The sequence below is a fragment of the Galleria mellonella genome, unplaced genomic scaffold (assembly GCF_026898425.1).
Source record: "Galleria mellonella isolate WM207_F2 unplaced genomic scaffold, CSIRO_AGI_GalMel_v1 utg83, whole genome shotgun sequence".
Lineage (NCBI taxonomy): Eukaryota > Metazoa > Arthropoda > Insecta > Lepidoptera > Pyralidae > Galleria > Galleria mellonella.
Genome location: NW_026442162.1, coordinates 1,252,147 through 2,263,178, shown reverse-complemented (window position 1 = coordinate 2,263,178; position 1,011,032 = coordinate 1,252,147). Strand labels below are relative to the sequence as shown.

General features: G+C 32.7%; 32 protein-coding genes and 2 long non-coding RNA genes across 50 annotated transcripts; 19 read left to right on the top strand and 15 right to left on the bottom strand.

Moving 5' to 3' along the window:
* The first annotated feature begins 18,781 nt into the window (after positions 1–18,781).
* Positions 18,782–25,648, top strand: LOC113516709 (tubulin glycylase 3A-like). 2 transcript variants are annotated; one of them, XM_026901172.3, is made up of 10 exons: positions 18,782–18,917; positions 19,197–19,347; positions 20,723–20,916; positions 21,618–21,793; positions 22,119–22,556; positions 23,392–23,603; positions 23,684–23,774; positions 23,846–24,016; positions 24,092–24,345; positions 24,413–25,647. In XM_026901172.3, the coding sequence occupies exons 2-10, from the start codon at positions 19,224–19,226 to the stop codon at positions 25,393–25,395; spliced, it is 2,643 nt and encodes an 880-aa protein (XP_026756973.2). In that variant the 5' UTR covers positions 18,782–18,917; positions 19,197–19,223; the 3' UTR covers positions 25,396–25,647. The 2 variants fall into 2 exon arrangements, with proteins under 2 accessions (XP_026756973.2, XP_052757852.1); XM_052901892.1 differs by lacking the exons at positions 18,782–18,917; positions 23,392–23,603; positions 23,684–23,774 and having other exon boundaries at positions 19,127–19,347; positions 24,413–25,648.
* Positions 25,649–25,923: 275 nt separating this feature from the next.
* LOC128202271 (uncharacterized) lies at positions 25,924–27,543 on the top strand. The gene is made up of 4 exons (XR_008253698.1): positions 25,924–26,006; positions 26,690–26,768; positions 27,237–27,350; positions 27,440–27,543. It is a non-coding gene; the product is annotated as an uncharacterized LOC128202271 (long non-coding RNA).
* Position 27,544: 1 nt separating this feature from the next.
* On the top strand, positions 27,545–31,176 carry LOC113516711 (tubulin glycylase 3A-like; the record flags this gene model as incomplete). The annotated part of the gene is given in 3 exon segments (XM_031908049.2): positions 27,545–28,592; positions 28,669–29,184; positions 30,329–31,176. Coding segments are annotated over 3 exon segments (2,394 nt in total), but the record flags the coding sequence as incomplete, so codon positions are not given.
* A 1,033-nt stretch (positions 31,177–32,209) lies between these two features.
* LOC113516646 (UPF0430 protein CG31712) lies at positions 32,210–38,254 on the top strand. Of its 2 annotated transcripts, none has more exons than XR_008253685.1 (5): positions 32,210–32,485; positions 32,574–32,733; positions 33,623–34,356; positions 34,895–34,978; positions 35,488–35,542. XR_008253685.1 is itself a non-coding variant. In XM_026901097.3 (5 exons), exons 1-5 carry the CDS (start codon positions 32,331–32,333, stop codon positions 35,650–35,652), a joined length of 765 nt encoding a protein of 254 aa, XP_026756898.1. In that variant the 5' UTR covers positions 32,211–32,330; the 3' UTR covers positions 35,653–38,254. The 2 variants fall into 2 exon arrangements, 1 of the variants encoding a protein (XP_026756898.1); XM_026901097.3 differs by having other exon boundaries at positions 32,211–32,485; positions 33,623–33,823; positions 35,488–38,254.
* A 1,680-nt stretch (positions 38,255–39,934) lies between these two features.
* On the top strand, positions 39,935–42,387 carry LOC113516928 (mannose-P-dolichol utilization defect 1 protein homolog). The gene is made up of 4 exons (XM_026901432.3): positions 39,935–40,187; positions 40,350–40,548; positions 41,151–41,355; positions 42,054–42,387. Exons 1-4 carry the CDS (start codon positions 40,100–40,102, stop codon positions 42,303–42,305), a joined length of 744 nt encoding a protein of 247 aa, XP_026757233.1. The 5' UTR covers positions 39,935–40,099; the 3' UTR covers positions 42,306–42,387.
* Positions 42,388–43,572: 1,185 nt separating this feature from the next.
* LOC113516614 (tetratricopeptide repeat protein 14 homolog) lies at positions 43,573–58,662 on the bottom strand. The gene is made up of 19 exons (XM_026901042.3): positions 58,503–58,662; positions 58,034–58,339; positions 57,041–57,117; positions 55,361–55,483; positions 53,700–53,920; positions 52,171–52,311; positions 50,834–51,510; positions 49,554–49,789; positions 48,834–49,003; positions 48,247–48,402; positions 47,907–47,981; positions 47,479–47,664; positions 47,173–47,263; positions 46,796–46,936; positions 46,120–46,343; positions 45,575–45,754; positions 45,003–45,239; positions 44,398–44,517; positions 43,573–44,172 (listed from the first exon to the last, which is right to left on the bottom strand). Exons 2-19 carry the CDS (start codon positions 58,332–58,334, stop codon positions 44,010–44,012), a joined length of 3,519 nt encoding a protein of 1,172 aa, XP_026756843.2. The 5' UTR covers positions 58,335–58,339; positions 58,503–58,662; the 3' UTR covers positions 43,573–44,009.
* Positions 58,663–68,393: 9,731 nt separating this feature from the next.
* LOC128202251 (uncharacterized) lies at positions 68,394–481,834 on the top strand. Of its 5 annotated transcripts, none has more exons than XR_008253676.1 (8): positions 68,394–68,702; positions 105,886–105,920; positions 240,019–240,054; positions 419,451–419,543; positions 459,471–459,669; positions 462,604–462,740; positions 466,039–466,208; positions 481,552–481,834. It is a non-coding gene; the product is annotated as an uncharacterized LOC128202251 (long non-coding RNA). The 5 variants fall into 5 exon arrangements; XR_008253677.1 differs by having other exon boundaries at positions 465,988–466,208; XR_008253675.1 differs by having other exon boundaries at positions 465,984–466,208.
* Positions 121,410–127,587, bottom strand: LOC113516884 (uncharacterized). 2 transcript variants are annotated; one of them, XM_026901373.3, is made up of 3 exons: positions 127,473–127,587; positions 127,033–127,259; positions 121,410–125,895 (listed from the first exon to the last, which is right to left on the bottom strand). In XM_026901373.3, the coding sequence occupies exons 2-3, from the start codon at positions 127,255–127,257 to the stop codon at positions 125,614–125,616; spliced, it is 507 nt and encodes a 168-aa protein (XP_026757174.2). In that variant the 5' UTR covers positions 127,258–127,259; positions 127,473–127,587; the 3' UTR covers positions 121,410–125,613. The 2 variants fall into 2 exon arrangements, with proteins under 2 accessions (XP_026757174.2, XP_026757175.2); XM_026901374.3 differs by having other exon boundaries at positions 127,406–127,547.
* Positions 352,817–354,779, top strand: LOC113519210 (transcription factor Sox-14). The gene has a single exon (XM_026904263.3). It carries the CDS (start codon positions 352,984–352,986, stop codon positions 354,088–354,090), a length of 1,107 nt encoding a protein of 368 aa, XP_026760064.2. The 5' UTR covers positions 352,817–352,983; the 3' UTR covers positions 354,091–354,779.
* Positions 481,835–488,410: 6,576 nt separating the features above from the next.
* On the bottom strand, positions 488,411–501,611 carry LOC113512718 (uncharacterized). The gene is made up of 4 exons (XM_026896634.3): positions 501,398–501,611; positions 500,800–500,964; positions 489,926–490,055; positions 488,411–488,567 (listed from the first exon to the last, which is right to left on the bottom strand). The coding sequence occupies exons 1-4, from the start codon at positions 501,482–501,484 to the stop codon at positions 488,440–488,442; spliced, it is 510 nt and encodes a 169-aa protein (XP_026752435.2). The 5' UTR covers positions 501,485–501,611; the 3' UTR covers positions 488,411–488,439.
* Positions 501,612–506,614: 5,003 nt separating this feature from the next.
* Positions 506,615–510,215, top strand: LOC113512717 (protein l(2)37Cc). 2 transcript variants are annotated; one of them, XM_031909745.2, is made up of 5 exons: positions 506,615–506,817; positions 507,358–507,447; positions 508,020–508,181; positions 509,011–509,192; positions 509,634–510,215. In XM_031909745.2, exons 2-5 carry the CDS (start codon positions 507,360–507,362, stop codon positions 510,024–510,026), a joined length of 825 nt encoding a protein of 274 aa, XP_031765605.1. In that variant the 5' UTR covers positions 506,615–506,817; positions 507,358–507,359; the 3' UTR covers positions 510,027–510,215. The 2 variants fall into 2 exon arrangements, with proteins under 2 accessions (XP_031765605.1, XP_026752434.1); XM_026896633.3 differs by having other exon boundaries at positions 506,618–506,756.
* Positions 510,216–512,176: 1,961 nt separating this feature from the next.
* On the bottom strand, positions 512,177–514,315 carry LOC113516912 (inactive peptidyl-prolyl cis-trans isomerase shutdown-like). Its single transcript, XM_026901410.3, has 4 exons — positions 514,001–514,315; positions 513,602–513,902; positions 513,259–513,458; positions 512,177–513,049 (listed from the first exon to the last, which is right to left on the bottom strand). The coding sequence occupies exons 1-4, from the start codon at positions 514,048–514,050 to the stop codon at positions 512,290–512,292; spliced, it is 1,311 nt and encodes a 436-aa protein (XP_026757211.2). The 5' UTR covers positions 514,051–514,315; the 3' UTR covers positions 512,177–512,289.
* A 1,396-nt stretch (positions 514,316–515,711) lies between these two features.
* LOC113516625 (myosin-VIIa-like) lies at positions 515,712–525,917 on the bottom strand. Its single transcript, XM_026901064.3, has 11 exons — positions 525,760–525,917; positions 524,270–524,527; positions 523,641–523,828; positions 522,150–523,357; positions 521,788–522,032; positions 520,695–521,534; positions 520,274–520,609; positions 519,736–519,950; positions 517,206–519,532; positions 516,623–517,116; positions 515,712–516,125 (listed from the first exon to the last, which is right to left on the bottom strand). Exons 1-11 carry the CDS (start codon positions 525,781–525,783, stop codon positions 515,910–515,912), a joined length of 6,351 nt encoding a protein of 2,116 aa, XP_026756865.2. The 5' UTR covers positions 525,784–525,917; the 3' UTR covers positions 515,712–515,909.
* A 1,189-nt stretch (positions 525,918–527,106) lies between these two features.
* On the bottom strand, positions 527,107–528,978 carry LOC113516945 (26S proteasome non-ATPase regulatory subunit 7). The gene is made up of 2 exons (XM_026901453.3): positions 528,670–528,978; positions 527,107–527,990 (listed from the first exon to the last, which is right to left on the bottom strand). Exons 1-2 carry the CDS (start codon positions 528,842–528,844, stop codon positions 527,182–527,184), a joined length of 984 nt encoding a protein of 327 aa, XP_026757254.2. The 5' UTR covers positions 528,845–528,978; the 3' UTR covers positions 527,107–527,181.
* Positions 528,979–531,017: 2,039 nt separating this feature from the next.
* LOC113515906 (inosine triphosphate pyrophosphatase) lies at positions 531,018–531,858 on the top strand. Its single transcript, XM_026900200.3, has one exon. The coding sequence runs from the start codon at positions 531,226–531,228 to the stop codon at positions 531,808–531,810; it is 585 nt and encodes a 194-aa protein (XP_026756001.2). The 5' UTR covers positions 531,018–531,225; the 3' UTR covers positions 531,811–531,858.
* Positions 531,859–534,590: 2,732 nt separating this feature from the next.
* On the bottom strand, positions 534,591–571,183 carry LOC113516719 (protein artichoke). 2 transcript variants are annotated; one of them, XM_052901985.1, is made up of 4 exons: positions 571,063–571,183; positions 540,898–541,096; positions 538,039–540,662; positions 534,591–536,306 (listed from the first exon to the last, which is right to left on the bottom strand). In XM_052901985.1, the coding sequence occupies exons 2-4, from the start codon at positions 541,038–541,040 to the stop codon at positions 534,772–534,774; spliced, it is 4,302 nt and encodes a 1,433-aa protein (XP_052757945.1). In that variant the 5' UTR covers positions 541,041–541,096; positions 571,063–571,183; the 3' UTR covers positions 534,591–534,771. The 2 variants fall into 2 exon arrangements, with proteins under 2 accessions (XP_052757945.1, XP_052757944.1); XM_052901984.1 differs by lacking the exon at positions 571,063–571,183 and adding an exon at positions 550,055–550,272.
* LOC113516718 (L-threonine 3-dehydrogenase, mitochondrial) lies at positions 552,965–562,997 on the top strand. Its single transcript, XM_026901180.3, has 4 exons — positions 552,965–553,428; positions 558,168–558,692; positions 560,308–560,574; positions 561,075–562,997. Exons 1-4 carry the CDS (start codon positions 553,329–553,331, stop codon positions 561,212–561,214), a joined length of 1,032 nt encoding a protein of 343 aa, XP_026756981.2. The 5' UTR covers positions 552,965–553,328; the 3' UTR covers positions 561,215–562,997.
* Positions 561,493–579,141, bottom strand: LOC113516717 (transmembrane protein 18). Its single transcript, XM_052901986.1, has 4 exons — positions 578,924–579,141; positions 575,911–576,028; positions 574,087–574,235; positions 561,493–571,190 (listed from the first exon to the last, which is right to left on the bottom strand). The coding sequence occupies exons 1-4, from the start codon at positions 578,978–578,980 to the stop codon at positions 571,071–571,073; spliced, it is 444 nt and encodes a 147-aa protein (XP_052757946.1). The 5' UTR covers positions 578,981–579,141; the 3' UTR covers positions 561,493–571,070.
* A 2,538-nt stretch (positions 579,142–581,679) lies between these two features.
* On the top strand, positions 581,680–587,418 carry LOC113516774 (Golgi apparatus protein 1). Its single transcript, XM_026901244.3, is given in 8 exon segments — positions 581,680–582,689; positions 583,091–584,629; positions 584,632–584,789; positions 584,872–585,019; positions 585,179–585,405; positions 585,562–585,745; positions 586,687–586,793; positions 587,201–587,418. Coding segments are annotated over 8 exon segments (3,288 nt in total). The 5' UTR covers positions 581,680–581,929; the 3' UTR covers positions 587,366–587,418.
* On the bottom strand, positions 585,453–589,250 carry LOC113516716 (DNA primase large subunit). The gene is made up of 3 exons (XM_052901902.1): positions 587,794–589,250; positions 587,444–587,707; positions 585,453–585,481 (listed from the first exon to the last, which is right to left on the bottom strand). Exons 1-2 carry the CDS (start codon positions 589,022–589,024, stop codon positions 587,460–587,462), a joined length of 1,479 nt encoding a protein of 492 aa, XP_052757862.1. The 5' UTR covers positions 589,025–589,250; the 3' UTR covers positions 585,453–585,481; positions 587,444–587,459.
* Positions 589,251–590,157: 907 nt separating this feature from the next.
* LOC113516713 (endoplasmic reticulum transmembrane helix translocase) lies at positions 590,158–600,551 on the top strand. The gene is made up of 10 exons (XM_052901934.1): positions 590,158–590,620; positions 590,780–590,869; positions 591,390–591,596; positions 592,568–594,514; positions 595,010–595,265; positions 595,987–596,183; positions 597,146–597,288; positions 598,165–598,297; positions 599,339–599,482; positions 600,234–600,551. Exons 1-10 carry the CDS (start codon positions 590,351–590,353, stop codon positions 600,342–600,344), a joined length of 3,498 nt encoding a protein of 1,165 aa, XP_052757894.1. The 5' UTR covers positions 590,158–590,350; the 3' UTR covers positions 600,345–600,551.
* A 1,500-nt stretch (positions 600,552–602,051) lies between these two features.
* On the bottom strand, positions 602,052–604,692 carry LOC113519532 (larval cuticle protein A2B-like). The gene is made up of 3 exons (XM_026904644.3): positions 604,645–604,692; positions 603,757–603,840; positions 602,052–602,647 (listed from the first exon to the last, which is right to left on the bottom strand). The coding sequence occupies exons 1-3, from the start codon at positions 604,660–604,662 to the stop codon at positions 602,216–602,218; spliced, it is 534 nt and encodes a 177-aa protein (XP_026760445.1). The 5' UTR covers positions 604,663–604,692; the 3' UTR covers positions 602,052–602,215.
* Positions 604,693–615,071: 10,379 nt separating this feature from the next.
* Positions 615,072–836,635, bottom strand: LOC113516658 (LIM domain transcription factor LMO4). Of its 2 annotated transcripts, none has more exons than XM_052901988.1 (5): positions 836,413–836,635; positions 697,925–698,289; positions 662,555–662,713; positions 661,136–661,325; positions 615,072–619,278 (listed from the first exon to the last, which is right to left on the bottom strand). In XM_052901988.1, the coding sequence occupies exons 2-4, from the start codon at positions 698,215–698,217 to the stop codon at positions 661,190–661,192; spliced, it is 588 nt and encodes a 195-aa protein (XP_052757948.1). In that variant the 5' UTR covers positions 698,218–698,289; positions 836,413–836,635; the 3' UTR covers positions 615,072–619,278; positions 661,136–661,189. The 2 variants fall into 2 exon arrangements, with proteins under 2 accessions (XP_052757948.1, XP_026756915.2); XM_026901114.3 differs by lacking the exon at positions 836,413–836,635 and adding an exon at positions 750,911–751,219.
* Positions 836,636–860,762: 24,127 nt separating this feature from the next.
* LOC113516712 (sodium-coupled monocarboxylate transporter 1-like) lies at positions 860,763–890,622 on the bottom strand. The gene is made up of 13 exons (XM_052901864.1): positions 890,098–890,622; positions 883,732–883,944; positions 880,228–880,387; positions 877,798–877,863; positions 873,068–873,119; positions 872,172–872,239; positions 871,319–871,473; positions 868,510–868,650; positions 867,439–867,663; positions 865,412–865,593; positions 863,631–863,869; positions 863,177–863,452; positions 860,763–861,147 (listed from the first exon to the last, which is right to left on the bottom strand). Exons 2-13 carry the CDS (start codon positions 883,929–883,931, stop codon positions 861,118–861,120), a joined length of 1,794 nt encoding a protein of 597 aa, XP_052757824.1. The 5' UTR covers positions 883,932–883,944; positions 890,098–890,622; the 3' UTR covers positions 860,763–861,117.
* A 108-nt stretch (positions 890,623–890,730) lies between these two features.
* Positions 890,731–894,421, top strand: LOC113517096 (uncharacterized). 2 transcript variants are annotated; one of them, XM_026901655.3, is made up of 9 exons: positions 890,731–891,176; positions 891,556–891,944; positions 892,019–892,235; positions 892,331–892,476; positions 892,583–892,774; positions 893,150–893,327; positions 893,509–893,726; positions 893,982–894,179; positions 894,251–894,421. In XM_026901655.3, the coding sequence occupies exons 1-9, from the start codon at positions 891,071–891,073 to the stop codon at positions 894,383–894,385; spliced, it is 1,779 nt and encodes a 592-aa protein (XP_026757456.2). In that variant the 5' UTR covers positions 890,731–891,070; the 3' UTR covers positions 894,386–894,421. The 2 variants fall into 2 exon arrangements, with proteins under 2 accessions (XP_026757456.2, XP_031763832.2); XM_031907972.2 differs by lacking the exon at positions 892,583–892,774.
* Positions 894,422–894,492: 71 nt separating this feature from the next.
* On the top strand, positions 894,493–912,627 carry LOC113513886 (sodium-dependent proline transporter-like). 4 transcript variants are annotated; one of them, XM_052901865.1, is made up of 12 exons: positions 894,493–895,045; positions 895,157–895,288; positions 903,654–903,808; positions 903,895–903,962; positions 904,586–904,718; positions 906,379–906,513; positions 907,149–907,252; positions 907,924–908,161; positions 909,529–909,657; positions 911,173–911,373; positions 912,189–912,317; positions 912,480–912,627. In XM_052901865.1, the coding sequence occupies exons 1-12, from the start codon at positions 894,922–894,924 to the stop codon at positions 912,615–912,617; spliced, it is 1,686 nt and encodes a 561-aa protein (XP_052757825.1). In that variant the 5' UTR covers positions 894,493–894,921; the 3' UTR covers positions 912,618–912,627. The 4 variants fall into 4 exon arrangements, with proteins under 4 accessions (XP_052757825.1, XP_052757826.1, XP_052757827.1 ...); XM_052901866.1 differs by lacking the exon at positions 895,157–895,288; XM_052901867.1 differs by lacking the exons at positions 894,493–895,045; positions 895,157–895,288 and adding an exon at positions 902,787–902,892.
* Positions 912,628–914,146: 1,519 nt separating this feature from the next.
* On the top strand, positions 914,147–931,296 carry LOC128202263 (uncharacterized). 3 transcript variants are annotated; one of them, XM_052901900.1, is made up of 6 exons: positions 914,147–914,401; positions 915,254–915,363; positions 926,223–926,373; positions 927,769–927,960; positions 928,995–929,195; positions 931,037–931,295. In XM_052901900.1, exons 1-6 carry the CDS (start codon positions 914,339–914,341, stop codon positions 931,091–931,093), a joined length of 774 nt encoding a protein of 257 aa, XP_052757860.1. In that variant the 5' UTR covers positions 914,147–914,338; the 3' UTR covers positions 931,094–931,295. The 3 variants fall into 3 exon arrangements, with proteins under 3 accessions (XP_052757860.1, XP_052757859.1, XP_052757861.1); XM_052901899.1 differs by lacking the exons at positions 914,147–914,401; positions 915,254–915,363 and adding an exon at positions 917,906–918,143; XM_052901901.1 differs by lacking the exons at positions 914,147–914,401; positions 915,254–915,363 and adding an exon at positions 925,372–925,522 and having other exon boundaries at positions 931,037–931,296.
* Positions 931,297–937,585: 6,289 nt separating this feature from the next.
* LOC128202247 (uncharacterized) lies at positions 937,586–941,974 on the top strand. The gene is made up of 3 exons (XM_052901851.1): positions 937,586–937,638; positions 938,718–938,868; positions 941,794–941,974. The coding sequence occupies exons 1-3, from the start codon at positions 937,586–937,588 to the stop codon at positions 941,956–941,958; spliced, it is 369 nt and encodes a 122-aa protein (XP_052757811.1). The 3' UTR covers positions 941,959–941,974.
* Positions 941,975–945,540: 3,566 nt separating this feature from the next.
* LOC113516904 (uricase) lies at positions 945,541–950,694 on the bottom strand. Its single transcript, XM_052901938.1, has 5 exons — positions 950,558–950,694; positions 949,966–950,468; positions 949,481–949,604; positions 948,569–948,755; positions 945,541–946,384 (listed from the first exon to the last, which is right to left on the bottom strand). The coding sequence occupies exons 1-5, from the start codon at positions 950,578–950,580 to the stop codon at positions 946,211–946,213; spliced, it is 1,011 nt and encodes a 336-aa protein (XP_052757898.1). The 5' UTR covers positions 950,581–950,694; the 3' UTR covers positions 945,541–946,210.
* A 4,045-nt stretch (positions 950,695–954,739) lies between these two features.
* LOC113517078 (protein PALS2) lies at positions 954,740–978,246 on the top strand. The gene is made up of 12 exons (XM_026901622.3): positions 954,740–954,996; positions 958,267–958,364; positions 964,929–965,078; positions 965,784–965,981; positions 966,960–967,190; positions 967,522–967,620; positions 968,177–968,335; positions 969,460–969,670; positions 969,988–970,158; positions 970,770–970,915; positions 973,019–973,093; positions 974,637–978,246. Exons 1-12 carry the CDS (start codon positions 954,912–954,914, stop codon positions 974,811–974,813), a joined length of 1,800 nt encoding a protein of 599 aa, XP_026757423.2. The 5' UTR covers positions 954,740–954,911; the 3' UTR covers positions 974,814–978,246.
* LOC113517079 (tubulin polyglutamylase complex subunit 2) lies at positions 976,635–985,191 on the bottom strand. The gene is made up of 5 exons (XM_052901972.1): positions 984,995–985,191; positions 981,147–981,311; positions 980,397–980,578; positions 979,194–979,367; positions 976,635–978,530 (listed from the first exon to the last, which is right to left on the bottom strand). Exons 1-5 carry the CDS (start codon positions 985,068–985,070, stop codon positions 978,372–978,374), a joined length of 756 nt encoding a protein of 251 aa, XP_052757932.1. The 5' UTR covers positions 985,071–985,191; the 3' UTR covers positions 976,635–978,371.
* On the top strand, positions 982,900–984,915 carry LOC113517077 (tRNA-dihydrouridine(47) synthase [NAD(P)(+)]-like). Its single transcript, XM_026901621.3, has one exon. The coding sequence runs from the start codon at positions 983,063–983,065 to the stop codon at positions 984,866–984,868; it is 1,806 nt and encodes a 601-aa protein (XP_026757422.2). The 5' UTR covers positions 982,900–983,062; the 3' UTR covers positions 984,869–984,915.
* A 1,434-nt stretch (positions 985,192–986,625) lies between the features above and the next one.
* LOC113517090 (uncharacterized) lies at positions 986,626–995,035 on the bottom strand. The gene is made up of 7 exons (XM_026901645.3): positions 994,869–995,035; positions 993,403–994,518; positions 993,054–993,115; positions 991,561–991,620; positions 991,077–991,310; positions 989,098–990,577; positions 986,626–988,871 (listed from the first exon to the last, which is right to left on the bottom strand). The coding sequence occupies exons 1-6, from the start codon at positions 994,880–994,882 to the stop codon at positions 989,109–989,111; spliced, it is 2,955 nt and encodes a 984-aa protein (XP_026757446.2). The 5' UTR covers positions 994,883–995,035; the 3' UTR covers positions 986,626–988,871; positions 989,098–989,108.
* Positions 995,036–997,209: 2,174 nt separating this feature from the next.
* On the top strand, positions 997,210–1,008,611 carry LOC113516728 (putative Polycomb group protein ASXL3). The gene is made up of 7 exons (XM_026901190.3): positions 997,210–999,504; positions 1,000,210–1,000,278; positions 1,000,440–1,000,513; positions 1,000,596–1,001,023; positions 1,003,051–1,003,312; positions 1,003,515–1,003,625; positions 1,005,692–1,008,611. The coding sequence occupies exons 1-7, from the start codon at positions 997,446–997,448 to the stop codon at positions 1,005,836–1,005,838; spliced, it is 3,150 nt and encodes a 1,049-aa protein (XP_026756991.2). The 5' UTR covers positions 997,210–997,445; the 3' UTR covers positions 1,005,839–1,008,611.
* Positions 1,008,612–1,011,032: the final 2,421 nt, after the last annotated feature.

Sequence of the window (1,011,032 nt, the reverse complement as noted above, 5' to 3'; positions counted from 1 at the left end):
AATAAAAAAAAAAAAACATAAATAACGATGCAAACTTGAGGAAGTTATTGCAAAACATAAACCTAAAATATATAATCGAATCGAATTTAAAACCTTTAATTTTTTAAATCATTTCGGAATAAAACTGACCATTTACTTTTTTACTGAAACCTAATCACATATTGCTGTTTCATAGCACAAAAGGCACCAAAGCGTGTCACAAACTACGCAAATAAAACTAAGTACTTATGAGTGTATAACATAATACACGAATTTTGTGGAGCTCATTATTATTTTTGATTATTCATTCCATGCAATTTGTATAGTCACATTTTATTGCTACGCCTACGACACCATTGTGCAATAGTGTGTTTAGGGTTCCGTAGTCTTGTATTATTAATCGTACGTCACAACAATTTCTATTCGCAAGTAACAAAAATTTCAAATTAAATAAAATAAGTAAATACTATTGGAAAAGCAGAACTTATGCTATAAGTATCTTAGCAACTAACAATATACCAGTAGCTACTATACATGTTTGATATATGTATGTATTTGCGATGAGGCCTACCGCCTACGTCATGTTAATTACTTCAGTATTGTGACAGAATCGTTAGAGCGAATGAACGTAATTTTGGAAAGTGTCTGCGGCTAAATCGGGCGGTCACGCAACAATGAACACTTGATTGGTATCGAAGATATCTGAATTAGCGTTGGAGGCTCGCAACAATGTTACTTTCCAATAATCTTATAAAATTTTATTGTTAAAAGTTTCGTCAGCACACATTATATTTTCATTGTAAAAATAAGCGAATGATATACAGATTCGATCAGCTTTCGGGGCTATTGTAATTGTAAAAAAAAATATGGTGACATACAATTATATTATATTGGTAAGAAGTAAGATATTCCTATCACGAATAATACCAATTATTTCATTCTTACTGCACCTGATTAACTAATATCTTTGTTAAAACAATAAAAATCGTTTAAAACTCAAGATATTGAGGCCGATTTTGTAACGCCATTTCTCATAACCTAATATTTTAATTATTTCGCAAAAATACTGTTTTATAGACCATAAACTATAATATTTTTTACTTAGATCTATTAGAAAATTGGTTCGTATCAATCTTTATAACAAATCAAAATATTAATTTTAGAAACATTTGAAAAATGGTGTCTTAAAATCGGCCCAATAGTGTAATAAGATTTGAGATCATAAATGAATAACAAATCTCTTCAAAATAAGAACATTATTTCTGGGAATGTTATAATTATTTAGAATAAAAGAAAAATTATGAAAGCAGTAACTATCTAAATATGATAAATGTTGACTATGCTAAACGGCGCTATTTTGGTCATCATCAATATTATTAAATAAACTTTAATCAATATATCTTTTTTAGGTATTTACTTTTTTATATATATATACACTCTGTAGTTTACCACATATAAAAGACTAATCGTAGTACATAGTATGTCATATGTAGTACCCAGTACATTATAACAGGCTAGTATCTTGCTCTTATCGGGAGAGAGACCTCCATGTAACGGACCGTTAATGAATCCTTAAGTATGGATATAAACATAGGTCCTAACTATTGTCAGTAGAGTGACAAACACAAGACGTTTTATATAGAACATTTTACATTTCCTCAAGGTCGTTACGACACTCGTCTCTCTGAGAACATAATTAGCATGAATTTAAAGTCATATTGTGAATATTTAATGCGTAATAAATATCGCAAGTGTAAATGCACACCCACAACGCGTCGTCATTATGAAACATCCTATGTGACCTACTGGCATTAGTGTATTAAGGCTTACTTAATTTGACCATTACAGCATAGCGAATTCCATATTCAATCTCTATATATATTTTTTTTTTCACATAACATTATTCGGCTATTCCACGTAAATTAGGATTAAACTTTCTACGTGTTAATTTAGGAATAAAATATATGTATACTACCAGGAAATCCATTCAGCCCTACAAACATTAATTGAATAACAAGATTTCAAGCGTATTTACAAACGTACATTTATACGAATATTATAGCATTAGTAGGATCAACAAGATTATCTTATTGTCAAGAGAAACGGTTTTGGAGAGGAGGGAATAAAAACGAAGCACCGACAATAATAAAATAATATTATAAAGAGAGGCTTTCCAATATATATTCTTAAACACATTTTTACAATAAACAACAATATGTCAATCAAGTAGAAAAACAAAATATTATTATAATATAAAAATATAATGCTAAAAAGGTAAATTATATAAAAAGAGTTCTGTCGCCAACAGTCAAGAGAAACGGTTTTGTCAGCGAAGCACCCTTTTTGTTTCCATGTGTATTAATAATATTATATTTTATATTTTATATATTTTATATAATAATAACTTATTTTAATAAGAAAGATCAATCTACATTTCATTTCATATGTACTTACTTAACATTAAAATTGATTTCATTTAAAAGTCCGCATTAAAATAAATCAACTGAAAACTTACTTAGCCATATACATTTATAATTTACTTAAACCATCGGCTTTATCTATAAACTGAGTATTAAAGGAAAAAGTATAGAAATTATATAGATAGTTAATGTTGTACATCAATCATTTTTAGGTTGGGAAACCTCACAATAAAGGAAATATTTACTATAAAACTAACCATATAGTAGATAACGACACACTACATCTCAGACAAATTAGGTTATGTTACTGAGGACTACAATTGGTATACCAGCAGCGAGTGTAAGTAAACAAGGATTGTCGCTTGTGGAATACGTAACTAACAGGTAAGAGTCCTAAGACGGGCGTACACGTAAATCCAATTAATGCACAAGTACAAACTAAGCGAAGACATGTGAAGTGTCTGTCTTAGCCACGTGTATGTAGAGTATGTCTGTTTATACCATATGTACATATTTATAATGTCAGCATAAATTATATACAATATTATATTTTTTATGCAATTTGAAATTGCAAATAAACTGACGATCTATGTTATGGGACGAGATAACAGTCACTTGTGGATATGAGCAGCAACAAAACTATGAGATAAAACTAATCTTGGTACCCATGCATTATCTATCATTTGTGAGAAGTAATGCATCCTCTTCTTTTCCTGTGGGTGTCGTAAAAGGCGACTAAGAGAACTTACTGGTCGAAGGATGGATAACTCGCCTGACCTTGAAATCTCATATTTATCCCTTCGTACTGAAACACAGGCGTACAAACGGACACTTTGTGTTTTTGGTGACAAAAACACGAATACAAAGGTACGCTATGCAGATGACTTTTGTACAATTAATATAAAGTGTTGTTACTTTGTCAGAGACCCACGGTTTCTTAGAAATTATTGTCAACGGACATGATACATATATACTATAAATGGGTATTTAAACTTTGGCAAACTCTCGTTCATGTTACAGAAATTGAGATAAATTATTTTGTATTTATAATTTACTATCATTTATCACAATATTAATTGACGGTAGATTTATGTAATTCATCAGGTGTTAATACCACCAAATAAATATTATATCTACCGTGAAGCAAAAATGCGTTTGTTATACGAGTAGGTTCATGTTTTGACATAAAAATATATTAATAAACATCCATTGCTTTTATTTTTACGGTATTGGTCCAAAGTTCTCTTCATTTGAACCTATGTATATATGTATATATATACACACCCATGAGACTATTTTTGGTCATATTATGTAATGTTCATGCTAGCACTCATTCCTATAGAGTAAGCCATTACCTTTTTCCTACTTTTTTATGCTAACAAGCTGATGGCACACCTGATACTGCATGCGTTACCATTACTAGTTAGGTATAAGAATAAAAGCATTATTAGAAAAATTATATTAGTTTTTCATCATTTTCTTTAGTAAGTACGTATAATACTTTCATGTTGTAACTTCAATTGAATAACTAGCAAGATAACGGACTTACAGTAACTGTGATAATAAGAAATAACAGCAAAACAGTTACAAGGGTTTTTATAGTCAGTTAGATGCCAAATTCGCAATTTTCTCTCAGATTTCTTTGGGTTGTTTAATTTTTTATCACCATTTACGTGTAAAAACATTATTATTGTAAAAATATCAAACTTACAGACAAATAGAATATTTTTTGAAGTAGATCCCTCTACTTACGCAAGTCGTGATCGTCAGTTTGATTCTGGCCAATTTCAATATTTCTGGCTACATCAATCTACAGTTACTGTTATGAGCGCATTATTTTTAAATTCACAATACGAAATTTGTGTATTCAAATACCGTCCTAAATAAATACATACCATAAAGTTAAATTAGAATTAATTCCAATAAATGGCTAAGAATGAATAAACATCTAACTTTTGGATTTATTGTAATTAACTTTTTGATGTAATTACTTACATATTTTGAATTTTTATTAATAACATTGAATGATACGTGACACCTTTCTAATTACTGTGCCCGAGAGGGTATTAAATATTATAACTGTTAAAACATTATAGAATGCAATAAATATTGACATTTAATTTAATTGAATACCCATAATGAAATATACAATTTCATTAACATGGAACAAATCGGATTTTCTCCGTACATTAGCCGTGCGTACGTATGTATATGCCACGAATACTACAAACCGTTGATTATTTGCATATACCAACCTGTGTTACAACACGGCCTCGAAACATGCCTCCTAACGGAACCAGCATTATGGTCGCACGCAGTTATAAATTTACAAATTAAACTCCCAACATTTTCGGATTATTTACCTTTGAATGTATGACGAATGATACCGTATACGGATTATGAGTCCAAATAAGGTTTTTTACTCATAGAGAAATTGCATACATACTTCCATCTCTTGCTTAACGTGTTGTTGAGAGCTACCAGAGAGCGATACCCTCACATGGATAGTAAGAGTAGAGGGTTTTTTTTTTTTATACAACTTAGAATGGCAAACAAGCTGACGGCCCACCTGATGGAAAGTGGTAACCGTTGCCTATAGACATGAGCAGTACCATGAACATAACAGAGTATACTGTTTCGCTCATGATACCCCCCATGCGTTCTCATTCTTGAGGACTCAGGTATTATTCCTCTGTACCCAGTAAATTCACGCCATATCCCACCCTTCAAACCGAAACACAGCCATGCAAACACAACTGCTTCACGATTGAAACACGAATGGGACAGAGGTACCCAAGCAATCGACTTTTATACAAAGTCTCCCTATTATTACTTATAGAAATATTCCTTATATATTTATATTTTTTTTATTAATATATATTATTTTTAATTTCTTATTCCCAATGGTGACGAGAATACTGGAATCTTCCATTTACATGTGGAGCGGTGACTACATATAATATGTAGTAATATTCTTCAAGATGCGGTCAAAAGAAACACTTGATGAAACACTACGGAGAAATGTAAGAATAGGGGAAGTTTTTGCTTAATCGTCCTAGTAGGACGATAGTCTATTAAAAATATATAATTATATTATATTATACTAGCTTTAACCCGTGACTTCGTCCGCGTGACCGGGATATGTTTAATATCCAGGATACAAGTAGCCTTTATCATTCTGCATCCCATATAGTACCTATATACACCTACTATTATATATGGGATGAAGATTCAATATTCCAAATCCAAATTTCATAGTGATTAGTGAAGCCCTTAAGGCACTTTCACATTTATAAGTTAGGATTACATAGGGACGTTAAAAATTTCTTGTAGCTGACATCAGCTTAGTTACAAAGACCGAAAGCCGTGACTACCAGAAAGAGTTCTATACCAATTAATTTAAAAAACATATTGATAATGTAAACTAGATGCGAAATTTTATAATTTTACTCCACAAAACAGTTGAAATCTACTTAACCTGAGTAGAACCTTTTAATTTAAAATTAATTATATCCTTATTTGAGAACAAATAATTTAAAATCCTTATTTGAAATACTTTTAATTTAAAATTAATTATATTCTTATTTCTTTTATGAAGTTGATTAATATTGCCTATTTAGACTGTATGTTGTGACACCGCAGTCAATTTTAGTATTTTATTAAGTGGAATTCTCTCGTAATATAAATTGTAAATTGTTGTGTTGTAAATATCGAACGGACCCTATTTCTAAAAATCTTTTGCTCCTAATGTTCACATAATATAATTAAATCTAAATAACAAGCAAACTGTAATTATAAATATAAATGCAAGACATATATTGAAACAACTTGCTGCGACTGTCTTCTACTGACGATTTGATTGATAAATAAGTGGTTTACGTCATTATCTAGTTTTTTAATAATGACAGATGTCAATATGATTAAATACAAAGATATTATAAAGATAAGCAAATCACGTTGTTATATTTTTTTTTCGTTTCAGTTCCTTGAAAAATAATTCCTCGAACTGGATTTATATTTCATTCGAAAGCAAATATATTCATGATTTTACATTATTTCAGACATCACAGTATTTATTCAATAAGATGATTTATGATTCTTACTATAGACGGCGTTGCAAGGCTATCAATTTACCTCCCTGAGGGGAAGAGATTGTTAATAATGGGGTCTAACAGCCCATTGCTAGCAATGTACCCTATCAGGTTGACCTCCACGTAGTCCCCCTGGAAAGCATAAGCAAGCGAGTTTCCTGGGTGAGCGTATTGGAAGACTGTAAAGCTCATCCAGTTGATGTAATAAATAACTTTAGCGCAGGCGGGTTTACCATTCCATTATCATCCATTAAAAAAATATTTTCGTTTCCATTTAAGTAGTACAATAAAAACACTTTTTTCGCATATAAAAATTTAGAACTGTTACTTCACTGTTTTTTTGTTTAACAAATTTCTTGTTATACAAACTTCAAAAGCAAGTTTCGCTTAATCCAATTAACAATATAGTATAACATGTAATAAATAACTTTAGCGCAGGCGGGTTTACCATTCCATTATCATCCATTAAAAAAATATTTTCGTTTCCATTTAAGTAGTACAATAAAAACATCCTTTTTGTCCATAGGTTACAGTGACCGTTTACGATCAGACGGGCTGTATGCTTGTTTGCCACCTTTATGGTATATATTATATATATGGTCATATGATCCTATATATTTGATAGTGTATTATACCCTAAGTTCACAAGAATAAATGGTAATATTAATGAATGTTCATGTCTTTCGCATACAATTAGCATATCTGACATTTTACATCTAATTATCACCTTCAGATTTTTCATTAGTCATTTAATGAGGAGTCCAAAAGTGGTATTAAAATTGTTTTGTAAGCAAGTAATACGAAAATTGAACAAGCACGTTTTGTGGTGACGTGAATGTGATTTGTAAAAGACGATACACTTGAATAATTCAAATTTCGTATAAAAATAATCATTAGACATTTGTCGACTGTTGCCATTGTAGTGAACATAACTCGAAATGCCCACATTTCACCGAACATATTTGAATCCAACATGGCAGGGCATAAGCCTAGCGCCATCCATCGGATTTCATTCATATTGTTACATTAAATATTATAAATTTTGAACACCATTTGATATTTCTTTAACAATCATTATGGTTTTCTCACGCGTTTATATATGATATATACGAAATATTGAAACTTTAGTATGTATTTATATAATGTAACGTACTTATTTAATATGGAACAATATTATTGCAAAACCTAATGCTATTGTAAAATCAAAAGTTTGTAAGGCGAATGAACTTTTGTACAAAAATACCATACAAAAACTACTAAACAAATTTAAATGATATTCGATACACGGGTAGGATATATACAAACATAAAAATTAAGATACTTTGTTTATATAAAAATTCACGCAGCCAACGCCGCGGGTAACATTAACCGGAACTACAATAAGTAGAGTACAAATAAATTAACGAGTAGCTTTTTTTATACAAATTCCTCTGTAAAAGTATAGAACTTTCATTCAATTAATATGACAAATGATTCTCCGTACGAGTTAGATTATAACACGACACATTCGAGTTTCGCTCAACATTCCTTCACGCGTGTTTGTTTAGTAAACGATCTTGAATATGGCAGTACGAGGCGACCAAAGAAATGCTATAGCAAGTATAAAATAAAATAATAACAAATATTTTATTAAACACTTTCGGGGTCACAGTTTTGGCATTCGTCACAACAACGTTGCCGTCCTACTTACGTGCGGCTGTACAACGAATGTGATTAAGCAAGCAAGAAAGAACGCGTGCCATGATATTAAAGCTTAAGCGTTTTCAAATGCATATTCAAAATCATATATAATATTTTTCTATTGAGATGTAACAGAAAAAGAAACTATCAAAAGGAAATTCATTGTGAATCTATCACTGTCATCATGAAAATCACGACCACTCTGCACGCTTAAAGAAATGGGAAAAAAAGATATGTTATTATTAGGGTCTAAAAACCCTATTATTAATAATATACCTCATAAGGTCGACCTCCCCGTGAAAATCATTGTGGTTAATTCTTGTTGAAATCGTTACACTAACTATACATTAAATAATAAATCTATGAATGATTAAATTCTTGATTGCAGTAAGTAAATCTTAATTAACACTTAGACTTGAAAATAATAATTATTTGCTCCTGAAAATTGTACTTTATCTCCATATGACGACGATTCTTTCTCCTGTAACGATAAGTTTTTATACAATTCCATACAACTTTCCGAATACGAATATTAACTTTCATAAGATACTTCATTATTATGTATTATTTATCTTTTAAAAGTATTGTATTTACCTAACGATTTGCATTTATCTTAAGTACTGTTTAATATCTTATCTTCTTTCATTTCAGTACAGTAAGTTCTATCGATAAAGTAGGTGTGAATTTATTATTTTTAGTTGGATAACAATTTATAGCTCTAATTCTCAGTTATTATGCGTATAAATACCTTGATTAATCGCATCGGTTCACACATTGTACCACGTAAGACAAGCAATAGTAGGCACGGTACCCCACTCCTTTCACCTATCGAGCCCAAGTGCCGATAGTTCACAAGAATCACGACTCACGTCGGTCAGAGGTGAACTGTGTTACATTCGTATTCACGTACCGTTTAACTAATATTGAACGAGGAACGATTCAACTCTTTAAATAATATAGATCTAATAGTATTAGGCACTATTTATCATAACTTTATTATCCGTGTGGTGATTAAGTAATAATTGTCACCACTTTACTAGGATGTCGTAAAAGACGATTTAATCACAATTCAACAATCCAGAAGGAAAACTCTAAATGTATTACCAGCCACCTGACTAATATGGCCATTCGGGGGGAAAGGGATTATTACTAAGGGGGATCTAATAGCCCGACTGCTAGCAATCAACTCTATCAGGTCGACCTCCACGCACTTCCTCCTGGAAATCATCGTGGTTAATTCTTGTAGAATTTGTCACGATGGGCGGACTGACCTACCTTTTCATCCTCATCTCTCATCATTACTCACTGGTCCCACCTCGTATACCGATAGCGCAAGCGGAGTTATCAATCAACTATCATCTATTAAACAAAATATATGACCATTCTACAGTGAAATGTATTTGTTGCTATGGTGGTGGTGGTAGGCATTATTTAATTTCATTTATTATAATTATTTCGTGCGCATGACGATCCAAATTTATTGTTTCTCAAATTGTACTTATGATGCAGAAAGTTTAAAGACATTTTTAGCCTAATGGAAAAATGAAGACGGCGATCAAAAACAGATTGAAAAATTACATAAATTTCGTCGATATAATACTAAAACAGAAATAAATCTCTGTATCTGTATCTGATTAATTGTCATCCTTTAAATGCCAATACAGTAAATACTACCTACAGACAAACGGCATAAAAAATAAATACTACTATCATCTCTAATACCTTGTAAGTTTTTTAACACCCATAATAGTCAAACAAAGACAGGCATGTCGGAGAGATGTTTACAATGTACGACAAACACGTTCCTGGAAAGTATCCAAATCCCGGCACGTTAAAACATCGCGCCTTTCTGAAAATTTTCGAGTCTACTGCATACAATGTCTCTAAGTAAATAGAATATTGTAGGTAGATTCATGTTTTTTTTACACAGATACACAATTAAATAGATGTCGCTACTATATGGACTTTCCTTATTCATTTTTAACTAGCTTTCTTGATTCTAGCTGCATTTCTTTTAACTTACTACTTGATATTATGTTAAAAAAAAACTTTAAATATTGATATAAATATCATTACAAACGATACTTTGGAAAGTATTTTAATACGGGAATTTGCTATATAGAATTTGTAATATTAGGGCAAGAATTTTAGTACTTGTACCCTTACACTACAATAGCACGAGTGACATGTCTCTAAACCAATAGGAAATACACTAAAACGTTATTTGTAACCTTAAGCAAACGTATGAATACAAATGTCCGTAATAAATATTTACCTTTTTAAATATTATTCCAACAATTAACATTAGTAGTTCTATTGTAGTAAAAACAGCCATATTGTCAAATGTCACCGTGCTACAACGCGCGGTATAGTTTCCTTATAAATTGAGATAACTGCGTCATCTATCTCTCTCTACATCTATGTCCTTTAACAATGTTCCTATGCAAATATGCTAGAGTTACATACTGCAGTCGGATCGGAGGGCTCTACAAATTTGATTGTTGATAAGTCCGGGTCATCGACCCAGCGCGCACGACTGACTAACTGAGATTCGCTCGATTCAAATCGAAAATAATGGTGAATTTAATAGCAATTCAGTAGGCTTTTTTCGATAATAATCTAAAAATTTTCGATACAAATTTAATAAAATACCTATATAGTATAAGTAACGATAATGTAAAAAGCATCAAGCTAATTATAACAAAATTTACTTAAGTGCAAATGGAGTTTATAATAACTACTTAGTAATTATTATTATATACAAATTCAATCGAACATCATAATAATCGTAAACCATGTAAGACCCAGCATAGAATAAGTCATCCCTTCCTTTCCCGTGGGTGTCGTAAGAGGCGAGTAAAGGTATTAGGACTTATGTCCAAAGGATAGTCGGCAGGCTCCCTCTTAAAATATCATCAAAAGCAAATACTGGCAACTACTGGCAAAACTATTATGGGAGAGGCTATGTTCAACAATGGACAGTTAACGGCTAATACAAAAAAATCGTAATAACTTTTTAAAAATACTTTTTATAAAAAAACATAGAAGGGAGACTTTTGGCAAAAATTACATTCCAAATGATGATTATAAGCCTAACACGAGAAAAGACTTGACGAAAAAAATCATCAATATTGTTTCACAAACAATTGAAGATAACGTACTAAAAAAAAGTTAAAAATCATAAAATTACGATGCACTTAGACACACTCTTTTACATCGTAAGTCGCTAACTAACTGAACTTACGTAGCCACGTTAAATAGTCGGAATTTCATTAAAACTTCAGTGGCGCCCCAATGCAAACATCAAGCGGTTGTGGTTACATTCACAAAGCGATAGTTCGGTAGTGCGCTTTACGTGGCCAATTTATAGAAACCACTGAAATGCAAATCCGTATGGTAAAATGGTACAATTACAAAGAAACGGCGGGTCAAAATAAACTGGTTAGTTGATAGCAGATCTAAGTTCATGCCAACATGCGGGTGCGATCGGGGGCCCTGCGAGGAAACCACGGCCCAAATAGATAAGACCCGCCATACAAACTGTGCACACATTTGCCTAACGGAAGGTAAACATCGTGAGGTAAAATTTTAATGAACTACAGTACGCATTACCGACGAAAGTGAAATAACAACATATTGTTGAAATGATGTTTTAGTTAGTTTTTTTTTTTTACAAAACATTAAATCCTGTTCACATTCTGTGGTCTCAACCTCTTTTGTGAGGCCTTACTCCATAGAAATGGTAATGAAAGAGAAATATTATAGGTGTTATTGCTCTGTGATGGTGCTAGTAATTTTACCATTTTCGTAGACGCCAGCATATTTAGTATTTCAAATTCTATAAAAAAAATTATAATATTTAAAGAAATAATATTTTTTCAACATTATCCTATACTCTAATCATGAAGCATAAACACATGAACATTTCCAGCCTGTCCAGACAGTGAGATGTGACAGCAAAAAACACAAAGGAGTAACAAAACCAAAAGGTATTATAATGTATCGTATGATCCGTTTATGTGTAATAATTGCTCTTTTCTATTAAATAAGATTCCAATTAGTGTTTCTATTAAAAATAAATTGAAAACAATCTATCCTTAGTACAAATATTCAGTAAATGATCGTGAAACATGTTTTTATCGAAAAATAACATAAAATAAAGAAATAAGCTAGTATACAAAGTTTTTGCGATAATTGACTTAGAATGATTAACTAATATTATTTTTATCTTTTTTAACACATAAAAAAAAGCTTTTTACTAATATAAAAATAAAAACACAATTTTATTTTAGACTTGGCAGATTACGTACACTCGGTACCCTAATTAAGTTCTGACATTGTATCTGCCTACATAACTAACCTAAATTTGGATTTGGTTTATAGCATTACTAAATAGTTTTTATGACACGATTGCTTAAAACGTTATGCCTGCTAGATACAGTTGTCTCACGCAGCGACCGAGCGACATCGTTCACCTCAAAACACCGGCCACGCACAAAGCTCTCGTGGTACAGAATAACAATTGAACCGTGGGAAAACGCCACTAAACGTTATGAAACGCCTACTACCAATCCGAGGATGTTTCACCTAAGCCCAAATAACATCACTAAGTAGTCGCCTCTGAGGAATAACAAACCAACCGTGTGAATTGCTAACGGTTGTTGCGTCACACACATGCACGTAACCAACTTAACGCTAGAAAATTATTAAAAAAAAAAAAAGATATTTTTAGTTATCGTAATATGTTGATTATCCGGAATAAAAGTGATTTGTATCCTTCTGCATCCCAAACTACTACTTCGTAATTTCATGATGATTGGTTGAGCCATTAAGGGGACATTAAGAAGTTACAAAATTCACTTTCAAATATAATATTAGTAAAGATATATGAACAATGTACATGTCAATCCCATTGTACACTAAACTACACATTATGCACATTAGCCTTGCGCCATTAGGTGTACAAAGATTTCGTCAGATTTTCTAAATGATTCCTGTATCTATTAATTTTAATGTCTGATATTAATCTCTGCTATAAAATCTCATTTTTGAAACAATACATTAGAATATGGTATAGATATCTCAACTACACTAAATATATCACAATTTTGTGACTCCTATTTATTGACGAGAAAAAATTATAATAAGAAATTTATTAGGAAAACAAAATTTTGCACGTACTGAGTTACAAGATGCTCGTGTGCAGTATAAAATCTTAAACAATGGTTAGAGATAAATAGCGTCCCGCGTGCAACCTACTGCTGCGTCTGACTCTAAGACATGCAATTACACGCACGAGGATATTGAACCTGTACTTACCTGTATGAGAGGCTTGCATTTATACTAACAGCATTGTATATACCATCAATTTTTATATTTATGAGCTTGTAATGTAAATTAACTAAAAACAACAACACAACAATTTCACATGTTAATTTATTAACTGGTCCATCACAGGAGAGGCTTAGATATATAAACGCAATAAAAAGCCTAAAAAAATAACTAAAGGAGTAGAGGAGATTGCTACAAATTTACCTGAGAGTAAAAAAACAATCTAACTGAATTTTCAAATTCAATAAGGTTTATTACAGTTAGATACTACATATAGATAGACAATAGATATTTGTATACCTAATTATTTGGCAATGTTACTCAACAATGGTTTAGAGTGAACAATATGTCGGTTTTCAATAAAATAGCCAATAAATCAGTTAACAGTTCAGCCATGAAATTGTGAGAGGAACTGACAGATTCCATTTCAAATTTGAATAAATTATTAGTGAGGATAAACATAAGCTTGTTAGTGTTGTATATATATAAACAGTAGTATTGTTTAAGTTTATTTGTCGACCTCAGATGGTTGTGGATTTAGTCCAGGCGCAATACAAACATTTGTATTCAAGCAGGTATGTGTTTGTGTTAATCTAAATATGTTTTTAATTTACAATATTTATATATTTAAAGGATATATGGGCATCAGTATACATATAGATCCCAAAGAATGTTCTAATTACTTGGGGATCAAAGATGCTAAGTGAAATTTTAAAATACTACTTAGATACAGAATACAAAATATTTGGCCCTATTTCACAAACTTACTTCAAGTAAACAAATAAACTTTACACTGTATAATTCTTCAATAAGTCTAGAATAATTTATTCTATGCAAATGGCAATGAAGATTCAGTTGCAGTATAAAAAGTGTCTTAGTTACATATAAAATGCATTGGTCCCAGACATTTCGTTAAAATAATAATTTTTAAATATTAATCATTTCTATAATATTTAAAGTATTGATACTATCATATCTCCCCCATACGTATATCTAAGATAATTAGACTTACATTACACCTAATTACAGATAGATGTTTTTTTATCATTCATAATTAAATTAGTTATGAAATGGAATTTTACCAACCACCATATTATCCACATAGTCTCTTGTCACTTATTTTAAATGAATAATTTCAATGGAAAAGTGCTGTTCCTTTTTGTAGAAAATTCATACTAATTATTACAGTAAATAGGTTTGTTTGGTACTCTGAAAGTTACAAAATAATAATAATAATTCAATAATTAAGAAATAGTAGTATTAGATATTTGAAGTTTTTATAAATAAAGAGATTTTTAGAATACCAAATCCAAGTTATAAGTTTTTTAATAACAATTGAAGTATTTTTAAAGGTTTTGAGTATATTTTTATGTATATAAATAATATTTATTTATATACATTTCTGATCTTATTTTAATATGTATTTTTGTAATTGATAGAGTATAGGCATCAATATTATACTAAGTTTATGTTGATTGTTAGTTTATTTAAGAAATATAAATTAACAATAAAGAATAATTTAACATATGTGCTGTATAATATGTCCAGGACTATTTTATCATCTACTAAAGCTTGTATATATAATATATATACAATAGAATGACTTTGAAAACTAACATAAATTTACATACATTTTAAGCAATGAGTAAAATGACCTAACCTAATCCCCTGTGGCATCTACTACCTTCATTACATTTTGGAATTGTTTTATTTCATTTCATAATAAAGATCTCATATTACAATGACAGTCCAAGATAAAAGTTATCTTGGACAATATGATGGACCAAAACTACATATGTGAATGAACAATAAAGCTTATACAAACTAATTCCTCAATCAATGTTAAAAAAATTGTGAGCGAGTTATGAAATTTTATACATATGTATTGTCTACTCTACTTTAAGTAATAGTATAGTAATCCCAATAATAAAATTGGGCCAGGTAAATGATGATATGTAATAGCTAACCCGACCAAAATAATATTGGTCGGGTTAGCTATTACAACTTACCTACTTGTGTTATCTAGTAGTATCTAGGGACAAGAATTGTTTGTAATGGGCTTAAACAGCTCCACTGATAGAAATATACCTATGCTATTAGGTTGACATTCATGTGATTCTCCCTGGAAACCATCATGATTTATTCTTATAGAATTCAGCACAATGGACTGACCTGCTTTCATCCTCACTTATCATCTCTCAGTAGTGCCCTGCCAGCATATATTGATAGCACAGATAGGGTTATCATTCCATTCTCACCCATTTAAAAAAACTTATGTTATCCATGCTAAATGCAATTAATCATAAATAGAACATTTCAAGTACTTAAGAACATTGTAAAGTCACCAAAAATGAAAGGTGATCTAAACAGTTGCTAATTAGTAATAGTAGTAACTCTATAATATAAAAAATATTTAAATTATTTATGTGACGGAAATGTGAAATAAAAATAATAATGATAACACAGCTATGATTAAACCTTTTGTTAGGTAGATAACAAACTTAGGTTGATAATACAACTGGTTCCAATTAAATATGATATTATTTTATTATTAATTTCAAATATACTATTAAATTGCATTATTTTTTTAGAAAATATTATTTTTTTTTAAATATGAAAGCTTTTGTGATGTGCCATCAGGTTGTTCATAGAGGAAAATAATGTTTTATTGACTATCAGAATGAAACACATTATAGTAATTCGGATATATCTAATTATCACAAAATAATTTATGAAAAATATTTTCTAACCAGTTTCTTTATTTATTCATAATCATGCATTAACCAAAGCTATTGTGGGTCAAATTTTCAAAGTTTTTGTGGGTAAAAATAATGAAAGTACAAAGCTGCCACAAGTAAAGTCCTTAAACACTCACCTCACTGAAGGCCATCACTCCGGCCGGAGCTCGTTCTCGGTCCGACCTTCTTAATTTATTTTACCACGGTCGATCAAAACAAATAGTTCACGCTTTTGTTTTTGAACATTGAAAACAGTCCCGACATATAGCATCCCCACGGCACAAATACATCTGAACTCTGTAACTTCACTCACTGCGCAAGAACAAAATTTTAATTTTGACTATAACGAAAACACCTGACCGAATCACAAATCACTGAAAAAACCAACATTCCTCAGGTGGGTTAGAAACACATCTAAATTAAAAGAACTACACCCATATTTTGAACACCTTCACTTCAAATTATAGGCTTTTTTAAGGATGCTGATATATTAAATCATTACGGAATAAGTTCGAAATATTATGACATTTAATGAGAGAATTATCACAGAGCACCATCAACCGGAGATGAACTCGCCATCTTGCTTCATTCATGTCATGTCATAACCAAAAATGCCAACATTCAAAACTAATTGAAGATAGAAACGTCACTGTATTCATGGTAGACAACATAATAAATTTCACTGGTTGCGTGAATCAATTGCGTGCGCATAATTCGTATATGTTCTTTTTGGTCCAAACTAAAATAAAGTAGATATGTTAATTACAATAATAATGCTGAAAAACAATCTATAAATAATGCTATGGTTTTTTCTACAAAATAAAATATTTTCCTATAAAGTGTACTGAAATGAAAATTATAGACCTAAACGATACCAAAAAATAGAAATAGTTTTATTTTTTGCAGCATTACATAAAATTATTGTATTTTATTTGTTTAATTATTTTTATAATTTGTCAAGTAACTATTACGATCACTAAAGAACATCGAACGAAACGCACTGCCATTGCTCAGTACTGCCGTGTTGTTTTGACTTCCGGCTAAATGTTTCATCATAGCGGTAAAATTAAAATTGAAGATAACAAGAAGTGAATTCTTATTGTAATTATTAGAACAAACTTTACCTAAAATTACCATTCATTATTGTGAGTAATTTTTCTTCCTGTATCTACAGGAACAAAAATAACGATATACTATTTGCTTTCTAAGAATCATAACGTATCAATCTTTCGTAAGTTTTACAGTTGTTATAATCGATCGAAGAGTGAAAATAAGACAAAGCTTACTGCGCAAGCTCTCGACCTACGTAAAATTACTTATTATTGCGCAAGACATATGATACTAGAATGATGCTTAACATACTTGCCGCTATATACATAAAAATTGTATACTTATCAACTCGAATCTTCTACTAATTTATTTAAGAACCTTAATAGGTCCATTCATTACTTTGACCTTTGGTAATGCCACAGTACGAAAATGGTCAGATCGTAAAATTTTGTAATAATGTTTTATGTCGATGACTTATAAACGTAGTCTGTTCTCATAATGATGTTGATAATATCATAAAATGCCAACGAACACCAGCAACAACATGTGATATATTTTTTTATGTAACTATCTATGTCCGTGGCTTTGTCTGCATTGGCACCAAAATAAAAAGTTTACTGTTTTTCACTACCCCAAAATCCGTGTGTATGCTAAATTTCATAACGAATGATAGAGCCGTTGAGGAGTCAAGAGGTGATTTGTAAAACTTGGAATACCTAACAAACCTACGGACTACCTGATAGATAATAATAATCATCGTGTTTATACACACAAACAGTACTGTCAACATCGCAGAATACACTAGAATGGTATTCCTCCTTGTTCATCATCATTCCTAAGAACTGTATTGGTATACCGCTGTACTCTGTAATTTCACTGCATAACCCCACCCTTTAAATCAAAACACAGCCAAGCTAGCACATCTGTTTTACGGCAGAAACACGAGTAGGATAGATATAGCTGATCATATAGATTTTAGAGATAATATTTAGAGGGGAGATTTTAGCCGGGTTATCCTACTCACCCCAGAATGATCTACACTCGATCGAGATGCGAGCAACACTTTACAAGAAAACTTTTGAGAGTACGATTTGATGGTTTGATGAGTCTTTTCGAAAAATCGAGGAATCTTTTTGAAAGATCTTAAGCTTTCGAATGCCATATCATTTTTATAATTGACATTTGTCGTTTTAGTAAAATCAATGCATATATGCGCCGTCAAGGGTTGAGTCGATTTAGTTGCTTGCGAGTGTATTATATAAAAATAATTGTAAAACTACAAAGGGTAATAAATGTATTTTCAATATTATTTTATTTTACAAGAATATAGTCAGTTGCCGAGAACGGCTAGACCTTAAATTATTACTCAAAACTAGAAAATGTATTAAGAAAAAATAGGACCTCTTTCATGTAATGATAGTGCTGTCTTACTATGATCTTAGGACGTCATTGTGCTACATTATAATGACATTGCACCTAAATTTGTCAAATGACTATTGCGGAACTGAATATGACAAAATAAATTTCTAGTTTACAAAATTACCAACAGCAGTTATCATCCATCATTTTCTATTAATGCTTTTGCGTTTGGTTTAACCTACATTTCTGAAACGACCTGGATACAAGAGGTAAGTGTAATTTTAGCTTATTAATTTCCGCGTGGATACCGGACGATTTACGGAGGACCTACCATGGTCGTGACGTCATTTGTACAGGTGCCAGGCAGTGATGCGCGCGGATACCTCGTTGATAACCAGGGTCCCTCAATATAGGTTAAGTTAAAGTAGGTTATTGCACTAGCGATTTATATTTAGATGGCCAGTTCATCATTGACTAGCGAACTGTGCACACGTATCCATGAGTTAGGCTCTGAAGATGTTAGTGACTGATCAGCAGGTCTGTTGCAGGATATCGGAGCACGATAAGCTGGGCCAATGGCTGTAACGATGGAATTGGTGGAGAGCGCGTCAGACTCAAAATTGCACAAAAATAGCGCAGCCAAGAAAGAGCTGCGCCCGTCGAGTGCTATTTCGCTCTCCAAGTCTGAACATGGTCCAGGTTCGTCACAAGCTTAAACATTTTTAGACCATAGAAGTGCAAATAAGCACACGGCCCACCTGATGGTAAGCGGTAACAGTAGCCAATGAACTGTTGGGTCACACTAGAACATGCCTTTTTTTAAATACTAACAAATCTTTGGTGTCTGACGATAACCTCAGTAGGTAGATATCAAATTGGCTGTCAATATATCAATCTACACTCTTCATGAATATAAAATAGTAATTATGAAGGTCAGATATGAAATATAAAATTTACGTAACTTCATTTGTCCTTGTCAGCTTAACACTCTTTACGTACCTGTACGTACGACACATGGTTGTATACAGAAAACAGAAAAAAATATAGATACATAATATAACATAGATTCTTTTTTATTCTAAAGACTATTATTTGAGATCGACTTTCAATTTAGTCTATAATTTTCACATTTTCTTTCCCTTAAGTAATATATTTTTGTATTTTTCTAATTGAACTGTCAAATCTTAAAATCATTAAACAAAATTTCTAATGTAAGCCGTATATTCATTTATTTTAACATTTATTATATAAGTAAGTAGGTATTATATGTATTTATAGTGTATATATTTATATAATATTTTGTTATATATTTTAATATTTTATTTAACTGTATATTTGTTTATGTATTAATAGTTGTAGCACTTCAGCTGCCCGCTAACGAAATGCTTTCTTACTGTACTGGGTTGACTGGAGGAGATCTCTGTCAGAAATAAGTCCACCCTTGCTCACAACATTTATAAATACATTATATGTAACTTACAAGTGCAATAAAGAATATATATATGAGTTAAAATTTGTATTCTGTTAAATAAACGTTTAAATGAATTTACAGTACAATCTTTATAGAATGATCACAGATTTTTTAGAAAAAAACTATTTCCACTAGATATTCCTTTGAGTATCTTCGTAGCGCAGGAACAACAACGTTACTCTGCGAGTCTTAAATGAACTTACTAAATTAACTCAGGTTTGAATGTTCTAGGTTGTATATACCCCCAATTTTTCGTTACATGGTTTCCCAATATGCATCGCAAGAACCAGACAATTAGTATTATTATATGTCGTTTATTAAATAATATCCAAATATTTATCTATATCACAAAAATAACGACCACTTCAGTTTCGCACGGATAAATAGATGATAGATGAATTACATAAAATACTATCTATGTTAACTATTCACTATTATTGTGGTTTCTATAGGTGAAAGAAATACACACTAAAATCTTTCCTATTAACAATATTTGTTTAGATAGATTATATCCACCCTTTTTTACATATTTAGTAATAGAACTCGCAATAAATTTTTAAAACAAAAGTTACATTAGTATTAAAAAAAATAACCTCGTAACAGAAATCACAAATTCCACTGAACAACTGAGACAGTACAAGAGCTGGGTAAGCAATGAACGATGGAATGAGTTGCGGAAGATAGCAGATAACGCCATGAAGGAACGAAAAGTGTTCATGATCAAGGGCGGCGGATTCCCTGCCATACGTAGAGCTCTCCTAGAAAGGGGCTGGATTGAAAAATATGAGTCCCATAAGGTAAAATAAATGAATAATATAAATTTTTAAGTTCTTTATTAAATTCATTCAAAATTGAAGCTTCACTATCGCTATTACTTTACGGTAGCGGACTGTGGGTGTATCAATATACTTCATACCTCATAATTAACCATATAAGTTATATAATTTATTTCATGTATTCATATTATACATATAATTATATAGCGTCATATAAATTAACATTATTATTATTATATTATAATTATAACTGTCCACGGCCTTCCATATAAAGAGGATTTCGCCAGTAGTTGCCATGCTTGGCATGCTTTGCAGGTTGACAACCGCAGTAATTAATATATCCTAAGCACGCTTAGAGATAAAAAAGCTTAATATTAGCTGATAATATATTAAGATTGGAAAAATAAGCAAAATATATGTATGAAAAGGATGTTTTTAGAAATAAGTATCTATTATACCCACAAATATTGACCAATAATAATAATTTAACTATAAACAATCATTATTGAAATTAGATATTAGCTAAATCAGATAAATTAAATAAGGTTCGTGGCATCCAAAATGCACGCTATCTACGGACGCTTAAAATAAACAACGTACTAAATACTGTCGTAAAAAGTTCGATCTCTCCGTGATAGAACACGAAATTTAATTGCTATTTATTCACTAAATACCGTTATCTATAGGAATGGTGCGCTTTCTCTGCTATTAAACAATTTTAGGTTCGTCATCCACCCACAAACGTAGACCCGTTGAGAGTAAGCGGAAAAGAGCTTTCCAAAGTCGAAAGAATGATCCTGTACAAATTCATGGAACACCATTCGGTCGACTTTCTCTGGACGACGAAGAGAGACAAATATGACTGGTTGCTTAGTAACAAGGATGTCATTATAAGCAGGTACTACTGTAATTTTATCTCATTAGACTTATTTTTTCATTGACAAAGTCGCCTGCAAAGCTACCTCGGTGACTCGATCCCACTCGTACATCTTCACATGGTTACGTGTTTATATGGCTATGTTTCGGTTTGAGGGGAGATATGGCTGGGAAATTACTGGCTAAAGAACCATAATTAGTATCAGTGAGAGAGCTCAATAGAGACGCCTACCATAAGTATCATTATATATTTAGTCTTGTTCATGGCACTATTCGTGTCTTATATACGATGACATTCAGCTTGTTTGTAGTTTGCATTATAAATTGTATAAAAAAATCTTCTACAGATTTTGCAGATCGATTTTCACAACCAAAGAAGGCTTGACTGCTTCACTGACTCAAATGCACTGGTATACGGAACCGGGTGTAGCACTTACAAAATTTCCGCGTTGCTACAATATCTACAATTCGGATAGCCTCGAGGAGTTTGTCGATGATTTTCGAATCACGGCTTGCATCAGCATCCTAAAATGGCTATCTAACACGTTGCAAAGCAACGGTGAACAAAGTCTCGTTTCAAACCAAGGCAAGGTTCCTTTTACAGCAATAGAGTTCGCTATATGCAGATTAAACGAATACGTTTCGTTTTTTACTCATAAGGACATAGACGACTCTGAGGATCAAACACATGTGTGGGAACACGAATGGGATCAATTTTTGACACATCATTATTTATTGGTGCACGAGAAAGCTAAGTTTATGGAGGACAAAAATATAAATATAAGGTAAGTAGATAAATGTAGCTTTTACTTTTCCATTATATAGTAGATTTATTAAACAATGCAGAAACGTACTGTCTGTGAAGTTGGTAGTTTCCAGAAGAGATACGCATGCATAAGACGAAATAATTGAGACGAAATTAAAACATTTACATGAAGACAGAGACTGTAGACTTCTCCTAGCTTAATTTTCTAGGTATTTATTTGAAGTTAAATTTCAGATTCCATCTATCTAGATCATCTATCTTCATATCAAATTTATATGTTAACATACATTGCTCTCTCAATTTTGTCTACGTAGATATAATTTATAAACATATGTGTCAGCGTGTCTAAAATGAGATCACTGTTTGGATTAATGTGCTCACTGCATGTGAATGATATCGGTATTAGTTAATTATCAATGTACATTATTATTCATTGCAATTTAAATGCAGTAATTTAGTGTAAAACATGTAAGTGGTTAAAATATTGTCACACGTACCTTATAAGTTTTTCTCATAAATAGACTCGTCGGTTTCAATAAATATGATTACGACTTTTCTAGGAGAGACAGCGTTTTGTCGCCATACTATGTACCAACTTCAAACAATACAGTTTCTGCTGTCCATGATACATATATACCTATAACAAGAATTTGATACATAATATCAGAAAGTATTCTACCAGTTCTTCTATTGAAAGTGAATATATTTTCCAAAGAAACGTTGGTTTGATATTGACGCTTACAGCTATCAAATTAATATAGGAGGCTCTGAATGTTTCTTTGAACTATTCATTTTCACTTGGAACATTCCCTTAAGAATGCTAATAAGTTTGATTTCACCCTGTATAACTTTAGGCAATTGGAAAAAAAAGCAGCCAAAGTGTTAGCTACGATGACGAAATTCTGGCCTCAAATCGATATCGACGGAGTTCTAAACATATGGATCGTGAAGCCGAGCAACAAGTGCCGCGGCCGTGGCATCCAGCTCATGAACAATATAAAAGACATTATAGGTCTTATTAACGTACCTGCTCAAAAAACCAGATACGTCGTACAGAAATATATTGGTAATACTGGATCGTTATATTAACAAAAAACATCTTATTTGCTATGCACTTTAATAATAATATAAAAAATTGTCTTTCAGAAAATCCACTTGTGATATATGATACGAAATTTGATATACGCCAATGGTTTCTTATAACGAATTGTCAGCCTCTTACAATTTGGGTTTACAAGTAAGAATCAATCAAGTATATATTACAATATCTATACATATGCTATATAATTGGCGTTTCTTCTATTTCAGAGACAGTTATTTGAGGTTCAGCTCTCAAATATTCAGTTTATCAAATTACCACGAGTCCGTACATCTCACAAACAACGCAGTACAAACCAAATATAAAAATAACGGTGAACGTGATAAAGCACTGCCTGATGAAAATATGTGGGATTGTCACACATTCAAAGCATATCTCAGGTAAAAATTATATGCATGAACATATATTCCACCTGAAATTTATGTAAATATTAAAAATGTATTCAATCTTTGAAGACAGATAGGAAAGTATGAAATGTGGGATACAAAAATCTATCCTGGGATGAAACAGTGCTTAATAGGAGCCATGCTAGCCTGTCAGGAAGGCATGGACAAGAGGCAAAACAGCTTCGAGCTGTATGGAGCTGACTTCATGCTAACAGAAGACTTCACACCGTGGCTTATTGAGATTAACTCAAGTCCTGACCTGGCTCCAACAACTTCAGTCACGGCACGATTATGTCCTCAGTGTCTGGAAGATGTTGTAAAAGGTAAATTTTATTTTAGCAAGCCGATCTTTTTTATTTTATAATTGCTAATACCTTCTTTGGATTTCAGTCGTACTCGATCGCCGACAAAATCCTGACGCTGACACAGGAATATTTGAATTAGCCTATAGACAAACAATTCCAAAAGCGCCGGCCTATTTAGGATTATCTTTATGTATAAATGGCAAGAAACTAATTAGGAAGACGAAAGAACGCAGACATGAACCGAGAATATGTAGTACCCCACTCGCACCTCAACTGCCATCAGGTGACACTGTTCCCGAAGATCAACCAGTTCCAGCCGAATACAGTGGACCCATCATCTCTGACTTCCTTACATGGTTGAACCCTTACAATGCATTGCCAACCAATAAAGACGGCCTTATTTTAGGACCGAAGGATTCACTTACGGTACGCCAAGCGATTACAGTAGTAAAATCCGGTCTTTCGCTAAAATCCGGTTCAAAAAAACGTAAAACATCCGCACTCTCTTTTAGGACACATCGAGGAAAACGAGAAAGAAATACAGATTGTAGGCGCCGTGTCGTCCCACATTCGTGCTATCGACCTGACGAGGAGCAACCCGAAAATCATACTCGTAAATATCGGACCGAATCAGCTAATAAAGCAGAGAAACCTAAGGTAGAAAGATCGGTCGGCAATAAAAGGTGCTATATAGACCCCATAGAATGGGAAAGAGAGACAGCTAGTATTCTCAGATCGACAATATCTGTTCAAAATAAAATAGCGAATAGAAACGATAACAGTATTGCTCCGCTACGACAAACTAAATCAGGTATATTAGGCTATCACCAGAAACCTTTGGGATCATACAATTCGCGAAAGGGCTTAAACGATACGGATGCTATAAAAAAATTGAGTGCAATCGGTAGGAACATTTGCAAACTGAGAGATGAACATAAAGCTCAACAAAAGGGTATTACTGTTTCAAAAAGTTGTTCATCTATTTATGCGCCATATCGTGTTGTAGTAACACCTTTAAATGACGAGTCTCAGAATCTACAAAATTCGTTAATGAAACGTAAAAAATAATCGAGGTACTTAAAATCTTGTCCCAAAAATGTTGGTGTTCAATTATATGTTAACGCTTCTTATAAACTATACTGTGATTCCATATTAGAATATATGTTTTGTCGATAGTATATAATCTCAAGGAGCTATTAAAGTACTAAAAATTTCCTATAATAATTACTTAAAAAATTGACACGGTTTATTTGAATATTTACTAGTTTAAACTACATATCTAATCGTTATTTATGATAACATAAATATTGTCGATAAATTTGATCATTATCGTTTCGAAACTTGTTATAGATGATAATATTTTCTTGCTAAATATTGTTGATTGAAATCTAAAATTCTATGATACCAAATAAAAGTACTGTTTATATTGTTTTTTCAATTTTTCAGTTCCCGAAACCCGGATCCTTTTTCCAAAATCCCGAGGTGATGAACATTACAGCGCTTAAATCTCTATGAGGTTTTTTGGTTTATTTTTCCTTTTTATTATTGTGACAGAAAGTCTAGTAAGTAGTAAAATGTCATCAATATAAATGTCAAATTTACTCATACCAAAATGGGCTGTACCTAATATAAAAATATTAAATAAATAGTTGATAACAATGTTTCTATTCTATTATAAGGTAAACTAATCTTTATCCTCTTAATATAAAATAATAAGATTCAAAGACATCTATCCAAAATGTAATCTTACTTTCAGTTTATTTCAAGAATAGCAAAATCACTTACACAACTATTTGTTATTTCTACATTACATACAGTGTAGAATCTTTCAATACAATCTATAAACAATTAAAGCAAACCCATGATTTTTTCGACGAATAATAATTATCATGCTTTTCTTAATAGATGACAATACTAATTATTATAACAATTGAACCATTTTTTTCTTGATCCAAAGAAATTAATGATAGTGCTATGTTATGACAATACGATTACAAAAATACATAAAACATACATTCCGATTATGAACATCAATAAAATCGTAGTTATTCGATTGATACAATTATTTGGTTTGTGATTCAATAACCACAAACTTTTACCGATGATATTGTCGCTTGATCGGGAAAAATAGTAGCCTATGTGTGTTCTTATCCATCCCATATAATACGTGCATACCAAATTTTATGATTACCTATCAGTGAAACAGAAGTAACAAACTACTTACTTTCACATTTATAAAATTAGTAAAAATTTAAATTACCTAATTATAATTAAATATTACTATCTACGTAACATTTTAAATAGTCGCCACGTCAGTTAATACTTATATAAAAATTCTTATTGCTTATCATTATGTTTAAAGGTATCATTGAAATTTAAACAAGTGAAATAATGCCATTACAATGCTAAATAAAAAAACAAAACTTACAAGAAAGAAAAAGGTAACTATATATTGTACAACATAGTCTTATATACAAATCCCATGTTCGTTTATGCTAATCTTATTTTTATCAGATGAGATTGTTGTCAATCGCAAGACCATTGAATAAACCGCTTAACCGACTTTAATAAAACTTTGTAAATGTATATTTTTGCTCCAACTTGATAGATAAGTCATTTTTTATACCGGTAGGAAAATATGGATCCGGTATATGAAGGTATATGGTACTGGGTACAGAGGAATAACACCAGAGTCCTCAGAAATGGCAACGCATGGGAGATATCATGGGCGAAACAGTATATTCTGTTATGTCCATGGTACTGCTCATGTCTATAGACGACGGTTACCACTTTCCATCATGTGGGCTGTCAGCTTGTTTGCTATTCTAATATGTATAAAAAAAAGAACGTTTTCCTGGTCACCTAATAATATTTTACTATTCATACTTAGTCATAAATTTTATTTACAGAAAAGTGTAAACAGTAATTCCATTCCTAAAAAACGATCCAAGCATGAGAGATATGAAGATATAATTGGCGCTTCTCCATTAAAACTAAATAATAGACCATATTTTTCATGCAAAGTAATTTTATTCTTATTTTTCTAATTTGTATAATGTATCAATCATATTGCATTAATACCTATATATTAAAAGAAATACAATAATTGCAGAAATCAAATGCGAACAAATATGACAATGGACGTCTCCAAAGAATATTTTCCTCTTTTAACAAACTTGCTAACAACTCGACGCGTATAGGTGATAAACAGAAAATAAATAAGACTGCTTATCAAAATATGTATCGCTCTACTGGTCTCTCACCAAAAGAAAAAAGCTATATAATATGCAGCTGCCAAAGTAGGTCCACTAGATATATAAAACTCAAAACCCATGCATCTAATGCTATTAAAGAAAACAAAATATTTTCTATTTACGGAAGTTGTAACGCAGTACGCAATGCATTGTTAGAAAGAGGATGGGTAGAAAAAATTCAACCGTATAGAATGAATTTGTCTAAAATACGGAATGGAACGTTTTCGAATCAGCCTCAAATTCATAGAGAACTAGAAAAATTGCTTCTATCGAATTTAATAGAAAAATATAATCCAAATTTTATATGGCGAACAAAAGATGAACCTTGTGATACTACTATAGATATGACAAATGGCTGCAATACAATTGTCAATAAATTAAAAATTGACGCTTTGTGGACTACTAAACAAGGTCTTTGTTCTTCCATGAAAAGAAATTATTGGTTTTACGTTGAAGACGTCGCTGAAGTTAATGGTCCGAGAACATACAATAGCTACGAAGTTGGTGAAATGGAAGGATTTATCAAAGACTACAAAATTACTGCATGCACTAGCTTATTAAAATGGATACTCTCAATGATTGCTAACGAGAGACCAATATTTATTAATTCGGGGAAAATTTCCATTAACGTTGTCGTATTTGCGTTAAATAGATGCAAAGAATATTTATTCCGAAAGCAAAATAAAGATATAGACCATGCGTTGACCACTGTCGGTACAAGACACTGGAATGCATTCTTAAAAAAATATTACCGCATAATTGCTAAAGATGATGTTTTCCAAGCAGACAGTGAAAATAAACTGCCGCTCTATTTGGGATACGCAAATTTTTTACTCAAGGAAATTTATAAATATCGACCGCAGCTGAATTGTGAAGGTTGTCATAATATTTGGATCATAAAGCCAGCACACTGCTCAAGAGGTAGAGGTATAAGAATGGCTTCCAAATTAGGGGTTATTACAAACTTATTGAATAAAGCTAATGCTAAACATGTAATCCAAAAATATATCGGTAAGTAATAAACGTTAGTGAATATTAATATTATATAATTTAAATTAGATATTCATTTATTTAACTTTATTTACAGAAGAGCCTTTACTGATTTACGATACAAAATTTGATATCAGACAATATTACCTCGTAACAAGCACTTATCCTTTAATAATATGGATGTACACAGATTGCTATCTAAAGTTTAGTTCCCAAAAATACAGTCTAAAAAATTATCACGAATCGATACATCTAACAAATAACGCAGTCCAAAGAAAATACAAAAATTGTGTTGGAAGACATTTCGATCTTCCCCAGAGTAATATGTGGGATTTGGAAAAATATAAGGAATATTTAAATAAATGTGGTAAAAGTAAAGTATGGGATAACATAATATATCCAGGTATGAAGAAGTCAATTGTTGCTATTATGCTTAGCTGTCAAGATTCTTTATCAATCAGTAAGAATCGTTTTGAACTATATGGATGCGATTTCATCCTCGACAAGGAATATAAGCCATGGCTAATCGAGATCAATTCATGTCCGGATCTAAATCTTACAACTCAAGTTACAGCAAAAATATGTCCTGCTGTTGTTTCCGATATCATAAAAGGTGAGTCTGAAAAGTACGATTAAATAAATAGTATTAATACACTAAAAGATAGGGATGATATTTATAACCACAGATGCTTTGCCAGGCGTACTGCATCCGATTTTTAGTATCATTAATCCCATAACCTGCTGTTAACACCCGATGTTTAAGGTCCCGTGTATTTCCTTACAAACGACTGCGCATTGTGCTATACTTTAAATTTAATAATATTTTCTCGTATACAACAACTTTTAAATATTATTTCTATTTTTTCCTTATAGTATTTACAGGATAGTATTTGCATTAGATTATTATAGATGAACCTGTGCTTATACCAGAGGGAAGCTTTGTACAAAAGTCATCTTCTGTACAAAAGGCACTTCTGTTCCACTCGTGTTTCGGTTTGAAGAGTGGGATATGGCAATGAAATTATAGGGCACAGAGGTATAAATAACACCTTAGTTTTCAGGAATGGCAACACATGAAGGCTATCATGAGCGACACATTATGCTCTATTATTTTCATGGTACTGTTCATGTCTATAGGTAACGGTTACCACTTTTCATCTAGTGGACTAAAAAAAACAGTTAGATTACATCTATATTAAATAATTTACTTGAAATTGTATAAAGCTCAAGTCAGACCACATATGGAATACTGTTTTCACCTATGGGCAGGAACGCCACAGTAGCAGCTCCTTTTATTAGACCGCATTCAAAGTCGGACCACTCGAATTATTGACAATCAGCGTCTTACTGTCCGACTTAACCCACTGAAACTGCGTAGAGTATTGTCGTATCTCTGTCCATCTTCTACCGAATTTATCATGGGGAGTGCTCTGAGAAATTGTTCGGATTGATACCTGCTGCTGATTTTTACCACCGTAAAACCTGCCACAAACTAAAGTTTCTTCCCAACCATTTGGATGAGTGGCGGTCTTTCACGGTTCGTTTTTTAAGGCACTTTCTTTCATGGACAACCACTCTTTGGAATCAACTTCCAGCAGCAGTATTTCCGAACTGATATGACATTATAACCTTCAAGAAAAGAGCATATTCCTTTTTAAATTCCTTTGTGGGTGATAATTTGCGGCGGTAGTCACTTACAATCAAATGAGCCGCATGCTCGGTTGCCCCTGTGTTATAAAAAAATTATATCATTACAGTGGTCATTGATTATGCTGGAAATCCCAAATCGTCAACTGGAAAATTTGAGTGTATATATCGCCAACCTATGACTATACCGCGGTATGGAAGTGCTGCTGATTTGTTTGTACGGGGTTATGGATTACCATTAGAATATTTCTATAAGGGCCATATAGAAATAAATGAGATATTTGAAAACTCCGACATTGGAAAAGATCAAGACTTTAAAGCTGTACTTATTAAATTAAAGCAACGCTATGATACTAATATAATTGTGGAACCCGAAGACGAATATGATTCGAGCTAAAAATTACAACAAGAAACAAGCATTCACAATACGCAATCTGAAAATGAACTGTATGTAGCTGCAAATGTAATGACTGAACAATTAGATGAACTGATGGATAGGATCACTTTAGAAAATAGTGCCAGTTCAAAATCAGGTCAAAAGATTATGTCATCTCATTTCTATAAGAAATCTTTAAGTCCTCTTCAAAGTGCTAAGACTGTTACTGATATAAATTCATTACTACGAAAATCAATTAGTCGTTTTGCTTCAGTCGAACCTATCGATCTAAAGAAATTTAGTTTCAGCAAATTAGATGATGGCTCACTGGGCAAAGCAAGTTATTGCGAATTAAATCCAATCAAAACAGTATTTGACAATGTTTCATCTAAAATGACAAGTATGAATACTTATTCGATTTCGCAGTCAAACAAAAGGGTTAATAAAGCACAAAAATCAGAATATGATGTGAATCAACCGGCTTACAAAATTGTTTCTTTTATAAATAAAAAAGAAAGGGAATATTGCAGTGAACTCCTAATTAGAGACAAAAGATTTTATTAAAGTATTACGTACAATGAAGTGTATTTTTTATACATGACCTTGCCTACATTAAGAATTTAAATTATTGTATTATAAGTAATATAGGTACCTTATCTGCCTTGTGATTCAAAAATTAAGTATCCATGCGGCGCCCCCTGGAAACCATTTAACTGACCTGCCTTATTCTCACCTATAATCCCTCACTGGTGCGCCGCCAGCGTACACAGGCGGGATTATCATTCCATTTTCATCCATTAAAAATACCTTAGACTTGATAATGTTTAGCAATGCATGTGACAGTCATGGGAGTCACAGTGTATTCTGTAATATCCTTGACGCTGAACATATCTATGGACAACGATAACTACTTCATTCTAGTAGACAGTCATTCCAAGTTCCATTTAAAAAACTGTTCGAATTGTGATAAGTATACTGGTTAATGAAACTATTAATATTTTTATTGCAAGATAATTTACCCAATCACCATTATGATTTATGTAAATTCTTTTAGGTAGGGTAGATTTCCTTAGAGTATACAAATGCGCCTTATTGGTACAGGGTACATACAGTACTACAATTACTACTAGGACGTACGGCCAAACCAACCCTTTAGGAAAAAAATCGTACATTTTATGCTTTACAAATTATTCAAAAGTAAATATTATAAACATATAAATTGGCATTATTATATCATACAAACCGGAAGTTTACAAATTCCACTGAAGTTTGTACGAATGAATTTAAAAAAAAAATATTCGTTCGGATATTATAGTAAATGATGCGATACTTATTTTATTTATATTAAAATTAAATAAATGAATTATAAATAAATTGTAAATCAACTTTCTAACTAGAACTTAGGACTAAAATATATTAATAACAAGATGAGACACACACATGTTAAATTTAAATACTTTTAAAGCTCCAAGTTACTGATGATGATAATGAAGTTTGTTTTTAGATTAATTGTTATTGATTTCGGTATTATATGTTTAATAAAATAAAATAATAATATAAAAGGTTCTTTTTTTATAAGTAAGTCATACATATTCTATCTTAGATATTGATAATGTATCTGATTGCAAACGATGATGGCCGCATCGTTGTCATTGTCACATTGAGCGTTATCGAGTTTATTTTGCACATATTATTGATATATTTTACTTTTTAATAATATAGAATATAATTGAACAATGGGTCGATCGAGGTCACGAAGTAAATCACCACGACGGCATCACAAAAGCAGTAAACATTCTAGAAAGAAGAGTAGATCTAAGGATCGTTCTTCATCACGCAGCAGGAACTCAAAACATGCCGAAAAATCTAGGGAGCGAAGCTCCAAGTCTAGGTAGTATATATCTGTTTTTATTCTTTTGTTGCAATCCTTACTTCGAGTATTTTAGGAATGTAGTACTTAATTTTTTATATGTTTTTAGGAAAAGATCTCATTCGGTATCATCGTCAAGCAGTACTGATGCCTCAGTAGACGGGAGTAGAAATAATAGAAAAAAATCCAAAGGACGCAGCAAAATGGATGAAGTGGACCGGTTAGCTGAAATGGAAAGACAGAGACGTGTGAGGGAGGCTGAACAAAAGGTAATTTGTTTGCTAGTTACTCTATCTGAGTCATAGAATGTTTTATTTGCTTTTCTAATTAATTTAGTTATATTAAAAATAATAATTGTTTTTTATATGTTATATTAATATTTTATTTATTTATTATATAAAGAATATATTAAGTATTTGATTGGTAGAGAATACCATCCAGTGTCAAGTCTGTCATACAGTATATAGTAAAATGTACATACATTTTCACTGTCATGTAAAATGTATTTACTTTGCTTATTTATTTAATCTTTAATGCAGCACTTAAAAAATAATGTGAATATATACACAGGACAGCAAATAAACTGGGCCATCTGCTACTTTTGAACTCTAATCCGATTTACTCAAAAAAAAAATATATATATATATATATACCTAAACTATTCAACTACTTATTTTTTGACACTATATTTCTTTCATTTATAAGCATGATGAAAAATAAAAAAAATCATTTTTTTTTTCATAAAAGATATCACTTCATAAACAAGCTGGTAAGCTGCTGTTGTGGCTTGTAAATGTATATTTCTGTCTAATTAATGTGCTCTTTTCTTGTAGACTTTATTTGTAGTCCAGCTTATTGACAAATACATGTACTGTTTCTAATGTTCTGAAATTATGCTACTAAGTGACTCCAAGTTTAGGATAATATTCTCTTAAATAAATAATGTTATGAAGTGTAAATAAAATGTCTTATATAAAAGTGTATCAACATTTTTTAAATATCAGTGATATATTATTGTATCTATAATTTACTTACAATTTTTGAGTTGTTTTAGTAATTTGTGTTATAGTAAAATTTTTCAGTATGTTTAATAAACGATGTGAGGTACAATAAAACAGTTTACATTTTTAATAACAATAAATATTTGAATGAATACAGGTTGTTGAAGAAGAAGCAGCAAAACGTATAGAACTTCTTGTGAAAAAGCGTGTTGAAGAAGAACTGGAGAAAAGGAAGGATGAAATAGAACAAGAAGTGGCAAAACGTGTAGAAGAAGCCAAGAGGAAGATGGAAAAGGAAATGATGGAGGAGCTGGAACGGCAACGGGAACAACAGCGACGAGAGGAGGCTGCTCGACAGGTAACTGCCCTATCCACCCACCAGTCATATGCAACGGCAATACTAATAATTACTTTTGCATATGACAAATCCTACCCCATGAGAGCAGTAATTGTTCTCTCATCTAATAAAGATTGTGAATGTAAAAATTCTATGTTTAAATACATACAACATAATATACTAGAGTAACTAATAAAAGTATTATTTCGATCATATCTGTTAAAGGTCCAGTCAGGTGTAGCTCGAGTGCTTACAGGAATTTTATTAATAAATTCTTTACAATTGTCACTCATTAAGGCAGAACCCTCCAATACTTTAATTGACATTCCCAAATAACAGTAACATGTCGTTCACACTGACAAAGCAGAATGTCTTGGTCTATACCACTTTACTGTATTGCCGTGAAGGCGACCGGCTAGCATTTTAAAATTGTTCGCTTGACTGTCCTTGGCAGTCACGTAGTCTATAAGTCAGGTCAGAAGACTGATCAAGAGCAAGAAGCTGTAAGAATTTTATGGAGACGCTGCTTGAGGACCCTCTCGTGAATGCTGAAGGTATTTCTTGAATATATTTTTTGTAAAACAATATTTTCTGTTTTATACTAGGTCACATAGTCACATTGTAAACAGGGGGTGTTAAAAACGTGAATATTTCTTTACACGAATCATTATATGATTAATTTTGTGTACCCAGCTGAGTTTGATAGGCATCAACACTAAGGGTTTAATATTAATGGATAAATACTCTTTCACCGGCGGGCTATGCGAAATGAATTGTATTATGATTCATATAAAGTAGATTTTAAATCCTTCCATTGCTACAGTAGACCTATTTACTGTACACACAAAACTTTTTTACTACATCCTGAAAATTTCTCTGATATAATAATACGTCAACTAAATTTAATGTTTCATACTTCTATATCATTTAAATAATGAAACTGGACATTAATAATTACTTTAAAAATGTAAAAATATATGTGAAAGAAGTTTGACACGTATTGTATTTGATTTATGTTGATATCTGCAGTTACATTAATATTTTGTTTGTGTGTTATGTCAACTCAATTAACATGATTTTTTTATTAAACAGGAGGAAGAAGCACGTAAAAGGAAAGAATTGGAGGAAATCATGGCTGAAAATAATAAAAAGATCGAGGAAGCCCAGCGTAAGCTGGTAAGTATAGTTTTTAGGTACTTTTATGACACAAACAGTAAAGAATTTAGCAACAAGCTTATGAGCTTGTTGCTAAATTCCTATGTTATATAAAATTATATAAATTATTATTATATTCTTATGTTATGATGTTATATAAAAGTACAATAAATTAAGACTTTGTGCAAGTCCTCTTATGTGTTTGTACTGTAAAACAACTGTGCATGATTGTTTTAATTTGAAGTTAGATTTTTTTTTTTATTTATTTTATTTGAAGGGTGGGATATAGGATAGATATGTAAGGTATGGCTACAATGCTATAAGAACATATTTCGTAGGAATAGCATCATATGACTTGTACTATGGGTGTGACAGTAAGTTCTGTAGTATCCATGGTGATGGTCAAGTCATTACCATTTTGAATCAGGTGAAATATCAACTTGTATGCTCTACTCTGATATACAGCAAATTTCATTATATTCATTTTCTACTGTATGGCCATTAAAAATCTTATATTTTTCATTTACTAGGCTGAGGAGCGGTTAGCAATGATCGAAGAACAAAGAAAAATGGATGAGGAAAGACAGAAATTGAAGAAAGAACAAGAGAAAAGAATTAAAGAAGAACAAAAGAAGATATTAGGGAAAAATAACTCAAGACCCAAATTGTCATTCTCTTTAAAGCCACTGTCATGAGTACTTATAATAATTACAGTGTGCAATAGAATAGAAATGAGAACTATGGGATTACTCAATAGTATAGTTTTTATTTATAAACCTTTACAAATTTCATTGCCGGGTCTATTAACTGTAACATTAATTATAACAACTGTACATCATATTACATCTAATTGGTTGTCATTATTCATTCTAAAATATTTTTTTAATATTACTTTGCATGTCTAAAATGTCAGTGTTTGAAATTTAATTATATAGTCATATGTAATACTGATTGCTACTTAGCTGGCTTGACTCTAATTGAAAACCGTCGTCCCGATTAATTGTAATCTAAAGAGCGTTAAAATAACTATCTCATATGGGTCGGTTAAATAAGAGTTATTTCAAGAAATTAATTTTTATTTGTATATGTAATGTATAGTAATAATTTATATTACATAGATTTTTCAGTCTATTACAGCAAATGGATTTTAATCCAATTCTATCTGCTAGTCTCAATACGCTCAATTTTTTTTTGTATATTTTGTTAAATATGAAACATCTGAATAGACTATATTCTACTTTTTGCACGTATCTTTACGTAAGTTTCATTGTACGAGTAAATAGACTATAGAAAATCTAATATCCAGCATTCATCTAGGATAATTATATCTATGTGCATAGCTTGATTCAAATCCTAAATGGAAATTTGTTGTTGCTATTTATATATATAGAGATGAGTCGTCATATCGACATGTCATATATATACTCGTAGATGACTATATAACATACAAATTCACTAATTTCAATACAGCTGGGGTTAGTTTAAAATTTTCATTTGCACATTATTGTAATACTCTTTATCTGTGGTTATCTTCACGCCATATTTCTAACGAGATAGGCTCTTGTAATTTTTTTTTATTTATAAACGAACATAAATATAGGTTTAACTAAACAGAGACTTGTACATATATAGTTAGATATTTAAGTTTGATTTTACTCGGTAATTCGTGGTCTTTCATGAAACAAATGACCTTGTATGACGTTCTTATGTAAATTGTAATGTTTAATGATTACTCTGTAGCAAATAAATGCAATAATATTAAGTTATTATGTAAATATTTGCAATAAGTGACTTAGATTAGAAATCATTTTCTCAGCAACATTTTTTTAAACTTGTTAAACTATTTATACGGATTATACATGTAGATGAAAACTACAATTGAGTCATTCCTTTGTAATCAATTAATAAAATATATGTATTTATCATATTAATAGTTCAGAACTTTCTTAAAATCTATGGTGGACATTATGTTAGATACCTTTCATTTCTCTGACATTGGATATATTGTAGTACTAAAAACATTTAACTGCTAACAACTTGTGACCTTACTACAGTAATTTTCGGCAATTATAAATGTTTAATCGATAAAAAATATTTATTAAAATAATTAGTACAAGTGAAAAATTTTTTAGCTTGAAATTGAATTAAGTATATTATTGGTTAATAATAAGAGGTTTGTATTGATATTTGTATACATAATGTTCTGATTCTGTTTGTGGGTTTGAACACAGTATTATAATATGTATATCTACCTTCACACCCGGTCCCTTGGGTGCTGGACAGAGAAAACAGTCACATACATATTGTTTTCATTAACGTCATTGCGTATAATTAGATATTAAACACGGAATATAACTGTTTAATATCTAATTCTATATCTAATAAATAATTGTTCATTTTTACCTCGCCTCCGACAATCACACTTATCTAATATCCAGCCGTAATACTAGTATGGTGTTTATATATATAATATGTTACTGATATGGTAAACAAAACATAGTTATGGGAAATGATTATCTTAGCTATAGATTAATTACGTGCATTTTCTCAAGCATGAAGAAACAGATTGCCACCTTTTTTTGTAGAACTCCATGCGGTAGTTTTATAAGAAACTAGCAGGGAGCTCATTCCAAAACCTGATCATCTATGGGAAAGAATCTACACCCATTTAGTTAATAAGCTATATTGAGGTGAAGCTTTTGTATGGTAGCTGGTGATTGTGACCGATAAACGCGAGTTTTGTTTAATTAAAAAAATAATTTGCAAATAAATTATTTGTATGAAATAACAATTTCTAAGTACAAATTTAACAGTTGCCTTAGTTACACTTGTTACAGTTGTGGCAAATTATTGATAATTTAGGCTTGTCTTATGTAAATATAAAAATACGAATTGTGTATTTAATTAGTAAGCATAACTAAATTACTTTATCATGTTGCGAGTTTAAAATTACATTTCATGATAATATATCTATAACAAACAATATTTAAAAAACTTAAAATGGCCGAGTATTATCAAGTAAACCAGTATTTTGTGTTAATATTTACAAACACCATATCTTCGTTCAAATGTTTTCATTTCAATATTAATACATATGTCTCAATCTTCGTGGCACATAAAAATGTTACTTTTGACTAACATTTAGAGCTTATGTTTGTATGAGGTGTAGTTAAAAAGACGGATAAAATTAAGTTGTTTTGTATTACCTAATGGGTCCTCTTTGCTAATAATTCCAATGTCATGATAAAATATTGTAAAAAAATATTTTTAAATCTTAATACATGATTTTTAAATATTATATTCAATACTTCATTAATCAACTAAACTAGACATTTGTGCAAAGTTAATTAGTTAATGAAAATGTCTGCAGCGGTGATCATGTGTTTTCAATCTGTATATTGCCGTCAAAGTTTCACAGGATTATGCGATTTTGCAGTTCTATTGACTAAAAGACTATATATCTATCGGTCTGCTACAATATTTACTTATTATGCAAAAATTTAACCTTTAACCATCGGAAGATAAAGTGGTATACCTTATAGGTATGGCCTTGTATTTTGGCGTCTTGAAGGTTATTTTCCAGAGGGGCCTGGCACCTAAAAATGCTCGCAGATAAGTGTTAGCTAAAAGCTCCGCTCATCTGTAGTGGGTACCAGACAATTTAGGAGTCGGTATGGATCACCCACCCGACTGAGTCGTAAGTTACAAAACATACTACTGTATAGGCGCATGAATATTGTGATGATATAACAATAAAATCGACAAAACATTCAGTTCAGTAAAATTTTAATGGATTGTAATTTTGCTTATCACTAAAATGTTTTATATTACATATTTATTTTTGTCTTTATAATTCTCTTCATAATGTCCCAACCTTAACCTTAAATATTTGGCATAATATTAAAATTTTATACATACACTTCAAATACCCAATACATTTAATAGTGTTAGTACTTGTGTATTTGATTTAATAAATTAAATTCGGTATTGAATATTGTTGTTTTATTCATAATAAATTACACATACAGAGTGAGAGAGAGAGAAGAATTATTGAAAAATTTAAAACAATATCTTTAATATTATTAATTTCTTTGTTACTTCTTGGCGATTTAACGGCTAATTTAATGGTTATGAAATTAGGCATTCGCGTAAGATTTACGATGTCAAAGGGCGTTATTTATTTTCGTTGCTATTTTATGTATTTTTATATCCGTTATTAGAGTATTTTTATAAAATTTGTCCAGATAAGACACATTTTAACCACAGGCAGATTACGAGTACGAGCCTTTATGCTTGTATTTCGATTAAGGAGTTATAGGTAAGTATTATAATATAAAGTTTGTAGAGTTGTTTAATTCATATCGTCAATATCAACCCACTGTACGTGACGATTGATACTATTTAATAGATAGGTGGATAAGACATCAGTTTCTTTGAGAACGATCGTATTTAATAATTATTGATTATTGATGTTACATCTAGATAATACAAAAATGAGTCATTACAAAATATTAATTCGTAATTTGCAACAGCGCCACGTAATGTTAAAACGAAATTAATATTTGTAATAAATGGAACTATTCTAAAAATAATCAGTTTTTAACAAAAATTGTTCTTAAAATTGGTTAAAAATAAGATTAATATTTTGAGCTTATGGTATAATGTTAAAAGTATCTAATCGAAAATTGCGTAGAACCAAATGTAATAAAGGTGTCTTCCGGAAGGCAGTGTTGTAATTTAAAGAGAATTTTCTTTTATATAGAGGAGTTTTATTGATAATAACTTCGTAAAAATCATTGTTTAGGAAATATAATAGCACTTAAGTCAGATATTGATCATAACTACAATATATGTAAATGAAATAAAAATTTGTAATGTTTTAGTTATGTTTCTGAACTGTCGAAATATAAATTTTTATTACCTCAGTGTAATAGTAAATTTTGACTTTGAGATGGGGATATATATTTTTTGTTGTTGACAATTCTTCTATCTGCCATCGATCGACAACTCAACTTCCATGTAGTAAAAAATCAAATCAAAATCCATATAACTTTGACTGTATCCTAAGATTAATTAATATTACTGATACTATTTGTTTAACTTTATTTAATGCTGATTTTTTTAAGAAAATAAATTGATACAATGGGCGACGTTATCAAAAACGTTGTATCATCAGTATTTTCTCCTGAATGTTACGAAGAATATTTTACGAAGTTTAACTTTCTTGACGGTAACTATTTAATATTACAGAAGTAATATTAATTTTTAAATATTTACTTAGTTATATATTTAAAATAATTACCATTTGTAAGAGAATTTTAAATTGTATAAAATGATACCTTTTCACCGTATAATATTACTTCTAAAAAATTAACGCTTTAATTTATTTCAGTACCATGTTTCAAAGCGACGTTGAGTAAAGGACTTGGAATTGGTATTATTGCTGGCTCAATATTGGTGAAAGTGCCACAAATTCTAAAAATCTTAAACAGTAAAAGTGCTCAGGGCATTAACTTTTATGGAGTTTGTTTAGAACTATTTGCGATTACTGCCAATTTTGCATATAGTTATGTTATGAACTTTCCCTTCAGGTAATTTAATTTAATTTTTGATAACATTACTCATATCATTCCTTACTAATATCATGTGAGTTTGTTTATTATTTTATAGTGTCTTAATAGCGTAACCAATCATTATGAAATTTTGTATACATTTACTGTATGGGATGAAGAAAAATATAGGCTTTTTATCCCTGTCACGTGGAGTAGTTGTTAGTAAAAGCTAGTAACTATAAAATAATCATATAAGGATTTTTATATCCAAAGATACTGGACTAAAAGCATAGATTGAATGCTGTTTGCATTATATCAAAATAATGGCCTTATATATATTTCTACCTATATCTCATTTAACATTTAGCAGATCATTAAAGGCCAGTTATGACAAGAAATTTTTAAATTACATCCTCATATCTAATACAGTGTGCAAGGCAATTTTATGTTCTATTGTGACTGACAAAATATTAAATGGAAGATTGTAATTGATTAATACAATTTCTTTTACTTAATCTCACAATATTTATTTTTATCATTTGTGTCAATAAATCATCAGGTTATTATTTAAAATTACTATATTAATAATTTTCATCAAGAAATCTTAGGAAAATGAATTATTATAAATCTTACTCTTTCAGTGCATGGGGTGAAGGAACATTCCTAGCTATTCAGACTGCAATAATAGCAGCACTTGTTTTACATTACGGAGGTACACCTGGGAGGGCAGCTGCATTCTTAGCATTGTATGTCGGACTTGTGTCAACCCTAATTAGCGGATATACTCCTACAGATATATTATGGTCAATGCAAGCTGCAACTGTACCCATAATTTTAGTAGCAAAGGTAATAATTTCTATTATTGTTGACTATAATTTTAGTCTTTAATTGTCCATAGACAAGTAGCAATGAATCCATCAAAGGAAAAATTTTCTCCGGTACATTTATGAGGTAGAATGAGATTTTAAATGTTACTCTCTTATGGATTTGCTAGCGATAACAATTCCATTGATGGATTCATTTGGCATTGGTCTAGAGGGCCTTGTTGGGTCCAGAATATACATACAAATATAAAACTACAGGGAGTAAGTAGTCTTGAGCCACTAATATCAATAATTTGCATAAATTTAACACAGAATGATAATACTGTATTATTGGTTGGTGATAACAAATATGTAGTTTGCCTTTGTTACATGAGTTATACATCCAAAGTTCATTTATAACAAGTTTTACAGTTATTGTGTATGCTGTACTTATAGATAATAATTATTATGTAACAGAATGTGTTGTTAAATTATAATAGTTATTCTGATGGATATTTATTTTTCTTGAAAGTAATATTTATCTATCTTCCTCATAAGCCCATGTATTTATGTGGTGTGTATGACCTTATATCTGAAAATGGCAATGTCATCCAGGTATTCACTCTACAGCTAAAGGTTTAGATAAAAAGGATGTTACATTATTTTCATAGAATTAACTGGATATATTTACATAAGGACTTTCAATATCATGTAAAAAGTCACATTATTATTTGTTTTCAGGCAATCCAAGTTATCACAAATTACAAAAATGGTAGCACAGGTCAATTATCAGCTGTCACCTGTCTACTTCTATTTGGTGGCAGTGTAGCTAGAATTTTCACTTCAATTCAAGAAACTGGAGACTTTATCATTATTCTTACATTCTGTGTATCAACAGCCGCCAACGGTGCATTGGTATTACAACTGTTTTGGTATTGGAATGCAGACAAAACCAACAAAAATAAGAACAAGAAAAAGAAGAAGCATGCATAAAATATCGTAAATGTTTTAGAACAAAATTATTATAATTTATATATAAATTATGGTAGGTAAAAATAAAAGAGGTCATATTTTATCTAGACTTTTTTGTTAACCCCTATTCATTGTAGAACTTTACTACTATATACTCCAAGTCGACATCTCTTATACACATACTATACTACATATATACAAACACATACTCTTCTCTGGAAACCATTATTTCGTTGTTTCCAGAGGAGACTGTGTAGTGAATAATTCGTTTTAATAAGATACCAGACCTGCTGTTGGCCTATTATAACGAATTAATCATAGTTCATCCTTACCTACATTGTCACACCAGCATAAATCAACAGCGCAGGCAGCATTACCATTTCATTTTAATATAAAAAAACTGGTCAAGCGTGAGTGGAACTCGCACGCAGAGGATATATTATGTAGATAAATATATAAATATGAAAAAATTACCATTATTGCATTTCTCAAATTAAATAAGTCACAAATTCACTTAATAGTTATTATTGATAGTACAGTTCCTAATTTATTATTTTAGGTCCTAACTGAACTCTACAACTTTGTTTTTGAGGTTTTTAAAAATTTCTTTAAAATGGTATTTAGAACATCGTTTAATTTTTTCTGTATGTGTCTACGTACACTTTTGTAAACTATAATTATTTTAGATTTGTCGCATCAGAGACTTCGGAGATAAAGGGGTGGATAGTTTTTTCTCATATTTTCAGTTATAACTAAAAAATACGAAGCATAAAAACCAGTTTTAAAATTTACAAATGAAACTTTCTTATTCTATTTTGAAATTGAATTTCTGTTTTGAACCCCTTAGTATTTTTTTTTTCAATTATTTTCATTGAAACATGTTTGGGTCAAAGATATGTAAAACTATTCCAAATTTAAAATCGATGGCATTAGTAGTTACAGAAATATTTAGAGGGGGGCCTACTCCAGGATGCGTTCAAAGCTAAGACATGTCTGAAAATATATATGCGCCTTGTTGAAGGCCTGAAAGGCCTCCATGAGTTCAAGAGTTAATTTGTATCTTTTTGGTATGGGACCCTAAAAAGAACACTCATCAGTTGCACATGGTACATATTGTACAATGTACTCAATTTTCATAGTAATATGTAAAAAATCTGTTATGCGGTATCTACGGATGTGTACTCATTATTATAATATTTTGCAGTTAGATTGCACACTACCGCGTGGATCGTGTTGTGTGCTTTGATTGGGATCTAGTGTTTGGGTTGCTTATAAAAATAAAAAGATATTGGTGATTAATATTTATTTTTGTATTACGGCTTTTAGGTTTACATTATTTTATGATACCTAGCCAGAAAACAACAAAATTAATGACTAAGATTTGGTTAATATTTTGTTACCAATTATTTCTGATTGGAATGAATAAGTCGTTACTGCGACAAGGTTTCATATAATTACATAAAAACATGTATAAATAACATCATTGCTTATGGCAAATGTAGAAAATGGAAGAAAAAGAAATGTAGGAAAATTATACATTTAAGGAGATAATGAAATTAAAAGAATTAGAACAAGTGTGACAAATATATCTATTTAATACAATATTTAATGTGAAATGTGCTTAAAAACATAGCACCCTATCAATTAATTTATAGCCCTAAACACTTATACCTAGAACACTCTTTAAACAAACAAATAGGTAGATTGTACAGGTCGTTATCCATGTCACTCTTTAGGGGGTTGCTCTGGTGCTTTCTCCTCTGCTGGTGGTCTCTCTGGCTCGTTACCATCAGCCCACTTTCCATCATACTCCTTCCTATCCACGTACCTTTCTTCTTCGTACTCGCCTTCGCTTCGATGGCTATCACGGCCCGAGTAGCGGGAGTAGCTGAAATAAATATTGATCATAAATATTTTTTTACAGTGCATTATTTTTTAAAGGTACGTCAGATTGTTTGTTGTTGCATTCTAAGTTGCATAAAAGTAATAACAATTACTGTTTAACCTATATGATGGATTGAACATAATGTATTACATTTTAAATGAAACTTTAATTAGAATAACAATAGATATAATGAATTTAAATTGTTGAGGTAACTATTACATTACTCACCTATCTCTGTCCTTTTCGCGCCTCTCTGGGCTGTACGATCTGGAACGTCTGGTGCGGTCGGGACTGCGCGAGCGTGAATACCGCCCGCCGCGTCTATCACGGAAGTCGCGGAACCCACCCCTGTGTGGAAATCATGAATAGGTTACTTTCCAATATGCATTTGTATTATATAACATTTAAATGGCAACAAAAGTAATAAGTTTTACCAAATCGGGCCTTTGGGGGCTTTTTCCTCCTAGGCCCAAATCTAGCTTTAAATTAAGAAAAATGGGTAATTTCAAGAGGCATCACTAAAAATGGCTTAGTTTATTTATATATATAATATGTATTCTTTATTGCACTTATTAATAACAAAATGAAACGATAGGCAGTAACCAAATACAACCCATATTTTTTAATTTTGAACTAGTCGCCTTTTTAAATAAATTTAATTCAATACTTTTTCTGTGACATTATTCATAAAAACGTCAAACCACTCAAAAACATATTTTAGCTATTGAACTGTTTTCTCTCTTTTACGTTAAATTCTCAATTGAAAATGACAAAACAGTAATAGTTAAAGTAGATGTGTGAAAAAGTTTTAGTTTGGCAAATCAGGCCGGTACCTGAATGGTCGGCCGCGGCCGCCGCCGCCCCTGCGCGGTCGGAAGGGCCGGCCGCCACGAGAGCGGTTGTCGCGCCACTCGTGCTGGAAGCGGCGGCCGTCGTCGCGGCGGAAGTCGCCGCGACCGCGTCCGCGTCCGCCGCCGTTGTACGTGTGGAACCGTGGCCGGTAGTACGTGCCGCGTTCGAAGCCACCGCGCCCACGCCAATTTCCTCGCCGATTGAAACGGGAACGGAATCTAAATTTCAGAAACGTGCTTTTACGAAATTGGATAAAGCAAGCTGTATTTTATTATTTATTTCACTGTTTCTCATAATATATAAATATATAATGGGTAATGGGAGCATTAGAAAATTTCAAATATATCCATTTTTCATTCATTCATTCCACTTTTTCGCGATGAAACTATAAAGTCAGACATAGACACTAAAGATAGCTAATTCCTAGAGAGGTTAAAAACAATGTGTTTCATTGCTTATGACATACATGACATTTTCGTAAAAAAAAAAAAATTATAAAGAATTTCAATGAAAAATCTCAAAAACAAAGAAAAAAAAAACTGTTGTTATTTACCTTTCCCTTGAGCCCGAGCGCGATCGCGATCGACTGCGTGAGTAGTAGGAACGGCTGGCATCGGAGCGGGACCGAGAGCGTGGCGACGCTGAGCGGCGGCGACGGGACACTGACCCGCTGCCGCTCGAACCTGAGCGCGAGCCCGATCCTGAGCGCGAGCGGTACTTGCGTGGGCGCGATCTACACAGTTGAATTATTTTCAATCGAAAAATTCGATGCTTCGTTCTCACATTTAAAGGTGTTCAACGTGTTACAAATTGTACCAGCTGAAATAAATAGAACCTGTGCAACAAATTTTCACTTGTTGTTGCATAAGTTCCATTTATAAACAAAAAAACAAATATTACAAAACCACAATCAACTAAAGCTGTGGTCCCGGTATGGCTATTTGCATATTTTTTAATCCGACAATAAATTATTTGAATAAGTTTTATATTTTACTTCTTGGAAAAGCGTCGTTCGTCGTCAGAATAGTTTTCGAATCACCGATGCAGAGACCATTGGCTTGATAAATGACACAAATTTATACTGTACACATATATTACCTGCTCCGTGATCGCTTGGGTGAGCGACGATCGTCTTCAGATTCGTCGGTGGAGCGACGGCGCGGTGACGGTGGCGAGCGTGGACGACGCGTGGCAGGGGTGGGAGGCTTGATACGTGTTACGAACTGTTCGGGTCGACCTTCGCCCACTGATACCGGAGTTTCGCCCTCCTGTGCCAGTCGGAACGATCCGAACTTGTCTAGCACTATATTGCCTTTCCGAACCTGCGCAAATTACGAATATTCCCGATATTAAACTATTTACTAACAGATTCATTTTGTACTACAAAAAAAGAAAAGAAAAAAAAAACAGCGCCTTTTACTGTGGAAAAAGACTAATAAAAGATATAAAAGTTTCGCAGTATTTGTTGACATATTAGAATGACAATATTTTAGAGTACAGAATGATATGTCCAGAAATAGATATTGCTGGGCAAAGAAAAACAGCAGCCTCAATCGTAACTATAACTATTGAATTAAATGTAAAAATATTCATTCAAAAATGTACTTCATTGTTGACGATGTAATCATATAAAATAGCCACATAAGTAAAAATTTATTGATAACCATGGACCTAGAAGCTACAGAAAGACTAGAAGCACTTATTAAATAAAAACCATATCAGGATTATGACTGACACTACATTAAATAGACATATTAATGCATGCTATATTTACAGGTGGATGCGAAGGCTCGGTGCCAGGCGGGTCAGGCTCGCGAGACTTGCCGGGCGGCGGCGCTGACGGCAGCGGTGGCGGCTCCTTCATCGCCATCGCACGACGCACTGACACGTTTTTGTCGCCGCTCGTTGGAGACGGCTAGTTCAAAACAAAAATAATAAGTAGTATAATCAAGAAAATTAATCTATTATCCAAGAGGAATCAACGTCATCAGCTGTTTACTATTCACTACTGACCATAGGCCTCTCCATATGTTCAGTAGAGAGAGGCCTATGTCCCAAAATATGTGTGTAAATTGTAATTAGTAGAGTATTTATAATTGAACAGATTTGTATATGTATTGTAGATATAGATAGAAAATACTCATTACACACCTTTGTGACTTCTTGTGAATCATCTGAGCTGTCATCAAATGCATAGCGTTCTTTGTAACCTTTGGGAACTGATGCTTCTTTCTTCTTAACCCTGGACAAAAATAAAAAATAAATATTAATACAATTTTAAAGTTTAAAAATAAAAAGCAATGAATAATTTGCAGCTATAATAAAAGTATATAATATAACAAACACTAGTGTATTTTGTGCATATGATCTTTCACCTAATAAAATTCCTAAAAATTTATAATTTTTAAAGGTTTCTTTATAAATGTGTTTTATTATATTTTAATTTTTACAACTTACGAGTCTTTCACAGCACTCATAGACATCTTCCACTTGGGTTTCTCAAGTGGTGGCGGTGGTGCTTGGTCGATGGGGCTGATGGAGCCACGTCCATCGCGTTTGCCTAGAACTTCCTTTTCCACCATAACATGGTATGCACTTAGTTTCGATTCCAATTCTTCTAAGCCGTGCATCTCATCCATTATCCTAAATTAATTATATTTATTAATGTGATGGTAACGGAACAATAATAATAGTGTGATTTTAGAAGTTACAAAATCGGGTAGAATTTTTTATATTCATGTAAGGTTAGAAGGTTGTTGGTATTTGTTTGCTTTGTCTACATTTTTATGGTCAATTTTTTAAAGTATTATATAATGAAAAAGTTATATACAAAAATTCAGTGACACTTCAGTTGCAAAAATATAATATAAACATTTTACCAATACCTTTTGTCACCATGTTTTCTGTCATATTCCCCTTCTGAGCTCAGATCTCTCTTCGATTTTCCTTTTAGTTCTTTTCTGTGAAAGTAATATTGGAATTTCAATAATTTTCAAAAATCCTCAAGCTATTTATAACAAATGCTTTTCAAATTTATACTGTTATGATTTTCGTTATCAAATAATAGATTCATAATCATACAAATTTTTTTACTCACTTCATTTGAACATGTACATAAATTGCATTTTAAATATTTAAATTCAATAATGGAATTAAATATTGTGGATTTGTGAACTTGATTACAAGAAATTTGTATAATATTGTAATCAGTATATTTATTATTACCTGATAGCATCTCTCAATTTCTTGTCTCCTATATTTTCCAGATCACGTAGACTGTATTCAGCAGAGTTGTTGGCAGCCGAACGCGCCATTTTTGCCTTACGTTTTTCTTCCCGCTCTTGTTCTTTACGCTTTCGCTTCGACTCCTTTTTCTTTTTCCTGTATAATATAATCAATATTAATTTAATTAAATAATAACCTTAAATTAATAATATTAAGATTAACAATGTCTAAAAGTCCAAATTAAACAGGATCAAAATATTGAGTTCTTTTGCTTATCACGTTTTTTGTTTATATCATTATCATAGAAATAAATTGTGACATACAGTTGACTGTGCGGCATTATTTGTCTAAATTAATAAAGTGAATGTAAATGTTAGATAATCACATATGATTGATACAAATATTTGTGAATTTAATTAATATGGGAACAACACGGTCATAATTCTTACAATTGCAATAATTAACAAAATTTGTTCAGAATTGGTGACGTAGTCGCATAGCCACAATAAATAAAGATGTATTGAAAATTTTCTGAAATGGCTAAATAAATAGTAGAGACTGGGTTCATATGTTACAGCGATACAGACTTATCTTTCTTCTTCTTTTTTTTCTTGTCATGTTCAGCGCCTGGTTGCGGTTGCTGGCCCAACTCTTGCATCTTCCGGTTGCGTTTGTACTGGGCTGTCTCCTCTAAGAAGTTGCGCACTTTATCTTCATAGTCCGAGTCTTCCTTGGTCATCTCCAGGAATTTTCGTACCTGATATAATAAAATTTTATATAATAGGAAATAACGACAAAGAAGTGGTAAAAATTTTAAGGAGAAAATAAAAATTGAATGTTTGTTATAAGTAATTTACGATTTTTTTTTTTGATTTTGACGATATTTGAGTGTCTAGAGCAATCACATTACAGATTGATCTTTATGTAAAAAAAGATTGATATATTCACATATAGCAAAAAATACGAAATAGAAACTCGAAATTTTGCTCTGGCAATTTGAAAATATTTATGGAAATGAGATGTGTATTCACAGCAGACTTAGAATTAAGTTTTTTTTTTTCATTAAAATCAGTTAAGCTGGAAATTAGCGTGAACAAAAATCGCGACAAAGGATTTTTATATATTAAAACTAGCTATTCCCCGCGACTTCGTGTGCGTGACCGGCATAAAGAGTACCCTAAGTATATCCTTCTCCATCGCATATAGTATGTGTATAAACAATTTTTATAGCGATTAGTTAAGCCGTTAAGACGCTATAATGTAACAAACAAACTCACTTTCACATTTATAATATTAGAAACAATTACCTTTAGTTCATAATCGATGTCAGCTTGTGAGCGAATGGGTATGTTATTTGCCTCCTCAGCAGGCGGCGGTGGCGGCTGGTAACCGTAAGGGTGATTGAACTGTGAGTTGTGGGTGCGCGACGCAGAGTCAGAATCGCCGAGCATCGCCATCCGTTTGCTGAGAGGCGACAGGGACCGTTGCCGCTTGTTATTGGATTGCGAGCGCCGTTTCTTCTTGCGGTTGGGGCCTTCGGAATCTATGGGCAATACATTTATTTTATTTATTTATTTAAACTTTAATGTATAGTGAATTTTTATATACACATGGCGGACTTGACACGGGATGGTGTTCTCTATCAGTCAACTATTGGGCAAACCGAGAAATAAGTAGATGGTGCATTATTGAATTGAGGAAATATAAAAAAGTAATACTCAATATATACATATATTACAAACATATAATTAGACTTATATAAACATAATATGAGATGTTAATACCTGGTTTCTGACAAATAAAAATCTAATCACGTAACTGCACTAATTAATTATTAAATTGTTGATTTTCGCTATCAAGATCTTTCTAAATTAACATTACGAAATTCTAAGCTAAGCTAAGGACTTGGCCAAAAAATACAGAACACTAAGTGCACAATCACATATGTAAATATATAGACAAAGCAACTGTTTAACGTCAGATTTTTCGTATGACACTGAGGGTAGATTAACGAAACTGTCACAAGTAATTGTCAACGTCGAGAATTCATCAACTCATACACGAAACATTCCGATTCACGTAAAATATGAATAGCTCGTTGCAGCAACTGTTTGATAATTTAAAAATGGAAACGGTAAAACAAACGGAATAAATTCACGATTCTGTGATTACGAATGTTAATGGAAACCTTGAGAATATAAGAAGTAAATTCATTGTTAGAAATAAAAATAATCAATTGGAGGAAAATAATAAGCATTTTAGAGAAAGAACAGAAAAAGAATAACATAATATTATTTATTTTGGAAGAAAAGAAAATTCTAACATAGAATTAGTCGTTATATCGTATAAAAAAAGTTTATAAAGATTTAAAAAATTACTTCAGAACACCATGAAATCAATAAAATACATAGAATAGTGAGAATAGTGAAAAAAAAAAACATAAGTTAAAATGTTTTCCTGATGGTATTTTTATACTCCTTTTTCCTCTATGAACCACTTTTCCCAATATTTTTTTTATTGAAAGTGGTTCAAATGAGATACTTATATAGAGTATTCACTGTATTAGAATGTTAAAAAAAATTCATACCAGTTGAGTCAGATGATGATGACGATGACTCGGAAGATGAACTGGAGCTGGACGAATCACTTGACGAAGAAGAAGAACTACTCGATCTCTTCTTCTTACCTTTCCCTTTTTTCTTTTTCTTCTTTTTATCTTTTTTCTCTGTCAAATTTAATAGCTGTTTAAGTGTTTCTTTCATTTCAAATGATTTAGCGCCTGTGAGACCAGGCAATAATAACTCAGCTGGCTCTATCAAGGGTTTCGCAGTTGATGTTTTGCTCTTCAGGAAATCTAAAGAGTTTTGTGCTTCCTCATGGAATGGTATGATTGCCAAACAGTCTTCATAAGCTTTCTGTGCTTCTGTTATCTTGTTCTCATCTTCATAACTCCGCCCTAATGCAACTAATGTCTCTCCTAAGTATTTTCTAGCATTCGCATGGTTTGGATTCAGTTTCAAAGATGTTTCAAAGTCTTCTATAGCTTTCTTGAATGTGCCACTGTTTGCATAAAGTGCACCTCTAGCCACAAGACCTTCGACGTTTCTTGGATCAATGCTCAAAGCCTTGTTCAAACACTGGAATGCTTCTGAATGTCTTCCTGCTTTGAAATGCTCTATGCCTTCAGCTACTGAACGGAATGCCCATTTGCTAGCTTGAGCCTGGCGAAGTTCATCAGCATATTCTGTTGTTGCAAATCCTCCTCTGTGAATTATAATTTAAAATTAAAAAATAAGTAACAAAAATAAACCTGTAATCAGTGTATAACTAATAATGACAGGTAAGCTTTGTTGCTGGAGGTTTTGATATTAAAAATAATTTGAAATCCATAGAAGACCCAGTGATCAATACAATTCAAAAGATTTATAAACTGAAGTGGCACATACATACATACATATTTATCATACCTGCCTCCCATTACAGTAGACAGAAACAATAATACAGCATGCAGAAATAATTACTAATGTGGAAAAAATGGTTTTAAGTGGCGATTTTACAAGGTAAATAACTTTGTTGACCTGTATGGGATCATGACTGTCATTTTATTTAAATGATAACCTACCACCTGATCGAGTAATGCAGACTCAATAGATGCAATGTGATTTTGACAGATACATGTTATGAGATTAGAAAAACGCAGGCATATGGCCTATGTTTCTGTCGTCATCACAAAAGAAAAAAATTTAATGGCCTCTATTAAATATCGGTTTATTTGTTTCAAGAATACAAAGAGCATATTCACTTACTCACAAACACTTAAATCACATTTTGCGGTTACAGTATCTCAATAATGACTATTTATTAGAATATCAATAGTACTTCAATAATTTGAATTACTGATTAACTAATGTGAACTTAACATACCTCAATGATGAAAAATTAGTGCAGTGCGTGTTGGCGATTCCAAGCAGTTCAGAGAGATATTGGACGCAGTTGGGGTTATTGAAGCCTGGGCTCTTCTCCAAAATGGCTTCATAACTTTCCCCCTTCATATCCACAGTTTTCCTATGAGACAAGGAAACAAGTTAGTGACTTGGCCATTTTCGTAAATATTCTGTCCTTTCAAGTGATGATGAAATTCCATTATAAATTGATAATACATGTAACATCTTCGAATATTGATTTATTGAATAGTTTCAAGCATGTTAAGCCTATATTAAGTCTTTTTAATGTCACACATACGTTTCCTCACCTGTTCCAATGGAGCTGTTCAAAAAATGTTATTTTACTTGTATTTTAGTTCTTTCACACACAAATAGAACATCATATATGTATTAGGTGACGCCTCTGCGACAATGTGACATTAATATTACCAGAATGTCTCAGCTAGTCACAGTACAATGCGGTAGATGTGACCGGCTGGTCTTGGGTATCGTTGCTATACCTAGAAAAGAACACCCTAAAATAGTGGAGGGAAGTGCATCCATGGTGCACATCAGCCAGTCGGATGTAAAACGCTGTGAACAGCCGCGATATCTCTGTGCCATCTCCGACAGTTTCAGCTAAATTGATAATTGCCAGTAGATAATTGTCCTTTCATTACAAATAAATAACTCCAACATCCGATAAATGTTCGTTATAAAAGTCCAATCATAATGGTCTGATATATTGCTGGAATATTAAATATTAGCTTTAATACAGAATTACAAAGTTTCTGTTATAGAGAGATCAGAATGAGACCCTAAATTTGTACTGACCTTAATAATTTTAATAAAAAAAGGGTGTAAACAATTTCAACTATCAATTTCTGCACGATGCTCAACAGTATCTAATACGTTATAATCTTCAAAAACGTAGTTTAATATATTGTAACCCTTTTATATCCAAGTGTATTCTCATATCACCAGTTCCTAAACAATATCATGCAATAACTCTCAGATATTTGGTGAAGTGTGATTTTGTACTGAAAAGTGATCAGAAACTAGTGAAAACATCCATCAAAGCCCGTTTTAAGAAGGTTTTATATATACCTACCCAAGTGTACATAATGTTTAAACAATAGCCGTGTAAAAACCAACCACATGGCACAGACCGTCTACAAAAACAGGGGTATTCCTCGCATTGGTTACATTGAATTGAATATTCGGCGCCGATTAAACGTCATTATGTCCATTCAATTAAGTCATATTCATTGTTCTATGTTCTCATGGTCATCTCGTTTATTTAATAATATTGTTGTCCTGTAACCACTCCAGAGTCTTCCTTTGATATTCAAACATTTTTCTTCTTTTTACATAAATACCACTGATTTTATAGTTATCAAACTGTTCACACATAAATAAAATAAATACATAAAAACAATACAAAATAGTGTTTCAACTTGGCAATAGACCTGTAAAAACTGTGTAGGGACAATGTGATTACTAAATGCGACCAATTATGTTCATACATACTTGTAAACAAGCGGAAAGTCATCAGTGCTGAGGAGTCCAAGGGAAGGCTTTGGAGGTGGGTCATCTGGGCCCCGAGTGATTCCCTTCATGCCGCACACCATTTTGTCGGTGTCAGGGATGACTTCAATGACTTCACAGCACACAGTGTCATTCATCAGGTAGTTTCTTGATACATTTTTCTTGTCCATGGCGGGTATGATATTTGCAACTGGTAAGAATGCCTGTCAAACAGTAAAATAGATTTATTTTCATGTAGATTGGTTGACATTTATTTTATGGCAAGGTTAACACACACACACACATTTAAAATTAATCATTTTATATATTTAATAACCAAGTTTTTCTAAATTACATAGATCTAATCTGCAGACAGTTTTTTTTATTGTCTGTATACATGCACAAAATGATTAATAGTTGATTGGTAATTGACTTGCAACTGAATATTAACAGATAAATATGATCTTATATTACTAAATACAAATAAAGGAAATTAAGATAAAAAAAAAAATGGTGGGGCAAAATATATTATCATGAGACTGTGATGCAGTGCTAAATTAACAATTATTAAACATCTTAATAAACAATTTTCTTACTGCACTACAAATATAAATATAGATATAACTCTATACAATGAAATAATGTGTAAGGAGGTATACCAGATAAAGTATCAGAAATAAAAATAAGTAACATCTATTTCAAAGTAAGATTTGCCTTTTAATTTTATATAAAAATCATGTTCTTTGCAGAAGATAACTATGAGCATGTAACAGCTATTTAAATAATACCTTATATCTGTACATACATATATACAATGAAATTTTATTGAGATCAATTTAATTAAAAAAAAAAAAAATGTTTTGGCAAAAAGAGTGACTGCAATGACAAAATTAATGAGTGGAACTATCTCGATAGTAAACCCTAATAAAAATTACCAAAATCGGCGAAGATATTAGGACTGACACCCAAACAATGTGATAATTCAATCTTCGAACAACAATCAGTATAAAATTATAATTGAGTTAAGGACTTAATCATCTAATTCAGTGTTTTAATCATATAGAATTGTTATTTAGTTAATAAATTAGTTCTTTAAAGAGCCTTGGTCCCTTGTATCTTATTAGATCTTGTATATTTACATGGTAGCTTAACTTCCAATTATGTTTAAACTAATGTGCTGAGCGAAATGGCACCATTTCCAAAATGACTACCTGATTTGAGTTTACAATTGAGTATATTTTATCCTTCTTCATCCCATATAACATTTAGTATTTATATGTAATTAATTTCACAGTGACAGATTGTTACAGGTAACAAACAAACTTACTTTCACATTTATAATGTTAGTAAGGATTAGCTGTTTGCCCCGGTCTCGCACGGATAGATAGACAGTGAGATAAATTAATATTTTATATTACCTTTACCAGGCAAATTTATACGTTGTGTTATAATTTGTGTAGAGGTATTTAATTTTTTGAAAAAAAAAATATTGACGTTACTAGCTGATAATATAGCTTTCTATAGGTGAAAGAATTCTTAAAATCAGTCAAGTAGTTTTTGAGGTTTGCCATTACAGAGAAACATACAAAAAATCTAATAAAAATAAAAAAAAGAGGAAAGTCTTTATAATGTCAGTATAGAAAGGAAATATAAATGATACATACTTTCACATTGATATCTGCAACATATCTTGAGGTGGGCCCAGCTGTGCATAAAACCTTCAGCATCATTCCAGATGCTGTTCGATTGATCACAGCTCCTATGATCAGCTCTCCTGTCTTCACATTCTATAAAATAAATGTATAATTAAAATTTTTACCAAGGCACCTTATTTATTAATATTTAATGAAAGTTTAGACAATCGAAGAAAATTTAGCTGGTTCCAGTGGACCATCTGCAGCTTTATTTCCACTATATTCTCAAAATTTAGCAAAAAATGTAAATATTAGATCTAATTATGGAAATTTGCGTTGCAGTTGAGTTCCAATCACGAATTAATAAAAAAAAAAGGAGAATTGCTTGGTTAATTAATCGTTTATACTGTGGGGTGGATGTGAAAAATGATGGCCAATCAAAAAAGTGACTTCATCTAACTTTACTTTTTTGACATCTACTCAGCACAAGGAACCAATAAATTCTCACTAGACTCATTTAGAAAACTCCCCATTCAAAGTATTAAAAATAAAAAGAAATATAGTATATTTTTTTTGTTGCGTTTATTCAAATAATTATGTAACACGTAACATGTGTATTACACTATTATTGAATTTTCGTGGATCCCCCACAATTGTGAACCCCCATTATTTTGTCATGCCAACATAGACCCATATCGAGTCTCCTGTGGACCCCTAGGTCCACCTGCACCACTTTATGAACTAAGGGTTTAGACAGATGGCAACCGTAATAAATAAAGTTTTGTTTGAGAAATCAGTTCAGGGTACAATAGGACTGATATACCTGAAGAAGGTAAAAGCCCATAAAATAATAATAATAATAAAAAAAAACCCTAATAGCATTTGATTTATATACATTTACATTGCCTGTAATTCTAACTATAGTATCAGCAATATAAAAGATTTCTTTTTATATTTGACACATAAAAAAAAAAGCAATTATAATCAAATAGCTAAAATAAATGTTTTTGTATTTATGAATTACATGTATATGATTACTTTCGACCAGATTCATTTATAATTCAAATATAATTTTGGCAATAGTTTTTTTTTACTGAATATACAAATTGTAGAAGATACAGATTGTACAATTATCTAATCTTATTACTTAATATCCAATTTTCATTTCCTGTATATATAAATAATATAACTGAAATCAATTTATCAAATTTAGTATGGAAAATATATTGTTATCTTTGGACAGGTAGTGTTTTGTTACTCCAATCAGATATTTCTGCTGAAAATACAAGCATTACTGTTTTGATTTGACCTTATAGGATTTAATGAGCGTGATTTAGGGATGGGATTGTAATGGGGAAAAACAGCTCCAATTTCTAGCAATAGACCCTGTCTGGCTGTCCTGTTCTTTGATCCTCACTTATCATCCTTCATTGGTGCCCTGTCAGTATATAACATTAGAACAAGTAAGATTAACATTCCATTATCACCCATTAGGAAAAGAAAGAGAGGCTGATCTCTAATTAAGAATTTATCTTTTGAACCAATTATGCTTAATTTTTGTTAAATTTGACACAATCGGTCAACAGACCTTTCATCTTCACCTATCGTACAGACTGGATTACCATTCTATTTTCACCAATTATAAAATAAATAAATAAATTGCTAACAATTTACAGCAAAATCCATAAAAGTGGATTAAAAATTACTTACATCAAAGAAATGTCTCAATCGAGCAGACTTATCCACATTCAAGAAAGTCTCAAATGGTGGCATTAATGCATACAGATCTGAAACAAAAAGAGTAAGAATGTATTTTTGAAACCAATAGACACTGACTTCCTTATTCATAAAAACGTCAAACCTCTCATAAACCTATTTTAACTATTGAAGTGTTTTCTCTTTTTCTTTTGTGCTAAATTCTCATTTAGAATGAAAGTGACAAAGCATTTTAATGCAAAAATAGGTTACTGGGATGTTTTAGTTTTTATGAATTAACATATATAGAAAAATAACCAGAAAACATGTATGGGTTGTATAAATAGATATGAGTTCCTTCTTCCTACCTGTCCCATAAAAACCCTTGGTGTAAAGTCAGGTAAAAAATAAATAAGTTACTTGGTTAGAATTGTTTTGTTTAATTCTGGTACCACTAGTATACATGTGAGTGCTAACATTTGAGGATGACTATTATTATTAGAAGTTCTATGACCACTAATAATATAATAATAATAATAGCCTTACTCGAGGAGAGTAGCAGAGGATATGAGCTCAGTGGAGAGCTGGAGGAGGCCTATGGCCTATAGGCCTTATGTTGAGAGGTAAGCTGAATTACGAGATATACTGTAATAAACAGAACTGGAAAATGTTTTGCTAAATTTGGAATAAAAGGGCTTTATTATTATTAATCCTCAAATATTAGCAGACACACATATACTAATGGCAGCAAAATTAAACAATGCTAATTTACTAACCCATGATGTGGTCTTCCATAAAATAAAACTCAGTTCAGAAAATATTTTTAAAGAAAATAAACACATTCACATAATAGAAGTATCTCATTATTTCCTCTAACATGAGATCCATTCCTGTTTCTAGATACATGCATGTATAAATATATGCACAATATAACTTGTTTTTATACTTTAGCAGTTACATTTTCGTGATAACTTATATTTAATAAATATTAGAAGAATAATATCTTACTGTCCTCTGGTGTGGGCGCATCAGCCCCTAGGCTGGATGAAGATGGAGTTTCCTCTAAGATCGATGCATCAAACAAAGCATTTGCTTCTTTAGCAATAAATTGATGGAGTTTTAACCGTTTGCCTCTATCTTGGAATGTGAGATGTTTGTGCCTGGATTGATACACTGCAAAGTCGAGCACACCCACGCCAATCTTGGACAAATCCTCTTCCCCTCGTTCGGCCTCCCACTGTTTTTGTAACTGCTGACCATGGTAATTAATGGACTGCGCCACTAAGGACGCGTCCAGTGTTGGTTCCATAGTATCTGTTTAAATATAGAAAAAATAAATTCGTTAAATTACTAGGTACAAGATTAAGTAGACGAATTCCGAAATTTGTCGTTAGTTGGGTTATTTGTCGCCATGATGGACAAAATAAGGATTCAATAAAAAAATTATATTCGCATAACCAAAACAAAATTTACTTACCACTACAAGTTACTTTAAATATTAAGATACAATAACAACGTTAAGAAATACACATTTATCTATTAGTTAAATAAAACAATATTTCATCACAATTTGTAATTTGCAAATGGCGGCCGGCAATGCCGTCATTACTTTTTTATGGTTTCAAATACAATTTGATAGCTTCGCTTGCTAGTGTTGCCCTCGTTAGGATCAGTCATTAGGTATAGAGTATAAATCGATTAGCCATTTGAGTATCAGAATTATCGAAAAAAAAATTGATAAAGGATTTAATTTATTATTAATAAATAACGACTACAATTAAAAGGATATTGAGATATAAGACAAAGTATAGATTGTAAATACTGTACCTAACAGTACTGAAGATTAATCAATAATGTACATTATTTTGATATAAATATTATAGGAAAGAGGTAGTACACGGCAAATAAATTAGAAAAAAAAAATATATTTAACTTGTCTCTGAATATATTCTTATAATAAAATACGTAATAAAATATTTAAACATAAAATAATCAATAATTAGTCTTCCGCTAGATTCTCTGGCGTGTAGTCCCGGCATAGAAAAGGCCACCCATTCTTTTCTCGTGAATGTCGTAAGAGGTGACTAAAGGAGGACAAGGAATAGAATGGGGAGATGTTCTAAGAGAGACGCTGCAGCCCTTTTAAAACATCTCCAAAGCCTAACTGCGATTATCAATCCGTTTGGTAAGTATAGGGACTACTAACTAAGCAGTAAACACTAAAGGCTGATATGATGATGATGATCATGAAGACTCCATGAATCAGATATATTTATATAAAAAATATTAATATATTAAAGTTTTTTTTATACAACTTAGAATGGCAAACAAGCTGACAATCCATCTGATGGAAAGTGGTAACCGTCGCCTATAGACATGAGCACTACCATGGACATAACAGAGTATACTGCTTCGCCCATAATACCACCCATGGGTTGCCATTCACAACCATGTTGCCATGGACTCGGATGTTATTCCTCTGTACCCAGTAAATTCACGCCATATTCCACGCTTCAAACCGAAACACAGCCATGCAAACACAACTGCTTCACGGTAGAAACACGAATGGGACAGAGGTACCCAAGCAATCGACTTTTGTACAAAAAGCCTCCCTTTGGTAAGTATATTGATACTGAATACATAGATATGTATAATACTAAATATAAACTTTTTTTTTATAGTAGCATGACACATTGACTCCAATACAACCAGACGCTAATGATCATAAAATCTATATGAGTCCCAGGTTCAACGCAATCTAATCTGCTTGTAACCCACATTACACTGACTTATATATTTATTATTATTTAGTGAAATTATTATTTATATTAATTGTGATATTACCTGTGAAAAATGATAAAAGCGATTTTTGCTCAAAATAATGTCGCACACAATACTATTTGTATACGAAAGTGAAATATAAATTCTGTTTTTTATGATAAAAGCGAGCGAACAGAGACTAGAAAATATGTTAAAGTCTCTGTTTGTTCGTTTTGTACGCCTAGTTTGCCGGCTGATGTGATTTCACATGATTTTTAATCAAGCGTAGTGATGACATATGAATAAATCAAAACGACCATTATATAAATAAAGTTTTTAATGTGATTTCATTTAGAGTAATTTGTAATAGTATACTCATGTATGAAACGAAGTAGCCGGAGTGATTTACAATTTCGCGTAGTAGTTGGCGTATTTAAGATTATTTTCCAGAGACGCCTGATTTCTTAAAAAGATGCACACGTGCACATGCAAACCAAATGATCGTGGGGTTTACGGTCCACCCGGCCCTCTAAATATATCTATGAGCGTAGGTAATGATATTTTACTTGTTTCGCGTGAAATATTCCAAGCTTATTCCTAGTTCATTCGATTACAATAATTTACGATTTACGACTATAATTAGTTAAATTGCATATAACATCAATATCGTTAGTATCAACTGGGTATTCTATATTCAATTTATGAAGTAAAAACTATTAGATTAACTGATATATCGACTGGCAAGACTGTCGCGTGCTACTAGAGATTGAATGAAACGCTAGTTATGGCACTCGTCGATTTGTATATTCTTAAAAGTTATGCTTAATAGCGTTCATCAAAGCGTTTATAAGGAATTAATGCAACGTCGCAATTATCTCTTAATGTACAAACATTTTGCAATAAACATAAAGTTTATATAAAGAGCGAATGAAATATGAAATAGCAATAGAAAGACGTTATGTTTCTGGAATTATCAGTCACTGAACATTTTTTTCTTTTGTCTTTGGCTTCTTAGGGTAGCCATTAGCCATCACTGGATAATTTATCTTTTGAAATACAAAGACTTAAGGAAGTTTATATACTACATATCAGTGTTGCGTTACTTCCATACTGGCTTTTAATGTATGGATTTGGTCAGGAAACATCATGCCAACGTTTAGTTAAATGATGAAATCACAATAGTGCCAACTTAAATAACAAAAGTACTGTCAAATGTGATACAAATGGCTGCCATTTAAATTATTTGTGTTATCTCAATATTGCCCAGTATAACTCCCATCCTCTTCTAAACTGTTTGTTCTGAGAAAAACTCTAAGATAGAAATCTTAGAGTTTTTCTCAGAACAAATAAACTTATCAAGTTACTGAACCCATAAAGAACTTCCTCCCATTCTTAAGAGTTTTACAAAGTACAAAAACCCCATCTCACTTGTTAAAAAAATAGATCGTAACCTTTTTTTCGAATTTGATTATGATTCCCTAATTTATCGTCCTAATGTAATTCTAGATTTTGGATTAAAAAAACATTCGCCGTCTGCTAATCAAAAGTTTAATGCTATTGTCGCGGAAACATGGCACAACTGGCTCCTAATGTTTACAGATGTTTCTAAAACTGACAAAACAGATCAGCTGGATTGGAGCTGCTGTGTGGATTCCAAGATATAACATTGTCCTCAACTTTAAATGTTCCCCTTCATCCTCAACATTTACTGGTGAATCCATAGCTATTATGGAAGCAGTGTCCTATGTAGAAACACATAAACTTGAGGCTTGCGGTGATTTATGGCAAAAAAACTAGACAATCTAAAGACAAATATTATAGTAATATCCAGTCCTATAGCTCTATAAAATCATGGTTTACTATCCAACGAAACTTAGATAAGTGGGTTACATCAGTTATACGCCGTCTACGTTTGGGACATGTCTGTACACACGTATTCTTATTCAAAATCCGAATCCAAGATCACTCTCTGTGTGAATATGACTTAGCTGAAGGAACATTAGAGCACCTATTTTTTAATGCCCCAAATTGACTCTTCCTCTCTATGATTTGTTGCTTTGTAATCTTGCACGTCCTGTAAAATTCCTTATTATTTTAGTCCACTCTCGTCTGGTTAAGGTAGTGTCCAAATTTATGTGTACTAATAATATAAAAAATTAAAATATAAGTAAATGTCTCTCTTTACACTTCTCGTTTTTCTTTTCATTCGCGTATTGTCCTTGCTATGATACACTCATATGTATATACATAAAATAACTTTATTTTTTGTTTGCATGTACGTAACAATTCTTGTGTTGTCCTCCTTTTCAGAGAACTTAACTGAATGATTTATTTACATTACTAAAAAACGTCATAATATAAATTATACGCAGTCTTCTCTAACACTGACATTGGCACAAAAATCACCATTGTCTCTACGATGGAAGCCATTTTTTTAAAAAAGAAGAAGAAGAAACTATTTGTGAAACAATTTTAACTTTGTATTTCATATTTCTTTTTATTTTGACGTGGGAATTACGACTATATATAATTAATATTGGCTTTATTACTAGGTCTACTCTAGAAATTGACCAGATATTACAGGAGGTGTTGAAAATTTGTATTTAAATAATATTACGAAATTAGGATTTTAAGGTTATATTGTATAAAATTATAAATACATTTAGGAATCATTTGCTTTTATTTTTGCAAAAAAATGTTCATTGGAACGTGCTTTGTGTTTTTACTATTAAATTATAATATAATAATTATTAATTACATTATATTACCTATTCGTTTCCATTTTGAATATTAGGCTGGCCAACATAACTAGTGAAGGAGGATTGTTTTGTGTAGATTGATAAGATATTCCTGACCTAAAACGACTTTTACGTGGCTTATATGAAGTGCGCACTCTTATTCCTTGGTTTTATACTTTTTACTACATACTCCCTATATAGAATTATATATCATATTTTTATGGCAACACATGGGAGGTATCATGGGCAAAACAGTATAATCTGTTATCTCCATGGTACTGCTCATATCTATAGGCGATTGTTATCACTTTCCATCAGGTGGGCTGTCAGCTTGTTTGCCATTCTAAGTTGCATAAAAAAAAATATGACAATAAATATAATAAAAGGTACAATCAATAATTATGTCAGCTATTTTTAGGAAATGAAGGCATAATGTTCTCCCATACTTTAAATGGACTATAAATGGACACTATCTAGGAGCCATAGATGAAGCCGTTTTTTAAATATTTTCAGGGGAAGGTCTAAATGTCTGAGGGGTCTATTATATATTTTTGGGTCATAAATGAAGCATTTTTTGGTACAATGTAAAATTGCTTTACAATTTTATTTATGTGACAGACGCACCGACACGGGCATGAGGCTGCTTTATATCATTATGCTTTAAAACATAGATGGTAATAGGGGATAAAATATTATTTGCTAGGTGCTGGGTTTTATTATATTTAATTTTATTTTGTCATAAAAACTATATATTTTTAGATTAAATATCTTGATGAAAATAGGGTTGGTATTTTCGTTTGAATTGCTAAGGGCTTAAGGATTGGATTTGACAGTGTCTCCTACAGAGCAAGTAATCAATATGATAGAGTCTTCTCTAAATAATATAATGAAAGCATAAATAGGTTTTACTCTAAAAGATAATCGTTTTTTTGAGTACGATAAGTGTATTTTTTTCTTTTTTTTATGGGTGAAAATGGAATGGTAACCTCGCCTGAGCTAACGGGATACGCTAGAGGAGCACTAGTGAAGGGTGATTGATGAGAATGAAAACAGGCTAGTTAAAACATCATGATGAATTCATCAGGAATTATCCATGATAGTTTCCAGGGGGAACCGTGCGGAGGTCAACCTGGTTGGGGTATATTGCTTAGTCTCCATTACTAACAATCCCTTTCCCCCCCCGATAAGTGTATTACATGCATTAATAAATACGTATGCAAGCCTATTTTTCCAATATCAATTTTGTAGAACTATATTGCCAAGAAAAACAGGAAGATCTGAATTTTTTAATAAAACTTTAAATGAATTTTAAGAAAACGGTTATTTAAACTTATATAACTTATATTTTTGATATTTTTAATATATTGTTTATAGTCAGAAAAAATATTTGAATATTTCTATCTCTTTTTTTTCTAGCTAGTCATAAATTTATCTACATCCCATTTTCCGCTTGACCGCGATAAAAGTAGCCTATATATACTCTTTTTTTATCCTTTATAGTATGTGTATACCAAATTTCATAGTAACTGATTAAGCCGTTAAGGCGCTATAAAGTAACAAACCAATAAACAAACTCACTTTCACATTTATAATATGAGTAAAGATTTGAATGGCTATTACATAATAAAAATTATTCCCTTTTGGAGCAATCATTAACAGACTTGGTATAACAAAGAATTTGGAATGGAGAAGGATATAGATTAATTTTTAACCCGGTCAATAAACATATAATGGTAATACTGACGAAGTCGGGCGCAAAAAATAGCGGAATATATTTTTAATGCTTGGAATTTTATTATTAATTTTAAATTCTAACCTACTTATATATAAAAAAAAAAAAACTTTCTAAAACGGATAAAGATCGACTAAGAATTGAACCCGAGAACTCTACGTGCGCTACGAATAGTCGTAGCTATTCGTAGCGCTTTATGGGCCAGCGGTTTCACACATCGTCTCATATTCCAATGGTGGTTGCAGGATTCGAGTCCCACAAAATACATTCGTCAGTCTGTTTGTATTGGTCATGGTATTTTCTATGTATACCATGCAGCATGTATTAAAAAAAACAATATGTATTTCTATAAGTTGTCTAGCTTTCATAAGATTATAAAATCTTTAAGTTTAGGATAACATAGAATCGTGTAATGTGTCCAATAGGGTCCAGTGATATTTATTAACTTTTATGAATTTTTTTTATGCAACTTAGAATGGCAAACAAGCTGATGAAGCTGATGACGGAAAGTGGTAATCGTCGCTTATAGACATGAATAGTACCATGGATTTAATTTAATTAGAACACTAGCGATAGACCGCTGATGTAAATGATCGATACATAACATATTAAGTAAATTTCCACAACCAAGACACGTGTAATTCGATCACAATAAACTAACAATATCATAATGTAATATTTCAGAATTATGTAGATGTAGCGGCCATATCTTGAATACTTCAAAGCGCCCATAAAGCGTCATTGGGAAGGTCTCACTTCAATAGAAGAGGCGAATACAAAGGACGAAAGAGGGCTAGGTAATGGCAGACACAATGGAAATACTGTTTGGACTAGTCGGTCCGCCTTCCGCACAATGGTGGACCGCAAAACTTATTTTATTCCTCAACACTTATTTATTTTCAGTACAATGTATGTGTACATATATACTACGTAGATACGTACATGCAGCTAACATACTATAATAGACTCACATAAAGGTAGGATTAGATAAAACGAGCGAATTGTTGTATCCTTTTTCTTCAATTTTTATTTATTTTAAACATGCTTTTAGATTTTTTTTCGAGCGTTCTTTCTTTGCTTGAATGCTTTCATGAACAATTTTCTTGTTAATATTTTACTGAACTAGGATTTGAATGATGATGATATGATAGAATTTAAATAGAATTATTTTGTTTAATTCCACTACCATTAGTATATGTGTCTGCCAATACTCGAAGATTGACCACTACTATTACTACGAGAAGTTCCACAGACTTCTATATTAGCCATCAATTTCTGAATACCATTTTGTTCATGCGCTTTTTGCAATACGTGTTATAGGGAGACTTTGTACAAAAGTCGATTGCTTGGGTACCTCTGTCCCATTCGTGTTTCAACCGTGAAGCAGATGTGTTTGCATGGCTGTATTTTGGTTTGAAGGGTGGGATATGGCGTGAATTTACTGGGTACAGAGGAATAACACCTGAGTCCTCAGGAATGGCAACGCATGGGGGGTATCATGGACGAAACAGTATACTCTGTTATGTCCATGGTACTGCTCATGTCTATAGGCGACGGTTACCACTTTCCATCAGGTGGGCCGTCAGCTTGTTTGCCATTCTAAGTTGTATAAAAAAAAAAAAAACCTATGAACGAGGCATCCTCGGGCAAATTATTAGATCGCAGTTAGGAACCTAGCGTTAACCGTTCGGCATCTAAATTGCAAGTTTTCTTTTTTCTTGTTGTGCTTTCTAGTCTGTTCTGTGCCCTCTGTTCTTTACATTTGACACCATCCTAATGCGAAGTCGACAATCAATACCTTTTGATTTATTAATTATTTTTTTCTAAATTTCCTTTTTATTTTGCCAGCTCATATCTACGACTCTTTTATTAATTAAGTTGTTGTTTTAATATCGTAATATCAGAGATCACACGACAACATGCATTCTACTAGTATATATTTAAGTTTATTGAATAATGTTAAAAATATATCCTTAATATATTTTATGTAGCAGTTCGTATCAGAATCTTGTTCGAATTCTGTATCGTGATTTCAATTAAATTACTGTATTGTAGCTGATACTGACCATTGCCTTCAATTAGGTTAGCATGTAGATACCTATTTATTGTAATAAAATGTTTTATACAAAAATTGTATAAAATTTTAAGTATTTTATTTAATTTTACTTTTATTATTATTCTAAGGCTTTTACTATTCCTTTTTGGTAATAAATGTTTAATTTTGAACACAAATAGTGTAACTAAAACATAGACATAATTAGAAATTTTATATTATGATAAATTTGTAACTAGACAATGTCTGTAAAGGAGAGATTTATGAAAAAATAATATGGAGGGTCATATTAAACCAATACAAGTTATAACAATAATTTTTAGAAATTTTATATGTCTGTATGTATGTTTGTACCAAATTAAATGTGATTTTCACAGTTGTGTTTCTGAATGTCTAACTTAAAATCTGTATGTTTTATACGCTATCTAAAAGTGATCTATTTCATTAGTCTTCCTTCGAAAAAAATATTCGAATTTTTAAATTTTTCTGCTTGATGAAAAAAATCTTTATTGAGATTATTTATGTCGGTTTTACTCACGTTTTAAATTCGGAGTTTTTCGACCAGTTTCGAAAGCAATAGGTACCCTTACCTACCTACCTTATTATTTAACAGTCTCTAATTTTTTTATTATAAAAAATACAAGGTCTAGGTATGTATGATAATTAATATTTCTTTTTGTGATGATGATGATGAGAATTTTGAAAGAGACTGTTATAAGAAATATGAATGTGAAATTGGAAACTATGAACAAGTTCTTGTTAATTAAAGTTTTGTTAAGAGCATATACAATGAGATTTAAAATTTGATTTGAATAATTAGAGTTTAAAATTGTTATAAAGTACCCACTGCAATGTGCTGTGTAGGTCCTAGCATAGAATGGGCCACCCCTCTCTTTCTCATAGGTGTCGTAAGAGGCGACTAAGGAAAGGCGAGGTATGAGCAGCAGCGTCCTTCTTAAAACATCTCTAAAAGCCTAATTGCAGTTGTCAATCCGCCTGCCAAGCGTGTCAATTACTGACAACCCCCCCCCACCTCCTTATAGGGGAGGCTATGTTCAGCAGTGGACATGGCTGATACAACTACCCACTGTCATAGACTCACGGAATTAGAAATATTGTGTGATTGATCTGAATTGGGTAACAGATAAAAAGGTAATGCTATAAAGCCTGTTTAAAGGTCTTTTTTATACTCATAATTATTCAGTAACAAGGCTATGTATATGTGACAATTCATAAGGAAAACTAATATTTCCATTAATATCGGTTATTTTGACACGCAGTTGTAAAGGCATGGATTGTATAATCGGACTGCGTTAGTTTTACTGTAAAAATTTCGACCACACGTTCTTATGTCCTGTTGAATATGGTTTAAAATTGTATGATTAAAGTTTTTTCTGTTGTATAATTTGTTGGTTATGTATATGCAAGGTGTATGTATTGTGCGGGTTCACACAATACGCCGCGTGGCTTTGTGCCTGTATTCGCACCATTGTATAGGGACATATTACCCAACATTTCCACATTGTGTCTTCTGCTTCTGGCTTCTTCATTTGATGAGACGCGTAACTTATTTGTTGTAGCTTTGTGAGCAGGGTTGCCATGGGTTACAATGATGGCATGTCTTACAAAGAATGTTAATATTTATCGAAGAAACTAATATTTATATTAATATGAATTTTAAAAGACTTTGAAAGTAAATGCATAATTATATAGATATAAAAGGTGACAGTGATAGATATAAAAATAATTATATAGCTTAGAAATAAATATTTATTAAATTATCTTATTGTAACATCTAGAAACATACTTATCTTACCCTAATGTTGTAATTAAAAATACTCGTCTTGGATTTAGGGTACTTAGTCTTTGGAAAATCCTTATCAATGCTATAATTGTGAATGTGACGTCTTCATACTTTAATAGCTCAAAATACAATTGCATTGATTTAAGCTTTACGATAATTATTATAACTTTTTGTAAAAGGGAAATGCATATGATTGTGAGGGTGAAGAAAGCGTGGTGCGCATGCACCTTGCGCGGTGGTGCCATGGGGTAAGGAAGGAAAGTCACCCACGCCGTCACCGCCGGCCGGCCGGTTCGCCTCACAGTCTGTGCTCGCCTCCGTTTGAACGCGTTCGCTTGCAACATCGGTATGCCGTAGACCGAACTTTTTCGTAGATATTATTTTCCCGCCTAAATTTTGTTTCGTAATTTAAAACAATCTTTTTAAACAAATAGGTAGTTTTATTTATTGTGTGCCAGCGTCATTGACGGTCCAGTGTGTTTGTGTGTGAATTAGTGTGTTTACATGTGTTGTGTTTGTGCGCTTTTTTGGAAATTTATTTTTGAGGCACAGGAAACTTATGGGCAAGTTTTTCTAATTGGAATTATTTGGTAATTATATCGATCATTTTGTTATGTTGCTTTTTTTCTCTTGATTACATCTTTTGATATTATTAATTTATATTTATGTGAACTACTTAAGTAATAATGTAATGTTATTAAATAATATTTGATATTTATACTAAATATTTGATGTTTATATACTTTATATTGTAATATAAATATATTTTTTTTCGTTAATTGATTTTCTTCAAAAATAATAATACTTATAAATCTTAATTGATCGTTCGTAGTTTCATACAGAATTGATCTATCTTCAGTAAATTGTTATATTTACAAAAATAAAAAAATAAAAAAAAATTACATATTAGGACCAAAACATGCATACTGTAATTTAATAAGTACTAAATTATAAATCTATTTATACCTAGATATCTAAAATAGTATTTCTAATAAAAATACTAGTTAGTTACTGCAAGTTATGTTTCAAGTAAAAGCGCTAGTAACTGTTCCAGTAATTAAAGATGATTAAGTAAGAAACCATTAACCAATAAGAAAATCTAGTCACTATATCTATTTGACGTTTACGTTCCTATTTGCATGTCTCCAAAAAAAAAATAAAAAAAATGAAAATAAATTAATTAACATTTCAATAACAATGTTAATATTGATAAACATTGTTTGGAAATGTACCGTCATCAATAAATGATAAAGTTGCGAACAACAAAATAATGGTAGAGTCGCGGAATTAACGCTCCTATTGTGTTAGTACAATAATCCGCTATCTAGGCCAGCCTCAGTGCTGCAGACGAACCTTTTGTCTTTCATGTTCGCCGTTAATAATGGCGGGCACCGAAACAGCCGCGTACAATACCGCGAAATGTGCGCGTTTTCATTTGCAAGACAAAACGCGCTTTGTTGTGTGTCCGCTCAATACTAAATTTATAGCGGGTGGACCGAGAGCCGTATTGACGGTCCGCTAACGAACGACCAAACACCATAAATGCATTTTGATCGGGCACATGCAGCGTAAATCACGAGCGGCGGCGGCGCGGCAATTGTTTGTAATCATACATTTTTCTCTACTTTGTCAACCGTTTAACCTTCACATTATTCTAGAATATGAAAGTTTCATTATCATCACTTCAAATGCATTATGATCAGAAATATTTGCAGCGCAAGTCATGAGCGCCAGCGATGCGGTCGTTATTGTATACAATTGTAATTTTTCTTTACATTGGCATACGTTTAACTTTTATTCAATAAAGTGAAAAATTTCATTATTATGATCATAAACGTATTTTGATTTGAGTGCATACTTGTTTGTTTACGGCCGAAACTTTTTTTTATTTTAGCCACGACGCAGCTGAAGTACGTAAAACGCCGTATTACATAAAAAACGTAGAGTTTTTTTATGTAATACAAAACTTCATGAATATGTGCTTAAAGTCGCAGAGCTCTAAAAATGAAAGCTTTATATAAAGAGATAAGAGTTAGTCGTTTTCAATGTGTCATTGTGTTTTTGTTTTTGAAACCAAATTTCTTCGGAAATCATGTCTAGGTACTCCAGAACACTCTGGTAAAAGAATAAAAATTATATTAATTTCACCATGGATTTAATGTAATTTATTTCTATACTAATAATATAAAGAGAAGATTTAATTTTTTTTATACATTTGATTGTAATGGATAAACTTAAAAATTACTTCGCATGATTAAAAAAATATTGTTAAAAATTTATAAATCCTTTCACCTAAAGAAAGCTCATTTTTATCAGCGAATAAAAAAATTATATGCTGTAATTTATTTATAAAAAACCGTTTGAAGCCGGAGCGGGCCGCTTTCTTTATTTATAAGTTAGGTCATAAATTTATTTCTAATAGGCAGTCGTAACTATGATCTTTCAAATATTAATCATTTGTAGGTAATTTTTATGACACTTTTATTTAAGTATACGCTTGAAAGTTGGATTTGTGACATGGGCATGCTCAATGTCTATGTAATGGCTTGTAAAAATTTCTATATAATTGGAATAATTGGAATCCGAGGAAAAGAACTAACCAGAATAATATTGACTTAATTTAGTCGTACAGTACACTAACTTATGTGGTTTATTGGTTAGAACAGATCAAAGAGATCAAAGGACAACAATTCTTCGACGACAGACGGCGACCGCCGACACCGAAAAACCCATACGAAGGTACACTTGAGGCCCAAAGAGGTCGTCACAAAGGCGTCGTAATTGGCCCGTTCTTTTTACTTCCCTGAAGCATTCAAAGCCAATGAAACGTGTGCATTTAAATGACGTGCCGCAGCTTTGTGGGGTCACACTAAAGTTCGTGAAACCGCCAGTCTACTTTTGTTAGGGGCTACTAAAGAACCTGCTTCTTAAGAACTCATTAGTCATGCTTATTTCGTGTAATAGTGCAATGTTACTGTATTAGTAGCTGTAGGTAGTGATACGGTTACGTAGTAAGAATAATGTAGTTGGACGCTTCAACTATTTTTAGGCTATATGTCACTTTACCTCATTTGGCTTCTAAATACAATAAAAGCTAACTTGTACATATTTTCGTATTTTTGTTTTCATCTGTGTGTATTTTTTTTAGTGGATGATAATAAAGTGACAAACCTCACCTGTGCTATTGTTATACTGGCTGAACAACGGTGATGGATGATAGGTGAGGATAAAAGCAAGTTAGTTGGTCCATTGTGATGAAAACATAAAGTATCAACTACGTTGGTTTCCAGAGAGTACCGCGTAAAGGTCAACCTGATAGGTTTTATTGCTAGCAATGAGGACGCTACTTCTCATTAGTAACAATAGCTTACCCCTATCGTATGCGTATATTTGATTATTGACGTGTATGTACGTAGTATGATATAATACCTTCATTAATTATTGACAAAACTTGGATTCCCGTTATATATTTTTTTGTCTTTCAATATATTATAACTTCAAAGATCATCAATATTATTATAACTTCAATAAAAAAAACATATATTGTTATAATAGTTAATAATTCCCTAGTTATTGTTAATGACATAAATAATTGCAAGTTTGCTTAATTTTGACACCATAAGGATGTTTAGGTTTTAGTAAATTAATATAAATATTATCGTATAATTATTGTAAAAAAGCTGCATATTACAATATTCCATGTTAGTATTCTAATTTCTAATAATATTAGATGGTGCCCTCTGTTCTACAGACGTGGTGTGTGTGTGTGTGTGTGTGTGTGTGTGTGTGTGTGTGTGTGTGTGTGTGTGTGTGTGTGTGTGTGTGTGTGTGTGTGTGTGTGTGTGTGTGTGTGTGTTGTCCCTTTGGTATAAAATTTTCAAAAATGCTGTCCTAGCAGATGCTTATATTATAAAACAAATCTTTGTTCCAAATATCAGTTATTTATACTTAGTAGTTTTGACAGTGAGTTAGTAATCAATCAGGATAAAGGATTTTATAAGTATTAGATTAGAGTGTATTGTCTAATTTTCAAGATCAACCTGAGACATTTGACCTTTTTCCTCTAAAACTTTCAAACACACAATTCGATTTAAAAAGAGACTCCCTCCCTCGCACGCACCACAAAACATACTTACATAACTACACATCCCTCCTTTCTCCTATTGAATCGACTCCTCCACCCACTCCATTCATTCTTTACAGCTTTTGTAGAAACGCTCAGGCTTTTTGTAACAATGCCGTCCGATGTGAATAGTAACTGTCGAAATATTGTTAAACATGATGTCATCTTGTAGACATTGGCTTATTTTTAGTAGTAAAAGACTGTTTTTCTAAAATTAATAAGTGTCACTCTTACGTATTAGGACAAATTATATATTTATAATATCCCTATGCTATATATACGTAATAGGTGAAATCTAATTCTGATCTGATGGAAAGATCTGAATATTTTGTCTTTTTTGACCTATTATTTTAGGAACATATTCGGATTTATAATTATTTTATCATCAACACTGTATATGTTTGGAATGGGGACTTAGTCAAAGTTCGTATAGGGAGGGCAACGAATGAGGGATACCATAGGCGTTGCAGCACATCGTAACTGTTTAGGTTGGTATATCATTTCCATTATGAGCCGTCACATTGTTCGTTATTCCAAAAATAATTTCCGTATCGACATCCACAAAAATTCACAGCTTAATTACGTAACTTTGCGATTATGTTGTATCTTCCATCGATAATATACATAAAAGTCGAGTATTAAAGTAAACAATGGTTAGGTACCAACTTGACGAGGGGGTAGGGGGGCTGGGCGATCGGTATTTGGTGCTCGCATTGTCGTTGAATAACTTTTGTCCCTATTGTGTTGCTGAAAGTAGAGCCACAAAGACTCCGCGGCGTGGAACATAAACCGAAATTCATCAGAGCGCCGATTGTTCGTCTTCTAATGGTGTTTGAAGCTAGATTTCGACGTATATTTTCTTTTAGCACCCTCTGATATTTTTGGGTTTCCATTTGTTAGTAGAACTGCAAAGTTAATTAGTTTCCGACTGTGGTTTTCGTTGTTTAAAACTGTCGATTCGAACGACGGTTTGAAATGACAATTTCGTAGAATGGTGGCTATTTTACTAAAAATTCTAATGATAAAAAGAATTCATAACTTCAAACTGGCAAAAAACTAATGGCCCATCATATCAAGGCCCACAACAATGTACATACACATCAACCTCACAGTATTGTACATCATACAACAGCTCTGCGTCTCGCTTAGGGTAACCTAGGATAGGATAGGATGTCTCGCTATTCCTGAAGACTATTTTTATTAATCGCCTGAGATAATTGTCCCTGATTAAAATTTTCATTGTTTTCCCAACGTAAAAGTCTTTTGACATTGTCCAACGAAAGACAGCCCTCGGCGCACAAATTAATCCGGTTGTAAAATAATATACTTGTGTTTAACAAAACAAAAACTGACTACAAAAACAGTGTATTTCCTTTAAAAATTAAACTATTGAAGCGATTATGATAAAATTTATACGAGACCAATATGTAAATATATTCTTTCAGATAAAAAAAGAATTTTTAAATCAGTCTGGTTTAAAATTGACGGAGCTATGAGGTAACAAACACAAAAAGTGCAACCGAATTGAGAACCTAATTGAGAAAAGACAGTTGGAACCCTCTGAAATGGGATAATATTGTTAGTTTTAAAGACCCCATTGCTAGTGTTGACGCCGTCAACTTATAATTAATCTACCCTACTCTTATATAAGCCCTGCTCTCATTATAGTTTCGCTGCAGCCATGCCAGTACGACCATAACTGCCTATGATGCAACATCGTCGAATAGTTGTATCGTATTCCCGCTGATATTCGTCCATGCTGGGAAAAAACCGCTCTTCTTCACTGCGAATCCATGAAACCGCGGTTAAGAGACCGCGTGCGAGACGCTGCTTCATCATAGCTGATGAAGTTGGGACTTATTTTTTGTAACATAACCAAAAAACCTGACTGTTACAACAAAAATTAGTACACCCTGGTCTAAGACCTTGAAAGGTAGAAGCAGTAGGGAGCCTATTGCCCAGCATTGAGAACAAGTTGTGACTGATTAAATTAAAAATGCTAAAAGTACACTCGATTCAAAAATTCCACACTTGTATAAATTTAAATTTTTAAAATTGTCTGTTATAATATTGCTATTTATCTTCGCTTTATTGAGCACTCCATTGTGATGCTGTATTATCCTCGTGTCATTATTTCCACATACAATCAGCTGTACATTGTAATCATTGAATGAGCCTCAGTGGAAGCAATTGTTAAAAACACTTCGTACGATATTCATTATAAAAACGTATGAATACCATAATAATTATCTCTGTATGTATTTGTATTTTATTATTTCAGTTATTTGCTCTCTTTAATATATCCATCTTTTATTGAACTTCTTATTTTGCGGAAGTCGATGCCACTGGTTAGTTGGTTAGAATTATTTTAATTCCACTACTATTATACAACCTTTTATATTAATCATCAATATCCGACCGTTATTCAGTCCACGCACGTATATATATATATACATATATATATATATATATATATATATATATATATATATATATATATATATATATATATATATATATATATATATATATATATATATATATATATATATATATATATCTTATATATAAAATTCTCGTATCACGGTGTTTGTTGCCAAACTCCTCCGAAACGGCTTTACCGTTTTTTATGAAATTTTGTGTGCATATTGGGTAGGTCTGAGAATCGGCCAACATCTATTTTTCATACCTGTCAATGATAAGGGTGACCCTCCCCAAAATTTTTTTTTTTACTTTTTACAAATTTTTCTATTTTTATTTTATTATGATTTAGCATTGAAAAATACATACAACTTTAAATTTTCATCATTTTACGATCAACCCCTGTATTTTAATTGCGATTTTTATAATAAGTGGTAAAACAACGTTTACGGGGTCAGCTAGTATATTTATATATTTCACCTCTAAATAAGGCATCCTCAGTCAAATTAATAGATCGCTGTTCAAAGCTTAGTGTTAACTCTACGGCGACCAGACTGTGAAGGGTTAATAGACAAAATAACTCTAATCAACTAATCATATCTTTAATCTATTTTTTCTGTTTAATGGTTTATAAGAGATGGGAATTAACGCGGTCATTTAGGTAAACTATGACAATTTACTTGAAGTATTTCGATATTTACACCAGGTTACACCGGTCGTGGTCATAAATAAACTGATGTAAGTACTATTATGTCTGCGCTTTCTTTTCTCTATCTAGCACAATTACTAAATAATCGTGGCATTGTATGTCATTTTATCGATTAGCAGCACTTAAAACAAATAAATAGACGAATTAAAATTATCGATTCATTAATCCTTATCATTATTATTTTGTTTGTTTATCTTTTGGCGCTTTACGGCTATAATTTCATTTTAGCAGTATCTCTATATATAATCAATTGCTACATAAAGAATCTTAAGTTAGGATATAACTTACTCGTGTACCAAATTTCATTCAAACCTTTTCATTAGTTTATGCGTGAGAGAGTAACAAAATCTATCCATTTATCTATCCATTCATACTTATAAACCTTCGCCTTTATAATACATGTATTAATAGGATTATTACATTTTGTATAATATTTTATCTATCATTTATTTAATTTTTAAACTACTAAATTCTATGAAAGATGGTATTAAGATTGCTTACTGAATGCGCCAAGTATAAAACCAGATTTTCCTTTGGATAGTGATGCCTCTGTCTCAATTATGTTACTATTGCTGCGTCAAGCAGCTAAAGCAGCTATGCTTTTACGGCTGTATTTCGGTTTGAAGAATAGAACATGTAAAGCCTACGGAGCTGTAATCCTCAATAATGCCAAAGCCTTAGTAATGTCCAAGATTTCCTGATAGGTAAAAATTATTATCACTTGATGGAATTTAGAATCTTTTTAAATAAGAATATGTTTGTTGTGATTGAAAGCTTGTGAAAGTAGTACCTACTAGTAGTTCACTTACATTAGATAAATGTCTAAGTTATATAATACATAATTTTTTTTACCATGTTTCTTGCCAACTTTTGCCATTATAGATTTGTTAGTTGATTATTATTGATAGTTTGTTAATAAGATTTGATCAAATGTTTATAACAAAGTTAAAGCATCTAATTCTAATGCACCGCACCACTGTTTCGCCGTTTGGAAAAGGGCCAAAGTGTCTTTTTTTATCGATTACCCTAAACAATGGCCGAGTGATGTGACACAATAGTTGTGAATGGCACGCGATCATAGATTAGGCATGGTGCCCCTACGCTTTAGGGATGTCTCGGATATTATAAAATAAAATATTGTCTTCATTGTTGAATGCCTAATGTATTATGATCTAAGTTTTAAAAAGACGAACTCTTGTTTTGTTTACGAATTTCTTTGTAAAAATTTAATGGTTGGACATAATTTGGCACACTATGTCAAATATGTACAATTAAGAAAAAAAAAAAAGAAATTAATTGAATAAAAAATAAGAAAGCGGAAAAAAGGCGGCTGGGGAATATGATTACTTACGACGCTGTTGCTAGGCCTGAATGTTTTTCTTGGTTTCTGATTTTCTAAGATTTTTAGGTGTCAACATAAGAGAGATAATTTAAAAAGAAGTAATTAGCCAGTAATTTTTGTAAAGAAATATTGAATAGTATGTGATTGTAAAACAACTGGAAATCAAATAATTAATATAGCCAAAAGCACTTTTTAAATAGGTAAGTATAAAAGGCAGAAATTTGGGTATAAATAAATAAAATATATCGTGTAGTAAGCAAATTGTGATATGAGCATGAACACACATTTGAACACAAATAGGATAATTTAAGATTACGTTTTGATAAAAAACGGCTGCTTGACAGTAATGTGTTGTATGGGCGACTAGTTACACCTGTATATCTATCTAACCATTTTCTACCGGGAGAAGGGATTGTTAGTAATGGGGAGGTTAGACCTCATTGCTATCAATATACCTTATCAGGTCGACCTCCATGCGGTTTCCCCTGGAAACCATCGTGACTGATCGTTGAATTCGTCACGATGGACTAACTGACTTGCTTTCATCCTTACCTATTATCCCTCACCGGTGCCCCGGCAGCGTATACCGTTAGCGTAGGCGGGGTTATCATTCCATTATCATTCGTTAAAAAACATCATTTTCTACCGCTGTGCTTATGAATTTATGGAAACTCTTTCATAGTGTTCTCTTATTTTAGGTATAAAAAAATACTAGAGCAAAATTCATGTATCCTGACCAAATAGCATTATAGTATTTATTCTCAAACATATCATGACATTTTTGTTAAAAATTCCCTGTACACAATACATTAAAGTTCTATCTTAAACGACGTCTCAGTGTTCTAATTATTACATCCACATTGTGTTACGATATCATATTTGTCGACAATGGCGGCCTTTATGTAGCAAACAATCGTGTAGCTGATGAATTTCGGTCTATGTCTGCTCCGTGTCTTTGTGTTCGGGCCTCCCTCTAGTGGACAACACAATGGGACAAAAGTTGTTCAATGGCAGCGCAAGCACCTAATACCCTGCCCTCCCTCCATTGTTTCGTGTAATGTTCGACTTTTATGGATATTTTCAATGGATCGCCTATAATCTGAAGAATGAAGTTGCGAACTCTTGCCTATTATCGTTTATGGCCTGTTGGAAGGCTTTCGTTGGTAAATCCTTACTAAGTTTATAAATGTGTGTGTTTATTTGTTCGTTTGTTATGTCTCATCGATATAATAAGTCGAGATAATATATATACAGGTTTTTATTTACTACGCGACCGGAATCTATTGATCCGGATAAAAAAGCCTTCTAAATTTTTAATCTTTACTAAATATCATAATGATTAGATGTGCCATTAGGACGTTAAGAACAAATTAACTCACTTTTTCATTTTTTATATTAGTAAGGATTTGTATACAGTGTTTTAATAGAACCAGAACCCAATAAAAATGTAAATAAACAAATAATTAACACGACTGTTCAACAGCAGTAACAGTTAAAAATCAATTAGGTAGGTAATTGATTAAATGTTTTCCTGTATCTGAAATACTTATGATTATCTTTTGAGAAGCTTTTCTTCATTATTTAATTTAGAATTTCTTAGTTATTAAAATCACTTTCTTGTATTGTATTAATTCTAGAAAATGCAGTAGCCCATATTGTAACGTTTCCCTATTCCCAAGTATTTCTAAAGAAAGCCAAACAGAATACAATCGATTCCCTATTGACCAGGCGGACCATTGACTACTGCAAGTAACAGTCTGGCCGTCCGTTTCACGCAGAACAGTGTAGATTATGGAGTTGCGCCGCCCACAACAATAGCTCAGATAACTCATAATGCAGTTTGCCGATGTTGAAAGCAACCGCCACACTTCCCCCGATCGGATTTTCCACGATAATCGTGACAAAAGAACTTTGCGGACTCGCGCGCGTATATTCTATTGCGAGTTGGACGCATACGTTCTATTCATACCGACCGACGGATAACTTATCGATAGAATATCGTGTTTATTCGATTGTTAAGCTTAATGTGGAACATAATATTGGAAAAGTCGCTGGAGATGTTGTATTTATGTTGTCGATGTAGGATGCGGTTTAACAATCGTAGCCAGTTTTGGTGAATACTTCGTAATACAATTAATTCACAGTTTTGTTTTATGAAAAAGTGTTATACTTAATATAAATTTAAAATTAACCTAAATTTAAAAGTAACCAATACTAATAAGCAATAACTCTCACACGTATTTCTGCCACGAAGCTAGCATATTTGCATAGTTGTTTTGATTCGAAGGAAGAATATGGTTATTGTATCAGACGGTAACTGTCCACTGCTAACCATAGTCTCTTCCATAAGGACCGGTTTTGCCAGCAGTTATCACGCTTGGCAGATGGGTTGGCAACCGCAGTTTGGCTTTTGGTGATGTTTTAAGAGGGACGCTGCTGCCTATCCCTCCATTATTAGGTTCCCTTGGTCGTCTCTTACGACACCCACGGGAAAGGATTCCTTCCTTTTCTGTAGGTGGCATATTCTATGCTGGGACCTACACAGCTAAATTACAGGGTACGGAGGCATAAACACCATTCTTTCTCTTTACGATGCATTGGTATCTAAAAAGACGTAACAGTATTCTCTGTAACTGAACCTTAGAGTGAATTAAAAAAATATAATGATTTAAAAGTGCTTGTGAACAAGTCTATTTGAATAAAGACGATTTAAATTTGAATTAATTTGAAATTTATAATGTCCATGGAGCATTAGCAATGTGTAAATTATCTGTTACCATTTTTTATCAGACGAGTCGTTACATGGTTACCCATTGCAAGTTGTATGAAAAAGTAATAAATTTTTATTTCTATTTATGAAAATTCATATTAGAATAATAAAGAAGCTCAGTACAAAGTTGTGGCCTTCAGACATAAAGGGCCCGCACATTACTGTAGTTAAAGTGACCGCGGTGAATAAGATCGGCAGAGCGACAGGATTTTAGCTATTGTCCACTAAATGTTGTGTAGTGGGGAAAAGTATGGATTTTTCCAAACTATGTGAGAGTACAATTTTAGATATATTATTATAAAATTTTGTACTTATAATAGTGTGAGTTTGTGTGTAATCGAGTAAGAATCAATTCAAATATATTAAATGTAGAGCGAGAGTTTAAAAAAAAGTAGAAACAATAAAATAAAATTTTATTTAAAAGATGCGTTGTTTATATCACATAATTATAATATTATATTAGTATCTGGTACTTGGTTACTTTGTAATTTATTTTATTGTTATTTATTTTGTTAATGAATTAATTTATTGGGCATAGCTTGTGCTTAGTAGGAAATTGTACCTACTATTAATTATAGTAAAAGTAAGAAATTCTTCAATTGATTGTACGGAAAAAAACAAATATAAATAATATTTGAAAATGAATTAAACGGAAATACCGGTAAGGTATTTTTTAATAAAACATCTTTTTGCGGAGAAGTATAAGTGTTTAGCGACCGAATTCAAAACAAAGGAGATTCTCAATTCGATTCTGTTTTTTTTTGTGTTTGTTACTTCATAACTCCGTCAGTTATAAATCGATTTGGATTTTTTATCTGAAAGAAAATACTTACAGATACCTCCCATAGGAATTTTATCAAAACCCGTTCAGTACTTTAGTCTTTAAATCAATATAATTGATTTTACTATAATTGAAGTCAGCTTTTTTTTGCGGAATACAATCTTTAATTACATCTTGTTAAAAATACACATATTGTTATTACAAAGGTCCATCATGTGCAGACAATCACGATTATCTATATATATATATATATATATATATATATATATATATATATATATATATATATATATTATTCTTGTTATATAATATCTATTCTTGTTGTTTATTACAATCTTATATTATATATATAGAGCAACAAGTGTCAATAATAGGTCAACTTTAGTCAGTTAATTTGACAATTAGCTGACTCGTTTTTTTATCAGTCTTCTATATATTTATGCATATAATGTATCTTGACGTATTGTTTAATAAATAAAATTTATATTTACGCATTAAAAAGATGCACAATTATAAGACAAAATAATATAATTATTTATTACGCAAAACTGTATGAAAAAGTTGACCTGTTTTTCGCGAAGCATTTGTATGGAGACACTCTATCTATATAATCTAAGATTACAATTAAGTACACGTGTGTATCAAGCGGACATTAAAATATCATATTTTTGTATATTGGCAACGTTAGAAGCAAAGGAACTGCACTAACAAACACACAGGGGCTGGGGTGCGGAAGCTTTCAGAATGAAGTGTATGGCAAACACTCAATTTGCGTTAGACACATTTTTGTAGGGGAATCAAACAGGACATATCCGTTTTCACGTTTTTGTCTAATAAAATATATATTTATAAACGTAAAAGGAGGATTCGGCATTTTCTCTGTTGGTGCAGTGTTTAATGTGAGGTTTTAATGTTTTCTATAAGTGGATTTCGTACAATATTTATCAGATTATTTCATCCACTTTGGGATGGTAGTGTAATTGAATAATTTACATTTTGGATATTCGACATTTGAATTTAATTATATTATTAACCGTTGTGTATAATTAACTTACAATAAAAAAATAAAACATAAATGATTTGAATACTTAAAAGCAAAAATTGTAAACAAAATTTGAAATTATTATTTCACTTTTTGCCCGCTACTTTGTACGTGTGGTTTCTGAAGTAGGAAGACCAATGAAATGAACCATTTCTAGGTGGCTTATCAAGGTAAAACATGTTATACTAGATTTTAAGTTAGACTTACACACTACTGTAAAATTACATCAAATTTAGTGCAATAGTTTTTGCGTTATGTCGAAACAAACTTACAGATAGACAAACAACATTTCTAAAAAAAAAATTTGTTTTGGGATCTATTGATCTTATTAAGACTCTTTAATATATCATATTATTTTTTCTTAAATATCTCCCATGTATCATTGTCATCATATTTATAACTTTATTATTTTAGTAAGAGATTAATATGAAGACTATCTGTCCATCCCGGGTTTGCATGGGTGTACTAATGATGTAAATGTGACCAAATACTCTCTTTATAGTACGACCATGTAACAAAAATAATATAAGAAACAAAATAACTGACCAACAGTACCTGTCAATATTTTTTAAAGAGCTTCCCACTATTACTTGTATTACTTACTTTTTTATATGAAGAATATAAAGATTTATTAACTTAAAATTCTCTTTTCCTATTATTGTTCAAACATTTCCTTTCTTATAAGATTTAAAAATGAGGACGTTCTCAATTTGGTTGTTTTTTTTATCTTTATTACTTCGACATTTTATAAACTGATTTGGAAAATTAAAGTTTATGTTTGAAAGGATATCATTCTGAACCGCTTTTGGTATTTTTTTTTTACAAGAAATCACTATTTTTAATTTCCGAGTAACAAAACAGAATTAGTAGAAGACGGCGCTTTTTTGTGAAGCATAATTTAGTACCGAATTTAGAATTTAATAATCTGTTAGAAAAATAATACTGACTGTGATTAACTTTAAATTAAAAAGGATACTATTAATGGCTAATTAATTATATTACAGGTTTAATATGTAAATATAAGTTTAATTTTGAGATAATTCATTGAAAATGAAATAGAAGCCATATTTTATACTTATGAAATAGTAATATAATCTAATTAGATTGTGCTACGTCGTACTCCGCCATTGTGTCAAAGACAATGACTGCTAATTCCTGATCCATGTAACTTCGTGCATTGTTCCCATGTTGACAGATTTTCCTATTATCAACCCGAACAATGTACTCACTTGTAGTACATCAATAGTTTAATAATAAATTCAATATGAAGCTAAATATATTAAAAGCTATTATTATGCTAATAAGCCTTCAATCACATAAAACATTTTTGTGTCATTGTATTGCCATATTCATTATTAGAAATACGTGTTGTAGGTATATACGTACTTATTTGTCTATTAATCTTTACTGATATTGACCGTGTCAAAGTGAGTTTGTTTGTTTATTACTTCTTAGCGTCTTAACGGTTCAACAAACTTTTGCACATATGTATTACTTATTTGAGATGAAGAAGGACATATGTTGCTATTTATCTCCGTTTATTGACATATGCCAGCCACATGGTTGAAGTCACAAATAAAAGTTAGAATAGACATAATTATAAAAACAATCGTGACAAAATCTATATAGAACCGGGAGTAAACCTTATCAACTAAATAAAAAAGGAATGATCGAAATCGGCTCACAATTGAATTGGCGAAGATCTCGAGTACCAAATAGGCACGAGTATATAAAGGATGATTAAAATCGTATCAATTCGATTTTTAAAAGTTTTTTTTTATTATTGCCATTTGTTCAATTTAAATAAGTAACAATTACCCACAAATTGTTATAATTACAGTTATGAATTTATTTTCAGTCTATTGACCTCGGTTATCACTTTATTGCCATTCTAAGATATATAAAAAATACAAGTTCGTACATTGTTCGAATCGTATTAAAAATGATAATTAAAACAAAATATTCGTTTATATAAACATTAATATCAAGGTCTATCACGTGTTTTGTTCGCATACCAATAAGCAATAACGTCACACAATGCGATAACCCATATCTGTTGGCAATCATCCCCGTTGATTCGGACCCTTGTACATATATGTCCTATATTTGTTTCCGAAACGCATTAATCGCCACTTCCTCTTGTACCGTGCTTTATTGGTGTACCTATCTATATAATATAGGATAATATGAAAACCAATATACATTCTTTATTCGTTTGTTTGATCTAACTTACAAATTTTTATTGGTTTATATTATTTTCACACCATAGAAAGGTGTAAATAGTTCCTTTGGTGTTTTTAATTATCAATGTCATTTAACAATTATTCTCAACACGGGAATTCATCTATAAAATATGATCAGATGAAAAATAACTGATATGTCATTATAAAAACATATTTTATTACATAATTAAATTGTACACAATCAACTAATGAACATGCTTGAAAAACTTATTTGTAATAAAATTTAGAATAATAACATTGAAGAATTGGCTGTACAATCTAACTACCTTTGCCCGTGTTTATGGCGAATTTAAAAAACAACGACACTATTATGTAGTTCTTTATAAAATTCCAGACAAATTATCATATTGAAGACTAGGCAGCATGGTCTCAGACCTTAACCTGTTCCACAATGGATCAAACCTACTTAAAAAAAAATGTAGTTCTTTATGCAAACGTTTTATATCAACGAATTGAAACTGCTGAGATGGCTAGAGGAATAACAAGGATAGACAGAATTAAAAACAAACTTACTCGTAGTAGCTTTAAAGTATACACAGAGACGAGAAACATGTGATTTGAAGTGTTTTATCCAAGCACTTATTAGAAGAGGTAAACGATGACCTAATGTTACCTATATATCCTGGAATTACAATGCCCCATTCCGCCATCCATCGATGTAGATAGTGAGAATGACGTAAAAACAAATTGATGGAGTATATATATGAACTATTAAAGTAGCTAGGCCCCGAATAGATATATATGTATATATATCTTTTTTTTACCTTCTCATGTTATGGATTATTTTTATTTTTAAATCGCCATTGAGTATCTCTGCACACCTTAAAGGTAGACTCGTAGAGAATGCCTATAGCATTAAATAAATAAAATTCTGTACCACATTTTATTTGTCAATAAATTAATTAATAGACAATTTAATAAATAATGAAATAAATAGATATACTCAGGATGTTAGTTTACATCATCTCACATCTTCCGTTCACTTGTGAAGGGTTGCTTTGTCTAAATGCGAGATGCGTTCAGTTCTTGGTTCAGTCAATCACAACTGAAAATTGATTTTGATTTCATCTAATCTCTGTATTGATCTCTCTCTTAAGCTAATTGGTGATAGATTCTTCAATACACCTACCTACTACTCAAATTAACGACTAGAGCTTCTGCCAGTGGAAACTAGTGCCAACTCGTTTGTTATTAAAACGATTTTCATTCGATTTGGCCGTTTGACTGAACACAACAGTAGCAGATATCGAACGAGTCCATTGTTGGAGGTGACATCTAAAAGCATTGTGCCAAGCAGTACAATCGCGCCATTACCGCTGCCATTGTGACAATGTTAACATATCGTTATCTAGATCAAGCGCCATCTATTGTCCAACGCGGAGACTTTTGTGTAAGGAATTCCATTTCTTTTTACTGTTTGCGGGGGTTGAATAGTTTTGTTACTGTTTATCGACTCGTGAATGATACACTTCAGATTTGATTCAAGAAAGTTATCTCGAATTAATACAACTGCACACAGACATTACGTAAAAAAAAAAACTTAATAATTACTTATTCCAGCGCGAAGCATTCTAGGGTTTAAACAGTTTTGATTATGATAATATTAGATCTAAAAATTAGACAATTGAATAATATCAATAAATCGTATTATTTAAATATCACCTATTTAGATCAATTCTTCATCTCTAAAACTGTGTGTAGTTGGTAGAGTCATTCGCGAAACTTAAAATACTATTGTTATTTATTTTTTTCTAATTTGCGATAATTTGATTATGATTTCTATTAATGGGAACGACGATATTGAAGATGAAGCTCACGGTCCTATAAATAATTGATTTCCAAACTATTTTGTGCAAGAGACTGTTTTTACACTAATAGTAAAATTTTAAAATTTGTATTTAACTTACCTATTTAAAAACTTTCACTTAACCAACTAGTGGATAAACTTGACATTATTTTCTCATCAAAATTTAAATATAAATAATATTCAGTAAATATTATTTATATTAAAATTTTTATAAATTAACTTTCTTTTAAGATATTGTATCTTGAAAGTTTTAAATATAAACTTATGTTAATTAATAGGGTTCGATTTTTAGACCTCATCGACACCTAAAATCAGGTTTCGTTTATATCGACTCGTTGCAAACTGATTTCAACCCCAAGAGGTCGATATCGACTTTAGGAATCCTTACAATGAATTATCTATTCATTTTTGCTTTGGAGCGATGCAGATTTTAATATTTAGAAAAATTAGACCTGGAGGATTCTACTCTTTAGTATTCAGTTCGAATACATGAGAAAAGAAGACGAGAAATGAATAAATTTTCTATGTTTTACCCGCCGTGATAGATGATATAAAGTTCAGCCGTAATAGGTGATGGAAGCATAAGCTCATAGAGTTCTTGAACACATAACCGAAAATGTATCCTGTAGAAGAATACAGAAAGAGATGCAATTTTACTGACTTGATATTGTATTATAAATTCAAATTGAAATATATATATATATAAAAATTAGTTAATCACCAGAGGGAGACTTTGTACAAAAGTCGATTGCTTGGGTACCTCTGTCCCATTCGTGTTTCAATCGTGAAGCAGTTGTGTTTGCATGGTTGTGTTTCGGTTTGAAGGGTGGAATATGGCGTGAATTTACTGGGTACAGAGGAATAACATCTGAGTCCTCAGGAATGGCAACGCATTGGGGGTATCATGGGCAAAACAGTATACTCTTTTATGTCCATGGTACTGCTCATGTCTATAGGCGACAGTTACTACTTTCCATCAGGTAGGCCGTCAAATTGTTTACCATTCTAAGTTGTATAAAAAAAAAATCGATTAGAATCATTTTGTTTAATTCTGCTACTATTAGTATGCGTACAATTGTAATGTAATGGTAACGAAATTAAACAAAATAGTTCTAATTGAGGAACTGATGATATGGACTGCTGCAAAATAGTTCTAGTTCAATAAAATAATAATTATAATGCCAATTTATTCTACTTAATACAGAAAGCACTTTCAGTCGAAAAGAATGGGTAAGAAAATCGAACGTTGTCCTTTTCAAGCAGAAGTTGATAATACAAACTGTAGTACAACAAATTATCAACATAAATCCCTACTAATGCTATAAATGTGAAAGTTTATAAAAAGTTTTGTTACGTAATCACGATTTAACAGCTAAACGGATTTAAATGAAATTTGGTACATACTCGTAAATAGTATTTTTGCTAATAAACAATATAAATTGGATATTTATTATCGCAATTGATACAAAATCGACAAAGTGGACAAAACATGGATTTGAAGACACAGTTTCAGATTAACGCATACAAAATTAGTGATAACTCAAATATATTTTACTTCAGAAGACAAGGATACATTTTGCTAGTAACAAATTTAAAACAATTTTAGATTGATTCTACAATACAACAATCACTACAATGTTAAATGAAAATAACAGTAAAATAAAAGTCGATATTACTCAATAAAATATCAGTCATATTATATTTCACTAATCTCTCCATTAAAAATTTAGTATTTCTATTTTAATTAAATAAGAAAAATATTTATTTATGAGTATATTGTACTCGATAATAAACATATTGTTAAAGTTCAATTCTTTCGCCGCGTAGCATATTGTAGCTTGCGCTACGAAAGACTACGAGATATCATTATAACTTTTATAAAATTTCATTTCAAATACTGAGACAATTATTTAGTGAACAATAACATAATTCAATGTATGTAGTATATTTTTAGATTCTTTTTATTTATTTAAAATAATATTTGTACTGAAAATATTTTGAGTAAATTAGTTATTATACTATTTTAATAAAGTATCTGTGTAAAGTAAATGTGTATTATATTTATCACTGAATTTAATAAAAAAAAAAAGTTCATAGTTCAACTGTGTATCTTCGTCCTTAAGTCACGTAATTTCTTTGTCAATTTTGAACAATTTTATAAGTCATTTAATAGTGAAGACCCGGTATTTTCCTCCCATGAGTATTTCTATAAAACCTTTTTAGTATATGTTTAGAGCACATATGATATTTTGAAATATATTATTACAAAAAAAAATCGTCTTGTGTTTATAATATGTTGCAAACTGCTTACTTAGCATGTTATATTCTGGTTTGAAAGGTTAATGTGAGGTGAAAACATATATGCATTATGAACATATGTTTTTTTTTTCTGATCGTATTTGCGATTTTTTTTTTACTTTTTACTTTTAACGCTGCACATCCTCTCAAATGTCTTTGATTTAAGGTATGGATAAGAACATTTGTCTTTCTATATACAAAGTAAACCTTAGATACTTAGATATATCTTATCAACAAAAGCAAGTCTGTGTAATAAGGATGACGCGACGCGATAGAAGTGTGTACCCGCTGACCATCGGCTTTGTTCCGCGACCACCACAATGACTGGTTAATGAGATCAGATCCATCCTTGCTGGACAATAGCTCCCCCGCCCCTCAGATTTTATTAATTAATTCATTACAATGGAACCGAACCTGGGCAAGCCACTATTCATTGTTTGTAGATAGTGACTCGGCAATACTGACCTCCAATGGTTAAACAGATAAAGGATTGGCGGATCGGCATACTGGCGTTTAAATTAATCTAGCTTATCTCCGGACCATTTTTAAGTTACAATATTTGTATAGTTTATGTTAGTAGTAAAAATAATTGATTTATAACTTCAACTCAATTTTTTCTTAATTCACCCCTAAAATAAAACTTTTGCGAAATTTGTAGGAAACCATAAAGACGTCGCGGTATTGACTTAACGATATTAATAACAAATGTAAAAAATATGTACATTCCTATATTTATTTCCATCCAGATAATTTGGCGTACTATATAATAAATTTTGAAACGTAAACACTATACATATATGTATATGTAACTCCTTTCTTTATCGTTTTACTAACACTTAATAAAGAATTTCATGAATTAAATCATTTTTTATGTCTCCTTCTATATCTTAAAAAGTAAATTGACTTAAAAACTCATAAGTTTAAATCAAATCGGTACTTCTCTTTTTTTTATTTTGGTGTTTTATATTAGGTAGTGCTCTGGATTTGTTATTATATTTCTTGCGTATCTCCATGGAACTTCATTAATAATAACTCTATATTTAAAATACTGTTATTGGTACTATAATGGTGTATTGTTGTAAAATTATGATGTATATTGTAATTGTACTTAATATTTATAAATGTCTGTTGCCAAAAATATATAAAAAAAAATTACTTAGTAACAATGCATTTAATTATACTAAGTATTTGTATTTAGCGGTTTCTCCTCCTAGGATTAGAATAAAAAAGGTCCCTTACCTTACTTTATCAACCTATGTTAATCATTGATTCTCTCTCTCATAAGAGTGACACATATACTACGTTTATCGAGGAGCTTGGTCTCGTATTTCGAGTTTTCCTGTTCTATTTGTATATTATGGCTTTATTTATTTAGTTATCTTGAAACCACATAATACACTACAAAAAGAGTTATGATACAATGTACTTTAATGTTAGAGGCTTCGACATTAATAAAAAGGTCAACAAATAATTTTAAATTTAACTCTACTTTAACCAGTCTTTAATTTAGCACGAGATCAGCATGGAAGTGATACCTTTCAATTAATAAAAGGTTCAAATTCGAAAAGAGTTCAAAATCAATATAGAATTGATGAAAATATCTATTATCGTAGACATACAAATATAAATTTGAATAAATAATATGTTTTAGGTTTGTTTAATAGGATAGGATTCGAATTTTTCTTGTTTCGTTGGTTTGATATAGTATATAATACATATAAGTAATAAAAGTATATAATACATCAAATACTAGTAAGCTCCCATTGCCGCTTCATAATTTCTCTATTGTTTTTGAAGTACAATGAACGCCCTGGTAAAATAGTAGACCGGAGTTAGCATATGAATAAAGTGGACAAAAGACCCCTACTGGCCATTGGGGAATTTTATTAATTGTCCCTAGGCATAGTCGGTGAAACAACGGTATCTAACCGAACCTAAATTTTTATATGTACTAAATGAAGTTACGTAATCATTTTTGAAATATATAAATTTCATTAGAATTGTAATTCTCTATTTGGCTGTACTGTAAGACTTTATTTTTTAATACCAATTAATATTGTTGATCAGTAATGCAAATGTGGATGAATCTGTTTTTTTTTTTTTATGCAACTTAGAATGGCAAACAAGCTGACGGCCCACCTGATGTAAAGTGGTAACCGTCGCCTATAGACATGAGCAGTACCATGGACATAACAGAGTATATTGTTTCGCCCATGATACTCTCCATGCGTTGCCATTCCTGAGGACTCAGGTGTTATTCCTCTGTACCCAGTAAATTCACGCCATATCCCACCCTTCAAACCGAAACACAGCCATGCAAACACAACTGCTTCACGGTTAAATCACGAATGGGACAGAGGTACCCAAGCAATCGACTTTTGTACAAAGTCTCCCTCTGTATCGAGGGAACCATAGGCTAACCTATTATAATTAGGCAGACCGTGTTCTTTCTGTAGGAGAAGTCAAGAGTCACCGGCGTTCATGCATAAGATGAGTTATGAAAGTAAAGGAGGCAAGAGATTTTTTTTTTATTACACAGGTGGCAAACGACAATGCGGCTCAGCTGATGGTAAGTGACTACCGCCGCCCATGGTCACCCACAACACCTACGGCATTGCAGGTGTGCTGCCGGTCTTTTAAAAAAGGAATGTGTTTTTTTCTTGAAGGTCATTATGTCATATCGGTTCGAAAATACTGCTGCTGGAAGTTGATTCCATAGAGTTGTTAATTAATTTAAGAGTTTACAATTAATAAAATATGAATTTTTAAACGGTGTTAAAAAAATTATTGCTCAGAAAAATGCAGGAAAGCAGAATAAATATACTTACTACTAAAATGATAATTAATTTTAAATTTATAAACTCAACTGTTCAAAATAATGAGTATACTTGTAATTGCCTCAGACTAATTTTAATCTAAAATAAGTAAATACATTTTATAATAAATGAATATTCCTTGACACACTCATAATTAATTCAATATGATTATGATTCCTATTGAAGTATGTACTTTCGGAAAATAATGTGTAAACTTCAAAGGCACATGATAAATACATTGTCGTTTCCATAGTAAAGACTAACTGAAATTATTTTAAAATTATAGTGGCAAAAAGAGCATGTATATGCAGTATATATGTATATATAATACACACGAATACGCGTAAAAAACGTAAATAAAACCATCTTGCAGTCAGGAAAAAGGTATTCAAATTTTAAAAGTGTAATCACATGATGACCAGCGAAATTCAATTTTCATATCACCATGCATATTATATAGGATATGATATCATGTATGTGAAAGATTGAATTTTGATACGTTCCGTAGAATTGTAGAATCGTCGGCGGGATTCGCCATTCATCGTCGTCCGAGCGTGATGCACACTGTGTGCGTAATATAGTTAACTGTAAGATATTAATATAATTTTTCTTCAAAGATGCTATAGGTACCTATCTATATAAGAGTATAATATAATTTAATTATTTTATAAAAAGTTTTCAATTTAGACAAAATTATGATAAGAGGTCGCCCTAAAAGGTATTAATCAATAAAGTTCATACTTAGAAAAATGTCATAGTGGTGGGTGTAGTTAGCCGAATGTATAGTATTATTTTAATTATATAATAATTATGGTAGTGTTAACACTAAATTGTTAACAGTTTTTATTAATAATGTAAAATATGAAGATTTTAAAAACTCAATTTTACTATAAAAAGAGCAATGAAATCAGTTGCTTTTAATAGTTCTGCTACCATAGAAAACATGCTTTAAATATGCTTAATATTATTGTAGGAAACTTTAAGTGAAATTTTTAAATCGATTTGTATTAGGTATAATTAGATTTGTATCTAAGTTCTATATGGCAATGAAACTGTATTTTTATTTATTTATTTAACTCTTTATTGCACAATAAACAAAAATATACTATAACATGTGAATAATTCAAGTGAAATATAGTAACATAAATACAGATTGAAATATACACATAAAGGTACAAATGGCGGTCTTATCGCTAGGGCAATCTCTTACAGACAACCTTTGGTTAAAGAAGAACAGATAGAAGTGAAGAAGATATAATATTTTTATTACAATATGGAGGCCTAATATTTTTGTACTTAGGAATGTATACGCCAAAGAAGTTCCATTTGTAACACAGTTATTTTATGTGATATCTATCTTGTTCTTCATTTATAAAGGCAATAGTTACTAGGAGTGAGTAATATTCTAAAAAAAAATAATTAAATACCGAACATGACTACCTTAGTAGATCTCTACCGACAATAAGTATCTACTTATAATGTAATCTTTAACTATAACATTTAAGTCGATTGGTACACATGTATGACTGTAACTACTAATAAACTGTCAGTTTTTTTTATATTGGGTTTGCTGGAAGGAATCTCTATTGAAGATAAGCTCGCTTTTGTGCACTATTATGTTTGTTTTTTACATTTCAATAACCTTTTGTGTACAATAAAGAATAAATAGCTATCGCAAGCTAAAACATTCGGTCTTCTTGTAAACCCTGCCAAATCGCAAGCCATCATTATTGGCAGCAGCAGGCTCCGTTGCAGGTTGAATTGGTCCGAGATACCGCTACTTTACTATGATAGAGTTCCAGTGACATATACCGAGAAGGTTAAAAATCTTGATGTCATGATGGACGGCATTCTATCTTGAGCGTGTCATATTAGTTGACTATATCTTTTATAAGATGGAGATTGTGCTTTTAAATTGAATCTTTTTTCAGTGTTGACAGTACAAGCATGTTGTTATGTCATTCATGCGGTCATTTCATTTTGGACGTGTTTCGATTAAAGCAAATTGTAAGCGATAATTATTGCTTTGTGTTTATATTTTTAAACATATTGTTGAGTGTATTTATACAAACGGTGAGTCTTGAATTGTTCAAATGTATAATACTATGTATATGTGTGCGTGTACTATTCTCAGTTTTTTAGTGAGTCGTCGGTGTTTCATATCGTTTACAGACTTTATTATTTTAACGATGTACTGAATAGTTTACCACATCTCAAGATTTAATTTTGTTCTTATATACAAGGCCCAAGGGCAAACGCTTAACGTTTGCGGTGTGAATTTGGAGGAATCATGTTTTTCACATGGTCAACTTTATGTTGCCTGTTCCAGAGTCGGTACCCTCAGCCGTTTGTTTATTTATGCTCAAAATGGAACAACAAAAAATATTGTTTATTCAAATGTTTTATGGTAGATTAAGTTTTAAAATAGTTAGCAATGAATAAAATATTTTTTACTTGAATAAATGAATTTGATGTTATTTTTTTTTATTATATCACTTTATACGTAGCGAAGCACGTACTGGGCTGCTAGTATATTATATTTTAATTATAATATATATATATATATATATATATATATATATATATATATATATATATATATATATATATATATATATATATATATATATATATATATATATATATATATATATATATATATACACATATAGGCGTTTTAATATTTTTATATACATACACACAATATTGTAAATTCAAAAACTAGAATAAGGTGTTCTTGTTCGTTGAATTATCCAAAATTGAAACCCTAAGTCATATTACGACTGAAAACATTGTTAACATCAGTTTTGACAGCTGCTCTTCTAGCCACTTTACTATTTTTCAAGTAGACTACAGCATGGAGTCTTTAAAAAGCCTCGAAATAAGATTTATAAATCCTTAAGAAACCTGCACGTGTGCACGTGTTTCAGGCATCTATAATAACTGTTTATTATTAGATAGGTAGTATGCTTGTTTGTTACCATAGTCCATAGTATTACACGAGTAGTACAAAAATCAAATAGATATATTTAAGAATCGGTCTATTGTCTATGCTATGCTGTGACTGTAAGGAATCCTTAGAGTGCGTCTTTTACCTTATTATTTGTCCGGTCACGTGCTGTTAATTTCATACTAAATTTGAAGAACGTAAATAAACTTTCGGTCAATAAATGAATAATAATTTGTTTCTTGGAATACAAATACTTGTACTGTTTCACTATTTTTATATATGTTTCTTCATATATTCGTTGAATGCTTTCATTCTTATAGATGAGTCTTATCAAAGCTTTTACCCGCGATTTAGTTCGCGTGACTGAGACAAAAATTAGCTTATACTTTTCTCCATTCTATATAATATGTGTATATTAAACTTCATAGTGTTTATTTAGGCCATTACGGCGCTATAAGGTAACAAACTCACTTTCACATTTAAAATATTATTAAGGAAGAGAAGGGTAACAGATATCGTCTTATTGACAGTCATAAATAGTGATGGTGGACTGTATATTTAAATTAGTACTTGTTGGCACCATTTGTCATATAAGTTACATGCGAATTTATAGTTAGATACGTTTTAATGAGAAAGATGAGGACGACAGACGCCGGACATCACTGTCTCTTGCACTGTACAGCAATGATACTATATTAGATGAAACCTTCCTATATCGTCTATCATCAAGAATGCCTATATGGTCTATCATCAATAGACCATAGGTTTTAGATATAATTGAAAGTTAGTAGTTTAGTTTTTTAGTTAGTTAGTTTTTTTTTTATTTATTAGACTTTTTGTATTAAATTAAAAAAGAAGAATATTACCATATTTACGAATACTATTTTTAAATCGATTCATCGTTTATAATCGATTATTCTAATTGAACTGTAGATTAGTAATCGATGCTTACTAAAACAATTATTAGTTTAGATACCACTACAGTACACCTGTATGTAACTCTAAATGGTTTGAAAATTAATCGTTTCAAAAGTTTTTCAAGAGTTATTTCTAAATGTAGTGATTAATAATCGATACCCAACAATTATTCGGTAACACTACAATACCCCAGTATGGAACTCGGATTACTGAGTGGCGGGAACGTTAATCGCGATTCAAATGCACAGCGCCTTTTAAAAGTTTGTGCGATCTTGCTATAGTTTGTTTTTAGTAGTAAATGCGTATGGTCAGCTATTGAATATAGTACTATCATATTTCAGGATTTCGTTAGCAAGTAACTTATTGAGGAATTTCATTCAATATTCATTAGGTATGTATTTTATTCTATATATTATACAAGCTATGTCCCGCAGCTTTGTTCGCGGTAATTAGTATATAAAGTATTCTGCCTATGAGTTAAGTTAGAATAAGGCCTATTTACCTGTGAAGATAAAAATAGTATATAACACCTGCAATATCAAAGGTATTACGCGCGCGTTGCCGACCCTGAAGAAACTTCTTTACCCCTCTTTTGAAGAACCCCATGCTGTAGTCTCTTATTTAATTATATTTTCTTTAGACTGATTTAACTGATTCTGTATAATGAGTTTTAAAAAATATTTCCCATATTAATTGTTATCCTCTTCCGGAATTGCGGTCCAATCTTTGTTTTAGTTAAAAAAGTAATCGAATAAATATTTTGCTCTATATTCATGATAATTATTACTCTCTTACTTTTAGTTTTAAATCAATGTACAAAAGTACTTTTAATATTGATTCTCTTATTTAACACAATTAAGGGAGATATTTTAAGAAATACTGAAATTTGGTTTTATTATTTTTATATAAGAGAAGTATGATTAATTTCAAGACAAATGGTTTAAAAAATACCATTTTCCATCAAGTTAAGTCGACAATTTGGTTTTTCATTCAAAGTTATGTAGAAAATAATAAGATTATTGTTCAAAACAAAAATTTGTACCTATATATGTATATTTATGTTACAGTCTGTATTTATGTTACTGTATTTCACTTGAATTGTTTGTCATTGTATATTTTTATGGTGCACTAAAGAGTTAAATAAATAATAACTTAGGCCATAAAATTAGTATGGAACCACTACAAAATTAAATTATATTGATTTTAAAAGAATATCAAAATAGCTCCATATTAGGTGCTTCAAATTATTTTTACTGTTGACCATACCCTTTGACGCGATGATTGAAACATTGGCATGAATTTAAATAGATATCGCAACTGTATTTTTGTGTAAATTTTGTCCTAAAGAGCCTACTTAAACTACTTCTGATAATGATCCATGAAATTTGTTGAAAAGGGTTTAGAAGATTAACAAAAATAGCATTTATACAGATATTAGTTAGCTTTTTAAGGGATCTTGGAAGGACAAATAATTAAGCTGACGGCCCACTAGATAGGAAGTTGCCCTGTAATTGTTATTTATAGACGTTAATAGTGGCATACTTAATTTTAATCTATCTGTCATAATTTTATAACATTCAGGTATTAGCATTAGTGGTTAGGAATTTTTAAATTCGTTAATACATTATTAATATGGGGTCTTATGATACTTGCGACATCTATTTCCATGTATGTCATTGGTGTGAACTATCGCCGGCTTGTATAAAGTCAGCATACTCGACAAGGCCACCGTCATGTCAAGTTCGCTGTACATACATATTCCGCTAAGCGCCGCTGCCAAGCCGCTACAGTAACAATAATGGCAGAGCCCCATTGTTTGGGTCCGTGGCACATTACGCTTTTGTCTCTGCCCTCTCCCGTTCCTGACAATGCGGCCAGGAAACAAGTGAGCCTTTATTTCGCCTCTTTTTGTCTCTGAGTATCGCTGCTTATTGTCTTCATTCGATTGTTCGGAGCTCTTCAGAGGGCACATTGTTGTGGACTCCGTCGTTAGATGAGCGCGCATGTGCAATGTTCTAAGTCGTTTGAATATTAATATGGCCATAGAGTGAAAGTTGGACATGCGGTTAGGATATAATTATTTCTAAGTAAAAAAAAACTAATACGAATTAATTTATACGCAAAAGAGTCACGAAGACGTCATTGCTTATTGAATTTATTGCTCAATCCATAAACCAAAGAGTATTGTATTATTTTGTTTGTTGGTACTTGGTAAAACTTTGAATTTCATAGGCTACGGTAACTGTTTTGCATCACGGGAAAAGGGATTGTTAGGAATGGGGTCTAACAGCCTCACAGCTAACAATATACCTTATCAGCTCGACCTCGAGCGGTTCCCCCTGGAAACCATCGTTAATCGTAATCGTTATTTCTCATTCTCACCTATCATGTCTCACGGTGCCCCGCCAGTGTATATCGATAGCACAGGTGAGATGGGGGGAAGGAATTGTTAGTAATGGTTAGGTTAGTCCCCATTGCTATCAATATAACCTATCAGGTCGACCTCCACGTGGTTCCCCCTGGAAACTATTGTGACTAATTTATTGTTGAATTCGTCACGATGGACTAATTGACCTGCCTTTTCGTCCTTACTTATCACTTCTCACCGGTACCCCGCCAGGCAGGGTTACCATGTAAAAAAAAGCACTGGCGGGATTAGTATTCCATTCTCGTCCAAATAAAAAAAAATGCTTAACACCATGTGGACTGTAAGCATGTTTACTTACAGCTTACCTGAAGAACAAGTTTACGGCCCACCTAATAAAAAAATTTCAAATAAAAAAATGGCAAACAGAGAACGGGCTCTTATAAAGCATCTAAAATAAATTACGCTTACGCTATACAGTGAGACAATGCGGTCTGTATCCTGGGTATCTTATCAATCGGCGATGATTTCAGGGCAATTTTCTAGCTAAAAAACCTTTATTAAATAGATATTAAAAATTATCTGATATTTATTATATCATCAAAACAATAAAAATTATAAAAGCACCCAGCAAATGTAGTATTATAAAATATTAAATATGAAAATTTATACAATTAATAACATCCACCACGTATGCTATTTTTTTTAATGGGTGATAATGGAATGATAACCCCACCTGCGCTATCGGTATACATTGGTGGGGCACCAGTGAAGGATGATAGGTGAGGATGAAGCAGGTCAGTTAGCCCATCGTGAAGAATTCAACAAGAATTATTCACGATGGTTTCCAGGGAAACCACGTGGAGGTCGACCTAATAGGGCATACTGCTAGCAATGGGGCTGTCAAACTCCAGTGCTAACAGTCCCTTCCCCCCTTCACGTATGCTATTAGAATTTCTATTCACTTCTGCAATTACTTGCGATGTTAAACTTACAGTTGGAATAGATTTGGCCAGACTGATCGATTGAGATTTACCTGCTATGCTATATTATATATATTTGTTTCAATTTATTAAAGGAATCTATCGAGTTATAGATATACTCATGCTAAGGCATCGAAATAAGTTTTAAAATAAGTTCTTATTAACTTCCTCGGAGTAGAGTATTGATGAAAGAAACTGAGTGTAAAATTATATGTACAATCGTATGTTGATAGTGCAGGCGGGGTTACTATTCCATCGTCACTCATTAACGTAACCTACCTGTAATATATTTGAATATACACAAAAAAATATAAAACGGAAAAAGTTGTTCAACAGCTAAGAAAATATTAAGTAATATAATGTGTTTGTTGTGTTATATATTTTAAAAACACATTATATTTTAAATAATTTAGAACAGTCTTCTATGGTAAAACGTATGAAACAATCTTTAAAAATGCCTATTCACTGAAACAGCTTTTTTATAATATTACCGCTTTTTTATAATATTATTTTTTTATAATAATATTATTATTATATGTAATAATATTATATTAATATTATTATATATTATATTTTTTATAATTATTAGTTTCAAATCAATAACCTTAATCCTATTAAATTTTAGAAGTTGTTTTTACACTACAGCCACTTCTTTTCTTATTTTACTAGTTTCATGGTAAACCTCTGTTATTTACAGGCCAATGGATAAAAACAGTAGTACTTGAAAAATATATTTTGAATATGACAACATAAACGACATTTGGGCAAGCCAGGGCATCTTTCAATTATGATAATTCATTGCAGATCTATTTATTATATACGCGCACGAAACCATATTGCGATTTAATTTTATACAGCGTCATCTATCGATATATCGGTACCTGCGGGAAGTTTCTTGTAATGGGTCTGTAGATTCAGTTCCAATATTAGATCTTACGAATAGTTATTTTCTCAAATCAAGACAAAATGTGGTTAGGATATTATTTTTTTTTTAATTTTGAACATCTTGTCCTGTGATGATCATATGATAACCTGTTGATTGCAAGCCTGATAAAATTTACTCTATATTTTTATACCTCAATGTTATCAAATTGAGTATCTATTAAGGATAATGTCTAAATCGTGATGACTTTTCACATGCTTTTTGGAAACTTATCACTTCCATAAAGTTACTTTTGTTATCATAACACCCAATGATGGTCTCCTATTAGGAAAGAGTTATTCTATGAGATGTCAATTTTAGTTTCCTACATTATCTTGCTTACCAGTTTGGTGATGGCGTTTATTTCTAGTTTTCACTCCTATGCAGTGTTCTGCTTTCTTTTTTATTCTAATCATCACTTCATCACACCATATGACTAAGAAAATTAATGATAATATATCGTATTTGCAATCCACAACCATATACAAATAATTACAATAAACAGTAATAAAATTATTAATTCCTCTTGAGTTTCTTTTTTGTACAGAAACTTTTGGAATAAAAACTAATAGGTCGGATAGATTTTTTTAACAGATTGACAGTGACTCCGTCTGCGCTATTGGTGTACACTGGCGGATCACCAGTGAGGGATGACAGATGATATCTAATGAAGTAGATCAGTTGGCCCATCGTGATGAATTTAACAATAAATCAATCACAATGGTTTTCAGGGGGAACTGCGTGGAGGTCGATCTGAGAGGGTATATTGCTAGCAATGGGATTGATAATCTCATTGCTAGCAATTTACTTACTAGGTAGGAGGTACTTACGTAGTAGTACTTTATAACCTTAGTCCCCACTAACTACTTTCTGGAGATGTAAAAAGTGGTGACGTGGTAAGTACTTAATTATATTTTCTCAGGAGTTACTGATAATAGAGACTAGAAGCCATATTGTTAGTACGTTAGCGATTCCGCCTGGAAACTTCTTGTCGATTATTGGTGAATTCATATCTCACTGGTACCCGCCAGTTAGCGCAGGCGGTATTACCATTCCATTATCATAAAAGAATATATTGATATAATGCGGAAATTATTAATTCCTCAATAACACACGATGATAACACGCCGTCTTTATCTGCAAATGATACAAGCTACACCAGCATCTCTAGTTAGCATTGTTCGCGAGGCCCCATTGTGCGGCTGCTTTGTTGCGGGCACGCCCCGTTTTTTCCTATCCCCCCTCGAAGCGATGTGATGTAGCCTGAAAAACTACAAGCTACAAGGGTTGCTGTTGTAATTTTATTCACTACAATGAATCGCCCGTTAGTTTTCGTCTATTTTTTTACCCTAGATTACAATTAATTGAACGTTACAATTAACGAGGATTCATAGTAGGTATTTGGTTTTTGAATTCCGTAAATATAGAAGACTTTTAAATGTTTGTTATATAATTATGAATAAATTGTACAGACATTAGGTACTATTCTTAATGTAATGAATAAATGAACATAATTATCATATATATTTGACTTAATATTATTTGAAATTGTGTTTTTATTTTTTGTTGTAAAAATATAAAAAAGTAGCGAATTTATAAAAGAGGAAGTTCTTAAGACGATGGACTTTTATGTGTGCACGCGCTCGTGCTTATGTGCATGCGAGTGAGTGTGCGTGCGTGCGTGTGCGTGCGTGCGTGTGCGTGCGTGCGTATGTGCGTGTGCGTGCGTGTGTGTGTGTGTGTGTGTTTGTTTATTTGTGTGTGTGTGTGTGTATGTGACGCGAATATTGAATACATTTTAACATTTTACAGATACAACCGCATCAGTCATAAATCTGATGTAACTGTACTTGTGAAAGAATATTATATTATCTACATTAACAAAAATTAAGTATTATTAAGATAGAATAGTACTCAATAAGTAAGTAGGTATCTTATAATCGTAATAGCGAGAATTGTTGAGTGTTCACAGTGAGCCGGTTACAAAGTCAACCGCCGCGTCCCTTTCTGCGAAACACCCATTCATATTTTCCGCGTTTTCCATACACAATATTGCGACTTTGTGAGGCAGCGCGCTTCTCAAGTCTCCAAATAGTCCATTGACGAGCTCCCAGCAAACTCGCTATAGCGAATTAACACTATTCATAGGAAGTTTTGAAAGAGGACTACACTCTCATACAATTTGGTCGCATTCATAAAGATTCACTCCTTAGCTAGCTCGATGAATAGCTTTATGTTCTGTATTTAAGTTGGAGTTATATGTTCGCTTTCATATTAATGATTTCAAAGAAGCGCCTGTCGTTGTAAATTGATTGTTCGAATATTTTTAGGACGCCGGAGACAAATGTTTAGTTAAACAGTAATATAGTGTGATGAACAGATTAGACATTACCAAAAAGTGATATAACGACATTATATGAGTACAAAGGACGGAATGAAATTGGATGTTTTGTTTTAATCAACATTAGTAATACATTTTTAAATGTATATTTACAGATTTTTAATTAATATCATCATCAGTTTTTCTATACACCGCTGAGTAAAGAACGGCCCATGTATTTACTACCAGCAACACATTTGAGGTTGCCACTTCATCTAGTGGGAGATCGTAATGCACTACGTTTGCAACTAAGTGGCGCCATTCAAAAACAGTTCACATATGACGTTGTATCTTTCCTTTGTTCTTGTCGATTAACAACAGTTTCAACAGACTGAAGACTACACTAGACACTGAACTCAGGACATCGACTCAATGCAACTTTATTTACAAGTAAATTACAATGCCATTAGCTTACCCTCGACTTGATGGTGTAAGGGACAATTAACGCGCCACAATAGTGAGCTCGTATTGTTGAACTATCGCGCTAGAAACAGTTGTTACAGCCGGCTGAAAGAACTGCCAACTCATGAAACAATGCCCGGACCAATTGTTTTACTAGCCGACCGCTTTTTGTCATCATGTAGGAAATATAGAGATGGTCCAATAGGAAACGGCGCGTGAAAACACTTTTTTTTTATCTAATTCCTTACGAAGTAAAAGATATTATATAATATATTTATTTATAGCCGTTAATAATAATGGATGGTAATGGAATGGTAATACCGCATGTGCTAACGGTATACGCTGGTAGGGCACCAGGGAGGGACGATAGATGAATATGAAGCAGGTTAGTTGGCCTACCGTGACGAATTCAATAATAAATCAATCACGATGACAGGGGGATCCGTGAGGAGGTCGACCTGATAGGTCGTTGCTAGCAATAGTGCATATAAATCCCATTGATAACAACCCCTTTTCCCCTATTTATATCCGTGTAGGTCCCTTCCTTCTTTAGGTCCTGCTTTCTTTTTCTGTGGGTGTTGTAAGAGGCAAATAAGGAAGCTTATGGTCGAGGTATAGGCAACAACGGCCCTCTTAAAACATCGCCAAAGCCCAACTGCGGTTGCCAACCCGCCTGCCAAGCGTGGCAACTACTGGCAAACCCCTTTTTATGAGGAGACAGTTAGCGGCTGATACAAATATTTATTTCTGTAGCACAGGTTTTAACCTATTTTAGACACCAGCTCCTCACAGCAGAGTTCTGTATTCATTTAATTAAATTTTTATCCTAAGTACCACATGTGTAAATCTAAGTTATTTGTGAGAAAACATAAATAAATACATTGTTATTATTTAATCGTTAAAAATCTATTCAGGTATCTTACTTGTAAATATACTTATTCTTAACTTACCGTCAAATAGTGGAGAGTAGAAAAAAATCGATATAGTTATTACAAATCTGTAGAGGTCGAATGAGTGTACATAGAAAAAAAAACGCTAAAAACTAAGTTAGGGGATGTTAGATATTTATATTTTTTTTTGTTTTATCGTTTGTCTGCTTATCTGTTTGTCTGTTTGAACGGGCTAATCTCCGAAACTGTTTGACCGATTAAAATGAAATTTTGTATGATGATACTCTAAATTCTCGGTTAATATTTCAGATATTTTGTACACGAAAAATTAAAAAGTTCCCATGGGATAGTTAAAAAAATACAGTAACTTGTACAGCTTTTTACACAACCTACTTAAGTAAAGTCATTTTGACTTAAGGCAAAGAGTGAGAACGACACGTATTTTTTTAATTTTGGTCTAATATTCCCAGACAATAAATAGGTACATACGTCGATACATACTAAACAGGAATAACAAATACCACGCGGAAAAAGTCGCAAGTATCAGCTAGTCTACAATAAATACTATTTATAGTAAACTTTTTGTAGTTGTTTTTTGTATTTTTTTTGTAATTGTTTTCTGTAACAATTTGAATTGTCATGTATTCTGAGTATGATAAAATAATACAAGTATGTATTATGTCCTCAGGAATGACAGTGTATGAGGGGTATCATGGGCGACATAATATGCTCTGTTATATCCATGGTATAATAATAATAATTGTGTCTATCGACAGTTATAACTTTTCATCAGATGGACAAGTTGCAAAAAAATAAATGTCAATCAACAGTGTAAGATATAGTGCAAACTTGAAACAACCAAGCCCCCTAGCCGGAGTGGCGATGGTAAATAATATTTTCCTATTATTACACAATATAATAAATACTTGAATGATATGAATTTGCTTTCATTTCCTCGAGTATTCCATTAAACGTTATTCATTCATATCATCTCAAATCATGGTCACAAATGGGCCTTTCGAATCAACTTTCACTCTTCTGAATGGTGTTAATTTTCTTCTGAATTGGCAACACCCGAGTGTGAGTCAATAGAAGATTCGGTCGACATCGGAGTACAAAATTGTATATGGTAAATGTGGAAAACATAAATGGAGGCTGCAAAAAGCGACGAAAGGAGGGTGATTTTCTAAAGGTTTCAGCTGGTTTCAATAGGCCACTGTTTAACATTGCTCATTGAGCGATATTTTCTGTTTCCTTTTGAAAATACGAGCCTTCTTATACAAATAGGCCCTCTTGTGAAAGGGCAAAGGAAACTTTTAAACATCTTCACTTGAAACTCGGTTTTGTTCTATGATCTGAAAGGACGAAGTCTTACTATTGAGTTTAGATTTAGTTTAAAATAAAGAGGAAAAAAAACGAAGAAAATTGCGTAAGGTTTTCAATTGTCACATTGAAGTAAGACTATGAACTTGTACATTGTGCGGTTTTTCTTTGAATTATAAGTTTTACGTTTCGAGTTTATAGCGAACTTGTCTTTGTTTAGTGAAAAGTTTTTACAGGCAGATAAAAATCAGCAGTTTTAATTCATGTCATACATTATTATATATTTTGTCCATCAACAATAACACGTAACAAAACATACAAATAGTTACTGCAGTTTTAAACCGTTTCTCTCAATAGTTATAGAACTTGAAGTCTCAAATACCTATCATAGAATACATATCGCAGTTAGTTTTGTCGACTTGATGTTTTTGAGGATCAGAGAGACGAACTTAGGATATCACGCCAAGGTCACTCAGTTCACAAAAGTCCTGCAGTCCAAGCTCATACGTGCCACCATCACAACCAATACTCGAATCCGGGCTTGAAAGGTTTTTACTGGCATTTTCGTTCTTCAGATTGTAGCTTTCGTCATATATTTATTATATTAATTTTACCAGAGGGAGACTTTTGTGCAGTGAAGCAGTTGTATTTGTATGGCTGTGTTTCGGTTTGAAGGGTAGGATATAGCGTGAAGTTACTGGGTACAGAGGAACAACACCTTAGTCCTCAGGAATGGCAACGCATGGGGGGTATCATGGACGAAACAGTATACTCTGTTATGTCCATAGTACTGCTCATGTCTATAGGCGACGGTTACCATTCTCCATCAGGTGGGCCGTCAGCTTGTTCGCCATTCTAAGTTGTATAAAAAAAAATTTAGTTTATTGAATAATGATATTATTAGACTTATTTTACAAACTGATATCGAAATAAGTATGTAATTTTGTAATAAAGTGTAATTTTATTGTCCTGGCTCTTATTAATTTTGCACTCGTAAGATATTTCTTTTTAATGGATGATAATGGAATGGTAACCCCACGCGCGCTATCGGTATACACCAGCGGGGCACCAGTGAAGGATAATAGGTGAGGATGAAGTAGGTCAGTTAGCCCATCGTGACGAATTCAACAAGAATTGTTCACGATGGTTTCCAGGGGGAACCACGTGGAGGTCGACCTAATAGGGCATATTGCTAGCAATGAGGCTGTCAAACTCCATTGCTAACAATCCCTTTCCCCCCCTCGTAAGATATTAAGCCAACCTTAAAATTTTCCTCTTTAGATCGCTGCAATTCTAGTTCAATCACATTTCTTTATACAAGAGTTCTTTATAATATTAAAAAGATATACTTTCGAGCTATCGTTAAGGACAAAGTTTTAGTTATTTTTTTTCTAATAATGCACATATATTTTATGTAATTTCGAATGGCAAAGAAGGTGACGGCTCTCTTGATAAAAAGTTATAATCGCGGCCTATCGACATGAATAGCAGTATAGATATCAGAGGATGTACACTGTGAATTCCATGGTACCCCTTACGTCTTGCCATTCCTCAAATGTAAGATGTTATGCCCGCTAATTTTATTCGCAAATCCCACACTTTAAAAAAGATCACTATAAAATACCGAAGCGACGATTTTTTGGACTATCTACCTCTTAAAATTGTCTTTTGCATCATATGTGCGGAATATTAATAAAAATGGCCGTGTGGTCCCGGCATAGTATAGGCCACCTCTTCATTTCCCGTGGGTGTTGTAAGAGCAAACTAAGAGTTGGTGGGAAGTAGCGTCCCTTTTAAAACATCTCTAAAGCTTGACTGCGGTTGCCAATCCGCCTGCCAAGCGTGACAACTACGGACAAAACCCCGAAGGGGAGGCTTATGTTCAGCAGTGGACAGTTAAAGGCTGATGTAACGATTAATAAAAATATTTTAACAAGAAGTGTACAAGTATCTAAGCAGAGATACAAAATAGCACCCTGTTTTGTTCTATAGTCTACACTGTATAAAGAAGATACCAGGTGCATGTATATATATTTGTATGTTAGGCAATATCTTTGCCAATTCTTAACTGATTTTGATTATTCTTCTTGCAATCAATAGCGTTAACTCGTGTTTGACGCGTATTAATGTTGCCGTGTTTTAAACTACAATAGATAGTTATTGTTTTTTTAATGGAGCGACTCAGCTTGTGTTTCTATCAAGAACAAATTTTTCATTATGATGTCTTTTGTCATGTTTTTTGTTTTATTATTTCGAAAATGATGTTTTAAATACATCCTCGGTTACAGGTACCTACTGTGACATTGGGCTCTTCAGGATGTGGGTAAGTAGCTAATTTATTATTTACTCTGCATTGGGAATGGAATTCTAGTTAGGATTCCATTAATACATACAAATATTATTATAAACAAATAAGATTCTCGTATGAGTACTTTATTGTTCAGTCTATCTAACTTTCAAATTCATGCATCCATTATAGTCTAATGCAGGAACAAGACATCTTTACGATCATAATTATAATATTTAATTAGATTATATTATTCATATTTCATGCCCGTACCGAGGCGGATATATAATAAAGTATCCATATAACTATATTGCTTAGATATCAATTATATAACTTGGTACTTATTCAAAATGATTTTACCATAATTTTAAAAAAATGTTAAAGGTACGTCAGAGTCACCCGGCTGGCACTATGATTTACCAACTTTTTTTAATAAAATAAATACTCGTTGATGTTAAACAAGAATGGTTTTGATATGATTAGTAGATACACCTATCATTTTGTAATATCCTTAGTCTATTTTTTCTCAAACTTTTTTCTCGCGACCCACGAAAAAGCCCAAAACCCCATCACTAACAAATAATATAAAATATTTTTTGATATTTATATCTTTAATAACGAATTTATATTATTTTCATTTATTAACAAACGCAACCCACTCAAGAGTCGGGACCCCCCTATTGAGAAACGATACCTTAGCCTATACGATAAACATAGTAGGTAAGTTCATTAAATTCCCTTTACACAGTATCGTATATATTGTGTATGAATTTTTGTAAATAACTAAAATATGTCACTGATTAAGGCCACGAGAAATATACCGCTTCCGCCGCGCTTATGAATTTCAATAGCGATGAAAGGAAGCCTGGCCCAATCACCGCTCCCCCGCTGACGCCAATTTCTTCCTATTCATACGTTTTGCCTACACGTTCGAACGTCATATCCGGATTCTTGTGTGAGCTGATTTTGTTAGATTTTATAATGACAGGGAACATTTAAATTTACTTAGATTCTGTTTTAACAATGCGAGCCGACGACTGTCGGGTTGAATCCGAGGCGTGTACTTATGTTTACAAGTGACTTTAATTTGGGATCTATACCAACAAGCTGTGATGAAAGATTTTGTACCTACTATGATTTAAAGATGACAAAATTTTTTGAAAATGTGACATTGGGGTAGTCATATGTTTAATATTTTGTCTATATAAAATCTTTTATAACATTTTGAACTAACAGAAAGATAGGTTCAAGTTTAATGAGTGTAACAGCAAAATAGGCTGTATTATTTATCCACAATATATATAACATGTTACGTAGGGTAATATATTTTCATAGTAATTTAATTACGTAATCCTAACTTTACATTTATATGATATATTAGCAATATAAAGGTTGCCTCTAAGTATTAAAGAGAAATGAAGCACAAATACTCACAGTTCATTTAGTTTTGAAATCATATTGTTAAACCATATTTACTTATTTTACTTAGAATATAATATATAACAAATAATATAAAATAAATACCCCATTTCTGTTAATCCATTAACACTTATTTAATTACAGCTTTTTTAGACTTTTTATTAACAATAATTGTGATATATTTTATATAATGATTACGAGGTTTACTATGCTTGTTCACTCTTGATATGTAAGGGAGCTCCGTTCTGTTCAACGGTTGGACAAGAAAAGCCTCCCCACCCGAGTAACAATCTTTTTATATCTACACGGCCGAATTCGAGAAACAAGTCAGCGAAACCACGTGTTTTTACAATTTTATCACTTTTTATTCAAGTATCATGATAATAAATAATTATAAAATGATTTAAAATATAATGTTTTATGGACACTACAAGAATAATTTATTGCAAAATTTGACATAATAAGAATTATAATATTTTAAATCTTTTTAAAGTAGTCAATCTGATTTTTATTAATAAATGTAGGTACACATTTTGACACAAGATGTTTAAGAAGTTTTATATAATAAAAAAAAAAATTAACAAGTGTATAATCGGATAAAAAATATTTCAACAAAGTGGCAAGTTTAATTAATAACACTGATCTTAATATGTATAAAATAATTCCGTGTAGTGTCATGATGTTCATTTATGCTATGTTAATCTTAGAAACTGTTACTCTGATTTTAATGATTTTTGTAAACGTGTAGTGTTTGCTACAACTTGACACATGTTACAATAGTTTTTATTCCGAAAAAGTGGCGCTGTTGATTTTATTATCTGTGCCACTGACTACGTATCTTCTTGTTAATCATGGGTTTCTACCTAGTTTTATAGTTATTTATTATATTTATTCCTTATTGCACAATAAAATTTATACGAGTGGCGAGCTCAATGCTATATTCACTTCCAGCTATTTTTTAATAAAAACAGAAGGCGATTGAGGGGTTGCAGTGTCTTGTGTGTGTATGTATTTTTCAGTTCTTCTTCTCTTGAATTGGTGTGTGATGTCATTTTTCTTTCAATATTATATTTTTCTTTTTCAGCTTTATAAGTGGTAAACACAAAATGTTTTATTAGGACTGCATGGACTACTGGTTTTACTTAACAGTCAAAGAAAATATTTATTCATATTTCTAACAAAACACCTTTTCGACAGAATAAATTTATAGAACAATAGAGCAGGACCGCGTCTTTATGTCAGGCATACTCAACTTGCGGCCATCTAATTATAAAATAGATACGAAGTATCTTTAGGGCGCGTTGAGAATCCAATTCGACATACCGTGACATGTTTGACTAGATTTAAATTTCTTCTGAATCTGATAAGAACATATGCCTGTTTTTGTGTGTGCAAACCTTTGCCAAGGTTCAACTACCAACCAGGGAAGCAGATGAGATATGTAGGATTTCTATCCATTAAAAACACAGCTTGAAGCACCATTTATCAAAGCAATGGGATTGCATCAATTATGACTTTGGCTTGAATAGCAATGGTCTAGGTTATGAGCTCCTCTTTAGACTATAAATTGATTTTAGGTAATCCTGCAGGCGAGTCGGGGGATATTAGTAACGGGAATTAGTAACCCTATTACTAACAATATACCCTATCAGGTCGATCTCCTCGCGTTTCCCCCCGAAAAACCATAATAAAAACCATAGTAATTGGTTCATTGTTGAATTTGTTACGATGGGCTAACTGACCTGCTTCATCTTCACTTATCATTCCTCACTGGTGCCCCATCAGTGTTTAATGATAGCGCAGGCGGCGTTACCGTTCCATTATCATTCATTAAAAAACCCTGCAGGCGAACACCCTAGTCTTAGTATGGGATAATGGAGAAGGGGCCTAGATCCAGTGTAGTATTTATAAAATTTATATTTTTTCATCAAATCCTAAAAAATGGGTATAAATTAATTATATATATTAAGCCCTTCACATTTTTCTGACTCGTAGCAGGTATGTACTACATAATTTTTGTCCTAAGAGAAGTCTTATGTCCTACTATTTGTGTCCTTTCTTACTATATTTGTGTAGGTATAAGTATAAACACCCTTGCATTATGTATGTGCATTCAAATAATATGTATGGGTGTTTGATTGCGACCCACAGTTTTGTAATTGCGACCCAGTCAATGAATGCCTTGGTTAAGGCTTGTTTTACACTGTTCTACAATAATGGCTGTTGAAATCCGTAATTTCTTTGATTTCAGTCTATTGTGAGCCTGATAAAGGCGACACTTTTCAGTCGCTCCCGTCTGAATGAATACACCCATTATACCGACACAAAAGTGGATATTACAAACAAAAACATCATTGCCACCGTTATTACGTCCCGTAAAAACAATTTGAAGTATACTCCTATTATGATTCAGAACAATGTATAAAATATTTTATAAAAAATAATTCGAAATTGAAGTTGTATGGTAACAAAATTATAATCTGGGTTTAAGAACCTACAACAGAGGAGAAAGATTCTTAGAGTGGCAACCCCATACAGGCAAACGTGTTGCATGACCTGCCCATATAGAGTGACAATCTCAAATGTATTGCAGAGAGTTTTTTTTTATACCACTGAGATGGCAAACAAGCATACGGCCCACCTGATGTTAAGTGGTTACCGTAGCCTATGAACGCCTGCAATACCAGAGCTATTACGCGCGAGTTGCCGACCATGAAGAAACCTTTTTACCCTCCTTTTGAAGAACCCTATGCTGTAGTCTCTTGGGAAAACCTCGGCAGGGAGCTCATTCCATAACCTGAGTGTTCGTGGGAGAAAACATCTCTGAAACCGCGTTGTACGGAACCATTTTGGCTGTAGGGTATGAGGGTGAACTCTCTGTCGATGGCGAGCCGTACGATGATAGAAAGTTAGTGAATATAGGGGTTTGGGATTGTTCCTTGGCAACGAACATGGCATGGCAAACTATGGGGTAGGTTTATGTAGAGGTGCGTAATATAATATATAGCAATATCTATATATTTTAGTTATAACTATATACTGGTCCAATGACAAATATATTGAAAGTCTGTTATTCAAAAAATTATATTGGATAAGATATTAAAAAATAGATATCCGATCAATATGGTTGATATTGAAATTTTTTTTATACAACTTAGAATGGCAAACAAGCTGACGGTCCACCTGATGGAAAGTGGTAACCGTCGCCTATAGACATGAGCAGTACCATGGACATAACGAGAGTATACTGATGTACATTTAACGAAAATGTATAGAGACGAATAATTGATGCGACCATTCGATTGTCCTGACGAAACATTAGTACAAATAAAAAATTAATTAATTTATTATATATTTCAATTTATATTTACGTTCCTTTTAAAACATCATCAGATCCTAAACTGAGGTCACCCCCTTCCTTTTCCGTCGTAAGAGGCGACTAATTGAACTGAACGGTATAGGGATGGGCAGCAGCGTCTCTCTTAAAACATCTCTAAAAGTCTAACTGCAGTTGCCAACCTTCCTGCCAAGCATAGCAACTACTGGCAAACGCCCTCTTATGGGGGAGGCTATGTTCAACACTGAACAGTTAACGGCTGATCCAAAAAAATTGTCACCACATCTGCCCTTCATACGCTTTCTGTTTTTACCTAATGGTTAGCTGGTAGAGAATGCCATATGGCATTAAGCTCGCCACTTGTACAAAGTTTTATTGTGCAATAAAGAATAAATAAATAATTTCATTCAAAACGTGTTTCTGTGGTAATTTGTTCAAAACCTGTTTAACTTTTTCTTAAGTTGTCTTAAGGAGAGAATCCCTCTCCTAAGAGGAAAAAAATTTTCGAGAGTAATTCAAAATTACTCTTACTAAATTTGAATTACTCTCGAAATTTTGTTGATGTGAGTTTGAATGATTGATTGATTATTTGATAAGAATTATTTTGTTTAATTCCGCTACTATTAGTAAGAATGTGACTGCCAGCACTCGAAGATTGACCACCACTATTACTACCAGAAGTTTAACAACCTTCCATATTAGCCATCAATCTCCGACTGTCATTTGGTTCATGCACGTTTTGCGACATATGTTTCTTCTCTAAATGAGGCATATTAAAGCAAATTTTTGCTGCACCCAAACTGCGAAAAACTGCGAAATAAGTAATTCCAGTGTGGCATTAAACAAAATAATACTAATCAAATAACCTTTATTGCATATCTTATGTAAAATATACACCTAATAGTAAATTATTATTAATAATTAATAGTAGTTATTATTATTGTTATTGTAATATCGTCATAATTTCTTATTTTGAGTAATAATTTTGGTTAAAAATTGCATTGCATAACTATTTGTTTTTAGGGCTTTTTTGATAATTACTCAAAAACAGTACTAGTTAGAAACATCGATATATATATTTTATATACTTTTGTAAACTAGATTTGGTTGGGGATGGTTTTTTCCACATTTTCGATTATGACTAAAAAAACTACGCAGCATAAAAATAAATAAAAATCAGTTTTAAAATATACAAACGAAGCCCATTCATATGATACTTTACTTGAATTAATAGATTATATCTATTGCAATATGTGTAGGTTAACAATTTGTAAAACTATTCCAGATCCGATGGCTTTAGTATTTGCTGAGATATAGCCTTGTGGCCCACAGTGTTATACTATAATAGACAGAACGCCTGGACGGACAACATCGTACCATAGGGATTCTTTATAGTAAGAAACCCCTAAAAATAACCCGTCGTCAATATTATCATTATTTATTTATTCTTAACAAAAATACATTGTGTTGAATATGCACAAATTATTGAAAATTACATATCAATAAATATATTATATGTTCATAGTAATACAATAATTCAGTCATGATTACAAATAATTGTAACTTTTATTTTGTAGTTATTATTTAGTTAAATTATGAAACTACCACTTTTTAGATAATGTAAGTAGGTACTTATACATTTATTTACTTGGTCTACGGATATGATAGCTAATCATGATATGTAGGATAGTATTCTGTCGTCATGATTTTTAATTTTTTGGATATGTATTAAATGATAACAGTAATAACAAAATAAAAAATTGCTAAAAATTTATTAACTTGGTTTAAATAATTGTAGGAGTGTCGCCATCTAGTGGAATATGAATAAACATCAAGTTCTGCAGAAACAACTAGAACTAGTTACTCCACGTTGGAAATACTCATGGTGTTGATACTTTTCGCTAGATGGCGTTTATTAGAATACATCGAGTTGTTGCGATTTTGTTTATTTCGTACGATTTTCACTCCATACATACCTAGGTACTAGGTACAATAAAAATAAAACCAGACAGAGATAGCACATTGTTTTGATGGCATCCATTTTGTAAAAAAAATACCGCTAGCTTGATGCTAATGCCCTTTTACTTACATCTTTAGATACTTTGGGTTTTGATGGTTCTTATGAAGTAGGTAACTATAAAATGTATTATATTTTTTTTGTGCCAGTCATTTTAAAAAAATCCAACTTACTCCGATATTAGAAATCACTGTTGACAATTTAAATTAATCTGAGAGACGGTAGTTCCGACTGTATATTTGACTTTTTAGCCTATTGTGATCACCTTAGGTTGAAATGTGTAGAACTGCAAAATGCCGAAATGTGGTCATCTCGAGTGTTTGATAAACGTAAGAATCAACGTAGGTAGTAACGGGGATTAAAACCCCATTGCTAGCAATATATTTATCATTATTATGTCCATTTCCACACAGTTTTAACTGAATATCATCGCAGTTCCCACTGGTCCTCTAGCGGTAACGCGCAGATTCGGATGTTGACTCGACCTCCTCACGAGGCCCACACGGTCTTCTTAGATACTACCATGTTTCATTCCTAATCAATTCATTACTCGTCTTTACGATGACCCCACTGATTTCATGTCATCAATCATGGCACATGCTAATGTCATCGTCAGGGGGGAAAGAGATTGTTAGTAATGGGGTCTAACTGACCCATTGCTAGCAATACACTTTATCGGGGGGAAAGGGATTGTTAGTAATGGGGGTCAAATAGCCGCATTACTGGCAATATACCCTGTCAGGTCGACCACGTGGTTCCCCCTGGAAACTATCGTGGTTAATTCTAGTGTAGTAGTGAATTCGTCAAGATGGACTAACTAACCTGCTTTCATTCTCATCTATCATCTCCCACGACGACTTACCTAAAGGATGGAGAAAGTCAGCTAGGGATAGGGGAAAGTGGAAACAGTTGGGGGAGGCCTATGTCGACAGACAACCTGACTAACATAATGGTTGCTAGAAAGCTACCTTAGTAATAAGTAGTATATAAGTTAAAGTAAAAATGTCAGAGAATAAAGGCTTTATTATTATATTATTATTATATATCATCTCCCACTGGTACCTCCCCAGTGTATACCGATAGCACAGGCAGGGTTACCATATCATTATCAAACTTTAAAAATACACCTTATCGGGTCGACCTCTACGCGGTTCCCCCTGGAAATCATCGTGGTTAATTTTACTGGAATTCGTCACGATGGGCTAACTGACCTGAGGGCCTACGTTTTCTGAACGTTTGAAACGTTTTCCGAAATTTCGGTTTCAAACGAAACACAAATTTGATGTTAAAATTACATAATACATGCCGTTTGGAAATATTAAAAATGTTAAAATATTGTTCTTTTGGACTTATGTGATAGGATGTATGACGAACGAAATGTTAAACTCCATTTATTGGTCTGATTTTGGTATAAGCAAAAACACGAAATTGAGTCCGAAATTTCGGAACTTCATTTCATGGTAGACCCGCTGCTTTCATCATCACCTAATCATCCCTCACCGGTGCCTCGCCAGCGTATACCGATAGCGCTGGCGGGGTTACCATTCCATTATTACCCATTAAGAATGTCATCGTCATATCATCATATCAGCCGTTAACTGTCCTTTGCTGAATATAGGGCTCCCCCTAAACGGGTATTTTGCCCAGTTGTTTACTTTGTATCGTAGGTATCGTATTTATTTAGGATAATATTTTCTGGGCAGTTTTGATGTGTGAAAATGGTATGGTAACCCCGCCTGCGCTAACGGAATACGCTGGCGGAGCACCAGTGAAGGGTGATGAATTCATCAGGAATTAACCATGATAGTTTCTAGGGGGAACCGCGAGGAGGTCGACCTGGTTGGGTATATTGCTAGCAATGAGGTTCTTAGTCTCCATTACTAACAATCCCTTTCCCCCCATTTCCTGGGCAGTAGGTAAGAGTAATTAGTGTGATTGGAATCTATTGAATAGATGGAGCTAGTATCTATTACAGTATAAAGAACTTTAATAAGAATGTATATAATAGATACTAATAATTTAATGTCTACTTAACTATCTACTTATTATTGTTGATGTTTTTATTCCTTCTTAAAATCTTTAGCTATCACTAAAAATACTATTTGGTATGTTAGTAATCTATGTAGGTACTTAGCATTAAGATAAGCGTGGCGTTGATTCACAATATCGTTTCGTTTCCACTTATAAATAAATATTTATTTTATTTTTAATACAGATATTAGTTAGTTTAATAAGGTATACTTACTTATCTACCACCAAGTCTCTTGCAGAATAAGCAGCGTGTAGGAAGATAATAGAAAAATATTAAGTATTACTGAGTAGGTATGACTTTTTATATAATACATAAAAACTGTAAAACATAACTGAACTACAGATTATAATAGATTAAAACTGAGAATTTGGCAGTGTAAAGTATGCTAAATAAATTTAGGACAATTTTAATATATGTATGTGTTGTAACAATTTTTAACTAATAAATATTTTGGTAACTGACAAATTTATAAGTTTTCACATATATAGAACAATACAGAAGTAAATATTGCTCCCCGAAAAAAATTTTTTTTACAACACGGGGCGCATACGAGCATGCGGCTCACCTGATGGTAAGTGACTACCGCCGCCCATGGTCACCAACAACACCTACGGCATTGCAGGTGTGCTGCCGGCCTAATAATAAATACCGATAATCCCCGAAAAATACCGATTCAATCGTGGTAAAACTGAATTGTATTGTCTTTACTTTACGTTTTTTAAAACTAATAATCACAACCGTGAACTAGACATTTTGATTTATTAAAAAACAAACTACTTAAGCAATTTTAATGAATTTCTATAAGACCAATCTGAAATATCCTTTCAAATAACAAAATAATTTTCCAAATCGGTTTATAAATTATGGAGTTAACAAATAAGAAAAAATACAACCGAACTGAGAACCTCTTCCTTTTTTGAAGTCGGTTAAACCATAGAATAATACCAGATATTATACTTTTGTTTCACCTATAACAAAACTTTGGGGTAATTACCGAACATAAATAAAATAAGTACCTGCCCACCTTATCTGTGATATTATTTGGTGCAAAGATGATAAAAATTGAATGTCTAGCCATAACTATTGCCTGTGTTTTTGTCCGCATCATCAATCCTAATCCCATTAGCAGAACCATTAACGTTTCACTGCTGAACGTAGGCCTCTCCCATGAGGATACTTTTGCTAGTACTTGCCGTGTTTGACAGACGAGTTGACAACCACAGTTATTTGGTGATGTTTTAAAAAGGATACTGCTTTACTCGCCTTTTATGACACCGGTTTTGCTTATAAAGTTCAGTATAGTTTTTTTTATACAACTTAGAATGACAAACCAGCTGATGGTCCACCTGATGGAAAGTGGTAACCGTCGCCTATAGACATGAGCAGTACCATGGACATAACAGAGTATACTGTTTCGCCTATGATACTCCCCCCATGCGTTGCCATTCCTGAGGACTCAGGTGTTATTCCTCTGTACCCTGTAAATTCACGCTATATCCCACTCTTCAAACCGAAACATAACCATGCAAACACAACTGCTTCACGGTAAAAATACGAATGGGACAGAGGAACCCAAGCAATAGACTTTTGTACAAAGTCTCCCTCTGGTAGATGAGGATGAAGTCAGATTAGTTAGGCTATTGTGATGATTTCAATAAAAAACACGTTTGTATCAACGGTGAACGTCCTGATTTCTCTTCTCAACAGCCTTTGTCAAAAGGGACAGGATTGGGGATTAACGGCTCCATTGCTAACAACATATTTTTTTAAACGAATTATAATGGAAGGATGATAGATGAGGATGAAGTAGGTCAGTTAGCCCATCGTGGCGAATTCAACAATTGTTCACGATGGTTTCCACGGGGAACCACGTGGAGGTCGACCTAATAAGGCATATTGCTAGCAATGGGGCTGTCAAACTCCATTACTAACAATCTCTTTCCCCCACCATTGAGGGTTGATAGATAAGGTTGAAAAGGCAGGCCAGTTAGTTCATTGTGATGAATTCACTTGGAACAGAACACGATTGTTCCCAAGAAGAATCGTGAGTCGCATATGTCAATAACTAAGGCGGGATTAACAGTCTACTTTTATCTCTTTGAGAAAAGGGCCCTTTTCGCATCCATATTAGGACCATAGATCATTATCTACGGTCTGTACTGTCTATGCTGGTCGGTATGTCAGACTATATCTATTCTTCGCTTTTGCATCCATTTCTTGCCGGTTGGTGAATGTCATCCGACCATCTCTTAGGTATAGTCATCTTATGTTTAAAAACTACTAGAGTACTACATATATATTTTTTATTGTATAAAGAAAAGAGCAATTTTGACAAAAAAACACATTAACTTATGTGCTCTCTCCTCCGGTTATTATTTTAGCAATAAATTACGCAGGTTATTCTTGTGGTTTTATCTAGTATAGTATTATATTATCTGTGGTATGATTGCTCTCTCCCACCGCGGGTATATGCTCTGAGCCTTCACTCCAGCACTCTTCTAGCTCAGCGATTTTATTTCATACATACATATCTGTCACAGAAACAGGCAGAAATCTTGCAATAATATGTCTTGCACGTCTTCACATCCATCTCTCTAAATTTGATAATACAACATGACTCAATCTAAGGACTCAACATATTTTGTAACTGCTTATAATGTCTCTGTTGTTGATATTTACTGATATTTATTTACTAAGGCGCTTAACTAATATTAATGTGAATGAATATTTTTATTTACTTGTGATATGTTCTTAGTTGTTACGTAGGTACATATAGCTCGTTAAGATCATGATATTTACACTAGATATCAATGTAGACAATTACGTTATCTATCTACTTACCATATATAAACAAAAATCAACAACATGTATTGATTTATATAAGTAGTTTTTATTATTATTATATCAGCCGTTAATTGCCCACTGCTGACACGTAGGCAGCAGCGTACAGATGTTGCATCTCTGTGCATCTTCTACCGAATTTATCGTGGGGAGTGCTCTGAAGAATTATTTGGATTAATACCTGCTGCTGATTTTCACCATCGTACAACCCGCCATAAACTAAAAAACATCCCAACCATCTGGACGAGTGGCGGTCCTCCACCGTGCGTTTTTCAAGGCACTTTCTCCCACGCACAACCACTCTTTTGAATCAACTTCCAGCAGCAGTATTTCCGAACCGATACGACAACATAACCTTCAAGAAAAGAGCATATTCCTTTTTAAAAGGCCGGCAGCACGCCTACAATGCCGTAGATGTTGTGGGTGACCATGGGCAGCGGTAGTCACCATAAGGTGAGCTGCAGCCTCGATTGCCCCCTGTGTTGTAAAAAAAAAAGCCGCAGTTTCTTTTTAATGGGTGAAAACGGAATGGTAACACCGTCTGCGCTATCGGTAAATGCTGGCGGGGCACCAATGAGAGGTGATAGCATGGCAGCAGGCCAGTTAGCCCATCGTGAAGAATTCCACGAAAATTGACCACGATGGTTTCCAGGAGGAACCGCGTGGAGGTCCATCTGATAGGCTACATTACTAGAAATGGAGCTGTTAGACCCCATTACTAACAATCCCTTTCCCCTGGCAACCGCAGTTAGGATTTGGTGATGTTTTAAGACGGACACTGCCAATCGCTCTCCCATTAAATTCTCTTAGTCGCCTTTTAAAACACTTACAGAACATGAAGCGGTAATTATTATGGTAGGTATTAATAAAAGATGCAACGAAAAGACTCATAATTTTATTCGGTTATTCGAAAATCAGTGAAAAATATTTGTAAATGATAAATTTAAATACCATTTTCTGAAGAAAATGGAACAAAATAAATAGGAAATAAATATCAACTGCACATTATACTACGACACCTACCTCCAAACTAAGCACAGGTTTGTACTATGGGTATAAGGCAACTGGTAGGCTTTTAAATACCCAGTGTAGGACAACCCCTCATTAGAGAGGGAAAAGGGATTGTTAACAATGGAGTTTGACAGCCCCATTGCTAGCAATATATTAGGTCGACCTCCACGTGGTTCCCCCTGGAAACCATCGTGAACAATTCTTGTTGAATTTGTCACGATGGGCTAACTGACCTGCTTCATCCTCACTTATCATCCTTCACTGGTGCCCCGCCAGTGTATACCGTTAGCGCGGGTGGGGTTACCATTCCATTATCACCCATAAAAAAACCCTCATTAGATGGAGTGACGACCTCAAATGTATTGCAGGGAGTCAGTGGATACAGGTGGTTCAGGACCGTTACTTATGGCGATCTATGGAAACCTATGGATATGGATCTATGGAGACTTATGTTCAGTAGTGGACGGATAATGGCTGAAATGAAGATAATAATGATATATGAAAAAGAATACCCAGACATCATTGAAAATAGAGATATTAATAAATTCAAAATGTTTTGATAAAGCAGTGATCGAAACTGTGACCACTGGAAAGTGCCTCACTTTCTAGTGGTCTACTACGCCACCAAGTTCACCATAATGTAATAAAAGCCTAGATTTTATGTTCTATGGTTAATATATTTATTTTCTTAAAAAAATATAATTCATTTATACGACAAAAAACAAAGTTTTACAAATATGAATATATTACAAGTGACGATAGAATAAAAGTTAAAAGGTACAAAATGACCTACAAAAACAATTACATTTACCAGAGGGAGACTTTGTACAAAAGTCGTTTGCTTGGGTACCTCTGTCTCATTCGTGTTTTTACCATGAAACAGTAGTGTTTGCATGGTTGTGTTTCGGTTTGAAGGGTGGGATATGACAGTAAATTTACAGGGTACAGAGGCATAACACCTTAGTCCTCAGGAATGGTAACGCATGGAGGGTATTATGAGCGAAACAGTATACTCTGTTATGTCTATGGTATACTGTTCATCTCTATAGGCAACGGTTACCGCTTTCTGTCAGGTGGGCCATGAGCTTATTTGCTATTCTAAGTGGCAAAAAATACATAAATTGTAATAAAATTGTCTCATTAGGAATTAAACTGCACGTATAGAAATATTTATATTTTTTTATATTATATTTGTTTTCCTGCTCTATGTTAGACTATTCCCTAATGAATTTCTCTCTCACTGCATTGGGTTGGCTGGAAGAGATCGCTTTCAGAGATAACTCCACCCTTGCCAACAAGTAGTTAATTGCTGTAAAACTTGTTAAACTGTGTAATTCTTAGTAACATTATAAATGTGAAAGTCGGTTTGTTTTACTTTATTTTGTTACCTTATAGTGCCTTAACGGTTTAACCAATCGCTATGAAATTTGGCATACACATACTATATGAAATTGTGAAGGATATAGGCTATCTATTATATATATATTTTTATCCTAGTTACGCGGACGAAGTCGCGAATAAAGACTAGTAAAGAATATATATAAAATACGTCGACAGACGACGGCGTGTTTCATATAGTCACAATTTTTAAATATCTATTTTAATTACCTATTTTTGAAATTGGAATGTTGAAACGTGTTAAATGTAGAAGTTAGGATATTATAAGTAGAATTTACATAAGTGATAAATATAGACCTACACTAGAGGAAATATTATCAAATGCAAAGACAATCTCATTTGTGTATCTCCTACATACAATTCAGATTGTGTTTAATAAAAAATCAATTACAGCTAAATCAGATATTTTAATTTAAAAATTAAACTACTGAATTGATTTTGTATATATCCTTTCAGATAAAAAAAAAAACCAAATCGGTTTATAAATGTACAATGTAAATGGTTACAAACAAAAAAAAAATACAAACAAATTGAGAACCTTTTTTGAAGGCGATTGAAAAGAACAGGCGAACTGAGAATCTGCTGCATTTTGTATGTACGAGTAGATGTTTTTACGTAATAGTTTTTAAAACACTTTCAAAAGGAAACGTTTGTCAATTCCTTTGATTTTTTATTTGTGATTTTCTAATACTATTACATAGCTAGTCTTGAATGGATTTTCACAATTCTTTGCATTTAATAAGGTTTTGAAGCAAAATCGAAATTACGCAGTATTTACGATGTATCTACGCAGTATCTATGAAACATCACACCGTTTATAGACACGTACACGATTGAAGTCGCTTTTTTATTGAGAGAATACTCATTGTTACTCGATTTTTTTAGGAATAATACTATTGGGCTGATAGAACCAATTACTAATAATTCCTATTCCCTCACACGAGTAGGTTATATTCTAACTTACCGCATAGGTAACTTTATGTATTGATTCGTGCGGGCGAAACTGCAGTTTTGTTAGTTTGAAAATAATTATATTCAAACTTTTAATATGACTTCGCGAAGTCAGTGAACGATTGACAAATATTGAAACTGTCGAAATTTTAAAATTATTGGCAGATTTCTTGTCTTCCAACCTTGTACACGTAGACAACATAGGTATGTAACAGTCGACTTGCCTGTTTAGAACCAACACTTGTGAAACGTGTGCGCCAATAAAGATATTTATTGGCATTGTGCCTAAATTACATGTTTACGCCAAGAAACGTGACCAAATTTATCGTTAACGTCCATATCTTAAGAAATTATATCACACGCAAAACAAAAAAATAATAAGACTGCTCTATTTACGTACTGTAGTTGGGCGTTACCTATTTTTGACACAGTGCTATGTTGGTCGTATTGCAAGCGACTTGTTTACGGCCCGGCTAACTAAAGGACATTGGAATATCTAGCGGAATGAAACCACATATATACATATAAAAATATTTTATTAAAAACATTTTGGTAACATTTAATAAGAACACTTAGGTAAAAATAAATCGACCTCAAAATCATTTTACGAAGAACAGCCTGGACTGGAAGTTCACGGAGGAAGCCGGAACAGCAAAAAATTAAAATAAATAAAAACAATGATAACACTCTAGGCAGACATGTCTAATTGACAACCAGAATTAAGGCATCGCAAGAATAATTATTTATTTAAGTACGATAAAATACCTACGGCTATTATTATAATTACAACAAATAAAGTTCTAGTGTCTATAGTTCAGTTGTGTATACACGAGCCCGTTAGGGGGCGCGAGCGCAGCCGGCACGCGACCCTGTACACTCTCTTGGCAGGGAACTTACATCGAGTATTATTGCCACAAAACATTACTTCATTCACGAGACATTTTGCTTGCCACTACGCCGTAATTATACACTACCAAATACTAAAACATCCCAATTATACGAAGCTATGTTAAAATTTTACCTAACTAATAATAATATTAAACATCTTCGGCTAATTTTGATACTAGAATGATATAACATCATCTCATATTGTACTCTTAACATTACGCTGGATTAAATTATAAGTGAGGATTTAAATACATAATATTGCAAGCATTATTGAGATTGTGCACGTTACGTGATTTCATTATAGTCATTAACTTAGTCTTACAAGAGGCTTATACTGAAATTTATGAAGGTGTAGTAACGATCTAGGCCCAGAGGGTTGGGCCTAGTTCTCACAAATAGCTAGAAACATAGAGGAACAGTCATCATATAGATTAAATTACGAGCATTGGCACTTTCAATATTAAATCTTAATTACACTCTCGAAATAGCACTGCATATCAATAACCAACTTAAAAACTAAATTCAGATCAGTCATTTATGATATCACATCAAAATAAACGGGGAAATACATATGTGATTATCGATTGGATATACTATATAATATATATATATTATATTCTTTTCAAAAGAGGTATTAATTTTCTTAAGGGTTACTAAAAATATTGAGCTCTGCACCGCGCGCGGTGCACTATATCACCATAATACGAGAACAACATTGAACCAATAAGTTTTGGTACTTGGAGTTCATCTCCGAGTTAATTCTATTTCGCTAAACCTACATAATGCTTATCAGATATAATACACGCTGGACGAGCAGCCGCCTCTGCCGCAGTTGCCGGCACAGCGCCACGGGGTGGCATCAGCGGGTAAGAGGGCTTTGGCGGTCGCATCGTCTAGCCAAAAAACCCTTCATCCTTATACATTTTCATTATAAAAATACTGTCATTTGACTACAGTTCAATGAGAAAAAAATATTCAAATATAATATGAATGAACAATATATATAATATAACGTATTATTATTATTATGTATAATATCAAGTATATGATTTGACTAATTAAAATAAAATGCATAAAATTGAAATGATTAAAACATTATAAAATTATTTGAAGACACTTATCAATGGAAGGTACTAAATTGATATTTTTAGAAATTTTTTGTTAAATAAATAGCACAACAACCAAAATATTTGGCAATGCGGATTAAATAAAAATTAACAACTACTACCCTCTGCTGCTAAATTAACACAAAATTGGAATGCAAATATTGCATCGCACCTCGACCTCTTTAGTTGGACAAAGAGAAGGCGGTCGGCCACTAGACTCGGCCGCCGCTCGCAAGGGCCAACAGGGAATCGATACTAAACTTATAGGAGACATTCACAACAAGAGCTAAACTATATCTGTGCGTATCGCTCCAAATACTTTCCTTTGAACTACATTCGATTGCAGCTTTTTAAAATATTACAAACTAAAAATAATTGAATGCAACATTTGATTTTAAAACCAATAACAACCATTTGTGAGTATGTGACTGAGGATATAGCACATTAAGCATCAATGATACCTGTTAAATACTATATACCTATTCGCCACCAAGATTATGTTGGAGGCATCTTTTAGACGAATGTTATTGTTAGCTGCATTCTGAGATCCATGCTATATGTTCAGTAATTACACACTGAATCATAAATATACAAATATAAATTGATTATGTATATAAACGTTTTAACTAAATCGTAATGGGTTGTGTTCATAGCCCCTGTCAATTGATAACAGACAACGGAATAAGCGTGTTACGATGACTAAAGCAGTTGATATGAAAATGCAATACCTAAAACAATTTTGATCGCGATAACAACTGCTCTGATATAAAATTTGGCTACTACGATAAACAAATAAAACAATTCAATAATATACTTAAATCATTGCATGGATGTTGGTCCCTTCCAAAACATTTGCCAAACCTTTTAAGCGAACTCCGTATATTATAAAGAAAATTTTGAAAAACTACGTACTGTATTGTCTCATATCAACATTTTTTTTTTTTATAAAAATAACTTTGTGGGAAATATGTCAACATTATTGTGTAGAAATACTCCAGTTCCAATTTAAAGCTGATCACAACGTAGCAGAACTAAAGTTGCACAAAAGGACAGTATCAATTATTAATCGTTATAGTTAGTATGTTATACATTACTTACATTGTAATCGAAGAGACTCACACTATTAAATATCTTGACTAAATTAAGAGACCACGAATATTACATTTTATATATGCACATACATAGAGATATTGCCAGTCTGTCAATGACACTTACAATAATTTCACTAGAGAACCCAGCATCTGGGCATATCAATGACTCAAACGTTTTTAAACGGTCTGTAACAACTACTAATACCTTAGAATATCTAACCTCTGCATTAATTTGTGATGATATGCACTGATAACCCATTTTGACTATGTTCCGCATGGGCTCGTTATAATATTAAATGAGTTCAAGCTATCTCATCAATTCGATAGGTATTTGATTATAGGGTATTGTGTCAAGAATGTATAATCTAAATTATATGGTCAACACTATTATTATGTAATGCTCGGACGGTAAATCCAACAATAATTAAATCTTAAAATTAACCTATAGCTTGGCTTTAAATTCGTGCCTATCTCGTTATAATCGTAAACTTTAATAACATCCGAGAAGCAGCCTTTTGGTTAAAACAATGACGATCCAATTGATTGAATGACTGTGGAATATATCTAAAACATTATTTCTAAAGACTAAAGAATAATAATAATAATAATAAAACAATATTTAAATAATAACTATTACATGTAATGGTGGGAAGTGTATAACTCATTATGATAAATGTCCATAATTTAAATATTGCTTTAAGAGTAAATGGACATATTACAATCCACTGGTCGATCTCACTCTAATTATTGTATTTTATACTAATCAATATAAATTGTGCTGGTCCACAATTATTATTTATTATATTATTATTTATAGTTAATATAATATGCACATTAAACAATTAAGATTCTTTGGATATCAAATTATTAACATTTCTAAGAGGAACTAATTATAGCATAATATAAGTTAATTTTAAATATGTTTTTACTATAAGAGGTCTAAGTGTGAATTCAGAGTAATTTTGATTCGAATTATTATCAGTGTGAACTTTTTTAGAGAAGGACCCAGAAATGCTCATTTGGAATAAGTCTGCAAATCTTATGGCAATGCAAGTTCATAGCATTAATTAAGCCTAACAATATCACACAAACAAATAAGTTAAAATAAAAACGAAAGTAATGTATCGTCGCGCGTCCAATTCACAGAATTTGTCAAAAATTGCTTTGTTTAAATTAAGATCACAGTATTAAGTCACGTTTAAAATTTAACTCTACGAATGCGCGTGACGATAACCATATAAATATTCCACAGTCATCTAAAGGACTGGGCCACAAAAGGGAGACATATACACATCTACATAATAAATAGGAAATTGTCACAAAGCCAACAACATCAGCACTCAAGGAACTTTATAGGTATTGCTCAAATTATATCAAGTAATACATTTCATTAGTTATAATAAATAATTAAAATATAAAACAAGTAAAAATTAATATAATTAATAACAATGTCTTTGCCCTTCGTAAAGACAAGTCGTCAATAATGCATAAACAGTTAAAACTTGTTATTGGCTTATGTTTAACAATGGCATCATGGCCACCATTATGTGACAGAGAAGTTGATATGCACCCTGATGTGTCCCAGTCGTACCCACTCAACCTTAGTTTATTCAATGTTTACATTAATGCATTGTCACGTCAATCTGTGGCAGCTACCACCCATGTGAAGCCGCAGTCACGGCAAGTGTCTTTTACATACTGTGTGCGAGTCGCATATGGCCCAAGTCGATGATACTGTGAACGGTTGGCAAAGAACAGCGCTGGATTGTTTGGTGGCAGCACCGTAGCACGGTAGCTCCACCTCGAATCAGTGAGATTAGACATCAAATTGAGAAGATCACGGCCCCCATAATTAATTTTAACATCTTCAATGTTTTCCTTGGGGCGAGGCTGTGGCTGCACAACAGGGTCAAAGATTTTCTGAAAACAATATGTAATATTTTATTGATGTTTTGATGGCATCAAACAAAAACATATTTATATTTATTATTTATGACTAAATAAATCTTTTTAGACTCTTGCCTTTATTTATCTGCTTTTTTTAGTGAAAAATCTTGCATGTCTAAAATAGACATATACACGTAAAACATATGAATTGTTAGAATAAAAGATGTTCTTTTGTTAATATTTAGATTTATAAATTAAAAGAAAAAACTAACTCATTATTGCAAATGATTATTTTGTTTTTGTAATACAAAGTATATTAAGATTATTTACTAAATGTACTAAGAACTATCATGAAATAGTTTATAATAGTTCTTAGTACATTAAGGTTCACCATTGTAAATCTCTAAAAAATTTACAACAAAATCAAACTTTAATTTGCTTTGAGACAATTTTACATGAAGGAGTAACAAAAGGTTATGATTGATACAGATCAGCTTGGGATATTATTTATACTTTAAAAGAAATAATGAAGAACAAAGATCTAAGCATGCATCAAGTGAAAGAGAGAGCTGGAGGAGGCCTATGCCAGGAGACACACCGAATTGAGAAACATAATAAATAGAAAAGGAAAATGTCTTACTAGGGTTATAAAGAATGCAAAGTAAAAGGGCTTGTATATATATATAAACTAAACTCATTGCTGAGAGTTAATATGCAAAGCTTTTCCACTGTGACCATAAATTACAAACAAACATAAGAGATCTGATTTGTAATTGTAGGAAATATGTAACATTATAATAAGGGAAAAAATCATTACATATGAAAATAATAAAATAGATATTTATAAGATATAAAAATATGTGATATGTCAACAGACAAATATCACTTTGTACCTGTACAATACCTATAAATTTTTTGGCAAGTTCTATCAGTGGAAGACATTTTGATATCAAATGCATCTATGTATAATCTATAACAGCTCATAAATACATAGTACGCAGTGTTTAAAATAGCATAACCTGTGATACTGGAATCTTCCCATTATCATGTGCTGCTAATAAGCACACAATTGATAGCGTAATATGGATATTCGCCATTACGGAATATTATGAAAACAGAGGGGTCAAGGACAGGACAAATGCAAACAAATATTTCGAATTTATAACTCACCTTCTCTGTCGTCTGAGGACTAGACGGCAAGGAGTCACTGTTCACAGACTCTGATTTAAGCGATCCCAGAGAGCCGATACCGCTAGATTCACTGGAGATTGATGGACTCGGGCTTGACTGGGATTGAGAAAGGCCCGCTATGTCTATGATATGCCCGAATGAGCTGAATGAATTAAAATTCTCAGTCTCCAAGTCAACTATAGGTAATGCCACGCTCAAAGCCATGTCTGCAAACCAAAAATCACAAATATGTTAAAATTACACGTGCATAAACGACACCGTGTGAACACTATTAACCGTGTTGACAGTATTCAACGCGCCAAATTATTAAGATTTCATTATCATAGCACTTTCGAATTGAGTCGGCACTCACCTCTGACTAGAATAATAATATTTTTTTTCTAAATCACACTGTAAGCAACGAGTAAAATAATAATTACCGAAAAGTGTTATCCCAAAAAGCTCTAGCCTCGACGTAGTTACAAGAGATCGAACATTTATAAAGTGAAGTCAGCTGCAGATATGAATTTGCGTATGCGTGATGTTGTAGAGCGCCAACCGGAAGTTGTTTTATCGATAAAGCAGTCTACTACGCAGTAAACACAAATGATATTTATTTTTTTGTATTTGTATTTATAGTATTTATATTTAAAAAAAAAGATTTTGATATTATAAAAAGTATTATTTTCTTATTTCTTTGCTTTTATTCAATATTAGTACGATAGAGAGCATTATGATTCTTAAAATATAGGGACAGTGCCACCTAGTGAGCTATTTGTGCATTACAATTTGAGAAGTATGAGTGTTACCGATTGAAAGATACTAAAGATGGCGCTATACAGTAGCAGACTGCTTTGCTTAAAGTACCTCATGGTGTCAATAGGTGTCACTTATTTTTATATAACTTTTAACATAGTGACTAGATGGCGACCAATAAGACGACTTGATTAAAAAAATGTTTGAGATATTGGCCAGTTTTAATATGTATAAAAGATTTTGTTTTCGTTATTATTTATTTTCATTATAAGTTATATTTTCTAAATATTCACGACGATTTGTTGAGCTGCTGAGACAAACTCTTCTTTCTTTCTTTTTTAATTTTTTTTCTGATTCTTAACCTAAACTTTCACATTTAAGAATCGCTAAGTAAGGAAGTACACTTACAGCCTTATTTATAAAAAAACTAAAACTCATTTTAACTATTACACTGTTTTGTCAGTTTCTTTCAAATTTGGAATTTTGAGCAAAAGAATATAACAGAACAGTTCGATAGCAATAATATTAATAAAGAAATACATTAATTGATAAACCATCTCGATTTGTTATTAATTTAATTTAGAGTTTCTGTGATAATTTTAACAAAATTTGTTCGTCTTTTTTGCGTTCTATTGAAACACATCACACATGATTTTAATTTGTTTGAGAACAAAAATCGGTTGTATAGATATTGAATTATGCCACCTCTTATTTTTTTCTATACCACTGAGGTGGCAACACAAGCATCCGCCCATCTGATGGTAAGTAGTTACCGTGGGGGGAAAGGGATTGTTAGTAATGGAGACTGAGAATCCCATTACTAGCAATATACCCAACCAGGTCGACCTCCTCGCGGTTCCCCCTGGAAACTATCATGGTTAATTCCTGATGAATTCATCATGATGGGCTAACTGACTGTTTTCATTCTCATCTATCACCCTTCACTGGTGCTCCGCCAACGTATCCCGTTAGCGCAGGTGGAGTTACCATACTATTTTCACCCATCAAAAAAAAAATAGTTACCGTAGCCTATGAACGCCTGCAATACTAGGCGCACTACGCGCACGTTGCCGACCCTGCACAAAGCTCTTTACCCCTTTTTTGAAGAACCTCATTTCATAACCAGAGGTTTCAGGGGAGAAACCATCTTTGCAATCGCGCTTAACGCGACCATCTAGGCTGCAAGGTATAAGGGAGGGAAGGTATAACCTATGGTTACACCTTAATTTTTTGTAAGTAGATATTACCTACACTCAACGCACATTATAGTATCTTGTATTTTGTTACTACGTAGTTTACTTTTTACAAAAGTTAGTACAATTTACATTTTAATAGTTTTTAGAAATACTGCTTTAATTTTTTTCGTTTTTAATAAGAGTTTTGTTCAGACCATTCATATAAAATTATTGTAATATTTTTTCATGCAATTTAGTATGTCATATAAGCTCACGACGCTTTTATTGGAAAGTTAATCGTCACCTATCGTATAAACAGAACTATCACAGTGTATGACGCCAATAGAAGCCATTGTTGAGACAAAATAATAATTAATAGCTACCCAATCTACCAAATGATTAAATGCCGTAGGTAGAGTCAGAATTAAAATCCAGGTGAGTTAAATCGATCTTTGTTAAAGAATATTAATAAAAGGTCAATTAAAATACCCTATTAAATTAATCTTATAACTCTTTATTATGTCTAATAGAATTATTAATTGTTTCTAAAAATACGGTGATTTAAAATTACTTTAGCAGAAATTTTATTAAAATAAGAAAATCAAATCCCAATGATAATTATAGTGGCATTAATAAAATTTAAAGCCAGCTTCGAACTCTGATTTGAATTTCTTTCAATTACAGTATATGCAGGTATATCTGTATGACTGAATAGTAACTTCTCAATGAGTTTTCTCTTATAGAAACTATAGCATTAAAAAGGGGCAAACTTTTTTTCAAAATCGTCTAGTATGACATATTCGATGTTGCAGGCTGAGGTTGGAAAAGGGAATTGTTAGTAATTTAGACTGGCAGCTTTATTAATAGCAATATACTCTGTCAGGTCGACCTCCTTGCGGTTCCCCTGGAAACCAAAGTGTCGCCACAATGGGCCAACTAATTTAACATGCACAGGTTTTTTTTAATGGGTGAAGATGGAATAGTGACCTCCACTTGCGCTATCGGTATACACTAGTGGGGTACCAGTGAAGGGTGACAGGTGAAGATGAAGGCAGGTCAGTTGACCCTTAGGGACCAATTAAACAAGAATTAACCACTATGGTTTCCAGGGAGAACCGCGTGGAGGTCGATCTAATAGGGTGTATTGCTAGCAATGAGGCTGTTAAATCTCATTACTAACAATCCCTTCCCCCCACATTCACAGATACTCTATCAGCACATACCAATAGCGCATATGAGGTTATTATTCTATATTAAGGCCATTTGAACTAAGAATGGGTAATATACAACAATATCTGTATATCGTAGTTACAATATCTATACATATATTGGTCCAATAACAGATTTTTTTTGTGTTGGGTGAAAATGGTATGGTAGCCCCGCCTGCGCTAACGGGATACGCTGGCGGAGCACCAGTGAAGGGTGATAGATGAGAATGAAAACAGGCCAGTTAGCCCATCATGATGAATTCATCAGGAATTAACCATGATAGTTCCAGGGGGAACCGCGAGGGGGTCGACCTGGTTGGGTATATTGCTAGCAATGGGATTCTCAGTCTCAATTACTAACAATCCCTTTCCCCCCAACAGATATATTAACAGTCGGTTATCTAATGTTATACTTAGTATCGAAAAGAAAAATTCGTTCATCTATACTTACAATAAACCTGTAGATAGGTCAATTCTGTACATGAAATATATTTCCAAAATAACTATTAGGGGGCGATTAGTGATCGATACTGATGCCAAAAATGTAATCAGTAAAATTTTTATCTGTCTGTCTGTATGTTCGTTATAGAAACAAAAACTACTCGCAGGATTTTAACGAAACTTGGTACAATTATTCTTCATACTCCTGGGCAGGTTATAGTATACTTTTCATCACGCTACTATCAATAGGAGCAGAGCGGTGAAGGGAAATGTGTCCGTTACATCAAAACTACTGAACCGTGGGGAAGGACATAGGCTACTTATTTTACGAAAAACGACGGAATCGCGAACGAAGTCGGTGGCAACAGCTAGTAATGAATATAGATATACGACTGCTATGGGCATTATCGCAATGGGGTTTTTTTATGGGTGATAATGGAATGGTAACCTTACCTGCGCTATCGGTATACACCGGCGGGGCACCAGTGAAGGATGATAGGTAAGGATGAAACAGGCCAGTTAGCCCATCGTGACGATTTCGACAAGAATTGTTCACGATGGTTTCCAGGGGGAACCACGTGGGAGTTGACCTGATATTATATTGCTAGCAATGGGCTGTCGAACTCCATTGCTAATAACCCCTTTCCCCCCTATCGCAATGGGTAGTCATCAATGTTCAGAAGAACTCAATATATAGATATCGGATATTTTTTTTTGATGGGTGAAAATGGTATGGTAACCCCGCCTGCGCTAACGGGATACGCTGGCGGAGCACCAGTGAAACGTGATCGATGAGAATGAAAACAGGCCAGTTGAAACCCATCATGATGAATTCATTAGGAATTAACCATGATAGTTTCCAAGGAGAACCGCGAGGAGGTCGACCTGGTGGGGTATATTGCTAGCAATGGGATTCTCAGTCTCCATTACTAATAATCCCTTTTCCCCCTATATCTGATATTAGCCATCTCTTATTGAAAGACATTGCGTATAGTAGGTATCAGAATAAATAGTTAGGAATATTTTTATTTATTAAGAGCGTTTAAAACTTTAGTTTGACCAAGTGTTATAACGTTGCTATTAACAATTAAATAATTTTCAATGTTTCGGATCTATTAGTTAAAAAATGGCTCTGTTAGCGAACTGAAACGTTGACGTGAAATATGAAGTACTTACCTAAGCGCAAAGTTTTTATGCGGTTATATTTGTAACGTATACTATGATTAACGTGTTAGTTTTTTTTTATACCACTGAGGTGGGAAACAAGCATACGGCCCACCTGATGGTAAGCGGTTACCGTAGCCTTTGAACGCCTGCAATACCAGGCATTAGTTCGTAGCAGAGTACTTATTAAATAATCAATCACAAATATTGAAAAATTTTCAACTGTTTTTATAAATTGGCACCTAATTGCGATATCGCCAATTTAGTTATGAACATATTTAATATGTCTCTATAAACTATTTTTTTAGATCAAATATATCTTTCTAGTGACATTTCGTTTGATACCTACTAAACAATAAAAATTAAGGAAAACTTACTATTTCGATTATTCGATTTAGAAAAACGACGCTCTATTTTGTATGTATTTATATATCTATTTTTTATACAAAAATGAACTACAGAGAGTATTTATTCAAATTTACCATCGTATAGTCGATAGTAAATTTGATTGAATTATTGATTGAATGATTGATTGAATGACTTTGTGATTTTTATTATTAATAAATGTACTATTACCGTTGTATCTAAGTTAATAAATTTAAACGTGTTAATTACATATTCATTCCTAAAAATAATAAATAGATTTTTTATGTTTAAAACAAATTTCAAATAACTACTGCTAGGTACTAAATATAAAAAAAAAATATTACCTATTTGTGAATATCTAAGTGTTTTTTATAGTTGACAAATTTTTTACTTTTTTTTTTATACAACTTAGAATGGCAAACAAGCTAACAGCCCACCTGATGGAAAGTGGTAACCGTCACCTATAGACATGAGCAGTACCATGGACATAACAGAGTATACTGTTTCGCCCATGATACCCCTCATGCGTTGCCATTCCTGAGGATTCAGATGTTATTCCTCTGTACCCAGTAAATTCACGCCATATCCTACCCTTCAAACCGAAACACAGCTATGCAAACACAACTGCTTCACGGTTGAAACACGAATGGGACAGAGGTACCCAAGCAATCGACTTTTGTACAAAGTCTCCCTCTGGTAAATATAAATATAATGTATGTATTTAAAATCGATTAGATGAAATTAGTTTGTTGATTTTTGAGTATGACACAAGAAATTGTACTCGCTTGCATGATTTTAGAGCATCGTTCTGCTATAATATCCAAACGCTTCTCCCAAAGCAAAATAAAGCCATGTTGATACGTATACAACAAAATAATTACTTATTATATAGCATGCTCAACTGTCATGTAGTGGACATGGGAAATTCAGAATAAAATAAAAAATTGCCGTTTTTCGATTTCGACTTATATTAGATATAATAATTTAATTAATGATTATTTTAATCAAATGTAAAGTTAATAATATGGCTCAGGACTGTTCCTCATGGCAGTCTATGGGGGAGGCTTATACCCAGCAGTGGACGAATAATAGCTGAAATGATGATGACGAAAGTTAATAAGTGTAATTGTAGCTCTTCAAGTATATAATTGTATAATTATTTAGTTGAAAAGTTAAATATAATAATAATTGATAATTTTTATAAAGGGTGATCTAAATAACTGTAGAACAAATTAGGTATTCGTGTTTATTTGCAATTTACTTTAGGCTTATAGCAATAGCTCTACTTAATTTAAACAAAATTATCCATGTTATTACAAGTTATTAGATAGTTAAATAATTTATTTTGTGTCCAAGTATATATTATAAATATGCAAATCTATAACGATATAGATATTACTCAGAATCGAGCAAATTTAAAATTATACAGTTTTCTAAAGTAAGTCGACCAGCAATTGAATCTGTGAACTTAGGTATTTTTGAATAAGGTTTCATATTCAATTTCCGGTTATAATAATGTAATAATGCTTTAACACTACTTTGAATAGTTCTAACTTAGGTAATTTTTTTTTTTAATATAGGTAACACGTTTTTCCAAAGTTCCAAAGAGAAAAAAAAAACACTGCTCCGTATCGAAACCTAATGTCCTAGGTTCTAAGTGTACTTAACGGTTAAAAGTTTACCTAGGTATTTAATGTTCTAGTTAGATCCTACACTTAGGTAATGTTGAATGTAATATCAACGTGTGGTTTTAAAAGTTAAGTTAATATATCATTGTAAGATAGGTACTAAACTCATATAGGCATTTATTACATAATTTATCACGAAATCCATTTGAGTGAACATAATCGTTTCTCGGAAGCGAGAGCGACGCTGCGTTTTTGTCTAAGACCGCTTTTCGCTCTCAAAATGGCAGTAAGGTAATTGCTCCAAATTGGGAGCTTATGATTTGTAAATATGCCTATATCGTTTAGAGCGTCCGTTCAATAAAATAATAATAGTAAACATCCGTGCAAATGGCCGGCGGGGGCGGGGGGCGCCGGCGGCCGGCGGGGCGCAGGGGGCGCCCGGGGGCCGGTGGGGCGGTGGGGCGAGCTTATCGATTCGCGCCCGCGCGACACTGTATCTCCATCCTCTCATCGATGCCCGTTTGCTGGCCTCACAAAGAAAGAGATAGGTTTCGCCGACTTTGATCCTTTTGTTTTTGGGCAGAGTCCGGCGTCGGGCGGGGGCTGAAAAATGTGAAGGGGCGCTGATTGGCCGGCGAGGGCCCGCCTCGCGCCCGCGCGCGCTGCCTCCGGAGCCTTAGTTCAAGGGCGGTTGCCGCGTGTGTTGTCCGCTAAATTGTTTGGGTTGATCTATTTATAAAGTTATACCACTAATCTGACATTACTCGATGCCAATAAGCCTTCATTGTAGTATCGTATTATCTGTCTAATGAGGCATGATTGTTTTTGTAAAGATGAAGGGTATATTCGTATTAGTTACGTACTATAGGTATAGATTATAACTGTATTAAAGTAGCTGATACAAATAAATAAAGAAAATTAGCATATATTGTGTTTTTTTTTCAGGTTTAGCTTTTATATTAATTTAAAATGAAATATTTAAACTCACATGTTAACTAATTGATGCTCCTGTTCACTTCGGGTTTACTAGAAAAGAATTTTTGAGTTAAGCTCGCCTTGTGTATTTGCTTATCTCTTTCATATTTTTTATGTATTGTTAGTGTCTACAATAAAGTATAAATAATAAATAAATAATATGCTGAAAAAATCGAGAATATTTACAAATAGTATAATACTATGTACGTCCGTAAACATAAATATTATAGTCTTCCTATGTAGAATAGAACCAAGCACTTACTTGGTTTTGTTCTATTTAGTTCAAGTAATTATTACGAAGGAGTGACGACCTGAAATGCATTGCAGGGAGTCAGTGTATGCAGCTAGTTTAGGACCGTTCTTTATGGTAGTCTATGGGGGTGGCTTATGTCCAACAGTGGATGGATAATGTCTGAAATGATGATGACGATGATTATTATTAATTACTTATTACTATATTATATATGTTTATTATATATTCAAGTACCAATTACCAACCAATACTTTCGTCGTGTTGTTTCTAGAACGAATATCATCTCTAACAAGCAAGATTGTGAATCATTAACGTATCCGTTACGTTCCAGTGTCGACAAAAGGACAAAAAACACTAAGTACACATTATTAGTCTAAATAGTAACACGATTTGTCTATTAATGTACAGTTAGAAGTGCGCGTTAAACTTGAGGTCATCGGTTCATGCTTTATTTAGGCTGGCGCTTTGTGAAAAGCGGAGCGGAAACATTTTATTTTAATAAAACACATTTATAACGTAAAGTGTACCTATTAGGTATTTATATAAATCGATTTCTGATATATAACTTCTTAATTTTTATACACATGATATAGTTATGGGGAAAGTCTTAAGCAATTTGCGATATTTAGTCGGTAATTGTACCTATATAACCTCAAATTGGTCCGCATTCCATTTCTTTTTATATTAATTGGTCAATGTATTACAATACTAGTTATAGAAATCTGTAGTTTGTTGGCGATCGTCATTTTGGTAGGTTGTAAATATGTCTGTTTTTGTGGTTGTAAATTGTCCATTTAGGCACTTGGCAGTTTTTTTATTATTTGCGAATTAGTATGAAGATTATATTTAAAAGTTAGCTTTAATGTAGCTTCAGGATCTTCTAAGCATACAGAGGTAATAATGTACTAAATGCAGCGGTAGGTATAATTATAAAAATAAATATTAAAAAAAGATGATTTTAATAAAGCTTGCAAAAGCTTATTATCTACATAATTTCTATGTAATTTTATTGTTCGTCGGTAATGATGTGTTTTAATAGTAGATATTATGTTATCAATAAAATTAATTAATTGCATTATAATAATAAGTAAGTCGTAAGTCTAAGATTAAAAACCTAAAAAAAAAAAACGTTTTGAGAATGGAATAAAAAAAAAACATAATAATAATGCAGCTTACCTGTATTTAGTTTCTATCCGCTACGCTCGAGTAATAAATACTCTACCTGATTTTTAGAGGTATTCAAGTTTTGTAGATCGGTCACATGGTTGATAGGTACATGTAAGCTTGACTTGAAGTAAGAAGAATTGGTAAATAATTAATATATTTTGTTATACTTGCTTAATTTTTTTTTTGTTTACTATAAATATAAGCATAGTTGCCTGCTGATAAGAAAACTTACTGTCGGCATTCTGTCTATGAATTACGTAAACAAAATAAGTGACTGTAGTAGGGATATGTAAGTGTAAAAGAATATTAATATTATTATATTTAATTTTATTGATTTTTTTTATACAACTTAGAATGGCAAACAAGCTGACGGCCCATCTGATGGAAAGTGGTAACCGTCGCCTATAGACATGAGCAGTACCATGGACATGACAGAGTATACTGTTTCGCCCATGTTACCCCCCATGCGTTGCCATTCCTGATGACTCAGATGTTATTCCTATGTACCCAGTAAATTCACGCCATATCCCATCCTTGAAACCATAATACAGCCATGCAAACACAGCTGCTTTACGGTTGAAACATGAATGGGACAGAAGTACCCAAGCAATCGACTTTTGTACATTGATGGTACTTCTGGATATTGATGGTAGGAAAAAGGTTATCACTCATTTCGATATCGCCCATATCGTTAGATATCTATTTTGCAATGTGTTAAAAATCTGTTATCCAATATTTTTTTTTGGATAACAGTCTTTTAACATATTCGTTATTAAAGTAATATATAGATTTTGTAACTAAAATATATAGATATTGCTATGGTATATATTACCCACCCCTATCAAGTTGTGTAGATATGAACAATTTCGCACTATATGACTATTTGATAAAGCGATACGTAAATAAATGTCATGAATATACGTACAATTGAGATCACAAGATGAAATTTTGTTTATATATATATATATATATATATATATATATATATATATATATATAATTACTAGTTATTTTAGACTTTATTGTAATATTAATAATAGACAGTTTAGGTTGTGGCTCTATTTGCCATGTGGATAGGTCAACGCTGACTGATTCGGTATAAATATAATTAAGATCTGATATTTCGTGAGTGTCACAATAGTCTATTGTTTCTAGTTTCGATGTATATATGTTATACATAAAATTATGGATAATTACAAGACAGTTACAGTCTGTAACATTTTACACACATTATAGGGGATCGGGAGATATGAATAAATATCTTGAGTCTTAAGTCGCAAATATTTGTTTGTTGTGCCATGAATGTATTGCACTCTGAATTTATAGTACTACTAGTAGTAGGTATTTATTTGACACAGGGGCACATCTATAAATTCTGTTTTTTATAAGAAGTAAACAATGCATAATTTTTTCAAACTTAAAAAAATTTACTAAATAAGTCATACTTGGTATAGTCGAAAGTGTAAGGCACTATCCACACTGTGGTTCCCACTTACCTGTAGATACAGGTACGGGCTGCCACTAACATTGTGTCGTCAGCAGACCATTAGCGTCACGTCATGTATACCTTTGGAGGCTAAACGACGAAATATTTAAATAGGTATTCGCGGCTATCTCCAGATAAAACGCTCCAATTCACATGCGTGAGCCGCGTGATGGATGAGTCCGGCGATCAGAACCGCCCCTCCCTCCGAAATTTGCCTTCCCCTCCCCCCGCCGGTCCGACGGCCTAAGTCCACTAGGTGATCCATTACGCTGGCATTTTTACGTAATCCCCATTTATAAATATGAAATTGAAGGAAGAGCTAGTGATGCTTAATCGACTGGAGGTCGGGGTCACAGCGCGTCGGCCCTCTGCTGCGAATAATTTATAGCGGTACGGATGTGGTAGAAAATGGTAGAAAAATGTGTTGTGATTTTTTTGCTCAATCACATTGTATTTTTGATATGGTGATATAGGCATTAAGGGTAAACATTTTTTCGACATGCGTGATAAAGAGTAAGAAATATAATATATAAGTTAATATAACACTGAGTAAATATCAGTAAATAATGGGTAGCCAGCAGCATCACAACTATGGTTTTATAATGCAATGGTGCGTAGTGTTTTACTAGGTCTCGTCATATGTGATGTTATCATGGAAACGAATAAGCTATTTTTATTTTCATGTCATTATATAATATTTATTTATATTCACTTTGACCAAAAGAAAATATAGTACAAAAAGCGAACTTAATGCTAGTAGAATTCTCTACAGAACTTTTTCATTTCAGGGAAACAATCAGGTACTGTGAGATTTTCACTTCTTTTAAAGTTTTTAAAAATTATTTAATAAATAAAATCTTACAGAATCTCAAAAATAATTAGTTCATTACAGTAATCACGGTTAAAGATTAATTTAAAACCTATTTAACTCTAATTAATTTAGTTACGTCTATAACGTTCATTGTCAGGGAACAAAATTTCATTATTTATCCTCGTGTCTAATCTAAAACCGCTGTGACAATTCTAATTTTAAACATATATATTTATGGACGATTGAAATAGAATTTCGCGTTGTAAACACAAAATCGATGTCCACACAAGCGAAGGGTGAAGGCCCTCAAGGGACGCGCCATATTATAACCGAGCATAATATCTGCGTCGTCACTCAAGCGCAATAAATACCCAAATAAAGCGCAAATAATACCCAAATCGCTCATCAGAGCCAGCGGTGCCTGGCTCCCCCAACTATAATTATCTATAATCAGAATACACCTCCCCGACTATAATCAATCGGCAACGCAATAATTACGATTACTGTTATTTGCATACGTAGTGACGTGATTGACGGATTGGACACACTCATTTCATCTGTACGAATTTGTTTGGAACGAGACTAATGTTCGAGGTCAATCGAATTCTGTTCGACAATTCTTTTGTTTAAAATAATAGAATGATCTAGTACCACTTAAGAACCATTCAACATGTTCGTCAATAACTACCACAGTTTTCTACTCTTTTGGTAGATTTTAGACTGGGTCTAGACAGATAGACCGAGGTAGAAAAGATTGTTTGGTAATTTCCTTTTTGTATTTATTGAGTTGTACTCTACTTGTCAGGTGATTATTAAATATCTTACATTTTTTTTTAACTTTTCCTTTATCGCAAAACAATATCAACATATTGTGTAAATAAATAAATAAATAAATTTCAGTGTGTTGTAGAATCTTGTTTTCTTTTGACCGATAGATAGTAAATATAATAAAAATTAATAGGTAAGGTAATAAAAGTAAAAACGAGTATTAATAATATAAAAAAGAGTTGAAAATACAACAATCAGCAAAAATCACGAGTCTTGATTGTAGCGCCATCTAATATTTTATGTCCAATTTTGTTTAGTGACCAATCCATTTAAGTAGGTATATAACTTCGTATGTAAACTAATATATGTATATTGTTCTAATGAAAAAGCATTTTGAAGATTGTTTCATACGTACTATTTTAATATAGAAGTATATTTTAAAATATTTTAAATTTAACGTGTTTTTAAAATGTAATCGGTTCGGTATTAATATTACTTGTTATTTTTTTCTCTGTTTTTTTTTGTATATATTCTAGTGTGTTAATATCATATATAGGTAGACTTTTTAATGTATGACGATGGAATTTTCATCCATTTATTACTATTTCAGCCGTTTATTGTCCACTGCTGGACATAAGTCTTCCCCGTAAGGGAGTTTTACCCGTAGTTGCCACGCTTGGCAGGCGGGTTGGCAACCGCCGTTAGGTTTTTAGAGATGTTTTAAGAGGGACGCTGCTATCTATCCCTTGAACTCCTTAGTCGCCTCTTACGACACTCATGGCTAGTATAGTACTATATTATCTGTGCCCATGGGAAAGGAAGGGGTGGCCCATTCTATGTCGGGGCACACACGGCGATTATCACTTCATTATTACCCAATAAAAAAACGTACGTTAATTCCATATGATAGATACGAGAAGGGAACGTTTTGTGTTTAGTTACCTAACAGTATCGATGAAACAGGTTCGTGTTTATTTTTTTTTAATTTTATGTATGTGGTTATTCCGTTTTTTGTAGTATACATGTATGTATGCTTCTATTTGATCTTAGTAAATTAATTGATTATTTTTCTTTATCGCTACTCATTAGTGTGGCAATTGGGTTACCTAACACAACCATTAGGGGAAAGGGATTGTTAGTAATGGAGACTAAGAATCCCATTGCTAGCAATATACGTAACCAGATCGACCTCCTCGCGGTTCTCCCTGGAAACTATCATGGTTAATTTCTGATGAATTCATCATGATGGGCTAACTGGCCTGTTTTCATTCTCATTTATCACCCTTCACTGGTGCTCCGCCAGCGTATCTCGTTAGCGCAGGCGGGGTTACCATACTATTTTCACCTATTAAAAAAAAAACACAACCATTAGGAGGAAAGGGATTGTTAGTAATGGGGAGGTTAATCCCCAGTACTAACAATATAGCCTCTCAGGTCGATCTCTACGCGGTTCCTCCTGGAAAACATTGTGACTAATTTATCGTTAAATTTGCCACGATGAGCTAACTGACTTACTTTCATCTTCACCTGTCATCTCTCACTGGTACTCCGCCAGTGTATAACGATAGCGCGGGCGGGGTGACCATTCCATTGTCATCCATTAAAAAAAAAACAATTATTAGGGTCATTTTATTGACCATTTTAAAGTGCAATTTTCCCTTTGAGATACATAATATACTGTTTACCTACATATATACAGAGATATAACTATATATCAAACTTTAGTACTTTTAGTTGCTGAGAAATAAATCTGTGACAAACAGATAGACAAAGCTCCACCATAGAGGTTTCTTTGTACCGTTCGAGTATGGAAGTCTATAAACACTGAAATTAAAATTTTAATACTTGTTCTTTTTTTAAATAATACATTTAAAGTTGTTAGTTTTTTTTTTATTTGTTAATACGAAATTCTGGCTAGTCAGTGTACTAACAAACAGCAATTATCAAGATTACGTCAATACAGTTTACACATGAACAATATAAAATTGTATAACTTCACCCCAGCAAACACGTCTCTCGAAGTTCACAAAGTTTTAATTGAATTTCGGACGTGTGGTTTAGTTTCAATTTGTGTTTGTTCTTTGAGTATGTTTTAAATTCTGAATGAACTTTCTATGGGTGAATGCGGAGTGTAGATTTATGTTTTGAGTTATTTCGATTAAATGACGTAAATTAAATCCACTTATATTAATCTCAGGATGTATTAAGGATATAGGTATTTATTTAAAATATTATTTTTTGTTTTTAAGATTAAGATTATAACAGATTTAAGAATGTTTGTAAATTATATTAATTTTATGGCAACTTTAACTAGGTAACATGTTGATCTGTCCAAACCAAAACATTGTTCATTCAAAAATCGCTTCAATAGACAGAAATCGTAATATTTATACATTTCGCATATTCATAAATGCCTATCTTAGGCATTAGTAGTTAGAAAAATAATATCAAGTAATGTCATTACATATCGTAGTAACTGTTCTTAAAAGCGTTCTTATTATAAATATAGAAATAAATAAATATTTAATTTCACAAAAAATGCACCGCACATGGCGATTAGTTTAGTTTAGACCATTCGAACGACTATTTTCAAGTAGTCAGTTTATAGTAATACCTGGGGGCTATGCATTCATTAGCCGCAGAGGGCGGCGGTTGCTTAGTGCACCGATGTGGCGATAAGCGCTTGTTTGGGGTTACCACTTCTTTCACGAATTTTAATGCCAATTACAGCACACAATGTTGCGCAGTTGCGTACAGATGAAAGGATTCAGGGCTTTATTAGTGTCGGATATTGTTATAGCGTCATTCGCGCGGAAATTTGGTGGTCATAAGTAGCGTTAGATAACAAGGTAATTGCCACAGGGTATGCGGTATTATGTTTACTAGTTAATTAATAGTTGGAATGCAAAATCACGAGGTTATGTAGCTTTTAATTGAGATTGGGTTTATTGGATTTTTTTTAAACTTAAAAAAATTATAACATTTAAGTTAGGATCAAAGTATTTTATGTTTAATATGGTACTACATTTTATTTATATTAAAGTTATAAACAATATTAAGGAAATTCTGTTTCGTTTTAAATAAAATTTAATTTTTATTTTGATTATAATACAAAATTTCATGCATATTTATCATAGCTATATTAGACTCATGATTAAAAAGATCTACTTTGAAAGAGCATTCTTATACAAATGCTTCGTCAAAAACAATAAAATATAGATAGATAGATAGATAATTTATTTGCATCACTTACAGCACACAAACAGCAAAAGATACAAAAGCAAAGTGAAAAAAGATAAAAAACGATACATGTACAAAAGATTAAAAAAAAAAACCAAAAACAAAATCAGAATGCATAATAAATTTTTTTTTTCTTCATGCGTGTGCCACAGTAATACAAAATATATTAATCCTAGTGCAAGTAAATTTCTATTTAAGACTGTACGTGCTCTTATACTATTCGTTATTGTGCGATAGAGATACCAACATTAAGTATAAATACATCGCGGATTTTTTTAATGGGTAACCCCACCTGTGCTAACGGTATACGCTGGCGGGACACCAGTGATAGATAAGGATGAAAGCAGGTCAGTCGGCTCATCGTGAAGAATTCGACAAGAATTAATCACTATGGTTTCCAGGGGGAGCCGCGTGGAGGTCGAGCTGATAGGATATATTACTAGCAATGGGGCTATTAGGACCCATTACTAACAATCCCTTTCCTCCCGCACCGTCTAATTACGTTTATGAATGTGATGGATAATTTTTGCGTACGAACAGCATTGTTCATATTTTACAAGCGACTGTTACTATTAGATATGGCTAATATATAGCAATATCTAGATATTGTACTTACCATATTTAGATATTGATCTAACAAAAGATATATTAAATATCAATTGTCCAATATATAATAATGAAATGAAGCACCCGATTAAAACAAATGAAGATCTGACTGGTATAGGCGGTATCGAAATGGGTGATAGGTATATACGTTTTTTCGTCATTAACTTTCAAAAGAACTCAATATATAGATATCACGTGATACCGATATTACCCGTGCTTAGTTACTATCCGGTGGGCCCTCAACTTGTTTGCCGTTCTCAACGGTTGAAAAACATAGTGAAACTCTGTCTATCACACACACAAAAAGTCACTGACAATAAAGAGCATTCAAGACTTTCACACGTGCAAATAACCTCCCAAATGCAACAGTCTTTCTATTCACCACGGCCTAATGTACCACATACATCAAAACATTAATCTGACGCACATGATGGATTGTTCGACATAACCTACAAAAATTTTCTTGTTTTTTTTTTTTATTGCGGGGGCTGGCACAAGTGCGTATTCTCACGACTCTCTTATAAAACAGTTTGTGCGAGATTAATTACATTATTCCGTGTTAGATAAGTATTAATGGTGACTATAAGGGGTATTCGCACCCCACTCTTTAATTATAGAGTCTCGTTTATCACAAGATGTAATGGCTGAATGAATTATTATATTAATTATTGTTATCTATTTGGTGTTGGCAATAGTTGTTGTGCACCTATTTACTGATGCTGCATATAGTTTCATGTATATCTTTTTGTTAGATTACTATGTTTTTTTTTTATTTAACAAAAAAAGGGATTTAAAATATCTTTTCCGATTGAATAGATTAAAAAATTAATGATAATCCTGAGCTCTTTTCTGCTATTGTAAGGTATTGACTGCAAAAATTCTTATGAAATGCTAATAATTGTTGGTGAGTCGCATCTTTTTTTATACATCTTAGAATGGCAAACAAGCTGACGGCCTACCTGATGGAAAGTGGTAACCGTCGTCTATAGAAATGAGCATGAGTACCATGGACATAATAGAGTATACTGTTTCGTCCATGATACCCCCATGCGTTGCCATTCGTGAGGACTCAGGTGTTATTCCTCTGTACCCTGTAAATTTACGCCATATCCCACCCTTCAAACCGAAACACAGACATGCAAAAAAAAATGGGTGCAAAATTTTGTTGAAAGCCATATTTGCAGTGTTTTATTTATTTATTTAACAATCAAAATTAAACAGTTACTATTCCAAAAATCGTTAAACTTCTTATCAGATTATTGGTGAATATTAACATTTCTTCTTTTTTAGTTTTTAATCTCTGTGTAGTTTACATTTTTTATTTATCAATATGTACGATTATGTAGTATAAAACTATTTTTATTTATTTGAAAGGATGATAAACATATATACATATATATGTGTTAATAAAATTACTAGACTAGTCAAGTATTTTCAGAATAAACAGTATTAATGTGAAGGGTAGGGCAACGGCTATAATTAAATATGATTACAGTTAAACCAGTTTTATTTACAAGACGTATGTGCCAATACAATGAAAAACAAAAAAGTTATAAAAAGACACATTCGAAATAGAAAAATATAAAATTTAAAAAGGTAAATTTATATAAAGGGCGTTCCGTCGCCAACAAACAGTAAGCCGCTGCACTATTGTATCTGGATGGTAAGAAATAAGTGCTAAAGTTTGTTAAATGCGCTCTATTTACAGTATCGTAGGTATTTGTGTTATGTGTATAGAGTTTTCTTTAAATAATGTATGTATGTGTTACAAAAACTATTTCCCAATGGAATCGGCTACAGTACTTGTCAATTGTCAGTCATTTGTTGTTTGTTCGATGTTTGGAATATTTAACACCTGTATGTATCTAGAGTATTTTTTATATATGTATGTATGTGTTACAGAAACTAGAACTAAAATAACAAGCACTAGTGAAATAGTATTTCCCAATGGAATCGTCTATGGCTGTTGTCAGTCGTCAGTCAGCTGTCGCCTATTCGATGTCCGGAGGGCGAGACATTTCACGAGCGGCTGCCCGCCTGACCTTTCTGGCTCCGGGGACCACGCGAAATGCCATCATGTTTTCATTTTTTCTGCCGCTCCACTCGTCGGCACTCGATTAATTTTTCACGGTACGCTTGTCAAAATCTGATTTAATATAGCACGCGGGGGTTGATTCGGACAGCGCGGCACTGCACGCATAGGGTTGCCGGCGATAATTTTCTAAATTTGTCCAAGATATTTTAATATATAAATAAATAAGTACTAATGAATATTTATATCTTCACTAGTATTTATTACAAAAGTGGTTGTCCAGATATTTAGAATTACTGAATATATTATTTTTTTTTTATAAAAAAATGAACTTATGCATTCTACAGCACTAGGATTTTATAAAAATATTCACATAGGTTACATATAATAAATACTAAACCGTAATAGTTGATTCATTTATTTAATAAAACCTTATTCCACTTGATATTTGCAAGTAATAATAAATAACGTTGAAATAGGCTCCTGTATTAATAAGCTATCGTTTCTGTCTAGTATTTGATTTGTAAAAAAAAAAGAGATATTTAGTTAATCTTGTCTGAAAGCTCACGACTTTTCCTCTACTTATAAATTTTCATTCGAACAACGTTCATTTTAGTATCAGTAAAAACTAAATTTTAAATTGTTTACATTCCAGACTAAAAATGTTGTATTATTATGATGAGTTCAATAAATTATTTATTGTAGTCATTTATGACAGCCCTATATGCACCTCGCTTTGACGTGATATGTGCGATGCATGCAGTCGCGGTGTCGCCGGGCGGAAAGCGACTTCGTTTAGGATTTGTTTTTGTTTAACAAAATTTGTTCGATGATTTCATTTTCATAGCGTATAAAATTGTGCGGCATAAATGTATTTTGTATTTTCCATAACATAATTTAAGTTTGTTCTACCGCAAAACAGGAGACATCAGTCGCTATAAAGTTTATATGGCACTAATATGAGAACAAGTTTTTTCAATTATACAAAAAATATCAAAATTGGTTCAGTTTTATCGAAGATATCACTTAATATATACATAGAAAAATGTCAATGAACTCGAGTCAATTTGATGTTTCAATAAATCACATTGTTTATGAAGATAAACATTCTAATTCAAGTCTGTATTTTTGTTCATGATTCGGTTGTAAAAACAAATTGCCACACTTTTCGACGATCTCCCGTAGATACTTTTTTATTATCGCACCCCAATTTTGTATGAGTCATTTTATGAAGTATTACTTGCAAATTCGCTCTCGGCAATGTTACAAGTGGCATTATCTATCAATAACACCCAAAAATGGAACCGCAATTTCCAATTTGCCGCGTCACTCCGGATTCCAATAGGAAGCGGGGGATAAATGGAGTCACATTCCAATATGTCACTGAGCGGTCCGACCATTTGGCTTTTCGGCATTCGGGTACGTTGTCGAATATTCGTCGGTGGGCGCACATTCGCCGAATAGTGCCCGCGCGCATTCCACACTTCACTAATGAGATTTTGAACGTTATTTGATAGGATAACTATATGGACTGATAATACTTTTGTTTTGATATTGCAGTTTCATTGGCGCTTTGATGTTCAGTATAATAAATAATATCCAAAAGTTATCTACGTAAATTGATGAAATACTTCTAGATTTTAGATACATAGGAAAATTAGGTATGGATTTAGAGATATTTCCTTTTTGATATGTATTCATAATCACTTACGATCACTTAGTTACGAAGTATGAGGTATATTGAAAAAAAATACATTACTATAGATTGTATGTTACCATATACAGTCTTCTTCAGTTCTGAACAAATTTTGATAATTCTTTTCGCAATTGTTAGAGGTAAATATTATTTTAATGATGCATTTGTTTTTCTGTGCTAAGCAAAATCTATTTGTTAAAGGAATTTTGAAGTTAATTGCATTATTCCAGGTTATAAATTAAAATATATTTTTTAATCTAATGTCCACTAGTAGTATATAAATAAATTAAATTAATATTAGTCATAGATAAGTAATTCATTTTGAATTTATCGAATATATTTATATCAAGGGTATTCGAAAGGACTAGGTATTTGTACAGGTATTTCTCTAAATCAATTTAATTCTGTATAGTGGCCCTATTACATATGTGCCTCTACGCCCGCCATTCCCAAAACACAGACCTAATAAATAAGGTGAAAGGCCCAAGACCCGGCCCTTTCAGCGACACATTAGGTAGTCTACACACGGGCGGCATGCGTGTCACGTCAATCGTTATTGCCTGTATAGTGCCATTGCCCGTTCTGATTTGAAATATTTCCACGGAACCACTTATTCGCACCTTACAAACATGACGATGTGAAGACGATCTACGTGGTTTTGATCGTTGTTGTGGTACTGGATAAAGTCAATAGCATTTTGTGTTCCTAATATTAGTGCTAATCGCGTGAGGGTGGCGACCGCTGATGGCAAATGTTTCTAGACCGCTTTTATTGTTTTTATTTTATATTAAAATTATAAATAGGAAAGATAGATTGTTTACCGGTTTATTTGATATCGTCATTGACTAGTAGAAATAAAATATATTACCAAATGACATGCAAATATGTATATCGTTTCTCAGAGTTCTAAGGTTATAACTAGGGATGAATAATATATAGTAATATCTATATATTTTAGTTACAATATCTATATATATTTCTGGTCCAATAATGAATATGATAAAAGTTTGTTATTCAAAAAATGATATTGTAGGTATAATATACTCTTAAATATTCGAAAATAAATATCCGACCGATATGGGTGATACCGAAATGGGTGATGGCCTTTTCTTTGCTATCAATGTTCAGTCCTCTGAGTTACTACGCAATATATAGATATCGTATCAATATTTATATTTCCTATGCCTAGTAATTAATAACCTTTGGATGAATGCCTGCTAAATCTACAAATTTTTAACAATCATTTGGACGTAAGTAAAATCTGTTTGTTTTTAGGTAAATATTCTCTAAGTGATAAGATGAAAGGTAAATAATAATATTATTTTGAAATAAAAAAAATACAACATATAATACAAATAAGTTAATTTACGCACTTGATAGAAAACTTCGCCTGTAATTATAAACAGTACCATATAATCACAGTTTCTGCCCAAAGAACATGTATAAGATATGCAACCTAGAATTGTTAAAACAACTATAAATTTAATAATGTTATTTTTTGTTTGTTAATTGTCTCCTTTCCATTCTAGGTGTGCAGAAAGCTCTCACGGAGCTAAATTAGACTTTGTACATTTATTTTTCACTCTTATGTATCTGTATGTACTAATTATTAGCGTGTACAATAAAGTATAAATAATAAAAGTATCAAGTAATAGAAAGCGTTTAACATCCGCGACTTCCGCGAATCCGCGGTATGCGAATCTCTCATAGGGCGAGAGGGTAATCGTTCTGTAGTGCCGATGCCGGGTTTTGTGCGTCATTGTACGATTCGACGCGAGGCAATCGCAACCGCGCGTATTCCCATCGCGTGCTATTCTAATGGGGTACATAACTGGCACCTCTACCCTACCTACTTGAAGCCGAATACATTCGCGTTATTATAAATGCGACTCTTATGGAACACGTCGAGATGTCGTGCCATGAATAGGTCTCGTGTCGCGCTGTTAAGCCGAAAGTGATGTTAATTTAGTAACGGATAATATCTGCGTATGACGTGTATTTTAATTTAAAGGTAACACTGAATGGAATAAAATATTATTTACTAGCTGTATACAGCGGTTTCATTCGTGCGGTCTTTTTTTTTCCTATTCCCGCGGGAATTTCGGAACTTTTTTAAAGCGTACCCCATATAAAAGGAATTTATGTTCAGAATTTTGAGATCTGGCCTTAAAATTAATTAGTTGATTTGTTAGTACATGAAGTACCAATTAGATTAGAAATATTCAGTGTTTAGAATAGGAATAAAATCACGTTTCTTATCATTCAAATGTTTGTTAAATAGTGAAAAAAATTTTTTATCGTCACCAACAGTTTTCATCACAACTCCTCTGTTGTCTACTGATGAGCAAAGGTTTTCTCGTATTTTTCATTAAGGTACGATCACGTGCCTTCCCATCTATCGACACCCTGGAACATTCATTGTAACAATATACATTTAAATATCTATTATGCATAACTGGATAAAAATATAGACCCATATATTCTATGCATTTAATATTTTGAAACTACCATCTAGTATTTATTTAGACGAATAAACAAGGTTATATTTTGTTGTAATATAGGTATATTTGGATTTACATCTTTTTAGGAACCTTTTGAATCTAAGACTTAAACATCAATAAATGTAGACAAATTAATGGACACGGTGAATTTAGTATCACTTACAATTCCACTTATTATAACTTAATTAAAAATAATCATTACTAGTGATTCGTATACAAAACTTTCTTAAAATAATCTATTTTTAATTTTTCGATTCCTCAGTTGAGATTTAGGGGTTTTTCAATTTTTTTTTTCTTTTGTATCACCTTTATATTACAACGAACAGAACGAGAATATACATATTGAAATCAGCTGAGCTATTTTTGATTTTTGCAAGGCTAACGAATAGTAATTTTATTTTATATATATATATAATAAATATAAAAATAGAATAAACAATAATAATTATGGTACAAAGCGCAGTAGCTAAGTATTTATTACTATCATAAAATGTCGTAAAAACAAGCTTGAATATATATTCTTAATGCATATAGTGTGAAATTTAAGATAAAAGTGTGAATTTTGGTGAAAAAACTACCACCTATCATCCCATCTGCTGAGCCGCGGGGAGTCGTTTAGATTGCCGCGAAATACCTACAGAACTGTCATCGTTCCGTTAAAAAAATCGATTAAAATCTTGCGCAAGCCGACAGAACGTTTTTGTGTGAGCAGATGTGCGCGTGCGCGCCTCACCTGTCCCACGTGGGCAAAAATAATAGCGGACACAAAGACGTCCGAAATATTCTATTGTGATGTTCAACCGTGCATTGATTTAAGACACATATCCATTGTGACAACTTGGCCAACTTCATGACTTTTCGTTTGGGACACCTGCCTATTCATTCATATAAATATCTACTGATGTCTTATACTTGCGTTAATGAAAATCTTGGAGGATTCGTATTGGTACCAGCGAAATGTTTTTGGTGAACAGATGATTTCCATTACGGTCAAAAATTCACAGTATTGAGACAGCAACGTAATAGCTGCATGTATTAAATGGAATCGCATCAATCGAGTTATAGACTAAATTAATTACCGAATTGGTTCTAACAATAATAATATGAGTTATAACTATAAAAGAAAGACACTCACTATGTACTCACTTACTTTTACCAGATAAATGTTTAGATAAAATAAACCAGACTGGCTCATTTACATTCATTCCGCTTTTTTTTTTATTTAAATTTTATTTAAATAAAACTAATCTTGTAATTTTAATGTAAATGTTGTTAATGATCTTAATCATTTATATCTGTACGAAATGAAAAAAATGTCAGGACGAGCTTAATTGGTTTGTGGTCAGTTTTTCATTAAACGACCTGCATGTAATCTATGTTTTAATATCTAATTTATTTTTACAACTTTTAAATTAGTTCATGATGTACAATCAAAAGGAAAGGGAAAGAGTGTAAGTATACCGTTACTTTACTGCAGCAGTAAATGAATGGGATAACTTAAATGTTTGAAAAATAATTATTATATTCGAACTTATTTGTTGGCTCATAGTTGTCATTCTTCAGCATTTATAAAAAAACATACGTATAAAAAAAAAAACACGCAAAATCATTGACCACACAGATATTCTCAAAACTATTGCATAAAATTAGAAGAGACCCAAAAAATCCATACTTCCCGAAAGGCATTCATAGATCACGCACTATGACAAAAACAGAACATTTACCTGCTTATAGAATAGTCTAAGCACTTTGATTTATAGGCTAAAATAGTGGTAGCTTAAGTAATTCTTATTTTTAAGGGATTAAGGTATAAATTGCTTTATTTTTTATATCATGTTTTATGGTACAAGTTTTTAAAGTCCTGCAGTGCACTCGTCAATTGCTTCACAATTGTCAGTATTGGATGTCCGTCGTATTTCAAAGATGTTTACGACAGGTCGTATTTCACTATCTTTGTGCTATTCAAGGTATGTATGGTTTAATTTTAAGACAAATTAAAGTAAATTATGAACGGTTACCTTGGTGGCATTTTACTATTCTGTTGATTAGCAATTCTGTTCTCTAAATATTAATTTATCAAGGGTGATTATTATATTCAGGCTACATTTTGATATAGAAAGTGAAATTATATTGAAAACTATTGACATGTGGTCTCGGCAGAGAATGGACCATACCTTCCATTCCTATGGGTGCCTTAAGAGGCGACTTTTGGAACATAGTGTACAAAACGTAAGCAGAAGCGTCCCTCTTAGTCACCAAAACCTAATTGAGATTGCCAACATGCTTGCCAAGCGCGGCAACTACTGGCAAAACCTTTTAATAGGGGGATGCCCATGTTCAGCAGTGGACAGGTAATGGCTGATATGATGACGATGATGATTGAAAACTAAAATATTATTTTACCTAGAATAAATTTAAGTAGTAGAAGCTTTTAGGTAGGTAAGTAAAAGCATAATAGGAACTCACTGTAATATAAAATATTGACTGATGCGGCAAATATTATTTTGCTATATGGTACTTTTTGGAATAAAAGCTTATTGCTCAAGTTGGAGCAAACAATGCTCATTTATAAATCTCATTTAAATTGTTTGAGCAGTTCTGTAGATTAACGTGAAACACACTACGTAACATGAGAATTTTCTCCTACTAAGATTTTGGATTTAAGATTTCTTCTTTCTTTCCTCTTTAGGATCTTCGAAAATACATACTGTTTATTACTGAGACATTTTCAATAGATATCCGCTTTGCTGTCATTTCACAATTATTGTACATTATAGGTGTACATTATATTATAGGTATGCACTACATAAAGTACGTAGATTAATAGCAATAATAATTTCATATTTCTCACTGATAGTTGCGCATAGGTAATTTAAAACTGTACTCATAAATTTGTGCCAAGAGCACATCGCTTGACTGCCGCCTACCTGGTACATAGTTGCAAACGTCGTGCCGCGCTTTACGCAGAAACACACAATGCATGTCATTTTTTTCCTACAAATCCAAGTTAAAGCGCACTTTTTCGGCGCAAATTCCAAAAGGACACCTGGTCGGAAACGTACCCCGGGGGTCCTGTTCCCTGATTGATAGAGGTCCCGTCACAAACGCGATTTTCGCAGGACAATGCAAGAGAAATGCTCGGTTCATTCGAAACGGTCTAGGCGACGTCGAGTCTGTTTAAAACAATCAATGATCCAGTTTTGTGAATGGAGATTGAAACAAAAATTCTTTGTGAAGGTATGTAGCCATACGGGCGACGCGGCAGGAAGTCAGGTGAATTATTGAAAGTATTGAATGACGTATGAGTTGCACGCAGCTCGGGTTACAGACTCGGATTATAAAATTTCCTTTCCTAAATTTGTTAACTTCATAAAAAACTTTGGGATACAAATATGTAAAATCAATTGGTAATCCTAGTAGATTCTAAATGTAGAATCATATGGATCTTGATATTTTTTTTTAGTTTTTTTTTTTCATACGAATTATAAAAGCGGAAGTTATCAAGAAAGCGGTAATTGGCGTTTGTGGACATGATAAGTGCCATATACATTACAGAACATACTCTTGTCTATAGTATTGCTCATGTACTGTGCATGATAGTATTGTACTTCTGTGTCTAGTAATTTCTTTGCTGCGAGTATAGTTCAAATCGAAAAACCGCCACGCAAGCCCTTTGGCGGTAGAAACAATCGTACACTGGCTTGCTGAACTAAGCTGAGTATACAAGTTATATTAAAACTCTATATAGCCTATAATATCATCCTTTTAAATGTAGATTAAAATAAACGAAAATATATACAAATAATAATTTCAGTCAAGGCATTTACCACTACGCGTAGACTTAACGAGACAACGGAATCTGTGCACACACGAACAATAATTTGATTGATCTCTTAATGAATATGCAGATATGTTAAGTCACGATAAGACCCCGCAAAAGCTGATTCCCCGAGGAGTGATTGCCGGCGCCTACTGCTACGGAGCCAGATTTTAATCTCAGATAACTGGAGCGAGGCACAACAGTTTACATAAATTCTAGAGTTAGCACCTTGTTAACAAACTGCAACGTTGGATTATGAGATTACTTGATAAGTGCGTAGCCTACCCCATTATTTTTATCACATCTCATTATTGTTACTGCCGATTACATAAAACTGATTGTTAGTGAAATTGATATGAATACGTTTACACAAGTTATTTTTTTTTTGTTTATGCAATTTAGAACGGCAAACAAGCTGACGACACATCTGATAGAAAGTGGTTACCGTCGCCTATAGATATGAACAATACCGTGGACATAACAGAGTATGCTGTCTCGCTCATGATACCTTTCATGCGTTACCATTCTTGAGGATTAAAGTGTTATGGCTCTGTACTTTGAAATTCATTGTTATATCCCACCCTTCAAACCGAAACATGGCCACGAAAACACAAGTGCTTCACAGCAGAAATACGATTGGGACAAAGGTGCCCAAGGGACGACTTTTGTACAAAGATTTATTAATTTATTATTATTTTTATTTTGATGTTATTGAACTTTTTATGTATAGTTTAAATGTTATACTTAGGAATAATATACTTGCTGTGTTTAAAAATATTTTATATGTATGGTTTAATTAAATTATGTTATTTATATATTAAACTTTTAATAAAATAATTCCTTTATTGTTATTTATATTGCATTTTTGTATCTATCTGAATTTATAGAAGAAATACATATATCTTATTTCTAAATGTAAACATTCGACTCTTTGAAAAGAAAATATAAACGTTTCGTTTGCCAGCAACAGTGCTCACAATTGCTGGAGAGTATCAGAAAAAGAGAAAAAAAGATAAGAAGAAATAATGAAATATCTTCATCCAACCCTTCTAATTAATAGCCATCAGTGTCTGCGCCACTCGGAGGGCCGATGTTGCTTTCAAGTTTTTTAATATGCTTCCTCACCTCCGTAAAACAGAAAGGATAATTGCTTTTTTCCACTGCCAACTTCCAAGTTCTCCCTTGGCGTAAATCACGCTACAATTAGGAAAGTTCACAATGTTTAATGTGACGATTTCGGTGCTTTAAACTTTGTGTATTTTATAACCTCTCTCGGAATTAAGAAATACACTTTTTTTATACAACTTGGTCCATGTGATTAGAGTACTTAATAGAAAGAAACAGTATCTCTTATTGGTTGTCATTTTGGAATATCACTCAGTCTTTTGTATTGTTAGTCTGAGGTATTAATATCTAGGTTTTGACTAAATTGACCTAGTACCTACCATAACTTGTGCAAAAGATGATTCTTTTAAAAAAAATCTTTAAAATAATGAAACTATTAAAAAATGCTTAAATCTATGTTATGTTAAAATAACTTAAAATCTAACTTGGTTAGAAGAAAAAAATCTTTCTTTGTTTCTTTTAACCAAAATAGTAATGCAATAAGTTTCAAAATTGCATTTCAAATTCAACTTTACAAATTTTTTAGTACATTATTCTCTACACATATATTATATGGGTCTCTGTATAGTGACGTGGCGATACTACTTTTCATTTTCAGGTTATCGTATGACACGATTAGGAAATAAAGCACAATACACTAGGGCAAGGTGGAACGACCTGCGGTTAGGTGAAGCGACGACATACATAAGGTTGTAAGTAATAACTGGAAGTGAAAAGCCAAAGAACGTGTTCAGTGATGTACAAGAGAGTTATGTTCAGCAGTGGACTACAGTGGGCTGTTTATGGTAATTAGTGTAAGGATAGGAACTCGAAATAAAGCCCTATATCAAAATGCTTATTCAGCTACGGTAGAATAATATCTTCTTAAGGGGACAGAATCATGCTTAAAACTGGTATGAACGTAATCATCGACTTAAATAAAATGCAATTAGAACATAATAAAATGTAGAACATTAAGTGATATTAGCTGATCATATGATTTCGTGAGATGTATTTACGAGAGTTTCTAAGTATATTTATTTCTTGGAATTTAATTGTACATAAGCACGTAAAGATTGCTGTTTCTTGGTAAACGTTTTAATACGAATGTTAAATCGGTTTATGAAGTTTATGCTTTTGATTCAGAATGGTTTTTTCATTACCCACTTCCAAATTTCTGACGTAAATTTAACTACACTTACAAAAGTTCATAATGTTTAATGTGCTGTTATCGCTACTCCAAAGTTTTTTAGGAGTTTATTACTTATTTTTTATGTATCTACTCGTATTGTAGATGAAAAATATAGGTTAAAATAAATTTTTATTAGTAGAAAATTTAATTTATAGATTACAATAAATATTACTGCTTAGGTGTTTATTTCATATATTACATACACTTTTAGTTCCTATCTGTATATTATTATTTTTTTATGTAAAGAATACCGATATCTATTTACAGATTATTTTTCATACGAAATTTCCTACTTGTGAGTTCAATCGTACTTGATTGTTTTTTTTTACATGATAACGTATTGTTTTTTGTTGTGAAAGTATGAAAAAATCATTATTTGATAAGCGAATATAAATTTGTTACGATCTCATTTGATGTTATAACAGTGTGATAATAGGGTACTTTTTTGGGAACAGGCGTACTCACCAAGGGTAGTACTGACATGAGTATCACTTCTACTCAGATTATTTATTCTTATGTCATAAATATCGTTAATATCTATACCGCATAATTCATTTACTTATGGAAGTTTTTGATGATTTCTCAAAGAATGTGGCAGTTAAAAAACATCGTTCTATTTGTATTCTAATATTGGCTTATCTTGTCATAAACTGTAATTATTTGAGATTTTTCGCTTTACAAATTTTTGACATAAGTGTGGTAGTTTTATTTTTATTTTCTATTATGAGAAAAAAAAAAACATTACGCGGTATAAAATTAATAAAAATCAGTTTAAGAATGTGCAAATTGAGACTTTCATATGATATCTCATTTGGACCTGTATTTGAAATGTTTTGAACGCTCTAGTAAAAAAATCTATTATTTTTATTGCATTGTGGGAAATCTAACAATATCAAAAACTATTTCAAATTTTAAACGAATATTAGTAGTTTCTAACGTAAGACAGACAGATAAATTGATGGACAAAATCGCACTATAAGGGTTTCTTATTTACTAATTTGGTACAGAACTCTAAAAACGGTATTTATTGCCTTCTATTAGATACATATAAATCTATCTCTATTACTATACAAATCTAATTAAGTTTATAAAGGCCAGTTTTCCGTGTGCTGCGAGTATATTGGCAATAACCGCTTGTACCGGATCAACGGGGAGAGATAAAAAACGTAAGATGCGGACAATCCTTTTTGGCTGAAAATTGAATAGTTGGATTACGCGACCCGCGGGGACTCCGTCAGGGTTGTCAGTCGTAACACCGTATCTAATATTCTTAAGATTATTATAAATGAGAAGGTGAGTATGTTTAATGCCTTTGCCGTCTTAACGGCTCCACTAATGGTAACCCTGCTTGCGCTATTGACGTATGCGGGGCACCAGTGAACGGCAATAGATGAGGATGAAACCTAATCAGTTGGCCCATGCATTGTGGAAAATTGAACATTAAACTAAATTAGATTATTTCCAGGAGGTACCATGTGGAGAACGAACTGACAGTATTGTTAGCAATGAGGATTAACGTTCCCATTTAAAACAATTGTCATTATATTTGGTATACAAGTACTATTTGGGATGGAGATTATGGGTTACTGACAAGAACAAATTCTTGTCAATTAACATATCCCGAACACGCGGACACACTTGTAGTTAAAAGTTAGTTGATCATAAGTTGAGAATTTAATTAATATTTGTTGTTTTGTTTTGTTGTAAAAAGAATTAATGTGAAAGTGAAGGTTACAGGTGATTTATACTTTTTAAGTCATGTAATAAATAGTTCAAATAAAATTTAAATAAACTTTTTAATCTCTTTTGTTATCTATGTGGATTTTAGTAAACATAATAAATTATGCAAAATTCTTTAGGCCATATTTTGATATTTTATGTTATATTTTATCGGTTTTATTTTTTGGTATTTTAATTTTAATTTTATACATCGATATATATTTATATATTACTTTTGACAGCCCTATCAGCACGTACAAGTTCATATTGTCATCCGTCCAGAACCTGATTACGGTAGCCATTGTGTCGTAGACACTGATACAATTAAATATTAGATAGAATTTATGTACAGGTTGTGTTTAATAAGTCAATATGCGATATTTAGTTTTATTGAGGACATTCCTATTAAACGCGCTGTTTTCGATTTTTATTTCAACAAAATACTCGATTTGGTTAAACTAGAGGGCTTTTTCTAATTCTTCTTTGTACTCTAAATCCTTTACTGTGCAAGCAGTTCGCCTGTGGAACTCATTACCTGCCTTTGTTTAGTGCGTTCAAACTCTCATCATCATCATCATATAAGCCTTAAACTGTCCCCTGCTGAACAAAAGTTTCTCCATGGGAGAGTTTGCCAGTAGTTGCCACGTTTGACAGGCAGATTGACAACCGCAGTTATGCTTTGGAGATATTTTAATGGGGACGCTGCTGCCCATCCCTCGCCTCCCCTTATTTAACTCTTACGATATCCATAGGAAATGAAGGAGTGGCCTATTCTATGACGGGACCACGTGGCTCAAACTCTCACTGGCTTCAAACCTCTATTAATCCCTAATATCCTTCTCTTAAATGCCATTTTCCTGTGTTATTTCTTCATTTTCCTCCTTTATTCTCTGTTGTCGTATGTGTGCTATTAAGTACGTGTATGTTTATACCCAAAGGCTGTCTGGATTTACAATTGGCATCGCATGACGCTTATGTTATCTCACGGGTGTCACAGTGTATTTTTGTAATGTCTATGATACTGTTTACGTCTATAGGTGATGGTCAGCCTAAGAGAAACCACCAATCACCAAAGTGGTAACTTAAAATACAAACAAGTAAACATTTGTTTATCTTTTTAAGTTGCATAAAAAACAAAATCTGTTTTGTGTTTCAATAAATGATTAAATTTAATACGAAAGTTCTGGATCTTTTCTAATAAGAAATTTTCCAAAAAGATACGGAGGTAAAGATACAATAAGGACATTGACATGTCTTTAAGAGACAAAGAGATCTTTTGAAAAGAAAAAAAAATAAGGTGACCGATGCTAAATATTAAGTACCTACCTATATATACGCAAACTATTTCGCTGTCTTTGAAATTTCATATTTGCATTAAGGTATAAATGGTTGGAGTATAGATTAGTCAAGCTTATTTTTCTCTTATCTAGACTCAACAGATTTGGGATAATGGGTTTTATAATAGAATTTTTAATAACCCACTTCAAGGTTCTGATTCCCAGCAGACTAAGCTTAAGGAGGTTTACTGTTAGAATTCAGAAAGAACTGCAATACCTATCCTCCTAGTATCTTCTTTTAGAACAATCTAGAAGGAGATACATTTATACTTTTAAGGTTTGTTGGTTTATTAAATGACTTGAGAGCTAGGACATTTATTCCTTGGAATCCGTTTTTTTTTTGGATGCGTAATTAATATTTATTGCCATGTTTTATATGTACCTGTTTTAACTTTGTTATTAGTGTTTATAAGACGTTAGAAGATTTTTTTTTAAATTGGGTTACATATACTGTTGTAGACTGACTGAGTTTGAATTTATACAGGCTTTTATGCTATTTTGTCAGCCCGCGAATACTGGAAACTGTAATTTTCGTATTGAAAATAATCAACATGATCATAATTGTGATTATTGATGTAAAAAAACATCCTACTGTATGCGGGTAAACCAGTAACTTATATATTATATTGCCATATTTATTTTAATGTTCTGTGATTCTCTGTGGGTCTTGCTTTATTTCGAAAATCGAATTTGTTTAAATTTTTTAAGTAATAAAAATATTCTCTTTTTAAATTAGCTAGCCATTATCAAAATATTTGTGTAAGTGTACGAAGAATTATAGTTGCACACCGAGGGAACAGTGATAAGTAAGTCGGAACTAGTTAACAAGTGCAGTGCCATTGCACGCCACTTAAGTGGCAAATTCGAGGAAGCTGTCATCCTGAACTCCGAACGCAACTCGTTGCAATCGCTGAAGTGGTCTGCTAACGAACACGCGTGTCAAAGCGAAACACTTCATTAGGTGAGCGGCGCTCTCCTCGCTCTTCGCACTCCCCCGCACTTTTCCGTGCCCCCTCTCGCTAACCCCTCCTCCGCTCCCTCCCTGACTCCTTCCTGCCTCTATTTAGAGGGCGTCTTACCGACTCCGCTGCGCTAATTAGACGAACGCCGACTCTCTTCTCATTAGTGGCGAAATTATGCAGTTTGCTGGAATTCGGGTTAAATGTGAGGTCTTGATATCTACGCTGGTATACATGCTGAAATATCTCAATATATATATTTAAGAAGTATACCAAAGTGCCTTTCCTTTTCCGAAGGTGTCCTAAGGGAACTTAAAGATCGAGGGATGGGTAGCATCATTCCTTCTCAAATATCTCTAAAAGCCTAATTGCGGTTCAAAACCCGCCTACCAAGCATGACAATTACTGGCAAAACACCTCTTATGGGGAAGGCTTAATTTCAGCAATGAAGAATTAAGAAATGATATGATATGATGATGATACCAAAGTTGTTATTCGTGTTTGTCTGTTTCTTCGCTGATTTCTTCCAATTAATACAACAGATTTTAATACAGGTGTTACTGTCATAAGATTATTTTTTATATATTGTTTATTTTTTTCGTAAGAAAGTTTGCATATATATATTGTACCCGTGCGAATCCTATGATGGTAATAGGAATGTGAATAGTAACAATAGAATATTAATACCGTTTATTACAAGAAATTAATATTATAATGATTTAAACATATTTTTTGGTAGACCCGATATGTGCTAATTAATTAGAAACCATAAAAAATTCTCTAATTAATAATACATATTAAAATGTCCGAAAAAGCGAACGATAAAATACCCTCATTTCGGTAAGCGGGCGAAAACCATATTTGTAGACGGGAAACCTTTCGAGCGAATGGCGTTTATCTACAGCACATTGGGTTAATGAATGGGGGAGGAATAGGCATTATTTTAATTAGGAAAAATGCCAGCATCACCTGCAATTTGTATGAAATGTTATGCATGGCTGTTTCGACGAATAAATTGCCCTTGTTTGTTGTGGTTTGTACACGTGTTTTATTTAAGGGCGTTTTGTTTGATTTAAATAATGTGAAATAAATAAATATACAACGGGAATATGTTCACAACGATTTACTGTTATAAATACACAAGATTAAATTAGATATATACATAAAATACTCTATCAGTCCTATCACTCTAAGTTGTATATAAAAAAGGTCCCGATATAGTATTTTATGTATGCATTCCAACTACATATTATGGTAGATATTTATTTAATAATACAGGATAATTGTTCTCTTCCATCTTCCAGAAATCTCCTACTTCATGTTCCTGTTCACTACATTAGTTTTTTCTCTATAAATAATCTTGAAATTCTTTCGCCATTCAAGCTGTCAAGCGCTGGAATGCTTTACTCTTTGACATTAGATCTATCTGAAGCAAATTGGTATTCAAACATAAATTATGTTCTTTTTATTATTATTAACATGTTTTAGATATTTGATAACGTATGTAGTATGTATGGTGTGGTGTTATTTTCGAGTTTTAAATTCTGGTAGATAACTATGTTACACATATATAACTAGGTTTATTTATATTACCTATCTAATAGCAAAAAGATACTTGTATATATGTATACTAAAGAATATATATATATATATATATATATATATATATATATATATATATATATATATATATATATATATATATATATATATATATATATATATATATTATATATTATATATATATATATTATATAGATGCAAATGTATAAAACAATTAAGAAATTAATATTTATTATATATTTAAATTAATAATTATTATATATTTTATATAAACAAATATTGATCGTGTCTAGGGTGATGGTTAACATTTTGTATCAGATGAGCTATCAGCTTATTTGTCATTTCATGTTCTATAAAAAAGGTGTAGATACATTGTATCTGGATGATTCATTAAAACTGCTTACCTGTATTTTAAATATGGATAATAAATTATTCTATTTCCATAATATTCGACGCTACTGTAACCTGTCCATTAGGCGATAAATAAACATAATAAAGTAAGAAATATCGCTGAGTTTGTATCGCCCCACCCACCCGTGGCTGTACAGCGCGTCGCGAGGAAGGTAGCGCCAAAAAAGCGCCGCGTCACACTCAAATCATTTACGAAATATCGACAACAATAAACGATTGCCCTATGGCGGAGGACTTTAAAAAATGCCAGTTATTAATATTTGTTTTCTTTGTTGGGGACCACGTGTCCCCACACCTGAGCCTGCGGATGACACCGCCGAAAAAATTGCAAAAAATATTTCGACGTAAAAGAGCACAGGCGCAAACAGACAACAGCCAGTTTGAATGATTGCTTCTCTGGAAGAGCGGCAAGTCCATTTTTCACAAGTGCCATTCACCGCTTTCATGTTGCGTACTGTGTTTTTTTATATACATATATATTTTTTTTTATTTATCGACATCCCTCCCCGTTCGCCGCCTCCCATCCACCAAATTGATATTCGCCGAATGCGAATTTACGTCCGATTCCTCACTGTTTTATTCATTTAGTGATTTCGTGATGGTAAACACAGGTACGAGTAGGTGTGTTTAATTTCGAAATGAATTGCCGCGTTTCCGTTGGTTTTCAACGATGTAGTGTGAGTTAGTTTGCGTTAGTGCAATGTTTGCGTCTGATAATACAAATAGATATGGGCTATTATGACATACTACTGTATCCGCGGCTCCACTTGCGTGAAACCGGAAATAAAGTGTCTGATGTGGTAACTTAGTGTCTAACTTAGGATAAAACCTACCTGTGTACCAAACTTAATTCAAATCCGTTTAATAGTTTTTGTGTGAAAGAGTTACAAACTTTAATGCATCTATCTATCTTTACAAATTTTTGCATTTGCCTATTATATTAATAAGATTTAGTTTATATTTTTTTTTATGAGTATAAATAAGTTTCGTTAAAGTTGTCAGTAGGGTTTAATGACAAATAGACTATTCATATGTGTATTATTTTTTATTGCTTTGGCTTTATCCCACTCTTCCGCCATAAAAAAGGAAAACTGTTGATGTAATGTATATTATATAAGGAAAATAATTATTTTATATATGTATATTAACGTTTGTTAAATACAATACAAAGGTTTACAATAATTGTTTTAAATATTTTTCTAATTAAACTTTATTAAATTTTACTCTTTCGCGCTGCATGTTGTATGTTTTATAAGATACGAGCAATAACGTGATCGTTTAGGTAACTGATAATATGCTTACTTGAATTATCTCGACGTTTCGATCTGATTACACGTGGTTACCGTTTATCGGTTACCGTTCATAGACTACGGTAACCGCTTACTATCGAGTGGGTCGTATGCCTGTTTACCACCTCAGTGGTATAAAAAAATTAACACATTTCACCTAAATAATCGTGTCTTCTTTTATTAAATATAAATGAATCTTGATTATAGAACGTCATTTGTTATAATACGAATATATAAAAAAATGATTAGTAAATAATATTATGTAGATAGATCATAGAATCAATAATATGTTATTATTTTCTATACCATATTTATTTATTTATTTATTTATTTATGTACGCTTTATTGTCCCATTTATAAAATAGTAAACACCTATTACGGTATACAACAATACCATAATGGGTTAATATTTCATTAAATGTATGCTGTCTATTTTTTTGTATATCAATTACACTATCTATACTACTAAGTATTAAATTTTAATCCTGCTTACAAAATCAGCAAACATAGAGAACTATTAAGCAGGTTGTACACAAGCGCCCTTGGCGGTACAGTAGATACATAATCGATTCAGGGTAACCGCCATAATGCCCAGTGATCCGGCCGATGTCTAATGACGTAAAAAGTATGTCCCCGCGTTTAATGCTGGCCGAAGCTGGTATAGAGTAAATAGATGAAAGGTGTTGCAGAAGGTAAATTCTATATACGTAATAATATATCAGTAACACGAGTAATTTGCTTTTGTACGGGTAACCGCAAATACGTAAATGCACAATTAAATTATATTCTATGTGGTAAGTTAGGATATAATCTATTTGTGTAACAAATTTTATTCAAATTTGTTTAGTAGTTTTTGCGTGAAAGATTAACAAAAATCCTACCGTCCATTCGTAAATACGAAACTGTCGCATTTATTATATTAATAAGCATATTAATTTATAAGATTATTAACTGTAAAATACAATATGAAACATTCCATAGTTTAAATTTTTTTATTTAAGTCTCCACGTGTCTCTGAGAGGAACATTGTTGATTCATTTCCAGAAATATTAAAGATATAGGCAATAAATGTTGCCATGCCTCCTTATAATCTATATCGCTTGGCCATAGACAAGCCAGGGGTCGTGAAAGCACGTCGTCATCGGATGGCAATTTGAATGTGGCCGCTTAGCCGTGTGACGGCCACGATGACTGATGAGGGAAGGGTGAAGATCGTCTGATCACAGCCTGTCACCCTTGTGTATGTATAATTTCGCATGTTGCAAAATATGAGACTTGCTCTATATTTTAAGGTGAGATATACAAATTATTGTAATATGATGTTTGAGATTATAATGCTTTTTTTAAATTATTTTATTTACAATAATACTATAAAGTATGTATTATAAACGTGTGATTTTGCAAATATGTTTGGATGTTTGTTATTGAGATTTGACTATAAAGCATATTTGATTAAGACAAGAGATAACTTTTATCGTAATTTAACTAAGTTATCCGCGAAATAGTTCGCGAATTTTTTTTTATACTAATGTGGTGGTAAACAAACATACGGCCCGTCTGATGCTAAACGGAATTACCGTATCCTTCGGATGCCTGTAACACCAAATATTGATTGAGAATTACAAAAATTAAAAAAAAAATACACTTCTTTCATTTGAGACAAATAGAGAAAAAATATGCTACAAATTACCAATAAGATACATTGAGAATTTCTAATGTATTCTCAATTCACACGTTCTATTTGAATATCCAATTGACCGTTACGAATGTGGTCAGCCAATCAATAGCTCACATAAATATCGGCTGCATCCGCATTGTGATGCTAACCGTGTACGCGTATGCAAATCTGTGCCCGTCCTAACCGCGTCTTGGATAGGGATTCCGATCCTATTAACACTGTAAATGGGAGTTTGTAACGATGGATAGATGGATGGTCAGATATTTGTTATTATTTTACGAAAAAATTACTGAAAAGATTTAAATGAAATTTTGTACACGAATAGGCTGATTCACATTGAACTTTTGAACCAATTTGAATTTACAAGTTTCAAATCGGTTAATGAGAAAAACTAAATTTCAATAAATCTATCTCATGAAAACCGATATCGTCTTTTGATACAATAGCTAATTGGTGCGAGTTCAAATGCCGTCCATCTTTTCAGTCTGATTTTCATATCATTTTAGCAAATGGTTATATTAAAAGGAATAAATCTAAAAAAGATTATTCCAAAATAATTGAAGATCGAGCTCTAAAAGATCGATTTCTTATTAAATCGAATCAAGATTGAAAACCCTAGTTTTGGACGGGCACCGGGTGACACGGCACATTACGCGGTCATATGATCGCCAGGAACTCCAGTCATCTATTGTGTTCACCATCACTTTGCAGTGAAAGTGATTAAATTTGTTGCTTTGTAAATAGCAATGTTGCTTTATGAATAGAAATGTCGTAGGCGGTGCTTTATTTCTATTATGGAAGTTTATACAAATGTTAAATAGCTTTTTTTATTAGTAAGACATATCAGTGACATTTAAATCACAAAGTATTGTAGGGAGACACCCTGCGATGTTTCATAATAGAAGTTCGCAAAATAACCTGACATCTTTTTGTTTAATTCTGTCTATCCTATTTAAGAGCTGCGCTCTTGTCGGTGGAGCTCTTGCACTCACTACGATTTTCAGAATGGAGCCTGATTTTTTCTTATTGAACGTGAATCTCGTTGGGTTGCGTATTTTTTTAATGTATCACCTGCTTCTTCGTTGTACTGCTAGGAGTGAGTGACCACAGCACCTGGTTGTGAACACTTCCCTTCGTTAATGGAAAAACACTAAGCACGGTTTTAAACTAAAATATTTTAAAATGGGTTTGACTATTTTATACTGTATATATATATACACACACATATATATATATATATATATATATATATATATATATATATATATATATATATATATATACTACATACATATTATATAATATTAGACACATATTATACATAATACATATAAAACTTTGAACTTCGTGTTTAGTGTAGCATCCGACAGATGGCGCTGTATAAAAATAAATCGCGATATGGTTTCGTGCAATGTAATTAAGTTCTGTTTAGTATTCAACAACATTAACGCCTTTTATATATATACTCTTTCTTGAGGAATTTTTGAAGGCTGATTGTAATTACTGTCAGCCGTAGTTATTTTATAATAGATTTTTACTTTACAGTTCGTTTATTTAGAAACGACTGTGTTGATTCAATTATTTTGAATAATCGATCATGAGTAATCATCATCAATATTCTAATAAAATAATAAATGTGAAAGTTTACAAAAATGTTTTAAACATATTTAAACGACTGGACAGAGTTATGAAATTTGGTAGATATACATATGGAACGTATAGAGGATTATATAGGATATTTTTTATTTAGGAATGTTCTTGGTAGATTTTATGGTATGGTAAGTATGGTAAGTCAAGAATCTACGGAAATATTGGACGTGCATGATCTGAATCTATGGAAGTGCTGTTGATTTAGTTACGGGCAATTTAAATTATGTTTTCTTTGTTTACTAAATAAAATCATAATCTGATAAAATATATATTGGGTTTGTGAATTGCGAATCATGGTAGATATTTGCAACGACTTCCACCCATTAAGCGGGGCGTTATTACCTAACTAAATATTAACGCGCAAAATTTCGCCAAGGAAATAAATTAAAAACGCAACAACAAGCTTGTAACGAGCGGCGAACAAAGCCGCCCAATAAATCAAGGCAGGCAGGTGAGGCAGCCGAGTGCTGTTTGTGCATTAAGAAAGCCCGGTTTCCCGGCCTTTCTTGCCCTTTCTTCGTTTTAAAAAGCAGTCGACGCCCGATATTTTCGCGCAGTCATCGACAACACATAAATATTGGAAATGGGGCGGCCCCTTTCTTGTCTCGGCCGAATAATTAATGCGCCATCGGTTCTTATGTCGCGACCTGTTTTGTTGTATGGAATTATCGCTCGCGGTCGTCGCGGAATATTAGCTTGTTTATAGTCGAACGGGTTGCAGTGGAAATTCATTATGAATGGAAAATAAATTTTGTAAACGCATCGCTTAAAAGTCGAGTCTAGAGCAACTTAGATAATTTTTTAACAGTATTCTAATTATTAAACGCGCTTCGTGTTGCTGATCGATTAACATACAAACTTATAAATATTGAAAGTTGTTGTTGCCAACTTAACTTATATTTGTATTTTTATATTATATTCTTTTTATCTATCTACATATATTTTTTGATACCTATTTTCTTAGTTTAAATATACAATTTACGTGATGTAGGTACGAATATTTTAGATTGTTTTCCGATCGCAATATGTTACTGAGTTCTTTGTTGTTTCTTTTCACATCACAGAATCACAGAATCAAAAATATTGATATAAAAGTTTTTTGTACGTCTACTTAAGTAAAGTTTATTTTGATTGTAATTGTTTTATTAAGGACCGCGTAGACAACCGTGTGGAAGTGAGATGGAGCACCAATCTCAGTGTTTGAGGTTGAGTGCAGGTGGCTCAACATCGGATTTTGTGGTAAATTATACTACTTTTGCTACCTTTGTGTGGATATTCTATCCAAAAATTCTATCCTACCCATATTATACATAAAGGCCGCTGACATGACTTACCGGAGGACAGCTTTAGGCTAGATTTACACTATAATGTCTGATTGACATTATAGGCGACTGATATTCATAGTCGACCTAGATAAGATGATTCATCCTTTTGTCATATATATATATATATATATATATATATATATATATATATATATATATATATATATATATATATATACGTATATGTAACAGGAAATTTTATGGACTTACTATGTTTAACGTTTTCGATAATTGTTTCAACTTCATCCGGAAGTAGGAACACTTCGAGATTGATCAAAAGTAAAACTGTATGGATATGACATGGGTAATGCCGACTCTTTGTGCCATGTTTTTTGAGGAAAACGTTTAGAAAATATACGACTTTCTACCATTGAATAGATCGCCATCTATAGAGAGTTTACTCCCATACCTTAGAGTCTAGATATTCGCGCACAGCACGGTTTTAGACATGTTTCCTCACGGGAACGTTCAGGTTATGGAATGAGCTCCTTGTAGAGTTTTTTTTCAAGAGACTACAGTATGGGGTTCTTCAAAAAAGGGGTAAAGAGGTGTCTTCAGGGTCGGCAACGCGCGTGTAATGCTCGTGGTATTGTAGGCGTTCAAAGGCTACGATAACTTTCCCGTACCTTTTTGAAACTCACGGTCGTAACCTTCGCTCCAGTGGTACTTTCCAACTATCTAGCCCCTCTCACCGTACTGGTTTCGCTTCAAATTCTAAATACTCTAAATAGGTATATAAAGTACCCTACATGTCGAGCTACGATATGCTGTATGGGTCTTCCTAATTTTATTCAAATTTATTTAGCTGATTAAGCATAAAGGAGTAATAGACATCTAAACGTACAAACTTTTAAGTACATTTATAATATCACTAGTTTTTTGCCCTCTACTTCGTATGCGTGGATTTCAGAAGTGAGAAAAGCAAAAAATAGACTAATTCTAAGTGGTGTATTAAGATAAAACATCATACACCAGATTTTAAGTCAGACATTTCTAGAAACACAACTGTGAAAACCGCATCTGATTTGGTGCAGTAGTATTTTCATTATGCTGGAACAAACATACTGACAGACAAAATTTCTAAAAAGCACTGTTTTTCATTAATCTTATTAAGACTCCTCATATTTTTTTTAACTAACCTCCATGTTCTAACGTCGTCTAGTTAAAATTTTATTACATTAGTTAGATCTAGGATTATTTAATTTATATTCTGTTTTTTTTTCTTTATTTTGTTTTAGTTTTGTGTGATTTATTACAATACTATCTTTGTATTGATCTGGACGGCTTCAATGTCGTGTGACTTCTGCTAATATACATTTTGTAGACAGACAAGCATATATTTTATATATGACGCCTGTAATAGTAGTGTTACATGCGCATTGTTGACCTTGAAGAAACAATATAAGGTTATGTGATTTATTTACAATAGTTTTCCTTCAAATTTCTATATATAAAATACAAAGACTTTTGTTTTGAAACGTTTATTATTTTATGGTAATTTGTTTAATCAAGCAAATCAACACATATATCTTTCTATTAAGTGAGAAAATATTACAAAACCTATGAGAGTCGAGGACTGTCACACTTGCCCCGAACCTGAGGTAAGTGTAACACTTACTATTTTCTTCGCAGTTTACTCCAGTATTTGTGTTATCTGTCAAAATGTCTGTAAAATTTACTCATGTCAACATATTTTATGATCTGCTGCAATGATATTAATTTCTATTTTTACGAAATAACGGATTTTTTATCATACGATATGTAACAGGAGACAAAATAGATGTCATTAGGTAATTATTTTATCGACAATTTAAGAAAACAGAATATCGATAGTTTAAGAAGGATAAGTGTATAAATTAGGATACGACACAAACCGTAGATATTGTCATGTTTGTATTATATCATTTTTATTGAAACTTTCCTTTTCCTTTTTTTAGATGGCAGTTTTTTTTTTTGGATTTCCTTTGTTATTTTTTTATTGGTTTATCGGATGTTGCAGCAAATGCCGAATCAACCGTATCATCGTCAGATAGCCATGTATTCCAAAAACGTTCCCTTAAAAATTATAAGCGAAAAAAAGCATATGCGAATAACACAGTTGTGTTGTCGTGAAAAGATTCTAGTGCCCTGAAAACTTTTGAGCCCAATTATTTTTGATGTTCCAGGATCCTGACAGAAGCTTGTCTCATCGAGATTCCAAATTTGATCGCCTTCTAATCTTTGCTCGTTCACAACTGTTTCAAGTAGGTCGTAAAATTTGTTAGTTAGAAATAGGTCTGCTGCTTTTTGTATTGCTATTTCCACCCTTTGAGGTTTTTTAATTGAAAGTTTGTTTCTGTTTTTGAACCCTCTTATCCAATCTTCACGTATCCAATACGTTCGTCGTAACGGAGTATCGATTTCGTTACGACGAACGTATTGGCCAACTAATGCTGTTACTTCGCGTTGAGTCAAACCATAGCTATGTCTTTCCATGATGTGAAGCATTGACGCAATATTTTTTTCAAACTCTGGTGTAAATACAGTAGCCTTCCATGCGACTTAGATTTGACACCTCGATGACCTTTTATGTGTGCAATTATAGTGGGTCTAGGGACACCGAAAATTTTTGCAGCTTTATACGCCGTTATACATTGCTCCTGTACTGCTTTGACAGCCTCCTCCAATATTTCCTGATTTTGTTAGTTTTTCTAACATAGTTCCTTACGATTTAAAACAAAACAAATAAATTATCATAGAAAGAACGTAAACACAAATAAATTATGTAAATACTATCGATAACAAATATAAAAATGTATATTCTATTTCGAGATGTTCATTACTAGTTATGTTATTCTCATAGAAAATGAGTGGGGTAAGCGTGACACTGTTACACTTGAACATGTTAGTTTTATAGCGAGGTAAGTGTAACTGTAAAGATATTTTAAGGAATAGTGGATTTTAGTTTACAAAGACATATCAAATCTAAAGCCCTAATATTAATTTATATGACTTACCTTTTATCTTGTCGAAATAACTCGTAAACTTCACACAGTAACTAAAAACAGAATGCTTGAATGGAATGCGATCTGTTGTCAGTTGAGTAGTTAGACAAAATGTTGTCTGTCGATAAAACAATTGACGTTACGTACGCCATTGTGACACTGTAAGATAGCTTGAAAGTTCCTTTATCGTCCAATACATGACGGTTTGAAGAATATAGTCTATTTACCCTATTATTACCAATTGTTACACTTGCCTCACTGTCACACTTGCCTTGGTTGACCTTACCCTTTTTGAAGAACCTTTTTTTAGTAACAATTTATGACAAATATTATAAAATATTATAAAAAGAATATTCAATTCTACAAATAACAACGAATATAATCCTTAATATTAATGAAAATTAATATATACAACTGGAATTGTGATATAACCTTTTTAGTATATAATAATGCGTAGGTATATTAAGCATTTTGTTAATGTAAATGTTTTGTATTACAGAATATATATTTGTCTGTATAACATTTCTCAGACTTATATCACTAGAAAAAATGGAATTAACCTCACCTAAAAACAAAAAAGACCAGTCCAAATATCCAGGGCTGTGAACAAAAAAATTTGCTTATCTCACACACGCAATTTGCGTCGGCAATTTTCGTCGCTTCCTCTCATTACCCCGCCGTGATATATTTGCGTGTTTATTACAGCAATTACTTAGACTAAATCTCACGTCCTTTCTCCCCCCTCGACCCTCTCGCCCCCCGGGAGGGTCGCGCCCTCCGCCGCCATTTTACCCTCCTTCCGGCCGGCTCTGCCCTTAAGTCTTATGTACCTTGTAAGTTTCTTTGGACTTGGTAACCGGATTCAAATTGGGGCGAATTTAGTAGCAATTAATTATAGAGCCGAGGAAGTGTTCTTAGTCCTCGTGATTTTGTAATTAATAAATTTTGAATTATTTTATGATTTATCAATTTAGAGTGGACGTTCGAACTGAGTGTCTTGTACTTAGCTTTCGTTTACGTGTGGCGAGATTTTAAGAGTTTTTTTGACACCAGACAGACAGTATTTGTATTAAATAAGAGTATATTAGAAAATTATTTAATTACGAAATTACTATTATACTTTCCATGTTATAGAATTTGATTCAGTAGGGCCATTCCCTATTTGTATATTTGATATTAAAATTTCTGTTTGACGCTGCAGCCAAGACATTACGAGAAATTTAATAACAAGTATAAACTTAATTTGTAATTAGTTACATTTGATTTATATTTAGTTCTTAGTGGTTCACAATAATAAATTTCAATTTCACAGATATTTCAGAGCAGACCCCATCGTTTTGTAATTATTTATTTTTGTTTCTTTTATTACAGAGTTATTGTCAGTAACGATTGAATGTCATCGTTCAAATCCTTACCAATATTATAAATGTAAATATCAGTTTGTTTGTTTGTCACCTTATAGCGTTTTAATGGTTTAACTAATCACTGTGAAATTTGTATACACGTATTACTTGTATATGGGATTGAAAAGGATAGAGACTAGGTTACTTTTTATTACGATTTGTAAACATATGCCGATCACGCGTATGAAGTTGTAGGTAAAAGTTAGTCATTAATAAATGGCTGTGCATCTGCATCTATAGTGACATCTAATCTTAAACTAAGCAGAACTCGTACTGTGTGTATTCGATAGATACTTAACAGAACTGTTTTTTTTTGTTTATTGTTTTTTTACATTATAAATTTATACAGAAAAATTTCAAGAAGTTATACCTCTTTATAAGAAGTAATTTTAATGATTTTTTTTAAGTATAAAAATACAATAGAAACTCGAAGAAAAAAAATTGAAAAGAAATTACGTATACAAATAATAATATTATCTTGTTTTATTGGGTACAAATCTTAATAAGGGCTATTTAATGGAAATTAGCGAGTGAGATAATAAATTATCTATTACGAATTATATAACATTTCATATAATTATTATATATATATATATAAAGACGATGCTGATTGACTGTAATAAGAAAGAAATTGTGAAAATTCAACCCCTAAGGGGGTAAAACTTCCAAAATTCACGTTTACGAAGTTGCGATTAACATCTGGTTATGATATAACTTTGTTTTGACATGTATATGTAAGACATATAATATACATGTATAGATATATTGTAAAAAGACAAATATAAGCAACATTTTTCGAACGAATTAAACATTCCAACACTGCTGTAGGTATCGCGTTATGTACCGCGCTGTGCAATATTAAATTGGCACATAGCTGTGTAAGGCAGTACCCTCGGCAGTCGACTTGGCTGTAATTAATTAACGAGCTTAGTTTAAAAGCAGGGCGTAAGTCTTGGCTCGGGTGGTCCCCCCGGGCATTCTTCTCGCCAAGAAAGGGGGGGGGGTCCATGAAGAAATTCGGGGGAAAGTTTATCATATTTAGGCGCAAAATGGCGAATCCAGCGCTCGGGTGCCGGCAAGAGATTAATATCTGGCTTTAACTCGCTCCGCGGTGAATTTTGTTGTGAATAATGTTGATGTAACTTTGTTTAAGTGAATGTGTCGGTCATGGGCGTTGTTTGTTTGATTTGTTTCATGTATTTTCAGGTTTCTATTTTACATAATATATTTGAGTTGTCGGTAATAGTATGACTATGTATAGTATGACCATATATTTATATAATATACTCACGATACATTGATGTTTAAATAAATAAACTATTGATTTAAACTTCAATGTACAAATATATAAGTAAGTATACATATGGCGGACTTAACACTTAATGGCGTTCTCTACCAGTCAAACATTAGGCAAGCAGAAAATTAAGTAGGCGGTGAATTTACTACTAAAATAAGTACAAATATTATAATAATATTACAAATATCAATAATTAGTAGTACCGCATTCGAGTATTCTGACACTTCCCTATGGTTGACTGGGAGAGAATGCTTTTAGCATTAAGTCCGCCATGTACACATATTTGTATTAATGAATAAATAAATAAATTAATAAATATTGTTACTATTTATTGTTACATTTATATTCATAAATATATATTATTGTATAGTTATTATTGTATAATTTTTATAAGAAATTTTATGCATATGACGAGTGATAAGTACGGGAAAATTTTTGGTGATTATTTCTCTGTTTTGATCCTGTGAAGGACTAGATAATTATACAAACAATAGATTAATGAGACTTCTACTTGCTACCAATATATCTACTTACATATGTCTATCACGAAATAAGCTTTGTACCTTATCTGACTTCATCTGTATCAATATTGGCTAGGAAAAAGTAATTTATATCTCGCTCCATGCCAAAAATCATGTGTAGGTATATTTAATTTTATTATGATTGATTGTGCCGTTACAGCGCCATGAGCTAACAAACAAACTCACATACATGTACGTTTATAATATTAGTAAAGATAGAATATCTGCATTCCAAGAATATATCTTTGTGTATTCCCGCATGTTGAGTAAACGTTACACGAGCTATACAGGTGTTGTGTCTCGCGAAACGCCTCAAGCACATGTATTTTGTAGTACAAAATGTTTGTGGCGCTCTTTAGTTACATCAGTATTATATCTTCCTGTTGCATCATATAAATGAAGTTCGATATATGAAATATAGTTGTTTATATTTCATATATAGAAAAATTTGCCAAAGAAGATCAAATACGTAATCATTTGATCTTCTTTTACGTATTTCCGTATATCCGTTGGTAGTCGTATACTTATTTGTATGCGTACACGTATATATACTTCGTATACTATTTTCACTCAAAAATGTTTTAAATTTCATTTATATAAATGAAATTTAGAACATCTTTGTTGAGGAAGATCAAATATAGAAACATTTGATCTTCTTTTATGTATTTAGTGTACAATCGTATCTATATACCCATTCGTATTGGTATACGTATTCGTACACGCACCCGTATATACATATGATTTGTATACTACTTTCATTTATGTTTTTTTAATTATATAAATGAAATTTATGTACCTAATTGGAATTTTTATAATAAGATTTTATGTATTAGTTTATATACTAGTATTTTGGTATACGTACCTACTCGTATTATTAAAAATACACGATCAAATATATTTAAAATAAGGAATGGAATGAATACCTACGTACTGATATTTTTTTTAATGGATTATAATGAAATAGTAGTCCCTCCTGCACTAACAGTATACGTTGATGAGGCACCAGTGGAAGATGATAGGTGAGAATGAAAAGGCAGGTTAGTCAGCCCATCGTGATGTGTACACCTGGAATTAAGCATGATAGTTTTCAGGGGGGACTACGTGGAGGTCGACATGATAGGGTATATTATTAGCAATGGGACTGGTAGTCCGCATTAGATACTATCTTTTTCCCCCATCTATTCATATTTCTTGAATATAAAATAAAATTGTCGTCTGCGTTTGTTTGTTTTATATTTATATAGGAAAAAAGCTATGAATTTAATAAAGATATATTAAGTATTAAGATTTTTTTGACGGAATTATTATACCAACATTATAATATAATAAATCTTTGTATAAGTAAGTAAATTCATTGTTATGTAATAAATTGTACCCGGCGAAACTATGGCAGATCGTGATTCACTACTGCTGGCAGTATGGCCAGCCCAACTTTTTTATATACATATTTGTATTTTTATATTATTTTCTTTCATATTATTTTTGATATTTTTTTATCGCCTTCTTTTAATACGGTTTACGCGATAGTCTGTTTCTTTATTCCTCCAGTTACAAATACTATTTTTTTTTTACGTGAGAGAACGACAAACGAACATGCGATCCACTTGATGGTAAGTGATCACCGCAGTCCATGAACACTATTGACACCAAGGGAGATATCAACGTGTTGCTATTAAAATTATTGTAAGATTTTTCTAATTAATTTGTTTGTATTCGTATACGAATACGTACTCATATTTCTGAATATAATGAACCCCACAGATATTATTACAGTATGATTCTTAGAATTAATTTGAAACCAGAAGGTAGACTTAATAATTCCTATAATTATTAAGATTTTTTACAGAGTAGATAATTTTACAGAGATAAATTTCGTTTTAATCGATCAAGAATTATTTTTTAAGATATTATAGTATATATATTAAAATCCACTGTTATTTATTGGGTTTATATTAAAATACTTATGAAATTTGATTGATATACATTTTACATTTTTTAGCAGCGAGTTTGAGTATACCAAGAATACATACCATAATGAGAAAAAAATCTTGTATTATAAATATGAATATTTAAACAAGTATCTACCGTGAAAGCTTGATAAATTTCTACGGGAGCGATGCCTCAGACTCAATAAGAAACGAAGTCATTAGTCGTCAACCATTAAGTATCTTAAACGACTTGTGAAAAAAATACTGGCCAATAGCGTGTCGGACATATATTGACAGAATTCCGTAGCCATCTTTTTTTTTATTTGACTTGAAATTGTAAACAAGTCGACGTATCAGCTATTGGAGAGTAGTAACCGTTAGCTATAAAAATGAACTGTGTTTTGGATATTATAATTGTAAGAATTATATCGGAAGGTTGTTTATAGTATCTTCACTCACATGCTTTGAAGTTTCATTTCTAATTCTAGGGTCTTAGTTATTATTAAAGTGCGCCATGGCTCAGTTGTAGAACTATGCACCAAAGGTTATGAATTCATATTTAGTTAAAACAAAATCTTTTTTGTATTAGTTTTTTACCCTTTTGTGATAGTAAGCATCATCAAAACAAATTATTGAAGCGACAACATTAAGCTGTGTTAAAAACTTTAAAAATGCTGTGCTGTGTTGCAAAGCGATTTTTATATTTAAATAATTGCTTAACTGTAAGTAAGGCAGGTATCTACCGTTGTCTATTATTTGGTAAGTAAACGAACTGTACAACTAACTACTACTAAGTTTGGGTTTACATGACGCTAAGTATAACTATTTTGCTACCATCTTAAAAAAGAAGGAGGTTCTCAATTCAGTTGTAATTTTTTTATGTTTGTTACCTCATAACTCCGTCACTTATGAATCGATTTGGATTTTTTTTTATCTGAAAGAATATATGATACAGGTTTGTCCTTTAAAAATTTGATCGAACTCATTTCAGTAGTTTAGATTTTAAATTAAAATTACTGGTTTTGCTACAGTTCAAGTAAGTTTTTGTTTGTGGAACACAATCTTTTTTCTGAGACGACAAACAAGTATATGACCCACCTGATATTAAGCGGTTACCGTAGCCAATGAACGCCTGCAATACCAGGTGCATTACACGCACGTTACCGATCCTGAAAAAACCTCTGTAACCCTTTTTTGAAGAATCCTATGCTGTAGTTTCTTAGAAAAACTCAATATTTAGAGTTTCAAGTTATAGGTGGAAGGATGTACTTCTGATACTCGCAGATATACAAAGTACTCATATAATGTAATAACTTTTTCAATATACGCATTCGAAACAATTCAAAGATATTTTTACGTATTAGAACTATAAATGAAACGTCTGTTTTGACAATTTACCCATGAGACCCTAAAATGCCCTTATTTCCATAGTCACGACGCAGCGTAGCGCTACACACAAGCCTACGCCGTAGCGCCAGCGGGCGTCTACGGTTTAAAATATGAAATATCTAGAGAAATTACAACCCCAGGCTCGGTGCACAGAGCCGCGCCTACTCCGTGTTATTTTATTTCTCGCCCTCTTGAACACAAATCGCGTTATTTTTTATTTTAAATCTGATTGAAATGTGAGCGGGTCTTTGTTTGGACGGGTTACGATTGAGGTATACAAATTAATATGCTTCTAACAATTTAAAAACAGTCCTACAAACATTTTTATTTAAGTCATTATTTACTATAATAAATGTGTTATGCACAGTAACTGTTTAGTTCTTTTTTTTTAAGAATGTTCTTTTTATAAACAAATAAAAACCTTGTAACTGATAGGTAATAATAAGTATGTACATATACCCTGTACTGCGTAATACCATTGGTACAAATATAGGTTGTTGTTTTTCCGAGAATTTTTAATAGATTTTATTTAGTTACTGGTAATATTTTTTTTTCTTGGAATAAAAATGTGAGACCCTATTAATGAATATTAACACTACTTTCAAGGAATAGATTTCGTTAATTGATATACTGCTTTTTATAATGATGTTTTTTTTCTGTTACGCAATCTGTAATATGTTATATTTAGGTAGAGATGAGGCAATAAATACATATCAATCATTATTTAATATATCAATCGTACTTATTACCAATTGTTAAATAAATTGCCACTATTATATAAGTATTATTAAAGTTTAAACTTATAAAATTTCACACTGTATGTTTTACAATATGTTTTATAAAGGATGGGAATCGCGATCATTTAGGTAAACTGTGATAATGTATGTAATTAAGTGTGAAATCAAGTAATTATTATTTCTTTCTTTCTTTCTAATTTACTTAAATTATATTGGTACGGCCACGGCCGGTGTAACCTAGTCAAAATATCGAGATAATTCAAGTAAATTATCATAATCGCATCAATAGTTATCTGTCCACTGTTGAATTGGACTCCTCTATAAATTGGGTGGTTTTTCCAATAGTTGCCATGATTAGCAAGCGGTTTGGCAATCGCAGTTTTAGTAGGGGGAGGAATCATTAATAATGGAGACTAAGGGCCCCTTTGCTAGAATTATTAATCTCCACTTGGTCTCCCTGGAAACCATCATGCTGAATTCCAAGTGTGTTCATCACGATGGGCTAACTGACCTATCTTTTCATCCTCACCTATCATCTCTCACTGGTGCCACACCAGTGTATACCGTTAGCTCCGGCAGGGTAACTATTTCATCATCATCCATTTAATAAAAAAGTTAGGCTTTAGTGATCTCTTAGAAGGGACGCAGCTGCCCATCTCTTGACCCTTAAGTTCTCTTAGTCGGGAAAGGAACGGATGGCTCATTCTATGCTGGGACTACATGGCATCTATATATATACACATTAATAACTGGTAAATCTAGTAATAATAAATCACCTGTAATCATCGCCTATAGGTAGATAACTGATATCGTGGACATCACACTGTACCTAAATTATCATAATTTACTTAAATAATCGTGTTAATTCCCGTCTCTTATAAAACTATATTATAGTTTGTAATAAATGATAATACTCATATATAAAAAGTAGTATTTTATATGAACTAGCTCTGCGGTGATAGAAAACTCGGTAGTTGTCAGCTTAATTTGATTACTACGTATTCCATTTTTTTTTATACAACTTAGAATGACAAAAAAGCTGACGGCCCACCTGATGGAAAATGGTAACCGTCGCCTATAGACAAGAGTAGTACCATGGACATAACAGAGTATGCTGTTTCGCCCATGATACCCCCCATGCGTTGCCATTCCTGAGGACAGATGTTATTCCTCTGTACCCAGTAAATTCAAGCCATATCCCACCCTTCAAACCGAAACACAGCCATGCAAACACAACTGCTTCAAGGTTGAAACACGAATGGGACAGAGGTACCCAAGCAATCGACTTTTGTACAAAGTCTCCCTCTGGTAATGTTAATAATCTACAAATGCCTCTGTTTATACCGTTAGGGATTACAGCCAAAAGCATATTTATTATTATTTATATAAAACTAGGGCACCGTATGTAAATACTATAATGGATTACATTATATAGCTATTATAGAACATATAATTACAATAAGGCATTTATCGACACGACGTCTGAAGCCAGACGCATGCTCTCACGAGATTAAACAACAAAATAAAGGGAAAGTTCCACCTAAATTATTCATAAGTTAAATACGTCTTTGCTTTTTCACTTCTCTAACTCGAAAATGATTTGAATATTAATAATTACCGCGAATGCTGGAACTTAATGACACGTCACACAAGTTTTAATGAAACCTCCAGTCTGCGAAGTTTCGAGGAAATTAAGGCTTTTCCAAAATGGGCCTTCTGCTAAATGTGGCGCAAATAGGGTTACGTTTATTAGTTCATCTATGAGACGTGTCGTTGTGTTTTTAAGTGTATTCCATAAGAATGTCTTCCTCAAATCGTCTAAATCTTTATTGCATCTATTTTACGTAATTTGCAGGATTTTTGTGTGTTTTATGTGTTGGTTCTATTTTAATTTTGTGACGATTAAAACTGTTTTATTGCCGCGTAAAAGACCGTTTGTTATGAACTTAATTCAATATGTAAGCACAATATTTACTAGCGACCCAAGCAGGCTGTTTAAAAAAATATCAAAAATATGATAAAGCCTATGTTATTTGCTGATAAAATAGTTTTCTATAGATGAAAGGATTTTTTTTTTTAAATCAATTTATTAGTTCTGCGTTAATCCATTATAAACAAATAATCAAATCTTTCCTCTTTATAATATTAGTATAGATGTAGTTTCTATGTGACTACTACTATACATTTTGTCGTTTATCGTTTTGTTCGCGATTGAAATCCCTTGTTTCTTGGGCAGAAATATATATATATATATATATATATATATATATATATATATATATATATATATATATATATATTATTTATACTTTCACGCTACCTGTTCTATGTTGTATAAGAGATGGGAATTAACACAATCATTTATTTACCTGAATTAAATAATAGTAAATGCATCGAATAAAGACACTATCAGTGCTGTGCACAGAAACCCTCAGTATAGTGACACAATTAGTGTAATGTAGGACAACGAGTGGGTAGATGAAAATACCTCTATCTCGGAAGCGGAGACATGACAGCGCTATATTAGTCTATTCGTGGGGTCAATGTAACTTAGTCGAAACGTGGAGATAAGAAAAACTTAGATGTGTGGTATGCATATGATTATTTGCATTTCTTTTATTAATAATAGTTACCGTCTTTTTTTTGTCCTCTACCCAAAGGTATCAGTAAGAGATTGAAGATAAATCATTCATGTAAATTATCATAGTTTACTTAAATAATCCCATTCGATATCGTCTCTTGTAAAATATAAATTTATACTAGTATTGATAATTATTTAAAGATAATTTCTATTTCTCTACACAACTGTAGTCATACGAGATAAGAGTCAACGGAGTTGTATGGCAATAGCGTGAAACACTGCATGCTTTTAAAATTTTTCAATAGGTGTTCAAATAAATTAATTTTATTGTATTATATTCAAGAAATCGAGTTGCATTTTGAAAGCAAATTTAAATATGTATAGGGAATTTGAATATTTAAAAACTTCTTCTTCTTCCTGTTTGACTTCCACTTCCATTGAAGGTTGGACAACATAAGAGCAATCCTAATTTTTGAAGGTGCCGCTCTGAAAAGTTAGACGGTGATACAATCAAAATATGTTTGAAATCATAACAGTTAATTATTACTATAAGTATTTTTTTTTTATATATTATATAGATGTTATCAGTTCCATGCAATATCTTCAACAATTTTGAATTGAATTTGATCATTTTTTTGGAAAGAAAATTTATAATTTTAAAATTTGTTACTACTACCGTCAATGGAAATACAATATGCAAGAACAAGAGTTTATAAGATTCCCAAATATATCTGCAGTATCGTGGCGCTTCCGTTGCGTGCCGGACGAGGCCCGGACGGGGACCGGACGCGGGCGCAGGAAACCTATTACGCCCAAATGAATTCCCCACCGTTTCCGGGCCGCGACAAATCCGCCTCGCCCGCGCCCGTTCTCCCACACCTAAGGCCCTTCTTGCTTTCCAGGGCTGAACATTAGGTACTGAATACTTTAAAAGCATTTTAAATTTCAAAATATTGATATACCTAGTTAATGTTCTGTGACATATCACAGAATAACTAATAAATACTTTCTATTCCTCTCTGAAGCTGATTTCAACGTGGCTTCTGTAAATTTCGTCACACTAATGACACATATTCACACAAGATACTCTATATTCTATGAGTAATTCACCCGGGTAAAGCTACAGAATTAGTATACAGCAAGTACTTTATAATTTAACAAGTGTATTAATTCGTAGGTTGTATTTCCATATATATCAATTAATTATGTTCTGCTAATATTTTATATCTATGTATTCAGAGATGCTATATCTGATTTTGGGAAATTATAATTTTTTAATTTTAATTTTTAAAATCTATTTCTCAAGAAACGTAAAAATAAAACTATATATTATACATAAAAATATTTTGGAATAATAATAAAACAAAACTATTTAAAAGTTCTGTTTTCATTGTAATTTTTTTAACTCTTCATCATTATGTTATTTGTGGATTATTTTATGATTTTTTTTTGTTATTATTAATAGTCTTGTGCAGGATATTTCAGTGTAATTAGTTACAATTATTCTTTTTAGCTTTTTAATCGCCGTTTGGTTCCTGCATAGAATGGACTATCTCCTTTTTTCTCGTAGTTGTTATAACAGGTGATTAAGGAGACTTCATGGTTGAGGAATAAGCAGCAACGTCCCTCTTTAAACATGATTAAATCCTAACTGTGGTTGGCAACCTTCTTGCCAAGCGTGATAAATACTAGCAATACCCCTCAATAGAGGGAGGCCTATGTTCAGCAGTGGACAGTTAATGGCTGATATGATGGTGATGATATTTTTAATTTAGTAAACTGGATTAAAAAATATATAAAGAGCAAGAAAAAGTTTTAATATATATAACTATTATATTATGCTTTTTAGTAATAACAGTTTTTTTTTTATTTTTTTTTGAAATGACAAATTGAATTGATAAATTTTTTTCTTAAAAATAGGGTAATTTAAAAAGTGGACAATTATTCTATTGTGTACATAAAAGTAAAATAAAATCACTACTAACATACACAAGTGTCAACCCTGAGAGGACCGCCCTCGGACTTGACGAAGCGGAATTTTAATGAAATTTCTAGAAATCATTTTCCTATCTTTTGTCCACACACTGCTCGCGTTACGCTGTTTTGTCGCCAGACTGTTTATTTCGCCGAATTAATTTTATATCTGTAAAGTTCGTCTTATATTAATAACATCGTCTCAGTATAATCTTATAGTAAGACTACAAGTAGTTCTGTAGTATAAAATATTTCAATTAAATTAATCTGACATAGTGTATATGAAAATAACATAGTGAAAAATATTTTATGTTATAACATCACTGATATTTTAATTGAAATTGTTTTGCACGTTTACCTGCGGCTTTGCATGCGTGGTGTCATGTTTACTTTTTTAAAAATTCAAAGATGTTTACGTTATAAAATAAAACTATTGTCCAAATTTCAGCTTTTTAGACTTAGTAGTCTTTATATTTTTAATTTAGCTGTGGTCAATTACTGAAACCGAAACTCCAAAAATCTAGCTATGACTAACCAAAACGGAAAGTACATTTTGATACTAGTGTTTTTTTTATGGGTGAAAATGGTATGGTAACCGCGCCTACGTTAACGGAATACGCTGGCAGAGCACCAGTGAAGGGTGATAGATGAGAATGAAAACAGGCCAGTTAGCCCATCGTGATGAATTCATCAGGAATTAACTATGATAGTTTCTAGGGAGAACCGCGAGGAGGTCGACCTGGTTGGGTATATTGCTAGCAATGGGATTCTCAGTCTCCGTTACTAACAATTCCTTTCCCCCCTTGATACTAGTGTTAGGTACGTTATTATATTATTATTAGTTTTAGTCGAAAATACCTGTGACTATCATATCAGAGAGGAGGGAAAGGGATTGTTGGTAATGGGGTCTAACTGACCTATTGTTAACAATATCCCCTGTCAGGTCGACCTTCACGCGGTTACCCCTGGAAACCATCGTGGTTAATTCTAGTGGAATTCGTCACGATGGGCTAATTGACCTGCTTTTATCCTCACCTATCATCCCTCACTGGTGCCCCGCCAGCGTATACCGATAGCGCAGGCGGGGTTACCATTCCATTATCACCCATAAAAAATACCACATCAGAGAGGGAGGGAGGGGATTGTAGTAATGGAGATTTATTAGCAATATATGCTTCTGGTCGACTTTCACGCTATCTTTCTTGGAAACCATCGTGATTATTGCTTAGTGAATTTGTTACGATAGGCAGTCTGGCCTGTTTACCTCTTTACATATCATCCCTCACTAATAATCTGTCAGAGTACACCGATAGCGCGGGCGAGCTCATCTTTCTATCATCCCCTTTAGAAACCCCATTAGGAATTACATTTATTAGTAAATTTATTTACTATATTTTTATAATGTAACACAGATGTTTATATATAACAGATCAGTACTAAATACAACAGCTTATATATCCACAGTAGCGGATGATGGCGCGAGGCGCGGCAGCGTGACGTCACGCCATTGTCGCGCCGCCCGTCGCCGCTCACAAATCAAAACCGTTTCCCTTTCACAGAGCGTCGCATCAATCTTGCTGAAATGATTTATCGACCAGTCCCGCTAAAATATGGCCTATCTCTCATTAAATACACCCAACAGGTAAAAACGTTACTATTTAAAGTGATATTTTGTATAATGGTTGAAATGGTTCAGTTTTTTAAAGATGGTATTAACTTTAGCTAGAATTCAACTATTACGAATAAAAAACCCAGCTGTAATATATTTAGAAATATTACTTAAATATGATAATAATATTCCAATAATAATTGAGTGATTGAAAAATTTTAAAGCGAGTGTTTATCTTAAAAAAGTAGAAGGTTCTAAATTTAAGTAAGCATGTTTTATTGTACGCGGTATTTTCATCAATTTTGAATTGATTTTGACCATTCTTTTTTAATTGAAAGGCTCGATCCGTCCAATATTGGTTTACAATATTAATTTTGTTAATATAGGAGCCGCTTTTTAATCGATATTTATCAAATGAATAGTTTTTAATTGAAAGGCTTTTTTTTCAGGACAGTTCCTTGATATACATTTTATTATTTAATTGATTTATTTTACAATAGATAGTATTATACAGGGCCAAATCGTAATCATTAGCATTTTACCAGTAAAACTAAACATTTTCACAAACATATCCTGAGCGAAATACGACAATAACATATTATAAAGTATTAATTTTTCAATATGGAAGGCTTGAAATTTTTCAAATCTTTTTCCATTTTAAATCCATCATTTTCCAACTCCATTCTAAAACAAAATTAGATAATTTTTTTATACTACTTAGAATGGCCAACAAGTTAATGGCCCACCTGATGAAAAATGAATAACTGTGTTTTGGTTTGAAGGCAGTAAATTTACAGGATACAGAGGAATAACACCTGAATCCTCAGGAATGGCAACACATGGGGGTATCATGGGCGAAACAGTATACTCTGTTATATCCATGGTACTGCTCGTGTCTATAAGCGATGGTTACCACTTTCCATCAGGTGGACTGTCAGCTTGTTTGCCATTCTAAATTGCATAAATAAAAAGTGGCAAACATAACTGCTTCACGGTAGAAACACGAATAGAACCTCCAATCTAGTGTCATTTAGTATTTCTTGTCTAATTTTGTTTAATGACCAATCACTAGTTTAGCTGTTGAGTTAGTAGGGGATACGCGAAATATTTTATCGTTTTAAAATTTTTTACTTATAAAATTTCTGACCTACTATGTTCTACAGCATGGATTTATCCTTGGTTTTACGTATCGCTAACAATTTAGATTTTACCTGTATATGTATAAACAGCAGCATACAAATTATATATACTTATATATAATTGAGAGCCCCACAATGCAGCTTATCATTTATTTCTGTAATATTCGTAATTGATATTGTGTCGAGTGATACCGTTTAAATTTTACGTTGAAAAGGGACGCGGTCACTATGGCAACGGAGGGGAGCTACAGACAGTATGATATTGATATCGTAAATACATATTTATGACGATGATAGCTACTTATGGTTAGCCGGATATTGTTTCGTAGTTCAAAATATGTTGATTTATTGTTTTTTTTTTTTTTATTTCAATAGAGTAAATGAAATAAAAAAAGAATACTTGTCTATTTACTTGTAATGAAAATAACTTTTTTCAAGTCATTATATAAGTATACTTGCCTATTTACTTAGATACAGTGATGATTAATGGAATCGAAATATGATCCTACAAGGTTGTCCGTATGTAAAAGCTTCAAGTTATCAGCAAGCTATGGAGAGGATCTGAAATGAGGATATCCGCAAAAAAGCTAAAATGACCGAGATAGCCCAAAAGATAAGGAAGCTGAAGTGGCAATATGCTGGTCACCACATAGCTCGAAGAACCGACAGCTGATTGGTAAGAAAGGTTCAGGCGATGCCGTACAGGCAAACGCTGTTTACGACGACCACCCATGCGACCTCAATTGTTTTGCAGAGAGCCAGTGGGTGGCTCAGAACCGTTCTTTATGGCAGTTTTTGGGAGAGACCTATGTTCAGCTGTCGACAGAAAACGACAGATATATTCTACAAGTAAAAGAATTTTTAAAATCTGCAGTGTAGTAGTAAGTATCTGTCGAGTCTTTCAATTACAAACAAATAATCAAATCTTTTCTCTTTATAATGTTAGTTTAGATTATTGGTGATTTTATATAATAAGAATCTTTGGCGAATCAAAAAAGTGAGACTTTTACTAATATTAGAATAGTAAAAGTCTGTAAATATGTTTCTTTTGTACGTACATATATACGTATATGTGTATACTTTCTTATCTTGTTGTACTATGGATATAGTACAACAAGATTTGTTTAGTTCAGATATAGATAGCTGCGTGGAAATAATTATTTTTTTTAATAGATTATTAAAGTTATATAAATAATAATTTTATTTACAGTTCAATAAGCCCGTAACATCTATGAGTTCAAAGGATATAATATATCCGTCGACGAATAACCATTCATCAAAATGTAAAACCAGTTTATTGGCAATCATGAATTTTAACACAATAAAAGGTCTTAATAGGAAAACTTCAATTGCAAAGCTATTTCCATATATTTCCAATAATCGCACTCAACCGTGACAGGTGACAGAAAAATAAATAGGTGCTTCTAATAAAGTGAGTAAATCGACAGTTTGTAATTTGTTCTCTATCGTCAAGTGAAAATATCAAATGAGTGGATACGGCGTTGCGATTGGATCGAATCTTTTCATGCGCGCAAATTGGTTTTCTTTTTCGGCCGGCGCGGCGCTGCCTCGGTAAACCGTAGGGTTGTCACAGTCGCAGTGTCACTAATAAAGTTATATTTGTATAATTGAATTGTCAGTAGAAGATGTTTGTACATAGAAGATATTTTAGAACAAAAAATATACGAGGGATCGTAATAAGAGCGATAGAAAAACTATAATTTTTAGAATTTTTGTATGTAGATATTAAATCTAGTAGATTTAAAATCCCGTAAAATCTACTACACCAAAATGAATGCAATTTTTTGTTTAATAGGTGATAATGGAATAGTATATGCTGGTAAGGTATCAGTGAGAAATGATAGATGAGAATGAAAGCAGATCAGTTAACCCATCATGATGAAATCTATAAGAATTAACCACTATGGTTTCCAGGGTACGTGAAGGCCGACCTGACAAGGCATATAACTAGCAATAGTATTATTAGACTCCATTACTAACAATCCCTTTCCCTCTGGAAATGGATGCAGTTTTCATATTATATAATCTGGTATTTATTAACTAATAAAATATATAGTTACGTATAAAAATAGCAATTTTTTGAACCAAAAGAAAATTTATAATTAGGATACAAATGTGACGAATATATATTTTTAAAAGTTCGGCTATGCATTGGCGATCCTTCTGATATTGTTCGTGTTCTATGTTAATTACTTAGCGTCAGGTGAACTATATGCTAGCTTGTCGATCATTCATATAAAAAAAATTATCAGCATACTAATCATATTATTTTAATAATTTATTTATTTACTTCATTTCATTACAGTAGAGTTGATAGAAAGTTAATATTAATTGTAGGTCGAGTAATAAAAATAGAAATTTGCATTATTTTTACAATAAAAATATTACTATAATTTTAAAAAAGTATTATTGTTGTAGAAAATACCTTTGTTAAAAATGTCTTTTCTAAAAATTGCTCAGCATACAATTCAAATTATTTACAGACGAAGTCTCATGTAGCATTTGATATAATTAAGGCATCGCGGAAAAATGTTGTATACAAAAAATATTGAGAACTGCCATGTTTCGTAAAAGAACGAACGAAAAGTTGACAACCCTAAGGTCAGGCGATTTTTTCACAGGCTTTTCCATTCACCCCGCCCGTTTTATGGGTCATGCGACTATGTTGCGACTATTTTTAATGACTCTAGGTTTTCATTTTCCTGGTGATAAATTGACTGTATATTCTCGATGGATGGCCATATCTTCCCCCTATAGGTTCCTGTTTTATAAGAGTATGTTTTATTGGTGATTCATTTTTGACGTTTGTTTTACTAATCTTCTAAAAGGTCATGTTAGTAAATAACTAATTAACATAACCTTTTCTTTATAAATCGTTTTTATACGACAATGATTTTAGAGAAACTTTCTTTCTAGTTTGTTCTTAAAGTAAAATTTTATGGAACAAATAATCCATCTGTTGTAAACTTCAACGAAAATAAACTTCTGTTGTAGTAAGTAGATAAATTTTTCAAAGAGATTGTAGGAATACGTAAAAGTTTTTACAGATTGCACAGGTGAATATTTTTAGGGTTTAGGCATCATGCATATATATATATATATATATATATATATATATATATATATATATAATGAACACAACAAATTATATTATGTAAAAATCTCGACAACTACGGAACCATATTTAATGAATGAACAAGTGGTTTTCATTATCCGTGTATTCACTACTTACTTACCTCATAACTTTATTCATTTAAAATTCAATATGTATGACAAATTTTTTGACAAAAGGTTAGCAATTAAAGTGCCAACTTACAACCAATAAATAAACAAATACATATTTATAATCATAATTTATATCGATTATAGAGAGTAAAATAAAATCATAAGGTTATGAAGTGACAAACTATTAAATTGAAGCAATCAAATGAGATAGAAGTCATCAAATATGCAGACGTCGCCGTCGTCAATTTGTTCTTGTTATGCACCACGTGCAATCTTGTGCGCCGGCGCTTCCTTCCGATTTATTAGTTTAGACCGAAGTGATTGGACGTACGAACCACTCCCTGGCCGTACGTGACTTGTTTGGCAACTCCTGAAGGCTAATGTTATATCACTAAAAAAGATTTCGTTTTAGTAATTCGGATAGAAAGTAGTTTTATATGAAAGCGATGGGAAGGAATTGATGGAAATTCTCTTCGCGATGATACTCAGAGAGACTATATTTTGATGTGTATGAATGAATATTTTATCCATGTCAGTAATAATATTAAAAAGGTTGTTTACCAATTTATACGTAACTAATAATGTGCCATAGAATACGAGTAACACAGCTACAAATTGTTCTATTGTGACATATTTAGATATATTTTATTATTTAATTATAATGAAATAAAAAAAAATACTAATTGTCTCTGATTCTTATTAGTGCGCTTTGTAACTGTATCGAGATTTCAAAAGCTGGCACATTCTTTGCATAATGCATAGTTTAACCATTTAACGAGGTAACGTTGCCAACTTTTTGTAAACTCTTCAATGTAGACTCGTCGAATTCTTTTAAAATTTATTTTTAATTTATTAATTTAAATAAATAATTTTAAATATAGTATACATATGAAAGTTTTTTATGCTCGCACACACAATTGAAATGAACAAATAATCGTTGAATGACTAATTTTAGTACGTAAGCTTATAATTTTAGAAAGTAATAAATAAATAATTGGTAAGAGTAAATACACACTCACTTTATGTTTACCCTCATAATACTTATTTGAGCCACCCGCTATCTGGAGCATCGTGTCCTGCAAATTGATATGATCGCACTCAAGGGAAAGGAGGGGCGCATCGCCGATCCTGCTGCTTTATGCGGCCATTAGAGGAAGTCGCTTCCGGCTATAAGATTTGTACGTCGTTTGTACGACTGTCTCGAGGCGGCCTACAGCTCGCAAACTTCTCAGTGTTATGGCAAATTCATGTCAGGTATTAATTTATGTTAGTTGTCGCTTTGAAAGTTTGTTCCTAGTTCCACATGCAAGTTTCGAGACGCGACGGTCTCTTGGGATGAAATATTTACACCTCGTACAAGTTTCTGCTCACAGTGTCATTGCTGATTTCTGAATTGAAATTGAATTAAATAGTATATTTCAAATTTATTAGTAAGATACAAAACACGTATTGAAATTAGTGTATAGTGCGTGCAATTACAAACAAACTCATGGAAAATAGTGACCTTTGACATAATTATTGCCATGGATATTCACAAGTAACATATATACTTACATTTATTTTCATATCGAAGCACAATAATTCCCTAACAGCAGAAATAGGTAGGACGATGGTATCTACTTCAAGTAAAATGTGTCAAGAAAAAAGGGTATCATGGGGGACACAGTATACTCTGTAACGCCCATGGTACTGTTCACGTTTATTGGCAACGGTTACTATTTTCCATCAGGTGAAGGTGATAGATGAGAATGAAAACAGGCCAGTTAGCCCATCATGATGAATTCATCAGGAATTAACCATGATAGTTTTCAGGGAGAACCGCGAGGAGGTCGACCTGATTGGGTATATTGCTAGCAATGGGAATCTCAGTCTCCATTAGTAACAATCCCTTTCCCCCCAAAGTACAAGATTCATAGGTATTTAAATAACATTAGTAACATATTATAAGATGTCACTTAGCATAATTCTTCTTAATAGTAGGTACTTTTATGGGTTACGTAACAAAGAAGATAAATTCGGTTCCTATTTTCGCTCACGGAACAGCACAAGGGATAAGCCTCGACTGCAGGGGTTATTAGCTAAATAAATTTGCTCACCCAATATGCTCGGTAACTCGATTTAATGGCGATGGAATAGATTCATTCAATTATGAGGAATTTTTAGTGCCCCACCGAGCGGGGATAACTTTGTTTTAGGGGAATGGTTCGGGGGATAGTTCTCACGGAACAGCATGCTTATTGATTTATTATCTTTTTTTTTATTTTATTGCTGTGCTCGATAGTGTTTCTGATTTATTCGTATTGGATGCAGTAAATGTTTGATCTAAAGTTTTCAGTAACATATTTTTTTATTTTATAATTTATTATATAAATATAGATTTAAAAGGTTTTACGTTTCGTCTACTAGGTAAGTCTGTAATATATTCGTAATATTAGTAATGTTTTATCTCACTTCAAATAGGAGGAAGTTTCCATTACTTAATAAATATTTTTTATGTAAATGTTATCTGTTAATAGAACCTATTTTAATTATTTTCTTTGTTTGGAAGGCTTAACAATGTATATTTAAAAATCATACATGAATTATCTTCAATAGGCAGTTTAGTAAATACATATTGAACACCTTTACATAATTCAGAATACGCATCCTGCAGAACTGCGTATTGGCCAGGCATCTCGTGTCCCAAATTTGACGCGAATTTATGTGTAAACGTCACCGTCCAGAGCCATTAGTGCTACTAATGCCGCCATTACCGCACAGGGGCGCCCCCACGGCATCTGCCGCTTGTTTTAGGTAATTTATGACCTGCGTCGACAGGGCCCTGCCTCCCCGTAAAGGTGAGAGTGGGTGAACAGGCGCAGCGATATACTGAATGTGACTACAGATTTTGAACTACATGCAGTATTGTATATTCATGTTATTTAAATTGTATTAATACATAGTGGCTAGTGTGAGTTTTACAAAGATTTAAGCTAAGACTGCGTTTGTTGTATCAGTCATTAATTGTCCTATGCTGAATACAGCTTTCCCATAAGAGAGGTTTTGCCAGTAGTTCCCACGCTTGGTAAGCGGATTGACAACCGCAGTTTGGCTTTTGTAGATGTTTTAAGAGGGACGTTGCTGCCCATCCATTGCGGACTGCGTTTACGTTTCATTAAGATAAAGTTTTCTCATGCGTACGTATTGTAAGGCAAAATGCGTCTAAAAATTTTTAGACCAAATGTTTTCCTGAAATGCTTGCACAAAGAAACAGATAAACATACAGGAAAAATATGATTATATACAGAGAGTATGGTATGAAATATTTAAAATATATTTATGTGCACAATCGACCTTTTTAGAAATAAATAATATTACTGTATAATGCACAAGTAGATGGAAATTTGCGTTTTTAGATGCAAATGTTTTTGATGATGATAATGAGTTTATTACATCTTTTTGCATTTAATATATGTATATTGTTACTATATGTATATGTTCATACCGGTAGTTATCATTAGATACTTATTACTTATATTGTTGGATTATTGAGAGGTCTTTCTATATTGTTGAGGAATTCATGACCCATAGTGACGAATTTTAATTATATAAAATAATTTAATTGATATTACATTTGTAATTTTCTTTATTTGTTATCTAATTTTCTTTTTAAACATTCTTCTGCTAAATTCAAATATATTGTACATATATCCTATGTTCCTTCTAGATTTATATATCGAGAACCAAAATCTTCGACGTGAATTCAACACCTCGTTCTTGAGTGTTGTATGTGAAATATGGTAAAGTCGGAATGTGATTCACATTCGCTTAACGCATTGCACAAGATATCTACTCAATATTTTTGTTTATTATAAAATTTAAATGTATAGAAAACAGGATTAAATAATTATAGGTGTAGTCAAATAAATATATCATTCTAAAATGTAGGAATAAATTCATAAAACTTATATACTTTTTTAGTTTTGTTTGACACACACAAAACATTGTGGAAATCAGAAAATAATTTTCGAATCTTTTGCTGAGAATAAATAGATATTTTTATTACAGTAAAAAGTGATATATTTAAATATACTATATTCGCGTTTGAGTAAAGTAGTAAATGCGATAATTTTTGCAAGGTTCGACTCCGAAAAATATCGTCATTATCGTCATATCGGCGGTTAACTGTCCACTACTGAATTTAGGCCTTTTCTATAGACTACCTTTGTCATTGTTGGATCTTGCCAGTAGTTACCACGCTTGGCAAGCGGGTTGGCAACCGCAGTTAGGCTTTGGTGATATTTTAAGAAGAACGCTGCTGCTCATCCCTCGACGTTTAGATTATAAACGACTGAAGAAAATATGGACTCAATTTGTTCACAATCATCCGAGAGTAATAACTTTCTACAAAGGCTATCGCATTATAAAATCACAAATAGACTTTGTATATAATATTATAAACACATGCAAAAATATGAAATTAAATAAACACATTAAATATCAGCCTAAATGTTTATAGTATTGTCGTGTTGGCATAGTAGTTTATGTTATCCCAGTAATCCACATTTCATCTTAGAAGTGGTTGCAAACATTTTATTTTTCAATTACAATCGTTAACGGCATAATCAGGAGATATCGCGTACAATCGCAGTGGGCACGGCTAATCCAGATTTATACGGCCAGGGGCGGATTAAGGTGGCGTGAATTACACATTTATAGGCCATAAAGAGTGATCCGGTGGCGTGCAGTACCTGTCGCTTAGATATAGTAATGATATGCGATGCACTGTTCTTATACAGGCTGATTATACACACAGATGTGTTTGTTAATGTACATTTGTATAGGTATTTTATTATATAAATTTGTATTTATATTAAAATTATTATATTTCAGGTTTCTTGGTTATCAGTTAAAGAGAGTAATATTTCATTTTATGATAAAGGTTAACTTAATAAAATAATCACAAAAATCTAAGAAAATCACAAAAAAATCACGAAAATCAAATCCTAAAACAAATCAAACAACGAGATAAATATATGTAGGCTGGCTTCAATCCGGCATACTTTGAGAACTGAATTGGTTTTGTTGAAAAAAAGTGTTTATAATAAAAAAAATTTATAGTTAATTTTGAATTAGCAATATCGCGCAATATCTTTTTGTAGTTGTTTAAAAATATATATAATTCGTATTATGAATTGTATTATATATTGACGATGTTCTTTAATAGGTATTACAATAGTAAACATAATGTTAAAAAGGTTTTAGCAATATATCCACAGTCGAATGATTTAATCTTTATTTTCTTGAAGCATCCTATATCATTTGGCGACGGTAGTTAGCAGTGGCGTGCGCGTGTCTTGTTGCGCACGAATTATGGTCGACACCCACGCCACGATAGCAGGCCGGGGCGTCTCGTACGGCGCGGCCCGAGCCCTGACAGCGGCCCTGCTCCGCACCTGGAGATGAATGGCTCATTCATTACTGAAGTACTGCCCCATAGACACAGGTCGTGTTAGTCTTCCTGATCGCATTTGTTAATGGTCCAATTATTATTTACAAGCGTGTATTTCTGTAACTTAGTGTTTCTTAATAGATATGAAAATTAGTTTATCTATATTAAAATTAACTTCACGGTACATGGTCCTAAGTTACAAGCATGGCTAGTCATATTACATGTGGGTTATACTACCGAAAATATGAATTAAGATGAGAAAGCAAAGGTTGTTTTTTAGAAGAAACAGAAAACAAAGTACGTCGTTGAAAATTTACTGTAACTTTTTTCTTTTTATACATTTAGATGGTGTTTACGGATAAAGTTTGTTAGATTTGAGAGCTCTTTAATACTATGAAGTTAAGATAATCTTTACAGATGACTCGCACACTATTCATGCGTCATCTGTCCTAGAGACTAAGTTGTATGCCTCTGTAAGATATTTATGGTCTTATATTTGAGCATCCACTCACAGGTTATTCTTTATAGTACACTACCTTAACTGTATATAGATGTGATTTTATGAGTTTTACCATATTCAAATTTTAAAGGAACTTTTACTTTATTTTACTTTTATTTAGAACTAAATTGCATAATTATATAATTCACACACAGTCAGAAATAGACAAGACGTTGTTTCCTACTCAGGCATACATTAAAGAATTGGGGGAAAGGGATTATTAGTAATGGGATCTTACAATCTTATTGTTAGTAATGCACACTATCTGGTTGTCCTCCACGCGGTTCCCCCTGGAATCCAACGTGGTTAATTCTTGTGGATTGGAAGATGGACTAATTGTAGGTCAGTTATCCCTTATCTATCACTGCCCACTAGTGTCCTGCCAGTATATATACCGCAAGCGGAAGCAATTCCACCCAATAAAAAAATCACAAAATTCAAACAATAGTATATGTATAGTTTTTTCTTTATTCTGAAGTTAACTAATTTTAAATAAATACGGGACATAAAGAACATCCTTACGCGAAATAATTCCATATCGTGTCACGACATCGTGGGAGGGGGCCCAGTAGCTCTTGTCCCGAGCAATGAGGGAAAATAAAGAAGTAAAAATGACAAGACGTTATTTGCATCTCGCTAATGGTCGCTGCCGCCGTAATGCGGGGGTAGATCAACAAATATTGCTTTATCCAGTCGCACAATTTATTCTAAACTCGGTTTTATTCGCCATTCCAACGCCAGAAGTCGAGAGGGAAGTCGAAAAATGGCGGTATTTGGATTTTTAAGTGATTCACAAATTATTCCGTCTAATCGAATGACCTTAGGTACTTATTTGTTTGAGGTTTTTCCTTGTTTGCTTCTATTAGGGGATCTTTTTGGAGTAATTTATATATTTTAAGAAAAAATACCTACATGATTTGATGTATATATATATGATGTTCTGATATTCGTAGTGTCGTGAAAAACACTTAAAACTCTTATCGTGAAGGGGAGAGAGGTCACGAAAATGCCCTTATCTAAATAGCGTGACCGCGCGGTACCCTCTCCTCACCTGCCGACTTTATGCCTTTCCTGGGGAAGCTTGCATCACATACAAACGACCTTTACCCTCGTCTTCGTCCATCCATAACTCGTAAACTTTTCACGTGTAAACATAGTAATATTTTATTCTCAAGAAGCGAGCGCCCGTTGTATTTTATTGGAATTATACGAAAAACGCAAATTAAAATAACTCAAATCCCAACTCAACCGTGTCGGAGCTTAATCCGCGAAGTGACAACGGCATTCTGACGAGGCGCCGGAGCTGGGAATTATTAAAACGAACGCCAACTTTTTCACTAAGCCCGTCGCAAAGCCGTTTCAATTGCGCTGCGCTGAAGATAATTCCGACTGACGTCATCTTTTTTCAAATTCTCGACTCGGCTACGTTCACTGTGCAGCAATTATAACATTTCCACCGTGCTAGGAAAACAGAAACACGTGGGTGAGAGCGCGTCGGATCGCACAGTTCGTAATTTAAATTTAGATGGAAATTTAATGATGCATTCACAAAGGGCGCTCGTAAAGTCGGTTGCGAGATATTTTTTACGAGGATCTCGCGAACTATTGCGCGCTTAACGACTCCGAAGCAAGATCGCCCTCTGCTTTAATGAACGCCCGATAAACGTGTTAACTGCCGCGACCTTATTTTTATGCGAATGTAAAATTGTTGAAAAATGGATTCATTTCACTGATTGTAGAACTTTTTATGTTAAACACTAATGTCTTGGAAAGTGGTTATAGGGTTGTACATCCCACATAGTACTCGTAGTAGTAGTTATATGTAGAAAGACTAAAGGTGGACCGGGCTATGTTTAATATATGAGACCAAGCGACGTAGCGTCAGTAAACATAGCCCAACCTTCGCTCATGTTGGCCACTGTTTGCTCACCGTTCTAGTCTCAAGAGAAAATATGTTGGTTTTGCACACCTAACTACAGAGAGCGTTGTGATAGAAACGCCTGTTTTCTTTGACATGTTTTCTTAGAAAAAATATTATATATGTGGTAACGTAGAATATTTTGTTTCAATTATTATAATACGAACATTGTTTTCGTGTAAATAAAGTATGCTAATTACATAATAAATTTGAAATAGGGGTTTATTACATTTCACAGTGTAATATAATCTACCTTATCTTAATACTGTCTTTTAATGGGAGATAATGCAATAGTAACTCCGCTATAGGCAGCAGTGAGAGATGATAGGTAAAAATAAAAGTAGGTCAGTTAGTCCATTACGACGAATTCCACAAGAATTACCCACGATGATTACCTGGAGGAACTACGTGGAGTTCGACCCGACACTGCTAGTAACCACTACTTACTTACTTAGTAGTATTAAGTAAATAGTGGTTGCTAGACCTGATTATTGATTATCTTTTTCCCCTTATTTCAACACTCTTTGGTACGAGTCTCTCTCATTGAAAGAAGGAGCCAAACTCTACCTAATCTATTTATAATTTTAGATGAATGTATAAAACTGCTTATTTAAAAACGACATTATATTTACCAGGATAGATTACTAACCATCACTTCCAATTGCATTCACGTTTCCACCGATTCATCGAGTATTCGTGTCGTTATATCGCGATCGATAACAAAAATCATAACCGATGTTTGTTGAAGTGCTGAGCTGGAGGCTATAATCCTCTCGGCTAGCGCAACTCCACTTAACAAACGTATAAATAATATTCAAGGCGAGGGAACATATTCGAGGGTACGCTTTCGAGGGTAGTTTGGCGGCGTAACGAATCGTAAAACCAAATCATCGAGTAGCACCCCTACTGTACACCGCTACATGATAGTTCACAGAGAACAACGTGGAGTAGCTCTAGTTCTTAATTACTGTGGACATCTTTTTTGGAAAGAAGATAGTTTACGAAGACATCACTTATTAGTTATCAATAATATATATATATATATATATTCGAGGCAGGCTTTGCCTAGTGTGGGGTCATAGCTATGTTGTATCATAGGCTAATTTTGTTAAAGGAAATAAACATATCCTTATCCTTATATTTATTAAAAGTGATTAAAACAATTGTGATTGAATCCATTTGTCGTTTTTGCCTGCATATATTTTACCTATTTGAGTTAATAAATCCAGTGAAACTATTAAATATTTCTTATGGATTTTTATTAATTATCTATTTCATAGATACACAAGCTATATAACAAAACATTTAACGGCATCAATACAGACTATATGTGTCATGACAAGTTGATATATTATAATATTGATTCGATTATAAATCAATCAGTGACTGTAGTCCTCTCTATTCCCTTTTGTAGTATTAAATGTATAGGGTTGTCCCTTAGCGGTCTGTTGAGAGTACTCGTCGTAGTTTTTTATATATTTTAATTTTAATTTCATATCGGGTGCTAATGGCGGGGCCGCAGCCCTGCGTGCCGAATCGTGCCGAGCCCAATGTAATTCATGGCGCAATAAAACTTAATGTAGCGGTTGAACTAATATTGTTTTATTCAATATTTAATTTTGGAATATAATTTTAGGCAATTTTTGCGAATCATGAATTTTATTGAACTACTAAAAGGGAAGATTTATTTTCTGTTTTCTAATTTTATGAGAATAAACAATATATAAAGAGTAACTCATAATTCAGCTGATTTTTTATTAAATTTGTTAAATATTTTGAGCAAACATAAAATAAACTTATTTAATGTAAAATTATATCTCCTCTAGAAATTAAATTAAGTTTAATATGTTGAATACCCAAAATGTGCATACAGATAATTTTATCGCATTATGTATCCGCGTCTGTTTTCCGCAAAACCACACAAACGATTTTGATGCGGGTTTCACTGTGATTTAGATATTTTTTTTCGGAAGCTTCGTGATAATGTACAATTTGAACGCAATGACATCCAATTTATCGAAATAAAAATCTTTTATTTAATTTAATATATTTACTATCTCCATAAACAAACATACTATATTATTTCTGTTAGAATTGATTGTTGACAGAGTAACCTCCTATTACAGATTTGATGTACGCGACCTGAAGGATGTTACTCTTGCACTGTTTCAAATAACCTTTAAGCCGCCGCCCCTCATGTAGGTACTAAACAAACAGCCGAAGTCAAATCAGTGCCAAGCTAATCCGTTTAGGTGCGCGAGCCCACTTGATTAAGTTTAATTTATTTTAAAAATCAGCGAGCGAGCGCCGCGCCGCCTCCGGCGTACGGTCCCTCCAAATACATTATTCAGTGTTTTAGAATAATTTTCAAATTCGATTACATAGGGCCGACCCTTTGTAAGTGGGTGGGCCGGGCGCGGTGCGTCGGGTGTATTTAGCCAACACAGGGGTCTAGCGGCGTGCTGCTCTGATTTGAATATACGCCGCACGTGGCTTCCCTGGCCCCGGGGACCGTTCCGATCATATTTCAAACGTCAGCGGCGATGTCTCACTCAGATACAATCGACCCGATAAACGGCTAGATACCACCGGCAAGGGTGAAAATAGTTCGCTCGGCAGACATTTTTTACCCCGCGATTATCGCCTGCCGTTGACACCTAAATATTGCTCCAGCCTCCTCTTGCAAGGTGAATCCGGCATCAGGCCATTTTGTGCCTTGCCGTGTTTATGGCGAATAATGACGTAGCTATTTGTCTTTGTGATGATGTTGGAGATTGTTGATACATAGTGGAAATTATATAAAGTTATTATTATAATTTATACTTCTGATAGTGTCACAGCACTGTAACACTGATTAAAACATAAAATTTCATACTTAAAGTTAGACTATACGACTTTCCGTTTTACATACATATGATTTGTTACACAAGGGTACTTTTTCAAAGTAAATAATATTGTAACTGATATTTTTTTTTTATAAAATGGAAGGCAAACGAGCATGCGGCTCACCTAATATTAACTGATAACCTCCTCCTGTAAGCACTCGCAACATCAAAGGAATTTCCGGTGTTACCGGCCTTGTATACTTATTTACTTTTTATATCAAAATTATACAAATATTATACAAAGTACTTACAGCAGAAATAGTATAATCATCAAACAATAAACTCATAAATTGTACAAACACTTCTAAAGAAACCAAACTGTACAGTTTCATTAGTTTAATCACGAAACTACCGCTATGCCTATGAAGAAATATTTTTCACACCTTGAATCTTTCTTTGAGAAAGTTGTTTAGTTTCATAGATCTATCTTTACTGTACTATCGCTAGATTTCTGATTGTTACAATCATTCCGGTACAATCGTAGATATATATGATACACGTATGGCTGTTGTTTCTTTGAGATTTATAATACATGTTTCAAATTGGTATGAACTTCTGATAATGCGAAATGATGGTTCCTTAGCATGAATTATAGGCAGGTCAATAGAAATCTCTAAACTTGCATGTTACGAAGCAGACGTGATGTGCAAGTTATAAGGCTTAAACTAAGGACAATTTTGTCCGAAAAGACAAGGATTTAAGAGGTATATTTTAGTATGTCAAAGTTTCTACATTCAATTTAGGTATGTCTTATACAAACATTATATGTATGCAATTGTATCTTAAGCAGAGAGTTCAAATAGCTTCGTCTACTTGCTATTATATAAGAAGCATAGTAGTAAAATATATACACCGTAAAATGTATTAAAAAAAAAGTTAAAAGCGAAATGGAAAGTGCTATAAATTCTCACGTGATAGCAACAATAATCGGTGGGAGTGCGGCACACGCTGCGCGGGCGCAGGCCACGTGTTGGACGGCGGTCCACACGCGTCGCTACCGGCGCTCCATTACCGCGAGACCGCCGCCTCTGAAGTTCATGTGGCAAAACATCGGCAAAGATTAAACATTTACATCATGCCAGATATGAACATTTATTTATTTCATCACTAGTTTTTACCCGCAAAATGTAATCCATCCCAAATACTACTATGTATGAAATTTCGAGTAACAAACAAACTCACTATAATAGTAGTAAAGATTAGTAAAGAATCTTTAATAATAACATACTTGTAGATAGATACACAAAGATAGTAATACACGAAACAATCTACACTATAAATTGTTTTTTCCTATGAGTTAGCGTCTTTGCGTAAAATATTGACTGAATTTGTAAAGTAATACTCATAGAACTTATGCGGGACTTTTTTATTTTTTTATTTACCATACTCGATTTAGTCACGTCTCAGAACTATCAAAGTTAAATATGGCCCGATATTAGTTACTTTAGTTTTATTTGCTTCTTTGAGGTCAATAATATTCTATTAATATTTAATTTCATTTATATGAAAGAATTAACGAAAACTTTATTATCTGCAGTAAAGAAAAACACAAATAAAATGTGTACACAAGAAGAAAATATATCCAAATATATAATCAATAATCCAGCTAATATATACACTTTTAAATAATGACGTTGAAATTGATATATATGATATGCAAACATAATATGCAATGATAAAAATAATTATATTATGAGTCGTTTGTAGACGTATATGTAGTAATAAAACTAATGTATGACATAAATTTTGAAGTGTCATTTCTCTAAACCTATCTCCAAAATTAAAATTGATTAGAGACCACAGTGAAGTCCTTATTCTAAGAGCCAATAAGACTTAAATTTCTAATAGATAAAACAGTAATTTTGCAAAACTGTAATATTAAATTAATAGGCTTAAGATTGGTTTAAAAAAATGAAGCCTCGGAGTCGATTTCAATGTCGCCTCTTTTCTTTTTTATTCTATGGCGTGTACAAGCGGCATTGATGCGATTGCATTCGCACTGTACTTGCAAATCGTCGAGTAATCTGCTACTTGTACTGAAATCGAGATATGACGGAATTAATTTCGGTCGCTTGCCATCGTAATTGAAAATGTAGACTTAGCGTGACAGATGTAAGTCTTCCGCTTAATAATGTGTATACAATAAACCCGTATGGGTTTTAAATTTTTAAGAATTATGATATAAATATATTAATTTATAAATATATTTAATTGTTTTAGTGTACTACAACATTTTGAAGTCAGTTTTCTTGTATAGATTTTGGATGGCTGGTTATAATGTAACATCTGGTCAGTAATTTAGCCTATTTGAAGCAAAGATGACACATGATTTGAAACTTGGCTAGAATCAAATATAAAATTATAATGGAATTTTAGACAGTTCCTTTCAAATATTCTTCTAAAGAAATATTGTGTTTTTTATATGTAGGTACATATAAAACAGATTTTATTTTAATACCACCATAGATTTCTCATATAAAAATAATATACATACTTTTATTTAAATATTTTTAATGGCATAATCGTCGTGAGTATTTGTTTTAAAGTCTTTGTATTTCTACTGTTGGTTAGTTACCTCGGCCTGGCTCGTTTTTCTAATATGCTGCATTGTTCTGGTTTGAAGGTATGTATGGCTTTGGAATGATTTAATATAGTGATTTTAAAACACCGTTATAGGAAATACGCATGTATCATAACATTAATGATGATGAATGTGGATGCCCATGGTGCTGATAATTTCTGTAAGCGACATTAAAATTTTCCATACTCTATATTATATTGTTTTAATGGAATAACGTATGAAAATAAATATGTGAATTTACCATATATTATATGAGTCATTCGGAATTCATACTGGATTGCAAAAGTATAGACAAAAATGGTCGGCTTTATGCTCGAATGCATTTTGACATCCCCCATAGGATGTGCGATCGAACTGTCGCGAATCAACTGGAGTTCCCTGTCAGACGTCGCATATTGTAAAAGCTATTTAAGTTTTTACTTGTAAGTATATAAATTTATACAATATGTATGTATATTAATATTTTTTTTTTGTATATAACTTTTGTATGTATTGAGTTCCAGGACTCGTCGTTTATATATAAGATCAGCCACGAAAATGAATTGAGCAAGAGATTATGATATTTGGTTCTATCTGCTTGTCTCTTAACGGGCTTGGCGTGAAGAAACTTTAAAACTCCTATATATTATAAAAAAAAAAAATTTGAATTAAATAAACTTGTCACGACTCTGTGTTATTTAAAATGACAAAAACAAACTTTGATCTATTTAAAATCAAACTTAGTAGTAAATAAAAATTGACATATCGTTTAGTAAAAGTTACACACAAAGATTAGTAAAAGTTATATTTGTAAGAATAAAATTATTTGGAAAAAGTTTTAATACTAAAAGTTCCTTTTTATTCAATTATTCATGTTGTGATTGAGCAACAAACCAAAGGAGAGACAAATCAAAAATGCAAAGAAATTCAATAACCGTCCACGATTCTTTGGATTGTCACCCCAGTACAGGGAGTCACTTCGGCAACTTTGGTTTGCTGTAACAAAGTTTTTTGTTCAACTCTATATAGTTGATATAAGGTCGATATTGCAAAATAAATGGTCTCCAATAAAGTTGAATGTGGATTCTCGTGGTACAAATCCCGAGATTGAGTGCGGGACACCGCTCGGCGAGGGTTCGATTATTACTAGAGTCTCGATCTCGATACTCCACTCGATGCAATACGGGGGAGCTGCAATATACCGAGTGGTGTGATATTTGGTAGCCTTCTATTTGATTTGTGGCTTCTTTGTTTTAAAGTACAAATTTTTTGTAACATTCTTTAGAATAAAAATATGCAGATTTTAAGATAAAAATTATGTTTATTTTTTAACGGTGTCTATGTAATTGTATAACGGAATTTTTATGTTTGTCGTTTCCAATAATTATTTTGATTTAATAATAAGTTAACAAACTATTAATTTTTTTTTTTAATTTTGGAGGTTTGTTCACAGTCACGTTAAATGAAATGGATAAGAATGACATTTGACATATATTTATTTAATATCCTTCTTAGTTCTTTGGTACCTTTTTTATGTGAACAAAGTTGCTTTATATATCTAGTCATTATGAAAACATCTTTTTATTTAGTAATTGTTTTTATTATATACCTACTAATGATTAATAGATAATCAATGCATCACCACGCATTGATTTACCTACATAATCTACACACAGAAAATAATAATAATAGAATTGAAAATGTCCACCTTTAGGAAGTTAATTAAAAATAAGTAACATCAAAACAAGTCCATACAACCCCTACATGATCCTCGATACCGAACCTCTGTCTTGCGCCATATGTTACGTCGAATTTATTATTTTATTATGTTTTTATTTACTTAATATCCGCTGAGACGAGTGTTTAAGCCGACATTTATGATATTCTCTCGTGGTTTGTAGAAGGGTGGGTTGCGTTGATGCGCTATTGTTTCATTTCACCCTTGTTTTGTCAGGTTGATTCACAGGGTTACTTCATCAACAACTGCGTAAAGTATCTATGTTTATGATGTAGAGTAAGTTCTTATTTTTAGGCATCTTTAAAAAGGTAAAGGTTTTAAGTTTGTCTGTATTTTTTGTAACTTTTATTTATAACTCAGGGGGCAAACGCGCAAGCGACTTACTTGATGGTAAGTAACTACTGCCAACCAAATTATACCGCTATTACACTATTACATTGTCAATTCTGTAACCAATTTTGATAATTTTTTTTTACAACCGATATAGTTTCTTCTGTTAGAGATTGTATGGACCACGAGACAAAAACAGGATACATAGTTTTCAGGCCGTATGGTCTTAACATATATGGGCCATCCCAACCTTCCCGTGGGTGTAATAAGAGGCAACCAAGGGAACTTATTGGTTTGGCAGCAACGTCCTTCTTAACACTTACATATAATATAAGTTTAAATATAGGGTTACCAACTCGCCTGCCAAGAGTGGCAACTACTGTCAAAAAACCTTCCTTTATAGGAGAGGCCTATGTTTAGCAGTGGACAGTTAACGACTGATATGAAAATGATGATGATGCTAGTTCTCAGGAGGGATAAAATATGTATATGCCCAGTAAGTATGTTACGTAATACAACCATACCTGTAACATTTACTTTTTAACCCACTTAGGTTATATTTGATAATCTACCCATAAATAGTAAAATTGGTTTTTATAATTTAAAAACGACTGCCTACCAATTTCTTTTTGTATTTGAAAATGATGTTATATAGCCGCCATAAAAAAACTATTTAAAAAATATAACCCTTGCTACTCGGGATGATGTAAGGATTCTATAGATTTGTTTAGGCTATCGGTAGTTACGATGGAATAAACAAATTCACACATGTACTTGTATTTGGACCCTGAAAACATTACAAGTCTTCTTTGGCAGACTTTAAAAAATGTATTTTCCTGCAATAATATGTATTTAAAAGATATATTTAAATGTTTGCCATTAATAATATTTCGAATTGTCGGTAGATACACTCCGCTGGCCGAGATATGTATAACAATTCCATAAAGTGCAGCCTTCAATCAACCGTGGCGCTGCAATAATATTTCGCAATATCACAAAGCGCTTCGGTCGCGGCCCATCAAATCATGGGTCGCAGGACAACCGCGCATGCATCTGCTGATATTGCAACTGGAGATATAAAAATTTAAGTGTATATTTTTTCAGTTAAATTAAAAGAAAATTAAAAAAAAAAGGGTATTTCTAAAAGCATTTGTTATTGTTATTTGTATGGAATTAATTTAAAAATATTTGTAATATTTATCTACCTAGATTCTTTGTAGTAAAAATAATATACATCTGTCTATTAATATATTATATATATAAATATATTATATAAAATAATTGTATATTTCGTAGTAGTTTAAAATATAATGATTGAAAGTGGAAAGAGTTAAAAATTTTAACAGTATTTGTTTTGAATAAAGCATAATATATCAATATATAAAAAATAACGAATTCAGACAAAAAATTACTTTATTTTGCAATATGTTGTACTACATATTTATATTGCGTATGTTTATTGTGTCGTAGATACCTAAGTTATTTTTTTTTTTTTATGAATCAAATTAATATTTAATTAGAAGCCAAAAATAAAGCAAATTAAAAAGCTGTCATAATCATAAGCCAAACGAATATATTCATCAATGATTGACACGGCCATGTATTTGAGTAGCCCAGCGGGGCACTCAAGGGGTGAAACTACCACCGACCCGCCTTGTTTCACCGCAGACGATGGGGGGCGACGACACACTGAGAAAAACGAAATCAATATTCAGGGTGCAATTTTATAGTTTATTTTTGCAAAATAATTTTATAATTTTTAATGTTAGTAAGTTGGTACTTTGCCTCGTGCATTGAATAGAGTATACTTTACAATCTACTTTTATTTAAGATTGTGTTCTTTATTTAAATTTTCCTTCTTTCAGTTGTAAAATATATTTTTTTTATACTTTATTGGATAGTGGTAACATAAACATGAGCAGTACCATGGACACCACAGTTTTATATAATTTAAAATTGTGTTCCACAATAAATTTGTAGAAAATCTTAAAATATATAAAACAATATTTAATTTATAATGTGCTCAGCGAAATGTGTCATATTGAGTTACATTCACCACAGCGGCAATAGTTGACAATCGTTGACAAATATCTATGACTATTTCAGAAGAGATTATTCGTTAGAATATTTAATTATTTTATATTTAGTACGTACATTTTTAAAACTAAGTACACATACATTTTCAATTTACATAGCAAAATATTCCCCTAATTACATTCAATCAATCTCGCTACCGAAAAGTCTAAGGATAGCACCCTTTGCTCGTAGGGGTAACGCGGAGGGTCTTGCAGATGGAACTGATAGATAATGGGGCAGTCGCGACGGGGTTCGTTAATAGATGAAGCCTTATTTGAATATTGTCCCCGTTCTATTGGAAATTAAATTGTGCGCCTACTGTGCAGGTATGGTATCTAGATACCATTTTGATTAGGGTTCATACATATGTGTCGACGACATTTTGAGATGATAAGCCTATTTATTTTGTTTTGATGTTTGTGTAATTAATATAAGCGTTAGATACCAAAATAATATACCAAATATTATACTAAATATTATATATACGCCGTGTGGTTCCGGTATAGAATGGGCCACCTTCATCTATACCATGGGAGTCGTAAGAGGCGACTATGGAACTTAACATTCGAGGGCTGGGCAGCAGTGCCCCTTTTCAAACATCACCAAAACCTAACTGCGATAGCCAACTCGCCTGTTAAGCGTGGAAACTACTGGCAAAATCCCCCAGCAGGGGGAGGCCTAAGTTCTGTAGTGGACAGTTAAGGCTGATTTTATAATTTTCAATAATATTATGAAAGCCAAAGGAACTTTGTTTCTTTTTTTGTTACCTCTTGGTGTTTTAATCACTTACAATAAAATTTGCTATACAGGTATAGAATGGAGAAGGACATAGACTCCTTTTTATTCCGATCAGTAAACATATACGATCACGCGAACGAAGCTGCGTTTAAAAATAGCATTAAAATATTTCCAATGTATTTAATTGTCAGATATTTCTTAGGCTACATATATTATACCTCATTCCTGTTAAGAAATAAATGAAATAATTTAATATAGAATGATTGAAAACTTCTTTTTTAAATACATAGGTTAAAAGCGCTATGGAATTTATATCATATGTTATAATATCATATATTATGAAATTTTAAATAAATCTAGTATTAGTTATATGCAGTTGTTTGAAAAATGAGATGTTTGCCGCGATAGTGTGGCCACGGTTGCGAGCGTTGCCCGCCTAATGAACTAGAACGGCGATAGCATGACCCATGTGCATGCAACTTTAGCCCGCGGTGCACCGCGAATTATTTCTGCTAGGGTGTTCTGTGTCGTAACTGTTACCTCGTCTCTTCAACACTCAGAAACTATTAATACATAGAATTCTTCAGGAATGCCAACACATGTAGGGTACCATGGGCATAGGGTACCATATAGACATAATAGATTATACACAGTATACTCAATTATGTCTTATACTCTATTATGTCTATATGGTATATGGCCTATGGTACTGTTCATGTCAAAAGCTTACGGTTATTTTTTTCCATCAGATGCCTATCACCCGTTTGCCTAAAAAAAAACACTTTTTTCATTATTATTTCAAACGTTAACTATCCACTGCTTTGCCAGTAGTTGCCACACTTGGCAGGCGGATTGGCCCGCAGTTAGGCTTTTATAGATGTTTTAAGAGAGACGCTGCTGTCCGTCCCTCGCCCTTCCTTAGTCGACTCTTACGACACCCACGGTAAAGGAAGGGGTGGCCTATTATATGCCGGGGCTACATGGCGAAAAAAAATACTGCTAGGTATTAATGTTGAGGTTTTCAGTTGGCAGTCTTTACGTCGAATCATAGTATAATGCCATGTAATTAAAATAGAAACAGTTCAAGATTGACTGCGACTAGAACGGAACGCGACTGGACTATAGTACACATATTGCTTCTTAAGTAACAATATTGAAATAATTAAGTCCGCCATATACACATATATGTATAATAATAATAATATAAACCTGAAATTACTAAGTACAGAGGAATAACACCTGAGTCCTCAGGAATGGCAACGCATGGGGTATCATGTGCGAAATAGTATACTCTGTTATGTCCACGGTACTGCTCATGTCTATAGGCGACGGTTGCCACTTTCCATAAGGTGGACCGTCAGTTTGTTTGCCATTCTAAGTTGTATAAAAAAAAGCCTTTTATTTAGACAATTTTTTTTTAATACATATTATTTATTTAATTGCTGTTATTAGCAAAGGCCTTCTCCAACTGCCTCCATTTGATCGATTTGGACGAGAAGCGCTAGCAATAGAGACACCTTTATGTACTAATGAATAAATAAATATTTTACCAGACCGAGATCGGACCGAAATGGCATTGTGGGGGTTATAGTATGGATGTGGCCTAAATAAGCATAAAACTTTACATACCTACATACTTTCAGAAGGTAATCATCTATGGGATGCAGTTCACACCATATTTTTTTAGCTAAAAACTAGAATGCTCTTCCTTCTACTGTGTTCCTAGATGTTCTCTATGCTTTAGTTATCTTCTTCGTAAGCGCATGTCATCTTAGGTCTTGTCTTCCTTTTCATTATTGAAATAAAATCAAGCGCGAACTTATCGCCTAATAAAAAATAAAAATATACATTAATTTTTTTACTATTGAAGGATCCCGATCTCACCACACCACAATTTGTTAATAAATAACTGATTTGTTCCGTTGTTCATGTAATTTTTAAAAGTTTATTTTAATTTGTTTTCTTTCGTGCAATCGATTAAAGAATGTCTAAAACAATTTAAAATCAAATAACTAAATATTTGGATATAAAAAAAATCCTCATGTACCTAGCGTCTATTTAGTTGATGACGTTCACCAAAAGTCCAAAAGTAATTTGTTCCCAGTAAATAGTCGATTGATGGAATGGAAATAAATGAGTTGCGGACGAGGAAAAAAGTTGTCAATTTTGTAGCGCACATGGGCCAATAAGCCAAATTGAAATACCTCGTGCTATGCGAGTCTTTCAAAGTAATTGGTTGACGGGACTTTACCATCCCGATTAGTGATGCGAGTGCAGTTATCTCGAGTTTATAATATATTATCATGAAATAAATATCGTCAAACATAACCTTTTTATCATATCTATATATATATATATATATATATATATATATATATATATATATATATATATATATATATATATATATATATATATTTAGTGGGACTAATTTAGTAAAAATTAGGAGTTGTGTGTGCAAAACAAACTTCTCAGATTTCAGGTTTCATGTATCAGCACCAGAATGCAGCATATTGAAAGTGGTTAGGCGCTTACTTTAGAAAAAATTTGAAGTCTATACTCATATATACTCGCAGTTGGTTAACTAGAATTTCCGTTAAGTGGTAATATTAAATATTAGCGATTTGGCCCGTCTTCGCACAGGTAGATAGAATTTTCAAAAATAATATGTATCCTATCATAATCATCATCATCTTAGTCATTATCTATCCACTGCTAAACAGCCTATGTTACTCGTTAATAATGTAGCTTTTTAAAGGTGACATTTTTTCAAAATGGGTTAATTGGTTTTGTGTTTATACCTATTACAAACAAACAATCAAATATTTCTTCTTTATAATATTAGTATAGACATGAATAAGTAATATATAACCATACTACCATATTTAATACAAATATATTTTTCGTTGAATTTATTTTATGTACTGTCTTTTTGCAGTTTTGGCAGCTAGAGAGTACTGAAGACTTTAATTTAAAAGTTGCATACATTTTCTCTACTATTTTGGTACAAACCATAATAATTTTGTATTTACTTATAAGAGAATGTCTATAAATAGGTGTTGTTCACCTTGAATTACTTATTTTTTCCAATTATGAAAAAAAATTAAAACAGGTACGCAATATCGACATTGTCACATCCCTACGCATGGTCCTTTTAGCCGTTCGTTGATTTGAATAGAAATACCTAACATTAAAAATATAGGGGATCCTGTGAATAGGCGCGCAAGGACATCGCAGCCCAGTATTCATTCGTTAAGTGAACTTCTGAAACCCCCAGTAAGATCACTTACTGTTAACTGGACGATCCCAAACTGCAAAAGGTATCTTATATGGTAGTACCTATTTATTTTAGTCTTATGTGAATGTAATTTATTTTCGACCGACAGATACAAAAAGGATTCTCAATTCTATGTATTTTTTGGATGTATGTTACGCGGTATTATGATCAATTTTGAATTGATGTTTATCGAAAAAGAAACCCTCTTTTGTTCTAATTCTGTCATGATTGAAGTGCAGTTTTTTATGCGGTTATTAAAAAACACTATTTAATTAATTATAAAATATTTTTCATTCACTTTCGACTGCGCTATATGTCCCTATGTATATGAAGTTACTCAGTAAATTTAATTTGTTTTGTTGTTTTTGACAGTCTATTTATTTGATTAAACAAACGTTTTCAATTTCAATTGTCTTCAAACTCAACAAACTCTTTATTTTTCCCATCAAAGAATGATACAAATAATACATAAAATAGGTATATGCATTTTTAAATATGTACATTATAAAATCAAATTATGTGTTTATCCATCCACAATGCGGATGTACCAAATTTGATTAAAATCCGTTGAGCTTTTCAATTTATGACTAACAAAAATTCACAAATACATAAATGTTTTCCAAGCAGTGCTTGCCACTGATCTCGGTTTTCAGTTAAACTGTTCTATTTAAGTATGTACTTTAGTACCCATCTATATAATTATAAATGGGTAACGTCTAAGATAGACTATATATAATATGCGTAAGACGTTTTGAAAACAATGTCAATCTGCTAAAAAAGACTGTTAGTAATGGGCTGTAACTGCCCAATTGCTAGCAATATTCTTTATCAGATCAACGTCCTGGAAACTATTATGGTTATTTTTTATTGAATTCGTCACAATGGATCCACTGGCATACTTTCACCTACCATTCCACACTGGTGCCCCGCCAGCATATACTGATAGCGCAGTGAGGGTTGTCATTCCATTTTTACTCATTAAAACAATACCGTGATGTTTCTAAGAATTTTATTATTAATACAGTCCCTTCCATCCGACTAAAGTAATACTATAATAAAGAAAATTCATTGTTTTTTGTTTGTAATAGATAAACTCAAAACATACTTAACTTTAAAAAAAAATTACATACATTATCAACGAATAACGCGGGTTTTATTTTATGAAACAAAGTGAAGCCGTAGCGGGTTTCTAGTACGTCATGAATTAGTAATTACGATTAGGTACTTTAAATATTTCAATTAAAATAAAGGTATTTTTAAGTTACTGATAACTCATAAGAGATGTCCACCTTAGGTTTAAAGTCGTAAAAAACCGGGTTAACGCATAAACAGTTTTTGGGTGTTTATGATTTTGTACATCATTCTTGGTCAAATACACATAGACAATATTATTATGCAGCCTACAGAATAAAAAACTTTTAATTTATTTTGATTTATTAATAAAATGTAAAACTACAGTCAATCATCAGATTCAGAGTTATTACAAGCGATGAATTGTATTAAATTTCGTCTAAACTGTTATGTTCATTTACTTGCTCATGAAAGCTTCTAAGGTATCTGAATGTCCTCGATTCAACATGTTTAAGATTCCAGTTATAACAAATGAATGAAATTTTTTCAGTTCTTTCAGTTGTAAGTCGATTTCTTTTGTTATTATGTATGTACCAAATATAAATAATTGATAATGATCATATTTTTTCTTTAGCTTTATAACACGCCAAATCTGCCATTACATTTGACAAACTTAAGTGTTGGCTTAAATTGTAGATAAACTCCATACCCTTAAGTTCTTCCTCTTGAGTAAGTTCGACTCCTAGAGTCCTGGGGTCTAGAATATATGCTGCAAAATGTATTGGCCTCATTGCCATATTGCATCTTGAAGATACTGATGTTAGAATCTGCTGTTTGCTTTCTTCGCTCAATGTCGAAATCTCATTTAATGCAAAACGTATCTTAGCTTGTACATCTCTAAATGTAATGTATGTGCGATGCAAACGATTCTGGTCGCTCTCTAAGTAAAATATGCTTTCAGTGACTGGTTCCAAAATACTTATACATTCCCCTGTCTTCGTCCAGAAATCATCACTTAGAATTAAATCTTTAATATCTCTTGAAATTACCACATCTTCTCTAACTGTTAATATTTGCAAAGCTATCTTATTTTTCAAACTTTTTAACGAAGTAACATGACTTCCCCATCTTGTAGCACAAGGCAATTTTAGTGTTTGTGTAGAATCTTCACCCTGCCTTGATTTTATCAACAAGGAACTTAATCGTTAATTTAAAGTTTTTATTATATTTATGGCATAATAAACACAGTTACTTCTTGTATCTTTACAATATTTGGCACAACAAGTTATTTATTTGAGTTTGTTAAATATTTAGCGTTATCGCCAATAAGTACAAGAAACTTATTTGCTCCATACACTTTCATTACTTTTTCAACTTCTTGGCTAAGGTATTCACTAGTGTGAGGATTACTTTCTGTATTCAAACTTTTAACGTATGCAGGTTGAGGTTTTGATATAAGAAAGTTTATTATTCCTTCATTTCTTAAATTAGACCAGCCATCGCACTGAAGGTGTAATATAAACTCAAAACGCATTTCTCTATATATTTTATCTAAGTATTTTGTCGCTAAAGCTTTACGTGAAGGTATTTTAAATTTTGGTTGCAATTTTTCGAAAAATTGTATCCATAAAGGATGTTGCACCATCGATAATGGCGTCCCTGTTACAAATATAGCTCTCGCTAATTCTGTTTTTATATGATCATCGGTGTCTTGAAACTCAGCATTTATTGTAGTGTTAGCAGACGACGAGCGGCTTATAAAAGAATCATTTGTCTCTATCTCTGACAGTCCAGACATTTTGGTTTTGGACGAGCTAACAAGTTTCATAGAGTCTTTTAATGTTTCTGGAGATTTTGGACAAGTGATAAATGTTGAAGCATTTTGGCAGCATTAATTTGTAGACCTTATTACAAAGCTTGCAAGAAACAGACTTGTTTGGTAAAGTAAGTGCTCCCATATGCGTAAATCTTTAGGTCTCCCCATTGAACCTAAAAAAATGAACGATGATTAGTTGGTCTGACGAAAATTCAACAATAGAGATTTTTTTACAATGATTATTTCTTGTTATTTACAATAAATTTATTAAAAAAATAATAAAATAAATACAAAAAACCTTTGTAAAATTACATCAAGGATTAAACGCAGACGCTAGTTTATTATCGTATTGTTCTGTATTTTTCTCAGCAACTTCTTTAATTCGATTAGGTACTTACGCATATTATGTTAAAAATAAATATCTAGTACACATCTTAGGCTATCCACCATTATTATCCAATGACGACTCTCAGCTAACTATGCACTATATCCAAAATAAACGTGTATGGAAAATTTTATCCCAGTCGGTTGAGGATTGAGGATAATTGCATCAACATACGAACATAAAATTTAATAACGCAAGCTAAATAAAAGCTTGTAATAATACATCTAATTTTAAGTTAAAATTGTTAAGTGATCATGATATAATTGTATCATTCAAAAATCCACTTACCTTTAATTATTTCTTGTTAAGTATAAATATTATTTCAAATCTGCTCCCTTAATATGCACTTTTTTACTGCTTTTCCTACCTAACACGTTACCAGGAAGACAAGTTACAAGAGTCAGACTAATAGTGAACACGTTTGACAGTGAAAGTCGTCGCCTCATATTCAGCGTCGACGAATAGGGGAATCCCCAGTCATAATGTATTGCATGCGTGGCGGTCTTACTTCAAATCCATAAACAAAGAGATAATTACAGAACTCGATACTAGATGGCGCTGTTTTTGTTTGAAGAAAGTTTGCGGGCTAAAATACATAGAATTTCATCAATGACTTCCACAAAGAACAACATTTCTGTTTTTTCTAAGTCCGTATCTCTTCCGTATATTTCATAAGATATAAGCTTGGGCTACATTGTTATGCAACGTGATTTTGTCGCTGTCTTGCTAGCAGGGTTGACAGATATACGATTTAAATCGTACTCATACTATTATTTGTCTATTTTTTAATGTACGATCGTAAAGATTATGATCGTAATTCGCACAAAAACATACGACTTTTTGGTTACCTGGCAACATTTTTATTATGAAACGAACATGCTCACATCATCAGTCACATGCAACAATTTATTGGGGATTTCCCCTTCACATCTGGCAGTCCTGCTTGCTAGAATATAGGTAAGTCAGCCACAGTTACTGACGATCGATATTTAAAGGGTATTGTTTTTGTGCTAAATATTTCATAAAAACGTTATTTAATACTTTGTGGATTATTAATTTAGTTGATAATCACTGGATAAAATGGATGCTAATTTGAGAGATCAAGATCTTCGTATAAAACAGTTAATAAAAGAAAATCTACGTAAGTACTCCTAGGTAGGTAAGGTATAATAAACACAAAAGGTACTTAGATCGCGTGTGTTCGAAGCATTTATTCTAATAAATTTAATTTAAAATTGTAGAAAGAAAAAAATGTCTGCCAAGCCGTAGCCGAAGCCGATCTCCAAATATATTTGGCGATAGTGAGACCCAGTGTCCAGATGATTTACCCAGCGTCGTCGCAACAAAGAAAAAAACGAGGATAAAGTAAAAGAAAATTTACTGAAAGAAGAAACAAACTGTTCTAAATGCTTAATTTATGGAGAAGAGGATAAAAGAAATGAGTATTTCGGACTGTTAGTGGCTCAAGAATTTAAATATATACGGCCATGTGTGCGAACGAGGTGTTATGAAGAAATTTTAAAGTATCTACGGGAAGCAAAAGGCCAACATGTTGATCAACTGCAACATGAAAACACTGAAAATTAATTACTTTCATTTTATTATATATAGATTTTTAAAATTTCCTGAAATATTATTAGTTAACGTTTTATTTAATATTGTAGAATTGATCAATACAATTTATAAAAATAATTTATTGGTATTACTTACATATTTTCAAAAAAATACGTAAAAACCTATTTTTTTGGGTGATTATGGGAGTTTATGGGTGTTTATTGGGTTTTTACCAAAGCACCGGGTTTAAACCCGGTGCTTTGCCCATCTGTAAACTCATAATGTTTCGTAAATTAACGCACAGTCTTCAATTCTTGGTCAAATACATTTATCGGTTAATAAATTAATTTATATTTAATATGATAAATCAAAATAGAAATTAAATTACTGTATCTATGTTCATATCGGGGTTTGATAACACTCAAAAATCAATGTATCAATAAACCAAATATAAATAAATTGATAAATCATATTTTTTTATTATATCGAATTGGCTAAAAATACTATTAGAAGAATATACATCGGTGCATTGGCGCTATGCCCAGTGATGTGTTGGCTGCATCACGACTCAGTGCACATCAGCCTTTAGGCATCGATTATGTAGCTACCTATCTAGTTCATTTATTTCATATGGCGCATGGTCTGATGAATTTGCGTTAATTTAAAATCATACGAATATTTTTATTTTTGCATTTTTAAATATTTAGGAGTAAAAGCATAGGTTTCAGATATTAGGGTACTGTAGAAAGCAAATAATATAAATTTCAAAAAGCGTATTAGTTTGCTGGGATTTTCAATTCTTCATATTTTTTAGATATCCATACATAAATATTGAAGCACATTTAAAAAATTTAATAAAACAACCTGAGGTCAGAATTACAGTTAAAAAAGAACTTAATTAGTCATTGTTAATAAACACTTTAAATGATAAAACAATAAGATAACAAATCACTGTAATGATCAATTTCCAGGTTAGTTGATTAAAATTGAATTGTTTAATTCTGTTACTATAAATTAATTAATTTACTATATATAGAATTGAAGTAGTAAGTAATTGGTATAAAATAATTTAGATGAATAATCATCATTTTTTAGATTGTGATCATGATTATGATAGTAGGATCATCGATTTAATGAGACTAATTTGAGATTATAACGTTATAGTTAAACTTATAAAACGGAATAAGTATGAGCAAATTTCCCTTTTCATAAGTTGGTTAGAGTGATAAACGTGTACTCATGTTATTTGATATGTAATAATTGATATGCAGTCAATATAATTGACCACCAAATTGGTGCGACTCATAAATCTAAAATGACAAAAAATACTTAGATTAGCTAACCTAAAAGGCTATTGTTGGGTTTTATCTGGGATTTTTCCTCGATTTCTCGGTAGGTACCTACTTGATTAAGTCGGTTCCATCGTAATTATTTTCCCGTCCCCGTATAGCCGCGAGGGATTTGTATAATCCTGATTGGGTACGTATTGCGATCCGATGAAGTGTGCCGCCGCACGTGTCTGCCTGGCATTATCTCACTTTTGGATAGTCAAACGGTGACACCCTATATTTGATTTGCTCAAGGAAATTGAAAGTTAATTCATTATTCAATAGTTCAATCTTAATTTAAGTAAGTATAATTATAACACAATAATAAGTTCGTATATTAATTTTTTTCATCTAAATTCCTTTAGCAGAAATCGTGAGGAGTGTTTTTAAAATATTCGGATTAATATCAGTTGCTGAATTTTAGCAGTAATAAATTAATGAGGAGAGTTCTCAGAAATGATTCGAATTGATAGCAGCTGCTGAATTTATCGTCGTTAAAATTCAGCAACAAATGTAATGTTCCTTCTCGACGATCTGGATGAGTAGCGGGTCTCTATCATATATTTACAAGGTATTTTGAAATAATACGATGCTGACGGAGGATTATTACTAACTGTACAAACTCTTAGCATTAGTTTTTCTGATGATATATGACAATGAAATATTTATATTCTTTCGTAACGGAGATACGCCTGAAATTCCTCTAGTTTTGCGGGTACTCAAGGGCAGTGGTATTCATTCACCATCAATTGCATGCTCGTTTGTCCTTTTTATTGTGAACTTAAAGTTGAAGATTTAAATATTTCATGCAAACATTAAAATGATGTGGTTAGTTATCGAGTTAGTGTAAGAAGCTGATTTTTTTGTGGTGTTAAACCCATATTCCTTTAAAAAAATATTTGGATTCACTAGTAGAATAATCTCTTAAAATAATGCTGATGAATTCCATTTCACTGAGTATACTATGTACACGTGAATAAAGATAAAAATAAATACCTTACGTAGTTCGTTAGTGTATTAATATATGTTAAATACTTAGTCGTTCAGCGTATTTATACAGTAATAAACAATTAAATTGTCATGTTGGTCCCGGTATAAAATAGGCCACCCCTTCCTTACCCGTGGATGTCGTAAGAGGCGACTAAGGGAGGGCGAAGGATGGGCAGTAGCGTCTCTCTTAAAACATTTCTAAAGCCTAACTGCAGTTACCAGTCCGCCTGCTAAGCGTGGTAATTACTGGCAAAACTCCCCAAGGGGAAGGCTTATGTTCAGCAGTGGACAGTTAAAGGTTGATGAAACAATGAAATATTTCTCGTAACTCGTGTTAGTAGGACATTCTGCATATATCAAGTCTACCTCTGCATCAGAGTGTTATAGCATTTCTCTAAAATCCTGTATCAATTCTGTGACAAATTTACATGTAAATTCGGAGACAAATTGTTCAAAATCCGTAATAGGATATGTGACGTCTGACGTCACAATAAATTTCACGTGAACGAAATCAGTCTCTTCAAAGAATTCATCGAATCTCGTTCTCAGGATTTCTATAGCAGTTGCTTTAATGAAACTCTTGACTTAAAAATAGGCACATATTATGCAGATAGATTTCTATTTATTTGAATTAAAGAATGAAGAAATAAATAGATATAAAATAAATATAAAAAATATTAAAACAAGCGTGCAAAGATTTAGGTAATAACCTAAATAAAAATGTAGAGATGGATAAATAATTTTTAAAAAAGGTACTAATAGTATATTGGAACGAGATAGACAGGATATTTATATACGAGCTATTTGACAATAGTTTAGGTGAAGTTATAATTAAAATAAAATTAAATTTTTTCGTTTTAAAGTATATTAATTAATATAAGTTCTGGTTACATGTGCGGTACTTGTGTATAATATAAATAAGAAAATAATAAATAATCCATAAAATTTTGTTCTACACATTTGACACCTATTCTTTTTTTTAATTTAACCAAGAGTTACAGTTGAACGAAAACAGGAGGTGAGACATATAATGGGTAGAGAGTATTTACAATTCAGCTTCGTAATGTAGTTTTTATTCTATTCTTTATTATATACAAAAAAAGTATAGTATCAGAATAATAATTAAACATAATATCTTCGCAAATTTTGAATCGATTCTAATTTTTTTTTTTCAATCGATAGAATTTATTTTTGTGATCGCTTCATAATACATTTGTTATAATTGGAGCCACTGTTCCTTTATTGCAGAGAAAAGTCTTAAATTTTGTAAAATAAATATTATTGTCAAAATTATTATAGTAAATAAATAAATGGCTACGCTATGTATTTATATTCTCCTGGTTATCTGTACAAGGTGAAACAGGCTGTAAACATGGATAATTAACGCTCCCACCGAACAGAAAATCCGAGCAAATTAAAAATTCGCTCAGCAGGAGGGAATTAAAGTTGGATGCAGACATTCCGCTCAGAGCTGGAGTGCAGGCCAGTGATAACGCGACAATGGGAATTTGCCGTTCGCGCCCGTTGCCCGCGTCTCTTTAACCTAATTAGCACTTAATATCTTACATGATAGAGACTATTATTACTTAATTTATTTCTTTTAGTATTTTACCTGGTAGAATTATAATAGACGAAAATATGTTACATATTTTATACAGAATTAAAACCAGAACCGTTAGCATCCTGTTAAGACAATGTTCTACCCATGAAAGTGGATATTTTTCAAAACAACGACACCCTAAAAGGAACTAATATTTTGGGATCCTTGTATTATACTAATACACCACGACTAACTTTCATCGGAAGCTCTACTTTTTAGTCGTTTTTTTAATTGCTCACAATCATACACATTCTTTGGCAATTTTTGAATTTCACTAATAGATCTTCCCCTTAAATTGATTCTAAGGATTCCAACTTTACCTTTTATAAAGACTAAATTTTGTAAAATCGCACTTAAATATAATAATAAAGTACATACATACCTACTAAAATGAAATGTATTATTAAAAAAGTATTTTAATTAGTTATAAGAGTAATATTTTAAATAATGATTTCAAAAGAAAATTATAGATTCGCAAACTTTTTATTGTTTCAAAAACATTAGAGAGGTTTAAGTTCGGATATTAAAGAAAAAGTTTCTTTTTGAAGTTTTAATCTTAACAACAAAAGTTAGCCAAACATTGTGCCCTTTACTTGTCTACTGACATTGTCTGTACAATAACCTACTTTATAGTTTATAGGGTTCCGTAGACTTTATATTTCCAAAAATAAGGATAGAGTGCATTCTAGAAGTTACATTAAAGATACGATGGACATGACGGTTCCGTAAAATTTCATTGCTGGGCCGACGATGTCTGTCTATTTACATATATTCGTAGTCAAACTCTGAGCTCTTCTCGCGGAGTGACTTTGAGAGTTATATAGCTAAGAATCAGTAAATTATTATTTATTTTAGGCTGTCATATTCGTCGTCGTTCTTAGAAATACTCGTAACTACAATATTTAATTACCTTTCAAGTTAATTGTTATCTCAGTTTAAGTACCATGAGACTAAAGTATTCGATGTTTAATTAAAGTACATTGTATTTGAAACACATAGAATTTGATTACACGATAAATTATATTTAAAATAGTTTAAATAGTTTTTGATAATAAAATATTATAATACTTTTTAGTATTTTCATGTTATATCAACAAATGCTTATTGGGACAAATCGAACTAGTTCAAGTTGGTTGATGATATTATTATAAAGTTCAGACGTTATGGTCTATAAGGTCCTAATTATTAAATTACTGTTATGCATAATGTGATTGCGTAAATTTGCCAAAAATTATACTTACCGTGTGTCAGTCGTCATCATCATCATATCAGCATTTAACTGTCCACTGCTAAACATAAACCTCCCCCTTAGGGGATTTGGCGGTAGTTGCCACGCTTGGCAGACGGATTGTCAACCGCAGTTAGGCTTTTTTAGGATATTTAATGGGAAAGCTGCTTCCCATCCCTCGCCTTCCCTTAGTCGCCTCTTACGATACTCACCTATGGTGGTCTATTCTATGCTGGGACCACACGGCACGTGTGCCAGTAACTGCTTGAAAATTTTAATTATAATCTCTTTGTGATGCGCGCGTTACCCTTAATTTAAAGGGAAGATTTACAAGACTGTGATGCGACCTACTGTCTTCTATGGATCAAAATGCTGACCTGTAAAAATGATGGGTGAGTATGATGGATAAAATCAAGAATGAGTATATACAAGTAAGTTTGAAAGTAGCGGCAATAATAAAGAAGATAAGAAATAGTCGTTTGTCATGGTATGGACATGTGATGTGTAGGGAAGAAGAGTATGTGGTAAGAAAGGTATAACATATGAATGCGGATGGTTATAAGTGCAGAGGAAGATCTAAAAAGAGATGGATGGATTGTGTGATGCTAGGAAGATAACTTGGATAGAAAGGGAGTGAATAGTGAGATATAGCAAATAGAGAAAATAGATACGAATGGAAGGAAAAAAAAACACCGACCTCAAATAGACGGGAAAAGGGCAGGAAGAAGGAAAATAACTTCTTTGTAATATATTTTTAGTAAATGTCATTGACTGTAAAGATATGTAGTAAAAAGTCAATAAACTCTTGTTTAAAAATGAATTGGTCACGTAGTTTTCGCAGAAAGGAATAAATATTTTACTTTATTAAAAACGAATTTTTTATTATTCACATAAAGTCATTGAAATGATACTGTTTTCTGATTTTGATTTTTGGAAGGTATTTTTATCGTATTTATAGTAACAAGTTTTGATAAAATTAATATTAAATGTGTATATCAAATTGAAAAAATATAACTAAAACGAAGTATTTGTATAATTAAAATTAAAAAAACTTTTGCTTAGGTATTGCTGGTGTAATTTTTAATTAGCTGGGTAGTCCCGAAATAGAACGGGCCACCTCTCCTGAAATTCACTGGTTGAGGGAAGGGCAGTAGAGTCCCTCTTAAAACATCATCAAAGACTAACTGCGGTTGCCAGATCGCCTATCAAGTGTGACCTGGCCCCCAAAGTGAAAGCCTATGTTCAGCAGTGAACAGGTAACGGCTGATATAATAATAAAATAATAATAAGTATACTATTATTTGTATTTTTAAGGATACATAATAACTTTTGAACAATATTAATATAATGGTATTTAATCTCATCAAAATATTTTAAGATTAAAGTTGTACCTAAAGTTCCAAGCCTTAAGCCATTGTAAATAATAGTTTCACCTTTGTTTCATTTCAGAAAAGTCAAATACAGAACTCCACTCAAAATTAAAGTTATTTGTTATTGTTAAAAAGTTAGGTTCTGTCTTCTAAAACTTGAACTGTAATCAATTAACTAGTTCATGGATTGATTAACAATGTCAATTTGAATATAAATATATTTTTGTATGAGCATAAAAAGGAAAAGGTTTTAACTTTGAATGAATATTTTAATTTTGTTGCTTCTTTTATACCCAAAAGAGTTTATTTAGTTACTGTTAAATTTCTTTGCTATCTTAGTCGGTTTGTGTTTTTGGTTAAATTAAATTCATTTAATAAAGTGGTGATAAATTGAAGAAAAAGTAAATAATAATTCATCTTAAAAAGATAAAAAATTAATATCAATTATATTCATATAGAAATGATCTTCTCTCAAAAATGAAATATTTAACTCTTCAAATTGTGACACAGGATATATGAGGATAAAATCTATAGTAATATATAATACGTATGTGTAATATAGTATTTGGTGATTTTCACAAAATAAACGAATTTAATTAATAATCAAACGTCCTGACCACGAAATGTTTTCTCATTAACGTCTCCATTAAGATTATTTTGCCGTAATCCTGCCGTTACTAATCACAGCTTCAAACAACCCTCGCTGCCCTACCCTACCCGGTCAAATTGAAAACGCACCTTCATACGTGGATATCTACCTACATGTACTTATTTGAGTATATACGTCCAATGAAAGGGTTCTATGTAAGATTTATATAAAGGAATTCGAAGTTTTGCATTCTAAATTTAAATGAATCTTCATGACGTAGAAAATTTTGTAGCAAAATATATTAGTCAGGTCAGGGGCAACAAGGATCGAAAAATTGTTCGGTTGTTATAAATTTACGTATATTAAATTCAATATTAGAATTTTCATGAAGTCGTTCTATATTTAAAAAAAATATTAAAATATCTTTGTTGATGTGCGACTAGGTAGTGTTGTAGGTAGATTCGGTGAAAAAATATGTAATAGTTTAAATGGATAGGCTAAGAATTCCGATTTCGGTGTTTGTCCAACTGTAATTTTATTTTCGCAAATAATTATCCAAAAATTATGAAGTCTCTCATAATGATAGCATGTAGCGCTTAAATTTTATTGAGGGAATTAATGTTTTGCATGTATTTACAAACTTAATAGTTTATTAAACATAGCACGTGATTATGGATATCTTTTCAGGTTTGACAATTTGGTTTCGAATTTTGTTTCGACTTTTCCTTTAAATTCACTACATTATGATTTGATTTTTTTACACTTCTTACAATATTCTGCAGATAAAAAGAAATGTTGACATACTATATTCTCATTATATCACCACATATTTTTGATTTCTCATATGATGACCTATATCATCCACTTCAGAAACAATTTTCGAATGTTCTCACAAAAAAAGTAAGAAAACAGGTTCCGAGCAAACAAAACCTCGTGGTTCCTTTCTACCTATGTATAATCGTACGTAATTATATTTCATAAGTATAAACGAGGCGGTTAAAGAGATGTAAAGCCCTTCACGCAACATAATACACAAACAATGGTGCGTTATGCCGCAAAGCCGTTTTCTGCGAAACACCGCCGTACGTTGTTACGCGTTTCGCTGATTTTGAAAATACGCCGCGCCTGTACCAGCCACTAGGTGAAACCTACTTTGAAATAGATTTTACTGTATAATGGGTGAGAATGGAATGATATCCCCGCCTGTACTATCGGTATATACTGACGAGGCACCAGTGAGGGGTGATAGCTGATGATGAAATTAGGACAGTTAGTCCATAGTGATGAAGTGTACAAGAATTAACAGTTCCAGGGGGAACCGCGTGGAGGCCGACCTGATGGCATATCATATGGAGTTGTTAATCCCCATTACTAATAAGCCCCTTCCCCCTGTGCCTTCTATATTGATATGTATGTAATAATATAATAATTAATGAAGGTACGGGAAAGAAGGAATTGTTAGTAATGGTCGCTATTATTAACAATTTTTAACGGGGCTGGTAGTCCTCTACTAGTCCCGTTGCTAGCAAATTACCTTGTCAGGTCGATTCTCTTCGTTTTCTATCTGGAAATCATTGTGTAACTGACCTGCCTTACCGTTGTCCCTAGAGAAGTAACTATTTTATTACGACTTATTAAAAAATATATAGAAGGTACGATATATAGATAACTGTAGACCATAACTGGCCGTTTGATCTGCGTAGAAACCACTGAAGCCTCCCTGTACGCGACCATTTAGGTACTGAAATACGTGGGCGTCCATATCAGAGATAAAGAGTGGCTTTGGATATAAAATAAAACATTTTGTTAAAAATACTGTCTATTTCTTATATACGTGCATATACCTAGTTAATTCATATAGACAAAGCTATAGGTATAGTCCTAGAATTTGATTTACATATTGGTGATCAAATTAGATACATTTCCGGATTCCTCCTCATTCATTGAGGAGGAATATCGGAGGAGGATTAACGGAACATACTAGTACTATTTAACGAAAAGATATTATATGATATGTAATGTCCAAGGTAATTCGAGTTATGAGGCTACGTCTGAAAAGAAGTTTAGATACGTTATTTATATTTACCGATTGGGGACAAGAAAGATCCAGGTTCACAAACGGACATGCATTTTCTCAAAACGCTAAACTTTTATTCAATTCATTAGTATCCAACTAACTGGATTACACAAACTATTTGCAATCGAAACTATATAAAGTGCTGTTCAATAAAATTGAACGGGCTCGGAAACATTTTCTTTCGTTTGTTTCCTTTCACATTATCGTAGAAGGGGATGAGGCGGGACTGCCCGTGCCCGACGTACGGGCTTCGCATTTAAAAGCGATCTAAAAAACTTCGCCTTTATTTCGCAGGATGACCTAAGTGGCCGGCCGGACCGTACAAAAACCTCTCGGACTTACCTGTATTTTTCCACTTATTTATCCAACGTTTTTACATTTGCACTGTTTGTTAGTGAGCACAGCGCGCTTTGTCTGTTTGGGAAGATCCTGTTTTTTAACGAGTACTTAGGGTCTAATTAAAAGGAAAGCTCCGCACGGACAGTCGAGGCCTTTTGATGCCCGCTGTTATTACTTTTCGTGTATAAATTTAATTTACCTGGATGGAATTTCGAGAGCATATTTTTTTGGGTGTATTATGATGTTTTTCGAGTGGGGATATGAACGCGATCTTTATTACGAACGGCTGCACTGATACCACTCGTGGTCATGTCTGTAAATACGTAGCTACACAATATTAAACTTTGTTCTCTGTAACATTCCAAGGGTATTTTATAAAAGATAAGACGCGGGATGGATAGCAAGGTCAGTGCGTGCGCGCTCGTCGCCACACTGCATTAGACTTTCGTCACACTAAAGAATAATAATGCGTTGTAGGCATGTCAATATATCGAAAGGAAAAAGTAACATCGAATATACCAATTCAAAAATGCTTATATTACAATTATAATAATGAAATCTTAGATAATAAAATATAGTTTTTATTCTTATTTACTCACTCTCTTCAAGATGGGGCATAAAGTGATAAAAGTCGGTCTTCAGTCACCCAAATATAGTTTTTAGCTGGCTGAATTGGCACATATTTTTTTAACAAAACAGAACAGTTATTTTTCTGTGTTGCCAGTAATATGATATAAATTTTCCAAGTCCGATTAAAGGAGTTTTTAAACTTAAATTAAGAACTATTTTTTCTGATGTAATATATATAAATATGACGTATTATATACATATATATATATATATATATATATATGTATATGTATATATATATATATATATATATATAATATATATATATATATATATATATATATATATATATATATATATATATATATATATATATGTAAATATGTGTGTATGTTATGTGGTTAACGAATACAATTTTAGACTTATTTTCGTACAGATATATCAATCAAAGTAATTGTTGAATATAAATATCATTACGAATCATTATGCTCTATTTACAAAGTTATATCAAATTTAGTATCTTTGTTTTTAATTTTACAATATACAATACATTTCTCCCACATCTATTCGTTCACACAAATATAAAAAAAGTAAAATATAATTAAGTTGAATAAGATTAAGTATTATATAATCTAATCATACTTTTTTTAAACAGGGGAAAATATTCAAGTTAATACTTGTATGGAGTAACCACTTACATATGTGAAGATATCCGTATTTAAAATTGACGAGTAATAAATCGAACTGGCCGGTAATGAAGGAAGTAGCAAAGCTATTGGCATTAACAGTAACTTGGGCCCATCGACAGTAAATGTCACTTGAGAATGACTATGCGCAAGAGTCGACTCCTGGCCGCCATTACTTTTATCTCTCTTATGACAGATGGCGCAATAAAATTTATTTATTTTAAATCACGAACTTGTAATAACCACGAATAATGAGTGAGCACGTGTCTTTTTTCGATTTTGCGTCGAATATTGGACGATTTCGAACGATAGTCGAATGATTTACAGTCTGACTTTTGAACGTATTAAATCATCTCTGTATAGAAGTTGAGAAAACTATTAGCTATTATTGGCGAGCTACAAGAGGCCTTTGTGTGATCCCTACCCGGGATACGAGTTGATAGACGATACTTTTTTATTCGAAACTTATTCCATTCCACTGATTTGCGTGGATAATCACGAATGAATTATTATAAACCATCTGATTTATATAGGTAATGTTTAGTTGATATAATAATATGCGAAAAAGTTTATTTGGAGTATTTTTAATATTACTCGGTTTATTTATATCTTTATTATATATCGCAAGGAAAGGTATATTCGTAAGTCTTTACATTTGAATAGAAATATGAGTTTTATATCAATATGTAGAGGATCTTTAACGAAAAAGAAATAATAGCTATTTTTTTTATATAATAGATGTTGTTGTTTAAATATTTTTATAGGTAATTTTATTATGGTTTATATTCAACTATGTAGTTGTAACTCACGGGAATATGCCCACGAGAATTATGGTACAGTACCCAATTATTTCAGGATATTGTTGTTTTGTATACTAAATTAAATATTCAAATATATAGATAAATAGTTAATTTATAATTTTAATTTTATATTATGTATAATTAACAACAATCAATAACAAAGAAAAGAAAAAAAAGAACAATATCAAGTTTCATTAACATGAAAATATTTTCTAAATTGACACATCTGTTTTATCTACCTGTTGTGTGATGGTATGCGAAACTGGTCGGCAGTTTTTTATATTTTTATTTTCGGAACAAAATTTACGAGAGCTATTAATTATATGGGAGGTCTGGTATTTGCTCCAGCATTGGTTAATGTTGGTTCCAACGTTTGAATGGTTTTTGTTTAATTCATATGGTTGTAAAGGGTGATATTGGATCAAATATAAAGGCACGTTTAGATGGGAGATATGGCGGCGGTGCCACGCTGTCTGTCTTGTGGGATCCACTTCGATTCTTGGATTTTTTATTTTTTTACTATTGTTATAAGTCAACCATTGTCTTGATGGTTCTTTCTGTATGTGTAAATATCTTGTTTATGTATATGTATAGACTGTACAGGTGTATATCTTAGTTTTTTATAGACAGTTTCTTTTTACTATTATATCAGCGGTTATCTGTCCACTGCTAAACATAGGCCTCCGCTGGGATTGGGATTGTGCCAATATTACCACGCTTAGCAAGCAGGTTAGCGCTTGGCAAGCGCAATTAGGCTTTGGTCATATTTTATAAGGGACACTGTAGCCCATCTCTCGTCTTTTATGATACTAACGGGAAAGAAAGGGGTGGCCCATTCTATGCCGGGACTACAGGTTTATACAAATGCTTCGCCAAAAGCTGGTAAATTTTTTCACCCATGTTTGGGTAAATTGGGTTATCATAATGCACATTATTATTCAGTATATGGGAGAAGTTATATTATAAAGTGAAGTTGTATACCTATATATAAAATTAATACAAAATTCTTACGAATACCTATATGTAAAAGAACAAAATAATAGTGCATAATGATTCGATATATATGTAATTGCTTTATTTATTATGGGATATGAGCAAACATCTATATTAGAAATTAGGCTCTTAGCGTAATAACACACAAACGATAACGCTTAAAAAAATATTTAGCCTTTTTTATTTTTTTTTTTTTTTGTTTATAACTTAAACAATAACTGTATGTATATTCACTTTTTTTTTATTTAATAATGACTTATTATTATATTGATTTGCTGTATAATAATGACTAATTACTATATTAAATTGTTAGACTTTTTTATTTTAATTTTTTTTGTTTATAACTTAAACTATAACTGTATGTTTATTCACATATTTTTTTTTAATAATGACTAATTACTATATTAAATTGTTGTATGGTCCCAGCATAGAATAGACTACCCCTTCCTTTCCCGTGGGTGTCGTAAAAATCGACTAAGGGTGAGCGAGAGATGGGTAGCAGCGTCCCTCTTAAAACATTTCTAAAGCTTAACTGCGGTTGCCAACCTGCCTGCCAAGAGTAGCAACTACTGTAAAACCCCCCTAGGGGAAGGCTTATATTCAGCAGTGGACAGTAAAAGGCTGTTATGTTGATGATGACCATATTAATTAGCTATACTAATATTATTCGCTTTCGAAAATGACGTCAACAATAAATCTGTAATAGTATTCAAATAATCCTCTCACAAACTGTTAAATTCTTTCAACACAACAGCCCCTTTATACTCACAAACTGATCGATTTACAATGATTCCCAATAAAACTCTACCATTTTATTATCAATAATTTACTACATCGCGCCAGTGAATGTAAAATTGAAATTAAAAACAAACCATTAAACGATTTTATACGAGAATCCCTAACAAGGACGCTTCCCTTAACCGGATCGGGAGCACACCTGGGTACTCGAAATTTGCCCTAAAAGGTCCCAAACGACACTAGTCATTTAAAACAAAATGTGATATGTCACAATAATAGCAGTCGGAATTCGGCGTAATGACATTAGCAATAAGAAGTATTGTTGACAATCAGCTAACGATCCTGTTGGTAGCAACTGAACATAAGTCGTTCCGGAAGCAAGGAGTGTCGAGATGGTAGATTTTAAAAATGGAACGTTTGATTTGCATTTGAATAAGAGCCCCCGGCGACCCAGGTGCGCGCCGGTACACTGCTGTCCAAAAGTTTTGTAATTTTTTTAACGTGGTCGCGAGCTAAAATTAATATGGATGACCAATTGTACATGTATAATTGACTACGTTTGTTTGATTAGCATACGAATTAAGTTGATGAAAAATTAGTTGCAGGTTAAAAAATGACGAAATTTCTATTTGTTATAAAGTTCAAATAAAAATTGACGAGATTTGTTTATTATATTAGATACTCAATTTAAGAAAGAAACGAATATTTATTGCATACTTGTTTCGAATTTAGATTCGTAAATTTTTTCATTGATGTACATAAATTCTTCATTAGTTAACGCACCGATAGTTAATCACTAAATGTATATTATGACTTTAGTAACTTTTTTTACAACATAGGGGGCAAACGAGCATGCGGTTCACCTGATGGTAAGTGACTACCGCCGCCCATGATCACCCACAACACCAACGGCATTGCAGGTGTGGTGTGCATTTACTTGCCATCATCATCAATTCTAATTGTCAGCTTGACTTTAACATCAAAACTTGCACGTAATATATGGATAATATTACAATAAAACTATCAAATGTCATTCGTATTATATCACATGAGTCACAGAGTAAGAATTTAAGTATTATTTGTTGCTTGTCTTTAACTGTTAATTTTAACTATGTAGGAAATTGAATTAAATCATTTACGTTATTATTACCTTCAATATTATGTTTGGAAGATTAAAACTATTCCCATTATTTGTATGACATTATTCTGTACGTAACTGTACTTTCATTAGTTCAGGAGCTGTGTGATTTTTCCATATAACAATACGAGGGATATATAATACACGTGTAACTACAACTTACTTGCCTGCTGACCTTCAGGAGATTTACCTATTACTATGATATGTTTTAAAATACCTTTATTACTATTAAACTGAGTCTCAAATTTGGCATGAATAAAATGGAATGGAGTATGGAATTTATAAACTCCATTGAAGGTGAATATGACTCCTGTTTACATCATAGACGTGACACCGTAGAATTTTACTTAATCTTCATTCAGGGCAATCATGACTGTCTGGTGTGTTTATTGACGACAGGATTACTGTATTAAACTAGATGCTGTCAAACAATTAGCATCACATACACACATATGTACACACGCACACGCGTACACATACGCGCACACACATGCGCACATACATATAAAGAGAGAGAGAGAGAGACGAATGAGAGGGGCTTGCACACATACACGTACGCACATTCCACTACACATTGTGGGGGAAAGTGATTGTTAGTAATGAGGATTTAAGAGCCGTATTGCTAGTAATATATCCTATCAGGTCGACTGCTACACGGTTTCCCCTGGAAACCATCGTGGCCAATTCTTGTGGAATTCATCACAATGAGCCAACTGATCTGACTTCATACATCATCTCTCACTATTGCCTCGCTAGTATATACTGACACCGCAGGTGGGATTATCATTGCATTTTTATTCATTAAAAAATATACTTTGTAAAACTTTATTATATTATTATTATATCAGATTATAATTGTCCACTACTGTACATAGGTCTTTTCCAAAAGGGGAGGTTTGCCCATAGTTGCTACGCTTGGGAGGCATGCTGGCAACCGCAGTTAGGTTTTGAAGTTTTTTTTTTTATACAACTTAGAATGGCAAACAAACTAACGGCCCACCTGATGGAAAGTGGTAACCGTCGCCTATAGACATGAGCAGTACCATGGACATAACAGAGTATACTGTTTCGCCCATGATACCCCACATGCGTTGCCATTCCTGAGGACTCAGGTGTTATTCCTCTGTACCCAGTAAATTCACGCCATATCCCACCCTTCAAACCGAAACACAGCCATGCAAACACAACTGCTTCAAGGTAGAAACACGAATGGGACAGAGGTACTCAAGCAATCGACTTTTGTACAATGTCTCCCTCTGGTAAAGTTGGTTTAAGAGGGACGTTACTGTGTATTAGGTTCCCTTATTCGCCTCTTACGATACCCACGGCAAAGGAAGGTCCTGTCATGTGGTCCTTGCATCCTATGCAAGGACCACATGACAGGAAACTTTGATTGCTGGGTATAAATATAGCAAAAGTGTGTTTACAATATTTTGTACGAAATAGATTGTTTACCACTCTGTGGTATAAACAAACGTAAGGTTACTGAACGGTGGCGTATCTTTGAACATATCTAACGACCTTTATACAATGTACTCTTTTGTATATATCTACTTGTACAGATGATCCCGTTTGATCTGATTTACTGATGATAGACTTACGTGACTTGTCTGAGTAAGTACCAAAGTTTTTATTCATGAGGAACATAAAAATTAACCTTTTTCCAATTTTAAATGTCAAACTAGCTGACAGCTCTTCTGATCGGAAGTGATAACTGTCGCCCATACACGTGTATGCTTTTCTATGAACATTACAAAATATTGTGAAGAAGTACTTTAAGTGTTCATTTGAAGAAACTAGTAGATTTACAGATTAGCAATTGACTCCAGCCACTTTCTACCATCGTACGGTTCGCCATCGACAGGGAGTTCATCCTCATGTCATACAGCCTCAATGGTCGCGTACTGCGCGGTTTTAGAGATGTTTCCTCCCACGAACACTCAGGTTGTGGAATGAGCGGCAGGGATGCCGAGGTTTTTCCAAGAAACTACAGCATGGGGTTCTTCAAAAGGGGGGTAAAGAGGTTTTTCAGGGTCGGCAACGCACGCGTAATACCTCTGGTATTGCAGGTGTTCATAGGCACCTGATGGTAACCACTTACCATCAGGTGGGCCGTATGCTTGTTTGCCACCTCAGTGGTATATAAAAAAAAAGAGTTGTAGCAACAATAATAGTTAAAGTGATTTTCAGAAATTTAAATTAATAAAGTAAATTATTATATTAGTTAAATGTTCGAAGAACTTTCTGGTAATGGTAAACATCGTTAACGTATTGAGTTAAAGCGAAGGATAGCCTTACTGGCTGTCGGTGCCTGTATAAATGGATTTTATACATTCAAGACGATGTGACGTAAAAGCGTATCGAGTGACGCGTGTGAACATAACCTTATTTCTTTTTTTTTTTTGAACAAAAATATACTTGGACGATTTACACAGATATAAATAACCTCGAGATCTTCGGAAACATAATAAGAAGAGAGAGTACACACATAATATTTTTTACCACTCAAGTGGTGTCGAGTGTTGGCCCGGCCGCTCGGTCTTGTTCAGCCCTTATTGTCTGACTTTTTTATTATCATCACGAACAAAGGGCCCGTAAACGGTAGCGTATCGGTACCTCTGATCAACCTTATACTTATTTTTTTAATTATTGCAGGGTTCTGTGTACTCATCGGCTAATTTTAAATTTATAAAGAAATAATCAAAACGTGTGTAATAAAGATGTTTGAAACAGTTATAATTGAATATATGTAGTTAAAAGTAATCCTTGTTTTATCCACAATGAAGTTAAAGGTTTTATATATAGCCGTGCTCGCTTAATCCAGTCAGTATTATATTTTTAGACTAGACATAGACAAATAGGTAGTGAAAATTAAAATGTAGAGAGTCAATTATACGTCGTATAATTGACTCTCTACATTTAGTATAGTTACGTTCAGAAAGATAATTATAAGGAACGATATATATGTACGGAACCCGCTTAATTTTTCTATCCGTCACGCATTTTTTTGCAGAAAATTGAGATGCTTTTATGTTAACGCGCTCGCGATACGTAATTTTTGATAATTTCGCTTCTCCTTTGAGTGACATTTTCCTGTCGGCCGATTAGTATATAAAGGTGTAGCTTTTTTTTATTCTATTGGAACAGACTATAAGAAGTACAACTGTGTATGAATGGAATGTAGTGGCGATTTAGTTTTTTTTTTTCAACATGATAAAATCACAAACGATGATTCTTTCACAAATGACTCCTCCAAACACTTCAATAATTTTGGAAGAATGACAAGTTTTTGTAATAATATCAATAGGTATTTAAAGTTCCGTCAAGTGCCAATAATCTTTTTTTATACCACTGAGGTGGTAAACAAATACACGCGCCACCTGATAGTAAGCAGTTACCGTAGCCTATGAACGCCTGCAATATCAGGGGTATTAAGCGCGTTGCCGACCCTGCAGAAACCTCTTTACGCCTCGATTTAAAATTATTTGTATTAACAAAATGGACTGATATTTATACGTGACTTGTCTTGTTTTACCTGAATTAGGGTTTGGTGATATAAATGAAAAACAAAAGAACTATGAGTAAGTCCAACCTAAAATAATTTTCTCTTAAAAAGCAATAAATATATTGCCATAGATGACATATGGGGAAGAAAAGTTTTTGAGTAGCGACCCGTACGGACAAACGCAGTGTAGGGTGACCCCTCACTATATAAAGTGACGACCTCAAATGCATTGCAGAGATTTAGTGGATGCGGGTGGTTTAGGACCGTTCCTTATGACAGTCTATGATCAGCAGTGGACGAATAACAGCTGATATGATCATGATGATGATTAATGCAGAAAAAATGGATAGTAATAATAGAGACGAGCAATTTATTTGCGTACAAACAAAGATCTTAGAAATAACAACTCGTCATCTTGTTACCGCGGTGCCGCGAGCCGTAAACGCTTCACTATTGACCTCGTTAGTTCGAACAAAACGTCACCGCCGCGTGTAAAACAACCGCGCCACTCCACGTTCGCCTTTTCCTCTCGAAAATAACTCATCTCGACTTTTCGCGGGGTGTCATTAATTCAGCTGGCTTTGTGAGCGATATCGCGCCTGTGTTCTCACCCGCTACAGTAACTACGTACTAGGGTTTCCGATTTTGGATAAAAATATCGACTTAATCAATTAATAAAGAAAAACTCCAAGAAAAAATCGTTCAAAAGATTGATATCAAGAAAAGAATCCTTATCAGAAAAATAAAAATTAACAATGAACAATTTTTTCGAAAATGAAAAATACATACAAAAAGAAAATTTAAAAATAAAAATAAAGTAGAAGTTATTGATAAAAAGGAAACTGACAGGTATTGAGAATATTCTAATAAATCGATCTTATCAATTTTAAAAAGAAGGAGGTTCTTAATTCGGTTGTAAATTTTTAAAATATTATTACCACATAATTATGTCAATTATAAAAAAAAAAATTAAAATAGTTTTTCATTTGAATGAATATACCTACAGATTGAATTTTAAACTTTATCAAAACTAGTTTTATTACAATTGAAGTAGTTTTTTTTTGCGTATCAAATTTGACAATTTTGAATTATCATTTTTAATGATCTATTTGTCCTTAAAAAATTAATGCAAAAAATCGAAGATCGATTAGTGATTAATCAAAAGATCGATATTCGATTACATCGAATAAAGGTTTGAAGCCTTACTGCTTACACACCCGCTCCGCTTGTCGCGATGCTAATGACGTACTGCATCCGCATTGGTTTTTTTTTATGTCATCAACAAAATGGTTTTTGCTAATGTTTACAAAGTAATTCTGCGACGCTTTTACTCGTTTAATATAGAATAAAAAAAAGTGCGCTGTTAAATTCAAAATATTACAGACTTCTGGCACAAATGCTTTTTCTTATCGCTTTATAATTATATGGATTTATTATATATATTTATTATTACTATTTAGATTGACTTCATATGTTCTACATGTATATAAAGAAGAAGTAACGAGTCTCCGAAATTAGTGAGCATCTATGAAATGAATTATTAAAGTGGATAAAATAAGAGATCTAAGGATAGAAGGGATAGAAACATTCTATTATTTCAGTCTACCCCGCAAAGGACTTGTCGTGAAGATATGTTAGATATGTTAACTTCATAATGATGAACATTAATACATTCTACTCAATATACAACAAATATACTGGTATTTACGTATAGAACGAATGGCCCAATGATATTTTCCCAAAATTTGCCTCAAGAAAATGTCTGGACAATAATATTTTTTGATTTTCCCCAAGTGCGGGTCGACCTCTGCTCTTTTAATTACTGGCGGGGCGGGTGGCGCGAGAAAATATTTAGCCACGCGTCCAACACAGCCCTCCGTAATTACTAATGAGCTAAAGCTTAGCTGTACTTAGTTATATAAATATCTAGATAAGTATAATAAGTACAAGTGTATTATTATTTTTAGCTTATTTATCCTTTATTGTAACTTAAAATAGGAAGAGTCAAACAATATTTCGTATCTAAAATCTAGCTATGCAGTTACGAAAATGAACAATTTTCATTATGCATTATATGTTAACATACGAAAATAATATATAACCTATATAATAAATCGATATTGTAACGGCGCTGTTTGTATCGAAGCTTTAAAGATTATTGTCATATATTGAATCATTTTCCTGTTTTTATTTTCGGAGGTCAGAGACAAACAAACATTTCTCCTAAGGACTTCTCATGTTTTTCTTATCTGGTTACCTATAAATGTTATCAAATTTTGTTTTAAATACTAACCTAACAACGTGATATTGTTTCGGAGAGTTATCTTTTCAGCTTTTTTATATTTTAGGTAGGTACATTAAGTTACAATGAAGGACAGATGTTGTCCAAATAAAATATTTATATATCTTTTCCAATTTTCGAATAGGAACCTAAAATTATGAGACTTATCGGTCTATTCAAGTCATTTACACTGTATGAAATTCTAAATTTAAATTAATTACCAAGTTTATAACCGTTACATGACGTGTAATCTTTAAAACTTTATTTTCATTTCATTCCTTAAAAAGCGAAAACATTCTAACCATAACGTTTCGTTTTCCAAGAAAAGAAAGTAGGTTCCCCCGTTTGTAATGCGGATGGGAGGCAATGGAAAATAAGAGGAAACCGGGAGCAAATTAGAGACCGTAATAAGAGTGGACCCAGGCTCCGTTCGTGATAACACAGCCCCATATTGTTGTGGGTATTATTTTTTCATCTCTCCACAGATATTTCGTTTCTCGTTTGCTTGCCGCGAAATATGTACAGCAATTTCCTCTGAGAATTCGGTTTGGGATGAAATTAGAGGTTGCGTTTGTGATTTTTTCAGCATACTTGATTACATCTTTTTGAAGAATTAATGGTGTCGTTTTGAGAATTTTTATTTTTTATATATGGTTTTCTAGCTGTAGCCCGTGGATTTGTTTGCATGAAATACGACAAAATTATTTATTTAATTAGGTTATACAATCTATCTGTATATCTGTTGAACAAATTCGTCGAGCTAACATCCAAATGTCTTTACAAAATAATCATTGCTACAATATCAAATTTATTAATGCTAATTTTTTATACCTACACACTGCACTAGATTCCATTTTCTTTATCTTTAAATGGAAACAATGCAGCATAGTAATATTTTGCTCTTCTAATTTCTACATAGAGATTAAATATATCATTCTTACGAAAAGAATTTTTTTATAGTTATTCAAAAATATATGATTATGTTATTATAATATTTTTACAGGCATAACACGATTTTTCTATACATATTTCTTTACAGGCAGCGAGCAGCGTTTTACCAAAATAATATGTTGTTATCATCTGTATAATACTGTTGAAATAATTTAGAATTATTTTTACATACGTAAATTAAAAAGACACAATTTTAAATTGTATATTATTACCATTAATTTATTAGCTTTTTATTTTTATAAGTGGTAAACAAACAATGACGTTCTTGTCATGTGTCAATTACCATGGGTGTCGTCACTAAGGGAACTTAATGGTCGAGTTATGGGCAGCGGCATTCCTCTTAAAACATCATCGAAACCTAATTGCGGTTACCAATCCTGCCAAACGTGGCAACTACTAGCAAAATTCTCCTTATGGCGAAGGCTTATGTTTTGTAAGTAACGGTTGATATAATAATAAATTACTTTATTATTTTATTTATTTATTTATTTAAGGCAAACAAACAGCTAAAATAATACATAATTATATACTTAAATATTAATTTAGTAGCCGCTAGAATTTGCACAAAATAAAATACAAGTAAACGAAACACAAAATTAGACAATACTAAAATTAAAGAAAATTAAACAAACTAATACTATTGAAAACCACATTGTTAATAATAATGCTCAGAAGTAAAGTTTTACTTATGTATGTATCTACTAATTTTTATTTTTCTTATTTCAGTGATTCTCTAAAATCTACACGTTAATAATTGTACCCACGTATTTATTATAAAATTTATTGAGTTCCCATAGATGCCATTGAAGCAAATATCGGGGCAAAATCTAATAATATCCGCGAAACTATTCCCAAATTGCAACAATTATTCCACTCCGTAGACCGCAGTGGTAATTCATCGATGGTTTTCACATTTCACGGGAATTATTAAATACCAGCAATTCGATAATTAATTAGTGCAAAAAGAGCCGGGGATCCGCAATGGAATCGCAACGGAATCGCGGCGGGATCGCAGTAAATCACGTTCGCACAATGCCGGCAGGTGGCGGCGGCGTCGCGCGATAATACTGCCGTTTAATTACGCGGAATAATTAGTGAACGGAATATTTTCCGCGCCCTAACTATCTCCGCCGTCTTCCGGCGATAACTAGGCGGTAATTGCGGATTAACCTCGCATTCAGAATTTAATAGGTGCTCGAACGGAGCCGCGTGGTGCGCCAGTCGAACCCGGATGACGCTGTTTGATTAGTGAAGTCGATTTAATTGTTTCCCGGAAAACATTTTGCCTTTAAAGGCTTAATGTATGCCGTGTTTTGATTGCTAATTTTGTATATTATTGAATTGTAATGTAACCTGTGTACACTATCAGTATAATAGTAGGTGCATAGATAGTTATCATAAGCACTTAGCTCTAGATTAGCTTAGCTTATCTAAACAATACTTAACAATAATCTATCTAATTGCTTACATAATAACAGTGTAATAATGTATATGCTAAAAACTATAAATATATTACAATAAAATGTATTACCTTTTATCATCTTTTATTTTTAATAACATACAAGTATGTTTTCTTTTCTTTAAACATAAACAGTTGTTAGACACGATTCTGTAGTAATGTGTCTAAATATGTATTAAAAATTGTCTAGCAAGTTTAACTATTTTATGGCATAACAGATTTTATTTACCTATTTGAGTAATTTTAGGATTTGTATTTAGTTTCCTGGTCAAGCAAAAGATATATGTACTTTTTTATCCTCGTTTTCTTTATACTAGGATAAACACAATCCATCTGTGTGCCAAATTTTAATAAAAAATGTTTACCTGTGTAAGCGTGCTGAGTAGGTAATTAAACAGTCAAACATCTTTACAAATTGTATTGATAAATATTAATATAAATGAATAAGTAAAGGGATATACATATCTCTAAATGTTAATAATTAAAGTAATGATAAGATATATATCTGCTTAAGGTTTATTATTTATCATTTATATTACGCAATTAGAGTGAAAAACGAGAAAATTTATTATCAAATTTTATTTTACATTAAATAATATGTTTTTCCTATCTACCTATTTATGTTACCTTGTAAGAAAATAAAGTGATATAATATGAAAGTAGAATCTTAATACTCAATAGAGACAGCTTTTCTATTTAAGTAGGTAGGTATATATTATAAGTAGGCTTAGATAATTTGGGCTTTATGGCACGTGAATAATTCCCTGTAACCCCTCGGCCGGTCGTCACGACAACGTTTGATCTACGTAATAGAAGGTAAAAAATAAATAACTCCTATAAGCGCATTTCACCTGCGACAATCCGTAGTGTAGTTATTGCCCGGGGTGGCTAGTTGAGCGTAAACTTTTGATATTGGCGCGAAATATTAATTTCTCGATGCCAATGAACTGCGAGGCGTGCGAAATGCTGGCAAATTACTCTGAGTGCTTGGAGGTTTTAATTTACCTACTAAAGTTGGTTATATGGATATTTTTATGCCGTAGAGAATCTGATTTTTTAAAATAGATATTATTAGTATTCGAACCATTTTTAGGGTTCTTTTTTACTTTTATGGTACTTTTTTATATTTTGCTCGTCCATCTGTTATAACGGTATGTCTCAGCAAGTACTAATGCTATTGTATTGATCAAGAAGGAGTTAAATTATCAAAATTGGCCTATTAGTCAAAGTGGTTTATTTCATAATATGAAAATTATAATTTGTACATTTTAAAAAGGATTTTTATTTATTTTATGTATTACATACTTTTTACTTATGATTGAAAATGTGATAAAATTCATACTTATCCCTTAGCTCTGAAGTTTGTGAAATAAATATTTATAAATAATTTATATTAATATATTTCCCATCTTTTAAATAAAAAAATACACATTTTATTTTATAAATCTGGAATGATACGAAAAAGAAGCAATTACCGATATTACTAGTGGAGCATTGACCGGGTACGCCAGATGGCGCTGGGGGCAATCATTTAAAAATCACTGCACATTGTTCCGAGCGCAACTAATTGCAGAGAAAGTGGGGTTCGATGGACTCCCGGACTAAATCATTTTCTAATAGGGGGAGCCGGTATGACGGTCCTTAATTAATTTTCGGCGAAAATATTTGTTTGATCGTAATTTGGTAGTTATACAAAAACAGACTTCCTTCATACGCCCATATAGGTATTAATTTGGAAATATCATTATTTGATATATGTACATATATACAGTATGTTAATTAATATCATTTTGGAAATATCATTTCATAAAATTTGTGTTAGTATTCATTGGGTTTAAAAAATTTTTTTCCTAGAATTTTTTTATATTAGGCAGGTACCAAAAATTAAAAAAATAAATTACATTTTTCGAAAAAAATAACGACCTTTATCTATATCAACAGGACTTCTTGATAATAGGTATGTGCATATCTTATACTGTATATTTATTTATATATGGTATGTATAATTATTTTTGTAGGATAAATATCCAATATATACATAGATTATGAAACTGAATATATTTTATTTATTGACTAAAAGAAAATATGGTACAAAAGACGGACTTAATGCTAGTAGAATTTTCTACCAGTCAACCAAAAGTAGTTAGGAGTATTGTGTTAGTACAATCTACTACTACTATTCGCGTAAGGATGTCACTCTCGAGTGGTCAAAAGTTTATATGCTGTCATCGTTATACATGAAAACCTTTGACGTTGCTTACCGGATGATAGTTTCAAGTAGGGATCGTTAATATATATCTACCAATAGGGTAGGGTTCGATTTTTGGTGGAGCCAATTTAAAAAATAAACTTTTCTGAATTGGCTGGGTTCTGGGTGTTCTATGTTATGTCGCAGACTTGTACTTGTACTTATTCCCTGGTTCTTTATATCACAGGTGCCCTAGTTGGAAAACCAGGCCCATTAGCACTTTGGCACTTTTTATTATAAAAAAATGTATATGTTATAGTTACAATGTATATATTAAATAAAGAAGAGACTAAATATTGGTTGTCCAATATAGAAATGGGTGATGACTCAACCGACTTCAAAAAGAAGGATGTTCTCGAATCGATTTTTTTTATATGTTACCTCATAATTCTGTCATTTGTAAACCTATTTCGAAAGTTCTAAGTTTTAATGAAAAGGATATATTTATAGATTGGTCTCAATAAAATTTTATCAAAATCGGTTCTGTAGTTTAATTTATAAATCAAAATAACTAGTTTTGCTACAATGAAGTCGTTCGAATGAAGTTTATAAGAGACAGAAATGAATGTTTTTATGAAAAACATTCATTCCCGTCTCTTAACATAAACAATGCAACGCGAAAGTCAAACAGTTAATGGATATTTAATTATTGTCATATATAGCTAATAATATGCGTTTTCTTTTTTTCAGATTTCGATTTAATTATTTTTAATACACCACGATCCAGTAAGTATATCTACATAGTTTTATTAAAAATTTTAGGGAATCCACTACAATTCTGCTACAAAACTGAAGCAGGTATAACACCTGTAATACACGCACACGCACATGCACACATACACTATACACTTTAGTGATAATTATTATATTTTGTAATGGTACGCAGTGTCAAAGAACATATTACGCCGAACCCATATAATAGTTCAGATAATTGTAGGAAAATGATGCTGACGCAGTATCAAAGAATTTACTAGTATGTAAGATTTTTGATTTCATTAAGTAACCGCTGTATTAAGCGTAATAGTGAAACGCAAAATGTTTACAATTTTTTCAAATATTTAATAATAGTTTACAAAAGTCGATGTTTTATAATAAGGCTAATAATATAATATACATAGTACTGATATCAGTATCATGAACTAAATTTGCTTATAGCTGTAGCGATTTCTATCAAATCCTTACATATTATTAATAATTACATATATATTAATCATCATATACAGTTAGAGCTTAATTCCAGTAAACAAATGCACTACAAGCATAAAACTGACCGTGACGGGTCACCGGCAACAATGGACCAATTGAATCAGACCTATTTCCTGTGAATCAGATTCATTTCCTTTTTACCCAACGTTCATTTGTCAATGTAGTTTCGGCCTAGACACCGACCAATTTAATTTGTTGATTGATTTTAATATTGTTGAGTGTACTTACTATTATTGGTTCTTTTCAATAGGACGAGACTTGTTTAATAAAATTAGTCTTAATATTTTTATAATGACGATACTTATAGCATTATAAAATAAATACTTTTTGAATAAGTACTGAAGAAAGTCAAATTAAAAATATTACAATATTATTTACAAAACATAGTTCAAAATTCTCTCATTTTTCTGTACAAGTAGAATAGAGATGCACGAGTCGGACACATAGCGTTCGATAAACAAGTCGTCAGTCTAGCAGAGCTTGCCATTCCTAAGTACTAAGGTTTATACCTCCGTAAGTACTTTTTCTTTTCAAACAGGAACACAGACATGCAAACAGATGTGTTTGCATGTATATGCATATGCATGGTATCGGAAATAAGAGCTAGACTACTATTAATAATAGTAATAATATAAATTATCTTATTCTGTAATTTGGTAAACACAAAGCATAGGATATATCCCGGTCACACAGACAAAGTCGCGGTTGAAAAACTAGTAATGTATATGTGTATTATATGGGCACTATTATAGGCTCTATAAAAAGTTATCGTTCCACTTGGCAGGACAAAACCAGCTATACGCCGCACTAAACCAACTCAAGATTATCTCGTCGTCAGTGAGAAATTTCTACTTTGCTTCCGCGCCATCGCCACCCAAATGCTTTTTTAGCCAAAAAGCTTTATCACTTCCGTGGGGTCATGGGTTCTGGGCAGTCGGTTGAGGGTCAGTGATATTTTGTTATTACTAGATGTGCCTCTAATATTTATAAATTAATTAAGCATAATCTATATATATTATATCACAGTCAGTTAGGATGTTAATAGAAAAAAATTGAATTACAGTGTTTGATTTTCTAGATATTTATAATATTTTAGTTGCGCTAAACAGACAGAACAGACAGTTATCTATAATTAATAAACTGTTCTACCCAAAATCAATATATTTAAAATTCATTAATATAATACATTAATTAATGCATATCAATTTTTAACTTTGTACACATAAAATTAGAAGTTATTTTATAATTCTTGTAATTAAACTAATAAACTTAAAATTTTTGTATTGTTTTCTTTATAATTTTGTGTTGAAAAATACTACTGTTGCCTACTACTATGATAGTGTCGCTTCTAGTATGCTATATATCGTTGAGAAGGCCACTGGGCAACGCTGCAGACTGCAGGCAGTGGATCACTTTTATAGCCGGATGCCGTAAAATAAATGTCGTGGTCCATCGCTAACCCCGGCTAATGATATCCTACGTATAGTAAACAGTGTAGTTTAGAAGCACAGGGGATGAGGGAATTATGCCCCGTTTGTTTAGAAACGATGAAAAAATGCATTCGTGTGACGTAGTTAATAACTACATAAGTATAAAATACAAATTAATTGCAATAACTTTGTACGTTTTATTGTCATTATTTTGTGGCATGATTTATTATCTGCTATACGAATTAAAGATAAATTTTGTGTGCCTTTTACATATGTTAAGACAAAACCTTCAATGTTAAAAAACTTTATAAAAATAAAAAACCATTTTGTGTTATCATGAAGTCAGGCAATACTATTATTATTATAGTAGTCGTTAATTATTCACTGGTGAACATAGGCCTTTTTATAAAGTTGAAAATGTTAAGGAGGCATTTTTATACGGAACAAGAATTAAGTTTTGTACGTAGGTATTTTTAATTTGACACAAAGCCTTTCTGGAACAGGAAGGAAATAGATAATATATAAAGATCTGGTAAAGATTTCTGTGTACACTTTTTTAGTAGATACTAAAAAAATGTACACAGAGTAAAATGAAAATTTGACGTATCGTGTTAGTATTGATTACTTAGTAGAAGGTTCAATTTTTTGTTGATTTTCAACCTTTGTTTCTTTAGGAAAAATAAATGCTTTCATTAGTAGACTACTCTCTAAAAGGGATGCTAGGATTTTAATTTCAGCCTGTATATTCCTTATGATCATTAAGAACTATCAAGGGCGACTAGCGACGGGCTGGTGATCACAATATATTGCCGACTTCCGTCCACTGCTGGCGCGTAATACGCATCCGGAACGCCCCAAGGTACGCCCTCGCCGCGTAACGCACGCGTTTTCCGCAATAAATTACCTAAGATCTTGTGGACATCGCAAGTCCATTGGTGATTAATAGGCCATAGATGGAATAAGCTTAATAGTGAACTAACAGTGTGTTTACTACTCTGTTAGCTAAGGTCTATGTTATTTTTGTTTTGTCTATGTCAGTGTCATGGAAAATTATTAGAAAAATCGATTTTTAATACAGCTAGCATATGAATTAACAGCTTATCTAATTTATTTTAATTTTATTTATTTTAAAAAGTACATCAACACTCTAAATACAGACATTAATATTAATTAATATATAGGGGTTGAATATTGTATTTAAATCAATTACAGATGCACACAACATTACCTTAAGTTATCGATTTCACATTTATAAAATTAATACTAACAAAACAATGCAAAAATTCAAGTAAAACATAAGAATACTAAAATAGAATTTTTAAAATAATGTCATTATTTTTTAATTATTGTTTAATTAAAAAAATAATCACGTTATTTTATTAATTAGAATTCATGATAAATATTATGGGAGTATTTTATTCCTAAATGACTTAGGATGTTCGTGAAATATATCAAGGTCGTTTAAAATAGTAATCCTTTCTTGTAGCTTTATGAATATCATATAATACTCATGCGTTAGTATTCCTGTGAAATAGATATAGAGACGCTACTATGATGCCCATGGTGATAACATCATATGTATAAATATACGACGCTTATCACGTTTTATCAGGTGTATCGTTTCTTTGTTTATTTCAAATCCTTGTTTTTTGTTTTACTTGGACAAAATGGCGCATTCACTTGCCAAATTTATTGTCGATTAACTATGGACTGTGCTTATTTATGACTCCATCGATATCTGCCAAGGATGTAATGTGTCCAATGAAAAATGACCGAAGAGAACAAATGTAATTTTAGACGCTAAATCTCCAGTCTCTATTAGGGTGCGAAGTTATTTGTTATGTAATGTGGAAAAACCTTATTTTTTTAAGTTATATATGTTTAATTAATTTTTTTAAATCACTTCGAAAATAATAAGGAAGGTTCACAATCCTGTATTAGATTACTTGACTATACAAAAATTCAACAAACCGAATATGTAATCTACATCATCATCGTCATTTCTTTTCAGTTCTGTTATAATTACTTCCAAGTACATTTTTCTCCAAAAAAAATGTGATATTGGCGTATTGATCAACGACGAGACGTTTCGTAGATACATTGATTTCGTCTATAAATAAATTTTGCTCGCAATAAACAGGTTTTGCTTCGTAAAAAAAAACAGTAGCCTAAATCATCATTAATTAAATCAGATCAATATGAGGGTAATAATAATATAATAATATAATTGTTAAATTGACAATTTTCTTTTTTGAAAGTCGTTTAAAAATTGTAATCCCAGGAGAATAACAAATACCTACGCCTACCTAGTCAATATCTACAATTGTATTTTACTTTCAAAGGGGTATAAAACGGTATCACTTGGTGCCATGAGCATGACTGGCGACACCTAGCGCCTCGCAATTTCCGTACCACAATTAATCATTTCTTCGGACTGCCTTCTTTCCATTGCTGTTTAAGTTTTCATTTTCATTAGCTAGTCTGTCTGTTTGCATTAGCTTTGTATTGAATAGCGTTACATTTTATTTTCATTATTTTGTGGCATGATTTGTTGTCGAATATAAGGTAGACTTTGTATGCCTTTTACATATGTTAAAACTTAACCTACATTGTTATGTCACCAATTTTATAGCTTCAAATGTGGGTATAACTAGCTATTTCTCGCAGTTTTGCCCGCGTGCATAAATATTTAGTATCCTTGCCTTTTAGACTGACTGACTGGAAGGAGACAACCAACGTTGCTATCTGATTCTATCTCACGGACTCGCTAGCCATGTCGAAATTATCAACGAATTTGCTTGCCATTTGTCTAGAGGACCTTGTGTATTTTAGAATATATCATCATCATCATCTTATCAGCCGTTATCTGTCCACTACTGAACCTAGGTTTTCCTCATAAGTAGGCAGGTTGGTAACTGCAATTAAACTATTGGTGATATTTTAAGATAGACGCTGCTGCCGATCTCTCGAATAATTTGTTAATAACAAATAGTACGTAATAACAAATATCCAAACATTTGATACTGACAAGTCATTTTTCTATTTATCTAATACAGAAGTAAACCCTGTTAATTACAAGTACATATCGGCATTAATTTAGAATTTATAATGTAAGTAAATAATATAAATATATTATAATTATTTTTGACACTTTAATTTTTAATTCTAGATGATTAATATTTAAAGCATATTTCTAAATAAAATTTATTTAATTAATAACTAAAAAGTTTGCAAATTATAATGACTATCAAAAATAATTATAGCTATAAGTACCAGGAATTCAGAGCATCGCAGAGGGTAACTATTCACAATTAATTCAGGCTTGAAGTACGAGTAGAAGTGGTATATATCCTATAATAGGTAGAGTTACAGATGAAATAAATAATAACTAATATGCTCTATAGGAAGGCCGTAGGGCGGACGCCACGCGTACTCTCAAAATAACCACGGTCGCCGCGTGTTGTTCCAGATTACCAACAATTACTTAAATTGACCATTAAATAATTATAATTAATAATAATAATAATAATTGCATGAATATAATAAATATTTATTTTGAAAAAAACATGGTATGTATATATGTATGTATCTAAGTTAATTAAAGAAGAAATAATACTTTATATTTCACCATAATTTACCACGCAAAATTAAAGAATTCATGCTAAATAACAAATGATGATTGAATTGAAATAATTAGTAAATCAGCATGACTATTATAAGCCATGTTAACGACCCTGACGGTGTAGCAGTTTTACCCAATTTATATGACTATACACATAGTAGTTATTTATTTACTTTTTCAATTATTTAAATTACTTTATGAAAGTTAACATTTTACTTATAACTAATAACTTGAGAAATAAGGATATTCTTTTTATTTAAATATGAAAATAATGTCAAAAAAATGAATTAAAAAGAAATTTAATAATGTTTTAATATGATTATAAATAATTATACATTGAAAATAGAGTCTTAATGAGATAATAATTGAATACTAAATTATCAAACTGCATAGATGTGATGATGTCTAACATAACGGTATACGACTACCATGTAGGTACATTCCGTGATACGTTAATGAACGTACAGTTTTTCTATAAAACGTACTCACGAAAAGTACAATTCGTAACTGTCCAAGAACAAAAAGCTTAGAGAACGCGCGGTGTGGCTTACACCGAGTTAGAATGATTGATCGCGGCTGGGATGATAGCGGCGAACCGGCGAACGGCGGACACAAAAAACTCACTTCCTACTAATGACGCCTTTTAAAAATATAGGATACGATACTCGTCACCTCGTACTAATGACGTCGATATGTTACCGACATCAATCCTCTATTCTGCTCACGTCTCCGCCACGGGTTCTAATTAATTATGGTAATTAAACAGCCTGATAGGTATGGGATGCACGGACGGGTTAGTTAGCTCAAAACGTCGGGTACCCGCGATTTAGTGACGGCTTTAGTCTGGAATTGATGTTTCATGTTAGGCTTTTCAGTAAATTAATATATAACTATGTATCACGTTCAAATACCTACCACTCTTGAAGAATGCGTGGTGACGAATGTCGGGCAGGCAAAGATAATGGAATTTGTTACAAAATATCACTCGCCTTAGTGGAAGTTTGTGTCATAAACGGAACTCATATTAAGAATTTTGGTTTAGTTTGTGTGTTGAACTTTAAGGTACAAAAATCAAACCGCGGTTTGTTAACAAGATATGTCGTATTTTATAAGAGCAAAACCACGGGCTACAGCTAGTAGTTATATATGTGTTGTCATGGTGTTTCACAAATACCTTGCTGTAACTTCTTTTTCCTCATGCAACTACAGAACTCGCCGTGTGGTCCCAGCATAGAATAGGCCACTTCTTTTTTTTTATACAACTTAGAATGGTAAACAAGCTGACGGCCCACCTAATGGAAAGTGGTAACCGTCGCCTATAAACATAAGCAGTACCATGGACACAACAGAGTATACTGTTTCGCCCATGATACCCCCCATGTGTTGCCATTCCTGAGGACTCAGGTGTTATTCCTCTGTACCTAGTAAATTCACGCCATATCCCACCCTTCAAACCGAAACACAGCCATGCAAACACAACTGCTTCACGGTTGAAACACGAATGGGACAGAGGTACCCAAGCAATCGACTTTTGTACAAAGTCTCCCTCCTTCTCCTGGGTGTTGTAAAAGGCGACTAAGGGAGGGCGAGGGATGGGCAGGAGTGTCCCTCTTAAAACATCTCCAAAGCCTAACTAGGGTTGCCAATCCGCTCCCAAGCGTGGCAACTACTGGCACCCCCCCCCCCCTTCCCACTTTTCCTCCTAGGGAGAGGCTTATGTTCACCAGTGGACAGTTAAAAGCTGATACGATATTGATAATGAACTACAGACAATTTATCACAGTGTTTTGTAAAATAGAAACAATCTTGTTGTGTTTGTAAAGATGAGTTTGCGATGATGTATGGCTATGAATTACCACCCTTTTTAAGCGACAAATTTTCAGTGTAAGTTATGTAATATTCCACAACCCTGCACTAATTAATACTTATTTACAATTGTCAAAATGAATCTCACAGTTTTTCATACTAGCTTTTACCCGCGACCTCGTACGCGTGACTTATATTTATCAATACATATGTTTATACGCGATAGAGGACTCCTCCGTTCTTTTTAATTTTATACTGATCAGTTAGGCCGTTAAGGCACTAATAAATAAGCAAACAAAGAAACTTACTTTCACATTTCTAATATTAGTAAGGATGAGATATGTCACGATAGAAATTGTTATTTATTTGTAAAGTAAAATCTTTAATTATTTGTTTAATATACGAGCATATATATTACGACGGTTACCACTTTGGATCAGATTGATCGTGAGTTTATTTGCTACGTCAAGTTACAGATATACAAATTTCTTCTTTTGAAAGTCGTGTGTAGTATACAAAATAGCTTATTAACATTTCCAAAAAGCATACAAAAACTTCATACTTCGTTTCGAATTATTTGGTTTAGCAGCTTAACTTTTTTTTTATACAACTTAAAATGGCAAACAAGCTGACGGCCCACCTGATGGAAAGTGGTAACCGTCTCCTATAGACATAAGCAGTACCATGGACATAACAGAGTATACTGTTTCGCCCATGATACCCTCAATGCGTTGCCATTCCTAAGGACTCAGATGTTATTTCTCTGTGCCCTGTAAATTCACGCCATATCCCACCCTTCAAACCGAAACACAGCAATGCAAACACAACTGCTTCACGGTTGAAACACGAATGGGACAGAGGTACCCAAGCAATCGACTTTTGTACAAAGTCTCCCTCTGGTAAAAGATAAATAACTAACTGATAAACAATTTAAGTAAAATAACTCATTTTTATACTTAATGATGTGATGACATACGGATAAACGAATTAGTTTTACCTAAGACGCAATCACATCAGGATTTTCCAAAGCTGGTATTTACTTCTAACAGTGCGCGTCTTCGTGTTGCAACATTAATGATGTGGTTTAAGTTATAAATGAAAAGAGTGTAAAGATTGCATGCATCCATTTTGTAAAGAAAAATTTAAAACTGACTTTTAATTTTTAAATATTTAACCTACAATTTCTTTTTTCACCAAATAGTAATGTTTTTTATAACACATGGAGCAATCGAGCTGCCGCCCATGATTACCCACAACACCAGAGGCATTGTTTTGGCTATCGTGCTTAGCTAGATATCACTGTTGCTTAGTTAGAAATTTTAACCACATCTATCGTAAACCAGCCAATTATATATTTTTTACTAATTCGTATTAGTAAGTTTCAACCTTTAGCCTTCAGGAATGTGAATGTATGACTAGTGTTGAAAACACGGATATAAAAAAAATTTGGTTTGAGAATTATTAAATATGTGATATCCATGTTCATATCTCTAACTGACACATGACATATTTGAATCAATACTTATTAAAAAATATTAAAAATAAATATTGAAAAATTTGTTAAAATGTTAGGAATAGTGTGTTTCCTTAATGCAAATATAAAAATTGTATTGGATTCAATGGCAGAATTCACATTGGTCACATCAAAAACGCTTTAATGTCGTCACTTGATCTACACAGGCACATTCCTGACGAAGAATGATGCTTTCGGCTGCGCGCGCGAGTAGGTAGTGCTTTGTTCGAGTGATTAAGTACCTTGGGACGGCGTTGCTAAGCCCTTCAGCTAATGAGTCGAGAGTCAGTATTAATCATTCGATGACGAACCGGACGACTGGCGGACGGTTGTGGGTGGTGAGTGTTGACGGAGAAGTACTTGGGTAAATGACGGGCGAGACGTCACTGCTTAAATTTTTTTATGGATGATAATAGAATAGCAATCCCGGGTGTACTTTTGGCTTGCACTGTCAGGGTGCCAATGAGATGTAAATAGTATAAAATGGTATAAAATAAAACTATATAGCATAAGCCTAAATTCGTATTCTGGTTTCAAGTAATGTCTTTCGAGAACTAATTTATTTATAATATTATGTGTATGGCCATGTTTCAAATATCAAATTTTATTACCATATGGCAGTCAAACAGTTACCAAAATATACATTCTATAATAAAACAAAAGAGTCTATATAATAGTGGAATGTACTCGGAATTACAATCCTTCACAATATCTTAACTAACCTGATAATCACAATGTTTTTGACATTCATATCTATGGATAAAGGTATGCTTTATATGCAGACATCCTTTATGTAGCTAGCATAGTCAGCCAAGTGTACTCTAAGATATATAATATAGATAATAAAAATAAGAATAAAAAAAAATATTTATTTTATTGGCCAGAAATGGTATCATGTCAGATGGGGGAGATGAGATGGTTGGTAATGAAGATTAACAATTCCATTGCTAGCAATATGATTGCGTATCCGGTCAACCTCCAAGTGGTTTGCCCTGGAAACCATCGTAGTTGATTTATAGTTGAATTCGCACGCTTCACCAGCTTACCTACCATCATCTATTATCCTTTACTGGTACTCCGCTAGGGTATACCAATAGTACGGGCGGGGTAACCATTCGATTATCATTTATTAAAAAAAAAACACCTCAAACGTCTAGTAAGGTACACTTACAAATAGTTACATGTTACATTTAAAAATGAAACGATAGTGTCTACACAAAATACCCTTTAATACATTGTAGATCAAAATGAAATCGTCATTAGTACATATGTTGAGAAGCAAATAACTTCAGTAAAGCACGCATTGAAAAGGCAAGACGTGTTGCGCGCTGCGACGCGCGGATGACTGATCCGTCCCGCGAACGAATGTTCTTTTTTTAAAACCTACCTTTTTATTTTTTAAACCGCACAAAAGGCAAAGACGCATAAATTATGCCGACTTGTAGTTTTTACGATACTTTAGAGTTGGATTAAATATTTATGCATTTTTATTTCTTTTAGACGTAGCTCGGCCGAGGAACGTGATGGCATGTGACATTAAAATGACAAATTGGCTAATTATTCTTAATCCGCTGAATGCTTTGATCGTATACCTCAGAGTGATGGGCCGTCACGCCGACACATCACTGCTTATTTTGATTGTAAGCATCAATTTGATACTTACATCTTTCTATAAGTTCATTGCCATTGAAAAACGTTCGCGAAACGAACATAATGTCATACACCTCCCACTTATCTAATGTCTTTAGTTTTTTATATACATGGACACATTACATATAATATATCAAATAAGTACTTTATTGCTTTCCAAAAACTATTTGTCTATCTAACAATAATAAAAGTATTTATGTTTGTAATAACTAATAATACAACATGTTTAAATACAGAATATAAATTGCGTAAATGCTACTTTAACGAGAGGAGACGCTAAAAGAGACGTAATAATAAGATATGCGGAAGAATTGTAGGTTTGCCGAATATTTTTTCAATCTTTCTCGTACATTATTATGATAATAACGAGCAGCATTACCCGTTTAGCCCGCCACGGATGCGCTTATTTCTCGCTGGAAACAGGGCTGGCTCTGGGGTGGTTACTGCGACGAACAAATCTTCATCCTATTAATATTATAAATGTGAAGGTTTGTAAAAATATTTGGATATTTAGATTTTTGTATGTTTGTTACTCTATTATGGTTTAATAATTGAATGGATGTGGTGCTCGGATAGGTTATATCTTAACATATTATACTAATATACTATAATACTAACATAATATACTGATACCCACGGGTAAAAGCCACGAAATAACTAGTATTAAACTAATAGCAAAATAGAAAGAAACAATAACTTTATGCATAATTCATTCACTAAACTTGGAAGATAATTCTTACTAATAACGAGAAAGTGAATTAGTTTGTTTGTCACCTCTTGGTGTTAACGGCACAAATAGTTCTGTTTGGCATACATATAGTATTTGGTATAGAAAAAGACAATGATTTGTTAGATTGTTAATACTAGTCCGCGGCTTCGGCCGCGTGATCAGAATTATCGACTGAAATAAAAAGTAGTCTATGTCCTTCTTTATCCTAAATATTATTCATAAAATTAATTGCAATTAGTTGAACTGCTAAAGGACCAAGAGGTAACAAACAAATAAATTAACTCGTTTTCATATTTAAAAAGAACCTGTTTACATAATTAGGTATCATACAATATGATACATTATTATATAAATATTAATTAATTGTAATAATTATGATTAAGTATAGTGAATAAACAACCAAATAAATTGCATTAAAGTTTTGCGAAATACAGATACAATATTGACCTCTAGATTTAGTTGTATTACGTATTTGCAAAGATGTTAGGTAATTGAAATATTTAAAGAAAGAAAAATATCAAATTTGATTGAGTGCGCTATATCAACTGCACAATAGACAGGTACAAACGTCAAAAATCCAGCCATCTGAGAAGTAAGCCTCTTTAAAAAAAATACAAATATGAAAATAAACTAGGCAATAAGAGATTACCTAAACCATTATTATCAAGTTGAGCTCGCAACGAAGTAAAACGTTTGAAAATGTAAACTTCATATTACATTAATGACTGTTTTTCAGAATATTAAAAGTAAATACTATTATGTGCTTTAACATCAACTTGTACCCACAAACTTATCCGTACAGTGCCGGAGTATGGCAAATTAAAATAGAAAAAGAATAGAAATATACTTTATTCAAATAAACTTATTTTCAAAGTCTTTTAAATCGTTATTTTTTATGATTCTACTGCAGGGTTTGAAATTTTTATTTGCTAAGAAAACGATTAATGGCGATACGATATACTCTGTTTTATCTATAATACTGTTCATGTTTATAGGCGATTATTACCACTTTACATCAGCTGGGCCATCAGTTTGTTTGCCATTCTAAGTTGAATAAAAAAAAGTACTACTATTATTTTAAACACTAAAATATTTACTACTGTTACTGTTATAAATCTGTGTTAACATTATGTATATTTATTTTAAAATATATACTATGTTAAAATGACTTTATAGTGTCATATCTAAGATCTGTTCTTCTCATGAAAGATTTTTTTGGAATACTCGATTTAAATCTTTTATCAAACCATGGGGTCAACATGGCAAAACTTACGTAAGTAGACACTATTACTCAGTAATCACGCTGCGGTAATAAGTCTCGATAATAGATTTAAATATGTGGTAGCCGTGGGCTCCTATCCATTCGCGCCTAGCAGCAACATTAATGGGTTGTTATGGGGGGAAAGGGATTGTTAGTAATGGGGTCAAATAGCCCTATTACTAGCAATATACCCTGTCAAGTCAACCTCCACGTGGTTCCCCCTGGAAACCATCTTGACTAATTCTAGTTTATTTCGTCAGGATGGGCTAACTGACCTACTTTTATCTTCATCTGTCATCCTTCACTGGTACCCCGCCGGTGTATACCGATAGCGCGGACGGGGATACCATTATCACCCATTAAAAAAAAAGGGTTGTTATAGTATGGTATGGTATAGTAGGAATAGGTACCTGTATATAATATCTATCTCATGTAATTTTTATAAGGGGGAAACGGAGTGAATCGAATACCAATTTAAAGATGTAAAAGTTAGTTTCTAGTACCTGAAAATATAAAACTTTTTAAAAAACAGAAGACAAACGGAAATAAAAAAAAAGCAATTTCTTTTTTACCTTCTTATTAGTGGTGTCGTACTTTACCTTAGAGCATCTACTTACTTATCTAGATAAATAATACAAATTCGCGTCTCAGTGAACTGTAGGTAATTTTGTCACAGAAATACAGTTTGTTGTATGCAGATCTCCTTTGAGATCGGCCATTCACCAGTCACTGACCAGGACAAAGCATTGTGAGCCAAGATCAATGTCTTGAATACGTATGCGAGCTCAATATCCCCTATGTGCCATACAGGCAGCAGTGCTCACACAGAAATACGTATGTAGTATATATAGTTCGCCCGTACTTAGTACGAATACATTCATGTACAGAACCCTTTGTGTTATTGACCGTTCATGTAGGCACTTGTGTTGTATAATTAGCGTAGAGCGATTAATTAATAGGTAATGTACGTCTGTGGCGAATTCATGGCGTTATATTGGCATGTAGATAATAACATACGTTTATAGATTAAATATTAGTGCATCGTGCGTTAATATAAATTGCCAAATAAATGCAAAATGCCTTTGTAATTACATTTTTGTACCAGAGGCAGACTTTATAACTTACTGTGTTATTGTTAATATGCTTTTTTACAAGTGTACTAATGAACAAAATGAGACGAAATTCTGTCAACCTATCGTTAGTTAATTACAAACTTTCACATTGTTTACATATTTCAAATATTTAATGCGATAAAAAAAATTGCAGGTAAATAGTATCTACATAAATAAAGAAACAGATATGTAGGTATTATTTACCTGTAAAAAATTTTTCGTCGCATTAAGTCCCGGTAGTGCATTTGATCTGTCGATATTTTTGAAGCCCTTCTGTCTCCTGTTTCACTCATTCGCTAACTTTTTTATATAAAGATACTTTAACTTATAATTTTCACTTTTCTGAACGAATTTTCAAACATTTACTTTCATATAATCTATGTTTTAACAGTTACAAACAAAACAAAAAAGAATTAACTTAAATAGGTGTGGTCGTTCTGAAGTAATACACATTGCATACATTCGACAATAGATTTTTATTTATATGAATAGACAGATAGCTTATTCGGATGGATATAGAGAAATATTGTAAAATCAAATTTCGCTAGAGGGAGACTTTGTACAAAAGTCGATTGTCGATGGGACAGAGGTACCCACTCTGTCCCATTCGTGTTTCTACCGTGAATCAGTTGTGTTTGCATCGCTGTGTTTCGGTTTGAAGGATGGGATATGGCGTGAATTTACAGGGCACAGAGGAATAATACCTGAGTCCTCAGGAATGGCAACGCATGGGGGGTATCATAGGCGATACAGTTATGTTATGTCCATGCTTATGTCTATAGGCGACGATTACCACTTTCCATCAGGTGGGTGGTCAGCTTGTTTGCATTTCAAAGTTGTATAAAAAAAAATCAAAGAGACGTATCGAAATATTTCTCAGTAATTCAGTATCCACTTGAATAATAAAGAAATGGTTAATAAAGAAATATATAAAAAAAAAAAATAATATATTTAAAATTCAGCTTTTTACCATGACGCTATTGAATTTATCTCAGTTACGTTTCAAGCTTTAAAACCGTCTGACAAACATAATAGCTCGTGAAAAGTGTCTGGCAATAATAAATATGTGATTCTAGAAAACTATTGGACGTATTTAAAAAATAAAACAAAACTACACGCAGTCGAGTATCATGTTCTTGTATCTTTACTACTTATAACCTGTTATCTACCTTAATGATTGACGCTCAACTTAGGCTCACACTCCATGCTTCTTCCTACTATTCCACATGTATACAGAAAAAAATCTTAACTTTAATAAAATAACGAAGATCTGGCGGCTCTAGGGAATTATAGGTCTTCGTGTATAACAAAGGCAAACTGGCATTATTTCTAATGAAATTACGCCACTTTCAAATTAGTGTTAATATATGTAATATTAATTAGTATATGAATTAATGTTTCTAATAATTTTACGTTGTAACACATAATAAATGTGATCTTTACAGAATAATACAGAAAGAAGAAGAACAGGTAATGTTTATGCTTCTAACTGTACAATTAAATACAATCAAATCCTAATATGATCTGATGCTGCGTAGTAGTTTTTAATCACACAAATTCATTATTTATATAGTTCAACTTTTTGAAAAAGAAACAGCTGAGTTTTTTGGCCGTTCTTCTTGGCTGAATAATGAATAAATAACTATTCAAAAATGTTTAAATCTATATTAACTTGAATAAAAATATTTCTTTCTTTCTTTCAACACTTGAAAAAGTAACTTTATCATAGACATAAAATTAGCAACAAATTGAAACATTCTATCGATTAGTCAATTTTTAATTATTGACAATGTTTAAATACTGACTTATTAGCAAACTGTCTCGTTGTCGTGTCAATTATTCGTTTGTTTACATTTTCACTGAGTTCTATTGAAACAAACCGTACTACTTACCCGAGTGCAAAGGGCGTTAATTCACCGGAGACACCCAAACAAACGCTTTGTGATCACCTGTTGGCTCAATAGGTCAATGTTACAGTACAAGTTAGCGAAACAGACTTTTGTGGCTGCTGAATAGCACGCAGAGGCGCGCCATTGTGCCGCGGACAAAGGAACATATGCGCGATTGAATCGTTTCTATGCGACTTGCGTTAGTACTGAAATTGAGATGAGAATCGTATCAATGCACCTGTGTATTGATATCTCATTATATATCAGCCGATTTTCGATATTTTGATGCCAATATTACATTATTATTTATATTTGCATAAATATAATGTATTCTACAGTCGATCTTTTTTTAAATAGATGAATTGTCTGGAATAGTTTCTAATAACTACTTTATCTCGATTTTATCCATATGATTGGGATATATTAATTAACCGGGATAAATCCTTTTTCATCCTAAAGATGTAGAGTCATTAAGGCGAGAAGACGTGATAAATAGACTGACTTTCACATTTATCGTATTTGTACGGATACCAAACATCGAAATTTTGCTAGTTATAAATAGTTAATAAGATGCCAAGGGATATTTATTTTATTTATAAATACTTTGCTATAGCAAAGTAATACACTACAAATCAATACATTAATAAGATAAATATTACATAATATAGCATGAAATTTGTACTTCAATAACTACTTTACATAACATGTACTATAAACATTAGAAAAATAGTGACTGTAGATTTAAATTAATAAATTGACAGTTTTAATATAACATTGCAAAGATTGTTGTAAGATATCAAGGTCCTTACACTACATAAATTATATTCTCTGCACTTGCAGATGATTGGCTTATGATACGATATTTTATTATTAATACATTGTTTTAGGTGTATATACGAAACTATAGATACAATAGGTAGCAAGACAGCTGTATAGTTTTTATATATTGAAGACAATTTTCATTTTCATAAGACCAGTCTGTCTCACACTACGTGGAAATCGTTACATTAAATATGATAAAAAAATTAAATATATATCCCGGAAGAACAAAAATGAACGTTGTACTTACACCATTGTGATAGAATTTATAACTAAAAATCTTCTTCGTTTAGTTATAAAAATATTCGGCTGTTAAGAAAGGGTTTTGGGAAAAAAGTACAGATTAATATAATATTTACATTCATTGATAAATTTTAATATATTTAAATGCACTAACAATAATAATATAAACAAATTTAAGACAAAATGTTTATTTTAAACGCTACATTCTAATATATAATAGAATAAAGGATTACATACAACAAATGCTTGAACCTATAAAAATATTACTTCAAGCTGCAAAAATTTTTAACGCAAACATACACTTGCATTATATCCGTAGATTATAGTCAATATTTCTTACTCAAACATTTACCAAGAAAACACGCTACTGGTTGTCCGGACAATGGTCGCTTGGTTCCCTCAAAACCACTTAACATGGGGCTGACAGGTTAGTTTAATCACTATTATACACCCCGAGGCCAGCAATTTGAGATTTTTTTCGCAAAGGAATATTTTTTTTTCATTCAGGGAGTTATAAAACTTATAGGTTCTCACGGTTACTTAACCGTGACAAATAACTTCGCACGTTAATACCTACGCATTGTCAATTACATAAGTTTCTAATTTAGTCGTACGCAATAGGAAACCTCAAAAAAGTTGCCAAAGATTCAAAATAAGTTCAGCACATAAACATGACGTTCGCAATCAGAGTGCGTTTAAAACTGGAAATAACCGGTTTATTCTGGAATAGGTTATGAAATAGGACGCAACGGTTATAAAAAGTTGCGTCGCGACGTCACGGGACGGTCGGCTAATCGATCGCGAGAACAATGTGACGTAAATGTAGCCGCCGGAACGCTCCCACCGGAGCGGGGAGCGCAGTTCGCAGTCCAAATATTTACCCGGGGCATATGTTTGGTTTCTTTTCCTTCGCCTCATATATTTTTACTTTGATCGTGTAATAGGGCCCCGAGGCGGTACCGATTTGTCCGAGATTAATTTCGCTCACCCGCTGCAACAATCATGTCTCGTGGAATAAATTGTTTATGGAATGGTCTGAAGCCCTCTCTGTGCCTCATGGACAAATTATTATACTTTGATATACTTACACTGTTTATATGATGCATTTTGTTAAGTCTACTGTAACCCTTACTTTAGACTTCGGCGGCAGTGACACTCAAATAAAATTATTTTTAAATAATTCACTGATCACCGTGAAGAATGTAATAACAAAAATTAGGTCCGGATGTAATTAAATTAGTAAAATAAAAAAAAAACTGAGTTACGGTAATTTATTGATTATGGCCATCTTAAAAAAATTATGAAAGACACATAAAAATTTGTGTGTTAAATATTTCTTTTAATTCTCTAGTATTTCTGTATATATGTTTTACTTTTCCCTTGCCTTCCTTTAAATTGTTAAAATATATTGAAATGCATTTTTTTTTCACTTATACGTAAATGAGAAAAGAATCTTTATTCTTAATTTATCAACTAAGACATTAATTAAATTGATACAGCTTCAAAAAGGTAATTTAACTACAAAAATACAGTTAATTAACAGCTTTTATTTTTTTAAGTCATTTAAAAATACTTACATATTCTTACACATTGACAGTACAGTCGTGGCGACTAGGGCTGGGGTTGGAGCCGGAGCACTCGAATTGAGTTTAATGAATTGCATTAATATTGCATTAACGGGTAACTAGCCGCCCTCTATCGCAAACAATCATTAAGGCGCCCCCGCTACACTGCACCGACGATTGTTTGTACTACCAGATTTTGTTTGTGAATGCAAATTGATGTTTAGGTGTTTTGTTCTTAAAAAATTAAGAAGTCTAACATATTTTTATAATAGTAATGAAACTTAGTGAATTTTTATACTCCATTTATATACGGGTTATATAGGTACAGTATTTACTTTACCAATTGTGTATATTGTTATATTGTCATTTGTTAGTTGTTTTTTATAAAATTGTGTATATTGTCATTTGAACAAAAAACCAAAAAAAAAAAAAGAAAATTATAAGTCTCTAGAAAGCGAAATCTTGAATTGTAATAATTTTTATTCAAATGAAATATTTAAGAACTTACTTTGTAAGAAATGTATATAAGAACAATAATGCTGTAAACATGCGTTTTATGACGTATGTTTACAGCATTATGTTATTTAAAATTACATTCGTAATTGAAAAAAATTTTGCGTAGGTAATTGATTGTATATATGTAATAGTACTTATAGTAGTTGTAGTCTTAAAAGTATTTTCCCTGAATGAAAAAAACTCTTTATTGAAATAAACTTAATCACAACTATTCCTAAATTGTATTTATTTTATAATTTTATAGCCGTTTTCTACTTAGAAGAAACCGCAAAACCTCAACAGTTCCTCTTTTAAAATAATATTAATTTTCTGTACATATAACTTTAACTACATAACACACTTGTTTTTATATCAAAAGATCCTATAATGCAGCTTTTAATCATTTTAACGTAGACAGAGGGATGAAAATACGTATGTGCATGCCTATGCGTCAATTTTCCGGACGCTGTCAACGCATTGTATTACAATTCTCCTAGAGTAACGGAAAGACTCGCGCAGTTTCGGATCCAGGGTTCAATGAAGAGCGGACAAGTGTAAATTTTCGAGAATAGCACTCACTGGGCAGTGGTCGAACGTGCTAATCTGCGTAGACCGTCCCGTATGATTGGGCAGCCACACGGCGACGCCGATGTCCAATTTTCCGGTCGCCACGGCTAGCAATAGTTGAACAGGGAACCGTTGTTACTTAGTGACGTATCCCTTTGTATAGCTCGACGCCATTTTATGTGAAGTTAGCGAATAAATAGGTATGAGTTATTATGTGAGAGTTAATTTTAAGTAATCATAAATTATTAATGTCATTAATTCATCTATTAGGTTAAAACATACTTTCTGACGACTCTCTTATATCTTTCTTCTATCAGAGCTAATTGTATTTCCACTTACCATACATCTACTTGCGATATCATATTGTATGTATAGTGTATTTATTAGTCGATAAATTTTCGAACACTTTAGGTGCGTAATATTTTATTCAATCATAATAAATCAAAATGAAAACAATATCAAAGGTTAATATCAATTTTTATAGATAGCATCGCATGGTATGTATATGGGAAGTTTTAAAAATTTATCATATAGCTATACACTATGTACTTTTTTATTTGACTTGTAATTGCAATTAAGCTGACTAGAATTTGTTGCTTTTCAGTTAAAAAAACTGTTTCTTACTCCCTACATTATTATCATCATCATCATTATATCAGATTTTAACTGTCCACTGCTGAACATAAGCCTCCTCTACTAGGTTTTTGCCAATAGTTGCCAGGGTTAGCAAGCGGATTGGCAACCGAAGTTAGGCCTTGGAAATGTTTTAAGAGGGACGCAATTATCCATCTATCGAAGAGAAAGAGGCGAACGTAGATCAAGACATATTTTTAATTAATCTATTTCACTTCAGTCTGAAAGTGTCAATCCGAGCACGACCGACTTATAAACCAAAAAAATTAACCTACAACGAGACGTGACGCCATAACTCATCATCGCATTGCGGGAAGCGTTCCGGACCATACAAATCTTTACTTAGCATTCAAAGTACCGACGGCGGCTTTAATTTTTAAGGCTCACTACAACGTCCATTCTTTATTCACCTCGCGTTCCCACCACGCTGGGCTATAGGTATGTTTCTAGCTAATAGTAGACGCCCGGTCGCCCGGGTGATATCAGGTCGCTATTGACTTCTTTCAACTCTATACCCTAAATTGTGGGTCGTATAGTTTCAATTCATTCGTGCTTGTTGTCAAGTTAAGCTTTTACGAATAAAACCAGGTTCGGAGAAGTAGTTTGCATAGTTATGTGAGCATTTATCTAAGCTATATCGGTCGGCACAGGCATCGCAACGTAGGCTAGGCAGGCCGCCCAATAGTTTGCAGGTCTTTAATAAATGTCAGAATCAACGGGTTGGTTTGGCTTACCGTGATCAAATAGATACAAATTCTTGTGTACGCTATATTCGGGAATTTTACATTTAATTATAGGTATCAGTAGGTACCTTACATATTTGAAGTTGATAAAATCCAAAATGTAGTTAAGTTGTTATTGTTATATATAGAAAATATCAGAACACCTTGAAATAATATTTTTGTTTGTATTACAGAAGGCCCACAGGCATAATATAGCATAAGAAGTATATAGCATAGAGCAGGGAAGGGAGTTCTTTGAATACCAGAGGGAGACTGTACAAAAGTCGATCGCTTGGGTATGTCCCATTCGTGTTTCTAAAGCAGTTGTGTTTGCATATGTTAAGGGTGTGATATGGCGTGAATTTATTACAGAGGAATAACACTGAGTCCTCAGGAATGGCAACGCATTTGAAACAGATACTCTGTTATGTCCATGGTACTGCTCATGTCTATAGGCGACGGTATTTCCATCAGGTAGGCCGTCAGCTTCTTTGCCATTCTAAGTTGTATAAAAAAAAATTGTAGTATAAAGGGCTGGATGGATATTTATTGGATGGAAACATTATTAAGATACCTATCACACTAAACTATGTGATGGCGGTAAACTCACTCCCGGAATTTGAAGAAACTGTTTTGAAATATTTTTTGAAATTTCTAGATCAAACTAACGCTAATATTATGTTAAAATTATATACCGCTTAAAAATCTTAAAAATGTTAAAATAACGTTCATTTGGACTTTTTTGATAGGATTTATGATGTTCGAAATGTTAAGCTCCATTTATTGGACCAATTTTGGAATGAACAAAAACACGAAATTGAGTCTGAAAATTCGGAATTTCGTTTACTGAAAGTACACTACACTACACTGGTAGACCACTGATCTGCTAAAACAGAGTTTATATACTTTTTAATAATAATTTGTGACGATAGATATTCCTTTTTTACATATATCTTACTATTCAACTTGTCTATTAACATGCCAACTATTCTATCGACCACATTTACCAATCGCGAGACAAATCGTGGCGTTCATATATAGAGCTTAATAGTATAGCTATATCCAGTTTCAGTTCTCAAACCGTCGAAGGTATATGGAAGGTATTTGGCATTCAGTACAAATTACAGCGGCCGTATGTCGTTGTATTTACTCCATTACCCGGCGAGGCCGGGTCTCGTATCAACTATTTATAGTGTTTGAGGCGCTTCATAAATATGCAGCGGTAGGCGCTCGCCTTGCCGACACCAGCTATTCAGCGCGCTGAAAGTTTGTCGCAAGACACACACTTATAGCGATGTAGTGTAATTATATAATAGAGTTATCTATATATTTATATTAGTTTATAAAATGTAGTCCATGTCGTTCTCCATCTCGAATACTTAATATTTGATTAAACCGTTATAGTGCTGAGGTAACAAACAAAGAAAATCAGTTTCAGATATTAGTAAAGATAATACTTTATTGTTATTTATTATTATATTATTGTTTAAATTTATACTAAAATTGTAAAAAGGAAAAATTTTGTTGTTCACTTGTAATGGATAAACTAGAAAATTACTCAACCGTTCTTAACAATTTTTTTATTAGTGAGTAACATAGGTTATATGTTATTTATGAAAATTCTATCTACCAATGCTAAGCCGGCTGGATCACTAATCGTCAATAAACTAGCTACATATACCTTTGCTAGCGTGTATTAGGAAAAAATATGCTAATCACAAATATTATTAATTTGTGTGCAAAATTGTCTAAAATTCAGACAATTAAGAAACAAATATTTATATAAATAAATATTGATTGTAAGTTTTATTGATTACTTCTAAAAATTCAAAAATAAAGTATTGTACCTATAGGTATATTGGTTACTGGGGAATTTTGCAATAACGTAATACACATTTTTTTATTTGTATATAGGATTGTATAAAAGCATTGTAGATTTTATATTACTTTAATACAATTTTCAATTAAACGCTCTACTCTTTTAAGTTGCGTCGTTTCCTTAGCTCCACGGTTGGTTAGTTGCAACGCTCCGTGCGTTACCTCACTTTGAACAGAAACTTCGCGATGTATTTTCCAGTGCATTTTTTAGAGTATCGCTTTTGTAGGCTCGCTTGTTTTTATGCTAAACTTAGGTACCTATATAATATGAGATTTTCTTTAACCTGTGAACAATTCTGGTAGATTTTTACATTTATTTTAGTAAAGGAGTTAATTAAATACAATCCACAAAATGTCAAAGAAATTATTTTTCTATAAAATGATTTTGTATAGAAATCTCGTTTATTAATTTCGTAATTACATTTTTATAATTAGTAGTTGGTAATATTATAGTTAATAATGTGCAGATAAACTTATTTACATTAGAGATAATTATTTACTATGACGGTGACTCAGTCCAACGATCATTTAAGTATTTAACTCAGAAATAGAAGTTTTTGTTATTTTTCTATTTGTAAAATAAGTAATTAATATTCTATTTTACAGAATAATTCTATTTTTATTCTATCCTACTTTTGGAATCCACGCGTACGAAATAAAAAGCTATTATATATAGAGTATTGTTTTTAAATTATATAAAGTAATAGAGACCAATATTTGCTGAGTCACCAGTTGTATATATTATTACTGCTTGCATTTTAATTTAAACTAAGTTTATTTGAAAAGTCTCATACGTATAGACCGACCGTACATCTAATACATATCAACAATAGGATCTTGTACTACTTACATACATACATAAGATAAAGAAAATAAATATAACTAAGTCACCTGTACAATTTCACATGTGAAGTATTCGTATTATATAAGCAGTGTCTTATCTATTGTTACCTAGCCATAACATTATTGAACGTTTGAATGTATTAAGTTTCATTTATACGGATGACATCACACATGACAGTAACCTCGGGGTCTTCGATAATCATCGTAAAACCCATTCACAAAACCACCAATTGTTCACTTTTCAAAAACCGCCCCCAAATCTAAAGGGTTGATAAACATATCAAAAGCGTTTTAACCATACGACACCTGTTTTTTAAATATTCAACAATGAGCGTCACCGGTCCCATTGTGTGGACACAATCGAGCACAAACATCGATAATCGACATTCGATATCAACTGGAAGTACGTCTTTATCGTTATAAAGACCTCCCGTGAGTTGCTATGTGACAATGTTGAGATGACAGTTGAGATCTATTCACTGTGAGCGATTTGAAAGCGAGTACGGAATACCTTTGGAATACGTATACAAGCAGCAAGGTCATGAAGTTTATATTACTTGAATGGAGGTCAATATTTTTGTCTGTATTGAGTTTAGTTCGGAGAAATATCAGTGAATAGTTTCAATGATTTGCCCATTGCACTTAACTATTCCATTAGGGATTACCTACAGATTGATATATTTAAAAATTATTTGCCATATCGCCTAGAATTATAAACTTAGCTAGTTACTAGTTTTTATCTAATATCAGCCATTGACTGTCCACTGCTGAACGTAGGCCTCCTTCTATTGGGGTAGTTGCTGTTGACAGTTTGGGTTGGCAACGTTTGACAGGTGGGTCTTTTAAAAGGAACTACATCGACATCCTATATATATATATATATATATATATATATATATATATATATATATATATATATATATATATATATATATATATATATATATATATATATATATATATATACTAAAAATCAGAATGTTGTGTTGCAACAGGAGGCACATAATACAATATATACATATAAAATTGTTGGTAATAAAAAATTATATCAAGCTGCCCAGATAGCATAGTATTATTAGGGTAATATTATTTTCTTATGGGTCCTATGTGACTAGGTATTTACAAGTGGAATGTTATGGTACGCTAATTTATTTGTTATTCGTTATCAAATATAATCGTATATTTACAACAATTTGTACTTTGTCAATATTATTATGTTTGTTTTGCTTATTAGATTTCTCTCCAAATATATGTATTACAAAACTTCCTTCATTATGTGTATTGCGTCATAATTGAATCACAAATATATCCAACTGTTTCAGCTTATTTGGAACAAATTGTGATGTAATGTTATACAATCCAACATTGCTTTTTCTTATAAAAAAAAAAGTTCCAAAATAACGAAACCAAGTAATGTTTATAAATAGGTATAACAACAAAAACATTTGCGCAAATTTTAACGAGAAGCCGATACGGATGGTTGCATAATAATATAAAGTGTCTATAACCGCTCAACTTGTGATTTCGCAACACGTCAAAAATATCAACTCCAACTTCAATCAACTTGGTAAATGTAGAAACTCAATTATAAAGTTAAAAATGTTCGTTCACGTGAATTCGTTGATTGGTTAAGTAATGAGGTTTTTGATTAGTTAAGTTTCGTTTCGGCGAGGTCTATTTCGGGCTTAATCTCTGGTCATGGCCGATGAATAAAACGGTAAACATTATTGTACACAAGCCTACAACTTCGTTTTGACTTCAACTTAAACGAAAAATCTTATAGACTAGTTACGCTTCTACCCAAAATAGATACATTGTAAATACTTGTAGAGCCCTTATGTTCAGTTTCATATTTGTACAAATTTTATCTAATACAATTTGTTATGTAAAATACGTGTTTTGTTTACTTCAAAATACATGTCATAACTAAGTGATTTGTAACACAGTACGAGTATACTATGTATACATAGTACAGCTAATATCTATAGGCGTTGGTTACTACTTTCCATCAGGTAAGCCGTCAGCTTGTTTGTTACATTAAGTTGCTTAAAAAATTATATATTGAGATGGAAACAGGACTAAGGTCAGTTTCATATTTAATATAATTATTTATATGAATAAATTCGTTTTTTAGAAATTTGGATTTGCAATGTAATATAATTATAACAGGTGAAATTTAAATAATTATCTATTGTCAAAAATATTTTTTTTTAAATATCTAATTGTATTTTTCTGATCGTATCATTATCACATATGCAACTTAAAACAATGTCATCAACAACACAGGAAAGTTAAATGCTTTTCTATTCATATTGCATCATCATCATTACAGCAATTACCGTCCACTGCTGGATATAGGACTCCCCCATAGACTGTCTTAAGGAACGGCTACTTTATATTTGCGTAAATTTAATTTTTTTATGTTAATAAACAAGCCTCATTGAATTTTCTCGATGAAACAAACAATTAAAAACCTTACCCCGAGGGTTGCAGATAACGATGTTTAAATGGAAAGATAAATTCATCCAGGCAATCACTGGCTGCTCTGCGGTAGTTAGCACGCACGCAGACACGTGGCAGCTGGCTGCGCGTGACGTCTACATGACAGAGTGCCGATTAGCCACCCGCTGCCTGTGTCTGCTCGTAGTTACATACCACAACGCCGTCAGTCTATAACATCACTGAATTAGTGATGTTCTATATATCTAGTAAATTTTATTTAAAAATACAACCGTATTTCCAAATAGTCAATCGAGAAAGGAAACTTGACTGCCAATCGTAAGTAATTTTCTTTTCCTATCCTACCGGCTCGAAGGACCAAATAACAATAGAGAGAGAGAGGGAGAGAGAGAGAGAGAGAGAATACTTACTACATGATATATACGACATATTTAATTTAATTTTTCTTTTACATAAACTTCTCTATAATTTATTGTCTATTTTTTTTCTAAGTAAATTACAGACAAGATTCGATGAAATTTACTCACAGTGAGAAATTGTGATATCTAGAATGAAGATTGAATGAATATTTAGATATAATATCAAATTTAAGGATAGGAACCAAATGTCAAAATCATAGTAGCGCTGCAATGGTAATAAAAACAAAAAAAGTTATAACATTTTAATTTAATAAAAATATTTCGTCGTTATATTCTAAACATGCTTTTGAAATAACTGTTGGTGACAGCCCTGCGATAAAGTGGCGATTAGCCTGTCGCTGCCTCCAGTCACGTTGTACCAAGTGTATTTAGATTTACAATAAATATTTAGGTATTTAAATACCTATATAAATTGTACATAACTATAATAATTTCTAGTTATTGCTTCTTTTTATTTTGTAATTTTGAATGGAAAACTAATGGAAAGTGGTCACCGTAGCCTGTGTGAATAAACAACATAATTAATATCACAGAACGATTACGTTCATGGTAGATACCCTTGTATTACCATGCTTGCAGATTACATATGTTCTGTCAAATTTTGGATAACAATTTAGACAGCTCACAGTAGTGAGGCAATAGTTATAATCGTTAATGAATGAATTCGAGTTACTGTTCTCACAGAACTTGCAATCGGTAATTGCATGTTTATGGTACAGGGATTATAATATAAAATTGGATTAACAATTATTATTAATACCATAATAAAAGCTTTTCCACAAAGATGATTAAACTTGTGAGAATTTGTGTTATTCGGTCGGTATACGAGCGAGTTAAAATCGTTTTTTATGAAAGGACCCTTAGGGTGAAATCATACAAGGAATTGAAACTTAAAATTATTCGTTACTAAAACAACGATAAATAATCTAAATCATGTTTACTATCATTATCATAATTATCATCACTAGGTTCATTACTAGAGTAACAGTTGACAATGTAGGGTCACTTTTTACTCAGCGCGCAATCAGTAAAGTTAATAGAACATATTTCGCCAAAATAGTGCAAAAATTTTTTTTAGCATTTCCTTTCATTTTTTTTATATTCCATATGTTTAAAATCCGATTTTTTGTAGTTTGTGGTTGTTTGATACGCGAGGTACATCGCTCAGTGGGTGGCATCCCACAATAAAGTACGACATTATCTGTATGACTCTTTAACGAATGAATACAACGCTTCATAAGCGTAAACTATTAAAATTATCATCCTAAATTTGACAACACATAAGCATGATGTTATATCTCTGTCCCTAATTTTATTATTTATTTTACTATTCATTACTACTCAATACTCCAAACTAAAAAGCAAGCCAATCAACAATAATTGCTTCACAATATTGGTAGGTAGGTAGTATATCTTGATAGGTTTGGTATATATTAAACTTTAAAACATTTACAGAATAAATACATTATTAAATTAAATTATTACAGTATAGTTGTTGTGGCACTTCTGAACTAATTGTTATTAACGTAAAATAAACAACTATCCAAGTAGTTGAAACTACAAGTTCCACGTTGCATCGACCAACAAATCTAATTTGATAAAATCAAAATTCCGGACAGCAACTCTGTGTGAAACAATTTGCAAACTCCCCGGCCAACTCGCCGAATAGTTTATCTTGGACGATCGTGCCGCACAAACATAGTGAACGAACAAAACAACTCGTGACACCTACCTACCGTTTTACACACAGAAATCCGTATCCTTAACTACACACTTCAGCCTAGCTGCGTCTCTCTCGCGCTAAGAAAATGAAGCGGACCAATGAGGGGGTGGGGTGACACGCATTTCCGGGCCCCGGCTCCAATCAGCTGCTAGAACAAAGGAGTCGCGATAGCTACTTACCTACAAGTAGCTACAGCGAGGGTCGACTATAGCTACAGCTGTGTTCCGTTCACATACGACCAAATAACACACACTATTACATTTTTTTACCTGTAAACGCGTTTTTGTGGGCGTACAACTTGTTTGTGTGTTGGCGTCTAGTCGGTGATCACTTGGTGAAGTTTGCGCAAGTCGCGAGTGTAATGGCTGGAATATATCGGCTTTGAGAGCCGGCTCTCGCGACGCGTTGTGCCTTTGAGACTACGCTATCAGACATGAATGAGGGAGTCGAGTATTAGTTAAAATCACACCTCCTAACAAGCGACGTCTAAATTTCTCTACAGGGGAGAAGTATTGTTAGTAATGGGGCCTAGTAGTCCCATTGCTAGTAGTATACCTTATCAGGTCGATTTCCACGCGGTTCTCCTTGAAAACAATAATGAAGAACTCTTGTTGAATTCATCATGACGGGTCAACTGACTTTATCCTCACTCATAATCTCTCACTAATACCCCGCTAGCTTATAGCGGGCGGGGTTAGCATTCCATTTTCACCCAATAAAAAAAATATTTATATGTACTTAAGTTATCTATGAAGTAGTTACTTACTTAAGGAACTTCAATTAGTTTCTTTTTATTATTTATTCTTTTTATTATTATTCTTTTTATTAGAATATACTTTGATCTCACTCTATAAAATCACAGATGTCTAATTTATTCTGAAAATGACTTAGATGTAGTAGTACATCTCAGGATTATAGATAGTAGATGGAGGATACTACTCACTACTTACTTTAAATTTACTGAAACGAAAATAAAACGAAAGAGGCATTATCCTGAATGACATCCTGTTACAGGTTATTTCTTCTCTCTACTGCCAGAATCCTCACGTAGTCGTTAAAGGTACATTTTTCTTTTGCAGTCCTCATGCAATGTACCTGCTATATCTGAAGGACCCTTCCTCAGGCCGTTGTGATGTAAATGATGCCTTATACTCCGGTAACACAGTTGCGAATGTAATAATTTAATGGTAACACGCCCTGTAAGACTACAATTTGACTATCGCGAATTTCCTGCGTATGTGTGGTTCGGAAACGTTTGATGGCGAGTGCGTGTTTTAAGCCGATGTAGAGTCTATGTTTTGTTCTGGAGAGTTTATTTTTGTTTGTGGGATGTCGCGACGGTGAGAAACAAATCTGCGTAAGGTAGCAGGGTGTCGAGTAACTCGTGTTCTTACCCTCTCTCCTTTGTTCGGGCCGGAAGAGTGCGCTAGAATTACATGCTCGAGTCTGATGTGCGCTTATTTTTTACGGCGCTATATTGTGTTTCGTGCACATTCGTATAGTTATACAGTTCAACGACTGAAGAAACGAGAGGGTGGTTCAGGGAGAAAACAAAACACGTTTACAGTTTTAATTTAAAGACGACTTGGAGTCCTGTAATATTGAAGAGATTGGAGGAGATTATGATAGTTATTTTTTTTAGTACAATTTTGATTTTTTCCATTATTATATTACGGTTACATGACTAGTACGTCTCAAAAACATGTCTTGATAGTAAGCAACAAATTAATTTTAAAATTTGCAATAATATATTTGTTTTGATCTACATAAATAAGAGTTTATTTCTTTGTTATTTCCCAGCGTCTTAGCAGCTTAATCAAATTCGATATAAGTACACGTACTCGTATGGGATTATGAAGAACATATGCTTTATTATATCAGTCAGTCAGTCTAGTTTTACCCAGGACTAAGTCGCGGGTAAAAGTTAGTATGCACATAAATTAAAGAAGACACTAATTGAATAGCTGATACACAACCAAATCGGTTGGGTTAAAAAATCTTATATTTTATACGGCGATTCCTTATGTAGATGTATAAATGATTATTAAGAAGGAGTTTCCCTAAATACCAACACAATAACAACCGGTTCTCATCTGGAACAATAAAATATATTCTAATTGAGAAGCTCCTCCACTTTGAAGCGGCTTAAAAATAATAAAGGAAATGCTACATATTTTCGGGCGTGTGGAAAGTATGTCAAATGAAAGGTTGTGGAGCCAGTATACAATAGATACGTAAGATGCTACAGTTGTATGTGAAGATAAAAGACCTTTAATATTCGTATTTCTGTCTGGTCCGTGAGGGATTTGGCGTGATTATATATGAATGAATGGATGAAAACTCTTTATTGTTGCTCTCAAAGAAAGATAAAATTACATAAAAATATGTGGATACACAAAACAATTTGCATTATTTTAGAAGCAACGTAAAGAGCAATCCCTTCCAGGCGACCTTAGGATATAGATGATAGTAGCATTACATATCTTGAAAGAGAAATTGAGAAACAGTTAAATACAGATACTGTGCCATCTAGAATCTACAGCACAGTTTCTATATTCGAGCAAACAATCTCGACGGTGAACATAATAATTCTTAGGAGCGTGCAATTTCTTCCTGTTCGCTCATTGGTTTCCAACGCCCGTAGCTGCGCGTCGTCCCGCATACTGATATCTGGATTAAATTACTCCACCAACTATTTTACACAAAACCACTGGCCATAATTAAAGTCTCGGCGAAAATGGGGAAATCAAACGTCTTATCTGACCGGCGAGAAATAGCGTTTCTTCGCTGAATAGTTTCTACTGAGTCGGTGGGGAGTGAGCGGAATAAATAATTGTTATGTACCAATCTAAAGTTGTGGACAAAGTAGCTTCCTTAACATAATGAACATAGTTTCGGCTAACTATTGGTATTAGACCTTAGGAAATACCTGATTATTCATTTTAAACAAAATGATTGTATAAAAATAGTTTTGATAAAACCTTCAAAAAATAATCAGTTATGAACTTCAAAAAATTGTTTATGTTTTCTAAATATTATTTTTATTTTATAGTCCAAATTATTCATTAAATTTTCATTCATTCATACTTGAACTACTTTACTAGATCCTTAAAAGTATTCCAGAGATAAATAAACCTTAATATTGGTGCATCAAGGTTCATTATTTGGAATACTTTTTACATTATATATTTTCGATATGAAACCTTTCCTATGTTATGTTTCATACTAGGTATTATGAGATTTATATGTATAAGTAGAAAGGGTTATAAAATAAATCGAAAGCCATCATCTCACTGGAACTGGGAAACTAACTGAATGACATGAAACTAAACGATTTTCCACAAAGTTTAATTTATGAAAATAACTTTAGAATTGGAAAAGGTATTGTTCAACATACATACTAAAAATACAGGCGAATTGCAAACATTTTCCTTGAAGACACTTACAGATTTTTATGGGACTTTAAAAATTTTTTTCATATTTACCTTAATAATTTAAATTAAGATTCATACCTTGAAATAATTTTTAAGTTTTAATCGCTGGATTTCATTTCATTACATTTCATCTCTTTCTCTTATTACCTATCGTAATTCTTCACAAGTATCTAGATATAAACTTGCTTAACAATAAATATAAAGTAAACAGTAGTTGTACTCTTACGTACAACAAGTCGCGACAAACACTGATACGGAAACCTTATATTCCCCACTTAAACTTACCTTATAATAAAATCAATAGCATTAGGAAATACAATTCACTTTCACGGTGCCTGAAATAAACCATTCTTTGCATTGAAAGGGGAATAATCTCGTACCAGCGGGAGCTTAATCAAAATCGGTGAATTGCTTTAAATCGAGGAAAACGCAGGAAATATCCTTTGTGTTGGCAATTTCCCGACATGCGTGGAGCTAATGCGCTATCGCTGCGTAATGACTTCCTTAATTAATTCGCAATATTGCCGCGTGAGCGCTGCCTCGCGGCCGTTCACGCGAATTTATTGCGCCAAATTTTATTTCCAATATTATGAATTATATAATATACAAGTACATTTTACTACGCATAAAACAGCAACTTCAATCGTATTAAATACACCGGAGTATAATGAGATGTTTCTTAGAATAAAATTATTTAAATTCAGAACGCGGAAACGTACAAACAGATTTTGTTTTGCAGTATGCAGTTTTTACTCCTTTAACAAAAAATATAGCCATTAATTAAAAAAAAGAGACTCGTCGCTAGAGATGATATTTCGGCCAAATCTGGGTCCTTTACCAAAAGGTCTGTAGCCTAGTTAGCAAACAAACAGCATTGTCTATGGTCAGTAATTTTGAGCACCATTAAGTTCATTTTAGTTTAAATACTTTTAATATAAAAGAAAAAACAAAGCATAAAATTACAAAAGAAAATATTTCTAAATTAGCGTTAGGCTACATAAGCGATACATATTATATATTCGATCGTTGCGACAAGGAGAGCTCCGGTTGGCGTCGTCATAGCACCGGAGGCAGTAAGAAGTTATTTTAGGGGGATATTACGACATCAGGGGCTTATCTTTACGGCAGGTGTTCCCCCCACGAGGACAAATTTACGAAATATGTCGCGACTTACGCGGATCATGGGCCGACTGAATGCTGGGTTTATGCAACTTGTGTGTGTATAGCTTTATTTTATGACATCACGAGTTTCTAGCGATTTTTGTATTTTTATGATTTATTTATTAATTTAATAGGTTTGTGATCTTATTAATATTAGGTGTAAATATTAATATTGGATATTTGTTACTCAGTCACTGGTTCATAGATTCAATAAAATAAATATGCTTATGATTGTTATTCTTAATAGAGTTGTTAAAAGCATTTACTGACTAACTGTTACCCGCGACTTCGTCCGAGTGATTGGGATATGTTCACTGACCGAGATAAAAATTAGCCTTTTCCATTTTATATTTGTGTACACCATATTTCATAGTGTTTAGTTCAGCCGTTAAGATATAAGGACTAACAGACAAACAAATCCACTTTCAATAATTCAGTTTCAAAATTTATCTCATGTTTTATTTTAAACATATTCTAATGTTAAAACCATTATGTACAATATAATATTATATAGTTTCATTCACAACATTTAGAAGTTGCCACACTATATTTTTTTATAATTATCATATTCATTATTTTACAGCGAATACAAATATGAATGGCAAAAACAGACTTGATTCTAAGAGCATTTCACCCAGTTGACTTTTAATCTTATTTGCATTTAGATATTACTCTCAGTTTTAAGCACTCTATTTTACTAAATACATTTTACTTTAATAAAGCACTTAGGTTTAAATTTATATGGACTTTAACAATAGTTATTTGGTAAAGTTAATAAACTTTAAAAGGATTTGACATGCCCTTACTAAAAATAGCTCATTTTTATTAGATATTGATTTTATTGGTATTTTTTTTTTCAATAAATTCAACATTTGACTATTGCCAGACTCAGATTATCCGTTACGCAGTTTAGTCAGCAACCTAGAACCGCCTTCCCTCCACAGCTAGCCGCTCCGCGCTTCGGCAAAAATATTTTTTTAAGAAAGTTTTAGAAATATTTGTATATACCAAATCTTCAATGAAAATATAATTGCCTTGTTTGTAACATATAAGTCACGTGCGCATTGCCCTATCACCCCGATATGGTTAATCCAGCCCTGCCTATTGCTAGAAATATACTTTTAAAGAAATATGCTTTTTTCTTGAAGGTTACAATGTCGTATGGATTCGGAGATTCGGAAAACCCACGGTGCAAGACTGCCACTCATCAAGATGGTTGGAATGGATCTTTGGTTTGGTGGATTGTACGATGGTGAAATTTTGTGGCAGATATCAATCCGTACATTTCCTTAGAACACTTCCCTTCTTCCAAAGATCTCCAGACTCGACTTAACTCGACAGAATTAAGGGGAGAAGAAAAGATTTTGAAACTGAAGGGAACAAACGGCGTCTTTTCTGCAGTGAACGAGCATCTTCATCTCAAATAATTCATATTAGTATATCAAATTTTTGGATGATCGGTTGAGGCGTAAGGCATCAGGAGATAACAAGTGAACTAAATTTCACATTTATAATATTAATAACGATTCAAAAGTGTATTCACAAAGTTTACAAACAATAGTTAAATTGATTATTTCATATAGATACTGACTGAATCATTTAAAATCTATTGTTTAAACGTAAGTCGTGTACCCAATGAAATAGGTACTTACCATAATGTCTTAAAACCCCTTACACCGACCAAATGTTCTTCGCATGTAAGATTTGTTCAAACACTTAACACATGTCAGACCTCCCTCTTGATCAAAGCCACGAGGCATTTCTCATTAATTCACGCCGATACACATGTAAGCCAAGTCGGTACGTTAATAAGCAATTAAATAGATTAATAAAGATATTTACGTCACTCTGCCAATTTGCCATTGATATAACAGCCTCCAGATTTCAATATAGGCACCTTTGATCTCGTGAAGCTTCGTAGAATCGATTTGTAATCATTGTTTGACAGTTCTGAAACATCGAGCCCGGAGTCCACGATTGTACCTGTAACGAACGCTCCGATTGTAATAATCAGCTTATGTACCTATAAACGAAGCTTATTTTGTACAAATGATCGTTAGTTCATTATAGAAATTATTGTATGATCAAAATGGGTTATTCACAAATTGAAACCAGTTAGAGCAATAGCATTTTTTCTTACATTAAATTAATAAATGATATGAATGCGTATTTACTATATATACGAGTATAACATATTATATTCAATATTTTAGATATTAGTAGAATGAGACTTAGTATAAAAATCGTTTCCATGGGTACCTCTGTCTCACTCGTATTTCTGCCGTGAAGTAGCTGCGCTTGCATTACTGTATTTTAGTTTGATATAGCAGTGATATAACAGGGTACGGAGGTATAATATCTTAGTCCTAAGGAATAAGGAAGGGAGGGATGCATGGGTACAATAGTATATTTTGTAATGTCCATGGAACTGTTAATGTCTGTAGGTGACGTTTACGACTTTTCATTAAGTGGGTCGTCAAACAAAAATAAATATTAACTGCAATTTAAATGCCGAAATTATCATAACAGAAATAAGGAACCTGTTAATAATATGAACAAAAAACTTACATCACCCACAACAATAAAAAAATTTCAAATACACCATAAAAGAATTATGAAAGCTTCAAGATTCAACAAATAAACTGTTGCGCGCGTCAGTTAAATAAAAATTACTGGATAGACGTCCCGTGGGAGTCCCACAGTGAGACCACAATGGGCGCGCCTGATTGGCGGAAGGATGTTCTCATTAAATAAAAAATATCGACGCGTCATTTCGCGCAATTTTCGTCGAATTTTCAAACGATAAAACCTGTCATTTCGCTGTTGACGCGCCTATAAAATATTCATGCAGACGGGCGAAGATGAGCGAATTTTTCTTCGATTTACGCGTCGAAATAAGATGTCATTTTCCGTATCATTAGCAACGGCTCGGAGCGTCGCGACGCCACTATTTATACGCAAATACGATAAAAATGATGCCCAACCGATCGACTGTTTGACGCGCCATTGATAAATTGCGACCTTTTCAAACTTCTTATCGTTTTTGACGTTTTTCATTCGTTTCCATGTTTCTTTGGGTGCTGTTTCGAATCTGCTTTTAACGTCTTTGTGAATTAAAATTTATGAATAATTATATCATAAAGAATAAAACTATTAAACATATTTTTAACAGGTTAAAATTTATACAATTGTATAAACGTTAACGTGTTAAAAATAAAATTATTACTAAAATAAATTGTTTATATTTTTAACACTTCAAAACTCATAACTTTTTCAACATTACAATAATATTTGTTCATATTTCACACCACGTAATCAAGAGTTAGTTTGTCATATTCAATCATTTAAAGTTCGGCATTAATTTTACTAGTATTCATTTGTCTAATAACATCAATTTATAATCTATTAACTTACACGTTGTATTTTAAAGCAAGTAACAAGCATTTAAATTCAAGAATGTACATAGATATTTGAATAAATTGGTTTTATTTTCACTATCAGAGTAAATTCGATCAGAATAAAACTCGAAAGATCTGTTGAGCCCTCTCTTTGGCGCGAAATCGCTCGGAGATAGTTTATCTCGCCGGCTGCATCTACGGTACGGTACAAAGAAATCTATATAATTTGTACATAGATATTATTTATTGATAAATTCTCGAGCTTATAAAAAAAGTATTCATAACTTCGCAGGGGACGAGGTCATGAATACTCTAAGATTTTAACGTAAATGGTTATAAGAGGCGACACAGACTGTAAAAATATGGAATTATTGTATATATTTTAATATTCAATGTTATGACTCTGTAATTATTGACTTCGTTTTATTTGTACTTTGGTATCTATTTAGTTTAGATATAGATTAAATATTTACTAAATCTTATCCGTATCTGAAGTAAATACCTAGGCGTTGAATAATAAGTATTATGAGTCATACTATATTGCAGCAATTTATGTTCACTTTACCCACGTTTTAAATTAGGGGGTGCGAATGAGTGCTGTTCGACTGTCCGATTTGAGATGCTCGCGACACAGCCGTGAACCATGCTCATGAATAAGGGCTCCTATTGTATTCGAAACTAGTTGCGCATTTCCCAATTTAAAATGTAAGTAAAGCTGACACATATAATTATAAATATATCTAATATCTAGTATATAATCTAGGTATTTAAATAGTGAGATCATGAAAAAATTCACGATTAGAATATTGTTTTGCAACGCGAGCGTTCACAGGGTACGGTAACCGCTTACCATCAGGTGGGCCATATGCTTGTTTGCTGCCTCAGTGGAATAAAAAAAATTAAAATAATATAATTCATCATTAAAATATCTCTTATGAATACCTCAGATCAAGGAACTTTAATACTATATTCATAAAGATAAGTTTATACTTTTTTTGTTTTTTGTTTTCTTTTGATGCATTAATAATTTATAGGTACAAATAATATTCGAATTAAAAAGGACGTCTATTAGTTTTTATCTAATTTAATTAATGTATTTTAGTCATCAGTATGAATTTTGCATCCTAGTATTATAATATTATGTTATCAATAATACAATAATGATAACATAATTGAGATTAGATTATATGTTACTACATTGATACATAAACCAGCATATTATGTAATAATCTTATAATCACACTCGAAAACCTATAGGATGTAAGTTGCTCCTCGCGAACGAGCCTAGCGGCTTATTTTGGCCCGCGTTGGGCGCCAACAATATTGCGCCACCGCCGTGTCCCCAACTAATCCCAGGATTCATTTATTTTTGACAACGCAATACGATTTTATCTCACGGCTTCTGATGCTGTTTGCCTTCTGTTATTACGCTCCCACCATATTCGGGCAGCTCATTTATTTATTTACCGACCCCTTGTAGGGGCGATTTGACTTTTAATACGATGCATTTAGTGGCTCACTTTATTTGGTGTGCAGATTTAAAAATGTTAGTTTAATTTGATTTGGTATCTTAACTCTGGGGTTATAAATGGAGCTGTGATAAGAATGGTACGTGCATATGATGTACTTTATAGTAAATTAATAAATTGCTAAATTTAAATGGTCGCTGTCACATGTTATATTTTGCCTAACAAATCTATTGGATACAGGTTTTCTATAAAAGGATTCTTATCTTGTCCACTGCTGATTTTATTAGGTGTTTTTTTTTTTATTCTTTTACATTAACTATAATACTTCTTTTATATTCTTAGTATAATACTTCTCGACCATTAACTATCTACATACATGTAGATGGTTAATGATCGAGGGATGAGCAGCAGCGTGCATCTTAAAATATCATTAAAGGGGGGGGGGAAGGAATTGTTACTAATGGAGACTGAGAATCCCATTCTTAAAATATCATTAAATTCCCGATGAATTCATCATAATGAGCTAACTGGCCTGTTTTTATTCTCATTGATCACCCTTCACTGGTGCTCCGCCAGCGTATCCCGCGCAGGCGGGGTTACCATGCCAAGTGTGACAACTATTGGCAAAATTCTTTTTTATAGGGAAGGCTTATGTTCAGTAATGGACAATTAACGACTGATATGTATTAAACATCAGATTATGTGTACACAGGGCAACTATAACACATATAGTAATATTCTTATATGGCAACAAACGTGTTAAAAATTCCTGCGTTTTTCTCTATCATAAAGACATTTGTACAATGGTAGATTTTTAGTAAGTCGGCTCACATAAAGTTACAAACACAGGGAACCTCAATTCGACTGTATTTTTAAACCAGCTTAAAAAACAAGGAGTTTCTCAATGTCCAAAAAAGATTTTAATTTTTTCTACTTGTTACGCAGTAATATCTGTATCAATTTAAATATTTAAATTCATAATGCAGCTAACTGATTTTGGTAAAATTTAAGTTTTTTTTTTGCCATAATAATTATGTCATATTATTAATAAATTAATAACATAGTGTATTAAAAATGTTAATGAACAACAAAATCTATAAGTATATAAATATACCTGGATACTTACATAATGGGATCAAAAATCTCTTTCAACAAAACTATTCCGTACTCAATCATTGGACGAAATTACTTCGTAGTTGTTATAATTTTGCTGCGAGTATAATAAAAGTGGGTGTTATCAATTGAACGACGCTCACGTGGTCTTCGGTCCCCGGCACTCGATGTAAGTGGGTCGAGCTGGAAGTGACAGACTCGCGTGTAGTTAGAAGATTTTAATTAATTTTATATAGGTTGTGTTTAGGAAAAGATGTAGGCATTAAATTCGTGACAAAAAAAATGTTATACCTAACTCACTTCCTACTAATATTGGGTATACATGAAAAAGTTTGCAAAAATATGTTTGGAAATTTATACATAGATATGTATTTTATATTCTATCCATAAATAAAGCCATAATATATTTAAAGCTAGCAAACAATTTTAAAATTTGAGATATCATAATAAATTGAATTTATTAATTTTAGCAATTTTATAATTATGAACCGATTTAAATATTGTTTTTAATCAAAGAGATTTTACGAGTAATATTAATTGAATTCATATTTTAAAATAAAATGTATCTTATATACAATTATAATTTATATTTAAAATTATATTAGAACAATACGAGGGATCATAACAACGCTGGTATGATATGGACACCTTCAAATATTATTTTGGATATTGGTTCGCCAACTTTCCTACACTACACAGCAAACTTGATGAGATAAAGAAGTGGAATTTGCTCACCAATTGAATATCTTACAGGCTTAATAATAAAATACAGAAATATTTATGCAGGCATTTCTATTATTATATCCAATATCAAAAGTACCTACTGAGCATCTCACAATAAATACTCTGAGCTTATCAACAAAGTTTGACGGGGCACACCCCGCGTCATGAAAATTTGCATATCTTATTAAAAACCTCGACGTCAGAGATAAAAATGAAAATGAGACACGTCAAAGAGAAAAAAAAACGGACAAAACGCGCACGAGACAATGGCTATTTTGGGCGTAACGAAAAAACGAAGTTTTTGTCATGGAAATTTCGGGTGGACACTTTGCATTTTCTTTATTTCCCCCATTCCTTGGCTGGCGGGGAAATCTGTTTTTTTAATTACCGTGTTTGGTAATTAGTTTGGGGAAACGATCTTTTCCTCCTACTTCGTATAGCCTCAGCCAACTTGTCCAGGCTAATGAGATAATTTATAGTCTAAACATTGCATCTGAAGACGGAAGAGTTACTTTATTTCTTAAAGACTGCAAAAAAGGCGTTTAAATCTTTTATCTCTTTGTTATTAAGTAGATACTGCATAACAAACAGACAAACAGCCGTGAATCAATTTTAATATATATATTTTTTTTATAATAAAAATGTTTAAGCTACATTAAAATTATTGTTACTTGTATATTGAAATATAAGTAAATTATTATATTTTTTACATAACATTTACTTTAAAAATGAAAAACCTTCAGATTTATTATAAAAAAAATATTAAGTTAATTAATTAATTACCAATTAAGACTATTATTGATCTATTATATTTTCTATTTTATACACGTAATTAACGGAACCTAATTTCAGTTAGTGAGTCTATAAAAAACGTTTTTGAAAGCTTTGAAGTTGCTAAACAATTTGAGAAGGCACTTGTTGGGGTTCACAGCTCTCCCCAAATGACACACGGACGGCAAAACAACCTCAAAGCAATGGATTACATCGATTGAAACCTTGTGCGTATGTAGATAAAAAACGAGCGAATACTGCGAATACTTCGCACACTAGAAACGGTATATTATTATGCTTATATCTATGCCGTATTATGCTTATATCTATTTTTATTGAATAAAGACAAAGTAAATAATGAGCAAATTTTGAAGAAATTTCATAAAAAATCTAAATACTCAGGAGCATGTCCAGCCAAGTTAAAAAAAGAAGGAACTAGCGACACAGCAACCACGTGTAATATTAGGTACATACATTTTACAAGAACCTTCATAGATTTCTAAACATACTGTTTCAGTATTTTATTTTAGTTGCCCAAGATAAATAAATTATGTCCATTTGCGTAGCCAACTACATATGTAGATAAGTGAATACGTGGTATTATTACTAATTTTATTATATACATGTTGATGTAATTTAAAATTAGATACAAATCCATAGGTAAATTACCCTCAAATATTTAATTTAGATGTACAACAATTTTATATTGTCTTCAGATATACTTTAAGTGAAGTAATATTAAACAAAAACATTAAACTTAAAATATGCATAGAAATGTTTAAATGTGTTCTGTGTTAAAACCCCATTTTATCATGTAAAAGTCTATAAAGATGCTTAGATATTTATTGTTTAGATATTTGTTACATATTTCTTTAAATATTCATAGTTCATTAGTCCATTACCCTAAGGTTGTCTTGAAAAGATTGCTCTCAGCAATAAGACCGCCTTACTGTACTTATACAATTGTATCGTTATATTTATTAATTGTGTTGATTTTCCCCTATATTGTATAATGCAAATAAAGTATACTCATTCATTCATTCATAGTTTCATAAAAAAATATAAAATAACCATAATATTAGTTTCCCAGTAAGGAATTATTAAGTAACCATAATATAAATTTGTAGCTTTTATATAGATGCACTCAAGTAAGTACGGTAAATTTCAGATAGTTATTTGGTTCATTAACCGAATCAGATGGTTACATTCGTATACATCTACCGCCTTAAATTTAAAAGTCGCATCTCAACAAATTCCGCAGCAGATGCGAACAAGTACGTAAGGACACGTTACTCAAATCAAACCGCAGTCCCTCTTGTTTTTTACCGAGGGTCCTCTAATCCTGAGCGGTAAGCCCGCTCTAATGCCAAGTAATTTCGCGACCCCGTTGTTTGCAGCCTCTTACCGACTTAATATGTTCCTGTATGGCTCATGAAATGTATCTTTTACAGCGTAAATCTTGGCGAATGAAAATTCCACAAGAGAGGAAAACATTTTTTCTTGTATTTTTAGAGATATTTTTATAAACTCTTACAGTAAGTAGTATGTATATAATACAGTATTTATGTAAATAATAAAGAAAAAAAAAACACTTCTACTATAGTTATAAGAACTGTCTAGTAAATTGACCATGTATTTGCGACAAGTTCGAATGATTTATAAATACAAATTTGTAAATATATTATTTAATTAATGTAGGATATTTTTTATCCTATTACCCGTAAGTAAATCTACGAGTTAAATTCAGTTAGTACTTGTATTATGAATATATTAATTATTAGTTAAGTATTTAAATATTCAACGAATGTGTTATAAATAGTATTTCATTTTCGCACATCGTTCGCATATAATTAGGGGGGCCGTGTCTAATCAAGGAAATTAAAATTCTCAAACAGAGGGCAGTTATACTAAATCCCGCTACTAAAACTCCTATATATATCTCGGCGAATGTTGTAAAAAATCATTGCCTCCCTCTACCCTCGGCTCTGCGAGGGGAAAAATCTAATCTGTGCATTTTTTGCGAGACCGCGATGCCACAAAGAATTTCATTTCCCACTGTTCATCTATCTCTATTTCACTGACGGCTCTTGTTCTTCGGCCTCCCCCTCTTTCGTCCCCCATTCCTCAAACCCTCTGCGATATTTTTTAGACTTCCTCGATCGGAGATAAGGTTAAGCGAGCTCTTCTTATTAGTGGTTGTTACGCGACATTCGCAGCCTCGTTTTAATTTATTACGCCTGCATCGGCAATACGATGTGTATCGCGCTTTATACTCGCTGATTAAATTTCTAGTAGAAATTTCCTTTTCTCTCCTAAAATTACGATTTTAATAATCGTAATTTTAGGAGAGAATACACGCTCTATTTCAAATGTATAAATTATGAGATATCGATAACGGAAATAAATATGATGTTTTCAATTGATTGACAATAAACGCACCCCGTGTTTATCATAATATAATATAAGCGACAAAGAATTCGAACGAGCAAAAGTCAACTTATAATTGTATCACTAGTGCCACAATGAAAATGAGCCTCCACGAAAACAGAATTACACAATTGTACACAATTGACATTCAAATCTGTGGACATTGACGCTTTGTGCTTTTATTGCCTCTTATTGATGCGTAATTGTCAATAAATTTCTACGGGATCGGAGTTTAATGTGGGTTTGGGTGAAAAAAGTTATGTTTTATTAATATTTTTACGAGAGCATTTAGGACGAACGATAAGATCTGCCGTTTGGGAAGTTTTTTCTTTCAATTTCCGTCACGATTTGTACACTCATTATTGGCGAGTCGATGGGGGCGATAGGGGCAGTGGTCGCATGCCATCGACTGTAGTACGATGTTATCGTGTCTCTTAGCGACTTTCATCGGGGCTCTCGATTGTGCCCGACCTTCCCCCCCGGCTTGTAGTCGCTTGTGAAACACGATTTCTATGACGTCGCCGCTCGTTATGATTTATTTCAAGGAAATGTATTATGTAAGGTAGGTAAGTAGGCACTTAGTGGAACTGTTTATAAGATAGATCGTGGCTTAATGATTGTAATAGTGTATTTGATGAATTATTCTCGAGACTGGCAATTAGTTAATAGATAATTTAAACTTTCACGTGCAGTTCGATGGACATAGAATACTTTTAATATTAAGGACACAATTTTGGTTTAAAATACCTACAAAATTCTAATGAATTTACTGAAGAAATTAAATGTATACGGTAAGATTTAAGTAATATTGTAATCTCTTCAAATCTCAAAAAAACATCTCAACCTCTGTATCACTATGTAATAATTTATTCCTCATCACATTCTTTTTTTGCTTTCTATACTTACACATATAAGGTTTTATTTAAAAGCGTATATTGATTGCTATGTAATAGATATTTATGCGATATATCTGTATTGTATTGTTGTGATGTCATACGGTAGGATTAATTCAGGGCACGTCGGCGGAGATATCAGATCTTGGGGTTCCGTAGGGGCTTGGACCTTGATACGGTGTATGTGATGTCTATATAATACTCATGAAAATCAATATATTAAAGCATTTAGAACTTTATTGTTATTGATAGAGAGCTGGAAAATTAATGGATATTATATATATAGTTGTTGAAGTATAATTCAATATTAAATAATGTTGACATTTAATTATTAAATTTATTTGATAAATTGATAACTACCAATTGAAAGCATTTAATAATTATTGTATAATAAGTATTCCTGTAATAATTTGCAATTAATAAATTGCAAATAATAAAATGTTCAATTATAAATGTTTATAAATATTTAGTAGTCGTAGAATAGTTGAAATATTTAAATATATTATACCAAATATTAAAATAAATAACGAAAAGAAATATTTTTAAAATACGAAACTACATAATAATTGTGTGATTGTGTGATACAATTGAGTGATTAAAATGATTAAAATTCGAAACGAGTTGGGTCCGAAGATTCGACGCATTTTATACATAATGTACACACACCAGTACAGTACCACAACCAATAGTTTTACTATCATTTTATTAGACACTAATATTAGTAATGTGTTTGCGATATAGGTTTTATCACCAAAGGGAGACTGTACAAAAATGTCTGGTTGGTTAGGTACCTCTATCCCATTCGTTTTTTTTTGCTGTGAAGCAGTTGTGTTTGTATGGCTGTTTCAGTTTAAAGGGTGGGATATGGAAATGAATAATGTCTTAATCCTCAGGAATGGCAACGCATGAAGATTATCATGGGCGACACAGTATACTCTGTTATGTCCGTGGTACTATTCATGTTTATAAGCGACTTCCATCAGGTGAGCCGTCATCTTATTTGTCATTCTACGTTGCATAAGAAAACCACTGTCTATTAAATTCAGCTTTTTTAACATTGCCAATAATAAGTATAGTAGTAATTCAGCGACCAAAGCGAGATGACAGGAGTTACAGTGATAACATTAAATTGTCATTCTAAGTGAACTATTGGGTACAACTACAAGGGATAAACTGTGAAGGTACAAAACAAACAGTTTTCTGCCAAAGACAAGATAACGCTTATTAAATACGTCACTCTGCGTTGACAGTATCTACCCCCGATCAGCACAATGTACACTATGCATGGGGTGCAACAAAAATATACCATCATAACTCTTGTTAGGCAGTTTCGAAATACAGATTTTGAAAGTTTTTTTTTTTATACAGCTTAGAATGGAAAGCCATGAAGAGTAGAAATTATACTGTAATGCTATGGTACTCTCTTATGCGTTGCAATTCTTGAGAATTAAGGTATTTATATTGTATAATTGTAGCTCCATACCCTATATTTTCAGTGCCATATCCCAGCCTCTATATCCAACCACTAGAACTATATTATCCAATCATTTTTCAATGAACAACTAACAAAGAAGTAAACTCTTTTGATTAAAAAATAATAATCAAAATTGAATTACAATATTGGCGAATATATTATATCGCGGTATAAAATAATACAATCGAATTTAGAACCTTCAGTTTTTTTTTATATAATTGTAATTTAAAAATAGAACGAATCTTTTTATGAATGATTATGCAAATGACATTAATTAAACCATAAGTAAAGTTACTATTTTAAATTTTATTTTAAAAAGCGAACACTTATACAGCGATATCAAATGAACGACATCAAAAAGTCCGTAGCTGGTAGGTTTTTTGCAATCATCAAATTGATTTGTCCGCACGCCATCTGGCCCGTGAGTAAAACGCTTTTGGGCCCCGTCAGCCGAGGAATTAATTCATATAAAACACATATCGCTCTGTGCTGGGGTCCAATTGTGTATTTCGAGTCGACATGGAATAAATCTTGAAAGACTAGCCAGAAATAGATGTTTGGAAAAATATTCTAGTCTATGCCTATTTTTAAACGACATCTGAAAGAAGAAAGTTGAGAACCTGAGTGGAATCTCATCTCCTTCATTTATCATATTCATCTGTACTTTATCTGCGTGTATGTTACGTGATTACATCGCTAATTGTAAACCAATTATTTTTCTTTTTGCAGTGGATTGAACCTGTTGTCGAATTGATCTTATATATATACTTAAAATAGGTTTCTTATATTCAATTATTTTATTGTTTTTCATCCTTTTGCATTTTCTGTTATGGATTGAACTATCTCATCACAATAATAATACACATTTTATACAAAAACGAATATTTTTTTTAAGATCAATACAAAATTTTTTTTTATTTTAATTAAAAATATCATGTATAAAAAGAACTATTTCATAACTATTCCATTAATAATTTTACTTAAATATTTTTAAATTATACATTTAAAGGGGAAAACCAGCCTATATTTACACTTAATAATGGCAAACATTAATAGCAAACAATTATGGCAAATTCTAGAATATCTAGATATTCTTCGTAATAAATTATTACACTTTATGCTAAAATAGTCCCCCTGAATTCGTTTCAGATGAAACCCGCAGATCAAAGCGGACATCGACAGTTCAAATACGTTGATAACTTCCACATTAAATAGGTTAGATTAAAAAGATAAGGGGCATCTACTAAAAGGTTTATTTAGAGCTCGATTATTTGCTGATTGCGTTTTTGATTAATAAAGTGTTCATAATTTGAAAATTTGTCTTAATAAAATGTGAAATATTATGGGTAGGTACTTATTCATTAACGTAGATATTATCTGTAATTGTATACTAATAGAGTGAAAATGATATAATTTGCGTCGTTTTAAGTATGTGAAACTATTTAGTTTCACATAAGAAATGTTCTTCTTAAAGAAACATAACAATAAATATAGAGCCTCATGGGGTTAGTACAGTGTAAGGAAAACAGAATTCTATATAATGTGATGTTAGCATAGGAGGGATATTTTTTTTCCTTGAAAACAAAGTTTAGAGTAATTGATAAAATACTCATATAAAAAGATATCAATCATATCAATCTGTATATAAAATGTAAAGTAAAGTAATTACTTTATCGTACTTCTTTCATTTAAATTTTATTCTCCGTTATCGTAAAAGCCATTTAATAAGATTGTTTCCAGCAATAAAGTTAGCTTGTTTCATTTATAAAAACAGATTTTTAGTTAACTAGCTACATAATTGTTATTATAATAAACTTGTTGTGTAAACATAGCATATTTACTCTATTTCTCTTTAAAGCATCAACTTTTGAGAAACTTCATCGTGTGTGAAAACCGTAGTTACCAAAACATATTTTTAGTACAAATGCCACAAAACATTTTCATATTCTAGCTGAAAATTGTTACTTTTTCCCGGCGCATGCACGACGAGCGTGTGCCCCACGGTAGGGCGGGTGTACACGTGCGCTCATCAACTAATGGTCCGTGCGCGGCATTTGAACCGAGCCTACACTCAGCACAAAACAACCGCCTACAGTCCCAGGCCTGCTTTCGGCACAAAATTATAACGTGTAAAACACGGCCTCTCCTTGCATTCCGCGCACGGGATTTTTATGAATGGCGCGATTATTATTCGCATTTTAAACTCGAATGCGGCTGTATTCTCCCCGAGACGTATAGCAATATTCGTAACGAGTTTTCTCAGAGTCTGTACCTAATTTTCAGGTCGAGTGTGGTAGCGACGCGACGAGTGCGCGATAGTATTGCAGTGTACTCGTAGGTACCTAAATACCACTCAAGTCCACGCGTTGTGGAGTGTAGCCGACTGGGTTGTGAACATTCATTTCGAATCGAAAGCGATTGCAAATTTATTAGTGGACGGCCGCCGTCGCCAGCATTACGGCCGTCCACGGACGCACGTACCACGCAGTTGTTTTCACTCTTCGTGTATTTTTTTCTCGACGAGCCTCGGCTCTCCCCTTTGTTCTCAAGTGGACCAGCTGTCATTATACGCCATGTTACTGTTATTTTTTTCGACGTTTTTATAGAGTTTTGCGCCGAGAGGGCGTTCCGTTCGGAAAAATGTTCGTTTTGCGTGCGTCCGAGAGTTTGCGTGTCGAGTGATGTCGACGCCGGCGATTGAAAATAAGTTGATATTTATTTTCAAATGCATCGTTGTATTTACTGGATTATATTGTGTTTATTTTGTTATTAATTATTCAATTATTTAGTTGATTAATCCAATTATTATATTATTTATGTAATCAATATAAGACAGTCTTAAATATATAAATAAAATAATTATAATATTATTAGCTATATAATTACAATTTATAAAAATATATATGAATATTATAGAAAATATAAAACAATGTGTTTAACTAGCACAGTTTTTGACAAATTATCATAAAACCTCTAAAAAGAAATTTATTTATGTTGTCTAGTTGTTAACCACTGTTATGTATTGTCCAAAATAAGAAATTACGAATTGATGTGTCAGAAATATGTAGTAACTATTGGGAATCTATTTCGTATAAGAAATACTATAAAATTTATTTTATGTTTCATACATTTATGTACGAAACCATTGACATATAAGTTCAACACAAACCTGATGAATTTTTATTTAAAAATAACCCTACACTAGTGAATCTAAAATTATTAAATGCTCGAAAAATTGACTTTTCGAAAGGTAAATATTTTAACCACATTTTTTTAAATAAATAATATGGCGTTCTATTTTATCCTCATTTTAATTTGAAATTATCATTGTCAATACATTTGGAGTATTTAAGAATATTTATATAAAACGATACGGGTGGTACGATATGGGCAACAAATCGGTCAACCAGTCGCCAAGTCAAACTCCAACTTTGTAACATGTGTCATTGCAGTTTTCAAGTGGCTTCTGTTTGATAATTTAAACGAACCCTTTCAGTTGGGGACCGTCGAGTGCCTATGTAATCAGTGGGATACGTAATTTGCCTATAAATTTGTACGATTGTATTTATATAGACAAGTATATGTTTGCACAATAACTTACTTTTATTTAAAACTGGTTAGTTGGATTATATTTATATTAGTACTTTTTTATCACCAATTTAAAATTTAGAATTAATTTTTAATGTAAATATCCACTTTAAAAAGTAGTCTTCAATTCACCTGTATATTTTTTTTATGTTTGCAGAAAGAGAACTTATACAATGCAGACAGCATTGTTTTTATCAGTGTGTTTCACCACTGGATTGGATTAGATAGACGAAACATCATAATATACTATTTGTTTCATATATTAAATTCAATAAAAGAAAAAATTAAAAAAAATCCTTGCCGTTATATAAAAATAGATCATAATATTTCTAAATGGAAGACTAGCTTTTTGATCGCTACTTTGTACGCATATATTTCTGAAATAAGAAAAAAAATTAAACAGACTACTTTTAAATGGCATAAACGTAATTAGGTATTAGAATAAAATATATACAATATTTTATGTTAGACCTTCAGAAACACAACTGTGAAAATCTTATGCAATGTCGGAATAAACATACAGACAGGCAGATAGACAGATAATTTCTTTGAAATTATTACTTTGACATATATTGATTTTATTAAGAACCCTTACATTATTTTTTCTTAAATATCTACCATGTACATACGTCGTCTAGTAACAATTTTATTAGTAAGATAAGAAGTATGATTCTATTGAAGAGCGATCATAGAATATAGGTACAGAAAGTAAATACGTATATCACAACATTGGTAATATCAAATGTTTCCTCTATCGGTGATTAGTCCGGTCTGATATAGACTGTAATATCTGAGTCAACCCTCCAATAGCTGTAACAGCACAATGAGTGTCTAGATTGTCCCTCCCTCCTCCTCCCCTCTCCACCCTATGGCTACTGTACGGATTTGCAGATGTGTTGATTTTGCAAAATCCTTATACCTATGAACATTTTAATGAATGGTTTACTACACGTCACTCATCGTTGTTAAATTCTTACTTATATTTATAAATGTAAAATTGTTTGTTACACTTTAGCACCTTAACCGCTCAATCAATCTATATGAAAATTGACGTATACGTGGCATTTTAACACCATTTATTTTTAACTAGGTGTGTCCTACGGCTTCACTCACGTGAATCAGTATAATTATAAAGTTGTTAAGACCCTTACCTTACTACCCTTGTACTAAATTTCGTTCAAATCCTTTTTCCCGTTTAAGAATTTTCCCGTGAAAGAGTAACAAACATCCATCTATCGTTTCAAACTTTCACATTTATTATATTAATAGGATTAATGGCATATGATAGACTTTCTTTTATTTAAACATAAACATTTAAAAATGCTTTTGTAGTAAATCATTTAAACATGAATATTAGTATATCGTAAATTCAACCTTTTTATGGTAAGACAAAAAAACATGTGAAAATAATACCTTTATAAAAATAAAAATGAAAATATTTATATCCGTAACAAAATTGCTGCAATATAAAGATCGTGATACAATATAAAGATACAGATGTTTTATTTTATAACTTGTATAAATGTAAATGTGCAAATGCACCTAAGAAGTAGCAATCGTAGCAAAATGTCTAATGATATAATAAATATTCAAGAATTGTTATTACTGGGCAATACTAATTCCGAGGTATAGATAACAAAGAGGAGACCCCTCTAAGATCACCTCAGCCGGTCTATTGGATGGGATCCAAATAATGTTTTTGCTATTATTGACTAGATAAGATGCTTTAAGTGATCTTACCAGACAAAACCGCTATTGAAGTTGCAATATTGCCCGAGTATGCCTCTGGCTTGCGACAATAGAGTTTCAGGTTTAATGTTTCTATGAATATTGTAATATTTTTTTTTTAGAAATATTTATAATTCAAGTAAAAATGTCATACCGAAATTTAAATGGTTGCCCAAAAGATATATTAAAATTGAAGATCTTTTATTTACCTTATATTATTATTATATATATTATTAGACCGACCATTAACTGTCTACTGTTGGATATATGTCTCTTCTTTGGAGTGTTTCGTCAGTAGTTGCCACGCTTGGCAGGCAGTTTGGCAACTGTAGTTAGGTTTTAGAGATATTTTGTACTACCACTTATTATTCCTCGCCGGTAATCACACCTGCAACCCGCTGGTGTTGTGGGTGATCATGGTCCATTCTATGCCGAGATTACGGCACTTATATATATACTTCCCACTTATTAAGTAGTTATTGTCCACTGAAATGTTTAGATTATTTTTTGCATGTCTTTATACAGATTGATAGTAAAGTTCTTAGTTTTCTCTCTAGGTACTAAACAATTTATCTTACAACCTTTTTTATTAAATTATTATTACACTATGACTGTTAACAAATATTAGGTATTAATAATAATATTTATTTATTCTGATTCGATACATATAGCACGATTCAAGTGTACACATAGATCTTACACAATGTGATGGCTTAACAACTAGAGCATATTAAAACTTAAGATTAGACCAGAAAAATAAAAAAAAGTACAGTAGTTATTCTGTGAAACAAATAACTGACAATAGGCCACCTAGCAAAGTTAGTTTTTTATATCAAAATAGACAGTCGAAAATGAAATGAAATGTATCTACTTTGTAACACCAAGGCCAAGTAATGTGACGGTAGTTTAGGCAACGAAAATGTTTTATGATTTTGAATATATTTTATATTTATCGTACCTACTCATAAAGATTCTGTTTTATATAATGTAAATGATATTTTTACAGGTACATTTTTATTAAGGTAAAGTAATAAAGCTATTATTTTTATTTACTTTAACTTCAATCCTATCATCTGGTACTATTATCACACATTAAAAAAAACACGTCTTCCATAAGTATAATGCTTATTGCGGCGGTTCACTGGCGTATGACGAGTGGTATCTATGCGGCTTTTACTATCCAGCGTCCGGTATCCGGTCTTGCAAGCGATCTGGCGTTTAGCCCGCCATCCGGTATTGTGAGTAGATATTTATACTAAGTTTAAAAGTATACAAATGGTCGCATATTAAGTCCTAATATCCCTGTCGCCTGTTTAGAAGTTGTTTTAAGAATTTCATACCAATATTCAATCAATACCTTTAAAACTTTATTGTTTGTAAAAGGTTATAATAACTTTTAGGATCGACAATGTACGTCACTAATTTCATACCTACATATATATTCTGGAGTGTCTTGCCAGAGGTCTTGCTTCTTTTTTGTGGTAAAGCACGTACTTTTTTCTAAATTACGGTCCGGAGAGTAAAAACAATCGAATATAACTTAGGTGCTCCTTGGTAATGGCAGACGTATGAAGAGTTTTATGAGATTAATACAGTATATTCAATGATGACTACGTTCTTGTTCATACCAATAGGTAAAGGTAGCCGTCACCTATTGGTACGAACAAGAGTTTTTTTCCATACGCTCCTCGTTAGCTTAGCGATGAGCAGCACTGAATTTTCAGTATATGAATATATATACCTGCAACATTAAAGTGTAGTCTAAAATACATTTTAGGTTTAGACGAATCCAGTAACACTTAATGTGTTTTAAATATATTTTTCAATTCGGTTCATACCTACGACATATTAAACCTATTTTTACTACGTCACTACATCATAAGGTCCCATAAAAAAGTCCAATCGAAGTAATTATTACGTTAAACTGAGTTGCAAACGCATAACTAATTCATTACAAATTATCTTGAAAATTAATAAAGTCCCAACCAGACGCTAAAAGTGTTCGTTGCGAAAATTAATTATCCATATACACATTAAGCTCTCCCCAGTTCCCGTGTACGTAACTGGTGATATCCGAGCGTTTTTTCTTCCAGCCCAATTCCCCTCTTTGGTTGTAATAAACTAAATTGACATCGCTCCTGTGAAAACTACTCAAATATACCCGAACGGGTACCTGCCCCGTCTCAATCCAATGCATTTTAGGAAATTATTTCGCCATCACATTACTGGCGTATTGGTGTGCCGCGGAGCGCGCCCTCTGGCCGTGCGTGAGTGAATTCGGAAACGTAGAACTCCTATCCCCTCTCGACCCTCTCTACGCCCCTCGTCCAGACAAGGCTTTGAGCAATAGTGTCACTCATCTCGAGTAGCTGAGTGAGATAGATTTTCCTTATATAGATCTATGTATATCGTAAGACATGACGTTGATATTTACTCATTATTTGTTCTGGTAGAACAAAATACGTATTGCGTACGGAATATATTTCGGTAAACTTACACATATTGTTAGATTTTGATCTGGGATATTATTTTTGACTCGGTATTTATTTATTTAATTGGCTAAATGAACTTTACATTTTCCCGTAAATAATAAATAAACATAAAGCAATATGTGACGTGGTAATAACGTAATAATAAAAATAATAACAAAAATCTATACTTTTAACTAGCTTGACACAAATATTCCATAGTCACTGCGCGAAATTCTAGCAAGTTAAAAGAAAGTACTTCTAGTTCTGGATACTAGTTCATAACATCATTGAGAAGTCTCAACGCAAGAGAGAGAGGATTTTGTTTGGCCAACTCTATTATTCTTAACGGATCATCAAATAAGGATTTTAGACGTCCTCATACGTAATTACTAGGCGCTTCTATAGATATTGAAGTCAGTACAATTTGATTACATTTTTCTCTCTGTATTAATTAGTATAATGCAATTTAGTTCATCATCATATCAGCCTTTAACTGTCCACTGCTGAACATAAGCTTCTTCCTTGGGGGGGTTTGCCAGTAGTTGCCACGCTTGGCACATGGATTGGTAACCGCAGTCAGAGATTTAGAGATGTTTTAAGGGGGACGCTAGTGCCCATCCCTCGCCCTCTCTTATGACATCCACAGAAAAGGAAGAGATGGCCTATTCTATGCCAGGATCACACGGCCTTTTAGGTAATAAGCAATAATATGCCCTAATTTGCAGATAGAGGTAAATCAATTAATTTGCAGCAGCTATCATGCAATAGTCAGAGCGGTTTTTTCACGGTCCTGGAAACGATCGTGGCTAGTTCCTAGTGGATTCGCTACAATGAGTCTACTGACCTGGTTTCCTTCATTTCCTTTTAGCCTTCATTGATACTCAATAATGTAGACGGTGTTATTATTTAATTTCCAACCAAGAAGAGACAGGATTAGCAAAGATTTTTTACCAAATTACTGTTGTGTGGAAATTATGTAGATAAACGTATGCGTCAGAAACTCGAGCAAGGTATGATGTTCATAATGAGCGCAATGATATAAAAAAAGATCTTAGATGCAATATAAAAAAATAAAAATGGGCAGCAATAATAGAGCGCATTTGATCAAGTTAAGCTCGGATTTTAAACTATCCACTTACGTTTATAATCAAAGTACCAAAATATTTTTTCTACAAGCTTTTTATAAATATAAGGTATAAACCTATTGTTTAGTATTTATGATAAGCATACGACTCCACTTATACTTTTTTTAAGTCAACTATTTATTTTACAATTTTAATTCGGGACAGTTGTAAGTGTAACCTTTTCGATATGTGAATCTTGGGTTTTGTGTACATCAATGACCTTACGAGATGTCATGTGAGTCACGTACTTCACGCGCCACTAATAACTAATTTATGTTAATTACACCACTGGCGACAAATAGGTATGTACGTCACGTAACCACCTCGACGTGGACGGATCGCTCTTAATGCGATGGAAAATAATAACAGGCTTCCTTGCCTAGAGGCAAGGCATACGATTCAGTAAGGAGGTTATTACACTATCACCTAGCGCTATATTTACAGATACAATTCCAGTATCTCAATTTCTAGTCACTACCAAAGTAAGTGTCCATTGTACATGATGTTACAAATGCTATATGTATTAATAACATGTTTAATCCCTCACTAAACTTTATGAAAAATATTTCCTACATTGCCTACAAGAGGAACCTTATTTGATATGTATACATAAAACTTTGATATTTTAAGAATGAAAAGTGTCTCTTATTAACACAAAATCTAAGCACGTAGTCATTTATTCATTAAAATTAAATAGCAATATAAATAAAACCAATACGAGTTATTCTATTCAATAATACAGAAAAATACTGGCAAATTACTAGTTAAAAAAAGGTTGTCAGTATAAAGGATCTAATACATTAGGAGTTTATCATTGTGAAAATTTATATAAAGTTTGCAATCTAGTGAATGGTGTTTAAGTTAGATATAATAGCTTTGTTTGAAACTTCCTTAAATACAAAACTTTATTTAATAATATAAAACCACGATGCAAAGTTAATGAAACAGTCGCGTCCTTGCGATAGTACGCCACGCGTCACGTAATCACGAGCCACGCGTTTTAGGGCTACGATTTTCCACATCTCAGACAGCGTAGTGTCAGTAATACAATGGAGCATTCCCGTCGAGTGGAGGCTCTTATCGATCTACTGGGACGTCATCGGGCGATAGCGGGCGCGACGCAAAAAGCGTGTCAGTGTGGCGGCCACAAAGCCTTTGTGGTGCGGCCGGACGCCGCCGCTCGCCGCCACTACCTTTGTTTGCTGTTTAGTACTCTCGTTCGCCACTAAAAGTGACGATTTTAGTGTCCGTAAACTTTGTTCAACCTATGTTTAGATCGCTAATGGTCGCAGAAACTGTTATGATTATGTTGGCGACATTGTTACGTAGTAATGATAGTGGCAGTCAATGGTAGCACCTTTACTATTATTGCTGTGTAGAATTAGTATGTAATAATCGCATCTACTTAGTTCGTGGTCGTGGTAAATAGTAGGTGTATTCTCACTAACATTACATTGTTCGTTGAAGTATCAGTTTATAGTACAATTTTAACCTTTTAAAAGTTCAAATTTTAGAATAGATACTAAGTATCATCAACTTTTTGTTATAAACACACCGATAAAGTGGTTATAATTTCATACCGAAGTGTGGATTGGTCGCACTTTGGTACGAAATTATGTAGTTATGAAGAATGAGAAACTATGTATGTGACAATTGACATAGCCACACTGCTGCATAGTTACACAAAGTTGCCGTACTTCAATTGTTTATCACATTTGACAGTTTTCATACATGTATAAACATTTGAATACTTGTGATTGAGCTAAAATATCCTTACATATTAATCAAAGAAGAATTTGCAAATAAATGTATCAGTAAAAAATTTAAACCAAAATATGAAACTGTTACTAAATAAAAAAAATTTATCTCCCTCAAAATCTAAAATGACTGTGATAATAATGTTAAATTTATTATATGACAAATGTTGTAGAAATTATTTTATTAAAGATAATTCGTATTATGGGGAGATAAGATTATTAGTAATGGGGATTAGTAACCCTATTGCCAATAATATATTCTGGCAGGTTGACCTACTCACGGATAGTGGACCTTTAAACCATCGTGCTTACTTCCTAGCGAATTTATCACAATGAGTTCACTGACCAACCTTTTCATCCTCACTTAGCATCTTTCTCTGGTGTCCCACTAGCGTATAATATCATGGCGCAGGCGGAGCTTCAAACCCATTTTCATCTATAAAAAAATACCTATACTATAGTCATGAGATTAACTGTATTCTATCTGAGGTATAAATCACGAGTCTTTGGAACTGTTGTATATATAAATATGCATGCGTCTTCCTTCATACACTTTCGATGAAGCAAGAAATGTATGTAGTCAATCGTATAGAGGCCTTTGAAATTCGATCTTTCTGTTTACACCGCTATAGACTTGATGTGAACATTGTGGGGTAGCAACAAGATAAAAATATTTCTTCATTTTATAAGCACAATTTTCTATAATGTTTGTTTTTATCTGCTTCTGACCGCCATCGAACTTGCTTCGAAGCCACCAAACTTGGGGATGTTTTCACTAAAAATAATAAGTCCCAAGACTTGGAAAGTCAATTTTTTGCGAAACTCAGTGTAATGGATTGTTGGGAACTTCGATAACTTTCGGAAGCTGCTTTCGGATTTTATTTTGCTAAAGAATTTTTTAGCCAATTTCCTCCGGTGAAGTTAGAAATCTTCCAGTCACCCTTCAACGAACAACACTACGGTGTTTATATTTTATTTGCAAAGTTTCTATTTTGGAGAACAAATTGATATCAAGTAATTTAAACCTATTTTCATCGGGTAGGTATAATTCTATTTTGATTGAATTATATTTATAGTTATTTCCATAAATAAAATAAAATTAAAATAGAATCTACTAGTTTTAAAAATAGTTTACTAGATATATAAAAATAAATAGGTTTATTTACATTAAATATAACTATACAGTTACTTATTTATAATGAGATACATTAATGAGTACGCATGCCATCACTGAACCGTGCGAAGGAGGCTGAGAGATGCAGTAAAAGCTAAATATTAGCTTCAAGAGGACTGTAAAACATACAACTTCATTTTTAAGTTCTGCTAAAAATGTTACTTGAACTAGTAAACAATTAATGTTAAATCCATACCTACTTGATGGAAAAGTACCATACAGTTGATGCAATAACATATCCACTGATTATTATAGTTAGGGTTTACTTTGTTATGTCGTAAGAGGCGACTATGGGAATTTAATGGTCGGCAACAGGCTCCCTTAAAACATCACTGAAGCCTAACTGAGGTTGCCAACCCGCCTGCTAAGCGTGATAATTACTAGCAAACCCTCTTTTATGGAGGATGCCTATTTACAGTGGACAGTTAAAGGCTGTTATGATAATGACGATAATGCTTTGTTATTAGAGACCAGACAACAACATACTAACGACAAAAGAAAGCACATTTCCTAAATTGCCCCAAACGAGAATGGAACCCGAAACCTCATTTGAACAAAACAATGTACAATCACTATGCTATGTAGCCTACATAGATCAAATGTTACGAAATATTGATTATAGTAAAAACTTGTCGTGTCAATGACCATTTGTATTGTAATCACAGCACGCTATAACCCCGTCAATTTTTGTTGATAACCCCTACAATATCTGTTGGCGGAATGTTGATGACGCGTAAAACAAATACTATAACACTCCATCCGTCAAGCGAAGGGAGCGAAAGTTAATAAAATTCATGTATCGGAAACTTATGGCCGTGAAATATTGTTTGTGGAGTGCGAGAGGGCGCAACCCTAAAACTTCTTAAAAATATTTCACAAGTTCCAAATTTATGAATACGTAATTCTGTTGGTTATTGGTTTTATAATACGAAAGTATGAACTTTTAAGATCCTAATAAAATACAATTTAATAAATACATGTTGGATTATAAACTTAGTAGAATTCATTGTAAGAAGTAACAATAAAGTCCGTGGTGTTTAAATAATAAGTACTCTTATTAAAAATTCATTCTCCTTGTAATTACTAAAGATAAAACAAATTAGACTAATAAAAGTATGGAGCAGCGAATGAAAATAATTATTATTAGGCAGTTCACATTATATTACACCACGTTAAGGGTGGCCAAAGATTAGTTGGAAAGCGAGACACACTGGCACCGGTCGCATCAGCATTAAAATAAAAATAAGGGTGGCCATAAATACAAGCGTACAAAGACAAGATATACGGTTATAGCAGACTGCTCGACCGCTCGTGCGGTGAACTTAGCTGCAGAGAGTTATGTACAAATGTCCGCTGTGGGCCGTTGTACTTAATTACTTTTATAACTGTTACTAAATATTTCTATTGCTATTTAAGCAAGACAATATTTACTCAAAATGAAAAAAAAATAACGTAAACTTAGTACAAACGAGAAATGAATGTACGTATAAAATATTACATCTATTCACATCCGATTTGCGAAAAATATGGTATTTTATGTAGGAGGTTCAAGACCGTTTCTTATAGTAGTTTATGGGGAAAGTTCATGTTCAGCAATAAACTGATAATGGCTGAGATGATGATGATGATGATGATAACTGTATTTGATCAAAAACACTTTACAGATCATAAGCCCTGTATGGTATAATATCTGTTAATATAGTACAGAAAAAAGTTTTAATACTCGTAAATATATATCATTACAATAATTTTTTTTATACAAAGTATATGAATATGATAAATTTCCAACAATAAGCAAATTTAAAAAAGTACTTCTAATTTTAAATTAGCAATATGTTTTTAAACATAAAAATTAATAGTTGCAAACTTTTCTTGACATATACTTTTTGCCTCTGGAAAAGTATATGAAAAACTAATTTAATCTGTAAAAAATGGTTATGTTAAAGAAAAAACTATCGAACGTAAAAATCCTTCGTTAGCTGAAAGTATTTTCTACCTGCCCTATCGGTCATCGTAACCCATATCCAGTCCCATACCCAGTCCCCCTCGCTGGAGAAAGGTCATGCCTTCCCTTATATTTGGCGCCAAGAGGGCACAGAAATAAATAAGAAAGGCTTCTATCGCCGTCAACCCTGCTTTACCCTTTAAAAGCCAGATGATAGATGGACGTTCGTTATGATGACGCAATTGAAAACTTATCCTGACCTCTTTGCTATATTTTCGTCACCCTAATTTTATATAGTATACTTATACATACTTGTTCCTACAGAGTACCAAAAATAAAGATATTTTTTATTTGACAAGACTTAATTATAAACATTTTTATAGTATTTTTTTTATGAATCTCCTGATAATTTAGAATGCAATTTTAGCTGAGAAAAACGAGCAAGAAACTCAGATATTGCTTTTATCAAATAAAAGATGAGTTTACAACAATGTATATAAATATATCTAAGTTATAATATGAATATGCAGAATATTTTATAATTGTGATTTATGTATCGTGGTACGTAGTTAACTATAGCAATTCTGACTGAGGATACGAATCGAAACTGTTCAATATAAAAAAATCCGGTGAATTTAACATCATCCATACACATAAGGAAACTGTAACACACTGAATCAATGACTTTGATGAAATTTTAGTCTAAGAAAGAATCTACATCAATACGTAGAATACTTTTTATAACTGTGATACATTTAATTACCATAGATACAATATAAACATTTAATTAACATAAGATTTATTACGTGTCATAGATTCTACATCCTATAGTACCCAGGCTTTTTTTAAATACAAGTTAATCTACATAATATATAATCTAAATATTTACATCATGTAATGATAACTTCTTAATATGATAGTTAACATTCACATTCATATACTCATTGTGGTATGAAATATGGAATAAAGACGCACTAACAAATCTGACAATGTTAGCTCCAACGGATTAATTAAACAATTATAAAGTTTTGACTTAGCGGAGTTCGCGCAAGTTACTTACTGGCTTTGAATTAAATCAGTCCAAGTAGTGAGATTTGCTTTTATCCCCCAACATTGTTGGCGCCTCGTTTTAAAAACAGTTGCTACCGTTTTGAAACAGATCTTATGACCTACAAAATATTAAAAAAATTATATGGACGAATTTTTTTTTTTAATTAGAACAAAGTGATCTATGAAACTCACAATTAAATGATTAGCATTATTGTTGATGTATTGGCAGCTTTTACGAGTATAATATATTTTAGAAAAAAATATTCTTCTATTTCCTTTTATTTTGTCTTTTCACACACAGAGTAATCACACTATCATCATCATATCGGCCTTTAACTATTCACTGTTGAACATAAGCATCCCCTTGGGGGTTTACCAGTAGTTGCCATGCTTAACAGGCGGAATGGCAACCGCAATCAGGCATTGGAGATGTTTTAAGAAGGACGCTGCTGCTCATCCCTCGCCCTCCCAATAGTAATCATAGTCCACGTGGACGCACGAATGTACAAACAATTTTGTAAGTCAAATAAAACGATTCGAATTAATTAAGATCTTTTCTGAAGTTGTTTAAAAATAGCGACGCAAATCATGATAAATAAATCGGAATGAGACCCCTTCACGTTGACTCGGAAACGAGTGGCCGGTAAATGGGTGAATCATGTCGAACGACTAATACCTTCCTCGTCCAGAAATAGGCGTTAGATCTATATATTTTTCCTAAATATACCTATAGTAATAAAATATAGCTTTGAGCATTCATAGAATGGTAAGATGTAAATTCCTGACAAATTTTCTAATGATAGTGGTCAATATTAATAAAACTCTTAATGCGATAAGCGGCGGTAGGTTCGCTCACTGACACGTTTTTTTTAATGGATGAAAATGGAATGGCAACCCCGCCCAGTGGAAAGATGATAGGTGAGAATGAATGCAGGTCAGTTGGCCCACCATGATGAATTCGACAAAAATTAAACATGATGGTTTCCAGGGGAAACCGCGTGGAGGTTGACCTGAGAGGGTATATTGCTAGCAATGGGGCTATAAGACCTCATTACTAACAATCCCTTTCCCCCCTCACTGACACGTTGAATTCAAATATGCTCAAGAAATGTAGGTAAGTTGCGTCCATAGGCTACGGTAAATCTGTTTACCATCAACCGAGCCGTATGCTTGTTTGCTACCACAGTAGTATAAAAAAGCAAGTTGCGTTTTAGTAGATTAGTAAGTCTGTATAAATAATATAACAGACTACCCCTCTTTCGATTATAGCCGTAAACATACAATTTAGTATAACAATTTTCAAATAACAAATATGAGTTTTACCTCTCAATAATGACTTCGTTGTTGTTCTTATATAGAATCCAGCATTATTTTTTTCTGTGACTATACTGAATCTTATCATTCTTCAAGTAATATACTAAGTTGTGGGAATCAATACTAATCGATTACTTGGGTACCTCTGTCCCATTCGTGTTTCAACCGTGAAGCAGTTGTGTTTGCATGGCTGTGTTTCGGTTTGAAGGGTGGGATATGGCGTGAATTTACTGGGTACAGAGGAATAACACCTGAGTCCTCAGGAATGGCAACGCATGGGGGGTATCATGGGCGAAACAGTATACTCTGTTATGTCCATGGTACTGCTCATGTCTGTAGGCGACAATTATCACTTTCCATCAGGTGGACCGTCAGCTTGTTTGCCATTCTAAGTTGTATAAAAAAAAAATTAAATCTGAAACAAAGAGAAAACAAATACAGTTTTGTTTTGTACTTAAAAACTACAGAACTATAATAATTTTATTTTGGCAGAAATGGTTTGTGAGAATATTTGGCATTATACCTCTCTATGGACAACTTAGCAAGCATTTACAATATTTAGTAAGTAGTGGAACAAAGAATCTTACCGTCACTTGTAAAGTGTGACCTGCAAATACTACCGAATGCACTTTAGCGCTGTCATTAGCTCCATTTTTAGAGTAAGTGTCCTGCAAAAAACGCTGGTCGGTTAATAGTCGGAAATTGTCGCCATTATCGGCACTCGTTCCAACTAAAATTATTATGGTTCGCACTAAAAGTAGCAATTTAGTCGAACGATATGAACGTCGCTACTTTTCTTTTTCGATGAGTATACCTATTTGATACGTATAGGAAGATATAGTAATGTAAGTTTTAATGTGAGACAATATTCCTTAATAATATTATAAATACGGGCAAAATCCTGCCAATAGGGGAAGGCCTATGTCCAACAGTGGACAGTCAACGGCTGATATAATAATAAATTGTTATAAATTTTTAAATTGAGTTTGGTGGCTTGTTTGTTATTTGTTACCTTATAGCGCATTAACGGTTTAACTACTAATTATAAAACTTGTATACACGTATTATATAGAATGGAGGAGGATTTAAGCCAATTTTTATCCCGGTCAATAAATATATCCCGGTCACATGAACGAAATCGAAGGTAAAAGTTAGTAACAAACTACTCATAAAATATATTGTCAATTCGATTGTATTTTGTATGTTACGCTACTGCTTCGCTAATGAGTATAAATATTAATTCCTAAGCCAGAATTGTTTTTATTTAGTTTGAGGCAAGAATACTCAAACAAGATAAATGATAAATAATTATTAATTGAGTTAGAAATAGATAATGAGTGAGATGCTAATGAATTATATATCCGTAAATATTAGAGTAAAAATAATAATATATATATAATATTTATAAGTTACCGAGTAAATAAATCGAATGTGGGGTAATTCTCATCGAGTAATCAACACAGAAGTAATTCAAAAATACCTCACGGTTGACATTACCCTCGATCCTCAGGGCCCTCGGCTTCCGGTTATCGCTACACAAAGAGGACCGGTATTCCCTCCCCCACCTCAACCCTGACAGCCCCCTACCTTTCTAACAGGAACAGGAAATACTACCCTTCTATCGTTAAGGTCTACCCGCGTCACTCTGAGTTATACGGAATTTAAAAGTATTTTCAGCCCCTAACCTAGAAAGTTAATGAGAACTTTTGTTTTAAACTTCAATCTAATAGATTAATTAAATTCAAGCATGTCTTAAATAGATATAAAAAATGCTGAATACTGGCATTTAAATATAGTATCCCACTACAGAAACTTTACTAAGAGAAACATAATTTTTTTTTTTTTATTATTGTGTGAGCAAATAGAAACCAGAATAATATGTAAAATAATAAATAAATAAAAATAAATATTTTTTAGATATATACCTACAGTTTACATTTAATTCATTAGTATAATTTATTTATAATTTAAACATTAGACAATTATAAATAAATAAAATCACAGAATCGATTAAATAATAATCCATACAATATTTGAGTATAGAAGTGATTCTATATTCGAAATTAATGACAACGACTATTAACTGACCCATTTTTTTTTTTAAATTCCAAATTCTATTTAATTATATTACAACTATATTATGCTTCATATAATTCACTGTTTGTATTGATTTCTCAAGATTTAGACGTATTTGAACGAAGTCGCTTCGTAGAAAAAATAAAATAAAAGAAAACGTCGTATTTCTTCATCTATGGTTACTTTTATTGCATTTCTTATAAATATTAATATTTTACGTATGTATAGGTTAATGTTTGGGCAAAAAAGCCGAAGGGCGACCCCGGAAACGGGACTAATGCATCCGAATGCACCCGGAGCGCGCCCCCGCCCCGCACGCGATCAATTCATTAGCTTTGTATTGTTAGTAGTATGCGAAGGATATTATAAAATTCAAATATTGAATCAAATGGATTCACACATAACAATTATATAAGAACGTTTAGTTGTCGGGTCTTAGCACAAATTATTTAATATTATTAAAGTCAAGCATTTGATGGTTGGTTGGGGAAAAACAAAGCACTTTTAACGATGTTTTACTGGATTGCGCGGCCTACTTTTCCTCGTAATCATAGCTTAAGTAACCTAGTATGTACTCGTAAATATATATTGGTAATATTGATACCGCCCCTATATCTATAGATTGAGTTCTTTTGGACATTAATAGGCGGAGAAAAATCTTTCTAATATCACCTATACTAGTCCTTTTACATTCTGATCAGATGCTTTATTACGGTATTTTATAATGAATAAACAATAACTGATACACAATAATATGGCTATATATTACCGACACCTACTCGTAAGTGATATACTTATACTAATATTATAAAGTGGAAAGATTTGATCGTTTATTTGTAATGAATAAACTCAAAAATTACACAACAGATTTTAAAAATTTTTCACCAGTTTTTTTTATACTATATTCAACTAATATGGATATTATGTAATATTTATTTAACTCTTGTTCTAACACTGTTATATTTAAGTTTACACAAAGACGTTTTAGAGATTTGTATGCGTTCATTAACTTTTGATGTTTATATAATTGTCAAGGTTAATATTTCAAACGAATTAGACACTTAGTTGCTGTAATGACTATTAATTTTCGCTTTAATATAATGATTGAGTTTATTTAAATTTAATTTCATACCGTTAAGCAATTGTGTTTGCATGGCTGTGTTTCGGTTTGGAGGGTGGGATATGGCAGTGAAATTACAGGGTACAGAGGAATAACACCTGAGTCCTGAGGAATGGCAACGTTTGGGGGTTATCATGGGCGAAACAGTATATTCTATTATGTCGATGGTGCTGCTCATGTCTATAGGTGACGGTTACCACTTTCCCTCAGGTGGGCCGTCAGCTTGTTTGCCATTCTAAGTTGCATAAAAAAAATGATATGGAATTAATTTTAGAATAACAAAACAAACATGAGTTTTATGTTTGTCTGCAAAGTCATTGTATATATGTTGAAGCTCGAAGCTGTATCCCTCAACCCGGAATGGAGTTCCGTTTTGATAAATATTTGCGATTTATTTTACTCGCGGCGCCATTTTTCGTAAACGCGCCCGTAAAGTGGCGAAATGGCACCACGCGTAAAGTTCGGCGGGAAAATAAAAACCCGTTTAACTTTGTGTTAATATTATATTGTGCCATTATTGCCCCATTTATTATAATCTCGCGGAAGGGATGGGGCTGAGAGTTCGCATTTAATGGACGTTTTGTTTGGGGAAAAACAATTTTTAACCAGTCTAACGATTTTCTGGTAAACCTTTCGGAAGGGTATAATTTTTCAGCTTGATGTTTTATGCATTTAATTTAGTACATGTGGGATACAATTTGCATTTTATTTATGATTTATTAGATTTATCTATTTAGGATATGGTCTTTTCTTACTTAATGACTTATAAAGATGAAATATATATATATTATAGTTTGAAATAGCCATTGTTGATTATAAATTTTTCAATAAATTATCTAGGATACCTAAGCGTATTTAAATTTTCCATTCCATTCCATTTATATTATTATTATACATAATTAGTTATTAGTCTTGGGTTGTTAAATTTAGTTCATGAATTTCTTGACTGTTATCGATCGTTTCAAAAGTCAAAATTGAAACTAGAAAAAGAAACGACTAATCATATATATATATATATATATATATATATATATATATATATATATATATATATATATATATATATATATATTAAACAATTAATTAATTGTCCCTTAATTTATTTTCATTTGTTTCTTTTTCAGTGTCGGTTAATTTGTTTTAAACACATAAAAAACTGTATCATTATACAAAAATATAATTATTATTAAAGTGAAAATTGCTATATGTATCTTTGTGTGCATAATAATTAATAAAATTAATGATCTAACTAATGATTTTAGGAAATAACTAATGAACCTGAAACTGGTATATTTTATTAACTATTATATCATCATTTTGCATTCTATTAATTTAAATACGTGCACTCAAATTTTTTATTATTATCTTTAAGAAATTCGTCAATATTGTAATATTTTTTTATTCTGTAAATATTTTTTAATAGTATTTTTAAATTTTCTTATATCGCCAATAAGTTATATTCTGTTAAGTATTTTGTTGTGAATCCTAGGAGCCATACTAAAAATGTTTTCGCGTATATTGTGCGACATACGCCTCAATTTATCGTTACTTCTGACAGATGTTAAATTTTCCAGTAAACTTAAATTGAATTTCACAAAAACTGCTACTTCATAAATATACTTGATGGGAATATCAAAATATTTAATTTTGTAAAATATGGCTTATATGAATATCTTTGAGAGTTACGACATGCTCGTATGTATTTTTTTGAGCTCTAAATAGTTTAATTTTATTTTTAGAATTCCCCCAATATATTATGTCAAACTGCAAATCAGGATTATGGCAGTCTATGGGGGAGGTTTATATCCAGCAGTGAACGGATAATGGCTGAAATGATGATGATGATGACTGTGAATGTAGGTCTTCCAAGTCATAATGCTGTCAACATATACAACTAGATATTTTGTCATGTGTGTTTTTTCAATAATTTTACCTTTATATTTGATTTTAAAAATTATAATTTTCTTATGCATTCATTGTTTAAAAGTTTTCATTTCATTCATTAATTTAGTTTCGTCTAAATTAATAATTATTTATCAGCCATGTCATTAAGAAAACGATATTAAAAGTAAGTAAGTATATAAAAGTAAGAAATTATTTAGGTTAAATGTCAGTAAACTTCTGTCGGTGCATAAGTCTTTTTTTAAGTTTCTTATTTTCATTTAATTAAATCGTTAAACGCACTACGGTTTATTTGAATTAATCAAATAATTCGACTTTACACAATTTTCCTGATATAGATACTTATTGTTAAAAAAAAAGACAGTAGAAAAAGAAATAAACATATTTTTTGCTCTCCGATAAAGTGCCACATTTTGATAACGCACTGTTAGAACTTCACTGACGATAAATATGTCATATTATGTATGTAAAATTGCATTTGATATATTGATTTTTTTTTCTTTTTTACGTGGTATATTCAATAGAGTTATTTCATTTTCACGTATTTAAATTAAGCGATATTAAAAAAAATATTTTTTAATTTTATTCATATCGGATCATTACAGACATGGCAACATACAACAACTGTACAGAAATGTATTTTGCTGCTTACCATATAGTAATAAGGTGTTTTAATTCACCATTTAAATCCTTCTCTATGTTTCTGTTGGATAGACTGTCTATTTACTTATCTTTAAAGTAATATCATGTCATTGATTTACCTATCTACATAGATGGAGATAGAGACCATACTTTCGCATAGATGGCGCTTGTCAACTTCAATAGAAATGACTGATGATGAAAATAATAATACTATATCAATGTAATACCTATCCCTATGTATATTAAATAGATCGTCTATTTATTAACCTTCTGAGTATACCTAACGATGTTATTGAATATCAATGAACTCTCGCATACCTAATTGGTATTTATTGAACCACCATTGCTAAATAGTTACTTAAAATTAAATCCATAGAAGCGAACTAGATCCCTATCTATATCTGTTGGATAAACTGACAATTTGCTAACCTTTAGAGTAATATGATGTCATTGATACTTCTATGGACTCTCACACCATCATCATCACGTTGCCACTAAGAAATACCTGAGTACTTTGAGTTCATAGAGACCAGTATCTATATTTCTTGGTATATCTCCTAAACTTTTGAGTATTCCAATATTATTGACAACTGCTAATTTTCGCGTAAATGCTCATCCTGCTGCCATTGCTAAGTTGGAGCTGAATTGTAGTGAAGTCCTTCGATATTTATGTCTAAACTATTAGACAAGCTGCCTATATACATAATAATACAGTACAGTATATGATGTCATTGATTCATCTGAGGACTCTTGTAAATGATACTCGTCGCGCTGCCTACTACTTGAAGTTGAGTCTATTGAGAGCCATCTACATCGCAGTATGAGTATGTTAGCTAGAAGCAAAACTAAACCACTTGCCACGCTGACATACACAAAACACCTGGTGTATATCGGCTTAAAACTCAGTGACTCGGAGCTTGTGGCCTCCGGAGAAGATGCCGGGGTAGTCAGGTTCACTCCAATGTCCCTACCTCAACCGTCCCTACCATCATCACGGTGGATAATAAGAAGACCACGCTACTAAATCATCTATCATCATACTCTTGTTATTTTAATTATTATGACATAATTTATTTACGAGGTTTGTTCGAAAACTGATTGAGTTTAAAACAATTAATTAATACATTAAGATAATAAGGAAATTATTAAAATACCTACATAATAATAAGTAGTTTTTGTCAAATTACACAGCGCCATCTAGTGCCAAACTATGCAGTTTGTAAAATAGTAATCTAGATATTATTGTTTTAAAATAATAATTATCTTGAGTATATCTAGTACAATAAACGTGTTGTTAAGTTGTTAAGTTATAAATAAACACGTTACTTTGTCATGGTACCTGTCTATTATATTTTCTGCAATGTCTCTGAATAAATCTCTCAATTTAGGCAGTTAGGTACATTAATCAGCTTATTTCATATCGTAGATACTTAAATAGGTATACTAAAATTGTTTACCACGTTATTTAAACTAATTTTATAAAGTGGAAAGATTTAATTTTTTTTTTATTTGTAATGGATAAACTAAAAAAATAATTAACTAATTTTAAAAAATCACTTTTTACTTTCTATATTATGAGCAAGTAACTTGTGCTGTTTATTTCAAAAATATATTGAGAACAATATAATAGAAGATTAGATAGAAGGAAGAAGAGGAAGAGGGAGACCGAGATATAACTATATCCTTCCTTGATCTGCCTGATGTAACTACATCAGGCAGATCAAGGAAGGATTGGTGTCGTGTCATATCAAAAGGTGAAGAGACTCGCTGAAAATCGTAGTGAGTGGCAAGAGCTCCACCGACAAGAGCGCAGCTCTTAAATAGGATAGATAGATAGATTAAAATATCTTAGTTATATACCCGTGCAAAGACGGGGCGAGTTGCTAGTAAGTATCTTAGATATTTTTATACACAATTTGCATTCACACCTACCCGTTTCGGCGGGAGCTGAGAAAAGACAAAAGACAAAAACAAATGAACGTCTGCCCCATCGACGGGAAACGTGTACTGGCTAAGCTAATTCATCGAGCTTCAGATCTGAAGTATCCGAAGATAAAGGCTGTCCCGCCCCCCTCGGGGCTCCGTCCCACACCACCCCCGCGAGCGCCCGTCACCTGCCGAGTCTTTAATTGAATAATCCTTGTCATTAATCATAGAACCCCGTCTGGAGGTGAACTTGAATTATTTTCAGCCAGTTCTTATGACTTTGTGTTTCGATAGCATTCACTGATCAAAGTGTTAGCGATACAGTTTGTTTATTGAAACATATTAAGATAAACTCTATCTTGAAAGCATTTGCATTTAAGATGTAGGTATGTAGACTTAGAATACCTATGCATATCTACTGTTTAATTCATTAGTGAAATACATTAGATTTGAGTAATAATACAAAATATTCAAGCATTATCATAATATGAGTACGATTGCAACTCTATAAGTTCATAGTACCAACTTATTAACATTTATAAATACCTACACATTTAAGTAGATATGTAGAGTTTACAAAATTACTAATGCATTTTCAACAATAAAAAAAGTATAGGGGGAAAGGGATTGTTAGTAATGGAGACTAAAAATCCCATTGCTAGAAATATACCCAACCAGGTCGACCTCCTCGCGGTTCCCCCTGGAAACTATCATGGTTAATTCTTGATGAATTCATCATGATGGGCTAACTGGCCTGTTTTCATTCTCATCGATCACCCTTCACTGGTGCCCCGCCAACGTATCCCGTTAGCGCAGGCGGGGTTGCCATTCCATTTTCACCATCAAAAAAATAAAAATAAAAAAAGTATATACCTACCTATCTAAAAACAATTTGTTAAAAGATATCAGTACACGAATGGTATATATACATATTCAATAAGTAGAATCTGTTTCAATTTAGTAAATGGCTATATACTGCTAGGTATATAGAATATGTAGCACTCAATAAAAATAAACAGTCCACTCCATCTCACATGGGCAGGATGCGAGGGCCGTACCTACATCAAAATCAAGACCCCGAACACGTACTACCCACATGACCCGACCGTCCCACGCCTTACCTACGTTACATGCAGACAGGAAGCCCCGACTCCTTAACACACACCAACATACCAAATACACACAACTAAATTACACTCACACAGATAATCGCCCCTTTGTCTTAGCTAAGTGTCAACCAATAAAAACAAAGGATTCGAAAATGGAACAAAAAGTGGTGGCCAATCGCGTTGCGCGTCACGCGTGTTGATGCGCGGCCATTGGCTTGAAAAAATCCGTTTAGCTCCGATGACTCCGGCTAGACGTTGAGATTGATGCGGACCGCCGGCTTCTATGTTTATTGCACTTTATTTACTTAAGAAAGTCTCTATTTGCATAATATTATCAAGCATAAACTTAGCAATCAAGTCTGAACAAGTTTAAATCTCATTTTATAACGTAGCATTTGCATAGTGAGAGAATTCTGCATCTGTTTTAACCTGTGATTGAATCAGGTTATTTTTATATAAAATAACTATACCTAAAATAAAGTAGGTACTTGTCCTGGTCCAATCATTATTTTTTTTTAATGGATGATAATGGAATGGTAACCCCGCCTGCGCTATCGGTATACGCTAGCGGGGCACCAGTGATGGATGATAGATGAGCATGTAAGCAGGTCAGTTAGCTCATCGTGACGAATGCGACAAGTATTAGTCACAATGGTTTCCAGGGGGAACCGCGTGGAGGTCGACCTGACAGGGTTTGTTAGCAATGGGGACATTAGTCCCCATTGCTAACAATGCCTTTCCCCCCAAGTCCAATCATTATTGTAACTCGTACCTACTACCTTATATATATTAACTACACGCTGTTTATTTTTTCTAGATAAAGTAGAAACATAAGAATATAATCTGATCTAGAATAAATACCTTGTCCTTATTGTTACACGTAGTAAAACTAGGTAGTTAGTTATTGCTCTATATCAATATTTTAATTTATTACCTGCATTATTTTTTCTATTCAATCAATAATTCTTTATAAAACTACAAAAGTGATTTTGTTTGCTTATTATCTCTTCACGCCTTAACTGCTCGACGAATCGTCCTGATTTTTGATATAAGTACGTACTCATATAATATTTAATCCTAGTTAATTATTAATTATTATAATATTAATTCCAAATATTAATAATACTAGGTTTTACCTGCCCCATCATGTAAGCGAAGTTGCGTTTACATTATGGAAAAATGTTCCTAACACCTCTACATTTTCAATTATTATTAGATATTATTTTATCAGCCGTTAACTATCCACTGCTAAACATAGTCTTCCTCCATAAGAGGGGAATTGTCAGTAGTTGCCATGCTCGGCAGGCGAGTTGACAACTGTAGTTACGCTTTAGTGATATTTTAAGAGAGACGCTGCTATTTATTCCCCAGCCATTAAATTCCCTTGATCACCTTTTACCACACCCACGGGAAAGGAAGGAGTGGCACATTCTATACCGGGACCACACGGCAAATTTTCAGTTAGCTAAGTAAAAATTCTTTATCAAATTCTACATAGCAAATTTAACGTGGGTAACTCTTCAACAAAACATTATCAAATTACAGAATAAAATGCGTGACATTCACCGCGTACTCACATTAACTTCGCACGTTTACGATATCAATATTCGTCAAGAGTTCTTTTGGCGTTGAAGCGGTTATCACAAGGCATTCAGAGCTCAGACTTAAGTAGACATCCAGAATCGGGAGAATACCTCATCGCGTGTGTTCACGTGTGAACGGGGGTACGCAGGGATGCGGGGAGGGAGCGTTCAGAGGGTCATTTATCATTCATATCATCTTCGCTCCACTTCGCTCGCCGCACCGCCGTAAATAAATAAGAACAGACTCATCTTTTACAGTCGCTCACAGCTCTAACTAAGGAATTGGTTTTCTATTTTAAGTTACTGTAAGGTCATTATTGTTTATCTAAGATGCTGACGCATATGCTCTTACTGAAATGGACACGTTCAGTTAGTGTAGTGAACGCGTAGGTAACTATGCATGTGTTTTAGATGTGTGTAGATAATAGGTTCGTTCTATACAAAATACTGGTATATACGTCTATGCCAGTCTCCAACTTGAGTCACGTATTCGATGAAGATAGTTATGACCTGAATTTGTATTAGATTTTAGGAATTTTTAATAAAAAGAACTCGTTATTTCAAATTTGAAATTAATACAAGGATTTCACTACCATTAGGAATAAGTACCTACATAAAACATCAATTTTATTGATAAACAAATGTTACTGAAAAATTGACAATACTAATAACTGTATAGTGTAATTATAAATAGGACTTCGTTATACCTCAATATACTTATTATATTTCGTAATATTTTTATTACTACACAATATTTTGTTATTAATTTCACCCATCTTTCCACATAAGTAACAATAAGAAGCCTGAATACAAGACATTCAGACAAGTCTCCAACAATTGCGAAACCTTTTATTATCTAAGCATATTAGATGCTTAGACTCCAAATAATTCCGCACGCTCCGCTCTAAGAAGATTAAGAACGATTGGATGTTCCGAGAAGGTCGGCACTCGACGCGATTCCCAACATAATGGCAAGGTACGGCTTAGAGAATGGCCCATCAATCTGAGCAGACTACTTTAGATCGATCGCTGACCGCTCTGTGCGCACAAAAGCCTCCAGTACATAAAATTGCAATTAAGCCGCCCAAAAAGTAGACGATAGTTTGTGAGTCATTAATTGAAAGGCTGTGTACAACCTGAAGCCACGTTTGTTTAGTCGGTCATAATTACTCAACTGCACCTCTGCGCTGACGAGTCGCCGGCACAAAAACTCCTAAATCCAGTTCATTAGGGCTCTATTCACGGCCCACCCCTGGATGGAGATACGCGGTGATTACTGCAACCGCTCCCGACGGCTCACGAATAAAGACTGCATCATAATTTCACCAGATACACCCTTGTGAGGTATCAAAAGGAATACTAACTTTAATTCTGTGTATTAAAGTCGGATTTTAAAGTGGAATACATCATGTCACTTGCACAATGACATGTAAAAATAATGAACAAACTTCCACTTCCTGCGGTGAAAGTTCAGTCTTGCAACGGAAGATAGAAGAACCATATTCGTTTGGGATAGTGAAAGATGTTTTGTATTTTAATAGGAGGAAAAGTTTCGCGGGACGAACGCACCGGTAAGGTTGTAGCAGTTGTGATTCAATTTGGACGCTAATTTAATGACGTTGTCACAGAGGCAAACAAATTGATATTCATATGGGACTATCTTGGGTTTATTGCTGTTTATGTTTTTGCATTAAGTATAAAATGTATTATTGTATTATTTTGTTAACATATAACAAATTAAGAGAGTAACTTGATTTAAGTTTTACAAATACCGTCCATATTATCAGCTGTTACTGATAGTAAAATTAAACAATAATTATGTACATAATAACAATGTGATTTACGTCTAAAGATTTTAAATTAACACCCAAAACTAAATGTACACCCGCAGACCTCAAATCCTATTAAATGTATATCTACTAAATTGGAAAGAACAACACAAAAAATTCCAAATTTTCAAATCTATTAAAAGAAATTGTTTTGTACTCCAATTTTAAGTAAAAAGGTTTTCTGAAAATTGTTGTTTGGCCTTCGTGTGCACTGAAGGCGGCCTAGAATCTTTTCACACTAAAGGTCTATAGTCACGTCATCCTCAACTCTCTCACTAATTATAGCTTTATATTGCTTTTATTTTGTTATTATATATTAAGCTAAAAGGTGTCTCACCAAAATTAATAACTTATATATTATTTTTTTGTACCTATAAAAAGCGATCAATTGTGAAATTACGCATATATGAAAACGATTCATGGCTTAACAAAGATATAAATTTGATTATGTATTGATAGTCATTTAGATGTATGTTTTCCAAAAAAAAAAAAAAAAAATAAAGAATATATTCACTTTTTTATTTCGTATCAGCTTTCGATTAATTTTCTATAGAAATATACGTATGTCTCTCGATCGATGTTTTTAAACAATTTTATGTGATTGAATTTTAAATTAATTAGTAGTTTAAAATTTTATATATCGATATATAAGTACACCCAAATAAACGTACTATGATTTTTACATTAGCCGTGTGATCCTAGTATAGAATGAGTCACTCCTTCTTTTCCCATAAGTGTCGTAAGAGACAACTAAGAGAATTCCGTGGCGACTTCTGGTAAAATCCCCCAAAGGGGAGGCCTATGTTCAGCAGTGGACAATTAACGGCTGATATTATGATGATGATATTTTTTACATACATACGTTTGAATTTATGCAACATCTTATTTTTAATCCAATCTAATTAAAAAAATATATTAATAATATTTTTAGGAAATTCATACTCATTTATCAGACGATGACTAATTCTCGCATTATAGTCTATACTTTCTCCGTAGTATTATAACCTTACCTTGGGGTTGTTAGAATTCTGCATTTATTACGCTAACACAATTAATTTAGATCAGTATTTGTTGTTAGAAGTGATGGCATTTACTATGATTCGAAGTATTTTATCTTTTTCTCCTCTTTAACTTTCAAGTACTATACTTATACCTAAACATCTACTAAGGTCAGTAATTCAGTACCCACCCTGTAATATAGAGCATGTTCCCAGCGCACGCGCAACGACCACAACGAGATAATTGGAGTGTCGGCGGTCGGGCTGCGCCGGAGCATTGTTGGTGTCGTTACACCCTCGTTATCCAATTCAACAATTGGTCTAAAGATGCTCCTTGTTTCTTACCGCAGAATAGAACGGTGCGATTCTAAGAACAAAATTGTCAACGACGGCTTAAGTACGTTTATTTCGTGACAAATCGGAGCAAAATATTTTACATCTGTTATGGTACACTTCCTTTGTGCTCTTCGAGCCTATAATTAACATATGTATGTATGTATTCTTATCTTTATCCCAAATTCCCTATATAGTAGACAGAAATAACATATTTAGCACTTACACGTAATCTGTCTTATTTTATATTATATACAAAAAATATTAATAATTATATATAATAATATACATTTGGCAGTTTTGTATGAGGATTTTTAATATGATTACCAGCAAGAAACTATGAAATAGCCCGGATGGTTGTCTTTTGGTTCTAGATGGATGGGATGGAATAGTAAAATTACGATAAACAAGTATAACAGGACCAACATAGTCACGAGTGGCATTGTCTAACAATACTTTCCTGTTTTTGTTTTTCAAGTTTATTTACTACTCTAAAATATGCTAAATGTAAAATATAAACTAGGTATGAACAAATAAAATATTTTCCTCTTTATTTAACGCGATACGATTTTATATGAATTTGTTTGAGGGGTATATAAAACCTTAGACAATAAGTGCCTCATCTGGAACTACAAGATTTTGTTGTGCATTAGGAAATTTTGCTCATTTTTTTTTTCTAATAATAAAAATCTTACATGGAAAATATTAACTTTAGAAAGCGTCTAAATATCTCGGAACACGATGTACCTACACATAACCGTGTGCACCCAGCGAGGGGGTATTTAGAAGGCTAAGCTGCGCTGTAAGGTGGAGATAAACGTGGCCGAAGTAATCCTCTTTGTGTAAAAATGTCCCCAGTGTCGCCCCCTACCGGCGCGACTTTATTAAAAAGCGAGTAATCCTCACTAGTGGACTGGGTAACGCGATTATGCTCTACATAACAACTCAATACGGATATGAAATTGAATTTCAATCCGTCTGTGTTCATGAGTACTGACTATTTGCCACTACCAATTTAAAGTGACAATGTAATCGGATTTATCGAGAAAGAATTATATTCATTAAAATTTAATAAGTCCGTTACACATTTTGTGGTAATAGAAACTAACACATGAAGTATCATGGATGACATAGTATACTCTGTTATGTCCATGGTACTGTTCATGTTTATAGACGATGGTTAATACTTTTCATCAGGTAGGCCGTCAGGTAGTTTGATATTGTAAAAAAATATAAATTAATTAATATTATAACTAATTATATATAATCATATTTTAAATATAATCATATTGTAAATAGTAAGTAATGTGAATTCAATGTGTTTTTTTTATATAGGCTTCATATTCTACACTAGTCTAAATATTACATTAAGGTGATTGGTCACTAAGCAAAATTGGACACGAACTAATAGATGGCGCTGGAATCGAGACTTGTAGTTTTTGTTAATTATTTTTTATTAAAATCAATTTCAGACAAAATTTCTAAATTGGCGAGTGTTTTTACTTATTTTTTACCGATATAGTAATAATTTATCATAATTTTTGTCTTTATTCTCTTGTATTGTATAACTTTGTTATTGCCGTGTGGTCCCGGCATAGAAAGTTCCCATGGGTGTCGTAAAAGGAGAAGTAAGGCCATATGTTCAGCTGTGGACAGTTAAAAGCTGATATGATGATGATTATTTTATAACTTTGTAAACAAACACATATTATCTTGGAACATTGTGATTGTATAGGTTATAATTCATTCAGGAAAAGATCGTGTATTATTTTCCCACAGGTGTCGTAAAAGGCAACTAAGGGAGGGCATAAGGTTCAGCAATGGACAGTTAAAGGCTGATATGATGATGATGATTTTATAATGGTTGGGATGAAATTTTAGTTTATGGCGGGTTGTACGATGGTGAAAATCTTTGTAAAATTCAAATAAATTCACACAGATCTTATCTTGAAACATTATCACTGTATGAGTTATAATCCATTCAGGAAAAGATCGTGTGTTGTCTAATTATATTTCATACATAATAACAAAAACATTTCATACATAATAACAAAAACCACTAGTAAATTTAAAAATTTTACTTTAAATTATCTTTAATTTCAAAATAATCAACAAAAAGTACAAGTTTCGATTCTAGCGTCATCTAATATTTCTTGTTTAATTTTGTTTACTGACCAACAACCTTAAAGAATACAACGTACTCGTATTTATTTTTTATTATATTACCAATTTCTTTTTTATTTGTAAATAAAGTTCAAAAAATTTACAATACCATCAAGTAAAGCAGATATTGTTTGATATACAGTATCGTTATACTTACTAATTACTTACTGTGGTACTAGATGTCGCTGTAAATATAAAAACAACATGACACAATGGACAGAAAAATAAAATCCTGGCTTAAGACAACAGAAAAATAGATTAGACATAATTAATTAAAACAGAACAATCAATCCCTACAAGTAGCATCTGTTCACGAATGACGAACTAATGAAAGCGATCATTGCGATCAACCATATTTTATAAAGCGTAACAACCAGTCCTAATATCATCAAACAATATGAACATGTAGATTTATATATACAATACGTAATAAATATCAATCAAACAATCATTTATTTGTATAAACATAGATACAGTTATAAGTTTGATATTGTAGAATGTAGTGCGCTATGTTCCATCACTATAGGGCGTACAAATATTATACATTATGTAATGCCACTTAAATTATAATTAAGTAGTTAATTAATCTGCCTTTAAATTATTATTATTTGTTACTATTTCAGTGTCAGTTAATTTGGGTCAAACATGAAAATACCAGATAATTTTGCAAAAACATAATTATTACTAAGGTGAAGAATGCAATAATAATTAGTATACGTGCCTTTGCTATAAATAAAATTAATGATCTGATTAATAATTTTAGGTAGTGACTAATGAACCACAAATTAATAACACTTACATATTATATATTTCAGTTCAAATGGTGTTTAGAATTTGCAAATATATCGCATGACATACAGACATAAAACAATGCCATTATATATTAACATTATAATATACCTAATGTATCTAAATAAATTTTCAAGTACAAGAAAGAATAACTTATCTATCTAAATGTATTTGAAATTTTGCTCAAAAATAAAAAAAAAAGCACCATTACTCTACCAAAAAGAAACCATTTAAAAAATATAGCAAGTGTCACTCGGGATGATTTAAGGATTATAACGATATTCCATACATCGAAATATAAATTTGAAATATTTAGAAGTTAAGGTATAATAAATAAACTCACATTCATGGAAGCTAATTATTAATTTAATAATTATTAAAATTATTATTATATTCTCTCAATCGTTAACTGTCCACTGCAGAAAATAGGCTTTCCTTTAAGAGTAGTTTTGCTAGTAATTACCACGCTTGGCAGGCGGGTTGGCTTTTGGTGATGTTTAAAATGAGACACTGCTGCCCATCTATCGACCATTAAGTTTAATAATTAAAATGATATCATTTCAATAATATAAATTCATGAAACAATTTTTTAATGTACCGAAAAGTATGTTTTATTAATTTTGAATATTATTGTATAAGCATTTAATTTTACATTCTAATAATTTACATACGTGCACTCAATTTTTTTATTATTTATCATTAAGAAATTCGTCAATACTGTAATAATTTTTCTCCAATAAATATTTTTTATACTTTTAGGTATTTTATTATAAATCCTAGAAGCCAAAAATGCATTTACTGAACATAGATGTATTGTGCGACATGTGCCTTAGTTTATCGTTATTTCTGTCAGAGATAAAATTTTCTAATAAACTTAAATTGGATTTCACAAAATCTGCTACTTTATAAACATACATTAGTGGCAATGTCAAAATATTTAGTTGTGTAAAATACGGCTTGAATTAATCAGCCTTTGGGAGTTTTGACATTGCTATATGAGCATTTTTTAGACTCTAAATACTTTAATTTTATCTGTACAATTTCCCCAGTATATTATACCAAACTGCATAACAAGAGTTGCATGATATGCAATTGCGTATCATGGATGCGTTGCGTATCATGACTCCTGTAATTATATAAAATTAATTGATATGTTTATAACTACTCATCGTACCATATTTGACTAGGCGTCGGCTAAAAGTAATGTGACTAATTAAGATAATTGGTCACTAAGCAAATTTGGACACGAAATACTAGATGGCGCTAAATAGAGACTTGTGATTATTGTTGATTATTATGTAATTAACGATAATTTGAGAAAAAATTTCTAAATTGGCGAGGATTTTTATTTATTTTTTATCGATATAGCAATAATTTATCATAATTACTATTTTTACTCTCTTGTATTGTATAGTTTTGTAAAAACACATACTAGCATGGAACATTGCTATTGTGTGGGTTATAATTCATTCGGAAACAAATCTTGTATTATCTGTCTGTGATTGATTTATTGTTGAATTGGTTACCATGGGCCGACTGACCTGCTTCATCTTCACCTATCGTCCCTCACTGATGCTCCGCTGGTGTAACCATCAGCGCGGGTGAGATGACAATTCCATTATTGTCCATTAAAAAAAAACAAATATAGATATATTTATGATACGATGATATTAGGTATATCTAAATATGACCAGATTGAAATATGAATATCATCCAAAGCCACAAATTCTCCTACAAAATTGGCAGCTAATGTGCAAACAGAAGTTGTCAGTACTCGTATCTTGACACCCGACAGACAGGAAGCGGGGAGAGGTGGCATACTTCATTACTCGCGCATCAAACAATCGCGCGCCGCCATCTTGCCGGAACTGACGTCACTATGTCGCGATCGCTTTGATCTTTCACAAAAACTCAAGTTCACCCCGTTACAGGAGACTGTCAGATGTCATTTTGATGATCGTACTGGTGTAGCGATTGCATACACCACCTTATAACGGGTTCGACATTCAATACAAACATTTGTATTTAAACATGAGCACAACTGTTGGTATTAAATGATAGGGAATTTGATGGTCGCGAAATGGACAGCACCGTCCCTCTTTAAATGTCACCAAAGCCTAATTGAGGTTGCCAAATCACCTGCCAAGCATGGTAACTACTGTCAAAATATAGGGCTCCACAACAGAAGAGCCCAACCCCCCTATCCTGTTGGGGAGCCCTATGCTTTGACATTTGAGCCCTATATTCAGCAGTGGACAGTTAACAGTTGTTATGATGATGACTGTTGGTTATTTGTTGTCTACATTTAACGTATCTGTATAAAAAAAAAAATTTCTATTAATTGTCTAGTATTCGTAGTACATGATCTCCTAAGTTTGTAACTAGATGGCGCTATGTAATATTATCCAATTGTATTTATTATTATTAATTGCTGGTTAGAAGAGAAATCCCACAAACGCTCAAGCTATAGAATGAGCTCACTGCCGAGATTTTTTCAAGAGACTACAGTAAGGGGTTCTTCAAAAAAGGAATAAAGAATTTGTTCAAGGTCAGCAACGCACGGGTAATGCTCCTGGTACTGCAAGCGTTCATAGGCAATCAATCGCTTACTATCAGGTGGGTCATATGCTTGTTTGCCACCTCAGTGGTATATTAATAAAAAAAAAAAACTACTAGATCTATAATATTTTTCGTAGTTCGCATTCGGTATTATACTTACTAATTAATAAAAAAAACTTTACGAACTTTAAGTAACGAATATATATTTCTAATAAAAAATACAATTTGCCCATGCAATTCCGAAGAAAAGTCACACTAGAGCTATACATCTTAGATCTAAAATTTATTACAAAGAAAATGCATAAAATACGCATTGCGTCTTGTTTATGTTATGTTTACTTCTATATTAAATTACTGAGTAAGCTTCGAGGGTAGGTAAACATACGATCATTTAATAACTACACTAACCCCGCTGTGTAGTTCAAATTACTCCGAATTTGTAGGTAAGAGTACACCCCCATTCGACGCAACAATGCGCAAATCATGGCAAATATGATTTATTCTCAGAACTGACGTATTATAAATAAAAATTATGGTGGACGTATATCGAATTACGATTCGTAAATAATATAAATTGCTCGCGAATTCCTCGATATTTAATTTTTCCAGATGTACGCTGCAAATGTTGTGGTGATGAAATTTAGTTAAATGTTTTCACAATTGAAATCTTCATAAATCTATAATTAGTAAATAATGAATGAATGAATGAAAACTCTTTATTCATATATTCCCAAAAAATTATATAGATATGTACAAAAAAACATAATCACAAGAAGCAAATAAACAATATGTTATTGAAATACTAATTAATTATTAACTAATTAATTAATATTATTTAAATACCTGCTAAGTTTACTAAATATGTTTTTTTCATTGTATTTTGTGCATTAACGCTTTATCTAGCTATCCCTGTTACTTTGTCTGCGTAGAATTAATGCCTTGCAAACGTATATTACAGCGAACGCAAACAAAAATCAGGATTTTTAAATACCAATTTTACATATAATGTACCTATTTACAAAATATATGGGTTTGTTAGTATTGATGTAGCAGGAAAAATAATTTATTATAATTTTATATTATTTTCAAAGAGCTCCTCAAAGAGACTACAGCATGGAGTTCTTCAAAAGGGGGTAAGATTTCTTCAGCGCAATTATACTATTGCTTAACTGCAGCATCGATCCTGGGTTTGATTTTGAAGGAAACAAAAGGTATCTGGTTTCTTAGAAGACATTGACTGGAAGAATTTTGAAATCTAAATGTTTGTCTGAAAAAAGCTTTACTAAAACTAAAATTGATAACTACAATACATACATATACTTTTAATCTAATAATATAAAAAACACTTAATTCGAAATCTCTAAACAGTTATCTACCCACAAAACTACCTGGATGTGTACGTGAAAATGTCTCTACAAATTTTATTCGAATGCCCATTCATCGGATCTCATTTACACTAATAACTTTTTTATAAGCCACAAAACATATTCTATTACAACTTCAACTTGACACCCTTGTTATAATAAATCGTGAAAACAACAAAAAGTATCACAGTAAATCATGTTGCTATTCAAAACAGAGACTCCTTCGCTTAAGAAAAAAAAAATTGGGTTAGAAGTGTCATCTCCCATCAAAAGACAAAGGTAACCCTTAATTGACGGGAAAAGGCCTGGAGAGGCACAAAGGCGCAAGATGTCATGCCTTATCAACAGAATTAAGGGCATATTATGTACGATGAAAGGATTACACAAGTGTCCCGGCAGCGGGCGTCGAGTTACAAGGGAAAAAACCAAGAATACACACAGCGTTTGGTGTGAAACGTCCCAAAACTTTGTTATCTTAAATCGTGATCTCTTTAAATTTATGTATATAATGATTTGTATAATATAACGCTATATAAAAAATTATTCATTTATATATTATATAATACTGACCTATCAATACACAGATTAAATATTTACATACTACATTATTACCTACGTTAGTAACTAACTAATAATGAATAGATTAATGCGAGTATAATAGTATTTTATGGCCGTATGGTCCCAGCGTAGAATAGGTCACCTCTTCCTTTTCCGTGGGTGTCGCAAGAGGCAACTAAGGAGGGCGAGGGACAGGCAGCAACGTCCTTATTAAAATATCTCTAAATCCCAACTGCGGTTGCCAATCCGCTTACTAAGCATGGCAACTACTGGCAAAACCCCCCAAGGGGAGGATTATGTACAACAGTGAACAGTTAAAGGCTGATATGATGATGATGAATTTTATAACTGAAAAGATTCGAAAACTGCAGATTCGGAATAAAATGTAAATGTAGTCTTCATTTTTTTATTACTGAGGTAGCAAACAAGCATACGGCTCACCTGATGGTAAGCGATTACCGTAACCTATGACGCCTGCAACAACAGGGATATTACGCGCGCATTGCTAACCCTGAAGAAAATTCTTTACCCCCCTTTTGATAAACCCCATACTGTAGTCTCTTGGAAAAACTTCGGCAAGGAGTCCATTCCATAACCTGACTGTTCCTGGAAGAAAACATCTCTGAAATCGTGTTGTTCGCGACCATTTAGGCTATAGTGTATGAGGGTGAACTTCCTGTTGATGGTGAGCTGTACGATAGTAGAAAGTGGCCGTGGGCATCATATAAAATAATTTCTCTGACCACAATCCGTTGTACAAGCGGTAGAATAAGCAAAATGAGGCAAAATCTCTCCTAAGACTTGAGGGTTTGATACCGCTTGTGAGCCTGGGATCATTGACAATTCTTTCATTCTCCTTTTAACGAAATATTACGCATATGCCTAATTCATAACAAGTATAGGTTCAGCCGATGAGCTATGTAGTAGGTTAGAACGAAATAGAAAACATTTATTGATCATAAAATAATATCACATAAGAAGTTCAAAACTATATTCATCTTACCATAAAAAAAAGTAAACTTGTGATAAACAGGTGTTGTTTAAACATCTTACTGCAAAAACGTGTCTGACATCTGTTTATGTCTAAACAAAAGAATATCTATGCTATTACATAAATGGTGTTTAAAGTCGTACATTTTAGTATAAAATTGCAAATAAAATATTATACTGACTAAATAATATTTAATCACTTCGAGAGAATGTTCTTATAAAGCCCGCTCTGTGGACATATTGGAATATGTGTTTAAGTTTAGATAAACAGTGCTTTTAGTTTTTTTTTTATAGTAAAACTATATGTATCCATGCATATAATAACATGCATAATAATAAAAAAAAATTACCAAAGGGTGTATATTTTAACATTAAAACAATAACATCAATATTACGCTATAACATTAGTAGCAGTACATACCGAATGCTACATTGGAACCAAGTTCGTTGCTAGCTACGAGTAAATTGTCTCAAGTAGAAAATTATATGAACCGGAACTGTCGTGTCGACCGCTCGATGCGATACACCATTAACCTCATAAAGGAGGTCCAGTCACGGTGCACTTTGTCTCCGATCTCACGTTACCTGTCACTAGCACATTAGTGCGGTGACCTCCCACGTGCTGCCTCACAAACTTACCCTCACTGCCAATTCGGTAGGGTCACCACGCGTTTCAATTTTGTCCGGATTTGACAGATATAAGTGTTGTTGACACTGGTATTTGATGAGACTTAGTTGAATTTATATTAAAAAATGCGTGTTGTAAACATTCTTTTTTTTATATTTTAAAACTCCTTTAAAAGAATATATTAAAAAAAAAACAAACACACCGTGTAAAACACATAAAGATTTAGCAGTAAAATATAGGTACATAGCTTAGAGAATTCAAAACGACAAGCACCACTCAATCAGTGAGAAGACATATTAATTAAATAGTATATAATTACTAATTTTACTCCACAAAATGTATCTAGTCTTCAATACTGCGGAGATGACACTATCATCAAAATATATTTTTTTTAATGGATAAAAATGGTAACCCCACCTGCGCTAATGTTATACGCTGGCGGGGCACCAGTGAAGAATAGATACTTGTAAGTGAAAATGAAAAGGCAGATCAGTTAATTCATCGTGATGAATACATCTGGAATTCAGCACGATGGTTTTCAGGGGGGACCACGTGGAGGTTGACCTATCAGAGTGTATTGCTAGCAATGGTAATGGCAATCCTCATTACTAACAATCCCTCCCCCTCATCAAAATATATTGCTTTCCCTTTTTTAACTAATATGAATATACACATACAAGTACTTACATTTAATTGTGTTTATTCGAACTTATTATGTAACAGTCTTACTTATACTTATCCTTTAACGAAAATAAGCATAGTAACCCTACTGTTGACAACTCTGTATCTTACAAAGCAAAAATACCTTCACTTCTATTAATAACACATACAGTCATGCTCCACATTTTGTGACCTCCGTACGCGATCTAACTTTCTTCTATGGAGGATCAATTAATACCCTCAGTTGTACGCATTAAGGGCTACTTTTTCATACAATATTCGCAACTCAATGTTGATCCAAGACGACTCATTTGCTCGGTGATTACTGCGACACTCTATTTGCTTGACAGCCGACATCGGTTGTTATTAGTGAGTGTCAATTACAGGGGCTCGATATATTAATAGGTACCAAACTAGTGCCTACATATTTTGTGTATAATTATTAATATATCAGCCGGTAACTGTCCACTGCTGAACATAGGCATTCCCCATAAGGGGCGTTTTGCCAGTATTGCCTCGCTTGACAGGAAGTCTGGCAACTGCAACTAGACTTTTCATGATGTTTTAAAAGAGCTGCTCCCTATTCTTCGACCATTAAGTTTTGGAAATAATAACTGATTTGGAAAGGAAGGGTCGAGACCGCACGGTAAATGTTATGTAAAGTTTATTTAAATAGAGTTTAAAGAATATGTAAACAAATGAACAATTGGCTCAACCAAATATAATCTACTGCAGTCCAATAATAGCACAAGTCAAAAATCGATTTATTTATTAAATAAGATATAGATTATAAATAACACTTACTATTTGATGCATTTTGTGAATAGTTTTTTTTTTTCATACTGCATAGAGAAAAGAGACTATATTTTATTTGCACTAGACATATATTTGAATATAAATAACAATATCGGCTATATAGACTATTAATATAGGTGCAGCAAGGTGACCTTATGATTTTTTTTTTATTTTGATGCTCTCCTGTTTATCTCTAAACAGGAAAGCAGGTCTTTAAACGTTAAAACAAGAAAAACGTTATTAAGAGTAAAATATATTTAAAGTAATATTTATAATAATATTTAATATGCAAAAGATTAAATTTCTTTGTAAGATATTTCTTAAAATACCTGTTGCGAAAGTAAACAAGAAATGAAGTGGCATACATATGGCATAAAATCTTGGTGCCAGAAGCCTTTATGTGTCGGTCGCCGCAGGAAATGACAATTATTTTTGCTCCAATCCTGATAGGCGTGGAACGAGTGCATCTTTCACACGCGCAAAATATCTCAAAAGACTTCTTTGTGTTGGACACAGTGCAAAAAAATTAACCATTCACAAAAATAGGTTAGTTGCAAAATTCGACTATAATAAATTACACCAGTTCCAAAACATTAAATTGAACTTTATTTTTAAATCTATAAAACTCTATTTCATGCAAATATAGTTAGGGTATAATATGCTCGTAAAATATCTCTTTACCCTCATGATTAATTACTCATACTTAGAATAATAATTTTCTGACCTACCTTGTAGATTTCGCTCTATTTACAAGTAATGGAAACGTAAGACTGTATAGATTTATAATCCTAATATTTAGTAGTATAGACAATGCTAATTTCCTATCAAAATTATCAAGCGTATTAGAAACTAACATAATTTCTAAAATCATTTAAAAAAACTGGTAGTCATTATTATCTTGACGCTTGAATGCATTACAAAGGAATCAAAGAACGTGAAACCTAATCATAACCAATACTTACGACAAATTAGTAAGTGATTAGAATACGAACTATACAGAATACGAACCATCGCAAAGACCATAGCGGTATGCTCGTTTGAAATTAAAAAAAAAAATAGGCAAAGGAACAATGCCACGCTGTCTGCCAGCGGACAGGTATATGACGGGGCACATTTTATTGGTTTTCCGAAACATTCTCTGCCCTATTAATAAATGAGTGGCGGGAAAAAAAGTCGTAGAATCCATTTGTCAGGAGGCTAGTGATTTATGGTCAAGGACTTTCGAGATTCCTAGAAGAGCCAGTTTTGTTCTATTTGCTTACCTGTCACATTGATTTAGAAGGGTGGCTAATAGTTTTTGAGCGAAGTATTAAAAGGTACTGTATACTTATATGCGTTAGATTCTTTAAATTATTTACGCTGTTAGGTAAATATTAAGGACTATTAAAACCGAATATATTAATATTCGCTAGTGCCAATATATTGGATAAATACTTGATTTCCATATATTTTTTTTTGCCACAGGCAAAAAATTTCTTATCAGTTTATTGTTGTATGTCAACAAAAAAAAGTGAGAAGAAAGTGACGAGAACTTTGTGTATTGTGTTATTGTTTGTGCATTGTGGAAACTAGGTGTTACTTATAAGTAATTTATACTATCTACTACTCAAGTAGATACTATATAGGTATACTTTTTTAAAAAATACATTATTCAGAAGCATATTATTCAGAAGCATGCAATCATTATATTTATTATAAAGTTCGAAATATATAATTTTCGAAAATAATATACAGCCTATGTTACTCACTAATTTAAAATCGGTCGAATAGTTCTTGATTTTATTCATTATTAACAAACTAACAATCAAACCTTTCTTCTATAATATTAATATTACAGATAATAACTATATCTCAAATAGTGCGATACTTCCATTCTCACATGTCATCATAAATTACACCAAAATTATTGACGGAGCAAAAAAAGTTTTTAAAATACTTTTGCAGGTAATGTTTCGTACAAAAAAAAAAAGCGTCCGATAGTATCGTTTCGAATACTTAGAATAGTTTATATCGACAGCGTGAGTTGTCGAAATTTTAGGACGTGTTAGTGATTATGTAACATCTTATGAAGTCTGTACGGTAAGTAATTAAATTAATAGACGTAATTTTAATAAGTATCATGTTTATTTATATAATTTCCTTACATAATAACATGTAATATACGTACATACCTCTATAGTTCATGATCGATAGATCTAGTAGACTATCATTTAGGTGAGGCTATGTAGTTTCATATATATTTATAAAGTACTTTTTGTAATAGCATGTGGCTTCGTTTACATAAACAGATCCAGATCCTAAATAATTTCCATGGATTATTTATACTACTGCGAATAACAAATAGGCGAACGGCGCTCTGAGTAGAAAAAGAGAATTTTCCGTATAGATATGCGGGACTCCTTGAATATCATAAATTATATGTGACTATGACAGCCATAGCACCGCTCATGCTTTACCATTTCTTGAAATCATAATGTTCAGGAAATATATACTTACAATTGCAACCCAAATATCTCACTAGTAGATCTCTTCCCATAGGCAGAGAATATAGCGGTTTGGTATTTGAAGCTTTCCTTCATTTGCGCTGATGGTTTTGTTTGTCTCCTTTCCTTTGCACTTCTAGTCTCTTTTTTTATACCACTGAGGTGGCAAACAAGCATACGGCCCACCTGATGGTAAACGGTTACCGTAGCCTATGAACGCCTGCAATACCAGAGGTATTACGTGCGCGTTGCCGACCCTGAAGAAACTCACTTATGACGTATGTCATGTCGTATACTCGGTATGGAAGAAATGTAACACAAGATATTCTTACTCAGTCAGCATGAGGACAAAGGGTGAAGGGATTATTAATAATGAGAACGACTAGCAACTCCATTGCTAGCAATATTGTACAGAGGAATAACACCTGAGTCCTAAGGAATGACAACGCATGGAGGGTATCATGGGCGAAACAGTATATTCTGTTATGTCCATGGTACTGCTCATGTCTATAGGCGACGGTTACCACTTTCCATCAGGTCGGCCGTCAGCTTGTTTGCCAAGCTAAGTCATATAAAAAAAATACACTGTCAGTCGACATTTTCGCGGTCACCCATAAAAACTATCGTGCTTAATTCCAGGTGAATTCATTACGATAAAGTAACTGACCTTCGTTTTCATCCTCACCTATTATCTGTCACTGATACCCCATCAGCGTATACAATTAGCGCAGGCAAGGTTACTATTCTTAACATCACCCATTGAAAAAAGCACACGGACAATATGTATCATAAAATGTAGATACTAATAAAATATGTTTGGTAATCCAACCTTTTGCAAAGGTTACATATATCTATAATAATCAATCATATAATTATTGCTCATAGTCAGCAACAGACATGGCGGCGTCGCCGCTCCAATTCCACAACTTTCTATTTCTAAACTCTAAACCCGATGATATCATGTCTAAAATATTTTCGTTCGAAAAAAAAAAAGAAATAAACCAAATAACGACACGTTGGTTATAAAACAGCATTCCCTTTCTTGTAGACCGGACAGTTCATGGACTGTTCAAATTACCGATATCGCTTCGTCACTGTGATAGGATCGATACGTCGTCGGTATCACACCGCGATCGCCCCGCGAAATGTGCTGACCTCACGTAGGTGTTAGTTATCGAGCGATGTTCAAAATACCTACCTACACCTTCCGCTGCGGTTTTATTGTGAAAAGTAATACGTATAGTATAATTATCTATCTGTTAAGGGCTCATAAAAAGAAATTATCTCTCAACTAACAATTTTCTTTTAAGATCTCTTTTTGTGACGACATTGTGCATCTATAATTCTATTTATATGATAAGTACATTTAAGAAATTGCCAACTATTAGTGGAATTTTTATAATATGGTTAAAAAATAATATTATTACTATAAAAAAAACCATAATGCATGATAGAAGCACCTATGACACATTTAAAAATGTAGGTATTTACTTTTTCATTTAAATCTCACTAATGCGCTAGACCACACCGAATAGTCAGTGAGAATTCTTATTAATAGTCAATCCTTCCACCATAATGATATCTATCAATCATCTTTTTATACGATTTCAAAGTGGAGGTTCTCAATTGCCCTGTATTTTGTTCTTTTGGTGTGTGTAACACCGTATCTTTGTCAATTATTAACTGATTTTTTAATTCCTTTACAATTGATAGAGTTTACGTTCGTATTAATCCCATATTTATTTATTTTTCTTCTGGCTATCGTATTATTTTTCAATTTTTTTTTTTTATACAACTTAGAATGGCAAACAAGCTGATGGCCCACCTGATGGAAAGTGGTAACCGTCGCCTATAGACATGAGCAGTACCATGGACATAACAGAGTATACTGTTTCGCCCATGATACCCCCATGCGTTGCCATTCCTGAGGACTCAGGTGTTAATCCTCTGTACCTAATAAATTCACGCCATATCCCACCCTTCAAACCGAAACACAGCCATGCAAACACAACTGCGTCACGGTAGAAACACGAATGGGACAGAGGTACCCAAGCAATCGACTTTTGTACAATATCTTAGTCGTTAGTTATATTATGCCGTGTGGTCCCGGCATAGAAGAAGCCACCCTTTTTCCCGTGAGTATCGTTAGTAGCGACTAACGGAATTTAATGATTAAAGGATGGGCAGCAGCATCCCTCTTTAAACGTCACCAAAAACTAACAGTAATTACTAAGTGTAGCAACTACTGGCAAAACCGTCCTAATGAGAAGCCTTTTTGAGCAGTTGACAGTTATTGGCTATTATGATGATGATGATGATGAATATCTTAATTAAAAAAAAAACAATAATTCTGGAATATCATGCAAAATGTGTTTACAACAAAAATATTAAATGCATAGTCCATATAAGTCTACTATATTTACTATATTATTATTGTAACTATATTTTACCATATTAATTATACATTCTATAAATAGAAAAAAAAATGTCTTTTCAACCGACTTCAAAAAGAATAAGATTCTCAGTTTAAAAATTCTTTTTTTTTATCTAAAAGTATATACTTAATGATCGGCACCATAGAATTTTTATCAAAATCCGTAGTTTAATTTTTAAACCAAAATGGTTTTGTTACAAATGTAGTCTGTTTTTCGGTTTTTTTTTTATCTATTTATAGATTATAGTAGGTATTTACGGTACGCTGTACTTTTGAAGATATGAACTATTAATGACTTCCTCTAGATACCCAATAAAATAAAAATCTACTAGCTGAACCGATATGAATAAAATTTGACTAGAATAACTGAATTTAAGTAACCGATAGATAAGCTAAAATCTCGCTATGAAAATTGAACTGAGCTATAATGGCGTGAAAACGTGGTTATCGTGAGTAAAGTATCTATCATAAGTACTGTCTATAATGATATTCTGCAGTTAAACTAACGTAGGATTAATATAATCCCGAAAAAACTTGATCTTCTCGGTCTCAAATGCAATACCTAAATAACAAGATCCCCGGAAGGCCATTGTTCAGCGAAACACATAATATTGAGTCGCGCCGAATCTCTCGTTTAATCGAAAACGTTTCCAATTTTACAGCAGAAAAAAAAATAGCTAATCCGTGGCTCCTTTGATTCTTGCGTGGACTGCGACAGAAATATTTTGTTTCTTATGTGAAGTACCTTTAAAAAGCTTAGGATTATTGATTTCTGGGAAAAACTTGCTCGTCCGTAAGGATAATGTTCCCTTGCCTATGGCCGAGAAAGAATTACTCGGCGAAGGATATACTCACCTCTAATTTGGGAACATCGGAATCTCGTGTTCAGTTCAGTAATCCGAGAAGATATTACCTGAGTATCCATTACTACTGTTTCTAATTTAAAATATTCGATATCATGACTTCGAGGTATACAAATATTATATCGACTTATAAAAATTATTTAGGTGGTAATGTGCATAATCGTAATTTTAATGATCGATTGTTATTTTTGGAAAATATTTAAAAATTAATTTTCATTTCGATTATTTTACAACCGAGTTAGATCGATTATTATTACAATTAAAATATAATATGTATCTACTTAACAATCGGAAATTATAAAATAATAAATATAAAGTAACCATGTAGGACCCAGCATAAAATATGCTACCCCTTCCTTTCCCATGGGTATCATAGGAGGCGACCAAGGGAGCTTATGGTGGAGGGATGGGCATTAGTGTCTCTTTTAAAACATCACCAAAAGCAAAACTACAGTTGCCAACCTGCCTGCCAAGCGTGGCAACTATTGACAACCTCCCCCCCCCCCTCCTTATCGGGGTAGGCTATGTTCAGCTGTGGACAGTTAATGGCCGATACAACAACAACAAATATAAAGTAATAATAGAATAAGGCTAGCAGCACACCTGCAATGACGTAGGTGTTGTGGGTGACCATGGGCCGCAGTAGTCACTTACCATCAGGTAAGCCCCATGCTCGTTTGCCCCCTGTGTTGTAAAAAAAAACAAGCTACAACAAACGCGCTCAATCTGAGTACGCCCAATAATGTTCTTTGGCAATACTTTGATGAAAAGAAGGACGCAAGACAATCTTTTTCTTTATTTTAGATTGACGTCAATATGAATATTCTAGAATTAGATACAACTGCTGAATCTGTATCCCGTGGCTCCGCCCGCGTGAGTCAGTAGGTACATAAAGTATCCTATGCGTTAAGTTAGTATATAACCTACTCGTGTACTAAATTTTAATCAAATCCGTCCATCCATCGTTACAAACTTTATTACATTAATAAGATTAATTAATGGGTTAATCTGATTTAAACAGAATGAACCTAAAGTATTTTTTTTAATTAATCTGAGTAATTTTCCATAATTATAATTATTGTAATTCAAAGCTACAATAGTCGCGTCCATACATAAATATTGTAGTAATGGTACAATTTAAAAAACTACGGTAATACTACGTATAACTACGTACTTAAAAATGTTAAAAATCTAGTCTTACAAATTAATACATTGTGAATAAATAAATAAAATCTTTTATTTAATTTATCTCTTATTATATCATTCCCTTGTAAATAGGTTTTTATCTAACTTCAAAAAGAAAGAAATACTTAATTCGCATGTATTTGTGTGTCATATGTTATATAATGTCTTCCTAATTTTTATTTACTTATTTTTTTTTTATAGGATTATAATATTTATATTATTTTTTATAAGATTTTTATTCTAAGTAAGAGCATGTTAATCCTATAGTATATTGATATTTAACTTCATGATCAAATCGGTTTTTATTATGAAACTAACATAAATCTTAAAATATATAAAAGTGCAACAAATTTCTCATTATAACATCTACTAAAATGAACATTGTTATAGTGGCAATCATTAAGACTGCAATTAATGATTCGGACATGTTGAAAAATTTTTATATCGGATCCTTAATGAAATAAGACGGAGCGTGATCGATCAAAATAATAATTAATAATAGTTCGCCGCCGAGCGCCGACTGTGATGGACCCCGGCTCTTAGTCATCGCCTTTAATTAAAAATGGCCGTATAAATTAACGGTTGCGTTTGAAATTCTGTACTCCACCTTGGCATATATATGATACTTATAACACTTATATGTTACGGTTAAGATTATTAATCGTCTAAAATTTAAATAAACCGGTTAATCATATGTTATTTTTTTTAATTTATATTAATGTTTTCGCTGTGTTGTCCCGGTCACCCCTTTCTTTTCCGAGGTTGTCGTTTACGCCTTATATGGCGACTAAGGAAACTTAATGGTCGAGGGATTGGTAGCAGCGTACTTCTAAAAACATCTCCAAACTTAACTGCGGTTGCCAACCCTGCCAAGCGTGGCAACTACTGGCAAAACCCTCTAAAGTGAGAAGCTTATGTTTGGCAGTAGACAGTTAACGACTGGTATGACGGCGATGATATTAATTTTATATGATTCTTTTAAATAAAATAAAAATGCAAACATGCTTACGATTCTATTGCAAATCATCGACAAAAAAAATCGATTAATTAATTTATGTTATATCCATTGTTTATAATTAAATTAATAAAATATAATTATTATTTTCTTTTATTCATGATTATTTTCTCTCATACTTCAGGGATTATCTTCGGGGATTTCATATTCCCTCCAGGCTGATTAAAATAAAATAATCCGCAACAATATACTCAATTTTTTTTCAACAAACAAATGTATTGTATGTATCAGTAGCATATTTAATTATATCACTTACGTAGTGACAAAATATATTAGGAACTCAATTTGTTACCATTTATTTTCATTGTAAGAAAAGTTCTCTAAAATATTTAGCAGTACATATTAATGCGAGGGAAGGAAAATTCGAAACAAAAAACTATACTAAGCCACCTGTTCTGTTGTAGTTATAGTGAGCCAATATCTTCCGTACTTTTGGTGAAAGGGATTGTTAGTAATGGGGAGGTTAGTTCCCATTGCTATCACTATACCCTATCAGGTCGACCTCCATGCGGTTCCCGCTAGAAACTATCATGACTAATTTATCGTTATTTATTCACGATGGGTTAACTGACCTGCCTTTTCATCCTCACCTTCAATAACCTCCGTACATCACTATCGGTGAGGTTATTGATATATTTTTATATCGCTCTTTATCATCTATTATCTACATATATCATAAAACTAACTAGTAATTTGAGCGAAATAAAAAATTTCTTATATTTACTGCAACACAAGAATATATGGTGGATACTTGTATGACAGAACGATTGTGGATCTATGAACATGTCACTTACACTAATCTCAAGTGGACAACATTGCGTTACTCTTTATCATCAATCAAGTGAGCATCAATAGCATATTATGTTCATAATATACTGTTTCTTATAGGTACTGCTTCGACGTGTTGACACTATGTAAGTGTGGAAATCTTATCATTAAATTTGTCAGTCCGAATTAAGTTGCAATGAGTTAATTATTGCATCGATAGTACTGACATTGTGTAAAAAGGCTGCAAATAATATTATTGCTAAATTAGTTCCTATTTATTACTAAAAATTAATTACTAGTGTACAATTTTCAATAACATGGAAACTAAATAAGTACTTATATATTTTATTGACGTACGAAATGTCACGATGTGATCATCATCGTCATTATTTTAGCCATTATCTGTCCACTGCTGAACATTGGTCTCCAGCTTAGACTGCCCTAAGGAACGGGAGCGTTTGGCACGCTGTTGCCCATCTCTCGGCTATTAAGTTCCCTTAGTTGCTTCTTACGACACCCACAGAAAAGGAAGGAAGGAACTATTCTATGCTAGGACCACACGACAGAACCTACGGCACGATATAATAAGAAATCAAAATGTATGGAAGTTGTATGAAGACACTTTTTATTTTCCATCGACGATAACATTATACCGTGGATGTCCACGATATCAAAAAAAATTTGGTTACCGTATTACTATAATATAGACGACACGACACGTCACGTCACGATTTTAATATCATTATAAAGCAGGCAAAATATACCTATGGCAATGTGATGGACGTGTATAGAAAATTAAATCCTTCTGCCTTTACGAGAAGAATTTGCTATTACCTTATTCTAGTGAGGCAAGTTGGTAGAGCTTTTCTTTCAAATTTTCATTCTTTTACTTGGATATTGTGTGTTATTCCTTTAGACACCTGTTACGTTTTCTTATGGATAAAAAGAAGTGGCAGTAATTTGTTATGATTTCATATACCACAGAAGTTTATCATCACAGGCTATTTAGTGGTATAAATCTAAAGTTTTGCCATATCTGTTATCGATTATCTACTTACAATATACTGGTATATCAACTAAGTTTATATATGTATCTGTAGTAGAAATTTGACCTGAATATATGATTAAATTATCTTCGACCAGTTTCTAAAAGATCTTGTTTCATTTTGACACTTATCATTATTGTATTTGGATTAGAAGTAGCATTAGTTTTGTACCGAATGTATAATCAAAAGTGCCTAAACAATATAATACAAATTACTGACACGCTTTACTTTCATCATAAACATTTCTATTTGCAACTAAATCTTCCTACAAACAAAAAAAAAAATTGATAACTTGTTTAAAAAAGTTGATTGCATCGTTCTAATAAAATTACAATCACAAACATAGTGTTGTCATTAAGTCCATCAGTCGATTATCGATTAAAGACAACTGCGCGCTAGGTGCAGTTACATAATTGGATTAGTCGATGTTCAGATAGAGGTTTAATTGCAGTGCGCGGGCGCTCGAGCGACCAACGGCGGATGATGGACACGCGCCGCGGGGCGCACTCTCTGCGCCCGCGCCGCCAATTATATCGATTCCTCATTAACTTTGTATGGGTATGATTGTTGTTTCTTAATATTACAAATTTTATTAATATAGTACACAATTTAAAAGTATTCGAGTGTTTACTGTACACTCGAATACTTCTTATATATATTATGTATATATTTTATATACACAATCGGGACTTAACGCGATGGAAAAGCTTTTACAAGTAAATAGTACCTACATACCTGTTTCTTTATTGCCGATGTTTAATATGTGTAAACAATGCAAAAGATTAAAATTGACTACAGTAGATATGTCTCAAGGATCTAAAGGTCCACTTTCTCCTCGTTACTCTCATAAGCTCAGGCTGTTCGTTATTGAATCTATAAAAACTAATCTTACATACTTACGATAGTTGTTATTATTTTGAACATTACATACTTACGATAGTTGTTATTATTTTTTTGTTTACTAAAGTAGTTTTACAGAAGTATTTACAAACTCAACTGTTAATTTCTGTAAAAAAAGATTTATTTGTGTGACTACAAAACACCAAGCATATAGGAAAAAATATAAACGTCAAGATATAAATAATAATTAAGTATGGACAATTACCAAGTATTAAATATATAAAAGACATTTAGCATATATATATATATATATATATATATATATATATATATATATATATATATATATATATATATATATATATATATATATATATATATATATATATATATAATATATAGCTATGATTAAGTACGACTATATTTCTAAAAGTGTGGTAATTCACTGAATATGCGAACTTCAATCTATACACTACCTAGTTCTTTTTTGTGATTTCAAACTCGTCAACATAAATATATATAAAAGGAAAGTTACAGTATATACAGCATATACTAAACTGACTTATGGACATATTACTAATTAATTTATTGTTTATAATACTAGTCTTTCTTAGTGGGTAGTTTTCAGGTGCCTTCAGTTAAAATTGTTAATAACGCCATCTACCGTTGCTGTTGTCTAACAAATATCGTTCACAATACAAATTCTAGTACTAGATGGCATTATAAACTATTGTATTGTATATTGTTAGCTAGCGTTTTGTCCGCTACTTACGTAAATTTTAGATACAGGACAGATAGACATACCAAATTTCTAAAAATATTTTGGTCTCTATTGCTCTTATTATGACATATTATTCTTCATTATTTAGTTACAATTTAATATATTAGAAAAAAGTTTGATATTTATAAACTAAGCAAACATTTTTAATTACAATTTACAATTTAAGTAAATAAGGAATTTATAAAATAAAATTAAGGTAAAAAAGATTATTTTAATAGTAAATTAAATGGCTCAAGAAATAAAAAAAAAAAAGATTAAGAGACATCAATCGCTGTAATCAATAAATTGATGTAATTAATCAATAAAAATGATCTATATTATTGTAATTTACACATTTGTTACTTTTTTTTATTTTATTTCTTTGCATACATTATGTTTGCAGCCAATAAGTATATATTTTTCTTTTCTATTATTTATGAAATTTAGCATATTGCTAATGATAATATCAGACTTTAACTGTCCACTGCTGAACATAGGGTCGTTGAGAGATTTTACCAGTAGTTGCTATGCTTGGCAACCATAGTTAGGCTTTGTTTGTTTGTTTGTTTGTTCTATGTTTTAAGAAGGATGCTCCCATTCCTCGATCACTAAGATCTCTTAGTCGCCTCCTACAATATTCACAGGAATGGAAAGGATGACCTATTTTTTGCCGGGATCACATAAAATTTGTCATACACGTCGTATTTAGCTTAGAAAATGTTATATTGTCCATTCTATATAATCAATATTTTGTGAGCAATAAGCCCAGTTTGTACAGATATTTTTTTTTCTAGAGGTAATGTCCACATTATGCCCATTGTAGGCGCGAGGCAATCTGCGGGCCGGCGGGAGGTGTGCGCGATCGAACTAATGATAACGGCTCGATCGACGGATTATTACATTAAACCCGATGTTTTATCAGCCGCTGGCCGCCACTTCACACCTCTAGAACGACTGGCGAAATCTACTCCATCTCACATACATATGCCGCTATTTGTTTATTTAAGAAAGAGGTCACTAATTTAGTTACATATATTGATATCCTAAATTATATATAATTCTGACTACTCAATTAGGAATTATAATCGTGAACATATTATATTATTACAATATGAATATATTATTCCAATAATTATTCTGAAAGTACAACATTTTTAAAGCTTGCGGGACTTGAAACTATACCTCCTATGCCATGCCGAGGCCACTCTTCTTACCTTATGGTCGAGAATACCGGACAATGGAATGTTGTCAGCGTAAATACTAGAAATTCGTTGTGTCACGGCAGAATGCGAAAGCCAGCCTTTGACCCCGATTCTCCAATGAAAAGGCGGAACACAGTAGATTTTTAGTGGATTTTCATTTCTACAGTGCCCGCTCATCTGCTCTTTTTTTTTAAGAAATTAAGTAACATTCCTTACCTAAGTTCTTTTTAATGTTATTGTTATAAATTCAAGGGATAATATCTAAATTTAAATCTTTGCGCCGTGTAACGCGCTTTCATTTTTGTAATTAAAAATAGTCGATAGAATAATAGTTGATTAGCGTTTGCGACGCCGCGGCCGATGAATGGCCGAGGAGGGCGTCGCGCCTCGCGGCCGGCTCTACAAAGGTTCACGCACGCCATCCGCAGACAATCCAAGTATCGATCTCCCGCGACCCTTCGAACGAACCGAGCCTAGCACAATGCCGCGGCTCTTTATTATAGCATCTCACATTGTTGTCATTGTTATTATTATGATTCTTTACCGCTTTCCATTGTCGGCCGGCGTTGTGGCGGTGCTTTTTCACGGGCCGCGTTTAGTCTGGGCATTGGGAGCGCGACGCTCGCACGTTCAATCGCGGAAAATGAGTGTTTTCCCCGCGGAAATTTGCTTAGTTTTGTGCTTTTTGTCGTGCTTTGCAATGCGCGCGCAACTGTGACTGAAGGCCGCACTGAGATACGTACTTACCTAGATGCGAAACAGGCAGTCAGCTGATCGTGCTATATGTATATATATGGTTATGTACCTATATACATTGAAGTGTACGGACACGGCTTAGTGACGTTATATAAGTGTGAGTTTTGTGTAAACATCTATGAGTGTAAGATATAGACATAGGTATCTATAGGATCATTTCTTTATACTTATATATATATATATACAAATGTTTCTTAATAATTAATGAATGATATTTTAAAAGTAATTTGATAAGATATTTATAAAGTAATTTTTTTTTACTGTTTTAGAGAGAGATACCTAACTATATTAATGTGATAAGTTCCTTTAACATTTTTTTGTAATAAATTCTTAATAATACGTATCAATAAACTACTATTAAAATAAACAGTTACAAAGTTAACGTCGAAGTAGATATTTCAAAATGTAATCTTATTAGAATCATACCAATAATATTTAGTTATTGTATTAATTCAACTATAGTTTTAAAATTATTATTAGTTTCTGAATACTAAAGCATTATAGCGACTTACCTGTAAGAAAAAATCCTAATAGGATAATTAGTACCTTAGTATAACAACCGTAATCTTATTTGAATTGATAAAACAACTAATAATCTTAAATGTACGACTACAGAAAATATATGTGGTTTGTCATAGTAACGTTATCGACGGAATATGTGTCTTAAATTTTAATGGACAATGACTCAGCTATGTTCTCATTAAATATCAACAAATAAAGATGTTTTCTCGAGTGGCGTGGGTAACATCCAATATGTTCGTACAATAAGCATAATTGGCCTATGCCAAAGGTCTATTCCGTACAAAATCAGCTTTCTTTTCTATTCAATATACGCTTGAATTTATTTTATATTAAATTAAAGCGTACGTTATTATGTTGGGGCATAAATATTATTTATTATTTGGTGTAATGTGGATTCGTTAATAATTATTTACATATGGATATCTATATTATAATTAAATTCATAAACGAAATGCATATTATAACTTTACTATTAAGTGCTATTATTGATACTGGATTGTGTTTCTATATCATGTTTTTATTTACTACATTGTACCCAAATATGAATAATAAATTAATACTACTGGATTATTCATAGCGCCATCTACAATAGTTTCCAATTAAGTTCATATTATGAGTACTAGACAGCGAATAGGTATCATTACATTTTTCTTTACATACATATATTTTTTTTTAAGAATGAAAATGAAATCGCTTCGCCAGTAGTGGATAAAATAATAATAATGAATGCAGGTCAGTTGGCTTGTCGCGGCAAATTCACACAAATTCTTAGGTAGCAAGGTACCTTCTGCGAAGAGACTACAGTTCTGAATCATTTTAGGGTCTGTAACTATACTAACTGTATTATTATCGACGTCAATATGACTAATACTTGCTACCTGGGTTAACTACGGTGGTCGCTAAAAGAGGCCGCGTGGAAGTCTACTTGACAGGATATATTGCCAAGAATGGTGTACATACATAATAATACATGAGAAACACACAGACCGATGTGATACTCATGAATATAAATATTTGTATATTGCGGGAATCGAACGTGCGAATATGGAAAGGTGAGGCAGTATGTTAAACCGCTATACCACGAAGGTCATCGCATATTTGTACTTACACTAAAGTTTATTGTCAGATATTGCAATGAACTTATGAGTCTATTATATACATCAATCTTATTTTTTTTTTTTTATTTTCACAAGTAGTAGTTAGATTAAGGAATACTTATAGAATACAGCGCGGTTTCAGAGATGCTTCCTCCCACGAACACTCAAGTTAGAGAATGAGCTCCTTGCCGAGGTTTTCCCAAGAGCTCACAGTATGGGGTTCTTCAAAAGGGGGGTAAAGAGATTTCTTCAGGGTCGGCAACGCACGCGTAATACTTCTGGCATTGCAGGTGTTCATAAGCTACGGTAACTACTTACCATCAGGTGGGCCGTATGCTTGTTTGCCATCTCAGTAAAATTATAAAAAAAAAATATGTGTTGACACAATAAGAATGCGATGCCTACACCAATTCTGTCTCTATATCGATGATTCTTTTTGTAATCGACAGGGATTACTCTTGTATTATGTCGTCTTTTCTCATAATTAAAGCATTTTTATATTGATCAAAATTATATAAACTTTTTTAATGAATCAAAGAAACAGTGATATTATTACTTACAATGGACACATTGAAAACACCAACATAACTCCACATTCTTATCTAGTTCTATCTAACTCTTATATATTTTAGAATAGAATAGAATAGAAACATTTATTGCCATACAATTACAATATAAAATATAAATAACATATACAAAAAGTGTCCCATACTCGGCAAAAGAAACCTACTCAGCTGATGCTGTAAGTGTCCCAGCGCAATGTGAACAGCTGCACAGCGCTGGTTTTCAGCCAGTCCCTCTCTTAACAAAACAACCAAAGTGCAGGGTACCACTGTAAATTTTATGTAGTATATAAGAAAATTCTACATCTGAATTTAATTCCTTAAAAGATCAAATCTAACAATATGAACTGTTGTTTTAAGTTTCAGTCACAAGATATAATGCTTGTTGAAACCATTTTGTTTAATAGGTGAGAATGAAGTAGTAGGCTACTACTGTCGGTATACGCTTGCCGGGCACCAGTGAGGGATGATAGATGAGGATCGTGAGGATAGGTGAAGTGGTCCATCATATCGAATTCCATAAGAATTAACCACGATTATATATTATTAGTTATGTAGGGTTATTAGAATCCATTACTAACAATCCCTTTTCCCACAACTAAAACCATTTAATCGTTTCTGATCAGTTTGTAGGCATCATTAAACTACATGGTTCTTAATTTATTTGATATATATGGAAAGGTAGATTTCCCAGCTCAAGAACATGTTAAATAGAACATAAAACTTAAATTGGCATACAAATTATTTGACATCTCTAGATTTGAACCAACTAATATAGAAGTCTTAACAGTTTTTTTTTATAAATGATAATGGAATAATAACCCCGTCAGCGTTAATGGTATACGCTGGCGAGGCACCAGTGTGGGATGATACGTGAGAATGAAAAGGCAGGTTAGTTAGCTCATTGTGATGAATAAACTTAGAATTCAGCACGATGGTTTCCAGGGGGGACCGCTGGAAGGTCGACCTGTTAGGGTATATTGTTAGCAATGATAATCCGCATTACTAACAATCCCTTCCTCCATTCTTAACAATTAGAATAATAAACCAATAGGTCGAGATCTGTCTTAATTAAATGAATGATTGAATATATATTTATTTTTATTATACAACATAGGTAATAATAAATACAACAAATGCATTTGTATAAATACAATAGGGTGGTGTTACTGTTGAAAGCAATCTTTTGAAGACAAACTCGAGCTAACGGATTATTTGTTGATTTTATTTAGATAACTGATTTATTAATATTTTGTTTTATAAATCGAAGGCAACTTTTTAAAGAAACTTCAAAAGTTACCTTCTTAGTCCCATACTAATTTTGTTAAATTTAAATTAGATTTTTTAACGAAATAATAGAGAAGAATGGAAGAAAAAATATATTAGCCGACCCCAAATAATAAGTCTGATAAGAGAGAAAGTATAAAGAAAAAGAAGAAGATTACCTCAGAACTGTATTTACAAAGACCATTAGTTACATATATATTATCAATCGTATGTCCATATTAACTGTTCCGAATATCACCTGATTCACCTACATTACGGAACACATGTCCGTATTCTGAATTGTGGCTAACACGCCTCGTAAGGTAACGTACATAAATGGGGACCGTCCGTCGCACGTTACTATTTAATTTGCGGCGGTTCGCTTCCAAGATAGGCCTGATGAGATGGAGACAGCGGACGGAAGTGGACCCTCCCCCTTCTACTGGCCTGGCCGCCCCCTTACGCAGATATGTACTAGGCCTATTCAAGTGTGACGGCCGGTGTATTAAAGTGTCCTCGTTATGTTGAAGACGGCTGCCGCTGGGGATTTTTATTTCTGTTTAATTAACGCGATAATAGTAGAGTTTTTTTTTTTTAAGTCTGGTATTTTAAATCTTACTAGTATTTACATTGGTTGTTAGAATAATTTTGTCGTAACCTGTACATTGAAGATTGTATTTTTATAAATTGGAATAAAGTCGACAAGTAAATATTTATAATGCTACACTAATTACTTTAAATTCAATCTAAGGTAGATACCTACTTATATTGACAATATTAAAAACAAAAGAAAATCTTATATTTGGATTCAAGTCAATTTATAAAGCCCATTTCCTAAATTGTCTGTTTGATTATTTTCCGAAATTGAAAATGGAACTCGGCACTTATCAAAAGAAGGTTCAAATATACTTGGTTTAATAATTATTTTTTGTTCAGATCTATGAAATGCTTACGTCTACTGCACTCCCGGTATGGGGTGGAGAGTTCCCCTTGTAAGGAGATATGATGATAGCTTGCTCTTACGTACACAGTCTTGTTTGTGTCTAGTCGACTCATGTCCTGCCTAATATTGAGCTTTCATTATGATCTACAGTTTCTAAGATACCTATCTACAAATATGTATATACCTATTAATGTAAATATAAATATAAATGCCTCGTTTATTGTCAAAATTAAATTAGTTGTTATATTTATATATTCAATATTTTTTCTTGACGGTAACTTTCAAGATACTCTGTGATGTCCATGGTACTGTTCATGTCTATAGGCGACGGATACCACTTTCCATCAGGTGGGCCGTCAACTTGTTCGCCATTCTAAGTTATAAAAAAACAACAAAGCATATCGGCAAGTACCAATTTACCACAGAAAGACTTTTTACTTTGTCTGCTTAAGTACTTTTGTCCCATTTATTTTTGTTGTTGTATTTACCACAATTATTTAATTGTAGATAATTATTTTTATTATTTATATTTCGGGCGTTAAGCAGTTACAGTGCAAACAGCTTGGCTGTGTTTCTGTTTAAAGGGTAGAATATGGCAATAAAATTATAGTGTACAGAGGTATAACGCCCTAGCACTCGAGAATAGTAACGCATGAAAGGAATCAAGGATTATATTATTAGTTTACTTTGTTATGTACTTGGTAGGTGAGCAGGGGCATTGTCGAAGACGAGAAGGGCTTGCATAGGTAGGTTGTTTTCCTATAGTCTATCTGTGTAAATTTTTTAACAGGTTTAGTTTTGCAGTTGTCACGCACATTGGCGCTAAGTACTAGAGTTAATCTATCCCTCACGGGTTTGTGACCTGGCATTGTCTTCTCCTCTGCCGTTATGCCGTTAAGTCCTATTCGGTATCCTTTTCCAGAAAAACCCCATCTTGGCATTGTTGAAGACTTGCTGGGGAATGTATCCTTTAGGCTTCTATTAATTCGGAAAATAGTTTTGATATAATTCTCAGCTGCCTTCACATCCAAACTTGCTGTCTCAGCATGCCTGACGACGGAGTGAATGCCGGTCCTTTTCTTAAATTTGTCAAACTAACCCTAAATAGCTTTAATCGAGTGTTCCGATTCTTCGTTTATGTAAGTGTGTGGGATCTGCTTCAGCAAATCACCGTAAATCGCTCGTGTTTTGTGTTAAGTGTGTGAGAATATATGAATGGACATTTGTTACTCTGTCACACAAAAACTACTAAACGAATTTTAATTAAATTTGATACATGGACACATTTCCTAAATTATCATATAAGATATTTTATACATTGATAAACACGAACGAAGTCGCGCGCTAGTCTTTATTAATATTGAAAATTTCAAAATAACTTTGTTTACTTTTGGCATATTAACAGCTTCTCTTGTAATTTGATATACATGTACTATTTGTGATGGAGAAGAATATAAACTACTAGTTAACACAGTTAATCAACATTCCCGTTAAATGGACAAAGTCGCCAGTAAAAACTACATTCAAATTCTTTATTTACCTAGAACTCTGCAAAACACATCTCTCTCTCTCTCTCTCTTTCTTTGTCCTCTTTATTACTGAAGGTCGTGTCCTTAAAAGGAGTCTATTGCCTCTTTCATGATGTTATTCCATTTTGCACGGTCATTATCAAAACACATCTAATAGCAATTAATATTTTGTTTCACAAACAATTGCATTAGTTACTAATTGGTACACAGTAATTTGTGTTTATCTTCAAAACAAAATTGCACCTTCAATGTAAAAGGACCAAACATAATAGATAAGAAGTTATTATTGGCGTGAGTGATATCGATATCGCCGATAGCAGTCCAACATTTATATTTATTTAGATGGAATTCTTCGTTTCGTTATTATATAATATATAAGCAATATTTAAAATATTTGTTATTTAGCCAAAATATAAATATAGTAACTAAAATATATCGATATTAGTATAAGGTATATCATACTGGGTATTACCCACCCTTAGTTGTTAAGTAAATATTTAGTATTATTTTTATTTACAAATAATATTAATAATATAATAAGCACGAATTCAATGATACCTAGTAACTAACGAAAACTAAAAAATATCTTCGCCACAGTTTACATGTCCTAGTCATTTTTTAATCATAATCGAAATGTGAAAATTTATAAAGATGTTTAGCTGGTCGTAATTCAATACACTTAAATTGGGGAGGGGGGGTTTGTTAATAATACGGACTATCAGTCTCATTATTAGCAATATGCCCAAAAAGGTCGACCTCCACGTGGTCCTCCCTGGAAAACATGGTGCTGAATTCCAAGTGAATTCATCACGATGGGCTAATTGACCTGCTTTTTCATTCTCACCTATCATTTCTCACTGGTGTCCCGCCAGTGTATACCGATAGCGTAGGCGGGGTTACCATTCCATTATCATTCATTAAAAAAATACACTTAAATTCTTGAACGATATTGAATTAAATTTGTATGTGTTAGTATCTTAACAAAGAGAAGGGCAAAGCTTCGGTAAACAGTTTGTATGAAAATAATGATTGTATGTTTCATACCAAATCGATCACCTTATCGTGCGAAAGTTCAAAAGTAATATGTACTTATTGTACGCACCAGCTTTGCCTATATAAACACAGATACTAAATATCTAATATAATGATACATTTGTTTACGCAATTGAAAACATGTAATTGTGTAGAATATTTTGTTTTTTAAATCGTAATGTCAGTTTAATTGATAAAGAGGTACATGAGGTAATGTGCTTTCGTGATTTATTCGATCTATATAATTGGCATTATTAGTTTATCTTCTTTTTAAATAAACAAAGTAAATTATAAGTAAATAAATCAATTAGAGATTCATCAAACAACAATACAATTAGAGGCAACTTCAAAATATACCTTAAAAGTTTTAAAAATAAGTAGAAATATTGATAAATTAATACCTATATATAATATCTACCTAAGTAAAGATAAAAACACAAACTATACTGGTACTAAGTTGGGATATGAACTAGCCGTATGCCATATTTTATTCAAATCCATTCAGTAGCTTCCAAGAGTCTAAGGCATGGGATTCTTCAAAAGGGAGGCAAAGAAGTTTCTTCAGGGTCGACAACGCGCGCGTAAAACCTGTGCTATTGCAAGCGTTCATAGACTACGGTAACCGTTTACCATCAGGTGGGTCGTATGCTTGTTTGCCACCTTAGTGGTATAAAAAAAAACTAAAAGTAACAAACATCCACCTATCCATCTTTCTACTCATCCATCCTTACAAACTTTTGTATTTATAACATTAATAGCATATAAAAATTATTAATTTTGTAACATGATTTTAATGGACAATAGCAATCTCGATTATCCGAACATTCGATTATCCGGACTTATTCTTTACTAATTACCGATTTACAAATGGTATTATGTAGTCCACCATTATTATTATATACAGCTTGTTATTTATCTAATTGTATTGTCAAACGACGAATGTAAATTCTCTTACATAATAAAAAAAATATTAAAATTTAATTAAATACTGTTATTAAGTATTGTTAATTGAGATTCTACTGTATGTAATTTTAAAATATTAAATACATATTGTTAATGGGTCGTTTACGTAACCCACGGTATTCTAGCATGAAGACCAGGTGATTATATCATAGCGTACCACTTATTACTTAGTTACTTAGACTACTTATTATTACTGTTTATTTTAATAAAATTTATATTTTAAAATAGTCTTTATTTATTCACTCTTTATTTCCACTTAAAACTCACTTACTACGATTAAATAAATTATTTTAAATTGAATTAAATAAATAAAAAATTTATTACTGTTAAGTATTAAACCTATGCCATAATTAATTAGTTTCTTCGTTGATATAAATAATTTATGATAAATATTTATATGCATTACTCAGCCAGCCATTTATAGTATCCATTACAAATTTCGTAATCTATTGATAGCATTGTATAGAACTATCTTATAAATTTTTAAACAATAGCTTAGTAATATACATCTGTCATATTGCAAGGCTCCATCAATGTTGCCAGGCGCGATAATTATTAATTTGCAGCGGTGCTTGCTGGTGCTTGGCACTCGCGGCTGTCATTAGTGACACCTCGCGCCAATTAGAGCGCTGGAGGGTTTGATGCGCGCTTTTTATTTAGCACAAGCGTTGTTCTGAAAAATTATTGGTCTGTGACGCGTAATGTAGTCATTTGAACTGTATTTTATTTCACGCGTCAACCTAAATACCGAGTTGGGGGAAAGGATTGTTAGTAATGGAAACTAATGGCGTCATTGTTAGCAATATACCTAACTAGGCCGACCTCCACGTGGTCTCCCCTAGAAACTATCGAGTTGAATTCCAGACCTTAATAATCGAGGGATCGATAGCAGGTAGGTTTCTAGGGGAAACCGTGTGGAAGTCGACCTGATAGTATATATTGCTAATAATAGGACATTTAGATGCCATTACTAACAATCCCTTTCTCCTCTATAATTATATATTAGGTATATAATGCGGGGACAACAAATATGTATTATGCAACAGCACTCTGTCACGGCGAAGATTATCCCGGGGGCACGTCAAGGGATTTCCACGTTTAACGCCGTCAACTCTAAATGAGGATTCATTTAATTGAAACTGGAACAAAATGGCGCCGCAGCAACATTGAGAGCGGCCGTTTCATGGTCTAACAATTTTGTAACGTAAATATAAAATGTACCTGATCTGTTAGAAATTGTTTTGTTATATGAGAAAGTTGTTTTCAGGTGAGAGTTGCTCCAAACATTAATATGGTTTTGTAATTTTTCTAATTCATATTTGGGTGTATTGTAACAACATAACTAATAATCTTTACAATCTTAAAAATAGTTTTCTATATACAAGATAGAATAGAAAGGCAAGCTGATGGCCCACCTGATGGAACACTATAACCGTCGCCTATAGACATGAAGAGTATGATATCGAATCCAAACCACAGGTGTGTTTGGATTCTAAAGTATTTAGTTTACCGTTTCCGTTTATAGGTGTAGCAATTTTAAGTAAATGTATCGTTTTATGACTATTCTCAGAAATATTCCATAATAATACTAAGTTTTTTTTTATACAACTTAGGCAAAAAAGCTGACGGCTCACCTGATGGAAAGTGGTAAACGTCGCCTATAGACATGAGCAGTACAATGGACATAACAGAGTATACTGTTTCGCCCATGATACCTCCCATGCGTTGCCATTGCTGAGGACTCAGATGTTATTCCTCTGTACCCTATAAATCCGCGCTAAGTTGCTTCAAATGGGCTAAATATTTTCAGTGCATTGTATTAAATTATATATGTTTACCAGCTGTCTAGTACTCATGATATCCATAATAATTTTAAACTAAGTGACGCCGTATGAATTGTAATATATCCAAATCTTTATAGGTAGATATATCGTAAACAAAGTTGCTGGATATGTAAATATTAGGTAGACATCCTATTTCATACTTACTCTAGATATAAATGTGTTAGCGTTTTCCAAATAATCTAATAGTAGTTAGGGTCACAAAATTATGTCTGTTATAAACAATTTTACACATATTTTGCTTTGCTAATAATTTTAATTGTGTGAATACGAGTAATATGTCACAGAAGATACTGAATAAAATGTTTACTATTTATTAGACTTTAAAATTGTTGCTTGTTATGTTTCATAAAATTGTTAATGTAAAAATTTTGTAATACTTTTTCTCTGTTACAAGTACTTACTTTGTCTTTTTGTTTTTAGAGTATATATATATATATATCATCTTATTTATATACTTTAATTAATACAGCTTACTTATCTACGTATTGTAATAATTGTATGATTCATTGATTGTAAATTACATATTACTAACATTTTGTAAATTATTATTATTAAAATTTATCACACCCAATGGTATTTCTTTCATTTCCATCTATAGGTAACTATTACTCGTATCACCAAGACTGATATTAGCAGCAGCGATAAGAATGCATCTGGCCAACTTATTAGCAAGGCAAGCTCTAACACTTACTATTTTCAACAAAAGAACTTTTATAATAATGCAGTCATAAAATATTGGTTAAAAACAAAAACAAAACAATGAGCCGTTATCTAAAATTCTTTAGAAACTCCCAAAGTCGAATTATTATTAACTACTTACTTACCTTCGAAAAACTGCCGGATACCTGACTACAGCATTAGCTTTATTATTTTATTTTTATTACACTTTCTCGGTTCTTTTTATAGGTACTTGTCTGGAATTGGAGGCGGTATATCTCTTTTAAATATGGAATATTTTGCGGCATAGAACATTATAGCTAGAAACATGGTGTGCTCATGATTCATGTTTTCTCACTTTTAAGGACTAAGATGTTATACATTTTATATTAAAAGAAAACTTTTATATTAATAGAAATAAATGGTTGTTTTGTTCCGAATTGAATTAATAAACAATGAATTGAATAATTGATGAATGCATTCATCAATTATTCGATTCATCATCTGATCCTTGAAATAATTGTGTAGATAAAACTTTTAATCTTTCTTTAACTTTTTTTAACTTTTTCCATTACTTAATAATTATATAAGTGACATACAAGATATGATATTAAAATTGATGCTCCAAGCTACATTTTTTACACATTTACATAGATATTAAATATTGACTTATGTAGTTATGTTAAATATAACTTCCGTACTTTTAAACCTTACTTGTGACCTAATGTAGATATCAGAAGAGAAGGGATTGTTAGCAATTGAGTTTAATAACCCTATTGCTAACAATACCAAATACCTCCTACCATACCACATACCAGACCTCCCGTGGTTCCCCTGGGAATCATCGTGACTAAATTATTATTGAATTTGTCACGATGGACTAACTGACCTACTTCATCCTCACCTATCATCCCTTACTGGTATCCGGCTAGTATATACTATTAGTGCAAGCGAGGTTATCATTCTATTATTATTCATTAGAATAATGTATATAGGTATATATCAATTTGCTGTTATTTAGATGTAGAGCAGCATATTGCGGTCCTGATTTCGTTTTAGGTTTGAAAGGTAAATAGATGTTTAGTTGGAAGGGTAAGTTAACTAATACATACAATCAGCAATAAAAAAATTACCATATAATACCAATAGAATACATAGTAAGTTATAGCAAAGTTATTTTTTTTATACAACTTAGAATAGCAAACAAGCTGAAGGCCTACCTGATGGAAAGTGGTAACCGTTGCCTATAGACATACCATGGACATAACAGAGTATACTGTTTCGCCCATGATACCCCACATGCGTTGCCATTCCTGAGGACTCAGGTGTTATTCCTCTGTACCCAATAAATTCACGCCATATCTCACCCTTCAAACCGAAACACAGCCATGTAAAGACAAATGCTTCACGGTTGAAACACGAATGGGACAGAGGTACCCAAGCAATCAACTTTTGTACAAAGTCTCCTAACCGACATGAGAATTAATGCTAATAATTACAGAAAAATTAACAAAAATAGGCGCAGATTTGATAAAGACATACCTACAGCAGACACCTTTTTTATGCAACTTAGAATGGCAAACAAGCTGACGGCCCACCTGATAGAAAGTGGTAACCGTTGCCTATAGACATGAATAGAACCATGGATATTACAAAATACATTGTTATTGCCATAATACCCATTATGCGTTACCATAAAATTAATTATAGTTAACTTGAGAACTTCTGTCTTATATAAGTCGATTGAAAATTTAATGTCAATGAATTGATCAAATCTATTCAAATGTAATCTAAAGGAAATAAAAATAATCAAACTGGTCTCTGCTTATACCGAAGAGAGATATCATATAATTTTAGCACGTAACCACTAACATGCAACAGTTACCACTGTCCGTTAGATGGGCTGTCAAACTATTTTCCATTATAATAAAACATGCTCTAATAGTTGGGATATTATATTTAATATATAAAATTCTCGTGTCACGGTGTTTGTTACCGAACTCCTCCGAAACGGCTTTACCGACTTACATAAAATTTTGTGTGCATATCGGGTAGATCTGAGAATCGGCCAACATCTATTTTTTATACTCACTGATAAGGGTGACCCACCCCTAAAAATTTATTTTTTATATTTTTGACAATATTTTTTTATTTTTATTTAATTATGATTTAGCATTGAAAAATACATACAACCTCAAATTTTCACCGTTTTACGATCACCTCCTGTTTTTTAATCGCGATTTTTATATGCTGCAAGATGGCAATCCCATATAATAATTGTAGTAGGATAAATTTTCATGTATACCTACCTACCTAACTACCTACATATTGAACTAGGACTTTACGTAAGCATTAAAATGTATAAGGTACTTATCTATTTTCCAAATACCTTGCATCACTTAACCAACATATACTCACTCAATATAAGTCCAAAAACTGCATAAACGCGACAGTAGGAATAGTAAGCAGCTGTTATGATGAATCACTGTACAGTCACTCATTTTCTAGTACTTAAACTACAATTACTGTAATTACCTTTTTAACATCCTCACATAAAAATATTTTGCTATAACGCATTCCAACCGACTAGCCAGTATTTTATATACTACTTTATATTATAACGCTATATTAAAATATCCCATATTGACCTATATATATATATATATATATATCTTTAATCATATATAAATTAAATTAAACCTTAAATCTGTACAAATAAGAATCAATAGGCGAGTGTGATTGAATCAAAACAAGCATTGTTCCTTATACAGTCAATTACAGTAGTGAATCTCCTAAACAATGAAGTGAGAATGAGTGTGATCATTGACTGTGCCCGAATCATTGTGCTAGCGGTTCTTTCACTGAATAGGCTCCACTACATTGTCGCGGGGCCTTGAACTTATAACAGCTGAACACACAATACACTGTCTACGTCATTATGTAAAAATCTCGTAGACACACACATTTCTGATACATTACGGCATCTCTTTTGATAGTAATTTCGAGGTGAGGTTAAAGAAGTTTGAAAATTAAAAACAAAAATAGCTATTTATTAAAATAAGTATAAACCCTTTCTATACGTTAACATTTACAATAAATATTAAAAAAGGAAAAATTTATTTGTAATGGATAAACTCAAAAACTATTCAATCGATTTTAAAAATTCTTTCACTTATAAAAAGCTATATTATCAGAGAGTTATATAGTCTATATATTATTTTTGGAAATTCTATCTATCTGTGGATAGTTAGGTCTGATCACTAGGATATAATGGCTATCTTGTAAAACACATATTGTAGTAAAATATGCTATCTATTTTAATGTCCTATATAAAGCAGTTATAAACTGCGAAAAAGTTTATTAAAATATAATTATATCTGCCTACGTTAATATACGCCCTTTAAAGTCTCTAAGACATCCAATTTTAATATGTTACTGATCTGTTTTGATATGTTTTTCAATATATACCTATTTATTCAAATAAATATAAACACTGTCTCTGTCAATATGTAAACATCTTGTGGATATTTTTGGTATAAGTATTTAGATAGTACAGCTCTTGATACTTTTTTAAAAATTCAGTATAGATAATGTTATAATTTGAAATATTAGTAGAAAATAATAAAAAATCTAAGTAGGTAGACAAGTACTAATTTTCTCCTTAATTCCAATAAAATTATTAAGTAAAATAGATTTTTAAACAATCTAAATTACTCTTTTTTTATTATTTATCTTTAACTAACTCCTACCTACTTGTCTACTGATATTACGACAGCAATAAAATATAGTGAATAATATTAATTACTAAAATGTCATAATAAATGGCTAATATAAAGTATACATATAATAAGATACTGCATTTTGTTTATATTATAAAGCTATGAAGGTGCTTGCACCGACGGCAAACAAAATTGAGATTTGCATGAGGCGACGGCGAGGCGAACGCTCACCTCGCAGGCCACGCGATTAAAAATGCAGAGCGCGGCGGGTGGGAGAGCGCGGGAGGGGCGGGGCCGCGTTCGTCGCTCCTATTGGTGGAGGTCTAAACAGGCGGGCCCCCAGGGGACTGCGCGGGGGGAGCTCGCAGTCACCACCGCCCGGCAAACGAGCCTCTCCATAACGCACTGAGACTTCGCACCGCACGGTACCGCGAAACGTTATCTCGACGCGCACCGCCGCGAGTCCATGTGAACGACCGACGGTTCTCTCGTTGTGTACAGTGAAAGAAGGATCGGCAAGCTGTACGCGCCTCAGGAAGAAGACATGTTGACGATGGAGACGGACTTGAAAGGCGGCAGCCTGCATGCCACTGTGCCGCCGCACCATGCTCTCCAGCACGGTTACGGCTCACTGGGCGCGCTCGGTGGCATGATGGCCCTGCCGCAGCAACAGCCGTTAACTCAACACCAACAGCTGCAACATCAACATCACCAGGCTTTACCGCAGCACCACGCGCAGCCACCGCAACAGCACCATCAACCGCCCAACAACAACAATAACAACACGAGCAAAAACTCGAATGCAGACCGTGTCAAACGTCCTATGAACGCATTTATGGTGTGGTCGCGCGGGCAGCGCAGGAAGATGGCTCAAGATAATCCGAAAATGCACAACTCAGAGATCTCCAAACGGCTCGGTGCACAATGGAAAGATCTTTCAGAATCTGAAAAACGACCTTTCATTGACGAAGCGAAGAGACTTCGGGCTGTTCACATGAAAGAACATCCGGATTACAAATACAGGCCAAGGAGGAAGACGAAGACCCTTGCTAAAAAGCAAGAGAAATACCCCCTTGGTGGTGGAGCATTGTTAGGCGCTCCTGAGGGCCAAAGAACATCCGCACCGGCAACTCAACAACCACGCGATGTCTATCAAATGACACCGAACGGCTATATGCCTAATGGTTACATGATGCACGACCCTAGCGCGTACCAACAGCAGGCCTATGGATATCCACGGTACGATGTATCGCAAATGCAGCAAGGTGGTTATGGAGGTGGATACTACGGTGGCGGCCAGGGTTCGCCTTATCTCCCACAGCCGCCGTCGCCGTCTGCTTACGGGCTAGGACCCGGCTCACCGGGCGGTTACGCATTGCCGCCGTCCTGCGCTTCCCACTCACCGAGCGGTTCATCAGCAAAGTCAGAACCTGTGTCCCCTGGCCCCCCGGGACTGAAACGCGAGTTTGTGACACACGAGCCTCAGGCACAATTAAAACGCGAGTTCGCACCGCACGCACACGCCCACGAGCAGCTGTCCATGAAGCGGGAGTACGGTCAGCAGGACCTCAGCCATATTATCAATATGTACCATGTGCCCGACGAACAGCGGTACGCAGCCGCCGGCGAGCGCGCGATGCCGCTCATCTGAGAATCGCCTTTCGCGTGCGACATCGACATCCCGCCGCTATGAGCTGGTCGAGTCGCCGCGCACTTCGACGCCACCAGTGACTTTGTTACGCATTGGATGTCGCATTAGAATAGTGATCGTTATTCCCCGGCCGTACATACTTCTAGGTATGTGGATTTATTTGTTTTATATTAAGTGCGGGCCACGGCCCGCGCCGCTGTTAGTGTTACACAAACTGTTGACTTAACGAGTTACTGGCCTGTCACCGACGGCCGAAAGTTCAATTAACAATTGTTGTTTATTGTATTATAATATGATTACTGTATTTTTTTATGGTTTAAGTTGAAATATTCTTATTGTGTCGTGTGGACGGACATGAGTGCTGACTGCGGGTCGCGCGAAAGACGACGTAGTGACAGCGGTAATTTGAATACCAAAAAAATTTTGAACAATTTGTAAATATAGTGTTAAATGCTAGAGTTGGTTTTAGTCGATAAATTGTAGTTAGATAGCGATAAGTCGTGCCACGACGCCACACTCGCACCCTCGTGCGTTGTACAAAATATTTGTTATATGGAAACGAACGTTATAAATCCTCGAAAGACTAATATTGTAATACGAAAATGTACAGTGAGTGTTATATAGTCAGTGGACACAAAAATATATTGAAAAAAAAAGAAGTTATTAATAAACGACGCGTTAAAATTGTACTTGCTGTTTTGTTCTATAATCCCAAGTGCTTCCCTGCCACGTTGCCAGCCGGCACCTTCTACCTGCTTATACATTGTATAGTAATTGTTTAAGAAACTTAGTTGCTTACTTACAATGTTCCGATGCTCATTCGGACACTGACAAAATTAACTTACTTATTCAATTTCAGTTAATTACTTTAGTAGAAATTCTATAATATTTTTTAATAATCCTAAGTATAGATAAATATTGAATATTTATTATTATAAAAAAAATTTTTTTGCAATCAAATTTCCACTTAATTTTTGAATATATAAATATACTCAATACGCATTATACTCAACACTTTTCATTATCGAATGTTCTTACCTATGATTTCTTTTTAAATTAATATTTCATAAATAATTTTATGAGACTAAACTCAATAATTACTATACTAATTATGATAATAGTCAAATGAATTTCACATAATTTATTCATAATTATAAGTCGTTGTACCTACACGTAGGAATCTTGAAAACCACCTATAAAAGACATCAACGCAATTAGCGTGACTAATTTTAGAATCTAAAATTAGTAATACAAATTGCGTTGATGTCTTTTATAGGTACTACTAATTTTTGATTTAGCTGTGACTTAGAATTTGTTGCAGTTGCATTCTAAGTAGGTATCACAAAAAAGTCACTTCTCTATAATACAAATAAATGTATCGTTACAATACTAGTGATTCAGTTTGACTTCGTATAGATAGATAGAAGTTACAAAAACAATATCTTGCCTACTTATTCTCTGATAATGTAGTTTTCTACGAGTAAAAGAGTTTTTAAGATCGGTTAAGTATTTTTTTTTATTTATTCATGACAAACAAACAGTAAAATATTTCTTCTTTATAATATAAAAAAATTTTTCTTTCTTTTTCTAGTCTGCTAATTGGCAATCTGTTCCTTAAGTATAAAAAAATAACTAAATTTTTAAAGAACATAAAACGAAAATACAACTTATTAGTTTTTCATCAATCATATCAAAGTATATCGAAACTGAAATCCAGCAATTTATTTGTAAAAAAGAGGATTATTTCATTTCTACTCATACCTATTTTTACAAATGCTCAAATATAAAACTATTAGGCATTACATATACATGTATTGGGTATACTATCGAAGGACTTTTATTTAATTTAAACATTCAAACCACTTTCTTTTACACTTGTTTTACAAATATACAAAAATATTAAATCATCAAATGATGAAATACATAGGTACAACGGCACATTAATCATTAAAAATATTTACTATTAATAATTAAAAAAAATTATAAATGTGAGAGTGTGTTTGTTTGATACCTTATAGTGCCTTAACGGCTTAACCAATCACTACGAAATTTAGTATACACGTATTATATAGGATAGAGAAGAATACGGGCTACTTTTTATCATAGTAAACATATCTCGGTCACGCAGACAAAGTCGCAGAGGAAAGCTAGTAGTAATATTACAGTATTGCCCGTGTGAATCAATACATAAAATATCCTATGATAAGTTAGAATATAGCCTATAAATGTACCAAACATCACTCAAATCCATTTAGGAGTATTTGCTTGAAAGACTAAGAAACATCCATCCAAAGTTTTACATTCATTATATTTGTAGGATAAAATCAAAGTACACCTATATATCTGTACTAATATTACATATACGGAAGATTAGATTGTTTGTTTGTTTATATTAGATAAACTCGAAAACTACTGAACCAATATTAAAAATTCTTTCACCTACATAAAGCTACATTTTCAACGAATAATATAGGCTATATTTTTTTCGAAATATTTTTCCATTCATGCGAAACCGGGCCAGATCAGTAGTATATGAATAAAAATTGCATTAACACGAGACATCAAGTCAATCGTACAGAAACGTGCATTTCAATCAATTACTGTCAACACGCAAGGGGTGAGGCGGGATTTAATCAAATCCCCGAGCAGTTGATAGAGTTTCGGCCACTTTTTCGTCCCAAGGGAAGAAACGAACTTAATCCCGACGAAAATACGCCCCTGTGTTTAAGCTGAATTAATTTAAACACTATTTTCACTTAGCGCGGTGTGGGGTCAGTGAGATGTAACATGGAGTATCGCCCCTTAACGCTACCTATTAAATTTAGTGCTCCAGAGGCTTCCGCTCTATTTTCCAAAGGTCGCGGGTTCGATTCCCGTAGAATACAAACATTTGTATTGATAATACACGTACTTGTCTGAATGCCTTCTATTACGGAGCTGTGATGAGGTGATGAAATGATGTAGACACGGAATTTAGTAGCGAAATAAATGTATTAAACAGCGAGCAAGGAACAGAACAGAATAATATGATATATGTCAAAAGATATAAAATTGAAATTACAAATAATAAGAACATTCTAAAAGTAAATGTATATAAAAAAGTACAATAATGTGTAAAGAGTTTGCATCGGCCGGTCGCCAGTACCTTCTATATTTCATTATATTAGCCGTTAACTGACCATTGCTAAAAATATACCTCTACCATGAAATAGGTTTTGCCAGTAGCAATTTTTGGCAGGCAAGTTGGCAAGTGCAGTTAGGTTTTAGTGATCTTCTAAGAGAAGCGCTGCTGGCCATCCCTCGATCGTTAAGTTCCCTTAGTCGCTACTTACGACTACCACGGAAAATCAAGAGGTAGTCTATTGTATGCCGAACCAAACGGCCAACGGTTTTCTATGTTCAATATATACATATACACAAAATTTTAATATAATCTATTAGTTGCCTTGTATCCATAGTACAAGCCTTGTTTAGTTTTGGACTACTGTACATAGGCCTCCCCCGTAAACTGCCATATAGAACGGTGCTGAGCCACCTGCATCCACTGACTCCCTGCAATGCATTTCAGGTCGTCACTCCATCTAGTGGGGAGTCATTCTACACTGCATTTTCTCATACAGGATCGCCATTCAAATACCTTTCTTCCCCATCGGTTGTTGTTTGTTCGAGTTATATGACCAGCTCATTGCCACTTCAGTTTGCTTATTCCTCGGCCTATGCCGATTACTATGGTTCTTTGCGAATATTCTCGTATCGGATACGGATTCTTTCACGTAAAGTAATATAACTAGTAGTATTTATTTATTATATATTTATATCTTTCCTTACTAATATTATAGTAGATATAAAGCTTAGTTTGTCTGTTACTTCTTGACGCTTTTATCCCTCAACCAACCGTTACAAAATTAAATGCTAAAAATAATTTTTTTTCATTGTGCCCTTCGAAATATTACAGTAGTGAATTTGGCAGAAACAAAAAGACACAAAAAAGTTTACAATGATAAAACAATGGACGGCCTTATCGCTAAAAGCGACCTTTCCCAGGTAACATTTGGTTATTGGCAAGTAAATTTACCCGTAAATAGTTTGGTTAGAGGCATAAAGAAATTCTCGTCTTTGTTTTAAACATATACTAGTTTTAACTAGTGACTTCTTCCGCGTAATTGAATATGTCACCTAGCCCAGATAATAGCCTATGTCCTTTTTTGTCCCAAATAGTATCTATATGTATATCAAATTTCATCACGATTCGTCGAGCCGTTGAAACATCAAAAAGTAATACTCACTTTTACATATATATATATATATATATATATATATTTTTTCACTTATGAAATTGTATATATATAATATTAACAAAAATATTAAAATTATGATGTGAAAATAGTTTTAAGTTGAATTAAAACTATTTTATTGAAGTATTGAAGAAAAACAATGATGTGTATAAAAAAATAATCGCTATTAAATGGTGTAAAAGGGTTCAAATCGAACTGATTCATTTTACAAAAATATTTTTGTAAAATATTGTAGTTTTATTTCATTCTACTTTTTTACGAATTGTGACATCTCTATTGTTTTTAAAGATATCGTTACGATTCTTATACCATTCGAAAGAGAAAAATTTGCTTATTTAAAGTAGTTAACTTGAGTTATACTTTCTCATTATATATATATATATATATATATATATATATATATGATATTATGTTAATAAGTACACATTTTGACTTATTAAATAATAATTATGAACATATATAAATGCAATTAATATACTTATTTATTTATAATTTATTGTACACAAAATGTTACAACCATATAATATATATTAAATAAAAATATACAACAGACGAGCTCAACTCTGTAAGAGTTCTCTTCCAGCAAACCCTGAGTGGAAACGAGCATTGATATATCGTATAATTAAACTCTGAGAGCAATTACATATATAACTAATCCCATACAATATATATTCTAAGAAAAAATATACAAATTTCATATAAATCCGTTTAGTAATTACAATCAATTATACACATATCCTCACAAACTTTTATAATCATAGTAGAATTAATGGCGTTAAAAATGAGTTTGTTTGTTGTTACAATAATGACATTCTCAAAGTCTATAGAACTAAATAATATAATATATATATTTTTTTTTTTTTGCTTTATTAATTACGTCCATTTTTAAAAACAATATACATATATAACAATATAGAAAAAATAACAATGTTTACAATCCTTACTAATGTTATAAATAAAAAAATGAGTTTGTTTATTGTTACATTACACTGTCTTAACAGCTCAATCAAAATCACTACAAAATTTGGTATAAACTTACTATATGGAACGGAGAAGGATATAGGTTACTATATGTCAGTAAACATATTCCGGACACGTGGTAGAAGTCGCAGGTAAACGTTAGTTAATAAAATAAATGAGTTTTTTTTTTAATGGATGATAATGGAATGGTAACCCCACCCGCGCTATCGGTATACACCGGCGGGGCACCAGTGAAGGATGATAGATAAGGATGAAGTAGGTCAGTTAGCCCATCGTGACGAATTCAACAAGAATTGTTCACGATGGTTTCCAGGGGGAACCACGTGGAGGTCGACCTAATAAGGAATATTGCTAGCAATGGGGCTGTCAAACTACATTGCTAACAATCCCTTTCCCCCCAATAAATTTTTGAAATGGAGAAAGGCTTAAGTTTTTGTCCCGATCTATTCTGTTCAACCGAGCAAAATTTTATTTGAAAATAATAGTAATAATAATAATAATAAACACTTTATTGAGCACAAAAGAGACATATACAAAAAGTATTGATACAGGATGTGCATATGCAAAAGGCGACCTTATCCCTAAAAATTTCAATCATTATTATTATGTTAATTAATTATATTAAGTAATGTTAACACTTAACGGACGGACCACATAGATTTACGTCCTTCTGGTGCATAAAGGCGAATATTTTACAGCATATCACACGCTTAACAAATACTAAAAGTTTTAATATATACTATTAAAAAAAATATTTATTTGATAAAGTTTTTTTTGTAGTCATAACAATTTAAATCCATACATTCATATTTATATAATAATTCCTGGAAACAAGTAAAGACACAGCAGATTCGACCCGTCCGTTAAGTGTTATTCGAATCTATAATTAAAAACTGGATCAATTTATGAGTGGGCGGTGAATTAAAATATTGCGCCTACCTATCTATATTTAGTAACTATTGCCAATTACGAAACGAATTAATTGAACTTTTCCAATTTCAACGTATAACAGAAACTTTATAATACTCCATCAAAATTCCATGAAATACCTTCCTCATAAAATAACAAAACAACACTCCGTTTCGTGTAAAATTTGCAAATTTCACAACACGTGTACCCAACAAATTAATATAACGAACTTGTTGATTTTACAATTTTTAACAATACATATGTGCCCGATATATTTATTTCTTTTATAGATTTATCCGTAAATTAGTGTGTAAAGTGTCCAATATGTTAATCTAAGATATAGTCTATTCCCCCTTATTCATAAAAAATAGAACCTTCTACAAATCTACTACACTATACTACCAATATATATATTACACTGTTTTGTCACCTTCTTTCAAATTAGGAATTTAGTGCAAAAGAAAAAGACAAAACAGCTTAAATAGGTTTATGAAATGTTTGACATTTTTGTAAATAAGAGGGTACGTGTATATTAAATTTCATTTCAATCCTGTCCAGTCGTTTATACGTAATTGAATAACAAATACTCCACTTTTTATATTTATAATAATATTTGGAATTACTTTATTATCAGTGCAACATTTTGTGTATCATTTTTAAATGAATAATTAAGATCGTGTACTACACAAAAAAAACCGACTTCAATCGTGGCAAAACCAGTTATTTTTATTTAAAAACTAAAGTACTGAAGTGGTTTTGATAAAATTTCTGAGACAAAATCTGAAGGTACATTCTTTCGGATAAAAAATACTTTTTCAAATCAATTTATTAATGACCAAGTTACGAGGTAACTTACACAAAATGCAACCAAATTGAAAACCTCCTTTGTTGAAGTCAATTGAAAGAAAACACCTATTAATTTGCCTATATTTTTTTATATATTATACGCGTTATTTTCGCAAATTTTGGACCGATTTTAATATTTTTTTTACAACATCGGTTTAAATCTGTATTAGTTCTATATTAATTTCGTCACTATTAAAGTCACTTTTGTTATGGAGCGTAGATTCATTCTAATTTAAAATTGTAAATTTGTATCTTGTAAACTATAAGTCGCTCTAAAAAATTGGGCGTACATGCATCGAGAAAGCATTATTTCCCTTTTATTGTTAATCGGTAAAAATTTTAATATCATAAATTCTAATGTCCGGACGTCGGGGCATTTCGCACCCCACCGTTCCACAGTGTGGCTCACCGTCGAACCCACGACCCGAGGGTGGGCAATCACTGCGTTCCCACGAGACACCATTGTTTTCTCTCACGGTTCGCGACATGTCATTGCTATGATTGCTGGTATGTTTACGGGTTTCTAATAATATGTTCACTAAATAATGTGGTAAGACAAAGGTCGACGGCCTCATTATAGGTATCTACATATCTGTAGCAAAAACCACTAAGAAGTATTCTGTAAAAACTCTAAATACCTATACCTACTTTAATTTTTACCGAAGGGAGACTTTGTTTAAAATTCTTCAGGAATAGCGGTATTCATGTTAAGGTACATACAGTACACTATTGTACTTAAATCTTTGTCAAGCCACGCCGCTGTATATAATCTTCAGGTCTTCGTTTCTAGATTTTACCAGGAGCTATCGCTCTACCTAGCCACACTACAAATGTCATTACATACGTAGTGTGGCTAGGTGAAGCGATGGCTCCGCGCACTACGCTTGCCGATTTGCGATCTCCACTCCATACAATCTGCTCCAACGGTTATCGGTTCTATAGTAAACATATATATGTATTTTCATATAATTCTGTTAATGTAATGTTAATGGCCGTGTGGACCAGGCATAAAATAGGCCACTCCTTCCTTTCCCATGTGTCGTAAGAGTCGACTAAGGGAGGGCGAGTAAAGAGCAACAGTGTCCCCCTTAAATCTCTAAATCCTGACTGTTGCCAATCTGCCTGCCAAGCATAGCAACTATTGGTAAAACCCCCCTAGAAGGCTTATGTTCAACAGTGGACAGTTAAAAGCTGCTATGATGATGATGATTCTTAATTTATTTGAATGTATATACTCGTAAACAATTTTGAATATTGCCACAATATGAGTATAAAAAAACTATACTCTATATATATATATATATATATATATATATATATATATATATATATATATATATATATATATATATATATATATATATATAAACCCCAGTGGCTTTCCATTCGTCAACGCAGCCATTAAGAACTCTTTAAACCGTAAAAAAAAGCCTTCTACTTTTTATTTTTATCTCTATATAGCATATATCATATATGTGTAAGTATATTTGTTATTCATATATATTTATTCGTTTATATATGTAATTTTAGTATGTATGTATATCAATAATTAGTAGTACCGCATTCGAGTATTCTGACACTTCCCTATGGTTGACTGGGAGAGAATGCTTTTAGCATTAAGTCCGCCATGTACACATATTTGTACTAATGAATAAATAAATAAATAAATAAATACTCTCTGGTTAGTAATTCCGCTCCCTGCACCTCTCTCGCCCTTCTTCTTTATGACTTCTCTATGACCGTACAAAAATAGAACGCACTGCATTCGTTACGTGGGTACACACACACACACATTCGTACCTATATAAACAACAACTGTTTATGTAATAATGATAACAGCTGTGGATCATGATGCGTAATCGTATCAAATACCCATGGTGTATTTAAATTTAGAGATCTTAGCGCTTACATTAAAAAAGGTCAAGTAGATAGCTTAATGTATTTTTTTTATACGACTTAGAATGGCAAACAAGCTGACGGCCACCTGAGGGAAAGTGGTAACCGTCGCCTATAGACATGAGCAGTACCACGGACTTAACAGTTCCTCTGTACCCAGTAAATTCACGCCATATCCCACCCTTCAAACCGAAACACAGCCATGCAAACACAACTGCTTCACGGTAGAAACACAAATGGGACAGAGGTACCCAAGCAATCGACTTTTGTGCAAAGTCTCTCTCTGGTTATGTTAAATTATGTTAGCTTCAAGTATGTTGTTGAGGTAGATTATAGGTACGGCAAGGAACGACTAATTTTATAAATACACTTTAATGGAATTTAAATTTATTATTCTAGTCATTATAAGCCTATTAGTGAACATAAACTTTCTAAAATGTCAACATTTATATCTATTCTGAATTAACTGCATAACTGCACTAACTTATAATATGAGTTTGCATGCAAGGAGTCACTATTCGAAAATTTGTTATCGTCATCGGTTGTCAGTTTTTCGAGTAGGTATGACTAGTCTCGTACCATTTGCATTTACAGATTTTGCTAGGTATGTATGTATATCGATTAGACGAATAAATTTTAGAATACATTGATTTATTTATTAAACTTTAATACATAATTAAATAATGCGTAAATGTTGACTGTAGACAGGAATAACAGAAAATATAATTGACGGTGCAATGTAATGAAAAATTACATTTTTGCACCTTTAAAACATAAAGTGAAATATAGCCCGCTGTTGTAGATACATCTGCCTCCCGGGGTCCTTATATCCGCCGACACATGGCTCCAGATTTTTTCACAATGTCGCAATTCCCAAGCTCCCATGCCGTGAGCAAACAACGGCGGGCCGAACGAAACTTGTCACGTAATTCGTTCGTCAAACAACTTGTTTGTTCTTGAGTTTGACACCGACCGCCCCCGGTTGGGGCCCTTTGTTTTTATGTTGTCAATATTTGCTCTCATTTGTCATTATATGATAACGCCGAAGCGAAAGATAGCCGCCAAGCGTAACCGCGATGGGTGGCGCGTGTGGGTTGCCGATGTGTGAATAGATAACGTCCCATAAGCCGTTTCTGCCTTTGAACTTCACCATTGAAATTTAAATGGGCACCGTGAAAGGATACTATACAAAGGTTAAGAATTTACAAAATAATAGTTGTAGGTTTAAAAAATAAATAAAGAAATAGTGTACGTTTTTTGGCTCTTATATAAAAAAAAAAACGGGGTCACAGTTTTTTTTTTCTTATACAACGTAGAATGGCAAACAAGCTGACGGCCCACCTGATGGAAAGTGGTAACCGTCGCCTATAGACATGAGCGATGCTATGAACATAACAGAGTATACTGGGGGAATGCGTTGCCATTCCTGAGGACTCAGATGTTATTCCTCTGTACCCAGTAAATTCACGCAGTGTCACAGAGATAAGTTTTTAATATTGATTTGTGATAACAAACCCAAACTAAAGGCATTGCATAGAAAATCATTTCATCTTCAATCACCTTTTAATCATTTCAAGCCTCGAACCGTATAATCGGTAAAGTCGAAAAATAATATCTAATCCATAATCTATAGTATATATTTCCACTTTAAACTTCCCATCGAATGAAAAGACTTGTTTTCATTGATTAGTAAAAAAAAAATATTTTTACTTGAGCTTTTACTATAAATTACATTTGAAAATAAGAATAATAAAATACTAATGTTTCCAAGTAGTACCTATCCCATATTTTAACCTAAGGTTTAAAACTCAAATTTTATAAAACCTCATTGAATCCTGTGTGCTTAATTAAACTGTCTTAACAACATATTTGTTTGAGATTAAGAACATTACATACATTACAGTATAGGTACCTTCAGATTTATAATAATTTTACTATAGTCTTAACTTCTCTTTTCTTCTTTCTAATTTTTTCCTTTAAAAAGTCGTAACTTTTTAAAGGAAAAGATTCTAAATTCGTCTATTTTCTTATGTTACATATAATCGTTTGCGTCACCATTAAACCAATTATGTAATGTTTTTCACAAAATTTTGATCACGTATTAATTTTGTGATGATTAGAAAGAGGCGTCAGCAGTTCCGCTTCGCACACACCTCGTGCGATGCAAACCAGTGGACACAATTGTACGGGTTTAAGTTTTTATAATAATACTAAAATTCCTTGTTCCCGATGCGTCCGATGAGTGCGATACGGAAGTGTGGACGCCAACCTTTAAGCTGTTGTTTATATTTACTTAGCAAAATTCTACTTATTGCGAAATCTAGTTTTTTTTTATATTTATTTAAATATTAATAAATATACGCAGTACGTTTCAATATCAATAGATAGGATATTATAAATAATATAATATAATATAATAATATATTTATTTATATCTCCTTACAAACAACTTAAATTTACACATAGGTATTTAGGATAAAATAACATAAAAATAATATGGAACTCTGCTGTGAGAAGCTGGTGTCTGTAATAGGTTAAGACCTGTAGTACAAATCACCAGGTCCCCAATCGATATGTGTTTAAATATAAATAGAAGTACGGTATTAGTAAAATACTGGTAGACATACGATTTCACATTGTATTACCAAATATTTTAATTATAAAATCTTACGTCATCATCGTCATATCAGCCATTAACTGCCACCGCTGAACATAGGCCAATAGTTGGCACGCTTGGCAGGCAGGTTGGTAACCGCGTTTAAGCTTTGCTAATGTTTAAAGAGGTACGCTGCTGTTCATCCCTCGATCATTATTTCCCTCAGTCGCCTCTTACGGTACCCACAGGAAAGTAAGAGAGATCGAGACAATCACTGTGTACATCACACGCTGTGTGGTTCCGGCATAGAATGGGCCATCGTCGGTGAATGACGTCATAAGTACATTTTAATTGTTTTAAAAGAATTTTAATGATATATAAAGTCATTTTTTTTTTCGAAACAATAAAGTTGATAACTTTTCCCTGTCTAGTCTGTGAAAAAATCATAGTGTGAAAATAAATAAATGTTTAGGTAATCAAATTACTCATTTAACTTTCCCATAAAAGTCAATGTTTAAATAGTAAACTTACTTTATTTACTTACTTACAAATAGACGGAGGCGAGCCTCAGATGCAATGCGCCGTGGACGCGGCAAAAAATTTAAGTGGAATTTCAGCCTTAGTTTAGTGCGCATGACCTTCTTGGAATCGTTAGTTGCCGTAACGGTACTGTTGCCGTCCACAGGTAGACTATGTAAGTACGTGTACTGCTAAGACATTTCAACTGAAGTATTAAGTTATTTTGTTGTACGTAAGTAACATATTTCAAAATTACATCTTGATTTTATTGTGTATGTAGTTTGTATGTTAAATTAAAAACGTATGTTAAAATATAATTTCATACTCTACCTACTCTGGTATGAAATGTAATGTTTAAAAATATTATTTCTCTTATCATCATTCACATTTCAAATATTAACTTTCCACTGTTGAAAATAAGCCTTCCCCCAATAACGGGAACTTTGCCAGTAGTTGCCATGCTTGGCAAGAGGGTTGGCAACCGCAGTTAGGCTTTTAAAGATGTTTTAAGAGGGGCACTGATGCTCATTCCTCTACCAATAAGTCCCTTTAGCCGCCTCTTACGACATCCACAGAAAAAGAGGTGGTGGCCTACTACATGCCGGGAACCCACAGACTTGAATATGTTAATAATACTTCATTATTATTAAATATTATTTATTTATATCAAGTAATATTATTTATTTATTTATTTATGCTTTTATACATACACTTTAAATATAAATATTAGGTTATAACAAAAGTGTACCCAGTGTTCCATTGTTTCTGCCTACCCTAATGGGAGACAGGCGTGACAGATATGTATGTATGTATCCAGGCTTATAAGACTGCAGTGTAGACTTATCCTTTAACAATTTAGGCATTTTGCTTCACATTATATTTAATTACAAAACAATAAACAAAAACCACAAGTCTCGATGCTAACGCCATCTAGTATTTCGTGTCGAAATTTGTCTAGTGACCTTGAATAAAAATAAGAACTTTCGGTACTTCTGCATAGGCAAAAACATTTTATTTATTTATATCAAATTGTAATATCAGGATAGAACCCACGAAGCGGTAGTCGTTTGAAAAAAAAAGAATGGACCGTCATAAAATGTTTTGGGAAAGTTTTATTGCCGTAAAGGAGTACAAACAGAGGGGTACTATTGTAAAATAATTACACTGTACCTTGTGCTCTAATGCCGCCAAAGTTTGCCCGAACCCGACAGTAATCAACGTTGTATTCCGGTGTCTAAATTACCACATTGTTTTATTACTTGCCGTTATCGTTAAATATGATAAACGCGGTTTATTTGTACTTTAAAGTTTAAAAGAAAAATATTTCAAAGCTGTTAAATCGATTTTAAGTTGCAAAAAAAAAGTTGGAAATATTCCAATTAATTTGGTAGTTATGAGATTTCAAATATTTGCAATTTTAGCTATGTGGTCTCAGCACAGAATGAGCCACCGCTTCCTTCCTCGTAGATATAACCTATGTTAAATTTGCTGTGTAGAATTTGAAAAACTGAAGAATTTGCCATGTAGTCCTGGCATAGAATGAGCCACCCCTTCCTTTCCCGTGGGTGTCGTAAGAGGCGACTAAGGGAATGGTCGAGGGATGGACAGCAGTGTTTCTCTAAAATATCGCCAAAGCCTAACAGCGGCTGCCAATCCGCCTACCAAACGTAGCAACTACTGTAACCCCCCTCATTTAGAAGGCTTATGCTCATCAGTGGATAGTTAATGGCTGATACAAAAATAATAGACATAAAATTTCTTTTTACTAACATTATAAATGGTAAATGACTTTTAAAAACTTCGTTACGTTTTATCGCCTTAACAGCTTTACCAGTCACTATGAAATCTGATATACACGTATTATATGAGATGAAGAAGGACCTAGGATGCTTGTCACAAAATCAATATAGCCTGCACTTCAAATTTCATTAATTACAAAAGTAAATATCAAAATAAGTTATTCATAATTCGTAATAATTATAAATAAAAAAAGAAATAAATATCACTGAACAAACTACATAACGCCATCTATCTATAACTAAGCAAAACTTGTGCTATGAATACTTTTTTAATGGGTGATAATGGTATGGTAACCCCGCCTGAGCTATCGGTATACACTGGCGAGGCACCAGTGATGTCTCCAGGCGGAACCACGTGGAGGTCGACTTGATAGGTTATATTACTAGTAATAAGGTTATTTGACCCCATTACTAACAATCGCTTTCAACTGATAAACATAATTACATACTTTTTTTTTTTGCAAATACTTTATATTTAAATATGTATAATAATTATATTAATATATTAAATGTAAGAGTTGGTTCTAATAAATGGATGGATAGACACTACTGAATGAATACATGGATAGGTTATGTCCTAATTTAACAAACAGGTATTTTATGATTCACGCAGACAGAGTCGCAAGATATTACTAGTAATGATATAATTATAATAAAATTAAAAATATACATAATAATTATTTAACAGAAAGTCGTACTTAAGTCGACAGCGACAATTCTTTCCTCCCATTACATGGGGACAGTTTGCATAAAATCTTTTACATCTGAAATTCGTATGTTAAGTGGCCGACATGACACACGAACGGAATAATTTCCATCTCATATGTATCTGCTACACGGACAACGTTATCTTTGAACGACGTGCGATGAATACTTAAGCAAGATCCTTCATAAAATATGGCAGTTGCCTCGTTTTCTTTCATGTATTCTATGTGGATGACAAATGTTTTTTAAATGCTTGTTTTTTTTTCTTTCGTTTATTATTTTTTACGTACACGAAACCTTGTGTTCGTAAAGATAATTTTAAACATATATTTGTTTTATACCGTTAAGTAAATACTTAGTGTTTAATAGATGTAAAACAGTTAATTGGCTCACCAATTTGCAAAAGCTTTTATTTTATACAACTTACAATGGCAAACAAGCTGACAGCCCACCTGACGGAAAGTGGTAACCGTCACCTATAGACATGAACAGTACCGTGGACATAACAGTACACTGTGTCGCCCCTCTGGTAACATTACTTTAAAGCGAGTCATCGTCCTTGTGAAATTAAGAACTACTATTAACTGATTAATATTTAAAAAATTTAAATACCTATTACGGAACAATAATTTAAAAAGAGTCAGTAATCGGTGCGAGAAAACTATATATCTACCTAACTGACCCTAATGAAATGAAGACGAGGCATTGATGATAATAGCTTCATTTACCATCCTAGAACTTCACGATATTGGATCAAAATAGGTAATAACTCTGTATACCTGTCAAAAATATATACATTATATATATATATATATATATATATATATATATATATATATATATATATATATATATATATATATATATATATATATATATATATATATATATATATATATATATATATATATATATATTCATAGATACACCATATCCATACGTTAAACCAAAATATTATTGCATCTGTATCATCTTTTATCGAAATCATAAGCACAAATTGTTCGGATACCTATCGCTGATTCATTATCGTAAAACCCGCCATAAACTAAAGTTCCATTCCAACCATCTGAAAGAGTGCAGTCCTTCACCGTGCATTTTTTAAGGTACTTATTTCCACGCACAGTCACACTTTGGAATCAACTTCCAAATCCTAATCTTTGGTTCGTATGTGATAATATATCATAAAAAAAATATAACTATAAATAAATATTTAGTTCTTTAATGATTAAACTATTCAAAGTTTTTTAATAAAAAACAAGCTTTGAATAATAGAATTTATACATATATAAAATATTAAGAACAAAAAACTTAGACATTTTAACAAGTATTTTATTTACTAACGACAATCAAGCAAATCAATGGCCTGATGGAAAATAGTAACAGAACAGTTGCATAACAATATACTGTGTTGCCCACATCATTCCTAAGGACTCATATATGCCTCTGTAATAATTTCATTGCCATTTTTCACTAAATATGATTTTTAAATGAAACAGTGTGTTAATATATCATTATAATAAATAAATAGGTATTAACACAATCAGCAAAAGTATATCAAATTTTAGAAACAGTGTGTTTTATTTTGTAAAAAAAGAACCGCAGACATTTTATTTAAAAAAAAATACTGATAATCTTTATCACCCTTGACTCCAATTTTACAGTGTCTGCGAATTTATTGCACATTTAGGAATGCACGAAATATTAAAATAAATATATTTCCAGAAAAGTGATTAGGGTTCTTGGAATTTAATGAGAACGTTTTTTGGTATGTTCAAGTATTGAACTGCTTGATAAGGTGAGTCCACGGTTATCTATAATATTATCACAGTCATTAGTCATTATGGAAAAGTACAGAAGGTAAGTTGGTGGGTACCTGCTAATATTACCGTGTAGTTGTTATGCATGACGTCAGTGGAGGAGGTTCTAACCTGAAATTTAGTAGATATTTTACTTAAGTAAATGTTATCTTGCGGAAGTTCGTATCACTGTTTAATTGATTAGCATCATTTTGTTTAATTCCACTATGTTTATTATTATTGTTATCACTCATACACAAATTAATGGTTGCGGAATTAAACAAAATAATTCAAATCAAATGACCACTGACATTTAGCTTCGGGTAGAAGGAATAATGAGACAAGCAGTATAATACATTGTACCCTTTCAGATTGACCTTCTCGCTGTTCTCCCAGGAAACTATCGTGGTCGATTCCTGGTGAGTCCATTATAATTGACTAAGTGAATCATCCTCACTAATATTGCCTTCTGGCGTTATTTTTCTACTCTGTTAGGACAATATACCTACTCATATGTAGGTATGTATTAAACTTTTATCCATTAAAATCGTTAGGTTCAATTTCAGTCAATTTGGGTGTTGTACGTATATATAGTAAGTAGTTTCGGCTTAGTTTTGGTTACGATGTAAGTTATTTTATGATTTCCGTGGTTATTTTTATATCTATAAGCAACTGTTATCACTTCCCATCAGGTAGGCCATCAATTTGTTGACCGTTCTTAATATCATAAAAAAATACTAAACAAAACCGAGACTATATTATAAGTGAATATACAAAAGCATATATAAATAAATAAATAAACTACATTAATTTTTCATCAACGACTTAAAATCTAGCTGTAGTTATTTTGAATAAAAAATTCTTCATGTGTTCAGTTTGTATAAATATAAAAATTACAATCACTACACTATAATTCTTAAATAAATTTAAAACTAAGTAAAAAATGTATATTGAAAAACTGCAAAATGTAAACATATATTAAACATTAATCCTCAATAACAAGACCTCCATTAATCCAAGACCCGAAGTCGACATCCTCCTACTGGTTCGGACTCTCAATCAACCACCGAGTAGGTGGGTAGGAATAAAAAACAAAGACCCGGGGCCACACATAAATCGCGCGCGATAGAGTCATTAACCAGGGGCGGACTCCACTGTTGAATAATTAAAAACAAATAACGCCGACACGGATTACGTTATCGCCATAATCTCAACACTAATTTCGTTATTTAGTAGTTTTGGTTAATTTACAAGGGTGTTGAGTTTTTTTTGGGGTGAATTTTAAACGGCAAAAGACAAATTATTTTGTTTTGCATTTCTTTTCGTCACTTCGAATACTGGGGATTTAAAGTGAATGTGATAAAATATTGTAATTGTAATTTTTACACAATGAGTAATGTAAAGAGTAATATAGCAAAATTAATACGCAACTACAAAAAAAGCTTTATAAACTCCATCTTTTAGAAGTCATTTAAATACAGCTATTTTAATCGTAACTCGTTTAAAAAGAATCAATACGAAATGAAACTTATTTAAAAAAAATATTTCATAATCAGTTTGTAATAATCAAAACGATTATCGAACGAGTGTGATATACAGATTTCTCTAATTTGAATATTTAAAACACGACCATTTTTTTTTTCGAAAAACTAATATTATATTAGAACTAATTATTCTATAATAAAGATACCATTCAATTATTTATATTAGCCAATATTTATGATTCCATTTCATCCACATTTACAATAACACAATACGGCTCTGCAATGTGTGGGCGGGAAACACGCGTAGTTCTCTGATTTAATGACATTTACAAATCTTACGCACGCCACCGGCGCCTGCCACTGTCATTATTTGACACTATCAACTGTCAATTGTCATTTGTTTTAATTTATTCACGAATCACCCACACAACGTTCACAATACGTGCCTAATAATGTTTTTGTCAGTATTTTAATACGCACCAATATATCTATAGATACTTGGGAAATAAGAATTTGCAATATTTATGATTTTTTTTATATACTGTGTATTTGCAAACAAACTGACGGCTTATCGAATGGACAGGATTGCAGGCCATACATAAAAAATGTATAATGCTTATATAATAAATAAATATCTATAATAATAAATAATATTTTTTTACAACTTTTATATAAATGATGCGGTCACGTAATCAATTTACTATGAATGTTCGAAAAATAATAATAATTAGCTGCATCTTGCTTCACCCGCGAGAATTAGTAGGTACATAAAGTATCCTATGTGCTAAGTTAAGATATAATCTACTCATATACCAAATTTTATTCAAATTTGTTTAAATTTTTATTCAAATTTTTTGCCGAAAAGAGTAACAAATGATTAATAAGATTTGTTCATGTCTTTTCACCTCCAATTATATTTTTTATTATTTCTGTTTAAGGTGGACTGTTATAAATAGTTGCTTCTAAGTGTATTATTAATCATTATTTAAATTTATTATCAATAATTTAATTTATTACCACGAATACAATAGACGTAAAATATAGTCACAAAAGTGAGAATAATTAAATAACATAATATTTGGAAGCAGCGAAGAAATGTGGGCCGAAGTTGGAACAGAAAGGCGGTAGTGACGAAGCAAGTGAGTGACGTGTGAGTGTTTATACAATTTACTCTTCGAGGACCCTCTATTCTATGGCGGAGACGGGTTGGCGCCGCGTTTCAAATATCATGCCCCAACAAAATTATTATTTTCTTAAAAATTACCTAATATGTACGGCGAAGTTTTTTTATACGAGTTTATATTAGACTTATAATGGTAAATACTGTATGGTCCCGACATAGAATAAGCCACCCGTCCCTTTCACGTGGGTGTCGTAAGAGGCGACTAAGGGAATTTAATTTAATGGTCGAGGGATGGACAGCAACGTCCCTCTTGAAACACCAGGGAGACTTTGTATAAAAGTCGTTTGCTTGTGCACCTCTGATCCATTCGTATTTCTACCGTGAAGCAGTTGTGTTTGCATGGCTGTGTTTTGGTTTGAAAGATAGGATATGGCAGTGAATTTACAGGGTACAAAGAAATAACACCTGAGTCTTCAGGATTAGCAAAGCATGAGGGGTATCATGGGAAAAACAGTATATTGTATTATGTCCATGGTGCTACTCATGTCTATGGGTGACGGTTATCACTTTCCATCAAGTGGGCCGTTAGCTTGTTTGCCATTCTAAGTTGCATAAAAAATATCACTAAAGACTAACTGTGGTCACCAATCCACCTACCAAAGGTTACAATTACATTAATAAATATTTGTAGTTTGGTTACCTAATTTAAACTAACTAAATCACAAACGTGCACAGAGGGGGAAAGGGATTGTTAATAATGGATTTTAATAGCCCCATTGCTAGCAATATACCTTATTAGGTTGACCTCCACGCGGTAGCCTCTAGAAACTATCGTTTAATTCTTGTTGAATTCTTCACGATAGGCCAACTGACCTACCTTCATCCTTACCATTCATCTATTACTGGTGCCCCACCAGCGTATATCGATAGCGCAGGCGGTATTTTTTTTGATGGATGAAAATGGTATTGTAACCCCGCCTGCGCTAACGGGATACGCTGGCGGAGCACCTGTGAAGGGTGATAGATGAGAATAAAAACAGGCCAGTTAACCCATCACGATGAATTCATCAGGAATTAACCATGATAGTTTCATCGACCTGGTTGGGTATATTGCTAGCAGTAGGATTCTCAGTCTCCATTACTAACAATCCCTTTCCCCCCAGCGCAGGCGGGATTATCATTCCATTTTCACCCATTAAAAAAACATGCACACATGCGATGCAGCTAGCGGTAAAATTTACAATGGAAATTTTTTGGCTAACCATTTACGATGAACTGTTAGTTATTTAAAACACGAATCGTTTGTTTATCCTCTGTAACATTTGCTTATACGTATTAACTACTATTTAGTCATACCTAATATCAATAGAATATGTAATTTCCAGTACTTAAAATAATATCAGTAATCATTGTTTGGTTTTGTTTTTCTCTCAGCGACATCCTTCTGAATTATTCTGCTGTACTTGTATAATGTTATATGAATCACCACTAGTATTACTATATATATAATATGGCCTCTAGTCTAGTTAGATACTTCGACTTGCCAATTCCATTAACGCCATCTATGTGTATCTGCAGAAATGGCCACTGTTACCAAATTAATTTATTGAACGGTCCGAACTAACGGTATGCGTGAAGACTCTTTTGCTAGTCATACAATCGATGTAAACTTTCATTAAATATCCATCTAACAGCTCCCGTCGGTGTTAATAAAAATACTATTTTAAAGCTACGACTATAGCATTCTTTGTTGCTTGAACAGTATAGTACATACGATCATCTAATTCGGAGTGGCAGTCAGTAAATAAACAGTTGATACCAACTACACATCATTATATTAAAGAGATGAAAATACGTTGCATTAGAATACTACACTTTAGAATGTATTAAATAGATTTCAAAATAGAATGTTTGACATCCTGTTCTCAGCAGTGGGTTAGTGGGCGCGAACGGAGCCAGGTCAAACGGATAGTAAACAAGCAAGAGCGGATTCGTCTTGGATTGTAATTGTTGGAAACACCGTGAAATAGTTGCCCGAGTCCGCGGTCCTCACATTGTACTGGGCGTTTTCTTTGCTCTGGAAATGGCAGTGCAGTTACTATAAGGAATTTCCTATTTGCTAGTATGGGGAAATTGCAACGAGAACATATTAAAAGGATTTACGAGTATTACTATAAAAGAATCGCAACGTAGTTGGCAACGAAGAGTGTTTTCGGGAAATAAACCATTAACGCTAAGACAACCACAAATAAAAATAAAACAAAACTGTGGCCGAATTATAATTTCTGTTATATGTATGTTTGTTGTCCGATACTCCATTTATACTTTACTCAGACTAATTAACAAAAAAAATAGTTAATCCTAATTATAAAGAAAAATACAAAACTAAACAACAAACCACGAAAAGATAATAATGTATTTATATTTATTTTATTCTTATATACCTACTGAATAATTTTATTTTACTTTTAAATATTAAGAGTCTTTAACCAGTGGGTATTATCAGTGATGATATATGGAACCGAAACATGATTCTACACATTTGCTTGTATACAAAACTTCAAGTTACTCAGCGAGCTACGGAAAGGATGATGCTCTGAGTTATTTTGCATGATAAAATCTGAAACGAAAATATCCACAGAAGAACCAAAGTAACCACTTTAACCCAAAGGAAAAGCAAGCTGCAATTAGTAATGTATACAATCGATTGAGAAGAAAAGTTTTAGAGTGGCGACTTCGTACAGGCAAATGCTTTGCAGGAGGGCTCGGCACCATTCCTTATATTCTACGGAGGAGACTTATATTCTGAAGAGATAATGGCTGATATGATGATGGTGATGGTGAGGATGATGATGACGAATATTTCAATTTAAATAGATATTTTAATATCTCACGTTTATAACAACAAGTAAATAATGTATTTTTTTGTATCAAAATATATTGCAACAACTTCAATACTCCAACTCCGCAACGTCACCACGAATTAGGCAACAAAACGTTGAGTTTAATTTGTGGTATTAGATTCAATTACAACGACAAAAAGCTCCAAAGAAACAATACTAAATTATACGAACAACTAACCGTAAAGTGAGATTGTTGCCACCGCCAACAAAACAACTCGGAAGCATCTCTAGATCAAACCCAAAAATAATCGCCTATCAATCAACTGGCCAGATTCGTATAAAAAATCCTTTGTCGGTACAAAGCCGGCCGTAATTGGTGTTGGTTAAAAAACAAAAGTGGAAATTTATAACGAGACGAAACACCCAAATCATTCTGTTTAGTGCTAAAATTATAGCGTTTTAAATGTGGCGTTTACGTGATTTGTACGTCTGTAATAGAGGGGTATTACGTAAGAGGCGCGGGACCGCGGGGCGAAAAGTGCACCGCAATCTATTAGCCTCACAAAAAAAAACAGCTTAATTTCACACCTGTTTACCATTAATTCCATAATGACGGGAGCAATAGGCTTTTTGCACGCGCTTCTCCGAAAGCAAGCACTTTTACATGGCACTGCATTCGGGCGGCGAAATTCATTATACGAATCACGAATCCAAAAACGGTTTCTTTTGTTGATTTGAAAGTAAATTCGAATACTGTTTATCGTTGTATATAACAAAAACTCAATAAGAATGCAGCGACCCACATTTATTTTACGGAAACGGGCTTTGCGAATTACAGACGAAAAATGAGATTATTTCTGTAAACCAATGTTTACATTTTCATTCCTTGCCAAAGTCATGAATAAAATAAAATAAAGTACTATATTGTCAATAGTATCTAAAAATGACTTTACAAAAAGCCATTTATCGTGCGGTCATAAAATTCGTATGATTACTGGGTACAATTTGCTCGGTCATTCCCCCTATTCTCCTGATTTAGCACCCCCAGTCTTCTAACTATTCCCAAACTTAAAGAAATTTGTTTCTGGGAAGTGGTTCATGTCTGATAAAGAATATGTAATATGTACGTAATACGTAAATGAATAATTTCACAACCTTCCAGACTTCACTTCCGGAAAAGAATACTGATGTTAGAGAAACGCTGGATCAAGTGTATTGAAGTCATGGGTGATTATGAGGAAAAATAAAAAAAAAAAAACAGAAAATGGCAGTCTTTCATTGTCAGGCCGAGAACTTTACACCTTACCCTCGTATATATGTAGGTCTGATGCTTTATATGGCTTCCTAGGTCATCATTCCAATACTAACTTTATGTATCTTTCATCTGCCTGTCTATCAATGACAGAAATAGCGTTGCAGGTGATAGTGTGATGCGGAATCGCTTTGTTAATTTCTGAGCTTTGTTATTGACAATGTTGCTATAGTTTTCAATAGTATTGTTTCTTTTTGTATGTTTCTTTCACTTGTATTATGCATTTGTGCAAACTTTATTGGCTGATAAATTATTATTTAATTGTGTAATTGTCTTTATGTTATAGTCGTCTGTTTATCTTAAATAAAAAAAATAACATCAATTTTACAAATTAAAATTAATCGTTTCAGAATAAATAATTTATAAATTTAGCTATTGTGTAACATATAATTGAAAAAATATAAACAAATTGAATTCTTCCTCCTTGCTCAAAATTTATTTCTTGTAATTTATTGTACATATTAACAATATTAATAGGTACATACGAATAATCTAAATTATTTATTTTAATTTAATTCATTTATATTAATTAATTACTAACAAAAAGAAATATTAGACGACAATTAATCCAATGTGCATTTTGTTTATATTGTTTTAAAAGGTGAATTTCTCAAAAAAAAAGCAAATATAAAAACATTTTATATATTTACTATAAACAACATTCCTTTTATGATTATAAGTAAGTAATACATGTTTTACGCATGATGCATGTGATATTCGATTTGCTATATCCTGTAGTTATTCCACCATTCGCAGCACTTGGTGCCAACAGAAGGTGCAGCAAGGGAGAGGCTGGTGACGTCACGCAATGGGTGCCGACACGTCGCCGTCACGCTCCACAAACGGCGAGGTTGGCGCAGCCTTGACGCCGTCGCCCCACATTGCGCACCGGCACAGAACCAAAGCGGTTTTTTGAGCAAATACTCCATCTCAGTGGTCAGCCGCTATAAAACAATTGGGCGAATCTTCCGGATGCAGTAAATTCGCCAATCAACCTCAAAAAGCACGCACACTGACTTTATACAGAAACCAGTAAATGTTGGTTGAAGTTCATTCAGTAAGTGACCAGTTTGCGTAGAATTTGGTAATAAACATGAGGAATATACCATGAGAGTCACCATATATTTTGTGATGTTTATAATGCAGTTCAAATTCATAGGTGACGGCTATCAGCTTGTTTGTAATACTAATTTCCATAAAAACAAATCATCAGTAGCTCAAATGACAGGATTGTTTCGAGATCGCATTGAAAATTCTCCTATTTCTGATGACAAATTGAAATGTCTATATTATTGAAGTCATTCTCTGTTCGCTGAAAGTTTAAGCCCTCCAACTTTTATCGTTTTGGTCTCCAAGTGTATATTTTAGAGAAATATTCATTATTCGGAGCCAATAGAATCTGAACACATAGCTGTTGTGTTCAGTCTGTTTGTTTCTCTCTGTTACTTTTTTATATTAAACTAATGTCGCAGACAAAGTACTCACAGGTATACGAGTAATTAATATAAAACGGCTTAAAGGATTTAAATGAAATTTTGCATACAAAAACTAAACCTAAGGTATGTATTTGTCTTAGATTATATATCATTATATTATTACTTAATATAAGGTAACTGATCACAATTTATGGAGATTCACAAAATATTCAATTTTCTTTTAAGGCAGTTTTACTTAATTAAAAGGATATAAATAAAACATATCTATTTGCGCTCATAAATTAACAAGAACCGTAGCATTTCAGTAAATTGATTTGTCAAGTAGGTAAAACATCGTAGTCGTAAACAAAGAGAACAAACTTGGACTGTTATAAACGCACTTACCTATATTTCGTATAGATATCCCGGGGTCCGGGCATGGCTAATCAGAAGACGGCGATGAAGACAATGGGGTGTCAGCGTGAAAGCCCCATAAAACTACGGGCCCAGTAAAACCCGTCCAAAATATTTACGGCGCGTGACAAACAGTCCGCTTTTGTCTTGCAAGGATTGTTTCGTCAATTCGTCACGGTCCATCTTAGTGGCAGACATCTGCGATGTCGAGACAACATCAAAATGTAACAAGACACGCCAAATACAATTTGTTTCGTAAAAATGTATTTTTTTTTTACAGTTTCATGTAATTTATAATGCATGCATGAGACGAATTATGCCAGCAAATGAAGTAAAAAATTGTGAACATAATAATGTATAAGAACCAAATATTTAGTCATAGGCACGCAATCCTTCTTTCCTTGTATGTTAACTAAGATCGTAGACAAGTAGTCTGATTTTTTAAAGATTGCTTAGTTTCGTGATAAGATGTCGTAAGAGACAACTGAGCTAAGGAAACAATGTATGTAATATATTAAAGTAATATTATTTACAATTTTATTCCGCTAAAAAAGTACACGGGAGGGAACAAACATGTTCGCTTTTTTTTTTGTAACACAAGGAACAAACGACCATCGTTTCACCTGATGGTAAGTGCCTACCGCTGCCCATGATCACCTACAACACCAAAGGCATTTCAGGTGTGCTGCCGGCGACGACGACGTTATCACAAAGCATACAGATACAAAAGAATTGAGAAGTTTGTGCTTTTTAAGTCACTTAAAATAAAACATATTGTGTTTTATATATACACACGGCCTGATCATGTATGTACCTAATAATATTGTAATAGTTGACTAATATATGGAAAGAAACTCGGACTCACCAGTATGAAAAAGCAGTTTAATAAGATAACGCACTATTATCAAAGTGTCAACAATGACATTTAATAATACACGATCTAAATCCGTGGATGCATAAATATGAAATTACGATTTTTTTTGTAAATTTGACCTCTTACGTAATTTAATAGGAGATGAAAGTTCATTATAGAATTCGATGAGAATAAGTTTCCACTTTCAATTATTAAGAATTTTATGAAAATAACCCTAGTTAAAAAAATCCTGGTTTGTGAAGATAATTCTATCAGAGTGAAAGTATCACCGGTAATACATGACCACTAAAGGCTTAGCACGTGCCGTCGCACAAACGGTTATGATATCAAAAGCGGTCTCGCGACGAGCCGTGTCCATATAAAAAAGGTAGAATGTCTTCGGCACTCGGGTTGTAAGCTATAAAATCGATATGTTCAATAACTGTGAAAGTTCACACAACAATTTAGGATTTTAACACTACACCGCCACCGGCGCGCCTGTCCCTCATTAACTCGTGGACATTTCAGTGGAGCTAAGCCCCGACATGTCGCTAATCATTTTATTGTATATCAAATTGTAAGGAACATTCTAGAATTTGGAAATTCACGGTGTGGCATTGAACTCCTCAAATTCCAATCATATCCTAATCGCGAGTGGTCAGTATAAAACTTTTAATGCTTCTGTGCAAAATGGTAGGCATGTTTGCAAAAATGAGGATCGAATTTCGGTTAATGCAATTTATTAACGTTTTAAATATTTCAAATGAAATTAATTTAGAAAAGAACTTATGGAGCCAGTTCGGTTAAGTAATATTTTATAGTTATTAAAAGCTAGTATTGGCTAAAATATTGCGTAATATAACAGATCAACATGTAATAAAAATAAAAATTGAAAGATTTGAGAACTTCTTGCTTCTTAGAAGACGTTAAAAAATTAGAAAACAATTTGTTGTAAATGACAAATATAGTAGGTTCACTAAATTCTCATTCTCTAATTATATAAAAATAAAAAAAATAACATACATAAGTTTTAAAAATAAAAATAAAATTAGATATACTCAAAATATGTTTACGACGAATCACAATAACGCCAAACAATTGGCAACCTCTAAACTATAAAGTGATAATTCAAATATGATTAATATGTCCATACTTTTAAATTGCGAGTTTAAAAGTATGGACATATTAATCATATTTGAATTTAATAATTACACAATTTCAATCCTACAATCAACCTTTGTTCAACTCCACATCGTCACATGACATAACAACACCATAATCTGAATTTAACAGTGCGTTAACATTCCGCCATCGTTTTTAAGTATAACAAACCAAACATTTCATCACAGACAATTTTCCTCCTCTTAGGTACATTCATACAAAAAAACGACCTCCATCTCGAATGTCATTTGCACCGCGTGCCGTTAAAAAAGCAATTATTTCAATATCTGGCCCGCGCCGGCACCCAGCGGTCGGCAAAAAGTGTACGGAGCACGCGCTCCGTGACTGTGACCAAGAAAGTTTCGAGGAGCTCCACCAAGGACAAAGCACAGTTTGTCGCTTTGGATTATGTTGGGATTCCGACTGTAATATGTCTTAAGTTTGATGTCATCTCAAATAATCTCTCTGACTGCAGTTATTTTACATGAAAATCTGCCAAAATATGCACCATTCGTAGTGTCTCTTGTTGATTGACAATTAATATGAAATAAATATAAAATTATACACTAAATAATAAACAAATAATAATCGCCATGTGTGCCCCGGCACAGATAGGGCCACCCCTTCCTTTCCCGTAGGAGGGAAGGGAGAGCGAGGGATGGGCAGCAGCGTCCCTCTTAAAACATCTCTAAAAGTCTAACTGCGGTTGCCAACCCGCCTGCCAAGCGTGGCAACTACTAGCAAAACTCCCCTTATGGGGAAGGCTTATGTTCAACAGTGGACGGTTAACGGCTGAAATAATAATAAAACCCTGTATATGCGGTGCTAAATTATCATTGAATAAATCTCTTATAACAACAGATTATTTTTACGGCATTCCATGTATAACATAAATGTTACTCCGTATCTCTACATATCAGATAATGACAAGTAAGTCTTCAATCTCCGTGCCCTGTATTTCCACTGTCGTATCCAACCCCTCAAATCGAAACAGCTATGCAAGCACAACTAGTCACACATAGCGGCAGAAACACAAGTGGAACAGAGGACAATGCCTACAATTATATTTTTTTTTTATATCTAATGATAATTTACTCAAAATTCTACCAGGTGCTAACAATTAATATAAGAACACATAAAATTGTACTATATTGCACACTTGTAGTCAAGAGTCATGTAAGATAATCGTAACATATCTTATTTCAACCGTTTAATATTAGAGAAATAGTTCAGCATATCAGCATTTAACTGTCCACTGCTGGACATAAGCCTTCCCCTTGAGGGGGCTTTGTCAGTAGTTGCTGTGCTTGGCAGGCGGATTGCTAACCGCAGTTAAGCTTTGGAGATCGTTTAAAAGGGACGCTGCTGTCCATTACTCGCCCTCCCTTAGTCGCCTCTTACGACGCCCACGGGACAGAAATAGAAGGGAAAGAAATAGTTATAACATAATAGTTTTCTAGCTCTAAATCAAAACACACTATAGTTACATTCAAGCTTTATATCATATTAAGTGATACATTTTAGTTTAATATACGAGATACTCTGGCTTACTCCATAAAAGATCTATTATGAACATATATGCAAGTAACTGATAAAAATTGTGTAATAATCAAATTAATTCTAATAACTAATGAAACGTGCATCACCCAATGCCATGAAAAAAGTTAGTCTTACTGGCGTTTCCTACAATTATATTTTTTTTATATCTAATGATAATTTACTCAAAATTCTACCAGGTGCTAACAATTAATATAAGAACACATAAAATTGAACTATACTGCAAACTTGTAGTCAAGAGTCATGTAAGATAATCGTAACATATCTTATTTCAACCGTTTAATATTAGAGAAATAGTTCAGCATATCAGCATTTAACTGTCCACTGCTGGACATAAGCCTCCCCCTTGAGGGGGCTTTGTCAGTAGTTGCTGTGCTTGGCAGGCGGATTGCTAACCGCAGTTAAGCTTTGGAGATCGTTTAAAAGGGACGCTGCTGCCCATTACTCGCCCTCCCTTAGTCGCCTCTTACGACGCCCACAGGAGAGAAATAGAAGGGAAAGAAATAGTTATAACATAATAGTTTTCTAGCTCTAAATCAAAACAGACTATACACACACATTCAAGCTTTATATCATATTAAGTGATACATTTTAGTTTAATATACAAGATACTCTGGCTTACTTCATAAAAGACCTATCATGAACATATATGCAAGTAACTGATAAAAATTGTGTAACAGTCAAATTAATTCTAATAACTAATGAAACGTGCATCACCCAATGCCATGAAAAAAGTTAGTCTTACTGGCGTTTCCACTCTGCTGCTTAAAGAAGTTTTGAATAAACGAAACAAATAGCAATAAACTGCTTCCGCTGATCAATTATTTTTTTATTGTATTAAAAAAACAACATCGCTCACAAGGTTTAGTGGCCGATTAGACACGTAGGACTATAAAATCATTTTTGCAATGGCAAACCGCAATATTTTTATTCGCCACCAATTTTTTTTATAAGTAGATGCCTATTACGACATCTCCATTTTTCTGCTTATTCAAATAAATATTGTAGACAAATATACTTGTAGTTATACAATTAATATTGATTGAAAAACAACCTTACACGTATGTAATAAGGATGTAGTGGGCAGGACCATCCTCTTTTTGTTAAGTGGCAAACATTTGTGAGTGTCACTTCACTAACAATACATCGACGACATCGAGTGGTCCAGCTCGGCTCGTTTCCTCTACCATTGGCTGCTAACAATTAAAGTTACAGTTACACAAATGAATTATGTAAAACATTTCTATTAAATACTCTCATTTATTCTAATTAAATAATAACTCCGTTAAATAACGGTAAAGAGAATTTTATACTTAATTTCATATCTCCAAGCGTGTATAATTGTTTAAATTTTTAACAAATCAAGTACTGGAATAACGTGTAATAATAAGCATACAGGTACCTATGTAATAGAACTATAGTTTTCATGATCACTCCTAAGTATGTCATATTTCATTCAAACATCATTCCAAAGCAGTAGTAAGTAAGAAGTAAGGATGTAATATAACTTACCCATATTTTTTTTATTCGCCTGTATTTTATATTTTATGTACATTATGAGCTATTGTTACGTATTATATTAATTTTAACAACTATTTAATTTTTACAAATTAAGTACTAACTAAAAATTTGACGATTTTCAATATTTCTAATAGATTTAATTCAAAAAGTGTTCTGATAGCAGACTAAATATTATAATGAATTAATAACATTTCTATTAAGCTGACACTGAACATTTTGATAAAAAAAAAAATTGTTGAAAAATTTCGAAGCGAAATATAAAATAGGAGCAAAGTTATTTGTGGTAGACTTATATGCAACGTACTAAGAATTGATGTATAGTATTTTAACTCTTAAGAAAATAGCATGTGGGTTTAAATTTATAATAAAAAGAAAACACTCGTGAACAAAACACAAGATAAAGGTATAGTCATCTTCATCGTACGACTAATAGTAGGGTCTGTACAGATGTAACGGGACGAATCGCAAGTATGTCACCGCCAATCACTGCAGTGTCGCGTCCAATGAGTTATGTGCTTAGAAAGTACGCAAGTACTTGTGGCCGTTGACATTATGCTGTAAATGGTTCACATTTAATATAGGTATATTGTACTATATTCGAAACTTAAAGTATTTTGGAGAAACTAGACCAGAGGGAGACTTTGTACAAAAGTCGATTGCTTGGAAACCTCTGTCCCATTCGTGTTTCAACCGTGAAGCAGTTGTATTTGCATGGCTGTGTTTCGGTTTGAAAGGTGGGATATAGCGTGAATTTACTGGGTACAGAGGAATAACACCTGAGTCCTCAGGAATGGCAACGCATGGGGGGTATCATGGGCGAAACAGTATACTCTGTTATGTCCATGGTACTTTGGTACTGCTTATCTCTAAAGGCGACGGTTACCACTTTTTTTTTATACAACTTAGAATGGCAAACGAGCTGACGGCCCACCTGATGGAAAGTGGTAACCGTCGCCTATAGACATGAGCAGTACCATGGACATAACAGAGTATACTGTTTCGCCCATGATACCTCCCATGCGTTGCCATTCCTGAGGACTCAGGTGTTATTCCTCTGTACCCAGTAAATTCACGCCATATCCCACCCTTCAAACCGAAACACAGCCATGCAAACACAACTGCTTCACGGCTGAAACACGAATGGAACAGAGGTACACAAGCAATCGACTTTTGTACAAAGTCTCCCTCTGGTGGTCCACTTTCAATCAGGTAGGCCGTCAGCTTGTTTGCCATTCTAAGTTGTATAAAAAAAAACTAGGTCTAAATAGGAAGATAAAACAAATTGAGTTAAATTTTCTACATTATAAGATGACCGTACATATATGGTAACAAGAAACTGTAGAGATATGACTATTAATATAAACGACACATGACAGTTTGAAGACGAAAGTCTTTAAACAGTGCATGTTGCCAGTGATGACTTATGGAACCTAAACATGGTCCTACATGATTGCCCATATGCAACAGCTTTAAATTATTCAGCGGGCTATGGGGAGGCCTATGCTCGGAGTCTCTCTACGTGCTAGAATCCGAAACGAAAATATTCGCAAAAGAACCAACGTAACCGACATAGCCCGAAGGATAAGCAAGCTGAAATGGCAATGGGCTGGTCACATAGCTCGAAAAACCGATAACCGATGGGAAAAAAGGGTCTTGAGTGGCGACTCCGTACGGCCAAATGCAGTGTAGGACCACTCCCACCCCCCCATTAACATAGATGGAGTGACAACCTGAAATGCAATGTAGGGAAAATCAGTGGATGCAAGTGGCTCAGGACCGTTCTTTATAGTAGTCTATGGGGGAGAGTCATGTCCAGCAGTGGACGAATAATGCCTGAAATGATGATGATGATGGTACAGTTATACAAATAATATCTTAATATTGATTTGTGATAGAATAGAAACTTCCATTGTGTTTAATAGATTACATCTTTTTTATAAAGATATATTAATTACGTATTTTTTCGATTTAGTTGAGACATTGAAATTTACTACATTATAATATAAAGTAATAAGTAGGTGACGGAACCGTGTGGTCCCGGCATGGAATAGGCCACCCCCTTCCTTTCATGCGGGTCGTACGCAGCAACGTTCCTCTTTAAACACTTCCAAAGCCTAACTATTGTTGGTAGGGGGAAAGGGATTGTTAGTAACGGAGACTGAGAATCCCATTGCTAGCGATATACCCAACCAGGTCGACCTCCTCGCGGTTCCCCCTGGAAACTATCATGGTTAATTCCTGATGAATTCATCATGATGGGCTAACTGGCCTGTTTTCATTCTCATCCCTTCACTGATGCTCCGCCAGCGTATCCCGTTAGCGCAGGCAGGGTTACCATTCCATTTTCACCCATCAAAAAAAAAAACTATGGTTGGTAATCTATCTGCCAAGAATGACAACTACTGACAAAACCCCCGAAAGGAATGGCTTATGTTCAGCAGTGGGCAGTTAATATCTTATATGATGATGATAAAATAATCATAATATATGAATGGATGAATGAATGAGTTTATTTGCATTATATAATATAGAAAATAAGCAAGGCAATTTACAAATATACAATTATATTATATAAGTACAGTAAGGCGGTCTTATTGCTGAGAGCAATCTTTTCAAGACAACCTTAGGGTAATGAACTAACTGTCGTACAAGTAGGTGTGATAATATTTTATAATTAGGATAGTTAACAACGTAAAACATTAAGGAAAATTATTATAAGTGTTATCATATTCAAGAAATAAAATTATTAACTATATATAGCCCTGTACATATATGTTAAATATATACCTAATACTAGAACAAATATAAATAATTATAGATAGAACGAAGATAAATTAATATACAATAAATAATTATATAAATAAATAAATAATGCAAATTTATCAAATGAAAAACTAATCAGATAGAGAGAAGATAATCTTTCACTCGTCGCTTTCAAGCATCAATGGATTTTGCACTTAAAATATATAATTAAGGAATATAATATATAAATTTAGACAGTTTTTATATTTATCTAAGATATTAAATTAAATTTGATAAGGTAAATATAAAAACAATTATCATTGCTATTTAATTGATAACATTCTGTGATTTATGTATTGATAATATGCCATAAAGTAATTTATAAAATTAGCAATTTAAATAAATTGAGAATGTTAGTTCACTTACTTATTTGTTACTTTCAATATTAAGTACTTAAATCGTTAAAAAGGAATCCGAGTGACAACTATAAACCATTTCAACTTATCATTCTGTCTAGAGTATATGAGTAAAGAGGATTATACTGAAAAAAAAAACTTATTAGGCATATATATGTACATATAAACTAGACCATTAACTCCCTAACTCAATATAACGTGTACAGTAGGTATACAGATACGCGAGTAGTCTGTCAATAGAAGCTGAACATCTTTTCCAAAGATTCCCAAAAAAAAATTATTACCATACGAATAATATTTTAATAACTGGACGCGCTGTTTACATGGAATTTATATATCTTAAAAAAAATTTTAGGTAAACTCTTTTAAAGAATGGTTTGTTTATTTGTTTATTATAACAGCTTTATTATATATAATTATTTAATAAAACCTAATAGAATAAAATTAAGTTATTAAAAAAAATGGCAAAGTATTTTGAAGAGATTTCTTCCAGTCAATCCTAAGCCTAGAACAGAATGAAGAAATGATTTATAGGATTTGTATGCAAATTGTAACATACAAGTATAAATAATAAATTATAATTGATGACTATATAATTAGATAATGTATTTTATAATTAGACGGTAATTATTTCGATTTCACTGTGCCAATATTAATGCCAGTATTAATAATTAAACAATTTGTCAAAAGTTGCAGTCATCGTAAGTACAGTGTGTGTTTTAGTAAGAATAATAAGGTAAATAATAGGTATTATACAAGTTCATGAAACTAACACGTATACCTTCTGTCTGTCATACTACGAAGTGAAACCGCGCGACGTTGAAGACACGAAATATGATAAATGTTACTTGTGCCAGTATGGCGCGCTGTCGATAGTCATGACGCGACGTTCGCTAGGTTAGTATTTGGGAACATTGATATACAAAATATCCAAGATCCACAATCCTATACTAAAGTTACACGTAAAACTGTCCCCAATTTAAATAAATAATTATTGCAAGACAAGGCTATAATAATGTCAAATACAATAAATAAGACTAAAGTTATATTTTTAAATGTTAAACAAATATTTTAACACATTTAACAGTCAGTGAAAAGTTAGAAGTGAGTGCAAAAAAATGAGCTACATTTTTAGAGCAATTTTCTAGTCTCTAATTTTTAACAAATATACTTACAACTGAGTGATCATTACTACAAGTCCATTTACCATCAGACAGGCGATATACTTGTTCACTACTTTGCGGTAAAAAAATATTTTATTTAATGCCTCACTTCTGGGAATAGGTCTGTTCCAATAACAGACAAATCTTCATCACGTCAGCCGTTAACTGTCCACTGCTGAACATAGGCCTCCTCCTATTAGGAAATATTGCCAGTAATTGCCATGCAGAGCAGGCGGATTGGCAACCGCAGTTAGGCTTTGGTGATTATTTAAACAGGGACGCTACTACCCATCCCTCGATCATTAAAATCCTCATTCGTCTCTTACAACGCCTATGGAATAGGAATGGTAGAGGTAACCAATTCTATGCCGGAACCACACGACGTATAAAAAAAAGATACAAACCTATTGTTGGTATGCTGTTCTGTATTGATATTTTATTTGTAAAAGCTTGCGTAGCTTTGCGCAAAATAAATCTAATATAATTTGTATATGTTTAGAACACGAAGTGCATATTTCGAAATCATAGTGAGCACTTATATCAATATCTGATCTGTGGTCGGATCCAGCGTTATACTAGCAATGTGCCAATCAGCCGTGACTATTGCAGCTCGTCTGACAGCGAGGTTAGCTTGCCGATTCCTTAATTGCCGTGACGTTTTGGTGTCACATTCCAACCTCGGGGCCGTCAGTGTGTACGCTACTTTGTGGTAGCATTATGTGTGTAAACGCCACTTATTGCGACACGTCTGTATATGGATTTAGAGATCGCAACCTAATTGATTTTTTGGGTTATCTGCAGAGCCAAAGGTTGTCAAAGGTGAATCCAGGAACTTCACTTTTAGTAAGCTGGCTTTTAGACGCATCTTCATTTTTGCTAACATACTTTGTAAGGAAATTTTTGTAACAAAATATCAGGTCGACCTCTCCGTAGTCCCCTAGAAATCAATGTACTGAATTCCAGATGTATTCTTCATGATGGACTAACTGGCCTGCCCTTGTAGTCCCACTTACTCACTACCAAATAGAGTTATGAGTCAGGTTGATATTAAATAGATATCACAGTAAATCATATATTTTCAACAATATTTATGACGTTAAAAATAAAAGATTGAAAATGACCATAAAAAAACAATCATCATATCAATTTATCTCTAACACACGATGTGACTGGCTGTACCATATTTATTTTAGGCCAAATGAGCCTTAAAGAGGGTTAGTTACAAATAAATTACGTCAAAATCTATATGACGCGTTTCAAAACAAAATTATTTGGAAAAAGGTTGCCTCATTCACACATTAGTGACGCTACTCGCCGGGTGCCGAGGTAATTATTAAAAAGTTACGTTCCGGACTCGACATTTAAATTTTTTTGTTATTTTTTTAAGAATGTCATAAGCGTTAAGTAGTATTTATGCGCTCCCCAGCGGCGCGAAGGCGGTTTCGGCCAGGCACAAACTTTGAACAACCGCGTACGAAAAAGGGTTAGTATGATTTGGAAGCAACTTTAACGAACAAAGAAAAAAACTATGGCAGTCTAAAAAAATAAATATAATAAATAAATACTATATTGAATTACAAAGATAAGTATTGTATATAACACTTATATTTTTGTCTCCCATTTCGAAAACCTTTAAATATTATTATTAACCTAGTGAAATAATAATAAATATTCTATTCATTCAATATAACAAGGTTATGAGAAATTATTAATATTCTAAATTACCGCTACTTATCTCAGCTTAAAAATAAAAATAAACAAAGTAACTCACTCATACAACGACCACTGATATAAATTCTGAACGGACACTTGGAAGCGGATCGCCAAAGCTAATTCTGTTGTGATTAATGCCCCTTGCACATTTCCAGCGCTCTAGATAATAAATAGCAACGCAGAAATGCTATAAAGATTACAAAAACATTGAATTCGAGACTTTATCTCGACGGCTTAAATCATAGATTAGCTATAAACAATTTTCGGGATGATAAATTTCCTTAGTTCACGAGGATAGGTACTTAAAAATACCTTGCTACCGCTTGCTTGCGTTTCTCACGCAACAACTAACTATTAAATAAAAGAATAAGGGGACGTGTTATAATATATTAAAGCACTAAAAAAATATTTCATTAATCTTCTTTCTGGAGCTTTGTCAATATAAAAATTATATACATTTAAGAAGCCAATTACCTTATCAGCCATTTAGTGTCTACTGCTAAACATAAGACTCCCGGCTCCCCCATAAAGAAGGGTTGCTACGGTTGGCTGGCGGATTTGCAAATGCAGTCAGATCTTGATGTTGTTTAAAGAGAGACACTGCTGACCATCCCTCGACTATTAAGTACTTTTAATCGCCTCTTACGACATCCACTATAAAGAAAGAAGGCGATAAGTGGCAAAAATTTGGTGACAGCCAATTCCATTTCCATGAGTAAATAAGTTTATTCTTTCATCTTATTAAATTCTATCAAGTTTAATTTTTCATTATTCTAGCTGTAAAATAAATATTTTGTTTATAAGTGGGTAACGAAAACCTCTGATGTAATTTACAAACCCTTAACACCAGTAAACAGCAACCTCTTACGAGTAAAATGCAGTAATAATAGTAGTAAAAATAATATTTTATATAATAGTACTACCCGATGCTCAAAAATATCTTTTTAAACTAAAATCTTTGTCACAGCATATCGCTTAATAATTGTAGTGTTTGCTCATATAAAACAATTTAAAAATGTAGTAGTTCGAGTAACTGAAAATAACTAAAAAAATACAGATATATAAGTAGAGGAAACTTCCTCTAAAACTATATATCTTACCAAAAGCGTCCATCTTCAAGAGCGGCATGAAGAAGTGTTTATACAAGGCAGCATAGTTTGATGCAACCTTAGTTTGACCTGTAGTTCATATGGATTTCATAATCACTTACCATCAGGTAGCTACAGAGTCGATGTGTCATGCCTGAATAGAAAAAATATAGAAGCCAATAATTTAATAATAACATATAATAACAGAAAGAGGTTTGTTTGAATCGAAGCATTTGGCGTTCCATTGTTTCTGCCTACCCTAATGGGAGACAGGCGTGACAGATATGTATGTATGTATGTATATAATATCAGCCAATAAGAACATTTGACGCTAGATTTTTATTATTTAATTAAGTACATAAAAATAACGAACCAAAAAATCTAATCAAACACAAAAGCTTTCTGTGCAAATTTAAAAACCACTTTAGTCAATTCACACCTGTAAAAGGAAGTCTATTTGCATAAGGAAATTATAGCGTTGCGCGTTATTTCTATCGTATAAGGACTCGTGTACACAGGACGAAGCGACACGGTAAATATAAATAACATTTAATAAGCATGAGTAAGTTATAATAATAATGTGTTCTTCTCTCCATTGACATATGTTATTGTTTGAAATGATGCCCACAGTCATTTTTGTTATCGCAACGCTCGGCATTGACAGGGAATTTCATCCTCACACGCTTAAACAGTTAAAGGTAACAGGCACTATAAGATAACTGGATGAAAGAAACAATTACCATAAAAATTGCTCCCATTTAAAACTAAATCTTCATTGGTAATTCGATTCTGCTTAAAAATGTTATGTCCTTTTTTATGACAGTCATTGTTATATACTTGCAATTTAATTTGACGAAAAGCTAACTTAAGTTGCAAAAAATTAAAAAAATCGCTGCTCAGTCATAACAATGACCTAATATCTATATCTATATTAAAAGTGAATATACAAAAGCATATAAATACCTAAATGATACGAAATATGACAGATTAAGGACCTTGTTCTGACAATTTATAGAAGAACATAAAAGATTTATAATAATTTATCGAATCACGTGACTAACCGCGTAAAATTTACTCAGACAAACATTTATTTTTATTCATTTATTCTTTATTGACCACTTCACGAAAAAATTTTTGGTACAAAAGGTGAACTTAATGCTATGTAGAATTTCATTCAAACATAATATAAATTCCACTATCGGAAGCATACCTATATGTAGTATCAGTTTGTGTGTATGAACCTTTATAGTAGAGTAACTCAAGGGGCGAATGCGATTCTACGATAACACGACGAAATAGTAGCGCAGGAATAATGAAATTATTAGCGATACCGTAACGTTTTGTTCACGTAATGAGTAGACAATTAACTGGATTTATATATTTCTTTATTTTACTAACTCGTTAAATTCATTATGCATTCTAAAGATGGTAATCTATAAAACAACTAGTTTAAAAAAAAAAATACTAACCCTACTTATGGGAAAATTTTAAATAATTTTTACTCTCGACATCATCCATATTATTGCTATAGGTAAATCAATTAATTATGCGATTTACTTTTTTTACCACATAGTATCTGCATCAACTAAATGCATATATCACATTACCATATATCACATTAGCATATTTTGATAAAACAAACTTATTCACATTCACAATATTAAGAATTATAAGGGTTAAAACAACGTATAAATATGGTATATCCATACGTTGGTGATATAATAGTAAATAAATTTATAATTACCCTAGCTAGTCATTAATAGACTAGTCGAGTCATTAATTAAATTAAAAATATTATATTACCTAGGTCAACATGATTATAATAATTGTAACTTTAAAAGCAGTTTAACACTACACCTATAAATACCTTTACCAACCCTGTTATATAAAGAAAATATAAATAATTCATTAGTCCAAAATTACCATTGTACAACAATTAAGTTAGTTTGCTGAACAAAATTGTTTTGTTTAACAAAGCTGCATAGATAGGCCATATATGCTAGTTGCATACCCAGCATATTGGAGTTAGCGTAACTCTCGACTAGAACCGAACCATCACCAGTCATCATCGATCATTCAATCTCCCCGTATCAGTCACATTTATCTGTCTAATCGAATACGAAACGAACATTTATCATAAAAAGCACGCTTACATCCTACCGAAGTTTTCTCCACATAATTTCATATAAATTACTTAAAATCAAAAGGGAAATTAGTGTACGCCTAATGTTTGATTCGCATGACAAACGGACGCCTTTACGTAACTTATTATTTTATTTTATTTCCAATTTCACCCCTCTTTTGTGGGCGGTGTACGTTTAACAGTAATATGTCGACGCGGCTTACTACGGTAATCGTTTTAGTAATTATTGGTAGAAAATTACTTGTTTAGATTTTGTTCGGAGGTCTGTCCTAGTTCTCACGGCTAAGAGGTTAATTATGTACGTTAGGCTTTTAGCCGACATCAAAATATATTGTTATTGATCCCTCTTATAATCTGTTTTTTCTGGGGGAAGAGCACTTGTTAGTAATACATACTAATAAACCCACTATAAATTTATTTTTAAAATATTTGCTATTACCACACCATATCAGCCATTAATTGTCCACTGCAGAACATAGGCCTCCTCGGTATTAAGGGGTTTTGTCAGTAGTTGCCACGTTTTGCAAGAGGTTTGGCAACCGCAGTTAGGTTTTGGTGGTGTTTTAAAAGAGACGCTGCTACCCATCCCTCAGCCATTATGTTCCCTTAGTCGCCTCATACGACACCCACGGGAAAGGAAAAATTGGTCCATTTTATGCCGAAATCACACGGCGATCCTACTTATTAATATAGGTTAAACATCAATAAACGATTTCATATGAATAATATCTGTATATACATGTATAGGTCTATTATAAAAATTCAAATGCAATCATTTATAAAATGAATTAATCATAAAGTTTTAATTTTGAAAGTACACGAATATGACTCGGTGAAAACGAAACCGCGTATGCCAATATTTGGCTTCATATCATTCGTTTAAATCATTAATTCTCATTTGTGTTACAAAACATTCGATCTACAAGATATGTTTCCAATACAGCTCTAATAACACTCCTGGGTTCAGATGAGTGATTGACGTATGATTTTGAGCAGCTAGTGTTGGGACTAATGTAATTATACATCTTAACGGAATTTTAATAGACAAACGTTGGAATGGGACGGCGGCGGGTCACTGGTTCATTTCACAGTGTAGCAATATCTAAACCAATTTTACTATAGAGTGCGAAAGATGTTTTTATTTGTAATGGATAAAGTCAAACAGGACTTAACCGATTTTAAAAATTCTTTCACCTATAGAAAGGAACATTATCGATTAATATAACGATTAGCTTGCTATATATTTTGCTATATAATGCTAATATAGCCCATGTTACTTGTAATATGGGCTATATTTAATTTTAGAAAAATCCTGTGATTACATTATGTGATTAAAATTATGACTTACTAATGTACAATAAATGATACAATAATTATATATTTATAATCTTTTTAGAATATTATATAATTAGGATGTCTTGTTTAGCTTAAAAGTTTCGTTTAATATATCTAATAGATCACAATAAATTTTATTGAACTAGGTGTTATCTTACGGAAGTCCATGTCACTAATTATTTAATTAAAATTATTTTGTTTAATTCTGCTATAATTTTTTATTAATTTAGTATTTGTAATAATTAATCAATTTAATTATTCTTAATTATTTAATTTATTTTAATTTAATAACTAGTAATTTCACAATGTATATAATATCCAGTATCTTATCTAAAGGTAATAAAGGTGCTTATTGCAATCCGGTAAAAGCATTATATACATATCTAATTTATTCAGATAATTATTATCCAAATTACGAATAAGTGATTAACGACATAATCGTCATATAATAGTGTACACAATCCACTAAATTTAACAAAGAGCACCCCTTTCTCGCTGAGGCAACTCCAAATATCCTTATAGAATACGCCATTCACAAATTCATAATTATCATATTCGTGTTCAATGATAACTGTAAAGTAAATATAAGTAGGTAACGCAAAAATAAAACTGAAAATATATTGACCAATGAATAGAAAAATTGGAGTATATTATCAAGAAATAACTCAATTTAGAAAGCAATAAGATATATTTTTAAACGTTCGAATAAGTGCGGCAAATAATCACATGAACAAAGAAAGTTTGCAACTGACTACCTGATGGGCCTTCCCAGAATGCAGTAATAGCAAACTCGGTAATCCTCTTCTATGGAATATGCTATCTGCGAACGCAGCATTACAACTTTAAAATATAAATAGGGTTGTCACTACACAGAATGCTTAATATATATGCTTAATATATAATATAACTAGCTTTTATCCGATACTTCGTCCGAGATGTGTTGATTAACCGGAATAAATTTTAGTCCTTTTTCCTCCCAAATAATACGCATATACTAAATTTAACAGTGATTAGTTCAAGCGTTAAGGCGGTAACAAATAGAAGTAATAACTCAAAACAAACTCACTTTCAAATTTGATTGCTAGTTTATTTTTTGTTTGTAATAAATTAACTCAAAAAATTTTAAAAATAATCCTTTAATTATACAAAACTACACTATCAGCGAGTAACATAGGTCATACAATATTTTTCAAAATTCCGTCCATAAATCCATCATTTCGAAAATTCATATGAAAGTAATTATATATTTAAATGTATAAATGGCATCCCTATGGACACCTGAAGCGCTTTACAGCACGCCGAACGATTACCAATTTGGCCAGTGCGCAGTGGGCCGCGGCGTCACAAAGTCTGCCGAAAGCCCGCCCGTACCCACTGCGCCGGAAAGGATTATATTTCGATTTTTTGCCGATTATCCGCAACGCGATGGACTGCCTTTTACCTGAAAAGTACCTAGTATTTTATTTACTAATAATATTATATTGTTTTAACAGTAACGTATAGGGGAGAAAGGGATTGTTAGCAATGGAGTTCGACATTGCTAGCAATATGCCCTATCAGGTCGACCTCCACGTGGTTCCCCCTGGAAACCATCGTGAACAATTCTTGTTGAATTCGTCACGATGTGCTAACTGACCTGCTTCATCCTCATCTATCATCCCTCACTGGTGCCCCGCCGGTGTATACCAATAGCGCGGGTGGGGTTACCATTCCATTATCACCCATAAAAAAAAACAGTAACGTATACGTTAAAATATCTATATGTTTAAATAAACCATGGAATTAAGCATACAGCAGAATGTGCTATGCGGATGACAGTACGGAAGATGCATTATATCATGTCATTGCATATCAGTCATGCAAAGATCTCGCAGGCACATTGACACATGACGCCGTTTGTCGTATCTCCTCACTTTCATGGCACTTCCCTTGATAATAAGTCGAGTCTAGGGGTCCTTGGCGTTGATATATCTAGCAACGTCCAGTTTTGCGGTCATCTGGAAGAAAAGGCTAAGATGCCTCTAAATAGAAGTGCTCAATAGAGTGAGACGGTATTTCACACACACCGCTTGAAATTGTATAAAGCTCAAATCAGGCCACATATGAAATACTGTTCTCACCTATGGACAGGAACGCCACAGTATCATCGGGCGTTTCAAATTATGGATAATCAACGCCTTACTGTCCGACTTGACCCACTGAAACTGCGTAGAGATATTGCATCTTTGTACATCTTCTACTATTAGGTTTTTTTTTATAATTTATAGTAAAATTACGTTTATTTGCCTTTTATCGGTTTACTTTAAAATACAGGAGAAAAGTTAGAGCTTAGCTTTAATTGCGGTTAGCGTGTAATTGTTCGAGAATAATAAATAAGAATTAACTAGCTTTGACTATTTACATATATTATATACAGAAGATACAATACTAGTACTAAATCTTTGAACAGAAATTAGAAGTGCGGGAAAAAAGCGATTGTAGTAGAGAGGATGACAAAAAATATGTAAGTATGTACGAATAAGAAGAAACGTCGCTGTCATGTCTGTGCGGCCAGTCTGAAAGAAAGAGGTAAAATACATTATAATGATGAATTGTGTACAATATTTATTTACACACGCCACAAGTGTATCACAGCACTGGATTTTAATCTACACCTCTATAAAAATATTATTAACTTATAAAAGAACTTGATAGAGATAAAACATAATAAGTTTAAATAAAAAACAAAAGAACTAAACACAAACATTCCCAATAATGTCACACAATCAATAAAATGAAGTCTCATTGAGCAATTACAAGATCACAGACACTACTAGCATAACAATAATTCACTCATATTTATGTCAATATTACCCGCCTATAATTTCATTGTAATCAATACAATAAAATCTATTTAAGATATTAAAAACAAAAGTACTGTCATAACTATAAAAGTAGTAATAGTATAATGTTTATAAATTTGCAAATTACGTAATAAACAATTAGAATTTTTACAAAGAATGAAGTACAAAATGAATAATAGTTTGAATAAAGTTCTATTGAAGTTAGCACAAACAATATCCACATATACTTAGTATATCTTAGATAGCAACAAACATATGTTGATATCACCGCTCGTTTGAGAGACCAAATATTTATACAAGTGTTACCGACGTTAAAACTGTACTTGTCATGTAGGCTATAAAATTATAATTAATGAACAACTTAGAATTTTTTCAATTAATGAACTACGTACTAATGCTATAATTTAGAGTAAAAAGTATTTTAAAATACCTAATAAATCCGGCCACATTACCCAGCGTCATCTAGTCAACTTATAGGTATTCGATAATTGATAAACATATATTTTAAAAATACATATTGTATCATATATAAAAATTGCCCAAACTAGCAAAAACATAAAAACCTGTGTACATTACAGTCGTTGAAAAAAAAAAAATGGTTCATCTGTTCACCAAATCCCTAAATGTCAAACAAACATTCGTTCTACATAATTTCTTACATTTTTATTTATAACGTGGTTATAAGATTATATTTGTATAAAATTGTTACCATTTTCTTAAGATACTTTAGGTGAAACATCAAAAAGTTTCTATCTATCTACCTCCATAAAAAAACCCTACTTCAAATCGTGTAAACAGCTTAATAAGTATACAGATACGGATCATTTATTCATGATTTACAAAATTACAAGTCTAGTTTCAATTAATTATGTCATTTCCATTGCATGTCATATTTTATTCCAATTTCGAGAACATAGCTTTTTCTATATAATAATAATAAAACTTCAAAGCAATATTAATTTAGAACAATAGTAATTACGTCACTGTAAATTATTATTATATTAATAAAATTCAGTATTAGATATTATTTATATTTTAAGAATTCTTCAAGAATAGATAAACTAGTATCCTTTTTTCATGGGGATTGGGAAGAAGCTCGTTTCCAACAGTAGGACGTTAATGGGTTGTTAGGATACGATTAAATATATTTATCAATCGATCGTCAGCAATTGACCTCCAAATAGAGGATCTAAATTATTTTTTACTACATATTTTGTTCGACAATAGCATCACAAATTCCGCGTCGATATTGATTAGTTATATAACCCGATAGGGTTTGCTACGTGGTTTTAAATGACAGACACAAGAACTTGCAGCAAAACCACAGTAATTTTTATTTGTGCTAACAAATGTAAATGTGCTAAGGATCATAATCTCTGATGGGGTAGTTGAAATCATTTATCGACATTTACCATTGTGATGAATCTACTTAATACTCGATATTCTCGTGGCGAACCTACCGACGTCAATATTAATATTATTATATCTATTGTTAATATTAATATCAAATAATACGCCACATTTTATTATTTTTCATTATAATGCAGTTCTGTAGTCACCAGATTATTCATGGCGATATAAACTTGTCAATGTTACTTAAACAGGCATGTTTATCAGAAATTTCATGGGCTACCACACAACACCTTCACGACACGATAGCATGAAGGTCATATACATCATGTATACATACAAATGTAAGTATTCAGTTAAGTCAATGTTACATAATGAAACTACCTATTCTAACATATTTTGTATTAAAATTAAAATATTATATTCTTAAGATTAAGTATTAATTAATATAAATCACTTTTAAACTGTTTTTAATTTTAATTGTTCATTAAAATTTTATATGCCTAGTGTTGGGGCAACAATTCTACTTGAAAAGACCTACAATCTGTTTCATGTAAAGTGGTATATTTTTGCAAAAAAATTATTGATTGACTGCTTTAATTACAAGGTAAGCAGTGAGATATTATAACAAAACACATACAATACAACACAACACAATATAGCATACATAACAATATATGAGAAACTTCATTTTATAACTTTACGATTTTGACTTTAAAACATTTGTATACTAGTTTAAATGTTTTTTTTTTGCATTTTACTTAGTTACCAGAGGGAGACTTTGTACAAAAGTTGATTGCTTGGGTAACTCTACCTAATAATACCTAAGTCCTCAGGAATGGCAACACATGGGGGGTATCATGAGCAAAACAGTATACTCTGTTATGTCCATGGTACTGCTCATGTCTATAGGCGACGGTTACCACTTTCCATCAGATGGGCCGTCAGCTTGTTTGTCAGCTTGTTTGTCATTCTAAGTTGTATAAAAAAAAAGTTTAGGTATAGGTATTATGATAATATATTATTATATCCTTATGTTAATCGCGGAATAAGCAATTGACGTAACTAACATGAGGAACATAACAACAATAGAACATAACATGATATGGTATGATATGACTTCAACACAATATAACGAACTAATTTTACAAATTGAAATTTTAAAACTAATTAATGAGTCTGTGGTATTACTCTTGGATTAAATTCTAATAGAACGATATTGGAATTAATACGTTTCACGCTTTGAAATTCCAATACTCGCGAGATAACGATACCATACAGTTGTGATAGATGCATATTAGTGGAACTTGCCAATGTAAACTATTGCAAACCGATCTCAATTCTAATTTAATTCCTAATTGTTATATCATTAATGTAGTACAAAATTGTCATTGGCACTAGATTGGATTGATATCGATATTAGATTTAAGAGTAGGGCTGCCGTTCATCGTTATGCCAAGTCTTAGAGGATAGATGGATAGTCTAAATCTCCCCCGATTTCAAAGACTTCTACGTACACAAATTCATAAAAAATATTATACATATTTCTTATCTGTGTTAAATTTACATATATAAAATATACATACTGTAAATTCGACTTCATACACAATATTTAACCAAACACATCCTTCGCAATGTGCAATGAACCTTTTCTTTGATGTAGAAAAACAGATGTATATTTACACAGGTAGGTACGTAGATGAATCATACGCTATCACCAACGTATGCGACCTGTCACCGCTGTACAAAGTTGGTTTTCTAGGTATTGTCTATTCTACAATATCTTTTTATTTTTTTGCCCATTCTGAGTGGCCAGTAGGAGTTGCAGTTTACATCGATAATTTTATACAGAAATCTGAGTTACCGGATCCGTCCAATATATCACAGTAAAGGTAATAATACTTGATTATACATAGGTTCAGTTTTTAGCCAAGTTGTAATACAATCCACTCTCTAAGGTTGACTGAAAGAAAACCCTTCAAGGGATAAGTCTCCCTGAGTAAGTATCTTGTCGTTTTTTTTATAATCTGATTTGTATCTCAAATATAGCTTATACAAATAAATAAAATATTGTTCATATTTATTAATAAAATTATTTGTAATACAAAATTAAAGTACAAAATAATATTAATAACAAAATATGTAATATTGTTAAGGGTATGCTTCATCTGTTATGTCTAAGAAGATACTATGATATTAACAAAAATGTTATAAGTACTGTCAATATAAGTAGAAATACAAATAATGCTATATTTTCAGTTTCGAGATGACAATTTACATTTTTATTTTTTATTTTCTGGCACATTTTAAAATCGTGATAAACATATGATGAGAAAAATAGTAGGTAAATCACGATTATTTTGTAACTTCGAAAATTAAACCACTTTGTGTATCTGCATAAATTATACTCCATATTTTACAAATATGATATAAATACGATAACAAACTATAGAAATTCATGTACCTACATAATATTATCGGTTCAATAACTCTTCGTTCACAAGCAAACACATCTTGTGAATTTTAATCATAGAAATTGGAAAATAGCTTACATTATATAAAATAAGTACAGGCAAATGCGTACTTAATGCTAAGTATTGTATTCTTCTAATCAATCAAATCTAATTAAACCAATTTATCGAATTAGGGATATGTAGAAATATTAGTAAACGATATTAAAATACACTTATGTATATGCCACTGTATTTCACTTGAATTTTCTAATTGTCATTTCATATTTTTATGTTTTTGGTACAATAAAGAGTTAAATAAATATCTAACTACATCTGTTAGAAAGATTGTTGAAGAAAGAAAAAGTTTGTTTGTTTGATTGCACTAATCTCTAAAAAAACCAGTTCAATTTGAAAAAATCTTTTTGCATTTGATAACCCATTTATATAAAGTTATAGGTTATAACAGTTAGTAGAATTCAGTTAGAATACAGTTAGTTAAGTGTATTTTTTATACCATGAACGTGGCAAACAACTACAAAGCACATCTGATGATAAACCTATGGACACCTGCATCACCAGGGATGTTACGTGCGGGTTACCAACCTTGAAACAACAACATAACCAATTTTTATTTAATGACTAATCTACTTTAACGTATGCACTTCAATAATATGTCACAAAGATCGTCAAGTTGGATTTGTTTTTATTTCCATTTTAATTTTTTATATGAGACGACATAAATACCTGAAGGTACAAACGATACCAAGATAGCAACCAATTACTGCACTCGTGCAGTTGTTTATCAGGCAAGCTTACTCATCTTAGCGTTCAATTCACACCATCATCTCACAAGTGTCGGGAGAAAACGTCTGCGTCGTTTTTTAGGTTTCAGTCCAAACCTCTAACGCTTGTGGTTAGCGCAAGCGATTCGGTCCTCTTTGAGTCCTAAAAAAAAACATTAAAATGGATATATATTCGCAATATATTCGCACAGAAAGTTTTTAAGATAAAAAAGCCATTGCTAACTTTGACAAAATAAAATGAGACCTATAAAGAAGACTTTTGACTAAAGAAAGTCATCAAAATTCGTTTGTTGACAACACTTGTTCGCCTTTTTGAAACACTTGTTCGCCTTTTTGAAACACTTGTTCGCCTTTTTTGTTATTGTCATGTCTAAAATATTGTAAAAACATCTCGATAATACATATGTAAGAGAAAGAAACACACCATATATATATATACCTACATATGTCTATATTATATATATGCTTTCTGTACAAACTTTGTAATTAGTTTCTACTTACGTGTTCTCAAAGTTGACTGGAGAAAATCCCTTCAAGAGATAATTCAATTTGTATATCTTATCATTTTCGTTATAATCAGGTTATCTATATTAAAGGGAATATACAAAAGTATTTAAATAAATTCCGTGTGGTTCCAGCATAGAATGGACCACCCTTCCTTTCTCGTAGGTATCGTAATTGGCATTGGCGACTAAGGGACCGTAATGGTTGAAGGATGGGCAGCAGTGTCCCGATTAAATGCTGCTGGTAATAATGATCATCATATGTAATAGACATCAAACAATAACTAATAAAGTAATAAAAAATCGTCATCTCTTCATTGGCCCGCTGTTTCTCATCGTTTATCCCAATCAACAGCTTGCTTGTCGTTTTGTCGGCTATCGGCCGATGTCGAACGTCGGCTAGCATCAAAGAACTCGCCCCACGGACCGATGCGTCCGCGCTGGTGACTCTGCGTTTTGCTCTCGAGTACATACCTCCAGACGTGTTGGTAATTTTTTCCTCCTGTAATCTGTTATTAATATTATTTTATAACTTATAAGCTATGATACTTTTTCCTAGTCGGATTTGGGCAAAATTTGGCAAAATAACCTAATATAAATAAAATAATAGACATGTAACGTCATAAAAACATGTATTTGTGTTAATTTATTTTTTGTTAATATTCACTAATCTACTTGGATTACTTATGTATAATTAGGTTATCGCTTTCCATCAGGTAGACCGTCAACTGACTTGAAAAAAGAATTTACAAGTTTTTTTTTGTTTGAAATCTTTTCTGTAATTGTTTTGACTTTTATTTATTATTTAATACATATAACATGTATAAGATGAACTAAGGTGGTTTGTTATCAAACAAAACTGGATACGAAAACTAGATGATGCTAAAATCGAGACTTGTAGTTTTTGTTAATAAGTTTATAATTAAAGATAATTTGAGATAAAATCTACAATTTAAAAGTAAAAATTGGCGAATGTTTTTATTTATTTTTAATGATATAGTAATAATTTATTATAATTTTTGTCTTTATTCCCTTGTATTGTACGACTTTGTAAAAAAAAATATTACTTGCAAGAAATAATTAATAAATAATAATAATTCATTCAGGAAAACATCGCGTATTATCTATCACATCACATTCATACATAATAATAAAAACTACTCGTCAATTTTTGAAATTTTACTTTTAATAATTTTTATTAAAAATTAATCAACAAAACGATAAGTTTCGATTCTAGCACCATCTAGTATTTCGTTGTTTAGTGACCAACCGTTTTAATGCTAAAAGCATTATTTTCCAATCACCCTTAGAGAAGTTGGTAATTCAAAACTCGAATACATTTCGAATATGGTATAGATTGTCTGGCACGTCCCTCCAAAATCCAAAGAATTAAAAATATTTACTTATTTATTTATAATGTTCCTTTAACTGTACCTATATGTTAATACATACATGTTAACGTAGTCAATTTATACACATACTAATATTGGTATATATATATATAATTATTTCTGCCATTTCACTATTTACCTCCTTTATTTATTAGTTACCTAAGTTGTATTTAACTAATCAATTATAAACCCGTCTACCTGACAAATCCTTCCGGATATCCTAACACAATAATCGGCTACTTCCCGCCATTGCAAGAAATGTACACCCCATAATCGAGCAGAAAAAATAACCTCCTATTACTTTTAATCTTCAAAACAAATTCAGAGCGGGTTAAATTTGAGAGCAAGCTTCCGCTGGTTTGTGGGCGTGGATCCTTATAAGACTAATGCACGCCCTAGATTTTACTCGCACTGATAATGTTTATTTATCTTTTCATTTCATAGTTAAAAATTATCCTAATCTGCCGAGATTTTCCCAAGAGACTACAGCATGGGGTTCTTTAAAAGGGGAGTAAAGAGGTTTCTTCAGTAATACCTCTGGTATTGCAGGTGTTCATATGCTACGGTAACCACTTACCATCAGGTGGGCCGTATGCTTGTTTGCCACCTCAGTGGTATAAAAAAAAAATCATGAACATATCACCTATGTGACGGAAAATTAGGCATTCCTATACCAAAAAATCATAACAACAAATAAAATTAATCTAATTTTCAAATCATTAGTTACTGAGTCAATAAAATGTACATCATTAAAATGATTAAAATGTTGATGGTCAATTTTTTTTTATACAACTTAGAATGGCAAACAAGCTGACAGCTCACCTAATGGAAAATGGTAACCGTCGCCTATAAACATTAGCAGTACCATGGACATAACAGAGTATACTGTTTCGCCTATGATACCCCCCATGCGTTGCCATTTCTGAGGACTCAGGTGTTATTCCTCTGTACCCAGTAAATTCACGCCATATCCCAACCTTCAAACCGAAACACAGCCATGCAAACACAACTGCTTCACGGTTGAAACACGAATGGGACAGAGGTACCTAAGCAATCGACTTTTGTACAAAGTCTTATTTATTTATTTCAAGCAATATTTTTTATTATAAATATAGACCCATTAAATACTTACCTTAAAATCTAAAATACATGATCATTATATCAGCCTTTAACTATCCACTGCTGAACATAAACCTGCCCCTTCGGGAGTTTTGCCAGTAGTTGCTACGCTTGGCAGGCAGATTGTCAACTGCAATTAGACATTGAAGATGTTTTAAGAAGGACGCGGCTGTCCATCCCTCGCCTTCTCTTAATCGCCTCTTACGACACCCACGTGAAAGGAAGGTAAAATACGGTAGGATATTTAATAAAATAAGGATATTTAATAATATATATTTTTTTTTATACAACTTAGAATGGCAAACAAGCTGACGGCCCACCTGATGGACAGTGGTAACTGTCGCCTATAGATATAAGCAATATCATGGACATAACACACTATACTGTTGCCATTCCTGAGGACTCAGGTGTTATTCCTTTGTACCCAGTAAATTCACGCCCCACAATCCCACCCTTCAAACCGAAACACAACCGTGCAAACACAACTGCTTCACCGTTGAAACACGAATGGAACAGAGGTACCCAAGCAATCGACTTTTGTACAAAGTCTCCCTCTGGTAAAAATATAACTTATATATATTTCAAACATGATACGGCGATGTGTGTGCAGTATCAACTTCGAAAGACGACTTTTGTTTCCTAATTTGTACAAATTATTCAACTAGAAAGTTATAATAATAAATTATATTTTATAGATCGTCAAAAGAACTAGTAAACATATTTTAAAGTCATAAACATCTATCGCATATGATACTATACTGAATTATTATGTGGACATGTTATAGCCAAAACAATTTTTCTATTTTATTCTTACAAAAAAGAAACAACAGTATTTATAAATTATGTATATCGTGAAAATTTGGGTTAATTTTAAAATTGAAATAAAACTAAAAATAAATTTATTCTATTTTTATTTCGTTTTTTAAAACTTTATAAATTCTTTGCATATATATATTATCATAGTTAATTGTAAGAGATCAGATTTTACAATAAGTTCCCTTTTAAACTTATTTAATGTTTTTTTTTATTCTTTGTTCCAATAATATTTACAAAGAGAAAAAAAAATTAATGGATGTAACCGATTTTAGACCTTGATTAATTATAGGAGTAACCAACGTTTACCAATGGACAATAAAATTACATAACACATTATTTTTATACTCCTTCATTGTTCGAAAAATAAACCGATATCCGAAATCCTATACCATCCATTATCGCCGTCTTCCTATCTTTATCCCATTTATTTGTGTGGCATATTTTTTTTTTCATATTACATAAGGTTTTTAGCTTTTGGTTTTACAACCGGCCGTCTGCCTAAAATCAACCCTCCTTAAGAATGAATTTGTTGGTTATATCCACCTGCGGTATAGAGTAAAAGATTGAAGTAAAAGGAGGAGAACGTTGGGAGTAATTAAAGTAAGTTGGTAAAAAAGAGCCAACCAACTTTACCAACCAGTATAGTAATATTTTACTAATATTATAAATATGAAAGCGAGTTTGTTTATGTATTACCTTATAGCGTCTTAAAGGCTTAAACAATCGCTATAAAAATTGGTATACACGTACAATATGGGATGAAGAAAGATATAGGCTACTTTTTAGCCTGATCAGTAAAAATATTGCGGTCACGCGGACAAAGTCGCGGGTAAAAGCTAGTAATGTATAAATGAAACATTTTAATATTTACTATTACAAATAAGTAGTACATTATGTAGCAACACCTCACGCGTGTCGGCTGTTTATGCTCCATATACAATGTATACCGTCATGTCGCATTCATGCCTACATGTGTTATCTCCTGTAGCAATTATGTCCACTTTTCACTTGTCAAAATAGTTCACATGTCATTCTGATGAATTCAACATGAAAATTGTTAACGTAATTTCTACTCGAATATTTATTGTCCTACTTGCTCCATGAAAATTTCTTGATAAATACAAGTACACAATGTATTTTTTATTGTATGTTTTTTTAACGTATTTAAACACACACACAATTTTTTTATTTGTACACAAACATAGCCTGCGCACAGGCATAAACACACATACAATAGAACACACACACTCATACACAAACTCACACACATTCCTTCCATTCATTATGCAAAACTAATAATGAAGTGTCTATTTACGTATTGATAAAATTATTTGAGAGTATCAGGTTCAAAAATATTTGGAAATATATTCCAAATAAATATCAAGCCCGTAAATATATAATTTTTTTATTTAAGATCTTCGTCTTGTCGGTGCAACTAATTCATGCATCTTCTTCCAGCCAGTTCTACCCTAAGCCATATCCTTGACCTCCTTATACGACATGATACCTAGTGTTTCTTTTATCTATCCCAAATTATAATTTATTTCGACTTATGTGATTAGCCATTTCATTTTTTCATTTTTACCTGTAAACTATTTACAAAATAATTTATACTTTAAAAAGGAACACGAAAAATTTAGGTAAATGAATATTTAACTTCATTAACCAAAATGCGAAACGCAAAATTCTAAATTCGAACTGTCAATCCGCCATTTTGCTACCGCCGCTGCACGTGCAAAACGGTGTAGATTTTCAGCCAGTAACCAGACCCCGCCTTTCGATCTCACGGCTGAAGCAAAAAACGTAACTAAATACTGGAAGGGGGACATTATGTTATTGGAGGGAAACGAGTAGGTATATAGCAGCTGAGTGATATAGACCTAAACAAATAAGTCATGTAGTTTACATATACATTACACATAATCGCTCGAGTATTTGAATGTTTTGTATTATTATTATTACTATATCAGCCATTAACTGTTCACTGCTGAACATAGGCCTCACCCTATTGGGTTTGCCAGTAGTTGCCACGCTTGGCAAATGGGTTACCAAGCGCATTTAGGGTTTGGTGATGTTTTAAGAGGGTCGCTACATATTTAATATATAAACAAGATTATTACATATTTTTTTTATAAAAAGAAATTGTCATTATCTCTGTAACGCGCATGTGATTATGTGCCTATAACAATTGATGTTAAAGTACATTTTTGTTTATATAATTAATCAATTATCTAATACTTTTATATTAAATTACTGATAGAACACACAAACTAAATCATTTTTATTGTGTCAATGACCGATAACACAACACACGTCTAATTATATTATTAATCGCTATTAACTCACAAAAGTACGCTCGGGACAAAAAGTTCGCAACTATTGATATTACAATATCACGCTTTTAGAACCTAACCAACATAAATTGAGCCCGCCTGCCCCTTTAGCTTCTAACAAATATGACGACAACAGGCAGTCTTGTACTAAACATTAAAGTTCTACATAAATCAGGTGTATAATAAAGAGCTATCGCGTGAATTGTACACTTGTAAAATGGCTTTGTTAAACGGCGCCTGTCATTGTATACAGACAATACAACTTGTAAGAAATGTTTTTTAGGAATCACTCCATTGATGTAACCATTAGATGCGTCAGTTTTGTGGCAAATCTGTGATAATATGACCTGTTGAATGTAACACCATTGAATAATATTGAATTGATCCATTCAATCAACATGACAATGTAAGATTTTGTATACAAACGTTCGGTTCCGAAAAAGGAGGTGATGATCTAGTTATTTATTCATCAAATTTAGTACAAATATAAAAAAAAGGAAAAAAATTAATTTAATATTTAGTCTGCAATATTTTGTTAATAATTTTAATAAATATACCAATTTAGTTAAAATAACTTCAGATTAATGGTATAAAAAATATCGCAAAATGTATCATGGAAGTTGCGCTGTACATTAACCAATATATAATATATACTTATATTTTAGGCAGCGGATAAAATTTATAATAAGTCACATAGTTCTTTATATGATCCCATTTACATTAAAAAAAAAACTTATTTATTTATTTATTTGTTACTTAGAAATGTAATTTCTAGACAACATATCCAAAATATCGAACAAATAATAAAAAAATACTACACTACTAATAATAAATTTAAAAATTTATGCAAATTTCAATCCATTATCTTTTCATTATTTTTAAGTAGGTACCTAAACAAATGAAAACACAACTTCTATATTGTGTGTATTGAAAAAGATTAAATCCTAAAAACTAAAGTTAAAGACTATTGATTAGTATAATTATAAACCTATGGCTGAATCTAGGTTTAAGGTTTTTAGAAAGATTTAGAAAACTAAAGTAGGGTTTTAGAAATTTCCATTAGAAAGAGAGATGAGTTCGATGCAGATAAAGGTCAGGTTGTTCAGGTCCCTTGAAATCTATTACGAAAAACTGAAAATGTGTAAAGACATTTGATTTTGTACTACTTTATTAACTTTAAACCACAGAATAAAAAAAATTATTTAATTGAACAAAAATACCTATTTTTAACTATTTTTAACCTTCAAAAGAAAGGTGTTTCTCAATTTTCCTATATTCTTATTTTATGCAATATCTTCACAAATTCTGAACCATTTTTGATAATTTTGGACTAAATTTGAATCAAAAATATCACGTGATATAAGAAAGCCGTAACTCTAACAATTGACTTATATGTGTATTATTTAACTTTCATATAAGTAATTAGTTATATTAAAAAATATAAAAAGAAATCAATACCAATTTAATGACCTCAATGATAATTTTCATAATATTACAACATATAAGAACATACCATCAAACATTTATTATTAATACGCAAACTGCGCAGCAAACTTTCGCGATGTACGAGTATTCTGTACATCTACGCACACACAGTTACGCATATAGGTGACTTTATATGTGGAACATAAGCGGCGTTATGTGTGCGTGTGCACGCATGCGCGGTGAGGAAGCTGCGCGTGAGATTTGCCTGCGCGCAGCTGCGGCCGCCAGGTGTGCGCTGGCTCCCCAGCGTCACCCCCCGCTCTCCTCGGAGTATGATCGTGTACAGTTGTGTACTGTGATTCATAAAATAATATACCTATTTACTTCTTCAAGGTAATTCATATTTACGTGAAATAATTTTAACTTTAATAATGTAGAGAGCATTTGCAGAAATTTTAACAGGATAGAATCATATTATTGAATGTTATTTACCAGAGGTAGACTTTGTACAAAAGTCGATTGCTTGGGTACCTCTGTCCCATTCGTGTTTCAACCGTGAAGCAATTGTGTTTGCATGGCTGTGTTTCAGTTTGAAGGATGGGATATGGCGTGAATTTACTGGGTACAGAGGAATAACACCTAAGTCCTCAGGAATGACAACGCATGGGTAGTATCATGGACGAAACAGTATACTCTGTTGTCCATGTCCATGGTACTGCTCATGTCTAAAGGCGACGATTACCACTTTCCATCAGGTGGGCCTTCAGCTTGTTTACCATTCTAAGTTGTATAAAAAAATCATATACAATATGCACACAGTGTGATTTTTAAGTTTCCTCTTGTAAAGGCTAAGGCTCTGGAATAAGCTCCCTATCGAGGTTTTCCCTGGAGATTACACTATGAGATTCTTCAAAAATGATATATTAAGGCTTCTTTAAAGTCAGCAACGCGCACGTTACATCCATCATGTAGCAGACATCCAATAACTACAGTAACCATTTTTCATCAGACAAGCTGTATACATGGTTGCCATCTGTGTGGTCTAACAGAAATATATTCACATAAACTTATTTAATCATATTTTTAACATCATATTATTTACTATAAACTAAAATTCAACGACGATATTAGATAGGTATATATGTATATCTTTTTCTAAGTCCAATAAGTACCCAATAAAAAAATATTTGAAACACAAGAAACTATAATAACATTAATTAATTCTTCACAATAGCTTATTGTCATTAATAAATTAATTTGTGAATTAAATAAATGCCAGTCTTGATAAGTTGTATTAAAATAATTTTATCCACGACTGTACACTTCTACCCCATCAAAATCTGTGAATGCTTGCACAAACCCGCTTCCATGACATAAACAGTCCATCAAGTATTCTATTTATTTCACTCGGTGTGCGATACAACGAGTCTCTGTACTTTATTGTAGGGCCCTTATGGGGACCGCTCCCCGAGTAATTATCCTACATGTTTTTATATCAGATTTTTAGTACGTTATTATTTACGGTTTTTGGTGAACACTGCTTTGGAATTCGTTTTATAGGATGTTCGCCTTCGTAATATTCGAAAATGTAGATAAATATCTAATTATATTATTGTATTATTACTATTAAGTGTGACAATTCTAATTTTACTTGTGACAATTTCGTATGAGATATAGATATTTTTTTTATAAAAAATAAATAGGATTATTTTTACAGAAAAGTAAATAATAGGTAAATATTTTTCTGATAGGTGTGTCAGTAAAAATAAAAAGAAATAAAAAAATACCTATATCTTATACGCAATTATATACGTGTATTACACTACTACATACACTATTTAGTTTTATTATCAGAATATTATAAACGGCGTCTAATGGAACAAACTACTGTATAAGAAAAGAATAAATCGAAATGAGTAATTACATTTTCAATTAATTATATCCCAACAAGTAACTAAATGAAATATTAATTTCATAAATTACATTTTAACTGTTTCTGCCTAAAAGTTAATGCTACACTTATAGAGATTTGCTCCGATTAAAACGGGAAGATTAGGTAAATGAAATTACTGGATATTTCATAAACTCAAAATATAAAAATTAACCCTTAACTATCTAGCATATTTGTCACAGGCCCTAACGAATTTTTAACTATGAATATTATTGCTCCGAGCTTCATATATACATGTTCGTTCTTGTACCTTTTCCTCACATACTTCCGTGTCGTGTAACCGCTCGTCACAGCCTTATGTAAGCGCGTTTGTCTGTAGTAAGTAAAAAAGTGTTGCAAAGGGTTTAAGTGACTCCTGTTAGACGGTTATAAGACTGTACCATTCGTATATTTTTTATTGTTTTAGTTCATAATGGCTTCAAATGACGAATACATCAAGCGGTGTTTGAAACGATATCTATTTGACGACGTAAATATTCCAAACGATGAATGCAGTGACGATGCAGATTGATATTTCTGCTTCAAATTGCTGTCTTGAGGTTGTCTATCCAGTCTTAAGATCAAAAATTGAAACTAGATTTTCAATTATGATTCAATTATGCAATGCGATATCAGAATGGCTACTCGATGCATCCTCTACCATAACAAGGGAACTGCTGATGGAGTGACCGTCAGCAGTTCCATCTTGTATTAGCGCTGATGAAAGGCTAGCAGTCCGTAAGACAGTTCTACAGATCTAGAAAGACACGCAAAACACAATACATATTATTATGTTTCGAATACAAAGCTCGAAAAAGTGGGATATGCTAATGAAATTACAGGGTACAGAGACATGACATCTTTGTCCTCAGGAACGGCCACGCGTGAAGCGTATTATGGACGACACAGTATACTCTGTTACGTCAATGGTACTTTTCATGTTTATAAGCGATGGTTACCATCAGATAGACTGTCAACTTATTCGCTATTCTAAGTTGCAAAAAAAATGGTCACAGAAACTGTTTTCAGTGTCATGAAAAACTGTAAGTTTAGATTTTGCAATTACGTTTAAATTTTGTTTTTATCGAAAACTTTTATTTTTATTTATATTTATCGATTACTGAATACTTTGAAAAAAAGAACAAAAAGTATCTACTTTATGTGATTATTATAATAGATCTCCTTTTCCAAAGGTAATGTTTATAAGGAATGTTTATTACTTCATTGGGATTTACAACAAAAAAGTTAATTCTCCTGTGCTTTTCTTATTCCAGTAATTAATTTAATGTTTCTAAACTGATTTTTAATTATTAAATGAAACTTACCTCATAAAATGTTACAAACAAGAATAAGTTTGTTCCGGAATCTCACAAACGTATGTTTTTTTTCTTTTAATGGATGATAATGGAATGAATGGTAACGCCACCTGCGCTAACGGTATACACTGTCGGAGTACCAGTGAAAAATGATAGGTGAGAATGAGGAGACAAATCAGTTAGCCCATCGTGACGAATACTTCTAGAAATCAACACGATGGTTTCCAGGCGGGACTGATAGGGTATATATCCTGCTATATATTGCTAGTATAACGGACTGGTATTCCACATTACTAACAATCCCTTCCCCTCCCAACGTATTTTATTTTATTGGATAATGGAATGGTAACCCCGCCTGCGCTATCGGTATACGCTGGTGGGGCACCAGTAAAGGATAATAGATCAGCATAGAAGCATGTCAATTAGCCCATCGTGAGGAATGTGACAAGTATTAATCATAATGGTTTCCGTGGGGAACCACGTGGAGGTCGACCTGACAGGGCTTGTTAACAAAAGGGGCATCAGTCCCCATCCAATCCCTTTCCCTCCCACAAACGTATGATGTTAGATGGTGGTGTGACAATAACAGATGCTAAGTAGTTAATGGTTAAGATTCAGTTCTGCCAAAATTAAGCTTGAATTCCACAATAATATTCGACTTAATGTAGCAAAACCAGTTATTTTGATTAAAAAACTAAAATTTCACACTGTTATATAAAAACAATACCCGATAAAAAAATAAATAATATATTTATGTATTCTGAAGAGGAAAATAACCCGTTATAAACATTTCATCTATTTTTGGTGGAAATCTTAAGACGAAACCTGATAAATTTTGTGAGGTGGAGCTTCTCGAAAAGTTAGTCCCCACCCCTGCAGTAGGCGAGCGCTTCTTGCGAAATGTACCTAAAAACCGTTTTCTATTTTCAACTTTAACACAGCAGCGAACCGCAATACTTTTATTACAAGTAACGTTAGAAAGGTCGCGGGTAGGAAGGTGAAAATTGACACACAATGCGCGGTCGTGCTGGCTGCGCGTGAGTCCACTTTCGAACAACCCCACTCTCCCCTGTTGGTAGCTTTCTTTCCATAGCGGGTCTTTTAACACTTTTCCTAAATATGTGTTGTTATTGTGATACACCATGGCGGTAGTGGTTCATATAACTTCAGTCGTGCACCGAAAAACATGTTTTCTATACAAGCTTAGTTTTTAAGCTACTTCTAAAATTATTATGTCGCCACTTTTAAATCGATTTTAAAAAGTTTTTATTATTCACAATCAATAGTATTTACTTAGAGGTTTATTTGAATCAAAGCATTTGGCGTTCCATTGTTTCTGCCTACCCTAATGGAAGACAGGCGTGACAGATATGTATGTATGTAGTATTTATTTACTGACCATTTTAAATTCGTGATGATTAAAATAAATCCTGTTTTTTTTTCCTAAATTAAATTGCTAAGCAAATTCTAAATTTTTTTATATGCTAATTAGAATGGCAAACAAGCTGACGGCCCACCTGATGGAAAGTGATAACCATCGCCCATAGACATGAACAATACCTTTAGCATAACAGAGTATACTTTGTCACCCATGTTGCTCATGATATATGTAAACACATGATTCTATATTCAAAGTTTCAAATTGCTTTTTTTACTACTACGAGTACATAGTACTTTGCATTTTTTCACCGGGCACCAGTGAAGGATGATAGGTGAGGATGAAATAGATCAGTTAGCCCATCGTGACGAATTCAACAAGAATTGTTTACGATAATTTCCAGGGGGAATCACGTGGAGGTCGACCTAATGAGGAATATTGCTAGCAACGGGGCTGTCAAACTCTATTGCTAACAATACCTTTTCCCCCCAAGTACTTTGCATATTAAAAATACTTAGCAAGGACACAAGTCGAATATCTGTTATAAAACAAACTCATGACATAATACCATAACTTATCAAGGTTTACCCAATAAAATGATAAAATATAATCTAAGCTTGGAAAAATGAGTCTGTTTCTGCACGAACACAAAAACATGTCACAAGCTTTTTCAGCACTTATTGTGTTGAAAAAGTAAATATAAAAATTTCAATATAATTAATTGAAAGAAAATGCTTACAACCAATTTTTATCGAATATTTCCCGCTGTTGTCATTAAACTTCCTGATATTATTATAAATGTTGATGACTACGACATTGGACTAGCCTGATATTGATCAAATTGATAGGTGATTCGTAAAAAATTTGCCAGATTAAATTTTATCGATTACATATGTAGCTGTATAAATAAAAATCAATTGCCAAATGTATATTGTACATTATTGTTAACTCGTATTTTTGTAGCTTTGTGTACAGTGCCTTGTGTCTATATTGTTGCTACTTGTGAAAACCTATTAGTGGCTTATTTTGTTATCGTAAAACTGTATCTATTTGCTGTACTACAAGCCTGGTTTTCCTATGAATAAATAAATAAATTATTTCAGAATTATTGTTGAGTAATTATTTTATTTTTGTGTTAGTAATTATGTACGTATAATCTACTTATCTACTCACCCTGCCTGAGACAATGGGAGACAGGCAAAATGAATATTAATGTATCATCATTATGATGATATTAACTATTCACTGCTAAATATAGGCCTGCCATTTTTGAGATTTTGCTAGTAACTGCCACGCTTGGCAGGCGGATTGACAACCGCAGTTAAGGTTTGGTGATGTTTTAAGAGGAATGCGATATGTATGTATGTACATATGTAATTATCAGGACAAGGTTTGTATGAAAGAAACGTATGTCTGTAAAATCGTAGGGAAAAGTAGAAAAATCAGATAACAAATCTCCATTTAAAAAAGCAAGTGAATGAAACGAAAGATAGTAAGAAGATTTTCAAAAATGTTGACAGAATAGATAGATTACCGTTCATTTTCATTACTAAGTATAGCCGTGAAAAGTCGGAAACGGCGGCTAGTTATTGATGTAAATCTAACACATCTCTTAGGCATGTACATACTTAATAGTGTAATAAACAGTATACTAAAAACTACTGTTATATATAATTCTTAATATCAGTATACATGATTTTTCTCAATTTTAATTAGAAACTTCTATAATACATAAATAACATTTTCTCCTTTCTTATTAATACGTTATGCAAATTATAATTAAAAACACCGGTAACAAATCAAATGAAAGCAAGCGACAGCTGTAGTTTAGCCTCTTATTACGCTTCATTTGTGTATGCTTAAATATGGACATGTCGAATATTATGTTCATAACAAATGCAATAATCAGCAACTACCCATTATGGATAAGTATTATATAAATATGCCATTTTCATTATGTGATATCAGTGTCACGAAATAATCATTCAATCATCATCATTAATCAAACAGTTAATATTTTTAGACGTTGCACAAAATATTATTATATTATTGTGCATACCCATCATAATAATATAGGCGCATTTGCAGCAAATAATAAAAAATCTATTAACACTTTCTCGTCCTAAGTGAGCGTGGTATTTCACCTCACCGCTTCACCACATTAGAGTCACATTATTTTTGTAATTATTGCAAAAGTGTGGCGTTGCTTCTCTAATTCTCTTAGCGATTAGGAGCGTGCGAGTGTCCACACTAGCCAGTCACATACTCGCCCCGTCTTATCGGACCTTGATCCCCTTTACACATCACGATTATTATTTAGTAACTGGCCAACTTACTGGCCGCAGTTTCTCTTGTAAGGATTATTTGGGTTTAATATCAATATATGACTATATTAGTATAAGAAAATATTACAACTTTTTTTTTTTATTATCAATAAAAATTTTGATAAGATAATCTATGTGATTTGTTGGTTTGCATCGGTACTACAATCTGTATACTATTATAAGTAGTAACAAATGTCGTTTTGAAGCTTCAAAATCGTATCTACCAATACATAATTCGTAATACAACGTTCTACTGCAGATCATGAGTCTTTTCTATGAAAAAAGCATATTAGTCTACTATTGTTTTTATTTAAAACTTTCTTCTTTTGAGTTGATATAATGCATTTTGTGCCCATAGTCACCTTTTACAAGTCTGGAGGTGAATAAAAGATGTGACATATTATACCCTTACTCTGACGCTACACCTATTGAATATATGACAAAAGAAATAATTAGAATCTTATCTCTTAACAAATTTATAAATATGTATAATAATATTAAAATAATAAAATATCGTGGCCTGTAAATAGCTTTCGACTGACCGTATAGCACCGTAGCGTTTAGAGTCGCGGGCGCACGACGATTTGCCGGATTTCACGGCGCAATGGCGGGTCACGCCGCGGGGTCACGGTGCGGGGTCACGCCCCGCTAACGTCACGTTCCCTGCTTTCCATTAGCTCACGGAACGAAAGTACTAAATGGACCCACGACCGATGATAGTTTTCGATTTTTCCTTAATTCCAAACAATAAAAAATTTGGAATGATTGCTTTTTTATGGTGTCTACAGTGAAAGTAGCAATCAAACATTAATATTAATATTTCTCACCCTGTGATGACGGTGTAAACTACAACTCTGATCAGTCTGTTTCAAAAAGAAGGAGATTCCCGATTTGGTTTTATTTTTTTTATATTTGTTACATCATAACTCCGTCAATTCTAAACTGTATTGGATTTTTATATATCTGAAAGGATGTATCTACAGATTAGTCCCTTAAAATATTTTATTGAATTCAGTTCAGTAGTCTAATTTTGAAAACAAAATAACTGGGTTTGCTACAATTGAAGCTAGTTTTTTTTTTTTTTTTGTGGAACAATCTTTTATTCTTGTCTAGAAAGAGTAGATAAGAAAATAAACTAAAATACTTGTGAAAGAGAACACGATGTAAATCTTATGCTAAACCGCCTGAGTGGCATGATAAAAATAAACCAATATCGTCTTCTGTCGCCTTGTGGTCCCGGGTGTAGAATAGGCTACCCCTTCCTTTCCTGTGAGTATCTTAAGAGGCGACTAAGGCAAGGCGAGAGATGGGCAGCAGTGTCCCTTTTAAAACATCTCTAAAAACCTAACTGCGGTTGCCGACCTGCTTACCAAGCGTGGCAACTACTGGCAAATCTTCCCTTATGGGGACGGCTTCAGTAGTGGTCAATTAACGGCTGAAATAATAATAGATAATAATCGTCTTCTGGGGAAGTAAATCAGCATGTCTACTCTTGAATCTAATATAAATACTAATCCAATCTATTACCAATGACAATTTTATACTCTTGAAACAACAGTTAAGAACTAGATTATAACTGGAATCGGTTCGCAATAGTTTACATTGGCAATTTACACTAATATGCAATATCAGAACAATATGGAATCACTATGTCGCTAGTGATGCAATTCGAGAACGTGAAACGACTCAATTTAATTATCAATTTATTGGAATTTATTTCAAGAATAACCCCCCAATTCACTGTAGTAGAACTATACCAAGTTGTTAGGGATGGAAACCTTTATTTATAAATTAAAACATTATATAAATTTACATTACCTACACCGTTGCCCGTATGCAAAAGCTTCAAGTTACTCAGAGAGCTATATATGACGCAGCTATTAAAGCTATATATGAATATGGCGATACTCTGAGTTTCTTTGCATGAAAGAATCCCAAGTAAGTAAGGATATCTGCAAAATAACCAAAGTCACCGACATAGCCCGCAGGATAAGGAAGCTAAATTGGCAATGGACTGATCACATAGCTCGAAGAATTGACAATCAAGGGGAAAGAAAGGTTTTTGAGCCCATTTGTAAGACGATTGATCCCCCCCCCCCTCTCCAGTACATAGAGTGACGACCTCAAATGCATTGCAGGGCGTCAGTAAATGCTTAGGGGCTTAGGACTGTTCCTGATGGCAGTCTATGGGGGAGGCCTATATTCAGCAGTGGAGAAATAAAGGCTGATATGTTGATGATGATGATGACAAATTGACTTTATACTAACTGTACTCATGCTGCGGTTTGTTTGTTATTCTAATTTATAAAACTAAAACAAAAGATTCCACAATAATTAATTTACATAATTCCTTACAATATAACTAGGACTTAACATTTATTTTATATCCTACTGATAATGACATTATTTTTTGACGTTTGTGAATAATTTTAGACTTTATTCACATTGTTACTTTATAACGCATAAACAGTTATAAATGGATTATAAATAAATTTAAAATATAGCTAAAACCTATCCAAGATAACCCCTATTTGTCCTCATTCAAGCACTCCAAGACGCAGGATACAGCTAGTACTCTCTAGAGCCTATCACCATGTTAAACTCTAGCTTCTGCATGAAAAGCATTTCGCAATCAAAAACATTTCATAATATACTGATAATTTAAAAAAAGAATCAACAGTATGTCATCCGTCAATTGAACGGGCAGTGTGACCAACCTAGCAATTCTGACGGACGGCTATTTTTCCACAGATGAGCGCGCGAACGCGCCCGTGACTTCCGTTTCCGGCGGCGCGCCCGCAGCATCCGTGACCATCAGACCAGGACACATGTCAATAATGTTAAGTAAGTACAACGAGCCATTTCAAGTCATTAAAACTTAGATAAGTAAAACAGAAATAAAAAGTATAACATTAATAATATTATATATCTACGAATATACATAAAATATATTATAAATATTCCATGAAGGACATAATAAATCATTTAATTTAAATAAACGATGGGTTCACGCTTAAACATCGAATGGAAGATAACGGAAAGGTTTAAGATAAAATGGGCTCGCTTAGAAGAAAGAATTTATTGTGTATAGGTATAAATTATTAGCTGTTATTTTCTTTACCTATCCTAATTATGAAGTACTGCATTCGTGATTCACTATTCATCACAAAGGGTAACTGATAAAGAATGCTACTAGCATTAAGTCCGCCTTTTGTACCATATTTTCTTTTGATCATTAAAGTTATTTACATAAATAAATAAAGAAATTAATTTAAAATGTTGTATATGTAATATGTGTATGTATTATATATGTTTTAATTTATTGGTGCTCTGGTAAATGTAAAATTAGACAATATATCATTACATAAAATTGTTATAATTATTTATCTTGCTGATTAAACTTTTTCAAAATACCTATACGAATATTTAACGTATTTCATTAGAAAGAACATAATAAAACATTCCAAAATATACTATACCTCATATTATATTGTCATATATATATATATATATATATATATATATATATATATATTTATCTCACTTCTATCCTGTTTTTATTTATCAAAATATCTCATTAGATAAATTTTAAGTTGTTCTACTTCCTACAAATATGATATGTGAAAGTTTTAAACGATGTTTACTGGCTGGTCAAAGTGGTCGTACTTAATGGTAAACGAGCAATATGATTCATAACGTGACAGTTGTCATCATATTATCCACACTGTACTGAGGATTTTCATCTTAATAAGTTCATTTTATTTTACTGCTACTTCTGAAAGGAGATTTTGAAGTGCCTATTGTAAACCGATTTTCAGGATTATTTTTGAAAGTGGTAAAATCTATTCCATATTGGTTTCATATTAATTTTGTGACAATTGCAACTATTTCTTTTACAGAAAACTGCTTGTTGCGAAGCAAAATGTACTTGTAAACACGCATTTCCGTGTTCCAAATTCAAATATCTTCAATGTGTCTCCGAAACACATTGTTATTCGTCGATGAAATTGCTTTTTTGTAGAACAAAATGTGCTAATTGGCTTCGTCAAGCAGTGATCTAATTACGACCCTACACATTTTGACAGTGTAATATGTCTTCAAATAATAAATATCATTAGAAGATGCATGTAAGAATTGCATATGCGTCAGAGATGCGTCAAAACTGCAAGTGCGTCACCGTGACGGCGGCATGTCGGAAGCGCGCTCATTAGCTCGTCGCGGGGACTCGACGCATCCGGCGGCAGCCTTTAAAAACAATGTTATGACGTAATTAAATTATGTACTAGTTATAATTTTATGCGAAACGTTTCCACTTTTGAAATACGTAAGTATTATAGTTTAAAAGAGACGGGACTTCATTAGGTAAATTATTTAATTTACTTCAATTTATGTCGACGTTTTCACCAACTGTTGCCTGGCTGTGATCACAAAACCACTGACGTATCGATGCCGTGTCTTCATTTCCTAGGTAGAAGTATTTTAGATGACTGATTATAGGTACTTGTATTTAGGTCAAAAACTACTATATATAGTATAGTATACTACTACACTATATACTAACTATATAGAAACACAAAAACAACTACTGACAAAACCCCCTTATGAGGGAAACCTATGTTTAACAGTGGACAGTTATCGGCTGGTATAATGATAATAAAATAAAAATACAACAAATCAATTTTTTTTCTCATCATAAAATTAATATAAAAAAGCAAATGACGATACTATTTATAGTTGAACGAATTGGTAAAATGCGTTTACTCATAATGTAATTCTTTTTTTTATGTTATTTATTTAATTTACTCTTTATTGCACCAGAAACAAACATATATAATGACAATTCAATAATTCAAGTGAAATACAGTAACATAAATACAGATTGAAATATATACATAAAGGTACAAAATCGCGGTCTTATCGATAGAGCAATCTCTTACAGACAACCTTTGGTTAAAGAAGAACAGATGGAAGTTGTGTTGTGACTTCTTCATTCTTCACTGCAATAGCAACACACATAGCAAAAACATATTTTTTTGCTATTTATTTTATCTTTTGTGTATTTTTTTTTTATGTAACTCATGTATTTATTAATAACAATTTTGTTAAGTTACGTATGCCATAGATAATTCAAATAATGTGATTGTCTATTTAAAATATTTGTAATGCAAAATACTTTACTGCCACAGCTAAATTAATGCGAACTAAGCTGCGGTAAGAACTAGTATTATCCAAACGTAGAACCAAGATAAATATTACCCCGACAAATAAATCTATTTTGATACTGTTGACCGTGACTAAAATAACAATGGATTTTCCCACGTAACGTTGTAATTCTTGTTTCAAGACTCTTCGCTATAATGATAGCGTGTTTAACAAAATAAGTTTAAAAATAAAATTTGTAATTATCTATTTCAATAATATCATTCGAAAAAAAAAAATATTTAAAAAATGTATTTTTATATATTTTTTGTTACTGCCGCTTTTGCATTCGATTTGCATAGAAACTGTGGAATGAGTGTTTTTATGCAACTTAGAATGGCAAACAATCTGACGGCTCACCTAATGGAAAGTGGTAATCGTCGACTATAGACATGACAGTACCATGGGCATAACAGAATATACCGTGCCGCCCATAATATCGCCTTATGCGTTTATATTCCTGAGCACTAAAATGTACGTATATGGCAGAAAAATTACGAATACGAATTAATAGTGTTGAAGCTTAAGTAATCCTCAGAAAAAGTAGTTTATGAGGACCAAGATAGACTGGTAACTATATTATCATAATCTTATTTTTAACCGACGGTTACTATTTATGTGTTAGTTAGTTAGTGTTGTTAGTGGATTGTCGTTTTATTGCCATTCGAGCTATGTAACAAAAAACTATGTAAAACTATTCATTTTTTGTTATATTAAGAATACACATAAATACGTAATTTTTATGATATTTATTTAAAAATTCTTATAACATTTTAAAAATATTATTTTTGTTTGTTATTATTTTAAAGCAGACAGAATCGATTGGTAACGACCTCAACTATCTAATAAAATACCTTCATACACTTTCACAGATCTCAAATTAAGCTATAATAGCCAACAGCATTAGAATAGTTCACAAAGAGATCACTTTCATAATTTGTCTCGTTTATAAACTCTTTTTCAAATCTATCTCTTATTTAAAAAAAACTCTGAAGTGTAGCCTCAAATTTCACTCACCACATCTAGAATATTCCTCAGCAACCTGACCTCTTGTAAGGTCACCATCGCCTAGTAAAAGGATCTAGTCACCACGGGCCGGTAGCTCATATAGCGCGCATCCTGCGCGAGATGAGATGCGCCTTCCTGCGCCCGCGCGCGGTTGCACGCGCTACTGAGCGCGACCGAGGAACTGCGGCGTAAATGGCACAGTAGTTAAGAAATTATTGATTAAAAAAAATATCCTCTTAATTCCTTTCCTGTGACTGTCGTAAAAGGCGACTAAGTGAACTTAACCAAACATAATCAAAGCCTAATTGCGGATGCGAACTCGCCTGCTAAGCGCGGCAACTATTGGCAATAACACAATAACAATACATCTTATATATGTATATGTAAGTATATTTGTTATTTATATATATTAATTTGTTTATATATGTAAATTTTAGTATATATGTATATCAAATATTATTAGTAACGCATTTGAGTATTTCTACACTTGCCTTCAACTTTAGTTGACTGAGAGAGAATGCTATTTTTTTTAATGGATGATAATGGAATGGTAACTCCACCTGTGATAACGGTATACGCCGGTGGGGCACCAGTGAGGGTAATAATAAAAAGGCAGGTAAATTAGCCCATCGTGGTGAATACACCTGGAATTCAGCACGATGGTTTCCAAGGTGGACCACGTGGAGTTCGACCTGATAGGGTATATTGCTAGCAATGGAATTGGTACTCCGCATTACTAACAATCCCTTCCCTCCTAGAGAATGCTATTAGCATTAAGTCCTCCTTTTACACATAAATTTACTAAAAAATAAATAAATTGATGCAAATTTATACTTTAATTTACTTTTACTTAGGGAAGTATTTGAATAATAAAAATTAGACTTTTTATAATTAATAATAACTTATAATTTAACCCATAGTTCCCCTAGTTGTGCGTATCAGTATAATACTCGTATTACGCTTAGCGGCCGGACATCGCGCGCTCACCGCCCATACCGCTACTGGCCATTAATAAATTACACCTGTTTTATGTGCGATAGTTGCGATTTAGATCACTGATTTAAAGCCAAATGCTTAAATTAGATGACCGAATAAGGTCGACGAAATAAACGCGTAAGGTCATTATTATATATTGAAATATGCAGGATCACTAAAATTTAAAGAAAATACCTTTAATATCAGTAACATAAGTAGGTTTCACAATATCTTACATATTAGGAATGAACTTACCAGAGGGAGACTTTGTACAAAAGTCGATTGCTTGGGTACCTCTGTCCCATTCGTGTTTCAACCGTAAAGCAGCTGTGTTTGCATGGCTGTGTTTCGGTTTGAAGGGTGGGATATGGCGTAAATTTACTGGGTACAGAGGAATAACATCTGAGTCCTCAGGAATGGCAACGCATGGAGTGTATCATGGGCGAAACAGTATACTCTGTTATGTTCATAGTACTGCTCATGTCTATAGGCGACGGTTACCACTTTCCATCAGGTGGACCGCCAGCTTGTTTGCCATTCTAAGTAGTATAAAAAAAAAAACTTTTGAACTCAATAGCGTCTTCAATTCACAACTCATCAATATACTTCCTTACTAATATTACGAATGTAAAAGTGCCTTATATCGCCTTAACGATCTAATTAATCAGAATGAAATTTGACATAGATGGACTATATGGAATGGAGAAGGATATAGGCTACTTTTTATACCAGTTTATCCGGACTCAAGGACAAGGTCGCGGATAAAAGCTAGAATTATATATTTTAATGTAATGTCCTATCCGTCACCAAAACTATTCGGTAATTTAATGTAAGGCATAATTAAACAAAAATAGGAAATTTTTACCCGTAACGTCTTTACGTTTCACGTTGATGTCTTTTGTACGTGTTTATAAAGAAAGAAACCGGGAGGAAAAATTCCTGATATTTACTTTATTCTAATAGAGTGCAAAGAATATTTCTTGACATTATTATTCTCTAGGATAAGAAGTAAGTTTTATGATTTAAATCTTGTTCTTCTATAATTGAAAAACAACAAAAAATAAACTAAATATTTACCCCCTTAGTCATAAAAATTAAAACCCTCTACAAATCTATTTTAACTATTACAGTGGTTATTCACTTTCACTCAAACTGAGAGTTTAGCACAAAAGAAAGAAACAATACAGTTCAATAACTAAAATGGATTTATGACAGGTTTGTTATTTTTATGAACGTATTTATAAGAGGTTAGATTATTAGTAACTTATATGCAATATTTATGTTCAACATTCTACTTTATACTTATATTTATTAGGTATAAATTTTACGTTAGTGTAAATGTAAATTATATTATAAACAAAGAATGTACAGCATTATATATCATACCTCAGCCATTTCTTAGGGCAACAGTAAAATATACCTAATCTAAAGCATTAACATTATACCACAACTATTAGGGTTAATATTCAAGTTACAAATTCACTTAAGAATAGGCCTATTTAAAATTTTATTGCTACTCCATAGTCGATACCCTCCGAGTTATCAAATACAATTTTACATATCAAAACAAATCGATACAACATTGAATACTTGAAGTCGTTTCGATTACTTAAGTGATGATTGAGACGCATCAATTCATAAGAAATTTATGTAAATTCTAACAGCACGCGCCAGCTTTGTACTGCGCGAGCATCAATAGCATTTCCTCGCGGTACCGACTAAATAAAAATTTACACATTAATGTAACAAATCCAATAGTTATGCAAAATTTGATTCCACCTGACCATATTCAAATATATCATCGTTTTATAATAGCGGTCGTTGAACTTTGTAAATATGTACAATCGATCACGATAGTGATATTTGATTTGTGTATATGATTTGTATTTTTTAATATTTGACCTCTTTTTTAATTATGTTTTTTTAAATAATAATATTGTACATAATAATATTGATATTTGCCTAATAATAATATAGTTATAAAATCTGTATATCTATCCATTTTGCTCTTTAATATTATATGTCATACTTCTACTGTTAATACTATAAACATACTTACTTACTACATAATGACAATTATCAATTTAATAGTATTTATGTACTTAATTAAAAAGCTGAAGTAGCAAAAATATAAAGCATCTTCAAAAAAGAGGAAAAATCATTGACAATTTTAAACAAATATTAATTTATATTTTATTGCAACTTTGAGTTAACTTCCGTGGTAATACTGAATAAATTTTAGTATAATTGAAAGCGCTGTAACGACATAAAGCAAAATCTTATGCTTAAGCTATATGAAACAAAATATAAAATTATGTTATAGTTTTCATCGGTAAGTATATCTTTATGACCTCTACATGTTCATTGTCCGGTACAAAAACGGCCTTTCCCATCCCGTATAGTACACGTATACTAAATTTCATAACAATTTGTTAAACCGTTAAGATAACAAGCAATTAAAGTCGGTCTCAAATTTGTAATTTTACTAGCTACCCACCTCGGTATCGCACGATTTTTTTTTTTTAATAAAATGTCTACGTTAATCGATGATAATATTACTCTCTATAGGTATTTTTTTTTTTAATTTGTTCACTATTTTTAGAATTTATCCATTACAGGTAAAAAAATTAAATCTTTCGTCTTTATAATATTAGTTTAAATTACATTAAGCATATAAGTACACAATTAATTTTAAATTACTCCAAATTATATTAATGGTTCATTGACCTTATTAGCAACACACTTTCGAGCCCGTCTGTACGCAAAAGTGAGTTCTTTTCAAACACGCCATTGTAAAAAGCCGTAGTATTGTATTGTATCTATTGGAGTAAACAGTTGTAGATAAACACAATGTTTAGGCATACTGCGCGCTGTATTGTGTCGCTCTATTATGATTACTCTCTGATTATCATAAGATGGCAACTCAAAGGTTTTTATGTAGTCATTGTTGGTTAATTAAGACGTCGTTTCGAGTGTTTTATTAGTTCTCTGGGTCACCGGGCGAGTGGGCGTGTCTGTTTGGGTGTCCCTTTTGTTGTACATTATTGAACCTTTTGTAATACAGTTTGTTTTCGATTATTCACTGTAATTACGCGAATTTATGTAGCGGATCCGCAAGTAACTCGTGCCGCCTTTGTGTTTAGATTGCCTTTTTTATTTCTGATCGTGCTATGATTATGATGAGACATAACCAATATATATATATTGTTAGATTTTTTTTGTATTTTTTTATTTAATACAATGTATTATCGTGTATAATGAGTATATATAGATATTACAACTGGCTGATACAACTTAAACTTCCGATTTATAAATTCGAAATTTATTTTTTTTTTATTTTACTATTTGTTTCTGCTTTTATGATGAAATAATGATGTTATTCGGAACAAATGAAGCCAATGCAAATAAAATGTTTTTAAATTACGAATGTATATCCTATAATTAATAATTATAATTTCTATCAGATGTAAACTTATAGAGAATTCTTACAACGATTTAAAATAAATTGTTACAATTACAGACTTGCAAATAATAAATACTACTTTAAAATTCAATGTACTCTGATATATTACATTATATAATTATAATATAGATTCTATTATGTAAATGTAATATTATAATATAATTATTTTACTTTTTTGCGAAGTGTATCGATTTTTTTATTGGTAGGTACGAATATGTAGTGGAACCAATACACCAAAGTAATTGCTGATTGCGCAGTATTGAATCTAACCGAATAAAAATAAAATTATTAAAAATATCATTATTTAATTATTTATATTATTATTTAAAATTACGCCTATTTGATATGAGTAGCAACAACAAGACGCCACTTATTCCTAATTTATCACATTCTTTGCATTGTCTATATTCAAAACTAGCGATCCGGTCCAGCTTCATAGATATAGACAGAATTTTTGAACGTAATGACCTATGTTAGTCACTGATAATAGCATTCTTATTCTTTAAAAGAACTTATAAATTAAACGAGAGAGATTAAAAGAGATTTTGAGTTTATCCATTCATTGTCATCTTTCTCATTTCAACCATTAACCATCCAGTGTTGAACATAGGCCTTCCTACAAGGTAGGATTTGCTAGTAGTTGACACACTTGGCAGGTGGATTGGCAACCACAATTATGACTATAATGATGTTTTAAGAGGAATGCTGCTACCTATTCTTCGACCATTAAGTTCGCTTAGTTTATTTTTTTTTTATATTAGTATAGTATTGTTTAATAGACATATTTATAAATAAATAAATATTAAGTCATGACGAATACGTATATATATGCATATACATGAAGAAGAAGATAATTTCATAATTTCATTTAATGTTTACTGAATAGAAATAACGGGTGTGTGTACAGCCAAAAACACGTGCACAAATTCGCAAATGACAGGCAAAATAATAAATAAATTCCGGCGCACACCGAATTATTTCTGCCCTGAATAATTTTATACGCATTTTAAAATATCTTTTCACAGCGAACGTGGGATTTATGATGGTGAAACCCGTTCGAGGGGTGGTCCGCCCTTCGGGCCCGCAAGGGAACCGACCGAGGGGTCCTGTGCTCCCATTTTCTTATATTTTTTTTATCGTCTTGACAAACCCCAGCTGGTATAATACATGTTATAAATAAAAATCGCGATTTTGACCCGTCACGCGGATAAGGGATGTTCTATGTGAAGAAAAGCCCAGTTGATTCCCAAATATGATCCTAATTTCAAGTACGTAAAAATCATTTTATGAATAATGTGGCAATCATAACGGTAAATGTGACGTTGTTGATGTGTATACGATTCGACACAGGACGTCCTGTCTGTTTTGCAGCAATTATTATTATACTATACCGGAACCGTTTGAATACGATAAACGATAAGTGCAGATATAATTTAATAGATATGGAAGACATATCGATGCGCTTCACCCCATCATGTTTTTAGTTGTTCAATCAACTTAAAAACTTGTCATGAAACCGTCACAATTAAAATGATAAATAAACTGTTCTTCTTTTCATAGTAATAAATTGTACATATACACAAATTAAAAAATAATTAAATTTACACTCTGAAGAATAAGAACGGTAGCATACAAGATACCTATGTAAAAATGTTTACTTCTTTTATGTATTTTTCTTTTTTTTTATATGTATATTCTTTTGTTTTATTATATGTAACGTCTGTTGTTATTTGTGTGCTGTAAGTAATGCAAATAATCTATCTTCTATAACAACAGCACAAAAATATTCTTTTTTCGAAACGGAAAGAGAAGTGATTTACAATCCTTACTATCCTCATATTAATATATTAAATGTGTAATTGGGTTTGTTTCTCTTAGCGCTTTAGCAGCTTAATCGCTTGAAAATTGGTGTATACATACTACGAAATGGAAAAAGATACATAGTATTATATTTTAAATTTTCGCGCTGCATGTTTTATGATTTACGTCGAGATAATGCAAATAAATTTTCATAGTTTCCCTAAATGATTACGTTAATTCCCATTAATTGTAAACTATAGGACGTGGGGTACATTTTATAATGGACACACAGACATCTTCTCATAATAAATAATATAATGTAATTATATACAATAATATAATAAATAAATGACAAAGTTCCAAATATTTTTGAATCCTGTTAAAATTATGTTATAAAGGTATTGCCTTAAATACACTCGAATTGTTCTAGACAATCTAATTGCTAGTTCTGAACGATCATGAAACCGCAAACTCTGTCCCAGAACACCTATCCTGCCTTCCTGCCGTCACACCGTGGGAATCGCCCCTCCCCTCCACGCTCTTGCCGTTCCCCTCTGCAGTCCCAACAACCCTCTTCGCGTGTTGTTAATGAGTGTGCTATGTGATGGAATGTTGCCTTTTAATTTGCTTTCAATGCATAAATTATTTATTTTTACTTTTTAATGCTTTTAATCTTCAGTGCAGTAGTATGTATTATTTTGTTATTTACCTAAGTTCTGCCCGTTTAAAATAGAAATATTATGTAAGTATCTATTTGCAAAACAGCATTTTATTTTGACATGAATACACATTCTTGTCATGTCCATAATTAAGTACAAGTAGATCACTAATCCTTTATTATAATAAATATCACGAGTGCTAATTTGGAATTGTTATTTTGAAACTAATCTAATCTAATTATTTCGTGAAAGCATTTATTGGATATAACTTTAAACTTGAAGTCCTTCTCTATATGACCTGAGTGAACTATATCAGTAAATACCATCAAACCATAAAAATACTTTCACTATTTTAGTACTATTACTTATACTGTGCTATCACTGGGATACATTTTTTAATCAACATTACGTATTTTTAAAAAAATCAATATAAATATCGGACACAATAATGATGACTGTTTAATTGTTGTTTACTTTATGAGAAAAAAAATCAATATACCTGTTTATAAAGACATAATTACATCATCTAATAGATTTAAAAAACAATTACATTGACTTTCATATAAGTTAATAATGCTTTAATATAATTACAATTGACTAGTCAAGTGTGAAATCAAATCGGTACAGATAGAATAAAAATAAACGATTTTTGTTGCGTAACGTTAGCATTTCACGTTATAAAGCCACGTAACGGACTGTTGCTGTCGGACGGACAGACTTACTGTCTACTAATATCTACACAGTTACATAAACTTTTCCATGAAATAATATCGCAGTAGTGAGATCCGACAAACATGCCTACTACGTACAAACCTCACTTTGCTTCATGACACTGATATTTTGCTTTTTCTACGCCAACATGGGTATAATAGAAATAAAACAAATATAAATATAATAAAACAAATATAATTATTTTATAATATAATAGTATATTCAGTTACTAGTTATATAGCAATTTACAATTTACCAATGCTATAAATGTAGATGCGAGTTTGTTTGGTTATTAACTCATAGTGTCTTCCTGACTCGAGGAATAATCATGAAATGACAAACTCTTCAATAGACATATAACTTCAAAATCAAAAAAGTAAATGAGGCCTAGATAGTTCAGTGGTAATAAAATAGGAGCATAAATACTAATAAGAACTAATAGATGTGCTCTCTCTCTCGTTCGTCGTAAGCACGCCCTAAACAAATTTATAAACATAATCTTAAATTTATTTCTTACATCGTATAAGTACATAACCCATACATTTAACTGTGACAACATTGGACTTTTACTGATCACCACTTAATCGACATACTTACGTATGTCGATTAAGTGGTGATCAGTAAAAGTCCTTCATTCCATTTTACGTGATCTTACTTAACTACTACGTGATTCATGGATTATTTAATTTTAATTAAATTTAGATGTAAATAAATTCGATTTATTAATTACTTCATAAATATGATGATATCGAAAACAGATAAATATTACCATATTTTAGTAATCAATAGAAGTGCACAACTGAAATTAAACATATACGACGACTTACGACGTTACACTCATCCAAAGCCAACGGTCCTGTTCCGGTACCCTTGTAGATGCTAGAATTATTGTAATTTAATAACCCCGTCATTCCAGCAATTCCGGACAGGGCCCTGCGCATTAGCCGCCATTCAATCGCAAAAATAACACAATTGATCACTTGTCAACCACTATTCGTTGTCACAACTTCAATGGATATGCAAATTCTTTTATTAGCAGCGATAGAAAATGTTTTGGCTCGTAAATCGAGACAGAATTACTGTTTGATCGTTATCACGATTCGACTTGATGCGTTAAATTTACACGTTGCAGATGTATAACAACTAATAGCATGTTGCTTGTTTAACCTGCTAATGGTCAGGTTGTAGATCGCCGATAACGGCCCTAAGTTGTTTTTTTTTTCAAGAAGTTTTACACATGCTACCTGTGATATAAAATGATCGACAATTGTTATTTAAAGATTAGATATAGAGTTCTTTAGGTGTGTATGTCTTTTAATATATAAAATATATTAAATTATTAAAAATAAAATACATCTTTTCTATTCCTATAAATGGATGATTGTCCGATTGAAGCACTTAATAAGAAACGAAGGTACTATGAAGCAGTGGACTAGGAGGTGAAATTGTCAAGGCATGTAGATACAACCAAAATATAATTATTAAATATACAATTGTACCAAAATATAATTATTAAATATACAATTGCACAATACGCTCACATATCTTAAAAAATTTTACAATAATTTTGAATATATGTGATACCGATTTTCATAAAATTTCTATGGATTTTATGAGTTCATAGTGTAAGTATTAAATATAACCTTTCAGATAAAAAAAGAATTTTCCAAATCGGTTTAGAACTAACGGAGTTATAAACTAACAAATAAATAAATTAAAAAAAAACGAACTAAGACCCTACTCCTTTGTAAAATTTGTTGAAAATTCCTATTCTAAAGGGCCGAGTATTCAATACTAGAGTAGCCTGATGGAGAAAATATCATTGACAGTGAACAAGTCACAATATATTAATTGCAGAGATAGACAAGGTCAATACGATAACATGTATACGAGGTGACCTTGGTATATGATGATAAAAAGGTTCATTTACACTGCCTGCAACTGTTCTCAATGAAGAGCTATTGTGATGACACGCGCCCACACGCCGCCTAACAGGTGTTGCATTGTTGTATGCAAATTACACTTTCCCTCTTAAACTATAGAATTTTTAGGGCAACTCTTATGTTACTGACAAATAAAACTATCTCATATCTGGAGCAAATGTAATTTGATACTTTTATATTTTTAAATATTTTATTCAATACATAATAGATGATTCGATCGATATGTGATATATTAAAATTATATCGTGATATATTAAATTTATTTCGTGATATATTAAAATTATATATACTATGTTTACGCCAAGTGCATTGGTATAAAGATAGAAACGGTACAAAATATGTCCATATTGAGATTTTTCATCATTATATCAGCCGTTAACTGCCCATAGGCTGTGGGGGAGATGATTTTTTATCAGTAGTTGCCACGCTTGGCAGGCGTGTTTTGGCAACCACAGTTAGGCTTTGGTGATATTTCAAGAGGAACGCAGCATCCTCTTATAACATCCACGAGAGAAGAAGATGTGGCCCATTCTATGCTGGAACCACACAGCAGATTGATTGATTGATATAAAGATTAATATTGATAAATTTCGTACTCCTAGCTAACCTTAAGTACTAAACCTTAAACAAATAAGAATTTTATATACAATTTTAAAACAAAATTATTAGCCTATAATATTCATATAATAATATTAGTAAATAAACTAAAAGGTAAATAAACATTGCAATATAAGTAACGTAATAGGCACAACTTTATATATTTAAATAAACAAAGTTATTTAAACTTAGAAACGTTATACAAATTTAATGCCACTATTTCAAGTTCCACATACAAAAGCTAACACCATTTATATTCTCGTAAAGCAAGGGAACACGACAAAACTCGTTCGAAATTCCCCAGACATAACATACATCACTACCAAACCAGTATTTGCAAGTCGCAAGTTCGAATCCAGACGTGACGTATGGCTTATTAATCGCTATTATGTCTTGTATTCGAGTTAAAGATTCCTGCGCTATTAAATTAAGAACTTTGCAAATTTCCCATTAAAAAGGGTCAACGCTCAATACATTGTAGAAAGTAACAGGTCAGTTATATGTCACATTTAGAATGAAGCGTCAACTGCCCCAATTTTGGTCATTGTGATTTACACGCGTGTGACATTTTCTGTATTTAAATATAATTATATCTGATACAGTCATTACTTTTACAAATTTACCGCAACACGATCCGACTATTATATCCTATAATAGGAAAGTAAAATGTATGAAAAAGCTTTTGATTTCCCGTCTACGTTAAAGTTAACGGGAAAGTCCTCGATATAAGACAATTAAAAATGTCAACAAGTGCAAAGATTTTGCTTTCTTATTATATCATGACAATAAATCGTTCCAAACCAATGGGTGTTGTTATAACAACACCCATTGGTTAATAAATTTAATTCATTAAAATAATTGAATTAATAATCTTCATTTGTATAAAAATATTAAATTTATTATCTATTGTAATAACAGAAAAATCTTTACTTTGAATTCAAAATCTAAATTCGTAATTTAAATTCTTAACAAACAATCGCGCAAGCGTCCTCCAAATGACGTGGATTTATTCAGGTGCGCTCCAGATATGGTATGTTTGTCCCCACTGACGACAGTAATGTTAATGTCTGTTATACAGAACATACTTAGACGCCTCACTTTTCTTATTGTACCTACTTAAAATAACTTTTAGATATTTTTTTTTAATTTAGAAATCACATCACAAAAATAAACCGTGTAAAACGGACATATATGAAATTCATAAAACGCAAATAAAAATAAAAAAAAAAAAAAGTCCTCGTTTTTAAATAACCATTTACATAGTTATGAAATCTAAAAAATATATATATATAACTATCAATAATAACAAAAATTTAAGGAAAAATTTTACTTATTAATTAAAAGTCTCTAAAATTCTAATTCTAGAAATTAACATATATTACTACCAAACCAGTACTTGCAAGTCTTATTATCTCTTACTATCTGTAATGGTTTTTTTTTACAACTTAGAATGACAAACAGGCTAACGGCGCACCTCATTAAAATTGGTAACCGTCGCCTATAGACATGAGCAGTACCATGGACATAATAGAGTGTACTGTTTCGCTCATGGTACCCCCATGCGTTGCCATTCCTGAGGACTCAGGTGTTATTCTCTGTACCTTGTAAATTCACTGCCATATTTGGATTGAAGGGCACACAACCATGCAAACATAACTGCTTCACGGTTGAAACACGAATGGAACAGAGATACCCAAGCAAACAACTTTTATACAAAGTTTCCCTCTGGTTTATTACGGTCATGTATATATTTTTTATACTACTGCGTTTAATTTTATTATCACCGGTATTTATTAAATCTGCCTGTATAACATATAAATCAATTCAAATCTCAAACTGCTTCGAATTCTGTTCCAAATATAAACACAAAGTAATTTGGCACTTTTACAAAAAAAAAAGCGATTAAATGTTGGAACAGTAAATTAAATAGCAATTTACGAGAGAAATCTAAACGAAAAATGTGCCGCGTCCGCAACACTGCACCGTCATTGTTCTACGTATCAGAATTCAAATTTCACAAACGTCAATTAATATTAATAGACACCTAAGCCAAAATTCCGGTCGGCTCGCGGCCCAAACAACCAACGTTGTTTTTAAGGATTTTTTATCGACTCAATTCGAACTTATAAAATTTATTATTAGTTACATTATTCGTATATTACAAATTCATATATATGTATAGACAAAAATGTTATATATTTTTTAAATTAAGTTTTATGTATGTTAATTAAAGCAGATGAAGATGTTGTACAAAATAGTTTTGACTCACCAATTAATTCTCATGTTAAGTAGTATGGAAGCAAACTGTTGTTTTGCTTGATATGATTATGAAATTATTTAAAATAGTGGCTCAAGACTTAGTGCCGTGTGAATGATAATCTGATAAGAAGATTAATTAAACAATTTAGGTAAAATGCATTATATTGTATTCTAAAATATTTATTTATTTATTCATTATTGCACAATAAAACTTTGTACAAGTGGCGAGCTTAATGCCATATGGCATTCTCTATCAGCTAACCATTAAGTAAAAACAGAAAGCGTATGAAGGGCAGATGTGGTAAAAAATTTATTCCACATACTCAAATTTTAATACCTGTTACATCTTCAAATCGATTATGCATTTTACAAGTATACAGTTTTCCAAATTAAAAACTTAACTAAATAATAAATTTGTTTAAGTACCATGACCAAAAGAGGTTAATAAACATCACAACTATACAATTTTAGTGCGTAGTTATTTAAACTTTGATAACTAAGTATCAATTATTTTTTCTTTATATAAGTACTTGCAGTCTTGCAGACAATCATGAACTGTATAATCATTTACCATCAGGAGAACTGCCACCATCATCATACAATAAAAATAAATACTTTTTTTTATGTTTTTTTTTTATACAACTTAGAATGGCAAACAAGCTGACGGCTCACCTGACGGAAAGTGGTAACCGTCGCCTATAGACATGAACAGTACCATGGACATAACAGAGTATACTGTTTCGCCCATGATACACCCCATGCCTTGCCATCCCTGAGGACTCAGGTGTTATTCCTATTTATAATAAGTCTTTAAAATTTTTAAACAGTGAACTGTCTCTACGAAAAGATACTCGTATTATGAATGTATGAGTTACATGCACTAACATTGTTTACTGGGCAATGATTGTTTTTATATCTAGTATCAATTTAGATTGATTCGTCATCATCATATCAACTTTTAACTGACCACTGCTAAACATAAGCCTCCCCCTTGGGGGTGTTTTGCCAGTAGTTACCACGTTTGGCAGGCAGATTGGCAACCGCAGTTAGCTCTAGATATGTTTTACGACGGACGCTGTGCCCATCCCTCGCCTCCCTTAGTCGTCTCTTAAGACACTCACGCGAAAGGAAGAGGTGGTCTATCCTACGCCGGGATCTGCACGGCAATTTATATTGATTACTTAGTGATACTATAGGATTTATTTTATCATTGATGTAATAACTCCAACATATATGTTATGAAAAAATATCAAAATATTGTGTTATCATATCATTAAATAAATTTTTTTTTTTATTTCATCCTTATGCACGAGTATATATTTAATACATACATATTTTTTATTTGGAATAAAAATATTATACATAAAAACTTAGGAAGCATCTGTTTTTATCCGTAAATTCATGGTCAACATATACTGACTAATCAGAATAAAAAGTGGTTTTCCATTTTTTTTATACAACACAGAACGGCAAACAAGCTGACGGCCCACCTGATGGAAAGTAGTAACCGTCGCCTATAGACATGAGCAGTACCATGGACATAACAGAGTATACTGTTTCGCCCATGATACCCCCCATGCGTTGCCATTCCTGAGGACTCAGGTGTTATTCGTCTGTACCCAATAAATTCACGCCATATCCCACCCTTCAAACCGAAACACAGCCATGCAAACACAACTGCTTCACGATTGAAACACGAATGGGACAGAGGTACCCAAGCAATCAACTTTTGTACAGTCTCCAAATTCTACGTAATCATAATTGTCAAGTCAACATATATTTGAACACTCCGACAGTATTTGAAATCAGCCTCCTTTGCACGCCTACTGCTTCATCGAAAACAATTCACAAGAAGTACCCAAGCAATCGACTCTTGTACAAAGTTTCAAATTCTATGTAAATAAAAAATTTTATGACGATTGGTTGTGCTATTAAACCATTAACAGGTAATAAACAAACTTTCTAACAAAATTAGTCATTATTTTTATCATTATAAAACACTAATGTATTATTTATTATTACTTATTATAAATTACTAAGATTTTCAGTAACTACTTCCAATTGTTCATTAAATCACTTGCTATACAGTACTATAAAACTACTGTAAAATCGTTAAATTAAAAATAAACACATCTTTTTGTCGGGATACAGAACCAACTGTAAATCGAATACATTTACACACGATTGGTTTAGAAATATTTGTCGGATGTGACCTCAGCGGACGGCCGGTCGACGAATACTCGAAATAAATTAAAAAATGCTCACTCATCATCAATCAAACGGGCTCGATTCCATCAATATAATTTACTTTTTGTAGTTTTTACCAGAAAGCGCCCTCCGTGACTCGCAACTTGAGTGACTTGCCGCACCAGGTACCCGGCTACACCTTACATTAAATTATTTATTAAAATGTTATTTATAAAAGCTTTTATTTCAAGTTAGGAATTTAATTCTTTTAACCACAGATTAAATTACATTAATCTCTATCTGGAATTCTTTTTTTTTACTTTCCACTATGCAATTTTTACAATGCATTGATTTTCTATAAAAAGCCATATTAACCGCGGCTTACATTATTTTTTATACATTTTTATATAACTACTACCATTTCTCATTAGTCTCACTAACTTATTTATAGAAAAATAATATCCTAGCTACCATCCTAATAAAGTTGTTGGCATAGCTAGTAAAAAATCAATGCAGAATTCAATGGTCATATTCAGTTTTGAATTGATTACTTAGGAATACTTCCAATTGCTCTGCCCTGATATAGAACAGTCTCCCAATGGTGACATGTCGAAACGGTTGGCCATGGAGGCCAGTAATCGGTTTTCTCCAATAAACGTCGATTAGACGCGCCGGCGTCAGCTCGGCCGCACCGGCCTGCCCGCATACATTCATGCACACAATTGTTTCAAATTATTATTTTATTTATTTAATTCTTTATTGCACCACATTACACCACGCAGATAAACAATTCAAGTGAAATACAGTAGGATAAAGTACAGATTAAAATGTAAACCTTTATGTAGAAAAGGCGATCTTATCGCTAGGGCAATCTCTTACAGGCAACCTTTGTTTTACACCTATCATTTTTATTATACACCAAATACCTTAGAATTTGAAGACATTTAAAAAATTTTAACGTCTTTAACTAGTGCGTGTTGCCAGTGATTACTTCTGAAACCGAAACATGGTCCTACACGACTGCCCGTATGCAAAAACTTCAAGTTACTCAGCGGGCTATGGAGAGTGCTATGCTCGGAGTCTCTTTGCATGATAAAATATGTCAATTGTATATATCTTATTGTCATATATCTTGTAGGTATAATTATTGGTACTTGGGTGTTAGAATCATACTAAATATTGAAACACTTCCACACGTAAACACGTGATCTTCTATATATTTTTTTAAAATATTTATATCCTGACCGATTTATACTGCAGACTGTTTACATTTGGTATAATATGAATCCTTAAACCTACAGTAGTAATAAAACTGTTTTCACTTATAAAATGAATATATTTGTATATGGTACTAGCTTTTACCCGCTATTTCGCGCGTATGACCAGAATATGCTTACTGACCAAGATAAATAGTGTCCTATCCTTCTTCATCTCATATACGAGTAGTATCTGTATACCAAGTTTGAAAGTAATTAATTATTACATTAAAGTGCCAAGTGGTAACAAACAAACTCACTTTCACATCTATATATTAGTAAGCATTAAAACTTGCGACCACGAAGGTACGTGCCATGGTCGTGACCAGACGGTGATTTCAATTATTATCTAGAAGTCGTTCAACGGCTCTCAGTGCACCACTTTTAATCATACTTATCATACACTATATAATAAGAAACCGTTTTTTGCTATAAAAACATAACACACGAATTATTTTGATATGAGTGTCGAAATCCTATATTTGCAGAACTTGTTTACACTTGTAACGTTTAGTAACACTAGTTATGGAATAAGAATCCCATCATTCATCCCGTAATACTATTTGTTTTTATTTGCATAATATTATAATAAGCACTCATAACTAACGATACACAGCACAATAACAGGCCAAAGAAATATAAGTTTAATATTTTGGTTCAGAAATAAAAACATTAAATATTTATTATGCTAACATTTATACAAAACTAACATGAACTGTTGAAAAAAAGAATTATCAAAATCAGTTTTGAATTGGTGAAAATGTAGCATACACATAAAAAATCCAGATGGATTTTAGGAATACTACTTTTTTCAGAGTAGTCTGCCTAGAAACCAAGTCAATAACATTACTGTTGTACTTATGAAAATCATTCCAATACGAGTCGTTTTGTCTATGAATGGTCTTATCCCAACTAGTCTAAAATAATATTTGAGATGGTTAAAAACCCAGAAGAGTTAAAAGCCTATCTTAGTCGAATCATAATAAGATTTATTTAGCATAACCTGCCCAGTTTAATAGGCTTCTCATATTGTAGGCGTAATATTAACGGACTAGTAAATTTGCAGTGGCAGATTATACTAAGCAATTCTTATTAGGATTTATATTATACGGACTTCTTGACCACCTAGAGCAGATTTTTTCTGGAGAAGACGCAGTTGTGGTCTTAGATACTACTTGAATAGTATGTCGCCTTATGTTCCTGGAGTCCTTATTTCCGACTGTTCTTTTAGCGGGAGTTAATTATCCCTCAATCAATACGGTCACATTAGAGGTCAATAATACATTTCGAATATATAGTAAAGGCCGTGGGTGATCCCGGAAAGCATATGGGCAATCCTTCTTAAAACAACTTCAAACCTTAACTTCCATCTCCCCAAGTGGGTGTCGATATAATGATGTTGATGATATAATAAAGGGACAAATCTCTGGAAAGAAAAATTCTTTTGATAGCTTATATTTTGAAGAAAGTTATAGGCTGTCATGATCACGACACGACCACGGGTAAAGCATGAGAATACAGCTAATATTAAATATAGTTACAATATCTATATATTTGGCTAATGTCTACCGAATGTAAAATAAACATATATAGAAAAACGTCATGCTATGATGTTTTTCAATAATTTAATGTAAAACGGATTAATTTTTTTTAAGAGGAGATTCTTAGTTATCATATGAGGCGTTAACTGTCCACTGCTCAACATAAACCATCCTTATAAGGGAAATTTTGCCAGTAGTTACCACGCTTGGCATTGAGTTGGCAACCGCAGTTAGGCTTTTAGTGAAGTTTTAAGAAAGACGCTACTGTCCATCCCTCCACCATTAAGTTTCCTTAGTTGCCTCTTATGACATTTACAGGAATGGAAGGAGAAAGATTCTTAGTAATGAAGACAAATTCTGGTAAAATGCCTGGCCACTACCGTAGTTAATTCCTGATGAATTAGTCATGATGGATTAAGCGATATGACTTCATTCTCACTTATCTTCTTCTACGGAAACCGCGCCGTCGTACACCGATAGCCCAGTGGAGATTATAATTCCATTTTTAAAAATCTCTTATCGTGAGGGTTTAGTATACAGATAAGACGTTATGGTGTTAATATAATTATAAGTATTTAAAAACATTTTAAAAATTGCTCCTACTTTTGTTTAATATATTATGAAATCTAAATCATCATCGATAAATTCAAGCAAATATAGCTATTGATCAAACACTGTTTAACTACTCTTTAAGCGAGTTTGAAGAGCTAGTGCACTGTTATAAAAAAGTTTTCAGGAAATGCAAGGGCACTTGTATGTATGTACTAATAAATTTGCTGTCCAAACTCTCTAAATGTGATTATAACAAAAATTGTAATCGTAACATCAACTATATTAGTCATATTTAATTTAGATACCGACAGACAGTGTATGTCACGAAATAATCATCCCACGACTTTTGTTTACATAATATATTAAGAGTAAAAAGATTATTTCTACTTTACACCTCATCGTCGGGTAAAAAACACAACATTCCATCTGTCTTCTCTAAGCCTCCAAAAACGATAAATAAACACTAGCGAAGCTCTCGTATGGAGTAAGGTTCGTGGTATACTATCTTTATGTCACTCTACTTTCACCGCTCGACATTATTTCAGCTAAAATGAAACTTATATTTATTAAAATAAATAAAATATATTTACGACATATTCCCATTTAAATAAACTAACGATGATATTCTTTTAAATAATTGTAATCTTATACATTTACATTTAATTACTGCTTAGCTTGCATAAAAGAAATTGCAAAAAAAACTATAAATTGTATCATTTATCTATAATTACAAATTATTTCACATTTTTAACTCTGCCAGTTATTATTACATAAAAACTAACCTATAAAAGAGGATTATATTATGTACATGGGCATACTTATCATCAGAAGGTACTCTAATGAACCCATTCCCGTCAGGTGTCACAAAGCTATCGATCGACTCGATAATACCGTACCGTCTCAAGCGAAGTGTACGGATAGAGCGAAGTCGGCCCGAGGTGACGGCGCAACTCAAAGCTTCGACAGCCGTCCAGCGTGCTCATAATTAAGAACGGTGACTGTTGAAAAATGGCTGCCGCCCCCGGCCGGCCGTGAATAATCGCCGTAATTACGATTCGGAATAATTTCGAGCCAGTCATAGCGATGCTATCAGTAGGTGTTGACGAGTGCTCGTTACTCGCACGCAGGGAAACACGCGTCAAAGCGATCTACTATTCTGGAAATTGCAATTGCTTCATTAGAGACGCGTTTGATTTAACTAAACTGCCTTTGCACCCAAATTCTCGATCCAATTACTTCAATTTGCATCGGTATCCGGAGAGAAAGGACCTTCTTTACATGAAATAAGATCTAAAACATTAAATCAAATATTATTAAATATTAATATGCTATCAATTATTAGCTATAAGAGGTGAGATAGTGACATAATACACCACTTGGCCACAGTAACATCTTTTTGAACATATTCGAAACTAACATGACACTAGCGTACTATGTATTGGTAGCCTATCTTATGTTAGTAGCCTACATTACAGAGTCAAGAGCGGCAAGCGAAATTTTATGCTTCTACTCTCTGTCAGCAAAATAATTTATTTCCATACAATATGTAGTAGGAATATAATACGTCACAACTCTTCAAAGTCTTGAGATGTTAAGAGTCGACTACTGGAATAAAATACAATACGTCAGTAAGAGCGAAGAACAACTCGAAACCTTTATAAATGCAATGAATGGAAACGGTATATATATATAGAAAATGAAATGATGAGGATGAAGTCAGGTCAGTCTCATTATGGCAAATTTACTACAATTATCGATGATGGTTATCAGGAGGGTTCCTCGTGGAGGTCAACCTGACAGAGTACATAATTAGCATCTCTGATACTAGTAACCTCCCCCCCCCCCCCAATCCACCTCAATTAAACTCTATACGCTCTCTAAGCAGCTTGACTCTCGTGGTGATGGGAAGGTAACGTAGTATATCTACGTCTATGGGTAATATCCTTCATTTATGGAGAGAGAACCGTACCCAGTGGCCAATGGATAAATTCAATAATTAATATTTGCATGCCGTTTGATGTGGCAAAACATAATAGACATCTTATAAACTTCACAAATGCAACACCTTTTCTACAATCTTTCTAGCAAATAAATTTCTTTCATTTCAAATTTCATTTCATTTCATTTCAACATTAATATATTTAGGAACATAATTACATTTTGCCATACAAATACAAATAATACCCATAAAAACAAAAACCTAAAAACAAAGTAATTTCCTCTACCATAAATTTACCTACTATCGGGACCACTAGTAAAAGCTAATGTCCAAACGGAGATAGCTTAATCCTTTCTCTTAATTAAAATAATGTAACTCGAGTGCGGCTCGGCGCAGAGGCGTGTCGGTTGCGCCACTAGACGTGGGTAGATTTAATTAGCTGTAAATGCTTTTTTCGCGGTTGCATCATCAGGTACGGACTGGCCTCTGAAGTACCTCTACGTACTATCCATTTTATACTTCAAGAATACACATACACTTCGTAAAAAATGTACAGTAATAATATACGTGTATTCTCTTGTCAAATTCAAAGGAAATCTTAATGGGAAATAAAATTAAATACTATATAAGATTTTCTTATACTTATTACAAATTATAGAAATTCTGATAGTAAATAGTCATCGTATCTCAATGACTCACTTTTTACAAGGGTTGAGAAACCTCATTTCTGTTCTTTCTACTCCTACTACTCGAATACATTTACATGAAATACATTTACAAACTTTTACGTTTCATAAATATTATTCACATGTTTCAACTTTTTTTTATTTTATTACTATTTGATTGCAAAAGTTTTATTTTCTATTAAATATTCGACATATCTTGTCACATTTTATCAATCGATATAAGAATGTTATTGTCTTTTGGTCCTAGCACAGAATAGGCCATCCCTTCCTTTCCCGTGAATGCCATAAGAGGCAGCTAAGAGAACTTAATGGCCGAAAGATTGCGGCATCCCTCTTAAAACTTCACTTAAGCCAGTTAGGCTTAATACGACTTATACAGCTTAATAAGACGCTTGCCAAATATGGTAACTACTGGCAGAACCCCCCTTATGGAGGAGGCCTATGTTCACCGGTAGACAGGTAACAACTGATATAAGATAAAATTATGTACAAGTATAACAAATACTATTATATATTTTTTGAAATGATAATGATGATGATATCAGATTTGACGGATAATGATATGCGAACATAGGCCTCCCCTTTAGGGGATTGTTGCCAGTAGTTGCCATGTTTGGCAGACAAGTTAGCAACCGCAGTTAGGCTTTGGTGATGTTTTTAGAAGAACGCTGCTGCCCATCCCTCGACCATTAAGTTAAGGGAGTATAATGATCGAGAGTAAGGTAAGGAGAGTACCTTCTTACGACTTTTGTGAAGTAATCGTAGTTATATCACAAAATACACTAATAATAACCAAACAGGAAAGAACTAGCAAATTATTGGCAAGGGCAGAAATGAGTGGAAAGGACTGGAGGAGGCCTTCACCCGAGAGGGGATCCATTAACAAAACTAACTCTTACTAACATTTAAACAATAAGCGTAACATTAATTAATAACTGACTAAACACTAACAAACAAATACCAATATTTTAAAATAATAATTTTAAGGATAAGGAAATATAGGGCTTTTTATCGTATATTATTTTATTTATTTATTTAATAACCAAATAGAACTTAAGCTTACACTCACGAATAAATAATTATTTCATTGTTATTAGCATATATGACCTTCGTCAAATAAGTTAATGACCCTAACATATCTAAATGTTGAGTGTAATGGGCACAGTTCAAGCACGCCTGTGCCGCTATGTACACAAATTATTAGTTATACTAACATTTATAGTTTTATTATTGTGTGTATATAAGTAGCAGCTTCGCCTGCGCATAACACGTTATCTCTTATTCCCGTGGGAATTTCGGGAAATTAATTTTTAGTGGTATCTACGTCATAAAAGGAACCTTTTACAGTATCAAACTCCACAGATTTAAGATGTGTCTGATAAATCAATCGGACAGTCTGTTAAATGAAAAATAACAAGAAATTAAAATAAAAAAATGTATGACTTTGGTAAGTATGGCTTGTACTTACCAATGTCATATAATTTTTTTGTTACAAAAATATATCTATACTAATATAACACAACAGAAGTGTTTGTTTGTTTGAATGCGCTAGTCTATTAAAACTACCAATTGGATTTGATAAATTCTTTTAACATTTTATAACTCATTTCTTGAAGACGGTAGGCTATTCAACATCACGATATGACCGCGAGCAAAGCCATGGGATACAACTAGCTAGTAAAACATGCTTCTCATGAATTTATTGTTATTGCACTTGACGGTCGATTAGCGAAGCGTTTGTTTCTTACTGGAAACCAAAACCATTAGTAGGTATAGTAAGAAAAAGTCTTACTAATAGTCACTATATCTCACTAGTCAGAGCTTCTCTCTTCTGATTAGTACTCACTCTATACTGTTAGTCAGAGCTTTTCTCTGGTTTTCAACAAACACCTGATAATGTGTTTTCAAATACCTCGGATATTGCAAGGATCAACCGTAAAGCAGGTCGTATACCTAATTACCATCTTTAAAACCTACTTAGCATGCTTTTTCTCTGTTAAAATAGAATTTGAGCTATTTTAAGAATTATTATTCAAAATTTTATTTTTAAGTAAAAATTTCGCGACTTCTCCTCGCGGATAAAACACGAAATTTTGTACTCTACAGACATAAGTATTATATTTACTACTACTGTTGCGATATAGAAAAAATTCAAATGTCTTAATCTTATACTAATATAGAAATGAGAAGTGGATGGTGCGCCCGTGATGGATCACGCGGCTAATTGCCAGAGTAGCGTCGACAACTCATAACACGTTATTTACGGCGTTACCATTATTTATTCTGGGCTAGTTACGGCTCTCATAATCGGAGCTATTAGTTTTTTGTAACACATGCACTTTTCTATCTAGAAGTGTCACATAATGTGTTTTCAATATTTGATATTTTCATTTATTCAACAAGAAAAAAAGACTATAGGCACTTGTTTAGATAGTTACTCAATTAGCGGTAAAAAACATGTATGTCATTCAAGTTAAGCGTACTTTGTCAAAAGTTTCTAGAAACAACACGAATGAATACATATATGTAATATTTAAATGTATCATTAATTTAAATTCTTTACCGTAGGCACTACTACTTGTAGATTATGAAGCCATATCGCACTAATTACTTATTAATCTGATGCAATCAAATACACACCCAATCACACAAGACATTCGTATCAATTTCGATTAATAAATTAATTATACGCCCAACCGATCATTCTCAATATAATTGCAAAGTTTTTAATTTTGGTCCGAATTGGTTTCTTATTTTAAATATTATTTACCGGTTTTTACTTCGTCCGCGTGATCGGGATATGTTTATTAACCGGGATAAAAAAAATACCTAGCCTGTATCCTTCTCCATCCCATATAGTACGTGTATATCAAATTTCATAGTAATCGTTTAAGCTGTTAAGACGCTATAAGGTAACAAACAAACTTACTTTCACATTTATAATTTTGATAAAGACTGGTAATGCTTACAAATAATTGAGTTTCTTAAGTACATTCTTGATAAATAAATATGCATTTTTAAACTAATTCCTGCACTTCCAGTAATTCTATGTCTGTTTGTACAAAAATCAGGTAGCGCGGAGCCTTGCGTGTAATTAAGATGGTCATTTAAAATGTGCTCTTGTTTTAATTGAGTTATGGATAATGTTACGGCTTTTATATTAAGCTACAGTTTATGAGTTTTATGCATAGCGGTAGAAACTAAATAGATAATTAATTGTATAACATAACCCAATGACAATGATTTAAATTATACTAGGAATAGTAATCATAACATATGGGTACGTGAATTAAAATAGAAAAAAATGCTGTATTGTTTTTGAGCCAACTACAATTTATATATGGACTATAGTAAAACTATTCGTATTTTATAACATATTCGGAAAGGGGATAAAATAAAGTAAAGGTGTATATCTATATATATAGAGAAAAGATTTTATTTTTATGTATATTTGTATATATTTATAAAAAAAAATTTTGTGATAGCAATTCTAAAAAAATAATCGATTTACGAGAAAAATATTAAGCCTCTCATAAAAACTTGAAATCTCAACACGCCTTGTTTGTCTGAGAATAGTATGAAAAAAGCACGATGCTTTGAGCCAATTATTAATTACCAATATTCTAATAATTATTTTTAAAAAAGCAACAACTGTGTTCCTTGCCCATTCGTCACAGTTGAAATTGCATTCCGAACTGAGCGATAGTTTAAACAAATTACTACGACTATTTAAAAATTCTTATTATTAGTTTTACTTGAATACAAAAAATATTTATTTAAAAAAGAATGCTAGTAATTTGGACTTCTTGTATAATCACATTAGTTGTCAATACTCGTTTTTCCTTGCTCTATGATACGTAAACTAATGGAATGGGTATGAGTATAATGAGCAGAAATCATATCTATGAAACTGAATACAGATAATATTTTACTGAACAAGGTGTTATCTTGCGGAAGTCCATATCATTGGTATTAAAAATTTACCTCAAGATGCCTCGTTTGTAGCTGAAACACGTATCGCAAAAGGTGCGTGAACAATTTGGCAGTCGGATATTGCTAGCTATTATGGAATGTTGTGGAACTTCTGGTAGTAATAGTGGTGGTAAATCTTCGGATGTTGGCAGTCACATTCATACAAATCACGAGATCATGTAATTGATTGAGCACGACCAATTTAAGGGTTAAAGAATTCAGGAGTACAAGAATTTCCATACATTTTAATAGACGTCATAAATACTCAGGCAAAACAAATGTCACACGTAATTGGAGACGTAATCGCTGCCCCTTATTACCCCGCCTTGATGGGCCCGTACTCGTATGTCGTATGCCCGTTATTAATATTTCAGATTACACGTCACGTTAGACAATGGTTCTCACGGAGTAATGTACGTGAATTTCGGCCATACATGTAACGATATAATCATATTCCGTTTCATTGTGTACGGGAAAGTAAGTCCTTCCCACAGCGGTCTAGTGTAATTTCAAGAAAATGGAACGCACCGCAAGTTGTGACGTAATTTAATCGTTACAATGCATTATTTCGCATGCTATCGCAGTTTTGAAGCAAAGAAATTAAACATAACTCATCACATGCGCTAAAAATGAAATGCAGAATTTATTTGGACAAAAATAAGATTAGACGAATCGAAATCTCCCCATTATCTAATTATAAGTATCATGAATCATACTCAACTATAATTATTGATACCGGTTTTAACCCTAATAGTAAAATTTCTCCTCTTATTGAGCCACTCGTTCCAGTAATGAGACGTACTAAGTTGTTACGGTATCGGCTTTACTTACGTATTTATCTTCGGAATTGCCCAATTAAAAAGTCGACCTAAACGTATAATTAAGTGAACCTAACTATCTATTCCTAAAACATAATAATTTTATTCACTCATACTTACATAAATAATCGATTAATTATCGTATCGAATCGATTATAATATTAGTCAGTAAACTTATTATTTAATTTGAATTTAAGGGCTTAAAAAAAATACGAATACATATTCATTGCAAAATTAACTACCGTATTACACCTTATATTTTTGTGTGTATATTACATGATATCATTACCACTTCAGAACAGATCCTTTTATTAATACATTTTAATTTTAATTGAAACATTTTACTCCTCTGTTGATGTGATTGAATTATGTTTATTATTGAATGTATATATCTGTTGCGTATGTGTAAATATGTTATTGTGACTTCAATGATTGCTTACCTATTTGATTTGTTTATCTTATCTGCTTTTCCTTCAACAATTGTCAACTACATAACCTACGAAATTAAATTAGAAAAACATGTTATTGGCCATACTACATTGTTATAAAATGTTTGTTAATTTTATTTGTAAATTGCTGTTGGTTTTTTTTAAATAAATAAATAAATATTTTCTACTAGTGGCCCGTCCCAGCGTCGTACGGGTGGACATTTTTACATTTTTAAAAAGTGGCCATTAAGGCTGCACATGCGATGGAAGCTTAAAAATGGAGTAACTTCTCCTGTTTTCCCAAACATTTTCCTTCACTGCTCTGCTCCTATTGATCGTAGCATGATGAAAAGTATACTATAACCTGCCCAGGAGTATGAAGAATAATTGTACCAAGTTTCGTTAAAATCCGTCGAGTAGTTTTTGTTTCTATAACAAACGTACAGAATGACAGACAGACAGACAGACAAAAATTTGACTGATTGCATTTTTGGCATCAGAATCGATCACTAATCACCCCATGATATTTATTTTGGAAATATATTTCGTGTACAGAATTGACCTCTCTACAGACTTATTATAAGTATAGATCAAATAAAATCTTTTAAGTATTATAGATATTCATAGAATTTAATCAATTAATATGACTTTAAAAAGAAGAAAAGCGATAAAAACGATAGATCTCACAACGAACCCGGCAACACAACGAAAACGCTCAATAAAATAAACCGGCGACTTCATTAATAAGTCAAAAAGTGAAATATTGGTCGATAGCCGAATGGCGACGTGGCGACCCCGCTTCCGAAAGTCATCACAGACGCGACACGGCCGAAACAAAAAAGCAGTCGCTTGGCACTTCCGATTGCATTTCCAACGCTGAAAAATTACCTACCAACCCCCTGGCAGTGCATTTTAATACTCTACGAATTTCTTTGTCATTCTTTTAGGGACCTGTTTTATTATGTTGACAAATTTATATACAAATAGGTTGTTATATGTAATGGTTGTTGGTAAATGTATAGAACGTGACAATAAATATATTAAAAGCTTGGTATAACCGCTATACAAATATGATGAATGTATGAATGTATATAAGTAAAATTTGACTTTCGCTTTGTTTAAAAGGTAAAGCATAATGTAGTAGCATAATGTATGGCATAAAAAAGCCAGAGCAATCTTTTATACAAGTGAACAATTATTACTTGGTAGTAATACAATCTAGCATATATGGTCCCAGCATAGAATGGGTCACCCTATTCCTTCTCGTGGGTGTCGTAAGAAGCGACTAAGATACTTTAATAGTCGAGGAATGGGCAGCAATGCCCCTTTTAAAACACCACTAAAAGCCTATCTGCGATTGCCAATCCGCCTACCAAGCGTGACAACTACTGGCAAAATCTCCCCTTATAGAAGAGGCCTATGTTCAGCGGTGGACAGTTGACGACTGATATGATAACGATGATTAATATTTATCAATAAGCAGCATTAAATTAATTCTGGACGAATTTTTTTAGCATCTAAATTGATTTTTATTAGTGCTATTGTTGTAATTAGAACTGTATTACAATTATAGACAGTTTAATATATAATAATATAAGGAGGGGGAGAGGGAGACCGAGACATAGTTACATTAGGCAGATCAAGGAAGGAGTTGGTGTCGTGTCGTATCAAAAGGTGAAGAAACTCGCTAAAAATCGTAGTAAGTGGCAAGAACTCCACCGACAAGAGCGCAGCTCTTAAATAGATAGATAGATACAATATATTTAATCCATATTTAATATAAAACAGATAATATTAAAATTTGTGCTTCCACAAAATAAATAAGTATCCTAATATGTTATTACTTAATTATTTTAAATATAACATGACAAGGCATCGGACATTATAAATGATGATAACCATAAGAAAAACTGCAATATTTTAATGTGCCCTAATACTGACAGTGAATCAGTACGTAAAAACATCTTAATGACTGCGTTCGTTCGTTTCGTCCTATAAACGGATGCACTAATTCTTGTTCACAGTCACTCGCCTTTGAAACGTCCTTCAGTCTTCTGAGAAGTAATGATGCGCTGTTTTTTTCTTTTTTAATTAACTATTACAATTTTTCCGGAAACCTTCGTCTGGGTATTGGGTACAGTTAATATAATAAACCTGCGTGAGATGCGGCAACTATCTTTTGTTTCCATAACCCTCGGTGCGGATCGAATCCACTTGGCGTCATCATTTGTCTTCGACATATTCGTCTTTTGACAATTTCTAAACAACACATTTTTTACGTGTATGTGCCACATATAAATAGAATTTTATTTCACATTACACACCGACATTAATTCTGCACAATAAATGTTTACAAGCACGCTAATAAATAAAATATCAAGCAATATTCGAAGACAATAGAGTAGAAACTTGCATGTAATAAGTAGGTATATAATTGCAGTTGTGTCGCTAAAATGCAATATAATATCGATGTGCACCTACATTGTAACGTGTGTAAATACTAAGGACTAATGCCCACGTTAAACATTTAACAGTCAGCTATAACAACGAAGGTTTTTAATGTCTTCCAATTACAGTCTTCACTCTGTTAACGATTTTGCTGAGCATTAACTATTCCAATTTTATGTTTGAGCCTGTCGAAACGCGAAATTCCTGGAGCATGTTATTGCATATAATTTGAATATTTAAATATGAAATTGTTATTGATGCATCATAATTACAGATTTGTAACTATTGCCTTCTGCTCTGCTTACTTAGCCTAGTATTATGACTTGTTTAAAAGAATGATTTATAAAAAAAAAAAGATATAAGATAAGCAATAAATGTAACATTTTCGACAATATCATAGACAATATAAAAGAAAAAATATTGGATCTACCTAATTAGTTTCGTATTGTACAAAATAGTGTCACTTTATAAGGGTTTTTTTTTGTAAATCAACGTGTCTATACCTTTGTCTCGTTGGTGACTTACGAATTTTATTATCTATGGCTTAAAATGATATATTGCCGCTCTTAACTGGAGAATCATAAAATATTTTCTGTTTGTGAAATATTTCTGAAGCAATAAAGCAATAATTCACTACGGGACTACGGGGAAGATGGCGAGCTTTATTTGCTGTCATAAACGACTGTTTATGGTGTACTTTTTTGCTGCGCCCTTGTACCTAAGCGTAATGTACGCGCTCACACATAAACTTTGCTTTTATCATTACCGTGATTGAGAATCAATCATTATTCCAATATTTCAAGTGTAATCCCGAATTCAGTAGCACTTTTGTACATCGCTGGTTTTTTTTACAATAGCATTTGTTTATTCTTTAGCTGATTAGACTTAATTAATACTTAAGTGAAGATATATAAAGTATCTGATACATTACCCAACTACTATGTTAGTTAGGAAACTATAAAACTTTCTCTTTATTTTATAAATAAAATAATGTATAACAAACTGGAACAGAGAACGCCAAACAGAGAGAGTATATAGTTTTTTAACTAAATATACATACATAGAGTCACTCTTTAAATCGTGAAAATATTTAAAGGAACCAAAACAATAATTTTTTGAATTTATATCTGATGAGTCTGTTTACCCATATTTTGTTACAACATCACGTTAAAACTACCGCACTGAATTGGATGCGGCTTTTTTGTTTTTCATATTTCTGAAATCGACGCATACGAAGTAGCTGACAAAATGCGATATAAATATATGCGATCAATCCACGGACTGCAAGTAATTATTTTAGTAGCAGTTTGACGTATTCGATTGATCTTCACATTATCAGGTAACCTTTAATCATTAACTTTTTTATTTATTTAAAGATTATCTTATATGCCTGTGTAAGCGTGGTCTAGTCTCTTTGTTAATACGAGTAGTAATTTCCAACTACAGCATATATCTATTTTATTTTTGTTAGAAAAATATATCCAAATAAACTGAAAACCTCTCGTTACTTTATATATTAAGGAACTCAAAATCTCTCTTTATATGTCATAATATACTATTACAAATAAATTTTTAAAAAATATATTTAAGAACGTAATTCAAGAATAGTCAAATCAGAAACCGCCGGCTAGCATCAACGACCACACAAGTCCATTCGTCCTCGTCAACAGCACGACCGTCGGCATTTCACACGCGCAACAGTGTGAAACTTTGGAAGTGTCGACGGGGGGCTCCATTAGTCAACGTGATTAGTTCTCCGAGCGTTAATGTTTCAATGAGATGAATAATCTCCGGCTACAGTGACAAATGCGCTTCGGTCGTTGCGCGCGCGCACCGCACCTGACTCCCCCCACAAACGTGCCGCGCCATCACTCAGCATCACGATCTTATGTGTAGCAGATGAAGAGATTTATATTTATTAGAATTAGTAACTCCATTACTTTTGCGTTTTCCAGACCTGTCCGGGCTGCAGTTAAAATAATACATTTTATTCAATAATAATTAAATACTTATAATAATTTCTATAGATCCGTACTTTTTTGCTAGATTTTTTAATTACATAATATCACAGTTATAACATCATCAAATTTTTTTTTATTTTTATTTACACTATCTTGAATAATTTTAAACTATATCCGAAATAAAAATTATGCTTTACTACTAATCTAATTTCTAACAATAAAAAAATGTGAATCAATGAAACTTCCTAAACGAACTCTTTAATAAATAAAATGGCTGCTTCTACTTATAACCCTAAGATCATGCGTTCAAATTTGCCCAACATCAAATACCTTGTATTGGATTCTCTGATAATAGGAAATACTATTCAGAAATCTAATCAAACCTAGAAAAAGCGATTGATTCTTCCTATCACATTGAGTCGAAATAATGCGAATACTACTATTACAGGCATAAGCTTGCGTCCTAAATTCTAATTTAATTATTTTGTTTTTATAATCTTGATTCTAAAAACTTATATTACTCACATTGATCAAACTAAATTCTTAGATGGAGTATACGACTCCACTGTTAAAAACTCATGGTCACCCTATATTTATTGATAAATGGTCGACTTACGTATTCAGAGTCAAGGGTTAAAGTCGACTGCGATCTAGTGTCGGGATGTTTTTCACCTCCTCAAGCGATATATTTTTGAGCTCATCAAGTATTCCCCCTCTGCCCCTCCACCTCACCTGTTTACTGATACACACCAGGTGTTAAAAACAATCTAAAATGAGAAAGGCATGTGGAAAAAATGACGAATTGATTGACACTTGATGTGTGCGAAAAGGAAAAGAGATAGATAATAGACTAACCTACAATAATGAAATACACCTTGGTATTGCTTAAAAGAAGATCTAACAGAGTGTGTAATATCAATAGGCACTAATAAGGGATTTCTCGAAATTCCCACGAAAATGAAAGATAACGGTATAAAATAATCACAGCATCCTGGCATCTAGCGCTTTATAACTATACTTGAGCACATCGAAGGAACTTTTTCCATGGTCCATTGAGAAGAATGGAGCTAGCAAAACAGACTCTCTTCTGCTCAGAGAATGCTCTTCCACTGGCATTGATTCTGCTCTACGATATCATAAGCCAGTATCCAGACTTGAATATATTGACTTGTAAACTTGTCGAGTTTCGCAGAATGGCAATAAATTATTTAGAAAGTGTCCAATAATAAAATTTTGCTATTATATATTGTGAATGCTAAGGGGGCGAATTGGGAAACTGTCAAACTCCCTTGGTTTGTAAATATATTAAATAAATAAATGATGAGATTGCGTGTAAAAACTAATGTTTAGGACTAGCTGTGTAGAAGTACCTAGTATACTCTGCTAGTAGAGGTACAAGGTCACCCCCGGTGATAAATCAATTTCATTTTTAAATTAAAGTTAAATTAAGGAGTATCACATTTAAATACTACATAGAATTAATAATTATTAAATTTAAAGTAATCAGCATAAAAAAATGAAGTCAATAATAGAAATGTTTTCCAATTGAAATTTATACTGATGATAGGAATTAAAATAATTTTTATATTATATATATATATATATATTATAATAAAAACTATCATGTAAGTATTATGTATATTTATAGTTTTCAGTACTAATATTTGCTAAAACTAATTTAAGTAATCAATTTTAAATATAATAACAAAAATAAATCACAACTGTCTAACTGAATGCTTATCATTATTATATGGAGATCATAATTATTCTGATTACTTACTAAACTTACTAATAAATTTACATATAAATAGTAGTTATAAATTTGTTAATAAACTTGTAAAGAATTTATATTACATATGCTCATATTTTTGTTACCAGAGTGTTCTGTCGTATATGTCATTTCTATGATTTAACATTGATTGCGCGTCCGACTGATCCTTTGAGGACACCGCTTCGTAAAGATTTACAACTGAACTGATAGCTACCATCGAGTGTTATTGCGACAAAAATAATACTGTATATTCAAATTATTTTCTGTGAAACGTACCTACACTTTAAATATTGTAATTATTTAGGCATACATAATACATGATGATGATGATGACATTATATCTTACTAATATAATGAAATTGCAAGTAGACATTGTCTGCACTGTACATGTATAATACATGCACGCTATTTAAGAAAAATTAATATGATGGGTCTTAATAAGACCAATTGAAGCTAATGCAATAACTTTTGGAAATTATGGCTGTCTGTCTGTCTGTATGTTTGTTCCGGCATCACGTAAAAACTACTGCACCAAATTGTATGCGGTTTTCACAGTTGTGTAGAAATAGTCTTTTGCATTGGTTTCACTACTTAAATCTAAGCGTAAATAGTGGACAAAAATCTAGTTTTGATGTTATGTATAGGTAGATATATATCTACCTATAATACATACCTATAATACCTATGCGCAATAAAACGTAACCTTTTTGCAGTCAGGCAAAAATAGCTATAAATAAGCAAATAGGTACGAGTTACGTGACGGTACAAAAATATCAAGTACAACTTAACTGACTAGCATTATCAAAGAGTTACATGCAAGTCACTCAGTCCAGGGCCATATCCCCGTGCAGGTATGCCAATGAGGGCCGCGCACCAGCCACATCCATAAATCAAAGCATTCGTGCTCATGATTAATCAAATCAGACCCGACGTCTGTTATACATTGCACGTACATTAGATATACCCATATATACTTGCCTAGATCTTATTGAGGTCAGATCTACATTTTTAAGCGATTCCCAATAGGAGAAGACTCTGAAGTCGTCTATATATATATTTTTTTTTTTGTGGTTACGTTAGGCGATAATGTCGGTATTTCTAAAATGATTTTGATATTTTGTTTTTTGCTGTTGGTGGTATTGGGCTCATATTAGTTTTGTAGGTGATCATTAGAGTTGCTGTTTGTCTTTGTAAAGCAAAAAAATCTGTATACTAAGTAGCAAAATATACTAATGCATGCAAAAATACATGCAAAAATATTTCTTATTGATTTTTCTCTCTACAAAATTTCAACAATATCTAAACAGCGTCAGATATTAATAGATAATAAGAATTAGTTGATAGTTGTATTTATTAAAATCCTTTATATTTCGCGTGGGAGGACAAGTTCTCCGTAACATCCCGTGACCTCGGGCGGTCACGGATATTATGTACTAATTAGTTTCAACTAAAAGTTCCTAACATATCTGCACCACCTTTCTATCATTCTTCCTATCTATAAGGTACAAAATTAACTAAGTACATAACTATAAGTAATATAAAAAGATATCACACAGTATCAGAACTTTTAAATATGAATCATCCATTTGTTTAACCATCGTATGTTTGTCTTTGATTCGTCAATATTATAACATATGATAATGATAATATCAATGGTTAACTATCCACTGCTGAACATAGGTCTCCACGTTGAGGTATTTTGCCAGTAGTTGCCGTGTTGCTAAGTTTGGCAGGCGGATAGGCTACCGCAGTTGAGATTTGGTGACGTTTCAAGAACATATATCTTATTTTTTTATATAACAAGGATATAACCTGTTATTATTATAAACGGACTTAACAAATAGGATATTTTATACACTAATGCACGCGGAAAAGGATACTTAATAATAATTGTAATAATTAAGAATGTGTTTCACAAAAACACCGACTTCAGTTATGGCGAAATCAATTATTTTGACTTAAAAGCTACTGAGCCGATTTCAATAAAGTTTCTATGGGACCAATCTATAAGTATACGCTTTCAAATAGAAAAATAATTTCCCAAATCAGTTTATAACTGACAGGGTAATGAGGTAACAAACATAAAAAATTCAACTGGATTGAGAACTTTTTTTTATACAACTTACAATGGCAAACAAACTGACGGCCCACCTGATGGAAATGAGTAACCGTCGCCTATAGACATGCGCAGTACCATGGACATAACAGAGTATACCTACTGTTTCGCCCATAATACCCCCCATGCGTTGCCATTCCTGAGGATTCACATGTTATTCCTCTGTACCCTGTAAATTCACGCCATATCCCACCCTTCAAACCGAAACACAGCCATGCAAACACAACTACTTCCTTCTTTTTGGAGTCGGTTGAAAATGGAATGTGTTAAAAGTATTTTTATCCACTCTTACACAATTCTTTAGTAGGTAACCATTTTGCATTCGTATCCAAGCAGGTGAATTTTTATACTGTTATGAAAATGTAAAAGTCAAAAGTGGAGTAGCATCATCGTACTCCACAAAAACGTACGTAGGTACGTATATTAGCTTAATTACTTTCTAAATCACTGAATTCACTTTCGTAACTGTAATTGTTGTGGTCAGACTCTCGGTCGCGCCACACAACGTGATGTGGCGTTCCGTGATGCCCGCTCCAATTTATAAATCCGCTCTTTAATAAGTTTTTTTACGTCAATAAAATATTTTATGATACATTCCGCAACGTGTTATTGGAATGATCGTTATCAAATTAATGCTTTAAATAGAATTTTGCGTGCTACTCTCAAATGTCGTTAACAAATGCTTAAGTTTAACAAGCTAACTTTAATTAAATTGCCAATTGTTATATTTACTAAGACTTAGCTGGCGGGGGGAGGAATTGTTAGTAATGCGGACTACCAGTTTCATTGCTAGCAATATGCTCTGTTAGGTCGACCTCCACGTAGCCCCTTGGAAACCATCGTGCGTGAATTCCAAGTGTATATATATTCATCAGTATAGGCTAACTAACCTGCCTTTTCGAGGAGAAAAGGGATTGTTAGCGATGGAGTTTGACATTCCCATTGCTAGCAATATGCCCTATTAAGTAGACCTGTACGTGGTTCTCCCTGGAAACCATCGTGAACAATTCTTGTTGAATTCGTTACGATGGGCTAACTGACCTACTTCATTCTCACGTATCATCGTTCACTGGTGCCGGTGTATACCGACAGCGCGAGTGAGGTTACCATTCCATTATCACCCATTAAAAAAAACCTGCCTTTTCAGGGGGGGGGGGGGGGGGGGGAGGAGGGATTGTTAGTAATGCGGACCACCAGTCCTATTGCTAGCAATATACCCTGCCAAGTCGGCTTCCACGTGATCCCCCCCGGAAACCATCATGCTGAATTCCAGGTGTATTTATCACGATGGGCTAACTGACCTGTTCTTTCATTTTTTGCTTATTATCCCTCATTGGTACCCCGCCAGCGTACACCGTTAGAGTAGGCGGAGGTTACCATTCCATTAAAAACACCCGTAACTAATATTAATATCGTATCGTATAGTATCGTCGAAAAATCGAACCTTATATAGGCAATGCCATGTTCACATTAGAGGTCGCCAACTTAAAACGATTGTTTAATTCATACTAGCTCCTCCTCGTGACTTCATCCGCGTAACCGGGATATGTTCTTTGAACCGGTATAAAAAGTAATCTATATGCTTTTCCGTCCCATATATGATATGAGATGGATATGGTATATGTATACCAAATTGCATAATGCGTAGTGATTAGTTAAGCTGTTAAGGCGCTAAGAGATAGCAAATACACTTCCACGTTTATTATTAGATTCATTGAATAAAAACATTTCAAGCAATTTTTAATTTAGTAAGGCAAGCTTAAATTAAAGCTAAGATATTGGTTATCTGTTAATCAGTGACAGAAGCCTATCAAGGAAAACAGTGAAGTATAGTAGATCGCAAAAAAGTTTGCCGCCACTCTCTATAAAATAAACTATGAACTTTTAAGTCTCTACCAAATAATGTTGACCTAGTAAAAGTCGGCAAAAATCTCCACTGAATTTGTTTAATTTATTTACTGAGATTATTTAAGATTAATCTTAACTAAAAAGTGTTTTCTAATAGCAAACATAATAATAATTTTATCACCAACATATAGTGAAGATAGAGACTATAATGTACCCATATTATTTACCCTGGTAACAAACTTACACATTTCTAATATTAGTAAGAATTAATGTTAAAGTTAGTTATAGATAGTTATCGAATTAGATTGATATCTAATTCGATAACTATCTATAACTAACTTTAACATTAATTCTTAGTCGTCATACTCATAGACTAGTGCTACTTTTATTTTTAGCTTAATCAAATACCTATACTTTTTAACCAACACCTAGGCACATATATTACTAAAAGTCAAATTTCTTACCCGTCCTTCTCGGCTGGAACTTTCTGAACAGTGATAAAAGAAAATAAACAAATATGTCATAAATACTTGCAACGGCCCTTGTTCCTTGACATTTATAAACAACTTATTTGAATTTTAAGTAAATCTTGTTTTATATCTTGAATTATATTAAAATATAACACTTATTGCAGGTCAAACAACGTTGCTGAAATGGGACCAAGCATTTGAATTTGAAGTACACCAAATGCGGGCCTTATAACAAAGAGATACACAATTTAAAAGTTTGCACATCTGGTCTTCCTGTGATGGACATGAAATGACCTTCTAAATTATAAATTGAAAAAAAAACAAGGGATAGTAGCAGCAGGGGAAGAGTAGCATTCACTGCAGGTGAGACAAAAGTTATTGATAATAAGTTTTAAACTATTTGTCTATGGCATTAAAATTTTCAAATGATGAACCGTTTTCAATGCGGCATCACTTAGCTGTATTTGATGTAAATATGTAAGTCATCATTATGGATCAGTGTTACTCTGTATCATATATTATTTATATCGCTAAGCAGTGTGAACATGCTGTATACCAGTTTGAGAACTAAGATATGTTAGTGAAATTATTGACTACTATGATTCTACATATCACAAGGACCAGCAATTTAATAGTATGCATCTAGTGTTATAAGCTAGACTGCAAGTTCGGCCACCTTCGTGACATCGGATGATTGCTTTTTGATTATTATCCTCCCAAAAAATAAATGTATATAGCATCCTTTTTTATCTATTATAAACAAACCGAAAATAGACGTCAATATAGTTCTATGTATTTTATCACTTTGTACGTAAATATAATATCTTTTATGTACCAAAAAACAACATTTTTATTGTGAATTAACATGTTTATATTGAGACTCATTTGGTCAGTTGTCTTGTCCAGTATTTTTTTATGTTACACATTTGTTGTAATAATTTGAATTCTATATCTGAAATGAAAGGATTTATTTTCCTTAATTTCTATCTTCCGAGTCCAAGTAATGCCCAAGCAGACTGGATGTCAAAGTTATGACGTGTTAGATTGATTATCGGATGGATGTTAAAATACGTTTTACGACTTTTTATGACGAGGTTTCGGTGTAAAGCTGACTTAACAGATTCGTTTGTGGTCACATTGGCTATGCCCGTCGGCTCGTCCCAGAAATTTATTGAGTGAAAAATAACAACAGACGTTTGAATATAACAAAAAATATACAATATATTACGTACATCAAGTACTTATTACAATTTATCTGTACTTAAGTTAGTTATTAGATAACCGTCAGAGTTGTATGAATACTGTAACCAATCAAAATTAGTATTTGACGATCTATGTAGTTTAGTGTCAGGCAGCTTGAGAGTCCGGGTTCAATTTTCCAATTTAAAGTTAAAATTTCATGTTTTATAATACATGAAGACTAGACTATGTGAGAAATTGTGTGGCATTTAGAATTACTACTACTTTTTTACCATTAAGGCGCCAAAGGGTAACAAACACACAAACAAAGTCACCTTGACATAAATCATATGAGTAAGGATTAGCTGAATATGCAACAACGTTATATTTATAGGGATTTTAGAAATGTGGTTGTTTCCATTGACTTCTGATGCTGACCGCACCAGCATAGGCATACCCGAATATGCAACATGTCGCTTCTACCTGTCACATATCCGGAATACTCGAGCGGGGTCGACGCACGCGGCCACTGCCCGCCGGCCCGTGACGCCAAAACATTGCCTTCGCTTTGTGCCAGATTGTGTCATGTTGATACCCTATCTGATTTCACCGATTCAAAATTCTACACATTTCGGAATGGTTGGTAATATAGTAAGAGCCCCGAGAGAGAATAACAGTCTCCTGTCAGCGAAACCTCCATGTAATTCTACCTGGAAACTAACATGATTGAAGGAGGAGGGATCGTTAGTAATGGAGACTAGCGATCCTATTGCTAACAGGTCGACCTCTACGCAGTTCTTTCTGGAAACTGTAATGATGAATTCTTAATAAATTTGTCACGAAGGGCCAGTTGACCTGCTTTCATTCGTACCTATCATCCCTTAATGATACTGTGCTTCAGAAAGCAATGAATGGTGGCAATTCTCTGCCGACGTATCCCCTCTGCAAGCAATAGATCCACTCCGAGCATACCTGTCATTATTAACTGAAACCCCATTAAATGGTAATTGCTTAACCATTCCATTATCATTCATAAAAGTAACGCTACAATAAAAAAAATCTCAAATATAATAAGCTTATCAGCAGCTTAACAGTGATGTAATGAGGAGGCTTATCAACTTCTATTCACTCAATCTTATTTAATACTACTACTCCTTCTACGGCTTATGTCATTGTAATATTTTGTTTAAAATATAAGAAGCAAATAAATATGTAGCACACCTAATGATAAGTGGGTACCACTGCCTATAATCACTCGCAACATTAGAGAAGTTGCAAGTAAGCAGGTTTTAAGAAGGAGTTTACTCTTTTCTTGAAGGTTTCTAAATTGTAACTATTCTATTTCAATTAATTAATGTATTTCAATTATTTCTTACTCTGACGACGTCTAAGCTTGATATTTAATATTGGACTTACTCATAGAGGCAGAAGGGATTGTTAGTAATAGGGACTATTCACTGGTATCCCTTTATAGTACCCCACCAAAGTAGCCTATTAGCACAGATGGAGTTACCTTCAACTTTTATCCATAAAAAACTCCACAAAAGCCTGTAGCTGTCACAATTTGGAAAAATAGTATTCGCCACTTTATCTAAAATGGAAAATCGCCCCGCAATGATATAACATAAAAATAAATATCTAGGTGTAGTTTGTTTCAATAGAACTTAATGAAAAAGTAAAAGAGTTTTGTAGAAATGATCACAGCCACACTTTCTAAATTAAATTAATAACAAATCGAAACATTCAATCAATTAATTGGTTTTTGATTTCTAGTACTCTTAGATATCAATAAAGCATCTTACAGTCATTTTCATTATTCAATTGTCCATACTATTATAGCACAGTATATTAGTCAGTACATTTATTTTATAATATGTTATTTGGCACATATATTACGTACATAGTGTTCATATAGACAGTATATTAATTAGTACATCATAATAATTAAATAAAGTAAGCTGAAATAAAATAAATAATGAATTGTTTCGCTTTTTGTACTGATTTAAACATGTTTTAGCATTAAAAATAATAAAATGTATTCTATAACATGCTACTATCTAATAGAGTTATGAACACATTTGTAGGTATATTATGGTACAAGGCCCAACAAAATTACAGGTGGACAAGTGGTATCGGAAACGGAAGCTGCTCCCAACGCGGTTGCGCGGGCGCAGCAGAGACGACACGCAGCCGACCCACCGACCAGAACTGAACTACTAGTTCCGGTCACACATTGATTATAGGACAACTTAACGGTATTATTGATGAAAATAATATTATTTGTATTTCTTATGGGATTCCCCACTTTTTTTAAATTCTAAATAAAATTTATTGAATAGGCAGCCCGCGCAATTTTTATTAGGTATATGTGTGAAGTTATTATTATTGAGTAATATAAAAATTGTTTCAAATTTATAATAGGTTAGTTTCTTTAATGTTTATGACATTTATTATTAGTAATTAGTAGTAGTAAGTAGGAATTTAAAATAAATTTTGACGACCTTAGACTTAACATGCTCACCTTCGTATGGTTGCAACTTCAAATACTACACACTGCATTCATTCTGTACCGTAAATTTATTTTGTGTATTATATAATTTTCTTAATATATATATATACATGTATATATACATTTGTTTATGAATGATTTTGTTAAATAAGAATGAACATATTTAAAATAAAACATGTAAATATTAAACACTTGCTGTTTCATTCAAAAAGAGAGTACAATTATTCATAATTTGGAACTAGATGGCGTTCTGTGATCTGCCTTAGATCGGAAATTATTATTTAATGTGTTTATAATTAATGACTAATAAATGAAACATTAACAGATCGTGATAATTCATCAACGTTGATTAATCCAGCCTACACATAAAACTTTCTGCTCACTCTGTACCCAGCTTTCAATCAAAACCCATTGTTTATCTAATTACAACCTGTCTTCCAAACGTATGCAATATAATTAAACTGTTCCGCTTTATCTCAACTTCCACCAACGCTCCTTACCACACCAATCATTTGCACTTTGCACACATTGTATGTAATTTGACATGCAAGACTTAAGTAATATCGCTATCTTCAAATTAAACCATGTTAAACCTCATACTAAAACGTGGCTAACGTAATGAGCACACTTAAAACCCATGAATTATCATAATGAGCAATAACCAATTGCACGAACTCACGTCAAATCGGCTTAACTCATTCAAATTTATGGTTAAGTTCACTTTTCTCTGAGTTTTAAGTCAAATTACATGTACGACGGCTCGGAATGAGGTCCTATTAGTGGCCAAATGGCGCACCGTCGATTCGTGAAAGAAATCAAATTACGTTATATTTTAGGGGCCAAGGGCTCACGCTAACCCGCCACCGATACACAAATACCCAAAATAACGGGTTACTTATGTCTAATTTATAACAGGTAAATTGTGGGATGCATCGCGTTTTAGTGTTGTCTACGATCTTTGGATATCGATCATTAATCGATTGTTTGATTAACATTCAATTGTGAAATTAATAAGACGATATAATCGATTATATTCAAATCATCTATTAATCAATATTATCAATAGTATCGATAGCAAGTACTAAAAAAATTATTGTTTTTAATTTAATCGACCTTCTTACTTTTAGACTCTCTATCGAAATAATCGATACTATCGACAGTATATCATAACGCATTGATTGTAATTGACTGTTTAAATTAAATATTAAATTAATATAAATTACACTATCGAATAAGTAAATTATTAATCGATTATCAGACAACACTACGTGCGTGCTCACGTCTGAAGTGTCATTAGATGGATGCGTATGAATTATGTTTGGTTAAGTTTGTACGAAGATTATAGATATTAAATGTTCCATTTCAATAAAACGGAAGTATGAGCATGCTATCAATGTCACTCACATTAAGGTTTTTATAACAAAAACGAAACAAATACTGTATATTTTTATAAAAGGGGTAATAAAATTAATTATTGTAATTATGTTTGCGTAATACGTGAAAGAAAATTACCTATTGTATATTGAAAATATATTTAATTGATAGTAGATAATATTATACAAATAGTACTATGAAGTTTAATTTAATAATCTCGCTCTAGCTCTTGTATGGCCTTTAATTCCATATTATCCCATGGAAATCCCTTGCGGGATAAAACTATAATAATATGGTCTATTTAAGTACTTAGACTAAATTAATTCACTTATTATATGTGATAAGCTAATAATGAATTTGCAAAATGATCATATATTTACACATTTTGAATTGGAAATCATGCATAAAACTTAATATTATAGTCTATTTAAAAATTAAATTAATTCACTATTGTGCGTGATAAGCTAATAATGAACTTGCAAAATGATCACATATTTACATATGCATTTGAATTGGAAATCCCATGCGGGATAAAACTATAATATTATAGTCTATTTACGTACTTAAATTAAATTAATTCACTTATTGTACGTGATAAGCTAATAATGAACTTGCAAAATGATCACATATTTACACATGCATTTGAATTGGTACAGTTGAATTGAATGTCCTAAGTCGCCCAATTTATTTATACTTTGTAAAATTAATTTCAACATAAGACTATTATATTATAAATTAAACATCGTAACATATATCTACCACATTCAATACACGAATACACCTACATGTTTTCAAGTTGTTTATATTTATTATCTAGACTGTTGGACCTGGCACTTGGTGGCATGCTCTTTAGGTCAAGAATCTTTACATTTTATGACATATTTAGAAATACTATTAATGATTTTATTATAAATTTTATATAATACAATTTGTAGTTGGACCAAATTAGAAAATTATTATTTTTATAATTATTTATATCGGCTTTATAATTTTTTTTATATGTATAAGCCTGCTACCCTCGACAAAGCCTATATATGTAAAATTCAATGAATCAGTCTATATTTCTACAAGATCTAGATACAAGTCAAAAGTTATTTATAAAAAGCTAAGCTACTTATAAAAATATTAGATCTAGATTTAGAATTTTTTTGAACATTCGTTTGTAAGCTGTTGCTAGATACAGGAAAACTGTTGTTGTTCTATCAGCCAGTTAACTGTTCGCTGCTGAACATAGCCTTCCCCAACAGGGAGGTTTTGCCAGTAGTTGCCACGCTTGGCAAGCGGGTTGGCAACCGCAATTAGTTTTAAGAGAAACGCTGCTATCCATCCCTCTACCAAGAGCTCCTTTAGTTGCCTCTTGCGATACGGTAAAGAAAGGCATGGCCTATTCTATGCCGGGACCAACACGGCAACAGATATATACTAATAAATACAGTAAAATTAACTAATTTTTGAAAAAAAATTAACTATGTAATTGCAAAATGGATTCAGTATATCTAGATATAATAAATATCATCAATTACAAATATATTTAGGCAACTTTCTATTGTTAATTGCAAGAATTACACAATATGTTCAGACATCTAAAATCAGCCAATTAAAACAATATCCCCAGACAGTGTGTCTACGACGTCTACGTGTATTGGAATGGATGTATCGATGTGTCGCAGCATCAGCCGAATCGAAGTTAGGCATGAATGGCGGCGCCCCGCTGCTTGTGAGTTATGTAGCGGGCCCCCGGGGCGCGCCGCTGCCTTCACACCTCCGCCCGCGTGTGGTCCCGCGGTTTACGAGCCGGCCCCGGCTGCTGCGCGCGCGCACTGCTCGCACTATGCAAAAGGTAGCCAAATAATCAAGAAACCTTTAAAATCGATTTAAAATCACCAAAGAGAGACTTTGTACATAAATCGTTTGCTTGGACATCTCTGTCCCGTTCGTGTTTCTAACGTAAAGCAGTTGTGTTTGCATGGCTATGTTTCAGTTTGAAGGGTGGGATATGGCAGTAAATTTACAGAGTATAGAGATATAACACCTGAGACCTCAGGAATATCGAGATAGGAATAACGAGGGGTATCACGGGCGAAACAATGCACTCTGTTATGTCCACGGTACTACTCATGTCTAGGCGGCGGTTACCACTTTCCATCAGCTTGTTTGTCATTCTAAGTTGCATAAAAGAAAATACTACAGTTCAGTCCGATTCTGTTATAGTCCCTATCAATCTCGAAGTGTTTCTATTTACCAATGCGAAAGTGAACTGAGTCGATGTCGGAAAGGGTATAGTATGAATCCGGCCTTACATTTAACGTTTGCCTACCTCGCGCATAATGTTTTTTAAACTGCATCTAAATCTTCCGGCGTTACTAGTAGATATCCTGGCCCCAAGATATTATAATATTAGTCACATTAGTGTGTGTATTTTACTGGAGAATTATTTTATTTGTTAGACTTATTACGACCTGCCGGTTTTCCTGCGAGATACGATACGACCGCCGCCATTTTTATTAGACAGGAAGGAAATTCTAACGTTTAATATATTCAAAGTAAAATGTCCGATGTATATTTATACAAAATATCTCGTTTCGATCCGGTTTTAAGACGAATCAATACCTGGTTATGTGTATTATACGAGTATATCTATATATTTCGAAATAAGTGCCAATACTTTAATGTAATAGAAGTTTATAATAATGTACATTTTTAACGCTGTTTATAATACTTTAGAGATCATAATTTTTATTGTTATTAAACTGCGTTTCTGAACCAAATAACTAACTATTTAATATTTAAACTATCAAATAAAAATACTTTAGTTACTATAGAAAAGATCTGCCATTTAAAATCTAGATAAAATAGGTAACCAATGAAACTTGGAATATTTTTACCTTAAACTTTCGGCATTAATATACATATATACTTACTAACTTTTAATTCGCGTACAAAAAAAAATATTTCTAATATCCAACTCGGATAGTATAATTCAGCCTAAATAGGACTAAGTCTGCATAAATATATGGTTTCCTGTTTATTCGAATGTGGTACTCATGTTTGTTTTGTATATTTGTGTTTGTGTGTAAAGGGTAATATTACGTATAAGCTCGGTTATTTATCGCCGTCCCACTGCCCAATCGAGATTTATACTGCCAAGAGGAAATCACACTTTTTTTTACTAACCTATAGGTTATTTTTATCAATAATAAGCCTAATAATAATAGAAAATAGGGCTTGATGTTTTTAAATCTTTTTTTTTTCGCAATTGTTAAAATGAATGTTTATTTCCTTATATATCAGCAACTATCGTATTCCGGACACACAGGCGAAGTCGTAATTAAAAGCTAGCCTTAGAATAAAAAAATAAATGATTAAACTTAACATTTACTAATTTTTATTTAATGTTCCATGCTGAAATAGAAAAAATAAGGTCCGTCCTCAACTGAAGAGGATACAAGAAGTGCGGGACACCCGGGCACAAACTCCTCGGGGATGCAAAGCGCTTCATTCCACCACCCGTCGTTAAAAACTTTCTCAATTTTTTTTATTATTATTTTTTTCGACAGATTTTTTGCACCGTAACACACAGAACAAAAGTTCTACAAAACGGTATACTCATAAATTCACCGTTGTACCTGTCTGACTATTTGTCATAAACCTTTTTCTGAAAAACAAATGTATGTCATGCACATTCAGTTAATTATAATATCTCTTCAGACAACGGAACAAATATTGTAATGTATGATGCAAGCATAATTGCAAGCTTATTATTTATATAAGAGCGCATATCGCAAGATAGATAACAGATTAATCACTAAAATGACTAACATCCTTCACTTATCCTTCTTTATAAACAATTATTGTAAATAAATCTTTGCATACCTTTTTCAATATAAATAACTAACAAAATAAACTAGTTAACAGGATAAAAGTATAGTTTGTATCAAATTATTTAAATTACTATGTAACTAGCCTTTAACGCGACTTCGGTCTCATGATCGGTATATTTTTACTGATCGAGATAAAAAGTAAACCTTATCCATACCATATGGTACTTGTATACCAAATTTCGTAGTAATTGATTAAGCTGTTAAGGAGCTATAATGTAACAAATAAACTCACTTTCACATCTAGAATATTAATAAGAACTATAGATTATTATTAGACTTTCTTGAAAACGTAATTACGTTAAAAAATTTAATTACGTTAAAATTTAAGATAGATTTTATGCTTATTGAAAAAACAAAAAAGACAGAACGCTATGTATAAAAAATTGTCTTAAAATGTTTAACTGTTCTGTACTATAATCTATTTGAAACTATACAAGATAAAGTCAGTCATATACCTACATCCTATTAATACATTTTGCGATAAGGTAGGTACTCCTTGATTATCTCTATGTTCCGCTATTAGTTAATGATACCCAAATCGATACCGTGTTACTGATATCTATGTATTTAATCTCGGCAATCAGCGCCAGACAAGAATTAGTAGGTAGCTATTAATGACAAGCAGAATTTTTTTGTGTGTTGTTATGTATTATATTCATGGCCGATTGATTATTTTTACATAACTGTAAACTGTAACTACTTCTGTTGCATGTTCTCGACATATGTATGTCGACAAATCGAAATTGATATATATTTTTATATAATAACTTTAAACATTGTAAAAAATATATAAAATTTATACCCAAATCGATATATTTATATACTACTTACATAAATTTTTATGTAATCTCGGTATATATATATATATAGGAGTATACAGCTCATTGTTTTATTACTAAGATAATTTCTTGTAATTGTTTGTATCTATAATAAGTTTACTATTGTAATCTTTTGGAGGAAATAATAAAGAATATCTATCTATCCTTAATCCTTTTTGAGTTATGAAAAAAAAAAATGAAAAAAATATTTATTTTGTAACAAAATTGATACAATACTAAGATCGTTGTTGTGACCTTCTAGTAAGTATTACCTGTATCAGAAGGTAATGTCCTCCATAACCATGAAAATATATAATCATAGTACCATAAAATTAAGACATAAACATTATCTAGTAGGTAATAAGTATATCTAAATGCATGCATGCGTGTTGTGCATGCATGTGTGTGTGTGTGTGTGTGCGTGTGTATATGAATGTATGTGTGCGAAAAGTTATTAATCTATACTAATATTATAAAGAGGAAAGATTTTTCATTGTTTGGTTGTAATGGGTAACAAACTACTCAACTGATATTAAAAATTATTTTATTCATAGAAAGATACACAAAAAAAAATACTAACGATAAATATTTGCGTATTCAGATTCGACAAGATTAAAACTACTCATTTTAGATGACATTTTCAGATTCATTCTCTTAGATTGAGTTACTGCAACCACGCCAGCCGCGTCATTGTTGCATTTTCATGAGATCTTTATTTAAGCTCCATCCACACATGCATGCTCGTATTTCTAACCCACGCGCAACGCTCAGTGTGATAAAGCCAGGGCAGGATTAATCTCTGTGCACGCACTATCATGCTGTCAACAATAAACTTATTATTCAATGAGTACAAGTATATTACACTATTACTATTGGATCATAGTCATTAATAAATCGATTTATGAAACTACTAGCCTTTACCCGCGTCTTCGTCTGAATGACCGGAACCAGTGTTCACTGACCAGGATACAAAGTTTCATTAAAAGGAAAATGTAACCAAGTGTGATTATTTTTTATTTGAATTTATGACTCTAAAGTTTATCGTCCCAATATATTTATTAAAGTTATATACTTAAAAAAAAAAAACATTGATTATGTACTATTTAATAGTGTTTGTTTTTTTTATTTATATATTCTTTTAATTAATTGTAATGATGATTAATACTGTAATGAGATTTCTTTTCAATCTCCGTATAATAACGTGCAAACATAATGAGGACACGAGTCAAGTTAGAAAATTAATATTCTAGATTGTTGACCTTGATCTGTATCATTGGTTTATTTATTATATATTTATTTTATTTTATATATATATATATATATATATATATATATATATATATATATATATATATATATATATAAAGATAAACCCAAACCAAAACATAAAATTTTTAATATTTTAAACAAAATAAAAGGAGTATGAAGGATAATCCAATCATAATTGTGCTGAACAACATTTATGAGAAACCAGCAACCAGGTCGGGTTCTTTTTATATTGACCCCTGTAATCTTTATTTAATCACTACTAAATCCGACCCATTTTCGCATAGGAAGATAGAATTTTCAAAAATAATATTACGCCTACATTACGCGCTGATAATGTAACTTTCTAAAAATAAAAACATGTTAAAATGGGTTGAGTAGTCTTAAGTTTATGCATTACATACAATAAACAAACAAACAATCAAGTTTTTTTCTGTTTATTAATATTATTATATATATAAATAAAAAAAAATATATTATCTAAACTAATATAAGAAAGATTTGACTTTTTTGTTTTTAATGGATAAATTAAAAAAATACTTAATCAAATTTAAAAGACCCTTCACCCATGGAAAGCTTTTAGCATGGTTAAAAAAAAGGTGTGTGTTACTATTTTAATATCGAATAGAAAAAAAAAAGAAGAAACTCAATAGGTCTAATCCGGCACTGGTGATAGTCAACGCACAAACTGTTGTACTGTCAAGCGATTAAACAGGCTTCTTATGGCCTGCAAAATATTATATATATTACATTTATTTCGAGAATATGACATTTTGATAAATGCGTAACACATAAGTATTATTTATAGGTCTTGTAAGTTGTAATATTTGTAAAATGGGAAATTCTTATTTGGCTTTATAACAATAAATAAATGTACTCCTATTTAAAATATTTCATTAACTATTTTTAAGAGGCTGGTTATCAGGCATGATAAATGAGAATAAATTCAGTTGATCCGCTCTGATGAATTTACCAAAAATAAACATGATGGATTCCTAAAGGGGCCGTGTGGAGGTCGACTTGACAAGGTGTATTATTAGCAACGAAGCCGACATTATTATGTAATCCTCTTTTTCTCATCATAAACTAATCAATTCATAACAAGTCGTTCTTTTCTGAATTAAATTATTTTATTAGAAATTTATTTTATTAGGAAAATACTTGAGAACGATTTTCTTCAAAGGCAGTGAAAACCGGTTGCCAAATATTTTTTCTACAGTAATAGTGATGTAAGTAAATATTAACAACTACAGTGGACTATAGATAACATATCATGTTAAGACATTAAGCTACTGTAAGCGAATAAACTGTTTACATTGTGCGCGAGCGCGGAGATCCAATCTGGACGCTTACAAATCGAGTCAAGCAACGCTGCCGCGATTGAGTTATTATATCTTCCTGTTAGGCTACTTGTTTTTGTGACTCCTACTGTTTTTATTAATTATACACTATAAATAATAAATATTTACTCTGTAACGCGATATGGGCGCAGCGCAGGTTGGCTCAGAGATGTCGTTGTCAGATTACGCGCGCGCATCGCAGTCCAACATTACAGTTATTATTCATTATTCAAATCGTGACTTTTTATTGTTTCTGGACGATATTATTTTTTTAGCCTCATTGTTGCACCCGTTGATCTGATGTTTTGGTGCTCTGAACATAAATACAGCTACTGTATTGGCATTCATTCGAGTATATTAGGGAGATTACCAACATATATAATTGAATTATATTATTTTTAACAGGTATTCTTTGTTAAATAAGTTGTTATAAAAAAGTATCGCAAGGAGTCAATGGATGCAGATGACTTAGGATCATTCCTTACAATATCTGTGTTAAGTTTAACTTTTTTCTTTACTCATATGTTGGTATATTCCAGAGTAATATGACGTTATGCCAGTAATTAGGAATTACATTAATTATTTTCAATCAATTATTACTAAATGCACAATATATAAACTTGTTTTTATCATAACGCTACTAATCTACGTTACAATATACTGAATTGTTTTTGTATATTACAGCCAAATGTAATAATATCATTGCTGTTGATTTTTAACCTTTTCAACATTTTTCTTTTTTTTTTTTAATTTAAACATTAGTAAACAGTTTAGTCTCTTGCCTATCAAGTTGTAAGCTGTCCTCGAACCTGAAGTTACATATGTCTGGCCACTTTGTTTGTAATTACATAATGAAAATTTCAACCATAGAACATAGTCCTGTAAAACTGTGGGAGTAAATTTTCACAACACTATCACTAACAGGTTTCACGTTATTTTCACACTACAAAAAAGATATTATTTTCGTTTATGTAATGATATAACGGAGAACTGCCATGAATACCTACTGTGAGGCTTCTTTTTAAACGGGCTACCCTACTTTTCTCTCCTATTACACTACACCTGCTAATTACTATAAGCATTAACATATTTATTATATTGCGTTATTAATACTACATGTTACATCCAATACATTGTTAACCCGATCCTACCGTCGTGTTCGATGCTTGTTACCAACAGTGACTGTGCACTCTAGGGCTCATTAAACCCTTTGAGGCACAGTGCAGTTACTTTAGCATATCTTGTAACGATCAAAGAACAACCTTATATCCACTGCACCGAACACTGCGAAACAGTGAATCTGCTAAATCAACTTCTGTACCGTAAACTTTGATTACAGTACATCATGAGAAAGTTTCAACTACAGTCAAGTCTTGACTGCATTGTTGAATACTTTATTTACTTGTAGATTTCTGATTAATACTAACTTTTTGTTCGCTACTTCATACGCATAGATTTTTGAAATAAGAAAACTTCTATTTCTAGCTTGTGTATTAGGATAAAACATATACCAAATTTTCAGTTAAACATTCAGGAATAGAACTGTAAAATCCGCATCTAATTTACTGCGGTAATTTTTCTCCATTCTGTATCTTCCATTTCGAGGGACAAACATAATCGTAAACAGCTATATATCTAGCGAGTTCATTTCCGCGACTTTATCCACATGCATTATTATAGAAATATTATATTAGAATATAACTTATCCGTCTTCTAAACTTCATTTAAATTTGTTTCATAATTTAAGCATGATTAAACAAAAAATATCTTTAAAATTTATATATATATATATATATATATATATATACACAGAATAAGAGCATATCCGATACGTGCCAATAGGGGTTAAATTACTAAATAATAAAGTAACAATAATAAAGTAACTGAAATATTTCTTAAATTGAAATCTACAACAATTTCTTAAACAATTTTTTTATACAACTTTGAGTGCCAAGTATGTTGATCTGATTTAGTTTGTATTAACTAACTACAAAAAATATACTGTATAGTTAATTATTTAAATTTGAATATGAACATGCAATCGCATTTCTTCGGAATTCTCATATAAACATAATAATACAATATGTATCAAAGACTTCATTAGATTTTTCGCAAGTCAGAGCTATGTTATTTAAATATCTGATGAGAAAAAGTGTTCATCCACTATTTATTCATTTATTAAAAAATCAATCACTTTAGTATACTTTCTTTTTCTATACTGGCTAATTAATAAAATTAAATGCCACATTAAAGTTAATAGCTCTTCGAAAATCTTATTATTTGTCCTAAGGAAAGGCGAAATTAAAATTTGCACCGTCTACAATGTTACGAATACGGTCGTTATTGTCATGATGATGGTGATTAAGCATATTTTCCACTTAGTCACCTTAAGCGTAACCTTAAGGCAGTTAGCAAAGAGATGAACTCACGCGATTGCCAGTCCGCTACTATCGGTTTTGCTTTATACAAATTTCGTATCAAAATTATTTATGTAATGTGACATCAACGAACTGAGATCTACATAGCTTACTGAAACGCTTTCAATTTTTATTTGGCTAGAAACAGCACATAGCCTGTTGAATCTATACATACTACATAATTTTTATTAAATAACTGTTCTTCGAATTATTAATTTGATAAATAAAACGTAAATTTTAAAGTGTAAAATATTTTTTTTCATTTATGCATTTCCTTTCTTAACCTTTTCGATTTCCACAAAGATGAAAAATATTTATTTTTAAATCTTATTTTCATTTTTTAACTATATCGATATATGTATAATTATCAGAAAAGATAAACATAGTAAGTCTATAAAATTCTAGTTATTTATATTGATATTCTAATATAATAAATTCATTTAATCATCATTCAATTCAATTAAAAATTAAAATATTTCCCGATGATGTCAAGTCACCAGCTTCTCACTTTAGCAGCTTTGATTCGAGTCCCCAGTGAAGGTAGACAGTGGCGTCTCTGAGGCCAGAGGCGTTACAAACATCGCTTAATATACCGATTACGTTTTGTCATTATGTGTCATTATGAGTACTAATAGTCCGAACGACACACGACCAAAAATCATTTTAAGGAATTGACATTTTAAACGGTTGGAGTTATTCGAAATATGTGAAAGCCGTTTTTCATAGCGTCGATGGGGGTAATGTATTTTGAATTTCGAAATAAAATAGATAGTAACTTTCATATTATTTGACTAAGAAAGATGTTTTTTTACAGATATGTAGATAAATAGAATAGATCTTATACGAATTTAATTGGCATGTTTATGTTTATTCAAAATAAAGTTTTATATAATTTTTATTAACAAACAGACTGGGTCTGAGTCTAATAAACCAAATCTTAAAGTCCAATTTTAACAACTTTTTCAAGAAAATCAGACCACGTTCGACAATACGATGACCTATATTGATTTACAAATAGAAAGATGGAGCATTATACCTTTTCCCTGAAATATATGAAATCATAGCCTATGGTAACTGGCCACTTGAAAACCTTTATTAGCCGCATAATAAACTGCACTATCTATTAAAGGTAAACCAAAACCAACTTAGAGCAATAGGCATTATTTTATCATCAGTCATTAAAACTCGTTTCGCTGACTTTTAATATTTTGCATTTTGATATTGCAGAAATAATAAGCAAACATGGTAAGGGTTCCCTGCCTATGAACGCCTACCTGTCACACCAGAACGTCAAGTTATCATGTGTACAATGGCAATAAAGCATGAGTATTTAAGGTTTTTTTTTAATTTATTCTTATTTATTCTCTCTCTCTCTTTCTAGCGGTTTTAACCACACCTAAAACAGAATTATTTATTTTTAATTAATCAGCTTTATTCGCGCAGCATATAAAGTATCCTATCTGCTAAGCAGGAACATAATCTATCTGTGTACCAAATTTCATTCAAATCTGTTCAGTAGTTTTTGCATGAAAGAATAACAAACGTCCATCCATCCATTTATCCAGCCAACGATCCATCCATCGCTACAAACTTTCGCATTTATATTTTTTTTTAATGTGTGAAAATGGAATGGTATCCACGCCCGCGCTATCGGTATACACCGACGAGGCACCAGTGGAAGATGATAGGTAAGAATGAATGCAAGTCAGTTGGCCCAACATGATGAATTCGACAAGAATTAACCATGAATGAACCACGACAAAAATTTACCAGAGGGAGACTTTGTACAAAAGTCGATTGCTTGGGTACCTCTATCCCATTCGTGTTTCAACCGTGAAGCAGTTGTGTTTGCATGGCTGTTTCTGTTTGAAGGGTGGGATATAACGTGAATTTACAGGGTACAGAGGAATAACATCTGAGTCCTTAGGAATGGCAACGCATGGGGGGTATCATAGGCGAAACAGTATACTCTGTTATGTCCATGGTACTGTTCATATCTATAGGCGATGGTTACCACTTTCCATGAGGTGGGCCGTCTGCTTGTTTGCCATTCTAAGTTGTATAAAAAAAATATGTTTTCCAAGAGGAACTGCATGGAGGTCGACCTGAGAGAGTATATTGCTAGCAATGGGACTCATTTCGACCTCATAACTAACAATCCCTTCCCCCCCCTCGCATTTATAATGTTATTAGTAGTTATATACCTAATGTATAAGGTCAACACAATAAGATCAATCACTTGTCAAGCCACATGCCCTTAAACTAGGACCAAGACCAGAGCAAATAAAAAAAATTTGTTTCCATAATTGGCCTGACCAGAAATCGAACCTGGTCTCATTTACGCAAAGCAGCGTTTCCATCACTGCACTACAGAGGTTCAGAGATCGCGTTTGTTTTCAACCGACTTTAAAAAGGAGGATTTCAATTCGATTGTACTTTTTTATGTTTGTTACGTCATAAGTCCGTCAGATCTAAGCTGATTTGGAAAATTCCTTCTTTATCGGAAAATATATAGTTACAAAAATCAGTTTAGTGGTTTAGTTTTTAAATCAAAATAACTAGTTATGTCTTAATTGATGTAGTTATTTTTTTTCTGTGGGACACAATATTTAATTATAATATTGGACATTTCAAAAAACTGTTTTCGCTTCTCGTTTCATAATCAAAAACTACATAAGATAAAATAAAGATCTATCGAGAACCACATCAATCTCATTAATTCTGAAAGCATCTATTAGACACGTCACATTAGGGAGGTCTTCAACATAAATTTGGGACGGAAATCACGCACTGGTATCATATCCAACATATGTCGTTTCAATCAGCCGATTGATGAGCCAAACTGGAACCCATTAGATCAAAAGACCTTTAGAAATAGCCTTACCTTCCCTTTTTCCCTTTACTTTAATTATGTAAGTACTTAAATTAACTATCTATCAAATATACAAACAAAAATGTAATGTAGGTATATTCATTTACCTACTTTGGTTTTGTAATATATGTACATGTAGATAAAAGTGTCAAAAAGATGTTAATATTTAGTAAAATTAATATCCTGTTATTAATACGAGTACATAAGATATTTATAAAAAGACAACTTCGATAGAAGTTGTCTTTTTATAGGTAGAAATTTTTAAATAGTATGGTTTATAATACTAGTAATTAATTCCTATAAAAATCATAAATTAATTAACATGATATAGTCTTTTGGCGTGCGAAACAGGCATAGAATGGGTCACCTCTTCCTTTCTCATGGGTGTCGAAAAAAGAATTAAGAGAATTTAATAATCAAAGGATGGGCAGTAGCGTACCTCTTAAAATATCCACAAAGTCTAACTGTGGGGTACCAATCCGCCTGCCATGCCTGGCAGCTAGTCGCAAAATCCTCCAAAGGAAACCCTAAGTTCAGCAGTGGACAGTTAACGGTTGATGTGATGATGATGATGATCTAGTCTTGTTTATGATAAACATTGAAGAAACTTATGTGTTTTAATTATATGTTATTATATAATACAAGTAGGAAAATTGTCCTATCTACTACGTATCTCCTGCCTCATAACAACAAATAATTCCACGTTCTTCACACATTAATAATTTATGTAGGGTACGTATTGAACAATAGTCGTAGGTACCAATCCCAGCAATCAGTCAAAAAGATACCAAATTCGTTTCACTCTCGAGCGTTTTGTCTCAGTCGACGAAATAGCATCGTCACCCTTTTGTAAGTTACATCACGTCCAAAAATAAGGTAAAAACAAAATATTACTTATATTTCGTTACGGCTGTCCGCAACACGCCTGCTATTTATTTTATATTTGTTAAAAAGTATCGTAAATTTTTAGCGAATAAAAAATCGACCCTTGTTTCTCGTTATTAATAGATTTTGTTCTGTGATCAGGAAATTAATCTACATGGAAATAGAATGGTATTAGACAGTAAACTAAACAAGCAACTCCTCGTTCTTCTCTTTAAATATTTACATACTAAAAACATTTTATAAGCAGTCGAAAGGTTGAGTCTATAGATAATGACTATTACCAATTACCTGAATGGTAAAATCATCCTTAATAGACCTCTATTAACAATGGTTACCACATCCAATTATGTGGGCCATCAATCTACGTATAGAACTGAAACCTAGAAACATATAGATTTTATTGCAGGTTGCTAAGCTTCTTGCAGGTTCTTCTCAGCATATAACAACTTTCCGAACCCAGTATTCATAAAAAATTACGATTTAAAAATGCTTGTACACAAGTTTATTTAAATAAAAATGATTTAAATTTGAATTTAATTTAGATGAAAAAAATAACTATTCTTTGGCCAATACACAATGTTTACAAAAAATATGAGTAGTTCTGAAGTATACCATAGTCTCTTACGTTCTTATATTCACTGAGATATTTATTCGTTAAATCATATTTGTTTATTGCGCCCTCAAATATCATCTTTACTCATATTATAAATGTAAATGTAAGATTGTTAATTTGTTTCTTTGTTACCTCTTGACGCATAAACGGGCTCAAACAGGGAGAAGGGTTTGTTAGGAATGCAGACTACCAGCCCCATTGCTAGCAATATACCCTGTTAGGTCGGCCTCCACATGGTCCCCTTTGGAAACCATCGTTCTGAATTCCACATGTATTCATCATGATAGGCTAACTGACTTTTTCATTCTCACCTATCATCCCTCACTGGTGCTCTGCCGGCGTATACCATTAGCACAGGCAAGGGTTACCATTCCATTAACATCTATTAAAAAAAACGGCTCACACCAATTTCCATGTTCAGTCAATTATATAGAAATTGTATTAGTGTGTTCGTGATTAATTTCTACCACAATTTGTAATAATTTGCAAAAGAAAACGTCCTTGGACACCACTTAAAACTATAGAGTAACTTTAATAGCACTTCGCACATGTCGCGACTTTTTACACAAAGGGGAGTCTTATTAAGAGGGCGTCGAACGAAACAGGACTTTAATTACACGTAACAACTGCTTAATATTTAACTAAAAGTATTATTTCAATACAGAGAGTCACAAGCACAAATTTTACGAGAAGCGTTATAGTCAACACATATTAAATGTCTCGAATACATTACTCTTTTTAATTCAAAGCATTTATATCTAGCTGTAGGCAAAAGTTAATGGATAGTATAATAATTAATGGTATAGATGTTGTATTGGGCGTAGATTGCGTGCTTACGATGTGGGCTGTGGGCCGACATATGGGCATGACCGCTGTCAGGTGTTCTTCGAGGCACCTGTCAATACTATGCGCAGAGACCTCAGCCCAACGGGCGACTCGTGGCACTTACGAGTCATGGTATAGGTGCTCTTCGGCATGTTCTTAATATGACCTGTTATGTATAAACAACAAGTTAAATATCGGTTAAAGATGTAAAAATATCTGTATATAGATTAGAATTCGTTGGAGTTCTATTAGTAAAACTGAAATTTTTCTCCAATTAAACATGTGTCATAAAACGACAAAAAAAATATAATTTTCCACACTAACGCGGCACCGTCTGTTTATGTTAATGTTTATAATTATTTGTCTTTGAATTTTTAATTCAAGAAATATCTCTACGAAAAATTTTTTCTGTATGGGTATATTCTTAGTTTTACATACCGCTAAACAATTTTGATTTGACACCATGTATAAGCTACATCTTAGTGAAAATTGTCTAAGCACTGACTATAGCATCTCTATTGTATACTATATATAATATTTAATCTCATTCTCACGTTCATGATTTGATAAAACTGGACTTTTATCAAATCATGAACTCTTGTAGTGTCATGAACCGAAGTATTAAAACAAAAATTACAACTTTTATTCTTACTGACTCGAATGAAGCCAAGATAACAAAGAGCATTTTCTACTGCAGTCACAAACGAATTCATTTCATGAAACTAGTACAGATGCCAACGAGTTACACTAAGTATTCAGTTTGTCGCAAATAAAAGGAGGTGCATAATTTTTTGATTTGATTATTTTAGAACTTAGAATTTATTTTAGTTTCACTTTTTTACTTTATCCGAGCAGTTCAGTTTGTCGCAAATACAAGGAGGTGCATAATTTTTTGATTTGATTATTTTAGAACTTAGAATTTATTTTAGTTACACTTTTTTACTTTATCTCATATTATTTATTATTAATTTTTATAGACTTAATACTTCTAGATCTACTAGATACTAAACGTATTATTTGGGGATCTAGAGTTTTGCTATATCCCTAAATAATACTTTTATTGCATATACTTATTTTATCATTATATACTTATTATTATTTACCAGAGGGAGACTTTGTACAAATATCGTTTGCTTGGGCACCTCTGTCCCATTCGTGTTCCTACCGTGCAGCAGTTGTGTTTGCATGGCTGTGTTTCGATTTGAAGGGTGGGATATGGCAGTTTACATAGCATAGAGAAATAACACCTGAGAGCTCAGGAATGGTAACGCATAGGGGGTATTATGGGCGAAACAGCATACTCTGTTATGTCCATGGTGCTGCTCGTGTCTATAGGCGACGGTTACCACTTTCCATTAGGCGGACCGTCAGCTTGTTTGCCATTCTAAGTTGCATAAATAAAAAAATATACAAATTCGTAGATCTTCTAAAAACGTCACACATGAGTTCTGCCAACAGTAAACGCTTGGTCACCCGAACCTATTTCAAAATCGCGTGAGCACAAGATAACCACCAAGTATAGACCGTCCGATCCAATTGTAGCTATGAACGAATTCATTTCACAAAACTCATCTTACAGACGACGGGTGACGGGACGCAGAGTTTGTAAACTAGGTGTGGAAGTGGCATTGTGTTTGTATAAAAAAGTATGAATATTAATCTATAGTTAAATACTGTAGATATGAAAGTAACGTTTTCTGCTTATATCACTTGTTTATTAAGTAAAATGATAAGTCCGAATATGATCAAAAGGTACTGTACTTACCACTTGCTTTTTAATCATATATGTAACAAGATAATATATACGTAATATAAATTTAAATATCTATTTTAGTGGAATAAATCTGCCTTATTAAAATTTGCATAGCAATATTTTAAGGTTCTATATCAAAAAGGTAAAAAAATCCCTTAAATTTCTTCAATTGTCTATCAGTTAATTTATACATTCCAAATCCTGATTTTATTATTTTTATATACCTACGTATGACGATAAAAGTTTCCCTGTTTATCTCAGATATTAATGTAAGATTTTAAACAATCGTTCATATAGTATATAGTATGTAACTTTTATCATATAACATTTCTGTTACCATGTTAGTACATAGGATACTTGTACCGATTAATATGAACGAAGCCGCGGAATACAGCTAACAACATATGAAATTATTTAACCGTACTCGGACCTAAGAGAATATACACGGTACCGCAACCCTCCATGTATTAGTAGTAATTTTACAAATAATCACTTATTTTCTTTTCATTCCAGTATCTCTAAATCGTTGGTGGCAACGTCGTCGACGCGTGCCCGGAAGCGTCACGGCCGCGTGAAGACCGGAAATGGGCAGGATGACCGGATCCTATCTCCGTTGCCTACCTGCCGCCATGTTGTGACGTCACCCCGCCTCCCGCACTATCTGATTGTGTATTGTAGATTTCCGAATTGTCGAAATGTATTGCCTTTGTATTTAATATATTGGAATGGAATATGAAATTTTGAGGAATTATAATATTTACTCTTTCACTTATTTTTATTTACATGTTAATAACAATAATGAAATAACATATCTTTTCATAGAAAATCTCTTATTCTTTAAGAAACGATGTCTCATATTTTATTTTAATAGTGACTAAATTTGAATAGGTGTATAGGAAATGTATGAAGAAATCACGCGACCCCAGGCATTTATTTATTTATTTAGGTAATCAACAGCTTATAAAATGAGTTATTGAAGTTTTACATAGATAGCAAAGCAAATAAAAGATTACGTCGTTAGTACATTTATGTGTTGTGAACAACATTATATTTGAGATAATATAAATTACTAAAATACTTCCTTTCTATTAAATTAAATTATGCAACGCTATTCAGTGATATCAGTGACACTGTTCATATCTATAGATGACGGTTGCCACTTTCATTGAGACATACCGGTAGTTTACCATTCTAAGTTAGTAAATATACCAACAGGCATCTCTAGAAGAAACAGTTGAGTTTCTTATTATTTTTTTACCTGAATTTACATTCCAAATTGGGCAGTAGATTAATAAAAAATAGCTATTTAAAAAATGCTTATAGTTAAGTTTACTTGAATAATTTTTTTTTTTATTTATTTAGTAAGAAATCCTATTACAACTGAATTTGCAGAAGCTATAACATCAGCTGGTTATCATTGCGGGAGTATGTAATTGTTGGCAATTTCACGTCTCTATTCAGCTGTGAATAGCAACCATTAGGCTCAGTACTCGACGCCCCTCCCAGCTAATAAGAGCATTTCACTTTACAGGACTCCTTGGTGCCATTTTTAATGCTCACTATTTTTAAATAAAACCAGCCAAGTGCGAGTTTGCTTTAGACACTGTAGGTTCCGCACATTTGGTAATATATTTTTATTAATATTTATTACAAATTAATATATTTTATTACATTTATTATATTGATTTTTTATACAACTTAAAATGGCAAACAAGCTGATAGCCCACCTGATGGAAAGTGGTAACCGTCGCCTATAGACATGAGCAGTACCATGGACATAACAGAGTATACTGTTTCGCCCATGATACCCCCCATGCGTTGCCATTCCTGAGGACTCAGATGTTATTCCTCTGCACCCAGTAAATTCACGCCATATCCCACCCTTCAAACCGAAACACAGTCATGCAAACAACTGCTTTACGGTTGAAACACGAATGGCAAACGAAAGCCTTCCTCTTCTAATAGAGATACTTCCCACACAATAATTCTTTTCTATGGTGAACAATCTCACTTCAACTAGTAAGGAACATTTAGAAACATATTTTGAAACAACAAACCTCTTTTAGAAACATTATATTTTTTTCTTCTGCAATAGCGTTAAGTCAATAATATTTAAACCACTTAGCTATTAACTAATTTATTTAGTATTAAGTACTTGCTGAAATATAACTATTCTACTAAACAAGATAGCACTTGCGGAAGTTTATAGCACTGGTTATTTTATTAGAATAATTTTGTTTAATTCTGCTACCCTTACATTCAAAGATTAACCACCACTATTACTACCAGAAGTTTAACAACTTTCCATCGACAAAGAGGTGAAATACATGTCGCAAAACGTGCGTGAGCAAAATGGCAGTCGGAGATTGATGATTGATATGGAATATTATGGAACTGTTACAGACGGACTTTGAACATTTCCTTTTACTTTTTGATACGAAACCCTAAAAATTTCAGCAGCGCTATTTTACCTGTGAAGTGAACATTGTTCTATAAGTAGTAATATCACTGCGTAATGGTGGTCATTATATAACTAAGTGATCATTATAATAATTAATTTTAGCTTTTGTCATTTGTTAAATATTTTTTAAAATCTTTTCATTGTTTTTCTCTATGAAGACTTTTCCTGGTTTTTAACTGCTCCTCTCTAACTGCGACATATTTTTATTTGTGGTTTGCCTATCTAGAATTACTAAATAATTCAATGCATTATTCGACAAACTTTAAACAACTTAAACGATGTTATTACTTTATCATATTTTGTACTGAAATAAATACATCAAAACCATAATTATCTTTACAAATATTATAAATTTGAAAATACGTTTGTATGATTGTTACTAGTAAGAAGCTTAACAATCCACTATGATAACACGTATTATATGGGAAATGCAATGGACATAGGCAAATTTTTATCCAGGTCGGTGAATATACGAATATAAGAATTAGTAATATTCTACATAATTTTACATTAAATATTAAAATAATTACTACCTACTCTATTTTAACACTTAATTATAGGTGTTTGAATAAAATTAATGCATAAAAAAATTAAATGTATCGGATACTTGAGTTAATACTCGAAGTGTCCGTAAATTCGTCCGCGAGACCAGAGGCTCTACCATCAAATGTTTTCCGAAATTTCGGGGCCGAACGGAACACAATTTATTGTTAAAATTGTACAATATATATTGTTTAAAATTATTTAAAATGTTAAAATATCGTTCCTTTGGACTTTTTTGATAGAATTTATGACGAACAACATATTAAACTCCATTTACTGAACCGATTTCTGTATGAACGAAATCACGAAACTAAGTCCGAAAATTCGGAATTTCCTTTCATGATACATAGATCCCAGAATGTATTGATTAATCGATAAAAAAGTAACCCAAATACGTACCTAAGTGTATTTATATGCCTAATTTCATAACAACTGGTAAAAAAAAACTTTTACATTAATAAAATTAATAAAGATTAAGTAGTTGATAACGTTTGGCTTAATTACTTAAATTGTGTCAGCTAACATCCTTCACAGTAGGGACGGGATACTCAAAGACGTAACCGCCCATCGAGTTTGCGGTTTTCAGGCTTTTCTCATTCGAGTACCAACTGGCGTTTAAATGTCGATACCAACATAATATTTATCGTAAAACACAGCAAATTACTGTAATAACCCTTTTACGAGAATATACCAAGACTAGGTTGAATTGGATGTACTAGTATGTAATTTACCATAAGGTTTTATTATATAATTAGTACGTTGCTATATTTACATTAATTATATTAACATATTTTTATGCGAAGATAAATTCTTAATTACGACAGATCTCAGTAGATCCCAAAAAGTTGACATTTTTTGTTTATATTCCGTTACCTATACATATATAATTTTGTCACTAGTCCAACATATTACTAAACACAGAACGCACTAAAATCCACAGCATCGTCTGTAAGTGATTTTGTTTTATACTTATACGTAGACAGGAATATATCTTACTTTACTTTCTACATGTAGAATCGAGTAAATACTGAAAATAGAATATATTCTTCTTTAATCCGAGAGTGCGCTGACACTACAATCTAAGGTTTCGTTTCCTAAAGAAGTTGAAGTTTAGGAAGTAAAGGTTCAAGAAATAATCATCAAATCCTTATTCATATTATAAATGTGAAAGTGGGTTTGTTTGTTTGTTACTTTATAGCGTCTTAACGGCTTAACCGATCACTATGAAATTTGGTATATATGTACTCTACGGGATGGAGAAGGTTACTTTTTATTCCGATTAGTGAACATACCACAGTCACGTGGGCGAAGTCCCTGGTAAAAGAACTAGCTTTATACATAAATAAAAATAATCCTCCTTCTATAAGACAATTACATGCACGCTTAGTTAATTCATAGACATTCACACACACACACACAAACGTGCGCATTCATGCACTCACATGCACTCGCTCACTTTTCACTTACCCTCTCACCCATACTAGTACATACACGTAGCTTATAATTTTTTTCTAATTTCATTTATATACTTGTATACTCTTACCTTTACAAATCAAGTAAAATAGATGTCCTTGAGTTTGGGAGCCTGGTGATCTGTAAAACGGGTTAACCTAGTACCCACACCAGTCTCTCACAAAGATTGTTTTAAATTGTAACGTATATAGCTGTAAGTTAATGTTTATCAAACACAAGGCATGCCGGGTTGCCTATAAATGTAAGAACAGTAAGATCTAATCTTCCAGTGTATTGTACTAAAATGTTTAGTTGTATCTTATGTTGGTAATCCTATAAATAAATAAGTTTTGTTATGTTGTTATTTTGTGAGTGAAATAAATATATATTTATATTTTACATAGAAAAAAACAAGGCAAATGCTGTTTTGAAATCCTCACCTACCACGTAATTCTTAATATACAGTTTTGACAACTCATATTAATTATCATTATTGATATTGTAAAAACTACCAATCATTAGTAAAATAAGATGTATCAACAGATAGAGCCATATACCTCAATTTTTCTTTCTTTTTTCCATTCCAATTTTTCTACATTCCAATTTCATTTACATTACATTACAATTCCAAATTTTTTTACATTCCAATTTTTCTCTCCAAAATAATAATGATTAAAACCAATTGTACACCTTTAGTACATTTTTTTAGTATGTAATATCCATTATTAGTAATCTCGCCTGCACTATCGGTATGCGCTGCACCTTCTCTACTCGGGTAAGAGAGTAGTATCCGCCAAATTAACAACATATCAATATACAAGTATAACCTAACCTTAAGTTCTCCTGGACCTCCTCGTGATCCCCCATAGAAAAACATTTTACCAGAGGGAGATTTGTACAAAAGTCGATTGCTTGGGTACCTCTGTCCCATTCGTGTTTCTACCGTGAAGCAATTGTGTTTGCATGGCTGTGTTTCGGTTTGAAGGATGGCGTGAATTTACAGGGTACAGAGAAATAATATCCGAGTCCTCAGGAATGGCAACACATGGGGGGTATCATGGGCGAAACAGTATACTCTGTTATGTCCACGGTACTGCTCATGTCTATAGGCGACGGTTACCACTTTCCATCAGGTGGGCCGTCAGCTTGTTTTCCATTCTAAGTTGTATAAAAAAAAACATTGTGCTGAATTCCAGACCAATTCATCACAATGGGCTAACTGGCCTGGCTTTTCATTCTCACCTATCATCCCTCACTGGTGCCTCGCCAGTTTATACCTACCGTTAGCGCAAGCGGGGTTACCATCCCATTAAAATGTGTCAAATGGTATTATGCATAGCTTATCACATCATATAGATACCATTGCCAAATATCGAATATAGTAGCCCAATATTAAATTCGCCAATTACAAGAGATGTTACCATTAAAGTAACCACTACTTTTGCCTGTCATATGCACACCAATTTCATAATATTGGTATGAATATCCCTAACAATGGCCCGGTCTGAGTAAGTCACGACCACGTATCTGGGGGGCATCCACCTGTGTTCCCGCACGTGAAAATATGAAAATATTTCGTTCATCTTAACAATTCAGAGCCATTACCAGAATTGGGCGTGATCAGATGCATTTAAAGACATGCTGCTCAAAAGACTGCTTTTACAAAGTAGCGTATTGTGGACATTGATCAAAATAAGCTCCAATTATGAAACATACGGAACGAAAATTATCACGACAAAAGGACTAGTAACAGGTAATCGGAGTAAATAATATAATGGCATCACATGTGTTGAAGCAATGAAACACAAGCGTTACAGAAATCAAAGATATCTGTACGAATTACTTAAAAACCTTCTTTGTGTCACTTTATACCGATGCAATAATGGGCAACGTTCATTATATTTAAATACACTATCGAAGCCTAGACAATAATAGTGATAATATAAGAGTACCCGAAAAGACTGCGCAGGCTGTAAGACGAAGACGCCAATCACTTCAGTCCTGTCATGACAATGACGCCGTATATGTCCGACATAGAATGAGCTGCCCCTTCCTTTCCCGTGAGTGTCGTAAGCGGCAACTAAAAGAGAGCAAAGGATGGACAGCAGCGTCTCTCTTAAAACATCTCTAAAAGCTTAACTGTGGTTGCCAACTCGCCTGCCCAGCGTGTCAACTACTGGAAAAATTCCCTTTATGGGGAAGGTTAACGGCTGTAATAATAATAATTATTATATTAATATGTATAAGTAATGGTTTTTTTTTTTATGCGACATAAAATAGCAAACAAGCATTTGCTTGTTTAGCGATTAGGTTCACCCAAACGAAAGTGGTAAACGTCGGCTATAGATATGAAAACTACCACTCATATCCGCCTTTAACTATCCACTGCTGAACATGAGCCTCCCCCTTGGGGAATTTTGCCAGTAATTGCCATGCTTGGTAGGCGGATTGGCAACCGCAGTTAGACTTTAAAGATGTTTGAAGAGGGACGCTGCTGCCCATCCTCGACCTTCCCTTAGCCACCTTTTACCGACACCCACGGGAAAAGAAGAGGTGGCCTAGTCTATGCCGGGATGACACGGTCATCTACATTACATACACGAACAGTACTATTGATATCACATAAAACATTACGATGTGCATGGAATCCCTCATGCGTTCGTGCCATTCCAGAGGATTAAGTTGTTAACAATATAGATATTCATAATTTGTTGCAATTTCTATGTAATTAAATATACATCTAATATTTTTTTTATTATAATTGAAATATCATCAACAGATCATCATTGCAAAAATTAAATTCATAGCAATAGAAAATGTTGGTGAATATTGAGAGAGATTTTATATGCAACAACAATTTGGCAGCCGACCTGATGTAAAATGGTAACCGTTTGATTTCTAATAAAAAGAATAAAATATTTTTATAATATTTATTTATAAATAACTCATAATAAAGTATCTCTGTCAGGAACATCGACGACGTCAGGTGACGCTGACTCAAGGTCGTTCTTGGTTTGTTTCTCCAACTTCAGAATTTCACTTCTCACTAATACGATGACGTAGCATTGCATCACTAAATATGTAAAAACAAATATTCAGTATGTTATTCGTCCGTATAATATTTTGTTTTTATAGATTATTTAGATTTATTTATTTATTTATTAAAATAACTTTATGACCAAAATAAAATAAGGTACAAAAGGCGGATTTAATGCTAGTAGCATTCTCTACCAGTCAACTTTTGGGACGAACAGAAAATCAAGAACGCGGTACTTTATTATTGGAATAGGTAAAGAAAATAGCAATATTATATAATATATAAAAAATAATGATTAGCTACTATTGTTATAATGAGTTCTTAGACTCTTTTTTTGAACATGAATCTATTTGAAAGTTCTCGGATACCTTCAAATTTAACTAGGCAAGTAGAATATATTATTATTTAAATAGACTTGATAACTATATTTATAAATATTTACATATTTTTTTTTATGCAACTTAGAATGGCAAACAAGCTGACGGCCCACCTGATGGAAAGTGGTAGCCGTCGCCTATAGACATGAGCAGTACCATGGACATAACAGAGTATACTGTTTCGCTCATGATACCCCCCATGCGTTGCCATTCCTGAGGACTCAGGTGTTATTCCTCTGTACCCAGTAAATTCACGCCATATCCCACCCTTCAAACCGAAACACAGCCATGCAAACACAACTGCTTCACGGTTGAAACACGAATGGAACAGAGGTACCCAAGCAATCGACTTTTGTACAAAGTCTCCCTCTGGTAAAATGGTATAAAAATGGTATATAAAATATATGGTATATGGAAGTGAGTTTGGTTTATTTTCTATAAGTTTAATAGTTTTTGCGTGAAATAATCATAAACATCCATCCATCGTTACAAAGTTTTGCATTTATTATTTTAACAAGATACTATAAACAATGGTACAAGAAAGAAATAACTTACTGGAGATTACATTTCTTCACTTGAAATCTAACAAAAATATAGTGAACAGTAATAATGACAGTTAACATTTACACATCTAAATTAGGGTAGACCAGAATTAAATAATTAAAATCTCAAAAAACTATTTTCGACATTCCACGAGTTGAAAAGACTAAATCTTAGAAACAAGTTATTAAATCATAATAAAAGATGAAAACTTCGAAGTCGAAAATGGTGAGGTTATGTTACTAGGTGAATTAATAAATTGTGGTTAAAAACAATATGTCACATTTTGTTTTTCAAACAATTTCAACAAAGTTATGCGTACATTTCTATAGACATATCACAAGGGACTATATATAGAACCACGGGTGCCACGATTTTTATTCCTTTGAGGGTGAAGCCTACAAATTTTGTTCATTTAGCAGGTAATAAATAACTCACGTTAATATTTTTAGTATTACACTATTATGATTAATTTACCAATGGCGGAGAATGTAACGCAGGCCTCCAAAGTTTGTAGCCTCGATAGCAAGATGAACGTTGGTATCAGCGTAGCTAGCACACTGGCTATGCCATAAAAATTGTACAATCTGAACATTGTTGCGTCTTTCTAGAAATAAAAAAAAAATATTCATATTACCACGTATCTAATCTATTACTAATATACGAATACACACTAATTTTAAATTTCTATTGCTAAGAAATAATATGCATTTCACCAAACTTTTTAAATTATTTCAATCGAAGTAATAATTCCCATATGAACAATGAATAAAAAGAAATCACTTTGACTGTTTATTATAATGTAATTGTATACAATGATGTGTTATAAGTTGTATTTTTGATAAAAATGTTATATTTATGCTCTTGCATTGTGACGGTTCGCCTATAGTACAATAGGTTTAATACCATAAGTACATAGAAAAGAAACAGGGGTTCCTATGGGTGACCGCTGCGAAAGCTGAACTATTTAATATAAACAAACTTTAAAGTCAAGGTTCACAATAGTATACAGAGAAGACGTTACCATATATGAAATATTGACACAGAAGGGAAACTCCTTTGATGTGTTTCCAAAGTGTAGTGGATGTCACAAGAAAATTAAATAAATTAAACAAAAATATATTATATTTTATATATAACCAAATTATAGTTTACCTTTTTATCATCAGGTGTAAAAAAGATACATACAACACAGTTTAATAAGGTTTATGAGAGCCTTTAAAGTTTTATAAATTCGATAATCAATTTAATATAAAATACCAAAATACGTTAACATATAATTAAATTGAATTTAAAGAAAAGTTCAGTTCGAATAATAGGCTAAATCTGATTATTGAAATATCTACCCTTCGGTGACATAATCTATGACGTTATTAGAGAAAGAATAGAAAAAAAAAGAAAAAGGAGCCGGCAGATCGGCGGGCGCGCGGGAGTCGCTTTTTAGGAATTGCGCAGAAAAAAGAAAAAAGAAAAAGAAATGGACGGCAAATGGCGGGGAGTCGTGTTTTAGGGATTGCGCAATAAAATAAAAAAATAACTGGGATATAGATCTAGGAGGGACTGGATCGATGAAGGGGTTTGAGATCTTAGTGTATCACTATCGATTAAGTGTGTGAAATTAATCAATAGAAGACTGGAGAATCCGGTGAGCTTGTTCCATTTATTACTACGTAGTTAGATTTTTGACTGTGATCACAGGCAAAGTCTATACTTAATATTTTTCCCAACAACTATTAAAATACGTATTTAGTCGAGTCCATATACCTTTAGGTAATGCGTATATCGTTAAATGCAATCACATTTGAACAAAGTTTACATCAATATAATTTACGTACTTACGTTATTCTACTCATATAAAAAATCCAATTATATGGTCGTTTGATAGAACTTCATCAATTTGATTCAATGTTCTAATTGTTCAGTTTTGGAAAATATTTATTAAATCAGCTATTAACCTATTATAATATTAACTAGTTTCATATCTAGTTATTATAAAGTATTTATTTATTGAGGATAATAGACTAAAGTGACTATGGTCTAGTCTCATTGCTGGGGAAACAACCATTGATGAGAGAGAGGGGTTATTGAGTGACGACTCTGTAAATGCAAATGCGGTGTGGGCTACCTCCATTGTTTGGAGTGACTGTTTTATGTGTATTGTGGGGCCGTTCCTTGTGTCAGTCGGTGGAAATTGCCTGTGTTCAGTCGTGGGTTGGTGATGGTTGAGACGATGATGATGATGAAATATTTGTATTTATTACACTATTACAGTGTTGGTTTGGAATATCTGTTCATACTTAACGCTTCATGGTGAAGTGTTTTTATACCATTACTCGGTCGACCAGATTAATGATTCTTAGTCTATATTTGATTATCCATGACTACATGTGGGGATTTGTTTTACACCAGATGTACAAAGAGACAGCTTAACTGTTGCAAGTGATATTATGTGAATGTAATACTTTTAATACATTATTAATTGTGTTACTAGATAAATTCATGTGACTGTGGGGTGTTTATGGTAAACAAGCCTGTATTGGTTAAATAGATATTTTGTCTTGATTTATTATAAACTTTAATATTGATTTTGTTGTAGTAAGCAAGCTGATAATAACAATTCTGTGTGTATTACTGATAACTAATAATATTTAATTATGCTGATATTATAGGTGTGGATTTATTTCCTCATGGTAATAAAAGTACTAAAAGATTCTCTGACTATAGTTATTCTTAACTAGGTATGAGGTACAGTATAAAATTAGTACTAAATGACAAGTATGAGTTGTGTATTTTACTCATATTTAGAAAGGAAGTTGTCCTGGCGATAAGGTTTGTATGTGTGTTGTTTGTTCATGTTATATTGACTAGACAAGTTCAGACAGGGTTAATATTAGTGAATATTTACTGGATTTATATTTAATATACATGTTTTGAATATTTTATGGGAATAGTATGGATATATACAAGTAGTAAAATATAATATTAGTATTTTATAAATTTAATTATTGAGTTATATGTTTATGTCGGACTGTATCCAAAGAGATATGATCCTATTAATATCAAGTTAGGACAATTGCTTTAAATATTAATAAAGCAAACACTGACACTAATTATTCACTTCTTTAATAAATTTACATTAGAGGTTAGGAATCAAATAGATAGCATATTGGGAAATCTTCACCACACATATATTTGAGGAATGTTCTTGATAATTAGTACTGTATGTATATATTATTGCAAGTACAATTGCAATAAGAATGTTAAACTTCTAATCTTCTGTTCATTCTTGAATTTGAAAGTAAGCTTGGCTACTGATATGAATATAAAACTGCAGCATTACTGGATACTATTAATTATTTCTGGTGTAAACCATGATTATTTATGTCACTGATAATTTAGTTGTATATTACGGTTGATATATGATGATTTTATATTTAATTATATTAAACAAATACAAATAAACAAACTGGCTAGTATTTGTTACGTTGACAGTTGTGATAGATAATCAAAATTCAATTTTTTTTTTTTTTTTTTTTTTTTTTTTTTTTTTTTTTTTTTTTTTTTTTTTTTTTTTTTTTTTTTTTTTTTTTTTTTGTGGCGTTCACCCCGATATTAGGGTATTTTGCCAAGAACAAAACGGGGAAACGATAATAGTAATAAAAATACCTAACACAAACGAATTTAGAAAGGATAAGGATTAGGTCTAGGATATTTATAGGATATGAAACATATACTTGTACATATGAGAATATACTTATAAATATATAGGAAAAGCAATTGATGCAACTATAAATGTATTCATGTAATATAACTAAATCTTAATATTGTTATCATATATATATGAAGATAGTATTTTATAGATAATAGGATCATTGGAAGAAAGTAGAGTAAGAATAGAAGTTGGGAATGGAACACGGATGGATCGGAGATGATTAAAAAGGGAGGTGTGGTCAAATTTAGAACATGAGAAGAATATATGATTCAAGTCCGCCACTTCAGCACCGCAATTACACGACGAACTTTGTACAATACCAAGCTTGTATAAATGAGAAGGTGTGCATACGTGACCTAGACGCATACGAGTTATAATAGTTGTTGCGGTCTTTCCAAGCTTTAATTTACAAAACCATGGTTTGAAAGGAATATCGGGTTGTATAAGGCGATAAAATCTTCCTTTTATTGTACTTGTTTTTTCCCAATATTCCTTCCAGGCATACCTTAAATATATTTTTGGGAGACAAGCTAGGTCACTACAGTAATTATGATACGGATACATATCACCACAAGTTACAGCCTCTCTTGCAATAAGGTCAGCTTTGTCATTGCCGCTAATACCACTGTGTCCTGGTAACCAGGCAAAAGAAACGGAATAACCTCTCAACATGCAAAGATAAAGACTTTGTCTTATGTCACAAATAATGGGATAAACTGGTTTTGATTTAAACGGATATTTGGCTAGAGCTTGCAAAGAGCTCATAGAGTCAGTGAAAACTATTGCCTTATGTAATTTCATTAAAAGTATATATTCTACAGCTTTTAAAATACCATAACATTCCCCGGTAAAAACTGAAGACTCCGGTGGAAGTTTAATTTTTTGAACGATATTAAATTGTGAATGAAACACACCCACACCTACACAACCGCTATTGTCTGGTTTTGATGCATCAGTAAAGATGTAGTGCCATTCATTCCATTCAATGTCAGTTATAAACATAAATTTGGCATTCAATTCTGAATCATTTTTTAATAACCCAAAATCATATTTAATATTAGGAGATAAAACTAAAGATTGATATGAGCATTTATAAATGGGAAAACAGGACGATGTAAAAGTGGGAGATTCTATGGATTTATATTTTTCATAACTTTGTATTAAACATGGAGGTTTTTTATGTTTCCAATAAGATGAAGACGAAATAAAGATATGTAGTTGAGATAACTTTTGAATAAGCGGATGATCAGATAATTGTAAACAACGAAAAAAGAAGCGATCAGATAGATATTGTCTTCTTAAAACCAAAGGTGGATCACCGACTTCGAGCTGTAAAGCATTGATTGGACTTGATTTCATTGCTCCAGAGATAATCCTCAAGGCCTTTGATTGAATTAAATCCAATTTCTTAAAAGCAAATGAACTTCCTGGAGCTAACAAAAAAGTTCCATAATCAATGACACTCCTTATAAGACCATTATAAGCAAGTTTTAGTGAAACGGGATGTGCTCCCCACCAAACTCCAGCAAGGCACCTAAGAATGTTGAGGTTACGCTCACATTTCGTAGAAATATAATTACAGTGGGACAGACCTGTTAATTTATTATCTAGCACGATACCTAAAAATTTAATTTCAGTCTTTATAGGAATGTATGAGTTATCATAAAGCACCTTAATTTGTTGCGGTGATCTCATTCTTGAAAACAAAACTACACTACTCTTGGTTACAGAAAGATTAAGACCATTTGCATCTAACCACGTTTTTAACAAATCTAATGAATCAGATAATTTGGCAGAAGCAGATTCTATGGACTTCGCAATAAAATATAATAAAAGATCATCAGCATATTGTAAAATTTTGACGGATTTATCAAGGAATAATTCTAGATCGTATGTGTATATGTTAAATAAGATTGGACTGAGAACAGATCCTTGTGGAAGGCCTTTCCATACTGTTCTAGATAATTTGGTATCTTCATCTAGATCCATATGTATTGTTCTTTCTGATAAAATATTAATAATGAAATTAGAAAGCATTACCGGTACATTTAAAGCTTGTAATTTAGTTTTTAAAATAGAAATTATTACATTATCATAGGCAGAATTTATATCTAAAAAGGCTGAGAGGATTGACAAATTTTGTGAGAAAGCTATATGAATATCTGAAATAAGAACGCTCACATTATCTAAGGTGCTCTTACCTTTCCTAAAACCAAACTGGTTCGGGGATAGTAAGTTATTACTTTCTAAAAACCATTCTAGACGGTTCTTCACTAAATGTTCAGCTAGCTTTAGTAAGACAGAGGAAAGTGCAACAGGACGGTATGAAGATGGTTCAGAAGGTGGTTTATGAGGCTTTAGAAATGGTATAATAATCTGAGACTTCCATGAAGTAGGTATATTTCCCGAAATAATTATGGAATTAATTATATTTAAAAAGTAAATTAATGTCGCATCGCTAGCATTTTTAAAAAAGGAATACGGTATACCGTCTTCTCCCGGTGCAGAGTCTTTAATACAAGCTAGAACACCTTTAAGTTCTACAAGAGTAAAAGGAGACTCAAGTTCGGATAATTCGTCAGAGACGGATAGAGAAATATTGTAAAGGCATTCCGGCACATAACTAGGAGCAAGGCGATCTAAAAATTTATTCGCTAAAGTTAAATCGAGTGCAGAACGTGATGTATGATCACTGAAGGCAGATCTGAATCTTTTAATATTATTCCAAACGACTGATGAATTAACTTCTGGACAGATAGAAGAACAAAATCTTCTCCAGCCTTCTAATTTCTTTTTTTTCAGTAGTTTTCGAGTAGAACGTGAAACTGCGGTGTAAATTTCAAAATTTTCTGGTGTCATGTAATTATTATAATTTTTTTCAGCCTCTTTACGATTTTTAATTGCTTCCGTACAATCTTTGTCCCACCAAGGTGGCGAGGGAATTTTCCCTGAAGCACTATTTTTAACAGGAAATAATAAATCAGCAACCTCCTTCATATTTATCATCAAGTCATTACAACATTGATGTTCATTTCCATGGTAAACAATAGGTAACTCCGATATTTTATTATCTAAATATTGTTTGTAAATATTCCAGTCTACATTTGATAAATTATATTTAAGCCGAGGACCACTCTTTCGACTTGAGGGAATGGAAATTGGAAAAGAAAGAATGAGGGGAAAGTGATCGCTTCCGAAAGTAGAGGAATGAGGATACCACGACAGTGAAGAAGCTAAATCAGAAGAACATATTGAAATGTCAGGAGCACTAAACCCTTCATTCGGTGCAGTTCTACGTGTTGGTACATCTGAGTTAATAATACATAAGTTGTAAGTGTCAATTATCGTCAGGAGTTTTCCACCATAAAAATTAGAAGTAGAACTGCCCCACGATTGGTGTTGAGCATTAAAATCGCCCATTACGAGAAAAGGTTTAGGTAAAATTGAAAATAATTGTTCTAGTTGTGAATATATTTGGCATGTAGGATCAGGAATATATAAAGTAACAAAACAGATACCATTTATAATTATAGCAGCTGCATTAATGCCGCTATATACAGGAAGCGAAAAAGAAGAAAAAGGAAGGGAGTTTTTGACCAATATGGCAACACCGCCATATCCGTCAGCTCTATCATCACGGAGACTTGTAAAGCCTGAAATCCTAAAAGGATATCCTGGCTTTAACCAAGTCTCTTGGAGAGCTATTATAAAAGGATTATATTTATTAATCAAATAAAATAAGTCTGATTTCTTGTTTGTTATGCTACGACAGTTCCACTGAATTATTAGGACTTTGTAATCCATTGTGAGAAGTTAATAATTGAGAAAATACATTGTAAATGGCATCGTTGGACGGTGGTAAAGTTGTTTGTATCATCTTCGATTGCGATAACACTTTAATAAGCATGAGAATAATATCAAATATGGATTGATTATTGTCAATATTATTTGATGATAATGCACAACCATTAGAGGGAGCAGGAATATTATATTCCTTAACTATGGCTTCATGGGCAGAACGATCATATCCTTGTTGTGCTTTTTGAGGAGAGCGTGGTTTAAGTGTAACTGTTTTTTTATGTGATGATTGAATATGTGGTAATGATGATTTCTCTTTGAGGAAAGAAGATTGAAAATGAGATTTATTGGACGGAGATGATGATGTTAATACATCTGAATATAGTTTAGAAGTGGGAGGATGAAATTTTGATGCTTCAGCATAAGAAACACAACTGTGGGCCATTGTTTCTTTAATGGCTTTCTGACGTGCATATTCAGGACATTTCTTACTAATTGCTGAATGAGAACCATTACACAAGATACAAGAAACATTTTCCTCATCTACTTCACATTTATCACCTGTATGATTTTGCCTGCATTTATAACACCGAGGATTTGAACGACACTGCATCTTGACATGTCCGAACCTACAGCAGTTATAGCATTGGATAGTGGGGTAAATGTACAAATCTACAGTTAATGATGTGTAAAACATAAATACTCTTTTTGGTAATATTTGTCCATCAAAAGTAATAACAATGGTTTCAGTATTAATAAAACTTGGTTGTCCTTCATTAATGGTCTTTTTCTTAATTCTTCTGGTTTTTAGAATTCTCCCACAACCTATAGGTACTGATATATTTTGGATTACTTCCTCTTCTGTCCAATCTTTAGGAATACCCCTCACAATTCCCATACGGGTTACATGGAAAGAAGGTATAAATGCCTTAAAATTATGTGTTTCTAAGTGACTATTATTTAAAAATGCATTTGCATTTTCAAAATTTGAGAAAGAAAGCGATAAACGGTTTCTTCCTATTCTTTTGAGGCTACCATTCACTATATTATTTATCTTATTAGTGTGTAAAAAGCGACCAAATGCAATAGGATGTAATGTAGTGTTATCATTAGGATGTGTTTCATTTTTTTGTACATGAACGACATAAGGAGCTACATCCTCGGCATTGTACAAAGTTCTGCTTAAAGTACTGGGTGGAGAAGCAGGTTTAACAGACTCGGTATTATTTACAACTGGTATTGATACTAGAGTTTGATTCTCATCCTCAATACATTGACAATCACTATCTTTAATTTTAGATTCGAGACCTTTGGTGTGCCTCCTTCGTTTTTTATTGCAATGTTTGCAAATGCGACGTTCGCCACGTACTCGCTTACGTTTAGAACTTGCAACGCTAGAACCATCTGTGTCCATACTAGATTCACCCAATATATCAAAACTATTATTAAATGGGATAGTTATATTTGCAGACACCTGGGGGTTGTCCCCCCAGGGTCTATAGGTGGATCCATAATGTCTAATTAATATAGGTAATTTACTTACCAATATTTACAGCAACAAACACTATTACTACAAAATATACAATTATATATACAATCTAATACACAATATATAAATAAAACTAATCCTTATATAATTAAAAATAAAATTAATTTAAAGAAGATCAAAAAACACTCCCGCTTTTTTAAACGTTTCCCGCGCTTTTTCAAAATTCAATTCAATACATCAATACGTCATTCAATACGTCATTAATGTGACAGATGTCAAACAAAAGGAGATTATACACGTTATGATTCTATATCTAAGTCTATAGAAAATTTATATAATTTTCTGTTATTTTATAATAACTGTAGGGGAAATATTGGAATTATTTATATGAGAAATTTTACTTAAATGATATGATAATTATTTAAAGACCTAATTTCTTAGGGATTTAATCATAATGATTTAAACACTAAAACACTTGTTTATCTGAGAAATCCTCTTAGTAAATAGGTTTACTAAGACACTAAAAGGAAGTAGATATAGTATAACTATAGTACAGCTACAATAATTGTATGGGACTTACTGTCCTTTCTATACAAATATATATTTAATCTATATTTTTCACATTATAATTATGCAATATATTGCCTCTACTACTACAACATACACAAATAGGACTTATTGTCCTTCTATATATACCTATATATAATAATTGACCTGGCACTTTAATGTGTAATTTATCAGTACTTATGACAACAACCAATTAGGACTTATAGTCCTCTCTATAAAGCTACATAATTATTTAATCTGATTATTTCACAATGTGAGTAATCAAACCTCTACAAATATTACAAAAGATCTCTATTACTCTCAACTCAATAATAGCTTGTTGGACTTAGTGTCCTCAAACTTATAGAAAACCCAACTGGTTATTTCACGAGACGTTGTTAACTTGTGATTAATCAGTGTCTTTTAAAGGACTTATAGTTCCTTTAGATATATCTCTCTGAATAAATAATTGGTTAATTCACAATGTGGTTAATCAACAATAATATTATATATAATTGACTGGACTTATAGTTCATTCAATAGCACTCATTACTTTTAGTAGCTCTCGACCTATGGGTTGGACTACTCATTCTTAGGCTCCGGCCTAATCAACAGATTTAACTTGAACCTTGAGTATTCTTGGTATTGAGTGAATAATATTAAATTGACAATGCTATGTTATGATATAGCAATTATCAACATTATATGGCTTGGCCAATTCCAGGGTGTGGAAGGTATCCCCTATCACACAAATCTTCATCTCTATCGGACTGTCTTCACAGGTGATCTCTAATGTCACATTATAGGGCCGAAGGGTTATGTCCCAACAAAGTAAGTTCTGGTGTCTGGGTGATCTCGCTTCTTGGTCTGATCTCTTGTGGAGCCGAAGGGAAACCCCCATTGAGTAAGCTCGTAACAGGGTGACGCTGGGAAACAGTTTCGTACTGTTAGTGGGTGATCTCTATGTCGCCATATAGGACTGAAAGGGTCATCGCCCATGAGTAAGCTCTCGTGTCAGAGTGATCCTGGGATTTCAGTTCCGATCCTTTTGCCTCTGGCAAACACCAATTTATACTGGAAGCATCGTGGGGCTGGTGGAGCCACTGTAATGTTGAAGTAAATGTACTTATGTTTGGTTTGGAACTGAGAATACTCATGCCCTTATTACCATCAGAGTGCATTAATAAATAGTAATACCCTTCCCTACCTTTCAGGAGGAAGAGTTATAGATAGTTGGAAAGTCTTCCACTGGTCCGGGCGTGTGAGGGGCCCGACCGCTCCCCCATTTTTTTATTACAATTATTCTGTAATTTAATATTAAATTAACAACTTCCTAGTTGCACGAATAATGAGTATAATTCATTAATTATTCTTAATCCTTAAAGCTTTATCAATTATCTTTATTATTTAACTCCTATCATATACCAATTAAAGAACCTTTTGGTTATTACACACACAACGGTTCCTACATTACTAGACGATCACACATTTATTTATCTGGCCAAATGATCAAGTGTTCTACTATAAGATCTGTTCAATATTAAGTGTTTATTGTAAGGATTTATATGATCCATAGGATGTTTGGGGTGTATAAGACAATATAGGTATGGGTTATATTGAGGGTGTTAGGCCATTCTTTAGGGTAGGTTTTCATTAGATTTTCATAGATTTCATTAGGTAAAGCCTTCGTAGGCTTTTCTTAGGCTTTGTAGGTTTTCCATGTGTAGCTTAGTTTAGAGGGTAGTTATTATATAAGGGGTTCACATAAGGGGGGGACCATCACAGCATTAATGACGTGAAAATTACCTGACATCCAGCTACAAGCAGCAATATGTTCAGTATCACAGCCATTCCTAAGATACTAAAGAGTACCGTTGAAGTCACCACCTCTAAAGATGAGCCATTAGTTATAGTAGACTTCCGTAGTTCAGTTGTAACAAACAGACAGGCTGTCGCGAACAGTGTTAGAAGCTGAAAATGTAGTAGAAAAAATAAACATTGTTATTCCACTTTGAAGTAATTATCAATATTACTGACAACGGACCTTATTAAGTTGAACTCCCTACGGACTTCCATAAAAGTCCTCGTGGTTACCTAATTGTTAATAACTTCATTACGATGTGCCAACTGACTTCGTTTATTCTCGCCTATTATCCCTTACATACAGTTCGCTAACATATACCAATACAGTTACTATTATTTCATCCATAATACTCACAGGTAGTAGAACAGTGTAAAAATCAGTTAATAAGCAAATAAAGTACCTAAAAATAGTAACAATCTAGGACAATTATACATACTACATGTGCAATTAGTACACTCCTCAATATACGAATAGGTATACTTACCTATTTAAATATTTCTTATTTACTAGTAATATGATATGCTGCTTTTAAGAACTTACGATATTTATACATCCAAATATTATAATTCCTTTTCTCAGCGGCAAACAAAAGCAGCATCTTTTCACTTCAGGTAATTTCATGTGCATCCTAATTTGTATGAATTAAACCTTAATTTAACAATTATTAGGTATTTTAATACACACGAGATGTCTCAATCCTCCTGTACATCAGAATAAACAATGACGCTTGCATCTACTTAGCAGTACTTGCAGTCTAACTTTTATCATATGTATATAAATGAATATATAAAGATGATAGTGAGTTTGTTTATGTTTTATAAAAAGATATGAATTTATTCTCAAAGTTATTAAAATTTATTCTTTCTACTGCCTAGGTAATGTGATATTTTTTTTCTTTTATATATGTGGTATCTAACAATAATTATTTATGCAGTGTTTCTAATATACCTATAGAGGGGGAAAGGAATTGTTAGTAATGGAGACTGAGAATCCCATTGCTAGCAATATATCCAACCAGGTCGACCTCCTCGCGATTCTCCCTGGAAACTATCATGGGTAATTCCTGATGAATTCATCATGATGAGCTAACTGGCCTGTTTTCATTCTCATCTATCACCCTTCACTGGTGCTCCGCCAGCGTATCCGTTAGCGCAGGCGGGGTTACCATATCATTTACACCCATAAAAAAAATATACCTATATCACCTTACCAAAATATCTCTGTGACTATTGTTGATAAACCTAAATAGATAAATAGTATTATATTATTTAATGATTGAAGTATGGGCAGTAGCGTCCTTCTTAAAACGTCACCAAAAACTTACTGGGTTGCTAAACTTGGCGGTTACTACCAAAACCCTCCAATAGGTAGAGACCTATATACAGCAGTAAGTATATATTTAACGGCTGATATTATCTGTGCCACTGACAACTGGGATCATACATAATAAGAATCGCCTATAGACAATATCGACTTATGTTACGATGGCAGATAATGTTCACAAGTATATCGTATTTTTGCTATGGCAGTCCACATATTTACTTTTATCAATACACCGACTTTCTGGTCCTTTTCATCCAAACATAATAAAGTACACTTTGCTGTTTGCGATTATAATAAAAATACTTTTTGATTACTGGATCCAAGTGGTACCCGCCCATACAGATGAATCAAACAGAACTCTACTACATTAAGTAGTAAGTTATCTGCAAAAATAATACTACCCCAAATAATATCAGACTGGAAAGATAATCATGAATCATTACAAAATAATTAGAGAAAAAAGTAAATATGCTGCCATCTTCTTTTATATACACAACATACTTATCTTATTAATATAATGATATTATAACTAGACGATGTCTGCTCATGGAAGATATTTAAGAAAATTTACATGAGAGGTCATAAAAGTAAAATATCATCATGACATAAAAGTAACAGAAACCAAAACATTCTGCATAAATTTTGTATGTCTCTCTATCTGTCTGTCTGTTTGTCTATATGTTTGCACCGATATCAAGCAAAAACTATTGCACCGATTTGGATGTGATTTTCACAGACATATACGTATTTCTAAGACGTATTTCTTAAAATCTGATATATGTTTTATCTTATGGCAATAAATTATTTCAAAAGTGTCCTATAATTATATTGTTATGTTTCATATATTGTGAATACTAAGGGAACGAATTAGGAAACTGTCAAGCTCCCTTCGTTGGTAAATATAATAAATCAATAATAAATAAATCTTGATACACCATCTAGAAGCAGTACATTTAATTAGTTTATCCACTTTTGAAATCCACGCGAACGAAGTAACATGCAAAAAGCTATTGTTTAAATAAAACCAAACTGAATTGCTAGTTTATTAAGTACGAGTATATAAACAGAATAAATCATTATTGAAAAAATATTCAGATAACATATTGTGCAGTGGTTCACTGACACGTTTGGTAAACAATAATTTCAATGTTATGTAGTGCATTGACACTGAATGTAATGACAAATTTAATAAATATGACCATTCGTATATTCTATATTCGGTGTATTATTTGCACGCTATTCAATTGTATGTAATTAGGCACCTACCTATTATAAAGTAACGATAAATATTACCATAATCCATTTCATTTTAATATATCATTATAATTGAATTTGCAAACAGAAGACACGCAGTAATGTGTGTAAACAATTTAGTATTGAAGTCTATAGGTATATATCGGTTTCTGAAATAAAACTCTTATAATATAATAAAAAAAAGCACATTAGACTCATTTTATTATAGGATTCCTCAACTGTTTTTAAAGTTTTAATCATTAGAAACTTCTATATTCAAAAACTAAGTTTTTTTTTTTATACTTAGATTAGCAAACAAGCTGACGATGTGATACCTGGTAAAAAGCGATAATCGTCAGCTATAGACATGAACATCACAGTATTCTGTAATGCCCATGGTACACCTCATGTGTGACATTCCTGGGGACTAAGGTGTTATGCCTCTGGAACCTATAATTTCACTGTCATATCCCACACTTCACACGAAAACATAGTCAGGCAAGCACAACTGCTTTACGATAGTTATACAAGTGGGATGGAAAATTCCCATACAGAGCAATCTGCACAAATTCTCTCTCTGGTAATACAAAGTAAGACATAATTGCAAACATTTAATGAATATTGACATATTTATAATTATTTCCCCGGAGGTGGGGGACATACACAGTAAAAGAGATAAAAGAATGAAAAAAAAAAGAAAAGTAACAAAAAAAAAACAAAAGCAAAATATATAAATTAACAATTTCCATCTTTCATGCGTATGCCATAATAACACAAAATGGTCACAACTCAGTTTATTGCTTTGCTCTCAAAAGAGCAAAACACTGATAGTCTGATGTGCCCGAGAGCCAGTCGCGAAATTCCTTAATAAATTTCTAAAAAAAAAATTCTAATAGAACTATTACCTGATTTATTTATTATTCAAATTTTTATTGAGCAAATTCTCTGACAAACAGCAATCTTGACTACAATATGTGCAGGCGCTAGCAAGTGGTTTGGGCAGAAGGAACAACAATTTCTGAAAATTATAAAACTTAAATTCTCTTATGGGGAAGGCTTATGTTCAGCAGTGGACAGGTCACAGCTGATACGATATGGTGGAACAAAATATGTTAATATTTTAAAACTGAAATCTATTTGTTCCTACTCAAAGCGCTTTAAAATCCACCGCACAGATTTCATTTATGATTTTAAATAAATATATTAATAATATATCTGCCAACTCATAACAAGAGTTACATAGGTACTTATTTTTGGAATTACAGTATTCATTTATGTATGAAATTACTTTTCAATCTTTCTTTCTTCTTAGGTTCTTAATTTGATTGTAATTTCTTTTTATGTTCGATACGTCATGACTCCATCAGTTCTATGTCAATTTGAAAAATTATTTTCTTTATCTCAAAGAAGATTCTTACAGATTGTTCCCATAAAAATGTTATCAAAATCAATCGGTCCAGTAGATTAATTTATGATTAAAATAACCGATTTTTTTTTTGTGGGACACAATCTTTAATTATCTGCAAACCAATACCTGTTAATGGTGAAAATAGAATGGTAGCCCCTATAGGTCTGTGCTATACCAGCATTTAATGGGTTGATTGATAACAAAAAATACAAGATCCAAATTAAAAAATATGAACGTTGAACCAAAATTAGTAATCAGTTCACTACGTTTATTTTATGCAACTTAGTTTAAACATAGTCGCCCATTATAATGCATTGCCAATCCTGAGCACGAGTATGTACACTTCGTATACTTTTTCAATTGTTTAACTTTATCAAACGATTATTCAATGAAATAACATTACCTACCTCTCAACTGCAAGTCTAGTTTACGAGTTAATGATTCGTTTATTGGCAGTTATTACATAATTGAGCCACACAGTGCGACCCTCGGCAGACTCATAGCGATTATCCCCCTCATTGTTTGTTTATTTTTCATCCAATTACCATCTGTTTCCCGCTAACATAAACCAGTTAAGTACTTTTGTTGATGATTTAACTAATAGATGAGAGCAGAATTAGCCTAGGGAGATTTGTGGATTATACCTATATGCACCTACACAGTAGATAAAGTCACTTTTACTCATTTATTGGAAATCGTACAAACTATCGGGTAAGGTTGTGATTATTGGATTAGTACTTACACTACTCGTAGTGATCTGATTAGATAATTTCCGATACAAGTCACTTTATAAATAGACAAACATTAAACCGCTAACTCTATAATCAGCCTTTATGCCCCCTGTGTTATCACCAGCTTCCTAGTCTAAAGGGGCTGGTGATAAATACAATAGCTGCAAACAAATCAATCGATAAATACGTTATCGCTACCATAGCATGATGATCGTCATGTCGTGTACATATAATAAACATTCAAAAATAAGCGTCTCCATACAATGGATTTCTCATTATACCGTGAAGCATAATTAAGAAAAACAAAAAAAAAAATAACATTTAATTCGTGTTGTTTCCAATTTCATATCTTGAGCGTTTAGGTAATTTTGATTTCTCAATTTTTTTTATAGATATTTTTTACGAAAAGAGACGAAACAAAAACAAAATTAGTAACACAAAAAAATAATAAAAATATTAATTCAATTCGATGCTAATGTATAAGACCAATTTTATCACAACTCGTTTATTCACTCCAACATTATATATAATATACACAGCATAGGTCAAGTATTATTTCGATTTATCAGACAGATTATTAATTATCTTACTTAATTTAGTTTAAGATAAGACTTTGCTTCTCTTTGTAACTTAAAGTCTGTATAACGGATTGTGTTCTGGGGAACTTTTTGATGTATTTCTTACTTAATATTTCAATTTAATATCACAGCGACCGAATTTTTTATTTTAAAGACTAATATGAAATAAATTTCTAATTATAATCATTATCATAACAACCGTTAATTGTACATCGAAAATAAGCCTCTCCATAGACCGCCATGAAGAACAGTCCGAGCCACCTGCATCTATTAACTTCTCGGAATATTTTTCATGCATGTAATCAATTTAAAAAAAAATATTATGAATTTATTTTATGATGGCCTATAAAACGGTAATTTCTGAAAACTATCCACGTAAAATATTAGGTTAAGAAGTACCTTAGAGAAATGGAGCCTCAGAATCGACTCCAATATTAAACAACTGAAACGTCAAATAGTTAAACGTCAGATTTAATTTTTTAGTCTATAGCGTTCTAAAGAGCATTCTTTCGCCTTTTAGATTTTTCCAGTCATCTAAAATTATACAAAAATTTTATTTACTGTTAATTTATTAAATTTTTTGTGTTTCTTAAATAATTATAATTGCAGTTTTAAAACGTGTTAAGGTAAATTCAACTTTGTAATACCCTAATATTTAGTCTGGTACTCATTTCCCTATTTTTTGAGGTTAGTTTTGAAGGATTTCGGTATTAACATTTATTCATCTTTTTTGTAATATTTTAAACAATCAAGCATTCATTTTAGGAGATTTTATAGTCTTTCAAAATGTCACATCACAACTTATCTAAGTGATATTAAGACATCACTGATACTTTATTACACCAAAATTATGTAAAATTGCTTCACCGTAATGTATGTGATCGATTAATTTTGATTTAATTTAGTCCTCTTCCACAGCAATGAAATACAATAATATAGTCTAAATAATGTCAACCTAGTCAATTTCATTTAATACCTTGAAACCTGGCTGGAGATGATTGTCAATGAGTAGCAGTTTCATTGGTAGAAGTATACCATGCTGCCGATATTGTAAATAATCATTATCTCTGGCTAAATTGATCTGGTTGTTGATTACGGTTACCTCTGATTAAGTTGATCTTATATTTGGTAGCCAACTCTGTTATAATGTAATGCATTGGTCTTGTGATAATTATTTATGTACAAACAAATTTTGCAAACTAATAATTGGATATCCCTTATTTCCAGAAATGGCTGCACAACTTTTCAACCGCATTGGTCAGCTTGGCCTTGGTGTAGCACTTGTTGGTGGAGTTGTAAATTCTGCTCTATACAATGGTAATTAATTTTATAAATTATGTGGGTATACCAATAACATGGTTTGGCCTTGTAAAAAAATTTAAAACTTGTTAAATTTCAGCATTGAAACTTTAAAAGTTAAAATTAAATAAACAAAATTAAATATTAATAAACTATGAAACCTAAAAATAAAAACAAAATATGACAATTTGTATTGTCACCAAATTAAATTATTAACCAAATGTATAGGGATTATACCAAATGTCTATTTAACACCTATATATCATGATAGACCAAATGTTACCAGGAGAAGTCAAGTCTCTGGTACCAGTATGTGTGCTTTAGACAAATAACAGAGACCTTTCATTTTTCTTTGGCTATCCTAAAAATAATCTATTGCTTCTATGGTGGAAGCCATATTTTTTAAAAGAAGAAGAAGAAAAATAATCTGCCATGACAAAAAAAATCTCCTTTTACTTCTTCTCAGATACATTTAAAAACATATTTTCTGCTATAATTAGAGCTAATTACATACACACATTATCTATGGTCATATCACATGGTCAATTATATATAACTTGTTTTAATTTAAATTTTATTTATATTTTCAGTTGACGGTGGTCACAGAGCTGTCATATTTGACAGATTTGCTGGTGTCAAAAATATGGTAGTTGGTGAAGGCACCCACTTCTTTGTCCCTTGGGTGCAGAAACCTATAATTTTTGATATCAGATCTAGACCAAGAAATGTTCCAACTGTGACAGGCAGTAAAGGTAAACTTTACTTTAACTTTTTTTTAGTAACTCATCATTATTTCATATATTGATTAATATAACAGAACATAGCATGTTTTTCAACTTCATCCATTGAAACTCAAATAAAGTGCATAACTACCCATGCTGTCCATAGGATTCATAGATCATAAAGCTTGGCATCTCCTACCTTTATTGAACCATCAAAGTTATTGAAGTATAACTCAGATTCCTTCAAAAGAGGCATAAAAAAGTGTTTATATAAGCTGTATAGTGTGGGCCGCAAATTAGATGCAATATTGTTTTCGACCTGCTGCTTACACAAATAACTTTCATTATCACTTACTATCATTTGGCTATGGAGTCATTGTGTCATGCCAGTATAAGAAAATGGAAATTATTCATATATTTGATGACATTAGTAGTCTAGTAGATACACTGCCTACCTTCTGATGATTGTAAGTTCAATATTCACACAATACAAACATATTCATAGCTATTTATTACTGTAATACATAAATGTTTATTATATACATATTTACAAAAAAGTATGTTTATCATTTATCTAGTACATATAGTTGTACTCTGCTTAACTTGATACTAAGTAGCACTGTGATACTTATTTATCTTATTTTGAAGCCAATCTCGATTTACACTAAGTCAAATTTCAATTTTGCTTTTCTTCATTTCTCTATGAATTAAATGTATAAAAACTGCTTTGTAAATTTTTCTCTTGACATAGAACAATATTCTAAGTTAGAACCAACATGTTAGACTTGTTAATGCATTTAAATTTGTTATTAAATAATATGTGTAAGTTCTAATTATTATTTTTCACTCCACTTTCCAGATCTACAAAATGTGAACATCACCCTTCGTATCCTGTTCAGACCTGTTCCTGACCAGTTACCAAAGATTTACACTATTCTAGGTGTAGACTATGATGAAAGAGTACTACCATCAATCACATCTGAAGTCCTCAAAGCAGTTGTTGCTCAATTTGATGCTGGAGAACTTATTACACAAAGAGAGGTAACTATATTTCAAGTTATTTCTATACATAATTATCACTTTTATATATTCTATTAACTTTTTTTCTTAACTAATGGTATAATTTTTATAAGAAGCTATTCATTTGACTTTTAACCGACTTCATTAAATGCTTTGAGGATTTTAAGACATTTAATGATTATTATTCTTATGAATTATAGTTGTGGGCACTTAGATTTAAAACAAACTGTTGTAAATTGACTATATTATTCATGCTGACCTTATTATTTTGAAATGAAAGTATAAATACCATCTATATACAAGAAATTCTTACATGGTGACTATTCACACCATGTAACAATTTTCTTTTGCATATAGGTTAAATATAAGATAATCACTATCTTCAAGTTAATGTAGGATTAATTTCATTTTTACCTGACTTTTATACCACTCACAGGTATCATTATAAAATTTCACTTGCAGGTTGTATCACAAAAAGTCAATGAAAGCTTAACTGAAAGAGCAGGACAGTTTGGTTTGATCCTTGATGACATTTCTATTACACATCTAACATTCGGCAAGGAATTCACGCAGGCTGTTGAACTCAAACAAGTGGCGCAACAGGAAGCTGAAAAGGCAAGATTCCTTGTAGAAAAGGCGGAGCAGCAAAAGAAGGCTGCTGTCATTGCGGCAGAGGGTGACGCGCAAGCTGCCATTCTTCTAGCAAAATCTTTCGGTAGCGCCGGCGAGGGCCTTGTAGAACTCCGACGTATTGAGGCTGCAGAAGATATCGCATATCAACTATCGAAATCACGTAATGTCACTTATTTACCTCAGGGGCAAAATGTACTGTTAAATCTTCCTACGCAAAATTAAACGGCTGATTATTTATAATGTATATTAAGATTTATTGTGGTGGACTCTATATAATTGCATTTGTATTTACACAATGTTTAATATGAAATAGTGTAATAAATTTATAAAGACTCCACCTATAAAGAACATAGTGTTGAATTAGTTGTATGTTAAAAATATGGTACCTACATTAAAATTTTGTTGGAAATATATGGTATTTCTCTTGTATCCATACAAATTCAACCAATTCAGTGTAGGTGTATTTTGTACTCTATAACTGTTAAAAAGAAGTCAATTCTATGAAGTTTTCAAAGGATATAAAAAATAAGTCATAAAATTTTACTAATTTGTATGAATTGAATAAATAAATCATTCACATTGGCACAAATTAATTTGTAAAAAAATCGGAATCCATCTGAGGCCACATGTGGTTTAATCAATAAACCACTTATTTTCTTGTAGAGGATGAATATCCCGCGACCCTCGACTAATGAAATTACCAAGTTTCTATATCATTAAACATCTTGTTTAACAAATGTTAAAACATATTTAACAGTTTTATTAAAAGACAGAATTTTTTATCAATGATATTACTATATCACTGATATAAAATGATACTGAAGACAATGCCCTTTCATATAATTCACCCTCCTCTTTTATAATAAATGTGACTACTAAATCTGGCCAACATTTAACACTGTACACGACTGTTTTGAAAGTTCAACGCTCTAGTTCCTATTGATTGATATAAATGCCTACAGTTTCACTTGTATTCAACAAAATATAGCTTACCATACAAAAAATCTTGAAAGTATCAAATATTAAGGACTGAACCAAATAAATACATCATAACTAGAATTTCTGCATGTATACCTTTTTTTTTAATATTATAAGCAAGGATGAACTTATGGTATCTCTATAGGATAAAGTTAATCCAACATAGGAAGTCTTGAGTAGGCATCAGTAATGTGTAAAAGAGTATTGAAGCATATTTAAATACTATTACATACGTACAAAATATAAATATACTTCAATCTACACTAATATTATAAAGAGGAAAACTTTGTTTGGTTGTAATGAATAGGCTCAAAAACTACTGGACCGATTTTAAAAATTCTTTCACCATTCGAAAGCTACATTATCCACGAGTAACATAGGCTATATTTTATTTTGGAAAAAAATAGGGTTCCGTAAGATATTTGGATTTATCGGACACAAGGTGTAAAAAATCACCCAGAAAAGTTACTTATTTTGCGTATGCTGCCTAAACTATAAAAGATAGAACCATAAAATGTTCTAATTAATTGTAGATCTTATAAATATCTACAAAAAAGTCCACGACACACTACTACTACTATTACAGTGTGTCGTGGACTTTACTAGTGTGTCTACGTCGAGTAAGGCACAACAACCATTTTTTTATTTAAAAATCTTAATTTTTTTAGACTACATTTAAACGCATTTATTTTAGTAATGCTATTAATCCTTATCAAAATAAATTATTTCATCACTAAGTACAGTTTATGTATATAATATTTGGTCTTTGAATGATTAAAATTGGACGTTTTGTTTTGAAGTTATGTCGAAATTAAAATATTACGATTTCTGCAACAAATCGGAAGAAAAATTGTATAAAATTCGCTTATCTTTCGCGAACTGACTAAATAGTTGCTTATAATGAAAAACAATGATCTACGGTTTTAAAGTACTCATTGACAAATAAGTCTACGATAGCATATGTCTAACTATTATGATTAGGTCACAATAATCATTTTTCTTTCTCAAATTACGAATAACCACGCTGGTCGCCGTCTGGGTGGTATTTTCATACTCCAGTATTAATCCTTATCCAAATAAATCTATCGAGTTATTTTTTTAAAAATTGCATATTGCGATAACCAAGATCCACGCGGGCGAAAGCTAGTAATAATATACAAATATATAATAAACAAATCTAAAAATAATACATACATAAATATTAAATATATACAAATTTAATATATGTAAATGTAATGCAATTGCATTTTTTACTATAATGAATATGCAAAATATAAATAATCTTCATTCAAATAGACTTATTTACAAGCTTTAAATCAAATTTGTTTTATGATTCTACTACTGGGTTTGAAATGTTGCTATTTACTGAGAATAACCTTAAGAAACTCAACACATACTCTTTCCAATTTTTTTATGTACTACATAATTTAACATTTGTATGGGTATGGTAACTATAATTATCACAAACTTTAAAAAACTTTCATGTTCTTCTACTTTCTCTTACATCTTATACTGAATGGGTATCATCAGTGAGAAGAGATTCATTATCTTTATCTAAAGCATAATTATCCTTATCAAAACCTCGTGATTCACTTTTATTTATTTTATTGAAAAATAAATTCTCTCTTATGCAAGCTTCTTTTATATATGCACTTTCTGTACTATTCAATCCTTCAGGCAAAGTCAGTTTACTCAAATTATCATTTTCTTTAAAATTCTTAATTAATGTATCTACCTCATGTTTGAACTCATCACTAATTAAAAGCATATGAGGACTGGAACTTTTAGTCATAATTAATTTATTTTGATTACAAATATTTCTAGTTTTTGTCAATAACATCATTTCATTTCTCATATCTTCATTATCTGGGTGTAACTTCATAGCTCTCTTTAACCTTTTTTCAGCATAATCAAACTGTCCTATCATTCTTAATGCTTTTGCATTCTGAAACAGAGCTTTTTCATTATTCCAAAGGCTATTCAACCTATTTAATTCATTACATGATATACATGCCCTTAATGGTTGCTTAGTTTTATTGTAGCAAATAGCTAGATTAATATATAGTTTTATTAGCATTTTCTCTTGAATAGATTCCTCAGTTTCATCAGCTAATCTACATTTGTGTAACATTTCAACTGATTTTTTAAATAACTGTATGGCTGCAGAGAAATTATTGGTTTTATATAATGTGAGTCCAGAGCTATATAACATTGTAACTTCTTTATATATTCTTTGAAACATATTTGGTTCTGAAAAGTCTATTGGTCTGAAAGATTTAAACAGTACAGTTAATAATAATAAAAAGGTAAGTAACTGGAAAATCTATATGAGTAGATATTATTAAAGACAATTAAGGCAGGATCTAAAAAATAACATTATAACTTACAGATAGATATATCTACCATAATTAATTCCACAACTATACTATCTATATTCATTGGTGGTATCCTAAATTCATAAAAAAAAATGTCTTACCCTTCTTTTGGTGTTAGAATGCTTTTCACAAGTTTTATATAAAAAACACATTTTGCTTTAGGTTTTATTCTCGGAGGGATGCCCATTTCCCCATACATCACTTGATATGCGAATAAAAAGACTGACTTTTCTCCAACTAACATTGATTTGATAGCTATCTCAAGACCAGGCAGTAAACCATTATCTTTAAGATTCACAATCTGAAAGAAAATATAAAAATATGAATAAATTTAAATCCAATATTTAATTATTCATATTTGTTATAAACTTTTTTATATATACTGTCATTATATTATAATTAATTTAATAAATAAATAAAGTTTAAAACACATAATTTACATACCATAGGTTTTTGAATAGTTTTTACGTCAAAGGGCACAGATTCATTCTCCCAGTAACCTGAAAATGCTACTGAAACTGTATATTCTTTATTTGGCAACTGTCCACCGCCTTCCTCAAGGACCTTTTTTTTCACATACCCAATTTTATCTATGGGTATCAAAATTTTCTCAAATTCTTCAAAATTTTTCATTGGGGCACCTAAGAAATCAACAGGGTTATTATCGTTACGCTCTAATTCTTCATTCTCTGTGTCATTATGATCCTGATTAATGTGCAGTAAGGATCCAGTAGTTAGGACTTGTCTGTAAGAGAGATAATATGTATATTACATTGTTATTATTGAAATAAGCTAAAGAAAATAAAAAAAATATACAGTTCTGATAACCAGGCATAAACATACCTCAGATCTAACCCATTTTCTAAAACAATTGGCGATGATTTAGATTCCATTTGATAGTGAACGAAAGTACAGATTTAAAAAATATATATTGATATTAATGCATCAAAAGTAATAATAATGGAATAAAAACAATTTTTAATTGGTATCTAAATACTAGCTGATATTTATTTTTTATTTATGACATGTAACTAAAAGTATGATCTGATAAATACGACATCAGCTTGGTGTAATTTGAACATAATGATAGTATTGCAGATAAGATTAATTAATTAAGATTTCCTATATATACAAAGTACTCTGTGGATAAGAACGTAGTTCTCCAAGTAGTCTGTGATAATGATATCGTAGTCATGCAGTCAAATCCTTATGATTTGACAGTAGCATAGATTAAGCATAGTACGTATAGTATTATATAATCTGTAAGACAGTAAAATCCTAATCACAGATTAAAGAGATTATGTCTAAAGATCCCAATTATCCGAATTGCCTTTATTAATTTTTTTTTTCTTAAACCTTTTCATACATGTATGTACCAACCACGCAAATTACGCGGCTCACTTTAACGCTGTTTGACGCATTATGCATCGCATAATGGAATGATAACAATAGGAGTAGGGGGGAAAGGGATCGTTAGTAATGGCACAGATAATGTAATACTATTGGTAATGGAGACTGAGAATCCCATTGCTAGCAATATACCCAACCAGGTCGACCTCCTCGCGGTTCTCCCTGGAAACTATCATGGTTAATTCCTGATGAATTCATTATGATGGGCTAACTGGCCTGTTTTCATTCTCATCTATCACCCTTCATTGATGCTCCGCAAGCGTATACCGTTAGCGCAGACGGGGTTACCATACTATTTTCATCCATAAAAAAACCATAGGAGTAGCGGGTTTGGGGGGGGGTGGTTTAATAATGCGAACTACCAGTCCCATTGCTTTGATTTTATTGCATTATATATACTTGTCATGACCTCTACGTTATCTCCCTTAGAAACTATCGTGCTGATTTCCAAGAGTATTCATCACTATGGGCTAACTGACCTGCCTTTTTGGGGGAAAGAGATTGTTAGTAATGGGAATTTACCAGTTCCATTACTGCCAATATACTTTATCAGGTCAAGCTCCTTGCGGTTCCCCCTGGAAACTATTGTGGTAAATTCTTGTGGAATTTATTATAATAGGTTAACTAAAAACCTCTAAAAACAAACTTACTTAAACTTGCGGTCCAGTTTTTAAACACAAAATTTAAAGAATTATGGCTTTAAACTGATACATTAATTATAAGACCTACCTACTTATTTGTAATACACTGACAATATTTTATTCACTATGAAGTTAACACATACAAACATTTATGGATTTAAATAGAGTACGCGACCTACTTTGCAAAAAAAAACTATATAATCATGACATCAATTTTGAAAAAAAATTACACCATTATATTAATGGTGTCTTTACATAAGTATAACGGGAATTTTATGAACTTTGTCATTTTCGACATAACTTTAAGATGAGACGAAACACTGTTACGCACAGGGCCGTTTGTTGGAGTTTTAATACTGGCTGTTGACACTGAGTTTTTTTAGAAATATGCTCTAAAACTAAATAGTCTTACTTATCTCAATTTGGTGTACATGTTTTGAAAAGGTAAATACTACCTTCTATAGAGAAAAGCATTACGAGTATACTAATTAAAATATAATAAACTAACTGTACTTTCTTTATTTGGTTTTAATAATTAGGAACAATGAGACATCAAAAGTTAAATTAAATTACAATAATACATACTTATTACTAGGTATTGAAATTACTTATTCATAAGTCATCAATGTAAACATAATTAAAAAATATTTTATATTTAATTAATTAGGTAAGTATATTCACTTTTCGTAAATATGTACAAATCACAGTGCTTCTCTTAATGTGGTTCGGGAATTTTGTGCTAAAGATTGCCGCAATATAGCAATGTATGACGATATCAAATCATCCATTTTGTATCCCAGGGAAGTTTCGCATAGTATCTTCGTTCCTCGAAGAAAATTGCCCATGGTCATGTGGAAGAATGTGTTACCAGATGACCAATTAGATATTTGGGAGAACGGATGGGTTACCAATACATCCTGAAAACCAACAAAAACGTATTATAATATATCTTTTGTGCCTCTACAACTTTCTACCTGATAGAAGTGGTAACTGTAAAGTTAGTGCGGCGCACATGGTGTTCTTTATATGTAAAATATATGTGTATAATATGTATGTATAATATAGATACATGTATTTTATAAAATAAACTTATATCTACCTAACTTATTTTTATTTATTTCGAGAACGTAAGAATGAACGAAATACTGAAATCTTTATCCCACTACCTATTATCTAAAGGAAAAAAATATTAGCGGAAACTAATAGCTACGTTGCTAGCATATCAGCTCTATTTCCATGTGGTATTTCTTAGGAATACCGCGGTTATTTTTTGGTGAATTCGTCACGATGGACCGACTGATCTACTTTTATCATCACCTGTCACCTCACTTGTGCACCGACAGCATATACCAATAACGTAATTAAGTTACCATTTCATTATTACCCAATACAAAAAAATTAAGTAAATACTTACCCGACTTTGAGGATGAATAACATTGACTCCATTTTTATTTATTCCAATAATAACCAATTCGGGATACGATGGATCTGATGTTTGTTTAACTTCAAAGAATGCTGTACCAAATGTTGGTAACTGGTAAATTTTCTGAAGAAATGCTTCCTTGGCTTCGTTTTCTGCCATGAAATTGATCGATTGATAGGCATTGCTGATTGATGTTTTCCATGCAGATTTAGACTGTATCCTGACCATGTCTGGTGGTATAAATTCTTCCAAAAGATCGCCAATTTGAGATAAGAGAGATGTGTCATTACCAAATCTCGCTTTATAAACAAGAGCTGCCAACTCGACAAGATCCTGTTTAGATGTTTTATGATAACCTCGTAAGTACTTGGGCAACTCTTGTGGGAAGTAGAATATTTGATCTGCATTTTTATCTTTACCAGGAACAGTATTAATCCACAGTTTTTTCATAAAAAATATCTGGTAATTCATCTGAACTAGTGTACCTACAAATTGAAATAGTAATTAAAAGATATAATATAAGATATAATCAGTAACAAATAAATTAGACGAAAAAAAAAAATAATATACTAACTTCCTCGAATAGGACGTGTCTGCTTCATCCATTCTACTAGTTCATAGACAAAATCAAAGAAATAGTAATTTTCGGGAACAGAAAATACTTTATCGGCAATTTTTACGAACAAACTAAATCCGTCGCTATTCTTCAGGCTTAACCTTCCAGTTATTTGCTCACAAAGATCCTTAGCTTTAGTGGCAGAATCTACTTCGAAAGCTTCATCTGTATCATCTGGAAAATATACTTTATGATATATCTGCAAACTTCTATGTTGAATAGCTTCAACCTCTACAACATATGGAGCATACATTCTTGGTCCACTCTTTTGAATCCTAAAAACACGTTTTAAGCATTCTTTAGCAATAGGATGCGGTCGAGTTTTAAGAAATTCCACTAACTCTTTTAGTAGAGTTGGTCCACATGCAAAAACACCAGTAGCCAGCCACATCAGCTCCCAGCCTCGTTCTTCACTGAGTTGTATCTTATTATTAGTAAGTTGCTTCATTATTTGGCAGTATATTTCATCTCTAAGTGCGGATTCTGTAATTGCTGATTTAAATATTTCATCTGTATATTCCGTAACCGCCCTTGCTTTTGGAGCAGGCATGTCTCCCATATACTTTAGAATTCCGATGTAAGCGATAACCGCGTGTTTTGAAAGCTGGTCATTTTCTAATAGTTTTTTTAATAAAGGTTTACGAATTGGTTCTCGGCTGTGGACCCATAGGTCAGGTAATATCCCCTTCTTAGCCGTAGTTAATGTTGAATGCCCACTAATGTGTGTATTGCTTTCTTTATTCTCTCTAAAATTTTCTTTAGCAAAGTTTTCTAGAGTGTACATTCTCTTCCTCTGTGCTGTGTTATACAACGATTTTAGTTTTTTGTTAGCGTTTATATTACCTTTTTTAAATATACTTAAAACGTTGTCACTTGGAATGGTTAATGTTGGCAAAATGTATACTTGCTCCGTAGGGAAAAGTCCTTCTTGACCATTACAAGTGCCATGACCCCATGTAGAATTCATTAAGGTTTCACCATTGCAATCTTGTAAAAGTGTTATAAAATCTCCTTTTTTATATTGCAAAAAAGATGATGCATCACTATAGCCTTGAGCATCACTTTGGGCGATTACATATATAGATCTCCTTTTCAGTCCATCGATAAGATATATTATAAGAGAGCTCAATTCACTAGCATCAACACTTTGAAATTCAAATTCTTCTTGTTGTATTGTTCGAATTGTTATTCTACCTACATTATCATATTGTTCGTCTTCGTTGTACGCAACGTAAGTTATTTCGCAAAATGTAATTTCAAGAAGAATGGTCTCGGACTGATCTACAATATAGATCCCCGTCCAATTCACAGCTATTATAACAATATCTTTATTGATAGTGTCACCTTTAACTTTCATAGCTTCAAAAAATCTGGAGAAAAGCATAGGCCATTTAAGTTTTGCAAATATTACAATATCTTCTTTGCACCTTAATGGGTTTATTTTTGATTTTATACTCTGAGAGGACTCAAATGCTTTTGTAACTAAATGTTCCCACTTAGTTAACGCAGCATCATTAGATTGAATAAATTGATTTGGTATATAATTTACAATAACTTTGCGTAAAACATTTGGGTCTATCCGTGATCCATATTCAACATAATGTTGCTGAGCAGCAATCATAGCCAAATCGTTCTCTGAATCGCATCGATACTCTCCGAATTTGACACCCTTTGCTACTTGGTGATAAATTAAATTAGTAGCAACTGCATCTTCAACTGGGTTATGCCAAGGAGTAAATATTTCTTTTCGATAAAAAAGCCTCCACGGAGCATTTTTCTCAGGTGTGCCTTGTTCCTTAGCAAATTGCTCACATTGGGAAATTGCATCCATTATGTGTTCTCCTTCACTTCCTAAAGACAAAACCTTATCATACAAAGTTATATACAGGGAAAAACCAAATACATCAGTTAAGCCTATATTATCTGCAATTTGTTGACAGATTTCTTCCGCTGTAGTTGCTGAATCAGACTGAATAGTTTTTACTGACTCATCCATCAAGGTAACCGTTAAAAGTATTGGTCTCTTCGTTTTTGTTGCTTGTAATTCCAACCAACTGGGTGGTTGGGTTCTAGAGCCATTCTTAAATGTTCGTAAAAGTCTAGCTTCACAATATGGTGCATACCCAGGAGGACCTCCACGAATAAAGGATCGTAAATAATTTACAAATCTTTCCGAGGGCGAGAAGCAGCCGACACATAGTGACAGCAATATCCAACCACGAGCATGTGATGCTTTCGATGGATTATTAGTCAGTTGTTTGCATATTTGACAGAATATTTCGTCTCTAAAACAAATTAGATTAGTTACACATTTCTATTTCTTAATCGAACCTTAATAAATAATAATAAACACATAAATGTATCTAGGTAAACATTATTAGGAAAAATATTATAGCTCGACAAATGATAGCATATGTTCATTGCATGACGGACGTACAAATACTTAATAATATGTATCAATATAGTATATATTCTTCATAATGAGTACCTTAATTCTTTTCTAATAATTCCATGTCCAATTATAAAGTGAAGTTTTTCTAGATTGGAACTTCGTTTAGCATGTAACCAATTATTGTACATTTCAATAGTAATTTCGTCGTTTAATAAGCTTTTCATAAGCTCTTCATTTAACTTCGTCTGTCGCTTTAGTGTCTTATTTATCATTTTTTTATTATTTGTGTTGCTCTCCTGACCTAAAAGTTCCTGTAAAACATACAAAAATATGTATAACATAGTTGTAGAATAATAAATTATCAATTTAACAAATGATGGAACAAACAACATATGAAAACGGACTACCTAGTTGTAAAATTAAATATATCAATGCATATAAGATGTCTAACAACAAAAATTACAATTGGTGTAGACGTTTTAATATATTACTACGTGTTAAAACACAACAAACAGGGTGGTAAATATAAAGATACATAAAATATGGGTTAGAAAAAGTGTAATATATAAAATTTGTACGAGAATACGTTAATTTAATAAAGTACAAGTATTAAGTTATATTAGTTGTGGTTAACCTCAAATTCTTTGCTCTTTTGGAATGCACGTCCCACAGTATTTGAAAGCTTAGTCATAACAGGCATATTGTCAACTTTATCGTCTACATATCTTGGTTCTGGCAAGTCTCCCATAAATCTTAATATTGTGGTCCATAAAGCGAGTGCAGCTTCTTTATCTATTGGTGACGGCAATTCTAAAAGTGAGTGTTTCAGCTGTTTTCTGGAATATTGATAATTCGTGTTTCCTAAAAAGTATGTAGCGGCAAATTTCCTGAAGTTGTACTCATCAATAGGTTCTTCTTGAACTTCTTCTGGAATCGGTATTACTTGTCCTTCGGGTTGAGGAGTGGAAGTCTGAAAATTATAATTGAGTCTACGCAATAAAAACTGAAAACTTAATTGGTTATAATGAAAATAAGAATATATAGCCATGACTAACCACGCCAAATCCAGTACCACGTATTGTTCCACGTGGAGTACCAGTATCTTGGAGAAATCCAAAGACATCATCTACATATTTATCATCTATCATCGCCAAGTTTTGAGCGCTATTTTCTGTTGCATCTTCCTTTGTAATCCATATAGTTTTCATCAGATCGTTTATGTCTTTTTCGTAGTTATCTTCAGCAACATCGACACTAATTATACCTGTACGTAGTGCTTCATCTTTATTTTTTTTCAATTCGGCCAATTTTGCTCTAATAATTTCGCCCTTTTCTGTAATCATTTTTCTAACAAGGTAACCTTTGCAATGCGCTTGAAATTTTGTAATAAATTTTCGCAAGTTTACAAAAGTCTTTCTCAGTTCTCTAGATCTGATAGCTGCCTGCAAGCGTAAATATCCTCTTCTCATAATGAGGTATTTTTTTCTGTAGCCACGAGCACGGAAATGCTTTTGAATGGTGATAGCAGCATCTCGTAATCTGAGGAATCGTTTCCTAAGAACAAATCTTCTGGCATTTGCTTGCACTTTAATGACAGCTCTTATCAACACTTTATGCCTTAATTCCTCAAGCAAAACGTCGTGAGTGTCTTTAAGAAATACTTTTGTGTGTCCAAGACGAAAGTCGTCATCTTTCAATACTTGACTGCAAATTTTCTTGGCAGCAATTTTACAGTCTGTTTTCTCCGCTGGTGGTATATCAGGTACTATGAGACGATAACGATGCACAAACTCATAGTATGAATAGCGAATGGGATATCCAGCTTGTCGAATTTTTGCAGTTTCCATCAACCCAGCATATCTTAATTGTCGAACACATAGTGCTCGATCTAAAACCTGAAAAAAAGAATATTTATAGGTCCTAATAAGAGTCATAGGTATCTAATATATAACAATCATCTTTACTTCAAACTACGCATTCATATCTGTCACGAATTAGAACCGTTCTTATAAGACTAACATTAGCAATCCATTGACTATATTTTTAACTAATAACTACTTATAATTTATACATTATTACAGTGAATACTTGCTCCTTTAATTCCACAAAAATTGAAAACAAATAAAAATATTTACAATACCTGCTTACCTTTGGCTTTTTAAATTCATTAGGCTTAATACACCGAACAAAAAATGGATGGCATGCGTACAAAGTTTTCATCAAAGACTCTAAAGATGTTTTGAATTGGTGACTCAGTGAAATTGTCTTCCTACTGCCACTCTGTGTAGACACGGTATCAATACTGAACAAATTTTTGAGAAATGAATTGCCTGAATCTAATATCATTTCTTTTATATCAGCAGTTAACATGTCTCTGTTTTTATCCAAGAAACCTGAAAGTACATAATGTATTGTATTTTAAATACCTAGCTATATATTTCTTATGACAATAAGCACAATTTAAAGTATGCACACTCTTATTATTCTATGCATTTATATTGTTATCTCACCTTTTACTTCATATTGTACGTTTCCCGCAAAATGTTTAATACCAAATATGTGTTGATGTGTTGACTTAGGAGCTATATAACAAGCTTTATTACTGTGGTTGCTATGAAGTTTACTGAGCAATGTTAAATCAGTGCCTTTAGGAAATCTTGATTCCTCATCTATGAGTGAAAGCAAGTTCATCGGTTTTAATCCAATCAGATCTAGGTTTTCTTGGTTATCAACGTAATTAATATTAGTCCAAGTTATACCTTCCTTCTGGTACTGCTCTTGTTCAATTTTGAAAATATGCTTCACAAAAAATTGCTGTAAATTTTCGTTTGCATAGTTGATGCAAAGTTGCTCGAAACTGTTTGATTCAAAATTTTCAAATCCAAATATATCTAGAATACCAACTGAATTGCTTGATAACTGTTGATCTTTGTGTAGCGTTTTATTTATAACTGTGACTATATAGTCAAAAATATGTCCATAAATTGCCTTAACAAGTGCATCTCTACCGTCCAATGCTGCGGAAACGTTTACATTAGACACAACTTTTTCCCCATGTGCTACGAATGTCTTTCTTGTTAATGCTTCACAAAGAACCGATTTGTTTACTCCTAGAAGATTTGCAACTCTAGTTGCATTGACCATATCAGCAACTTCCGATGACTCAATATTATTTACACTAAAGCTTTTAAATTTCAAGTTCCCCAAATGCAATATGGCGGAAAGAAGGCAAAATATAGACCACACTTCATTGTCAGTAAAATTAAGAACTTTAAAAGCGGACCTTATGTCGGCAAACTCCAGACTATCGTTACGGCCTTGACATGTAACCATATTTCCAGAGTTCAAATAATTGTAATCGGTCGGACGACCTAAGTCTAATTTCTTTTTTTCTTCAGAAGACAATCCCTCGACAAGGGCGTAAAATATGTGGTAATTTCTTTCACCTTGATTTTGAAAGACAATACGCGATTTTTCTAAAAGGTATTGCTCTATATTGCCACCTTCGATTATACCCTGCTTGTTAAAATATATGTTAATATATTTTCCAAATCTGGACGAATTGTCGTTTTTTACTGTTTTAGCATTACCAAATGCCTCTAATACTGGATTTGTTTCTTGAATTTGTTGTTCAATCCATGAATGCTTTCCACTAGCCGCTGCCAGGTACTGCAGCAGCAATTTGGTACTCTCAGTTTTACCAGCGCCACTTTCTCCGCTGAAAATATTTTAAAATATTGTTAGTAAAACAATAGAAATAAAACACTTACTTATTCAGCTATTACTAAAAATTTTCTCATTTCGAACGGTTTTTTTAATATCTGTTATGCGATATCATTGTCAAATCTAAACCAATAATGATAGTTATTTTCACAATCAATAAGATTTACTTCCATGTTGCCGTTTTTGTGAACAGAATATATATGCAGTACTTTTGAAAATACTCAAACTATTATATTACATGTATATAGATAAATTTAAAAAAAAAGTAAACATTTTACCTAATTACTATGCACTGATTTACAGTACTCTCTTTTAACTCTCTGTATGAATTTTCTCCTATAGCAAATATATGTGGGGGCAATACATCGCCGTCTCTTATAGTCTGATAAAAATGTATCTGGTCCATTGTATATATAGGCAATATTTCGTATGGATTTATAGCTATTAACATAGAACCTGTGTATGTCTGAAAGAGTACACGGATCAAATTAAAAGAATAACGAACAACAAGAACAACCAACAAAATTATATACAAATACAGTAGAACAATTGAATAGTGCTCATAAAGGATAGAGATCGGCTAATCTAATTCAGCCTTATGGTTTTAAATATAGAAAGATATATCATATTAGATATAGTACTTTGTCATCCATTCTAATTAAAAATTCACAACTATGTAGATAATAATAGTGTATAACATATTCGCAAAATCACTTTTAGTAGGTACTTGTTACTAAAATTCGTTGATTATAAAAATATATTTCATTTAGGTAGATACCACCTTCTTACAATGTTGATAATTACTTATAGATTAATTAAATAGATAAAAATTTTAATTTGTATGTATTATATAGTTATCTAACATAAATTATAATTATCTACTTGATAATCAATATTCTATACATACGTATATTAGTTGCTGATTGTATCTTATGTGAAGATTACGTAGGATTGTATACTCTTGAAGTTCGCCGAGGGTGATCATATCCTCAACTCCTGTCCTCGAAGTGGCATGTAACGGTTTCAGGACATTATTAATCGACGTCGTATATACCTTACCATCATCGTCCCGTACTTCTATTATATCACCGCTCGTTTTAAGGACCTTTACCGCTACAGGAATATCGAATTCCGTATTACCCTGGGGCTTTATCCAAACCAGGTCCTGAAAAACAATTAAATCCATAGAGAACGTTATATGTAGCTTTGTAATTATACTCGATGCTAAAGTGGCAAATTCGAATCTAACACTAAGATAGGTGTATGTGTATTAAATGTATGTATATATATATATATATTAAAAAAAAGTTTTATCAGTGTATCAGATATTAAAGGCGTTAAACTTATGGCCATAGGGTTTTACCCCATGCATGTTATATGGCCTTTATGGTATTGACAATAAAAAAAGGTAGTTTATTTTAAAAACAATAGTTTTAGAAATAAACTACCTGTGTGAGATGGTATACGAAAAATTATATCTTGTTAATCTTGAAAAATTATATCTATAACTTTTCGTATACAACTCTACATATCTATATAACATTTTGTATACCTCCTTATTAAACATTCTATTATAAAGATGCTAAATAACTTCGTTCTAGCTAATAGTATGTTCCCTACTCGTACGTTTTCAATCCTTGTGACATAATGATCATGGAGTCATTATGCCCAGTGTATTTACCATCATATTTCTCCGTTCACCGGAAACCAACATGGAAACATTGTTTTTAGTCCATCATGGAAGTCTATTTTACCTAAGCAGAAGTTCTGTATAAGCATTATAATGTTAGATTCTACAGTCAAATTGAATATTAGGGTACTATTTATTTTTTATTATTGCCAAATAAGCTAACAATCCAACTAAATAAAGTAAAAATCATCATCAATAGGTGTCACAAAAATACCGTTACATATGGTAGGTATTTTCAAAATTGTACGGCATGGAAAAGAATCTGCTGAATTAAGAAAAGTCATAAAATTTTTATAATAATTAAATTAGACTTTGATTTAAATATAAATTCTAGTATAACTACCTATACTTTACTTATCTATTTATCGACCTATATTTTATCAACAAAATATGAGGTATGATTTCAGTATTATCTGTACGGACACTATGGACAACTGGTTATAAATTTTAATTAGCTTTTCGAAATTTCCATCTAATTTTTTACCTATATATAGACACGAAATTATAGTATGTAGAATTTTTGCGATTGTAAATATAATTATATATTCTCTGTACTAATTGTTAGTATCAATATATGCTGTGTTTGCCTATAAAAAAATATTACACTTAGTTCTAAGCTCCATGATTGTATAAATAGTTACACTATATTGTGGAAATAATTGTTGGTGAATCTAAATAAATAACAAAAATTAAATCAAAAATCTCACCGATAATTGAATCTGACCAGCCATCTTCGCACTTCTGAGATTCACTTCACGTAACAAAAAACATTGTCCGCTTTACATTCACACTCGATTACAACTGTCCCTCTTATCAAATATATTCCCTTATCACAATCAGCACGGGAAACGCACAGTCGAGGCTTATCAAAAATATTTAATAGATAATCTCTAATATAACCTACCCAAATACGTCACGTTACAGGTGAATTAGGTGTGAATTTACTGTAAGTAAATTCACCATGATAAAGAAAACAATAAATAGGTAGGTAGGTACGTACCTATAGGTACTTTTTTCAATGTATGAAAATGGAATGGTAACCCCGCCTATACTATCGGTACTACGTTGGTTGGGTTATCGGTATTGATGAAGATGAAGTCAGATCAGTCAGCCCATCATGGAGAATTCGATAAAAATTAACCTCGATGGTTTTCTAATAAGGTAATTACAAGCAATGGGGCTATTAGAATTCATTATCATCAAACCCTTTTCCATCTAACTTATAGCTACTTATCTAAAGCATTTTAAGTTAATGGTCTATTTCTGTATTTAAAAATATCCATTTAGATATATCTATGCTCGAATAACAAACATTTTTAAAAAGTTTCACATGAAAGTAGACCTGCTAGGCTTGTGTGCGTGGTAGTTTAATAGGCTAAAATAGGTAATACCCGTAGATTATATAGATAGAGCCTTGAGTTAAAAAACGGGCCGACTTTTGATAAGCTAATTTGACAATTACTCTCAACTCGTTTTTTTTAATCAGTATTCTATATACAAGGCTACACTAAAAATTTTTAGAACTGGCTACTTGAAAGCAATATAATAAAAAAATTGTTAAAATTTTGAAAATAGAACTCTACGAATGATACTGAGTATATAATTTATTCGTTTGATGGTTTGGCGGCAAATTGAAAATAGTCTGTGTAACGTTATCACTAACTTAACACGAGAAAATTTTCGTGTTAAGTTAATGATAACAATCTAAGTCAACAAGAAAGACTACGATTGGCCTTTCACGATGAAGCCTCTTCTCCTGCTACTTACAACTGGTTTAATGAGAGAATTTTTTTCTTTTATTCCACTTTTGACAGTTTGTTTTTTATTATTTTGTATATAGGTAGATGTTATGATTTTTTTCTTCAAAAGACCTAGTAAAAGAGGTATGGTAAACTGTTTAATCTTAATATATAAAAAAAAAATTAATTCTCAAAAGAATAAATGGACCTAGTAAATAGTGATGGAAGGCAAACAATATTTGTGAAGTAAACTAAACATTACATATAAAAACATCACAGTAATGGAACATCAAGGTCTCAAAATGACAACATGAGTCACATTAGTAAATATTTATTTAAAAATAATTCAGCATTATATTGACAACTTAAACTAAATCCTATGATTAAAAATTACTTTTTCTTTTCCTCTTTCTCTTTTTTCTCTGCTTTCACTTTCTCTTCTGTTTTTTTATCATCTTTGTCATCCTTTTTCTCTTTTTTATCTTTAGCTTCCTCTTTCTTTCCTTCTTCTGCATCTCTATTTGTTATCTTATTGTTAATAAGATTATGCAAAGCTATTATCGATCTTACAAGTGCAGCGAGATAGACAACAAGACTCTGATCATTTGTTTTAATATAAAGATTATCAATGAAATTATCATTAGCAATATCAGGTAAAAGATTAAATATATCCTGTAGTTGATAGATGATTTGATGATTCATTGGCAGTGATCCTTGACCAACTTGTATTAAATAATCCCTGATCTCATTCAGCTGTGAGTGAAGGCCTCGTAGTCCAAGCAACTGGTTTGTTATGCGTTGGGAGAGGCTGCCAACTGTTGTATCCTTGATATCTCTTAAAAGATGTTCTACACCAACTTCTTCTGCTTCTTCTGCACCAATTTCACTAGGTACATGCTCAAAAGTTCTTGTAGTCGGACTACCATCATCATGAACTTCTTCTACAGCCTGATAAGCTTCAGTGGGTAAACCTAGGTCTTTCGGTTTAGCATCAATAATAACAAGCACAGAATTTGGACAATAGCGCCTGATAAGTTCATTGATTGCTACATCATTCTGATGGAGTTTAGGACCTGTGTGGTACCAGCCCACAACTTTCTCACGAGCATTCACCTTCTTGAACATACCATACATATTCTCTAGGTAATCATGATCTAGGAACCATACAGATTTGTCTTTGTCATCTTCATCAAATGGAACTGAAAATAAAAATATATTAAAAATATTTACAATTCTAGACTTTAATCATGAAATTTTAAAAAATATTCTGTTTACATTTCCTTTAATAATCTTACATTCTTAATAATGTCCAGCAGTGCCAGGTAATTAAAAACAGAGATAATAAAAACACATAAATCTTTTTTTCTACATAATATAGCAACTTGATGTTTTTACATAGAAACAAAAGATGAACTCCCATGCAGCTGTCAGAGGATAACACACAATCCCTTAGTTTTGCTTTCAATTTTAAACAAATTCTATCATTCTTAATAGATGAAAATGGAATAATATCCCCACCTGCGCCTGGTATATAAGTGAGCATGAAGCAGATCCGCTGGTCATTGTGATGAATTCATCAAAAAATAATCACAATGGTTTCCAGAAAGAGAACAGGTGGAGATTAACTGTTAGGCTATATCAGTAGTAATTAATTCTTTAGAGTTTATTACCAAAAATCCCTGTTCCCTAGTCAAATCAGTCCTGAACTCAATTTAAAGTTCAGATTAATAATAGATATTCGTATGTTGTAATAATTATACAGAAAATTCATAGACGCTTGGTGAGGGGCACTGCCGTGCTCTCTAAAGGAATGGCAATATTTGAGGAGTGCCGTGGTTAGCATATTATATTGTGTTATTTAGATCCATCAGTACTAACCTGCAAAACTGTTGGATACATCAAGAACACCTTTAGCTCTCCAACAGCCCAACAGAACGCCGACAACCCGTTTCTGGTTTCCGATCTTGCCCATTCGATTGAAATGGTCCACGACACTCAACAAAACAAGTGGATGAACCACGACCTTCGTGGTAATAATTTCTTGACTAGGCATTGTTATTTATTTGTAAAGAAATTTAATTACACTACACGTATACAAAGAAATTAAATTAATTCAAATATGAAGCAATGAAAATTAATTTCGATTAATTGACAGTCATTCCATGACATCTGTCTATGGTTTATAGTAACTCCAAAACTCTGTCTATAGATTATAGAGAAGAATGATATTTGTGGTCATAGACTAAGGATATTGGTAAAAATAAAATTGTTTATAAGAATACACATTTAACACTTAAGTCAATTCTATAACGCCTATTTTCGAAATTACCAGTCTATAGATTATCATAAAGATAAATTATGATAATTTTGAATTAAATCTATTAGAAAATTAGTTCATATCGATCCTCACAATAAAGAGTTACAAAAAATACCCATTAACTCTTATATTTCTTTTTATATTACTTAAAACCGATTTGCAAGCGACAATTGATGCTACCTCTGTCAGCAATTTAAGAACTAAACACATTATATTTACAAGTTCTGTATTTTGCCATTTCATTGTAAATAATGTAGTCACGGAATATGCATTTAATCCATATAACAATAATAAAAAAAAAAGATTAAAAATAATATTTTACTGAAATTGTTATAAGTAAATTTCAGTAAAATATCAGGTAGCTGAGTAAAAGGGACGTGAGACAGCATCCTCACGTCCCTTTTACTCAGCTACCTGAGGGGCGCTTTTATGATTACGGTTGCACTTGTAGTTACTGTCTGAGAGTAAACTTTATAATGCCATATGAAATAATTTTATTTCGTTTTTGACGAAATTTAATGTAATATTTAAATCCTCCCATTTTAATATAATAATTTTTTTGACATGAAGCTCTTGTCTTAGCCGGGTGAAATTTTACAAATAATAAGTTCATATAGTAGACAAGTTTTTGAAATGGGTCTCTAAGTATTTTGTTATGTGATTTTGTGGAATTAAATTCCCCTAAAGAAATAGTAAGAAATCATCGAAATAAAAGTAATGTATTGTTTATTTTTTTTTTTTTTACTCAAAAACTTATCAGCCTAGATTAGAATTGTAGTGTCGTAGTGAAAGGCCTATTAGTTGTTCACATCTACAAAAATAATTAAGGTTTTGGTAATAATAGTTTAGGAGAAAATAAATAAAGAATGCAACATTTCGGGTACTAACGAAAAATTTATAAAAATGCAAATTTCTCGAAAACTATAAATGTTTGCAGAACATACATGGAGGTATTTAGAGAAGCCCTTGGACCCCTCTATCGATGGTTTTCGTTTAGACCACATGAAACCCGACACCCTGTATATTCGACACAGTTTATATAAAAAGTATGCAAGCAGGTTGTATTTGCATTTGGTGGGGTTATACAACCGTAGAATATTTTTTATACAGTAACCTGCTATGAATTGACAAAAATAGCAACAGATGACATAGATTACATAGAAATCAGCTCAGCTACAAAACAACAAACATGTTAATCAATTAAGTAATATATGCAAACTTTAATTATACTTCATTATATTAATTATGATTATTGTTTACTCGCCAATTGAAATCTATTGAAAATTAAATTAGTTTAATAAACGATGTTTTTAGAAACATCGTTTATTCTTTGTGCATATCACACTGAACTCAAATTTATTTATATTTATCACTACGTAAATTATTTAAACACATATTAGTTGTATTTTAATATTTAAACAAATGTACTTATTAATGAAGCGCTATTTTTGAAATCGCGCCATAACACTGACTGTCATAACGTCTATTCAAGATGACCATGATCCGCCATAATATATATTTTTTAAATCTATGGTAATACATTTATATAAAAAAAACGTCATTCAACAATAATGTTTCAATTATTGCAGGCATGAATATAGATTTAAGTAATTAAGGTTACATCACTAATGGAACGGCGCATCACTATTGTCGCGTCTTCTCTCAATATATATGTCGTCACCATTGTGCTAATAACGGTCTCTATAATTAAACCTTAAATATGTATTAAATAAGTCTTTGTCATTTATTACCAAGCCAATACAGTTTTTGTTTACATTGTCGATCTAGGTATATATTTTTAATCTAAATCCTCAAATTTAATAAAATAGATGCATAGAAACACAAAATAATTTAATCAAACGTATTCTGTCTCTATGTAGCACATAGATAAAGGACAGTATCAATCTGCGATACGCAGAATAAAAATCGATCCACAGTTTAATTTTTAAACAGTCTCTCTAATCCAAGTCTCTCAAAACCCTGCTCTAATCTTTAACAAACCTCTTATGAGATAAATAATACTGTTTTTCGAATAAATTAATTTTGTTTTCTTATATGTTTATTGAACATGCATAAATAACACTGCCAATTTAATTTATTGCGAATTGTTTAGAAAAATGACATCGAGAACATTAACCTTCGTTACGGGGAACGTAAAGAAATTAGAGGAGGTTAGAGCTATTCTCGGTAGTAATTTCCCCTTAGAAATTGTAAATCATAATCTAGACTTACCGGAATTACAAGGAGAGATTGATGAGGTATCGATTCGAAAGTGCCAGGAAGCGGCACGTCGCCTTAAGAAACCTGTAATTGTCGAAGATACTAGTCTTTGTTTTAATGCTTTAAAAGGACTTCCCGGACCATATATCAAGTGGTTTTTAGAGAAATTAGAGCCTGAAGGGCTTTATAAACTTTTAACAGGATGGGAAGATAAATCTGCAGAAGCAGTATGCACTTTTGCTTATTGCCCTGGGAATGAAGCCTGTAAAGATTTAGATGTTGTGATATTCCAAGGAAAAACCAAAGGAACTATAGTTCCTCCTAGAGGAACAAGAGATTTTGGCTGGGATTGTGTTTTTCAGCCTGAAGGTTATGATAAAACATATGCAGAGTTACCAAAGGAGGAGAAAAATAAAATATCTCATAGATATAAAGCTTTAGATAAAATGAAGACCTACTTTAAAGAGACTTTTACTAATTAAACATTTACTTGTTATTATTATTTATAATAAAAATAATAATAATATTTATTTTGATGTAGTTAATTATTTTACTTACTTATTTTTTAATTTAAATTATTATTATATAATATGTTGGTACTTACATATAAAAATAGACTCATGAAAGCAAAACTGCTTACCTTATTTTTTTTAAATTTAATATTCTTTAATAATAATGTTTTTAAACTTTAATAATAATAATCATAGTTGATTTTCTTATATTGGTATTGCATATAAGTACTATGTGTTACAACAGTGTCTCTTCAATTATCTGTCTAAAATTGACATATTTATACAACAATTTTGTCCATCAGAATGTGATCTGCATGACCTATGTTGTGTGAAGAATTTTTATTAAATACTTTTTGAAGATTCTCATACTTTAGACTCATAATTCATATTATGAGAATATTCATGTCATAATCACTACACTTGTCATAGTTGCTTGTAGTTAGCCTTGCCACACTAACCGTTTGTTCCTAGTATAGAATGGACCATCCCTTCTTTTTTATGGATGCTTTAAGAGGCAACAAGGATATTAATGGTCAAGGGATGGGTAGCAACATCCCTCTTAAAATTGCCTCTCACGAAAACCTAACTGTGGTTGCCAATTTGCCTGCCAAGTGTGGCATCAACTGGCAAAACCCGTCTTATTGCGAAGACTTAATCAAGAGTTAGTAGGTAATAGCTGATATGATAAGATGAATTACCACACTCTACTTATATATTATAAGCCAATAAATAGTCTTGAAATTTGGCAAATAAGAATATAGGAAATATTAGGAGGAAGAAGGACATGGGGCATTTTTTAGCACAGTAATGCAGACTTAAATAAAAATATTTTTTTGTATTTATCTATTCATGTACTATTCATTCATTTCATTAATTTATAATCAATAGCATTGTATGTTCTAAATTCTAAAATGCGAAAGTTTGGTAGAAAGTATATTTCTAAAAGGGGGAGGGATTGTTAATAATAGGGACTACCAGTCCCACTGATAGCAATATACCCTGCCAGGTCGACCTACCCGTGGTCCTCCCTGAAAACCATCGTGCTGAATACCAAGTGTATTCATCACGATGGGCTAACTGACCTGCATTTTCATTCTCACCTATCCTCTATCACTGATGCTCCGCCAGGGTATACCGTTAGCGCAGGCAGAGTTATTCCATTATCATCCACTAAAAAAAAATATATTTCTGTCTCTTTCTCACTAAAACTACTGAACAGAATGGATTTGAATGAAATTTAGTATATTGATAAGTTATTTCCTAACCTAACAGCATAGGGGGAAAGGGATTGTTAGTAATGGAGACTAAGGATCCCATTGCTAGCAATATACCCAACCAAGTTGACCTGCTCGCGGTTCTCCCTGGTAACTATCATTATTAATTCCTGATGAATTCATCATGATGGGCTAACTGGCCTGTTTTCATTCTCATCTATCACCCTTCACTGGTGCTCCGCCAACTCCATTAGCGCAGGCGGGGTTATCATACCATTTTCCCCCATCAAAAAACCTAACAGCATATAATCACAGCGACATACTGATTTATAGTAATGAACCCGTGTCTACCATACTAGGTCTATAATTTATAGAGCGCATTATAAATGTAAGCACCATCTAGTGTGAAAATATTACAACTGTATTAATTGGTATTTTAATCTTTTGCTTAAATTTTAAGCTTATAACTCTAAAACTGTAGAATTAAATTATTTTTTTCATACCGTACTAAGAATTACTTTTCAGTTTTATTTCAAGTAATTTATAATCACAAACTATTCACACAATAAACTGTAACGCCCATTGAAACCGGCAAATAATCCTAAAAGACTAAGATGTTATGCCATGTCTTCAAATCGAAACTGCCGTGCAAGTATAGCGGCAGGTAGGAGGAATTTTGTATGAAATTTAAATGGTCAGATAACAATTAGTTTATAATACGCATATATAATATAATTTATATAGTAAGGATGGTCATATCTACTTACATTGTCGGAAAATATCTGTTTTCCAACAATTCAAATAATAAAATACATATATGTATGTGCTTAGGTATTTTATTGTAGTAACTATGCGTATCTTCGTACATATTAACATTATAGGTACTTATTTTAAATACTAGTACCAATATTTTTAGAATATAGTGTAGTTGCCAATTACACGTCTTATATGGATATAAGTACTTATTATGATTTGATTTGTGTTTATATTTATACCGTTAAGAATTATAGTTGAAACATATTATTGCTAGCTATAACAATCTGAATTCCAACGATAATATTTAAAAAATATAGATTTCACACAACAAGGATTCCGTTTTTTTGTAACAGACTTAATAACATCTTCGGTTATTCTGTTCAGGATGTTGTTCTTTCTTAAATTATTTTCACTATGGATGCGGATGTTTTAAATATTCCTATTACGAATATAAAAAAAAAAAAATGCGCATCTAACAACTTTTCCCTGACAACATAAGTGGAAATCCTGATTGTCCTTATCTTTACTTCCTCTAATAAGTAGGTACCTGTTATACCTAAATACATATGAGTTTATTACGTTTTGGCGCTTTAAACAGTTCAACTAATGACCATGAATATACCATTCATGCTGATTGGTTGAATTGTTTAAAAAAGAATCCAATATCACGGTCATGTTAATGAACTCCACTACCCATGTACGTAACAGATGATCAATTGATCAATTTGGTACGAAATATTTAAAAATAAATTTTTGTTTTGGTCTATTCTCCTTGGGGAAAAATGTACAATATAATGAATGCTATCGATGGATTTTAGATTGTCATGTCATATTTATATTAAATTATCAAGACACATTTTAATACATTTAATTACAGTATAACTATTTGAATTAGACAATATAATTTGTTTCAATTTGGTGCTTCACTTGTAATACTATACTAATATGCTTATTTCTGAAATTAGTGACTTACAAGATCTATTACTAAATAATACACCGTAATTAAAGATACAGATATGCTATTTAATAGTCTAATACTGTTTGATGTTTGTACAGCGGGTGCAATGTAGGGTGGTAAGTTTGTATTATTATAATTCTTATAGTACCAGTCTTTATCATCTACTTCTCTCGTTTTAGTATTTCCTGTACTGGTTACATCAGAAAATCGTGTTTTAGCCTCTCTATTTATAACTGGTGAATAATTACTATCTTGAAGATCAAATTGTGATACATGCGGCATGTTAACTTTTGTTATTGTAGCTGGACGCTTATAATTTGTAGTATAGTTCCTCTTTCCGGCATCTTCATTACTAGGCACCAGTATAGCAGACAAAGCCGTCGGCTGATCATGTTCCACATGTTTCTTTATTATTGGTTTCGAAGTCACAGGTTTAGTAGAGTATGTTTTGCTACTTGTCTCTAGCCACGCTTGAAGTGACATGTCATTCGTTGTGTCTGTAGTTATCAATAAACCTTCCTTTTCAGTAACTTGTGTTATAGTTAAGTTTGATTCCATCAAATTATATTTACTTAAATTATTAGGATCTATCTTTTGCGCTTCTATATTTTTGGTTCTGTTATAAGCCACATGAGTACTATTATCATTATCAAGAAATGCTTGAAGTTCATGAATCTCACTTTTTATTTTCTGATGACTTGTAGTGTTGTGGACTACGTTAATTGGTGGTTTGGTTGCCACTACTTCAATTGATTGTCCCATATTACCATTAGCGCTGTAATTATTGACCCCTTGGTCACTTGTAACTGTATGTGATACATTGACTACTGGATTGGGTATAGGCTTGAAACCGCCAGCTGTAGTCGGTAAAATCGGTGCAAATCCACCTGTTTCAAATTTTGGAGTTTCAGGAGTTTGATATTTGTTAACATGTTGTGAATTTCTATTCTCAGACCAGTCTACTTTACGTCCATTATTTAATAATTTACTCATATCAAGAGAAGGCAACGGCATTCCGAAAAATGTAAAACCGCTTGCAGGTTGTGATTGAACGTTTGGCTTTGTAGGATTCCTGTTTGTGGTATTTTTCATTTCTGCATAAAGGGTTGGTATACCCTGACTTTCATGAGATTTGTTACCTTGTACCTGGTTTATATCATTATTCAAACCCTCTATTAAAGTTTCATTATAAGGATAATCAACGTATTCATCATAAAAATATTCTGACTCTTCTGGAGATGGCCTGTTGTTTATTTTGTTAATATGATAATTATTCTTTATCTGAGTTGCGTAATCTTTTATTTTATCAAGAGATGAGAAAACTTGTGATGTCGCGAGATTTGGTAATAATGCTTCATTTTCATGGGTCAAGCACGATCTTAAATCTTCATTATGTACTCGAACGTTTGTACAGTCATCCCGCGAAAATGGCATCATTTTTACATGTGTACCATCAACACATTTTGGGCCAACCGATGAAGATTCAGATAACCACGATTTAAGCCAAATAATACCACAGTTACAAATCAATGGATTTCCTGAAAAAATAGTTATACATCGCATGTAAATAAGACAGTTTAAACGATACATAATAAAGCAACAATGAAAATATTAAAATTTTCATTGTTTCTTTATCATAATATTTCACATCAGGTAGGCGGCTGATTGAAAAACCAAAAGGCAAAACCTTTAGTAATATGGATAAAATCATGTTACGCCGACCCTAAATAATTGGCAGGAACATGATAATAATGTAGATTGTAGATATAAAAATATTAAATATTTTCATTTTATCACTAATGTAGCCTAATAAAAAGAAGAAAGATTTGGTTTTTTGTATGTCTGTTTGATTTTAAAAATTCTTTCACCTATAGAATGCTATGTAGCATTCTATATGTGATGTTAAGGTCGATTCTGAGGTGCCATTTCTCTAAACCTATATCTAAAATTAAAGTTATTGTTTGATATCACAGCGAAGTCTTTGTTCTAAAAATCCATCTTACCTCTATCCCATTCGTGTTTCTACCGCGAAGCAGTTGTGTTTGCGTGGCTGTGTTTCGGTTTGAAGGATGGGATATGGCAGTAAATTTAGAGTACAGGGGTCATTTACAGAGTACACTTGAGTCCTCAAGAACGCATGGGGGTTATCATGGGCGAAACTGTATACTCTGTTATGTCCATGGTACTGCTTGTCTATAAGCGACGGTTACCACTTTCCATCAGGTTGGTCGCCAGCTTATTTGCCATTCTAAGTTGCATAAAAAACTATTATAATAAAACTATAACTGGACGATGTCTGTAAAAGGAAGACATTAAAAAAAATATGTAAGTGATTTTAGTAACAAATGAAGTAAAAAAAATTTCTGTTTGTCTTCCTAGAGCTCTATCTTGAAAACTGATGTATGCTTTATTACGATACGCTATTTAGAAGTAGTATATTTCATTGTTCGAGGGATGGACGGCAACGTTTCTCTTAAAACATCACTAAATCCTAACTGTAGTTGCGAACCCGCCTGCCAAGCTTGACAACTACTGGCAAAACCCCCTCCTTATGAAGGAAACTTATATTTAGCAGTGGAGAGTTAATAGTTGGCATGATGATGATGATGAATATAAACTATATAATATTTAAAAAAATTATAGATCTCTACAAAAATTACAATAATGTAACCCCAGATATCGAAAATTTACCTATAAAAGGCTTTATTCACGTACGCTACGAAAACTGTTAATACATAACACATAGAACAAAAGATGATTATGTTCGTATCGTGATAGTAATATTTATTCAACTAAATAATTTCATAATCAAAGTGGATTATATACATATATTGTACATTTCTCTGCATATTATTTTAATTGGATCTTTAGTTTAGAAGTTATGATGAGGATAAAAATGTTAAAGATAAGAAATATGCCGCGATGTGAATTAACAATCTTAGCCTTACGCATAATTTTATTATCTCCTATTAATACAAGTAAAGTACTACCTAATTTAAAATACTAATTTATCTTTCTGTCTATTCATCCATGCGGAGTCGGGGCGCGTCGCTAGTTAGTGATAAATTGCAAATGGAAACTTTTTAATTGGAAAGCAACAAATATTTGTTCACGTTTTGTCATAATTTTCAAAAAGGGTATATTAAGTTTTCTTCAAAGTCGACAATGAGCACGATACACTCCTAGTATAGCAGGCGACCATAGAATAATATAACCGTTTACCATCAGACGAGCTGTATGTCTGTTTGTTTGTATAAAAAAATTACTTACCATCAATATCTAATATAGCAATATTGTTTCTCAATTTGCTGAATGTGGCTTCAGAGACAGAAGTCATTTTATTATGTCGCAAAGAAAGTACTTTTAATCTTGGCATAGAATCAAATGGCTGATCACTAATGTAACATATCAAGTTATTGTCCAAGTTTAGTTCAACAAGCCACTCCATATACTGAAACGAGGATCTAGTTAGTTTTGTTAATTTATTAAAGCTCAAATCCAGTACTTCCAAAGATGTCAGCAACCGTAGACCTGAATGATCAATGTTTGTTAACTGATTGTTACTTATATTCATGTACTGTACTAAAGGAATATTTTCAAATGCTCTCGGTGATATATACTGCAGTCTATTTCCTTGTAGTTCTATGACTTTTAGTTTTGGAAGATTAGAAAACACATTATCGGGTAATTCTAAAATGTGATTTCTACCTAGATATAAAGATACTAAATTAGGTAAATTTGCAATTGCCTTTGGATGTATAATTTCTATGTGATTTCCATCTAAATCTATTGTGGCCAAGTCCCTTAGATCTTTAAAACTACCTGTACGTAACTCATTTATTTTGTTGAAAGGCATTTTTATCTCCTTTAATGAATGAATATTATTTATAACATTGCCATCGAAATGTTTAATATGATTATAACTTGCATCCAATATTTTCAATTTTGGTAGAATATTTAATGTGATAGGTAATTCATTTAAGTTATTAGAGGATATATTCAAAATCTCGACATCCAATGCTCTGTTTACAATATTTGGACTGATACTTTTTAATTTGTTTTTGCTGAAATCTAATGTCGATAATGCAGCATTTTCTTGTATTGCTATGAAATCAAAATTATCGATAGTATTTCCATGTAAATTAACTTGTTTTAGACGAACAAGTTTACTGAAACTTTTTGGGTGAACCGAAATTATTTGATTGTCTCGCAAATCTAATATTTCCAATCGTTCTAAGTCACTAAATGTTGATGTTTCAATTTGTCTTAATCCATTGCGTTTCATATAGAGACGTCTTAAATTATGAAGACCTTTCATACTTCCGTGTGCTATTTTTTGAATTCCATTGTACGAAATGTCCAAAGTTCTTAACGAAGGTAAATCAAAATCTGGTGAAGGTGGAATTGGAAGATTCGTTATTTGGTTTCTTTGTAAATATAATTGTTCCAATCCTCTTGGTAAACCGGGTACAAATTCAATAAGTTTATTAGAGCTTGCATCTACTTCAAACAAGTTTACCAAATTTCTAAAGGTAGCAGGATGAATGGAAACTAAAGCATTCCCTGATATATTAATATACTCCAATAAAGGAGATTCAATAAATGTTATCGGATCTATGATTGTTAATAGGTTATTGCTAAAATTTATTCTTCTTAGTGCAGGGAGATTGTATAACATTTTAGGCTGTAACCGTTGAAAATAATTAAAAGATAAATCTAGTCCTTTTAAAGCAGGGAGATTCCAGAATGGGCCTTCATTCATATCACTTAAAGAGTTATTACTCAAATGCAACTCCCTTAATGCAGGCATCGCCACAAACGCATCTGCTTGAATGTATTTAATACTGTTTTTATTCAGATGTAAACGCTCAAGACTAGGATGACCTCTCAAAGCACCTCGAGGGATTTCCTGTAATAAATTATCACTCATGTCCAAAAACTTTAGTCGTGGTAAAGCGTCAAGTAAAGCCCTAAATTCGGAAATATGCATGATTTGATTACCGATTAGATTTAGTTCTTCCACACCGCTGGCTGATTGTTGTAAAAACGACTCAGGGTGTATCTGGCTTATTCTATTATAATTTAGATCCACTATTCTTAATTTTGGTACTCTATGAAATGCTCCATGATGTATAATATTTATATTATTGTTCGATAATAATAAATTTTCCAGCATAGGTTGATCAACAAAGGCACCTTCATTCAATTTATCTATAACATTGTAATTTAGATTTAAATAAGATAGAAGTGGTAAGTCTCTAATAGCTCTTCCAACCATTGTCGCATCAGATATTTTGTTGTTACTTAATGATAATTCATTTAATACTGGAAGCAGTGATAAAGCCCGCATATGTATCTGATTAATTCCACAATTTGTTATTTCCAATCTCCGCAATTTTGGTAAATTGTATAAAGCATTTTCTTTTAGTATGCTTAAATTTGGACTTCCTTGTATAAACAACCTTTCTAAACTTGGTAAATTTTCAAAAGTATGTTCGTTTACAGCGTTTAAAGATCTCGATTGGAAATTTATGTATCTTAATTTCGGCATATTTGACAGAGTAGGAATTCTTTTTAAATTATGAGATTGTAATGTGATGGCTTGTAGATTTTGCAGTTTCATTATACTTTCTGGGGGAAGATTTTTCAAATCATTTTCAACAATGAATACTTCTAAAAGATTCATCTCTTGGGACTCTAACCATGCTGCAGATAATCTTTCAACGCCATTATGGCGTAACATCAGTCGTAGTATTTTTACATTTTGAAATATTTTTCCAGGTAGAGATGGAAGATAATTATTTTCAATGATTAATTCATCAATAGGTTTTCTAATATAATCCCCTATTTTCTGAATGCCTTTTTGAACTTGCTGGAGATCGCTGTGTGTACACCTAAAACATAAATTATATTAGTAACTAAGACTAATGACCCCATTGCTAGTAATGTCGAGGTCAGGTCAGGTCGACCTCCACCTGTCTCCCCCCATGGAAACTATCATCGTTAATTTCTGGTTAATTTGTCATGATGGGCCAGCTAACCTAACTTTTTCGTTTACTATCATCCCTTACTGACATCTTACCAGTAAACAGGTATATATAAAAGTTTGTATGTCAGTTTATTACTTACCATATTTGTATATCTTCATGACGATTCGTGCATATACAAGGCAATATTGTCTCTGGAGCGGGACATGGCGTGGATTGTCCAAATGCAACACTAATTGTCACGATAATGTACCAGAGGATCGTCTTTTTTCCATTCGAATCCATTCCTTTGCTTCTTCAGTGTTCATTGTAGCATATCAACCCTTTATCGTCTTAAAAACCTAAAAATGAGAAAAAAATATATAAATACATAACTCACTGACCAAACTTTGTTTGGATCAATTAGATTATATAGCATTTTTTTATTGTGGTCACTGATAACTTTATTCTTAAGTACTTTATAGTACTTTAACATTTATGAAGTAGTATATAAGACTAGCTCTTGAACCTGAATGTTCAATAACGATATTTTGTAGAATTTTTAACTCAAATATCTCAGCACCGATATTGTTAAGCTATCGCTATAATAATTGTATCTTTAGAAGTAAGTTGGTTTTTGAAAATATATGTACTATTTCCATGTGTGGCCACAAAAGTTAAAAACAACGTCGACTGTGTACATACTTATATCTCTTTAAAATATCTTCTTGTACCAAATGCTGTCGAAAAGGTATCTAGTTGAGGAAGGCATTTGTCTACACTTAATTCTAGTATAATCCGGTGGCGTCAAGGACCGACGGTATTGAAAACAATGAAAATGGAAACAATAGACTAGGCAGAACGGTCCGGTGGTTAGACTGCACTTTCACTCATTCGACCATTGTTTCTATTGGCGATCTATGGCGTGCGTGCAATGTTTTCCTTGCGTCATTGTATCAGAGGTTACACAATCCCATTTAATTTGGAGGCTTAGGACGATGTTGATGTAGGTCATGAGCTTTTAGTTCATTGGTTGCGATTTGCGATTACCGCAATATTTCAGATAAGAATTGTCTTCTGTTTATTGATTTGAACCTTTTCATTGTTTCCTAACAATAGCATTACAGAGTTAATTAACGTCGCAAGTACGATTTATTAGTATATTTTGAAATTATTGTCATAGAAAATTATTTTTATTATATATAACTTTTTTCTTATAACTTTTCTTAAAAAAATATTAATTACTTATATATAACTATACTATTACTTTTATCTACCTATGTACTGAATATTTAATTTCCTTAAAATTTTACTTCACAATGATGCACTTGCGTTTTTTTATGCAACTTAGCATGAAAATAGTTTCGTCGTGTTTTACACTCCTCTCTGAGTTTAAGGTCAGGTTTTTTTAAATGCTTTTTCATCGCTTTTTATCATGGGGTATGTTCAGCGGTAATTCATGAGGAGTGAAACCGGCTATCTGACTTTTCTACGCACGACCATACTATGGACCAGTTACTTCCAGTAGCATTTCCAAATAGATACGACAGTGACACCTTTGAGAGCAGAGCGTGAAGCAGGAAAATTCTTCCTAAAAGACTACACGCCTGCATTTTGTTCGGTATTGCGGGTGCTTATAAAGAGTGGTAATAACTACTTCAATCAAGGACGCCAACTTCTAGAAAACCTCCTGAGTGTTCATAGTCTTTTAATGTTTACGTACATCATCATTATTGCAACTGAAAGAAGTGCATACACTGTTTGCTGGACAAGAAAGCGCGAACTAAACATCAGATAATGAGATAAGGATTATTTTAATTATATTATAATGTATAGTGTCATGAATGCTCCGTTCTCACTCTTTACCCCCCATGAGTGCTGAAGCTCCCGAGCACCCACGGAGTCGACGCCTCTAATAGTAACTTAGCATCTTTTAAGCCGCATATTCGTTTGCTCTCTATATCATAAAAACTTAACTCTGAAAAGCACATGATATCAACAGGGATACCTGATAACATGATAATGTTACATAGTAAATTATTAAATAGTATTTAATAGTAAAGTATTAGTTTAATAGGAATATTGCAAAGAAGAAATACTTGATATTTTATATGTTTATTTGGATAAACATACAAAAAATGGATATTTGTATATTAATAGATAAACTGAAAAACTACTGAATTAATTTTAAAAATTCTTTCACTTATAAAAATCTATATTATCAATGATTAATATAAGCTGTTGTTGGCTGGGCGAGCCACTAGTATTAAATAAATATGAGCAAATATTTTGTAGGCACGGAGGTAAGTATGTGGGACATAAGAAAGTAATGAGCTTAGAAACTATAAATAATTTATGCACATACTTAAATAAGTAGATACTATGTCATAATTCGAAGCACTTTCTTAACGTAATTACTTAATTGTATGTATATGGCGACGTAAATAATCAAGTACCTACCCAAATAATTTAGATTATAGAAAGAAAATTAATTAATGAAATTTGAAATATCAATTGACTATATTCTTTAATATTGAGATGAAATTCGAATTATAATAAATACTAAAGCTTATACTTACAAGAATGAAAATAACATGGAAAGTATTTCTGTAAGATTAGATAAGTAGTTTTAAGTTTTTGCTACTCCCTTAGGAGTCACAGTCAATCATCTATCATAGCATCCCTGAGAACGTTTTTGAAAGAACTTCGACTGACTTCAATGATAATGTACTAGTCTGATATAATATTATAAAATTGGGGGAAAGGGATTGTTAGTAATGGGGTCTATCAATACCATCGCTAGCAATGTACCCTATCAGGTCGACCTCCACGCGGTTCCCTCTGGAAACCATCATGGTTAATACACGTGAAATTCTTCACGATGGGCTGACTGACATGCTTTCATCCTCACTTATCACCTTCCACTGGTGCCCCGCCAACGTATACCGATTACGCAGGCGAGGATACTATTTCATTATCATCCATTAAAAAAAAAATTAATAGATATTTATTTCGATCTGAGTATCGAATCTCGTCTGTAATGTCGTACTTAAATTTGTATGCAGTATGGACTTATTAATAAAGATTTATTATTTTTTTGATACTGTTTTTAAATATAAAAAATGTTGCATAGGAACCACTGGTAATTTGATGCATGTCACATTTTAAACAACTAAAATTATTAACAATTCCTTATTAACATTATGAAAGATAGTATATTTTGTAAAGCTTCAATAATTTATAATAAATAACCTAAACATATACGATATTTGACTGAAACAAGTATTTTTAAAAAGAACCTTCATAATATGTTAATTCATAAATGTTACTATAGCTTAAATGAATATATTAATGATAAAAATAAATAATCATCATTACAAATTTTTTCGTAATTCCTTTATTTAATCTTACATTTTGATCTTGGTTACGAGTATTTATTAATACAAACAATATTAAGCATTTTCTCAAATATTCTGCTTTCCTATTTTTATTTCATTGTTGTTTCACTTATTAGTAATTATTTTGTTATTATTAGTATTGTAATTAATAAAACTATTAGTATTATTATTTTTTTATACCACTGAGGCGGCAAACAAGCATATGGCCCACCTGATGGTAAGTAGTTACCGTAGCCTATGAACGCTTGCAATACTAGAGTTATTACGCGCGCGTTGCCGATCCTGAAGAAACCTCTTTATCCCCCTTTTGAAGAACCCTATGCTGTAGTCTCTTGGGAAAACCTCGGTAGGGAGCTCATTCCATAACCTGAGTTTCGTGGGAGAAAACATCTCTGAAACCGCGTTGTACGCGACCATTTAGGCTGTAAGGTATGAGGGTGAACTCCCTGTCGATGGCGAGCTGTACGATGATTGAAAGTGGCCGTAGGCATCATATTAGTATTAATTTAGAATTGCTACTAGTATTACCCTTTTTTTATAAGGGCATCACAAAATTTGAATTATTTAAATAAAATAAGGTGCCAACATAGACAACATAATAATGTCTGCTTCAATCAATCATTCAATCATACTCTATGGTGTTCTACTGCTGAGCAAAGGTCTCTCTCAATTCCTTCCATTCATCCAATCGCATGGTCGCTGGTAAAGCCTTTGGAACCGGTCCAGATAATATCTGCATAGAGTACAAGCTCTTCCGCTACCTTTTTTGTTTTTCAAAAAGCCAAAATGTACGGATATTGTACCACCTATCGCTTGGTATGCGATGTACGAGAGCGCAGTACAGTAACGAAAATTATTGATTATTTTTATTGCCTGCTTACTTTTCTTTTTTCTGTAATATGTACAAGTATGTATTGCCGTAGACTGCCATATTATATTATTTATTTTCTTTAATAAGATAGTTGTTAGCAATTATTACATGTGCTAACTAAGCTAAAATTTTGTATTTTTTTCATTCAATTTGCTTTTCGTAGGATACAAAGAGGTTCACTGGCGTTTAAATAATAACACTGGTGGATAATGGTATAAGTGTTAAGACGGAAATGCTTACAATATTTAAGTATTCACTCTTCTAGAACAAACAAGAGTGAGTAGTAACAAGAATCAACACAAGCAGTCAACGGGACGAACAATCAGAGTACTGTTATCGCACTTGTCTCTAACTGTTGCTGATTGTCATCCCATGACGTTCTCGCACATGATTGTGGGCCAGATGGGTAGGTACTTGTTGACCTGGCAGGGTGACTACATTGTATACTTGCTGTTTGTAAAATGTGTTGCAATAGGATTATATAGAATGTACATAACGGCAATATAACAAACGCCTCTATTCCCTCTACCTTCTATTACATTAATCTACGTTATTTTTATTCAGAATCCATAGGATCTTGATATTTTAGACACTTTGCTTTGTCGGATGGTGTAATTTCCCCTGTATCTGAGTAGTTTTTCGTCCGATATCATTTATTATTATAATATATATGTTATTTTTAAATTATTGTTTTCATTTAATATTGTTCATTACATTGCCCAGTCCATTATATTTAATTATATGTTTTTCCTATCTACGGTCGACTGGTAGATAACCCTATGTGGTGTTTAGTGCACCATTTACACTTTCTTGGTATATTAAAATAAATAAATAAACATATATAATAAAACTGTGAAAACCGCATCCGATGTAAAGACAATGTACTCGTACAATGTACAAACATCGTCTCATTTTCAGTTTCATGAATAAGATTTATTCCCCTTCCTTTCCCGTAGGTGTCGTAAGAGGGGAATAAGGGAACTTAATGATCGAGGGATGGACAGCAACGTCTCTCATAAATCATCATCAAAGCCTAACTGCGATTGCCAATCCGCTTGCCAAGCATGGCAATTACTGGCAAAACCCCCCTTATGGAGGATGTCTATGTTCAACAATGGACATAACATTCTTCCTGGTATAGAATGGACCACACCTTCCTTTACTGTTTTTTTTATAGATGATAATGGAATGGTATCTCCACCTGCGCTAACGGTATAGACTTGTGAGGCACAAGTGAGGGATGATAAACGAGAATGGAAAAAAGGCATGTCATAAGGTAGCCCATGTATAACTTAATTCCAGGTGTATTCATCACGATGCGTTCCAGAGGGCTACGTAAAGGTCGACCTAACATGGAATATTGCTAGCAATGGGACCCGTAATTCATATTATTAACAATCCCTTTCCCCTGTTCCTTTCCCATGGGTATCATAAGAAGCGAAATATGACGAAATGATGATAATGGTAAAAATAAATGTAAAACTAAATGGACTGTCCCGCACTCTACGTATCTTGGATCAGTGTTAATTATACTTTACTTATTGGATTTTAGTGACTCTAATCGATCTTTTTTGTATCTCATATTACATATCAAATTCACAGTTTTTCCACAGGTATTTTCCTGTACCATAATAGTTGTATAACATCTCTCTGTTGAGTACGGATATTGTCCTCATAAAATAAAGTAGATGGTTCAGTCTGGAAACCATCGTGATCGTGTAGTTCTTATTGAATTCTTCACGATGGGCTAAATGGCCTGCGGGAACTACCATGAAATGAAATTCCGAAATTTCGGACTCTATTTCGTGTTTTTGTTTATACCAAAATCGGATCGATAAATGGAGTGTATAACATTTCGTTGGTCATACATCCTATCATAAAAGTCCAAAAGAACAATATTTTAGCATTTTTAATATTTCCAAACGGCATGTATTATGTAATTTTAACATCAAATTTGTGTTTCGTTTGGCTCCAAAATTTCGGAAAACATTTAATAGTAGGCCTTCTGCTTTTATCCTTCATTCACCTATCGTTTCTCACTGGTGCCCCGCTAGCATATACTGATATAGCATAAACGGGATTACCATTCCATTATCATCCCATAAAAAATAACTCTAATAGGATAGTCAGAGACAAGGAGAGAGAGAGAGAGAGTTATCAGTGTTTTGCGTCACCAGAGGAGTTGGAAATTTAAATTTTCATACCTATTTCCTTCTTCTACCAAAGTAGATATACACAGTTATTGGGATATTATATATGCAATATATACATATATTTATTAACAATATCTACATACAATAGAGCCTAATTAGTTCCGGTTTGTAATAAGGAGTTTAATTTTGCAAATGGTATGTTTAGTTTGCATATAAATTATGGCGTCCTTGTATGTAAATACTGTAGTTAAAGCTTGGAAGGCTTAATTGATTTTTAATTTTCTATTAATTTTTATTTTTTTATTATTATTAGTGTGTTGATACGTCTTAGACAATTATGGTACTCCTAATAAAGTTACGAAATATAATAAAAAAAACCTGTGGAAAAACGGCGAATTAAGAAACTTTATGTTCGAAGGATGAACAACGGCGTCCTTTTTAAAACGTTACCAAAGCTTAACTGCGGTTGCCAACCTACCTGCCAAGCATGGCAACTACTGGTAAAGCCCTATTATGAGTGAGACCTTTATTCAGCAGTAATATAAATGAATGAGTGAAGTTATAATATATGTGACTGGCGGTTATGACACTGATATTGGCCGTTAAAGCTTGGGGAAATTAATCAGTTTATTAATAGAAGATTTTTTGCTTGAGTTTTTTTTTGTGTCTTTTTACATCCACGTGTTAAGAATATATACATAATTATTATCTTTATATTAGTATCGTTTTAATTTGAATAATTCAACTCTAAGTTATGACGTCAATCGATTTGAATGGTTATTAGCCGTTTTTTATACCTATATGTATATTTCATAAATTTCAAAAGTCAAAAGTTAATATAAATATAAATATCTAGTTTAAATAGATACTTAAATAAAGTACTAAAATGTGGTCAAAAATACGAATGAGATAATTGGTTTCAAGTTAGATGGATCATAGTTTCATATAATATTAAGTAATTAACACAGTATTTCTTATGAATTAATTAACATTTAAATTAGTTATAAGTAATAGTATTTATATATCTTCTGCATTCACACTTGAATTTATATTTTGAATTTAATTGAAAATAGTAACATAATAGGATTTACTAAGTATGGATTTTCTTAAAATAGCGCAACCTATTGGGTACCTAATTCTTATTGAAGATGTTTGAAAACTTACTATCTACAGAATTTATACTCATATAAATTCCGTAGGTATTCCGCATCTATTACGTTAGAAAAATGTCATACTTTGTTTGGGTTCCACTTGGTTGTAATGGGAAAGAACGGAGGAGGGGGAAGTGTTTTTTTCTATATTAATGCCTCCAATATATCGTTTTCTAATACTCTAGTTATTATTATATTATAAAAATGCAGCAGAAAATAATCAGTTTCAACTGATATCTGCCACCTTTGTAAATAAAACCTCTCTTATGCTATTAGATCATATAAAACTTAATTTATGCTCTACATATGTCTAGTTCTTTAGCTCTACATAACTCTACTTAGCTAAATACAAAATCTCACAACTTTTATGGCGACAGTGTTGACATGAATTTTTGATGGAATTTTTCACTATACTATACTACAAGTAGAGAGTCATGCTTATCATCTCATCATCACATCTCAATAATTATCACTGCCTCTTTACCCATTAATTAGGTAGATAGAAGTTATTTTATTTAGTTGTTGAGAATAGTATAATAGATAATTATATCTGTTCACCTAGTGCCCTAAAATTATCATTTTCTTGTCATAAATTACCGACCTGTGACCGTCCAAGTACCTATGGAAACAAATCTTGTATTGTCACAGCGATGGAAAGCTAGAACAGGGTTACTGCATCGGTGCACACCAACACGCTATAGATACTTATCTTCTGCATACTCATATCTCTTACTACACATGCAAGTATACATAATTAAACTTCTTTGAAATTTCCTAATTATATTCTGTACTTTTAATTCTAACTAGCCTAACAGACGTCCTGTCCAAATATTTTCTTTTGATTTTCCAGGAAATATCAATAGAAGTAGGTATTACGAACATTTAAAAGAATAGTCAAATAGGTCCAGACATTTACAAGTTGCGATTAACATTGAACAACATTTAATTTTTACTTATTTCAGAAGTCTACGTATTTATTTATTTATTTTACACTTTATTGCACCAAGTAAAATGAGAAATAACAAATACAGTAAATATTAATGAGAAGTGATACAAAAGGCGGCCTTATCGCTAAGCAATCTCTTCCAGACAACAATACGTACCTATTTCTTTTTCAATAAATAAGACAGCTTTACTTTATTGCTTAATTTATTTCTAGTGGTGGAAATATTCGTGATTACTTTGTATCTACAGAAAGACTATTATTTTTTGCTACTACATAATTAACATTTATTGTTAAGTAAGTACATAGATAGTCAGAAAATTTAGTAATAATAAACGGAACATATTTTGAATTGCTTTATAGACTACAGTTTCATAATACAGAAATATGGGAACCTACATAATATGCATAAAATAAGCAGTGCGTATCTTTATAATACTAATTATATGCACAGTATTTTAAGCACGCGATGTAAATAAATTATGTAAGTACACCTATAACTAACTACATTTACCTAAATATACCCAAATAGACTTTATATTTCCTATCCTTACGTAGTATCACAGATAATATAGTAGAATATAATGGAATAAAATTAAACTAATAATAAAATTAAATAACTTTGAAATACTTTTTCAAGCACATATATCAAAGATACTGTTTTTCTTACAAAACAAGGTAAACAATCTTTTTGTAGGTATTTCAGACCCAGACTTCGCTTTCGCATATGGATTACAAAGTTTCACAGAAAAGTAAAAATATAGCTATTAATACCTAAAACATAAGAAATATTGTATACTTAACCTTTTTCAATATACTGTAACCACTTTGAACATAGATAAAGTAAAACTTGAACGACGCTGGAGAAAAGCAACGGTAGGTGTCGTAAAAAACTGCACGTTATATCGCTGCGTTTATTTAGTGCACTATCAAAACAATCCTTGGACAAGCGAGGCTTATGGTAGCTAAACACGGACTGGGATGCGAAGTCTATTTCGCATGTAAACACCAGACTTTCGGTTCACAGTTCGATGCACATCAGGTAACTTTATCTTTCACCATTGTGGCGCGTGCCGGAGGCGTACGTAACCGACTTAATCTTGTAGATGGGCAAGTTGGTATTTTTAAGCAATTCATAATAATAAAACTACGTAAAAAATTAATTAGTTTTGTTTAATGACCTAAAGATAATGTATGTAAAAAATAAAAAACTTAGCACCTACTGCTTATACAGAGTATAAATACAAATTTAAGGCAGAGGGCAATATAGTTTCTTCTTTTACTTCATAAAGTTTTATCCTTGATTTAATAATCCATTAATATCCCACTACTACACATAGGTCTTTTTGCATCTAAGAACTATTTTTAAGTAATGCAGAAACTTCAAAATGTTGATAGATACATATGTTTAAAATATCTCTCACTCAACCTAAAACGACCTTTAAATTTGAATAAAATCTCGTACACAGGCCTAGAATACAGGCAAAACCACTGTCACGTTATAATTACCTACTTCGTTAAATTATAAGTAAACCTAATAGGTACGAATCTAGAAATGATAAACTGTCGCTTCTGTTAATAAATACAGAATAGTCTTTGGCATAGCAATTGCAAAATAAAGAATGCTAAAACACATTACCGTGATTAATCTTAGATGGAGTAACAAGGAAGGGTGTTCGGTATGGACAATAAAATTGACATGTATTGTTTAATTGCTCAATTTGTCTGCAATAGACTGCACATTCTTGTACAAGTAAATTGTTTTCATTTATTATTTCTTTACTAACTACGAGCAATTTTTTACTTGTATTTTTTTAGCGTGTTCTTTTGTAAAACTTATCAACTGTCATAGGTATATTTGTTTTTTTTTTTGTCCACGCGGCGAGTGGTCCTAACATAAAATAGGCCACCTCCTTTCCTGTGGGTGTCGTAAGAGGCGACTAAGGGAGGATGAGAGATGGGCAGCAGCGTCCCTCTTAAAACACCTCTAAAGCTTAACTGCGGTTGCTAATCCGCCTCCCAAGCATGGCAACTTATTGGCAAAACTGCCCTCAAGGGGGTGGCTTTTGTCCAGCAGTGGACAGTTAAAGGCTAACATGATATGATGGTTTCTGTCCACAGAACTTAAATTTATTGTGTACTCATAAAATGTTTAACTTTATACGTTTGATTTAGTTAATAGGTTAGCTAGTTTTATACATATTTAGTTTAGTATCCTGATTACCTTGACTATTATGGACAGACTTAAACAGCAGCTGACGTCCAAAAACCTTAGCCGTAGTCCGCTCTACTGATAGATTGACTATTACGGTCTTGCTACAATATATATATATATATATATATATATATACATTCGCTTTTAATATGGATATAAAGTTATAGTGTAAATAACAAGGTACACAGACCTACTTTTCGGACTTTAAACACTATTTATTTAAACAATGTTTAACAAATGTCTGTTTATATTTTAATAACTACCGGTTTAACTTACGTGTAATAAGGTCGGGAAAGCTCGGCTAGTTTCGGGGCCATTCGAAACTCTTAATCGTGAGCAGATGTGACGCGAGCGCAAGCCCGAAAGCACGCCTCGGCCCGCTGACAATTAAGGGTCCTGAATGATCTCGGAACCAGTCGAGGTTTCTCGACCTAATTACACCGTAAGTTAAACAGGTAGGTTATTAAACTAAAGTATAGTGTGTATTCACAAAACTTTTAACAATAAAATCTCTGTTTAAATTATTAAATATTGATCTATTAGTCAGTATAATAGTGTTTATTTGTAATGTAATAGTGTTTTATGTACCAAAATTCATAGATAATTATAATAAAGTTTATTACTTAAAACATCTTTTATGTTTAATAATATAGACTTTTGTTTAGACATAAATAGATGTTAGAAACGCTTTTGTAGTAAATCGTCTAATACATATCTATCGCATATATAACTTTTTTGTAGTAAGAGTAGATTGTTATATATCTTAATCGCAAACCAGGCCACATACCAGAGGGAGAGTTTGTACAAAAGTCGATTGCTTGGGTACCTCTGTCCCATTTGTGTTTCAACCATAAAGCAGTTGTGTTTGCATGGCTGTGTTTCGGTTTGAAGGGTGGGATATGGCGTGAATTTACTGGGTACAGAGGATTAACACCTGAGTCCTCAGTAACGGCAACGCATAGGGGGTATCATGGGCGAAACAGTATACTCTGTTATATCCATGGTACTGCTCATGTCTATAGGCGACGATTACCATTTCCATTAGGTGAGCCGTCAGTTTGTTTGCCATTCTAAGTTGTATAAAAAAATCGTTTTACACAAACGTCGATATTACACAAATAGGTATGTACCCACTACCAGTGATCGATTCGATAAGCTTGATAAATTATAAATTGCATAGTATAGCTAATGTGGACCAAATTATAGGTAAGTGTAAAAATATTTACAGACGTAGTTGTAGGCATAGCATGTCCACGAACAAACTGTTCTGCCTACGAGTTCCGCTTTGTTAAGAAATAGTTTTAAATGTCCTAAAGTTTAGGTACACCAAATTTTTAGAAAATCCCGGCTGCTGTTTACTCGTGAGTAATATGTACCATATACAGGCAGAGTCACTACTCTACATGTGTAGAAACATAAACCATGTAGTGTAATGCTAGAAGATATTCAAATCATATAAACATATAACTAAATTGAATATTATATAATAGATGTAACATTTCAACGTTTGAAAAATCGCGATTAACAGAGTCACGGATGGTATTATAATTACCGGAATATCATATTCTGCACGTGGTTGCCATCCGCGTAAATCATCCAATGCCATGAACACAAAAGTCAACATTCGTAAAGACAGACCTACCGGCATCAATACAATCCGTGCTAAGGTACATTATGTCAGCAGCCTATCGAGCAGGCTTCATTCTACTTACGTCTGCTCATACGATTTAATATTTACGTAGAGCTTGCCGCACAACCAGTTTTTGCGCCTATCGAAACAGGCCCCATTTCTGTACTAACATTTTCTGTTACAAGCCAATATATCGTGCTAACTTGTCTACAATTTAAATTAAAACAATTAACATGATGTTGGTTAGAAATTTTTGCAAGAACTCAGTGATACAAATTAGACGGTATTCTGTAGATGCTTTAAAAAAGAAGTCACCGAAAATACTAATTACTGGTAAGTTCTTATTGTATCTTGTTCTAGTTGTAAATTACTTTTGAACGTGCTCAATAGAAGGACAAGTTTACAGATAGAAATGAAAAGTAAAATATATTCTTTAAGAGATTGCGCTGAGTATAAATTTAAAAAACTGTTTGCAGTGAATTTCAGAACTGTAATGCTTCGATATAATTATGGTAAGATTAATATAATATAAATTTGCTATACATTATATACTTGTATACATAAAAAAGTATTAAACATTTTATTTAATCACTAGAAATAAAATCATAAAACCTATATAATATAGAATTTGATTTATAACTCGCTCTCGAGCAAGTGAGTAAGCAATTTTTTACAGTAGTGACTAATAGGCATTGGTAGATAGGTTTACTTACCTACCTACCTAAACATATCAATTTCTAGCTTACATATTTGACAACATTTGAATATTTTTTTAAATTATTGTTTTGTGTTATGAATGCCAATATCGAGGATATATGGATCTAGGTAGGTAGGTTTTGTGTAACTATTATTTACACAGCTGTGACTCTTACTCTCAAGTGTAACACTTTAACAAAATCAGCAGTAAAGTCATACACGCCCTAGGGGAATTTAACTTAGCGTTTAGCTGAGTTTTATAGAAAAATATCATAACAAATTTAATAACTAATAAATGAGAATAAAAACAAGTGAATAACACCGTACCTTCTAAATGAAGTAAATAACACTATTATAGTAATATAATACATACGACTTTATTACTTATTCTTTTATTTTCGAATTTGGGATATCTCTTCAAACAAACTTCATTAAGTGACAATGAAATTCAAAATTATGAAATATCTATTAGTTACACTATTAAAGAGTATTAATTTTTTTTTTATCTAATATAATAATGCGGGAAAATTTTATTTGTTTGGACGCACTATTGTCTGGAATTACCATTTTGCTTATTTCTCGAAAAGTGAGCTATTCAACATCACGATACGACCACGGGCGAAGCCGCGCAATACAACTAGTTTAATATAATAATAAGATCAAAGATGGAGCACGTTTGCCTAGAAAATTACTACAAACGTAATGATTGTACTTCTTCGAGAATACGGAATCAGGAAAGGCATCCACTTTTACTTTCTTTTTGTTTAGTGGATGATAATGCAATGTTGAGAGATTAATGATAATGATTACATGGGGAAACCGCAAGAAGGTTGACTTGATATTGCTAGCTAATCCTCATTATTAACAACCTTACTTCCCTTTCCATTCTTACTAATTCGCATTAGAAAAGTTATAAAAAATTTTTAGGAAATTTATGTAGTATGGAATGTCAACAATATATAAATATACGTGATCAAGACATATATTTCCAGTACGTACTCTCCTTTAAAATATTGCATGGCACTCTGTCGATGTTTTAGCATATCATTCCCATAATACCTCATAGGAGCAGCAAGCTATTATTCCACATTCTATAGGGAAGATATCGTGTCAAACAATTGCATATATTATGCTCTTCAGCTTCACTATAATAATGGGGGCGAGTGCGACTCCGTATGTCCTTAAAGCTATTAACTTATTATTAAAAAAGATACTCTGTTATGTCTATGGTAATGTTCATGTCTGTAAGCGACGATTACCACTGTCCATCAGGTGAGCCGTCAGCTTGTTTGCCATTCTAAGTTTAAAAAAAAAGGTTGCAATGTTGGTTCACATTCGAACATTATAAATTGACCTGCCACTGCCAACAGTATTGTCACATATAAAATTACATATTGTAAATATTTATGTTATTTCTATATTTCCGTTACGAAAGTACTAAATGAGATAAAAACACTGGTTCCTCGTAAATACAAATAACTCAATAGTGGATAGTCCGGTTCTCTCACGTAAACAAACTTAAGCATTGTCGTTGTGTCATTACAATAATAAACATAAACAAGATCGAGACAACATGTGTATAGTACAGGGGTCGGCAACCTTTTCAGTTGGAAGAGTCAAAAATTACAATTTACAAAATTTCAAAGTTTTTAAAGAGCCGCAAAAAATCTTCTTGTCAACAATAAATAGTACTTGCATAAATATATAAAATAAATCGTATTTGTGTATGGAACAAAAGAGCCGCAGCTTCATATCCAAAGAGCCGCATATGGCTCGCGAGCCGCAGGTTGCCGACACCTGGTATAGTGCTATTTATATTTCCACAAGTAAATTTTGCTCTGCAAAAAACACCGACGTCAATTGTGACAAAACCAGTTATTTTGATTTAAAAACCATGTTACTGAACTGATTTTAATGAAATATCTATAGGACCCATAGAACGTACTACGTGGGATCAATCTAAAATAGGTATATTCATTCAAGTAAAAAAAGAATTTTCCATCAGCTACGTTAGCTTGGTTTTTCTAAAACAACATATGTAATAATATGTTTGTAGATGTATATAAAAAGTAATAACATCATAAATACAATAATATTGAATCAGCACTTTCTCGTGATTGCATAGGTATCTTATTACGTTGATGGACGTAATTACCCATTATTATTGCATTTTAGTAAACATGGAATTATAACAACACGGTGCGTTTATAATGTAAGTAAATACCTTATATAAACTTGCACAATAATACTACGTCTTAATTATATAATAACAAACAAACAACAGTGAGAAATAAGAACTAGGTTTTACTTATTTTATCATGGACACCATATATAATCCATTCAAGGCCTAGTTCGGTGGTTAGTAGATCTAACTAAATATATGTAATTTATTATTCAATAAAGACTGTTATTATTATTATTATTCATAGTCTACTTTTTTATGGGTGAAAATAGAATATAAACCCTGCCTGCGCTATTGGTATACGCTGGCGGAGCATAAGTGAAAAATGGCGGGTGAGGACGAAATCGGGTCAGTTAGCCCATCGTGACGAATTCCACAAAAATCAACCATGATGGTTTCCGGGGGGAACCGTATGGAGGTTGACCTAATAGGGCATATTGCTAACAGTGTTTAACCCTATTGCTAACAATCCCTTCTCTCGCAGTTTTTCCTCATAAACCGCCACAAGGAATAGTCCTGTGCCACTCGCACCCATTGTATCCTTGCAATTAATTTAAATTCGTTTCTTCTACTTACAAGTAACTTTACACAACGTTTGCCTGTCATTTTATTTAATAGTAGAGAATTGTTCACAGATAAAATTACACAGCCACAAATAAAGTTGTAACAAATAATAATTGTTTTGAACCTAAGGCCATCCAAGGCCTAGAAATTATTCACAGAAACTTTAGGTTGATAAAATTGAAAGTGCAATTCGAATTATATTTACTTTCATTTAATTTAAAAAAAAGTAAATCTATGCAAAGTTTGAGAATTTAAATTTTGTCATTGCTACATATGAGTACGTACTACATATACCTGCTTTATACCTATATATGCCACATTCTAATTCTCTTTGAAATAATTTATACAAGAAATATATATAATTAGAATGTGGCATAAATAGGTATAAAGCATATATATATCATATACTATATTATACTATATCTATACTATATATATATATATATACGCCTGCATAAATACATGACAATATATAAATATAAAAACAACTAAAAATTACATTTAAAAAATCCTTAACTTTTGATTTAAATCTCGGTAGACATTGTATGAAGTGATAGTGAACACGCTTTGAATATCAGCGTACATAATATTCTACAATAACTTAATAAGATCATTTCAAATTTATGTTTCTACACACATAAGTACAAATTATTTTATATATGTAAGTATTATAATTATAGCCCACAAATTCAAACATGGTTTACAATGACTTCAAAACAATTGTTTAACAAAAATCTTTTCAATTTTATTCAGTACTGCCAAATTGAATTTGAGCAAATTGGTTTATCTGTTTGGTATTTATATAATACAAACTTGAAGTCACAGTCATATCTGACGAAAATCGGTTCAGCTGTTTTATGCTCCTATTGTTTAAATTCAACAATTGAACAATTGTACGTTACACGTGCTTGCTGATGTACGAGTCTAACATACTGAAGATACTGAGTTCTATCTAAGAATAATATAAATGTTTGTATCAATCCTTTTATAACTCTGATTTGGCCGTGTGGTCCCAACATAGAATAAGCCACCCCTTTCTTTCCCGTGGTGTGAGCGTCGTAAGAGATGACTAAGGGAGGACTAGGGATGGGCAGCAGCATTCCTCTTCAAATATTTCTAAAGTCTAAATGCGGTTGCCAATCCGCCTGCCGAGTGTTCAGCAGTGGACATTTAAAGGCTGATATGATGATGATGATTATAACTCTAGGCGTTTTACTAGTGTTTACAAAAAAAAAAGTACCTAAGTATGTGTGTCAAAAGTCAAATATCCATAGTATTTTTTAATATGTAATGATAGAATGTTAACCCCATTTACCCTATCGGTATACACTAGCGGGATACCAGTGAGAAATGAGATAGAAAAGAATGAATTCATAAAGAATCAATCAAGATGGTTTCCAGGGGAAACCGCGTGGAGGTCGACCTGATAGGGTATAGTGCTAGCAATAGAATTGTCAGATTTCCATTACTGACAATACCTTTTCCCCCAATACCCATATTACAAGCACTGTGGGTATTACACTTCTATCGGAACACTAAGCCTAACTTTTAATATAAACATGGAATATGGCAAACAAGCTGACGGCCCAAATGCACAAGATTACTTATATTTTATTTTTTTACATTACAGGTGGCCTAGGTCAATTAGGTGTGGAATGTGCCAAGTATCTTCGCGGAAAATATGGCAGGGACAACGTCATTCTCTCCGATATAATCAAACCAACAAGCGAAATTGTTAACGACGGGCCATATCTTTTTGTAGACATCTTAGATTTTAAAGGTTTACAGAAAATTGTAGTGGACCACAGAGTCGATTGGCTCATACATTTTTCAGCTTTACTTAGTGCAATTGGGGAGCAAAATGTTCCTTTAGCAGTAAGAGTGAATATAGAAGGAATGCATAACGTCATAGAATTAGCGAAACAGTATAAACTTAGAATATTTGTACCAAGTACAATAGGTGCGTTCGGCCCTGATTCTCCTAGAAATCCTACTCCAAATATAACTGTGCAAAGACCTAGAACAATATATGGAGTTTCCAAAGTACACGCGGAGTTGTTGGGTGAATACTATTTCTATAAATTCGGTTTGGACTTCAGATGTTTAAGATTTCCTGGAGTTATATCAAGTGACCCACCCGGCGGCGGTACAACAGGTAAGCATGTTACAGTAATTAACTTCTTTAATCAAGAACAATCCATTAACTTTCATATTAGTTCGTAACACAATGAAATCGTTCTCGTATGTTGTTTTGTAAAAATGATGGTATCTTGAATTCTACTTAGGTAAAAAAAAAAAAAAAAAAAAAAAAAATCTTTTTGACCAGCAAATAAAAATATCCTCCCATGTCTTAAAGACAAGACCTGAGGGAACAGTAAAAAAAAACATAAAAAAAAAATTATAATATTAAATAGTAATATATATTATATAACAAAATAAAAAATAATTATTTTATTTTATAAATTGCTTTAGTACAAAGTTCGCTCGCTAATCCCTTTAAGGTGATACAAAACATGTCAAAATCAAGATTAACAGTTAAATATTGTACACTTTTCGGGTATGACTGTTTGCATAAATCAAAGAGCTGTGCTCAACAGCGGGGGTTAGGCTAACTCCTATCGATCTTATCTACTAATTTCTTTAGGTAACAATTGTTATTATTATTGCTATGTATGTAAATGTAAGACAATTGTGTATAGATCCATGTATTGTATATTTGCGTTCACTATACACAATACTTATGAAAACATCTGTTATTTAATAAATAAAATACATTTATATTACGTATATAGTTATAAGGTCACACCAAGTCGAACCTATAAAATGTGAATACATATACATATAAAGTAATATATAATGTATACTTAACATTGTAACATAAATTTTAGATGTGTGATCTTTTATGAGCTTTGAACTTTTCGGATCTTGAACTCTATTGCCAAAATAATATTTTTCTTAAGTACTTAAACTCCAGTTACTAGTAATATTTAGATCCCTATCTCTACACTTTTAATAACTTGAAATATGTTATAACTGACTGCATACAGATATAATAGTTTTTAGATTTTCCGATCGTTTTTTGTGGTAAATTTAACACTTGACATGAAAAAAGAAATGAAATAAGATATCATTTCATTTCTTTTTTCATGGGTATCGTAAATATCGACTAAGAGAACAGAATGATTGAGGGATAGTAATAATTGCGGTTGCCAACCCATTCGCCGAATGTAGCAACTACTGGGAAATCATCCTTAGGGGGAAGCCTATGTTCAGCAGTGGACAATTAACGGCTGATATGATGATGATGATAATACCGTCATTTCCCTGAGAATATTAGAATAACTTTGCAAGAGAAATCAATGATTAATATTTGGTTTCTTAACGGTATTTCCTACAACTGAAAAGATAGGAAGTTCTATTAGGTCATTTATAACATGTGCAACCCCTGTCCAATTTCGATGGACTTATCAAGAGTTCTTTCAATTTCGAATCCCAAGGAAAGCTTAAAAATCTATTATAGAATACTTTCTAAAGACATCGGCTTTTCTGAAGACTCGAAACTAAACAAAAAATCGCACTTGCTAAAAATCACCTTAGGTATATAAAGTTTTCGACTCGAATTCACGATCTTTAGACAGTTCTTTGGTATTTCCTCGTAAACCGTTGAATACCACGAATAGAACTGTTTTCATTACGGATTTTAAATCCCTTTTTCTGTGTTGTATTGTTCCATTAAGTGAATATAGTCATCTCTATTTGTATTTTTTCAGACTATGCCATAGCAATTTTCCATGATATCCTACGCAAAGGGCAATACGAATGCTACTTGAAACCAGACACCAGGCTTCCCATGATGCACGTGAAGGATGCTCTTAGAGCATTATCAGAGTTCCTCGAAGTGCCTAATTCGAAACTAGTCAGGAGAGTGTACAATGTAACCTCCATGAGTTTCACACCTGAAGAACTAGTGGCAGCCATGTCACGTCACGTATCAGATTTGAAGATTACATATAGACCTGATAGTAGGCAAGATATTGGTAAGTAATTCAATATGTTATCCATTGTGACGACCATAGAAAAAACCCTCATAATACTAGTTTCATTCACGCCATAGACGTAGCATAATGTAAGTACTCATTAACATTCACACTAATCTCCGAAATCACTCAACCGATTTTAATGAAATTTTTAAATGTGTATTCTTTGCTCAGACTTGAAATATAGGATATTTTTTATTCCGATAAAAAAAAATGAGCCCAGTTGGTGGTAAAACAATATTTGTCAGGTCAGCTAGTTTATTTTCAACCGACTTTAAAAAGGAGGTTCTCTATTCAGTATTAATTAATTTGTCAGTTATAAACCAATTTGGATATTTTTATCCGAAAAATATACCTACAGATTGATCCCATAGAAATTTTATTAAAATCGATTCAGCAATTTAGTTGTTAAATGAAAATAACTGGTTTTGCCACAATTAACGACGGCTTTTTGTGGAACACAAACTTATATTTGTATTTTGTTTCATTTAATATTTTAGCTGATTCGTGGCCTCAGGTATTTGATGACAGCGAAGCACGTCGCGACTGGAACTGGAAGCCTGAAGTGGATCTGGAGAATTTGGTCAAACTAATGATGAAAGAAGTCAAAGAGAAGATAGTATTAAATGGTCTAGATTAAATTGTAGACAATGAAAATAGTATAATAATTGGACGTGTTAATAATAAAATAGGATAATGCAAATTAGTTACTAATTGTACATTATATACGACCTAAGCAATTCATGAGAATTCATGGGCATATAATGTCCCTGTTTAGGCAAGACCATAATAATATCTCCTGTTAAGCAAAAATGCTTGTTAGGAGACACCACTTTTTCATAATAATTAATTACATTCCATGGTCTTTACCTTTCACCTTTTGTTATTAGTCAAGATGATATTAGTTATTTTCTAAAAAAATAATATTAAAATAAAAAACTAATCTATAATTTTAAGCATCGAAAATATCTTCATACATGAAGGGGCTATCTGTGGTAAAAATTTTCTAGCATTTCTAGGAATATCTGCAGCTATTCTGTAAATAAGTTCAGAAAAGCTGTCAAGACCAACGAATTAATACAAGTCAGTATCATAGGACAAAAAAAAAAATTAACGGTACAGTTTAACAACGAGTATGCAAAGTAGTTTATTATATAATAAATGTAAATTTTACTGGTTGTGAATAATAAAATACCTCAAATTAAAATTCTAGGAATGATTAATAAATTATAAGATCTAGTAAATTATATATTGCTATTAATTAAATTAAAAATATAAATTCCATAGATAATAATGAATTTTAATATGTAGATTGGTATAATACATATATAAAATAAAAAAACGAACTGCGTTCAATTCCTTTATTATATTAGTAATGCAATATAAACTTTAAAAATAAATACATAAATTATAGTACATTAAACGAGACGTTTTCTGAGGTATCGATGAGGAAGGACTGCGAGCTATAAACACATGCTAGACATTTAAAATACTCATACATCGTCATAGTCGTAGAATACTGACGGATCTGACAAAGATTACATATAAAGATCCGTCAGTATTCTACGACTATGACGACATGTAGTGTAAGGAGTATGAAAATCATAGAATAATTTAGTACTTTGTAGTATGTATATGTTAAATGTAACCCACGACGTATCGCAATTTTTTGTGTGTACATAATCTCAAGACATGTATCATTCTTACTTTCATACTAATATTAAAAATTTAAAAGCGTGTTTATCTGTTACCTGTTAATGCCTTAACGGCTTAACCACTATGAAATTTTGTATACACATACTATATGGCATGGAGTTATAGGCTACATTTTATCCCGGTCAATACATATATTCCGGTCACTGGTTCAATAAACCTTACACCATAGAGTGATAAAGATCGCACGGGTACCTTAAATTTATACGAAAAGTGTTGACTTTTTATATTATATAATTATATATAATTTAGTATTGACCCGTTGGGGTCAATACTAAATTATTTGCCTTTAAACTTTTTTGTATATCTATGTAAATTTCTTTTTAAATGGTGTCAAGGCTTTATTAAGTAACCAAAAATTAATGAATAAAATTGTGTTCTATATTTTGTAGTTAGGTTTACTATTATGTTAGATACTCTCTCCTACCGCAAGAAACGTCTCACTGCCAATTAATCTACAGATAACGTAGGTAATAATTATACGAGGTTCGCACATCAACATACACATACGTATGATATTGTAACTTTGAATGGCCTCCATTCAATATACATTTTTGATTAACCTCCGCATACTTTTCAATAAATTGAGTCCATGTTTGATCCCGAATACCAATAAATAGATCTAAAATTAGACACAAAATGTAAATTTATTTAGTATTTGCCGAGATTTCGAGCCTCCGAAGTAATAAATAAATATGCCAATTTCTTTAGTTTTTTTTTTTTTTTTAACTACATTTAGTCAAGCTTAAGTATTTTTTTAAAATTTCTCTAAATCATTAACTTTCTTTCCACAATTTTAGTAAATTTGTCAAGTATTCGATCGAGTTGATATACCCAATAAGGAAAAACAATAAAAAAAAAAAAACTTTTTCATTAATCGTCGGCATTTAATAAACTGGCTTTTCTTGGCCAGTATTATATTAATTTGCGAATAGTGGCAAAATTTTCAAAAGTGGTCTTCTTTTCCGGAATTCGATAAATATCACAGATAGATAAATATTATGTAGATGTTCACAGGCGCCGTTTATTAGCAATTGAAATTATATTAAATTTAATAATTTATTGGGATCTAATAACCTAGTTGGACATGAGTCTACTGATACATTCATAGTCATTGATAGGTAAATTTAAATACCAAGATTTTTGCCGAATTTTCCTTTTCCAAAGCTCAAAAAAAGAATCCATTGACATTTATCGATGATAAAAATTAACCATAGACTCTTGTATTTTTTCAATAATCATACGTATTAGTCTTCAATCTGCGAGCCTATTTAAACAAAATAAGATTATGCTATTGCTATATCTTTTGTTATGTATACACAAATTATACTTAAAGAAAACAAAATATGCCAACAAACAATAAAAGGTTTTGAGATTAGCTGGCCATCAGCATCAGATAAAACTTCCATTGAAAGCCCACTTGAAAGCATTGTGTACCAGCACAATGGAGTCGATTCTGAAGCATTATTCTCTATCATTAAAATAAAAAAAATAGCAAATTGATTAATAACTAATTTTTTTGTAATATTGCGTCGAACTCCTTTATATTTAATTCTAGATGAGCTATACCACAATAACTTTGTTAAACTATCAAATTAAAATTGTAAGTTAATAAATATGTTTAAGTAATGTAACCTCAGAATCGACGTCACTATTTTCTTTTTTTATTAATAATTAATCTTAATATAGTTTCTGTGATAAATGTATCCATATATTATTTGATTAGTAAGATAGTTAAATAAGAAAGAAATACGTGCTGTGGTCCAATAAATGTCTTATAATGTTGCGTTAATGTTGGCAGACTTCTACAATGGTTCACAGAATACAAATTACATACATAGTATTTAAGTAACTAGGCAAATATTAAACTTAAATTAATGACTCCCAGTAACCACATAATCACACTACGACTCAGTCTTCCATTTGTTACTCAAAAGCAACGCGTTCTCTTAAATATATATTAATTGATAACAATATTCTTAAGCGATGGACGTCAATATATGGTAGTAATTTATTACCATTGTTTAGGCACGTCCTTTTATTTATGAATTAAAAAAAAAACTAAAATTATTTCTAATACATAATATTAAAAATTATCAAATTACGAAACATATATATTTTACAACAATTACAATCATAATTAATAAATTTAAAAAGCAAAATAGCGTTTATTTTTCTGGGAAAAAGATTAACTAGCGTCGTCATTTATTAAATTCTACTAAAGCTTTTATAACTTAAGAGTGAGTATTCACTAAAAGCATTCGCGTGTAACGTAACAGATCGCAATCGAACATTACATGAAATCTGAATACGTTAAGATGTGATTATAGTGAAAAAAAAAAAATGCTCATGTAAAATTATTTGTTGTATTACATTTGCACGGTTGCAGTAAATACTCACCCTAAGAATTGGTCTTTACTAAGACCATAATGTCGCGATTGTTTATCAATTTTTTACATTCATCACGTATTATCATTTTACTTAGAATAAAAATTTAAAATAATATTCAATAATTTTATTAGAACTGTGTTTATAAACTCTATTTGGAACGTTTACATTTAAAGTGTTACCATATGGCAACTACAAATAGGATATTTTTTGTTATTGTTCGAATCACTCATTTAAAATGATAATAATAAATGAATAACTACAAAAATTAACAATCGACGACGGTGATGAGATTTTTAGAAAGTATGCCCTCTTAAATAAACTCACAGCATCGCAGAAATTGATTATCAAGCATAAACGAAAAACATAGGGTCACACTTGTGTACTATAAAAGTAAAATAAAATTTATTAAATTAATACACATTTCGAGACTAAATAGATAAAGATATAATAACACTACAGCGTATTATTAAACTATGGCACTAATTTATATGATAACTGTTGTCTATTATATTACTAATATTGTCCACGCCGTCGGGCAAAAGGCCGTATAAGTTGAGGCAATTGAAAGTGTGTTCGAATTAGGTTATATTGTAACAATTATCAGAGTAATCGAGCAAGTGTACATAATTAATATAATTGCAATACCTATGAACTATGACTATTAAATACTATTATATTATTATAATTATAAATTGACGTCAAATCTGTGTGGATTTTAATTAGCCCATTGATCCATTTGGAGATGGATTCATATGGATCGCAGTTAATGCTCACCCATATATGTGAACGAATAGATTCATGTAACATGATGATATTATATAACATTACTGATATAATGTTCGTTTTTGAACTGTTATATTACACGCGAATGACCTTTGTGAATATTCGCCCATTCACACTATACATATGTGCAGCGGACGCATACCATAATCGCCTCACGTGATATGTTAATATTTATTAAAAAACGCAAACGAGTGTGAAAATGAAAAATCCATTATGTCAACGTAATTACATTTTATACTTTCAACCGGTTTCTAGGTTAATTTATGTAACAATTGCACCAACCATATATCACATATTCATCATTTATAAAAAGAGGTCACAGAATGACAATGCTATTTCATGTAATTACTTCATTACAACTTAAATAAAAACGGCTATAATTATAGACCATCAATTAAGGTGCAGATACTATGTTATGTATGGGAATAAGATATATTATCTACAGATATATAGTATTTTCAGATACTTTATCTTCACGTGTATATCCATTGAATTTATATGGAGAGCGTTTTTACAAGCTATGTTTCGTTATTGATTTTATAAAAAAAAAATTTACCGCTCTAATTATAAGAGGGACATTTCAAAAATTCCTTTTATACCTACTCTCAAATAATCTATCTAACATATACTGTATGCATTTTAAGTTTTACTAAGGCGTGATTCTTTCTAACCTTGTAATAGATAAAAAAACATTTTATCTGGTTGTGTTGTAAGTGTATCGACCTGTTAGGCGCAAACAATATGAATATATATTAGATAAACTATCAAATAGTGTTTTAGCAACCTTTACAATGTACCATCAGATATATGACCTATAAAACATGATTTATTTATACGAAAGCAGATTTATTTACAGTCGTGTACCTAATCTATATTTATCGCATGTGATTATTTGATAAGCGTCACTGATATCTGATTAGACACGAGATAGAATGATGAGACCATTTTCAATAGCCAATACCAAGCGTTCGTAATAAGAACATGAAATTGGACAATCAAAATTAGTGATAGGACTAGTAGTTGAAATTTAAAAACGAACCCTAATAATATTGCAATAGGACATTACGCTTATTATTCGTGTGTGTACGTACCTACATGTCCTCTATTTAGGATTTGACATATTTAAACTAATAATTAATAATCAACAATAAAAAACGAACACAAAGACAAGTATATAAAACAATCTGAGTCAAATTTCTTAAATTTGTTAACTAGAGAATAGGACCAAAACATACATAATAGTATAAATGAACTTAAGCATGGATAATATGTATACCAATCCGATATCTATATATCAGGTTACTCTGGATCTATAATGGCGGAAAAAAGTTCGTCACCCATTGTAATATCGCCCATATAGAGCGGATATCGGTTTTCGAATATGTTAAAAGTCTGTTATCCAAAAAATAATATTAGATAACAGACTTTTAGTATATTCCTTATGGGACCAATACATAGATATTGTAAGTAATAAGTATAGATATTGCTATATTATATTATATTACCCACCCCTAACGAACATTAAAATATGTCAAACGAAATAAAAATATAAATAAAAAAAACTAAAATGTTTTCTATATTCTAAATCGGATTAAGTATGTAATACTTACTATTAAAAATTACAAAACACACGAATCATGAAAATAGAAAAACAAACAGTACAGCCTACTCAATTTCGGTCAAACAATTTGTTTTTTTTTTTTTTTCATTGGCGTTACGGTACATAAACAAAAATGGCAAACAGCATGTCATAATAATGATTATCGGATCAGTTGTCATTATAAATTATATTTGATTCCTAAAAGAAGCCTAAGCTACCTTAAGTTTTAAAACTTAGTTTGTTGTTACGATATTGACCGCAAATAGACGAATGTATTGATGGTTAGTTGATTACAATTATTTTGTTTAGTTTTTATCTAATGAAGAAACCAATTATATGAACTTCTGCAAACACCTAATTCAGTAAAACATGTGTTGATATTATTATAAAATATTTATTCAAAATTTTTTCCAAATACGATGAAACCAAAATGTAAATAGTTGATTTTAAAATAATTTCTGAATTTACTGAAGCAAAATTATTTCGCTAGGTAACATAAAAAAAAGTTATAACTTCGGCTTAACCAATCATTATAAAATATACGTGTATACTTAACACGTACTATAAGAGATGGAGAAGGATATAGGTGATTTTTTATTCCGGTTAATAAACATATCGTGGTCACGCAGACACAGTCGCGGTTTAAAGATAGTATTTTATAAATGCCAGTTACGAGTGGTTAAACGACGATAAACGTGTTAGCATAGTAATGTTCGTTGATTTAGTACTGATTTTTGGATATTATATGCGAATACTTTACGTGAACATTAATCCTTAGGCCTCTTCCATGTTTAATTGCCCAATTTTTGTATGAAGGTTGTAATTAATTTCATTAGCTAGACACTTAGCTGGAAAGTTATATATTTATTTATTCAGAGTATCTACAGTGTGTTTATTGTTACAATATTAACGTACTTTTATATTGGGTAAGTTATGTTGAATTTTGAAAATATACATTTAGTAAAATTAACCATAATTACGTTATACTTTTTTTTATATAACTTAGAATGGCAAACAAGCTGACGGCCCACCTGATAGATAGTGGTAACCGACGCCTATAGACATGAGCTGTACCATGGACATAACAGAGTATACTCTTTCGCCCATGATAACCCCCATGCGTTGCCATTCTTGAGGACTCAGTTGTTATTCCTCTGTACCCAGTAAATTCACGCCATATCCCACCCTTCAAACCGAAACACAGCCATGCAAACACAGCTGCTTCACGGTTGAAACACGAATGGAACAGAGGTACCCAAGCAATCGACTTTTGTACAGTCTCCCTTTTTGCATTTTTTATCTATGAATATATAGTAAACTGCACTTCTAATAATCGTAAGTAGTTTTAGTCGTAAATATTAACCTTTTAAATCCAAATGCATGTATAATTACTAACAAACTTAAAAATAATTAAAATGAGACTATTTAAGGGCGAAAACACATCAACGTTGCCTCGAACTGTAGACAGATATATAAACACGACACGTTATCTTATGTTTACTATTTATAGTGCCGGATACGGCTCTTGTATCAAGTTATATAAATTTTCAATAAAGTAAAATAATTTTAATAAAATTGGCAACACCAAATCTAATTCAATTTACTCTTTATAATTTAATTCTAGGTACATCTATAGACCAAACGTCTCCACAACTCTATAGATATACAAGAATATACGTCTATAGTGATTCCTAAGGTATAAGGCCCTGGTAATTTCACTGCAATATTTCATAATACAAACTGAAACATAGTCGTGTCAATACAGCTGCATATCGGCTGAAAGTAGAACAGAGGTACAAAAAATCTGTACAAAGACGTCATCTGGTGCATATTGATAAACGCTGCTATAGCGAAAATATTATAGTATATAAGAAAGTATATACAAGCATACGGCCCACTTGATGGTAAGCGGTTATCGTAGCCTATGAACGTCTGCAATACCAGGGGCAATATGTGTGCATTAATCTTTAGAATTTTGGAAAACTATTCAACATCACGACGCGACCATGAGCGAAGTTGCGGGACACAACTTCTTTTATATACACTTAATGACACCATATTTATATCGTATCGTAGCAAGATGATGTGTTTTAACCCTTTAGCTTATTTTTAAGTCCCCTTTCTTTGTCACACGATTCATAATTCGAATTCAAATACAACGAACACTTTTAGCCATTAAATAATTTTAGATTAAGTAATAAATATATAAAATGCAAAAAATTACAGTGGAATAATATTAGAGTTTATTGCACATGTTAAAAGTAGTTGTCTATATGACAAATTAATAAAATAAAACATTTTCATTTGTCTAACCTAATAAAAGAACATACACTGAACCGAGCATACCGTTACTGCTTTTTCCTACTACCCACTATTAGTATTGAAGAAATATTGAAATTATAGATTAATAAATATTTCTGCTTCGAATAGATAGATAATCGATCATATTGTGATCACATAACTTTATATTATAGCTGATCATATTATTGCCGCATTAACATTATTCAACATTAATTAAAAAAAAAAAAAACACAAAAATTAAGTTGCGTTTACTCATGTTAATTTTAATGTGAAATGTCAAGAATATTTTGTTGACCTTTGAAAAAAACATTAATGTAGTCGTCATTAAGTTGCAAGTCCTTCAACATGATAAAGTCAAAATAGATTGAACGACTTACATATATACGTATATATTACACTCCCGTATTACTTTAAAAATTAACTTTTAAAAAATCAACGTCCATAATAAATTTCTAACACTCACTAAACAAATCGTCTGGTTCACAAACTAAGTTACCCTGTTCTCGAAACATCTGGAAATGCCATCTAGAACGCCAAGACCGGTGTCTGTAGACAAGTAACTAGATAAGCGTTTCTATCAGTACAAACGCTAACGTTATAGTCTTAGCTCCTATAACAATATTCCCTTGTAAGTTTTTACCCAACTGTAAAGTAAGCAGATATTTATGAGAATTATCGACAGCATCCGGCATCGGCCCTGCAGCCTAAACGAAAAGACGTTTTAACACCGGCTCCCGAAATCCGAAACGTATGAAATAGAGTCATATAGAGTAGAAAAAATAAATAAGAAAAATGAGATTTCAAGAAACAATTTGCGAGCAAGTAAACAATGTTGCATTGCAGCCTATTTTTAAATGAATCTGTCATTTTTTCATCTACTTCTAATTATATTTTATGGATCATTAATAAAGACGTGCAATTTATATTCCTAAATGGGCGTTATCTAGTTGTCTATCACAAATTGCAAGTACGACACTGAATGTGTTGATTAGTGGAAGTAAGGACACAAAATATTATGAAGAAAAACGGAGAAAAGTGAAATTTTCACTGAAACCTACAAGGATTTTGATCACGTCACAAATTGTATAGTACCTACACAAATAAAACTGCACACAAAGATTAGTATGACATACAAAGCAATACACTGTGATTAATAAATTGATAATATGATAAAGTATAGCATGAAATAGGAGTGAAACCTTTTACTGCAACAGAAAATGTATTAAACATGTAATAAACTGGCCTATGTCCAGTAGTGGACAATGAATGGTTTGAATGATGATAAAATACAATTGATTCTTTCATAACAATGTTCTAGCTATAATTATGTCTATTTATATAATTAAAAGGATTATTATAATTAATTAAAAAAAATACGATTTTGTTATGCGTAGGCACCCTATTGAAGAGTTAAATATTAGAATCCTAGTCGTGTTTATATAATGCGATGCGTAATATTTACCTCGATGTCGAATTTGCATAAAATATAGGAATAATATTCGGCAAGAATGACGAACTAAGACACTACACGTGCGCCCGTCCCCTATGACTGTCCATTCAATAATTACACACATATATCAGTAACACAGGTTTTATCACTGAATTTGGTAACATTAGACTAAAACGTTCGCCACACCGCATCCCATAGCAAAAATATTTCCGTGTCACAATCTTTATCTATAATATTAATTGACTCTTACATCACTGTTCACTGGGACTTCAAATGCTGGAGTTGTTCTCTATTCATGTTCATCTCTTTCAAACGCTGTCTTAGCTGGGCTTTCTTCAAATTTGTCATTATCTGTGTTGATTGGTAGAGCCACGATCCCTGTAATCGATTATAAGTACAATATTTTTTAAATATCATTGTATTTGTCGTAACAATTGCATAGTTCACTATTCATTATCTGTTAGTCTCAAAATACTGTTCTCCCATTGGTTTTTTCAGTTTCCAGTCACAGGTACTAGGGACTATTCTGAGGCATCATTTTTCTAAACGTATCTCTAAAACTAAAATTTTCATTTAATATCATACCCAAAAATTAATGTTTAAGATCAATAAGAACAAAGTTTCTAATAGATTTAAATAAAAATTAACATAAATTTAGTTTGTAAAATGGTCCATAAAACAATAATTTCGGAAAACTATCAAATTAAAATATTAGGCTAAAAGGTAGGTAAAGAAATAACGCCTCAGTACCGAAGCCTACTGAATTCAGTTAGATTTCAGTCATGTTATTTTTTTTTATTGGATGAAAATGTAGTGGTAACCCCGCCTGCGCTAATGGGATACGCTGGCGGGGCACCAGTGAAGGATGATCGACGAAGATGAAAACAGGCCAGTCAGCCCACCATGATGAATTCATTATATATCAATTAATCATGATAGTTTCCAGGGGGAACCGTAAGGAGGTCGACCTGGTTGGATATATTGCTAGCAATGGGATTCTTAGTCTCCATTAATAACAATCCATTTTCCCCCCCTCAGTCATGTTATTAAAGGAAGACCGTTACCCACCCATCGACCATTAAGCTCCGTTAGTCGCCTCCTACGACACCCACGGGTAAGAAAAGGGTGGCCCATTCTATGCTGGAACCACACGGGATTATTATTGAATACTGACTTTAATTAACATTGTAAAAAATACTATAGAAAATTAAAATGAAAAGTTATTTTCACAAACGCAAATGAAGCTACATCTAGCTCTAAATAATATATTTCGCGTTATACATATTATTTACAAAACTGTAATGGAAAGAGTTAATTTATTCAAAAGATTTGCATGCTTATTAAATTAGCAAATTTGCTCATAATTTATGTCAGTCGTATTGTAATAGAATCGTAGCATATTGCCATGAACAATTATTCGGATGTACAAGCAGTCAATGGTCGTTTCAAACTCTATATAACCTTCACAACTCTAAGTACACTTACGGGTAATAATATGTAATCATTCTAATACCTTGACGTATTAGCAGCTAATACATACATTGGGGGGGGGGGGGGGGGTTGTTATTAATGCGGACTATCAGCCCTATTGCTAGCTATATGCCCCATAAGGTCGACCTCCACGTGGTTTTCCCTGGAAAACATCGTGCTGAATTCCTCGTGTATTCATCACGATGGGTTAACTGATCTGCTTTTTCATGCTTACCTATCACCCCTCACTGGTGCCCCGCCAGTGTATACCGGTAGCGCAGGTGAGGTAACCATTCCATAATCATCAATTAAAAAATATATATACATTAGGGTAAAATTAGAATAACATCAACCTTTACAGAGTCTGTTCTAAGTGGTAGAAAGAAACGAAAGAGTCACATGATTGTGAACATTTTTCAAAAAAATAATAAATGAAAATAAAGTTGAAGCACCATTATACAGCACGTCCGTTAAGATAATACCTACACATCACAAGGTATATAACAGATTCAAAATGGGTATCAAATTTTTACACAAAATGTTCAACACCTTTCTGTACTGTAATGTACTCAACATTTTGTGAAAATTTAAAACCTTCTTTCTTGGTTAGTACAACTAAACAGCGGCAGTATATATCGTGATTTTTTTATATTATTAGAAAGACAAAGAGGCCGACAGTCCACCCCCCCCCCCCTCTACCATCTCATAAAAACCTACTTTTTTTTATGCAACTTAGAATGGCAAACAAACTCACGGCCCACCTGATGGACAGTGGTAACCGTCGCCTATAGACATGAGAGGTACCATGGACTAGTAATACGAGAACAGTACGCTGCACGCCTTTTAAAAATTTATAAGCATATTCTTTGAACAGTTCCATCTTGTGCAAAAAACTAATAATCTATTATACAGTCACTAAAAACAGAGAGAAAAGCTATCTCTCTTCAAGCTCAGTCTTTTAGCAGCGCTTATTCTCAAATGAACAATTTATATTATAAGGTGTTATTACATATTACATCTTTTAAAAGTACAAGTAATATATACAATATAATATTAATCGAAATACTACGATAACCTAGGTCAGGTGTCTAAAAATAACGGCTAGCCGGTATACTTATACGCTCATAGGCCGCATGAACTCTTTGTGCATAGCGTCAGAATAAAAGTTGAATGATAAATGAAAATGTCAGAAGAAGGTAACAAAGATTACCTTACTAAATAAGAAATACCAATATAGAAAAAATGCTTCTTATGTATTATCTATTTTATTTTTTTATGTTTGCCATTTGATTATTAATCAGAGTCTGAAGACAAGTATTGTTTTTATACGTTATGTGATATCTTCCGCAATTCCAAAGCAATTTTTGATAATACTTTTTATAATCGGTAAAGTTTGCCCCCATGTTATTCCTTTAGGTATAGATTTTATCATGTTAGGCTATTTTTTAAGGTCTTATTTTTCTAAAAGATGTTTATGCATCAAATAAATAGGTATAATAAAACAAGAAAATAATTGTTATTTTGTACAAGGCCATATACGAGTCTAAAAAATTATTGCATAATTACTTAGCAACGTCAAGGTTACAGTATCATACATAAGATGTTTTGTTACCTTGATATTAAGTATTAAAATCATTACAAAATCTTTCGATTCATTGGTTGATAAAAAACTGACGATATTTCACGTAAATTGATTAATTTAAGACATATCTATAGATATATTATCGTTACTAATCACGATTTCTGATAATTGTACCGAATAAAAATAAAACAAAAATAAATAATAAAAGATAAATAAACTTACCACCATTATCATGCAGTTTAACAGTATAGGAATGGAGAACACGACTGATATGAATAGTCCTTTACTATCAAAATACTGTTGTCTGGAAAATAGTGCCCAATTCCTGGCTGCCACTTCGTTTATGCTTTCCGAAAAATATACCAGGAGTACTGAAACGTGATGATGTTAAATACAAATTTATATTTAAAACCTTCATTTAATTTTAATCTGTATTCATTATAGCACTCAAAAATAGAGTAATATCAATTACACACAACACTACTAGATATATACAAAAAATAATTATAGTTACATAAATAATATTTATATAAACAAACCTAAATATATATAAAGAATACATAAATAATGTATGTAATGTTATTTTAATCTTTTTTTTTTAAAAACCTATACAGGGACTACCTTGAATGTAAACAATTGAAATCGGAAACGAAGATAGGTAGAGGAATTAGGTTTATTCAAAATTTTATAAAGAACAGATCCATATACATAACCTGATGTATCTTATGACAAAGTCAGATTGGGATCCACTTTAAACGATCGTGAAATTTAAAGATATGGTCGTTCTAAAAATAAATTTAATCACTAAACTTTGTAAGCTTTCCGTCACATCTAAGACGTCGCCATAATCTAAAATGAATCTAAATATAATCCCTAGTAACATTATAAACGTAAAAGTTTCTTTAAGTTTTAACTTCTTAACGAAGCCTTAGGAAATTTGGCCTGATCGCAATATTTGGGATACAGAAAGATAGATTAAATTTATCCCGTACACAAACAAAATCACGTACCTAAGTACGAGGTAGAGTTACTTCGACGATTATGTTGTACTCGCTCTAATAGTAGCTTCCGATTGAAGCTTATACAATTGATGGAAATTGGCAAATGCAATAAAAACTATCTGTCTAGGTGGTTTTTGACCATCGCTCAATAGCTATACCGATTTTGATACTCAAAAATTAGTACAGTCAATAAACCATAATTTACGTTTAGCTAATAATCTTTGATGTAATATTATACATACACAATTATTTCAACAAGGACATAAAACGGTTCCACATGTATTTAATGTCAAAATGTCAAATAGGTAGAGAAATAAAATTACAGGGGAAGATAACACCAAAGGTCTCAGCCTGCCTTACGCATTACCATACATAATGCGTCATAAGCATAACAGTATATAATTGTGTGCATGTGCGTCCATGGTGCAATTCATGTTTATACGTGACGGTTACTACGTTCCATTAGATGAGTATAATGGAAAAACTAATTTTTATAAATACATAATACTAAAATTAAACATTTTGGTAAAAAAAGATAATTAATTATTTTGGTACGTTAATTTAGTACCATTTATTTTTCTCATATCATATCGTATTCGAGTAAAAAGTGAAATAATATTGTAACTGATAAGTGACATACATTTACACCTAAAGATAAACATAAATTTAAATGCTATAAAAATATATAATATATTATTATAGCATTTAATATTATATGAAATATGTATTTTGAATAGAATGAAATACCTAATAATATTAAATACCTAAGTTTTTTTTATGATTTATTTTTTAATTCATCATTACGTTTAGGCTGTTGGAATTTCTTTGTTTTTATTTAGATCTTCGGTCGTTATAAGCTAATTTTGATAATTATTTTTGTAATCAACATGGTTTACTTTCGTGTTAGTCTCATATTGATTTGGTTGTAGTTGAAATTTTTGAGTATTTAAATATAAGAGTGAACTTATCAAATAACAGCAAAGAAATCACAATAGCAATACAAGCATACAAGAACACTAGCCGAAAATTAAAAAAAAAAACTTACATAGTATGATGAAGAGAATCACTTGAAAGTTGCCATAATTTCTGGTTGAAAAACACGTGACAGTAATTAGAACATGGAATGACAACAAAGCAATTAGCCACGGATCACGCCACTCAATCTGAAACAATGACGACGCAACCAAATATTATTCTTGTAATAAAAAAATATATACTAGTTTTTAAAAATTTTTAACTTTCACCGAGATAAAAAAAAGTAGCCTATATCCTATTCCATCATTTTTTATGCAGCTTAGAATGGCAAACTAGCTCACTTATACTACTGACTTATATATACTATAAGGGATTATTCGTAATGGAGTCTAACTAACCCATTGCTAGCAATACACCCCTATCAGGTCGACCTCCACGTGGTTCCCCCTGAAAACCATCGTGGACAATTCTAGTGGAATTCGTCACAATGAGCTAACTGACCTGCTTTTATCGTCACCTATCATCCCTCATTGGTGCTTCGCCAGCGTATACCGATAGCGCAGGCGGGATTACTATTCCAATATCACCCATTAAATAAAACCATCCTCTATAGACATGAGCAGTACCATGGACATAATAGAGTGTACTGTTTCGCTCATGATATCCCCATGTGTTGCCATTCTTGGGGACTTAGGTGTTATTCCTCTGTACCCTGTAAATTCACTGCCATATCCCATCCTTCAAACTGAAACACAGCCATGCAAACACAACTGATTCACGGTAGAGACATGAATGGGACAAAGGTGCCTAAGGAAACGACTTTTGTACAAAGTCTCCCTCTGGTCATACCAAAGACGCTAAGAAGTAAACAAACAAACTCACATAGATATTCGACAATTTAATGAATGTAAATTGTTATACCACAAATACAAATTTCATATAGACTTTATGAAGAGCTGTAAGATATGATACAGCAAATGACAATTCATAGATATGATACAAAATATCAAATACACAAAATAAGTTTAAAGGAAGATAATATTACTTAAGAGGAATATTATGATTATTTGGTAGTTCTTTATAGTCACAGGACTTTTTTAGACTGATTAAATAACTACCAACATAAGGCACAGTACTACTGTTGATTTTTAATTGAATTTGTAGAGAGTACACTAATAATTTAAGATTTTATTTCACAAAAATAACATCAACTTTAATCATATCAAAGTCAATACAAAACAGGCAATGATATAAAAAGAAATATGTTCACAATTGCAGGTAACCTTTATATACATAATTAATGTTAGTTTAAAAAAATAGTAATAAGTTATTGAAAAAAGAAGCAATACAGGACATGTTGAGAGAAGATAAGCTACGCATTGGATGTACTTTACTATACAACATATCTGAGGGAGACTATATAAAAATTGTCTGCTTCAGTACTTCCGTCCCACTCATGTTTTTGCTGTAAACCAACTGTGCTTGCATGGCTGTTTCGGTTTGAAAGGTAGGCTGTGATATTGAAATTATAGGAAATATAGGTATAACTTTGTAGTAAAATAGGAAAGGCAGGATACGAGGGGTACCATGTGTGTCACAGTATATTCAGTAATGTCTATGGTTTATATCTATTCATGTCAGCCATTGTAAGTTGCATAAAAAATACAAAATAAGAGTGATGAGATTTAACAGAGGTTGACTTTATATAAAACTTGTCTACATGGATTTCTCAGTCCCACACATTTCTGATGTGAAGTAGCTGTGTTTATATGGTTGTTTTGGTTTAAGAGTGGAATATGGCAGTGAATTTACAGGGTATGAAAATATAACACCTTCCTAAGAATGGAAATACATGACAAATATCTGGCTATGAATATATATATATATATATTTTCCTACCCTGTAAATTCACTGTGAGTGTAAGTGACAATTACCACTATCAGGTGGGCTGTCAACTTTTTTCCTATTCTTACTAGGTCTTATAAAAATAAATATAAAGGAAATATTATATGATAATAATAATTTATCACTTCTAATTATTAAAGAATATGAATCTTGATTACATAATTAGCTTTTAGACAATACTCTGAAAGAAATCTGCTTATTCTTCCATTATTGGAAAAAAAGTGGATATGTTTATGTTTCTTTACTTACTTTTTGTTTTGTATTGTTATACATTTAGGAGCAAATAACTTGTGGCTATCTTCAATAAAACCAACACAAATTTATTACACATAGATAACAATACTATGTTTCATTATAGAATTTACTATTGACACAAAATTTAAATATGCATGATTTGAAATTGTATGGACTTTAGACTTACTTGATATACAATATCATATATATGTATACCACAAAAACAATAGACTATATTATGAGTCTGTAAGAATAGTCACATGTGCCTACAATACATAAAATATATAAATATGTTTATGAATGAATATTATAATAATTTAGTTGCTTGAGCCTTAAACTTGCTTAAAACACCACCTAAGCCTCAATGACAAATGTTCAAATAAATCACAATTTTAGATAAAAAATGCTGATTCATATTTGTTTGCTAACAGTACTTAATAATATTATTGTATGTATTTATTTACCTCCACACAGTGAAAGTACAAAAAAATGTATTTGTAAGTATTTATATAAAGCAATTATTGAGTGCATTCTTTTAAAAACAGTAACTGAACATTTTTAATTCATTTAATTTAAAATGTTTAATATTTGATTTAATAAAAGGTAATAAATATAAACACTAATGAATTCCATTATAGACCTAGTCAATATGAACTACTCAGCGTAATATAATACACTGGATACGAATGTCAGGGTCGTAATATGCGCGTTGCGGCAGTCCATCAATTAGGTACCTTCTTATCCATTAAAGATGAAACCTAGTCGCTTAAAATCGATCTGTTACATTTTAAGACCACACTATAAATTTACTAATTATAAAATAACATTATTCTGTGCATTTGTTTTAAAACTAATATGTCAATAATATGAATCAAAACATCTCAAAGTACAAAAATAACAGTAAATACAGAAATATAAAATATTAACTAAAAGTAAACACTTACGCTACGGATGTAGGAAATAAAATCAGATATTTCATTTACTTCAATAAATCCTTCCATATTCTATAAAACTTGATACTTATCAAATTATTATACAATAATGTAGTGTAATTATAAGTTTATTGTTTAGGCCAAAATTTTTATAAGACTACAAAATGAATGAAATAAGAATGAATAGCTAAGACAGCCGCTTTGAAAAAACACATAAATAAATACCTATATAGCACATTAGTACGTATCTAACGTAAATGACAATGACAAATACGTCTACCATAGATTAAGGATATAAAGATATGTAGATACGTAATCATGCCTAGCTTTTCTACAAAAAGAATAAATAAAAGGGGAAAAAATAGAAGATAACTGTAGAAAGATAATTACTTCAATCTTTAATGTTTGTTAACAACCAGCAGGCCGATTACGTAACTACGTTGCCAACACAGGCCGATTATATAATTTAGTTGCCAGTTTACGATTGGAAAAATTGAAAATAACATAAACTAACGACTACGATTATGTCTTAGGATTATGTATCTACCATAGACTTAATATAAGGTATCATACCTACTATAAAGTAATTAGCGAGCGGATGGCAACAGAGGGTATCGTAACAGCCATAGACTTATAGGGTATTATATACTAACAGATTGGCAATGGGGGAAAGGGATTGTAATGGAGACTGAGAATCTCATTGCTAACAATATATCCAACCAGGTCGACCTCCTCGCGGTTCCCCCTGACTAAACTATCATGGGTAATTCCTGACGAATTCATCATGATGGGCTAACTGGCCTATTTTCATTCTCATCTATCACCTTTTACTGGTACTCCGCCAGCGTATCCCGTTAGCGCAGGCAGGGTTACCATTCCATTTTCACCCATTAAAAAAAACAGAGTGGCAATGCAATCACAAAAACGAGACGTAAATGTGAACACTTACGATGACGCGTCTTCTTCCCCTTGTAACACACAAGGCTCAACTCCGAAGGCAAGAACCTCCGGGTCACTGGGTATAGGCCGACATTGAGTGTTATTGTCGGCATGGCATCATTGTAATGTTGGTGATGGTAGTAATGACGTCCTCGTCTTTTTTCCGGTAATATAATATATATGTGCGATGTCGCTGCCCCCGAGAGTCGGGAGGCGCGTCGGCTGGCACCGGGGCATTGGTACGCCCGGACGTCGACCTATCCTACTCGAGAAAAGAGAGTACTTTATACACTGTGGGCGTACAAACCACTCTCCCCCGAAGGGCCTCAGTCTTCATCGCAGGCGCGTTGCAAGTAAAAGACCAGGTGCTACAAAGCATTACTATATATCGTCCTCAAAAGGACGATAACGATGAATACGATGTGAGGATGAAGTCGATGAACGATGAGGTGACTCGATAGACAGGATGACGAAATAAAACAAGATGGATCTTCTATACAATGATGAAGGTTGAGGCGTGGATACTAGGTCTCTTCTATTGCTATTGTTCGCTCCCTTCAAAGGTCAACTGCGCTATGATTAGTAGCCCGTTTGAGCCCTATTTTTATAGATATCTGTCGCCGCTGGCCATCGAACCGGCGGCAATCTAGTCTCCTCACGCCCTCGGACTATTTATTTTACTTCCCTTAAACTATAACAATACTGACATAGGACTTAACTATTTTAGGTAGGCATGCTCACGAATAACCGTTTTTTATATTTTTTCTATTTTTTTTTTAAATATAGCGGCAAAATTGTAGATATAGTAGCTTAGTCTTCAGGAATGACAACACATTAAGTATATCACGGACGACATAGTATACTCTGTTATGTCCACGGTATTATTCATATCTACAGACAGTTGTTATCATTTTCAATCAGGTGGGCCGCCAGCTACATTTGAAAAAAATGTCAATGTAATGTTCCATCCCTAAAACCGAAACACAAATACAGAAGTATACCCTTTTTGATTAATAAAAGCCTTAAGAAAATCGGTTCATAATTAGCAAAACATTGTATGTAAATATTGAAATCTGTTCGGTGGATTAAAGTCTTGTATTACAATTCAATAACGACGATAATATTTATTGTGGTCATTAAAAAAAATATTTAATTACTTCTTTTAATTTATATAATAAAATTATATATATAATATTATAGCTGTATACGTAACGGCCTGTTGCTTTTGTTAATTTGTTAAATCAATTTAATTGATTAGATGTCATTGACACTTATTGGCAATCTCGAAGGGATTGAAGTTAAAATTAGTAGATATTCACATATTCATTATTAATTTGAATACTTGAGACTTTAGAATATTAATTAGTTTAAATGTCATAATTTTTTTTTGTCGATTCAATTACAAAATAATTGTTATGATTTTAAATAATGTAATTGAAAAAGTGAAAATGCTTACAATTTCATGTAAAACATGAAATTGTAAGCATTTTCTCTGTTTATTTCTTCTATTTATTCAGGTACAATACACTTAATAATTTGTTTAATAATGTAACTAACTTAAAAGTAATTCTACTTCCATACGTACAAATAATTAGAAATTATTTTGTTCACATTCTCACCAAAACAGCTTTGAGCTTATGTTGTGCAATTACTCAATTATCTTTCTCGCTCTAACATACAGGTTATTGTATTTTTTTGTCTCATTCCTTGCCAATCTATATACTTTATAATCTATAACACCACAAGTACAAGTTTCAAAAATGACATTGACGGCAAAGGAAGTTAAAATGACTTCTGAATAAATTTGAAGTTTCTATGATCTGTGTCCTGTGGTTATTTTATTTTATTATGGTTAGTACATACTGTAAATTCTACCTTTATTTTGATATCGAAAAGTTACTAATCATATGCGAATATTTGTGATTTTTTGAAGATTAAACACGATTTTAAATCTCTGTAGTGAATTTATAATTTTATTAAAAATGAGAGTCGTATAAGATTATATCTGTTTTGCAAATAAAGTGAAAATAACTGTAATTAAAATACTTGTCTCATAAAGAATAACAAGCCGGTGGCGCGATGTTGACAAATATTTTATTATCTCTACCATACTTATTTGTTATAAGCTCCGTAGATAATGTGAAGGGTGCACAAGGGTTGGGAAATTTAGTAAAATCTCCAAATGGATTGGATTTATTGAGTGGTTGTGCTTTATTAGAAAAGCAATGTTCGCATTTGTCTGACGATCTCGCCATATTATCTTGTACGCTCAATGCAACCCGCAACAACAAAACACAAGTGCCATTTCCATGTCAACACAAAATTTGGATGCGCCAAGTGGAGTTACTTGATAATACATTCCTTGAGGACAAATTAAAAGAGCCATGTCAAGATGATCCAGTGATATCTGATTGCCTCAACCCTAATGAGTATGGAATAGATTGCATTTTAAAAAAGAAACCAAGTATAAGAAATAAAAATTGCTGGAGAATGATTAATAAGATTGAGTCTTTAATTTTCAATGATTGGCAAATTACAGTTAATTTTCTGAAGAATTGTTATGATGATATCCAAATTCAGACATGTGGCAGAATCCCACCTGATCCAAAAAGTTTATCACAGACACAGACATTGAAATGTCTCCAGAATAAAGAGCAGATTTTGAAACCTGATTGTCAATCAGAAATGTCAGTATTAAACGAAATGAAATATAGTACTTTGCAGCTAGACAAACTTGTGTTTGCTGCTTGTAACTTGGACCAGAAAAGCATTTGCTCAGATGAAGTGCCCGGATCATGGTTGATGTATAAATGTCTCGTTAGCCATAAAAATGAAATAGGTAATTTTTTTTTTTTCAGTAAAATCATCCATGGAACTTAGTAGTAGCATAGATAGATAGCCTTTAGTAATGAATTTTCTCTATCTAGTTCTCTATTGAACTATTATCATATAAAAATGTGATAATAAAATTTTTTATACTATGAGCGTGTATATTGATTGTCACATTCAATTTTATATCTATATTTTTCATGTTGTCATGTATGTTGAAGCAAGTCATGCTCACTATAATGCTCAGACTGAAGGCAGTATGGGGGGCTAGATTATTCAGTTTGCTACAATATGGTTGAGCACAACTATGGCTACTTCATCCATTATATTCATGAATAGGTGCTTGTTATTCAGGAACTGCTCAATTCAAGAATACTGCAGATAAGTAATAAAAATATTATGTATTTTCAGGCATGACAAGGAGGTGTCAGGATCAATTATTTTATGACCAAAGAAATATGGTAATGAATTATAGAATGAGCAAAGGTTTGGTAAAGGCTTGCAAAGAAGATATTAGAAAATACCGTTGCAGAAAAGGAGTAGTAGAAGACAAAGATGTTAGACTCGCACAAATTTTATTTTGCTTAGAAAATGTAACTCGAAATGACAATACCACTAAACTTTCCAATGAATGTGTAGCTGAAATGAATGATCACAGAAAAATGCTTATGGATGATTATAGACTCTCACCAGAATTGATGCAGAACTGTGCAAACGATATAACAAATCTGTGTAGAGGAGTTGAAACTGGTGGCAAGACAATACATTGCCTTATGGATCACGCTCGACCTAGGAGAAGAAAAGAAAAAAGAATAAGTATTGCTTGTCAGAAATCTTTAGAGATTTTGGTTCAAGAGGCTGATCCAGGGGAGGATTGGAGGGTAGATCCAATCTTACGTAAGGCTTGTAAAGCTGTGGTTGACAGAGCTTGTAGGGAAGTAAATGGTGGTAATGGAAGAGTCATGTCTTGTCTAATGGAAAAACTTGGTACTGAGCTTATGTCCAGTGAGTGTGAAACAGCATTGCTTCAAATACAATACTTTATCTCTAGGGATTTTAAACTTGATCCTCAACTGTATAAAGCTTGTAAGTATGATGCAGTTACTCAGTGTAAAGCAAAGCTTCAGTGGGCTGATACAAATGAACATAGATCTGAAAAAGATCCTTTGATACTTCCTTGTTTATATAACTATGCTTATAATTCAGAACTAAGGGGTATTTTAAAACCAGCATGTGAACAACAAGTTAGAAGAGTAATGAGACAAAGAGCTGTTAGTGTAGATTTATTACCTGAAGTAGAAGACTCTTGTATTGATGACTTAGCAAATTTGTGTTTTGAAGATACTGGTAAAGGGGAAGAAATACTTTGTTTACAGAAAAAGATTAAAGAATTATCACCTAAATGTAAAGAAGTTGTTACAAATTTTACTGAAACTCAAAGTGGACATATAGAATTGAATGCAGTTGTTAACATAAACTGTAGAGTTCCTATTGAGAGATTATGTTCCTCTGAGTTAAAAAGTAAAAAAGATGAGGATGATGTTATGGAATGTTTAATCTCTCACAAAAATGATGCAGAGATTAAAGCTAATGTAAAATGTCGTGCAGCCATTGAACATGAGCAATTGATTGCGCTTAAAAATTATAAATTTACTAGAAAGTTTAAAAATGCTTGTAAATCATATGTTATTCGGTTTTGTCCCAAAGCACAAACTAAAAGCCAAGTTGTAACTTGTTTGAGTGAAATTGTAAGAAATGATACTATAACCAGAAGGAAACATAGTATTTATAGAGATTGTCGTCAGCAATTAAGAAGTCAACTTTTTCAACAAAAGGAAAATATAGACTTGGACCCAGAGTTAAAAGAGGCTTGTAAAAAAGATTTACAAATGTACTGTGCAACTGTCGAACATGGTGAATCTGCTGCATTAGAATGTCTTCAAACAGCTAAAGAAAATTGACCGATGGATGTAGAAAAGCTATATTCTTAGTTAGAAAACAGGAATTTACTGACAATGCTGTTGACTATCATTTGGTAACGAGTTGTAATGATATGATCGATTTGTATTGTCACAATACTCACCCAGCCAAAATTCTTGACTGTTTAAAGGTACTCAAAATTTTCTAGCAACAAAAAATCATGATTTAAATATTTATGCTAATATATTAACAAATATTATTAATTTTTTTAGATACATAGACAGAAGCCAGATTTTGATGAAAATTGCAAAATGGTTATTGTAAATAGGATGATAGAACAAAATTTGGACTATAGGTTTAACAACAATTTACAAAATGCCTGCAAAGATGATGTAAAAAGGTTTTGCTCTGAAGTAATTGGTATGAAATATCATTATATTTTATTTCTGTCTCTTTTATACATTTTATAGGGTCCTCTTCTATAAAACCTTTTTTTAATTTTATTAACAGACTGCTGTTATTTATATTTAGTTTTAAGAACACATTATAATATTTAATTTTAATTGTTATACTTTACAGCATCAGAACCCCAAGATGTTGAACTTGAAGGAAAAGTTTTATATTGCTTAAAAGAAAAATTCAGAAAATCACAACTTACAACATCATGTAAGAATGAGTTAGCCAATGTATTAAAAGAACAGGCTTTGAACTATCGTCTTGATCCTTTACTGGGGCAATTGTGTAAAGCAGAGATTCAAACTATTTGTGCTGTACCAAATGATGCACTTACAAATTCTGATGGCCAGGTATGGTATTTATTTTTGTAATTTTTTTTTTTTATAATAATAATCATTATTAAATGCTGTTATAATGTAGTTCTTCCTGTAAATTAAGAAATAAGTTTGATATTGACCTCTGTAATGTTAATCAATAAAAATATATAAATATGTCTTTTTAATTAGGTGGAAGAATGTCTTAAAAATGCTCTCTTAAATCATAAAATAGTATCAGCAGAATGTGCACGGGAAGTTGTACAGATCATAGAAGAAACTGAAGTGGACATTGAAGCAGATCCTCTCTTAGAGCGAGCTTGTACATTAGATCTATTGAAATATTGCAAAGACCTCGAACATGGTGCTGGCAGGCGTAAGATATACATTTCTTATTATATATTTTAACTGTATTGTGCGGTTTTACCCATATTATTAGCATATAATTAAACATAATGAATATTTGTTATTTTTTTCTATTTGTCTATTTTTGTTCTACTCCACTGAATATCTACATACTTTTTGGTCATATACACAAGTAAATTATTTTGTTATAATCAGTTTTAACAATTATTAAATGAAAATATTGATTTATTTTATTTATAACTAGTTTTTATCCGCGACTTCGCGTGACCGGGATATGTTCACTGACCGAGATTAAGAGTAGCTATATCCTTTGCCATTCCATATAGTATGAATATACCTAATTTCAACATCATTAAATCGTTATGGCACTAAGAGGTAATAAACAAATGAACTTACTTTCACATTTATAACCTTAGTAAGGATTTTCTTATATTCTTTAATCCTTAGATAAGTCTTCATGCTTAAAGGCCTTTTAAAAAAACTACAATATTAAATAAATGTCCACTCATTTGAGTTATTGTAATTAAAAAAACTTGTAGTAAATTATGGTACAGAAAACTTATTTTTAGACATTTAACGCGCGTACAAATTGCTTTTCGCTCTTATTCAAATAAATATATTATTTTTTCGACAAAAACCAATTATGTCGATACAACTTTTCTTGCTACGCACAAACTGTATACTTTTGCCCATAGATTTGGTATAATGTAATATAATATGCCCGTTCTCCCAAAATAGCTTATGGAATATTTGGTATTCAACTATGGTCATGATTTAACATACTTTTTGTAGGGAGTCTAGATTTTAATATCTATTAAATGTATTGGTTTTGGATAATCTATTTGTATACCAAATTTTACTTAAATTCATTTGCTGTATGAACCTGATTGAATAATAAATATTCAAGCATCTAAAGTCTAAATATCTGTATAAACTTATGATTCTTTTCAGGTTTAAAATGTTTAAAAATAATACTCAATGATAGTAATAGAAAATTAGAATCCGAGTGCCAGAAAGAACTTTCAAGTAGATTAGAAATGTACAAATACGTTGCTTCTGTAAGTACCTACTTAATTTCTTGAACATTAAGGTAGATTCTAAGGCATCATTTGTCCAAAGCCATCTCTAAAATAAAAAAAATCAATTCAATGTTACAACAGAAGGTTGTTCTAAGGATCAACTACCACAAATAAACAAAATTTCTAAACACTTGAAGTCAAAATTATTATAAATTTACTTTATGATTACCCATAAAATAGTAAATTTGTGAATTTATAAAATTATTATGTTTAGAAAAATGGCACTCTAGAATCAACCCCATTGCCATGAGCCTGCCCAAATAAGAGAATAAAATCTGATTTCTGACTTTGTAAAAAAATCAGTTTCTTAAATATTTAAGAAACTGGTATTTTTATGAAAAATTATGATGATTATAATTGTGATCTTTGATAATTTTTTTTTTCAGGTAAATGTGATAGAAAACTTTGGGGATGTATTAAATGAGTTATCATATTCACCATCTAAGAAATACTTTATAGTGGTATTTATTTCTATTTTAGGATTAATTTTTATATTTGGCTTATATTGTGGACGCATGACTAAGAAAGCTATGTATGTTAAAAGAAAATAGATAATTGTTAATGTCAGTAATAAATGAATAAACATAGATTTTTTTACAATACATATTATTTATTTAATTATTACTTACAAAATTAAACCTGAAATTATCCTTCTACAATTTCATCTAAATCCATTTCATGTATATCAGTGATAGACTCTTTTGGTATAGAATTGTTTTCTTTTTTGGGCTCAATCTTGATTTCACCTTTAAGATATTTTTGACTTTCTTCAAAATATTGATTTGGGTGATTAATACCGAGACCCAAATCAATATTGTGGACTGCATCAAAATACTTGCTGCAAGCCACCTGGAAGTGACCTTTTTTTGTTATGTCAACTATATCATGAACAGCTAAAACAAAAAATGGTAAAATTAGCTTAGGTATATACATGAGAACAAATTTTTGATAATAAGATATAATAAGATCACATAATTACTTTGAGGATCAAATCCATATCCTTGTAACTTATTCTTCAAGTTACTAACATCACAATGTCTATATGGACATCCACTGCAATCCTGAGCTCCAACAGGTGAATTTATAATTTTTAAACAACTATATGGAGAATAATTCTTCTTGTTGCCTTCTTTTCCATAATTATAACGTATATTATAAGCATACTGTTTCTCAAATTTATCCAATTCCATTATCTTTGTAAACTCTTCCCTCCAGAATCTGAGAGAATCTTCAAGAGTAACACCAATGCCTTTTAAAAATAAGCCATATTGGAGTCTTCCTAAATGTTTTAAATGATGGGCCATACGCAACTGTTCATGTAATTGCCTCATACATAATGGGAAAGATTTAACAGACAGAGAATCCAAACTTTCAATTGGTATGATCGCTTTTGTATTGGTATAGTCATTTCCAGTATATGTTTGATGCAAGCTTTTTAATAAGCTTACCAGTCGTTCATCTTGTTCAATCTCACCAAGGTGATGGCAAGCAACAGCTAAACTTTGCTTTAAATGTACTCTAAACTGTGCTGAGAGCACTGATACAAAATCTTTATGTGGAATATAAGCATAACCACCATGGAGATAAACTTTCCTCAGTTTTACTAAATCTAAAACTTCATAAAACTTAACTTTGTAAAATTTCATATTATCCACATTCTGATAAGCTGTAGATTCTCTTAAATAATGTATTATATTGTTCTTCTCCTCATCAGGAATATTTAGGTAACATAAGTTATTCAACTTAAAGAATGTGTCCACAGACTCTGTATTCATTGTCATAAATCTCATTCTGAAGAGCTCCAGCTCTCTTGCAATGAACCATCGTCGAAGTTCTTCTGTTCTACAATAAGCCAGTCTGAGTATAAAATGAGCAATGTGATCTTTGCGCCTTGCTTGTAGGTCCATTTCAGTATTGCCGCAAGCCGATTTGTCACATAATTTTGCGTAGTATTTTAAGCCTTTATTTCGTAACTCTGTTATAATATATTCTCTCCATTCGTTTGAGTATGGCCGTAAATTTTTAAGAGTAGTTGCTGTGGCTAAACATCTTAGTAAATTAAGTCGCTCTAGAGCTAACGATTCAAATTCTTGCAAAGAAATATTATCAATAGGTGGAATTTTATATAGTTGTAAGTCATGTGGATATGTTTCTATTAAACTACCTGTAGTGAGACTTTTTGTTGAACGCCTTTTAATATTTAAATTCATTTTATTTAAAATGATGCAAATTAGATAAATTCATAACACTGTTTAGGTCAAGTTATTAAGTTTATATTCAAAAACTTACAGAATGGCTAAGCAAAGTATAATTCAAACGGTATATGTAGTAAATAATTAGTAATTACAAATTAATAAAATTAACTAAATGAGAAAATGCAACATTTAGACCAAAAGTGTTGTTTTGGCGCCACTTTTTGACATTAACACTGACAGTTATAACATGTCACACGTAGAATTTCTATGTCTTTACGTGTAAGAGACATAAATGGGGTGGACAAGAACAATTTTAGAATTAATTAAAATTTTTACATATTAAGCAAAAAGGGCCAATAGAAAAATTTATCAGATATGACATTTTTACAAAATAAATGTAAATTAAGGCGAATTAGTTCATAATACATAGCTAAATCTTAAAGATCTTAAATCGTATACTAAATTATTAAATGTTACTATACATATAAATTAACTTGAAAAACTTGAAACGAAGTTTCAAATTGTTCTTATTTGCCGGCTTTTGGCATATACGAATATGCCAACATTTTTTCATTTTATTAGCGTTTTTATTTATCCCTTAGACCTTTCTATTCACATCTTGGCGTTTTAATTATCCCCTTCTTTCATTTCTATCAACCCTTATCACGATTCGAATCACATCATTTTTTTTACAAAATTTCATATGGTACCGATTATAAATTTATTTACTTAATTTCAACAATAATTATAATTTACCTTTTATATAATGAAAAGTATAAATATATACACTGCGGAAAACAAACTATGACTGAAATACAAAAAAATGTTAACTTTTTATTTTAACATTTTGTATTTTAATTTAAAATATGAACTGTAATTTAAAAATTATTTCAACATAGGTCGAAGTAGAAATGTTAGAAATTGGATAATTACTGTCTTAAAATATAATAATGTTTATTTTACTAAAATATTATTTAAACCATACAAGAAGATTGGTAAACACACAGAGCAAGTAATTACTACGTTATGAGTTAACATAGAAAAAAGGCTTTAAAGTTTTGCCCCATTTTTTCCTATTCACTCCGCGATTTCTATTTACCCCGTTTCAGTGCTGTGTCCAAACTATGCTCTTCCTCCTCATGTCACGATTTCCTGTCCTTTTTGAGTTGTCAGTCTGTCAAGTTTTATAAACTTGTGTTATACAAAATACAAATTCAATTTAATTTCATTTATAATCAATAATCAATTTGATATGTGAAAATGTGTTCTGTCTAGAACATATTTGTTTTATGTTCTACAAATATCGGTATCCTGAATAGTCGGGCTTGTTTTAACTATATCATGGTATCCACTAGGATGCAGTCGTCACTTGACGATTTAGTTCAATATACACAGCTTTTTAAGCCGGTTGCCACTATCCTGCAAGGCACTGTGCTTCCTTTTTTATTAATTTACCCAGTCATATTCTACTCATGGATCGTAGTGTATGGTTTCGAAGAAAATTTCGAAGCTGGTTTCGTTACGGTTGCAGTGGTGGCAATTGTACAAATTTTGATCTGCCTTTGCTGCTACTGGAGTGTTCATATTCAATGTTTTCTGTCCTGTTCGGCGGTAAGATGTTCTATTAATTTATTTAATTTTGGGTATAATTATTTAAATATGAATATTAAGTAGGAAAAATAACTTTCAGTTTGGTTTATTGGTGTAAAAAATAGTATTGCAGGCCACAATATAATTTTATTGTTTTCTATACTTCTTTTATAATTTTAGGTAAAAGACCCAAACCAGGCTCAAATTGTAAAAGTTGTTCCAACATCTAACAATGGATTCTCAGAAATTGTTAAACTTCATCATACAAAGGTAATGTATATATTTACTGAAGATTTATTTAAATAATACAAACTTCAATATTATTGATTTTTTCAAAATATATGGATCTATTTATTTATTAACAGAATTAAAATTCAGCCCATGTTAATTTAGCTTTCTACAGGTTTTTCTATATAATTATTTTCTATTTTCTATATAAACATGTTATAGATTGTTTAATCTTGTTTTACCTTTTTGTTGAAATATTGATAAACAGTGTTTATATCTACATAAAATGTATGATAATACCATAAGAATAAATATTCCTTATTCTTGTGATTGTTATGCTTTAATTTTTACTTTTTCTATGTAAAACAGTAAAAAAAAACCATTGGAGCAAATCCTAGTTATTGTAAAAATAATTATTGAAATTGGTTCAGAATTAGAGAAAAATTTGTCATACTTATTTTATTCAAAATTTTTTTATCTTTACTGATTTTCTCTCCCTATAAATGTTTTTATCACATTTAAACATTATAAGTATATATATAAATATTTGATTATTTTTTAGTCCACTAAAAAAGGAAACACAAATCCAGATTTATGGTTTATATTTCAAAAAAGCAAATACATTTATGATTGGGATAAAAAAACCTTTCATACAGTTGAGTTTCCTATTAACAAATCATATGAAGAATATATGGAGTCTAAAGGTTATTTGGATGATGAAAGTGTTGAGATTGCTGAAAAGGAGTTTGGAAAAAATGAAATGACCATGGTATGTATTTTAAAAATTTTAAATCACATTTTATATGCAACTTAAAATGGCAAACAAGCTGATGGCCCACCTGATGAAAAGTGGTAAGTAGTGTTGTCTATAGACATAAGCAGCACCATGGAAACAACAGAATACACTGTTTCACCCATGATACCCTCCATGCATTGCCATTCCTGAGAACTCAGGTGTTATTCCTCTGTACCCTGTAAATTAACTACTATATCCCACCCATCAAACAACAGCTTCACAGTACAAACATGAATGGGACAGAGATATCTAAGCAAACAACTTATTTCCTCTTCTTTTTTTCATTGAAGAGTTTCACTTGTCGGTGTTTGTACTGTGTTTATATGTATTTGTTTTAGTAGTGATGCCACTATTATTGAATAAAATGTACTTTTACATATGTTTTTTTTCTGGCATTTGATTATGATAATGGTGGAGATCATAGTACTTGAATTTGGGAATGCCCATATTTAATTGTATTTCATAATATTTCAAACCATTTTAGTTTATAGAACCTGACAGATTTTTAGTTATAAATTTAAATTAACATTAACTAGACAATTTTAATTATTCCTCTCCATCCTAAGGTTGCCTGGAAGAGATCACTATTTAACTATAAGGCTGCCGATTGTCTCTTTATCTTCCTATTACATTATTAATTATTCATTTTGTTTGTATATATATTGTTACATTTTTATAATCTGTATCATTATTTGAAGGGAACAATAAAGAGTTTTCATTCATTCATCATTAACAGGTTTTTGGTGTTTGGAGTATTGGCCATAAATATATACATTGTTTGTCTAAAACTGACATCATTGGTGTTTATTGTTTTATATTAGGATTTTTAAATATCACCTTTGTAACCTTTTAGTTCAATATTAATCCTTAGTATTATAATGTAATATACTTTAACTTGTTTTAATATACATATAAAAACACTAAAAATTATTATTTGATTACAGGTAGTTCCAGAATTTATGGAATTATTCAAAGAAAGAGCAACTGCGCCATTTTTTGTATTCCAAGTGTTTTGTGTTGCCCTATGGTGCCTTGACAAATATTGGTATTACTCAATATTTACATTGGTGATGCTCGTCATGTTTGAATGCACCTTAGTTCAGCAGCAACTTAGAAATATGGCTGAGATTCGCAAAATGGGAAATAAGCCATACTGTATTAATGTATACAGAAATAGGAGATGGCGTCAGATAATGAGTGATCAGCTTGTACCTGGCGACATTGTGTCCTTAACAAGATCTTTAAATGAAAATCTTGTTCCTTGTGATATTGTACTTTTGAGAGGGTCTTGTATTGTCGACGAGTCTGTGTTAACTGGTGAGAGTGTGCCACAAATGAAGGAACCCTTAGAAAATGTAAAGAATTTAAAACAAAACTTAAATCCCGAAGGTGATGGGAAATTGCATATGCTCTTTGGTGGCACAAAAATTGTTCAACACTCATCTCCAAGTAAGATTACATCTAGCCTAAAAGCCCCTGATAATGGCTGTATAGGTTATGTCATTCGTAATGGATTTAATACATCTCAGGGTAAATTACTAAGGACAATTTTATTTGGTGTTAAAAGAGTTACTGCTAATAATCTTGAAACATTTGGTTTCATTCTATTTTTATTGATCTTTGCAATTGCAGCAGCTGCATATGTATGGATTAAGGGTTGTGAGGATCCAGAGAGAAATAGGTATAAATTATTTTTGGAATGCACATTAATTTTGACATCAGTTGTGCCTCCGGAACTTCCTATTGAGTTGTCATTAGCAGTGAACACATCATTGGTATCATTAACAAAGTTGGCGGTGTTCTGCACAGAACCTTTTCGAATACCATTTGCTGGTAAAGTAGAAATATGTTGCTTTGATAAAACTGGAACGTTAACAAGCGACAATTTAGTAGTAGAAGGTGTAGCTGGTATTGGTGATCATAAAGATGCTACTGTTATCCCATTATCTAAAGCTCCTATAGAAACAATACAAGTACTTGCATCTTGTCACTCCCTTGTGCAGCTTGATGATGGTGTAGTTGGTGATCCATTAGAGAAAGCTACATTAAAAGCAGCTGAATGGAACCTAACTAAAGGAGATGCTGTAGTGCCAAAAAAAGGAAAGTCACCTGGTTTAAAAATTGTACATAGAAATCATTTCTCAAGCGCCCTTAAAAGAATGTCCATAATAGCAGGTTACCAAATTAATGAGAGGGGTTTTATGGAGACACATTATATTAGTAGTGTTAAGGGTGCCCCTGAAATGATTAAAACAATGCTAAAAGAAGTTCCTAGTCATTATGATCATGTTTATTTGACTCTGTCGAGACGTGGCGCCAGAGTTTTAGCGTTGGGTTATAGAAATTTAGGTAAATTGAGTTCTCAAGAACTTAGAGAATTGTCTAGAGAGGATGTCGAGTCGGACTTGACATTCGTTGGTTTCGTAATTATATCATGTCCTTTGAAGAATGATTCTAAAAAGGCAATAAGTGAAATAGTTCATGCATCACATTCCGTTGTAATGATAACTGGTGATAATCCTTTGACGGCGTGTCACGTCGCCAAAGAGTTGAAGTTCACTCAAAAGTCTGAAATTCTTATATTAACAGAAGAAAATAGCAAATGGAGTTGGAAGTCTATAGATGAGGAAATGAGTCTCTCAGTGGAGCCATTTAAGACGGCCAAACAGTTGACTTCTAAGTTTGATCTCTGCATAACGGGTGAAGGCCTTACATTCCTTAATGAGCATCATCACAAATTTTTGATAGAGTTGATGCCGCACATAAAAGTGTTCGCCAGATTTGCACCGAAACAGAAAGAATTTGTAATAGTAACGTTGAAGTCGCTTGGATATGTAACATTAATGTGTGGTGATGGTACCAACGATGTTGGTGCACTAAAGCATGCAGATGTAAGTTTATACATATATATTTTGTTTTGTTGTCATTTTTAGCGTCGATTTATGAAAATATGCCGTATAAAATTGAATCGTAGAATACAACTATATTCAAAGGTATATCATTGACTACTGCCATATTAGTTCTGTTGAGTCTAATATTTGATATGTTCATGTTTTACTGAGCATATTTGAAATAGATTGCAGTTTCATTATATTTTTCGAATTGTTTAGTTCTTTTTAATAGTGCATTAAATAGAAGTTTTTAAAATTTAGAGATTTTTTTTAGCGAGAGATTTCCGAAAAAATAAAGTCAGTTTCTAAAAATATTTCATAATTAATTATTTTTTGTTTTTTATTAACAAACAAAAGATGCCAAACATTGCACAGGTTTGACTGCGATGCATACATTCTTTGATGATACAGATTGCATTGATGAATTAAATCTGCAATTTTTAAATGAACGGATAAAAGTCCAAATAAAAAAGGTGTGGACGTGCATTTTTATAGGTTGGTGTGGCTATTTTGGCTAACGCACCAGAGCGACTTCGCGAGAAAACTAAAGAGGAACACGTCCCGGAAATCGAGGCGCCTCGCCGTCCTCCAGGACCACGGGACCCTCGCGCGGAGGCCCGTGCTGAAGCTACAGCTAGAATTCGCCGCGCTATGAAGAAACTTGAGGAGGAAGACCAGCCTCAATTAGTTAGGCTAGGAGACGCTAGTGTCGCCGCGCCCTTCACTAGCCGACTGTCCAGTATTTTATGCAGTGAGTTTTTCTATATCCTTATTCCCCTTAATATCATAGTCCATTTCAATAGAACTCGATGAAAATGTTAAATATACAAGTAATTGACTCAACCATAGATAAGTTTACTGATGTCCAGATAAAAAACGGATTAATCCATTGAATATTTTCTTTTATTACTATTTTTATGTTTCTATGATAATTTCAATGAAACTTTGATAATAATAATAATAAACTCTTTATTGCGCACAGTAGAGATGTATACAAGGAGTATTTATACAGAATGTGCATATACAAAAGGCGGCCTTTGATTACAGACAACCTGATTTGATCACCTTTCTATTAAGTTCTTTTGAAACAACATATAAAGGTGAAAGCAAGTTTTTTATCTTTTAATGTCTTACTAGCTCGAACAATCTTCATGAAATTTGGTATTCACATACTATTTGAAGTTGAGAATGACATCTATGTCGGAAGAAAAGTAGTTACTACTTTTTTTCTGATAAATCAATATATTTCAGTTACATGGATGAAATCGCGGGTAAAACTAATCAAATGGAGGCTATACAATACTTATCTGTTTGTAGAAACACGAGTTTTTTGTCTATAGGCGATTATTATCTTTTTCCATCAGAAAAACCAACAGCTTATTCGTCATACAAGATTGTAGATATAATTATGTACACGATTTTTTGAAAAGGTATCAGTTTTATATTGGAGCATATCTATATATTTTTTTCAGTTTGCCACATAATCAAACAAGGTCGTTGCACTCTCGTGACGACGCTCAAGATGTTCAAGATTCTGGCTCTGAACGCACTCATCTTAGCGTACAGTCAATCTGTTTTGTATCTCGACGGAATCAAGTTCAGTGATACGCAAGCCACGCTGCAAAGTTTATTACTTGCATCGTGTTTCTTGTTTATATCTAGATCAAAGGTAAATAATTTGTGAATCTTGCTTTTCGTTAAGTCTGACTCATCAGTTTATTTTGTGTATGTACGTACGTACGTACATTCAAACTTTCAAAGTGATTTTATACAGATTATTCTATATCTATGCTGGTATAAATTAAAAAAATATACAGTAAAATAATCAGACTAATACACTGGTGAAACTGTTAAGAGATATAACATTTTGTTTAGAGATTTTTTTATTTAAAGAAAGTGAATATTATAGATTTTTCAGAATTCCTATATGGCACACATAATTGAAGTTCAGGACTTATAATAAAATAATTTCTATAAATGGTTTTATTTCAACTCCAGAACTCTTTAATTGGCAATCATGAAATTAGTTCTTTTTATCATCATCTTATTAGCTGTTAATGTTAACTATTGAACATAGACCTCCCCTCCCCCTATGGGGAGTTTTTCTAGTAGTTAGGCAGGGTTGGCGACCACAGTTAGGCTTTGGTGATATTTTAAGAGGGATGCTGCTGTCCGTCCCTCGAACATTAAATTTCATTAGTCGCCTATTATGATACGCATGGGAAAGGAAGAGGCAAATTTTATTATACATGTATTATTTAATGTAATTTTCACACAAAAATTATTATATTATTTTTGAATGGAAATTCATCTACATCACAGAATACACTGTAGGTAAAATTTGACTCCCATGATACCTCTCAAGCGTTGTCCTTTGTATGAAATAAAGTATTATGCGTCCATATCAAATCGTACTCTACAACTGTTTGTTAACCTGTATTGACACATTTATAATTTTAAAATCTAATGTTGAAAAACAACAATAGTTGAGTTACTTGCCTATTTTTCTCAGCTGAAATTACATTCCGAATGTGCAATAAAATAAAAAAAATATAAAAAAAAATTGTAATTAAGTTTATTTGAATACAAAATATTTTTATTTTAATTTAATAATAAATTATACTTTTCCAGCCTCTGAAGCAGCTGTCGAAACAAAGGCCGTTACCAAATATATTTAATGTGTACACCATCATGACTGTGCTTACACAGTTTGCAGTGCACTTCCTCTGTCTAATTTATTTGGTGCATGAAGCTACGATACGGTCGCCTGGCAGGTGAGCATAGTTTAGAACAGATCCTAAACTTTTAAGATATTCGAACACCCACCAACATCACCTTTTATTTTATGGAACCCCATAGCAAATGATTACAAATCAAATACACTGTAATTTAAATAAGAACAAAAGCTTTTATTAGTAATATTTTAAAAGAGTAACACTATAGTTTTCTTTAATATTTAATGTAATGTAAAGAATAAAATTGTATCACTGTATAAATATGTTCGCGGAACCCTGATGACTTTTTTACGGAACCCACTTTAGTTATCGCCGGTTTAGAATATAAATTTATGTTTTAAAGTTTATATTTAAATGGAAATCAACGCAGTAGCGATGCACTGCAACGGATTCATTCCTTAGGCAAATTCTAAATAAATTTATTATTTTTTATTGCTATTTTATACATGAGTCATAGCATTTTGTATGTGACAGATACAATTCATTAAAACAGTAGAAAACATATAATTAAACGTAACTTACTAAAGTTCAGTAGAATCGACGAAGCTTTTGATTGTGAGAAAGTATTTGTTTGCATTATTGGACTATTGACTCGAAATTTCATTCAATACGGTGTGCTGTTATCCCCTTAAAATGAAAAAACGTTATGCTATGTATAAGTAGATAGTAATCTTAATATTAAATTGTAATAGTGTAATAATTGCTGGGAGACCAATTATAGATAAAATAGATAAATAAAATATATTTATTTTCTATTAAAAATTTCCAAATTGTCATTCGTCACTTGCACTATCACTTTGTGCTAACATTATAAAGCGGAATAAAGGTAGTATCTATAAAAGTTACAAACTAGGTGGGAAATAAGCTTTTCAAAGAGAAACTTTAAATTATATTATATTTGTCCATCAATTTCAGAGATACAAAGCCGAAACTGGAAATGGATCTAGCAGAGGATGAGGAACGAGAGTTTGAACCGAACCTGGTGAACAGCACTGTTTACATTATTTCTATGGCGTTACAAATATCTACGTTTGCAATAAATTACAGGGTACGTATACCAAGACTGACTGACTGACTTTTTGATCGGAAATTGAATGAATTGGAAGTGTTTTATCCTTAGCAGGCATTGCAATTCTTGTATTGTCGTGATCTTCTATCATATTGTTTTTTTTTTTATTTTTTTATAGCACTGCGATGTCAAACAAGCATACGGCCCACCTGATAGTAAACGGTTACCGTATCCTATGAACATCTGCAATATAAAGGCCATTACGTGGTCGTATTTTCATTAACATAAAAATCTTATTTAACTTCTATTCAGTAATGATACTTTATTTTATAGAAATTCCTAAGATGGTGCCTTTCGAGTTTTATATTTCAGAAAGTAAAACATAACCTTTATGAGTTTATAGGATGAAAAGAGACAGCAAATAACCAAGTCAGTGACACTTGGTTATCTGTTCATGAAACGCTTTTTTTTTTAATAAAATGGTTAAAACAAGACTACAATAAAAAGTACGAAGATCTGTACTTTTATAGTTTTGTGATAGTGACTAAAACAACTGATTTCTTCGTTACGAAGCAGCTATATTGCGTTTTATGTTGCGCCATGTAGCCTAAATATGAAAATACTATGATACATTATTCATTAAAATTTGTTTCGAGTCATTTGCTAATGGCTAAATGAATTTACATATCTGCGTATTAAATGAGTGTTAAGAATACATTCTTGTTTTGCGCAATCGTATGATATAATAATAGTAAGTGCCACTCAATCATGCAGAGTGCCTGCTATTCTAACTATAATTGTTGTATTTCTAATATATTACAGGGGGGGGGGGGGAAGGGATTGTTAGTAATGGGGACTGAGAATCCCATTGCTAGCAATATACCCAACCAGGTCGACCTCCACGCGGTTCCCCCTGGAAACTATCATGGTTAATTCCTGATGAATTCATCGTGATGGGCTAACTGGCCTGTTTTCATTCTCACCTATAACCCTTCACTGGTGCTTCGCCAACGTATCCTGTTGGCGCAGGCGGGGTTACCATACCATTTTCACCCATCAAAAAAAATATATATATTACAGGGCGAGCCATTTATGGAGGGACTACGGGACAACAAGCCTCTATTATACAGTATCGTCTTATCCGGTGGCACGGTATTGGCTTTGGCTGCTGGACTTCTGCCTGAACTCTCTAACATGTTCGAGATTGTATACTTCACACCAGATGTTAGTATACCTTTATTTAAGAGATAAAAATGGAATGACAATCTCGTCTGCACTATTGGATGAGAAATGAGGATACAGTCATATTGTCAGCCAATCGTAACGAATTTACCAGGACATGTAGCAATATCCGTGATGATTTTACAATAGAGACCGTGTGTCTTTCTTGGTACGATCCATTCATTTTTAAATCATCATGGTTAATTGAGCATCCTGGCGATCGACCTGACAGGGTATATTGCTAGCAGTATGGCTTGTCTGCTAATCCCTATTTTTAGTGATCTCCTCCCTTTAGAAAACTATGTTATCTTATTTTCACAGTTCAGTCACACTGCTCGCATGACAAGGTCAAGTGTATGAATATTTAAGGGTTGTTATGGTTGATTACTGTTAATCGAAATAGTTGTTTTGATTTTTAATTATATTTAGTTAAAAATCTGAGAAATAGATAAGATTTATTTTGTTCACAAATTTTGCAGAAAAGAGAAATGAAAAATATAACTATATATGTATAAATGCATATATCACACTGTAAAACATGTGGGAGATTGAACCCGGAACTAGGTCAGAGATCTGAATTTCAGGAATCCAAGCCCCCAACTCTGACACACTATATAATATATAGGACATATATAGATGATCAGAGAAATAGATATGTATAGATGGAGTTTTGTTAAGGATGAATTTTTCAATAAACGTTGTAACTTTCAAAAAACTAATTTTCAGTCGTTAATAATTGTTTAATTTGTTTCAGTTCCGGCTGATATTAGTGCAAGTTTTGATAGCTGATATGGTGTTCGCTTATTTGGTGGATCGCATATGCCTCTGGTTATTCGGAGAAGGTTCCCTCAGCAAGATCACGTAACATGCACGAAACGTTCCAAACTCTTTGTTCGCCTGTTATTTTAGATGATATAATATATTTTATGTACATATTGGTAATTATACAGTATCGGTGTGGGTGCCCGTGCATGGGACTGGGATTCCATACTGCTCAATATAACGTGCATTTAAGTATAGTATGAATGTGTTAACTATATTTATGAAATAAATGTGTAGAAAATTTATTGTATCTGGACTTTTATTGACTAAATTTTTCAACTACTTGGCCTGTCTAATTATTTGGATATTTAAAAATTTTAATTAGAATTCAAACATTCAGAACTTCAATATGGGAATAATTTTTCTCTATGCTAAAATATAATTAACGAATGACAACAAAGTTTTTATAAGTGTCTCTGTCATCTTAACTGAATTAAATATATATATTTATTTTTAGGAATAATTATAAATATATATATAATTAAAATAAAATAAAAATACGATAATAGCGAATTTTCTCGGCAAAAATAGCATAGTTATAACCTTAGATTATATAGAGTGTTTCCATAGAAATGCTTTAAAAAAAACGGGTCAACTTTTTCATACAATTTTGCGTGATAAATAATTACGAATGATTCCTTTATAACTTCTATATTTATTTTGTCTTATAAATTCTGCATCTTTTTAATGCGTAAACACTTATTTTATTTATTAAATAATACGTCAAGATACATTTTATACGTACGTATAGAATACTGAAAAAAAAAATCAAGTCGGCAAATTTGACAATTAGCTGACAAAAAGTTAATCTGTTTTTAAGATTCGATGCTCTATCTTTATAATCTAAGAGTATAGCATATATTTTTTTAATGTATGAGAATAGAATGGTGTCCCCGCTTGGGCTATCAGGATACTTTAGAGGAGCACCAATCAGGGATGATAGGTGAGGATGAATCAGGTCAGTTAGCCCATCGTGACGAATTTGATAATAATTAATCATAGTAGTTTCCGTTTGTGTGATGCCCGCTATATTATCATATCTATTACATCGTAAAAACATATAAATATTTTTTTTCTTAAGTTAGGCTTTCAAATGATGGTATAGACAAACAAAATAAAAAAAAAGATGTTTTGGCTTCTATTTCTCAATTTTTCTTAAATATCTTCTATGTCATCGTCTAATTTATAATTTTATTAGTAAGAATGTTAAACTAGTAAAAAATATAATGTATATGTAAAAAAAGGTTTAACTAATGTGGGCGATAACATAAGTAATAATCAAATATTTCGGAATAGGAATACTACAACTTGTGTTGCCCTTTGATGCAATTTCAATGCTAAAACAGTATGCGTGCTATATATACTATTTTAGTATTGAAATTTAAATATACCTGGTTCTTGCCTCTTTTTACGACTGCAATGCCCTTGTCAGGTAGTCGGTCATCCTTTGTCAGTTTATCTTTTACAGAGACACAATTTCTAGAAATTATTGCATCTAATGCCCTAATAATATTTTTTCTTATATATTTCCCATATAGATTGTCTAGTTACAATTTTATTATATTAGTAAGATCTCTTACTATCTTCAATGCAAATTACGTTGTGATTTTTTGTTGTAATCTTACGTTGAGTACAGAACTCTTGGTAAACTTTGGCAAGACATAAAATATAACAACAATAAATAAAAATTACTTTTGTCGAGTAAAATTTTAGGAAATTAATTATTGGAAACATTAAAAAAAAGAGTTACTATTCGTATAATATATTTATTTACACAAATTCCCACGTTAATTGGCCTGCACTGCGTTATATACACTATTCGAATTTTCATTTAGGAACCAAAAAGGTACAAACGTGAAAAAAAGAATAGCATCATAACGTCCATAAGAATGCGCAATAACCGTTGCAATTGCACTAGTGTTTCCACGCGCCTAGACCGAGGTCGCCAAGACCTCCTAATCCAAGGCCGCCCCAAGCGCCGAGGCCTCCGAGACCTATAGAGCTAGTAGTTAATAACGGGGATGCGATTGGAGCAGCGATGGGTGCGATAGGAGCGATGGGTGCAATAGAGGCTATAGGTGCAATAGGGGCAATGGGTGCAACGATCTGTTTAGCAACGGGCGCAAGAATGGGTTGTGGGTGTACAGCCGGCCCTAGTCGTTTCACGACCGCGTTGAACCCAGAAACTGCATCGGCTGAGTAGTCGACGACTCGAAGGGTGCCATCAGGTTCAGCGACTGAGTACGAGCCCTTAACAACGTCACCATCTCGGAGTTCGGTTTGCGCTTTATTGTCTCCAGTTAGAGGGTCGTTGACCGCGTAGTTGAAGCCATAACGGGGAATATTCTGGAACAAATGAACTATTAAGTTTCAATTATCCTTTAGTGATTTTTAGAAAGAGTGCTTCAGATATTTCTGTTAAAATATGTGGGTGGGTAAGTCGTATCAGTGATTTTTTTAAACGGTACGGAGTGGAACATTTTCGACCTATTTTTATTAAATAAAATTCTAATATAGAATTTTAGATGTAATCTGTCGTTCTTAATGTCTAAACAAAGAATAATAGTTATAGAAAATAAATAACAATAGTAATATATATGTCACATGATATCACTGGTTTGATTTATGATATTTTTTTTATATAGAATATATAATCAATGGTTCAAATCCGGATCGAAGGACTACTGAGTATTGGTACAATTTAATAAATATATCTTGTTTGTAGATATCTCGTTTTCTATTTTTTTAAGTGCAATAAAAATGGTATATTTTAAACAAACAACTGTCTGGGTTTAGGTACCTACCGTTTCATTAAAAAGTTTTGCCTTTTTTGTCTAACTTGAGTCTGATAAAATGAACTTGTATCTATTTTATTTGCGTGCTGAAAACTATTATTGGATATGATTAATCCATTCAAATGTTGACTCTATTTCAATGTTCTTGTTTATTTATTTATAAAAGACTGTAAACCATGTTTTATGTTAACGAGTCATTATAAGACTTTATTTTTGGTGTCGTAAAATGATAAAAACTCTCCCTATGAAAAAAAGTGAAATCTCATTAAAATATTATGTTTAATTATAATTATAACAGCGGCTTAGCTCTTTAGAAATAACTTGTTACGACTAAAGAATAGTAAGACTTGGTGTCAAATAATAACAATAAATATCTAATAGACAAATGATATCTTTGTTGTGTTTATCAATAAAAAAACAATAGCAGTACTGGCCTTTGGGGATGATCAGGGGGCGAGGGACCGAAGGGTGTTGTAGAGGTCTAAGAGAATCATCATAGGATTAGTAAAGGATCGCATCAAACTCGAGTTTCATGGAGTAGTCCAGATCCCCGATGTCTTTATTTTTTATTATCGGGAGATATTAGTTTGTCCAGAGATGTAAGGTATGCTATGGCGGGCTCTATAATACTGTAGATATGATATATATATGTATACGTACCAGGGAGCTGATGCCAACACCGACTTGGTACGGAGCTACCGCCACTGGCGGGACGGCGGCCGCCACTCCGAACAGGCAGGCAATCTATATAAAAGTAAATATTGAAGATGTATTGCATCTGCACGTAAATTTGAAATAGAGAGATAGACAGATACTCTTTATTGTTTCCTCCAAAAGATTACAATAGTAAACTTATTATAAATATAAATAATTACTAGAAATAATTACAATGAGAAAACAATGACTTTATCGTAAGAGCGATCTGGCATCAATTTGCACGATGAAAAATTTTGTTAGTTCTAGAGTACCGGAGTACCGGTATTTTTTGTTATATTGTTTATAGTAAACCTGAAGGGAATACTGATACTCACGTAAAACATAAAATTTAAAAAGTTATTTAAGATATATACAATTTAAAATTATGCTTTACAAAGTAACGTCATCAATTTTCATAAAATTTGCACGGTGTGAAACAGACGAATTTAAAAAAGAATCATCAAAATCAACTCTTATTTATACAATGGAACTAAAAATACAAAAATTTGCAATTACTTAAAGTAGTAAACTTTTAAGTATTACAACATAAATGCTGAAATTCGTAATCATTTATGTGTAGCTGGAAATAATAGATACTACAATATTTTCACAAAACGGGTAATATCTGTGATAGATAACATTACATATATGTATCACAAACTTATAGTATGTTAACAAAGTCTTGTTAAATACATATTTTTTAATTATGAGATTTGAAATTAGAATCGGTTATTTATACCGTACAATAGTATTTATAAATAGACACTTAAATTTATAATAACATAATTAAAACACATTAATTACAATTTTAATAAATATTTATTTGTTTTTAACATAAGAAAAATAACTCACCGCAAAATAAGTGAACATGTTGGTTTGTAAAACAAAGTACGATGTACTAGTATGATGTACATTGTTGTAAACACTGGCTTTTATACGCACACTGGTTCATTTGTCAATCCTTATTATCCTTCAATTTCACGCTTATTGATTATTCGCGCTACATTTTGCTAATGCAACTTGAATATTTTCATAACACGTCCTAAATTGGTACTTTTGAATAAAAATATTCGTATATTCAAATGTGATTATTTATTTTGAATTTGTATGCTACAATCGCCTTGTTGTTCGGGCTTTACAAGGTGGAAACTAAGTTTGATTTTGAACCACAGTAAATGTGGTGCCAATTCTTTAAAATTATTTATATTTGATATATTGTTGTATCAGCCGTCCGCTGCTGAACATAGCCTCCTTCATAAAGGGGGTTTTGCCAGTAGTTATTACGTTTGGCGGGCAGATTGGCTACCGTAGTCTGACTTTTGGTGATGTTTCAAGAGAGACGTTGCTACTTATCCTTCCATCATAAGCTCCCTTATTTGCCTCTTACGACATCCACGGAAAAGGAAGTGGTGGCCCATTCTATGCTGGGACACATACGGCATTTGGCATATTATTTTATATAAAATGACAATGTTTAAGGGTATCATGGGCGACACAATATACTTTGTTGTGTCCGTGATACTGTTCATATCGATAGGCGACGGTTATTACTTTCCATCAGGTGGCTCAGCTTGTTTGTTATTCTAAGTTGCTTGAAATTATTATGTTGTTTCCTAATGTATAATAATAAATAAATAATAAATACCACTGACATATGATACAGCTCTATCGAGGGGAGAAAGGATTGTTTGTTATTAAATGGGGATTAGTAGCCCCATTGCTAGCAATATACCCTGTCGACTTCCTCGTGATTTCCCCTGGAAACCAACATCATTGATTTATTGTTAATTCGTCACGGTGGGCTAACTGATCTGCTTCATCCTCACCTATCATCCCTCACTGGTGCTCTGCCAGTATATACCGCTAGCGCAAGCGAGTTTACCATTCCATTATCATCTATTAAAAAAAACAATAACCACTTGTCACTTTATAAAAACTTACGCCTATTACAGATAAAATTGTGGAGTTCAGGTAAAAATCCACCAGTTAAGGTGGTACAAACATGAAATGAGGCTATTCGGTTGCCATGTTGTAAGAAAATATCTTTCCTTGGCTGTAAAAAAGAGAGGACGAGGTCGGCAGTAGACTACCTGGATATCAAATATCAGGAAGGATATGAAGGAGCTTGGCTGGATAATTATACATATCAAAGGAAAGGAAAATATGTGTATAATAATTACGCGGATATCAATATATTTTCGCGCATTCCAATGTTTGGTAGTTCCATTCAATTGTTCCAATGCTTTTATAATGATGAAACTCTCACGTAATGGGAAGAGACGAGGAAAAAGAAGACTTTATGAAACTTTAGTAGGTATAATAGAGTATGTCTAATTTTGTATTTTTATGGCGTCGACTATTGATTAGTTGCATCATTCATACCTACCAGTTCGCATCTTAGGAATCGAAAAAGTCCAAATTTTAAATAGTTATATGGTACGCAATTAAACCATAAATGTAATTTATACAGTGGCGCAGTTGCAACTAATTCGGCTCCACTCGACCGCCTCATTACCCCTTTTCAGTAGAAACACTCTTTCCACTCAGAGTTACACAAATTCACATTTGCAATCAGAGCCCGGAGAAAAGTTCCTCCTCCGCCCCGCGGCCCCGCGCACTCCCCTCCCCTGCCGCCTTTAATTAACAGAAAGTGGTTCATTAGAGCTTATTCATTAAAGCAAGGAGTAATTAGCGAACTCTAATGAATGCTGTAATAATGTAAGAGCGGCCGCGTTGGACTGCGCCCCGACTTCTAGATTAATCTAGAAACTGGGAATAATTTAGTAATGGCGTTAATTTATTATGGAGTTGATTGCGGGAATTAGTGGTATTTAGTTGTAGGTAGGTCGTGTGAATATGAGCTACATGGTGTGGAACGATCGATTATATGCTATTAGTTATAGGCACGATTGTAATTACGTCGAAGCGATATTATAATTTTATTAAAACGCCACTACATTAGTGAACTACTTGCAACAGTCGATATATTGATTTGATATTTGAATATCATATTTATTCCCTTGTTACACCATCATTACGTAGGATTATATATCGTGATTCAATACAAGCAGGGGAACAGGATTTTCTTATTTTATCGACTCATTAACTTCCTATTGCTGTAAAGGATATTAACCTACTATTTACCCATCCTGTCACTGTACGATTCAAGTAGCTTGGTACAGGGTTTACTTTAGAGCATTTTTTTTTCTTTTCTTCTGATACAATATCTAGGGGGGAAAGGGATTGTTAGTAATGGAGACTGAGAATCACATTGCTAGCAATATATCTAACCAGGTCGACTTCCTCGCGGTTCTCCCTGGAAACTATCATAGTTAATTCCTGATGAATTCATGATGGGCTAACTGGCCTGTTTTCATTCACATCTATCACCCTTCACTGGTGCTCCGCCAGCGTACCCCGTTAGCGTAATCGGGGTTACCATAGCATTTTGACCCATCAAAAAATAAAAGCTACAATGTCTATGCTTATAACAGCCTTCTTTTATCTTATATAATAGATCTCTTACAATACCCTGAGAATTAATAAGATTGGCGGCATATCACCATTTTATTATCGCAATAGTGAATATTTTAACAAGTTTTTTTTTTATTCGATTTATACAAGAATCGAATCAGGAATTTTGTAGATACGCGGAGCAATGTTATTGTTACCATTAATTTTATAACAGGTTGAATCTCTCTATGTTATCATCCACAGAGGACATCATTACATCCAGATGGTTCGAAGACAGTGTAAGCTGATCAATTTTAAGTTATATTAATTAAAAACATACACAATTTTTTTTTAATGGGTGATAATGGAATGGTAACCCTACCCGTGCCATCGGTATACACCGGCGGGGCACCAATGAAGGATGATAGGTGAGGATGAAGCAGGTCAGTTGGCCCATCGTGAAGAATTCAATAAAAATTGTTTATGATAGTTTCCAGAGGTAACCACGTGGAGGTAGACCTAATAGGGCATATTGCTAGCAATGGGGCTATCAAACTCCTTTGCTAGCAATCCCTTCCCCCCACACAATTTATGTTACAACGCTGCAGGGGGAAAATGTAAATAGATTGTATTGAATTAATTACCATGTAATTGGCAATTAAACACTCCATAAGCCGACATTATTTGCAACAATGTTTGCAAATAAATCAATTAACTAAAATTCCCATGTTCAATGAAGAATCAAGTTAATCATCTTTACAGTTTCTTAAGTAGAGTAATTAAATCAATTTCAGTCCACTATATTTTCAGTAATTACAGGTCTAGCCAGGTGGTTAACGCAACGAATGCAGGTGTATTTGTTATACTTCCTGAAATATTTCAGGCAGGAGGTACTATATGTATGGTCAATTGATAAATATGATATTGAATTCTGAAATTGCCACGGCATGCAAAAAGTTTTTAAAATATTTTTTGTTTAATTTTATTCACTGTTTGTACTGCGTAATATTTTCTTGTCATTTTTGAGATTCTAACAAGAAGCTCTTTAATTGTTATTTCTAAAACGTATGTACAATAAATACCACTATATTTAATTATACAGCTAATTGGTATATGATTGTGAGATCTTTGTGGAAAATTTAAAGTTAAAATAATTAATAGATTTCGTATGTTGGTCGATCAATAATTTTCCGTTACAACAAGGGCATTACTCTTTATTTCTATTAACTTGTATATGTAATAATAGGTATGATGAAATAAAAAACGGTCCTTGTATGAATGCACTTCTAAATTATATCAGAAGTGCATTTGAATATCACAAATGCAGTTGCTGCTGGTTGCCGCAATTTATGGTATAATTCGATTGCCGTTTCTAGTTCTTAGACATTCTAACGATTTAAATATCCTTATATAATTTATTTGCGTAACTACATCTCCCAGTCTGTCTTATAGAATATGTTTGCGTATGTTTTCTAGAATGTTTGTCAATTAATACATGATCTACATAAAGAAAACACATTCCGTCGTCGCACAGAGATATGGATTCATTAGTATTCTTCAAAATAGGAGGTCGTTAGGTTGTTGCTAACAATTTTCTTATGATATCTGTTCCGCAGGCGGCATGTTAACCACGGCTCGCTGGACAACACGTATAATGATGTATGCTAACGTTATTAAAGTGTAGATACATCATAATAAGCAGTAACTGAAATAAAACAATGTACAGAGAAACAAAAAAGTTTGGACTCTGAATGCATACGTTGAAAATTAATGATAGAAATATTCATTTTTCAATTGAAAAAAATTTAATGCTTTAAGTTTTTTAAAAATATAATATACCAATTATTTTAAATCGGAATTTTTATTATACCGCTATAATTTTTTTTTGTCGAACAAAATCGCAGCGTAATATTGTTTTTATGTCATAGAAATTTTGTAAAATTTTCAGAATTGTTATGTAACGTTATTGTTTATTTTTTTCTAAATCTATTGACGTCGACTATATTTTTATATATATAATTTTTTTTTTATAAATAATATAATATGAAGGCACGTTGAAAATTTTTTTAACAAAACGCGTGAGATTGCGTTAAGAATTATTTAAAATTATGTATATAACTTGATGTAGTTGATTATAAAAGACCGTATTCGTGTTTATATTATTATTTTCATTATTTCATATTTATACAGGGTTACGTAGATATTTTCTATTTTATTCTGTGTTCTTTATTTATGTTTTAGATTTCGTCATGTGAAAAAGTTATTTTTTAATAGTTACTGTAGATTCTGAATCAATTTTGTTAATAATGAAATCAATTACCTGTTTTTGACTACTTTTTAATAGTACATATAACCATATTTTTTACAATTCATAGTTTAAATTCTTAATTATGCAAGTAACTTAGTAATATGTTGATTTTGGGGAAGAGATTTAAAAAATATACAGTTTAATTTCATAATGTTCATTGTTAAACTTACAATGCCGGTTGTACAGTAGACATGACCGGGTCCGGCTGACCCTTAGCGAGTTACATTTACCTAACAACCCGCCGGTCGACTTCGGCTTCTTAGACAATCACATAACGATATTTGAATAATTTTAATGGTAGCTAAAGGGTAATTTTATAATAAAAATATAAAAATATTTAATAATAATAGGTATATAAATATTTTTTTTAATAACTAGAAATGGCAAAAAAGCCGACGGACCAATTGGGTAATATCATGAACATCACTGATAATCTATGACCTCAACGGTGCTCTTGATGAATTCTTTTCTTGAGGATTATAGTATAACAAAAACTCCTCACCTTATATTTAACTGCTATATCTAACACTTCAAAACAAAGCATATTTGATTAGTGGCAAAATATGAAGGTACCCAGCAGACTTATGCAGTTTTCCTTTGATTTTTTTCTGCAATATAGAATGACAAACAAGCTGACAGCCTACCTCATGGAAAGTGGTAACTGTCGTCTATAGACATTGTGGAGTACAGGCCACATATATTATTTATAGCTATATATTATTATTTACCAAATTCGAAATTGACACGCATATCTATTGTTTCCTTTTGGCTTTCCTTTACGGCCCTAGTCTTCTAAGTTCCTTTGACTATTATATACATATTTCCAATTTCCATTTCTGATTTCCTTTGTCGCCCACAGACATGAACAGCACCTTGGACATTACAGAGTGTACTGTATCGCTCATGGTACCCTTCATGTGTTTGTTGCCATTCCTGAGGATTAAGGTGTAATGTGTGGTAAAAATATGATCAGACAAAAATAAACGAACTTTTCTATTACGACATTTGTATGCAATAAATTTAAATAACGAAAACCTACTTAAAAAACCTTATTAACATAAAATAGCTTCTTTTGTATTACTGATTGGTAACCGTCCCAGTTCTAAAATAACTGTTATCTAATTACATTACCATTATTGCATATTAATTACGATGAAAATAATTTGATCATATATTCTGAAATTCTTAATTTGTTATTATAAATTTAATTATATCTTAGACTTATAAATAGTCTCTGATTTATATAAATAAATGGGGGAGGTTTATATTTAGCAGTGGCTGGATAACGGCTGAGATAATGATGACGGTGATGATTTGTATAAAGTGTAAATTAGCGCCTGTTAGCTTAGACTTATACTTTTCAAATTCATGTAGGTGTCATTTTAAAACGATTGTCACTAATTTCGTGCTTTGAAGGGCACGTAAGGTTGTCGTTCGGTAATGTCAGAGACCTTCGTGTAAAATGAAGGCGGCCTAGAAATTTCTGACATCAGAGAGCGCTATCCTACATTATTAGTAATAATTAATTAATAGTCTATTTGTTTAAAATTCGGTTTTAGTTTTTGTTCATCATCATCATCACCATAACAGCCCATATTTGTCCACTGCTGAACATAGGTATCCTCCTATTAGTGGGTTATGCCAGTAGAAATCCTAAAAATTCTTGACATGAGAAAGCACTACCCTATACAACTAGTAATAATTAATACTGTTTTTGTTCAAACTCCAGGTTTTGTTTTTGTTCATCGTTATCATATCAGCCGTTAACTGTCACTGTTAAGTGAAGGATGATAGGTGAGTTAGCCCATCTTAACGGATTCAACAAGAATTGTTCACGATGGTTTCCAGGGGGATCCAGGCGGGTGTCGATCTAATAGGGCATACCGCTAGCAATGGGGCTGTCAAACTCCCATTGCTAACAATCCCTTCCCCCCTCCCCCCTCGTGACATTTATTATCAGGTGAGCCGTTAGTATATACACCATACTTCGTTGCATAAAAAAAAATCTAGCAGTTTTTCGCTATTTTTTGCTACAGCTCGTACTACATATTTGATGATGCGTCTGTCAAAAAGGAAGGACGCCGCGTAATTGGTCCGGCCGCCGGATAAATTCTAACAAACCCCGTTCCGTTTTCGGCGTCCTATGCGATTTAATGAGCGCCATTGAATGTGATACAAATATTTTGAGGGACGCATTCATATTTTTAATTGTGTGTTTATATAAAGATTTAAAACATATTGATAAGATTCGTCATTATGAACGATGAACATACCTACAATTTATAAAATTGTTTTTATTTAATATCTAATACAGAATAATTTTCTGAGTTTGATACTCAGCTACAATCATGTAATAATCACCAGAGGGAGACCTTGTACAAAAGTCTATTGCTTGGGTACCTCTGTCCCATTCGTGTTTCAACCGTGAAGCAGTTGTGTTTGCATGACTGTGTTTCGGTTTGAAGGGTGGGATATGGCGTGAATTTACTGGGTACAGAGGAATAACACCTGAGTTCTCAGGAATGGCAACGCGTGGGGGGGGGTATCATGGGCGAAACAGTATACTCTGTTATGTCCATGGTACTGCTACGTCTATAGGCGACGGTTACCACTTTCCATCAGGTGGGCCGTCAGCTTGTTTGCCATTCTAAGTTGTATAAAAAAAAAGTATTGGCGTATTTAAAATTATTTTCCAGGGTTCTAGTCATTTCAAAAGGCAAATTATGTATTCTCAAATATGTCCTTGTGCATTATTAAAAATTATACTCACATTCTAGGGTGGGCACCAGACAATTCTGGGGTGGGCATGGGCCACTGGGCCTCTTAAGTATACTTATAATAGATACTTAAATTTTTTTATACATAGGTGACGAACAAGCATACAGTTTATTTGATGGTAAATGTCTCTAACACTAGGGGTGTTACGTGCGCGTTTCCGACCGTGAAAAAACCTTAATATACCATTTTTGAAGAATCCCATAGATCCCACTACATAAATAAATATAAGGAATAGGTTATATTATTTCAGTTGATGAGTTTTTTTTTTGATGGATGAAAATGGTATGGTAACCCCGCCTGCGCTAACGGGATACGCTGGTGGGGCACCAGTGAATGGTGCTCGATGAGGATGAAAATAGGCCAGTTAGCCCATCATGATGAATTCATCAGGAATTAACCATGATAGTTCCCAGGGAGAACCGCGAGGAGGTCGACCTGGTTGAGTACATTGCTAGCAATGGGATTCTCAGTCTCCATTACTAACAATCCCTTTCCCTCCAGTTGATGAGTATTAATTCCACGCAGAGTTGAAATTGAGTTGAAAATAATTCTTAAGGAAAGTAACTAAGAGTTTCTTTTTTCTACTTTAGTAAGATTAAGAAGAAGAAGGAATAAAAAAGGTTGATTACGAAAAAAATATTTTTCAACTGAAATGCCATATGATAAATACGGAATAACCGTTCAACTGAATAAACACACTATTAACATGGCCTGATAAAATACCATACGACTTAGGGATAGTTATCATTTGTTCTTAATTTTTAACGTTTATTATTATTAAAACAACGCAATTTTTATTAAAGCATGACAGACAAATTCTACATCTAGTAGTAGCACTACTAGACATAATATTTGTCTATGGCGCTGTGTTAGCAACTAGTAATTGGACAAGTTTCTATGTACATTTTTTTAGTAATAGTTCTGTGTATGTAACCATAGCTATTTTAGCTATTATCGTATCATATTATCAATTTAAAAAAAAAATCTATGTATTTTCAATTTTTCAATTTAAATTCGTACCGAATTTCAATGAAAAGATGTTTCAATGTAAAGAAAAACAAAAGATAATTAAAATAAAATTAATTATTTGAATGCGCTTTTTCATAGATTGAGGATAAGTAATGTAAGCACATAGATGAGTACTATAACAATATTGCGTAGATATTTTAATTCTTACACACCTATTTTTCTACGAAAAATTCATTCTCCATTTTATCATGTTGACCATAAAAGGATTCAAGAATGCTGTTTATATAATCGTTTAATTTGCAATGTTAAACAGCTTGGACCAGATGTCTTCTTGGTTTTTAATCCAGCAAAATATTCATTAATGTATGTATTTTTTGTGGAAACAATAAGTCCGGAGTCCGCAGTTGACCATAAATTAAAATAAAATTAATATTGTGTTGCTGTTTTACAGAAAACATTCTGTTCAACAATATTAAAATTATGTTGTTTGAATTAAAAGTAAAACGACATTGTTATGAAACTGAAATTTATACGAAGAAATGATTCGTATTTTTAATTATATAAATAATTAAGAATGAGTAGGTAAAACCGTTACTTACATGATTGGTCTAAAAACATACATATTTAATTTATATTTTTTTTGTATTGCAAGAAAAAAATTTTCATATATTTATTATATTTAAAAGGTGAACATATTAATACGAGTATTATATATTGTTTAAATTACCTTATAAATTGTATACCAATTCAGTGTTGAATTTTATGGTATTTCTACTGTTTGAAATAAATCGCTTTATCATACATACATATATATCTGTCACGCTTATCTCCCATCTCCTCTTTTTTAGTTAACCATATAGCAATGTCCCACTATTAGGCAGGGGGTTTTCACATTATATATTAATACGAAATTAGTTAAAAATATCTGTAAATTACGTAATATGTAAGATGTGAATCATGTATAGGCATTAGGCATACTGCGTCACCTACGCTACATGCGTTATTACTTCTAAGAACTAATATATTATGCATATTAAAAGATGAACTAGTTATGTTCAAATTTCAAACATTAAGTTCATGGCAAAAATATATGAGATGTTAAAATCTGCCCCCACAAGTCACCAAATTCAAGAAAACCCCTACCATCGGTTTTATTAATTACATTAAGGGAAAGTTGAAAAAGGATTGTGTAATTACGATAATGTTTGCAAATCAAAATCAAATATCATAGCTATTAAGTTTTCTTTGATCAGTCGATACTTACGTTCTTACATTTTGTTTACGCTGCATAAATGTTTGCAATTGGGTATTTAGAATAAAGATCCAACGCAGAATCGTATATATATATATATAACCTATATATATGTTTATATATATATAGGTTATATATATATATATAACGGGGTGACGGCCCACCAAATGGAAAATTGTAACTATCGCCTAAAGTACCTTCTAAACTAAGAATGCACTATTAAATAATAAAAAAAAATTCAATTGTGACAAAACCGATTATTTTGATTTAAAACTATTGAACTGATTTTGATAAAATTTTTATGGGACTGAAAAAAATTTCAAATCGGTTTTACAACAGTTATGAGGTAACAAACATAAAATTGTGAATTTGAAATTGTGAATCTCTTTTTTTTCAAGTTGGTAGAAAATAAATGTTTTTCCATAGATGTAACAGACTACTCTGTAATGCTTATTGTACCTCTCATGTATGAGATTACTGAAGACCTTGTCAAGGGACATTAACAAGTAAAACAATGTATTAATTTACAAAATTTTATTTTCCTCCTGTCGCCGGCTTTCTTACGCTAGTTAAGTATGTTCTTTCTTTGTGTACTGGTAACACAGCAACTGACGTTTCACATAACAACCTGCACGGACTTAGGTTTTATTTAACACAATTAGTTGCAACGTCAAATTCCACCTAATTAATTGTTGCTTGTATTATCTTGGCTTACGAACCGATTGTGACCGCAAGTCCGTGCAGTTTCGTAAATTAAACATATAGTTAGATGGCAAGACTCACTAAACGCTAACATTATTTTTATGTCGATGTGTTCTTCAAGCATTCGTGTTTTATAATAAACAACAGCTTGACATGCTTTGTTTTTTAAATGATAAAATAAATAATTTGAGTAAGTTGTTAGTTGTGTTTATGGAAAGTTGGGTTGGAAAATAAATATATATTCTATCTTACATTTTAATATTACAGTCGTGAATGTAAAAATAATTATTTAAAAGTAATACAATAGCCATTAAGATACTCGGGCTAACTCCAAATGGAAATTAGATGTTCGATAGTTCTATAACATTGATTAAAACAAATAAACTTTATATTTTGAGTGAGAGCATGATTGTAACACATCGACATTCAATAAACAAATCGTTTATATTTCAATAGGTAGATACGATAACGGAATACATGTATGAATATTTAATGATTCATATAATGTATAAGTAGATTTTATATACAATAAGGAATGTTAGCGTTTGAGATTACTTACATAGTATGACTGTATATATTTTAAATTGAATTTAACAAATTTATTTGATGGTAAAACATAGATAATTATGTACAGAGACCAATAGTTATTTTTTTTTATGGAAAGTTGGCATCAAAATTATTGCTACGAAGTTTTGCGTCCAAATTTTAGGTACAAGATGTGTCTACTTAGATCTAAATGTTTACACTAATATGTACATTTAAAACGAATAATAATAACGGGCTATTAAAACTAATAACAGCTCGTTGTTTATACACGAAATAACAAATTTATTCGAGAAAAAATATTTACATAGCAAGATTGCAAATCACAGAGATGAGTGCGCAAGAAACACAGTTGATGTTATGAACAAAGTTTTAATTAAGTAATTATTTATCAAATGGTACACTCACTGGCAAGAAGCATTATTTACTTATATCCGCACTTATGAGTACCTAATGATACAAAGACATAACATGGTATTTGTCTGGAGATATAATTAATAGTATCCAAAGGCTTTTTCTGTGCAAAGGCAAGTAACAATAAAAAATTGAGTGGGTAATACTCACGCGATATTTAATTAGTTCCAGCTCTTCAAATAAATTATTTATTTTCTCATTAATTCTTAATGATACAATAAAAGCGGGCACAGCTCACAATCATTGTTAATTAAAAAATAATTAATTATTTTTTATAAAAAAATGAACATAAAATAATATCTATATCATTACTAAAATAGATTTGCTTAAAGTTATTGCTCTGAGGGTTCGAAATATATTTGACAATGAAACACACAGTCCGCTTGAGATCGGCTTGCACTCGAGTTTCGAAATGTATCAATGCAAATTCTTAATGTCAAATATAAAATATTTCCATAGAGTCGACTGCAAGTGTAGTTCCTTCTCACTTATTTTTATCACTAAGGTGTTTGTTAGCATGCTGTATTCCTTTACGGTGATATAAGATTTCATACTACAAGGGTCGACAAAGTATGAATGATCTCTTTGATATTACATTGAGTTGTACTGATCGGTTATCATCAGGCGGACTGTAAACTTAATTATCATCTTCGATGTATAAAAAATGTTTGTGTTCAGTGCTCGCTCCAACCAACAAGAAAGTTCATTGTTCCATCACAATTATTTCTACAAAAATTAAAATTCAGGCAATGTTTGTATGTAGGTTGTCACAGTATATTTACTGTGGGGGAAGGGATTTTAAGTAATGCGAACTATCAGTCCCATTGCTAGCAATATGCCATGTCAGGTCGACTTCTTCGTGGTTTCCTTTGGAAACCATCGTGCTGAATTTTAGATGTAGGGGAGACTGGGGCTGGTTGTGCCAGGGGTACGTAGTTACAGTGGCAACAGCGGCGAAACAAGGAAAGATACAGTTACGTAAGAAAGACATAAATAACGCCACCATTACACCGCTCACACGGCGCGAGAGCTAGCAGCGCCAGAGTTTTCGTGAATGGAGTACATATGTATCGGTAATAAAACAGCAGGTTGGTAAAAATTTCTATTTTTAGTAAAATTGTCTACAATCTGTTTTCCAAATAATCAGAGAGTCTGGTATTATTATTGCGCTTTAATGGTTACTTTTTACGATAAAACTACGTTTGTAAAGTTGTATTCATTTGTGTTTTTAATACTTAACTTCAAAAGATCAATTTTAGCGTTGAGGCTAAAGGTAACATTTGTTCGGGACAGGTTGTGAAATATCATTCTCTACCCCGTGGTTTTTCTTTCTAATTGATATAATTTATAATTTATTGTTATTGACGGACTGTTTTATTACTGACAGACCTATAGAGGATACTAATCCAATTACTGGATATTCTAAGGATATTGAAAATATTTTTTATATCCTTTGGCATGCAAATATTTGGCCTTATCCGAAAGCAGCTGCCAGAAAAACTGAGATAACGCAACGGAAAACTCACAAATTCGCTATCTTAATTGATACGCTGGAAAAAAAACTTTAACATGGAACAGAAGAAGATTAAATCAAGTTCAGGAAATATAGATAAACAAAATATCAAGAAGATAAGAGAAGCAACTAAGTAAACAAGAAAGTTAACAGTAAGGAAGAAGGTACTACATGAAACTGATGAAGAAAGCATAGAAGAGGAATATTTTCGTCTGATATGTTGTGACCCATTTGATACCGAGAAAGCGAGTGAAGAAAGGGTAGTGTGTTTTGTTTGTAAAAATTGGTCACATGTCAAATGTATTCAAGGAAATATTACACACTACTGTTTGAACTGCGCAAGTGACTATTCAGACGATAGTGATTGAACTGCTTCTTTTCCTTGTAGGACCTTTTAATTTTATTTTTAATTATTTTTTTTTTTAATTTTTGAGTTAATGTAACTTATGTTAATTCGTTTTAAGTTTTTGCTCGATAAAGAAGTTTTTTTTTCTTATACGTGAGAAATAATCAACGTTTTGTTTTTCTTATTATAAAACTCATCCCCGGTCTCCCCTATTTATCACGATAGTCTAACTGACCTGTCTTTTCGGTTTTACATATAATTTCTCACTGCTGCTCCACCATACCGTTAGCGCAAGCGGAGTTACCATCCCATTATCACTCATTCAAGAAAAAAAAGTAATTCTACTGAAGATATTCGTAATATTTAATTTAAAAATTAATCATGACTGTTTTGTGTTAAAGAGGATCCATCACTACATGCATACAGTGCCAACAATTTTAAATTTATGTTACAAATTTTATTATTATTAGTATATTTTAAATTTTCAATAAGTTATTGATATTTGAGTAACATTCAATTATGTTGTTCGATGAATCTTTTTAATAAAATAAATTATTTAAAGTAATAAACATTATCTTATGAAAGTTTTCTAGCAACCTATATTACATTTCCGTGCTCTGGATCCAAAAGGAATCCCCTTTGCTTTAGATATGCCATTGTCACTTTCTCACACGTACATCTCATTATCACTTTCTTTACAGCAACAACATTTTACAGACCAACCCTTAAGTACCAGTTAAATGGAAATTTCCATGTAGCGAGTAAAGTTTTTACATAAATTGCCATTTTCACAACCGAAATTAAATATGTAGTAGGTACTAAAGTATATAATTTAACAGTTCAATAACTGCAGAAAAATTATTACTCACTGATTAACATTGGGAATGAGTAGTAATAATTCTGCTACGGCTTATTTCAACAGTCTAGGACACAACACTTCACTCTGCCTCTGCGTCACTGGCTGGAGACGGAAGTTGAGGCTTGAGGGATGTGGCGATTGTTAAATCGAGTGCTGGTTCTTGCAACCCAGGCGTACTCGGCGGATGAAGGCTCTGAGCACCCATTTGAGATCGCACGTAATGCTGGGACGTCGAAGCCCCGTCGAGCTCCGAAGATGAGCAGGCTGCCATCGTCGGAGGCGTCCAGCAAGCAGCGCTCGAAGGCTCAGGTTTCATTCCCGTCGCGCTGAGGTAAGAACACGCCATCATCTGCAAATAAATACTGCATGTTAAATGAGCAAAAAATACAAATGATCTTTACAATTACGTAGATTGTTCGTGTTATCTCCAGAGTAGATTGGAGTAAAAACAGAACTTACATAAATAATGAAATATGTAGTATTATGAGATGAGAGGCTAAAGAATTTGCGGGTGGTGCGGAGGGAGGCTGTTTCTCTAATCACGCTAATAGCCAATGCGCAGCTTCCCCTCCCTGTGCGGTCTTGCCTTAGCTCGCTCCAAGGAGGCTTTCACACTAATCGAAGTGAGCGCAGGAGCAGAGCAGTTTTGGATAAATCGTATCACACGTCCGCTACTCCGACACTTTCCGCCCCATAAACAACTTCTCGCATTTACACAAAGTTTAGAGTTCACTTTAAGAAAAATATACCTATAAAAGTAACACATGAAAATTTTTCAGCTAGTTTAGTGATCAAAATGTGTTATGAGTTTAGAATGTTAAACTGTTGTAGGAAAATTAGCTTGTCCTAAACGTGTTTATTTTGGTTTTTGATGTAGTTTCTTATACGATAAATCCACGTGCCCTATATCCATCCGAAATATGAAGCAAGCAGTTATTCATGAATTAGAAAAAAAATCAAAGAGTCGCAGTCAGATTTTTCGTTTTCTGCTAATTTTGTTTTTTTTTTTTTTTTAGGTGATATGACACAAAGTTAATACATAAAATTTATCAACACGGCCGTCGTCAGCATTGAAATAAGATTTTTAAAACGAATGGTTCTGTTCTCTTCAAATTGCCGGTATGCTTATAATTTATTGTTAGGCAGGTATAATCTTTTGGCAAATTACCAGTTATAAGACCGCACGTTCTCCAATACATCTTGAAGAAATTGCAGCCAAAGCATTTAGTAGCTATATATCATGGCGTCGGTGCAGGCCGTTGGCTGCGTCTATTTTTCACACATAGTCTGCGAAATTGATCGTGTTAACGTTACGAGAGTTTGGTTGTTACGAGTCGGACGCTTTTTAATTGATTTTTTATATTATATAACATCACTTAGATACTTTGGATATGGATTACATATCTTTGAATAAGGATAGAATACTAGCGACACACTCCGGTTTCACACGGGTGTAATTTATTACAAAACATTGAATTTATACACTTAATAACAGTTTAATTATATTGTATTGTATATAGAAACCATCCGTAAAAATACATCAATATGACAATGAAACCTTTGTTAAATTCTGTTGTTTTAGAGGATGTAAACGAAGAAACAGATGGACATAGCGACATTGTTTTGTACTATTCATAGATATGTAAGTATAATCTGGTAGTGTAATGTATTATACCTATGACACGATTTTATATATATAAAGCTATGTCCGTCTGTTTCTTCGTTTACTTCCTCTAAAACAACAGAATTTACCATATTTTATATATAATATACCTAGAAATGCACAAGATACTTTTCGTATTGTGAAGCGAATAGATTTGTATTTGGTACTTGTTATATTGTACGATAGTTACATAGTTAATGTGCCGAACAAAAGCCGCTACACAATTGGCATAGTTCGTGGTAACAGCTGCTCGCGTATACGGAGTGTTCTAACAATGATATTGTAACTTTAATATTTATTGCACTTGATCAACTCGGGTCGTGCTACGTAGTGCGACGTCACCTATAACACTATTACATATTTATATGTGACCGAAATTAAAAACATGAATGTTCATGCATAAATTTATGAAGGGACCCAATCTGCGTCTAGTCTATAAACAAGCAGAACTTAATTAACTTGACGCCATTGTACGTCGGGACATAAACCCTTATAAACGTTTCGGTTAATATGTTTAAGCGTTGGTATTGCTTTAGGAGACCTAAACTCTTCTGTGAGAGTGTACAAACGCTAGAGGCAGCAGCGGCGGCGCTCCGGCCGAGTCCCGGAGCACGAATGAATTAGTGTTGTTGTGTTGTGACCGGCTAGCCGGCTAGCGGCTGCGGCGGCGTGGAGGGTGGCCAGCAACCCCGCCACCATCACACTGGCGGGGGGCATGTTGCGATTAAAATATAATTAGGAGCTCGGCAATTGTTTCGCCATCGAGCCAGGTGGCTCGGCTCAGGCGGCTAGGTAAATTAAATAGCCGTATAGGGTTTCCAATTACGCTCGCTCGACGGCCGCGGAAAACACGCTTATTGCCTAATAATAGAACCGAGGGGAACAATATGAGGATCTTGTATAGTTGATTAATTATTTCACGCTGAGCGCGGGCTCGTTTATGTTAAAAATTGCACCGGAAATAGTGTGTTCGGGGTCGATACAGTACGCAGGTGTAGCGTCGTATTAATTACAATCGGAAAGACAGTGCTGTGTAATAAATCACATTCAACCTAGAGCATACTTTCAGTATTAATGAATTCAAACGGGCCGCGATAATTGCGTACCTAATTACGGGCGGACGGAGCTGTCTAATTTATCACTGTCGGATTATGAATTAGGAATGGCGTTAATTAAACATGCATAATATTTGTGGTGGCTACACACAGCGAAGTGCGCCATTGTCGTGAGCTATGGCGCCGCGCTCCTCGCCGCGGTCCACGGGCACCGGAACAATTGGATTTCAAACTATTACGGACGCTATTGAAACTTAACGAATACGCTACTGCCTGTATGTGAAACAATATTGTTGACAATCACAATTATGGAATTAGAGTTGTGTGAAAACAGATGAATAAGTTTAATCTTTTATAAATCTTGCGGTGTTTAACTGTACTATGTTTTTGTTTGTTACGATCTCTAATATAAACTGTAACTCAGTGCTTTTATGTTCTATTAACTTTTACATGCGTCTTTGTTCGCGTCATTGAGACATGTTTAATAACCGGGATAAAATTAACCTATATCCTTCTCCATCCTATAATAACCATAAGTATCTATATACCAAATTTCATTGTGATTGGTTAAAGAAACTTAGTTTCACATTTATAATATTAATAAGAATTTACTAACGCTAGAATGTAAAGAGCCTTGCATAGAGAAAAATAAATTAACTGTCTTTTGACTGCTGGATAACATTTTCTATTGACATGTGTTTTGGGAATTGTCAAAATATCAGTCTTGGAGGAAGAGTCCTCCATTTTTTATTATGTGTCTTTTTTTTTATTTATTTATTAAAGGTATACACAACAGGTTACAATCAATAACATTATAGACATTACATAAAGATAATAGATTGAACTAGATTGAGACCCAGACAGGTGTACACACAGCATGGTTAAAGCAGTCGGCAAACAATGTTAAATTATAAAGTTATATAAAGAAAGCATATGAATTTGGTAAATAACAGTGAAGTACATGCAAATAATAAAAATACATAAAGATATGGATACGTTTACTGGTTACCACTGCTAGGATCATAGATGATCATTATAATATGCATATGCTTTTAAGGGACTATTTTAGCAATACAACTGAACATATTTCATAAAAGGACAAACAATTTAGAGTTTCTCATACTAACTTGACATTTAGACAAGTCACGCTATATGGAAGATTAAACGTTTTTCGCTTGTTGAAACATGTTTTACCTTTATAAGTAAAAACTATTGAAAAATAAATAGCAAATCATCATCATCATCTTATATATCAGCTATTACCTTTCTACTGCTGAATATAGGCCTTCTCCATAGACTGAAACGACTGCATTCCAAATGGCAGTTTTTTTATACAACTTAGAATGGCAAACAAACTGATGGCTCACCTGATGGAAAGTGGTAACCGCGACGGTAGACATGAGTTGTACAATGGACATAACAGAGTATATTGTTTCGCCCGTGATATCCTCTATCCGTTGCCATTCCTGAGAACTCAGGTGTTATTCCTCTGTACCCTGTAAATTCACGCCTATCCCACCCTTCAATTCGAACACACAGCCATGCAAACACAACTGCTTTACGTTTTAAACACGAATAGGACAGAGGTACCCAAGCAAACGACTTTTGTACAAAGTCTCCCTCTGATAAGTTTATAATTGGGAGCGATTTGCCAGTTGCTACGCTTTGCAGGCGGGTTGACAACAGCATTCTGGCCTTTAATGATGTTCTACATTAGACATTGCTGCCCATCCTTCAACTATTTAGTTCTCTTAGTTGCCTTTTATGACACCTACGGAAAAAGAACGGGTGGCCTATTCTATGCCGGGGCTACACGGCTAAATATAATAAGACATAATGTAGTATGGTAAAAGGAGGTCAGGTATGTACTATAAGGCGTAATCGTTAAGGGTCAGGCATACCTGTAGCTGGGATTACTGTAGGTCGTGTTGACTGCCCCTTAAACTACACTTAATGATCGATATTTGATACCGCGATGCGATAGCTTTGACTAGCTAAACGTGACAATTATGTTCAACCGCAAATGGTAAACTAGGTCTTTTATTGTTGACAGTATATTTCTTGAATTTTCAGTGTCACAGTACAGCGATCAGCCTAACCGTATTGTAGTTTTTTTTTTGGTTTTGTGTATCAATTTCTTTTATTTCATTTTATATCACATTTGTAATAAACCTATTTATAAATTTTAATTTAATTAAGACGGGGCTAGCCATTATACACAGCTATATCGTCATAGTCGTAGAATACTAATGGATCTGACAAACATTAAATATATATATGATATGCTCATTAAGTTAGATATATTAATTTCAGATTGCTTGGCGAAATATTGGCATGTCTATGTCTTTCTTATAATACCCACTAACGATCCCTGTAGCTCTGTCGTACTGTTAGGTTCGATTCTTAGTCTAGTTAATATTGGAAATAAAGTTTTTATATTGACTTCTCAATGAGTCATGAGAACATGACTCATTGAAGATGTTTCTTCTAAAACACAAACTGATGTAATTTCGATTGATTTGAGAAATAATATATTAGCAGTTATCTTTATTTTTACTACTGTACAATAATTTACATAGATGATTAAAGTTATTCATAAGTTTATACGAAATTTGATTTCGATTAATATATGATTACATTACATTGATCAATAAACACAATTTAATCCAAGAAAAGTCCATGCACACGTTCCATATAATATCACAGTTGAATGGAAAGCTCAGTTCACAATAGTCCATCGGTATTCCATTAACTAGTAAAGTAAACACGGGCCGCATCCGGACTCTAACTCAATACAGAACGATTCCCGGGGAACGATACTCGCTGTCGGCCGATTTGGGACATTTCTATTCGATTGTAACAACACTGTTTATATTGGGTCCCGACAGCCGCTCCCACATAGACTTTCGCGAGACAATGCAAGACTGGGTCTAAATAATTTAATAGTTGTAGGCGTGTGTCGCGTGGAGCCGTTGGCAAATAGTCGGCCGATATTGCGTCCGGCTCGAGTTTGGTCTGTAGGCGCCGAGTGCTCGCTTATGAGGTTTGGACCTCCTTACCGTACGTGCGGGGAATAGAATATTAATTAAGTGCTGAATACACAAAACAATTTACTTTCAATTTGAAATATTGAAAATCAGTATTATCTGTAATTAACAACTTACGAGTAGGTATATAATATGGTTTATCTATATGGTATTATACATATTAAGATATCTCACGATTATGAGACGTAAAATGTAGCGATGTATGCAAATTAATTAGCCATGTATCGATTTTGTCTCTGAAATACAGTAGTAAAACTTTCGGTCTGATATGTAAATACATTTTTAATTTTATAAATTCTATAACATCAAGTCGTCAATTATATAAAATCTATAACATCAAGTCTATTGTTTTTGTCTATGCTGTTTGTTTAAAAAGTTTAACTAGAAGAAACTTAGTCATCGAGATATTAGATAGAGATCTTTTTACACGATATTTCTCTACGTAGTTTCAGTATAATAAATGACCTTTCAGCAGAAAGTTGGCTAATAACCTTGAGACATCTAATATGGTTATATAAGAGACTAATTCTCGTAATACGTAAATGCCGTAAACAGTCGCCCAATAAGATATGCCATGGTAAGATATAAGAGTGATAGTGAGCGTTTGGCTCGGGCGGGCGGTAATAAATTAGGGCGAGCGAGGGCGGGCGGTGTCGCGTGCGCGGCGGCCGTTTGTCGCGTCGCGTGCGCGCGCGCTCATTGCTTATTCATGCGGGCGCGGCACGCACACCGCCGCGCCGCGCTGTACGTCGCTCCGCGTACCGCGGTGGCCACGTACGCCATCTCACTGACCACATTAATCATCGTTCACATCTTCCTTCACTGATAAACGTTTATTTCCACGTCAGCACTCGTCTTTACTGCGACAACTCCATAAAAGACTAAACAAATCAATACGCAACTTGATTTATGTTGAAACGTACGATAAGCAAGTACCACTGTGTACCGCTCATTTACAAAGGCAACTACCGCAAATGTTCACTTGTGCGTAAGTGGCGTAGTAGTGTAATTTATGTGGGTACTTAAGAAAACTTTAAAGAAGTCTTAGTGACTTTCGTCAAAGGGTTTTGCATAATTCCCGATAACGAGCATTCGAGTCGCTCTTACTTCAAAGCTGCCGTTTCTGTTACAGTTTATTAATAATAAAATTTGGTCGGGTTGTCGGTGGCTGCGGGCGCGGGTCCGGGCGGGCGCGGGCTCGGGCGCTGTAACGAGCGTGGACCGCGCTCGTTATCGGGCTCCGGCCGGCCAGCGCCGCGGAAAATTCGCCCGAAACTGACGCGCGTGAAAATTTAATGAACGGCCGGACGCTAGTTAACTAAAAGGTAAAGTGCACCCTCTTGACGTGTTCGGTAAATATTAATAGTGAGTGTGCTAGCGTGCGCCATTAAAAATGCACGAGTCCGCGGACACGGCAGTGAGCGGTGGCCGGCGTCGGTCGCCTTCATTAGCCGCTTTACTCGCGTCCCCTTCTCAAAATTAACCTCCGTTTGCCTTAAGCCGGTTCGCACGCCTCGTCCATCACAAACTATGTCTCAATTAGCCAACTACTAGTCGAAGCAAAAGACATTTCCAGCTACGCTTTAGAGTACGTCTATCCAGACATCTAATAGCCAACTTCCTCTAGTTTCGAACACTTTCCGAGAACAAGTTTCACTATCTGAACCATTTTAAAACTCTTACGGCCGCTATTAAGGATAATAGAAATTGTCTGGCTGAAACGATGCGTCAAAGAATTATATCGGAGTGCGAAATGATACAAGTTTAACTAGTCTAACAACAAATTTCTTCTAGGAAATAGATTAGTTAGTGCAGTTATCAGTTCTTTGAAACCATTTGTTATAAGAAAAAGAAGTTATTGTTTCTTCAATACGTCATTTACTACAATTTTCTAAGAGAGTTATGCTATTACTTTATACTCTATTATATGCTATAATAGATCTACTGTTAACGTCTAATATGATTATAAACTGTCACACTGGTGAACACAGGCCTCCTCCATAGACTGTCGTAAGGAACCGTTCTGAGCCATTTCATTATTACCCATAAAAAAACCATCCAACAATTTCGATTTCAGTATTCGGAATATTACATTATAAATATAATTGTTAAATCTTTATAAAAGGGACATTGTGCGATTAATGCAACATCTGGCAGAATTCTGTGTGCTTAAATTAGAGAGGCGGCTCTACGAGGCCGCTAAATGCGTAGAGGGGGTGATATTTGTTACGCAGTAATGAGGATCGTTAATTATGTATAGGAAGGTGCGTCGCCGTTTCAATTCAGAATGGTTGTGTCGTGGACTCTCGCGAACGAGGTCAAGGGTTCGCGACAGTACCCCGAGGGGCTTCCAAATTAATGAGACACTCCTTTGTAATAAAGAAATAACAAGAATTGCTCACGCGAAGACTTCGGTGTCATTAGAGACGTTGCGAAGTCTTGAGTAGTAGCGCTCCGCCTAAACAACTCGGGTATCTACCAAAAATTTCCAAACGAATCTGTGAGGACATCTGAAAACTTTAACGTGGGCTGCTGTACGTTATCAGTAATGTTCTATATATTGATATATATTTTTATTTAGCTCTATAGCGGTAAATTAATATTTTATGCAACTTAGCCTGGCTTATATATTTATTATATATAACATTAATTGAATTGGGTATTCCCAACTCGAAACTAATTAATTAAATTTAATTTCACTAATTCATACAAGTGAACAGATATTCCAAAAAATGATTTTGTAAGTTCTATTATGCTAGTCGAAGATACAAAATAATTTTTGAAGGTTCGTATAAACTGCGTAAGTTTTCATATAAACTTCGCATTTATGTCATAGATTTAGCGTGAAAAGTTAAATTATTATTTTGAGGTTGCAACAATTTTCGTGAGTCATGTTATTCAGATTCAGGAATAATATGACTGATTTTATTATGTATAATCTTTATTAATATTATAAATGACATATTTGAAATTATCTAATTGACAGTTTTCTAATTTTTTGTGTCGGTATGTCAGTGTCGGTCTAGCGGTGTCGGCGTGTCAGTGTCGGTGTGTCGATGTCGGCGACGCGTCACGGGCTCACGGCTCATATTACCAGAGGCAGGGTAGATTAGAGAGGGTAGCAGCGGCCGGCCCCGGAGGCCTGCGGGCGGGTTTCTAAGTCTCGGCTAATTGGATGAACCGCCAGCCGGCCCAATTAGCAGCACCGTTGTGATTCATTTTAATCGTGCGCCCTTATCAGTGCACCTCGACGCGAACTAGAGCAATTTTAGACATGTACATACATGAGTATACAATATTCGCTGGTTCTCTATACATCATACTTAATAGTACACTTACATATAGTTAAACATAATATATTTTAATAATTACTGAACTTTATTTTCAATATCTTTTTGTTTTAAGATACAGTTTGAGTAGTAGAGGCCTAAAATAGTAGTAAAGAATGTTGTTATAGTAATTATAAATATAAAATAAAACAACTAACCTTAAAAATAATATATCTGTTGTTAACTACAATCAAATTAAGGTAACATTAAACAGGATAGACCTAAACCAATATCGGTGTTAGAGTAAATAATAGAGGGTAGTAGGGTTACCACACGTCGGCGCGTGACGGATAGTCTCGGACCATAACGTGCGTGGAGAACTAACGGCGCGTACGGGAATTAATCAGGACCGTTTTCATCTTAAGACAAATTCAATTATTTTATGTATTAATTAAATTCTAATTTGTATGACTGTATTTGAATTTCGAACGATTATATCCAGCCTGGATTGTAAATGAATGGATGTGACTTTTAACGATTAATTGAGAATACTCGTATTAATTTTAAAATGAATTGAATAAACAATTTAATTTATCATTATAAATTATTGATATGTTAATCATGATTCTTCTTTAGAAAGATATCGAAGTTAGATTAAATTTATAATTTAGAAACAAAAAAGGTGATTAAGTTGATTGAAAAAAATTTAAAATGTCCTCTTATACTTTACATATTGTATAAACTTTATAAATTAATTTAAATAAATTCAAAATAAAATTATAAATTAGCTAAATTAATAACTTATTTCTACCATTGCTAAAAACTAAATAATTTGCAAATATTTTTTATTAGCATGGTTTATTAAATATGAGTATATTAATTATATTAAAATATTCCAAGGTTCTATTAATTTGAGCATAAGTACAATTCGTAACTCCCCATCATGACTTGTTGTAATTACAGAATACCTTTTTTATAATAACATTAATATGATATTTAGGTAAACCTGTATCCGATTTCTGCTGCATTATTTCATAAGAGATTCATTGAGGAATCACAGCACTGGCAAAGTTTTAAGTTCCATATAAAAAAAAAAACTACTTGTATCTCACGACTTCGCCCGTAGTTGTATCGTAATATCGAATAGCCTAAAATCTTCCTCAAAAAATGAGCTATCAAATGCAAACAGAATTTTTCAAATCCGACTGGGGTAGCTAGAGCTACTCTACTCTCTAGAGAGTAGAGTAACTCAAACAAACAAAATCTTCTTTGTTAGTATAGATGTACATTTTTACGCAATCTAATAGAGTGTTGAAAATATTAGAGATATACAGGTAGTATTATACTGAATAGTGAATATTAATATACAGGCTGATACTTTTTCATCAGTCGAAATGCATTCGATTGGAGCCACACCAAGTTGAGGACGTGTCCATAACCAGCGCATGTTTACAAAACACAAAACAGCGAGGCGCGGTGCGAGAGGGATGACAAGAGAAACCACTTCCGCGATGAGATGGCGCACTTCCTGTGATTGAGGGTTGCTGCCTCCCCCCTCGCTCTGCCTGATCGGTCCGTAATCATTGCACACAAACTTCTACATCAATTTTTTTGCTGTTGGCTAATTTATTATGGCCATTAAAGACAGCCATGAGAAATTATTTATATGTAAACAATGTTTTCTTTGTCAAAACAGAGAAAAGAATGGACGTGAGACTGACTATTTTAATACGTAGATTAGGTATCTAAATACTTATAGGTAGTAGTAAAAAAATAAACAATTATGATCATCTTAAAAAACAAAAATATATTTAGAATGCTATGCATGTTTTAGTTATATGTGTGAAGCTCTCAACTTTACGTATTAATTATACAGGAATTAATGAAGCAACGCAACGAAATGCTCAGGTATTAAGCAAATATTATGTTTATAAACATTCACGTTAAACGAACACGCTTAACAGTCGTCGACGCCACTGAATGCGGTACAGTGTAATTTCCAGTGCATCCCATTCCCATCTCTCTCGCTCAGCTAAGTAATGACTTAGATCCATTCCCGGATAAATAGCAAATTGAATGTGTGCCCCTCCGATGGCATACGGCCCCTGTTTGTGCCAGGCTTTAGCTATCTTTTGCTGATACAATTGTCCAAAAAGTATTTTTGTAAGTACTTTGACATTTTTTATACACACGGGTTAGAGAAAAAGGACCGATCTAATGTACTAGCAATCTCTACCCACACATCTGTATTTCTCAATAAAATAATTCTGTATTAATATAATTAATATAAAAAAAAAATATCTGTCCTAGAATGTAATTGATGTCTAATTTATTTAGTTTCAAAGGCACAATTAAATACCTGATTATGTATTATTCTGATTTTTAAAATGATGATTATTAGATAATAATACAATTAAGTTCAATCCATTTTTGAAATAGAAATGCAATTGGATTATATTATAGTTCAGTCACTAAAGCGAAAAACTGGTAATTTCACATTTAACAGCACAGTTAAAACTATGTTTTAAAAACTAATTCTCGGATGGGTATGGCGGACCGCGTCGATAACCTGCTAGTATTTACAATGTTTTTCGTCGGTCGTATTTTTTGGCTTGTTTTACGGTCGGGGAATATGAAAAGTTTTGAGAGGCTCTCGTGGAGAGGCGTAAAGGCGGTTTACGATGCGTCTTCAAGTTGAATGCGCCACATGTTCGCGTGTACCACTGAATTTCCACGCGGTATAACCGCATTACACGTGCTACGACCTGACCATGAAAATTTTAAACGTCTCGCCCAAACTAAAAGACGAGCTGAGTAGAGCTGTATACCACGAAGGAACTACCGCATAATATGAGACTCCCAATTTTAAAAGGAATATCCGCATGTTTCGTTAAAACCGAGATCTTTTTAACACTGCACAATGCAATTTTGCCGAGGCCAGCTGCAAAAACTTTCCCATCGTCGGAACAACAAAGAGACGTTCTTATAAATTTCCGATTAAATTTTGGATACGAGCACCAATGAACACAAATTCGTAGAGTCGGTCCAATAAAGGACGCCATGCAGCCGCGTTAGGAGGCCATAAACGAACGTATTATCCATGTAAGGCGGAATAGCCGTTGCACAATTAATTGTTTCATTTTGGGAAACAATTCCCGCTCCTCATTCAATTAAGAGCGGCGACTGCGGGGTGTGAGGCGGGGGTGCGGGGTTGGGGTTACCCCGCCCGCTCATGAGACGGACGTATTAATAGCGCCTGCAATATTGATATACTCGTATCGTATCCTATGTACCGCTTCGAATACGATATTGTTTGTTAGCAAATTCGATTTGTGTCGATCATAAATCTTGCGCCTTATGTTGAGTTTGGAGTTGATTGAATTCGCATAGCGTAACGTAAGAAACGTGTCATACACGCAGAGCTTCAAGTGATCACTTTAGAAATATCCCGTTCTCCATCCATTAGTCAGTCCTAAATGAATAATAGATAGATGAAGCGAGTTCATGACGAGCGGTAGGAATGCTCAGGTGATGTCGAGACGGGACTCAATTAGCAAAAACACACAGAATTAAGAGAGACAAACATGTCGGGCGGGACACATGACGAGGCGCCCTCCTCAATCCGAATTTTATATTGCGCCATTCATTATTCATTGTGTTTGTCAAGAAAATTACTGTGGACCTTTTAATATAACTTCTCGAGTCGCACAAACGGAGCTACAAATTGGAGTTGCGAACAAGTTGGAAGGAAGTCGCGCCTCAACCTTGCCGATTAGTATCCGCGTGTCGAGCCGTCAAACAAATTTAATTTGGTGCTAAATTAATGCGGATCATTGAACGTATTATGGGTGTCATTTGAATTGAGTTATACCGACTTGAAAAGAGGAAATAATTCTGCGAAATTGTTAATCCACTAGACCTTTGTTCAATGCTTTATCAAAGAGTTTTCGTAGGTTTTCCTCTTATAGTCTTTGAGCATACCGGAATATGTAATATACAATTGTAATTTTGGATAATATTGACATTCTCATGAATAAACTATAATATAGGATGGATTTGAATAAATCTTGATAGAGCCAAGAGACATACAGTTAGATGACCTCATCCTTGAGGTACCTAAAAATTACATACAAATGAAAACATGGTTTTTATCTAATGACATATAAAATAAAATGTTTTCATTATATTTAAATATGTCAGATGGTAATACTAGTTCAATTAATAAGAACTACTATGACAGTATATTCAAAATAAATCGACAACACGGATAATTTAAAATGTTATACCGAGTTACCATTACTTGTGAGCAAGTTTACCCTTTGCCTGTGACTGGACTATTTAATTTAAAAGATAGCAGCGCGGCGAGGCTTTCAAATCAGCGGTCTTGGCTGAAGCTTCAAGAGCAATCTGTTAGATTGGTTCATTACGGCATCCATTAGTGGAGTAATGAGTCGCGATGCATACCGCGCTTGGTCCACAGCAGACGAGCGTCAGATGACAATTGTACCAGGTGAAACATTTTTACATTTTGTTTTTATTCTATCAAATACTATTTCTTAAATACAATTAAGGCAACTATTACCAAATAATTGCAGTTTAATTATAGTTATATTATTAATTAATATAAGATAATAGACGAATAACTAGCCGTGTGATCCCGGCATAGAATGGGCCACATCTTCCTTACCTGTGAGTGTCGTAAGAGGCGACTAAGCGAATTTAATGGTTAAGGGATAGGCAGTAGTGTTCTTCTTAAAACGTCAAATCTTAATTGTGGTTGTCAAGCCTGCCCAACGAGCCTATTATTGGCAAAATAAAAAAAAAGAAGGGGGTTTGCCATAAGAAGTTATGAGGAAGGCCTATGTTCAGCAGTAGACAATTAACAGCTGATATGATGATGATGAACAGACCTACAGCTTCAAATATGAGTCACCCGAAGAGAACACAATGAACTATTTTTTTTATACAACTTAGAATGGCAAACAAGTTTACGGTCCACCTGATTAAAAGTGGTAACCGTCACCTATAATGGTATGAGCAGTACCATGGACATAACAGAGTATACTGTTTCGCCCATGATACCATGCCCATGCGTTGCCATTCCTGAGGACTCAGGTGTTATTCCTCTGTACCCAGTAAATTCATGCCATATCAAACCCTTCAAACCGAAACACAGCCATGCAAACACAGCTGCTTCACGGTTGAAACACGAATGGGACAGAGGTACCCAAGCAATCGACTTTTGTACAAAGTCTCCCTCTGGTCACAATGAACTTACTTGACAAATCTAAGTTTTTTTCCTTGAAAGTTTCTTTCCTTTCCATCCAAGTTGACAACCATAATTTAATGACTTGACTTGAAATTTTGCAATTTATAGTTTTTTTAACTGATTCTAAATGTTTTTTGGTATAGTAGACGAATTTTAAATGATATTGACAAAGTGCTGTTTCAAAGCTTCTAATTTTACTTTCTGCCGATACCTAATGATTTAGCACAAAAGCATTCTTCAGTACGTAAGTTTTTTAGAACAAATAGTATTGGCAGATAACCTGATAATACACTGACAGAAAGCGCTAAGCATCGGCTACTAAGTGCCAATAGGTACTATAAAATTAAAATAATAGATTTTATAGGTTTTAAATAAAGCGTCGATCTGCAACGACTTGGTGTTTAAGTCGAAAATTAGCTGCAACTTGATGGAGTATTTCGAGTATGAACAGGTCGGATGCTGTCCATTAGGCTAATTGGGAGCGCGGGTTGCGGAGAAGTAGTGCCACCTACGACACGGCCTTTTGTTTCCCTCATGAGTGGACTATACGATGGGTAGGTATTATAAAGACTAAGTATAATTGTTCATAATTATTGTACTATTACAATAGAAGTACAGAGTTTTCACCATAGATAAAAAAATCTACACAGAGTGTCTGTCTACAAATGTAACTAATTAATAATCTAATTACCTATCTTTCGTTTAATGCACCTTTTTAAAATTGTACACTTGTATTAATTTTGTAACTGATGACTTTGATCATACAAACCGGCATTGTATTTAATAAATAAATATATAAATAAATATTACTAAATATAAAATTTTGTAATATCATCAATATTTAAAGATTCACGTGTTTTGATGGTTGGCTGACCATTTTTGGAATATTTCTTGACAATTGACTCTTTAACTAGATAGATATAGTAAGTAGGTATATAATCTAATATTAAAAAAACCAATGATATTTGAGTTTATGAACAGAAATTCTTATCAATACTATGGGTATTGATAAATTAATATACTTTATCTAACAACATTTCTTAAAGATTAGTAATCGCTTATTATCAAGGGACTTGTTTACAAAATAGCACCTTTAACTTACAGTGAGTGTAAAAAGTATTCGTACACCTAGGGTTATAATAAAAAAAATACGAATTTGATAGACTTTCCTCTATTTATTTAATTTAAATTAATACTGTTAAATAGTTTAACATTCCCGCACTTTGTTTATGATAATTTTTGTTTTTTAAAAAAAAAATTATACAACATAAAAATATTTTTATGTTAACTAAGCAAATAATGACAAACAAAAAGTATTCGTACATTCATGCTTTTTTAAATGAAATTCTGTATAAATCATTTATTCAATCGAATTTTTCATATGCCTACAATGCCAAGGTCATTTTTAATACGTAGATATTAGACGTTTTAGTTGCACTCGTGACAAGTATAGACGTGTTTAGTTACAAAAATGGGTCGTAAAGCAAAAGAAACGAGTGAAGAGGAGAGAAAAATAATTATTAATTTGCATAATCAATGCAAATCATTATGTGAAATTGCAAAATTTGTCAATAGACCACGTTCAACCGTACAGACTGTAATTGATCGGTTTTCTATTACTAAAACACTAAAAAACAAACCCAGAGGTGGGGCGTCCATCAAAAATCACGCCTCGATTGGATCGGAAAATTTTAAATTGTGTAAAAAAAAATCCAAAAATTAGTGCCCCTCGAGTGTTACAAGAAATTAATAATATCAATGATTGCCATATTTCTGTCAGTACCGTTCGGAACGTATTACGTAGTAACGATTATCATGGAAGAATTGCGCGTAAAAAGTATTGGGTAAATGATATTAATAGAAAAAAAGATTAGAATTCGCAAAAAAATATATTAATGAAAAAATCATTTTTGGCAAACTGTTATTTATTCAGATGAATCGAAATATAATATTTTCAAATCGGATGGGCATCATATGGTATGGAGAAAACCTAATATGGAATATAAGAAAGAAAATTTATGTCCAACGGTAAAACACGGTGGTGGGTCAGTATTTGTATGGGGTTGCATGAGTGTTTTTGGGGTGGGAAAACTTGCATTTATTGATGGAATTAGGGATCACAAAGCGTATATTAATATTTTAAAAGAGAATCGTCTCTCTAGTGCAGCTCAAATGGGTTTTAACAATAATTGAATATTTTTACAAGATAATGACCCTAAACATAAAGCATGGAGTACTAAAGCATGGATCCTGTTTAACGCTTTAAAATACCTAGAGATAATCACCTGATATTAATATTATAGAGCATGTGTGGGATTATCTCGATAATAAAATTCGAAATCGACCAATTTCGATAAAGAAACACTAAAAATTGCGCTTCGCGAAGAATGGGCATTGATACCGTCTTCTTATATTTTCAAACTAGTTGATTCGATGCCGCAGAGACTCCAAGCTATCATCAATGCTAACGGTGGTCCAACAAAGTATTAATATTTTTTTAATATTCATTTACTTACAAATTTTATAAGTGTACGAATACTTTTTGTTTGTCATTATTTGCTTAGTTAACGTAAAAATATTTTTATATTGTATAATTTTTTTTATTAAAAAACAAAAATTATCATAAACAAAGTGCGGGAATGTTAAAATATTTAATAGTATTGATTTAAATTAGATAAATAAAAGAAAGTCTATCAAATTCGTATTTTTTTTATTACAACCTTAGGTGTACGAATACTTTCTACACTCACTGTATTTTGAATTTAACAAAGGAGCTTACCGGGTGGTTACAACCTTAGGTTGTAATTAGTTAAACGTTTTTAAAGAAATAAATATTTTTTAATTTTCTGTTTCACGTTTTTGGTATTAACGTAACAAGAAATAATTATATATTCATTATTTTCTATGATATAACAGGATACTTTTCATCGAATTTGGTATGAACTGTAAATTTAGAAACGTGTTTACATAACTGATTAAATAATTAAAGTATCATGTAAATATAATAGAAAGAAGTTGAAATTGAATACAAATAAGTAAACTTATTAATTAGCATTAATTAAGCCATACTCAAGTTCCAACCTCTCGTGTATTTGTAAACAAGGCATTGCCTCTTATTGTCATTGACTGTAACTGGAGAACTAATGAGAAACCTTAACTTGCGCTTATTCTGGCATTACAAAAGGTGAAGGGGAGGGCGGTGGCTTCTAATTAAATGGTAAACTTTCATGAGTCACCCCCCCTTCCCCCAGCGCGCTAATTAAAGTGCCCGCGGGTTCTCGGACGCCTTCCTCGATTTGCTGCACACGTGGGATGGATCGTTCAAAACATTATTCTATATACTCATATTAAGTTACTAAACTACAGAATCTTGTGAAGTTATTGATTGAAGACGTTAGTAACAGACTGATAAATAACCGAAGAGGTTAATTAGTATAACGTCTTAAGCTTTTAAACAAAGTAAACTTTAATCCGATCCAAGATTAACAACTGTTTTTAATTAGAAATTATATTATTATTGTATTGTATTTTAAACAGTTTCACCTGATGAAATGGATAAAATTGGATATAGATTTTCTACATATACGATCTATCATGTTTTGCCCTTCTCAAAATTTACCACAACATATAAATATATAAAGACTGAATTGGACATTTATTGTAGTGTATTGTATATTGTTTTGGCAAACAAACGTAAATATACAACTAAGCATTCAAACGTATTCACAAACTTTCATATTTATAATGTAACAGAATTGATATCTGTGTTCAAATTGTACAATATCACATAATCATTTTATGTAAAAAATCAAAGTGGAAACTATAGAGGAACTTTTACACTCCGCATAGAAGTATCGATACAGACACGGCAATCCTTTTAGTGCGTTAAAAACTACAGCAGAGAAAGTCATACCGCGGGTCGCGGCCGCCACCTGGCCCGCGGGCCCACTAAACGTATTGTCGTGTACTGCTCCCGATGTGGTTCAACTATACCCCAACTACTTAATTGAAAGCCCTAATAGTGAATCCGAATACATGGTAACCCTTTTGATCGGGATATTGAAGGTGTGATTCTAAATTAATTCGTGCCTATGTATCTACAATATTCACAGACGACATCGACATAAGAACAGCGGTTTGCGTATCTATACAGTTTGTAACGTCCATACATTTTAGACATCCTAAAAAATAATTCAGAATTAATTCAAATCACAGTTAGTAATAAACGTCTGCGCTAGCGCCGCAACATCTTTAGGGAGCTCGAAGAATACGGCAAAATGTTCCAAGTTTCTTGAAGCAATCAAGGCTTAATACCGTAGTGAAGTTTCGAGTTGGGAAATTATAGGGCGCGGGGCGAGACGGGCGGGGCGGACGTCCGCCGCGTGTCATCTCGTAACATCAAAAATGCATTTAAATTCCGCGCAATAAAAAACAGTGGCGGGAAGTTTTGCAGCGGCCCGGGGATTGAAGAAAGCTGCCAACCCGTACACTGTGCTGTGTCTCACAACACCATCTCCGGCACTCCTATATAATATGACGTTTATTACAAAAACAACTATGAAAATGTTGCTATAAAATAGCAAACGAAATAGGAGTTTCGAGCGGGTTGTTAGTGAGGCCAATTGCCTCATTGTGTTGAGTAGTTCTCTCTACGAGCCTCTCGATAGATTGTAAGAGCCTTTAGTTTCTGTTGTTTAACTTTGTTGAAATCTCAGTTAACAACAGAGCTTAGTTGATTTTGTTGGGAAGAATAGGCGTCAATTACTTTTCATTCAAGAGGCACCGGCGGCGAGGGTTGTAGCAATATTTTCGCCGGCCGGCAGTCGTCCCCTCCGATAACGCGAACTTGATGTGATAATTAGCCCGCCCACCGTCAAGCTATTGCGGGATCCGATAATATTGTTCTATTCGATTTATCTATAAGCCTTTACGACAGAGGGGGAATTATAAGTGTATTTTTTTAAGTACAAAGAACGAGAACACAAACAGTCCGTTTGATTATTGAGCATTCAATGTTCTTATTAGCGTAGTATCAAATATTGTAACAAAGATCTTCAGTATTTTATTGGATACTTAATTTATCGTTTCAAATTAAGCTGCATTATAGTTGAACTAAGTAGCCAGAAAAATAATGAAAGGAATAGATGGAAATGACTTTATTGAAACCATCTTTACAGCATGTATACGAGTATACTCCTACTTTATATTTTTTATTATATTAATATTGTTAAAAATTGGTTTATAATTATTAATTTTTATTATTTATCATATTTTATTATTTCTACAATACGCATATGTAGTGAAATATATTATGTTAATTTACAATTAATAATTTCATGTTATTAATTATATAAGAATATACCTATGAATAATAGCGTAAACAGGGTATACCTATATTAGTAAGGTTTTTTTTTACAAATAGAATTAATTTTTTCATAAAAGTATTTAAAATGACATAAAATTTTTTAGTTCATTAAATTTGAAAGTTTGTAAAGATTTTTAAATGTATGTTACTCAATCATGCTTAAAAGGCTGATACAGTTACGATTAATTATATTTATCCTAAATTTCTTCAACATTTAGATCAGTCCTAAAATTTTGAAAACAAATATTTCCCTTTATTAATGATAACATTATGTAAATAGAAAATGTAATATAAGATATAAATAAAGGGAAAGTACATTTTTAGAAAGCTAATTAATTAAATAGATTAAGCTAAAGCTAACTAACACAATAAATTAAAATAATTGCCTTTCACAACATATAAACGTGAAATAATACATTCGTTATGAATTATTTACGTAGGTACATGTTAAATAATCATATATTTTATTCATAAAACCGTTTGTTTATGCCCTTAATTTGGAACGATATCATAGGTGATGTCGCAATGATGTCGGTCGATTCTGACGCATTATGTCTTTAAATCTATTTCTTAAAATAAACTTCAATTTGATATAATAGCAAAATCTTTATTATAAGGGCCAATATGAACCAATTTTCTAATAAAGTTAAAATTATTGTAATTTATATTTATGATTGTTTATAAAACAGTAATTTCGCGAAATTACCAAATTAAAATTAAATTAATTGTTCATTAAATTAGGTTTAGAGAAATACCTTATTAGAATCAGCCCCATTATCACCGAGTTTACTTAATTAAGCGCATAAAATCTACGGCATCAAATCATAGGTATTTTTATGTAGATGCTTGTATGGCTTACTGTAATTAAGTATTTAGAAAAATAATACGGTTTATAAAAAAATATATTCAATCTTTTTTACGTTTTAATTTATAGATTAATGTTTCAATACTTTATTGGCTGTCTTTATTAGATACAATTATCTAAAGCTGTAAACCAAAGCGTAATTGCACATAAAATGTGTTATAAAAATAATAAATATTTAATTAATAAATATAAGTGTTGCATTATGGCAACCCCTAACACATTTACCGAATTCGATTTCCTATTACCTATTGGACGTTCCGTGTCAATAGATTAATGCTATAGATACTTGTACGTCGCCAAAATTGAGGTTATCGATTACATAGCATTGCAATTAAATTCGCACCTAATAAGCTTGATTGTCGAGCACGTGAAATACGACAATTTAACCGGAAATTAAAGTGAGTGTGGCAAACCGCGGATGTCATTTTGCAATAGTTTGTCCAATTTATCAGCGCCGAGAGTCGTTCGGAAATAATCGTAATCGAAGCGAGCGCGACCGAACAATATGGACCGATGTCGGCCTCTCTAATTGGCCCTTACCTGGAGCGCACTCGAGAATGATAAAGCTCCCATTAGCCGCCCTATTATTTACTTACTCGTCATTAGCGTAGACTTCATTAGGATAACGAGATAACGGAGCTGGGACTCGAGTGGGGAGCGTCGTGCAGCATTTTTGGCGTTTTCTAAAATAATTCACAGAATTTTGACAAGATGGATACGTTATTCAGAGCAGGAGAGGTAACATGTTAATTATTTCGGGATATTCTATTCTCGTCGCTCATTACTTAGTGATGAGTATTATTATTAGCTGGACTGTGCGAACTGTAATAGAGTTGGGAACATTACGTGGGTTATTAAGATCGATATCGAGGTATAGGAAAAATGAATATGGCTGCAGCTCTCGGTGCGGTCCAACAAAAAACATACCGAATTTATTGTTAATTATAAAACTCGAGCGGTGAACATTAACGCGGAGATGCGATGCCGCGATAGCGGCGCGCCTATTTATTTATTATTTAGATATCGGCCGGTGCGGTCACGACTCCATATTGTTTCGCAGTAATGGCATTAATGACCTCGGTTTAAAGTTGAAGTGTTAATTTGATTTAAAATTATGTCCGCGATTACAATCTTCACGTCCAACTTTTGCCCTAAAGCTTTAATTACAGCGGTGATCCCCGATGTTGGCGCGCGTGATATGACCGCGCCGCAGTTTATTATTATAAGTATTTGATGTGTACGTACTAATAGGAGCTGGACGTGAAACACGTAGGTTAATAAAATTTGCTGCAATGCAGCTTAATGCACAGGCTGGCATTATAAAAGTTGAAGACTTCGGAATTAACCGTTTTAATTTCATTTATTTTATAGGCGAGTCGACAATTTTATGACAGGAGCGTTCAGTGGTAAGTGACTAATTATGCAAACTGCAAGCGATATAAAATATTAATGCAAATAGCACTGCAGGCGATGGATATTGATAGCAGATAATTATTATAGGTACTTAAGTAAATATTAAGACTTATATTACGCGTTACAACAAGCAAACAATTGCTATCTATAACATAAATTTCGTGTCATGGTCGTGTTATTTACGAGAATGTTTTTATTAATTATTTGTCAATTTGCACATAATATAATTTGATGCAGTTAACTATAGATAACACAGGGAACCGGATAGTCTATATATTCTAATATAGTATCCTTATAAATAACAATATAATTTGAATGGTAAAAAGTAATTTGTATATAAAAAAAAAAGTTTTTTAGGAATTCATCAATATTACTTTAAGTAGAACTTTATTATTTTATTAAGTGCTGAACTTTAGGATTCATGTGTGTGTAGGTAATACTATTATTTATACTGTGTATGTGTATTATGTACATAGTATAATATTTATACTGTGATAATAGGTACTCTACATAAAAGACAGATAATATTAAAAAAATAAAGACAATGGAACAACGGACAAGTATCAAAAAATATATTAAAGTACAAAAACTTTCACTTTTCGTTATTAAACAATTTGCGAACTTAAAATTAGTAGAAAAAATATCGGACGAACCCAAACCAAGAAAAGCGGTTACGCCGAGCGGCGAGTTCGTGGAGAGTGAGTTACGACCGTTGATCCTCGTAAACGTCACGTTAATTAGCATGCCCGCTAATGAGGAGTTATGGCGCTCTAATGAGAGGACTTGTAGGGACGTATTTATTAACGAGCGCTCGACGCACGATTATATCGGCGCTGGATCCGCACGCAAAAGGGCCGCATCGCGACACTAGGAAGTGTTAATGCGATTTATGGACATACATCAATGTTACAAGCATTCCTTTGATACCCGCTTTGTCGAATATATTAGAGGGACGTGATTTAGAAGGAGAGTTGGATGTTGCTATTTTAAAACTAATTTATGGAATTTGATTTTATTTTTAATAGAAAATAAAATTAGTTGTACTGATATATTATAAAAGTAGTATATTAAATAAACATAATTTGTATTGAATTATAATCACATATTTAACAGAACCTTACCGTATCGAAATAGCGGTAGAGAATGAATTCAACATTTTTTTTAATTTCTCAATAAAAATAATAAAAGCTCTGCTATATCACTTTTATAATTGTGTCATAAATTTTATTTATTATATATCTATTAAATTAATATTGTTTTATAAGATTTACATGTATAATAAATAAGTCTAGTATAGTGTCTACTATTCAGTGTGATATAGGTATAAAAAATAATAATGATGACATGTTCTCAATAATGTACGGTAATTTATAATAAAAAAAAACATTATCCAGATATTATCGGCATAAAGAATGTAAGATGGCACAGACAAAATCATAAAAGGCATTTTGACAATGATACATTACGTTCAATTTGCGCCATTTTTAGATAAGTGTGATTCGATGTAACAAAACCGCGGCAAAGAACAAAGCGCGCATTACCGTCTTCGCGAGGGCGCAAAAAGACGTTAATAATATTCGTCAAAGCACTCTGGTTACATTAAATCAATTTGCCCTTTCCGCGCGGTAAGTAGCGAACGGTGTAATTGATAAGTTCAAACCCTTGTAGCGAGAGGCTAGAGTTTGGCACTGCCGTACCGTCCTGGCTACGTTTCCATGTCACGTGCGGTACCGTGTCTATATTTCATTTATTTAATAATACAAAGTATATAAAGTAAAAAACAAATATTTGTGCCTTTTATATTAAGTACGTAAACACTTATAATAAGTACAAAATTGTTTTATTCTTAGAGAATTCTGGAAACACAAATAATGTTACATATTATATTTAGATTGTGTGTTATCTAAGCGTCGTGTTTTGGTTCGTTAATTTACAATTATTTATTTATTGCTGTTGAACATAGGCTTTCCCTTATTAGGCGTTTTGGCAGTAGTTGCCACTCTTGGCAGGCGGATTGACAACCGCAGTTAGGCTTTGGTGATGTTTAAAAACAAGCACTACACATCCCTCGATCTTGAAATTCCCTTAGTCTCCTCTTACGACATCCACGGGTAAGGAAGGGGTGGCCTAGTTTATACCGGAGCCACACGGCCCTATTTATTTATTACATAGTTATAACATGCTTATAGATAATACAGATATGACATAAAGAAATGCCAAAAAAATCAAATATTATTTTAAATATGTGTTGCAATGATTGTACCTGTGCTTACATTATATCGCTGATAGGACAATTTAGAAATTATCTAAGAATGTAGTGAAAGTGCAAGTTTTAATAGGACATTGATTTTAATTATGATAATTAATCCACCAAAAGAGGAGGCCTATGTCCAGCAGTGGACAATTAACGGGTGATATGATAATGATTACGATAATTATATTTTAAACGGTACACAAACACACGACCCTGGGGAATTATCGATATAATTCTGTCAAAGAAAGTATGAAATATGACGTTATGTTGTTACGACTGCCATCGTAGAACAATAATGGTGGCTTATTTCATTTCAATGATTTATAGCACTTCAGAGGGACGCTAAGAGCCTTTTAAAATTGAAAGCAGCTATCGGCAAAGCGATAATAACTCAGTGTAATGCAATGGACTACACATGCATTGGGAAATTGTATACTTATTAATGCAACGCTTTATTATATACAACAGTAGTTTTATTTTTTAATTATTTCTATAAAGAAATTAATGTATTTCATTTTTGATATATCTGTGTAAACTTGACTGACTGATTTAGTAACAACATAAATTAAATGAATCTGAAACGAAAATAGATTAAATTGAAATTTGGCACGTATTTTCAACTGATTTAAAAAACAGGAGGCGGTTCTTATATCGGTGGTATTTTTTTATATTTCTTACTTCATAACTCCGTGAATTACGAATTTGTTTTTATGTTATTGGATATACTTTAAGATTGGTCTCATAGAAATTTTAATAAAATCGGTTTTGTTTTTAAATCACAATAACTGAGTTTGCCACAGTTGAAGTCGCTTTTTCTGTGGAACACAATCTTAAATTAATCTATTTTATTTGCTAATCAAGTTTTTTTTTTGAAATTTTGCATACACAGATATAACAATGAAAAACATACATTACGTCCGCCAAATGTCCATAGAATTTCACTTATATATATGCCATTTATGTATTTATTTTATATTAAAGTCTTGGACTTAGTGACTATTTCAACAGTTGGCCGTGAAACAGTGCTTTTTATATATTATGTAAATTATATATTTTTGTACAGCATCATAACGTAAAATAAGACGAAACTTTCTCAATTTATGCTTCAAATACTCCGTACAAATATGATATCGAATCGTATACTATCTTATTTACTTCAATAGCTTCATTCCTTTGTACGACAAGATAATAACAAAATGTAATTTTCCTATTCCTAGAACACAGATAACGGAACTAAATTGCAATATTGTGTATTGAGGAAACATTGTAAACAAAATCTTAATTGCATTTCCATATACATAAGCATATTAAGTCTTCCCAGATAAACCAATTATAAAGACGTATCCGTTAATTTTATTGCTATATCAATAATCAATATTTATAATCAAGTTTAGTACGAGTCGTTATTAAAGGGGACTCATAAAGGAATGCACCGGAACAGATCACACGACAATATCCTAATTCACTCGCGCGAATGTAATCCATTAGTGTTCCCTCCCATCCTCCGGGCACCCCCTGCCTCGCGTGGTAGCTCACCCGCGCGGCCGTCTGTCATTCATTCATAAACCTCCATATCATTTGTATTGGCACATGTTTCATATGACTAATGGACGGAGCCATATTAAATATAAAATGACATCATGCTTACATTTATAACACAATCTAAAAAATGAAACAATATTGTTACTGAACCCCAAATGCCTAACATACATGTAATCCATAAATCTGAAATCACGATGTTGCCTTCTTTATTTTGTTTAACAAAGTGTAATTAAATGAATGTTAAACACGGCCGCTCGGGAAGGACGCGGTTGGGACGAATGAAGAACGGTTGTCTACCTGTAAAGGGTTTTAATTAACGAATTAACGATGCCAATTATGTACATAACATTAAATGCAATCAAATTAATTGACGGTAATGAATCGTTACCGGAATGACGTTTTATTAAACATTTTGCATGTTTATGAAACAATTAGAGATTTTAAATATATAAATACATATATAAATAGTTTAATTATATTTGTTGACATTGCAATATGTTATATGTTGTCGAAAAATATGATTAGATTCTAAAACTTAATATTTTATAAATAATACTTGTAACTTGGCTGTATAGAAAAAAAGAGTTCAAAGAATCTGAAATTCTTTGTTATCGACATACTAAAGAAATTGTACTTAATTATTTTTTAAGTCAGCTTTGCATTTTAAATGAGCATTGAATAATTTAAACTAAAGTAAATGCTTGATTCATTATGACAAACATTTTTTATAAAAATGAACTAAATGGCATTTTGATAGTCACAAAAAATTACACTAAATTACAGTGTTTAATTAAAGAAGGTTTTCAACCTCGAAATTATTCCAACAATGGAATTGTAAAAACATATCAGATACGCGGAGCGCGTTAAAAGATTTATATCTTAAAACATTTGCTTTGGAAAATGAATTTATGAAAGCGTGTTTTGTTTAACATTTCATTCATCCAATGTTTGCTCTTCCCGAAGCTTTAATACACTTACCTACACAGGCTGCATAGCGTTTTCAGAAAAATTAAAGAAAGTAATCAGTGGAATTACGTTGGCTACTAAAATATGTATTCGTCATAAAAGTATGCTCCGACTTCAGTCGGGAATAAATATTCATTATGACGGATCGCCTAACGTTTTAGCGGGATTAAATGCCATTAACCTACGCATCTCTATGCTCTTAGCTAAATCAATCAAGTATTAAGTATATGAATGTAAGTACAAAGGTATCTATCGTTGTAATAAATCTAGGCGTATTGGCTGCCGGCCCCAGACCGTACAAGGTGATATTGGTTGCTAACTGCAGAGATATATATCTTTTAAAATAATATTGAGTTGTTTGCAAGACATGAAACGGTATGTACTTTAGTGCTGCTTATTGCAAATTAAGTTCTAAATCATGTCAATAATATTTAAGAGAAACAGCAGATATTCGATTGCAATGAACCTGTCTTAGAAAAAACATTAGTTAAAGATTCTTCCGTTATAGATATTGTGTTTATACTTATCGTGAGCTAAATACCAAATACTCCTTACAAGGGTTTTGCTGAGGTCAATGTCATATGGATCATATGATTATTTGGTGTTTCAGACAAAAAATAACTGCAATAAATACATTGATGAAAATACCAACAGATTGTAATAAATATTATAATATACAAGATAAAAACATTGTGCTTATTACTACTGGCAAAAGTCCCCAAAGGGAAGGCCTTTCCCCAAAGGCCTTCCCTTTGCCAGTAGTTGCCATGCTTAGCAATCGCAGTTAGGCTTTGGTAACATTTAAGGAAGGACTCTGTTGTTCATCTTTCAACCATTAAGTTCCTTTATTTGTCTCTTAGGCGACCCACGGGAAAGGAAGGGGTAGCCTTTTCTATGGTGTGGTAGGGTGGGCCACACGGCAAGTAAAATTTTTAATTTAAAATAAAATTTATAATACACATGTGGTGACAAAGGTGCTATTATAATCAACAGCGTTTCTAAGCAGTAACATATGCATATGTAGGTACTACGTATACCTACGTACCTATCTACCTACGCTAGACTTATTTTTACTCTTCTGATTTGTTATTTGTTTATTTGTATAAATTTACGTAACTCCTGAGAGAATATAGGACCTGTCCTATGTTCATCTGCATAACATTAGTGTATACATTTTGCCGTGAATATAGTCGAGACGCGTTGCGTCGCCACCGCGGCGTCGTGCCGCGGAGCTCCCTCAATATGTATGAGCCGCTGTAAACACCGTAGTAGGGGCACGCTTCATCCGGCTGAGAGCTCTCATTCGCCACTAATTAATTACTCAACTCGCTTTCAATTAAATTAACTCGAGATCGGGGCATCGACACGCAATGAATCGATGGCAGCCGCGATTCGATTAAGATCGTTAATGCCGATCAATTTTACTCGTTAGCTATCAATAAAGTTATTAAACGCGGGCGGCGGAACCCCCGTGCAAACATGCAATGTTAAGTGCACACAACTCATTACTTAGACGCTCGTAGTTAATTAATCATTTAATATTAACAAATATTTCTGCTGTAATAAAACGCAAATTGAATTAGCTATATATACCTGTACAAAAAGGTTATATATTTATTAAGGTGTTCATGAATAAAACAAATAATCTCTGTAATAGCCATAATTATATTATGGGACAAAACAAATCTGTAACGCGGGGTAACACTAAAACTAAATTGGCCACTAGAAACTAGTGGAAGCGAGTTTAAAACTGCGCCGGGGACGGGGACGTTTTAATTACGGCGTTTAAGTAAAAGCGCCGCTGCGTCTAGTTGCTACATTACACAGATTCGCCCACCAAAAGCCTCCCACTTAGCTAATGAAACATGTTCGCGTATAGTGTTTTAAGCGTCGTCGCCGAGAGGCCTCCAGACTCGAGCATTGTGAGCGGAACCGGGCGGACGTAGCGGATTCGGCGGACTCGTCTCCACAAATCCTCATTTACTTGCATTATTTTAATGGAGCTATTGTGGCTGGATGTCCTTTGTCGTGTGCGGATGCAGACCTGGTGCACCGGGCTGTGAGAAATGTGCCGGTGCATAAGTGAATCACCAGTGCCCTAAATATAGTATGATTCGAAATCAAACGGCAAAAAGATCTATTCCACTTTAGAGGATTTGTGCCCTAGTTCGAAATACGAGGTTTATTGTATACGTAAGATGTAAGAATAGAGGAGAAAGCGACATATCCATTTAACTAATTAACTGGGGCGAAGTCGTTCGAGGGCCGGCGTCCGCAGAGAAATCGCACGGACCTCTAATAACTGGCTTCCCTAATAAGCTAAGAGGTTGTCTTACTCGTATAAAAATGCAATCGGCGGAGCGAAGGCCCGCCGACGTCGTTCAAACTTTTCAAATTTTCCACCAGGCCCACAGTATTAATTTTAAATTAGAAGCAGAGACGTAAATTGTCCCCACATGTGGACGACTGGCGTTAATTAAAGTTTTCTCTCTCCATTGTCATATTTTTACGATAGTATATTTGAAAAGTTTCCTCCTTTGACCTTTTAAAAATGTATGCAATTATTCATAATGTTGCATAGCCGCCTTGTACTGTATAAATATTTATTTAGACAACCGAAGATCTAATTTTGATAACAAGATATTAATTTCACGAAAGTACACAACTAACTGCGTGGGTATGCAAGCTTAGGACTTCCGTATACCAAGCGATTGTATGAATTTCTCTGTATGTTTAACGACCATATTTTTTTATGAACTTGTTCTTACAATTACGTAATACGCCCTCTTTGAGGCCGGTTAAAATTTATATAAAAAAAGATCATTTGTTATACTAGTAGAAAGTACCTAAATTACAACAGAAAAATAGTAATGTATAAAATGCCCCTAATAAGAGATTTAATGGGGGGTGAGTATTACAAAAATGATTAAATGTTCTAATTACAAATTTTAATTTTTACTTAAAAATAGATTATAAATTGTTACATAACACATCCATTTTCAAGTTTAAATATTTATAAACACTAATTGTAAATAACGTAATGCATATGAGTATACAAATTAAGCACGAAACCGTTGTGTACAGCGATCAGCTGTAACGGGGTGTACGTAAGGCCTTATTGTGATGACGTGATTAATTTCCAAACCCCCTGACGCCTTAACTACCTCAGTAATAACTAAACTAGACACGAACCCGGCCCAATGAATAAATTAAACACTAATTTCTTGACACACTTTGTCTGAAGTGGATTACCTTGCTAGTAATTGCAGCAATATTGTTTTTATCTAGTACTGATTTGATCTATGTAGTTATTGGTAAGAGTTTTATTTGTGTTTACAGTTACTATACTTTATAATAAATTATTATTATTTCCCAATAAGGTAATATACTTATACTAAAATATATTGAGTAACAATCTGTGGGGGAAGCTTATGTCCAGCTGTGGACGGATAATGGTTGAAATTATGAAAATATATTGAAAGTATTTATTAAAATTTGAGTATTTTGAGGAGGACCAAGAATTGAATCTGGTATTTCATTTAATTATGTAGCGTCAGATCATAAATATATTTCGGTTTACCGATTACTTTGGTTTATCGTTTTAGTTAATGAAGTCAAACATTTTCATAAAAGCATGGTCTACTATTATATACTTATGTATAAAAATTTGCTTCAGTAAGAAGAGGTAAAGGTACTATAACTGGTCAACGTACATTTAAAAAATAGTGACCATAAAATATGCATATTGGTTCTATATATACATATAAAAATTACAATAATAATCATACGATACCAACTGATTCCAAACCTAAGAAGGGCTTGGCTACTAGCCAACTGATAAACACATATATAAAAGCTAGTAAATCTATAATCCGTTTCTACATAGTTACAATACGAAGTAACATGTTACAATGTAGAAAAACTTTATTATTCATTAATAATCAATGCAAAAGCGTTATTATAAATATTAATAAATAATAATTGAATAATAAACTATTAAATGATGCTTAACGATAATCATGACTGCGAATTGGCAATATAATACAAATAAATTATAATGCAAACGTTTGTATGTAAATTGAAATAAAACAACTCTATCAATAGGTAGTTTTGAATAATTTCCTTCACAATTTGATAGTTGGATAGTGAATATTCTATAATCATTTGCGTTCTGTGTTATTTATTACACATTATTTATTATTATTCTGTTATGTGTTATTTTTATAATTGTGAATTATTTGCTATCATAATTCTCAAATTAATAAATTTTATATAATATTATTTTATATAATATTATTTTATATTATAAAATATAGAATTAAAATGTAAATTATTATTTGTTATTTATTGAGATTAGAATATATTCCATAATTTTTGCATTGATAACAATAAAACTTTATAATAGTAAAACGAATAATTTTTATACAAAAAAATATGCCATAAAATATGACATACTACAAAATACAATATACCACATAATACAATGCAAAGATGATAATAATAATGACAGATTAAATTTTAAAACCACATTTTTAGAAACACGACTAGTTAACTAATTTCATTACGTAAATTAGATCTTAGTTTCGAATTCCAGTCGGAACAATTTTGGCATCGATTTTTTTAAATTTATTTGGTCTATCATTATTTATTATCTGCTATTCTAGTTTGAAGGCAATTAGCATAGTTTAGAGATATTTTATAATAATTTGTTATTGCAAATGCATGCACTTGTAGAGGTTAATATTTTTAAGTGGTGCTTAGCAACGGAGAACGAATACTTTAATTGGTATATTTGCGTATAATTCTAGTTAGTAATTGAAGTGTTCTTAATTGGCAATTGTTAATATACCAATTAGAGCGGTGGTACGTATGTGCATCAAGAAAATAACGAGGGTTATAGATTTAATTACCTTAAACCCTCGTTAGTAGAATGTAATTGGCGTTACTAAATACTCTAGTATTTTTATCTCATTATTGTTGGCCATTATAGTATAGAAAGTCGAATGGAGAAATTTGTGAAAAATATTCAGAATGATTTGTTTTTCTTTTTCAACAACAATATTCACTAATGCGGTCCTGGTTTTGCTTGTGTTAATCCAAAATATAACATGTCTATTAAAATGAATAAAATTTATTTAAATTTCTACATACCTACATAAACTGTTTCCAGTTAAGGTAGGTAGACACAATGGAACGCCAAATGCTTTGATTTAAACAAACCTCTTTCGCTTCTTCCATATTCATTAATCTTTTTATACACGCTTGCGGGTTACGAGTTCTTTTAATTTGGCCCTTCTTCAACACGTCGCCTATTTGGTCGACATACGCCCGTCTAGGGCGGCCCCTACCGTTATCTCCATTCATTCTTGCTTGATAAATCTCTTTCATAACTCTTCTCTCATCCATCCTCTCCAAATGGGCAAATCAATGCAGCATTCCCTTTTCGTTTTTAGTCACTACTTCTCTTTAATCACACTATTTCTTACTCTATCTTTTAATGTAATACCACACATACTTCTCAGAGCTCTCATCTCTACAGCATTTATCTTACTTTCATGCTTCTTTTGCCATATCCACGATTCGCTTCCATACATGAGTGTTGGTGTCAGTACTCCCTGAATTATTGCAATTTCTTTACAAACTTTAGGTTTCTACTAAACAGAAAAGGAGAAGGATAATGTAAAGAGAGGAGGTAATGGGAAGAGTAAAAGAGAGAGAATCATCAATCGGATTAGAATAGATGTTGAGACATTTTATATAACAAGATCGCTACTTTATTTTTTTTTTAAATATAAAGAAGGAATCAGAGGAAGTAAGAGTAAATCAAGAATAAAATTTTCGTTAGTTGATTGAAAAATAAGAGGGTGTCGTAGAGAAATGAAAGATAATAAAACAGGCACAATCAGATTCAATAAATCACATATGTAACACTTCACATTAAAAAAATAATTAGGTAAACGACATTTTATTGTTAGATAAGAACTCGTTATTTATGTAAACACGTAAAGTTAGTTTTATTATACTATAATTAATCATTAGGTTGACCCCCTATAGTTTCTATAACATATAACTTTCATGTTTGTATAATAAAGTATGCAATTAAAATTGTATAATTTACTTAGAGTATCTCAATTACTATACAAAAACGTACACCTATGTAAAATTATAGTTTTTGTACAGTAAACCGTAACATATAATTAGCGTGGGAGTGATTAGAGACCAGATAGAGAGTGGTCGATTTGTTGTGACACGCAATGGTCAGCAGGTTCCATGCCCGGTTACTTCTCATGTACAAAAGTAGCTGCGTATTTGACTACTTTTTTGTTTTTATAGATATATAAATGTGAAAATGAATTTGTAACTTTTTGCGTATTAACGGATCATAATCAATGATCACGAAATTTTCAAAATATTTTGTATCCTGGTTTCATGACCAGACAATACTAGTAATAATATAAATTTATAATAGAGTTTCAAAAAGAGGAAAGAAAAAATAATAAAATGTCATCTCTTGAAAAGTAGTAACTATCGCGTATTGATATGAACTATAGATATATAGTAGTACTATACATATCACGAAATACACTGTGATGGTCTCTGTAAAGTTGTAACCAAGATTGATTTAATAATAAGGTAATCAAACAAGAAAAAAAAATACAGAAGCATATGTAATAATTCTTAGAGAATAACAAGTTGTAATAGGGAAAATCACGTTTATTTTCCTATAGTGATTTCAAAACAGATGTGTCAGGCTACCTATAACTAACTAATACTGAGTGGGGGGGAAAGGGATTGTTAGCAATGGAGTTGGACAGCCCCATTCCTAGCAATATGCCCTATTAGGTCGACCTCTACGTGGTTCCCCCTGGAAACCATCGTGCACAATTCTTGTTGTATTCGTCACGATGGGCTAACTGACCTGCTTCATCCTCACCTATCATCTCTCACTGGTGCCCCGCCAGCGTATACCGTTAGAGCAGCCGGGGTTACCAATCCATTATCATCTATTAAAAACAAAAAACTAATACTGAGTTATATGAGCAGTTAATGTAAAATGAGATAATTTATGCTGGAAAAAAGGGATCTCGATGGTTAGAAATAAAAAAAAAAGAATAAAAATATATATAATAGTTAATTAATATACAATGAATTCGACACAGCCATAAATTAATACATAACAAGGACCAGTTCATTAACACTGGTTGCAACTACATAGCTGTCAGAATTCTCTTGTTCAAAGCTTCGACAAAGAGTTGAAGATCTCACCTGTCCAGTGCACTACATTCGAGATCAGAGGCGCCGAACCTCGCCCCTAGCGAGAGACCCTTTGTGGAAAGATTCCCAAAGCGGCTGTGAGCGGACTTTGATGTCGAGCCCGGCAGGTAATTTGGAAAAACGTTATTTAATTAACTTTCGACAAGTCGGCGTAATCGCGTTACAAAGCCGCCTGCTGAACGGTCAAGTCTTTGAGTTGGAATGGGGGCGGCCGCAACCGAACTTGATTTTTACGCCAAACATACCCACCGTAAAGCGCTGTCATTTTCAGGTGCTTTCCAATTAACATCGCGCCTTTGACCAACCACAGGCCACACAACCAACTGCCGCCATTGTTATTATAGTTAACTGTGTAGTTTTATTAAAGGGTTTTGTAATTGAGACACTTTTGTGAATCGACGAGACAGTAAATGCTATTTGACGTCGACACCGCAAAATTCTGTAACACGGCTGGACAACAGTTTTATGAGTTGCCGAAATAAGTTAAGGCGGATAAACTTTGGGATCGGGAAAGTGCATTTAGTGGAAACACCGAAAGCGAGCCAATGTTCGAGTGTGCGATGAAAAGGCGCCCGGGGCGGTGCGAGCTCGGACGTTGTCAGTCCTTTCTAACTGAGATAATTAGCTCTGTGAACTATCATACAACAAGATGAGCGTCACAATTAGAAAGCTTTAGACCGTTAATGAATATCGTCAGCTTTGCTTGGGACTAAGTTTAGCGAGCGTTTGTAGATAAGTTAGTGTTTATTAGTTCATCCGCGTAGTTGAACTAGGATTAGTTTTAAAAAGTAAAATATTGTATGACGTGTAAAGTTGCGTGTTCCAAGTGAACGAGCGACCCGTTCATATAAACACAGCCGGTTTTGTGTGCTGCTCATTGAACAGCTTAATTGCATTTCTTCACTTCTCTTTGCGGCATTCACACGTCTCATAATCGAATAATTATTTAAACTTTACCGTTTACGAGAAATATGTGTTAATGACACGAGCGGTTAACTATTTCTTAAATTAAGTTGTACTTTTTGTTTTTACCAAACAGAATAGCATTGTTTAAATTTTTTTAAAATGGTATTTTTATTAATATTGTAGTGCAATACATGCAAGTAAAATGATGTTGTAATACAAAAAACACATAGTTGCTTATACTGATGTTTATAAAGAGATAAAAGTTTCATTTGCCATTTTCATTGGCAATTATGAAACTTTTTTAAAATATCTTTTCATTTGATTCATTTTACAGTGCAAACATTTTTTTTTTCATCCAGTCGTTTTAAACCTCTACTAGTTGTAATTTGACTGCATAAAGTTACATTAACATTGAACAAAGCTGCAAAAGTTATAAAATAGACGTACAGACGGATCATTTATTTAGTTGGTCTTCCTTTTGACTATGGAATTATGAAAACTAAATTATACAAAAAACATATATTTTGTAAGGTCTAAAAAATGTCTATACAAAAATAATTAACTGATATCAGATTCAAAATGTACCATCAAATCGATATTGATGTTTGGGTGGTAATACATATGCTGGGTAATCCGACTGATACTAAAGTGAGTGCAAATGGCCTGTGAGTGCTGTCTTTCATCCCACTGTTTCGCTATGATTCGTGAATTTTTAACTACCTTTAAAAGGCTTGTTTGTAGTGCTTTTGCAAATCCTGATGTATTATAATAAGGGAGCTCTTTAGACTGTGGATTTTGTGTTACAACAAGATACTCTATCTAACATTAATTGTAAAAAATGTTGATTTAAATCAATTATTACTATTTGTACTATTTTTAATTTATATGTAAAAAATTTTTGAATTTGCTCGAGTCTAGGTATTCTATGACTTGTTCCAGATATTCATTGTCAGATTTTTTTTTTGTATTCTCACTTTAGAACTAGGCGATTGGTATGCTTGTGTGGCTTTTTTTTTTTAAATTAGGCATTAACAAAATTATCTTAGTAATATAGCGAACCAGGGATGACTACAGTTAGTTACCTGGAACATAGTTCCTCCTAACAGTACGTAGTTCAGTTCACTATACGACACGACGTGTCAGTCGTTTTACGAGCCGTGTTACACTTTTATCGCCGTGTCGTAGTCTACAATAGCAAATTAGGTACGCACTTTTACATGAAAAACTGGAACAGTTAATTAAACCATATCCGACGGAAAATTACTTTTTATCAACATGTTAAGCTATAAAAATGTAAATTTATCCTGTTACGAGTAATGTAATTGTCTGATTGGTTTGTGAAGTAAATAAGCATTTATTTATAGTTTTCATTTTGCCGAAAAAAATGACACGAGTTCAGAAAACGTAGAAGAGAACTTCTGTGATAACTTCTGTCGTGGTTTTAATTTATGACACCACTATTTTAAAACTAAAAATTTTAAAATAAATATACATATATAACTATAATATATATATATATATATATATATATATATATATATATATATATATATATATATATATATATATATATATATATATATATATATATATATATATACTGTTTAGGGATATAGTTTCAAATATATACACAGTTAATCAGCTATACGTTTTAAGGCCGGCAACCGACTGACAAAATTGAGAGGTAGGTACACATTTACAAATGTCATACATTAATGATGTACCCACAAACATCACATCCCTCCACCAGTAGTATAAAATTATCTAAAACAATGAACAGCCTAAAATATCTCAATTACAATTTATAATTTATTTTTTTTTCGAGTCGCTCTAAGGGGTCTTTGACGCAAGGTGTGTTCATTATTATCAGTTGATGGCACATTGAGAGGCTGCACTGGATCCGAACCTAGAGGTATCGGACTCGACGCGCTGTTATCACTTAATATTCTCTCCTACCAGCTCGCTCCTCTCCCAATTTGGACATCATACTATTAATGTTCTCCGGTAATGATTGAAATGAAGAATCGCTGTTTTGATCTTGTTGCTCGTATATGCAATCTTCTTGGCCCTCTGTGCTCTTCTCATATTCTTGTTCAAAGCTTCCAATAATGCTTAATCAAACCTCATAAGTTTTATCCGAGCCTCTATAAGCTAAAATTTGATCCACATGTTTCTTTACATACTGTTTATTAATAACACGTTGTAATCCTAGAACCGATTTCCTTAGATATGATCCCAAATTGCCAAATATGTTTGTTACCATTATTATAATACTGCTTAACTAAAACTTTATCTCCTTTTTTGAAATCAGTTCTGCGATGTCCTCCGTATTGTTTACTCTGTAAGGTCTGTTTATTTTTAACATTAGAATTGGCTGTAGCTGATACTGACTCTGTTAAATTATTTGTCCTATCCGCATTTGGCACGTGCAGCAGGAGGTCGAGTCTACAACGTAAAGACCGACCCAACAACAACTGGGCTGGAGAAAAACCGGTAGTACAATGACTACTATTTCTATAATCAAATAAAAATTTATTCAATTGTTGTAATATAGTTTTCTGTGTTTTGTTTTTTTGTAATATAATTTTTAAAGCCTTTTTTATAGTTTTTACACTGTTTTCTGCTTGCCCATTTGATTGTGGATGATAGGGTGCGATAGTTAAATGTTGTATTCCATTTTTGTTACAGAACTCATCAAATTGATTTGAACAGAAATTAGGAGCATTGTCATAATTATAGTTTTCACCAACCCAAACCTACTAAACAGTTCACATATTTTAGAAATAATCATTTCAGTAGTAGTGGTCGTCATTAAAAAACATTCTAACCATTTAGAGTATTACTACCATGAAATATTTTCCATCTATATACAACATATCTAGATGTATACGTTCCCATGGCTGCGAAGGGTTGGCGCGTTTCGAAGCGCGCCGCATATACTACAAGAGCCGATTTTTTGCTCAATATTCTTATCTATTTGAGGCCACCACATACGACTCCGAGCTTCCGTTTTCGTTTTAACAACTCCGAAATGTGAATTGTGCAATTCGTTTAATAACTGTTCCCTGAAAATAGCCGGAATAACTAATTTATGGCCACGCATTAAACAGTTATTCTCAACTGATAGTTCTAATCTACAGTTATAGTAAGGCCTTAATTCTGGATCGGTTATCTTGGTAGGCCACCCTTTTTCGATGTAACCCATTACTTTTTTAATTAATTTATCGCTAGCTGTAGCTTTTTTAATATCTGTTATAGTCACTGGTTTCAAAATTGTATCCGTGACAAAATTTATATATAAAGCTTGGTCCTCTACATTATTACTGGAATTCTGATCCGGTAATACCGATCTAGACAGGTAATCGGCAACATTTTGATCGCTTTTAATGTATTCTATGTTAAAATTGTAGGCCGATAAAAATAAGGCATACCTTTGTAATCTATTGGCCGCCATTTCCGGTACCCCTTTCTTACTTCCAAAAATTGATAAAAGTGGCCTGTGGTCTGTGCGAAGCGTAAATGGAATCATACGACCGTACAAATAGTAGTGAAACTTTTTTATAGCAAAGACAATAGCAGCCGCTTCCTTCTGGATCTGTGCGTAATTACGTTCTGCTTTGGAAAGTGACCTAGACGCATAAGCAACGACCCGCTCGCGTCCGTCGCTTTGCCGCTGGGCCAGCACAGCGCCCAGTCCTGCTGGACCGGCATCACATGTCACCACAGTGGCTAACACTGGATCGTAATGCGCCAGCACCCGTTCCGATGCCAATTGCTTTTTAATCATATTAAATGTCTCGTCATGTATCGCATCCCACCTCCATTTCTCATTTTTTTCAATAAAGTATGCAGTGGATTTAATAAACTAGAAGTGTTAGGAATAAAGCATCTATAATAATTAACCATACCTAAAAAAGATTTTAATTCATTTACATTTTTTGGGCTTGTACAGTTTAAAATTGCTTCAATTTTCCGATTTATGTAAGCCGTTACGATCTATTTTAAATCCTAAATATTCCACCGATTCTTTGAACAATTCGCACTTGTCAGATTTTAGTCGTAGGCCAGCTTCTTGCAGTCGACTTAACACCTCCTCTAACCTCTTAAGATGTACCTCTTTAGTCGCCCCTGTTATTAAAATATCGTCCAAAAATATACAAGTACCCTCGATATCTGATAATAATTGTTCCATTGTCCGTTGAAAAATAGATGGCGCATTTGACAATCCAAAAACTAAACGGTTGTATATAAACAAACCTTTGTGTGTATTTATACATGTAAATTTTTTTGAATCGTCTAGTACTAATTGATTGTAGGCTCTAGAAAGATCTAATTTAGATTCAACCCCTCCATGCAGTTTAGCAAACAAATCCTCAATAATGGATAATTATCTGAATATAAAGCCTTATTTAATGTCACTGAAAAGTCATATTCTAATATTACCATCTGCCCGAAGAACGGGTACAATAGGAGTGGCAAAATCAGAATATTCTACTTTCTCTAAAATTCCTAATTCCAAAAGACGTTGTAATTCATTTTCTACTTTTGTTCGAAGAGCATTAAAAAATTTTAATTGCGAGTCTGATTTTAATTTTAAATTTATTTTATATTTGTTAAAAGAAACTCATCTTTGAATAAATCACTAAACTTTTTTTTAATAAATCACTAATATTTTCAACATTTAAATTATTGCAACCGACCCTACACAAATGTAAATCAAATGCGCTAATGAAATCCCGGCCTAATAATGCTGGTTGATTGTTTTGTGTATTTATTACAAACAATTTAATTGGTTTAATGCGACCTTCAAAAGTGAAAGTCATTATGTAACCTACAGGTGAGATTTTGCTCCCGTTATAACAATTCAAAACAACTTCACAAAAATTTTTCTTTTCAAACGCGGACCGATATATACTATAAGGCAAGACAGAAACAGCGCTACCACTATCGACTTCGCTCATTATTTTGCAACCATCAATATCGGCTCACCATTAATGCAATATTAAACATATCATATTAACAGTATCGTATCATATAATTACTACGTATATTTATATATATATAACTATATCGACACTTATCTTTTGAATATATATTTCGCGACGAAAATCGCGCCGTTGCTAGGCGCCGAGCCAGGCCGCGGCGCGCCGCCGCCGCCGGTCCCGCCGCCGCCGCCGCCACCGTCGCCGCTGCGGCCGCCGCGCTCATATATATATATATATATATATATTGGTTAAAGGTCAAAGTTTCGACAAGCAAATAACTTTTCTTTCTCCTTCGAAAGCACCATACCGAGAACAAAACGATCTCGAAGCATTGTTTCCAGTTCAGTTTTGTACCCACAATGTTTAGCCAAATTCCGCACTCGAGCTGCCCATTCCGCTAACTCCTCACCCGGTCGTTGTTGTGCCGAGTTGAATTTGAGCCGCTCGCCAAAGGAACTTTTTTTACTTTTGAAATGATTATTTAAAATTTTAATCAACGCTTTGTAGTCGATAACCTCCACAGAGGTCGGGAAGGTCAAATCGATCGCTATTCGGTAGTTATCTTCAGCCATCGCCGTGAGTAACAACGCACGGCGTTTTATCCCTGTCTTGTCTGTGTTATCGTCGATATCATTCGCTACAATATTGTACAAAACGGCTTTGAAAAATGCTCCATTCTTGCGTTCTATGATCGAAGCTGAGACTGCCGCCGAACATGCTTCCACTATACTTCCACTACACTAAATGACTAAATGCACGCTTGAGTTCAATATATATATATACACAGTTAATCATATATATGACAAATAGGTATACACATTTACAAATGTCATACATTAATGATGTACCCACAAACATCACAATATATAACTACAATAAATTAATATTGAATAAATTAATGATTTATTTTCTGAAAAAAAAAATGATTTCTTTTTTATATTTGAAATAGTAATTTTTAAATGTGTAATAAAATTTTTAGAAAAGCCTAATAAAACATCTATATTAAGGAAAAAAAATTCAATTAATTAAAATTATAATTAACTTAAAATTAATTTAAATAGAAATTATTTTATAAATTTAGATCACGAAATCGTGACATCATCACGAATCGCATGTGAAATAATATAATTCTATTAATCAGTCTCAATATAATAGATATGAAAAATGTGTTTTGATTGTATCAGTCTCATTTAATTGTTTTATTGTTACACCTATATCATACAAGTATACATAATAAGTATTGTCGCGTTGCGGTAATGCGGCAAACAAGTACCGCAATCCAATGTCAGTCAAAGCTCGCTCGGTGGCCAGTAGGTTATAATTAACGTAATTAATTAAAGTATAACCTAATCAAGAGTTAGTCACGATATGCCAGTGTTAATAATATACCGACAGAGGTCAGCCGCGGTGCCGCCCACCCGGCCTTTGTAATCGACATCGAGGGGCACTATATTGAAAAATGCATCAGCTCGGATCGAATTAACTGATTCGAACGATCGATAGTAGGTATCGATTTATTCAATTATGTCGAGTTGTTGATATGATTGTGCAGTATGTCTGTACAGCTGTTTAATGGTATCGAGATTGATTTTGTGGCTTTAGAATATTAATAACTTAGGATCGTGTTTTAATTATTATTTATTATATCCATCATTAACTGTCTACTGTAGAACACAGGTCTTCCCCATAAGGGGAGTTATGCCAGAAGTTGCCATGCTTGCAGGACGGTTGGCAACTCTAGTTAGGTTTTGGTGATGTTTAAAAGGGACACTGCTAGCCGTCTCTCGACCATTAAGTTCCCTTAGTCGCCACTTACTACACTCATGGGAAAGGAAGAAGTAACCTATTCTATGGCGGGACCACACGACAATGTGTTCATGAAGTACGTTAATTAATATTGTGATGCATTATAAACTACCATAATCTAATACTAAATAAAAGGGGGGAAAGGGATTGTGAGTAATGGAGACTAAGAATCCCATTGCTAGCAATATACCCAACCAGGTCGACCTCCTCTCGGTTCCCCCTGGAAATTATCATGGTTAATTCCTGATGAATTCATCATGATCGGCTAACTGGCCTGTATTCATTCTCATCAATTACCCTTCACTGGTGCTCCGCTAGCGTATCTCGTTAGCGCAGGCGGGGTTACCATTCCATTTTCACCCATAAAAAAAAACTAGATAAAATAAAAATTGAATTTCTTCTGTATACCAAATATCCTCCATTATAGGTTTCTTGAAAAATGTAGTTACAGTATTAACTATTTTTTGTAGGACTTTATTTTAAATTTAGTGGAGTGTAAAACTATGGTTCTAAAAATGTTACGTACCTCCTCGTAGTCTCTATGGGAGTGTGGTTGTGCGGGCGCAGAGGTTGGTGGCGCTCATTCCCGCGAACGACGTGGGCGCCCCACTTTGCCCTTGCGCACCGGCGCCACGGGACCCGTTGACGCGTTCGCACTCTTCATTAGTTTCTGCCAGTCCTGTTCGCATACTAGTGACCCCGCGATCATATAATACCTGTTGGAAAATAAACAAATGAATATCTATCAACTGAGTTATTACATATCTATTTGAGAACATTATGTGTCTACCTAACACTTTTCTAAGGGGCAAAATGATTGTTGGTAATGGGATATAACAGTCCCATTGCTAGCAATATACCCTATTAAGTCGACCACCACGCGGTTTCCTTTGAAACCGCCGTGGTTTTTCATCCTCACCTATTATCTCTCACTGGTGCTCCGCTAGCATATACTAATAGCAGCAACTGAGGTCACAATTTCATTTTTTTCCTTTAAAAAAAAACACCACTTGGAACACTCTTACCATATGGAACTACACAAATGATCGGTTACATTTCTATTATGATTGATGCCATAATCCAGAATGTTAAAAATTGTTTAATTTGTGTTTGCAATTTTTAAGTTTAAATCTTTAAAAATGCAACGCAGAATATAAGTATTTTGAGAACGCAAATAATGTAGAATAAAATGCAACAGGAAAACGCAGTTGAAAGCAGAATAACTTCATCAGAATATTTATTGTCACAGTAAGTGACATAATGTACGATACGAACACGAAGATAATTTGTAGCTCGAATTAAGACGAATGATTTAAAGTTTGTGGAGATAAATTAGCTGTATAAGATTAATATCATCGATATACAGCATGGATTTATAAGGCGGTGTTGTTATATTGTGCTATTTTTAAGATAGAGTTTATCAATTCGCCTTTTTTTTTGTTATTATGCTATGCGAAGTTTTTGACAATATTGAACAGATATTGAGTGAATTCTTTTAGCAATGACCGGGACTTAAGAAGCTGTCTGTATTTTTTTGTGGTATAAGTTCCACATTTGACGATTCCACGTTCTAAGTTCAAATGTTTTGATGTTGTACATCTTGATATACATTATTTACTACCACCATTTTAAAATAAGAATAAAAGAAACAAATTTTACTTTCGATATATAAATGTGCAATCTATTAGAATGATCATTTATATAATCAATTAATTTTACGTCCTCCTTGCCTTCTTAGAAAGAAATCTTTCACAACGATTTAAATATGTTGCAAATCATATATACATTACGAATACGGGAATAGACGAGCAATATCTGTGATCATATTATTAAGATGTCTGCAGGCGAGGGTTATGTGAAGTCACGGGATATAGCTAGTCAAACTTTATTCTAATCACGCATTTCAAATGATTACTTGACGTAGATTTAACAAAATTTTACGCACCTATCGCCCGGCATAAGGTTCGATCCACATTTGGAGCAGGCGAAACACTTTATGTGGAAGACGTGTAGTGGTTGCTGGGGTGCATTCGTTCGCATTACGAACTCGCTCGCCGGGATCGCTTGCCCGCATGCTGCGCACGCGCCGCCTGTGCCGAACATTCTGCAACAAAAAAAAAATTGATTTTAGAATTGAAAACAAACATAAAAAAATATTTTAGATTTGGTAACAAAAAATAAATAAATCGATTTTATATCATTAGGAGCACAGATGAACGTTACAGGTGATGTTTTGTTTTAATTTACCAAGTTATGTCGTCACATTAATTCATCGTGAGTAACAATTTAAGTATATAAGTTTCGTTCCAAGTAAATTATTTTATTATAACGAAAAACTGTTGAAATGAAATGAAATATTTATTTACTTTAAACAGACATTTGACATTCTAAAGGCCATGTCACAGAACTTTTTGGCATGTGTTTAATTGTCTTAAAATTGTAGGCATGCAAATCTAATTTATTGTTTAAATAAGGATACAAATTAAAGTTTGCAATTATTAAGATTATAGAATAAAAAAAAAAAATTCAAATCAAATCAATAAATGCGTGTAGGTATATATTCAATATCGTCAAATAAAATTAACAATTACGTTAACGCATAAAACCGTCGGTATTTCTGTAGTTTTTAGTAGTTCGAACATAATAAGAGACGAACTTAATGCCATCTCTCGGATTATTTTAACACACAAAGCTTTTAATATCAGTCAGGTTCGAACTCACAACCTACGGTTAAAAGTTAAATTTTGCAAAATATTTCATGTATTATCAACAACAAAAAAATAATATTATAATACTTGCATACACTGATATTTTATGTACAATTCTTCAATACAGACGACATGCTATATTTAATTGAGCTTCGGAATAGAAGGCAACTTATAACGAGTCAGTACCAATCCGTTTACTGCTCGTTAAGTTATAATAAATGGATAATATAGCAAGGTAATGACACCTGCCGTAAATCAACTAATGTACATTCGATATACATCTGATTTTATGGCATTGGATATTTTATTATTGTACTCAAAACTCTAATGACGATCTTAAATTATAATAAAATTTACATATTTTTATACACAGACAACAAGGAACTACGCTACGGTTTAGTTCATACGCTTTTCTTACCATGTACAGTACCATGAACTTTATACAATATACTGTAATATCCACGGCTTCTTGTGTTGCCGTTCCTGAGGACAAGGGTACCTTCGTTCCTTATAATCTCACCCTTCAAACTAAAAACCAACTACGGAAGCATACCTATATAGTGGCAGAGCGTCCTTTTTATTTGTAATTAAATACCCTACTTCTTTCGAATGCAACTTCGTATTATACCTATTTCAATTTGATTCATATAATTCTTATAAATCAATAAGGCAATAATGATTATATGAACAACTAAACCTACTTAATGTATTTATTTATGAGCTACTGCTAGATAAGTTCTGTTCTTCCAGCGTTTTCTTAATAAATGACAATATCTTGTCGAGATATTAAATTATAACAATATGATATTACTTGTTACGTGGCACGCGCAGTCGTCTTGTTTGACGAACGAGAACTGAGATTAATTAAAATTATAATAAAGAAGTGAACTACGCGCGTCCCAGAATGTCGCTGATGCACTAATATGTAGCTAAAGTTTTAACCACTGTAATGTAATAAACATGAAATAAACATAAATTGTAAAGATAGTTGCATGCTTATTACGTAATTACGTTTAAATTTTTAAGTTAATTTGAATGAAATTTGGTAGAAATATATACCATCACATGAGTAAAGCCGCGATGCATAGCTGTGGGGTATAGCTAGAAATATAAAGAATCAAAGAAGATCCTATGACCACAAATTTAGATATAATTAAAAATAATAATATTTATATTTTGTACCTTTTTTTGTATTTAGTATGAAAATTTTACATTCTTCATCTTTTTTTTAAAATCCAATATTTTATTAACGTTGCAGTTATAGACTAAGTTAAATATCAATTTAATTTTAAAGTCATTGAACTAATTACAAATAAGAATTAACTATTTTTCTAGAAAAGCAATGAAGTTAAATAGATCGAGTATTCTATTTTTAGTAACTTACCATCCGTTCTCACACTGGGAATACCAGTGTTTTTATGGTCATTTTATAATCTTAATGGGTCATTATAATAATAGCTAATAAGTCTCGGACGAGTATTATTTAACAACTTAAAAATAAATCGCAGTAACAATCCGATGGGAAGCAATCCAAATATAATTACCTGCGCATCTTTGCATTATACGTTTACAAATAATTTAATGCCGAACGATTTAAAGATAAATTTGAAAGTCTTAAAAGATAAATTCGCTTCAATCACTCGGAGCAAATAGGATTTCGTTTCATTTACTCCGGTGAGAGCGTTTTCAATTAAGGAGCGCCCGACAAACAGTATCGGCGTATGAAGGTAAAATTAATTAAACCGAGCCAAGACAAACATGTACGAATCTATTTGTGTTGGACGCACGCGGAAACGATATATAACATACGCCCTAATAGAATATAGATAAACATATAAAAATGCTAATGGCAAGTAAAGGTAACTGTGGAACTTTTTAAATAGAACTTGCTTATTTGTTAAAGAAAAAATTCTAATGTTATGTCTACGTATATGAATATAAATACATGTCAAAAAATATATGGTATCCAAACCACACATTAACGAGTGTAAAAAAGAATAAGAGCAAGAAAATTATCGCTTATCTAAGCTAAAGACCTATGAATGTCTGCAATATAAATAATGTTAGTTACATGTTTTGAACATAAAGAGTTCACTTTAAGAATTAGATAACTTTATCCGTATCGAAAAAGAGGCTGTGGGCTATACTAATATTACAAAGAAGAAAATTTTATTGTTTATTTATTAGTAATGGATAAAATAAAAAACTACTCAATTGGTTTTAAAATTATTTCATCTGTAGAAAGCTATATTAACAGCAAATAACATAGTCTATATATTATTTAAAAAAAATCTATCTACTCATGTGAAATCGGGCCGAATCACTAGTATGTTATCCGTGGATTAGATAATTTCTCATCTAGGTAATTCGAAAGTTAATTGGTATAATGTGTATAGATAGGCCATAGCCTATCCCCTCACACATCTCTCAGAAATAAAAAGAAAAAATATTTTACTTAAGATAGAGAGACCGTTTGTTAGTAATTTATAGCTATAATATCAGTAATTAATTACTTTTACTATGTTATAATATAAAGGAAAATAAGAAAGTAAAGTACATCAAATATTCAATACGACTAAGATAAAATGACTTAGTCACTATCTGTACTATAAAGTAGATAATATTGCTTTATCACCGTATACCATTACTGAATAATTGAATAACTTTTCTACGTAGCAATCGAAGTTGTCTAACTCTTGAACTATTAGTAAGTACATCAACAAAACAAATAACGATCGCATTAATTAACGTTATTAACTTTCCGGCTCCGAGACGAGTTTCTTAATCATGTTTAGATCACCGAATGGACTATTAATTAGGATGTAAGACATTAACACACGTGCCCTCATATTTATTCGACCGTAAATCCTGTACCTTTAATCAACTTTCGAAGGGTTAAGCTTTCCAACTGATAAAAGTGAAATGTTGGTTATCTCTTGAGAGAAATGAGATTTTATTTGTATAGTCTTTAAGAATTTCTAATCGGGAACAACTTTTAGGTTTCCTTTCACGATATTAATTAACGGGCGTGTATTTAGCAGGAGTTTAATATATGGGGAAGTTTGGCGCCTGTCTCGAGCAAGTAGGTATCTACCAGTCGAAGTTTATTTGCCTTCGTTACGTGTAAAATTGAATACGTCGCCGTGAATCCTCATTAATTTAAGATGAAGCCTGTATCTTGACATGTTATTTTATTCATTAAAGGGAACGACTTGAGTCGCACGGTTGTATACGTGTCGAGTTTGGATTGTTATAAGAAAATAATTCAAAGCCTCTCGACTAGGTCATTATATCGAGGGGTGGAGAAACAGTCGAAAGAGTGCAGATAGAGCAAAAATAATTTTTGGTCTCTCTTTATCTACTGTAAAAATCAAAGAAGCATCACCTGCTAATAATATTTCACTAATCATCTGTACAACATTGCAAAAAAATCATTAATATAAGAATAAAAATAGGCTAAGAATAGACCCTTGAGATATACCGTAAAATATATGAGGTATATACAGAAAGAGCCATGTACAATAGTATACTTGTAATTTTTAAGTAAGTATTTTATGTCTTAAAAATATGTTTTTTTTAATTAATGTGTACTCATGATGCACAATCAAAAAAGATTTATAGTTTTTTTCTTATTTTATTCTTGATAAGATTTTATAATTAAGATATTATAAAATCTTATTAAGGTCATATTTAATTTTTGCGCAAAATATAAATAAAAAAATATCGAATAGTTAATGAACACCGACCTAATTTTGTCCGTAAAATTGCAAATCTTCGAATGCATTTTCTTGCATAAATATTTTCCTATTTATACTCATACATATAATAAATGTGAGAGTTGGTCAAGATGTTTTAATGTTCAGATGATTGTTAAGTGCGCTGTGATGTTTAAAGAGCAGATTTATTTCATTTACAGAAATAATCAAAATGTTATTTAAAGAAAGAATATCACTAAATGTGATAAGTGGTAAGAGGAGATGTAGGGTGGGGACGATCGAGTCCCAGAGACCCTCAATAATGTCGAGATGCGGCTCGGCCGGGATATCTCTAACTTGTTGCTTCGCCAACTCGATTTGGCGTAGACATAAGAATTCCTAGATATTCTTTAAAGTACATTTGTTAGCTACTACATAATAAAATATTAAACAGGTATTTGTTATGAAATATAATTATTCTGTTGCATCTTTTTGCTATTTTATAGCCTATAGTATAATTCCATAAATTTGTTTGATTATCTGCGTTAGTTATTAATTTAGTACCAAGTCAAGTTAAGTGAAACTTTAAAAATCAATATTATTCTTTTTTAGTTTTTTGCAATTTTAATTATTTATTAAATATTATTATTCAAAACTTTCAATACGTAATATACATATATAATTAGATATAAAATGAATACTTGGTAACGTGAATTATTTTAAGAACTTATTATGAAATTAGGCAATGTTAATTTAAAGACTGTTAGAAACTAAAACTAAAGATGTAATCTCTAGGCACTGACGAACTTAATAATTAGTAACAGCTAGTACAATACGCCTATTAAAAGTAGAAGGAATGTTAAGACAAAACTGGAAGAAATATGAGATAAAATTAATTAATATTTGGAACAACAAAATTGTTATTGTTAGTTATTAAGTAGACAACTTCATATCGAATAACTATAGTCTACAATACATCTCTGCTGCTTGCAGTCAGGACCCTGTAGGGTTGCTATGAGTTTCTTACTTTTACTCACAAATTTGTGGAAAAAAAAATCTGTTATACTAAAAAGTGATATTTGCCTATAATTAACTTATACATTTACATGTGTTATTTTTTTCTTTATATGTATGTAGTTGTGAGTGTCAATGTTTAAGTTGTTGGTGGATTAATGTGTAAATAAATTGTTACATCGAAGAAACCAACGTATTGGAATTACGTATATGATATACATATCACAATTAATATCCGAATTATGTATGTGTTGGTCCTTTTTAGTTATTCATCCGGTTTCTTGGGTTTAAGGTTATGCCTTGTGATGGAATGATAATAGACTCGTTGATTTTAGATTGAAGTTTTTTCATAACACGAACTGATATTTTTCTTATACCTTTTAAGGTGAACTTTTATTTAGTAGTCACATACTAATTCCTTTTTTAAGATTTTTTTATTCAGAGGCGTACTCTATGTATATTGCTTGGTTTTCCATTATGGAACTTTTTGAGTTTATAATGTTATACTTACTGTAATTGCGACGAAATTAAGTTGCAGTCGTATAGTCAAGTAGACCATTGGAGTTAGTGAAATCTAAATTTGGCACCCCTATAGCCGCAGTGTCGGTGTATCAAGTTAGCACGTCGTTAGCAAGAAACTCGTTAGCGGCGCGTGCCGACGACAAGCCAAGAATTTGTTAATGACACATGCCGCCCGCACCCCACAGCACTGCTTGCATGCGCGAATCAAGCTGTTTGACGTACTAGAAGCGTCTAATGAGTATGACGTTTATTGTCATAATACAAAGTGGAATCCCACTGTTATGGTTAACCTGAAAAGCCTCTCAAGAATTACTGTGTCTGGAAATACATGCAGCTCATTATGGTGTGGCAACTGAGATAAAATAAAATGCGAATCACAGATAGTAGACAAATATAAAATTGTGTAGGCTGCTAATATGCTAATTAAATGAAAATAAAAAAAAAAAAAATAGAAGGTAAGTTAAAAGCATAAGATTTCTAAATGTCTATCCTAAATTTGGCACAGTAAATTTTGTGAAGTGTGCAAAATTCAAACATATATTAGAAATGGAAGGGGAAGATTAAAGGAATGACAACATAGAATCACCTATTTTAGTGATCAAATCTATCCACAGCAAGAGTTACTAGGTGTGTACCAAAATGTTTCATAATTAAAAAGGAACCAGATTTTTTTTTATAAAGGTTTTTGGGTGTATTAAACTTAATTGCAGTTAAGAAACTGCTAAGCAGATATTCAACTATAAATTTAATTTATATATAATTTATTATATATATATATATATATATATATATATATATATATATATATATATATATAATATTGAGAAAATATAATTCCCTACATATTTAAATGATAAACGTGACAGATATATGAATGTATGATTTCATAAGTCCAGGATATTAGGATCACGAATTTGTATTGACTCACTACCTAAACAATAAACGAGCAAATGTTAAATTAGTAATTGAATTGGTCTTTCTATAGGTACAGTTTCTGTATAGGGATTCCCAACTAATCAACGATACCTATAGCTAAATGCACGTTATTATTCTGTAATACTATTAATGGGCGTAAACAAGCGCGTCCTCGTTTTCAATTAATGTTTCCTGTAGTTATTAAAAATAGACCTGCGAAAAACAACGGGTAGACAGTGGGAACACATAATTAACTCGGGTCACGATCCCAAAACCTCTCGTGGCACCGTGCCTGCAAATCTACCTAGAATGAACTTCAATTCTACTTTATATTATTTTACATTGACACAAACGATCGATCACATAGTACTTACACGTGTAATAATGTGTGTAATTTAAACATAAATTTGTATTTTGCATAATAATAGCAGAAATATCAATTTAATTCTAAATATATGGTATCGATGAAGTATTACAGGTTTTATTTACTGCTTTTATTAACCTATATTGAGTAATACGTGTAATGTCATAGTAAGATTAAAACAGTTCTTGACATTTTTAACATTTAATAATTTTAATCCTAAATTTTTAACTATCGGGTAATAATAAATGTACAAGTAGTTTAGTAAGATGTAATCGTATACGTACTGATCGTGGGTAAAAACTAGTAATATTATAAAAGCAATATTGCAATTTTACTTTGGATAATTCAATAATATTTTACATTAAACTGCAGTTATCAACTAGTGTAAAAATGACATATACATTCCATAGGAAAGTTCTTACAGAGAGTAAAGTTATTATAGTTCGAGAGAAGGTTCTAGATACACAATTCAGGATGATGCTATTACTATTTACTATTAGGCTATAGTGTACCATCAGACAAGCTGTATGCTTGATTGCCACCTTCTTGGTGTAAAAAAAAAATAGTTAAATATAATTATTAGTTTTTGTGTCATACTAACAAAATAAGGTTACTTCCTTTAACATTACAGTATGTATCTGTAATTACAGTGACCTCAATAAAAAAAAAAAACAGAATGGGGGGAAACGTTTACGTTATTACCGTAATTAACCGGTATCTAATCTATGCATATTCATATCCGAAACATCGCATGCTGTGTACATACCACATTCTTCATATTTTCTACATTTAATTAACGACACAAAATTCTCTTTGAACTATTTGAAATATTCTGTTGTTATAATCAATTCGAAATATTTTATTTATTAACGCCTAGTGGCGAAGCAATCTCGTATTCAAATTGACATACCTAGTAAAACAACAGAGCCTCCGGACTAAGTTCCATAAACTCGTTTCAAACTCCCCCTACACACTCTATCGGCGATTTTTAATTAAGTCCCCAGCGAGCGGCAAGCGAGCAAAGTAACACCATCAATTCATTATCCTAAACTCTGGCTCGATTGTTCCTCGCTCGCTACTTACGCAAACTTTCATTTTAATCAAGCGTTTAATTAAAAATTATCCGAGAAAAACAAAATAAGCCCGTTAGGGCGGTCTGAACTAATTAAGGCATGCGATGAGCCGGCCGACAAGAGCGGCCTGTGAGGTGAGCGTCCTTTAATTAAATGCCTTGTTCTAGCGGAGCGGTGGGCGCTTAACGAAACTATTACTACACTATCATGAAAAAAGTTAACCAGTGTTAGGGGCGGGACACGCTGATTGCGGTGGTACCTCCTCGTGTAATCGTCGCTTCTCTCACCTATACCTTAAAGACATTTATTTCTGTAATATAGTACAGTGAAACATTACCTAAAATGTAGTTCCAGAAATATGCAAGAAAAAATTTATTGTAGGAGTTGGTGACATAAGAGTAGATTCATTTTAGATGCAGTCGATTTCTCAAAATGTAATAAAAGCATCAAACTTCAGAATTAATCTATAACCAATACAAGAGTAAACCGTATTAAATCCAATAATAATGTTCAAAATATATAATAATATTCTTTCAGTTAAAAAAAATCTAAATTGGTTTATAAATAACATGATATATGAGTTAACAAACATAAAACAAAACAAAAAAACGACTGTATTGAGAAGTTCCTTCTTTTAGAAGTCGTTTAAACGTACACAATTGATACTGCTTTTAAATGTTAGTTTCTTTAGCCGATATTCATGTTCAATTGATTAGGTGCTGTAGTCAGAATAGAATTATCTGGTCGGTTAAAAATAACTCGCACAGTTTACGGTACCAGCATAATCGACACCGTTCAACTGGGTTTATTTTTATACGCTTTAATTTACTAAAATGTTGTTGATAACATGTATATCTATCTGTTTTTAAGAGAATTTTATTTAATTTTTAAAATTTAGATCTACAGAAGTCATAAAGTAGTTAATATCCGCAATTATGAATTGAGCGAAATATTACTTCCTTCGCTGTTGAGATCGCTGTAGAAAAGTTTTACTATTATTTTCATACAAGCGTAGATATTCATTGTTAAGTAGTTTTTGAATAAATATTTAACGTTAGATAAAGGATAATTAAAGATTGGAGTTCTTAAAAAAAAATCTGCGAATTATATTATGATAAAATTAATATGATATCTGTGTTAGTCTCAATTGATTGCAAAAAAGAATTATTCAGAATCTATAAACAAATTGGAAAGATGGGATAATGTACACAAAGAAAAAATACAATTAATTTAAGTACCTACTTTTTTAAATCGCTTTAAAAGAAGGTAAACATAATATATACTTAATGAGATTAAACAAAATACAAAAAACGAAATAGGTTTATTTACACATATTACTTATTATGTTTAATTATAAATTCAAATGCCTGGTATACTATGATATATGATGTGTCCTTGAGTGGTGACAGCGTAGTTGTATAGCACCCAGTATGTTTATAGACCGTTGAGGTGAGCGTCCTTTAATTAAACAGTAGCTGACGATGCCTGGCGAAACCGTGAGTCAAGTGGAAAAACTTAACAATGGCGTGGGCGTGGCCTAATGATACGGCTATTATAGGAGTGAAGGTAAAAATCTCTGTAGCAAATCAAATGTTTTAACGTTGTAAAAATAGTTATTTTAAATTCTTCGTATGGCGAGGAAGAAAAATACGTGTCATTAGATTATTTCCTAATCAGAATGGCATAAGAGGTTTTTACCGATTGGTCCCGGCATAGAATGGACCATCCGTTCCTTTCCCATGGGTGTCGTAAGAGGGGACTAAGGGAACTTAATGGTCGAGAAATGGGCAGCAACGCCTCTCTTAAAACATTACCAGAAGTCTAACTGCGGTTGCTAACCCATCTGCCAAGGGTGGCAACTACTGGCAAAAGCAGTAGTTAGCAGGTAGCAGTTCAGCAGTGGACAGTTAACGGTTGATGTGATAACGATAATGATCTATGAATAAGAGGAGAGATGATTATGGAAACAAGAGAACTGTTCAAAAGAAGGAAACCTGAAAATCAAAGTCTTTACAAACTTTTACAATATTTCTCTTACGAAGTGCAAGAGTATGTTGTGTATTTTGTAATTTAATAAATTATTATCTTTATAAGCATTTTGATTGTTTTTAACCCCTAATCCTTGGAACTATCAGTCGAAAGTGAAAAATTCTTTATGCAGTTGATAGCTTATTTATGATCGTAAGTATAGCCAGCTACACCACAATACAATCACAGGCGAAGCCTTGGGATGCAGCTAGTTCCAGATAAAATTGAAAGTTAATGTTATTTTCGTGAAAATTTTTGACTCTGCATAACTTTTGCAGCAGCTTACTTGCAAATTGGGACTTTCGTAATCTTGTTTAGAGCCGTGAATAGGCCTTTCTATTTTAAATAAAATTACACATAAATCTAGATAAACAGGTGAGCCATGAAATAATCCAATTTTTCAAATTTATCCACAGTTATATCGTCATAGTCGTAGAATAGTGACGGATCTCTATATGTAATCTTCGTCAAATCCGTCAGTATTCTACGACTATGACGATATATGAGTTTAATAATTACTTTAATTACACCAGAGGAAGACTTTATACAAAAGTCGTTTGCTTGGGCACCTCTGTCCCATTCATGTTTCTATCGTGACGCAGTTGTGTTTACATGACTGTGTTTCGTTTTGAAAGGTGGGAAATGGCAGTGAAATTACATGGTTCAGAGGAATAACATCTGAGTTCTCAAGAATGACAACGCATGGGGAGTATCATAAGTGAAACAGTATACTCTGTTATGTCCATAGTATTGCTCATGTCTATAGGCGACGATTACCACTTTCCATCAGGTAGGCCGTCAGCTTGTCTGCCATTTTAAGTTGCATAAAAAAAAAACTTATTTAATTATAAATAGTTATATGTATGTCTAGTTATTTAAAGACTAAAACTATTAAAACCAAGTTGTTAAACATTTATCCAAGTAATACAGACCGAGGTAATGAAGTACACAGCGGAGTTAGTAGTTGGTGGATAAGTTGGCTCAAATAAGCAGCGATTAGGCGAAATTAGCAATTTTAGGAGTTGAATAATATTACTTATTACCTATCTTTTTTTTTTGATGAAAATGGAGTGGGATACGCTGGCGGGGCACCATTGAAGGGTGATCGATGAGGATGAAAACAGGCCAGTTAGCCCATCATGATGAATTTATCAGGAATTAATCATGATAGTTTCCAGGGGAAATCGCGAGGAGGTCGACCTGGTTGGATATATTGCTAGCAATGGGATTCTTAGTCTCCATTACTAACAATCCCTTTCTTCCCCTACCTACCTAATTGCATCGTGCAATTAATAACTAAGTATACTATGGATCATATACCACATTATTTGCCGGTTTCATACAATCATCATCATCATTCCAGTCATTAATTGTCCCCTATTGAACATAGGAATCCTCTATAAAGGGGGGTTTCGCCAGTAGTTGCCACGTTTAGCAAGCGGGTTGGCCATTACAGTCAGGCTTTGGTGATATTTTAAGAGAGACGCTGCTGCCCATCCCTCAGCCATTATCTCTTACACTCGACAATACCCACGGGGTAGGAAGGGGTGTCGTAGCCTAATGTTAAGAATTTTAACACGACAGAGGTTTAATTCTTAGGCGGTTTATAAAATATTAACTATTTTTTAATCAATATTTATATATTCCTGAGTTAGTCAACAAGTACCACTAAAATATATTTCTAAAGTTCTTCTAATTTTTTTTTTGTTTTGTTACCTAGAAATCTTACAATAAGATAATTAACGTTCAAATTAAAATTTTGTAAAACATTTGTTAGTAAGCTCCAAGTTTCCTAATTACTTTTAGTACCAATATCAATTAATTTGCGTTAAGAATTAATTATCTCTGCATTACGGACCCCGATTTATTACTAAAGTTTCATTTTATTAATTCCTCAAAATAATCGGTACAGTCGGAAATATTTTTAAATATGTTATTTAATTTTTTTATATATTAGATAAAATTCAAATTTTCTTTTCTGTTCGTGACCTGTATCATTCTGATATAGGCACTGTTTGTCATGTATCAACTAGTTCCCACCAAACATACCATGATGATGAGGAATCAATTAGACACAAAGATGTTTATTTTGATTTTTACAAATTTATTGGAATACTAGCGGCCCGTCCCGGCTTCGCACGGGAGGACATTTTACATTTTAAAAAGTGGCCATTAAGGCTGTACACGCTACGGAAGCTAAAAAATGGAGTAACTTCGATCGTAGTGTGATGAAAATTATATTATAACCTGCCCAGGAGTATGAAGAAAATTGTACCAAGTTTCGTTAAAATCCGTCGTGTAGTTTTTGTTTCTATAACAAACATACAGACAGACAGACAGACATACAAAAATTTTACAGATCGCATTTTTGGCATCAGTATCGATGACTAATCACCCCCTGATAGTTATTTTGGAAATATATTTCATGTACAGAATTGACCTCTCTACAGATTTATTATAAGTAATAGAAGATTATACGCATTTTAATTCTATCTTATCCCATTGCCTTCGTCATTTTATATCATCATCATCATATCATATCAGCCTTTAACTCTCCACTGTTGAACATAAGCCTCCTCCTTGGAGGTTTTGCCAGTATTTGTCACGCTTGTCAGGCAGATTGGCAACCGCAGTCAAGCTTTAGAGATGTTTTAAAAGGTACGCTGTTGCCCATCTCTCGCCCGATTTAAGTCGGTTCTTACGATACCCACGGCAAAGGAAGGGGTGGCCTATTTTATGCCGGGACTACACAGTCTTTTTTTATGCATCTCTCTAAATTGGTTTCCACACAACATACGCAAACATGTTTTACCCTTTTTAAATTCAACCTGTAGTAGTACAAAATTTTGAGATTTTTAGAGAACAAATATATTTACATTTTATTATTATACTAATGAGGCTAACATAACACACTAATTACAACCTCCACATGAAAATACAAAATTTTATATTTAATTACATATAAAATAATATATGTTACATATGTTATTGCGTAACTTGACAAGTACCTAATTAGTAGGTATATTTTAATATTCGTATGTACCTTACCGCGAAGAGTTCGATAAACGTTTATTTATTTATTATTAACACACACATTGAAATTATAAATTAATTCGGAATAATGGGTTATTGTAGGAAAAAAGAAACTGCTTATTTTTTTTTGAACAGCTTAAAAATAAGCAATATACTTTTTAGGCACTTTGGATGAATTACCAGCATTGGTTACCATTTTTCATGAGGTAACCCGTAACTTTAATGTCAAAGGATAGATAATTATTATTATTATTATTATGCTCACAATCAAGAAAAAAAAAATACAGTATTTAAATTGGTTCATTTTCACAGAGTCACGGAAAACATGATGTAAAAGGAACTCCTAACTCAGAAATAGGTCTAAGATGCGATCAGAGATAAACACGTAATAACATACGTTCATGACTGTAATTTTTAATGGAATAAACTGGTAGATATTACGCCAAATACGTAACAATAGTGAATGTATGATTTTATAGAGTAGTGGTATTAAGTTTCAATTATAACGTTTAATATAAAGACCACGAGTGATTAATACGTTTGTATGCGTTTAAGAACAAAAAAATAATAATTTTCTTTACAATAAATTGTCAATGCTACAAAAGAATAGATATAATAATATTATATCTATTATAATATTATAGTATAATATTAATTAAAACGGAAAAGGTAAATCAACTCTTTCCCATAATTATATCAATTATCTGTAACGTGTATAAATAATAATAATTTATTACTCAAAACATTTGTCAAAAGTCGGCTCGCACGATGAGCTAATCGACTATCACCGCTAATTGCCCCCGTCTGCCCCCCTGGGGGCTGGCCCCGTCCCGAGAGCGCCCGGGCGCCCACCCCCGATCCGCCGCTAACTAATTAGATAAGTTTGCAACTCGACTGTACTTCTGGTGCTCAGCTTTGCCGGTAAGCATCAATCTTTTTAATTAAACATTTTTGACACCGCAACGATTAGCCATCGAAGCCATCTCTATGCTAATATTTTGAATAGTTTTAATTTAAATGCAAAACGAAGAGTGAACGCGACCGTAACTTTGGTTCACAGACTAGTTAGGAGTATTTTTAAATTAAAAACGATCTCACAACTAACTTTAGCATTGTGACACTAAAGTTCGCTTTTGTTACAATGTATATATTTAAATAAATATATTTTCAATTATAAAAAAATATTATAGAATATTAATAGATAGATCGATTTATTTATTGAGAAATTTTTGGGATGTATGTTACGCAGCTTTAATGTTTTAATATTTAAATAGATTACAATTTGTCACGCACATAGACAATATCTTGGATACTTCATATTCTAATTCACGTAAAGCCACGGGGCAAAGTTAGTTAGAAATATATACTAAAGTTCATAGTCATCATCGACATATCAGCCGTTATCTATCCACTGCTGAACTTAGGCCTCCCCCATATACTGTCATAAGGAACGGGACCGTTCCTTAGTCTATCATTAGGGGGATTTGGCTAGTAGTTGTCATGCTTTGCAGGTTGGCAACCGCAGTTAGCTTTTGGTGATGTTTTAAGAGGGATGCTGTTGCCCATCCTTCTACCTTTAAGTTCCCTTAATCGTGTCTTACGACACTCACAGAAAACTAAGGGGTGGTCCATTCTACGCCGGAATCACACGGTAAAAGTCTGGATATAGCCTAGTTATATAACAGAGCTAACTTTAACTGGAGGACGCTACAAAATTGCTATAATTTTTTACACACAGTGCGAAAAATACAAACGTGTATCTTCTTATTATACTCATTTCTAATTAAATTTAATAACGAAACGAGATTATGCGGCTACAATATATAATAATTACTTATCTTAATTGAAAGTAATTACAATTAACGGATACAACAGTAAAATAATTTTTACATTAATTTTATTGCTTTATACATTTATTCCAAACATTATAAGCAATACTCAAATTAATTTCAACTGGCAATACTTTATAATTAAAAAAATACTCTGAGGGTAATGGTACTCTGAGTAATAAACTTATTCAAACGGTTTATAATTGAGATGTTTTTAAATAAATAATTTTGCTGTGCAAAAATATTGCGACTTCAATAGAGAGGATATTAAATAGGAGATAAGAATTATCGAAATCGGTTTAGAATACAAAGATGCTTAAAAACTAGTTTATCTGGAATTCAAACACATATCCTTAGGGTTTACCGTTGTAAGTTAGATAATTTTTTTAAGATGCCAACTTTAGAATCGTTGGATTATTTTGGGCTGTTTGTTGTTTTGTATTTTTAAATAGTTTCTAATAAATATTAAACAGATGAATTAAAAAAAAAATACTTAACCGTTTTTTTTAATTCTTTCACCTACATTATCGTCGAGTAATATAAGCTGTATTCTATTTAAAGAAAAACCGTGCCAAATTAGAGCAAATCGCTAATATTGCATACAATGTGAAATAGAAATCATTAGCATGGTTTTAGGCGAGTATTCTAATAGAGAAATACTTTCTCCGAGGAAACATTGGTCGAAAAATAACAAATAATATTGAATCTGCAAACTAACATACAACTAAGCCTACTATAACAAAGTCCATGCTGTATGGGGGACTCAATTTTTTCTTGTATAATACATTTTATACGGTACTGTTTATATTATAAAAAGTATTATACAATATATGTATCGATAAACAATTAAGCGACAACTCAGCGCCTTATCTGCATTATTTATAAACAGCGATCCAGACCATTATAGATCAGCGGTCGACAATAAATCAGGACTTACAATGGCACATTGTCTGTCGCTCATGTTGATTAAATAAATAAATAGGTGCCGATCTCGGACTTTGCAGATCTTATCACGCGTCTTGACATTAAAACATGCAGAACAAAGCAAAAGCAACTCTTTAAAACACCAGCACAGAGTTGGGATACGCTTGTTTAAAATCCTAATAATCTAATCGGTTGCATTACTACGGTACTGTTACGGGATTTAAAACTTTATTGCTAATTCGAAATGGTTGAATGTTGTGTTTTCGTCGATGGTTAAATCAGAAGACGTCAGAGATGGATGGTACGAAGGCTACGAATGTTTGCAGCTCATCTTTCATTCGTGGTGTGGTTGATGACAGCTAGTGCTCACTTATTATTCAGAGGTCGGATATGAATTATTATTCCTTTAATCGAGTCATTAAACGAACCGTTAGAAATTTCTGGCCTCATTAGCAAAACTGTTTATAAGTGCCTGTTCAGCGGCAATTAATGATCGAAGATTTGTTTTTAATAAAATGTTTACAAATATGCATTATTATGAGGGAAATCTCTCTTCTTACAATAAAAGTTAACGAAGTTCAAATTATACTCAGCTATTATGAAATATTCAGTGCGCCTGTGACTTCGTACGTGTATAAGTTGTATGTAAAGAACTATTAAATTGAATCGAATTTGATTTGCAAATCGAATATGGTTTGGAAATCATGTTTTTTTTTAATACTACGAAAATGGCAAACAAGCAAACGATCACTGTAGACTATGAACGCCTGAAACACCGGGGATGATTTTCGGGGCCGACAACGCGCGCGTAATACCCGTAGTAATACAGGCGTTCATAGGCTACGGTAACCGCTTACCATCAGGTGGGCTGTATCCTTGTTTACCACCTACGTAGTATAAAAAAAATGACATGTGTGATGAGACGAACTTATTTAAGCTTATTAACCGTGTTTACTAACATCAGATTTTTTTAACTGAAATAAGAATATTGTTTTAATTAAAAACCTTATCGATAAATAAAGTCTTAAAATTTTAAGTATTTAGTCCAAAAGAAAAGCTTCTCATAAACATATATCTTTTATAAAATTTTCTAACACTTAAAAAGAATATTATAAACTTTTGTCATTTTTACAATTTCCACAATGATTAAATCACTAATTAGTTATAGCTAAGTCCCTGACATAATGTTAAGCATTATTAAGATTGTAGATATGCAATAGGCGATTGGCCAGTCTACGATTTATGGTTATATTAGCTACGTTAATGAAGTGCAAAAATACCTCCGTCTAAGTGATTTATTTATGTTCACACTATCTAATTAATAGCCGCTGTTTTATTGTACACTCTAGTGAACACCATATACAAGGTTATTTATATAAATAGATATTTATGTCAACTTTGTTTTAAATACAGAATTCATTATTTTTATACAAAACTTCATTAATGTTAAGAAATTAGTGACGAAAAAATAGTTTTATAATTCTATCGAAAGTTTCACGAATTGATCTCTAATAACTAATGCATGTATGTATATAATTTAGAAAAATAATAAATTTTTAAGATAAGAATTAGACAATGACAGATTCATTCCTTAAAATTAATTTCTTGTAATTAACATCTGAAAGAGAATTTGCTTGCTGTATGCAATTTCCTAAAGATAGTGTCATGCACCTAATTTCATCATCTAAATTTGATGGGAAAATAATGGTTTTTGACACTGCCAGAGCCATGATTTTAGCGATACTGTAGATTGCACTAAAGAGTTAATTTATTATATTATTATTTATTACTTTTTACCATTTGCTGTGATACTAATTTCATAATGTAAGTTACGCTTTACTCACAAATATACAATATTTTTTCTTGACAATTAAAAACAAAGAAACCTTAATTTGTAAATTACCTTAATAATATATACCTTTGTAAATTGTATCTACTTCACACCAGTATATATTACATAAGTACGGTATTATTAAAAATAACACTATGTCTCACATAGTGACATTTTTAACAAATCTTAACACTGAATCGATGTGTCCAGTAACGATCGTTAGGGTGCTTTATTTAGGGTAAAAGGCCGAGTAATTGGACAGACCGGATGCAGCTCACAGGTGCTCTGTGCGTGCGCCCTCTCGCGGTGGGTACAGGAAATGAGAGCCAATTTGAATTTCTTCCGTGGAAAATCAATTAATTGGGAAGCTATTATATTATACCGGCTCCGTACTTCAAAAGTATTTTTAATTAATTCCAAATGGCAAAAGAGTCGATTTAAGTTCTTTTTAAATATATTTTTCTATAATAACTAATTTTACTAATATTGATACGTATATAAAACTACATTACAATGAAATACGATTTTTATGTATCGTATATTTGTTAGTAAGTAAATATTTATAAAATGAAATGAATAAATATCCAAAAATCATGTTTACATAAAATGAATCTTAACCTCGAGATACCTGTAGTAAGTTATTACATCGATGTTACTCGTACATTAATAACATAAAATAGACTTAAACAAAACTTTTACAAATGAAAGTAAGCATTCACACGGTTCTACTTAATCACAACAAACGATTTGTAACCTACAAGGGTAATTACGAGTTTAACCTGCACGGAAATAAAGGAATTATTAGAAAACAATCCGGACTCGGGACGTGGGGGGGTGGTGAGGGGTGCTACGGAAGGAAGGGTGTCTAATTAGGGAGTGGGGGCGAAGGTAATGAGCCGCGATCGCCGCTCCGATATAACGAAGGCTATTTACGCGGTGGTCGCTCTGAAAATTGCGAGGTTTTGTTTTAAAAGCGGTTACCGTTTGAGTTTTGCGATTAAGGAGTTTAATTAGACAATATTGTTTACAACCTCATTATGGTACGTACTGAAAGAAAATAGCCTGGAATATCGGCCGATAATTTAGAAGTTGAAAAATGAGTTTGTTGCCGCTAAGTAGATTCTGTTGTAGATTATAACCAAACAATCCGGGCCTATGAATAAACATGAACTCAATTTTCTTGTGCGATAGCTAGCAAACTTGAAATTCTCCAGTCTTTATTTCTGCGAGCATAAGGTAAAGTGTTATTTGGTACGGGTTTGAACAACGTGTACGACCTTCAATTGTTTTAGAATATTACAGCCGCTGGTCACCATTACACACCAATGGAATGTTTCGAAAATGTTATCCACTAACGTCATCTACCTAGAGAAAAGTTTGTCATGGCCAACCTTTTATGCTTAAATATGTAGATAAATCTACATGGTAAAGTGTGTAAATAAATATTATACATACTATTTGTAATAACAAGTTTTGTTGAGGTTAATTGTTGTTAAGAAAATGAAATATATTATCGTTAATGTCATGTACATGAATAACCACGTTTACCCTATTTTTTTGGAGGGTCAAATCTTAGGGTATCACGTGGTATGCGTATTCAAAGAGATATGGTCTCGGCGGCTCGGCGTTTTAAATGCAATACAAAAGAGTTTTTTCCCCGTAATAGACGTCCCGCCGACATCATTAACGTATCGACAAAGTTGGCCGCGCAGTTATTCGCTAATGTGACAACAACACAGAGAAAGCCCGCCACAAATGAAGCATCTTTTTGGATTAGGGCATTGGTACAATCGGAAATATTTGACGATAATATAAAAAGAGAATAATATCCGATTCTTCAGCTAAGTTGTATAAAATTGGTAACTTATGTTTTTTCTACAATAGAGTTTATAACATAGTATGTTCTTATAATAATAAATGAGATTTGATAAATTCACCAATACATGCTATATTTTTCATATTTTGTATTTGAATTACAGTATGGTTTACATATTCGTATTTCCAATAATATTATCTTGAAGTTAGATATAAAAATTAAAATTAACATGTAACAAAAATATGTATAACAATACAATATATCATAGTAGTAACAGTTAATCTGTGTGAGATGTTGATATTAAACAGCATCCCCTTAGATCATTTAGAATAAAATATGATTTAAGAATCCCATGATAACTATTATAATTTTTAATCATACTCATATTTCGTCTAATTTCCACTGTACCAAGGATGGGTACCCAGCGATTTGGAAACCGGTGCTTGGTGTGTGACTGTCCGCGGGGGTGTATTCTAATCGCGTGTTAGCGTGGCCCGTTTTTGCTAACGAACAGGTTGCGTTAAGGCGAAGTCGACGTGGAATTTTGCCTCATTAAAAGTTGCGACCTGTGGAGGAGGCAATTTGGAGGTCCGCGACTTCGCCCGCTCCTTAACGAGCCGACTTGGCACTATCAACCGCCACTGTGTCCGTCTCATCCCTTTATATTTTATTTGTGACGTGAGTAACTATTATTATTAGCAACATCCCTCGCGTGCTGCGGTCTTCGCCCCACCTGCCCCACTCGAATTAGTAAACAAACGTCTTTACGAGCGGTTTTACGAGTCCCGCGATATTTCGGTCTCGCGCACGCTCTTTTACGACATAATGAATTTGTTGATGAACTAGGTATTAGAAAGTTTGGAAACAGAAGCGTCTGGTGACCGCTGCATCAGCTGCGGGGCGCCGATGGTTAGGATTATTATCGTGCTCCTGATTTTATATTAAAGTCTATAATTAATTGGACATAAAATGATTTGATAGCTTGTCTACATTAAAAAAAATCTACTAAATATTTAAGTATGTAGTTATCTTCTTTCGGTCTGAATGTTAAATTTGTAAGCGATTAAGAAGCAGTCTACTACTGAGGATTGTTTAAAGACGTATCAAAAGTAAATGCTTTAAGATTACATAACTATTTAAACTCATATTATACAATAATAATAGGTGCATGTAATTATATCAAATACATGTAATTTAATAATAAATTTGGACTACTTAGCGATGTAAATAAGAAAACGGTTCGTTATCAAATTAATTGCTCATTTTAAATGCAGGAAGATCTTACTGAATAGGAAATTCAAAACAAAACCGACCAAGAGGGCTTGCACATGATAGAGTTACGCGGAAATACTCATTAAAAATGTTCGAGTCTATTTTAATACGTACTTATGTTAATAAAATTTATGTAACTTTCACATTACTTAAATATGTAGGAATGGTTCTAATTACATATAAACTATCATCATTATATCAGCCGTTATTTGTTCACTGCTGAGCATAGGCCTCCCCTATAGGTTGTCATAAGGAACAGGATCGTTCCTTATTACAGTTTACAATTGGGGGGATTTGCCAGTAGTTGTTATGTTTGGCAGGCGGGTTGACAACCGCGGTTTGGCTTTAGTGATGTTTTAAGAGGGACGCTGCTGCCCATCCTTTGACTATTGAGTTCCCTTAGTTGCCTCTTACGACGTCCACGAGAAAGGAAGGAATGACCCATTCTATGCCAATACCACACGGTATAGAATGCGCCATCCCGCACGGATACACTTATAAAGGTAAGGCAAATATTTTAATTATGTATATGTCAAACAGACGTGGATACGACCGCATTTCTATATCTAATTAAAAAAATATTATGAAAATTAGTATAGTGAATAGTGAAGAAAAAAAAAACAAAATGGTTTTCATTGTATATGGATATATACCAAATATGATTTACAGATTTACTTATAGAAAAATTGAAACATATTTATCATAAATTAAATAAAGCAAACAAATAGATGTAGATAACGTATAAAGGGCCGCACTTAGCTAAGACAGGAATTAGTATTTCTAATATTGCACACAGAACTTTTTTTGTATAAAATATTATGTTCTAACCAAGTTAGGAACACGCTGAGTGTTAATATCCTTTTATAATTTGTCTAAATCAAATAATGATCATTAACTATAAACCAGCTGTTTATAGTATCTTTGAAATCATGTATTGATAAAACTACACTTAATATATAATAACTCACATGACCTCACCTCTGCATAAATCTGAAATTAAATGGATGAATAAATAAAGTAAAAGGATAATAAATTAAAAATAATCTACCTATTGAATGTATTATTGAATACAATTTAGCGTAGCAACACAAATTACGCATATTGTCGAATGAAATTAAAGTGTGGTTAATTTTGCGTGTAATTAAACCATCTTCAATAAGTTAAGCATAAATTTACATATCGGTAGAAGCGTGACTTCATTATTAATAAGTCCTAGTAAGTTTGAGTGCAGAGAGCGCGCGTCTCATAGTTATGGCGAGGTTAACACATGAGGTTAATTAAGATCAGACGCGGGACCTATAACTAGCTAACGCCGCCGACACTCGGAGCAAGTTTGCTGAGTGCTTCCCCTTAATTGATACGATTTGATCGTCATCGTAGGCACTCGCTTATTGCCGTACTCGTACTGCGTGTAACTTAATTAAAATTTACGTTTCGTAATTTGCAAATGTTTGCTAAAGGAACGAGACGCGTGACGCTGCCTCGCCATACACTATAGTGAGCGTTACTTGTACACAGTAGGCGTGTACAGTCAGCACATTTCGTACTAACACAGCAGTATATAAAATACATAACATATAAAAATGCTGAGCGTATTTTGTATGTACATCCATTTCATTCATTTGACATATAATTGTCACACACTACATAAAACAGTTACCTGTCAGTGTGTGTAAATTTATATATATAGAAATTTAAACGAAAGTCTTCATTACCACTGAAATATATGTAATTTTGACAGAACTTTTAACATTATGCATATAATCTCCTATATAACTTTTGGATGTCACGTAAAAAGATATAAAACAGAAATCGAATAACACAGCGTTCTTGTCTAACTGCAGTATGTGTTGTAGAGTCTAGTACATTTGATTTTGCAAGTACATGTTGATAGAATTGTTTTGATATTCTTTACCATTCTTTGCAATCTGCGAATCAGCAATTAGGTATACTTATTTCAATACTGCATATTTGTGACCGATATCAGCCACGGAATGTAACAAGTTACAATTATAATGTCGTTTAACTACACGTAAAGCAAAAAAATACGGCGTGTTTACTTTGAAAATTGTCGACTCATTCAAAAAATAGAACACTTAACAGAATGCAATACTTTCAAAACAAAAATGACAATTAGAAGTTGTCGACACTAACTAAATCTCAACTAATATACGTTATTAGAAATTCCTTTAACAACAATGTCTGTCAAATAATGATTTGCGCGCGTCACACCAGCTCCCACTGTCATACTTGCGCCAAATTTTCGTCCGTATCGTTGGTTTTTTTCCTATTTTCCGACAGCCGGACGCCGGGCACTGCGTTTATTTATTAACGAAATTCGTCCGTCTGTGTAACACGTCTCGTACAAATATACTGACAAAGTATCAAAGACCTAATAAACATAGCATAGAGTTCAATATTCCGTTACTAGAGTGATATGCTTTTCAGCCCTTCTCGAGGGGACAAATACCGTTTACGAGACTGCATAGGCGCGACGCGGCATTGCGCTCCACCCATATCAATTTCGAATAGGTTTCCTATTCGGCACTGGGAGATTGCGTTTTGATCGTTTTGTGTGTAAAACTGTTGCCCTAAATTAAACGCTTTAATAATAGAATAGAAATAAAACGCGATAGTTTCAGTTGACAGAAGCGGTGATGCGAATTCGATGGCCTCTGTTTTAATATTTCACTGGCCACTCAATAGTGACTATTTTAAATCAATAAAAAGTTAATAGAAAAAACGTTTTGAATTCAAATTGCTGTTCAATTATACGCTATTGTTCAATATTTTTTATTACTTTTAGGTGGCAGTCATACCCTTCCTTTCTTCCCTCCCCGCCTTGTCTATTCCTACCGAAAAATGATAGTACATGCGTTGATTTGAATTAAATTTGATAGATTGACAATCGATATTCTAAATTAACATAAAAGATAGATATCATGTGAATAAACAGGCTGAAAATATTTGCATGTATATTTTTTAATTTCATAAAATGTAACATGAAATAAACTTCGAAACACAAATAATATACTCATTAGTCAACAAAAGAAATGAATGGATCTTATCCTCTTAAAGTTGTAAAAATAACCTAGAAAATATTAAGTAGTGTACATACATTACATTTATAATGAATATTTATGTAAAGTACATACACTACTTTTTAATTGCAACAATTGATGGGGATAAAAAAGCCTATGTCCAGTAGAATAGAGCACCATTCTATATCTACTTGTGTTTCAAATTTCATGAATATTGATTGAGCTGTAAACGCAGTAAGAGTTAACAAATAAACTTACTTTTATATTCATAATATTTAGTAAGGATTACATTTAGTGATGTAAATCGGACAGATGGCGATACGCTCGCATTTGCGCGGGCTTCATCAATTACAAGCTACAAGCAATTAGCGATAGTGCACCAAATCAAATTTAACTGTGTACTCAGTTCACTAATTAGACCTCCGGGCTAGATTCCTGCTTCTGAACTAATCAGATGGTTGAATAATGGCCGATTTATATGTCGGTAGCCACTAGTGGCAAGTATTGTAAATGTGGCTTTTGATATTTGTGCAGCGACATTATATACCTGTTTTATAATTATAACATTATTATTATATGTTAATTAGTATTTATCTACATATCTAAATATGTATCAATTATCTAGTAACTACTTATAACATAACGACTCTGCTTAGTTTGGACCTAGATAACGCTTAGTAAATATCTAGTGATATTTATCAAAGAACAACCTAACTCGCAGCTTTGCTGGTATGAATTATTAGACAATAATATCCCATGTCTTAATTCAGGATGTGGTCAGCGTAAATATTTTAAGATGAAACATTAGGTAGTGAGTGTCTAGGGATACTGAAGTCCAAGGGGCGTAAGGACTAAAGCATCAATAAAGATATGTAGTCGCTAGCTTTAACCAAACAAAACTATCCAATGTAATTAGATGGAATACTTCTCTAATCGATGGATTAGTCTACTAGTGATCTTTTTTTAAGCGCCATCAAATATTTGGGCCAGGGGCACCAAAAATAGGCTAAGATCGGCCCTGTCTCTCTTCGAGCGACACGAAATCTTGCGCTGACGAGAGACGATGGACTTCGAGTTACTTTTAGCGCAGACTTTTTTCTTAATAATAGAGAATACGCGATACTTTCAATTCTTCATATACATGCTACTACTGGGTACTTGAAGTACTTTTCACACGCAAAGTTCGTCAAGTATCCCAATCACCGTTCATCATCCGTGCCGACCTTGCTGAACCTGTTTCATTTTACGATTATTACTAGACGATTATACTTTGTTTTAGGTTATTTGCGTGATTATTCCGCGCGTACTAGCGAAACAGTAGCGCTACATGAGTTAAAGGAGCACTGATGAGTGAGTTATTATACTGGCCAGGTGAATTCTCAGCAGTTAAAACTTGGTTACTCAATCCACTCGTTAGAGTTCTGGGCAAGGTGCCCCTGTGAACTAATCAGGTGGCTAAATAATGTAGTCGTGATGGCGTTGTTACCGGTCGTGAGACAGGCGTTATTAATTAACATCACATTGGCATGCCCCCCTCGCTTTGGCCTGTCACTTTCGGATGTGGTGTGGTAGCTTTCTGGTGAGTAAAACAGAACATCAAGCTTATATAAATTGCTAATTATTATTATTGTCATTGATTATTTAATCTGTAAAACTTTATAAATTTTACAAATATCATAGTGATTTTTTTGTTTGCTATCTCTTGATATTTCTATTACTATCACTCAAAATATCCTGGTCTTGTAAATCTAAAATAAAAAATTAAGGTTTCAATTGAATATATCAGGACCTAAGTCACAAATACGTACACTACTTGGTACACAGGCAGATATAAGACTGTTAGTATGTCTTGAAAACGCTCCAAGATAACTCTTGAAGGTTATCCTTCCTGTCGACATATTTCTAATATGTCCCAATATTGTAATAATCCGCCGTGTAGTCCCGGCGCAGAACGGACCACGCAATTAATAGTCGAGAGATGAGCAGCAGAGTCCCTCTTAAAATATCACCAAAACTGCAGTTCACGGCGGTTGTCAAGGATGGCAACAATCGGCAAAACACTCCAAGGAGGAAGTCTATCTTCAGCAGTGGACAGTAAAGGGCTGATATGATGATTATGATGACGATTGTTATAAGACGTAATTATAAATAAATAAATGTGGTTGTGACATATAAAATGTAAACCTATACCGCCAGGTACTTTATGAGGTTAAAAAAAATCCAATGCTAACCATTTTCTTGTTTCATTTTCATAATTCATCTCATGCATGTGCGCGAACGTAAAGAAAATATTAAATGAAACGCCATATTATTTAGAATTCCCTTACAATTTTTTCTCATTTAAATTTTTCCTTTCATACTTTTTAAATTTAATTTCATCTTATTGTTATTATTAATGATAAAATTAATAAAATTTGCTCAGATGTTCATTTTTAATTGAGTAAATGACCAAACATTTAAACAGTCAAACACATTTACAAATTTATACATCTATAATATTAGATAGTAAGATTTTAAGTGAATTTCACTAGGCATTTATTTTAAAGAAGTTAAAGTCTATTATAGATCCATCTGTTTGTTAAGTAGAAGTAAGTTATTGAAAACTTGATTGAAAAGAAAAACTTAACTAGTGTAATTAAAACACTAAGTATAGATTTTATATAATTTATATGTAATTAATTTACATTAATAGTATAAAAATATACCCATATATATATATAAAATTACTACATACAGTTATAATTATTACGAGATATTGTTTATGGTCAAGGTCGCGAGCAATAACTATTTATTTATAACCGCAAAGTTTTATAGTAGGGAGGAAATATATTTCCCTATACAAAAATATTTTAGTCTAATCAAACGGAAACATAATCAAAAGTCTGTTAATGAAATAACTTTGATGGAGTTGATACTACTAGTAAGTACAATGTGACGGTGGAACGGTATTTTTATGTGACTAGTTGGAATGTGATAGATTGGTATCACTGTTTTAAGTCTCATTTACATTATAGATATGTTTAAATGTAAATTAAATTGTTATTAAGAAAAAGTAGAGGAGACATTTTGATGTGGTTTAATGTGGTTATATCAAACTTCTAAAAATTTTTTTTAAATCAGTTTAGAAAAATATTACATACCTAACACACGCACACAGAAATAGTCATTTGAATTTATTATTTTGTCATGGACGTCCTTTTTTAAGTTAATTAATAACTAATTTAATGTACTTTCATTCATTAATGTTCACGTAGCCTTCTTTCTTCGTTACCAGAATACATTAAATGCAATGTACATACAATCTTATAGTTATCAACCCTATATCTATCTATGTAATATTGCATAGGCATAACTCTAAATACACAAGACAGCGTCCAATTAAGAACCCAAACACAGTATCAATTTCACTTGACAAAGACTTGGTCAACGTACACGAACAAGATTGGTTAACCCGTGAATTCCTCGTGGGTCTGCGAACACGACTTGCGGGTCTATACGACACGATCACTCGACGGACAAACATGGCCGATGATGCCAGGCACCGGCGGTCTATAATAAATTGATGACAAATATAAGCGGCCCAATGGTATAATCGTACTGATTTATAGGATACCAACTCTGAAATTGAGCGTAGTACAAATGCGTTACCTGCATTGATATCTATATAAATAAAAATCAATTTTCGAAGGTATGTATTTCTTTTTTTTTTGTGTTTATAATTGTCAAGACAAGTTTGGTGTAAAAAAAAATGTATAAAAAATCGTATGGAAAATAAAAAAGATGGGTTAAATGGGGAAGATTTGGTGTCATTTTCTTTATTAGTACTCGTACACTCGTGCGAAGTCGGGGCAGGCAGCTAGTAGGTAATAAACTAAGTCAAAAATATCCCACCCATGCCTTATTCAATATACAATAATTTACTTACTTTTTTTTTTTAATAAATAACATTTTTAATCTGAATCTTGTTGAGAAATTTTAAAAGAGATTTCGACATTTTTTTAATAATTTACGCCTCATATTTTTTTGGAACAAATGATTCAGTGTCACTGCTAAGTACACCCTTTAAAAACTAGGAGAAAGCGATTGTTAGTAATGGGCAAGTTAGTTTTCATTGCTAGCAATATACCCGATCAGGTCAAGCTCCACATAGTTCCCCTTGGAATCCAACGTGGTTAACTTTTGTGAAATTTGTCACGATGGGTTAACTGGCCTGGTTTAATCCTCACTTATCATCTTTTACTGGTGCCCTGAAATTGTATACTGTTAGCATAACCCAGGGCACCATTCCATCTTTATCCAATAAAAAACGCTCTGAAAACTATTAACATCCTTTTGAGGATTTTGATTTTATTTTACACACAAAATTATATATACGCTATATTCTAATGTAGGTACTAGATATCTATTACCAGAGTAATCGATCTGTAAACTACTCTACAAGATTGAACTTTACATATTACGTATTAAAGAGTAAAGCTAAGCGAAGTTTCTTTTTACGTGACCTCAAAAGGGTCTTCTATTTTCAGTCATTATTTATGTTACGTAATTTTATTGGACCGCTTAACGGAAAGGTTTTTTTTTTTTTATCTTTATACAAATATTGAATATGTATATAATATTTTTTTAGTAATGTAATTCTTTCGCAGGGATTTTATATAGAGATAGGTATCTCTATCTAAGCCAGGTAGTTTATCTATATGTGACGGTCTGCGGTATCATTGTTCTCAAACGTGTGAACCGATTTCAATGCGTTCTTTTTTTAAATAGCTGGTTTAATTATGGCTCTTATCAATACGCATTAACTTTTATTTTTCAGTTAAATTCTAATTTAATCTCATTTTGATTCACGATATAAACATGCGAAGGTTTAGGCATAAGCGTGTCACAAAATTATTACCCCCTTATTCATAAAAAAGTCAAACTTGTCATAAATCTATTTTGTCTATTGACATGTTTTCTCTTTTTCTTTTACACTAAATTATCAATTTGAAAAAAAGTGACAAAACAGCGTAATAGTTTTTTTTTGATGGGTGAAAATGGTATAGTAACTCCGCCTGCGCTAACGGAATACGCTGGCGGAGCACCAGCGAAGGGTGATAGATGAGAATGAAAATAGGCCAGTTAGCCCATAACGATGAATTCATCAGGAATTAACCATGATAGTTTCCAGGGGGAACCGCGAGGAGGTCGACCTGGTTATATTGCTAGCAATGGGATTCTCAGTCTCCATTACAAACAATCCCTTTCCCCCTACAGCGTAATAGTTAGACTTGTAGGTTAGCATGAGTACTGTGCTCCACTCATATTTCCACTGCCAAGTAGCTATGTTTACATAGCTGTATTGGGGGAGAAGGGACTGTTAGTAGTTGAGAACTAACAAACCCATTGCTAGCTATATACCCGTTAGGGTATACCCTGATAAGGTCTACTTTCAAGCGATTCTCCCAGGAAACCATCGTGATTATTAATTTTTGTCGAATTCGTCATGATGCGCCAACTGACCTGCGTTTATCCTAACCTATTATAAAATCACACTGGTCCCTGCCAACGTATAACCATAGCGTACCCAGCGTTACCGTTCTATTCTCACCCATTAAAAAAAACATGGCTGTATTTCGGTTTGAAGAGGTATAGTAATAAAAATAATATGGGTGCATACCTTTGTTTTTAGGAATGATGGGGTAATATAGACTTGCAGTAATATTTTTTGCCATGGTGCTGTTCATATGTCTATACGTGAAAATTACATTTTCGTCATCTTGTTTGCCATTCGAAAATAATAGAAAAATAGTAACTATAATTTGAAATGCACAAAATATACAACAGTGCAAAAGCAGAGGCATACCCAACGTCGGCGTTCAAAGAGCTGTGTTGTGCAGTGATTTACACATCGGCATATGTCAGCTAAAGGCACATTTCACGTCGTCGCCATGCCAGCGGCGCTAAATTGAACCTGACAAATGCCCAAACATAACGAATATGTATACGAACGTAATATATGTTGACCAGTGTCGTAAGTTGACTGATATTATAAGAGTAGGCTTCTGATATCGTTTATTAATTTGGAAATAGTGGAAATGCCTTTTGTTTATTCAATGGCTTATTATTTTCTTAATTATTATTTCTTCATTCTCGTCATTCATGTATTTTTTTTTATGGGTGAATATTGTATGGTAACCCCGCCTGCGCTAACGGTATACGCTTGCGGAGCACCAGTGTAGGGTGATAGAAGAAAGAAAACAGGCCAGTTAGGCCATCGTGATGAATTCATCAGGAATTAACCATGATAGTTTCCAGGGAGAACCGCGAGGAGGTCGACCTGGTTGGGTATATTGCTAGCAATGGGATTCTCAGTCTCCATTACTAACAATCCCTTCCCCCCCCCCGTCATTCATGTATTAGATAGTTTAATATTAAGTATTTATAAAATATCGATTTTCAATTTGACGAAATTAATAGTGCGACTACTATGGAAAAATCATTAAAATCGAATTAAGGACCACCTATTTTAAACAACTCTAATCAATTCAGTCATTCTGTTTGTAAGATGGGCATATTTAATTTGTGAAGAGCGAAATGGAATAGTCGAGAACAGTAACTAAATTGACTGGGCTTAACCTCAAAACTGAGACTGGATCGGACATTGGTAATCGAGTTGTAAGCGACGATCGCCAGAGGACGCTCTTTAGTTACAGTTTAGCAGTTAAAGTTAAGACGACAGACGGACAAAGAGACGATGAAATTAATCGAGGTCATGTGCCTTCTTAATTAAATCTACGTCCAGACAAGTCTAGCTTGGATCTTCGTTGGAAACACTAAACTACACTAAATTCATCTAGTTGTGTTACTGTTACATCAAAGATAAAGGGTTAATTAATTAAATTAAACATTTAAGGTCAACAATAGACGCTACATTAATTTTAAAGTAATTTAGTTCAAAGTAGTTATTTCAAATACAATTACCTAATGTAAAATGATGCTAATATACCATTGTTTAGGGAACATTGTTGGTTACAGAAGATAATTTTATTTATATTATCATTTATTTTGATTACTGCAACAAGGGTAATTAGTTACGAGGTTATAATATAGTTTACGTAAATAAATAAGAAACTATATGTTACTTGTGATTTCTTTGTCGTCAAATTTTTATCATTTCGCAAACACAAACACACACACACACGCACACGCACGCACGCACGTACGCACGCACGCACGCACGCACGCACGCACGCACGCTCGCACGCACGCACGCACGCCCGCACGCAAGCACTTACGCACGCACTTACGCACGCACTAACGCACGCACGTACGCACGCATTCACGCATGCACGCACGCACGCAGAGAATCAGAGAGACGATGTAGGTATATAAATAATCACACATTTGGCCTATCTATACTAATATTACAAAGAGGAAAGATTTGTTTGTCTGTTTATTTGTAATGGATAAACTGAAAAACTACTCAATATAATACTTTTAAATAGGTATGTAGTATGAATTAGAATGCGAACATTAGCAGCTACTTTGGTCGCCAGCGATTTTCTTGCGTTTTCAGACTGGTATATATATGGGCGTTAACATTGGCGATTTAAAGTAACTATCGTAACATAACAAACCACTGAAATATTTTATCCTTTTCAGCTATTTGGTTTATAGTAGATTTTATTTTTAAAAATGCTTAATTAAGAAATGTTAAGTTCACATAGTACATCACCAATTCTTATAATCATTATTGATGGTCCCATTTCATGATTTAATGAAGATTTGTTTTGCTGTGTAACATCAGGTTTTGTAGTAGTTTGGCATCAATTTACGTACAATGTCAATTTGCGCACGAAGAGCGCCCGGCCCGGACACAGGGCCTCATTAGGGGCGAGCGGTTGCAATTAAACTGTACGTCTTTTGCGCCTTAACGACCGGCCAAATTGGACGCCCCCCGCCCCGGTCATGGCTTTTAATAAATATACGCTTCGACGTCATAGTACGTAAGTATATTGTGATAGTATCACGTATCACATGGTGTAGCGAAATTTCGAAATATTGGTAGCAAAATGAGAAAATGTTAATTAATTTCAGTTTAAGCTACAGAGAATATAAGCTTTTTTTATACAACTTAGAATGGCAAACAAGCTGACGGCCCACCTAATGGAAAGCAGTAACCGTTGCCTATAGACATGAGCAATACCTTGGATAGATAACAGAGTATACTGTTTCGCCCATGATATCCCCCAGGCGTTGCCATTCCTGAGGACTCAGGTGTTATTCTTCTGTACCCTATAAATTCACGCCATATCCCATCCTTCAAACCGAAACACAGCCATGCAAACACAACTGCTTTACGGTTGAAACACGAATAGGACAGAGGTACCCAAGCAAACGACTTTTGTACAGTCTCCCTCTGGTGATAAGTATAATATAAGTATGTTTTATATGTTATAATTATATATAAATAAAGTGATGGATTAATCGAATCTCTAGTTTAAATCTTGTGTGAGTTTGTTCTATACTTAGTAGCTTTTGATGTTTATCGATAAATTATAATATTTCTAAGCAACTTTTCTTCATTGCTAGATATAATACTTGTCATTTTAATACATAAGAATCATATTCCAATAAATATTAAATGAATCATACCTGCTTAGAAAATTTTCAATTACTTAAAATTATTGGAATATGATTTTTATATTTTAATAATATTTTTACATAATATTTCATATTAAATATATCGACTAACTTCTTGTAATTTAATTTTTTTTTAAATACAAATTCTAAAAGGGAATAATTATTGGAATTATTGTTAATAAAATACAATTGGTTATCAAGGTGAATAAATGAGTCATCACCAAGAATATTTATTGTAATCGGAAACAGTTAATAAATTGCTACTAATGTACGCCACCTCTGACATACAGATAAATTCAGCGGAAATAACAAGTTGGCAGTTAGTTGCCATGTGAAAAGAGTTAACATGAAAGTGTTGGAGTGGGTAAGAAGTTGGTATTTTGCAGGGTGCCTCGTTAGTGGCGCGGCGGCGGCAGGCGGAGGCTGATTGCCGATTGAGCACCAATTGCCTTGATTGATGGAGCCCGCACGCGCACTAACGAACCTGCTTTCAACAGATAGCTGGACGTGCCTTATGTTACATGCACACGATTTTTCAAGACTACAGATTTTAATGGTGTCAAAAGAGTGATTGAAATGTTATTGATATATGTTATTGAAATTTCAATTGCCGTTTTCAATGATTATTGTACTGTCATTGCAATATTTGTTATTTTAAATAATTTTATTGAATGCATTTTTTTTTATTGGTAGCGAGGTAAACGAGCAAACAGTTCTGATGGAAAGCAGCTACCGTTGTCCATAAACACCTGCAACACAAGAAGAGTTGCATGTGCGTTGCCAGACTTTTAAATATTCTTGTCACTGTGAATTATTTACAATATTTTTTAAGGAAAAAGAGTTCTTCAAGTGGTTAAATCGATTAAAGTTTATATCTCAAGAGTAAAGTGATATGCCATAAGATTCTAGTTCCTATCTATATTTTGTTCAGCATCATTGAATTATTCCAATATGTGGCGTTTAAACCAGATAAGGTAATAACATCGTTACAATATGGATGTATACTATAAGCTATAATTAATGTGTTCGTCTAAACAATGAAGATGTTATAAATCATTATAAAATAACAATTAAGCTAGCTTAATGTTTGCGTATCGCTTCCGTTCTTATGTGCCACATAGATGGTAATACCTCAACGAATAATTTTGTGCGTACACAGTAATCAGCAGCACGAAACATCATCGGCATCTCCGTGGAGCGAGACCGCAATCCATCATACCGGGACAAAAGGCGGCGGATAAACGTGGCAGTTGTTTGCGTGAGAGAGCGTTAATTTTGTTAAGGAGTCTCAATCAGGGAAGGCGTGTAAGTAAAGTCGGTGGCGGCCGCCGCGGGAGCGATTCGAGCGAATTACCGTACCTGGAGGCGCGGGGGCCGACTCGTTAGTTGTTGTTTGCCGAGTGACGCGGGTCAATCAGCAGAGACATGCACGGAACCGCACTTCTTCATCCCCCTCTGTCGCCCCCGCCCCGCTCGTTAGGCCGCGCCGTCTCTGTCAACTGTGAGACGACCTTTATCGAATCTACGACGCACGACCCGCGCCGCGGTTGGCCCACTCTTCGCTCTAGTTTGGCTCACAACCGCCGGTAAACAAGGGAAATCAGTGTAAAACGAATTTATATGAACATCAAATAGAGGGATCGAATGTCGAAGAGAAAATTTGTAAGTATCCTAATGTATGTCAAATTATAAAAAGCGTGTCACGTGGAAGGAGGCATCGGGCGAAATGCTCAGGTAAATGGGACGAATTCGAAGCGATTAACTAATTAACGCGTGAGGTGCGTCTGCGGCAGCTGAGCGCGTAGTTCTGCTTTTTACTTGATGATCGCAACGTATTCAATTGTGTTAATAATAAAATTTTATTGTTCTGTCACAATGAACCAGACACAAATACTTTTAACACACACGTATCTATTGTAATTCTAAGACCTACGTGGATTAAGTATTTAACATTTTCAATTTAAATTTATGGAGCAACGACGTATGTAAGTGCATTGACAATACGAAATAATGGGGCAAACTTTGAAAAGATTAATTAGCGAAGAGTCACAGTAAAAACTTTGTTACCTACATCCTAAATTAAACCTAACGAGGCCAATTTAGCGAGACACAGAGATGCCGTCGATCGCGTTGTGTGCGAAACTGTGAGTTTTTTGTTACTCTCCCAGGTAGAAAACACACAACGGTTCCAAGCATTTTCATAACAATGCGCCTGCGGCTTTCTCGGTATATTTTTTTGGGTGTTCGATGCATTTGACAGACAAGCTATTGTCATTGTAAGATGATGGACTAAAAACTGTCCTTTGTTGATGATCAATGAAAACGATTGATAGGATCTGGATATCGAATGCCAAGCCATAAGAGGAGCTAATTAGAGTGAGAATTACTGAGAAATAAATGTTTGCCTTAATTAGAGTAGTAAGGTGAATTTAATTATAAAAGGTTCTGAACAGTCCCATCTCAGCTAAAGACGCAACGTTACCAAAATAAACAATAAACTAATTGGATAATTATTTGAAGTTGTGTAATCGCAAATGCAGCGCTCTGAATAATACACCCTCGTTATTGTATCCACAAAAACTTGATTGCCTAAAGCTAATTTAACAAACAAATATGTTTACTCACCTTGTGTAGTCGTTTTTGCATAGTATCATCCCGCCTTTGAAGTAAAAAGAGCGGCCCATATCCGCGAGCGCTTGTCCACAACACGTGCATTTTAGACAGCCGTGATGCCAGTATCTGTCTAGTGCGTGAAGGAGGAACCTCTCGACGATCTTGCCGCCACAGCCAGCACATTCTTTAAGTGCTGGGTTGTTATTGTTGTGTGGGTAGTCGTGGCCGTTTGCAGCGAATGCAGTCTCCGGTGAGGGCGGGTGTGGCGAGCTCAGCTCCGCGTACCCGTGGTAATGCGGGTTCATGCTCAACGCGCTCGCTGCCAGCTTGACGGTTGGAGCGGGAACCGCTCGCACCGACCACCACAACTACACGCCCTGTAACAAAGATACAAACATATTGTACCTTCGGTTTTTAGTTTATATACGAGTACTTATCTGTAATTGTACAACAATAAAACTAAAGATTTAAATAAAAAATATTTTTGAAAAGACAGCTTTGTTCCTATAAAAACATTAATTACATTGTACCACCTGTAAACAACATTTAGTAATTGTGACTCGTTAACAACGCCTCGAAGAGGTTTGACCCTTTGATTTAATTTTTCTTCGCAGCCCTTGGTCAGGGTACAGCAGATTCGGATATAGGCCTGCGGGCGGCCGCGTTTATAAAATTTTCCAATTAGCAATTTCATACAATTAGAAGCGGTAAGGGTGCTAGAGGGAAGGGAGGAGGTTGGTGAGCGCGGGGCGAGAGAGGAGGAGTGCGTCAACCCGATCCAATTAGCTCGCGGCCGGCGGAGCGGCGGGACGCCGTCTGAGCGGCCCTGTCGCCATAAAACTTAATTAAACGTTTTAAAACAAGTATTCATTAAAGAATAATCAAGCTTATGTAGTCATAAATAACCGGATTGTCCCGCGCGGAACGGGTGCCGTAATTAAGACTGCACAGAGTTGATCAAACGCACTGATTTGAAACTACCCTTCATTAAGAGAGCGCGAGTCGGGCGCGGGAGCTTCCGCTGCGGTGCAGAAACTAATTAAGAATAACGGACGCTTTAAAAGCGTAATTAATTTAGATTGTAATTCTATTTCTCTGAGAGTAAAGTAGACAATTATTTCAGTAGCCCATTCTTTTGGAACGATTTGCTTTGCTGAATGTAATTTGCCTAATTTCTGTGTCTGACATAATAAAAGGGTTGTAACTCTGTCCAGATAAATTTATTTCTGTAGAGTTGACGAAATGATTAAATTAGGCACAACATGGGGGAGGGGAGAGTGTTTGTCCGTCTCTTAGCTTATAACCGTGTATCTTCTTCATAGTAAAAAATAACGATGGGTTGTCAAGAGTCTGTGAGGAGAGCGTGTGTAAAATCATTACACTTGTTGTCGGCCATGTCTAATGAAGGCTTTAAGGGTCGGCTATTTGTGGCGTGTAAACCAACCTACCTACCGACCCGCGTTGCGTGTCTACTAATGAGCGCGCGTCGCGTGCGCACCTATCGCACTTCGTTAAATCGCACCCGGTCCTGATCTACGAAAGCTCTACTAATGTCTTTGTTTTGTTAATTTCGCGATCACAAGTTTGGGGCGAGGAAATGTCCACAATTTTGAGTCGATCGTATTCGTTGACCTCGCGTACCTTTACAAGTTTTCATATGAAATATTTGGCTTCGCAGAATTTTGTATAAAGTTTCATAATGTGAGTATAACGATATAATATTAATATATATAATAAATATAATGAATAAATATGGAGAATTTCAATGTAAAATAAGTTTAAAAGTACGCGTTTAACATTATAAAAGTTTAAAATTAAATAAAGAACAATCATTTTGAACGCAAAACAAATTCGAAAACGGATACGTAAATACACGTACTAAATTAGACACATCTCAGTCGACATATTTTTAAAAATAAAACATCGCTACAATGTGAAGAATTATGAATGTCTGCTTTAAAATTCATTGTTCATAAATAAAAAAAATATATAATAATGTCAGCTCAGGGGACACGAAACAAAACTGTGCATAATTGCTCAAACTTATGTCTGTTTGAATACTGACAAAGGGCCGTCTATGTGAATTGTGTAGTAAATGTATAGCCATAGAGTTGTTTATTGGATTTGCTTGTGTCGGTCGCGTAACTCGGTGCGTGTTTAGGCTCGCGGGGGTGGCCTGGGAACTAGCAGGTGTCGTTTTCATTATTCAAGCCCCATTGATTGGATACTTTGTTGCCGTTTAAAAATCTTATTAGCAACCACCCGACAACAAAGCGGCCCAACGTTGAGACTCCTCCCGACCCTCTATTTACCTGTTAAGTGATTTTTTTTTTCAATTACAGCGATGAGCTGCACATTCGAATGTTTAACGCGAAAATGTAAGTCATCTTGTTAGTGAATTTTTTATTTCCAAGTCCTCTTTTGCCTACGTTTGAGTATTTGTCAGCGGCAATAAGGGCGATGAGTTAACGAAAATTTCAACAACTCTAAATTAAAACATGTTTCGTAAGAGACGTTCTATTGGCTTGTAATAAATTTACTTAACAAACAATGACTGACACCACTGACAATGAAAACCTTTATCCTTATTAATATTATAAATATGAAAGTGGGTTTGTTTGTTGTTAGTGCCGGTTTACCCAATTGTCATTAAATTTTACATAGGTAAGTATTTGTAGGGTTTTTAAATTAGAGACGAACATTACTTTTTACGGGCACTTTTTATCCCACCTAATTAATTTACTTTTATCCTAGTCACTCGTATAACGACGCAGTCATAGCTAACTGCTAAAAATATACAATATTAATGTAATATATACCAGAGGGAGACTTTGTACAAAAGTCGTTTGCTTGGGAACCTCTGTCCCATTTTTGTTTCTACCGTGAAGCAATTATGTTTGCATGGCTGTTTTTCGGTTTCAAGTGTGGGATATGGCAGTGAATTTACAGGGTACAGAGGAATAACACCTGAGTCCTCTATTATGTCCATGGTACTGCTCATGTCTATAGGCAACGGTTACCACTTTCCATCAGATGGGCCGTCAGCTTGATTGTCATTATAAATTGCATAAAAAAAAATTATTAACGTGGTTAATAGCGACAAAAAGTGTAGGTAACGGAGATATCAATAATTAAATAAAACCAATCCCTCATTGCGACACGACTTACAATCATAATATTAAATGTAGAAACCTTATCGGTCACTGATTGTACGGGAGTCGGGAACAGCAGCCACGAATAACGTAATTAAGGCGAAACCGCCAGCGAAATTAAACGCGAAAACGGAATGAGAATGTGAGCCTAATTAGAGGCAGGGGGAAGACGTTGCACCGTACACCCCGCGATTCTCCGCACCCTGCAGTCACCCAAAAGTCCTGTATGGGGATAAGATGTACCACACGCTATAGACAACTTTTATATACGAGAAAGTTGCAAGTAATATCAACATTTGAGAACGAAACGTAAAGTATCACACACAAGCCCAAGAGGTTTAAGTGGTACTAAAAATTCATAGGTTTTTTTTTATGTATTTGCAGGGTAATTAAATAAAATAAAATAAATAATTAATATATAAAATAAAAAGTAGATAAATAATGAATGTTAAGTGACATTTTCATGTTTCTTTTTCTGATTATTTTTAATTAATAAGTTATGAAAATGAAATGCCAGGTTTGTGGACATATTAAATATATCATACTCCTATAGTGAAATATCACCACAGATAGTGAAATAACACTTAATTTTTGATAATTTTATTATGTCTATTGTACACTATTTTAAAGTAATTTAATGTAGATAAGTTAATTATAATGTGTAAATATAATATCCATATTAATAAGTCACTGATGTGAATATAATAATAAATATATTAAACTTGTTGAAGAAGTTAATTTACGGCTTGGTATGTATTCCTAAAATATAATGTATGTAGTTTCAATCTTAATATTTAATTAGATATCTACTTAATATAATAAACTACTAGACTTCTGAAATTGAACTAAGTTCGTAATGGTGTGACTTTATAAATTGGGATCTTTTGTTTTTTAAACATAGAATATATGTATATTGCATATTCAGAAAACTTAGCAATCTAAATAGCACAAAATGAAAAAATAGTGATTTTCAAAATATTTTTCTACTTGTGTAGTAATAATGTATATAGTTTTTTTTTATTTTATTTTTAAATTAGTTGATGTATTTGTTATTTCTTCGATTAACATTTTTAACCTCCTTATTGTAATAAACTAAAATTAACAAATGACATATAGAACGACACGTCATTTGTTAATTTTGGTGTACTATTTGCCTTAGGTCAAAATGCCTTAAGTACGTTGTGCACTAAGCGATATAAGTTACTATTAACTATCCCACATGAACTCTTTAATTTTCCATCATTAAAAGTACCTAACTAAAATGTTGATCGGAGATATAAGGTATTACCATGCAAAATTTTATTTAAATATGTCTTATAATTTTGGAGATTAGCTCGGACAAACAGATAGATAAACAAAAAAATTAAAAAAATCTGGATGTGTTCTATTTCACTTCTAACATCCCCCTGACTGGGTTTTTAGTATTTGTTTTTCTATGTACAAACATTCGACCGCTACAGTTTAATTATTTTTTGTACAAAAACTGTTTATTAAATATGCCTAATATAAATAATAAATAATAGACAATAAATATATATCTCAAAGTAATATTTTGGTTGGTTGGTTGTTAAAATTATTTATCTTTTTTATTTAAACTACCATCATTTAACATCATCATTTCCGCTGACAATTATCCACTGTACATACTCGTAGGCCTTCGTCATAGTACAATTAGCTAAAGTTTGAATATTTTTTTTTATTTACTACTTTGTCTCTAAACCAAAAATAATTACAATAAAAATAATTGATACAGTGATAATGCTGTCTATTACATTATATTATTTAAGTATAGAACGAGAGATGAATCACGTATGCCAAGTGCATTGATCTTCAGACATTTTCTTGTTTATATAACCTGTAGAAGGCTGTACATCGTTTGGATTTTAATTTGGTATCTAGCTAATGTTGTTCAACTTTAGCTGCCTTGTGATAATATTCATTACAGGTAATTTTTCTCTATTAACAGACGTTGTTATATTGAATATTGCGTTCAGTTAAGATTAATGGTTTTTAAGCTAGTTAGCTTATTTTTATTTATTTATTTATTTATTTACTTCCAGATAACTGGGATCCATTCTTGTTAGTAAGTGTACTTAAAAACTATGTTAATACTTAATTACTAATAATGATCTAGTCCTCTCGGAGAGCATTTTCACGAGAGGACTATCCAATTTATTAACAAACATGTTCAGGATACTGTTGCTACTCCCGCGTATTCGACGTAAAAACGAAACTGTCTTTATTCGCCAGACTGCGTCAAAATTATCTGTGCGAGCGTTGGCAAACATCGCTTATCGAATATATATTTATATACAATATTTAATTTATTTCAACAATTTGTTGTCCACATAGTGTTGCATAGTCATAAGAAATAGACAGTTTGAGGCATTTCTTAAAGGAGATAAATGGAATGGAATCGTAATGGTAATCCTGTCCGCTATCGATATAAGCTGCCGAAACACCAATTAGAATAGATAGGTGATGATGAAAGCAAGTCAGTTGGTCTATTTTGACAAATTAAATAATAATTAACCATGATTGTTTCGAGGGGAACCGCGTGGAAACGTGGAAGCCTGAGAATGTATATTGCTAGCAATAGGACCTTTACATTTCCATGATTAACAATTCTTTCACCTTATAATAAAAGTCGTCCACTGCGTTTGCCTGTAATGGGTACAACATTACCTAAAAGTCTTTTGACTAGCTTTTCCCCTTGATTTCATATACGTAGAATTTCAATACAGCTACTTCGTTTTATTTTGTCGGTATGCATACGAATTTGTTATGTTGACGTTTAATTTTCAATTGTGTTGGATTTGCGATATCCGACGGAATTCCTGGTATAAAGTATATCAGAATTTAAAACAATCCATAGAAAATCAATACCTATATGAAAATTAGCCATATCGTCCCGCCATAGAATAGGCCACACTTTCGTTTACCGTGAGTGTCGTAAGAGGTAACTAAGGGAGGGTGAGGGATGGGCAGCAGCGTACCTCTAGGAACGTCTCCTAGGCCTGACTGTGGTTGCCAATCCTAATCGTGGTAACTTTTTTTTTATACAACTTAGAATGACAAACAAGCTGACGGCCCACCTGATGGAAAGTAGTATCCGTCGCCTATAGACATGAGCAGTACCATGGATATAACAGCGTATACTGTTTCGCCCATGATACCCCCCATGCGTTGCTATTCCTTAGGACTCAAATGTTATTCCTCTGTACCCTGTAAATTCACGCGATATCCCACCTTTCAAACCGAAACATAGCCATGCAAATACAACTGCTTCACGGTAGAAACACGAATGGGACAGAGGTACCCAAGCAATCGACTTTTGTACAGTCTCCCTCTGGCAACTACTGGCAAAACCCCCCAAGGACGAGGCTTATGTTCAGCAGTGGACAGTTATTTATTTATATTCATTATCATGCCACGTGGTACAATTGGTTATTATAATAAGTAAGCACGTAAGACACGTGATACTCCGCAGGGGCTTAAAGGTTGATATGATGGTGATGATATGAAAATTTAATGAAATCAGTATAGCTAACTTCTTTTTTAAAATACTATACGCCACAGTATAAAGAATTCTACTTTTATTCGTGTGGGCTACACTCACACGAGTTAAGTCTTGTGATATCAATAGTTACTGGGCCATTAAAGTAAACTGTAAACTGTTTAAAAAAAAGACTATAAGAATCTGTTTGTTATATTGGAGTGGATTGGTATGTTATAAGTGCAAAATAATTAAACTTTTAGCTGTTTTATTTATGCAACTGAGAATGGCAAACAAACTGACGACCCACCTGATGGAAAGTGGTAACCGTCGCCTATAGACATGAGCAGTACTATGGACATAACAGAATATACTGTTATGTCTATGTTATACTGTTATGTTGTATAGCTGCAATCTTTTTAAAAATTATATTATTAAAGTATCAAATTTATCGTGTCGTTTGAGTAAAATGTAGCAACTAAGAGAGCAATACTGGGCCATGTAGCAATTGTAATAGTAGAACAATTGTTAATATAATTCTTATACAGAATATCCCTGCAGATGTACTTTAATGTGTTGTTGAAATAAAGAGGAGAATTCAACTCTGTTATTGTACCACCATAGACTACACAGTAATCGTTTACTATCAGATGAGACCTTTGTACTATAAAAAATTGTGAGCAATTAGAAACTAAAAATATATCAACAGTATGTTGGGCACACACGTAAACCAATTCGTTTCCTCTCACATTCATACTAATTAAAAAACTGCGGACAAATTGAAGCCCACTCCTCGCCCACGGGAACATAAAATATCCATTTCACTGATGTTCTGCCTGCCATTGATTAATTTTATCCAATCGGTGGCGATTTTAACTTTTTCATCGGTTAATTATCACACTTCGTTAAGCAACTTGGATAGTTTAATAATTTTAATGGCGCACAGTAGCAGGTAATTGCGGTATTTATTTTATTACTTTTATAGCAATTGGAGAAGAAAATAGCTGTTCTACTTGTAACTATATAGCGTAATTGACCTTTAAATATAACTCTATTTAATAAATTTATACCACGGTATATAACTTCCAAGTACCTAACGAAAATAATCTATTACTTATTTGATGAAATATAAGATAAATATAAGATCAATATTAATATAGATACGTCTGTAACTAATTATTCATAACAATTTTAAAAATTTTTACTATATTTCTGTTTTTCCAAAGATTGACTAGAGAAGAACACTAAATAGTGTTAAGTCCGTCTTATGTACGTTAATTTTTTTTGGATTGTGGTCAATAAAAAGTAAAAAATTTTATATTATTCTCTCCGTTTATCAATTCAATTTATATACCATTCATTATTTGTGTATGTTTATGGGTACTAATATTAACAGGCACACAATATTGTGATGTATTTGCGTTCGCATTTATTGTATTTTCCGACTTAATGTTTTATCCTTCAATTAATAAATAAATAAGTAAAAATAATTGAGATCCTAAAACTATATATAAATATATATAGGAATAAATACGGCTATAACTTTACTGGAATTTATTAACATAAAAGTGTCGTATATGTTAATCCTGGAAGTAGTCTACATTTCTTTATTAGATTTAATTCAAATTTATTCAGCTATGATGAGTCTTTAAAAAAAAAGTCTATTTTTACAAATATTCATACTATTTGTAGGATTTGAGATAGTAACTACGAACAATAACGTTGTAATAGAACAAAAACAGCTTCACAAGTTCAACGACTCCAAATAGTAATTCCACTTAATAATTGCTATTATATACACATATAGACGATGGAAGTTGTCCTGTAACTTTCTCGGCGAGTTTCGTTAATAGACCAACCATTAAGTACAGATCTAAGATAAATAAACCAATACTTGGAGTCAATTGAATAATCGTTATGTTTCGAAACACCAAAACTTTAGTAACTGGCATTTACAACAAGCACAGTACTGAGGCTAATGTGTAATACGAATATTATTTGCATATAATGACCGCTAATGGGCCGAGCGCGTTATTCATCTGGCGTGACCTCAAAACGAGAACCGTTTGATCGATGTACAGTAACTATTGATATTGCTTATACTTTTATACATTTCAAGATTATGGTAATAAGTCATTTCAAAGAAAACACGGCTTAATTCCATTTCGGTATGATATTGAAATGTATGTACTAGCTATGTGGTATTTTCAACATAATAAAATTATCATCATCATCATATTAGCCTTTAACTGTCCATTGCTGTCCTCCCCGAAGGGGGAGATGGGTTTCACGGTAGTTGCCATGCTTGGCAGGCAGATTAGCAACCACAGTTAGGCTTTGGAGATTTTTTTTGTGTTTTTTACCATACTAAAATATAAATATATTTATGGTTTTAAGTGTTTTTATTAATAAACAATGGGAAACAAACCGACAGCTAATTTGATATGAAAATTGGTACCCATTTAAAACCATGCGTCCAATACATTGTGATATAGTAATTATGTATAACCATTCCTCAGTAATAAGATTTAAATAAATAAATCATTATAATATATCACGTTCCAATCTAAACAGCCAATCTAAAATCACAGCCACTAGGGGGCAGTAACAATTTTCAAGGGTACTCATACAAATTATTACTGTACATTAAAGATTGTATTTCACACAAAAAAAATCGAACTTAATTGTAGCAAAACAATTTATTTTGATTTCAAAACTAAATTATTGAACTGATTTTGATAGAATTTCTATGAGACCAATCTGTGAATATATCCTTTGAGATAAAAGAAAAAAGAAATTTCTAAATCGATTTACAATTGACGGAGTTATGACGTAACTAACATAAAAAAGTACAACCGAATTGAGAACCACCTTTTTGTAGTCAGTTAAAACTCTCCCACCGAAAAAGTATGTTACGCCAGCCTTTTAATTATGGAAAGGAAACGAAACACTCGGCGACAATCGATACGTCTTAAATATTTATCGCCAATTAATATTGTACTCCATCCAACAAAATGTGAATTCGCCAACGTTATTAATTGATGCAATTGATCAATCGCTGTATACAATCTCCAATGTGCAAATTCATTAAAACCGATCGTAAAGATGTGATGCACACGTGACAAGAATGTTAAGTGGACGTTTTGTTGGACACAATTTTAATGGCGGTGAATTTGTCACTGTCGTTAAACAGGTGTGTCGTGACGGAAAACACGTAATAATGGACACACAAGTGCAGACATTGTCTCCTACAGATCGAGCTCTCTCACTCGTAATTAGAGGCAGAGGAACAGGGATAACATCGCGTTACGAAATATTTTATTACCTGTGTTAAATTTTTTATATTTGTTTTTAAATATACGTTACATTAAAGCAGTACATAACAATACGTGACATCTAGCACTTCTTATTAAATGGGCTGTTAGCTTTATGCTATTCTAAGTCGTTAAAAAATATCAATAAAATGACTAGCCGGCAACAGCTCTATTGGCAAGATATGAAGAAGGTTTACGCTAGCCCAGTGTACATTATGTTTCAAGAAGAAAACAGGTTAAAAAGCAAAATTAAAGTTAAGAACTTTAAACCGAGGGTATATTTTTTTTATTGTGTTTGGAAACGTTATGACAATATTTGTATAATTGTACGAAAAAGTGAAAAAAATATATAAAAAAGTCTCTATATAAAAATAGATTGTAATTATAAATTTATTTTAATACATGGTCATACTGTAAAGGGAAGATTTGATATGATTTTCTTCATTAGTACCCCCGCTCCCTTCCTCCAAAGCCGGGTTGAGGAGCTAGTAATAAATAGAAATTACTGTGTCCCTCGATCACTGTTCAAGTATTATGCCTTTTTTGTCAGATACGGCACTAGCTATAATACCTTGGCCTTCAGAGCCAAATACAGCAAATAACGAAGTTTTGTTTCACACAACAGAAATAAATAATACGATGGTACCTACCAAGGTAGTAGGTAAGATATACAGTGTTCAACTATATGAATAATTAGTTATGCTATTAGTAATTTTAACAGTCCACTATGTTCAGTGATACTGGAAATAGTATTTTTCAGCATTAAGCATTATTCACACAGCTCCGAAGCCGAGCTGTGTATATTTTGTATGAACTTCTTCGCATAGTTGTGTCAGTAGCATCAATGCTTTCGGTGTCTTATGTTAAGATCTGATATATACACGTGCCACTAGTATATAAATCTTTAGGTTTTGTCTTTTATATTTAATACAGAAAGACTGATATCTATCTTACTAATACGCATATTTAATTAAAAATGCAAAATAATGATATTTTATATTCAATTATGTCTAAAAGTCGTCTATTTTAATGAAAATTAATACAAAAATGCATCATATGTTAAATTATTACACAATAGAACAGATTTTATCACAAGTCTTTCAGACGAAGAGGCGAATTAATGCCAGTTTACAATAATTACTTATTCTTTTAAGTAGAGAAACCGCAATGTTTGCACCCTAAAACGGTAATATAGGCTGACACCAATTTCCTTGAATGATACGTATAAAATGAACAATGCATAATTTGTTTCTGATAGGGTAGGTGCAGAACCCGAACAGTCTGAAGCTTTTAATCTGGAGCTGTGTGAATGGCGCTTTATAAAGTAAAAATGCGGCCACTTAATTAGCACACAAATTACTCAAGGAATAATGACCGGAATAAAGTGCAATAATTACATAATTTACGCCACAGGCTATAAAATAAAAAAAAAAGTAGTCGAGTTCCACGCATATTCCGCCATATAATATGATTTTTAAAGACTCGGTATTAAATAAAGCTGTAAACTTTATGACCTCTATATATAATTTGTCAGGCAACACTTTTATAGTCCGTGACGACTGATGAATAACTCGGACTCGCATGGCAACGTGCATTACATGGCACTGGGCCCATCGTAAGGGGTATACCAATTATTATAAACCTTTCGGCCAGTGAAAATACATGTATGTAAATAGTATATAAATGTGGAAATACGTTTACAATAATTATTTATTATTTTATATTGTATATAAATCAATTAAATAATAAACACATAAGTTAATCAGCTTTATTAATATTACCAGTAGGTATCGAAGTGGTATTTCTACCTTTTACAACTAACCCTGTATGGAAAATATCTATTTAGTAAATAAATATAATTTTTACAAAAAAGAGAAAACTGTTACCTCTGCAATCAGCACTCTTTTGCAATACGCTGTCTAAACGTATAATTTCAAACTATAAATAGTTACATAGAAATAAACGTCTTACGAGAAATTTAATGTAGCAAAAAACAATATAAAAATTACAGTTGACAAGTTCGCAACCTTAATAAAAATTGGAAGTTAATTTAAAAAAAAATAACTGAAGCTATCCTAAAACATGCCGCATCCAAAATTTCACTAGTTCCAGATCCCGCAGTCAACGGAGCGGTTCGTCACGCTGGACTGGCCATAATTGTGCCTCGTCCGACAAATATATTAAGTATTCGTGATAGAGGCATACACTATGTAATTTTCAAACGTTTCGCCACAAATACCCGGAGCCTAAGTCTAACAACTGAGCTTTTTACCACAACAAAACAAAGAAGATCAATTTAATACGAGAGAAAAAAACTATGTTTAACCTTTCGTGTTTCATTTTAAATAATTTTCGTTGTATTATTAGGCTGATATTTCTCAATTATTATAAAATTTTTGAAGTTCTGGTGCATGCTACTGTTCAGTAACGTGGAACTATTTTCCAAAGATACTATTCAAATTTTCAGACCACCATAATTTTTACACTGTATACTATATGAGTGGTACGCCGTAAAGAATTTAACAAGATCGTGCGATTTCAACTATTTTGGATTATTTGATTTCGTGAAGGTAAAAATGTATCCAAACAATCCTCAGATGTTTCCGAAGCTCAATATAGAAGTTCAAATTATTGATAAAATTGTTTAGTAATTATGTCAAAAAGTGAATGAAAATTACGTGAAAACAGTGAATGTTTTCACGAGGTGGATATTTATTAAATGTTTGGTTTCACACATAATTTGCATATACTCATTACATTTGAACGAAAATCTTTTCAGAATTCATCTCGTATATGTTTTAGAAAAAAATCAGTAAATACCAACTCAATAAATGTTTCGTTCGTAAAATGTGTAAAATTTGAATAGGTTTTGAGATAGGTAAATTAGGAATATAAATACATTAATATTGAATTATGTAAAATCAATATTTACGATTCTAATAGCGTCTTGTACAATACTCTTCAAACTTTTGATTTTATTGTCAATAAAAGTGAAGTTTACGGCGATAGACAAGTTTTTATTTCATTAGATTGCGAATAGTGATTCATACTATTCAAATAGGTACGCAAGTTCAAGGACCACTAGATTTTAAATTTTTGGAAATAATCAGAATGAGCAAAATGCTCGATTTCAGTTCCGAAAATGTTTTATATTAAAAGTATCTATGTGAACGGTGTGGACTGCCGCACGGTGAGCGTGGACTGTAGGGGCGTTGGTTCAGGCTGGAGTGAAACACAGGGATTACTATTCTGAAGCCTCCGGTACCGTCTGAAGAGAGTATTTTTTCTTCTTGTCCTATTTCTTCTCGAGAGTGTAGTGCGTCGCTGCTCGGAAGCGAATGCCGCTCGACGAGAGGCGGCCTATCTTTATACCCGCCCGCTCGCACGATAACATTTCCAACTCGCGTTAGCGATCTGTGCGAGCGGGACGGGGCGAGAATGAACGAGACGCGTGTCTCTTCAGATCGGTACTCTATAGCGTCTATTTATTGCAATTTACAATTTCTCAATTCTATTTATTGTTACAATTTCTATTTCTATTCGTAGGTAATAAGGACAATACACAAAGGAATACTTTATTTAACTTACACTATCTTAAATCTATGTAAATCTATATAAAATAACAGAATACAAAACGATTAACTAGGACTTAACAACTATAAATTACGATATATACAAATAATGTCGCGAACATAATCTCCCGCCGCAGCTCTCGTAGCTGGAGTTAACTCGTGTTCGCGTCGCTCGATGTCGATGTGGGCAGTATGATCAGCTTCTTAGTGGGTCGCCGTAGGATGCCCTTGTTCGTCCGCACGTCGACTGCTCGGATCTCGCCGTCTGGTCCAGGGTAGGTCCCCACCACCACGCCTCGCGGCCACGTGTTGCGAGGCAAGGTCCCATCAGCTATCAGGACCAGGTCGTCCATTTTGATGGCTCCGTGTGTAGCTCGGGGCTCCCGCCGGTGTTGCAACTCGGGTAGGTACTCCTTCACCCACCGGTTCCAGAAGCAATCAGCTAGCCTCTGGCTGGCACGCCACTCCTTGTGTCCCGCCGCGTCGCTCTCTGTGAAGCTGCCTGGCAGTGGGACGCGCGATGGACCGCCCAATATGAAGTGATTGGGGGTTAGGGCGCTGTCGTCGTCTGCCGATGTTGACACGTGGGTTAGCGGTCGACTATTGAGGGTGTGCTCGACCTCGACCAGTAGAGTGTGGAGGACCTCTTCCTTGGGGGCCCGCTCGTTCAACGTAGCGGCTAGTGCGGTCTTCACGCTACGCACCAACCGTTCCCACGCACCTCCCATGAAGGGTGCGCTCGGGGGAATGTAGCGCCACCGGATGAAATGGACTGATGACTCTTCTTGGATGGCTTCCTCGGCTGTTTTCTTCAGTTCGACGTCAGCACCTTTGAGGTTGGTGCCTTGGTCGGACCATAGCTCAGTGGGACACCCTCTGCGGCTTATGAAGCGCCGCAGGGCCATTATGGCGGAGTCCGTGCTGAGGCTGCCGGCGATTTCTAGGTGGACTGCGCGCGTCGTTAGGCAGGTGAAGAGCACTCCGTACCGCTTCTGGTGAGTGCGGCCCACTGTCACGGTCATAGGCCCGAAGTAGTCTAGGCCGGTGAACGTGAACGGTCGTTGATGATGCGCCAGCCTGCTCTGTGGATGGTTGCCCGTTGATGGCTGCGCCGGTCTTGCTCTTCGTAGGCGGCACAGCTGACACCTCTTCAGTTCACTGCGGACGGCGTGCCGTAGGCGCAACACCCACAAGTGTTGTCGCACCTCGTTCGTGGTGATCTCGAAGCCGCCGTGGTGAAGTTTCCGATGCACCCATGCGATGTATAGGCGCACCCAGGCGTGGTTTCCGTCGACGATGGGGGCTCTCGTTGCTCGGCTGACAAATCGGCGGCGGCTGCTATTCTCGATCGAAGTCGCAGAATGTCGTCGTTGTCTATGACGACTGACAGCTGTATGAGTCGACTGGATGACGGCAGCTGTTTCCCTTGTTTCAATACTGCGATTTCGTCGCCGAACGCCTCTTGTTGCATCGCGCGAATCCATAGCCGTCGCGCGCGATCTAGGTAGTGTGTGTCTATGGGGATGAAACACACAGATGGACTATTGCTGTTCTTGATTTTCATCTTCGTCTTCTCTCTATCGACTTTCTTCGTGCGGGTCCAAGTGGGGTCGGCGCTCTCTTTCTTCTTGTTTCTCTTTCGGATGGCGGTGCAGCGTTGATTGGTCGGTCGCAGGAGGTCGATGAACTGCAACACCCGTGCTGAACTGCGAACAAGTTTCAACCAATTAGAAAAACGTGACGGATCGGGTAATGCTATAGACAACTGCGTCGCGTTCTGTAGCTTGTGTACGCGTTCTTCTCCCGTTTTCGCTTGACTATCGTCGCTTGAACTATCTTCACGCGGCCACTGTTCTTCGTTTTTGTCGAATTTCCTTTCGACCAGTTGGAGACGTCGCATTGCCGATTCATAGTTGTCCGGCGGCACAGGGTCGTCCTTCTTCCACAGTAACCCCGTCTCGTATCCTCCCGCCGGTAACGGACGAGTTTTTTCTTCTAAAATGCGTAGGGCGCGACGTTCCTCTTCATTGTAAGACCTCTTCGGTGCGATCCCCAGCGATTCGAGCGCGAAATGTTGCTTCATCATTTCTTCCATCGATTGTTCCTCTTCATGTGTCGTCACTATGTGGCTGATTCTGTGCACCTGCTGTCTTGTCCTGCCGCGACTCGTACCGTGCAGTACCCATCCCAGGTCGGTGAGTGATGCGACCGGCTGCGTGTCGGATCCTCTTCTGACTTCGTGGGCCAGCAGTAGGTGCCAGTTGTCTTGCCCCAGCAGTACCGTCGGTTTGCCCTCTTCGTAGACCAATTCCCTCTCTATGTCCCGCAGATGTGGACAGCCCTTGATGACGCTGCGTGGTACCGACTGCGGTGATAACTGCAGTCTGTCCATCGTCCGTGCCCCCACTGTGTATTCTTGTGAATTCCGCCCGCGGATCTTGAAGTGAACACGCGTCGATTGAGCTGCGTTGATCCGTGCCCCGGCCACACCTTCCATGTAGAATGGTGCGGGGGGACCCGTAGCACCGATTCGCTCCGCCACCGCCGTCTCGATGATGGTGCAAGTCGACCCGTCGTCCAGTAGCGCGTAGGTGTCGCACGTTCCCGTGGGACCGGTGACTCGTATCGGCAGGATCTTCAGGAACGCGATCTTGTCGTTTTCCCTTGCCGATGCGGTGACTGCGGCGGACTTGTCCTCGACGACGTGTGTTGTCACTTCATTCTCCGGCTGTTGTCGCGTGGTGTGCAGCAGAGGGTGATGAGTCTGCGTGCACTCATCTACTCCACATCTCTTGCTCTTGCAGGCGTGGCGAAATCTTCTCACTTTGAGGCAACGGAAACACAGCCTATGAGTCTTCGCTAACTCCCATCTCGCCGATGTGTCCGCTTCCTTCATCGTCTTGCAGTCCGATGGAGCGTGTCCCTCTCGTCGACACATCGGGCACGGTGGTGTAGCGGGTTTCTCCTGCGTCGTGTATGTCTTCGCCGTCTTCCTAGGAGCGGACTCCCGCCGGTCTTCGGACGGTATCTCCTCGGCGGGGGCGAAGTTTCCACATCGTGCGGCGGTCCTTTGCAGGAACTGAGAGAGTGTTATGAGGTCCGGTTGTCCCTCCGGTTGGTCGTTGGCGAAATCGTAGTACTTGAAGCGTAGTACCGACGGCATCTTCTCTGTGACGTTTCTCACTATTTCTTCGTTGTATAGGTAGTGACTCTTGTTCAGCGCTCGTATCGTGGCGACGACGTTCTGCACCTTGCTTGCGAAGAGGCAGACGTCTCTTGCGTTGTCCGAGAGTCGTGGTAGCGCGCGGAGTTTGTTCAGTTCGGCTGTGACGAGTGCTCCAGGGCGGCCGAACCTCGCGGCTAACATCTTCATTACTTCTTCTGCGGTCGTAGACCCGACGAATAGGGAGCGTGCCGCGTCCTTTGCGGCCCCCTTCAAACTTCTGCGCAGTCTTGCTAGGTTCTCTTGTTCTGTGAGTTGACTTGCGCTCTCTTCATAGGCCATCTTCCATGGTAACCACTCGCTCGACGATCCATTGAAGACTGGCAACTCGGTGACTCTTGACGCTGTGGAGGGCAGTATGTTGCGAGCGGCCATCTGCATGGCGATCGCAAACTCATTACAATCGATGCCCACCTTCAGCACCGGTTCTTCCTTCTTCATCGACTGCATCGCCGCTGCTATCGTAGGCATGGCGGCATGTGGGTCAACGTGGCGTGCGTGGTCCCGGTGAAGTGCGTCGCTGCTCGGCTGTGGCGGCGGCGCTCTCGAATCCTCTTCAACGGGTCTCGATGGGACGAACCCCTGACGCTTGCCGGTGACTTCTTCTATCTCTGGTACATGCGGCTCCATCGTGAGTGCTAGCGTGCTTCGATGAACCCAATCCGACGTTCGTTCTCTTCTGACGGTAGCGTCGTCGTCTTCTATTTCCTCGTCGTCCTCTGATTCGGCTTCCAGGGCGGCGACACGTGCAGCAGCCAATTCCACCTCCTTTCGAAGTAGCTCCTCCCGTGCCTTGGCCAGAGCCTTCTTCTTCTGCGAGGCCGTGGTGCGAACCGTGCGTGCCGTGCCGTGCTTCGGTTCCTTCTTCCTTGCTGTCTCCTCTGTCGTTCCTGTGGCTTCGGTAGTCTCCGTGGCTCCTGTGGTCGTCGTATCGCCGGACGTGTTCGTAGTCGATGTGGTGGCGGCGGTAGACGACGTGGCAGCGACAGAAGGCATTCTGACAGCCGCAGACGACGTGGTGGCAGCAACGGACGGCGTGGCAGCGACGGACAGCGTTCCGGCGGCCGTAGTCGACGTGGTGGCGGCGGACGTTGTGGCTTCGGTGACGGCGATTTTTTGTTGCGACGACTTCATGTTTCTCGTAGTCGGCATTTCAGCGATCCGGCTTCAGAATGGTCTTCCTCCAGCGATCCGGCTTCTCGATGTACCAACGGTGTTCCTCCAGCAATCCGGCTTCTCGAAGGACCACGATGAACGGTGTGGACTGCCGCACGGTGAGCGTGGACTGTAGGGGCGTTGGTTCAGGCTGGAGTGAAACACAGGGATTACTATTCTGAAGCCTCCGGTACCGTCTGAAGAGAGTATTTTTTCTTCTTGTCCTATTTCTTCTCGAGAGTGTAGTGCGTCGCTGCTCGGAAGCGAATGCCGCTCGACGAGAGGCGGCCTATCTTTATACCCGCCCGCTCGCACGATAACATTTCCAACTCGCGTTAGCGATCTGTGCGAGCGGGACGGGGCGAGAATGAACGAGACGCGTGTCTCTTCAGATCGGTACTCTATAGCGTCTATTTATTGCAATTTACAATTTCTCAATTCTATTTATTGTTACAATTTCTATTTCTATTCGTAGGTAATAAGGACAATACACAAAGGAATACTTTATTTAACTTACACTATCTTAAATCTATGTATATCTATATAAAATAACAGAATACAAAACGATTAACTAGGACTTAACAACTATAAATTACGATATATACAAATAATGTCGCGAACACTATGTCATCACAAACCGGCAATTATTTGGAACATTAATGTGCCCAAAAATTACAATGATATGAGGCTATAACGGGACGTTAATAATTCTCTAATCACAAACCGTTCTGTGGCTCCAATCGAAAGCATCGCCGTAGTGAGAGAATACTAGTAGATTTGCCTCGTAAAAACAAACAACTATTTTAATCATAAAAAAATTTACATTGAATAATAATTTTACTACTATTATTTTTAAAAATAAATATAACATTTTTACGATTTTTTTTTCGAATGTAAATAGACTACACTTAAAATATTTAAATTTAGAAGACAAAATTGTACGTTTACAAGTAGTTTTTTTGCAAAGAAAGATTGCGTGTTCAACTTAATGTAAGTATAGGGGATCTATATATCCTCTACTCCTATCAGTATAGGGGAGCAAAACAAAAATAAATAAAGATTGTGATCCCAGAATAAAAAAAAATCAGTTATTTTGATCTAAAAACTAAACTATTGAACCGATTTTCTGTAAGCATTTCCTTTCATATAAAAAAAATTTACAATCGGTTTAGAACTGACAAAGTTATGAGGTAACTAAAATAGAAAAAAAAAACAACCGAATTAAAAACCTCCTTCTCTTTTGAAGTCGGTTGAAAAAACAATTATCAAAATCGCTTCACAAGTTCTTGAAGACTGCACATCATATATGTATGTATACACGAGAAAATAATAACGAATTGAGAATCCTTTTATTTGGATGTCACTTAAAAACGTATAATTTAGTGTTCTCATTTTTTCTGCCGTACAATGTACACTTCTACAGTAACGTAATTATTAATTAAGAACGACAAATCGCGTCAAAGCTCACACACACATGCCGAATCGATGTCTAAGAAATTTTTCGCAAAAAAAGGGCAAAGGTGACTTTATTGTTTAATCATTATCGCCTTTGGACTTGTTAATATTCAATTTCTCATTAAATATACATATATATGTATAAACACATCAATGACCTTGTGGCCTAAATGTTGTATTTTTAAAAGTGTTAATAAATAAATAATGAATCCTCCTTTTTAGCCGGCAATGTTTTGACCCTGTGTGACAGTGACGGAATGCTTCATTAGTTTTACAAGGTTAAAACGTCTAACACGGGTTCGTTTGAGTTGATTACTGCTTGTTTATACTGTGTGTTGGGCCCGATTTTTAAATTCTCAGATATAACGTATTCTGAAAAAATAACTAAATATTAAACAACACTTTCTAAAAACTAGGTTGACATATCGTGTACAATTGTATAAATGTCATCATAATAAACATTTAAGAATGTTGTCTTGCTAAGAAGGTTTTATTCAATGATAAAGTTTTATTTGAAAACTGAAGATAAAACTTCCACTCGTTATATAGAAGAAATTTTTAAATAATGAGTATTGACGGTACAATAGTATTAAAGTAGCTAACAAAGAATATTACAGTATATAGTGGTAATAAAGTTAGAGTAACTTTAAGTGATGGAGTAAGAATATGTATTAATACTTTTTTCATCCTGAGGATATTATAAGAGGTGACTAAGAGAACAAAGCGCAATACGTCAGTGCAGGAGAAGGAGAACACGAATAAAAGCCTATATGAAACTGTTCGGATAGGTGAAGTTGGCTACTGTATGTTATAAACATAGAGTAATTAGAAACCAATAGAGGAGTGAGAAAGATTACTTTTGGTAGTCGGACGTCAATATATTGGTAAGGTAAGATATTAAATTATGTAGACTCACTTATTAATAAATATTAATTGTTAAATAAAACCACAAAATTATACAACCATAATATCAGATAAATATAAAGTCCAAGCGTGAACCCATCATCCAATAAAGTGTATAAATGTGAGGAAAGATTAAAAGAACCAAAATGTATGTAAATATATGTGTGTGTGTATGTAAATGCAAATACGAGTAAATCGTAAATGATCAGATTCAGAAAAACTTGAACATATTTTCGAATAACTTACTACATTTGAAATGCAGTAACAATTTTCGTAGTTTTTAAATGTTAACCGTTAAAGTTAGGCGGTATACTGATGATTTACCGTTATGCGCAAGCGTTGTCAACCGCAACATTAATCGCAGTAACAGGACTTGCGGGTTCACTTTGATTTCCCTGTGCAGCGTGTACACCAAGTTTTATTAATAACCAACAATTAATTACATACTTCGATCAATCGTTGAGATAGCTCGGAGCGTTATCGAGAATATAAAAGGATCAATTATAACAAATGTAGCTAATTTCAATCAAATAATACTACTAATTAGCTGACATCGGGCGTTCTTTGTGCGGACCGCCTTAACAAATGACTCAATTGGTGTTGTTAATAGTCGATGCTTTGAGGCCTTATTATAACGGAGTCAACGGGAACAAGTACAGTCACGATCGCTATTCTCAGGGTAATAAAATTTAGAGCAATTGATCATATTGTAATATTGATTAAATGCTAATTTCGATTATGTAGATATGAATAATCCATTTCAAAAACAGTTATAAATAATTTATTTTTGTTTCTTGGAACGATATTAATTTTCTTTTTCTATGTATGTAATAAGTTTTATAATTACTTAACCTGATATAAATAATTTGGAATGTATATTTTTAATAATTTATCTGAAACGTATTTGTATATAATTAGAATATTAAAAATAAAAAATCCCATTAATATTATAAATGCGAAAATTTGTAAGGATGGATGGGTGTTTATTACTCTTTCGTACAAAAACTTCTGAAGGGACTTCATTAAAATTTACATGTAAATGTAAATGAAATAAATTAAAATACGAATACATGGGTAGATTATATTCTATTTTGCACATAGAATACTGATTTACGCGGGCAAAGCCGCAAAATACAGCTAGTTATTAAATGTTCTAACCGTACACTTGAGGAGAATGTGTTTAAATACAAATATTAAAATTTGTAGCTATTAAATAAGTTAATCATTGCTGATGAAGTTTTATACAGTAAACTTACTGTATTATAAATTTTTTGTGTAGTAGTGTTAGTTCTTTGAAATAATATGTAGGTAAAAATGCGTTTTGATTTGAAGGGCCAGTCTTGGACTAGTCTCTTATATAAGAGATATAAAACTAGTAATGACACGTGAGCGAGAGATTTATTAGTGTTATAAAAAAAATATATCTTTAATATTGTAATTCATAAAAAACTAAAATAAACTTATATTTGACTAACAACAATAATAAGAAAAAACATCCCAAGAATTCTAATGAGTTATACAGTTTTAAATATGGCCGTCATTATTATGGTTACAAGTGAAGTCCTTTGATATTAATTTAATGACTTAAGGCTGAACAGAGTCGTACCTATAACAAATGAGGCAATCGAGATGTTAATCGTGAGTCCGCTCATTACGAGCTCATTAGACCTAGCCCGAGGCCACGACTCTTGTCATTTTGCCTACCAAATTCTTGTTTTTAAACTAATTAAAGTATGACTGTGTTTTGTTTCGGAGCAACATCGCTTTTCCTTTGATGCTTTTGCGTAAATGCTACAATGTGTATCAGAGATTAAAATAGTAATGCGTAATTGGATTACTTTTTTTCGCAATTGCTGACAAAGGAATTTTAATTATACAGTCTTATATATATATGCATTTAAGTCTTGTGTGTATATTTAGATCTTTAAACTATAGCAGTACGAGAAGAGAATGATAAAAACGTCAGAGTTTATAGGTAAATGAATCTATGATGGGCATTCTTTTTGTTCAACCAGTGACAGTGATGGACACGGGTAACAGATAGTGACTTGGGGAGCGACGGGTGGTCTCTCTATAGCATTTTATATGCGATGATCATATTTACAAACTGTAAAATTATCTTAAATAGTTTTTAAATAGGATACTGCTCAATATCTAGTATCTAGTAACATAGATTAAATTATTACTTATGTAAAAGTAATATAGAAAGTAAAATTTTTGTTAACATTTTTGAGCTAGAGGTAAAGTATATAATATGAAAACATATATATAAGTTCTTTATAAAGTGTAGGCACTCCAAAAAGATATTAAACTTCATTTTAATTTTATTTATACAACTTAGAATGGCAAACAAACTGATGGCGCACCTGATGGAAAGTGGTAACCGTCGCCTATAGACATGAACAGTACCATGGACATAACAGGGTATACTGTTTCACCCATGATACTCCCCATGCGTTGCCATTCCTATGGACTCAGATGTTATTCCTCTGTACCCGGTAAATTTAAATATATAAATACATTTACATATAAAAAAAAACATGCCTGTAACATTTTGCAGATATTTCTCTATTAATGCAAAAATCGAGCATTATTCATAAAAAAATTGGTATTTTTTTTTATTTACCAAATAGTAATAAACTTGCCATTTTAATATAAGTAGTGTGTTTATCAAAATTTATCTTATCATTGTTAAATAAAATCGAATGAAAAAAGGTCATTGAATCGCATAAACAACTATTCTTACATACGACTTCATATTCTTTAGCAGTTGTTGCTTGTGAATTCGTTAGTTTGGAAATTTAATAAAATAAATAAGTAGCACATGATCATACCAATAGCCTATTTCTCAAGCTAAATTATCCTTATTTATGTTATGAGGAACCAGACAAATTATAAATAATCCTATCTTAATTTTTTTAATTTTTACGATTCTTTCATTTTTACAATCTAATATGAGAATTAATTAAATATAATAAAGTCCGTAGATGATATATATATATATATATATATATATATATATATATATATATATATATATATATATATATATATATATATATATATATATATATATATATATATATATATATATATATATATATATATATATATATATATATATATAAAAACGCAAAGCCAAAACTATATACCTAGCATGTTTTTTAATACAAATGGTACTAAACAGAAGACATGATATTTGTTTTAAAATATTTGTTCATTTTACAAGAATATTCCGGGTTAATCTGTCTATATATAGGTTACATAAAAGTTTATATGTATGTTGTTATGTCGTTGTTGTATATCCATCCATGGGTGTCCGATTTGAAAAGCAGAGCCCTCGTGGCTGTGTTGATTGAAACGGTGAGACAATGTAGTGAAATTACTGGATACGATGCCTCCTTAGTCCCCAGGAAATACCATCATGGCTAACAATGTGTTCATATATGTAGACTACAGAGTGAGTTAACACATTCCATAAGATGATCCATTAACTAAAGTTACACAAAAATCAAATACAATGTATTTTATACATACAAGCGAGTATAATATGCTTCGAAGCCTTTTCACAAACACATTAAAAGTTTTGTTATATCATTCATTAGACAATAATAATAAGCGACGTAGCGTTCAATGATAGACGTGTGAGTCAGTGTCAAACCGACTGACAGTTGCCAGGTGGTCCCTTTCCCCAGCACAGCTCTATTTAATCTAATTGAAACTTATCAATCAGAAAATAGAGATCAAAATCGTATAATAAATATATCAATAAAATATACATAAACATTTTTCGTTTAATTGTTATGGCATTTAAACATTAGATGTCGCAATGTTGCGTTCTCAATGTATTCAACTGAATTCCAATTCCCTTCTCGTTTCAACCTACTTTCTTAAAGCAAGACGGAGAACAATCATCAAATACGAGTCGAACGTAAAAATTTACTAGGCAAAGTTCCAAACCACTGTGTTCCGGTCACAAAACGTTCGAGAGTAAAGCAAACAACGCTAATATAAATCTAGGAGTTGTAATGAAGCGTTATTGGTACGATAATAAAGCTAAATTGATTAGCGTGCTATGCAGGTAGACCGCATTCCTCAGGACCCCCTGCTCTCCCCCACCGCGCCGCGCCAGCGACCCCTTGTCTCGCGAGACGGGACGGGGCTGGGAATGTGTCATAATGGTAAACTCGGGATTCAGAATTAATAAAAACTTTGATATAGGTTCCTTAATGGGACTGAAGGAACGACAATGTATTTTTTAAGAAAAGTTTGTTTTTAAACTTGTTAATACGCTTTCTTGGTGGACCTAGTAACCAATTTAAAATTATGGCATGTATTGTCTTCTATTAATAAGCAATATATATACAATCAAAGCAATATATATATATATTACAATAGATTAGGTATATTAATTAGATAGCCCACATAGAAAATTAAAGGTAAACAACTAATTAACCTACCCGGAAATATTTTTTTAAGATCTTCACAATTATTTAATATTTTTTAATTGAGTAACAAAGGTTATCGCCGCTGCAAAATGCGAATACACTGATTTCACTTTGTGTGAGTCATCAACCAGGCCTAGTAATAACCATAATATATAATTTTTAAGGTTGAAAAATATACCTACGGCCACTACAAGTTTTTGTAAACTATAGGCATCTACATAAGCGAACAATTTATATTAAAGTAAATAAATTAGCACAGATTACTTCATAGTAACTCTGATCAAAGCATCAATCAGATTGTTATTTTATTATATTGATTAACACAGAACTTGGTGCAAAATTAATTTTGTTCAAAATATAAAGGAAGGGATTCTTAATTTATTATCCTATATTTTTTTATCATTATCTTTATCATTATCTTATTTTTATTTAAAAAGTCGTATAATTTTATTTTTTTTTTTTAAAAGAAATACAACTCTATGAATGCTTAATAACTAGTAGGCAGTTCCAATCTGTTAAATATTTATTCTTTAAAAAATCTTTCTCAATATTCATCAGGTGGTACCTATTCAAATATATTTGGACTCTGCATCATACAAAATCAATTAATAGGTACCATTAAATAATTTTTATTAAACTTTTTGAGTATTTTTTACTTAGATAAAATAATAAAGTTTTGGAAAATTACATTCAACACAAAAGTACAAATATTTAAAATTATATCATATAATCGATGAAATGAAGTTTCAAAAAGAAGTCATAACACAGTGAATTATATTTGTACGATAAGAAGTTTAGATAGGTATATCACGCATAAGCGGCTGAACGAATTGGAATCGAATTTAACTTACAGATTGATCATATTCAATGCAAACATTCGGAATTTCATTTGTTAACATAGCAAAAAAATTTTTTTTTCTTTTTAATCTAATTTTTTATAACATTACCACCACATAATTTGAATTCCATAAGTTCTGTGAATAATTTTTTAATATAAATGAATATTAGTAAATGTACCTTATGAAATATGTATATTATATTAAATAGATCATGGATTATAAAAGATTATTCAGCTTTTTGGCTCATCCCCAGAACTATGTAGTTAAACCGTAGAATAGGGCAGGGTTTTACCTGTAACAAAATGAAACAAAAATTAGTTTATGTATCTATTAGATTTCAATTCGGAGAATTTGTGTTCAATAATGATGATTTGCCATCAAAAATTTTGTAAGTACTATTCGCAAACTTTTTAGAGGATTCACAAAAGTTTATCACAAAATCCAATTTCTTTTTTATTTAGCACGGAAGTAGTCATGATTATAAACTACTTAAATGCGACTTCGTCCGTACTTATGATTAAAATGTGTTGATATATCCTTATTGATCCGTTAAATCGTCAAAATTGAACAATCAACCGGACACACTCACGCTCACATTTCGCTGAAATTATAAATGTAAAAGTATATAAAAATATTTGGATGTTTGTTATTCAATCACGCTTAAACGTCTAAACAGATTTAAATGATATTCGGTTCATAGGTAGGTTATATCGTAATTAAACACACAGGATAACTAGATCATAAAATTAGAATTTTTCTTTTATTAAAAGTTATTTATTATATTAAATTTGTGATATATTAAAATTGTCATTACATACTTTTGTTTCTACTTGATAAAATAATGCAAATAGGTACTACGAGTATGTTGCTGTTTGGAAAAATATCTCTCAGAAAAAGAAGTGATGAATCCAAATCATCGGATGCCGTTTACAAAATCTAATTGAATCAACAAATGAATGGCGAATGAAAAGACATTTATTTCTTTAAGAACTATATTATTTAGAAACGTTTTTATCGAATATTTTTCAAAGTGCATTAGGTACCTGTCAATTTTTAAAAGCAATTGACATATTTCGGAATAAGTGCTTTTAAAGTGAACTAAAATGTAAAAATCACTCATTAAAATTATTATTAAAATCTCACTGAAATTTTGATTTGATAGACAAAAGTATCTGGAAATTTAAAGTGGTAGATTTTAATATGTGCAAACTATTTTATTCTATAATTAACGTTTTAGTTTGCTTTACGAGTAGATGATTATTTAATTTTTTATGCAAATTATTAATGAAAATAGTAAATCGGACTTTAATGCGGACGCACTTTCAAGGGCGAAATGGTAATGAACGTAAAATTAATACCAGATCAAGGATGCCATCACAGTAATGTGGTTTGGTTCTAGAGAGTTTATTTTAATACTATATAGAAGTACCAATATTATGTCTATGATCATAGTTTATAATTTATACGTAATTACATATAAGAATATAGGCATACGACTTCATAATCATTGTATATACGTTTACGAAAATATTGATACCAGACAGAGCTATGTCTACATAGAAGAAATTCGACTACTCATCCTTTAATTTGACAAATAAGATATCATTATTACTCCATAGTATAAAACAAAGTCACTTCCAGTCTGTCTGTCCCTATATATGCTTAGATCTTTAAAACCACGCAACGGATTTTGATGCGGTTTTTTAATAGAGTGAATCGAGAGGAAGGTTTATATTTATAATATATGCATAATATAATAGAAAAACACTGATAATTTTATCGTACTTATAAGTATGTTACGATAAATTAAAAAAAATATATATTCGTAATTGTACTTTGTAGTATATTTAGCATGAGTATTGCACCCGTACGAAGCCGGGGCGGGTCGTTAATATGATATATTATATACATGAGATATAAAAGGTTGAACGGCATGAATATAGATATAGTACTAATGATTATGCAGACAATATAAAGTTTTGAATTCTTCATCTAAGTCAGAACAGCAAATTGTAAACACTGAACGAAAATGAGTAGGATTAAGAACAGTCATCAAATACGAGTCGAATGTAAAAATTTGAATTTATTACTGACATTATAGATAGGCAGAGACTTAACTTGAATGTAAAGAAAGTGGCCATAACGATCTATAAAAGAGGAAAAGCTGATATTGTATACTTTATAAAGTGTACATATCAAGAATAGGAAATACACTGTCCATATAGAAGAACGAATGGTGGGAATAAAGAAAAAGTTTCTTATATTAAATATAAATGAAATAAAAGAAACAAAAGGAAGTTAATACTTATTTTTAGTACACAAAAAGGAGGAAAATATTGACGGTGGGAGCAAGGACCTCTGTAGGTACTAGGTAATTTATTTCCAAAAATATATTCTTCCAGCAGCTAACGTCTGAGTTAGACACATACAAAAGAAACGGAGTCCAGACTTTATTGGTAGTGTAAGATATTCTTTTAAACACGTCCTTGCATTAATATTTATTTTACTGTAATCCAGCCTGCCAGTGGCTATTTTATTGATAGTGAGTTGCGTAGGCGCATATACCTACAAACTATAAATTTAAGACCGGTAATAAAAATACAACTCACACATTTCCTACACTTTGATTCGACCCGTTTACTCAGATCAAAGCTGTAACATATAAAGTTTATCTAATCTCCCATCATAAGTTTGTAAATTCGAAGAATTAATGACCTAGTTTTCGTAATGCGTATGTTTATCGTAGCTAGTATATATTTTTTATTATATGACACGTTAACAGATTCGGTTCATCCTCAAAGCGGAGATTCGAGGGAACAATGTCGCGCGTCGTAATTAGTGAGCCACAGGAGTAGGAACAGCTGATGATAACGAGTCAATTTGACGAAACGTCAGCAGTTAATTGCAAATTATTAGCGGGCCGGTAATGAGGCGCGAGCGGAACGCAAATGGGTGTAATGTATGTAGATGTGGCGTATTATCGTGAGATGTGACGGCGCGGCGCTCCGCCACGGCTCTCAGGCTCGCGTGATGGCATCCCAGTTTCATGAATGAACGATCACCTCCATTCAACCAGTTTGGTCGCGCACTGATTACCGCCTACCCATTCCTAATCTTATCTATTACACGAGTGGTACCACCACATGGGCCGGAGACGACGCGACGGTGCGGCCCATCGGTCTCTATAGGCCGATCACTATACAAAAAGTGACTGACCGGTGCCTACCTCTTTTCATTCACACCTTTTTATAGTGTTTTTTCGTGAATGAAGTCGTGTTCGGGATAATTATTGAATTTCGACGATTCGTTACGAATATCGATGAACCGGAAGCCTATCGGCGCGGTGATTGCATCGGGTGATCAAATTCCGACGTTCAGAAAGTAATTTTATGGTTTTTAAACTGAATTTTATTTCAATCTGAAATTCGTAGACTAACTTCCTCTTGTTGTGTTGCGTGGACGAATGCATAGAAATATACTTTTACAAGCGATTTGTACTGTACTAACCTAGTTTCTAAATTATTTGACGCACTTGCAATTGCAATGCAGCAATAATTGAAACCGGATTGTTACACGATATCTTCGTCAATTTTGAATCATTTACTTCATTTTGAATTGAATTGGGTTTACTCTCGTATTTCCGTGAGCCATTATCAATTTTATTACTATTCAAGACACTTTTTTCCTGGAATAATCTTATATTATTTCTATCAAAATTTCATTCACAGACTTTTTATATTACTATTTCCCACAATTTCAGCACCATCAAGGTAATTTGAAGCGAACAAAAAGCCATAGAACAAACAGCCATAATAATTATTAGAATCATCACATCTTATTACCAGATGTAAACTGTAATTTGCCATTGAAAATTATAGTGTACATGTACAACGATAATTCCTTCTCAATAACTGTAATTTTACAGTGTATGTGTATATACAATTTGAACTTGGCATATTAAAGTGGTATTACAAAACGAATCAGTGGTAATATCGCAGGGGATCTAATTAAATTGCCGCCAATAATAATGGCGCTCGGTCCCCACCCCAGGTCCCCTCGTAGACCCCACCACATTTATTATTCTTGCAACTTGCATAGGGACAGTTGTATATTGTATTCGTTATTAGTACAGTACCAACATGCTTAATTTAATGTGGTTTTTTTATTATTGTTTCCAATTTTAAATTATAAAAAGAATTCTTTATTTGTAATTAAGAATCTCATTATTGTATTCTCATAATATCATAATTATTATATTTAATACAGTAGACGTTGTCTCTATATTTATAAACATATAATTTATAATTTACATGTTTACATATGTAGTAGTATTTAAGTAAAAATTATGTCTTGCATATTGCACAAGAATGAATAAGTTTCGAAAATTTTATAATTACATTCTGTCCTTCATCATCGTAGATTTTTTTTTTAATATAATCACTTACTTTTACCCACTCACTACTTCCTATGTCGCTATATTGACTGGAAAAGATTTTTTTTTTATACATTAGTTTACCTTTAATAAATGAAACAAAGAATATTAATATAATACTATAGACAAAGCTAAATAAAAGTATCTTGTTTTTTAAAATATAGAACATTATGATTGATTAGTGATAGTCAAGTACATAGTTATCAATTTTACTTCTATCACGATCGGATAGATTTGTACACGTGATTATATATATCTTCATAATCTTGGTTCTTTTAATTAACTCCAGACTAAAATTTCAAAACAGCGAGAGAAAATTTCTAACAACACGTATCAACGTTTTAACACGTCGTAGGTAAATACTTAGATGCTTATCAAAGATGCTATTGGTTTAACATAATATGCTTTATCATATTTATCTATGCACTAGGCTGTTGTTAGAAATGTACCTAACATTAGAGTAATATTTATGTGATTGCAGTAATTTTTCATTATTTGTAAAGAGGGCAATTAGAAGACAATGTAATTAATGTAGCTGAACAGATATCAACATTATATTTATTATTAAATATCACGTTCCTTTCACGTAATACAACAGTATAATGAGAAATTGAGAAATATTTTTATCACATAAAGTTTGGAGCCAAAAGAATATAAATAAAATCTGATTTTTTGTAATCATTTTTAAACTTTTGCGTTATTTATACATATATTAAATACACTAACGCGATGAAAAATTTTTTGCAGGTAAATAGTATTACTGCTTCTTTATTGCCGACGTTTCGAATTTTTATTTTAAAAAATATGAATAAATTACATATTGACGAATACATAGATTACAGAATAATTTTTTATTCTGTATCCTTGCCTCAATAGCTTCAAAGGATTACAGTGTTTTTCCTAAAACCTCGAGTACACGCGTAAAGTTGGTATACAATATTACTTGTTTTAATTCTGATTAATAATTACTCAAGATACACGTGCCTCGAATCGATTAATCGATTCACTTTGTAAAATATACGAGTTCGTATTACAAACTCGATTTGGTGAGGCAAGGAATCCGCGTGCTTGGTCAATTTGTTGATTGCACTTCGCAAAAGTTACCACTTAACTGCGACACGATTGCACCGTTTCGCTAAAGTTGCCACATTTTCTTGTTCCGATAAATCGGGAAACGTACTATTCGAACGAATTGGAAGTTGGAATATGTGTCGATTCGATTTAAAATATTCGAGTTAGCTAGCGGTTCCTCTTCCACAAACCATATCTGCTACTTTGTATGATTGCGATTGGAGCAATTGAAACACACCTTTATATTGTTATATCTCCATTTCATTGCTCGCGAGGGATTGCATCACCCCTCCCCCGCTACCCTTGCCTCTTTACCCCGCGCTCTTACCCCACGTCCATTAGTGTTTTGTGAATGATTTAAAAGCTCTTTCGGATAACTACTCTGTAAGTGAGTAATTTAAGACTTGCTTCCTATTTTATCAGTGCTCCCTAAATGAGAGTGCGCATTAAAACATTACGGAATATTTGTGGAGCTTTCTGTGGAATAATATTTAGTTATAGACGCAAATTGCGAAGTTGAAATATTAAGTGCATCGATTAACAATTATTACTTATTATAGAAATATATAGTTAATGAAATATTCATGTATTAATTGTAATGATGTACTTATCTGTTAATTTGATACTTATTTGCAATTGCGTGTTATTACTTATATGTAAACAACTCAGTACCTACTTACTTTGATACAGTGACCTGACCTACAAAATTTATTTATTAAACAAAGTAATAGTTATTGTTACAATAGTTCCCACATAAATTTGCACTGTATTTAGTATTTATAATTTACTATCTCTTTCCCGCGGCTTTACCTACGCCACTATCGTGTGAGACATTGTATAAGAAACCCTTCTGGAAACTTTCATGTTCCTAGAGCCAGTTTGGAAATGGACTGATCTACTTTCTGGGTCAGTTCTCCTTTTATTTATGTATACAGATATAGATGCTATAATAGAATCGTAAGAGTTGAAGTTTGTAAATTATTTTTGCGAGTTAGCTAAAAAAGTTGTAGAGTGTAAGTAATGGAACTCAAATCGCCGTATGGTCCCGACATAGAATGGACTACCTCTTCCTTTCCCATAGGTGTCGTAAAAAACGACTAAGGGAATTTCATTGTCGAGGGATGGGCAGCAGCGTCCTTCTTAAAACATTAGCAAAGCTAACTGCGGTTGCCAACCTACCTACCAAGCGCGATAACTATTGGCAAAATTAATGGTAAGGCCTATGTTCTCCAGTGAACTGTTAACAGCTGATATGATGATGAAATACGACGACAAGTTTCTTTAGATGTTAGTTAAATAAACAATTATATTTATGTTAGTAACTACAACTGTTTCGGATCCGTTCGTGTTACCACGCGGAAGAGGTCGCGTGCACGGCTAACAATAGTAATAACATGTACAGTTTTACAGTACATTGAAACATCAATGGAATTTAAAGAAAACGTAAGCTAACCAATAATTGATCCGACTACACGATAATCTACTAGTATCCAATAGTAATAGAGATTAAAAATCAATGAAATTATAGAATGTATCGATTTGTTATTAATTTGATTTAGAGAGCGTTTCCGTCATAATAACAGCAAGGCTCGGTTACCTTTTCATTGATTAAATTCTTTCAAAACGGATTATAAAAGATTTGACGAATTACGAGCTAGCAAAACGGCTAGTATTTACGCGGTAACCAAACACGTTCCGGCGCAGTTAGCGCAGTGAGAGCGGAAGAAAATCCGTCATCTCCCGCTCATAAACAATGCTCGGTGTGTAGGTGCATGCAAATGAGAGTTATGGTAATTCATTGGCGGGATGGGGCAATGATAAGATAACGCTTTTGTTATGGCCCGCCCGGAGACACGGACCGTGGAGCGGCGCGCGGTATCGCTGTACGCGTCGCATTAAAAAAAGTGAATATTACGAAACAAAACAAGGTTTATCACTTAATACTTAGACGAGGTTAATGCTGGCATGATATTTTCCATTAATTCCGTATCAGTATATATTATGGTTTTTTAGTATTTCGTGTTAAAGTGAAAATCGTACTCAAATTTGTCGCGGGACTTTCCATTTTTAAGCGTGTTCCTTTATATGGACTGTGTGACGAAGGAGGCCTGATCTTATAAAAAAGGCACATTATGAAGTTATTTGATTAGATTTATTTTGACTAATGCCATTAGTATGTGTATAGTGTAGTAATATTCACGTGTTAGCATCTACCAACTACACACATACTAATGGTACTAGAATTAAATTAAATAATTCTAATCATAATCAGTGATATGGACTTTCACAAGATAACACCTATGTACTCTCTCTCTCTCTTTGATGATCATGTACTCTCAGCATATTTTTACGTATAGCTAAAAGCTCTAGTTGCATGCTGATGTGGGCAATTTCATACGTCCGGGCGTCCCCCATAAATGCGTCTATCAAGTCCGAAAATAGGCAATCCCGAAATTACCTGACCTAAATATACCTGAGTAAAACCAATTTAAATAATTAAAATTGTTTAATATGTTAGACCTATATATCGTTTCACTTGAATGTAGAATCAAGTGTTAATTACGAAGATTTCCAAAACTGCATATAGTATCAAATATTTACCAGGACATTTATCAACGCGGAACTTTTATGTTATCCTGTATTTTATTATAAAGATTTCCCAAATTTCCCAGGGGAAACATGATGCCATATATGTTTATACTATGAAATTAAAATACGAGCCTTCTTCTCTTTCTGAAGGAAGAGTCTTCGGAATCGGCGTGAATGTATAAAACAAGCTATGAAAATGCAAGAAGCAAGACATGTCTTTGGCACTCGGTTTCCTCCACATACCCCATTAAGGAAATGGCGTGAAGATATATTCCCTTCAAAACTTTTCATAACTACTTTATCTACAACAACAATTTATCATTTAACTGATGGTTAAATAGTATTAAATATAGAGATAGAATCTCTTTATCTCACGGCAGTTCAGTATATATGTTACAATAATAGCCAAGTCCACGGCCTCGAATAACATCATACTAATGTTTTTATTTGTTCATATTTAGTTTAGATTAAAATCTTCGCCGACGAATCGCATTTGATCGCGTCACTAAACGATATACTAACGTCATCAAATCGACAATGAAGAAGATTGGGGTAAATTGACAGATAAAAATAATTTATCTATGTATTTGCAGTTAACGAGGCGCACAGTGGGGAGCCTTAGCCCCATCTGTTTCCCTCACAGACTATGCGACGCCAATAACTATTATTATTGTAATTGGTAATATTATAAAATGTATTTTTACTATTGTTTTTTTTTTTTATTTGAATAGGTGTTCTTGGTTTGCAATTTTGCTATGACTGTTTTTATATTTTGTAATGCTAGATTTATAATATTAATGATTATTAGTTGGCCGAACTAAAAAAAAAAATATAGTATTATCTCATATTCGTGTTTTGGGTTTTGTTCCTACAGATGTATGTTATAGTGTCTAAAATCTTATCGATAAAAATCCAAGTTTGCAAACCATTTGGTAATATTATACATATATTTATTCTTTATTGACCACATTACAAATAAAATGTTTAGTACAAAATACAAACTAAATGCTATATAGCATTCTCTACCAGTCACTTGTTGTTTTTCTCTGATACTTATTAATAATATTATTTCAAATATCACGGTAGATAATAAATAGGTGTACGTGTATAATATACGAGTAGGTGTGTTCCTAAACATATTTTAAAAACAATAAGAAAAACAATGACAGGTAGGTACCGAAGCGGTTAAGTGCGCTGGCGCAGGTCGTTTATTGTTCGCACTGATGAGCGATAGAACCGAAAACAAAGGAGCCATGGAGTCAGGGACAGGCCAGGCTGTGTGATCCAACAAAAAGAATCTGTTGCTTAATGGAAAACGCTTTCGGGTCATGTTCACCTAATTATAATAATTTTGAATGGCAGTTCTGTGTAGTTCTGGTTAGTTACTCTTATTAATATACAATACATTTAATATAATAGTTTATAATTTGATTAGGAATAACGAATATTAGAAATACGTTCAAATATTTATTTTTAAGTTTATGACAAGTCTATTACAAGATATTCAGTAAGATAGTAAGTAACAGTAAACATTAATCTTTACATGCATTTGAGGTTTGGTGTTCTATAGCCTCATGCGTGTCTAATTTAACATAAAATAAAATATATGTAACAAATAATTGTGTTAAACCAAAATGCCATTCCGCTTGCACACACCACTAATAATGACGAGAAAATGTCAGTTTTAATAAGCAGTATAAATTGTAAAAGTTAACTATTTCGATACCGAGTAGGAAAGAGTCTCGTTAAAACTTTATACATCTTGGAATACTCTAACAAGTTCACGCTTCTTTATGGTCTCGGACGACAAGCAACACCAATTTACACGTGTTAAACGTTTGTACAAAATTATACAAACAAAACATACGCTTATTCTATTCTTGACCTGAACCACGCCTGTTACTAGGCAACTCGTAACGACATTGAGAAGCTGTTGCTATTGTATTGTAATTAGCGATACGAAAACGATTCGGCACAACCACTGTCCGTAGTAGTAGCGAGTGTTGGGAGATTGTGGTTGATAAAACTCGGGCGGAAACGCATTTTACGGTTTAAGGAGTCACGGGTAATTGTATGAATAAATTGCTTTAAAATTGTGTTTGTTACACCCCAAATTAAATCTCTCGAATAAAAATAACATTGCGTTTGAACAATTGAAGACGTTGTACATTTCTGAGTAAATCTTATTAATGTTCTTGTTATTAGAATATCGTTAGCAATTAAATGTGAGTTAATTGTAACATTTCTATGGATTACTCATCGCGATCCAATGTTGAAGATTATCAAACTCATAATCCTAAATCATCGTCTATTTTTTTTGTAAAACTTTATATTATTGTATATACTCGTACTCTATTTTTTTTAAATTATATTATTAGTACATATAATATATATAATTCTTCATGTAAACAATTGGTTTTTCAAAAGATAACAGTTTTTTTTTTAAATAATATTACGTCGATTTTAATTTCTTTCTACATCCACACTATTATACTGTTTACGTTACGAAAATTATTTCATTATTTCCATTATCATTACTATTTCATTGAGAATTACAATACAAAATGGGATAATACAGTTAAGAGCTGTAATATCAACTACATGAAATGACGGACCAAACAAAATTATACATCTATTTACAAAATTAAAAGATATTTCAAAAAGTTTTTAAACTTATAATTTTATAAAAACTACAATGATTTTTTAACAAATAACAAGAATACATTGATTAGTTTGTATCGAATAAAAATAAGCATAACATTTAAAATATAATTATAATAATATATACATACTATTGTTATGTGAAATAATATAACAAATTATCCTACTGCACGCAACATAAATTATATTATTTTCAATAATATTTTGGCGGCCCATTCACCAGTGACCTACTGAACCCCGGTCTACTCTGACGGTAAAAAGATGCGTAATTGATTGCATCGACGCGAGCTCATTTGGCTGATTGTATGGAGCTCCAAATTGCGTATTTAACGTATGGGAAGAACCCTCGTGAACCGTTGCCAATTTAGCAGGCACCCCCGGTGACGCGGCCGGTAAGGGTCCCAACGTTTTTATTACGTTCCTATTATTTAGACTATTCGATATAGCAATACGTTTTAGCGATGGAATATTTCTTATTACGAAATTCTTGAGAGCGTCGAGGCCCAGTGGCTTATTAGATTTAATACAAAAGTCGTGAGTTCGAATCTAGTTGACAATAAAAACTTTATGTATATGTATTAGATTATTTTTTTACTAACTCTCCGATGATGGAAAACAGTGGGAACGAACTGAATTGATCCGAGTGACAGCGGTAATTTCACCTGCTGCCACGTTGGATTCTAACATGTTTGGCGAAATGTGGGTAAATGTCTTAGAGATTGTTCTATTAGGATTTATAGCTGCGACCATAATTATCCACGTGACTGGGATATGTTTTCTGATCGTGATAAAAAGTTACCTTTAAAATAAAAAAAATACTTCTTTATCAAATACATATATAGTACATCATAAATATAGTACGTATGAACCAAATTTCATAGTGATTGCTTAAGTCGTTAAGACGCTATAAGGTACGTAACATACCTTCACATTTATAATTTTAATAATTATTTAATTATTTATATAAGCGACTAATCATTTCGGGAATAATTTTAAGAATGAGTACTTTTATAGTTTAGTCACCTTTTCCAAAACTATTTTCTAAAACGGTTGTATTTAAATTGAGAATTATTCAAACTAAACAGTAGGCCAGTAATTTATGAAACAAAATAGATACAAATCAAAACAATATTTGGGTATTTAGGGATACATATAATTAAATAACAAAATTAAAATAGTAAATAAAAAGAAATATTAAATTAATAATTATTGCAACAGATTTTTCCAAACACTTTTGCCATTAAATTCATTTAATCATCAACACTATAGTTGGTGTCCAATTAAAGTGTCAAAACAAGGGAACAAATATCGACTTTATTGCAGAATGGATTCTTATTATGAATTATCACTTTATTTTGACAAACGAAATTGAGCTTTACAACTTGAATTTAAAGTTTAAGTTAGATCAAAACCATTAAAATTATAGATTGTTTTTCTTTCCATTGGTGTAGTCAGATGATGACTACAGATATTTAAAATCTATTTTCGTCTTTAAGGTGTTATCAGTAGTATTGATGGTCGAAGTCAAATTCCATAGCTTGGTTAATATAATCCATTAGGTACATTAGAAACTTCTATATCTGTGTGGGCGATAATTTAAAAAAAAAAAACGATTCGTTGCGCACAAATCCGTTAATTATACAATATATTTACGTCAGAGCATAACAATCACTTTTTAATTTATATACCACACTTTCAATATCAATTAATTATATTGAAATCTGACAGTTTGAAATGTTCGTAATAGACGTTGTAGTTCTAGTGTAATTAACAAAGTAACATTAAATAATTCTATATAGAGTCGTTTGTAAAAATGTTTGTGATTAGTTAAAAAATATTCGACTTCAAAAAGGGAGGAGATTCTCAATTCGATGGTGTTTTTTTATGTTTATAACCTCATAACTTAGTTACTAACCGATTTGAAAGATACTTTAATTTTATCTGAAAAGATATGCTTTCAAATTGGTTCCATAGGAATTTTATCAAAATTGGAAGTTTAGAAGTTTAGTAAAGACTAAACTTCTGAAATCACAATAATTGATTTTTACCACGACTGAAATCGGTTCTTTTTTTTTTGTAGTACACAATCTTGAATTATTTATATTTAATAAATGATAAATTCTGTGCTAATACAAACATACTTTGTTAAATAAATAAATAAATAAAAATAAAAAAATAATCTTTGCCTTGACAAAACCCACTGTGAGTTTTCAAGTTTATCAATTGTACTCCTCATATTATTTTGTGATAATTAAGTTGTGTTACACAAAAAAAAAACCTATATAGTGGCAAAACTTTTAAATAAGAGAGGAATTTCCTAAATCAGTTTACAGCTGTCGGCGTTATGAGGTAACGAACATAAATAAATATATAATCGAAATGACCACCTTCTTTTTGAAGTCAATGATACTGACAGGGTTGTCAGATAATATTTTTTTTCTCCAAAATGATTTCCTTCACTTTTAACTAAATATGAACTATCTATTTTCAGTATACACAGCTACGTTACCCTAGTGAATGTATTTCCTTCCGCTTAAATACTCTTTCCTTCACTAGTATATTGTACTTTTATATAAACTGTTTATAAATATTAAAACTGCCAAAAAAGTTACTTAAATTTCTCCAAGAACTCTAATTCTCCAAAACTTCTCGAACAGAAACTTTTTTCTGCAACGTTGAACACAGAGGCTAATTAATTATACAAAACAAACACCAAATGCAATAATATACACATTAAATATTTGTGTCAAATTAACCTTAATGGCTTTAATCGGAAAAGCTATAAATATTATTACTAATAAACACTTTAACATTTCCAATAAAGCGATTGTAGGTACACAACTATTGCGAAATGTCGTTGAGTATAGAATCATTATCATCGTGCAAATATCCCGGCCAGATTAGATAAACCATAGAAGATGGAGCGAGCGTCGCCGTCGTGGGAAATAACCCACTATTATGTAGCAAAATAAACCGTTTCAATCGGAATGTCTGGGGGGAAAGGAATTGTTAGCAATGGAGTTTGACAGCCCCATTGCTAGCAATATGCCTTATTAGGTCGACCTCCACGTGGTTTCCCCCTGGAAACCATCGTGAACAATTCTTGTTGAATTCGACACGATCGGCTAACTGACTTACTTCATCCTCACCTATCATCTTTCACTAGTGCCCCGCCGGTGTATACCGATAGCACAGGGGGGAAACCATTCCATTATCATCCATTAAAAAAAAATCGGAATGTCTTATTAATTGTGCGAATGTGACAATTTTTAGGAATTCACGATACAACTTTATCGAAATATTCTCTGAAGTGACTTTATTAATTTTCTTTCTCGCAAAAAGTTTTTGAAGCAGTTAAATATAATTGATTGATACGTTTAATAAATAAAGTTTTACACTAAAATAAAAATAAACAGCCATTATACGGCGAACTACTTTTTATTATGATGGTTTTTATATAAATAGTGCTTAATATATTTATGTATATTTTTAAGCGTGTTAATACATATTTGGGAAATCTTATAAACAATATATATATAGGTTTTTATATTTTATAAAATAAAAATTTATTTACTGTTTTATCAACATATATACCATAGTTAAAAAAAGTAAAATATTCCAGCTCAAAATGAGCTGTAATTAACATGCTAGAGCGCTGGTTTTTAGCCAATTTTTATTATATATTAAAAATTTTTGTATTAATATATCATAAAAAATTATATAAATACATTAAATTTGATTTTTTTAGAATTTTGAAAACATAAACTGACGGCCCACCTGAAGGAAATTTATCGCCTATAAATAGACGAGAATATTCCACGAATATCTCATCCCATATACCCCTTAATAATATATACTGACTCAGATTATCCCTTACCAATATTTATTAAAATTGATTTAGTAGTTTAATTGTTAAACATGTACTGAATAGGTAAAGTCATTTTACGTTTATAATATTAATTACAAGAGGGAGACTAAAAAAGCCGTTTGCTTGGGTACCTCTGTCCCATTCGTGTTTCAACCGTGAAGCAGTTGTGTTTTGTGTTTACAGAGGAATAACCACCGAGTCCTCAGGAATGGCAAGTCATAGGGGCTATCATGGGCAAAACAGTATACTTTGTTATATCCATGATATTGCTTATGCTTATAGGCGACCGTTACCATTTTCCATCAGGTGGGCCGTTGGCTTATTTGCCATTCTAAGTTGTATAAAAAAAAATACCTGCAGAATTTACAAACAAGTATCTGTATTATTGTAAGGATAATAATATAATACATAAGTATTACAATATGTAAATGGCATGTTTATCAAATTGGATATTTAAAAATGCAATACAAAACTATATCTCTTACTGAATCCTATATATTGTAAGTAATGAAACATTGCATTTTTTTTTTGATGGGTGAAAATGGTATGGTAACCCCACCTACGCTAACGGGATACGCTAGCGGAGCACCAGTGAAGGGTGATCGATGAGAATGAAAACAGGCCGGTTAGCCCATCATGATGAATTCATCAGGAATTAACTAACCATGATAGTTTCCAGGGAGAACCGCAAGGAGGTCGATCTGGTTGGGTATGTTGCTAGCAATGGGATTCTCAGTATCCATTACTAACAATCCCTTTCCCCCTATCACATTGCATTCTGATCCGATATTTTATGGTAATTGATATATGAGTAATTGATAAATGTTAAATTAAGTTCAAGATTAATATTAGAACAGGGTTTAATTGCATAATGTATATTTGATTTGAATACTTCTGCCTAGTTCTGAATTTTAAAGTAAATTAAAATTGCTTTTCCGAATTAGGTATATTATATTATAAAATAAAAAAAAGCAAGATATAAATGTGTTTAAAATTAACCTTATTTTTTTTTGACACAAATTTATTTTCTTATTTATAGGATTATTAACAATATGTCCAGGTATATAGTCATCACGAAACTGAATAATAATACCAAGTAAAGCTAACACTATTCGATTTATATTTTTTCAATATAAATAAATTTCATTAAAAAGTTTATTAAATTAATTTCTTTCTCTTATATCAAATGTGAATATATTTGACACATTTGTACCAAGCATTAGAGTTAACCGAGGATACTCACAGCAAATGGATAAACTCTGTTGCTACTCGTATCTATGCAGATCTAAATTCAGTTAGATAATCGTTTGTATAGTAATACATTACCAGCGCAGTCTATTTACATAATAGCTAGTCAGACCGATTTACTCGACAATTGAGTCATCATGCAAATAAATAATTACAAATACATCATAAGAATGCCTCTTTTAGTCTCGGTGTTGACAGTTGTAATAAGCACGTATATATTACTTGGGCAGTTAGAAAGCTAGGTAATGGTTTTCGTAGATATGTATGATATGCACTCGTATGTTACCATTTAATACCGTCATAAAAATATTTAATATAGTAACAAAATATAGCATCATTTATTCATTCAGGATATGATTTGCTTACCTCGTAAGCTTGGCATCTAGTTCAGCAAGTAGTTGCAGCCAAGAACTGGCAAGAAACTCAAATGTTAATATTTGATAGCTTCATTTATTTTAAAATATATCTGTTGTTGTTAAACAGTATACTCTGTTATGTCCATGGGCGACGGTTACCACTTTCCATCAGGTGGACCGTCAGCTTGTTTGCCATTCTAAATTGTTTAAAAAAAATCTGTTATCAAAATATTTATTTTATATTGATTGGATTTTGATATGTAAATCAATAGATTTGTATAAGTTATGGAAGTACTTTAGGCTATGTGATGACAGTTTAAAATAAATATAGCGACTAAATTCCTATATTCTCAGCTGAAGATTTCTGTATTCGCGGTTTTCATTGGTGCACATTAATAAAAAAGATTCAGAGTCCTTTGTAAATGCGTTGGCAAAAGGAGTAAGAAAAAAACTACAACACTATTACAACTACGCCTAAAGTATATTGTCAAATGCTATTACCGTTGTATAATTGGTTCGGCTTTCCATATTTACAGTTTCTGTATTCGCGGTATATTCACGGAACATATACCCCGCGAATATAGAACTTTTATAGATAAATAGATAGATACTCTTTATTGTTTCCTCCAAAAGATTACAATAGTACCTAAACTTATTATAAATATAAACAAATACAAGAAATAATCACAATGAGAAAACAATGGGCGATCTTATCGCTGTATTTTTAGTTTAGTCTCAAATTTCATCATAATCGGTTTCGTAGATTGGTTTAATTTAAATAAAAATAAATATTTTGCAAAGTTGAAGTTGGTGTTCTTTTTTTTTGAAATTTGAAACATAATCTATTATTAACATATTTTTTTTTAAATATGCGATCCGTTTAACTTTTATGTACTTATACGAGCACATGCTCACTGTGTTACTGATAGTACTACACTATCCTTCCGTACCCAGAAATTCTCTGAAATGAATGCACTACTGCTTTACAGCACTTGTAATTCAATCTGAAAGAAAGATAGTGAGTGCAATCTATAAGTGGTAAATTTTGTTCTTGGGATTTATAACACATGAGAAATGTAACTGCGTAACAATATAAAATGTCCTACTATATGCCCTTGATGTAGTTCATGTCTATAGGCGACGGTTACCTATCACTTCCCTAGTGGGCCGTCTACTTGTTTGCTATTCCCAGTAGTACCTATATTTACTTACAGGAAAATATTTTTAATAAAAATATTTGCTTTATTAAACATAGAAGTAGATAAGATAATTGGTGAATAAACGTAGATTAAAAATGGCCATACTACAGAATGCAAATAATACTATGGCAAATTTAAGAATACACGTATCTATGAAAAGATGAAGCTAATTGTGAATTTACAAATTAGTAACATAATAATATTATTCAATTTGTTACTTGAAAATATTATGTCTTAGTTTATTTAGTGCTTAATACACTTGAACAAACATAATATCGATAATAATATTATTAATAGGAATTTGACATTGACACAATATTAAGGACAACAACGCAGTATAATTATATAATACTACTATCTGTGTCCCGTGGCTTTGTCCGCATGAATTCATGTCATTATAAATAGATCCAAACATATTGCAACGCAACAAGTAAGATTTTGCTCCCCAAACAAAAAAGCCCCCTTCAATCATTATACAATTAAAATGAGAATATTAAATAATAAAAAAAATAATTTTAGGTAATTTGCAAAAGAATTATTAAAATCGGAAAAATATATACAGATTAAAAACTTCTTTGTGAAGTCGCTTAAAAATTGTTTAGTGATGTAAATATTTTATACTTTCCATACAGTCTATGGCGTAAATAGGAACGGTTATGTTTCAACTACGTTTGAACGAGAAACTGTTGTAAAATCTGCCAATCACTATTTGAACGCAAGATCTTATTATAGGTACAAACAGACGAAAACCAGAGGAATACAACGAATCCTTGAATGTCCGTAGACACCAAACCTTGATTTCGACGTTGTAAGTGCTATCTTACTATCTTATCTTACTTCTTACTAATATAAGTAATAAAATTATAACTGGACGATGTCTTTATATGGAAGATATAAAAAAAATTATCTTTGTGATTTTAAAACGAGCAATATAAGCCAAAATAATATATTTTTTTTTAAATTTGTCTGTGTGTATGTTTTATTTCCGGTATCACGCAACTGTTATGATTCTGAAGGTTATAAATTATAAAATCTGGTATATGTTTTATTTTGATATGCCATGTAAAAGTGTTTTCTTTCTTAATTTTCCTATTACTAAAATCTGCGTGTTTCGTACACGCGGATTGAAGTATGAAGATGCAGGGAAAAAATTTAGCAAACAATAAATTAAATATCTTTGACACTCGCATTCATAAAAAGAAGTAAATTTATATAACTTGTAAAGAAAATTGTATAAATTTAAAAAATCTGTTATATTAATAAGAAAAATTATAAGTAATACAGAGAAAATTAAACATTCTCACTTCGTTTTGATTTCGGGACGTTTTTGATAAATTAATCTGCCATTACATTATACCTACTTAAATACAATAGTGACGTAACGACCTCCATTTACATATTTTTTATTATTAGAGATCAGCTATGGAACGCAAAACATCGACTAAATCCAGCCAATTAGGAACATAACGCCTATTATGTTCACGCTGAAATAAATTCCGTTTAATTATAATCCGAGATGATTCAGCTCAACAGCTGAGCTCAAAATAGTATGCTCTGGGCCATTATAAAATTAATAGCAACAATGACTCAGTGTGCGAAATAAATCAAATTACACAGTTCACAATGTGGTGAACAATGAAACAAAATATAACGTTTAACGTAACAATTAATGCAAGACAATGAGGTGCGGGGAGCGCGCAAAACTGAGAAGTTGTCGGATCGTCATCAATCAGCGATCACCCTTCCTCGTCTTACACATAATTAATCACTGAATATAATTAAAATTCCCAATGACAAGGCGCCATCACCGCAGTATTCATTAGGGACTTTAAAAAGAAAATCGAAAGTCTAAAAAGTGACTTTTCGGTGTCATTTTGTCTTAACAATTTAGAGAGTCATCATTCCAGCGTTGAAGAAATATCTATCTACAAATGAAGGATCTATCATATATCTAAGGATCTACTGCATATTTAATGTTACAATAGTAATTGTCTAAAATAAATAAAAAATGTATAAGTACTCGTAGAATAAATATTCAATCCAAGTTAGATTTATAAATGTATAAAACTATTTGGGTTTTTTTTCTTGTTTGCGAAGTATACGAGCAGACGGTCCACATGATGGAAAGCGGCTACCGTCGCCCATGAACACCTGTAACACGAGAGGATTTGCTTGTCTGCTGCCGAATTTTTAAATGTTTGTAAGTACTTTTTTTCAGATTTCCCATGTTATATTTGCTACTCTGTCATGCATACTCTAACTGGATTAAAATGGGGGGATAATGGATTGTTAAAAATGGGGATTGGTAGCCTCATTGTTAGCAATACACACTGTCAGGTCGACCTCCTCGCGGTTCCCCCTGGAAACTACCGTGTTCTATTCCAAGTGAATTCATCACAATAGGCTAACTGACCTGCCTTTTCATTGCCACCTATCATCTCTGACTGGTGCCCCGCCAGCGTATACCGATAGCGCAGGCGGGGTTACCATTCCATTATCATCCATTTTAAAAAAAACTAGAATAAAATAATTACAATACTTTTATATTCTAATATACGATAGATAAATGTAATATAAATCCTACTTCTTGATAAGCTATTATACAACATTTCCTAATCTTTTAATCTAGGAGGGAAGGGATTATTAGTTATATGGGTTACCAGTCCCACTGTTAGCAATATACCCTGTTAGGTCGACTTCCATGTGTTCCCCTTGGGAAACCATCGTGCTAAATTCCAAGTGTATTCATCACGATAGGCTAACTGACCTGCCTCACCTATCATCCCTCACTGGTCCCCGTCAGCGTATATTGTCAGAGCATTCGAGGTTACAATTTCATTATCATCCATTAAAAACAATCTTTTAATCTTTGGAACTTCGTTCAAGTTCATGTAAGGAAATAGGTAGTTAAGAATTAGTCTATTTCATTTGCTCAAAACACCCATTGATAAATTTATATTGGTCAATCTTCCCTTGCGATTAAATAATTTATTTCATAGACAGTAAGTAGATTTGTTATTAACACAAAACTTTACATACATTACACATACATTTAAATTAAAAAACTAATTATATCTTATCTAGATCGTTCTAAATGTAACAACTCGTTAACTCATCATTTGTCTAGTGGTTAGACTAAGTTTTAATTTATTATATGTCCAATTTTGAATTTCTGGGTTTGATTCGTTCTCTAGATAGAAGTAAAATAAAGTGTATATTTTATATTAGCTAGTTTCTATTCAGAGAACAAATAATTAACTCTGATAGGTTGGTCTTCAGTTTATCTTAGTAAGTAAAAAGTTGTTTTTTGTACCACAAATCCAATAATGTCGTAGACACGTTGCAAGAGAACTATATTGCAATAAATTAATTAAATTAATGTTAACAATTACAAATTTCCTCTCCTGCCGCGGGCAGATAATAATCGTAGGTTCCTGTAATGAGGTATATGATAGTGTTAGATTTGAGGCGCCTCTCCGGCGTCTGCTGTAGTGTAATTACCTAGTGACTCAGCATGGCTTTGTTCGCCCTGCATAGGATCCGCGAACAAACTTGTTTTAATTAATTTCGTGTCTCGAACAAGCCTTTAGCTGATTGTTATCTACTTACTTGCTGTTAGCGCTCTGGCCGCCCCCCGATAATGAAGCAACAAAATTGTTCTAAAGTCATGTTATGATTTTAATAACCTACCTCAACTAACCTAATCTATAATGACGGGGGGAAAGGGATTGTTAGTAATGGGGTCTAACTGATTCATTGCAAGCAATATACCCTATCAGGTTAACCTTCCACGCGGTTTCTCCTGGAAATCGTGATTACTTCTTGTGGAATTCGTCACAATGGGCTAACTGACCTGCTTTCATCGTCACCTATCATCTGTCACTGGTACCCCGCCAGCGTATACCAATAACGCAAGCGAGATTGCCATTCCATTATCGCCCATTAAAAAATCTGTAATGGGAGGGGATGGGAGTTGCTAATAATGAAGAAGGGCCCCTTTGCTAGCAATATACACAACTAAGTTATCCTCCACATGATCCATCCTGGATACCATCGCACTGAATCCAATTCATTAAAGGCCTATTCATTACAATGTGCTAACTAACCTGTCTTTTTGTCATCATCTATCATCCCTCACTGGTGGCTCGCCAGCATATAGCGTTATCAATCCATTGTCATACATAAAAAAAAATTATAGTCAGGGGCGGGGGGAAGGGATTGTTAGTAATGGGGACTAGTAATACCATTGCTGATAATATACCCTGTCAGGTCCACCTCTACCCGGTCCGCCCTGGAAACCATCACATGAGTTATGGGCTAACCGACATGCCTGATCATCCTCACCTATTATCCTTCACTAGTGTCCATCCAATGTATACCATTAGCGCAGGCGGAGTTTTAATTCCATTATCACCCATTAAAAAATCTGTAATAGTCATATGTTCTTATACGCATGTAGTGTTATTTGTTAGTAAATAATGAAATGGTGCTTTACTATTAGTAGTCCATTATAATATTCAAAAAATCTTATTTAATAAATAAAAAATCAAAGGGCAAATTTATTAAACAGTATATATATTTCAGTACTTCTGAACTCCCTTGTTAAAATATATTTTTTAATAATAAATAATAATATTTCTATAACTATTATAATATCTTGTGTTATTGAAACAAAAACGTGCTGTAGAGACAGTATAAAATTGCAGTTTACCCCGTTACAGAAACTTATATCTTCCTAGCCGGCGTTGTTGTTTGGCGCTCGTTGCCACGGCGACCGGTGAAATATGGGCTCCGTCTTTACGATACTTATAGCTGCTATTAGCTCAGGATAGCTATTAATTTCACCTCCTATTACAATACTACGTGTGCAATCGCACTATTTTATCGTAAAGCCCCTTTCAATTCTAAGAATTGAGGCAATATACGAGATACGGGTAAGTTTCTTTTATCATGAAATCCTTATTTGTAAGAATCAGTTATGAAGATAACAATAATACCTATTAGATATTCTTTTCCGTAATAATACCTGAGTATAAAGTTCTTTATAAATACAAATGAATTTATCCTTTTCATGCTCAATTTTTTGTACACAATGAGTTTCATTAGCAGAAATTGCTGTCTCAACTAGAATCTCTAATTTGAGTTGTGAGAGTAATTTTTATAATTGTTAATATCTAATTAGTACAAATATAATGATAACAAAAACATCAAACTGCTTATACCATTAACATTATATTAAAAAATGACATACAAAATGTAGATTCATAACTGTCCATATAAGAGGCGGTTCTCAAAACAATAATTAGTACCAATTACAACACGAAATTCCCTCTACAATCAAATAGGATGACTGGTACAAGTTGAGTGGCCGCACGCGGAGAGAAATTATGGTGGTCTTCTATCTTGCTCGCTCGTAATAGCGTGAGTATAAATCCGTCCTTTACTTTATCTTCTTACAAAGTTAGAGACTTCTATCATTGACATCAAAACTATTATTAACGTTGTGAGATAAAAGATCATTAATTCTTTATAGATAAAGATATTTGGTTGAATGGTAAAATTAAATCCGTCATGGTCACACTATTATCATGTGTATATTTTAGTGTTCATTGCCCCAAATCTTAAAGATCATAAAATATCTTAGCATATGTATTCTTAAAAGATAAAATATTTGGACATTTGGTATTAAGTACATAATACCCAAATTTGTCGCCGAAATCTGAATTTGTATTCTTCACTGTAAAATATTTAAATTTAATAACAAAAGTCACCATTATAGGTAAATATAGTTTCCAATGTTCATAAATTCTTAAAGCAATCATTAGTTTCGGGGATCGAGATTCACCTCCCCACAAGACAAATAAACTACGGTGACTATGTTTATTTTTGTATGGAAGTTGAATTGCTTCTTCCCAGAATAGTGGGTAACGTCGGTAATCGTTTTGTAAATAAAGTTGAAAAAACAAATATTCAAAATGGAACTCACTTATGTCCCATTTATCAACCACAGGTATTTGAGGAAACATTTCAATTGGTTTGAAATTAAAATTGGATGCAAAAGATAACTTACAATTGGTATTGTGAATATGCACAACAACCAACGTGAGAGGTTCGTTTCCGCCAAACGGATAAGTAGGCAGCTATAACCTGTAATCGAAACCGGTTTAGTCAATGTGGACTTACGGACTGGGGAGAGGGCATGCGCGATATCAAAGCAGGTGTTCTACTATGAGCCCGTTGGCTCAATGAGAATTCCAGTATGCCTTAAATAGTTAAACTGAGATTTAACTCAAAGTCTACCTATAAGTTTCTTGTAGAAATGTGAATATCTTTTTAAAGACATTATTAGGTACTCTAAAGACAAAAATGTTGAGTATAGAAGGCACCCAAAAGTTAAGACAATGATTCTCACATCAGCATAGAGTATGGAGACATTTGAAGATGAGTTTGGGGTGGCGTGTTTATAACGCGTGTTTAATAATTTAGCAGCACCGGGCGGCGATCCCTTGTCGGCCTGTGTACTGAATAATGGATGCAACAATAATATAAGAAGCATCGAGACTGTTTCCATTTATTCAATACCAAATTGAAAAGATGTGAGTGCGTACATAAATAAGCATTTAATAAATGATGGGAACTTTATGAGACAAGATAAACAAGGCGTTACGGAGGACATTACAGATGTTGTAAACATGTCGTCGGATTGAGCGATTGTTGAATATAAATATTGATGTTAGTGATACTTCACTAATCCTCTTATCTCTACAATCAACTCTCATTTGTGGCGTTAGAATATCCTTCTCCGAATAAAAGGCTTTTATAAGAGGAACATGGGAACGCACACCTGTCGCTCTCTGCATTTTAGAATAGCGTCTGGCTTTGATATAAACGTATTCATCTATAAAGTACCTACAGACAACATATATATTTAATTCAAAATGAACTTTACTACTTATTTAAAAAGGACTTGTCTCTAGTACCTTATTAAGATACAAGAATTTCATCTTTAAGGTTATAAGGTTCTTCATTTTCTATAGTAGTTATTACCTGCATAGCATAGTGAGTGAAATTTAAATACAGTTTCTATTTAAATGTAAAGAGCAGTGAAGGAGTCCGCCATGTGGAATTTCTTCAAGATCCTCGAAATATGTAACTTTACACTGTTTACATTTTATCAAGAATTATAATATTTACCATCATTTCAAATTCATGTATAAGATTAATGAAAATATGTTTAAATAGGTAAATATTAACATTAGTGAAATTTTACGAATATTTAATATGAGAAGAACAAAAATTAAATATAAATACATAACAAATATTAATGTATTTATGTATATTGTTTAATTTTATCTTCTTGTTATTAAAAGATTATGGCTAATCTTATTGTATATAATTTACAAACGCTATATCGAATATTTGCATGAGGGTTGCAGCAGAATGCGTTTAATTCGTTAATAAATCAGGCTGTGGGGGTGGTACGGGTTCATTAGATGGATCGCCCCGGGCCTTCCGGGGTGTCGTGCCCACTCCATCCGCCGTCCTTCTGTTGCTTGATGCATTTAATTTGGTAAGAGCAGTGATAGGTGCACTGTATGGTCTATTGGTTAACGTGCATGTATTGTATTTTACACATTTGAATTAAAGTCATATTTCAATTTCAAGTTTTTAGTGTTACTTGTGTATTTTTGTTTCGTATTACTACTTTTACTTATAACTTTTAATGTCTTATACAAAAGTGCATGAATGTATATCTAAATTATAAGGTTTTTCGTTGTCATCATTATTCAATGCAAAGATGTAAAAACGGACCAAATTTTTTAATAATCCAATAGTATTGCATAAAGAAATCTAAAAGTAAGAAACCAAAACTAAACTAAACCTACTAACACAATATTCGGCATAAGTTAAATCTAATCTATTATTAAAATTTATTTATATCTAAATGAGAATCTTACCTGAAATAAGTAATTAATTGGCTCTCGTAACTCGAGCTTATCGCCAGCATAAATTAAAGTAAAATCGCGCAGGCGTCCTCCTCGTCCACGCACGCAGCGAAACTTTTAATTGCATTCAACTCTATCACCGTCGTCAACAACGGGTTATGAACCAATGAAATTTTGTATTCTTTTATCGACGTTAAAGAATAATTTAATTAAGTATTTTTTTAGCTCATTAAAATTTACAAGCTTTTCATTACTTTTATTAATTTTAAATGTGTAATAATATAAGGGTTCGAAAAGATTTAATAAAGATAATTTTACTTTCAAATTTTCCGTATTTAAAACAACATACGAAAAAAATCCTTAGGCCCTAAATAAAGCTATTCGGCTTACAATTTAACACACAAAGAAATATAAAACCTGGCTCCGGAAAAAATATTTGACATCCCAAAAACAGGGGGATGAATGAATTAATTAGAATTTTTAAATTAAAATTGTCACCGTGTATCCGTTGTCTGGCCAGCAGAAATACAATACAATAGAGGCCACGACCGGACGAGAGGACTCATTAATTTAGATGATTGTACAATTATCTAAATATAAGCAGAGAAGCGCCCACGCGGGGCAGGGGTACTCCAACCCGAAATGGGGGAGGGGTGCGGGCACTCGTTTTTAATTAAACCGGCGATGAAATGAAGTGGTCCGTATAATATTGCTTAGACATGTTTTAAATTAATTTCAACCCGTCTTATTACCGACAATTTTATATTATTAGTAGATGGAAAAAGTTTACTTTTTCTTAGTTTCATAATACAAGTAAATATTGTATTATACGTTATTCAATATACAACAGTATGTTCCTAAATAGATGTTCAAATATATTTCTAGCGTTTTGTACAATATAGGTAAATTTTCGGTACCTACTGTCTACGTACTTACTTTATACTGATTGTCAGTTCTTAATGAACACAACGGTATTTTAATGTTCTCCCAATACGATCTAATATGTCTTAATCTCTTTATAATTCAAATTGAATGCCATTGGCATAAATAAATGGCTTAAACAACGATTTGCCATCCCAACCCCACCATGACGGAAAGTCTGTACGCAAGGGTTGTACTCCGCTCCTCTCCTGTATTTGTTTTTCGTTAAAGCTTTAATTAAAAGTAGGTTTATTTTAAAGAAAATTGATGTTCAAAGTAATTAAATCTCTGATGGTTTAATTATCTCTTAGTAATTGAATTTCACCTCATAATAAAATAATTAGTACAGTATTTACAATATACTTATGTATGTATATATTAATTAACGAATTGGTAAGTAAACATAATACATTGTTGCTACAATTAATATTATGTTTTATTGCCAATTTTTTTTTTCTTTTTTATCTTCAATACGTATCTCAATTAGGCACCTTATTTATTACATATTATGATTAATGATAATAGTAATAATTGTTTTAATGATTTTTGCATCATGCACATGTGCAGTTTAAGTCATTTAATAATTTGTTATTCTAGTTTACTTATGTACTTGTTTCTTGCCTCAGATAACTACATAATTTAAAACCACGTGTACAGTTTTTGTTCTTAAAATTTGATGTCACATTAATTGCTTATTATAGGAATTTATTTTCAACTTCTTTGTTTAACAAGCATCTTGGTACTAGGTGTAAAATGGGCCTTATTGTCGGGTTACAAAGGCCTGGAAAGTTCAAAGTAAGCCTGCAGAAAAACGTTTCTTCAAGTCTTTGTTAAGATTTTATTGCACACTTTACGATTATTTTAAACAAAAACATTTTATGCCTCAACTAAAACTTTTTAAAATATACGTGGTGGTTATTCATAGTCGAAGTTTAGTGTCCCGGACGTCTGTCAAATTTCAAGTCACCAGCAATCTGAACTGACAGAGCCGTTATTTTTAACTATAATATCTATGATCATTACAGCATGATGATACCATATTTTGTAGGGGTGCTTGAGATCTGTTTACAAACATGCTGCATTGTGGATTGGCATTGGATGCCGTTGTACACAACATGCACAAACAAAACGAATCTTTCCGAATAGTTACCTAAAGGCTCTGCCCTTTGGGATTTGTCGTCGCGCGTCCAGGCTTGGTGCCTCGTTGGAACCGTCGGTCTCCGGACCGGCACGATGCACCAAACAAAAAACTTAACAATAACAAAAAAACACAATCAACGTATAAACTGAATGAACTACACCGCCGACTTCAGTCTCTTAACCTTTAAGTTCGACAGGATAAAAGACTGGGCACATAAAACTTCCTTGTGAAACTTTAAAACAAAACCTGAACAGAGAACTTCGAAAAAAGTAGTAATAATGCGGGGATCGGCGACACTTCCCCATTCGGCGTTTCGATCGCGACTGAGCCACGCGGTGGCGCGCGGGTTGTGCGGGCGGGTGGGGCAGGGGCGCCGGCCCCGCACCTCCGCCGTATTATTTGATTAATTCGCCTCCCCTTGTATACTCGGCGAGTCGTTACGACGACGACGTTAAGTTTTTAAATTTCAGTAAGAGGGCCGCAACCTTCACCTACTCCATAATACTTTAATTGAATTAATTAAGATCGACGGACGCCAACAAAGATTAGACGTTAATAAGCAAACGCTGAAGGATCCGTCCCGTTCTTGGTTAATTAAGGAGCGCCGGTGTGGCGGTTGCGGTATACTCGCAGAAAAAAATCCTGACTTGCAATAATGAATATTACCAAGAAACGTTAGTGCCGCTAATTGGAGTGCATTTGCATTCTGAAATAAAATAAACTTGCGAGTGAATTATTTTGACGAAGTCGGATGTCTACCTACAAACAACTGAATAAGGATGTAAAAGGGTTCGAATTTCAAATATGTGTCTACGGCTGGAATTATATCCTAATTGGTGTTATTTAATAAGGTAAATTTAGTGCACCCGCACGTATTTATGGATGTGATGTTGTGAGTAAACGTTAATATGCTTTTATAATGTGCCATCTATATTTATTGCCAATTACCTAACACTTATTTCAAATTAGATAATTATTTCAAAAGCCAACACAGAAATTATTGTGGTGAGAATGTGTTATGGGTTTCTCATGTTGTGGCACTTAATTTCGAAAATCATTTTATTGTTTAATGGGTTCTTTAAATGACAATTATTAGTTCAGATTCTATATTAATTAATAAAGTAGAATCTGAACTAATAATTGTCAAGCTAATTAAAATACTAATAAAAAGAAGATCTAGTGTACATAGTAAATATCGAATTACCAATTAAGTCGGCAAAGCAATAATTAGAAGATTTCTACAAAAACCGAATCGTCGCACGTCGGTTCATTTCTCAAAATTCCCACGAACACCAACAAGTAATGAACGACCACTATGAAACTTGAATATGCGCCTGTGATATTCATTTATAGCCATTTCAATTATGAGGCTTAGAGTGTATGTAATAAGGATCAAATACAGACAAACTAATATTAGGGTACATACAGGAAACTCGTTACATACTGAGAGTTGTGTTACAAGAAAAAGGTCGGGCTCAATTTCGGCTTAATTCAATAATTCGATGGATGAGCCATTATCGGACTAATTCAGCTTAACCCGATCGATCATGATGGTCGGGCGCAGGTGAATCGCTACGAGACTGCGCGCACGCACTCTTTTCCTGTATTATGAGACATAACAATTAATAAAAACTAGTTTAAATTTAAATGTGTATGCTCTTTGTAAAATAAGTAAGAGCGACTTATATGGAAGAAATTATTTTAGTTAAATAATTTTAGTATGTGATGTATTTATTAATTTTTTTATTTAAATAATCTCATTTTCTAGTGCATTAGAAGAAAATAAGAAATTAATATATATTAATAAAAATAGCGTTTTCTTTGATCGATTCAAGGTTTCTGGTCGTATAATATAGATCAATATGGTTCTTTACAGCATGTAATTTTAATTAATATTTTCGAAGATATTACAGATTTAAAATATATGGACATAGCGGTTGCGTCGGTACCAGCCGGGGGGGGGGGGCACTGTACCCGTGCGAAGCCGGGGCGGGTCTTTAGTATGATATAAATAAAAAAATAGAACTGCGTTACCTGCACTCAATAGAGTTGCAAATGGGTGTACTTCAGGGGTTCATTCTTGGTTCAGTTTCATTGTTAATTTATAATAATTTCCTTTTTAGTTACCATTGAGGATAGATGTGGCATAGTGTTATTTCTTCGTAATATTTATACTTTCAAGAACAAGTAAAAATTGTGTCAAAGTGATTACTTCCAAAAGTGTCAAATGTTCCTTTTTTAATTCAAACTTTTATTTAGTTTATTTCTATTACCGTATATAATATAATATTATTAGAACATTAAAAAATTTTTTAAAAAGAATCATTTCTTGCCATTTCTTCTCGGTTGAAATTGATTTGGTGGTCCCCCCGGGAAACCAGTGTACTGGGCTAACTAACTTACTTTTTCATTCTCACTTATCATCCCTCACTAGTGTCCCGCCAGCGTATACCGTTAGCGCAGGCTTTATATTGTCATCATGGTTACCATTATATTGTCATCCATTAAAAACCCCAATAGCTGAACGTCTTATGTTTGTATGGGCGGCAAAATTTTTTTGTCGTTTTAATAATATCTTTATAACAATAGTTCAATTTGTTAGAAACATAATCTTAGCTTAATGTTGTACACCTAACAATAAAAAAAGAAACAATTTGACAAATTTTGTCACCACTGCGACACCCCATTTGAGATATTTTTTTTTTGTGAAAGTGTTCAGTTTTGCTAAAAGTAGAATACTCCCTTAGGATACTAACAATTTTGATTTCACCCTGTATGTGGTTTATGATTCTTTGAATAATTATGTCTATTATAAATTATTTATGAATGCCTATTCTAACCTTAATTAAATCTTAGACGAATAAGAATTTCCATTTTTCAAATACTTAATTAAAATAATAATACAAAATTATCATTTTATATGTTAGTTTCTTGGTACAGGGATACGGTTAGAGGGAATCGAGTGAGCCCGCTTCGGCATTAATCTTTGTTTAGAGTTAATGGGCCTTATTAATCACGGACATTATGTCTAGATGAATATAATGTGGTAATCGGTGAGTCAGAGACGAAAGATATTGAGGCTTTTATTACGAAAACAAATGCACCGTTACACAACCTGTTCGGTCTACAATATCATTAGATCGATCTATTTGTACCAGCTAAATGTAACCTTATTGCTTCGTAATAAGGTTTCCATAAATCGTGCTAACCGAGAAAAGATTATAGAGACAGGTGACTGCTCATTATTATGATACTTTTTAATCCGATACCCGAATACTAAGTAATTACATTTTTTACACTGCGCTCATTTATTTTATATCCTATTAAAATATATATTAGGCATAATTTAATTATAATTAAACATTATAGATAATTTTATGTCTGAATTATTGTGTGTTGTTAATTTCCTGTTTTTAATTGTGTTATCTGTCGATTGTCGAAATTAATGATATTAATTTTATTTACATTATTAGGTACATATAAAAAATTACGTTCAAATTAATTAATGTTCATATTATTTTAATGATTTTAAGTTTTATACATACTAATGAACTAAATTGACATTTTAATAGAGTAGATAGATTAAAATTATTGAGATTGTAGGTATAACATTCGAGTTATTAAGAATGGCAACATATTAAATCTAAGTTCTGTGATAGGTATGTGCTGTTCATATTTATAAAAGACGGTTACCATTTGTATTTTCTATCAGATAAGTTAATAGCTTGTTTACTACTACTTAGAACGAGAACAAAAACATGAAAATCACATAATAACAGTCTGTCATAGTACCCTTTATAGGTTTCACCGCCAGCATATATCAATGATGCAAGCGGAGCTACCATTCCATTATCATTCTTACTTAGTTACTATTCTTGAAGACTAAGGTGTTTTATGTTTTTATGAGATGATAATGGAATTGTGCACCCACCTTCGCTATAAGTATACGCTGGCGGGGCACCAGTGATTGGCGATGGCTGAAGACAAAGTCAGGTCAGTCGACACATTTTTTTTTTACAACATAGAGGGCAAACAAGCATGCGTCTCACCTGATGGTAAGTGACTACCGCCGCCCATGATCACCCACAACACCAGCGGCATTGCAGGTGTGCTGTCGGCCTTTTAAAAAGGAATATACTCTTTTCTTGAAGGTTATGACGTATCACCAAGAATTAACCACAATGGTTTCTAGGGGAAACCGCATAGAAGTCGATATTGCTAGCAATGGAACGCTCTCTCTCAATTACTAACAATCCCTTCCTCCTAGACTAAGGTGTTATGCTTTCATACCTAGCATTTTAACTGAATTAACTTACCTGATATAGCGAACTGTAAGCTTATGTCAATCTGATAACAATTCACATATTTCTTACTTCCATTTTAAATTAAACTAAGTACTTTTAATAACAATTTTTACAAGTCCCGTTGTATATCCCCTAAATCTTCCATGCAAAATGCATTAATTGTATAATATGAAAATTTCCCAATGAACAAAATCAGTAGTTATTTTAAACTAGTTATGTTAATAAAATATATTATGAGTAACTAGGGCATTAGAAATGACAACGTAACATAATTGCTATGTAATGAAGACTAATGAATAAGTAAGTATATACATGTTCTTGTTATAACTAGGCCAGTATATCATGCTTACATGTGATTGCTTTTTTGTGAATATATGCAATTATTTTATAAGAGACTGGATTAAGCAATTTAAACATAGTATTATTTGGGTTACACTTCGAAATAAGTTTGTTACGTCTATCTGTATCTTTAGAGTATATTAGGTACGTATTAAGTCGGCGGGGACAATTGAATATAAATCGGGGGGTGGGGGGGGGGGATTGTTAGTAATGCGGAGTATCAGTCCCATTGCTAGCAATATACCCCGTCAGGTCGACTTCCACGTGGTATTTATCACGATAGGCTAACTGACCTGCTCTTTCATTTTTACTTATCATCCTTCATTGATGCCCCGCCGGTGTATACCAATAGCGCAGGTCGGGTTACCATTACTTTATCGTCCATTAAAAAAAATTACTTTAACGATACCTAAAATAAAATATTCATTACAACTTAAATTATTAAGTGTTACACTACTCCTACCTGACTTAAAAAAATACTACCGTGCTACTTACTATCTCAACATTCCAGGTAGTAAAGTAATGTCTGCGACTCAAATAAGACGACAGTTTTAAATCATTTTAGGGTCGGTGGCTGAAAATCAACGTCAATATGACGAATAATTGCTACCTGGAATCATAGTTAAAAGCAATTTCAGTAAAATGTATAGGTACACAAGTAAGTACTTTTAGTTATACGATTTTTTTGCGAATTTTGAAATCTATCCCGCAAAGAATAATCACATCTACATAATATGATTTTATGCGAGTATGTGTTTGGTTCGGAATGCCATAGTAATTAGAAATTTAATTTGAAAAAACAACAGATAATTTTTTTACCAAATACCTTCAGTTTGAAGCCAAATCTGGCAATTCTGTTACATAATTGTGAATATAAACATTATTAATATATTATAAATAACAAGCATTATATAAATAATAGCGGGAAGATATCTTTATTACTACTAATAAAATTTTTAAAATAAATCACAATATAAAGAAAAAAGAAAACAGTCTATCCAATGTAGCGGTAGCTCAGCGGATAAAAACACTGGCCTCGGCATGGCGTAGAAGTTACGGGTTCAAGTCTAGCCCGCTTCAAAATAATATTTCAATATCGAAATGCTTTGAACATGAATAATCAGTGTACGTCGCACTAACGTGTACAAAACAAGGGTACAATTAAGGCACTGGCACATTGCACCGGTGCAGTAAGGGCGAACCGCCCCCAGTCACAATACGCCAAATGATGTCCCAGTACGCAAATGAAGAATATTGTCGGACCCCGTGAATGCTCCTTAATGACGCCGAGCTAGAGATGTCTCCCACACGACATTTGCACGATTGTCAACTGTTCATAATTTGTGTCATTGTATTATTCAGTATACGGTACGTACCTACCTAGCTGTCAATTGTTATAAGGATGTTGTAATTAATAATTTATGAGAAAAATATTTAGCGATACATGTTCATTTTGCTTTGAGATTTTTTTCTATGCATTTACAAAGATTTACAATTTGGTTTCACGTGTGAATTCAAGAATATTTTCCCCTATTATTGGGGGTTCTTCTGTAAAGTATTAGTTTTTCCTGTTTTACATTAATACACTAAATTCTTTTATACAATTATCCCTATTAATATTGTTTTTTTATCTAAGGTTTAGTTAATTTTTACGACATCTCAGGGATAAATAGAAATAGTGATACAAGCAATTGTAATTCCGTCACTACATGAAGAGTTGTTGTACAGTTCATTTTTTTTTTATATTTCATTATATTAACATTTTGTTATTTTACCACCAAAAAATCTATAATTCTACTCTATATCAAGTAATTTTAATATCATACAACAGTTAGTCTGGAAGTTGTCGTCTTAGAACAAAGTATAAAAAAGCACTAATGTTGTAAGCTGTATGTTGTCTATCAGATTAGAGTTGTTGAGATTACTATACACATATTTATAGTGTACCTAGCATAAAATGATTAATGTCAACTGAGAGATACTTACAACACGAGTATTTGTCTATCTAAGCATATTATCTAAACTTGTAAGGTGGTCTCAAAATGACTCTAGCTAAAATTCGAAGTAAAAAAAATGTTTGAATTTGTCGACGTAGACCACTGTCCTTAATTTATTTATCAGCACTTAGTTCATATCCTATAAGAAACTAGGATGTAAATAGATATTTAAGAATTTAAAGTAACAATTCTTACAATTATTTTTACCGTATTATTTAATGCATAATTCTGTTAGATTGTTCCGCATTCATCCTGTGATTTCTTATTCCATTCATTATTATTTCCTTTTATTCCTTACATATCTGGCATTTAAAACAAGTAACGATCATATTTTGATTGTGATTCTACAAAAGAATGTACTACAATTTGAGACAGATTCTTTTTATATCTAATAATATAAAAACGTCATAGGATGAATACGGATAATAATATAAAACAATCCATTTTGCTTTAAATAAAATATTTTCAGTACTAACAGAAAAATCGATATCACAAAAATTAAAAAAAAAAAAAGATCTTTAAACATGTTGTACAAACTCCAACCGAACGACATAATTGGCGACAGTTGCTAACTAATAAATAAACTTCACACTATAATATGTATAATGTTTCTATCTCACCACCATAGTGTAAACTAAAAAGATGATATTATAATATGAATATGACAATCCAGTTTAGTATTGTGCTCGTTGTAAAACGTATGAGACAAACGCGTATAATATACAGCACGAGGGCACTAAATGTCGAATACTGTGATGTCTGCCAGCCGGGCGCGTATTTGCAAACACTACATACTCTACGATGTCTATAGTCTAGACATGGTTGTTTTTTGTACCAACCGGACAACGTTTTTCATTGTTTGTCTATGGTTTTTTTAAAAACATCGAACTTAGATTTTCTTAATTTTGTATATCCAAATAAGTAAATATTGATCTATATTGATTTTAATCCCGTATTAATGAGATGTTAATCGTTTGAGTTCATATTTTATTAGACTAGATGTCATATTGTTTGCTAATATAGTGATAGTCGATTAGAATTATAGAATTAACAATACAATTATACTTACCGTCCGAAATAAGAATTCTTCGCAATTTGAGCGCTAGGCTCCAAACAGCGATCTATTAATTTATCTAAAGATGTTTCGTATAGAGGCAAAACGTGTATCGCAACATGTCTGTGAACTGGAAAACGGTCGGAAATTGATAACTAATATGAAGAGTTGTAGAACTTCCACTGATAATAATAGAAGTTAACTTTCAAATGTCGCACACTTACTACTCGTAATAATAATGGAATTAAACACCTACAATGCCGCCGGTGTTGTGGGTGATCATGGGCGGCGGTGATACCATCAGGAATGCTCGTTTGCCCCCTGTGTTGTAAAAAAAAATAATTCTAATTGACTAACCAGCGTTTGAGTTCATTCACACTTTCTTTTTTCATAATGGTACAAAATAAATTTAAAAGTAGCAAATTTTATCATTATTATGAATATATAAAAGCCCATTTAATGGCATTAATAGATTAAATACATTGTAATCTAAGAGACTAAAATTTATTGCATGTTAAAAATAAAGTAAGACATAATATTTATGTTTTCATGATCATTTACTATCATACTAAAATATATATATATATATATATATATATATATATATATATATATATATATATATATATATATATATATATATATATATATATATATATATATATATATATATATATATATATATATATAACTGTGCAGAACCCTGTTTATCCCTTTCCATTACACATTTACAAATCAATATCCCTTAGTCCAAATAACATTAACCTATGACCAGACTTTATTTTAGATTTAATAGTACATATTTACTAAGCGTTGATAAAAGAGTCACTACATATTTTTATAAGAAAACGTAATTATAAAAATCCTCTATTTATATTTATATTGTCTTCTTTCATTAACAATTTCATTATATTTTCCCAAGCTAAAAACTAGTGAAAAAGACATTAATTCTAGAAAAAGTAACAAAAACGTCTCCTAAATAAAATAAATTATGTAGAATGTTTTTATAATGGCAGTAGTGGTGTTTACAAACAGCGTCCCGCCGGGACATCTGCCAAATGCCCTGGAAGTACACACGTAACTTACAGAATTACCAACATTTTTCATATTTTAATTGACGTTAGACGTCCATATTTTATTTGACGTTATGTAAATTATATTTTAGCATAAACTGTGTTGTGTCATGCTGTCTGCTACATAATTAGTGCTTATCTGTATTCCTCTGGATTAAACATGATTTATTATATTATATATTAATAGCATATATATTAAAAGCAATATGAGTAATCAATCCTCGTGCTAGAGACGATTCATGTATTTATTTGCATGTGTGTATGAAGATAGATTTATTAATAAATAGATATCTACGTATATCACTTTAACTGACAGCTAGACTGAGATAGATAAGAGGAAGCAAGATAGTATTGTTTTTTTTTCATTTCCGCTTATACGTATGTATCCATATATATTTGTCATAAGAAAGAAATTGAATTATCCTATGAATACTATGACAAGTGTAGTTTTACCATCTAATACCACCTATTGGATCCTTTTTAGGGTTTCGTACCAAAAAGGTACAAAAACCCTTTATTTGTCGGGATAAAAATTGATCTATCTCTTAAATTGAAGCAAATAATATAGTAATATAAATGTTATTACATTAAAATTGGTTGAGTAATGTCGGAGATCGGCGTGCATGGACATTATGACACGGGATTGTTATATATTAAGAAATTTCAGAGATAATCTAGGTTTTAATTAATGTAAGTATTTTTAAACCTTCCTGTGATAGAATGTTTCAGCCATAAATATTTTCGTTATTTTTTTATCTTTAATTAACAAAATGTTAAACACATTTATTTAATGATATTCCATTCCTTTATTCTATTCTAGTAAATTTTTTTATTAAATCGATACATCTCAAATCAGACAAATTTTTTTAGCAAATTTAATTTAATCAAATTTCCTTTGGCAAACTATATGTTTGCAATTTTTTTAGATAAAAATCAAAATAATAAGAAATTATTACTATTGTAAAATTTACGAAAAAAAAACCATTTTTTTTTAAATACACATTACAAATATGTGAATATTGATATTGAATATTCCATTTTATATAACACAAAATCCATACATAACTAGAACTGTTATTTTTTTTTAATGGGTAATAATGAAATGTTAACCCCACCTGCTCAATCAGTGTACACTGGCAAGGCATTAGTGACAAATGATAGGTGAGAACAAAACAGGTCCGTTAGTGACGAATTCATAAAGAATTAACCAAAATGGTTTCCATGAGGAACCGTGAGGAGACTGATCTGATAGGGTACAACGCTAGCAATGGTTTCTGGGGGAAAGGGATTGTTAGTAATGGGATCAAATAGATCCATTACTAGCAATATACCTTGTCAGGTCAACCTCCATGTGATTGCCCCTGGAAACCATCGTGGCTTCTAGTTGAATTCATCAGGATGGGCGAACTGACCTGCTTTCATCCTCATCAGTCTTCTATTACGGGTGCCCCATCAGTGTATACCGGTAGCGCAGACGGGGTTACCTTACCATTATCACCTATTAATAAAAAACGCTAGCAATGGGACTCTTTGATCCCCATTACTAAAGTTACTATTATCAATACCAGTACCACGATCTGACCAATTACATCGAATCGTGGTACCGGTATTATATTTACAAAGTCTTTATTTAACGTATTGATAACCGTACAACGTAATAGGGTGAGACGGTATTTCACGCCAGAAAACCGCCTGAAACTATATAAAGCTCAAGTGAGGCCACACATGGAATACTGTTCTCACCTGTGGGCAGGAGCGCCACAGTACCAACTCCTTCCGTTAGACCGCATTCAAAGTCGGGCAGCTCGAATTGTTCACGATCGGCGTCTTACTGTCCGGCTCGACCCACTGGAACTGCGTAGAGATGTTGCATCTCTGTGCATTTTCTACCGAATTTATCATGGGGAGTGCTCTGAAGAATTGTTCGGATTGATACCTGCTGCAGATTTTCACCATCGTACAACCCGCCATAAACTAAAATTTCATCCCAACCATCTGGACAAGTGGCGGTCCTCCACCGTGCGTTTTTCAAGGCACTTTCTCCCACGCACAACCACTCTTTGGAATCAACTTCCAGCAGCAGTATTTCCGAACCGATACGACAACATAACCTTCAAGAAAAGAGCATATTCCTTTTTAAAAGGCCGGCAGCACACCTGCAATGCCGTAGGTGTTGTGGGTGATCATGGGCGGCGGTAGTCACTTACCATCAGGTGAGCCGCATGCTCGTTTGCCCCCTGTGTTGTAAAAAACAGAGCAGGTGTATTCACACAATGCGCAGATTGACCTATGTCTATAATGGTTCACAAAGGAAGCCACGCACTAACTGACCCCGAGACACCTTGGTAACTCGCCAGTTGTCAGGGGCTGCAACTATGTAACTCATTTGTCCAATTGATTCAGGAATTTAATCATCGCCATACTTTTTATGTCGAACATGAATTATATATGCGCATAATGGAGAATACACATTCATTGGTAATTTATAATTTTACGCCAGTTCTCTTCAGTACACGATAGTGACTAGAAATAGCGAGTCTTTGTAATTGTAAGTGTACAGTGTATATAAATAATGATTTAATGTCTACTTTCTATACAACTTGTGATTTATTCTTTATAGACAGCATAAATTTATTGCCTCTTTTTTGTTTTTCATTCGAATAGCCAAGGAGTAAAATTTTCTTCCCGACCTTTGTTTTATCTTAGACTTTCCCAAAATATTACAACCAGTGATCTTTTAAGGTTAGAGTAAACAGGAACCATTTCATCATTCCGGAATCATATAAGCCATTAACTGTCCACTGTTGAACATAGGTCTCCCCCTATTAGAGGGTTTTGCCAGTAGTTGCCACGCTTAACAGGCGGGTTGGGAACCACAATTAAACTTTGGAGATGTTTTAAGAGGGACGATGCTGCCCATCCCCTGACCATTTCCTTTTCTTCTTACGACATCCACGGGAAAAGAAGAAGAGACCCATTCTATGTCGGGATCACACGATAATATACATTAGACATTACTAGTCATAATTTAGACACATTGATAGATATCAGATGGGACTGGGGTCAAACCACGCACTAATTTTGTAATGAAAAATACCAGGATATTTATACGTGGGTACCAAATTTTGTGACAAATCGTTTAAGTTGATAAGATTCAAAGAGGTAACAAACAAAAAATTGCCTTTCATATTTATAACATTAGTAGAAATATCTTTATAATTTTTTTAATTAAAAAGGATCGGCTTATAACTCATGAAAGCTTGTAAAAGCAGAGGCAGTAACAGTGTTGTCGACCTATGTGACATAAATATCCTGAGTCCTTGTATCCTTAAGTACTTATCTTCAATTCGGAATGCAGTATACAAGGATGATATCAATAGCAGTAATATAACATTATAACTATATTTCCGTCTAGACAATAGCCGAAAATTAGTCATATTTACAATCTGTCTAAAGACCATATTTATTGAGTAATGGGCATAGACCTTTCTTTTATCAAACAATTACTTTTTACAAAAAGACCTCACCTTTTTGTGAGAATTGGTCCCAGTCCATTGTTTCTTCTCTACTCGCAATGTACGAGTATCATAAGCCGGTTGGCTGGTGGTCTAGGCTGTGTTGCTAGATTGGATATTTTTCACAAAAAATTTGTAAAAAAATTTCTTACCGCGAAATTTAGAAGAAATTTGGATAATTTTTAAAGACAATTTTGGTATTTATAAAGTGTATAGAGGTTTGTAAATACGATAAAATATATGATTGAAGGATTGATATATTGATAATGATGATATGATTAAATTAAATATCTATTTAGAGAAAAAATATTTAACGTTTGGGTAAAAATAAAAATCGCATCTGGCAACCCTGGGTCTATCTAGACCTTTGGTACCTAGTACTAAACGATTATTCTTGGCCACCACTCCTATATGGCCGTCTTCGCTTTTGATTAATTGTCTTACCACTACAATTTCGTGGTTTCTATACCAACGTCTTCTATCTCTACATTGAATATTTAAATCTTAAAAATACGCGTAAATACTTCCAGAACACACTAATCTCTCGAAAGCAGATAAGAAGGTTGCAACTCGAGATCCGTGCTGAAACGGGCATCGAACGAGCGCACATTAAGTTCGATTGTAGGGCCAAGCGCGGCCTAATTGCCAGCATTGTGTCGGCATGCAGATGTGAATGGGCTTTGATTTGGGGCCGGGGGTGCGGAGCCCGGGGCAGGGGACAAATCGCTCGTTACGGCTGCAGGTAAACTTTCATTGAGCGTCGGAAGGCGTCGGACGTGAGAGGCGGCCGACAAAATGCCCTCGTTATTCGCCGCCGAATCACTCGCTCATTGTGTTCGGGGAAACGGTAGACGCGGTCGCCGAATCACGAAAAAGACTTTAATGAGGCGTGAGAATGCTCTAAATGAACGATTGTACACCAGATCCGTTTAATGAAGGATTTGATATGAAATTGGCTTTGAATTAATCAAAGCCACGAATGATGTGCTTATTGTTCAGGAACTAATCGTTTGTAAATGACAGGGGTGGTGAAATCAATATCTTCTGTACATTTTATTACATTTATTAAAAATTTTACTTATTGTCGTATTTGTACTAAATGCAATCATATTTACCACGTAAATCGTGAAGAAATCAGTTTCGAATTGAAATTATAGGAATCGTAGACTTATTTGGAGAGAGTAATCTCATTTTCCAAAATTTCTGCACTTCATCAAACAACCTGTTGCTAGAAGGAGGGTGAGAGAAAAAGTGAGTGGCGAACGAGAGGGTCGTCTCCCTGTACCACTCACCCCTGAGCTCTGATACGAACTTGATACCATAACAATTAAAATCTGACTCATGGCATTCTATCACATTATTTAAGTATGCATTTGAATTAGTCTTTCTATTAATATATTGAAACCATCTCATATATTCAGTGATAACCACATACTCTGTTCGTTATTTTGTAGTAGCGAATAGCGAGAGAACATTAGTGCTACATTGGCAGAGCAATTTAGTTACTAAAATTATTATTATGAATTAGTTCCATCTTTTGCCAGTTGATTGCAAAGGCACCGTTTTTCAGAGATAAGTGCATTTAACACGTCTAACAATTAGGATTTTGTTATCTATGCAATTAGCAATCGTTTGTGAAGTGTTTGCTATTATAGAATATCAGATCCGAGGTGTAATCTCTAATACGAGATTCATAACACCTTAGTCCTTAGATTTAACAACGCTTTTCTTTGGGCTCTTGTGTTATTCAATGTACCTACAGTATTCTATTGTCTTAGTGTTGGTTTGGTGTTTACGTTTGCTCGCAACCTTATTGTATCGATGCAATCTTTCATGTATCGTTATAATGTATTACAACTTAGCTGCTGGCCCGAGACAGGTGGCGTCGCCTCGGGCGCAACGGTGTTTCCCTCCGCACTACCATGTGGCTATTAGTATGGAAATTTTATATTCAATTAACAGTTTAAATGTAAACATTGCTATCGTTGCTATAGTGAATATTAACGTAATAGACTTTTATTAATAGTTTTACCTTCTCTATAATTTCGTAAATTTTAAGCCATTTTTCAAATTACATAAATTGTATACATTGGTGTTTGTTCACTGTGTGTCGCAATTTTATTATCATATTTTATTAACATTAAGCGTAAATTTAAAAAATACTTTTTGCATAATATTAATAAATGTTCAAATATAGTCTCAATGTATTTAGCATTAATCATAAACCTATATGGTTGCCCATTGCTAATATAACATGTTTTTTCTGTAATTTAGATATTTGTTACAATAAATTTATGTTATTATTATTTATGATAATACCTAGTAACCTAAACACTTTCTTAATATTCATGCATTTTACAAACATAACTTTAAATTATAAAAAAGTAACAATTCTCTTTGCAGTTATCTTAGTGTCACTTAGAGCCACTTTCAATGCAACAAAAATGTGTTTCTTTCCTGTGTCTAATTTTATAATACGCATACATAACGCTTTGAAATAATTATGTAAATTAAATATTATAATATCTCTTGAATTCAAAAGTATTACCAAGTTAAATATGACATAAATAACGCAGATAGAGATAATAAGAATATGTAGGTAGAGGAACAAATAAACAGTTATTTTGATTACAGTACGGAACATGAGCACGTTTACAACTAGATTTTGCCCTATTTTTTTTTATAATATCTAATTACAGAAGCACTTGTGCTAATTTAGCAATTAACTTCGTTTATTAATTGAAACTGCAAATTAGGGTTGTGAAATTGTCGATATCGATTACATAATTATAACGATATTAGTTATATATTTTTATTGTTTGGTACTAATTGGATATTATTTAGTATTAATTTGTTTACGGCCATAAAATATAATCAAGGCGGCAACATAACAAAGTAATTATATTATATAATAGTATTACAAATAAAATAAATAATATTACTTATTTTGTTTATTACATATACAAAGTTTCGCTAGGTGTGGCGAAGGTGTAATATAGTGTGTCACCATTCCTATTTCAACTCTAGGATATCGCAAGAGATGTCTAGTCGCCGATTCTAAGTAGATATATCAGATATAGAATATCTCAGATGATCATACATATATTGTACTTTATATATTAATGCAATCAAATTTAAGTGGGATATAACTGCTTTATAATATTAGAAATAATAGTAAAGATTTTGTATATACTGTAAGCTCGCAATAATTGTAATCTTAGGCAGTAGACACATCTTTATTCGTTGTGGTTGTGATGAACATATAATATGCGTATAATTATAACAATGTAAATATTTAAAGAACATGAAAGTGCGACGTAGAAAGGGACGAGCCTACAACCATCTCATTAATTAGTTAAGTTTGTTAATGGCGCCGTTCCATTTACCGAAGAATTGGTCGGAAATTTTAATTGACGAGGAATTACAAAATATACAATTAAAAATTAATTAATTCGCAAGACAAATATATAATTAGCAATTACCTTCCCTAATTGGTGCCTTATCATTTTGTTTTATGTTTCATATAAAATTTGTTTTGAACGTAAGACTGTACTGCATGTTGTTTTGGTAAATGAATAAATAAAAAATTGGAATAACAAATGAACAAGGTCACGCTACCGAATTTTTTTACAGCATAATGTGATAACATAATATTCTGTTACCAAGGGTCACTGGTAACATTACAACTATTTTATTCAACTTAAAATAACACTATTTTTTTTAAATTTACGAGTTCGTAGAACCATGTGTTGTCATTTGAATTAAAATTTAAGCCATGTTTGGATAACCGTTGTTACTTACTGCATACTGTGAGTTTTTATTATTATAGTAAACTAGCGACTCGCCTCGACTTCGCATGGGTGCAGTGTAGGAACAATATGATGTGATTATCCATATAATTTGCATATATTTTTTTAAACATTGAAATGGTTATATAAAACTATGTATATAATATAAAATGCCAACAATGGCAATTTGTAATCCTTATAAAGAACTATTCTATCATATAATATTTTATTATATTTCAGAATTTTTAATGAAAGATCTTAGTCAACTTGCTTTCTTCTGACATCTTGAAAAATTACCCTCATATTTTAACAAATTAACACAAAACAATGTAGTTTGATATTATTTTATACCTTTCTTTTGAATCACTCTATCTTTTGATGAAAACTGCTATAAAATCCATTGCGTATTTTGAAAGATTTAGGCGTACAGAAAACAGGTAGCGACTTTTTTTATACTATGTAGAGATAGTAATTTATATTTGCGACTTTTTCCATGACCGTGTTAGATATTTATTTTAAATTATATTAATTTTCTTAAACATATTGTGTTAAAAGGTGTACCTACATTTATTAATAAAAATTAGACTAACTACTTTAAATATAATAAAACATTAAAATTGTTATTATACCAAATTTGGTAATAAATATATTCTTGTAATGTATATAGAACACTAATTTATATTTTAATTAATTTTATAATTATTTATTGTCATGATACTTGAATAAAAAGTAATGAAATTGTAAGAACACGTGGTCTCGCTGACTTGTTTACTCGAATTCGGCCCTGTAGATATAATATAAAAGATTGTTATTTGGGTGGGGAGGCACTTCTTGTCCAGCGGAGCTCCCTGCCGTATCAAGAGTGAACAAGTATAGCAAACCACGTTGTCATTATATAAAATGTATGACAATTATTGTTAATGGAAGTCCTAAAGAAGCTATAGTTAAAAAAGTATTAATGGATTAACAGAAATTGGGTATTTATGTTATATTATTTGTTATATATCAAATGCAAAGTAAAACAAGTAAGTATATGATTTAAAAATATTATATCTAAGTTAAATGAACTAAGTGAACTTGTGCTTCATTTCTATTTATTACCAAGAGGCTTACAACCTTTATATTGCTAAAGAATATATCATATATACATATAAAGTTAGGATTACGTAATTGAATTACTATATAAATCTATTACCCTACAGTTATTTACCTAATTTGATAACCGAAAGATATTAAATGACTGGAATAAAAAGAAGCCAACGTCCTTCCCCATCACTAATAGTATGTGTATACTAAATTTCATGGCAATATTTGTCAAGCTATTAGGGTGCCAATATGTGATAAAAAATTAAATAAACAAGCTTACTTTCATATTTATAATATTAGTAAAACAAAGTACCATTATTTTATATATAAATGTGTCTCTTACGGTAATAGTAAACACCATTCGATATTCATCATCATCGTCGTCATGACTGTCCACTGCTGAACAGGCCTCTCCCCATTGGGGGTTCTCTCAATAGTTGCCACGCTTGGTAACCGCAGTTAAGCTTTGGTGACGTTTAAAAAAGTATTAAAATCTATTACTCCAGAGACGAGACGGACCGTCCTGTCCCCTACTATGTTAAATTTGTATGTATCAAGAAAATATCAAGTATAAAGAATAACTTAAAAAATGTATTGCAATTTTTAAACTAAAACAATTACATATAATCATTGTACGTTCCATAAAAGAATATAAAAGTTACAAAAATCCTAAATTTTGTAACGTGTAATTTTGGAAATTGTAGATAGTTGCAATATCTATAAAATGTCTATATTAGAATATACGAAAATGAAATAAAATAAATATAATACTTCCTAATAAATTCGAAATCCGTCCCGTATATCAATGAAATAAAAGACAGTAGCTCGACAATATATGAAGATGCATGTGCACGTGATTTCAATATTTCATCTCAAAAGCTGCATTCACACTGCGGTCCCGGGCCTCACGCGTTCCACTCCTACAATTACGCGCTTGTGTCATATTTACAGCCCAGGTAATTGCCATTCAATTACGTGGCTGGCCCGCTGTGCCCGAGAAAGAGAGGTCAGACCGATACCGATATCGCGGTCCTTGTCGCACGCGCCGTGCAGCTGGCCAGCTATCAATCATCGAACACCCCCCGCCGGGCGCCCCTAGGGATGGGAAACGTCACAAAGCGAGTATCTCGGCCTAACAATGGTCGATAAGTGGGCAAACGCTACGCTAAATTGATTTCGAGCCGTTCGTAACCCGAATGCTGTTTAACTGTATTAATTTAGTTTATCCGCCTTTTTATCTAAATGAGATTGATCCCTATAGTTAAGTACTACTCATTTGAATACAGTAAGTGTTACAGGTCATTAATACTCGCATAGAGATTAGTTCGTGATGAGTTTAATTAAAAATTACATCGCCTTTGTATTGATTGTTAAAAATGATTTCGCCTAACTACTATAACGAATAATACTCGAATAGATAGCTAATCAATTCTAATACGAATAAAATATTATAAAATGTTTCTAGTAAGATTTTTGAATAGATAATTACAATAATTTACACATACATAGTAAGAACCAATTAATTATGTATACTTGACATTCGTTTATAACAAATATAACTATTAAAAATGAAAAAACAAAACAATAAATTAAAATTTCTTTAATATTTGGCTAAATATGTAAATTATGAAATGGCATTATGTTGTGAAAATTATAACGAAGTTATAAAAATTGCTAAACAATAAACGTTGATAAAAATGTTGTAATATAGCTTACAGTACTCGTACGATAAAAAAAAATATATATATAAAATTAGACTACTGGTAGTGTCAGAGATCTAATCATACTTCCATATCCGAAGAACATTATCCTCCTTTCTTCGGTCCAAATTTTATTTTTGTATATAATAAATATACACTATACATAGGCTATATACTGCCGCAATAAAATAAAAAAATGTAGTGATGGGAAATATCTAAATAATTTTTATCGATATGTTGTCACCGCATCCCCATAACCCTCGACCGCCACAGGTAGGTATGCAGTCGTCTGTACTTCGATTTCTCTCGGTGTGGAACATTTCTAAAGTCCACAGTACATTAATGACATAAAAATAGACACATAATATTAATTAGCCTGTGTGATGTAGTATTAATAAACGTAATTAGTGGGTTATTTAATATTAAACAAAGTTACTAATAATTTGTTCGGATTTGTTATTTATTTGTTGTTGTTTTATAGCTATTACCTACACAGATAAGTAATAGTATTGCTTGATTTTTATCAAGATGGTATATATTTTTTTAAATTTTATTTCACAAAAATACTTTTACAATATTAACAATTGCACAATAATTAACTTTCGGGCTTACCATTATTTCAATAATAAACTTAGTTTAGATTTGCCGAATACCTTTTATAACATACACAATAAAATCAGCTGCATGGAGAATCTTTAAAAAATCACATAGATCATTTAAAATAATTGTCACTTGCTTCATGCTTCAGATAGCATGAAAAGCACTCGTCCAGTAAGCTTTAATAGAGACCTAGAAATGTTTAACACCAGAAGGCAATAGCCCAATACGAGTTACAGATGTAATGTAATAGTAAATTGAATTGTGAGAAACAGCAATGGAATTACAGGATGTGGAAGCATATGACATAGTCTGATATGATACAGCTTAGATAGTTACGTACTGCGTAGTTTCAGAGATGTTTCTTCCCACGAACGCTGATGTTATTAAGTGACATTTCTGTCGAGGTGTTCCCAAAAAATTACAGCATGGAATTCTTCAAAAAAAGGGATAAAGAGGTGTCGTCACATATAATGCTCCGGTGTTGCCAGCGTACATAGGCTACAGTAACCGTTTACCATCAGGTGGGCTACATTCTTGTTTGCCACCTCAGTGGTATAAAAAAGTCCCCAGAATAATAACACACTGAAGGTACCAAGAGTATTACTGCGCATTATATGACGGACATAATGTTACACATGTCTATAGACAACGGTTACAACTTTCTATTCTGCTATTTTCTCATTAAAAATAAATACATTAAAACAGCATATTTCCGCCTTCAAGATTGACGCAATTATAGGTCACATACTAAATAAAATTAAGGCACAGACCTTTTTTAATTATATTTACCTAATTTCTGATTGGCCGCTGTGAATATAAACATAATAATAGTATAAACAAGTACTTGTGCAGAGTCTTGATTTAGGATATATTTACTGATACATTTTATATTTCTGGTAGCTAAAAGCAAGTAAAAAACTAGCTAATTGACAAAAAGCCAATTCGGCTTGCTGGGAATTTTTTTTTTTTTTTGGGTGAAAATGTTATGGTAACCCCGCCTGCGCTAACAGGGAGAACTGCGAGGAGGTCGACCTGGTTGAGTATATTGCTAGCAATATGATTCGCAGTCTCCATTACTAACAATCCCTTTCCCCCGGCTTGCTGGGAATTAAAACCTAGATTAAATTAGAAAAGGAAGCGTTGACCACTATGATGTTGAAATTGTTTTAAATTAGATATAACAAATATAAGGAAAGTCTGTAATATTTCAGTAATTTACCTAATTAGGCATATGTTATATCTATAGTCTTATCATTATTATTAATTGGGGAACTCCTATGTTACTCGAATATAGCTATCAGAATTAATTATTTGTTGAAATTATACACAAATATGCTTGGACTTTTCCACAGCCATTTTTTATTTCTTATTGATTATTAAAATATACAGAGAGAATCAGAAATGTTAATGCTGAAAATTGTTTGTACTTTCTGGATGGAATTTGGAATTCATTTTAGTAAATAATAAAATACATGTACTGGTTCTGCAGGTTTCTCAGATTATATTCTAAATGTTTTAGAAATGAATAATATGCATCTGCATATTATTTTCATAATGCCTCTAAACAGAAATATAATTGTGTCTGTGCATAACTTCGACATACAGCGGTCCACTACAGCATGAAGATATGTCCTTAAACTGTGGTTCTACCAAGTTATTATTTATTTATTATTTTACAATACTGCCTAAATTGTTATATAATCGTGACGTGTCAAAAGCGTTAGACCACTAGTTATTATCTATACTCTGTTATAACTTGTTAATTTTATTATTATACTACACTGGAAGGGACAGAATTTTTATTAATGGGAGTGTTAATGACCTCATATTAATATACTTTACCAGATCGATCTAGTCTAGTAAGATATAATGCAAATGGTTAATTCCATAGAATTTGTTACGATGGTCTAACTGAGTTCATTCTCACGTATCACCAGCTCCATGGCAGCTTACATGCAATTCTTATAATATCTACATGAGGCTCAACACGTTAGTAAACTTCATCAATTGCAAAAAGAATTATCAAAATGCGTTTATAGGCTACTGTAACCGCTTACCATCAGGTTGGCCGTATGCTTGTTTGTCACCTCAGTGGAATAAAAATAATAAAAATCGGTTTAGTTGTAAAAAAAAAAAACAACAATAGAGAATAATTGAGAATCTCCTTCTGGCAATCGATTAAAAAGTATAATGGAATGCGTCTATTTAATGGATTGAATTACACAATGTTACTTAAGTAAATTAAGCAAAGATTTTTCTCGGAAAAGTCCGAGGCTTGCTTATTTCAATTACGCTTACTAATGAGTTGACTTCTACTCGCTAATTAGCCACTCCGCTAATTAATCACATCGGGTTCACCTTGTAACGTGAATGTTAATTTGGTACGAATTTCTTGTTTACTTTCAAACAGTACAGAATTTAAGGGTATCTCTGTATATAATATATACTCAAGGAGTTTGATATATATACTATATAATAATTACAAATGCCACAGAAACTAATTATATCTCGTTCTATTACGATTTTAATATTGAATGTTTAATTATAGTATATACCAAATATGATATCAGACAATGATTCGTAATTACTCATACAAGGAGGTACGTTGTTTAAATACATAGCTCGAAGAACCGACAACTGATGGGGAAGAAAGGTTCTTGAGTGGCAACCTCGTACGAGCAAACGCTATGTAGGACAACCTCCACACTAGATGGAGTGACGACCTCTAATGCATTCATCGTATCAGCTTTTAACTATCCACTGCTGAACATAAGCCTTCCCTAGAGAGGTTTTGCCAGTAATTGCCACGCTTGGCAGTCGGATTGGCAACCGCAGTGGGCTTTGGAGATGTTTTAAGAGGGACGCTGTTGCCCATTCTTCGACCTCCCTTAGTCGCCTCTTACAACACCCACGGGAAAGGAAGGGGTGGCCTATTCTATGCCAGAACTACACGGCGGCAAATGCATTGCAGAGAGTAAATGAATGCAGGTGGTTCAGGTCCGTTCCTTATGGCAGTCTATGGGGAAAGACCTATATTCAGCAGTGGATAGATAATATCTGAGATAATGAGGATGACATTGTTTAAAATTTTATGTAATTAAACAATAATAAATACTTTTTACTTGGCGGTAAACAGCTACCGCAGTCCATGAACAATTCAATATAAATTTAGATAATTCATTATAAAATAATGTATTATAAAATTTTACATGCTATAAATCATGGTTTTGAAACGGAGAATGAAATATACTACTTTTTATTCTAGTCAATCAACGTGTCCTATATAAGTCCTAACCGCAGCACTTAATTTGTGGCTGTAGCCCACTCATACATAAACAGTATATCTCCTTTGGCAAACATACTTTATATTTAAAAAAGTAAAAAACGTCGTTACAAAAAACATCTTAAAATTCCTATCATTGATAGAAATTAGTAGCAAACTTTAATAAAGGGAGAGCATAAAAATATCATGGAAAAATCGCAGTGTCATAGCTTTTTATGCCTGGAAAAAGCATGTAACACACATAATAATAAAAGCCCTATAAGTTGACATTTTCGATTTAGAATCAAATCAAAATCACATCGAATAGACGAAATGTATGTCATCATTACAACTTTTGACATTTATTCGAATCGATCGTCAATCATACGCGTCAAAAACGCATTAGACTCTGGTCACAAAGTCGCAGGCACTAACTTTCTTAATAATATTATAAAATGTCATTAACATTGCGTTCTACAAATAAACCGACTTCAATTGTTGCAAATCCAGTTATTTTGATTTAAAAACTAAACTACTGAACGAATTTTAATAAAATGAAAAAGCTATACGACCAATCTGTAAGTATATCCTTCCAGATAAAAAAATAATTTTCTAAATCAGTGTATAACTGATGGAGTTATGAGGTAACGAACATAAAAAAAATAAAATTGAATTGAGAACCTCCTTCTTTTTAAAGTCGGTTGAAAATGAGTTTGTTTATTACCTCTTAGCCCTAAGAACTTGCTTGGTATTCGGTATACACATACTTGATAAGCCGTGTGGTCCCGACACATAATACGTCACCCCTACCTTTCTCGTAGGTGTCGTAAGAGATGACTAAGGGAGGGCGGGGCTCTTAAAACATCTTTAAATGCCTAATTGCGGTTGCCAACCCACCTGCCAAGTGCGGTAACTACTAGCAAAACTCCTTTTACGGAGAAGGCTTATGACCAGCAGTGGACAGTTAACGGCTGAAATAATAATAATAATAATAATACTTGATAGGAAAGAAAAAGACACAAGCTACTGTTTATGCTGGTCAAGTGGCATATCCCTTTCACGCAGACGAATTCACGTGTAAAAGCTAGTTATTAATAAACCAAATTTAAGTAGGTACTTACAATACCTCTCAGCCCATCGTATAAAATTCATTTCACTTAAAGTTCAATTAAACGCATCATCCTTATCAAAGCCCGCTCATTATGGTAAGTAATGGTGTTGTAAGTGGTGCAAGCAGGCTCTTCATTATTTACTGTCACAGATTGGAGCCAGGCTCGCTCATCACGCGGCGACACTTGAAGCCAACTCTTGTCATAATTGTCACATTCAATTGTCGACTTTATTGTGTAGAAATAAGAATATCAATGTTTTCAACTTTATCGACCGTTAATATTCCACATATTAAAATGTTTTGACGCAAGTGTTGAAAGTTTGTCATTTAAATCGTACCTACTTCATTGAATTTCATAATAATACAAAATTACAACGTGTAAACACAGTAGACTGGGTACACCGACTAGGGAGTGCTCTCCTTTATTTAATTTTGTTTTTAATACCACTGAGATATTATTGTTAGCTAACTTTATAGCTAGCTGACGAATTGATGGCCCATATGATAGAAAGTGCTAATAAATGGAATGTTATTGTGAAATTATTTTCCTCTTATACTTTTCATAGAATAACCACGTATCAATTACTAAGCATAAAAATACCTAATATTAAAAAGATATAGATTTAGGCAGAGAGCTAAAGTTAATTTATCCTTACATCGCTTTCGTGACTCGTCTTGTGCGTGTACACGCTTGTTCATTAAATGTTATTTTAACCTGTTATTAAATGATATTACTTGTGTACAACCGAGAAAGACATTCCTAATAGGATTGTATTGAATAATGAGAAGATGATGCGATCGTATATCTGCGATGGAATACGGAGATACAAGTCACGAGGCGCGCGCGCACGCCCTACAACTTCATTTGCTGTACACTTAAATGTGTTGGAAATGGAAATAAATACGAGTATTATAGGAGTATATTGCACTATTCATTATAGAGGATCACATTTATGTATACTTAGATAGTTTTATAAATATAAAGTAGAAAATTATTTTAGTAACATAAACTGTAATGTGCCATATAAGATAATTATAGTCAAGATTTATAATAATTTTGAAAGTACATCAATAGTTTCATGAATTTATAATAATATATAATACTTACTATATATATTATTTCATAGTATGAATCACCTCATAGGAAAAATAGCGTTAAATATAAGAATTTATTAAAACATAATTATATCGAGTTCGCTCATTCCTTTTAAAGTAACCTGAGTCCAAAGAACAATTGAAAAACTACTTAAATTAAAAAAAAAGTAGGTACCTATGTATTGCCTATACATATGTACGTTTTTACGTACTACTTTGTTACGTGCTTAGCTTGGGACAAAATGATGCCGAGTACCAATCCAAAGTAGTTTTTTTTTTTATTGAAATACATTTTAAAATGATCCGCTAGACAAATAGATTGAAATTATGGAAAGAAATTCAGGCCCAACATGTGGAACGATAAAGAGTTTTTTTAATGGATCATAGTGGAATGGATAAAAACTCCGCCTACACTATTGATATACTCTGGCGAGTACTGGTGAGAGATGATAGGTGAGGATGAAGCACGTCAAAATCGCGACGTGACGAATTCAATAAGAATTAAACTCGACGATTTGTTACCAAGTAGAACAACGTGAAGGAATTGGCAATAGGAAAGCTAGTCTCTGTTGCTAACAACTTCTTTCCCCTATAACGGGTCTTATAATGATGAACTGAAAAACACTAACTATACTTTACACTCAACCGGGAACGAACCTTGTAGTCAAAGGTCACATCAGTACTCAAACTAGACGCAAATGGAAATATAAGAAGGCGAGGTTACACAAAAACGGTTTAAACATTTTCAAAGTATGCCTATGTTAATTTGCTCTTGTCAGTCCCGCTTACCATAACTAGGCTCCTATAATAGTTTCATCTTCGTAAAACTTAACCATGTAATTACAAACCAGTACCTTTTCTTCCCATTGTTCAACTAAGATGTTGTAACGTCTCGTTAGCAACATTGGCTGCTCGTTAAAATGAACTTTACGATCTATAACTTAAAGCCGCATATGAAATGTGTCCGTGGAATTTATTTAAATTAATATTGATGAATTATAATTGATCATTGTTATGAAGACCATTATCCTATTGAGTCATCAGTATTATAAAGTATCACGCTTTTATATGAACGATGACTTTCATTAGAAAGGAACATGTCCATAAGGTAATTTGGAGTTGTCTATTGAGTTATTTGTGATATTTTATCGAAGTCTTAAGACATTATAGACATATCTTTATATAAAAAAATGTGAAAGTTAGTCTATTTGTTTATTTGTTACTTCTTGACACCTTAACCACACAATGATCATCATAAAATTGGACATAAATTTAGTATTTGGAATGAAGAAGATAAGCTTTATTTTTACTAAACACATAAAATTACCAAAAGTAAATCTAACTGTTGATAATATTTTTGTCAATAATTTTACACTAGTATAATATAGCCGTTAATATAAAAACTGATGAAAATATAGTTCTTGAAATATTCGTGTACCTTTGAAATAAGACGTTAAAATAAGGCTGGACGTCTATAGCTCATAATGCCACGCCTACATGTGAATAGCAAATTAAAACTATTGAAGCTAATTATTGTTTGCATTTTAAGTACCATTTATCAACATAACATCTCAACCGAAACCAATGTTTGGCCTCAGTAATTAAACTCATGCTTTACTATGGTAATTAAAACTTCGAAATTGCATACAAGTCGCGATCTGATAATATCACAATTGCTTTCTTCCGATGAGGAGAATAAATTTGAATATTGTATACAAAGGGCAATAAATGTGAAATTATATGATTCATAACTGCAAAATAATTTAATTAGCGTATATTTGCCAAATTTTTTTTAACGTACTATGAAGTTATATGCATAAAAAAGTAAACACTAGTATTGGAAAGAAAATTTCTCTTCGATAAACTCATTAGAAAAAGATTCTCAATAGTTGAAGAAATCAATACTGTGCTCGATCCAAAGAAATGCAAACATACTTCAATCCTCACAATGGAGGGTTTGTAAATGCATAGTAACATATATATTTAGAGAAGGTTTTAAATTGGTTGTAAATTAGTATATGATTGTTCTATTGGCATATTTTGGCATTGGCAAACTATTATGATATGAACTAGACATCACTGTCATATATATTAATGTTGTAAACTTGTAAATAAAAAATTTTAATGCATATTGAGGTAGATGATAATTAATTATATATAAATAGAATAGGTAAAGTACTGGCATATTGGTATCGATATCACGTTGCGATCAATGCTTCCTCGCGTCCCCCAATCGGCTCCATCAAAACTCGAGCTCATTACTCAAAATCAATTAACGTTATTAGTGCGGCGCGTCTTCGTTAGCCCGTGATGGAGGGTAATTTATTGGCATCTCTTAATTAGGGATAAGTCTAATTGGAGGCTTAGTCGTAACGAGGCCCTCGAAATCTGACGTCCCGACGAATAAATTGGTCGGTCGGGGCACGGCCCCGGCGCACGCACTCCACCCGTTCTATTACCACTGATATTTTGACGTACCGACGCAATTTCTCTGATCAGTATACTAGACACAGATATAAATTTAAACAGATGTCGCAACTGATATTGCAAGCTTTGTGAAAAATTCATTGACTTAAATAAACTCAAAAGAGCCTACATCTACTACAGCTAAAATCAATTTAGACTTTTACAAAAAAGATCATGTTCATAAAAGTTTAGATAGTTTTGTTAATAAAACGATTTTACTAAGGAGATTTCCATCTATCTATGGAATTATGTGTAAAAAGTATACTTTAATAAAATATAGTGTTTAAGATAATATAAAGAATAATATTAACTTAATTAATCATACAGTGAGTATCTAACAAACATCATAGTGTTAATACCCTAGAACCAAAATGGTCATATATAGTACGGTTTCAGAAGAACTTCCACCCATGAGCGCTCAGGTTGTATCTTATCTTCCTGCCGAGATTTGTCTTAGAGAGGTTTTTCAAAAAGGTTTCTTAAGGGTCAGCAACGCGCGCGTGAAATCGTGGTGTTACAGGTGTCCGTAGGCTACGGCAACCCTGTTTATCATCAGACGGGCCATATGTTTGTTAGCAACTATAGTAGTATGAAAAAATCATCCTACAGGATTCGCATCGTGGAATTTAATTCTTAGATATCCGTTTTTGCTTGATATTTTTCTAATTAAGTACTATCAATAACATTAATCCAAGATTATAAGCAATGGAATATTTTTTAAAAGTAACATATATTTTACTTAATTTATCTATTGAAGGGATCGACGTTCGTGTTATGCTAAAGTTTAAAGAATAAATAAATAACTTTAAAGAATACCACAAAAATTTTTTACGACAAATGGATATTGATTTTAAAGATGGTTTCACGCAGATTATTATTGGACTAGTAAGCCTAATTCGATGTGGGCGAGACTTGCGGCGGGGCTAAGCGGCGCGGTCTGTGCGGTTAGCGCTCAAAGCGATACGAATAAAAATAAAGAAGAGCATAAAGCATACAAATAAAAGAGTACAGACAACAGCATGATCAAGTGCACCGCTCGATGTAACTTGATAGTTGGTGGCGTGCTTTATTCCAAGAGGCCGGTACTCTGCCGGTACGTAGCGCACCAGGACTGGTCAATATCTATAATTAGAACAGTCCACGGTGCCACACGGTGTTATTGCATTCTTATGTATAAACGACAACGCAATACTTTATGCATCAATTATAGATTCCTGGAATTAATTATTTAATTATAAAATTAATTTAGAATTATTAGCATTTCTAGAAGAAGCGATTGCTTTATTTTTGTTTCTTTTTTGTTATTAAAATTTGGCTTGGAAAAGGAAGCAGGCTGACCTATCTAATGAAAAGTACCTATTTTAACGCGATACGAAATTATTTCTTTCTATGTTTTATTAGTCAATTTTGGATTATTACGAATTATGAAGAAATATTACCCATATATTATTAACTATACATTTATATGTAGGTAATAGGTATTAAAGGTTTTATAGCAAAAGGAAACTCTGTTAAAGCAACTATGACGACTATAGTAGACAAATTATTAATAAAAATAAAACATTCTCTAAGTAGATAATAAATATCATATACTTAACCTACCATGAAATTGAATAAGTGTCATAAATTACAGGTTTTAAAATTAATTTATGATATATGTATATGTCACTTACATTAGTTATTGATCATTAAATATGTTTGTTATTTCTTTTATATGCATGAATAATTAACCTTTTTATGCGTACAATATAACAAATGAGGCATCTATTAAGACAAAGGTGAAGGTCAACAAAAATTCAGAATTGGTTTAATGTTAATGGAAATAAAATAACAAATGACGTACCTAAATTCTACCAAAAGTAATAAGTAGTGGCATCGTTAATTCACAGAAACGCAGTAAAACCACAGATTATATAATATTTGTGTGCAACTATGCGTTTTGTTGAATTTACCTACATCAACGCATATTACATAATAGATATCACGCTATCACTATTTATTATAGCAGTTACATTATCTAATATGATCCTATTATAATGTCTAATATTGAATTATTATTACAGAACGTTATTGCATTGAAATAACAATAATTCATGTTACATTTGCTTTTTTTATTTAACAAAAACTAGTCAATTTTCAGTAAATATATTCTAAAGAGAGGACCATATATCCAGGAGCAACAACCTTGCAAAAAGATTTATGAACGTGAAAGAAGATAGAACCGTAAGAGTTTTTTTTTTATGGGTGAAAATGGTATGGTTCCGTCTGCGCTAACGGGATACGCTGGCGGAGCACCAGTGAAGGGTGATTGATGAGAATGAAAACACGCCAGTTAGCCTATCATGATGAATTCATCAGGAATTAACCATGATAGTTTCCAGGGGGAACCGCGAGGAGGTCGACCTGGTTGGATATATTGTTAGCAATAGGATTCTTAGTCTCCATTACTAACAATCCCTTTCCCCCCGAACCATAAGGGTTGAGATCTCTATATGCCCCAAAACAGAAAAGATATAATCTTTATAATAATAAAATAATAGGTAATTATGCTTTTTCAACAATTAGTTTTTATGACTGATAGAATTCATATTTATTTATTTTTTAAGAAATGAATGTATTTTGCTGGAATCTAAGTAATTATTAGATGAAAGAGATTTACGTGCCCTGTATACATTCTGCCTCTATGTCGGCGTGCAAACGTTTAACAATGTAACAAATTTACATATTTACACCTCAAAGATGGCAAACAAGCATATAGCCCGTCTGATGGTAAACGGTCACTGTAACCTATAGAAGTATTGTTTTGATGTTTTAGTGCTCATAATGGAGCTAATGCTAAAATACACTTTTTTTTGTTAAATGGGTGATAATGGAATGATAATCCCACCCGCGCTATTAGTATACACTGACGAGACACCAGTGAGGAATGATAGGTGATGATGAAGTAGGTCAGTTAGCACACTGTGACGAATTCAACAAGAATTGTTCACGATGTTTTCCAGGGGGAAACAACGTGGAGGTCGATCTAATAGGGCATATTATTAGCAATGGGGCTGTCAAACTCAATTGCTAACAATCCCTTTCTTCCCGCTTAAATACACTTACATTACAATTAAGTGTTAATATACATAGATAGGAGTCAATGGATGCAGGTGGCTCGGGATCCTTATCACAGTCTATGAAAGAGGCCTATTTTCAGCAGTGAACAGTCCACAGCAGATATGAATGATTGAAAAATATAACTAGCTGCTACTTTCTTTAAATCTTTTTGTTGAATTACCTACTAGCCGCAAAGTGTCCAACTTATATAACTATTTTCAAATGAGATTAAACAACAAGGAAGTTTTAAGTATTTCACCGTCTTCATAAAAAAAAATCGTGTTTCTCATATAAATTTGTTATTTAATTAACATAATCCTTACGATTTCCCTTATGGGAAAGGCTTATGTTCAGCAGTGGACAATTAACGATTGAAATGATGAATGATGAATATAGATAGAGCAACGACCATCCAAAACAGGTCAAATGGTGACGCTCTATATATATAATTTAAATTAATTATAAAACAATGACAAGTATTTTCTAATTTTATAAGTATCAAAAACCTATCTACATATTTATGAATACAATTATATATTATCTATACGTTACTTAACTTACTCCTGTCTGTTATATATATATATATATATATATATATATATATATATATATATATATATATATATATATATATATTATTAAAAAGACGTTATAGTATAGCAGTTTACTACTACTCCGACTTACAGTTTCCATAGGCCGTGAGTTCTAATATTTTTTTATGTGATTGGGCGATAAACGAGCATGCAGTTCTCCTGGTGGTGAGTGATTACCGCAGCCCATGGACATTAACGACACCAGGAGATATACAACAATAGATACCAACCAAAAACTTTGTACTTGATTAAAATATCCTGCTTCGGTAATTTAAAACTATTAGACCGACATAGTACTTATGGAAGACTCGCTATTGCCATATTTCACACATACCGGAAGGAGACTTTGTACGAAAGTCGATTGCTTGGGTACCTCTGTCCCATTCGTGTTTCAACCGTGAAGAGTTGTGTTTGCATGGCTGTGTTTCGGTTTGAAGGGTGGGATATGGCGTGAATTTACTGGGTACAGAGGAATAACACCCGAGTCCTCAGGAATGGCAACGCATGGGGGTATCATTAGTATACATTCCATGTGTGGAAAATCAGGTGGGCCATCAGCTTGTTTGCCATTCAAACAAAGTTGTATATAAAAAAAAATCCAGTGTGGACAACTCACGGTGTTCACTACAAAGTCATATGGGTACTTCAGTCTCACCAGTATATTTGACATGGGCTTGCATGGTCGTGTTTCAATTTAAACGGTGGAATATGGTAGTGAAATTATAGGATATAGAGGTAGAATACCTGAAGACTAAGGTCTTCAGGAATGGTAACATATGACCTACGATGAACATTACAGTATATTCTTTCATAATCATGGTGCCATTCCATCAGATGGACCGTCAGATTGTTTGCCATCATTAGCAGCATAAAAAATAGCTAATGTCTTAGATTCACCAATAGATGAGTATATAATTGTGGCAAAGAAGATGAATTAATTTTATCAATAAGTTTATTATGTCATTAATATAATAATTTAAATAATTACGTAACGTAATTGTAATATATCCAAAGCGGCCATAAATGTTGATAAAGAACGATTTGCTATTTAAACGAGCATACGTAAAAAACAAGAACAGCGCGCTAATCTTATAGGATTCAAAATAAAAGCAAGAGAACTATGCGGGCCATACTTTACCTTTTCTTGGGACGTTGCGGCTGACTAATGCCTACAATGTGTATTATAACCATTTAATATAATAATAACGTAATGAAACGTCTCGCGCGAGGGGGTGGGGAGAGAGGGGCTCGGGAGGAGAGAGAGGGAGTCGCGGGAACCGGTCGGCGGAGGTCATCGGCAGCGAGCCTTCCGCGACCAGTGTTGTCAGCTTAGGTTCCAATTGACCATTTTAAGTAATTTTTCAAAATAATTTTTGGAGAAATTACTTAAGATTGTTGGTGTATTGTATTATTGTAAGCATAGGTCCCTGGTTCATATCCGGCTCGGAGGACCAAATTTGTATTGAACTCTATCTAGAATTGTATTTCTAATTATCTTAAGATAATTAAAATTAAAATTTTATTCGATCTCCTATTTATAACAATTGATATATTTTTAATTGTAATAAAAAATATAATAAAAACTTTTTATACCAGTATTAAATTTATTAAATTTCCAACATAGGATATGAGTACGATAAGTATATAATGTTCCATCAACTACCACTATGTTAAAGACTCTTTGCCCTTAACTAATTTCTTATTTTTTTTATCATTGTCTTTGATTTTCTTTCTTAAAATAAAATACTAATAACATTAATTAAGTAATTTAGTCAATTGATTGTCAAAACTTTTTTTTATATTATAGATTATTTTTACGATAGTTTAATAGTCATAAAACTATAGTTTAATGATCTGAGTCTGTAACTATTTCTAATAAATTATTTATTGTAACATTTATTTAGTAGTTACTTCCCGCAACTTCATCCACGTGATTGCAGTACTCGTATGTTGTCCCTCACCAAGTTGTATATACCAACTTCATGATAATTCGCCAAGCCATTAAGACACTAAGAGGTAAAAACAAAAAAAAAATCACTTTCACTAATACTAATTGAGTTCCTTACTGAGTGACTTTTTTTTAAATTCTATTATATTTAAAAATTCTATTTTAAAATTTTATTATAAAAATAATCTTTAAGTTACTCATGATGATAATAAATTGCTATTTTTCCGCAGTTATCATAAAGTCTGGCAAAGCACACGTAACTCGATGCCACATTAATAACATAAAGGTTATATATAATAACACGGTGATTTAATATTATTAACTTGTAGCAAGTTAACAATCCATTTCCTATATAAATACCAGCAGAATGTGATACTTGAATATTCTCTTTCAAGCAATATAAAGGGGTTTCTTCAGGGTCGGCAACGCGCGCGTAATACTTCTGGTATTGTAGATGTTCATAGGCTACGGTAACTGCTTACTATCAGGGGGGCCGTATGCTTGCTTGCCACCTTAATGGTATAAAATAAATCGACTAAAAATTTAACGAAAGAATTTATCTAATGACAATACTATTTAAGTACATAATATTATCTTCTTAGAAAAATATATTCAAAGTAAGAAAGCAAAATTAATATATTTGTTATAATATCCGACCAGGATGTGATTATACGAAATATGTAGATCAATGAATGAGAAATCAGAGGTTTCTATTTATGGCAAAAGTAAACGATGTATCATAAAATATTAAAAGGCATTCGTATAATTGGAAAACATAATTTACTATTATTAAGTGGTATATAATTATAATTTAAATGACAACAATATTATATAAGTTTATAACAATATTATCTAATATACGAATTTTATTGGTAATAATTGGCAAAATTCATAAAATGTCTCTAAACTTATTTGGACGCACGTATCGAGAAGCCGACTTCTGACTGGCAACCCTTTAACAGCTATGGTAATGCTCCGACGCGCCGCCCGCGCGTATGTTAATGCTCCATTAAGATTATACTAATTGAAAGCCAATAAATACAACGGCTATGAATATTAATGTTATTAGGCTCCACGCACTAAGTTGGGCAGTGTGACTCGCGTGCGACGAATTGCCACTAATGTTAACAATATCTCAACGTGGACACTCGACGACGATGTAATAAAGAATGCTGACAATCTTAAGTGAAAGTTGTTTACCGTTACAGACATTTTATTTAGCTGTATTTTTACTTGAGAATTAAGGTAATTCATTATATGACATCTGTGAAAACATGGTGTAAAAATTCGGTCAAAAGAACAAGAAACCCGGAATATTAAATACTACTCTTTTTATATGATAACCGTATTCTAATAAAATTATTTTGTAATAATAGTTATAAATATATTAGCTATGTAAAAAAATATATATTTAAAATCACCTGAAAAACAATATCATTAAAAAACTGACTAATATTTTATTGTACCTACACATTATCCTAATGTCTATTTTCATTATAAGCACATATTTATTAAATTTGTGGCGCGATGAACTCGACATTTAAAGGAAATTCCATATCGTTTCATGATTGTATGTAAAATAGCTCTAAATGGTTTAGGCATTAGAAGGTTAATTCGCGTTATATATGAGGTCAAGACATTGATGGAATGAATATAAAATTGAACATTACTCCGAACACGGTTCAGCCTGGGGAAATTTGTACTAATGGATTTGATTATGTGCGACGTATACACTGGAAAACAAGTAGAACACATTGTTACCGTAAATGACTAATATTGTTAGTTACTGCAACGAATTAATAACATATATTCAAAATTAATAAGAAGAATGTTGCAAAGGGCTTTATCTTCCGAATAGTTAGTAGTTAAGAGGTCCCAGCGATGGTTGCTTCCTTGTCCATGACGTCTCGGTATTCCTGTCAATCCCGTTCAGACTGTCGATTACGCAGGACAAATCAATTACCGCTCGCATTCCAGCGGCAGTCGACCGACGAATTCCCTGTCACGATCCTATCGCCGATGACGAGACCTCTCGTTGAATATGCCACGTCGTCAAGCAACGGAATGCGGAGCATTGCGCCGCGGGATCAGCCGAAATACTAAATTGGCGCACCAACCGCAATGGATGATGAGCTTCAATCAATCGTCAATAAATTCCTCGCATTCGAACACATGTCTAGATCGAATCGTACCTCAAGTATGGCTCAGTATCGACCACGCTAAGAATTTCAAGTTCGATCCCCGACCGGAATGTTATCTGCACGTTGCATCAGTACTGTGTAACAGACATGTCAGTCTGTTTCGTGCTACATTGTAAAATACTATTCAAATTGAGTAAATTTGTGTCCTATGAAATATAAATGGCACATAACAACATAGTGCGGTTATCAGCTAATTGGACATTAATTATTGATTCCGTAAGTGGCTGTAATAATCAGTTCATATTAACCGCACCGGATGGAATCGAATACAACTAACGAGAATGTATCTACAATTCTAGACATCTTCAATTTTATAGGCTGTCTGCTATGTAATTTAAAATGAAATGAGACAAATATACCACAATTTGGATTCTACAATAAAACGTCGTAAGCTACGTTGGCAGGTCAATGTCGCCTCTTGTGCGGTTTTCCTTCACTACTGAGCCACGAGGTCGACTAACTGCTAATTATTTTTCGACCCATGTTGATGCAATACCCGCTGGTTTAAGATGACTAACTGACTAAACACGGTTTGGTGATCACGAAATATTTTGATGAGGATGCCGACATTATAATCTCGTTAAATTATAAACATAAAATTAAAATAAACATAGATGTAAATGATGATTTCAATAATACTATTGTACTTAAAGATAAAATTTTAAAGGGAGAAACTCCGATGACGGCAGATGCGCGAGGGCATGCGCCCACGCAGGGTCGCCTCGATTTTATGTTAATCGAAGAGCCGTGTCCTCGGTCGATATATAAGTACCTACAGCGATTCGGTGTTACGGGACACGCAGTCAGAAATACATTAAATACGCCATTATGTACAGCAAGAACAATTTCACTTTTACGACTTTACACTGACATGTCGTAAATAGGATTTATATAGTTACAATTGCATCCTTATTTGCACGTTAGGTGACCGTAACTAAGACCCGAGGTGAGTGAAGTGTAGCGATGCGTTCATTGTTTGAATATGCATTAAAGAAATACAATAACACTGCGCTTGAGATCGTGGTTAGATAAATACTTTTAACTTTGGTATTAGTGTGTTTTATATGTATTAATTACGGTAGAGTACACAGTGATTGTTTTAGTAACAGTTTATTAAATTTTATTTAAAAATTGCCCATGCCTATAGTGAATGTGTTGATCATAATATTTTCGCCTACTTTTTCTAAGTATATCATATTTTTTGTACTTCACAGATAACGAACAAATATTATTACCATTAATTTAATTTAATTATATCATCAAATTAACTTTCTTTAAAAAATATAAACTATAAATTACTAATTCTATTTCGTTATAAATTACTTTTAGATATCGATTCAGATTTCACTTCCTGGTTGTATTCAGTTTATTTGTTAATAGTATACAATGCTTCTAATTTGAGATTGATTTAATTGGTCTAATTATTACACACGTATGTACGCAGATACATAGAAAACGTGCAAAAATTTTAGATAAGCTTAAAAGATGCTCATTATTTACTAGTGCTAATATTCATTAATAGGGTATTAAAATATTGTTTTCCTAGAAAAAAAAAATAGTTATTACCTAAAACTAAGAAAAAAATTCTCAAAAAAAAGAACAATTTATATTTGCACCAACTGCATTATATAATAATAGGAACGTACATATCTTGTACTGTATGGTGCCGTTGGCAAAGATATAGGTTGTTCTTTTTGCTATTTGGAATGAATTTCGTTAAAATTAACAATTGTATATATTATATATAATACTATGTGTACTTATAAATTCCATGATTAAGATACAAGAAGGTAATATAACAAACAAGTAAATACACTTACTTTCACATTTATAATATTAGTAAGGATTTAAATATTAAACATTCCTTGATACACAATATGAATAAACATTTCATATAAAATACCCACATTTTAAAACATTCCGTTAATAATTTTATATCAACCTTAAACAAATGCGTTTGTTTCTAAGAGCATACCTTTTAAATTACTCTTAATAGTAATGTGGCCTTGTTTGAAATAAATAATTAGAGTTAAGTCATAAAAGACACAGTATATTTAATATTATTATTATTTCAGCCGTTAACTGTCCACTGCTGAACATAAGCCTTTCATATAAGGGGAGTTTTGTCAATAGTTGCCACGTCTTTGGAGATATTTTAAGAGGGATGCTGCTGTCCATCCCTCGAACATAAGTTCCCTTAGTCGCCTCATACGACACTCACGGGAAAGGAAATAGTGACCCATTCTATGCAGAAACCGACACGGCGCTATATGACTTATAATGGATATATAATTACATAACAGAGTGGTAGCAATAAGGGTAGCGATTCTCAATAATACATACTATGGAACACATTGCGAATAACTGCTAATTGTCAAAAATAGCACGCTTGCTTCCTAATCGCTGGATGGGTTTAATGCATTTTTATCTGACCAAATAACAGCATTTACGATCAACTGATAAAAGATCGAATTAATTAGATTAGAACAGATAGCAATTTTATTTTGTAAATCATTTTACAGAGGCATCCATGTTCACTCACTAATTGCTTTTAAGTAATACAAAGTATCTGAAACATTAAAACTAATGACAAAATATCATAAAATTTTCAGTTTTCGCAAACTGTTTACAAGATATGGGTCGGTTTTGCTTATGGGCATTATCAAACATTGTGTAGGACCGTAGTATAAATATGTCAGATAAATATGAATGGATTATAACAAACATAAATAAAACCTTACGGTGCACCCATTATTATTCCAATTTCACCTACGCGAACACCTACTCAATCAAAGGTTATCTTTAAAAATGAAGTATGGATTTGATTTATATGAATTTTGATTTATAATCGTACATAATAATCAAATTCCTATATAATTTGCTTTATAATCCAGTACTTTACTTCTAAACGGAGAAAATTCCATTTTTTTTACGATTTTTTTAATCAAAAGATACGAGTAACATATGTTGGTCATATAGTATAAGTAAAGATTGATTTTTTATTTTAAAATATGTAATTTTGTATTATTTAGCTTATTTCTATCAAAAGTTTTTCTAATATGTAAACTTCCGCAAAACCCAGCAAAGTTGGTGGAAGTTCAATAACAAAATTTGACCTTAATAAATTTATACTGGCTTCGTATTATATATAAATATTTTTTATCAGTATTTTATTTCTTTCTTTATCATACTAAACTATAATGAAAGTAAAGTTTATTTACATTATAGCATAATAGCAACATTATTGGGATAAATTTGCCATAATAAAAAAAAAACTTGCTCGTGAGCTCTTAAAATTTTGTGTTGACGGCTCAGCTAGAAATCTGTCATACGAAAGATTATTCAAATATTTTCAAACGATTGTTTCTTATATAATTTATTAAATATAAAATAAAAAATTATATAAAAATATAGTATATTAATATTTTTATATTTAATAAAAAATACTTTTTACCACTTATTTATCTTTTCTTTTATAAAACCTAATTCCTACTTATTGGAACTGGTATTAAATAGCAAACCTACATCTAAATGAAACTATTTATAGCTATACACCATGTAGGTATATAATATTACGAATTAACAATGCAAACAAAACAGTCGAGGTAAGCATAAGGGCCTTATAAATACAAAGTATTAATTAAGAGGGTTGAACCACTCCGTCTCTAATTAACCGAAGAACCAGGCCGCATTCTGTAATTAGTTCCCGCGAAGGGTGTTCTCACGTTCTCGGACTTTAAACACGCGGGATTATATTAATTTCATCTATTTCAATTATGCAAATAACAAAAATGAGGGCCCGGACGGACTACATCAAATAAATTGGCCCCCATTTGTACTGTACTGGGAGATGTACGGGCCTCAGTGAAAGAGATGTCACAGCCTTAGAGCGCGGCGCGGTACGGCGCGGCTTGGCGCTCGGACGCGCCAATTTGTCGGCTCGAACGTGGATCGATTATTAATCTGAGACCACAATTACACGCCAACCATCGAAATTAATTGCACTCCTTATCTGGCGATTCAGTTTCCATCTGCATTGTCGCGATTTTGATCCGTCTGCAAATACACTAATGTTTTAATAGGGATATAAATATTGCTTGTATCCGCCAATTGTCGAACTTGCTGTTCATACGAGTACGTGCTGTAACAATAATAAATAAACAATAAATAATCAATCAAGTAATTATCTATCTTTATACCAAGTTATCGAACATGAAACATACCTAAAAATGATCGAATGTCAATAATCTACCTACTATTACACACTTTTCTAGCTTCATCCACTTTTATGACACAATTCATACATATAAGCCGATTACAGAAACTGACTTCTTCCTTAAACAGTATGGCATGAATCTAATCATGACAATTAACAGCGTAAACTATTACCTCCTTATTCACAAACTAAAACCTTCTACAAATCAACATTACAATTCTACAAAACAACAAAATTACATTGTTTTGTTAGCTTATTTCAAATAGGAAATTTAGTGTAAAAAGAAAGAGATGAAACTGTTCAAGAGCTAAAATGGGTTTATGAGAGGTTTGACGATTTTTATAAATAAGGGGGCTACTTTAGTGAATGTTATAAGTACCGAGTCTCACGCATTGTATAGCTGTATCGGGTTAATAAAATGAATTAATTTTGAGATGTCGATCGAGAAACAGTTGACAATGATATAAAAGATTCTGACGAACAATGCAATAAAAATATCTTAATAAGATTTTTAAAACAATAATATCCCGACGAGGGTGGTCGGGAATCTTTATTAAAATCTCGAGGGAGTAATAAAAGCACAGTTAAATGCGGAGAACTCTGATGAAAATATTAATTAATGTTTCGGAATGGGAAACATGTTGCTAATTAAATGGCGATATCGCATAAAACGTAATTAGAGGCAGGGAACATTCGTTTCTCACGATGCGAATGTGCGGTGCGTCCGGGTCCTGACGACTCAGCGGCCCGAAGTCGCCTGACCCGGCGCACTAGTGTACACCACGCCGTATCCTCGCTTGCACAAGAATTGAAATGCAATATAGTCACGTAGGTATATCCATATCTACCGAAACTGGTTGTAACTACATATACGACACTGTCGGTTCATATAGCATATCTTTTTTTAATGCCGCACAATACATGTTTAACGGCTTTTAACTTTAACAGTAACTTAATCTGAAAAAATATAATGACCACAATTAGTTAACAAACAACAAAATTCTATAACAAAAAGTCTTTGTAATAAGATGCTTTTATTTCATAATAGAAAATCCGCGCAATAGAGCAGGAACATTCCGCACTAGCGGCGAGCTTTATTAAACGCACTGACTGGCAACTATTAGCCAGCGTGATCGACGCCTCAATGGGCGACGTAATTAAAAGCAATAATCACTTATTGTAATTAGCGTTGTATCGCTTTGCCGACAAAAAGATAATTGTTTTCGAATACCCATCAATCCGCGCCCTTGCCTTGCAGAGAATACGTGCGAGTCAAGCATTCTAAACGACTATTTATTTGATGAAGTTTTATTATCAGCTTTGAAATTACTTCATCAATAATTTTATTTACTTTACTATCGTCTGCTTCATTGATGTTGACATCAACCAAAATGAAGGATGTAGTACAAGGATGTATTCTACTATATCTATTATTAATTTATGATGTCTTACTGGTGAACAAAGATCTCTTCCATCTCCTTCCAAAAGTGTCTGCTCTGCATCATCAGAAATCAGACCATTTTAAAAGTATCCAGGTTCTCGACGACGCTTTCCATTTGTAGATATCAACTGGATCTTTCCCTACCATTAGGAGTAGTATATGCGATTAATGTAACTCCCCCAATCTCTCTTACGTCTGACCGAATTTTGGCGCACGCCTATAAGGATGTATTCATTATATTTAAATTTTATATTCTCAATTATATTTTACAACCGTCTCAATTTCATACCGAGATACCGGCAGCAACTATAAAGTCGCCGCTTTCACTGATCCAATACATCGGCTAGCTACCATCGACAATTATAGTACGGTCACGCGAACTATTCGAATTCTTAAAATATCATGGTAAAAATATAAAATAAAAAGTTCTGTGTAAATTTGTTTTACCAATGGAATTCTTGTTATTGAAATTTTAAAGAATAGTTGTATTGGTAATTTTATTTAATATATTTTTATAAATGTGATATACTATGGGAAATAACTATTACATTGATTCTGTATTTCCAGTTTTGTAATGTCAAATGCATACGTGCACGTAAACTGGTGGCGCCAAATTGTCCAAACATGATGAAAATATTAAAAACCTAATTGTGAAGGTGTATAAATCTATTTTATAGTCAGACATCAGAACATTGTCGTAAGAACTCACTACCACAATCATCTCATACCGCTAAGTTGCATAAGTATACATCTTAGATTATATAGATAGAGTGTCTCCATATAAATGCTTCGAGAACAACGGGTCAACTTCTGTATAGAATTTTGGATGGTAAAAAGTTACGAGTGATTCCATTATAACTTCTATATTTATTTTATCTTAGATATAATTTTTGCAACTCATTTTATTTATTAAATAATATATCAAGACACATTTTATGCGTAATTATATAAAATACTGATAAAAAAAAAAACGAGTCAGGTTATTTGACAATTAGCTGACGAAAAGTTGAAGTTAAAATTGTAACCAGATAATGTCTGTATAAGGAAGATATATGTAAGAAAACATTATATCAGATCAAAATGATAATTTTTAGAAATTTTGTCCGTCTATCTATTTATCTGTCCGTTTGTTCCGACACGCAAAAACTACAACATTAGATGCGGTTTTCATGACTGTGTTGCTAAAGATCTAACTTAAAATCTTGTGCATCTTTCATCTTGATACGTTATAAAGAAATTATTCATATTATTGGTTTTCCTACTTCTGAAATCCGCGCATACCAAGTAGCGGGCAAAAAGCAAGTATATACTTAAAAAACTATATAATACAACATATGAATAGGCTATGCAGACAAGAGACATTTGCGAACAAAATTTTCGCTTTATATTTGTCTCATCTGTTTTGGTTTTTGGTCCAACAAGAGACAATTTTTTTATTTATATTTTAGTTCGGTCTTATACATTTAAAATACGAATACACAGCTTACACGTGAAATTAAATTTTATTGTCCGGGCAAAAATGTCCATCTTCTACGTAGACCTTAAAAGTAAAATATGTCACAACAAAATAATTTTCCCTATGCTAACTAAAACTAACTAATATATGCTTATAAGAAACTTCAAATGAGATGATCTACTGATTTAAAAAAAAAAAAACATTCCATCCAATAAAGTGTGGAGCAATGATATGACAATTTGATTACTCGCTTTCTATTAGATATACATTAGAAAACAACACTAAAGTTCATTGACATCAATATTAATCTTATCAGCTCGATGTTTTACATTAACCAAACGGAGTGCACTTTAGTTTTCTTAATCATGAACAAACAATGAAAATAAAATGTGAACCGACTGTACATTTATCTCAAACTTCCATTGTGTGCCAGAAATATGTTACGATACGAGTACACAATCTCTAATAGTTATTGTTAAAAACAAATAGCATAGAAAGTTATCCTGAAATCAAAACAGGTAAGACTGTTTATATTTCATAATGAGGTTATTACCGAGCATTCTGCTCGGCTTATCTCGGGCTATTCCGAAGCGGAGTCTAGCGCCAAATTGGCGTGGCGGAGTGCGCGGGCGCAACAGATCAGTCGCGCAGATATAGTTAATTAAGGGCCGCATGCGCCGATCTATTTGGCGAGATCTAGCAGTTGACGTGTGAAAATACCCAATTAATTAACGCGAAACGTTCGGCAGATCGGGGCATCGCTCTTGGCGTGCTGAAGACATGCCCTAACGCTAACGAATTTCTATTTCCTATTTATTTGAAAAGTCTTTTGATTTTGATGAAACAAGTTCTCAAATAAACTCACGTCGTACGTATATAATTTGTCGCGCCAATTAATTAAATTTCGTTATAATTAATTCACATGAGTGACAAAATAACACAGTATAAAACATAACACAGTTCAACATTTGTAATATTAATAATTAGGGGATAGATTGTTATTCATTAGTAATATCAGCCCCATTGTTAGCAATATGCTTTGTCAGGTCGACCTCCTCATGGTGGTATCCATGGGGGACCCCTGGAACCCACCCCTTGTGACCCCTTTGTGAATATGTACATATGTAATATACATATGTAAATTTTTATATAAAAAAAAATACTTCGCAGTTCAAATTAAATATCGACCTAATTTGCGAAAAGTTCAATCCTGTTTAATCCAATTACTTACAATACTTAAAAATGGCGCACTATGTGATAAAAAAAAAATTTCATTATTTAACAAGTTGATGCCTCATTCTGTACAGTAGGTACTATACTTAATTTACAACTTCGTAGCATATAATCTAGAATTTTATTTTTAAACAGAACCCTTCTTTCACAGAGTATTTTTTTCTACCCTGATCAAAGATTAAGACTAGTAGGCACAGTAAGTATAGTAGATATTTACTTTTTACAACCTTGATTCTAATATCAGGGAGGGGGTTAATTAAACACACATTATTCTGAGTAGATGAATAGATGACAATAAAAGATGGTCGACTAGAGTAAACAGGTGTTAATGGGCCATTAGCCAGTAGTGTAAGGGGCGTCTAATTGGCACGCCAGCACGCCAGCACGCCAGCACGCTCTGCACGGATACGGCGCGCAAGTCATCGTGCATTGCACCACATCGTACTTGTTATTTTAAGATCTCCTATCCCGCTCATATCATTGACAAATATATTTTATTTTTCGTTAATTTTTTTTTTATATTATACTTAAATATTTTATATATTATCCGATACTAATTCATTAAAAACAAGAAAGTAATGCAAAGTGATTTTTTTAACTATAATTTTCGAAGTATATGTATAATTTTCGAAGTTAATATTGTTTAGTAATTTCAATATAGGTTACTTTATATGTATCTTAATTTTTCCTCACTATTTACTTGAAGATATATTTGCACAGATAATTTTAAAATGATCAAACTACACATTTAAATAAATTATTAAATGAAATGAAAAGTAATGAGATGAAATCGTTTAATTATAAGTTTGGCGACGTCTGAAATCTGTTTAATTGGTTTCGAAAATTTACATAGAAAGTAAATGTTGCAACATCTCGGTATGAATATTCTTAATTCAAATCACAAATGTTCTTTTAAAGCTTTTTTAGTTTGCATCGTTTGATAGATCTCTTAATTTTTCTTAACTGAATAAAAAAAATGAAAAGAATGCTTTTTTATTTTCAGATGTTTAAGTAGGGAAACTCTAAAACAGATCACAGGCGACACCAAACACATTAGCCAGCTGTTGTAACGGTTCTTCTCAGGCTCACAGCGCTGCAGCGGCGTCAACAGGAAATTAAACTTGGACACTCCGCTTCGCTGCACTACCGCGCGTCACTCAACTACGACACGCTGCCTCTAGTTACTGCTAAACTGCTATTGAATGCATACAACCTTATTTTTCTTAGAATTCGTGATAATTGCGTTATAGGTATGAACTTTATGCTATTTGATCGATCGACCGCGTGTCACACGCGATTAGCCGCCGTTTTAGCGTCTGGAACTCTCTCACTACTTGTAGATTATTTTTAAAGAATGAAAATGATGAAAATACAATAATAATGTGTGCCTATGTTATTAGTTTACGCAGGTAAGGTATACTAGTAAGGGATTATAGGTAAGGATGAAGTCAGATTAATAAGCCTGTCGTGATCAATTCACTAGGAATTAATCATGATGGTTTCTATGGAAGACTACGTGTAGTTTGAATCGATAAGTACTCAGCTCCATTTTTAGCAACACCTGACCTCTGACATTCTCATGGTCTCCCCTACGAACTATCGGGATTTTCTAGTGCATTCGTCACGATGGTTTCGAATCCATTAATCTAATAATCTAAGTATATAGGCAATATACCTTACTTCTTCTTACTACCAAGTATGAATTTTTACTACTTCATATACAGCTTTAGAAAGTAGATCCTCTAAAATAAATAATTTTATATTCCGTTTTATAAAATTTTTCCTTCGCATTACTTTCGTACCATAAAATCTGCTTTGCTAACTGGTCTATAAACAGCAGCAATTTACATACGCTAATACGTAATAAAATTTTTATTTATTTACTTGATCCTAGTATAAGAGGATAATTATCAAGAATCATAATAAAACTTATATGACTATTTTATATTTATATGTAGAATTGCAAGTTCATAGACAACTAATTTCAAGTCGACCATAGAGTTGCGAGGTAATTGAGCCGCTATAGAGTAGGCATAGACAAGTCTCGAGTAGCGGTGTCGGCGTTTAATTTCCTGGTATGCACAGATTCAGTGCGGTGTAATTCAAAGGATGCCTGCAGATTAACTAAGTAACTATAAGGGTAAATATACCCTGAACACTTTGAACACACACATTTTGAATGATTCAAAATAAAAGACTATGAGTGTAAACAGTTTGAGTAGAAACACAGCTTTAGTATTGATGAATTTAGAAATATGTAAATTTTTCTCCACAAATTAATAACACAACTGCTGTGCTAAAAATGAAGTATGTATTTTAAAAAAATATATAGTTAGTTTCACTCAGGATAATATAAAGATTCTAACGATTTGATATGATTGAATAAAGACTAACATACACAAACTCTGAAAATATTACATTTATTTTATGACTGCATACAATGTGTAAAAATTAATGGAAAAAGTATCAAAACATTTAAAGGTTTTTGATATTTTTTAGAAAGAGTACAGTATAGAGTTCATCAAGAACGGTACATTAAGGTTTCTTCAGAGTCAGCAACGCGCACGTGACAACCCCAGGTGTTATAAGCGTCCGTAGGCTACAGTGACCGTTTATAGTCAAAGCAGCTGTATGCTTGTTTGCCACTTTAGTGGTGTAAAAAAAAGGGCTATACAATAAAAATTTTTAGTAGAAACAAAAAAAGCATTTGAAACTAACTTTACAAGTACTTTAGAAAAATTAGGAAAAGCTGTATTTGAATATATTTAGAAAAAATAAATATATTTAGTAGTGATATATATATATATATATATATATATATATATATATATATATATATATATATATATGAATGTTGTAATACAACGAATTTACTTTTTTTATTGTGTTCACTTGTTTTATTTATAGTTTTTCTTTAACAACTATAAGACTATAAATGATATTCCTTTTTGGACATAATAATTTTTTTTTTACTGTAGAATAGTTTCGTAATTGATTGCGATCTCAGATGATGGATAGTAATGATGTGGTCCAAGATAAGTCCACGGCCTATTCACATTTGCTTTAATTTGATCTAAATTATATGTCATGCATTTACATGTGTTTGCTCCCAACTATTCCTTGACTGGATGGTCCAGTCAGCTAGACACAGGTTAGACAGCGCCATCTTGTAACCAAAGCAAAGCTTTTACTATGAGTACTATATCTGTTTTTACTGATATTTTGCAAATATACGTAAATAATAAATAGACCAATACGAATAGACAAACTCATGTAATATAAATGTTTGTTTGTGCGGGGGTCGAACTAGCGATCATCTGAAATTGAGGCAATGTTATATTTCTCCTTTGGATATCTCCAAAGGAGGAAGGTGATTGTTAATAATGGTGATTAGCATTGCTAGCGATATATTTTATCAGGTCAATTTTCTCGCAATTCCCCCTGGAAACCATCGTGATTGAGTTGTTTATCCGTTACGATGGCCCAACTGACCTGCTTTCATTCTCAACTGTCATCTCTCACTGATGTCCCGTCAGCGTAAACTAACAGCGCAGGCAGGGTTGCTATTCCATTCTTACTCATTAAAAAAAAACATTATACCTATCACTACACAACCAACGTCGTTAATTTCTTTTAATAGCATAAGTACATATAACATGTGGTCTATAACAACTAATACTAAACACCGCTACATATTAATTCTCCTTTGTTGCATCAAAGAATATAGCCGAATGACGTCTAATTTCCTTCTTCGTGAGCTCTCTGTGGCCGACTTCAGCTTCATAATCTGATAACCAGTTGGCGGGATTCAATTAACGCGCCGTGATACCTAGGTCTTTGTTATTCCATAAATAATGTTAAGCCATTATTAAAATAAATAATCTACATCTGAAATGTATTAAACGAGACTAATAAGAAAGTCAATGTGACTAAGTATACGAGTATATAATATAATAGTGTTTTTATTATCGTACTTAGTAAAAACCTAGGTAAATCCCGCGGCTTTGTCCACGTGAATTGACATAATCGATAGTGTAAATGTTAACATAAGAAATGACAAAATTATATTCAAATCTTTAGAATTTAGAATTTGTTGATATAAACAATAAAAATATTTCAGTCTCCCCCATATGTCACATAATAATTAATTAATTAATTAATAATTATTTATTAACGATTATTTTTCGATCTTTTTCAGAAATAAATCCATTCTTGCTCCTTCTTTGGATAAATTGACAGTTTCACCAGTACTTCATTTGAATTTGTATAAAAGGAAATATTTAAAAGTATTGAAAAATAAGTTTGTTCAAATAAATAACTTTATACATTTGATCAAATAGATACCTCTATGCCATATTTGTTCTTATAACTATGCTAAGTAAATCACGTATATCGAAATCATCGTATATCAAACCGGATCGATATTCGAAATAAATTCGATTCCACCCTGTATATTCAGGAAACAATGCGGGCGCCTAGTTCATAGAGCGAAACAGCGCCGAAGTAATTTTCCCGGGGCCCGGTGCATGGCGAGTTCGTCGCGAGTTTGCTAGTTAGAATTCGGGTGTAGTTCGGAAATTAATCAGGGCCCATTGTGGCCGCTTTGTCGCGGGCCCTGGCGCCAATTATTGGCTGCGCTGCGCACCGCCGTAATTGAACCTGCCTCGAGGCTGTTCCCAACTGTGCTGGCTGCCGATTGGAAAAAGTTACCTGCACTGTTTCAATGCTATTTGATAAGATACATTTTATTATACGATTTTTTTTTTAATTTTTGTTTTTACTTCTGAGAATACAAACATGCTGACTAATGGAAAATGCGATAATTTCAAAAATGGAACATAAACAATATTTTTTTTTACAACACAGGGGGCAAACGAGCATGCGGCTCACCTGATGGTAAGTGACTACCGCCGCCCATGGTCACCCACAACACCTACGGCATTGCAGGTGTGCTGCCGGCCATATAAATAATATACATAAACAATATACAACATAAATATGTGTACCACCAATATCACCACTCATCATGCGTAAGTACGCATATCTAAAAATACTAAGCCATTTGTGTCTACATTGATACTTACGATACTGAATTGAAACTGCATTACCATATCAGCCGTTAACTGTCCATTGCTGAACATAAGTCTCCCCCTTATTGGGGGGTTTTGCCCGTAGTTATCTCGCTTGGCAAACTATTTAGCAACCGCAGTTAGGTTTTGTTGATGTTTTAAAAGAGACGCCGCTCCCCATCCCTCGACCGTTAAATCCCATTAGTCATTTCTTACGACGTTCACAAGAAAGGTAGGGGGTAACCTATTCTATGCCGGGACCACACGGCAGTCTGCATTTATCATCATCATCATTTCAGCCATTATCCATCCACTGCTGGACATAGGCCTCCCCCATAGATTGCCATAAGAAACGGTCCTGAGCCACCTGCATCCACTCAATTTCTGCTATGCATTTCAGGTAGTCACTCCGTCAAGTGAGGGGTCGTCCTACACTGCGTTTATCCGTACGGGGTTGCCACTCGGGAAATTTTCTTCCCCATCGATTGTTGGTTCTTCGAGCTATGTAATCAACCCATTGCCACATCAACTTGCTTATCCTTCAGTCTGCATTAAGTCATCAAAATTAAGTAAGTAAAATAGTGCAACACATAATTTTTTACAAGGGTTGGATACCTACTTTTGAAAAAGAGAGAAAGAGAGAAGCCCTTGGTTAACCTAATTGAATTTTCTAATTTAAAACACGAAGTATTGTATCATCCTATAGTTAATAAACGACAAATTTTAATAAATAAAAAATATTAATAGGTAAAACGATTAGCAAACAGATCGACGAAAATTTACTTTTACGAGTACATGTTCATAGAGTCAACAATCACGTTGTATTATGCAATTGTTCCAAGCTGAATGAAATAAATTGCAAGTTCCCATTTACAATATTCGTTTTTGATAAATAAAAATTGAAATAAAACATGGTTGGTTCGCAATTTGGCAGGTTTGTAGCCATTGTCGCTGGCCGCCGCGCGCTGTTCGATGTCCGAGCTCAATCCACTGATTGATTACAATATAGTAATTTGTGTGAAAGTGTTAACTTCGTCACATTCCCATTTTTTTTTGTCATGTTTATTCAACATGAACAAATGTATTCACGGAATTCAGTGACTGTTGTTCAAAGTGAGTTATCTATTAATAAACTTTAAATTAAAGAATTTTTAAGAAAACTTATTTTATAAAATTTACATTACACAATTTATATAATAAAAAATCTACATCAGTATATTTTCCATTCTATGCTGCATAAAAAGATCATACTCGAACATTATCATAAATTATTTTCATAACTTACGTGAGTATGAATACTTTCGATTAAAAAAGAATCATCAAAATTGGTTTAGAATTACTGACGACATCACTGACAAAAAAAAATGAAATTGAGAATATTAATAGTTTTAATATTTTATTCTTACAAATACTACAATATCATTCTATTAATCACCCAAAGTGATCATTTTCAGTACCAAAGTACAATAACACCTGTAATGAAGCTGTCTGACGGTACTACGTAAAAAGGACAAAAACAGCAGGCTACTCAATACATTGCCTCCGAACGATGACAGTCCACTTTCAGCAGGATTAGTATTAATTGAAATTTTGTTGCAGCCCTATTTCCATTTCCTTCTCGTCACATGTTTTTGCAATTATTTTTTACTACACACAATATGCGATATTAGTTTTGATGTGAACAAAATTTGGTGTTAAAAAATATCTAATTAGTGATGCATTTGGGTATAAAAGATCGCCTTTTGTGCTACACAATACTAATAGAAAATTCTTCAACAAGTCCTGTGATATTAGTGCAATAAAGTTTTAAATAATAATGATACTGTTCTTAGTAGAAGTTAAAAAGTACTGAGTAAATAAGTTTAAGCATGTTAAGGGGTCAAGTCCAAAAAATAAACAGATTTAATATGACACTACTATCTACACCTATCTACATATATAGCTGACAAATACAACAATGCTAAGTTGAAGTTGGGCAAAGTTTGCTAATAAATTAAACAATTCAACATTGCCCACTGTTAGTTCAGTTAAGTTGACTCTGCTAGTCATAAATCACTGGAGTCGATAGTAATAATTATCTAATCTTTGAGAAACACACTCAAAGGGTCGACTCTATTCGGCCAATGCTAACTTCTGCAGTGACATATACATAAACAAACATTGGTCTTTTATATTGTACAACGTATTTGGTTTCTGATGTCAGAACCTTCTTTAATGATAACTTAAAAATAGTATCTAACTAAATTGGGGTGTGATAATATGCCTCTAAGTGGGCCATTTTTATTTTCACAAAACTAAATTTTATCTCTTTAAAATTAATGACTACGAAAGTGGAAAGTTATAATTACTTACCTCGTATGATGGCTAAAGATTTAGATGACATTAAACACAGACATACAGAGCATAGAAGAAAATAAAGTAGCAAAATCTAACAAGTCCAAATTTTAATAAAAAAGATGTACAGTCTTTTAAAAAAATAATAAGTACAATCTTTAACCTTCAAGATTGGAATCAAAAGAAATATTAATTGTCAATTTTTCATTTTATTATGATTATCTCGTCATTTTATTTGCGCTCGATTGAATAAATAATTAGTATAAGAACACTTGACCGGTTTTTAAAGAAACGTGGCTTCGTTTCCACTGAAGACGAATAATTCAATTACAATTCTCTGGTCATTTGAAGATTTTCGAGTGCAGGCTTATTAGAGTATACTAAACCCAATAATGCCTTATTTACAATAAACTCACTTCGACATCAATGAGCAAGAATATGTCCCTACATGCAAGCTAATCGACTTTGTCACAAGAAAAGAAGTATTTTGAAAAGTAAAAAAAAGTGAATTCAGCAATGTTAATGATTCATTAATACTATTAGAGACCATTCTAGAATGATTTAATTATGTACCTAATTTTTTATTTATTTATTTTTTAAAATCTAGAAGTGTTTATCGATTTTTAGAGTAGACTGTATATTACCAAGTATAATTACTATCGTCCCTTAAAAAAAAAAACAGATCACCGTTCCAGTGCCGCTTCCTATATGTATTTACACAACAGTCTCTATTCTAAAAGGTTTCGACAGTAATTTAAATTAATTTATTAGAAATTAATTCCCTAAATCAACATGTTTAACCTCGTAATAAAAATTTATAACTTAGCACATAATAAGATATTGCTTATAAATGTAGTCATTGAAAATAATTGTACAACCGACCTTGCGTTCTAGTTTTTCTGCATGCCACTAATGAACTGTAAATCTAGAACATTTTTTTTTTCTATTTTTATTGTCTAATTAGTCATTAATGTTAATATAAAAATGAAATATTCTTATTTTTCTATTTAACACTTTATTGTACCTATATTACATGACTTGTTGAAAAGTTTTCAATAAGCATAGTGTAGTACAAAAGGCAATCTTATTATTGAAAAATTTCTTCCAAATTTACCTATTATATAGATATTTGCACATGAAATTTAGTAGCACGTTAAGAACATTTTTTTACCAGATAAAAATCTCTGAAATCACCACAACCCTGTAAGGATAAATTTTTGATCGAAATTTACACTTTTATTATCATTTTCTTTAATATATTTAAATAGTCTAATAGTTTGCCGTGTGGTCCCGATATAGAATAGGCCAGCCCTTCCTTTTCCATAGGTGTTGTAAGAGGTTATGAGAGGGAAAGGAATGGGCAGCAGCATCCTTCTTAAAACATCTCTAAAGCCTCACTGCGGTTGCCAATCTGCCTGCCAAGCGTGGTAACTTCTGGCAAAAAATCCGCCAAGGCTTATGTTCAGCACTGGACAATTAAAGGCTGATATAATAATTCTAATAGTAGTAGTTTGCAAAGGTAACTTTTTTATGTTTTGTTGCGTAATAGAGCCTAAACTTATAATTCCGCAAAAGAGTAGGGACCCTGTATAAACGGTAACCTTAAATGAATTGTAGAGAATCAAAGAATGCAATTTGTTTGGAACCGTTCCTTGTTGTTCTTTAAATAAAACCAAAAATGATAACTAACATAGTTGATATTGATTGTTGCATAAACAAAAAAAAACATATAATTGGAAAACATAAAAACAATTTCATAAACATAAATCAGTCTGCAGTATTCGCAAACAAAAGTAGGATAAAATGTAAACAAACAAAACAATAGCTAAGTCCTAAAGTCCGTTATTCAGGCACGGTTAATGTATTTGAGGTATAAACTCTAGGGGCAGCATAAAGCGACGGCATTAAAACAATGGTGAGTGTAACGCGCTGGTAACCGCCGCCAAATTTGCATTCCTTATTGCGAGAGCACATAAAAATGCTCTCATTAACCTGGGGTGGTCAAAAACAAGCACCCTGTCGACTAGTCGCTATGCGCTCGGAATGTACGCCCACTGAAATATGCTGCGATATGTGTAAATTACACAAAACATATGTTTTGCTGTATAAGAGAATACGTACATATTTAAGTTAGAAACAAAAGAGGGTAAGTAATAAAAAAAATACTCGACGCATTCACGGACACTATCAACTACAGTTACAATTATAATTAAACATCTATTATCTATCGTCTTATTCTACGAAATCTCAGACGCTCTACAAAATAAATATGTTAAATAGATTCATTATAATAATTGCTTTTATGTATAATTATTGTAACTACAAAAATAAATCGTATCTCAGTACTTATATTTTTTTTTGTAAATATCGGATATAAAATATAATAATGAATAAATTAGCTTCTATTTTTATGTACCATATCAACCGTTAACTCCCCACTGCTAAACACAGGTCTCCCCTTATTGGGGGGTTATCATGAAAATTTTAATTAGTAACAAATTAAACTAATACTCATTGTGTTAACAAATTAAAAGGTGCACTGCAACTTACAGAGCGTATAGCAACCCGTAGTGTCGTACAAAGACCGTCCACGGACGGTAATCGAGTATTCGCTGTATTTTCATTAAGGACTGTTTAAAATACCATGTTCGGGTGGCAATACTTCCAGCAACACTCCGACACTACACAGCGCCCCGCATGCCAAATGCCACGGCACGTGTCTTTTTATTGCTGCTATTGTTTATAACTACGAATTAGCGTTCCACGTTTAATACGACCAGCAAATTGGCTTCATTGTTATATTAATTCCATTTATAAACTACTAACCCGTACCCGCGACTTCGTTTGCATGACCGGAATAAAAATAGCCTTCTCCATTCTCCAAGGGGTGAAAAACAAACTCATCAACTCAAAAATTTGTATTAGTAAAATTTGTATATGACGGATATTGGAAAACAAATGTAGATGTGTGATAAGTTCATGGGCATATTTTGAGGAATAAAGGTTATGTAAAAAACAATTTTGGAAATATGAGTATATAGGAAGAGGAAATTCAAAAATTTTGTTAAAATGATCACTGGGATATGCCTATCAAGATGAGAACGGACAATCATTCTGTCGAATCGAAATTACGAAAAAGTGCTGAAGTATGTTGATGATAAGTATATACATGTCGTTGTACTTTATTTACGGTTAATATTTTGATCAATATTTTCACTAAATGGATTTGCATAAAATAAGGAAATTTGATACGGGCTGAACTTCTCCTCTATTACGGTATAGAATACATATTACACATAATATCAGTATTAGATTCGGTGCTAGAATCGTCAAATGTCAGTATGTTTTTTGTAGCAAAATCTTTCCCTCTTACATAGTTACAAAAACTAGACACATGTCATATTCATATCATAAAAGAACGAAAACATTTAAACTTTGAAACAGCGAAAGAGGTCGCATGTAACAATACATTTTATACTTTTACATGTGGGCAAAGCTGTGAGCTACAATTATTCTTTATTGTACACAAAACATACTGTTAATTACAATTCATTATAAACATAATGTACAAAGGCGAGCTTATCTCTAATAAGAGATTTCTTCCAGCAAAACCAATTAGTGTAAAAATAATTTGAACAATAGCTGAACTTATTCTGGTTAGCTATTTTTGAGATTTAGTTTAGGTAAACAGATGTAGATTTCCATAGTTGATGGTCATTTTAATTCCATTTAATGCTACACATAATTTATTATCTGATACCAAAACCGAAATAAAATGTTAATAAAAATATATTATAATTATCAAAATTCGTAAATCTCTGCTTATAAGTGGATTAGGTAAATTTATTAATTAAGAAAAGAACAGAAATGAATTTTCAGAATCTCGCCAAATTTATGTCGATGCTCATAATCTCCGCATTTTGAGGGTTAAAATTTAGGCCACAGTGGCAGCATTGTTCCATTAACACAATTTTATAACCGACATATTAAAATAATAAAAACTTATGCCTCTCTTAATTAAATAATTTAGCAGCGGGCTGGGCGGAGATATGTAAATTGTTTTAGGGGATAGATCAAACAACCCTTTTTTACGACTTTAATATGCGGTCGCTGAGGGGAGGGGGGCTATGAGACAGAAGAGGGGGGCCGGTGGGGGGATGAGGTAAGTTATGAAATATTTAATAACGGCGCACACGATTCCATTTGAATTACTTTCGAGGAAATGACGACGACGACGTGCAAAGCAGGCGGCACACCGTGCAGTGCGCGCTACGTGCCACCTCACGCCGCCGCGCCGCCGAAATGAACGCCCAAACAAATATCAAACAAACTTTATGGTTTATTAAAACGGACAAATGATGCAATATTTTCTTTCATATAGTGGGTGTATATATTAAAATTCTCAGTGCAACAAATTCGGCAAGCAAATAGGTTAAGAAAGGTTTAATAAGCATATTACTTAGCCGAAATAAGGTTTCATCTCTCCTATAACATGATGCGAGTAATTCAGTAAATTATCATAATTAAAATATTTTAAATATACAACGATTGTGTAATAAACTCAGACTTATAGTTTATTAGCTGTACCTATATATTATACGTAGATCTATCATATTTGCACTTTTGTTTTTGTCAATTTAGATAAAAATGTGTACATTCTTTTACAATATATGGTTTCTCCTTTTAACTACTAGTATCAATCTTCAAGTAATTTTATAATCCTTGCACAGTTTATTCTATTTTATCATATTTTACGAATAATTTAAAAGTAGTTAATTGAAAAGAAAAAATGTATTTATTACATTGTCCAACAGAACGTAGCGTCAGAGTCTAATAAAGAGCTTTCTACCCAATGTAAAATTTCGAAAACATTCACTTTTTTACGCCCATTGTGAAACCGGTATAAAGAGAATCGTTCCACTGTCTCATATACCAGGGGAGTGTTTTAATTAATGTACGTCGACAAATTGCGAAAAAACCCAAGTAATGACGTAGCATCGGCCGCCTGTGCGAGTATAATGACGTAGCGATGTCGTCATGTAATGACACTTATTACCGCGATGGGCCATCATCAAGATGCGCGGGTCTTTTAAGCGATGACTGCTAAAGTACAGATGCTTGTCGCAGTGAAAGGGTTACCTTTATAAAATTATAACTTTATTGTCATCAACATGGGTGTTGAAGTAATTAGGGAGGCTATTATATTTTTAATTATTTTCGGCTTATTTCGTATAATTAATTAAATGTCTTGTCGTTGATACAAAGTTAGGTAACGTTTGCTTGTATCAAATATAACCTATATTTACACGTTAATTACATATTCTATTATTTCAATTAATATAGATATAACATTTTTATATTATAACAGCTGTTAACTGTCCACTGCTAAACATAGGCCTCCCATATAAGGGATGGCGGAGGGAAAGGGGGTGGGGGGCGTTCGTCAGTAATTGCCGCGCTTGACAGACGCGTTGGCAGTTATGCTTTTGGTGATGTTTTAAAAGGTACGATGCTGGCCTCAACTATTAAGTTCCCTTAGTCGTCTCTAATGACACTCACGGGTAAGAAAGGGGTGGTCCATTCTATGCCGGGACCATACGGCAATTACATGTATAATATTAATAAGTAATTTTTTTACGACCACTTTTTGATACTTATTCAAAACCTATAATGTTTAATTTCATTTGTTATTTGTACATGTTAAAAAAAGATTACTAAATAATAGAGAAGAAAACCTTTAGTGACAGTGAATCCATATAACACATTTATATTACGCTGTTTAATAACAATGTCATTTGAGATTTTTCGCTATAACTTAATACTATTTTTAATTCATGTAATGAGACATACTTTGATATTTTGATATACACATAAATATGTATGTATAATAGAATATTTATATCGTATACATTGTTTGATATAAAGTACTTTTAAATAATGAAAACGAATCACGTTTTTATAGTGTACTTAGTTGATGTGCCTCGCCTTTCAATGGTTGTGGGTTTGATCCTTACACAGTTCAAACATTTATAAATAGATGTATGTGTTTGTATTGATGTAGATATCACTTGTTATAACAGCCGTTAACTGTCCGCCACTGAACATAGCCTCCCCCATAAGAGGGATTTTGTCAGTAGTTGCCATGTTTGGCAGGCGGGTTGGCAACCGCAGTTTTGGGTTTTCGTGATGTTTTAAGAGGGACGCTGCTGCCCATCCCTCCACCATAAGCTTCCTTAGTTATCTCTTACAACACTTACGGGAAAGGAAGAAGTGACCTATTCCATGGCGGAACCTACACGGCTACATATGGTGTAAACAGCACTTGTTTAGTACTAATACTAAAATCATCAAAAAAAACTAGATCAAATTTAAGACAAGTTGGCACTATGTAATATATCTAGGTCTGACATAATATACTTTTAAAAACAGCAATCAAGCTGATGGTAAGTGGTAAATGTTACCATCACCATAGACAATGCCGACCCAGAGCAGTGTGAATGGCGTCTTTGATTTTTTTTTATGTATTGTAAGGAAAGCCTTAATGCATATGTATCCAATATACTAAAATTTATAATAATAAAAATAATTTACAAACTTTTATAAGAAAAAGATTACACTACCTGACTCAACTAGAACCATCTCGTAAAAGTGACAATGAACTATGCACTATAAGAAAAATAAATTAAGGAGTATTAGAACATCTTTAGTAAGACACACTCGCCTCCACTTTAAACAAACCTATTTTGTTACGATATTACGACATTTCTTACAATCATCATGTGCCTTGCGTTATTAAAAATGCGAAACAAATGCCCAATGTAGAGATTAAAATAAAAAAAAAAGAAATTAATTGAATCCGTTGCCTATTTATGGTGCATGCCTATATGTCGTGGGGCGGGGACGTGGAATGGGGCCCTGAAAACATTCGCAGATAAATCGATAGCTAATTCGAAATGGCTTATTGTTGTCTGCGTCAATACAAAGGCACACAACTTTCACAGATATTGCTCATGCACAATAGTGCGGACACTTACATAGCTAAAACGGCAAGGGTTGTCGCAACCTAAACGGAGTCCATCTTGTACTTTGGCATGCAAATTGCCTTTAGTTTCCAACAGTAGAACAATAGAAATTACCAATATTGCTTACTTGTTATAGGCTATGAAAGGTAATAAACAATTTAGAGAGGTGTAAACTCATATAATTTACATGTTACTAAATTCAATGAAAAAATAAATATGTGGTTTACCTATTAATGAGACAGTCGTTAAAATTCATTTAAAAGAGTCAAGTTACAAATAGCAATGCACTCCTCTGAGAAGATAGATTCATCCAAGGACATTTAGCCATTTTATGAGAATTATATTTGTGGATACAAGATTGTAAGCTAGCGCAAAACATAAGGGCGTGGACATAATGCAGGAGAGCGGGCACGCGTGGGCAACAAACATGGCGGCCCTAACAACTTAATAAGAGGTTGTGCGTGATTTACGCACGCCCGCGGCGCCGGCGCATTCGCCCGCGTCGACTTATTTATCCTAATTTATGACAGATAAAAATCGCTTTTACTTAGCCTTACTCCTCAAAGCACTAAAACTGACAGTGTTAAGTTATCCTATAAGTGACTATTAATAAGGTATTCCAATAAAAACGAGAGCAACAGTCCATAAAATCCAAAGTTCAAACGCCTCATTAGCGCAAGGCGATTGAAACTAGCAGACGATCTGCGCTTGTGAATCGTGCATAAATCTAAACGCGTGCTAATTACGCCGCACCCAATAAATCTCTCTTATTATATAGGCCGTAAATATACCACAAATATACCAATAAATAGCATTCCGCGCGTCGTAGGCCATAGACCCCACTCGACGCCGCTCTCGAGCCGAGTTATGGCCCTTCGAGCGGCCAAGTTGGCCGTAACAATCGGTGTGAATCGAAAATAACCGGAAAATTTCCACAAGTTGTCTAATGGCTTATTGTTGTACGATTGTAGTATTATTGTCGTTACGGCTAACAAATTGCCATGTTGTCAATGTGTATTGAACGTTGTTTACTGGTTCTTAGGTTTATTATAGGAAAACGTTCGTGAAGCACTTTGGTATGTTCGAGTAATGAAATGAATATATTAAACGTTCATAGTAAATACATCAATTATAATGTTTTTTTTAAAGCTAATAGGTACATTGAGGATTACTGATTTTTTCTCAAAATTTTAAGATTGCATTATACATTAAGTTATTACTATTATTTTAAAAGAAATATTCTTCTGAATTGATTACTCAAAAGAACATTACACCCTAAATTATCAAATAGGATACTTTTAACGTCAATTCATAAAGACAAAACTGCAGGTAACAGATAGTTATATCTACCTACACATTATGTTATATCTATAGTTAATATCAACATTGAAACTGTTAACTGAAGTTAAGTAGTTTGGAAAGAAAAGCAATCAAGTTGGTAATGTTGGTATATCTGTGGGTGCATAAATTATCAACTATGCTTTGTTAACCCGTCTCGTAGTGCTCGCATCACGGACCTTATAGAAACATTAGAGATTCTATGAATCGGAAATTATTAACTATTCTAATTATACAGTGCACATGAATTTGCGCTTTAAAAATATAATATTTAAATTCAATTCACCTTTATTCAAATAGATTTGTTTACAAGCACTTTTAAATAGTTTTTTTTATAAATACAGAGTTTTTTCATACTGCTTAGAATGGCAAGCCCACTTGATGGAAAGTGGTAACCGTCGCCTATAGACATGAGCAGTACCATGGACATAACAGAGTATACTGTTTCGCCCATGATACCCCCATGCGTTGCCATTCCTGAGGACTAAGGTGTTATTCCTCTGTACCCAGTAAATTCACACCATATCCCACCCTTCAAACCGAAACACAGCCATGCGAACACAGCTGCTTCACGGTTGAAACACGAATGGGACAAAGGTACCCAAGCAATCGACTTTTGTACAAAGTCTCCCTCTGGTAAAGTTCGGAAAGATATTATCTGTTGAGAAGAGCCCGCAAAAAACTCAACAGTATATCTTTTAAATTTCTATTAACATTATGTGTTGCTCTCATTTAAATGTACTATGTCTAAAATTATATGATCGACTAACACCATGCACATTTGTCATTCGAGTAATCGTTTAGTGTGTAATAGGCTTTGTTCAATAATAGTTTTTTAATAAAAGTTTTAAACTTATTAAAAGGCAGATCCAAAATATCCTTCGGTATCTTAATATAACATTTAATGCACATTCTCATAAAAGACCTACTAACTTTTTCTAAACGATACTTCGGAACAGCAAGTTTGAATTTATAAATATTTATTATTAGGATTATTAAGTTCGCTGTTTAAGAAACAGTTGAATATTGCTGCGTATAATATACAAAATGTTTGCGTATGCATATGTATTGTGAAACTACTTTGAGAATATTTGCTTTCTTAAATTTCTCTCTCAGTATTATTGTATACATATTAGTTATAGATATGATTACTGTATTTAAAATTGTTCATCTTCAAAATTCCTAACTGATTTGCATTGTCATATTTGAAAATAAATAAATTATTGGATTATACTAATTTTGGCAAGGACGACAATAAAAGTCAAATTCTATGACCTTTTTTTTTATACAACTTAAAATGGCAAACAAGCTGACGGTCCACCTGGTGGAAACTGGTAACCGTCGCCTATAGACATGAGCAGTACCATTGACATAACAGAGTATACTGTTTCGCCCTGACCTGTAAGCACGTCGCGTTAAATCATAACATAAATTTAAATATATCCTAATTCATTTACTATCTTTAGAAATAATATGTAGGTATTTAACACTTTATTGCACCTTGCATATAAAAATATACAATGACAATTTAAAATTAAAACAGTAGGATAAAATACAAGTACAGATCAAATAATAAACTTAGAAAAGACGTATAAAAAATGCGATTTTATCGCTAGAGCAATCTCTTACAGATAATATATAATAAGTACATAAAACATCAAAAGCAATAATAACTAATATCCTCCACTTTGAGAGAATACCTGCGCTTAGTTCTGAGATTTTAATGGGTTTTTATGGATATGACAACAATACTCTTACATTAATTCTAACCTAACACAGAAGTGCGGTAATGGGGATTAGCAACCCCATTGCTATCAATGTACCCAATCTAGTTGATCTCCATGCGGTTTTTCTGGAAAAGATTGTGGTTGGTTTCGAAACGATAGACTAACTGATCTACTTCGTCTTTATGTACCATCCCCTACTAGTGCCCTATCAGTGTATATCGATAGCGCAAAAGCGGGTTATTATTCCATTATCATCCATTAAAAAACAACATGGAAGTGCGCCACAATTTGTTTTTTTCTAGAAGTGTCGAATCATTATTACTATTCCTCTACAATTATAAAAATCGCCGTCAACAAGAGCACGAAAGAGGGTTATCTTGGTAGGAATCGAGAACTCTTTATCGCGACAATGGGCTCTCGTCTCGCTAACGAGGTGATTCTGCAATCCTAGCCGCCGGACCGGTCATTAGCGGTCACTTCAACCGTCTTGTGCCGATGCAAAAAATACTTGGCACGTGAACATAGGTCTTATCAAATTCCGCTGTCTTTGCTGTAGCTGCCTGGTGCAGCTTATTTGATAGTTTGATAGCGCGTTCATAGATTACATCAACAAACCACGAATTTTTTAGATTCGTAAACCCTAAAATTTCGTGAAATGTTCCGTGAAAGTCCAGCGTTTTTAGAGTAGCCGACGTAAAATACGCCATCCCCTTCTTTTTCTGTGGGTGTCGTAAGAGACGACTAAAGGAACATAATGGTAGAGGGATGGGCAGCAGCGTCCCTCTTAAAATATCTCTAAAAGCCTTACTGTGGCTGCCAACTACTAGTAAAACTCCCCTTATGGAGTGGTGGAGTAAACGGCTGAAATGAAATGAATTACCAAAGAAAAAAATTACTAGATAACTAAATATTCAATATCTTCTTAAAAGTAAACTTAAGGAATGAACTTAAAAATATTAAATGTAATAAAGTACTCGAGAATTTTTTTTTTATGAATAATAATGGAATGGTAATTCCGCCTGTGCTAACGATATACGCTAGCAGGGCATCAGTGAGGGATGATAGATGAAAATCAAAAGGCAAGTGAGTTAGACCATCGTGAAGAATACACCTGGAATTCTTCAGCACGATGGTTTCCAGGAAAAACCATATGAAGTTCGGTCTGACAAGGTATATTGCTAGCGATGGGACTGTTAGTCCATATTACTAACAATCCCTTCGCCCGTAGACTCAAATCAGGTTTTAATTAATACCAAAATAGGTAGAATAATAAGTTTACTATTGTAATCTTTTGGAGAAAACAATAAAGAGTATGTATCTATCTATCTATCACAATTCTAAAAGAAGGAAGTGGGCGACAAACTAGATACCAGAAACATTGAACATGCAGATAATTTTTAACCGGCTTCAAAAGGAAGACATTTACAATTCAACTGTTATATATATATATTAGAATTCATCTAAAAATGAAGTTAATGTGTTGTAATTCTGATAATCTTCAATTTGGTATTTTAATAATAAATAAAAAATAAGCGGTTAATAATTAGTTATTTCTATTTTACTAAATTAATTTGATATAAATGTTATTACTAAAATATTTATTTTGGGGTAAATATAATATCATAGTCAACAATGGAAGGATTACGGTTCCACGACAATATGTGCAAGGAATGTTCGAATTCACACCGTTATCAAAATAAAGCTGATTGTATACTAGATACGAAAATAAAATACAGTCGAACATAGAATTTTCTCCTTTTTTGAAGTCTATTAAAATATGTAAGTACTTTATGCTATGTCTATGATTAAAATATTGTAATTAATAGTTAATTATTGATCTACAAAATAAAAAAGATGACAGTCCTGCTAAAAACTTGTTAATTGACAAAAATGCAATAATAATTGCTACTTACAAAAAATATTTTTATATAACAAAAGAAACAAAAAGAAAAATATACATTGCCAAAACAAAAAATATATACAATTTATTTAAATATAAAAATTTTATGTTCTGTATTGAACACAACTTAAAATGACAAACAAGCTAACGGCGTACCTAATAGAAAGTGGTAACTGTCGCCTATAAACATGAACAATACCATGGACATAACAGGGTATACTGTTTCGCCTATGATATCCCAATGCCATGCCATTCCTGAGAACAAAGATGTTATTCCTCTGTACCTTGTAAATTCACTGCCATATCCCACCCTTCAAACCGAAACACAGCTATGCAAACACAACTGCTTCACGGTAGAAACACGAATGGGACAGAGATACTAAAGCAAACGACATTTGTCAAAGTCTTCTTCTGGTAAACTAATATACATATATTAATTAAAATAGCGGCCATTTTCAATTGATAAAAACAAAAACATATTTTATGTCTAAACTTAATTATAATTGAATGTATTAAGATAAGCATCATTACGAATAATTATGGATTGTTTGTCTAGTTCTGTCAAAATATTATAAGAATTATGTATCGTTTTTAGTTTTTAATTTAATCGTACAATATAGTTTCTCCCATATAAATATTTAGTAATAAATCATATTGTAATCCTATTTAAGCAGCATGGAATAAATGTTGACCTGTTTTTAGCGAAACATTTGAACAGCAGCTTATTATGGTTTGGCAGGAGGTTTTGTCGGTAGTTGTCACGCTTAGCAAGCGGATTGGCAACCACAGTTAGGCTTTGGAGAAGTTTTAAGGGAGACACTGTTGCCCATCCCTCGCCCTCCCTTAGTCGCCTCTTACGACACCCACCATTCCATGCTGCAGGCGGCTACATTCGTGCCATTAATAAATAAAAGGGAAACTTTGTACAAAAGTCGATTGCTTGGGTACCTCTGTCCCATTCGTGTTTCAACCGTGAGGCAGCTATGTTTGCATGACTGTGTTTCGGTTTGAAGGGTGGGATATGGCGTAAATTTACTGGGTACCGAGGAATAACACCTGAGTCCTCAGGAATGACAACGCATGGGGGGTATCATGGGTGAAACAGTATACTCTTTTATGTCCATGGTACTGCTCATGTCTATAGGCGACGGTTACCACTTTCCATCAGGTGGACCATCAGCTTGTTTGCCATTCTAAGTTGTATAAAAAAAAACCATAGATTCTTACTACTAACACCATATTACGTAAAATACCTAAATCATTCAACGGCTGAGTACCTATTAGTCAAATTAATCAAAAAGAAAAAAAAACTCTAGACATGGGTGAAAACTCTGCATGGTTCTTTTATTAAACATAAAAACGCTATCAATGAAAAATTACATCCATACTTTATTGTCCAATAAGCTTTTAAATTATTTACTTGTCAGTTCGTATATTTCGAGTCAAATATTGCAAATAGGTTTTTAATATTTTATTTTAAACCAACTTCTTTACTTTTAACAAGGACTTTTTTAACAGAAAGTGGCAGAAATTTCGTGAATCGCATATTTATTCATTGAAAACTAACAGTTTTAATAGTATTATTATTATTATTATTATATTATGATAAAAAAAAAATAACAAGTTTAAAAATAGCCAAATATTCTTCTCTGAATATAATTATCCCTTTTTATAAATACAGAAGACTGTTTCCTTTAAGTAAACACATCTTTATTTAATACATAAGTATTTTTCCTCTAAATATTTTTCCTCTGAACACAAGCGTTACTAATTTAATATTATGATTTGTAAAAGGAAATGAGTACGTACCTTAACTAGAGATTCGTCGATTCCCTGTTACATACATCTCTACAACGATTCGGTTTGTGCGACCGGCTGGAATCGTCCCGAACAGGCTTATTCCACCCTGATTCCGTGCTCGTTTGAGAATAAATATTGTAAACGGAACGATTGGGAAATTAATACCTATCAATATTGAATGTAAACTATATAATATTTAAAAAAAATCCGTGAATAAAATTGTTGACACTAAACAAAATGTATTATAATTAAGTAAGTAAAATACTTAAAGAAGAAGGATAATGCCAATTGAAAACTATTCGATAAATGTAAAAAAAATATTACAGTAAAAAAATAGCATTATTAAAAATAAATATCTAAAATATCTGTATAATACAATTAAATATAGTTTCTAAGTTTACACTAATAAATTCAATTACGATTAAATAAGTTATTTCCCCTCGAAAAGTAAAGCAAACATAAATGTCGTAAATTTATATGAAATAAAACAAAACAGTCCAAATATACCCAATTAAGAGTTAATAGGGTCGGTATAATGCATGATTTATCCCAACAAAGATATCTAATAATGGTTGGAAACACGTATTAATAAAATACAAAGCTATTCATTACGTGCGGGGTACAACGCGGCGCATGGAAACGTGTAATTAGGGGTATTGGAGTCGGTCATTTTCGATAATTCATAATGTATGTTAATTATGGAGGTAGGTACTTCGCCTCAGGACAACCTTTAGTCCGCGACTGCAGAGAATAAGCGATAGCGTTCTCATAATAAACACCACAGGAATAGGACTTTAAAATAAAAATATTTTAATATTACTTAATTAGAGCATAAAAATAAAATGTAACTAAATAACTTTATACCCTCATTATTATCTACGCACTTATTATATTTTCTTGTTTAGTACTTTTCGTAAACAAATTCATATTCTTGCCACAATTGTTTTTTTTTTATTACATTAAATGTCAGTTCCTTATAATAATTATATTAATTTCATTATAAACTAATATATTTAGAACATATAAACGTAATATATGTAAATTATCAATATAGATAATTATATACACACCTTACATCTACGTACTATACATATCAAAAACAAGTCTATAAAAAAAAAATTAAAGCTAAAAAATTTCTTTTAAAGTTAAATAATTTTTTTTTTTTAAAATTTAATAATACATAGTAAAAATAATATATATATAATATTTTTTTTAAATTTAAGTTTATTTTTAACGGTCAATAAAAACAATTTTCGGTAACGACAACTATAGTAAGTTCTTAACATTCCCGTTATAAATTTGTAAAAATTGATTTTATTATATTTATTTATCAAATAAAATATAAAAAACATTTTGATATTAAAGACACATTTTATCCTTAATCACGTTAAAAAATCCGCAGGTTGCTAATAATAATAATAAATAACCAATAACCTAATAATAAACAATAACCCAGAATATCTACCTAATTATTATTATTCCCCTTGTACCATCTTTACCAATACATCACAATATTGTAATGTTATTATATATGTATAAGTAAGCATGGTGTTTATACAATATATAAATGCCTAACTAGAGGAAAAAAAACTGCTAACTATATTCAGTTTTGTTGCGTTGATAATTTTTAATGGCACATATGATGTAAAGGTAGAAAAATAATAATAAAAAATAAATATATAACTAATAACAGTTTTTAGGTATATTATTGAAATTATACATTTTTATTTATGACAAAACGGCAATTTATTATAAATTAATTAATTAAGTTTTCTGCAAATGCATATAAAAGTGGTACTGAAATATGAAAATCATATTCCAATAATTTATTGTCTGAACCAAAAAGTTCGCAGCGGGTAAGACTTGAACCCACAACTTACACATATAAATGACTCGATATTAGTTACATTTTTGATGCACTAAATGCAATGAAGACTGCAACGATATCATTTCTCTGCCCGAACAAGTAAATCGTGATAATTATTCATAATGTCTGGAACGGTGAATGGATGTCAAACACAATTCCTTAACATCTTAATGAATTTAATAATTTATTTAAAGTTTTGTATTGTATTGTATTAATTTATTAGACTTTAATATACCTAAATAGTGTAAATGGTTTTTTTTTTTTTAATGAATGAAAATTAACACCATATGTATTAAAAAAAAACTTTTAGCCCATAATAATTCATATTATGATAGTTTCCAGGGGGAACCTATATTGGACATATTAAAAATTTCATATACATATGGCAGATTTATCTGATCTCATAGAGTATACTACTTAGAGAAGCTGAAAGAAAACTATAGAATGTTTAAGGTTACTTAATTAATTACTATAATTACATCGTAAGTTATAATTAATTTTTAATTCTCTACATAAAGCTTGTCAGGATATTTCAAATTACATTTAAAAAACATTGAAAATTATAAATTAGAATCATAACTAATGTCGAAGCAAACGTCAGAAAAAATAAAAATTTAAATTAACTCTATAATAAAATTTAATGTTAATTTAAGATTTTAATGCATTATTTTAAATTAAGTTTTTTTTTTTTTTATTATTGGATCTATATTAAATCGTCAATAAATAATGTAAATTTAGTAAATTCATGCATATGAAGATTGAATTAAACATTGTTTTTATTTAATAAGAAACTTTGTTTTTTTTTTATTTCTTTTTATTTAATATCGAGATTAATGATTCACTTGGCAAAAATAGGGTAAGTTGATGTTAGAATGAGTGGACAATAACAGTACGCAATGTTATATTATGTTTAAAACTTATGCCCATTGTTTAGCAATGTCTATATACATGCACAACGGGAATTTTATGAACTTACTGAATTTGTCATTTCCAAGAATTATTTCAACTTCATCTGGAAGTCTACTTCAGAGTACGCAGAATAGTTTTTTTCTTACAACAACAGGTAACGACGTTAGTAAATAAAGTAAATATCTTTGATAAGTATATCCAGGGCATTTTCATTCAATTCCATATTTTCCAATTGTCACGGTGATGTGACTAAAGGGTTTGCCATCGCTATATAAAGACATACTTTTTTTTTTATACAACTTAGAATGGCAAGCAAGCTGACGGCCCACCTGATGATAAGTGGTAACCGTCGCCTATAGACATGAGCAGTACCATGGACATAACAGAGTATACTGTTTCACCCATGATACCCCTCATGCTTTGCCATTCCTAAGGACTCAGATGTTATTCCTCTGTACCCTGTAAATTCACGCCATATCCCACCCTTCAAACCGAAACACAGCCATGAAAACACAACTGCTTCACGGTACAAACACGAATGGGACAGAGGTACCCAAGCAATCGACTTTTGTACAAAGTCTCCCTCTGGTAAATACTTCTATTATGACTTATTCTGTGTTTGTATCTACCTAAAAAACTGATAGTAGTAAACAGTTGAGTGATCCACCTTAATTCTTACTTTACAAGATTACCTTCCCATTTCTCCTGTGAAGTAGCATACGAACATTCTTGTATCAACAGATTGAAGGATAAGACAAAATGCAACGAGATGTATATTATTACGTGATAAAAATTATAAATGCATGGGCGTTACACATCTACGACGTCAATTAAGTTATTCATTTTTATCAATGGGCAACGCAACCATTTACCATAGACAATCTACATACTCCTATTTGTCCATTGCCAGTAAATACTATAAAAATCCAAATTGTCAAAAGATTAGTTACTAAATCAAAAGACAGTCGACATTGTATACATTTTTGTTTCAATTATTCCAGCACACGCAATTAACTCAGGCTATATTCTGATCCGAATGAAAATTTCCGTGAGCGCGAACTATTCGCTCACAACACTTTTGTGTGTTTTTCACGGCTTCAACGAGCGATACTGAAAAGCCTCGGGCTCCTAATTAGGCTGAAGTCGGACGTGCCAATTAATTCAAGTTTCATTCGGAAACTTTGCTGCGTCAATTAATTTCATAGTTAATTAGCGAGCACCGCCGCCCGGATGAAACCGCCTTCACCAAAGAATGGGCTAACGAGTAACGCTGCTTGCCCGCGGCCACATACAATGCACCAATTACAACAGCTTTGTTGCAACTCTATTCGTATCATAGGTTCGTTCTGTGACGATCCTTTCAAATGGGATAGCATATTGGACAGACAATGAAGGTTCGAAGTAAAGAGGTGGACCGACAGCTTGTTTGCCATTCTAAGTTGTATAAAAAAAAAGAGGAACACTTTTCACAACACAAAGTTCATATTCTGTAACACGAGAAAAAATAATGTTATCTTATCACTGTCGGTAATATATATGAAATATTTGTTTCTGCAACTTAGAATGGTAAATAAACTGGCGGCCAACCTGATGGAAAGTGGTAACCTTCGCCTATAGACATGAACAGCAGCATGGGCATAACAGAGTATACTGTTTCGCCCATGATACCTCTTATGCTTTACCATTCTTGTAGACTAAATTATTTAATGTTAATTACAAAATATCAATGGGGGTATCATGGGCGAAACAGTTATATCCATGGTACTACTCATATCTGTAGATGACAGCTACCACTTTCCATCAGGTGGGCCGTCAGCTTGTTTGCCATTCTAAGTTGCATAAAAAAGCTCACTACTTAGACGCTTCGTTTTTTTCAATCAAAAACCCTGTCAATCTACAAGAATTATAAAGCGTAGCTCGGCTTTGAGGAAAGTTTTAATAGAGATTTTATAAGTTATATCTTTAAAAGCTTATTAAAGTTCTGTGCAAATAAATCTTTCTTATAAACTTTTGCAGCTCTACGATTTACCACACAAGTCAATCAAGTGAACGTTTAATAAAACGTGTGAACAATGTTAAATTAATTAGTTCATGATTAGTTTAGTTAAACAAAAGTACTTTACCTTTATTTTTTATAGCACGGGGGACAAACGAGTATGCGGTTTACTTGATGGTAAATGACTATTGCCGCCAATGAGCAACACTGAAGGAATTGCAGACGTACTGGCGGCCTTTTAAAAAGGAATATACTCTTTTTTAAAGGTTACGATATTGTAAATAACATATAATTATAACATTCCTATTATAGGTGACACGTACTGACATCTATTTTTTCAATATTAAAATCTGTTTTCCCGCATATTTATATTTCTAATGTACAAGGGAATTTCAATAAAGATGATACTACGATGGACAAAATCCGCAGTAGGCTATAAAACTATAGTTATAAATATCTATTTATTTTAATATAAAAGTTCGTGTAAAGATGTTTGAGTATCTGTTCCTGAATCACTTTTTGTTTTTTTTTTTATAAATGCAACATTAGAGATCTTGGTGTGAAATAATATTCAATAGCATATTAACTCTTTTATGCAAATAATATTAATTTACAATTCATAATATAATAATGTATTCGTTTTATTAAAAATGTATGTATTATCAATTTTTTCATCTAAAAATTACATCTAGTTACTTTATCTATATGTCAGACGCGTTATGGCTGAACGTGCGGCGTGCTTGTGCCGCCGGCGACCCATTAAAAATAATCGATCCTTGCGAAAATATCGAGGGCTTTCCACTAATGACATCGCGCTAGAAAACAAAGGGAACGGGGTCGTGGCAGTCCGTCTGTGAGAGCTAAACGCGCAGTTGCACCACTTGGCCCTGCTGACTTTTGGGCGCGCCGAGACGCTCGTTGATTTGATGATTTTCCCTCCTTTTCCTACCTTCACGAGTTTGTAATTAATGAAGTCGATTTAATCACTACCAGCAAATATAACTGCATATAAGAAGTAAGTGTATATATAATAAACGACGTATACGTCTATTTATTCCTTTTATATGAAATAAACCACTAATAATAATATTGTTATTGCGGTTGAGTATTTTTACCGAGAATTAATTATCAAATTCTAAAAAGAGAATTGTCCTTTAATTTAAGAAGAGACTTTGCTTGTCTTTACATCTTTTACTGTTTGTATAACGTATTGTATTCTTAAGAATTTTTAGATATGATGCCTACCGCTATCTTTCACCATCGCACCGCTCGCCATTGGCAAGAAATACATTCTCACACCTCAAAAACAAAATGGTCACGCACAATGCAGTTTTAGAGGAGCTTCCTCTTTGTGAACACTCAGATTGTGGAATGATCTTCGCCGAAGCTTTTCCTAAAGACTACAACATGGGGTTCTTCAAAAAGGGTGTTTAATACACCTTGGTTTCTTAAAAGACGACACCGCGCATGACATCCCTGATATTACAGGCATCCATAGGCTACGGTAACCCCGTTTACCGTTAGCCGAGCCTTATGATTGTTTGCTACCAAAATAGTATAAAAAATATATAACTAAGTTAGTTCTATAAACAACATTTCTTTACTATTTTCTAACAGACAAGCCGGCATATTAGCAAATGCATAAAAATGTCCTGATATAAATAATATTCTATTTTTCCTGTTATATACATATTTATATACTTTGTGGTAGTTCTCGCAGCATATTAATAACATATAATCTGATTTACTTATATGCATTCAAATAGCATTAGTGTGAAAATGTGTCACGAGACACGAACTACTTGTAAATGACTTTATTTAGTCACAGGAATTTAGTAGGCTGTTATGACTTATAGCAAGCACTGGAATTGTTTATTTTCTATCCGGACCCAACAATAATTATCTCTTGTATTAACAAAGCATGTTAGAGACATTTATTATTACAGAAACAGGGCGTAATCAGGTTTAAACGTCGATATATACATATGTACATTAATATAATTTTATTATACCAGCGAATTACGTTAATTTCTTTTTCATACACATTATTAGCGACCCGGCTCGGATACGCGTGGAAGCATAGTAACACACGTTTTTTATATACCTACTCGGATTCAAGACTATTCTATCTTTCAAATTTTCAACTAAACACATTCACAAAAAATTGTTGAAAATCCAACACGAGTTTGAGAAAGGGTTTACAATTACCATACTGATCAAACATTTTTGTATATTTTAATTTTTTTTATCGTGTTTTAAAAATGAAAGGACTTCACAAATAACAACAATTAAAACATTAGTTACATTCTAAACAAAACCAATAGACGTTCATTGATAGACTAGATATAAAACACAATAAGTTTTACGGGCGTTAAAATATATTACGATTTTACGAGTACATCGAGTGAAGTTTATTTCCCAAATTCGGTGTTTAATAGGTTAATTCACGTGGAAGATGTTTGCGGAGCGCCGCGGCGGCCGCGCCTGCCAGCCCGCGACGCCGCGCGCCTTCCTTGTTTTTCTTACAAATGAAATTATTGCACGAATAAAATATTTTACTGTCTGTCAATTTAGCTGGTTCACTCCGTCGAAATGTTCCGCCAGATATTAAGCAGAGGTTAAAATTTTATTTGCGCGGAGTTATTGCCCGAATGCGGCACCGGCGTGATGTTGTTAAATTCTCTCCGGTACATCGCTCGTTCGTGGGCTATTATTGCTTGATGTAATACAATGCCTACAAATAAAATAAGATACTCTTATTTATTACTTCGGAGAATATCCCTAGGACTTTAATATGCCGAGTCAAAGACTACAGTGGGTACATTTTCTGTAAAGATATCTAGGTATTTATTGCTTGAATCGTGACAAATGTATATGTCTTATTGTTAAAAGTTTTAGAAGTACACATTATATTTAATGTGTACTTCTAAAACTTTTATTCTATAATTTAATTCAATATAATAATAAAACCACCAGTTCAATTTATGTGTAATTTGGGCAAGAGAGCTCGACTAGTTTCGTAACCATTCGAGACTCTTAATCTTAAACAACTCTGACGCGACTGCCTGACTACGCGCTTTACGTTAAAGCATTAGCTATTACATTAAAATACAATATATATATATCGCCAAGATTTAAAACCTCATCTCGAAAATAAATTAAGGTAACATGTCAACATTAGGTATAGCAATATTTATATACAATTACATTAAAATCCGTTGATTCGTTTATGCGTGAATCGTAACAGGAGTAAACACCATACATTATCACAATCTATCACAATTACAACTTGTTCTATCTATGATAATCGTCATGAAAAAAATTACTATAATTTTTTTTAATTTACTCTAATAAAAAACCACTTCAATTGTAATAAAATTAAAACCAACACAAGAGTAAATACTGTCAATTGTAGAAATAATCATTAAAATTGTTTCCGAATTTAAAGATAGCGCATACTCGTAACATACAAATACGAAAAATACTGACAAATTGGAATTATTCTTCTTAAAACCACTAAAAAACCTTTAAAAAAAAACTAAATATATTTAATAACACATAATATATCTAAAATATGAAATAACTAGGTACTTTGGAGACGTACCTACAAAATCGAAGCGACCTGCAATGCAATCACTACGAATTCATTAAGCGCGCTTAACGACAACCTCTTGAGGTGTGACCCCTCCATCTATAGTTCATATATCGCCATAACATAGGGTTGAATAAATTGTACCATAATTCCTATTGGCGTTAATAATAATCGATCAAATATAGACGAATTTATTGCTAAAAAAAAACATACTTAAATAATTACAATATCTGAATTATCTGTTTTATTATAATAATAATTAAATGAAAAACCTGAATAATAATTTTGCAATAAAACGTAAAATATATTTTTTATGCGACTTATTTATTTTATTTAATTGCTTATTTAATCTTTATTTATTAAAAAATGTAAAATCATTATAAATACTGTTCATTATTTAAATAAATTTTTACCCTAATAGCTATATATTCACGAAGTTATGCTAGAAATGCATCATATAGCTGGAGGCTCAATCATTAAGGCATCATTAAAAGTCCGCGCCAACCTGTTGGCTGTTGGTCGGCTGGCGCGCACTCAAACGCCCATTCTTTGCAATCTAAACACACAATTTTCTGTATTTTCTTTTTAATTCGACTTAGAACGTTTAATTGGAATACATTTTAAATCTTTACCTCGCTGACGGGAGTGAACTGTGACATTTTTTGGAAATACAAATGATAGAAAGAATTAACCGTCGCAAACTAATCATTATAGCAAAGATTAAATTCTCCACATATTGTTATCCATCCTCCGCCCCAAATGTTAATATACTCTTTTAATTAATTATGACAATAATTGTAATAATAATATTATATTATTTGACTGGGAGAGAATGCTTTTAGCATTAAGTCCGCCATGTCCACATATTTATACTAATGAATAAATAAAAATAAATAATAATATGTCTTTTTCATCTCCACAAGTTACAGATTATTTGCTTTCACACAAAAATATAAATATTGTAATTTGTAGGAAATCTGGAGCCTTAACTAAGCCGTAGCCTGTATCTTAAACACTAGATAAAATTAAAGAAGTTAGTTTTTCCAGCAGAAGGATGCAAAAAGTTTCTTCAGAATCGTCAACCAGCTAGTCACACCCTTGGTGTTAAATAATTTCTTTGGCTGCCTTTTTTACCAAAATATCATATCTATGTCTCTGACCAGTAATATCTCCATAAAATGTAGTTAAATTGTTTTATAATGACAATAATCATATGTGGCATCAAAGAATTCACGTATCCTTTTCATCTTGAACACGTTCACTATGGTCTCATTAAACATAACGAAGAAACGCCTCTGAAACTTGTCACTGAATTTTCTTACACACTAGCCTTTATCCGCAACTTCGCTCTTATGACCGGTAACTGAGTGGGTTAAAAGTAGCCTATACCCTTATTCGTTCCGTATAGTATGTATATACTAAACACGTAACTAGTTAAGCCATTAAGATGTTTAGAGGTAACAAATAAACAAACTCTCTTTTCCATTTACAATATTAGTAAGGATGCCATAAGAACTATTAAAAACTTCAAATTAGCTATCTCTCTCCAATAGACGAATATTAAATGAGCAATAAATAGAGAGGGAAAATAAAAATCATGACATTCTAAAACAACCACAACCTATCCAATAAAGGGGTATAGGGATTGTTAATAATGGGGTCAAACAGCTACATTGCTAGTAGAATAGAATAGAATAGAAACATTTATTGCCATACAATTACAATATAAAATACAAATAACATATACAAAAAGTGTCCCACACCCGGCAAAAGGAACCGGCTCAGCTGATGCTGTGAGTGTCCCAACGCAATGTGAACAGCTGCACAGCGCTGGTTTTCAGCCAGTCCCTCTCTTAACAAAACAGTTAGTAATGGTTAATTCTTGTGAAATGAAGAACAATTTCACTTCTCGCCGGTGCCTCGTCAACATATACCGATAGCGCAGTTAGGGTTAGCAATACATTTTCACCCATTAAAAAGTACCTGCCCAATCATGACAATAATTTTATCAAAGCTAAACAAATAGAAATCAAACATAAAATTCTTCACTATACACATTTATTAATGCGATCAAAAGATAGTTAGAATCGGTGTTGGAATGAAAAGAGTGCTAACAAAGTCGCGGCGGGCGGCGGCGGTGGCGGCGCGGCAAACAAATGAGGCGCGACGCTCACTGCTAACTAAACCAATCGGGCGTGCAGCGGGCACAGACTGGCGTTTATAGCTATACCAACCATACTACAATCATTCATAACACAAACTGTTGTAAAGCAGCTTGGTATAGAGGTTTTTTTTTTGCCAAATTTACGTATTCTTATGTATTGCTGTTCGCTTATTTGCTTTTTAAAACATCCTGGTAGTTAAACATCTATCCATTACAGAAGAATTTTAAAAGAAAGGGGTTCTCAATTCTACCCTTTTTGTAAATTAGTTACGCAATATCTTCGCCAAATCTGCATTCACTGTATAAAAATATATGAGTTTTTAAATAAATTAATTTGATACAACTTATAATGTCAAACAAGCTGACGGCCCACCTGATGGAAAGTTATAACCGTCGCCTATAGACATGAACAGTACCATGAGCATAACAGGGTATACTGTTTCACTCATGAAACCCCCATGCGTTGCTATTTCTGAGGACTCTGTTAATCCTCTGTACCCTGTAAATTTACTGCCATATCGAAGGGTGCTTCAAACCGAAACACAGCCATGCAAACACAACAAAAACACGAATGGGACAGAGATGAGAAAGCAAACGACTTTCATACAAAGTCTCCATATGGTAAGTTTTTCAAAACTACCGTCGATTAATAGAAGGAAGCATTATATTTAAAAAACGTTACATTATAAACGTGGCGTTCGAACCGCCGTACTGCACGACCTAAAAGTAGGTTGCTGCTAACGAGGTGTCCGCATGACACATCCCACCCACCTGTAACTGATCTGTATATTCATAAAGCGCCGTTTGAGCCCGCGCGGCGTCGACGCTCGTCTGTGACTATCATTTAGCATCATTTGCGCGAACTGTGAACCGCTTTTTAAACCTCATCTATTTGAAACTTGGTGTGAATCCTTTCGTATCTGCTTGTTATTCGGAAACAATAGTCTGATCCTAGTGAAATAAAATCATTTGTTTCACTATATATATAATTACTGTGTATTTATTTCTTATATTGAGTATTAGTAAACATAATTTATGAGAATACATTTAGGTATCCAAATGAATCGTTCCTCTTTAAACATCACCAAAGTCTAACTGCGGTTGTTAACCCACCATCCAAGCGTGCCAACTACTGACAAAACCTCCTTTATGGAGGAGGTCTATATTCGACAATAAACAATTAACGACTGATATAATCATGATATTTCAAATAAAAGTGGACAAAATCCAGTTAGTGATTTCAAAGTCAACTTGTACTGACAGATAGATTGGTAGGAGACAAAATGGATATGGAAGTAACACGGAACTAAATCCTATTAATAAATAAAAGAATTATCAAAAAAGTTTATAATACACAAAGTTATGACATAACGTACATAAGAAAAAATATATACAAATCCAATTTTAGATTGGCCCTTATTAAAACTTTAGTTTTGTGAAAAAACTACAAAAATGCAAACGACGGCAAAAGATTGTATCTCGATAAAAATAATTACGTGTGGTCTCGTAATAATTTTGCTGAGATTAAAATCACTAAAGTAAATCGTGTCGATCCCAAAGAGAATTTGAAAAATCGGTTCAAATGTAACACAGATATCGAATGCCACATATTATGTTACGTGATGTCTTCGCCATTTCTGAACCAATTTTGATGATAACTTTTGTCATAGGTAGGAATTATTTGCTTAAATTTTATGGTATATCAAAGTATATGTTCTCCAACAGTTAACCAATATTTATATAATAATCCTTAAATGTTATGTTCTTTTTTTTATTAGATGTCTGTATATATACTCGTATATATGTAATGGAAAATTAATTAACTCACTGTCTTTTGATAATTATATTTTTAATGCAAAGAATCGATTCCCGTGTATGGAACCACATAAAGATTTTGTCCCCATTTAGATTATTTTTTTAACAATATCTTAAATTTAATACAAAAAAAAATCAAAGTAATTTGTAAATATTAACAAACAATAACAAATAATAAAACAAACATTTGTCATATAAATGCTTTTATCATTTATGTGAAATAGTAATTAAGTAATGTGCAGAATTAATTGTATAATTTGGTTATAGCAACATCAACACCGTATATTAATATGCGCTAAAACGAGCCCAAACTCGTTACGGCGGACAGGTTTGTGCTATAAGCTTAATTTTATGTTCAAATTTAGTGGATTCACAGTGATTACAATATGATAACGCGTCGCGCGCCGCTGTACTGTGGCGCTGCTCCCATAATACCGTGCATTGCATGTTGCACATGTGTTATCATTCACAGCACTAACCCCTAATAAGATAATGTGAAATTATGATTATTACTTGTGGCGTTTATCAACGACATTAAACAGTGAACGGTTGAATAACCTGTTAAACCTTACTTTTTTAAATTAAACAAAACGCAAAACATTTGTGATTAAGCGTGGTATCCCTGGAAACGGTCGTGTTTAATTCTAGGTAAAAAAAAATGAGATTTCTTCATGATGGGCCAACTAGTTTAATTTTATCTTCACTTATTATACATATACCCACTACCCTCTATCTTACAATTTTATTTTTATTTATCTATAAAAATTACCATAATTACCGAAAGAAAATTGTTTACAAAATAATTCTCTTGTTGTCACGGTCGCCAAAATTATCAATTTGGTGTCATTAATATGTAAAAAATAAAAATAATAATTGTTACTTTTTTTAGTAGTTGTAGATATGACAAAACAAAAAAGGAGGGTGGTTCGACCAAAGACAAGAAAGAATTAATAAAGTAATTGACAAGTAAAAACAATGGTGCGTGTGCCTTGTAAACTGTCACTTACGTGTCATTATCATGTAACATAATTTCTAAGAACAAGGCATAATTTATGAAGCATAGGCACTTGTTTTTTTATAACCTTTATTTTTAATACAATTAAACATTTTCTTACATATGAAGATATAATTCTGATTATTACATAAACGAAGTCACAGGTAAAAGGTACTACCAATCAGTAACAGAGTTACATTTACCACATCGACAATAGTCGACAAATGCCTCTGACTGTCCCATTTGATTAAAGTTGTAAATTTATTACTCTTATTTTATTTATTACACACCTCGTAAAGGATTCTAATAGAGAATCTAAACTATCTCTCGAATAATGCCATAAGCGTGACTATGTCGCGTCGTCCTAATCCGTAACGAGCACGTAACGAGCGCGTAACGAGGGCGGCTCGTTACAGCGCCGCGGCCGCGCTAGTTACCGGCACCCTCATTACGCTACGCGATATCGGGTGCAGCGCGTTGTCATCTTAGTTTATTTGCACACATCACTGTTTACGTGTGTAGCTACGTGTACATTCTGCGTGCGTGTGAGTGTCACCTTTTAAAAGTAGGAGTTCCTAATGCGTAAATATAGGGGGAAAGGGATTGTTAGTAATGGAGACTGTGAATCCCATTGCTAGCAATATACCCAACCAGGTCGACTTCCTCGCGGTTCTCCTTGGAAATTATCATGGTTAATTCGTAATGAATTCGTCATGATGGGCTAACTGGCCTGTTTTCATTCTCATCTATCACCCTTCACTGGTGCTCCGCCAGCGTATCCCATTAGCGCAGGCGGGTTTACCATACCATTTTCGCCCATCAAAAAAAAAATGCGTAAATATATTTTGATATCTCCCCCAACAATGCTGAATTAATTTCGTTAATACTTTTTACAATCAATAAGGTTTATTACTGTGTAATTTTTTTAATGACTACACCTTTTTTATGGAACACTATCACAATTAGGTATATCTTGCTTATTATTTTTAAAACTTATTTCATACCATAATATTATATGTAACTGGATAACGGGGAGTTAATATAGTTCTGCTTGTTTAATATCACAAATTGAATAGTGATTTTAACATGTATGTAATTCTTTATCTAACGTGCTTTATTCATTTAAAAAGAATTTACCGGCACCCTCATTACGCTACGCGAAATTGGATGCAGCGCCGTTGTCATCTTAGTTTATTTGCCCGCGTCACTATTTACGTGTGTAGTTATATCTGCATGTGTGTGTGTAAATATTGTTTGTATTTTTTATGTATATATTGCACTATATATACACAAACACTAACACTATATATACAGCAAAATCATGTCAGACAATCATATAGACACGCAATTTTAAGTTTTTTATCTATCTAATCAATTTAATATTTAAAAATGGTGTAATTGGGTCACTAATCGAAACATACAATTTATATTAAAATAACAAATATATAAATAAATTAAAAGCATCACGTTATAACAATAATAAATATTATTTTCGCATATAATAATATTTATAATTAATAAAAACAGCAATTATTTTATATATATTCGATGTCTATATAAATAAATAAATAAATAATAAATTTATTGCCATTCTTTACAAACATACAGAAATTATAATGTACATATATTTATTAATAAATACATTGTGTAGCATTCGTATGCCTGGCAATAGGTACAAACTCAGCTTTTGCTGGACTGATGTGCGTTCAGCACTGATTTTTAGTTTTCACATACACGGGGCACCGTTTCATGTTAAAATATTTATATATATTGATATAGATGTTACTTAAAAAAGTGAAGAAAAACAAAAACTCACATAAATAAGTATAAAAATAATGAATAAAAGAAAAAAAAACGGAACAAAAATCCAGTGTACCAACAAATTAATGACAAGAAAAGTCCTTAAATCCTTAAAAAGTGATACACAATTTGCAAGTGCACTACATTCGATGATGAGAGCCAGCAGCTTCACGATCCGAGGGTTGCTTCCGCATAAGTAAGATCCTTTTCTTCATTAATCTTTTAATATATCTCTATATATTTAGTTTCTCTGGACTTTGAATATCAACCACTTCGGACGGATATCTTCGAATGTGTTAAAAGTCTGTTATCCAATATTATTTTTTTTATAACAGATTAACACATTCGTTATTGACTGTATATATTTTTTTTATGGGTGAAAATGGTATAGTAACCACGTGCGCTAACGGGATATGGCTGAGCACCAGTATATAGATGAGAATGAAAACAGGCCAGTATTGATGAATTATCAAATATATAGATATTATTGTATATTACCCATCCCTAGTCGAGTATAATCCTAAATTTAAAATCAATTACAACTTAAATAATTGCCTATTGGGTGAATTTTTACGTCACTGTAAATAATAATAATTGACGTAAATAGTCAATTCGCATCGAAATTCACTCGAAAAGTCGACGCCACAAAAACCGCGACACTGATAGCTCCCGACAAAGCGTCCCGATCCCAATCGAAATGGAAAAACGATCCAGCAATTGACATAAAAAGATCGCAGGCCAATAAAATGGAATCCACATTGTCAGCGATGATTTGAGTTGCTCGGGACCGGCGGGTGTGCGAGGGGGTGAGGGCGCGCGCGGGGGGCGCAGCTACACGGTTTGGGCGGGCGGTAAATTTTTATACGAAGACAGAAAAAAAAACTAAATTTCTTATCGGAAACGTAACAGATTTGTTCAATCGTATAGACAGTTTTTATTGGCGGGTGAATATATTAACGTATTAGTGGTTAGGGTAAATAATACTCTCTATTTGTTTCGATTAGAAATCGTTTGTTATATAATGTTGTTATATTATACATAATATAATTAGAATATACATGTATGTAAATGTAACTCGATAAGAAAAAATATAAGCGTTACTGGCGATCTGCTTGTCAAAGACGGGTTTAAATATTTCACATTATTTACTATGTAATATATTATTTTGGTGGAGAAGCGATTTAATACACTACCCCATTTTTTTTGATGGGTGAAAATGGTATGGTAACCTCGCCTGCGCTAACGGGTTACGCTGGCGGAGCACCAGTGAAGGGTGATAGATGAGAATGAAAACAGGCCTGTTAGCTCATCATGATGAATTCATCAGGAATTAACCATGATAGTTTCCAGGGAGAACCGCGAGGAGGCGGACCTGGTTGGGTTATTGCTAGCAATGGGATTCTCAGTCTCCATTACTAACAATCCCTTTCCCCCCATACTACCCCATTATCTAATGATTACCAGTTCAATTCCCGCCCAATACAAAGTTTCTTTATTTATAAAAGTTACATTATAGAAAATTTATTCATTTAAATAACTTTATTAACTAAAAGAAAATACGATAAAAAAGGCGTACTTATAACTAGTAGCGAGTCTACCAACATTTGAAATGAATAATGAATCACGAATGCGGTACTTCATTATTGGAATAGAATAAGGCCAAATACTTGTTCATTTTGATTACAAAATTTATTTTTTCTTATATCGACAAAATCAAACTTAAATCGATAAAATTATATTTATACATGACAAAATTAAACAAATGAACATGATAATTTATAAGATCTTAAAATGTAGTTAATACTATTATTTATAAACTAAAGAAAATAAAATAATAATACGTCTTGAAGTCTTATTTTTTGTTCTTAATATAAAATACTATAATCATTGTAAACAGTTTTACTACATTATTTAATTCGTCGTAACTTTTATATTTATTTCGTCGGCATGGCATTTATTATAATATATCGATACAAGAAATAGAGTTTTATCGCCTTAAATTAGATTAGTGATACTATTTTCATGAAACATTTAGGTGACCCGGCTACTAGAAATAAATATTTCGAGGAATTTACTTGTTTTTGATTTCGAAACTTTCTCTAAGAGCTTTCTATTTTTACTTTTTTTCTGAGTAACAGATAAAAAGAAATTACATTCTTGAAATTGTTTTGAAGGGAGTCGACGGACTAGCTTAGGACGGAGTAGCTTAGGACTATTCCGTGTGGTACTCTATGAAGATGCCAACTTTTAGTGGTGAACTGTGAATGGTTGAAATGGTGAAACTCTTGTATTTTACCACTCATTCGATTTTGATGACTTCGCCATTATGTTAGGTCTTCCCACAATTTTTATTAACATGGATTAACAAACAGTAATACGTAATAAATTTTCCTTAGTCGACAGGATATTTTTATCCCATGTCCACGCACGCGAACGGCATTGTGAGCAGACATTTTTAGATTTATCCCAATGCAGATAATAACGGTAAAACTTTTCCTTTTAAATCGATTGTATTTATTTAAGTTATACGTTGCGCCATATTAACGGTTATAGACCTATCGTAATGTATTTTATTTAAAGTTTAGACACTGATATATATTCTATACTAAAAAATCCTGTAGTTACCTACCTAAGATTTATTTACTACATATTTAGTTCTATCCAGCATGCAGACCTCCTTCCTATTTCTACGGCTGACAAATTATTTGGTTATATTATATTGATGCTGTTTGGTCCCGGCATAGAATAAATCATCCCTTCCTTTCCTATGAGTATTGTAAGAGGCGACTAAGGGAACTTAATGGTCGAAAGATAGGCAGCAGCGTCCCTGTTGAAACATGACCAAAAACCTAACTACGGTTACCAGTTCACCTGCCAAGTGTCACAACTATTGGTAAAACCTGCCTTTATGGGGATAATATGGTCAGAAGTGAACAATTAACGGCTGATATGATAATGACGATACCTATGGTTATAGTACTTACTTATAAAATTAAATACATTCACGACTGCATTCCCAAATGGAGAAGTCAGAGTGATCTACTTCGATATATATATACCAAACTAACTAGACTATTAGGGGGGAAAGGGATTGTCAGTAATGGAGACTAAGAATCCTATTGCTAGCAATATACCCAACCAGGTCGACCTCCACGCGGTTCCCCCTGGAAACTATCATGGTTAATTCCTGATGGATTCATCATGATGGGCTAACTGGCCTGTTTTCATTCTCATCGATCACCCTTCACTGGTGCCCCGCCAGCGTATTCCGCTCCAAAAAAAAAAAAAAACTAACTAGACTACAGGGGGGAAAGGATTCTTAATAATACATTTTAGTAAATTTAATATTGTGAGCCCTCATTGCTATCGATATACCATATCAGGTCGAGTTCCACACGGTTCCCCCTGGAAACTATCGTAACTAATTTATCGTTGAATTCGTCACGATGGACTAACTGACCTGCTTTTTTCATTCTCAACTATTACCTCTCACTGGTGCAAATCGATAGCGCAGGCAGGGTTACCATGCCATTTTCACCCATTAAAAAAATAAACTATCCCATACTTCGTCTAAACATATATAATTATTAATAAATAATGTAATAAAGATCAAGTCTACCATTCTCGCTCATATTAATTAGATTTGTTAATGGTGTTTCTGTGTTCATCATTTCCGAAGAATTAGTTGCAAATCTAAAATCCTCTTACAAAATTTTGACGCCGTCAATCGCACTTAATTGAATATTATGCAGGCAAGGATTCTTATATAAAGAGATTATTACCTTATAATCTCAAACACAATATTTTGTATAAACATATTAAATCTACGTCACAGATGGTGCGAATTCTATACCCGCCCGCTTCAATTTTATTTTATAATACCACAATAATAATTTACATATTATTTTTGTATATTAATAATATTTCTATACGTACATATTGTTTTAAAAAAATATGCTAATTGTCTAATTATGATTAGTTTAAGATACTTTTACATTTATATTCAAATCACTTAAGTAGGTAAATATTCTTTAATCATCATCATCATCTTCCTACCCTTATCCCAATCATTTGGGGTCGGCGTAATATGTTTTTATCCATATTACAAAAAAAATTGTTTTTTTTTAGTTTTACGACCGGCCACCTGCCTGACGTCAACCCTCTTTGGGAAAATATTCTTTAATATCAGTGGTTTATTTATTGTACTTATAAGAAATGTTAAATCTAAGTACAGACAGACATACACAAATTACATCATAGACAGACATACATAAATATTTGATTTTGTTAAATCTACTAGCCACCGAACTAGGCCGAGCCTGCGTCTCATCATCATCATCATTTCGGTCATGATCCGTCCATTGCTGGACATAAGTCTCCTCTATACTGCCATAAAGAACGGTCCTGAGCCACCTGCATCTACTGACTCCCTGCAATGCATTTCAGGTCGTCAGTCCATCTAGTGGGGGGCCGCCTTACACTACGTTTGCTCGTACGGGGTCGCCACGCAAGAACCTTTCTTCCCCATCAGTTATCAGTTCTTCGAGCTATGTGAGCAGTCCATTGCCACTCTTTGCCATTGCCACACTGTATCTCAGTGGATAGTTAAATAACTTCCTTTGACTTAAATATTTATGAAAGACGTTACAATATCGTAATACAATATAATATCGAAACACTCAAATTTTGCAATGTACAAGACACTTTTAGTGCAACACAGTTAAATGTGGGTAGCATTATATTACGTCTCTTACAATTATAGTTTACCTACCCAATATGATATATAATTGCTAGTCATCGTTTGCCTATTTATAATTAAATAGGCAAACAATGACTAGACGATGACTATAAAACAATTTATTACCACAAAGTTCCCAATTTCGTTTAATAATAAATTCATTTACGCAATTATATATACATAGGTATATCAACTTATAGAACATACATACATATATATAGTAGTTGGTACAGGAAAATATATCTTGAATTAATTAGAAATACCTGGAATTGTATTCTATTCGCAAAATTTAATTGAAATAATAAAACAAAAAAAAGTTGTTACCTTATTGATTCTTGAATAGTTATAAACACATTAAGAATAAAAACTTAAGTTATTAAAGCTCATAATGTGGGTACATATAATACATATCTATACATTTAATCTCAAATAAATCATAGTAAAATATTTAGTTCTCTTTTAAGTTCCCGTTTTAAATATGTTTAATTAGTTTTCACTACCAACTTTACACAGATATAGTATCTTCTCATCTCAGTAATAGTTTATTGACATATGAAGCTATTATTATAACTTACATCAATAATATTATTTTATTTTAATATTAATATTTTTAAGTGCATTAATAGTATTGATAAATATATAATAATTACCTATTATGATATTGTAGGCGCACACCTTACCTACTTAAGTAAATACATACTTAAAAAGGAACCAAAATTTAAAAATTAGTTTTATATTTATTTTAATAGAAATAAGAAACACTAGTTTATATTATATAAAATTATAATATTCCGTGTGTGTGAGGAAATACTCTCGCATACTTTATATCTACAAATAAATTAATTACTTTTAAATAGTGTTCGACTTACTTGCGCGTGTGTGGGGGCCGTGCGGGCAATCTCAGACACACGTGACGCACCTCCCTCGGCGGACGCCCACCGAACACAATCACAGCAAGTCACCAACTTTTTAACAGCTGTCCTGTCTGTACAATCAACTATTCTCAACTTTCAGAAGTTAGTGGAGCATCGTAAGCAAAGTGAAGTTCCGAGAAGCGCGAAGATGAGCGCAAAAGGTCGCGTCGTGAAGCCGACTGAACGTCGGGCAAACTCGCGGTCACAGAATCGCGTTTCTGCGCCGCGCCGCTGGGCGACGCCGACTACACGCTCCGCCTTCCGCGCCGCCCACATGCGAGCACGCCCTCCTTGAATTAATAAAGGCAGCAAACATCGGCGGACACGCGGACAATACCGCATTGTCCTGGCCCAAAATAGTTTCAATTAGAAAGCACAAGACAAAAGCGTCGGATCATTCATGGCGAAATTGGCGGCTGCATGGGCGATTAGCGACCGCCTAGTCAGCTCGCTGAGTGTTTCAGAGCCAAATTTTGTAACAATAGCAACGTCTTTCTGGTAATTTTCGGTGTTGAATTTTTGGACTAGTATTAATTAAAAAGTAAAGGCAATTGTTACGTTTACATTACGTTACATTCTTTATTTTTAGGGTAAGTAATATGATTAAAAAAAAAAAAACATTTTTAAATTTCCTCACAAAATTAACAAGTAGGCACAAAATTATTAATAATAATGTTGTAAAAATTGTATTCTAGTGAGAAGAAGTAGCATAAAACAAAAAGTTTGCTCTACAAAAAAATATGTTCCGCAAAAAATACTTCAATTGTGGCAATACCAGTTATTTTGAATTAAAAACTAATCTACTGAACTGATTTCCATAAAATTTATTTGGTACCAATCTGTAAGTAGAAAAAAAAAACAATTTTCTAATCAGTTTAGACCTGACAGAATTATGAGGTAACAAATATAAAAAAATACAACTGAATCGAGTTCCTCATTCTTTTTTAAATCAATTGAAAATAGAGAAAAAAAAACAACAACTTTAATAATAACAAAATTCCAAAATTCATACGAGACCATCATTAGGATAAATCTGATAGATAGACTAACAAAGATTTCACGTAGGTAACATACGAACAAAACAATAAAGACGAAGAGAAAACCCTCCTTTCTAAAGTCGCCAAAAAAATATACAACACTTTACGGTGAGTAAATTGACTTTTTGACGTTACAATTGCCGTGAATCGGTACTTGTTATTAGTTTTTTTTTTAATAGATGATAATGGAATGATAGCCCCACCTGCGCTATTGGTATACGCCGGTGGGGCACCACTGAGGGATGATAGATGATGATGAAACAGGTCAGTCAGCCCATCGTGACAAATTCAACAATAAACCAATCAAGATGGTTTCCAGGGAGAGCCGCGAGGAGGTTGACCTGATAGGATTTATTGATAGCAATAAGGTTGCTAATCCTCATCATCAAACGTCATCATGTTAGCACGAAACAAAAACTCTTATAAAACTAATGTTGAAAATACTATGTAAATAAATGAATGTCGAAATTATGACCAGTTCCACTTGTCCCTACCAACTAATAACGTTTTGATAAATTTGAAAGAGTGTAAACACTCTTTCAAATTTATCAAAACGTTATTATAGGACTTTACAATTTCTTATGAGACGTATTATTTTTAATATCAACTGTCCAATTCGGAAAACAGTCCAGAAAATCAACAACAACACTCTTCAATTTGTAAATTCACGCCATATCCATGACGAATGGAATAGAGGTACTAAAGCAAAACTACTACTACTTCATTTAAAAATTTAAATATAGACATACAAAATTAAAACCAAAATAAGTGAATCGTAATTCCCTATTGCCATCCCGTTTGCCAATCATGGCAATTACTGGCAAGGCTACCTTATAAAAGAGGTCTACGTTAGCACAGCAGTAATCAGTTAATGGCTGATATGATGATGAACTTACTATAACATGCTAGTCTCAGCCATCATTACTTTTAACCATATTTGAAGTAATTCAACACTAACAAATAATAAGAAACCAAAGTGTCTAAATTAGAAATCATCACATGATTTTACAATAATAGAAACAACACTGGCAGTTAACATACCACGAGGTAAACCAGTATTTACACATCTAACAAAGCAAAACGTTTGTCTCCAGGTATTTCTCTTCAAATACGATTCCAACACATTCTTCTGCGTCACTAAACTCCAGTCTCAAATATTTGAGTCTATTCTTGGTGCGGATTAAGTCGGATATCGGATATTTTCCACGCTCTCGTGCCCAATTTGTCCGTTCCGTAGTATCCATTCATGGATGACATAGTCCGTCCGTCGCGTCGGCAATAAGTAGTGTTCAAACTACGGAATATCCGTTTGCTTTCGTGGACACGGAACGGATTTCTCATCTGAGTAAACACCGGCGTTAGATATTCAATTTTATTATATAACTATCTAAGATTATACAAATAGTGTCTCCATACAAAAACGAGTACTTCGCGAAAAACAGGTCAACTTTTTTATTTATGCTGCGTGAAGGGTTACCATAATGTACTTTAATACTAAGTATATGAGTGAAAGTATATTGTAAGGTTAAATGGAAAAATAAAAACGATATAAAATGCATATAATACATTTGAAAGAACCAGATAAAAAGTCCATAATGATTCATAATGATGCTTATATTTACTGACTATTTCGGTTATACCTTAGTTAAGGATTAAAATATGTTTTCATTTATAAATAATTGAAAATTGCCATCATTAATAAATGTATGTTAATTTGTAACTAATACGTACATTTGTATATTTATATTATATTAGAAAAATAGTTTCCATTTTTATTTTTAAATTATCTGGGAAATTTTTAATCTAAAATTACTTCCAACATTAAAAAAAGTGCGTGTGTTAATTTCACGTTTGGCTAACTAAATATTGATAGGTTTTTTTTTTTACTCGATGTCCTATCTATATAATCTAAGGTAACATTTTATACATTAGTCACTACAACTTTATAAGTGTCTTCAAATAAAAGGTGATTCTCGATTTACTTCAATATTTTGTTTGTGTGTAGGTACACATATTTTCAGCAATATCTTCGTAAATTCTAAACAATATTTTATAATTATTTTAACGAACTTTCAGAAGAAGGAATTTATCAATTTATTTATCCTTTTTTATCTATCTATTTTATATATCTATACTATCATTCACAATTCTATAATTCTAAGTCGATTTATTATTTATTTTGTTCATGGTTTATTTTAGTGTGCATTCTAAATTCGAATATATTCAATGTAATGTGTCTACACGATGTCTCGTCGGTCATTGGTATTTTGTCAAGATTTAAGTTGCCATTTTTTTACGAATCAAAATGTACTTGTTTGCAATCGATAATTTACTTCTTACTCCCTAGTTGGTACCGTGTTGACTTATTTCTATTGAAGTAATTATTTTTTGTGAACCAAAATCTTAATCTTTATATAATGTAAAGAAAAGATTAAAAAATGAGTATATCTGACATACGACTACACACATTACATTATATTTAAAAATAATTATAATGCTATTTAGAATTTTCTAAAATACTCAAATTGTAATATTAAAAAATCACTTCTACATATAATTGTTTAACGGGAAAATAAAATATAAATAAACCTTTCAAAATGCCTTAAATACCGAATCGGACTTCTTATTAGAACAATTGTGAAAGAATACATTTTTTTTTAATAATATCAGTGGAGTTTAACTGTTTTATAGTAGCTGTATCGCAACCATAGCTTAGCCCGTGTGGATTTAGTATATAAAGTATCATGTATGCTAAGTTAGAACATACTCTACCTGTATACCAAATTCCATTTTGCCCCATCAAATAGTAATTTTGGGTGTAAGAGTAACAAATATATATCATTATTCAACATTCAATCGATTAATAGAATATAGCAATCTTAGATTATATAGATAGAGCGTCGGATCTCAAAAATGGGTCAACTTTTGGTCAGCTAAATGTCAAATTAGCTGACTCGTTTTTATATAAATTTTTTATACTTACGCAGACAATATATCTTGACGTACTAATTAATAATTAAAATGAGTGTTTACTCATTAAAACAATGCAAAATTTATAAGATAAAATAAATGAAGAAGTTATAAAGGAATACTCATAACTATTTATTTATTTGTGCATCTTCTACCGAATTTATCATGGGGAGTGTTCTGAGGAATTGTTCGGATTGATACCTGCTGCTGATTTTCACCACCGTACAACCTGCTACAAACTAAAGTTTGTAGCGGACGGAGACGAGTGGCGGTCTTCCACCGTGCGTTTTTCAAGGCACTTCTTTGGAATCAGCTTCCATCAGCAGTATTTCCGAACCGATACGACAACATAACCTTCAAGAAAAGAGTATATTCTTAGTTTATGCTGCCGGCCTTTTTAAAAGACCGGCAGCACACCTGCAATGCCGCTAGTGTTGTGGGTGATCATGGGCGGCGGTAGTCACTTATCATTAGGTGAGCCGCATACTTCTTTGCCCCCTTTGTTGTAAAAAAAAAGTTGACCCGCTTTTCTCTAAGCATTTGTATAAATACACTCTATCTATATAATCTAAGATAAATATGTAAATGTAGGATTTTTATTAACATTTTTAGATACAACTGTTTCCGGTAATAATTGTAACTACAAAGCGAATTATGTTATTTTTATAAGATCAATTTCTTAGAATTGTATCATTAATTACTCTAAATATAGATATTATAATAAAATCTTTAACTTTATCTGTGTTAGAATTAGCAATAGCAATTATTTGGTTTTATTTAGTGAGCAATTATTTCGTCTATAAGCATAAATACATGTTTCATCAGTGTAAACGTCGTTATTAACTAACTGTTATTATTTCAAACTTTTATAAAGAATATCTCTCTTATCTAATAAAACTCATTTATAATTTTCGTTTAATTAGGTATATACTAGGCAATTTATTTATATATAATGCATGCGATGCGTAATCACGTAGTATTAATATTTTTTTTACTATAAAGCTTATTTTAACATAATGTTATTTATATATAAGACGAGTATTGAACTCTTTTTTCATAAAAGAACTTGAAATTGTCACTGCAAACTTTTATCAGTCTTACTACTCATTTTACTAATTATTATTTAGTAAACACTATAAAATGTTGAAAGTCATTCCTTTACAAAACAATAATATAGTATATGTAACAATGAATAATATAATATAGAAAAAATATTTTAACGTAACTGTCTATTCCTTTTTAAAAGGCCGGCAGAACACATGCAAATCTTTTGGTATTAGTAGTGCCCATTGACGACGGTAGTCATTTACCATAGGTGAGTCCCCCGTTTCCTGCCTGTGTTATAAAAAAATACAAGTTACGGATGGAACAAAATATTTAATCTTGTCTAAGTCTCAATAACGTTCTTATCCACTTACTCCAGAAACCTCAATACAGAATTCATCAAAACAATTCTTTTAGAGAAGAAACACACTCACACCATACCAAACTTGCCTAAGCAAACGTAAATGTACGGACGAAACCAAAATCAGCAACCCTAAGAATTCCAGAGTTAAACCCACTAATAACTTAACGAGGACATTCCCGGCTTCCCGAAGCTGAATGCTAAGTACCTCGTTTCGTATTCGAGGAGCGAGCCAATCGTCCGGAAAATACACTTGTCATACATTTAACGTGGAGTTTTTATGATTTAGGGGAATTATCGACACCTGCATGGAATAACTCCGTCTTATATTCGCTTCATTGAATCAAAAATGTATTTTTCAAATATTGTACGAACATAACTGATTATTTTCAGTTTAACTTTCCAAAGTTCGGTGTGTTTTTGTTATTTTTCAAATAAGTATTTAAATATTTGTACCAGTTTGTCTAGTTACAAGCACTAGTTAATTTAGAACTAAAGAGCGCTGTGTAATATATTAAGTGGCATTTGTTTATTTTCAATCAACTTCAAAAACGGTTTTCAGTTCAAATGTATTTATTTATGTTTTTTACCTCATAACTCCATCAGTTTTAACCAATTTGGAAAATTCTTTTATATCAAAAAACATATATTTGCAGATTGGTGCCACAAAAATTTTATCAAAATCGGCTCATTATTTTAGTTAATAAACCTAAAAACCAGTTTTTCTGAACAACGCAACTAAAGTCTTTTTTGTTGAACACAGTCTTAATGTTGATGAATCTAAATATGATGATTTATCGTCACAATTAGGAAACTGGGTGTAATAAGTAACTTTAAATTAAATAGATTTCCATTACACACCGAGTTCAGAACAAAAACATTTACTGTTTTGTTAAAATATAATATTATAAAATAAAATGGGCAATTTCGGAGATTAGATTTTTATATATTAAGATAATTTAAAATATAATTGCAAAAGTAACTCTATCTCTCTGCTTGGTCTTCATGACTAACGATAAAACCAATTTTGATGAAACTTAGTATTAGAATATCTCTAAATATAGTGGAAGACCTAGATTATATTTTAAATAAACATTTAAAGACCTATATTAGACCGGAAATAGTAGCTGACAAACGTTTATTTATTATATTTTGATCTGTAAGCCGACGTCAAAAATTGTTAAAGCCCAAAATTTTACGCACTCTAGTGGTTCCCAGTGGGATCCGCCTACCTACAGGCAGAGAGACGTGACGTCAGTCTACGTGTCCGACTACCATCAGTCAGAAAAATAACTTCAGGCAAAAATACAGCCACGATTATATTCGTAACTCGGGACCTAATTCCTCGCTGCTGTCGCACGTCGCTCTTCGCCCGTCAAATTTTGTGATCAGGGTTTTCACATGATCGTTCTTCAATTTCCAATAAAATACACATATTTTTCATACACAAAAACGTTTGTAAGTAATGGAATTACTTAACCTAAAATTATGGTAAATAATAACAATATTATTGTAAAAGAATATTGTTATGCAACATGACCACACGAAAAGGCCACAAAAGAAATGATAACATCGCATGTAAACAAAAATTAGTATATATTTAAGTATATGTTTTGTAGTTTATTCATAAACTATGAATTAATAAATTGAAATCTTGTAATTTAGCTACAATTAATTTAATTCTCCTTACTCGTATACGTCACGAACATTACGTACAAGGATGAACTGAAACGTAAATTTAATATATATATTCTTTTTTTAAGACAAAATAATTTAAACGTTTATTTGTTGTTTCTTCAGAACTTATATCATTATTTAATGTATTTATACATATAATATATTTACAGATATTAATATTTTCGATGTGTAAATATAAAACAAAGTAATTAGTCACAATTTTTTTCTTAAATTCTATATAAAAATAATCTAGAAATGCTCCTAAATAGTTCAAATGAGATAAATTATACAACTAATTAAAACATTTTTTTCTCATCTTATAATATTGAAAACGAATTAATAGTTTTCATTAATAAGGTAAGAAGAAAGTTTTCATTGAGAAGTACGTATGAAAACCAATTTAAGTAATCTAATATATCCTCCAAAAGAGCATTTGTTTACAACTGTTTTTTCTACCGCAACGCAGTCAGATCCCAACGCGGCACCCCTGGCCGCCAGAGTAGAGCGCGCAACGTCTTCTTTCGACTGCCACTACTGACAGACGACGACATATTTTATTCACCGCGCACCGCTCGTAATTCCGTCGATGCAGATAAATTGTTTAACCGCGGGAGCATGCCACGTCCCACGACTTTGGCGTTTGCATGATGAGCTCGTTTTTTATGCTCGAATAAAATTGTGTTAGCCACAGCCTCCGGGGCGACGGCGACGTGTGAACGCCGCCGATGGATCCCCAAGAAATTGTTTTGGGAAGCCTGCTTTGATATTTATGAAAGGTGGCATGTTAAGTTTGAGTGAAGGGTACACAGTGGATTTCGAATCCCTGGACGGTGTATTTGGAATAAGTAGATACCCATTCCCCTCAATATTGTTGTTATTAACTTGGCACAGAAATGTCCACTTTTGAAGATACATAGTAACTATTATTCAATGGTCTATGCCAATTAGACATTATCTTAGAGGCAATATCATTACAAATTCAACATTTTATTCAGACTAATATATGAAAGAGGGTTTGTTTGAGTCTACATGGCTGAACCAATCAATAGAAAGACATACTATTTGGGATAAAGAATGAAATGGACTATTTTCAATCCAGGTCAATCAATGTACATCCGTAACAAGTAGAAGTTCAAGTTTGCGCATTTTATGCCCCAAATATTTACTATGATGAAATCATTGCCATTAATTAAACTAATATACCTAGTAATAAACTACTGTCATTAATAAGTAATTTAATTAAAACCCAAAATTTACAATTGCACTAATTACTACGTGACTCATTTCAGAACCAACAGCGACTGCAGACTGCACCAAGCATAGAGCTTCAGAACGTTCGCTCTGGGACCTGTAGTAACCATCAGAAAGCGCCGACATCCGCTATCAATATTAAATCTACCGCCAAGTAAATATCTGTACTGGAATACAAATGTAAATACGAGTACAGTACTATCTCTTAATGGTATTAACTTAAGTAGATCACCAAACTATTGGATACCTTACAAATGACACTAGGTTTTAAGGGGCTTATTACACTATTGAATAAATAGGATCATAATTTATATCTTACTAACTGCATACCTTGACTTTACACGTTTATATTTATCAAGAGAATAAGACAAATTCTTTCCTTTACAATATATGTAATGAAATTATATAACAGTAAAATAATTTCTACTATAATTGAAAGTCAATTCGTCAATTCTGACAATATTTTTGGAGATATTCCTACTATTTGCTGTAGTACTCATTTACTTTTTGTGTGAAGATTTTTTAACTAAATTTTTTTATTATTCAGTACAATTTTTTAAATATTTTCTTTCATGTCCGCATATATCTTGCTGCCTTGCCTGCATATCTACTATGACAAACAAAAAAATAATATGCCAAATAGGCATATAATCGATACAACTTCAATTTTTACTATAAATACTATTTTTATATATCGAACCAAACGGTTGTGATAAGTAAAAATATACATATCACACATATATGCCAACGTAAATAATAAAATACATATTATCATATTTACATTTAAATTGGAGTAACAAAATAAATATATAGGTAGTAATTTGTATAGGTAAAGCAAGAATTATTCACGGAATCTGTAACTCACAAAACAAATTCTCCTCAGAGGAGTTTCACTGTCGGATTATGATGTTTATACTGAAAATAATGCGCGGTTGTGGCGTTCGGTGCAAATATTTGGAGGCGCTGTCAAAGGGTGGCTTTTTGCGAGCTCCTTTGACCCGCCGCGGTTTGTGGTCCGGTAAAGCGATTAGCTGCTACCCTCAGACTATCTAGGATCTGAGAGGACAAGAACATGAAAAGAGATTTTTGATAGATGGTACAAAACAATCGTTTGTAATAATTAATATTTATTTTGCATGTATTCTACTGAGAAAGGTAGATAACGTCCATTAGCGATAACAGATAGTGGTAATCGTTTCTTATAAGCTTATAATCTTTTTTATTTTATGTTTTTTATAAAACCGAAGCAAATGAGCATGCGATTCACCTGATGGTGAAAGACTACCGCCACCCATGAGCTGCAACATCGAAAGAACTATTATACGGCCGGCCTTTTAAAAAGAAATATTTTTTTTTTTTTTACGGTGACGATTATATCGTATTATGTCATATCTGTTTGGAAATACTGCTGCTGGGAATTGATCATAAGCATCAAATAATATCTGTATCACTACAAAAAAACTAAGGATATCGCCTTAGTTCTATCTTAGAGATAGCTAGATCTCACTCTACGCACAGAAATACAACTCACGGTTAAAATAACAGTAAAATAATAATTATGAATTTTATCATAACTCTAGTAAAAATTCCAGATGATTCAAAAATTATTTAAAAACTATATTTATTTATTTACTTAACAAGGTTCACCTACTACTACTTCACATTTTACATCCTACTTAATCAATAATACAAAAATAACTTTACCTCATGTAAAAAGTCTTTTACTGGGGAATTTTATAAATTATATATGTATATACAAAAATAAAAACAAATTTATCTATCTTCAAATTAGCATGAATTATTAATCCATTATTATATATACTTATAATAAATCGAGATGAGTATGCATTATACTCAAATTACAATACAAAATAAATATTATGAAGTACTCACAATAAAAGAAATCCGCACACTTCTCAAACATCTCCGACACGTCGAGAATACCGTCCCATATAATTTAACAATTCAAGTACATCGGGGATATGATACTCACTTTACGACTGACTGACACTAAAATGTTTTCAAATAAAATTGTAGCCCATCAAAATATTCTCTGTTACTTTAACATACGAAATGCAATGGCATGTGCCTACAAATGTATTGAGGACGTAGAATCAAACTAGAAACGCCACAATAAGCGATGATGTAGATTTTTTAATAGAGCTAGAACACTGAACGCTTTCAACTGCTTACCTCATCTATAGTAATAGGAACATATTTGTAGATATTATTATTTGAGATGAGCCGTGCATGGGGCGTCGTTCACACAGTGAATTTTTAAATTTTTCCTTGGAAAAATCGAAATTAATAATACGCAGTATGTGCGACCAGTAGCCATATGGTGCCGGCATAGAATAAACTAGCCTATCCTTTCCTGTGGGTATCGTCAGAAGCGACTAAGGGAACTTTATGGTCGAAAGATGAGCAGCAGCGTCACTCTTAAAACATCACCAAAGCCTAACTACGGTTGCACCTGTCTGCTAAGCGTGGCAACTGTTGCCAAAACCCCTCTTATGGGGAGACCTATGTTCAGAAGTTGACAGTTAATGGCTGATATTCTGAAGTTTAACTGATATTCTCTGGTTACCATATAAATCATTTATATATCTATCCATTCATATTAATTAATATATAGTACTTTACTACGACCAACAATTATATATCTGAAAAAAATAATAATAGTTATGCCATTAGATATATTCGACGATAGTTTCCCAAACCACATCCAGAATTGTCTATATCCCATTCTGATGACTTATTCATCAACCCTTGCAAAGGCTTCGCGGCACTCCACCTGTGGTTACATGTAGCTTAACGAACCCCACTGAATCTTTAATACAGTTTCATTTAATGTAAGCTAGTTTTCAACTTTATGAACGTTCTCAAGTTTGTCGAAATGCCAAAACATAAATATGAGGGGTAAATTGAAATTAGAGCGAAAACTGGCAAGTACCTCTATAAACAGCCAACAGAAATTTAACGAATGAATTAATGAATTATTTCTTGTATTATTATTTAATTTCATTCTACAAAATACATGACATATTTTTAAATTATAGTAATTTAAAATAAATGACAATTATTATTGACATTGAATAATTAAAATAATGAAAATAGTGCTTTACATTTTTTTTAATTAATGTATGATTTACGTATTACAATGAGAATAAAATACATAATAATATACATAATATAAATATATACATAATATTTATAAATTTGATATTAAATTATACAATATCAGCATTTTGTTTAAAATTTAGATAAGTACATATTAGATGGAATTGTAAATTCTTAAAAATATTTTAATCCAATTAATAATATTATGGATTACAATACAATAGAAAGAAATATTCAGTAAAAATATACTAAGCATTTTGTCTTTTATAGAATAATATAAATAAATATTTTACAATAAAATTGATCTAACATTTCAATAATGTCAGTTTGTCAAAACGCAGAGTCGTCAAGTAATACAATTATAGTAATTCAAAAGGAGAATTAATTCCATTACCAATACAAACACCTACCGCCAGGTAGCTAGTCAAACGAGCCAGTCGGTTCCCTACTTTACAAATTAGATTTCGCATAAAGCCTATTTTAATTTGCGCCGTCGCTAAACATTGCAAGCTCTTTAATGTTTAAGCGGGCGCACAAACTCTTGCTATTGACTCTGCGCGGGCGGTGAAGCCGAAGGCCGCTTGACATTTGTGAACAAAGCAAATATGTTCTCAACGGTGAGGTGGTGCGGTGCGGCGGCACGGTGCCGCAGAGGCGACCGGCGCGATAATAAGCTTAGCAGCGGGGCGGCGCCGCCTCCGCCCTGCGCGGCCGGCCAGCCCGCCCGCCCTAACCTCGCGTTGTTATTAAATTCTTTTGTTGGTCCGCATCCAGAGAATGCCCAGTTATTTAGGTAAGGTCCAACTACGGGATCAACGTAAATATCTCCACCGTGTCCCATCTTTGAACTTGCGAAAACGACGGCTAAAAGCGGATTATTTGCATCGTTGTATTACCGGAACGTGAGGGTTGACGTCCTTGTGGGTAAACACCGTACGTAACTAGAGAGTTATTTTAACAATTTAACATAAGAAGTTACAAAATAAGCGGCAGGTGCTCCGAATCTCGTGCGCTCATTACATCGCCAGTGTGCGTAGCACGATCACAAAATAAGATGCATAAATTAAAATGATAAAATCCACGTACTCCACTCCCCCGTTTCGATGTTACGCCTAAGCTTAGGGAATGGTACATTTTAGAACATTACTCTCTGTTCAACAATATAACTCATTAATTCGCCGGTGCGGTCGCGTTTTATAAATGTTTCACGTATTAATAAAATTAACAAAGCTGCGGTACGCAAGAGGGCTATTTCTCGACAAAGCGTCTGAGCGGAGTACAATGGAATCTAAAATAAATACGAGGACTTTAGCAAACAGGAACGTGCACAAAGCGTCCACCTGGTTGGAGGCGGTCTCTCGGTCTCCGGGTGCTATTGAAAATTAAGTGGCTGCGACGGACTTCAATTAATGCCTGCGAGGCGTCTAAGCGCCAAAGCGTAGTCTGTTCTTCGCACCACATCGAACACTGTATTACATGTTTTTTCTATGGTACAGCTCCTCGCTGCTAGTACGTACTACATATTATCAATAATATTAGATACTTTTAGAATACTATCTGTGTGTTGGTAAAACTATAACGTGTGCAGTGTCCTATTATCCGCAAGTCCAAGATGTTATAAGAGGTGATTAAGGAAACACAGCAAAACACAATTGCAAAAGTAGTCTAAGATCCGTCTTTTATGGAAACAAACCTGTTCCCAACCGTAGATCGTTAATAAATTGCTGACATAATATTTCTATGTTAAAATTAATATGTAATGTTTGGTTTTTAGGGTTAAATGAAACTACTATTACTATTGCTTCTAAACGAAATTAAATGTATTATAAAATAATTATTATTTAAATTAATTAAAACTACTTCAGTTCTTTCATCCAATCCTAAATTTCTATAGACAGATATCTTTTTGCGTAATCAGCACTATCTTCCACCACACACAAGTCGCAAGTCCGTGAAATAACTAACATTATGCAATCCCACCCTTATGCCTAAGCTCCTTTTTATAAAGACAAGATAAGTCCACACTAACAAAACGCACCCTCTCATTGGCAGATTTTTATCACTGGCCAGCGTTTAGTGTCACTAAACCGCCTCTTATCTCACAAATTACAACGTTTTACACGATCCTATCGAAAACTGCGGAAGGTAGAGTTTTTGTTTCTTTCATAAGTATGGCCCCTACTATTGGTTACGTTGCTTTTTAGAATTTGGACATTTAAAAAGAAGAAAATAAAAAATATCATTTCTCATTATTCCTTGCAAATACTAACGCCATATCTAAGACATTTAATAATAAGATAAATAGAATAATACATATTTAAATAAATCAACAAAATAATAACATTTTTCCTTTTTTAATATATTTGTAACCATTGTACTACGAACTATACAAAATTTTAAAAATTATCTTCGTTATCCATCAGATATATCTGTAATTAAATATCTAATACATACAATATTTTGTACTAATTATTAGGTAAAGATGATAATATACAATCTATATAATAAGAATGATTTATATTTACTTTACACCGAGTCTTCACATTTAATAAAAATAATGCTCTTTTTCTTCTAAAAATATCAGTATCAATTTTATTATATTTTTATTTGTTTTATCGTGTATTCAAATCTTAGTTGGGGACAAGAGCTTCCCAATCGCTAGTGTATCCGCACCCCGCTGGAGGATTTTACTGCCATTCGTATTGTCGGCCAGAGATTTACTTTGACATGTTGGAAATTCGTTTGTTGACTCCACCGCTATTCTGAACCTCTGATTTCACCGGCTTTATCGTCGCATTTTTTTCCTCCTTCATCCTAGCACGTCGACCGCTCAATCGATTCAATGGGGTCGGTCCTGTAGCACCATTCTCTATACCTATCTTTAAAATTAAAATTGTTATTTGATTAATATTAATTTCGCTATAATCAGCGAAGTCTTTATATTAATGATAAACTGAATTTCTAATAGCTTTAAGTAATTTTTTTTAAGGTTAGTTTATCCTATGTTTAACCTATGTTGAAAAACGTTAAAAACCTAAACCTTCATAATAACTGAATCTACAGCTGACATGTCATGAGAAGCAAAAAAATTATTTGTCCTTTTTACACACGATCACACACATTGTCAAAATTTTTTTTTTAATAAAATTGTTTCACTATTAAAACCCTACTCCCGTAAAGGTATACCATTTTATAATAAATAAATATTCTAACTACAAGCGACTTTTCCCGCCTGAGGTTTATAAACATTCATATATTTTTACAAACTATATGAATGTTATTTATTATATATATATATATATATATATATATATATATATATATATATATATATATATATATATATATATATATATATTATATTATTAAGTGATAATAGGTGATTACTATGAACTGACTAGTTGCTACGAGTATAATAAACACTACCTACTTCTAAAGCAGGTAGATTGTTTAATGGGGTAAGCTATAAACACCCATTAAGAAACATCATCCCCACGTGACATTCCCACGGGAATGCAAAATCTAGCTAGTAGTAATATGAGTTCGTCTCAATTTCTTCAAGACACATAAAATAATAGTATACGAATCCTGCATTAATTCTATATAATAAAACAAGAACCTATCTATGAAATTGTTATCTTGTGTAAAATAAGCATGTGTGGTATGGTATTAGGATTTAAAATATTTATAATTCATGAAACTTACAATATTCATATTATTTTCTATCAAAACTGCATGTAAATAAGACTCCTAATCATCATCATCTTCCTACCCTTATCCCAATCATTTGGGGTCGGCGTAATATGATTTTATCCATATTACAAAAAGATTTGGTTTTTAGTTTTACCTGCATGACGTCAACCCTCTCTGGATTCGTAATTCCTAAGATTCCTAATATATGTACTAATAAATTCATATTTTTACATTTTTTTTATAAATACCAATTCATTTTTTCGTAACAACTACTAAATAAACTTAAAAAAAAGTACAATTCTTTGTAAATATTGAAAACTATTAAAACCCTGTCATTCGCATTATTGCCATAATTTACAAATTTTCATACAAATTCAGGGGTTTTCAGCAGGTGCGTAAGATAAAATGCATCGGGTAACATTAACAATGTATTCCCTGAAAGCCTTTGTCTGCTCTCAACGAATTACGGTGGAAGGCAAATTTAAATACCCGACGAGACTGTTTTACATGTAAGAGATGCATTTTGCATGTAATGTAACGATTAAATGAGACGACAACGTCGTCAACGTACCGAGCAAAGCCGATGTGAAATTAAAGTACATAATTTCCTTTTAGAGATTTCTATTTAAATATTTAATATTCAAATATTAATTCAATATGAATAGTCACACCTATGTCTACTACATTTTTGTGTTGATAAACTTTATCTGAATCAACTTGAAACTAGTCTGTAATTTAATTGCATGGAAGAGATCCGCTTTTAGCGATAAGGCAGCCTATTGTTTTCTCAGTGCGACCTTTTATTTTTTTTACTGAGTTTACTGCTATAATCGTTTGGAGGTAACAATATTTATCTATCTATGTAATGATAGCAAAATAATAGAATATATTCACAATTTCTTTATTATCTATCATACATCTTGATTATTTACGGGGAATATCCCCGTAAATAATCAAGATGTATCAATGCAATTAAAGAAAGCTCGATTTAAAACCCTTTACCGTATAACATTTTATTTATATGTACCTAATCAACTGGTGATGGCTTGTCTCCTGGCCAGTGAAGCAATAATAGGCTAATGTTGGGGGAAAAGGAATTGTTAGTAAAAGAGACTAAGAATCCCATTGCTAGCAATATACCCAACCAGGTCGACATCCTCGCAGTACCCCCTGGAAACTATCATGGTTAATTCCTGATGAATTTATCATGATGGGCTAACTGACCTGTTTTCATTCTCACCGATCACCCTTCACTGGTGCTCCGCCAACGTATCCCGTTAGCGCAGGCGAGGTTACCATTCCATTTTCACCCATCAAAAAAAATAGGCTAATGTTAACATTTGTACGTTAATGATTTATTACTGTTAAGATATAATTAATGATATAAAAAAAAAATATTCTTTATCGGATACAAAAGGCATTATATTAGAATAATAATTATACATAACAGTGCACAGTCAGCTTATCTCTAAATGAGATTTGTTCCAGCAAACCCAGTATGAGATTAACTGTAAGTTTATTAATATCTGTATCAATCGATCCATTCGATAAGTCGTAATCTTAAGTTGTTTAATTATTATTCATAGTTATTTCACATTACAAAGTTAACTATGACGGTAACTATTTTATAAGTTGATCACTGTTCACATGGAACACTTTGAGATTTCTAGAAAGGATGAAAACTCTTTATTACTACGCTTTTGTAGTGATACGTATAAGAAGAACAGATTTTGATTTAAATATTCGGTGATTTTGACTATAAATTTATCTACAAATAGCTTTTTATCCGTTACTTTGTACACGTAAAGTTTAGAAGTAGAAAAACCAATTAAATGCAATAAAGAGTTAAATAAATAAATGTATCACATCTAGATGTGATAAAACATACACCTTTTAAGTTAGACCATCAGAAATATAACAGTGACAATTGTATTCAATTTGGTGCACTAATTTTGGCATAGTACTGGAACTAACATACAGATAAACAGGCAAATAAAATATTAAGAATACCTCAATACCAACAATAAATACAAACAAATTCGTACATCTAAAACAAACCATGTAAATCTTCCATGTATTATCCATCCATGTACACTACTCTCCATGTACAGACATTGTCTAGTTACAATTTTATTATATTAATAAGATAAGATGAAAATTACCTATGACACATCCACTGTGGTGCACTTCGTCGCACATTATTCCCCCGTTCGGTACTCAGCGTGACACTTGCCACAAAGGCAAAGGTGCTAAGTGCAAACTCAATTAAAACAACGCTGTGCCACGACCGACTCACGTTACCAGACGATTAAGCTCGCTACAAGCATACAATTAAGTTTATAGGTCCTTTTAAATAGCGCGAAAGGAAAAATGAAAGGATATATACCTATACTCGAATGCATTTTTAAATGATCCATATACTGTTTTTCTAAGGTTCCTCTCTTTGTTTTACTAGGTATTGTTAATAAAAGAAACTAACCTGTAATTAATGTATTATATTGCTAGCAATGTGCCCTATTTTTTATGAATGATAATATAATGATAACCCCGGCTGCGCTAACTGTATACGCTGGGGTGGGGGAAGGGATTGTTAGTAATGGAGACTAAGAATCCTACTGCTAGCAATATACCCAACCAGGTCGACCTCCTCGCGGTTCTCTCTGGAAACCATCTGGACCAATTGACCTGCATTCATTCTCACCTATCATCTTTCCCTGGTGCCTCGTCGGTGTATACCAATAGCGCGGGCGGGGTTGCCATTCCATTTTCACCCATTAAAAAATACCATTGTCACCCATTAAAAAAAATTGTATACTCTAGTGGAATACCACTAAGAGATGATAAGTGAAAATAAAAAGGCAGGTCAGCTAGCCCATCGTGATAAATACACATGGAATTCAGCACGATGGTGTCCAAGAGACGCCACGTGAAGGACAACCCGACAGAACATCTTGCTAGCAATTAGACTAGTAGCCCTATTAGGTCGATTGACCTGCTATAATTCTCACCTTACATCTTTCAACGGTGCCCGGCCAACCCGCCAATATCGGGGGGAAAGGGATTATTAGTAATGGAGTCAAATAGCCCCATTACTAGCAATATACCCTGTCAGGTCGACCTCCACGTGGTTCCCCCTAGAAACCATCGTGGCTAATTCTAGTTGAATTCATCAGGATGAGGTAACTGACCTGCTTTCATTCTCATCAGTCATCTATCACTGGTGCCCCGCCAGTGTATACCGATAGCACAGACGGGGTTACCATACCATTATCACCTATTAAAAAAAAACCGGCAATATCAATAGCGCAGCCTTGAAAAAAGTAGTAAACATTCTGTTCTTGGCGTTATATTTAGGTATATATTAAAATCTAACATTTTAAAAAAGATATCCAAATATTGGATCTGAACAAATAGAAACAAGTTGTACGTGTAGTTAATTTAGGTGGTAATAAAATGAATAAGTACCTACCTACATTATAAACAGTACCGAGTATTTCCAACAATAATCTTTTATTTTACAAACCCGGTATGTTATTAATGTTAATTAACATGCTGCAGGTACCTACTCCAATTAAGAAGGGAACGTTACATTAAGCCGCTCCTACAAATGATACTAAAAATTAAAACAGATCACAAAATCTATAAAATTTAACACCGAAGTCTTAGGTAAGAGAACATTTGAGCCACCTCCCGTGTCCCAATGGGGTAATTTATTTTCAAGTTGGCTCATTAATTAATTGGGAGTCTACCGCGTGCTTTTTACGACGACAATAAACTTATCTTTCGCGGTAGCCGCCGCGGGTGGCGTCATTATCTGGAACAGACACTAACGTCATAAATAGGAAGTCATTCATTTACCGAAACGCCGTTATACAACATGACACAACATTCCGGTTCTAATATAGAGAAAGAAAGTAAAGGAAGGATTCATTATTATTACAATATCTAGTGTGATCCTCCTATTTAGGAATAACATCTGAGTCCTCAGGATTGGCAACGCATAGGGGGCATCATGGGCGAAACAGTATACTCTGTTATGTCCATGGTACTGCTCATGTCTATAGGCGACGGTTACCACTTTCCATCAGGTGGACCGTCAGCTTGATTGCCATTCTAAGTTGTATAAAAAAAATTAAGAATTAAGTTTTAAAATAGTGTATTTAGAATAACACCAATTTTTTATGAATGAAAATGGAATGATCACACTGCCTGGCGTCATCAGTATACGCTAGCGGGGCACCAGTGATGGATAATAAGTGAGGATGAAATCAGGACACATTGCCCATCGTGAAGAATTCAAATAGAATTAATCAGGATAATTTCCAGGGCGAACCACGTGAAGGTCGACCTGCTAGGGTATATTGCTAGCAATAGGGCTCTTAGAACCCATTACCAAGAATCTTCTATCAAGAAATTCTTCCCGAGTAACACCTACTAAAGTTTTATCTTCACCATTTTTAGCTTTTTTTTAAATATTTACTTGTATTTAGTTATATCTCTACGTTCGCTAATTTATTTAAGTATTAATTCATCTATTTAATTAAAATAATTTGTGTTATTGATTTACTTTATACAGTTCATTGAATTTACCATTTTAGGATTCGACATCTATCTATCTATACTATCTATATCTATGTGTATCTAATGAATATCGCACTTTTAAAATAAAAAGAAATAAAAATCTGGGCAATCTTTTTATATTTAAATAATTAAACTATAATTTATTATTGCCATATTTTATACATGTCAATTTCAGATTTATAGCTCCAAAAATTTTGACAAATAAGTATTGTAGTTATTGTGAAGTAATAATTTAAGTATGTATATATATTCAGTAAAAATATTTCGTAATACGACATCTGGTATGTTTCTTTCTCTTGGATGGATAACAAGCTTTTTATAATTTCTTCATTTTACGCAAATTTCATTTGAAGCTATTGCACACAATTAAACAGTTCCTATGCCGATCCAGTTTACGATCGAGGCACAGCGCGAGAGGCTTTTCGACGCCACAATCAGTTTTACGATGGTTCTTGTCAGAAATTCGCCATTTTATTAGAGGGCTCAATATAAATTAAATAGGCAATATGAAAATATATTGCCTATTTTGTTATAAAATAAACTAGGAAATTTAAAATTAAATGGATAAGTAAATTTTCAAAGGGCTTAAAAAAGAGAAAGTTCTAAATTAAATTCAACGATTATTTTTTTATTTGAGTGAAAGTATATTCGTGCTGATCTCGTATTATTTCTATCAATATTAAAGTTGGTTAAATTTGTAAGATGAAACTTTATTTTTACATTTACTGCTTATAACATTTTAAAACAATGTCTAAATTATAATTTATCATTTTTTTGTTCCACTGAGGTGGCAAACAAGCATACGGGCCACCTGATGGTAAGCAGTTACCGTAACCTATGAACGCCTTTGATACCTGCCGCATACCGGCCTCGGTTGCCGACCTTGAAGAAACCTCTTTACTTTAGACTTTTATACTGAACTACTACTACCATTAATGCGAAAGTTTGTGAAAATAAATGATTGCTTTTTACTATGTCATGCAAAAACTACTAAATGGATTTGATTGAAATTTGGTACACGAATAGATTATAACATATACAGATAAAATCTAGAGAATACTTTACTGTTTATATAATTGCTTCACATAAGTGAAGAAGCAAATACACATCTAATAAAAACATTAATTTAATAATAACAGTGGTCACCAAAATATTTGCTATGTATGTCATAAATTACATAAATACATAAAAAGTAAGTTACGCGCTATTTCTCGAATCCAACCGCATCCAAGAACATCTCTGAAGACAAGTTGCCACAATTTCACGTTATGTGGTACTTTTAATGGGGACGCTGAGCAGAATGTAAATCACGCACACGCGCCGTGAGTTTGCCAACACCTGTTTTACATTCGTACTGGAACGTACCGTCGGGATTACGAACTTATGAATGTGAATAAAATATAATCTTTTAATTGAAACATATATAGTACATACCTAATATTTGATTTTACAATTCCACTGGTCTAATGATCTGATTTGCCTGCAATTTCAAATTAATATTTTTCTTTCGTATTTGTAATCCGACTATATTAGGGGGAATTGCATTGTTAGTAATGGCTAGTATAGTATTATATTATCTGTGGTAATGGAGACTGAAAATCCCATTGCTAGCAATATACCCAAACAGGTCGACCTCCTCGCGGTTCCCCCTGAAAACTATCATGGTTAATTCCTGATGAATTCATCATGATGGGCTAACTGGCCTGTTTTCATTCTCATCGATCACCCTTTACTGATGCTCCGCCAGCGTATCCCGTTAGCGCAGGCGGGGTTACCATACCATTTTCACCCATCAAAAAAATCCGACTAATAACTTTAATAAAAAAATAATAACTTTTAACGACAGATGTCGTTGTAATACTCTGTTTAATTAATTAAAATGAAATTTTATACTAAAATTGCCTGCGTTATTGATATACGCTGGTAGGGTACCAGTAAGCGGTAACAGGTCATATATAATGACTAAAAAAGGTTTGGTAACCCCGTTTGCGCTATTGGTGTACGCTAGCAGAAACCCGGTGAAGAATTATAGGTGAGGATGAAAACAGATCTGTTAGCTTTCAGATTAGACCTCAATATTAACAACAGATGACAGATTAAAATGAAGTCAGGGCAGTTGATTCATTGTAAAGCATTTCCAAAGAATTAACCACATTAGTTTCCAGAGGGAACGATGCGTAAATCAATCTGATAAGATTATTAGTAACAACTGCTATCTACACACTAAATATAATAAGTTACAGAAACTAGAGGGAAGATGGATATTTATTTCAAAGTTTCATACAGACATACATATCTGTCACGCCTGTCTCCCATTAAGGTAGGCAGAAACAATGGAACGCCAAATGCTTCAATTCAAACAAACCTCTTTCGCTTCTTCCACATTCATCAATCCTTTCATATACTCTAGCCGGTTACGGGTACTTTTAATGTGGCCCTTCTTCAGCATATCGCCTATTTCAATTTCAAACTGTCATGAAGATAAACTACATTGAAACAATAAATGTTTGTTAAATTATTTATTTATAATAACATTATAAATTTTACATACCTAATAAATATATAACAATGGCAATTGGTAACATTATTATAGTTAATAAATTTCCTAAATAAATTACCATTGTAATCAGGTACATAATACTTCAGTATTATAAAAATATATAATAAATACTTTTGTATAAATGTTGAAGAATTACATAAGTACTATCAGAATTGTTTACTATTATAATAGAATGTTAATATTTATTACTAAATCTTATCTAACATTACTGAATAAAATCGAAATTAGAGTTGTACTTGCGAAACTGAACGTTTTCCCCCAAAAAAATCATAAAGAATTGGACGCTCCATATTAACATGTGAGGCTGAAAACTTTTTGTACTTTCGACACATGTTTTTTTAGGAAAAATGTTTAGTTTAACTGTTAAAACACTCTCTCAAAAGTATCCTACTGATCTCGATTTCCTTCAGTATACTATGCTACGTATTTACTATGACACTCAGTTAATATTGGAATACGGTTTCTCAATTTGCTTGTAGAATATTTGCTATTATGAATAGCCAGTTTTTATCACATAAATACTATAGTCTACGTTCTAACACTAGTATAAATTTCACTTTGACATTAAGGAGAGACTATTCACAGCAATACGACAATAAAAATATGATTAACAATATCAACAATTTTTATATTAGAATTGCAACCGCCTGTATATGCGATCTCTGCGAAGCGCATCGTGCTGAATGACATACTTCGATATTTTTAGGAGGTAGGTACTTATTGCAATTAATGTTGATCAAATAGTATTTTTATTATATGGGTATTATACCTAAATAATATGTACCATACACTCTTAGATACACTATTCACAGCTCAATTGTTTTTATTTATTCATTTCATCAATTGGGTGAGCTTTAGTCTCTCAATACGCCCATTATCATCTATACAATGGCATATACTTTTTTTTATAAGTGACTATGCTATTATTGATAACTTTTATGTAGTTAATTAAAATCTTGTAATTTCCGATATATATAATTTTCGTAAAGGGTAAAGCCTTATGGTTTATTTCGTTTATAACGTAACATCTTGCACTTAATAAATAAATAAATATATAAACAGGAATATTCATTGCAACCACAAACAACATCAAAGTCCTATAATTCACTGGTATAATAGTCAAATATTCTGTACTTACAAGTAACAGTTAAGTAACAACCCACATCAAAGTACATAGATACTAGTAAAAAGTAATAAAAAAATATAAAATATAAAATAAAATTAATATCGTGACTGAAAAATTATGGTAGATAATAACAAAAAACATTTAAGTATAAATATAATTAAGTAAGTACCAAATAAGTCTCACCAGCCTCTTGACCCTTCTTTGCATGATTTTTTTTATTGGTGAAATAAATCAAGGTGATATAATACATGTTCAAAATTAAAGAAAAAATGGTTAAAGAAATAAATTTGACAGCTATGTTTTTTTTCTGCAATGGACATTAAAAAGTTATCCAAATACGATCAACTTAAAGTGAACTTGTTCTTTTATATAATTTTAGAGCATTCAAAGTTATGATGGAAATTTCCACCATTATGTAAAGAAGGGTTAATGTGGACGTTAGAATATTTATTACTCATTCTCTCTCAAACAGCTGGACGGATTTGAATGAAATTTGATACATCGATAAACTATACTTATAGAATATTTTTATCCTCATTAACGCAAGCAAAATCGCAGAATACAGCCAGTAAAATAATAATAATTACAAAAATACGTACATGTTATATAAAATATTTTATATTAAATTATTTTCAATATTTATAAAAAATATAATTTATTGTCGCTATTACTTTAGTCCATTTTATTCCAAACTTCAAAAAAACATCGTTAAATTTCAGCAAATAACTATGTGAATTTCTAACAAGAATTAATAAATAAATTTCATTTTTTACTTCCTTCATTTTAATAATACTCACACAACAATTAAATTAGTATATATTAAGTTCAATACCTAGTGATAAATAAGTTGGTCCCAACCATAATGTATTCTAGTAAAACATCTCAAAACATCTTATAATTTAATTAAAAGTCAAAACAGTATCATTCTTTTCTCATTTACTGGTCATAAATCGAACTGAAAAATTTGTACGTCAATGTAAATTTAACTATTAAGTTAATAATTAAGTAGTATAAATATTAAGTGTACCTAAATATTTTTTTAGACAGTTTTGAAAATTGTATATATTTACCTATGATTTTATTTATTAAATCTAGCACCTCAATACAATATTTTGACAACATTTTATAGATAAATATAGGTATATTTATCATTAAATATAAGGACTTCTTTAAGAAGTATTTCTTTTTAGTACTACTACAAGTCCATTCTTATTTATATCACAGCTCACCTCACTTCACTTCATTTACTGGTCTCATCACTAACATCGACCTGAAAAAGAAAATTGTAATATTTTATAATTCGATATAATTATGACAAAAAATATATTATTTTTTCACATCTATTCTCGTGTAAAATAAACAAATTTGATTCCACTCTGTTTTCGCAGATCAATCAAACGGTTTGATTAATTTATTTATTAACCCATAAAATATTTTCAATTTGTTACTTTTATAAAAATAAATTAAGTACCTACAAATCTTCCAATTGTTATAATTGTTCTAATTACAATCTTGCTCTTTACTATCGTACAGGCGTTTTAGTATACGACTGAATATAAAGACAGCGTAGTTCATAAACTATATTTTATTTTGAACTATGGCTGTCACTACTACAGAGTGATATCTATGTTTATGGCGCAAACGTGAATCGTAAAGAATAAAGTCTTAGATTATATAGATAGTGTCCCCACAGAAATGCTTCGAGAAAACGGGTCAACTTTTTCATACAATTTTGCGTGATAAATAGTTGAGTGATTCCCTTATAAGTTCTATATTTATTTTGTGTTATAATTTCTACATCTTTTTAATGTGTAAACACTTATTTTATTTATTAAATAATACGTTAAGATACATTTTATGTGTAGGTATATAGAACATTGATAAAAAATGAGGAAGCTAGTTTGGCATTTAGCTGACAAAAAGTTGACCTGTTTATGAGGCTCGATGCTCCAACTACATAAGCTATGATTAAGTAGTAAGTAAGTAAGTATTGTCTTTATACCCGTAAATTCACTATCATATAACCCTTAAAATAAGGGGGGAAAGGGATTGTTAGCAATGGAGACTGAGAATTCCATTGCTAGATATATACCCAACCAGGTCGACCTCCTCGCGGTTCTCCCTAGAAACTATCATGATTAATTCCAGATAAATTCATCATGATGGGCTAACTGGCCTGTTTTCATCCTCATTGATCACCCTTAGCCGCCAGCATATCGCGTTAGTGTAGGCGGGGTTACCATTCCATTTTCACCCAATAAAAAAAAAACTTAAAATAACACACAGCTACGCATGCACAGCTACTTGGCGGTAGAATGTTGACTAAAACAGAGTTAACCGCAACTTTATAAAGTCTATATATATGCTGGTAAATACAAAATAATAAATCTCAGCAGGTCGAAGCGCGCAGTTAGGCTCGTGCTCGCGATACAGCCGCTCGGAGGGAGAAGGGATTGTTAATAATGGGGATTAATAGCCCATTGCTAGCAATATACCGTGTTAGGTCGACCTCCTCGTGGTTCAATTCCGAATAAATTCATCACGATAAGCACACTTACCTGCTACATCCTCACCTATCATTCCTCACTGGTACACCGCCAGTGTACACCATTAGCGCACACGGGGTTACCATTATATTGTTGTATCAGCCATTAACTGTGTACTGGTGATCACAGCCTCCTCCATAACGGGGGTTTTGTAAGTAGTTGCCACGTTTGGCAGGTGGGTTGGCAATCGCAGTTTGGCTTTTGGCAATCTTTTAAGAGGAACGCTGCTGCCCATCCCTCCACCATAAGCTCACTTAGTCCCCTCTTACGACACCCACGGGAAAGGAAAAGGTGGCCTATTCTATGCCTGGATCTACACAGTCATAATTACATTATTATCCATTTCAAAAAAGACAACTGCTAAAGACTAAAGGTCCCGGATAGACCCGAAACTAATCGAGCTTTTTCAAACAAATTACTCTTAAGTTAAACTGGTAGTTATTACATTAAAATAAATAGCAAACAATCATATCAATCACTTGGTCCTCGAACTAAGATACCCAGTTTTATTAGAGACCAAGAGATAAACTTTGGGGTTACTATCCAGGACTCCCAGACCTAAGCCAATACAGAAAAGAGCGTTTTCTAAATTGGCCCGACCAGGTATCGAAACCGAGACATTATTTACAAAAAGCAACATGCCTATCGCTGAGCTATGAATTGGTCTAGAAGGGAGGAAATACATTGTATTATAATTTTATAAGTCGTGTTATATCTCATGTTTTAATTATAAATAAATAAATAAAAGGTTACCTTATTTATTCTGTTGAGAATTAAGGGAGCAGACGGCGCTGGTGAATCGACCGCTTTAGCGGCCATAATACGTCGAGTTTCTCCTGCCATCTCGTGGGAGTCGGCTGGAAGCCACCTCCAGACAACAGGCGTGAATAGCTCGGCGTCCATCTTAGAAGAATCATGCTTGTCAAAGAAATATCCGACAATAGCGCCAACTAGCAACGTTGAGAATAAACCCAATGGAGCGATCCAGTGGTAAGACACACGGAACAGAGGGAAGATTGTCTCTGGGTCCTGAAATTATAAATATTTTTTTTATAAATTAAAAGATAAATATCTATAAGATATATAAGAGTCTGCTCAGAATTCGATATAAATATGTAAATATTTTTTAATCCAAACTCATATTTAACTATTTTACAGGAAAAATATGGATATAAAAACAAAAATTCTAAATAACATTAAAACTCACCACAGATTGAAAGCTAAAGGTGGAGTTAGCCGCGCATTCTGCGGTTAGATTTAACGGCGGCGCCCTAAGGCCGCTGGCGGCGGCGGCCTGCGTGCCTAGTGACGTCGTGCCCGCAACCAGTGCTCCAGCGATGGCCCCGAATATGGCCCCCCTTGGTCCTACCCACCAACACGCCATGCCAAGGGTGAATACCCCACATGTAGCACTGGCGGCGATAGCTGAGAGCGCTGTTGCTACACCTGGTTAAAAATATGTTATTTAAATACAATATTATATTGAATATCCGCAATATTTATTAATAACATTATCATTATCATAACAACCTATTCTCTTCCCACCATTGGGCATGCATCTTTCCTCATAAAAATTGTATAAATTTGGGGTGTACAGACCACAGCGCAACACTGTGGTTTTATTTTAAAGAAACTTACTTTTACTTGAAATAAAGGTACTGACTGATATTTACTTTAATTTCCCTTCACTTTTTAGGACTTTAAAGAACAAAAATAAGTGATATATTGTATTCTTTAGTTATCACCACACGGAATAAATACATAAAATACACAATGACAATAAAATTATACTATAACATTCCAGACGGGAACTATTCCTAAATCATTTTAAAATCTATTTGCAACATTAGCCCCATAAAAAATGATTTTATTCGATAAAAAAAATTGTATTAAAAAAAATTGTGACATTTTAATTATTCAAATAAATTTATATCATACTACGTTTTAAAAATTTAAGATGCTATTTGCTACTCATTATTTACATTGTAATTAGAATAAATATTGTTACTATAAGATCTAAAATTATCTAAAACGTATCCACGTAAATAAGACATTTTGCCCGCCACTAAAACAATGTGGCTAAATATGTGATTCTATAATTAGGATCTATTTCAACAATATTTATGCGAATAAATTAATATTATTATTAAATTCAAAGAAATGCTCTTAAACTATAATAAGTTTAAGCCAAAAACAATTTTTCAAAGCAACTTTTGGGCAACAAAAATGATATATAAATATATAGTGAAGCTATGATCTTACAATACAACAATTAAATTTTCATAAATAGTTACTTAGACGCTATAATAGACCAGTTGAATGTATTCATATAAAATTACTACAAAAACACAACATTCCTTTGTTTTTGTTTAATTTTGTAAAAAAATAATAACATCCAACTAAATTTGGTCATGGTCAATGTCACATAACAAGATTATAAGGACGTTGATGGATAATTGAGCAAATATTTTGATCGTTCAAAACAATATGCTACTATAAATAGCTTTAAAATAGTGATTCATTCTGTTACGTCTAGCACAAGTACATAGAATGTTTTGATTATCAAAAGTCATGGACCACAAAGTAAAGAGGACATAACACATTATGTAACAATACAACGAAATATCCAAAATGAAACAGTTCCTTCATAGTGATTCGGTAATAAAGTATATGACTTACTAAATGTTAGGTTAACGTACGAGTAGGTTTCAAACTACAAAGCAATAGATGATTATTATTTTTAATATTATTATTTACTATGCAAACATAAATTTGCAAATTCTGAGGTTTTGGATCCCAAAACTCAATTGCAAAGATTGTTGTGTATTGATATAAGATTTGACCGCTTAATGTTCATTTACACCCAACAAAACAAATCTAATGGCTTGGTAAGTGAAAACCTTTACATAGACTAAAAGAACATCCTGCTTTATTTGACAGTATGGTAAAATGATGTGCAAATGTATGATAAATTCATCGATAACTTACCGAGTACACCACCAAGCTTAGCAATAACAACCAACATGACGATGGAGATGATCGCCAACAGCGCAGTCACCGAGCGCGCCAGCAGTCCCTCTGTTAGAGGCTTCAGCCGCAGCCGCAGCCAGCCATGCAGAATGTCCTCAACTGCCACCAGGGCGCACGCATTCAGCACTGCCGACAATGAACTGAAGAACACATCAGTATCCTGAGTGTAAAACGCGTGCCGGAACACCGTCAGCAAGCAGCCTCCAAAATAAGGTGATCTTGCCAATTTTAACCATGTAGTGTTCGACCAAATTTCCCGTAAACCTACAACTTGGTGTTTGGATGTAAATTTGCAACCATCGCTCGACTAAAATCATCTTGAAGGGAAGCTGCACAAACATAGCACACGTTTAAATTACGTCAAATAACTCGGTAATATTAGTAAATTCTCTACTATTAAATCTAAACTACTTAGACAGCCTTGTAGGTGTAGCGACTTAACACAGTGCCTGGCCTTTCGATGGTCGCTAGTTCAATTCCCGCATAATACAAACATTTGTATTCATGAATATGCCTGTTTATATTGATCTGGGTTTATTCTGTGTATAACCTAACATGTAATATGTATGTACAATGTTACAAAAAAATAAGCATGTATATTAAAGTCATTAAACAACTAAATAATATTATATAACAAACACTAAATGGCGCTGAAATCGAGACGTTTGTTGATTATTTTGTAATTAAAGATAATTTAAAATAAATAGTCTAAATTGGCAGGTGGGTTTTATTATTATGTATGAATGTAAAGTGACAGACATAACGCAATCTTTTCCTGAATGAATTATAACTTCACACAATCGCAATGTTTCCTGGTAGTATGTTTTTTTATAAAGTTGTACAATATAAGAGAATAAAAATAAAAATTATGATAAATTATTAGTATATATATATATTGACAATTTTGAAATTTTTCCTCTAATTATTTTTTATTACAAATATTACAAACCTCGATTCTAGCGTCATCTAGTATTTCATGTCCAATTTTTTTAATGACCGATCAGCCAACTCAACAAGTCCAGCTTATTTTGGAAGTAGATGGCGTTCTCAAATATAATTATATCCTACATAACTCCCATGGTAACGGGCAATGAAGGGTCAAGTAAGAGAAGTCGCAGGAAACAACTACTTAATAATGGAAATCAATCAATGGATCTTATCATAAATCCGGTTTACGATATGCTTGTCTTGATTTTGCTTTATCATATGATATAACGTTTGACGACTTAGATAGTAGGTACATTATTAGATAATATTATCTAGAAGCCACTACTGTCCTACTACGGGGCAAGGATCTCCCCTACGTTGTGTCCACTTCGTGTTTTCAACTTTGATAGACGACTAATATGATAACACAAACAGTTATTATAAATAAACAGTCATAACAACATACATAGAAGTAATGGGCCAACTTGTTTAGAAGTTAAAACAGATAAAATATTTAAAGGTCTTAATTTTTTTTATTAACAAGCGGACAACTCGCCTAATTTTCCATTACTGATGTTTTTATAAACACAAACAAAAACGTCCATATTTTATTTATATTAAACGTAATTGACATTCCCTCGTTTCATATTAAATCATCGCCGTATGGTCTCGGCATAAAAAAGCCTTTCCTTTCCTTTTCCGTGGGTGTCATAAGAGGCGACTAAAGGAATTTAATGGTCAAGGGATAAACAGCAGCATCCCTCTTAAATATTATCAAAACCTAACTGCAGTCGCCAACACGCTTGCCAAACATAGCAATTACCTCCCTTATGGGGGAGGCCTATGTTCAACAGCGGACAGTACCGGTTTATATAAACTAATAATTATATTAAATCATAACTGAACTAAGATATTATGCTTTTTGCATCGTAATTCCTGATGTAAGAGACGCTAGTCTTTTTACTGTTCTAACAAATTCACAACTACGCTTGCTTCCTCCATTGCAGCTTTACTGGTGAAATAACTAAATAGGGTACATTAATTAAATTAGCACTTACCTCAGCCCAGCACCGAATACTCCTGCTAGAAATACACCCGCCAACCCGGGTAGATGTTGAATCTTGGCGACATATGTGACGAACGCTGGCAGCAGTCTGTCATTCACCAACGGTACCCCGCCAGGGTGACAGCCGCCGAGGACCCAAGTAGCCCACGCAGCCAATCCGCACCATACACACAACGATATCGCCAGAATAGCGCCAACGCAGAATATACCTAAAGCACTGGAACATTTTAGATGTGTGAATGGCTGGACGGCGATATTAACGGCCGTCTCACGTCGTGTTTTGTATGGCCTTAACCTATTTTTGATTTTTTTTTATACGACTTGTATACGACAACACTATAATATTCATGGTAACGCTCATGTATTTCTATTCCGGGAACTAAGGTGTTATACCTCTGTATCCAGTAATTACCCTGCCATATTCTATCATCATTTAAATCGATACAGCTATGTAACCACAACTGTGCAACTTGCAGACAGATACACAAGCAGGACAGGCCTATTCAGATGCCAATTGTATGATTATACATTAAATAATTAATTGAAAAAGAAAAGAATAAAACAAAAGAATTTCAGAACAAAAATATAGACATAATTAACGGGTTCCTATAGCGATCATTTACTTTTTCTGAGCCAACCGGTTTTATTATAATCGCTGTAATATGTATAAAAAGTGCAGACAGTCGCGAAAATTTAAAAGATTTAAAATATACTTGAAAGTGTACAATGTACAAGGTCTAGTGTACATGAACCTCACTCTTTATCGCCCCTTTCAGTTCTCTATCAAATGACATACCTAACTCAAAGTCTTCTGCAGTGTTAGCCCTTACTTGTAAACGACGCTCTTTTTTCTTACGCGATCTTTTATTTAGAATAATATTATATTATCTGTGGTGTAGATATATATATTATTAATGTACAGTACAAAAAATAATAATAAAATATTCCAAATTAGAATTACTATCATACGACGATATGTAAATACATGTAACAATTTAATAAAATGTCAGTCTTAGTTAAGTATGTAACGTACAAACGGTATCAATGACAGCTTTAAACTCACATAATTGCTTGTCGTTTAGAAGGTAAAGCTATGTATCGTTGCACCATAGTTTGATTGACAGAGTTAAAGCAAGTCCAGTAGAGAAAACCGCCCACTAGCGCACCCCATCCTGTCTGACGCTCGTACGGAGAAAAGCTCCAGCTGTTTATAACAAATAAAATAATTAAGAATATAAATAAAAAAAAAGTATTAAGGAGCCAAAAACAGGAAAAAAAATAGTTATCACTAAATAATACATTGATCTTGAATAATTTTTAGATCTATGTAATTTATACTTATGAAAAATCCCCAATAAAAAGCTAACAAATCTTTTAACAAATTATATTTAAAAATATTTTATTTCTTGAGAGATTCTCGACTTCTCTTTTTTTTTTATACCACTGAGGTGGCAAACAAGCATACGGCCCACCTGATGGTAAGCGGTTACCGTAGCCTATGAACGCCTGCAATACCAGAGGTATTACGCGCGCGTTGCCGACCCTGAAGAAACCTCTTTACCCCCTTTTGAAGAACCCCATGCTGTAGTCTCTCGGGAATACCTCGGCAGGGAGCTCATTCCATAACCTGAGTGTTCGTGGGAGAAAGCATCTCTGAAACCGCGTTGTACGCGACCAAATGTTTTTAATACTGTCAATCATGACATTTCATTAGCCATGATTTTTTATCTTGTTATCTCTTCTCGTGCTGTTGATTAGTTTTCATCTTATCTTCGAGTACGTCAGCAAGCTGTTCGTGTCGGTCGTTTTTTTTTTCTAACTGGTATGCTATAGATGCCGGCGTTCCTCAAGGGGTTGTTTTATCTCTATTACTTTTCAAAATTTTTATTAATTTCATTACTAAAGACCTCAAATGCTCTTATCACTTGTATGCGGACAACTTACAAATGTACTTCCAAGCCAAGAGGGTGATTGAATCGACAATACTATTGATCAGCTGAATGATATACTATATTTTATGAATAGTAAATTTTTATCTGGACGAGCGATATCGGTATCTCCGTTACTGCTAAAGGCCGAGCTTTGATTATGGGTAATACACCACGACTTGGAAAAATGAATACCATCGATTCAGTCATCTGATAGCAATCTCAGTTGATTAAATCACGTTAACAAAGTTAGTAGTAAAATAACATTCACAGTACGCAATCTGTACAGACTTAAACACTTTCTCCCTATTAGTACTAAAATCTTACTCGTATAGTGTCTTATTCTTCCCATACTTGATTACGGTGACGTCTGCTGCACAGACATGAATGAAGACCTCTTAAATAAATTGGATCGTCTTCTCAATAATAGCACACATTTTATTTTTAATCTCCGTAAGTGTGACCATATCTCACTCTATCGCGCTCAGCTTAAGTGGCTCAACTTTATAAATTTCATTATCACTTTTTCTCAGTTTCCCTTTAAAATTAATCTTGCTGATTACTTTGTTTGAGCCATAAATTGTTTTATTTGCTCTTCTAATACAGTTTAATTATTTCATTATCATTATATAATATTTATACGCACGAAACGTTCTGCGTGTTCCTTCACCATGCGTACGGCTAAGGAGTGGAACTCTCTTTCTTCTTATGTTTTTAATTTCTGCAGATATATCTATCTACAGTTTAAGGTAAATGTGAATAGGACGTTCGTGGGCCCGCGAGCCCCATCTTAGACCACATTATTGCTTTCCATCAGGTAAGATCTTGATCAATCGTGGGACTCTTTCAATAGTAAAAACTATTATTATTTTATATTTTCTCAATTGATAGTCAAATTTACAATTTTTTTGACTAATAGAGAACACCGTCCGTTGCTAAGTCTGCCAAATGTATATACATTTTCACTGGACATTAAAGATTAAATAACCAAAAATAAAAAAAAATACGCATTTTTCTATTCTTATTTTTTTTTAAATAATGATGATGAGTATGTAGTACTAGTCATGTTTGACTAAATTTAAACCTTAAAAAAACAAAGACCATAAAATAATACGAACAAGATCACGAGCTGTAACATGGCAACAGGTAAACAAGGTGGAGTCCTACCAAACGAGCAAATACTAATTCTTCTATTTTTCCTCCTAGAATCCTTTTGAGTAGTGTAACATGTTTACACTCTGAAGATATAATCGTATCAGAGTATTCTTTCGTTACTTGACGATATTGGCTTGAGAAGGTGTCAGGTAACCCATCAGGTCGACCTCCACGCGATCTCTCTGGAATCCATCGTAGTTAATTTTTAATGAATTCGTCACGATAGGCCAACTGATCTGCCTTTATACTTACCTATCTCATATCATTCTTTACTAGTAGCCCGCCAGCATATACCGATAGCGTAAACGGAGTTTAGTAACCCCGTCTATGTAATAAAACAATAAAATGTGTTTATTATCATTAAATAAATTTACCTTTAATTGATTAAATATATAATACACATGCTCAAATAATAAGAACGTCAGTAAATTATACTATATATATTACTATAACAGATTGAAGCGATTATTTATCAATATTATTTTATTAAAGTCCATTATGAATAGTAAATTCGCGGTGTAAATTTATATCAAATATTTAAAGAAGAAAAAAAAATGGATACATAAAACAAAAAACATGGAAACTTTTTAAAAATATTGTTTTGCACAACTACTGATATTTTTTGGATTTTTTGTCTGGTTCTCCGAGGCGTGCCGTCATTCTTTTTTACCGACCGTCTATATCTATATCTCTTATGTATTTTACATAGTAAAGTAAATACATACGATCGTACTTGGTCGAAATACCTACAGTATATATATATTAGAACGAGTAGAAATGAAGACTTACTTTGATAAATCGAGCCTTCCGGATTCATTGGCTATACTAATCACAGACTTGACTCCGCCGACGGCAAGCGTACCAGCTGAGGCTACCAATACCACGCCTATGAACATTATGCCGGTCTGTACGGAGTCTGTCCAAACAACTGCACGGAGACCTCCCTGAAGAAATTAAATAATTCATTAATAATTTCATAAACCTTATATAAATATAAACCTATAACTTATCACTACAAAATCGCATAACCGAACCTTTAAATTTGAAGTCTCCTTCGAGTTAGAAAAAATATTATACCATTTGAAAGTGTTGTGGGAGTATATTGACCTCAATAAAACGTCTACTAATTTCAGGACGAAGTAATTTTTTATGATACTTAGATTGCCAATTGTTTTAATTGTTTAACATTTTTTTGTTTGTTGTTGTCGTCAAATTTTCTATATTAAAAAATACATATATTTAAATATCTATTTAAATACATGCATTTTATTTTAATTTTTATCTAAATAACAAATTATATATATTTTGTAGCCTTTTTGTTATTGCATATACTCTATTTTATTTATAGTATTGCCAGTATAATGAAAAGCAATAGCGCTCATCTATAGACACGAGCATAAAATAACCCCATAAACATAATACCTTATACTCCCTTGCTAAAGACCCGTAAACTAAAGAGCTATCTATGATGTCAAAGATTATACTAACAATCTTACCCTTCAAACCAAATAGCAAATATATCACGCATTGTAGTTTCGTGACAGATAAGAAGGTCGCAGCTACACATGGTACATAAAATTCCTAGCAATAGACAAAACAACACATATTTGAAATAGAATAAACAATATATTATATTACTTACTAATACTGTATAAACACCGCATATTAGTACCATAGCGCCGCCCACCGCAAATACATTCAAGCCCGTCACTGTGAACAATTACTTTTTTTTAATTGTTATTGTAAATTTGTATTATAATATCCATATTATATATTATTATTATTATTTTCAGCCGTTAACTGTCCACTGCTGAACATAAGCCTTCCTCATATGGAGAGTTTTGCCAGTAGTTGTCACGCATGGCAGGATAGGCAGGCTATATTCATATTATATATTCAATACCAATATCAATAAAAACTAAATATTTATAAATAAAAATTATTTATATACAGAGCCTCATCATAAACACAGCACCAGAACAGATCAGCATTTTTATTCTTATGTTTTTTTTTAATGGGTGATAATGGAATGGTTATCCCGCCTGCGCTATTGGTATACACCGGCGGGCCACCAGTGACAGATGATAGGTGAGGATGAAGCAGGTCAGTTAGACCATCGTGACGAATTCAACAAGAATTGTTCACGATGGTTTCCAGAGGGAACCACGTGGAGGTCGACCTAATAGGGCATATTAATAACAATGGGGCTGTCAAACTCCATTGCTAACAATCCCATTCTTCCCTTTATTCTTATGTTGTATTTTATATTAATACTTAACATTAAACTTGAAACATATAATTTGTCTACAATATGCCTTTTTTGATGCACGGCAAAAAATATTTATCAATTCATATTACACAACCCACCTCATCCGAGGCTTATGAATTCAAATTAGGTAATAATAATTACAAGATGAAAGAATAGCAGATTTTTTTTTTTTATTTCTCTATGCTATTTGCATTTTAACACTCGATACACTATCTAGATGAATATATATCCATCATCATAATCATTATTAAATAAAAATAAATACTTACATTGATTAAAAGCCAACGCAGGTACATAAACCACCATTGGCAAGAATAATACCTGAAACAAATAATGGAATTAAATTCTGAAAATATTAATAAATATACGTGTATATATTTATTACGAAAGAAAACCATTAACTTCTATAAAATTAGAAGGCAGTATAAGACTGAATTATTGGTCATTCTAAGTCTAATAAAAAAATTGCATAGAGTAGTAGCAAAGGAATTAATAATAAAGGTAAAATTATCTTTATTTGTATACGGCTAGGAAACAGAATCTGCTTTTTGTGACGTCATATCAAATTGCCTGACTTCTTTAGTTTTTTTTTTTTTTTAACTTTGTATGTTAATCATAATTTAGTTGGGTTAATTACAATTATATCAGTAAGAATATATTGTATTCTTAATGATACTAGAGATGCATGTTCACGTAACGGACGAGTCATAGTCAAAGTCCATGATAATGACCAACCTTGGCTGGCAATCGAAATAAAAATAAACATTAAGGCAAGTTACTACGCTCTGCCTTCGACATAATTACTACGTACATACATCACCAGTTTTTAATAGTCATACTATAAAAAGAAAATAATATTATACTTCAACAAGTACTCTCGGCCGCCCTAGACAAGGTACAAACAAATGTATCGATAAAATCGCATCAGAGATGGAACAAGATAGCGTACATCGCCATCTCATTCTATATCATAAATAGGCAGGGGTAATATCCGTATCGCTCCCATGTCTATATATTGGGTTTTCTGAAAATTGATGGCGGAAAATGGTCATCACCCATTTCGATATCACCTATATCTGTAGGATATCTCTATTCGTTTCATTTAAATATTATATATTGGACAACCGATATTTAACATCCTACTACCATTCACTTTAGTACTATTTTCCTGTGTTCTCTCTTCGTTTTCCTTCGTAATTTTTTTTCTGTTGTATGTGTGTTGTTAAGTATGTGTATGTTATGTATATATTTAATTGTGTATATATTATATATGTATGTGTATGTATGTATGTATATATGTTTGTATATGATAATATTTATATAATAGTGCGCCACCTACCCTATGTCTTTTTCTCAACGTCCTCTACCCAAAGGTTGTCTGGAAGAGATTGCTTAGCGATAAGGCCGCCTTTTGTATCACTTCTCATTAATATTTACTGTATTTGTTATTTCTCTTTTTACTTGGTGCAATAAAGTGTAAATAAATAAAAAATAAAAAACATATCTTTTTTCGGTCTATATAGATATTGTAACTACAATATATGGATATTGCTGTATATTACCCATTCCTGCTCATGTACTTGATTGCGATAACGATTCATCAGTACATTCGTTTATACTTTGTCTGCGTGGCCAGGTGTCCTGCCACAATACTATATAACAGACAGCGTGTACCCTTGGCTGCCTATAACTAACCTTTTCATCCTCACCTATAATATGATTATTAGGTTGTTAGTAATGGATTCTATCAGCCCCATTGCTAGCAATATACTATAACAACAGGTTTTTTTATGGATGAAAATGGCATGGTAACCCGCCCTATTGATATACGCTGACGAGGCACTAATGAGAAATTATAGGTATGGACAAAAGCAGGTCAGTTGTTGTCCGTTGTGACAAATTTCACAAGAATTTACTACGATGGTTTCCAGGGGGTGGGGCACGTGAGGGTCGACCTATTAAGGTATATTGCTAGCAATGGGACTGTTAGACCCTATTACTAAAAATCCCTTTCCCCCAAGTGGTAACAAGTGTTATATTATTAATTACATACTTACTTTACTTATACATACGTATAGCAATAGATATAAAAAAAACTAGAATTAAGTAGATGGGTTTAAACTTAGTAAAAACAGTTATAAACAGGTTCCCAAAGTAGCTAGCTGTAAATAACACTTAAATCTGACACTATATGAAGAAGATAGAAGACTTATTAAAAGAGTCGACCGATGTAATGTTTTTGTTTGTTTTTAATAACGCATTTGGACAAAACAAAAATAATGTTTTTATAAGTTATGTTACGTGGAAGAAATCTAACAAGTGTTCCATAAATGTACCAATTGATCGCATTCGCGAACAATTGATGTTGACCGTCCACATTCAAGCGACACCAAAGTGGGCAAAGTCCACAATTGTAAGTAAAACGAACGATATACACGCTAATGAAGAATTGCTGATTTATACATAATACTAACATTGTATTAATCAACATATATAGCATTTTATTACAAGTGTAGATTATTCACATTCCAATATTTTACATGTTTAATTTTATTTAAGTAAATCAAAATTCTATATCCAATCCAAACTACATCTATAATGTATTTTCCTATTAAAACAAAAGTAATAATAAATAGACTAATGAAATATCTCTATGAACGTATAAATTATACCGATTGTTATTCTTTGGTATGCATGGAATTAACATATTATTGACCCATTTTACACACACTGTTGTTTTTGATAGATCACCATTATTCATTTGTTCAAATTCTCTTAAAGGTCATATGGTATTTAATAACATAGATACATATTATTCTCTATATAGGCCTATAAGGACCAGGTGTTTGTTTATTTCAACTACATATTTCATTATTTGTACAGTTCATTATTTGTATTGAACAGTATTTTAAACAATTGACTGACGTAACTATCTAGTACTTTAGAATGTTTAATGTTTAAGATGTCATATTTAATTTAATAAATTTATTTATTTATTTATTTAATAAGGTTCACATACAACTTTTACATTTTACATGCAACTTAATAACACAAAAAATAATTTTGCCTAATGTAAAAGTCTTTTATAGGCGAACACCACATGCACTATTATAATATTTAATAAATCATTAACAATGACAATAAGATTATCTGAATAATAAGTAGATTAAGAACTTATGTCTAAGATTTTCCTTATGTTTAAGATTGTCAAGATAAATAGAAAATATTAGTCCTATTAGCTAATTAACATAGTATTGCGGTTTGCTATACAATTCGCAAAATTTTGTTCAGCTATTTACAAACGATGGGATTTGTCATAATAATCGAAAGAGTCAATCGGTAGGGTCAATCTCTCTGAATACTTTCAAATATAAACTACTGTAAATAGTATTGTTATAATTAAACTTTCTATTTTTAACTAAATTGTAACGTGCATGAAAGCTCAGCTAAGTGATATAACCAGAAGGAGCCTTTGTACAAAAGTCTTTTTCTTGGGCACCTCTGTCCCATCCGTGTAGAAGTTGTGTTTGCGTGTGCGTGTCTGTGTTTCGGTTTGAAGAGTGGGATAAGGTAGTAAATTTACAGGATACAGAGAAGTAATACCTGAGTCCTCAGGAATGGCAACGCATGGGAGGTATCATGGTCGAAACAGTATACTGTTATGTCCATGGTACTTCTCACGTCTATAGGCAACAGTTACCAGTTTCCGTCAGGTATGCCATCAGCTTATCTGCCACTCTAAGTTGCATAAAAAAAAAAATATCAAAACTGTAATTCATTAAAATTGTCTCAACAACAAATTATAATTTCAATTTATATTAGACGTAGTATTAAATCTGATGAGATGTAGACATTGTTTACAATGTATATAAGATAAAAATATTATATCTTTATTAGGCAGGTCATTAGACAGCGCGATATAATAAAATAATTAACGTATAAAGCACAAGGCCCATATATTGTTGCATATTTCTTGCTACACAATACATTTTACAAACTATAGTTAGTTTCTATAATTAGTCAAATTTATTATTAAGTACCTACTTAGAAATTCACTAATTAAAAAATACTGAATTACTAATTGACTAACGCGTAATATAACACAAAAATATACGACATTTGTAAATTCTTTAATGTTTTATTTTTTACAGTTTTTGGTAATAAAAAAGCCGTTAACAAACAGCTAGTTAGTACTTACAAAAAATATCCTATCTAATCTATTACTGGACAATAAAAACTATTGGATTTAAGGGCATAAAATTTGATATTAGATTCTTTTACACGATCTATTATATCGCTCTATAATTTTTTACTACAAGACTTTATCCGTACATTTCTGTAATTTATGAAGATTTTATAAGGCCACAGGCAATCGCGGAAAAAATCGCGCAAAGGTTTTCAGCGTATGAATTAAAAACCGCAAGAGGAAAAAACCAAGCATTAAAAATCCACAGTTTGTGTTTACTCTAATATCATAGAATCTTATAATCGAACATCTTTGTTATTTTTATAAATACCCACGCCAAAGATATCACGAGCTCTATAGTTACTTCTAAATAGAATCTAGCACTCTTCATTATTGTCATTTAACTACTTATTTAATATGCACCATTGAACATAGGTCGCCCCTACATTGTCTTAAAATCCTAAATCCTCCCTTTTCAGAAAATCATAATGTAATGAGAAAAATCAAACTTACAAAAATTTATAATTATTTTTAAGTATAATTTTTATAATTAACATAAACAACGAAATCAATGTTACAGATTTAATTAACTAATAATATTATATAATTTATCTGTTTTATTAAATATTTTCCCCAATTTTCGAAGTAAGTACATATAAAAATTAGTTTCACTGTCATGCGCTGCAAATAGTAATAATACAATATATATAAAAAAAATAAAACCTTTGAAATGAATTTAATAAATACTAGTATGATTAAAATTTTAATTGAAAGCAATGTCATGCAAGGTAAGATAGTTTGAGTGTCACTCACCTCGTCCAATAGGAAAAGTACCGATGCCACAGCTCGAACATGGCGGTTGAATCTTAACTCTAAATACTGTGGACAAAAAATAATATTGTCAACAATCATATTTACGAGTATATACTCTCATATGGTCCCATTTAATAGAAAATGGTAGCCGTCGTCTATAAACATAAACAGCATTATAGATATAACAGAATACATTGCGATGCTCACTTTACCCAAATATAGAGAATTACTTATTTCTGACACTACCAGATTAATAGACGATAATAATTTAGTTGCTTAAAAATTAATGTATAAAATCTTTTTTATGGATTTTGTCTTTGGTTATCGATCAACGTAATTTTTAGTGTTCCGTACCAGAAACATAAAAAGGAACTTAGAGTATAACTCCGTAAATTTCATTTTCTAATAGATAGTATTGATATGGAATAGAATTATTTTTCTAGTTTACTGATCGATGGCGGAAAATCAAAACATCGTAACGTTTTATCGATACGACTTAATTTAAATTTTTAATTGCAATTCCAGTAACGAAACACCGCTTAAAAAACTGTCTCTTATGTGAGTTCCAATACGCTCGGCCAAATTTGAAACATCTCACCACGGCAACAATAAACGACAAATGTTTATAAAGACGATTAAAATTATAATCATATTACACTTACTAAGATTTCACGATTTATCAACATGATAAAGTCACTATGTTCTTTGCTTCCTATTATACATATGTTCATATCACTTTTTTTTATTATTGATATTATAAATATGGAAGTTTATAAAAATGTTTATTGCTCAGTCACGTGTAGATTTGATTGAAGCATAATAGATAAAAAATTATGTATGAACCTGACCATGAAAGTTTAATCAATAACAATAAAAAAATATGAACTCTCAATAGATGTCGAGTCAAATATTGTTGCTAGACTTGTGTCATTAGGTAGTCTCCCAGTCGCAGAGAAAAAAGAACAAGCCTAGTGACGTAACAAACGCAATGAAACACGACTGGCCTTTTTATACTAGTATAATCCCCATATTATTGTGTGAATACGTTTTATCTTATGGATCCTATTGATCAAGTAAAAATCATCCACCCGTTTAGATGGCACAAGGAAAAAAGTGTTAAAAAGTGAAGACTTTGTACAAAAGTCGATTGCTTGGGTACTTCTGTCCCATTCGTGTTTTAACCGTGAAGCAGTTGTGTTTGCATGGCTGTGTTTCGGTTTGAAGGGTGGGATACGACGTGAATTTACTGGGTACAGAGGAATAACATCTGAGTCCTCAGGAATGGCAACGCATGGGGGGTATCATGGGCGTACCAGTATACTCTGTTATGTCCATGGTACTGTTCATGTCTATAGGCAGCGGTTACCACTTTCCATCGGGTGGGACGTCAGCTTATTTGCCATTCTAAGTTGTATAAAAAAAAGTAACACAATAAAATAATTTTAATTTGTCTTACAGAAAAAACGTATTCATTTTAATGTGACATCCATAATTGTTATATATATTCTATTTGTATATACGTACTGATTGTACTTTGATACAATGAAATAAGATAATAAAGAACAGTGCAATACCTATCTACTTAAATGATGAGCATGCAAAAGAAATCTCGACGTGATTTTACTGTGGACTTCGTTCTCAAGGTTGGCTAGATACTCAGTACCTTTGATAAATAATCTAAATGTAGAAAAACATGATGTAATAAATCATTCATACGTTAAGTAACAAATCTATCGCGTATTTAAATGTAATCAAGCAAAAATAATCGCGCACAAATTAAATTACGTAACTTGACAGTTTTGTGTACGAAACCTTTTGAATATTTTTTAGGGTTCCCTACCTCAAAAGGAAAAATGGAACCGTTATAAGATCACTCGCGTGTCAATCTGTCCATCTGTCTGTCACAGCCAACTTGCTTCGAAATTAATGGAATTAATAAGTTGAAATTTAGTACACGCATGTAAGAGTGTGACCCAAAAACGGACGTATGATATATAAAAACCGACTTTTGGGGAGATAAACTAGAAAATTATAAAAAAAAAAAAAACAAATTATATCGTGTGACACTTCAAATAAAAGAGCTTGTTGTAAGAGTCACAAATATTTTTTATTACACATGCGCGTTATATATTCTTACTCCATTACCATAGGAAGATTGAAATTTAAAGATATTTTTTAATTGTTTTGCTTTGCATCTTTCAGTATAAATGTTTGCTTACATAATTATGTTTAGTTTGAAGGGTGACATAAAGAAGTGAAATTACTCAGTCAACCTCTAAGCCCTAAAAAGGTGCAATTTGCTAGTATACTGTACTGTATGAGTTTCCCAATGTATTTTGTGATGTCTATAACGCCTGTGTCGTCTGCAAACGTTAGTTACTACTTTCCATTAAGTGGTCCATCATCTTTTAGCCGTTCCAAGCTTCTTACCTCATATGAGGAGGACAGCCTCAGGGTGCAGAATACTGGTAAATATACTGTGGCGACCACAATACAGCTAAGCGTCACCCCTACCACTACAAGCCAGTACTGTGTACCGTAGTTGTAGATTTCAGCCGGTGTTCCCAAAATTGTCACTCCTGATACGTACCTGTTGAAAATAAATTCTTTATTAACATTGTAACAAAAATGAATAATATAACAATATTATAACAACAGTAATTATATAACAATACTTAAAATCTTTTTTAAAACTTAAAAATAATAATCTCTAAATTTTGAAGGTTTTTTCACCAATATCATTATATTTTTGATACTGTTTATATGCATGTATAGACTACAGTTACATTACGATGAGCTAACTGATCTGCTTTTTTTATTCTCAACTATCATCCCTCAATGGAGCCCCGCTAGGGTATACCGTTAGCGCAGGCGCGGTTACCATTCCATTATCATCCATTAAAAAAATATATGAATACTTGCACTTAATTACAAACAAGTACTTATAATTATTCACTAATAGTGGTACAACAATAAAAAATAGTAAATAGTTTGACTTCGTTACAATATATAATTCGTAGATTAAGTACCGGCGGGTCTTAAATTATATAGATAGATCAGCGTGTGTCAAAAACATGTCAATATTTAGTCAGCTAAATCGACATTTGGCTGACTCTATTTGACATTTAACACACATTTTTTTTTTAAATGAGCAATTTTTTCAGTGTAGCAAATGTTGCAAAATTGGATTAAATATTACTCATGTAAGGTCGATTTTTAAAATTTAAATTGGAAACTATTCTTTCTAATATAACATAAATATGCATAATTACGTATTGCTCTTTTTTATACAAATCGTCATATGGAATATTATTTCAGCCGTTAACTGTCCACTACTAGACATAAGCCTTCCCCATAATGTGAGTTTTGCCAGTAGTTGCCACGCTTGGCAGGCGGGTTAGCAAGCGCAGTTAGACCTTTGAGATTGTTTTAAGAGGGACGCTGTTGGCCATCCCTCGCCCTCCCTTAGTCGCCTCTTACGACATCCACAGGAACGGAAGGGGTGGCCCATTCTATGCTGGGATCACACGGCATCACATGGATAATTATATTTAATAAGTACATAATTAGCTATAAACTTACTAATATTTAACTGCCATAATTTACTACAATGGTTTCGTGAAATAAGGTCTACTAGCTTGATAAATTGACATACTATTAACATAAAAAATGTCTAATTATTTACATTGTCATTTACATTTATAGTTAAAATAAAATAAAACTGAATTAACAATTACATATTATCTACATTATTAGTAAGACAAATTCAATTAACAAATTTTACAAGGCTGTTTCAATAATGGTAATTTAGAAACATCTTTATTTGCTTTACACGTAGGTATACAGCCTATTTATCACCTAGTATAATATTATATTATCTGTGACATCACGATGTTAAATTTTGTGGATCTCCTTATGTATTATGTGATTGTATTATACATGTGAAAGTTTAAAAAGATATTTTGATATTTGTTAACTACTTAATATGTGTATTACAATTAGTTTCACAATGTATTTAATATATTTTAATCAAAAGCAACACTGTTACATTTCCCCTTTTTTTAAAATGCATTGAAATCATAGTAGGTATGTAACTATTTAATAATGACATTTTAATACAGATAATTAATTATAAAATAATCATCTTATAGTAAATAACTATCTTATCTCTCATCCAATTCAATCGATTGTCTTTGTCTCTCCCGCAATGGACTTGGCGTGAAGATATTTATCTTCACGCCAAGATAAAATTAATCTCCCAAATAGGGACTCATATATTGAAGTCAAAAAATGTCTTAAAAAATTTCGAATTTCATTTCTTAAACTTTTTTAGAATTACCCAACCTAAATAGGTAGAGGAAAAGGAATTGTTAGTGATGCGGTCTAACAGCTTCATTGCTAGAAATACACCCTGTTAGGTCAACCTCCACGCGGCTCCCACTGGTTAATTAACCATCATGGTTAATTCTTGCAGAATTCGTGTCGAATGGGCCAACTGATCTGCTTTTATCCTTATCTATCAACCCACACTTATATATATATACACGTGCTCCGCCAGCGCACCACCAATAGCCATACGCTATACACCAATAGCGCAGGCGAGGTTACCATTTCACCATAATCCGAAAAAAAATCCTAAATAGTTCTTAATAGAAAAATTTCCAATTCAATTCCATGAGTCTAAATTCCAAATAACTATCAGACCTAAATTTTAATGGTATGTAAATGGCACCTTATTTTTATACCTGCCTGCAGATACCAAGTTCATTGACCTAAAGATATAACCAATTAAATGCGAATTAAACGGTTGCCAAATGAAACTTATTTATGCTCTACGTCATGAGTCTTGCCTTCAGTAATTACATTTTTATTCACAAATCCGTCAATAAAATGAGTTAATTTATAATTAGAATGATGAATTTGTAAAATCCCTATTCGACACAAAATTTGCCTAGTAACTAAATAAAAAAATCCGGTATAAAAATAACCTTGTAAATTATTAATTGCAAAATAGTATAACTAAATCAATAAACACATTCTATAGAATATGCTTAGCGCAGATGCCGTGGCGATTAATAGTATGTCTATTAATCGCAATGGCATCTGCAGTTTGCACGTTGGCAACAAAAAAGTAAATACCTAAGTATGTAATAATAAACAAAAAATGTTTAAGTCATTGCCAATGGATTGAATATATATATACTGACTATATGCTGATGGTCCACTTAATGGAAAGTGGTTATCGTCGTCCACGACCACATGTAAATCGAAGAAGTTCGCTAAATTGTTACCAGTCTTTTCAAAAACATGTAAACGCATTTTTTGGAAGAACTCACATAGTAGCATCCTTAGGAGCTTAGTGCACAATACATGTATGCGAAGGAAAAACAAGCGTGATATATACACAGAAATTATATTTCACGCACAAAAAAATGTGAATGAACTTCAGAACTTTAGCAAGTGGTACGGTGATAGAACAGTGATGATAACCCTAAATCATGTAACCAGAACGCTATATACGATTGTAAATAGTAGTAAACTGAAAAAGCAACATGTCTTGTCAAGCCCAGTAAACCGATACCGTTTTTTCTTGTTAACGTCGGTATAATAATTTCGTAGCAAAATCAAAACTGTGTATTAAATATTTTCGAAAATATAATTTATGAGTATACAATTTTGAATTAAAAACGAAAGTTTTCTGTGTGTGTATTTGCTTATTTGTTAGCATTCCACGAAAAACAACTAAACTGACTGTAATAATTTTTTTTTACTATATATTGAGCTAAATCTATATCAACATATAAGCTATAAAAAATTAAAAAAATTGCTCCCTAATACTGTTAGTGTACTGATATAGTACTGATACCTGGTACTGATATTACCTATCTTATTATGTACAAATGGCATACAACAAAAAAATAAAGATTTACTTACGAGGCTATAAGTGACATTGCAACAGGAAATGTGGACATCGCTCGTCCTCCGAGCAGATAATCTTTGATGTCCACCACGGCTTTAGCTCGTGAGCCGACGGCGCTGTACCACATCCCACCAGCGCAGGACGCAACGCACAAAACCCCGAAAGCCACATAGTCTCCTACCCCGAATCCGCCTTCTTCCATTGTGAATGTCATCTTGAATAATTAACTGCAACAACAATAATTGTATCTTAATATTTAAAAAAAAATTCAGTATGCAAATATTTGTTACAATAATAGAAGCATGACACATCACACACACAAATACATTGGTCATCAATAATGGAAAATTATAAGAAATGTGAAGGGCGCCACAATGTGCATTATGGTGTTCATACTAGTCATATGTATATATATGTGAGACTACAAGGGAGTTTTTCAAAAAAGGGATAAAGAGGTTTCCTCCCTGGTATTACAGGCGTTCATGGGCTCCAATAAACGCTTACCACCAGGTGGGCCGTATGTTAATTTGCCACCCCAGTGGTAAAAAAAAGTGACGGTTATCACTTTTTATCAAGTGAGGCCGTCAACTTGTTTGTTATTTCAAATTGCAATAATATCCTGGATTACAATACAAAGAGTAGTACTTTCTAATAAAAGAATAAAACCGCCAGGTAAAACTCATATAATAAATATGAAAGTTTATAAAGATACTCGTATATAGTCAATCAAATAGATACAGATATTTGATACATAGATGAATCATATCGATCATTAAAACATATAGGTTACTTATGTCCTAATTCATAGTATCATCCTATAATATTATAATACTCTGTGACATGAGCAAATCAGTGGAATAAACTTAATACTGCACAAATACAAGTTTTTAATAAAAAAAAAAATATCGATTGACGTCAACACATGACCTAATTTGAATAATAAGTCTTTTCTTTATTACCGATGAGAGTTATAAATAAAATCTATCAAAGAGAGATTCTGTTTTGCAATCTGCGATTTGCTTTCATAATAATAAATATACAGGTAGGTGCCTAATATCACATAATAATATGCCTTTTGATGTTTACAGTACAATTCCGGTATTTGAAACTGGTTAATATAATAGACAAACGAAGATAACAATATTCCTCTAGCTAATCTTTACCCGTGACTTCGTACTCAGAATTGGGATGAGTTAATTGACTGGAGTAAAAAGTAGTCTAATGTCCTCTTCCATCCCAATTACTACATTATGTATACTAAATTTCAAGATAATTAACTAAACTGTTAAGGTATAGAGGTAATTCATAGACAGTCACTTTCACATTTATATTAATAAATACAAATAATAAAAAGTTTATGATTTTAATATTAAAAATTGGAGTGTTTTTATGTCACGATACATTTAAAGACTTAAAAAGTAATTAAACAAAGGACTAATTCGATTAAATAAAGAATCATCAAAATTGATTTATAATTAAATAAGATACTGCATATATACTTGTAAAAACTAATATAAGAAATAAGATCTATTTACTATGTTTCTCCTTTTTAAAATAAAAATCTACAATCTATTACTATAAAAAAGCAGTACATTTGCCGTGTGGTCTCGGCATAGAATGGACTACTCCTTGGCTTTTCCCGTGGGTATCGTAAGAGGCGACTAAGGCAACTTAATGGTCAAGGGATGGGCAGCAGCATCTCTCTTAAAACATCACCAAAACTCTAACTACAGGTTACCTATCTGCCTACCAAGCGTGGATCTACTGGTAAAACCCACTTATGGAAGAGACCTATGTTCAACAGTGGGCCGTTAACGGCTGATACACACGAATGAATGCATCAGTGTACATATAAGAGTCTATTTAAGTATTAGTACCGCAACGTAATTAATTATATCCTAGGAACACACCCACAGATATTAAAAACGTATTGGATCTTTGGAACAAATCCAATGGTAGACTGCATGTCATTGTACCACCCTTGTAGACGTGACTCTCGCAATTATTTTTAAAATAAAGAAATATATACATACAGTTAGGTAGAATGGTTTCAGATCCATTTAGGATTCGAAAAAATATTTAACTTTTTAAAATTATTACTTGTTACGTATTTTAAATTAATAATCGGGACTTAACACGTTGCGTTTACAGGTAAACAGTACCTATATACCCGTTTTTTTATTGCAGACGTTTCAAAAGTAACTATTACTTGTTAACTTTTTAATTATGAAAAATATTTAAATATGGGAAACATATTAGCAATAGACAAATAAACATCTAGATAGAGCGTCTCTACAAAGGCTTCGTCCATAAACAGCTCATTTTTCCATCTGAGCCAACTTGTATGACAGACTACACAGATAGATTGCGCTTAGAGACGGTCAATCAATCCAATCTATAGACTTAATATAACGTACTTACGTTCAATCTATGTTTAATAGGAATAATATACCAAATTATTATTGTTATCATTTGCAACAAAGTCTGCGACAGTCACTTGTGTTTTTACAATAAAAAATAAGCAGCTTTTTTTATGCAACTTAGAATTGCAAATAAGCTGACGGCCCATCTGATGGAAAGTGGTAACTGTCACCCTATCGTCAGAATCATTATATTAGCCGTTAACTGTCCACTATTGAACATAGACCCCATAAAGAGGGTTTTGCTAGTAGTTGCGGTCGTCTGACAGGTAGGCAACCGTAGTTAGGCTTTTTTTGGTGTTTTAATAGGGACGTTGCTTCCCATTCTTAGATCGTTAAATTAATAAAATAAGACGTGACTGGGACAGAGATACCCAAACAGATGTTTTTAGTACAAAATCTCCCTCTAGTTGTAGTAATGTAGCTGTAATTTTATAGCTTTGTTTGGGTTTTATGGGTAAGATACGGAAGTGAAATTACAGTGTACAGAAACTTTAGACTTTAATCCACTTTAGCTCTCAGAAATAGCAATACATGAGGTATATCATGAGCATCAGTGTCTATGGTGCTGTTTATGTATGGCTTGTTTGTCACCTTTGCGGTATAAATAAAAATGTATATAAGCAATGTTTACCACTTTCCATCACATGGCCTGTTAGCTTGTTTATCATTCTATTATATATACATAAAATGTAACTTCAAATACTTTGTTTTAAAAAAATATACAACTTGGCGTTGTTTTTTGATACTCAACGCTACATAAAGAGGTTATAATCTAAGATTAGAAGTTTATTTTGATTATACATACATATTCTATTAAAATTATCTGGTGGGCAGAGACCTGCAACGTCTGAGAGGCCTCAATTAGTATGGACAGTCTAAAGTCCATTAATTAACTTTTCACACGACACAAAACTAATAAGACACTGTAGTAATTAGTTTACAATTGTAAGCGCATAATAACAAGATGTTTTGTCGCTAATAGACACTGCATAGTAAATTATATGTTATACCTATACTTATAATTAATGCAGTAATATAGTTCACTAAAAGAAATCTATTTGTGAAATAATCATTATGCTCATATGCGTCTTATAATTTTTGTATTTTTTAACATTTACTAATTTGTCTTAAATATTTTGTAATAAGTAAAATAGAGCATTATTATATTATTTTATGAAAAAGAGTTCATTACACACTAATTCAAAATGTAGACTCGCACTTACTTTCTTCAAGGTCAAAAGCTTGTATTATATTCAAGGTCACTACAAAAAAAAACATGTTTCAATACCATCATTACCCCACTACTCTACTCTTTTAATGGTTAATGATTTAATAATTAAAATTTTTATTTATTACTCCAACAGATTTATCAAAGGATTAATAATAAAATGGCCATTTGAATTCGATCTACTTAAAATATACAACAATACAGTAATTTTTAACAATGTTGAAAACCGGTCGAATATAGTATAGAACTTACATCTTATAAAATATGGAACTTACTCGCCGAGAATTTCGTCTATCTTTAAAAAAAGTTTTGTACCCTTTATAAAAATATTTGAATTTGTTATACACTCGCCTTTACTTAAAAAATACACCGAAATAGCAAGAAAAATAAAAATAATTATCCATCATAAAATGAACGTATTGAAAACTCGTAATTACCGTAGCATATAAAATTCTATCGGTACCTAAGTAAAACTTTTTAAATAAAAAATGCATAGTAAAAACATACCAACATACCAAAAACAAACAAACCCTGTAAAAATATAACATTGCGATCATAATTTTAACAAACCCCATCTATTGGCTAAATATAGTACTAAAAATGTATTGAAAAATTAAATATATGTAATTAATAAAATATGATGCAAAATTATGTCTTAATTGCGTTTTTTTTATATGAAATACACACCTAATAATAATTATTATTGTTATTTAAATTAGTAATTCTATATTTAAGCCGTAAATGTGGCTAAAAACCCGATTGCAAAATTAAGTTTGTTTTGGAGATTTATTTATAATTTCTCAAAAAACTACTACTAGTAAATATATTGTTTTATTTTTCCTGTAATATTCACATAAAACTGGATATTTAGGTATCAAAATTACGGATAAAAATAAACATTATATATAAGTGCGAATACATATTTAAAAATAGGCGGTAAACACTGACAATAAAATACACTATGTATTTTTATTTATTTTGAATCTCGATAGTTTTCTTGTACATTACGCGTATCTACGTATGGAAATGATATATTTTATTACCTCTTATCATCTAAAAGGTTCGATAAATTGTGATCTTACAGTTTGTATATTTATTATTCTAGCACGCTCTAAACTCGGGACAGAAGTATATATTTAATACATAGATAAATTACAAAATTGCAACCGGATTTTAAGCAACATCCAAAAAAAAGGTTTTCGGTTCACATACACATTTTAAGTTACGCTATTTCTTCGCCAATAATAATGATAATACTTTTTGGCAATCAATACCGTTTACTCTCGTGATGGTATATTCATTTTGTCCCAATTATACAAAACAACAAGTTTTTCGTTATACTGCAAAATCTTGTGTACACGATTTGGCATTCTAAATTCGATATATTTCATGAATATACGAACTATCTCATAAATCAATGATGAGATTTATTCATTTTCAAATAAAAATATTGGGAGAGGAAATTGGGCAGATTTGAAACATTTATCCTACTACTAAATACTTCTGAAATAGTTTTCTTTTTTTTTATTTGAATGTATCAATGACACTGTTTAATTTTTGCATTTTACTTCCCTTTTCATGTGAAATTCCGTTATTTTATTCTTCTCGCCCTTCAGTTCGTAACTCTGATTTCCGCCTTCCCTTTAGAACTTAATTATTTCCTATATTCAATCTAACACAACGGACTCGCACAAACTCGGCCGGCTGCAGATTGTGCTTTACTCTTTTATTATGAGCACTCCAAGCTTAATTATTAATTAGGTACTTTTTCATAATAATCAGATATTGTAAAAATAATCAGACATATAGGTACATTTTAACAGCATCCTTTAACGGCATCGAGTTTCGGAAATTTAAATACTTATTTATATCTTTTTATTGATAGCTATTCTTGGTCATTCTAATTTGTAATGACCATTTTAAAACCCAACTGAACACCAAATTCAGTTATCTCGTATCATTTCATTGGTCATCATCGTACTTATGTTGCAAAAATTGATGTGAACACCCGATCAAAAACCACCTGGATTAATTCATTCAAAATTTTAATATACTACTAGACTTCGATATTTTTAAAATCTAATAAATATAACTTCCGGAATCATTCTTCTTTTATTAATCCTATTAGTTTCGAGCAGATTTCCTTCAACTTTTACTTTTTAAATACTTTTATTTTACTGTTTCTCATCGCGGGGTCCATATTTTGTAGTAGAAACCCTATTTGTAATTTAATTAATAAAAATAACGGTACATTTTTAAATATTACTCCAGCATATATATGAAACTAAATCTCTAATCTCTTGCAAGAGCTTTTCACAATTAATTGTCCATCAACATTTAATATACCTAAGTACCTATTAGATAAAATTTACTATACGAAAGAGAAAATTTAGAATACATAGCATTTAGATTGGCTAATTAACAATCTCCCTAAAAGTTCTATCCTTACTCTATGCAAAATATATCAGATTTTTGTTTCAATTGAATTCCTAAGGGATCCCTTAGGGATTCAATTGAAACATATAAAAAATATAAATACAACAATAGGAGATTATTATCTATGTCAATATAAGCTCAAATTTACACAATAGTAATATTTTCGTTCCTATTAAAAAAAAAAAACTATATAATAATTTTATAATAAGTTAATAATAAAAAGTGACTTATATGAATTTATATTAGAACTTTTTTTTTATATTTATTGAACAATGAAACATAACATTACCTACCTTTAATTGTATAAATTCTTCGAATTGCTTAATACGGAAGAATATCGATCGCACACACTATGGTGTGTTGCCAATCATACAAGGGCATAGGCAGGTTGGTGCACTGGCGACGTCACCTATACTGCACAGCCACATTACTAAGTTACTTTCACCGTTTCACCACGACCACTCGCAATACACTGGCTCAACAGTGATACGAATACAATTCACTGTTCTTCATAAAAGTACACTCTGATAACTCAAAACTCCCGCGCAATCACGGCCCATGTGAAAATTGAAATACACATAGCTATAGATCCATATGATTCTATGAGGATAGCACTCGCAATTTTTAATTTATAAATAGCAAGTGATACAGGTCACACGATAATGTTTTCCAAACCTATGAATGATACATTTGCTTTACAATCATGCCGATTCAATAGTTTTGCCAATAATACATTTCAGTGACGTGCAGATTGGCAAGTATCAGTCACAAATAAACTTCCAATTCTCACAGTTCACAGATTGCGAATGCGATATAAAAGCAAAGCACATGTTCTAGACGTCACAATAAACAATAGTAACGTAGCGACATCTAGTGATAATAATAACATCATTTATATTAGACTGTTTTATCGTATGTCGCATGTAAGAAAAGGAAATAAAATATAGAAATGAAATATTTCCATTAATTTTTTATAGTTTTCATTTTTTTTTAAGTAGTGCTGCTGTAATTAGAACTACTTTAGTAGGGATATCAAAACCTTAACATCACAATGTGTTTTATTACAGCTACTTGATTAGTGACAATATCTGTCTTTACTATACGTAATGACTTTAAATGTAATGACAATATGAAGTAAATATTTCATACAGTGAGCCAAATGTTTTTTTATAAGATCATTATCCTGAACTAGTTTTCACAGAAGTCTAAAAAATCAGCATTGCCATATAAAAGTTATAGAAGTATACTAATATAAACGTATATATTATGCCTCCTAAACACAAGGAAATGGCTAAGAAAGCCATTCTTCAAGTTAATCGACCAGCAATTAGTGATTCGACTCTTTTATATGTTCCTAGTAATGCAATAGAAGGTACAGTTATATATAGTTACGATGTAAAACAATACAAAAATTCTGCATATTATTGTATCTCCAAAATCCATAATAAAGAAAAGACGTAGGATATTTAAGAATGTAAATAAGAAAGTAAAGGTATAGGTATATTGAATATTATAAATAATCTATTGATTATTACATATATTCCTAAACAGCTGTTCCTGATGTTATTTAAGTCTATAGGCGACTAGACATTCTGTCAGGCGGGTCGTCTGCTTGTCTGCCATTCTAGTTGCATAAAAAATCATATCTAAATAGATATGATTTTTTATGATACAAATCTAAAATGCCTCAACTATAACAGATATAAATTTATATAAACCTGAATATATTATCATTATAAATTATACGGCAGGTTACCAAGAGCGTATTGAAACAGGAATAGATTGGACTCTCGTTGAATTAGCAGCACGTCATCATAGACAGTTGTGTCTTAGAGGAAATATTACCAAAGTTACATTTACTGAAGCGCTGCAAAATAAAATAAATAAAAGTATACTTAAAGCATTTTTAAACGAGCAGTCTAATCTTAGTCTCGAGGAACAATGGGAACTTTTGTTACCTATTACTTTATGGGATAACGAGAAATTTGCGAATGAAGAGAGTAAAATTTGTTTTCGTAGCTATAACAACATAACAGATGATATGGTGAAATTAATCAAAAGAGCCGTACAACTTGGTGATAGAAAAGTTTTAAGACAAGAGTTAAAATTAGTTCCGGTATTGCGACTAAATGACGCCCAGGTAACATTACTTTAACTTCAACTTATTTCATTGTTTACTTGATCTCATATTTAACATTTTTCTTTTATTAATAGCTGACGGAATTAGACAGTGGTTTATTAGAATTTCAAAAACTTGTTACTCTAAATTTATGTGGAAATTTCCTTAATGATTTCGACTCGAGCTGTATTCCACGTGGAGTAAAAATTTTAGAACTACAAGCGAATTGTATTAGGAACATTAAAACATTTTCAGAATACCTGCCTTCCAATTTATCATACCTAGGCCTAGCAAGAAATTTACTAAACGATGGTATGTATTTATATATAAAAAATAACTTTAATGAATTTTTTAATCATCAAATTAAACTCAAAATTTATTCTAATTAATTTTCGTTTATATTATAGATAATATCGAAAGTCTTTTAAGTATACCAAACATCACTGTACTAGATTTATCTGATAATGACATCTACAATCTTGAAGAAATATTAAATATACTAGTAAGGTTGCCAAATCTCTCTGCTCTATTTCTTGCTGGAAATCCATGCTCGGTACGTGATAACACATTATACTAATCATACTAGGTATGGATCTCTAGATGGCGCTGTCTAATCTTTTAAATATCAAAAGTAATTTTATTCTAATACTTAAATCTAGGTCTGTTCTGGATACGCTCGTACAACATTAACAAGACTGCCTCGTTTGAAATGGCTAGATTCTCGAGAAATTCTCTTGACCAATAGACCTATAGATCCTTTTGAGCCACATCCTAATGATTTACGTTCAACATATTTTAACTTCACCATTTTCCGAATTATGTCTGCTCCTCAACCACCAAAACCAGAAAAGGTATTCATTCCAGCATTTTAACCTATTTATATATACCTTATTGTTATATAAAAACTTGTAACTACAATTTTAAGGTTTCTACATTGAACTGATATTAATATTGTATACATGCCCTAAACACAAATATGTAGATTTGAAAAATTTTCTGCCCTAATTAGCCTGATAATTTTTTTATTGTCCACTTTCATGCAGATTTTTAACCCCTGTTTAATCTATTACGCTAAATAATTCTATTTATTTACCTACTACGTTATTATGGTAAGTCCCATAAAAAAATTCAGGTCTCTAGACATACAAGTTTAAATAGTATATAGGTATATCCGCTGTCAATAAAAATAATATATTAATGATACTTAGACCACATTAATTTTGTAGGGAGCAATAACGACGTTTCACGTGGAGTTAGAATTACCGCTACTGGACACAACACGAAGAAATTTTCTTATGTTTCGACAAAATGAGTCTCTTATAGAGAGATTACCACTACCAGAAGATGAAGAGTGGCCTGTTTCCAATACTACATCAAAGGTCATTGACAGCAAAATAGCCATTGGTAAGTAAGAAATAAACAGTTATTTATCCTGGAATTCATTTAATATATTTAAATTATAAACTGTCGCCACGCAAATATATGCAAGCAAGTATAATTTATATAAATTAGCTATACGCACTTCTTTTAGACATAAATAATTTTTGACATTTAAATACCTTTAATGTTTTCATGTACTAACCAGACTCTGAAGCATCGGCTCATGATTCAGATATATATAAATGTTTAACAACTAAAAATTCTCGAGAAATTTATCATTTTACAACATTTGAGAGCAACAGAATTCAGTGGAATAAAGTAATGAACTTTCAAGAGCCAGCAGTCAGAATATTCTGTCCAGATCTCTTTGCCTTGAGAAATACATTTCGAACAGTCGTGACAATCAGATTAATTTATTCTATGGTATGTACGAAATGTCCAAAAATAGTTTCAGTAAAACTGAACGAAATTCTCCATAGATGAAGTCTCAAAATAATTTTTGAACTTTGCATACAAGCAACGCGGTTAGGTGATGAATTTAATATGAAAGGTTACAAAATATTTTCCGATTAAGAACGTGCTTTTTAAAGCAAATTGTTCATACTAAATTTTATTTTGATTTATCCATTACGATTAATCCTATATAACTATTTCTTAACATTTTCTTTTTTTTTTTAGACCATGACAAGTAAGCAAAATAAACCAGAAAAGAAAAGCGCTCATTCTCTAAAACAAGCAGTAGAACAGAGAGTAACTTTGGCTACAATTAAATGTTCCCTTAGACGTCCAGATTGGAGCCAAAATTCTCAACACTTTCATTGGGATAATTCTCTTGGCACCAACGAGGCTATACACTGGGGAGAAGGAGATCTTTCAGTAAGAAGTTTTAATAGCAATCTTACGCAATTCTTTTTGTATAACTTTTTTTTAAATGTGTTTTCACACAGGTCCTGCAATATTCTCAAGCACCAGTCAAGATAACTAAAGGCAAAACTGAAACAGATGTTGGATCATTAAAACAACAAATTCCTGAAAATTTGACTTGTCATTTTGGTTTTGGAATCGACACTTTACGTATTTAGAAATTAAAATATTGAATATAATATATTTTTAAAGATAATTATTAATTTATATTTTCATACTAATGACAACTTTCATTAATATATGATAATATAAATTCCACTATTAATTCAGAATGGGATGATGAAATGAGCATCATTTTTCGACTCATATCTTAAAATGTGCAGCTTCCAAATTTGAATCCAGGGAGTATTCTAATTCTAAAAGGATACTAAATTGCTTTGAACTTACCGTATTACCTACTGTCCTTTATGAAGTTAAGGTACATACATCTGATAATATTAGACAATATTTAAAATAATTAGTAAATGTATTATTATGATTAATAAAATAAATGTTAGCCCTTATATATATTTGTAACATACCAGCAGCAACTTCTGACCTGTTCAAAGCCTTCATTCTCTATTACATAACATTCGTATTTCTTTATACCAAGCCTCTATTTTTGATACCCGGATTATAAATCGTATCCTCAATTTAAAGTAATGATAGGGTCAAGACCGATTGTGAAGTTTACAATTGGAGCAGTTGTTTTTGAATGGCGGGAGGTCCACACGAACGGTGGGGCAGTCAGCTCGAATATCTGTTGTCATGTCTCGGCTACGCAGTCGGTATAGGAAATCTTTGGAGATTTCCATATTTGTGTTATAGAAATGGCGGCGGTAAGTCCAATTAAATCCAGACTGATGAGTAAATCAATTTTTTCTTTTATATATTATATTGTATTGATATTACCACGTGCAATGATAATTTTTTATAAAAAACTTTTTCAGGTGCATTTTTAATTCCGTACTTCTTGACCTTGTTTATATGTGGCATTCCATTAGTTTATTTAGAAACCACATTAGGTCAATTTGCTAGTGCAGGATGTATCTCCATTTTCAATATAAATCCATTATTCAAAGGTATGTTAATTACATTATTTTACAAATTTTGTAACTAATCAAAACAACAACTACAATACGAATAGAAGTATACTTTATTTAAATAAACTTATTTACTCATAATTAAAAAAAAAATAGAATAATTTCCGATTCTACTAATTTGGAATTCAGAATATATTTATTTGCTATGTAGAAAAAAGTTCCTAAACAACAGTTACATACCCTCTTCTTCTTCTAAAGTAATTTAAAAAAGTGATTTCAGTTACATAATTACTGTCTCAAAAAGTACATGGAATTTATTTATGTATATGTTATCTACGATTGGTATTTAGAATATCTATCTTCTATAACTTTTCATTTAAACCAAAGCAATAATGTCGAATGGAACAGTCCGTACAAGCAGCGCCCATTCACAAATAGGTATGACACATACGTCAGACAATATAAGATTCTCAAACAGCTATTTGTTCGCGACATTATTTGTATATATGTAATCGTAATTTATAGTTGTTAAGTCCCTAGTTAATCGTTTCTGTATTCTGTTATTTTATATAGATTTTACATAGATTTAAGATAGTGTAAGTTAAATAAAGTATTTCTTTGTGTGTTGTCATTATTACCTACGAATAGAAATAGAAATTGTAACAATAAATAGAATTAAGAAATTGTAAATTGCAATAAATAAACGCTATAGAGTACCGATCTGAAGAGACACGCGTCTCGTTCTTTCTCGCCCCGTCCCGCTCGCGCAGATTCGCTAACGCGAGTTGGAAACGTAATCATGCGAGCGGGCGGGTATAAAGATAGGCCGCCTCTCGTCGAGCGGCATTCGCTTCCGGGCAGCGACGCACTACACTCGAGAAGAAATAGGACAAGAAGAAAAAATACTCTCTTCAGACGGTACCGGAGGCTTCAGAATAGTAATCGCTGTGTTTCACTCCAGCCTGAACCAACGCCCCTACAGTCCACGCTCACCGTACGGCAGTCCACACCGTACATCGTGCTCCTTCTATAAGCCGGATTGCTGGAGGAACACCGTTGGTACATCGAGAAGCCGGATCGCTGGAGGAAGACCATTCTGAAGCCGGATCGCTGAAATGCCGACTACGAGAAACATGAAGTCGTCGCAACAAAAAATCGCCGTCACCGAAGCCACAACGTCCGCCGCCACCACGTCGACTACGGCCGCCGGAACGCTGTCCGTCGCTGCCACGCCGTCCGTTGCTGCCACCACGTCGTCTGCGGCTGTCAGAATGCCTTCTGTCGCTGCCACGTCGTCTACCGCCGCCACCACATCGACTACGAACACGTCCGGCGATACGACGACCACAGGAGCCACGGAGACTACCGAAGCCACAGGAACGACAGAGGAGACAGCAAGGAAGAAGGAACCGAAGCACGGCACGGCACGCACGGTTCGCACCACGGCCTCGCAGAAGAAGAAGGCTCTGGCCAAGGCACGGGAGGAGCTACTTCGAAAGGAGGTGGAATTGGCCGCCGCACGTGTCGCCGCCCTGGAAGCCGAATCAGAGGACGACGAGGAAGTAGAAGACGACGACGCTACCGTCAGAAGAGAACGAACGTCGGATTGGGTTCGTCGAAGCACGCTGGCACTCACAATGGAGCCGCATGTACCAGAGATAGAAGAAGTCACCGGCAAGCGTCAGGGGTTCGTCCCATCGAGACCCGTTGAAGAGGATTCGAGAGCGCCGCCGCCACAGCCGAGCAGCGACGCACTTCACCGGGACCACGCACGCCACGTTGACCCACATGCCGCCATTCCTACGATAGCAGCAGCGATGCAGTCGATGAAGAAAGAAGAACCGGTGCTGAAGGTGGGCATCGATTGTAATGAGTTTGCGATCGCCATGCAGATGGCCGCTCGCAACATACTGCCCTCCACAGCGTCAAGAGTCACCGAGTTGCCAGTCTTCAATGGATCGTCGAGCGAGTGGTTACCATGGAAGATGGCCTATGAAGAGAGCGCAAGTCAACTCACAGAACAAGAGAACCTAGCAAGACTGCGCAGAAGCTTGAAGGGGGCCGCAAAGGACGCGGCACGCTCCCTATTCGTCGGGTCTACGACCGCAGAAGAAGTAATGAAGATGTTAGCCGCGAGGTTCGGCCGCCCTGGAGCACTCGTCACAGCCGAACTGAACAAACTCCGCGCGCTACCACGACTCTCGGACAACGCAAGAGACGTCTGCCTCTTCGCAAGCAAGGTGCAGAACGTCGTCGCCACGATACGAGCGCTGAACAAGAGTCACTACCTCTACAACGAAGAAATAGTGAGAAACGTCACAGAGAAGATGCCGTCGGTACTACGCTTCAAGTACTACGATTTCGCCAACGACCAACCGGAGGGACAACCGGACCTCATAACACTCTCTCAGTTCCTGCAAAGGACCGCCGCACGATGTGGAAACTTCGCCCCCGCCGAGGAGATACCGTCCGAAGACCGGCGGGAGTCCGCTCCTAGGAAGACGGCGAAGACATACACGACGCAGGAGAAACCCGCTACACCACCGTGCCCGATGTGTCGACGAGAGGGACACGCTCCATCGGACTGCAAGACGATGAAGGAAGCGGACACATCGGCGAGATGGGAGCTAGCGAAGACTCATAGGCTGTGTTTCCGTTGCCTCAAAGTGAGAAGATTTCGCCACGCCTGCAAGAGCAAGAGATGTGGAGTAGATGAGTGCACGCAGACTCATCACCCTCTGCTGCACACCACGCGACAACAGCCGGAGAATGAAGTAACAACACACGTCGTCGAGGACAAGTCCGCCGCAGTCACCGCATCGGCAAGGGAAAACGACAAGATCGCGTTCCTGAAGATCCTGCCGATACGAGTCACCGGTCCCACGGGAACGTGCGACACCTACGCGCTACTGGACGACGGGTCGACTTGCACCATCATCGAGACGACGGTGGCGGAGCGAATCGGTGCTACGGGTCCCCCCGCACCATTCTACATGGAAGGTGTGGCCGGGGCACGGATCAACGCAGCTCAATCGACGCGTGTTCACTTCAAGATCCGCGGGCGGAATTCACAAGAATACACAGTGGGGGCACGGACGATGGACAGACTGCAGTTATCACCGCAGTCGGTACCACGCAGCGTCATCAAGGGCTGTCCACATCTGCGGGACATAGAGAGGGAACTGGTCTATGAAGAGGGCAAACCGACGGTACTGTTGGGGCAAGACAACTGGCACCTACTGCTGGCCCACGAAGTCAGAAGAGGATCCGACACGCAGCCGGTCGCATCACTCACCGACCTGGGATGGGTACTGCACGGTACGAGTCGCGGCAGGACAAGACAGCAGGTGCACAGAATCAGCCACATAGTGACGACACATGAAGAGGAACAATCGATGGAAGAAATGATGAAGCAACATTTCGCGCTCGAATCGCTGGGAATCGCACCGAAGAGGTCTTACAATGAAGAGGAACGTCGCGCCCTACGCATTTTAGAGGAGAAAACTCGTCCGTTACCGGCGGGAGGATACGAGACGGGGTTATTATGGAAGAAGGACGACCCTGTGCCGCCGGACAACTACGAATCGGCAATGCGACGTCTCCAACTGGTCGAAAGGAAACTCGACAAGAATGAAGAAATTAAGAAGAGGTATGAACAACAAATGGACACGCTACTCAAGAACGGGTATGCCGAAGTCGCCCCGCCACGGAGTTCCCAACGGGTGTGGTACCTGCCACACTTCGCCGTCATCAACCCGCAGAAACCGGGGAAACTGCGGATCGTGCACGACGCAGCAGCCAAGACGAAGGGCATCAGTTTGAACGACATGCTGCTGCCGGGCCCCGACTTACTTCAATCGCTACCGGGGGTCCTCATGCGGTTCCGGCAACGACGGGTGGCAGTCACGGCGGACATAAAGGACATGTTCATGCGGGTCACCATACGGGAAGAAGATAGGGACATGCAACGGTTCCTGTGGCGAGGAGATCGACGAGAGGGTCCACCTGTGGAATATAGGATGAAGAGTGTCATATTCGGCGCAACATCGTCACCGTGTACAGCGATCTACGTCAAGAACAAGAACGCAGAACAGTACAAGGAAGAGTTCCCGGAGGCAGCAACGGCGGTGGTCATGAACCACTACGTCGACGACTACCTCGCCAGCTTCGACACGGAAGAGCAAGCCGTACGCGTCTCAAGACAGGTCGCACAGATCCACGGTCGAGCCAACTACTATCTCCAACGGTGGGCGTCGAACTCGCATCAAGTGCGCGCCGCGTTCTCCGACACCGGCGGGGACAGCGTGGTACAACTCGACGCGGAGAAGATACTGGGGATGGTATGGCGACCTTCTGAAGACACCTTAGGCTTCAACTTCAACGGACACAAGCTTCCGCCACAGATAGCCAGCGGGGAACAGACGCCGACGAAGAGGGAAGCGCTACGAGCGATCATGTCACTGTTCGATCCACTGGGCCTCGCCACTCCCATCACCATACAGGCGAAGAAGATATTGCAGGAGACGTGGCGTACCGGTATCGACTGGGACACCGAGCTGCAACCACGGGAAGCGGACGCCTGGCGGAGCTGGATGGACCACGTGCGACGGCTGTCCGCGCTGGAGGTGCCGCGGTGCTACCCGGAGGTAGCCACGGCCGATACAGCGGAGCTGCATACATTCGTCGACGCCAGCTCGGACGCGTACGCCTGTGCCGTGTACTGGCGGGCCGTAAGCGCGACCGGCGAGGTCCACGTGTCGCTGATCGCGGCAAAGGGACGAGTGGCCCCACTCAGCAAGGTGACCACGATACCGCGACTGGAGCTGCAAGCGGCCGTCCTCGGGTGTCGCCTATCGCGCACGGCAGTCGAAGAACACGACCTGAAGCCCGCTCGCCGAGTATACTGGTCGGACTCACGCACCGTGCTCGCATGGCTACGCACCGGTCCTCGCGCATACAAGCCGTTCGTCGCGCATAGAGTCGCCGAGATCGTCGAAGAAACGAAGACGAACGAGTGGAGATGGATACCGACGCGGCACAACGTAGCAGACGACGCCACACGCGACCCACCGACGGACTTCGGCTCGCAGCATAGATGGTTCCGTGGGCCGGACTTCCTGTACCTCCCCGAAGAGCAGTGGCCGCGTGAAGATAGTACGAGCGACGATAGTCAAGCGGAAACGGGAGAAGAACGCGTACACAAGCTACAGAACGCGACGCAGTTGTCTATAGCATTACCCGATCCGTCACGTTTTTCTAATTGGTTGAAACTTGTTCGCAGTTCAGCACGGGTGTTGCAGTTCATCGACCTCCTGCGACCGACCAGTCAACGCTGCACCGCCATCCGAAAGAGAAACAAGAAGAAAGAGAGCGCCGACCCCACTTGGACCCGCACGAAGAAAGTCGATAGAGAGAAGACGAAGATGAAAATCAAGAACAGCAATAGTCCATCTGTGTGTTTCATCCCCATAGACACACACTACCTCGATCGCGCGCGACGGCTATGGATTCGCGCGATACAACAAGAGGCGTTCGGCGACGAAATCGCAGCATTGAAACATGGGAAACAGCTGCCGTCATCCAGTCGACTCATACAGCTGTCAGTCGTCATAGACAACGACGACATTCTGCGACTTCGATCGAGAATAGCAGCCGCCGCCGATCTGTCAGCCGAGCAACGAGAGCCCCCATCGTCGACGGAAACCACGCCTGGGTGCGCCTATACATCGCATGGGTGCATCGGAAACTTCACCACGGCGGCTTCGAGATCACCACGAACGAGGTGCGACAACACTTGTGGGTGTTGCGCCTACGACACGCCGTCCGCAGTGAACTGAAGAGGTGTCAGCTGTGCCGCCTACGAAGAGCAAGACCGGCGCAGCCATCAACGGGCAACCATCCACATAGCAGGTTGGCGCATCATCAACGACCGTTCACGTTCACCGGCCTAGACTACTTCGGGCCTATGACCGTGACAGTGGGCCGCACTCACCAGAAACGATACGGAGTGCTCTTCACCTGCCTAACGACGCGCGCAGTCCACCTAGAAATCGCCGGCAGCCTCAGCACGGACTCCGCCATAATGGCCCTGCGGCGCTTCATAAGCCGCAGAGGGTGTCCCACTGAACTATGGTCCGACCAAGGCACCAACCTCAAAGGTGCTGACGTCGAACTGAAGAAAGCAGCCGAGGAAGCCATCCAAGAAGAGTCATCAGTCCATTTCATCCGGTGGCGCTACATTCCCCCGAGCGCACCCTTCATGGGAGGTGCGTGGGAACGGCTGGTGCGTAGTGTAAAGACCGCACTAGCCGCTACGTTGAACGAGCGGGCCCCCAAGGAAGAGGTCCTCCACACTCTACTGGTCGAGGTCGAGCACACCCTCAATAGTCGACCGCTAACCCACGTGTCAACATCGGCAGACGACGACAGCGCCCTAACCCCCAATCACTTCGTATTGGGCGGTCCATCGCGCGTCCCACTGCCAGGCAGCTTCACAGAGAGCGACGCGGCGGGACACAAGGAGTGGCGTGCCAGCCAGAGGCTAGCTGATTGCTTCTGGAACCGGTGGGTGAAGGAGTACCTACCCGAGTTGCAACACCGGCGGGAGCCCCGAGCTACACACGGAGCCATCAAAATGGACGACCTGGTCCTGATAGCTGATGGGACCTTGCCTCGCAACACGTGGCCGCGAGGCGTGGTGGTGGCGACCTACCCTGGACCAGACGGCGAGATCCGAGCAGTCGACGTGCGGACGAACAAGGGCATCCTACGGCGACCCACTAAGAAGCTGATCATACTGCCCACATCGACATCGAGCGACGCGAACACGAGTTAACTCCAGCTACGAGAGCTGCGGCGGGAGATTATGTTCGCGACATTATTTGTATATATGTAATCGTAATTTATAGTTGTTAAGTCCCTAGTTAATCGTTTCTGTATTCTGTTATTTTATATAGATTTTACATAGATTTAAGATAGTGTAAGTTAAATAAAGTATTTCTTTGTGTGTTGTCATTATTACCTACGAATAGAAATAGAAATTGTAACAATAAATAGAATTAAGAAATTGTAAATTGCAATAAATAAACGCTATAGAGTACCGATCTGAAGAGACACGCGTCTCGTTCTTTCTCGCCCCGTCCCGCTCGCGCAGATTCGCTAACGCGAGTTGGAAACGTTATCATGCGAGCGGGCGGGTATAAAGATAGGCCGCCTCTCGTCGAGCGGCATTCGCTTCCGGGCAGCGACGCACTACACTCGAGAAGAAATAGGACAAGAAGAAAAAATACTCTCTTCAGACGGTACCGGAGACTTCAGAATAGTAATCGCTGTGTTTCACTCCAGCCTGAACCAACGCCCCTACAGTCCACGCTCACCGTACGGCAGTCCACACCGTACACTATTACTTGCCAATTTGATTCCATTTGTGAAAATTCTCACCGAGTTGCGATTATATTAGCTAGTCTACAGACAAACTACATAGTTTTAGAAATTGTTTTCCTCTACTCGTATACGTCAGTATATCCAGCCAAAATGTATCCACATTGATACCGGCAAATAACCTGCCTCACTATACATAGACATTATAATGTGTTACACTTTAATTTTTAAGTGACTTCTAAAAGAGCTCTTTCGGATCTATTGTACGTAATTACGTCATCAATTCTAAACGGATTTTCAAAATTATTTAAGGTTAACTTTTATATTGATCCCATATTTGTGACGTTTAAAGCTACTATTTATTCTTTGCGAATAAAAACTGTTTGTTACAAAATATAATCTACTTGTAAATATATTTAAGATTTCTGTTCTAAATTCAAATACTTTTAGTCTAATGTCTCCATACAAGATCTCGTCATTCAACAATTTATGTTTGTCCAAGTTTAAAGTTGTTTATTGTGAATCAAAATATACTTGTATGGGATACTTACCTACCTCAAAAAAAATATTTTGCATTATAAGAGCTTTGATAAAAACGTCATAGCATGATTGGGATACCGGGAAAAATAGGAACCTTCAACCATCCTAAATAGTAGCTATATTAAATTTCATGACGTTCGGTTGAGCCATTAAAGTGATCAAAAGAAACAAAAAAGAGGCAACAGCTAGGTTTGGATAATATATAGCAATATATGTTTTAGTTACAATATTTATATACAGATCCAACAACGAATATGTCTGTTATCCAAGATTTAATGTCGAAATGAAGAACACAATACAAATTAATATAGATATCTAACTAGTAAGGGCGACATCGGAGTGGATAATAACCTTTTTTCCTCCATCAAGATATTGGCGCAGTTCTAACATTACCCATGTTTAGAAAACACTTTCCCATTTACAGTATTATTAACGTATAACGAAACAAACATCATATATATCTGGTATTACGTTTTATTTTCAGGGGCAGGTTATGCTGTTATTATTCTAAATGTAATAGCAATAACCTATTTTGCTGCTATTATGTCGTATCCTGTTCTGTACATATATCATTCATTTAGCTCACCGCTACCGTGGCAAACATGTGACAATTCATGGAATACGGACAAATGTACCGAGGTACATTTATTTTTTTATTATAGATACCAAATGAAATATTTAAACTTCTCGATAAATCATAAAGTAAATTCAATATTTACTTGCAGATATCTGGTAATTCGAGTTTTTTTACTTCGAATGGAACAATTACGACACCAGAAGATGAATTCTTTCAGTGAGTTGATGTTATATTGTTTACATTTTATTTTAACTTCTAATTTTGCATTCAATATTGCATTATACATTTTTTAATTTTATCCAGTATATGACATTTGCGAATGTCGTTGAAAATGTGAATAATTAAATAATTGGCCGGACCATAAAACTGCCTACGAATGTCCCATAGTACAGATAATATAATACAATACTAGTACCCATAGTAAGTTATAGTATACACTCATGAAAAATGGATTAATCGATTGAATGTTTCGATTTGTTTCTAATTTCATTTAGAGAGTATTTCTGTCACAATTTAATCAATATTTTAAATTCTATTGGTACAAACTGTATTTATTTTTTTAATGGTTGAAAACGGAATGTTAACCCCGCTTACACTACTGACAAACACGAGCGGGTACTAGTAAGAGATGAAAGGTGAAGATAAAAACAAGTCAGTTAGCCCATTGTAACGCATTCGAAGAATTAATTACAATAGTTTCCAAAGTTTCCAGAATCACGTGACGGTTGACCTGATAGGGCATATTGCTAGCCCTGGGAATATTAGACCCCATTACTAACAATCCCTATCCCCCGACTATATATATTAGGTACATTATATATTTTAATATTTTTTTCCAGTATACGACTATTGCAAATGTCTTCCGATATTAATCACATCGGTGGTATAGTGTGGCCAGTATTTTGGTGCAATGTTCTCTGTTGGCTGATCGTTTACCTCTGCATCTGTAACGGAGTCAAGAGCGTCGGGAAGGTATTTGGTCTACGTCTCCTATTGCCGGTTCTTTGGCGCGCAGCCACTGCGTCAATCGCTTTAAAAATATACATTTCTTCAGACTGCCGAAAAACAACAATATATTTATTTGTTTGTAACGAAGTAATAATAACTAATAAATACCACTGGTCATATAAAACAGCGCCATCTAGTTCAAATCTGAGTAAAGCTTACTCTTCTGTGTATTTTTTTATGGATGAAAGTGGTATGGTAACCCGGCTTGCGCTAACGGGATACGCTGGCGGAGCACCAGTGAAGGGTGATAGATGAGAATGAAAACAGGCCAGTTAGCCGATCATGATGAATTCATCAGAAATTAACCATGATAGTTTCCAGGGAGAACCGCGAGGAGGTCGACCTGGTTGGGTATATTGCTAGCAATGGGATTCTCAGTCTCCATTACTAACAATCCCTTTCCCCCGCTCTATGTGTATTGAACAACTGATAAACATTCTTGTACGTACTTGTAAGTACATGTTATACATAGAAAGACTCGAATCCATACAGACATACTAATGAACAGAAATGTTTGTATTATGCGAGGATCAAACCCGCAGCTACTGTGTTTTTTTTTAATGGATGATAATGGAATGGTAACCCCACCCGCGCTATCGATATACACCGGCGGGGCACCAGTGAAGGATGATAGATGAGGATGAAGTGGGTCAGTTAGCCCATCGTGATGAGTTGAACAAGACAACCACTACACCACTAAGATCGTCAGTAACAACAAATTATATAGTACAGTAATAATAAACTTAGTACTGAGTTATAGCATTGTCTATTAATTAAAATCTGTAGAAAGTAAAGATATCCTTGCTTTTCTTTATTACTATATCAGTCATTAGCCCTTAAAAGCCTGATTTTTTAAATCAAATAAAAAAAAATATAAAAGTGTATCTTTTAATGTGTTTACTAATGGGGAAAAATAGTAAAAAATCAAAAAAATATTTTTATATATTTATTTTGAAAAAAACATTTGTTAACATGGAAAAAGCCAAATATTAAAATAAAATCGATTGTAGGTGCCCAATGCGATTTATAACCCCGGTGTCAAATTTGAAACTTCAGTTAACCCTTAAATACCTGATATTTAAGGGTTAACTGTCCACTGCTGAACATAGGCCTATTGGGAGAGTTTTCCGGTAGTTACTACGCTTAGCAGGCGGGTTGGGAACCGCAGTTAGGCTTTGGTGATGTTTTAAGAGGGACGCTACTGCCCATCCCTAGACCATTAAGATCTATTAATCGCCTCTTACAACACCCACGGGAAAGGAAGGGGTATCTTATTCTATGTCTAGATCACATGGTAGTCATATATCCCACACACACTTTCCTAAAAAATTACTTACAAATATTATAATAAATATCATCATCATCTCAGCCATTATCTGTTCACTACTAACCTATTCCACAAACTGACAGAAAGGAATGGTCCTGAACTACCTGCATCCTCTGACCCACTGCAATGCAATTGCATCATCCTACACTGCGATTACATGATTGACACCCCCTACCGGGTTGCTACTCAAGACCCTTTCTTCCCTATCGGGTGTCGGTTCTTGGATTTGTGTGATCGGCCCATTGCCACTTCAGCTTGCTTATAATTATTATAATATAATCTATTTCTTATCGACAGATAGTGTACTTCACAGTTTTCTTTCCGTATGTGGTTTTATGTGCACTGCTTATACGTGGAGTGACATTACCGGGCGCATGGAAAGGCATATTGTTTTATATTTTACCAGACTGGCAGCAGCTAAAGAATCCAAAGGTAAAACTTTACTAATTCGACTAATATTATAAATGAAAGTTTATAAAAATTATTTGGATTAAATGTTTATTATGTTTGTTACTCAATCACACTTAAGCAGCCGAATGAATAACTGATGTTATTCATTCAGTACTGAAGTACTAACTGATGCACGCGGATAAAACCACAAGAAAAACAATAAATATTATAAATAGAATTTTTATTATAATAAAATAAACTTTTTTATATATAATACTTATTTAAATAAGTAAAATATATGTTATAAAATGTAGTAACAGACAATTCTCATCTTTAGACATAAACAGCACGATACTTAATCACCACAGTACTGTAACAGTTATGGTGCCCCAACCAAGTAATATATAGCAATATCTGTATATACCGTCCCAATAGCGAATACGTTAAAAATCTGTTATCCAAAAAGTGTTATTGGAAACAGACTTTTAACATATTTGAAAATAAATATCCGACCGATATGGGCAATATTGAAATGAGTAAGGACCTTTTTTCGCCACAAATGTGTAAAGAAACCCAATATATAGACATCGGATCGGTATCCATAGTACCCATACTTCTACTGCGTTTTCATTCCTATAAAATTACAATGTATGTAAAAAAGACTTTAATATTTTCAGGTTTGGGCAGATGCGGCAACTCAGATATTTTACTCCCTTGGGCCTGGTTGGGGTGGCCTCGTCAGCATGGCTAGTTTTAACCAATTCAATTATAACAACATAAGGTTTGATTCTTCCTATTGTGTCCTATAACTTTTTCCTTTTTAATTTACGTAACTGATAATTAAAATTGTCTAACAAAAAAAAAACTATTTCAGTTGTAGCAAAATCAGTTAGATTTAACAGTTTTAAACTAAACTAATGAACCGATTTTGATAAAATTTATATGGGACCAGTCTGGCCTTGTCGGTCTCGGCATAGAATGGGCTACCCCTTCTTTTCCCGTAGGTGTCGTAATAAGTGACTAAGGGAGAGCAAAGTATGGACAGCAGCGTCCCCCTTAAAACATCACTAAAAGCCTAACTGTGGTTGCCAACCCGCTTGCCAAGGCTGGCAAATACTGGCAACACGCCCCTTCTGAGGAGGATGGACGGCAGCGTCGCTCTTATAACATTAATTAAAGCCTAACTTTGGTTGCCAACCCGCCTGCCAAGCCTGGCAACTACTGGCATAGCCTTCTGAGGAAGACTTATGTTCAGCAGTGGACAGTTAAGGGCTGATATGATGATAATGATATGCCACCAAAGTGTAAGAATATCCTTTCAAATAAAAAAATCCAAATCGGATTATAACATGACATAGTTATGAAGAATATTATAAACATAAAAACAAAACAACCTAATTGAGAACCTCCTTTTTTGAAGTCGGTTTAAAAGTGGCTATATTTTTTTTATAGATCATCAGTGATTATACCGCTGGTAAACAGCGGTACAAGTATATGGGCAGGATTTGTGGTGTTCTCGGTACTTGGTTTTGCTGCTGAACGGGCTGGCGTACCGGTCGGACAGGTAGCCACTGCGGGACCCGGTCTAGCTTTTGTGACGTACCCAGCAGCTGTCACGATGATGCCCGCTCCCAACTTCTGGGCTGTAACATTCTTCGTTATGTTGTTCTTCCTCGGGATAGACTCAATGGTAAAATATTATCAACATTATTAAATTCATATCATTTCCCAAAGTGGATGATAACACCCCCTTGTGGGCGCTGCAGGCCTAAAGGGGGGTGGTAAGAGACCCAAACCAAAAAATGGGGGCGTTGTGTAAAGGCTTGGGGGGTGATTTGTTGATCTTGAAGTAATAGTGGTTTTTAAGTAAGTGAAAAAATGGGGGCGCTAAAAAATAATTTATTCTCAAAGTAAGCAGTAGACAAAATAAGTTTGGGAACCTCTGATCTAGACAAAGTAGGTGTCACTCTGAAAACTTAACCCAAAACACCCCAACTTTATAGTTATATGGGTGAATTTGTTTCATAGAGTTTACGTAGACATAACATGTCAGTGTGTGACTAAATAAGGATATTGAGCGAAAAGGGATTGTTAATAAATGGGTATAACAACCGTATTGCTAACAATATGACCCTATCAGGTCGACCTTCGTGCGATTCTCCCTGAAAATCATCACGGTTATTTCATGTGTAATTTGGCTAACTGACCTGTTTTCTTTCTCACCTATCATCTATCTCTGGTGCGCCACCAGCGTATACCGATAGAGCAAGCGGAGTTACCATTCTATTCTCACACTTAAATATTACGTTGTTTAAAATGAAATAAGGGGAGACCTAGGCAGAATGGGATACGTAAGAGAAAATTCATCATATAAAGAAAAATTAACAGTTTAATAACATATCTTTTCCACATACATTAACTTTTATAATTTAACTTTATATAATCAAAAGGTTCATCACATAATTCAAGTTAAATCACTTAATTTTTTGGTAATTAGGAGCAATAGAAAATAAGTCAAATTTCTTGTTTTGCTCCGTAGCCGAAGCCGTAGCCGTAGTTGATTTCCCGTTCTGCCTCGAACCTAGTTTTGCTCCGGTCTCCCCTATATATCAAACGCACAACATAACAATGGGTTGACCGTTTTTTTTTTAACTTTTTAATAACTGTATGTATATATTATATGGAAGACTTTGTACAAAAGTCGATTGCTTGGGCACCTCTGTCCCATTCATGTTTCAACCGTGAAGCAGCTATGTTTGCGTGGCTGTGTTTCTGTTTGAAGGGTGGGATATGGCGTGAATTTACTGGGTACAGAGGAATAACATCTGAGTCCTCAGGAATAGCAACGCATGGGGGGTATCATGGCCGAAACAATATATTCCGTTATGTCCATGGTACTACTCATGTCTATAGGCGACGGTTACCACTTTCCATCAGGTGGGCCGTCAGCTTCATTGCCATTCTAAGTTGTATAAAAAAAAATTACTTAAAACAATATACCTCTATTATATATTATATTAAAGATATTACACAAAACTCTATTATTTTATTTTTCAGTTTGTTACTATAGAAGCAGTAATTGCCGGTATTTTGGACGAGTTTCCAAGTTTACGTACTCGGAAAAAGCTTATCACACTACTTACTTGCTTAGTACTTTTCAGTATTTCAATTATCTGCAATACAGAGGTATGTATTTCAATGCGTTGCCACTATAATCTTAGCTTCCCTAGAATTTCCCCTTTTTGACTTTTTAACCCTTGAATTTTGATTAATATCTTTAAATTTTTTTACAATATGGAAAGTTGTGGAACTACTGGTAGTAACAGCGATAGATCAGTCTTCGAATGATGGCACTCACACACGTACTAATGGTAGCAGAATTAAACAAAATAATTGTAATCAAATAACCACAGAAAATGTCTTTCAGACTTTCAAGTTTCCCTCCTCAAATAAACCAACTGGAAACTAAGGGATTATAGTTAGTCTATAATATTTTATAATACCGTAAAAAACACCCTCCATACATAGTGACACGTCGAGGCACCATTTTTACGATCCAAATCGTATGGTGGATTGTTGAACTAGTATACAATTGTATCGTAGAATTCTGTGAAATAGACAATAAATTACTGTCGATAAGCATAGTTCTGGTAGAATTGCAACTATCAAATTGTGAATGTGGCGTGACCGAAGGCACTTCAACACGTCGTGCATCAGTCCAATAACATTGATGTCGCGATTGAAAATCCAATCTCTTCATAAAATATTTATTATTTTAATAAGTTTCCTACACATATTTTTATTGAAATAATTATACAATAGAATATTCTTTATTGTCCCTTGTACGAAATGGTTCAATCTTGAAACTAAATAAGGAAAAAATAAGATAAATTACCTAATACATCATTTAACTTATAAAAAAAAATCAGAGCGATATGGTTTACAGCTCGTCATGACGTCGTAATCTGAGGTACTGATGCTGGTTCGCAACTGAACTCTTGTTTAAAATAAAAATAATCATTTTAAGTTTCCAAGTGTAAATAATTATAGTAAAACAGTAATGTTACTATATCTTATTTCTCTAATATATTTTGTATTTTTTATATACTATAATAGTAGCGAACAAACATACGGCTCGTCTGATCATAAACGGGGTTACGGTAGTCTATGGACATTATAATTATTATAAAAACCAAGGTGTCTAATATGAATACGGGCACTATAACTGTTAAAAGATAACTGACTAGATAAAGTAACGGACTAAAAAACGGACTTGATTTTACATGAAATCTCATAACTCTTTGCAGTACAAGAACTGCGCTGCGAGACTTGACATTTTTTTACATTTTAAGTTTTTGATATCTTTATCCATTTATACACCACCTCTATCTTGTAAAGATTGAAAAAATATGTTTTATATTATTAAAGGAATAATATAAAACCATTTTTTATACTATATACCAACATTTTTCAAGTTGGTACTGTAACTGATAGAACTGCCAATATTTTTGCCCCTTGTTTGCTTCTTACTACAATCCATATACATAAATAATAACATATCGTACTTTACATAGTGTTACCTATCCCATTTTAAAAGTACCCCATCGAGTACCTATTTACTCTACAAAAAAGTATACTATAATATACTGTTATAACAGAATTGTATGCAATTTATTATTTCTTAATTTAACACTGTCTCAGGGTGGACTTCACGTCATAGGTCTGTTGGACACTCATGTGGCTATCGCCTGTGTGCCTCTAGTATGTTTATTGGAGCTCATTGCCGCTGTATATACATATGGACCTCAGAAATTATCTAGAGATGTCCTGTTCATGACCGGGAAGCCACTACATCGCCTTTGGATTTTTATGTGGAAGTATACTGTACCAATCATACTGCTGGTAAGAAGGAGAATTGACAATGGTTTCAACAATAATTACTAAAACTGCGAAAGTTTCCGTAGCACTTATTAGCTATAACCTATCTAAACTAATAAAAAGATAACATTTAATTTTTTTGTATGTTTGTTTGTAATAGATAAATCTACTGATTTTAAAAATTACTTTACCTATAGCAAGCTACATAGGCTGTAATTTATAATTTAAAAAAATACTATTGCATCCGAGGCAGGCAGCTAATTTATTATTAATTAAAAGTTGCTAAAGAAATATTTATTCAATAAAAAAAATAATTTATTCAATAAAATTTATTAAAAAAATAATAATTTATAAAAAAAATCCAAATAATATATATATAAATAATATATATATATATATATATATATATATATATATATATATATATATATATATATATAAAGAAATATTTCCAGACTAAAAAAATAAATAAATTCACTCACTTCCTTTATGAAGTAATCAGAAACATTTGTCGACTGTTACATTTGCGATGAACGTTAACATGGCGGGTAGCGACTATACCGACACATTCTAAATATTACTTTTATATTTTTTTTTTATATATTTTTTTATAGTTTTTACCTTCTTTAGGTATATCAGCCGTATCGTAGGGTACGATATATATTTCTTATCTAAGATTTTATCTACTTTTCCTGCTTACGGAAAAAGAGAAATTAATGGACATTAATAATTTATAGAGATGTTCAAAAATGTCTGATTTAGGAATAAATAATATTGGTTGAATAAGCCTAATATTTATATACATAAATATTAATTACATATTATGCATAATATTACAGATAATAATGATATACTCATTAAGAGAGGTCACCAGTCTAGGTGGATGGTTGGTTGCGTTATCATCAGTAATTCTAATACCCATACACGCAACTAAAGTACTTTACAAAGTAAAAGGAAACCTGTCACAGGTAAGTTTTATTAAAGATTTCGAGTCTCAGATATCAATACTACCTTTTTTTTAACTACTGGAAATAATATATATAAATATACTTACGATATGGGTTTCAGCTACTTAATGTTTCATTTTATATATTTAAAGTTAATTTATATGTATTAAAAATCTTTTATAGCGTCTACGAAAGAGTTGTCGTCCATCCAGCGACTGGGGCCCGATCGAACCAGACATACGACAGAAATGGATCGCTCACAAACAGAATAATCATACACTGCCTGCCGTGCAACTCGATAATGTGTCAAATTTTAAATAAATTTAACTATTATTAAAATATTAATTAAAATTACTTTCATTTCTTCTACCCCATAGAAAGTCACGTTCTTAAATACATACGTGGGACAATCAGAAAGTTTTGCGACACTAAAAAAAATGTTCTATAGGTAAATATATTTTTATTAAATCTTTTCAAAGTACTCTCCACCAGCCTCTATACAAAGTTTCATGTGTCTGAACCAGTTTTCGAAACACTATTTCCAGTCCGCCACAGGCACCTCGTTTACAGCCTGCTCGAACGCTGAGAGCGCATCATCCGGCGACGAAAATTGTATCCCTTTGAGCTGATTTTTCATCTTTGGAAATAAGAAGTAGTCACACGGTGCTATGTCAGGGCTGGAGGGTGACCCAGAAGTTTGACCGGTGTGCTGTCTAGGAAGTCCCTCGTTTTGATTGCGATATGAGCGGGCGCAATATCGTGGTGGAGCAGTAGCCAGCGGAGCCCTGTGCCTGCCAAGCATTTGGTAGTATTCGGCATTAATGCTCCTTTGTTTTCGTAAAGGAATTAACACAAAGTAGCCAGTCAGGTCTAGGTCGCTTTATTTTAGTAGGCGTTGATTTGTTTCGAAACACCCAAACCGTCGGCTGGCGCTTTGTTTCTGGATCGTATTGATAAATCCAGGATTCATCACCTGTAACGATGTCATAAACACGCCGAGACGAGCCTGTTTCAAATTTATCTAACATGTCATAATACCATTCCACCCTTGCCTGTTTCTGAACATTGGTGGGATTGTGCGGCGCCCAGCGTGAAACTATCCTGCGCACCCGTAAATGCACACTTAAAATCATAAAAAATCATGGGGCGAAAATGTTCTCGACGCAAATCCATTTTTCAATGAGACACGGTATTTTTAATTAGCTTGCAAAAAATGTGGAGGGAAGTTTTGAATTTAGAACTTACCTATTTTTACTTATAAGTAATCATATTTTTAAATAAATTATAACTGGCCAGTCTCACATACATAAAAACTTTTTCTCGTAATACTTTCTGAGTGACCTGGTAAGTGAACGCATATAACATAATAATGAATTCAAATTGTTTTAATATCTGACTTTACTATAGAAATAGATCACCTGGCATTACTAATATTATAACTTCAAATGTTTGGACAAGGACATACGCTACATTTTATCCCGATCAGAAAACATATCTCCATCACGCCATCAAAGTCGGGGTAAAAACTAATAGGTATATAAATTGTCCTTTCATAAAAAGACATAATTATAAAATTTACGTTATTTGAAGATTAGAATAACGATGTCCGTAGACCAATTCCTATTTTGAAAAAGTCTGAAATAACATACCTACATCAAAGCTTTCTCAAAACTTTAATGACAACTATCTAATGAGTTAACTCTTATTTGCAGCTAAAATAAATTAGGCGTTTAAATAATAAATGGAGATGCAATACACACTACTACTCATATACTGTAAAAATCGGCCTATTTCAAAAACATTTTAAGGCCAGTATTTATTTATTTAAAAAAGAAACCGATTGACGTAACGTCACACACATTAAAAAAATCATCAAGATGGCATCTTTATTATTTACTTGAATTAGGTACCTATTTGTTTAAAATTGCATGTATGAGAAAATTTTCCTAAAAACAATATCAATGTAAAATTCGTTAATAATTCTTTCTGTACATTAAAAAAGCAAAATTTCAAGTGTGTTATTTCAAATCGAAAAGTGAAAAATGGCAGACAGTAAACATGGTGATAACCAGGCTAATGATAAAGACAAAAGGGTCAAGATACATGTAAGATATATCTTTTTAGATATTAATAGCTTCATGGAACTGTAAAATACTATAGTTTCAAGCCAAAAAGTCATAGTTTATTCTTTTCTCAGTATAAACTTTTCTTGTAATTGTTTGTTAATCTTTTAAAAGGAACAATAAAGAGTATCTATCAATTACCTGGCTGAATTCTGATAATTAATTCGTATAGCAATATTACGGGACAGCATAGAATCGAACTCTGGTCTATATCGATTATTGTCACAATTAGTGAACGAGGAATCGTTCACTAATTAACTTTTACAATAGTAAACATCTTGACATCAAACAATATAGGAGTATTATTGAATTAATGTCTCCCAGAATTCTAAATATTATATTCAAGTAACTGTCTACTCGTATTACCTCGTGATGGTAGTATTTGTTCACACATTGTGATAATTAATTAATTGCATTCGTATAATTACAACTTCTTCTCTCCCGTATGATCCTGGCATAGAATAGGCTAACTTTCCCGTGGGTGTCGAAAGAAGCGACTAAGGAAACTTAACGGCAGAAGAATGGACAGCAGCGTCCCTCTTAAAACATCGCTAAAAGCCTAACTGCGATTGCTAACCCGCCTGACAAGCATGACAACTACTGGAAAAACTTATGTTCAGCAGTAGACAGTTAATGGCTGAAATGTAAATGAAAAAATACAACATACTATTTTTAAAAATTATTAGAAAGTGCCAAGTATCTTTAGCTGCTGTAGTTTAAATAGTAAAACTTATTATTTTTTTCTACCTATTTTTCCTTTTAATAACAATAAATTCCTTGAATGTGTTTTAAATACAACAAATAGCAACATCTTGGTATATTATATTTTGTAAGGTGGAAGGTGAAGATGAGGTGGCCGAAGGGGAGATGGGTCGTAAGAAAATGAAACGGTTCCAACTGCCCAATTTACCCCGATGGTGGCAGGCTAAGATCATTCAATACGCGTAAGTTACAAACTTAGTATTTTATTCTATATCTGTGGTTATAAATAACAGTCAATTGTTTATATTTCGAACTACGTTTTGAGGTTGAAATGATTGTTGCGAAACTGATATTTTCTTAAGACTTTATTTATACAATATTTATACCTAGACGTTTCGCCTACTGGAGTAAATAGTAATATTTTTTTCTGAAAGGGTGGATAGGACTGTCAGTCTGTTGATCAACCTTCACTAACTTTTGATTTAGTAAATCTATAACAACAGAAATAAAATATCTTTATGTAGCGGAATAAACTAATTTTCTAAACTAAGCATTGATTATTCACAAACAACCTATGAGCCTGCTGTGGCTCTTTTGTTTATTAGTTCATAAGACGGTACATATATTGTATATAACGCTCATATATTTAATAACTTATAATTCGCAAAATCTGTACATGATAATAATGTTAGTACCACAATCTAGACCTTCCGTGATGCAATTGGCATATCTGAGACCCTTTCCGGACTGAAAGAATTCAATAAATAAAATTTAAAAAAATCTCCATAGTCAGGTACATTGAAATTCAAACGCACTAATTTTTTTTAACCTAAACGTCCCTTAATACGTATAAGGCTTGACCTCTCCTTACTACCGTACTCATTACAAAGTTCCACGCAGGTGCGTACGTGCGTGAATTCGAGACGCCAGAAACTCAAAATTTTTACTAAAAAAAAAACTAATTAATTCAAAACCTGAGTAGCAAATTTTATTCAAATCTCTCCAGCTGTTTGAACGTGATTGAGTAAAAAATATTTATATATATAAAAATCCAGACATCTTTACAAACTTTCACATTTACGTATAATATTTATTAGTAAGATTAAATGTATTACGGAACTTTCAATACCTTGACCCAAATGTAGCAACTATGAAGGTTTATTGTTAAATGGGGTCGACGAAACAAAAATGGTACCTATACATATAATTGTTTCTGTGAATTTGAAGGCTACTGGAGGCATCCAAATGACCCGGTCGCGACCGGCGACGTTGGAGCCATCCGGGTCACCCGGACGCCGCTGGAGGAAATGGTTGAACCTGTTGGACTAAACTTGATATGTCAAATGTTACCTCGAATCATGCACGTTCCAACAATGCATATTTAAATACGAATATTACCAATATCCTACTAATAATATAAATGCGAAAGTTTGTGAGTATATATGAATGGATGTATATAACATTTCACACATAAACCTACTGAACAGATTTGAATAAAATTTAGAACATACAGCCGTGTGATCCCGGCATAGACTAAGCCACCCTCCTATTTCGTGGGTGTCGTAAAAGGCAACTAAGGGAGGGCGAAGGATGGACAGCAGCGTCCCCCTTAGAACGTCTCTAAAGCCTAACTGAGGTTACCAATCCGCCTGACAAGCATGGCAACTACTGGTAAAACCCCCTAAGGGAGAGGCTTATTTTCAGCAGCAGATAGTTAAAGGCAGATATGATGATATAGTGATTCACGCAGAATATAGGCGTAGGATACATCTAGTTCTACTATTATTATAAATGCGAAAGTTTCTGAGGATATTTGGATGAATAGACGTTTGTTACTCTTTCACGAATAAACTACTAAACGGATTTGAATGAAATTGGATACATGGATAAGTTATATCCTAACTTTAAATATATAACACTATATAATAGTTTGCGCAGAAAAAAGCCGTAGAATATAGCTAGTCCTACTATTATTCATATTATAAGTACTAAACTTTGTAAGGATATTTGGATGAATTGATGTTTCTCTTTCACGCATAAACTACTAAATAGATTTGAATGAAATTTGATACATGTACAGGTTATATCCTAACTAAAAGCATAAGAAACTACTAATGCACGCCGACAAAAAATAAAAAAAAAAAAAAAAAAAACTACAAGATAACGGTAGCATTATAAATGTGATAGTTCGTAAAGGTTTATGTTTAAATATTTGTTATTCAGCCATGTTTTAGTGACATAATGGATTTGAAAGAAATTTGGTACACGGGTATATTATATCTTAACACGTAAGATAATTTATATACTAATTCACACAAATAAATCCACGGGAAATACGCAGCTTTAATATAAAGGAGGTATTAATTTACTGGAGTTTAATTTATGGAGAGGAGTCTGGCAAATTCTCATCAAACATAATTTATAAGGTTGAATGAAAATCTCACGTCATTTAATTAAACTAAAACAAGAAGGTAAATTACAATACACATATATTAAGGAGAGTGGTGTAACTATATCTCACCAGAAATTAAAAGGTGAACCTGAATGTGCTATTGTCTCTTTCAAACTGTTTAAACTTCCGTGTTCATCAAAACGTTCAAAAGTTATTGACAGCATAATGGACTGAAAACGAACGTACCAGGCAATTATCTTCAATTATAGGAACGATGATAGCATATCAAGTGTCTACAGTATCGGTATGATGCAGCGAATACGCGGGAAATGAACAATGAAAGGTGTCGGGGTAAATTAATGTTCGCGTGAGAGCGTATGGGGTGAGGACGAGCCGCGGGTGGGTCTTCGCGACGATAATGGTGGCAGCAGTCATTGCACCTTTGGCCGCGGGTGGAACAACATGCACCTATAAGAAGTGCATCATGTTGCGAACACCGTCGACTTCTTCGGACGGGTCGTTTTGGACCACTATAGAATTATTGGCGGACAGGGGCCGGCGGCGGTCTGCGGGCGATGCCGAAGATTACACAGACCTCGAATTACCCAAGAGGAGAGCGTCTGCTCTCAGGTGAATGACATATTACACTGTGTCTTACAAGTCTTAATGTATTCAAGGTCTTAATGTCTACGTTAAATTTTTGTTTTGACTGTAGTTCTCTTACTTAATGCACTGTTATGCTTTATTATTTTCTTTTATATAAATTGCCTGGATTAATTTTAATATCATGCAAATGATTTAGTCGAACAAATAATGAAATTATGTTTATTTATATACTCCATTTATAGACGAAAACTATTTTGTCTATCAAATTAAAAAATCTTAAATTATTTTAATACCCTGTTGATAATAGGAGATTAACGGGATATAAAATTACTTTATTATGATTATAAATATGATGGTCTATAAAGAGATATCGACGCTTATCACTCAAATTACTATATTTTTACTATTACACAAAATTTACTATATTATAGACTATACCCTAAATTATTATAATAGGTATGATTGTTATCTTAATCATTTGAAAGAGCCACTAGATATAACAATTTTCACATAATTACAGGAGTACGATTTTAAAAAGTGAAATATTACAGTGTACGGAAGCGTTTCACCATTATCAAAATCTGCGTATTCTATGATGTTCATGTCTCTAAGATAAATTAAAAATGTTTCTTCTAACTGAATATTTTTCACAAAAAAATATATCCATATTTCTTCCGTAAAATGACAAAAAATAGAACTTCCTATAACTAATTTGACTTGCTTGACGCACTGTATTAGTATTGGTATTTAATTTTTTGTATGATTTAGATTTTAGAATTGATACCACTATTCATTAGATAGTCACTTTAGTTGTTATTCCCAGTAGTATAAATATATGCTTGCTTCATTAATAATTGTCTTGTATGTAAAAATCAAACTCTTCATTCGTACCTTTACCGTACCTTCAAGCTTACTGAAAACATAAATTAACGTCAAAATTCCATCCATTTCTCTGACAAGTTTACGTTATCTAGACAAACATTTATTCTAGTTCAGAATCAGAATGTTTGATGTTATTGTATCTTCGAGTATTTTGCATCATTCACATGTGGATACATGTTCTATATTTAAATTGTAATTCTTTGAATTGAATAACGTCAAACAATATCTTGTGTACTCAAAAGACAAAAACAAACAGCTGCTACAGCTTATTTACCAATTTTCCTTATTTTGTATGTGTTCTTATAAAATACTTGCGTTTTCAGCATTTCCGTTCATAATAATATTTTTTTTTTACAATACACAATGCTCATTCATTTTCATAATCTACTTGGGCTTAATAATAATTCAAGTCCAAGTAGATTTTGATTTTAGCCATGGATTTTTTTTATACAACTTAGAATGGCAAACAAGCTGACGGCCCACCTGATGGAAAGTGGTAACCGTCGCTTATAGACATGAGCAGTACCATGGACATAACATAGTATACTGTTTCGCCCATGATACCCCCCATGCGTTGCCATTCCTGAGGACATGAGTTCTTCCTCTGTACCCAGTAAATTCAAGCCATATTTTGATTTTATTTAATATTCCTTGAAGAATATTACTCAATTTTATGGACTGGAAAACGAGGTATTGTTAATCTTTATAATCTGTATCATTCTTTAAAATAAACAATAAAAAGTTATCATTCATTCATTAATCTTTTTAATTACATGTTTTTGTATTCGTATAAGTACATACACCTGTGTATACATATATAAAGATAATTTATTATTATTTTTGTTTTTCCAAAGTATGAGTCAAAAACTACCCTGAAATTTAACCTAATTTTATTGCCTATATACTTAATTAACAAATATAGAAGATATTTATAAGTACTTATCCTAATAACAGAGTGATAATACAGCCTTTGACTAATCAAGCTAATGCACCTACGGAAAAATAAAGCAGGTTAGGAAGTTAATTTTACGTATTTTGTTTAGTTCTGTTTTCAAAACTTTTTATTCATAAATGTTTAAAAAAGTAATATTATAAATAATATTGAGTATAAATGAGATATTTTCAATATGTATCAAGGCCTAGACATGTTTTATTGCTTCATCGATTGCGTTCGAGAAAAGTATTGAACTAAGAGTATGACGGCAACTCTCATAATATGACGAACGTTGTATTAAAAATAGACATCTACTATAACTCGACCATTTATTTCTAAATAAATTGCGTGATCTTTTTTATCGTGTCCTAAATATATTCACTGCGCTTAGTGTAAACGTCTGTATTTTTTCTAACAATCGTGTAGACCTATTTCAAATGCGAATAAAAGAACTCGGTACAATAGCTTTTATAGACACTAAACTGTTGTTTTATTTTGAAACACTAACTTGTAAGGTAAACACTAACTTGCGCGATTAATAACATATGTAATGCACGATGCATATCATCTTGGTGTTTTGAAATTTTTGCAGAAATATTTTTCAGAAACATTAAACATTTATTCGCTGACATTCGAATAAAAAGAATAAAAATACAATTTATTTTAGGAAATCCAAATATAGAAAACACATGTCTTTCGTTCTTAATAATTACCTAAATGCACAGCATTGCTTTCCCATGATTCCACTGCGATGTCATCGCTAACGAAAATACATTATTTGACAGTCGATTTGGGACGCTACTCTACCAGTTTTCACGTCGACAGAATGACGTGGCGACTAGTAAATTTATCGTTACGTGTAATTCGGGATTTATGTAAACACACGCAAATTGTAAGTGACTACGTCCATTGTTTACTCGAATGGGAATACGGATTGTATACACCGTTGGCCGTTGATAGGTGCCTGCTGGATTATATCGTTTAAATTCTGATACCCTTCTAATCTGTAGTAAGTAACACTAATGTGAGATATAGGTATACTAAGTATTAGAATATTTGTTTGTGACATTTTTAGAAAAGACTATATTGATTAAGAGGGATACAAGATAGTCAATACCCTTTTCCATTCTAAATACATATATATACAAACTTCATGATGACTGGTATCATTAACATGCCAAGCCATAAAAAACTAACTCACTGTAACATTTCTGATATCAATAAGAACAAAGATTCGATATGTAAGGTCAGTTTTATAATACATACCAGTAATAGATTAACATCGTATCCTGCTCCATTACTACACAAAAATATTTATAATAGAGATATTTTAACAATAAAACAGAGATAAAAAATATAATATAAATCAAATATATAAATGGATTGCTATTATAAATCTTAAATATTTTATTCACTTTTCCTTAATGTTATGGCGTTGGAACTAATATATTATACTTATTAATAGAACAGAGCACTTTATCTAATGATTATTTTTAACCTAAATATTTACTGTAGTTTTCATCATAAAATTGCAGGAAGTGGCATGACCACCAACGAATATTATTCGGAATTCTGATAACCTCTGTTTAAAACTGATAAATAATAATATAATTGCCTACTTTTAAAATGAAATAATGAAATAATAAAAATGTTATTTATTATCAATTTTATATCAACGGAATACATTTTGTGTCACATAAATAAAATAATTAAAGATTGTGTTCCACTAAAAAGAAACTTCTTTTGTGGCAAAACCAGTTTTAGATTTAAAAACTAAGCTACTTAACCGATTTTGATAAAGTTTCTATGGGACTAATCTGTTAATTTATCTTTTCAGATAAAAAATAATTTTCCAATTCAGTTTACAGCTGACGGAGTTATGAAGTAACAAACAAAAAAAATACAACTGAATTGAGAATCTCCTTCTTTTTGAAGTCGCTTGAAAAGAAGGCAACTTGCTTCGTAAACACATTCCAATCGAAGTATTAGAATTTAAAACGCAGACTCGCATGATTCTAATAAATTTTATTTCCCACAATTTTTTTAGAAATACTTTTAAATTATAAAACAAGCGAGTTCACATACATTGTGGCTTTGAAATTTTTCAATTACAGAATTTTTATTGAAATATGAAATTCCTATTTTAAAAATATTTCTACCGCTCGTTGCAAACCAAAATCTACCAGAAAACACTAAACATTTTATTAATTTTTCTATATCAAGTGTATTTGTGTACCGAAAAGAGAAACTGCAACTTGAATGGTCGCAAAATAAATAATCACGAACTATCACGCTAATAAACCTCTTTATCTATTGGAAATCGTTTAAAAAGAAATCATATACAGTGTATTTTATGATTACCACGGTGTTGATCACTGTCACCTTGTTTGTATTCCTATTATAATCATGTTTCTACCCTTATCCCAATTATTTGGGGTCGGCGTAACATGTTTTTATTTATATTATTCAAGGTTTTGGCTTTTGGTTTTACGACCAGACGTCTGTCTGTCTGTCAACCCTCCATGGGAATTTATTTGTTAGTGGTATACGTTACCTACGATAAAGAAGAGAGAATTAAGAGAAAATGTTAGGATGGAGTAAAGAAAGTTGGTAAAAAAAATACAAGATCCTTCATTGCGATAAAACTAGTATTAGAAAATTGTACATTCTAAAAAATATCAAAATTTGCGGTTCGGATGTCATCATAACTTTTCACACAGTTTTGTTCATAATTTGTTGTTTTTTTCTCAGTGCAGTATTGTTTTTTCTCAGTAAATAACTGGGCAAAATACATGCTTGGCTTTAATTAAAATACAAATTATAAAATACTGTTTTGTGCTCATTTAAAATACGTTTTACAAAATACAGCCAAATATTAGATAATTTGAATAGAAGAAAACTAATCCAGTCCAGCCTACTAAACAGAAAAACAAAAAAAAACATTATGGATAGGTTACCAAGGCTATGGGCTAAGAGCTATTAAAGCTCTTTCAAACTATCGTCCATATATCACTTTCATTGTAAATAAAAAATCCTTTACTTTCAATTTACTTCAACAAACAATTATGTGAGAGTGGAATAAGTACACTTCTATTATATGTATATATAAAAGCACCTATCTTATATCAATATTTATTTGCTTAGATTATAAATCCAACCATGTTGAATATCAAACCGCTCAAACAACATCCACAAGACAACATGTTTGTTGCATAGCAACGAGATCTAGGTATCTAGTAGAATTCCTGTACATTAAATATATTATATTATAACTAATAAGTTGCATTAGATTTATATAAGTATTTATTCAATATTTATTTTAGCCATAAGGTAATCTTATAAGTACAATAAATATATTACTGATTTTAATTCCTTGATGGGTGTATTGTGTAATAAATTAAAACAATCGAATATAATACTACTACAATATATAAAAATAAATACTTATATATATATATATATATATATATATATATATATATATATATATATATATATATATATATATATATATATATATATATATATATATATATATATATATATATATTATATAGGGTTATGATACATGGTTATTAACTTAACTTCACAGTAGATATTATTATATTATTTATGATATTGGTAAGACGTTAAAATATTTTGCAGTATGTTACAAACTGACATAAATATTGTCCTGTCTATTTTTTATCATATCTAGCAATAGTTTACCCATTATCACCCCTCCCAGCGATTGTATAGCGGCGTCACAAAAGGGTGGAACCCACTATCGAAACATGATTAATTTTCATAATATTACTATTCTAAATCGTATATGTACAGATTCTTTTCGTTAATCGATCTATCAAAACAAGAAATAATGCACCCCACAACAATGACGTTTAATAAATACTCTGAATCCATACATGACAGTAACCGACGTACAACCTTAGTCACGTCAGTTTAAAGTACCTTCTACACTTGAACATATACACTGTCATCATATTTTATTGCTTACAAACAGTACTTTACTGCATATTTGCCTCATGTATAATAATCCATAATATACTGCGCACACTAAGTACCTATTAAGATTCTTAGGACATTTTATTTCTACATACATTTCAGGGTCGGTAACGCGCACGTGACACCCCTAGTGTTGCAGGCGTCCATAGGCTACAGTGGCCATTTACCATAAATAAAAACATATATTCAAAACAAAATACACATGTAACTTAATAAATTACCTATATACAAGTATTCCTTATTGTGCTATAATATTTTCTGAATTAGTTTACAAAATATTATAAAGTTACAACAGTATGCGTTGTTGCGTTTCAACCTGAATGACTGAGACAATGTATGGTTCAGCAGAGTCTTTTTAATCTTCTGTACTGAAATGGTACAAAGTAACCCACATAGCGACTTCATCCGTCCGTGCGTCTGTCGCAGCGTCCTATCTCAACAACTGCTGATGCTATCAATGTGAAATTTGGAATAATAATAGATATTGTTCATTCAGCCTTATTGGAATAGGTGACAGTCACCACTTTCCATCAGGTGAGCTGACAGCTTCTTTTCCATTATAAGTTGAAAAAAAAGTTATATTTCCAAGTTGAGTACTTATGAGTTGAGTTGAGTATTTATATAATAATATCGATTCTGTATGTCCATACTACTTTTAATTTATATCAACTAGTCAAAAAAAAAATGTTAAGCTACCCGCTTTTACATTTCAACTTTCTACTAGAAGTTATTATAAAGTATAAATAATTAAATGAAATTAATGAAAGTGGTTATAAATAGTTAAATTGCTTTTGTATTTTTTATTCTTCTGTGGATAAATATTCTTTATTGTTTCCTCCAACAGATTACATCAGTAAACTTATTAAAAAATCTATATTTTGAATTTATGATAAAAATTCCTAATAAATTATCTAAGTCAGAGGTTAATTATTACTAAGCGATCATGTTACTATCTGTAACCACACAATGAGGTCCTTTATTTAATTACCACAAAATTATAACGAATATCTCTAATATTCCGTTCTATCGACAATGCTTTAAATAATATTTAATGTCTCATTAAAACACGTAAATATATAATGAAAAGTATACTGACTGATCTATTAATTCATGACAACAACTACTGAATCTAGAAACATAATTTTACATGAAATCCTATGCGGATGCCTACGATCTTTAACTAGTCTAGAATATGCATTAAAAGGTAAGATCTATGGAAATAAATATTATTCACATAAAAAAAAAGATAAGCAAAAGTGTTAATCTATGTTGATCATCGCATTGATTTTATCATGTAACATTTTTTTATATTTTCATGCAAAATTAATTTTAAATATTTATATTTATCTTCATATATGAACATCACTTTATACGAAAATGGATACATGTGGTGTAGGTGAGGGTCGTGCCATACCGTGCCAGTCGTATACCCCACAATAAAATCCACCTCTAACATGGGGGTATCTAGCGTCAAAACTACTAAAACTTTACGACACCCATACGGGTGGACGCGTCTCGGTCAGAGGACGGTGATTATTATCAAAACGAGCGAAGAGAAAAAATTTATAGGGACAGCGCGGCGGCGGTGAGTACCTAATTTTACATCTGCTGGATTTTGCCGAATTTTCTTAATCTTCAAAATTCTAGTTTTGAGGATAACTTAAGTAATAATTATTACGATATTTACCTTTAAGTAGCATAACAAATTTTACGATATATACAAAAATTTGTATAAAAAAGCAAACAAATAGCGGAAAGTATAAAATGTATTACACTTATTAAAAGTAATTTATATTACAAGATAATTTAGTTGAAAAATGTTTTAAATTAAAATAAAATTCATTGCATGCCCACAGCAAAATTTGCTTGCCCAATAGACAAAATAGGCCAATTATATTTAAATTTTAACGAAATAAATTACATAATAGTTTAACTGTATGGATAATCTTCCAATCAAGTCCTAGAGAAAACCACGTGATAATTTAGTATCTATCCTTTACATACATGTCTTGTTACGTCTAGATTTTTGTTGCATATTGATTCCGAAAATAATGATAAGATTTTCTATTTTAATGTAAACCAAAGATAGCATATAAAATACATATTATACTTTGATTAAGTTCTGGCTGCTTTGGTTTTATAAAGTTCTATAAAGTTTTGTTGTTTAATAAAGTCTAAAAATACTTTTAAGATCAATCTTTTTATACACTTTCTCGCTTAAAATACCTATCTATACCTATAATATAAAACTGGATAGTTTAGCTCATTGGTATCTTTCTGGGCAGCTTCGCGCACCCGCATGTCCGGGCCCGCCTCGAGAAGCACATGGGATCCAACTTGGTGCGGCTCACGGACAAGAGCTACATGACCGATTTGGAGGAGAGGATCCGGGCGGTCAATGAGGAGAACCTCAACAAAAGAATATCCGCCAGAGTTGTAAGTATTCCGCAAATAGGAAATCTAAAAACAATTCTAAAATATATGTAACTGAAATCTAAAAACCAAATATGACTAGAGAGCTATAATATTTACAATTAGTCATAATAAAACCACTAAAATTGCATGTTACAAAGCAAATGGCATTTGCTGTGCTTATGCAAGTACTACACAAAATCATACATACATATATTGTACATCGTCTGCGCAGGTCTTTAAGGCGTTACACACAAACGAAGTCAGAGACAAAGCAAATCAAATACACAAAGATGGAACTTTGTTCTTTAAGTTATTAATATCCTTTTCATAATTAGCAATAATATGGACTTTGTACATATTATTATGTCATCGTTTAGTTTAACAATATGTTTATTATAATTATGTGTCCAGCATTAAATTACCTAACAAAAAATAATGAGCAAACATTTTTATTATTACAATTTTAGTCGTTAACTGTCCACTGCTGAATATTCTCCAGACATCTTAAGCAGGCAGATTGGCAACCGTTGTTGTTTGATGTTTTAAGAGGAATGCTGCTACCCATCTCTCGCCCTCCCTTATTCGACTTATACGACATTCACAGGATAGGAAGGGGTGGCCTATTCTATGTCAGAACCACATAGCTTAATACAAATAGCTTTTATCTACGACTTCATCTACATGGTCGAAATATATTAATATATATATATATATATATATATATATATATATATATATATATATATATATATATATATATATATATATATATATATATATATATATATATATATATATATATATATCAATATATATACATATATGTGTACATTATACTTTCGTCAGTCACAGTACAGTCGTTAAGCTGTTCAGATGTAACAAACAAACAGACTCTATTTCACACATTTATAATATTAGCATTAATTATTACTAATGATCGTAATTATAATAAATAAGTACGAGTAGCATTTTCATTTTAATAATTTGTTAGTCGAATGATCGAAATAATCTTGACTAAATAGCACTTTCCGTTATTCTTTTTAAATAACTTGGACTGGTAGACACTCTAACAGCCTACCTGACAGGAAGTGGTAACTGTCGTCTAAAAATATAGACAGTACCATGGACATCATAGGGTATACTCTCATACTCATGATAGCCCTCATGCGTTGCCTTTCCTGAGAACTAGGGCATGTCTTCGAAATATATAGCTATATTGCCATATCCTTTTAAGGACAGGCATATTATGCTTATGAAACAAAGTTTTCGGCCATATCCCTTCAAACAAAAACACACAATTATACAAACACATATACTTCACGGCGCAGACACAACTGGGTATGAGATGCCTACGCAGACAACAACAAAGTCTCCTAATAAAATAAATATTAAAAATAAATATCCATTCCTCGACAGCTAGATGAAATGGAAAGGTTGAAACGTCTCATCCTAGTTGGGAAAACGCCTCTGCAGGAATGCCCGCCTGAACTATACCACCACCCCGTCTTCGTGTTTTGGCGGATGGTAAACCGTGAAGTCGCCAAAGCATCCAAGAAACGAGCTGACGCATACTATCGAAAGTTGAAAGCGTCACAAAAAACAGATCAGGTATCAATATTATATTTTTTGTAACTGTTATTTTCTTTTTTTGGAACACAGGGGGCTAACGGGCTAACCTGAAGGCCTATCGCCGCAACTATGCTGTCGGCTTTTTAAAAAAGAATATGATCTTTTCTTAAATGTTATGATGTCATATTGGTTTCGAAAAACTGCTTCTGGAGGTTTTTTTATGCAACTTAGAATGGAAAACTAGTTGACGGCCCACCTGATGAAAAGTGATAACTGTCGCCTATAGACATGAGCAGTATAATGGACATAACAGAGTATACTGTTTCGCCCATGATAACCCCCCCCCCCCCCTGCAATGCCATACCTGAGAACTCAGGTGTTATTCCTCTGTATATTCACTGCCATATCTCACCCTTGAAACCGAAACACAGGCATGGAAGCACGACTGCTTCACGGTAAAAACACGAATGGGACTGAGGTGCTCAAGCAAACGACTTTTATTCAGTCTCCACTGGTGAAATATAATAGTATATGGTAATTGAAATTTGTTTATGCTATATAATAATATATGTGTACTTTAAATTTAGTGACATTACGATGATGATATTGACAATAATACTTAAAATTATTTACACATTAAATCAATTAGATTATACCTACTTCAAATTACGATACCATGACTAGGCTCTAAAATAAATATTAATTCTATCATATATTATACCTAATTGTACGAGTAATTAAAATAAAAAGTATTTTTTATCAAATCCTTATAAACATTATATATGCGAAAATTTTTAAGAATTGATAGCTGAAAAGGTATTTGTTACTCTTTGCAAAAACTGTTGAACAGATTTGAATGAAATTTGATACATGAGGAACTTAAATCTTAACTTAGCATCTAGAATATTTTATATAAATAAATCACGTGGGCAAAGCCCTATTAAATAACTAGTGTAAAATAAAAATGAAATATGTATTCTAAAATAGATAAAATATAAATATAAAACGTTCGTATCTGTCAGTCGCGAACATAGTTAATATTTGGAATATTTTAATTGATTTATTAATTTTAGTCTATGGATGAAGAAGCTGAAAATGAAGCGACAGAAGATGAAAGCGAACAACTGACTCCGGAACAACTTTTAACTAAATGCAATGAGGAATTAGAAGAACAAAAACAAAAAGATATTGCAAAAGGAGTTCGTTTTACAGATGAACAATTCGCTCTTCTTAAATACGAGACAAATGACGTAAAAACCCTTAAAAGTCTTACGGTGAGTCGAAATAAGATTCCCATACGATTTTAAATTATACTAAAGTTCATATACATTTAATAAATACAAGAAAGATTATTCTGTATCAGATTTAAAACTCATCCATTATTGATGAATTTGTCTTGATTTTTCATTCTTGAATTGACAGTAAAGTAATAAAGTTGAATATGCAATAACACTTTTATTTTCACGAACATTACTCGCAGTTAAACCGCTTCATACAGGATTATATCTAGTTTTATCTGACCTCTGTAAACAAATGTATGCTCGTGCCGTGCTCTGAATGATCTATGGACCTATGCCTTTTACACCTCATATATCATGTTTAGATCGCTGCCAAATTTTTGATATCGCTAAGACTACAACGATTATTCATCTTTTTATTACAATTAATGTAGAAAATTATTATATATGTAGATAATTTTGCACTTTAAATAACGGCATTACATACAATAACATTTTATATATTATAAATATACTTATGATAATGTTTTGTTACTGCGTTACGCGATTACACCAATTCCGAGCCGATTTTCACAATTCTTTTTGAGACCGATTTTATTCGGAGTTTAATTATTATGTATTAGTATTTTAATTTTGTAATAATTAAAGCTATCCTTTTTTTCCGGAACAAAAAACTGTTTGTCGCGGAGCAAAATCTATATAAAATATAAAGTATCTAGGAAATATCTCATCGTATTGAAAACGATTCTTTTCTGTGGTTTAATATATGAAATGAAATGTTTTCTTAAATATAATTACTACCGATCTGGCCCGGCTTCGCAAGGTTGCAATGCTGGTACTAAATATACCTACCTACTACAGAGTGTCCTTATAAACAACGTTTACAGCTTTTTTGTCATTAGACAATACAAACATGATAATGCGCTATAGGGCGAAGCGCGGCCTTCGACGCACTATTATATAGGCACGCTCCGCCGACCGGGCCGGTGCCGCCGCACTGCTATGCTCCTGCATTTTAAATCTGTAATATCTTCGGAAATATTCATTTAAATTATATGCTGTTATTAAATGGACAATGTATTTAAGTATTTAATTTTAATGGATAAAAATTAATGCTGTATTGCTTAAAATCACTTCGTAAATAAGCCATTTTTTCCGTAAAATGTAGAGGATAAAAAATAGTTATTGTGGGTTATCCTTAAGAGATAGACATATACCATCGCGGAGTTTTTTGTCGACCTTTTTAAGGTGTACAGTATTGTAGTACATGATTTTGATTTAGCCAACGTTTGCAAAGTAAGCGTAAAAAAATGTGTTTATTTACGACATCACATTAGAAACCTCTAAATTTATCAGTATTTCTCTACTGTATTATCCATGTATTATACATATAAACTTTCTTCTTAATTAAAAAACCGCTTCAAAATCCGTTGCGTAGTTTTAAAGATTTAAGCATACATAGACGGACAAACAGCGACAGCGAATTTGTTTAATACTATGTAGTGATGATGATGATGATGATACATGAGCAATTCCATAGGTCCGATGGCGCATCTTGACGATGCATTTATCTACTCGTAAGGTCACACTCTCTTTAACTTGCTCACGATTGAAGAAAAATATATAGAAAAAACTAAGATTTGGATCTGGTCTTTTCGATGATGTAATTATTTTTTACTAAAAACTTTTTTTCATAATATTTTTTCAAAAAATCGTATTTCTTACTTCGACATTATTTATTCGTGTGTACTCTACAAGATATCTTCACTAATTGTAAATTTACTTCATTTTAATACTAAGTTTATTTTTTCCAATTTAAATCCCATTGTCCTAAAAAGTATTAAAATATTTAACACATATTATTAATTATTTTTCAGACGGTTGAAGAACTCTACGCGTTAGCTGACAAGATTATTGGCACAAAGCGTTTGTAATGATTTTTTTTTTATTGAATTTTCATTAATGAATAATTTAAACGCATATGCGATAATCTTATTTGTTTAAATTTGAGAATGTGCTCATGTATGTAGATAAATAGCTTTATCTATCAGTATTTAAAAAGAATGTAAAGCGTATAAAATGTAGTGAAAGTAAGCTGGACTGTAATTTTGTACCAATTATATTGTTTGATATTTGAGAATTTTTATTATTTGTATAGTTATCGTAAATAAAAAATCTTATTGCTATTGGAATTTACTTTCCTATTAAAAAATAATTATTAAAATAAGTGACAATACAAGACAGTTCATAACATAGTATAAAGATTAATATTGCATATAAAAGATCAAGATTACGTATTAGATTAGAATTACGTAGATACGGATTAAAATAAGCGGACGCCCTGACAGTCGACAGAATAAATTTTTTACTAGTTTGAAATGTAACCCTTAGAAAATAAGTATGTTACAAAATTGAAAGGAACTTGATAAAAGCTGACAACTTTACTAATGGAAAGTTGTAACTATTACCTATAAACATTGAAACAGAAAGCAACTTTGTCTGTTTGTCTGTCAGTCTGTTTCAGGGGGAGGGGAAGTGATTATTAGTAAAGAGGATAGCTAGATAAAATCTCATTGCTAGTAACATGTCAGGTTGACTTTCACGCGGTTCCTGGAAACCATCATTGTTGAATCTTTTTGAATTAGTCGCGATGGGCCAACTAACCTGCTTTCATCCTCACCTACCGTCCTTCATTGGCGTGGTTGCTTATATCGATAACGCAGACGGGATTACCACTCCATTTTATAGACAGACGTCAGACTATGATACCTGTCTTTTTTTTTTTTAATTTCTTAAAATTAGGAAGTTATTACACAGTTATATCTCACCCTCGAAAACGAATTAGAACCAATTAAGTTCTTTGACAGCGTCAAAACAAGGAAGACGGTGATAAACTGTAACCGCATATTATTATACGTAATTGTACATTTTTTTATAACACAGGGGGCAAACGAGCATGTGGCTCACCTGATGGTAAGTGACTACCGCCGCTCATGATCACCCACAACACCAAAAGCATTGTAGGTGTGCTGCTGGCCTTTTAAAAAGGAATATGCTCTTTTCTTGAAGGTTATGATGTCATATCGGATCGGAAATACTGTTGCTGGAAGTTGATTCCAAAGAGTGATTGTGCGTGGAAGAGCCTAATAAAACGCACGATGGGAGATCGCCACCCGTCCAGATGGTTGGGATGAATCTTTAGCTTATAGCGGGTTGTACGGTGATAAAAATCTTTACTGTTTACTGGTACCTCCCTGGGGTAGGTTATTTTTTCTTTTTCTAAATTCCACTGCCATAGTCGTATTGAAAGATGGGGGGATAGGGTTGAGGGAAGGATTTTAGGATTAGAAAAGGAATAGATATAGGATGGGCCTCCGGACTCCCACACTCACCATACGGAATGTGGTCGCACTAAAAGTACGGCCACTTAGCGTAGGTTATCTGTGAGAGTATGGTACTTCTCCGGTCGAGCCGGCCCATTCATCCTGCAATATCATATATTATTACAGCGTAGCTCTCCCACAATAAACAGCACATAAATAACTGAAATATTCCTTACAAATAATTATAAATTAAAGTATACATATGCTATATTCATTAACAGATACGACTGTATACAAAATTAAATTAATTTACATAAAATTAAATTACATACACTTTATTGCTATGATTCTCAATATAAATAATCTTTATAATAATTATTCGGATTTTTGAACTATCACAACATGTACACATTTTTAATTTTCATATTTTTTTATGCTCCTGGTGTGACTGTATTTAGAATATACAAATGTTTTCTTTAACCCAATTTAAAACAATCTTTTAAAAAACATTTATTACGTAAATATTACATTACTAATGAATTCAACAATACGATATAAAACAATTTAGGTAACCGTAAAGAATTCTTCAAATATTCAAAACTGTTTCATAAAATTATCGTAGAATTATAGGTACCTCTGTGAATAAGCCTAAGTCTATAACTTCCTCATAGAATTCGCTATGAGACGTTACGTCACAAATGACTTTTAGGTCTACGCCGTAGCTGCGCATAGATAAGACCTGCGGGCTTGTCTATTGGTTGGTAGATATGATGACGGGGATCCCCTTTCGTTACGTTTGCGGGGAATTTTGAGACGTCAATGTTCAAGTAATATTTGTTCGGCATTGTCATCTTGGTCCATGAAATCTGTTGGCAAAAAAATAATAAATATATAACTTTATCATTCATCACTGGGGTTGGCAAATATGTTGGATGACGTACCTACCTGATGAAAGTATTGGCTATAAAAATGAAGCATAATCACAGTCATAAATTAAGTATGCTACCTATGGCATGCCCTGGCATGTACGGCAACGTAAATGGCGTGCCATTTGCGTCACCGTTCAATCCTCAGGTTTTAACTAGCTATAGCTTTCGAACTAAAGAAATCTATTTATATAAATATAACATAAGCCTCCCCCTTGGGAGGCTTTGCCAGTGGTTGCCACGCTTGGCAGGTGGATTAGCAAACGCAATCAGGCTTTAAACATGTTTTAAGAGGGACGCTGCTGCCAATCCCTCGCCTTCCCTTAGTCAGCTCTTACGACACCCACAGGACAGGAAGAGGTGGCCTCTTCTATGCCGGGACCACACGACCATACCCCATAAAACAGGATAGCCTAGCACGAAAACCAAGCCATTGATGTGACTGTGTGACACTTATTGTTAACTACAATAGCGATCGGTCCATTTTGTTTTATAATAACATTATATAATAACTAGCTGACCCCATAAACGTTGTTTTACCACTTATTGCGAAATATAAAAATCGCAATTAAAATACAGGGGTTGATTGTAAAACGATGAAAATTTAAAGTTGTATGTATTTTTCAATGCTAAATTATAATAAAATAAAAATAAAAAAAAATGGTTTAAAAATTTAAAAAAAAAAATTTGGGGTGGATCACCCTTATCATTGACGGATATGAAAAATAGATGTTGGCTGATTCTCAGACCTACCCAATATGCACACAAAATTTCATGAAAATCGGTAAAGCCGTTTTGGAGGAGTTTGGTAACAAACACCGTGACACGAGAATTTTATATATAAGATATAATTATAATATATGGAATGTCAAATGCCAATTTAGTAAATTGGCAACAATCAATGATTTGTTGGAGACAGTGGACCCATATCTTGAACACATAACTTTTTGACCTTCCTATGACGTATTGTTTGTAGACCAAATAGTAACATCACGTGGTATAAGAACACTATAATATGTGTTGAGGTTCTACATATAATTTTTCGTATACAGAGATAAATGAGGTTATCATTCTATTATTTTTGTTAAAATTGCAATTAACGTACATCTATTTCCTCAAAAATATATTTATGTCAATATCAAATGCAAGTTTTGCTCTTAATTTTTTTTTTTTCTCTTATAATAATAAGATTTATAAGTGTGGTGCTTACATTATATAGATAGAGTGTCTCCACAAAAATGCTTTGACAAAAACGGATCAATTTTTTCATACAATTTTGCGTGATTTTTCACGTACGATAATTATACTTCTATATTTATTTTGTCTTATAAACTCTGCATCTTTTTAATGCGTAAATACTCATTTTATTTATTAAATAATACGTCAATATATATTGTATGCGTCAGTATATAGAACACTGATAAAAAAACGAGTCAGGTAAATTGAAAATTAGCTGACAAATAGTTGACCGGTTTTTTAAAAGTCGATGCTCTATCTATATAATCTAAGAAGGAGACAAACAGCATATAAATCAGATATTACATTTTATTTTCAGGGGTCATATTTTTCTACTGTTATTATTCTAAATGTAATAGCTATTATGCTGATATTATGTTGTATCCGCTACCGTGGTAAACGTGACAATTCATGGAACACGCACAAATGTACCGAAGTACATCTTTTTTTATTATAGGCACCAATAAATGATATAATATATTCAATACTAACTTGCAGATATCGAGTAATTTGGGTTGTTTTGCTTCGAATGAAACAATTACGACACCAGAAGATGAAATCTTTCAGTGAATTGATGTTCTCGTATATCGTTTACACTTTATTTCAACTTCTAATTTTATCTTCTAAATTTATCAACGACTATCTTGTACAGATTAAAAATAATTTTTATATAGTTCCTTTTGTTTATACCAATGTTTGATAAGTTATTTTAGAAGAATTCGATAAATAAAATAAATATATTTATCTATAGTTACGTTGTAACACAAAGGCATTTAATTTTTTTAACGTAAACATCCCTAAATACGTATAGGGCTTGACCTCTCCTTTAATCTGATAATAATAACATTAAAATTGTTTTGGTAACACTACAGTTCTATTTCTTGTCATAATGACTGGATTATAAATAAAATTTGATTATAAATAAAATTCAATCGCACTAATAATATACATACTTCCAAGTGCTGTATTCTTAATTCTAATATTTTATTTTTACGACCAAACTGATAAACCTATTTAAATCAAATTTAGTCTTTTTAGACTATTATTATTAAAACATCACGTCTTTCAATTTTTTGAAAGACGTGATGTGTTAATAATCATGATCGTTGACTCTTGCTGGAGTTTTAAACATATACAGATATTATTACCAAAACCTTATGGCGTATTACTAGCCATCACAATACGCCTTTTATATAACTGGCCATCATATCCGTCTTTCATATTTTTATATTTCTATTGATCTTATGTTTTTAGAATTTTTGTTTCTAGATGAAGACGTGATAAAAGATAATTAATTAGATTTAAGTAGGTTAGTAAGTTAATTTTTGAAATTTGTTTAGTTCTGTTTCCAAAACTTTTTTCTTCATAAATGTTAAAAAAGTATTATTAAAAATAATATTGAATATAAATGAGATATTTTCTATATGTAGGTATCATCAGAGCCTAGACATGTTTTAATGCTTCATCGATTGCGTTCGAGAAAAGTATTGAACTAGGAGTATGACGGCAACTCTCACAATATGACGAACGATGTATTAAAAATAGACATGTACTATAACTCAACCATTTATTTCTAAATAAATTGCGTGATCTTTTCTATCGTGTCCTAAATATATTCACTGCGCTTAGTGTAAACGTCTGTATTTTTCTAACAATCGTGTAGACCTATTTCAAATGCAAATAAAAGAACTCGGTTCAATAGCATTTATAGGCACTAAACTGTTGTTTTAATTTGAAACACTAACTTGTAAGGGTTTATTGTGCGATCAATAACATATATAATGCACGATGCATATCATCTTGGTGTTTTGAAATTTTTGCAGAAATATTTTTCAGAAACATTAAACATTTATTTGCTGACATTCGAATGAAAAGAATATAAATACAATTTGTTTTAGGAAATCCAAATATAGAAAACACATATCTTTCGATCTTAATAATTACCTAATTTGCTTTCCAATGATTCCACTGCGATGTCATCGCTAACGAAAATGCATTATTTAACAGTCGATTTGGAACGCTACTCTGCCAGTTTTCACGTCGACAGAATGACGTGGCGACTAGTAAATTTATCGTCACGTGTAATTCGGGATTTATGTAAACACACGCAAATTGTAAGTGACTACGTCCATTGTTTACTCGAACGGGAATACGGACTGTATACACCGTTGGCCGATGATAGGTGCCTGCTGGATTATATCGTTTAAATTCTGATACCCTTCTAATCTGTAGTAAGTAACACTAATGTGAGATATAGGTATACTGAGTATTAGAATATTTGTTTGCGATATTTTTAGAAAAGACTGTATTGATTTTTTTATACCACTGAAGTGGCAAACAAGCATACGGCCCACCTGATGGTAAGTGGTTACCGTAACCTATGAACACCTATAACAACACCTACACCAACTAATAGATTAACATCGTATCCTGCTCCATTACTACACAAAAATATTTATAATAGAGATATTTTACCAATAAAATAGAGATAAAAAAATATAATATGGTTTGCTGGAAGAGAACACTTACAGAGTTAAGCTCGCCTGTTGTACACTTTTATTTTGTATACATTATATGTTGTAATTTTTGTGTATAATAAAGAATAAATAAATAAAAAAAAATATTATAAATCAAATATATAAATGGATTGCTATTATAAATCTTAAATATTTTATCCACTTTTCCTTAATGTTATGGCGTTGGAACTAATATATTATACCTATTAATAGAACAGAGCACTTTATCTAATAATTATTTTTAACCTAAAATTTTCGTTATAAAATTGCTGGAATTGGCATGACAACCAATAAATATTATTCGAAATTCAGATAACCTCTGTTTAAAACTGATACATCATAATTCCATAATACAATACCTATCTTTAAAATAATGAAATAATAAAAATGTTATTTATTATCAATTTTATCAAAAATATCACATAATGGACACACACAATAGATCATATGATTTGAAGCCCTCACTTGCAGTACGAGTGTAATCATAAATTATCACAAAGTTTTGTTGGTAATGTTTTTTTTTTCTCAATGAAGTATCAAGATTCTGTTACACCCAAAACTGGGAAAAATTAAGGTGACCATCTATTTTTTGTTCAAAAAGAGTAAACACTTTACAAGTATTTAATAAGTAAAAAAAAAAGAAGAAAAAACGATAAAAACTTTATTTTCTTTTAAAAACATATTTTTCTTCGGAGTGCATTTTTTTTTTTTGCTAAATGAGGATGTTCGTCTAATAATGTAGCCACATCCGAACAGCTTTCATTTTGTATATTAAATTTGACTGTTAAGACGGCAGATAATGGTTTTACAGAAAGTTGTGACTACTCACTGCTCCAATAATCATTCTCTAGTAAAAAATACCGTTTCAACAGCAGCATTAGTGCCTGGATTACATAAGGAAATTTTTATTAAAACTTTTAAATTTTCATGTGGGATATGTTCTACTGAAATTCTAATGAAATTCAAATCACTGTCAAAATAATTTTAAATATTTAATTATAAAAATTGAAATAAAATAATCTAAAAAAATGTTTTAAAAATACAAACAGAATATAAAATTTTACTAATAAGTACTTTCAGAGTACAGGGTTTGAAAAGAGTACAGTTTGCGAAAAAAGAGTAAAAAACTCAGTAAATGAGTATAATTGGTCACCTTAACTAAATGAATTACATAATAGTTTAACTGTATAGATAATCTTTCAATCAAGTCCTAGAGAAAACCACATGACAATTAGGACTCTATCCTTACTTTATATACATGTCTTGTACGTCTTTTTTTTTGTTGCATATTGATTCCGAAGATAATAATGAAATTTTCTTAAGATTTTCTATTTTAATGTAAACCTAAGTTAACATATAAAATACATATTATTCTTTGATTAAGTTCAGGTTGCTTTGGTTCTTTAAAGTTCTATAAAGTTTTGTTGTTTAATAAAGTCTAAAAATACTTTTAAGATCAATCTTTTTATACACTATCTCGCTTAAAGTACCTATCTATACCTATAATATAAAACTAGATATAGAGATAGTTTAGCTCATTGGTATCTTTCTGGGCAGCTATGCGCACCCGCATGTCCAGGCCCGCCTCGAGAAGCACATGGGATCCAACTTGGTGCGGCTCAAGGGCAAGAGCTACATGACCGATGTGGAGGAGAGGATCCGGGCGATCAATGAGGAGAACCTCAACAAAAGAATATCCGCCAGAGTTGTAAGTATTCCGCAAATAGGAAATCTAAAAACAATTCTAAAATATATGTAACTGAAATCTAAAAACCAAATATGACTAGAGAGCTATAATATTTACAATTAGTCATAATAAAACCACTAAAATTGCATGTTACAAAGCAAATGGCATGTGCTGTGCTTATGCATGTACTACACAAAATCATACATACATATATTGTACATCGTCTGCGCAGGTCTTTAAGGTGTTACATACAAACGAAGTGTGAGACAAAGCAATACAAATACACAAAGATGGAACTTTGTTCTTTAGGTTATTAATATTATCTTTTCCATAATTAGCAATTATATGACCTATATACATATTATTATGTCGTTGTTTAATTTAACAATATGTTTATTATGATTATGTATCCAGCACTAAATTACCTAACAAAAAATAATGAGTAACAAAATTAATGAGCAATTATTAATAACATTTTTATTATTATTATTTCAGCCGTTAACTGTCCACTGCTAACCATAAGCCTTCCCCATAAGAGATGTTTTTTATCAGTTATAATATAAAATAGTTGCCACGTTTTGCTGGCAGATTGGCAACGCAGTTAGGCTTTTAGAGATGTTTTAAAAGAGGGATGCTGCTATGCTATGCTACCCATCCCTCGCCCTCCCTTATTCGACTCTTACGATACCCACGGAATAGGTAGGGGTGGCCTATCCTATGCCGAAACCACACGGCAGATTAATTAATAACAGTGATATACATTAAATACAATTTTTTTTTGTCTAACGACTTCGTCTACATGATCGGAATATATTGATATACCCAGATAAAAAAGTAGTGGGTATACATATATATGCATATACACTACTATATGTGTAGATACATTATATTGTATTGCTCGAGTCATTAAGCTGTTCAGATGTAACAAACAACCAGACTCTATTTCACACATTTATAATATTAGCATTGATTATTACTAATGATCGTAATATTAATAAATAAGTAAGTACGAGTTGCATTTTCATTTTAATAATTTGTTAGTCAAATGATCGAAATAATCTTGACTAAATAGCACTCTGCGTTATTCTTTTTAAATAACTTGGACTGGTAGACAATCTAACAGCCTACCTGACAGGAAGTGGTGACTGTCGTCTAAAAATATAGACAGTACCATGGACATCACAGGGTATACTCTCATACTCATGATAGTGTTGAAGTTTTAATACTGGCTGTTGACACTGAGGTTTTTTTAGAACAATATATTATTTTTATGTTTGTTTCTGTGTCAGGTTTTTATAAGACATGTCTCGTATTTTTTTTTTTCACTAAACTTATTATTTTATATCTCAAATACATATATGTTTTATTACTGCATCCTGCTATTTACAACAGGTTATGGGCCCAGCTCTGTAAGTAGAAAATTTTCATAATATTTAACAAGAGTAATTCACCGATCTCCTTTGAAAAATTTAAAGGATGGGTGAACAATGTAGATTGAAAATTTGTTTTGCTTTTACTTTTGAAAATATATGAAAATGTATTTGTGGATATAGTGCAAATGATAGCTTGTAACCTAAAATAAGAAAACGACTGGACGACAAGGAAAAATCATTGATTTGTGTTGAAAAAGTTTTTTTTTCTCATCTCATGAGAGCTAAAACTGCAAATCAAGTTTGGAATGCTCTGGAAGGTGCATATGATGACAAAGGTCTTGGTATGAGATTGAAGACGTTACGTAGTCTTTGTTCAATCGAACTGGAGGACTTTGTTGATATGGAGGCGTGTGTCGATCAAGTTTTGTTGTATGTTCTACAGTTAGCAAGTACGAATAAAACTATCGATGATGAGTTTCTTTGAGCAATTATGCTGCAAGGTTTACCGTTGGAGTACGAATCCATGACCATGGCACGTGAGCACTCGGGAATTGTAATATTAGTTGGTTTAGTGAGGACTAAATTATTACAAGAAAAGCGTTGGACAACTCGTGGTGAATCGAATGAGTGCTTGTTTTCTTGAAAGAAAAGCACTTCAGCTTCGAGTACATCCGGAACGAGTGACGCGTAAAGAGACAAAGATGAGTTAAAGAATGCGAAGCAGACTTCTTATCATAAGAAGGAACCGTGGTGCTGGAAGTGTAGACAAAAAAGGCATCTTAAAAAAGATTGTCGCAGTGAAAAGAGTTTTTCTGGAAACTGTGTTTTGTCGATATACGCTGCTAGTGAGGATACAGAAAGTTCGTTGCAAATTAACTCAGGAGCCACAAATTATGTGACTGAACGTCGTGATCTGATGAATAATTTCATATCGCGTAATTGTTTAGTGGTGAAAAAGGCTTCGTTTACCGAGGCGGAGTATATAATATTATTGGAGGCGGTAAGAGAAGCGGTGTACGTCCGTGTCTTACTCTCCGAGCTGACGGGGCATATTAACGCTATCGTATAATATTGCGGCAATCAGTCAGCGGTCAAACAGTTGCTGGTCAACATCCAGGATTAAGAGGGCGAGTTGAAGTTTTAATACTGGCTGTTGACACTGAGGTTTTTTAGAACAATATATTATTTTTAAGTTTGTTTCTGTGTCAGATGTTTATAAGACATGTCTCGTATTTTTTTTTCACTAAACTTATTATTTTATATCTCAAATACATATATGTTTTATTACTGCATCCTGCTATTTACAACAGATAGCCCTTATGCGTTGCCTTTCCTGAGAACTAGGGCATGTCTTCGAAATATATAGCTATATTCCCATATCCTTTTAAGGACTAAGGCATTGTGCTTCTGAAACATAAAGTTTACGGCTGTATCCCTTCAAACAAAAACACACAATTATACAAACACAGATAATTCACGGCGCAGACACAACTAGGTATGAGCTACCTACGCAGACTACAACAAAGTCTCCTAATAAAATTAAAATTAAAATCAAATGTCCATTCGTCGACAGCTAGATGAAATGGAAAGGTTGAAACGTCTCATCCTAGTTGGGAAAACACCTCTGAAGGAATGCCCGCCTGAACTATACCACCACCCCGTCTTCGTGTTTTGGCGGATGGTAACCCGTGAAGTCGCCAAAGCATCCAAGAAACGAGCTGACGCATTAGATAGATAGATAGATAGATATATCGTTTATTTGTTTGTTACTAATCACACACAACATGTACATAAGAATAGATAATATATAAAACAACATAAGATTTATAAAATTGCATCACAAAATTGTATTAGCATCACAAAACACTGATCAGGTATCAATATTATATTTTTTGTAACTGTTATTTTCTTTTTGTAACACAGGGGGCTAACGGGCTAACCTGAAGACCTACCGTCGCAAGTGTGCTGCCGGCTTTTTAAAAAAGAATATGATCTTTTCTTAAATGTTACGATGTCATTTCGGTTTGAAAATACTGCTGCTAAAAGTTTTTTTTTATGCAACTTAGAATAGAATCTGACGGTGGTGACTGGTGGAAAGTGGTAACTGTCGCCTATAGACATGATCATAACAGAGTATACTGTTTCACCTATGATACCCCCCATGTGTTACCATTTCTGAGGACTCTAAATTATATATGTATATCATATTCCTAATTGTAATTAAAATAAAAACAGTATTTTTAATAAATCCTATAAATATTATATATGCAAAAATTTGTAAGGATGGATAACTGGATGGGTATTTATTACTCTTTAATGCAAAAACTGACTAAGAAATTTGAGTGAAGTTTAATACATGAGGAACTTACATCTTAAATTAGCATCTAGGATATTTTATATAAATACTCGTAAATCACGTGGGTAATGCCACATGAAATAACTAGTGTAAAATAAAAATTAAATATGTATTCCAAAATAAATAGAATATAAATATAAAACGTTCGTATCTGTCATCCGCGAACATCATTAATATATGTAATATTTTATTCGGTTTATTATTTTTAGTCTATGGATGAAGAAGCTGAAAATGAAGCAGTAGAAGAATAAAAGTCTTACGGTGAGTCGAAATAAGTTTTCCATACGATTTTAAATTATACCAAAGTCCATATACAAATAATACAAAAAAGATTATACTGTATCAGATTCAAAACTCATCCATTAATTACTGATGAATGCGTCTTGAGTCTTCATTCTCGATTTCATTGTGAAGTAACAAAGTTGAATATGCTATAACACTTTTGTTTTCACGAACATTACTCGCAGTTAAACCGCTTCATACAGGATTATATCTAGTTTTATCTGACCTCTGTAAACAAATGTGCTCGTGCCATGCTCTGAATAATCTATGGACCTATGCCTTTTACACCTCATATATCATGTTTACATTGCTGCCAAATTTTTGATATCGCTAAAACAACAACGATTATTCTTATTTTTCTTACAATTAATGTAGAAAATGATTATATATGTAGATAATTTTGCACATTAAATAACGGCATTACATACAACAGTATATTATATATTATAAATATACTTATAATAATGTACTCATATTTAGGTATACTATTTTTTTTTGTGACAGCGTTACGCGATTACACCAATTCCGAACCGATTTTCACAATTCTTTTGAGATCGATTTTATTTGAGGTTTATTCCTGTATTAGTATTTTAATTATGTAATGATTGAAGCTATCTTTTTTTTGTGAAGCAAAAACTGTTTGTTGCGAACCAAAATCTATATAGAATTTATATTCTATATAGATTTTGGTTTACTTTATAGTATCTAGGGAATATCTCGTCGTATTGAAGACGATTCTTTTCTGTAAATCAATATATGAAATGAAATCACTTCACAAAAGGGCATGTTTTTAAATATATAAGCCATTCTGTGGGTCCTGTGGCGCATTCTCGATGACGCATTTATCCACTCATAAACACACTGTTCAACTCGCTCACGATTGTCGGAAATCAGGTAAAAAAAAAACATAAAATCATTATTTGAATCTGCTCTTTTCGGTGATGTGATTATGTTTTATTGAAAATACTTATTTATAGAGTTAATTGAGTCTAAGCTTCAAAACATTTTTACAGATAAAAATGCTTTGTTTTCTTTTAATGAAATTCAATTTGAAAAAAATTGCCTGGTCCTATCGAGTGTACAATGTGTAAAAAAATATGAAATAATATTTGAAGCTTAAGAAAAATTTTTGTTATTATTTTAAGATCACTGAATTAAGTGTTATCTTCCAGAAGTTTATATCACTGGTTATTTGATTACAATTATTTTGTTTAATTCCACTACCATTAGTTTGTACCATTATAATGTATGTATATACCTATTTTGCCGTATGGTCCTAGCAGAAAACGGACCACCCCTTCCTTCCCCGTGGGTGTCGTAAGAGACGTGTAAGGGAGCTTAATAGCCAAGGGATGGGTAGCAATGTCCCTCTTTAAACATCACCAAAGACTGACTATGGTTGCCAACTCACCTGTCAAGCGGTGTATGTTAGCAGTAAAGTTTTCAACAGACTGGTAATGGCTGAGATGTTGATAATGACGTACCTATTAGTAATAATGGTGGTCAATCTTCTAATGTTGGCAGTTGCACACATACTCATAATGGCGGAATTAAACAAAATAATTCTAATCAAATAACCACAAATTATTTGTTTTCTCTCAATTTTTAATCGTCTTCAAAAAGGTGGTTCTAACTTCGACATTAATTTTTCGTATGTACTCTACGTGATGTCTCCGCTAATTGTGAATTTACTTCACTTTAATGCTAGTTTTATTGTTTCCAAATTAAATCCCATTGTGCTGAAAAGAATTAATATATTTAACAAACATTATTAATTTTATTTTTCGGACTGTTGAAGAACTCTATGCGTTAGCTGACAAGATTATTGGCACCAAGCGTTTGTAATGTTTTTTTTAATTATTAAATATTTATTAATGAATAATTAGAACATATATGTGATAATCTTATTTGTTTAAATTTGAGAATATGCTCATGTATGTAGATAAATATCTTTATCTATCAGTATTTGAAAAGACTGTAAAACGTATAAAATGTAGTGAAAGTAAGCGAGACTGTAATTTTGTACCAATTATATGTTTGCTATTTTTTTTTTGAGAATTTTTATTAAATAAAAAATCTTATTATTATTGGAATTTATTTTGCTATTAAAAATTAATTATTAAAATAAGTGACAATACAAGACAGTTCATAACATAGTATAAAGATTAATATTGCATATAAAAGATCAAGATTACGTATTAGATTAGAATTACGTAGATACGGATTAAAATAAGCGGACGGCCTGACAGTCGACAAAATAAATTTTTTACTAGTTTGAAATGTAACCCTAAGAAAATAAGTATGTTACGAAATTTGAAGGAACTTGATAGAAGCTGACTACTTTACTAATGGAAAGTTGTACTTAACTATTACCTATAAACATTGAAACAGAAAGCAAGATTGGCATTACTATAATATGCAGTGTAACTCTGTTTCAGAGGGAGGGAAAGTGATTATTAGTAAAGAGGATTGCTAGAATCTCATTGTTAGCGACTTGTCAGGTCGACTTGTCAGGTCCTTATCAGGTCGATTCGTCCTTGCAACCATTGTTGTTAAATCTTTGCGAATTAGTTGTTATGCGCCAACTAACCTGCTTTCATCCTCACCCACCGTCCTGCATTGGTGTGGTTGCTTATACCGATAACGCAGACGGAATTACCATTACATTATCGTACATTAGAAAATAAACTCTGTCACTGAATCACAGGGCATTTTGTGGACGGACGTCAGACTCTGATATTCTTTATTATTTTTTTCAATTTCTGAAAATTAAGGAGTTATTACAATGTTACATCTCACCCTTAAAAACGAATCACAGCCAATTAAGTTCCTTGACAACATCAAAACAAGAAAGACAGTGGTAAACTGTAACCGCATATAATTATACCTAATTGTAGATAAACAGCTGAAATATTTCTTACAGTATTCAATCATAAATAAAAGTATACATATGCTATTCATTAACAGATACGACTGTACACAAAATTAAATATGTACTAATATACAGTGTATTGCTATGATGCTCTATATAAACAATCTTTATAATAATTATTCGAATTTTTGAACTATCACGATACGTATACATTATTAATTTTAATTTTTTTTATTCTCCAGACTGTGTTTACTATATACAAATATTATTTATAACCCAATTTAAAAAGTCTTAAACATTTATACCTAAATATTACATTACTATTGAATTCAACAATACGATATAAAACAATTGAGGTAACCGTGAAAAAATCTTCAAATATTCAAAACTGTCTCATAAAGTTATCGTAGAATTATAGGTACCTCTGTGAATAAGCCTACGTCTATAACTTCCTCATAGAACTGGCTATGAGACGTTACGTCACAAACGACTTTTAGGTCTACGCCGTAGCTGCGCATAGATAAGACCTGCGGGCTTGTCTATTGGTTGGTAGATATGATGACGGGGATCCCCTTTCGTTATGTTTGCGGGGAATTTTGAGACGTCAATGTTCAAGTAATGTTTGTTCGGCATTGTCATCTTGATCCATGAAATCTGAAAAGATTATAAACATCAAGAAGATTGTAAATAGATATACAATTTTATATCATTGAGGTTGACAAATATGTTGAATAGCGTACCTTTCTAATGGAAGTATTGACTATATAAATGAAGCATAACTTAATCACCGTTATAGAATAAGTACGCCGCCTATAGCATGCCACGCTATTTACGTTGCCATACAATCCTCAAGTTTTTACTGGCTATAACTTTTGAATTAAAGAAATCTATTTATATATATTTTTTTTTTTGTACCAACAATATGGCAATCAAACTTTATATATTCTTTATTGCACTAAAACATACAGTAATAACAATAAGTTAATAACAATGTTAGCAAAGGCGAACTTATCTCTAAAAGAGATCTCTTCCAGTCAACCTAACACAGTGGCACAGGAAGTAGTGAGTGGGCAGTAATAGTGCTAAACAGAAATTAAAATAAATATTTACATAAATAATAAATCTATATATATATATATATATATATATATATATATATATATATATATATATATATATATATATATATATATATATATATATACACACACTCATACACACACGTATATACATATGTTAAATACAACATATAAATATCTTTATTGTAGTATAAATAAATATAAATAGATTTCTGGCCAGATGGAATATCATACACTTGCGAAACGCAGGTATGATGTAGCTAAGTATGAACTAAAATCAACATGTAAATAATTATAATACTATTTTCACATATATTTAAAAAAATTCAAATAATTCTTATTTTAAAATATTCCATTATCAAACAAGATTACATTAAAGAATTAATTAAACATTTTATAACAAACAATGATAAAGTGGAACAGGCCTAATTTTTGACCCATGATTGAAATAATATTTTATCGAATAAAACAAGATATTCACTGCTTAATTTATGCGAATATTTCAAACATCAAAAGTACTTTATGTTATGTTAAGTAACTATTATTAGCCAATGATTTCACTTCAATACATATTGTTAAATTATCAAAAACTAAAAGAGATTAATGGACCGTGTCAAAGATGATATAGCTATAATAGGAGTGAATGCTTAAATAATTGCAAATAGAAATGAATAAAAGAAAGAAAGAAGAAAATACACAGATCCCAAGTTATTGAAATGATGACAGATACTGGTGATACTGGATTAATACCATTTTTGTTTCTAGTTTCACACAAAATTCACCCAATTGTACACCAGAAACCAAGTATATTGTGTTTATTATTCAATGCAGCGATTGTTTAATTTCTACATAGCATGACCTTAAAATAATTGGTTTCATCGAGATGAAAATGCGTATAAGGTTATCAAAATATAAGTTATTATATTCTTTTTGATAACCTTAAGCGTATATTTCGTATATGACAATGACATGAATAGATATTATACGGAACCTATATTTAATCAATATTTACTAAAATATAATTTAATTTGCCACGTGATAAGTTAAAATATAATCAATTATAATTTAAATTGTCCTTCTTTAATTATATAATCGATGCATGTGCACTCGATGATGTCGAATAGGAAAACAAAAATGTTGCGACAACCCTAAAATATCTGTGTTGTCATAAAGTCATAAATTTTTGTGGACGCGGTGTCTAAAACTTTATATAATGGCAGTATTTAGTATAATATATACATAATTGTAATTTTGGCATGGAGAAAAAATGTATCTGAATGTAACGGAGTCATGTTATGAGAAGTGTTAAGCAATGGGGTCGATTCTGAAGGGCCATTTCTCTAAACCTAATATTGATAGATTCACGAAATTACTGTTTTATGGATCATCATGAATTAAATTTATAATAATTTTGTCTTCAATCTATAGAAATTTAGTTTATTATATTGTTATGGTCCTTGAAAGAAAGATTTCACTAGAATATCAAATTAATATTTTATTTATTTATATATAAATAAATAATATATATAAACGTATTGATTAAGATATACAATAATATGTTATTCACCCTATTCATTTCACGGACAAATACATAAATAAGGTAAGTACCTACTTGAATTCTTAGCAGATATAATAAATTATATTTGTACACAGTTACAAAAGATTCTACGTTACTATCTTATTACCTCACGGTAAAGATGAACGGTGAAATAAATAAACAAATTTAAATTTCATGCCAAAGAAACACGGTGATATTTACCTCGGCAACTTTTTCTAATACACACTTCTCAGCTTGATACAAAGTGTGTTGCACAGATGGCGAATAAATTCCAACATCTGGCGGGCCGGCAAATTTATCCAATATGGCGTCTTTCACGGTGAGCCAGGCATTGTCAAAATCAGCTGTACGCATATTATCGTAGATCCATTCCGCTTCAACCACCGTACTATAATAGAAATAAACAAAATCTAGTATAATTAAATAATATTAATTATTATTATTTAATGATGCCTTTTTTAAAGTAACTTTATTTCAATGTCACAACACTGAAATTATTTCAAGTACATACATACATACATACATATATGTCACGCCTGTCTCCCATTAGGGTAGGCAGAAACAATGGAACGCCAAAGACTTCGATTCAAACAAATCTCTTTCGCTTCAAGTACCTTACACTTAATTGCAGTTAGGAATAGTAAAAGTAGTCTACTTAGTACAATAGCATATATATAATATGCAGCAATTTCAATACATTATTATACGTAATACGCGTGATAATATTTAAAATAAATTGATATACCTACTTAAAGATACAAATATCAGAAAGCTAGGTAAACACCGGTACCGGTACACAGGTACCTAGCTACTTATCTTTGTTTATTATTACTTTTTTACCCAAAACTTACATTATTACGGATAAATTACTAAATTCCTTCCGATACCGAGACGGACAAGTCATAAAATATATATTTTATTAATGTTAAATAAAAACATAAGGATTGATTTTCAAAATCGATATTGTATCATTCAAGCGTTTTAATCAAGTTTTAAGATTTATGAAATATTTCTGAATGATCATTTAATTTTATAGCACACTAAAATATTAATCATGTAATAAGGTTGTTATTATTCTATTAATGAAATGCGGATTTTTTCTAATAAACTTACCTGAATATTCTTTCTGCTGCATCACTAAGAGTAGTGTATTCGTCTTGAACAAAATCTACAAAAGCAGACTGTGTAGTTTTTAGAACACGTAGACCACTCAAGCCAGATTTCACTACTACCGCTTCTGCACAATACAAATACAAAAACTTGGAAAAAAAATAGTTTGATATTTACAGGCCGTGTGCCACCGAAATTTATCAAGTTTTAACTTAGCAGCTGCTAATCTCATGGTAGAAAAAAGCTTGAAGTTTTATGTTTTATGAAATGTATTTCTTATATTACTCAGTATCACTGGTTCAATACTCTCTGAAAAGGGTGTGAATAATTATAATTTCATCCTGTATTTATGAAAAATTTGCGCAAATTTCAAGCTTCTAGATCCACATGAGCCATGTTGAGGAAACTAATGAGTTAATATTAAAAATTTTTAAGTCGATTTGTATTATATCCTATATAAATATTTTACAAGCCCGTTTGCCACTTACCATGTCGTTTTTGTGATATTTCAGCCCACCGGGTAGCTGTGGGCGAGAATAAAAAAGCGTGATTGTGTGGTGTTTCTGCTTGCAACCTCTCCCATGGGTATTCAACAACGCGACACTTTGCTTCGACCACTTGTTTATACATATACAAAAAGTGGTTCACAACCAGTGCACCAAATTCTTCTGGCGTTTTCACTCCGTGCTTTTTAGCTAACAAATACACAGTATTCTTCTGTGAGTCTGTTGCGACAACTTCTTTGTTGTCGCCCAAGACATAAGCGGTCTCAGATGTAAGTTTCAATTCGGTGGATACTTCAAACTCGCGAATAGTGTGAAAATTTCCGTCGCGGTGGACATGGAGAAGCTTCACTGAATCCTTTCCGTAGCCATGGTCACTTAGTTCAAACCGACCTCCACTGTCAGCGGCAGCAGTGAGAGCGACACGGGCATTGTTAGTTCCGATAGATCCCTCTCCGGAACTAGAATTAGAAGGCTTGGCATAGATTCTGTAACAATTTTTTATGTTATTGTTAATCAAAAATCTTAATGACTGTCAACTTCAAAACATACATGTCAAAATTTCTCCCTATCATACCTGTTAGCACTCGTCCACGGCATTTTTGACTTAGAAATTCACTTAATTTTGAGGGTGTGTAAAAAACTGCGTCGGCGCATTAAGCCAAACCTAGGCAGACTGTGATAGTAGAAGCCGGAGCTCCATCTTATACGAGTACCCTGTGACCTATGTGTTATCAAGAGTCGAGCACGCGACCAACCGCAACAGAATGTATATCAATTGTTGTTTATCTAATAATAGGAACTATAACATCCTTATCAGTGAAACTTAAGGTTCTCGTTGTGGAGACCTTATTGTTACCTATTTTGATTTGAACTTTGAAGACAGTCTGACTGTATAGCTTATAAAAATGTTTATAGTTTGTTTTTTATGACAGTAATAAATACATATTATTAATACCATATAATGCTAATTATACGTATAAATTGCAGATAGTAACAAGGCGGGGTAAAAATCCAACATATGTATAATCTAAATTTCATCCCCGGTAGATATCTCGCAAATGTCGTCCAAGTAAATAAATAAACTCAAAATGAAACCCTACCGTTAAATATAATTCACAATGTCAGAAATAAATATAATAAAATGTCTAGATTATATTAATTTGATAAATTATAATAAAATTTAAAACGATCTATTATAATCTATTACGGTATTTTTGACGCTGACACTGATACACATAGGTAAATGAGCTCCCGGGATCGTTGCTCAATCGAACCAATTCAGGAAACGAACTTTTCTGAATTGGCTCAGCTCTGAGTGTACTGGGTTGCGCCTTTTAATTTTCGTGTCCTGATAAGACAGGACATCCTAGCTCGAGAACCAAGCAATTGGTGTAACTATGTAGCACTTATTGTTAACTATAATGACAATCGATATATTGTGTTTTATAATAATGATATGTAATTTCTTTAATTAGCGACAATCAATGGTTTGGTGGAGACAGTAGACTCGTATCTTGAATAGGCAACTCTTTGACCTTCCTGTGACGTATTGTTTATAGACCAAATAGTAATATCACGTGTTCTAAGAAAACTATAATATGTGTTGACATTTTATATATAATTTTTCGTATACAGAGATAAATGAGGTTATCATTATATTATTTTTGTTAAAATTGCAAATTATAAATGCCTACGAAAATTAATGTTTCTCAAGAATATTTACAAGATTAACAATTATGTCTGTATTTTCTCTAATAATAATAAGATTTATAACTGTGGTACTTAGATTATATAGATAATGTCTCCGCAGAAATGCTACGAGAAAAAACGGGTCAACATTTTCATATAATTTCGCGTGATAAATAGTCATATGTGATTACTTTATAACTTCTATATTTATTTTGTCTTATTAATACTGCATCTTTTTAATATGTAAATACTCATTTATTTACTAAATAATATGTCAAGATACATTTTATGCGTAAGTTTATAGAATACTGACAAAAAGCGAGACAGCTAATTTAAAATATAACTGACAAAAAGTTGACCCGTTTTTGAGACTCGATGCTCTATTTACAGAATCTAAGGTGTAGTGCGACTAAAGCGTATTTGTCTAGTGTCATTATTTTTATTATTTCGTTCTATTTATTACATTTTGTTACTATGACCTAAAAACAAAATACTTATGTAATTGAAATGTATTGAAATACGGGCCGCGCATAACTTTTATAGTCACATCGTAATATTCGATGTTGCTCGCAATTTGATTACCAACGTTTTCATACATATGTCTTTAACATCTCGTCTTACGATATAAATGATTAAATATAAGTAGGTTACGGATTATAAAAATAGAATATTATCTCTAATACTGGTCGCATACAGAATGAATTCAAAATCATTAGCATCCATTTAGAGAATTATTCTGTGAAACTAAATATTTTTCCCAAAGAAACATTAGAAATAACAAAAAATTCGAACTTCCCATACAAACAAATAACATCAAACCCGGCATAGAATAGAGGCCGACCCCTTTCCCGTGGGTATCGTAAGAGGTTACTAAGGGAGGGCGAGGAATGGGCAACAACGTCCCTATTAAAACGTCTCCAAAGCCTAACTACGGTTGCCAATCCGCCTGCCAAGCGTGGCAACTACGGGCAAAACAAGGGGGAGACTTATGTGGGGAGCAGTGGACAATTAAGGATTGATATAATATGTTGATGATTCTATAACATGGACACTCTAAAACTAAGGTCTTCGATTCTACCTTATAGATGTCTATCTTCACGTCATTTCCCTTATAAGATTCGCTGTAAATAATTTTCACATCTATGGAATATACCAATAGAACCTGTATCCTTATATACTATCTACTTTCATAATAAATTTAATAAATTCTCAAAAATACGTGCCAATTTCCCTCCTAAACTGAACTTCAATTTACCTTTACTTACTGAAAATAACAAACACTTTCCACCTGATGGAAAGTAATAACCATTGCCTTTCTAACACGGGTATTACAGAATAAATTGTCCTGCTGTGCCACTTATCATGTGTTGCCACCCTTCAGGACTGATGGTTCTAGATAGACATTGTAGTTATTATTTTATCCTTCACCCCAGTACAGTATACTAAATTTATGTTCACATCTAAACACTTCTTTCTACTTTCGACTTAACAGAAAAAACAAACGTAACGGTACGATCATTTTGATTACATATTTAACAAACATCGCGTGATAACTTCGTGAGCAATTGGTTAATTATTATCAAAAATAATGGTATTATATAATACGATTGCTACCTCATAGCTCAGATATAATAATTGGTTAGAATAATAGGTTAATTATAATAGGTTAGATGCACTGTCCTCTAATAAATATTGCCACTAGCAAGCAGATGGCAATTAGTAATAATAATTTTATTCTTTATTCTTTATTCTACATTCTTTATTGTACACAGAAAAAATTACAACATATAATATATATATATATATATATATATATATATATATATATATATATATATATATATAAATAAAGATGTACAACAGGCGAGCTTAACTCTGTAAGAGTTCTCTTCCAGCAAACCCTGAGTGGAAAGGAGCATTAATTATTAGCGGGCAGTATGCGTATATTTTATATTATAATTTATTTCCTAAACTGTTCTGCAGAGACAGTACAAATCTTTACTGCCCTTCTCTCCCTAATGGCTTGTAGTATAAAACTAATGTTAAAAAAAAATTAAAAATAATACCATTACCTACACACATTACTACTTCCAATATCTTTGATAATGCATAATTTGCAAAACTGTTGCTCACCTGACCCCAAACTGCAAGCTACGTAATCATAGGTCACCCACCCTCACGGCCTCACCCGACTGAGTGAAAAATAAAGCTACCACTAGTTCTTACTAGAGGCGATTTTCTTTTAATACAATATGAAATGACACTACAAATTTTTAAGCCAGGCCATTATCTTATATCAATTAAATCGAATAAGTAAAGACAATTTTTGAAAGAGATTTAATTAAAAAGTAGGTATACCTACTCGTGTATATATGTATACATTATGTATCTACATATCGTTATAGTCGTAGAATACTGATGGATCTATATATGTAGTATTCGTCAGATCCGTCAGTATTCTACGACTATGACGATATTACATGATTCCCATGATAGTAACTAGAGGCTAATAATTAAATCTTGCGTTAAATAGTTAAACAATTTTATATGGCTTTCATAGTTGTAGAATGACTTTAGTTGCTTAAGTGTTTACTTAAGACTTTTGTATCCTGTGCTCGTCGCTTTCTTTTTATGCGTCAGGAAAACTTGAAATAAAACTCTATAGCATAAAATAATAATACCCATATCTATACTAATCTGTAAAATTTTCTTCCAAGTTTTCATTCTCTTGCCATTCTTATTCACCTCTTACAGCATCCTAGGCATGAAAAAGATGTAAAACAATTCTGACTTCATTGGCTAATTAACATTCAATGTGCACTTATGTAAGTCTACAGTTTTCTATTCCTTGTTAAAAATGATAACGGTATATCTAATGAAATAAAATAATGTATCGTCTATACAAAACATTAGCAGTAAACGCAATTGCCTCTATTCACTACGCGTAGAATACAAATCTCTAAAAGAAGCTGTGTCGTGTTAGTATAATATTATGTGCGAAAGCATCGGTAGGGCGGGCGGCAGTGCGCAAGCGCGGCACGTCGGGCGGCGCCGTGACGTGCAGCTCAGCTGACGCCGCGACGGCCGCGTGACGCGACGCGTCGATACCGCGCGGCTCGCGCACGCCAGCATCCACCGGCTAATGCCACTGCCCGCTGCCCGACTCCCGAGACACCGACAGTAGTGAGCAACGTGTTGCCCGCTCGTGCGTGCACCCCCGTGCCGCGATTACCGACCAGATGATGGTTCGTCGCAGCGGTAGATACACGGTCAATTGGAGAGGTTTCAAAGACTTGGCATTTGGGAATAAACCGCCTGACGAAGGTTAGTCACCCGCATAATACTTAAGAATAACGTACTGTGAAACATCCGACATAACCTCTTTGTTTAGCCTTGAGAAATAAACCATTGCAGTATTTACATATCTGTACCGGTAATTTCGTACGTCACGCACCTAATAAAATATACGACAGCTAGATTTAGCATTGATTTAGAAATCTATATATTATAAAAAGGTTAAAATAGTGTCACGATAGAAGACCGATTAGAATCTATTAAATTCGATGAAAATATTTTTACATAATGGTCATTAATTTAGAATAACATGAGAGACATAAAACAATATTATTCATTTTTTTAACTGCATGTAATTAACAATGTAGTAAATGTTAATATTACGCTACTCATAGAAAGAATTAAAATCTATTGTATATTATTAATACAAAGGACTAAAAATAAATATTTCTTTAAAAAATAACATTCATGCAAGTAGATACAATTTTTATAAGCCACATTTCTCATTTTCATGAAAGTCGAGCATTATCTAATTAATTCAAAATTGCTATAAAAAGTGTAAAAAAAGTAAATTATATTTTTATAGATCAGTTTCTAGACTACAAATTAGATTCTTATTATTTTTTTAATAAATCAAACATTATAAAGCGTTCATAAAAACGATTTTCTAGTGTAATTTTTATCAGGATGAACATTATACACAGTATCTACTTGTATGTGCTTCCAACTCTATTCGCGTGATTGAAGATTTGCTCCAATCACGCGAATAATGTCAAAAGCATATATGATTGACCTGAATAAAAAGTATTTAACGGTTGTCCTTTTCTATGTCAAATACAATAATGCATAATTTCATGAGAATTGGTTAACCAATAAAAGGACTTAAATCCTTGAAACAATAAGAAATTTGTTGTTATTGATATGAACAGTCGCTTTCACATTGATAATTAAAATAGTCTTAACTGGCGACTTTGTCCCCGTGACTGGAATATATAAATTTACTGGGATAAAAAGTAACCGATATTCTTCTCCATCCCAAAAAGTATGTGTATACCAAACGTGACGATCGGTTGAGTCCTTAAAGCGCCATCAGATATCAAAGAAACAAACTCTCTTTCATATTTGTATTATAATATTTCTAAGGATAAGTCCGAGCAATGTACTGGGCTCTCCCTACGGTCTAGTATTAAATATTTAATATAAGCATGAAGAGTGCAGATCTCTGGCCTGTAGCTACCCGCACAGGTTTTATCATATATTTTACCACTTATAAAGTATAGTATTATTGGAATTTCAATGATATAGTATGGTAATATATGTAATATAATTGAAATATTAACATCAATAAATAAGTTCGCCTGCTGTACATCATTGATCAAAATAATTTAATGTAATATTTGTGTGCAATAAAGTATAAATACATAAATTTAATATTAAAAAAAGTCTTGTGTCACAATATTCGTTCACATTAATCTCCAAAACCACAAAACCGATTTTAATTACATTTTATAGATGTATTTTGTTTGCTTCAACTTGATAGATAGAACAGATTTTATTTCGATAAGAAAAAAAAAAAAATAAACGAGTGGGAAGAAAACAAATGGGTCAGCTAATATTTATACAAAAAAGTAAATATTTTTCAGTCATTCACTCGGAAATTTTCTTTATTAAACAAAAACAAAACGTAAGTACATTGACGGTTTTCGGTTCTCTGTGAAATACAATTAACAGGCTGTCAATTCCCCAACAGGACAATAATGGAAATTGATTGACAGTCTTGCCTACTACAAATTGATAACGCTGTCCTTCGTCGTGCCCATACAATTCTTAATCGAAATTGTTGGACAAATTTGCTTACTTCTCAACATGTACTATACAATTTTCTTAATAAATTACTTTTAGACTTCATTCAATTTAAAACAAATTACTCACAAAATATGTACTCTACTTCATCTCGTCCTTCTATAGGTAATAATAAACTCGGCCATCTAATGCTTTATTTCCGGTCAACTACGTTAGTGATACCTAATGTAGGTGTTTAATAGTGCATATCTTAATTAATAACCGCTTTACATATACATATACATATATGAATCTGAACCTATTGTATATTGATAGGCAAAAGGTTAGCGTGACATTTCCTTATTATTTGAAACCGGGTAAGTCATCCGGTGTCACGCATGTAACCATGCCTGAAACAAAACACGTTACAGATGGTATTGCTACGTTATCTTTCAGATGGTTAAGTACTGTCTACATTAGCTATGCCACTAGTAAAAATATGTCATTGAACTGACTAAATAAACTTATTATCGTAAGGTTATTTAAGATTTTGTTCCACAGAAAATAAATGAACGCCGAATTCAATCGTAGCAAAGAAGTTATTTTGTTTTAAAAACTGAACTAATGAACCGATTTTAATAAAATTTCTAATTAATTTGAAAGTATGTCTTTCCAGATGAAAAAAGAACTTTCCAACTCGGCTTATAAAAGATGGAGTTATGAGGTAACAAACAAAAAAATACAATCGAATTGAGAACCTCCTCCTTTTTTGAAATCGGTTGAAAACACAATTACGGGTGGCAAGATATTTCATAGAAATATCGAAGTGTAATTTTTGAAAACGGCAGCTACAATTATTAATATTAGATAGTGTACCGTACTAAATGGTATATATTTTCCTACACGTTAAATTTTTGTTTTAATTATTATTTACTTTTTGAATTTTATATTTTCACTTCTCAGTAATAAGTCGGTAATATAAATACGAAAGTGAACATATATTACGTGTATCTATTCAATTGTTATGATTACGAATTTTAAACAATATCTTAATGTTGTCTCAAAATAACACCGTATCCATTGGCCCATCCTGAAGAATTCACCAGGAACTAACCATAATGGTTTTCAGAGAGTGTGGAGATCAATCTAACTGAATTGGTCGGAGAATATATCGCCAGTCCCGCCTAAAGAATTAGTAGGTTTATGCAAAAAATATTATTATCCACTAATATAATGATATATATTGAATAATACATCTTATAGAGATAGATGACATATTGCTAGCTATGAACCCTATCATGTTGACCTTCTCACAATTCCCCTTGAAATCTATTCATTGATTGATTTCTTGTGAGTTAATAATAATAGACCGAATGACCTGACCTTATCATTACCCTTCCATTAAGAAATCTATAACTATAAAAGAATATAATGGCGAAAACTTAAATTTAAAATATATGTAAGTAAATATTCTGTGGATTAAATATTAAATAATATATTTTGTTTTTTTTTTTACAGATACAGATGAAAGAAAACCGGAAGAAGATTTAACAAATCACGAGGTCATATTCTTAAAAAGTATTGTTGAAAGTCCAGATTTTATCAGAAAAAATGAGGTAAAAGGGTGATTTTTATATTTATTTATTATTTAATATTCTATAAATTTCTGTTCATAACAAACTAAATACAAAAATTCCGATACTACTTACTGTCTACTACCAATCAACTAACTCCAAGCCATAAATACTTTTAAAAAAAGTAACCAAACAACCAACCCCGACAGCTTATACCAATAGCGGAAGCGTTGCTACCATTATCCCATAAAAAAAAACAATCAGTTGCGTTTACATTTCAATGTTTTAAAAAAATTCAATAATATTATAATAGTTTACCGTGTTCTATTATTTATGCATAAAATCTTTAATTTAATGCAATGACTAGAACATCAGTATCAAACTCCATTTGTATCTGCAATCAGAAATAATTAAAGCAATGACAAACAACCCATACAAGCGCGATTTCACCATTATGAACGTGTTAGACATACCTAACATGCCCGCAAGATTAATAGACTTATGACGTCACTCTTTTACGGTCCATTGAGCTCAATGGCTAATGATATTATATCCCATACTTTTAATATTTTTGTAACTTTCATGAACGAACAAACTAACATTTTACATTTACATTTATTAATTTAATAGTGTTCGCCCCACTACTTTGCCTACGTGGAACTATGCACTGTACAAAATATTATTCAGGGCGTTATATATTAAGTAAACTTCTTCTTTTTAAGAATGTATTATATCAATCATGAGCAAGTTCATACTCTGACTTGAATTTGGGCGATTTTTGGGTGGCAATAAATTAACCCTTTTTTGGAATTAACGCCTAATCCCATAAAAGATGGCTTTATTCTAGATAATTAACTCCAATTATTTTTGTTGCTTAAAATTTTAACCATTTACGAATGTCTTTAAAAACAGCGTCTGATGTTGCTTTTAAAACAGCGTTTGATATGTCAGATTCTAGTATGACAAATTTGTCAAATAGTAATGTCAAAGCAAAAAAGGCGGGAAACTCGAATAAGAACAAGCGGGTTTTTTAAATTTTTTTTATTAATTTATTAAAACTATCTCTATCAATTCTTATTATTGAATAAAATATTATATTTTCACTAAATTCAGCGACAGTAATATAATTAGCATTCATGGGGAAGCGCAGTTGTAGAAAAAGGAAAAAAAAAGATGACGATTCAGGTGATGTAGACCATGAACCTTGTAATGACAAGGATATATATTCGGAAGATACTTCTACTGACTCAGAATCTGAAATTGATAAGGCCGATAAGTATAAACCTTACTACGTCACAGATTATATTAGAAGATATCCCGAGGAATCCCCTGGGACAGAATTTGTTGTCTTTGTAGAATCCTCAGATAGTCAGAAAACCATTGGATCCAGAGACTTGCTCTCACTCTCCTCCTGTTTAAAACGATTTAATAAAGGGGTAACTTATCTTAGATCTATAAATAAATTCAAAATCGGAGTATACTTTCAAAAGCCAGACTTAGCCAATGCTTTTTTAAATAATAAAACTTTTTTAAATGACTACCATTTTAAGGCCAGTATTCCTGCTTCTTCAACAGAAGTTACAGGCGTTATTAGAAATGTACCTACAAATATATCTAATAAAAAAATATATACTATGATATTGAGTTCTAAGAAAATTATTGCTATTAAAAGAATTTTAAGAAAAAATACCTTGACTCATGGATATGTGTTACAGCCAACTCTAACCGTGACAATTACTTTTGCTGCATCTGTATTACCTGAATATCTGGATATTGGAGGTTGGCGCCACAATGTCACTCCATATATACCACCAGTTAAACAATGCTACCGGTGCTTGAGGTATGGACATTTAGCTAAATTCTGTAAGAATTCTGAGCGTTGCAGCATCTGCAAAGGTGAGCATAATTATAAAACTTGTACAACTGGAATGGAAAACGCTATTTGTGTACACTGCAATGGAAATCACACAAGTGTATCACCGCAATGCCCTGTTAAACAAAAGAAAATTGCTGAAAATAGATCTAAATTCAGACCTGCTTCTTTTGGAGATATACTTAGCACTGAAATATTTCCTAAACTGGGTAACAAACCTAAAAAAAATGTAGACCTAATTTCAATTCTAAATTCTGATAACAAGAGTTTATCACTTTTAATAGAAAGCATAATCAAACTTATTTCACTACATAACACAAAGAACACATCTATTAACACTAAAAGTGTTTTGAATGTGTTATATGATACTTTTGGTAATAGACCTATTTCACAAAATTCAATCGAGACCAATTAACTATCATACAGTGGAACGCTCAGAGCCTACTGAGCAATCGACATATTTTTACACAATTTTTAAATGAACATCATATTCACATTGCTCTCATCTCAGAAACTTGGCTAAAACCACATTACAAATTAAAAATTAAAGATTATTGTATAGAACGAAATGATTGTGGTAATAACCACAATGGAGTACCGATTATTATACATAATAGTATTAGATATAAAAAACTTCACTCTTTTTTCGACAATTCTTTGCAAACTATAGCTATTAGTATTGAAGTTAATAATTCTTGGTATTCAGTTGCCAGTATCTACTGTCCTACCAATAGTACACCTAGTTTTACTAAAGCCAAATTTAAGTTCTTTTTGGAGTCTCTTCCTAAACCCACTATCATATCTGGAGATTTAAATGCACATCATACTATGTGGGGTTGTACCTCCACTAATACAAGAGGTAAAGACATTCTTGATTGTTTAGATGAATGTAATTTGGTACTATTAAATGATAAGCAAGTTACTACTGTTGGCTCTCATATTTGGAGACCCAATGGCCTTGATTTAACTATGGTATCCCCATCCATATCATTAAAATGCGAGTGGTCGGTTCATGATGATCCGTTAGGAAGTTATCACCTGCCGACTTTTACTAAAATAAACACAAAGAACTCTTCATCAACTCCGTCAGGTGAACAACATGCTCCTATAGATGAAGTTAATAAACTTTTGTTAAATCGTATAAACCTACGTCTCGTTAATTGGGATCTTTATTCTGAAACTGTTAATCGATTACTTTTGGATTTCGAGTATGATGTCAATGAACCCTTAAACAATTACAATAGGTTCTGTAAAATTATTTTGACAGCTGTGGAACGTTCCGTTCCACGTAGGAACTTATCAAATAGCGGTGCAAATACTTCAAAGAGGCACAAACATATTGCAGTACCTTGGTGGAATAACAGGTGTGCGACAGCTGTCAATGATAGTAAAGCGGCTTACCTTAGGTTTAAACAAAATCCAACTCTCGATAATTACATAAATTTTAAAAGAGTTCAAGCTGTTAAAAAGTTAGTAATTAAGCAAGTAAGACAACAGGGGTGGCAGGAATTTTGTTCCAAATTTAATAGATTAACACCAATTTCCACTGTTTGGCAAAATATGAGAAAACTAAATTCAAAACATCGTCAAAATCATTTTAAAGATATATCATGGGTCAATGATTTTTTACGCAAATATACTCTTGATTTTGTACACTCACCTTTTGATGACAAACAGTTTAATTCTGTTAATTCATGCCCAAAATTTCTCACTGACCCATTCTCAATTGATGAAATATCCAGTGCAGTAAAATCTAGAAAAGATACAGCTAGTGGCCTTGATCGCTTAACATACAATATGTTTCGATTGCTGAATAAAATAAACCTTACTAAACTCTTACAAATTTTTAACGATTTATGGAAGGACTGTATTATCCCACCAGAATGGAAAATGGATTGTTTGATTCCAGTAATTAAACCCGGTAAAGATCCTACAAATTTCGACTCCTATAGACCTATAACATTGACGTCCTGTGCAGGCAAATTATTCGAACAATTAATTAAACAGCGTTTAGAGTTCTTTATTGAAAGTAATAGTATATTACCATCGAATCAATTTGGTTTTCGCCGTGGATATTCAGCGCGCGAAAGTTTAGCGAACTTCTATGTCGACCTTAGTACTGCTTTGAATAACGATGAATATGTTCTATCTGTTTTTTTAGATGTCGTAGGAGCTTTTAACAATGTAAATTTAACAGTTCTATCTTCGATTTTATCCTCATTTCTTCCAATGAAACTTATCGAATGGATTTATAATTTTCTTAGTAATAGAGAAGTGTATGTTAAAGTAAATAGTAAATTAATAGGACCTAGGTTAAGCTCTAAAGGAGTATGTCAAGGTGGTATTCTAAGCCCGCTACTATATATTTTATATATCTATAAACTTAATTCAATTTTAGGAAACAGTGTGAACAACTTGCAATTTGCCGATGATTTATTAATTTATATAAAAGGAAAGAATATTATTGATATGCAATTAGTGTTAAATGAGTCATTAAAAAGACTTGAGAAATATTTTTCTCTTCTTTCCCTCGATATTAGTTTAACCAAAAGTAAAGTAGTTGTTTTTCATCAAGTTCATAAATATGTTCCATTAATGAATATTATATATAATAATCAAACTCTTCCAACAGACTGTAGCGTTAAATTTCTGGGGGTAATTTTTCATCAAAATTTAAAATGGGATCTATACGTTGATTGCTTAGTAGATCGTGCTTTAAGAGCCACTAATATAATAAGATCTGTAATTGGTCGTAACTGGGGAGCTGATCCTAAAATTATCCTTTTACTTTACAAATCTCTTGTTAGAAGTAATTTTGATTACGCTTTCTTTTGTTATGCCTCAGAACATAAATTAGTAGAAAAACTCGAAAAAATTCAAAATATGAATTTAAGACTTATTTTAGGTGCTATGTATACTTCTCCAATTATCTCAATGCAAGTAGAATGTAATTTGCCTCCTATCCTTCTTCGTTTCGAATACCTAAAACTCAAATTTCTCTTCAAAGTTTTTTCAGTTTCCAATAACCCACTCATACTCAAATTATTAAATTGCCCCATTTCTATGTTTTTGAATAAAACTATTGTCAATGATTTGAATTTACGAGATGAATATAACATATATAGTAGTAAGATACTTCCTTGTTATAATGGCCTTTATGAGAGTAAGTTCTGTAAGATCAAAATTGTTATACGTAAAGACATAAAAGAAAAGCACGATATGTATGAGACTTTATCAGAATTTATTGACTACAGGCAGATATATACAGATGGTTCCAAAAATGCACTTAGCACTTCAGTGGCTTTTTACGATTTGTCAAATAGATTTGGTCACGGTTATAAAATTTCAACTTTGGCTAGTATTTACACAGCAGAAGCAAAAGCTATATTTTTAGCATTAGAATACATAGAAAAACAGGTACTATATTCGAAATGGATTATAATTACAGATAGTATGAGTGTTCTTATGGCATTAAAAAATAACACATTCATTTCATCATCAAACTACTTAATTCAAGAAATTCGTAATAAATATTATCATCTCTGTACTATATATGGAAAAGATATTATCTTCATCTGGACCCCTTCACATATTGGAGTGTTTGGGAATGAACAAGTAGACACTTTGGCTAAAATTATTAATTCAAGTGCTGCTCGTGTTCAAGATTTACCCCTTTGTTACTCAGATTGTAGTATTGGAATACATAAAATCGTTACAACTAAATGGGAGGAGCATTGGACTCAAATATTACAGACTAAAGGCAAATGGTACCGCAAAATTAATTGGCGTATTGGAAAACCGTGGTTCTGCAAAGGAAAGGACACAAACAGAAAATTTTACACCAATATTTGTAGATTACGAATCGGCCACGGACTTTTCAACGAACACCTGCACCGAATGGGCATGATCGCTTCCCCATCATGCACATGGTGTAACTCAAATACAGCCCAATCTCTACATCACCTTTTTTTTGATTGCTCTGAATTTGTCATTCAAAGACACATTATGTTTGACGAACTTAGGATTATCTTCAAAAAACCCGAAAATATCCCGCACTCAATCCCGCTTCTCTTAAGATTTCCTTCTTGTTTCAAAGCTATTTTCACTTATATTACTACAACATTCAAGGAGCTATAAGAATACTTTTATTGAATTGCAAGACAATGATTTTTTATAATTATTTATTTTTAATTTGATAAATCCACTGGTTTAAGAAAACTCAAGAAAAGATATTTATGAAAATGTACTTACCGGATTTGACAAATGAAATATTGAAGATTATGACAATAATTGAAGCGACATTAGAAAAATAAAATTCCAGACAAATTATCTTTTTAAAGACTAGGCAGCATGGTCTCCGACCTTAGCCTGTTCCAAACGGAACAAACGTACTAAAAAAAAAAAAATAATGTCAAAGCTCAAACAACAGTCAAAATGTCAAACCAAGCGTAGGTAACAAGCAAACAACGAATCAAATGTGAAACGATTGGGTGTGTACTTTTTTTTTAAATCTATAATAAATTTAAATTTAATATTGAATGCTATCACTTTTTATTACTAATTTTAATGCACAAGAAAATTTCAATCTCAAATATTTCCTAACTTGAAAGTCTTTGTCGTAATGATTATATTTTAATTCAAGAAATTAAGTGATTGTGCCACGCCTAACTCGCCTGTATGAAACACTGTTAATACCTGAATGCTTTGATTATACGTAAGTATTCTTGTTGCAGTATACAGATTCTGAGGAGGACTTGGTCGTAAAACCCGTCTCCCTTGGTAACGTAAACATAATAAAATCACTTAGCGAATATCGAGGCAATAACATCCGTACTATAGAGCAAGCCGAATTAGCTATACTGTTATCCAGAGTACATTTTAAGGTAAGTATTTAAATCATTATAATTATGATTTATAGTATATGATTACACTGTTATGTTAGCACAATTATTTAGACATAATATGATTATAATTTAACACTGTCTCAATTCAAGATTATTCCCTATAATAATTTATAATATTATAAGGTATTTATTTTACGCTAGTAAAACCAGGATAATTATACATCATTAATAAACATAAACAAATTTATTATTATTAAAAATTTATAAAGATATAATGTAAATAATAAAAAAATATTAAACATTAAATGTATTTTCTATAGATATATAAATTTATTCTAATTCTAATCTAAAAACTCAATAATATATATATATATATATATATACATATATTTAAAAAAATACAATCAAAAAACTTTATTTTTGAAGTTGATTGATTAATCATTATTCATACTTTACACATTATTAAATGACTTTGTTTTGATAAAAATTAAGATTATTTTTAAATATTCTAAGTTATAAAAGAACAAATTTGTATTACTTTGATAATTACATTAACAAAGTTTCGATTTAATTTTAACATGCATTATTTCATTAATAAACAGTTAATTGTCCAAACTTATAGTATTCCTGTTCCTTTTCACCTATCTTGTCTATATTGTTTCTGCTTATTTTCTTGCAATTTTCAACTAATTACTTTATCTTTTTAATTTTTTCAAAAGAATAAATAAATAAATAATCTTTCAGGCATTAATAGAAGCACATGATCAAATAGGCAAAATCTGGTTGGACAGAGGTTCCGGTATTGATGAGAAAGCAACAGTAAAGGAGGATAGTAAAGACACGGCTGAAGGTGAGGAACCTGACGAAAACGGAGACATGCCTGTAGAGACTGTCAAAGTTGTGGGCCTCAGGAAAGTGCCAGGAAAACCGTTGGGATTAACTGTAAGTACTTGTTACTCATATATTTTTTCTTTAAGAACCCTATGTAATGAATGAGTATAAGTTTATATATAGATAAATAGTATATATGTTATAAATTTATTATTATTAAAAAATTAAACATACAAAGAAATTAAAAATATCATTTGCAAAAATATATAATTAACACAAGTAACTTTCTATTATACTAATTTTTATAATGTATTTTAATCACTGTTATCTCAAACTTTGCTTCAATTGTTTATATTCTTAAAAGGATCATAGGTGCAACTATAGATTTATCATCTAGTATCCCATCAGCTTTGCCAGTGTTATTTAAAAAAGTAAAAGTAAAGTAACAAAATACTCTAGTGTGGATATTTTAAAATGTATCTCTATTTATTTATTTATTTATTTACTACTGTAATGTTAATAGTCTACTTTTTTACAGTACTGGTACCTTAGTATCTGAAATAAACTAGATTACTTAACCTAGGGAAGAACTTCAATTTCTTTAAAATAATGTTTTTTCTATAATAATAATATAATTAGTTTATTCATCTCCACAAATTACAATGTACAGATTATTTACTTTATACAAAATAAAAGTATCATAATTTGTGGGAGATCTGGAGCCTAAACTAAGTCGTAACTTGTATCTTAGACACCAGGTCCCAATAAAGTAGTGACAATTCAAAGTAAAAGGTAGTTGCGTGGAGTAAAATAAATATGATTTAATATTAGAATAAAGAGATGCACATGTGTGTATGTGCATATGCATACGTGTGTGTGTGTGTGTGTGTTATTGTTCTCATTTTTTACATTCTTATCTGTGTATTTGTTATTGTTATGTTTAAAATTTAAAAATATTGCTTCTTAATTATTCTTAAATGTACATAATTACACCTGTTTAAAATACACTTAAAGTAAATATTATAAGTGTGTCATAATCACTTTTACTTACATCCTCAAATATATAAACTAAATAAGTATTTTTTTTAGGTAACCACAGATGAACATGGCCAGCTTATAGTAGCAAGAATATTGGCTGGCAGTCCTGCAGCTAAACAGGCATTAGTGTCAGTTGGTGATGTTTTGTTAGAAGTAGATGGAGTACAGATCGATTCAGAGGATCAGCTTAAAGAAGCAGTTGCTAAAGATACTGACAGAGTCACATTGAAAGTTGGACCTAACCTCAAAGAAAAGACCAATCAATTGACAAATAAACTTAGTGTAAGTTTTTATATTTATTTTATATATTCGTAATTTGTATTTTTAACCAGTTTGTATTTGAAGGACTTTATTTAAATAGACAAAAATAACTGTAGGTTTGCCTGCTGTCACTAATATATAAAGATAAATGTAAACATATTAAGTGCTACATTCATCACATCAGTAATAGTTAATATATCTAACTTCGCCTTCAAAGGTTACCTTTAAATAATTTTTATTTTTAATATTGTTGCTTAATTTTTAACTTTTTTATTTTTCTACCAAGATTTAATATTCATAGTCTATTTTATTGTATATGTGACAAAATATGTAAATTGTAGTTTTTTTGTAGTGCTACATGAGAACACTTTTTGACTATGACCCAAAAGAAGATACTCTCATCCCATGCAAGGAAATTGGCTTGGAATTCAAAAGAGGTGATATATTACAGGTAAATTGTTAATTCATTATTGTATCTCAAATGCAAATTCATATTTTACAAAAATTACAGGTCTAGTTTTATTTCCTCTTTTATGTTTATATCTGATATAAATATATTGCCATATTGTTTTAAGATAAATGTCTTGATGTGATCCCCTAAACATCACAGTGTATTCTGTGATGTCCATAACACTAATCATGTCTATAAATATTAGTTACTACTTTTGTTTATTCAATTTGTTTAAAAATGGTAACAGTCAATTAGCTTGTTTGTCATTATAAATCTCATAAAAAAAAGGAGTGAAAATGAATGATGTTTATATGTTTATGTTTAGGATGAAATCTAGTTAATATAAATAGTTTCATAAGTTATAACTTCACTTGCATAGAATCCCTCATGTCAAATATCTAATAGATAATCTTTAGACTATATTTTTACCTAATTTCATTGAAAATCAAGTATCAATTCAAAAAATTGCAATTTCTTCTGTCTACTATAGATAGTGTTAATATGAAAATAGATATCCAAAGAAATATTGTAACTTGTAATATTATGTAAACTTCAGGTGTCAGACAGAAAAGACCCTAACTGGTGGCAGGCAAGTCACGTAGACAATCCAGAAAAAGTGGGTCTCATACCATCGCCGGAGCTAGAAGAAAGGCGCAAAGCATATGTACCACCGGAGGCTGATTTCGTTCACAAAATCAGCATTTGTGGCGCGCGGGTACAGTAATTTAATATCTTTTCATTGTTCTCTGTAAATTTTCACCATTGTCAGCTTTATGTTCAAAGTTATTTAGTCATTGTTACAATTTACACAATCCTTTGTTTGTGACTCACGTCTCATACGAAATAAACACGTTTCATGCGTGATTATTAATGTGAACATGTTGTAAATTTACTCATAAATAATGTTACATGCGCGTGTGAAATATTCAGACGGGAAGTATAAGAAATAATATTTCCTGTTTAAATATTACGTTTGTAGCACGTTTATAAATTTTTTATTCAATGAAAATGGAATGGTAACCTCGCCTACGCTATTGATATACACTGACGGGAAATCGGTGAGAAATGGGATTTCTATTATCACTCACTGTCACTCCACAATAGGCCATTTTTTTATACCACTGAGGTGACAATCAAGCATACGGCCCACCTGATATTAGGTGGTTACCGTAGCCTATTAACGCCTGCTATACCAGGTGTATTACGCGCGCTTTGCTGACCCTAATGTAACTTAACGTAGCGTAACGTAACGCCATCTAACGTAACTTCATCCTCATCAATATGGACATATTTAAGGTGGTGGCCGGGCGTACCGTAGCCCAGGATCCTAGTGGAGCTTTACAAAGACATGTCTAAACATACATATATGTGTACGTATAAAGTACATATATATGGTATATACCATAACTTTTATAAGGGCCCAGATCCAATAAAAAATAATCATAAATTTGCAAATGTTCATCAGTACGAAGTCAGGTCAGTTTGCGGATCATAATGAATTCTCCTGACACTAAATACGATCTGGCAGGTATATTGCAAGCAATGAGACCACTAAATCCCATTATAAACAATCCATTTCAGTCCATAGATAGTGACAATTCGTACAATTAATCTGTGTCACCAGGATACTAATTTATGATAACCTTGATATCAAATAGCCATACCATTAAGGCATGAAGATGTAACAAACACATTTTAACGTTTATAATATTAATAAAGATATTTATCAGTTTCAGTACACTAACCTATGTATGCTACCCATACATTATCATACATATATTAATGAAATACTCAATGAGATATATTTTAATAAATATTCCACATATCTAAAATCCACAGATATCCAAAAAGAAGAAGAAGTTCGTTTACGAATCACGATCCAGTGTGCAACTAGAGGGCGCGGAACTCGCTTTGTACGAAGAAGTTGCGCGGACGCCACCGTTCTTGAGACGAATTCTGGCACTAGTGGGGACGCGCGGTGTCGGTCGTCGCACACTCAAGAATCGCATGATACAAGAACACCCAGATAGATTCGGGGCTGTGGTACCTCGTAAGTATACCTTAATATATTTACAACTATAATCCCAGATGAAGCTGTCAAAATCATATTTGTCAAAATTTTCTCTGAAATAACATTCTAAATACATATATTCAGGAAAGTCTCCTAACTGTCTAATATTTAAACTCTAAAATTATAATAATAATGTGCCGCATTTATTATTAGCTCAATTTTTGACACCTAATATAACTTGTTTTACGATACAATAATTTTCTAAATTGTCCAGACTGAAAATGGAACCCTGAACCTTATTAGGCAAAACAGCATAATTTATGATAGAATTTGCCTACACTATATGATCTTTTCAGATACATCGCGGCCCCCTCGTCCGATGGAAGAAAACGGGCAATCATATTGGTTCGTATCGCGCGAAGAGATGGAACGCGACGCCCACGCCGGCCGCTTCCTGGAGTACGGCGAGCACAACGACCATTTGTACGGGACGCATCTCGACTCGATACGCGCCGTCATAAAGGAAGGTCAGAGCAAATTAGCATTAAACTATATTAATTTTATTTATTTATTTATTCGTAGGAAAACCAGGGCTACACTATAACAAATAGATACAGTTTAAGATAACAAAATAAGCCACTAATAGGTTTTCACAAGTAGTACTAATAATATAATGAAGTGGAAGTAAGAGTTTGTTTGTTTGAATGTGCTAACTAGTATTTATTTTATATTATCGAGAGAGGCTTTTTCAGGCAGAGAAACCTTTCCATGATCTTTTGTGCTCGCCCTTTTTTGCAGTTCATTGCTAATTCTTATCAATGATAGGAATTTTAAGTTTTTTTTTTTAATGATACCCAAAGGAGATATATCGTTTACAGTCACAAATTAAGGGTTGCGACGTTTCTTCATTATGACAAAATCTGCAAACACTTTTGGAGCATAAACCTAGTTGGGTCAATGTTTGTTTAGTTTGCAATGTCCAGTGAGGGCCCTTAATAATACGCCCGTTAATATACACATATTATTTTTACTCAAAAGAAATAATTTCTTAGAGTGATTTTCTGAAACCCCTTAAATAGGACTTTTAAATGATTTGTGCTAATTGGTAATCAAATAAATGGAATTATAAATGATATAGGTAAAATGTGCGTGTTGGACTGCGCACCGCAATCGCTGAAGCTACTGCACAACAGTAGCGAGTTCCTGCCGTACGTGGTGATGTTGGCAACGCCGGGGATCGAACAGCTGCGCAACCTGACGTACGCATCTAACCGGAACCTTACCGTAAGTTTTATATTACTTTAAAGACAAACCACAAAAATTATGAGAATAAACAATACAACTACACATAACCTCGACCTACATGAGATCTAGTGTATTATATTCTTGCATTACTGTAACGTTAGAAAACCTGTTTATCAGAGACAAATTCCTTCCTCACCTAACCTTTCAATAGTATCAGTTTTTTTTTTTTTATATGTAGATTTCAAGTAAAGCTATGTACTAAATTTAGGCATTTTTGTCACTCCTTTTTTATATGAATTGAGGCATGAGTTTAATGTGGCATAAATTGGCACATATGTGCATTGACAATATCTCGTTAAATCCATCCGTAGTCTTTAGCCTTAGCCTTTAATATAAAATATTAGACAGTTTATATATTTGATTAGAATTTGTGACTAGATAGTGTTTAGTGAATTAGTCAGTTACGAATTCTAGAATATAGTTTGAAAATATTTTTAAATATTATGTTTTTAAAAGTCAATTGTCAATATATTTTTTTTTCTGATTGTGCATAAAAAACAATTTTATATTTTCTTAAACAATAAAATAAAAAGTAAAATAAAATGAAACAAGTATACAGTGCTCATTTTGTCTTGTTATAAAATAGTGTATAGCTGTATAGTTCTAGTAGTTATTTTTTTCATTGCACTGCATAATTCTATTTCATCCAGATTTGCAAAACTTCATGAATTTCAATAGAATATCAATTTAATATTTAGAACAGTTTTACATTTAGATATGTACACTATCAATGCTATTGACAACATTCAAATATGTATTTGAAATAAAAAAATATTTATTTCATTCAATAGCTGCAAACATTTCGTTATAGAAATATTTCAGTTTTTTAGGTATATATACTAATATATAATAAATACCTATTAATAAATTTACAACTAGACGGGGTGACATGTAAAAATAAAAAAAAAATATGTCAACTATCTTATTAACAGTAGGTAAGTACCAAAAAAATATTTTTTGGAAATTTTTCTATCTGTCTATATTTTTATTCCGTAATGGCGTAAAAACTACTGTACTAAATTAGATGTAGTTTATTCCAATTGTTTGCCTAAGGATTTAACTTCAAATCTGGCGTATGTTTTATCTTGATACACCATCTACAAACAGAAGACTTCATACTTCTAAAATTCACGCGTACAGAGTAGCGAGCAAAATGTAACTTTATCAGTAAATATAAACAAATAGAATATTATGACTACCAATCCTAAGTATGTTATAAAATAATAATGCAGATAATTCACTTAATCGTGTTTCTTAAACAACTTATAAAATGTAATTATTTAATTTTGTTTATCAATATCAAACCAATAACAGATAGTAATTTGTAACACGTTCAGAGCTAAGGGCAGGGGGTTAGAACGAGAGATGAAAGACCTTCGTCGCTAGGTATATTATAATAGTCTGGCGCATGTAAATGTATTAATTTATATTAATCATGTGTTTATGAATTGATATATTATCACTTGATAATAGATCAATTCTTTTCCCTAAGCTTACGCAGTGAAAATACAGTGTATCTCCACTTTCTTTTTTATTCCGGTTGTTATTGAAAGCATACAGGGAAAACAAAACAATTCTAGTACTTAAAGTATGTTTGCTTTCCAACCTTGCATCTAGTAAAAATTGGGAAAAATAAAAAGTAGTGTAGCTAAACCTAAGTTTTATATATATATATATATATATATATATATATATATATATATATATATATATATTAAAATTAATATTTATACTCTTTTTTCTGTTTATTTTTTTTTATATGTGTTAATGTTTAGTATATTAATGTCTGTTATCTCGTAATTATTATCTTTAGCCATTGTATGAGTTTATTGAGATCGCGAGGTCTTTTGTAGATATCAATTAATGACGCATGGTTCTTTTTTTTTAAATGACTACCACTTGCAGAGGGAAAAAATTGCTGTTATTTTTAGGCAATAATAATTGCATCCCCATTTTTTTTTTTTTTTGTTTTTATTGATATAAAGATACATAGAAACCTCAGTAGACGATTATATTTCTGCATGTGTTTGTGTTATATTATATTTGTGCATCATTGATGTGTTGTGCGCATGCGTGGCGTAGTTCGACCGGCAGAGCTCCATCCGCTACAGCTCGCGACGCGCACGCACGCTCGAGTCGCTCGCATCGCTCTATGAGGTAAGACTTAAATCCAGTTAGTCCTTTTTTTAGTATTACAATACCTTTCATCTAGTAGCGCAACGTCTAATGTTTGATTTGTTGCTGGACCAAGCGTTTATGCAATTTTTCATAAACTCTCTTAATATAATATCTTAAGGCCGCCTGACCTACGTTGTTTAATTAAAGCTAAAATTGTCTATGGGCACACGTCTATAGACAATTTTAGCTTGTGTGTTGTGCGCTTGCACGTAAAGCAAGTAACAGATAGCTAATAAGGGAATAAAAAATGGGACTCAATTACTTCTTTATTCGAGAAAAAGTATATGCAACATGGTATAAAATTATGTCTAGCTTTTAAATATTTTCAATATTGTCTCATTACAAATTTATTTAGACAAAAAGTCGATACGTAATTAGGGAAACTTAATATCATTACAGTATATAAACAAAATTTTATGTTGTTATTCCGATTTTAAGAAATATTTTAGACATAGACAGACCTTATCCAAATATTTTCCTGTCCCTGGAATCTTGGTCTATCAACGCTCGCTGTCACAGGTCGCGGCACCTATTTCCCCGTGACTTATTTCTCAGAAACAATGATAAGTCACGGGGAAATAGAGGGGTACAGACGTTGCCCGACTGTATGAATTTAAACTGACGACTATCAGCATGGTATATCTTACTTGTAGGTAACGTTACTACTTCAGCCTTGCATTAGATGTTATGTGATAGTTTTTAATATATTTGTAGTGTGCCTAGTGGGCACAAGTTTTTCAAAAATACTAAAAATTAAAAAAATATTATTTTATCAGTATTATTAAAACCACTAAACGTAATTTAGCAAACCAGTTCTAATTATTCATAATTTATAATTTTCATTTATTACTTTAACAGGTTTTTGATGTATAAAAGAAGAATAATTTATTATTACATAGAAAGCCATAATGAATTTTAATCTATGTACTAATTTGTAATGTAAAATTACAATATATTTATATAGTAACATAAATAGGTAAATAAAAATGTGCAATTAAGTTTATTTAAAATTGAAACAAAAATAATGGGACCGATTCTTAGGTGGCATTTCTTTAAACATATATATTAACCTTATATGGTATTTTAATTTTATAATTTCATGAAATTACTGTTTTATGGGCCATCATAAATTAAAATTACAAAAACATTGCGTTTAAATTATTATAATATGAGTTCATATTAGTCCTTAAAGGTTTCACTGTGATGATATTGAATTGAAATTTGAATTTTAGAAATAGGTTTAGAGAAATGACTCCTCAAATTCGACCCCAATGTGATCGCCGACAAATAAGAAGTCATGGGATGTACATTTTAATCCCTAAATTTAAAATATTTATCGTGATGAGCAGTTGTTTTATATATATATTTCTACCATGCCAGGTTTGTTTGAATCGAAATATTTGGCGTTCCATTGTTTCTCCCTACCCTAATGGGAGACAGGCGTGATAGATATGTATGTATGTATATGTATAAATATTTATAAGTGGTATATAATAATGAAAATATTATATTAATTAATTAGGAGGAGGATATGAAGCAAACGTTAGAAGAGAGTGCCCGCATACAGCGCCAGTACGAAAAGTACATCGACCTAGTGATCACGAATAATAACATGGACACTACGTACTCTAAAATAATGGACGCTCTTCACTCGCTCTCTACCGACCACCAGTGGGTGCCTGTCAGCTGGATTTATTAACTTGAAATTAATTCTTAATATTTAGTATATACGGAGCAGTTGCCAACGCCGACGCGAAATTCGACGCTTATTAATCCATTTAAATGATGCTCATAATCGATATTTTTAACAATCGGACTACATTTGCGTCATATGACATTAATTATTTATTTTATTTTTTATCTCATTATTTCACCTAATATATAAAAATATGCAATAACAATTATAAAACATAAAATATAGTAAGATATAGTGTAAATCAATATTTTCACTTAATACAGGTGTAAAAACACATAATGTGATTGTAACATGGAATTAGGCATCAACTCGACTGACAACAATATTGTCGTGGTAAAAAAAAATATTGATTACTAACGCATTGTAATGTTGGCTGCATATATGTAACAGCAAAATTGATAAGAGAGTATAATTATAACATTGAACCAATCTAAAATTTTGTATTTTGTATCAAATTAAATTAATTAAAATTTAAATTATATTAAATTAGAATTCAGTATTTAAACATCACATTAAACGCAAATGCAGTCCCAACACAAGAGCGATGTATTTTAGTAAGGGACCTTAGTCCCATATGAACCCCAAAATGGCTCTGCTCTGTTCGGCAGCTATTTTATATAGATATAAGTGTTCACAGTCTTCCCGCACTAAATTAGTAAATTATTATATTAGGAAATATTAAATTTGACTTATTAGAACTTTGCAAATATTATTTCTATGCTATCTGTACGATGTTTCAAAAGATTTACTCCTCTCATCTCACATTTATTGCTCAAATGTAAACAGTACACGTTTTAAGAATCAACTGATTTAGTAAATTAGTAAATATAATAGTAACGCCATTAAATTTAAAACTGTCATTAATATTTATAGGTCATTAATAAGTATCTACTATAATTTTGTTGTCTTGCCAATCTAAACTTTTTTTCATTTTATATTATTAGATGTAACCTAATCTGTATCTACGCAACGGAGTGCTAAAGCATGTTGCTTCGCGTAATAATTGGTCCTAGGATCGCTACTCGGTCAGACCAATTTAGGAATTAATAAACGTTTTTAAAATTTAAAGGTTCAATTTCGAATGTACTGTATTGTGCCTATAGATATTTGCCATCTGATTTCTCAGCATAGGATATCCTAATTTAAGAACTAGGCAATGGGTGTTCAATATCAAATCTGATATACGGCGTTTAACGTAAAGGTTTATTATTAGTACGAGAAGTACAGCGATAGACAAATCTAATCTACTAGTCGAGTCTAAGAGACAAAAGTTTTAATTTTTTTTTTTTTTAGATAATCCAAGGGACAATGTTATTTAGTAGAAGGATTTTTTTTATATATTTCGGCCTTCTGACCATCTTTCGAAATCTTACACCCTTTCCTATTACGCCTGTGTAATCTAATACCTAAATACAAATAAAAAACTTGTCCATATGAGGCATGTCAAGTCAATGATACAACCGAAAAGTGTACTGTACTGTTTAGAATTTATTATAATATAAGCTTAGTGCGGGTTTTTTAGAATACATTAAGACAAACTTTTATTAGATATAAAATAAGGAGTAAGTGAATTATATTATACAATAAAACTTATTTGCGTCTACCTACAAATTAAAATGGTACCCAGTAGGTGTGCGCGAAGAGTAAAGAAAAATCACTCGAGAGGTACAATAACTAGTAAAATAATGGCTACTAGAACTAAATCTGTTGATCTTAAATTAATGTTAACGTTATTTTAGTATATAATTAAATTACCAATTTAGAAAATTATTGGACTAAATAGATCTTATTGTATTGAATTAAGTACCATTCAATACCAGCTAACAATTTAAATTTTTCTTCTATTATTGCTATAGCAATCAAATTTGTATTTGAAACAATTGAAAAAGTTATTTCCATATATTTAATATACAATTGGATTCATTCTAATAAAATATATGTTTCTAATATGAGCTTATTTAAAGCTTGAGCAGTGCAGCGATAGTGCAGTATTTTGAGCTATACTTTCTCGCGTTTCGCGTCGATTTCCCTGCTTTTTAATTAAACTTGAAAATAGCTAATCGCTACCCTAAAAAGCCAAAGCCAAAAGAAGAAAAAAACACACCGCAATTGCTATATCTACATGACATTACGAATTACGCTTCATATAAGATACGTTGTATGCATCTCACTAGATATAAATATCTCTACTTTATTTCCTCACCAAATGTGTCAACCATCACAACGATGTTTTGCAGTAGCCATTATTTTACAAAATGCTCATATGTTGACTGTACCGCATTCAAATTAAAGTCACTCCGATTTAATTAACTGTTACCATTTTTCTCTCATAGCTTCATTATGGCCACAAAACACTATGTGATTGTGCAATCGCAATAATGCTTCAAAAACGCTACTCCTTCAGAGCGTTAAAACAATATGGGGCGTTGTAACAAAACTGCTCTGTCCTCTCTTTGCGTTCTTGAATTGTTTGGACTCATATTATAAAAATCACTCTTCATGTCAATTATAAGACACTATTTTTGTGGTTTGTATGTTGTCAAAAGAATTAGACGGCTTAGAACATTAACGCCAGATACTAGTTTTGTCTCATATAGCCCTTAACAACTGCTATATCTTTAAGTTATATGTATATACATGACAAAATATATGGGTGCATATAATGAATAATCTTGCTCGTATGTATTTTAAGAGGGTATATACTAGTAACATTGCAATCCAGTATCACGTTAAATGGTCGCCTTTTCATAGAATTATATCGAAAACGCCTCGCCCCATATTGTAAATGTTCTAGGCATTTTACGCATACAGTTTTCTTTCTATGTACCTTTAAAATCTTTTCAATTTTTTTTTTTTTCTATTTACAACCCACCTTATAAAATTATTAGTTAATAAACTTTTATACGAATTAATTGAACTATTATGTGTAATTGAAAAAAAAAATGGATTTTACAATTTAGACGTGTAAGAGAAATGTTTTTTTGTAAACATCAATCACAATAATTTATGAAATGTCAATGAAGGAGGGAAAAGCCTTAAAGATGTATTCCTGACACGTTCATAGTATTAATATTTAAATAAAAATGCTATTTATAGTATTATAATGTAATTACGTTACCTACATCACACAGTAATATTTCTAACTTTATACTTTTACAATTTTTGCATTACATCACAATAATATTTAAGAATGCTGTATTATATTATTAAACGAGACTTTTACACTTTTATGTTTTAATAAATATTAATGCAGCCTGTAACTTAGATAATATTATATTGTTTCAGGGATTTGCTTGTTAAGCCTGTTAATTTAAGCAATATCGCTGTAAACTTAGCTTATACTTCATTATGAATCTCACATTCCGTCCAAGTTATGTTATTTAGCTATAAATTATATTGTGTCGATATTATTCAATATATTATTATACATTATGTACCTAAAGTGCTTTAATTTATCGCTCACTGTTCACTCAAAATATTTTGCTAATCAATTTATGTAACCTCATTTAACTATGTTCTTCGGCATGCCAATAAATTTATTTCATTGTCTCTAGTTAGTTTCTACTGATTTGCCTGCCGCGTAGTTTTATGATGCCGGGCTGAGGTTTTAAATATATTAGGATCGATATGGTTCAATCCAGTCTCATTTCCAACGGCTACAGTATTGTTTTCTTGATCAACCTTCTCTAGTAAATGCGGTGCCAGTAAAAGAAACAGTTGCTGTAACACAGAAAAAACAGTGATTGAAAGAGGAATCCTATTAATGTAGTAAATGTGAAACCTTGTAACGATGGATGAATGGGTCTTTGTTACTCTTCAACGCTAAAACTCCGAAACGGATTTGAACGAAATTTGATACACGGATAAATTATATCCTAACTTAGCAGTTAGCACATAGAATACTTTACGTTCTTATTCACGCGGCTGGAACCGCGTGATACAGCTAATTTGGATATATAATACAAAACTTGCCTACATGAGACAATCATACAAGTGGACGAAAGATGAAATGTAAAAAAAACACGTTGTGTATATCCTGTACCTCTTTTAAATCTAGTAATAATGTAGAATAAATAAAAGTAAGCATACTCATATAAATATTAAAACAATTGCCACTTTTCATCAAATGGGCCGTCAGCTTGTTTACCATTTTAAGTCGCATAAAATTCTATATACATAACCGTATATATTTTTGCTACCAAGCGACTGTACTCCGGTTTGAAAACTGAGATACGACAGTGAATTTGCTCGGTACTATAACTCAAGATCTTCGTGTCACTAGGGTTGGCCACATCGCTGGTGTTACAACTTGCTAAGCAAGCATACTAAAAGACGATTCGTTTTATATAAAAAAACTTTAATAAAAAGCCATAGGTGCTATACCTCAGCCCAGGGTATGAGTGGCAGATTGGCGAATGTTGCCTGCCAACCCGGTAGACCTAGATGAACTAAGGCCATCCTAAAATACAACGTGAAGGAGTCTGCTAGCCAACCCCACCCACCTTCACGTGTCGCTAGCCACACTGACCAGGAGCCCCCGGTGTAGATTAAACACACCTAAACATAAAAAATACATATTTATAAAATCATCTGACATTGATGCTCCTTTCCACAGTGTATTATTAGTGTGTTGCTAAATAATCATTCAATTATAGAAGAGATACAAGTCAGTAATGTTTATACTGTATTAATACACATTTTCTTATCTATCTACGTTTACTATAAAATATTTTTTTATAATGAACGGTTTTTTGGTAGTTTACTAGCTCGACTTTATAAGCCCAATAGTCGTTAGTTGGAAACCGACCGACACCATAAACTCAGTGTTTGCTTTTAAAGTCCCTCTTTTTGTTCATTGATTGTTAATCACGAGATGCTAGTTTCCATTACTACCATAATCTCATGTCAGATCGACTTTCACGTTGTTCCCCCTGAAAACCATCCCTATTCCTAATGAATTCGTCATTATAGATCAAAATGACCGCCGTATACTGTTAGCGTAGGTGGGTGCACCATTCCATCTTTACCCTTAAAAAAAAATATAAAGATGAACAACACTTTTAACAAATCAATTATCATAGAAAGTGCCGAAAGCCTGACTTCTTGTTACGATAAATTCAAATGTATCCAGCACATACTATTTTTTTAATGGGTGAAAATGGTATAGTAATCCTGCCTACGCTATTGGTATACTGACGGGGTAGTGAGGGGTAATAGGTGAGGATGAAACACATACTATTACCTTTTACTAATATAGTACTATATTCTCTGTAACCAAGACAACAGTCTACAAATGCCAGTGATTGAAATTATCCTATTAATATAATAAAATTGTAGTTAGACGATGTCTGTACATAGCAGATATTTAAAAAAAATATATCAGTGGTCCTAATAAATTTTGTCTGTCTGTATATTTGTTCCGGTATCACGCAAAAACTGCTACTCGTATGTTTTATCGTGTTATGTCATCTAGATATAGTCTATTTTATTAAGTTTTCTACTTCTGAAATCCAAGTAAATAACGGGCAAAAACCTAGTCTAGAATATAATAATAAAAAATAAATAATTTTGTATCGTGATACTTTCTTTTCCGATAGTCCTGCACGAGTCCAATTCAAACACCTTACTTTTTGTGTTCAGTACTGGCCGTGGGCCACTGCTTTGTCTGGTCATAGAAAAATCCAACAGGTCCTTCAAAGCTGGCGATAAGCACAATTCGTTGAGCGAATTCACCCTAATAGATCCAACCGGAAGAATTTCATCACCTGCAGACAAATTGGCTCTGTACCTATAATCTATAGTTACAATAAAATCCATACAAATGTAGACCTGGATAAAGGCAAGTATTTTTACGCGCACGGCGAAGATACTTACACCTAGTAAGTATCTTAGCCGTGTAGATCCCGGCATAGAATGGACCACCCCGTGTTGTAAAAGGCGACTAAAGGAGCATATAGTGAAGGAATAGGCAGCACCGTCCTTCTTAAAACATCACCAAAGACCTAACTGCGGTTACCAACCCGTTTGCCAAGCGTGGCAACTACTGTCAAAACCCATATTAGGAGGCAATATTCAAAATTGAACAATTAACGGCTAATATTGCAACAGATCCTTAGACTATTTCGAAAGTGAAAAAAGTGTTGTCCTCCTCTCTCCTACTTGCTGTGCCCAACAGGGTCCATAATTGAAATGTTATTTACTAATTATGGAATACAATAAGAAATAAATACAACAAATGTTTTACACTCGGGTCAATTACTCGTTTGTTTACATTTAATTCTATTGAATCAAATTATAACTGAGTTACAAGAAAAATTATCAAATGTTACTTTCCTGAATATTTATAATGCCAAGTCAACTGGAAACCGTCAGTTGATGCATAAAAATTTCGAACATCTTCAGGAAGCACTGCAGAATGTCTTTGTTCCCAAGTCGAGAGGGCCACTCGATCACAGGGTGATCTACGTTCGACGCTCACATTGCAAATGCGAGGGTCAGATTCTGTAAGAATAATATAAAATTTTCTGTGTAATGTGGCAAATATCTACTTATCGGACCGCTACCTAGCGAACTTCAACAATAACGTAAGGTCACTGAAAATTGTAAAAGCACAAAGACTATAACCTACTAAACAGAAGATATAGTACAGTCTTTGTACTTTGACAATTATATTGTCTACTTTAATAGACATTAAAGTTGAAAATTTAATACAATTAGCTGTTAAAAAAATATTCTCTGCATGTGAATATAGCGTCTAATATAAATACCAATCATAAATATAAATGATACTCAATAAATTAGTTAATACTGTCATGTGGTCTCGACAAAGAATATGCTACCTCTTTACTTCCTGTAACAAAGATGGGCAGTAGCATCCCTCTCAAAATCTCTTAAAGCTTAACTGCGGTTACCAATCTGTTTGCCAAGCATGACGACTACTGGCAAAACTTCCTTATGAGGATGGCCTATGTTCAGTAGTGGACAGTTCACGGCTAATATGATAAAGAATTAGTCATCAACGCCGAACTATCAGGTTATGGTCCCAGAAACGCAGAGATAGCGAATGAGAAGTTTATATAATCACATACACACACACAATCTTAAATCTACTGCCTAATAAAGTAAAAAAATTACGTAAATGTTTCTCAAAAATATATTAGCCTCATATATTATCTCTAATAAAAATACGTATCTAAATACTATAAAGAAGAAAGATTTTTTTTGCAATGAACAAACTTTTTTCACTTATACAAAACTACATTAACAACGAGTAACAGGTGTTAGAATTTACTTTCAAAAAAATCTTACGAAGCCGAAACAAGTCAATAGTCACAAATTTAAAATATTATTTAATACTAATTAGTGACCCGCCAATAACAACCATCGAAAATAGATTTTTTTTTATACCACTGAGGTGGCAAACAAGCATACGGCCCACCTGATCGTAAGTGGTTACCGTAGCCTATGAACACCTGCAATACCAGAGGTATCACTACCTATCAATCCCAAAGAATTATTAAACATTTGAAATAATTTTTAGTATCTTAATAAGTAAATAAGGATTAAATCCATAATTGGCCCGTAGCAAAGAATTAACGAAATACTGATAAATTTTTATAGATACAGGTACATTATAAATTTGTCTTTAAAAACAAGTATAATTCCAAATCGACACTTAAAAAATAATTGATAAACAACAGTAACAGTTTGTCTGTTACTATTGTTTATCAATGTCACGACACTATTTAAGATCTACGAGTATCTACTACACTACCTATTCGGGGGGAAGGGATTGTTAGTATTGGGGAGGTTAGTCCCCATTGTTATCAATATCTTATCAGGTCGACCTCCACGCGGCTCCCCCTGGAAACCATCGTAACTAATTTATCATTGAATTCGTCACGATGGGCTAACCGATCTGCCTTCACCTTCACCAATCATCCCTCACTGGTGCCCCACCAGTATATACCGATAGCGCAGGCATAAAAAGGACACTAACTATTACGCGCTACTGAAATGTATTGATATCACAGAGTAAGTAAACAATACGTTTGACATGTAATATCATTACTGTCAATATCTACTTGTCTGGCTGTCAATACTGTCAGTGTCAACCGCCGGGAAACGTGTTATGTTTAGAGATAACCTATAAAAATATTTAAAATACTAATTACATGTATAAAAAAGTAATTTCTATTTACGATTTAATTCCATGACCACCTAATATTCTTTGTATATAGTTTATATATAATATGACCAACGTAAGTGATGGTGTATGCGCCATTAAAGAAGAATTCATAGTCCAAAGAACAGATAATCGTATTATCGATGACGAAAGTAATACTAATTCACTAAATAAAAGAAAACTCGACGATATTGGCGATTGTAAGGATATTGAATGTGACAATAAGAAGTCGAAAAATAATGGTAATGATAATGCTTGGACAAAAAGAAATAAAAATAGAGGACAGAACAAGGCTAGGCCAAAAACATTTCAAGATAACAAAGAAGACAAACCGTGTCCTAGCATTGTGGACATAAGATCATCTGATGAAAAGACGCCTTGCCAATATCAAAATTGCAGATTTATACATAATCCTGTTGATTATTTAAGAACGAAACCCAAAGATATCAATGAACGATGTCATATATTCGACATTCGTGGAAGATGCCCTAGGGGAATCGCCTGCCGATTTGGTTCAGAGCACATAACTACTGAAGGTTACAATCTAGTCAATGAAGAAAAATTAAAAGAATGGAAAGAGGACACCCAAAACACACTGCAACATTCACTTCAAGTACAGCTCCAGAAAAAGACATATGATTTGAGTTTTGCTGAGAAACTTGTTAAAGCCATTTATACAAAAAGTAAATTGCCAGAAAAGTCTTCAAATTGTCTTGAAGATGTTACTGTAAATAATGTAAATAAAGAAACATTTGTCAGTGGTGCTATTACTGATGAAGATATTATCAAACTTCTTCCCAGGGAAAAGAAAACCATAGACTGGTCGAATAAGTTGTATCTCAGCCCCCTAACTACTGTGGGAAATTTGCCTTTTCGACGTATTTGTAAAGAGTATGGTGCTGATATTACATGTGGTGAAATGGCTTTATGTGAATCATTACTGAAAGGAGCCAAACAAGAATGGGCATTAGTAAAAAGACATGAGTCAGAAGATATTTTTGGGGCACAAATATGTGGAAATAATGCATACATAATTACAAAAGTTGCACAACTTTTGCAGGAAAATACTCATCTTGACTTTATAGACTTAAATCTTGGTTGTCCGATTGACTTAATTTACAAAAAAGGTGGGGGCAGTGGTATGATGCACCGTTTGCCTACACTTCAAGCTTCCATAACATGTGCTTCAAAATTGCTTAGTATACCATTTACTATTAAAATGAGAACAGGAGTTTATCAGAATAAAAAAATTGCTCACACCATTATACCAAAAGTTGTTGAAGCAGGAGCTTCAATGATAACTCTACATGGAAGGTCAAGAGAAGCAAGGTACACTAGATCAGCAGATTGGGAGTATATTGAAACCTGTGCCAAGGCTGCTAGTCCTTGTCCTGTCTTTGGTAATGGAGATATTTTAAGTTATGAAGATTATGTACAAAGAAGAGAACTAGCACCATCTGTTCAAGGAGTAATGATTGGCCGTGGAGCACTCATCAAACCGTGGATATTCACAGAGATTAAAGAACAAAAACTTTGGGATATCAGTAGTAAAGAAAGATTTGAGATTATCAAAAAGTACACAAACTATGGCCTAGAACATTGGGGTTCTGATATGCAAGGTGTAGAAAATACACGAAGATTTTTATTAGAATGGTTATCATTTTTGTATCGTTATGTTCCAGTGGGTCTCCTAGAAAGGCCACCACAAAAAATTAATGAGAGACCACCAGCATACTTTGGCAGGGATGACCTAGAGACATTAATGGGGTCAGGAAACTGTGCTGATTGGATAAAAATTAGTGAAATGTTATTAGGGCCAGTGCCAGATGGATTTAAATTTTTACCAAAACATAAAACCAATTCTTATCAATGATTATTGATATACAAATATTATATAATTTAAATAAAATAGTTATCCTAGTAAGCTGTTTAACTGGTTGTAATACTGCTTATTTCATTGCTGGTACATAAACCTTATTATTATTAAATCCTAACTAACCTAATAATTTTGTTACTCCCAGTGTAATATTTTCATAGAAGGAGTCTTCAGACACCAAATCTACACAAAAACTCATTATTACTAGTATGTATTACAGAGAAATATTATCAAATACTAATTTACATATAACAAGCCGGTTGTCCTGGTAACCATATCTAATATGGTTACCCATGGAAACCATCGTGAACAATTATTTTTGAATTCGTCACGATGGGCTAACTGACCTACTTCATCTTCATCTACCATCCTTCACTGGTGCCCCGCCGGTGTATACCGATAGCACGGGTGGGGTTACCAATCCATTATCATCCGTTAAAAAAAACATCTAATAAGTACCTAATCTACGGATTATTATCTAGGAAGGAAAGATATTATCAACGGTATCCAAATAAATTACTTATTAGGGTCATAATTATATTTAGCAAATACTATCTAGTCTACGTGATAATATCATCACAGTATAAAAATCTGTGAAGCTCCGTATACTGCGTTGTCTTCATAAGACAGTTGCTCTCTATCCTTCTGTAAGCTACGAAAAGTAAGAATGTCACGGCCCACACACAAAAACAAAAATTTACATGAGCCCAACCACCTACTTTAGGAAGGGATTGTTAGAAAGTCGGATTACTACTCCCATTGCTAACAAGTCGACCTCCCCGTGGTGCAGTAAATTTACGCCATATCCCACCCTTCAAACCGAAACACAGCCATGCAAACACAACTACTTCACGGTTGAAACACGAATGGGACAGAGGTACCCAAGCAATCGACTTTTGTACAAAGTCTCCCTCTGGTCAGTGCAGGCGGATTGGTAACCGCAGTTAGGCCTTTAGTGATGTTTTAAGAAGGACAATGCTGCCCATCCCTCCACCATACACTCCTTTAGTGGCCTTTTACGAAACTCGCTGGAAAAGAAGGGGTGGTCTATTCTATGCCGGAACCAAAGGGGATATATATATATATATTTCAATATATAATATGCATTTTTAAAGGGGCCAACTACTTAATACTGATGCACTTGTATATACAATATAATATTTCATAAATATATAAAAGCAGCGGGGAAGGAATTGTTAGTATTGGGGAGGTTAGTTTCTATCAACATACCCTATCAGGTCGACCTCCACGTGGTTTTCCCTGGAAACTATCGTGACTAATTTATCATTGAATTCGTCACGATGTGCTAACTGACCTGCCTTTTCATTCTCACCTTTCACCTCCCACTGGTACCCCGCCTGTATACCAATAGCGCAGGCGGGGTTACCATGCCATTTTCACCCATAAAAAAATTTAAAAGCATGCTTCCTCAAGTAGGTAATGTTTACTCCTAAAAAGGAAATATAGTAACAATAGCTTTTAGCCGCGACTTCGTTCGCATAACCGGGACATGTTAACTTACCAGGGTTAAGTAGCCTATATCTTCCTCCATACCATGTAGTACGTATTCAAATTTATAGTGAACGACCGATCCTGGGCTCCAATAGCTAAGGACGTTAATAGTTCTTAGAGCCCAATAAAAATTTCATAACGACATTACTTAAGCCCTTTAAGGGCTACAAAGTAACAAACACAATTTCACATTTATAATATTAGTAAGAATTACAAATACAAGAAATAAAAAGTGGCATAAATTTCGTTGTAAAACTTTATTTTCAATATTATTCTATGAGATTAGCAGCTAGTCAAATTACTGTGCAGAATATTATGTAATACTTTTGAAATACAATATGAAATTTACAAAAAATAGCATGTACATAAGTACCGCATCAGTTTTCTGTATCCAGTTTTTATGAAATATAATATAATAATTATGTCTACAAAAGATACATTTTTGTCAAAGTAAAGTACTTACATCCTACTATCCTATTGTATGAACAATGTACCTATATGATTACGATGGAATTTGGTGACGGATTTTGGAGGCAATTACATGGTTTCACCTATAGTTTTACCCATATCGGAAAGAATTCCAATAGAGCTTGTTAGTTCCATATTTGAAAAATAAGGGCGAGGAGCATCCAAATGGCCCGTTTACTGTATACTATTGTCTTAGATTATATAGATATAGCATCGAGTATTAAAAACGGGTCAAAATCATATATACATATATTAATTAAAATGGCGGCAATTTTATTATTTACTTTATTCATTAGTACATGTATGTGTACAAGGTGGACTTAATGCTAAAAGCAGTATTAATGAATTAATTGAATTATACACACAAAGATAAAATTTACACTTTCAATGATTTAAAAAAGGAAATGTATTTTTATGTCTACATTCAGACATAAATAAAAGAATCAAGATAAGCATCATTACGAATGACTGCACTGTTTATCTTGTTTTTTCAAATATATTCGTAAGAATGTTGCAACGTTTTTATTTTTCAATTTAACCTTATATATAATTTTTTTTATACTGAGTAATAAATGTACATTATATTACCCCTATTCACCCACACACAGGTAAAAAGTTTATCTATTTTGGTGTAGCATTTGTATGGAGACACTCTATCTATATAATCTCATTGGCGTATTTAGGATTATTTTGTACTGTACTAGACATAGGTATATGAACTCTCAGATACGTTTTATTTGAAGCTTCGCTCACATCCTAAGGTGTACACCGCCCATCCTAAATACGCCTATTTAAAATCCAAGGATATTTGTATATACAAAGGTAAAATTTATAGTTTTAACATAATGTTTTGAGTTTGAGAACAACAAAATATAGTACAGACAATTTTTTTTTTTTTTTTTTAATTTAAAAGGCTGAAAGAACGTCTTGAGTGTCAATTTTGATAAAAACTAGTACTGCATAATTAGATTTATGAAAAATTATTTTTTCTACTGGATAATAGAACTCATTAAAAGAAAATACACTATGTAAGTAGACAATATTAGTTTTTGAATAAATTTTGTATTCATATTTTCTTCTATTAGTTATGCCAATAACTAAGCATTGCATACCCGACAGTGATATACAATGCCAGGTATCCAGCGATAAAATGCTTTTTCATTTTCTATTTATCAGTCACTGATGGACATGTCAAAAAAGCAGTCACAGATGATCATACCTCAATGCATCTGATATTGGGCTTACTAAACATAAGGAAAATATTTCCCATCCCATTGTTCAACATTACTTCACAGAATAGTTGTAAGAGCCTCTCCAGGAATAAATTTGTATCAGTAATAATATTATATATTACCATTATTAAAATAACAGGGATTTCATTACTTTTTTATTTGGAGCGATTATAAAATTACCTTACATAAAATGAAATATTCAAATCAGCTTTTAAATTAAACCCAGTACTATTAAATAAAACTCATTGCTTACTATTAAAATTAGAACTGGTACAAATGTTCCTGATATTGACATTTCACAGTAGACCCAATATAAGTTAAAATAATTATTTTTATAACTAACTTGTACGTATATTGTACAAATCAACTGTTGTTCTTATTACTTATAAAGTAACGAATGTGACATATTCTTAATCATACTCAATATTTCAACTTATAATTCAATGTGGATACAATATAACATATGTAATAAAAATAATTTTAAATTAAAATCCAAAAGGGTTAACCATGAGAAATGCGGAACACAGATAAATAATTAAGAATATATATTCATACATCAGTAAATATCGTAGTAAAACATAGATGTAAGAAAGTGAAAGAAAGAATTGACCATATGCCTTGTTGCATATACTCTTTGTCAATATTACGACAATAAAATTGAATTAAATACATACTTGGAATGGATTTTAAAATCTCAATTCTAAAACTATAGTATTTTTGATCTCCGTTGTTTAGATTTTCTGCTCATCGCCTCCTGCGTCGACGCGAATCCCCATTGTATCCATTTTCTGTAAGGAAATAATATAATTCAATAAATCCGCATTAGATTCATACCCGCATAGTATATACATTCATGTAAAGATACCATGGATGATATACCAACCATAATAAATTGTATAAACATAACTAATAACAACAAGAAATAAATATAATTATGGGTGGCATATCTAGTCAAGACATAAAAATGTGTGATTGTTAAGGAGGTGAGTTTGCATTGGTTTGAATATAACAAACCTCATTCCTATTCACCGCTGGTGATTCCTCTGGCGGTCATAATTGTACCCCACGGAGCCATTTGCCTGCGCACCATTTAGACCAGATTGATCTAAACCAACTCCAAATGGTCTGCCTGGACCCATATTCTGAGGGCCATAATAATCCATAACATTTTTATATCCAGCATCACTATAATTCTCATTTGAAAACTGTTCTTGTTCATTATTTCTTTGATTGTTCTTAGATCCATATGAGCCAAAAGCAGTGAAGTTGGCGGCTTGTGATCCTACGTAGTCGCCACCGTTCTGGGGAAGCATGCGCGGCAATAGGCCCCCGTGAGGTACTCCGAGACCGCCAGAGGCAAATCCATGACCGGGCGCTGAACCCAGTCCGCCGCCGTCGAGGCCTCCGAGTCCTTGAGACCCAAGACCACCACTACTCGGAGTCTCCGAGTCATAGTCATCACGATCTCGTCCTCTTCCACGACGACGCCTATCTCGGCCTCTCGAGCGAGACCCGGAGTGGCCGGCGTCCGAGCCCAGGCCACCCTCGGAGCCGAGGCCACCGCCTGAACCGAGGCCTCCACCTGAACCGAGACCTCCGCCAGAGCCGAGGCCCCCGCTCGTACCAAGGCCTCCACTAGAGCCAAGGCCGGTACTGGAGCCGAGACCACCGCCGGAACCCAGGCCTCCGCCTGAGCCGTAACTGGATGCGCCAAGCCCTCCACTACGAGGGCCTCGCTTCCTGGAATCTGACTCGAGACCACTTTCTCCCGAGCCACGTTGCCCATGAGTCGCGCTACCAGATTCAGGAGGTGGAGGGGGAGGAGGAGGTGGTGGGGCTGACCATCCTCCAAGCATGGGCCCAGAAAAAGAAGGCATCATCATACCATATTGATCAGCAGGAAAATATGGAGGCATGACAAAGCCTGTACCATTCATTGGTGGGGGAACACACATATTCATTTGGGGATTTATAGCCATTAAAGGTGGAATCTGTGGCTGTTGTTGTTGGAAGTCTGCATTATCTGCATGATTAGTGTTATCTTGAGAAGTTATTTCTCTCTTAGAATGAAGTTCGGTATTATTTACAGGAGGAGTGGATGGACCTTTTCCATTTGATTTGTCATTATGAGAAGGTGGGAGTTGTGGACCAATAGGAGTAGGTAGCAGCGACTTTGGCGTGGGCAAAAGAGGTTGAGAGGTCGTCTGAGGCCCTGTATTCGTAGCATCCTTCATAGGGCTGCACTTGCCTGAACGAGAACGGCTACGCGAGCGGGAACGGGAGCGCGAATGACTTCTCGAGGATCTTGATGATTTGCTTCTTGAGGATCTGGACGAGCTGTGTCTGCGACGACGACGGTCTCGAGAACGGGTCCGCGAGCGGGAGCGACGTCGGCGGTCGCGATCACGATCGCGGTCACGGTCACGGTCCCGCGAACGAGAACGGGAGCGTGAGCGACGTCCGCGACGATACCTTCCTCCCCGTCCACGGTGACCTGCAAAAAATATTAAATTTATTATTCATATAGTCATTATTGTCAGCACTTGGTGGGACTTTGTATACATATTGTTATTATTAAAAAAAACTCTTCCACATAAAAGGTGTTATAATAAATACCCGACCTGTTTCACTATTTAGGCAAACTCATATCACAAGGTTCTTATATATCAAAGGTGACCAACCGGTCCATCGTGGCAAGAATAAAAAAAAATATATTTTGCTAATCTAAAGGCAGACTCGGACGCAATGCTCACACTAATATGAATAAGTAGTTATTACGAATAATTTCCAGTTTTATGTTTTCTCTCTTAATAAAAAAAAACTAAATAATTGTGTACTGAACTATGTATGTTATTTGATTTGAGATTTAAAGTATGTAATTGGCAGATCGCACAGGTTTTCGTCAGTAAACAGTAAATCTCAGATATAGTCAAATCAGTCACCCCTGTTATATATTAAGGAATACATATAACTATTTTTTATAGAATACTTACGTCGTCCGCCACCACCTCCGCGTTCTGCAAGCTCCTGCAATTTCGGATTTACGACTTGCTTGGCTTCTTTTAAAACTGATACAAGATCAGCAGCCTTAGCAGCGTTTGAAGGGGTGAAAAATGTGTAGGCAGTACCAGTTTTATTTGTACGCCCAGTTCTTCCAATACGATGTACATAATCCTCAGAGTTACTGGGATAATCAAAATTAATAACAAATTTCACATCGTCAACATCTGAAACAAATAAAAAAATAAGAAAATTATGCAAATGAGAATATAATTACAATAGAATTTGTTTATATTTATGTTTGTTATCTCTAAATTCCATCATTTATAAACAAATATAGATTTTTTTTATCTGAAAGAATATACTTTCAGTATGGTCCCATAGACATTTCGTTCAAATGAGTATCCTAATTCATAGTTAATTTTTAAATCAAAATATCTAGTTATTTCTATAAGAAAATCTTAAATTATATCATACCTAGACCTCGAGCGGCGACATCTGTAGCTACAAGAATTGGCGCTTTTCCACTTCGAAAATCTGAAATAAAATCAATATATAAGAAATTCGAAACAATATACTATTAAACCAATATTAATGTGCTGCAGTATATGTATATTGTCCATATACTGCAATATTACTGGAAATGAAAACGAAAATGCAGCCCATATTGCTTTTAAAGGTTAAATATTTGTGTCCATAAGAGGCTACAAATTCTTAATCTCTTATTTACTTAAACTATCATCACTCTAAAAGTAGTAAGTATATAGCCTAATTACTCTTAGGCTGTATCTAATTAATTCTTTATTGCATCAATTACAAAAACTATGTCATGTAGAAATCAACAGGTAATCAGTCATATCACCACTGCAAGCTCTTCAAGACGTCTTTAAAGTTGCGTATCGATTAAGAGAACAATGTATGCACAAACATATGCTGTAAATTATTACACTCCTATACTTAAGTTATTGGCAACTTAGTACCATATCAACGTTTCTTCAAATTCTATTTTACATTTATTAATTTAAAGTACTTGTCTTCTGAAGACTCAACTCCTATCTCTAATTACAACAATATTACATTCCACCTCTCATAGGCAACGCATTATGAGAAACGTAAACGATTTATTCAATAATATATACATATATAACAAGAAAAAGATACATTTTAAATATATAATTAGAATACAGTAACTTTTGTGTATAGGTAAAAGAAAATGTTACTGGGATGAATATTATTTTAACAAAAAAGGGTCTAATGCGATCCATTTGATGTTTTTTATGCCAACACTACTTCTATTTTTGAACACAACTTACTAATAACTTCGATTCCTTCAGGGCAATCATGTCGAATCACACACAACGCATTTAAATATGAATCTAGAGCAAGAGGAGTGGAACCCCGAGCCGGTGAGTGCGGACGCGCTCAATCCGCGCCGGCGCCATTGTGCCGTCACGCAACGGCAAACGGCGCTTTGTGCGTTCGCTGCCGCCGGCGAGGGGGCGAGCCTCGCCGCGCTGAACATGCGAGAAGCGGCTCAGACTGGCCGCGATGGCAAGTCAGAGTGCATAGAGCTTAGCCCCGACTACTAGAGGCGGGCACGGAGCGGACGCGGCCGCAGGCGCCTCGCCGCCGCCGCCGGCGCTTAGCGGCGACGGCCGCGGCGTGCCGCCGCCTCCGCCGCCCGGCCGCAGCTCCCCACAGCCTGCACATGCAGACATGTCTTCAGACACTAGTATACTAGCAAGGGCTTACGCCACACCCATCGCTCTGTGTCTGCAGTCCGACACCGCTTCTCGGCGACGACAACCACTTGGTTCACTTGCTATTTTCTATTTATTTTATGAGATGTTTCATAAATTGGATAGTTTTCGTGTCTACAAATACTGTATTACAAAAAGAAGATAAAATAATAAATAATAAACAAATCAAATATTTTTTATAATTAAAAATGCCTTTATAACATTGATTACCTTGCAAAACCCAATCACGTTCATTTTGAGATTTATCCCCATGTATACATACTGCTGGCCACCTATATGAAAAAAAAACAAATGTCAATTAATTTCATTTGGAAATTATCATATTATTGTTGAATTAATTGCTAATGAAATCAAAAGTAGTAGATTATTATAAAATTAGAATACAATTTTTTTTTAAATAACAAAAATTATTAATGGTAACTTAAAATGATAACATGGCTGAAATCTTAGGATAAACTTTAAAATATAGAACAATCTAATTTTACAGTCCATGAAAATTTCAAAAAACAATGAAAATAATATATTATAATGAAATAAATATATAATATGTTGTACTCACCCATCTCGTTTCATTTTTCTTGTTATATCATCAACTCGTCTTTTGGTCTCAATGAAAATTATTGTTTTGTTTTCTTTCTCTGCCATTATTTCTTTGAGAAGAGTACTCAATTTAGTCTCCTTTTCATATTCCATACACACATCAATAATTTGTAAAATATTATGATTAGCAGCTAATTGCAGAGAACCAACATTGATCTGAAGGTAATCTTTCAAGAATTCTGAGGCCAAACTTTGCACTTCTCTTGGCCATGTAGCTGACCACATGAGTGTTTGCCTGTCAGGTCGGATTTGCTCAATGATTTTTCTTATTTGAGGTTCAAAACCCATATCTAACATCCTATCAGCCTCGTCTAACACTAAGTATGTTGTTCTCTTCAAGTTGGTTCGTGAACTCTCTAAGAAATCCAACAAACGACCTGGAGTGGCAATAACAATTTCAACACCAGCATCCAGATCACGAGCCTGAGGTCCTTTAGGAGCCCCTCCAAAGAGACAAGTGTTGTGAATCTTTGATGTATTTGCAAATTTGTCACAAACTTCTTGAATTTGCTGTGCTAATTCCCTAGTAGGAGCTAATACTAATGCAATAGGACCATCTCCTCTGCTTGATTTTGGCTGATTATTGATATGGACAATAGCTGGTAAAATATATGAAAGTGTTTTACCAGATCCAGTTGATGCAATTCCCACCATATCATAACCACTCAATGCTATTGGCCACCCTTGAGCCTGAATTGGTGTAGGTTTTGAAAATCCCATCTTGTCGATTTCATCCATAACATAGCTTGGGAATCCAGCTTCTTCAAAAGTCATTGTAGGTTTAGGAATATTACGTCCTTTTAGAGTTATTTCATTATCACTTCTCCACGCCTCTACTTCTGAATCTGGCCTTTTTTCCACTTCAGGATGTGGTACGTAAAAGTCTTTTTTGAAAGGTTTTAATCTACTGAGATCCCATTTGGGCTTTCTAAGATTTGCTCCTGGATTGCTTCTTCGACCGCCACCGCCTCCTCCACCGTAACCTCCACCGGAACCAAGGCCATAACGAGGGCTTCGACTGCGACTTCTACTTCGACTCCTACTGCGGCTACGACGCCTATCACGACTGCGATCCCTATACAAAGATTATCGAGTGATCTTATTACGCTAAATTAATATGAAATACAAGGAATAAAGAACAATTCACTTATTTAAAATAAATAGATCAAAATGGAATTTTTAAAACACCATGCTTCCTGGAGTAGGTACGCCATTACATTATCATACAAAAGACGCTCACCATATCATTGGTTAATTAGTTAAAACTTGCATAAATTTAGTATAAAAAGCAAACCAAAATTAATTTTACTTCAACTAAACTGGAATAGCAAACTAACAATGAATTAATTACAAATACGTAGATGCCGAAAGTAGTTTAAATCCATACCCTAACCAAATAGGTTAAATACAAGAATTATTACTTACCTGCCACGACCCATTATATTAATAGCACTGCAGAACTATATATTTTATATTAACATAAAAAAATAACACAATTATAAAACTGGCACGATAAACTAAATGATGAACGCCATTCAATTATGCGCGTACAATACAAAATGGCCGCAAATCAAGTCAAACTACTTAGTCACAGCTACTTCCACGAGTGTTACCAGATTTAAGTTGGATATTTACCGAAAAAACAAATTCTTTTTTTTTTCATAATTTACACGATTTTCTCTTCTTTTATCTATTAAAGTTAAGAACAGAAAACGATATTAAATATTGAACACATATATTATGCAGCATAAAATATTACAGCAAATAAGATGCTTAGCAACGGTACCGTCATAGAAGACCAATATGTAAGTTGTATATCTATAACTTGTGGTCCTAATATAGAATTATGCTATGATTTACAAAATAACCATCAAAATGTACGACGAAAAAAAAAAACATCGTTCCTCACGCACATTTTTTATACTTTGTCATACAGCTTATACTAGTATATTTCATCCTATTTACAAGTAATTTCCTAATTCCTCCAATTTCAATTTTCTTCAAATATTAAAAAAAAAAAATTATTACTCATATAAAATACAATAAAGGAGGCAATCCTTTCTTTTATGCAAATATAATTACTATAAAAAGAATGAAAGATAAACCATCAGTTGCTATTTTTATCAATTCATAGCAGGCTAGTATATAGAAAACATTATATGGTCGTATAACCTAACCAAATTCAAATACAACCTGCTGGCGTACTTTCTACATAAATTGTGTCGAATATATAATCTAGTAATATAAAATTTGACAATGACAAATAATTGACATATCAAACATTTTCAATACGCTAACCTACTTTGAATGGAGAAAAATAGCAACGAATGGTGTCAATTTCATTCTCTTTTTACTAATTATATTTTGCATAAAAAGAAAGGAGGCAACCATATGATTAAAAATTTTTATTTTATCATTCCTTCTATGTAATTCCTCGTTCTTAGGTGGTAATGAGACCCACAAATAGTCTTTTTATACCATAGACTTTTTTTAATGAATGATAATGGAACAGTAACCTCACCTGCGCTAACGGTATACGCTGGTAGGGCACTAGTGAGTGTGATTACAATACACTTGGATTTCAGCACGATGGTTTCCAGAGGGAACTGCGTGGAGGTTGACCTGATTAGATATATTGCTAGCCATAGGACCCTTAGTCTCCATTACTAACAATCCTAAACCAACCCCCCCCCCCTCCCTTCCTCCCCCCCCCCCCCCTCAACCACAACCGTAGTCTTAGTATAACGTACTATTCTAAAGTAGGCACCTCCCTACCTGGAATAAAATATTGGGGTCGGTGCTGAAGTGGCATTCTCTAAACCAATCTCTAAAATTAAAATTTTGATTTGATGTCACAGCGAAATGTTTATTGTGTGAACCAATACAAGTAATTTTTTAAAAGATTTAAGTAAACATTATTATAATTTTATAAGAATAGTATTATTCCGATATATATAACGATATATATAACCGATTCTCAGATGCCATTTCTTTAAACCTATTTCTTCATCCAATATTTTAATTTAATAATTTTGGGCATCTGAGAATCAACCTCAGTGTAAATTGATGATTCTTACTCAATCTATGGGGACGATGAGAAATAGTGATGGGCGATGACGATAGTCAATTTGAATTTATTCACTTTATGTTACCTAAAATAAAATCAAACGATAATAATCTTAGCATTGTTAAAACTAGTGAAAAGGATCCCAATTGACCATATAACTATGTAAGTTCATACTAGATGGAACTAATTTTGAATGGAGCACAAAATATTTTGATTCATACTTCTTTCATTTCCTTCACATTTATCAATTTATTCATACACTGGTTACGGATGCTTCTAATTTAGTCTTTCTTCAATATATAATTCTTTTGTCCTCTTCAAAACGCCAAACAAACGCAATTTTGTTAAATGGAAATTAAAAGCATATATTTTTAATAGTCATATCAAAGTTATTCTGTCATTCATACTTAATATTTATTATTAAAAGTTTATAATCTCCTAAATCAGCTAATTATTTTTAAATGTAATATTTTATTAATTGGTAATATTTTGCATGGTATATTTTAATTTTTTTTTGTAATAAATTATTATCATTATTTTTACAAAATGTTATTTTATATATCATGTTTATAAATTTTGAAATATTAGGCATAATGTATTTTACCACCTTTGTAAGCTAAAAATTTACGGAAGATTTACCAACGCAAAAAGTGACAGTCTTTAATATTGTGGTATTCCAACATATGATCAAAAGATATAAGTACATCACTAAGGGAATCCATTTTCTGCGTTGTTGTGACATTTTGATTTTTAGTCTTCGAGTAACTTTATTTTATTGTGTACAAATTATGCTATCCAGTTTTCAGCAATATAATTCAAGTAATGTCCAGTAAATTGTTTCTTCAATATTGAAACAACATTTAAGTTTTCGATGTGATAAAATACACAATGGGTTGAATTAGTGATTGCTATCGGCATACATTCATTTTCATTTCATGATTTTCCGTTTTCTGCACACAAAGTTAACAATGGAACTGGATGTATCGCCAGTAAACGTAATAGAAAGCAATATGGACTGCTCAGATAACTCGTCAGATAACAAATACATAACATGTAATAACAACGAGCAATCGTACTCCGTCATACGCATTCCAGAAGACGAAGGAAAGTCGAGCAAACATTCAAAAAAACAATCAAAAAGAAGAAAAAAAAGTTCGAGTCACTCAAGACCTTTACCAAGAATTATTGTGAAACCCTTACCGCCTCCTCCACCTCCAGAAAACAGAGAATGGACAGCGGCAACATCGTGTGTGGAATCATCTAGCAGTAGACCATCTACTATGCGAGAAGTACTAGCAAGTATTCCTGGGTTCTGCATGAAACCTAGAAAACGTAGTGGTAAAAAACTATCAACAGCAGCTCAATTACAACAAACTAGAGAAGGGTGCATTGACTTAGAAACACCAGATTCAATATTAGTAAATACAAATATTAGGGCATTACTTAATAAACATACATTTTCACTTCTTCCACCACTTTATCAATTTAAGTTGGGACAATTATTACCAAGTGTTGATAGGTTAAGTCCATCAGGAAGATTGAATTCATCTAGTCTCAATAATGAATTCTTTGCTAGAGCATGTCTAGAATGGCAAGACTGTCTCTCTGGTGGAGAATTTACACCAGAAAATCAACAAAAAATGAAGACTGAAGCTGAAAGAGAAAAAAGTAAAATTGACCCATGGAAATTAAAGCATTTTGAACCAATTTGGGGGGAGAAGTCACGTAAAGAAAAATCTGCAATAAATTTAAATTCAGAAAGACCATCTTTAAAAACTACAATAAAATTAAGGCCTACAGCATCTATAACAAGTAGTAGTACTGTTCCTAAAATTAAAAAGAACAAATCTTCAAGTAACAGTAAGAGAATGAGATCGGTTGGTGCTGTGACAAGATCTTCAGCGAAAGTAGATGATATTGTTGATGAGTCTGTTACAGTCAGTATGAAACCCTCTGTACCACTTCCAGACTTACTTCCTCTAAAAATTGTAAAGAATCACAATCAGGGCTATGTAGACTGTCAGGGAGATTTTAGTTTTTCAGACTCTTCATCAGTACAAAGACAGGATGATTCTGTGTCAACAACACCTGTAGATCCTCTTTTATTAGCCGATGGAGATTCTGAACGAAATGATGTAAAGCAGGAATTAGATATCACTGTGGTAACTATAGAAGAATCTAGCACTTCAAAAGACTGTGAAGAATATAAAACAATGGATTTGGAATGTAATTTTCCTGAAACATCTAAAAGGTTAAGTGATGATAATGAAGATTATATATCTTGTCCAAAAAGAATAAAATATGAGGATCATTTTGAATTGGATGATGTAGCCTTTGTACCACATTCTCATATAGAGGAAACACATAGATCAGATAGCAACAATTGTTCTGATACTGAAACAAATTATGCTAATGATAATTGTTCAAATGAGGAGCTTCACCTGTATCCTGCCCAAGATGGTGGAGACACAAATAGTGAAGATAGTAAAGCTACAGCTACATTTGAGTATGATGAAAGAAGTGTATCTTCAATATCAAGCTTAAAAATTGAAACAAATGCCAATAATATTGTTGTAAATGAATCAATTACAAATGCAAGTATAACTGTTTGTGAAGGTCCTCAAAGTGAAAATGAATACAATTCTGAATTACATGGTGAAATAAAATTGTCTTCCTCAAATGTGAATAATAAAGACAATAATACAGAACCATCTTCAGAAAACGATAATGTACTAAATGAAAAGCCACCGACAAGTGATAGTGATCATAAAACACAAGCACTTTCTTGTGAAACAATAGAAGTTATACAGGAAGTGGAGTGTCAGTCTTCTCAATCCTTAGAGCAATTAGAAATTAAAAATGATAATAGTCCTGAAAAATGTGTTGAAAAAGAGAGACCAGTAGACAACATAATACAAAACTATTATGATGAACATTTCAAAGATGCAGAGTCTTTTATATTAGAAACAGGTGGCCTTTCAATACTCACACCACGTAAGTTCATTTAAATATAACAACACAATAATTTAGGAAAATCACTGTAATCCTCTGAAACTCAGGATCTAGAGATGAGGGCACTAAATATAAGAAAACTATTAAAAATAAAATTATATATTGTGAGACTTATAATTATTTATTTATTATCAAATTATATCTCATGGATTTGTCAACAAAAATTAGTATAATAGATAGTATCATCATCATATCATCCATTAAATGTCCACTGCTGAACATAGACCCCAATTGGGAGTTTATATTATATAAATAATATCCTATTTTACTACATAGTATCTTATTATCTGATTTATCTTTGTAGTAAATTACATTTAAATTTATTATATTATAATGATTATGTACTAAACTGACATTTTAGAGGATTGCAGCCCTTTTAAATAAAACTTTTAGGTATGTCTAAACAACATACATCTATAATTATTATTAGGTGTACTTAAGGGGTAGGGGGCTAGATGGTCTGTGGCCACCCTGGAATGGTCTGGTGGTCATTCCAGGATCAATAGCAGAACTTACAGCTATGAATAAAGAGTAATAAATATCTATAAGTACATGTGCATCTGCCAATGATAAATACACAATATAATTTTAAATGTATTTCCAAAGAAAAAAAATTGGTTAGTTAATAATGTAATTAGCTAATATTAAAAATAATAAATTAAGAAATACTTAATTTTCTTATTTCAGAGGGTGAAGATGTGAAATATACACCACATCCAAATTTAATGGAATTGTCATCATATATGAGTGAAACAAGTGAGTAAATCATCTAAATTTAATACAGTGATGAGGAGTTAATGGTCCTTGATAAAAATTAAAGTTTATTTTGTGTTTTCAATTTTTGTTAGTTACACTCATCATAATGTAATTTTGTTTTTGTTTAATGTTTTATCAATTTGCTTTTAATTTTATTTCAGATGTAACAGCTGTTGTGACAATGCCTATGACACAAAACTCATCAATACCCATGATGGAGGTTACTAATACTTCGGTAAGTTATATTATATCCACTCTTCCATCAAATTATTATTAGTAACTTAATTATATTGCAATATATTCTATTTGATTTACAGATAGTTTCATACCCTGATGATAATATGCAGGACCCAGCCAAACCAAAAAACTCTGCTGTGTTATGGAAAAGTGACAGTGATTGGACAAACAATGAAAATGTTATGACACTGCATCCATTCTCCAATGTGAACACAGATAGTGCAAAATATGTAAGTGATGATTCTAAAATGAGCATGGATGATGTAAATGTTAATGATGAAAATTGCATGTATAAAGAGGATAGGGATGCCAACTTCAATATGGAATCGTCCAACTCATCTGAGAGTTGTCAGTCAATGAAGGAGACCAGTTTAAAGCAAGAGTTAGAGACTGTGCCCACCTTAGTATCCAGCACTACAGCCACACACCCGCCCGTTATCTCTACAACTATGACTCAAAGTATACGGCCTACAGGCAAAAAATCGAAGTCTGGAAAGGAATCTAACAGGTATTTATTTTTATAATTAAAATTGTTTTCAACAACAATTTTGCAAAGAAAGAGCTTTAATCATCAGAAAATTAATATGAGACTGACATGGGAATATTAATTATTCATTTATTGCAAAAATAATTGTTAAATTGGTTTAGAATTGAATTTGTGACTGGTAGTAACTGCATGAACTAGCCACATAAAAATACAGATAATACCTTTTGGAAGTGCTATTTTAAATGTTATTATAGTAGTAACTGGATAAATTTAATATACTTATATACGAGGTTTGTCCGGAAAGTACGTATAAAAGTTTTTTAAAAATTTTATTTTACAATTATTCAGGTAAATCAATTTTATCCCCTTCAAAGTACTCCCCCTGTGACATAATGCACTTGTGCCAACGCCGTTTCCACTGTGGGAAGGCTCCTTGAAAGTCCTCTGGTTGTAGGTTTCTCAGCTGCCCCGTCGTAGCTTTTTTTATCTCATTTATGTCCCCCAAATGCCGCCCCCGAAGTACCAATTTGGTTTTTGGGAACAAGAAGAAGTCACACGGGGCCAAATCCGGCGAATAGGGGGGTGTTCGGTCACCGTAATGGAATTTTTACTCAAAAACTCACGGACAACAAGAGAGGTGTGGGCAGGGGCATTGTCGTGGTGAAGAATCCAACGCCCCTCTCGCGCCAATTCTGGACGAACTCGTGCCACACGAGCTTTGAGGCGTCTGAGCACATCGACGTAGAATTTTCCATCAACTGTCTGGCCTGGAGGGACGAATTCTTGATGGACAATCCCCCGAACATCGAAAAAAACAATCAACATTGTCTTGACATTTGAGCGGGATTTTCTTGATTTTTTTGTTCGTGGTTCCCCGGATGTCTTATCGAATTAGATCGGCAAAAATTTCACGGCCATTCTTGCCGAGTTTCGAGAGAAACTTGATTACGACGCGCTGCTCTTCAACGGAAGCGGGCTCCATGCCGACGGGGTTTCGTTAAGAGGTAACTTCACAGATGGCGTGACAAGCCAGTTCGCACCGCACGGCGGTCAGACCAGAACTGAAGCATTGTTAGGGACATAAGGAAGGGGTCCTGCGCTTACCTGGCCTCCCCACTCCTCTTTCTCGCATTCCAGAACACTTTTATACGAACTTTCCGGACAGACCTCGTACGACATCATAAGGTTCAAGAAAAGAGCATATTCCTTTTTAAATGGCCGGCAGCACACCTGCAATGCCGTTGGTGTTGTGGGTGATCATGGGCGGCTGTAGTCACTTACCATCAGGTGAGCCGCATGCTCGTTTGCCTTCTGTGCTGTAAAATTTGATCAGTCGGATATTGTAAGATATACAGTTCTAGTTAGTAAATATGCATTGCGAATTTTTTTTTAGTTTTATCCACAAAATTATGTAAGTCTTGTAGAATTGTCCCGATAAAACTTATACTGCCTTATTTATAAAAATACTACCTTCTACCCACGACTTTGTCTGCGTAATTGAAATATGTTGTCTGATCGGGATTAAATTAGCTTATATCCTTATATCCATCCCATTAAGTATGTATATACTAAAGTTCATAATGATTAGTTAAACCATTAAGGCGCTAAGAGGAAACAAACTCACTGTAACATTAATGTAATAGTAATGATAATCTATACGCAGATTAAAATCCGTGCGGTGAAACTTCGTAATTTTTATAATCATAGAAACAGCTATACATCTTTGTAATATGTTACATAATAAAACTATAAATACAAGGAGCTAATTATTTTATTTTTCAGAGGTAGAACAGTTATGCAACATATCAGATTTATATTTCATGATACTGTTCTTGTCTTTAGGTGATGATTATCACTTTCCATCAGGTGCAAGGCAGTCAGCTTGTTTATTATTCTAAGTTGCATAAAAAAAAACATATATTAGACAATAAATTCTAATTATATTATTAGTTTATTGACATTTATATGGAACTGAACAATGGAATATAAAATTGTTATATTTATCGATTCTGTCTTTTTGTTTATTGACCACAAGTTTCCAATTGTAGGAGTCGAAGTTCGAATAAGGTGCCACCCGGAGCAGTAAACCTGGAGCGTAGCTACCAGATATGCCAAGCTGTCATCCAAAACAGTCCGAACCGTGACGCGCTACGAGGCCAGCTGCGGCCGCCGCCGGCGCTGCTGTCGCGGCCGCCGCGACCGACACGGGCGCCGCAGCCGCCACCGCCGCATCCACCGCCGCCCGCGCCGCCCGCGCCCCCTCCCGTGCTCGTCAGACAGCTGCCCGTTTCTGTTATGTCCCATAATGAAGTAAGTTACGTTCAAAAATTTCAAGTCTAGTATTGCAAATGTTCATGAGCAACGTTGACCTCTTTCCATCGGGTGGACCAAAAAAATCCTAAAATTCTTCTATGTCGTTATTTATAATTTTGAAACCAGATTTTTTGTTATTCTATTGTTAGTGATTAGAGCCTAGTTCGCTTTTGTAAAGTAAGCTTATCATTTTTTACAGATAAATGAAAATAGGTCTAACAACGTCGGGCAGTACATTCTTGTTCAAAGAACACCCAATGTCGCGCCACGGGCGTCAAGTGCTCCACCTTCGAATCAAAATTCCAATGTTGTAAGTACCTACCTAATAATTAATAAAATACAAATATTGTAGAATCATACTAAATCATTATCATTTAAGAATATTATGGTTAAACATATGGGATGGTTGGCCAGATTAAGACAATATCTTCTTTATGTTAGCACATTTGCTACTCTCCGAATGGGAAATTTTCCGAAGAGTCATAGATATTTAAAACAATTTACATGAGGAATATTTAAGTTCCTATATGTACAGTCTGTCAAGTAAGAGTGTAGTTGGCTTAATTTGTAAAAAAGTTAATTTAATAAAAATAGAAAATATATTATTGTTCTTGATCTAAGCGAAGATGCAATATTATTAGTAACATGTCCAGTCACGATTGGCGTCGATAATTGCTTGGCATCTCCTAGGCATACTTTGAACCAAGTTTATGGCGTATTCATGGGGTAAAGACCTCCAAATGCGACTGATTTTTCGAGACAATTGTTTTAACCCTTAAAAGCCTGATTTTTTAAATCAAATTAAAAAATATATAAGTGCACCCTTTACTGTGTTTACTAATGGGGAAAAATAGTAAAAAAAAACATTTGGTAACATGTAAACAGCCAAATATTAAAATAAAATCGATTGTAGGCGCCCAATGCGATTTATAACCCCGGTATAAAATTTGAAACCTCAGGTGTTTAGGGTTACAGTATATGCTCTCCTTTCACGAACCCTCCGCTTGGTGTACGCCCAAACATTTTCAATTGGGTTGGCGTCGGGCGATTAAGACAGCCAATCCAATGGACAATGCCAGATCACTCCTTCCACTCAGTGCACAGTTTGGTACGGTGTTTTGGATCGTTGTCTTCTTGTAAGATCCACTCCTAATTTTTGTTAATGAACCAGCTTCTAGCAGCCGATAATAATGATTTATTATAAATTTCAATAATTTTTTAAGCAGATTGAAGGTAAACAAATTCAATGGCGCACAAAAAAATTCGTTTGATACGTTTACTCAAAAATGAGTTATCTAGTTATATAGTTACGCTCTTACTTGACAGACTATAGTAATTTATATCGAATTTATAGTAACGGATTAAACAAAAATATTGTAATAGTATTTTCATTATGAGTTTCGCGCATTTGACTTTGCTATGCATAAAAAAATTTGTCATCACGCGCAAGTACCTAATTCAATAGCGACACGGTTAGTTTCATAACAAAAAAGGAATCTTACCAACCTATAATGAAATCCTAATAGGTGTTTGCAATGAATTGCCGTAATAGAATTGTCCTGAATACGCTACTCCCTAATGTGATACAAGTCTCTAATTAATTACTGGGTACGAAACCATAATACCGTAGTCCTCGGGAATGGGAACTCGCCAAAGATATTATGAGCTTATGAAGCTGAGCTCATTCAGTTACTGAGCATTATGAGTGCACCTAATTTGATGTGTCGGGGGCAAAGGAATTGTTAGTAATGGAGTCTAACGGTCCTATTATTGCTAGCAATATACCATATCTGATCGAACTCCACGCGATTCCCCTGGAAATCATCATGATTAAATTCTTGTTGAATTTGTCAGGATGGTCTAACTGACCTGCTTTCATTCTTACCTATCATCCCTCACTGGTCTCTCACCAGCGTATACCGAAGCGCTGATGGAGTTATCAATTCAAAGGGAGACTTTGTACAAAAGTCAATTGCTTGGGTACCTCTGTCCCATTTGTGTTTCAACCGTAAAGCAGTTGTGTTTGCATGGCTGTGTTTCGGTTTGAAGGGTGGGATATGGCGTGAATTTACTGGGTACAGAGGAATAACACCTGAGTCCTCAGGAATGGCAACGCATGAGGGGGCGAAACAGTATACTCTGTTATGTTCATGGTACTGCTTATGTCTATAGGCGACGGTTACCACTTTCCATCAGGTGGGCCGTCAGCTTGTTTGCCATTCTAAGTTGTATAAAAAAAAATCCATTATCATCCATTTAATAAAAAGATTTAATGTGTCTGCACATGATTTTCCACTAAACTGGCCTGTATTTGGTTAAAATTATATTATAAAACCCACATTTTATATTATTAATATTATATTTCAATAATTTCAGAGTGTAGCAAGATGTCGAAGCGTTGGCGCTGACGATGCGTGCGTGTGTAACTTGCGCGCTATGATCCTGTGCAAAAAATGCGGTGCCTTCTGTCACGATGACTGTATTGGCTCAGCGGAGCTCTGTCTCACCTGCCTCATACGCTGACCCCGCCGTCGCGGGCCTACTGCTCCTGCTGACTGTGCTCTGCCCCGCCAAATCGCTTCCAACCGCCAGACACTTCAATTGACTTCATTTAAATACGTAGCTTGTTTTACAAAAAAATATAGTCACATAATTAATATATCTCTAATTTTAACTTCTAGAAGTCGATTATATATATATATATACTATGAGTGGTTGTTCAGCATATTGCTGATTATCTAGCAGCTTCTCTTACGTACAAATATCAAAGCTAATACATTTAAGAAGTTATTTAAATTTTTTTTTTCTTTTTTTAATGGCAGTTTATGTAATAAAAGTAAATAGTTGTTATTTTTTATAATAAAGGACACTGCCGACGGGTTGGGATGGTACTATAACGCCAGCGTTTACTCTCAGAGTGAATATTGCACACAGTATTGTGACGCCACTACCTTCATGTTCTATGAATTTTTAAGTTATCTCTCGTATAAGTAGTTTAGTGCATGTTATCTGCTGATGGCGTCATGTTGCCATCCCGACACGTTGCCTCTACCGAAGCCTTGATAAGAATGGTGTTTGTAACTATGATTTGAATATTTTCGCAAGGCAATACGGTTGTATGGTGGTTAGTTTCATAGCCATTTCATATTAAAAATGATTGACTGTAGAGAACAGTGGTTAGGAATGGTGGTGCTATAACTAACTGTGAATGACATGTGTCGTAATGTAATGTAAATTGGACTCTTTTTTCCGCACTAAGCCTCTCATTTGGGCCGTTGTACGTATCGAAATGTGTCGTTTGAAACATGCATTTTTATGCGCTTGACGTATTCACCAAATTTTCGGACAGTTCGTGCTTTACCACTCGATAATTAAGGCTATTTCCGACTTTAAGCCGGAAATTTTGTGTAATGTTTACTATAAACTATAATATATTTTGTATATATTAGTTATTTCGTCATAAGGTATTAAAGTGTGACATTTATTCACATCAAAGTTCTTTTGTTAACTTAAAATTATGATTAAGTTATATAATATACAACAATATGACATGGATTAAATTATAATCGTAAGTGTGAGCATTTTTTTTAATTTAGTTAAACATCAAGTTTCATAGCACAAGTATAAATAATAATATGGTTTTACTCGTATGACTATGATCTTATCAGCATTAACTGTATGAGATCTTAATTTAAATGTAACATGAAAGTGTGAAACTTACTAAAACTTGTTAACATTTATTTAAAATTAGAACATGTAGTTTTTTTTTTTTTTTTGTTAAGAGTATATGAAAATGTAGCAATTAAGCGATAGACATCATATTTGCCATTATATTTTTAACGATAAACTATCATCACATTTAGTTTTATGCAATTGTTATTATTATATTACTTACATGTTTTAGTAACTATAGAAGAGTTGATGACATTTATTATGAAATAATTAAAAAATGACAATCCAACCCACAAATGTTCAACAGCACGCCAGGGTGTAATTACAGGGCCCCTAGCTAGGTCGTGCACCTAATAACATTGTAGTTAACTCATTTTATTTTAAATAAATCTATATTTAAGGGAAACATGCCATTTTTTGTTATATTACTGATTGAGAATAAGAAATTAAAATTGCTCATAGAACACTGTAGATATCTGAGTAATATGTCCATGCACCAATTATTTTCCATTTATTTATGTTACAAGTAAGGATATATATGTACAGATATTTATTGACACGAGAAGGCTGAAGAATGCAACATCAGGTGGGACTGTAATTAGTAGTAACTCAGGATTCTTAATAAGTATATGGTATTGAGAGTCACTTGTTATACTTAAGTTTTTCATTATGATGTGTACACTAATATGACATTAAGTCATGCAATATATTTATAGTTGTCTATAATATTTTTGTAAGGACCTTTTACAAATTGAAGAATAGCTTTTGCTAATTTAAGACCCCCTTCTATAATATTGGAATTCAAATTTACTATATAATCTCTTTCTGATCTCTTGTTTTACATAAACCTCTAATGCGCATAAAATCCTTCTAGGTCATATTGAGTGTAGTATATGTATGTTATGATAATAACAATATTATGACGGAAATAACTGATTATCAAAAAATAACAGACTACTGTATTAGATGTGTAATAATAACGCTGTAACGGCTATGCCTAGTTCGTTTACATAGCAATGCCTTACGTGATTATTTACAGACGCTATTATAACAATTAAAAATAGAATAGATTATATAAAATAATAAACGTATTGCTCAGTCTGTTTGAATAACAAATATATACATCTATAGGTATAAAATAAGAATAAAATATAACATTATATACATGTTAAAAGTGTTACATTAATAGATTCTCATGGAGTAGCTAGTTTAAATGATGCAATATCTTTGGCTGAAATATGTTCTATATTTTGCATCCGACTCTAAGAGTAAATACTAGAATGATTTAGTGACACGGAAGGTATTTTTAATATCTTTTCCTATAGAAAACCTAGTATTAGATATATTCTGATACATACTGATATGCAATAATGAAAGTACTTTTAGTGAATGTTAAATACCTACCAACTTATTGTAATGTTGTTTAATGGAAATATAAAATGGAACCTACGTATTTACCAACGACTCGTATAGACTGCTCTTTATATCTTTAATGTAATTGATGGGAGATGTTACAAACATACAAGTTTAATAATTTCAACCTGTTCGCATATTTGTTATTTATTGGTAATTAGTTATTTTAGGCACGTGAACATTTTTCTCTAATAAAATTATGTTCTAATAATGACTTTTCTTTTGCTAAAATTGTACATGAAACATCTGATTACACCAGAGGGGGGTAAAAACTTGCGAAATAAAATAAATATCGAAACAAGGAGTGCCTAGGATGTAATTTAATTACTATTATAGTAATTAAGTTACATTTAATTATTAAATTACCAGACGGAGACTTTGTCTCAAAAGTCGTTTGTTTTGGGCACTTCTGTCCCATTCGTGTTTCTACCGTGAAGCAGTTGTGTTTGTATAGCTGTTTCGGTTTGAAGGGTTGGATATGGCAGTAAATTTACAGGGTACAGAGGAATAAAATCTGAGTCCTCAGGAATGGTAATGCATGGGGGGTATCATGGGCGAAACGGTATATTCTGTTATATCCATGATATTGCTCATGTCTATAGGCGACGGTTAACCCTTTCCATAAGGTGGGCCGTCAACTTGTTTGCTATTCTAAGTTGTATAAAAATAAAACTAAATAAAAACGGTAGGACAGTAAATTAACGAGGTACATGTTTTATCTTATAGTTATCTACGTACCAAGTACATATTGAGCAAGTATATTATCCAATGTCTTTGTTCTAATAATTATGATATTAGTATTGTCATGTAACACCAAAACAACAAGATATGTTATGAGGAAGGAAATTGCCTACGGACCTGATGAACACAGAAATCGTTACATTAGGTCCACTGACTTCATCTTCGGGGTAGGGATTGTTAGTAATGAGAATTAATAGTCATGATACTATTAATATACCCTGTCGAATTCATCTCGCAATCCCCCCTCGAAATCATCGTACTTAATTCCAAATTAATTCAACATGATCTGCCTGCCTTTTCATCCTTACTTATCATCCCTCACTGGTACTCCACCAGTGTATAATGTTATCGCAGGCAGGATTTTCATATCGTTATCACCTATTATATAACCTGACTTATCATTCATTGCTACCCCACCAGCATACCTATACCGAATATAGATAACGGGGTATGATACATCATCATCGTAACAGCCTTTAATTGTCCACTGCTGATCATAAGCCTCTCCTTTAGGAGGTTTTGCCAGTATTACCCACGCTCAGCAGGCGGATTGGCAACTGCAGTTAAGCTTTAAAAATGTTAATAGGGGCCCTGCTGTCCATCCATCGCCCTCTCTTAATCGCCTTTTACGACACCACGGCAAAGGAAGGGGTGGCCTGTTCTATGCCGGGACCACAAGGCATGGTGGACAATTATATGAATTCCACAGATTAGTGAGGATGATGGAAACTACTCCATTATGCCATTTTCATCTAAAAAAAACTCTCCTTATATAAATAAATAAAATAGTTCAATATCTTTGCGCTTATTAAATAATTTACTAAAATTATAAGACGCCTCCATACCATAGACAAAGAATAATACATTAGAGACCATAGATTATTATTGACCTTTATTTATTACTAATTCTTTGTTAAGGACTATGTGAAAGATAATAGGACCAAAATGTGAGTGAATGCGAATAGAGAAGAATATAACAGAAAATCATATTATGCTGACCCCAAATAATAATTGAGGCAAGGATAAGAAGATGGTATTACCTTCTGCTGTAATATGATTTAATAGAATTCGCGAAATGAAGAGAAAAAATCTGGAAAACTTTAAAACTTTTTTTTAATGTATCAATGAAAAAACAAGTTTTAGTACAAATTATATTTTAATAAAATAAAAGAAAATAAAAATTTTGTCACTTAGAGTAACCAAAACTACTTTTACTAATCTAGTAAAATGTATTAAATAAGTAAAAAATTATTTAGTGTGTAATTTATTTTAGGCTTGGTACTTCTATTTCATTTTATATATTGTTATTTCGATTCGATATACCTACACTGAGCTTGATTACATATGTATTTTTAATATCCAAAATAAGATCAATAATTAACTAATAATTCCTACTTACATACTTAATGTTTACCTTATATAGAAAAATAACAATTTTAGTTAAGCTTTCGTTTATATATATACCCAAATATTAGGGTATGTAGAAAATGAGCGCACGGGAAATCATTTATAACAATAAATAGTCGTCGTAATATAATAATAAATAACTGGCCGTGTGGTCCTGGCATAGAATAGGCCACCCTTTTCTTTCCCATGGGTGTCGTAAGAGTCGACTAAGGGAGGGCGAGAGATGGACAGCAGCGTCCCTCTTAAAACATCTTCAAAGCCTAACTGCGGTTGTCAATTCGCCTGCTAAGAGTAGCAACTACTGACTAAATGTCCCCAAGAGGGAGGCTTATGTTTAGCAGTAGACAGCTAAAGGCTGATATGATGATGATGATGAATAAATAGTCAAATTCAAGATTATGATTCTGAATTCTATAGCAAATCATTAAATGTTTTTTACAAATAGACTAATTTGAAAAAAATTAAAAGTAAGTGATAATTTATT

What these genes read in the sequence shown, in the direction of transcription:
- LOC113519210 (XM_026904263.3), top strand. Translation starts at nt 352,984, where the DNA reads ATGTTGACGATGGAGACGGACTTGAAAGGCGGCAGCCTGCATGCCACT.
- LOC113517077 (XM_026901621.3), top strand. Translation starts at nt 983,063, where the DNA reads ATGACCAACGTAAGTGATGGTGTATGCGCCATTAAAGAAGAATTCATA.
- LOC113516728 (XM_026901190.3), top strand. Translation starts at nt 997,446, where the DNA reads ATGATTTTCCGTTTTCTGCACACAAAGTTAACAATGGAACTGGATGTA. An exon ending in CCTTTCAATACTCACACCAC is followed by an intron (nt 999,505 to 1,000,209) that starts GTAAGTTCATTT and finishes TTCTTATTTCAG; the next exon opens with AGGGTGAAGATGTGAAATAT. An exon ending in ATCATATATGAGTGAAACAA is followed by an intron (nt 1,000,279 to 1,000,439) that starts GTGAGTAAATCA and finishes ATTTTATTTCAG; the next exon opens with ATGTAACAGCTGTTGTGACA.
- LOC113517078 (XM_026901622.3), top strand. Translation starts at nt 954,912, where the DNA reads ATGATGGTTCGTCGCAGCGGTAGATACACGGTCAATTGGAGAGGTTTC. An exon ending in ATTTTATCAGAAAAAATGAG is followed by an intron (nt 958,365 to 964,928) that starts GTAAAAGGGTGA and finishes TTCTTGTTGCAG; the next exon opens with TATACAGATTCTGAGGAGGA. An exon ending in CGCTCGCATCGCTCTATGAG is followed by an intron (nt 973,094 to 974,636) that starts GTAAGACTTAAA and finishes TTAATTAATTAG; the next exon opens with GAGGAGGATATGAAGCAAAC.
- LOC113519532 (XM_026904644.3), bottom strand. An exon ending in GTGTTGGCATCAGCTCCCTG is followed by an intron (nt 602,648 to 603,756) that starts GTACGTATACAT and finishes CATTTGTTCCAG; the next exon opens with AATATTCCCCGTTATGGCTT.
- LOC113517090 (XM_026901645.3), bottom strand. An exon ending in ACGTGATTGGGTTTTGCAAG is followed by an intron (nt 991,621 to 993,053) that starts GTAATCAATGTT and finishes ATTTTATTTCAG; the next exon opens with ATTTTCGAAGTGGAAAAGCG. An exon ending in TGTCGCCGCTCGAGGTCTAG is followed by an intron (nt 991,311 to 991,560) that starts GTATGATATAAT and finishes TATTTGTTTCAG; the next exon opens with ATGTTGACGATGTGAAATTT.
- LOC113516717 (XM_052901986.1), bottom strand. Translation starts at nt 578,980, where the DNA reads ATGGAAGGATTTATTGAAGTAAATGAAATATCTGATTTTATTTCCTAC. An exon ending in GATTCTCTTCATCATACTAT is followed by an intron (nt 574,236 to 575,910) that starts GTAAGTTTTTTT and finishes ATCACGTTTCAG; the next exon opens with TACTCCTGGTATATTTTTCG. An exon ending in TAAACTGCATGATAATGGTG is followed by an intron (nt 571,191 to 574,086) that starts GTAAGTTTATTT and finishes AATCGATTACAG; the next exon opens with GGATCGTGGCTCTACCAATC.
- LOC113516712 (XM_052901864.1), bottom strand. Translation starts at nt 883,931, where the DNA reads ATGACATTCACAATGGAAGAAGGCGGATTCGGGGTAGGAGACTATGTG. An exon ending in TACTTTTCCTATTGGACGAG is followed by an intron (nt 873,120 to 877,797) that starts GTGAGTGACACT and finishes TATTTGTTTCAG; the next exon opens with GTATTATTCTTGCCAATGGT. An exon ending in TCTAAACGACAAGCAATTAT is followed by an intron (nt 867,664 to 868,509) that starts GTGAGTTTAAAG and finishes AAAATGTTCCAG; the next exon opens with TGCTTTAGGTATATTCTGCG.
- LOC113512717 (XM_031909745.2), top strand. Translation starts at nt 507,360, where the DNA reads ATGGCTGCACAACTTTTCAACCGCATTGGTCAGCTTGGCCTTGGTGTA. An exon ending in AAATTCTGCTCTATACAATG is followed by an intron (nt 507,448 to 508,019) that starts GTAATTAATTTT and finishes TTATATTTTCAG; the next exon opens with TTGACGGTGGTCACAGAGCT. An exon ending in AACTGTGACAGGCAGTAAAG is followed by an intron (nt 508,182 to 509,010) that starts GTAAACTTTACT and finishes TCCACTTTCCAG; the next exon opens with ATCTACAAAATGTGAACATC.
- LOC113516928 (XM_026901432.3), top strand. Translation starts at nt 40,100, where the DNA reads ATGGGCGACGTTATCAAAAACGTTGTATCATCAGTATTTTCTCCTGAA. An exon ending in GAAGTTTAACTTTCTTGACG is followed by an intron (nt 40,188 to 40,349) that starts GTAACTATTTAA and finishes AATTTATTTCAG; the next exon opens with TACCATGTTTCAAAGCGACG. An exon ending in GTTATGAACTTTCCCTTCAG is followed by an intron (nt 40,549 to 41,150) that starts GTAATTTAATTT and finishes TTACTCTTTCAG; the next exon opens with TGCATGGGGTGAAGGAACAT.
- LOC113512718 (XM_026896634.3), bottom strand. Translation starts at nt 501,484, where the DNA reads ATGCACATGAAATTACCTGAAGTGAAAAGATGCTGCTTTTGTTTGCCG. An exon ending in TATTTGGATGTATAAATATC is followed by an intron (nt 500,965 to 501,397) that starts GTAAGTTCTTAA and finishes CTACATTTTCAG; the next exon opens with CTTCTAACACTGTTCGCGAC. An exon ending in TGCTTGTAGCTGGATGTCAG is followed by an intron (nt 490,056 to 500,799) that starts GTAATTTTCACG and finishes TTTTATTTCTAG; the next exon opens with AAAGACGCAACAATGTTCAG.
- LOC113517079 (XM_052901972.1), bottom strand. Translation starts at nt 985,070, where the DNA reads ATGAGTTTTTGTGTAGATTTGGTGTCTGAAGACTCCTTCTATGAAAAT. An exon ending in CGTGCAGGACTATCGGAAAA is followed by an intron (nt 979,368 to 980,396) that starts GAAAGTATCACG and finishes TTTTATGTTTAG; the next exon opens with GTGTGTTTAATCTACACCGG. An exon ending in CACTCATACCCTGGGCTGAG is followed by an intron (nt 978,531 to 979,193) that starts GTATAGCACCTA and finishes TCTGTGTTACAG; the next exon opens with CAACTGTTTCTTTTACTGGC.
- LOC113513886 (XM_052901865.1), top strand. Translation starts at nt 894,922, where the DNA reads ATGGCGGGAGGTCCACACGAACGGTGGGGCAGTCAGCTCGAATATCTG. An exon ending in TTCAATTATAACAACATAAG is followed by an intron (nt 907,253 to 907,923) that starts GTTTGATTCTTC and finishes TTTTTTTTATAG; the next exon opens with ATCATCAGTGATTATACCGC. An exon ending in CAATTATCTGCAATACAGAG is followed by an intron (nt 909,658 to 911,172) that starts GTATGTATTTCA and finishes ACACTGTCTCAG; the next exon opens with GGTGGACTTCACGTCATAGG.
- LOC113515906 (XM_026900200.3), top strand. Translation starts at nt 531,226, where the DNA reads ATGACATCGAGAACATTAACCTTCGTTACGGGGAACGTAAAGAAATTA.
- LOC113516912 (XM_026901410.3), bottom strand. Translation starts at nt 514,050, where the DNA reads ATGGAATCTAAATCATCGCCAATTGTTTTAGAAAATGGGTTAGATCTG. An exon ending in GAAAATGGGTTAGATCTGAG is followed by an intron (nt 513,903 to 514,000) that starts GTATGTTTATGC and finishes TCTCTCTTACAG; the next exon opens with ACAAGTCCTAACTACTGGAT. An exon ending in AAACTATTCAAAAACCTATG is followed by an intron (nt 513,459 to 513,601) that starts GTATGTAAATTA and finishes ATTTTCTTTCAG; the next exon opens with ATTGTGAATCTTAAAGATAA.
- LOC113516718 (XM_026901180.3), top strand. Translation starts at nt 553,329, where the DNA reads ATGATGTTGGTTAGAAATTTTTGCAAGAACTCAGTGATACAAATTAGA. An exon ending in ACCCGGCGGCGGTACAACAG is followed by an intron (nt 558,693 to 560,307) that starts GTAAGCATGTTA and finishes GTATTTTTTCAG; the next exon opens with ACTATGCCATAGCAATTTTC. An exon ending in TGATAGTAGGCAAGATATTG is followed by an intron (nt 560,575 to 561,074) that starts GTAAGTAATTCA and finishes TTAATATTTTAG; the next exon opens with CTGATTCGTGGCCTCAGGTA.
- LOC113516709 (XM_026901172.3), top strand. Translation starts at nt 19,224, where the DNA reads ATGGCTGTAACGATGGAATTGGTGGAGAGCGCGTCAGACTCAAAATTG. An exon ending in GACAAAAATATAAATATAAG is followed by an intron (nt 22,557 to 23,391) that starts GTAAGTAGATAA and finishes GTATAACTTTAG; the next exon opens with GCAATTGGAAAAAAAAGCAG. An exon ending in CTTACAATTTGGGTTTACAA is followed by an intron (nt 23,775 to 23,845) that starts GTAAGAATCAAT and finishes CTTCTATTTCAG; the next exon opens with AGACAGTTATTTGAGGTTCA.
- LOC113516716 (XM_052901902.1), bottom strand. Translation starts at nt 589,024, where the DNA reads ATGAATTTAAATATTAAAAGGCGTTCAACAAAAAGTCTCACTACAGGT. An exon ending in ATATGGATTTGATCCTCAAA is followed by an intron (nt 587,708 to 587,793) that starts GTAATTATGTGA and finishes TTTTTGTTTTAG; the next exon opens with CTGTTCATGATATAGTTGAC.
- LOC113516658 (XM_052901988.1), bottom strand. Translation starts at nt 698,217, where the DNA reads ATGAACCCGCATTACCACGGGTACGCGGAGCTGAGCTCGCCACACCCG. An exon ending in TGCAAAAACGACTACACAAG is followed by an intron (nt 662,714 to 697,924) that starts GTGAGTAAACAT and finishes TTTTTGTTGCAG; the next exon opens with AATGTTCGGCACAGGCGGCG. An exon ending in AACCTTATGCCGGGCGATAG is followed by an intron (nt 661,326 to 662,554) that starts GTGCGTAAAATT and finishes ATTTTCCAACAG; the next exon opens with GTATTATATGATCGCGGGGT.
- LOC113516884 (XM_026901373.3), bottom strand. Translation starts at nt 127,257, where the DNA reads ATGGCTTTGAGCGTGGCATTACCTATAGTTGACTTGGAGACTGAGAAT. An exon ending in GTCCTCAGACGACAGAGAAG is followed by an intron (nt 125,896 to 127,032) that starts GTGAGTTATAAA and finishes TATTGTTTTCAG; the next exon opens with AAAATCTTTGACCCTGTTGT.
- LOC113516614 (XM_026901042.3), bottom strand. Translation starts at nt 58,334, where the DNA reads ATGGAACCAACACTGGACGCGTCCTTAGTGGCGCAGTCCATTAATTAC. An exon ending in ATCATCATCTGACTCAACTG is followed by an intron (nt 49,790 to 50,833) that starts GTATGAATTTTT and finishes TATTGCCCATAG; the next exon opens with ATTCCGAAGGCCCCAACCGC. An exon ending in ACATCGATTATGAACTAAAG is followed by an intron (nt 49,004 to 49,553) that starts GTAATTGTTTCT and finishes TTATTATATCAG; the next exon opens with GTACGAAAATTCCTGGAGAT.
- LOC113516713 (XM_052901934.1), top strand. Translation starts at nt 590,351, where the DNA reads ATGGTATCCACTAGGATGCAGTCGTCACTTGACGATTTAGTTCAATAT. An exon ending in GTGCACTAAAGCATGCAGAT is followed by an intron (nt 594,515 to 595,009) that starts GTAAGTTTATAC and finishes GCATTTTTATAG; the next exon opens with GTTGGTGTGGCTATTTTGGC. An exon ending in CGTTTGCAATAAATTACAGG is followed by an intron (nt 598,298 to 599,338) that starts GTACGTATACCA and finishes TATATATTACAG; the next exon opens with GGCGAGCCATTTATGGAGGG.
- LOC113516719 (XM_052901985.1), bottom strand. Translation starts at nt 541,040, where the DNA reads ATGGATTCGAATGGAAAAAAGACGATCCTCTGGTACATTATCGTGACA. An exon ending in CATGAAGATATACAAATATG is followed by an intron (nt 540,663 to 540,897) that starts GTAAGTAATAAA and finishes TTTATGTTTTAG; the next exon opens with GTGTACACACAGCGATCTCC. An exon ending in TGCTATATTAGATATTGATG is followed by an intron (nt 536,307 to 538,038) that starts GTAAGTAATTTT and finishes CTATTTTTTCAG; the next exon opens with GAAATCCATTGATTTGTAAC.
- LOC113516945 (XM_026901453.3), bottom strand. Translation starts at nt 528,844, where the DNA reads ATGCCTAGTCAAGAAATTATTACCACGAAGGTCGTGGTTCATCCACTT. An exon ending in TGTATCCAACAGTTTTGCAG is followed by an intron (nt 527,991 to 528,669) that starts GTTAGTACTGAT and finishes TTTTATTTTCAG; the next exon opens with TTCCATTTGATGAAGATGAC.
- LOC113516646 (XM_026901097.3), top strand. Translation starts at nt 32,331, where the DNA reads ATGGGTCGATCGAGGTCACGAAGTAAATCACCACGACGGCATCACAAA. An exon ending in GAGAGGAGGCTGCTCGACAG is followed by an intron (nt 33,824 to 34,894) that starts GTAACTGCCCTA and finishes TTTATTAAACAG; the next exon opens with GAGGAAGAAGCACGTAAAAG. An exon ending in AGGAAGCCCAGCGTAAGCTG is followed by an intron (nt 34,979 to 35,487) that starts GTAAGTATAGTT and finishes TTCATTTACTAG; the next exon opens with GCTGAGGAGCGGTTAGCAAT.
- LOC128202263 (XM_052901899.1), top strand. Translation starts at nt 917,932, where the DNA reads ATGGTGGCAGCAGTCATTGCACCTTTGGCCGCGGGTGGAACAACATGC. An exon ending in AGGAGAGCGTCTGCTCTCAG is followed by an intron (nt 918,144 to 926,222) that starts GTGAATGACATA and finishes CTTTCTGGGCAG; the next exon opens with CTTCGCGCACCCGCATGTCC. An exon ending in AAAGAATATCCGCCAGAGTT is followed by an intron (nt 926,374 to 927,768) that starts GTAAGTATTCCG and finishes ATTCCTCGACAG; the next exon opens with CTAGATGAAATGGAAAGGTT.
- LOC128202247 (XM_052901851.1), top strand. Translation starts at nt 937,586, where the DNA reads ATGGACACACACAATAGATCATATGATTTGAAGCCCTCACTTGCAGTA. An exon ending in CCCTCACTTGCAGTACGAGT is followed by an intron (nt 937,639 to 938,717) that starts GTAATCATAAAT and finishes CTTTCTGGGCAG; the next exon opens with CTATGCGCACCCGCATGTCC. An exon ending in AAAGAATATCCGCCAGAGTT is followed by an intron (nt 938,869 to 941,793) that starts GTAAGTATTCCG and finishes ATTCGTCGACAG; the next exon opens with CTAGATGAAATGGAAAGGTT.
- LOC113516904 (XM_052901938.1), bottom strand. Translation starts at nt 950,580, where the DNA reads ATGCCGTGGACGAGTGCTAACAG. An exon ending in AATATCACAAAAACGACATG is followed by an intron (nt 949,605 to 949,965) that starts GTAAGTGGCAAA and finishes TGTATTGTGCAG; the next exon opens with AAGCGGTAGTAGTGAAATCT. An exon ending in GCAGCAGAAAGAATATTCAG is followed by an intron (nt 948,756 to 949,480) that starts GTAAGTTTATTA and finishes TTTCTATTATAG; the next exon opens with TACGGTGGTTGAAGCGGAAT.
- LOC113517096 (XM_026901655.3), top strand. Translation starts at nt 891,071, where the DNA reads ATGCCTCCTAAACACAAGGAAATGGCTAAGAAAGCCATTCTTCAAGTT. An exon ending in TGCGACTAAATGACGCCCAG is followed by an intron (nt 891,945 to 892,018) that starts GTAACATTACTT and finishes TTTTATTAATAG; the next exon opens with CTGACGGAATTAGACAGTGG. An exon ending in TCAGATTAATTTATTCTATG is followed by an intron (nt 893,727 to 893,981) that starts GTATGTACGAAA and finishes TTTTTTTTTTAG; the next exon opens with ACCATGACAAGTAAGCAAAA.
- LOC113516625 (XM_026901064.3), bottom strand. Translation starts at nt 525,783, where the DNA reads ATGGCTGGTCAGATTCAATTATCG. An exon ending in ACAATCAGCAACTAATATAC is followed by an intron (nt 523,829 to 524,269) that starts GTATGTATAGAA and finishes GTACTCTTTCAG; the next exon opens with ACATACACAGGTTCTATGTT. An exon ending in AATCAGTGCATAGTAATTAG is followed by an intron (nt 523,358 to 523,640) that starts GTAAAATGTTTA and finishes AAATATTTTCAG; the next exon opens with CGGAGAAAGTGGCGCTGGTA.